Source organism: Loxodonta africana, chromosome 25 (genome assembly GCF_030014295.1).
Source record: "Loxodonta africana isolate mLoxAfr1 chromosome 25, mLoxAfr1.hap2, whole genome shotgun sequence".
NCBI classification, from domain to species: domain Eukaryota; kingdom Metazoa; phylum Chordata; class Mammalia; order Proboscidea; family Elephantidae; genus Loxodonta; species Loxodonta africana.
Genome location: NC_087366.1, coordinates 28212597 through 29366029, shown reverse-complemented (window position 1 = coordinate 29366029; position 1153433 = coordinate 28212597). Strand labels below are relative to the sequence as shown.

Below are 1153433 nucleotides of genomic sequence, written 5' to 3'. Positions count from 1 at the left end.
CTCCAGACCAGTTCTTTGCTGGACAGTTTCACCTGGTTGTCCTTCAGGTTCCTTACTGAAACATGGCCAAACTTGTAACTATCACTCATATGCCTGCTTTTTCTTCTGTGCCCTCCAACTCAGTAAATGGAATCCTCATTCTAGGAGTCACCCTGGATTCCTTCCTCATCCAGTCAGACCCCAGGTTAATTCTGTGACATTACTCTCTCCCCAGTTATTGCCACTGCCTTAGTTTGAGCCCTTATCATTTTTGTTTGTTGCCTGGCAATTATAACACCTTCCAGACTGATTTCTCTGCCTTCAGTCTTACCCCATTCCAATCCATTCTTCTTGCCATTGAGAGTGATCTATCTAAGAGGCAAGTCCAATCACATTACTCCTCTGCCTAAAGTTCTTCAATAGTCCCCCAGGGTCTACAAAATATAGCCCAAAGTTTTAGAATGACATACAAGACCCTTCACAACAGGTCCTCACTTTTCAACCTCAACTCCTTACATTCATCCTGCATTCTAGCCACAAAGATCTTGAAGTTCTCCTAATTGGATATTGCTTCTTACTTCCCTACCTTTGCACATGTGCCTCAGGCTGGAATACCCTCCTTCCACTAGTGTGTCTAATGAACTTGCCTTTTGCTCTTTAAGACTCAGTTATTACCTCCTCAGGAAGCCTTCCTAATCTGACCTCCCTAGACTTGTTCTGTATTTTGGTAGGGCAGCTACTACTTTGCAGTCATTGCTTAAAAGCCTGTCTTCCTTACTAGACCGGGCCCCAAGGAAGAGCAGTGTTATCTTTGGAGCCTTAGTGCCTCAGGGTACATCGCAGGTACTTAACAAATGCTTGTTGAATGACTGAATTAGGAAAAGCCCTGAGGTGGACAAATCCAGGTTGTATGTAAAACAGAGGGCAGACCAGGGTTCACGTTCTGAGGCTGAGTAGATGAGCCAAAAGAGATGAAATTTTAGAGTCAGAAAAAAGTAGTTCTGGTCCAACTCCCTCATTTTTGCAAGTGAGAAACTGGCTATTTAGGGGCCGAATCAGCTCTAAAACCCAGGTCTAGCAGAATTTCCACTTAACTACTCTGTCTTCAAAACTGGGGAGGTACACTGAAATTGGAGCCTAAGGGAAAGACCAAAGAGGTGCTGCTCTAGACACTTGATGACTTTGCCCCCCACCCTCTTGTCTCAGCTTACCCTACTTCCCAAACTCAACTTCACCCACATCAAACTTCCTTCCATTCCTCACTTCTGCCTGGCCAAACCCCACATCTTTGGACTGCCTTCCCCTGGCTCACACCTCTGCACCCTTCAGTTCTCAGATGGGTTAATTGAATAATGCATGAAGGAAATCCCACTACAGGACAGCATGAGAGGATCTGAGGAACAAGCATCTGCCTTCTTAGAGGGATGGAAGTTTTAAGGCCTCTATAAGTTTTTTTTTTTTTTTTAAGCAAAAAGGAAGATTTTATTCCAGGAGGCGAAAGCAGGAAACAGACAAGCATGCTGCCAGAGCCATGTCTGCCCAAGTCCAAGGAACATTACAGAGTAGGCAAAAGTGGGAAGCAGACAAGCATGCTGCCAGAGCTATGTCTGAGGAATGTTACAGAATTGTCAGTATCTATATATTAACATCACAAATGGGTAAAACCATTGAAAGCTTCACCTTTTCACAGATTGGCTAAAAGCTGCTAAATCGTGATTCTACATTTTGAATTGTCTTTCTTAGTAACCATCGGTACAAATTTCAGTAATAATAGTCTGGAGGGTCTTCATTGGTCCAAAAAATCTTACTATTTACTGAATGCTAATAGAAGAAGATAAGAATGAAAAACATATGAGTCTTTTGTGCTCTATATAAGATTAGTTTATTTGAACGTTTCCCTAAAAAATGTTTTCCAAGATTGTTCTAGCTATTGTGTGCCCTTTTGAGTCCAGCTCCAGCTGGGTCAAATTCTTTATACTCAAGGACAGGGAATAATGGCTCCAATTTTAACCCCTAAGTCACTCCCTCCTTTTGATTAGATATTGGAGGTAACACATGGATGATTAAAACCCAGACTTAGTCAGGCTCCTAGATGGCAGCCATGGTAGGCTCTTTAAACTGTCGGTGCTGCTTTTCCACTGGATACCATCTGGTTCTTCACCAGGATCTTAAGTAAGAGTGATCTTCTCATCAGCCATGTTGCAAAAATGAACAGAACTGATGTGCATCAACATTTTAGCCCGAGCCTTTCTTTTGTCTTTTAAGTGTGTAAGACAACAGAAGATAAGTTTTATTATGCCTAATACTATCAGGATACAGACTAAGATATTCCTATTCCCTGCAATAGTGACCTAGCCTATGTACTTATTCCTGATGGTAACCAAATAAATCTGGCATTTGTGGAGGTATTATAGTATGTAATCAAGTATTGATGCCAGTAAACTACTGAGGACCCAAGAAAATAAAAAAATATTATTTAAAACATGGTTCGTGAGCCTTTTAAAAAGAATATAATGATTAGGAGCCATCAGCATGGGTTCACTGAAGGTAAAACAAGCTAATCTCGTTTTTTTTTTTTTTTTTAATGAGATAACTAGATGGGCAAACTAGGAGAATTGGGACACTCAGTGAAGCAAACCAAGAAATAAAGGCTTTTGTGTTGTCTATGTAGATAAGACAGAGAAATGTGAGCTGGATGATAATACAATTAGGTAGATACATATCTCCCCAAGTATTAATTAACTTCAACTTGAGGGAAAGTCTCTAGTAATATGCCAGTGGGTTCTATTCTTGTCCTTGTCTGCATTATTATTTTTTTAAATCAACATTTTGGTTGAAAACATGGAAGGCATGCCTATCAAATCCTTAAGTGACACAAAGCTGGGAGGATGGGTTAATAAGGCTAATGACAATGCTGAAATTCAAAATAATTGCAGAATTCTGAAGAAGGAACTAAAAACCAATGTCCAAGACAAAAATGTAACAGAGATAAGTCGATCGTACTAGTAAACAGCAAGAGATATTTGGCTCAGTATGTGGAAAAGCACTTGGATCTATCACCAGTTCAATATGAAACAATGGTGTGTTGTGGTTTCTAGAAACACCAGAGAGATTCTACTTTTCCCTGAGAGGTGTTCAGTGTCCAGACCAAAAAGAGCAATTCTCTCACTGAACTCTGCTCAGGCCACACATATCTGGAGTATTGGGCCCAGGTCTAGACAATGAATTTTAGGAAGGGAAATGGCAATGTGGAACAGTTCTGAGCAGTCAGGAAACTCAGTGAGAAGGAAGAGGAGGTACCTTCTATGTTATGCAAGAGCAATGGTGCCAGTTGTAGAAAGGCAAACCCTAATTCAATATCTGGAAGACTTTTCTGGCAAGTATAAATAAGAGAAAATGAAATAGGCCTCTTATGAGGTAGTGAATCCCCTGTCCTGAAGTGCATTAGTAGAGACAGTCAAATACTCATTAGTGATGTTGTCAAGAGGTTTTCCTAAGCTGGGTGGGAATCAAACTCTAAGAATACAAAAAGCCCATTTTATGAACCTGCTCTAACTGCCATGTACAGGGAAGCAGGACAAGCAGGCAGGGCCCTGCCCAGTCCTGTCTCCAGAGGATACCACATCCAGCACCATTCAGCACCATCTGGGGCAAATGGCTTCACATCACGAAGGCACCCAGGGCCTCCAGGACTGGACTGAATTTGGGGTGGAGAAAGGGCTGCTGCAGTCTAGAAAGTTCCTGGAGCCCGAAAGCAGGCAAATCCTCTTAAATCTGACTGGGGTCATTCACAGAGCCAAGTTGGGAAACAAAGGGGTATTAGGAAATGGATTCAGCCTCAAGGTGTTCCTTTGTCTGTGGGAGTAGGCAAGGTTACATTACCTGGCTATGGGATAGCCAGGGAAGACTTCACAGAGCAGGGGAGACATAAGCCAAGCCTTGAAGGGTGGTGTCTTAGTTATCTAGTGCTGCTATAACAGAAATACCACAAGTGGATGGCTTTAACAAACAGAAATTTACTTTCTCAGAGTTGAGGAGGCTAGAAGTCAAAATTCAGGGCGCCAGCTCCAGGGGGAGGCTTTATCTCTCTGTTGGCTCTGGGGGAAGGACCTTGTTATCAATCTTCCCCTGGTTTAGGAGCTTCTCGGTGCAGGGACCCCAGGGTCTAACGGATGCACTCCACTCCTGGATCTTCTTTCTTGGTGGTATAAGGTCCCTCTCCTCTCTGTCAGAGTCTCTCTTTTATATCTCAAAAGAGACTGACTCAAGATACAACCTAATCCAGCAGATTGAGTCCCATCTTGTTAGCATAACTGCCTTTAATCCTGCTTCATTAACATCATAGAGATTAGGGTTTATAACACAGGATAATCACATCAGACCACAAAATGGTGGACAATTACACGATACTGGGAATCACGGCCTAGCCAAGTTGACACACATTTTTTGGGGACACAATTCAATCCATTACAGATCAATAGTAGTTCTTGAGGTAGGTTAATCAGAGAAAGAACGTTCCAAAAGAGGAACTGTGTGTTCAAAAGAACACAGAGCAATGTGCTATGGGATCATAGGTAAGACTGATCCACAGAGGGATAGATTGAGGCCTTGGTGAGTGGGAGGGATCTAAACCGTCTACCACAGTCAGGGCCTATCTGAACTGGGGTACACCAAGCCCTGGACCTAACCTTCCAAGCAGCTGGATTTTCCTGGACCGCATATCATTTGAGCCCTCAGCCATGGTGCAGGGTGAGCCAAGGGCTTTCTCTAGCTGGCTTGGGTCCCTGAGTCTAGAGTAAGAAGTCTGTACAGGTACTGAGTCTTCTCAGTCCTCCCCTGGCAGAAAGGGGAGGTTGCGAAAAGGGGAGGTTGTGCTGAGGTGGTCTGCTGGGCAGGCGTGGGGCTGGCTAGGAGCTGAAGGCACCCAAGGGGTATTTGTCCTCTTGCGTGGTCTGAGACCAACTCTGCAGCCTTTACAATAATAGATGGACAGAGTGAGAGAGAAGTGGAGGCACACGGGAAATATGTAAGGAAATATGAAGAAGCAGAGAGGAAGAATCCTATTATTTTGCTTATCTCTTGCCTGTCTTGCTTGCCTTATCTTTCCCATTTTGTTCCTCAGCCACATTTGGAAATAAAAGTTGTTATGGATTGAACTATGTCCCCAAAAAATATGCGTTGTAAATCCTAACCTCTATGCCTGTGGTTATAATCTTATTTGGGAATGGATTGTCTTTGTTATGTTAATGAGTCAGGATTAGTGTAGGGTGTATCTTGTGTAAATGTCTTTTGAGATACAAAAGAGATTAAAAGTAAGCTAGAAAGCAAAGATGAGGAAGAGACATACCAAGCCATATGAAGAGTGTCTGTGAGCAGAAGCTCAGAAGAGACAAGGACATGCCTCCAGAGCTGACAGAGACAGAAAGCCTTCCCCTAGAGCCTGCACCCTGAATTCAGACTTCTAGACTCTTAAACTGTGAGAAAATAAATTCATTTGTTAAAGCCACCCACTTGTGGTATTTCTGTTATAGCAACACTAGATAACTAAGGCACAAGCGAAGGCTGAGGGGGAATCTGGGAGCTATGCTAAGCACAAAGAAAACCCAAAATGGGCAAGCTACAGCCTCACTTCTAGCCTCCCATGACAACCCCTATCAAGGGGGGACTGCATGTGTTGTCGATGGGAGGAGGAGTCTCACGAGGAGGAGGAAGGGGAACAGGGCTGTGGCCTTTAGTCATGGGTCACTGAGATCTTGGAGGTGAAGGGTGAACAGAGTGGAAGACAGAGAAAAGAGGTTTTTAGGAGGTCCCTATAGATTAAATTTGCCCCCTTTTCAGATGTATGGCAGGCCCTGGGGAATTCTCTTTGGAGATTCCCCTGGACTGCTGTGAGTGCTGGCACTTGACACGGTATCTTTACACAAGGGAAGACATGTCCCACTGTTTCTTGGGCTAAGAACCTAAGGTGTGGCTTCAAAAGGGCCTTACCCCAAGAAGGGCATGAGAGGGAAAAAAAGAGGGAGCTTGAAATGACGTCTTCCAAATAGGTCTTTGTAACCACCACGGAGAGGGACTGGTCTTCTTGAAGGTGTCTGAGGTCATCCTCGTGAGTCCTTCAGGGTCAGAAAACCCAGTGAGGACATGCAAAGGGAAAGCTCACCCCTCTTACCTTTTTCCAGCAGCTACGGTTCCTGCCGCATTGGAAAACATGGTCACTAGTCTTCCACCGGGCTGGGCGAGTGGAGATAGTGTGGTCTGAAGCAATCTGTCTGAAACTGGTTCTTTCCTCCAAATCTGACTGAGGTTCTGGAGGCTGGGGTGGGGGAGGGAGCTGGTCAGGAGGGGAGGACTAAGGCCAAAGGCTGATGACCAGCTCCCAGGGTTAAGCAAAGTGTAGAGCCCAGTGTTTAAGTAGTAGAAAAGTTTTAAAGTCCAGTCAGGCCCAGGGAAAGTATGACCCACCCCTCTTGCCCACACTCTCCCACTCTCCTATTCTTCTTTATAGACGTGGAAAAGGAAACCATGTTCACAAATTCACACTTGGTCAGAAAATACCTGACTGAGGAGAACTTTGTGTGCAGGGTATTTATTTTCCCTGGGTGGGTTAGTTAACTAAACCAGGAAATAGAAAGTGGTGAATAAAATTGACCAAGTTTAATGTCCAGAAACTTCTAGCCCTCTATGTGCTGCTCATTACAATACCTTTTGTCTCACAGCTTTCTTTAGGGATAGGGAATCCATAATAATGTCTAATCAGAGGGATTAAAAAAAGATACTTTCTGAGAGAAGGTGTTGCTACTTTCAGGTTCCTGAGAGCTGAGGTGACTCTGATCCAGGCCAGGACATAAAATGGTTATAGCTATGGTCCACAGTCATAACCATTCCCTACTCAGCCCTGAAGTGATAGGTTGGGGGCACAAGAGCAGGGGCCTCAGGGTATATGCCATGGGTATTTCTAAGGGGAATGAACTGATTGGGAGATACTTAGCAAAATTCTATTGGGGATCAGGAGACAGAGGTGGTTGTTGTGTGCTGTCGAGTCGGTTCTGACTCATAGCCACCTTATATACAACAGAACGAAACACTGCCCAGTCCTGCACCATCTTCACAGTTGTTGCTATGTTTGAGCCCATTGTTGCAGCCACTGTGTCAGTCCATCTTGTTGAGGGTATTTCTCTTTTTCGCTGAACCTCTGCTTTACCAAGCATGATGTCCTGCTCCAGGGACTGGTCCCACCAGATAACGTGTCCAAAGTATGTGAGACAAAGTCTTGCCATCCTCACTTCTAAGGAGCATTCTGGTTGCCCTTCTTCCAAGATAGGGTGTAAGGTGGCTAAAACACACACAAGCAACTGCTGAAATACTTCTCAAAAAGCAAACAAACCAAATTATATTTCACCGTGAATATCATTACTTTTACTTGTTATCAAGGAGATTAAGTGAAGTAAAATGAATGGGGATAAAGGGCAGGTTTATTTATATTTCCCTTTTCCTAAAGAGTCAAGAACAGTATTACATGGATTGCTGCAGTAGTGTTCACAGGATAAGTATGCCACCATCTGTGGTCGAAGACATTTTGAAGATGTTGCTGTTGTTGGAATTTTAGAGAGTTCTTTATTCATTAGACAGGTAATCTCCATCTCGACTGAAGCTGTGTCGAGGTTGTTGGCTGATTCAGACTTGGGACACCCCAAGGCTTCCTGTATGCCGTGTGATGGTTGCAAGAAACTGTCTCGAAAGGTCCTCAGATGCTCAGAGACTTACTGTCACCCTAGATTAATTGAAAAGTCTTCTGTTCAACCACTTGTTCTCCACAAACACAAGAGCATCACCCTGTGCCAGCAGGCACTGTCCTAGGGGCTGGGGATTCTGGTTAGGGGAGATGTGCTGCAGTCATATAATGAAATTATATATAAAAAATATGTAACATGTCAGGCAGGTGTGAATAAGGGCTACAGGGAAAAATAAAGCAGGACAAGTGATGGGGCATGGGGAAGGGGCCATTTTTGAGACGGTGATATAAATCGACATTAAAAGAGACCAGAATGAAAGGAGGGAGGGAGCCACACAAGTATCTTTGAGAAGAGCTGTCCCTACAGAAGAAACAGGAAGTCCAAAGGTCCTGAGCAGGGAGTGTGCTGTTCAGACCTAATGTAGGAGTCATGAGGCTTGTGCCTTGCAAAGAAAGTTCTTGTAGGAGGGTAGGTGAGGGGGTGCTGCACAAGGGATGGAGGTGATCTGGTAAACACCTACAGGAAAAAAGATTAGGGTGAAGATACCGCCTGGCCAGGGAGTTGAGAACTATACATCAGGGATTAGATTTAATTTGTTCATTCATTCACTGAGCCATATGGTAATTTTATTAACAGACATCTAATAAATGCCTGTGTGTGCCAGGCATGATACTGGGCCTGGAAATATAAAGATGAATAAAGTATGCACTCTGCTCTCAAGGAGCTCTGTGCTTCATAGGAGAACCCAGACATGAAGTTAAACGTCCTAATCTTTGCCACTGGTCATGCGACTGAGGAGAAAAGGAAGGGCTTATAGAAAGTCTGGTCAAAGAGCTGGGGGGCACAAGGGAGTGAGGATGATCAGGAGGCGACAGTGTTGTAAGAACTTTGCAATGCAAAGATTTTTAAAAAGTTTTTATTTTGAAATAATGTCAGACTTAGAGAAAAGTTGCACAACTAGTAGGAAATATTCTGTTTTTTTACACCCTTTACCCAGGTTTCTCAAATGTTAACATTTTACCATTTGCTTTCCTCTCTCGCTCTTACTCTGTCCATCTACATATATATATGTATGTGCATATATAGTTATTATTCTTATTTCTACAATGTTTGAAAGTTAGTTATAGATATAATGCTCCTTTACCCCTAAATACGGTGAAGTTCCTAAAAACAAAGAGATTCCTTTATATGGCTACAGTACAGTGATCAAAACCAGAAAGTTAACATTGATATAGTACTATTGTCTCATCTATATACCTTATCTAATTTTGCCAGTTGTCCTACTGATGTTCTTTATAGCAGCAGTTCCCAAACTTTTTGGTCTCAGGACCTCTTTAGAGTCTTAAAAATTATTGATGAACCCAAAGAACTTTTATCTATCAATCTTTACTATATTAGAAATTGAATCTGAGAATTTTTTAAAAGAGGAGAATATACAAATATTCCACTAGCCGTGAGAATGACATCATCATATGTCTTGTAGCTTCTGGAAAGCTATTGTACACTTGTGAGAAAATGAGACTGTAAAGCCAAATAATGTCTAGATATTGTTACTAAAATAGTTTTGATTTCATGAGCCTGCTGAAAGGGTTTTTGTCACCACCCCCCACCCCCCGCCGCAACCCGCCCCGGCCTGGAACCACTGATTTATAACAACAACAAAACATTTTTTTTCTGGTACAGGATCTGATCCAGGATCACACTTTGTGTTTAGTTGTCATGCTTCTTTAGTTTCCTCCAGTTTGGAGCAGTTCATTTCTCTTGGTCTTTCATGACCTTGGCATTTTCAAAGAGTGGAAAAAAATTCAGGCCAGTTATTTTGAAGAATGTCTTTCATTTATCTAAAGTTTCCTCATAATTAGAGTCAAATTTTACATTTTTGGTAGGAATACTACAGAAGTAATATTGTGTCCTTCTCAGTGCTCATGATGTTGGTTTGTCCTATTACTGGTGATATTTTGATCACTTGGTTAAGGTGGTATCTGCCAAGTTTCTTCACAGTAAAATTATATTTTTTCCCTTTTTAATTAATAAGTGTTTCATGGGGAGATATTTTGAGAGCATGCGAATGTGCTGTTTCTCATCAAACTTTCACTTGCTAATTTTAGCATCTCTTGATGATTCTTTTGCAACACATTTTAAGTGTTGTAGCTTCCCTCTTATTTTCCATCTGTTTCTCTAAAAAGGATTATTACTAAAACCATTAAAATTAAAAGAGATTAAGTTAGACAACACATTCTTTGGTTTGGCTGTGAGAAAATAGGCTCTTTCATTGATTGCTGGTGGGAGTGCAAAATGCTATAATGCTTTGAAGGAGAATTTGGTGATGCTCGCCAAAGTTACAAATGCATTTACCTTTTGAGCCGACAATTCCACTTTGGGAAATTTATCCTACGGATATACCTAAATGGGTATAAATGAGGTTATCAGTTGCAACCTGATTTGTAATAGCAAAAGACTGGAAACAACTTCCATTTGTAGGGGACTAGTTTAAATAAACCAAGGCACATCCACATAATGGAAGACGATGGTGTTGTCAGGAAGAATGAGGACGGCCTCTATATGCTGATGGGGAAGGATCTCCAGGATAATAGTAAGTGAACAAAAGCAAGCTTTGAGCACAGTTTATAGTATGCTACCTTTTGTATGACAAAATGGGCACGGTAGGGGTGACAGGGGTAGGAGTAAGACTTCTCAATATGTACCTTCGTATTTAGTTTTTTTTTTTTTTTTTTGAATATGCCAATGTGTTACCTATTCAAAAAGGTCTTGACTTTGTGAGCAATAAGGATGTCAGTGCTGTATTCCACAGAGGCTCGGAGGGAGAAGAGCACCAGGGCGTGATGAAGGTGGTGACAGCTCCAAAGAGGAAATAGAAGCAGGCTAAGTCCCTGGCTGGTGACAAGGGGGAAAAGGAGAGTGGAAAGTCCCCACTTCAGGGTCTACCAGAAGAACAGATGTCTGCCTTGCCTAGCAAAATAATTTCAAATGGCTGCATAATATTCAGTGGTCTATAATTTAACCATTACTTTACTGTTAGATATTAGCTTAGGTCAAACTTTTTAAATATTTGAATGTGATAATAATAATAGCTGCCATGTTTAAACACTGTACACCAGAATTTATTCTAAGTGCTTTATAGTTATTAGCATATATATTTCTTTCATCAGTTCTACCAAATAGCTGTTATTATTCCCTGTTTACACATACGAAAACTGCTGTTCACAAAAGTTAAGTGCTTGCCCCCAAATTGTAAAGTTAGCAGAGCTGAGATTTGAACTCCTTTCTGCCTTTCTCCAAGGTCTTCTGCCCTTATATGATAATTGTGAAGAAAACGTTCATGTCTTCCCAGGTTAAGACTCACAATGTCCAACTGTTTTTTTTTGAGGCAGGTTTATGACTTGTCACCATCTGGTTCTTCTCCTCTGGATGGTCTTTATCAAGTTTGTCCATGATTCTCTCCAAATCCAGGACCCAGAAATGAACTCAAGGGCTGCCATCGTTTTCTTTGGTTATCCATATTTTATTAAAAGGCCTTTGTCTCTGATGAACATTACTGGTGAGCATAGCCACAGCATAGCCTGGGTATTCCAGAGTACTAAAAGCCAAACTAAGCCCATTGCCGTTGAACCGATTCCAACTCAGTGAAACTGTAGGTCAGAGTAGAGCTGCCCGATAGGGTTTCCAAGGCTGTAATCTTTACAGAAGCAGACTACCACATCTTTCTTCCGTGGAGTGGCTGGTGGATTTGAACAGCCCACCTTTCGGTTAGCAGCCAAGCACTTAACCACTGCACCACCAGGGCTCCTTTCCAGTGTACTAGCTCTTTCTATTTAGGTTGCTCGGTCTCCAAGCCATATGGTGAAAACTAACCTTGCCCTAAGAGCTGGAAGGTATCAGCCCAGGCATTCCCTGCCAGTCACTTCTTGGTCCCAGCATATCCGGGAAACTGATCCTATGTCCTGGAAAGAGAAAAAAGGCCCCAGCCATGTTTCCTGACCAAGGAGCAATGTGTCTGACTCTGTCCTATCCAGCATTGCTTTCAGTGGTTTGAAGTAAGAGATACTCAGGAAGTAGCCCAGGAGGAGTGGGAGCAGCTATCGCTGCTGTGTCTAACTGCATCACCACCAGGCTTCACGTCCATAACTACCCTGTTCCAGCAGGTCTTCTGAGATTTCCAACTGGTCTTCGGGAGTCTTTAACACCAGCCTAGCCTCTGGTACTGTACCACACATCTTCCCTTGGCTTTTCTCTGTCTAGGTTTAAACCAAAACCAAACCCAGCACCATCGAGTCGATTCTGACTCATAGCGACCCTATAGCACAGAGTAGAACTGCCCCATAGAGCTTCCAAGGAGCGCCTGGCAGATGTGAACTGCTGACTCTTTGGTTAGCAGCCGTAGCACTTAACTACTACGCCACCAGGGTTTCCTGTCCAGATTTAGATGGCCCCAAATCCCTTTCCTCTTGGTTCATCTTAGACTAGTTTGATGATGAAAGGGAAAAAGAGACTGTATGCCAGGCAAACTAACTTGTGGTTTTTTGGCTTTTTTTTTTTTTTTTTTTGGTCATTGGTGTTTAAGTATAATAAAAGAATGTATGTATGTTTAAGTATAATAGAATAATACTTAAAGTTCTTTATGGAAACTTCTCACCATTTCTGGAACTAGAGGCAGACTTCTTAACTTTTATCAGCTGTAAATTAGTTTTTTGAAGAGGATTCTCCACTTCTGTGTAGCACTATTTTTCTCTGTTCTTGCGGAAACTGTTGGAAGGAGCTTCCCTGTGCTTTGCTGCATTAGGGGTAGGTTCAAGGAACCATACAGAGGAAAGAATGTAGCATTCAGCCACCCTCTGTTTTTTAGTACTTCCTTCAAGATCAGTAGTAAAATTCCTCCTTCCCTGGCAATGACCCCTGGTTTCAGTGGGAACAACTTTGGGCAGGTCATTTGGCTGGCTCTTGCCCATCGCCTCCCATCCTGGGGTAGTCTGTTCTCTTCTTTGGACCCAAGATTCAGACCTTGGCAGAGAACAAACAGTAGGGCCAAGTTTCTGCTGTGGTTACTGAGTAACTCAAAGCTTAACTCTTCCCTAGAAACTTGGCAAAACACCCAGCACAAAAAAACAAACAGTGGTCTCCAACTCACCTCGGTTTCCAGATTTCTAGGTGGTCATGACATTTTAATTAAGGTGAAATAAAGTTTATCAAAATAAATCCTGCGTTATCCCTTGGCAGCTTTCAGCTGAGACTCTCAGATCATCTCACTAGAGTTTGTCAAAATCTTCACATCAGTGAAAGTTCAGTTTGGTTTCAGGGAAACCAAATCAAAACAGCAAATATTTATTGAACACATCAAGTGCACACAGCACTGGGCCTTGAATGTACCAGGCACTCAATAAATATTTGTGTTTGAAGAAACCCTGGTTCAGAGTAGTTTTGCTGACCTATTAACAGGAAAATACTTCAAATTCTTCACAAATGGAAAGTTAAGATTATCAACTAAGGTAAAATGCTTACTTAGCCAGAGAAATTGACACCTTCCTTGTATGAACAGAAACTCCAGCAAAGTATTCTTGGGAGGTTGAGAAACAGCTTGTTGCATGGTGCCAAAGTTCATTGCTTCTACATTAGTTCAGGAAGTTGTAGGTGATGAAAGAGATGGGGGTGGTGGTGGAGAGGCAGTGCATCAGAACTCAGAGATCTTGGGAGAAATTTCCCTGGAGAGATGGGGGATGGGCTGGACGGATTTAGAAGAGCAAGAAACTCATGGTAAAGCAAGGGCCAAAGGTGTGTGTTTTGACAAACACAGGTCAATCATGTGGTTGGTACCTTTTACCCACCTCTGCCAAGGGCTGCTCTGGCAGAACGTGACCAAGTGCATCTGAGGAGTGAACTGGAATTAGGGCCTAGGCATGAACGTAGCCTGGCTGTGTTTATTCCCATCAGGACTCGTGGTTGGTTTGAGGCCCTTCCAAAATGGGGCCTGTGGGCCCATGCTGAAAACCAACAGATGCTGCTTGGGCATAGGTTACTTCTAACTTTAAACAGGAACAAGCTTAAGGGTTCATATCTCAAAGTGGCTACCACAAGGGAGGCCAGTTCATCTAGCCAGGGAATGGTGCTTGAGGAAAACCCTCCAGCTGCTCCCAGTTAAGAGAGAGAAAGGGCTAGCCCACCTATGGAGGCAGTCTGAGTCATGCCCTAGGCCCTAGTTGTCAGGTTGCTAAGCTTGTTGTCAGGTTAACAAAAGGCCCAGGCAGCTAGGTGAGGACAAGGGCCAGCCTAGGGCCTTAGGAAATTTAGAGGGAAACTTTCAGATGCTAGGAGCACTGGGGGTGCAGTAGTTAAAGCAATCAACTGCTAACTGAAAGGCTGGTGGTTCAAAACCACCAGCAGCTCATGGGGAGAAGAGATGGCAGTCTGCTTCTGTAGGGATTTACAGTCTTGGAAACCCTACAGGGTTGCTATGAGGTGGAATTGACTTGACTACAGTGGGTTTTAGATGATAATAACCTGAAAATTTTTGGACTTGGGAGGATAATACTGCAATGATAACCTGAGATAACTGAAGATTTTTCTTGAAACTGAATATTTGCAAGGGCTTTGGGACTTCAAAGGTAAGTTTTCCCCCTTAACCTGGTGAACAGATTTAATGGTTTGTCTATGCAGCCATCTTTGGTGGCACCCATTGATTTTTTTAAAAATAATATTTTATTGTGTTTTTGGTGGAAATTTACACAGCAAATTAGGTTCCCATTTGACAATTTCTTTGACATTAGTTACATTTTTCACAATGTGTTAACGTTCTTTTTTAATTGCATTCTGGTTGTTCCATTTCCAGTGCTCTAGTTTCCCTGCCCCCTTGTCTTCTCATCTTTGGTTTAGAGTGATTGCTGACCTTTTGGTCTCATATACGTGGTTTTTAATGGATCAGCATACTCACAGGTAATATCCTTTATTTTGTGTGTCAGTCTGTTATTTTGCTAAAAGGTAACCTCAGGGGGGTGGCACCCATTTGAATGTGTACTAATGACAAGCATTCTTGTGCCATCTGTTCTCAAGTTGAAGGTTTGATAACCACTGTCTCAAAACTTCCTCCCCTCTTCTTCATTCCGCTTGTCCTGCTTCAGGCCCTCCTCCTTATTTCTTTTAAGTCTAGTGTTTGCAACAAAACCACAACGGGGCTCTCTGCCTCAGGCCCTAGTTCACTTACAACCAGAATAATCACAACACTCCCTTGCTTAAAGTATTTACTGGTTGTTAATTGCTAAAGGATAAAATCCAAACGTCCCAGCATGGTACACAAAGCCTTTCAAGACCTGGCTTCTGCTTAACTTTTCTAGCTCTGACTCCTTGAAGTTCTGTTAAAAGACTATGTTCTTTCATGATTGTACGTGTACCTCTCATGCTTGGGATCTGCACTCCCCACCCTGTTCATCACATAAACCCCTCCATATCCTTTCAGGCTCCATTCTTCAAATGTAAAAACTGCCTTGAATCATCTTGCTCCTACACCTTTTCCTGCAAGTACTCTGTATGTCGTTCTAAGGATGCCTTCATTTCATTAAAGTTTAAGTCCCTGACAGGCTAAAGAATCTTTAAGAACCTTACTAAAAATCCCTGGTAGTGCAGTGGTTAAGTGCTTGGCTGCTAACCAAAAGGTAGTAGTTTGAATCCACCCAGAGGCTATGTGGGAGAAAAGACCTAGCGATCCGTTCCCATAAAGATTAACCAAAAAAACCAAACCCGTTGCTGTTGAGTCAATTATGACTTATAGCGACCCTATAGGACAGAGTAGAACTACCCCATAGAGTTTCCAAGGAGAGCCTGGTGGATTCAAACTGCTGACCTTTTGGTTAGCTGCTCAGTTCTTAAGCATTGAGCCACCAGGTCTCCCTATAAAAATTACCGCCTAGGAAACACTATGGGGCAGTTCTACCCTGTTGCTATGAGTTGAAATTGACTCAACAACACTCAACAGCAAGGACTTTACTACTCAAAGTATAGTCTGTGGACAAACAGCGTCGGCATCACCTGAGAATCTCAGGCCCCACCCCAGACCTGCTGAAATAGAAACTGCACTTTAACAAGAGCCCCCCAGGTGAAATGTATACACATTAAAGTTTGAGCAGCACTTGCATATAAGGTGGGAAACCCTGGTGGTGTAGTTGTTAAGTGCTATGGCTGCTAACCAAAAGGTTGGCAGTTCGAATCCAACAGGCGCTCCTTGGAAACTCTATGGGGCAGTTCTACTCTGTCCTATAGGGTCGCTATGAGTTGGAATCAACTGATGGCAACGGGTTTGCTTTGGACATATAAGGTATCTTGTTGTTAGGTGCTGTCGAATGGATTCTGACTCATAGCAAACCTATGTAGTCTTTGGAGTCTTTTGTTCAGCTCTTTCTCCATCGTGTCCTTCCACAGATGCAGTTGATTTGATTCCTGTGTATTCCATCTGGCAAGGTCCACGTGTTATAGTTACCATTTATGCTGTTGAAAAAGGTACTTCCAATGAATATGTTGTTGGTCTTGTGAAATTCTGTCACGCGATATCACTGCATTGTTCCTATCACCAAGGCCATATTTTCAGACTACTGGTCCTTTTTCTTTGTTTCCAACTTTTTCATTCCAATCACCAATAATTATCAATGCATCTTGATTGGATGTTTGATCGAGTTCAGACTGTAGAAGTTGGTAAAAATCTTTTATTTCATCATCTTTGGCACTAGTGGTTGGTGCATCAATTTGAATAATATTCGTATTAACTGGTCTTCCTTGTAGGCATGTGGATATTATCCTATCACTGACAGCATTGTACTTCAGGATAGATCTTGAAATGTCCTTTTTGACAATGAATGCAACACTGTTCCTTTTTAATTTGCCATTCCTGGCATAGTAGACCATATGATTGTCCAATTCAAAATGGCCAATGCCAGTCCTTTTCAGCTCAATAATGCCAAGCATATCGATGTTTATGCGTTCCATTTCATTTTCAACAATTTCCAATTTTCCTAGATTTATACTTTGTACATTTCATGTTCCGATTATTAATATGTTTGCAGCTGTTTCTCACATTTTGAGTCATGCCACATCAGGAAATGAAGGTCCCAAAAGCTTTACTCCAACCACATCATGAAGGTTGACTCTGAAGAGGCACTTATTCCCATCATATTTCATGTTCCTTCCAACCTGAGGGACTCATCTTCTGGCACTATATCAGACAACGTTCTGCTGCTATTCATAATGTTTTGTTGGCCAATTTTTTTCAGAAGTAGATCGCCAGGTCCTTCATCCTAGTCTGTCTCAGTCTTGAAGCTCCACTGAAACTTGTCCACCATGATTTACCCTGTTGGTATTTGAAATACTGGTAGCATAACTTCCAGCATCACAGGAACACACAAGCCCTACAGTACAACAAACTGGCAGACAAATGGTGTATATAATAAATGTGAGTAAAGAGGTACAAATCTGATCTTCTCATTCCCTGGCTTAAAACTTTTCCTGGGATTCACTTTAGTTTCAGAATAAAACCCCAATACCTTACCATGGCCTACAGGCCTCTGTGATTTAAGTCTGCCACTGTCTCACTTCCTGTAACTCTTGCTGCGGTGGGCTTCTTCCAGTTTCCGTAACTCAGACTCTTTCTTCTGTTAGAGTTCACATATCCTATTTATTTGTGACTAGAAGTCTCTTGTCTCCAACATCTCCTTGTTCCCATCCCAACTCATCCTCCACCCATTCAAGTCCTACCTGGAACATGACTTCTTCAGGGAAGCCTTTGGCCATCAGACAGTTGAGGCTAGATCTTCCTTTATACAGTCTCCATCTTGCTCTTTTGAGGGCAATTGTGGTTGAAAAACTATTTTGGAGTTCTGTTTAATGGTTCTGTCACAGATTTTGATACTTTATTAGAGTAGGAGCTGTTTGTGTTTTCTCTGATATATCCCCAGTATCTAGTAATATGCCTGGCATATATATAGTAGGTATTCAGTACTCATGATTAAAGGGGATGTTATCTACCAATGTTCACTTGTGACAAAGTGCTTGGCAAACAAAAGTTCTAAATTATGTAAAGTCTACTGTTCCTAAAGTTGGTTTGGGTCTCCATTGAGCCTTCTACTCTCAAAGTCTGTGATTTATTCTTCCTTCATTTCTCATGTCCCACTATCCTTTTTTCTTTTTTTAACCAGATAGCTGTTGAAAACTTGCTCCTACTTCAAGGTCCAGCTCAAATCGTATGAACTTTTCTGGGATCCTCCCATCAAAACTAATTGCCCTCTTCAACCCTGAGAGGAGTTCCTGTGTAGCACAAACGGTTAAGCATTTGACTACTAGCCGAGAGGTTGGCAGTTTGGACCCACCCAGAGGCACCTCGGAAGACAGACCTGGCAATCTGCTTCAGAAAAGTCACAGCCCAGAAAACGCTATAGAGCAGTTCTACTCTGCACACATGGGGTTGCCGTGAGTTGTAATCCACTGAATGGCAACTAAGAATAATAAGCCCTTAGAGACCTTCAGGACCTTTGTAGGGAGGAGCTTTGTGGCTTTGTGGTTTGGCTGAAAAATAGCCAGTAACCAGTTTCCGTGGATCTTTTTTTTTTTTTTTTTATTGTGCTGTAGGTGAAAGTTTACGGAGCTAATTAGGTTCCCATTTGATAGTTTGTACATAAAATGTTCCATGACATTGGTTGCATTCCCCACGATGTGTCAGCACTCTCCCCATTTCTGCCCTGGGTTCCCCATTTCCTTTTGTTCAGTTTTTTACCCTGTCCTGCCTTACTAATCTTTGCTTTTGGACAAATGTTTTCCTCATATAATTAATTGTTCTAAGAAACAAGTTTCTCTCGGGTGTTATTATTTTGTGGGCCTATTGTTTGGTTGAAAGGTGCTCTCCAGGAATAGCTGTAGTTACGGGTCAGAAGGGTGTCTTAGGGCCATAGTCTTGGGGGTTTCTCCAGTCTCTCTCAGACCAGTAAGTCTTTTTTGTGAATTTGATTTTTTGTTCTACATTTTTCTCCTGCTCTGTGATCTCAGTCAGAGCGTTCAGTAGTGGTAGCCAGGCACCATCTAGTCTTTCTGGTCTCGGGGTTGTGTAGGCTATGATTCATGTGGTCCGTTAATCCTTTGGACTAACTGCTCCCTCAAATCTTTGGTTTTCTTCACTATCCTTTATTCCAGACAGGAAGAAACCAATAGCTGTATCTTAAACGGCCACTTTCAAGCTTTTAAGACCTAAGATGCTACTCACCAAAGATGCAGAACATTGTCATTATGAACTATGTTGTGCTAATTGATATAGCTGTCCCTTGAGTCTACGCCTTTGAGCCTAGGAACTCTGTCCCACCAGGTGTTTGGTTCTATCTAAGCAGTTTCTGTGAGTGCGTCCCATGTGTGCTCTACTGTCTGTATTAATATACATGCAGCACCTACAAATTCACGTATATAGAAATATCCACAACCAAACCTATACTGCAGATGGGTGCGCTCCCTTACGCTCTCCCACAGCTCTTTAGCATACCTATCTACCTATGTATCTACTCATAAATTATTGCTTGTTAATACTACTGTTGCAGGATTGTCTATGTTATAGGAATTACACTTGTTGCCCATTATATTCTTGTATTCCTCTCAGTGTCCCCCTTCGCCTTGGTCATGTTGTACTGACTTCCCCCCTTTTCCAGATTCTAAGCATCTGTTTTCCATCCCCATCAACTTCAGTCCTCCCGCCCACACTTCATCACAAAGTGTACACTCCTCCTTCCAGACAATGAATGCCTTCCTAAGCATGCCTATGCTAGCCTGCCCCATTTACATTTGGCTCTTATAATTTTGTACTGTTCTCTAATAATCATGGGTATGATTAGCAATAAAAAGAGAAACTGTGACTCCCCCTCCCCCACCGCCAAGTCTCTGGCCCACCCTCCCCTCTACCTCTATTTCCATATCTCATGTATTTAGGTTTCATCCTCACTACTCTTCAGATAATGATCTTATATCATTAATGGTCTTCTAAATGTCAAATATAAGACTCCCTGAAACAAAATCAGATAGGATGTAGTATAAAGTTACTGAGCCAGGTGCTCAGAGTAGGAGCTTTAGCGCATTGTAGGCCAGAATGGATTTTGAAATACTTTCTGATGGAGCAAAAGTCTACAGAGAAGTTGATTTGGCCTAGTCCTAGGCTTGTGGATTGAAGCCAAAAAGGGACTGCCACCAAAGATGAGTAAATTAGCTGTTTTTTCAGCTTCATACATATCAAGTTCCACAATTAGAATATAAGCTCCTTTAGGGTAGAGATAATACTTTATCTTCTGCAGTGTTGTGCCATATAAGGAATATGCAATAAATTAGTATTTAACAGTGTAGTGGGTGTTCAGTGAGTACTTGATGAGTTTATTTTTGATGCGCTAGGTTTTTAAAAAAAAAAAAAAAAGGTTTTTAGGTGTTCCAAAAAAAGGGTGGCAGCCAGTAATAAGCCATCAAATTGGAAAGCAGATGGATTTACTCATTTAAATGATCACTGCAGGTTAGCTGATTACTGGAACTGCAGCTCTAATACACGTGATAAACTTACATTAGTCTATGTTGGTTTCAGCCTAAGGGGTCAGAAAGTACTCTACTGCTTTTGAGCAGAGCAGTCCTAGATAAGTGGTAGAGATGGCAAGGTCTGTTTTTGGAATTCCCACTCTATTTTATATCATTCAGGGATGACTGCAGTAGCTGCTATTTTTCATACCCTCTGAATTTTCTTTACTCTGGTCCCTTCCCTTGAGGGTACTGTACCAATAGACACCCGATTGCTAAGTGTTGGCAGGAGTAAATAACCTTCACTAGTAATGTGTATTATTTTTATAATATTTAGTTGTTACTTTAAAGCAAATTCCAGCACTTTCAGTTACGTATCTTTAAATAACATGGACATTTTATTACATAACCATGTTGCCACTTATCACAGTGAACATAAATGTTATTCCTTGGTTTTAACTAACACTCAGTACTTAATCAATTTTCCCTCATCATATCAAAATGGTCTTCATACAGCTTGGTTTGCTGAAATCAGGATCTAAACAAAGTCTTTGTGTTGCATTTGATTTCTGTATCTTTTAAGTTTCTTTTAATCTAGAGTAGTCCCCTGCCCTTCCCTTTTCCTTCTTCACGCCATTGAGTTGTCAGGTGATGTGTATTTTAGCTGTACCTGTTGCCCTTGAGTTGATTCCGACTCATAGAGACCCTGTAGGAGAGAGTACAGCTGCCCCATAGGTTTCCAAGGCTGTTATCTTTATGGAAGCAGACTGCCACATCTTCCTCCTGTGCAGCGGCTGGTGGGTTCAAACCACTGATCTTCTGGTTGGCAGCCGACTGCTTTAACCACTGTACCATCAGAGCTCCTTTTGTGTATTTTACAGTGCTTCTAAAAGACAATCAGCACTGTGGATATTAATCTCGCTAAACACTGATCCTTAGTATCTCAGAACAGCTAGCTGCATCTCACTTCTAATGCATCATCAGTGTATAACAAATGAAGGAATCTGCACTGTAACATATTTAAAGTTGAACTTGTTCTTGTGATGCCTAAATGAAATTGGCTACCTTAAGTACGAGCTGGCTTGTGCACATTAGCTACTTCTGTTTTTCACCTAAATAAGAACGCCATCAAAAGCTGTAAGAAAACAATTCCAAGGTTAGAATAAGATGGCACAGGCTTTGTTTACAAAAAACGCTACACATTTTTCCTCATTAATTTATCATTTAATATAAATGCTGACAGAAAGCAGATAAACACCTTGTAGACACTTTCATATATTTACAACCCAAAAGGCGAATCACCTCCTTCTACTTGTTAAAATAAATCCTTTTATCTGCAACTCATAAGAGCCTTAAACACTAAGTAGGAGCAACATGAGGCTGAGTCAGTTTCCAAGATAATGAAGAAAGGAAATAGCATTTTAACAAAACATGGCATCTCTGATATAAACAACATGCACACTAACAATACAAAACAGAAAAAAATGGCCCTAATCCATTCAAAAATCTGCCACAAGTGGAACATGTCCTTTTTCAGACCCAGAGGTGCCGCTCTGACATCTTTCCACTACTATTTCTTTTGTTCTTCAACCTCGCTGGTTTTGAAGGCTGCTTAAAAACTGGAAATATGAACAGATTATAAAAGAGAGGAAAACGGTCCACTTCAAACACGGTTCTTTTTCCTATTCCAAACAAACTTTCAGGAGATAAAGTCTTCAAGTAAGATTTCACAGTTTGCCAGATGCTAAGGAATTATTCATAGATTGTGAAATTCCAACTCATTATCTAGTTGTCTTTGCTTTCTTTTTTTTAAGATGGAAACACTTGGAAAAGGTAAAATTTCACAAAATCCAGCAATTTAAAAATCAGCAATCACTTTAAGGCTCAATATTTTTAATTTCGGAACAAATGGGTGGAGGCAGGCAGGAAAGAAGAGGAAGCTGTGACAGGAAAATAAAAACAGGAATGCAAGAAAACTTTCAAAACTGGTATTTTGTCTGGCACTGATTTATAAGAACAGGAGATACAAATTCTCACTATCCAAAACTCTAAGTGATTTCATGAAGTCACTTACAACCTGACTCAAATCTCATGGGCTCCTTTATTAACCTAGATTATTTTTGTCTTGTTAAATATACCTCTGCAGGGCACAATCACATACAATCAATACGATTGGTAAATTACACAAGCTCTATCCCAAGCAAATATGCATCAATGTTAAAAAGTTATTTTTTAAAAACAAAACAAAACAAAATAAAATCCACCCAAAAAGGTGATAATGACTGCAGAATGTCTCGGGGAGACTGGTATGAGCCTAAAGACCAAATTGACCATAGTCAGGGAAAAGGGGAAGAAGGGCCGACAAGGGCTAGAGACCACACACACGAGAAGAGGAATCTCACAACTGGAAAATGTTTCAGTGGGCATTATCTTTTGTTCATTATCTTAATTCACTTTTCCATGGCTCTTGTTGCAAAAAGTCATAGATTCATTACAAAGTAAGATAATGAGGCCCATGGACCAATGAAAAAAATGGACCCCCCCCCCCAAGTTCCTTTCATTCCCAGAAGGTGGGAAGAGGAGGAAGGATGAAAGGGGAGTATGTGTGAAAATTTAGGCAAGAGAACACCTGGAAAGAGTAGCTTTCAAGACAATGTCTTAGTTGAACAGAAGACCTAAAAATGATAAGCAAAAGCTTAAAATGCCTTTCCAAGGAATATTTTATGGCATGGTTCAGGTATTGTGAGAATGGCAGCCAATCAATGGGGAGAGATTACACTAATAAATGGTGATTTAAAAAAAAATCAGGCAACCAATTATCCACCTAACAGTTTGTTTCCATACTTTCTTGACCCTTTCATACACTGGCTGGGGTGAGGTGAGGACACCTGACAGTTTCCAGTTATAAGATGACTCTGAGCGTACAACCTTTAATGGATGCCAAAGACTTGTGACCTCTGTCTATTTGTAGTTTAAAACAAAGAAACAAAAACCAGCCAGAAACAGCAAGGCCTCAATACAATAAAGTAAGTCACTTATCTAATATCTAATGTAAATTCCACAGGATTTTATTTTCCTAAATATGTATTTCTGGAGACAATTTTGTTTAGAGGTTTAAGTTCTCCCCTTTGGGTTATTATGCCTTATTTTCTGGTGAAAACAAAGGTTTTTACTCTAGGGATGTTTAGCCCAGGGATATGGTTTAGGAGAAATTCAGTGTTTAGCTGAAAATCCAGAGGCTCTGAAAACAAGGATTCCAGTGGTGAGGTAAGTCCCTTTATCACATCAGGATTTCAAAGGGTTCCTTACCCACTTTGTTCAGTGCAGTTCTGAAAACCCACATACTGGGAACACGTTTATTATTCCAAGTTATTACTCCTGGTTGTGGGAGTTTCCTAGGCTTAATTACCATTACAGCTAGTGTTATCAATCAGAACCTACTACGTATGAAAACATCTTTAGCAATCACAGAAATGAAATCTTAAAATTCAAATCTTAAGTTGTTTACTACAACTAGTAGTACCTTTTAGCAAAATGTACTTCTATTTCTTTTTCAAGTGGCTCAGAAAGGCTGAATTGAGAATTTTTTTTTAAGATTAACTACAAACCAACTTCAATTCCCAATAAGCCATTTCAGCAGGAAAATTTCATAAAGCTGAGCTGAAGCAACAAATAAATAGGATCTAAAAATATAGCTGTCCAAGGTAGAAAGGTATGAATGTGGACCAGCAAAATGGGCATTCAGATAAAATGATGTCAGTAGTAGAATGCTTGCTTATTTTAATCCCTAAGGCTGAAAGTAAAATTTGCTTTAGTTCAATAGTTCTGCCTGACTGTTATTTAAAAGGACAGGCAGATTTTTCAGAAGAGGTCACCTTGCAACACCCTAGGCATATATCATCAACTAAAACAAAAACACAATTGGACTTTTATAGGATACAGACCTAAGTAAACACTGGAGTTAATTGTCAGAAAGGTTATTAATTTATTTTAAAAAGTAATTGGCCATTGCTCTTAAGTGTACTTTTTAAGAAAAGATTTTATAATGAAACCTTTACTCAATTCTTCAAAACGAGCAAAAAGAAAGTAGAAAAGAGATGGTAAGACTTCCATCTATTACTGCTATATGTAAGTAATAGTAACTGAATACTCTTTAGTGAAAATAATTGACTTTTTGCTAAATCTGAACACATACTGACTATAGTTAATTATTTCTCACCAGTCACATGTTCAAAAATTCTTTTACTCAGTTTCATGACTTGACCATAGTGATACTAGATTGTCATTCCGGCACAAGTTAAAAAACATAAAACACAGAACATGCTACCATAACAAGATAATCTCAGAAAAGGGGGGGGGGAGGGGTTGCTTACATACAATACTGTAAAAGATGAGATTCACTGGTTTAGAGAAACTGATGAATTTTCATTACTTTTACACTTTGTAAGGCTAGCTAACTTTAACAGTTAACTTTAGATGACTATACTTGCAGAGCACAATCAACTCACAAATACTAAACAGGTTTCACAATCAACATGGCTACTACTTCCCCCAAAACAAAACAGAGTAAACACAAGTCTTTGGCTCTCCTTTAAAGAAAACAGCAGGTTACCATTCTTAACCAGACCTTTGTTTGCCTACCAGTAGGGCAAATACCACATTTGTGTATCACTGAGTAATAACACCATTAGAAAAGGCAACTTCACAGAAGTTATTGGCTAAGCGAATTCATTTGAATGCTCTGTTTTGAAGCAGCAAACTGTCACTGTTGCAGATTGGGGAGGGCAGTGGTAAGTTAAGAGGAATTGGCAGGACGGAAAGGGCCAGGGAGTGGGGGTGGGGAGAATACACAGTCATGGAAAAATTTAGGAGTTAAACTTTGAGCTTCAACCCTGAAGACCTATGGAAAGTCTGATGGAGTTACATATTCAAAGTAGCAAATGAGAATCATAGCAATTTTCTGTCTTTTAGGCAAAAGAATAAATAAACGGGAAAGAATAGGAAAAGGGAGGGAAATAAGATGGGAGAAGGGAATCACCCACATTAATTCTGTACCAAATAATTTTTATGCATTCTGAGTAGCTGAATATTTGTAGCTGGCATTAGGAATAGTGTCTTACCCATTTGAATAATATTACTAGAAAGCTATGCTATAACTAATTTTTTTTGTAATTAGAAAAATAACAAGGAAAAGATCTTTGGTCATTTTAGCCTCTGTAAATCACAAAGACAGGGCAGCGGTTGTACTATCTTGTGACAACATCTATAAATAAGGCAAAAGAGCTTCGTATAAAGCAGGAAGTTGAACCTAGATGTGTTGCTCTCAGTTCTTCTAGCCTTTTCCAGAGATCCTCTGAAAAAAAAAAAGTAAGTTGAAGTGCTTTTATATTCTGTGCTATAATAAAATCCTGATTTTTTTTTAAAGAGTGAACACAATGCTTTATTACTCCTACCTTAATCCTCTCAGAATTGTTCACGTTCATCTGAGATGAATAAAGTCATCTTCAGAAGAAATATTTTAAAAAGTAGAAGGCATAAAAACTGTATTTCCTATCTGATTATCTCTTAACTGTCTCGAAAGGAACAAATAAAAATAAGAATGCCAGGAAAAGCAATGCCTTTCACAGATTTTGACAAAAAAAGCAGTTATGCCCAAATTGGCCACTTACCCTTACAGGCTCATCATATCACAACGTGTATCACAGAGAAAAGGAAAAGAACAGAAAAATCCCATAAAATTTGGGGCTTTTATTGAATTCCTAAACCTGTTGGTGAGCACTAAGAAAGCTGTAAAAATTGCCATGAGGTAGGACAGAATGATCAATTTAAAATAAGTTACAGGCACAACAGAACAGTTTACCATTCTTCCACATGTTTACCCAACCAGATCGCCTCTGGAGTGTGGGGCCTGGGAGAGTACAGCTAGAATTCAGGCTACAATTTAAGAGATAACTTTTTTTCTCAAATGGAAATGCTTAAAAAGTGAAAGAGACTATTTTAAGTCTAAACAGTGGCCTTTCTGGATTTGTTTAAAAGAATACTGTATAAATTAATCCCTGTTCCTGCCTAGCTCATAAAATCAAAATGGTGAATGCAAAAAGAGTATATCTGAAGAGAATAAGAACAAGAATTAACAGAGGCTGAACTATTAGGGGTTTCAACAGATACTCAGAATAGAACTTTTACTCTGAACTTCAACAAAATCAATACCCACAGATTTCCTTCTAATACCAGAATATTTATGAGTTCCAAAGTGAACCAATTGCTTGTAAAATTTAGGCATTATCTGACAAGTCCAAAGGAGAAATAAGATCTGCCCAAACCTGCCTAGAGAAGGTTGGAGGCCAAGAATGTTACCTTTTATGGTTACGCAGAGAAATGAAGAATCTTGGGGCTCTGTCAGACACGCAAAAGTTTCTCTCCTCCCAATAAAAAATAAGCACTTAAAGAATAAATGTAAGAGGGTTTTGAGTAAAAGTAAAAAAGGAAGTTTAGAAAAAAAAAAGGAAAATGTGGATATCAACTGAAAAAAATGCCTCATCTTCATTCATTGTGTCTACCTCCCAATCAGACATTTTATCGCAACAGCTGCACTCATGCGAAAAAATCCTTAAAACATACCCAATATATATACAGATATAGCTATGTATATATGTATATATAATATATATATAAATTTTTATTTAAATAAAAAAGAAAGCTCGAATCCCAAGCCAATATGTGTATATCAAATCCTTGACCAGCCAGGTCTGTAGGGCATAATCAAATTCAATGTGAAATAGTATATAACACGGTGCCTTGACTGGGCAAATTAAATAATCGCTACTCAAAAGAGTGTTCTGTTTGGACTCTCCTACTGGTAGGCAATGGCAGGACTGTATTGCCCCCTTCCCCCATTTATTTCAGTTAACAATAGGATGGGCACAGAGCTTAGACTGAGGTTGTTATGACCTCAGCAGGAATTGAGGGTTAAGAAAAAAAGAAACAAGAAAAATATAAACTCTTGCTTTTACCCAACCAAAGCAATGCAGTAACTTATTACATAACCAGTGCTTTCTGATTTAGTAGTATAATCCAGAAGGGAAATAAAATCAGGCAAACCAAAGGATGGGGGAGGGTGACTATACCTTTTATAGGGCCTTAGTTCAGTATAGACACATGGCATCAGAATACAGGCAGCAGAACTAAATCATCAAAAATTTCTTCCTTGCTCTTTTCAATATTGTCACAAAGAAACCAAGTCTGTGAAAACTGACTGCTGGGTATATTACCTACACTTGTGCTAACGATTCTGCCCAGCAACAACTGATCAATCCATAAATTATCCTTAACACCCAGGCAGTTCATATTTGCCAAATCTCTTTGAAAGCCAAGGGTGCCGCTATAAAAGGATTTTATTTTATACTTCTGGGTTTTGAGGGTAAAACAAAAACATCTATTGGAATAATGTGGCCCTCTGTTCATTTTATGTTCAAATCAAGTGCTGCAGTTTTAAAACATGGTTCATGTTCTGGTTTTTTAACATTCTATGATTTCTGCAAAACGTCAATATGGAAAACACAGCTCCAAACTTCCAACCATGAGCTCAATACAGGCAATGAGCCAAATATGTATTTTCAGTGCTGATAAGTTAGTAATAGTTCATCCTTAAAGTAATCTCCATTTAAACCTAATCGAACAATCTCAATGTTGAATGTGACTTCTGATTACGTTAATAGAATGAAATGGCATCAGTGGTATGAAGAAGGGGCCTCGAAAATGAGCTGTCTGGTAATCATCTGTAAAAACAAGAAATAAAACCCTTATAAACAACAAAACAAAAAACCCCAAGTTTTAATGCCATAAGAAAAACACACCTATACATGAACCTACTGACCCAGAAAGGTAAAAAACAAAACAACAACAACAACAAAAAAAAAAATGTATAGTTTCCAAATAACAGCTCTGGGGAAAGTTCGTTTGCTGCGCATTTTCTAATATCAGTCTATGACTGACTCTGTTTCTCAAGCACCACAGAATTCTCAGAAAGGCCGATGCTTTTTGTCTGCTTTAGTTTATGGGGTGGTGACAGCTGGAAAGGTTTAGGGATAAGGAATTATACACTGGGTATGTAATAATACCAAAATACAAGAAAAACCTACTTCATTAAGATCATACAATTAATCAAACAGAGTGTATATATAATATCTTCTTTTTTTTTTTAAAGCCCTGGATCCAAGGCGTCCAAAGTTATTAAAATAAAGTTCATTCACAGAACAAAAACAAATTTAATCTGAACTGCTTGCAGATACTGCTAATTTTCTTTTTCTTAAATTAAAAAATGCATTAATGTGAACTATGTGCAGGGTTTGTTTTAGTAGTGGTGTTTATGCACATTGCCTCTGGTGCTTTTCCTGGATTTCTCTGACCACTCTTAGAGAAAAGGTTTAGAAGTTATCCATTCTCCTACCCCTAGGCTCCACAAATTGATTAGGAGCAGAAGATAAAAGTAGGACTCCTCATATTTTAGGGAGCAGAACTGGGTGTAACTCCCGATCTCTGGGAGTCATTGTTATCCCCTCCTCCCTCGGGGTCCTCTGATAGGTTCAGGGAACTGGTCTTGTTTGACAGGAGGCTGATATTCTCTTGTGTCAGGGCTGATCCATTCGGTACATCACTGTTAACACACATTAAAAGAAAAAAAAAATGTTGAAATTTTAAAGGAGAGAAAGAGAAAAATGATTACTTTGTAGAAAAAAGTCAATGAGGACTTCCTTTTAGTACTAATAAACAAATACGGATGGATTACAAACTTTAATTTATAACGCCATACCCATGCTATACCATAAAAAATAGGTGTTGGCAAACTATGGCTGGCTGGCTGCTTGCTTTTGTAAATAAAATTTATTGCAACACAGTCCACTACTAATGTCTATGGCTGCTTTAATGCTGTAACAGCAGAGTTGAGAATTATGATAAAGACTCTAAGGCCCAAAACTTAAAATATTTACTCTCTGGCCTTCAAGAAAAAGTTTGCTAATCCCTACTTTAGCAGGTTTACTAGTATTAACAACTTATTTTGAAACCAGGATAATACAAGCCTAAATGCAACACAAACCCAAGCCTGAAAGCAACAGGACCTTGGAAATTCTTGTATATTGTCAGGAGGGCAACTCAGAGGACTATACATCAAAAGCCTCAAAATATCCTAAGGAAATAGTTAAAGATGTATAAACAAAGTCAAAATTGTTTATTGCAGTATGGTTCATGATAGTTGATATGTATCCTTCCATTGTTGTAGAAGAATACTGGAAGCTATGGGATAAACCAAATCAAAAAAAATGGGGGTAGAAGTAGGGATGTATAAAATCAAGCAAGGGGCTAAATGCCTATATACTTAAACTGGAAAGATGACATCAAAATGTTAACATTAGTTATCTCTGGGTGTTGGAATTACAGGTGGTTTTTAAACTTTTTGATTTGTTGTTTTCTAAAGTTTTCCGTTTCCTATAATTTATTTTTTGTAATACATTTAAAATAAGGGAGAGGCTGTTATTTCCTTTTTTATTTCTCATTTTAATATTATTTGTTACTTTTTTTACATTGAGCATAGTTAGATAAAACAAGGAGAAGGAAATGGAACCAGAAAATTTCATTTGTTAGGTAGTAATCGGTGATTCAACCTTGCATCTGTTTTGAGTTTTTATAATCCTATATTTATGTAAAAATAGTCTTTTCTCAATGTATATAGAAAGACATTTTAAAAATCAAATCATATTTACAAAGGTACTTCTGATATAACTGGACAATATACTTATTTCTCTTTTATGTGTAGTACAGTAAGAAAATGTGCTTTTGTTTACCTGAATGTCAATGTAAGGTCCTCAGCTGGAACCTTGCTTTGTGGTTCTGGCTGTCCATTTTCTGCTTGTTTACTGGTATTTAATTTGCTTTTCACGTCCAGGGAACACTGGTTCTCCTTTGAAAGAGAAGGAAATAAATTCAGTTTTCTTCTATTTAATGGTACTAATGGAAGACTGAGCAAATACAGATAATACATGCAAATTGATGATCCAGAAATCATATTTAGTTTTGCAAAATGACTAAAGAAACAGGCAGACTAAAGGAGAGACATACACAAAAACATAATAGAGAACAACCCACCTGCTTACTACTCAAGCTGGACAACAAAAGCAAGAATGCCTCAAGCTAACAGGGAAAGTCTCACAGAAAAACTGTTAAACAAAACAGCAAACTAAATACTCAATTTATTAGCTTAGAAAGAGCATGAAAACTGCAACAAAAAAGTCAAAATACCATCGATCCGGGTATTTCAATCAAAATATACTAAAATGAAATGTTTATGCACTATGAAGCAAACCCTATGCACACCCATGGATACAATTCCACAGGAAATAATGTGCAGACTGCATCTCACTTTATATATATATATAAATAAAAAACAGGTCATCATTGGCTGAAGGGCAATGAAAATTAGAATGTTATTTGGTAATAAATCTTTATATAACATGAACTTAAAGCAAAATAGTTAAGTACTATCCTTTCTGCTTTGCATAATGATCAATCAGTATGTTTAACAGAAACTTCCAATTAACCACTTTCTGGCTAAAGCTTTTTTTCCTTTAAATTTTATTTACTTTGTTGTTGTTGAGAATATACACAGCAAAATACATACCAATTCAGCCGTTTCTGCATGTACCAGTTAGTGACACTGATTACATTCTTTGAGTTGTGCAACCATTCTCACCCTCCTTTTCTGAATGGTTTTTCCCTCATTAACATAAACTCACTGCCCCCTAAGGTTTCCATCCAATCCTTCCAGTTGCTGTTATCAATTAGATCCCATCTAGATAGTTCTTAAAGGAGCATAATGCTCAAGGCAGACCCTTTTTTTACTAGTTAAGCTAAACTACTGGTCAGTTTTAAGATGACTTCAGGGGATATTTTTGGTCCAAGGTTCAAAGATTATCTCAGGGCATAGTTTCAGCGGTTCATTCCCCCTCTGTGGCTCCAGGAAGTCTACAGTCCATGAGTATCTGAAATTCTGTTCTTCATTTTTACCCCTTTTGATCAGGATTCTTCTATGAAATCTTTGATGAAAATGTTAACAATGGCAGCCGGGCACCATCTAGTTCTTCTGGTCTCTTGGCAAAAGGAAACAGTTATTCAATTAGCCACACATTCCATATCCTCCTCCTATTCCTGACTTTCCTTCTTCCTCTTTTGTTTCAGGTGAGTGGAAACCAACTGTTGTGCCTTGGATGGCTGCTTGCAAGCTCCTAAAGCTTTTTTTTAATGCAGAATTCTAATACAAAGAACACACTCAAACTGGAGAGGAAATGACAAAATAGGGAGGCAGCCCATCTTCATGAGACTTATCCTAAGTATTAGTCACTTATCAGACTGCCTTGGAGTGATGATTCTAATGAAAGTGCCGTGAGTCACACAGAAGCTTTCATTTCATCTTCCCTCTCTTCTCCCACCATTAGCACTCACCATACTCAGCTCCCGGGTTCTCTTTCCAATTTCCCTTTCCACCTGGTGCAGTTCCAAGCTCAACTGTTCACTTGAGATCATTCCAGGCCATTTTGGAGGTGGTTGTGGAGGCTGTGGCTGGCCTGCCAGGGTGTTCGCCTCCCTCTGCAACACCAGCCTGTTACTAACAGCCTAAATGCATAAAGCCAAGCACATACACAACTCAACACACTTCACACCATGCACAGAATGGCCAGGCCCAATTCTAGACCATAGCCTTAAGTACCTTATCCCTCAGGTATTTCTAATAAAATTTTGCAGCTCTAGACACTGTCTTTCTTTGAGTACTATTTGAATTAAAAAAAAAGCGGGGCGGGGGGAGGGGAGGGATTTAAACAGTGAATAGTAATTTAATCTTAGGCATAAGTTGCTCTTTTTATTTTCTTATTTGAAAGAGAAATTAACCATAAATATGCATCTTTCCCTCTCTCTAAAAATTTTTCATCTAAAGTAAATTCTATAATTTATTTCAATACAACCTCAGAAACAGCAAGGACTTCTAAGCCTAGTGTTAAGTATGTGGCAAGCTTCCAAATGATACTGATAATTCTTTTGGGGTAGAAAATGGATCTAGAAACTTCAATTAAGGCAAAAAGCCATGAATTACAGGATAGGGAGTAATGCCTTATGGGGTTAGAAGTCTGACTGTTTAATAACTTAATAACCTAAAGATAGGCATAATTAAACATAGTATCTGTTTTTTTTTACAATAGGAATCAGCAAGAAGTTTCGGATCAATGTAAATAAAGCAGTGGCAAGAGTAGGTAAAATATGAATACTATGCAGATTTTGTATTTCTAAACCTTATTACTTATAAGAGCATAAGCCAGGCATATGTTCCATAAAACAATCTTCAGCTGGTCTTCCTAATATGAAAGTCTAAGCTAAGATTAATTATAAAATTCTCCCCAAAGAGACTGCCTATTTGTTATGAAAGATTTTGGTAGGAAGATAAAGACTAATGTTATAACAGTACCTTTTTCTTCCCTCCAGAGAGGAACAATGTATTTACCATTAAAACGTCTTTAGTCTTCCATATTCCAAGAACATGTTCCTGTGTAAAAGATGGTCTAAACAAAACCTAATCTTAGCGTGGTACTTAAGGGATCTTAAAAATTCCTTGTTTTCTGCTATTTTCTTTTCTTAAGTAAGAGCCATCTATAAAATGGGGACAATACCACCTGCCTCACCTACCTCTCAGGGACATTGTGAGGGTCAAATAAGATATGGGATAGTAATTTATAAACTCTAAAGGACTATGTAAATGAAAGGTGTTATTATTACTACAGAGGGACTATTTTTAAGTCAAAGTTCTAAGCTTCTACCTTTCAGATATATAAATGATAAGGAGTAAAGGAAGTAACAGAAATTAAAAACACAACAAACCATTCTGAAGCTAAAAGCATCCGTTGATAAAAACAATATATTTTATATTTAAATGTGCCATCAAGAATATAAGTCCTACTGTTTTCTATTCTCAGGTAACAGAGATTCTAAAGTTTCCTAATGTCCCTGAACTGACCTTAGTACTTGAATTCTTTGAAGAATGGACATCTATAACAATTCCTTCACTTTTAAAATTTTGTCTTCATACTGCCTTGAAGTTGCTTCTACAAAGTATCTTTCAGAACTATCTGTAGGTAGTACCTCTAGTCCACGTAGCTGGGTCTGTTGGTTAATCTGATGGTTCAATTGCTGTAATTCTAGTCGTAGCTGTTCCCTCTCAGCAGATGGAAGGGGTTTTCCATGACTGGTCACTTCTGATAGGGACATTCTTTCCCTTTGGTAAAAGAAAAAAAAAAAATTTTTTTTTTTTTTTTTGGTAGAGAGAGTAAATTTTAAAGTTTTATTTTATTAAAATATTATTAACCAGAAAAACAAAAAAATAAAGTTAAATAATTTTAAAGGTTTGTAAAAGAATGACTCATACCGCTCACTGAAGTGTCCCTGAGAAGGTATGTTCTGATGAGGTGAATATGGGGAACTTCCCCAGCCACCATGGGTGCCATATGGACTATAATCTGTAAGAGAATGGTATATTGGGGCATCATGGAATTCATAGATTTGAATCCTGTTTTAAGGTACTCAATCTAAAACCCACTGAAACTTCAGTCTTTTTCTTCTGTTTGATTTTTGTTTATAATGAGAATACATTTTTTAATAAAAAAAAAATGACACTATTAAAGACCCCCAAGAAATTTAGGCAATCTTCATAATATATATTCATTTAATTTTAGTTCATATCTTTAGAGTTCCCTGGGTGATAATTACTTCTCTTATAGAGAAAATTCCATGGAAAAGTTTGAGAGGTACTGCCTTAGAAAATTACTGAAAGCACATAGCAGGGCTGGTGCTGGGAATCATGAATATGAGCCCTCTAGATCAGCTTACATTTGAGATTCTCACCTGAAATGTTAATAGACTTTGTAGGAGCTCCCTGAGGTGCCATAGCCTGCATTGGGCCAGCACCCTGATATATTGTTTTCGAAGTTCGAGAGATGGCACCAAACCGAGATACTGTTGGTCGATCTCCAAATGGGATGAGATCATCATCACTGGTTTCTGCTGCTCTTCTCTGAAGATCCAATCGTTGGTCTCTCATTCCTTTACTGTCTACATTCTGATAAAAAAGTAAAACGAGAAATCCACCCTGTACTTAGCTCTCTAATATAATTTCCTCTAGTTCTGTAATGAAGTTATTAAGAGTATAATGCTCTTATTGCTAAGACTAAAATCCTTAGTGGCCTTTGGTTATCATATAAAACATTGTTTCTTAAACCTCTGGCCACTCCTCCACAGTCAGAAAATATATTTTATATCATGACCCAGAACATACATGCATACAAATATATATATGTGTGTGTATATATATTTTATGACATGATATTTACCCTTACTATATGCAATACAGAAACCCTGATGGCACAGTCGTTAAGTGCTATGGCTGCTAACCGAAAGGTCAACAACAATTCAAATCCACTAAGTGCTCCTTGGAAACTCTACGGGGCAGCTCTACTCCGTCCTATAGGGTCGCTATGAGTCAGAATCGACTTGACAGCAATGGGCTGGGTGTTTTTTTTTTTTTTTTTTTGGTTTTAGATGCAACGCACTCTTTTATTTCTATTGTTATTCTGATTGATTAAAAAAAAAGTTGACCATGACCTACTACATCAATTTTAAAACTTCACTAGTTTGAAAAGCATTGCTTAAAATTTAAGTGCTGGAAAAATTCAGGAATGGTTAATGGTGATGGTTGAACAACATGATGAACACAATGTCACTGAACTATATACACCTGAAGATTGCTGAAATGGCAAATGTTCTGTTACCTATACACCTACCATAATAAGGAAAAAAGTGCTAACAAAGGTTTTTCAAAGGGATTTCAGTCAGAAAGAGGTAAGTACCAAGAAAAATGGAAACGGAACTCTAACTATGTAGTTGCTAGAGCCTTGCTATTCAAAGTGCAGTCTGAGGGCTAACGACATCAGCACCATCTGGGAACGTATTAGAATTACAGGTTATCAAGTTCCATCTCAGTCTTGCTGAATTAGAATCTGCATTTTAATATAATCCTCAGGTAATTTGCATGCACATTAACATTTAAGAAACACTGGACTGGAACATATTTTTAAAATTTCTTTCACTCATTTGAGATATTTTAAATTACATCCAAGTTGGGTTGGCAAACTTTTATTTCTTACTGGTTTAAGGCAATGAGTTTTATTTTCTTTTCCTCTCTATATCCCTCTCTCTTCTTCTTGGCAGCATCCACTCATATTTATGTTATAGATATCACGTCACTCACTTAGAGCGGTATTAGCATCCAAGTCTTTCTTTTCTATTACCAAGAATTGGTCTTCTCGTAACCAACTACACGAGTATATATCTTTTGATGAAAACCTGTATTAATAACCTAGGGAACTGTTGTTAAAATTAATAACAGCAAGCAGTTTAAGAGTAATAGTCAAGGCATACCTTTCAACCCAGCAATACCACTTCTAAGCACAACTTTCATACATGTAAGACGTACACAAGAACGTTCACTGCAGTACTGTATATGATAGTGAAAACCAGGAAATAGCCTAACTATCCACAAACAACAGATAATTGTGGTATATTCATACAATGGAATCTGATAAAGCAGTTAATGAGCTCGGGCTATAGGTATGAATATGGATACATCTCAAAAACTCTGCTGAATGAAAATGCAAACTGAAGTACGTAATTTATATAAGGTCTATAAACATGTAAAACAACATTGTTTGTGAATAGTATAAAATTATCCATAGAAATGATAAGCACAAAATTCTCTAGGAAAGGAGGAAAGAAGAGAAATGAGATTAGGGAGGTGTTGGATATAGGGGATTTGATTATTTCTATAAAGTGTTATTTCCTTAAAAATTAACAAAGCAATTAGGATCAAATAGTGATATATTTAAAGTCTGGTTATCAAGTGCACTGGTATTACATCATTTTTTTTTAACACTTCATTAAAAAAAATAAGCCTAGGAATACTCAATTCATTCTACAAAGCAAACATAACCTTGATACCAAATGCAGAACAGAATTTTAAATTCTAATGGACTCCAGACTTCCTGGAGCCATGAAAGTTGGATGAACCCCTGAAACTACTGCCCTAAGATAATAACAGAAAATATCCCCTGAAGTCTTCTTAAAACCAAACAACACTTTAGCTTAATTAGTAAAAAATGTCTGTCTGCCTTGAGCTTTATACTTTTTTAAGAACTATCTGCATGGGATCAAATTGACAACAGCAACTCGAAAGATTAGACAGGAACCTTGGAAGGCAGTGAATTTATGTTAATGAGGAGGAACAGAGAAAAGGAGGGTGAAAATGATTGCACAACTCAAAGGACGTAATCAATGTCACTAATTGGTACATGCGGAAATGGTTGAATTGGTTTATGTTTTGCTGGGTAAATTCTCAAGAACAACTAAAATAAAATTAAAAAACAAAACAAAAATACCCAAAATAAGCTGAGTATAATAAATTCTAGATTCTCATAGCTCACTTGAGAGTACACAGTTACAATCCTGATTCAAATATTATTATTGTTCACTGATTCACTTTTATTGTTTCAACTTCAGAGTTGTAGAAGAGTTTTAACTTATTTGGATAAAGAAATCAAAGTCTTAATTAATTATGTAAAAATAATTTAACAATTTTTTCTGACCATTATATATCATGCAGCTGTAAACAATTGTGGGAAATTGTTGGCTGAACAGATATAACAAATGTTCTTCTTTTGCTAGATAAATGTGAAAAAGGTTTTTTATCTATACCTGAAACAAACAAACATACAAACAAAAAATAATAATGCTTAAATTGCAGGGTATAGAAAGTGGCTGGAAACTCTTAAGCAAAAGCTTAAGCAAAACTTTTAAGTAAAGCTCAATTGTGCTTAAACTATAATGAGTGACTGGTTTATCTTGATTTATATTACTTATGGCTTAGTTATTACACATACCATCATTTCTACACTCCCTGCTGCCACAACATCTTTGGGTTTTGCATCTTTGGTCCCAATGTAGGAGCCTATGGTGTCACACGACCAGGGAGAGTACTGGCTATAATCATTTCCTTTGTATTTCCCAGCTATCTTCAAGTCTTCATCCAAAAACTAAAGATTAAAAAAAAAAAAAAAAAAAAGATAAAAAAAGAAGAAACAAAATTGGAAATGAGTCTATTAGTAACAAGACAGAGAGAAAGCAGTAAATTGCTTGGGAAAATAATTTAAAACTTAATTTTAGAAACTCTATAGTTATTGATGCAATGACTCTTTAATGAAATCTTTAATAGCAATAATTCATATTTTGAATAAATCTTGGTCCTAGGTTAATTCAATGAACTAAAAAGGATAAGAAGCCTAATTTTCTTTTCTCAGAATGAGTTCTGCAATTATCTAACAATGGAATAGCTCTTCTAAAGGATCTCTGGTTGTGCAAGGGTTAAGCATTCAGCTGCTAACCACCCAGCAGCTCTGTGGGAGATAGACTTGGCCATCTGGTCCTGTAAAGATTCTTACAGCCTGGAAAACCCTATCAGGCAGTTCTAATCTGTCACATGGGGTCGCTATGAGTCAAAAGTTGACTTGATGGCACCAAACAACAACAACAGAGCTAATATATCTTTATTAAAATCATAACATTCGCATTTGCATGTTTTACAGTTTCCAAAGTGCTTTCATGTACTTTATTTCATATGTTCCTCAAGTCCATGATAGACAACACAGGTGATCTGACCACGGCTACACATGGAGTCTCCATGAGTTGGAACTGACTCAATGTCAACTACAAGAACTATAATCTTAAATGTTCCTTTCACTTTACCATGAGATGTAACTACTGACATACTGATACCCCTAGGGGCTGTTGGTTTACCTGATTGATCCATGCCTCTCCTATAGTAAAAAGATCTTCTCTTTTCTTACTATTATTTGGCTTTCCGTACCAACAGAATATCAATATACCAACAATATCACTTATTTTCAACCACAACTTCTGCTTTTATTGTTTATACCCTCTTTCCTTTTCTTTGTCCCATAACTATTAAAAACAATTTCATCTCCTTTTTTACTTATCCTCTTCTACTTACAAACTTCATGCAGAACTAGCCTTTTAAAGACATGACCCACTGACAACAGTGCTCCTTTTTTTGCTGGTAATAATGTGTTATGCAGCTGCTAAAAAAGAATGAGATAAATTTGCATATACTGACATAGAAAGACATCCAGGATAATTGGTTAAGTAAAACAAAAAACAAACGAAACCCCCTCAAGATGTATTATTAAATGATTCTATTAAAAATAAGTATATGTTAGTTCATGCGCAGAAAAAAAATTGAAAGAATAAAAATAAATTGACAGTGGCTGTAGGAATGGGATTTTGGAGCACTTTTTCTTTCTGTTATGTATTTCTATACATATGAATTTAGAACAATTATATTAGGTTGTTTATAATCAGAACCAAGGTTTAACATTATAGCTTTGTATGTCAGTAACTAAAATGATTCTAGATATAGCTCATAAATATCCAAGCGTTATTATCCTTGATTTTCAAGTGGAGAAACCTGAGCCTCAGGATTCAGGAAGACAAACTTATAAAAGGCCATATACTAAGTGACACAGCTGATTCTCAAAGTTAAGTTTGTTTGAATTCAAAGTCGGATCACTTTTTACAATGTGTATTGTTTTCCATATTTCTTATAAAACAATACGGCATAACAAGGTTTTAGAATATCTCTAATACGCAATTTTTGAAAAAATATCATGTAAGTTGTTTATAGGTTACAAGTACATTTACATTATTAGAAGATGTGATGACTTTACTATTTTGAGTGGTTATGGAAAATTCACCAAAGTGTTTAGGTGGGAAAGCTAGATACTGTGAATAAGTTCTATTTAGTAGATTTTGTTTACAGGCTTAACAGGCTACTGTTTACTATGTGTGATGCACTTCACTTTTCAATTTCTATTTGCCTCTTTTTAAAAATATACACACCCTATAAGCTAAAATGAGGTAGTATATACAATCAACAACAAAAATAAAACAAAATCAGGGCAAAAAGTTGCTATGTAAAAAAAACTTCTGATAAATCTCTAGCAAGACTGAACAAGAAAAAAATATCTAAATTACGAATAGCAGAAATGTAAAAAAGAACATCACTGTAGACTCTACAGACTTAAAAATGATAATACCCATTCATGGTAACTACTAAAACTGTAGAAATACAAAGATAAACCCAAAAATTATGGCTTACTGCCCTGGAGGACATTAACCAGTTTTTTTAAGCAACCTTATTTCATTATTCTTTTTTTTTTCCCCGCTTTTCACTAAATATATATGCCAGTGCCTTCTTTCTTCTTTGAACCAGTTTTATCATTCTGCCAATTCTCTCATTAATGAGTTAAATAAATCTTTGATATGTCTTACTTATAAAAATAAATTCTAAAACTATGAATACAGAAGAACGTCATTAATCTGATAAAAATTATCTATAAGAAGCCCTACAGCAAACATCACAATGGTGAATTAAAAGTTCCATCCATTCCAAGATTGAAAATGAGTCAAGAATACCTGCTATTACTACTTTTACTCAACATTATATTGGAGGATCTAGCTAGTGCAACAAGATAAAAAAAAAAAAAAAAAAAAAAAGACGTAAGGATTAAAAAGGAAAAAAATACTAGAATAAGGAAATTTGGCAAGATTTCTGAATAAAAGGGTCAATACACAAAAAACTACTGAATTTATATTAACAAGTAGAAAATGAAATTTCAAAGAAGATTCCATTTAAAATAGCTTTAAAAGCATCAGTTACCTAGGAGTAAGTTTAATGAAAGATGTGGAAGACACTGAAAACTATATAACATTACTGAAAGAAATTAAAGAAGATACAAATAAATGGAGAGGTATACCATGTTCATGGAGATTTGATAAAGAGGTCACTTCTCCTCAAACTGATCTAAATCAGCACTGATCAAGAGAAATATAATGTGAGCCATTTAATTAATTTTAAAATTTCTAGTAGTCACATTAAAAAGAAATCAGTGAAATTAATAATATATTTGACTTAACCCAATATATCTAAAATATTATTTTAACATGTAATTAATATAAAAATATTAATGAGATAGTTTACATTTTGTACTACGTCTTTGGATCCAGTGTATATTTACATTTACAGCACATCTCAATTTGCAATAGTCACATTAGACAGCACAAATCTAGAGTCAATGTAATCCTAATCTAAACTGCAGCAGGTATTTTTGTGGAAATCAACTTGCTGATTCTAATATCTTTGGAAATGGAAAGGGCTAAAAAGACCTGGAATTAGAAAACCAAAAAGGAAAAACACGCTTGGCAGAAAGAACTGAAGAAAAAATTCAAGCCTTGAATTGTAATACTGAAGGATTGTATGGCGAAAATACTAAACGATGCAGGACGGATCAAAAGAAGATGGAAGGAATACACAGAGTCACTGTACCAAAAAGAGCTGGTTGATATTCATCCATTTCAAAAGGCAGCATTTGTTCAAGAACCGATGGTACTGACAGAAGAGATCCAAGCGGCACTGAAAGCACTGGCAAAAAACAAGCTCCAGGAATTGATGGAATACTAATCGAGATGTTTCAACAAATGAATGCAGTGCTGGAAATACTCAATTGTCTATGGTATGCCAAGAAATTTGGAAGACAACTACCTGACAAACCAACTGGAAGAGATCCGTATTTGTGCCCATTCCAAAGAGAGGTGATCCAACAGAATGAGGAAATTACAGAACAGTACCAATATCACACACAAGTAAAATTTTGGTGGAAATCATTTAAAAATGGTTGCAGCAGCAAGGACATCGACATGGAACTGCCAGAAATGCAAGCTGGATTCAGAAGAGGGCACAGAACAAGGGACATCATTGCGGTTGTCAGATGGATCTTGGATGAAAGCAGAGAATACCAGAAAGATGTTTACCTGTGATTTATTGACTATTCAAAGGCATTCAACTGTGTGGATCCTAACAAATTACGGATAACATTGCAAAGAATGGAATTCCAGAACACTTAATTGTGCCCATAAGAAACCTGTACTTAGACCAAGAGGCAGTCCGTTCAAAAAGAATAAGGGGATACCGTGTGGTTTAAAGTCAAGAAAGATGTCCATTGGAGTTGTATCGTTTCATCATTCTTATTCAATCTGTATGCTAAGCAAACAATCCAAGAAGCTGGACTATATGAAGAAGAATGGGCCATCAGGATTGGAGGAAGACTCATTAACAAGCTGCAATATGCAGATGACACAAGTGAAGAGGACTTGAAGCACTTACTGACGAAGATCAAAGACCACAGGCTTCAGTATGAATTATAACTCAACACAAAGAAAACAAAAATCTTCACAGCTGGACCAATAAGCAACATTATGATAAACACAGAAAAGACTGAAGTTGTCAAAGAATTTTTTTTACTTGGATCCACCATGAACACCCATGGAATCAGCAGTCAAGAAATCAAAAGACACACTGCATTGGGCAAATCTGCTACAAAAGATCTCTTTAAAGTGTTAAAAAGCAAAAATGTCACTTTAAGGACTAAGGTGCACCTGACCAAAGCCATAGTGTTTTCAATCACCTTATATACATGTGAAAGCTGGACAATGAATAAGGAAGACTTACGAAGAATTGATGCCTTTGAATTATGGTGTTGGCGAAGAATACTGAATATACCATGGACTGCCAGAGGAACGAACAAATCTGCCTTGGAAGAAGTACAGCCAGAATGCTCCTTAGGAGCAAGGATGGCAAGACTTTATCTCACATACTTTGGACATTTAATCAGGAGGGACCAGCCCCTGGAGAAGGACATCATGCTTGGTAGAGTAGAGGGTTAGCGAAAAAGAGGATGATTGACACAGTGGCTGCAACAATGGACACAAGCTAACAACAATTTTAAGGATGGCACAAGGACCAGGCAGTGTTTTATTCTGTTGTACACAGGGTCACTGGAAACCCTGATGGCGTAGTGGTTAAGTGCTATGGCTGCTAACCAAAGGGTTGGCAGTTGGAGTCCACCAGGCGCTCCTTGGAAACTCTATGGGGCAGTTCTACTCTGTCCTATAGGGTCGCTATGAGTCAGAATTGACTTGATGGCACTTTTTTTTTTTTTTATATAGGGTCACTACGAGTCTAACCTGACTTGATGGCACCTAGTGACAACAAGAACGGCCAGGGAATTCTTGAAGTTCAAGAACAGAATTGGAAAACTTACACCACCAGTATCAAGACTTATTATGAAACTACATTAAAAGAATGTGGTATTTGTGCAAGCATAGACAAACAGATTAATGAAAAAAAAAAAAAAAAGTCCAGAAACATATGGTAACATGATTATGACAAAAGTGACTGCAAGGCACTGAGAAAAGGATGGCCTTTTCATTAAATTGTGCTGGATGAATGAAATATCCTTATGCGGGGGAGGGGAGAGGGGCAGGCAAGGATCTTGACTCCTAACTCCCAGTGTACAGGCAGTCCTCGACTTATGACATAATCAGGTTACAACGAACTGCATTTAACAGCTGTCTTTTTTGGGGGGGATACATCTTATCGTGGTATGTGCTACGTACATTATTATAAAGTACAGTTTGTTCATGTTATCATTTTCAGATGTTCACTCGCAGATGTTCTATTTTATGACTTACTGTCCAAAACACTGCAGTAGAGATTTAGTCTTCTAAACTAAATCGGGGGCTTCAGTTGCTTGAAAACATGGACCTAAACGCCAGTCACCTTGCTAAACTCCATAGGCAGATGTGGGAAACAGTGAGATGTTACCATGAAATACATGAGGATAAAAAGAAAAGGACCATACAGACAACTCTAATTTTCTGACTAGAAATGCCATCCCCATTCACAGGGATAATCCAGAACCTTCCACAAATGGACTTAATTACTGCGACTGACAAAATGCCACTATTGCCCAACTCTTCTTCATTGCTGGAGTAAATTTTTATGATTTGGGTATTTTTTGATAATATAAGTATGTATTAAAATACAGCTGCAAGTTTATATGTAATGTTTTCAACCTGCAAAGGCAAAAAGATCAGATTTATAAAGATACTGATAATAAAAGGTAGTGATACTAGGAAGAAAAGAGGTATTTGACTTAGGTTAGAAACAACTTACAACAGAGCTGTAAGGACAGAACCCTGTTGTAAGTCGGGGGGACTACCTGTATACAAAAATCGATTCTAGATGGATTATAGACCTAAATGTGAAATAACAAAATAAGCTTTTTGGAAGAAAACATAGTAAAACAGCTTCATAACCTTGGGAATAGGCAACTATACACACAGAAAAAAACGATAAACGAAATGGGACTAAAATAAGGTACTTACTTCCTCTTGATGGAAGGTAGGAGGCAATGTTGGTGAAGGTGCAAAAGGAGGTGGAGAGATGACCTTTCTTTCCTCCAGTTGGGCCATTATTTCCTTTCTTCTGCGATGTAGCTCATCTAAACTAGGATGGGGCTGGGGAGGAGGTGGAAGACGGCTATAAGGAGGCTCCTGAAAATGGAAGGATTAGTTAAAATTAAAAAATAGTTTCAGAACACATTAATTCATTTAGCACATATTTTCAATAAGCAGATTAACATATAGGGATACCAAGAGTTAACAGAACAAAACAAACATAAAACCCCAAAAAACTTCCAAAGCACTAAATTTAGGTTTTTCTTGGCCAGAGATCATACATTTTCAATAGATCTAGAAATGTTAATAAAACCAATCAAAGTAAGAAACTAAGAAAGGTTAGTAGGGGAGAAGGAAGGTTTTGTTCCTTTAATAGTATTTCAAAAAAGTATAACCTAGACAAATGAAAAGATGAAAAACTGGAAAGAAATGTTCTTATAAAAAGGAACTGCTCAGAGAGTTATTACAATGGCAAAAATAATAATAATGAATCACTGTAAAAGTTAATTAAGTCTATGTAATAAGAAAAATAAACACAGCATACTCTGAGGTATGAAGGTCTGATCTGAGATGGATGAGGAGCCACTGGATAGTAACTCTCAATCTGCTGGTATCTTTCTCTGGATTCTGGAACATAGGATGGTACTGCTGCAGGTGGAATCTCAATGGGTATAGGGCTTTCTCGAAATATCTCCTCTCTCGTATAAGACTGAGCTGGGTATACCCGACGGCCATCGTAGTGAGGTGGGTACATGGGTGGGTACTGCTGTGGCTGTGTGCCATACTGGGAATTTACTACACGATCTTGGAGGTAAGGTGGATAATGATCCAAGTATGGAGGGCCAGGTTCAGGAGCAGATGGTGGAGGCCGGACAAAGCGGGACACACACTGTGGTGGTGGAGTATAGTACATACCTGTACAACACAAGAGGAATCAAAGGTGACAATGAACCAATCTATTTTTCTATGTAATTTTTTTCTTTTTAAAATAAACACTGAAGAGTAATCTGCTCATTTCCTTAGATTTCTCCTTTGCTTATATAGTCACGTTAGCTTTATGAAAAACAACAAACCAAAATTACCCTTAAAAGTCATTAAAAAAAAAAATCTGTTTATAACCTACAATAGTAGATTGGCTCTCTCAGTTGTTCCAACCTCTTTCTTGTGTGTCTTAATGCAATGTACTCAATGGAAAGCTAAAAACTGTATTTTCCAAACTTCCTTGAAGCTGAGGTTCCACAAATCACTGACTTACATGAGTTTTATTAAATGTGAAACTGAGTTATATGGAATGAGATGTGACACACAAAATATCCAGCAGATGCTGGTACATATCTAGTAGCTACTACATAGCTCCATAGCCCTTGAGATTAACAGTTGGGGCAACAGCTTCCCAATTTCCAGGCTTTTGCCTCAGGTGATATGATCCTGGCACTAGCAGTTGGGACAAAATTTTCCTATTTCTGCTGCTTCTTTGTACCAGGTTCCTTTGACAGCCAGTTCTGCATTGTTGTTTGGGGACTTATTATTGGATGCCCAGCTTAAGCCTACTTCTCAAGTGTGTCCAATGATTTTGTAGGCACCTAACTCCCTGCAATTAAATTAAATCTCTTCTGCCTAACTAGAATGGATTCTGTTATTTGAAACTTAACCCTGACTAATACACAAGGTATTTAAGGTTACATATCGACTACCTCAACAAAAGTAGTTGGGTTTTTCCTGCCATGGATGGTCAAAAGGAAAATACAAATCAGCTTTAATCATATTTTTGCACGTAATGAGCAATATCGATTTAAAAGTATTCTTTTCAATGTAAAGAAAGAACATTTTTGATTTAAAATTGTAAGACAGCCTTGGGAAAAGAAAATGTAGAGCACCTCATCTATCTCAATTTAAAAAATATTAGCACTATTTATACTGCCCCTGACAGCGAGATCCAACACGTTAGTTTTAAAATCACTCCATGTTTATTCCACATATAAATTGGACAGGTGAAGCCTCAGTCATCTCCTTTCTCTCCTTCCCCATACCCAGTATTATCATTAAACCTGGTGTTATAGACTGAACTGTGTCCCCAGAAAATGTGTTGGAAATCCTAACCCCTATGCCTGTTGATGTAATCCCATGTGGGAACAGGGTTTTCTTCGTTATGCTAATGAGTCAATATGCATATATGGTAAGTTTTAAGCCAATCACTTTTGAGATATAAAAACGGCAAACTGGCAAAGCAGCAAGGAACTACAGTTGGGGAAGACAGATGCGTGCCACACAAAAATGGCCAAGGAACCAAGACACAGAAGCTGAAAAGAGACAAGGACCTCCCCTTAGAGCTGACAGAGATAAAAAGCCTTTTCCTAGAGCCAATGCCCTGAATTCAGACTTCTAGCCTCCTCAACTGTGAGAAAATAAGTATCTGTTTATTAAAGCTACCCACTTGTGGTATTTCTGTTACAGCAGCACTAAGAAACCAAGACACCTGGTTGATTTTTCAAATTTGTCTATTTATTAAATCACTTCTCGCTCCTACCACACCAATGCAGGCCTCAACACTCACTTAGGTTAAAAAAAACAAAACAAACAAACAAAAAAACTAACCCATTGCCATGCAGTTGAGGACAGAGTAGAACTACCCCACAGGGTTTCCAAGGCCGTAATCTTTATGGAAGCAGACCGCCACATCTTTCTCCTGAGGAGCAGGAGATGGGTTCAAACTGCCAACCTTTTGGTTAGCAGCCAAGTGCCACAAGGGCTTCTTCTTAGATAACAGCAGCCTCCTAACTTCTCCTTAACTACATACTCTCATCTTTCCAATCTATCCTTGTTGATTTAATTTTTCTATTTCTATGCCAAATACCTCTGTTTAGGACATTTCTTCCATTAAGTCTTTTTGATTCCTGAAGTTCTCAATGATTTCCCTTGAGTCTTTGAGGGCATTTCTACCACTACAACTTAACCACCACTTAACTTTTAACACATGTGCACGCTCTCTCTCTCTCTCACATACACACACGCAGTTTCCTTATCCTTTACAAATATTGATTCTACACTATGAACTCTCTAAAGGTATGTATGCTATTTTCATATACAAGGCCCAGGAGTGTTGAAGACAGAAAAATAATATTAAGTGATAACTAAAAGGAAGAAAAATGTACTGTATGTTTAATTTATACCATTTTTCTACAAGCATGAAAAAAATAACATTGTAATGTTATTTTTTTCATGCTTGTAGAAAAATTTGGTCAGGTGAACATATAGTTCCATACCGAGCAAATTTCCATTGTTTACTCTGGTGACTTGTTATTTCCAAAAGTGTATGACCACATTTAACATACAACTAAAGAACCCTGGTGGTGCAGTGGTTATTCGCTCAGCTGCTAACTACAAGGTTGGCGATTCAAACCCACAAGCTGCTCCACAGTAGAAAGATGTGGCAGTCTGCTTCTGTAAAGAATTCAGCCTAGAAAACCCTGTGGGCAGTTCTACCGCCTCCTATATGGTCTCTACAAGTTTGAATTGTATGTGTAACATACAACTGCTGTTAGTAGGTACCGCACTTTGCTTTTTATAGCTTTGCTACTTTATTTCCTGCTATTCAGATGATCATATCTCAGTTTTTCCAAATACATTTAAAAATATACCTACTCAAGGAGGCTACTGTGAGTATGAGCACTCTTACCTGGATAGTTCTCCTAAGCCCTAAGAACACTGAGCAACATAAATGGAAGATCATTACCCTGCTGATAAGGTGCTGGTTCAAATGGTGGAGCAGCTCCCCGAGGATCCTGATAATAAACATCTGCCTGTTGTGTTGGATATAACTGAGAACCTCGTGGTACCATCTGAAGTGGTTTGGTGACAGGCATGGGAGGCAGGTCTGTTGGCCCCCTTGGAGGTACAGGATGTGGATTCACAGGTAAGGCAGAAATATTCTTAGGGACAGATTCCAGTCTAAGGGAATAAGATTGTTAAAGTCAAGTTTAAGGTCCCCAAAATACTTCTAATGTACACAATTGTTAAATGTAAATAAAAAAAGAATCGACTCGACGGCGCTGGGTTTTTTAAAAATAAAAATTGCCACAATTTGGGAAACTGGTTTATTCCAATGGTTACTGTCTACAAAATTTGCAAACTTTGATCTTATTTCACCTATGCTAATTAATTCTTAAAAGTCACTAGCACAGAAAATGAAAGGAAAAAACAGAACAAAACGAAGCCAAAAAAAAATGAAGTTTTTTTTCCCCCTAAAAGACACTGATTATTCCTTCTTCCCTTTACTTTATGTTTATAAAGAAAAAACTTTAAATAAGATTTAGGAAAAACGTACAGGTCAGGAGGGGATCCAGGGGCACTACTGCTCAGATGATCTATCTTTCCTGGCTTCAGACTAGAATCGTAGCTGGGGTCTGTCCCTCGTGGAATTAGCTGTGTGACGGTGTTCCCTGCTGATACAATTCCATTTGGCAGAGCAGGGGGTTTTCTGCTAGGCAGATCCACTGCACCTTCATCTGGAAGGATAGCTGCTGAAGGCAGGCCAACCTCATTAAGATGACCCAAAGAGGCACTCAGGGGTCTTCTGGGAACTAAGCGTTTGTTCATTTTACGAAATCTATATAAAAAGCAAAGACAGAATACCAGAAACCAAAAATATAAAAACTAAACCAAGAACTAAAATGTATTTAAGAAACAGATGACAAAGGAAAAGAGTCTAAGAGCACATTATTTTCTAGAATTCTCTCTCGGAACACTGCTTCTAGCTATCAACTTAAGAACATGCCTGTGTGTGTATGTAATTTGTAAAATCTCATGTAGTAAGACACATCAATTAAGTACAAAAATTCCTCAAGATGAAATGTGTAATATTCATAACGAATTTTATTAATATTACGTATTTTTTTAAATTGAAATCTCCATCCCTAAAACTTATTGGAGAAGGTTGAAAAATTTTTAGAAGACTGTTTCTGAAATACTTTACTTTAGCTTTCCTTCAAATCTCTTGGAATACCAAAAAAAACAAAACAAAACAAAACAAAAAACTTGTTGCCATCGAGTATTCCGACTTACAGTGACCTTATACCACAGAATAGAACTGTCCCATAGGGTTTCCAAAGAGCGACTGGTAGATTTGAACTGCTGACCTTTTGGTTAGCTGCCAAGTTCTTAACCACTGTGCTACCAGGGCTCCTATATTAAAAATTAAGAATAAAACAAAAAACCCACAGTGTACATTGAGAAAAACTTACCATGTCATTAAAAAATTTAAACAAATAATTTTTATCAGAATTGATTCAGAGACGTTGATTCTATGGTGGCCTATACAAGATTAAAATTAGTTTAAAAGTAGCTTACTGTAAATAGTTTAGAATAATGGTCTAAATTTAAATAGAAGCTATAGTATAAAAGGCATGTAAATTCTAAATCTAACTACAGGAGAAAAATTAAGCCATCAGGCTCCAGCATCCTAATCCCTCAACAATGAAAGCAAGTCTATTTATACACGTTAGTGCTTTTTAAAAAGTTAATCTCAAAGATAAACTCCCATTAAGAGTAATGCTATTTTTTCCAAATGTTTCCCATATTTGACAAATTTTGGGGGAAGAAAAAAGAAAAACAACAACTACCCTTCAGAAGTAACCACTTGAAGAGTTTGGTACATAACCATAGATTTTTTCCTCTTTATAGAAAGAGTCATATATGGCTGCTTGATAATGTTTTTTTTTTTTTTTTCTCCACTAAATAATCTTGGCTATTTATTACCGATTGTTCCTAATTTCTTGCTACTAAAACAATGCTATAAGGAATAATCACGTACATGCACTTACAACCTTTCGTGAGTAACTAGAAGAACTGCTAAGTCAAAGGACATGCACATTAGAGGCTATATTCCCACTTATAATAAAGGAAAAAGTAATTTCCCCCAATTCTCCATCAAACACTAGGTAGTACTGGTCTTTATGATAGTTCAAAAATAATCAAGTCTAATTTTTAAGAAATCAAATTTATAACCATTTCCTTTATGGATGCTGGACTATCACTTTGAAATAATCCTTTCCTTTTTTACTGTGCAGTGCTTTTTAAAAAAAATCCCTTAGTATTCTTATAATTTTCTTCCTAAATATTTAAACCTCCGATACACCTGGAATTCATCGTGGTACACAACAACACAGTGAAGTCAGGGCTCAACTCTAACTATTCTGGTAATGGACAGCCAGTTGTTTTACACCATCTTTTGTGCCATTGATGTGAAATGCCATGTTTATCACAATATGCCAATTTCCTACATGTATCTGAAATTTTTTCTAAATACTCTATTGTATTTCACTTATCTATTTTTATGTGACACAGTCTTTATACTTACTTTAGCTCAAAATATAGGCCAATAGCTATTGGTCTAGTCCCTGGTGAAGACTTTTCCTCTTTCAGAATTTTCTTGGCTATTCTCACATATTTGTTCTTCCAAATGAATGATTTTGTTAGGTCCTAACAATCATTGTGTTGAGATTTTAATTAGGATTTCACCAAATATACTGTTTAATTTAGCAGACAATGAAACCTTTATAATACCAAGCCTTTTTATGCCAAGAACATAGTATGCTTCTTCATTTATTTAGGTCTTCTTTTATGTTCCTAAGATAGTTTAATAATTCAATCCATATAGGTCCCTGACAGTTCTTATAAGTTTATTATACTCTGAATGGGATCTTTAATTTCACATCATTTAACTGTTTTTTTCTCCCTTTTTTTTTATTTTGGCTATATGAGAGTAATTCATTTTTATAATTTTTTTATTTGCCACCTCATTAAATTCTTGGTTTCTCTTGTTTCTAGTACTTCTTTTGGGTTTTCCCACATAATAACTTTATGCTTATTTTATTTTCTTCTTTAAGTACATTAGCTGCTACTTCCAGAATGTTAAATAATAGTCTTACCAGTAGAAAATTTTGCCTTATTCTTGACTTAATAGGCTGAATCTAGTATTTTATTAAGCATCAGGCTGCCTTTTGATATGATACAAATTATTATGTTGTTGAGAAAGTACCTACGATATTTCTGTTATATAAATAGTTTTGATCTTAACTGGTTATTTGATTTTATTCAAATGCCTTTTGGCATCTTTGGATATGATCACATAGTATTTCTCCTATAGTAATTTTTTTGAACTACCTTTGTACTTAATATTAGTATGTGAGATAGATTTGCAGTTTTCCTTTATTTGCCCTGGCAAATTTGGTGTATTACACTGGCTTTATAAAAAAGGAGAATTAATAGATTTTCTTCTGTGTGCTTGAAAACGTAACATCATTGGAATTACCTGGTTCTTAATGTCTGAAAAAAATCTGTGAAATTGAGTCTGGCATTAAATTTCCTGAATAGAGCAAAGGGCAAATTTTTCCAGTGGAAATGCAATGAGCTATTAAAATCAGTCAGTTAAAATTGATGACTGCTCTTTGAATTTTATTATTTCTTGGAGCAAAAAAGATTAACTTTTAGACTTAGCTAACCATCAAATAAGGTGCCCTGGTCGCACAATGATTAAGTGCTCGAAAGGTTGGTGATTTTAACCCCCCAGCTGCTCCACGGGAAAAAGGCCTGGCGACCCGCTCCCAGAAAGATTACAGCCGAGGAAACCCTAACCGTATGGAGCAGTTCTACTCTGTCCTATAAGGTCACTATGAGTCGGAATTGACTCGATAGCACATAACGAAAACAACCATAAAATAGTTTCCTGTCTTTGGGCACGATGTAAAGAAAGCTGAAGAAACTACTTCGGTTTTCTTCTTTTTAAGTTACATACTACATTCTAAAAATTCCCTATTCATTGAAGAGAACACAACTACTCTTTCTGTATTTCTCACTGTCAGCAAATTAATCAACTTAATAATTCTATCCTATAACGAGTTACTGGAAGGCTGAAGCTAGTGACTTTCACAGACAGACACTTACTTTTCAAGTTCCTCCTGAGAGTGTGCAAATGTACAGCTGGCCCCGCGAGGGCATCCACCTCTCTGCTTCATATCTCGACACATGTATGTTTTATATTTGCTATGCTGTGGAGGCTAAGACCGATAGCAAAACATTAGACACTTAAAAAAAAAAGATCTAAATTTTGTGTTGCTGTTTAAGGATCTTGATAGTCTACATGAGTTATTCAGACTAATTCAGGTTTATCTAGACTACCCAGAGCAAAAGTGTTGGAAAGTCATTCTGTTTAAAGTCTCAGAGTCCAAAAAATGGTGGCCAACAATCATCTTTCTACGTTTTATAATGGATAAACCATTGGCATTTAAAACTTGAAAATGTTTAAAACTGTCATCTAATATTTGTTTTGTACAATGTTCAATACAGCTATATGTATAGTTACACATCTTTATAACAAAATCTAAAATAGGCCCTATAATTGCAGAATTTTCTATAACCAATTCTTCTTGACATGCAGAAGAATATACAAAGGACTTAAAATATCTCCAAAGGTACAAATGAAATGTATTATCTACATTTCAAGGAATTGGCAGGAGGAAGGATTTGGGAGTTAATGAGGCATCAAACACAACACTAGGCTAAAAAAAATTTCAGTGTATTTTATTATAGACTGCCAGATCTTAAAGGTGAGTCTTGTTATTTGTTACATTATTCAGATATCTAATGAAACAGGGAATGAAAAATACGGTTTTCCTTTCTTCCATTTCTTTCTTTTCTTTTTTTGATGGTATAAAAGTAAATTTATTAACATGGAAAGAAGCTCACACCATAAAGTTGAATTAAAAAAAAATCAGGTTACCGACCAACATGAGTGATATCGCTCATTTATATAAAACATATCTGGCATAGACAAAAACAGAGGTAACTTGCAAGAAGATGACCAACATGTTACCAGTGATTGTCTCCAGGTGGCAGAATTTGAAGTGACTCATGTTTTGCAGAATTGCTTGAATTTTTATGACATATCTTCAAGTAAAACAAAATTATTTTATTTTGAACTATTTCTCCCAACAATCCCTCTACCATTCTGCCATTCTCCATTCTTACTCTTTTCTTTCATCCACTCGGAAGAAGAGGATCCAAGTTTTTCCATTTACATCCCACTGGAGAATACAGAGACCTTTGGAGCCTCATACTTCTGGGGGAGTGGGGAAGAGGGGATGGTAACTTGATCTTCTCTGCCTCATAGGGGAACATGCTATGGCATTTTTTTTTTTTTTTAATTTTTAATTGTACTTTAAGTGAAAGTTTACAAATCAAGTCAGTCTCTCATACAAAACCTTACATACACCTTGCTATATACTCCTAGTTGCTCTCCCCCTAATAAGACAGCACACTCCTTCTCTCCACCCTGTGTTTCTATGTCCATTCAGCCAAGCCTCTGTCCCCCTTGGCCTTCACACTTCCCCTCCAGACAGGAGCTGCACACATAGTCTCATGTGTCTGCTTGATCTGAGAAGCCCACTCCTCACCAGTATCATTTACTGCTTATAGTCCAGTCCAATCCCTATCTGATCTTCTATTTCTTAATCATAAAAAAAAACAGTGACTTGTGTTTGAACGATTAGAAAAATGACGTCCAGATTATTCTAAAGAACTTTTTTTTTTTAAATATTTCTTGCTTCTCAAGGAAAAAATATTGAACAATCCATTGTTGTTAGTATTTACCTAAGTCAGGTAAATCAGTACCATAGTTTTAAGTTCAAAGCTTACTACTGTTAAAATAAGATAACTAATGAATCTAACATAAGCCCTGAGAGCAAAACAGAATTATTGGGGGAAAAAATTGAAAACTTCAGCCATAATGTAAGTTGTTATATTTTACTGCCATATATTTCATTTAAAAAACTGAGGAAAATTTGGCATCAACGGACTTTATTGGAGAGATACAGCATTAAATGTACTTAAAAGGTATCATCAAACTGAAATGTAATACTGAGAAAAACCTCATTTAAATGGAATAAACTGTTAGCACAGAATCTCTCTTTGCTTTATCGAATGCTGTTATATCCAACATGAAAGTGACCCCAGCACAACATTAGACTGACAAGGACTACTTAATTTCAATGTTGTCAGATAAAATCACCAGGCTAATCTAGTATACTGACTTCTAACCATACTAAACTAATTTAGCTTCTGTAAGTAGTCTTCATGTCATCTTTTTGGCTTCATTTCTATCTGTAGGTATTCCCACAGCGGCTTACCTCTGGTTTCAAACCTCTCTCTTACCTGCTGTTGATCGGCTCCCTTTTTGCTGTGGTTCTGGATATAATCCACCAGTCCATGTACCACCGTACGCACAGCAACCAGCCCATTTTCTAGCTGTTCCCAAGTAGGAGGAGGAGCATCTACATAGCGCATGAAAAATGAAATTGAAAAATTATTCTTATTCAAGGTTTTGCCCAATATTAAATTAATTAAGGAATACACAGGAGTTAATGTCAGCACTTCAGTGAAAATCAAGTTAAGATATATACGCATGGTTTTTCAAATAATAGCTTGTTCATCTGAACACCATTTTAAACAAATGGGTATATCCTTTTAAAGCTGGAATTCCAAAAAAAAAAAGTAAATATAGGGAAAGGGAGGGCAGCATAAGGAATTAAATAGGCCAACCAATTTATCATTAGACCCTTAGTGTTGAAGAGACAATAATGAGTGACAAGGACTAGACTGTCACACAGTAGTTTTGTGTTTAGTTTTGAGAAGCTGCCAAACCGTCTTCCAGAGCTGCTGCATCATTCTACGTTTCCACCAGCAGTGTAAGTGATCTAGTTTCGCCACAGCTTCGCAGTACTTGGTGTAGTCACTAACTTTTATTTTAGCCAGTCTGACAGGTATGTAGTGGTATATCTCTCATCTAAGGGCACAGTTACTACTCAGCTATAGCTGATTGTTGTTAGGTAAAGATGCAAAGCGAGCATGGCAGATACACCATTTTTTCCCTAGGGAAAGATTAAATTCAAGATTTTTATGTAAAATTTCCCAGTTTTTAAGTGCTGACACTAACAACTTTAGAACACTGTGTGACCCAAACTGTGACTGCCAATAGGCAATGTTTATTTTGAAGTTTTACATAAAGCAAATATTAGTAAACAGAATGTTCAAGAAGCATTAAAAAAAAAAACCCCAAACCCGTAGCCATCAAATTGACTCCGATTCATATCGACCCTATAGGACAGAAAAGAATTGTCCCATAGGTTTTCCAGGGAATGGCTCATGGATACGAACTGCTGACCTTTTGGTTAGCAACCAAATGCTTAAGCACTGTGCCACCAGGGCTATAAAATCACTGCTACACATCCTCTTCATCAGTATTTGCCCAGTGTCAGTACTGATGTTTTTTAAAGGAAAATTAATCAAATGCCTTAAAATAAAATGTTCTCAAAAAGAAATATAAAATGAAGTGACAACACAGAAAGAAAGATGACTTCCTTCTGGGAACACCCCAAAAGTTGAAGTGTAGACATCACTTACACACTTCTAGGTGATGGCATTTGACCTGAGCGTTTTAAGTATACATCGACTTTCAACAGGAAAAGAAGGTACAGATGGAGAGGTGAAGGGAACATTTATTCAAAAAGTAATCTCAGAAAATCTATTAAGTCCTAGGTATTTCTGTAGTTGCTAGGAAAGCAGAAGCAAACAAAACAAAAAAATCTGTTATATTCTAGGAAAGGGGCCGGACAATAAAGCAAAATAAATAATCTAAATATAGAATATTTAGATAATAATGAGTTGAAAAAGTAAGAGCAAGGAAAGGGAGTTGAATAGGTATATGTAAAATTTCAGACAGGTAGCCAGCGAAGGTCTCCTTGAAAAGGTTTTAATTAAAAACCTGAAGGAAGTGAAGGAATATGCCTTGTGGATAAACCGGGGGTAAACATTTTAGATAAACATTCTAGGTAGAGGGAAGAATAAATGCAAATGCCCTGATATAGGAGTGTGCCTGCCATGCTCCATGGAGGTAAAACTGCAGAGGAGAGAATTAGGTGGAAAAAAAAGAGTAGGAGATGAAATCAGAGAGGTAATGGAAAGACCAGATCATGAGAGACCTTGTACATCATGGAAAGGATTTTGGCTTTTACTGTGAGTGATAGAAAACAATCGGAGAATTTTTAAGCAGAGGGGTGACAGGATAAGTCTTGCGCTTATGCTAGAACCAGACATAGGAGGCTATACCATAACATGACGATGGCTTAGATGAGGATACTAGCAGTGCAGGTGGTAAGGAATAGACTGATTTTAGATGGATTTTAAAGGCAGGGCCAATAAAATTTTCTGATGGATCAGCTGTACATTATGTGAGAATGGGTTGACATCTCCAAGGTTTTTGTGCTGAGCAACTGGAAGGATGGTGTTGCCAGCAGCAGGACTGCAGGGACTGGAGCTCATTTGGGGGCAGGTTAAGTTTGAAATGTTTATTAAGTATTCAAGTAGAGCTACTGGATGCTGATAGGCAGTTATATACATAAATATTGAGGAACAAGCTCTGGGCTGAAGATACATTATGTTTCACAGACTGTAAAATGCCAACAATTGTAACACACATCATTATTTTATGTGCTATTTAAAGAGAAAGAAGACTGCTAATTAAATTATGACATATCATCAACTGTATAAATGCATACCAATTTCAGAAATGCTAAAATATGGGCCTTAGAACTAATGAAATATAGTAAATTTGTGAGTCATACAGGTGATATCTAAAGCCATGAAACCAGACGAGATTATCTTGGGACTAGGTATAAATAGGAAAGAGAAGTACAAGGACTAAACCCTGGTGTACTCCAAATGACAAAGCTTATGGAAATGAGAAGAAATCAGCAAAGGAGGCTGAGAATGAGGGTCCAATAAAGTAAAAAGAAAATTTGGACAGTGTGGTAGCCTGGAAGCTAAGGGAAAAACATGTTTCAAGATGAGAGTAAGTGACAACATTAAATGCTGCTGACAGGCCAAATACAACGAGAAGCAAGACCTGACCTCTGGCATTACGTGGAAATCACCTGTGACTGACAAACTCAGTTTTGGTACAGTGGTGGAGATAAATGCCTCACTGGAGTGACTCCAGGGTCAATAGAGTGCTATAAGAAGGAGAGAAATGGAGTAGTAGCTGGATAGGGAATGGAGTCGAAAGTGGGTTAAGATGAAATAAATAACATATACAGTGAAACCTGCGAAAGCCAGAACTCGACAGGACTGCCTTTTTCCCTGGGTCTGATAAGTTTTCTGCCTTTGACAGGGTACAGTCTTGCCACTTTTTTATCACTCACTTTAGTGGAAAATATTTGAGTTTTCCTTCCCTGACAAGTTTCCGCCTTACATAGGTTCCGGCTTTCAGAGGCTTTCCTGTATTTGTATCTTGATAGAAGTATTCTAGTAGAACAGGAAAGCTGATGATACAAGAGAGTATACTGAAGGGATATACTTCATGAAATGACATCTAGTGGATGAGGAGAGAGGTGGCCATAGCTAGGAGTACAGAACTGTTACAAGAGGAGAGCAGAGAATATTGGCACTGATGCAGGGAGATACATTGATGTGGTGTTAAGAGCTAGTGGAAGTTCTCTTTTGACTGCTCAGAATGATCAAAGCACAAAAAGGAAAAAAACAAAACAAATCCCTGTATGTTCTAGGAATAGATTTGATCTGGTTTGATTAAGCAATTTTGGGAGATAAATCTACAAAGGAAAAAAAACAAAGGTAGGTTGATAAAATTAGAGTGCTCTGACTGCCACAGTCAAGAGTTCTGGACCTTATTCTATAAGAAATGAAGTGTCACTGTAAGTTTATGAGTAGAGAAGTAAGATCAGAGGTGTGACTTATTTTGCAGCAATAAGTAGACTGGACTGGAAAAGAGTAGAGAAAGCTGAAAGACACGCAGTCACAAAGAAAAGGAATGAGGCCCTCACTAAAGCAGTGCCAGTAGGCATGGAATAGAGGGACACTGTGAAAGAAAAACAGACATATCCTGTTGTCTGAAATGGTATGTAGATTAAGTGAAGGGAAATGGTATGAGGCAAGATAAAAGACTCAGATTGAAGGCTTACACACCTCAGAGAATGAGGTCATTAACAGAGAGAGAACACACATATCAAGTAAAGACGAGTCCACTTTAAAACACACAGAGGAGATGATGAAGAATCTCAGTACACATTTGGCAAAGCAGGTCTGGAAAGATGAAGAGATAATACCTGATGCCAGGAATGAATGATCATCATCAACAGAGAATGCAGAGAAAACAAAGTTCCAGGAATATAACCTGCCTACTCCTGAGTGAGCAGGAGAAGAAAGAAGCCAAAATGAGACAGAAGCAACATTCGGAAAGGACAGAAGAGAACCAAGAGACCACAGACAAGGTGTCGGGAGAGTTTCTATATCAAGTAAGTGGTCAACAACATTATCAAATGCTGAAAACAATTCAAGTAAATTTAAGGACTTTGGAATTGGTAACTGGGAAATTACTAGTGAATGCTAAGAGTTTTAGTTGAGGAATAAAAGCAGGACAGTGATAGAAGCCAAAATATCTAAGGTGTATTAGGTGAAAAGTGAAGGTTGGGTGTAACTTCAGCTCAAGGGGAAGGAATAGGAAAGGGCTCATAAAGTAAAGATATGCAAGACAGGATATCTGGTGGAACAAGATACCTGGTGGAGGAGAGAAAAACAGGATCAAGAAACGCAATTAAGGACAAACGATGAAGAAAAATGAGAAAGAGCTTGGAGCTTCAGCAAAGAGGTGAGAATGGTAAAACATAGCCCAATTTTGTGATGGAGAAAGAGGAAACATAAAGGACCCAAGAAGAATCTATTTTCCTGGTGAAATGAGTAGCACAATAAGAATTAAGTATTAATATTAGTTGAAGTAAATTAACCTGTGATAAATAGGGACAAAGAGTAGGGCCAGAGACTTCAGTACTACAGAAAAGACCTGGACCAACTACACTGGGAAATTTTAGAGAAATGTAACAAAAGATAACTAAAAGAATCACTGACCAGCACTGAGGGCAGACACAGAACAGTCCATTAATTTCTCTTGAGTTTACCTGGACTAGGGTCAATGTTTGCTAACAGCTCCAAATGGGGTCTTAGTCGGTTTAAGTTCGCTGGGTCTCCAGTCCGCTGGAGAGCAATTGTTAGTTCCTGAACACTTTGTGCAAAAGATGCTGGGGTCTGCAACTTAAAAAAAGATAAATATTAACTTTCCTAAAGGCCAGGTAATCTTTTTGAAATAAAGATGACTTATAATACCACAATCATTTTTATAATTTATTAAATTTATATCATCCCATATACCTAAGCTTTGGCCAAACTGGATTACCTACTACTGAACAAACCTTGCACTTCTCATCCATGGCTTGGCATGCTGTACATTCTCTTCCCTCTGCTGCCCGCCCTTTCCATCACACAGAAGTTGAATGCCTAGTCAGTTCTCAAATGTCACATGGGATATTTTTCACAATTCCTTAATTTAGAAGTACTCTTTCTATCCTATACTTTTACAGCACTGTGTTAGTTTGCCTCATGAGGTCCTTGCAAATAATTTAAATTTGGGAATATGGAGATAATGTTATACAATAGCAAGAAAAATGAAACTGAAGTCAGTCCAAACGAGTCTGAGTTCAAGCTCTGTTACAGACCAAACATCATGATATTGGATACAATCCTAACAGGTTCAACAGAAAGTCCATCTGTTAAATGGACTCTAGCTCTAAAAAAATCTTATATTGGTTTGGGATTCTGAGAAGCTATCGGGTTATATAGTTTCCCAAGGCTTAATGACATTTGCTCTGGCATTAACTCCCCCTAAGCTAGCGATAAGTATGACCTTTCATAGGAAAAAAAAAAAAATTTTTTTTTGATTATGTGACAGTAACCAAAGGTTCCTACTTGGAAACGCTTAGCTCTGTATGCAGTTTATTAATATAGATGTGAATTTCTACCACTCAGAAAGGGCATTCTATAAAAGGTAATTAAATGTAAGTCACATACACTACAAAGTTGGTTTCAGCTTGTTGAACGAAGGTCTTCTGATGCTAAATTTAAGGCATTTGCTCATGATGTGTGAAAATTATTACAGGATATTATACCTAGTTGCATAGTCCAGTTCAGATAAGAAAGACAACCTGCTTGAACAATCTTTATAAAATAAGCCAAGTTTCTCTTCAGAGGAGGTAGAAAATTACTCCTTTATGAGATCATTACTAAGTGTCAATGAGTTATAATCAGTAAGTTACTTAAGTTTGGATACAAGCTCCTGTTCAAGCTAGGAGTTTCAGGTAAAGTTTGGTTAAAGGTATCCAGGGGAGACTTACAGGACAGACCAAACAACATATATTATACCGAAAACTGTGTGTCAGGCAGTTACAGAACGTATTTCCCAATTCTCTTTTGACACCAATCTGCTATTCTTTCAAAGAACATTATCTTTGGGGATAGCAAAAAAAGTGTCACAATAGCCTGGTAAGAGATTTACTGGTTAAGAACACGGATTCTAGAACCAAAGTACTCGAGTTCAAATCCAGACCCCATCATTTATTAGCTGTATGACCATGGAAAATATACTTGACTTCCCTGTGCCTCTGTATGAAAGGGTAATACAGGGTTGCTGAGAGGACTGCTGTTGTTAGCGACCACTGAGTTGGCTCCAACTCACTGAAAATTTATGTATAACAAAATAACGTTGCCTGATCCTGTGCCGTCTTCAGGATCACCGGTATGTTTTAGTATATTACTGTGGCTATTGTGTCAATCCATTTCAATGAAGGTTTCCTTCATTTTTGCTGACATTCTACTTTCCCAAGCATGATGTCCTTGTTTAGTGACTGGTTTTTGCTGATGAGTTGCCCAATGTAAACAAGCCAAAGTCTCACCATCGTTGCTTCTATTAAAACCACCTGGCATATAGCAAACTCTCCATAAGCATTATTATATTTAGGCTAATCTCTACATCTTGAGCCTACTTCCCTAAATGTAGGGTAGTCTCTAGAGGTGGTAATCATCTCTGTGATTCTAAGTATTTAAGATAAAATCGTAAAAATTAACTAATACTATTATTACCAAAAAAAAAAAAAAAAATTGCCGTCGAGTCAATTCTGACTCTCAGCAACCTTACAGGACAGAGTAGAATTGCCAACCTTTTGGTTAGTGTCTGAGTTCTTAACCACTGCGTCACCAGGGCTCCCTACTATTATAAAGCATACTATATATCACATTTCATAGAAATTTCATACATTTCATGTTGAATTACGGCAAACAGTTACAGCATTACTCCAGTTTCAGGAGAACTAAATATAGCTCTTGAAGTCACGTGTAAGTAACAGAACTTGACCTCAAATTCATGTCTACTCGAATAGACTTGTCATCATAACAGGCAACAGATAAAGTAGAAGCACACTGAAAATTTGATCAAATTTAGAATGGTAAGTTTTATTACTATGTGAAATTTACTCTGGCTGAGAATCATAAAAAACTTCAATGTATAGATCCTCTAGACCATTAAATGGCCACTACAGAGAGATATAAGAAGTCTGTTAGTTAACACAATGATTGTGTTAGTTAACGCAGTGACCAAAACTCAGAGAAAAATACAGGAAGGGAAAGAGGTAATAATAAAATAAGGAAACTCTCAAAGGAGTGTGGGAGGGCTTTGGATAAAATAATACGGCAATAATCAAATCTTTATATGAACAAACTGGTATTATGATGTGACCAGTGTTAACATGTCACTCGGCTACAGAAAATATAACTTACAAAAGCCTGATAAACAGTATTCACTTTAATACATATTTGTTAAATAAGTGAATTACCAAATTATCAATTATCGAAACTCCAGGATTAGTCCAAGGAGTAAAGAACAAAAAAGGCTCTACCTTGTCAATAATGGACTGCATATGGGATTTGTGCGACTGGTCTCCATAAAGCAAAGAGGACCACTGGTCTGGTGCAATTCGTAAACCTGCCTCCATAGCAATCTGCACTATCTGGGAGTCATGTTCTCGCCGCAGGGCCTCATAGGTTCTAAATTCTTCTTTCAGCTGCATTAAAGAAGAGTCTTCATCACGTTTGGTGACCTAATGAGATACAAATAACCACACAATGAGCCAGGTAAAAAAAATGAGTTTATACTTCATATAAGAACAGACGGAGATAACAGATTAATTTTTAATGTAACAAAAATTATTTTAACCATAACAAGATTAAAATGGAACCTAGTGTTTTGCCTGAAAAACATTTTGTTCTTTTTAGGTGTCCAAATCTTCTGAATATGATTTACAGAAAGAATGAATGAGTGAGAAGATGCTAAAATGAAACTCAAAGACTGAAAAGACCTTAAAAGAGCATGTGTACATATACTTGTATATACACACAAACATATACGCATTTAAAAGTATGTGTGTAAGGTCACTATGAATAAGAATTGACTTGACAGCAACAAGTTTGATTTTGGTATATAAACTTTTTAAAAGAAAACATGCAATTATTCTGGAAAGCAGTATATGTTTCTTCATGGTAACTGTGGATTATCCCTTTCTGGCTTGCTTGGCAATGAGCTAGCTGGTACTGATCACTGAAAGAGCTACAGATGCAAGTATGATTTCAGAGATAACTAATTTGTACTTGGCTTAATGCTCCACAGAGTTATGTGGTTAGGCCACCACCAGAAAGTGCGAAATCAGGAATTCTGGATTATAATAATAATAATGAAAAGTTGGAACTGACTTGATGGCAATGGTTTTTTTTTTTTTTAATGATAACAATAACATAATAACAAAAATAGCTAACACTTCTTGAGCACCTGGAGCCTTGGTGACGCAGTGGTTAAGAGCTCACGCTGCTAATCAAAAGGTCAGCAGTTCAAATACACCAGCTCTTCCTTGGAAGCCCTATGGTGCAGTTCTACTCTGTCTTATAGCATGGCTACGAGTTGGAATCAACTCAATGGCAACTGGTTTGGTTTTTATTGAGCACTTACCCACTCCACTGCTTTCGAGTCGATTCTGACTCATAGGACAGAGTAGAACTGTTCCATAGAGTTTCCAAGGAGCGCCTAGTGGATTCAAACTGCCGACTTCTTAGTTAGCAGCTGTAGCACTTAACCACCATGCCACCAGAGCACTCAGTATATACCAATCAGTGTGTTGTTACCTATATTAACTCATTTAATTCTCTCAAATTGTTGAGGCAGGCACTATTACTATCCCCATAATAATTCATATTTTGAGTCAAGCTGGATTTAGGCCACGGGTTTAACAAATCAAAGTAAAACTATCGATACTCCTAGTCTAGGGTCCCCTATACCTTAACATACTTTAGACCGTATCTTGCCTTGTTAATAACCTTTTATTCCTATAAGAACCCAAATTCCTCTAGTATAATACTCCTAGTTTTTTCTCCCACCAAAGAAACTAGACTATCGTAACCAAGACTTCGAAGTCACAATGACTTCAAATTTAAAAATGTATTATTCTTTCTTATTACAAGAACGTCTAACTTAAATTTTGTTATGTAGGTCTATAAAAAGAACAAATAGGTAACAATTAAGAACTACAGTCATATAAACTAAAAATATTTTGCCACTATTCAAAGGCAAGTGAGAAGACCAAGTGCTATGTATATGTTTGAAAACACCTCCTTGATACAGGCTAAACCTTATTAAAATGAAGAATATGCCTTCTTTACGATCTATCAGCTCCTTGGGCCTGGCTTTCAACATTCTCTTTAACTATTAACAATGAAGGATTTTCAAGACAGGCAATGTCCAAAGTCCTGGAAATTGTATTATACTAAAAAAGACCAGAATTATTCCGCAGCTTGAAAGGGCTTTTCAATGGAAATACAGAAGATGCTAAAAGGACATGGCCAGAACACATGGCCACATCTACCTGCAGGAAAGGATGGAAAATGCAGTCTGATCAAATGCCCAGGAGGAAAATGAAATGGGTTTTGGTGAGCACTTAGACTCTCCTATAGGAAGAAAGTTAATGGTATGGGACCTATTGCGATGAGAAAAGATCTTTTCCTGATTGAGAATGTAGTACAAACTACCACCACCGAAGAAAGTGAGTGGGCAACAAAATAAAGGAAAATAAACATAAAAGTCAAGAGAAAAAAGTGGGGCTTACACAAGAAATTAAGAAACATCATAACTTATGTGAAAGAAAACCCTGAATTAGATTTTTACAAACTTCACGTCTTTAGTACAGGCAGCCCCAGGGTTACAAATGAGATCCGTTCCTCAGTGCGGATTTAAGAATTTGTCGCTAAATTGCAACAGGTGCATATGGTTCTATTTAGCCTTACTTAAGTGCAAGAAGAGGGTTGCTACGAGTTGCGATGAGCCGGAATCAACTCGAGAGCAAGGAGTTTTTTTGGTCTAGTACAAGAGAAAGCTCAAAACCCTTTCAATGATTTAAAAGCTGCACATGCAGCAAGTGAAGGTGATTGTGATGAAGAATTCGTTCAACCGTTTCAAAGTGAAGGCAAATTTACACAACATTAAAGGGCAAGTATAGGTTGTCTGTAAACTGGTCATGTGGAACCCGTGGACTGCTTGTACTACTAATGCTTTTAACTAGGGCTGAAAGAGTTCACCTTTGGATATTCCGGGGTTTTTAAGCTTCTTATTAGCCTTCAGAGGAAGCTGAATTTTTTTTTTTTTTTTAAAGCTTCCTATATTGTATGTGTCTGGTACTGTTAATGGAACCCTGGATGCAGACATTCTGAAGTGTATTCCAGATCACACTGTACAACTGTGTCACTACAACCATTATAAAATGCGTAAATCATTCAGGGAAAATCTGGACCAGCTGCAGTAACTATGGCTAGAAGCCTGCAGACACAAGAGGGGTGACTCAACAGACCTAGAGTCCACATCCTATTCCCAGCATATAATCTAACTCTAGAAAGAAACAGAACAATGTCAGCATTTAGCTAGAGGTTTTTGTTTTAATTTTCAAAATTAAACCTCTATGCTCCTCTGTTGCTTTTGTGAATCATTTGATGACTAATAAGAGCTTTTGTAGCTTATGAATGTCAGATGAAATATGGTGACTCAGGAATGAATTTCCTTCCTTCCTTATAGCTAGCATAAATTAACAAAATTATAGAGATAGGCTTCCCTGTTCCATGAAGTACTGGTTATGGGCCATGTCAGAAGCAAGAAGCCTTGACTTTAAGAAGTCAAGAATACAGGCTAGATAATAAATGATAGATAGTGGACACCAATGTTTGAAATGGTACTAATTCAATTTGGGCTATAAAAGAAAATGTCTAGCATTACTATATAGGTTGCAAACTGAAATGGTAATTGGAGGTCCAGTATTATATATGGGGAATTACACTAGGAGTAAATAGCCAAATAAAACTTATTTGTACTTCAATGACTATCTCTTCAGATCAATTCTGCTTATAACCTTGCTGAGAAACTGAGGCAGCTTATTAGTCTCTTAAAATACAAAAATCTCTAAGCCATGGTTTGATCTATGTTATTCAATATCCAACATTCAAAATCTAATACAACAGAATTTAACTAGAAGAGAATACCATCTATGTCCTTTAAAAAAAAAAAAGAAAAGATAAGGCAACTATTAAACTCCCAAGTTTTACTATTTAAGTTTGGGGAAAAGACAATGTTTCCTTTCAAGCTGATATTTAATATACATTCATACCTTGAAGCAGGAGGCTCTATAAAGGAGCTGGACAACATGCCCAATGCTAGTTTTAGAGGCCTGAGGGAACCGTGGTTCCAATCTTTGCACCACAAAGAGAACCAAGACTTTTCTTGACAAAGCAGATCCATCTTCTAAGGCCAAAAGAACCAACTTTAGAGCTTCTTCCTGCATTGCTAGAAAAAGTTGGGTAAAGTAAAAATTTATCATGTGCAGAGAGCTATGATATGCCCTTTTATTAGAAAAGCAATATTCAATAATTTTTGCAGGTACTGCTTATTTAATGGGCAACACAATAACAGATAACCATGACAATTTTTAATCATTTTTTGATAATTTTGTATTATATTCAGTATATTTTGTGTAAGAATGTAGATACATGATTAACACATTTTTAGAAAAGCTTCCAACAAAATGAATAAACTTTTGGCATTAAAAGAAAAATTTTAAGTTTTCTGAAAAACTAATTTGCATGGAATTTCCCAAGCCATGATTGCCAAGTGGGATATTACTTGCTAAGAACAGAATAGTGCAAAGAACTAGTCCTTGTACATCACTTGTAGTCCTTATACCATACTTTCAGAATTACTAATGTCGTTAATATCAAACTTTAACAATAATATACCTGGTCCAAGGAACTGGCAGCCTCTAGCCCTGACTGCTGCCCAAAGATTGGAAGAAAGTTGCTGAGGATTCTGGTGCTGGAGGATAAGCTCTGTAACTGTTCGTTCACCTAATGATCGAGCTGCCCTCATGGCACGAATCCTGCCTTCTTCTTCCACTAGTTGGCAGTGAACCAGAGTCACCAGCTTCCTCTGCATTGGGCGGCTTAGAACACTCTGAGTAGTGCTATTCAGACCCACTCCTTTAAAAAAGAATAAAAAAAGTTAGGGTGTTATAGATTGAATTATATCCCCCCAAAATATGTGTTGTAAATCCTAACCTCTATGCCTGTAGTTACAATCCCATTTGGGAATGGGTTCTTTGTTTTGTTACCGGAGCAGGATTACTGTAAGGTGTATCTTGAGGCAATCTCTTTTGAGATATAAAAGAGAAAAAAATGCAAGCTAGCAAGAAAGTTGGGTGAATATCTATGCCAATCTACACGGAGATCTCCAAGGAACCAGGAAACAAGGTGAAAAGACAAAGCCTCCCCCTAGAGCCAGTTCCCTGAATTCGGATGTCTAGCCTCCTAAACTGTTAAGAAAATTAGTTTCTGTTTGTTAAAGCTACCCACTGTGGTATTTCTGTTATAGCAGCACAACATGTCTAAGATGCTAGGTTTACAATGCAATTTTAGAGTCCAGGAGCACTTCCTCTGATGGGATGATTGACTTGTGGGTATGTGAACAATTCTGGGTTCACTAGAACAGTTAAAGAACGAAGGGCAACTATGCTAGTGAAGCCTAGTTAGCATTTTTAAAAGTATACAAAGCCATTATCTCAAAAACTTACCATTCATTATAACATTAAATACACCATCATTCACTTTAATCAGGGAAAAATGAAGAAAAAAGCCCAAACAACATGATTAGTTAAAGATCTAAATCTTGAGGTCATAACAGTTCTTGCACATTATTGCATTATGGTTGGTCTTATCTTCCTAATGAAATAGCAAGCCCTTTTAGGGCAGTAATTGCAACCTCCACTTTTATTATATCCCCTATAAAACCCGTATAGCATGCCATATAAAACTGGATAGAAGGGAGACAATTTAGAGCTGTCAAATGATGAAGAATCCTTCTGAACCACTAGTGTATTTATATTAACTTCTGCAACTCATTCAAATAATGTTTCCAACATCACATAAAGTCTGAATTCACCACTTTATTTGATGTGCTTTCTAATGATATTATTAGCACACAGTGGGTTTGGTTCACAATAAATAAACTTCACTAACGTTGATTTATAGCCCACAGTTTTTGTGTTAATAGAAACATCTTTAACAGACATTTACCTACCATGGACAATTGTATTAGATTTACCTCTAGCACTGCTGAGTGGTTTCAGGTACAATGCTAATTCTTCTACACATTTCTTTGCTTCCTCATAATGCTTTGTATCTTCGACCCCACTACACAAAGTAATAGGCTGCTGCTCAGGAACCTGGAAGTCAAATGAAAAGGTCTTTGAGTATTCATGAATTAAACACTTATGTTATTGAGGACATTTTATGTACTGCTACTCTAACAACTAAATTTATTGAATTCTTTCAACAGACTTTTTCTATACATGCAAAAAAATACACTCCACTTTTTTTGTTTTGGTATCAATTGTTAAAAAATTTAAAGTGTAAAATTCCACAGTTGAACAACCATCACCACAATCAACTTCAGAATAGTCTCACTGGCCCAAAAGGAAATCCCATACCCCTTAACTGTCACCCCATTTTCTCCCCAATGCTGTCTCTATGGATTTGCCTATTCTGGACATTTCACATAAGTAGAACCGTATAACATGTGGTCTTTTCTGAGTTGATTCTTTCATTTAGCATTTTATCAAGAGTCATTCTTGTTGGAGCATTATCAGTACTTCATTTATTTTCATCCGAGTGTCATGGATTGCATTGTGTCCCCTCAAAATGTGGCAACTTGGCTAGGCCATGATTCCCAGTATTGTGTGATGATCCAACATTTTGTCATCTGATGTGATTTTCCTATGTGCTGTAGATCCTACCTGTATGATGTTAATGAGGCAGAATTAGAGGCTGTTATGTTTATGTAAATGAGGCGGGACTTAACCTACGATATTAGGTTGTGTCTTAAGTCAATCTCTTTTGAGATATAAAAGAGAGAATCGAGGAGAGAGACAGGGGGACCTCATACCACAAAGAAAGCAACACCGGGAGCAGAGCACATCCTTTGGACCCGAGATTCTTGTGCTGAGAAGCTCCTAGGACAGGGGAAGGCTGATGACAAGGACCTTCCCCGGGAATTGGCACCCTGAATTTGGACATCCAGCCTACTAGACCATGAGAGAATAAACTTCTGTTTGTTAAAGCCATCCACTGGTGGTATTTCTGTTGTTGCAGCACTAGTTAGTTAACACACTCAGTAACAATCCATTATAGGTCCCTGGGTAGTGCAAGTGGTTTATGTTCAACTACTAACCTAAAGCTTGCCAGTTTGAACCCACCCAGCAGTGCCACGGAACAAAGGCCTAGAGATCTGCTTCTATAAGATTATAGCCAAGAAAACTCTATGGAGCAGTTCTACTCTGTAAACCACGGGGTCACCATGAGTTGGAATCAACTTGACAGCAGCCAGTTTGGTTTGGTAAACAGATATATCACATTTTATTATCCATTTATCAGTTGATGGACACTTGGGTTGTTTCTATATTTTGACTGTTAATGCTGCTATGAAGATTCATGAACAAGTTTTTATGTGGACATAATGTTTTTGTTTCTCCTGAGCACATGCCTAGGAGCACATATGGTGACTCTATGTTTAACCTTTTGAAGAACTGCCAGGCTGTTTTCCAAAGTGCATGCACCATTTTACATACTCAACCAGTAGTGTACAAGGCTTCCAATTTCTCCACATCTTTACCGTTGTCTGTCTTTTTGATTATAACTATTCTAATGAGAACCCTGGCGGCACAGCGATTAAGTGTTTGGCTGCTAACCAAAACGTCGGTAGTTTGAGTCTACCAACTGCTCCCTGAAAATCCTATGGGGCAGTTCTTCTCTGTCCTATAGGGTCACTATGAGTCAGAATCTACTCGATGGCAATGGGTTTTTTTTTTTTTTCCTTTTAATGAGTGTAAAGTAGTATTTCCTTGTGGTTTTCATTTGTATTTCCCTGCTGACTAATGACGTTAAGTATCTTTTTGTATGTTTATTGGCTATTTATGTATCTTTTTTTGAGAACTGCATACTTACATCTTTTGCCTTTTTTTAAAATAAATTTTATTAGAACAGAAAATTAAGCAGATAATAAGAGTTCCTATTATTCTATTATTAACATCTTATGTTAGTATGGTATATTTGCTATAATTAATGAACCAATATTGACACATTATTATTAGTCTATACATAATTCAGATTTCCTTAGTTTGTGCCTAATACCCTCCTTCTGTTCCAGGATTCCATCCAGGGTACCACATTATGTCTCCTTAAGCTCCTATTGGCTATGACAGCTTCTCTGGCTTTCCTTGTTTTTTATGACCTTGACAGTTTTGAGGAGTACTGGTGAGGTATGCTGTAGACTGTCCCTCAACTGGAATTTGTCTGATGTTTTTCTAATGAATATAGTGGGGTTATGGGATTTGGGGAGGAAGACCACACAGGAAAGGTGCCAGTTTCTTCCTACCACATCAAGGACATATACTAACAACATGACTCATCACTGTTGATGTTGACCTTGATTAGCTGGCTTAGGTAGCGTTTGTCAGATTTCTCCACTGTGAAGTTGCCTTCCCTCTTCTATATTGTACTCTTTGGAATGAAGTTACTGTGTGCAACTCATACTTAGGGAGTGAGGACTTATGCTCCATCACCTTGAGGGTGGAGTATCTATATAAATTATTTAGAATTTTTTGGCATGGGAGAGTTGTCTCTTTCCTCCAATTATTTATCCAATCACTTGTTTTCATCAGTATAGAGCCATCGGTATTTTATACTTTTGGTTATAATCCAGTACTATTTTATTTACTTTGTTACTTAAATTGTTCCAGCTTTGGAGCTCCTTCAATTGGGTCCTGTGTCCCCCTACCCCTTTTAAAATATTTTATTGTGTTTTCAGTAAAAGTATACAAAGTAAATTAGGTTCTCATTTAACAATTACTACACACATTGTTTAGTGACACCGGCTACATTTTCCGCAATGTGTCAACATTCTCATTAATTCCATGCTGGATGTTTTGTTTCCCATAATCTGGCTTCCTTGTCCCCTTACCCTTTCATCTTTGCTCTAGAATAACTGTTTACCATTTGGTCTCATATAGATGATTTTTTAAGGGTGCACAGTACTCACTGGTAATATTCTTTATTTTATGAGCCAACCTGTTATTTAGCTAAAAGGTACCTTCAGGGGGTAGTTTCAGTTCAACGTTTATGGAGTATCCCAGGACTACAGTCTCACAGAACCCTCTAGTCTCAACCCGTCTAGTAACTCTGGACTTTCTAAGAATTTGAGTGCTGTTCCACATTCTTCTCCCCTTCTATGAGGATCCATTTATTGTGGCCCTGATCAGAATGGTCATTAGTGGTAGCCAGGCACCATCTAGTAGTTCTTCTGGTGTCAAGGTAGATGAGGCTGTCATTTCTGAAAGACTGTTAGTTCTGCAGACTAGTTTCTTCTATGAGTCTTTGGCTTCCTTTTTTTCTCAGAAAACATCCTTTTTTGAGCGCTATTTGGCAATAATGGAAACTCTGGTGGCATAGTAGTTATGACCTACGGCTGCTTACCAAAAAGGCTGGCAGTCTGAATCCACCAGGTGCTCCTTGGAAACTATACGGGGAAGTTTTACTCTGTCCTATAGGGTTGCTATGAGTCAGAATCGACTTGATGGCAATGGGTTTGGTTTTGGTTTGGCAGTAACTATTACAATTTAAAATATGCATACTCTCTGACCCAGATATTCTATATTCAACCTCTAGTTGATAGGTTGGTGGTTTAAACACAACCAAAGCACCTCGGAAACAGGCACAGTGATCTGCTCCGGAAAGGTCAAGCCCTGAAAACCCTATGAAGCAGTTCTACTTTGCACACACGGGGTGACCATAAGCCAGAAGGAGACTCGACCGCAACTAACAAAAACAAAAACTACAGTCTTAGAAAACTTTCTTAAGAATGCTCACTGAAATCTTCTCTGACCATAAGCCATGAAAGTAGAAATCAATAACAGAAAAAGCAGGAAAAAGAAATCAAACACTTGGAAACTGAACAAAACCTTGCTTAACAACTACCGGGTTACAAAAGAAATAAAACACAGAATAAAGAAAGTCATAGAATCTAATGAGAATGAAAACACTTCCTATCAGAATCTTTGGGACACAGCTAAAGTGGTGCTCAGAAGTCAATTTATAGCAATAAATGCATACATCCAGAAACCAAAACCAAAACCTAACCCAGTGCTGTTGGGTTGATTCCAACTCATAGCGACCCTACAGGACAGAGTAGAACTGCTCCGTAGTTTCCAAGGAGTGCCTGGTGGATTTGAACTGCCGACCGTTTGGTTAGCAGCCGTAGCACTTAACCGCTATGCCACCAGGGTTTCCAACATCCAGAAAGAAGGGCCCAAATCAATGAATTATCCCTACAACTTAAACAAACAGAAAGGGAGCAACAAAAGAAACCCACAAGCACCAGAAGAAAGCAAATAATAAAAATTAGAGCAGAATTAAATGAAATTGAGAACAGAAAACAACTGAAAGAGTTAATAAGACCAAGAGCTGGTTCTTTGAAAAAATTAACAAAATCGATAAATCACTGGCCAAAATGACAAAAGAAAAAACAGGAAAGGAAGCAAATAACCCAAATAAGAAATGAGATGGGCGATGTCACAACAGATCCAACTGAAATTAAAAGAATCATATCAGATTGCTATGCAACACTGTAACAAATCCAAAAACCTAGAAGAAATGGACAAATTTCTAGAAACACACTACCTACCTAAACTAACACAAACAGAGGTAGAACAATTTAATAAACCCATAACAAACGAAGAGATTAAAAAGGTAATTAAAAAACTCCCAACAAAAAAAAGCCCTGGCCCTGATGGCTTCACTGGAGAATTCCACCAAACTTTCAGAGAAGAGTTAACACCACTACTACTAAAGCTATTTCAGGGCATAGAAAAGGATGGAATACTTCCAAACTCATTCTATGAAGACAGCATATCCCTGATAGCAAAACGAGGTAAAGATACCACAAAAAAAAAATTACAGATCTATATCCCTCATGAACTTAGGTTTAAAATCAGGAAATGTGTGCCTCAGGGTTATATCCTTTCACCATACTTATTCAATCTGTATGCTGAGCAAATAATCCAAAAAGTTGGAGTATATCAAGAACACAGTATCACGATTGGAGGAAAATGCATTAACAACCTGTGATATACAGATGACACAATCTTGCTTACTGATATTGAAGAGGACTTAAAGCACTTACTATGAAGATCAAAGACCAAAGCCTTCAGTGTGGATTACACATCAACAGAAATCCTCATGACTGGACCAATAAGCAACATCATGATAAACAGAGAAAAGACTGGAATTGTCAAGGATTTCTTTTTACTTGAACCCACAATCAACACCCACGGAAGCGGCAGTCAAGAAATCAAAAGATGCATTGCATTGGGCAAATCTGCTGCAAAAGACCTCTCGAAAGTGCTAAAAATCAAAGATGTCACCTCAAGGATTAAGGTGCACCTGACCCAAGCCATGGTGTTTTCAATTGCCTTAAACGCATGTGAAAGCTGGACAATGAATAAGGAAGACCGAAGAAGAATTGACACCTTTGAATTATGGTGCTGGTGAGGAATAGTGAATATACCATGGGCTGCCAGAAGAATGAACAACTCTGTCTTGGAAGAAGTACAGCCAGAATGCTCCTTAGAAGCAAGGATGGCGAGACTCTGTCTCATATACTTTAGACATGTTATCAGGAGGAACCAGTCCCTTGAGAAGGACGTCATGCTAGGTAAAGCAGAGGGTCAGTGAAAAAGAGGAAGACCCTCAATGAGATGACACAGTGGCAGCAACAATGGGCTAGAGCATAACAACAATTATGAGGATGGCTCAGGATTGGGCAGTGTTTTGTTCTGTTGTACACAGGGTCACTATTTGTCAGAGATGACTCAATGGCACCGAACAACAACAACAACAACATGTACTATTTAGAAGATAACAAATATGATGTTTCATTCTTTCCCGACTAGTTCTAGAGAAAATGTTCCCTTCTGTTTCATACACTATTAGACATTTGGATAAAATCAGCTTAGTTAATTTGAATCAGGCACATTTGATTGAACTCATTCATACTCAGCTTCTACTATATTCCAAATCCTTTGTAAAGGTCTGGAAATTGAAAAAAAAGAAACTGAATCAGTTGCAGTCAAGATGACTCCGAGTCACGGCGATACCACGTGTGTCACAGTAGAACTGTGCTCTTTTGTCTGAGGCATTTCTGGGTGGATTTAATCAGTAACTTTCAGTTAGCAGCAGAGCACTTAACCGTCTGGGTACGGATGCACTAAGGATACTATCCTCCAATTGTATAAACATTAGTTGTTTCAGTTATGACATGAAAAAAATCACAAAACCCACTGCCATTGAGTCAATCCTGACTCACGGTGACCCTGTAAGACAGAACAGAACTTGCACCATAGGGTTTCCAAGGCTGCAATCTTCACAGAAGCAGAGCATCACGTATTTCTCCTGCAGAGCAGCTGGTGGGTTCAAACTGCTGACCTTTCACTTAGCAGTCGAGTGCTTAACCATTGTGCTACCAGGGCTCCTAGTTGATAAGACAAGGTCTTATTCGTTATAGAGAATAAGAATTAATTCAGCGCCAGTCAACTTTTTAAAGAAGCCTTGTTATTAAAATGTCATATATTTGAAATTATTAAGTATCATACTGGAATTCTGAAATAGAAAGAAAAAGTGATTGTGAAATAAAAAATTAAGTACAGAAAAAAAGACAAAGAATCAACTGTATTTTCCCTTTTGACAACTATTTTGTGGTGTTGCTAGTGACATTATCAAAATAGGGTTGTAAATAAACTAAGTGTTTCTCTCTGAATAAGCTATTCTACAACAGTGCTTCCTTCCTCCAAAATACATAATATCAACCTTCCCTGTTTTGCAGCTGACAGGAACATCAATCTAGAAAAGATTAGTGGTGCCAGATCTAAATTTCCAGGATATCTATTTGGAAAATGATTTATGATAAATACATGGGGCTTTAAACTCACACTACGCAAATACAGTAATGAGATAAATAAGAATTGTATCCAGCTCTCAAAAACCTGATCCCCTGGTTGGCTCCCTAGGCCTTGTGAACTCTTCTGAAGATACCGATCTCTAATTTGAGAATACTGACAGAAAGCTTTTCAAGTATTACCTTCAGAATTACCAGACTAACTTTCATATTTAGGTGTCTAGATTGAATCCGCCACGTGCTCCTTGGAAACTCTACGGGGCAGTTATACTCTGTCCTACAGGGTCGCAATGAGTTGGAATCGACTCGACGGCAGTGGGTTTTTTTTTTTTTTTTTAGAGATATTTGCTCCTACTCTAAATAAATGGTTCCCCAAATGTATGTTTTACAGTTTTGTTTTGTATTTTGATTTTATTTTGTTGTTTATGCTTTACACCCTCCTCATCTTTTATTTCCATTAGGGTCTACTAAGAAAATATGCCTGAAGCAGCTTCACCTCATCTATTGAATTAAAGTGCAATGATTTTATAAAGTGATATTTTCCTCAATGCAAAGAGGACCATATTATTTTAGATTCTCTCGTGATCTAAATAGGTAGGATTGTTAAAAAGCTGACTGCTAGATTAAATGAACTATGACTGAAAGACACTGGACTACAATAGTCTCCTAATATACTGAATTAAAGGATATGTGCAGTATCTAACAGAACTGTGGCTTCTTAAATAAATAGCAATGTTACCCAATTTTAATTCAACAAGTTTCTCTCAGGAGGAACACACACATTGAGAAATCAAAAAGTATTAAATCATTCATCTTACCTGAGCACCCACTAGCTGCAGCAACGCTGAGTTCACAGGGAGGAGCTCAATGTCTGTATTGATAGTGGTCTGGTCAAATGGGCAAGCCTTGCGGTGGAGTTTATTCAGGCACATCTTGCAGACAGTATGGCCACAGCCCAAACTGATGGGCTTTCGAATTGTTTCGTCGAAAGTCTGAGTGCAAATTGGGCAGGAGAGGAAATCCGTCCATTGTGGAGCTTGTACAGGCATTGCTTCTGGAGTTACAATTTACTAACACACACACACACACAAAATCTAAAGCAAAGATTCCACTGGAATCAAAATCTCTGAAAAAAGTTTTTTTTTTTTTTTAATATCTTCTGTAGATACAGTCAGCACATAGTGTGAAATATAACCTGGAAAATAAAGAAAGAGGAAAAAATTGAAAATGTTTGCCTTTTCAATTCAACTGTTAAAAAGGAACCTTGAGTCCAGCCTCATCCTACAGCCTTTTATACCACATTTAAATTGATAAAGTATCATCTATATGAAGCTTTCTATGAGATAAGCTTAATAGTTCATTTCAATGCCTATAAAGAATTTGACCCTACGCTAATCTTTGTAATGAAGTGGAGTTGATGGTTCTATAAGTATGGCCTTGTAGAGAGCTTAAAATTTGCTAATTAATTATAATGTAAAGATAAAACACAACGTTTTATTCTCTTAAGCACTAAGAGAATAATATACAACTATACAACAGAAACAAGTACAAAATACAAATATTTTATAGCACATCATTATAATTTTTTTACTATTTATAGAGCTATGCACCAAACACTGTGCTAAATGCCTTACACAGCAAACTTAGAAAACATAGCTAGTGTTACCCTAAGTGGCATAGTGGTTAAGAGCTACAGCTGCTAACCAAAAGGTTGGCAGTTCAAATCCACCAGGAGCTCCTTGGAAACCCTGTGAGGCAGTTCTACTCTCCTAGAGAGTCACTTCTCAGAATCAACTCCACAGCAAGGGTTTTTTTTTTAAATCCTAAAGGAGCCCTGTTTGGCACAATGTTTAACTGCTTGGCTGCTAACCTAAAGGTCAGTGGTTCAAACCCAGAGCTGCTGCATGACAGAAAAGACCTGGCAATCTGCTCCTGTAAAGATTTACAGTCTAGGAATCCCAATAGGGCAGTTCTACTCTATCCTATAGGGTTGTTATGATCTGAATTGACTCGACGGCGCACAACATTATTACCCTGGTCCCTGGGTGGTGTGAATAGTTAGATGCACAGATACTAACAAAAAGGACGGAGGTCTGAACCCACCCAAGAGATGCCTGGGAAGAAAGCCTGGAAATCTGCTTCCAAAAGATCACAGCCATGAAAACTCTACGGCGTGCAGTGCAGTCCTACTCTGCCATGAGTCAGAATTAACTTGATGGCAATTGGTTTGGTTTTGTGGTTACTGTTATCCCACTTTGGAAACCCTGGTTAAGTGCTCTGGCTGCTAACCAAAAGGTTGGCAGTTCGAATCTGCCAGGCGCTCCTTGGAAACTCTACGGGGCATTTCTACTCTGTCCTATAGGGTCACTATGAGTCAGAATCGACTCAACGGCAGTGGTTTTTTTTGGTTTTGGTTATCCCACCTTACAGAGAAGAGAAATGGAGGTTTAGAGAGACTGAGTAAACTAAAAAGAGAGAGTTATTAATTTGGATATTCTGGCTGAACAGCCCAAATGCTTAATCATATTACCACCCATAGATTACAGGTTAAATATAAAGAAGGGAAAACTGCTTGTAGTTTCATTCAAAAAGCATGGAAAGTACTGGAGTTGCTATAAACCAATGTCACAAAGTTGCACTCCCTGATAGCTACTGACTTCACAGCCATTTAGTACTTATGGCAAGCTTGTTATCAAATATAAAGGGAAGATCATTTCTAATCTTGTCTTCTTGGCAAGATATGGAACAGATGGCCACCTCCTTCTTTTTGAAAGTGTCAAGGAATCCTGTTCCCCTTATTCTTCCCACCTCACTGGCTATTCTGATCTCTGAATCTTTTAAATGCTGGAGTTGCCAGGGCTCTGTCTTGGGCCTCCTTTTCTCATCATTTTCCATCTTAAAACCCTGAAATGGCTTTCCATTATATTTCACATAATCCTGGACTTCTTACTCTGATTTATAAAGCCCTAAATGATACAATCTTTAACTACTTCCACAACTTTATCACTTGTCCTCATCATGCCGCAACCCTCTAACTACTCAGGTGAAGCTTATTCCCATATTAGTCTTAGCACAAGCTATTCTTACTATCTGATCCTTGAGGTGGAGGCTTCTCTTTATCACTTATATATATCACCAAAAATGTCAACTTCTCAGAACCTTCTCTGAGCATTTAAATTCTAAAATAACCTCCAAGTCTCTATTTTGTCACCTCAATTATCTGTAAAAGATTTCCATTACCTATAAATTGTATTTTTCTTGCTTATATTTGTTTACTCAACGTCTCTCTTCCTTCTCTTCCCCTATGAGAATATAAATTCTGTGATAACAGGGACCTAATTTGTCTTGTCCACTATGAAAACTATAAATTCTCATACCAATTCAGGTACACTAAAAATTTCACAAATAGGTTCTAAGAGTTTATAGACCTATGAGAATTTATTCACAAACTGTAGGGTATTTAAGAACTACAGATTAAGAAATTCTAACTTACATTTTTCTTTTATGAAACTTGAAGTTAAGCAAGTATTTCAATCTTTACTACATGTGCAACACGGTAGCAGCAGAAAATATGGCCAACATTAGTTGTACAGACATAAAATACCTCACTATTTTCTCATATGATTTCAGGTCATTGCTATCAAAACAAATTTTCCAAATATTTCTGCTGTAAAAAGAATTAAAAAAAAAATAAAATCATAAAATTTTATTGGTTTAAAAAAACCTTAGAGAACATCTAGTTCTAGTTTAGCTAATTTTTCTGAATGATAGCTAACTTTTATCATGTCCCTACAAGTAAAAAAATAGAGTTTTTTCAAACAACTCTTTTCATTTATCTTGAAAACCCAAAGAAGTTGGAATTATTTTACTTAATTATAAAGAGAAACAATATAAATAATACTCAGAGAACTTGTACAAGGTCACACAGGTAGTGAGTTGCAAAGACAAGACACAACAAACGCCAGGTCTACCTTATACCAAAGCCTATGTCCTTTCCACTATATCATTTTGCCTAACATGGAGGAGACCAAAGAGAAGAGAAGTAAAATAGTTTTGCTTGAAGTCATGCAGCTTGCTAATGGCAGAGTTTTGGTGCTTCCCCTCACCCCACACTGGATTACCTTGCATACAAACCCACCACTGGACCCCTAAAAGGTTTGGAAAATATCCTTGCCATATTAATACTAACAATATTTGGCCTAGATCAAAGCATCAGTAAATCTTGGAAATAATATGCAAAACTGCTTATTTATACAAGCTTATTCTTCTGGGGAGAAGATCCATGGCTTTTATGAGATTCTCAAAGGTGGGTTTTTTAAGGGCAGAAAATAAGAATCACTGACCCAGACATACTGAATTAAAATAACTGCTGAAAACAAAAGCACAGAAAAAGTAGAAACAAATTTATTTTAACATATACTTCTGTATTTATAATACAGTCTCCACAGATATTTTAAAATTATATAAAACAACTTTAAAGTAATATTCTTGTGGGTCAGAAAATTTTTAAATGATTACAGTGAAATATCTTCCTCCACCTTTATCTACCATGCTTTTAGTTCCCAACCCACCACTACAGGTAAACCATTGTTATCACTTCCCTTTTAGCTTCTTTATGCGTTAAAAAAAAATTTTTTTTTTTTTTTAACGCATAAAGACCAATATATACATATTTCTTAGTCTCTTAGTACCAGAAATACCTCCAGTGGGTGGCTTTAACAGACAGAGGTTTATTTTCTCAGGGTTTAGAAGGCTAGAAGCCTGAATTCAGGATACCAGCTCTAGGGGAAAGCTCTCTCTGTCCTCTCTGGAGTAAAATCCTCGTCTCAGCTACTCTAGTGTTCTCAGCATTCCTGGCGATCTCCACATGGCGATCTTCCCCTCCCCGATTTGTGCTTGCTTGCTTCATTGTCTAATTTGCTCCTTTTATATCTCAAAACTGATTGGCTTAGAACACACCCTACACCGAGAAACCCTATTATCAAAAATCCATAGGTATAAAAAAACAAAAACTCCGCTTTCAAGTCAATTCCTACTCATAGCCACCCTACAGACAGAGCAGAACTGCCCTACAGGGTTTCCAAGGAGCATCTGGTGGATTAAAACAGCCAACCTTTTGGTTAGCAGCCAACCGCTTAACCACTGTGCCACCAGGGCTCCATCCATAGGTATAAAATCAAACCAAACCCATTGCCATCGAGTCGATTCCAACTCACAGCGACCCTATAGGACAGAGTAGAACTGCCCCAGAGTTTCCAAGGAGCGTCTCGTGGATCTGAACTGCTGACCTTTTAGTTAGCAGCCATAGGTCTTAACCACTACAGCACCAGAGTTTCCTCCATAGGTATGGGGGCTAGGATTTATAACATATATTTTTTGGGAACACTATTTAATCCATAACAAAGTATAAATTCAATGCTGTTACTCACAATTCTTCTCTCCCCTCACTAAGCCAGTTTTTAGGAGAAATTAGAGCTAGAAATGGTTTTCAATTTCCAGTGAAAAAAATTAAAGATCAGTGATCTGACAAAAATGTTTTACTGATTTTACTATGTGCCAGGTCCAGTACCGGAAATAAAAAATGGTGGACAAAGGGTCATTCCATGTCTACATGGCGCTTACATTTTTTCCTTCACTAGATATAAATGGTGAGATTTCATTTCACATGCTTTGGACATGTTATCTGGTGGGACCCATCTCTGGAGAAGGATACCATGCTTAGTAAAATAGAGGGTCAGCAAAAAAGAAGGAGACCCTCAAAAAGAGGGACTGACACTTTGGCTGCAACAGTGGGCTCAAACATAGCAACGATTTTGAGGATGGCACAGGACCAAGCAGTGTTTCATTCTGTTGTACACAGGGCTGCTAGGAGTTGGAATTGACTTGATAGCACCTAACAACAACAGATATAAATCAATAATCATACACATAACTACATGATTGCAAATTATGCAATGGTGATATATGATAAGGAAAATACAGGGAGCAATGAGGACATATGAACAGAGGGAACTTATCCAAATTGGGAGAGGCTGTGTGGAGCATTATTTCCCTGTTGTTGTTGTTGTTAGGTACCATTGAGTTGGTTCCGACTCATAGCGACCCTATGTACAACAGAACGAAATACTACCCAGTCCTGTGCCATCCTCACAATCTTTGCAGCCACTGTGTTAATCCATTTCATTAAGAGTCTTCCTCTTTTTCACTAACCCTCTACTTTACCAAGCATGATGTCCGTCTCCAGGGTCTGGTCCCTCCTGATAACATGTCCAAAGTATGTGAAACAAAGTCTCACTACCCCTGCTTCTAATGAACATTCTGGTTGTACTTCTTCCAAGACAGATCTGTTCATTCTTCTGGCAGTCCATGGTATATTTATTATTCTTTGGCAACACCAGAATTCTTCTTTGGTCTTCCTTACTTGATGCCCAGCTTTCACATGCATACGAGGCGATGCAAAACACCATGGCTTGTGTCAGGTGGACCTTAGTCCTTAATGCGACATCTTTGCTTTTTAACACTTTAAAGAGATCTTTTGCAGGAGATTTGCCCAATGCAATGTGTCATTTGATTTCTTGACTGCTGCTGTCATGGGCGTTGATTGTGAATCCAAGTAAAATGAAATCCTTGACAACTTCAACCTTTTCTCCGTTTATCATGCTGTTGACTTTTGGTCCAGTTGTGAGGCTTTTTGTTTTCTTTATGTTGATGTGTAATACATATTGAAGGCTGTGGTCTTTGATGTTCATCAGTAAGTGCTTCAAGTTCTCTTCACTTTCAGCAAGCAAGGTTGTGTCATTTGCATATTGCAGGTTGTTACTGGGTCTTCCTCCAATCCTGGTGCCACGTTGTTCTTCATACGGTCTAGCTTCTCAGATTATTTGCTCAGCATACAGACTGAATAAATACGGTGAAAGGATACAACCCTGATCCACCCTTTCTTGACTTTAAACTACGCAGTATCCCCTTGTTCTGTTCAAACGACTGCCTCTTGATCTGTGTACAGGTTCTTCATGAGCACAATTAAGTGCTCTGAAATTCCCATTTTTCAAAATGTTATCCATAATTTGTTATGATCCACACAGACGAATGCCTTTGCATAGTCAGTAAAATACAGGTAAACATCTTTCTGGTATTATCTGCTTTCAGCCAGATGTAGGCTGAATAAAATTTCTTACAGAAAGAATAATGTATAATATGTGTGTGCAGAGTCTATGTAAAGGGGAAGCATAACCACAGACTTGGAGAGTAGATGGGATATAGTGTAATTGGCGAGCTAGAAGAAAAATAAAACAACTACAGAAAAAACAAAGCATTGAGCAAGCAAGAGAGAAAGGTATGAGATGAGCCTGAAGAATTAACAAGGACCAAATAACACAGAATCTTCTAACTCATTTTACAGGATTTGGTCATTGTATGAAGAATAATATAAAGCCACTGAAAGAGGTGACCCACTTCATCCTTTTGCTATTCCCTAATCAGCGATGTTAGTCTCACTCATCATAGTCCACACTGGGAGATCTCCTCCAGGCCCAAACAGGAAGTACAATCCAATAATAAAATGTGATTTCTTTTTTTCTGTCCTGGGCCCTGAAGAACCTATATGCTGTTATACCAGTAACATGCCTATTTTAAGAAAACATGACATGCAAAATTCCTAACAGAGAAGAGATAAATTATTGTGGTTGCTCCTATTACAGAAAGATAGTTTATTTTGCCAAAGAATTCATAATACGATTCTTTTAAAAGAAAGGCTAGAAATCTTTGTATTCAAAAAAAACCTGAAAACACTATGTGTCCAGCAGTAGGGGAACAGCTAGATAAACAGAGGTATACCCATACTGTGGAAAGGCAAGGTACAATTAAAGAGAGACAGCTTTATGCATATAGAAATGGAAAGAGATTGAAGATATATCGTTAAGCAAAAACAAAACTTGCAGACCAATTTATACAACATCATTTGTGTTTGGGGTGGGGAAAAAACCTTACATATTAATTAGTCTCTGTATTAATGCATGTAAGAAAAAGGAAAGATCCCTAACAAACTATTCACAGCAGTCACACACTTCGGCAACTTAAAAAAACGTATATAATCATGAATTACCTATATACCGTACTTTCACAAACAGCGCGCACCATCTGCATGTGTTTGCCAGCTGCATCCCCCTGTGCGAGGCACCCTCACAAGCGTTGCCATGCCAACCCTCTTCCACATATACACTTACGAAAACACCTTGTGGGAGCAGGGCAAGGCCAGCAAACAAATGCAGAAGGTGCACATTATTTGTGTAAAAATACAGTAAGTGCAAATAGATTTGAAAGAATGAAAAGAAAAAAAAGAGAGGAGCTAGAGTACATATAGAACACAACTTAGGATAATTTTTAAGTAAATTAAGACTATCCAAGACATTTTTCCTTATTAAGCTAAACTTTTATATATTTGGGCAGCCAAATCAGCAAAACTTACTAGCTTTTTTCAGAAATTATTAAAATTCTCCTTATAACTTGTCTGTAATTTATCTCTTTCAAAGAACTAGCATGGTTTTATTACTATCATATTTCACTTCCATCTCTAGTAACTTAGCAAAATGAGATATATAGTTGCTAAACTCTTAAATTTTTCTAATAAAATAGTTCTTAGAGCTTTACTTTATTTCCTGTACAAGTCTTAAAAAGTTGTATTCACAACTTCCTAATTTTTTTAAACAAGATTGCAATTTTTAAAGAAATTATGAAATTCTTTTTTACGGAGGACATTAAAATTGTTACACCACAACTTCCTGTGCAACATTCCAAATAAAAGTAAAGATAAAATCAACTTTTAATTATTTCTAAGCACAACAGACAATTGTAACAAACTTGATAGAATCTACAGCCAGTTTCTCACTAAAATGAAAAACAGTCTTTTGATCATAAAGACACATTCGAGAGACCAAAGAGAAAACAGTATTTAAAAAGTTTGACCATGCCTGCAAAATCTGATGATTAAGAACAGTAAATTGCTCTTAGATTATTTTATTTCAGGGATTACAGAATCAGAAAGCAAACATTTTTTTGAGACTTTTAGTGTTATTTAATTGTAGTTCCTAGATTTAAGAATTTAAACTTTCTCATTCTTTAAACATGCTTCTCCAAACTCACATTCTCCAAGCTTCTCAAAGGCAGTTGTTTACATCATCTTCAACCACAAAACTTATCTTAACCATACAAGGCACATGACTTAGTGTATACAGTAATCAAACATTCTTTCAATCAAGAACAAATATATGAAACAATTACTAAAAGACCAACATCCAGATTCTTTGAAATTCCTCAGAGAAAGGTTGTCAGTAAACTAAAAACAAATAAATAAATAATCACAAAACAAAAACAATCCAAAATAATTCCATTCATCAAGGGGCACATGTTAGGGCCTACAGACCAACCACCTGTGTGAGTTACTGGTCAGTCCAAATCTAGCTCATTAGGAAGATTTCTACTGAAACAGAAGATGAGTGATGAACACTATTTCTCAAAAATCCAAGAAGTATGTTTTCTGCTGCTCTCTGACAGAAGCAATGATTAACTTTCCCAAAGGTTTAAATAAGGTGTACTCTTCTACATAAACAGCAACATTTAATGATTTAATAGATATTACAATATACAAATATAATTAAATAGCAATCAGTCCAAGACACTGAAAAAACATCAAATTCAAAAATACCATCCAAAAAAAAATACCATCATAGCATATAATTTTCCCAATAATATATATTTTAACACCAGGAAGAATGCTCACAGAAAACGTTTTTAAAATTGCTTTATTTGGTTACATGTTGTCTTCATGTCGCTGATTGGAGCCACTGTACAGAATCTGACATTTGACATTTCACTATTTAATCTACCTGAAAGTTCTAAATTCTGCCCAAGAACCATCACTTTCTTAAACCTTTACACTTTTTTTTTTTATCATCATTTGACTTTTTTAGGACTTTTTTTTTTTACAAAGAAAAAATTGCTTATTAACATAAGAAAATTATTTCGGTGCACAGCAGACAACAAGATCACTGACTTGTTTCACCAGCTAAGCTCACTAGTATGTAGAAACCAAACTGCAAACCTTGTAGCTGTTCAATTTAAATTCATGCCTTTGAAAAATAACAAGTAAACTACACCCTGTGAGTCTTAAGATTTAATTGTGATTAAAGCAATTGCCAAAGGTCTACTACAGACAAAATTATGATGTCACGACGCACTTGGTTTTCTGATAATCATTCATGTGTCGGACATTGTGCTAGATGTTTTCCTATTCCTCTTATCTAAAATGTTCACCAGAAATCTAAACTACAGCACTATAATTTACATTAATAACTAACACTGTTACGCACTAACTAGGTGCCAGATGTTACCTTCAGTGCTCTATATACAGTGTCTAATTAAATCTTCACAGCAATTCAGTAATGTAGTTATTATTCCCATTTTAAAGATAAGGAAACCAAAATGCAATGCAGAGAAGTACCCAAAATTACAAAACTTGTACGTGACAGGACTATGATTCAAACTCAGGACAGCCTGACTCTCAAGCTGGTATCTGAAATCCTATAATTTCTGCTTTCTTACAGATGCCAGTTAATAGTTATTATGGAAAGGGAGCTTTCAGGGTGATGGAAATGTTCTAAAACTTGTTTGTGATGTTTTACAACACTGTAAACTTACTAAAAATCATTGAATTGTGCACTTAAAAGGAGTGAATTTTAACCCCCAAGACTATCGCCCTGAGATACCCTTTATACTTTGTACTGAAACCAACCCCGGAGGTCACCTTTCAGATAAACAACGGTTTGGTTCATAAAATAAACAATATCACCTGTGAGTATCCTGTTCCTTTAAAAAAACATCTACTTGAGACCAAACTGTCAACTTTTACCCTCAAGCAAAGATGAGAAGGGGGAGGAGGGGTATGGAAGTTAGATTAATGGAAATGGAATAACCAGAATGAAAATAATGAGAATGTTAACATATTGTGAAAAATGTAACTAATGTCAGTGAATGATGAGTATAGAAATTGTTAAATGGAAACCTAATTTGCTGTGTTAACTTTCACCAACAAAGACAATAAAATATTATAATAAAACATGGGTCAATTTTATGGTATGTAAATCATACTACACAATAAAGCTGTTAAAAACAGTCATTAAAAGTCTTTTATTAAAAAGTCTTAGTTTTAAGAATTTTAAATACAGTGATTTAAGAATATAAAGATACTTCTCAGATTTGTTTTATAAGCAAAGTAATATCCCTACTAAAAATTAAATTATACTGCTTTGGAGATTTCATTTAAAGATTGGTAAAAAATTATTACCATCTCTTCTACTTTTGTTTTCTAGTCGCCATCAAGTTGACTCTGGCTCACGGCAACCCCATGTGTGTCCAGGTAGAACTATGCTCCACAGGGTTCTCAATGGCTGGTTTTGCAGAGGCAGATCACCAGGCCTTCCATCTGCGGTGCCTCTGGGTAGTCTCCTACCTCCAACCTTCTGGTCAGTAGCCAAGTGCTTAGCCATTTGCACCACCCAGAGACTGCATCTTTGCTACCACAGTTGCAGATTTTATATGCTTCTCATTTAGAGGTCAAATAGAAACTGAAATATCAACAAGCATCCACTTTGAGCTAGCCACTCTTCTGAGGCATTATCACACCCGTTTTGTAATGACTCGAGGTTCAGCAGCATTAAGTAACTTGCCCAAAGCTAATAAACTGTTGAGCTAAGATTAAAACCCAAACCTTACGTGAATTTGAAGTGTAAGTTGCCCTGTGAAAGATGTATCAAAAAAGACCTTACTGTCTGTAAGAAAATCCTGGACCCCTCTCTCACCGTGAAGTGAGTTTTTGACTTATTATTCTTTACCTTAACCCGATTTTCCATTTCTGTGGAACAGTTCCATAGCAACCAACATGCATGGAAATATCAAAAAACATTTTTAACTATCTTTAAAAATGAAAGTAGAAACAGGAAAAACACAAAGAAGAAATATAAATGAAGGCTAATTAGAACACTATTCTTAGTGTTAATTCTCAGAAGGGCATCAACTAATTTATAGATGAAACAGCAGTCTGAAATTTGAGACTTGAGGTTTTCCCAGGAATAATACCCTGTGAAGAAAGACCCAATTTTGATTGCAAACATCTCTTCCCAAAATATCTGGATTGAATTGTAACCCTATGTTGTACATAACATCCTAGACATAAATAATGAATATGCTAATGCTGGCATGGACAAGTATTTCTGATTCGGTGAGGGCGGGGGACAACTTGAAACACAGAACTTGATAAAAGTTGAAGAAAACTGCAAAAGGTTAATTCACGTGGTTTACTTTCCCAATGTTCAGAGGGACAAAAATAAACATTTTATCACCAACACAATACCAAATTTACAAGGAGAAGTGCTAAGGAAGGATAAAACCATTTAAGGAGAAACTGCCTGACCCTGAGGTTGAAACAGAGTACTTGAGTACTGAAGGTGAATGACAGCCTCGAACTTAAACTATATACTGTACATAGTTTGAGCCTCCAGGTCCTCACACAACATAGCAAGTTATACATTGTGTGCAAATGTGCTACACTAAAGAGCACATTGGCAGTTACTGAATAAGTGGCAGAATGAAAAGGCCAAACTCAAAAGCATCATCTTTAAAGGAACTCTGAGACAGAAGCAAGGAAAACTTACCCATAAGAGCAAAGACAGATAATAGCTATTTTATTTTTTCAGTTTTAGCATTAACACTATACGCTGTTGAATACTGTATATACTATATTGTTAAGTAAATATGCCATCACCATTTAGTGGTAGTCCAAACACCAAGGATGTAATGAGAACTGATAACAAAAATCAGGAAAATTCTGGAATACCCTAGGCATTTCTGTTATCTCATTAACTGCTTTTAAGAGAAACACCTGGATTATCCTTCACAGCTTTTCAAACGCCTGGTTATTTTCAATAGCCATTCAGTACATCTCTAGGCAATTCCATACACAGAGGTATTAAGGTGTTATTGTTTTTCAACATAGTTTCAGTAATGACGATCAGAAGGAAAAACAGTAATAATAAAAAATAATCAAAAGCTGCAATCAATGGAATTGTTTGATGTCATGGTCTACAAAACTAGTGTCTGACAATGACAACGGAAACCTTAACTGTTCACTAATAATGAAATTAAATGCAAATTTCTAAAACTAGTTGTGTTCTTTGTAAAAGCTGATGTGTCCTTCATTGTGTCCTTCTTAGTTTAAGGCTCTTTTCTAAATCATAAAGGTATGTCAGTCCCAGTACAAAAGATTCATGAATAAATTCTGAAGAGTTGGCCAACTATTTTCACAAGACTTTAAATAGTTTTTTGACTCATATTTTGAAATCAGTCCTTCTGTTGCAATAATGGTTTATTTTTATGTTGGAAATTTGCTCCTCCTGTCCACAGAAACTATTTTAAGACACAATGACAAATCTGACGGCAAGTATCCAATAATTTTGAACGGAGGGGTAAATGTTCAGAAAGAAAATTTAACCTATACCATGATGGTTAAGGAAACCCTGGTGGCGTAGTGGTTAAGTGCTACAGCTGCTAACCAAAGGGCCAGCAGTTTGAATCCACCAGGCGCTCCTTGGAAACCCTATGCTATGGGGCAGTTCTACTCTGTCCTGTAGGGTTGCTATGAGTCGGCATCGACTCGATGGCACTAGGTTTGTTTTTTTTTTTTTTTTGGTTATGATGGTTAATGCTATGTATCAACTTGGCTTTGATTCTCAGTGGTGTGACAAACACTATGTAATCATCTTCCATTCTGTGATGTGATTGATGTGTGTAGCCAATCAGTTGAAAGGGGACTTTCCTTGCGGTGGGATCTGCCTCCAGTATATCAATGGCAAAGTATATTTCTGGTAAAGCTTGTTCTCTTCCCATCTTGCACTCTTCTCATCGCTTGACCTCTGGTTCTTGGGACAAGAGAAGCCTCCAACCTGCCACCTGACTTGCAGATTTTGGATTTGCCTGCCCCTGCAACCAAGTGAACCAGCAGAAGCCTTCAGCCTATAGCCTGACTCACGAACGCGAGACTTGCTAGCCCCTACAATTGCATGAGCCTTTTCCTCATAATTGTGTGACTTATTTCCTTGAAATAAATTTCTTCCTATATAGATCTATCTACACTTCACTGGTTTTGCTCCTCTAGAGAGCCCAGACTAAGAGATATACCTAATAAATTCATGTCTTCACTTTGTTAAATACTACCCTATAGAACCCTTGAAGAATCTGATGAAATTGAAACATTTTTAAAGGTGGCACTAATATTCCGTTTCTTAAATTCTCCATCTCTGACGGCTGGTCTCCAGCATGTATAGATCTTTGTTCGGGGGGGTGGGGGGCGGGGGCTAAAAGAAACATTTTTACCTCCAACCCATCTTAAAGGAGAAAAAAAAAAAAGTTTTCCAATCCTTGTCCCTCTATTCTCCTAGTCTCTACTTTCCTTAGCCCACCATTCAGTTTTCAAACTTGGCTCCTACTCCAACCAATATTTGAAAGGACTCTTAACACGCACACCAAAAAACTCTTTATAAAATTCTGTAGCCACATTTCATTTCTTACTTCTTTCTGTATAACATTTAATAATGTTCACCAGTTACTTCTACAACACTGCCATTTTTTAGCTTTTGCAACAGCATAAAAACCAATCGCGATTGAGTCTATTCTAATTCATGACAACCTCGTGCGAGTCAGGGTAGAAATGCGCTCCACAGGATTTTCAATGGCTGATTTTGCAGAAGTAGAATGCCAGGCTTTTCTTTGGAGGCACCTCTGAAGGGAATCAATTTCCAACCTTTCAGTTAGCAGCTGAGAGCATTAAGCATTTGCACCACCCAGGGACTCCTTATACATCATACTGTCCAGGCAGTCCATTAATTGGAAGGCCACTCCTTGCCTTTCTTTGTTGAAGGCTTCTCCGCCCACTTTTGAAATGGTGGTTTCTCAGGGTTCCTTCCCCAACTGTTTTCTCTACGTAGTTTCCCTGAGTGATTTACACTTTCAACTGCCAACTAGATCCTGCTGACTTCCAAATCTGTATCTCAAGTTCAGATCTCTCTTCTGAGTGCCACAGCCATATAACCGGCTGGCTATTATTCCTCTGTGTCCCAAATTCAACATGTTCAAAACTACCTCCTCTGCACCAAACCTTCTGTTTTCTATGTCAGTGATTTGAGTGCCACACCAGTTACCTGTGATGGAAACATGGAGAGTCATCCTTGACACCTCTCTTTTTCACAACGCTCCCCAGCTAATTAATCAGCATGTTCTATTTATCTTATTTTTTATTGCTTCTTGAAACATTCCCATCTGTTCTCAATACCTTAGTTTAGACCACCAACCCCTCTTACCTAGAGCCACACGACAACCTCTTAACTGGTATCTCTGTTAACTGCTATCCTCAATACAGCACAGTTAGGATGTGACTAGACTGTAAGTTCCTTAAAATCAGATAATATCTTAAGGTTTTTTTCTCTGTCTTTTCCCTACAGTGTTAAATACATAAGTAACCAGACAGTATACATTAACAGACGTTTCAAGCTAGAATATTCATGTTTTCTCCACTAGAAAGCCAACTGGGCTAATCGGAAGCTGTTAGAAAAGCAAGCTAGGGCCTTACCATCCAGAGTAGCATGCACAGGTCAACCATGATATAGAAGAGTTAAACAACACTATAAACCAAATAGACCTAACATTATCTATAGAACACTGTACCCAAAAAAAGGAATATAGTCTTCTCAGGTGCATGTGGAACATTTTCCAGGATAGACAATATGCTAACTCATAAAACAAACTTCACTATATTTAAAGCGTTAGTAAAATACAAAGCATATTCTCTGACCACAATGGGACAAAATTAGAAACCAAGAACAGAAAGAAATATGGGAAATTCCTAAGTATGTGAAAATTAAACAGCATACTCCTAAATAACCAGTGGGCCAAAGAATAAATAACCAGGGAAACTAGAAAATACTTTGGAATGAACAAAAACGATGAAACAACATAACAAAATTTATGGGATGCAGCTAAAGCAGTGCTTGCAGGGAAATTTATAGCTGTAAATGAGTATATTAAAAAAGGAGAAGGATAACAAGTCACAAACTTAACTTCCCACCTTAAGTCCCTGGAAAAAGAAAAGTATCCTAAAGCAAGCTGAAATAAAGAAAGGTTAGAGTAGAAATTAGCATAATAGAGAAAAATCAATGAAATCAAAAGCTAACTCTTTGAAAAGATTAACACAATTGACAAACTTTTAGAGCAAGAGAAAAATCAAATTACTAGAATCAGAAATGAAAGAGGGACATTATTACCAATGTTACAGAAATAAGGATTATAAAAGAATACTATGAAAAAACTGTATGCCAATAAATTATCTAATTTAGATGAAATGGGCAAATTTCTAGAAAGATAAAAAAGATACAGGAACTGACTTAAAAGGAAATAGACAATCAACTTAGTTATATAGAGACAGATTAGTAATCAAAAAACTTTCCACACAGAAAAGTCCAGGACCAGATGCCTTCACTGGTGAATTCTACTCAACATTTAAAGAAGAATTAATACCAATTCTTCAGAAACTCTTCCAAAATACAGAAGAGAGGGTACACTTCCCAATTCATTCTATGAGGTCAAACACATCACAAGGAAAAAATGAAACAAAACAAAACCCCAGATCATTATCTTTTATGAATACGGACTGAACAATAGTAACATAATGAAGCCAGGAACATATCTGAAAAGTATAACCTTTCTTCTTTGAAGTGATAAATGTTTCGTTATATGTATTTTACCACAACTAAAAAAAAAAACCATAGGACAGTACAACACAAAGAGTGAATCCCAATATAAACTACAGACTTTAGTTAATAATGTATCAATATTGGTTCATTAATTCTAACAAATATATCCAGAATACAAGATGTTAACAGAAGAAATGGTATGCAAGGAGGAAGGGATATATGGAAATTACTTTCTGTACAATTTGTCTGTAAACATAAAACTGCTCTAAAAAAAATCAAGCCTATTTAAAAAAAAAAGTATACAGCACGACCAAGAAGGTTGGTTCAACATCTGAAAATCAATTAATGTAATTCAGCATATCAACAGAATTAAAAAACAAAAAACACAGGATTATCCCAACAGATACAAAAAATGCACTTGACAAAATCCAGCACCTTTTCATGATAAAAACACTCAACAAATAGAAAAAAAAAACTTCCTATACGTGATAAAGGGCATTGACAAAAAACCTCACAGCTAACATCATACCTAATGGTGAAAGACTAAGTATTCTCCCCCAAGATCAGGAACAGGATAAGCTCATGCCACTTTTATTCAACATTGTGCCACTTCTATTTGACATCATACTGGAGAGTCTGGCCAAGGCAGTTAAGCAAGATTAAGTTAAGTAACCCAGACTGGAAAAAAAAGAAGTAAAGCCATTGCTATTTGCAGGTAACATGATCCTATATATACAAAATCCCAAGGAATCCAAGAAAAAACTATTAGAAATAATAAATGAATTTGGTAAAGTTGGAGGATAAAACATCAATACATAAAATTACTTGTAATTCTACATACTCTCAATTAACAATCTGAAAATGAAATTAAGAAAGCAATTCTACTTAATAGCATCAAAAAGAAAAAAAAATATTTAGGAATATATCTAACGAAAGTGCAAAACTTATACTCTGAATATAGAAAACATTTTTGAAAGAAGTTAAACATCTAAAATGAAAAAATCTCAGCTGGCTTCTTTGTAGAAATTTAATTTACAAACCGATCCTAAAATTCACAGGAAATTGCAAGGGACCCCAAATTGCCAAAAACTATCTTCAAAAAGAACAAAGTTGGAGGATTCACTTTTGAATCTTTTTTGAAATTTCCAATTTCAAAACTTACTAGAAAGTAACAGTGCAGTGTGATTAATTACTTGTGTATGTGGCCTTTCTAGCCACGGTCTTGTAACTCCCACCCAGGTACTGTGTGATAGGGTTACTGTGGCCTACCAAGGGGATCGATCAATTTTGCCTTAAAAGAGAGCCAATGCCAGTATACAGAGGAGGAGTCCACCACCAAGGAAGGACAGACTCAGCAGCAGAGACCTGGCAGCAGGAGACAGCGTGGTGGGCTTCCTGGCCCACAGGAAGAGAAAGGTAAGTGCCTTTGGACAGAGACTGAGGACCAGGGAGAGGCGTGTCTGCGAGCACAACTGGGAACAGGCTATCCTGACCATCCTGATGGAAGAACTGTATCCGAGTATTCCTGAGCCTGCATTGTAACTGCTACTTCCCTAATAAACCCCATAATCGTGAGCGTGGTCTGTGAGTTCTGTGTGGCCATTGCAATGAATTACTGACTCCAGCAGAGAGGTAGCAAGTGCTGTGGAAGGGACGGTTGGTGTCAGAATTGGTAAAGATGGCAGAGAAAGAAGGCACGTCTGACCTCCGCCTCATGAGAATCAACCTTGAGCTGTTGATCTTGATTCTTCTTCCCCCTTGTGGGGTTGGAGAGGGTCAGACACTGCCCCCATGCTGTTTGTATAAACAGTAATCAAGGCAGTGTGAGTGATGGCATAGGACAGACATACAGATCTATGGAATAGAACTGACAGTCCAAAAATAAACCCTCACATTTACATTCTCTTGATTTTTGACAAAGGTGCCAGGACAATTTAATGAGGAAAGAATAGTGATTTCAACAAATGATGCTGCGACAACTAGGTAACCACATGCAGAAGAATGATACTGACCTCTTATCTCCCACAATTATGTGCTCCACTACTAGCCAAAAGGTTGGCGAATCGAACATACCCAGGGGTGCCTCAGAAGACAGGCCTGGCGATCTGCTTTCAAAACATTAGCCTTGAAAACCCAATGGGACAGTTCTACTCTGCACACATGGGGTCGCCATGAGTCAGAATCGACTGATGGCAACTAAGACCATTAATACAGATATAAATAAATTACTGAGTAAATATGAGCAAAAAGAGACAAATCTCCCATACGGAAGAACGCCAAATAAATTATGTAGATACTCCACCCGAAGGAAGAGTAAGCATAACTTCACACTACTTAAGTGTGCACTGCACATATTGACTTCCCTCCAAAGAGTACAGTATGGAAAGGGGAAAAAAAGAGTAACTTTACAGTGGAAAAACCTGAGCAACACTACTTTAGCCAGGTGATCAAAGTCATAAATCATGTTAACAGTACGTACCATGATGTGGTGAAAGTGGCACTTTAATTTGAGATCTTCCTCACAAAAGCCCATAATCCCGGTCTAACCATGTGTGTGGGGGGCGGGGGGGGGGAACCCCGGCAAATTTCAATCGAGGGATGTCTTAGCTTCTGCCAGATACCAGCTTCCCCCACCCCCTATAATACCAAGTCATTCATCTTTCTCTCAGATACCAATTAGAAATAAAGGCACGAGATTACATTTTTTTCCCCTCAAGAAACACACATTATATACAGAGTTGTCTTATGGAGTCCAGAAGTCTGAAAACATTTTATAAATATTCCCTTTAAAATTAATAAAAATAAAAATTTAGGGGCCCACTCTGAAAACTGTTTTTTACTTACTACAGTAAGACATAGTCTATGCTCTCAAGAAGTTAACAAATGTGCCAAGGCATATGAATAATTACCTATAATATCAGCATGCTAAAGCACATCTTGCTATGATGCTGAACAGGTTTCAGCAGTGTCCGTATTAAGACAGTGTCTTAGGCTGGGTTCTCTAGGGTAGTAAAACCAGTAAAGCATATAAATATACAAATATAGAGAGAGTTATATCAAGGAAACGGCACACGCAGTTGTAGAGGTTGGAATGTCCCAAGTCCACTGGTCAGGACAGAGGCCCCTCCTGATTCACATAGCCACAGGGGCTGGCAAATCCAAGATCAGGTCAGACAGCAGGGCTCTTGCTCACAGGTTACAAAGATTGGCAAATCCTGAGATCGGCAGGTGAGACGGGAGGTAAGCTGCTAGCTCAAGCCCCAAGAGCTGGAGGTCAGATGAACAGGAGCCAGTTGCAGGATCCAGAGTGAGCAAAAGCCCTAGAGCCTTGCTGGAAAGTCGACTTATATTTGATCCAGGCCACACTCCCAAGGAAAACTCCCTTTAAACTGACTGGCTACTCACAGCAGATCCCATCATGGGAGTGATCATAGCATTATACAACTGCCAAACTACATCATAAATGCCAAACCTGAGAATCATGGCCCAGCCAAGTTGACACACAACCTTAATGATCACAAGGGACAGCCTACAATATACCTGACCAAACCAGTGTAGTTGAGTTGACTCCAACTCATGGCAACCCTATGTATTTCAGAGTAGAACTGTACTCCACAGGGTTTTCACGGTTGTGGTATTTTGGAAGTAGACTGCCAGGCCTTTCTTCCAAGGCACCTTTGAGTAGTTCAAGCTGCCAACCTTTCAGTTAGTAGTCTAAAGCTTAACCCATTTGCACCACCCAGGATTCCATACTTGACCAAAACCAAACCAAAACAAAACAAACCTGTTGCTGTCAAGTCAATTCTGACTCATAGGAATCCTACAGGACAGAGTAGAACTGCCCCACAGGGTTTCCAAGCATCGGCTGATAGATTCGAACTGCTGACCTTTTGGTTAGCAGCCAAGCTCTTAACCACTGTGCCACCAGGGCAGTACTCCTCAAAACTGTCAAGATCATCAAAAAGAGGAAAAGTCTGAGAAGCTGTCACAGCCAAGAAGAACCTAGAAAAACATGACAACTAAATGTAATGTATCCTGGGACAGAAAAAGGACATTAGATAAAACTTAAGAAAACCTAAATAAAGTATGGACTTTGGTTAACCATAACGTATCCCTACTGGCTCATTAATTTTAATATATGTACTAGAGCCCTGATGGCACCATACCTAAAAGTTTGAATCCACCAGCTACTTCTTGGAAACCCTATGGGGCAGTTCTACTCTGTCCTATAGGGCTATAGGGTTGCTATGAATCGGAATCGACTCAACGGCAACTGATTTTGAGGGTTTTTTTGGGTACCATATATTTTTTTTTATTAATGTTAAGATGTCAATAAGAGGGGAAGCTGTATAGGCAGGGATGGGGGTGCAAGGTATGGGAACTCTCTGTACTATCTGCTCTATTTTTCTGTAAATCTAAACCTGTTCTAAAATATAAAATGTAGATAGTTCCCAACTTAGGATATATTCAAGTTACCACAAACTGAGGGACAATTTTCTTTGTACTACATATACTGTTGCAGCATGTAATTTGCTAATGTTATTCTCAGATGTTTATTGGTATATGTTTTATGCAATGTTTCCAACCCCCAAAGACAAAGACTAGAGTTATAAAGACACTGATAATCAAAGACAATTAAAAAAAAAAAAAAAGGCTATTCAACTTATGTCAGAATCTACTTACAAAAGAGTTGCTGGAACAGAGCCCTGTCATAAATCAGGAACTACTTCTATATTAGTAACAGTAATAATAAAAGACATGAGAAAAAAAAAGTCAAGGAAACCATTTTTGTTGTTCCCCTAATTTGTGCCAACGTTACAAATTTCAGGAAAAGCAGGGAGATCAGCCATAGGTAAGCCATATCAAACACTATTCAACTAGACTCTAATCAATTATCATTTTCAGCACTTTCAAGTTTTCCCGAAACCTTCTTTTAATCCTAAACCTTTTAATTAAAGTTTAAATTAGAATCTAATTTATTTCTCTACTCCTTTCTTATTTTTTCTTTGACATATCCAAGCTATAAACCTGTACTATTTCCTTCGTCTAAAATGAACTCTTTTGATTGTCACTAATTATTTTTGGTCTTGTGCTATTACTTTACTATTTGCTAACTGGAAAGAAAAAAATTAACTACAACTCCTTTACTTTCATTATGCAAACACACTATTTCTTACAGTAATGATGGTACAATATTCTCTACAAAACGTCTTTGCCCCTTATCCTTTCATCTCAAGAGTTCTCAACAACATGATGACAAACTGTGGCCAAAATGTAAACTATGAATTCAACATCACTCATAAATTATACCAGTTTTAGATGATTTATCCCCTAAACATCACAAAACAGACACTTATAAACCAAAGACATAAGCTTAAAAATCTAAGTATTTATAGCCCAAACAGTTTAATATTAGAATCAATTTATGAGGTATGAGTATAATTAAAAAAAAAACTTGATGGTTCCTTTTTATAATAACCAAGTATTTGTTTTATAATGAGGAAACACAGACACAAACATTTACACTTTGGAAGGGTAGAGAGGCACCTTGAGGTTCATGTACCCAAATATAAAATCTAGGGTTTTGTTTGATTATTTTAAGCAGATAACTTCTATAGTATGAGCAAATGAGTCTTAATTTATTAAAGCTGGCAAATTTAAGAGAAAAAAAAAAAAAAAACCCTCAATTTTCTTTAACTACCTTTCAGAGGGCCTTTGAAATACTACTTATCAGCAAGCTATACTTGAATTCCTGTCTTTGAAGGAGACTATCATAAAACTAGCTAACAAGTGAACAATATAAGCAAACGGAGACTCAGGAATGACGAATACTAAAATAATAACAATAGAATTTACTATAGGTCAAAGTATTCTAAAAAGTTGAAGCACATTATCTCATTTACTTCTTATAACCCTACAGTATTGTTTTTGTTTTTGACTAAAGGTTTTTTTCCTTAGGTTTCTTAATCTTTTTTTGTGGTAAGCTCAAAGATGGCCACAATTCCTCCCATCCCCTTTGTAATTTGACTTTGCTGCTCTTTCCACTAAGAGATGATAGGTCTAGGCCCCTTGAATGTGGGTGGCCTTGTGACTTGCTTTTCACAGTCAAATGCAGCTGAAGTGATACTGTAAGAGTCCCAGAACTTAGGCCTCAATAAGCCTTGACACCTCCACTCACTCTTGGAAGGCGGTGCCACCCCATAATGAAGCTTGAGCTAGCCTGCCAGAGGATGAGACCATGTAGAACAGAGAAAAGTTGTCCCTGACCCCTGGAACAACCAGCTCCAAGTTTCCAAATAACTTAAGCCACATGAGTGACCTCAGGGGAGATCAGCAGAAGAACCATCTCAGCCAAGCCCAGCCCAAATTGTCAACTCATAGAATCTTAAGTTTATTTACAAATAAAATGGTATTGTTTTAAGCCAGTAAGTTTTGGGGTGCTCTGTTACTCAATACCAGTAAAACCGTTGCTGTCAAGTTCATTTCGACTTGTGATGACCCTATCATACCACAGTTTACACAATTAAGATCTAACGATTAACATTTATAAATTTCATAAAAGCCTTTTGAGAAAACAGTAATACTGAATATAATATTGATATTGGAATCTGAAGGTTTCTCAATTGAATTAGAAGCTTTTAACAGAGAGTGAATCGATACTCTTTTTAAGACCCTCAAAAATGCTAAGATATTGAAATACAATCTGCCTAAATTTAGCTCCTCAATCCTGCAGCATAAGTATCAGTAACTAAAAGGAAAAGCATTCAAGTATACCAAAACAGTACGTTTTCAAAGCACAGCATGAACAAACCCCTTTTGACTTAAAAATATGTACCACTTAAACGCAATATAAATCTACCTAGTAATTTTTTTTTAAATCTTCCAATTTAACACTTAAATTGTCCTACGTGCAAGAGTCCACTGATACGTCAGAGCAGCATTATTCTTCATATTGACGATGATCCATATTAGATGAATAAGATATTGTCAATCCTTACTGGTTACAATGTAAAGACTGAACTTTCCTCACCATCATCACTTCCTCATCCTCACTAAGTTATACTTGGTTTTTACCTATCTTTGTATACTCCCCAAATCTTTTCCCCCTCCATGTCAAAACTGAGGGAAGGACAGCAGGATCTGAATGTCAAGCACTTACATGTTATCTCATTTAATCATCCAACAGCCTTCTGAGATGAAAAAAAAAAAAATCTGAGATAGATATCATCATTTCCATTTTACTGATGAAGGAAGGAAAGAAAACTCAAACTCAGTTTAAACTCACATCTGTTCAACTCCAAAGCCTGTACTTTTTCCACTACACTACAATGCTTCCCAACTTTTAACACCTTTAATTTTTAAAAATTATATTTCTTTTTTTTATTAACTTTTATTGAGCTTCAAGTGAACGTTTACAAATCAAGTCAAACTGTCACCTATAAGTTTATATACACCTTACTGCGTACTCCCACTCGCTCTCCACCTAGTGAGTCAGTCCTTCCAGTCTCTCGTGACAATTTTGCCAGCTTCCAAGTCTCTCTATCCTCCCATCCCCCCTCCAGACAAGAGTTGCCAACACAGTCTCAAGTGTCCACCTGATACAAGTAGCTCACTCTTCATAAGCACCTCTCTCCTACCCACTGTCCAGTCCCTTCCATGTCCGATGAGTTGTCTTCGGGAATGGTTCCTGTCCTGGGCCAACAGAAGGTTTGGGGACCATGACCGCCGGGATTCCTCTAGTCTCAGTCAGACCATTAAGTCTGGTCTTTTTATGAGAATTTGGGGTCTGCATCCCACTGATCTCCTGCTCCCTCAGGCGTTCTCTGTTCTGTTCCCTGTCAGGGCAGTCATCGGTTGTGGCCGGGCACCATCTAGTTCTTCTGGTCTCAGGATGATGTAAGTCTCTGGTTCATGTGCCCCTTTCTATCTCTTGGGCTCATAGTTATCGTGTGACCTTGGTGTTCTTCATTCTCCAATTGATGCATCTTAGATGGCCGCTTGTTAGCATTTAAGACCCCAGACACCTCATTTCAAAGTGGGATGCAGAATGTTTTCATAATAGAATTATTTTGCCAATTGACTTAGAAGTCCCCTTAAGCCATAGTCCCCAAACCCCCGCCCTTGCTCCACCGACCTCTGAAGCATTCAATTTATCCCGGAAACCTCTTTGCTTTTGGTCCAGTCCAGTTGAGCTGACCTTCCGTGTACTGAGTATTGCCCTTCCCTTCACCTAAAGCAGTTCTTATCTACTAACTGATCAGTAAAAAACCCTCTCCCTCCCTCCCTCCCTCCCCTCCTCATAACTACAAAAGTACGTGTTCTTCTCAGTTTATACTATTTTTCAAGATCTTATAATAGTGGTCTCATACAAAATTTGTCCTTTTGCCTCTGACTAATTTCACTCAGTATGCCTTCCAGGTTCCTCCATGTTATGAAATGTTTCACAGATTTGTCACTGTTCTTTATCGATGCGTAGTATTCCATTGTGTGAATATACCACAATTTATTTAACCATTCATCCGTTGATGGACACCTTGGTTGCTTCCAGCTTTTTGCTATTGTAAACAGAGCTGCAATAAACATGGGTGTGCATATATCTGTTTGTGTGAAGGCTCTTGTTTCTCTAGGGTATATTCCGAGGAGTGGGATTTCTGGGTTGTATGGTAGTTCTATTTCTAACTGTTTAAGATAATGCCAGATAGATTTCCAAAGTGGTTGTACCGTTTTACATTCCCACCAGCAGTGTATAAGAGTTCCAATCTCTCCGCAGCCTCTCCAACATTTATTATTTTGTGTTTTTTGGATTAATGCCAGCCTTGTTGGAGTGAGATGGAATCTCATTGTAGTTTTAATTTGCATTTCTCTAATGACTAATGATCGGGAGCATTTTCTCATGTATCTGTTAGCGGCCTGAATATCTTCTTTAGTGAAGTGCGTGTTCATATTCTTTGCCCACTTCTTGATTGGGTTGTTTGTCTTTCTGTGGTTGAGTTTTGACAGAATCATATAGATTTTAGAGATCAGGCACTGGTCAGAGATGTCATAGCTGAAAATTCTTTCCCAGTCTGTAGGTGGTCTTTTTACTCTTTTGGTGAAGTCTTTAGAGGAGCATAGGTGTTTGATTTTTAGGAGCTCCCGGTTATCTGGTTTCTCTTCGTCATTTTTGGTAATGTTTTGTATTCTGTTTATGCCTTGTATTAGGGCTCCTAAGGTCCCTATTTTTTCTTCCATGATCTTTATTGTTTTAGTCTTTATGTTTAGGTCTTTGATCCACTTGGAGTTAGTTTTTGTGCTTGGTGTGAGGTATGGGTCCTGTTTCATTTTTTTGCAAATGGATATCCAGTTATGCCAGCACCATGTGTTAAAAAGACTATCTTTTCCCCAATTAACTGACACTGGGCCTTTGTCAAATATCAGCTGCTCGTATGTGGATGGATTTATATCTGGGTTCTCGATTCTGTTCCATTGGTCTATGTGTCTGTTGTTGTACCAGTACCAGGCTGTTTTGACTACTGTGGCTGTATAATAGCTTCTGAAATCAGGTAGAGTGAGGCCTCCCACTTTCTTCTTCTTTTTCAGTAATGCTTTACTTATCCGAGGCTTCTTTCCCTTCCATATGAAGCTGGTGATTTGTTTCTCCATCACATTAAAAAATGACATTGGAATTTGGATCGGAAGTGCATTGTATATATAGGTGGCTTTTTTTTTTTTTGGTAGAATAGACATTTTTACTATGTTAAGTCTTCCTATCCATGAGGAGGTATGTTTTTCCACTTAAGTATGTCCTTTTTAGTTTCTTGCAGTAGTACTTTGTAGTTTTCTTTGTATAGGTCTTTTCCATCTTTGGTAAGATTTATTCCTAAGTATTTTATCTTCTTGGGGGCTACTGTGAATGGTATTGATTTGGTTATTTCCTCTTCGATGTTCTTTTTGTTGATGTAGAGGAATCCAAGTGATTTTTTGTATGTTTATCTTATAACCTGAGACTCTGCCAAACTCTTCTATTTGTTTCAGTAGTTTTCTGGAGGATTCCTTAGGGTTTTCTGTGTATAAGATCATGTCATCTGCAAATAGAGATAATTTTACTTCCTCCTTGCCAATCCGGATGCCCTTTATTTCTTTGTCTAGCCTAATTGCTCTGGCTAGGACCTCTAGCACGATGTTGAATCAGAGCAGTGATAAAGGGCATCCTTGTCTGGTTCCCGTTCTCAAGGGAAATGCTTTCAGGCTCTCTCCATTTAGAGTGATGTTGGCTGTTGGCTTTGTATAGATGCCCTTTATTATGCTGAGGAATTTTCCTTCAGTTCCTATTTTGGTGAGAGTTTTTATCATAAATGGGTGTTAGATTTTGTCAAATGCCTTTTCTGCATCAATTGATAAGATCATGTGGTTTTTGTCTTTTGTTTTATTTATATGGTGGATTACATTAATGGTTTTTCTAATATTAAACCAGCCACCTGGTATAAATCCCACTTGGTCATGGTGGATTAATTTTTTGATATGTTGTTGAATTCTATTAGCTAGAATTTTGTTGAGGATTTTTGCATCTATGTTCATGAGGGATATAGGTCTGTAATTTTCTTTTTTTGTGATGTCTTTACCTGGTTTTGGTATCAGGGAGATGGTGGCTTCATAGAATGAGTTAGGTAGTATTCCGTCATTTTCTATGCTTTGAAATACCTTTAGTAGTAGTGGTGTTAACTCTTCTCTGAAAGTTTGGTAGAACTCTGCACTAAAGCCATCCGGGCCAGAGCTTTTTTTCTTTGGGAGTTTTTTGATTACCGTTTCAATCTCTTTTTTTGTTATGGGTCTATTTAGTTGTTCTACTTCTGAGTGTGTTAGTTTAGGTAGGTAGTGTTTTTCTAGGAATTCATCCATTTCTTCTAGGTTTGCAAATTTGTTAAAGTACAATTTTTCGTAATAATCTGATATGATTCTTTTAATTTCAGTTGGGTCTGTTGTGATGTGGCCCATCTCATTTCTTATTCGGGTTATTTGTTTCCTTTCCTGTATTTCTTTAGTCAGTCTGGCCAATGGTTTATCAATTTTGTTAATTTTTTCAAAGAACCAGCTTCTGGCTTTGTTAATTTTTTCAATTGTTTTTCTGTTCTCTAATTCATTTAGTTCAGCTCTAATTTTTAGTATTTGTTTTCTTCTGGTGCCTGATGGATTCTTTTGTTGCTCACTTTCTATTTGTTCAAGTTGTAAGGACAGTTCTCTGATTTTGGCTCTTTTTTCTTTGTGTACGTGTGCATTTATCAATATAGATTGGCCTCTGAGCACTGCTTTTGTTGTGTCCCAGAGGTTTTGATAGGAAGTATTTTCATTCTCGTTACATTCCTTGAATTTCTTTATTCCCTCCTTAATGTCTTCTATAACCCCGTCTTTTTTCAGCAGGGTATTGTTCAGTTTCCGAGTATTTGATTTCTTTTCCCTAGTTTTTCTGTTATTGATTTCTAGTTTTATTGCCTTGTGGTCTGAGAAGATGCTTTGTAATATTTCGATGTTTTGGATTCTGCAAAGGTTTGTTTTATGACCTAATATGTGGTCTGTTCTAGAGAATGTTCCATGTGCACTAGAAAAAAAAGTATGATTTGCAGCAGTTGGGTGGAGAGTTCTGTATAAGTAAATGAGCTCAAGTTGGTTTATTGTTGTAATTAGGTCTTCCGTGTCTCTACTGAGCTTCTTACTGGATGTCCTGTCCTTCTCCGAAAGTGGTGTGTTGAAGTCTCCTACTATAATTGTGGAGGTGTCTATCTCACTTTTCAGTTAAAATTTGATTTATGTATCTTGCAGCCCTGTCATTCGGTGCATAAGTATTTAATATGGTTATATCTTCCTGGTCAATTGTCCCTTTTATCATTATGTAGTGTCCTTCTTTATCCTTTGTGGTGGATTTAGCTTTAAAGTCTATTTTGTCAGAAATTAATATTGCTACTCCTGCTCTTTTTTGCTTATTGTTTGCTTGATATATTTTTTCCATCCTTTGAGTTTTAGTTTGTTTGTGTCTCTAAGCCTAAGGTGTGTCTCTTGCAGGCAGCATATAGACGGATCGTGTTTCTTTATCCAGTCTGAGACTCTCTGTCTCTTTATTGGTGCATTTAGTCCATTTACATTCAGCGTAATTATAGATAAGTATGTGTTTAGTGTTGTCATTTTGATGCCTTTTTATGTGTGTTGTTGACAATTTCATTTTTCCACTTACTTTTTTGTGCTGAGACGTTTTTCTTTGTAAATTGTGTGTTCCTCATTTTCATAGTATTTGACTTTATGTTTGCTGAGTCATTACGTTTTTCTTGGTTTTTATTTTGAGTTATGGAGTTGTTATAGCTCTTTGTGGTTACCTTAATATTTACCCCTAAAAAATTATATTTCTTAATAATTATTTTATTCGTCAGCTATAATTAAAGATCTAAATTAAATGATGCTTATTTTAGGTTTACTCTAAGCATGACTGTTTTTAAATTAAACAGATTTAGTACAGCAACACTGGAAATGTTTAAGCTTACTAGTTTATTTTTTTAAAAATCAGATTGTAGCAATTATTGTATTTCTTTTGGACAGAACCACAAAGAATAACTTTGTTTTGTTTAAAATATTTTAGCACATTTCACTAAGAAGCAGATGACTAAAACAAAATTAATCTTGATTATATATATTTTAAGATACTTGAAATGTATTGAAGTATAACATATCTACAGAAAACCGTACAGATCAAGAGCATTCAACTCAATGAATCACCACGAAATGAGTATACTTGTATACCCAAGATATATATTACCAGAGCTCCATATGGCCCTCCTCTAGAATGATGCCACCAAATCACTACTCCTTTACTCTAGTTCACTACTACCCTAACTCCTAACACTACAGATTAGTTTTGCCTGTTTTAAAATTCTATATAATGGAATCATCAGTATGCAGTCTTTGGTATCTGGCTTCTTTTACTCAACATTGTATTTCTTTTCTTTCTTTCTTTTTTTTTTTTTTGTACATTTTTAAATGTTACAAGGCACTCCAGTTACATTGATCAGTTAGGAATCTACCCTTAATGAACTCATTTTTTGACCAACGATAACGTGAATTTCGAATGAAGCTGATTTCTGCAAGGAACAAAAATGCATGCCAATAACAAAACTAGAGAACAAACAGTCCTCTACTACTCAAGAAAACAAAGCAATGTGTCACACCAACGGTCTGCACTTTTTCCTTTCACTACCTTTTATTTCTTTTTTCTACACAGCTTGTGTCTTAGACTTCCTTGTGGCATTTGGTGGCCACCATAGGGTTTTGATTATTCTAGAACTGGGCAACAAAGAGAAAACACGCAGATGTATTTGTAACAGGTAAGCTGCATATGGAACCTACTCCTTTTGCGTTGTTGGGCAATCATGAGTGTATACACTGACCTAGGGATTTTACAGCTTTAAAGATAAAAATATATTTAATAACAGAACACAATAATAATATTGGTATTATTAAAACATACTGGCCAGGGCTTAAGGCATTTCCATTACTTTCTATTTATCTGTATGCAGTTCTCAACAAAAAATGATCAGACTCAATGCAATTCTTTCACGTGGGCTTTAACTTTTCTCTATCATTTCTATGACCATTTAACACTAATAGGAATTCTTACTGAATAAGAGCTTTAAACAAGGTTGTGAAGAAAAAAAAAAATAGGAGAATAAGGAGATCTACATCCTAATCCCAACTCTACTCTGAGATTTATATACTTTTGATAAATATTCAAAAGTGTTGGGAAAAAAAAAGTATAGAGAAGAATAAGAAAAAAAAAATCACCCCAGATTTTAGGTACAAACGAGTGATCTAAAAGACGATATCCTCATGGGAAACCTAGGAAACCATACTCTAACCGGCAATATTCACAAAAGGCTGCTTCTTTAGAGGAGTAAAGGATTTTAAATTATGCACAGTTTAGGGTGCTGACGGCATAAGCAAAAAGAACACAATAAAGTATTGAAAATGTAGATTTGACATGTGTAATGTTTCTGTTCTACCTCCTACTTCACTGAGTAGTACCTTGGATTTAAAAGCTTGCACGTGGCCATTCAAGGTATAATCGATCTCTATTTGTCTGGTGCAAAAAGTGGAAGAAGAAATATCAGGAATAGAAGGAGGAAATGGAATGCGAGGTGACCGCCTTCATGAACAACTGATTCCTTTGCCATGAGACCAGAAGAACTAGATGGTGCCAGCTACCATTACTAAACATTTTGAGCAGAGATTCCACAAAAGAATCTTGGGGAGGGTGCAGGGAAAGTAAACAGAATTTTAATTCTTATGCAATCCAGACTTTCTTAAGTCACTGAGGCTCAACGAAGCCATGAAACTACTACCCTGAGAAAATCTTTAAACTTGAAATCTTAAACCAAAAATATCCCTGAGGACAGCAGCTGGCTGAGTGGACATGGGAAATAAAGGTGGAGGGGAGGAATGTGCTGTCTCATTAGGGGGAGAGCAGCTAGGAGTTCACAGCAAGGTGTGTATAACTTTTTGTATGAGAGACTGACTTGATTTGTAAACTTTCACTTAAAGTACAATTAAAAAACAAAAACAAAAAACCCTGAAGCCTTCTTTAAACCAAATAGCCCAGCTTAATTAGTAAAGGATACCTGCTGTGAGCATAGCGCTCTTTTAAAGAACTATCTATATGGGATCAAATTGATAATAGCAACTGGAAAGTTTAGACATGAAGCTTAGGGGATAGTGAGTGTGTATCAATAGGGGAGGAACAAACCAGAAAAAGAGAATGAGAATGGCTGCACAATTTGAAGAATGTAATCAATGTCACTGAATTGCGCATGCAGAAACTGTTGAATAGGCATATGTTTTACTGTGTATATATTCAAAAAATTAAAGAAAATGTAGATTTAAGGACAAACTGAGGCCATGTAAATAGATAAGTTATCTGTGAGAATGAATACAAATGGAGAACTGGACCGTGACATAAGTTTATATCAGGGCTCTCTGATAGAACTTTTAAGATAATGGAAATGTTCTCTGTTGTCCAATATTATGGCCGCTAGTCACACCTGACTACTGAGCCCTTGAAATGTGGCTAGAAACTAAAATTTAATTTTAATTAGTCACATGTGGCTAGAGGCTGGTACTGAACAGCAGAGGTCTACATTAATGACTAATATGGGAAGAAAATGAGAATGGTAATATTAACAATTACTTCATATCTGACCACCACCCCCAAAATACACATATAGTAAATCCTAACCCATCCAAAATTTTGTATGTATCTTGAATATTAACATTTTACAGAACATTTTAGATGTTCTAGATTGATATCTTCTCAAATAATTTTTTTTAAACAGAATTTAAGGAGGGAAATAACATTTTTTTTTTTTTTTTTAGGTACTAGGTATCAGGCACTATACTAAAGGTACATTATCTCATTAAAATTTCAAAGCAACCTTTAAAGAAATGTTATTACCATTTCTATTTTTAGAGATGAGGAACCATAAAGTTTAAATCATGAAAGATGAGAACCTTGCTATATCTGACTCAAAAATCTATATTCTAGCACACTCTGCCCATCTGTATATATTTTTAATTCCTAAAATCATAAACATAATGGAATTTTTCCACAATGTATTTATTAGCAGGAATGGATTATATAGCATAATACAATAATTAATAATACACTCAGAGTCTAACGAGGTATTATACAGCCAGCTCTAGCCCCTATACTAAATAGCACCAAGCTTTGTTTTTTTCCTGTAACCTCCCTTGCTGTCTACCCTACCTCTCTTGTATCTAATTTGCAGCTTTTAATCTACCATGGGATGAAAAACCAGGTAATCAAATTTCTTAGAATTATGTACAAAGTAAGAGAGTTTCTAAAAACAATGCCTTAGGGCAGATGATTTTGTTCATTAATTCCGTGACAACTAAAGGTATTTTTACCTGCTTCCTTATTCTAAACTGGGTCCTGGATAGATGAAATATTATATTCTATAATAAAGCTAAGAATCTAGTTATTCCTTTCATTCTCAAATCTTCCACTAAACCATATTTTCAAGCCTAGGTGTCTAAACATCACTTCATTTGAAGATACTATTTTTATGATTAGATTTATTAATTTAGTATTATAGTTTTTCAGTAAATGTTACTACCAGAAATTAAAACTTTTATGCATTAAAGGATTTTATCAAGAAAATGAAGAGATAACCTACAGAATGGTAGAAAAGTATTTGGTAGCCATATATCTGGTAATGGTTTAATATCCAGAATATATTAAGAACTCCTACAACTCAAAAACAAGACAAACAGCCTAATTAAAATATAAACAGAGGACTTAAAGAGGCATTTCTCCAAAGAACATCTACAAATGGCCAAAAACACATGAAAAGATGTTCAAAACCACAATAATACTACTTCACATCCACTAGGATGGCTATTATCAGGAGAAAGGAAAGTAAGTGTTGGCAAGGATGTGCAGAAATTGGAACACTCATCCACTGCTGATGGGAATGTAAAATGGTAAGCAGTTATGGGAAACAGCTTGGCCCTTTCTCAAAAATTTAAACATAGAATCACCTATGACCCAGCAATTTCACCCCTAGGTATATACCCCCAAAGGGATTCAAACAGATATTTGTACAACAATGTTTATTGCAGCATTACTTACAGTAGCCAAAAGGTAGAAACAACCCAAATGTCCATCAACAGATGAATGAATAAATAAAAAATGTGGTATATCCACACAAGGGAATATTATTCAGCCATAAATAGAAATGAAGTTCTGATATGTATTACAGCACAGATGAACCTTAAAAACGTTATGCTAAATAAAATGTCAGACACAAAAGACAATATTGTATGATGCATAGAGACAAAAGTTTATTAGTCATTACCAGGGGCAGCTGAGAGGTGGAATGGGGGAGTTATTCCTCAAGGGCTATAGCGTTTCTGTTTTGGGTGATGAAAAACTTTTGAAAATAGATGGTAACGATGACTGCGCAACATGGTCAATGTAAATGTCACTGAATTGTACACAAAAATAGTTAAAGTGGCAATTTTTCTGTCATATATATTTTACCAAAATAAAATTTAAAAAGGGGGGGGGGGAAGGGTGCCACCAGAACGGATAACTGCTCAACCCAATATAGGTCTTCAATCTTACAGCTTGTTCTACTAAAATTTTAGCAATATTGACATTTTTAAAGTTGGAAAAGGGGAGCTAAAACCGAAGTGTCAAAAAAAAAAGTTAAATCAGGCATATATAAAAATACAGAAATACAAATATTAACAAAGAGTTGATGTATTTCAATATTTTCCTTTAAATAGTCACTATTAAAGCAGAACTTGTACTGAATTGTAAATATTTTTGTATCTTCTGTCACTTTTCATTTTAATAAGTTGTTCTTTTTTTGTTTGTCAAATATTTTATTGTGTTTTACCTGAATTAAGTTATTCTTACAATTAAACTTATTAAATAAAATTTTCCATAAAAAAAAAAATTAGTATCAAATTTTAAATTCTTCTTCCCCATTTAGATATCCTGTACTGATTTTTAACCTGTTATGAATCTTTACTAATAGTATGAAATCTGCTTTTCACGTCTCACTGTAAATTGTAAGATTTCAATTGAATTAGGGGAGTATCATTTTGAATTTAAGATAATGATATAAGAATATTTCCAATGCCCAAATTAAAACTTCAAATTTAGCAGCAAATCTAAATGTATAAAAGTCCAAATTTTATGACTCTTCATTCCAGAAAGAAGAAAAGGACAATTTTTTCTCTTTCTATCAAGTAAAACGAACAAACAAAGCTACAAACCAATTGCCTTTGTTTTTGTATCCATGTTTTTGAAGGGGGTCAGGTACAGATAGAATCAAGAGCAAGGTTTCTGAGATTTATTCAACTAGAGGTCAGAAGCAGAGAGTATTAGGCAAATTATAACTCTAAATATGCCCAAACATTGGCTGAATAAAATAATCAGAAAGTCGGATTCATAAAAATCAAAGCGTTTCGATAAAATTCCTAACAAGCATTTTTTAATGCAACCTCAAATAAGGCTTTTAAGTCTGTTAATATTCCAATTTTCTTCTGTACATTAAGAAAAAACTAAAAGGCAAACAAGTTTTAGGCAAAAGACTAAGTATTGGTTGTTCACATTTGAATATAATATTAAAATTTAGTTTTCACAGCCCAATGAAGCAATACAAATAAGCTTCAGAGTTTGTGTTGAAGCAATACAAATAAGCCTCAGAGTTTGTGTAAAACTCCTTTGGAGTGATCTAAACTAAAACTGCTAACTGCTATGACTGTCAACTTTTCTTCCATAGAGTCATTGGCAGTGGGCCCTCTGTACTTAGAGAGGCATGCAAGGAATGAAATAGTTTTTGATTCCTAACAATCACATCCCAAAGTTTTTTCTGCAATTTCAATTAGTACATAGCACTCTTCCTCAATTACGGCTCAAAATAATTTCACGTTAAATCCAGATAGACAGAAAGCAGATTGGTGGCTGCTAGGGAATGGGGGAGGAGGCAGTAACCGCTTAATCCATACAGGGTTTCCTTTTGGGGTCGTGAAAATGTTTTGGTACTAGATAGAGGTGGTGGTTATACAACATGACAAATGTGCCAAATACACTAAATTGTTCACTTTAAAATAGTTAATTTTATGTTATGTCAATTACACCTCAATAAAAAATACATCTCACATTAACTGACCCCTTTAGAACTTCTCTTCAAAAACACTGCTCATGTTCAAATGCTATTTAGTTCCTGGAGATTTTTAAGATAAAATGCATTACAGGTTAAATCATTACTATATATGCACACTAATAATCATTGAGGGGTGTACTGATGTCAATTTAAAGCATTGCTAAAATGGTTGACAAACATGAAAAGAACACTGCTGACTTACATTTATAAAAAATCTCTAAGAAAAATATAAATGAGTCATTTATTCCTCTATGACAGAAAGTGATTCCAATCGGTCAGCTTAACTATAAATGAAAGTACACCCTATCTCTTGGCTTCTGTTATCATGAACTCAATTTTTTTTACTGTAATTCTTCTCCCAAACTTCAACCAACCAGGAAAACATTGTGAACTGATAAGAAATGTCTAACCTAATATTATATAAGAGGTAAACAAGATTATATAATAAGTAAACAAGTCTGAGCAATAATGGAGATAAATATACTAAAGTAAATTGCCTTGAAAATGTAAAGCAAGCAACATTACTTCAGATTAGTAAACTTTATATTTTAAAATGTACAGAATCTACCCTAAGAAACTCTGGAGTAAGAAAAATTCCTTTGTATAAATGCCTAACAAAATTAATTTTATACCACAGACTCCAAGGTAAGTCCGAAACCAGCCTAGGCTCCAGAATTAAACAAAAGAAGAGAGGATTCTATGGAACAGGCTGATTTTGAAATTTATTGTGACTGTTTTGATACAGGTCAGTCTGAGGATTTAAATCCGTCTGAGTCCAACTATGAAGAGTACCTGAACCCCTTAGCACGGACAGGGCCAAAGCTAAACCAGGTCAGAACACCATGTCAAGGAATATCCTGCTCTGAGGTGTCCACTGAACAGAGATCATTTATCAGTTTATGCTTCACTTTGTTGGATGTGAACCACTTTCAAGACATATGTAAGATTAGGCTGATAATACCCCATCAAACTGCATTTTAAGTCCTAAAAGCTGGAGAAGAAAAAGGCTACTAAATGATCTATGAGCCTTTTTTTTTTTATCTTAAAGAACAAATAATTTTAAATGTTAGCTGACCCAATTAACATCATTGAAATGTTACTAAAATTGTTATCAAATTTTCATAAAGTCTTTCAAAGGCACAGTTTAGTAACTGTTTATGTAACAAATTAAAGCCATGAAACAACTATAGCAATACTACAAATCCATCCTGTCCTACATATAGGGTATGAGTTTCTTTTTTATAGCATTCAGATACACTAATAGCAAAAATAAGTGTTTGTGATTCATATGAATAAGTACTTTCTCGAACTAATGAGTGAACATTTAAAATCCAACGCCATCAAGTAGATTCCGATTCACAGCAACCCTACAGCACACAGGAGAACTGCCACATAGGGTTTCCAAGGAGCAGCTGGTGGATTTAAATTGCTGACCTTTTGCTTAGCAGCCTAGCTCTTAACCACCGCGCCACCAGGGCGTCAAGTGAATATTAAAAAAAAAAAAAAATTTTTTTTTTTTTAGCAGGGTACAAACAATGATCATAGGATATTAGGACTAATAACAAATACAATTATTATAAAACATAGTTCAAGGTCAAAACAAGTAACCGGTCAACATAGTAGATGCCTCAAAGTTTAATGCTGAGACATACAGTGACAGCAGCAAAGCATCTAATTTGTGTCACAAGACAGGGTTTGAGTAAGCTCTTTTACCTATTAATTATGTGGCCTTCTGGCTAATTATTTAGCTTCTCCTAGCTTCAACTTCTTCATATGTAAGTGAGCACAATACTACAATGTTAGAGCATAACTAGGAGGACTAAATGAGATGCTGCCTTTATTCAACAAATAAGCTTTGAAAAACTGTAATTTTTATTATTATGTACAAAATCCCCCCTTCCAATCTCTTCAGATGAATCATACTTTAACTTTTAATACTACCAAAATGTAAATCTGGTTCTTAAGCTATGGTCCCAAAACTTCTTAGAAGCAATTTTGGAAATATTATTTGAGAAAATCTGAACTGAAGTAATCAAAATAAACACTGACACGCAAGATACGACTTTTCTTTGAGGGATCACATCTTAAAAATAATTTTGACACAAAATAATTAAAAACAATTCCCTAAGAGATTTTTCAATATTAAACAGAAACAGAGAAACTGAACGTCCAATTTCAGACATAAAATCTTAACATAAGAAATCTTTGTTTTCTGGAAAATGAGGTAAATTAGTCCTTGGTATAACATTATGCTTTTGCAAAACAAAGTACACTAATCACTTATAATTCACAAACTCCTAAATTACTGCAATTGTTCTAATTGGATTAAGGCCACAGACAAATTTAGTATCATCACAATGTAGACTTTACTTGTGCTCTGTGCTGACCTAAGAAAAATTCAGCATGAAAAAAATAAGTCACAGACTTGAACACTTGTTAAAAAAGTATTCTTTCTGAAACACTTCCCCGAATTTTATATTAGTGAGAACCATGTGAAAGTTGTTCTTTCCTCACCACTCAAAAAAAAAAAAAAAAAAAAATCAAAACACCCACAACATTATTTATGCTAGGCATAAAATGAAAGCCATTATTGAAATTCATCCCACTCTATGTGAAATCCTAAACAATAGTTCAGCCTCTAAGTTTATTAAGCCATCTATTTACTGCCAATTCTTATGGCAGGCATATTCCAGGAACTAAAATAGGGCTGCTGTTTATAAACTTCATATAAGCTGAAAATGCTTTTAGATATGACAGATACAAACCAAATTATAAATTTACCCTAAACACGGGTGAAAGATATTAATTGGCATCCTCTCTACACAGATCTTCCTTCGTGAACCAAAGCCCTCAAATGGACTGTGCAACTGAACGTTAACTAGCGGAAAGCAATCTTCTTTGATGCATCCAACCAATTTTAACGTAAATTTCTGCACACCCGGCTAGAAACTAAAATAGGAATAACCTTAATCTCTCCCCCCCCCACTTGGAAATGTGGTAGATGCCCTAAAAAATTAAGTTTAGGGGAAACAGCAGTTAACCGTTGACATTTCAGACATCACTATTGTATAAATAAGGCAATTACAATGAAGAGCTGTGGCCTGATAAGCCTAAATATTCGAGAGAACTTAGTTTCTAGTTTTTGAAAATTATAAGAAAGTTTTGAAATCTTACAAAATGCGCTTTTTAGAAGTCAAAATTTCAAACTTAGAGAAAAAGACTGATAGGACAAATCACTGAAGACAAAATTAAAGCATAAGGCAGAGCAATAGAAGCCCGGAGATGAAGCACTAGTCTCCTGAAGGAAAACTTCATTAGGTCCATTTTATGTTAATGTTTCCTATGCTGGACATTACTAATTCAAGACGGCTCATTTGAAAGGGGGGGGGGAAAAAAGTTCTATTCAAACACTACAATTTGTCTTTCCGTTGCCAGTAACTGGCTTTGTTTCCAGTTCCATGGACTATTCTGGGATGTCAACAGTTATATTACTACTCTCACCGGGGACGTGGGATTAAGGGATGTTTAGAGAGAACCGATGCTTAAGAGATGTTTTGAGAGGACCATCCCTCACCACGCCATCCCTTACCGATAATCACTGTTTACACTGTTTACCTTGTGTTTTTGTTGCTGTACTTAGATTTTTTAAAAAGACACCTGCACACACGATTTCCCCACCGCCACCAGAGAGGAAGAAGACCGTCAGTCTCGATCTCTAGGAGCTCCAGGGAAACAAACACCGCAAAACCCACTTGGCCAAGGAGGGGAGCGCTTAAGGGGTCGGGGAGGGAGCAGCCCTGAGATGGAGGGAGGCGGAGGCGGCGCCTGTTTACAGGCGCCTTGACTCCCCCCCACCCCCTCCAAGAAAAGGGGGCCCAAAAATCATTTCCTGTGCGCACTCCCTTCCCAGTCTGGGCCCTCGGAGTAACAGAAGAGTGGGGGAGCCTTTGAGCCCCCTTCCTCTCGCCAAAGCCTCTCTCGCCCTCCCCTCGGCCAGGGCGGCGCCCGCACCTCCCCACGGCCTACCCAGCGGGGCAGGCCCTCCGGGCGGCACGCGGAGGCCTGAGGCCTAAAGGACGCCGGCCACTGAGGAGACCCTCGGAGCTGGCGGAGCCCTGCGGGGCCCGGGGCCGGCCGAGCGGCCAGTGCCGCCGCCGAGCAGAGAGTGCGCGATGAGAGCCCCTTCCCCGCCGCGGCTGCCTATTGTTCCCGACCGAGGCCCGGGCTCCGGCCGCCCCGCTCCCTCCGTCGCCGCGGCCGCCCGCCCGCTTGCTCGCTCACCGCGCTGGTCCGAGCAGCAGCTCCTCTCAGCTCCGAGTCCCCGCGGCCGTCGCCACCGGCGCGGCAGCCGCAGCAGCTGCCGCTGCCACCGTCGACTCTGACTCTGCCCCAGGCCGCCGGGCCACGGCCGCCGCCGCCACCGCCAGCGTCGCCTCCGGCCCCCCACCTGCTGCTGCTGAGGCTGCTCCTGCAGCAGGGGCCATCTTGTTAGTCTGCCTCTTCTTCCTCCTCCTCCACCCCGTGGCTCGTTGTCCTCGTCCCCTTCCTCTTCCTCAGGCTCCCTCCCGCCCCGGAGACGGGCGGAGACCAGGGCGAGGCTCCTCCTCCGGGGGGCGGGGCAAGGGGCGGGGAGGGGCGGGGCGAGCACGGGGAGGAAACCTCTGAGTCACCCGCCACCAACGCTGGGAAGGGAGGCGGGCGACGCTCGCTGTCGCTAACCGCAGTGCACAAACGCCGAGAGTTGAAGAACTGGTCCAGCCGTCCGCCTTGCCCTCCCCTCCACGGGCACTTTTGGGCCTAGTGGGCAAGTGCCCAGACGGCAGGGGTGGAATTGGAAGATTTTTGACGTTTTTATCGAATCCTGCACAACCTCTACCCTTTTGACTTTCTCAGCTGTTGTCTCTACTTTTTTCTTTTTCACATCTTCCCCCCAATTTTTTTCTTCTTTTATTCTATCCGGGTTTTCCATCACACCAGCTTTGCCCGAGTCACCCCGCCCACAGTATTCAGTCCCCTAAAGGCGCTGAAACAGCCCAGAAGCCCAGACACTTCTCCAAAACGTCTCCTCAGGCCTCTGTGAACAGAAGGGGCTATCTGGGGAGAACAAAAAGATTTAGCACATAGAAGAGCTGTGCGATCTAAAGCTAGCCTTGTGACTATTGGAAGTTTCTTTTCAGATAAAAGATGTTATTTTAGCATCTCGATTTTTCAGGTCTTGGTCAAGAGAGCAGAGATTTTATTTTTCTGTCGTTTCCTCACTGTGTACATGGCCAAAAACAAGAAAAGTGCTATATTTAGCGAAGCTTCTGCCTTTAACCTGATAAATTCAGTCATATAACACAGATAGTGTTTTTTATATTATTTATAAAACGTGGATCACACACCTCCCTAAAACTCTTACTAGGGAAGAATTCTTTTTAGTTGTTGACACCCTCCTGCTACTCAGATTTCAGCTTCTTTTTAGAAAACCTATTGATGTCTTTCTTATTGATTGGAATTCACTCCCTTTGAAGTAGGCTAAATCTATCACCGCTTCAACCTATTAAATAGTAACCCCTGCCCTACAAACAGGCAAACTTCTAGCTACCACAGTGGAATTAGATTAGCACGTGTTTTCTTTTCTCTCTTGGTTAGCCTTTCCCTCCTCAAACAGCCAGGCCACTGCCCCCTGCTAGGAAAAACAGATTAATCTGTTTCTCCTGCTTTTTCTCCTCCTGCCTTCTTCTCACTCCTAGGGAACCTTCCACAACAGAAGGTTATAACGGCTGTTGCTAGGCAAACATGCCAACTTCCCTGTTCAGACAAGCAAGTAACCTAATTTCCATTATAAGCAACCCAGATAATGTAATTTCTTTGAACTATTAATAGTTGTACCACAGTTGGTAAGACCTCTTCAAAGTTCCCTTATAAAATATGATTTTAAGTTGAATTTATTATTTTTGGTTATTTCATCAATATTTCAATTAAAAAAATAAGTTAAAAATGGAGGGGGCTTCCCAAAGCTCATTTTCATGATATAATTCAACAAAAAGATTTGGAAGAAAAAGAAGAAATGCTGCTTTGAAGGAACTATTAAGTGTTTGCAATAAAAATTTATGAGAAGGCGTATGTTTTGAACTTCCCAGTTAGGCTAGAAGTATGAGACACATTAAAGAATAATTTGTTCCTTGAGTTTGAGTCTATTTAGAAAAATATAATGTGGTTAAATGGCAAGAAAAAAAAAGATTCTGGATTTTAACAAATTAACAGCTCAGCATAAAAATTTTGGCTAATGAATTAAGCTCTTCCTCCTCCCCCCATTTTGCTATTTACTTTTTTAAAAATTGTTATAGTAACATTTTGCAGGGAGTTGAGATTTGCTGAAAGTTAATATAAATAAAACTAACCCTGAAACCCGTTGCCATCAAGTTGATTCTGACTCATAGTGACTCTATTTTGGTTTTAAAACTAAATAAGACGTGTTGAAAATTCAAATAGGATTTGTATACTTAAGCTTCTAAACTCTCTCTCAAAATTGTATAATTTGTTTTAACCCAGTGAAATTCGTATTAATGTAGTGAAATGAATAGTACTTGAGGAGCACCTTAAGCTGAGATGACACATTAAGAATGAGTTACGAAAGACAAAGAGCTTAACTATGTTTTACAGTCATTTCTGCTTGGAAATCACTGTTTTGTAACTCACACAATTTGAACAGTTTAGTTTTATTTCACATTTTATTATCAATCCTGTTGTGCAATGACTAGAGATTTAGACTCTGCGTCAGCCTCCGCCACTGATGCACTATGAGTCATTTTCTATAAAGCACACAGTAAGTATTCAATAAATGTTTACTGAAAATTCATTTTAAGGATATGTCATTATAGTCTTTAGTTTCTTAATCAGTCAACTAAGGATGACAAGCCATCAAATATATTTTTGCTCTTCACATTAACCCTAAAAAAAGATGAATGCTATTTTTTAGATCACACATGAATTAGTTAAAATCATACCTGATGAATTTTTCAATATAGTTTGTGATATGCCTGTACTACACTGTCCCTTGAAAACCCTGGTTGCATAGCAGTTAAGTGCTACAGCTGCAAACCAAAAGGTCAGCAGTTTGAATCCACCAGGTGCTTCCTGGAAACTCCATGGGACAGTTCTACTCAGTCATGTAGGGTCATTATGAGTAAGAATCGACTCGAAGGCAATGGGTATATTGTCCCTCCTTTGATTTTTTTTTTTTTAGAATAACGTGATACCTTTTTAAGCTACTACATGATTTTCAGTTGTCTAGAATATGTAATTGTCAGCCAAAAGCACCATTTACTGAACTGTTGTTAGTTGCGGTTGAGCTGATTCCAACTCATGGCGACCCCATGCATGCAGAGTAGAACTGCTCCATAGGGTTTTCATGGCTGTGTTCTTTTGGAAGGAGATCGCCAGGCCTGTCTTCTGAGGCACCTCTGGGTGGGTTTGTACTGTCAACCTTTCGGCTAAGAGTTGAGCGCTTAAATGTTTGTGCCACCCACAGACCCCTATTTCTCATATTAACCACTAAAAAAATCCACTGCCGTGGAATTGATTCCGATTCATAGCGACCCTATAGATCAGAGTAGAACTGCCCCGTAGAGTTTCCAAGGAGCACCTGGCAGATTAGAACTGCCAACCTTTTGGCTAGCAGCCGTAGCACCTAACCACTACACCATCAGGGTTTCCACATCTCATATTAGGGCTAGAAAATACTTTAGATACCAACCCACTTATTTCAATAGATAAAACTGAGACTAAGAAAACTCATTGCCATCAAGTTAATTCCAACTCATAGTGGTCCTATGGGACAGAATAGAACTGCCCCATAGAGTTTCCAAAGAGCTGCTAGTGGATTTGAACTGCCAACCCTTCTGTTAGCAGCCAAGCTGTTAAACACAGCGCCACCAGGACGCTGAGACTAAGAAAAGTTAGATAAATAACATCTACCTATAGGGTGACTACGAGTCAGAATCGACTTGATGGCAGTGAGTTTTTTTCTTAACTCCTTGTTTATAGATAAGACCCTGTTACTGAGGAGGGATTTGAGGGGGTGGGGCAAAGTTGGAAGCAAGAAATACAAAGATGAATAAGGCATGTGTCCCTGCTTGAAACAAATTTAACAATCTATAGGAGAAATACGAGAAGAAATGCCTGTAAATTACTGGAGCATAAAGTAGCTTGATGCATAGAAAATACAAAGCTTTATGAGAGTTAAAAGGAAGAGATAGTGGGAATCTTCATTCTAATGTCACAGAACCTTCCTTTTGACAGGTGGAAATACTATGATGTTAGATGTGTACTCCAAAACCAAAACCAAACCTGTTGCCGCCGAGTTGATTCCAACTCATAGCGAACCTATAGTCAGAGGCATAGGAATGCAATCAGTTCTCAATTCAGGGCAGTTTTGGGGAGAAAATTACACCCTCAAACACACACATGTACAAAATAGGGAGTGCTGAAGCTAAGGCATTTGGATTTCCTGAACTACTTTAAATAAAGTAGAGGTGGAGGGGTCAGGAGGCCTTACTAGTTTAGTCCTCCCCATCCTCCTCAGCCTTTCCTCCTGCTACACGTAGATTCTCCTTGACCTTCTACTCCTTTCCCGAGTCCATACCATTACAACCCTTCTATTACCAGTGTTGATTAAAATAAAAAAGAAACAGAGAAACGTGTCCTAAGTACTTGCATTAAGAAAATTCAAGGGAACCAATAGTGTCTGGCCTGTCGTTGTTAGATGCCATTGAGTTAATTTTTGATTCATAGTGACCCCATGTGACAGAGTAGAACTGCCTCGTAGGGTTTTCTTGGCTGTAATCTTTAAAACTAAAACTAAAATCTTTATGGAAGCAGGTTGCCAGGTCTTTCTCCCCCTTCTCCCATGGATCAGCAAGTTCAAATCATCAACCTTGGGGTTAGCAGCCAAGTGCTTAACCACTTAACCCTTTGTACCACCAGGGATCCTTATTGTCTTACTCCTCACCCAATCCCAAACCAGGCCCAAGTCAGCATCCGCCAACTAAGTTTGCCTTAGATTCAAGGTAACAATCCAAAGTAATCATGGGAGATATAGCACAAATCAGTTTTGGGATTTCTGGAGTTAGATCCCTGTGGACTTTTTTCCAAAAGAGCTAAATAAAATATTTGAGTCCTACCCGAAATTGCTTCTAAAATGGCCTGCCTTTCAAAAAGGTCTCCCGCCCAACATTGAGCATGTCTGAACTTCAGCTCACCCCCTGAGACTTAGGCCTTCCCTTTAGGGAAGACATACTAGACAACTTTCAGTAAAGAGGCTCATTTTATGCACGGCTCTAACAGCATTTTAAAAATTTATCCAGTTAAACCCGAAGCTTCTCTTTTTCTAATTACTTTTTGCATTATCAACTATTAATACTTTATTGGATATAATTTACCAACAACAAATAAGATAATTGAATAACAATATTGATTACCAAATTATCTGAATAATACCACAATTAGTTATCAGAAAACAGATACTAGAACTTGAATAGATTTAAGACTGGTATGAAAGGATGAATCTCTGTTAAAGATTGAGGCTTCATTTGGAGCTCCATCTGTTGAAATATGCAATTTTAAATACATTGAGGTCAAATACATTTTGTAACCAAATGACATTCTCTAATACTGACGCATGGTGTATTTTTCTTGTGCAAATACTAGGCTAATCATTTTGTCATGAGTAGTCAGTTATGAAAAAGTTAAACATTTATGTGTAAATATTCAGGAGATAAGAATTTGGAAGATATGCTTTAAGCAAAATAGAGAGGAAACTTCCTTTTGCCCCATGCCTTACTTTCTTGGATCTGAACTTGGGTGAATCTTTAGGGTTCTTTAGGATGTATTGAAGAGGCCAGGGGTTAAAGATGATTTTTGCCACTTGGAAGCAGGTCACAAACCAGGTAGGAAGATATCCCCTATGGCAGATTTCTCATTGAAGATAATATTCACCGTCATGTTACTCCACGAGCTTATTTCTATTTTGTTATCCTTTAATTTAAATAAAATCTTATTTGAACATTCCAGCCTTTTCTCAGCTGGGTTACATTCTATTAATGGGAGAGTTTTGCAACCATGTTCGGGTCAGTCATTCTCAAGTAGATAATGGGAGATATCTAGAGCTTTTCAGGGAAAAAGGAAAACTAAGGAGCACGATTCAGAGCTCTTCTTCACCTAGTTATTTTTTCTTCTGTTGTCAGTCTTGGACAAACAGAAAGACAGTTCAAACTCTTGTTCCAGCACTTACGAGCTATGTGATCTTACACAAGTTAACCTTAGAAAGCTTCAATGTCCTTGACTATAAAAATAAAAGTAAACTATATCCAAGTTGGTTTTATGGAGATTAAAATGAGAAAATAGATGTAGAGTATCTAGTACAGTGCTTAACATCTACTAGGTACCCAATGAATGAGAGTTGTTAAAATTATGCTAGGTATTGTGTGTTATATTAGGCTAGTGGTTCTAATTTTTAGCTGTGAACTTTTAAAAACTGTGTATCTCCAGCTCTGACTCTAGAGATTCTGATTTGGGGTGTTGGTATGGGGTCAGTCATTATTCCTTTTTTTTTTTTTTTAATGGATGATTCCATCCTATCACCTGGGATAAGAACCACAGATGTAGATCAAGGGTCCACAAACTTTTTTGGTAAATGGGTAGATAATAAGTATGTAGGTCTGGCAGATCATACAGTCTCTGTCACAACTATTTAACTCAGTTATTGTGTGAAAGCATCTATAGGTAATATGTAAACATATGAGTGTGGCTGTGTGCCCATAACACTTTATTTACAAATATAGAAAAAAACAGGTGGTGGGCATGATTTGGCCCATGGTTGTTGTTTGCCAACCCTGTCTTATGTGAAGAAAAATATTACTTGCTACGGCCAAGGAAAGTATATTATTATTATGTTCAATAGCATCAGCATTAAAAGCCTTATATGTAATGACCAATGTTTGGTGCTATACAGAGTTAAATAAACAGATAGGGCTCCTGCCTTCTAAGGAATTAGTAATCTAAAGCAACAACAGTGCAGACATAGTATTTATAAGCAGCCCCTTATGAGTAATTATCACATAATCAGATGACTATACAAGACTAAACGTGAAACTAAGTTCAGGAGTGGATGGGTTTTCCTATTGCCGTTGATTTACAAATACCAGATGAAATAAAAGAAGCACAGGGGATCATTCCAGAACCATAGTAAAGAAGAGAACAATCGCCCAGGTAGCTTCCCTTTTTTAGCAAGAATCTATAAAGGAGCATCTTTTAAAAGTGGTCCTTCAATTAAGTCTCCGTGGCTTTCCACGTCACTGATTTGCCTTCTCTCAAGAGTAATTTCTTCATTAAAGTACATTATTAGCAGATTTATCCTCTGACTTTGTAGGCTATATTATAGTTGCAGTGAATGACACCAGAGACTACTTTCTTTAACCTGGAACAAAGAAGAATGTCTCTTTTTCTCAATAGGAATGATAAACTTAGAAAAAAAGCCAGTGGATCATTTTGTATGTCTGTGTGTACATGTATGCAGGGGTATATTTAAATCAAGTAATTGGTTGTTTTGTAACTTATGCCTACAATTGTAGAAATGATGCAATAGTAGCTTTTGGGGAGGGCAAGGTTGTCCTATATCTCTCATATCCCTGAAAGATGGGCAGGTGTAACGAACATTTATAAGTTTTTGGCTGCCCAGTATCTGACCCCTTCGTTCTTCACTGTTTGAGAAACTTCTCTTTGGGAATTTTTTTTTTTTTTATTAACTTTTGTTGAGCTTCAAGTGAACGTTTACAAATCAAGTCAGTCTGTCACATATAAGTTTATATACATCTTACTCCATACTCCCACTTGCTCTCCCCCTAATGAGTCAGCCCTTTCAGTTTCTCCTTTCGTGACAATTTTGCCAGCTTCCAACTATCTCTATCCTCCCATCCCCCCTCCAGACAGGAGATGCCAACACAGTCTCAAGTGTCCACCTGATATAATTAGCTCACTCTTCATCAGCATCTCTCTCCTACCCACTGTCCAGTCCCTTTCATGTCTGATGAGTTGTCTTCGGGGATGGTTCCCGTCCTGTGCCAACAGAAGGTTTGGGGACCATGACCGCCGGGATTCCTGTAGTCACAGTCAGACCATTAAGTCTGGTCTTTTTATGAGAATTTGGGGTCTGCATCCCACTGATCTCCTGCTCCCTCAGGGGTTCTCTGTTGTGCTCCCTGTCAGGGCAGTCATCGACTGTGGCCAGGCACCAACTAGTTCTTCTGGTTTCAGGATGATGTAGGTCTCCGGTTCATGTGGCCCTTTCTGTCTCTTGGGCTCTTAGTTGTCGTGTGACCTTGGTGTTCTTCATTCTCCTTTGCTCCAGGTGGGTTGAGACCAATTGATGCATCTTAGATGGCCGCTTGTTAGCATTTAAGACCCCAGACGCCACGTTTCAAAGTGAGATGCAGAATGTTTTCATAATAGAATTATTTTGCCAATTGACTTAGAAGTCCCCTTAAACCATGGTTCCCAAGCCCCCGCCCTTGCTCCGCTGACCTTTGAAGCATTCATTTTATCCCGGAAACTTCTTTGCTTTTGGTCCAGTCCAATTGAGCTGACCTTCCATGTATTGAGTGTTGTCTTTCCCTTCACCTAAAGCAGTTCTTATCTACTAATTAATCAGTAAAAAACCCTCTCCCTCCCTCCCTTCCCCCCTCGTAACCACAAAAGTATGTGTTCTTCTCAGTTTATACTATTTCTCAAGATCTTATAACAGTGGTCTTATACAATATCTGTCCTTTTGCCTCTGACTGATTTCGCTCAGCATAATGCCTTCCAGGTTCCTCCATGTTATGAAATGTTTGACAGATTCGTCACTGTTCTTTATCGATGCGTAGTATTCCATTGTGTGAATATACCACAATTTATTTAACCATTCATCCGTTGATGGACACCTTGGTTGCTTCCAGCTTTTTGCTATTGTAAACAGAGCTGCAATAAACATGGGTGTGCATATATCTGTTTGTGTGAAGGCTCTTGTTTCTCTAGGGTATATTCTGAGGAGTGGGATTTCTGGGTTGTATGGTAGTTCTATTTCTAACTGTTTAAGATAACGCCAGATGGATTTCCAAAGTGGTTGTACCATTTGACATTCCCACCAGCAGTGTATAAGAGTTCCAATCTCTCCGCAGCCTCTCCAACATTTATTATTTTGTGTTTTTTGGATTAATGCCAGCCTTGTTGGAGTGAGATGGAATCTCATTGTAGTTTTAATTTGCATTTCTCTAATGGCTGATGATCGAGAGCATTTTCTCATGTATCTGTTAGCTGCCTGAATATCTTCTTTAGTGAAGTGTGTGTTCATATCCTTTGCCCACTTCTTGATTGGGTTGTTTGTCTTTTTGTGGTTGAGTTTTGACAGAATCATGTAGATTTTAGAGATCAGGCGCCGGTCCGAGATGTCATAGCTGAAAATTCTTTCCCCGTCTGTAGATGGTCTTTTTACTCTTTTGGTGAAGTCTTTAGATGAGCATAGGTGTTTGATTTTTAGGAGCTCCCAGTTATCTGATTTCTCTTCGTCATTTTTGGTAATGTTTTGTATTCTGTTTATGCCTTGTGTTAGGGCTCCTAAGGTTGTCCCTATTTTTTCTTCCATGATCTTTATCGTTTTAGTCTTTATGTTTAGGTCTTTGATCCACTTGGAGTTAGTTTTTGTGCTTGGTGTGAGGTATGGGTCCTGTTTCATTTTTTTGCAAATGGATATCCAGTTGTGCCAGCACCATTTGTTAAAAAGACTATCTTTTCCCCAATTAACTGACACTGGGCCTTTGTCAAATATCAGCTGCTCATATGTGGATGGATTTATCTCTGGGTTCTCAACTCTGTTCCACTGGTCTACGTGTCTGTTGTTGTACCAATACCAGGCTGTTTTGACTACTGTGGCTGTATAATAGGTTCTAAAATCAGGTAGAGTGAGGCCTCCCACTTTCTTCTTCTTTTTCAGTAATGCTTTACTTATCCGAGGCTTCTTTCCCTTCCATATGAAGTTGGTGATTTGTTTCTCCATCACATTAAAAAATGTCATTGGAATTTGGATCGGAAGTGCATTGTATGTATAGATGGCTTTGGTAGAATAGACATTTTTACTATGTTAAGTCTTCCTATCCATGAGCAAGGTATGTGCTTCCACTTATGTAGGTCCCTTTTAGTTTCTCTGCAGAAATTTTTAACCTCATTTCTTCAACTTGTCATGGGGTCTCAGATTTCTCAAGTGACAATATAAAATCACAGAATAAAATTAATTTTGCATTTACTTTATCGCAAACAATCACAGCAAATATTTGATAATCTATAATGGGCCAGACACTGTACTATGGTGCTATAGCAGTCAACAAGATAGATAGTGTCTCTCTCTTCCTCAGGGGTTATAGTTTAGCATGGAAGATAGAATACTTATAAGTAATTAATCACAAGTTTGTTAAGTACCCTGAAGGCTAAAGTACGCGGCATATTTAACTATGGGAATTAATCAAGTCTGAGATGAACAGAGAAGGCTTCTACAAGAAAGCAACATTTAAGCTGCAAGCTAAAGGTTAAGTAGGAATTAGCTAGGCAAAGAAAAAAAAAAAAAAGAGAAGAGGCCAAATGTTTTAGGTAGAGAGAATCAAAAAAAAAAAAAAGAAAAACCAAACCAGTTAGTATACAGTTGGTTATGATTCATGGCATGACCTTTTAGAAGTGGATCGTTAGCCTTTTTTTCCAAAGCGTCTACCACCAATCTTGCAGTTAGTAGCTAAGTGCCTAACCATTTGAGCCACCCAGGGACTCCTGAAGAGAGAATAGCATGTGCAAAAGCTCTGAGGCAGGAAAAAGCATGGAACTGACAGAAATCTAGTTTGACTGAAGGAAATACAGAGCATCAGAGGGAGCCTCGCAAATATGCTGCAGAGGTAGGCAGGTAGGATAAACATTTTTCTACGAATCTTTGTGGACACATGTTTTCATTTCTCTTGAGTGAATATCTTGGAGTGAGGTCTGAAAAGCTGAGGAGTAACATGATAAGGCTTGCTTGTTAAAGAGACAATTCTCTCATTATACAATGTAAAATGTATTGGAAGCAGAGCAAAAGTACACAAGGAGGATCTTGATCAATCCTTCTTTCTTGAAACCTCTTCCTTTGAATTCTTGTGAAATCATACCTGGTTTTTCTTTCTTTCTGCCCACTACTTCTCAGTCTTTTTTTTTTTTTTTTTTTAATAGATCTACCTTCTCTATTAGGCATTTAAATGTTGATATTTTAATACTGACCACACACAGTTGGCAAGAATGTGGAACTCTAACTGTCTCATGCATTGTTAACGGAAGTGTAAAATAGTACAACTGCTTTGGAAAAAGGTCTGGCAGTTTCTTCTAAAAGCAAAATATCTACCTGCCCTATGACTTTATGATCAATTTCACTCTGGGATATTTACTCAAAAGAAATGAAAACATAGATTTGTACAAAAATGTTCACAGTAGGCTCCCAGCCAACATGGCACCATAGACAGAAGCACCATGCCTGCCCTCCACAGCAAAGACCCGAAAAACTAAGTAAAACAGAGACAAATGTCATTCCTGGAGCCTGAAGTGTCAAATGAAGAGAGAAAGAACTCAGTCAAGCACCAAATGGAAGAAGAAACTGACAGAGGACAGAGAGCGAGAAGAGGTATGTGCTGAGGGTCCCACCAGCTAATATAAAACGGATCCGTCATCTTGGACTCCTGTTGGGATTGGGAGACAGGGAGCACAGGAAAGCAGCTTCCGGAACTCCCAGCAGGAGACAGAGCACCTGGTTAGCAGCGATACACACTTTCCCATCCCCTCTTCTCTCCCCACTGCTCTACCTCTGAGCTTGCTGGCTGGCTGTGGTCGTTCAGCCGCGGGAAAGTGCAGCGCCCATGCCACTTGGATTCACCTCACCCACATTGGAGACCTGTGGACAGGGTGTATGGGAAAGCAGCTTCAGGAAGTTCCCAGCAGAAGACAGAGGACTCGGTAAGGAGCGAAATATGCTTTCCTGAACCCCCCTTCAGCCCCCGCCTTTGGACTCCTCTGCTTCTCATTAGCCTCAGTGTCTTGGCCTGGAGGCAACTGCTTTGCCCTCAGGCTGCTTGGATTCGCCCTGCCCACACTGGCTGGGCCTCTGAACTGGTACTGGTTCTTTCCGTCTCTTTTGGTTTCTTCCGCGCCTGCTACCACCTCCTCCTCCTTTCTCTGAAACACCTGGCTCCGTGTGCCATCTTTGCTTATTCTTGAAAGACTGTGAAGCCACGCTTAACTGGGGAATCCCTCCCCTGGCCAGCAACACCACACTGGTGGGATCCCTGGGGTTTTTTTCCCTTGTTTTTCTTTGTTCTGTTTTGTTTGTTTGTTTTCTTTTTCTTTTCGCAGCTTGGGAACCCCTTCTGGCCGGGCTGCACTGCATGGCTTAGGAGCCACTCCCCCGTCTGGCAGCTGTGTAGGTGGGATCCCTGGGGGCATTTCTTTCCTTTTTTGCCCCTCTTTCTTTCTTTTCTCTCTCTTTTTCCTTTTCTGTCTTTCTCCATTTCTCAGGTCTCCTCTCTCTACACTTATCTTCTTTTCCTGTCTCCTGAATACCTGGTGTTGTGCAACATCTATACCCGCTCTAGCCAGGCTACACAGTGCAGCCTGCGAGCCACTTCCCCAGTCTTAGAAGCCCTACTGGTGGGACTGTGGGACTCCTGGGGACTTTTCTTTTCCAAATTTTTATCTAGTTATTTTTTCTTTCTTTTTCTCTTTTTTCCATTTCTCAGTTTCTTATCTATCCACTGCAAAGGTAAGCTCCCTTAGCACTCTTTTTTTTTTCTTTATTTGTTTGCTTGTTTGTTTTTGGCTCCTGTTTTTCTTTCCTCACTCTCCTCTTTCCCATACCTCTATTAGGTCCACATATCACAACCACCCCCCTCTTTCCTGCCTACTTGCACCATGCACTGAGCATTACACCCCTGAGCAGCACAGGCACGGCCTACTGGAACCTGCCCAGCACTGATTCCTGGTCCGCCTTGTTGGCCCTAGTACGTGCCACAAACCATCCATCCCAGCCCTGCCCCTTCAGCTGGATCTTCCCTGACGCACCATAGCTGAATGACTGGCCCTGCCCATTGGACAAGGACATGAAAAGTACTGTGAATACAGATGAGCAAACAAAAGACAATGCACAGCGTGCCTGCTCAGACATAACCAAATAAAACAAACAAACAAACAAACAAAAAAGCAGGAGGAAATGAACAAATCTACAATCAAGAAATGAAGAAAATAACTACTGAATGCCCTGAAGACAGCAGACAATATCAAAACATATTAAAAAAAAAAAAGGACAGGATGGTTCCAGTAGGCCTCCAAAATAAAACACCAGATAACTTTCCAGTAGAAAAAAGGCACTAGAACTACTTGATAGGGAATTCAAATCTCTAATTTTCAGAGCAATCCAAGAGTTGAAGCAGACAAAAATGAGGAAAAATTAGACAAATTTATGGAAAACGCAGACAAATTCATGGGAAATACAGCCAAAAATATGGAACAATTCAGGAAAGTAATACAGGAACAAAATGCCAAAATAAATTCACAAATAGAAATCATTCAAAAACAATAATTAGAAATCAAAAAGATAAACAACAAGATTTCAGAAATGGACAGTGTCGTAGGAGGGCTAAGGAGCAGGTTTGAAATGATGGAAGACAGAATCAGCAAAATTGAAGACAAATTCTTGGATACAACTCTGTTTGAGGAAAAATCAGAAAAAAGAATGAAGAAAAATGAAGAAACCCTGAGAACTATGTGACATACAATCAAAAGCAAAAATTTGCAAGCAATCGGAGTTCCAGAACAGGGAGAGAAAATGGAAAACACAGAGAGGATCATTGTAGAATTGCTGACAGAAAACTTCCCTAATATCATGAATGATGAAAAGCTGACCATCCAAGAAGCTCAATGAACCCTATATAGGTTAGACCCCAAAAGAAAAACACCAAGGCATATCATAATCACACTTGCTAAAGCCAAAGAAAGAAAAAAAAATCCTGCGAGCAGCTCAAAAAAAAAAAAAAAGTCACATACAGAGGAGAAACAATAAGACTAAGCTCTGATTATTCAGCAGACACCATGCAGACAAGAAGGCAATGGGATGACATATTTAAAACCTTGAAGAAAAGAATTTCCAGCCAAGAATCACATATTCTGCAAAACTTTCATTCAAATATGGTGGTGAAATTAGAACATTTCCAGATAAACAGAAATTAAGGGAATATGTAAAAATCAAACCAAACTTACAAGAATTATTAAAGGGAGTCGTTTTGTCTGAGAACAAACAACATCAGACCACAGCCTGAATCTAAGACAGAAGATTGTACCAGCCAGATTCCAACCTAGGAAATGAACTCTCAAGGACTATCCAAAACCAAAACAATTGCAACAGAGAATCAGATAGGTTAATCTGTAAATGACAACAACGTCAGAACAATAAAAGAGGGACTAAATGGTATAGGTATAGAACTTTCTAACAGGGAGGAAGGCAAGGTGATACCAAGTAATAATAGAGTGGTTCAAACCTAGGAAGATAAGGGTAAATTTCAGGGTAACCACAAAGAAAGTTAACAAATTTACTCATCAAAATAAAGAAGAAAAACATAAAGTCTGAATAAAAATAGAATCTACAAAAACAAAAGGACAAATATTGTATGAGGTCGCTACTATAAAAACTCATGAAAAGGTTTACATATAAAAAGAAACAATATTTGATGGTTACGAGGTGGGGTGGGGTGGGGTGGAAAAACAATAGATAAGTGATAACTTTGATGAAGGGTAAGACAGTACACAATATTGGGGAAGCCAGCACTGTACAAGGCAAGGCCATGGTACCTCCATAGACACATCCAAACTCCCTGAGGGAATGAATTGCTGGGCTGAGGGCTGTGGGGACCATGGTCTCAGGCAACATCTGGCTCAATTGGCACAACACAGTTTATAAAGAATATATTCTACATTCTACTTTGGTGAATAGTGTCTGGGGTCTGAAAAGCCTGTGAGTGAGCATCCATCTAGGATACTCCATTGGTCTCACCCCGAGCAAGGAAGAATGAAGAAAACCAAAGACAAAAGGGAAGATTAGCCCAAAGGACTAATGGACCACATTTACCATGGCCTCTACCAGACTGAGTCTAGTACAACTAGATGGTGCCCAGCTACCACCACTGACTGCTCTGACAGGGATCACAATAGAGGGTCCCAGACAGAGAAGGAGAAAAATGTAGAGCAAAATTCTAACTTAAAAAGAAAGACCAGACTTACTGGCCTGATAGAGACTAGAGAAACCCTGAGAGTATGATGGCCCCTGGACACCCTGCCAGCTCAGTAATGAGGCCACTCCTGAGGTTCACCCTTCAGCCAAAGATTGAACAGTCCCATGGAACAAAACAAGACTAAAGGGGTGCACCAGCCCTGGGGCAAGGACTGGAAGATAGGAGAGAACAGAACAGCTGGTAATAGGGAACCCAGGGTTGAGAAGGGAGAGTGTTGACATGTCGCGGGGTTGTTAACCAATGTCATACAACAATGTGTGTACTATTTGATGAGGAACTATAGTTTGTTCTGTAAACCTTCATCTAAAGTTCAATAAAAAAAAGAAAAAAAATGTTCATAGTGGCTTCGTTCATGACTGCCCCCAAAATGGAAACAGGATAGGTGTACATAAATAAGAGAAAGTCTAGACAAACCATGGAATATCTAAGCAATAAAATTCTGCTCAACAACTAAAAGGAACAAACTAATGATCCAACAACATGGACACATCTCAAAAATTTCATGCTGTATGAAAGAAGGCTTAAACAACAACAACGAAAAAGTGTACATACTATATGATTCCATCTATATAAAGTTCTAGAACAGGTAAAACTAGTCTTTGGTGAAAAAATATCAGAGTTGTGAATGCCTCTGAAGGTAGATGTGGGACTGACTGGGAAGACACTTCAGGGAATTTTCTGGGGTGATGATAATGTCTATATATTGATAGGAGTTTGTGTTACACCAAAAAAAAAACCCACTGCTGTCGAGTCGATTCCAACTCATCCCAGTGCCATCGAGTTGATTCCGACTCAGAGCGATCCTATAGCAACCCTATAGGACAGAGTAGAACTGCCCCATAGAGTTTCCAAGGAGCGCCTGGCAGATTTGAACTGCTGACCCTCTGATTAGCAGCCGTAGCACTTAACCACTATGCCACCAGGGTTTCCTCCAACTCATAGTTGAACTCATACAGAACTCATAGCGACCCTGTAAGACAGAGTAGAACTGCCACATAGAGTTTCCAAGGAGCACCTGGTAGATTTGAACTGCCGACCTCTTGGTTAGCAGCCGTAGCACTTAACCACCACACCACCAGGGTCTCCTTGTGTTACACGGGTGTATGCATTTGTCAAAACTCACAGAATAGCACACTTAAGGTTGGTACATCTCACTAAGTCCTAGTTAGTGCTGCTATAACAGAAATAACACAAGTGGATGGCTTTAACAAACAGAAATTTATTTTCCCACAGTTTAGGAGGCTAGAAGTCTGAATTCAGAGTGTTGGCTCTAGTGGAAGACTTTCTCTTTCTGCCAGCTCTGGAAGAAGGTCCTTGCCTCTTCAGCTTTTACTTCCTGGTTTCTTGGAGATCTCTATGCATCTTGGCATCTATCTTACCCTATCTCTCCTCTGCTCGATTGTTTAATCTCTTTTATAACTAAAAAAAAAATTGACTTAAGATGCACAGTTCACTAACCCTGCCTCATTATCACAACGACAACCTATTCTCAAATGGGATTACAACCACAGGCATGTTGTTGCTGTTAGGTGCCATCAAGTTGGTTTTGACCCATAGTGACCGTATGGACAACAGAACGAAACACTGCCTGATCTTGCACCATCCTCATGATCACTGTTATGCTCGAGCCCATTGTTGCAGCCACCGTCAATCCATCTTGTTGAGGGTCTTCCTCTTTTTGGCTGACCCTCTACCAAGCATGACGTCCTTCTCCAGGGACTGCTCCCTCCTGATAGCACGTGCAAAGTACATGAGACGAAGTCTCATCATCCTTGCTTCTAAGGAGCATTCTGGCTGTACTTCTTCCAAGTCAGATTTGTTCATTCTTCTGGCAGTCCATGTTTTTTTGTTCAGTATGCTTCACCAACCCCATAATTCAAAGGCATCAATTCTTCTTCAGTCTTCCTTATTCATTGCCCAGCTTTCGCATGCATATGAGGCAATTTAAAAACACCATGGCTTTGGTCACACATCTTTGGTCTTGGCAGTAACATCTTTGCTTTTTAACACTTTAAAGAGGTCTCTTTTTTTGCAACAGACTTGCCCAATGCAATGCATCGTTTGATGTCTTGACTGCTGCTTCCATGGAGGAGGCCTGGTGGCACAGTGGTTAAGAGCTCGGCTGCTAACCAAAAAGCCAACAGTTTTAATCCACCAGTCGCTCCTTGGAAACCCTATGGAGCAGTTCTACTCTGTCCTATAGGGCCACTATGAGCCGGAATCGAATCCATGGCAACTGTTTTTTTGGTTTGCTTCCATGGGCATTGATTGCGGATCCAAGTAAAATGAAATCCTTGACAACTTCAGTATTTTCTGTTTATCGTGATGTTGTTTATTGGTCGGTTGTGGAGATTTTTGTTTTCTTTATGTTGAGGTGCAATCCACACTGAAGCTGCAATCTTTGATCTTCATCAATAAGTGCTTACAGATTGAATAAGTATGGTGGAAGTTTACAACCCTGACACATATCTTTCCTGATTTTAAACCACACAGAATTCCCTTACCATCCAGTATCTCCTTGTTCTGTTTGAACGACTGCTTCTTGGTCTATGTACAGGTTCCTCATGAACACAATTAAATATTCTGGAATTCCCATTCTTCACAATTTTATCCATAATTTGTTATGATCCACACAGTCAAACGCCTTTGCACAGCCAATAAAACACAGGTAAACATCTTTTTGGTATTCTCTGCTTTCAGCCAAGATTCATCTGACATCAGCAATGGTATCCCTCGTTCCACATCATCTTCTGAATCTGGCTTGAATTTCTGGCAATTCTCTGTCGATGTACTGCTGCAACTGCTTTTGAATGATCTTCAACAAAATTTTACTTGTGTGTGATAGAAATATTCAATAATTTTTGCATGCTGTTGGATCACCTTTCTTTGGATGGGCACAAATATAGATCTCTTCCAGTAGATTAGCCTGTGCATTTCAGCTTACTAATTCCTAGGATATCGATCTTTATGCGATTCATTTCATTTTTGACAACATCCAATTTTCCTAGATTCATACTTTGTACATTTCATGTTCTGATTATTAATGGGTATTTGAAGCTGTTTCTTCTCATTTTGAGTCGTGCCCCCTAGGCAAAGGAAGGTCCGAAAAGCTTGATTCCATCCATGTCATTAAGGTCCTCTCTACTTTGAGGAGGCACCGCTTCCCCAGTCATATTTTGAGCGCTTTTCAACGTGAGGGGCTTATTTTCTGGCACTATATCAGACAATGTTCTGTTGCTATTCAGAAGTAGACTGTCAGGTCCTTCTTCCTAGTCTGTCTTAGCTTGGAGGTTTTGTTGAATCTTGTCCACCATGGGTGACTCTGCTGGTATTTGCAGTACCGTTGATATAGCTTCCAGCATCACAGCATCATGTAAGCTACCACAGTATGACAAACTGACAGGTGAATTGTGAAACTACAGGCATGAAGATTAGAATTTACAATACATATTTTTTGGGAGACATAATTCAATCCATAACATACTGCAGGTAAATTTCACTTGAAAAAAGATCTATAGGGCCCCCAATTTTTCTGGTGAGTTCATCAAGAAATAAGTAATTCCAATCATGCAGAAAAAAAACTGCTCCAAATTTGAAAAAAAGGGAATATTTCCCAATTGTTTTATGGGGTAAGCATAACCTGAATACCAAAATCTGATGAAGGCTTCAGGTTTTGAGAAAGGAAAATTCTATGCCATTCTAACTCATGAATATAGCTTCAAAATTCAGTAATGTGTAAAAAAAGATAATATACTATGACTAAGTTGGGGCTGTTTTAGGAACATAAAGTTGGACTAATGTTAGAAAATCAATTAATGTAATTTACCACATTAAAATATTAGAGGAGAAATATCATGATCATTCCAATAAATGCACACATATGACTTCATAAAATTCAACATCTATTTTTGATTTTTACAAAAGCTGTTAGCAAATTAGAACTTTTATACCATTACCATCAACAACAAACATCTATAGGAGATATCATGCTTATTAGCAAATAATATTTCCTTTAGGGTTAGGGATAAGACAAGGGTGCTGCTATCATCACTTGTACTTGACACTGTACTAGAAAAGAAAAAAAAATTAAAATATAAGGATGAAGGAAGAAACAAAACTGTCATTGTTCACAAATAATATAGCTGTCTATGTAAAAAAAAAAAATCCAAAAGAAACTATTAGAATTTATTCAGAAGATAAGCTATTAGAATTAATAAGAGTTTAGCAAAACTCTGGATACAAAATCAATATATAAAAATAGAAAATGGTTTCCTTTACAGTAGCATCTAAAAGAAAGAAAGAAAAGAAAAAAAGATACCCAGGAGTAAAACTAAATGAAAGATGTGTTTTTAGAGCACTATTAAAGAGGATCCAAACCAATGAAGATACAGAGCATTTTTATGGATACGAAACTCCAATATCATAAAAATATCAGTTATCTACAGGATGGTCTACAAACTCAATGAAATCTTAAGTAATGTCCCAAATTTCTGTGGAACATTTCTTGACAAGGTGATTCTAAAATTTAGAATGTGGAAATACAAAAGTCTAAGAACAGACGTAATCAACAACATTTATATAAAGCAACTGCAACCATCAACATCATCCTAAATGGAGAGAGACTGAAAGCATTCCCCTTGAGAATGGGAACCAGATAAGGAAGCCCTTTAATACCATTCTTATTCAACATTGTGGTGGATGTCCAAGCCAAAGCAGTCAGGCAAGAAAAAGAAATAAAGGCATCAAAATTGGTAAGGAAGAAGAAAAAAAAGTAACCCTATTCACAGATGATGTAATGTTATACACAGAAAACCCCAAAGAATCCACAAGACAGCTACTGGAACTAAGAGAAGATTTCAGCAAAGTACCAGGATGTAAGACTAACCTACAAAAATTAGTAGGATTCCTCTATACCAACAAAGAGAACTTCAAAAGGAAATCACCAAATTAATACCATTTACAATAGCCCCCAAGAAGATAAACTATCTGGAATAAATCTAAGCAGGGACATAAAAGACCTATATAAAGAAAACTACAAAACGCTCCTGCAAGAAACCAAAAGAGACCTACATAAGTGGAAAAACACACCATGCTCATGGACAGGAAGACTCAACATTGTAAAAAACGTCAATTCTACCCAAAGCAATCTACACATATAATGCAATCCAGATCCAAATTCCAATGGCATTTTTTAACAAGGTGGAGAAACAAATCACCAACTTTATATGGAAAAGGAAGAGGCCCCAGATAAGTAATGCATTACTGAAGAAGATCAAAGTGGGAGGGCTCACACTACCTGATTTTAGAACCTATTATACCGCCATAGTAGTCAAAAGGGCCTGGCACTGGCACAGCAGACACATAGACCAAAGAAACAGAATCGAGAACCCAGGGGTAAATTCATCCACCTATGGGAAGCTAATATTTGACAACGGCCCCAAATCTGTTAAATGGGGAAAAGACAGTCTCTTTAACAAATGGTGCTGGCATAACTGGATATCCACCTGCAAAAAAAAAGAAACAGGACCCATACCTCACACCATACACAAAAACTAACTCAAAATGGGTCAAAGACCTAAATATAAAATATAAAATGATAAAGATCATGGAAGAAGAAAATAGGGACAATGCCTTGTGAAGGATGTCACCAATGTCACTGACAATTCCTGTGGAAATTGTTGAATGGGAGCCTAAACACCAAAAACACAATTAAATATTATTAAAAAAATAAAATATAACATAAGGAAAGTGAAAATATAAGCCATAAACTGAGAGAAGATACTCGTCACACATATACTAGACAAAAATTAGTATCTAGCATATATAAACTCCAAAACATAGAACTGAACTCATTGCCATTAAGTCGATTTCAACTCATAGTGACACACTGGACAGAGCAGAACTGCCCCATGGGGTTTCCAAGGCTGTGATCTTTATGGAAGATGACTGCCACATCTTTCTCCCATGGAACGACTGGTGGATTGGGATCACTGACATTTCAGTTAGCAGCTGAGTACTTTAGCCACTGTGCCAGCAGGCTCCTATCTAGAATATATAAAGAACTAAAAATTAATAAGAAAAATACAATCTGAAAATTGAAAAATCAGGAAAGAGGAATGAACAGAAATTTCACAGAAAAGGAAGCATAATGGCCCATAAATATATGGAAAGATGCTCAATCTAAGTAGTAATCAGGAAAACGAAAATTATGCCCCAAAGAGATACTATTTAGACCCACTTCATTGGCAAAAATATCAAATTGGCAAAGACATGGAGCATATATACCTTAGAGAAACTCTTACATCTATGCACTAGAAGACAGTGGAAACAACCTGAATATCCATTAAGAGTCAAACCAATAAATAAATTGTGAAATATTCATACAATGGAATTTGTAAAGCCATGAAAATGAATGAACTACAGCTATGCGCAAGAATATGAGTGAATTTCACAAACATAGTGTTGATCAAAAAGGCAAGTCATAGGCAAATATAATCACAATGATTCCACTTAAAGTTCAAAAACATTCCAAATTAAATAATACACAGTTAGGGGTATATGCCTAAGTGATCAAAAATATAAAGAAAAATGGGAATAATTAAGCCAAAATTCAGGAGAGTGTTCACTTTGTAGGTAACAAGGGATACGCAGGAGGATCCTGAGTGGAAATACTTTGTTTCGTGGCCTGAGTAGTGAGAATACACATGTTCTTCATTTAACTATTATTCTTTAAAGTGCTCATTATCTTTCACTCTTTTATACACAGCATGTATTGCATAATATTTCTTTTGTTTGATGGATTAAAATCTTTTTAAAGTCATAGCAACAACAAAAAGAGAGACAAAGACAACAACTCTTCTCCAACCAGGGAATTATAAAATACAAGGAGATTTAACTGAAAAAAAAAAAAAAGGAAAATATTTTAAATTCTGACATTCCAGATAATGGCAAAGAAGTTAATGTCAGTGTTTTCCCAAAATTTGGTTAAATCACCCTAACTCTTTTTATTAGACTATCTGCTAACTTCCCATCTGTTAAAATGGATGAATTCCTTGTTCAAAAACGTGGTTACATAAACCTTTGTTACAATCCCCCTAAGAATGTCTATTGGTCTACTCAAATATATTTGCAGTTTCAAAGGTACAGTCCCACTTAGCTACTTACCTTTTGTATTCTTCCTTAACTGTTCAATGTTGTGGTTATGACTGTTATTGTCTACACAGGCAAGAATTTTATACGTGCAACTGCACAGAACTCATTGCAGTCAAGTCGATTTCAACTCATGGCAACCCTAAAGGACAGAGTAGAACTGCTAACACAGGGTTTCCAAGGAACGCCTGGTGGATTCAAACTGCCGGCCTTTCAGTTAGCAACCATAGCACTTAACCACTATGCCGCCAGGGTTTCACTTCTTAACCTCAGACATCTTGATATAGATAAGGTTACTCAGAAGCCCAATAATGCCTGTATTTTGGATCAGCTTGGAAAAATCTGCTAAGACAAGCTGTTGAGGATGCAAAAAGGAAACACAGCTTGAGGACAACCACAATCACCACCACTGTTGCAGCCACCACCACCATCATCATCTTAACAATAATGCATTTTCCACGTCTACACATTATACTGAAAGCTTTATGTTCATTATACTGAATCTTTACATTCCTGGAAGACAGGCATCATTATAATTTTACAGAACAAGAAACTGAGGTTTGGAAGGGTTAAGTAATTCACCCCAAGTAAAACAGAGTAACAGATCTGAGACTCAAAGCCATTCCAAAGCTTATACTCAGTCTACTTTATCAGCAATGCTGACTTTCTTGGCCCTCCCTAAGTAAACTGAAGATTTGACTCAGTTAGTGACAAGATACAGAGCTGGTCTTGAGTCTGTTTGCCCTCAGATCCATTTCTTGCCCTTCCCTGATCTCCGTATCACAGGAAGGGTCAACTTTTCTATGTCAGCTGGCTTCCTGATGTATTTGGCTAATGGGAGGAGTTTGGAGGGCAAAAGGAAAAAGAAGCCAGGTTATTTCTTGTCATGGCCACCCCTCACTCTCTGCATACCCCACCCCTTCAGGTGGCATTTTGGGTATCACTTGTTTCCTTCAGGACTTCAGCTACTGCTGGCCAGGCTTCCACTGTGTAATCCTAGTCCCTGGGATCCTTTCACACTCCCTTCTCCGTTTGTTCCTGATTTAGCCTAGTGGTGGTAGTGGCATCCTATTGTGGCTAATCCCTAGACTCCTTCCAATTCCCGCATCAAGTTCTGTCTGTTTTAAATGAATGGTTTCTGTAAGCCTGATGAGACTCTACAGTATATAGACATTCTCTTGCTACAGCAGGATATTGCTAGTTTGGATTGAATGACCCCTCTTCCCAACTTGATGAACTCTCATCCTATTGGGGAGAGGCTAAACTGTCTAATTTTTTTTAGTTTAAAGCTTTGAATTCTGTTCCCAGTAATAATGCCATCTAAAATTTTTATATGTTTTAGATATAGTGAAGCAATAGTCTTGGGCACAGGAATAAGTGGGTGTGTTTGTACCTCATAACTCTATCATCATGGCCACTACTGACTGGAACAGGAAAGTGCCTCCTACCCAAGAACAACCAACTTTTGGCTGGCTGGCTTCTTATGAAGAAACCTGGAGCAAGAAATTTACCCATTCGGGTCAATAGCAACAATAGTTTGAACTATAGGTTTAGCAGGTCAGTTAGTTTGTAGTAAGAGCAAAAGCAGAAAGTCACCCTGAGAGAAACACAGACAGAGAGAAAAGATGAAGTGTTACTGGAAGCACTCAGAAAAGATTAACAACCTCTTGCTACAGATTTTGCAACTTCCTAGTTGTTAGGTTGGCTTGGACTTGTGGTTAAGATTTCTGCTTCCCTCCCCGCTGCCTTTTTTTTTTTTTTCCCCCTTGGCATCCTTTCAATAAACTGTCTACTACCCAACATAATCTGACTGTGTTTATGTTTCTTGCAACAAAAATAACAACCTATAACATGTTCTAAAGCATGTTTATACACCTTCCATCTCATCTACACAGCTACTCTATAAGGTAGGTAGGATGGAGGTTATTACTATCATTAAAAAAGACATTAAAGCTCTAGATTAGCTAAATAACTTGCCTAAGGTCACTGGGCTAAGTGAAAAAGCCAGGACTAGTATCCAGGTGTTTTGATTTTTGTGTCAGATATGCACTGGCCTACTCTACTTCAGTATAAACATACAAGCATATACACATCATCAGTGATTTATTTAGTAGGATATTAGATTCAGATATATTAGGTATCAGATATTCACCACTAGGTATCCAAGTGTCCTTTTAGTCACATGGGTAATTTATATCTCTGGACCCCTTTTATGACAATGTCTGTCCTATTTTACAGAGAAAACATCATTTTGAGTCATAATAGGCAGATACTCCACAACTGAAAACCAGACAAGCCTGTTCATTCATTCAGGAACATTTATTGGGAACCTACCCTGTGGTGGAAATTTACTAAGTGTTGAGGCTACAGAGATGAAAAAAAAACTTCATCCCTTACTGTCAAGGAATTTTCAGCCCAAAGCAGGAGAGTTATATGTAGCAGATAGATAACAATACAGCATAATAAGGACAACAGAAGGACAGGCAAAGCACAAATAGAGACGAGATGAAGGTTTGATGAACTCTGTGTAGGTGGAAGACAGGAAAATCTTTCTGAAAGAAATATTTGACCACAGTTTAGATAGTTGAATAGGAATATCAATGTTTAATGGTAAAAAGAGATAGGAGGCTGCAAGGAAATAAAAAGAATTGTTAGAAGAAGAGAATGAGGAAGAATGATGGCCCAAAACCCAGAGAAAGGGCTTTAATGTCAACAGGAGTATCTGTCAAATAACATATCTACTAAGAAGTTCTCAATGGGCCTGGCAAAGGAAGGTTTTTGGTAATTTTTTTCTAGGTCAGTTTCAGAAGGAGAAGGGGGTGATGATTAAGCCAGAATACAATGGGATCCAGATCAAAAGGGAGGTGAAGTGGAAGTGTCAAATGGGGGCTATGTTTCAAGAATCCCAGATAAAAATGAAAATTGTGCTAGACCTCTTTTCTAAAATTGGAAAAAAGCTTAGAGAACTTAGAATGGCCTGGGAAATGAATGGAAGTTGGGAGACGAATATCCAAGGAACTAATCTAAATTGGAGAATTTTTGTTCACTGCACTTTTCTGGTATGCTCTCTGTTTAGTTGCTATAAGAGTAAAATTGGCTTATTTATCCTTCTCTCTTCTCCATTCTCAAAATAGTTGTTGTTGTTATACGGACATGCGTTACATGGGCTACTTCCTGTTTCCTTCCTCATATGTACTATGAGGAGTATAATACCTACCAATATCTATAACTGGTGACCATTTCACAGATACTCTGGCACAGAAAACATTCAGACTCCTATTACTATCTTACTATCTATGTGGCCTTGGGCAAGTTGCTTCATCCCTTGCTGTCATTCTCCTCATCCTTAAAGCAAGGATAATGATAATACCTGCTTCATAGGGTAGTTAGGAGGTTTAACTAGTTAAAACAAACAAACAAAAAACAGCTGCCGTCTACTCCATTCTGACTTATGGCGACCCCACGTGTGTCAGAGTAGAACTGTACTCATAGAGTTTTCAATGGCTGACTTTTCGAAAGTGGATTACCAGGCCTTTCTTTCAGGAAGTCTCTTAGTGGACTTGTTAACTGCTAACCTTTTGGTTAGTAGCCAAGTACTTTTACCGTTTGTACCACCCAGGGACTCCTTAAATGAGTTACAGCATGTAAAATGCTTAAAACAGTGCCTGACAAATACTGTTGTCGGTAGATGCTGTTGAGTTGGCTCTGACTCATAGCAATCCTATGTATAACAGATTAAAATGCTGCCTGGTCCTGTGCCATCTTCATGATCATTGGTGTGCTTGAGTCCATTCTTATGGCTATTATGTCAATCCTTCTCATGGAGGGTTTCCCTCATTTCTGCTGACCTTCTACCAAACACAAAGTTCTTTTCTATCGAATGGCCATTCCTGAGAAGGAGGAAGCCTCACCATCCTCACTTTTAAGGAACATTCTGGTTGTATTTCTTCTAAGACTTATTTGTTCTTTTGAAAGTCCGTGGTATATTCAATATTCTTTCCCAACATCACCAGAGTGGTATATGTGGTAACTGATTATTATTAGCAGTATTACTCGTGGCAATAACAAAACATGATGTTTGAAATCAGAATTATGCTTGAAAATCCAGGACTTTTTTTGATAATGAGTGACAGAAGCCCAACTGAAACTAGTTTTTGGAAAAGAGTGAATATATTGGCTCATGTAACTAGGTTGGATTATTTAGGCACACTGAGAATTGTTCTATCGGCATCTTTTGAGACTATATGCCACTCTTTGTTGACATCATTCTTTTTTTTGCTGCAGGAAGAGGAGGAAGAATGTGGCTGGTAGCCCCAGGCTTACATTCTTATAGTTTGTAATTGCAAAAGCAAGAGAGCCTCTTCACTCTTACTTCCAGTCCGACAAGCAGGAAATTCTGGGAGAAGAAGGGATTATCTCAGCCAGTGTTATGTGCCCACCACTGAGGTTGGGGAAATGGGGCCCTTTACTAGTAACTCCAACAAGATCACATGGAACCAGAAGAAAGGGGCTAGGCAGACAAATCTATGCTTATTGTCATATGCTATAGTACTTTTTAAGAAGCACTGATGGCACAGTGGCTAAGTCCTCAACTTCTAACAGAAAAGACAATGGTTCAAACCCACCAGTTGCTCAGGGAGAAAGATGTGGCAGTTTGCTCCTGTAAAAATTTGCAGCCTTGGAAATCCTATGGAGCAGTTCTGCTCTGTCCTATTGAGTTGCAGTGAGTCAGAACTGACTTGATGGCAATGGATTTTTTTGTTTTTTTGATAGTACTTTTTTAAAAAGTCATATGCACACCTCAGTTTGTATTTCAGGTAAGCTGTATTAAAACTCATCTTTAGAGGAGCCAGGGCCAAGATGGCGGAATAGCCAGACACTTCTGGCAATCCCTTTTACAACAAAGGCCCAAAAAAACAAGTGAAACGATTATATTCACGACAACCTAGGAGCCCTGAACATCAAACACAAAGCTAGAAAATGAACTGAATGGCAGGGGGAAGGAGAGACAGTTCAGAAGTGGAGAGGAGTTCCAGACCTGAATTGCCAGGATCACTCAGACACCATTCCCGGAAGTGGCTGTGGTGGGCTGGTAGCAGTGTTCAGCTGCAGTTTCCTCAGGGAGAAGCAGCCAGCTGCACAGCCTACTCACACCTCCAGAACCAGAGAAGAACGGAGCTCTCAGCAAAAGCCAAATACTCGCATGTATTTTACCACAACCCCTACCCCCAATCCGGCTTCCGAGGCTGTTGATTTCCCTGGGACTGAGATAGGCCTTGTTGAGTGCCTGGAGCCATTCTCCCAGCCTTGGAAAAGGAATAAACTTGCAATTGAGGGAAAAGATAATTTGCCAGCTCCACTAACCTGGGAGCTCAGGACAGAAGTGGCTCCTGTCCAGGCATAAACGGTCTGTGGACCGCGAATACCTTTTCCCCTGCATGGACCTGTGTGGGCCTATTTCATGAGAATAGGCCCTTGTTGGCAGACTGCAACCATTTCAGCTGTGCAGCGGAGAGGTGAGTGTGTCATGATTGATGCCACTTTACCTATTAAACAGGGTCCTCACCTACCTACATCAGGGCTCTAAGGACTGGTGGCTCCATTCAGGTCACCCAGGTACCCACGACAGGGGTCCAAGGATAACTGGTACCTTCCAGTACCTAAAACTGAAAACTTTGGGTGCCCATGGTCCATCTGCAGAACACGCCCACCTGTACGCTCTAGGGAAGAGGGGCACACTTTCCTCAGAGACACTTGCAGGATGATTCTCAGCCCCCTGCCTTGTTCAGAGCATGACCCCCTGCTGCAACCAGACACTGGTACCTACACCAATCACCCCTGCCCCTCCAAGACTGTAGGACATAGCCTGTATCACACACTTGATGACCAGCTATCTGGACACCTGAGCTGAATCCATATAAGAAAAGTGAATGGACTCCTAGACTGATATACCTGATAACAGCTCTAACCATCTGGAAGTCAGACCTTCAAAGGTGAAAATAATCAAGCTAGCTCATTCAAGCAACCCATCTGGGCATATCAAAACAAAACAAAGCAAGAAGCTATGACACAGTAAGCAAACATAAAATAAATTAATACAATAACTTATAGATGGCTCGGAGACAACAGTCAATATCAAGTCACATAAAAAAACAGAGCATGATCACCTCAACAAGCTCTCAAAACAAAGAATCAACTTGAGACCAGAAGAACTGGATGGTGCCTGGCTACAACTGATGACTGCACTGACAGGGAACACAACACGGAATCCCTGAGGGAGCAAGGGAGCAGTGGGATGTAGACCTCAAATTCTTGTGAAAAGACCAGACTTAATGGTCTGACTGAGACTAGAAGGACCCTGGTGGTCATGGCCCCTAGACCTTCTGTTGGCCCAAGACAGGAACCATTCCCAAAGCCAACTCTTCAGATAGGGATTGGACTGGACAATGGGTTGGAAAGGAATGCTAGTGAGTAGTGAGCTTCTTGGATCAGGTGGACACTTGAGACTGTGTTGGCATTTCCTGCCTAGAGGGAGATGAGAGGGTAGAGGGGGTTAGGAGCTGGTGAAATGGACATAAAAAGAGAGACTAGAGGGAGGGAGTGGGCTGTCTCATTAGGGGGAGAGCAATTGGGAGTATGTAGCAAGGTGTATGTAAGTTTTTGTGTGAGAGATGGACTTGATTTGTAAACTTTCACTTAAAGCACAATAAAAATTAAAAAATAACAAAACAAAACAAAAACAAAGAATCAAGGGATTGTCTAGATGAAAGTGCATTCCTGTAATTACCAGAGGCAGAATACAAAAGATTAATATACAGGACCCTTCAAACATCAGGAAGGAGATAAGGCAATGCGCAGAACAAGCCAAGGAACACACAGATAAAACAGTTGAAGAAATTAAAAAGGTTACTCAAGGACATAATGAAAAATTTAATAAGCTGCAGGAATCCATAGAGAGACAGCAAACAGAAATTCAGAAGATTAACAATAAAATTACAGAATTAGACAACTCAATAGAAAGTCAGAGGAGTGGAATTGAGCAAATGGAAGGCAGAATTGGTGAGCTTGAAGATAAAGCACTTGCCACCAATATATTTGAAGAAAAATCAGATAAAAGAATTTTTAAAAAATGAAGAAATCTTAAGAATCATGTGGGACTCTATCAGGAGAAATAACCTACAAGTGATTGGAGTACCAGAACAGGGAGAAATAACAGAAAATACAGAGAGAATTGTTGAAGATTTCTTGGCAGAAACTTCCCAGATATCGTGAAAGATGAGAAGAAATCTATCGGAGGTGCTCATTGAACTCCACATGGGGTAGATTTTAAAATAAAGCCATCAAGACATAATCGAACTTGCGAAAACCAAAGATAAAGAGATAATTTTAAGAGCAGCTAGGGAGAAACAAAAAGTCACCTACAAAGGAGAGTCAATAAGAATAAGCTCGGACTACTCAACAGAAACCATGCAGGCAAGAAGGCAATGGGATGACTTATATAAAGCACTGAAGGAAAAAAATTGCCAGTCAAGAATCATATATCCAGCAAAAGTGTCTCTCAAATATGAAGGTGAAATTAGGACATTTCCAGACAAAAAAAGTTTAGGGAATTAGTAAAAACCAAATCAAAACTACAAGAAATACTAAAGGGAGTTCTTCAGTTAGAAAATCAATAATATTAGGTATCAACCCAAGACTAGAACACTGGACAGAGCAATCTGATGTCAACCCAGACAGGGAAATCACAAAAATAAATCAAGAAAAAAAACATTCAAAACGGGGAAACAGCAATGTTATTATGTAAAAGAAGACAACATTAAAACAATAAAGAGGGTCTGAGAAATGTATTCATAGATCTTTCAAATGGAGAGGAAGACAAGGCAATATAAAGAAATAAAAGTTAGGTTTAAACTTAGACAAATAGGGATAAATATCAAGGTACCCACAAAGGAGAGTAACTATCCTACTCATGAAAATAAAAGACAAGAAAAAAATAGAGACTCAGCAGAAACAAAACCAACAAAAAGAAATAAGAGGAAAAGGCAATATATAAAGATAAACTACTCAGCACAAAAAATTAAGTGGGAAAAAGAAACTGTCAACAACACACAAAAAAAGACATCAAAATGACAGCACTAAACTCATACCTATCCATAATTAACACTGAATGTAAATGGACTAAATGCACCAATAAAGAGACAGAGAGTGGCACAATGGATTAAAAAACATGATCTGTCTATATGCTGCCTACAAGAGACATACCTTAGACTTAGAGACACAAACTACAACTCAAAAGATGGAAAAAAATATATCAAGCAAACAACAATCAAAAAAGAGCAGGAGTGGCAATATTAATTTCTGACAAAATAAACTTTAAAGTTAAATCCAGCACAAAGGATAAGGAAGGAAACTATATAATGATTAAAGGGACAACATATCAGGAGGATATAACCATATTAAATATTTATGCACCCAATGACAGGGCTGCAAGATACATAAAACAAACTCTAACAGCATTGAAAAATGATATAGACAGCTCCACAATTATAGTAGGAGACTTCAACACACCACTTTTGGTGAAGGACAGGATAGGAGGACTTAACATTGTAAAAATGTCTATTCTACCAAAAGCCATCTATAGATACAATGCAATTCCGATCCACATTTTTTAATGAGATGGAGAAACAAATCACCAACGTTATACGGAAGGGAAAGAGGCCCCAGATAAGTAAAGCATTACTGAAAAAGAAGAACAAAGTGGGAGGCCTCACTCTACCTGATTTTAGAACCTAGCATACTGCCACAGTAGTCAAAACAGCCTGCTACTGGTACAACAACAGATACATAGATCAATGGAACAGAATTGAGAATCTAGACATAAATCCATCCACATATGAGCAGCTGATATTTGACAAAGGCCCAAAGTCAGTTAAATGGGGGAAAAGACAGTCTCTTTAACAAATGGTGCTGGCATAACTGATATCCATTTGCAAAAAAATCAAACAAGACCCATTCCTCGCACCATACACAAAAACTAACTCAAAATGGATCTAAGACCTAAATACAAAATCTAAAATGATAAAGATCATGGGAGAAAAACTAGGGACAATGGTAGGAGCACTAATACATGGCATAAACAGTATACAAAACATTACTAACAATAGAGAAGAGAAGCTAGATAACTGGGAGCTCCTAAAAATAAACACCTATGCTCCTCCAAACACTTCACCGAAAGAGTAAAAAGATTACCTACAGACTGGGAAAAAGTTTTTAGCTACATTTCCGATCAGCTCCTGATCTCTAAAATCTACATTATACTGAAAAAACTCAACTACAGAAAGACAAATAACCCAATTAAAAAATGGGCAAAGGATATGAAGAAGCACTTCACTAAAGAAAACATTCAGACAGCTAACAGATCCATGAGGACATGCTCATGATCATTAGCCATTAGATAAGAACTATTTTAGGTGAAGGGAAAGACAACACACAATACAGGAGAGGTCAGCATAACTGGACTAAACCAAAAGCAAAGACGTTTCCTGAATAAACTGATCGCTTCAAAGGCCAGCGTAGCAGGGGCGGGGGATTGGGGACCATGGTTTCAGGGGACATCTAAGTCAATTGGCATAATGAAATCTATTAAGAAAACATTCTGCATCCCACTTTGGAGAGTGGTGTCTGGGGTCTTAAATGCTAGCAATCGACCATCCTGTTTTGTTTAAGGTGACTGCCTCTGGTCTTATTCAAACAAATAGTTTTCATTTTTCGGCGGTATGCTTCACTGTAAGGAACCTTGATGGTGCAGTGGTTAAGCACTTGGCTGTTAACAAAAAGGCTGACAGTTTGAAATCACCAGCTTATCCCTGGGAGAAAAGACCTGGCAATCTGCTCTTGTAAAGATTCAAAAGAAAAACAAAAAAAAAACAAACCTGTTACTGTTGAGTTGATTCCAATTCATAGTGACCCTATAGGACAGAGTAGAACTGCCCCAAAGAATTTCCAAGGCTATAACCTTTACAGAGCTTGGCTGCTACCAAAACGTCGGTAGTTCAAATCTACCAACCACTCCTTAGAAACCCTATGGGGCAGCTCTATTCTGTCCTGTAGGGTCGCTATGAGTCTGAATCAACTCCACAGCAGTGGTTTTTTTTTTTTTTTTTTAAATCTTTACGGAAGCAGACTGCCACATCTTTCTCCAGCAGAGCGGCTGTTGGGTTTTAACTACAAATCTTTCAGTTAGTAGCCATACACTTTAACCACTGTGCCATTAGGGCTCCTTGCCATAAAGATTGCAGCCTAGTAAATCCTATGGGGCAGTTTTACTCTCATAATAGGGTTGCTATTTTTATGAGTCGGAATCTACTTCAACAGCATAGAACAACATCACGCTTCACTATTGTGCCTAAGTACTAAAAGTTAAGAGTAGTCATTTAAAGGAGTGGGTGGATGTTACAAAATAAGCATCTTAACCACATTCAGATAGTTCTGTAATTGACAGAGGTGGGATTTACATTCAGCTCTTACTCCAAAGTCAGTGCTCTTCGCAGGATCCCACCCTGCTGGCTTAAAAGGGAGACAACGGTAGATCACAAGATCACCCAATCAGGCAAACATTTATTGTGCTCTTTGCAAGTGCTTTGCTTTGTGAGATGCAAAATTTCTAAAACACAGCCCTTACCCTCATGGAGGTTACAGCCTTATTGAGTAGGTGAGAGTAACAAAAATGAAAATAATTGCTGAATAATATAAGTCCATGGAACAAACACTAAGTGCCCTGAGGCAAAATTAGTTAAAAAAAAAATTAATGAGGGATGGCATAGTTAGGGAAGGCTTTAAAACTGATCGGAAACTTTAAGAATGGGTTAGATTTAGATTGGTAGTGTTTAAGGATAGGACATCCCAGGAAGTATAAAGATTATGAAGGAGGGAATGATCAAGGAGAACGACACAACTGAGTGGAGTGTTACTGTAGGATAGGCAGAGTGTGGGCTGATCACCATTGCCTTCTTTGAACATTTCGGCATGTGCTTTTTTTTTTTTCTCTCCTCCTCCTTTCCCCCCTCCCCTCTACTCCCTTTCCCTTCCTCCTTCTCTCTCTTTCCTACTTTTTAACTAGGTATCCGAAAGCAATAAGCCTTCATTTAACAAAATGGTACACCCGTTGTGGAAAACAGTGCCGCAGTTCCTCAAAAAACTAAAAATAGAACTACCATATGACCTAGCAATTTCACTCCCAAGTATATACCCAAGGGACTTGAAAGCAGAGACTCAAGGAGACTTTGTACACCAATGTTCATTGCAGCACTATTCATAATAGCCAAAAGGTGGAAACAATCTAAATGTCTATCAACAGATGAATGGATAAACAGAAAGTGGTACATACATAAAATGGAGCACTACTCAGCCACTAGGAGAAATGAAGTCTTGATACATGCTACAGTATGGATGGGACTTGAAGATGTTATGTTGAGTGAAATAAGCCAATTGCAAAAGGACAAAAACTGTATGACCTCACTTATATAAAAAGACAAGAAAAGACAAATGTATAGAGAGCAAAGTTAATTAGTTGTTACCAGGGGTAAAAGCAGGGTTAATGAAAAAATCGCATTGCTTAAGGATAGGGTTGCACAGGCAATTATTGTAATTGTTGTCAATAAGGTGTACACCTGTAAAAAGTTGAACTGGCAAAAGTTGTGTGATAGGTATATTTACAACAATGACAAAAAAAAAAAAAAAAGCATAGCTGCTGAGGCTGCTTATGTACAATCAAACACCCCATGGGATTTGGTTTCTTGGGACATTCCAGTTAATTGGCCTAATAACATGTTCAATGCTTCTGTTCCATCTCCTAGTTCCTTGTGTAGTGCCTGGGGTATTAAAAACTTGCAAGTGGCCTTCCAAATTGTATCTATTGGTATCCATTCACCTGGAGCAACAGAGGAAGAAGGAGAGTCAGGAAGAGGAGAAGGATATGGAATGTGTGGTAATTGCCTCCATGAACGACTCTCTCCTTTGCCATGAGACCAGAAAAATTGGATGGTGTAGGGCTACCATTATTGAACATTTTCGTCAAAGATTTCATGGAAGAACCCTGATTTAAAGGGTGGAAAAATGAACAGAACTTCAAATTCTCACGGACTCTAGATTTCCTGGAGCCATGGAGGTTGGATGAACCCCTGAAACTATTGCCCTGATATAATCTTTAAACCTTAAACAAAAAATATCCCCTGAAGTTATCATAAAACCGAACAATAGTCTAACTGGTAAAAAAGGTCTGCCTTGAGCATTATGTACTGTTAAGAACTATCTGTATGGGATCAAATTGACAACAGTAACTTGAAAGGTTAGATAGGAACCTTAGGAAGCAGTGAGTTTATGTTAATGAGGGAGGAACAACTCAGAAAAGGAGTCCGAGAATGGTTGCACAACTGGAAGAATATAATCAGTGTCACTAAATTGTACACGTAGAAATTGCTGAATTGGTGTACGTTTTGCTGTGTGTGTTCTCAACAACAACAACAAAATAAGTAAAATTTAGGGGGGAAAGGGCTTAATTTCCCTCATCTATAACATAATTGGGGCCCTGGTGGCACAATGGTTAAGAGCTCAGCTGCTAACCAAAAGTTCAGCAGTTCAAATCTACTAGTTGCTCCTTGGAAACCCTATGGGGCAGTTCTACTCTGTCCTATAGGGTTGCTATGAGTCAGAATTGGCTCTGCGGCAACAGGTGTTTGGTTTTGGTATAACATAATTATTGACAACTACTTTATTTTTCAGTTATGTGTTCACATGAACATTTTTTGATTTTTATTATATTTCTCCAAATACTGTTTGATTCTTCTGCAAACACTAATAAAAATAACTTGAAGTTAATGATCCACCTTTCATTCAGAAAGATCTCAACATTCTTTACGATGTGTATTGCTGTTATTATTTTATGTAAACACACTGCATTTCTTTGGTGCCTATTTCCGAGGGTCATAAAGTGCACAGTAAACATTAATTAAGTTTGATACCATCCTTGCGAACTATAATTTTTATGTGTATATAGCAGATGAATCATCTGAAGGACCAGCAAAACACAGGCTGTGCGGTGAAGGGCGGGCTTGGTGTAACTTAATGGGTAAACAACCCAGTCAAATAGTTTAGGGCAAGAAAGGCCACATCACTTTTTATCTCACTAAAACCACCAATGGAGTTTCAGTAAGAGAATAAGTATTCAAATAGTGACTTCTCTAGGTTTCTGCAAGCAACACTTGGACTTTTGCAACAACCACCGCCAGAAAAAGAAGGGGGTGTTGGAGTCTATTAATAGTTACATACTCCATCTTATTATTGCTCACAAGACAAGTACTTTGCCAGCAAAGCTGCCCTAGTCATTAGCTGAAACTTCGATTTAGAGTCAATGCAGAGAGAGTGTGCCATGGGCTGACTCATCAAGACTTTGTTTCCTACCTCTATTTCCCTGGAGTGTTTCTCATTCAGGTGTGTAGCAGGCCAAGGTTTATTTGGCTGAAGAGCGATTACATCTTCATTATTGTTTTTCAGGCAACTCTTTTTCTTAAAAACCCAAACAAAAATAGAATTTACAAAGGAAAATATTTACAGGAAAATAGGCTCTTTCTTTTCTAAATTGATTCACTGAATAATCAAGGACATATACCAACATTTGCTTTGTCCAGGGAAACTAACATATTTTTCTTTTTCGGGAGCCCACCTTTATCCTAGCCTTTTACTAGAGAAATTTTCAAATATACAGAAAAGTAGACAAAATGATGTAATAAAAAACCACAAGTACCCAGCACTTTAACAATTATCAACACTGGCACCTCTTATTCAAACATTATTGCCAGGAAGTGAACACTTTATAGAAATTCCCAGTACCTTGGTTTGGCAACAGCACAGCTACCTGAAAGGGTATCATGGAATTCTTAAAGCCAAATTTAATTTGTTTTAACCAAGTTTATAAAATAAATAAACATATAGATGTCATAAAGTAAAATTATGGGAGGTGGAAACTATAAATTTCCATCAACAGATGAATAAACATAATCTTTTTCAGCAATGAAAAGGAATGAAGTTCTGATACTTGCTACAACATGGATGAATCTTGAAAACATTATGCTAAATGTAAGTCTGACACAAAAGGACAAATATTGTATGATCCCACTTATATGAAATATCTAGAATAGGTAAATGGATAGAGACAAAGGTTTACTAGTGGTTACCAGGGACTAGGGGAGTGGGACTTAATGGCTAATGGGTAGGAAATTTCTGTTTGGGATGACAAAAAATTTTAGAAACAAGTAGTAATGATGATTACATAACATTATGAATTAATGTCACTGAATTGTACACTTCAAAGCGGTTAATGGCAAATTTTGTTAATGTGTATATATATATTTTATAAAGTAAAATTACGGGAAGAAGAAAAAACTATGTCACAGAATCAAACAAGATAGCTAAAGCCTAAATAATATTAATCTGCCATTCATTAAGTCAAGTGCCTGAGATTTTACTAGGCATTTTCCCGCCCTCTTATTTAATTTTTTTCAGCAATACTGTATGGTAAGTATTATTATCCTTATTTAAAGGAGAGGAAACTGAGGCTTGGCGAAACTAAGTAACTGGTCCAAAGTCATAAAGCTAATAGGCAACAGGATTTGCAACTGAAATTACCGGATTCCAAAGTCCATGCTTTGTTTCATAAATTTCAGTCAAAGTATCCACTAGACCTCAATCCAAAAGATGTATGCAGCTAATGTCAGTAGGAGAAAGAAAGTGGTAAATACCAAGTCCTAGGAGAAAAAACAAACCCATAAGAATTGTTAAAGCTTAAGCATCAAACCTAAAGCAAAGAAATGAATCAAGTCTACCTTGCATTTGTTCCATTTAGAAGAACCCTAGATTTCTTACCACCACCAAACGAACAAGTATAGTTTTTACTTGGCAGTACAATAATTTGAATAGGTGTAATTGCATCATAAGGCATACCTTAACCTTGCCCACTTGTCATCATTCTAAGCCGAAAAAAAACTGTGCAAAATAAATCACTATTAATGCATTTCCTTATAATCAATTACGAGCTGATGCCACTCAAGTGTAATGCATTAAAACTTGAGTTTTATTGGCTCAGTCATCCTTGCCTTTTCTAACAAATTGATTGTCAAAGTGCCAAAGAAGCAAGCAAAATGCAAGTGGGATTTTGTTTGGCATATTTTTCTTATGATGGGCCTGCAATCATTTTATGCTCAGGTTCTATTGTTCTGAATTTTCTTTTAAAAAACATTTTATGAAAGAAATTTCTTTTATCTTTAACTTTCATCTATTTTACCTCACTCTTTAAATTTTAATCAAAATATTCTATACACATGATTAAAAAAAATTAAATAGTACAAAATAAGTTATGACAAATAGTATTTCCTTTCCACATTGCTTCAAACTACTTCCCAATGATTGCCTCGAAAAGATCTCTCTTTTTTTTTTTTTTTTACCATTTTAGTTGTTTCTCTGTGTATTTATGTCCATATTCCTAGATGATATGCTTATAAAGCTGCCTCTTGATTTATAATTTTTAGACATCATCTATTGACGGACATCCTGGTAGAATAGATGAGGATTTGTTTATCTAACAAATATTGGTAGAACACCTACTATATGCCAGACCCCACTCCACATGCTGGAGATGACAGAGGCAAAAAAAAACAGACAAATTCCTAACTTTGTGGAATTTACGATCAAAGGCATTAGGCTCTTTTACTGTTCTTCCACCCACTCCTCCATACTTCTGGTATAATTATGTAATAATTATTAGTTAAACTAATCACTAGTGTTAACTGTATGTCTCTGTAAGTGTTGATCACTGCAGTGTCCCAAACTGTACTATGATTATATTTCTTTCTTTTTCCAACTCCGTTTTTTTTTCTGTAACTAATAAATGCCTTATTTCACTTGAATAATTTTTTTAAAAAACCGATCCTTAAATTGTTGCAAATGGAGAACACCTGAGGGAGCGGGAGAGCAGTGGGATAAAGAACTCAAATTCTTATAAAAAGACCGGACTTAATGGTCTGACTGGGACTAGAAGGACTCCAGAACTCATGGTCCCCAGAACTTCTGTTGGCCGAAGACAGGAACCATTCCCAAAGCCAATTCTTCAGACAGGGATTGGACTAGGCTATGGGATAGAAAATGATACTAGTGAGGAGTGAGCTTCTTGGATCAAGTAGACACGTGAGACTATGTGGGCAGCACCTGTCTGGAGGACAGATGAGAGGGCAGAGGGAGTCAGAAGCTGGCCAAATGGACATGAAAATAGAGGGTGGAGAGAAGGAGTGTGCTGTCTTATTAGAGGGAGAGCAACTAGGAGTATATAGCAAAGTGTATATAAATTTTTGTGTGAGAGACTGACTTGATTAGTAAACTTTCTTAAAAAAAAAAAACGAAGAGCAATAAAAATTAAAAAAAAAATTGTCACAAATGCTGAGTTACAGTCAGGATCCATCTATCACTAGATTTTCCAAATGCTCACATACAACAGAAAAGCAATCAGTTTTCTTATTTTTCTAGAGACTCATATGTGGAAGCTCTGTCTTGTTTCAGTTTGTATTGATTGTTCTCTAGGCCTGTTTCTTTGTTGCTGAATTGCACTGTTTCTTGGATTCTACCTCCTTCTGATTTGGTCTACGTACCTTTGTTGTTGGCGTGCATCTTTAGCAATCTCCAGAGCAGGATGAATGGAAAATAAATTTTTTGTATACTTGAATGTATGAAAATGTCTTTATCTATCTTACAATTTGAAAGAAAAAGAGCCCTGGTAGTATAGTGGTTAAATGATCAGCTGCTAACCAAAAGATGAGCAGTTTGAAGCCATCAGCCATTCCGCAGAAGAAGGATGTGGCAGTCTGCTTCTGTAAGGATTTACAACCTTGGAAACCAAATCGAAGGCAATGAATTTTTTCTGTTTGTTGGAATGATATTTTTTCCTCAAAATTCTGAAAGCCTTACTTTATTATCTTCTAGCATCCAGTTTTTAGAACCTTCTGTTTATCTTTGGTATTTTTTTTTTTAAATAATTTCTATTGTGCTTTAAGCGGAAGTTTACAAATCAAGTCAGTCTCTCACACAAAAACCCATATGCACCTTGCTACACACTCCCAATTACTCTCTCCCTAATGAGACAGTCTGCTCTCTCCCTCCACTCTCTTTTTTGTGTCCTTTTGGTCAGCTTCTAACCCCCTCCACCCTCTCATCTCCCCTCCAGGCAGGAGGTGCCAACATAGTCTCAAGTGTCCACCTGATCCAAGAAGCTCACTCCTCACCAGCATCCCCCTCCAACCCATTGTCCAGTCCAATCCATGTCTGAAGAGTTGGCTTTGGGAATGGTTCCTGTCCTGGGCCAACAGAAGGTCTGGGGCCATGACCACAGGGGTCCTTCTAGTCTTAGTCAGACCATTAAGTCTGGTCTTATGAGAATTTGCGGTCTGCATCCCACTCCTCTCCTGCTCCATCAGGGGCTCTCTGTTGTGTTCCCTCTCAGGGCAGTCATCTGTTGTAGCCGGGCACCATCTAGTTCTTCTGGTCTCAGGATGATGTAGTCACTGGTTCATGTGGCCCTTTCTGTCTCTTGGGCTAGTAATCACCTTGTGTCCTTGGTGTTCTTCATTCTCCTTTGATCCAGGTGGGTTGAGACCAGTTGATGCATCTTAGATGGCTGCTTGCTAGCGTTTAAGACCCCAGATGCCACTCTTCAAAGTGGGATGCAGAATGTTTTCTTAATAGATTGTATTATGCCAATTGACTTAGATGTCCCCTGAAACCATGGTCCCCAGACCCCTGCCCCTGCTACGCTGGCCTTCGAAGCATTCAGTTTATCCAGGAAACTTCTTTGCTTTTGGTTGAGTCCAATTGTGCTGACCTCCCCTGTACTGTGTGCTGTCTTTCCCTTCACCTAAAAAGTAGTTCTTATCTACTATCTAATCAGTGAATACCCCTCTCCCACCCCCGCTGCCTCCCCCCTCTGGTAACCACAAAAGAATATTTTCTTCTCAGTTTAAACTATTTCTCAAGGTCTTATAATAGTGGTCTTATACAATATTTGTCCTTTTGCAACTGACTAATTTCACTCAGCACAATGCCTTCCAGGTTCCTCCATGTTATGAAATGTTTCACAGATTCCTCACTGTTCTTTATCGATGCGTAGTATTCCATGGTGTGAATATACCATAATTTATTTATCCATTCATCCGTTGATGGGCACCTTGGTTGCTTCCATGTTTTTGATATTGTAAACAGTGCTGCAAAAAACATGGGTGTGCATATATTTGTTCATGTAAAGGCTCTTATTTCTCTAGGATATATTCCAAGGAGTGGGATTGCTGGATCGTACGGTAGTTCTATTTCTAGCTTTTTAAGGAAGTGCCAAATCGATTTCGAAAGTGGTTGTACCATTTGACATTCACACCAGCAATGTAAAAGTGTAGAAGTGTTCAAATCTCTCCACAGCCTCTCCAACATTTATTATTTTGTGTTTTTTGGATTAATGCCAGCCTTGTTGGAGTGAGATGAAATCTCATTGTACTTTTGATCTGCATTTCTCTAATGGCTAATGATCGTGAACATTCCTCATATATCTGTTAGCTACCTGAATGTCTTCTTTAGTGAAGTGTCTATTCATACCTTTTGCCCATTTTTTAATTGGGTTATTTGTCTTTTTGCATTTGAGTTTTTGCAGTATTATGTAGATTTTAGAGATCAGGTGCTGATCAGAAATATCATAGCTAAAAACTTTTTCCTAGTCTGTAGGTAGTCTTTTTACTCTTTTGGTGAAGTCTTTGGATGACCATAAGTGTTTGATTTTTAGGAGCTCCCAGTTATCTAGTTTTTCTTCTACGTTCTTTATAATGTTTTCTATACTGTTTATGCCATGTATTAGGGCTCTTAACGTTGTCCCTATTTTTTCTTCCATGATCCTTATCATTTTAGATTTTATATTTAGGTCTTTGATCCATTTTGAGTTAGTTTTTGTGCATGGAGTGAGGTATGGGTCTTGTTTCATTTTTTTGCAGATGGATATCTAGTTATGCCAGCACCATTTGTTAAAAAGACTGTCTTTTCCCCATTTAACTGTTTTGGGGCCTTTGTCAAATATCAGCTGCTCATATGTGGATGGATTTATGTCTGGATTCTCAATTCTGTTCCATTGGTCCATGTATCTGTTGTTGTGCCAGTACCAGACTGTTTGGACTACTGTGGCGATATAATAGGTTCTAAAATCAGGTAAAGTAAGGCCTCGCACTTTGTTCTTCTTTTCCAATAATGCCTTATTTATCCCGGGTCTCTTTCCCTTCCACATGAAATTGGTGATTTGTTTCTCCATCTCATTAAAGAATGTCGTTGGGATTTGGATGGGAATTGCATTAAATGTATAGATCGCTTTTGGTAGAATAGACATTTTTATAATGTTAAGTCTTCCTATCCACAAGCAAGGTATGTTTTTCCACTTATGTAAGTCTCTCTTGGTTTCTTGCAGAAGTGTACTGTAGTTTTCTTCGTATAAGTCTTTTACATCTTGATTACGATTTATTCATAAGTATTTTATCTTCTTGGGGGCTACTGTAAATGGCATTTTTTTGGTGATTTCCTCTTCGATGTTCTTTTTATTGGTGTAGAGGAATCTATCTGACTTTTGTATGTTGATCTTGTATCCCGATACTCTGCTGAACTCATCTGTTAGTTTCAGTAGTTTTCTGGAGGATTCCTTAGGGTTTTCTGTGTATAAGATCACGTCATCTGCAAATAGAGATACTTTTACTTCTTCCTTGCTGATCTGGATGCCCTTTATTTCTTTATCTAGCCTAATTCCTCTGGCTAGGACTTCCAGCACAATGTTGAATAAGAGTGGTGATAAAGGGCATCCTTGTCTGCTTCCCAATCTCAGTGGGAATGTTTTCAGGCTCTCTCCATTTAGGGTGATGTTGGCTGTTGGCTTTGTATAAATGCCCTTTATTATGTTGAGAAATTTTCCTTCTATTCCTATTTTGCTGAGAGTTTTCATCAAGAATGGGTGTTGAACTTCGTCAAATGCCTTTTCTGCATCGATAAAATCATGTGATTCTTGTTTTTGTTTTCTTTATGTGGTAGATTACATTAATTGTTTTTCTAATGTTGAAGCATCCCTGCATACGTGGTATGAATCCCACTTGGTCATGGCAAATTATTTTTTTGATATGTTGTTGAATTCTATGGGCTAGAATTTTGTTGAGGATTTTTACATCTACATTCATGAGGGATATAGGTCTATAATTTTCTTTTCTTGTGGTGTCTTTACCTGGTTTTGGTATCAGGGATATGGTGGCTTCATAGAATGAGTTTGGTAGTATTTCATCCTTTTCTATGGTCTGAAATACCTTTAGTAGTAGTGATATTAACTCTTCTCTGAAAGTCTGGTAGAACTCTGCAGTGAAGCCGTCCAGACCAGGGCTTTTTTTTCTTGGGAGTTTTTTGATTACCTTTTCAATCTCTTCTTTTGTTATGGGTCTACTTAGTTGTACTACCTCTGTTTGTGTTAGTCTAGGTAGTGTGTTTCTGGAAATTCATCCATTTCTTCTAGGTTTTCAAATTTGTTTGAGTGTAGTTTTTCATAGTAATCTGATATGATTGTTTTAATTTCAGTTGCGTGTGTTGTAATATCACCCATCTCATTTCTTATTTGCTTCCTCTCCTGTTTTTCGTTTGTCAGTTTGGCCAATGGTTTATCAATTTTGTCGAGCTTTTCCAAAAACCAGCTTTTGGTCTTGTTAATTCTTTCAATTGTTTTTCTGTTTTCTATTTCATTTAGTTCAGCTCTAATTTTTATTATTTGTTTTCTTCTGGTGACTGTGGGTTTCTTTTGTTGCTCTCTTTCTATTTGTTCAAGTTGTAGGGATAGTTCTTTGATTTTGGCCCTTTCTTCTTTTTGGATGTGTGCATTTATTGATATAAATTGGTCTCTGAGCACTGCTTTTGCTGTATCCCAAAGGTTCTGATAGGAAGTGTTTTCATTCTCATTGGATTCTATGAATTTCTTTATTCCATCCTTAATGTCTTCTATAATCCTGTCTTTTTTGAGCAGGGTATTGTTCAGTTTCCAAGTGTTTGATTTCTTTTCCCTGCATTTCCTGTTATTGATTTCCACTTTTATGGCCTTATGGTCAGAGAAGATGCTTTGTAATATTTCAATGTTTTGGATTCTGCTAAGGCTTGCTTTATGACCTAATATGTGGTCTATTTCAGAGAATGTTCCATGTGCACTAGAAAAGAAAGTATACTTGGTTGCTGTTGGGTGGAGTGTTCTGTACATGTCTACGAGGTCAAGTTGGTTGATTGTGGCATTTAGATCTTCCGTGTCTTTATTGATCTTCTTTCTGGATGTCCTGTCCTTCACTGAAAGTGGTGTGTTGAAGTTTCCTACTATTATTGTGGAGCTGTCTATCTCACTTTTCAATGCTGAGTTTGTTTTATGTATCTTGCAGCCCTGTCATTGGGTGCATAAATATTTAATATGGCTATATCTTCTTGGTGTATTGTCCCTTTAATCATTATATAGAGTCCTTCCTTATCCTTTCTGATGGATTTAACTTTAAAGTCTATTATGTCAGAAATTAATATTGCCACTCTTGCTCTTTTTTGATTGTTGTTTGCTTGATATATTTTTTTCCATCCTTTGAGTTTTAGTTTGTTTCTGTCTCTAAGTCTAAGGTGTGTCTCTTGGAGGCAGCGTATAGATCGATCTTGTTTTTTAACCCATTCTGCCACTCTCTGTCTATTGGTGCATTTAGTCCATTTACATTCAGGGTAATTATGGATAGGTATGAATTTAGTGCTATCATTTCGATGTCTTCTTTTGCATGTTGACAGCTTCTTTTTCCCGCTTGATTTTATGTGCTGAGCAGATTTTCTGTATATATTGTCCTTTCCTCATATTTGTTGTTTTTGATTTTGTTTCTGCTGAGTCTGTGTTTTTCCCTTGTATTTTATTTTGATGAGTAGGACAGTTTGTCTCCTTTGTGGTTACCTTATTATTTACCCTTATTTTTCTAAATTTATAACTAACTTTTATTTCTTTGTATTGCCGTATCTTCTTCTCCATGTGGAAGGTGTATGATTACATTTCTTAGTCCTTCTTTATTATTTTAATGTTGTCTTCTTTTGTATAATAACATTGCCATTACCCTATGTTGGGCTTTTTTTTTTTTTGGATTTCCCTGTCTGGGTTGACTTCTGGTTGCTCCGCCCAGTGTTCTAGTCTTGGGTCGATACCTGATATTATTGATTTTCTAACCAAAGAACTCCCTTTAGTATTTCTTGTAGTTTTGGTTTGGTTTTTAAGAATTCCCTCAACTTGTGTTTATCTGGAAATGTCTTAATTTCAGTTTCATATTTAAGAGACAGTTTTGATGGATATATGATTCTTGGCAGGCAATTTTTTTCCTTCAATTTTTTAAATATATCATCCCATTGCCTTCTTGCTTGCATGGTGTCTGCCGAGTATTCGGAGCTTATTCTTATTGGATCTCCCTTGTAGGTGACTTTTCTTTTATCCCTGTCTGCTCTTATAATTGTCTCCTTATCTTTGGTTTTGGCAAGCTTGATTATAATGTCTTGACGACTTTCTTTTAAGATCTACCTATGTGGAGTTTAATGAGTATCTTGGATAGATATCTTCTCGTCTTTCACAATATCAGGGAAGTTTTCTGCCAACAATTTTCTCTGTATTTTCTGTTATTCCTCCCTGTTCTGGTACTCCAATCACTTGTAGGTTATTTCTCTTGATAGAGTCCCACATGATTCTTTGGGTTTCTTCATTTTTTTAAAATCTTTTATCTGATTTTTCTTCAAATATATTAGTGCCAAGTGATTTATCTTCTAGTTCAGAAATTCTAGCTTCTACTTGCTCAATTCTGCTCCTTTGACTTTCTATTGAGTTATCTACTTCTGTAATTTTTTTGTTAATCTTCTGAATTTCTAAGTGCTGTCTGTCTATGGATTTTTACAGCTTATTAAACTTTTCATTATGTTCCTGAATAATCTTTCTGAGTTCTTCAGTTGCTTTATCTGTGTGTTCCTTGGCTTCTTCTGCATATTGCATTTCCTTCCTGATGTCTTGAAGGATTCTGTATATTAAACTTTTGTATTCTGCATCTGGTAATTCCAGGAATGCACTTTCATCTAAAAGATCCCTGGATTTTTTGTTTTGAAAGCCTGTTGAGGTGATCGTGGCCCGTTTCTTTATGTGACTTGATATTGACTGTTTTCTCTGAGCCATCTATAAGTTATTGTATTAGTTTATGCTTACTTATTGTGTCGTAGCTGCTTGCTTTGTTTTGTTTTGGTATACCTCTGTGGGTTCCTTGAGTGAGCTAGCTTGATTATTTTCACCTTTGGAGCTCTGGTGTCCTGTGCCCAGCTGGCTAGAGCTGTTATCAGGTATATCAGTCTAGGAGTGCATTCAGTTTTCTTGTATGAATTCAGCTCAGGTTTCCAGGTAGCTGATATCAAGTGTGTGGTACAGGCTCTGTCCTACAGTCTTAGAGGGGCAGGGTTGATTGGTGTATATACCCGTATCTGATTGCAGCAGGGGGTCACACTCTGAACCAGGCAGGGGGCTGAGAACTGACCCCCAAGTGTCTCTGAGGAAAACACGTCTCTGCTCCCTAGAGCGTGCTGGTGGGTGGGCTCTGCAGAGGGACCCTGGGCACTCAAAGATTTTGTTGTAAGGACTGGGTGGTACCAGTTTTCCCTGGGCCCCTTTTGTGGGTGGCTGTGCAACCCAAGTGGAGCCACCAGTCCTTACTTAGGTCCCTGTTGTGGGTAGGTGAGGACCTTGTTTAATAGGCAAAGCAATGTCAAACGTCAAACACCCACCTCTCCACCACACCGCTGAAATGGTTGGAGTTTGCCACCAAGGGCCTATTCTCCCAAAATAGGCCCACACAGGTCCACGCAGAAGGGAAAGGTGCTCAAGGTCCACAGACGGTTTATGCCTGGACAGGAGCTGCTTCTGTCCTGAGCTCCCCCAGTTAACGGAGCTAGCAAATTATCTTTTCCCCCCAGTTGCAATTTTTTTTCTTCCCCAAGGCCAGGAGGATGGCTCCAGGTGCTCTCCAGTGTCTATCTCAGGCCCAGGGATGCAGCCGCTGAAGCTGGGTCGGGGGTGAGGGCAACGTGAGGTAAAATATAAGCAAGTACTTAGCTTTTGCCGAGAGTGCCCTTCTCCTCAGGTTCCAGAGGTGTGAATGGGCTGTGTGGCTGGCTGCTTCTCCCTGAGGAAACTCCGGCGGAACACTAGGACCAGCCCACAGCAGCCGCTCTAGGAATGGTGCCTGAGGGCTCCCCGCGATTCAGCTCCAGCAGCTCCTCTCCGCTTCTGAACGGTCTCTTCCTTCCCCTGCCCCACAGTTCGTTGTCTAAGTTTGCCGTTGATGCTCAGGGTTCCCAGCTTGTCACAATTATACTCGTTTCACTTGCTTTTTCGGGTCTTTGTTGTAAAGAGGGCTCTATTCTGCCATCTTGGCTCCGCCTCCTATCTTTGGTATTTTAAAATTTCTCAATGACAAGTCTTTGTGTAAATGTTTTTTCAGTCATTGATTGGGGAACCTGGACCCTTTCAATTTATAGATTCCTGTCATTTGGGTCTGGGAAATATTCTTGTATTATTTCTTTCATAGTTTAAACTCGTTGCCATCAAGTAAATTCTGAACCATAGCGACTATAGGCAGAGTAAAACTGCCCCGTGGGGTTTCCAAGGCTGTAAATATTTTTTCTTTCTTTCTTTCTTTTTTGATTGTGCTTTAGGTGAGAGTTTACAGAACAAATTCAATTCTCATTAAACAGTTAGTACAAAAATTGTTTTGTGACATTGGTTGCCAACCACTCCATGTGTTAACACTCTCCTGTTCTCCACCCCAGGTTTGCTGTTTCCATTTGTTCAGTTTTCCTGTCCCTTCCTGCCTTCTGGTCTTTGCTTTTGAGCTGGTGTGCCTGCTAGTTTTGTGTACATGATTGGACTACGAAGCACTTTCTTCACATGTGTTACTGTTGGCCCTACAGAACTGTCTAATCTTTGTCTAAAGGGTGAACCTGGGAGTGACTTCAGTACTGAGGTAAAAGAGTTTCTGTGAGCCATACTCTCAGGGTTTCTCCAGTCTCTGTCAGACCAGTAAGGCTGGTTTTTTGTTTGTTTGTTTGTTTCGTGAATTTGAATTTTGTTCTACATTTTTCTGCTGCTCTGTCCAGGAACCTGTATTGTGATCCCTGTCAGAGCAGTTGGTGGTGGTAACCCGGCACCATCTAGTTGTTCTGGACTCAGTCTGGTATTGGCCCTCTAGACTAATCTTTCCCTTGTGTCTTTGGTTTTCTTCTCTTCTCCTCCAGCCAGGATGGGGCCAGTAGATACATCTTAGATGGCTGTTTGAAAGCTTTTAAGACCCCAAACACTACTCACCACAGTGGGATGTAGAACATTTTCTTTATAAACTGTGTTATACCAATTGAGCTAGATATCCCCTGAGACTGCTGGAGTCATCTTGATCTGCGTCTTTTTGTGGTTTGATATTGGCTGTTGTCCCCGAGCCATCAATAAGTTATTATGTCTATTTATTGTATGTTTGCTTACTGTGTCCTAGCTTTTTGTTTTGCTTTGTATCCCCAGATAGGCTGGTCGTGTGAGCTACTTTGATTATTGATATCTTTGAAGCTCTCATGTCCTGCCACCAGGTGGTTAGAGCTGCTACTAGTTGTGTGAGTCCAGGAGTCTATTCACTTTTCTTGTGCAGATTCAACTCAGGTGTCCAGGTCGTTGGTCACTGAGTGTGTGGTGCAGACTCTCACCTACAGTCCTAGATGGACAAGGCTATCTAGGGGTGACTGGAGCTGGTGCAGGTATCTGACTGCAGTAGGGGGCTATGTGCTGAGCAAGGCTGAGAGCTGCCCCTGAGTGCCTGGGTGGAAGGCATGTCCCTGACCCCTAGAACACGTAGGTGCATGGGTTCTGCAGCCAGACTTTGGGTACCCAATGCTGTTGGCTGTAAGGAAGGACTGGGAGGCACCACTTATTCTTGGACCCCTCTCATAGATGGCTAGGTGGAATGGGTGAAACTGCCAGTCCTCAGGTCCCTGATGTGGGTGGGTGAGGACCTTGCTTAATGGGCAGGGCGGTGTCAAATGTTACGAATCTTCAATTTCCCCTTGGGTGCTGCAGCTGAAAATAGGCTTCAGGTATATACCGTGCTGTTCTACATTAATGAGGGCCTACACTATTGAATCAGCCCACACAGGCCTATGCACAGATGAAGAGTGTTCGAAGTCTGTGGATCCACTATATCAGTGCCTAGGCAGAGGGGTAGTGCCTGCCCTGAGTTCCCAGCTTTAAAAAAAAAAAGGCGTAAATTTTATAAAGCCATGAGACTGGTTTGGGCACAGATAGTCCTGAGTCCCTGGCTTAGGGGGCTTGACATTAATGAGGGCCTGCAATGTTGAATTGGCCCATACAGGTCCAGGCAGGGGTGAAGGGCGTTTCACGTCTGTGGACCCCATATGCCCGTACCTAGGCAAAAGGGCAGTGCCTGCCCCAAGTTCCCAGCTTAGGAGGCATGGCAATTTTTTTGAAGCCGTGAGACTGACTTCCTGAGTTCCTGCCTTACAGGACTTGGCAGGTTTTTTTTTCCAAAGTCAAGAGACTGGTTTGGGCTTGATAGACCTTAGTACTGCCTTAGTGGGCATGGCAACTGTTGGATACTGCTGGAGTGCCGTTGAAGTGGCGCGGGGAGGAGGGCAGGTTGGGGGGAAGTGGCCCTTCTCCACTGCAAATGTCCTGGAAGGGGGAGGGATTATTTTGATCCTGTTTTGGTAGGTTAGACGTTTGCACTTAACTTTCACAGATTCAGCATCACTTCTTCCCGGCTCTGGAGGCTTGTGCAGACTCTCCTCTGCCCGGTCTCTTCCAACATCAAGCACATCCCTAGCGCTACTGCTTGCCTCAGCCCACTTGCGCCAGCCAATCCAGCCCACAGGGTGCTGGCTACCTCAAGACTGGCACTTCTTCACAGCTTCTGAACTGTCTCTCCTTCCCCCTGTTGCTCAGTCCAACTTCTCAACTTTGTTTTTGATGATCAGGGCTCCTGGATTGTCATATATAATCAATTCACTTGTTTTTTCAGGTCTTTGTTGTAAGAGGGTCCACAGGAAGGGTCTGATTATTCTGCCTTCTTGGCTCCACCTCTATTGTTTGGTTTTAAGGAGACTTCAGAGGATATTTTTGGTTGAAGCTTTAAAGATTAGCTCAGGGCAATAGTTTCAGGGGCTCAATCAACCTTTAATGGCTCCAGAAGTCTGCAGTTTATGAGAATTTGATATTCTGTTCTGCATTTCCCCCCTTTTGATCAGGAGTCTTCTATGGAATCTTTGATCAAAATGTTCAGTAATAATAGCTGGGCACCAGCCAGTTTTTCTGGTCTCATGGCAAAGGAGGCAGTTGTTTATGGAGACAATTAGCCACACATTCCATATTCTCCTCCTATTCCTGACTCATCTTCTTCATCTGTTGTTCCAGGTGAATAGAGACCAATTTTGTGCCTCGGATGGCCACTTGCAATCTCTTAAGACTTCAGGCACTACACATTAAACATTAGTAGTCTCTACCCTACTTGCAACCTTCCATCTTTTTGTGCAGCTCCTCCCTCTATAATTTTAATTACATAAAGCTGTTGTCTCCAGGAATGTGTTGGTTCCCCACACCTCCTGCAATGCAGAAACCTAAACCTTTAATGTTTTTCTTCTTTTCTGGCTTTGATCATACTTCTGTGTTATCCTGAAAAGATCTTCTCTTGAACTTCCCATAGCCTCCTTACCCTAAGAGCTCCTTGTTTCATTTTTTTTAAGGGTGGACATCTAGTTTTGCCAACACCATTTGTTAAAAAGACTGTCTTTAAGGCTGTACCTCTTTACAGAAGCAGACTGCCAGATCCTTCTCCTGCTGAATGGCTGGTGGGTTTGAATCACTGACCTTCTGGTTAGCAGACAAGCGCTTAGCCACTTCCCCATTTAGTAGTTTACTCCTTCAATTTTGTCTCTTTAATTTTTTAGGAATTCTGCAATGTGGACACTGGCCTTCCTGGATTGACCCTCTTTCCTTTTATATTTTCTATCTTTCTTTGCTTTCTGGGTGATTTTATTAAGTTTTTTGTCTAAACTTTTTATCATCTGGCAATTTGGTAGTATCACATTTTTTAAATTTCCAAGACAATATCTTTCGTGTTATTTGCTTATATATGTATATGAAACCCTCGTGGCGAAGTGGTTAAGTGCTATGGCTGCTAACCAAAAGGCCAGCAGTTCAAATCCACAAGGTGCTCCTTGGAAACTCTATGGGGCAGTTCTACTCTGTCCTATAGGGTTGCTATGAGTCGGAATCGACTCAATGGCAATGGGTTTTTTTTTTTTCTTTAGGTTCATATATATAGATATATTCATATACACTTATATGGAAACCCTGGTGGCATAGTGGTTAAGTGCTACGGCTGCTAACCAAAAGGTCGGTAATTCAAATCCACCAGTTGTCCTTGGAAACTCTATGGGGCAGTTCTACTCTGTCCTATAGGGTCGCTATGAGTCAAAATCAACTCGACAGCGATGGGTTTATACACTTACATATAAGTGTTTACCTCTCTGAAAGTTTTAGAGTTTAAAAATTTTTTTTCTCTCTACTATCTCTGTCTTCTGAGTCCCCTTGTTCTGTTTAACTCTTTTAGTTTTTCTTTTCCATGTTTAAGACTTTCCTCAAATATTGGTGGTCATTTACTTTGTACATATATTTTTTATGTACCAAAGTGTTGGTTGGTGTGACATGGGCACAGCTTGTCAACCAGTGGGTTTAGTTTAGGGTGGTCAGGTGAGAGCCAGCCATTTCACTGGAGGGCCACTAAATGTCAATCTTTTTTCTTGGGCTGTTCAGTTTCTGATCTCCAGAATCAGTTACTACTTCATCTGATTTAGTTTTGGGACAATTTTGTTTGCAATTTCTAATCTGCTGTTTCTTCTTGGACTCACTTTTAATTTTACTGAGTCTTAGGCAGGGGAGGAGATAAGCTTATATGCTCAATCTGCCACCTTCAACCAGAATGTGTTAGAGAAATGTAAAAGCTCCCAAAAATACAATTTTTAAAATATTCTTAATCACTGCCATTAACAGTGATAGCAAGGGTTATAGAAATAGTCATTAAATCTGATTTTAAAATAAACTATCCATCTGAGCCCATTAGTTTAGTTGGGCAGAGCATGGCAGTAATAACGCCAAGGTCATAAGCTTGATCTTCATAGAGGTCAATTAGCCTTACTTGCTTTCGTGGACTTCACCTCCTCTAACTCAAAAAGAAGGTCAAGAATGTTATTTGGGTAGTTATTAAATAGGCAAGAAAAAATCTAGCTTTCATTTTACTACTGCTGTTAGGGCTCTGTGTCCTAGGGTAGTTCTGCAACCTGCTGCTATAGGAACTCAAAAGGAACAAAAAATACTGGTAAAATAAAGGAAAGAGGTGAGGAAAGAGTACAGACATAAAACTATCAATTAATTCATTTCTGCTAGGGGGACAAAGCAACCATATGTCTTAGGTTGTTTTCCCTGAAGCAAATTCTTAGATGGAGACCTGTCTGAAGAAGGTTTATTAGAGAGTGCTCTCAGAGACAACATCTGTAAGGGAGTAAGGGAGTAAGGACAGAGGAAGAAGCTGACGTGCAATGCAGTGTCAACAGAGGCCTCAACTAACCCCACGAAAAGCTCTGGAGTGGGGAGTCCTTTCAGAGTTGTCCCATTTTGAGGCAAGAGGCCAGATCTTTATACCTTCACATTGACCAGCTATTGGATGAAAACTGTTCCAGGGAAGGGGGCATGACCTTCTGGGGACATGACTTTGGTAGAACGGCTCTCTTCAGGTGAGGCTAATTTCTAGAAAGTTTTGCAGTTGTGAGCCAGCAGTCAATTCTTCTGGCAGCTGCGGAATAAGCACCTTGGTCCTGAAGGGAAGATCTGGAAGGCAGACCACAACATTCACTATACCATATAAAGTACTTGTCCACTTGAAAGTTCATGAACTGAAATATTGTTTTTTTTTTTTTTTCCTTTTATTTCTTCTAGATTCCTACGGGGAGAAGGAAAGAAACAATTTAATGATGAAAGTGTAACTCTATTTGGAGTGAGAAGGAACAAAAGACCTAGGTATTTAGTCCATAAACCAGATAATTAGCTTCAAGAGACTGATTAAATGGAATAAGCTCTCCAGTGATTTCAATTTTTTATTTCATGTTATTTTTACCTTTTGTGTGTGTGTGTGCATTTTGGATATATTTACTTTGGTTAACAATCAGTCAGATTTTAAACATGAAGCCAGAGATATTTTGTTTAAGTTTATGATATTAAATTTGGAAAAAGTTCAAAGACAATAATTCAGGAGAAAGAAAGCACAGAGAATTTATTCAGCTTCAGTTGACAGAGCAGGGAAAAGTAATAGCAAAAAGCCTTTTACTAGTTTTTTACTTTGTATTTAGGGAGGACAAAGAAAATAATGACTAAAGTATACTATAATAGGTAAGTCTTTAAACATATAAAGAAAAAACCTTTTTATTATTACATTATTTTAGTATTTATAGTAGTAATACAGGGTAATATCTATACTTTATCCTCTAAGATTATATTTTGTTGTTATCTATTATTTTGTTTTAAGAAAACAATTGTGGAAAATAGGATATCAGTAAAGTGTTCCCATCTTTGTCTCTCTCTCTTACTCTTGCTCTCCTCACCCTAAACTCAGGCTTATGTGTTACTTTATCTCTAATAATTACATTTCATTTCTTGGCAAAGCTAAAGAAACTTAGAAATATCTTTTGATGTATTTTATTGTTGCTAAGAAAGTGAGGAGTTCAATGCTTACTAAGCAGAACCAAAAAAACAAACAAACCAAAACCATTGCTGTCAAGTTGATTCCAACTCATAGCAACCCTATAGGACAGAGAACCACTGCCCCATAGGGTTTCTAAGGACCAGCTGGTGGATTCAAATTGCCAACCTTTTGGTTAGCAGCTTATCAGCTGAGCTCTTAACCACCACGCTACCAAGCCTCCACTTACTAAACAAAGGCACATCAAAATCGTTCATCAGGACAAATATCTGAGTGAAACAATAGTTTGGAACTTTAAATTTGTTCTCTCAAGTTTTGAATCTGTGGAAAGCAGAAGGTAAAGAAAGAGGGGGCCACGGACAGACCCACAAAATAAACAATAACACCCAAGAGGAACGTGCTCCTTAGAACAGTCAATTATATGAGATCAAAAGGGCAACATTTGCCCAAAAGCAAAGATAAGAAGACAGAAAAGCGTAGAAAATCAGGACAAAAGGAAATGGGGAACCTAGACGGAAATGGGGAGAATACTGACACGTTGGGGGGAATGAAACCAATGTCATGAAATGCTTTATGTACAAACTATTGAACGGGAAACTAATTTACACTGTAAACTTTCAACAATGTACAATAAAAAATTAAATAAAAAGAAAGAAAGAAAGAAGGGGTTTTCACTGTGTGCAAATCTATTTCTCATTGTGGGAAAACTGAAAAACATTAGCCAGCTAATCCAAAACTTTAAAAGAGGGAGGGAGCAAGTTTTTGTTAGGTGGTGAGTTTCATTGGGTTCAACATGACAAGTTGCATCTTGAAGACAAGCAGTTGCTGAGTTATGTGTTGGGAACAGGCAGTGAATTCTGCGTCATTAATTGAGAACAAGGGCAGTTGGTTTCTCTGTGTCACAATAAAGGCCGATGTTTCTCAAGCACCAGTTACCACCTGTCAGTGGAGGGTTGTGTGTTGCTGTGATGCTGAACAGGTTTCAGTGGAGCTTCCAGACTAAGGCAGACCAGGAAGAAAAGCCTAGTGGTTTACTTCTGAAAATCAGCCAGTGAAAACCCTGTGGATCATGACAGCCCAATCCCATTGTACACAAGGTCACCATGAGTTAGGGGCCAGTTCAATGGCAGCTAACAACAGCAACAACAACTACAATGTTGCCACTACTAAACACTGATGGTAGGAGTGATAATCCCTGTAGTGAATCAGAAAACAAGGAGAAAATCTAGCCTCTAGAAGTTGGTCCTTCCAAGATGTTTTCAAAAAGAGAAATGAAGATTAACATTCAGGGAATTTCATTTGTCATTTTTGCAAAATGAAATTGAGACCAAGATAACGAAGGTGACATGTCCATGAAAATCAGTGATGGAACTGGAAAGAGAAAAAGATTATCTTCTGATTCTCCAGCCACTTGTCTACATTGCTAATACTGAGGAACGGTTTTTTAGGATGAAAAAATGAATTTGCTTGAGAGTCTCTTTGTCAGAGAAAAGTATTAGGATGCACAGACTGAATTGCTTATGAACAAGGCCTTATAAATGCAGAATGAATAAGAGTAACTAGACATCTTCTCATATGCATTGTCAACCGTTCATGGAACAGCTAGAGTTAGTAGTGGTTTAAAATTACTTAAGAATTGATAGCACCTACCATCATGGAAATCTCTGACAAAAATCTGGCAGCAGTTCAGAAGAGGAAATGGAAAAAAATAGTTTTAATATCTATATATTTGGCACTCTTACTATTCTGTGTGGGAGTTGCTTGACACAAGAAGGTGGTGGGCTGTTATATTTCTCTTTCCCTGTCACATTTCCAGTCACATAATGCATTTTTCTGAAAGATGTCTCTAAAACCAAATGAATAAGTTCAAAAACATCTCTCCAGAAAGCCTGAAAGTAGAAGAGCCAGCAGAGACATATCTTGGAGAAAATTAATGTAATCTTTATAATCACTATCTGGTCTGACATTCACCCGGTTACATATTCAGATTTCCTACCTGGCTCCTGAAGATATTTCAATATGTTGCCCATGAATATTATAAAAATCTGTCCCTGGAGAAATTCTAGGACACAAACATGCTTAAAAAAAAAGTTTAGGATCATTTAAAAAAGAAGTCGTAATTGATCATTAAGAGCCAGCAGAGGCTTACTATAAACTCATAAGATTAACTTAATTTTTTAAAAGTAGTTACTGTCTCGATTTCAAGTGACAAGGGGGTGGTGGAAGCAGGAACAGGAAAGTGCAGATTTTAAAACCTACCATTAGTTTATCTTAGAGACAAATACACCAGAAACTGGAAACAGTGTTTGCTCCTGGGAACAGAAGTGGAAGGCTGGAGGACAGAGGAGGGAGAAAGACTTATTTTTCATTGTGTATCCTGATGTACCTTTTGAAGGCAGCCGTATGTAGCTCACTGTTGCTATCAATCGCTGCACCACCAGGGCTCCATATTGAGCTTTGCTAAGGCATATCAATCGTACAGTAACAGTAATGACACAGGGAGATTTAAGCCAAAAGGATATTTATATTCTCCATAGGAATATGTTTTTAAATTCCATATTTTAAAGATATGGAGATTTCTCACAGAGCTAAAGACCAAGAATGCAGTGAGAGACTCTGGAAGGGTCCAGTAGATTCTAGAACCAAGAAATAAGGATTTTCTCTTTATTCGCTCTACGAATCAGCTTTCCCCACTTCTTGGGCCATCTATGGCTCCTGATTTTACATGTTACAGTTCCAGCCATGCTTAGCAACTAGCGTAGCTATTCTGAATCCCAATTCAGAATTTTTGAGATAGAGAATTTGATTGACCTGGTTTGGTTTGGGTCAAGCATCCAGTGCAGTATAATTAATCTTGCCACAAGAGAAGAAATCATATAGCAAAATGTGGCTGCCAGGTGCCCATTTCTGTGGAGGGAGGGTGAGTTCTGAGAGAAAGGGAAGGCGTTGCTTTGAATAGAGCAGAAACTCCAAAAAGTATCTGCCATATGATCTCATCCAAATGCTTTCCCTTTCTGCATTTGTCAGTTTTCCTAGACCTTATCCATTCTTAAGGCCCAGGAAAAATCTCAAATTTCCAGAACGATAAAGATTCCTTGATCGTTCAAATTATTTTTTCAACACTATCCTTCCAGAGAACTTATTTTCTGCTCTGTAAAATTTAGTATTATATTAAATAATAGCTTACTTTCTAATAGTTTTTATGCAGGGAAATTTTGATTTCCAAATTGGTAAGGATTTTGAGGAAGAGGAACATCTCTCAAATTTCATTTCTACACACTTAGAAGGAGTTTAATCAACACCTGATGAATTTATTAAAGGGCTTGACAAGAGCTTTGAATTCTTTGAAAGAAAGCTAAAAGGACTCATCTTGTCAGGTAAAAAGATAATATCTTGAGTTTTCCCCCAATGTATATTACGCACTCTCATGGATTGAATTGTGTCCCTAAAAATTTCTGTCAACTTGGTTGGTCATGATTCCCAGTATTGCATGATTGTTTACCATTTTGTTATCTGATGTAATTCCCCTATGTGTTGTAAATCCTATCACTATGATGTAATGAGATGTGTTCATAGCAGTTATATTGATGAGATCTACAAGATTAGATGGAATCTTATGCCAATCTCTTTTGAGATATAAAAGAGAGAAGCAAACAGAGAGACATGGGGACCTCATACCATCGAGAAAGCAGCGCCGGGAGCAGAGCGCGTCCTTGGGACCTGAGGTTCCTGCGCTGAGATGCTTCTAGTCCAGGGGAAGATTGATGACCAGGACCTTCCTCCAGACCTGACAGTGAAAGCCGTCCCCTAGAGCTGATGCTCTGAATTTGGACTTCTAGACTGCTAGACTGTGAGAAAATAAACTTTTGTTTATTAGAGCCATCCACTTGTGGTATTTCTTTTATACCAGCACCAGATGAGCAAGACATGCACAGAAACGCTTTCCTAATAACCAGTAGAGCTATGAATATCTCTAAAATGCATCTCAAATTCATCAAAAACTTTTCATCTCCATTGTCACCTTTGTTGAGTTCATCGTCATCTATCTCAGGGACTACTGCATGAGACTCCTATTCCATCACTCTATTGCTACTATTGCTCTTTTTCAACCCATTCTTCTCACAGTAGCAAAATGAGCTGTCTTAAAATAGAATTCAAATCATATTTTTCATCTGATTAAAATCCTTCAATGGCTTCATTCTTTACTTTGAATCAAATCCAAAGTCTTACCATGGCCTACAAAGCCCAGTACAGTTTGGCCCCAGCTTATGTCTTCAACCTTATTTTTCAACTCATTCTCTCCCTTGTTTGCTATGCTCCAGCTACCCAATTTTCTTTCAGTTTCTCAGCACATCGAGGTCTTTCTCTCCTCAGAGTCTTTACACATTCTATTTGTTGCCTCTGTCAGGAGAGCTGCGATCAACACCACTCCTACAACATCACCTCTCCTCAGGTCTCATCTTGTATGTCACCATCTTTTCCTGACCATCCTCTCCAAGATCATTTTCCCCTGTTCTTTTCTATTTCAACCTCGTGTTTATTTCCTTCATAGAATGTTCACAACTTACAACTATTTTATTTTTCTCCTTACGTTTTTCTTTTTTTTTTGTCTCTCTCCACCCTAAGAATATAAGTTCCATGGGTGTGTAGAGATGGTGTTTCTTTCCCTTATTGCATCTCCAGCACTTCTCACAGGGTCTGGCATAAAGTAGCTGTACAAAATGTATTTGTTGATTTCATAAACAAATGAATAACAGGATAGATAGGCTAGAATTTAGGATGGTAATTTTTCAGTAAGGGGAGTTTGGTTTGACGATTATTAGAAAGCAAAACTCTGTATTTGTTATTACGTCATTTTAAGCAGATCATTTGATATTTCTGTTCTTTCTTTTTCCCACATGTAAAAAATATATATAATAATACCCTATAAATTTGTTTATGGAAGCATTACTTATCAAGGCAATTTGGAAGTGGTAGTGAGTGGCCATACTACTACTTAGCATGTGTGAATGTATGTATTTAAGTAAATGAAAATCCTAAACCAACTTATAGACTAAGTCCAGCTGTACACAATTTCTTCCCCCAAAGTGGGAAATTTCCCTGTGTAAACTAATGGGAGTTTGTCTGATGACAGTACATGTTTACATGATAAAAAAGACCTTTTAGCAAATCTTCATGAGTTATTTGTATTTCTTTGATATGAGGCAAGAAAAAGGAATTGCAAAATCTCAAGGAGGGACTGGAGAAAATATCTTGAAATTGTAGATACAGATTTCTGTTTTTTATCTCTATGTGGACTGGCAAAATGTATGATATCACGAGAAGATTGCAAAGCCAATCTCCTCTGACCTGGAATAAAAGGGTGTATACTTCACTTATACTTTAATAATACCTTACATATATGTGGAGCCCTGGTGGTGCAGTGGCTAAGGTCTCAGGCTGTAACCAAAAAGTCAACTGTTCGAATCCACCAGATGCTGCTTGGAAACCCTTGGGGCAGTTCTACTATGTTCTGTAGGGTTGCTGTGAGTCAGAATCGACTCAACAGCAACAGGTTTGGTTTTACGTATACATAACATTTTCACATTCATGAGCAGTGGAGAAATTATCACTATTTTAAAGGCGTAGAAACTGAGATTTGTAGAGATTAAGTAACTTCTCCCCAGGTCACACAAGGGAAGGAGAAGAAACGGAGAGGTAAGTGTTCTCAAGCTCCAGCATTTGGGCTCCTGGCCCAGAGCTTATTCCATTACTCTAAGCCATCTCTCTTCTAAGTGTTAGGTGCTGAACTGACATTTCCTGGTGATTCTAGCAGAGACTTGCAAATAAGTAATAAAAATTATTTTATAAACAGAATCACTCAAAAAGAATCTATAATTATGTAAGCATCTAGGGTATTGGCCTGGGTGATCTTGCCAGTATTCACAATATCTCAAACCTCTGTTCTCTGGTTTGTGGCTTATTCCAGTTTTGGGGCTTTTGATTTGCTTTTTTTTTTAAAAAAAATCATGACTACGTAGTTCAGAAAGATACTTCTTTTAATTATTTTGTCATTTGAAGTTCAGAATTATTTTGGTCCCTTGGTGCCCTCTGGTGAAACAGTCATAGTATAACAACAATTAATTTTCGCTAAGAAACTGATTATTGAATGTTTTCAGATAGCAAAGATCCTCTGGACTTGTAACAATTTTTCAACAAATTCTTCATTTCTAAATATATAAACTAAGAACTTGTATTACTAGTACTTAGCTCAGTGACTAAGGAGAGCTGGTGGAGCAATGGTTAAGCACTTGGCTGCTAACTGAAAGTTGGAGGTTTGAACCCACCAGCCACTCCACGGAAGAAAAGACCTAGTCTGCTCCTGTAAAAATTACAGCCTTGGAGAGAAACCCTATGGGGTAGTTCTATTCTGTCAAATAGGGTCGCTATGACTCAGAATTGACTCCATAGCACACAAAAACAACAGCTCAGCGACTAACTCAGAGGGCAGTCAATAAACTTTTGGTAAATTAATTTACATGTACTTTGGCCTATTCTAGTAGTGTTCACGTGACAATCTGCTGTAGCATTCTCTTACTAAGTAATCATTCTTTAGCTGTTTCAGTTGGCCCTCAGTGATTTTCTCCTGGTTCTCTGAGACTTGGCAGCCCTAGTGATTCCTAGTCTTTCACTATCCCTATCCCCCGGATTAGTTTTGCTTTTGCTCAAACTACACTGGAAATTCACAAGAGCTTGGGTTTTTTAATAAGACCAATCTGAGTTTAGAGCTAGGCTCTGGCACTTTCTTGAACAAGTTGCTCATCTTTTTAAAGATTTTTCCATCTGTAGAACAGGGAAATAGTTATACTGGACTTACAGGATTATGGTAAGTATTCAAATGATATATTGCAAATAAAGGGCTCAGCCCGATGCCTGTACTTAGCAGCTGCTCACTAATTGCTATCTTTTGTTATTATTTTAAAGTCCCTGGGTTGTACAAGGAGCTCTGGTGGTACAGTGGTTAAGCTCTTAGCTGTTAACCCAAACATTGGCAGTTCAAACCTACTGATTACTCCGCAGGATAAAGATGTGGCAGTCTGCTTCTGTAAAGATTACAGCCTTGGAAACCCTATGGGGCAATTCTGCTCTATCCTATACAGTCACTATGAGTCAGAATTGACTCAACGGCAATGGGTTTTTTGGGTGGAGCAGTAGTTAAGTGCTCAGCTGGTAACTGAAAGGTTGGCGGTTTGAACTCACCAGCTGCTCTGTGGGAGAAAGATGTGGCACCCTGCTTCCGTAAATGTTACAGTTTTGAAAACCCTGTGGGGCAATTCTAGTCTGTTTTATAGAGTCGCTATGAATTGGAACTAACTCAAGGGCAACGGGTTTGGGTGGCACAAATGGTTAAGTGCTGGGCTATTAGTCAAAAGTTTGGCCATTCGAACACACCCAGAGGCTACTAAGACAGGACTGGCCATCTGCTTCCAAAAGGTCACAGCCTTGAAAACTCTATTGGGCAATTCTATTCTGCACACGTGGGCTTGCCATAAACTGGAATCAACTCGATGACGAGGTGGTGCAGTTTGTGCTAGACTACTAACCTAAAGATTGGCAGTTTGAACCCACCCAGTGGCTCCAAGAAAGAAAGGCCTGGTGATTGGTTACCGTCAAGATTACAGCGATCTGCTTCTGTCAAGATTACAGCCAAGAAAACTGTATGGATTCTACTCTTTAACACATGAGATTACCCTTAGTCAGAAATGACTGGATGCCAACGGGTTTGGTGTTTTTTTTGTTATTATTTTATTATTGTTTTTGTTATATATTAGCTTAAGCAGATTTTGCCTTAAATATTGAATATACTCGCTGAGTGAATGCTTTGGAGGATAGCTCTGGTTGTTGCTACACTTGACATAATTTATGGAATGTATTTGTTTATTAAAAATTTACCCCTAGGAAGGAAATTTCTGAAGAAGATCCCCATATTCTATAATTCTTTTTAGTATTTCATGTTCTGACAATTTTTTGCAGCCACAGAGACTTGCCCTGGATTTGTATCCTTGCAGGCCTCTTTATACTTATCAATCATTTTTTATTATTCTTCCTCCTTCCCTGTGAGGTTGATAAAATAATCTTCCTCTAATAAAATATGAGGGAACTAGAGGACAGAGAAGAAGGGGCTTCGAAATCATGGAACTGGAACAAGATAGGAACAAAAATGTTTTATTGTTTATTTCACTATACTGTTATAAAGGAGTTGGCCATGTTTTAATGTAATTTTATTAAAAAAAAATCCAGTTTCTTGGTTTTTAAAATTTAATTGAAATTTTTATCACATTATTCATGTATACGCTTTGAAAAGCCAAATAGTATTACAAGGCTTATAATGAAAAAACCACTCCCTGGTTCCATTCCTTCCCCAGTGCTGCTCCCCACCCTTCCACTCCCCAGGAATCACTGCTTTCAGATTCCTCTCATATTTACACTCATATTTCTAAATAACAAGTTTATACTGCTATTTCTTAATATTTCTTCTTTAAATATTACCTATTTGTTACTATTTGCCACCCCCCACCCTCACAGGCACATATGTACTTATACTTTCCCTCTCTTCTCATCTAATCATATTGTTAAATGAATACAAGCAGTCCCCGGGTTATGAACTTCCAAGTTATGTACAGCTTGTAGTTGCGAACCAACCCCTTCCTCCCTCCCCACCCCTGTAAAGCCTATTATATTAAAAGTTTGGGGTACGTGCAATGCTTCATAATAACAAACGGGCTACTTTGCAACACGCATCAAAACATTATTTTTATTGTTACTGTATTATTATGTTAAAGATATTTTAGTGTATCTGGAAGTGTTTCTTTTTTGTGTGTGTGTGTGTGTGATTTAGGTGAAAGTTTACAGTGCAAATTAGTTTCTCAGTAAACAATTAATACACAAATTGTTTTGTGACATCGATTGCCAACCCAGCAGTGTGTCAACACTCTCCCTTCTCAAACCCAGCTTCCCATTTCCATTAGTCCAGTTTTCCTGTCCCCTCCTGCTTTCTTGTCTTTCCTTTTGGGCTGATGTGCTCATTTAGTCTCTTACACATAGTTGAACCATGTGCATTATTGTTTGTTTTATAAGACTGTCTAATCTTTGGCTGAAAGGTAAACTTCAGGAGTGACTTCAGTACTGACTTAAAAGGGTATCCGGGGTCCTTTAATGTTTTTTATGCATAGAAAGGTATACTATATACTAAGACAAATATTTGCCTAACTGACGTTAGATACAAACCATACCTAGCTTACATACAAACTGGACACGACAACAACTGTGCGAATTACCTCTCAGAGCAAGATTTTTTATTTTTGAAGCACCACATGGGCAGCTGTTCAGTCTGCAGTTCTGTAGGGACCCAAGCTCTCTGAGTCAGTGAACAGACAGCAGAGTAGGGATGCTAAGACTTTCTATGTTCTTTCAGATGGGTGGGTCTGCTCTGTATCATGCGGCAGAGTATAGATAGGCCACCAAGTGTTTTCCTGAATCCAGTTCCATCAGTCTTATAAATTGGGATAATTCTTCCTGGCAATGAGCAGTCTATCGTTCTTGATGCTCAGTGTTGGTATGAATTTTCTCATTTTTCATTGTTTTCTTATGTGTTTTAGGCAGAAGTTGGGAAAGGCTAACTTAGGGGCTGTTAGCCAAACACTACGTAAACTAAAAATGCCTAATTGGTTTTTATTGTGATTGCATCCTAACAGCAGGATTTCCCAGGGCCCAATCCTGGGCTGACTGCATGGTCTGCATCCTCATCCAGAGGACTCATCTACTCTTTTCACTTTACATCTGATACGTGATGACTCTTAAATTACTGTCTCTAGTCTTGTCTTCTCACCTAAGTTGTGATTCTTTCTTCCTGACTAAAAGACATTTTACTTGTCTATCCCACAAAATTCTTGTGTCTCTGGTGGATGTCTCCTACCTTAATTATTAAAACTGTTAAACTAGTAGAGCCCAGAGTTATAGTGACAGGAAATAACACTCTGTGCAAGGCCCATTAGGTAAAACTGTGGGAGGCGCCACCCCCATTTCCCTCCTTTGGTTCCAGGAGAGGAGAAAGTATGCCATATATCAATCAAAGGTTCATAGCATTTATCTCATCCTGTAGGACCACACCCCAAGTTCACACCCCAACACAACATGGTCCTCCAGTTTGAAATGCAACTGAGTTTTCAATAGCCATTCTTCTCTTCTATAAGATTAGCATGACTGTTTCTAGATGATGAAATGCATGGTTGAACCTGTAAATCCAATGGGTGTTAGTCTATTATCTCATGAAATTCTTTCATTTGAAGCAATGGTGTATGGAAAATTCATATAGTGTAGCATGTTTTCAATTTTAAGAAGCAGAATACCCAATGAGTTATAGTTCTTGAAGTTTGTCTCATTGGGAGGGTATCTCTTTCCCACTGTCTTTCAGGGTTTGCCTAAATGGGCTGAATGTCAAAGAAGCACATTTAGGGCAAGTGTTACCATTTTGTACAGCGCTTTCTACAGGCTGGTTGGATTGTTTTCCTTCTCAGGTAAGCGATCGAAAAGAAGTACCCGTGAGGCTGTAGGAGTGGGATGCTGCAGGTGTGGCAGTGAAATCAGAAAAGGCATGCTGGAAGTGTAAGCCATCTTTATACGAGACTTCCTTGTGACTTTGGGGTATGCTTGGGTCTAGTCCTGTTTACATCATTTCCACTTGATGATGGTGTGCTGGTGCTTGATTTTATGTCTAGTTAGATAATAATAAAAAAAAATTTTTTCTTTTTCTTTAGATAATATCAAGTTCATAATGGATACCAAGTATCTCAGGGGCATGCATTCAACATCCATCCACCATGGCTCAGTAGCAAGTCATAGGTGTTTAAAATTATATATATATATAATTTTTATAAGAGAGAATAGATTTGTTTTCTTCAAAGCTCTGCTGTGATTCTCCTAGCAGAACTTGGCATATTCTCAATATTACATTATAATCGACCACACCATGAGTTTAGAACAGCTTGCATTTCAACTTGGACAATTTGGGATATCATTTCTAAAATGAAGATCATGTTGCTCTTCTCCTTATCACTGAGAAACAGACACAATGCTTGGTAAGCTTCTTTGGATTTTGGAAGCAAAACACGCCATATCTGAGTATGCTCCATTTTCAGGTTAATGCAAAAGGTTGCCTGCTAGCTTTGAGAGTGCCCCAGAGCAAGAGAAGTTTGCTAATCAAAGCAGGTCAGGAAGCTGTATGGAGATGATGGCAAGTCCTAATAGGAACACCACAATTGAGGTGCCCTGTGCTTTGGGGAAAAACCTATGCCCTTTTTGGCAAGTGACTATTTTATATTTGATAAATAGCTTTTGTTTTGATATTGGACCCTGGTTTTTAGAGACTGAACACCTGACCGTAAGATACCAGGGGGTCATGCAATCTGAGATGTTATGTGATCTCCCTAGCCATAAAATCTGATATTTTATGTGAAAGTAGGGTATATAGGGCCACGTCCAAGCAAGTCCAAGTAAGTGGCACAGCCCACATTCATAGAATCTTTTCTGCTGCTTTTTCTTCAGCCCATACCTGGGGCTTCATGTGGAATTCTGTATGATCATTGATGGAGCAGAAAAAAAATCCCAGCCTGGTTTATAGATACTCATGTTTTATTGACACCAGTCAGAAGGCTTACAGTTCCATTCAGCCAGAACTAGAGAAAAAAGGCTTCATTGTATGCAAATTAAGTTTGACATATCTCTTATTCATCTAAGTGGAGATTCTTCAGTTGAATATATAAGTCTGGATTTCAGGGAAGAGGACCAGGCTTCAGCCCATTTAGATGTGACACTGAAGAACAGCAAAAAAGAGAAATCCCTACAGTCAGTGAAACTTTAAGGAGGACATCTCACTGTCCACTTTGCCTAAAATGAGAGATGGCATAAGATAAATACGTGCATTGATTCATGCGCAGTTACAGCTTTGTTGGATGGTCAGGGCTTTGGGAGTAAAGGACTGACTTGAAGAGCTACTGACAAGAGTTCTGGACAACTGCTGTGAGGATATTAGAATGTTAGAATATTTGTGTTCCATGAGAATGCTCACTAAAAGATGCCAACTCCAGAGGAAGATAACTATAATCAGGAGGACAAGATGATCCATTAAGGCTTTTTTCCCATCCACACAAACATTAGCTCAGTAAAAAAAAAAAAAAAGTAGCTCATAATAAATCAGCGGTGGTGGCAGGATGAAGTCCATGAAGAGTCAAGAACACAGACTTCTGTCTCACCAAGTCTCTGGCTACTTAGTGCTCAATTTTCTAGCAGCAGCAACAAACTTTGAGTCCCTGATATGATACTGCGCAGATCCAATCTCAGTTCACATCTTATTCAAACTATCAAGAGCATTTAGCACAGTTCATCTCTCCTTCCTCCTTGAAGCAAGCCCTGGTGGTGTAGTGGTTAAGTGCTATAGGGGCTAACCAAAGGGTCGGCAGTTCGAATCTGCCAGGTGCTCCTTGGAAACTCTATGGGGCAGTTGTACTCTGTCCTGTAGGGTCACTATGAGTCAGAATCAATTTGACGGCATTTGGTGTGGTTTGGTTTTTTGGTTCTCCTTGAAACACATTCTTCAGTGGCTTCTAGGGGACTCCTCTGTTTTTGGTTTTCCTCCTACTTCATTAGCTGCTGCTTCTCAGATTGTTTTGCTGGTTCCTTCTCATTTCCCCAACCCTTGACAGCAGTGGGATTTTTTTTTTTTCTTCTTAGTGTTGGAGTGCCCAGGGCCCAATTTTTGTATCTTTTTTCTACTCTATATATGTGCCCTTTCCAGATCATCCCATTAATAGTCTTATGGCTTTGAATATTATAAATCTCCTGAAAAGTCACAAATTTGAATCTTTAGCCTGGTTCTGAAATGAAGGCTCATTTATCCAACTGAATTCATCTCCACTTGGATGCATAATAGACATTTCACACTTAATTGGTTAAACACTGAGCCCAGGGTCTGTCTTACAAGTCTGTTCCTCCTGCAATCTTCACTTTCTGAGTTGACTGCAACTTCATCTTTTCAATTTGCTTAGATAAAAGATAAAAAAACCTTGGAGCCAGTGTTAACTTCCCCCTTCCTCTCATACCACACAACCAATCTATCAGCAAATTCTGTTGAAATTACCCTCAAACATAACCCCAAATTTGGTCATGTATCACCTCTACCACTATTACCCTGGATCAAAACACCATAATCTCTCCCGGATTATTGCTATAGCTTCTTAGCTGATCTCCCTGCTTCTGCTATTGTCTACCAACAGACGATTCTCTACACCGCATCCTAAGATGTCCTTTGAAGAATAAGTCAGGCCCCGTCACTCTTCTACTTAAAACCCTCCAATGGTTCTCATCTTACTCCAGGAAAAATGAAGATCTTCACTGTGTTCCAGCCCCACTATGAACTTTCCTTCATAAAACTGTTTCCAGTTCTATAAAGGACAGTGGCAGGGATTGAACAGATAACTTAGTGATATAAGTTTGGGAAGAAGTATGTTTTATTAAAAAAGATCAGACTTACTGGTCTGCCAGAGACTGGAGAAATCCCGAGAATATGGCCCCTGGACACCCTCATGGCGTAACAAAGTCACTTCTGAGGTTTACCTTTCAGCCAAAAATTAGACAGATCTGTAAAACAAAATGAGAATAAATGGGCACACCAGTCCAAAGGCAAGGATGGGAAGGCAGGAAAACTTGTAATGAGGAAATCAAGGTCAAGAAGGGGAGAGTGTTGACATGTTGTGGGGTTGGCAATCAATGTCACAAGACAATATGTATTAATTATTTAATGAGGAACTCATCCAAAGTGCAATAAAAAAAGGAAGAACAAGAAAAAAAAATTACCTATATGAGACCAAAGAAGTCAACAAAGATGAGAATGTAAGGGGGCAAAGAAACTAAATCAACGGAAATGGAACAACCAGAACAGAAATTATGCGAATGTTCATGCGTTGTGAAGAATGTTACCAATGACACCAAACGATTTGTATAGAAATTGTTGAATGGGTACCTAAACTGCTATGAAACCTTCACCAAAAACACAGTAAAATATTATTACAAAAAAAAAAAAGTATGTTTTATTCTACTGGGCAGTTACAAGAGTGGATTACAGTGACATTTGTCTGCTTTTTTTTTTTTTGGCCATCCAGTATTTGAAGCCCCTTTTGCATACATAAGAGACTCCTGTCTTCCGTTAGATAAGCTGCATTTACGGCCCCACTCAGAGGCACCTACCTGAGACTTACAGTAGGTGCTAGTGATGAGGGGACCAAGAGGAAGGCTCTCTGGAGGCATGAGAGATTACAGAAAGGTTTATTCTCTGGAGCAGAAGTGGTAGATGTGTCTGTGACAGCTGACACAGTGTTTCGTGTTAGTGGTGTTGATGGTGCAAGTTGTCGTTGATAGTGCTTTGCTTCACCAGGAGTGGTGCCCTGACTGTACCAGTTCTGAGATGTTATCATGAACATCATTTCAGGCTGTGTAGCCCAGATTCTGGTCCTCCAGTACTCCAGGCAATATCTTTCCAATTAATTCCTTTTCTGCTCGAATCAAACACAGTTGATTTCTATTACCTACAATTAAGAACTCAGATAAAAATATATTCTATTCTTTTTACATTTACCAGAAAATCCTGTGACATAGTCATGAAGCCATCTTTATAAATGAGCATCAGATACATTAAATAATTTTCCCATTGGTTTTTCATTTTGATTATATTTTTAGTTTCCGGAAGATCTAGTTGGTTCTTTTCCTAATCTGCCTTAAAAATAACATCTCAACAACAAACAGTGGTGAGGTTGTGGGGAGATTGGAACTCTTATACATTTTTGGTGGGAATATAAAATTGTACAACCACTATGGAAAATGGTATGGTGCTTTCTTAAAAAGCTAGAAATAGAAATACCACGTGATCCAGCAATCCCACTTCTAGTTATATATTGTAGAGAAATAAGAGCCTTGCCAAGAATAGACATGTGCATACCCATGTCCTTTGCAACATTGTTCACAATAGCAAATAAATGGAACAACCTAAGTGCCCACCAACAGATGATTGGATAAACACACCAGTACATACGCATAATGGAACACTGCACTACAATAGAAAATAATGATGAATCTATGAAACATCTCACAACATGAATGAATTTGGAGGTCATTATGATGAGTGAAATAAGTCAATCACAAAAGGACAAGTATTGTATGAGACCACTATTATAAATAGTCAAGAAAATGTTTACATACAGAAAGGAACATTTTTTGATGGTTACCAGGAATGGGAGGAGGAGGGAGGAAAAATTGCTAACTAGAGAGTAGACGAGTGTTCACTTTGATGAAGAGAATAGCAGCACACAATATGGGGGAGTCAGCACAACATAACCAAGGCTAGGGAATACACTGAGAAGTACCCAAGGATAAAAGATAACAAAAGTAAATACTCTAACATACACAATTCAGCAAAGACAGTAATAAGCAAGAATTTATGAGTGGATACATAGGTAGATATGTATGTTGAATAAGTGTGGGAGGGTATATGAAGCACATGCACGTGCATATATAGGTTTGGCTGTGGATATTTCTACATACATATTTGTATGTGCTGCATGTATATTTGTATATATAATAGAACACACAAGGCACACAGTCATGGAAACAACCTAGACATAACTGAACACCTTGTGGGACTGAGTTACTGGGCTTGAAGGCTGGGGAGTATAGTCTTGGGGGACATCAAGGTCAATTGCCATAAAATAGTTTGTACAGAAAATGCTCTACATCCTACTTTGGTGAGTAGTGCCTGGGTCTTCAAAGCTTGCAAGGGGCCATATAAGATAAAACTATTGGTCTCTTTCTGTCTGGAGCAAAGGAGAGTGAAGAAAACCAAAGACACAAGGAAAAAATTAGTTCAAAGGACTAATGGACCATAGGGACCACAGTCTCCACCAGCCTGAGACCAGAAGGACTAGATGGTGCCCAGATACTGCTACTGACCGCTCTGACCAGGATCACAATAGAAAGTCCTGGTTAGAGTGGGAAAAAAATGTAGAACAAAATTCAAATTCATAAAAAAGACCAGTCTTACTGGTCTGAGAGAGACTGGAGAAACCTCAGAGACTATGGCCCTGAGACATCCCTGTGACTTGGAACTGAAGCCATTCCTGGAGATTAACTTTCAGCCAAATAATAGGCCTATAAATGAACAAGAACATGTGCAAAGAAAGTATTCTTTAGAACAATCATCTACATGAGACCAAAAGGACAACATCTGCCCAAAAGCAAAGATGAGAAGGCAGGAAGGGGCAGGAAAATTGGATGAATGGAAATGGGGAACTCAGAACGGTAATGCGGAGAGTGCTGACACATTGCAGGGAGTGTAATCTATGTCATGGAACAATTTGTGTATAAACTATTGAACAGGGAACTAATTTGCTCTGTAAACCTTTAAAGCATACACACACACATAAAAGGAATAATATTAAAACAAAAAAATCTCATGCCCTTCTCCTGCTTTGATTCCTGCTCATATTTCTTTAAAGAAGACTGGGTTTATACCAACTAGAGTTTGTTTTGCCATTTCTTGATATAGTACAACACTATCTCCCATCACTACCTTTTTTCAGAATATCAACGTGACAGCTCCAATTTATCTTGAGAAGTGGTATTTTAATTTGAGTACTTCAAAGATATTCTCATTACACCACCCCAACACACACACACACAGGATCTATCCTCTTAACCAAATCTCTTCCAATACTTCCTCTAAAATTCAGCTCTTCTCTGCTTTTGCGTTTAATTTCTGAGCTGCATAAATTATCAGGTTATTTTATATATTATTTGACTACATCGCCAGCTTTCATACCCAAAGACAATACGCCCAAGGACCTACATAGAGGTTGCTCAAAACTTATTTCTTGATTGACTTTTTCTGGTATTGACTGGATAGTGTCTCTTACTGAGGACCTTATTTAATATTCAGGGTAGTTTAACAGGAAGGAAGGAGGCCCTGGATGGAAACAGTGCTGTGACCTAGATCCAAACATAAGCTGTTACGCAGATCATTTAAACATCTAAGTGCCCTCCTGTGGTCTGGAGCATATTATTGCTACGTTTGGCTCCTCACAGCATGAAAGTGTTCTTAAAGACCAGAGATGGACTTCTAAATACAGAGGGTCTTCTAGACAGGTTGAAAGAAATGTGAGATATTTTAGCTTAAAAGTGATATGATAGCTTAAAAGCCTCTGACAGCTATTTGAGCAACTATAGCTATATTATCTCTGATTCCAGGAAGCACCATTACATTAGTGCATGTGTGGATGCTTAACCAAGCTGTACGGTTTCTTCTTTCTTTCTTTTTAAATAATGGGGCATCTTGTAGTCTATAGCAGTGTCTTAGTTATCTAGTGCTGCTGTAACAGGAATACCACAAGAAGATGGCATTAACAAAGAGAAATTTATTCTCTCACAGTCTAGGAGGCTAGACGTCTGAATTCAGGGTGCCAGCTCCAGGTGAAGTCTTTCTCTGTTGGCTCTGCAGGAAGGTCCTTGTCATCAGTCTTCCCCTGCTGTAGGAGATTCTCATCACAGGAACCTCAGGTGGGAAGGATGCACTCTGACTTCTGGCCAACATGGCGCCATAGACAGAAGGACCACACCATCTCTCTATAGCAAAGACCCAAAAAACTAAGGAAAACAGAGACAAATGTCATTCCTGGAACCTGAAGTGTCAAATGAAGAGATAAAGAACTCAGCTAAGCAGCAAGTGGAATAAGAAAGTGACAGAGGAGAGAGCGAGGAGAGATACCTGCTGAAGGCCCCATCAGCTAACCAACATGGATCCACCATCTTGGAATCCTGTTGGGGATCAGCAGACAGGGAGCACAGGGAAGCAGCTTTGCAGAACTCCCAGCAGGAGACAGAGCACCCGCCAACCAGCGATACACGCTTTCCCACCCCACATTCTCTCCCCGTTGCTCTACCTCCGAGCTTGCTGGCCGGCTACGGTGGCTCAGCCAGCCAGGAAGTGCAGGTTCTGTGCTGCCTGGATTTGCCCCACCCATGTCAGGATCGGAGGACAGGGAGTATGGGAGAGCAGCTTCACGAATTTCCCAGCAGGAAACAGATCATCTGGTAAGGAGTAATATATATTTTCCTAACCGCCCCCTTCTTCCTCCCTGCTTCGGCCTCCTCTGATTCCTGCCAGCTGCAGTCTCTTGGCGGGGAGGCAACTGCTTTGGCCTCAAGCCCGTTGGATTCACCCTGCCCACACTGGCCGGGCTCCTGAGATGGTGTTGGTTCTTTCTGTCTCTTTTGGTTTCTTCTGTGTCTCCTACCACCTCCCCCTCCTTTCTCTGGAACACCTGGGTCCCTGTGCAATCTTTGCTTCTTGAAAGGCTGTGAAGCCATGCTCAACCGGGGAACCACTCCCCCGGTGCGCAACAATACTCTGGTGGGATCCCTGGGGTGCTTTTTTTCTCTTGTTTTGCTTCGTTCTGTTTGTTTGTTTTCTTTTTGCAGCTTGTGAGCCCCTTCTAGCTGGGCTGCACTGCATGGCTTAGGAGCCACTCCCCCAATCTGCTCAGCCATGTAGGTGGGATCTTTGGGGGCATTTTTTTTTTCTTTTCTCTCTCTTTTTCCATTTCTGTCTTTCTCCATTTCTCAGTTCTTGTCTCTCTACACTTACCTTTTTTTTCCTGTCTGCTAAGTACCTGGTGCTGTGTGACATCTATACCCCCCTAGCCAGGCTATACCGTATAGCCTGGAAGCCACTTCACCAGTCTTAGCAGCCCCACCAGTGGGACCCCAGGACTCCTGGGGGCTTTTATTTTCTTTTTCAAGTTTTTATTTAGTTTTTTTTCTTTCTTTTTCCTTTTTGTTTTTCTCTGTTTCTCGGTTTCTTTTCTCTCCACTCCAACAGCCAGCTCCCTTAGCACTCTTTTTTTTCCGTTCTTTCTTTTCTTGTTTTTAACTCCTGTTTCTCTCTCCTCTTTCCCATACCGCTGTTAGTTCCACACTTCACAACCTCCCCCCCACCCTTTCCTGCCTATCTGCACCGTACATTGAACATCACACTCCCAAGCAGCACAGACATGGCCTACTGGAACTTGCCGAGCACTGATTCCTGGTCTGCCCTGTCAGCCCTAGTATGTGCCACAAACACCCCATCCCAGTCCCTCCCCTTCAGCTGGACCTGCCCTGCTGCAGTATAGCTGATTGACTGGTCTTGCCCATTGGACAAGGAGGTGAAAAATATTGTGATTACGGATGAGTAAACAACAAGAATGTACAGCCTGCCTGCTCAGACATAACCAAATAAAACAAAGAAAGAGGATGAAACAAATAAGTCTACAATCAAGAAATGAAGAAAATAACTACTGAATGTCCTAAAGACAGCAGACAATATCGAAACATAAAAGAAAAAACAGGACAGGATGGTTACAGTAGGCATCCTAAATGAAACACCAGATGACTTTCCAGTAGATGAAAAGGCACTAGAAATACCTGGCAGGGAATTCAAATCTCTAAAATTCAGAGCAATCCAAGAGTTGAAGCAAAAAGCAGACAAAAATGAGGAAAAAATAGACAAATTTATGGAAAAGGCAGACAAATTCATGGAAAATACAGGCAAAAATATGGAACAATTCAGGAAAGTAATACAGGAACAAAATGCCAAAATAAACTCACAAACAGAAATCATACAAAAAGAACAATTAGAAAGCCAAAAGATAAACAACAAGATTTCAGAAATGGACAGTGTCACAGAAGGGCTAAGGAGCAGGTTTGAAGTGATGGAAGACAGAATCAGTAAAATTGAAGACAAACACTTGGATACAACTCTGTTTGAGGAAAAATCAGAAAAAAAGAATGAAGAAAAATGAAGAAACCCTGAGAACTATGTGACATACAATCAAAAGCAAAAATTTGCAAGTGATTGGAGTTCCAGAACAGGGAGAGAAAATGGAAAACACAGAGAGGATCATTGAAGAATTGCTGGCAGAAAACTTCCCTAATATTATGAATGATGATAAGCTGACCATCCAAGAAGCTTAGCGAACCTGATATGGGATAGAATGTGAAAGAAAAACACCAAGGCATATCATAATCACACTCGATAAAACCAAAGACAAAGAAAAAATCCTGTGAGCAGCTCAAGAAAAAGAAAAAGTCATGTACTAAGGAGAAACAATAAGACTAAGCTCTGATTATTCAGCAGAAACCATGCAGGCAAGAAGGTAATGGGATGACAAATATAAAACCTTGAAAGAAAAAAATTGCCAACCAAGAATCAAATATTCTGCAAAACTTTTGTTCAGATATGATGGTGAAATTAGGACATTTCCAGACAAACAGAAGTTAAGGGAATAAATATATAAAAACCAAACCAAATTTACAGGAATTATTAAAGGGAGTCCTTCGGTCTGAGAACAAACATCAGACCACAGCCTGAATCTAAGATGAAGGATTGTGCCAGCCAGATACCAGCCCAGGAAATGAACACTCAAGGACTATCTAAAACCAAAAGAATTGCAACAGGGAACCAGAGAGGTTAACCTGTAAATGACAACAAATTCAGAACAATAAAAAAGGGAATAAATGGTATAGGTATAGAACTTTCTAACAGAGAGGACGGCAATGCGATACCAAGTAATAATAGAATGGTTCAAACCTAGGAAGATAAGGGTAAATTTCAGGGTAACCACAAAGAAATTTAACAAACCTACTCATCAAAATAAAGATGAAAAACATAAAGTCTCAATAAAAACAAAATATACAAAAACATAAGAAATGAAAAGGAAATCCACAAACAAAAGGAACTCAGCCCAGGAAAGTAAGAGGAACAAAGAAAATGTTAGCATCACAAAAAAAAAGCACTACAAAATGACAGCAATAAACTCACACCTATCTTTTATCAATAATTACACTGAATGTAAATGGCCTAAATGTACCCATAAAGAAATACAGAGTGACAGAATGGGTAAAAAAAAAACAGGATCCATCAATATGGTGTCTACAAGGGACATACCTTAGAAACAAAGACGTAAGTTTATTAAAAATAAAAGGATGGAAAAAAAATATATCAAGCAAATAACTACCTAGAAATAGCAAGAGTGGCAATACTAATCTCAGATAAGATAGCCTTTAAAACAATCCACCATAAAAGTAAAGAAGGGCACTATATGATGATTAAAGGGACGATCCATAATGAAGACTTAACCATAATAAACATCTATGAACCCAATGACGAGGCTCCAAAATACATAAAGCAAAAACCAAAGGATGCACTCTGCTCCAGGAGTTAAAGCTTTCTTGGTGATATGAGGTGCCCCTGTCTCTGCTTGCTTCTCTGTTTTATATCTCAAAAGAGATGAATTTAAGGCACAACCTAATCTTGTAGATTGAGTCCTGCTTCATTACCATAACTGTTGCTAATCCTATCTCATCGACATTAGAGACAGGATTTACAACACACAAGAAAATAATATCAGGTGACAAAATGGTGGACAATTATACAATACTGGGAACCATGGCCTAGCCATATTGACACACATTTTGGGGGGACACAATTCAATTCCTGACAAGCAGTAAGTAAGGGGTTTTCTGCAATACTCCCTGAGCGTATAGAACCTTTCCTCAGTGTTCTCACTTTCCCTATGAGTGACCTTATAATTTATTTTTTAAACTGGGACACTTTTGATAATAAAAGGGGACACTATTAATAATTCCACTCCAACAACAGGCAAAAACTATCTCAGGCAAACTAATTTATATATGTAAACGATTAACATGCTTGGCTGCTAAATGAAATGTTGGAGGTTCGAGTCCACCCAAAGGCACCGTGGAAGAAAGCCCTGGCAATCTACTTAAAAAAAAATCAGCCATTGAAAACCCTGTGGAGCAGAGTTCTACCCTGACACGCATGGGGTTACCATGAGTTGGGGCTCAATGGCAACTGGGACCCTCCTGCCAGTTTCAAATTACTCTAAGGTATAGTCCATTCAATCGATGTTGCTTTTCTCTACTTGAGCCCACAGGAGATGAGATGGCATGAATTTTCCCCTACCCTGCCTTCTGACTCTTCAGCCTCTTCAAGATTATCACTGAGTTAACATAAAAAAAGTTTACATTAGACTGTGCTAATATAGACAAAATTTCTTGACTAATGGAATGCAGTTATTTTGGAATGAAAATAGCATAGGGAGGGAAAAGTTACAGTTCTTAAGCCTCGACTTGTCTCTTAATTCTCTTTCAAGTCTTTCTCAGTCCAAAACTCTGTCACCTGTCTGAAAAACCTCCTCCTAGCCCTTTTTTTTTTTTTTTAGCCCATAGAAAGAGATGTGATTCTTGATAAATTCTCTATGACCCCTCCCTTGGATACAATGCCCAAGTCTGAGCCATTCCTTTTAGAGTGGCATGTTGCTTGTTGGAAACCCTGGTGGCATACTGGTTAAGTGCTGCAGCTGCTAACCAAGAGGTCGGCTGTTCAAATCTGCCGGGCGCTCCTTGGAAACTCTATCGGACAGTTCTACTCTGTCCTAAAGGGTCGCTATGAGTTGAAATTGACTCAATGGCAGTGGGTTTGGTTTTTTTTGGTTGCTTTTTGCCACATAAATTGTGCTGGAAAGTGTGGGAATGGCAGCAGAGGGGAGTTCAGGAAGGAGAAGCTCCTGGTTCCAATCCACTGGTGAATGTGGAGGCTTCAGTTCAGGTTGCCTTTTTGATACTTCCATAGTCTGAGCTGTAGCATGCTAGTTCCTACAGAGTACAATCTAATTCATTACTGAGGGAAGAAGTATTAGATTGATTAGAAATATGCTTTACCCTACCCATTTTTGCATCGAGTAGCATGTGTTTTTTTTTTCCTGCTCTTCACAGGGGTCTGCTGGAATAAGAGGAGAGCTATGTTAGCCTTTTCTAGCTTCTTTCTGATGGCTCTGATTTTGATTAAATTACTTTGATTCACTAGTCTCCCAGTAACAAGATAAACTGGGGTTCCTAATAAGAAGGCTGAGTGAATACATGCATCTAATTTTGCTCCTTGAAATTCAATTAAGGTTTAGTAAAAAACGTTAAGAGCAGACAAAATCAACAACATTTAGGAAGCTACAAAACAGATAGACTGCTAGTTACTGATTTAATAGTCCAGAGAAAGCAGAATCCTAATCTAGCTGGGCAAAAGCACAGAAGTAACTCAATTTGCAGTGCAGAAATGCTTAAGAGACTCAGGAAGGGATTAGAGGAACTAGATACCTCTGAAAATTGAAGTAATGGTGAGGGAGTTGTTTAAAAAAGAGAATTGATTGAAAGCTAATTAATAAGGTAACTAGCTAAGACAAAAAACAAAAGCAAAATAGTTGCCATCGAGTTGATTCCCACTCATGGTGACACCATGTGTTTCAGAGTAGAACTGTGCATAAAGTTTTCAATGGCTGTGACCTTTTGAAAGTAGATGACCAGGCCTTTCTTCCAAGGAAATAGATAATAAAACCCTTTGCTGTCCAGTCAGTTTTGACTCATAGTGACCCAATAGTGATAGCTAAATCTTGGTTTAACTCTATGCTGCTGATTATCCCTTGCCCCTGCAGAAGACTGGAGACTTCTCCTTTGGTGAGAGTAAAACAGAGGGTCTTTGGGCTGAGGCTTATCAGTCACAGTTGAATATGGGAGTACTGTGCCAAACATAGGAAGAATGTGAGCATGTGCTGAATACTGAGGTCCCCTAAGTCCTCTTATCCCCTTTAGCTCTAAGACACTGGCAGCCAGGCCTACTCATTTTAGGCAGAAGATTGGAAGCTCCTTCTCTGGGTATCAGACCAGACCAAGAAGAAAGCTAAGGATAACAACTCAGGGATTCCCCAACAAACAACCTAGCCATATTACCTCACAACGAAGTTCAGAGCTAAGATATGCTCAGAGGTTTTAATCAGTTTGTAGGGGCCTACTCTTAAATATGAGCACACAGTCAATTGAGAACCAGAAATCTGAAGAAATTCTATAAAAGAAAGATAAACACTGAAGTGAGTAAACAGAAGAAAACATATTTGAGGGAATAGCAGCTACGTAAGGAGGAAAAAAAACACACACACAAGAGATGATACCTGTTTAATTATGTGTATGTGTTTAACTGCAGTGTGGAAAGGAAAGACAATTGTTAATGTCTAAAATTAAACATGAAGTAGCAATACAAGCATGTCATTTAGTGATATGGAGGTAGATATGAAGAGAATCATCTAGGGTTGACAGTAGTTGCTTTTGGAGTGAACAGATATGGCTGGAAAATTTGGGGTGGCTGGCCTAGTAGCAGGCCCCACTCCATTTTGTTACAAGCTCCAGCTTCTGCATTCCTGAGAATGTAACTTTGACTTCTTCCCAATCATAGGCATGTGGATGTGGGCCTCTGGATGTGTGGAACCAACAGACAACGTGTCTATGCCTAGGCAAGCCAGGACAAGCCAAGGAAAGCCCAGGCAAGTATGGGAAAGTCCAGGGAGTGTCAACCAATCAGGATCTTGCTAGGAGGTTCCTGATTCTGCCCTATAGCTAGGCTTGTGAAATAGCCACCTCTTGGATTCATTGGTTTTCACTCTGTGTGAGCTAATGCCTCCCCATTTCAATGTTTCTTATGCTTTCAACAAACCTTTTTGTTTTACTTTAGAAGAGTCTGAGAGTTTCACTCTACAAATTTTGGCATAGTTGGAAGGATTATGAAGGTATCTTAAAGTAAACCTTTAGATTGTTGAGAACTGAACATCTGATGCCAGCTTGAGCTCCTTGTGCTCAATCCATCTCCGCAAAACCTCGGGGTCACAAAGGTAAGCCCTCTTGAATATCAAGCCTCTGCTTTGTTGCATAGACAGCTCTTTGGGAGATTTATTGTGTTTTCTGCTTTTGCTTTTATTCTCCATTCACATTCTGAACATTTTGATGAATTCAATTGCCATCTAGTAGGAAGTCCTGGTAAGTCTTTAGAACTCAATATTTGTTTTCTCTAGGAGCACATAAGGCTTAAATGCACCTTTAAGGTTTTAATACCTGCAAGTTACTTAGTAAAATGGGGAATCCCAGCTCCAAAGATGGTCCCAGTTCTGTTTTGTATCTTGATCAATAACATACAATTACAAAAGGTGATTTAGAAAATCAATGGCTATTGTGGGGCTCATCTGACCTAGGTAAATTAACTTTTCTGCACAGTAAATTGGAACCTAAAAGCTTCTGCAAAAAACAGCCACAGTGGGAAGCCTATTTTAATTGAAAAAAACCAAACCAAACCCAGTGCCGTCGAGTTGATTCCGACTCATAGCGACCCTATAGGACAGAGTAGAACTGCCCCATAGTGCTTCCAAGGAGCGCCTGGTGGATTCGAACTGCTGACCTTTTGGTTAGGAGCTGTAGCACTTAACCACTATACCACCAGGGTTTCCCTAAAATTTTAATAGATATTTAAAATCCTCTAAAATGTATCAGGACACTTAATTATGCCCATGAGGAACCTGTATGTAGATCAAGAGGCAGTTTTTCGAACAGAGCAAGGGAATACTGCATGGCTTAGAGTCAGGAAAGGTGTGCATCAGGGTTGTTTCCTTTCACCTCTGTGCTGTATTCAATCTGTACGCTGAGCAAATAATCCCTGAAGCTAGACTATATGAAGAAGAATGTGGCATCAGGATTGGAGGAAGACTCCTTAAAAATCTGCATTATGCAGATGACACAACCTCACTTGCTGAAAGTGAAGAGGACTTGAAGCACTTAGTGATGAAGATCAAAGACCACAGCCTTCGGTATGGATTACACATCAACATAAAGAAAATAAAAATCCTTACAACTGGACCAATAAGCAACATCATGATAAAGAGAGAGGAGATTGAAGTTGTCAAGGATTTCATTTTACTGAATCCACAATCAATACCCATGGCAGCAGCAGTCAAGAAATCAAAAGATGCATTGCATTGGGCAAATCTGCTGCAAAAGTCCTCTTTAAAGTGTTGAAACGCAAAGATGTCACCTTGAAGACTAAGGTAAGCCTGACTCAAACCATGGTGTTTCAATCACCTCATATGCATGTGAAAGGTGGATGATGAATAAAGAAGATCAATAAGGAATTGACACCTTCGAATTGTGGTGTTGGCGAAGAATTTTGAATATACCATGGACTGCCAAAAGAATGAACAAACCTGTCTTGGAAGAAGTACAGCCAGAATGCTCCTTGGAAGCAAGAATGGCTAGACTATGTTTCATGTACTTTGGACATGTTATCAGAAGGCGCCAGTTCCTGGAGAAGGACATCATGCTTGGTGAAGTAGAGGGTCAGTGAAAAAGACGAAGACCCTCAACAAGATGGATTGAAACAGTGGCTGCAACAATGGGCTCAAGCATAACAACACTTATGAGGATGGTTCAGGACTGGGCAGTGTTTCATTCTCTTGTACGTAGGGTCACTGTCAGTTGGAACTGACTTGATGACACCTTACAACAACAACGAAAAGGAATCAGGACAGTAAATTTGTGTCCTTACAAGACACTGTTTCTAAAAAGTCCAAACAAATTAAGAATTGTGATGTCAGAGCTCTATAACTTCTTTGGCCCTTTCTTCCGCTCCTGCTTCTGACCTTGTCTCTGATCCCTCTCCTCCTTCTGCTTCTCCTATAATTACCCTCCTTTATCCACGCTTACTTTCTTACACTCCTGCTGAAATGCCTTTGATTCTTCCAAAATGAAACCAAACCCATTGCTATCGAGTCTCTTGAGACTCATAGTGACCCTATAGAACAGAGTAGAACTGCCCTATAGGGTTTCCAAAGAGTGGTTGGTGGATTTGAACTGCCAACCTTTTGGTTAGCAGCCGAGCTCTTAACAACTGTGCTACTAGGGCTCCTTTAGCTCTTCAAGGTTTTTTTTTTTTGTTGTTGTTATTTTTGTTCGCCCTGTATATTTAGTTTCTGTTTGTCTTTTCCAGTTGACGTGGATTTTGAAGCACAAATTGGCTTGATGAAGGTTGTTACAAAGGATCTCAGAGTCTTTTGAGCTGCTCCATTCTGTGGTGGTTCCTTACTAGGATTTTGTTTTGCCTCTGAGAAACTGAAAGTAATGCTTCACTTTCAAATTCTAAAATTTTGTAAGTACACATTTGGGTGGAATCACCAAATCTCACAAGAAAAAAAAAAAAATAGGTGATGTCAATTCACAGGGGAGGTGGCAGCTCCTGGTCTGTTTTATGACACAGTTTCTCAATAAAGAATCACAATTTTAAAGTTAAAATCTTCAGTAGCTACTTTAAAGTACTTTCCAGTTGGAGGAACTAGTATATTTAAAATCTAAAATAAGAGATTAGGTCTCTAGCCAGTAGAATGAATTAAGTTCAAAAAAAAGGAAACCAAAATATTCGACCTCAGAACTTGAGAGCTTTGATCAATGAGCTTGGTTTCCACCCTCCCCCTGACGAGGACACTGGTTTGCAATATATTTAAAAACAGTAGAAGCTGAATATATTAGAAGTATTTTGGAATTTCAGTGATTGCTTTGGTCATTTTGGGAAAATGAGTTCCCACCAGCTCTGTTTTTTTTTTTTTTTTCCTTCCACTTTAGGAAAATGAGCCCCCATTTGTGTTGTCTTTTCTTCCCTCTTTGGGGAACTTTTGTTTGGTGCTCAGGTTTGTCAGAGGGTCTGAGGGTCATCTATCTGAGGCTCTGGCAAATTAATGAGTTTTACCTAGAACCTGTTTTTTCCAATAGAATTGAGTTGATCTTACCAAAAATTGCTATATACACTTCAAGAAACTAGGCTCCCTATATCCTTGTTTTGTGTGATATTGTAAAAGTTTGTTGAGCTGTCAACCAGTAAGTACTGTCAATAGTTAGTCCAATATTCTAAAGGATATTTTCCACAGGTGAGAGAGGTCTTTGATAAATGGAAACTAGACTCTTTCTAGGCCTGTCTGATTTCATCCCAGAAGATTATACATATTGGAGGAGACATCAGTTAAAGCACATATTAGAACCCTGCTGGAATGGACTGAACCTCGCCTCATCACCAATCTGTACACAGCTGAACTGTGGAAGATGTTTGTTTGTTACAATTTAACACTTGTTTGGACTTGCCAGTCATCTGGAAACTTATAATTGAAACTGAATTGTCCTAGTGTGTAGAAACAGACAGCTGTGCCTAAAGTGGACAGCTTTCCCAGGTTGTGGAACAAGACCTCTCACCCATTCTGTAGAATGCAAGTCTCTGAGGTCATTAGGCTTCATTTAAATACTTACTGCTTTTGAGGTTGCTTTACATTGGCAACTTGGGTTTACTGACTGGCAAAGATTTTCCATATAGATGATCGATACATTTGGTATCTGTTTTCATATTCGTTGGTATCCTTATGGTGGCTATTGTGTTTTACACTGTTTTTATTCTTTCCTGTCCTCATACTATTCTTTTTCCATGCAAATAAGAGAAACACTTATTGTCAGTTTAGCCTTTAGCTGCTATTTTGCTACTCAATCTGTTATCTTACTAGAGTTTTTATTGGTCTATGTTACAAACATTTGTTGGTGCGCTAATCTTCATTTCTTTCTTTATTGCTGTTCTTTTGCTTCTCAGATTACTCGTAGTATCATTTTCTGCTTTATGGCTTTATGCAGGTATGCCAAAAGGCAACCTGGCTTCATTTACTCCCTATGTCTGATGCACCTTTCTCTGACATCTTTAGCTCATTCTAAAGATGCTGAATCATGGATTTGATCCATATTATTTACTGGTCTACAATCAAAAGTTGTTAGATTACTCAGAATGCCAATTTAATACCCATGAAGAGAGTTATGTACTCATATTTCAGATGAACTCAAGCTCATTCCTTAAACCAGCCCTTTAAAACCCAGGTTATTCCTTAATATGGCCCACTCTCTACGCCATTCCAAGGTTAACATTACAGAAACGGAGGCTCCAGCTATGGCATGGTGAAGATTTTAGATGGTTTCCAGCTATTTATAAATAGTTTCTGGGGTCCTAAAGGCTTTCTGTAGTAAGGAGCCGTGTATAAGAACCTCTGAAAGACAGCAATAAAATGTTCTCCTTCTTCAAACATATTCTAAAAATGCTGCCCTACTAGCAAAAAATCCAGGTCCATGCAGAAGAAAGCACTCTCCCAAGAATGGTGGTTGATAATGTGATCAAAGGGTTTCTCATAAATTCTTGATCAAAAGAAGGGAATGAATAAGAGCTTCAGAACATAGATGCCTGGCATATTTAAGGTGGCTGGCCTGAGGGCAGGCCCAGCTCCATTTTGTTACAAGCACCTGCTTCTGCATTCTTGAGAATATAACTTTGGCTTCATACCATTCACATGTAGATGGGCTTGGGCTTCTGGCTGGGTGGAACCAACAGACAATGTGGCTATGCCTAGGGAAGCCAGGGCAAGCCTGTGCAAGCCCAGGCAAGTCTGGTAAAGTCCAGGGAAGGTCAACCAATCAGAATCTTGCTAGGAGATTCTTGATTCTGCTCTATACCTATCCTTGTTAAATAGTCACCCCTTAGATTCTTTGATCCTTCACTCTGTGTGGGCTTACGTCTCCCCATTTGAATGCTTCTTATGCTTTCAATAAATCTCTTTGTTTTACATTAGCAGAGTCTGAGAATTTTACTGTACAATAGAAGACAGGAAAATGGTGAGTAGATTGATGAGGGCTGCTGTTTGTTTTAACATATCTTGCAAAACTTGATGACTTTTTAAAAGTGGAGATAAAAAGTTAATTGATCATCACAATATTTCAGAGGAATTATTTAGGACATTGCAATAGTTATTTTTACCATAGTAGTAACTACTCTCAATTGTTTTTAGAATTAAATCCTTATAACTGTGTTGGAAGTTGTTGTAGCAAGCCATTACCAGCCTGTAAAATCCTTGAGATCAGGAATTATTTTTATATATCTTTATAGTTTTTTCAGGGTACATTGTGGCATCATTTGCATTTTACTTGTATTAATGTGTATGATTTTTGCATGCCTAGAGGAAACTTCATTTTATTTTAAGTTAATGTACAAACAATCCCTAGTGGAATATTTTGCTTTACAAAAAAAAGATTTGTTCTTTTCAGTGCTTGAAACTAAGCCCTGCCTCTAGACCAAGAAATTTACCAACACATTTTCTTTCATTTTTTTTTTTTTTTCCGAATACTTACTAAGGGCAAGACATCACATAGTTCTTTATTAAATGTATTAAGTACTCTAGGAAAAGAATCTGAGAGATTGTCCAAGGTCACTCAGAGAATCAGGCAGCACCACCTCTTCTGATTCAGATAACTTGCCCTAAACTAAATTTTGTGATAAATACACTCAGAGTAGGTGTGAGGAAAGAGCCTGAAGTGTCCATCCCGTTTGAGATTAGCAGTCAATGTACTTTGTCCTCAACAGAAGTGTTGATGGATAAAAGAAAAAAACTGGTGTGTAAATTCAGCTTTCACTAAAAGGGCCCTTAAAATAGAAAGGAATTCTATTTAGGTTTAGACAGTGAAGGCTGAGAGATAGAAAGAACTCCTGTAAAGGAGTAAGTTTGAGATATTTTTTCCAACTGAAGAGCCCAAATTATGAAGCAGCAAGAATAAGCATCTTGCCTGCCTGCTTGTATTTCTGGTGTCTTTATTAATCACATGGCTGCCCTGTATCAGCAGCCTTTAATCTACAAATTCACAGCTCCGAAGAGTTATATGAGATTATCCAGACACTATTTAAAGGGCCTGAAATCAAGGAAACAAATGGGCCTTTTCACAAGGAGGTATCTGAGTACTTTTGTAGTCCTTAAAAAAAAAAAAAAAAAAGGTAATTTCACAAAGTAGATACAGTGTATTTGTCAAGCAAATCTCTTTCTCCATTTGTTCCTTCTCATTATAAATGAGTTTATATTCCATGCCTTCAATACCCACCCAAACCTACTGCTGTCGAGTCTATTCTGACTCTAAGTGACCGTATAGGACAGAGCAGAACTGCTCCGTAGGGTTTCCAAGGCTGTAAATCTTTATGGAAGCAGACTGCCACATCTTTCTCCTGAGATAACCTCCAATGAAAAAGGGGGCAATTATTTTGCATTGGGTCTGTTTGCTGCGTTAGTGATGGTTGTCTGCTCTATGGAATCTTATCTTTGACATCTTAGGCTTAAAAAAATCTCAGAGAGTATCCCCAGGACTTAAAGGACCATAAATATAATTTTCTAATGTATACTTTACTTCATTTTAACAATGAGAACATTAATAAACTTAGAATAGTTATATAGACCCTCAAATAGACCGTTTTATTTTGTAGAATACTGTAATCCATAAATACCACAAATATATGTTGAATAACAGCTAGCTGACTACACTTACATTTATTTAACACGCAAATAACTAATTTTTAAAAAAAGTTTTATTGTGCTTTAGATGAAAGATTACAAACCAAGTCAGTCTCTCATATAAAAACTTATATACACCTTGCTATATACTCTTTTTTTTATATATATATATATATACTCCTAGTTGCTCTCTCTCTCTAGTGAGACAGCACACTCCTTCCCTCCGCTCTTTATTTTCATGTCCATTTGGCCAGCTTCTGGCCCCCTCTGCCCTCTCATCTCTTCTCCAGACAGGAGCTGCCCACATAGTCTCATGCGTCTACTTGATCCAAAGAGCTCACTGTTCACCAGTATCATTTTCTATCCCATAGTCCAGTCCAATCCCTGTCTGAAGAGTTGGCTTTGGGAATGGTTTCTGTCTTGGGCTAACAGAAGGTCTAGGAACCATGACCTCTGGGGTCCTTCTAGTCTCAGCCAGACCATTAAGTCTGGTCTCTTTACAAGAATTTGGGGCCTGTACCTCACTGCTCTCCTGCTCCCTCAGGGGTTCTCTGTTGTGTTTCCTGTTAGGGCAGTCATTGGTTGTAGCCTGGCACCATCTAGTTCTTCTGCTCTCAGGCTGATGTAGTCTCTGGTTTATGTGGCCCTTTCTGTCTCTTGGGCTCATGATTACCTTGTGTCTTTGGTGTTTCATTTTCCTTTGCTCCAGGTGGGTTGAGACCAGTCAATGCATCTTAGATGGCCACTTGCTAGCATTTAAGACCCCAGGTGCCACTCTCCAAAGTGGGATGCAGAATGTTTTCTTAATAGATTTTGTTATGCCAATTGACTTAGATGTCCCCTGAAACCATGGTCCCCAAACCCCCGCCCCTGCTACCCTGGCCTTTGAAGTGTTCAGTTTATTTGGGAAACTTCTTCGCTTTTGCTTTAGTCCAGTTGTGCTGACCTCTCCTATATCGTGTTGTCTTTCCCTTCACCCAAAATAGTTCTTATCTACTATCTAATTAGTAAAAACCTCTCTCCCTTCCTCCCTTCTCTCTCTCGTAATCATCAAATAGTATTTTCTTTCCTCTTTATTTTTTTGAGTTCTTATAATAGCGGTCTTGTACAATATTTGTCCTTTTGCAACTGACTAATCTCACTCAGCATAAGGCCTTCCAGATTCCTTCATGTTATGTAATGTTTCACGGATTCATCATTGTTCTTTATCTATGGGTAGTATTCCATTGGGTGAATATACCATAATTAATTTATCCATTCATCCGTTGATGGGCACCTTGGTTGCTTCCATCTTTTTGCTATTGTAAACAATGCTGCAATGAGCGTGGGAGTGCATATATCTGTTCGTGTAAAGGCTCTTATTTCTCTAGGATATATTCCAAGGAGTGGGATTGCTGGATTGTATGGTAGTTCTACTTCTAGCTTTTTAAGGAAGCACCAAATCGATTTCCAAAGTGGTTGTACCATTTCACATTCCTACCAGCAGTGTATAAGTGTTCCAGTGTCTTCACAACCACTGCAACATTTATTAACAAATAACTAATTTTGATATAGTGTAAGAACCAGGTCACAGAAGATTTTTTTTAGCTTTCTTTTTATTGTACTTTAGATGAAGGTTTACAGAGCAAATTAGTTTCTCATTAAGCAATTAATACACATTGTTTTGTGACATTGGTTGCCAACCCCATGATGTGTCAATACTGTCCCCTTTTTGACCAGCTTTCCTGTCTCCTCCTGCATTCTCGTCCTTACCTCTGAGCTGGTATGCCCATTTAGTCTCATTTTATATTATGGGTCTCTCTAATCTTTGGCTTAAGGGAGAACCTCAGGAAGGACTTAATTACTGAGCTATAAGATTCCCTAGGCCCATACTCTCAGGGTCTCTTGAGTCACTGTCGGACCAGTAAGTCTGGTATTTTTTTTGTGGGTTAGAATCTTGCTCTACATTTTTCTCCAGCTCTGTCCGGGACCATCTATTGTGACCCCTGTCATTGCAGTCGGTGGGATAGCCTGGCACCATCTAGTTGTGCTGGACTTGGTTTGGTGGAGGCTGTGGTAGTTGTGGTCCATTAATCCTTTGGACTAATCTTTCCCTTGTGTCTTTGGTATTCTTCACTCTCCCTTGCTCCAGATGGAGTAGGACCAGTGGTGTATCTTAGATGGCCACTCAAAAGCTTTTAAGACCCCAGACGCTACTCACAATAGTAGGATAGAGAACATTTTCTTTATAAACTATTTCATGCCAATTGAGCTAGATATCCCCTGAGACCAAGGTCCCCAGCCCTCAGCCAAGTAATTCGGTTAAGGGATCATAAATATAATTTTTACAGCTTCTGAATGAAATGCAGTCCTCAAAACAATAAGTGCAAGGAAACTGCATTAATAATTACTATTTAAAAATCACCATAAAAAAGATAACCACAAATTTAAAAGGATGTATGTAACTATTAGCTTCTATAATTTTAAATTGCTTTTCAGAGACATATTTTTTAGATAAAACCAAAGAAAGCACTCTGTTTTCTTTGGAAGTCAGATGTAATTCAATACTAACACTTTGCATTTACAGTTCTATATTTTTTAAAAGGCTTTCATGTACATAATTTCTTTTGGTATTCACAGCCCTCTGAAATAGATAATGCATTTATTATCATTTATAGATGGAGGAAGCTGAGACATGAGAATTTAAGGCCAAGACCTCACGACCACATTGTGAATGAATGAGGCAGGACAAGAATTCTTGTTCGAGTGTTTTGTTCTTTACCATCTATCAGTAAAACTTGTATCTTTGATTAATTACAGACATTCTCATTTTATAGTTCAGTATGTAAAGGCAAGAAAAAATCTTAATGGGTTTGAGCAACATCACACTGTAAGAGAAACGAGTAGCTGAGAAAAATATACACAAATTCTGACTTGAAATCCTTTACTCAAATCACTTGACCGCAGTAAATGTAAGAGGGAAGACTGAAGAGTTGTGCAGAACATATTGTTCATTACTGTTTTTAAGGTTTGTCTTAGATAAAAGGCTTCCATTAAAATCATTTCTTCTTGGCAAACACTGTAGATTTTTTTTATCACTACTCTTCTCTTCTAGAAATATTAAAAACAAAAGAGATTTTTCTGCTTCAGGTTATAAATGGAAATGGAATAATTCCTTATGCTGAACAAAGGTCAGAAGGATTAAATTTTTTTAAACTTAAGTATAGGATCCTGCCATCGTATAGTTGCAAAGTATATAACAGGCCTAAGCTATTGTATGGCCAAATTTATACTGATATTACAGCAACCTTCTGTTCATCTGACTCTTAAAAATTAATTGATTTTAAATCAAAGAAACCAGATGACTGGTTGCCTCAGTGTTCTTAAATAAATATTAGAGAATTAAAAATAATCTGCATACTGGGCATTGGTCATTATTTGGGCCTTCTGAACTGCTTCCCTATGTTTAGAGAATTTCTCACCTTGTAAGTATTGGTAGCAAGCAAAGACTGCCTCCCATAACGGAAGTGGAAGATGTCAGATACTCCCTTTCTCAACTTTCCTTGAAGCCAGGGTATAGGTATGTGACCTGACTCTTCAGTCAGCCACCTATGCTGGAACTTTGACTCTGAGCTGATACAAGCAACGGTGTTCTCTCTTTCTCTCCATAGTGGCAGCAGAGGTTACTGTAAACTTGAGTTTTCAGTGTGTAAGTGGCCAAGGGCAAAGTGGTGTGGCTATAGGGAAATACCCTGGTCACAGTTTGCCCAGGACTTTCCTGGTTTTAGCATGGAAAGCCCCAAATCCCTGGAAACCCCTCAGTTGTAGGAAAACCAAGACTGTTGGTCACTCTAACCAGCTTCCCCGTCAGATTAATTCCCTGGGTAGTTTATCCTTGCTGCTTAACTTCAAGCCTGGTTTTTCAGCTCTCTCAGCAATTTTGTGAGCTACCCAATATTCCTTTTTTTTTTTTTTTTTAAGTTTTTATTGAATTATAGCTCAATATCCTTTTACTCAACTACCGTTCTGCTTAAATCAATGAGAGTTAACCTCTATTACTGCTACCAAGAACCTTGACTGAAAAAGACACCTTTGTGTGTAAGCAGTTTGGAAATCTGTGTTCTACAGTGTTGGCTTGATTCAGTTCATAAGGTTATTATGGAACAAATTTGATGTTAGTGAAACTCTTTAGCATTATTAAAAGGTGCTGCAGAAGCATTAATAATGATTTTTTTATTGTATTTTTGAAATCCTAAAATATTTCTGATGGTTGAGACTATTGTGAACCATCTTTCCCAGGTGATGGGGATAAATAAACATTGACAGATGCAAAGCCACTTAAAAGTAGAGTTTTTGACAGAAAAATTCTTTTATTTTCTCCACCTCATCCCATTCCGTATTTATGAATGCTTGTTTCAAGATGAAGAATTAAAAAAAAAATTTTTTTTTTTATTGTGCTTTCGGTGAGAGTTTACACAGCAGATTAGGTTCCCATTTAACAATTTCTACAGAATTTATTCAGTGACATTGGTTATATTTTTCACAATGTGTCAACATTCTCATTAATTCCATTCTGATAGCTCTGTTTCCAATAATCTAGTTTCCCTGCCCCTTTACCTTCTTATCTTTGCTTTAGGATAATTGTCGACCATTTGATCTCATATAGATAATTTTTTAAAGGAGCACAGTACTCACAGGTTATATTCTTTATTTGATGAGCCACTCTGTTATTTAGCTAAAAGGTACCCTCAGGGGCTAATTTCAGTTCAAGGTTTAAAGACAGCCTTAGGGAGTCTTCTAGTCTCAACTGGTCCAGTAAGTCTAGACTTTTTAAGAATTTGAGTTCTGTTCCATGTTTCTCTCCTGTTCTAACAGGATCCATCTATTGTGGCCCTGCCCAGAACAGTCTGTAGTGGTAGCCAGGTATCCTCTGGTTCTTCTGTTCTCAGGTTACATGACACCGTGTTTCATGTAGACAGTGCTGTAGTCTAGTTTCTTTTCTGAGTCTTTAGTTTTCTTCTTTCTCTTTTGCTCCGGATGAGTAGAGACCAATACTTGTATCTTACATGGCTGCTTTCAAGCTTTTAAGACCCCAGACACTACTCACCGAACAAGGATGCAGAACATAAATTTTATTATCTGTATTATGCCACTTGACCGAGTTTTCCCACGAGACTATGATCCTAAGCCTTCAAACCCAGAAAACCAAATTCATGAAGTGTTTGGTTATGTCTGAGAGGTATCCGTAACTGTGCGCCCTATGTGGTTTATTTATCATATGTATGAATATATATGCATATATTCACATATATAATAATGGTACTGAAGGAAGAGGTCCAAGGTGCACTGAAGGCATTGATGAAAAACAAGGCTCCAGGAATTGACAGAATACTAACTGAGATGTTTCAACAAATGGATGCAGTGCTGGAAGTGCTCACTCATCTATGCCAAGAAATTTGAAAGACAGCTACCTGGCCAGCTGACTGGAAGAGATCCATGTTTATGCCTATTCCCAAGAAAGGTGATCCCACTGAACACAGAAATTATCAAACAATATCATGAATATCACACGCAAGTGAAATTTTGCAAAGATCATTCAAAAGCAGTTACAACAGTATATCGACAGGGAGCTGAGAGAAATTCAAGCCAGATTCAGAAGAGGACTTAGAACCAGGAATATCATAACTGATTGCCAGTACAGATCCTGGCTGAAAGCAGAGAATACCAGAAAGATGTTTAGCTGTGTTTTATTGTCTATGCAAAGGCATTCAACTCTTTGGATCATAACAAATTATGGGTAACACTGGGAAGAATGAGAATTCCAGAGCTTTTAATTGTGCTCATGAGGAACCTGTACATACATCAAGAGTCAGTCGTTTGAATAGAACAAGGGGTTACTGTGTGGCTTAAAGTCAGGAAAGGTGAGGATTAGGGCTGTATCCTTTCACCATACCATTCAATCTGTATCCTGAGCAAATAATATGAGAAGCTGGACTATATGAAGAAGAATGGGGCATCAAGATTGGAAGAAGACTCATTAACAACCTGTATTATGCAGATGACACAACCTTGGTTGCTGAAAGTGAAGAGGACCTGAAGCACTTACTGATACATATCAAAGACAACAGCCTTCAGTATGGATTACATCTCAACATAGAGAAAACAAAAATTCTCACAACTGGACCAATAAGCAACATCATGATAAATGGAGAAAAGATTGAAGTTGTTAAGGATTTCGTTTTTCTTGGCTCCAAAATCAACAGCCATGGAAGCAGCAGACAAGAAATCAAAAGACACATTGCATTGGGAAAATTGGTTGCAAAAGACCTCTTTAATGTGTTGAAAAGCAAAGATATCACTTTGACAATTAAGTGTGCCTGACTCAAGCCATGGTGTTTTCAATCACCTCATGTGCATGCGAAAGCCAGATGATGAATAAGGAAGACCGATGAAGAATTGATGCCTTTGAACTGTGGTGTTGGCAAAGAATATTGAATATACCATGGACTGTCAAAAGAATGAACAAATCTGTCTTGGAAGAAGTACAACCAGAATGCTCCTTAGAAGCAAAGATGGCAAGACTATGTCTCAGATAGTTTGGACATGTTATCAGGAGGTGTCAGTCCCTGGAGAAGTACATGATGCTTGGTAAAGTAGAGGGTCAGCGAAAAAGAGGAAGACCCTCTACGAGATGGACTGACAACAGTGGCTGCAACAATGGGCTCAAACATAACGATTGTGAAGATGGAACAGGAATAGATGGTGTTTCATTCTGTTGTACACAGGGTTACTATGAGTAGGAACCCACTCAAGGGGACCTTACAATAACAGCATATGCATATATACACGTATACCTATATATACACATATATATACCTATATATACATATAGATATAGATTCAAGATGAAGAATCTTTAAAGTTCTAAAGTTAAAAAACAAAAGAAAGTGGCGACCTAAAAAATCCCAGTCAACTATTCATCTTTGGAGTATGGGTAAAAGTTCTTTGTTCTTTTTCCTGATAGAAACTAGATGACAGCTGGATGTGTTCAGGAGGGGTATCCCTCCTGAAAGCATCCACCTCTCATCCAGCTTCACTTTCATGACATGTTCATGTTACTGCACTCTGATTTTCCATCCTTCGGAGATATATATGTGGAGAAAACCTTCGACGAGGATATTCCTGTTCATAAAATTGTTATTAAAATATTATTACATAAACAATACATCCTTTTTAAAGAAAAACTAGAAAATACAAGTAGACAAATAGAAATAAACATCCATAATTCTGCTGCTGTTAATATTTTGGCATTCTTTTTTCTAAACATACATGTCTGTATTTATAAAAATTTTAAAAAATTTTGGGTCAAACTATTCATACTATTTCAGAACATGTTTTATTATTAGTATTACGAATAGCTTTCTATGTAGATTCACATACATAATTTTAAACGATTGTACATTTTTACAATGTATAGAGGTATTACAACTTATGTCATCAATGAGCTGTTGTTGGGCATTTTTAGCTTTTGTAAACAACACAGTTAAAAAATGTATATATTTCTTTGAACATTCTTCTGATTATTTCCCCCAAATAAATAATGAAACTGGAATTTTTGCATCAGAAAGTATGGTAATTTTGAGGCTTTTCTTATCTTTTGCCACACTGCCTCCCAGAAAAGTCATGGTATTTATGTTCCCACTAGTTACCTATAAGCTTGTCTACTTCCTCCCACCTTCAACACCACTGAGAATTATCATTCTTTTTAATCTTTATTGATTTGATAGGCAAAGAGATAGCTCATTATTTTATTGATTACTAGTGAATTTAACTGAACATTTTAGTATATATTTTGGCCTTGTATTTCTTCTTTTGTAAATTATCAAGAGCTCATTTTCTCCAGTGCAGATATATGATATTGATTGCTTAATTCTATCTTGAAATGCAGAGATGCAAACCCAAATTCTGAAAGTAATTAAAAGAACTGTCATCATTTGGGTTGTCATCATCACCAAGCCACTTGATTTTTGTAAATCATTTCCTTCTCGAAATAGGTTTCTAGCTGATTTTCACTGTTTTGCTCCCTTCTGCAAAGGTCCTTAGATTTTCAAAATTTATTTTCTTTTACCCCAAGAAATAGCATATTCACATTGTACTGCTTATTTTAAATATAGGTGCTTGAGAAGTTATATCTTGTATAAGAAGGAGTCAAGCAGATAGTAGCAAAATGCAATTAATCTAATCAGTTTTCTCTAGGTTAAAAATATTGTCTCCCCTTTAAAAAGAAAAAAGTGACATCTTTTTTTTTTCTTGTATCTAAGTACTATTAAATGGAATAGTTATGATGCTGGCATTTGTCACAAGGTGGGAGTTTAGAGGAAATGTAATGAGTACCACCTTGGCAGCAGAACTACCTGCTTATTTCCCAAATGCTTTTTTTGCTGACCTTCGTGTCTGCTATTACCTCAAAATCCATTATCACCCACTTTTAAAGCCTACCTGCTGGGTGTTGCCGGAGGCTGTTATTATCAGTCACACCAGAGAGAGGAGAGTGGGCGAGAAACTCTTCAGGGGATCTTGGTTGGCTTCTATATTTTAGCTCTATTTTTAACTCTGTACGATCAATGTTGATGACTGTAGGCATTGGGCTTAATCTGAGTGCACTCAGTCGCCTTTGGCTCATTCTTTTCACACCTCAGAACCTTTTCCCAAGCTACCTATGCTCAGAGTGACCATATGCTCTCTATTTTTCTGGAGAGTTCCAGTTTCAAATATGTTGCCCTGTTGCCAAATCAGATGTCGGACCATATGCTTCATATTTTCTTTAGGGGAAATATATTCACTTACCTATGTTTCAGCTCCCTAAACTCTGCTCATCAAGATTTCTATTGGTTCTGCTAGACAGTTTATGAAAATTTTTATGAATCTAAAATGCAACTCAGATGTCTTCTCTTCTGGGAAGCCTTCCTTCATCACCTTCCTCCCTTAGATGCTGCTTCTAAGTGCTCTCAGAGGTCTCTGTGCTTCTTTCTGGTAGAGCACAACCCAAGCGTCAGGATTTCCCTCAACCACCTGTTAGGATCACCTTCCTCTCTAAACTTGGGACAAGTGAAGGGTGAGAGGGGTTGTTCCATATCTGTTATGGATTCACCCACCTGCTCTCGGCTTTTCAGGAGAGCAGTCTCTGTTCAGTTAGATGACACCTTTCATTTTCCTGGTGTTAAGGTTTGAATCATAGTCCACATTCTCCTTCCCCCTCCTGGTAATCTGTGGATCTGAGTGTTCCCCAGCAGCACATTTCCCTACCTTGTGTATTTCAGTCTAGGATAATACCACAGGGAAGGGATGGGCGTTCCAGATGAGTTTTTTACTCTAAGTCCGGTTGCCTAGTCTAGTGTCTAGGGAGAGTTTTGGTATTCTAAGAATTTAGGAGACAGTTATTGGATCAGGCACATGTACACAAACATCAATTTTCCAAGCAGTGCCAATAAAGATGAAAAGAAACATTTTCCTGGTATTCTGTGTAACACAGCACTGGTACTCAATGAAGTACTTCTCATTAGAATGCAAAACAACATTAGTTCTCTTTCCCCTTCTCTCTTCTGCTTTTAAATAGAGAGCTCCAGGGCAACCAGAAATAAGAAAATGGACCAATTTCTGAATCTAATTACTTCCTAATGGATGAGAATATGATACAAGCTATGGCTCTTCTCTGCAGAAAAGAATGTACCTAGTCAATGCACAGAGAATTTTACAAATGGTTCCAGGGCATCTACAGACCTCTACATCTCAGAATAAGAATTTGTCATATTTATTCGTGCTAGGTACTAGGGGGCAGACATTAATCAAATAATCACAAAGACAAATGTAAAATTATCATTGCAATTTTTGGCATATAATAGGTTGAGTTGCCTTAGTCAGAGAGATCCTAGAAGTCTCCTCTGGTAAAGTGATGACTGAGGTAGAATCAACCAGGAGAGTATGGAGAGTCCAGATAGAGGAAACTGCATGTGCAAAATCCCTGTGGCTGGGAGGAGTAGTCATATTAAGTGAATAGAAAGGCCAGTGTGGCTTGAGGGCAGAGAATGAGGGAGAGATCTGGTGAAACTCTGAGACCGGAGAGAGAGGCAGGTGTAGGATGATGAAGGGCTTTGTAAACCCTATTAAGGAATTTGGTCTTTATTCTAGAAGCAGTGGGAGCTGTTGTTGCTAGAGGGTTGATATCTGGTTTTAGTTTTGAATAGGACACTCTGGTCATTTGTGGAGAATAGAGAGAAGTAAGAGTGAATGGGGAGAGACCATTTGGGACACTATGACTCTATTCCAGGTAAAACCCCACTACCATCAAGTCGATTCTGACTCATAGCAACCCTATAGAGGATGGTAACTTGAAGCAGAAGGGGCAATAGAGAAAAAGATAAGTGTCTGGATTCAAGGGATAGTCCATAAGTGAAATTGATAGAACTGAGAGATGAGTTGGAAAATGGGAAAACAGGTGAAAGAGAAGAAATGCCAAGTACAGTACCCAGCATTAATACAAAACCAACAGCCAACATCATTCTTAATGGAGAGAGGCTGAAAACATTCCCCCTGACAACAGGAACAAGACAAGGATGCCCTTTATCATCACTCCTATTTAACATCGTCCTGGAAGTCCTAGCTAGAGCAGTAAGGCAATGTCTTAGTTATCTAGTGCTGCTGTAATAGAAATACCACAAGTGGATGGCTTTAACAAACAGAAATTTATTCTCTCACAATCTAAGAGGCTACAAGTCCGAATTCAGGGTGACACCTCCAGGGGCAGTCTTTCTCTGTTGGCTCTGAGGGAAGTTCCTTGTCATCAATCTTCCATTCCTCTAGGGACGCTGGGTCCAAAGGATGTGCTCATTCCCAGCTCTTGTTTCTTGGTGGTATGAGGTCCCCTTGTCTGTCTGCTTGCTTCTCTCTTTTATATCTCAAAAGAGATTGATTTAAGACACAATCTTGTAAATTGAGTCTTGCCCATTAACATAACTGCCGCTAATTTCACCTCATTAACATCATAGAGTAGGATTTACAACACATAGGAAAATCACGTCAGATGACAAAATGATGGACAATCACACAATACTGGGAATCACAGCCTAGCCAAATTGACACATATTTTTGGGGGACACAATTTAATCCATAACAGGAAAGAAAAAGAAATAAAGGACATCCAAATTGGTAAGGAAGAAGTAAAACTGTCTCTATTTGGAGATGGTATGATACTATACATGGACAATACAAGAGACTCCACAAGAAAACTCCTGGAAGTAACAGAAAGATTTAGCAGGTTAGCAGGATACAAGATAAACATATAGAAATTGGTTGGATTCCTATACACCAATAAAGAGAATTATGCTCATAAAAAGACCAGACTTAATGGTCTGACTGAGACTAGAAGGACCCCGGAGGTCATGGTCCACAGACTTTCCGTTAGCCCAAGACAGGAACCATTCCCAAAGCCAACTCTTCAGACAGGGATTGGACTGGACTAAGGGATAGAAAAGGATACTGGTGAAGAGTGAACTTCTTGGATCGAGTAGACACATGAGACTATGTTGGCATCTCCTGTCTAAAGGTGAGATGAGAAGGTGGAGGGGGTCAGAGACTGGCCGAATGGACATGAAAGAGAGACTGGAGGGAAGGAGTGTGCTGTCTCATTAGGGGGAGAGCAACTAGGAGTGTATAGCAAGGTGTGTATAAATTTTTATATGAGAGACTGAGTTGATTTGTAAACTTTCACTTAAAGCACAATAAAAATTAAAAAAAGAATTATGAAAAGGAAATCAGGAAAGCAATACCATTTATAATAGCCCCTAAAAAAAATAAAATACTTTGGAATAAATCTAACCAGGAACCTGAAAGACCTATACAAAGAAAACTACGAAACATCACTGCAAGAAACCAAAAGAGACCTACATAAATGGAAAAACACATCATGCTCATGGAAGGGTAGACTCAACATAGTGAAAATGTCAATTCTACCCAAAGCAATCTACATGTACAACGCAATCCCGATCCAAATACCAACAGCATTCTTTAACGAGATGGAAAAACCAATCATTAACTTTATATGGAAAGGAAAGAGGCCCTGGTTAAGTAACGAACTATTGAAAAAGAAGAATGAAGTACGAGAACTTGCAATACCTTATCTCAGAAACTACTACCCAGCTATGGTAGTCAAAACAGGCTGGTACTGGTATAATGATAGACACGTTGACCAATGGAAGAGAATCGAGAACCCAGATATAAATCCATTCAACTGCTGTCACCTGATCTTCGACAAAGGCCCAAAGTCCATTAAACGGGGAAAAGACACTCTTTTTAACAAATGGTACTGGCAAAATCGATGTCCATCTGTAAAAAAATGAAACAGGACCCATACCTCCTCACACCATACACGAAAACTAATTCAAAATGGATTGAAGACCTAAATATAAAACCAAAAGCTATGGAGATCATAGAAGAAAAATAGGTCAACACTAGAGGCCCTAATACATGTCATAACTGGGATATCGTAAAAATTAAACACTCATTCTCATCAAAAGACTTCACCAGAAGAATAAAAAGAGACTCTACAGGCTGGGAAAAAATTTTTGGCTATGACAAATCTGACAAAGGTCTAATCTCTAAAATCTATAGGAAAATCCAAAACTTCAATAACAAAAAGACAAATAATCCAATTAAAAAAATGGGTAAAGGATATGAACAAACACTTCACCAATGAAGACATTCAGGTGGATAACCGACACATGAGGTAATGCTCATGACCACTAGCCATTAGAGAAATGCACACCAAAACTACAATGAACAAGAGTATGCCCCCTGCACACCTTTTTAATTCAGTACTGAAGTCACTCCTGAGGTTCACCCTTCTGCCAAAGATTAGACAGGCTCATAAAACAAAACAAGTCTAAATGGGCACACCAGCCCAGGGGCAAGGATGAGAAGGCAGGAAGGGACAGGAAAGGTGGTAATGGGGAGTCCCAGGCTGAGAAAGGGAGAGTGTTGGCATGTCATGGGGTTGTCAACTAATGTCACAAAATAATGTATATTAATTGTTTAACGGGGAACTAATTTGCTCATAAGCCTTCATCAAAAAAAAAAACTGCAATGGGATACCATCTCACCTTGACATTGAATCAGAAAACAACAAATATTGGAGACGCTGTGGGGAGGTTGGAACTCTTATGCACTGCTGGTGGGAATGCAAAATGATATAACCACTTCGGAAAATGATATGGTGCGTCCTTAAAAAAGCTAGAAACAGAAATACCATACGACCCAGCTCTTTCACTCTTAGGAATATATCCTAGAGAAATAAGAGCCATCACACAAATGGACATATGCACACCCATGTTTACTACAGCATTATTCACAATAGCAAAAAGATAGAAACAAACTAAGTGCCCACGACAGATGAATGGATAAACAAACGATGGTACATTCACACAATTGAATATTATGCAACAATAAAGAGCAATGATGAACCTGGAAACATCTCACAGCAGGGATGAATCTGGAGGGCATTATGCTGAGTGAAACAAGTCAATCAGAAAAGGACAAATACTGTATAAGACCGCCATTATAAAAACATATGAAAATGTTTCCACACAGAAAGAAACAATCTTTGATAGTTAGGAGGAAGGGGAGGGGTAGGGAGGAAAAAATTCTAACTCGACAATAGATAAGTGGTAACTTTGATGAATGGTAAGACAATACACAATACTGGGGAAATTGACACAGCTTGACCAAGGCAGGGTCATGGAAGCTTCATAGACACATCAGCCTCCCTGAGGGACTGAATTACTGGGCTGAGGGCTGGGGATCATGGTCTCAGAGGCACCTAGCTTAATGTTGTTGTGTGCTGTCAGTGGATTCCAACTCATAGTGACCCTATAGGACAGAGTAGAACCGCCCCAAAGGATTTCAAGGAGTGGCTGCTGGATTCAAACTGCTGACCTATTGGTCAGCAGCCTCAGCTCTTAACCACTTCACCACCAGGGCTCAGTTTATAAAGAAAATGTTCCACATTCTACTTTGGTAAGTAAAGTCTGAGGTCTTAAAAGCTTGTGATTGGCCATTTAAGATACTCCACTGATCCTACCCCATCTGAAGCATCGGAGAATGAAGGTACACTCATATTTGCTGATAGAATAAATCAATAACTTTTAACTAAAGTAAATTAAAACATTAAACTTCTATGCAATATATTGTGCTATCTTCAAAGTATAAATATGTGAAATACTGGTTTTCAGATTTATATTTTCCTAATTAAAGAGATGCATGAAAAACGGAATGAATTATTGATACAATATGTATAAATCTCAAAATAATTATTCTGAATGAAACAAACAAACAAAACCCCCCCCCAAAAAACACCCAAACCTGCTGCCGTCAAGTCAATTCTGACTCATAGCGACCCTAGAACAGAGTAGAACTGCCCCATAGTGTTTCCAAGTAGCGACTGGTGGATTTGAACTGCCGACTTTTTGATTAGTAGCCATCGATCTTAACCACTGTGCCACCAGGGCTCCAAAAAGAAAGTCCTGGCAATTTGCTTTTGTAAAGAAGCCAGTAAAACCCTATGGAGCTCAGTTCTACTCTGTAACACATGGGTCCACCATGAACCACAATAGATTCAATGACAATGGGTTTGGTGTTTTGGTTTTTAGCCTGCTACATACAGCATGAGACATATGTGGCTCAGTCAGTCGACCCCTTCCCTGCAGCTGTTAGCTAAACGAGATAATATTTATAAAATGGAGCCCTGATGGTGCAATGGTTAAGAGCTAGGCTGCTAACTGAAAGGTTGGCAGTTCGAATCCACCAGCCACTCCATGGGAGAAAGATGTGGCACTCTGCTTCCATAAAGATTACAACTTTGGAGGCCCTGTGGGGCAGTTCTACTCTGTCCTATAGGGTTGCTATGAGTTGTAATCTATTCAAGGGCAATGGGCTGATATTTATAAAGAGCCTAGCACGGTGTAGGGCACGTAGTAAGTATTCAGAATATGGTAGCAATTATTATTTTTAGGTCAGGGCCCATATCTTATGCATCTTTGCCTCCCTAGCACCTAGCACAGGGTCTTCTGCATAACAGAAACTCAGTAAATGTGGCTATTTTGGAAACTACGGTAATCTCAATGAATAGTCTAATGATAATCTTCTCCAAGACAGTACCATATATTTAAAACAGTAAGAAATCATGCGCCTCTAGAGTTGTGATTTAAAAAGCAAACAAACAAGAAAATTTTTGTTATCTTCACTTCCTTGAAATTCAGGACTGATATTGAAATTCTCTTTTCTTAACTTTGATCTTTGATCAGCAGCATTTGATACCAGCTGATCATTCCTTTCTCCTTGAAACACTTTCTTCATTTGGCTTCCCAGATACCATATTTTTCTGATTTCCCTTCTACCTCACCAGACACTCCTCATCAGTATCCTTTGAGGGATCACCCTCATCTCCTCTAAATGGTGAAGTGCTCTAGGGCTCAGTCCTTGGTCCTAGTCTCTTCTCCATTCCCTCCCTTGGTGATCTCATTTAAACCATGGCTTTAAATACCTACATTTTATCACTTTTCCTATCTTTTTTCCACCAAAAGAATTTTGAATGCAAGAAGCCCAATTCTCTTCCTAGGAGGATATTCCTGAATAAAGAGTAATCTCTTCCTTTTATTTATTTATTCAGTCTTGAAGGTTACCCAACAGAAGAGTGAATCTGCAAGGAATAAATCGGCACGGCTAACTTTGCATAAAGTTTCAAAATTATTCTCACATCCACTTTTCTAATTATATTACTATTCTAATGGTAATATTATTGTATCCTAATTCTATCACTACTCTTACTATTGTACTGTTACCACCACCCCCTTCTTATTCCTGCTGTAAAGTGGTACCAGATCCCCACAAAGTGACTAATGCTATAGCTTTCTAACAGATCTCCTTGACTCCATATTCTTTGTTCTAATCCATCACTGTAAAAAAACAAACAAACCTGATTTATAAAGTCTGGACTACTTGTTATTGCCTTAATTCTTTGATTTCAATAAATTTTACAATTTTCATATTTACAATTTTCAAGAAGTTTTCATATTTATTATGTTGCTTAATTCTTATAATAGCCCTGTAAAGTAGGTATTATTAACCCCATTTTACAGATGAGGGAACAACATACACAGAGACTAAGTATTACTTGAAAAAGTCACATAGGTAATACACCTACTCCTCTCTTATCAACCAGCTTTGTTATTTGACATTTCGCATTTATGATGATAGTGAAAATCTCCTATCTGACTGCTTCGTGCATTAAAGACATAGGTTTGGCAGTAACAGAAGCCGAGGTATGGGGCAAGAGTAATGCTGACTATGATGGTTAAGGTTATGTGTCAACTTGCCTGGGCCATGATTCTTAAAGTTTTGCAGTTATCTAATGATGTAATTTGGCAGTTATGTAATGATGTAATTTGGCAGTTATGTAACGATGTGTAGTCATCTTCAAAATGGAGGATGTGGTCATCCTCAATTTTCACATAATGCTGAGTTTTGAGTTTTGCATAACGACCTAGTCTTTGGAACCTAACCATGTCAATAAGTGAGGAATGAGTGTATATGTCAGATCTGAGGTTAAAATCCAGGTCTTCTTATTCCAATTCAAGTATTTTCTTTCTTCCTTCCTCCTCCTCTCCTCTCCCCTCCCTTCCTTCTTCCCTCCCTCTAGCCTTCCTTCCTTCCTTTTCTTAGAGATGTTCTTTTATACTTTCTGCTTACATCTCTCCTTCTGGAACTACAAATCATCTTCAGCTCTTGCTGCAGGATGGGGCTGGTTTCCATGTTAGTACCACATGACCTTATGCTCCCTAGCAATATCTGATTGGAACAAGGGTGAATATTTGACCCAAACTGGGTCAAATGCTCCCTCCCAGGAAATTGGAAATGGATCAGAGACTCTGATAAGTTGTTGGGAACTGATGTTAGCAGCTAAGAGTTTTGTTTTTTTTTTCCTTCTATGTACATGTCTATGTACATGTCAGTTTTTTGAGGGCCCAAACTGACACACCAGGTTTCAAAGAGAGAAAGAAACAGACAATGAAAATCAGAGACGAAAGATATGTCTCCAGAAAGAAGGAAAGATTAACCTGGCTAATTGACTTGGTTCTTGACTTTCCAGTTCCTGGTCCCATACCCTTGTGGGAACCAGATATACTTCCTGTTCATCACTGAAATTGTGAGAAATTATTATTATTATTTTTAAATAATAAATCCTATTTTATTTAAACTTTATTGAGTGGACTTTTGTTCTTGCAGTCAATTGATACCTAAAACACATTACTTTTCCCACTCTTTTTTCCTTTTTATTTCTGATGTCTTTGCTTATGCTCTTTCTTCTCCCTGGAATGTTTTCTTACTCTATTTTCTATCATTCAAAATTCTGCTGTGGTTTTAGTTCTAGTTTAAATATGATTTCTTCCATAATGCCTTCTTCGTTCATTCCATTTGCATTCAATTTGTATCAACCATATGATACTCATTACTTACTGCTTTATAGAATTATTTGTTTGCATGTCTCATCTGGCCTACTGGTGAGCAAAACTCTTGAGGGCAGAAAGCATAGCATGTTAATTATTATGTCCCCCCCCCGTCCCCGCCACTGAGCCAACACATGGCAGTTGTTCATTAAGTAATTGTGAGAGAATGAATGAATATATAAAGGCCTTGGCCCACCCAGCTCTGAAAGGGATTGAGGTCTAAGGCAAACCAGCACATCAAAAGCAGAGCCATCTGTGATATACATATAACCAATCTTCTGCTCATATAATCAGTACCTATGCATTTCCCTATAAGGTTAATTATACTGTCTTTGGAGTGAGATTAAAAAAAAAATTACTGAGCCAATACTCATGTAAGCTGTTGATTCCTCAGGACAAAACAGAGGTGAAACACTTAATATTTCTCATTTTAAAAAATTAAAAGAAACTCCCGATCTCACATCCTTTTTTAGTCATTTATTCCTCTTTACAGGAAAACTCAAAAGAATTATCTGTATTTGCTGTCCCCACATCATCTTTCATTCTTTCTTGGATCCACCTCAATCAAGATTTTGCCCTTACCATTCCACTGATAATACTCTCATCAAGGACACCATTGTTCTCCATATCATTAAACCCAATGCTCAATTCTTAGTCTTCTTCCTGCTTGACCTTTCAGCAATATATGACACAGTTGACCTTCTTGGAACATGTTTTTCATAGTCTTCCAAGAAATTATCTCTCTCTGGTTTTTCCCCTATCTTCTTCTTGGCTTCTCTTTGCAGTCTGTTTTTTTGGTTCTTCCTCATTTCTTTTACAACTAAATGTCAAAGTTGGAGTGTCCTAAGGCTTAGTTCTCCTCTTTTCCATTTACCCTCAATCCCTAGTTTCATCACTTTACAAACTCTATGTATGACTCTTCCTCCTTCCCTTCTCTTCGTTAATGACTTTTTCTAAAGCCTGAGGTGAAACAGGGCAAGATAGGCATCAGGGCCATGTTGGGGATAAACATAGAGGTTCAGAATGGGGTATTGGAATCCAACCTGGGAAAGGATGGTGCCTACATAAAAGGACTGCCTAGCATGGGTAGTCATAGCCTGAGTAGGATGACGAGGGTACTCATGCAGAGGGGCAGCCTGGAGTGGGATATTAGGTACCCACACTTAAAACTGGCCAGGTACTAAGAGTAAAAGCCTAAGCAGTATGAGGAAGGCACCCGCGTGGCAGACAGGTATCAGAGTCTGAGTGGGGTGAGAAAGGCATCTGTACAGGAAGGGAGTGGTGGTGACAACAGAAGACTTGTTACTTACAGGGGAGTTAAGACTTGGTACTTACAGGGGAGTTATCACATAAGTGAATACATTAGACAGCAGGAGTCAGGTTTCTCATGTCAGATGGAAAAGAAGAAAACTAGAATAAACCCTGTGGACTAGAGTGGAGGTATGTGTGTGAATTCATGGACCTCTCTATCTATCTCTGTATCTAAATACCATTCTTCACAAAAGTAGCCAGGAGTCTTGAAGAAATGGCTCATTCCAGGGCTGGGGCTGCAGAAGTACGAGATGAGCCTGGAATATTTTGTTGAGCCAGAAAGTAAAGTGATTCAACAATGATGAGGGCATGTCAAAAAGACACAGATGGCAGTTTGAAGGGGTTGCCACTGACCAAATCTGGGACAACTTGAGCACTGAAATAAATAATGATGGAAACAATTTATAACCCATTAAATAAAACAAGAAACCATGAGTCAATACTTATATAAATCCATAAATGAATGCATGGAAAGTTTAATGAATAGAATGTTTATGTAGTCTCAAAGTACATTTCCACAAAATACTTATTAATTGCAAAGGGGAAAAGAGTAACTTCAAAGTGGAAAAGCCTGAAAAAGAACACCTTATTCAAGTGATTCAAATGAGTATCATTAATAATGAGACAAATAGAAATTGTAAATTACCTAATAGGATGAAATTAGAATATAGGTCACTTTTGTGATATTTCTGACAAAGATCCATAACCCGAATCTAATTGTGAGGAGACATCAGAGACATCCAAATTGAGATATGTACAACAACATAACTGGCTTGTTATCTTCAAAAGTCACAAAGTCATGAAAATAAAGGATAGACCAAAGGAATATTCCAGAATGAAGGAGTTTCTTAAAGAGACATAACAGCTAAAGGCAACACATGATTCTGAACTGAATCCTTTTGATATACGTAGGTGTCATTGAGTTGGTTCCAAATCATAGTGACCCTAGGTACAATAGAACGAAACACTGACTGGTCCTGTGGCATCCTCACGATTGTCGTTATGCTTGAGCTCATTGTTGCAGCCACTATGACAATCCATCTCTTTGAGGGTCTTCTTCTTTTTCTATGACTGTCAGCTTTACCAAGCATAATGTCCTTCTGTCAGAACTGGTTCCTCCTGATAACATGTCCAAAATATATAAGACAAAGTCTCACCATCCTTGCTTCTAAGGAGCATTCTGGATGTACTTCTTCCAAGACAGATTTGTACATTCTTCTGGCAGTCAATGGTACATTCAATATTCTTTGCCAACAACATAATTCAAAGGCATTTCGGTCTTCCTTATTCATCATCCAGCTTTCGCATGCGTGTGAGGTGCCTGAAAATGCGATGGCTTGGGTCAGGGGCACCTTAGTCTTTAAAGTGACATCTTCGCTTTTTAAAACTTTAAGAAGGTCTTTTTCAGCAATATTTGAGTGATTTCTAAGGATTAGATAGTTGTAATACTGCAGTCTTAATTTCCATATTTTGAGAGTTTTATTGTGGTTATGTAGAAGAATGTCCTTATTTGCAGGAAAAACACACTAAGGTATTAAAAGGGTGATGGGGCCTTGGATCAGCATTCTCAATGGATCATTATTAGGTCAACATTGGGTTGTTATTCCCAAATGACTCAGGAGAAATGTTCTTTGTGCTCTACTTGCAAACTTTCCTTTAAGCTTGAGATTGTTTCTGGGAAAAAAAAAGAATGTAAAAGAAAATCACCTATATGCTGATGAGTGTCAATTTCCTCTCTCCAGCTTGGACCTGAATTTAAGATCATATGTTTAATTTTTTAGTCAAAATCTTCACTTGGAAGGATGACTAATGGTTGTCAAACTTGAACTATAAAACTGAACTTTAGATTACGCGTCTGCTTCTATCTCCCTAGCCCCGTTTGTACCTTCCCTAATCTTCTCAGTATTAACCTACTTGTTTAGGGCAAAACTCTTGAAATCATCTCTAAGTCGTCTTTAACTCTGAGATCATCAGCAAATTCTGTTGGCTCTACTTTCAAAAAACATCCAGAATCCAACTGCTTCTTTCTATTTCTCCTACTATCCCTCTGTTTCAAAGCTACCGTCATGTTGTTTTTTTTTTTTAATTAATTTTTATTAAGCTTCAAGTGAACATTTACCATTCCAATCAGTCTGTCACATGTAGGTTTACATACATCTTACTCCCTTCTCCCACTTGCTCTCCCCCTACCGTCATGTTTTATCTAGTCTTCTAAACTAGCTTTCTTACTGGTCTCCCTGATTCTACTCTTGCTTTCATACAGTGGCTTTACAACACTGGGGCCAGATTTACCTTTTAAAACATACCACTGATCCTGTCACTCTTCTACTGAAAACTCACCAATGGCTTTCCATCAACATACAATAAAAACTAAGTTCTTTCCATGGTCTATACAGTTCTCTATTATCTTGGCCACTAGCTACCTCCCCAACCTCATCTCCGACCACTCTTCCTTTAATCACATTGGCCTGTTCTTACAGCACACCAAACACTCTGCCATCTCAGGTCCTTTGCACTGACTGACCTTTAATTCATTAGGATCTCTTTTCAAACACATTTCCCTAGAAAGGCCTTCCCTGACCACCCTACGTAAAATATCCCACTTTCTATCCCTTTACACTGTATTATTTTTCTTCATTGTATTTATTACCACAAGGCATTATATTAGAGTATCTTTTTTTTTTTTTTTTTTTTATTGCTGGTGTATTCCACAAATACATAAGATACATAAGGGCCTAGACTTTTTCCGTCATGTTTATTGTTGTATCCCCCACATCTAGAATAGTGCCTTCTGCCTCGCAAGTATTCAATAAGTATTTGTTAAATGATTGAACGGATGAATGAAAATGATTACTATAAAAATGACAAAATAAACATTACATCGTAAGTTTTGAACAAGAGGGAGGGGGAGAACTTTGAGGTAATATCCCTCAAAAGACAGAGTTTTGGGGATAAGTAAAGGTTGTTATATCTTGTTCTCATTGAGAGAAAAAAGTAATAGAGGCACAATGACCCCAGAGACGTGGGTCTATTATATGCCTATGATTTTCCTTTTTTTTGCTTTCTGCTCGTCTACTTAGAAGGAGAAGAAAATCTCCGGAGAAGAGAAAGTTCAAATATGTAGGCATTTATTTCAGTAGCAAGTTGTGTAACACAGGCAGTCGTTGGAATTATTCCACAAACTGAAGCAGCTGTACATACATCTAGATGACCTTTTGATTTTTAAAGAGGGTTTTGATTTTAAATAGGGTGGCCAAATATATGCTCTGAATTTTTCTTTTTTTACTCTGAGATGATGAATTTAGGGCTCCTTAGAAGAAGATTTCTTAGGTCTGGAGGAATTCACAGTATGGTGAGGAAGATTATTATTATCAGTTTACATTTTTTTTATTCTAATATAGAGTTCCATTTTTAAAAGCTGCACGAATCTTCTCTTGGTTAAACGTATTTCTGACAAGCCTGGCTATTTGAGTCCTGAAGCTGTAACAAATGTAACAGGAGTTTGTATAGAAAATTCTGATAGAAGTGCTCCAATGCAGCAGGTGTGAAATTTCATAATGTAGTACCAGAACAACAAGAAGAAATTTCAAAACACATTTCCACTAGTTAGATGAATCTTAAAACCACAAGGGTCAGGCAATGGAAATTAAGACTGCATTTGTGAAAAGGTTTTCTTTAAGAAAGTCTTGCTGAGCATCCTATCCCTCTCTCACTAGGATGAAGGGGAGGGGAGGCACCTGTCCCCTTACCACAGGCCTAATGAATGGGACTTCTTACAGGATTATTCAGAGAACCATGGTGGAAAGGACGGGGCCTAAAGGTCTGATGTCTGACTCCAGGAAAATCTAGAGGGCCAGAAAGAGATAGGCTGGAAAGCTCTTCGTTATTCTCCAATAACAAAGGGAACACGCAGTTGCATCGGGACCAGCTAATTCACTTCAAGTTTGTCACGACAAGGAATACATAATGCTTCCCAAGAACCAGATGTGGGCCAAACTGGAGTAAAGAGCCAGTCTGAAGTTCTTTTGACTCCTGCTCAAGAAAATTGCCTGAGATGTTAATTGGGCTCTAACAAAAAGAACTATATGGTATAGATATCCAACAAACCTGATGAAGGTGAAAACAGGTTTCTTGAGGCCAGCATGGTTGCCCTCATGCTTTCTGTTAGTTCACTGCTGTTTTCCAAGCCTCTGTTCTGTGACCTGGCTGAGGCAGTTTTATGTAGCCCTTTTTTTTTTCTGGCATGGAGCCACCTTTGTCCTTGACCAATATAAAACCTCTGCCCCCCTGCTGCTGGGTGTGGAGAACTGCTTTGGTCTGTGGTTGCCCAGGACTACCTGCCTCAGTATATTAATCTCCCTAATAATAAATACTCCTTCCCTGCCACAATGGAGTTGCCTGCCTCTCTGTCTGTGGTCTCTTATCTTAGCACCCTCCAATTCTGGGGACAAATTTCAAATCATTGGTGCATGCCTGGACACATGAGGCTAAGGGAAGAGTGGCATCAAGAGGAGTAGAAATATATTACCTGTTGCAGGAGTTACAGCTTAAAGAGCCAAGCATGGGAGCCTCTGAGGAATTCACAAAAGTACTCACAAGAGATAGGTTTAAACATTTCACATTCACAGAGAATGCAAAGCCATCTCATTACAGTGTCAGTCATTAAGATCTTTCTGCTCCCTTTTCCTGTATTTACTCCAGGATAATAACAGCTATTGAGTAGGGGGAAAAGTGAGTAGGAAAGAAAGAAGATGACCACATTCCTTTTCACTAAAGCTTTCCTTTCTAAATATCAAATTGAGGCTGAGTTTTATGATTTAAAATGATTGTTAAGACTTTCTATTTTCTACAAGTGAGCAGAAAAGTAATGAGATTTGCTGGAATTTTCATCTAGTGGCAGTGGAAAAAACTCACCCCTCTGAATTAAAGAGAACAGTAGTTGTGTTTTGACTGTATCTCACAAGTCCTGCTAGTTCAAGGTACTGAACACAGAGATTTTCCACTGAACAGTTGGTGGAAACCTTTCAGAATTGCAAGTACAAGTCTTAGAGGAAATAAGCTTTGCAAGCCCAAATTTATAAAATAAAAAATTTTATAGTTACTGGCACTAGTTTTTTTTTTTTTTTGTATTAGCTTTATTCACTGAAGACTAAAAAACAAAAAACAAAAAACATTAGGATAGTGAAATAAATGAAATGCAGCATAATTAAACTTTGTGGAAAAAATAAACAATCTTAATGAAAAATTTTTTCATCCTTTCCATGGCAGGACAAAATGTAGGATACATTTAGTAAAAAGATTATCAAACCAAAATGGACTTAAAAAAAAAATTTAGCCATGGTTATTGGAGCCCTGCTCGCACAGTGGTTAAGCACTCAGCTGCTAACCAAAAGGTTGGTGGTTTGAACCCACCAGGTGCTCTGCAGGAGAAAGATGTGGCAGTCTGCTCCCGTAAAGATTTATAGTCTTAGAAACCCTATGGAGACAGTTCTACACTATCCTATAGGGTCACTATGAGTCAGAATTGACTAAACAGCAGTGGGTTTGGATTTTTTGGTTTAGCCATGGTTATTAAGATAAAATATTCACTGAAATTCTCATCCAAGCTTCATATATCAGCTATCCTTCTAGTTATACTTGTTTCAAGTAAAGATTTTTAATTTTAAAGGAACTACATTATTAGGAAACTATTTTAGCTTTCTATTCTAAAGTCGTATGAATCAATCAAGAAGGAATATGACTGTAAAATAAGGTTTAAGGGTAAGAGCAGTGGTTAGAATTACATTTTGTTGCAGCGATTTTGGAGCCCGGTGGTACAATGGTTAAGCACTCGGCTGCAAACTGAAAAGATTGAAGGTTTGAACCCGGCAGCCATTCCTCAGGAGAAAGATGTGGTAGTCTGCTTCTGTAAAGATTACAGCCTTGGGAACCCTATGGGGCAGTTGTACTCTGTCCTATAGGGTTGCTATGAGTTGGAATCTACTTAGCGGCAATGGGTTTGTTTGTTTGCAGTAATTAAAACCAAAAATAAATAATAATTGATTAAATACACAGGTTTTATAGTCTACAAAAGAAGTTTGGAAGTTGGCAGTTCAGGTAGGATGGAGGCTCCTTCCATTCATCACTCCACCATTCCTATGTCCTCTAGTTCAACATGTTGCTAGATTCAACCATCGCATCTATGTTCCAAGTAGTAGGAGTGAAGAAAGGGGGACCAGTTACCTCTCATTTGCCAGAATATGTGGATGCAAGAGAGGCCAGGAATTGTAGTTTTTTAACTATGCATACTTTAAACTGGAAAAAATTTTGGGTTCTGTAATTAAGGAGGAAGGAGAAAATTGATGTTGGAGGCAAGCAGTTAGGAGTCTGTGGCATACATAAAGGCTTAAAGATATTTCTTCTAATAAAATGGTTAGGTCGGACACTGATGGCTAATAAGTCAGAATTATTGATAAAGATCTTTACCTGTACTGTAGATTTGATTTTCTTTAAATGCTTGCTTTCTTTATATACAGAACATTTCTGTCACTTGCAAAAAAAGAAAGACTAATTCATGATGAACCAATTATGGGGAAATTCAGCAATTTGTTATATTATCTAACCATCATAGTAATTTCTAACAAGTAATTGTGAATGCACTCATTCATTCAGCCATCCATACTACAAATATTTACTGAATTCCTAGGTACCAGAAATTTTAAAAAGACATGCTTTTTGCCTTCAAATAACTAATACTTTAGTGGAAAAAAACAGTCATAAAAAAGTTTTAAATATAATAAAGTGGTTACTGTTAAGTCTGTTCTGACTCGTGGCAACCCCATGTGTATCAGAGGAGAACTGTGCTCCGTAGGGTTTTCAATGGCTAGCAATTCTACAAAAGAGATTGAAGGGTAGGTATCTGCAGTGGATTAATTACTTTTGTGGGTGGTCTTTCTAGCCATGATTTTGTAACTCTCACCCAGGTAATTGTGTGATAGGGTAATTGTGGCTGATCAAGGGGATTGGTCAGTTTTGCCTTAAAAGAGAACCAATTCCAGAACAGGAAGAGGAGCCCACCACCAAGGAAGGACAGACCAGCAGAAGGAGAAGGCGTGGTGGGTCTCCCGGCCCACAGAGAGAAAGCTGAGTGCCTTTGGGTGGAGACTGAGGGCTAGGGAGAGACGTGCCTGCCAGCACAGTTGGGGAGAGGCTATCCTGATGGAACAATTGTATCTTGAGTGTTCCTGAGCCCGAATTGTAACTGTTACTTCCCTAATAAACCCCATAATTGTGAGTGTGGTCTGTAAGTTTTGTGTGGCCATTGCAATGAATTATCGAACCCAGTAGAGAATGCTGTGGGAATGGAGAGTTGGTGTCAGAATTGGTAGCGATGGTGGAGAGAGGAGGCGTGTCTGACCTCCACTGCATAGAAATTTTGGTTCTCCTTCCCTCTTGTGGGGTTGGAGGAGGTCAGATACCACCCCCAACCCATTTTTACAGTACCCACAGTACAGCCCAAAACAATGAACATCTATTTACTCACTATTCATCTTATGAAATAAAATATTATCAATATAATTACAAGACACACTTTTGATTTAAAATAATCGTAAAACCTGGATTTTCGGTACGAGATTTGAAATTATTAGCAACGGTGTATGTAGGTATAAATGTCATAAGTAGATGACCTTCCATAAAAAGGTTGTTATTGTCATCAAATCAAAGAATTAAAGGGTAGTAAAGATGCTTCTTGAAACTGAGGGATTGTTAGAGAAAGTTCTAGAAATCTTTTAATATATTTTAAACCAACAGGTTTTGTCATTCAATAATTCTCAGTTACTTTTATATTAGGCAGACTCTCACAGGGACTTAGAAAAATCTTTTTTTTTTTTCTTAATTTGCCCCTTATTTTTTATGTGGCAAAGGCAGAAGGGACTAAAAAAATGTCTTGGTGGGTGGGAGGGTTGGGGAGGGCTTGGATTTCCCTTGACTCAGATGAGGAAAGTGGTAATTTTCCTCTTTTTACCATGAAAACATTTGTAATTTTTGAAGTTACTTTTCTGAAAAACTTGCATTTAAGAAATATTTCTAGTATGTTCAAAATCTGAAGTCTAGGCCTGTGAAAGACTAAAAAGGAATAGACTATTAACACACACACCAACATGGATAGATCTTGAAATAGTTATGCTGAGTGAAAGAAGCAACACAAAGAATACATACTGTATGATTCCTTTTACAGAGAACTCTAGAAAATGCAAACTAATTTAAAATGACATATGATTAGTGGTTGCCTGAGGATGGGGATACGAAGGGGAGCAGGACAAAGAGAATACAAAGGGGCACCAGAAAACTTTTTGGGGTGACAGATATGCTCAATATCTTGATGTTGGTGATGGTTTCATGAGTATACCCATAAGTCAAAATTTATCAAATTGTACACTATAAATACATGCAGTTTATTGTATGTCAATTATACCTTAATAAAGCTGCTAAAAACAAACAAAAATCAACATCCAAACAAGTTCAACACATGCTCCTTCCCATTTTTATTTATGCAATGTATTTGAAGAAACTGGGTCATCTGTTCTGTAGAGTCTTCTACATTCTGGATTTTGTTGATTGCAAAATACAATCTATACATGTAGAGTTATATAATAAAATATTTATGGGTAAAATGATATGACTTCTGTGGTATGATTAATTACTTCTGTGTGTGGCCTTTCTAGCCATGGTCTTGTAACTCCCACCCAAGTGATTGTGTGATAGGGTAATTGTGGTCTACTGAGGGAATTGGTCAGTTTTACATTAAAAGAGAGTCAATTCCAGAGGAGAGAGGAGGAGCCCCCCACCACCAAGGAAGGAGAGACCCAGCAGCAGAGACCTGGCAGGAGGAGACGGCACAGTGGGCTTCCTGGCCCACACAGAGAGAACGCTGAGTGCCTTTGGGCAGAGGCTGAGGGCCAAGGAGAGGTGTGCCTGCGAGCACAGCTAGGGAGAGGCTATCCTGACCAAAGAATTGTATCTTAAGTGTTCTTGAGACTGAATTGCAACTATTACTTCTCTAATAAACTCCATAATTATCAGTGTGGTCTGTGAGTTCTGTGTGGCCATTGCAATGAATTATTGAATCCAGCAGAGAAGTAGACAGTGCTGTGGGAGGGACAGTTGGTGTCAGAGTTGGTAAAGATGGCCAAGAGAGGAGGCATGTCTGACCTCCACCTCATAAGAATCAGCCTTGGGCTGTTGATCTTGGTTCTCCTTCCCCGTTGTGGGGTTGGAGGGGGTCAGACACTGCCTCCATACCATTTTTACAACTTCTGTGATTTACTTCAAAATAATCCATGGGAAGAGGTAGGCAGGGGAGATTGTCCATATGTTGATAACTGTTAAAGCAGGATGATTGAAGCGTGAGGACTCATTATGCTATTCTCTCTACTTTTCTGAGCTTAATTTTTATTTGTAACGAAAAGTTTAAAAAAGTCTTGGGCCCAAAGATTTTATCGGAAGAGTAAAAAGATAACCTATAGACTGGGAAAAAAATCTTTGGGAGTGACATATCCGTTAAAGGTCTAATTTTCAAACTGTACATAAAACTTCAACTCAAGATGACAAACAACCCAATTAAAAAATGAGCAAGGGCATTAACAGACACTTCACCGAACAGGACATTCAAGCAGCCAACAAATACCTGAAAAGTGGTGTCATTAGCCACTCCAAACCAAACCTGCTGCTATCGAGTTGATTCTGGCTCAAAGCGACCCTATAGGACAAGGTAGAATTGTCCATAGGATTCCCAAGGCTATAATCTTTATGGGAGCAGACTGCCACACCCTTCTCCCCCTCAGCAGCTGGTGGGTTTGAATGGCCAAGCTTTTGGTTAGCAGCTGAGTGCTTAACAACTGTGCCACCAGGGCTCCTTCATTAGCCATTAGAGACATGCGAATAAAAACTACAATGAGATACCATCTCACCCTTGTTAAACTGGCACTGATTTAAAAAACCAAACAACAGAACACAACAAATGTTGGTGAAGATGTGGAAGCTTGGAACCCTTATTCACTGCTGGTGGGAATGTAAAATGGTACAACTGCTGTGGAAAACATTATGGCGATTCCTCAAAAAATTAGAAATAGAAACACCTTATGATCCAGCAATTCCATTCCTTGATATATACCGTGGAAATCTGGTAGCAGAGACTCAAACAGACACATGCATACCTGTGTTCATTGCAGCACTATTCACAATATCCAAAAGATGGGAACAACCTAACTACCCATCAACAGGTGAATGGATAAGCAAATTGTGGTACATACAAACAGTGGACTACTACACAGCCATAAAGAAAGGCGACTTCCCAAAGTACCTTGGAACACGGATGAAACTAGAGGACATTACACTTATTGAAATAAGCCAATCACAAAAGGACAAATATTATATAATCTCCCTTTAAAAAATGACAAGAACAACTATATATACAGAGACCAACCTTCACCAATGGTTACTAAGGGTAGAGGGAGGGGGATTCATTCTTTAGACAGTAGTTACTTTTTACTTACAGTGATGTAAAAGGTACCACTGAATGTGGGAGAAGTGTGCACAGCTTAACCAAGATAACTGATGCCACTAGGTTATACACACACGTGCGTGCGCACACACACACATACAAAAAGATGTTTTGGTAAATGCTATGTTATATATAATTTTGCAACAACAACCAGTATACATCTGTGTGTACGTATGTACATAAATATACACATATATATATATACAAAATAAGTATATGTTGTTGTTGTTAGGTGCCATCAAGTCAGCTCCGATTCATAGTGACCCTATGTACAACAGAACCAAACACTGCCCAGTCCTGCGCCATCCTCACAATTGTTGCTATGCTTGAACCCATTGTTGCAGCCACTCTGTCAATCCATCTCGTTGAGGGTCTTCCTCTTTTTCGCTGATCCTCTACTTTACCAAGCATGATGTCCTTCCCCGGGAACTGATCCCTCCTGATAACATGTCCAAAGTATGTGAGACGTAGTCTTGCCATCCCTGCTTCTAAGGAGCATTCTGGTTGTACTTCTTCCAAGACAGATTTGTTCATTCTTTTGGCAGTCCATGGTATATTCAGTATTCTTCTCCAACACCACAATTCAAAGGCATCAATTCTTCTCCCGTCTTCCTTATCCATTGTCCAGCTTTCGCATGCATATGAGGTGATTGAAAACACCATGGCTTGAGTCAGACTCACCTTAGTCCTCAAGGTGACATCCTTGCTTTTCAACACTTTAAAGAGATCTTTTGCAGCCGATTTGCCCAATGCAATGTGTCTTTTGATTTCTTGACTGCTGCTTCCATGGGTGTTCACGTGGATCCAAGTAAAATGAAATCCTTGACAACTTCAATCTCCTCTCTCTTTATCATGATGTTGCTTATTGGTCCAGTTGTAAGGATTTTTATTTTCTTTATGTTGATGTGTAATCTATACCGAAGGCTGTGGTCTTTGATCTTCATCACTAAGTGCTTCAAGTCCTCTTCACTTTCAGCAAGTGAGGTTGTGTCATCTGCATAATGCAGATTGTTAAGGAGTCTTCCTCCAATCCTGATGCCCCATTGTTCTTCACATAGTCCATCTTCTTGGATTATTTGCTTAGCATACAGATTGAATAGATATGGTGAAAGGATACAACGCTGATGGACACCTTTCCTGACTTTAAACCATGCAGTATCCCCTTGTTTTGTTCAAATGACTGCCTTTTGATCCATGTACAGAATCCTTATAAGCACAATTAAGTGTTCTGGAATTCCCATTCTCTGCAACATTATCCATAATTTGGTATGATCCACACAGTAAAATGCCTTAGCATAGTCAATAAAACACAGGCAAACATCTTTCTGGCATTCTCTGCCGTCAGCCAGGATCCATCTGACAGCAATGATATCTCTGGTTCCACGTCCTCTTCTGAATCTGGCCAGAGTTCGTGGCAGTTCCCTGTTGATATACTGCTGCAGCCACTTTTGAATGATCTTCATCAAAATTTTACTTGCATGTGATATTAATGATATTTTTCAATAATTTCTGCATTTTGTTGGATCACCTTTTTTCAGAATAGGCATAAATATGAGTCTCTTCCAGTTGGTTGGCCAGGTAGCTGTCTTCCAGATTTCTTGGCATAGATGAGTGAGTGCTTCCAGCACTGTATCTGTTTGTTGAAACATCTCAATTGACATTTTGTCAATTTCTGGACCCTGTTTTTCCCCAATACCTTCAGTGCAGCTTGGACTTCTTTCTTCAGTACTATCAGTTCCTGATCATATGTTACCTCCTGAAGTGGTTGAAGGTCAACCAATTCTTTTTTGTATAATGACTCTGTATATTCCTTCCATCTTCCTTTGATGCTTCCTGCATCATTTATTATTTTCCCCATAGAATCCTTCAGTATTGCAACTCGAGGCTTGAATTTTTTCTTCAGTTCTTTCAGCTTAAGAAATGTTGGGTGTGTTCTTCCCCTTTGGTTTTCTGTCTCCAGGTCTCTGCACATGTCATCATAATACTTTGTCTTCTCAAGCCCTCCTTTGAAATCTTCTGTTCAGCTTTTTTCCTTCATCATTTTTTTGCTTTAGCTACTCGACATTCAAGAGCAGGTTTCAGAGTCTCTTATGACATCCATTTAGGTCTTTTGTTTCTCTCCGATATTTTCAGTGACCTCTTGCTTTCTTCCTGTATGATGTCCTTGACGTCATTCTACAACTCGTCTGGACTTCAGTCAGTAGTGTTCGATGCATCAAATCTATTCTTGAGATAGTTTCTAAATTCAGGTGGAATATACTCAAGGTCATACCTAGGCTCTTGTGGACCTGTTCTAATTTTCTTCAGTTTCAATTTGAACTTGCGTATGAGTAATTGATGGTCTGATCCGCAGTCTTCCCCTGGCCTTGTTCTGACTGAAGATATTGAGATTTTCCATCATCTCTTTCAACAGATATAGTCGATTTGATTCCTATGTATTCCTTCTCGCGAGCTCCATGTGTACGGTTGCTGTTAATGTTGGTAAAAAAAGTGTATTTGCAATAAAGAAGTCATTGGTCTTGCAAAATTCAATCATGCGATCTCCAGCATCATTTCTATCATCAAGACCATATGTGCAACTACTGATCCTTCTTCTTTGTTTCCAACTTTTGCATTCCAATCACCAGCAATTATCAGTGCATCCTGATTGCATGTTCCATCAATTTCAGACTGCCAAAGTTGGTAAATATCTTCAATTTCTTCATCTTTGGCATCTGTCAGTTCCCCCATGTGTCTGTCAGTTTGTTGTACTGTGGGGGCTTGTGTGTTCCCGTGATGCTGTGAGCTATGCCACCAGTATTCAAATACCAGTGGGGTCACCATGTTGCACAGGTTTCAGCTGAGCTTCCAGACTATGATGGACTAGGAAGAAGGGCCCAGCAGTCTACTTCTGAAAAGAATTAGCCAGTGAAAACCTTATGAATAGCAGCGGAACATTGTCTGAGATAGTGCTGGAACTTGAGCCCCTCATGTTGGAAGGCACTCAAAATATGACTGGGGAAGAGCTGTCTCCTCAAAGTAGAGTCGCCCTTAATGATGTGAATGGAGTCAAGCTTTCGGGACCTTCATTTGCTGATGTGGCATGACTCAAAATGAGAAGAAACAGTCGCAAATATCCATTAATAATTGGAACTTGGAATGTATGAAGTGTGAATCTAGGAAAATTAGAAATTGTCAAAAATGAAATGGAATGCATAAAGATCGATAGCCTAGGCATTACTGAGCTGAGATGGAGTGGTATTGGTCATTTTGAATTGGACAGTCATATGGTCTACTATGCCAGGAATGACAACTTGAAGAGGAATGGCATTGCATTCATCATCAAAAAGAACATTTCAAGATATATCCTGAACTACAATGCTGTCAGTGATAGGATAATATTCATACACCTATAAGGAAGACCAGTTAATATGACTATTATTCAAATTTACGTACCTGAATTTAGAGACCATCTGAAGAATAGATCTGATGCATTGACACTAGTGACCAAAGACCAGAGGAGTTGTGGAATGACATCAAGGACATCATACATGAAGAAAGCAAGACGTCACTGAAAAGACAGGAAAGAAAGAAAAGACTAACGTGAAAGTCAGAGGAGACTCTGAAACCTGCTTTCAAACGTCGAGCAGCTAAAGCAAAAGGAAGAATTGATGAAGCAAAAGAACTGAACAGAAGATTTCAAAGGCGGCTCAAGAAGACAAAGTATTATAATGACATGTACAAAGAGCTGGAGATGGAAAACCAAAAGGGAAGCACACCCTCGGTGTTTCTCAAGCTGAAAGAACTGAAGAAAAAATGCAAGCCTCGAGTTGCGATAGTGAAGTATTCTATGGGGAAAATATTAAACGAGGCAGGAAGCATCAAAAGAAGATGGAAGGAATACACAGAGTCACTATACCAAAAAGAATTAGCTTATGTTCAACCATTTCAAGAGGTGGCATATGATCAGGAACTGATGGTACTGGAGGAAGAAGTCCAAGCTTCCCTGAAGGTATTGGTGAAAAACAAGACTCCAGGAATTGATGGAATATCAATTGGGATGTTTCAACAAACAGATGCAGCGCTGGAGGTGCTCACTCGTCTATGCCAAGAAATATGGAAGACAGCTTCCTGGCCAACTGACTGGAAGAGATCCATATTTATGCCTATTCCCAAGAAAGGTGATCCAACCAAATGTGGAAATTATAGATCAATGTCATTAATATCATACTCAAGCAAAATTTTGCTGAAGATCATTCCAAAGGGCTGTAGTAGTATATCAGCAGGGAACTGCCAGAAATTCAGGCCAGTTTCAGAAGAGGACATGGAACCAGGGATATTATTGCTGACGTCTGATGGATCTTGGCTGAAAGCAGAGAATACCAGAAGGATGTTTACCTGTGTTTTATTGACTATGCAAAGGCATTCGACTGTGTGGATCATAACAAACTATGGATAACATTGCGAAGAATGGGAATTCCAGAACACTTAATTGTGCTCATGAGGAAACTTTACATAGATCAAGAGGTGGGTATTCAGACAGAACAAGGGGATACTGATTGGTTTAAGGTCAAGAGGGTTGTGTGTCAGGGTTGTATCCTTCCAGCATACCTATTCAATCTGTATCCTGAGCAAATAATCCAAGAAGCTGGACTATATGAAGAAGAATGGGGCATCAGGATTGGAGGAAAACTCATTAACAACCTGCGTTATGCAGATGACACAACCTTGCTTGCTGAAAGTGAAAAGGACTTGAAGCACTTACTAATGAAGATCAAAGACCACAACCTTCAGTATGGACTGCACCTCAACATAAAGAAAACAAATCCTCACAACTGGGTCAATGAGCAACATCATCATAAATGGAGAAAAGACTGAAGTTGTCAAGGATTTCATTTTACTTGGATCCATAATCAATAGCCATGGAAGCAGCAGTCAAATCAAAAGACACATCGCATTGGGTAAATCGGCTGCAAAGGACCTCTTCAACGTGTTGAAGAGCAAAGATGTCACCTTGAAGACTAAGGTGCATCTCACCCAAGCCATGGTGTTTTCAATTGCATCATATGCATGTGAAAGCTGGACAATGAATAAGGAAGACTGAAGAAGAATTGACGCCTTTGAATTGTCGTGTTGGCGAAGAATATTGAATATACCATGGACTGTCAAAAGAATGAACAAATCTGTCTTGGAAGAAGTACAACCAGAATGCTCCTTAGAAGCAAGGACGGCAGAACTGTGTCTTACATACTTTGGACATGTTGTCAGGATGGATCGGTCTCTGGAGAAGGATATCATGCCTGGCAAAGTACAGGGTCAGCGGAAAAGAGGAAGATCCTCAACGAGGTGGATTGACTCAGTGGCTGCAACAGTAAGCTCAAGCATAACAACAATTGTAAGGATGGTACAAGACCGGGCAGTGTTTCATTCTGTTGTGCACAGGGTCGCTACGAGTCGGAACTGACTTGACGGCACCTAACAACAACAACAACAACAGAGAACATATTACATCCAGAGGAAAGGGCAGGCTTCAAGTGGAGTTGGAGCTCTTCCATTCTCTATCAGTTTCATCCTCAGACTGGTTTCCCTTATGGTAACAAAGTGGCTGTAGTAGCTATATGACTCATATTCTCCCATTATATCAGCCAGTGTGAGAGAGAGCACTTCACCCAAACTTCAAACACAACACCTGAGCTTCCTTACGATTGTGTCAATTTAGACTTGGGCTACTGCCTATCCATGCACAATGACAGCGTCAAGTGAGGATGGGATTAGGCTGATCAGCATATTTCAATCAGAGCCCACATCTGGAGATGGAGATGGGTCTAATCCTACTCGAATTCTTGGCTGCCTCACCATTTGCGGAGGGTGGAAATGCATGCTGAGGAATCGACCAATAATGTTTATTATAAGAGCAACATAATACTCCACTCCATTAAATACCATAGTTTAAACTGTTCCCTTATTTTCAACATTTAACTTGTTTCCTGTGTTTTGATATTATGGTATTATAAACTGGGGGTTGCAGACCTAAAGGAGGGAAACAGCTCAGGATAAAGAACAATAGAGAATGTAGAGACTGGCAAAAGAGAGAATGCATGATCTCAACAAAAAGAGTGTAGCTGCTATCCAGTTGTAGCTGATGGTCAGAATGTGAGACTGAAAGCCCTTTGTCATCACATCTTCTACTTTTTAAAGTGAAGCCTGGAATGCATGTGATATCTTCTCGTTTTTCACTTTAGGTAACTTTTTTTTTTAACAACCATGCAGACCAAACAGAACATGTTTGTGATTTAGATCTGGATCTGGACCACCAGTTTCTGTCATGTTATGAATCATGCTATAACATTTTATGACATCTTCCACAAAAAGTATGAACTTCAGCCCTTTCATGGGCCAGGGCTGCTAATCCACACTTAATGCAAAGGAAGCCACAGCGAGAAAAGAAGTGCACATTATGTGAAGAATTCTTTGTCATAGATTCTGTGGCATGTTTTTCTGGTAGGGATAAGTTTACATCAAATCCCCTTCACTGTCTCTTATCTAGGTTCTCTTGTGACTTGTCTCTTATCTAGGTTCTCCCATGACATCTCTTATCTAGGTTCCCCTGTGAAGAACAGCTCAGCTTTTCAGGATGACCCCTGGTATTTAGAAGTGTGATATGTGGCTGTGGGACAAAGTTTTTCTTTTACTTGTAGCAACTGGCACAAGGATTGATCCTATGATTGTGACTTATATGTCATGTTCTACATTAATAGAATAATAAATAAAGAGTTAACTGACAACAACCAGTGATGGCCTCCTGATATTTTCAAAGGCACATGGAGCTGGATTTGAGGAATACTAAACTATAGCACTAAACAACATCATGATAAATGGTGAAGAAATTGAAGTTGTCAAGGATTTCATTCTACTTGGATCAACAATCAACACCCATGGAAGCAGCAGTCAAGAAACCAGGTGACATACTGCATTGGGCTAATCTGCAGCAACCAAAAAGAACAACAACAACAGCAACAATAATAAAAAAACCCGTTACCTTCGAGTTTATTCCAGTAATAGCCAACCTATAGGACAGAGTGGAACTGGCCCATGGAGTTTCCAAGGCTATAATCTTTACAGAAGCAGACTACCACATCTTTCTCCCATGGAACAGCTGGTTGGTTCCAACTGCTGACCTTTTGGTTAGCAGCCGATTGCTTAACCACTGTGACACAAGGGCTCTTCATCTGCCACAACTTATTTAAAGTTCTAAAAAGCAAAGATGTCACTCTGATGACTAACTTGTGTCTGACCCAACATGGTCTTTTCAATAGCCTTATAAGAGTGCAAAAGCATTACAACGTGAAAAAAGAAGACACAAGGAGAGTTGATGCCTTTGAACTGTGGTGCTGAAGAAGGATATTGTATATACTATGGACTGCCAGAATAATGAACAAATGAGTCTTAGAGGAAATACAACCAGAATGCTCCTCAGAAGTGAGGATGGTGGGACTTCATCTTGCTTACCTTGTACAAGTCATCAGGAAAGATCAATTGTTAGAAAAAGATGTCATGTTTGGTAAAGCAAAATGAGGGAAACCTTAATAAGATGGATTCACACAATAGCTGAAATACTGGGCTCGAACATATTAAAGATCATGGATATGGTGAAAGACCTGTTATACATAAGGTCGCCAGGAGTCAGGGTCAAGTTGATGGCAGCTAACAACAACAACAAACTAGTTTTGGACTCATCATTAAAATTTTTATTATTCTTTTTTTGGCTAAGGTCTTTTTGAGTGCAGATAATTACCAGAGTGTTGGCTTTCTTGTCAAAAAGCTTTTCTCCAGTCAGAAGATATCAGAGGAGAGAAACTACAGCTTTTTTATCTGTTGACTTTCTCATGGTGCCCAGTGTAACTTTACTAGTAGTGCCTTTAGCAGAGGTTCGATACCTACTTGTTGGCTTATTTATTAATAGGTACTGGGCTTCTCAGGTTACCTGAGCCCACCCTGAGGGGCCTCAGAAGAAAGGCCTGGTCTAGAGAGCTGCTTCTGAAAGATCATAGTCTTGAAAACCCTATGGATTGCAGTTCTACTCTAACATACATGGGGTGGCCATGAGTAGGAATCTACTCGATGGTAACTTTTTTTTTTTTTTTAAACTGTGCTTCTCAGGTGATCAACAGATGATTTGAGTTATTCTAACCCTAACTTTACTAAGTATTCATCAAAATTTCCAGTATTTATTGAGTCAGGCTCAGGGCTCTTGGGATACAGAACTTAATAAAGGACCTCCTGGGAAGAAGCCCAGCAGGTAGGAGAAACACATAAAATAGATAGTTGCAACACTCTTGATATATCCCTGCATCTATAGACACTTAAGTTGGGGAAAGGAGGGGAAAAAAAAAAAAAGAACTTGAGGGGGCCCTTTGGACAACCGATGTATCTCTCCCCATAGCTTTTGGATTTGGGCAGGGGAACTGAAATGGGACAGAAGGGAGAATTTTAAATTAGTCTTTCTAGAGTTCAAGTCACTGGACACACACTTAACTCTTGCTATTCTATATTCACTCTTTTTGCAATAACATTTTTGGAGAATTTTCTGTCAGTCACGTACTATGTTAAACACTGTGGGAAATATAAAAATGAAAGAACCAGATCATCAGGGATTCTTTAGGGGGATATAATATTGCACAAATTAACCTAGACAATGAGGTTGAATATATTAGGTGGCACAAACCTTTAGAAACAAAGTGCTAAGAAAATTCAGAAAATTTATAGGTCACTTATGGCTTTTTTTTTTTTTTTTAATGGCTGCAGGATCTAGGAAGGAAGATATCTCCAATTCAATAATCAGGCCAATATTTGTAGGGAAAAAGAGTTGGTCTGTTTGATTTCTAAGGAGCTGGAGTGGCACATTCGGATTGCAATCGGCAGCTAACCTAAACGCTGGCAGCCAAACCCACATAATGGTTCCTTGGAAGAAAGGCCTGGCGACCTCTGTACAGATTGCTGTCAGTTGCCAAGAAAGCGCTATGGAGCAGTTCTACTCTGTAAAGCATGGGGTCGCCATAACTCAGGGGCCAACTGGAGGGCAGCTAAAAACATTTTATCTCGACATTGTACCCTAAAAATCTATTACCCGAAACGGTAAAACAGTAAAAACAAGTGCACTTTTTCTTCATATAAATACATAATAATGTTGAGCTCTGTTCATTCCCCCGCAGGGTATTTCCCTCTTCCATCTCCCCTGAGTCCCTCGGAATGAATCAACAAGGGAGCGATTCATAAGCACATAGACGACACCTTGGAAGTGGCACAGAAAGAGTAATCGGCGAGAAAAGTTAATGCTCTTTGAGGTGACTTTCCTCCGCGCGTAACAGGGCATTAAAAGTGAAATTCCGTAAACCAGGTTTATGAGCAAGAAAAAAATCTCTCCAAACTCAGAATTATCTAAGAACTCAGTAACCGCTCTGTAAGACCCCAGCCCGCTTCGCCCGGGGTGCCGGGACACCCTTCAGCGAGCCGCGCGAGAGGGCTCACAGGCGCAATTACCTCTCGAGGAGGCTTTGAAGGGTCGCGAGAGCCTCTTGTCCCTTCCCTCGTGCCTCCTCTAACAACCCTGGTCTGTCAGGGAGAGCAGGCTAGCCAGGTAACATCCTCACACCTCCGCCCCCGGCCCAAGCGTGGCCAGAAGGAACGTATACGCGCGTGCGCGCCGCCGCTTAGGGGGGCGAGGAAGTTGCCGGCGCGCCCGGGAGCGCGCACGTCGCGCCGATGGGCCCGGACGGGCTCGCTCCCGACGCGCCTCCTCCTCTGCCCGCCCCCTCCCTCGCCTCTTCCTGCCGGGCCATCCCCCTCCACTCCCCTCTCAGCTCCCTCCGCCCTCTCGGGGCTCAGGCGGCGGCGGAGTGAACGGGACCCGCCCGGCCGCAGAGCGCGGGGCGGCGGATGGGACGCGGGTGCCTGGCGGAGTTGTTGTTCCGGCTTTGCTCGCGGAGACGTGAGGAGGTGAGGCGAGGGCGGCCTCCTCGGGACCCGAGGGCGGCTCGGCGGCCCAGAGCCGCGGCCGGGCCGGGGGTGTTGGCGGCGGGGCCGAGCCGTGGGAGAGTCGGGATGGGGGCCCGGCCCGGGACTGGGATGCGGGAGGACCGCGGGGAGGAGGGCACAGGGCGGCTTCAGGGCTGTCGGCCGCCTCCCGGACGCCGAGGTTCTCCCCCGCGGCAGCTCCTCGCGGCCCACGAGCGGAGCACCCTAGACGGCAGGCGGGCGGGAGGGGTCGGCGCCCCTCACCGAGGGCGGCGCGGTGGCTTCGGCGGCCCGCGCCTCCAGCTGTGCCCTCCTGACATTGCCGTCGCCTTGGCTGCTGCCTCCCGCTGCTGCGCTGTGGCTGCTGCCGGGTCCGCCGTCCCAGCAGCCCTGCGTCCGGGGGGCGTGTGGTTAGGGTATGTTTGTGCCCACCCGCGGTCTTCTGTTCGTGACCGTGTCTCGCCCTCGCGCTTCCCCTTCCCCCGCCGAGCACTTTGCTCCGCTTCTGCTGTTGATGCTTGTGGTTTTGCAGTCTGGGATGGGCTGCGTCCTGGGCAGATCTCTACCTGCAAAGAATGCCCCGCTTCAAAGTTGACGGCCTGGGCCATGACAAACACCCCCTTACCGCGCCCAGGTTGTGGGTGTTCGGTGTCCTGATAACTGAGTCAAAGTTTCTGAGACTGGGCTAGTACTTTGCACTGGTCGCCAGCGGTGCAGCGCCGGGCAGTGCGTCAGCATGTGGAAAGGGGCCACCGGCCAGCTGGAGATGGCCGGGTACACGGGGGCTGGACGGACAGGGCTCGTGTCTGCTCTTAGAGCACTTTGTCCAGGTGCCTGTGTGGACCTCTCAGATAGGGTTATCTTAGAAAATGTACCAAAATTAGGTGGTTAACTTGCAGAATTGAGGGTTTCATGCAAGTGAGGAGAAACGCCAACCTCATTACACTAATGGTAAGGAGAACTTTTGCTTGCCTGACAAATTTCAGTGCAGACTTTGGAAACGGATTTCAGGGCCTGTGTTTTTGGTACTGGAAAGTTTAGGGATTTTTAATACGTGTACATTTTCTCGCAGATGGCAGGGATAAGTTGTTGCTTGTTCCGTTTCTGAAAACAATTTTATGGAAACCTTGTGACCTTTCTTAAAATAGTGTTTATATTTGACTTCTGCTCCACTTCTGTAGCATATGCAGCAGTTATCAGAATATATGGACATGAAGTTTGCTTGTGGTCAAATTGGAAGTGAATTTTGCCCATGGAAAATGTGTTTCCACGAACCCTTCCCTCCTTCCCTCCTTCCCTCCTTCCTTCCTTCCCTCCCTCCCTCCCTCCCATCCACCCACCCCTCCATCCCTCCATCCATCCCATTGCCTCGAGTTGATTCCACCTCAGAAAACTGGCATGATTCATCATCTCAGGAGAGAGTTCCATGTGAAATTGACAGTGAGATTGCAAAGGAGAAAGACAGGATGAGTTTAATGTGTATGTTATCATTAATTTGTACTAAGTGCTCACCTACTTGGGGATTTGAGCTAAGACTGAGTTAGACTGGTGTCTACACTAAATTAGTTCAAGATGTGCTTTGATATTATGTATTAATAAGCCATCAGGGAGTAGCAGGTGTAGTAGGGCAGTGGTTATATGTGAGCATACTTACATAGCCTACATTGTACGCTAGAAAGCTGTTGGGACTATTGGGACATAAAACCAGCATGCCAATCAACATAAACAAAAGAGTGACTAGGGTCGCTATGAGTCAGAATCGACTTGACAGCAATGGGTTTGGGTTTTTTTTTTTTTTTTTTTGACCGAAGTTATTTGATAGGAATTCCCGTATATTAACAGTTGTGATGTCCTGAGAATCTTTGTTCCTTTGATAATTGTTTCATAATTTAGATCATTTTCACTGCAGTAGTTATGATTTTTTTTTTTACTTGCATGGTAGAATTTTCTTAGGCATGCAAACAGGAGTGTTCATGTTTATCACCTCACCGATTCTAAATTTGTGACTTCTAAAAACTTGTACGTAAAATTTTTTCTTTGCCTAAACCCAAATTTGAAATTAATTAAGGTATATTTATATAAACTCTGAGATAATATAGTCCTAAAGGTGAAAGTCCTTTTATCCAATCTCTTGGAGTAGTCAGAAGAAGGAACTCTGCTGTGCCATGTGTGGAAGATAGCCAGGCTTCTAGAGATTGACTTTGAAGAGAGTAGGCTCCAAGTAGTGAACATTTCTTGTGTTGAGTGTGCAGAACCGGGACTGCATTCCAGGCTACCATTGTCTTGTTGAAGGAATGTGGGGATGATTACGGCTGGATAGAGGGTATTTGGAGAATGAAGTAGATACGGTATCCTATAGGATTCCCAGGCACAGGGCTTGTTTGCTTATGTCACACAAGTTTGAATGAATTGCTGCATGTGAACAACTCTTGCCTTGTTATAAATGGGTCAGCTATGGGGTCTAAGGCTATTCCGCACAAGGCTGTTCCAGCTGCTGGTACTTCAAAGACAGCTCAGGGGGTTCTTCTGGAGATAGTCACATGAGCATTTAGCACCACAAACAATGGAGGCAGAGACAGTACAGTCTTGAGACTCAGTTCTAATGAAACATACTCAATTTTTAAGGAGAGTTTTTATGTGGAGAGTGTGGGAAAAGACATTGCTTGACTTGACTCTTCAGAGTTCTTCAGAGTGGGGAATAATTTTCACTTCATGGTGGTATTTGAAATTTAGTGTAAGTGTGTGAACAACCACCCATTGCTGTTAAGTCAGTTCTGACTCAAAGTGACCCTATAGAACAGAGTAGAACTTCCCCATAGGGTTTCCAGGGCTGTAATCTTTATGGAAGCAGACTGCCACATCTTTCTCCCATGGATTGCCACATCTTCCTCCTGCAGAGTGGCTGGTGGGTTTGAACTGCCGACCTTTCAGTTAGCAGATGAGTGCTTAACCGCTGTGCCTCTAGGGTTCCTCCGTGTAAGCAACAGTAGACCCTAATAAGGAAGAGTTAATGGAATTAAGCAGAACTTGTATCTCAACTCATTTACTTTCCATATTTCATTTCGTATTTCTATATTTCATTTATAATTGTTTGAGTATAGCAAGTTGTGCTCATGCTGACTCCTTTTTGTCATCTTTTGGTGTTTTCTGGTATAAATTTTGGGGATTTTCCTGGGAAACTCCTAGGCATACATTCAGTTGATTTGGAGTTAGAGATATTTGGGCTAGATTATTAGTGTATTTGAAATTCTGAATCTTCTTGTTTTCTAAATAGCCTTAAAAATAGAAAGCATAATTCTTTATAAACACACAGAAAAATCTGGTTACAGGCTGTGTTGTTGTGATAGACATAGTACAGCCAAAAATGTATTTAAAAAACTTATCCCCTGCTCACACAGTTTAGTAAGTTTAAATAAGAAGTAGGAAAATAAGTCTTTTTTCTCAGTAAAAGCCTGATTTTCCTAGAATATCAAGTCTAACAACTGTTTGCTATGCCATTTTTTCCCTGTCTGTTCTAAAGTCAATAAGTACTACATGTCTGTAGTCCATGGCAAAAGCTTAATTCTAGTTGGGAATTCTCAGTAATGGAGGCCTCATTGTGTGGACGTAAGTTTATGCTGGGGATTTTTGCCTGGAAAAATTAGGTATGGAAAATTCACTTTTTTATGGCCCTGGTTTTCTCTGTATCCCAGATTCTCAGTGGGGTGGAGGACATGGACACAAACAACTACTTGGATTTTTTTTTTTTCATACTATGCATTTCCTCCTATTTTACCCCAGTCCTTTGCTAGTGAGCCATTGCTACTAGTAGGAGTGTCTTTTGTGTCTCTCACGTGTGTGTGAGGCTGAACAAAGGCTGAGAACCTCCACTCCTTGTAATTTGCCTTCTGACAATATCAATGATCTCATTTTAGAGTCTGAAGAGAAATATGAATTGTGGTAGAGAAGAGACTACATATATACTCAAGAGTAAGATTTATTGAATTGCATAGTACATATGGGAGTGACTAGACCTGGGAGCTGTGGCTGCTAACTAAAAGGCTGGCAGTTCAAATCCCCCAGCTCTCCTTGGAAACCCTATGGGGCAGTTCTACTCTGTCCTGTAGGGTCGCTTGAGTAGGAATCGACTTGACGGCAGTGGGTTTGTTTTGTTTTTAGAACCTTGTTTAGCAGAGCATTTATCAAACTTTTTTGACTGTGACCCACAGTGAGAAATTTTACACCCTGACCTAGTATACACACGTATACACCCACTTGAAGTTGAAAGAAAAGTTTGACAAAACAATACGTCTCTTTTCAGTGCCGTGCTAGAGCTTGCTCATACTGGCTTGCAAGAGCAGTTGTGCACATCTTTCCACCCAGTTCCACATTCGGTGATATCAGATTGGTAGCTTCAGATTGGCTATAGTGGGAGTATTTACACGAGGGATATCTGTGTTTTTTTCCCCCCTGTCTGGATAGCCAGTTGATAACATTTACAGCACACCACTGGCTATAACACATTTTGGTATTTTATGTTCTGTTTCATTTCATTAAAAAGAATATTGCTGGATTTTGACCTCCAAACTGATTTTACAACCTGCTAAATGGATAATAATCTATAGTTTGAACAACTGATTTAGCCCAGCCCCATCACTTTGAAGGTGAACACACTAGAAGCCTCAAGTTCAAGGTTATCAGCAAAGCCAGGTCTGCAGACTCCTAATCTAGTGTTATTTCTGGTGGACTTCTTTCTTTTCCTAACCGAGGCCATTCATTTAGCTGAACGTGAGTGCTTAATATATATAAGACATTTTGTTAAGGAGTTTTAATAGAGATGAATAAGGCACGAACTTTGACCTGGAGGACTATGCCTATGTGAGGGATTTAATATGGAAACAAAGATAATGCAAGGCAGAAAGTAATGGGTGGTAAAGTGATAAAGATAGATGCTATGAGAGTTTAGAGAAGAGTGAGAGATTACTTTTGGTGTAAGGATAAGAAAATCTGACATTTGAATTATACTTTCAGGAATGGGTAATATTTGGATGTGTGGAAATAGGGTAAATAGAATGGAGAGAAAGGCCTTTCTAGGAGAGAGGCTGGGGTGGTGATCAAAGGTATAAAGTCATGGATAGGGAAAACTCAGTGAAAGAGCTAAGCAATAAAGGTCAATTAGCACCAGATGGTTAAGAGCCTTGAATGCCAGCTTTCCTTTCTGTTTCTCAGTTTATCTTTCATTTTTGTCTCTGGAATCATCTAGTACTTCTTAACATTAAATGAGCTTTATTTGCTGTGCTCCTGAGTAAAATATGATCCAGAGAGCACTTAAGTATCTTTAGAGTAAAAGTTGAAGGAGAAAATTATTAGTGTTGGGAAATAACCTTGAATTTACCAATCCTAAAACTTTTGAAAAGGGAAAATATTTTCTTCGTAAGGAGGTACCAGTGGTTTTTTTTTTTTTTTTTTTTTGCTTTGCTGAGTAGACAGCATCAAATTAGCTGTAGCAGAGCAGGAAGCAGTTTTGAAAGCCTTTTCAAAGGGCCTTCTAAAATGTGATTTCTAAATGACTGGATCTTAATTTTTCAGAGGCAGGTTTGGTTCAGGCAGAAAGGCAGTTTGTACAGATCCCCAGCTGAGGTAGCTGGCTTTGATAATTTAGGGCAGCAAGGCTGGTTATTTCATACCAAATTGAGGTGTGAGGGATTGATTTTTTTTTTATAATTTAAATTGTGCTTTAGGTGAAAGTTTACAGAGCAAAATTAGTTCCTCATTCAAAAATGTGTATGTAAATTGTTTGATGACATTCATTGCAATCCCCACATTGTGTCAGCATTCTGCCCCTTTCTACTCTGGGTTCTCTCTGTCCATTCGTCCAGTTTTCCTGTCCTTCCTGCCTTCTAGTCTTTGTTTTTGGGCAGGTGTTGCCCATTTGGTCTTGTATACTTGATTGATCTAAGAAGAATGTTCCTCACGTGTTATTGTTTGTTTTATATTTTCTTTTTTTTTTTAAGTTTTGGCTGAAAGGTGGACTTTAGGAGTGGCTTCAGTTCTGAGTTAGCAGGGTGTCTGGGGACCATAGACTTGGGGGTTCCTCTAGTCTCTGTCAGACCAGTAAGTCTGGTCTTTTTTGTGAATTTGATCTTTTGTTCTACATTTTTCTTTTGCCCTGTCCAGGACTCTCTGTTGTAATCCCAGTCAGAGCGGTCAGTAGTGGTAGTTGGGCACCACCTAGTTCTTCTGTTCCCAGGGTCATGTAGGCTGTGGTTCATGTAGTCCATTAGCCCTTTGGACCAATTGATCCCTTGAGCCTTTAGTTTTTTTCACTCTCCTTTGCTCTGGACTAGAAGAGACCAGTAGCTGTTTGATAGATTCTTTGCTCAAAGAACTTCCTTGAGTATCAGCATTTATGTGTTTGACAGCCTGTATCAGAATTGACTCAATGGCACCGGGTTTGGTTTTTTTAGTTTTATGACTGAGGATGTTTTCGAGTTCTGGATGGGGCATTGGGTGGCTAGAAATGAAGAAAGATGACAGTAGGTTGTGTCTGTTAATCATATCGAAGCACTAGTGGCAGTTACTCAAGGTTTTCTGTTTGCAGCTGATTTCACACTTACTGCTTCTAATTGAAATCATGCACAGTGAATTTGCAGAAGGTTTACTTCTCTTTGACCCACATGTTCTATAAAGGTAAAAGCCCTCTTAGTGTTGCCCCGGTAACAGTGCATACAAAGACTATTTAATAGCATGTCACTGAAGTGTGTGGAAAATTTTGGTAATCTTGGTAATGAAGTTGCTGTCATAAATAACTGCTTAGCTGGTAAAAAGCTGGGCTACTTCTGGATGATTGACAAAGATGGTTCCAAAATCAATAGGAAATGTGGCGTTGTCATACTGTTTACCCCAATTTATTTAAGCTCCTGATGTATAGACTGTGTTGTCCTGTCACTTTATAAAGTTTTAGCAGTTTCATATGGGCTGTTCTGTAAGATGGTTGTTTTTGTTATCTGTTGTTGAGTTGGCCCCTGACTCATGGTGACCCTGTGCATGGTGGCATCAGACCAGTTGTGATCTATAGGGTTTTTACTGGCTGATTTTTCAGAAGTAGATCACCAGGTTTTTTTTTCCTATTTTGTGTTAGTCTGGAAGCTCTGCTGAAACTTGTTTAACATCATAGCAACATACAAGCCTCCACTGACAGATGGGTGGTGGTTATGCTGAGGTGTATTGGCCGAGAATCAAACCCAGCTCTCCTTACAGAAGGTGAGAATTCTACCACTGAACCACCACTACCCCCAAACCAGTTGTGATTGAGTTGATTTTGACTCATGGCCACTCTGTGTGTGCTAGAGTAGAGCTGTACTCCATAAGATTTTCAATGGCTGATTTTTTTTTTCAGAACTAGATCACCAGGCCTTTCTTACAAGGCATCTGGATGGACTTGAATTGCCAACCTTTCAGTTAGCAGTTGTTGTTGTTAGGTGCTGTTGAGTCAATTCTGACTTACAGCGACCCTATTTTTTTTTTTTATGTACAATATAGTGAGTCACTGCCGGGTCCTGTGCCATCCTCACAATTTGTTGCTTTGTTTGAGCCTGTTGTTACAGCCACTGTGTCAATCCATTTCATTGAGGGTCTTCCTCTTTTGCTGACCCTCTATTTTGCAAAGCGTGACGTCCTTCTCCCGGGACTGGCCCCTACTGATTACATGTCCAAAGTATGTGGGATGAAGTCTTACCATCCTTCCTTCTAAGGAACATCCTGGCTGTACTTCTTCAAAGACAGATTTGTTCATTCTGGCAGTTCATGGTACATTCAGAATTCCTATCCAACACCATAATTCAAATACATCAATTCTTCTTTGGTGTTCCTTATTCATTGTCCAGCTTTCACATACATATGAGGCGATTGAAAATACCATAACTTGTGTCAGGCACACCTTAGTCCTTAAGGTGACATCTTTGCTTTTTAACACTTGAAAGAGGTCTTTTGCAGCATATTTGTCCAGTGCAATACATGGTTTGATTTCTTGACTGCTTCTTCCGTGGGTGTTGATTGTGGATCCAAGTGAAATGAAATTCTTGACAACTTAAGTATTTTTTCCATTTATCGTGATGTTGCTTATTGGTCCAGTTGTGAGAATTTTTGTTTTCTTTATGTTAAGGCATAATCCATACTGAAGGCTGTAGTCTTTGATCTTCATCAGTAAGGGCTTCACTTTCAGCAAGAAGGTTGCGTCGTCTGCATATCACTGGTTGTTAATGAGTCTTCCTCTAGTCCTGACGCCATGTTCTTCTTCATAGAGTGCAGCTTCTTGGATTATTTGCTCAGCATACAGGTTGAATAAGTATGATGAAAGGATACAACCCTAATGCACACCTTTCCTGATTTTAAACCAGAAGGGAAGAACACACTTAGCATTTCTCAAGCTGAAAGAACTGAAGAAAAAATTCATTTCTCAAGTTGCAATATTGGAGGATTCAATGGGTAAAATATTGGACGATGCAGGAAGCATCAAAAGAAGATGGAAGGAATACACAGAGTCACTGTACCAAAAAACTTGGTTGACATTCAGCCATTACAGGAGGTAGCATATGATTAAGAACCGATGGTGTTGAAGGAAAAAGCCCAAGCTGCAGTGAAGGCATTGGCATAAAACAAAGCTCTAGGAATTGACAGAACACCGATTGAGACATTTCAAGGAATGGATGCCAACTCTGAAAGCGCTCACATGTCTATGCCAAGAAATTTGGGAGATAGCTACCTGGCCAGCCGAGTGGGAGAGATCCATATTCATGCCCATTCCAAAGAGAGGTGATTCAACAGAAGGTGGAAATTACTTAACAATATCATTAATATTTCACGCGAGTAAAATTTTGCTGAAGATCATTCAAAAATGGTTGCAACAGTACCTCGACAGGGGACTGCCAGAAATTCAAGCTGGAATGAGAAGATGTAGAACGAGGGATGTCATTGCTGATGTCAGATCTTTACTGAAAGTGGAGAATACCAGGAAGACGTTTATGTGTGTTTTATTGACTATGCAAAGGCATTCGACTGTGTGGATAAAAACAAATTATGGATAACACTGCGAAGAATGGGAATTCCAGAGCGCTTAATTGTGCTCATGCGAAACCTGTACATAGACCAAGAGGCAGTTGTTCACACAGAACAAGGGAGCACTGCGTGGTTTAAAAACAATCAGTTAGCGGTAACATGCCCCAAAAAGCATGATAAGAATTCAGATGCAGCATGCTTCAGATGTCTCAGATCAGTTGGATGGAGTAGCTAATCATATCAGCACAGGTTTTGTGCCACTCCCTCTTCCCCTCTTTGCTTTTTTGGAACATGTCAAGTTTTACAAATTGAGGTTAATAGAACCGTTCCAAGTTTTCTACCACCTTTTTTTTTTTTTTTTTGTGGTACAGAGTGTGATGCTGGTGTCCTTAGATTAAACAATGCAAACATTTTTTAAAGATACATCTCCCCACCCAAATTCTCATAAGACCAGACTTAATGGTCTCACTGAGACTAGAAGGACCCCTGTGGTCATGGCCCCCAGACCTTCTGTTGGCCCAGGACAGGAACCATTCCCGAAGCCAACTCTTCAGACATGGATTGGACTGGTCCATGGGTTGGAGAGGGATGCTAGTGAGGAGTGAGGTTCTTGGATCAGATGGACACTTGAGACTGTGTTGGTATCTCCTGCCTGGAGGGGATATGAGAGGGTGGAGGGGGTTAGAAGCTGGTGAAATGGACACGAAAAGAGAGTGGAGGGAGAGAGCGGGCTGTCTCATTAGGCAGAGAGTAATTGGGAGTGTGTAGCAAGGTGTATATGGGTTTTTGTGAGAGAGACTGAGTTGATTTGTAAAGTTTCACTTAAAGCACAATAAAAATTATATATATATAAAAAAGATACATCTCCCCAAAAGACATTAGTTGTGGAACTTTGTAGTGAAAATACAGCCCACTAGGTAAATGACTTAAAACAAGACAGCCATGTGATTCTTTGAAGACTATCATTTGAAATATTCACAAATATGAAAGTAAGGCAAGCCCAAAGGGGCTTTTTATGTCAAATTTCCAGGAAAGGAGGACACTTTATTTATTTTTTACTGTGCTTTAGGTGAAAATTTACAGCCCAAGTTAGTTTCTCATACAAAAATTTATACACATATTGTTATGTGACCCTAGTTACTATCCCTATGGGACAGCATACTCCCTGAAAGGAATACACTTTAAAAGTCAAGTGAAGAATTAATTTATGCACCAATGAAGAATTTCTCTAACCTTCCCGGCACCTCCCACCCACACATACACCCATATTCTACTCTCATTATCAGCAGTAAGCAAAATTACAGGACTGTAAATAAGACTTCTACTACAGGGGATGCAAATTAATAGTATTTTTAGAAAAAATACAAAACTGTGGTTTTCAGTTTTAAAGGTTTAAGAGACATGTAACATTAGTTTCTGATAAACCATATAGAGTGTTTATTCTATACAGGAAGATGTTGAATTTGTCATTTTGAGGTCCTCTGCTAAGAGCATTATATAAATACAGGTGGTTATTACAGTGGTCATTAGGGATTTTCTTTGAATAGCTTATTTCTCCGCAGTTAATTTATCTTGGTATAACTGAGTAGACTATACTTCTGTGTTGTTTTCAAGTCGATTCTGACTCATGGTGACCCCATGTGTCCAAGTAGAACTGTACTCCATAGGGTTTTCCATGGCTAATTTTTCAAAAGTAGATTGCCAGGCCTAACCGCCAACGTTTTTGTTAGCAGCTGAGTGAATTAATGGCTGCACCACCCAGGGACTCCTTCAGTGAAAAGTCAGTTCTTGAAGGTTCTTCGGTCGTTTGAGAGTAAGTAATTTAGTTATTTTAGCAGCTATTTGCCACCAGACCCCTTTCATTTATTATTATATTTTACCAAAGTTCTTCTCTCATTGACTGTATTGTTTCACTTTAAATCTTTGTCTCATATTTGCTCTGCTGTCAAGGGACATATTTGTTCTGATATTTTGATTTGCCTTGTCTAAGACTGTCTGTGCAAAGCTGTATTACTGCCTATCAAGTTGTACTGGATGGTAATTCAGATGATATCTTCTTTCCTCCATCCTATTTGTTCTCAATATTCTAGAAACTAACAGTAGCCTAATCTTCCTTGTAGAGTTAATGGAAAATTTAAATGAAATATTGTAATTATTCAAATCCTAGGACCTCCTACTTACCAATATTAATGAACCAACAAATTTCTTCTGCTTAAGTTATACAGCTCGATTTTTCGCTAAGGAGATTAGGTATCTACTTTTTTTTTGGTATTCTGACATACATTTTATATTTCTTGTCAGCATTGTCGATAGTTTGAATAGTAAGATGAAACGGGTTTCACCTGTTGCAGTTGGTTGACAATAAAATAGCCAGCAGTACCGTTTGAAGATATCAGATAAAGTTTTTTAAAGATAATCATAGTAGGTCAGAGAAACCAGTTTAGCAGTTACTGTGATACTTTTCATTTGGAATATAAATTTCTTTTGTTAGTCTTCTAATCAGAAAAACCCACTGCCATCCAGGCGATTCCAGCTCATAGTGACTGTGTATGACAGAGTAGAACTGCCCCACAGAGTTTCCAAGGAGCACCTGGTGGATTCGAACTGCTGACCTTTTGTTTAGCAGCTGTAACACTTAACCACTGTGCCACCAGGATTTCCATGCTAATCAGAGTGGAATTTTATTACATTTCACTGAGAACATACTTTTCTAAAGAGTGGCTGTTAGTTACTTTTGTACTTTTTGAGAACTTCATTTGGAAGAGGGTGATAATAATAACTTTTAGGAGTTTTTGTTGGTTGAAGGAAAAAAAATAGTCATTAGGATGCAAATAACTAAAAGCATTTTTTTTGTTTGTTTCACAGAAGACAATGTAGGTAGAGCACAGGATCTAAATTCTTGATCCAGTGCTGTTATGCGATTCAGTGATTTGGCTACAGTTTTCTTTTTTGTGTAATAATGATGAGCTAACATTTATTGAGTGTTTACATGGGTCAGTTATAGCATAAGGTATTGTGCATGATCTAGTCAATCTTTGTACTAACCGTGTGAGGTAGGAACTACTGGAATATCATTCCCAGTTTGCAGATGAAGAAACAAGATTAGAGAGGTTCAGTAACTTGCTCAAGGTTACACAGCTCGTAAAGAGGCAGACCTGTCTTATTCCTAAATCTGCCCTGTTGGCGTCTCTTAACTACTAGTCTGTTTTTTAAATGGAGTTGATGTTTCTTGCCTTGATTATTTCATAGGGTTGGTAGGACAATCAAAAAAGGCAAAGTATGTAAAAGAACACCTGTGTCTTATAAATGTCGTTGGTATTTTTATTTTATTGGCTATTTTTCGAGAAACCAAAGAAATCTTTGAAATAGATAAGCACATACATTATTTCGCAAGCAGCAATGCCACAAGGTAAGTTGAACAAATGAATATTTGAAAGGCTGTTATCTGCAGGGAAACCCTGGTGGCATAGTAGTTAAGAGCTATAGCTGCTAACCAAGAGGTTGGCAGTTGGAATCCACCAGGTGCTCCTTGGAAACTTTGTGGGGCAGTTCTACGCTGTCCTATAGGGCCTCTATGAGTCGGGATCGACTGAATGACAACCGGTTTGGTTATCTGCAAAGTAAAAAAGATATTTTTTTGTGGTTCCAGAGGATCAGTGAGTAGAAGGCAAAGGCAGGCGGAAAGTAGGGGTATAGTGAATAAAAAGTGATCGGATGATCTCCAGTAGCCTGAATTCTGTCTGTAATAAGGAGCATACATAATTAACATCATGGGTGACATTTATTCTAGTATTTTCAAAATATCTATTACCATCCAGTTGATTCCAAGCCATAGTGACCCTATAGGACAGAGCTGAACTGTCCCGTAGAGTTTCCAAGGTGGTAAATCTTGACGGAAGCAGACTGCCACATCTTTCTCCTGAGGAGAGGCTGGCAAGTTCAAACCGCGGACCTTTGGCTTAGCAGCCGAATGCTTAACCACTTTGCCATCCGGGTTCCTATTCTTAAAATAGATACACCCAAATTTATTTTAGCTTAGACTATCAACGATCAACATTCTTTAAACGTCAAAATTTTGCACTTACATTGGACAAAAGTAAATAGTTGTCAGGGAAAGAAAATACAGTAAAGTGTTTTTGCTTTTTTTCCCCCAGCGTGAAAAGATTTTTTTGGAGGATGGGTGAATGAAAGAGATAAATAAAGTGTTGTCACATGCTTGTATTTAATATTTTTCTTATGACTTTCCCTTAAATTTAGATTTCCTGAGTGTATTTTCAGAAAAAAGTTAATATCTTCATGGGTATGAAAGTTATTTTTAACATACGGAGTGTTATAACGTTACGGCTCTTCATACAGTTGATTTCACTCCCTGACATTGTTTTATTCAGAAAGCATTTATAAGGTAGAATATAGGTTCTGTGCTAGAGAAGCAAAGAGACAGACTGTGTTGTTCAGGAGCTGACAGTTGTGTTGGGGAGACAGATAAATACAGTGGAGAATAGCAAGAATGCAATCAGCAGCAGAATGAGTCCTGTATTAAAGATTCAGAGGGGCATGTAACCTAGTCTGGGGATGTTGGGTAAGACTGCCTAGAATATTTGAGTTGAGTTTTAAAGATTGAGAAGCAGTTAGAAATGAAAAAATGTTACCCCCGGGGTAGCATTTTAGACAGAGGAACGAGAATTTGAAATAGTAACTTTTTACCCCTCTAGACCTAGTGGAAACTCCTCATCTCCCTGAAACATTGCAAAAGCCCTCCAATACATGTCATTTTCACAAGGAATTCCTTATAAATAAAGCTCTTTGGACTGTCACTGGTAGCTTATTTATTTTCATATTATGTAAGATGCTTGTGGTTTCTAAGGTTGTAGCAGATTAGAAAGAGGAATAATTTAGAAGCATATTAGCAATACAAAAATAGGAAAAACTACATATATATTTGGGTTTTTTTTTATATAGGAAACTCTGTATATAAAAAGATCTGTTGCCATCGAGTCGATTCCGACTCATAGTGACCCTATAGAACAGGGTAGAACCGCCCCATGGGGTTTCCAAGCAGTGACTGGTGGATTCAAACTGCCACCAGGGCTCCATATATCTGTGTATATATGTATATACATATATATATATAAACCATAATAGTATTAGCAGAACATCCTTGCACACCTTAATCAGTCTTAAGGGTATCAACTCTATTTGTAATATCACGGAATAATAATGAAAGTATTAATAATAATAATAATGCTGTCTTTTACCAAGATAAGGTTATATGTTCTGTGTAGTACATTTATAAACACAGAAAAATATTTATCTTAGAAAGATTTTTTATACGAAGAAGGGTGATAAACGTGGTAAACTTAGTTCAGTTATCAAATTGTTTATCCAGAATTATTCATTTCTGAAGGGTTTTGAGTAACTTCAGATTTATTTTTTCTTATTTGACATACAGATTTTATAGAATACTAGATATAATTTAGTACGGTATTTGGTATATAATGATTGTGAGAAGTCATTTGCTTATATAAGATACAGAGTTAGGGTTCTTGACCATTTTGTACCAAGCATTTTTGGAGAACATGAACCAGGTCATCTTTCTCTTCAGGGTGTCTTGTAGCACAGTGTCATCTCTTCGAAGTCTTCCCTGAGACAGTAGACTTTTAGAAGTCTCTCATAAGTGCTTTCAGAGCATCCTATTTCCCTCCTTGTTGTGACAGTAATCATGTTGTATTGAGATTTGTCTGTTCTGCATTAGGCTTTTTGAGAGCAAAAACTCTTTTGTTTAGATCTCTGAAGTTGATCTACCTGAATCTTGGCTCTAGATAGTCCTTGGCACGTCTTTGAACCTCTTACTACTTCCGTTTCCTTATCTGTAAAATAATACTTACTGCACATGTATCTTGAATAAGTTAGTGAATGTAGAGGAGGCTGGCATACAGTTCTCATAAATGTTCTTCCTCTCTTTCCTTTTCTTTTCCCTCCCTCCCTTCCTATGTTGCCTGGCACTTGGTAAGAGTTTCAGTAAACATTTAAGTGAGTACCCAATTTATGTTAGAAATGAATTGGATATGTATTTCATTAACCTTATTAAGTTGACATCTCTTAAAATGAATAACTAGTATATAATACAGTCTTTGGGCTAGATGGCAAATTTTTTCGTGTCCAAATTAGATGACCAACCTGGAAAGCTTTCTCCAGCCCTTGTCAATCTTGTAATTGTTACGATGGCAGTGGGTGTATCTTGAAGATAACATAAGTGAAATGAACTCAGCTGTATTGTTAGGAAGGGTTTAAAGTAGGTGGAAAAAAATTTAACGTTTCTCTTCCTGGACTTACTACTTTCTGACTTTGTTCACTTGTGTTGGTGGCTATGCCTCTTATTGCCATCATCATAACCTTTTTATGATGGGATGATTGAGGATTACATTTTGGGGGGAGGAAGGAACTTTCACTGTGATAACCTGTTGCCGTCAAGTTGATTCTGACTCATAGCGACCCTACAGGACAGAGTAGAATACGTCTTTCTCCTGTGGAATGGCTGGTGGGTTCAAATCGCTGACCTTTTGATTAATAGCCGAGTGGTTAACCACTGCACCACCAGGGCTCCTTTTGAATCTGACAGACCACTGTTTACCACTTAGTAGCTGTGTGACCTCAAGTGACTAACTTTTCTTTTGGGCTTATAGATCTGTAAAATGAAAGTAATAATATTTCCTGGTATCTTGGTCATCGAAGTGCTGCTATAACAGAAATACCACAAGTGGATGGCTTTAACAAAGAGTCCAGTAGGCTAGAAGTCTGAATTCAGGGCACCAGCTCCAGGGGAAGGCTTTCTCTCCCTGTTGGCTCTGGAGGAAGGTCCTTGTCATCATTCTTTCCTTGGTCTGGGAGCATGTCAGCACAGGAATCTCAGATATAAAGGATGCACTGTGCTCCTGTCACTGCTTCCTTGGTGGTATGAGGTCCCCATGTCTCTCTGCTTGATTCTCTCTTTTATATCTCAAAAGAAATTAGCTTAAGACACCGTCTAATCTTGTAGACCTCACCAATATAACTGCCATGAATCCTTCTCATTACATCATAGTGATAGGATTTACAACACATAAGGGAATCACATCAGAGGACAAAACGGTAGACAATCATATAGTACTGGGAATCATGACCTAGCCAAGTTGAGAGATATTTTGGGGGGACACAATTCAGTCCATGACATTCCACCCTTTGGCCTCCAAAAATTCATGTCCTTACCACATATTAAACATACTCACCCCATCATATCATAGCAAAAGTCTTAAATCAACTCCATGTCCAAAATCCAAAAATTCCTTTTCATCTGTAAAATCTAGAATACAATTTATCTGCTTCCAAAGTACAGCAGTGCAACAGCCACAAGGTAGGTATTTCCGTTACAAACGGGAGAAATTGGAGGGAAAAAAGGCATAACAGGCACCAAGCAAGTCAGCAGAACACATTACATTAGACCTCAAGGCTTTGAAAATAATTCTTTGTTCTCTGGGAGCACTTACACAGTGGAATCCTGACCTAGCCAAGTTGATAGATATTTTTTGGGGGACACAGTTCAACCCATGATACCTGGCTTTTCTGAAATTTTAGGGATAAAATAGAGTGCCTGATTTGTAGACGGTGCTCCAGACCTGGTAGCTATTCTCAACCCTACTACCAGACACATTGGTTTTGCCAAAATCCTCAGTATTCCATGTTTATTAGTAACTTTAACTGGCCTGACAGCAGCAAACCACGAATAGGATGGAGAATTGGATAACATGGGAAATGGAGGTAGCTAATTGGCACCAAGGCTACTGACCTCAAATGGGGACCAGAGATGGGGAGGGTCTGTGGCTCCATGTAAAGGCTTACAAGGTAGAACAGGACTGGACTAGACGTGGCACAGTATCTGTATTCTGACTTAGAACCTCGTAAACCAAATGGGTTGTACTTTTCTAAGTTATAAAATGCAAAGCTTACGATATTATACTACTTAGTTGATGAAGGACTTGATTGAGCCAAGTCCAGTTTATATAAGGCTTAGGGACTATTTTGAATTGTTCCTTTGTGACATTTATAGGTCTGAAGTATCTGCCTTTTTTTTTTTTTCTGTAAGGTCACGTTACTAAGGTCTGGATTGCAGCTACTGCTAGCTGGGTCTTCCATTTCATCTTATCCCTAATGTTTATAAGGCTGTGGAGGAATGTAAGGAAGTATAAGGTATAAACTATGTCTTTCAGGAACTTGAATATAGTGGGGAAGGTAATATATACATGTACTAAAAATAACTTATTTTTAAAAAGAGCAGAATTATTGAATGAAACATGTTCTCTGAGCCTAACATTCTAAGCATCATTTGTTTAGGATAAGAGTTTTGCTGGGAAGAAAAATCTTAGAATGTTGTATATGCCAGTGTCAAAATTAATTGAAAAGTTGGAAACTGAAGTTTCTGTTAATTTTTTCATGTTGTGTTGTTGTTAGGTGCTGTTGAGTTGATTCCTACTCATAGTGACCTTATGTACAACAGAATGAAACACTGCCCGGTCCTGTGCCATCCTCAAAGTCCTTGCTGTTTTTCAGCCCATTGTTGCAGCCACTGTGTCAGTCCATCTAGTTGAGGGTCTGCCTGTTTTTTGCTGATCCTCTACTTTATCAAGCATGATGTCCTTCTCCAGGGACTTGTCCTTCCTGATAACATGTCCAAAGTATGTGAGACAAAGTCTCACCATCCTCCCTTCTTTTTTTTTCCTTCTCCAACTTTTTTTTTTATTGTACTTTAGATGAAGGTTTACAGAACAAACTAGTTTCTCATTAAACCGGTTAGCACACATACTGTTTTATGACATTGGTTAACGACCCCCACGACACGTCAGTACTCTCCCTTCTTGACCTTGGGTTCCCTATTACTAGCTTTCCAGTCCCCTCCTGCGTGCTAGTCCTTGCCCCTGGGCTGGTGTGCCCCTTTAGTCTCGATTTGTTATATGGGCCTGGCTAATCTTTGGCTGAAGGGTGAACTTCGGGAGTGATTTCCTTACTGAGCTAAAAGGGTGGGGGGGCCATACTCTTGGGGTTTCTTCAGTCTCTGTCAGGCTAGTAAGTCTGGTCTTTTTTTGTGCATATGAATTTTGTTCAACATTTTTCTCTGGCTCTCTCTGGGACCCTCTATTGTTATCCTTGTCAGAGCAGTCAATGGTGGTAGCTGGGGACCACCTAGTTTTACTGAACTCAGTCTGATAGAGGCTGTGGTAGTTGTGGTCCATTAGTCCTTTGGACTAATCTTTCCCTTGTATCTTTAGTTTTCTTCATTCTCCCTTGTTCCCGAAGAGGTGAGACCGGTGGAATATCTTAGATGACTGCGCACAGGCTTTTAACACCCCAGGCACTACTCACCAAGGTAGACTGTAGAACATTTTCTTTATGAACTATGTTATGCCAGTTGAGCTAGATATTCCTTGAGACCGTGGTCCCCACAGCCCTCAGCCCAGGTCGGGGAGTTTGAATGTGTCTGTGGAGCTTCCATGACCTTGCCTTGTACAAGTTGTCCTGGCTTCCCCAGTATTGTGTACTGTCTTACCCTTCACCAAAGTTACCACTCATCTATTGTCCAGTTACTGTTTTTCCCTTCCTTCCTCTCCCCTCCCTAGTAACCATCAAAGATTGTTTTTTTTCTGTGTGTAAACCTTTTCATGAGTTTTTATAATAGTGGTCTCATACAGTGTCTGTTCTTTTGCTACTGACTTATTTCACTCAGCATGATGCCCTCCAGATTCATCCATGTTATGAGATGCTTCGCAGATTCACCATTGTTCTTTATTGTTGCATAATACTCCATTGTGTATATGTACCACAGCTTGTTTATCCATTCATCTGTTGATGGGCATCTAAGTTGTTTCTATCTTTTTGCTATTGTGAGCAATGCAGCAGTGAACATGGGTGTTTATATGTCTATTCGGGTGATGACTCTTGTTTTTCTAGGATATATTCCTAGGAGCGGGATTGCTGGATCATACGGTATTTCTGTTCCCAGCTTTCTAAGGAAGTGCCGTATCGTTTTCCAAAATGGTTGTATCATTTTGCATTCCCACCAGCAATGCAGAAGAGTTCCGGTGTCCCCACAGCCTCTCCAACATTTATTTCCTGTTTTTTTGATTAGTGCCAGTAATATTGGGGTGAGATGGTATCTCATTGTGGTTTTGATCTGCGTTTCTCTAACGGATAGTGATTGTGAGCATTTCCTCATGTGTCTGTTGGTTGCTTGAATGTTTTCTTTGGTGAAGTGTCTGTTCATTTCCTTTACCCATTTTTTAGATTGGATTGTCTTTCTGTTGTAGAAGTGCTAGATTTTCGAGATTAGACCTTTGTCTGATTTGTAATAGCCAAAATTTTCTTTCCCAGTCTGTAGGTTCTCTTTTTACTCTCTTGGTGAAGTCTTTTGATGAGTATTTAATTTTTAGAATATCCCAGTTATCCTGCTTATGGTTTGTAGCCTGTTAATGCTGTGTATTAGGGCCTCTAGCATTGATCCTATTTTTTCTTCTATGAACTTTATACTTTTTGGCTTTATATTTAGGTCTTTGATACATTTTGAATTAGTTTTTGTGTGTGGCGTGAGGTATGGGTCCTGTTTCATTTTTTTGCAGATGGACATCCAGTTTTGCCAGCACCATTTGTTAAAAAGACTGTCTTTTCCCCATTTGATGGACTTTGGGCCCTTGTTGAAGATCATAGGTGGATGGATTTAATCGTCTGAGTTCTCAGTTCTGTTCCATTGATCAGTGTATCTGTCGTTGTACCAGTACCAGGCTGTTTTGACTACTGTAGCTGTATAGTAGGTTCTGAGGTTAGGTGGGGTGAGTCCTTCTGTTTTCTTCTTCTTCAGTAGTGCTTTACTTATCCAGGGCTTCTTTCCTTTTCATATAAAGTTAATGATTAGTTTTTCCATCTCTTTAAAGAATGTTGTTGATATTTGGATGGCAATTGCATCGTATTTGTAAATTGCATTGGGCAGAACTGTCGTTTGCACAATGTTGAGTCTGCCTGTCCATGAGCATTCACCAACCTCTGTTCTAAGGAGCGTTCTGGCTGTACTTCTTCCAATACAGATTTGTTCGTTCTTTCAGCAGTCCATGGTATTTTCAGTATTCTTTGCTAACACTATAATTACAAATGTATCAACTCTTTGATCTTTTTTTATAGTATTTGAAAATTCTGATTAAGATTATCTTGCCCTGATTCCTTCACTAATATCTCCTAAGAGCTTTAAAATTATCTATAAATATTAAAGTGCATTTCCTCTATCACCTTTAAGTGTGATCATTGAAAAGATGGTTAATTATTCTTCGGTGTATCTTTCCAAAGTTATTGTTGTTAATTGCTGTCAAGTCGATTCCATCTCATGACTACCCCATGTGTACAGAGAGTAGAACTGCTCCATAGGATTTTCAAGTCTGTGACCTTTTGGAAGCAGATGACCAGGCCTGTCTTTCAAGGTACCTCTGAGTGAATTTGAACTGGGAACTCTTCGGCTAGTAAGTGGAGCACTTAACCATTTGTGTCCCCCAGGGACTCCCTTTCAGAGTAGATTAAGTTAAATTGTCAGGATTTAGATATCTTTTTTTTCTTTAACATTTTATTATAAAAACTTACGAACACATGAAAAGTACTCACTACCTAGATTCTACAGTAGGTAACGTATTGCTGTAATTGTTTTATCGTATCCGTCTTGTCAGTCATCAGTCTAGATGTTTCCTTATGGTGCTATTTTATCTTCATTTGTGTATCATTTGGGGGGAAAAACATCAGATTAGTGCCATATCAGAGTTTTGGTGGTGCCATTGTTAAAGTGCTCGGCTGCTAACTGAAAGGTGTGCAGTTCGAGCCCGCTAGCAGCTCCGCGGGAGAAAGGTATGTCAGCCTGCTTCCATAAAGATTTACAGTTTTGGTAACCCTGTGGGGCAGTTCTCCTCCATCCTATGGGGTTGTTATGAGTTGGAATAAAAAAAAAGTGCCATATTTATTATTGGATCTGTTTGTAGTATCTTTTATATAAATGGTACACAGTTTGGTCAAAAGAAGCATTGTTGCCCTCCCCCAACCCCCAGGTTGTCTGACTAGGTGATTAAGATAGAGACCCTGCCCTTGTAGAGTTTAAAATTTAACGGGGGTGTAGGTAATTACAGTGTTCTTAGATAAGGGCGCATGGACTTCAGTGGTAGCTCAGAGGTAGGAGCACCTCACCCAGAACAGAGGATGTGTTGTCTAAGCTGAGAAGGAGGAGTTAGTCTGGGAAATTGAAGGACAGGTGCTGGAGGGTTGAGAACAAGTAAGAAGGCCCAGAGGCAGGGAAGAATATAGCAAATTTGAAGAGTGGAACGAACTGCAGTTGTGTATGGGGTGGGCGGAGAAGAGCAAGTGGTACGAAAGGGGCTAGAAAGGTAAGCAGGGCTGATCGTGCTGAGTTTTATAGACCATGTATGAAAATTGAACTTTATCCTAAGAATAATGTGCATCAGATTTTTGCTCTAGAGAAATTATTTTGGCTTAGGTATGGAGAATGAATTTGGATCGAAGCAAGACTGGAATCAGGAAGCCAAGTTAGAACATTATTTCAGTGATCCAGGTGAGCGATGATAATGATTTGAATTAGGGTGGAGGAAGTGAAATTAGAGAGGAGTGGACAGATTTAAAAAGTTTTTAGGAGGTACAATCAGTGTGACTTTGTGATATATTTAGGGGTGAGGGAGGAGGAGTCACTGATTCTTAGGCAGCTTTACCAAAAGAGACAAAAGGAAGAACATATTTTTTGGGAAAGAAAATACAAGTTCAGGGTTTGATGCCCATGAGGCAAACATTATAGATGTCTGTGGGCAATTTGACATACGGTTGTAAAACTTGAGAGAGAGATCTGGGTTTGAAATGTACTAATTGAGACTAAGTGAGAAGAGAAGAAGTGACCTAGGCTAGCATCCTGAGCAACTCCTTTTTAGAGATGAAAGAGGAACTTATAAAAAGGTGAAGGACTATTTTTGTACAGACATACTTACGTTTTTTTCTTCTATTTCATTTGTTTATGTCTCTTTCCATAAGGGCAGACCATGTCTGTTTTGTTCATTTTAGTATGCACAGTGCTTGGCACATAGTATTCACTGAACAAATATTTATTGAATGAATAATTATGATTTTATTGTTATATTCCTTTTGGTTCCTTGTTTGAGTTCTTTTAGTTGAGGGCATTCATTTATGTAATCTCTGTTGTATTCATCAGTTTTTTTTCTTAATTGTTATCAAATAGGTACATTTTAACTTTTTATTATGGAAAATTTCAAACATATAGCAAAGAAGAGAAAATGATGTAATCCATATAAATATCTAAATTCAACAACTCTTAAGTTTAACATCTTTGCTTCATCTTTTTTTGGTGTAACATTGTAAATTTCAGAAATCGACTTACTGCACACTTATTTAAATGCATTTCTCAAAAATAAGAACCTTTCGTATATAACCATAATCCCATTGTCAGATTATCTCACCTAGCTAAATTAACAATTTCTTAATATCATAAAAAACCCAGTCCATATTCAAATTTCGGCACCTGAAGCCCAAAATGTTTTTTATTGTTCCTTTGTTCAAACCAAGATCTAATGATTGGAAACCCTGGTAGCATAGTGGTTAAGAGCCATGGCTGCTAACCAAAGGTCAGCGGTTCGAATCCACCAGGTGCTCCTTGGAAACCGTATGGGGCAGTTCTACTCTGTCCTATAGGGTCGCTATGAGTCAGAATCGACTCGACGGCAATGGGGTGGGTTTAATCAAGGATTATGCAGTTGCATTTAGATGTAATTTTTTGTTTTTGTTTTTTAAACCCACATGTTCTGTTTAGCTTTGTTAGACTTTAACGTAAGCCATGTTTCTTCTATATTTCTAAGCTAATAAACCATAGTTGATATAGTTGAAGCCTTTTGTATACACCTTGCCTTTCTTATACCTTTTCCTCGCTCACCAGACTTACTGATTATCCTGAACTTAGATAGTTTTATATGATGAGTAGGAGCTCAGGTGATGTAGTGGGTAAGTGCTTAGCTGCTAACCGAAAGGTTGGCGGTTGGAACCCACTAGCTGCTCTGTGGGAGAAAACTGTGGCAGTCTGCTTCCGTAAAGACTTACAGCCTTGGAAACCCTATGGGGCAGTTCTTCTCTGCCCTACAGTGTTGCTGTGAGTTGGAATTGACTTGATGGCAGTGGGTTGGTTTTGGCTTATATGATTACTAAATATATTAAATATATATATATGTATCCATAAATGATAAAAAGTATTGTTTTTCATGTTTCCAAGCTCTGTGTATCATACTTTATATATCATTTGCAACCTATTCTTTCCTCTCGTGATTGTTTTATTTTTAATTTATTTTAGTGTATACGTACAACAAAACATACAGCAATTCATCAATTTCTACATGTAAAATTCAGTGACATTAATTACATTCTTCACATTGTGCAACCATTCTTACTGTGTTTTTCCAAATTACCCTGCCACCGTTAACATACATTCAGTGCACTGCAAGCCAAAATTCCCTTTTTCCCCCTCCTCCCACCCCTGGTAACCACTAATTACTTTTGGTTTCTATATATTTCTTATAAGAGATATCATACAGTATTTATCCTTTTATATCTGACTTATTTTACTCAGCACAGTGCCGTCTTTGTTCATCTCTGTTGTGGCATGCATCAAGACTTAAGTCCTCTTTATGGCTGAATAATACTCCATTGTATGTATATACCACATCTTGTGTATCCTTTCATCAGTTGATGGACATTTTGGTTGTTTCCACCTTTTGGCTACTGTGAATAATGCTGCCAGGAACATCGATGTACGTATGTTTTCATGACTGTCCTGAGACCTAGCCAGTTGTCCTGTAAAATGTCTCACATTTTGAATTTGTCTGATTTATTCCCTGTTTTCTATTTCCTTTATTTCCCGAAAGTTGAAAGCTAAGATGTAAAGATTTGTTTAAATTAAAAAATTTTGGGCAAGAGTATTTCATAGTTGGTGCTGTATTTATCATAGTGCATCATATCTAGAGGCACATAGCTGATTGTCCTACTCTTAGTGATGCTGAGACTGAGGACTGGATAAAGTGGCGACAAAACCTGATTTTTCAATTATAAAGTTGTATTTTTCTCCTTGCAACCAACAAGTAATCTGTGGGGTAATATTTTGACTGTAAATACCATATGGTTTTTTTTTTTTGAAGTATTTTATTGTGTTTTAGGTGAAAGTTTACTTAGCAAATTAGATTCCCATTTAACAATTTTTATACAAATTGTTCCATGACATTGGTTGCATTTTTTTACAATGTGTCACCATTCTCATTACTTCCATTTTGTTCCGTTTCCATTAATCTAGCTTCCCCACCCCCCTTAGCTTTTCATCTTTGTTTTAGGGTAAATGTTGGGCATTTGGTCTCATATAGTTGTTTGTTTAAGAGAGCACAGTATTCACAGGCGATACTGTTTATTTTCCCTACAGGCAGTTCTACTTCATCCTTTAGGGTCTCTGTGAGTTGGAATTGACTTGACAGCAGTGGGCTTATTGTTTATTTTATAATCCAATCTATTATTTGGCTGAAAGGCGACCACCGGGAGTGGCCTCATTACCAAGTTCAAAGGGTATCCTAGGGCAATAGTCTCAAGGGTTCATCCAGTTTCTATCGGTCCAATAAGTCTGGCCTTTTTTAGGAATTTAAGTTTTGTTGTACATTTTTCTATTTATCTGAGACCTCCTATTGTGTCACTGGTCAGAACGGTCAGTAGTGGTAGCCGGACACCATCTAGTTCTTCTTGTCTCAGGCTAGATCAGGCCATGGTTCATGCGAGATACTAGTTCTGTGGATTAGCTTCTTCTTTGAGCCTTTGGTTTCCTTCATTCTGTTTTGTTCCAGAGGAGTAGAAAACAATAGTTTTATCTTAGATGGCTGCTCGCAAGCTTTGAAGTGCCATATAGTTTTGATAATTGTTATTTAGGATAATGTCTTTGCCTGAATGTCATCAGTAAGGGTTATTATGAGTAGTGAACTTTTGTCATTCTTTTTGGCTTCCCAGCATTCGGACTTCTTTACTGCTTTTTGGAAATTCCACCAATTTATGTGGTACAGCCTGCTTTTCCTTGGTGAAGCTGAAAATGGTGAATGCTTTTCATGTAGGGCATGTGTACTAATGTAGTCGGTTACACCTAGCTTTAATTTTAGACTGGAAGCTAGTAGAGGCACTTCCTGGGTTACTGACAAAATTCGTTCCTAGCTATGTCTTTACTTCTTTAAGTCGAATTTATACGTAAGTTGGAACAGGTGCATATGGTTCTTATTTAGCCTTACTTTAGTGCAAGAGGAAACCCTGGTGGCGTAGTGGTTAAATGCTGTGGCTGCTAACCAAAGGGTTGGCAGTTCGAATCCGCCAGGTGCTCCTTGGAAACTCAATGAGGCAGTTCTACTCTGTTCTATAGGATTGCTGTGAGTCGGAATCAACTTGAAGGCATTGGGTTTGATTTTTGGTTTTGTTAGTGCAAGAAAAGGCTCAAAGCCTTTTCAAATGATTTAAAAGCTGCACGTGCAGCAAGTGAAGGTGATTGTGATGAAGAATTTGTTGGGAGTAGGAGTTGGTTCAGTCATTGCAAAGTGAAGGCAAATTTACATAACGTTAAAGGGCAAGCTTAAGTTGGATGTTTGTAACCCAGAAACTGCCTGTAATGTAAAGAAGATGGGACTGCCCCAAATCCCTTCTGGTGATGGATGGTAGCAGTAGCTACAATCTCTTCTAGTTTCAAAAGCAATAGAGTCAGTGGTTCTACGTGTGGCATCCTGACAGTGTCTAGACTGTGGGTCGGTGTGGGCGGTGTAAGCTATGGCATCTGTGCCCAGCAGCAACAGTAGAACACGATGGTGTCATCACTGGACAGGTTGGGGCATGCTTTAGGGCATGTTCTTGGTTGTGTGGCCTTTATAAGTCCCATTCCTTGCTTTTCTGGAGATAGCTTCTTAATAAATTCAAAAGCCAAAAAAACCAAACCCATTGCCATTATGTTGATTCTGGCTCATAATTTGTTTTTTCTTAATAATAAGTGAGAACTCTGACTGAGAAACGCTTTGGGCGGGATAATTCAGATCAGAAGTTGAACCCTTTGCCTTTTAAGGTCCCCTTTAAATCAGTAGTTAAATTCGTCTATCCATGCATAGTTTGAAAAAGTCATTTTGTATTCTTGTTCTTAGAGATACAGTTAGCTATCGATTGGTCAGGTTTTATAGTCTTTCCGCAAATGTTCATTATGACCATTCTGTGCTGAGCTAGAGATTCAGTGATGAATAGTCTTTGTTTGAGGAAGATGCGAAGGGAGATAAATCATATAGAGATGTTCAGATAAAATACATTGTGAATTCAAGTAGGAGGAAATCATGTCCGGTGAGAGGGGTAGGAGGTGGTGAAAGAGGCCAACTGTTGAGCTGAGCTTTGGAGGATTGGTAGTATCTGGACTTGGTCATATGGGGGAGGAAGATAAAGGAAACTTTTAGGTAAAGGGAAGATCATGACCAACAGCAAGATGTTAGATGTGTATGTGGAAATATTTACCCTACTAGAAATCAAAACTGTTCATTTTAAACACTTATTTATTCATTTAAAATAATAATAAATCCATTTGTGTAAACATAAATAATATATTTTAAATGAAAAATTACTATTTTGCAAGACAGAAAAATAGTTGAGAAGCCAGCATTGTTTGACATTTTTGCAGATCTCTTTATGTTTGGCTTAGTAGGAGAAAGATGAATTCTTATATCTGCTACTATGTTCAACCTATTGTAATGTTGTTTGGGTAGAAGTACATGAAGAAAATTTGGTCTCAGATGTAGTTGGAAAAGAGAGGAGTATCTTAATAGGCTTTTCAGGTAATTTGTTGCAAAATTTCTTTGATATCACACCAAAATGCTTTGAGTAGTTTATTTATTAATAGTTGCTATGTGGAATCTGAAACCGTATCAGTGAGGTTTTTGTACTCTGCTGCATTTAAAATCCACTTGCACTTTGGATCTTTTATCCGTGCTTGATTTTGTAACATTGTGCATTGGTCATGTGGAAAACATTGGTTCACAGAGTTATACAGATTTTTCCAATATTAGCACAGATTTTAGTATATAATATAAAAAAGTCACATTTGTCAGTATCACCATTGACCTCATCAGAAAAGCTTTTAAATAGTAGGAAGCTGTGAGGCTACTTTTTGCTTGAAAGCTCTAATTTTATCATTGGCAACAAATATAGTCACTTGTTTTCCTTGAAGTGACAGTCTTTGTTTGCTGTTGAGAAAATGTCTTCTAAATACCTGAGTTCTTATAATCATACTTTGGCAGTATTCATTCAAGTAAAAATGGTATTCTATGAAGAAAGTGGTTAGTTTAGCTTGCAACTCAAATAATTGCACAAGTGTTTTTCCTTGAGAAAACTGTTGTACTTTGGTATGCTGCAGAGGTACTTTGTATATGTACTCCCTACTTTGTCACATAGAATATTATAAAGCTCTGTACTCAAGAGTTGAGATTTAATAAAATTAATAATTTCACTGTTTCGTCAAAGACCTTCTTACATAAAAATCTTTCTTTTTTAACTGAGTATGCATGGTAGTGAGTAATACAGTGACTACCAGTATAGTAGTTTGATGCCACTGCCTTCATTCATGTTAAGGTGCCAGGAATTTCACCAGTCATTGCTTTTGCACCATCGTATCAGCACAATGAAAAAGCAAATAATGTCTTAGTAAAGATTATAGTTCCACATACTTAGAACATGTTATCAGGAGGGATCTTTGGACATGTTATCGGGAGGGACCAGTCCCTGGAAAAGGACATCATGCTTGGTAGAGGGTCAGCAAAAAAGAGGAAGACTCTCAACAGGATGGATTGACACAGTGGCTACAACAACAGGCTCAAGCATAACAACAATTGTGAGGATGGTGCAAGACTGGGCAGTGTTTTGTTCTGTTGTGCATAAGGTCGCTATGAGTCAGAACCAACTTGATGGCACCTAACAACAACAACAAAAGATTATAGCCTAGGAAACCCTATGGGGCAGTTTTGCTCTGTCCTGTAGGGTTGCTCTGAGTCAGAATTCACAGCACAAAACAACAACAACAATTATTAGGAAAGTAGCTTTGACCTTGCAGACTCTGAAATGGTCTTGGGGATCCCCAGGAGTCCATGGGCCACACATTGAGAATAGCTGCTAAAGAGCAAGCTCAAGTATGAGCCCAGCGCTTGTTATTCAGTGTAGCTTTTTTCTCTTCCCATGTATGCATTTTATGGAGGGAGATTCATGTTAATGGTGTGGAAGAATTTAGATATCAAGCTCTCAGAATATATTCCTTTGGAATGTCAAGAGTGTGCTGGAACAAATAACTTTATTTTTGAATAATTTCTTTGAAACAAATTTTATAATGCATATTCTTAGAAATTTTTTTCCTGAAATAAATGAGGAGGAACTAATTTGAGATTTCCATAAAGGATGTGTTTGTATCAGTTGATAAATTCAAGGTACTGATCCTGTGTAAGACTAGCTTCCGCCTCAGATCTACATATGACAGAAGGATTCAGTGAACACACACATATGTGTGTGTGGGTGCGTGCAGTAGGCAATCAATAGTGGCTCCAGAGCCAGACAAATCTGGGTTCAGTCCCGACCGCAGTGATATAACCATGGGCAAGTTATGTAACAATGTTGTTATTTCTTAGTGCTCTTTGGTACCGTCTCACATGCTCTTGAGACCTTTCATTAGCAATAGGGTGACGGCATAGTGGTAGTGATGCCTATAATTATGCCAGTGGACAGCTTGCCATTTCTTAATTTAACTGAATTTTGAAAGTCTTAATTGATAATTTTCAGCAGAAGTTACACTTTTATTTCGTGAAAATAGTGCCTCTTGCCCCCTGAATAACATACATTTCTTCTTGTGTTTTTAAATTTGGCTTATTTGTCTTCGTGTGTTTGATTTCAATAATTTAAAAATAATAAGAGCACTTACAATATTCCTAATTCTTGTTACATGCTGTATTAGCTTTATATTATTTAAACTCAATCTTATGAAGTGGGTACTTTTCTTACCCTTATTTTACAGATGAGAAAACAGGGTACAAGAAGATCGAGTAACTTGTCCTTGTGACATGGCTTACAAGTGGCAGAACCGAGGTGTGAATCCTTATTTACCAAGTTCTTTTCTGCTGCAAGTTACACCAGAAAAGTAGCTTACCCAACAAAAAACAAAAGAAAAACAAAAACAATTGCTGTCTAGTTGATTCCAACTCATGATGACTCCAGATGTATCAGAGTAGAACTGTGCTCTATAGGATTTTCAGTGGCTGATTTTTTGGCAGTAGATTGCCAGGCCTTTCTCTGGCAGCACCTCTGGTGGGTAGACTTGAACTGTTAGTTTTGGGTAGCAGCTGAGTGGGTTAACTGTACGGACCCACCCAAGGACTCCGGATTTATCTGACATTAACAATAGGAGAGCAGTTTCAGGTTGGTTAATTCAGCTTCTCAGAAACATAATCAGGTTCTCAGGTGCTCTCCGTATTTGCATATTTGAGCTCTGTATCCTCAGCGTGTTGTTGTCTCCCCTCATTGTTTCTGGAAGGCTAGAGCAATTCTAGCATTATGTGTAGACACTGTGATGTCAGGCGGGGAAGAGGAACATAACCCTTCATGCATCTCTTTATTAAGTGAGGAAAGTCTTCCCTACAAGTCCCTCAGTGGGCTTCTCTTAGGTTCCATCGGCCTAAGTTGTCTATCTTAAACCCGTATTGGTTAAATATGACCAGCTGGGGCTGGGAAGAGAGTCTGTTTTGGCGAAGGGGGAGCTGATCATTCCTAATCACCTGGCAGTGAGGGTGATGACCTAAACAAACTTAGGGCCCTACCAGCAGAAAGAAGGAAGGTGAGTGGGAATGACTATAGGTAGGTCACTTTTGTATTATACTCCCTCCTTAATTTAAGGAAAAAAAAAATTTAAGAAGATATGTTTAAATAAAAAGATGAATGTAAATGAGAGAGAAATGTAAATGATAATACATTTCGGGACAGAACAAATACTACCTATAGAAATTTAAAAATGGCAACGATCAGGTAGGTATTAATATTCTAAAATCTGTTGAAGATGGATGAGAGAGTGTATATCAAGTATGCAAAAAAAGTAAATTTGAGATGAATTAAGGCTGGGATAAATTAATATGACTGTCTTCTGTGAACTGGTGAGTGATCCATATGCTTACTTAAACCTAATTTTCTAATTAGGTCCATATAAAAGAATTCAGTTTAGCTGGTTAGTTTCAGGGTTATGGGAAGAAACTGGAGAAGATTCAGAGATAAGAAAACAAAATATGCATTAAGATGGAGCATAGGCTTTATAAGTTAATCACCAGAATTGACTTTATTAATGGTAAAGAGAAAGTTAACAGGTGATCTTAATAGTAGTCTTCAAGTTTATAAAATACTATTAAGTACAAGTGGTTTCCCCCCACCCCATTCCCAGAAGAGGAAATTGACTTAAATTGCATTAAAAGACTTTGGTTAGAGATAAAGAAGAGCTTCCTGACTCTAAAGGTTATCAAACACTAGATCTCAGGAGAAGAGGGCCAACTGTAGTTTTTTAGTCAAAAGTTGAAGATATGGAAAGGTTAGACCCATAAATCCTAGATCACACTTTAAGCGGTAAGTAGTTTTTTTAAGCTTTTTTTTTTTGCGTAAACAACTTGCAGTGCAATAGGTTTTCTTTTATGTGGCCTTTCTGGCCCCGGGTTTGTAATTCTCCAAATGATTGGTTGGGCTGCAGTCTTGTAGGGAATCGGTAAGTTTACTAACTGCAGAAGCAGCCTGCAGAGATTGGTCAGTTTACTATATGCATAAGCAGCTTGCAAAGGATTGGTTGGTTTATGATCTGCCTAAGGGATTGGTCAGTTTATGAAAGCCACGTGCTGAAATTGACAAGGAGTGTTCCTAGATAAGCAGCCAATCTCACAGAGGTTTTTGGGGTTTCCTGGTCAATGAGAGCCAGAAGGGAAGCACATCCTTTGGACATGGGGGCCTGTGCTGAGAACCTCCTCGAAGACCTGTAATACAGGTCAAAGGCTGTATCACTGAGCCGGTCATACTCACTGAGCTGTTGACACTGAAGACCAAGAGAGATGGTGGCAAGTACAGCACAGCTGAGCAGCAGAGAAATGGCAGCAGCAGTACAAGCAGGAACCATGAGACAGGCAGACAGCAGCCGTGGGCAAAATTGGCTCATACAGAAGATGACAGTGGGTGAATCAGCCCCAGGAGCATAGCTGGGCATCTCCTGGAAGGAGGTTGCCAGTGGATCAGAGGCTTGGGCATACACTGTGCAGGGGTTGCTCATAAAAGCTTTGCCTGGAGAGCTGTTGTAATGCCAGCCTAACCCTGGTACTGGCATAGGGTTGTCCCAAAACTACTAGTTGATAACTGGACCAGCAAGCACAGGGTGCCAGACCTACCTACCCAAGAAAAGCTGCAGAGAGAGACAGAAAGAACACAGTCATGCTGCACCTGACCTGACTTGATACACCTGCTGCGGGAAAGTGAGAAACACCTGGGGGACCAGATCATGCCAAGAGAAGCTGTGGGGAGAGAGAGAGAGAGAACACAGCCACTTTGCACTCGACCTGACCTGACCACACACCTACTGAGAGGGACACACATACACACACCTCTTGACACCTGGTCCAAGATGTGCCTGCCCATTTAGACAGAAATGGACACAGGCGATTTGGAAAGGTGAGCGGGTTCACTTTTAGACATAAGTGGGTTCCTCTCCTGTGATGCCAAGTGGGGTACTAGGGGAGGTGAAGGGGACCGGTTCACCCTAAATCTGTTCCTGTTTATGGTTTGCTCTCTATAGGTAATCTGTTCTTATTTATTTATTGTTTCAATAATAACAGCTTTCAGTTGCCAGCACTGTGTCTTACGTGTACAATGCAATTGGATTGGATAGCCGAGTCCTTGTCTTAGCGGTCTTATCGCTGTTAGCAATTTTGAGGCAACTGATGTGTGTTTATGCACACAGTTCACAACCCCATAATATGTAGGATTTAAATAATGAGAACAACTAAACACATGCTTCCTATTTTTTTTCATGTTCCCTTTTTCAGTATGGCCACACAAAGTTTCTTAAAATTTTTTTTGTTCCCAGCAGCAGCTTTCTGTACTAGCAATAATTTATGTGAACATCTTAATGTATATTTTTCTACAGCCTTTTCTTTGTATGCATGTGTTTGAGTTGTGTGACTCTATATGTATTATAATACTCAGTTATAATTACCTCTTTCCCATTAGACTGTGAGCTCCTTGAAGGTGTATATAATTGTGTTCATCTTTACATTCCCTAAAAACTATGTATTTCACATAGTTTAATATATTTTGGGGTGAAATATATGATAATATATTTTGGGATGAAAGTTGTAGATGTTGTTGTTGTTTGGTGCCATCAAGTGGGTTCCAACTCATAGCAACCCTGTGTACCACAGAACGAAACACTGCCTGGTCCTGCGCCATACTCACAGTTGTTATGCTTGAGCCCATTGTTGCAGCCACTGTGTCATTCCATCTCATTGAGGATCTTCCTCTTTTCTGATGTCCCTGTACTTTACCAGGCATGATATCTTTCTCCGTCATGACAACATGTCCAAAGTGTGTAAGATGCAGTCTTGCCATGCTTGCTTCTGATTGTGGAAGTATTTGCCTTACTAGAAACTAATAATTTTTTTCTTTTTTTTTTTAATTGAACTTTAGATGGAGGTTTACAGAACAAACTAGTTTCTCATCAAACAGCACACACATTGTTGTATGACATTGGTTAACAACCCCATGACATGTTAACACCCTCCTTTCTCAACCCTGGGTCCCCTATTACCAGCTTTCCTGTTCCCTCCTGCCTTCCAGCCCCTGCCCCAGGGCTGGTGTGCCCTTTTAGTCTTGTTTAGGTCTATGGGACTGTTCAATCTTTGGCTGAAGGGTGAACCTCAGGAGTGGCCTCATTACTGAGCTGAAAGGGTGTCTGGGGGCCATACTCTCGGGGTTTCTCCGGTCTGTCAGGCCAACAAGTCTGGTTCATTCTTTTTGAGTTGGAATTTTGTTCTACATTTTTTTTCCAGCTCTGTTTGGGACCCTCTATTGTAATCCCTGTCAGAGCAGTTGATGGTGGTAGCCGAGCACCATCTAGTTGTACTGGACTCAGTCTGGTGGAGGTCTTGGTAGATATGGTCCATTAGTCCTTTGGACTAATGTTTCCCTTATGTCTTTGGTTTTCTTCATTCTTTCTTGATTCTGAAGGGGTGAGACCAGTGGAGTATCCTAGATGGCTGCTCACAGGCTTTTAAGACCCCAGACACTACTCACCAAAGTAGAACGTAGAACATATTCTTTATAAACTCTGTGTGCCAGTTAAGCTAGAGGTTTCCTGAGACCATGGTCCCCACAGCCCTCAGCCCAGCAATTTGGTCCCTCAGGTCCATGTGTCTATGGAGCTACCGTGGGCTTGCCTTGTACAGGTTGTCCTGGCTTCTGCAGTATTCTCTACCATCTTACCCTTCACCAAAGTTACCACCTACCTATTGTCCATTAAGTGTTTTTCCATCCCCACCCCTCCTCTCCCTTGTAAGCATCAAATATTGTTTCTTTTTGTATATAAACCTTTTCATGAGTTTTTACAGTAGTGGTCTCATACAATATTTGCCCTTTTGTGACTGACTTATTTCACTCAGCATAATGTCCTCCACATGCATCCATGTTATGAGATGCTTCATGGATTCATCGTTGTTCTTTAACGTTGCGTAACACTCCATTGTGTGTATGTACCACAGTTTGTTTATCCATTCGTCTGTTGATGGGCGTCTAGGTTGTTTCCATCTTTTTGCTATTGTGAACAGTGCTGCAGTGAACATGGGTGTACATATATCTGTTCGTGTGATGACTCTTACTTCTCTAGGATATATTCCTAGAAGTAGGATTGCTGGATCAAATGGTATTTCTGTTTCTAGCTTTCTAAGGAAGCACCATATTGTTTTGCAAAAAGGTTGTATCATTTTGCATTCCCACCAGCAGTGCATAAGAGTTCTGATCTCCCCGCATCCTCTCCAACATTTGTTATTTTCTGTTTTAATGATTCGTGCCAGTAGTGCTGGCGTGAGATGGTATCTCATTGTGGTTGAAACTGATAATTTAAACTGATATTTTAAAACTGGTAATTTTAAACACTTATTTATTCATTTAAAAATAACAATAGTAAATCCATTTATGTTATATCATTAGCATTTTCCATGTTGCTACATCATTTTTCTAATTTTATTTTTAGTGCCTGCATAGTATTCCACTGGAGCCCTGGCAGTACTGTGGTTAAGAGGTCGGCTGCAAACCAGAAGGTTGGCAGTTTGAATCCACCAACCGCTTCTTGAAAACTCTAAGGGGCAGTTTTACTCTGTCCAATAGGGTCTCTATGAGTTAGAATTGACTCGATGGCAATGGTTTTTTTTTTTTATTCCATTGAGTTTTATTGAGTTGAATAGTGTATCTGTTTTGTATAGCAGTAGTTTTATGAAATTTGGAAGAAAGTAGAATATCAAGATGATGATAAAAGGTGTTAGGCAAAATGTTTTCTACAGATGAAAAAGGAAAGATCCCCGAAAACTAGCACTTTCAAGTAACAGTGGCATCTGTGACCGTAATTCTTTTTATCTTACACGGAGAATTGGTTTTGTTAAAGGGTCACTTGCTCCCCTGGTTTCTTCCATTGCCAGGCTGGAAAGTTTTATGGAAGGAAACATCAATGGATAGTACAATTATGTCTTGCTTCATGTCTCTGCAAAGGGCCATTTTACCCTGACCTTAAACCATCCTCCTTTAGGGGGAAAAAAAAACCGAGAGTGTGAGTGTTTGAGAGTGCAATCCAAGCGTGCTGTTTAATAGGGACTTCGTTCGTGCTTACCCAAAAGTCGGCGGTTTGAACCCACACTGCAGGAGAAAAGGCCTGCTGATCTGCTTCCAAAAACCAGCCGTTGAAAACTCTGCGGAACGCAGTTCTCCGATACACGGGGGGTTGCCATGAGCAGGGCTTTAAACCTTTCTATATTTTATATACATAGACCTGCTGCTTTTTATTTACTTTTTGGATTTGTAGTAGTCAAAGATATTTAGCTTTTAATTTTGGTACTTATAAACCAGCAGTGTTCACCTCATTTAAGAAGATGGTCAACCTAAGTGATATGGAAAGTGATCCCACAGATAATTCCAAAGTTGGGGTGAAGTTTGTGGTAGCAACCCTTCCCTGCTGATATTGTCGTTTGTTCTGTGGGGCAATGTTTCTTGACCTCTTTGGCTTTATAATCTCCATCGAAATCTGGTTCTAGAGATGGGGGAGATGTGTCAGTGCTCTTTGCCATCCTCCTGTATATGGGAAGTGTGGGGGAGACCTGGGTGTGCCTCACAGTCTTTTAGATCTAACTTCAAAGACTACTGCTTAGGAGGACCATTCAATAAGTAAATATTGCAGTTGAGATGTAGAAAATTATATGCAACTTACTTTGAACATTGCAGAGCTAAAGTACTTTGAGGCAGTTCTAAGTTTTGTTTTAGAAGGTTTTATAATTAAAATGAATTTTTTTTTTTGTATTCAAAGAAATGTAGGATTATACATCCAAGTAATTATTTATTGAAATTTCTACCTTTATTTTAAAATCCTCGGTGGTATGTGATCATTGTAATGTACTTCAAAGAAATGTAAAGTAAAAAAGTGAGATTCTTCTTTTTCCCATGCGTTCTTTAATAAACATGTACATTGGGTTTTCACACATTGGTGAATATTTTCCGGGACACATTCTGGCACATGGGTCAGTGGATCATTGTGTACATTTACTTTAAAATTTAGTTTAAATTTTTCTTTTAACTCTAATAGACTTAAATATTGACTTCTAGCTCTTTTTGAACACTTAAATTCACTTTGGCAGAGATGGAAAAATATTTTATTGAACAGTGAAAGATGTTTGTGAACTAGAATATTGTAGGTAGTAACTCCCAAGGAAATTCTCTATATTGCTTGAGTTTCAGGTAGATAGTGAAGATACAAGGATAATTAATGTCACAAAGTAATTGCTAATATTCCCTTATTCATTTGATTAAAAATTAAATGGAAATAACTTCTGAAATATTTGTCAATGTACATTATTTTAAACTGCTTTCTAGTGAGAAATATAATAATTAAGGTCAGTGTTTTAGTTTTAAAAAGTAATAAATGCATATGGTTTTTATTTGACCATTTTAGTAAAAGGGAGAAGAGTATGATCATGTCAGGTAGATGATAGGTTAACTGAAAAGGTTGTTTAAAGTGGGGAATCATGAAAACATAACATATATATACACCTTAAACATTTTATTTTAACTTGAAATCTATATGTACTTTTATTTACCAAGCTTTTTGATGTAGGGCCAAGGCCTTCTGGTATTCTGTGTCTTTGTCTTTCTTGCATATCCCTTACCTATAAAGTTTCATTTTGGATTTCTTAGTGTACTTAGAATAAGACCGTAAATCCTTAGCATGTGGTATAAGGCTGTATATTATCTGGCCCCCTGCCAGTTTCTTCAAATCCACTCTCCCTCTGGTTTTCTGTGATCAAGCTACATGGGTTTTTCCATTTCTAAAACTTACTGTAGGGCCATGCCACATGCTGTTTCCATAACTTGGAGTTTTTTTTTTTTTTTCCTCCAACTCTTTGACTGGCCCAGGTCTTCTTCAGATCTCATTTCGTATGTCCTATTCTCAGAAAGACATCCTTAGTATTTCATTCTAAAGTAGGACAACCCCAGGCTCCCCTTCCCCCTTCTCGTTTAGTATCACCCTATTCTTTTCCTTCATTATACTTCATAAGTGTATATATATATATGTATACGTATAGGAAACCCTGGTAGTGTAGTGGTTAAGTGCTACAGCTGCTAACCAACAGGTCGGCAGTTCAAATCCACCAGGCTCTCCTTGGAAACTATGGGGCAGTTCTCCTCTGTCCTGTAGGGTCACTATGAGTTGGAATTGACTCCACAGCAGTGGGTTTGGTGTGGTTTGTTTTATGTATATGTATATATATTTGTGTTTTTATTTGTTGAATGTCTGCCTTTTTCAGTAGATTGAAGGCTTCATGAAGGCAGTGGCCATATCTGTTGGATTTATCATGGTAGATAGCTTGTGCTTAGAGCAGAAATCTAAAATATAAGAAACGTAAATATAGAATTAATTAATCAAATGTTTATTAATTGCATACAATGTGTCAGGCAATGTTGGGGACTTTAATTAATAAAATGCTACTTAGTCACCTTATTGGTAGCTGTGAGTTTCTGGGTGATGCAAACAGGTAAGCGCTCGACTACTTGCCAAAAGCTTGGCGCTTCGAACTCACTTAGACATGCCTTGGGTGACAGGTCTGGAGATCTACTTCTGAAAGGTCACAGCCTTGAAAACCCTGTGGAGCAGTTCTACTCTGCACACATGGGGTCGTGAGCTAAAATTGACGGCAGCTAACAACATAGTACATTTTCAAATGGAAATGTGTACATCAAAGTATGCGTTGTATTTAATAAAAATATGAGACATTTAAAAAGTTTTCAGATAATATTGGAGAGGACATAAAAATTTTATATTAAAATAAGTAGAGGCCTTCTTAAAACATGAGGGAAAATGTTGCTTATCCTTTAAAAATAGTCACTTGTCCATTTTTCTTTGATGCTACCTTGAGAACTCTGATCGTTTGTGGGAAGCATCGAGAAGCTAGGAATGTCATAGGCACTATTACTAGTAATTGTAGTTTTTTTTCCCCTAAAGTAATTAAGGTTTTCCTTGTGACTCTGCATAATGTAGTGATACTTGCCCTCTCGAGAACCAAATAGGTTTAAAGTATAGAACTAGATCTAGAGCATAGGTAATTAAAGCTAAACTAACACACTGCAAATCTGATTTGTTATGTCTTAAGATCTGTTGTCCTTAATCAGGTGTGCTGGGATGAACAGATGGCAGGCGTTGTCAGTAAAGACTTTCCCATTTAATCATGGCTTTTTTTTTTTTTTTTTGCATGACCAGAAATTCTCTGATTTGGCAGAGTAAAGAATGAACAAATCTGTCCTGAAAGAAATACAGGTAGAAGTACAAATCTGCTGCAAAAGACCTCTTTAAAGTGTTAAAAAGCCAGAATGTCACTTTCAGGATTAAAGTATGCCTGACACAAGCTGTGGTATTTTCAATTGCCTCATATGTGTGCAAAAGTCAGACAGTGACTAAGGAAGACCAAAGAAGAATTGATGCATTTGAATTATGGTGTAGGCAAAGAATATTGAATATACCATAGACTGGCAGAAGAACGAACAAATCTCTCTTGGAAGAAGTATAGTCAGAATGCTCCTTTGAAGCGAGGGTGGCGAGACTTCATCTCACTTACTTTGGACATCATTGTATAACTTTTTTTGAGAGGCATCAGCCCACGGTATAAACAGCAGGGATCTTTGGAGTCTGATTGACTTGGTTTGAGCCTTGCTTGGGCAAATTACTGTAGCCTGTAACCTTGGGCAAATTATTTAACAACCATTTTCTTCCTGTTTTCATATCTATAAAATGAGGAAAATAGTTACTTTGTAGAGTTTTTGGAAGTATTATAAATACATAGGCACTCAAGCCAAAAAAACCCGTTGCCATTGAGTCGATTCTGATTTGTAGAGACCCTGTAGGACAGAGTGGAATTGCCCTATAGGGTTTCTAGGGAGTGCCTGGTGCATTTGAACTGCTGACCTTTTGGTTAGCAGCTGTAGCTCTTAATCACTACGCCACCAGGGTTTCCACATAGGTACTCAGTAAGTATAATTATTGTAGACATGGCGCCTACAATTCAGGTCAGTAGGGTTTCGTGGGTTGGCGATGTAAGCCAGCTGACTAGACTTTTCCCTTTACTGATGGCAAGCCGAATTTGAGTACTTAGTGTATACTCGTCAATTATGCTTTTTCTGTAAAAGTAAACTATAATAACAGCTTAAATATGTACTCATTTATTCTATTTTCCTATCAGGTATAAATAATGTATATTAGAGTATACATTTTTTTGGTTTGTATTCTCTTATTTTTGTAGAACAAAAATAAAAGCAACATCAGTTTGGGCTTAGAATAGAGAGTTGTTATCGTGACCTCCCTTAGATGCCTTCTGCCCCACATATCCTGGAAAAGAGAAATCCTACTATATTGTAGGGTTGTCTCTGAGACTTAGAAACAGGGCTTGTAGAGAAGTGACAGTCACCTGCCTGTTTGAGGTAGATAACCTAGAACTTGTCTTGCCTAGGCAGCTCAGAACTCCTAATCAGAAGTGGCAGTTGACTCTTTTTTGTCTGTCTCCTGTGAACACAGCTGTCAGTGGGTCAGACAGGTTAGCTCCCAGCATAGATCTGCAAAGGCGTGGCTATCTCACTGGGCTCTCAGATGTAGAGAGTGTTTATAGAGAATGTTAGCAAGAGTTTGCATGACGGTTCAGATATTCAAATGCCCTGGCTTTCTAAGGAAGGGAAAATATGTACTTGTGGATCTCCTCCCCTATTGTTTTTTGAGAAAAGAAATATTAGAATATATAGACACTAAGGTTTAACAGTTTAACAGCATATGCTTGCTAAACACAAAATTTCTGGTGAGCAACAAGTCAATTTATGTGTTTTTCTTCTGCTTTGGGGAGGTTTTGCATACACGTTTCAGTTACATTAATTTTTTTTGAGATAAAATTCACATGCCATAAAATTCACTAACTTTAAAGTGTATAATTCAGTGGTTTTTAGTATGGTCATAGGCTGTATGCCACTGGCTAATTCCAGATAGAGTATACATTTTAAAGAAAGACGTATCTTGTATAATATTTGATTAACTTATCTCTGATTTTCTTTTCTACTTTGAGGAGAACCTGTCTTGTCTTTGGGCTTGCTCTCATCTCCTGGCAAGTCATTTGGAGTTCTGCTACAGTTTCATTTTAGTTGATCGATCATGTCATTTTCTTCACATTAGTCACTGATGCTCAGTAAATTCTAAGTAATTCTCAGTAATTCCTCTTGAGGAAAAATACCTTACTAATTCCAAAGAAGTCCCTAAACATCTATTCTGTATTAATTTTATTTTTATTCTACTTCACAATAAGAGAAGTTGGAAAACAGTACCATTTTGGATGACTTTGCCATAAGGCTGAATGTTGTTCTTTGACAGTAGAACATTTCTTTGATAACTTAATCATACACTCTTTCCTCTTGCATGACCAGTTAAGCTTTAATATAAAAATTATTTTTCGTAGGCCAGTTATAAGTGATCATTTTCCTTACTTGCAACACATAATACTATCATGCAAGTATTTTATAAACTGCTGTAGATCATCTAAATAATTATCTTTATTCCTAGAGAAGCTTTTCTTTCCATCTGAACAATTTCGGTAAGATTTGTTGGGCATTATAATTTCCAACATAAAAAAAAAAAATTCCCTAGCAATGAAAATATGTGTTTATATAACTTCGTGTATGCAAGTTGACAGAGGTAAACAATAGATACAGAATTTAGTTTAGTTCACTTTAGGATGGGATATTTGTCTAGCCTGTTAGACGTCTTGGAGTCGCTAGGTGGTACAAAATGGTTAACACACTTGACTGCTAACTGAAAGGTTGGAGGTTCTAGTCTACCCAAAGTTATCTTGGAAGAAAAGCCTGATGACCTACCTCTGAAAAACCAGCCATTGACAACTGTGTGGAGCGCAATTCTACCCTGACACACATGCGATTGTCTTGAATCAAAACCTAACTCTGCCATAACTGGTTACTGGTGTTATATGTCTTAGTAGCTGGTTCTCTGAAAAATAATTTATTTTCCAGTCTGTTGTTATTCTTGACCCAGACCAAACTGTAGTTGTATCATTAACAATGAAATATCTGTCTTCGGGTTCTTTAGCTTCTACTGAAGTAAAAGCCTTTTCTCTTTTTCAGACCTGTCTTTTACATTTTCCCTGACACCTAAGACCTCTTGTAAACACACACCATACTGTCCCAAGGGAGGACAGCTCTCTCCTCTGTAGTACATTCTCCAGTGGATTAATCTGATGAGACAGTTTAGTTCTTCATTCAGGTTAGTACTTATTCATTCCCAAACTATTGTCAGGGAAGTGCCACGTTAATGGTTTAAGACTTAGTAGTGCCCCTCTTTGAACAAAGTGTTAAGGTAAAAGAGATTATATAGTTGGTTGAGTTCAGTCAGGCCTCCCCCTTGGTGGGCGGGGCGGGGGGAGCGTTTGGGACTGCTACACAATTGAGGAAGGGGTAGAATGGATGCTGTTTTTGTTGTTGCGGGGGGGGCCTTCGAGTGGATTCCAACTCATAGCGACCCTATAGGATAGAGTAGAACTGTTCTTCAGGGCTTTCTCGGCTGTAATCTTTACAGAAGCAATTACCCACGTCTTTCTCCTGCTGAGTTGCTGGGTGGGTTCCAACTGCCAACCTATCAATTAGCAGCTGAATGAATAACTATTGCATTACCAGGGCTTGAATGGATGCTACCAAAACCATACAAACCCTTTGCTGTCTTGTTGATTCTGACTCATAACAACCCTATTGGACAGAGTAGAACTGCCCCTAGGGGTTCAGAGGAGCAGCTAGTGGATTGAAACAGCCAACTTTTTGGTTAGCAGGGGTATTTGTCTAGCCTATTATATGTCTTGGAGTCCCTGGGTGGTACAGATGGTTAACACACTTGACTGCTAACTGAAAGGTTGGAGGTTCTAGTCTACCCAAAGGCATCTTAGAAGAAAAGCCTGATGATCTGTGTGTGAAAAACCAGCCATTGAAAACTGTGTGGAGTGCAATTCAGCCAGTCCCATTAAACCAAAACTAAACCTGTTGCCATCGAGTTGATTCTGACTCATAGCAACCCTATAGAACAGAGTAGAACTGCCCCGTAGGGTTTCCAAGGAGCACCTGGTGGATTTGAACTGCTGACCTTTTGGTTAGCAGACATAGCTCTTAACCACCACGCCACCAGATTTTCTGAATGGGATACAGATGGTCTAACAGTGTATTTTATATCTGGCAGACTTGCTTAATAATCAAAATAATACCGATTATCTCATCTTCATAGAAAATGTATTTAAGAAAATGTTTAAAAATTACATGTCTCGTAGTAGGATGATTGAGGGGGAGGAGTATATTCTAAGGGAGTTCAAAAAGCGTGTAGTCTCTAGATAACCATCCAATATTACTTCCGGGTGAAGTAAACCTGTAACTGGTTGAGATTCTTTGCAGAGGCTCAGGGTCCCTGGGGAGGGAGAGCCAGTCATTTTCTTGCTGCCTTGTTGTCCAGGAAGTCTTTGGATGGGACCACACGCCTATCTTTGGTAGTGGCGAGGGTAGGCATTTTACTTAATGCTGCAGAGGAGACCTGGCCATTTTCCTCTGGGGGAGCAGTTATTTGGCAGATGATATCACCGTCGAAGAACAGGAGGTCATCTTTGCCATGTGGCTATAAATGATTGCACTTGGCCCAAGAAAGGCAGGTTAAGGGTATCAGTATATAAAGTATGAAGCTATGAAATGAATGAAAGGAGAGAATCATTTGCAATAATGATGACTAGTGCTGTTTTTTTCCTAAGCACTTAGTATGTTCTAAGAGCTCTTATTATTTTTAGATACCTATTTATCTAGTATTTATTATTCTTAGACAGCTCTTAGATAAATAGGTATGTAAGAGATTGTTTTCTGAAGTCTCTTGTTAGTTTTAATAGTTCTTCATTTTATTTCCAGTGGCAGTTTGCACAATAAAGTTACTGTGAAGCTACACTGGGTCAGAAACAGCAGTGCTTTGATACGTAGTATTCTCATTTTTACATTTTAAGCAGTCAGTGGTTGTCTTTGATATCTCTATTGCCCCACATTTTAGTGTTTTTTAATTTCATTCATCTAACACATATTTATTTAGTGTTTGTTATGAATCAGTTACTGTTTTAGGTGCTGAGGATAAAGCAGTACACAAAACAGATCTTATGTTCTAGATGTGGTTGGGGGATATTGAACGATAAACAAGCAATTGGGATCCCTTCTATTTGACATGGAAACCCTGTTGGCGTAGTTGTTAAGAGCTACAGTTGCTAACCAAAAGGTCAGCAGTTTGAATCCACCAGGTGCCCCTGGAAACCCAATGGGACAGTTCTACTCTGTCCTTTAGGGTCGCGCTGTGAGTCGGAATCGACTCAGTGTCAACAGGTGTTTAGTCTTGGCTGTTTGACATAAGCTGTAATTGATAGCAGTTTAATTGTATTTTGATCAGAATATATCCTAAACAATCTCTTGTCGAAAAATTGTTTAAGATTTTTTTGGTGTGGTCTAGGGTATGATCAGTTTAGAAAATGAGCCTTTATGTTTTGCTAAAATGGTAGTTTTATGTAGTGTTCTGTACTTACATATATACCTGTTAACTAGCCATAGAGATTAAACTCCATGTCCTACATCCTCATGTCTTATGCATTTGATATGTCAACTAAGTTGCCCTCTGCTTGTTATACAGCTGACAGGTTTTCATTGTATTTTCAGTAGTTTCTGCTTTATGTGTTTGATGTTATGCTGTTGGTATATAAAGGCTTTTGAGTAAGAGTGCGTCAGTGTGACTTGTACCATTTGCCAATATAAAAAAGACCTTGTTTGGCCTGAATCAGACTCTGATATTGAATTTGCTGATTTTGATATTAGTTTTGTTTTAATTTGCCTGCTGGTGATTTATGCTTATTTAAATTTTAATTTTGTGTGTATTTTTGTTTTAGGCGTGTGTTTTAGAAGTAGTGTATATTAGGTTGATCCACGTGAAATTGCCATTTCTGTAGGTAAAAAATGTCGTATTGCAATTTCATACGGTTCAACCTGTGGTTAGTTGTTATTTTTTGACGCCATATGAGAATCGTTTAATTGGTAGGCGTATAGCATACCAGCCACTACCTGTCTGTCAGTTTGTTGTATCTTGGTGGCTTATGTGTTGCTATGATGTTGGAAGTTATGCTGCTAGTATTTCAAATACCGGCAGGGTCACCTGTGGTAGACAGGTTTCAGCAGAGATTCTAGACTGACAGACTAGGAAGAAAAGCTTGGTGACCTACTTCTGAAAATTAGTGAGTGAAAACCCTATGGATCACAGAATATTGTCCAAGACTTTGACTTCCTTAGTTTGGATGCATCATGAGGAGGGACTGATTGCTGGAGAAGGACATCATGTTTGGTAAAGTGGAGGACCAGTGAAGGTGAGAATGGATTGACACAATGGCTGCAGTAATGGACTCAGACATACCAATGATCATGAAGATGGTACAGGACCAGGCATGTTTCACTCTTTTATAAGTGGGGTGGCCGTGAGTCAGAACTGACTGTGACAGCAATTAACAATGGTAACAATAGCATGCCAATAATACATAGCATTTTTTGAGATACTTATATGTAATGTTCTAAGCACATGATTTATGGTAACTCATTTTACCTTTACGACAATCCTGTGAGGTGAGTACAGTTATCTTCCCTATTTTATCCTTGAAATTTAAGGCACAGAGAGTTTAAGTAATTTGTCCAAGGCCATAAATCTGGCCACTGTTTAAAACCAGGCATTCTCAGTTCCTGGTCTAGAGCCAACACTAACCAGCTTGGCTTTTGCACCTATTTTAATTGCATTCTAAGTAAGTACTCAATCAATAGTAACCCTTCTCTTCTCCCTGGTGGTAATGGTAAAGAAATCTGTAGGGATAAGCTTCAGTTAATTCTAAAGTCTGGGCCTGTTAGTGGATTTATACATCTCAGGGACTAGTTCTAGGAAATTGACCATCTGTTCTCCCTGTAAAGTCCGCCAGAAAAGTGCTGAGATTGTTATCAGTTATTGACACCTGGTGGACAGGCAAGCACTAGCCATAGTCTCTTGAATAGTCAAGAATGCATAGGCAGTTATAAAAACAAAAAGCAATCTGAAGAGACATGAAGTGAATTAGTGGCTGCCAGGGACTAGGGGATGGGGGTAGGGGGTCAGGGAGGATCGGGAGTGACTGCCGATGGGTACGGGTTTCTTTATGGGATGATAAAAATGCTCTGGAAGTAAATAGTGGTGATAGTTCTATAACCTTGTGAATGTACTAAACCTACTGAATTGTTTTAAAAAAAGGAAAAAGCAAAGAATAACGTAAGATTTTTTTTAATAGACAGGGCACTTTAGGTGAGAACTGAAGGCCAGGGTGCTTACTCTTCTTGTGAGGAAGATGCAGCTGATGGCTTGGTTTTATTTTTGTGTTCTTTATTTGTAGTAAAGAGATTTGCATTTTCGCCTATGTCTGTTGCTGTCTTCTTTTCACATTAGTGCAGTGTAGAATCCTTTCATACTTATGTGCTGAGTTGTTTGGTTTTATTTTCCCCATCCATCTAGTTTTATGTTCTTGGAATTTTATGCTGTTGCTTTAGTTCTTTGTCTTCAATTATAAATTCTGATGGATTATAGTTCTTAATTCCCCATCCAAGTGATCAAGAAGATGGTTACATTTTCTTTTTGTTTTAGTACTGGTTACATGTATGTTCTTTATAAACATATTTGAAGCAAATGTTTAATTTTCTTTATGAAGATTCAATGTCTATTAATTGTGAAGGTGAATGGTTTAATGCATGTAAATGTGTATCTATTTTTCAAGGTCTTTGTTGGTATTCTATTATTTTGACCCAAGTCACTATTTTTGAGTTTCTAAAATCATGTTTTGGGAAGTTTTTACATTTGCTTTATATTTTATAATTATATAACAACAGATTAGGTAGACTTAGTACTGTATAATTAATTTTGTTGCTGATTCTTAGTTCTTTATAGGCTAACTTCTCTGTCCGTAAGATTTTTTTGTCTGTTTTTAAGTTTTGGTTCTTTTCTTGGTAACCTGGCATATGTATTTGGACATTTATTTTTAGGAAGAATACGTGCGTGTTCTATTTTCTGAGTTCTTGTGCAGTTGAGAAAGGTATGGGTTATAGGTATGGGGTTCTTGGGCTTTGATCTTTCCATTTCTCCCTCTGAAAGTTTAAGGAATGCTCTGTCGTAATTTAGCTTTTAGTGTTCCAGAGGAAGGGGTTAAGTCCAAGGTTAACCTGATTCCCCTGGCCTTCCCTACTGCTTTCTCCTATTTAATTTAATTTATTTAATTCTATTTAATTCCTTGTTTTTCTATACAAACCCTATATAAAAAATCCTATAGGATTTTTTTTTTAACTTGTGTTATCTATATGTTGGTCTCTTTTAATTAATTTTTCTTGGTGCAGGAACGGGCAGTGTTTCATTCTGTTGTACCTAGGGTCGCTATGAGTTGGAATCGACTCGATGGCACCTAACAATAACAACAGGGAGATTCTTTCACCAAAAGTGACTTAAACATATCTCTCACTAACCATTATGGGTGAGATAGGGCAGTATATCAGCTTGGGACTAAAACTACTTACAAGAGTTCAAGCCTTTTGGAATATTGATAAGGGGGCCATTATGGCCTAACCATTAAACCCTCAACTGCTAGAGTCAGACACACACATTTGACTTTAATCCTGTCTCCACCATTTAAAAGCTTTATGATCTTAGGCAAGTAAATCTCTTTAAACTTCAATTTTATCAATTTTAAAATAGGAGAAAAAAATACCTATCTTAGAGATGTTGGGAAAGATTAAATGGTATGAAGGATGTAAAGCACTTGGCACAGGGACTGGTCTCCTGATAAAACCCAAAAAACCAGACCCAGTGCCGTCGAGTCACTCCGACTCATAGCGACCCTATAGGACAGAGTAGAACTGCCCCATAGAGTTTCCAAGGAGCACCTGGCAGATTCGAACTGCCCACCCTTTGCATAGCAGCTGTAGCACTTAACCACTATGCCACCAGGGCTTCCCTTCAGATAACATGTCCAAAATAAGTGAGATGTAGTCTTGCCATACTTGCTTCTAAGGAGCGTTCTGGCTGTACTTCTTCCAAGACAGATTTGTTCATTCTTTTGGCAGTCCGTGGTATATTCGGTATTCTTTGCCAGCACCACAATTCCAAGGTGTCAGTTCTTCTTTGGTCTTCCTTATTCATTGTCTAGCTTTCACATGCATATGACGCGACTCAAAATACCATAGCTTGGGTCAGGCGCACCTTAGTCTTCAAGATGACATCTTTGCTTTTCAACACTTTAGAGAGGTCCTTTGCAGCAAATTTGCCCAATGCAATGTGTCTTTTGATTTCTTGACTGCTGCTTCCATGGGTGTTGATTGTAGATCCAAGTAAAATGAAATCGTCGATAACTTCAGTCTGTTCTCTGTTTATCATGATGTTGCTTATTGGTCCAGTTGTGAGGATTTTTGTTTTCTTTATGTTAAGGCGCAATCCATACTGAAGGCTGTGGTCTTTGATCTTCATTAGTAAGTGCTTCAAGTCCTCTTCACTTTCAGCAAGCAAGGCTGCATCATCTGCATAACGCAGGTTGTTAATGAGTCTTCCTCCAATCCTGACGCCCCATTCTTCTTCATATAGTCCAGCTTCTCGTATTATTTGCTCAGCATACAGATTGAATAGGTATGGTAAAGGGATACAACCCTGATGCACACCTTTCTTGACTTTAAACCAATCAGTATCCCCTTGTTCTTTTTGAACAACTGCCTCTTGATGTATGTACAGGTTCTTCATGAGCACAATTAAGTGTTCTGGAATTCCCCTTCTTCACAATGTTATCCATAATTTATTATGATCCACACAGTTGAATGCCTTTAGATAGTCAATACAACACAGGTAAACATCCTTCTGATATTTTCTGCTTTCAGCCAGTATCCATCTGACATCAGCAATGATATCCCTAGTTCCATGTCCTCTTCTGAATCCAGCCTGAATTTCCGGTACTTTCCTGTCGAAATACTGCTGCAACTGCTTTTGAATGATCTTCAGCAAAATTTTACTTGCGTGTGATGTTAATGATATTGTTCAATAATTTCCACGTTCGATTGGATCACCTTTTTTGGGAACAGGCATAAATGTGGATCTCTTCCAGTCAGTTGGCCAGGAAGGGTGAGCACTTCTAGTGCTGCATCTGTTTGTTGAAACATTTCACTTGATACTCCATCAATTCCTGGAGCCTTGTTTTTTGCCAGTGCCTTCAATGCAGCTTACACTTCTTCCTTCAGTTCCTGATCATATGCTAAGGAGTTTTCATAGCATAAGTCCTCCAAACCAAAACAACGGAAGCAGTTGCTGTCAAATGGACTTAGCCTCATGGCTACCGCATGTATGTCAGACGAGAACTGGGCTCCGTAGGGTTTTCTATGACTGATTTTTCAGAAGTAGATCACCAGGCTTTTCTCTTAAGGTGTATTCAGTGGACTCAACCCACCAATCTTTTATTTATTTATTTATTTATTTGAACTTTAGATGAAGGTTTATGGAACAAACTAGTTTCTCATCAGTTAGTACACACATTGTTGTATGACATTGGTTAACAGCCACACACATGTCAGCACTCTCCCTTCTCAACTCTGGGTTCCCTATTACCAGCTTTTCTGTTCCCTCCTGCTTTCCTGTCCCAGGGCTGGTACACCCCTTTAGTCTTGTTTTGTTCCATGGGCCTCTTCAATCTTTCACTGAAGGGTGAACTTCAGGAGTGGCCTCATTTTTGAGCGAAAGGGTGTCGGGGGTCTGTACTCTCAGGGTTTCTCCAGTCTCTGTCAGGCCAGCAAGTCTGGTCTTTCTTTTTGAGTTAGAATTTTGTTCTACATTTTTCTCCAGTTCTGTCCAGGACCCTCTATTATAATCCCTGTCAGAGCAGTCAGTGGTGGTAGCTGAGCACCATCTCGCTGTACTGGACTCAGTCTGGTGGAGGCCGTGGTAGATGTGGTCCATTAGTCCTTTGGACTCGACCCGCTAATCTTATGGTTAGTAGCCGAGCACTTAACCATTTATGCCACCCAGGGATGCCGTAAGTCCTCTGGGACGGGCGTATATAAAGTGGGTGTAGGTATCATAATTAGCAGGGAAACTTTTTTGATATTGAGACGCTTATGACTTGTCTTTTTCCCCTTCTCCCTATCTATAATGTTTGGTGTTCCTTCTCTTGAAACAAGTGTTCTAAAGTGTTCAGTGTATTTGGAGACTATGAAATGATTGAATAATTTTTGGTAGACAGTTGTTGCTTTTCTTGATTTTTAGATAGTTATGCTGAGATGATTAAAATGCCCAAATCCCTAGTGTATGTGGTTCAGAGCCTTTTACTAAATGCACAGAGACCTTATAAGTATTTCATGAGGTAATAAACATGTTATCTGCTAGGTCATTATATGATTAAATGCTATACTAAACCTGTATTAAAATAACTTTGGATATTGTGATATTGCTTTTGGCTTGTAGAGGAGAGAGACATAGAAAATAAATAATCCCTAGATCCAGGGAGTTAATTGAAGCAAAGTTAGAATCAGTGAATTTTTAACTCTTTGATCGTTTATAGTATTAAGTAGTTTAATAGTAGTTTGATTTATTAAAATGATTATTAAAGTTCCATGGAAATAAGTCTTTTCTAAATGAAAACATTTGTAGTGTCCAAAAAGAAAGTGGATTTTATGATCAGCCACAGGGTACATTGCACTGTACTGTAATGGCATAAAAGCAATTTTTTAAAATTTATATTACCAAAGAAAGGACAAATAATTTCTGTTGCCTTGAACATAAACACTTAAAATTGTGGTACATATCAGACCTGAATTTCAAGTTATTTTATCGTCTTGACCAGTTGCGTCTTGAGTAGTGTGTCTTTTTTTTTTTTAAATTGTGGTTTAGGTGAAAGTTTACAACTCAAGTTAATTTCTCATTCAAAAATTTATACACATACTATTTTGTGACATTGGTTGCAATCCCCATGATGTGGCAGCATGCTCCCCCTGTGCACTCCGAGTTCCCTGTGTCCATTCATTCAGTTCCTGTCTCCTCCTGCCTTCTCATCCTGCATTTGGACATGAGCTGCCTATTTGGTCTCATATATTTGATTGAACTGTAAAAAGCACGTTCCTCACGTGTATTATTTTTTGTTTTATAGGCCTGTCTAATCTTTGTCTGAAAAATGGGCTTTGGGAATGGTTTTGGCTCCGAGTTAACAGAGCACCCGGGGGCCGTAGTTTCAGGGGTTCCTCTGGTCTTTGTCAGACCATTAAGTCTGGTCTTTTTACCTGAATTTGAGTTTTGTTCTACATTTTCCTCCTGCTCTGTCTGGGACTCTCCGTAATGTTCTCTGTCAGGGTGGTCATTGGTGGTAGCTGGGCACCGTCTTGTTCTTCCGGTCTCAGGCTGGTGGAGTCTCTGGTTCATTTGGTCCTTTAGTCCTTTGTACTAGTATTTTCCTTGTGTCTTTGGTTTTCTTTGGAAACCCTGGTGGCATAGTGGTTAAGTACTACAGCTGCTAACCAAGAGGTTGGCAGTTTGAATCCGCCAGGCACTCCTTGGAAACTCTATGGGGGCAGTTCTACCTGTCTCATGGGTTACTATGAGTCAGAATCGACTCGACGACAGTGGGTTGAGTTGGTTTTCTTCATCCTCCTTTGCTCTGGGTGAGATAGAACCAATAAATTTAATTGTTTTATTGTGGTTAAAAAAATATATATATATAAATATACAAATATATACATACACACACACATACACATATAAAACCAAACAATTGCCAATTCAGGGTTTTTAACATGTATAATTCAATGACAGTGATCATCATGTGTATAACCGTCACCAGTGTCCTTTTCTAAGTTATTTCCCTACCATTAACAGAAACTCAGTGTTCCCTAAGCAAAAACACCTCCTTCCTTCCCACCCCTGGTAACAAAGAAGCTTTGGTCTCTATGTATTTGCCTTTTTCATATAAATAGGATTATATGGTACTTGACCTTTTGTGACTGACTTATTTTTATTGAATCACATATCTTTTTTTAAAAAATTTATTTTTTGTTGTTGAGAATATACACAGCAGAACATGCACCAATTCACCAGTTTCTATACGCACAATTCAGACGATACTTACATTTCGGAATTGTGCAGCCATTCTCATCCTCCTTTTCTGAGTTCTCCCCCATTAAGATGAACTCACTGCCTCCTAAGTTTCCTATCGAATCTTTTGAGTTGCTGTTGTCACATTCATTGTTTTAATGAAAAATCTGAGATTTTGCCATAAGAGGCAAGTGAAAATCAAATAAACTAAAATGGGTACTTAAGATGTCTTTATATAAGCTCTTATGTAGGTAGGCACTAACAATCTGGTATTCCTAGAATGTGAAACACATGTATTACATCTTTTCTGGAAAATTAGCAGAGTAAGCTGGTATAGCAGTCTCTGTTCCTGATAGGAAAATTTTTTATATGCTTTTTGTACTTAGTCCGTAGATTTTTATTTCCAGTCACCTGAATGTGAGTTAAAAGTTTTTTTTTTTTCTGTTCGTGAGCTAGATGAGTGGCTTTTAGTTTTTTTTTTTTAAACAGGACAGTATAATTTTACTAGAGTAGACTTAGTTGTGCCCTCAGAAGTGGGGGTACAATTTAGGTTTTGTAGGGTACAGATTTTCTTATAATAAGTTTATGGTACCTTAATACTTCCAAGATTTAAATTTTCTATGCCCTTTTTAATTTTTTGTTTACTTGATCTTTGTTTGAGATAGCGTTTGTTTCCTGCTATATTTGTTTTCTAGTCAAATTGATCCTTGACTAGAAATAATTATGCTGCAGTGTTATTTGGTACCTAACATTTCAGCCATGCCCTGTTGCCTCTGTTCATTATCTTTTACATTTATATAATAGGTCTTTACAGAATATAGTGCCTTTTACCTTGAAAGATCAAAGGTCTTTTCAGTGTGTCCTCCTGTCCTGTTTTAATAATTAACATTTATTGGTCATTAGCTTTTTTTATTGTGAAAATATATGTAACAAAGCATACACCATCTCAACAATTTCTGTATGTACAATTCAGTGACATTGATTACATTCTTCAAGTTGTGCAACCATTCTCGCTATTCTTTTCCAAGTCATTCCACCACCATTACCATAAATTGAGTGCTTCCTAAGCAAAAACTCATCCTTTCCTCCCTTTAATAATAATAAAGATTATTGTTAAAACCACCAAGAATCTTTAGTTTCTATATAGTTGCTTATTTCACTAAAGTGAGATCATAAAGTATTTATCCTTTTGTGACTGATTTGTTTGCTCAGCATGATGTTTTCAAGGTTCATCTGTGTTGTGGCATGCATCAGGACTTTATTTTCCTCATGGCTGAGTGGTATTCCATTGTGTGTGTGCGTGTATACACACACACACACACACACTGCATTTTGTTTATCCATTCATCTGTTGATGGACATTTTGGTGGTTTCTGCCTTTTGGCCACTGTGAAAAGTGCCGCAGGGAACATTGGTATATATGTCTAGGATTGGGATTGCTAGGTCATATGGTAGTTCTCTCTTCAGCTTTTTGAGGACCCACCAAACTGTTTTCCATGGTGGCTGTATATTTTACAGTTCCACCAAGCAGTGAATGAGGATTCCAGTTTCTCTACAACCTTGGTAACTCCTTTTGTTTTCCTTTTTTTTTAAAATATCACTGTCATTCTGATAGGGGTAAGGTGGTACCTCACTGTAGTTTTGATTGGGATCTCTCTAATGGCTAACGGGAAACCCTGGTGGTATAGTGGTTAAGAACAATGGCTGTTAACCGAAAGTTCAGCAGTTCAAATCCACCGGATGCTCCTTAGAAACTGTATGGGGCAATTCTACTTTGTCTATAGGGTTGTTATGAGTCGGAATTGACTTGATGGCAATGGGTTTGGTTTAATGACTAATGATGTTGAGCATCTTTTCATGTGCTTGTTGGCAATTTGAATATCCTCTTTGGTGAAATACCTTTTCAAGTTCTTTACCTATTCTTTGATTGGGTTGTCTTTTTGTTGTAGAAATTATATATACATACATATGTACACACATACATACACACACACACACATGCGTGTTTATTGGATATTAGACCCTTATGGTTCCCAAAAGTTTTCTTCCAATCTGTAGGTTTTGTTTTTGCTTTTTTTAATAAGCAAAGTCCTTTGATGAACGAAAGTATTGAATTTTTATGAGGTCTTGTTGATCTATTTTGTGTTTTGCTGCTTTATTTTTGTTGTCATATCTGATAGTCCATTGTTAAAAACTAGACCCTACAGCCATGCTCCTGTATTTTCTTCTAAGACTTTTATGGTTTTGGAGCCCTGGTGGTGTAGTGTTTAAGAGCTCAGCTGTGAACCAAAAAGGTCAGCAGTTCAAATCCACCAGCTGCTCCTTGGAAACCCTATGGGGCAGTTCTGCTCTGTCCTGTAGGGTAGCTATGAGTCAGAATTGACTCAGTGGTAATGGGTTTTTTATAATGATGTTATCACCTCTATGATGGGATTCAATATGGTGTGATCACCTCCATGATGGGATCTGCTGGGAGTAGCCAGTCATTTGAAAGAGAGTTTCCTTGGGGGTGTGGCCTACATCCAGTATAGGTGGACTCTCGTAAGACTCGTGGGCTTTTGCTCACACTGGACCCTGCAGCTGGCTTCTGTTCATCTGACCTCTGGTTCTTGGAACTTGAGCTAGCAGCTTACCTGCCGTCTTGCCCGGTGATATTGGGTTTGTGGGTCTTTGCAGCCTGTGAGCCAGATTCCTGCTGTCTGACTTGCCAGCCCCTGCAGCTCCGTGAATCAGGAGAAGGTGCCAGACTGACCCACGGACTGGGTTCTTTAGTTGTGACGTGTATGTTATTTTTTCATCAATTATTTACTTAGGTGACACATAATGTGCTAGATGCTGAAGATAATATACGCATGTACATTTTGTTTTTAATTAAATTATTTTCCATGCTAATATTACTTTAAAAAAATATTTTTCCTCTTTTTATCATGGCAAATTCCAAATACATACAGAACCAGGGAGAATGCTATAAATATCCCTATGACATTTTGCCAGCTTCAGCAATTATCAAATCGTGGCCAGTCTTGCTTTTTCTATGCCCTCACCCACCCTACCCCAGATAATTTGAAGCAAATTAAATCCCAGAGAGCATATCATTTAATCTGCAAATATTTCAGTATGTATTGCTAAAAGGCAAGGAGTCCCCCATACCACCATTCTCATACTCTCAAAAATAGCAACAGTAATTCTTTAACATCATCTGCTATCTAATTAGCGTTCTCATTTCCTTCACTTTTTTTTGTATAAAATGGGAAATTTGGAGAGGAGGTCTCAAACATGTTAACTAACTCTTTCTTCTCTTAAAAGTTATCTCATAATGTCTCATTACAGCACAGATAATCCAAGAATACGTAAGTGGGAATTCTAGGTTATTTGTTATTACTGTATAAACCTTTAGATGTTCTGTGTAATGTCAAGAATGTGTACTGGTTAGTTACCCAGTGAAAGAAGCCGTTAATGCCTTTATCATATACCTTAGAGGTATAGTCCTTATCAGATTGTGGGCTTCTGGATGGCTCCTGTATGAGGCCACTATTATAAACCCCCACCCCCAACAAAAAAAGGTTTCCACACAGGAAAAAAAAATTATTTCTAGCTTTTTAAGGCCCCCGTGTGTCAGTTTGTCGTACTGTGGGGGCTCGCATGTTGCTGTGATACTGGAAGCTATGCCACCAGTATTCAGTATTCGGATACCAGCAGGGTCACCCATGAGGGACAGGTTTCAGCTGAGCTTCCAGACTAAGACAGACTAGGAAGAAGGACCTGGCAGTCTACTTCTGAAAAGAATCAGCCAGTGAAAACCTTATGAATAGCAGTGAACATTATCTGATACAGTGCTGGAAGATGAGCCCCCCAGGTTGGAAGGTACTCAAAAGATGACTGGGGAAGAGCTGGCTCCTCAAAGTAGAGTCAACTTTAATGACGTGGGGAGTCAAGCTTTCAGGGCCTTCATTTGCTGATGTTGCATGACTCAAAACGAGAAGAAACAGCTGCAAACATCTATTAATAATCAGAACGTGGAATGTATGAAGTGTGAATCTAGGAAAATTGGAAATTGTCCGGAATGAAATGGAATGCATAAAGGTCGATATCTTAGGCATTAGTGAGCTGAAATGGACTGGTGTTGGCCAGTTCGAATCAGACTCATATGGTCTACTACGCTGGGAATGATAACTTGAAGAGGAATGCATTCATCATCAAAAAGAACATTTCAAGATCTTTCCTGAAGTACAACGCTATCAGTGATAGGATAATATCCATACGCCTACAAGGAAGAGCAGTTATTATGACTGTTATTCAAATTTACACACGAATCACTAAGGCCAAGATGAAGAAACTTAAAGATTTTTACCAACTTCTGTAGTCTGAAATTGATTGAACATGTAATCAGGGTGCATTGATAATTACTGGTGATTGGAATGCAAAAGTTGGAAATGAAGAAGGATCAGTAGTTGGAAAATATGGCCTTGGTGATAGAAACGATGCCAGAGATCAAATGATAGAATTTTGCAAGACCAATGACTTCTTCATTGCAGATACCTTTTTTTCACCAACATAAATGGCAACTATACACATGAACCTCACCTGATGGAATACACAGGAATCAAATCGACTGCATCTGTGGAAAGAGACAATGGAAAAGCTCAATATCATCAGTCAGAACAAGGCCAGGGGCCAACTGTGGAACAGACCATCAATTGCTCATGTGCAAGTTCAAGTTGAAACTGAAGAAAATTAAATCAAGTCCCCAAGAGCCAACGTGCGACCTTGAGTATATCCCACCTGAATTTAGAGACCATTTCAAGAATAGATTTGACATGTTGAACACTGATGACCAAAGACCGGATGAGTTGTGGAATGACATTAAGGACATCATACATGAAGAAAGCAAGAGTTCATTAAAAAGACAGGAAAGAAAGAAAAGACCAAAATGTATGTCAGAAGAGACTCTGAAAGTTGCTGTTGAACGTCAAGCAGCTAAAGCAAAAAGAATTGATGAAGTAAAAGAACTAACAGAAGATTTCAAAGGGCAGCTCGAGAAGACAAAGTAAAGTATTACAATGACATGTGCAAAGAGCTGGAGATAGACAACCAAAAGGGAAGAACATGCTTGGCATTTCTCAAGCTGAAAGAACTGAGGAAAAATTGAAGCCTTGAGTTGCAGTATTGAAGGATTCTATAGGGAAAACATTAAACGATGCAGGAAGCATCAAAAGAAGATGGAAGGAATACACAGAGTCATTATACCAAAAAGAATTAGTCGATGTTCAACCATTTCAAGAGGTGGCATATGATCAGGAACCGATGGTACTGAAGGAAGAAGTCCAACTTGCAATGAAGGCATTGGCGAAAAACAAGGCGCCAGGAATTAATGGAATATCAATTGAGATGTTTCAGCAAATGGATGCAATGCTGGAAGTGCTTGTCTGTGCCAAGAAATATGGAAGACAGCTTCCTGGCCAACCGACTGGAAGAGATCCATATTTATGCCTAGTCCCAAGAAAGGTGATCCAACCAAATGTGGAAATTGTTGAACAGTATCGTTAATATCACACGCAAGTAAAATTTTGCTGAAGATTATTCAAAAGCGGCTGCAGCAGTATATCGACTGAGAGCTGCCAGAAATTCAGGCCGGATTCAGTAGAGGATGTGGAACCAGGGATATCATTGCTGATGTCAGATGGATCTTGGCTGAAAGCAGAGAATACCAGAAAGATGTTTACCTGTGTTTCATTGACTATGCAGAGGCATTCGACTGTGTGGATCATAACAAATTATGAATGATAACTGTGAAGAATGAGAATTCCAGAACACTTAATTGTGCTTATGAGGAGCCTGTACATACATCAAGAGGCAGTTGTTTGGACAGAATAAGGGGACACTGAGTGGTTTAAAGTCAGGAAAGGTGTGCGTCAGGGTTGTATCCTTTCACCATACCTATTCAATCTGTATGCTGAGCAAATAGTTCAAGAAGCTGGACCACATGAAGAAGAAAGGGGCATCAGGATTGGAAGAAAACTCATTTACAACCCGCATTATGCAGATGACACAACCTTGCTTGTTGACAGTGAAGAGGACTTGAATCACTTACTGATGAAGATCAAAGACGACTACAGCTTTCAGTGTGGATTGTACCTTAACATAAAGAAAACAAAAATCCTCATAACTGGACCAATAAGCAACATCATGATAAACGGAGAAAAGATTGAAGTTGTCAAGGATTTCATTTTACTTGGATCCACAATCAACAGTCGTGGAAGCAGCAGTCAAGAAATCAAAAGACGCATTACATTGGGTAAATCTGCTGCAAAGGGGCCTCTTTAAAGTGTTGAAAAGCAAAGATGTCACCTTGAAGACTAAGGTGCACCTGACCCAAGCTATGGTATTTTCAGTCATATCATATGGATGTGAAAGCTGGACAATGAATAAGGAAGACCGAAGAAGAATTGAGGCCTTTGAATTGTGGTGTTGGAGAAGAATATTGAATATACTGTGGACTGTTAAGAGAACCAACAAATATGTCTTGGACGAAGTACAACCAGAATACTCCTTAGAAGCAAAGATGGCAAGACTACATCTTACATACTTTCCACATGTTGTCAGAAGGGATCGGTCCCTAGAGAAGGACATCATGCTTGATAAAGTACAGGGTAAATGAAAAAGAGGAAGGCCTTCAACGAGAATGGATTGATACAGTGGCTGAAGCAATGGGCTCAAGCATAACGATTGTGGGCATGGTGCAGGACCAGGCAGTGTTTCCTTCTGTTGTGCATAGGGTTCCTAATGAGTATGATATGACTTAAGGACACCTAGCAATAACAACATATTCATGAGAGATATTCGTCTGTAATTTTCTTTTTTTTTTTTTTGTGGTGCTTTTGCATGGCTTTGGTATCAGGGTTATGCTGGCTTCATAGAATGAATTCCTTCATTTTCTGTGCTCTGAAATAATTTGAGTAAGAACTCAAGAGTTTTCACTGTATTACATGATTTGTACAGCATGACACTACATGGTAATACTTCATGGTGCTACACTACCTTTTACAAGTATTAGATGGTGACTGAAAGATCATAAGACTTTGATTTTATTATACCAGTAGAGAAAGGAGAGGTACAGTTATGTAGGCTCTTTAGTATGTTGTTCATGTGATGAATATGTTTTTTCCCTTGGCCATGTGCCCATACCCACTGGCCACAGGGCTGATCTTTAGTTCTAAGCCAAGCTTATGGAACTCTGAATTGTATAGCTGGCAATCCTTGGTTTTCCATGCAACAAATGACTATATAATGTATTTAATTTTATCAACCTTGATTCTTGAATAGGTTGCATGTATTATATATATATTTTTTATTGTGCTTTAAGTGAAAGTTTACAAATCAAAATCAGTCTTTCATGCAAAAATTTATATACACCTTGCTGTGTGCTCCTGGTTGCTGTCCTCATAATGAGAGCACAGTCCTTCCTGTACTCCTCATGTCCATTCAGCCAGCTTCTGTCCCCTTTGCCTTCTCATCTCCCCTCCAGACAGGAGCTGCCCACATAGCCTCACATGTCTACTTGAGCCAAGAAATTCACTCCTCACCAGTATCGTCTTCTATCTTATAGTCCAGTCCAATCCCTATCTGGCTTTGGGAATGGTTCCATTCTTGAGCCAACAGAAGGTCTGGGTACCATGACCTCCCAGGTCCTTTAGTCTCAGTCAGACCATCAAGTCTGATCTTTTTACAAGAATTTCAGGTCTGCATCCCACTGCTCCATCAGGGATTCTCTGTTGTGTTCCCTGTCAGGGCAGTCATTGGTTGTAGCTGGGTATTGTCTAGTTCTTCTGGTCTCAGGCTGATGTAGTTTCTGATTTATGTGGCCCTATCTATCTCTTGGGCTCTTAATTACCTTGTGTCTTTGGTATTCTTCATTCTCCTTTGCTTCAGGTGGGTTGAGACCAGTTGATATATCTTTGATGGCTGCTTGCTAGTATTGAAGACCCCAGACACCACTCACCAAAGTTGGAAGGTTGTATGTATATTTATTGTAGGAAAACTAACAGAAATCTTGAGTCAAAGTCAATCATCATTAAAAATTTTGAGCATATTCATTTTTCAAATATTTTTTATTTCTATTATTGCCTAGGAGGTACTGCTTAGTAGGCGTCTCTAAACTGCAATATAATACATGGGAAAAGTTTTTCACAATGGAGTATACATATACCTGAAGTTGAACATTGGTATTAGAGTGTAGCCTGTTGAAGTGTGTTTTACTTAAGTGAAATATAAGTGACAATTTTAGGAATCACTGGGTTTTTTAGGTAATAGTTGGAGAACTGAATCAGTATCTCCTTGAGAGAATTGTAGTGTTAGCTTTTTTTTTTATTGTGCTTTAAGTGAAAGTTTACAAGTCAAGTCAGTCTCTCATACAAAAATTTATATACACCTTGCTATATACTCCTAGTTGCTCACCCCCTAAAGAGACAGCACACTGCTTCTCTCCACCCTGTATTCCCGTGTCCATTCAGCCAGCTTCTGTCCTCTGCCTTCCCATCTCCCCTCCAGATAGGAGCTGCCCACATAGTCTCATGTGTCTACTTGAGCCAAGAAGCTCAGTCCTCACTAGTATTATTTTCTATTTTATAGTCCTGTCCAATCCCTGTCTGGAGAGCTGGCTTTGGGAATGTTTCCAGTCTTGGGCTAACAGAAGGTCTGGGGACCATGACCTCCGGGGTTGTAGTGTTAGCTTTTTAAAGTTTTTTTTTTTTTTTTAATGTAAAGATAGTACAGTAATGGTGAAGAAATTAAAAAAACGTAGTTTTTTTTTTAGATGAGTGAATTAGCTATGACTATGATCATGCTATGTTGTTACATAGCACGTGCTGGTAAAAGGTTTGGTGGCTTACAATAACAAACATTTGTTTTTGTAACTCATGGTTCTGTGGTTCTGCTTCAGGCTGTGGATTGCATTCACGTGTTTTTCACATGTTGCATTTTGGGACCATTAACTACCATGCGCTTCTCGTAGTAGATAGCAGCAACTCAACAGACCAAGCCAAATCACTCAAGCACGTTTACAATCTTCTTTGCTCAAGTCTAGCTTGCTGAATGTTTCCTGTCTCCACCTTTGTAATGGGTCTTCTGTAGTCATGCTAATTCTCATGCCCAATAGTCCTCCCAGCCTATCCAAATTTTGACTCACACTCATATTTTTAGGATTCTATTTTAGTTCAAGAGCAACTTGAAAATGAATAGGTACAAACACATAATCTAAAAGCAAGAAAAAGGCTAACTGCGTTTGGCACAGAAGGAAATTGGACCGTGAGCGCTAAGATTTTATACTTTTGAATGTGTTCAGTTATTTTGGGAAGAAATTAGCTTCCAGTTAGACTTTGCTGAATGAATGTTGTTATACTGTTTCTAGTATATGTGAAAATTGTAGCATTAAGCATCCAATTGAAGTGTTAATTTAGACGTCATTGCTCATTTAACATAAATGATGTGTGTGAGATATAATCCACATACCATACACTTAAAGTATACAGTGAAATGTTTTTTTAGTATTTTACAGGGTTGTGCTACCATCACCACATTGTAATTTTAGAAGATTTTTGTCCTCCCTAAAAGAAATGCCATACCAATTAGCAGCCTGTCTCCATTCTCCTGCTAACTCTCTCCACCCTGCTTCCCCAGTCCTAAGCAACCACTAACCTACTTTCTAGTTTCTGTGAATTTGCCTATTTTTTATATTTTATATAAACAGAATCATACAATGTGTGGTCTTTTGCGACTGGCTTCATTTACTTAGTGTATTTTCCAGGTTCAACCATGTTGTAGCATGTATCAGTACTTTATTATTATTGCCGAAAAATACTCATTTGTATGGGTATACCATTTGTTTATTCACTCATCAGTTAATGGACGTTTGGATTGTTTCTACCTCCTGGCTATTATAAGAGTCCCTAAGTAGTACAAATGGTTAATGCACTTGGCTGCTGACAGGTTGGAGGGTTGAATCCGCCCAGAGTTCCTTAGTTTGAGTCCACAAGAACATGCCTTGGAAGAAAGGCCTGTTAATCTACTTGTGAAAATTTAGCCACCGAATACCCCACGGGGCACAGTTCTACTCATGCACAAACACACGAGGTTGCCATTGAGTGGGAATAAACTAGACATCAACTGGGTTTTTTGTTTTGTGTGCTATTTTTGAATAATGCTGTTATGAACATTTATGTACAAGTTTTTGTGTGGATGTATGTTTATTTCTCTTGTGTATATGACTAGGAGTGGAATTGTAGGTCAAATGGTAACTGTGTGTTTAACATTTTGAGGAAATGTCAGGTTGTTTTCCAAAGCAGCTGTGCCATTTTACCTTGCCACCAGTAATATTTGTGGACCCCAATTGTTGCACATTCTCTTCAACACTTGTTATTGTCTGTCGTTTTTATTGTAGCCATTTTAGTGGGTGTCTTAGTTATCTAGTGCTGCTGTAACCAAAATACTGTAAATGGATGGCTTTAACAAAGAGAAATTTATTCTGTCACAGTTTAGGAGGCTAGAAGTCCACATTCAGGGTGCCAGCTCCAGAGGAACGCTTTCTTTCGCTGTAGGCTCTGGGAGAAGGTCCTTGTTATCAATCTTTCCCTGGTCTAGGAACTTTTCAGTGCAGGGACCCTGGATCCAAAGGACACACGTTCCTGGCTCTTCTTGCTTGGTGGTATGAGGTCCCAGTGTCTCTCTACTTGATTCTCTTTTATATCTCAAAAGAGATAGTCTTAAGATACAACCTGATCTTGTAGATTGAGTCTTGCCTCATTAACATAACTGCCTCTAACCCAACTGCATTAACATATTAGAGGTAGGATCACATCAGGTGTCAGAATGGTGGGCAGTCATACAACAACACTGGGAATCATGGACTAGCCAAGTTGACCCACATTTTTGGTGGGGATATAATTCAGTGCATCCCAGGGGGTGTAAAGGATACCTCATTGTGATTTTGATGTGCATTTCCTTGATGACTAGCATTTTGAGCATCTATTCATGTGTTTGTTAGAGAAATACCTATTCAAGTCCTTTACCCACTTTTTGAGTTATTCATCTTCTTAAACACGTTAAAAATAAACTTTTAATTTTATAATGGATTTATATTTGCAGAAACGTTGTGAAGATAGGACAGAGAGTATACCTGACATTCAGTTCTCTTGTTATTAACTCTTAAAAATAGGGAAGCATATTTGTCATAATAAATCAATATTGATACACAATTATTAACTAAAGTCTGTACTTTATTCAGATTTCCTTAGTTATTACCTAATGTCCTTTTTCTGTTCCAGGATTCCAAATTATGTTTAGTTGTCATGTCTCCTTGGGCTCCTTTTAGTTTTGACAGTTTCTGTAGCTGTGACAGCTTCTTAAACTTTCCTTGCTTTTTGATGACCTTGACAGTTTGGAAGAGTACTGGTCAAGTATTTTGTAGCGTGTCCCTCAATTGGGATATGTCTGATGTTTTTCTCATAATTAAACTGGAGTTACGTGTTTTTGGGAGGAATACCACAGAGGCAAACTGCCATTCTCATCATATCAAGGTTATATATTATAAACATGAATTATCACCATTGATGTTAATCTTGATCACCTGGCTAACATAGCATTTGTCAATTTTCTCACTTGTAAAGCTGTCCCTTTTTTACCTCCTTTCCATACTGTACTCTTTGGAAAGGAGTCATTATGGGCAGGCCACACTTAAGGGATGGGAAATTTATTCTCCACCTCTTTGAGGACTGAATATCTACATAAATTATTTGGATTCTCCTGAGTGTGAGTCTTATCTCTTCTATTTATTTATGTCAGTATGAACTCATAGATATGTATTTTATACTTCGGGTTATAATCAAATGCTGATTTATTATTTTGTGGCTCAAATTAGTCTAGCTTTGGCCATTGTGAGTTCTTTAAATTGGCTCCTGTTTCCTTTTGATATACCCCCATCATTTTGAGTTTTGAGCAGTTCCTTATTTTTTTGACACTACAAGATACTCTAGGCTCATTTTTGTGTATTCTCTGCCCCAACCCTAGTATCTATCAGCCATTTCTCCAAGTAACCCTGGCTCCTGTATTTATGGCATTAGAAACCAAGAACTGGATGTTCGGCATAATCACACCTCTAGAGGTGCTGTTGTTCATAGGCCCTCAAAGATGACAGAGCAGGGAAATATGTGTGTATATACTAACTTGTGTATGTACACATATTTATAAACATTTCTGTATATCTGTTTGTATCAATACTAAGCTCAACATGAATTCATACTGATGTCTCCAGTTCTAATCCATTGCCAAGTGGATCATTCTGGCCTTCTACTCTTGCTTGTCTGTAACCTTCCACTCCAACATTGAGTCATCTTGTCACTTAATTCTGGTATACACATATAGTAGTTTCAGAATTGTTCACCTGTACTCTCATGGGAGACACTTTATCAACTAAAGTACACGCCTATGTGCATGCAAGTCTTTCGCCTTCAGCCTTAGACTCCATTTCCAGAGCTACTTTAGGTCAGCATCTTTTCCTCCACCCCTTCAGCAGGGTTACTTCATACATTTGTAATACAGTTAGACTCTTTGTCCCAGTCATTCCATCCTGACACCCTTGACCTCCTAAAAAAAATTTTTAAAAAATATTTGTATACGTTAAGGTTCGTTCTTTCTGATGTAAATTTCTTTTGGCTTTGACAAATGAATAAAGTCATATATCCACCATTACAATATCACACAGAATAGTTTCACTGCCCTAAAAAAATCCCCTGTTTTTCACCTGTTCAACCCTGGACCCCTCGAGCCCCTGGCAATTACTAATCTATTTACTGTCTCTGTAGTTTTGCTTTTCCTAGGTTGTCATATAAACGGGATAATATAGTATGTAGCCTTTTCGGGCTGGCTTCTTTCACTTAGCAATATGCATTTAAGATTTATCCATGTCTTTTCATGGCTCTATAGCTAATTCCTTTTTTATCACTGTATTATATGATAAGACTGTTTTTTAAGTCAGTTGAGTAAATACCTAGGAGCGTGACTGCTGTATTGTATGGTTAAGACTATGTTTCTAAGAAGCTGCCAAACTGTTTTCCAAAGTGGCTGTACCATTTTGCATTCCACTGACAGTGATTGGGAGTTTCTGTTGCTCCCGTGGGAGTTCCACATCCTTGTCAGCAATTGATATATATCGGGTTTTTTTTTTTTTTTTAAGCCATTCTAATAGGTGTATAGTGTTATCTCACTGTTGTTTTACTTTGTATTTCCCTAATGACAAATGAAGTTGAACATCTTTTAATATGCTTATTTATCATCAGTATATCTTCACTGTTGAGACCTCTGTTCAAATCTCTTACCTATTTTGTTATTGGGCTGTTTCCTTGTTTTTGAGTTCTTTATATATGTTGGATACAAATTCTTTATCAGACATATATCTTGCAAATATTTTCTCCCAGTCTGTGTCTTGTCTTTTTATTCTCTTAACATTGTCTTTCACAGAGCAGAAGTGTTTAAGTGTTTAATTTTAATAAAGTTCAGTTTATCATTTTTTTCTTTAATGGATTTTTGTGCTTTTGGTGTTGTGTCTGAAAACTTATCACCAAATCCAAGGTCATGTAGATTTTCTCTATGTTGTCTTCTATAAGTTTTATTGGATTGTATTTTACATTTAGGCCTATTTTGAGTTAATGTTTATATAAGATGTAAGGTCTGTATCTGGGTTCATTTTTTTCCATATGGATGTCCAGTTGTTCTAGCATATTTGTTGAAAAGACTATCCTTTCTCCATTGAATTGCCTTTGTGTCTTTGCAAAACATCAATTGACTGTCTTTGTGTGGGTTTATTTCTGGGCTCTCTGTTTTACTCCATTCATCTGTCTCTTAGTTGGGTTCTCTAGAGAAGCAAAACCAATGAGATATATACATAAATATAGATAGAGAGATTTACTTCAAGGAAATGGCTCATGCAACTGTGGGGATTTCAAGTTCCAAATCTGTAGGTCAGGCACCAGGCTGGAAACCTCTGTTGGCTCACAGGTTTGTGGGGGTTGGCAAATCCAAAATCTGCAGGTCAGGTGGCAGGCTGGAGACTTCTGCAGGCTTAAGTCCCAAGATCCAGAGGTCAGGTGGTGAGAAGAGTGTAAAATTGAGAGAGAGAGCCACCTCTGCCAGAATATCTATTTATATTCTAAAGGCAGACCACACCCCCAAGGAAACTCCCCTTTCAACTGATTGGTTGATCACATCAGATCACATCATGGAAGGTGATTATATTTGTATTACATTACATCGCATTACATTACATTATGGAACAGCAACCAGTCAGGTATCTGGCCAAACCACCGAGAATCATAGCCCAGCCAAGTTGGTACATAAAATTAACCATCACAGTCTATGTTTGTATTTTTTTTGCCAGTACCACACTGTCTTGATTAGTATAACTTAATTGTAAGTCCTTGAATTGGATAGTATGAGTCTATCAACTTTATTGTTCTTCAGCATTATGTTAGCTATTCTGGGGTCTTTTGCCTTTTCATATAAATTTTCACACCACTTTGTGAATGTCTATAAAATAGCTTGCTAAGATTTTGATTAGAGTTGCATTGAATCTGTAGATCAAATTCAGAAGAATTGACATCTTAACAATATTGAATCTTCCAATCCATGAACATTGAACATGTCTCCATTTATTTAGGTCTTCTTTATTTTCTTTCATCAGTGTTTTGTAGGTTTTCATATACAGATCCTATAGATATTTTGTTAGATTTAAACCTATTTAATTTTTTGGGTGCCATTGTAAATGATACTGTATTTTAAAATTTCAAATTCCAATTGTTTGTATATAGGAAAGCAGTTGACTTGTATATTGATCTTGTATCCTACAACCTTTTATGCTCACTATTAGTTCCAGGAGGTTTTATTATAGAATCTTTGGGATTTTCTACATAGAGAGCCTTGTAATCTGCAGACAAGGACAGTTTTATTTCTTCCTTTTCAATCAGTATACCTTTTTTTTTTTTTCCTTCTTGTCTTATTGCCCTAGCTAGGACTTCCATGGTATTGAATCAAGATGATTAGAAAGAGCGTCTTTGCCTTGATCTTGAGGGAAAAGTGTCTGGTCTCTCACCATTAAGTAGGTTTTAAGTTGAGGAAGTTCCCCTCTATTTCTAGTTTTCTGAGAGTTTTTATATGAATGGATGTTGGATTTTGCCAAATAATTTCTCTGCATCAGTTAACATATTCATGATTTTTCTTTAGCCTGTTGATATGGTTGATGATACTGATTAATTTTTGAATGTTGAGGGAGTCTTATATTCTTGGAATAAATTCTGTTTTGTTTTGTGATGTATACGCTTTTTATACATTGTTGGATTTGAATTTGTAATACTTTGTTGAGGATTTTCGAGTCTATGTTTATGAGAGATATTGGTCTCTAGATTTCTTATAATGTGTTTATCTGGTTTTGGTATTAGAGTAATGCTGGCCTCATAGAATGAGCTAGGAAGTGTTCCCTCTCTTCCTATTTTCTGGAAGAGATTGTGGAGAATTGGTATTATTTCTTCCATAAATTTTTGGTGGAATTCACCAGTGAAGCCATCTGGTCCTGGTGTTTTCTTTTTTGAAGATTATTATTATTTAAATTTCTTCAAAAGATACAAGGCTATTGAGATTATCTGTTTCTCCTGTTGTGAATTTTGGTAGTTTGTGTCTTTCAGAGAATTGGTTAATTTCATCTAAGTTATCAAGTTTGTGGGCATAGAGTTGAAATGTTGTGTTTTTAATTTCACTTAGCTCAAAGTATTTTTCAATTTCGTTGAGTTGTCTTCTTTGACTCATGGGTTACTTAGCAGTGTTATTTAATTTCCAAATATTTGGCAGTTTTCCAGTTATCTTTCTGTTACAGATTTCAAGTTAAATTTCATTGTGGTATGAGAACATATTTGTATGATTTCTATTGTTTTAAACTTTTTTAAAGTGTGTGTTTTACGCCCCAGAATGTGGTCTACCTTGGTGATTTGTCATGTGAGCTTGAAAAGAAGGTGCTGCTGTTAGATGGATTATTTTATAAATGACAATTAGATCAAGTTGATTGATAGTACTGTATCCTAATTGATTTTCTGCCTGCTTGTCAATCAGGCAGAGGGGTGTTATAATATTGGATGTGTCTTTTTCCCCTTTCAGTTCTGTCATGTATTTTGAGCTCTTTCATTAGCTGTGTATTTGTTAAGATTGTTTTTTTTTAGAGCTGTAAAGAGAAAGTGGCAGGGCCTAGGGTGTATTGAGCCTTGTAAGCCCTGGCAAGGAGTTTGGCTTTTATTTGAATTGTAGTGAAAAGTTTTCAGTCTAGAGTTTAATGTAATCCAGTTTTTTTCCCAAAAGATTTCTTTGTCATCTCTATGAAAAGAAGATTGGAGGTAGGTGAATTTTGAGGCTTGTTACTGGGGTGGTAGTAGCAGAGATGAAGAAAAATGGATAGATGTGGGGTTTGTTTTCGAGATGGGGCTGACATGACTTGCTAATGTGAGGAGTGAGGAAGTGATGATAAATCCAGGAGTATATCCAGGTTTCTTGTTTGAACAACTTGGTAGAAGGTGATGCTGTTTACTGAAATAGGCGACCTGAATGAAGAACAGATTTAGAGGAGACATTAGGAGTTCCTTTTTGGTCATGTTTTGTTTAAGATACTGCTAAGACTTTCAAGTAGAAATGTCAGATAGAGAGTTGGATTTTGAATCAAGAACTTAGAAGGCATTGGTTTTGGATAGAAATTTGGGAGAATGTCAGTATATAGGAGCCCTGGTGGTGCAGTGGTTGAAAGTGCTTGACTACTAACTGAAAGATCAGTGGTTAGAAGCCAACAGTGACTCCACAGGAGAAAGATGTGGCAGTCGACTTCTGTAAAGATTTACAACCTTGGAAACCCTATGGGGTCACTGTGAGTTGGAATCGACTCAGCGGCAGTGGATTTGGTCAGTATATACATAGTATTTAAATCCACGTCAATGACAGATATTACTTACAGAAAGAGTATGGAAAGGGATTAGAAAAGGGCTCAGGCATTTCCGGGGAATTTTCAGCATTTAAAAGTAAAGGAGTAGGAATCTGAGAAGGATTGGACATACAAAGAGCACCGGGAATATGTGGTGTCTTGACAATCAAAGATTCATGGTGCAGCCTGGAAGGCTGAAGATGTGGCTTCCAACAACTACTGCATCTTCAGAAACATACAATATGCAAAGTGAGAAGAACCTTTAGAGTTCAGATGAATATACTTGAAGGGCTTTAGGACTAAAGGACATTTTAACATGTCCAGTAGAAATAAATGGTGGCTAGCTAATTACTTCCCTTTTGGTTTTCCATTTCCAGCTCTTTGCACATGTTATTATAATATTTTACTTTGTCTTCTCGAGCCACCCTTTGAAATCTTCTGTTCAGTTCTTTTACTTCATCAGTTCTTCCTTTTGCTTTAGCTGTTCGACGTTGGAGAGGAAGTTTCAGAGTCTCCTCCGACATCCATCTTGGTCTTTTCTTTCTTTCCTGTCTTTTCAGTGACCTCTTGCTTTCTTCATGTATGAAGTCCAAAGAGTTGGAAATGGAAAACCAAAACGGAAAAACACGCTCGGTGTTTCTCAAGCTGAAAGAATTGAAGAAAAAATTCAAGCCTCGAGTTGCAATCGTGAAGGGTTCTATGGGGGAAATATTAAATGACGCAGGAAGCATCAAAAGAAGATAGAAGGGATACACAGAGTCATTATACGAAAAAGAATTAGTCGATGTTCAACCATTTCAAGAGGTGGCATATGATTAGAAACTGATGATACTGAAGGAAGAAGTCCAAGCAGCTCTGAAGGCATTGGTGAAAAGCAAGGCTCCAGGAATTGATGGAATATCAATTGAGATGTTTCAACAAACAGAGCAGCGCTGGAGGTGCACACTTGTCTATGCCAAGAAGTCTGGAAGACAGCTTCCTGGCCAACTGACTGGAAGAGATCCACATTTATGCCTATTCCCAAGAAAGGTGATGCAACTGAATGTGGAAATTAAAGAACAATATCATTAATATCACACGCAAGCAAAATTTTGCTGAAGATCTTTCAAAAATGGGTGCAGCAGTATATCGACAGGGAACTGCCAGAAATTCAGGCTGGTTTCAGAAGAGGACGTGGAACCAGGGATATCATTGCTGATGTCAGATGGATCCTGGCTGAAAGCAGAGAATACCAGAAGGATGTTTACTTGCGTTTTATTGACTATGCAAAGGCATTCAACTGTGTGGATCATAACAAATTATGGATAACATTGCGAAGAATGGAAGCTCCAGAACACTTAATTGTGCTAATGAGGAACCTTTACATAGATCAAGAGGCAGTTGTTCGGATAGAACAAGGAAATACTGTGATTGGTTTAAAGTCAGGAAAGGTGTGCGGCAGGGTTGTAGTCTTTCACTCTACCTACTGAATCTGTATGCTGAGCAAACAATATGAGAAGCTGGACTATATGAAGAAGAACGGGGCATCAGGATTGGAGGCAGACTCATTAACAACCTGCGTTATGCAGATGACACAACCTTGCTTGCTGAAAGTGAAGAGGACTTGAGCACTTACTAATGAAGATCAAAGACCACAGCCTTCAGTTTGGATTGCACCTCAACATAAAGAAAACAAAAATCCTCACAACTGGACCAATGAGCAACATCATGATAAATGGAGAAAAGATTGAAGTTATCGAGGATTTGATTTTACTTGGATCCACAATCAACAGCCATGGAAGCAGCAGTCAAGAAATCAAAAGATGCATTGCATTGGGTAAGTCTGCCGCAAAGGACCTCTTTAAAGTGTTGAAGAGCAAAGATGTCACCTTAAAGACTAAGGTGCGCCTGACCCAAGCCATGGTATTTTCAATCACATCATATGCATGTGAAAGCTGGACAATGAATAAGGAAGACCGAAGAAGAATTTATGCCTTTGAATTGTCGTGTTGGCAAAGAATATGGAATATACCATGGACCGCCAAAAGAACAAACAAATCTGTCTCGGAAGAAGTGCGGCCAAAATGCTCCTTAGAAGCAAGTTTGGTGAGACTGTGTCTTACATACTTTGGACGTGTTGTCAGGATGGATCAGTCTCTGGAGAAGGACATCATGCTTGGCAAAGTACAGGGTCAGCGGAAAAGAGGAAGACCCTCAACGAGGTGGACTGACGTAGTGGCTGCAACAATGGGCTCAAGCATAACAAGGATTGTGAGGGTGGTGCAGGACTGGGCAGTGTTTCGTTCTGTTGTGTTTAGGGTCGCTATGATTCGGAACCGACTTGACGGCACATAAGAATAACAGCTAATTACACTGGCTTAGGGGTATAATTTATTTTTTATTTTGCTATTCTTGAAATTTTGATTTTTAATCAGGTTGGAAAGTAATTTTTTTTTTTTTGAGTGTAACTTGATGTTGGAAGTAAATCATTTTTTGCCATGAGTATGTGATGTTAGTGTCACCTAGTGGCAAAATGTGATATTACAACCATGTTTGTATGAGGCAATGCAAAACAACAAAACCAAAACCAAAAACAGAGTAATTGGTAGAAGAAAAGGAGAACATTCTGCGGATATTTTAGGCATGGATCAGTAGACTTACCAAGGCCCTGTATTTTTTATCCATAGTAGGGTTGTCCTACCCCTTTGCTCCTGACCGGATTATTTAATATATGGCTGTCTTTCAGGTTTTAGCTCATGTATTTCCCTCTCGGAGTCTTTTGCTACCACTTTACATAAAGTTTTCCCTGTACTCCCCACAGCAACCCTTTATCACATTAACCTGTTTTATCTCCTTCATAGCATTTATAGCTATTTGAAGTTAGTTTATTTGCTCATCTGCTTGTTTCTTGACTAGAATGTAAGCTCAGGAAGAGCAGCTACTTGTCTACCTTAGCCACGCATGTAACCCTAGTGCTGAGTATGTGCCTGTTATATAATACGCTCAGTTAAGATTAGTTACATAAATATGTGAACTTCTGGAAATGATAGACAGTGTTGGTAAAAAGTAGAGGTCTCTCCACAAAACAGAATTGTACTTTATTTGATTACTGAAACTTTGCTACATGAATGCAATGTGAAAGTTTTTTTTTTTTTTTTTTGGTTCTGGAAAGTGGTAATGTATCTGGAAAAGACATACAACCTAGGGTGTTGGACTCGGTATCACTCAGTCAACTTCAGTAACCCAGGAAAAAATATTTTAAGGTATAACACTTGGCGTTGAGGAGATAAGCTTTTGAAAACATTTAGCTTTAATTAATAATTTCAACAAATGTATTTTTATATGTATGTGAATTTGCAGATATTTCTAACATCATGTTTAATTATTTCCTCTATCGAAAAGAACAAAAACTATTTCTAGGAGAAATATAGTCAAATAAACAGCAGTGAATCTGCTTTGTTGAGATGTGGGCAGGGTTTGAATTGTTTTCCAGGTAACAATGTGGTTCTTTTAGTTTGGAAACTCAGAGTGAAGAGAGTACATTTGCATTTTGTGACCCAGTCTAAGAGGTAGCCTTCCTAGTTTTGGGATAAGTATCTAGTTTGTAGGATTCTTTTTTACATGAAACATTTTTAAAAACTGGGGATTGATCAGGTACGTATTAGTTCATATTTTTAGTCATTAGTTTTTTTTTTTTTTTAATCTCTGCAGTTTTCACCAGGTGGATGTGGGAAGAGAAGTTTGCAGAACTGAAATGGAGGTCAGAGCTTCATCACAGAAGGTTAGTGGGTCATCTGATTCCGAGGCTACACTGAACAGAGAAGAATTTGTTTTGGTTCCTCAGCACGCAGATGATACATCTGCAAAAGATGACGGAAAACCTCAACTGAAGGTATTTTTTTCTTTTCCACAGATGGTACTATTTTTAATTACTGTTTTTTAACTAGTTGGACTTATCTCAAATGTGTAAAACCCAAAGATTTTTCTCTAACACTGGTCTGGAGAATAGAATGAGTGTGATTTGTCCAGAGGCTAGTTATTCGGTATGTCGGTTTTTAAAGTTTTTTGCTTTTGGTTATTTACCTTTTAATTTGGAATTTTAGAAAGAAGGAATAGAAAGGAAAGAAAAGAGAAAGGACAGTAGTTTGGCAAATTATATTTAATGATTAAATCTCATGTAAATTTATCTGGATTTTTTTGGGGGGGTCTCTCTTATGGCTGGATTTTAGAAGTTAAATATATAAATACTTGTGTTTTACTTTCATTTCAGATACTTTTTTTCTTCATGGTCTTTGTGTTTTAAATCAGCTAGTAACATTCTTGCCTGTGATTTTACAGTTGACTTGACCGAATATTTTTAAAGTATTTTAGCAGTTGAGTTTTTGTTTGGCTGTGCTGTCAAACTTTTTCTTTTTCGTTTTTATGTTGCCTTTCCTAAGTCAAAGAAAACCCGGGTATAAATGCATGAGAATTAAATAACCATTCTCTAAAAAAAAAAAAAAAAAAATTTTTTTTTTTAGAATAGGAATAGAAAAATTTGTCAAAAGTGCTTAGATGATTTATGACTTTTATTTAGTATCAACTATCAAATCAGAGGTATAGTAGTATATCAACCTAATAAAACATATTGTAAAATCAAGATCATTAAATACTCATTTTACATTATGTTGAAAATACATGATTTTGTAATTTTATTCAAATGATTGGTGGTTTTATTTTTAGATATTTGTATTTTAGTATCATTGTGTTTAATTTAAGACATTGTTTATTTACTTAGGCTTTATGTTCTACTTGCTTTTAAGAAAAAGATGAGTCAACTTGAATTTAAGGAAATTAGCATTACTCTTGGCAGCTAGTTTAAGTAATTTTGAAGAAATCTGAAATGTTTATGCTATTATAGCAAGAAAAATGACCTTTTAAATGATAATCAGCATAAACACTGTCTTTTTAAATATGTCCTTTTTCCTCAAAAATGCATTAATTTAAAGTAATCTGGTTTTTAGGATATGCTCCTAAAAGTTAAAAAGAAGAAAACAAAAGAAAAAATAATCTTTATAAAAAAGATCTTAGGTATAGTTGGAAACTATGAGTTTTGAAACTAAAAATCTCTAATTTAGTTGGTTTTCTAGTTCAGGATTTTAATGTATTATACCTATGTGAAATTAGTTATAACTGTGAAAATTTATGGTATTCAGTAACTGTGTGTAAGTTTAAATATTTAGATAGTTTTACATTCTTATAGAAATAAAATCTTTTCATAAAATGAAGCTCCAGAGCCATAGTAGGACTGAAACAGAATTGTCTTGCTTTGTCTATAGGTAGTTTCTAATGGTGATGAACAATTGGAGAAAGCCATGGAAGAGATTTTGAGAGATTCTGAAAAAGAGCAAAGTAGTCTTCTTGTTGGTTGTGAGGATTCCGGTGAGGTTTCAGAACACACATTTGGGGACTTCTCAGCCAGCCAAACAAATAAGCCGTCTCTTCAGTTAATTTTGGACCCATCTAATACAGGTACTGTGTTGAACTTTTAGAAACAACAATAAAAATGCGATAAAGTGATAATGAAAATTTTAAGATGAAAATTAGAAAATCCTATTAGCTTTGTTTTCTAAGATTGAGACCACTAGCCTTTCAGTTTTAGTTGAGAATTTCTGCTTTCTATCTTATATTTCTGCCTGTATATCTGCCTGCAAAATCAGTCTCAGTGTTCTTTGAGAACAGGAACTATATTGGGTCCTCATTTTACCCCTAGTACTTGGTACATAGTAGGCCCCCAGCAAATACTTACTGAACAAATTAATGAATTCTTGGATATCAGAGAATAGTGAAATGGACACAGTCTTCATACAATGTGTGTTTTTACTCAGTTTGATTACACTTATTTCAAATTATAATTGGTAAAAATTCTAAATGAAATAGCATACCAAGTCCATCAGTGTTTTAGTAATAAATAAATTCACAAGTGAGCCAGATTTGTACCAGGAATAAAAAAAACTCATTGCCATCGAGTCAATTCCAAATCATAGCAACCCTATACAACAGAGTAGAACTGCCTCATACAGTTTCCAAGGAGTGTCTGGTGGATTCAAACTGCCAGCTTTTTGGTTAGCAGCTGTAGCTCTTAACCACTGTGCCACCAGGGTTTCTGTACCAGGAATACCCGTTTATAAGTCAAGATACCTTTGGGTGCGAAAAAAAACAAATAAAACCAAGGCCAACTCCAACTACAGCTGGTTTAAACGTTAGAGGTGTGGTTTGATCTGGGCAGTTATTATATCTCTTTATAAACTACTCAACTCTGATATTTTCCATGTTGGCCTTATCGTCACCAGACTTCCTTCAGGGTTACAAGGTGGCTATCAGTAGGAAAAGGTAGATAAGGCGAAGTGATTTGTTTGTGCCTGGTGGCAGTGAGGGAGGCCCTATTTGCCTACTCCTTGAACTAAAGTTCTAAGTTTCACTCTGATTGTACCAACTGAATTATTTCTTGGCGATCTGAAAAATGACATGAACTGATAGGCCTGTGTCTGCGTCACATTCATACCTCTCAATAAGTCACAGTGACAAAGGCGATGGGCTTATCCCTATTAGATTAGGGTACTTAGGATCTGTTTTTGGAACTTGGCATAAGGTAAATATGGCTGAATTGTATGGTTGCTACACGGTGGGGCACTGGTGGAATATGTGTAGATAATGAAATCATGGTACTTACCACAGCAAGGATGATTCAGCGTGAGAAAAATCTATCAGCATGGTTTATCATAGGAAGAGGTGAAAAGAGAAAAATATATATCATATCAATAGATACAGAACAAGCATTAGATAAAAATCAACATTTACTTTATACTCTCACATATACACACACGAAGTTCTTGGAAAACTGAAAAAGGGAGAAAACTTACTTAACTAGTAGATAAATGGTATCTATCAAAATCCTATATTTTATCCTGAAATTTCAGATAAGTTGCCATTAAAATCAAGAAAAATTAGGATGTGATAATCATTATCACTGTTCCTGGAGAAACCAGCCAATGAAAAATGACAGGACAAAGAAATGAGGTGTGATAATTAGAAAAAGAAAAAAAAAATTGTCATAATTTACAAAATACTTTAGTAAATGGACAAGCTATTAAAGACTTTCAGCAAGGTTAGCAGCAATAGTAGGAAATATAGGTTCTATTTGCAGTACCAACAAAAACAATAGATATCAAAGAAGGAATAAAAATGTATGTAAAATGTGAATGAGAAAATTATGTTACTGAAGGAAATGAAAGAAGACCTGAATAAATGATGAGCGATACCGTATTGATTTATGGAGGTGATATTCAACCTTGAAAAGATTTATCTCCAACTTAATCTATAACTTGTGTGATAATTCTCATATTTTCAATTATTTTTGTAAACAAAGTCTAAAACATGGTTGGACAAGTAGAGGTACATGGATATCTAAGATAATTTTGAAAAAGAACGTCAGATATTGATATATTACAGAATTACTGTGATTAAGCCAGCGTGGTATTCACTGTAATAGATGTGGATCACTGGAACAGGATACCTCAAACAGACCCAAGTATATGTGGGAATTTGATATATGACAGAACTGGCTTCACAAATCACTGGAGAAATGACGGGTATTCAATAAATGATTTTCAGGCAATTGCTTCTTTGCATGGAATAAAGTAATTACACTTTATACAAAAATTATTCCTAGTAATCAGCTATTTAAATGTGAAAAATAAACCTATGAGAAGAAAAATTTGAGAATATTTTTGTGGTTGTCTGGGTTGGAAATGATTTTTAAACTAAGATACAGAAGCCAAATCATAAAGTAAAAGATAGTTACATTTTGATATATAAAAACTTAAATTTTCTGAATAAGAAAGATACCATAAATATAGTTAAATGATAAATGACAGCCTAGGAGGACAGCCTAGAAGAAGTAATTTGCAGTGCGTTCGGGGTTCCCAAGACCGCCCTCAGGTTTGATGGTTTGTCCCAGCATATAGTCATATTCGCAGATTTATGAAAACAAAAGAATATAAAGCAAAATCAGCAAAGGGAAAGGGCAGATGTGGCAAAGTCCAGAGGGAACCAGGCACAAATTTCCAAGAGTCTTCTCACTAAAGTTGGATAGGACATGCTTAATTTCTTCAGCAGTGTGTTGTAGAAATTTCTATCAAGTGTTGTGTGCCATGGAAGTTTGCTGAGTGCTGGAGTCCGGGGTTTTCATCAGGAGTTGCTCACGTACACACATATTACCTGTGTGACTGAGCACATTCACTACAATTCCAGATCCCAGAAGGAAAGCAAGTGTTCAGCACAAACTATACTGTTAGTACAAATAGTTTAGCACAGCAAGCCACTCTTATCTTTTAGTAAAAGTTTTATATCATCAAAGGAAACTTTTTTCCAGCCAAGTTCCCAGGCACCAGCCAAGGGCCAACCTTGCAATCTGGCCTATCTGGATAGGCAGTCTCAGGCCTGCTATCTTAAGTGTTTTCTGTATATTACAGGCTATAAGGAATTAGTAGTTAATGTACGTAAGACTGTTTATGTATCATTTATAGAGAGGCAAACTGTCCCGTGGAAAAATGGACAAAATACATGTAGAGGAACCTAATTCATGTAGTAGTAAGTACAAATGGCCAATATGGAAAATAATGGATTCTATAGTGATTCTTTTTTTTTTTCCTATAGTGATTCTGTGACATAGCAGTTAAAAGGATTTATGTACATAAACATGGATAGATTTCAGTAAATGCAGTGTAGAGTGAAGACAATAAGATGGAAAGAATATGTACCAAATAATATTTAAGAAAATTACAAATATAAGTAAAACACTATTTTCACAGATTAATATGTTTTTAAAAATAAAAAAATGGACTGGAATGATACATATCAAACTCATGAGAGTGGTTGCCTTGTTGGAGGCAGGAAGTAGAGGGATATATACTGGCAAGGGGATTTAAGTTCAAGGAGAGTTAATCTATGTATGTCTATATCTGTCTCTGTGTGTATTTGCATATGTATAATACATATGTAAAATATATAATATATCTTTATTTAGGAAACCCTGGTGGCACAGTAGTTAAGAGCTATAGCTGCTAACCAAAAGGTTGGCAGTTTGAATCTACCAGGTGCTCCTTGGAAACCCCATGGGGCAGTAGTACTGTCCTATCAGGTTGCTGTAAGTTGGAATCAACTCAATGGCAATGGGTTTTGGTTTATATTTGTTTAAAAATACAAGATTGGAAGCAAACACCCCAAAGTGTAAACTTCTTTAGTTGTTGATTAAGAGAACATGGGAGATTATATTATTCTTTGTGCTTTACTTTCTTTTGACTTATGTCCACCACTCCCCTAAAACAACCAAATCATACTGCTATCAACATTCATATAATTAAGTTAGTTTTTAGTAAATATATTACTTGCAAATGAAGAAGTACCTTTTATCTTCTAATGTAACTCTGGGGGTTAGAATAAATTGTCCTTCTCAATACCTTAATGTGATGCTTACTTCTGATAGTATTGGGCGGTAACCATGTATTATGTATCTTTTGCATTCTTGACACTCATCACACTAAATATGTTTTTAAGTGTTTATCTTTCACTGAAGATCTTGGTGGGTAAGAAGAATTTTCTTTGTTTTATATGCAAGTTTGTTTTTGTGTCAAAATATATACAACAAAACATACACCAATTCAACAGCTTCTACATGTATAATTCAGTAACACTGATTACATTTTGCAAGTTGTGGAACTATTTTTGCTGTCCTATACCAGATTCCCTATACCAAATGGGAAGAAGTGCAGCCAGAATGTGAAACTTCATCTCCCATATTTTGGACATGTTATCAGAAGGGCTTAGTTCTGGAGAAGGACATCATGCTTGGTAAAGTAGATGGTCAGCAAAAAGGGCAAGACCCTCAACGAGATAGATTGACACAGTGACTGCAGCAGTGGTCTAAAGCATAACAACGATTATGAGGATGGCACAGCACCAGACAGTGTTTTGTCTGTTTGAACACAGGGTCGCTCTGAGTCGCATAATGATTATGAGAATTGGTGCAGGACCAGGCAGTGTTTCTTTGTGTTGTACATAGGGTCACTACGAGTTGGAATTGACTCCACGGTACCTAACAACAACAACAATACCGAATTGTTCCACCACTATTAACATAAACTCAGTGCCCCCTAAGCAAAAACTCTCCTTTTTTCCCTCCATTCCACGCTTGGTAACCACTTATAATTTTTGGTGTTTATATATTTGCCGGAGTCCCCTGGTGACACAAGCGTGGTTAAATGTTCGATTAATAGCTGAAAGGTTGGTGGATTGAACCCACCCTGGTTAAATTTATTCTTAGGTACTTTATTCTTTTAGATGCTGTTGTAAATGCTATTGTAATGTTTTGATAAAGTCCTTTGATGAACAAACTACTGAATTTTTATGAGGTCTCAATTATGTGTTTTGTCTTTTGCTGCTTGTGCTTTTGTTGTCATATCCGATAGTCCTTTGTTAAAAACTAGGCCCTGCAGCCACACTCCTACATTTTCTTCTAAGACTTTTATAGTTTTTGTTTTCACATTTAGGTCCTTGATCCATTTTGAATTTGTTTTTGTGTGTGGTGTTTTGAAGCATGGATCCTGATTCATTCTTTGGTTTCCTAGGACCCTTTATTGTAGAGACCCTTCCTTCCCCATTGAATGGACGTAGCACCCTTGTGGAAAATCATTTGATCGTAGATGTATGGATTTATTTCTATACTCTTAATTCTGTTGGTCTATATGTCTGTTCTTACACCAGCACCAGGCTGTTGTAATTACTTTGGCTATAGAATGTTTTGAAATCAGGAAGTATGAGTCCTCTTTGGTGCTTCTTTCAGATTGCCTTAGAGATTCAGGTTCCCTTGTCCTTCCACATAAATTTGAGGATGAGCTTTTCCATTACTGTAGGGAAGACTGTTGGAGTTTTGATGGGGATTGCATTGAATTTACAGATTTCTTTGGGTGGTATTGACATCTTAACTATATTAAGCCGTGCAATCTACAAACATGAAATGTCCTTCCATTTGTTTAGATCTTCATTAATCTCTTTTAGTAATGTTTTACAGTTTTCAGTGTATAAGTCTTTCACATTCCTGGTTAAATTTATTCTTAGGTACTTTATTCTTTTAGATGCTATTGTAAATGCTGTTGTAATGTTTCCTTAATTTCCTTTTCTGCTTGCTCATTGCTGAGTTATACAAACCTGACTGATTTTTGTGTGTTGACTTTGTACCCTGTCACTTTACTGAATTCTTTTATTAGTTCTCATAGCTTTCTTGTAGATTCTTTGGGGTTTTCTATGTATAGAATCATGTCATCTGTGAGAAGGGATAGTTACACTTCTCCCTTCCTGATATGGATAGCTTTTATTATATTTTTATTCTGCCCTAATTGCTCTAGCTGTATAAGTTTTTAGTATTCATTTCTTGTTACATATTTCTAGTTTTTGTTTTCAATAAGACATTTTAGCTGCCTTTTCATAGTTGTAATCAACACAGTTTTTTACTAACAAAATTGTGGTTGGATTAAAATATCAGGTAAACTTTAGTGGCAAGGAACTGTCTGGACACTATCTAGATTAAAGTGATCCAAACTGAAAATAAAATATATGTTGTTTGCCGGTTATAAAACTAGATAGATGAGAACTTTTGCTTAAGCAGTATGATGACTTACTGGGTTTTTGTCATTTTGGTGATCTTATATCCTGGCTACTTGGATTCAATTGTACTTTTCATCTTTGTTGGTTGACTGCTATGTGCTAAGGTAATACCTGGATACAAAGATGACTTTTATCTCTCCTGTTCTTTGTTACTCTTTGCATCTTTCTGGAGAGAAAAGAGTGAGAGAATTTACAAGTGTGACTTTTAATAGGACTGAGTTTATATTTGTTTAGGTGGAATTGAATCTCTTATTTTGGTGTGTGATTTTACAAGATCTAAAATCTGGCTTTGCTAAAACATATTTTTGCTGTTTTTCTGCTTAACCCAGGGTTTCTACTGGTCATAATGAGAGAGTTCCAATGAGTTTTGTCTACAGTAAGGTTGTAGTTAACGATGCATTTAGTGGTGGTCAGGATGAAGAATGTTTGCCCTAATAGGTTGGGGAAAGGACCACTAGCCCTAAAAAAAAAAACTCATTTATTTAGTAATTAATTCATTTGATAGATGCTGAGTATCCACTCTTTTGTCATTGTTGTTGTTGTCGTGTGCCGTCGAGTCAGTTCTGACTCGTAGTGACTGTACGTGTCAGAGTAGACTTGCCCCACAGGGTTTTCTGGGCTGTAGTCTTTACAAGAGCAAACCACCAGGTCTTCTCCTGTGGAGCCGCAGAGTGGGTTCAAAACACCAACCTTTCGATTAGCAGCTGAGCACTTGATTGTTGTGTCACCAGTGCTAGACACTATAAGTGCTAGGAATAAAAAGAGGATAGAACAATGACTTCTTTGAAGAGCTGATACTCTATAAAAGCAGAGTAAAAACGACACTTGTCTAATTCATCCATTTTACACCTACCATAGAGATTAAGGCATGATACCTGGAATTTAGATATTGTGTGTGTTTGAACCCCCCTAGCTCTACTTCTCTGGCTATATGACCTTGGGCAAGTTACTTAACCTCTCTAAGGCTCAGTTTCCTCATCTGTAAAATAGAGATAAAAATAGAACCTACTTTAGGGTTATGGAGCGCTGGTGGTGCAGTGGTTAAGAGCTTGGCTGCTAACCAAAAAAAGGTCCGTAGTTTGAATCTACCAGCTGCTCCTTTGAAATCCCGCGGGGCAGTTCTACTCTATCCTATAGCGTCGTTATGAGTTGAATCGACTCAGTGGAAATGGGCCTTTTGGTTTTAGGGATATTGCAAGAATTAAATGACATAATCCCTGTAAAGTGTTTCGTAAAATGCCTGGCTCAGAGTAAGTGCCTAATAAAATGTTTATCACCATAATCACCAGTAGTAGTTTTAGAAACTTTGAACCACCCCCCACCCCCAAAATCACATAAAATTTTAGGTCCAGGCCTGACAATTACAACACATCTGTGGAAATGGACACGGAGCAGGGTGTAGGACGGTCAACTCCATTGAAGCTCCTTGGTGGCACCCCTTTCTGTTTCTGTGGAACGGTATCGTTCAAAACACATTTAGATCCTCTCTGCTACTACATTTTGTTTGAAAAAATTCATTTCTTTGGGGCAGAAACAAAAACAAAAAATCCAAATCCACTGCTATCAAGTCGATTCTGACTTATAACGACCCTATAGGACAGAGTAGAACTGCCCCATAGGGTTTCCAAGGCTGTAAATCTTTGTGGGAGCAGACTGCCACATCTTTTTCCCATGGACCTGCTGATGGATTTGAACTACCGACCTTTTGGTTTGCAGCTGAGAGCTTTAACCGCTGTGCCATCCGGGTACCTTTTTTGGGGGGAGCAGTAAGAAGTCATTGCACTGTGGAGTTTCACATTGACTTCTGAGGGATTTTTCGTTTTTTTCTTCTTCAGAAATTTCTACACCCAGACCATCTTCTCCAGTTGGACTAACCGAAGAAGATAGTGTTTTATTTAACAAACTGACCTACTTAGGCTGTATGAAGGTTTCTTCCCCACGTAATGAAGTGGAGGCCTTACGGGCAATGGCAACTATGAAATCATCCAGTCAATATCCCTTTCCTGTTACTTTGTATGTGCCAAATGTTCCAGAAGGTTCTGTGAGGTAAGCAGTAATTTTTTTTTCTTTAGACATGCATTAAGCTTTTTGGGTGATGCTGCGATGTTACATCATAAATGAGGTGTAGGACTTACTGTGAATTCAGTTATACACTGTAGATACGCAAGTAAATATTGTGCTTAGGCTTAGACTCTACTGCCTGTTTTGCAAGGGACATTTGCAAAATTAGGCTTAGAATATTATAATGGGATAAAATGGTAAAAATACTTGTAATTTGTTTATCTCTTTTTTGAAGGCAAATAGAAACCTGCTTTCAGCTTGTCATGTGACAGTGGTTCAGAAGATTACAGTGGGTGTTAGATTTTAAGCTAATTAGGTATATCAGACTCAAAAGAAGCAAAGTGACTTTTTGTCTTATGCTTAATTAGGAATAATATTTAATGTCATCTAAACCTTGAATTTCTTTTGTTTTTGTTATATATATATATATATATATTTATTGTGCTTTAAGTGAAAATTTACAAATAAGGTCAGTCTCACATAAAAACTTATGTATACCTTGCTATATACTCCTAGCTGCTCTCCCCCTAATGAGACAGCACACTTCTCCTCTCCACCCTGTATTCCCCGTGTCCATTCAACCAGCTCCTGTCCCCCTCTACCTTCTCATCTCACTTCCAGACAGGAGCTGCCCACATAGTCTCATATGTCTACTTGAGCCAAGAAGCTCGCTCCTCACCAGTATCATTTTCTGTCTTATAGTCCAATCCAATCCCCGTCTGAAGAGTTGGCTTCAGGAATGGTTCCAGTTTTGGGCTGACAGAGGGTCTGGGGACTATGACCTCCAGGGTCCCCCTAGTCTCAGTCAGACCATTAAGCTGGTCTTTTTACAAGAATTTGAGCTCTGCATCCCACTGGTCTCCTGCTCCATCAGGGAATCTCTGTTGTGTTCCGTCAGGGCAGTCATCGGTTGTAGCTGGGCACCATCTAGTTCTTCTGATCACAGGCTGATGGAGTCTCTGGTTTATGTGGCCCTTTCTGTCTCTTGGGCTCATCTTTACCTTATGTCTTTGATGTTCTTCATTGTCCTTTGCTCCAGGTGGGTTGAGACCAATTGATACATCTTCGATGGCTGCTTGCTAGTATTGAAGACCCCAAACGCCACTCACCAAAGTGGGATGCAGAATGTTTCCTTAATACATTTTGTTATGCCAGTTGGCCTAGATGTCCCCTGAAACCATTAAACCTTGAATTTCTTTAAATGTAAATCAGATAATGTTATTCCCCTGTGCTCAGCCTCTAATCACACTTGGCGATGTTAAAATCCTTACCATGGTTTATAAAATCCTACCAGATCTGGCCATTGTTGACCTACTGCCCTGATTTGATCTCCTATCCCTCTCCTTCTCCCCGTCCCCCCTCCCACCATGCTCTCTTTTTCTAGTAGAATATAAGCTCCATAGAAGAGGGTTCTTTGTGTTTTCACTTCTGTAGCACCAGTGGGTAGAGCAGTATGTGGCCCCTTGTAGAATTTCAGTAAATGATGAGCAAATAAATGGACCAGGTCTAGGAAATCAGATTGAATGTGTTCTAATCCTAGATTATTCCCTGAAAGTTGATTTAATTAAAAAAAAAAAACTTTCTGATTTTACCTCATTCTCTAAAGTTTAGAATGTGGGAAAATTCTAGAACTTTATTTTGGTATCAATTTATAAAATTTTGGTAAAAATTTTGTTTTTTCAGGAGAGAGTTTGGTAAATATATTGTTATTTGGTATCTCCTGAAAATGTAAAATGCCATTTAATGTTGTCTATTTATTTTTTTTATTTATTTGGTTTGAAAGTGCTGGCAACACTTAGACAAAGACTTAGTGTGTTTAGTTGCCTCTTTATTTCTGGTGGCTGAAACTTCTGCACCCAGACCCCCATTTCTCTGTCTACCTAGTTTCTCAGTTTTAAATCCTGAATGTGTCTTGAGTCTTTTAGGTCAATGTAGGGCTTAGGATTTGTGTACGAGAAATCAGAGAAGTATTCAGCCTCATATCTCACAAATTCCTTTCAGCTCCTAAATTCTGTTGATTCCATCTTTGGAACCACTCTGACCTTTTTTGGGGGGCAAAGAGGTCCCAGTTGAACAATGACTTGGAGAACTTGGATAAACTTATAGGTGCTGCTCTGAATAGAAATGGATTCTTCAGGGATGGTCTGTGCCCTCTAGTCTGCATTCCTTTTGTCATACCAGAACAACACTAGCCTTCAAGGATGGATGACGTAGATTTTAACAGGCAGTGTATACTTGGCTTTGAGAATAAGTGAGTTGGATTATAGGAAACTTGAAAATGAAGAAATTATCAAAGGAAGATGAAAAATGCTTGTGTGCATTTATTTATTTGCAAGAATATGAAGATAATTTGTTTTCCTGCATGTTTAGTACCGCTTTATTTTTGTGACTTGAAGATAGTTATGTTTACATGGCATATACTGGCATAGTAAAACTGTTTGCCTTTGTTCTTTGATGGCTAATGTTTTATCTCACTTTTCATCTCTGTTCTGTAGAATTATAGACCAGTCCAGCAATATGGAGATAGCATCTTTTCCAATCTATAAGGTGTTATTCTGTGCACGTGGACATGATGGGACAACAGAGAGTGATTGCTTTGCATTTACGGAGAGCTCCCATGGTTCAGAAGAATTTCAGATACATGTCTTCTCCTGTGAAATTAAAGAGGCAGTAAGTATAATATATTGTACTTAGAGTACATTGAGATGAGTTACGGTAATACTTTGGACCCTAGTCTCACTGTCTTATAAATTAGTATGTGTGACCATATGGCACATTGCCTACATTTGGAGTATATTTCGAAAGAGAAAGTTATTTGTAATGGCATAGAATGGAATATGGAAAACTGAGTCTAATATGTTTGAGCATTAAAGTGATATTATAGGTGGGGCACTCTCATATTTTAGCAGGTGTAATAGAAAGATACTACTTGATGTGCTGTCTTCCCATACCACCATGATAGTAACTGCTAAGGCTCAGAAAGGAAGAATTTTTTTGTACCTCTTTTATCATTTTGCCCAAGTAGATTGGTCCATGTGATTTAAAAAAGAGCCTATAACAGTACCTATTTCTCTGCTTGGCATGGTAGTTGCATATTGCCGTCACTAAAATTGTTTCACAGATCTCTGTGGTTTTAACCAGTGATTATTTATTTTATGTGCATTCATTCAGAGGCTAGCTTTCGCTTGGAGAATTGGCCTAATTAAAAACATAAGTATTGTATATAGCAGGAGTATCAGATGTAGTCTTTTGAAGAAACTAGCAAGTTCTTAGCAATTATTAACTGTTGGTTTATTTTTAGACTGGAGGGGTAGATCAGATTCAAATGGCTGTTAAACACGTGGGGGAATCACTTTTTTCCCCCTATTATCTATTGAATTCTCCCCAAATGGAAAGTAAGTTACACTACTGGAACTTTAGTGCTTGCACTCATTTCAAAGGGACTAATAACTGAGTTTGAATGGATAAGCTCTTAGGTGTGTTTGATTTTGGAAATATAGTCAGTAGAAAATGCTAGAAGCAGTAGCTATTCTGTTCTTTTACCATGACACATGAGTAAACCATTGTATTAACAGGAGTTCTGGGAGTTTATTTCTGGCCACAAAATTGAAAGTCATTGGATCGTAGATTTCAGTGTTTGATACTAAGTGTAAGGGGTACGTCAGTTCTTATGCCCTAGTAATCTGTTTGGTTTACACTAAAATTAATATGCACACACACAACATATTTTAGATTGTAACCATAGAAGTTCTTTGCCGAAACTCATGCTTAGTGTAAGAAGTTCAGGTTTGGTTTTTTGTTTGTTTAAACAGGTCTTAATCTGTTTCATCCTCACATTAAAAAATACATATGTTAACTGACTTCTTGATCAAAAAGTGTGATAGATAGAGCAAATGAGTACAAGTATGCTAGCATGCATGGCACATAGTAGACAGTGAATATAAATATGTTGAAAGAATGTGTGTATGTCTGTATGAATGAGGGGGAGCTATTTATGATCCTTACAAACTCCACTGCAGAGGTGGGGAAGCAGATGGTAGAGTCCTGGCATTTCATGTTGGCAGCCATCATTTAACACACCTGTGGTTTCTGGATCGCTGGAGCTCAACAGCAAGGAAATGACTTTGAAGAACTGGAGAACCTGCTGCTTGGAGAGGTAGAAAAACCGCTGCAGAAAGAAACTGAAAGGGACCTGGCTGCAAGCATTTTCCATAACTGATGGTATGAAACCTTCCCTTTTTGGGTTACAGCATTCACTTGTTTATGGGTAGGGTTAATGTTTGTCATTTTTTAGAGGTTTAACAGTGAGTAAGCAATGGGCAAGACTATGGGAAATTCTTGGTCTGACCATTTTGGATTTAGTATTAAACAGTATTAATTGCATTTCTGGAGAGCATATTTGGTACATTGCAGGTTGTGAGAAAGCAGTGTCCGTGTATTAATTTTTTTAGAGTGCATTTTTTGAACTGTTATATTGTGGGAAATTGGTGGTAAAATTTGTTGTTTAAAGAAGAAGTACATGACAGTTGGTCATTAAACATTATAATGAGTGATTGTTTCTAAACAAAGAATAACCAAAAAACCAAACCAAGCCAGTTGCCACTGAGGTGATTCTGACCCATGGCAACCCTATGTTGCAGAGTAGAACTGCACTGCATAGGGTTTTTAAGGTTGTGACCTTTTAGAAGCAGATTGCCAGGCTTTTCTGCCTCTTGGTGGGTTCAAACTGTCAACCTTTTGGTTAATAGACAAGTGCTTAAACGTTTGTGCCACCCAGGGAACCAAATGAAGGATTAAATTCATTGCTTTTGAGTCAATTTTGACTCATGACAACTGCATGTGTTACAGAGTAGAATTGCCCCATAAGGTTTTCTAGGTTGTAGTCTTTATGCAAGCAGATTACCAGGCCTTTTGTAGTGCCTCTGGATGAGTTTGAACTGCCAGCCTTTAGGTTAGTAGTTGAGTGCAAATTGTATCACCCAACAAACTAAACCCATTGCTGTCCAGTCAATGACAGGTGAGAGTAGAACCACCTCATAGGGTTTCCAAGTCTGTAATCTTTACTGAAGCAGGCTGCCACATCTTTCTCCCCCAGAGCAGCTGGTGGGTTTGAGTTGCTGACCTTTCAGTTGGCAGCTGAGCACTTAACCGCTGTGCCACCAGGGTTTCTTGAATTGCCCAAGGACTTCCTTAAATGAAGAATACCAAAAAAAAAAAAAACAAAAAACCATTGCCATTGAGTTGATTCTGACTTGCAGTGACCTTATAGGGCAGAGTAGAACTGCCCCATAGAGTTTCCAAAGAGTGCCTGGTGGATTCGAACTGCTGACCTTTTGGTCAGCAGCCGAGCTCTTAACCACTCTGCTCAGTGTAAACAGCTTATGACAGATACTGTGCTAAGCACCTACTGGGTGCTCATAGCATCTCCATGACATAGATAGTATTTATTTATACTAGTAACTTTACATTTCTATTTGTTTGGAGGAGGCTTAGTTTATGCCTGTAGTCCAGGCATGTTATTAATAGCACTCCCATTTAGTCTGGTAAGTGTTCTGGCTTGGATGGTAAACTGTATGGACACCTTTGTTTATCCTAAAGATAAGGGAATAGATGATAGAGCTGGGTTTCAAATTGAAGTGTTGGCCTCTGAAGACCCATGTAATTTTCAGTAACTACTTTTCTGTTGCTTAAATATGATAAAAATGAAATGTGAATTTTTATGTTTTGTTTTCAATTATGTTTTATAAAGGGGTTTGTCAGCTACATGTCTTGCATTCCAGCTGCCTTTTGTGTTTTACCCATGCTTTTTACAGAATCTGCCCAACATCTGTTTTCCTCTCTCTTCTCAAAAAATAATTGCCCTATAAGTGTTTTAGTTACATTTACTGGTCATATTGTTGTATGGTTCCTGGGCGTTTTCTGTTCTGTGGTCAGGGAACAACTTTCATCCTTAGTATTTGAGTCCTCCTTGATGGGTACCAGGAAACTGCACATATGGCCCAGGCACAGATGATAGACATTGTGGCTTAAGCATGACTGTGTATTTTGCCACTAATTTGTTTTCCATTTTTTGCAGAGTTCCTGGATGAAACCTGAAGAGATTTGGCAGTCAAAGGCAGAAGCTGTCTTCTCAAGAAAGGGCAGCAGCATGGCTATCACTTCCAGCTGCTGCGGCAATGCTCTTATTTCACCATAAACCCTACAAGCAGCAGGCGCAAACAGTCATAGAAGAGAAGCCCAACAAGGGTGATGGCTGTGTTGAACACATGTGAAACAAGCATTAGCTGTTCCCATGGAAGGGTTAGGACACATTTGACTTGTTACCCTGGACTTTATACGGGAGAATAAAGTCCCCAGAGGAGTTGGGAGAAACGAGCCAGCAGTGTCTTGATGCTAGTGATCTTCATACTGGAGAATGACGTGCTAGGCTTCCAATGAAGAATGTTTTACCAAAGCCAAATACCAGGAAGTATAGTGGAAATAGTCAAGGAGGCACCTGTTCTTTGTTGCATCTTTATGGATATATTATGCGGAACTGTTTTTAATGATATTTTAAAAGGCTTAGTTGAGTCTAAGATTTTTATTGTTTGAAATTTTTTTCTCTTTTAAGATTTTACTTCTACTAGCCATTTTCTTCAAAATAGATTTTAATGCTTGTTTTGATATACTTGTCATTATTATTAGCAAATTCTCAGTGTTATATTTTAGAAGCGTGGTTTTAATCATCTGGTAGAGGCGTTCAGAGGTATGTAATAAGTGATTATGAAGGGTATCATTGGGAAGATCCTTAGTTTTAGTGCACTGGTTTCCCTTTAGCTTGCTGATACGCCACTATATAAAAGAAAATCTTATTCCTTGCATTAAAAAAAAAAAAACTTAGGAAAATATTATTTCTCAACAGATATTTATTGAGATGATATTTTAGCAGGGTGCCTTATTTTAGAAGCCAATTCAGAAGTTATTTTGTTAGTGTTTCTCTTAAATAGATTTTTATAGTATAAAAAAAATCTTAGATAATGTACTTTTTATTTTACCTCCTTTCAAGGAGTAATATATTTGAGCAAGTTTTTTTTTTTTTTTTTAAATTTTTGCAAATATCTTTCAGGATGCCTTTCAGGAATGATTTTTCTACATATATTTCCTGGGTGAGTTTTTTTTCGACACACGATGTTTCTAAAAGGTTGGTTTCTCTTTCATCAGCATTAGTGAAAAGCTTTATATTTGAAAAACTAGCCATGAAATTTAATTTAATAAACACCTTTGTTATTTAATAACATTTTGGGACTGTTAACATGTAATGCATATTTGACAATTTGGAAAATACTGAAATAAAGAAGAAAATAAAAGTTACTGAAAATTCCACTAGAGTTAAGATTTTGGTGTCTCTCCTAGATATCTGCATGTGCCCTTTTCCTCACCTTTTTTAAAAAAACAAGAAGAAGAAAAAAGAAAGCAAAAACCAAACCAATTATGTTTAATCTAGTGCTTTCTGTGTCAGTACTGCTTTCTGGGGGAAAAATTGTACTGTATTATTTGTCAATAAACCCTTGCCTTCTACAAAGAAAGGCCCATTGTAGATTGTTTTGTTTTATTTTTAATAGTTTGACATGTATAAAAAGTTTGCCATGGTGTATGCTTTAATATTCTTTGCATAATGTAATTGGTTGCCTGATGTATTTCAAAAATTATAGATATTGATAAGCATTGTTTCTAAAGCAACTTATCTTAAAAATCCTTGGATCACCATTTTAGCTTATTCACAGACTCTAGAATTCACAAATGATTTTAAGCTTTTTGGTGGAAATAGCAGCTTGAAAGACATTGTCAGTGTTAAATGGGTTTGAGTGTTGCCTATGAAGTCAATGTACTGTTGCGTTTTTCCTTCAAAAAGAGGGAAAGATGGAGTCTGATTTTTTTTTCCCGTACTTCTACCACTTTGCCTCAGCTCCGTTTACTTAACGCTTTTCTTAAGAAATTGCGGAGCCTTTCCATCTACTGTAGAGTATGCCAAGTTCTTTGACTTTTTTGGTGTGGTCTTCTGATGTGGCAGGCTTGCTGATTAGTTCCAACACAAAGACACATGAAAATCAAAGAATTAGAAGGAGAAATGGGAAGGGGGAAAAAAGAATAAATGTGGTTGAGATTAACTCTAATAATGCATCAAAAGTTATGTACAGGCATTCCTTTATTTTCACACATATTGTATTGTTGAAAATATACTAATGCTGAATGTGCAAAAAGTAAACAGTAGACTTCATATTTAGGGGCAAGGAGTGGGAAATAACCCAAAGAACTAAAAGTAGTTTAAAGTTCCTGTGAACACTTTGCTTTGTAGACATAATCATCAATGGCATATTTCTAACATGTTCTTTGATTTTCTTTTCCTCCACACTTAAATTGCTGGGCTAGGTCTAATAACTATCCAGTTGAGGCAAAACATTTCTGCTTTTCATTTAGCTAATGATTCCCCGTCATCTACCTCAAGCACTTTCAACTTACATATACTAGAATACAAGCTCTGTGTTTACTGCTGTACCCCCAGCACCTAGAATAATACTTTATACACAGAAGGTGCTCAAAAATATTTGTTAAATGAATGAGTGAAATTGTCATTGTTTTAATTGTATAACATTTGAGGCCTACGGTTCTGGTTTATATCAACCCTTTGCTGTTTTAATTGTTTTCACTCGTCTGTATAAGGTAATATAATAATGCTGTAAAATATTTTTGACATTTTATGAACTTTGTGAAACAAATATGCTACTGCTGAAGTTTAACTTTAGGCTAACAGGCAGCATTCTTAGTTGTTAAAAATGTTAATCACTTAATTTAAGATACTATTAATTTGTGTAGGAAAGACAGTTTAGGACAGTCACTGATTAATGAATGTTAAGTGTGGCTATGAGAAGTTTGAAGACTACTTTTTTTCTAATGTATGTGTGTATACGGGATAAGTTTTATGGCAGAATATATGACTGTAACCCAGTTAAAACTAAAAAAAAAAAAAAAAAAATTTATAAGTTGCTTGGAACAAGAGCGTTCTCATCAACAGTAGAATCTGTTAAAGTGTGGGGTCTTTTTCTTTTTCCTATAGTCATATATGTATGATGATATATATATGATGATATGACTATAGGAAAAAGAAAAGAAAAAGACCCCATACTTTAACAGATTCTACTGTTGATGAGAGCGCTCTTGTTCAAGCAACTTATAAAATGTTATAGTCATACTAGTATAGTTCTATGAATAGGAGGTTTTCATTTATCAAAAGTGAAGATTTGTAAATATTCAGAACAATCTCCTTACTTGTGGAACTTAGAGTACTTCTCTAGGCAATGAGTATGAGCCATTTATATGTATTTTTAAAGTATTATCACCAGCGTGGCCTGTACTAATAGAGTAGATAAAACCATCCTAGCATTCATTCTGGAAATCCTGCAACATATGTGTACCACAGCAACACTGAGTAACAGCACTGCAAGCCCTTTAAATCATTTTACTGGGTTCACTTATTGCTAAAACCAGTATTTGATTTGTTCTATGACTTAGTATCTAGCCCTTTGAAGCTGCTGGAAGTTAAAAGAGAAATTGCAGACTTAAGCTAAAACTTGTTGGCATGTTTACTAGCATCATTTTGTTAATTATCTTAGGATTCATTCATTGCAGATATTCCATAGTATATTTTGAAGCCCAGAAACATCTATAAATGTTTATAGCTTTTTTTGGGACTGTAATTTAGTTCAGCATCTTCATTACTGTGCTTAAATGCTAGAGATGAAAGAAGCAAAAGGCAAGGATATTGAAAAGATGATTTTTTTTTTAAGTAAAAGAATTCTCAGTGAATATGAATACATTTGGGTATACTTACATAAACCAGTCAGGCATATACACATACATTTCATTGAGCTTGATTCTCTTTTATTTTTTACTACTCTGTAACAATAAATCATTGATAGTAGGAAACTAGTCAAAATGATGTTAGAAAGCAGTCTCCTGAAAAAGGCCTTAATTGAGAATTCTAGTCCTAGCCCGGTCACTTAGTTCCTGTGTGATGTTTGGAAAATTTTTGAGCCCCACTTTACCCATCCGTAAAGTATTGTAACTGCTTTAAAAGACTATTAGAAAATCAAATAAGATAATGTGTATAAGTGGAATTTGTAAACTAAAAAGCTATGTAGATGTAAAGAATCATTACTGAGTGATGACAGTAAATAACATCCAAGTTCTCTAAGAAGAGGATAACTCATGCTTTGTATCTGGCATAGAAGAGGCTCTCGCTCTCTGTGTTCAGTGGGAAATTACCATAACAACAAACATTTTGTTTTATCTATAGGATAAATTTTTCCTGACAAATTATGTACATGCTATCTGCGTTTTTTATACCTAAATAAGGAAACCCTGGTGGTATAGTGGTTAAGTGCTACGGCTGGTAACCAAAGAGTTGGCAGTTTGAATCTGCCAGGCGCTCCTTGGAAACTATGGGGGCAGTTCTACTCTGTCCTATAGGATCGCTATGAGTCAGAATCGACTCAACGGCACTGGGTTGGGTTTTATACCTAAATAAATCCAAGCATAACTAGGTAGAAAGGCAGTTTCTTTGAAAGGAATCCTGTTTTTTTTTTGTTAAATATCATCTGAGAAATGTTTTCAAAGAAAAATTTTGACAATAATGAAGTGAGCCCTTCTGATACTGGCAGTGTTCACTTCTGATCAGGTCTCTGGTGTGTTTTTGTAATGGGAGACATTCTGAATCACAGCTAGACATGCCAACTCACTGACTCATCTGGGTGGTTCTCATCTAACCCCCCTTCCTTTAGTGTGAGGATACGTAGATCCTCAGTCATGGCTCTTAAATCTTAGTTCTCTTCTGGTCAGTGGTATTTATATACATTATAGTATAGACTTGGTGGTGCTTACTGTTGGAATTTATCTGTTTAAGTTTGAAAACAGACTTCACATTTGAACTTCAAGTTTCTGTAAAATAGAGTGATGTCTTACTCTTAATTTCATAAAAAAATTGTGAAATCAATTTACCTTTTTGTTTTCCCTCTTGGGCTTCACACTGAGGATAGTTTTTAGGCTGAAATAATTTAGTTAGGATGATCTGTATTTATCATACACATATGCTTGTCCACCCATCTATAATGCATAAGTGATGAAAATGATGTCATGCAATAGCTAAGCAACTGATAGATGCTTAGACTATATCTGCTTTATCCGCTGAAGAAAATTACGGCCATGGAAAGCTGTGGATTCAAGAATTAGGAGGAAGAGGTATCAGAATGCAGCTAAAATCTTTACCTAATGGTGGTTCCATTTTTATTCTTTTAGGTAAGCAGAATTTTATATAGTTTCTGTACAGCCTTCAAACGTTCTTCCAGACAAGTGTCTGATGTTAAAGACTTGATTATTCCTACCCCCGACAGTGATGTGTTTACCTTCAGCGTCTCTTTGGAGGTAAAAGAAGATGACGGAAAAGGAAACTTTAGGTGAGGATCTTTTGGAATTAATAAAAATTTGACGTTATGCCTGAAATAATAATATTGCCTAATATAAAGGTTCTAGAACCTACATAATATTGGCATAAAGATTTAAATTGATAAATATTTGGTTGGTGAATGAATATGTTTCAGTCTTTCTCATGCCTTTCAGATATTTTAGTTAAATGGTTTTCTTAATGAGTATAAAAATACTGAAGTTTATTGTAGAAAATTTAGGAAAACAATAAAGTAAAATAAAAAGACAATCACTTTTAACATTTTGGTTTATTTTTTATTTCTAGGGACATTTTTGTACAATTGTATATATACAGTTTTTTTCCCTTAACATTATAAGAGTTTTTCCATTAAAATGTTTTTAATCAAAATCATTTTTAATGGTTGCTTTACCTTTACCCATTGCTGTCGAGTTGATTCTGACTCATAGCGACCCTATAGGACAGAATACAACCGCCTCATAGGGTATCTAAGGAGTGGCTGCGGATTTGAACTGCCAGTCATTTGGTAGCAGCCAAGCTCTTAACCACTGCATCCCCAGGGCTCCAGCAGTAGTATATTAGGCGTCTGGGTGGTACATATCGTTTGTGCTCAACTACTAACCTTAAGGGTTGACAACATGGATACACCTAGCGATGCCGCAGAGACAGGCTTGGAGATGTGCTTCTATAAAGTTTACCGCCTGTGGAGCTCAGTTCTACTCTGTAATACGTGGGGTCGCCATGAGTCAAAATCAACTTGACAGCAGTGGGTTTGGTGTTTTTTTTGGTAGTGTATCCTGTGGTTTTACCATAGTTTCATTCACCATTTCCTTGTTTTGTACTTTAGAATATTTTTCTCCAATTCAGAAAAAGGTAGTTAGCAGGAAATAGTAATACTATTTAATGACCTATGTGCCTGAACTGTGCCTTTAATTTTAACAGTAATTATTAGGTAGGTATTTTATCTGTATTTTACCGATGTAGAAATTGAGTCTCAGGTCAAATAACTTGGTCAATGTATTTTTCCTTTTCAGATAAGGCAACTCATATTTTAGACATTTATTGTTTGAATGAATTCATAATAATAGTCAGTCTGGCCTGTGCTAAAATTTTATTAGCTTGCCCCTGATCTGCCCATCTTTGTCCTTCTTCTATTTGTATTTACTTGGATATGCCATAGTCATCTCCAGTACTAGGTGTCTAAAAAGTAAGCTCTTCTTCTTCTTGCTTTTGCACAGGGTTTTACTGTGTAGAAGGCACTCATGGCCACTCAGCCAGCTGAGCCAGAAATGTGGCAGTCTTAAAAAAAAATTAATTAAATACACTGTATTCCCAAATTTCTTAAATTTTTTAAAAACTAAAATCTGAAATTATATCATGCTGTCATTTTTTAACGCCTGGTTTTAATCTTCGTTACAGATAAAATACAAGGTGCTTGAAAATCCAGTTTAAAAACTAACAGCAAATTCTGTTTTGCTGACTATAAAATTTATAGCTGGTTACTTTGTGGCAAGATAAGAGTTCAGTATATCTTAAGAATAAGGGCGTTGCTACTTAAATTGTTTGTTGTCTAGTTCTAACCTTGGAATAGGTTAACTTGAATGCTTTATTGTGTGAATTATTGGTAACTCCTGTTCTTTTTGCATATTTCAGTCCTGTGCCAAAGGATAGAGATAAATTTTATTTCAAATTAAAACAAGGAATAGAGAAGAAGGTTGTGATTACAGTGCAGCAACTTTCTAACAAAGAATTAGCTATTGAAAGGTAAGCAGCCTGCTCCTAGACGCTACCAAAAACTTGTGTTGGCATTGTGATTGTGTTTCAAGAAATATGTTATTGAATCTCAGCTGTATTACTCACCTTGAGTTTTCACCATACTTCAGTTTCTCCATTTAAAAACGAGAATGGTAATAATAATGCTTTCTCTACTTAAATAAGTTAGATGCAGCTAGTTCGTTGAGAATCTCAATTGGTGAGGGAAATAAACATGAAATGGCTTTCTTTTTTTTTGGTATTAACTACTTCAACCTTGTTGGATCACATTCCTTTTTCCTGCTGTTCCTTATTGACATATAGGGCAATACCTTAACTTCTTTTAATTATTAAAAAGCCCATCTAGTAACTGGAATCTCACAAGCATTAAAAGATATATATTTGACCATATAAAATAAAAAAACCTATTGTAGGACAAAAGATACTATTAATAAAGTCAATACAGATATTTGTAATATAGATAACAGATGAAAGGCTAATATCTACAATTTACGTAGAATTCTTAACAATTGACAGTAGAAAACAAAATACAAAAATGGGTAAGAGAATGAATAGGCAAATCAGAGGAAAGCTATTTAGATGGCTGAGAAACACATTTAAAGATGACCCAATCCATGAATAGATGAGGAAATGCAAATTAAGGTAACAATAAGATATCAGGTTGGCAAAAATAATGTATTGCTGGTGGGGATGTAAGAAAAGAGTATTATATTGCTTATGGAAATGTGAAAAGCAATTTTTGAAAAGCATTCGGGCAACATCTATAAAATAACTATAATTGGACACATCAGTCCCATTCTAAAGAATCTGTCCAATTGAAAATAAAAGTACCACTGTCTAAGAGTATTGATCACAGCATTGTTTTTAGTGGCAAAAAAACTGAAAATGAAATGATGCCTATCCGTAGGGAAGTGTTTAAATAGTTCATAGAATATAATACAGACATTAAAAATAATGTATTAGAAATCTACCAGATGAAGAGATTTCCATGAGTTATTGAGTGGAAAAAAATCAAGATATAGAAAAGTGTATATGATATGTTTCTGTGCCAAAGAGGTACATGAAAACAAAACAAAAAAACTGTGTGTGTACAGGATTATATAAGGACAGAGAAAATATGAATGATTACACTCTGAAGTTTTCACATGTATTATTACATGGCAGAGGAGAGGAGAGAACATGTATATGATGGCATTTATATACATAAAACTACATGTTTGTGTGGATATATTTTGAATATTTAATTTAAAAGATTAACAAAATATCTGCCAAGTTTAAATTCCAGTCTTATTTTCTTTCTCCCCACAACACCAGTAAAGCTTGGGCTCAAGGGACTTTGAGTGGGGTGTGGTATGGTCTGATCTTTCATTCCCCCTCCTACACCAACTTTGTGTAGAGTGTCCTCTGATATACCTTCTTACTCTTCACTCTTCAGGCTGGGAGGTGGAATAGAAAAGTTAGCTGGGGTGGTCTTACATAAATGGCTGCCTGTTGGTAGTCTCATTCTGGCTTGATCTGGTTTGGCCGGCTGCTCCTGGCTCCTCCTCTGACCTCAGTGTTCCTTTGTATATGCTTAGGTCCTCTTCTGTGCTTTCCAAGTGCTATGGGAATCTGTGGCTAGGGGGCACCTCCCCTGTTCTTCCCAGGCATGTTGCTTGCTCCTGCTTACCATTTCGGTATAGGTTGCTCCTGCAAGTCTCCAAAGTTCATGCGCTTACATGTTCACACATACCCCCAAACTCAAGGGGTCATGTTCCAGTTGTCTACCATGGCCATTTCCTTGAGGATAAACATCATACTAGGGAGTGAAAATGCTGGTCTCCCCTCTTTTTCAAGGACCCTGAATCCTTAGGTGTTACTGTCTCAGAGCCCTTTTTCACTTGACTTAGAAAACTGGGAGAAATTGGTGACGATCAAGAGAAAGAAAAGCCCCTTCACTAAGACTACTGTATGCTGTGACCACTCCCGCTATTTCTCTTCCTCATTCTCTAGACTGGGGTGAGGGTGGGTGACAGTTGAGGTGTTGGCTGATGGTACCTTGGCCACCTCTGCCCCTCTTACATCTGAGAGGAGATATCTGGCCCTCAGTTGTCTGCAGCTTTCTTCTTAATGTAGGGTATTTAAAAAATCCACTTTATTCGATCTCTGTATCCTGCTGCCAATATCCAGGTAACAGAAAAAGTCCTATTCAGCATCTTGTCAGAGTGATGCATGCATGTGTTCATAATTGTTTGTGAAGTTTGACCCTTATATGAAAACCATATTTTATCAATTTCAAATTGTGTGTTTTCGTGTTTAACATCCTTGTAATTGGAGTGCGTTTTATAATTTATGGCATCTTATAATTACAGTTGTCACCTTTTTTTCCTTCATTATATAAAATATAATGGTGAGTTTTAAAATTGATGGCTTTTTAGAGTTGATGAAAATAGCTGAAGATAAAAGATACTCTTGATGTTGAATATTTTAGTTCAAAAGAATAATGATTAGATTTTACATGCAGCAACCTTCTACATTTTGTAGCATTAGTTATAGCAATTTGTAAAACATTATTTGGAAATAATTTCAAACTTACAAAAGGCTACAAAAATAAAACTAGTACAGAGAATATCTGTATACTTTTCACTCAGACTCATCTATTGCTATTGCTTGGACTCATCTATTGCTAACATTTTATCCCGTTTGCTTTGCACCTACTTTCTCAGTCTCTCTCTATCTCTGTGTACACACACGTACAACTATTTTTCTGGACCATTTAAGAGTAGGTTACATACAGCATGGCCCTTTAGCCCTAAATACTTCAGTGAGTATTTCTTAGGAATAGGGATATTCCCTTAACCAAACTATAGTTACCAGCTTAAGCAGTATTAGGATTCATACAATACTTTTACTTAAAATACCATTTTGTCTTCCAGTTTTATTAGTTAACCCAATACTGTCATTTGCCTCTACAGTTCAGGATTCACTGTTGTTGTTGTTAGGTGCCATTGAGTTGGTTCTGATTCATAGCGACCTCATGTGTAACAGAATGAAATACTGCCCCGTCCTGTACCACCCTCACAGCATGTTGTTGCAGTCACTATGTCAGTCCATCTCATTGAGACTCTTCCCCTTTTTGGCTGATCCTGTAATTTACCATGCATGATGTCCTTCTTTCAGGGATTGGTCCTTCTTGATAACATGTCCAAAGTAAGTGAGATGAAATCTCACTACCCTTGTTTCTAAGGAGCATTCTGGCTGTACTTCTTCCAAGACAGATTTGTTCATTCTTCTGGCAGTCCATGGTATATTCAATCCTCTTTGCCAATTCAAAGGCATCAATTCTTCTTCGGTCTTCCTTATTCATTGTCCAGCTTTTTCATGCATATGAGGTCGTTGAAAATACCTTGGCTTGGGTCAGGTGCACCTTAGTCCTCAAAGTGAGATCTTTGCTTTTTAACACTTTAAAGAGATCTTTTGCAGCAGATTTGCCCAGTGCAATATGTCATCTGATTTCTTGAGTGCTGCTTCCATGGGCATTTATTGTGGATCCAAGTAACATGAAATCCTTGACAACTTCAGTCTTTTCTCTGTTTATCATGATGTTGCTCATTGATCCAGTTGGGGGTTTTTGTTTTCTTTATGTAAGGTGTAATCCATACTGAAGGCTGTAGTTTTTGATCTTCATCAGTAAGAGCTTCAAGTCCTCTTCACTTTCAGCAAGGAAGTTTGTGTCATCTGCATATTATAGGTTTGTTAATGAGTGTTCCTTTGGTCCTGATGCCATGTTCTTCATATAGTCTAGCTTCTTGGATTATTTGCTTGGCATATAGATGAAATAAGTATGATGAAAGGATGCAGTCCTGACACATACCTTTCCTGGTTTTTCAGAAAAATTTTATTGCATTTTAGATGAAAGTTCATAGCATAAATTAGTTCCTCATTCAGATATTTATACACAGATTGTCTTGTGATATTGGTTGCAATACCTGCAATGTGTCAAAACTCTCCTCCATTCCAAGCTGAGTTCTCCGTGTCCATTCATGCAGTTTTCCTGTCCCTTCCTGCCTTCTTATCTTTGCTTTTGGGCTGGTGTTGCCCATTTGATCTCCTATACTTGATTGAACTAAAGCACATTCTTCACGTGTGTCATTATTTGTTTTATAGGCCTGTCTAGTCCTTGGCTGAAAGGTGGACTTCAGGAGTGGCTTCAGTTCTGAGTTAGCGGGGTTTAAGGGGGCCATAGTCTTGGGCACCTTTCCTGATTTTAAACCATGCAGTATCCCCTTGTTCTGTTTGAATGACTGCCTCTTGGTTTATGTACAGATTTTGCATGGGTACAATTAAGGGTTCTGGAATTACCATTCTTTGCAATGTTATCTGCAATTTGTATGATTTCCACATTCGAATGCTTTCACTTAGTCAATAAAACACGGGTAAACATCTTTCTGATATTCTCTGCTTTCAGCCAAGATCTGTCGGATATCAGCAACGGTAGCCTTTGTTCCACATTCTCTTCTGAAGCTGGCTTGAATTTCTGGCAGGTCCCTGTTGATGTACTGCTGCAACTGTGTTTGAATTATCTTCAATATAATTTTACTTGCATGTGATACTAATGATATTGTTTGATAATTTCTACATCCGTTGGATCACCTTTCTTTGGAATGGGCATGAATATGGATCTCTTCTAGCTGGCTGGCCAGGTAGCTGTCTTCCAAATTTGTTGGCATAGACATGTGAGTGCTTCCAGCATTGCATCCATCTGTGTGAAACGTTTCAGTTGGTATTCTGTCAATTCCTGGAGCCTTGTTTTTCACCAGTGTCTTCAGTGTGGTTTGGACTTCTTTCTTCAGTACCATCGATTCTTGATCATATGCTACCTCCTGAAATGGTTGAATGTCAACCAGTTCTTTTTTGATACAGTGATTCTGTGTATCCCTTCCATTTTCGTTTGATGCTTCCTGTGTCATTCAGTTTTTTGCCCGTAGAATCCTTAAATATCGCAACTCGAGTCTTGAAGCTTTTCTTCTGTTCTTTCAGGTTGAGAAATGCTGAACGTGTTCTTTCCTTCTCGTTTTCTAACTCCAGGTCTTTGCATATTTCATTGTAATACTTTACCTTGTCTTCTTGAGTCACCCTTTTAAAATGTTCCGTTCAGCTCTTTTACTTCATCATTTCTTCTTTTCAGTTTAGCTATTCTGTGTTTAAGAGCAAGTTGCAGAGTGTCTTCTGACATCCATTTTGATCTTTTCTTTCTTTCCTGTCTTTTTATGACTTTTTGCTTTTTCATGTATGAAGTCCTTGATGTCATTCCACAACTTGTCTGGTCTTTGGTCATTAGTGTTCAGTGCATCAAATCTATTCTTGAGATAGTCTCTAAATTCAGGTGGAATATACTCAAGATTGTACCTTGGCTCTTGTGGACTTGTTTTAATTTTCTTTAGCTTCAACTTGAACTTGCATCCGAACAGTTGATGGTCTGTTTTGCAGTTGGCCTAGGGCCTTGTTCTGCTGAGGACACTGAGCTTCTGAAAAAAAGCTAAAATACTGCATTTACTTGTCATATGTCTTTAGCTTCCTTTAATCTGGAGCAATTCCACAACGATTTATGTCTCTTAGAACATGGGTGTTTTTGAAGAATACATTCCTTTTCCCCTTTTTAATATACATGGCTCATTTTGAGTTTGTCTGATACTTCCTCATGGTTAGATTCAGATCATATATTGGTGTATAGATGATGTTGTGTCTTTCAGAGGGTATCACATCAAGAGCCACTCAATATCCATTTGTCCCTTAATGGTGATGTTAATTTTGATTACCCAGTCAAGATGTCTGATTTCTTCACCATATAATTACTATTTTCTCCCCTTGCAACTAATAGTCTGTGGGGAGACACTTTAAGACCATGAAAATATTCTAGTCCTTATCAGAATTTCCTCTTCAATTTAATAGTTATTGATGATTCATTCCTGATCCAATCTTTCCTGTGATGATTGTGAAATGATAATTTTCTGACTTCTGTACTCCCTCTACATTTACTGGTCAACCCATGGCACTTTGCTGTAAGCAAGAGCTTTCCCTTCTCTTCCATTTACTTATCTCTTTATCATTGTTTTATACTGCTGAATATTTTTTCTCCCCGGAGGCTTATAATTCATATGGAGCCCTGGTGGCACAGTGGTTAAGAGCTTGGCTGCTAACCAAAAGGTCAGCAGTTTGAATCCACCAGCTGCTTCTTGGAAACCCTATGAGGCAATTCTACTCTGTGCTATCAGGTTGCCGTGAGTCAAAATTGACTCGATGGCAACAGGTTTTTGGCAGTACAGTTGTGAAGAGCTTAGCTGCTAACCGAAAGGTGGGGGGTTTGAACTCACCAACCATACTGCAGGAGAAAAATGTGTCAGTCTGCTTCTGTAAAGACTTACAGCCATGGGAACCCTATGGGGAAGTTCTTCCTGTCCTGTAGGGTCGCTATGAGTTGGAATCAACTCGATGACAATTGGATTTTAATTCATTGCTGCACTTAATTATTTTGGTGTTCAATTTGTCCCAGAATTGGCCAGTGGGATCCTTTTCAAGCCCCATGTCCTTATGACATGGCCTTTTTTTTTTTTTTTTTGAGCTCTTCTTTACTTTCTGGCATAAGAAAAAGCAGCTTTTAGTGAACAGGTCTGCATTTACACAGGCAAAGAAGCAGTAAGTAACTGTGTTGAGTAATTTAACTTTTAATAAATATTATTTTAAAATCTTAAGAGTTTTATGTTTAAATAGTATATTAATCCGATACTTTGCCTGAATATAAGGCAACCCATTCTTTGCCCACTGAGAAGCTCCAAATTCAATCAGCTTGAATGTAGAAACCTTGGCAGATACAGATGAAACTGTTGAATGCCTAATTATAATATTTTCTTTGTTAATTTGGTTAAACATTTACGTATTTGTTGAAAATATATTACACAGAATAATGACTTACAAATGATGCTTTTTGGCCACAAATACTCATAAAGCAATTTTACGTAGACTCTTCACAATCATTTTAATGTCAGTGTCTTCATCACCACTTGAGCTACTTTTTGAATAATCTTAAGGCATTTTTCCAGAGCATGTTATGTCAGTTTTTGCCTGAGTTGTATGAGATAAAGCACTTATGAATCAGTATATGTTGCTGTCATTAAAATTTTTACCTAAGTCACTAGTACTTATTTGTATAACTTTAGGGAAGTTGTTCCTTAAATTCCTTCAATATGTTTAAAAAAAAAAAAAACCCAAAACACACAAAAAAAACTTAGCCATTGCTTCTGACTCATAGAGATTCTATAGGATGGAGTAGAACTGCCCCATAGGGTTTCCAAGGCTATAAATCCTTACGGAAGCAGACTGCTACATCCTTGTCCCGTGGAATTGCTCATGGGTTTAAACGGCTAACTTGTAAGTTAGCAGAGGAGTGCTTAACCATTGTGCCAGCAGGGCTTAGTAATCACTTACTATATTGCTTTTACTTTAATATAACTAATCTTGTTCATAACAGTATCTTACACTTGCAACTGTGGGTTTGTATTCTAGCAATAATGACTAAATCCATGTTAAGTTTCTTTACTTCCTTTTGTTTTTATAATTTATTTTTGTTGTTGTTGAGAATATACACAGCAGAACATACACCAATTCAACAACTTCTACATGTACAATTCAGTGATATTGACTAAATTCTTCAAGTTGTGCAACCATTCTTACCCTCCTTTTCCGAGTTGTTCCTCCCCCAATAACATAACTTCACTGCCCCCTAAGGTTTCTGTCTAATCTTTTGAGTGACTGTTGTCAACTTGATCGCATATAGACTGGTCTTAAAAGAGCACAATGCTCAAGGCAGACATTCTTTACTAGTTAACTAAACTACTGTTTGGTTTTAAGAAGATTACTTCAAGGAACATTTTTTGATTTAAGGTTAAAAAAATTATCTCAGGATGATTGTTTCAGGAATTTATCTCACCTCTATGGCTCCAGAAAGTCTGGATTCTATGGGAATTTGAAATTCTGTTTTGCATTTTCCTTCTTTTGATCAGGATTATGCTATAGAATCTTTGATCAAAATGTTCAGTAATGGTAGCTGGGCACCATTTGGTTTTTCTGGTCTCGTGGCAGAGGAGGCAGTTGTTCATGGGGACTATTAGCCACACATTCCACTTCCTTCTATTCCTGACTCTCCTTCCTCTGATGCGCCAGGTGAATAGAGACTAATTGTTGTACTTTGAAATGCAGCTTGCAAGCTTTTAACACCCCAGGTACTAAGCAGTGAACTAGGAGGTAGAACAGAAGCACTAAACACGTTATTAGACGAATTAATGGGAATGTCTCATGAAGCCATGACTCTAAACCTTCAAACCAAGGAACCAAATCCCATAAGGTGTTGCTTGTACATAAGCAACCTCACCAGCTAGTCTTTTTTTTATTGTTGTTGTAGATATATTTATCACACAACTTTCTGCCAATTTGGCTTTTCACAGGTGTACTACTTATTGACAGCAACTGTGTTAATTGGCTGTGCAACTGTATCCTTAATGGAATTTTTTCATCACTGATAACTGAATCTTTGCTTCCTTTTTCACTCATTGTGTCTGTCAGGTGGTCTCTATAAACATCCAAACTAGAATTGACGGAGATTGCTTAGATCACTGGGTTTTTCCCAAACAATACTCTGTTCAAGATAACAGACTGAATTTTCTGCATTATGAAAGATTTTGTAAATATTCGGACTTACCTCTTTTGGAAAAAGAAACCCTTGCTTTTTTTTGGGTTATATGTGGTACTTAAAATGTTTAAATTACATAATGTAAAAGGCTGAATTTATGATAATCCAGTAGGTGGCAATCTTGTCAAGACAATTCTTTACACCTTTGAATCTGTGACATTGGTACATGTCTAGCAGAATTTGAAAGCGAGGACATAGATTTTTGGGCAACCAAGGGTTTGCTCAGAGATGTCAAATCTAGGGCAACATGCCCTGGAAGAAAAGCTGACTGATTTGTAGAAGAGAAACACAACAGTAACAATGAGGAGAGAAAGCACAATGATTCTAATCTGAAATGTGTGAAATGTGGGCGGTCTGAGCCTAATTGTTGAGCAGGTCCATCTGAAGCGTTAACGTGTGCAGTTCCAATCAGGTCGAGCTCTTTCGGTGCCCCTAAAGCAGAAATGGTGATCATCTTGGTCCCTGACCAGCGGAGATTCCTGTGAGTTTTGGTATCATTCCATCTAGAAATGTTATACAGCAGTTTCTTACAAACTACTAAATTGATAGGGATTTTTAAAGCTTTATTTTCTAGCTTTTAAAATTCACTATTACTAGCAGTATTGCATAGCATCCACACTGAGCAGCTGGATGCTTTGAATAGTTTGTGAGTTATGCTTGCTGCTCAGAAAGTGAGAAGGATGAGGGGAAACTTCAGGTTTTGCTGTATTAATTTCATGACTGGTTGATTTTACCAAGTGTTACCTCTCATTTTGTAATACAGTGATTCAGAACAAATAATTCCATATGCATTTACAATACTGTTTACAATTTCCTAACAAGAAAAGGTGTCTAATGATAGTAATCTCAGGCTTTGTGGCAGGTTAGTTGGGAAGAGATTTTTGTCTTAAAGGGTTTTACCATATATCTATCAAATTACTCTGTTCCCAAGAATCTGCCCTGATGCTTGCTCTTATAACCGGAATGAAGTATTGATACAGCAAGCAGAGTAAAATTATTAGATACAGCAAGGACACACTGTAGTTCGTACTGAGTAACATGGGCCAACACTGCTAGAAAGGAAGCCTTTCCATAAGTCATTCTAATCTGACCCTGATTTTGGGGAATGTGTCATCACATATACATTAGGAAAAAATATAACATCATTGCTAGCAGTGATTGAAACAGACCATATGGAGCAATAGATTTAAGACCTATGCAGTGTGATCATTTTCAGAGTGATTCAGAGATGTGTCTGTTTTAATAGTAAATTCTTAATTTGTGCTTGCTGGTTTATAGCAAAAACCATATAGTAAGGAACCGAAGTGATGAGTACCATACCTCATAGAATAAGTGTTTGAGAGGTATGTTTCTTTGTGTTACTTCCTTAAGGAAAAAGTATTATAGCAAAGGAATACTGAAAAAAAAAAAAACAAAACACAAATCTCTTGGGACTCTTTTCTCCTGGAGCAAACAGTTTTCTGGTGTGATTTGACATCACCAAAATAGATGAATGGTAGAACTTGGACTGTTTATCATGTTTGGATGGATCTAATTTGATGTTAGGACCATTCTGAGGGTCTTTTGCTGAATTTACTTAGGACTTATTTTTGCCTTTACTCTAGCCAGTTGTTACAGTTTTATATGGAAAGAAGCTCAAGTCGCTTACTTTAAGTTGGCTAGGTGTTAATTTGATTTTCATGTTTTATTCTCTTATACCAAATAGTACATCAGGAGTCGCAGATATTCTAGGAATATCTTTGGAAACCCTGGTGGCGTAGTGGTTAAGTGCTACGGCTGCTAACCAAGAGGTCAGCAGTTCGAATCTGCTAGGCGCTCCTTGGAAACTCCATGGGGCAGTTCTACTCTGTCCTGTAGAGTCGCTATGAGTCAGAATCAACTCGACAGCACTGGGTTTGGTTTGTTTTTGGTTAGGGATATCTTTTAAAGGACAAATTCCTCCCTTTCCTGAACATGAGAAAAAATTAGTGGGGTGACCCATATTCTGGATAATATTTTAAAAGTTGCTCCATGAGCTTATTCATTTGCTTTCTTGCGCTGTGTCTTCCTTCAAGGCTGTGGTAAGGTAACGCTCTTTTTTCTTAGGAAAAAGGTATTATTTATACAAAAATACTTTTGTTGTTCCCTGGTTATGATTTCAAGTGACAGTTGAAGAGAGCTATTTGCATTATCAGGTTTTTTGGTAAGTGGATAATTGGAAGTTTGAATAACTCTCTCAGCCATTGTACTGGAACTTTAATTAGGATAGAATTTTTAGCATCTTTTGTTGTTGGCTTCTGCTGACACCCAGTGGTGGGGAGAAAGCACTATATGTACCTGTTATTATATATTACATTTTCAGCTTTATGTTTTGAGACATGCTTTTTTATATGACCAATGAAAACATACATTGTTTACGGTAATATGTTTTTATAAGTTCCATTTTAGATGTCTTGGAGTTCATGTTTTAAAAAAGCATTTCATTTTGAAGTAATTATAAACTCACAGAAAGTTGCAGTAATAGTACAGAGAGGCCCACACTCTCCCCCCACCCCCCGTTCCCTCAGTGGTAACATCTTACATAACTATCATGCAGCATCAAAAGGAGGACATTGACGTTGTTACAATCTACAGACCTACTGTAGAGCTGTTTTTGCATCCTTCTGTAAGTCATAGTATGATTTCTTAATTTATTGGCTTAAGAAATTTGGATTCCTAACCTGGCCATTAAGTAATTAGAAGAAAATAGTATTTTAACTAGATCTTATGCCTGGTATCAGGAGCCCTGGCTGCTCAGTGGTTAAGCACTAGGCTGCTAACTGAAAGGTTGGCTGCTCTACAGGAGAAAGATGTGACAGTCTGCATCCATAAAGACTACAGCCTTGGAAACCCTATGGGACAAGCTCTACTCTGTATAGGGTCACTATAAGTCAGAATTGACTTGATGGCAATGAGTGTGGTTATGCCAGTTATCACCGTATTGCCTCTCAGCTCCAAATCTGCCCTCTTACGTGATTCATCAGCACTTATGGAGCTTTAAGCATTTCTTCTTTGTAACAGGCTCAATATTCAGTTCTGTCAGTAGAGGGTGCTGAAGGGGCACTGCAGGGAGAAGGGCCTTCTCTTCCTGACTCTGGTGTGCTGCAGTTGTATTTTTGCTCTTGCTGAAAGGTCTGTGGGCATCCAGTGGTGTTCTGCTCCAGCTGTGCCTGCTGTACACCAGTGTATGTAGTCCCTCTGCGAGCTCTTATCCCTGGACCTGGTTCAGTGAGGCCCTCCTACAGCCTCTGTGGATAGTGCGTACCCCAGGCATTGCCCCACCCTACCAGTGAGCCAGCTCTGGGGACCCTCATTTCCTCTGCCTACCTGCCTGCACCCTAAAGGATTGTTTTCTGCCCACCTGGCGATTGTGGGCCAGTTTACCTGGGAAATCCAGCAAACTTCTTTGCCATTGATCAGACCACATTCATACCTTCTCCAGTGAGACCTGAATGCCAGTCTTGGGGAGGGGACCCCCCTTCCAAATTGATCTTCCTTGGGTATACTCCTTCAGGCTTAGGCTGTTCTTTAGATTTCTCCTTTTAGCTTTATAGTTACTCTCTATAGTCGATACTTCTTTTATTATAAACTTGTTCAAATTATTGTGTATTTTTTCTCCTAATTAGACACTAACTCATAGTATCTAATGGAATTAGACAGTACTTAACGGAAACCCTGGTGGCTTAGTGGTTAAGAGCTACTGCTGCTAACCGAAAGTCAGCAGTTGAAATCCACCAGGCACTCCTTGGAAGCTCTATGGGGCAGTTCTGCTCTGCCTGTAGGGTTGCTATGAGTCGGAATTGACTTGACAGCAACAGGTTTAGTTGTTTTTTTTTTTTGAATTAAGTTAACCAGACCCACAGATAAAAGTTTCTAATACATATCTAGGAAAAAACAAAACAACAAAATTGATCAGTTTTATGATTTTTTGTAGCTATTTTGGGCTCCTTGTAATTCCATATGAATTTGAGGGTTGGCTTTTCCATATCCCCAAAGAAGGCTGTTGGCATTTTGATAGGGATCATTGAATCTGTAGATCACTTTTAGTAGTATTGACATCTTAATAATATTCAGTCTTCCAGTCCACGAACACAGAATGTCTTTTCATTTATTTAGGCCTTTAATTTCTTTCAACAATAAGAGTAAGAAACCTCAATAAAGAGAAGAGGGCGCTCAGAGCTCCACATTCCTGTGGTAATACTGCTCCTCCCCTGGCTTGTACACCCTAGTTGGCCTGAATAACGTGGTATGCTTCAGAGGTCTGCATTCTCCTGCCAAAACCCCCCTTCTTGCCCCCAACACCCACCCTCACTGAAATAACCTATTTCTATTTTGCCTGTTTCCCCCAGGTCTTGTAAGAAGTTTAGGACTCCTGGGCTATCCCTCAGTACTACTCAGATCCTCATCCTCACATGGTTGTGTGTATCCTCTCATCAGACCCCCATCTCCCACTCCTCCCCAACTTCCTAAAGCTTTTCATTTCATACTCTGGAACTCACAGCCCATCGTCAGCAAAATTCATTTCATTCGCAACTTCATTTTTGCGTGTTACCTTTACTTTCTAAAACCTGGCTTTCCCCTGAGTCTACTGCTTCCTCTACAACCCTTTCAGATGATGCCTGTTATCTTAGTTACCTAAGTGCTGTCATAACAAAAATACCACAAATGGGTGGCCTTAAAGAAAAGAAATTTATTGTCTCTTAGTTTTGAAGGCTAGAAGTTTAAATCATGGCATCAGCTCTAGGGGAGGGTCTCTCCTGGGCATTCCATGGCATTTTTGACTTGTAGACTGTTCTTCATATGGTGTCTTGCCCCATGTGTGTCTGTCTATTCTGCTTTTTTTATAAGACACAATTGAGAAGGGATTTGGCTTAGGACCTGCCATACTCTATGTGACCTCATTAACGTAAGAAAACCTCTATTTCCAAACAAGGTCATATTTACAGGTACGGGGTTAGGACTTCAGTATAACTTTTGGGGGGACGCAATTCAGTCCACAACAACTGTTTTCTCTAGCCCAGAGGTATGTAGATATCCATGTTTCTTTCAGACTGTTGTTCCTCTTTCTTCCTTAAAAATGCCGAGCTTTGAAGTTTATGCCATCAGGTTTTATCATCTGCAACCCTCACTTGTTGCAGTTATCTACAAATCCCTGGGATTTGCATCATTCCTTAAAGACTTTAGCTCCTGCCTCAGTGTCACTCTCTTTAGTATATGCTTATGTCAAATCTTGATGACTTTATTATCTGTGTAGGCATTTTTTCTGATAGTAAGACCTCTCAGTTTCCTGACCACTTGCTGTCCAAACATGTTGTCCTCCGTCTTAACTTAATCACCTACTTCCATGGTCATATTCTAGAACTTATCATTACCAATTACTGCACTCCCTTCATAATAGCAATTTCAAGTATCCCACTCTCTGACAACCACCTCTTATCTCTCTAATTCACTCCTGTTAACCTCAATCCCATTAATTATTTGACAACAATGAAACTATGGTCCTAAAATGTTTTTACTGTCCCTCACCCTGGGTGTTACAAACAGTTAATGTATTTGATTGCTAATGGAAAGGTTGGAGGTTTGAGTCCACCCAGAGGTGCCTTGGAAGGAAAGCCTGGTGATGTACTTCTGAAACCGGAAAAACCCAATGGAGCAGTTCTATTGTGGCACACATAAGGTTGCCAGTAGTTGGAATCGACTCGACAGTAACGCTTTTGTTTTTTTTATCCTTACCCACTCACCCACTTGCCTTCTTCCCAGCTTACATGCCATTATTTATCTTTATAAATTATTCCCTTATATTTTCCCAGAACTCCTTTGACCTGTCTTCCATCTTCTTACTCACCTGACATATTCCCAACTTTAGTTAACCCCAGCATTCTGCTCCTTCGCACCAGCAGCTGTGCAGCTGAATGCAGCAAGGGGAGATGTTTGTGACCGTGCTGATTGGATCCACTTCAGGTTCATGACTATAGCTTCAAGTGGACAGCAGTCCTATTTCATTTCTCTAGACAAGCTGCTCTACCTTCCCCTTAGAAAAGTGTTTCATACCTTCTCTGTAAACCTCCATCATGTCTTCTATCGTGTTTACTCTCATCTGATGATCTTTTCTTCTTATATAAAACAATTTAAAAAAAAGTGTAGAATTTGAGATATTTCCATCACCTCATCTACCATCTCTCTCATTTATATCCATATAGTCTACTTTCTCTCTTACTACTTTGGATAAGCCTTCCACACCCCTAAGGCCAGCTTCTACTTGTATATTAGATTTTATTCCATTTTGCTTTATCAAGGACATTATTCCAGCAGTCTTTACCACACTTATTCTCATTCGGCCTTATAACTTGAAATACATGGATACCTCCCAAATTTTTATTTCTGATCCAAGCTTTTCTTTGAACTCTAAACTGATGTATCCAACAATTCAGATCTCCATTTGGCATCTCAAAGTTATGTTAAAAAATAAAGCTCTTCTCCTTCCTGTTTCAAACCTCTTCCTCCCACAGTCTACCCCAGTCTCATTAAATTGTAACTTAGTCCTTCCAGGTACTAAGACTGAAAAACTTGTAGTCATCCTTGACTTCCTCCTCTCTCACTGTGTATATCCAACTCATGAGTAAATCATATCAGTTCTACTTTCCACTGTATCCAGAATCTGACCACTTATCCCTATCTCCTACCACTTTGACCCTGCTCCAAGCCATTGATACTTCTTTGTTGAATTACTGCAGTAGCGTTTTATGGGTGTCCCTGTTTCTTTCTGCCTTTGCCCCTTTTATTGCATTCTTAGTGCAGCAATTAGAGTGTTCCTTTTAAAATATTGGTCAGATTATGTTATTTTTCTGCTCAAAACCCTTTCATGGTATTCTGTTTCATTCAGAGAAAAGCCCCAGGCCATCTATGATCTGGTTCTTTGCTTTCTTTGTTCCTGTCCTACCACTTCATGTGCTCCAGTCAAGCTGACATGCTTGCAGCTTCTCTGATAGGCCAAGCATGCACCTTTCCACTTGCTGTTTCCTCTGTCTGCAGTGTTCTTCCCCTAGATGTTTGCTTTCTCACTTCTTTCTGTTCTCTCCTCAGATGCTACCCTCTATGTTAAGCTTTCCATGTCCATCATAGATAAAGCAATAGACCCGTTTCCACTTATTTTGTGTTTGTCAGTGCTCTGACCTTACTTTGTTTTTCTCCATTGCATATATCTTCAGATATTTGTTTATTTGTTGGCTGCCTCCCTCTAGTAGAGTATAATAAACTAGAATATAAAGCTCCAAGTCTATTTTGTTTATCGCAACATCCCCAGAGCTTGGAGTAGTGTCTGGCTTGTAGTAGGTGCTCAACAAATAATGAATGATTGAGTGAAATATTTTTTTCCTAGAGCAGTTTTATTCCTGGCATGCTAGTTAAATAATATGGCCTAATTAGAATATTTTTTCTTGGTAACCAGAACAAAGTGGTTGTAGTACTTTCTCCCTTGCTTTGTTCAAACAAAACACTCCTTAGCACTGTTGAAACTACTTGGTAAGTTTTTCAGAGAAATAAAACACTTTGTTTATGTTTCTAAGTGCTTTAAATTATAAAATACTAAGTAAATAAGAGTTTTACTATTTTTATTTTCATTTTAGTGTTTTCAGATATTAAAAACAGTAAGAGAGTTTTTATATTGACAAATTTTAAAGGGCATAGAACAGTCATAAAAAAAAAGTTGCCTTTGAGTCAATTCTGACTCATAGCAACCCTATAGGACAGGGTAGAACTGCCTCATAGAGTTTCCAAGGAGTGCCTGGTGGATTCGAACTGCCGACCTTTTGGTTAGCAGATGTAGCTCTTAACCACTACACCTCCAGCGTTTCCAAAGAATAATCATAATTATTCCCATTGATTATTAAGGCTACTTTTGCATGGTTTCACTTTATATGGTCACTTTTAAGGTTTCATCCTACCATGCATGGTAAAGACTGTCTATTATCTTTATTTACTTGATCCCTTTAGTAAGGGAAAAAATAGTACCAAAAACTCATATAGGAGGCTTTCCCAAACCGTTCATTTTAGTCTGTTTAGGATGAGACTGAGATTTCAATTTTTATTAAGTTATCTAGAATTTGTATTTTTGCATATTTTTCTGAAAGAAAATGAATGAATTATAGCTTTTTTTCTTTGTAGTTCTGTTTACCCTCTTCTGTCATGCTTTTTCAATTTTCAACTGTGGTATAATATGTATATGTTATATAACAAAGTATATATAACAAAACCTTTATATGTATAAAACATTTATATATAAAACATTATATATATATAAAACATTTATATCTATAAAAACATTTATATATATATAAATATATATATAACAAAACATTTGCCATTTCAGCCATTTTTATGTGTACAGTTTGGTGAACTTTTCATGTTTAAGAACAAAAATTGAATCTAGTAAGAAACAACTGATGATTGGTCGGATGTTTTTCTCCCTTTCCTCCTCCCTCTGCGCCTTCCTCCCTTCTTAGTTTTTATCCTTAGTCCTCATGGAAATCTATAGAATCCTAATAGTTTGATGGACTAAAGGAAAAAGTAAAAAAAAATTAAAGTTTCTTAATGCAGGATAGTAACATAACATCTCTGTTTTTCTCACTTCCGTTCTCCTTCGATTAAGAGAGTTTTTAGTGTTTGTTACGAATGTTGACGTCGTATTAAAAGCTGTTTAAAGCTCTGTTTTGAGTAAAAACTGAGTTAAGTATTATGGAAGGCAGAACTTTTTCTTCTTAGTGATAGTGTTGATTATAATAATGATTTATAATTGTCAACTCCTTTTTAGTTTATGGAGCCCTGGTGGCATAGTGGTTAAGAGCTAAGGCTGCTAACCAAAAAGGTCAGCAGTTCAAATCCACTGGCTGCTTCTTGGAAACCCTATGAGGCAGTTCTACTCTGCTCTATACGGTTGCTACGAGTCGGAATTGACTTGATGGCAGTAGGTTCTAGTTTACAATGCACTTTCACCGTGAGTGTTTTCATTTCAACTTTATTTTGATATAGAGAGCATGCAAGTAGATAATATTGTATTTCAGAAATGTGGAAAGCAAAACTGAAGTTTATAACTTGCCCAGGACCACACAGGGAATTTAAAGTCTCTTGTACTGGGCTTTCTTGCCTTCTGTATTGATAACCTAGAGAGGACACAGGGTATAATGGAAAGACCATGGTGTTTTGGACCCATAGACATGAGCTTGAATCCTGGTTCTATAACTTAATAACCATGTGGCTTTGGGCAAATCACATCAGCTTTCTAAAATCCAGTTTTATCTTCTGTTATATGGGGTTATTTTGAAATGTAAATGAAAGAACATGACTGGCTTAAGGTTAAAGCATTCAGTAAACAGTAGCACTATCATCATTACAAGTAATGATGTCATCTCATTCTCAGGAGATTTCAAATTTTGACTCAGGTCAGCTATTTACTATATTATAAATAACTTTGGGTGTGTCTCTGCTGTGCTTTGGTAATATTCTGTACTTACAGCTATCATAGAACTTAACGTATCAGATTGTAATTGCCAGTTTACTCATTTTCCTCCCTAGACTGTGAACTCCTTTTGAAAACAGGTGTAATAGCAGTTTGCCTTCTTCCTTATTTATAGAGTTAATAAGAGAAGGTTGAACACATTGAACTCCCCAATGAAACACTTAATATTTGTATTAGATGTTTGTAGTACTAATAATATCTGTCTAATTCCTGACACATTTTTCCTAATAGGTCTTGCTGGGCTCCATGGGAAGCCTAGTGTGCTTTAATGAAGTATAATTTCGAAAATGACTAATATAACTTGGTAGAAAAAAATTTTTGTAATTTTAGTGCTGGAAGAGCCCTTAGAGTTTATGTATTACACCTCTCCCCTTTTCTAAATAAGGAAAGCGGAGGCCCAAAGGGATTAGGTGCTTTCTGTAAGATCACAGTGCTGATTTGTGGCAGAATTTTTTATTTATAAGACAGAAGAAAAGCAACACATCAGAGATGATCAAAATATGTGTTGCCATTTAAGGAAAATGCAAAGCAGCCTTGGTGGCACAGTGGTTAAAGCAATCGACTGCTAGCTGAAAGGTCGGTGGTTTGAAGCCACCAGTGGCTCCCCAGGAGAAAGATGTGGCAGTCTGCTTCGGTAGAGATTTACAGCCTTGAAAACCCTGTGGGGTCTCTAGGAGTTGGAATCTACTTCCTGGCAGTGGGTTTGGGTTTTAAACTTCTTTTGCATATAGAAATTATTGTGCTAAGAAAATATAAAATTTTACTCATTTTACCATTTGCCTGGAGGTGCCTGACAAACAAAATAATATAACACTTTTACATTTGCGAAAAAAGCAAAGTAGGGAAAGTGAATACCAAACTGTTAGCACTGGTCTCGAAGGGAGCTGAGATTGAGGAGAGAAGGGAGTAATTATTATTTTTTTATATACCATGACATTCTCTGACTTATTACAATGAGTATATAATAGTTTTGTAGCAAAAACCCTATAGTATAGAAAATTCATTTAAAAAATCCATGAGTGATGCCAGCTGATAGAAAGTATATAGGGAAGGAAGTCTGAGAAGAGCCTTCTGTCCTTGCTGACCTAACTTCTTAGTTGAAGAGACCAAATTTTCTATCTGAAAAAGAATTAAATCTTTCATTCTTGCTTAGCGAGAATTTAAAGCAGTAGTTGTTGTTATTGTTGTTAAGTGCTGTGGAGTTGGTTCTGACTCATAGTGACCTTATGCACAGAAGAATGAAACACTGTCCTGTCCTGCGCCATCCTCACAATTGTTGCTGTTCTTGAACCCATTGTTGCAGCCACTGTGTCAGTACATCTCGCTGAGGGTCCTCCACTTTTTCCAAGTAGTAGAAGAAATAAATGCTACAGTGAACTGTATGATTAATTACCATTTAATTTGTACAGGCTGCTCGTGATATATATATATATATATATGTCTATTATGGGAACTCATAGGAGAGAGATCATAGCACTGTAAAGTAATCATAATAAAATTATGAATACTAGAGTGTAATTATTTCTGTTTTAGTAGATTATGTTTTGTTCAGTGGCCTAATAATATATTTGGAAAGCTATCCTAAGAGTTTATCAATTTAATGTTTGCTCTGTACTTGATCATTTTCGGGTACCAAAAGGGCCCTTGTGCAAAGCCTGCTCAAGCACTCATGGGAAGTATGTATGTGTTGCTTTACCACTCAGTAAGCATATTTTTGGATAGACTCAATCGCTTATCTTGTTCACGAAATAAAAAGCGTGCTACTGGAAAAGTAAACCATTGGAAAACAACAAAGATCAAGGAAGTACCAAGTGGTCGGTTGCCACTATTTTGAAGTTTAAAAAATTCTATCATGTTTAGTTACAGTCTTTACTCTTCTTACAAAAGACTCCATGGAATCTTCTTAAAATTTGAAAAGCTACATTAAAAGTATTCTAATAAGTGTGGGTGTGCGTTGTTGGCAGAAGGACACTCTGGAAATATCACATCGCCTTTCAAGTTACACGACCTTACACGACCTAATTAGTAACAGTATGAATTTGGGAAAGTTGTTTAACGTCTCTGGACTTAACTTTCTCACCTGTGAAGTGGAGTTAATGTACCCTAACATACATACTCTAACAAATACAAAAATATTACATTTAAGTGAATTTTAGGGATTGTGAAAAGCTTTTACAAATAAAGCAGTAGTGTTGATGGGATTCCTAAAGCTTCTCCAGCATCAGAAAGCACAGAGTAAATAGTATGTAGGATAACATCTTTACTAACATACATGTAGCAATTTAGTACCAAGGTTCATGTAACTTTTTTTTTTTTAACTGAGGATAGAACATTACACACTACTCAGTAACCACTGCTGTTGAGGGCCGGGGGTAATAGGTTGCTCTTTGTTAATCTGGCTTGATGCAAAGAGAGAACAGTGTCTTGTTTCTATTTTTAAAAACCTTCTTGATTTTACTAGGCTTGTTGATCTTGACCTGTATGTTTCTTTAAAGCAAATAAAATCTCATTTGTACCTAGAGATCAGCCTGTATTTCCCTACCATATTTTCTTTCAATCAAGAACTTGTGACCATTATCTATGATGGCAGTGGGTATCTATGTCAGTTTTGGATCCTTGGTAAACTTTTACGTGCAAAAAAGACCTGGAAATTTAGATAATTTATTTCTATGCGATTTTATTATGTATCTTAATGAATTCTTATTTGTGGTGTTTCTAGAAAAAACTGAAGCTATTTGTAAGTACAGAGCTTAGATTGTATAGTTATTATAATAAGGCCTTTTTGCTCGCTGGGCTTCTATATATTCTTGATACCTTATTTCTCCTTTCTGTTTTTTTCAATATTTTCAGATGTTTTGGAATGTTATTAAGCCCAGGTCGAAACGTGAAGAACAGTGACATGCATTTACTGGATATGGTAATGATAATTTTAAGCACCTTAACCGAGTATAGATGGTAGCTATTTTATATTTCTAAAAATATTTTTCTATTTTAAAATTTTGTCATATTGTCAAAATCATTTCTTACTCTGAGCTGTATGATAATAAAAATTAAATTTGGAAACTCAAATTTAAACTTAGTTGTGAGGGAAAGATTTAGGTAAATTTTCACCAAGAAATCATATGCAGGTTGAAAGCAAATAATAGGAGAGTGTTATGACAATGTCCCATCTATTCATCTGTTTGGCTTCTTAAGAGGATATCTTTTCTTTGAGCCAAAAATAGCAAGTACATTATTATAACAAACCTCTCCAGAGTAAAATATGGTGCCTTTCATTTATTTTAAATGCACTGTTATTAATTTCAGTGCTGTGATGAACGCTTTTGTTTTCTTTAAAACATTTCCCTTTCTGAATTTCTCCTTCTTGTTATCTGTCCTTAGCAAACAATATCTACTGTAAGAGTGGTATTTGTTTAAGGAATACCCTTAAAGGTTAAAATGTATTCAGGAGTTGGTATTTGATGTAAAAGTAGCAAGCCATCTTAACTTTTAAGAAGAAATACTTCTAATATTGCAGTTAATGAAATCATTTGCTTTGTGGTTTTGAAATGTTATAGGAAGTAGTCACCTTAGAGTAAGTATAAAGTTCCTTACTTAGGTAACTGAAATTTTATATTTAGTGATAGCAAGCACTCCATGTTTTCTTCCTTTCAGCTTTGCAAATGTCAGTTAAATGTCACACGGTATGTCAGAATTTTCCTTGAATTATTTAATGGTCACATCACACTGATTATCTTAACGGTACTGGAATGATTCCTTCAGCCTTTTGGGTACCTATTGTGTGCCAGTCATTGTGTGAGGTGCTGGGGTTACAGATAGGAGTAAAACAGAGCTCTTGCTATCTTCACTTCTAGTGATGGAAAACAGACCTTTAATTATGTAGCTGCAGCAATGGGTTAAGTGCTTTTATAGAGTTGGTACCATTATCCCTGGTAGGTCAGGTAAGGACAATCAGTTACACTGACTATGAAAACATAAAATAGCTATTGATCCATCTCTCTCTGCAACGGATCGGTAATGAATGTGGTTTTACCTCAGGCAAGCTGTAGCATTTCAGAGACCTGAAAATTCCATGAGGAGGTAGTTCAGGAGCATTGGGGCATTAAAATCTTTGACGTTTCTAGGTCCTAATTAATCATGGTCCTTCAGAGTTTAAAAGATTAAGTTGACTTACTGGCAGAGATTTTTTCTATAAAACATAAATTCAGATTATAGAATTACAGACCTGGTGTGAACTTCTGAGGCCCCTTAGTCTCATTTGTCTCACTTGTAGAGCAGTCCTTTACTTGTAAGAGTCCATAATGAAATCGAAGTGCTTGTTAGTGTCAATACTTGACACTTCTGAAAAGAGAACTGGGCTTACCTGCACAACTAATAGGCCAGCGGGATGATTTTTTCTTTTTTTACAATTATCAACACTAGTGATTTGTTATTATCCAGTGCTGTAAATCTTCATGGTATCTTAATGCCTGGTCATTGAGCCTCCACTAGTCTTATAAAAAGGAACTCACTACCTTTTAATGAAGCCTGTGGGACAGGGACAGGTCTGGCTATTACAGAGTTCTTTCTTTGTAATCACCTGAAATCATACTCCTTGTAACTTTGCCTAATTAGCCTTAGTTCTGTTCTCTTAAAAAAGGAAACAAAAACAAAAAACCAAAGTAAAAGTTTTCATGAAACAATTCTTTAATTAATGAATTAATTTTGTTGTGTTTTAGGTGAAAGTTTACACAGCAAATTAGTTTCCCACTCAGTAGTTTATACAAAAATTGTTCCATGACATTGGTTGCCATCCTCGTAGTGTGCCAGCACTCTTCCATTTACCATCCTGAGTTCCCCGTTTCCGTTCGTCCAGTTTTCCTGCCTTCTCATCTTTGCTTTTGGACGTATGTTGTCCTTTTGGTCTCATGTAGATGATTGTTCTAAGGGACACTTTCCTCACGTGTGTTATTTGTTTATTTATAGGCCTGTCAGTTGGCTGAAAGGTGATCTCTGGGAATGGCTTCAGTTCCAAGTTAGAAGGGTATCGAAGGGCGATAGTCTTGGCGGTTCCTCTGTTCTTAGATCAGTAAATATCTGATCTTTTTCATGAATTTGATTTTTTTCTTTCTATATATGTATGTACATGTATATATATACACATATACACACATATATACACATACGTGTACATATACATGCATATATATATATGTATATATTCTCACTCCCCTCCACTCTAACCAGGACCCTCTGTTGTGATCCCTGTCTATGTGGCTGATAGTGCTAGCCAGGTTACCATCTAGTTCTTTTGGTCTCAGGCTGGTGAAATCCTTTGGACTGCTTGTTTCCTTTGGACTGCTTGTTTCCTTTGGACTGCTTGTTTCCTTTCATCAAACAATTCTTAATCCTTACATGTGTGATGAACTCTGCTCTTTTCTATTCTGTTTGATTAAAAAAAAAAAAGAAAATTCTGGCCATAATCCACTAAATTAATTTTATGACCCACAAATGGTTCATAACTTGCTGCTTGAAAAACATTAGACTGTCAGCTCCATTAGGCCAGGATCATTTTGTTTTGTCTTTACCTCTGAGGGCTCACGGGCACAGAGCATGTGTCACAGAAGGCCTTTGATATTTGCTGTCCTCAAAAAATATTTGCTTAATGAACAAATAGATTAGCATGACCTTACATTTTTTTTTTTTTTCCTTTTTCTGTCAGCTTCTCTTTTTAGTACCACCTGGCTGTTTCACCTTCCACTTTGTGTAATTGACCTCATAGCTTCTGCTTTTTCATAGCTTGACAATAGTTCACTTTTCTGTGTCTCTCTAGTCTCTCTCTTAGGCCCTTTCAACCTATGTTCCCCTTGCAAACTGCCACATTTTGTCTTCCTTAGTTATTTTCCTAAGAAGAGGGCTTTGGTGGTTCCAGCTTGACCTGGTTTGGGCAGAGCTTCTATTGTCCAGATGTCCCTCAGCCTCTGTCCCTGATCCTGCCAGTCCTGCCTGGGGTTTGGTGGAGGCAGAGGAATCAGGAGAACTCTTCAGCAAACATTGTGTGCAGAAGCATCCTTAGCAGGGGCTGGGAGCATGCCAGGTCATGATGGAAGTCTCTATGTTCAATAGCAAAAATGCCAGACTTGAGGAGGAACATTTATTGAGGCCCCTCCCCTACAATTTTTTTCTTATTTTTATATTTATTTCATTAAAAACTGTTTCAAAAATATTGCCAAAATTTACAAAAGTTAAATGTTCTTCTAAAGTAAGATTTGCCTAACAACATTCAAATTCATTGTTTTGTGTTAGAAGAGTTTTATAGAATTGCTTAATGTTTTAAAACATTCAAGATTAATGTCAATTTATATGATGAACACCAGTAGGTAATAAAAATGGTCGTAATTGCTTGTCATATTTTTTACTGTTAACTTTATAGTTAGCTTGAGCTTCTGTTTCTGTTAATACTAACTCTGCAAAATAGCCTTTAAAAAAATTTTTTTATTGTGATAAATACATAGGTAACAAAACATTTGCCATTTTAGCAGTCTTCACGTGTAGTTCAATGACATAAATTGTGTTCATCATGGTGTTCAACTATCACTCTTAACCATTCTCTCCCAAATTTTCCTATCACCTTCACCAGAAGCTCAGTGTCTCCTAAGCTTTGTGTCATCCTTTTTCCCTTCCTTTCTGAAGGCTTTTGGTGTATAAGAACTATTATTTTTTAAAATAACTTATTTCATTTTTCTTGTTGTTGAGGATATGCACAGCAAAACATACGCCAATTCAACGGCTTCTACTTGGACAATTCAGTGATATTGATTGCATTCTTTGGGTTGTGCAACCATTTTCTAAGTTGTTCCTCCCACATTGACATAAACTCACTGCCCCCTAAGTTTTCTATCTAAACTTTCAAGTAGCTGTTATTGGTTTGATCCCATACAAGATAGATCTTAAAAGAGCATAATGCTCAAGGGAGATATTCTTTACTAGTTAAGTGAAACTATAGTTTTAGGAAGACTTCAGGGAATATTTTTGATTCATGGTTTAAAGATTACCTCAGAGCAGTAGTTTTGGGGGTTCATCCCGTCTCCATGACTCCAGAAAGCCTAGAGGCCATGAGAATTTGAAGTTCTGTTCTTCATTTTCCCCCTTTTCGTCAGGGTTCTTCTGTAGAATCTTTGATTAAAATGTTCAGTAATGGTAGCCAGACACCATCCAGTTCTGGTCTCCTGACAAAGGAGGTAGTGGTTCATGGAGGCAATTAGTCATACATCCATTTCCTTCTCCTGTTCCTGACTCTCCTTCTTCCTGTGTTGCTCCAATTGAATAGAGACCGATTGTTGGGCCTTGAATGGCCGCTTGCAAGCTTTTAAGACCTCAGGCACTATGCAATGAACTAGAAGGTAGAGTGGAAGCACTAAATATGTTATTAGACCAATTAATGGAGATGTCCTATGAAACTGTGACCCTAAACTTCCAAACCAAGGAACGAAATCCCATGAGGTATTTGGTTGAACATGAGCAACCTCAGCAGCTAGTCTTTTTTTTTTTTTTTTGTCGTTTTTGTATCTATCACAACTTTTGCCAATTCAACTTTTTATAGGTGTACTACTTATTGACAACAATTACATTAGTTGGTGGTGCAACCCTACTCTTAATGTGATTTTTCTATCACCATAAACTGAAACTCAGTAGTCCCTAAGTAGTAACCCCCAAGACACTATTATTTTTTTTCTTTTTTAAATTTTTATTATGCTTTAAGTGAAAGTTTACAAATCAAGTCAGTCTCTCATATAAAAATTTATATACACCCTGCTATAAACTCCTAGTTGCTCTCCCCCTAATGAGACAGAACACTCCTCTCCACACCGCATTTCCATGTCCATTCAGCCAACTTCTGTCCCCCTCTGCCTCCTCATCTCCCCTCCAGACAGGAGCTGCCCACATAGTCTCATGTGTTTCCTCATCCAGGAAGCTCACTCCTCACCAGTATCACTTTCTACATTATAGTCCATTCCAATCCCTGTCTGAAGACATGGCTTTGGGAATGTTTCCTATCTGGGACTAACAGAAGGTCTGGGGACCATGACCTCTGGGGTCCTTCGTCCTTCTAGTCTCAGTCAGACCATTAAGTCTGGTCTTTTTATGAGAATTTGAGGTCTGCATCCCACTGCTCTTCTGCTCCCTCAAGGGTTCTCTGGTGTGTCAGGGCAGTCAGTCGTAGGTTGTACCCGGGCACCATCTAGTTCTTCTGGTCTCGGGCTGACGTAGTCTCTGATTTATGTGGCCCTTTCTGTCTGTTGGGCTCATAATTACCTTCTGTCTTTGGTGTTCTTCATTCTCATTTGCTCCAGGTGGGTTGAGACCAATTGATGCATCTTAGATGGCCGCTTGCTAGCGTTTAAGACCCCAGACGCTGCTCTCCAAAGTGGGATGCAGAGTGTTTTCTTAATATATTTTATTATGCCAACTGACCTAGATGTCCCCTGAAACCATGGTCCCGAAACCCCCGTCCCTGCTACACTGGCCTTCGAAGTGTTCAGTTTATTCAGGAAACTTCTTTGCTTTTGGTTTAGTCCAGTTGTGCTGACCTGTGCTGTATTGTGCGTTGTCTTTCCCTTCACCTAAAATAGTTCTTGTCTACTATCTAATTAGTGAATACCCCCTTCCTCCCTCCTTCCCCACTCTCATAACCATCAAAGAATATTTTCTTCTGTTTAAATTATTTCTTGAGTTCTTATAATAGTGGTCTCATACAATATTTGTCCTTTTGCCACTGACTAATGTCACTCAGCATAATGCCTCCCAGATTCCTCCATGTTATGAAATGTTTCGCAGATTCATCATCGTTCTTTATCGATGCGTAGTATCCCATTGCCAAGACATTATTATTGAAGGCAGGTATCGTGAGAAATACAAAGAAATAAAACATGGCTTTAGTTTTTTGGTTACAAGTAATAAAGGTTCATCTAGAACACCTTAAAAAAAAGAAATGTATTGGTCTTCATAAACTGAACCTAAACTTGCCAAGTGGCCTTTGCAAACTGGTCTTGTTTGCTTCACCTCCCCCTGCCATGGGCTCACTCTTTATCTGAGCCTCTCGCTTGCTTAGGTTCTTCCTTACTTTCTCCACTATGCTGTCTCTCTGCCTCTGGCCCTCTGCTTCTCTTTCTCTGTCACTCTTCTCTCTTTCTGCAACCATCTCTGTACTCTCCTGCTGACTGCCTTTCCCTCTCCCCCCTTCCTGCCTTTCTCTTTCCCTCTACCTCTGTCTTCTTGCTTTCTCCCTCCCTGCCTTCTTTCTGCCTTCTCTCTCTCTCTCTCTCTCTCTCTACCTCCCATCTCCCTGTTTCTCCCTTCTTCCTTTCTTCCCTGTCTCCTAATCTCTGCTGGGTTTGTTTGGTTTTTTTCTGCATGGTTTATTGTTTTTAAGGATTTTTTTATGTTTGTCTTCCACATTTGTGTTTTAGCACTTGGCAGTTTCCTATTACATAGTTTTCTCTTCTCTGTAATTTCTTTTACTGTGTAACTTCTTTTTATATATGTGGCCTGTCATGCCCTGGCTTTTCATCAAAACCTTTCAACTTCAGCTTCCGCTTCTGTCAACTTTCCTTGGTATTTGTTAATTGAAAGAGAGGATTCCACTGGTATAGCTCACCTTTTTGGCTTCAAGCGCAACACAAGCTCTGGTCCAGGAATGGATTGGGTTCCCTTGGGTCAGATGCCCATTCCTGTTCTGAATGGGGGTCTAGCAGGGTGTAGGGATGTATGTGTGTGTATGAATGAGTGAGGGTGAGAGAGGGAGAAATAGAAATGAATATATGAATATTTTAGTGGGAGGAGTATTGAGTGGGTTTCTTTTACAAATGGCCTTGGGCACAGCAAGCAGTATACTTCATCTCTGGAATGCAGAATCCTTTTACTCAAGAAGATATCTGATGTATAGATAATAGAAAACTGTTAACTTTAAAGGTATTAACTGCTATAGTGTAAATTAGTATTTAAAGAATGTACTAAAAAATTGGAACATTACAAAAAAAAATTACTAACTTGCCAATTTCCCTGTGAGTAGCTATTAATTCAGTTTACTTGTCTTCAGTGAGATCCATTTTATGGTTTTAATAGAAACTAAGTATGTCCTCATATATGTAGGTATATGCAATTTTGACAACCAGCATAAGATCAAATTAAATATAATTACCTAGCAATATTATGGTTTTATGATTCAGCATTTATGGATATGCTTCATTTTATCCAAGAGATACATGTCGCTAAATAGAAACTGTATGTGAAGAAAATTGCCAGGGAATTTAATATTGGAAAAAGTGCTTTTCTGGGGTGAAAAAATTTATAAAAAAATAAATCTTTTCTTTGTAAATCCAAATTTTAATAAGTTGGATTGCTTACAGTAGGATATACCTATAATTTAAAACAGTGATTTTCTTGATATATATGTATATATACATATTCTAAGCAATTCCTGTTTGAACTTTTATAGGAATCCATGGGAAAGAGCTATGATGGGAGAGCTTATGTTATCACTGGCATGTGGAACCCAAATGCACCAATATTTCTGGCACTTAATGAAGAAACACCAAAAGGTGAATTTTCTTAAATGATTATAATTTGTTTTAAATTTTACTTTAGATTAATGTTGTTGTTTTGTCATATTTAAAAACCATCCTGATACCCATTTAAAATGGAGATATTCTTCTTATTTAGAATTCAAGTTGCCATTTCATACTTTATGCTTCTACAGGGGGAAAAAAGACGCTATGCAAAAGAACCCCTTCAATAGAAATATGAATTAAGTTTTATTAGATTACATAGGAAGCATTTGAACTTTGTGTTTCATATGTCACTCTAAAAAAAAAAAAAACCAAACCCAGTGCCGTCGAGTAGATTCCGACTCATAGAGACGCTATAGGACAGAGCAGAACTGCCCCATTGAGTTTCCAAGGAGCGCCTGGCGGATCCGAACTGCCAACCCTTTGGTTAGCAGCCATAGCACTTAAGCACTACACCATCAGGGTTTCCTATGTCACTCTAGAGTTGTCTTCTTTGGGGGCAGGGGTGGGGTGGTAGGTTATAGAGTTTCTGGGTGGTGCAAATAGTTAATACGCCCAGCTGCTAACCAAAAAGTTGGAAGTTTGAGTCCACCGAAAGACACCGCAGAAGAAAGACTGGTGATCCATTTGTGAAAAGCCCTCCATTGACAAGCCTAATGAAGCCCAGTTCTACTCTGACACACATGGGGTTGTCATGTGTAGGAATCAGCTTGAACAGCAACTGATGATGGTGATGGAATAGAAGGATATGAAAGACATTGATGAAAACAAACAAATTGTTAGAATTCTTCATGTCTTTTTTTTTTTTTAATTTACCTCTTATTTTAGATGCTCTGACTTTCATTTAGAGCTTAAGATTTAATTAATTAATTTTTTGATTGTGTATTAGGTGAAAGCTTACATAGCAAATTAGTTTCTGATTTGATAGTTTATATAAAAAAAAAAAAATTTTTTTTTTTTTATACAAAATGGTCCATGACCTTGGTTCCGTTCCCCACAATGTGCCTGCCCTCCCTCCATTTCCTTCCTAGGTTTCCTGTTTCCTTTCATCCTGAATTGGTATCTCTTCCTGTCTTCTCATCTTTGCTTTTGGGCAAATGTTGCCCTTTTGATCTCATATAATAGATTGTTATGATCCCAGTCAGAGCAGTTGATAGCGGGTAGCTGGGAACCATTTAGCTCTTCTGATCTTGGGGTCAGTAGTCCGTTAATGCTTTGTACTAATTTCATGCCTTTAACTTTTTTGTTACACCGTAGACTACTTTACTTATATTTTTTAATTTTTTAATTATAGGTTTAAAAATTAAAGTCTTGAGAAAGACTATTGTGGGTTTCCTCCTAGTGGTGGGCTTAGTATTTTGACCTTTGGGATGTTAGTAGCATTTTTTTTGTGAATTTGTTCATATTAAAGATTTTATTTGTGGTAAACATTTTTTTTCTAGTTATTTACTTTTTCCTTTTGTTTAATATGTGTAATGTTGGATAGGATTTATAAATGTTAGTCATATTTGTTATTTCCTCCATTTTTTTATTCCTACTTTATCCAAACATTAATAATTGTCTACATTTTTTTGCTCCTCTACCATCTACCTTTAACTAAAACATAAAGTTTTACCTGATGAGTTGTAGTCTCACCGTCAGTTCTTTACTGTCATTCAGCCAGTAATTCATATTGAGACAATAATGGAGCAGTTTGTTTTATCTTTAGTCTTATTTAGTTTATACTTACAGTTTTTTTTTACAGTAGACTTTTCTTGAAAGACAGGAAGCATTAGTGAACATTGATATGGACATATGTTAATGAAGAACATTAAAATGATAATTATCCTCAAATTTCCTTAAAGATAGTATTCACCAGTTCCAAAAATTGCATGCATTTGATCACACATCAAGGTGTCTATTTCAAAACAAGGGGTAAAAAAGGAAAAAAAAAAATAGTGATGATTATATAATATTTACCTTTTCAAATATTAGGAATGAATAATTTTACACCCACAGTTTGTTATTTCTGGAGACAGGCTTGCAAATACTAGATTGTAACCTTCTTTCTTATAAGCATTTAGAGAGAAGGCACCAAAAAAAAAAAAAAAATAGTAAGAAGAAAAATAACCCAGTTAATAATTTTGAAGAATAAAATATACAAATTTCAAACATAAGTTATAAAAGCAGTTTTTATTTGTTTTTAGTATAATATCCTTCAATTTTATTTTACATTTAATACACATTTGGTTTTCAAATAAAGATATGTTTTAAAATGTATTTGCTCTATTAAAGTAAACTTTATATGATATTATATTACAATAATGTAATGATCCAAATATTATGTATTTTAAATTAAAAATCATTTCATATGCACATCCACATGCCACATTCATAAAAATGTGGACCTGGTTTCTAAAATTCATAAGTGGTGTCCTTGAAATTATAAATTACTTGCAAGATTTACGAATCAAATAAAGTTTGATTTTTACAGAAGAACTTGAGGCCCTGAGAGGTGAAATGTCCTATATTTTTCCACTGCATCAAGCTTGTCTTACCCAGTTGTGCATTATATCCTATATGTTGTGTCATTTTTTCTTACCCCTCAACGTTACCCCCCTTAGAATTTAGGGTCCTCTAGGAAACCGTGGCTAGGTGGGAAACCGTCGTGGCATAGTGGTTAAGTACTACAGCTGCTGACCAAAAGGTTAGCAGTTCAGATCCACCAGGCGCTCCTTGGGAGCTCTATGGGGCAGCTCTACTCTGTCCTATGGGGTCACTATGAGTTGGAATCAACGCAATGAGTTTTTTTTTTGTTGTTGTTGTTTAGGTTAATTAAGTGTAAAGTGCAGAGAAGCTTCGTTCTTCTGGTCAGGTGTGATGCTTTGTAATTTAGTGAGAATGTAATAACATTTTTATTGTATTTAACAGTAGTAATAAAGTATAGTTGATCAGTATAGAGGGATGTTATATAAAGTTTTAAAAAAGGCTATTGAGGGTTTCCTGTGGTGGGCTTGGTTATTTGAACTTTGGGAACTAAAAATGGTGGACAAAATAAATAAATTTTAAAAGCAGTGAATAAATAATAAAATACAACAGGTTCAAAAATCCCAGTGAATCTCAAGCAAGGTAATAAAATAAAATTAAATGCATACTTTAACCCCTCATAATGAAGCTGAAGAAAACCAGTAGACGCTGGTCTGTTATTGTTAGCTGCCACCGAGTCGGCCCCTGGCTCATGGTGACCACAAGTGTTACAGAGTGGAGGTGTTCCACAGGGTTTCCTAGGCTGTAATCTTTATGGAAGCAGATTGCCAGGCATTTGCTTATATGGAGACACTGGGCAGATGCAAACGACAACCTTTGGCTAGTAGCTGATCGCAAACTGCTTGTGCCACCCTGGAACCTTGACACTGGCCTAGAAGATTCTAAATTCAAATTAAGGCTATGAACAAGTGAATATTTTAATTAATAACTATACTGTGCTCTAGGCATTGAGGGTACAATGATGAGGTTGAAATATGAGACGTTAGGGCTAGCATAGGGTAGCAGGACAGAGGAGAAGGGAGCATCGATGTAGATTAAGTAAAAAAAAAAAAAAAAACCATTGGCATTGCGTTGATTCCAACTCATGGCAACCCCATTTGTGTCAGAGTAGAGCTCATTTTCAGAAGTAGATTGCCAGGCCTTTTTTCTGAGGTGCCTCTGGGTGGACTTGTACTGCCAACCTTTCAGTTAAAGCATAAACCCTTTGCGCTACTTAGGGACCTCCTTTATGTAGATTAGGTAAGGTTTACAGGAAAAAATGATACATAATAGTGGGCCCCCGGTAAAGGGAGAAAGGGGAATGTACTTAGCAGTGGGAATGGTAACTGTGAAGTCTTAGAGACTAGAGGGAACAAGTACTTTGGATGAGCTGAAATAAAGTCTGTGGTGGATATAGAATGTGAGTGTCTAGAAATGAGACTGGCGAGATAATCAGAGGCTAAATCATGAAGGTCTTAAGGAGTTTGGAATTTAAAGCATGAGCAATGGATAGCCATTTAATAAACACCTATTTTATGTGTGTTTGTCATCTTCCTAGTGAGATTATAAAGTCTATGACAGTAGATAGTGTGATTTTTACATTTAAATATTTGCCTTATAGTTCCAAGTTTATGGGTTCATTCACTTATTCATCAAATATATATTAAAATAAAGGGATTGATGCAAAGATAATATGATATGGTTCTTAACCCTCAACAAAATATTTTGTTTCATAGTATCTAGAGGGCATTTTATACCCACTTGTTGAATATAATTGAGATAAATCTTTTTTTCTGACTTTAGTTTTTATCATATACCTTTGACTAGAAACTAAATGTGTATACTACAGCTGTTTATTCTTATGATCTGCAATTAAAATTTCTACTATAGATAAACGAGTGTACATGACTGTGGCAGTGGATATGGTAGTCACAGAGGTGGTAGAGCCTGTCCGTTTTCTCCTGGAGACAGTAGTTCGTGTGTACCCTGCAAATGAGCGATTTTGGTATTTCAGCAGAAAGACTTTCACAGAGACGTTCTTCATGAGGTTGAAACAGGTAGGATCTTTTTGTTCAATTCATGCAGTCATATATACTTTTCTTTCTACCTTTCTTTTTCAATGCTAAGATAATTCCTTAAATAAAAATGAATATCAATAAAATTCCTCAAGTAATCGACTGGTATTCAGACTCAACCAATAAAGTATTTAAAAAAGCTACATCTAAAAAAAAAATCTAAGCAGTATGTTAAAAACAAAGCAAATGTAATAACTATGTACTTTTCTTTCTAGAAACCTATAATGCATACCTATTAAATATGGACATAATACAAATATTGATTCTATATGTAAAAGGACTTTTCTGCCTTTTATATAAAATTACTCACAACGAAAAGACAGGGCACAGAAATAACGTATGCTAATAAGGTTATAATGAAAAAATTTCCCACCAGTACCTGACTAATTGCTGTAATTATTTTTACTTATAATATTAGGTAATCAACATTATATGAATATATTGTTTGCCATTATCTGTAAGGTTACACAGTTATTTTAGTATTAAATCAACAAAATTAGAGTTTCTATGACATCCTTGAATTAGTGTTACTCATAGACAGTGTTAGTAGATAAAATACGTAATTTTTGTTTTAGAGTAGAGGAAGAAGATTACAGTAAAAATTAATTTGAATTACAATAGAAAAAGCTAGTGTCAGTTTTGTGAAATCAGAGTAGAATATTCTACTGGAACAAATGGAAAACTTTTATATTCTATTTTTGTTAATACTTCCACTCTCCCAAGTTTAAAAATGGTTTTTGCTTCTTATACTGTAATACGTGAAATGTAACATGGTAAAAGCAATCATCAATACAGTGAACAAATAATAGAAGCCACTTACCTATTCTTGTATCAAAAACAAACAAAAAAACAAAATCTTGCCATGATTCAGTTAAGTTTCCTATACTAGATACTTTGAAATTATTGTGGTTTTCATCTTTCATAAAATTATTAGAGCTGTGGTTGGGCTCAGCTTTAATTACTGTGTAGACTGTTTTATTTTTGACAGCATTTTCTAATGAAAATTAGATGAGCAATATTCAAAACTTTAATCTCCTGAGTATCTTTTTATATTTTGCAATGAGATTTTCTTTCCATCTGTTTCTAGTAGCTTAGTTGTTGTGACCATCAAAGGTTCTATTTGTCACTTTATCCCAAAGGATTATTCAGATCTGTATTACGGTGAATAAAGGAGCTGTATAGAAAATGTCATTCTTCTAGTGATAATAAATTATTATGATGTCAATTCTACTTGCTGGAGACCTGAGAGAAAATTAGCTTTTCCCTAAATTCTAGTATTCGGTTTGTCTGGCTTCCTACTCCTATTACATAATGTCGGTTTTTTACCACTAAATGTTTTCATATTTAAAACTGCTATTGTTGAGTGACTGTGAGTAGTAAGTACCACTAGAGTATTCTTAGTAATTAAACATTAAAAATAATACACGAGACCGTTACATGTGAATTGAAAAGGTTAAATTAGATTTACTTGTAATATCAAGCTCTACTAAATGTGAGGCTGGTATAATTGGATCCAAAATATGAAGAAAATGGTTTTTAACTTCAGTGCTATAATCTATATTCAAGAAAAAGTATGGCTTGCAAGCAGCCATCCAAGGCACAGCAATTGGTTTCTGTTTACCTGGAGCAGCAGAGGAAGAAAGAGAGTCAGGAATAGGAGGAAGAAAGAGAGTCAGGAATAGAAGGAGGAGACGGAATGTGTGGCTAACTGCCGCCTTTACCATGAGACCAGAATTGGATGGTGCCCAGTGACCCTTACTGAACATTTTTATCAAATATTCTATAGAAGAATCCTAATCAAAAGCAGGTAAATGTAGAACAGAACCTCAAATTCTCATGGACTCCAGACTTTACGGAGTCATAGAGGCTGGATGAACCCCCAAAACTACAGCCCTGAGATAATCTTTAAACCTTAAACTGAAAATATCCCCTTAAGTCTTCTTAAAATGAAACAATAGTTTAGCTTAACTAGAAAAAATGTCCACCCTGAGCATTGTACTTTTTAAGACCTATCTATATGGGATCGAATTGACAACAGCAACTTGAAAGAGTAGACAGGAAGTTTAGGGGTTGTTGAGTTTATGTTAATGGGGGAGAAGCAACTCAGCAAAGGAGGATAAGAATGGTCGTACAACTCAAAGAATGTAATCAGTGTCACTGAATAGTGTATGTAGGAACTGTTGAATTAGTGTATGTTCTACTGTGTATATTCTCAGCAACAACAAATTATTTTAAAAAAATGTGGAAAGTTAGAGAAAACGGATTGCTGTCCAGTCCCCATATGAAGACGTACCTGTCCTGATCAGAAATTATAAAAATGAAAAAATCGAAACCTAGAGACATTAAATGAAATGTTAAAATTCGTATGGGTAATTATTGCAAGAGCTGAGACTATAGCTCCTTACTTAAACTAGACTATGCTGCTGTAAGGCCATATTAGTTCCTTCCCATAATTCTAGAGCTTGGGTTGGTTTGTGACTATTGATGGTAACTTGTGGATGTTAGTTTAGGCTGAACATTGACAGAGAGGAGAAGGGGTTAGTTTCAGGTTTGAGTGATTTGAATGTAGACACCTAGAATTATTTCTTTTATCCTGAGAGTGTTGAACTTCCTGAATTAGCCCAGAACTGATCCTATGCCCAGACAGGATTAGATTAGACTCTTTGAGGATAATGCCAAACTAGACGGGATTCTGTATCCTAGAGTTATATTTTCCTGACAGCATTCCTCCTCTCAAGTATAGCAAGACTATATGTGGAGTATTCAGATGGCTGAAAGTTGGCCTTATTCCTGTTTAGTGTCTACTCAGGGCCGAATGCCATTTTCATTTCATTCATTTTCCACTCAAAGGGAGCAAGGAGAGCATATAATAAGGGGACTGAACCTAGGGAGTCTGAAAAAATTTCCCAGAGAAAATCATTTGACCTGAGGTCTGACAGAGGAGTAGAAGTTAATGAGATGAAAGTAAGGAACAGCATGTGGAAGTAAGTGCCCAGAGAGCTAGAATGACTGGGGAACATAGAGAATGGGCAAACAGCTGGTGATGATAAGCTGAGAGGAAGCTAGATCCCTGATCAGGCAAGACTTTGTAGTGCATGTTAAAGATTTTTTTTTCTAAATTGACTTCATTGACATATAGTTTGTATACAATGAAATGCACCTGTTTTAACAGTACATTTTGATGAATTCTGACAAATTCATATACCTGAATAACCACCACCAAACTTAAGATAGAAAACATTTCCATCACTCTTAAAAATATGCCCATCTCAGCCAGTCTCTCCAGCCTTGATCTCAGGCAACCAGTGATCTACTTTCTGGCATTATAAGTTAGATTTATCTTTTCTAGAGTTTCAGGTACATGAAATTGTATACTATGTATTTTTTTGTGTAAGGCTTCTTTTGTGTAACATAATATTTTTTAGATTTATCTATTGTGGGTGTCAGTAGTTCACTCCTTTTTATTCCAATTGTATAGATATACCACAGTTCATTTTTTAGAAAAATTTTTATTGTGCTTTAAGTGAAAGTTTACAAATCAAGTCAGTCTCTCATATAAAAATTTATATACACCCTGCTATAAACTCCTAGTTGCTCTCCCCCTAATGAGACAGAACACTCCTCTCCACACCGCATTTCCATGTCCATTCAGCCAGCTTCTGTCCCCCTCTGCCTCCTCATCTCCCCTCCAGACAGGAGCTGCCCACATAGTCTCATGTGTTTCCTCATCCAGGAAGCTCACTCCTCACCAGTATCACTTTCTACATTATAGTCCATTCCAATCCCTGTCTGAAGACATGGCTTTGGGAATGTTTCCTGTCTGGGGCTAACAGAAGGTCTGGGGACCATGACCTCTGGGGTCCTTCGTCCTTCTAGTCTCAGTCAGACCATTAAGTCTGGTCTTTTTATGAGAATTTGAGGTCTGCATCCCACTGCTCTCCTGCTCCCTCAGGGGTTCTCTGTTGTGTTCCCTGTCGGGACAGTCATCGGTGGTAGCCGGGCACCATCTAGTTCTTCTGGTCTCAGGATGATGTAGGCTCTGGTTTTTGTGGGCCATTCTGTCTCTTGGGCTCATGATTACCTTGTGTCTTTGGTGTTCTTCATTCTCCTTTGTGCCAGGTGGGTTGAGACCAATTGATGCATCTTAGATGACCACTTGTTAGCGTTTAAGACCCCAGACACCACTCTCCAAAACAGAATGCAGAATGTTTTCTTAATAGATTTTATTATGCCAATTGACTTAGATGTCCCCTGAAACCATGGTCCCCAAACCTCTGCCCCTGCTACGCTGGCCTTTGAAGTGTTCAGTTTATTCAGGAATCTTCTTTGCTTTTGGTTTAGTCCAGTTGTGCTGACCTGTGCTGTATCGTGTGTTGTCTTTCCCTCCACCTAAAATAGTTCTAAACTACTGTCTAATTAGTGCATACCCCTCTCCCTCTGTCCCTCCCTCCATCCCTCCCTCCCTCTGCACTCTTGGAATCATCAAAGAATATTTTCTTCTCTGTTTAAACTATTTCTCAAGTTCTTATAATAGTGGTCTCATACAATATTTGTCCTTTTGCAGCTGACTCATTTCACTCAGCATAATGCCTTCCAGGTTCCTCCATGTTATGAAATGTTTCACAGATTCATCATTGTTCTTACCAATGCGTAGTATTCCGTCGTGTAAATACACCATAATTTATTTATCCATTCATCCATCGATAGGCACCTTGGTTGCTTCCATCTTTTTGCTATTGTAAACAGTGCTGCAGTGAACATGGGTGTGCATATATCTGTTGGTGTAAAGGCTGTTATTTCTCTAGGATATATTCCAGGGAGTGGGATTGCTGGATTGTGTGGTAGTTCTATTTCTAGTTTTTTAAGGAAGCACCAAATCGACTTCCAAAGTGCTTGTACTATTTCACAACCCTACCAGCAGTGTATAAGTGTTCCAGTCTCTCCACAGCCTCTCCAACATTTATTATCTTGTGTATTTTGGATTAATGCCAGCCTTGTTGGAGCGAAATGGAATCTGATTGTAGTTTTAATTTGCATTTCTCTAATGGCTAATGATCGTGAGCATTTCCATATGTACCTGTTAGCTACCTGAATGTCTTCTTTGCTGAAGTGCCTGTTCATGTCCTTTGCCCATTTTTTAATTGGGTTATTCGTCTTTTTGTTGTTGAATTTTTGCAGTATCATGTAGATTTTATAGATCAAGTGCTGATCAGAAATGTCATAGCTAAAAACTTTTTCCTAGTCTGTAGGTAAGCTTTTTACTCTTTTGGTGAAGTCTTTGGATGAGCATAGGTGCTTGATTTTTAGGAGCTCCCAGTTATCTAGTTTCTCTTCTACATTGTTAGTAAAGTTTTGTATACTGTTTATGCCATGTATTAGGGCTCCTAGCATTGTCCGAATTTTTTTCTTCCATGATCTTTATCGTTTTAGATTTTGTATTTAGGTCTTTGATCCATTTTGAGTTAGTTATTGGGAATGGTGTGAGGTATGGGTATTGTTTCATTTTTTTTGCAGATGGATATCCAGTTATGCCAGCACCATTTGTTAAACAAGACTGTCTTTTCCCCATTTAAGTGAATTTCGGCCTTTGTCAAATATCAACTGCTCATATGTGAATGGGTTTATGTCTGGATTCTCAATTCTATTACATTTGTCTATGTATCTGTTGTTGTACCAGTACCAGGCTGTTTTGACTACTGTGGCGGTATAATAGATTCTAAAATCAGGTAGAGTGTGGTGTCCCACTTTGTTCTTTTTCAGTAATGCCTCGTTTATCCGGGGCCTCTTTCTCTTCCGTATGAAGTTGGTGATTTGTTTCTCCATCTCATTAAAAAATGTCATTGGAATTTGGATCGGAATTGCATTGTATCTATAGATGGCTTTTGGTAGAATAGACATTTTTACTGTGTTAAGTCTTCCTATCCATGAGCAAGGTATGTTTTTTCACTTATGTAGATCTCTTTTGGTTTCTTGCAGTAGTATCTTGTAGTTTTCTTTGTATAAGTCTTTTACATCTCTGGTAAGATTTATTCCTAAGTATTTTATCTTCTTGGGGGCAGCTTTAAACGGTATTGATTTGGTGATTTCCTCTTCGATGTTCTTTTTGTTGGTGTAGAGGAAACCAACTGATTTTTGTATGTTTATCCTATATCCTGATACTCTGCTGAACTCTTCTATTAGTTTCAGTAGTTTTCTTGAGGATTCTTTAGGGTTTTTTTTTTGTGTATAAGATCATGTCATCTGCAAATAGAGATACTTTGACTTCTTCCTTACCAGTCTGGATGCCCTTTATTTCTTTATCTAGCCTAATTGCTCTGATTAGGACCTCCAGCACAATGTTAAATAAGAGTGGTGATAAAAGGCATCCTTGTCTGGTTCCCGATCTCAATGGGAATGCTTTTAGACTCTCTCTATTTAGGATGCTGTTGGCTTTGTATAAATGCCCTTTATTATGTTGAGAAATTTTCCTTCTGTTCCTATTTTGCTGAGAGTTTTTATCATGAATGGGTGTTGAACTTTGTCAAATGCTTTTTCTGCATCAATTGATAAGATCATGTTGTTCTTTTGATTCCATTAATTGTTTTTCTAATGTTAAACCATCCCTGCATACCTGGTATGAATCCCACTTGGTCATGGTGAATTATCTTTTTTGATATGTTGTTGAATTCTATTGGCTAGGATTTTGTTGAGGATTTGTGCATCTAAGTTCATGAGGGATATAGGTCTGTAATTTTCTTTTTTGTGGTATCTTTACCTGGTTTTGGTATCAGGAATATGCTGGTTTCATAGATTGAGTTTGGGAGTATTCCGTCCTCTTGTATGGTCTGAAATAGCTTTAGTAGTAGTGGTGTTAACTCTTCTCTGAAAGTTTGGTAGAACTTTGTAGTGAAGCTGTCCAGGCCAGGGCTTTTTTTTTCGTTGGGAGTTTTTTGATTAACTTTTCAATTTCTTCTTTTGTTTTGAGTTTATTTAGTTGCTCTACCTCTGTTTGTGTTAGTTTAGGTAGGTACTGTGTTTTTAGGAATTCATCCACTTCTAGGTTTTCAAATTTGTTAGAGTACAATTTTTCATAGTAATCTGATATGATAGTTTTAATATCAGTTGAGTCTGTTGTAATATCACCCATCTCATTTCTTATTTGGGTTATTTGCTTCATCTCCTGTTTTTCTTTTGTCAGTTTGGCCAATGGTTTATCAATTTTGTTAATTTTTTCAAAGAACCAGCTTTTGGTCTTGTTAACTCTTTCAATCGTTTTTCTGTTTTCTATTTCATTTAATTCTACTCTAATTTTTATTATTTGCTTTCTTCTGGTGCCTGAGGGTTTCTTTTGTTGCTGTCTTTCTATTTGTTCAAGTTGTAGGGATAATTCTTTGATTTTGTCCCTTTCTTCTTTTTGTATGTGTGCATTTATTGATATAAATTGACTTCTGAGCTGTGCTTTCCCTGCGTCCCAAAGGTTCTAATAGGAAGTATTTTCATTCTCATTGGTTTCTAGGAAACCAATTAATGTCTTCCATAACCTAGTCATTTGCACGGTATTGTTCAGTTTCCAAGTGTTTGATTTCTTTTCCCTGCTTTTTCTGTTATTGATTTCCACTTTTGTGGCCTTATGGTCAGAGAAGATGCTTTGTAATATTTCAGTGTTTTGGATTCTGCTAAGGTTTGCTTTATGACCTAATATGTGGTCTATTCTAGAGAATGTTCCATGTGTTTTGGAAAAGAAAGTATACTTGGTTGCTGTTGGTGGAGCGTTCTGTATATGTCTATGAGGTCAAGTTGGCTGATTGTGGCATTTAGATCTTCCGTGTCTTTATTGAGCTTCTTTCTGGATGTCCTGTCCTTCACCGAAAGTGGTGTGTTGAAGTCTCCTACTATAATTGTAGCGTTATCTCACTTTTCAATGCTGTTAGAGTTTATTTTGTGTATCTTGCAGCCCTGTCATTGGGTGCATAAATATTTAATATGGTTTTATCCTTCTGGTATCTTGTCCCTTTAATCATTATATAGTGTCCTTCCTTATCCTCTGTGGTGGATTTAACTTTAAAGTCTATTTTGTCAGAAATTAATATTGCCACTTCTGCTCTTTTTTGATTGTTTTTTGCTTGATATGTTTTTCCATCCTTTGAGTTTTAGTTTCACAATTCATTTCCGATGGGTTGATACCTAGGAGTGGCATTGTGCCATATGGTAAGTATATACTTTATAAGGGACTGTCCAACTCTGTACAGAGTGCTTGACCACTTAACATTTACTCCAGCGATGTGAGTTCCAGTTGCTCTGAATCCTTGCCAACACCTGGTTTCCATTTTTGTTTAAGTGTTTTCTAATTTCCTTTATGGTTTCTTATGGGTTGTTTAACAATATATTGTTTAATTTCCAAATATTTGTGGATTTTCCAGGTATCTTTCTGCTGTTGATTTCTGATTTTGTTTTGTTTTGGTCAGAGAAAATATTCTGTATGAATCCTTTTAAGTTGTTGAGATTTGTTTTATGACTAGGAGTCCTTGGGTACAAATGGTTAATGCGTTTGGCTGGTAACCAAATGGCTGGAGGTTCTAGTCCACCCAGGGGTGCCTCAGAAGAAAGGCCTGGTCACCTACTTCCAAAAAATCAGCCATTGAAAACCCTGTGGAGCACAGTTACACTGTGACACACATGGAATTCTCCCTGAGTTGGAATCAAGTTGTTTGCAACTGGGATTTTATGACTCAGCATGCAGTCTGTATTGGTGAATGTTCTAAGAGTATTTCTAAGGAATGTGTATTCTGCAGTTGTTGAGTGGAACATTGTATAAATGTCAATTATCTTAAGTTTTATGATACAATTTTTCTGTGATCTCTACTCACAGCTCCATATATTTAATGAGATTTCTCCATTCTTGTTAAGGGGAACAGCAACAACAACTTGTAACACTATTACTATAAGCAGTAATACTAACAGCAACTACTGTCATTTTTATGCACGTGACACATACTTTCTGTGTTTATTTGCCAGCTGTACCCTCCCTCCTTCAGGTATTTTCATAAGGGCACTATGCCATTTTTTTTTTTTTACTGCAGCATGTAGAAGAGGATTGCCATGGTGGTGCTTGTGAGGGTGCCTCACAGGAGAAGGGCATGACTGGCAAACATAGAAGGGACTTGTTATTTACATAAATGTATGGTATTTATTATATTACTATGCTAGAAGGAGTCCTGGTGGTGCAATGGTTAAGTGCTCTGTGGTTTAAACCCACCCAGTGGCTCCATGGGAGAAAGACCTGGCAATCTGCTCCCGGAAAGATTAACTCAACCTGTTGCCATTGAATCAATTGTGACTCATAGGGACCTCACAGGACAGAGTAGAACTGCCTCTTAGGGTTTCCAAGGGTATAAATCGTTATGGAAGCAGATTGCCACATCTTTCTCGCCAGGAGCAGCTGGTAGATTTGAATTGTCAGCCTTTCCATTAGCAGCCAAGCACTTAACCGCTGTACCGTCAGGGCTGTTCCATAAAGATTATAGCCTAGAAAACCCTATGGGCAGTTCTGCTCTGTCATATGGGCTTGCTGTGAGTAGAATCGGCACCTAACAACAACAACACTATGCAAGACACTGTTCTAAGAACTTTGTATAGATTAATATATTTAATACTTAATACAACTGCATCATAGTAGGTGCCATTATTATACCTGTAGGTAAGCAGATAGGTACAGAAAAGTTATTAGGTGGTGGATCAGGAATTGAACCTAAGTAGTTTGACCTCAAAGCTTTCCCTTGAGAAATGTTTATGGGACATGAAAAAGTAGTCTAACACTAAAATTGTTTTTTTTTCTGAAAAATTTTCTTTATCAGTGCTGGTCATTTCACTTCTGTTTTCCATTTCTTCTTGTACCATTTTTGACTGTTGATATCACTAGTTAAATTAGATGCACAATACGTGAACTGTTTATAAAGAAAATCTAAGGACTTGAAACACTGACAGTACACCTACTCTTACTCCTTGTGAGAAACAGGCTTTTAGCTGCTACAATTCAGTGATGTATGACACTGATCTGGGGGGACCACTCTACTTATATGAGGTTATTTGAAACCTGCTTGACAAAAACGTCTCTGCTGCAATAGCCTTTCTAATAATGAATGTTTGGCATTTTACCATTAGATGCTAATTCCATTGGCTTAAAAGTTTGATCTCTGTTAAATGCCAGTATCCCTAGCAAATAGACCTTGATAACTTTTACCAGTTATAGTGTCCTTATTTTTAATGAGTTTAATAAGATTCTTTCCTTAGGCTAGGTTTTATTAGGGGCTGAGATAAAGAAATCAGGAGGGCATTCATGCTTGAAGTAGGCATAGTGGAGTGCCACAAAATGGAGGAGGGAGGGCCAGAGGCCTGTATTACTTATTTTATAGTTTTGCTGAGGTATGACTTTATTTTAGAACTAATTTTCAGTGCTTCATTTAGTTTATTAAACATTTATTGAGTGCCTACAGTGTTTTTTTTTTTTTTATTACAGTGTGATAGGCGTTATGCTAGATGTTGGGATACATGAATAAATAATATATGCTTTCTGTTCTTAGAAAGTAAAGAGTGTAGTTGTAAAAAAAAAAATTACAGTACTGGACTATACATGCAACAATAGAAGTATATAAAAACTGCAGAAGTTGTACTTACTAATCACACCGCATTGGGTTGAAGTCAAGCTTCCTGTGTTTGTATCCCAGCTTATCATTTCCTAGCTATGTAACCTCAGGTAAGATAATATCTCTGTACCTCAATTTCCTCATCTCTGAAATGGGGATTATATTCATATTACTTCATGAGTTATGATGAATAAATGTTAATCCATGTAAGGCCTTTAGAATAGTGATTTTCTTTGTATTATATAATATTTATTGGGTTTTTCCTGGTAAATACCCAATAAATATTATTATAATATTTTATGTATTTCCTTGTAAATACCCAATTAATGTTATTTATGTGCCATTATTGTTGTTAATTGGCTATTTATGTTTGTCTTCTATGTAGTCTGTATTCTTTTTTGTACAGAGCCCTTTCTGTCTTCAGCTTTACATAAATGAATGAACAAATGAATGAATCTGGTAAGAGGGTCATGCTTTTGAAGTATGATATGTAGGGAAGGCCATTTCAGGTAGAGACTACAGTTGGGTAAATTCATAAAGCTCTGTTGCAACATGGTATGTTCAGGAGGTGTAGGAAATAAAATACTGCTAAAGCATCAGTGGAGATGGTGGGTAATTACTCTGAATAGGTAGGTCATTACCATGCTTCTGAATCTAGAAACTTTATCCTCAGGTGATGAAGAACCAAAAAAAGTTTTTAAGCTGTGAATGACACTAGATTTGTAGTTGAGGAAGGTCATTCTCATAGCAGTGGAAAGAATGTTGAGACTAGAGGCAGTAAACATGAAATAAGGCTATTGTGGTCAAGATAAGAAATAATGATGGCCTAAAGAAGGGCAGTGGCAGTGGGGATGGTGGAAAAGATGAATTTGAGAGTTGTTAAGGGAAGAGACAAGGTCCCTGGGTGGTATAAATGGTTTGTGCTCGGCTACTAACTGAAAGGTTGGCATTTTGAATCTACCCAGGGTGCTGTGGAAGAAGTCCTGGCAACCTACTTCAGTACCTCCGTATGATTATGGCCGTTAAAAGCCCTATAGAGTGCAGTTCTACTCTGACACACATGGGGAATTGACTCCCTGGCAACTGGTTTAGTGGGGACAGAATCCAGATTACAGTTGACTGGGGATTGAATGGTAGGCAAACGTGTTTATTTTGTTTTTGTTTGTTTTTTCCCTAGGGCAACTGAGGACAAAAGGGATGCTGGGTACAAACCCAAAGTATTAGGATGCATTTTACTTTATCTTATATTAGGTTTTTGAGAAGTTCTCTCTGTCTTTGTATTTCTTCTGGATTTGGGGACCTTTTGCCAGTGAAAACACTGCATCAGCACCGCATTAAAATATGGAGTCAAGTGTTGCAACTTTTTGGTGCCAACATTTATAGGAATGACATATCAGATATTTAAAACGTGAACTAATTTGTTTCTGCAGAAATGGTTTTGTTGAAATTATGCATCACTTGATATATATTTTTTTAATTTATTGAAAGACTTCTAAAACAGCTGAAAGAAAAATGAGAATTTTAGAAAGTTCTGTTGCTTCAAATTTTATGTGTTTATCATGTCAATTCAGAGTGACTTTTTAATGACAGTTTTGAAGTACCTAAGAATAGAATTCATATTGGGAATACTCATTACTTTAAACTTTAGTGGCACCAGATTTTGCAACTCTAGTAAATCGCCTAAGAATTCATTTGATAAAGTGTTATTTATTCCTTTTCCTATTACTGACAATAAACTCTTTGCATCCTGTCATCTGTAAGGGGGTCAGAATTCTTGAAGAGGGAACTGTTAGGAATATAAGTTTTTTACTTGTGTGTGTGTGTGTGTGTGTTTGGTAGTTTTTAAAATCATGGACTAATCCTTTATTTTGCTGGTGTCTGAAGAACTATAACACCTGGGGCAAATTTAGGTGCTGCCACTTGTTTTAAATTTGCTCTGTACTGTAGTAAAGTGTGTCTTATCATGAGGCCACACTGAAGGAAATACAACTGAATACAGTAGCATTTCTTTCTGGATACTGAAGTGAGAATAGGTAGTTTCTAATAGGCTTTCACTGAACACTTGGGTTGTTGATAAGTAAGTGAATAGGACTGAGTCCGAAAAATCAACATTTAAAAGTTTGAAATTGTAAACCAGAAAGGAGAGAATACTTATATTCTTTGCAATGCATTTAAAACGTAAAATGTCATCTTTCCTTAGATGGCAAGCACGGTGACTGGGGATCTTTTCAATAAACGTTAGCAACCTTCTCCCTTGTCTTTCTTTTGTGATATTTAAGAAAACTTACAAAGTGACCTGTGAGTGAGGAATGACCCTCTTATCTAAAGACTTTTACTTTATTAGTATGCTGAAAATTTAACAAATTAAAAACAATAGGCCTTGGTGTTGTACACTTGGCTGCCCGTTAGAACCACCTGAGGACCCTTTGAAATATACTGATGCCTGGGCCCCAATCCAGAACAACAAAATCAATCTCCGGGGACGGGACCTGCACACCAGTATGCTTTAGATACTCCCATAGGTGATTTGAATGTGCAGCCAGGTTTGAGCCACTAGACCATTCATACCCATCTATAGGACCTAGCTTAAGTTCCATTCTTCTAGGGAGTCTTCCTGGACTTTCCCTAGCACAGGTGATCCTTCTCCGAGTGCTTGTGGGCTATATGGTGATTACAGTTTTTTGACACTGATCACAGCCTGCCTTGTGTCAGATGATAGGAAGTTAGATTCAGACCTTGCCACTCGCTGGCTGGATATCCTTGGTTAAGTTACTGAATCTCTTTAAGACTCAGTTTCCTCAACTGCAAAATGGAATTAATAATAGTACCTACCATATGGTCTGATGTAAGGCACTTCCTTGGCATAGGGTTTTGTACATAGTAAGTGTCAATAAGTGTTAGTATTATTTCCAAATAAACAGTAGGGCTTCCTATACCTACTATAAGGAAGCACATCATATGTAAGAGTCAACTGAACGATTGACTGTAACTCACCCTCCCATGGCTCCTCTATTTCCAACACTGCAGGCTCCTTCAAGCCCAGCAAGCAAAGCACTCTCCTTCATCCTGTGTGCGGAGAGCAGCTCCTTGGCAAATCACATACATCCTCACACTTCCCTATAGGAAGACTTTTGGCCCCTCCAAGTCCGACACTGCAGGTGGCAATGAGAGGCAGTGAGGGGTGAAAAACCATGCTTCACTGCTTTCCTCCTCCCAGCCAGATGGGGAGGGCCTGCCATCGTTATGGACTGGCACTCTGAGTGTAACTAAACATTTATACGAGGCTTTTACTGTTTCGAAAGCATGTCTACAAGCTATAATAATTGATCCTTGAGAGACTATTCTCTTCATTTATCAGATGAAGAGCTCAGGCTCAGAGAAGTCAGATGGCTTTCCCAAGGTCACAGTTAGCACGTTCTAGGGCTAGAGTTTAGAGCTCAAGTGCCTTTATTCCACACCTTCTCCTACCCCCTGCCATGTTGTAGAAGGAGCAGTTAAAAGGAAGACAAAGTCTAATGAGGGGGATTGGGAAGGGCTGTAATCAGAAAAGTCACAGAATAATTTATGTAACCAAAGTTCCCCCATCTGATATTCAAAGAAATGCAAAAGAGAGACATGGTTATTATTCTGTCAGACTGGCAAATCTTTAAAAGAAATTATCATTGATCATGCTGGCCAGCATAAAGGAGTCTGATACTTGCATACCCTGCTGATGGAAGTGTCTGTTGGTATAATTTTTGTGAAATGCAATTTGGTAAGAGGTAGTTAAAATCTTTTAAAAAATCTTTGCCTTTTTACTCAATCATCCCACTTTTAGCAATCTGGTCTGGGGAAATAATCTAATAGGGGCTCCAAGGAGTATGTGTAGGATGTTCATCTCACATTATTATATCAAGAAATTGGGAACAGCATAAATGTCCAAAAATAGGCGAATGGTTAAATTTATTAGAGCACATCTATATTGTGTAATAGCATTCAGCTTTTAAAGTCATGTTTTCACATTATGCTAAATGAAAGAAGCCAGTTACGATGGACAACATATTATATGAAGTGTCCAGTATAGGCAAATCTATACAGACAGAGAGGAGATTAGTGATTGTCTAAGGCTTTTTTTAAGGCTGGGGGGAAAACTCTGGTGGCGTAGTTGTTAAGAGCTATGGCTGCTAACCAAAAGGTCGGCAGTTGGAATCCACCAGGTGCTCCTTGGAAACCATATGGGGCAGTTCTACTCTGTCTGTAGGGTTGCTATGAGTCAGAATCCATTTGACAGCAATGGGTTTGGTATAGGTTAAGGCTAGGGATGGTGATCGGGGAGACTGGGAGGTGACAACTAAGGGGTGCAGGGTTTCTTTTTGGAGTAATGAAAATGCTCTAAAGTTGTTGTGCTGATGGTTACATAACTCTGAGAATATACTGAGAGTCATTGAATTGTACAACTTATATGGGTAAATTGTATGGTATATGAATTGTATCTCAATAAAGCTGTTAAAAAATAGATTTATCACCACCTAAAGAGTGATGTTACAAAGAGCTTTTTGGGTATGATGGGGAAGGAGCCACATAATTGATATTCAGTGATAACATTATGCTTATTTCATAGGTGAATTTTCTTTAGGTCTAGAGAATACTCTTGTGTAAAATTGAAGTTTATGCAATTACTCTTAAAATATTTTATGTCCAACATTTTGAAATGAAATTTCCTATGAACAGAGTAACTGCCTTCTTTCACAGTAATGGTGTACTACGTTCTTATCCATGTCATTCTTCATAAAAATATTTTCTCCCTTGTGGTAGTGCCAAAATGTAGTAAAAATTGATGACAGCAAAATTATTTTAGTCTCATGAAAGAGTGGAAGCATATGGTGATAGGACCTTGGAAAATGCAAGAGTTAACTTCAGTGAACTCAGTGATCTTTTATTTCACAGCTAGGCTTCTAAGAAGATAGAAAAAGTCAGGAAAAATAGCAGATTTGGATAATTAGATGACGTTATGTAAAACAGAGCTCAATTCTTACGGGGCCGACTGAATCAGCAACAGTGAACATGTTAGGGGGTGATTCTTGAATTCTCATTTATTTTGGGGATGTGTGGTCAACTACAAAGAACAATTTGAAATAGAGGAAGAAAACAATGATATGAAGGAAAAAATGCTTATATAGTATTCATTTAAAAGATAATATTAAGCAATGTTATTTACATCAGATTAATTTTGAAAATCCAGAACGTTTTTGGGCCAGCCCAGCATATTTTCAATGCAGATTGACATTTCTTGAGATATAAAGCGTATGTTATAGAATCAGTAAGGCTAAAATAATTTAAATAATTTGTGTTAGCACATCTGATTATAATGATGAACAAATTTTCTGAAAAAAAATATTGCTTATTATAGAGTTTTTTCAATCTAATAAAAGGAAAAATTTGAGTAGTGTTTAATTATTGGAGCATCTGGCTTGAAAAGACATTGGATTTTGCATTTGATTAAAAAGGAATCATCTAGCCCCATTTATATGTGCAGTAAGTATCACATTTTGAATTTAGGACATGAAATAAGTGTTTTGAATTTGTATATGAAAGATGAGGCGGGTTCTCAATAGATCATTAAAAAAATAAGTCATAATAAGCCTTAGTTTTCTTATTATAAAATAAGAGTGTGGGTTAATATTATTACTGAATTTTTTCCATCTCTAGAGTTCCATGACATAGTAATACTTGAATTGGTGAGCTATATAAAAGATTTTTAGAAGAAACAATTCCATGACTGTATCAGTCCAGGTTTTTTAGAGAAACAGAGAGAGATCGAGACAGAGTCAGACAGAGAGACAGAGAGATTGCTTAATTGATTGATTTTAAGGGATTGGCTCAAGATTGTGGGAACTGGCAAGTCTGAAATTTGCAGGGCAGGCTGGAAACTCATGCAGGATTTCTCCGTTAAAAGTCTTGAGGTAGTATTTCTTTTCCTGGAAACCTCAGTTTTTCTCTTAAGGTTTTCACTGATTGCGTGAGCCTACCCACACATTATTGAGTGTTGTTAACGTGCCATCCAGTTGGTTCTGACTTATAGTGACCTATGTACAACAGAATGAAACACTGCCTGGTCCTGTACCATCCTCGCAATCATTGCTGTGTTTGAGCCCATTGTTGCAGCCACTGTGTCCGTCCGTCTCAGTAAGGGTCTTCCTTTTTTTCACTGACCCTTCACGGCATGATGTCCTTCTCCAGGGACTGGGCTCTCCTGGTAACATATCCGAAGTATGTGAGATCAAATCTCACCATCTGTGCTTCTAAGGAGCATTCTGGATGTACTTCTTCCAAGACAGATTTGTTCATTCTTCTGGAAGTCCATGGTTATCAAGAGTAATCTCCTTTAATTAAAGTCCACTGATGAATGTCAGAACATAGGTGGCGCAGTGATTAAGTGCTTCTAACCAAAAGATAGCAGTTTGAATCCACCAGCTGCTCCTTGGAAACCCTATGGGGCAGTTCTCATCTGTCCTATAGGGTTGCTATGAATTGGAATCGACTTGATGACAATGGGTTTGGTTTTTGATTATCATGATTTCTTAACATAGATATTTTTGTTATAAAGAAGAGTGTTTTTATAGGCAGTAGCTCTTAATTTTGTATCAGAATCACTCTCAGCCCTTAAAAAAAAATCCAGATTCTGTGCTCTACCCTAAAGATTCTGACCAGTAGTCATTAGTGTTTAAAATATAAAAAGTCCAATGGTTTCCTAATTTAGCCAGTGTTGAGAACCATGACTTCAGAGAGTTTATAGTTATCAGCATTTTGTACTTTGTATTTGATGACAAATACCATATTTAAGAAGCTTTCAGTTTACTTGCATATGTGTGATGAATATTTGTACTGTGATTTAGTTAACCTTTGACTACTGAACTTCTGCCATGTATTTACATGGTGCTAAGTGCTGTAATGAATTCTGATAGGAGCATAGCAAATAATTTACAAATACAGATTATTTTAGTTATCTAAAAATATGAATATTGGAAATAAGTATATTTTATAGCAGAATACTGGAATTGAAGCTCATTGCTAGGTACGATATTTAGGTCGTATATGAGATCAAAGAAGTGGAGAAAGTTGCGCTTTTATAGGAAATTGAGTGCAGAGGAAATATTTTACTACTGTTAGAACACTTTCACACTACAATAGCAGAGTCGAGTAGTTGTGACAGAGATTGCATGGCCCAAAAAGCCTAAAATGTTTGCTGTCTTTCCCTTTACAGAAAAAGTTTATCAGCTCTTGTGTAGATAATTGTAAATAATTACGGTTTTATGTCTTCTTTTCTGATCTGTGTGTCCATTCTTTTTGCTGCCCCATTGTACTGGCTAGGACTTCCAGAGGACAGTGGACATCCTTGCATGTTCCCTTGATCTCAGGAGGAAAACATTCAGTCTTTCGTCATTAGTATGATATTACAAAAAGAAACCAGTTGCCATCCTGTCAGTTCCGACTCATGGCGACCCCATGTGTTTCAGAATAGAACTGTGCTCCATAGGGTTTTCAATGGCTGTGATCTTTTGGAAGTAGATTGCCAGGCCTTTCTAATGAGGCACTCTCTCTGGTATATTCAAACCACCAACCTTTTGGGTAGTAGCCCAGTGCTTAATAGTTTGCACCACCCAGAGACTCCTAAGTATGATATTAGTTTTAGGTTTTCATAAATTTTCTTTAGCAGGTTGAGGAAGCTCTCTTGTGTTCCTAGTTTATTGAGAGTTTTTATTGTGAATAAATGCTGAATTTTGTCACTTTTTTCACATCAATTGATACGATCATGTGGTCTTTCTTCTTTAGTCCAGTAATATGGTAGGTTACATTGATTGATTTTTTTCCACACATACAGCTATTATTTTAAAACAAGAAGGCACTTATACTTTGAAAGAGTTAGATTTATAAAATCCTCAAATCTAGACTAATGTGAAGTCTTAAACGTCTGGGACCAAAACAAAGATACCACCAAATGATCTGTTTCAGAAGGCCGAATAGACAGTTGCTTACGCGACTGAAATCTAAATTGGGGTAATAATGCTAAGTTGTGCCCACTGCAAAGTTTTCTTGAAAATATTTTTTTTATATCTTGGGACTGGATGAAATTTGTGTGTGCAGGGGGACAAACAGAAGATTTAGACTTTACCAATATCATTTGAAAAGAGCTAATTTTATAAATATCACTGTAATTTTCCTCCATTTGGGAAAAAGTAGCTGGCTCTTAAACTACTTTGTAAAAGAATGTTTAGATCAGTTTTTAAATGAAATTATAAATGACATGCTTTATGCTTTCCTTTGGACAGTGTCTTAACTACTAACTTAAAGGTTGTTGGTCCAAACCCACTCAGAGGCACTGCAGAAGAAAAGTCTGGTGAATCTGCTTCCGTAAAGATGATAGCCAAGAAAATCTGATGAAGTAGTTCTACTCTGAAACACATGGGCTACCTACATTGCACACACAAGTGGCCTTTTTAAAAATTTTATTGTGCTTTAGGTGAAAGTTTACAGAGCAAATTAGTTTCACATTTGATAGTTTGTACATAAAGTATTCCATGACTTTGGTTGCATTCCCCACAATGTGTCAGCACTCTCCTCATTTCTACCCTGGGTTCCCATGTCCTTTCTTCCAGATTTTCTATCCCTGTGTGGCTTCTCCTCTTTGCTTTTGGGGAAATGTTATCCTTTTGATCTCATATAATTGATTGTTCTAAGGAACATATTCCTCTGGTTTTATTGTTTATTTTATGGGCCTGTCTGTTGTTTGGCTGAAATGTGGTCTCCAGAAATGGCTTTAGTTCCAGGGCCATCTTCTCGAGTGTTCCTCCATTCTGTGTCAGACCAGTAAGTCTGGTCTTTTTTGTGAATTTGTTTTTTTGTTCCACATTTTTCTCCCGCCTTGTGTGGGACACTCTGTTGTGATCCCAGTTAGTGCCCTCGGTAGTGGTAGCTGGGCACCATCTAGTTCTTCTGGTCTCGGGTTGTGTTGGCTGTGGTTCATGTGGTCCATTAGCCCTTTGGACTAATTGCTCCCTTGAATCTTTGGTCTCCTTCATTCTCTTTTGCTGTGGACAAGAAGAGACCAATAGTTGTATCTTAGACGGCCACTTGCAAACTTTTAAGATGCCAGATGCTACCCACCAAAGTAGGATGCATTGTCTTTATGAGCTATGTTATGCCAATTGATATTCATGTCCCCCGAGTCTATGGTTCTTTGCCTTCTAGCCTGGGAACTTCATCCCGTGAGAAGTTTCCATGACTTTGCCCCTTGTACGCTCTATTGTCTGTATTAATATATGTGCGGTACCTACACTTATGTATGTAAAAATATCCACAACGATTGCTGGTGAAGTGTGCTTTCTTAAACCCTCCCACACCTCTTAAGCATGCCTATCTACCTGTGTATTCATTCACGGATTATTGTTTGTTAATACTAGTGTTGCAGGATTATCTAATGCATAGTTACCCTTTATTCTTGTGTTCCTCTCAGTGTCTTTCTTTGCCTTGGTCATATTGTGCTGAGTTCCACCATATTATGTATTGCTTTTCCCCTCACCAGTATAAACATGTGTCTTCTGTCTAGTCAGTAAGTTTCCCTCCCTCCCCCTTCCATCCCTGGTAACCATTAAAGAATGTTTTCTTTCTCCGTGTGTAAACTTTTCCTTGTTTTTTTCAATTTTATTGTATTTTAGGTGAATGTTTACAGTGCAGATTAGCTTCTTATTAAAAAATTTGTATAAAAATCATTTTGTGACATTAGTGGCAATTCACGAAATGTGTCAACACTCTCCTTTCAGTCCCAGTTCCTCACATCCATTTGTCCAGTTTTCCTGTCTCTTCCTGCCATCCCATCTTTGCTTTTGGGCAGATGTTACCCATTTGGTCTCATTTACTTGATTGAACTAAGAAGCACTTTTCTCATGTGTGTTATTACTTGTTTTATAGACCTGTCTAATCTTTGGCTGAAAGGTGGACTTCAGGAGTGGCTTCAGTTAGCAGGGTGTTCTGGGGTAGTAGTCACAGGGGTTACTCTAATCTCTGTCAGTCCAATAAATCTGGTCTTGTTTTCTGAATTTTGTTCTACATTTTTTTCCTTTTTGCCTGGGAGCCTTTATTACCATCCCTATTAGAGCAGTCAGTGGTGGTAGTCAGGCACCATCTAATTCTTTTAGGCTCAGGCAGGTGGAGGCTGGGATTCGTGTGGTCCATTAGTCCTTTGGACTAGTATTTTCCTTGTGTCTTTGGTTTTCTTCATTCTCCTTCGCTGCCAACATGATGGGACCAGTAGATGTATTTTATGTGGCTGCTTGCAAGCTTTTAAGACCTCAGATGCTACTCACTAAAGCCGGGTGTAGAATTTTTAATTTTTATTGTGCTTTAATTTTTAAATTAAAGTTTACAAATCAAGTCAGTCTCTCATATAAAAATTTATACACACCCTGCTATATACTCCTAGTTGTTCTCCCCCTAATGAGACAGAACACTCCTCTCCACGTGGCATTTCCGTGTCCATTCAGCCAGCTTCTGTCCCCCTCTGCCTCCTCATCTCTCCTCCAGACAGGAGCTGCCCACATAGTCTCATGTGTCTCCTTGATCCAGGAAGCTCACTCCTCACCAGTATCATTTTCTACCTTATAGTCCATTCCAATCCTTGCCTGAAGACTTGGCTTTGGGAATGTTTCCTGTCTGGGGCTAACAGAAGGTCTGGGGACCATGACCTCTGGGGTCCTTCGTCCTTCTAGTCTCAGTCAGACCATTAAGTCTGGTCTTTTTATGAGAATTTGAGATCTGCATCCTACTATTCTCCTGCTTCTTCAGGGATTCTCTCTTGTGTTCCCTGTCAGGACAGTCAGCGGTTGTAGCTGGGCACCGTCCAGTTCTTCTGGTCTCAGGCTGATGTAGTCTCTGATTTATGTGGCCCCTTCTGTCTCTTGGGCTTATACTGACCTTGTGTCTTTGGTGTTCTTCATTCTCCTTTGCTCTGGGTGGGTTGAGACCCATTGATACATCTTAGATGGCCGCTTGCTAGTGTTTAAGACTCCAGACGCCACTTTCCAAAGTAGGATGCAGAATGTTTTCTTAATAGATTTTATTATGCCAATTGACCTAGATGTCCCCTGAAACCATGGTCCCCGAACCCCCTCCCCTGCTATGCTGGCCTTTGAAGCATTCAGTTTATTCAGGAAAAATCTTTGCTTTTGGTTTAGTCCAGTTGTGCAGACCTTTCCTGTATTTTGTGTTGTCTTTCTCTTCACCTAAAATAGTTTTTGTCTAGTATCTAATTAGTGAATACCCCTCTCCCAACCTCCCTTCCCACTCTTGTAACCATCAAAGAATATTTTTTTCTGTGTTTAAACTATTTCTTGAGTTCTTATAATAGTGATCTCATACAATATATGTCCTTTTGCAGCTGACTAATTTCACTCAGCATAGTGCCTTCCAGATTCCTCCATGTTATGAAATGTTTCATGGATTCTTCATTGTTCTTTATCAATGCGTAGTATTTCATTGTGTGAATATACCATAATTTATTTATCCATTCATTCACTGATGGGCACCTTGGTTGCTTTCATCTTTTTGCTATTGTAGACAGTGCTGCAGTGAACATGGGTGTGCATATATCTGTTCGTGTAAAGGCTCTTATATCTCTGGGATATAGTCCAATGAGTGTGATTGCTGGCTCTTGTGGTAGTTCTATTTCTAGCTTTTTAAGGAAGCTCCAAGTCAGTTTCCAAAGTGGTTGTACCATTTTACATTCCCACCAGCAGTGTATAAGTGTTCCAATCTCTTCACAACCTCTCTAGCATTTATTATTTTCTGTTTTTTGCATTAATGCCAGCCTTTTTGGGGTGAGATAGAATCTCATTGTAGTTTTGATTTGCGTTTCTCTAATGGCTAATGATCATGAACATTTCCTCCTGTATCTGTTAGCTACCCGAATGTCTTCTTTGCTGAAGTGCCTGTTCATATCCTTTGCCCATTTTTCAATTGGGTTATTTGTCCTTTTGTTGTTGAGTTTCTGCAGTATCATGTAGATTTTAGAGATCAGATGCTGATCGGAAATGACACAGATAAAAACTTTTTCCCAGTCTACAGGTAATCTTTTTACAGAATATTTTCATTATGAACTATGTTAAGCCAGTTGACCTAGATCCCCTGAGACCATGGTCCCCAGCCCTCAGCCCAAGTAACTCGGTTCCTCAAGATGTTTGGATATGTCTAGGAAGCTTCTGTGACACTGGTTTGGTCAAGTTGTGCTGCTTCCCCTTTATCGTATGTTGTCTTTTCCTTCACCAAAGTTAACTTGCCTAGCATCTAGTTAATAATTTCCCCATCCCACCCCTCCCCTCCCTCATAACCATCAAAGATTGTTTTTTTCTGTGTGTAAACCTTTTCTTGAGTTTTTGTAATAATGGTTTCATGTAATATTTGCCCTTTTGTGATTGACTTATTTCGCTTAGCATAATACTCCCCCCCCCCCCGGTTCATCCATGTTGTGAGATGTTTTGTGGATTCATTGTTATTCTTTTTTTTTTTTTTGCCCAACTTTTTTTTTTTTATTAACTTTTATTGAGCTTCAAGTGAACGTTTACAAATCAAGTCAGTCTGTCACATATAAGTTAATATACATCTTACTGCTTACTCCCACTTGCTCTCCCCCTAATGAGTCAGCCCTTCCAGTCTCTCCTTTCGTGAAAACTTTGGCAGCCTCCAACTCTCTCTATCTTCCCATCCCCCCTCCAGACAGGAGATGCCAACACAGTCTCAAGTGTCCACCTGATATAATTAGCTCACTCTTCATCAGCATCTCTCTCCCACCCACTGTCCAGTCCCTTTCATGTCTGATGAATTGTCTTTGGGGATGGTTCCCGTCCTGTGCCAACAGAAGGTTTGGGGACCATGACCGCCGGGATTCCTCTAGTCTCATCCAGACCATTAAGTCTGGTCTTTTTATGAGAATTTGGGGTCTGCATCCCACTGATCTCCTGCTCCCTCAGGGGTTCTCTATTGTGCTCCCTGTCAGGGCAGTCATCGATTGTGGCCGGGCACCAACTAGTTCTTCTGTTCTCAGGATAATGTAGGTCTCTGGTTCATGTGGCCCTCTCTGTCTCTTGGGCTCTTAGTTGTCATGTGACCTTGGTGTTCTTCATTCTCCTTTGCTCCAGGTAGGTTGAGACCAGTTGATGCATCTTAGATGGCCGTTTGTTAGCTTTTAAGACCCCAGACGCCACATTTCAAAGTAGGATGCAGGATGTTTTCATAATAGAATTATTTTGCCAATTGACTTAGAAGTCCCCTTAAACCATGGTTCCCAAACCCCCGCCCTTGCCCCGCTGACCTTTGAAGTATTCATTTTATCCCGGAAGCTTCTTTGCTTTTGGTCCAGTCCAGTCCAGTTGAGCTGACTTTCCATGTATTGAGATTTGTCCTTCCCTTCACCTAAAGCAGTTCTTATCTACTAATTAATCAGTAAAAAACCCTCTCCCTCCCTCCCTCCCTCCCTTCCCACCTCGTAACCACAAAAGTGTGTGTTCTTGTCAGTTTATACTATTTCTTAAGATCTTATAATAGTGGTCTTATACAATATTTGTCCTTTTGCCTCTGACTGATTTCGCTCAGCATAATGCCTTCCAGGTCCCTCCATGTTATGAAATGTTTCACAGATTCGTCACTGTTCTTTATCGATGCATAGTATTCCATTGTGTGAATATACCACAGTTTATTTACCCATTCATCCATAGATGGACACCTTGGTTGCTTCCAGCTTTTTGCTATTGTAAACAGAGCTGCAATAAACATGGGTGTGCATGTATCTGTTTGTGTGAAGGCTCTTGTTTCTCTAGGGTATATTCCGAGGAGTGGGATTTCTGGGTTGTATGGTAGTTCTATTTCTAACTGTTTAAGATAACGCCAGATAGATTTCCAAAGTGGTTGTACCATTTTACATTCCCACCAGCAGTGTATAAGAGTTCCAATCTCTCCGCAGCCTCTCCAACATTTATTATTTTGTGTTTTTTGGATTAATGCCAGCCTTGTTGGAATGAGATGGAATCTCATCGTAGTTTTAATTTGCATTTCTCTAATGGCTGATGATCGAGAGCATTTTCCATGTATGTGTTAGCTGTCTGAATATCTTCTTTAGTGAAGTGTGTGTTCATATCCTTTGCCCACTTCTTGATTGGGTTGTTTGTCTTTTTGTAGTTGAGTTTTGACAGAATCATACAGATTTTAGAGATCAGGTGCTGGTCGGAGATGTCATAGCTGAAAATTCTTTCCCAGTCTGTAGGTGGTCTTTTTACTCTTTTGGTGAAGTGTTTGCTTTTTAGGAGCTCCCAGTTATGTGGTTTCTCTTTGTCATTTTTGGTAATGTTTTGTATTCTGTTTATGCCTTGTATTAGGGCTCCTAGGGTTGTCCCTATTTTTTCTTCCATGATCTTTATCGTTTTAGTCTTTATGTTTAGGTCTTTGATCCACTTGGAGTTAGTTTTTGTGCATGGTGTGAGGTATGGGTCCTGTTTCATTTTTTTGCAAATGGATATCCAGTTATGCCAGCACCATTTGTTAAAAAGACTATCTTTTCCCCAATTAACTGACACTGGGCCTTTGTCAAATATCAGCTGCTCATACGTGGATGGATTTATATCTGGGTTCTCAATTCTGTTCCATTGGTCTATGTGCCTGTTGTTGTACCAGTACCAGGCTGTTTTGACTACTCTGGCTGTATAATAGGTTCTGAAATCAGGTAGAGTGAGGCCTCCCACTTTCTTCCTCTTTTTCAGTAATGCTTTTGCTTATCCGGGGGTTCTTTCCCTTCCATATGAAATTGGTGATTTGTTTCTCTATCACCTTAAAAAACGACATTGGAATTTAGATCGGAAGTGCATTGTATGTATAGATGGCTTTTGGTAGAATAGACATTTTTACTATGTTAAGTCTTCCTATCCATGAGCAAGGTATGTTTTTCCACTTAAGTAAGTCCTTTTGAATTTCTTGTAGTAGAGCTTTGTAGTTTTCTTTGTATAGGTTTTTTACATCCTTGGTAAGATTTATTTCTAAGTATTTTATCTTCTTGGGGGCTACTGTGAATGGTATTGATTTGGTTATTTCCTCTTTGATGTTCTTTTTGTTGATGTAGAGGAATCCAAGTGATTTTTGTATGTTTATTTTATAACCTGAGACTCTGCCAAACTCTTCTATTCGTTTCAGTAGTTTTCTGGAGGATTCCTTAGGGTTTTCTGTGTATAAGATCATGTCATCTGCAAATAGAGATAATTTTACTTCCTCCTTGCCAATCCGGATGCCTTTTATTTCTTTGTCTAGCCTAATTGCCCTGGCTAGGACTTCTAGCACAATGTTGAGTAAGAGCGGTGATAAAGGGCATCCTTGTCTGGTTCCTGTTCTCAGGGGAAATGCTTTCAGGTTCTCTCCATTTAGAATGATGTTGGCTGTTGGCTTTGCATAGATGCCCTTTATTATGTTGAGGAATTTTCCTTCAATTCCTATTTTGGTGAGAGTTTTTATCATAAATGGATGTTGGACTTTGTCAAATGCCTTTTCTGCATCAGTTGATAAGATGTGGTTTTTGTCTTTTGTTTTATTTATGTGGTGGATTACATTAATGGTTTTTCTAATATAAAACCAGCCTTGCATACCTGGTATAAATCCCACTTGATTGTGGTGAATTATTTTTTTGATATGTTGTTGAATTCTATTGGCTAGAATTTTGTTGAGGATTTTTGCATCTATGTTCATGAGGGATATAGGTCTGTAATTTTCTTTTTTTGTAATGTCTTTACCTGGTTTTGGTATCAGGGAGATGGTGGCTTCATAGAATGAGTTGGGTAGTATTCCGTCATTTTCTATGCTTTGAAATACCTTTAGTAGTAGTGGTGTTAACTCTTCTCTGAAAGTTTGGTAGAACTCTGCAGTGAAGCCATCCGGGCCAGGGCTTTTTTTTGTTGGGAGTTTTTTGATTACCTTTTCAATCTCTTTTTTTGTTATGGGTCTGTTTAGTTGTTCTACTTCTGAATGTGTTAGTTTAGGTAGGTAGTGTTTTTCCAGGAGTTCATCCATTTCTTCTAGGTTTGCAAATTTGTTAGAGTACAATTTTTCGTAATAATCTGATATGATTCTTTTAGTTTCAGTTGGGTCTGTTGTGATGTGGTCCTTCTCGTTTCTTATTCGGGTTATTTGTTTCCTTTCCTGTATTTCTTTAGTCAGTCTGGCCAATGGTTTATCAATTTTGTTAATTTTTTCAAAGAACCAGCTTTTGGCTTTGTTAATTCTTTCAATTGTTTTTCTGTTCTCTAATTCATTGAGTTCAGCTCTAATTTTTATTATTTGTTTTCTTCTGGTGCCTGATGGATTCTTTTGTTGCTCACTTTCTATTTGTTCAAGTTGTAGGGACAGTTCTCTGATTTTTGCTCTTTCTTCTTTTTGTATGTGTGCATTTATCGATATAAATTGGCCTCTGAGCACTGCTTTTGCTGTGTCCCAGAGGTTTTGATAGGAAGTATTTTCATTCTCGTTGCATTCTATGAATTTCCTTATTCCCTCCTTGATGTCTTCTATAACCCAGTCTTTTTTCAGGAGGATATTGTTCAGTTTCCAAGTATTTGATTTCTTTTCCCTAGTTTTTCTGTTATGGATTTCTAGTTTTATTGCCTTGTGGTCTGAGAAGATGCTTTGTAATATTTCGATGTTTTGGATTCTGCAACGGTTTGTTTTATGACCTAATATGTGGTCTATTCTAGAGAATGTTCTATGTGCGCTAGAAAAAAAAGTATACTTTGCAGCAGTTGGGTGGAGGGTTCTGTATAAGTCAATGAGGTCAAGTTGGTTGATTGTTGTAATTAGGTCTTCCGTGTCTCTATTGAGCTTCTTACAGGATGTCCTGTCCTTCTCCGAAAGTGGTGTGTTGAAGTCTCCTACTATAATTGTGGAGGTGTCTATCTCACTTTTCAGTTCTGTTAAAATTTGATTTATGTATCTTGCAGCCCTGTCATTGGGTGCATAAATATTTAATATGGTTATGTCTTCCTGATCAATTGTCTCTTTTATCATTATGTAGTGTCCTTCTTTATCCTTTGTGGTGGATTTAAGTCTGAAGTCTATTTTGTCAGAAATTAGTATTGCTACTCCTCTTCTTTTTTGCTTATTGTTTGCTTGATATATTTTTTTCCATCCTTTGAGTTTTAGTTTGTTTGTGTCTCTAAGTCTAAGGTGTGTCTCTTGTAGGCAGCATATAGACGGATCGTGTTTCTTTAGCCAGTCCGTGACTCTCTGTTTCTTTATTGGTGCATTTAGTCCATTTACATTCAGCATAATTATAGATAAATAAGTGTTTAGTGTTGTCATTTTGATGCCTTTTTATGTGTGTTGTTGACAATTTCATTTTTCCACATACTTTTTTGTGCTGAGACGTTTTTCTTAGTAAATTGTGAGATCCTCATTTTCGTAGTGTTTGACTTTATGTTTGTTGAGTTTTTCTTGGCTTTTATCTTGAGTTATGGAGTTGTTATACCTCTTTGTGGTTACCTTATTATTTACCCCTATTTTTCTAAGTAAAAAGCTAACTTGTATCGTTCTATGTTGCCTTGTATCATTCTCCATATGGCAGTTCTATGCCTCCTGTATTTAGTCCCTCTTTTTGATTATTGTGATCTTTTACATACTGACTTCAGTGATTCCCTGTTATGAGCATTTTTTTTAAATTAATCTTAATTTGTTTTTGTGATTTTCCTATTTGAGTTGATATCAGGATGTTCTGTTTTGTGACCTTGTGTTGTGCTGGTGTCTGATGTTATTGGTTTTCTGACCAAACAATATCCTTTAGTATTTCTTGTAGCTTTGGTTTGGTTTTTGCAAATTCTCTAAACTTGTGTTTATCTGTAAATATCTTAATTTTGCCTTCATATTTCAGAGAGAGTTTTGCTGGATATATGATCCTTGGCTGGCAGTTCTTCTCCTTCAGTGCTCTCTATATGTCGTCCCATTCCCTTCTTGCCTGCATGGTTTCTGCTGAGTAGTCTGAACTTATTCTTATTGATTCTCCCTTGAAGGAAACCTTTCTTTTCTCCCTGGCTGCTTTTAAAATTTTCTGTTTATCTTTGGTTTTGGCGAGTTTGATGATAATATATCTTGGTGTTTTTCTTTTTGGATCAATCTTAAATGGGGTTCGATGAGCATCTTGGATAGATATCCTTTTGTCTTTCATGATGTCAGGGAAGTTTTCTGTCAGGAGTTCTTCAACTCTTTTCTCTGTGTTTTCTGTCCTCCCTCCCTGTTCTGGGACTCCAATCACACGCAAGTTATCCTTCTTGATAGAGTCCCACATGATTCTTAGGGTTTCTTCATTTTTTTAAATTCTTTTATGTGATTTTTTTTCAGCTATGTTGGTGTTAATTCCCTGGTCCTCCAGATGTCCCAGTCTGCATTCTAATTGCTCAAGTCTGCTCCTCTGACTTCCTATTGCGTTGTCTAATTCTGTAATTTTATTGTTAATCTTTTGGATTTCTACATGCTGTCTCTCTATGGATTCTTGCAACTTATTAATTTTTCCACTATGTTCTTGAATAATCTTTTTGAGTTCTTCAACTGTTTTATCAGTGTGTTCCTTGGCTTTTTCTGCAGTTTGCCTTATTTCATTTGTGATGTCTTGAAGCGTTCTGTAAATTAGTTTTTTATATTCTGTATCTGATAATTCCAGAATTGTATCTTCATTTGGGAAAGATTTTGATTCTTTTGTTTGGGGGGTTGTAGAAGCTGTCATGGTCTGCTTCTTTATGTGGTTTGATATGGACTGCTGTCTCCGAGCCATCACTGGGAAACTAGTTTTTCCAGAATATCCGCTGACTGGGACGCTGGCTCCAGGCTCCGAAAGCAATCGCTGCTTCCCTGTATTTGTTCGTTTTCCATCTCTAAATCTGTGTTTGTTGTTCAGGGTTCGTAGATTGTTATGTATGTGATCGATTCACTTGTTTTTCTGAGTCTTTGTTGCAAGAGGGATCCGAGGTAGCGTCTACCTAGTCCGCCATCTTGGCCCCGCCCTCATTGTTATTCTTTATTGTTGCATAATATTTCATTGTGTGTGTACCATAATTTGTTTATCGACCTTTTGAATTATTTTAATTTTTTTAGTGTTTCATTTTTACTGTATCAGTTTATATGGCTCTTTTAGTGGTTGTTATAGTGATTGGGATCTTCATTTCTTGAATATAGTAGAAATACAGTAACTTTGGTTGGTTTAAACTTACCTTTCCATGGCTGTCTTCGTGTTTACTTTTTTCTATTTTGAATGCAGCAGACAATTTTAACTTTCTTATTTGGTAAATGATTTGAGGATGCATCTGAAATTTAGCTTATGATTCAAGATTAATTCTTAGAAATAGTGGATAGTTAAAATAGTTATATCTTTGTAATTTAAATGGATTATAGTACAGGTGGAGATTTGAGGTAATAATGTTGCAAGGTTCCTGTATTATCCTTGTTTTATGTCCTTTGGTACTGTCAACCCTGTAATAGGAATAAATTTGTTGTAGATACTGGTGAATGTTGAAAGTATTACTATATTTAATCTTCTTAATAATTTGGAGGTGATATTATTCCTATTTTATTGCTACAGATACAATGATTCAGCAAAGTAATTTGTCCAAGATCACATATCTTATTAGTAGTGAAATTTGAGTTCAAACCCAGATCCATTTGACTCCAAAGTCCATATGTTTTACTGTTCACCTAGTCATTCATTCAACAGATATTTATTCAGTACCTACTATGTGTCAGGTACTGTACTATTTGTGTTGAAATCAACATGGTCCTTGCCCTCATGATTCGTACTGTCTTGTTAGCAGGACAGCCGCTAAACAAATAACTCTAAAAACTAATGTGTAATTACAAATTGTGGAAAGTGCCATGAGGGAGAAGCACAGGGTATGATAAGAAACAAAATCATGGGGAACCTAGTTTAGAATAGGGGTCAGGAAGACCTCTTTGTGGAAGTGACATTTGAGGTGAGTCTCTGAGATGAACAGGAGTTAGCAAAGAGCCAAAGGGGGAAGCTGTAGTGTCAGAAAGCAAAGGATGTCCCAAGGCCTCGAGTTGGGAAAGAGTTTAAAGGATTCAAGGAGCTGAAAGAAGTGCCAGTATGGCTAGAATGGAGCAAGAAGCTTTGGGTGTGAGAAGAGGCTGGAGACAGAGGCAAGGATAAGTTTATCCAGCACTTCGTAGGCCATGCTACGGGTTTATGGTGGTTAATTGACAGTTGCCTTAATTATTCCTCATAAAAGAAAATGGCCATTTAGAGCATACACAATTTATAAGGTAAAAAGTATTGCATTCCATGACTTAGTTGGTGACCGTAGCTGATACCTCTTTACCTTAGTATGAGGTAGTCAGTTCTAAGAATCTAGCATTTCTTGCTTACCTGTCTGCCTGAGAACTTGTGGTGCCTCATGTTTTTCTGATAAAAAGAAATTTTCTCTCAAGATGGTCAGTAGGTTTTACTGTATTGGTTAAAATAATACTAGAGGAGCCATACATTTAGATTTAGAATATCATGTGAAGAACAATGTACTTTAAAAGTTAGTTTTTCAACTTCAGACATGCTAGTGATTAAATATGACATGCTGCTTGTCATTTAAGCTCCTTTCAATGAACCATTGAAATACTGTCTTTCAGTGTTTCTTCAAATTTCTAATATTGAAACACATTTTATATCTTTCTCAGTCTGAGGGAAAAGGCCATGCTAGTGCTGGAGATGCAATATATGAGGTGGTGAGTCTACAGCGAGAGTCTGAGAAGGAGGAACCAGTCACTCCTACTAGTGGAGGGGGTCCAATGTCACCTCAAGAAGATGAACCAGAAGAAGGTAAGAAATTGAACTTACTTAATCCTCACTCTTTATATAGCTGCTTTACTTATAATCCTCAAATGTGTATGTGTGTGTATGTGTAGCTTATGCAGGCATGGAGGGTGGCTATTCCTAGTTTATTCCACTCTTCAGCTAGATTTGGCTCTACAACACGCAGAAGAGAATTTGGTTAATTTGGTTCCTTGGTTACATGGCTCCCAGTGCCACTTATACATAGCTATTTAAATTTGACAAGATTCAAGGAGCTGAAAAAAGGCCAGTTTGGCTAGAATGTAGTAAGAAACTTTGCTGTTTTTGCTGCCTACTTTATTTCACTGAAGTACTTTTGAAGTGTTTAAAGAGAAATTTCAAGGTCCCTCAAGTGCTTTTAGAATTTCAGAGATATGTCCTACTTTCATTTGACGTTATAGTTCTGAGTTGTCTTTTTGTTCTTTCTGTATCACTTGCCGCTATTTTTTGAAAGTAATGTGACATTTGCTTTGTTCACTATATGAATACCCTTAAGAGGTGTTAACCAACCTTACAAGAATTTGTCTATGTGCTCAATACTCTTTTTGAAGAAGCTAGAGCTAAATGGAAGATCTTTAAGCCCTTATAGTAAATGCTTGGAATCCCTGGGTGGTTCAGATGGTTAATGTGCTCAGCTGCTGACCAAAAGGTTGGAAATTCAAGTCCCCTGAGATGTGTCTCAGGAAAAAGTCCTGGCGGTCTACTTCTGAAAAATCAGCCATCGAAAATTTTATGGACGGGTAGGTACAGATGCGTAGACAGGTGAGAACAGATAGAAGTATCTATAAAAAAAAAAAAAAAAATTTTTTTTTTAGGTATGTCTAAATACAAATATGTGGGTGTAGGCACAAATACGGATACTCCCCAGACATAACCAGATACCTTCCAACATTGGTTTTCTGGGTTTGAAGGCTTAGGACCACAGTCTTATGGGACAACTCAGTCAACCGGCATAACATAGTTCACAAAAACCATGATCTGCAGCCTAGTGAAGTGAGTAGCGTCTGGGGTCTTAAAAATTTGGGAGCAGCCGTCTAAGACACAGCTACGGGTCTTGACTTGCCAGGAGCAAAACAGTAAGAAGGTAACCAAAAGTGCAGAGAAGAAACAAGTATACAAGAACCACAAACCCATCTACCCTGAGACCAGAACTTGATGGTACTCGGCTACCACCACTGATCATTTTGACCGGGATCACAATAGTTGGTCCTGGACAGAATGGGAGAAAAATATGAAGCAGAACTCAAATTCTTATTGAAAAAAAAAAGTCAGACTATCTGGAACAGTAGAGAACAGAAGACCCCCTGAGACTATCACCCTGAGACGCTTCTTAAAACGTAGAACCAAGCCTATCTTCTGAGGCCACCTTTTAGTGCAATAGCAGAGTGACACACAAAATGAAGGATGTTACATGCATAAGATCGATTCCCTATTTAAAAACCATCAGTATGAGACCAAAAGGTCAGCAATTTCTCAAAAAGCAAAGATGAGAAGATTGGGGGCAGGGAAACTAGAGTACTGGAAAGGAAACAAACAGTACACAATTGAAGAGAATGTTGACACATTGTGATAAATGTAACTAATGTCACTGTACAATTTTATGGAAATTGTCAAATGAACACCTAACTTGCTATGTAAACATTCACCAAAAACTCAATAAAATATGCTTTAAAGAAAAAAAAGAACCCTGTGGTACAATGGTTAAATGTTTGGCCGCTAATCAAAAGATCAGTGGTTCAAACCTACCCAGCAGGTCCACTGGAGAAAGACCTGGCCAAAAAAAAAAAAAAAAGGAAAATTCTGTGGATCACAGTTCTGCTTTGACACAAAGTCAAAGTTGACTTGATGGCAACTTTTTTTTTTTCCCACTCCATTATCTGCCTATAGTCTAAACCAAACCCAATGCTGTCGAGTTGATTCCGACTCATAGCGACCCTATGGGACAGAGCAGAACTGCCCCATAGAGTTTCCAAGGAGTGCCTGGCGGATTTGAACTGCCGACCCTTCGGTTAGCAGCCGTAGCACTTAACCACTATGCTACCAGGGTTTCCGCCTGTAGTCTACGGTTTATTAAAAGTAAATTTCTGAATTTATATCATTTTTGAAAAAAAATCTTAGAATTCTCAGTCTTTATATGAAACCATTTCTGTTTTGATTGTGATAAAAATAACAGTAGCTAGTATTTCTTGGGAATCCCTGCGCAGTACAAATGGTTAAGGCTGCTAACTGAAAGGTTGAAAGTTAAGGTCCACCCAGAGGAGCCGCAGAAGAAAGACCTGGCAGTTTGCTTTTGAAAAATCAGCCACTGAAAACCCTATGGAGCACAGTTCTACTCTGGCACACATGGGTCTCCATGAGTCAGAATCAACTTGATGGCAGTTCTTTTCTTTTTTAATGTTTATCGAGGGCTTACTATATGCTAGTCATCATTCTAAGTGTTTCCAATGTGTTGACTCACTTAATGCTTGCAATCTTATGAGTACTCTTTTCAATTTGGTATTATGAATAAGGAACAAAAAGGAATAGAGAGGATAAATGACTTGCTTAAAGTCATTTAGCTGGAAGTAACAAATCTGAGACTGCACTCTGGCTGCCCCACTCTCAAGCCTGCAGTTGTAAATATTACCACACTATCCTGCCAAGTTAGCCAAATGACTAAAACATCTAAACAACTCATTTTTTTAAAAAAAGAGGTAGAACTCACCTATCATAACAGTCGACCATTTTAAAGTGTACAATCCCAAGGCATTTAGTACATTCCCAATGTTGTGCAGCCATCACCTCCACCTAGTTCCAAAACATTTTCTTCACCCCAAGAGAAAACTGTATATGCACTAAGCTGTCACCCTTCATTCTCTCTGTCCCTCTGCAGCCCCTGGCAGTCACTAATCTGCTTTCTGTCTCTCTGGATTTATTTATTCTGGATATTTCATATAAATGGAATCATACAAAATGTGACCCTTTGTGTATGGCTTATTTTGCTTACCATAACTTAAGCATAATTAGCTAATCACTTAGTATAGTTTTTGAGGCTCATCCATGTTGTAGCATGTTATCAGCATTTAATTCCTTTTTATGGCTGAATAATATTCTCTTGTATGAATATACCACATTTCGTGTATCCACTCATCACTCGGTGGACATTTGGGTTGGTCTCACCTTTTGGCTGTTGTGATTAGGGATGATATGAACATTCATGTACAAGTAGTTCTTTGAATACCTGTTTTCAGTTCTTTCAGGTATACACCTAGGATTGGTATTGCTGGGTCATATGTTTCACTTTTAACTTTTTGAGGAACCAGTGTAAAATAGTGGTTGTACCATTTTACATTCCCACTAGCATCTCTACGTCCTTGCTAACACTTGTTATTTTGTTTAATTTTTTTTTCATGGCCATTCTAGTGGGTGTGAAGCGGTATCTTGTTGTGGTTTTGATTTGCATTTCCCTAGTGATTACTAATACTGAGGGTCTTTCTATGTAGTTATTGGCTGTTCGTATATCTTCTTTGGAGATACGTTTATTCAGTTCCTTTGCTCATTTTCAAATTGGGTTGTTCGTCTTTTTGTCATTGAGTTGTAGGAGTTCTTTATATATTCTGAATATTAAGACCTGTATGATTTGCAGGTAATTCTTCCTGTCCTGTAGGTTGTCTTTTTACTTTCTTGATAGTCTCTCTTTTTTTTTTTTTTAGGTATTATATGTGTTTAATTTTTGAACTTTTTATTAAATTATAATTTACAGACATAAAAATACACAAATCAACTTGTGAAAACTCATCACTTGTATACCTAGTACCCTGAGTCAGAAACAGATCATTACCATTTCCACGAACGTGTCCTTTGTGCTCACTTCCAGTCAGTGTCCCCACCTCCCAAGGGTAACCGCTATCCTGACTTACAACACATTAGCTTAGTTTTGCCTCTTTTTGAACTTTTGATAATGTCTTTAAAATTTTATAATTATTTTGTTGTTATTAAGAATATTCACAGCAGAACATACACCAGTTCAACAATTTCTACATGTACAATTCAGTGACATTGATTACACTCTTCAGGTTGTGCAACCATTCTCACTCTCCTTTTCCGAATTATTCTTCCCTATCACTGCCCCCTAAGTTTTCCTATGTAATCTTTCAAGTTGCTGTTGTCAGTTCGATCCCACATAGACAGTTCTTAAAAAAGCACAATTCTCAAGGCAGACATTCTTTACTAGTTAAGCTAAACTATTATTTGGTTTTAAGAAGACTTCAGGGGATATTTTTGGTTTAAGGTTTAAAGATAATCCTCAGGGCAACACCCAAAGTGATCTATAGATTCAGCTCAATCCTAATCAAAATTCCAACAGCCTTCTTCAGAAATGGAAAAATCAATCCTTAACTTTATATAGAATGGTAAGAGGCTCTGAATAGCTAAAGTAACATTGAAGAACAAAGTAGGAGGACCCACACTTTCTGATTTTCAAACATATTATACAGCTATAGTAATCAAAATAACCCAGTTTGATAGTGTCTTTTGAAGCACGAAAAACCAAAACCAAACCTATTGCTATCGAGTCCATTCTGACTTATAGGGACCCTATAGGATGGAATAGAACTGCCTCAAGGGTTTCCAAGGAGCAGCTGGTGGATATGAACTGCTGACCTTTTGGATAGCAGCCAGTCTCTTAACCACTGCACCGCCAGGGCTTCAAAAGTTTTTAACTTTGATAAAGTCCAATTTATCTATTTTTTTCTTCTCTTCTTTGTGCTTTTGGTACCATATCTAAGAATCCATTGCCAAATGAGTCATGAATACTTACTCCTTTGTTTTCTTCTAAGAGTTTAAAGTTTTAACTTTTACATTTAGATCTTTCATTCATTTTGAATTACTTTTATATATGACTTGATTCAGGAGTCCGCCATACTTTTACATGTAGCTATCCAGTTGTCCCAGCACCATTTGTTGATGTGTGAATCCTCCAACTTAGTTTTCTTCTTCCAAATTGGTTTGGCTGTTCAGCGTGCCTTGTAATTCATGTGAATCTTAGGATCAGAAGTGGAAAACATTTCTTCAAAAAACATTGCTGGGATTTTAATAGGAATTGTGTTGAAATTGTAGATCGCTTTGTGAAGTATTGACATCTTAATAATTTTATTATTAAGTCTTCCAGTCTGTGAACACTGGATGTCTTTCCATTTATTTAGGCCTTTAATTTATTTCAGCAGTGTTTTTAGCAATTCACTTTTTTTTTTTTTTTTTTCAGTTATCAAAAATACTTTAGCTTTTCTTGCAAAACAGAAATGAAATAATTTATACTGGACACATACATTTTTTTTTACCTATGGCTTTAGCCTACCCCTACTCCACCAGAAGCAATCAACCCAAAAAAAAAAAAAAAAAAAAGAAACAGCTGTGCAATAACAAAACAACTGTACCTGACCCCCACATTTACAATGACACCAGGTTATGCTGCAAAACAGAAGGGGGTGTCATCTGCCTTGTGCCCAAAGGTTTCTTCTTCATTTCTTATACTAGGTAACCATCACTGAGCATGCTGTGTGCCAAGACAAAAACATCAGTTCAACATATGTCAGATCTCACTAGAGATGGTGAATGTAGTAGAAGTTGGAAATTTTCTAGCAGTATTTTCTTCAAGTAAGCATTGTCAAAGCAGCAACTCTTTTTTTTTTTTTTTTAATTTTAAGGTCATTTCTTTACAACTTATTCAGTCATTGTTTTATTTGGGCTGTGCTCTTTAAATCAGTTGATTAGTTTTCCCTTCAACAAAATGTTTGTGAATTACTTGTCTTCCCCACAAAAATTAAAAGAAAGAAATGCAATTAAACTGAAAGATAGCTTGCGCTTTACATTAAAAGAACATTCTAAAGAAAATTCCCTTAGCCTCAAACTTACCTGAATGCTGAGATTTCATAAAAAGGCATTTTTCTTAGGCTTTTATAAGGAAGAGGAGCCCTGGTGGTGCAGTGTTAAAGTGCTCGAATGTAACAAAAAGGTCAGCGGTTCAAACCCCCCATCCTATCCGCAGAAGGAAGGTATGGCAGTCTGCTTCTGTAAAGATTTACTGCCTTGGAAATCTTATGGAACAGTTCTGCTGTGTACTGTAGATCCCTATGAGTTGGAATCCACTTGACAGCAGTGGGTTTTTTGGTTTTCTGTAAGGAAGCCTTTATGATGAATAAGCCGAACCTATTGCCGTCAAGTCGATTTTGACTCATAGCAACCCTGTAGAACAGAGTAGAACCGCCCTGTAGGGTTTCCAAGGAGCAGCTGGTAGATTCGAACTGCTGACCTTTTGGTTAACAGCCTAAGTTCTTAACCACTGAGCCACCAGGGCTCCTTATAATGAATAAAAAACCAAATAACACCCTAAAAAAAAAAAGAGCATAGTCAAAATGGTATCTATGACGCATAAACTATGAGAGAAACTATTAGAGGACACAAAAATCAAAGATGTGGCCAATGCAACAGTATAATATATAAATCTAGGTAACTTTTGTGCATTATTCCAAATTTATTTTAAATAAACCTCAATTTATAGATGTAACATTTTCTAATTTTTAACAAATCCTATCATGTAGTAAAATCTAAATTCATTTACCTTTGAAATAAAACTGCTCTTCTCCACTTCATTTTATCCAAGAAGAACATTGCCCAAGGTAAAGAAGGATTTAGAATTTTTCCTAGAAATGAATCAGACCTAAGTAAAAAAAAAAAAGGGGGGGGCTCTACTCAAAACATTTGTAGCATGAACAGCTAAATAGTTTGACAGAATTTCAGTTTGTTCGCTTTCTTAAAAAACAGATTTCTTAAACATCGTAAGACAGACAAATTTTCTTCATAATACGGTTAATTTAAGAAGTCCTACTTAAAACTACACGTAGCTAATTTTCATGATCAGAAATAGTATTGTATCAACACAAAGGTTGAGCTAGACTCATCACCTTTTCAGTAGGGGAAATAGCACTGACATCCGAAGGCAGCACTGGGTCTCTTGAACAAATTAATGGCTACTTTCCCACAAAAAATTAACACAGTCTTAATGGACTGACTAAATAACCACTTCCTTTCATTATGCCCAGTGAGGTTAATATTATTTTCTTGCCAAAGATCATTTTGTATGAATCAGTTGCATGAATATTTGTTCTAAAACTATCAGGTTCTTTAAGAACTAAGGATATATAGTTGTAGGGTTACACCTCCATTATCTATAAACTATTTCCATGACATGAACAAGGCTTCCAAGGTCATTGATGGGGTCATCTCCATCCTAGCCAGAACGAAGAAGAAAAGAGCAGAGATCACATGCAGATTTTTGGGCTAGACCTAGAAGCTATATATACATTTTTTCATGCAAAACAAGAACCACAGGGGGCAGTTAGAAGATGTCACTGAGCTATGTATTCAGGAAGAAGAATAAACAGGTATGGCAAGCATGTACCAGCCTCTGTAAAATTACCAAAAGTCATTTGAATGCACATTTCAGGTGATGTCATACAAAAATGCCATTCCATTTAGAAATCAAAAAGATACGGAACTCGAATAAGGCGAGAACAAAAATAATAGAATGACAGGCGCTACTTAATAAGAGCACATTATACAATTTGGTATTACATAATTCTGAGTTTTACTCTAATTTAGTAAAAAAAAAAAAAAACTCTTCACTTCTCTCCCACTAACTAAAGAAAAGGATAACTAACTGACATGGATTAAGTATCTGCTTTGTGAAATATGATGTATTAGATATTTTAACAAACCTAGTTTCATATTTTACTCAAATTAGCCCTGAGAAATAACTATTATGACCCTTATATTACATATGAGGGAATGGACTCAAAAATTTTAAGTAAATCATCTGAGGCCATAGACCTAAAAAGTATATACAGAATTCAAACCTATGTTAATCTCACCCTAAAGCCCATGAACTTTCATGGCACACAAAACAAATGTATTCTTTTAACCACTGAATTGATATAACTTCACTTTTACTTACTTAAAAGTTAAGTTTTTTAGTAATCTCTTTACAAAGCAGTACTTATATAGTCTAGTTCTGTCTAAAATTAGTGGATTTTGGATAAACCAAACCAAACCCATTGCTGTCTAGTCGATTCCAACTTGTAGCGACCCTATGGGGCAGAGTAGACCTGCCCTATAGGGTTTCCAAGGAGCACCTGGTGGATTCAAACTGCTGACCTTTTGGTTAGCAGCTGTAGCTCTTAACCACTATGCCATCAGGTTTTTCAGATTTTGAATAGAAGAACATAAATGCAATATCATGTGAAAATATGGAACAGCATTGTGTTAGTGGGCTTTTGTTATATTTGGAAAGTATTTTTTTTTTACATGCAGTGTTATTTTTTTATTGTACTTTAGATGATTTACAGAACAAACTAGCTTCTTATTAAACAGCCATTTACTAATGAAAAGCAGGATTACTAGACAAGTGATACATTCAGAAACAAATGGCAAACCAAATGATCCAGAGGTTTGGCTGTTTCTTAATCAACAGCATGTATCCAGACACATCTACTGTCCAGATCTGAAGATAGTGTAGGTGGCATTGGAAAAGTCCATCTTTTTTTTTTTTTTTTTTTTTAGCAGAGAGCTAAATAGAGCTTAAGATTCATTTTTTTTTAAAGATAGTGGTGACAATTTGTCTAGTTGCTTAACCATCCACCTTTTTTTTTAATTTTAATTTTTTTATTATTGCACTTTAGATGCAGGTTTATAGAACAAACTGGCTTCCCATTAAACAGTTAGTACACATATTGTTTTGTGACATTGGTTAATTTTCATTTTTGACATAGCTATTTTGATAGTTGTTTTGACACAGTTGTGTCAAAATGGCTACCTTAGAATGTAAAGAAGGAGGGGCAGAAGAGATAGAGTTGAGAATATTCTGGAGGTAAAATCAATGAGGCTTATCAATTAGTTGGATGTGTTGGACAGCAGGAGAGAAGGGAGAAGGAAGAATCAAAAGTTATATCCAGGTTTCTCACTTGGATGATTGGATGATCTTGGTTCTAACCAGTGAGAAGGGAACACAGGAGGAGGAACAGATTGAGGTGTGGGTGTAAGATTCATTCACTTTTAGACAATGTTGAGTTTGAGCTCACTGTGAAAATTAAAATGGAATTTTTCAGTTACTAGAAGTAGTTTCAAATAGAATTTTTATAAGTGGGGATAAAAATTTGAGAGTTATCATCACGAAGCTGTGTAAGTGGTTTGGAAATTATTTCTGGGGAAATGTAGGAGAGGTGGGTTAAAAATGAAGTAGTACAGATCACTAAAAGATCACCAATGATTAAGGAGTAGGTACAGAAAAGAAAACACAGCTAAAGGAGAGGAGAGGCAAAAAAAAAAAAAAAAAAAAAAAAATCAGAGCAAAATGAAGAGGACCAAGACAGCAAAGTAGTGGAGTGGAGTGGAGATTCTCAAGGAGGGAGTCATCTACAGTGTTGTCAAATGGAACAGGGAGATTCAACAAGATAAGGACCAAAACTGTTCGGTGGATTTGGTATTTTTGGGAAGTCACTAAACCTATATGAGGATGATTTTAATAAATTTAGGAAAGAAGCCTCATTGTTATGGATTGAGTTGATTAAAGGTGAGGAAGGGGAGGCCAAGAATGTAACTATTCTTTGAAGAAATTTGATGAGAAGAAGAGGAGAGATGTTGGACTGAAAATATTGGGTTTGTCTAGCCAAGAAAGGGCATTTTTAGGGTATAGGAGATTTGAGCTTGTTTGTAGGCAGAGAGAGAGAACTAAAGATAGAGAGAAGTTTACCCATCCAATACTTAACCATACAGTTCCCTGACGTGCCTCTGTATCTTTGCAAATGCTATTTCCTCTACTTTGATGATTTTTTTCCACTTAAGTCTGTTTGAGTAAGCTCATCAACAAAGGCATGTTAACAGTCAAAAGAGAATAGTAATTTTAGCTTTGTGGCAGCTTCTATACTTAGAAATGTTTCAAAATACTTTCTATGACATTTTTAAGTAGGTTACTCAGGCAAATTACCTTTAAAATGCGTTTAACACAGTAGCCGAGTGAGGAGCTTGGCAAATCTACTTCTCAAAATTGTCAAAAACAACCATTTTAGGACTCTGGAAAGCAACCAAAATCCTTCAATAAATTGAGAAGCATTTATTCAAGAAAATTGACTGAACCTTGGGTGAAAACAGTGGAAGTCTGTGATGTTCTAGGTTCCGAGGCTGCTCCCATTCTGCTCCCCGTTCCTACTGGCTTATTGCCATAGAAGTTCTACTGGGGTGGGGTAAGCTGTGAAAACTAGCAGCGTTGCTCCTTTCAAAGGGATAAGACAGTACACAATACTGGGGAAGTCAGTGTAACTTGACTGAGGCAAAGTCATAGAAGCTTCACAGACACATCCATACTCGATGAGGGACTGAGTTACTGGCCTGAGGGCTTGGGACCATGGTCTTGGGGGACATCTAACTCAATTGGCCGAACATAGTTTATGAAGAAAATGTTCTACATTAGACTGGTGAGTGGCCTCTGGGGTCTTAAAAGCCTGCTAGTGGCTGTCTGAGATACATCTACTGGCCCCATTCTGGCTGGAGCAAAGGAGAATAAAGAAAACCAAAGACACAAGGGAAATACTAGTCCAAAGGACTAATGGACTGCAACTACCACAACCTCCACCAATCTGAGCTCAGAACAACGAGACGGTGCCTGGCTACCACCACCAACTGCTCCACAGGGATCACAATAGAGGATCCTGAACAGAGCGGTAGAAAAATGTAGAATAAAATTCAAATTCACACACACACACACAGACCAAACTTGCTGGTCTGACACAGACTGGAGAAACCTTGAGAGTATGGCCCTTGGACACCCTTTTAGCTCAGTACTGAAGTCACTCCTGAGGTTCACCCTTAAGCCAAAGATAAGACATGTCTAAGGAAGGGACAGGAAAACTGAACGAATGGAAACGGGGAACCTGGGATGGAGAAGAGGAAAGTGTTGACACATCAAGGAGTTGGCAGCCAATGTCACAAAACAATTTGTGTGTTAACTGTTTAATGAGAAACGAATTTGCTCTGTAAACTTTCATCTAAAGCACGATGAAAAAAAAAAATTACCTTTCAGAAATCAGAGTGAAATAAAGACATTCCAAGATAACAAAACCTGAGAGAATCTATAGTTAGCAGAGTTCCCTTACAAGAAATACTAAAGGAAGTCCTTCAGGCTGAAAGGAAAATAATTTTACTAATAATCATTGAATTGTACACCTAAAATGGGTAGATTTTATGGTATCAAAGTTTACCTCAGTAAAGCTGATTAAAAAAATACATTTGCCCTCTAATTATTCAAGATCTGGTTATTCAGTTTACATTTACTCAGTTGTTATTATTTTTTTTAAATCTCACCCTTTCTTTTGCTTCCTACTGGTAATGTTATTAGTAGCTCTTCTGAAGATTACTTATCAAGTAAGTGACAGAATTAGATATGAATGCAGATATGTTTGACTTCAACATTAGTCCAATTTCAATAGAAATGCCTAAGGACATAAAATTATAATTTTCCAGTGTTTAATTCATAATGCTGACATAACCTGCTTATAGAAAAACAAGCAGTTTCTTTCTTTATTTGAATGAATGTTTCCTCTCCTTCCTTTAGTATTCAAAGTAGTAGAATAGACTTAAGTTAAATGTGATTTACAGCAATTGATTGGAGCAAATTTTGTCTTTGAGGCTATCACTTACTATTTCTCAAGATCTTCTGCAATTTGCAAATTTTATTTCATTCTGTGTTTGTAACACTCACCAGGATTATAGAGGCAGAGTCAGCATGGTATAGTGGTTAAGAATGTGGACTCTGGAATCAGACCATGTGACTTCATCTATCTCTTTAATACTTCCTGGTAGTATATCTTTGAGCACATAACTTCTCAGAGTTACTTTCCTTGTCTGTAAAATGGTACCTACCTTGTGTTTTTGTGAGAATTAAATGAATTAACCTTTTTATAAATCATCTAGCACATGGTGAGCACTCAATAGTAGCAGTTGCTGCTCTTTTCTAAATCTCAAACTCATTGAAATTATAAATTTCCCTATATGCTTCTAATTCTGAGAGTTTCAAAAATTTATAGTTGACTTGAATCTTAATACTGTATGTCATATAAATGAAGCAATTTCTAAATAATCCACAATTTTTATCATTGGGAACCATCTTTAACAAACCCATCTTTCTCTTCTTAGAGAAGCGAGAAAACCAACTTCTTGATATTATCGTCCTGCAACCTCATTGCCAAAAACCAAAAAAAAAAAAAAAAAAAACCAAACCCACTGCCGTCGAGTCGATTCTGACTCATTGCCAGGAAAATGAAAATATAACATGCAATTGGTGTTAATGTGTATATTAGTCCAGAAATATGGACCATAAACCAGGACTGAAACGACAATTCCATGTATGAGGCTTTTAATGTTTCGTTGTTGTAAGCTTAAGAAGGCAGGGATCACGTCTGTATATTGTTCACTGTATCTCTGCACATACTCAATGAAGAGTTGTTGAAGAAATGAACTGCAGGAGATTTGGCAAGTACTGGAAACTCTATGAGAAGAAATTCAGCCATCAATACCTTACCTACAGGGAACCACTGTTAACCTTTTGTTATATTTTTCCAACAATTTGCATTTATCTATCCATATTTAAATACCATTAATATAGTATTGTAATACAGTTTCATGACTTTTGTCCAAGTAATATTTTAACATTTTTTTCTCATAATTATTAGTGAATGTAGAATTACCTACATTTTCAGATGAACTCAGTATGCTTATTGTACCAAGATGAATGGCAAAAGGATATTTGATAGCAGGCCATGGAGATATTTTAGTTTTGTCAAATACGTGATAAAATCCTTTTGCTTTAGTAATAATCGATTACTATTTAAGGGTATTTTGTATCCATTTCTCAAAGATCATCCAATATAGGGAGAGAATGCCTTTTTTTTTTTTTTAAAGCTCTGCTTGTCTTGCTCTTTGGCATTAGCATTCTAAGAAATAGATTTGAAAATAAAGGTGGATAGAATAGTATTTAAAGTAAAGATGTTTCAGACATATGTTAAATGATTTAAACTTGGTCACTAAAGAAGTAGTAAAACATTAGGTTTATAGCATAGATTCCATTGTGTTTCTAGCATTTTTGTTCTGTCTCCTAAACTGTTTTTCCCTCTTTCTTTTCTATTGTATGGAGATAATCTGGGTTCCAGGTTGAAGCCTCATTCTCCCACAACCAAATCTTCAGTCTTCCCCTGTCAGCAAGGGGCGGCTCCATTTTTCTTCTTGCTTTGGTTCCAAATCTAGGAATCCAGCATGATATGTGATAGATGTAAGATCACGTCACTGCTCTTCTTAAACTTTTCTTGTGGCTTTCATTTCACTTAGCTAAAGTTCTTGTATCATGGTTTGCAAGGCTGCATATGATATTGCTTTCCTATTTTTATCTTTCTGAGCTTGTTTCCTACCACTCCCTGCCTAACAGGTTCCACACTTGTCCTTTGGCTAATCTTCCAACACAATAGGCACACTCCTGCCTCAGGGCCATTGTACTCACTTTCCTCTGCCTGAAATGCTTTTCTCCCAGGTAGCCACAAGGTTTTTTCCCTTGCCTCCTTCTAATCTTTCCTCAAATGCCACATTCTCAACGAGGGCTTGCCTGCTCATGAAATAGGTACTGAATGAATGAATGGATATTTTTCTTTTTATAGTATTTCAAAATAATTTGATACTAGACTAGGAAAACAAAAGCAACATCTCTGGGATTGCATCTTAAAATAGAAAAATACATAAAATTTGCCATTTCTCATTCTTATATACAGTCAGAAGAAGAACAAGTCATCAGGTTTCTATATTTCTCTAATTTATTTTACTTCTGAACATTTTCTCACTACTTAATGTCACCTTGTCTTTTGAATGTCTACTAGCCATCACCTGTATTAAAACTACCAAAATCACAGAGTAGGAAGTAATAGTTTCTTTTCTTTTATAGATCAAGCATCTCATACATTTTCAATACATTTTATTATTAGTTCTGTAATTGACATTTCTGCCAACGCAAACATCAAAAGTTAGAGCTGGAGGTGGCATAGAAATGTTTTCCTGCGGGGGGGAATTTGAGTATTCTTTTATTTAATTATTTTCAACAATTTACCTGTCAAAGCAAAAGTGGAAGTTCAAGTCACTCTAAATTGTCTTGCCTTAGCCTATAATTTAACTAAAAAGGGATACATATTTAAAATGACTAAAATTGCTCTTAATTTTCTGGGGAAGATCTAAAGTAAAATGAATTAAAGTATCTGTACATATTTTTCAAATGCTGTTCAAAAAATGAAGTGTGTTAAAGAGTATTAATTTGAATGCAAGGAATCTTAACAGGAAGTTAAGTACATCAGTCACCTTATAGAGCTCCACGTGCCCTGAATTGTTCTGCTGTTGAAACTTGAGGTGAGCTTGGTATTGCTTTATGTAAAATTTAAACTGGCTTTCTGTCCGATGACCTCATACTTGCATTTAGTTACTTGTAACATGGGCAGTAAGCTACAAGTAGAAGCTATTTGTAGGCAACAGATGGCAAATAGAGTGTGCTGTCCGTTAAGACACATGCTCAAGTAATTGTAGAATTCCAGATTTGATTCACAGTACCATTAAGTAAGTTTAACTCTTGATTGTATTTTTTTTATGTTTAATAAGTATTTTTTTAATTGGCTAAGATGCCGTCTTAGAAAAATTTTCCCCTAATCTAAGTGACTGTTTGCTGTTTACTACTACTTCAAACTAATTGTGCTAACAAAATGTTCTCAAACTCAATTATAGTTTATCTCTGTTTAATTTTTTAATTTGTAGTCAGATTGGAGAAAAAACAACCAACTTTTACTATAGAAACAAGTTTGCAAGTGGAAATTCTTTGTACTCAAATGAAAAAAAGGTAGAGGATATAGAAAATATATTAGCTTTTTTAGAAAATATGATAATAATCATATAGCTCTCAGGTGTAGCAGGTACTGGTTAAAGAAGTGCTTCTCAGACTTTAACAGCACACATGGGGATCTTGTTAAAATGGAGATACTCATAGGTAGTCCCTGACTAACGGTGGGGTTCTGTTCCAATGACTGTTGTAAGTCGGTTCTGAAGTGAGTTGAATACCTCTTTTTTTTTTTGTTTTCATTATTATTGCCTTTTATTATCAGTATCTTTATAAATTCAATCTTTATTTGTTTTTTGGGGGTTGGAAACGTTACATATAAACTTACAGATATATTTTCATACATATATAAAAAAAATACACAAATCCTAACAGCTCTCCGATGATGAAGAAATGTTGGACGACGTTGGTGTTTTGTCAGGTGCGATAATAATTCCACTTGAGATCCTGGGTCATTCTGGATTATCCCTGGGAATGGGAATGGCGTTTCTAGTCAGAAAATTAGTGAGAGTTGTCTGTATGGTCCTTTTCTTCTTTTCTTCATGTATTTCATGGTAACATCTCACTGCTTCCTAAATCTGCCTAGTGGCTTTAGCAAAGTGATCAGCATTTGTGTCCGTGTTTTCAAGCAACTGAAGCCCTTGGCTTAGTTTATAAAAAACTTCAGCTAATCCTTTCACTGTAAAATTTTTTTGACAACTTCTTCCTCTTCTTCATTAGATTGTAATCTACCTTTGAATAACTAACGTCAAACTGATTAGGAACCAAAATCTGAAAAATTCCTTCACTTTTGCCATGTTATGTAACCTAATCACAAGGGTGACATCTATGATATTCATAAATTCCAACTTACACAGGGTATGTTCACCTGGGGACAGGAATCTTGGGGGCCATCTTAGAATTCTGCCTTCACAGAGTTATGTACCAAAAATGAAAGAAGCTGTAATTTTCCAAGTATTTGTTATATAACAGGTACTTCTGCATATCTGTTACCTCATTTAATTATTGCCGTAACTCTGCAAGATAGGTACTGTTAGACACCCCTTACTTTATAAGTTTGTATCTTACTTCTCCTATTATGCTAGGTTCTATCAAGGATATAACTATACACAATATTAGGTAAAATTAGCTAAAAAATCATTTAAATAAGTCTTCAAAATAGTGTATGATGAATTGTCAAATGAATTTTAGGAACATTGATTCCTATAGGTTTCCAGTGCCTTTTCTCAGGATATTTCCAATTTTGTGGAAGCCCTCATCACCTCTGCCTGCCGAAATCCTACCCAGGGTTCAACTTTCAGTTTAAATGATATTTTCCTCATGAAACCTGTGCTCTTCCTCAGTCAAAAGTGATTTCTTTCTCCCTGAATTCCAATATAATTTTGCTTGTACATCTTTGATGATGCTTATGATATTCGATGTTAAATTATATGTATCTTTTGTTCCCTGCTTGACTGTAAATTAATTCTGAGAAAGCTTAAGTTCTTACTCATCTCTGTATCTATCCCTGCTAGGTGTATCTGAGTTTAACACATAGTGGGTATACCGTAAATACTAGTTTAATGCATTTTCAAGTGACCAAGTCAGGAAAAGTTTTAAAGTATTTGTGGGAGTTGGAAAAGTGGAAAATAGGAAGCACAGCATTTTGACATTTGTGAAAACAAGAAGTATAGATGTGAACAGAAGTTGAACTATGGCTATGAGACAGTGAGTATGAGGCTGGAGAGGCAGGATGAGAGCAGGCCACGGAGAACCTCAACAGAAATGTTGTGCAGGGTGGCCTTTAATTGTGTAAAGCTGTGGAGAATCGGAGGGGTTTTGAGCTAGAGCATGGCATAGGCGAAGGTTCACTTTAGGAAGATTAATCTGATAGTAAGCTATGTAAAATGCAGTTAAGAGCTGCTAAGAAGGTATAATACATAAATCTAATTTGAGGAGATAACAGTCTGACTAGGGTGTTGACCCTAGAAATAGAAAACGACCAATTTCAGGGAAATAATTGACAGGAAAAGGTGACTGAATCATACCTGCTTTAGTTGCCATATTCAATGGCTCAGTGCTGGGTTAAGTTGCCCTGGAAGAGGAAATACTTATATATTAATTTCATTCATTCATTTAACAAATGTGTGCATGTACTATATTTTTAGCTCCGTGCTAGGCCCTGAGAGATGCCAAAAAGTTCCTTTACGGTTATTTACATTTTAGGTAGGAGTCAAGTTTTAAACCATTGCAGGAGTTAAATAACACTATGAAATATCACAGTACATATTGCACATAACCCACATATAATCCAGTGCCAAATGTGTGGCTTAAATCCCGAATACTGTCAGATTAATTAAGGTGTCATTTGGGCTCTTGATCTTTTCCTCTTCAGATAACCAATGATGTTTCAAAAAAAAAAACACCTGAGGTTCAAACATTGGACGCTTGACTACGATTTGGTCCCAAATCAACTAAATGCAGGCATTTAATATTAATTTCTTCCCCTGTGATTTGTATTGTATTAAAAAAATCTTTCACCATACCTACTCAATCTGTATGCTGAGCAAATAATCTGAGAAGCTGGACTATATGAAGAAGAATGGGGCATCAGGATTGGAGGAAGACTCATTAACCACCTGCGTTATGCAGATGACACAACCTTGCTTGCTGAAAGTGAAGAGGACTTGAAGCACTTATTAATGAAAATCAAAGACCACAGCCTTCAAGATGGATTGCACCTCAACATACAGAAAACAAAAATCTTCACAACTGGACCAATGAGCAACATCGTGATAAATGGAGAAAAGATTGAGGTTGTCAAGGATTTCATTTTACTTGGATCCACAATCAACACCCATGGAAACAGAGTCAAGAAATCAAATGATTCGTTGCATTAGGCAAATTTGCTGCAAAAGACCTCTTTAAAGTGTTGAAAAGCAAAGATGTCACCTTGAGGACTAAGGTGCGCCTGACCCAAGCCATGGTGTTTTCATTTGCCTCGTATGCATGCAAAAGCTGGACGATGAATAAGGAAGAGTGAAAAAGAATTGATGCCTTTGAATTATGGTGTTGTAAAGAATATTGAATATACTATGGAAACCCTGGTGGTGTAGTGGTTAAGCACTACGGCTGCTAAGCAAAGGATCGGCAGTTTGAATCCGCTAGGTGCTTTTTGGAAACTCTATGGGGCATTTCTACTCTGTCCTGTAGGGTCACTATGAGTCGGAATTGACTCGACGGCACTGGGTTTGGTTTAGTTTTTTGGTATGGACTGCCAAAAGAATGAACAAATCTGCCTTGGAAGAAGTGTAACCAGAATGCTCCTTAGAAACGAGGATGGTGAGACTATGTCTTACATACTTTGAACATGTTATCAGGAGCGATCAGTCCCTGGAGAAGGACATCATGCTTGGTAAAGTAGAGGGTCAGTGAAAAAGAGGAAGACCCTCAACGAGATGGATTGGCACAGTGGCAACAGTAGGCTCAAGCATAGGAGCAATTGTGAGGATGGCGCAGGACCAGGCAGTGTTTTGTTCTGTCGTGCATACGTTAGCTGTGAGTTGGAACCAACTTGAAGGTACCTTAACAACGACAACATTAATATCACACACAAGTAAAATTTTGCTGAAGATAATTAAAAAATGATTGCAGCAGTACGTTGACAGGGAACTGCCAGAAATTCAGCCAGATTCAGAAGAGAATGTGGAATGAGGGAAATTATTGATATCGGACGGAGCTTGGCTGAAAGTAGAGAATACCAGAAAACGTTTACCTCTGTTTTACTGACTATGCAAAAGCACTCGACTCTGTGGATCATAACAAATTATGGTTAACATTGCAAAGAATGGGAATTCCAAAACATTTAATTGTGCTCATGAGGAACCTGTACATAGACCTAGAGGCAGTCATTCAAACAGAATAAGTGAATACTGTGTAGTTTAAAATCAGGAAAGGTGTCTGTCAGGGTTGTTTTCTTTCACCATACTTACTCAATTTGTATGCTGAGCAAATAATCTGAGAAGCTGGCTTTGGGAAGAAGAATGTGGCATCATAAAGAAAACAGAAATCCTCACAACGGGACCAATAAGCAATATCATGATAAATGGAGAAAAGATTGACGTTGTCAAGGATTTCATTTTTCTTGGATCCACAATCAATGTCCATGGAAGCAACAGTCAAGAAATCAAACGACATATTGCATTGGGCAAATTTGCTGCCAAAAACTTCTTTAAAGTGTTAAAAAGCAAAGATGTTACTTTGAGGACTAAGGCACGCCTGACCATGAAAACACGAAGCCATGGCATTTTCAGTTGCCTTATACGCATGCAACAGCTCGACATGAATAAGGAAGCCCGGAGAAGAATTGACACCTTTGAATTATGTTTTGGCAAAAAATATTGAATATACATACCATGAACTGCCAGAAGAACGAACAAGTTGTCTTGGAAGAAGTACAGTCAGAGTGTTCCTTGGAAGCAAAGATGGTGAGACTTTGTCTCATGTACTTTGGACATGTTATCAGAAGGAACAAGCCCCTGGAGAATGACGTTATGCTTGGTAAGGTAGAGAGGGTCAGTGAAAAAGGGTCGATGAGATGGATTAACACAGTGGCTGCAACAATGAGCTCAAACATAGCAACAATTGTGAGGATGGCGCATGACCAGGCAGTGTTTCCTACTGTTCTACATAGGGTCCCTATGGATCGGAACCAACTCAATGACACATAACAACAACAACAAAAAAAGTTAGTTTTTGTTGTTGTTTGTTTATTTTGCATTTTGAAATAACCTCAATAATTTCAAAGTGAAAATTTGAAATAACCCCAAATTTCATGAATTGACAATAGAAAATGTGTTTGACAGGAAATACGACGAATAGCAAGGGAAAAAGAACAGCATGGCAGTTACTTTTTCACCATGATAGTGGAATGGCAAGCACCTATTTTTCTCATTTGGATATTTAAGTGAGCCTAAGCAATTTGTCAATGTTTAGAACTAAAAATTTACTGTTGGCTGTTTTGACAAGCCCCAAATGTGTGTTTAGTTCAGACTATTATAAATGGATAAACTAATAGAAAAAGTACATCTTCAGATCCTAAGAATATTTGGTAGAGAAAATCAGTTTTAAAGATAATTGTATCAGCAATTTTAAAAATATGAATATATTTCATAGAGTTCGAGTTTCAACTTTTAAGGATGAAATTACAGCATAGTGTAGTAAAGTGAATTTTTGCAATGTATGCTTTTAGAAAAGGGTTAATTAAACATGTATTTATTTTGAATTACTTCTATTTGAACAATTACTAAACTTCTGTAGGTTTGATTTTTCTTGTACCTTTTTTTCTTTTTTGGTGTTTTGATTTTCACGCTGTTGTCAAATTTAGTTAATTTAGTGCTTTGTTGAGATACTATTTATATTATGTAAAACATTGTTACTATAAAGAGACACTGTCAAGACTTAAGTAAACATGTTTTCTGTATTTGTTTCTAATTTTTTTAAAACATTCATTCCAGAAGTTAGAAAATTAGTTTTGAATTAACCAGTCTCCCATAGAAAGTTGTACCAGGTTCTTTCTTAATTAGCATTATATTCATTTCATTCCAGTATGCATGCAGTTAACCTCCATTCTTTTTCCTCACTTCATTTTGATAAATGCCTCTCCTTTGCTAACATCCCCTCCCCCAGTTCTCCTGGATGCCCTCTACTTTGATGCTTCTTTGGCTTGCTTCATGTCTCAAACAGTTTGTTAAAAGATGGAAAAAAAATTAACTTACCATTTATCTTTGTGACATTGTCACAATCCTGTGTGATTTCCCTATCAACACTTTCTGTAAATGTCATAGAACATGATGGAGGTTGGATAGAAGACAATCTTAGGAGATGGGAGGGAGGTTGAACGTTATAAAATTTGGTTATGCAAATCATTGGATGTAACATCAAGGCTGGTGCTTCATCAAGCTTGGAATAGAACTTGAGCAGTTACTCATTTTTCTTACTGATATTATTCAGGGTCCACATAAAGAACAAATATATTTTTATTTGAAACTCCTGAGGTTTGAATTGAAATGGGATTTTCCCACTCTTCATTAGGACCCCTCCCCCCTACTTGATAGACTTCGTAGAATATTTGGGAATCGGGGGCACATTTTAATTGATTTCTAAAGTTTTAGGTTAATACAAAATATCATTCTTGATTATCATTTCTTTTTCAAGGAAAGTAATTCATTATCTCAGGGCCTGAGGAATTTTGTTTTTTTTTAAGTAAAATGTTTCACATGGACAGAAATCTCTCCTACCTATATCCAAAACAATCATATTCTAAATAAAGTTATACAGTAGTACCTATTTGAGGATTAGAAAGCTTAAGCTAACCCTGTAAGTGTCTTTGTTGGTAGTAACAGTGATCTTTCAGTGATGGATAACTGAACTTTGTACTTGAGGAGAGTCTGTGCAACTGGCTGAATGCCACACAATTTTTATAGAAATTTGACTAGATTTCTTAAAAAAAATCTTTCTTTTAACAGTTGTCTCTATAATTGTATTTTCATAAGTAGCACAGCAAAGTATTTGTTTGAGAAGGCTGTCTAGATCAAGCATGCTAAGAGAGGGAGATAAGAATATTTATTCACAGTGGCTGCAGTTTAGTATCTTATCAATAATATTTTAAATGGTGGCCTAATAAAGAAAGGGGATTGATCAGAAGCAGGCCAGAGTGCTTAAACTCAGTATTATTGTTGACAAATGATGAACTAATGTAGTAGACAAAACCCCAAGTGAGTTTTTTTCTGCAATCAACTTGTAATAGCATGTTCTGTTTCCCTTGGCAAATGTTGTTGATGTTTGTCATTTCAATTTTTTCAAGTACATAAATCAACTAAAATAGTTCTCTGAACTAGTCTCAGGTTTTGACTGAGAAAATCATGTAGTTAATCAAATCTTTAAGACATTTAAATAAATTAACAGAACTAAAAAAAAATCAGGAAAAAAATTTTTTTTTCTGAGTTTTTTAGTATAAAAGTTGCCTTTGTAAAGCTAGTTACTGATTTGTGATTGTGAAGGTAAGCAGCTCTGTGTTACTGTCCAGCATCAAAGAAAAGTATCAAGTTTTCTTTCTCTTTGTTGTTAACAATTTTAGGTAACAAAACAAAAAAAGTAAAACGTCTTCCCACTGCCTGCCAATTCTAATTCTCAGGAGAAATTGCTTTCAACAGTTTTGGTATCCTTTTCCTAAAGGACTATTGTATATATTCTGTTTGGCAACTTGCTTTTCTCATTCAACTATTTCTTTCTTTTTAATTGCATGGTATTCTATTATAATAATATAATTTATTTCTTCGTTTCTCTTTTGAAGGTTCTATAGGTTTTTTTTTTGCTATCAAAAATATTATTGTAAAGAATATCCTCCTTGTATGTATACTCTCAGGCATGAAGATTAATTGCTGGTGTGTTATATACAATCTGGTTTTTGACTGATACTATCAAATTGCTCTCCAGAAAGACTGTAGATTTACACCCCTTCCAATACTTTGTCAGAGCCCCTGTCCCCCATTCCCTCACCAACACTAAAGATTATGTCTTTTAAATTTTTATTGCTCTAGTGAGAAATAAATTTTAATTTATACTTCTCTGAGGTTGAAAATTTTTATATGTTGAATGGGCTAATAAATTTTAATTTTCTAGGTGCCTATATGACTCTTAAACCTTATGACAGTTTCTCTTTTTGTCAGAGATTTATTAGTTGATAATACCTATATTCAGACTGATTTGGTTTATAAGTCTGCCTGCTTAGTAGTCTAAAGTGAAGTGGGGGAAGGAAGGTGTGCATTATTTTTTGTAGTAGTATAGGGGAAGAGTCATGAAAAACCATCCCTTCTCCCCCGTCACAGCCACTCCTTTTGGGTTTTTATCTGTTAAGAGGTCTATGTGTTTGGGGAATCCTGGTGTACCATCAGGATACTATCAACAATAGGAGTTAACTTCTATTGAGCATTTATACATTCTTGGGACTACTATCAGCATTTTATAACTGTTCTCGCAATTGTGAAGTGAGTCCTTCTGGCCTCTGGATTCTTCCCCATTTTTAGTAGTGGAAGGTCTGCAGCTCTGCGAAGCACACCTCAGCAGAGACTGTGTCTAGGAGTGCCTAGGTGGCTGTTTCACCTTCTATTGCTCCCAGCTTAGTGATTAGGATTTAGAGTAAAAATTGTAGTGACCATTTTAGTGTAATCGTTTGCACACCATGGTGATACACAACTGCACATTTTCAATTAATCTTTGCGTTAGAAGAGATCTTAGATACATCTGTTGCATGCCCTCTACTGAAGTGTTATTGTTAGCTCCCGTTAGGTTGGCCCACTTCTCTTGGTGACCCCATGCACAACGCAGTGAAACACAGCGTGTTCCTGCACCATCCCCATGATTGGTTGTGGATCAGACTGTTGTGATCCATAGGGTTTTCACTGGGTGATTTTCAGAAGTAGATTGCTAGGCCTTTCTTCCTAGTCTGTCTTAGTCTGGAAGCTCCGCTGAAACCTGTTCAGCATCGTAGCAACACACAAGCCTCCGCTGACAGGTCATGGCTGTACATGATGCAGATTCTCTGAGAATCGAACCCAGATCTCCTGCATGGAAGGTGAGGATTCTAACACTGAACCACCAATGCCTCATTCTTCTGAAGTCGTTGTTAGTTCCTGTCGAGCAGCTCTGACTCATAGGGACCTTATGTATAACAGAACGAAACATTTACCTGGTCCTGTGCTGTCTTCATGATCATTGCTATATTTGAGCCCATTGTTTTGGCCACCATGTCAATCCATCCCACCCAGGGTCTCCCTCACCTTCACTGACCCTCCATTTTACCAAACATGATGTCCTTTACTAGTGATTGGTCTTTCCTGATGACATGTCCAGAGTAAAGGAGCTGAAGTCTCACCATTCTCGTTTCTAAAGAGCGTTCTGGTTGTATTTCCTCTAAGTGTGATTTGTTCATTCTTCTGGCACTCCACAGTATATTAGATAGTCTTTGCCAACACCATAATTCAAATGCATCAGTTCTGTTTTCCTCTTTCACTGTCCAGCTTTTACATGCATATGAAGCAACTGAAAAGACCATGGTTTGGGTCAGGCGCACCTTAGTCATCAAAGTGACATCTTTGTTTTTTAAAACTTTAAAGAGATCTTTCGCAGCATATTTTCCTGTTGCAGTATATCGTTTGATTTTTGGACTTCTGCTTCTGTAGGCGTTAAATGAATACCAAGTAGAATGGAATAATTGACAACTTCAGTTTCTTCTTCATTTCCTATGATGTTGTTTATTGGTCCAGTTGTGAGGATTTTCATTTTCTTCACGTTCAGGTGTAATCCACATTGAAGGCTTTAGTCTTTGACCTTTATCAGTAAGTATTTCAAGTTGTCTTCATTTTCAGCAAGTAAGTTTGTGTCATCTGAAGTTGAATCCCCTAAATACTTGGGAGGTAGACTGGCCTCTGTGTAAACAAATTGAGTGACTGCCTCACAAGACCATTAATTCTGTTTATAGTTATTAGTAATAATGGAAAAAAGTATGAAACACTTACCGTGTAAATTTTTTAATTCTCATACCTGCCCCCAAAGTGGTACTATTTCATTCATATTTTAGAGAACAGGAAATTGAAGCTTAAAGAGGTTAAGCAGCTTGCCCCAGGTCACACAGTTTGTGAATGTTTCTCTTGCTAAAACTTTACCTGTATTTTCCAGACTGAGACCTTGCTGGAATCTGCCCTTTCTTCCCCAGGCACCGCCTCTGTTTCAGACTCCTATTGTTTATCCTGTTGTTATTGTTTATTGGTTGGAGTCAGCAATCCTTGATGCCCTCAGTGACTCCCAAGTGCATATCTATGGGCAGGGCTTGAGGAGGTAGGTGTCCGAGGAAAAGTGCTGAGGAGCAGGGTGCTAGATGTCTGGGTTCTCTTTACACAGCTTATTATAATCAGGAAAAATTGAATAACCTCAAATCTTAAAAAAATATTTGAATTTTGGAGCCTGAAGGCACCTTAGGAATTATCTGTCTGCACATAACCAAAAAACCAAACACACTGCCATCGAATCAATTCTGACTCCTAGCAACCCTATAGGACAGTGTAGTGCTGCCCAATAGGGTTTCCAAGGCTGAAATCTTTACAGAAACAGACTGCCACATCTTTCTCCCATGGAGCAGCTGGTGGTTTCAAACCGCCAACCTTTTAGTTAGCAGCCGAGTGCTGTAGCCACTGTGCCACCAGCGCTCCCTATTTGCACATAGAATGTATTTAGTAAACATTGGCTGCATTTAATTGCACTGAACCATCTCCTTCATAGGTCTGGAAACTGAGACCCTGAGATTAAATGACAGTGTTAGACCAGGGTCCAGGCCCCTGATAATTTTATAACTACATTCTCTAAACAATTAACTACTTTAGCTGGGAGAAGACTGAGAGTTTGTTAACCATTTGCGGGAAGATTATGGAGGTAATACAGAAGCCATTCTTGTTAGCAGCGGTTAATATCTAGAAGGAAGGAGGTTAATTTTCCAGTTGGAGAAGTTATACCTTTTGTCACACTGGGGGGATATGGTGTTCTAATGGCATTGGGAGTTGAGTGACTCAGATCTTTTATAACTGCAGAAAGAAGGCTGAGCTCTGTGAAAACTCAGAGCTAAAAATATCATTGGCTTTAATATTGGGGACGGAGTAAATATTTGTAATTGTGTATGTCAGCAGAAGGGCCTCACAATAGAGCACTGTTCATGTTTTCATTTTATTGTAAATAGAGACAGGCAAAGTATTCAATAAAAATTCTAAGTGGTACCCATTTGAGTATATTAAAATTTTCAAGTGGTTTTTAAGAATAAAACCAAAGTTCGACTCTAGAATAGTAGAGGTTTAATTTGCCCTTCCTCTCTTGTACAAAAGCCACAAACAATTTTTACATAAGAGAGAAAAGGATATTCGATTTTTTCATGTCTCTTCAGAATTGCCCAACCATAACCTGCTTAATAGCCTTTGTAATCACTCTCTCTGCATAACCTTTATGGCTTTCCAGTGTTAGCTCCCTCTTATTTGCTTCCACCATTCCCAAACTTTGGTCTGCCCTACTTACTTTTCCTGGCCAGACAACATTCTTCCATCCTGCCCACATTCAGTGAGATTTAGTGCTTATTATGTGCAAGCCAAGGAGTCCTGGGGGCACAGTGTTTAAGTGTTTGGCCAACTGAAAGGTCTGCAGTTCGAAGCCACCAGCTGCTTGTGGGAGAAAGATGTGACAGTCTGCTTCTGTAAAGATTATACCTTGGACACTCCACAGGGCAGTTCTACTCTGTCTTGTAGGGTTGTTATGAGTCAGAAGCAAAGGCAGCAGATTTTTATACTCAAGCTACTTGTATTAAGTGCTGAAGATACAGTTCCTACTTTAAAGGAGTTTGCAGTCTAGAGATGGAAAGAGACGTGCATAACTTCAACGCGAGATATTAGAGGTACAAATATCCAAAGACTGATGAGTTGAATTCCAGGGGTAAGAATTTGTATATCTCTTGAAGGCTATGCATCCATGATCAGGCCAAGATTTCTGTTGAATGTGTATAATGGCCATGTTACTCAGTAAAGGAAATAAAACTCTCAAATTTAAGAAATCTTGAGTTCCATTCTCATGAAAAGAAGATGTTATTTTGTATAAGAGTATAAACCTTAATCATAGAATTACACAGCTGATTCTCATTCCTTTCCCTATGACTAGCAGCCATCTTTTAGAACAAAGGAGAAGTATGGATTTTGGTTTGAATTTAATGGAATATCTGGCTTTCACATGAGTCACATTTTGTATTCTGGCCTTTATAACATGTTTTTATTTTAATAAAAGAAAATGAATTATAAGTTACAAATACACTGATAAAAAGATTAATATATCAGAGCTGTCTTAGGCTGGATTCTCTAAAAAAAACCCAGTGCTGTGGAGTCGATTCTGACTCATAGCGACCCTATAGGACAGAGTAAAACTCCCCCATAGAGCTTCCAAGGAGCTCCTGGTGGATTCGAACTGCCGACCCTTTGGTTAGGAGCTGTAGCACTTAGTCACTAAGCCACTAGGGTTTCCCTGGGTTCCCTAGAGAAGCAAAACCAGTAAAACATATAAATACATATAAAGAGAGATTTGTATCGAAGAAACGGCTCACCTGATTGTAGAGCCTGGAACGTCCCAAGCCTGTGGATTAGGATGAAGGTTTTTCCTTATTCACGTAGCCACAGGGGCTCTGGCGAACCCAAGATCGGCAGGTTGGAAAGTAGGGCTCTTGCTCACAGGCTGTGAATATCAACGAATCCCAAGACTGGCAGTGGCAGGCAAGACCGCAAGTCCTCTCCTGATTCATGTAGCTACAGGGGCTGGCGAGCTCAGGATCGCCAGGTAAGCTGATAGCTCAAGTCCCAAGAACTGGAGGTCAGATGAACAGGAGGCAGCTGCAGGATCCAGAGCTAGCAAAAGGCCAGAATATCTGCTTATGTTTGGATGCAGGCCATACCTCCAAGGAAACTCTCTTTAAACTGATTTGCTACTCATAGTAGATTCCACCATGTGAGTGATCACATACAAACACTGAGAATCATGGCTCAGCCAAGTTGACACACACTCTTAACCATCACAAGATCCTATGTTATCTTTTCCAATTGAAATAGTATACGTTATCCTCGTTATTTGAAGATTGCGTATTTTCAAATTTACCTGTTTGCTACAATTTATAACCCCCAAATCAATACTTGTGGTGCTTTCACGATTGTTCTTGGACATGTGAAGAGTGATGAAAATTTTTACTTAAAGTTAATGATATGGAGGTAGAAAAAGCTGAGAAAAATTGATTATAGAAGATCACCTGTGTTGAGGTTCAGTGGCCTGCAGTCCAAGTGTGAATACATAAAATGCTCTTTATTCTGCCATGAAATTTTATTTTTGCCACACACGCACCTAATGAGTGTCCGGTGCAAACGTATCCTCTGTTATTAAAGTGTACAGTAGGTATATTTCAGCACTTGTTAATGATCTCGATTTTGAAAACTGCACTCTAGACCCTGTGAAAAATGTAGACAATTGATATTCAGGAGGGCACCTCTGCGGAAAACATTAAAGATTTATTCTTCTGTATTTTTTCAGGTGGGATTGTTGCAGCAGTTCAGATCATTGGAAAGCCATCTGTAACTCAAGTTTGTTATTCACTAGGTTTTATCAACCTTGTGAAAGTTGAACAAACTTTTAATGGGCGCCCACTACTCTGCCAAGTACTGAGGACACAAAGATAAATAAGGCACTGCTCTTATCCTTGAGGAGCTTATAGTCTAGTTGAAGAAACAAATCATAAAATAGATAATTTTAATAAAATGTACTAAGTACAGTAGTGAAGTGTGAGCAGGGTACCATGTAAGCTGACTAAAAAGAACTTAGCCCAGCCTAGAAATTCAGGGAAGGTTTCTTGGAAGTTAGCTTTCTGAGCTAAATCTTGATTGATGAACATGATTTTTCCTGAAATATATGCATATCATGCTAAGGGAGGCCTTTAGGCAGAGGGAAACTTTGGGTGATGGGAAATAGCGTTGTGTGTGCAATGAAATACAAATGGATCAGTTGAAATTATGGTTTAGCCTTTTATCTGTGAGTTGTGCATGTAATCCTTCATTTTTGTTTCCTTCTTTGTTTTGTTGTTGAAGAAAGTTAAAGCTTAGTTTGTCATTTATCCATTGCATGTTGCATTAGCTTAGAAGTGTTCTGGTCTAAGTCATCTTTTCACTCTCACCCCAATTATTGATTTTTTGGTTCCTACTTCTAGTATAGCGTGTATTCTGCTCTGATGTCATATATCTGTATCTTTTTCCTTTTTTCCATCACAATATAAGATCCTCAAAGGCAAGCAGTATGTCTGTCTCCCCTTTTAAAGCTTGGCCATGTAGTGAGTGCTTAGTAAAGATTTGAATGAATGAATAATTAATTTTTGGCTTAATTTTCCTTGTACCTGTTTTTAACTTCTGCCTGAAATCTTTTTTGTAAAAATGGATAGGGTACATATGAATAAATAAGACATAACTGTACTAGTTGTATCCAAAAAAACCCAAACCCAGTGCCACTGAGTCATTCTAACTCATGACAACCCCACGTGTTGCAGAGTAGAATTGTACTCCATAGAGTTTTCAAGGCTATGACCTTTCAGAAGGAGATTGGCAGCCTTGTCTTTCTAGGCCCTATTCTATTAGAAATTGAACACTTAATCGTTTGTGCCACCGGGGACTAGTGGTATGTGGCTTCATATATCTAATCAGTTTCTAAATACATAAAAGGGATATGATATTACAATAATATCTGTTGCTGTCAAGTCGATTCTATAGGACAGAGTAGAACTGCCCCATGGGGTTTCCAAGGAGTGAATGGTGGATTTGAACTGCCCACCTTTTGATTAGCAGCCAAATGCTTAAACCACTGTGCCACCAGGGCTCCATTATAGTAATAGCTGCCAGTTATTGAGTGCCTACTGTATGCTTGGTACTTTAGCCATCCCTCAAATGGACCATTTTCAGCACCATTATTGCATGTACTGTTCCTTGCATGGAAGGTACTTCCATCAGAACTTCTGCCAACTGCCTTTCTTCATCATTTAGGTCTCAGCTCAATGCTCAAGTGGTAACCTCTTCAGAAAGTCTTTCTTGACCATTTCTAGCTAAAGTAGGCCCTTCCTTCTCTTTATTTTTGTTAAGTCTTCCCTTACACACGCAGGCAGTGTTAGTCTTTTCGCCATCTTGCTCTAATAGTACGTTGAACACCTCTATAGTAACACTCTTAAAATACTATATTATAGGTATGTTATTTGTTTATTCATCTTTCTTGCCTTCTTGAGTTTGTATTCCTAAGGGGTACAGATGGGATTTTATTTTTTTTTGAGTTCTCATTTTTTAGTATGTAGTTGGTGTTGAATAAATGTTTGTTTAATGAATGAAATCTCTTTGAAATATTAGATTAAGAACATCATACTTGTTTTTAAAATTTATTAATGGAAGTTAGAATAGGTAATACAAAGGTGAATAAGTCTGCAGAAAAGAGTTAACACAACAGGCCTGAGACTGCAAACCTTAGAAAGTCCTGCTTGCAGTGTTGGCCCTTGGTGGCATCTGGAAAGTTGAATTTTGGAAGGATTCCCACCATTCCTAGAACTGGTTAGAGTGGCCCACTGTGCCTGAACCGTTTGTGTGAACCCTGTGGTTTATGCTGTACACCAGCTTTCCTACTCAGAGTCTGGATTTTTGGTATGTGCTCGGCAGAAGGTGTCTACCCAACCAAACCAAAAACCCATTGCCGTCGAGTTGATTCCGACTTATAGCGACCCTATAGAACAGAGTAGAACTGCTCCATAGAGTTTCCAGGGAGCACCTGGCGGGTTTAAACTGTTAACCTTTTGATTAGCAGCCTTAGCTCTTAACCACTACGCCACCAGGGTTTCCCCTACCTAACTGGCCCCCAGTAAAAACCTCAGGCACTGGGTGTCTAATGAACTTCCTTAGTAAAACATTTCACACATATTGTCATAATTCAGTGCTGGAGAAATTAAGCGTATCCTATGTGACTCCACTGGGAAAAGACTATTAGAAATGTGGACCTGATTTCCTCTGGACTTCACCCCATGCACCTTTCCCTTTGTTGATTTTGCCTTGTATCCTTTTGCTGTAATAAATCTTAGCTGTGAGTATGACTATATGCTGAGTACTCTTAGTCCCCTAGCAAATTATTGAACCTGGGGTCATTGAACCTAGACACCCTTGGCAGAGTTAAGATCGGTCAATTCTCTCTGCTTCTAGTTGGGAGAGAAACGACAGATAATACATAAACAAGAAAAATATGAATAAATAGTAATGACATTCAGATAATTAAAATTGGTTGATTGGTTAGAGTATTTGGGTAGCTACTTCAGATTAGGTGTTTAGCAAAATATTTCTCTGAGGAGGTAGCATTTAAGCTAAGATCTCAGTGACAAAGAGCCAGGCATTAGAACATGGGAAAGAGTATTTCAGGAGAGAAACAGTTTAGTGCAGAGGCTCAAAGGTGAACCTGTGCTTCATGTATTTGAAGAAGAGAAAGATGGACAGATGGCTGGAGGGTGGAGTCAAGCAACAAGACAGGTATGGCTAGATAACCAGGGGGCAATCTTATAAACTCCTGTAAGCCACAGTGATGAGTTTGTATTTCTTTTTGAAGGCCCGTTGAAGCCCTTGAAGGGTTTTAAGCTAGAAAAGGGACAAAGGTTTGATTCATGGCTTCAAAATAACCCTCCAGCTATACACTTGGGGAATAGATTTCGGTGGCGTAAGGGAGGAAGGATGGAGACCATTTGGGATGCTCTTCCAGTAGTCTTTGCCAGAGATGTTGGAGGTCTGGACTAGGGTAGAAGTTTGGGGAGAGGAAGAAGAGTGGATAGATTCGAGATATATTTGGAAGTGCAGTCAACAGGGCTTGGTAACTAAATGTAGGCAGTGAGGGTAAAAAAGTTTTAAGGAATAATTCACAAATTTTTGGCTTGAGTCACAATCGACTCCATGGCAATGGATTTGTTTGTTTTGTTTTAACTGGATAGATAATGGTGTCATTTATGAAAATGGGGAAAAGTGAGGCAAATAAAGGCTTGGGAAGGAAATAGTTTTCTTTTGAGGTCTTATTAGATAGCCAAATGGAAATGTCAACTAGACAGATGATATAGACTCTTGGATTTTGAAAGTGATGAGTTTTTTCTTTTATTCGTCAAACATTTTTGAATGCTTGCAAATTGCCAAGTGTTTTGATAAGGTGAGGAATACTATGATGTCTAAAACACAGTCTCTTGAGAAAGTAACTTAGTCTTGAAAGTGTTCTAGGGTAAAATCACCACAAATTATTGTAAAGCAAAAAGAAAGGTTTTATTCAGCATGTGTTCCAAGAGGTAAAAGCGGCAAACAGACAAGCATGATGCCAGAGCCATATCTGCCACCCCGCCCCCAAGTCTGAGTCTGAGGAACTGTTAAAGATTCATCAGTATATAGGAACATTACAAAATGGGTAAAATCATTGAAAGCTTAGTAATTACTGGTACAGGTTTTTTTTTTTTAATAATTTTTATTGTGCTTTAAGTGAAAGTTTACAAATCAAGTCAGTCTCTCACACAAAAACCCATATACACCTTGCTTACACAACTCTCCCCCAATGAGTCAGCCTGCTCACTCCCTCCGCTTTCTCTTTTTGTGTCCATTTCGCCAGCTTCTAACCCCCTCCATCCTCTCATCTCCCCTCCAGGCAGGAGATGCCAACATAGTCTCAAATGTCCACCCGATTCAAGAAGCTCACCCCTCACCAGCATCCCCCTCCAACCCATTGTCCTGTCCAATCCATGTCTGAAGAGTAGGCTTCAGGAATGGTTCCTGTCCTGGGCTAACAGAAGGTCTGGGGGCCATGACCACAGAGGTCCTTCTAGTCTCAGTCAGACCATTAAGTCTGGTCTTATGAGAATTTGGGGACCGCATCCCACTGCTCTCCTGCTCCCTCAGGGGTTCTCTGTTGTGTTCCCTGTCAGGGCAGTCATCGGTTGTAGCCAGGCACCATCTAGTTCTTCTGGTCTCAGGATGATGTAGTTGCTGGTACATGTGGCCCTTTCTGTCTCTTGGGCTCATAATCACCTTGTGTCCTTGGTGTTCTTCCTTCTCCTTTGCTCCAGGTGTCTTGAGACCGATTGATGCATGTTAGATGGCTGCTTGCTAGCGTTTAAGACCCCAGACGCCACTCTTCAAAGTGGGATGCAGAATGTTTTGTTAATAGATTTTATTATGCCAACTGACTTAGATGTCCCTGAAACCATGGTCCCCAGACCCCTGCCCCCGCTACACTGGCCTTTGAAGCATTCAGTTTATTCAGGAAACTTCTTTGCTTTTGGTTTAGTCCAATTGTGCTGACCTCCCCTGTATTGTGTGCTGTCTTTCCCTTCACCTAAAGTAGTTCTTACCTACTATCTAATTAGTGAATACCCCTCTCCCACCTTTCCTCCCTCCCTCCTCTCGTAACCACAAAAGAATGTTTTCTTCTCAGTTTAAACTATTTCTCAAGTTCTTATGATAGTGGTCTTATACAATATTTGTCCTTTTGCAACTAATTTCACTCAGCATAATGCCTTCCAGGTTCCTCCATGTTATGAAATGTTTCACAGATTCCTCACTGTTCTTTATCGATGCGTAGCATTCCATTGTGTGAATATGCCATAATTTATTTATCCATTCATTTGTTGATGGGCACCTTGGTTGTTTCCATCTTTTTGCTATTGTAAACAGTGCTGCAATAAACATGGGTGTGCATATATCTGTTCATGTAAAGGCTCTTATTTCTCTAGGATATATTCCAAGGAGTGGGATTGCTGGATCGTATGATAGTTCTATTTCCAACTTTTTAAGGAAGTGCCAAATTGATTTCCAAAGTGGCTGTACCATTTGACATTCCCACCAGCAGTGTAGAAGTGTTCCAATCTCTCCATAGCCTCTCCAACATTTATTATTTTGTGTTTTTTGGATTAATGCCAGCCTTGTTGGAGTGAGATGAAATCTCATTGTACTTTTGATCTGCATTTCTCTAATGGCTAATGATCGTGAACATTTCCTCATATGTCTGTTGGCTACCTGAATGTGTTCTTTAGTGAAGTGTCTATTCATATCTTTTACCCATTTTTTAATTGGGTTATTTGTCTTCTTGCAGTTGAGTTTTCGCAGTATTATGTAGATTTTAGAGATCAGGCGCTGATCAGAAATGGCATAGCTAAAAACTTTTTCCCAGTCTGTAGGTAGTCTTTTTACTCTTTTGGTGAAGTCTTTGGATGACCATAAGTGTTTGATTTTTAGGAGCTCCCAGTTATCTAGTTTTTCTTCCACATTGTTTATAATGTTTTCTATACTGTTTATGCCATGTATTAGGGCTCCTAACGTTGTCCCTATTTTTTCTTCCATGATCTTTATCGTTTTAGATTTTATATCTAGGTCTTTGATCCATTTTGAGTTAGCTTTTGTACATGGAGTGAGGTATGGGTCTTGTTTCATTTTTTTGCAGATGGATATCCAGTTATGCCAGCACCGTTTGTTAAACAAGACTGTCTTTTCCTCATTTAACTGTTTTGGGCCTTTGTCAAATATCAACTGCTCATATGTGAATGGATTTATGTCTGGATTCTCAATTCTGTTCCATTGGTCCACGTATCTGTTGTTGTACCAGTACCAGGCTGTTTTGACTACTGTGGCGGTATAATGGGTTCTAAAATCAGGTAAAGTAAGGCCTCCCACTTTGTTCTTCTTTTCCAGTAATGCCTTATTTATCCGGGGCCTCTTTCTCTTCCATATGAAATTGGTGATTTGTTTCTCCATCTCATTAAAGAATGTCATTGGGATTTGGATCGGAATTGCATTAAATGTATAGATGGCTTTTGGTAGAATAGAAATTTTTATAATGTTAAGTCTTCCTATCCAAGAGCAAGATATGTTTTTCCACTTATGTAAGTCTCTTTTAGTTTTTTGTAGAAGTGTGCTGAGGTTTTCTTTGCATAAGTCTTTTACATCTCTGGTAAGATTTATTCCTAAGTATGTTATCTTCTTGGGGGCTACTGTAAATGGCATTGATTTGGTGATTTCCTCTTCAATGTTCTTTTTGTTGGTGTAGAGGAATCCAACTGATTTTTGTATGTTGATCTTGTATCCCGATACTCTGCTGAACTCTTCTATTAGTTTCAGTAGTTTTCTGGAGGATTCCTTAGGGTTTTCTGTGTATAAGATCATATCATCTGCAAATAGAGATACTTTGACTTCTTCCTTGCCAATCTGGATGTCCTTTATTTCTTTATCTAGCCTAATTCCTCTGGTTAGGACTTCCAGCACAACGTTGAATAAGAGTGGTGATAAAGGGCATCCATGTCTGGTTCCCGATCTCAGTGGGAATGTTTTCAGGCTCTCTCCATTTAGGGTGATGTTGGCTGTTGGCTTTGTATAAATGCCCTTTATTATGTTGAGAAATTTTCCTTCTATTCCTATTTTGCTGAGAGTTTGTATCATGAATGAATGCTGAAGTTTGTCAAATGCCTTTTCTGCATCAATTGATAAAATCATGTGATTCTTATCTTTTGTTTTATTTATTTCTAATGTTGAACCATCCCTGCATACCTGATACGAATCCCACTTGGTCATGGCGAATTATTTTTTTGATATGTTGTTGAATTCTATTGGCTAGGATTTTGTTGAGGATTTTTGCATCCACATTCATGAGGGATATAGGTCTATAATTTTCTTGTGGTGTCTTTACCTGGTTTTGGTATCAGGGATATGGTGGCTTCATAGAATGAGTTTGGTAGTATTCCATCCTTTTCTATGCTCTGAAATACCTTTAGTAGTAGTGGTGTTAACTCTTCTCTGAAAGTTTGGTAGAACTCTGCAGTGAAGCCGTCTGGACCAGGGCTTTTTTTTTTGTTGGGAGTTTTTTGATTACCTTTTCAATCCCTTCTTTTGTTATTGGTCTATTTAGTTGTTCTACCTCTGTTTGTGTTAGTCTAGGTAGGTAGTGTGTTCCTAGGAATTCATCCATTTCTTCTAGGTTTTCAAATTTGTTTGAGTATAGTTTTTCATAGTAATCTGATGTGATTCTTTTAATTTCAGTTGGGTCTGTTGTAATATCACCCATCTCATTTCTTATTCAGGTTATTTGCTTCCTCTCCTGTTTTGTCAGTTTGGCCAGTGGTTTATCAATTTTGTTGAGTTTTTCGAAAAACCAGCTTTTGGTCTTGTTAATTCTTTCAATTATTTTTCTGTTTTCTATTTCATTTAGTTCAGCTCTAATTGTTATTTGTTTTCTTCTGGTGCCTGTGGGTTTCTTTTGTTGCTCTCTTTCTATTTGTTCAAGTTGTAGGGATAGTTCATTGATTTTGGCCCTTTCTTCTTCTTGGATGTGTGCATTTATTGATATAAATTGGCGTCTGAGCACCGCTTTTACTGTGTCCCAAAGGTTCTGATAGGAATTGTTTCCATTCTCATTGGATTCTATGAATTTCTTTATTCCATTCTTAATGTCTTCTATAATCCAGTCTTTTTGGAGCAGGGTATTGTTCAGTTTCCAAGGGTTTGATTTCTTTTCCCGTTATTGATTTCCACTTTTATGGCCTTATGGTCAGAGAAGATGCTTTGTAATATTTCGTTGTTTTGGATTCTGCCAAGACTTGCTTTATGACGTCATATGTGGTCTATTCTAGAGAATGTTCCATGTACACTAGAAAAGAAAAGTATAGTTGGTTGCTGTTGGGTGGATTGTTCTGTATATATCTACGAGGTCAAGTTGGTTGATTGTGGCATTTAGATCTTCCGTGTCTTTATTGAGCTTCTTTCTGGATGTCCTGTCCTTCACCGAAAGTGGTGTGTTGAAGTCTCCTACTAGTATTGTGGAGCTGTCTATCTCACTTTTCAATGCTGATAGAGTTTGTTTTATGTATCTTGCAGCCCTGTCATTGGGTGCATAAGTATTGAATTTGGTTATATCTTCTTGGTGTATTATCTCTTTAATCATGATATAGTGTCCTTCCATATCCTTTCTGATGGATTTAACTTTAAAGTCTATTTTGTCAGAAATTAATATTGCCACTCCTGCTCTTTTTTGATGGTTGTTTGCTTGATATATTTTTTTCCATCTTTTGAGTTTTAGTTTGTGTCTCTTAGTCTAAGGTGTATCTCTTGTAGGCAGCATATAGACGGATCTTGTTTTTTAATCCATTCTGCCACTCTCTGTCTCTTTATTGGTGCATTTAGTCCATTTACATTCAGGGTAATTATGGATAGGTATGAATTTAGTGCTATCATTTTGATGTCTTTTTTTTGTGTGTTGACAGCTTCTTTTTCTCACTTGACTTTATGTGCTGAGCAGATTTTCTTTATATATTGTCCTTTCCCCATATTTGTTGTTTTTGATTTTGTTTCTGCTGAGTCTGTATTTTTCCCATGTATTTTATTTTGATGGGTAGGATAGTTTGTCTCCTTTGTGGTTACCTTATTATTTACCCCTATTTTTCTAAATTTATAACTATCTTTTATTTCTTTGTATTGCTGTGTCTTCGTCTCCATGTAGAAGGTGTATAATTACATGTCTCGCTCCCTCTTTATTATTTTAATGTTGTCTTCTTTTATATAATAACATTGTCGTTACCATGTGTTGGACTTTTTTTTTTTAAATCTTGCTTTTTTTTTTTTTTTTTTTTGTATTTCCCTGTCTGGGTTGACTTCTGGTTGCTCTGCCCAGTATTCTAGCCTTGGGTCGATACCTGATATTATTGATTTTCTAACCAAAGAACTCCCTTTAGTATTTCTTGTAGTTTTGGTTTGGTTTTTATGAATTCCCTCAACTTGTGTTTATTTGGAAATATCTTAATTTCACCTTAATATTTAAGAGACAATTTTGATGGATATATGATTCTTGGCAGGCAATTTTTTTCCTTCAGTTTTTTAAATATGTCAGCCCATTGCCTTCTTGCTTGCATGGTTTCTGCTGAGTATTCGGAGCTTATTCTTATTGGCTCTCCCTTGTAGGTGACTTTTCTTTTATCCCTTGCTGCTCTTATAATTGTCTCTTTATCTTTGGTTTTGGCAAGCTTGATTATAATATGTCTTGGTGACTTTTAAGATGTACCTTATGTGGAGTTCGATGAGCATCTTGGATAGATATCTTCTCATCTTTCACAATATCAGGGAAGTTTTCTGCCAACAAATCCTCAACAATTTTGTCTGTATTTTCTGTTATCCTTCCCTGTTGTGGTACTCCAATCACTCATAGGTTATTTCTCTTGATAGAGTCCCACATGATTCTTAAGATTTCTTCATTTTTTAAATTTTATCTGATTTTTCTTCAAATGTATTAGTGCCAAGTGATTTATCTTCGAGTTCAGAAATTCTAGCTTCTGCTTGCTCAATTCTGGTCCTCTGACTTTCTATTGAGTTGTCTAATTCTGTAATTTTATTGTTAATCTTCTGAATTTCTGATTGCTGTCTGTCTATGGATTTTTCCAGCTTATTAAACTTTTCATTATGTCCCTGAATAATTATGTCCCTGAATAATCTTTCTGAGTTCTTCAGTTGCTTTATCTGTGTGTTTCTTGGCTTGTTCTGCGTATTGCCTCATTTCCTTCCTGATGTCTTGAAGGGTTCTGTATATTAAACTTTTGTATTCTGCATCTGGTAATGCACTATCATCTAAAAGATCTCTGGATTCTTTGTTTTGAGAGCCTGTTGAGGTGATCATGGCCTGTTTCTTTATGTGACTTGATATTGACTGTTGTCTCCCAGCCATCTATAAGTTATTGTATTAGTTTATGCTTGCTTATTTTTTTTTACTATGCCATAGCTGTTTGCTTTGTTTTGTTTTGGTGTATCCCTGTGGGTTGCTTGAGTGAGCTAGCTTGATTATTTTCACCTTTGGAGCTCTGGTGTCCTGTCCCCAGCTAGCTAGAGCTGTTATCAGGTATATCAATCTAGGAGTCCATTCAGTTTTCTTGTGTGAATTCAGCTCAGGTTTCCAGGTAGCTGATCATCAATTGTGTGGTACAGGCTCTGTCCTACAGTCTTAGAGGGGCTGGGGTGATTGACATATATACCCGTATCTGGTTTCAGCAGGGGGTCACGCTCTGAACAAGGCAAGGGGCTGAGAACCGACCCCCAAGTGTCTCTGTTCCCTAGAGCGTGCTGGTGGGTGGGCTCTGCAGAGGGACCATGGGCACCCAAAGTTTTTGTTTTAAGGACTGGGAGATACCAGTTATCCCTGGACCCCTGTCGTGGGTGGCTGGGCAACCCAAGTGGAGCCACCAGTCCTTAGGTCCCTATTGTGGGTAGGTGAGGACCTTGTTTAATAGGCAAAGCAATGTCAAATGTCAAACACCCACCTCTGCACCGCACAGTTGCAAATTTTTTCCTTCCCCAAGGCCGGGAGGACGGCTCCAGGTGCTCACCAGTGTCTATCTCAGGCCTAGGGATTCAGCCGCTGAAGCTGGCTTGGGGATTCGGGGGGCACGGTAAAATATACACAAGTACTTAGCTTTTGCTGAGAGCGCCCTTCTCCTCAGGTTCCGGAGGTGTGAGTGGGCTGTGTGGCTGGCTGCTTCTCCCTGAGGAAACTGCGGCCAAATGCTAGTACCAGCCCGCTGCCGCCTCTCCGGGAATGGTGCCTTAGGGCTCCCTGCGATTCAGGTCCAGTAACTCCTCTCCGCTCCTGCACGGTCTTTTCCTTCCCCTGCCCCTCAATTCGTTGTCTAAGCTTGCCTTTGATGCTCAGGGCTCCCAGCTTGTCAAAAAGATACTCGTTTCACTTGTTTTTTCGGGTCTTTGTTGTAAAGAGGCTCGACGGAAGCATTTGTGTATTCCGCCATCTTGGCCCCACCCATCTGGTACAGGTTTTAGTAAGGACAGTCAAGAGGGTCTTCACTGGTCCAAGAAACCTTACTATTCACTAAATGCTAAAAGAAAAAGATAAGGAGGGAAAGTATGTGAGCCTTTTGTGCTGCGTTTGATTAGTTTATGAAAAAGCTTCCCTAGAAGATGTTTTCCAAGATTGTCCTAGCTTAGTGTCTTCATACCTCAGGGCCCAGTTGATATGTCCTTGTGATCCAGTTCCAGGTGGGTGACAGTCTTTATACTCAAGGACAAGGAATAATGGCTCCAGTATTATCTCGTTAATTAAAAGGCAGGCAGGCAAGGATTCAGGCCATTACAGATAGGCAAGTGTTATCATAGGACTATGTGCAGGGCACTTAGCAGGCCCATCAAAATGACACCTTTGCTCCTAAATCTTAATTTTTACTCCAAATTCCATTATTCTCTGTTGCTTTCATAATTCTACTGTGACACACTTTTAATTTTGGTTTTAGTTAATGTATAATACTAATAATGTATAATAGCTGCCTTATACTTTCTCTTCTAGCAGCATCTAAAGCAGTGAATTTACTCTTGAAATTAGCCTTATTGAATTTTAAAGTCCTTATGTGTAAGAGCCAAAAAAAAAAAAAGAAGAAACTTTTAATTTTGGTTTTAGTTAATGTATAATACTAATAATGCATAATAGCTGCCTTATACTTTCTCTTCTAGCAGCATCTAAAGCAGTGAATTTACTCTTGAAATTAGCCTTATTGAATTTTAAAGTCCTTATGTGTAAGAGCCAGTCTATATTAAAGTCCAAGCTAAGTCTGTTTTTGTCAGTTTCTGCTTTTTCCCCATTGTGTTTTATACTTGTCAGTCTCTTCATTGGTTAATATGCTTTCCCTTAAGTAGAATCCGTTTCCTCCAGATTTGATGACCCTCTCTCCCCCTTCATAGCCTTTCTTCCCTCATGTATCTTTTAAGTAACAGTCATTTCTTTTGAAAACATTTGTCTATCTTTCCCTTCTTCTCTCCCTCACTTTTTATTCCTCTCCCCTTCTCCATATACATTCACACATACATATATACACATGCAGATACTCATATATATACATACGCATGTGTATGCATACATACATAAATGCATGCATATACACACATACACATACATTCATGCAGTTAGATGGATAGTTACTCTATCTTTACCATGCCTAGTTATCTAATTTGCTCTGTAACCCAATTTAGTTCATATTCAGAAGTATAGACTCTTGGGAAGGGAATATACAAAAATCTGAATGCAGATATGAACCCGATCACTGATACTTCGTTGACCGCCTGATTTCATGTTGTTGCTTTGGCTAGTTTTGTGGGTTTTCCCCTTCCTCTTTTATTGCTTTGTGAATATTTTTCCTTTCATAGTTACATACTTGATTTGAAGTAGGTGACCAGTTAGAGGAGGACTCTTGAGTATCACTGCACCACATGGTAGATATTAGTAAACTTCTTTTCCATCCACGTTAAATTGGAAGTATCCTGATGGGTCCTTTTTCTCTTACACCTCTTTGCTTCTAATTGCCTCAAGCTCTTGCTGAATTTTTTCTTCTAATTGGTTAGCTGCCTTTAAAAAGTCCATTCCTTAAATGATAGTTTTAAAAATAACCCTTTAGTGTTTGTTATAATCTGCTTAGGTACTCCTTTCTTTTTTCCTCACCCCTTATTATTTTGAAAAAAGAGTCGTAGATGATAAAGTAAAATAGATGGTTTCTCTGGTTGTTTTTTTTTTTCCTTTTGTGAGAAAATGCACTATCTACTTGCTTAAGAAAGAAGTTTACTTAATGTTGTTAATTGTCCTTCAGGTAAGATGTGTTGGCTGCCAGTTCCCTTGAGTATGGCTGTCAGGTTTCAGCAATTAATGATACATTTTTATTAATCACTTATGCTTAGCAACTACAGGGATTATTAATTACAAACCCGTGATTAGATTCATCATGACAATGATGATGATTTCGTTGGGAAAGATATCATGCAAGTTGTAGCATAGGTCTGCCTCAGACTTGAATTTTTTCTCTGCAGTAAATTACCTCTCATTTGACAGTGGGAAATGTTACAACAATTTAGAAATTGAAGGTGATCTGTTGTTTTAACTTTAATGATTTACATTTGTGTATCAGCTTCCATATAGAAAAGTATATTCTGACCCTGTCATCTGAGAAATGAAAGATTATATTCAAGGTCAAAAGTATATGGTTATAGTTTTTAGCCGCCTAAAATGATATTATTTACCAGTAATCAAACATCTTACCTTTGTAATGATTGATGGAATCATAATGACCTTTGCAGACCTGTTGACCTACTAGTTTACGTTAGTTTGTGTGATTAGTGCATCCCGCCTTCCAGGGTCTTTGAAGGAGAGATTATAGCAACTTGTAGTTGCCTGTATTATTTTCCACAAACATTTATTATTTATTTGAAAAGAATAAAATTAAGGGAAAAATTCATGAAAATGCACAGTAGTCACATTTTGTCCGTATTTACTTTTCAGTTTATTTTATGAGTAATTCTTCAATAAAAAATTGATTTTGTGTTCAGACATACCTGATTTTGTAATGTATTTCTAACTTTATTTGAAAAAAAGCATTATATTTCTCTTCTTTTTATAATGTCATTAGATACTCGTTCTGAAATTTTTCTTTTATGGTTAGGACAAAAGCACTGCTAGTAGAAACACTTCTTTTTTTTTTTTTTTTTCAAAAGCCAAGAGTGACCAAAGTTAGAGAGAGCCCTTATATTATTTTGATTGAAGTTTCATACATATTTATTTTGTTTGATCTAAAATTTTGCGTCTATTGTACTTGCTTTTGGTGTTGCAGAATTAGCTTTTCTTGCTTTCTGCATGTTAGAAATCGGTGGATAATAAGAGAAAAAACAAACCAAGAATGCTTTTCCAGTTGCTTTGAAGTTCAGGGCAGGAAACTGAGGACTTAATAACGACAGCAACAATAATAAAAATGATACCTAAAGCTTGACTGCCACTGTGTGCCAGGCACTGTGTTTAGTACTTCTTAGGCATTTTCGTTTAATTTTTACAGCACTATGTGGCTGATATCATTATTCTCATTTCATAGATGTTTAAATCAAAGACAATAGTGTTCCCAGTGCATGGGTTCAATGATGTATGGAGTACTGTGTATTGTCCTGCTTTCTGAAGGAGACCAGTACACTGCAGGGCAACTGAAAAGGATGAGGAAAATGTTCATGAAAAGGAATGGAAGTTAGGTGTGTTGGAGGAGTCTCTGCCAGATCCTACCCGCTATGTTAAACAGGGTCTCTCAAGGGTCCCTTAAGTTAAACTTCATGAAGAAAGTTAAGAGTATTCACTACAAATTACCTCAACTCCTCCAAATTTGTTCAGGCTTTTCCAAAGCCACACATCCAGTCAGAAGATGGAATGTCCTTTTGATCAGTCACTCCCCCCAGACATTCTAAAAATACAGCAACAATAAAGGAATGCTTCTGTTTATTCCATATTTGAGTGTTCAGTATGTGCTAAAGGCTATAGTATAAAAAAAAAAAAAAATTTTTTTTTTTTTTTCTAAAGACAAATAAAACATAGTCACAGCCTTCAAATAGCTTAGAGTCCAGAAGAGGGGGAAAACATGCAAAATATAAATGTTGTAGATATTAAATACATTAATAAATAATGGAAACAGGCATATAGGTATTATGATTTGTTGCTGTTGTTGTGTGCCATCAAGTCGATTACGACTCATAATGACCCTGTAGGACAGAGTAGAACTGTCCCATAGGGTTTTCTAGGCTATAATCTTTACAGGAGAAGATCACCAGGTTTTTTTCCCCCACAGAGCTGCTGGGTGGGTTTGAACCACTGACCTTTTGGTTAGCAGCTAGGTACTTAACCATTGCACCACTGAGGCTCCATAGATCTTATGATAGAAGTCTATATAGGAATAATAAAGGAAAGACTGACCAATTTTGGGGGAATGAGGATTGACAAAGAAAGTGTAATGCTTAAATTGACCCTGCAGTCCCCTTGAGCTATATCACCCTCTTAACTCCCCACATTTCATGAGTTTGGGTAAAGAAAAATGTGTTTACTGTCTCCACTTCACTCTCTTTTATTCCTCAAACCCTGAACTCCAGCTTCCACCCCCAAGTACTCTACATTGCAGAAACTCATATTTGTTCTATGATTAGAATGAAAATGGCTTATAATAGCCACTAACATTCTATAGCTATTGCTTTTTGCCAGGCATAGTAATATGTGTTTTATACGTAGTAACTTGCTTAGTCCTTAGACCCATTCTATGCCATAAAAAAAATAGCTACTATTATTGTTCCTGTTTTAGAGATGAGGCAGTTGAAATGCATAAAGGTTAAGTAACTTGACCAGAATCACACAGGTGGTTAAGTGGTGAAACTGGGCTTCAAATACAGGCAGTTTTCCGCCATGATCTATGCGTTATGCTGAATGGCCTAGTTTCCTTTTACCCGTGTCTGCACACAGATACCTATATTCTGTTGTTATTGTTATTAGTTGCCATCGAGTCGTCTCTGACCCATGGAAAACTCACGTATGGACACAGTAGAACTGCTCCATAGAGTTTTCAAGGCTGTGACCTTTCGGAAGTAGACAACCAGGCCTATCTTCCAAGGTGCCCCTGGGTGTGTTTGAACTGCCAGCCTTCCAGATAATAGTCTAGTTCTTAACCGTTTGTGCCACCCAGGGACCATACTGATATACTCTCGTTGTTAGGTTCTGTTGAGTCGATTTCGACTCGTAGCGACCCCATGTGACAGAGTAGAACTACCCCATAGAGTTTTCTAGGCTGTAATCTTTATGGGAATGGATTGCCACGTCTTTCTCCCACAGAACTGCTGGGTGGGTTTGAACTGCCAGCCTTTCGTTTAATCGTTGCACTACAAGGGCTCCTTACCTATATACTAAAGGTGACTAATTTCCAATGCATACATTTTTTTCTAGTTGCAATGGATTTTCTTTCCTTCTTTCTATCTTCCCTCTCTCCGTTCCTTCCTCCTACCCTCCCTTTCTTTCCCTTTCATCCTTTCTTTCTCTTCCCTTCCCTACCTCTCTCCCTTCCCTTCCCTTCCCTTCCCTTCAGTTTACTCATTTAGGAGACTTGTAACACTTTTGTGGGCATGTACTAATCTAGGCACTGGGCATACAGAAGTAAAAGATAGTTAGGCCCCACTGCCAAGAACCTCACTGCATGATGGGGGAAGATACAGAGGGAAGTAGTTGTAATACAGTGCAATAAATGCTAGGATGGAATATGCCTAGAGGGGAAGCATTTACCGCAGCCAGAAGAGGGTAATCCCTAACCTGGATTTGATGGAAAAATAGGATTTAGCCAAGGAGGATAGAAATCCCAGGCTTCTATCAGTTGTCTTCGTTTTTTTCTATGTAGAAGCATTTTCAAAACCTTCAGTTTATGTTTTAACATATGTGCATTGTTTCATTGTTTCTTCTGCTTTTTTCTGTTACGTTCTACTTGCCAGTCTCTTCACTGTTTTTCACTGCAGAGTCATTATTTTCTTTATTTCCTTCTTAGTTTATTTCTTTCATCCTGTATAGGAACTCTGTTTTATCTAATACAGTACAAATTTTATTATACTTTCTTTTAGCCCTTTTTCTCCTTCTCTAGCAGGGTGGCCGATATGTATTTTAAGTACTCAAGGTCAATGGTTTCTGCAGCAAGGAAGATAGATCCGGCTCACACTCTTGAGGTCATTGGGATATTAATTTCATTTTTATTCTTCCTGGGTGTTAAGTGGAATTACATTCCTAAAACCTCTCCATTAAATCTGTTTGCCCCAATGGAGTGTTTATTGGGCATGTTGACTTAACATGGCTAGCTTTTTCATCCTCCCTTGCAACCAGCATCTGCTAGATGTTGATATATGGCACAGATAGGTACCTGCTCAGTGCCAAATACATTTTTACACATGGTAGGAAATACCGTAAAGGAGAGGCAGTATCTGACTCTGGATTCACATGGGCTGAATCCTAACTCTCTGCCACTTATTAGCTGAGTAACCCTGGGCAAGTTACTTAATCTCTCTGTGCCTCAGTTTCCACCATTAAAGTGGATAAACTAGTAGTGTCTACCTCTTCAAGTTGTTCAGAGGATTAAGTGAACTAGCACCTGTAAAACTTAGAACAGTACCTGGCTTAGAGATAAAAAGGAAGAGATTCAATAAAAGACTGGGATTCCCATCCTCCTTGACTAATTCCTGTTTTTTTTTTCATCTAAATATTTTGCTCCTGACTTGCTGTCTCCTCTGCCTTAAATGTTCATCAGGGGTCTGATTTTACTTTAAAGCGTGCTCACATACCTCTCTTTTCCTGTGGTTCTTATCTGTTAATCTAGCTATTCACAGTTGTTCTTCCTTTTTTGTGGTGGAAAATAACTGGGGAGATTGCCAGGAAGACAATACGTTGTTGTCATTAGTGATGATTTTATGGTTCATTAGTAGGAGTTAATCATAATAAAATAGGTATTTGTTTCATATGGCATTAGGGATTATTTAAAAGATAATAATTCTTTTTTCCATAGTTATTATAGTCATGCATATTTATTGTAAATGATTAGAATATTACAGAAATACAAACTTAGCGAAAAATGTGTTTGCTAAGTATTTATTGAGAGCCTACTATGGGATAAGACACGGTCAGATGCTAAAACATAGTTGTCAATAATAGTTTGGTTATATTCTTACAGCTTTTCAGAAAGATCTGTAATCATATAAGTAATGTTATTTACTAAAATAAAATCATACTTAAAAATAACTGTTCTGTTTCTTGCTTTTCATAACAAAGTAATATATTTTGGATGGTTTCCATTTTAGCATATATGGATTTACTCCATCCATTAAAACTACTCGTTAGCATTTTCTTGAATGCATACATTATTATCCATAATAATGTGAATATAATTTAGTTAATTAAACTTCCAGTTATGGATTCCTGATAGTTTTCAGTTTATGTTATTACAAGGAGTGGTGCGTGATGCAATGAACATGCCTTTACGTATCTATCTCTGCCATATGCATTTCTGGAGGATAAATCTCTAGAATAGGAGTTGTTGGATTAAATGGTATATTCATTTAGAATCTTAATAAAGAAGATTGTGCTTATTTAAACGCCAGTTTTGCCTATTTCCCCATACCATTAACAATACTGGATGCGATCAGCCTTTATACTCTCTGCTAATCTAATAGATGAATATTTTTCATTGTTTTAGTACACATTTTACAAAAAATTGTTGGTGATGCTGAATGTTCTCTGCTATGTTTATTGGGTGCTTGTATTTTATATATTGTGACCTGTACTATGTGCATGTCCTTGACCCAATTTTATATTGGGTTGATCTTTATCTTATTGATTTCTAAGATCTTGCTATATTGCAGAAAATAGCTGTCATATGTTGGAAATATGTTTTTCTAGTGTGTGTTTTGTATACCACATGCCTTACTTCACAGAAGTTTTTAATTTGTAGATAGCCAAATTTCTTAATCTTTCTTATGGCATCTTGGTTTTGTTTCGTGCTTAAGGATTCATTTTTTAGTAAAGAATAGTTTTAGAAGATTTTCTCCATCAGTCGATCCTTCTGATTTTTATTATAATCAAGATTATGATGTCCATGGATGTTTGTTCCCTTTTCTCTTTTGGTTAGCAGCCGTAACTCTTAACCACTCATAACTCTTAACCATTGTGTTAAGAATTAACACTGAATTAACTCATAACTCATAACTTAACCACTGTGCTGCCAGGACTCCTAGAGCATTATGTAGGAATTTCTAATTGTGTTAGCATTAACTTTTAAACTGTATTCTGTGTGGATAATGCTGTTTATTCCTAAGGAGCCCTGGCAGTGCAATTGTTAAGTACTTGGCTGCTAGCCAAAAGAACAGTGGTTCAAACTCATGGGAGAAAAGACCTGGAGATTTGCTGCTGTAAAGATTAGAGCCTAGAAAACCCTATGGGGCAGTCCTAATCTGTCCTGTAGGGTTGCTATGAGTCAGAATTGACTTGATGGCACCCAACAAACAACATTTATTTCTAGGTATTTTCAGTTTCATACTGTGGAAACTGTGGGTGTTTATACCTTGAGAATATTTACCTAGGCACTAAAGATAAATTACACTAATAAGGTTTTTACTGTTATTTTTGCTGTAAATGTAATATAAGTAGCAGGATTGCTTGATTGTTTCATCAGACACATAGTCATATTTCTTGTTTTATAAATCTGTACATGTTTATTGTCTTTTTTGTGTGTGTGTTTTTTCTGCAGAGAGTGATAATGAACTCTCAAGTGGAACAGGTGATGTGTCTAAGGATTGTCCTGAGAAGATCCTATATTCTTGGGGAGAATTGCTAGGAAGATGGTAAAGATTTATTTTTCTTATTGAAAATTTTATATTTACATAGTTGATGTTAATTTGTTGTATTAATTGAAATCTATGCGGGTGTTTGAGAAAGAGGATTGCTTTAGTCAGAGTCCAGGCTGGAAAGCAAAAACCGAGTTAGATTTTTTGAGCAGAGAGGCTTTAATGCAGGTTATTGGCTTACAGTGTATTAGAAAGCTGAAAAAGCAAAAAGGTGACTCAGAGGTAACCCAGGTAGTAGGAAGCAGCCATGAGCTGTAGGGCTGGAGAAATAAAATTGGAAAAAGTGTTGATACCAGAATCTAGAAACTTAGATCAGAGGTGTCTGAGGGACTGGTACAGGGGCATCTCAGGTGGTTCCTTAGACTTCTAAGGAGGGCTCAGAATAGGGGCTTAGAAAGAACTCTCAGAGAGAAGAACATTTTGTTGCTCCTCAGCCTCGGAAGAGATACTCAGATCTCTGAGGTAGTGAGGGAACACTACATGATTGGTGCTAATACTAGTATTTCTCAGGGGTTGTGGTGTTTCTGGTGCTGGGAATGCAGCCCCCTTCTTCCTTTCTCCTACCTTCCATTCTCACACCGTGTCATCCATTGGCCCTGCTGATGTGAAGCGAGTCTGGGATATTTAGTTTGCAGATTCTGAGTCCTCACATCATTGAACAGAATACAAAAGAACAAATTAAACGAAAGCAAGCAGAAGCAAGGAAATAATAAAGATGAGAACAGAAATGAATGAAATTGAGAACAGAGAAACAATAGAGAAAAACAAACCAAAGCTGATCTTTATAAAGGTCAATAAAACTGGTAAGCTTTTAACTAGATTGATCAAGGGGAAAGATAAAAAAGAGAGAAAACATAAATTATAGGAATCAAAGAGGGCAAATAATTGTAAATCTCTATAGATGAGAGTATTACAAATAACTCACCACCTATAAATTCAGAAACTTAGGTGAATTGGTCAAATTCCTTGAAAGACACAAACTGTTAAAGCTCACTTAAGAACATATAAATAAACGCAATAGTTCTTTATTTACTAATGAAATTGAATTCATAGTTAAATCTTTTCAAAAAAGAAAATTTGTTGTCCCATATGGCTTCATTGGCAAACTTTACCAAACATTTAAAAAAGAAATAATATAAATTTTGTAGAAATTATTCCAGAATATGAGAGGAGATTCTCAATTCATTTTATGACACTAGCATATCGTAATACCCAAATCAAATAACATTACAAGAAAAACAGTACAGGCCAATGTACCTCATAAATATAGATTCAAAAATTTTTAATAAAATACTAGCACATCAAATCCAGCAACATATACAAAAGATAACATAGCATGATTACAGGAGATTTTTTTCTGGGAGTATAAGGCTGATTAACTATTTGAAAATCAGTCAGTGTAATTTACCATATCAACAGATTGAAGAAGAAAAACCACACGCAAAAGAGGCAGAAAAAGCATTTGACAAAATTCAGCATTCATTTATGATAAAAACTCTCAGTAACTGGGTGTGTAGGGTAGTTTCCTTAACCTGATATAGGACATCTATGAAAAATGTACAGCTAACATCTAACTTAAACTGTTAAGTGAAAGACTGAGTACTTTCTACTGAAGATTGGGAACAAGGCAGGAATTTCCATTCTTACCACTCTTACTCAATGTCCTAGCCAGTGCAATAAGGGAAGAAAAGGTTAATAGAAGGCATATAAGACTGGAAAGGAACATATAAAACTGTCTGTATTTGCACATGTTGTGATTGTCTTGTAGAAAATGGCAAGAAGTCCACAAAACAAAACAAAAAGATGGCAACAGCAACAAAGAAACTGAAAACCTCTTAAAACTAGTAAGTTTTGCAAGATTTTAGAATACAAGATCAATATATAAAAAGTAATCTAACTTCTATATACTTAAAAAAGAGAAAAAAAAACCCCACCAAACCCATTGCCATTGAGTTGATTCTGACTCATAGCAATCCTATAGGACAGAGTAGAACTGCCCCATAGGGTTTCCAAGGAGCAGCTGGTAGATTCAAACTGCAGACATTTTGGTTAGCAACCAAGGTCTTAACCACCACACCACCAGGGCTACTTCTGTATATTAGCAATGAACAATTGGAAATAGGAAATTTAAAACATCTAAAAGCATCAAAAAGAAAAAAAAAATACATACTCAGGTTGAAATCTAACAAAATATCTGGCAGATTTGTGTGTCAAAAACTAGAACACAGTAGTGAAAGAAATCAACAAAGACCTAAATATTTGGAGAGATATACCATGTCCATGGAACGAAAGACTTAATGTTGTTAACATGTTAATTCTCCCCAAAGTAATCTACAGAGTCAATGCAATTTCAATCAAAATCACAGCAGAATTTCTTTTACAGACACTGACAAGCTGATTCTAAAATTTAAATAGAAAAGCAAAAGATCCAGATTAGCCAATATAATTTTGAAAAAGAAGAACAGAGTTGGTGGTTCACATTACCTGATTCCAGGGCTTATTATAAAGCTATAGTAATCAGGGCAGTATTGGTGAAAGGACAGGTATAGAGATGAATGGCATGGAATAGAGAGTTCAGAAATAGACCCATACTATCTGGATAGACATTTTTCCAAAGAAGTTGTATGAAAAGATGCTCAGAATCTTTAACAACCAGGGAAATGCAAATCGAAACTACAGTGAATTATCAGTTCATACCTACTAGGATGGCAATAATAAAAAAAGAAAAGAAAAAAAAATAATCACAAGTGTTGGAGAGGATGTGGATTGGAACTCAGGTCCACTGCTGATGGGAATGTAAAATGATGCAGCAGATTTGGAAAACAGTGTAGCAATTTCTAAAAGGTTAAACATAGAGTTACCATGAAAAAAAAAATATATATATATGACCTATAAATTCCACTTCTCCTCATGTTCCAAGAGAAATGAAAAACATACGTCCACAGAAGAACTTTTTCATAGCAGGATTATTCATAATACCCTAAAAGTGGAAACAATGTAAATGCCTGTCAACTGGTAGATGGATAAATAAGAAATGGTATGTCCGTACAATAGAATATTATTCAACAATAAAAATAAATGAAGTATGAGATATGCTACAGTATGGATGACCCTTGAAAACATTATGATAAATGAAGCAAGTGAAAAAACATACCATATATTGTATGATTTCATTTATGTGAAATGTGCAGAGTAGGCAAATCTGTATAGACAGAAAGTAGGTTCTTGGTTGTCTAGGGCTAGGGTGGGGTTGGTGAGGAAATAGTGCTAAGGGGTATAGGGTTTCTTTCTGGGGGTGATGAAAATATTCTAATTGATTGTGGTGATGGTTGCACAACCCTGTGAATATACTGAAAAACTATTGAACATTTTAAATGGGTGACTTGTATGTGAGTTATGTCTGAAAGAAGTTATTATTAAAAAAAAAAAAAGTAAACCCACACATATGTGGTCTGTGGATTTTAGACAAAGGCTCAGTTACAATTCAGTGGAGAAAGGTATCTTTTCAGCAAATGGTGCTTAACAGTTGATAGCCACATGCAAAGAAAAGGAACCTTGACCCATACCTTGCATCGTTTTCAAAATTAAGTCTAAATGAATTGTGGACCTAAATGTAATAGCTAAAATTATAAAAGTTAGAAAATATAGGAGGAAATCTTTGTGACCTTTGGTTACGCAAAGGCATCTGAGGTTTACACAAAAGCATGATCCATAAATGAAAAAATTGGTAAATTTGACTTTATCAAAATTAAGAACTTTTGTTCTTTGAAAGACACTGCTAAAATAATAAAAAGACAAGCCACAAGGAAGAAATATTTGCAAAACACATGTCTGGTGAAGGACTTGTATCCACAATGTATAAAGAATTCTCGAAACTCAATAATGAGAAAACAGATAACCCAATTTAAAAAATGAGCAACAGATGTGAACAGATATTTCACCAAAGAGGATATGTGGATGGCAATTAATCATATGAAAATATGCTCCATAACATTATTCTTTAAAGAAATACAAATTAAAACTACAATTAGAATGGCTGAAGTGAAAAAACAAAAGCAAAACTAACGGAAAAAACAAACCTGACCATATCAAGGCCTGGGGAGAAGGCATAGCAACTGCAACTCGCATATATTGCTGGTGAGAATGCAGGATGATGTAGCCATTTCTGAAATTAGTTAGACATTTTCTTATAACGTGAAACACACGTTTCCCATACCACTCAGCAGTCTCACTCCTAGGTATTTACCCAAGTGAAATGAAGATCTGTACGTGACTATGGCAGTTTTGTTTATAACTGCCGCGTACTAGGAACCACACAAATGCCCTTCAGTAGGTAAATGGATAAACCAACTGTGGTACATTCATTTAATGGAATACTAGTCAATGATGTAAAAAATGAGCTACTGACATGTACAACGTGGATGCATCTCCAATTATGTTTTATGCTTAGTGAAATTTACCAGATTCAAATGGCTTAATATTGTATGATTCCATTTATATGAAATTCTAGAAAGCCAAAACTATTGTGGTAGAAAACATGTCAGTGGTTGCCAAGGACTTCGCGGGGACAGGGAGAGTGCTGACTGTAAAGAGATGTGGGGACTGGCCTGACAGAAGAAGAGGGCACACATCAAGTAGCTATTCTGTGCATAAGCATGAAGCTTCTTCTTTTTCCCCCCTCCCCTTTGTCTTTTTGATGTAATGGTAACATTCTGTGCTCCAGAAACTACAATGACTAGGTTTAAGAGCCTGGGCTTCTTTTTTTTTTTTGATCATTTATTTAAGGTACAATTTATGCAGAGTAAAATTCACCCTAAATACATTCTTGAGTTTTGACAGATGCTTGTAATCATGTGGCCACCACCACGATCAAGATACATGCATTGAAAAACAAAACAAAAGAAAAAAACAGGAAGAAACTTCATGCTTATACATAAAATAGCTACTCAAAGTGTGTCCTTTTCTTCTTTAAGGCCAGTCCCTTCGTTATCTCTTCAGTACTCCTTCCTGTCTGTTTATTTTTATTTGTAGCATTTGTTGCAGAAAACGCTGTCTTAACTAAATTTTCTTTTTTAATCTTTCCAAAGTTTAGTCAAATACACATGAACTTCAAGTTGCTGTTGTTTTACTGGTACCTTTATCACAGTGCCTAGAATATAGTAGGTGCTCAATAAATATTTACTGAGTGTATTATGAATAAAATATTCTTGACTACGACAGACGTTTGTCCCTTTTATTCTGTGGATTTTTTATATATCTGCATTTTGGTACTTGATTATTTTTGTCTTATAATTTTATGTAATTGTTTAATAAATGCAAGTTGTAGATTGTAAGTAGATTCTTTTATTTATCAATCTCTGTGTTGAACCTTGAACGAGGTAGTTGGCCTTTTGGTGTCTTGATCATGTCGTGATGAGGGGTTTTTAAATAAACATTTTAAAAGCATCATTATGGCTGCTAAGTGAAAAGTAGATTATAAGGGAGCAAAGATGGAAGCAGGCAGAACAGCTAGTAGGTATTGCAAGTAATACAGGGTAGAGATGATGGTGTCTTACAGGCTGGTAGCAGAAGGTATGTGATCAGATTCTGGGTATGTTTTGAGGAGAGAGCCGACAGAATTTGCTGATGCATCCTCCTTAGGCCAAGGGGAGAAAAAAATAACCAAGCAGTGTTTGTCAGTGCTTTGGGCTTGAACAACTAGAAGACTTGCCGTTTACTCAAATTTTGAAGGATAAAGGGAGGAAGAGCAGGTTTGGAGGATAAAATCAAGATTTTGAAGATACTGAAATGCCTTTAGACATCCAAGTAAACATGCCCATTAGTTACACATGAAATTGAGTTCTGAGGGAGAGGTCAGGGTGGAAATGAAAGTTTGGGAGCCCTCAGTATATAGTTTCTAAAGCCATTAGATGGTAAAATTTCTTAGGGAGTAAGTACAGATGGAGAAGTCATCTAGGAATTGAGCCCGCGACCGCTGTAATGTTTGGATGTTGGAAGGATGAGGAGGATCCAACAAAGGAGTCCAAGAAAGCACAACCAGTGAGGTAGGAGGGGAGCCAGGTAGAAATCAAGTGAACCAAGTCTGTCAAGAAGGAGGGAGTGATCAAATGTTGTATCAAATACTGCTGATTGTTCAAGTCAGATACAAGTCAGATGAAGCCTGATAATTAACCATTGGATTTATCAATTTGGATGTCAGTGATGACCTTGACAAGAGCAATTTCAGTAGAGAGATAGGAAACAAAGTCTGCTTAGACTGGGTGTGAGAGGAAGGGGAATCAGCAGGGACAAAGTAGTTTTGCTGTATTGAGAAATAGGAGCGTATTAGGAGATGGTTGTAGATTAAGAGCTTTTTTTTTTTTTTAAATTGGGCAATATAGCATGTTCATATGTTATTGGAAATGTTCCAGTAGAGAGAGAAAAATTGATAATGCCAGAGAAAAAAGGTACAGTTGTAAGAGAAGTCCATGAATAGGCAAGAAGAGTTAGATTTGTTGACTAGTAGAGGGGTTGTACATAGGAGCACAGACAATTCATTGTAACAGGAGGCAAGATGGGGCATGGCTGCAAAAATAATAGCTGACATTTCAGTATACTTACTATGTGCCAAGAACCCTGGTGGTGCAGTGGTTAAGCGTTTGGCAAAAGGTCTACAGTTCAAATCCCACCAGCCACTCCTTGGAAACCCTATGGGGCAGTTCTACTCTGTCCTATAGGATTGCTATGAGTTGGAATCGACCTGACAGCATGGGGGTTTGGTCTGGCTCCAGAGCCTGTATTTTTAACCATGTGGACAAGCTGTCTTTTCTATAGATATAGGTAATTACTGGATTAGTCTTTATGGGAGTATGTCTGAGTTCTAGTGAGAGAGTGAATAGACTAGGGAAATTGATACAGTTGCCAAACAATACTTTAGGCTTCTAGTCATAAGTTTAAAGAGAGGTCATGGGAATGGTAGTATCATGGATAGAAAAACAAAATACTTTGATGACTAAAATAAACGGCCAAAGAGACCTTTACCCTATTAAATGCAAGATTTATAATTTATAACATGGGTTTATGGAGCCTTCTGTTAGGCTCTAGGAGACACACAGATGAAGAAGACAGTGTTTGTCTTTGAGGTTCATAATCAAGAGGAGAGGGGACTCAGACTCCTAACAGAGCAAGTGAATAAAATAACTGAAACACTGACATAGTTTCAAATTTCTAGATGATTTTTTAGAATTTTTTTCCTCTGGAAAATGATAAATCACTTGATTCATTCATCCAACTGTTTTGTTTTCAACCATTTATTGCCTGTTAGGACTATAGTAGGAACTACTGATTCATAGATGAGTAAGAGATAATTCCTATCTTCAAGGAGTTCACTGTCTTATAGAGATACAGGTATTTAAACGGATAGTTGTGATCTCATGGATGAATGCTCCTGAAAGCATTCTAGATACGAGAGAAATTTTCAAATGTATAGAAAAATAATAGAATAAAACCTCATGTGCCCACCACCCAGCTTTAATAGTTATCCACATAAGAACAAATCCAACAATTAGTTTTAAGCTGAGATTGCTATTGATGCTTTTTATTTTTCAGGAAGGTAACTCTGGAGTAGGAAGAGACCGATAAACTAGAGAGGGAGGTAATTGGATGGGTTGATGAGGCCTAAACCAAACTCACTGGCCCTAGGTATGGAGAGGAGGCTCCATATGGAGAAAGACTCCTGGGGTAGAATTGACAAGGTTTCTCAGCTATAGTTCAGTATACATTGTTTGACAAATAAAATGTAATCTTTCTTGTTTACAATGTTGTTAGTAATAGACTTCAAGAACTTCATTAAAAGAACCTGAGAGAACTATTTTAAAAAACCTAAACTTGTTGATTTTTAGATTTTCACAAAACTTGCTAGATCTTTTAGAATCTAAGTGTTTTTATCTTATACAGCTCATTATTACAATTGTGTCATGACAATTCATATGAAAAGGGTAAAATTTGCCTAATTTGGAGAAGTTTGTATCTATTATGCAAGGACTGGCAAAGTTTTTTAGTTACTCTCTTGGAATTTCTTTTTAAAACATTAGTCTTGTTTAGAAATAGAAACTTCCCGTGAGTCTTAGGAATAATAGCTAGGTACTTACGGGAAGATATATTGTGATTTATTTAAGTAAAGCATATGTCATGTACAAGTCCTACATTATGTGCCTTGGGCAAATTTTTGTGAGGAGACAGTCTGTGTTCTCAATGAACTTTTTAATAAAATTTAGTTGAAAGTATTTAGAGCTTATTATAAAATAGCTCACTTTACTAAAATAAAGTAAAACCTTTTGTGGAATTCAGACAAATTTAGGTAATTAAATATACCATAAAAAATCTAAAGGAAAATATTTAGTACTGATTTGAAATTATCAGAAAAAATAAGGATAATGTGGGAAAGAAAACTAAAATCAGACTGTGTCAAAAAAAAATCCAGTAATGGAGGTCTTTAGAAAAAATTGATGTTAAGGCCTATTGAAGAAATAACTATATGAAAAGAGAGAGAGACAGAGAGGTGGGAAACATTAGCGATGGGAGGACTTGGAAAAGCCGAAATGAAAGTGGTACCAAGATTTCTTTTATGTGTTGCATGTATTCAGAATGGTAGTGCTGATGAACTGCATGTTATTTAAGAAATTGGGCAGAATAATTTCTGGATAACTCCCTCTGGTTTTCAGAATACATGGAAAAAACTGTTGAGATTTTTAAAGACTGGTGAAAGATAGGGCTGACTCTGAACACTTAGGCTTAAAAAATCAACTTTGTTAGCAGAAAGATTTTCTAACAAAAAAAAACCTAAATGAACATCTAGGGAAAAAAATTGGAGATTGGTTTGTTGTAATAAGTATAATCATCTTCAAACAAATCCATTTTTAAAATAGAATATCAGAATTGGTATGTCCGTAACAGGAATTTTGATTGTATTTTGCATGGCTATACTTATCATCAGAGTGGGAAAAAGTATTCTCAGTCCTAGAGGTCTCAACCTAGCTGAGCAACAACAAATTGTCAGGAAAACAAAATCTAAACTCAGAGAAAATCTAAAAGATTAGAATCTCATTGTCATCTCTGTACTTCATTTTTACAACTGGGGGAAAAAACCAACAAAAACATAAAACTCTTGATCTTCCTAATAGCGTTCACTTTAACCTAGTCCCTGTCTTTAAACTTGTCTTAACGTGGCCTTTTTAACTTCTACATGTCTATTGTTGTTAGTTGTTGTCTAGTTGGCTCTGACTGATGACAACTTCTACATATCTAGATCTTCTCTTTGGGCAGAGGAAAAATCTCCAACCTCAAATGAAGATGCTTCATCTTTTAGTTACAGTTCTAACTCTTCCTTTTTGTGAGAGAACTTTTCACGTAAGTCGAGCTACTGCCATCATAGCCTCGTATCATTTAGCTACCTACTTTATACCTCGCCTCTGTCAAAATTGCCCGAATTCCTTTGGTGACCTCTCAGTGTGATATTCAGTGACTTCCCTTCTTATCTCTTGATTTCTCTGCTGTTTGTGTTAGAAGTGGTATTTTACATTTGAAATTCTCTCCTCTAGTGTACATAGAGGTCACTATGAGTTGGACTTGACTCGACAGCAACAGCATACATAGAAAAAGTTCTTATATATGTTCTTATATATGTAGATAGTTTCAAGAAAATCCTCTTTGAAGGCAAAAGAAATCAGCTAGATGAGCCCATGAGAGCTTTAAATCCTGTTAAAATCAATGAGAATGTTTGCTTTTAAAAAGCCATTCCTTTTTGTTCGTCCTTAGTAGTTGACTGTTATAATTTCACTTCATAAATATATTAATTTTGTCATAAAAAATTGTATTGAATGAGAGATAGCCCAAGATGGCAGCTTAGTCACACACACACACACACACAGACGCCATGCTGTCCCCCTACAGCAAAGAACTGAGGATCCAAGTAGAACAGATATAGATGACAATCTGGGAACCCAGAATAGCAAATGGAAGGATGAAGAATTAGATTGAACACTGAAGGGAAGGAGAAGCTGAATGAAAGCAGTGAACAAGGAAACTTATGGACTATAGGCACCCTGCCAGTCAGCCCAGCACAGCAGGGACATCTTGAGACAAAGTGGCCAGCATTCCCAGGCGAGGAGCACAGGAAGACAACTTCACTGACTCTCCAATAGAAGACAGTGATGCTGTGTAGACAAACTCGGAGTGAAGCAAGGTGAGCAGAAGATGAACTATATATAAGCAGGGAAAGTACAGGAAGGAAGGTGAGACGCTGGTATCCAGGCAACCACAGAGTAGGGAGGGAACCAGAAGATAGGGATAGAACTACTCACCAGCAGCAGTCCCTGATCACTTGGGTGGGTGGTGCTGGCAGAATGGAGGATCCTTGGAGTGGCAGCTAAAGAGCCTCTACCTGACTAGACTCTGAACAGCCTCCTCTCCTCACATTTGGTTGGGACTGGGTCCTGATTGCTGACTGTACTCTGCTGGGAGTGCCCTGGTGCCCACTAAGGAAACTGGGAAAACATGCTCCCTCCTTCTAACGCCCCGCCCTCCCAGTGACCAGCAGTGTGTCCCCTTCCCCTTGCCTGGCATTCCGTAGTGCGTGTCCTCACACTGTTGGACCTGTGACCAGAGGCTTGCACCTATCTTGCCCATCCCTGCACCACCCTGCCTGCTTGGAGATCCGCAGTGTGCACCATGCTGTTGAACCTTCAACCAGCGGCTCATGCCCACTCTACCCACCTGTGTGACACCCCAGCTGCCTGGTGACTGGTGGTGCAAGTTCCTGTGCTACCCAATTGGTGACTGGTGACCTGTGCACCCTTGCCCTGATCACCTGGCAACTGGCGGTGCTCACACACAGCACCCACCCCAGTGACTGGCGAGAACATTCCCTGCACCCACATCCTCGTAACCAGCTGGACAGATACATCACCTCATTGGCAATGCCGGTTACATCTTGACAGGTGCCAAGTGCACCTCTGCCAATCCTCATCCAGCGCCTGCCTGGCTACAATATTAACACGTCGCACATCCAAACAGCTCCTGCAGGCCATCTGCACGTTTACTGAAACATCTGGATACCCCACCACCTACTGAGATACCAATTCATGCATGCACAGCAGGCCTAGCCCGTCCATTTGTGTAGCACTCCCTCACAGCGGATACCGAGATGTCCTGCGCTGACGTCCAGAGAACGCACTACTGCTAACACCAACCTGGGAGGACTATTCCCATAAGGGCTGTGGAGGGACCCTGACCACTCAACGCTTGTCACCCAGTGTCAGGGAAATTACCTGCTGTCCCACCTCCACTCAGTCTGATAAGGGAAGACATATGAGCCTGACCACAGAAGACTTGCAAATGGGTGAAACCTACTACACCCACTAGTGAGAGGAAATCACTCCCAGCCAACAGACACCATCAGAGTCACACATAGACCAGAAATACAAAACAACAACAATTAAAGGAAGAAAGACATTCTAAAGAGAAAGAGAAGAAACAAAGCTCCTGATATGTCAAAATAAAACAAAAATCACAAAATAAATGTACATACACTCAATAAAGAAATACATAAATACACACCTTAATGCCTTGGAGACAGCAGACAATAAAAAATCATATGAAGAAACAGGATAAGATGGCTCAAACAAGTGTGCAAAATAAAGGGGCAGAAAACCTTCCTCAAGAAGAAATGGTGATAGAACTACCTGATAAAGAATTCAAAAGACTTATACAGGCAGTCCCCGGATTACAAATGAGTTCCGTTCCTAAGCCAGTCTTGAAGTTGAATTTGTATGTAAGTCAGAACAGGTAGGTACAGTTTGTATCTAATGTCAATCAAGTGTTTGTCTTAGTATATAGTGTATAGCATACATTTTAGGCATAAAAATATTAAATACTTCCAGATACACTAAAACATCTTTAACATATAATACAGTAATAGTAACAGTTGTGTTTTGATGTGCATTGCAAAGTAGCACCTGTTTGTTATTATCAGCCATTGTATGTACCCCGAAATTTTAATATAATAGGCTTTACAGGGGCTGGTTTGTAACTATGGGTTGCATATAAGTGCAACATTCGTAACCTGGGGACCTCCTGTACATATGTAGGAGCCTCAAAGAGACCAAGGAAAACACAGACAAAACTCTAGAAGAATTTAGGAAAACAATATAGGAACAAAATGACAAAATAAATAAACAATTAGAAACCATATAAAAGCAACAAATGGAAATCCAGAAGATTAACAATAACATATCAGAAATAGGTAACTCAATGGAAGATATGCCAGAGATATTGTGGGTTCGGTTCCAGACCACCGCAGGAAACTGAATGTCACGATGAAATCAGTTAGGAATTTTTTGGTTTCCTAGGTGCATATAAAAGTTATGTTTACACTATGTCATTATTATCATTATGTGCTGTTGAGTTGTTTCTAACTCACAGTGACTCCATGTACAAAAGAATGAAACACTGCCCGGTCCTGTGACATCCTCACAACTGTTTTGATGCTTGAGTCTATTGTTGCAGCCACTGTGCCAATCCATCTCGTTGGAGGGTCTTCACCTTTTTCACTGACCGTCTACTTTACCAAGCATGATGTCCTTATCCAGGGACCAGTCCCTCCTGATAACATGTCTAAAGTGTGTGAGATGAAGTCTCGCCATCCTCGCTTCTGAGGAAAGTTCTGGCTGTCCTTTCTCCAAGGCAGATTTGTTTGTTCTTCGGGCAGTCCATGGTGCATTCAGTATTCTTTGCCAACACCATAACTCAGAGGCATCAGTTCTTCAGTCTTCCTTATTCACTGTCCAGCTTTCCCATGCATGAGATGTGATTGAGTAGCTAAAGCAATGTTGGAGAGGAAGAACAAAGTAGAAGGCCTCACGCTTTGTGATCTCAAAACTTACTACACAGCCGTGGTAGTCAGAACAGCCTGGTACTGGTCCACTCTGCACACATGGGGTTGCCATGAATTAGAATTGATTCAACAACTTTACAACATCAATATGTAACATGTAGTATATATTTAGTTTCTTTGAATTTCTCTTATACATTCATAAAGAAATAATTTTTTTTTTTTTTTTGTTCTGAACATTTTACATTTAATTTCAGAGGAAACCAGTTTAGCACTTTGGATTGTTATTTTTAGTTAACTCAGTTTTCTGCACTAAGAGTACAGAAACTCAACTACCCTCTAACCATTTATGTTTTTCCTATTCAAAAGTAAAATAAGAGGCAAACATTAAATTTTGAAAAAGATCTTTTCTTGATTGATCCTGGTTCTCTTGTGGCACAATATTCTTTCGCTAGCCTCAAACTCAATTGGGTAATGAAGAGGCAGCTAGAGGAAGTTCCAGGTGTAAGTCTTCTCAAGAATAATTAGTACTCTTCCTTTACTTGACATATTTTGTGGAGTATATTTATCTATGGTGTTCTTCCAAATTAATGAAAATTATATTTTAATTTATATCCATTAGAGAAATATTAAGAATTGAAACAACCTCAGAGAGGGGGGTATAGTCAAGGTGTGATAGGCCTATGATCCATTTTCAGTGTCCTCCCTACCCCCCATCCACCCCACACACACCATTAGCTAATTGCTCTAAATTTATCTCAGGGGATTTAGATGGTTCCTTTGATGCCTCAAAATGCTGCCTAGAAATATATAATTAACACATTCATTGTTATGAATAAGTCCCTAGGATGATTAAGGAAAGTAAATGAGAGGAAGAAAAAACTTTCCATGAAGGTGGAATAATATGGCTCACTGATATAGAAAAAGAATAAAGAAAAAAAGTCAGACATATTGATCTTAAGCACTACTATTATTATTTTTATGCCCCCCACCATGTTTCTCTTGACCCAGGCTTACAGTATTGTATAAACTCATAAATATACTTTCCATAGCAACAGAAGTTCAGGAGTGGTGAATGGTTTATTTTCTTGCTTTCTCAGGCACAATAACCTTGCTGCACGGCCAAAAGGGCTGTCCACGTTGGTGAAAAGTGGCGTCCCTGAAGCATTGAGGGCAGAGGTATGGCAGTTGTTAGCAGGCTGCCATGACAACCAGGCGATGCTGGACAGATACCGAATTCTTATCACAAAGGTAGGAATCTCTTTTCATATTGTTTACATGGGACAACATATTAAATAAATATTGTTTCTATAGTTCACATATGTCATAAATGCTGTGAATTTCTTTTAAGAAAGTTGGTACTGGGCAGTGAATAGTTCTGTCTTGTTCTGAGCACTTGTTGGTTAGCGGTAAACAATGCACTGCGTCACCTCTGAGCCCTTTCTGCCTTGGCTTTCGCTTTTCCATTCCAGTGACTTTGTAGTAACTATTTACCAAAGTGGAAGATATTTCTCTTTCAAGTGCTTTCTTATTCTTTAATTAACCTTTTTAATTTTATGAGATGTATATACAAATATACTTGTACACGGTTATTCTAGTACAATTTAAAAATAAAATTAAAAGGCCATCTGTGCTTATATAACCTTACATTTAAATGATGTGGATAGTTGCCCAGACCCCTAATCTGTCCGAAGCCCCTAGTTCCAATGTAAATTCCCTCGCTTATGTCCTCAGAGCTGGTTTTACAGCATAGGTAAAGGTGAGTCTTGGCCTAGACTCTGGAGTTTCCGTTTAAGGCTCTTGCCTCCTAATTTCTTAATTTACTCTAAATCATAGAATTTTAAATAATTCTAGAATTTTGTTTTTTAAAATCTCTTATAAGTGACATTTTTATTTAAAAAAAAAAAAAAAGTACTCGCCATTGAGCTGATTCTGATTCATGGTACTTTCAGTGTGGTGACCCTGTATGTAACAGAACACAGCTGTGTTCCGTAGGGTTTTCAGTGGCTGTGATCTTTTGGAAGTAGATTGCCAGACCTTTCTTCCAAAGTGCCTCCAACCTTTCAGTTAGTAGCCCAGTACTTAACCGTTTGCACCACCCAGGTCCTCCTGAGATTTTTTTATAACCAAGGCTTTATTCTTCAGGAAATCCCAACTTTTAAAATTCTTTGGCCCCTTTAATTCCTGCTTCCTTTCTTTCCCTCCTTGCCCCACTCTCTTCCATGGATATTTCTCAAGTGTCCAATATATTCAGTTACTGCTAAATTTGAGTTTAAATAAAAAAAAAACAAACAACTTTACCTTTTTTTTTTTTTTAAATTAGTGGTCTCCACCACATCCAATACATAAGATGATTCAGTGATATGTAGGGAAAAAAATGTCTAAAGTACTATTTGTATTGTTTCATTTTTTATAAAAGGATATTAAGCTATGCAGATAGTCCCCAACTTATGATGTATTTTAGTTACAACCAACTGCACTTATGATCATTTTTTAAATATATATACATCTTGTTGTTACTAACATGTACTACGTACAGTGTTGCAGCTCCTCACCTGCTGATGTCATCATACCTTTAAGTTTATGTGTAATGTTTCCAATCCACAAAGACAAAGATCAGACGCTGATAATAAAAGGCAATAATAATGAAAACTAAAAAAAAAAAAAAATGAGATCTACAACTTACGCCAGAACTGTCTTACTGTGGAGCCGTCGGAATGGAAACACGCTGTAGATTGGGGATTATTTGTACAAATTTTTGCTGTGCCAATGGTACTGAGACCTCACTGCGTCCTTGGGTCTGACGGTCATTTTCCCATGTGTTTCGGGAGTAGCCTGAAGGGAGAATAGGAATTGTGCACCTGGGAAGCAATAACAGTGGTGTTTACACTCATATATTCACTTTTAGAATATTGCAGTTTTCTTTTAGTTTGTGTGTGTGTATCCGTGCACACATACACAAAAAACCTTCTATTTGCTTCTCCCCACCTCCAGTCTGTGTTTGTTAATAAAGAAGAAAGGGAGAATGGATATTGGGTAGACAACTACCTTTCTTCGTCACAGCTACGTTTCTCTTAATGTTTGCAGTAGTTGAGATCTGTTGTCGAATGACTTATCCTAAAAAATCTGTAAGCCTAGAAGTTTGTTTATTTTAGAATGGCAAATGCTTACTAATTGCTGCTTTAGAATGGCTAACAATGTATAGTTTAAAATATTATAATCAGTATTTCCAGTTTATGAACCAGTGACACATAAAAATTTAAATTTTATTTGTATTGTTAACAGTACAATTTATCAAAAACAACATTTTCATAGAAACAATATAGAAATGTGTTACTCTGATCATGTGCTTTTTATTCAAGCTTTCAAGTCATAACATTCCTGTGAGAGGAAGTGTAGAACTGCTGCATAGGGTTTCCAAGGAGCAGCTAGTGGATTCAAGCTGCTGACCTTTTAGTTAGCAGCTGAGCTCTTAACCACTGCGCCACCAGAGCTCGTTTCTGTGGGAGGAGGTACAATAGCCTGTTTAATTTCATTTTCTTCCTTGTTTCATAGCCAAAGATAATAATAAGATGAATGATGTCATCAATTAAAAAAGTAGTTTTATGTTTTCTCTGTGCTTAGGGGTAGAAATGAGACAGCAGGTACTCGTAGCCAAGAGTGTATGTATGTCTGTACTTTGGTGGTGAATATAGCTGAGCTTACCAGACACTCAGTGGAAAGAACATGAACACCCAGAAGATTTTCAGTAAGAAGTATCTGCTTATTTGGCACTTGTTGGTTATGGTTCAGCAGCTGTTAGTCTCTGCTTTTGATTTGGTTAATATTTCCTGTCTTATTAAGGGCAATGGCAGGATTTCAAGGTCAGTTAATGAATTGATTCTTTTGAACAAACAGTTGCTTTATAAAAACCCTGCCAGCATCTTCAAATTACACAGGGGAGGACGAATACAAAGTTATTTACGGAAAATTTACTTAAGATTTGGCCTCTATGAAAAAGTAGTCAGTTTCTCATTTAATTCTGTACTGCTGGTGTGCTAGGTTAGAATTTGAAGCAACAGCTCACATTCAGGGGCGGCGTACTTGCAATCAGCAGGCGGGGTCCAGCCTGCAGGTATGCTCTGTGTGACCAGTAGTGCGGTAAAGAAATGCGTACACCTCTGATTCAAGCTTGTGCTTTCTCTTTTTCCAGAGACTCACTACTCTTTATCACTTACCCTTTGTCCTTTATAAGTTTTGATACCTGTCTGGCCCTCAAATTTATTCGGTTTTGTGACTCCATTATACCACTATTTCAGTCATTACTCTTGAGGAAGGAGCTGTCACAGTGTACTTTTAATTGGTTAATGTCTACTTCCCTGCCAGACTCTAAACTTCAGGGAAGGAAGGACCACGACTATTTTGTTCTTCATGGGTCTGGCATATACTTGGTGATTAATAAATATTTTTTTCCTTCCCAAGAGGGACCCGATATCATTTTTTGACTTATTCATATGCTTATTTATTTATTTATTTTTTCTTTCTATAAAGTGTGACCCTTATACTGTGTTATGTCCTGGGTAAAGCTGGTAAAGCATGAAGCGTGCCTTTTCCCCAGGAAACTTATCATCTAGTTGGAAGGAGCTATAAGCAACAGGTTAATTTGAGCAGTAGTTCCTGGTATATTAGCTTCTGTGGATTTTGTCAGGCAGTAGGTAAGAGACACTAAGAATTACTGGCCTGGCGAGTTTTGCAGTGGTCAGTGAGGCATGTAGATTGAGTCCCCCACAATAAGTGTAGGTCAAAGCTACATAGTAATTGTGAACAGAGAAGGGACTGGGATGCGGAACAGTCACACCCTGGCATTGTTGTTTTTGTAATCTAATTTACAGAAAATGAAGCTCTATAGATCTTTTTTACTGGTAAGAAACAAGTATAACTACCAAAGGTTTTACAAGGATGAAAGACTAAATTCAAGTAGAGATGAGCCAGGTCAGGGGCTACGGGCCAATTGAAAACCTAAATATGGAGCCAGGGACCAAGCAGGACCAGTCATGAGGGCTGGTATGTTTAAATCTCTGCAAAATTATGTTGACTTCACTGCCAAAATCAAAAGGAGGTTTTAAGCACAACTGGCCGTGGCTTAAAGCAGTAGTTAGATTTTGGAGGCAATGCTGGTACTCACTATGGAGGGAGACCCTGGCTTCAAATCTTAAGCTCACTACTTACTAGCTGTAACCTTGGACAGGTTCCTTAACTATCCTGAGTCTCAATTCCATCATTTGTAAAATGGACAAAATCATACTTATCTTACAGGATTGTTGTGAGGATTCAATGAGATAATTCATATACAGCACTTAAGAAAAAAAAATGCATTGCCGTCAGTCAATTTCGACTCATAGTGACCATATAGGACAGTGTAGAACTGCCCCCACAGGATTTCCAAGGGGAATGTGGTGAATTTGAACTGCCATCCTTTTGGTTAGCAGCTATAGTTCGTAACCACTACGCCACCTGGGTTTCTGTACAGCACTTAGTGCAGGCCTAATGCATGTAAACATTGACTAGTAATAGGGGATGAGGAAAATTATAAAAAACAGTGTATGTTTAAATGTTAAACAGACCGCATGGAAAAGTACTGTAGGAAATATGGAGATTACTATGGACTCCTGAGAACTGCGCAAGTTTCAGGACATCCTTTTTGAGATAGAAGTGGGGAGAAAGAAGAAAAACAAGATTTGCATAACACCCTGTTATCTACTTGTGCAGAATTTCATTCTTTATTATCCAAAAGTAAGTATCTCTCTTTGTGTCAGACACTGTGTTAAGCACTAGAAAAATAAAAATAACATATATACATGACCCTTGAGGAAGTTACAGCCCAGTGGAGCAGACAGTCAATAGAGAAATTATGACAACAGGGACTGGAGCAGCCAACTCCACCTGATGTGAGCAGAGGATAGCTTCACAGATTGGAGTTTGCCAGGTTACAAACGGCAGGATGCGTTTTGGCTGAGGCAGTGATGTGTGTAAAGACACAGACTTGTGAAAGGTCCTTCTGTGGTCAAGGACACTCTAGACTATGAGCTCCAGGAGAGCAAGGATTGTGTCTGGGTTTTGCTCACTGCTGTAACCTTAACGCTCAACATTGGGGATCCCCTCTAGCAGGTGCTAGGTAATTCCTGAAGGAATGAATAGGTGTATGGCAGGTATTATACCTGCACTCTTAATATGCACTTTGAGGTAAGATTCACAGCTTTGGTGATATGAGTCCATTTTTAACATCAAGAAAACCAGAGGTACAGAGAGATTAAGAGACACACAGTTACTAAATAGCAGACCCAGTGTTTGAACCAATGAAGCAGGAAACTCTAAAATTGAAATGAAAGGGGTAAGGCATTCCTCATTTTTGTCTTTTAATGATCATCTGGAAGGAAAGGCTCTCTCTGTATTTTTCCAGTTATTTCAACATAATCATTAAGAGTAACAAAAGATTAGAGAAATAAAAAGCAATGTTATCCCTTGTTTCTACCTTATACTAGTCATAGCATGGAAATGAAATTTATAGTTTAAGAAATATTGTTTATATCAGTAAACATGTATAAACCTTTGTAACAGAAAAATTCTAGGCCACATAACTTTAGACTTTCCCTTTAAAGGTGGGTCTTTACATTGTCCATCTGAAACGGACCATTGTCAGCTGTTGTTGATCTCTACCATTGAGGCCGAGGGTACTACCACTGTTGATGAATTGATGGCATACTTTCACCAAACATTTCTGAAATCTTAAGTTCTTTATTGCTTATCTTTAAGGTGTCTTGTTATTCCTGTTAGATTAGCATCCTTCATAATTTTGGGGGCCATCTGAGAGGAGCATGGAAGGATTGTGACCCTCCTGCCCTCATAGAAACAGGCAAACAGAATTCAGAGCTTCTGAATTGAGGACTAAATCTTAATTGCTGGCTTGAGGAGCCACTGAGTAAAGATCATATTTTCACATATCCTGAGCCCCTTTGCATGGGGAGCTGTGTGTGTTTTAGGGTAGCTTGATTTTTACAGTGTAACAGAGCTATATACAGGTAGACTCCGACTTTCAACATATTCAAGTTATGACAAACCACACTTACGACTGTCTATTTTTTCTACGTTGTACTACATACAATGTACTACGTATGTACTGTATACAATGTACAATGTATGTGCTACGTACAATGTTGCAGCACTTAATTTGCTGATGTTATCATTCTCAGATATTTGTAGATGTTACAAATGTTTTGATTTATAAAGATACTGACAATAAAAGGCAATAATAATGAAACATTTTTAAAAAATGAGGTATTCAACTTGCGTCAGAGCCAACTTACCATGTAGTCATTGGAATGGAACCCTGTTGTAATTTGGGGACTGCCTGTATGCAATTTCAGTAATTACGTGGGACGTGTGTTATAGCTTATCCATCAAGTCTGCCGATTACTACCTTTATAACATAATATTAGAGTTTTGTACTCTTTTTTGGAAGTGATCTAATTTATAACATTAACACTTTATAGTTATTAAATCAAAACAAGTTTAAACCAAACCAAACCCATTGCCATTGAGTCAATTCTGACTCATAGCGACCCTACTGGACAGAGTAGAACTGCCCCATAGAGTTCCCAAGGAGCATCTAGTGGATTCAAACTGCCAGCCTTTTGGTTAGCAGCTGTAACACTTAACCACAACCCCACCAGGGTGTCCTTTAATTGGTAAGCTTTCAGAAATATCTTCAAGAGCCATTTCCCCCCCTACTTAAATTCTTTTTTTTTTTTTTTTTTAAATGAATTTTCTCTTCTGGAAGGGTGTGTGTGTGTGTGTGTGTCAATGTTTATATATATGTAGAATATGTATAAGGATATATGTACTTATTTTTAAAGGATTTAAGTTTAGTGTCACATAGACCTGGGCTTGAGTTTTACCTCTTGTACTTACTAATTTGTGATTGTGGATAAGTTATCACAACTTTCTTTCTTTTTAATAATATTGTGTTTTTGGTGAAAGTTTACAGAGCAGATGAGTTCTCATTTAACAATTACTTTACACAGATTGTTCAGAGACATTGGTTGCATTTTTCACAATGTGTTCACACTCTTGTTAATTCCCTTCTGGATATTTCACTTCAAGTAACCTGGCTTTCCTTACCCTTCATCTTTGCTTTAGAGTAATCATTGACCATTTAGTCTCAAGGTAGATGATTTTTCAAAGATTCACAAGTTATCACAACTTTCTGAGCTTCAGTTTCATTGTCTGTAAAGCAAGGTAACAGTAGTGCCTACTGGCATTGTTGTATGAGTTAGATGAAGTGCTTGGCACATAGTAAGTACTCAATGGTTAGTTTCTACTATCAGTATGATATTACATCATGAACATAATAGTAATAATGGACATTGGTGTCAATGTGTATTTCCAGTTTAATATGTATATGTTAGGATGACTTTTGCTATAGAGTCTTTATAAGAGCACATGATGTGAATAACACCCAGAGGAATTGAGAATGAATCTTTTTAGAAGTATAAAATGTCAGATTTTTTTCTTTTCTTTTCCTTTACTTGCTTCCTTTTCCCTTCCCTTTGCTTCTTTCTTTTTTTTGATTATGAATATCATGGAGTATTTGCATCCTAAAAATTGACTTTTTAGTGATTATATGAATTATTGCTTTAATTATTATGCAAATTCAAAATATGAATAAGTATACTTGTATAAGTCCAATGATATTATCTAAAAAACCGCTCCCAAAGACTGCCTGACATAATCAAGACTGCAAAGCAGGTATTAATCTCATTCACTTATTAATTTAATCATTCATTCCGTAACTCTATTGGGTATCTTTTATGGGCAAGCCTCTGTGTGGTTTCTAGGGCTATGTTAGATGAAAAGGGCTTACACCCTCAGGGAGTGCAGCCTACAAAGACTTCACAAAGGAGATGATGTTTGACTTGGAACTTGAGGAATGTCTGAATAAGACGGGGGAGGAGGTGCAGCATAAGGATTGCTTATGTAATTATTCAAGTTCCATTTAGTGATTTAGCTTGGATTATCCAGAGAGCCTTAGAAAGTGAAATAAGTGTGCTCCTTCCTTCCCCTGCTCTCATTGGAATTGGCCAACTATACCCACTATTCATGGATCATGCTTGTCCGTTGTTAAATGGCAAGTATTAATATATAAGTTTATTTCTGTCGGGACAAATGTATATAATGAAAAACCTTAGCTAATGTACAACATATAAAAATAATATCGAAGGAGAACTTTGAGTCGGTCACCAAGGGTTTTTTTTTTTTCCATATTACATTGTCTATTCAATAAATGGTTGAACAGTTATTGTGTGCCAGACACTGTGCTAGGATGGTGATACATATTAAATTTTTAAATCAGTTAAACTGAAAAAATACCAAACAGACTTGCAAGGAAGGAGCCCGGTTTTTTAAGTTATAGAGATCATGTGCTCCAACCTATATTAGAGAGCAAAAAGGGAAATAGTTGCAAATATTACTTTGATAGTTGCTGCCAAAAATCCTTTTTGGAATAAATAAATATAAAACAACCCATGGAAAGTTCCCTGTTTTAAGAGTCAGCAAATTCTCTGCTTTCTTGAGCATTGTATGGACAGAAAAAGCTTCACCGTGCTTATTCTTGTCATGTTGTTGGTACTGCTCGGAATAAAGCCTGTCTTCTCTTTGCTCCCCAGTGTATTATTGCAGTAGGTGGCTTTTAATAAAGCATCTGGCTAAAGAAAGTTTTTTACTCTAGTTTAGCAGAATGTACTATAGTTATAACACTGGACATTCTCAAGAGGAAATACAGTGGTATTTTTCTTATAATTGAATAACATTTAGTAAATATTTAATTGAAAAGTCAAATTATGGTATTAGTTGTATTTTTTTTTTATTTTATAAGTTTTCACAACTAAATTAAAACTCCATATATTATTTAACCAGGTAGCAGTTTGCTTCTTCTTTATATAGTTTACTTTTTAAAAATTCGTTGCAGTATGTTAGTCAAATAACATTCAACAGTAGATTTCATTGAGAGACAGGGCGTTGTTTAATTACACGGCTGCTCTGTTCTCTGTCATCACCTTCTCTAGATGTAGGAAATGAGCGTTTTGATAGAATGGGGTTATTCCACCTGAATCTGTAGTGTTGGTATTTATAAAAGCCACAAGCTCTTGTGCTAGTACATTACAAGCATAGCCATAAAATTTACGGAATTTTCTTCAGAAAATTTATAGTTCTTAAGAATTTACTTAAAAAAAAATTCATGTAGTGAGCAAGGAGAATGAAAAATACTAATTGTGTTGTAATGTAAAATGTCTTGAATAGATAAATAATGAAGATCTTTATTTAAAGGAAACTAGGAATTATTGAAAGAGATTCTTTTAAAAAAAGGTACCTTGCATTTTTCCTTTTTTGCATAAGGGTGGTGGTTTCTTACTATGTAATTTTAAGTTTACTTATTAAGATTTTTTTCACAGCATGATTTCTATCAAAATTTCTTGGTCCTCATTGCCTTAGGGCTTTCATTTTTCTATCATATTTATACTGATATCTACATGTGGAAAAACTATAATTCTGTGTGCATCTGAGAATTAACAATTTGTTTCTCAGTCCCTCAGCACTAACATATTTCTGTAAAAATGGAAACCAGTATTCTTAATTTTTTCATGTACTTGAGCAATATATTCTTTTACTAGTATCAAATATAGTTTTGTTACTCTTTTAAAAATTCTTAGTTTTTAGGTACATTAAAGAAAAGTTGATTTTCTAATGGTTATCTTCATTTTCTCTTTATGGAATTAGAGAGGGAGTATACTGTTTTTAGTGAAGACTTTTGAGGTTATTTTTGGGCATAGGTCATTCTATGCATAACAAAATCTGTAATATTTTATAGATATAGCTGTATTCATAGTTGTAGAAATAAGGACAGAGGAAGAGGGTGGCATTTTTCTTAAATCTAAAAAACTTTTTAGAGTCTGGGATTACAGTGTAACTCCTGGGCTCCAATTTGATAGTAACTTTACTTACTGACCTTAATCAGCACATATATGGGAGCATTTTTATAGTTTACTGTATAAGATGATGTTATAAGTTTTTCCCAGGGCTTTTGCTTTGGTTTATTTCTTTGTTCACATTTATGTTTAGATATGGTTGCCATTAATTAGTGTCAAGGTAAATTAAAAAAGGGAACGGATACCTGCGAGGCAGCTACCAAGCAGTTACTCCCCCCTGCAACATATACACACATTTTTAACTTACGGTTTGGTAACAGTTCTGTTTTGTATTTTTCAGCTTTTTTCTTGATTACTCTATGAATCTGTTTCTCGGTATTTTCTTCTGTTTTCCTTTTGGTGTCTACCTTTACAGCTTATTTGTCTCTGCATCTCATCTCCCATTCTCTTTATCACTTTCTTCTCATAACCGGCCACAATGTAGCTCTGAAAAGTGATGTTTGTATTTGCTATTTTCTGGGTTTCATGTTCCCTATGAATTTCTCAAATTAGGCCCCTCTTTAATTGCATGGATTTTAGTTGATTTTTAAACTGACTAGATAGTAGGTGCTGTCACCATGGAGAAACCATGTCATTTTGTTGTACTTTGCATCCCCAGAGCCTGGCACTACCCTGTGATAAGTATTTGTTGAGTGAATAAATGAATTAAATCCTGTGAATAAATAAATTAAATCCTGTACGTTAGTGCTCCATGTTTAAAAAAAGGTGTGGGGGAGTGTAGTAATTGACCATGACCTCATAATTGAAGAATTGGATTAGAATTTATGAATTCTGGGCTATTTTATAGAATACTTTCAGTCATAGAACAGACAGGTTAATTGGAGTCTCACTTTTTTCATCACATTTAGTGAGTAACACAAGACTAGTAATTGAAAACATATCCTCTTATTTATTTAGTGTTTTTACTATAAGATAAATAATTACTTCTTTTGAACCTATCGAATAGATTTGTAATTGTTTATATGCACACTCAAACACATACCCCAAAATATTAACTGGAGTTCATGAACTATTGCAAGTTCATTTCCTTGTTCCTTCTGCCTTTTCCATCAAGTAGGGAAAAAAGAAAAAGAAGAAAGAAAAGGCCACTGAGTACATTCACATTTAAAGTTATTGTAGGCCTTGGGAAAATTCAGTTCCTCTGTGAAATTCTTTGAGTTTCTTGAGAAAGATATTATGTAAGTACCGGGTTGGGCCTATTATTGATGCTGCAGGGTTTTTTTTCTTTTTCAGACCTTAAAGCTTTATTCCACAAACTGGCTTTTGATTTAATTAATATATTGTTCGTTTAGCTTATTTCATAGTTTGTTTCAAACTAAGCAGTGTAATCAGGTTAATATGTTGGCAGTTTTAAAAGAATAATTGTACAATAACAATTTATTAGAATTCTCTAGTTCTTTTTTCTCTATATTAAAGTCTTTAAAGATTCAGAATTTATCGGTAACGCTTCCATTAAGCACACAATAGGCTTTAATTTTTTTTACATACAAACATTTTTATCCCTAATAAGCAATGAATAGACTAGGTAAAAGTTGCTTGGAAGTTTTTTATTCCTGGACTGGAATAATTTGAGTTTGTATACTTTCTTCATAAGAAAGAGTTTTACTTGTTAGTAATGTCAAGTCAGAATCTACTTAACAGCAATGGGTTTGGTTTTTTTTTTTTTTTGGTGAATGTCAGAATTATTCAATCACATCTCTCTTTAAGAAGCTGATCTCTGACATGTTATGAAAACTGCTTAATCTTTTAATAGATGACTAATTTTTTTAAGACAGCCATGAAGTTTTTACTTTGATGTCTGCAAAAGTGATGTGAAAATGAGCAATTTTCATTTGAATCTTTAAATCTTCAATTCTTGTATAAAAAAGTAGAATGTCAGTTTTGGATTGAAAGTTTGTCTTAATTTTGCTACCCATCAGTCTAGTTGATATTTAGGTACTCTGAGTAAGGTTCCATTGCTTCATAAAAACCAAGAAAAAGTCACCTGTTGCCGTCAAGTTGATTTTGACTCATAGTGACCCTAAGAGGACAGAGTAGAACTGCACCCTAGAGTTTCCAAGGCTGTAATCTTTACGAGAGCAAACTGCCACATCTTTCTCATACGGAGTGGCTGGTAGGTTCAAACCACTGATCTTTGGGTTAGCAGCCACGCACTTTAACCACCACGCCACCAGGGCTCCTTCCATCTCTTCATCCAGTTACCCATTGCTGTTGAGTCGATTCCAACACATAACAACCCTATAGGACAGAGTAAAACTGCCCCATAGGGTTTCCAGGGAGTGGCTGGTGGATTCAAACTGCCGACCTTTTGGTTAGCAGCCCAGCTCTGAACCACTGTGCCACGAGGGCCCTCATCTCTTCATTTAAAAAAAAAAAAAACCTGTTGCTGTCGAGTCGATTCTGACTCATAGTGACCCTATACATCTCTTCATAGACATCCTTTAATGGGAGGCTCTTCCTTATTTTGAAGGGTTTCAGAGTTTAAGTATGTGCAGGAATGATTTGGCTATCCTTACACAATTTCTGTCTCATTCAGTCCCCTAGAGCTGATCTTACAGACAGAAGAGAAATTGATCTTTGTTACTTAGTATTTAAAATCAAGATTTTGTAAGTAAATAAGCTATGTTGCTGTTAGCTGCCTTTGAGTTTGGACCTCGACTCATGTACAACCTTAAATTAATGATGGAAGGAATTCCTCTAGGTAACTTACATCTTCTGTTTTTCTCTTGGGGCTGATGATAGTATCACTAGACATTGAACTGTGATTTTTTGGATACTGGACTGTAGTTTTTCCAACTCCCTTCTGCTGTGAAAAGATCTTTCCCATTTGAACAGAAAGTAGATCAAGCTTGAATCTAGGGAAAAGATGATGCTTAGCTAGTATCATGAGGAGAATCATCGTTCGTCCCAGTGGCACAGTGTAGTCTTGCATTAAGTGTTCTGGGACTAATTAATCAGGAAACAACTCTAATTAAAAAGGAAACTGCTCATCAGCTGCCCGAGCAGGTGGTTTCACAGAATCTGTAGACTACCTATACTCCCGCTTCTAGCAGCGTTCTGTACTCCCGCTTCTAGCAGCGTTCTGTACTCCTGCTTCTAGCAGCGTTCTGTACTCCCGCTTCTAGCAGCGTTCTGTACTCCCGCTTCTAGCAGCGTTCTGTACTCCTGCTTCTAGCAGCATTCTTTAACTGCTTATTTCTCAATTCAAAGGGGTAGTTTAAAGATTTCTAGCACCTTATTTTGTAGTGATAAACTTTGATATTGAATGTACTTTTTGCTTGTAAATTTATATAAAAACAATAATTTTGAAGTTATAATATTTTGATTGGTCTGCAAGGCTTTTTAACTTCTGGTCTTATGTTTTTTTTTTTTAAATCTTGGAACAAACCATGCTACTTAGAAATAATCCTAGTAGACAGAGTTTGCGTATGTATGTGAATTGTGTATAAATATAAGCAAACATATCTAAATATCTCTACCCACTCATACAGACATAGCATGCAAGATCAAAGTAAACATAAATCTCTAACAACTACCTAACAACTATTAGTGAATTCATTTATTTAAATCATACTGACACATTGTGTTCAAGCTGGTCTGCTTACGTGATAATTCTTATATTCAGCGTGCCAGGTCTCTCTTAATTTACCAAATGATAATTGATTAGAACTACAAATGGGAACTTTATAATTGTTCTTCATGTTTCTTTTCTTAATTTCTATCTGATTATTTTAGTCCTAATACATATAAAAGGTTCATTGGTTTCTAAAATGATCAAGTAGTTATCCAAATTAAGAAGGTGAGAACTAGGAAGCTGTCCTCAGTGAGGGTCAGAATCGTAACTTACTTTTCCTTGTATGCTCCCCACACCTCCGCCACCCCCACCCTCACCCTGCACCCCTGCACATAGTAGACGTTGAGTCCATTTTTAGGAAGCTGATTTGAATTGTGGCCCTTTGGGGATCAATTTATTCTGTGCCATTCTTTCGAATCAGTGATTGTTCAAGACGGTAAAGGACAAGTGATGGCTGCTTCCACACATTCAGTATTCACAAACCTTCTGGGATGCTTAACCAGGGCAAGCATAGTCTGATGCATGATGGGGTAATTGCTTGTTAATAGATAGATACATTTCTATTACGCTTGTAGCTTGTTGAACCAAAGGAGGAAGAAGTTATTAACCTGAAAATGCTACTAACCTATTTTGTGTATGATGCATCTGATGGGAACAAGACAATATCTTGAATAAGAGCAATATAAAACCCAGGAACTCTCACTTTTATTTAACATTTTTATGTCTGGGCTTATTTAAGATTTCTTTTGAACTTTGGGTATGTGGATTTGTGTTGATTTGCATAACACTATTTCTTAACTGTTCACCTTATCTAACACAGTTTTAAGAATCAATTCAGAAACATTTATCTTTGGGACTTATCTATGGGTTAGACTGATTTCAAATGATACTATCACAGTTAACACTGAAGTCTAAAAGTTTAAGTAACCAGCCAAGGTCAAATAGATGAAAGATATGTGACAAAACTGGAAATAAAAACTGGATAATTTATCTGTGATTCTTAACTCTTTTTAGTGTTTTCCATTGAGGATTGCTTAGAGCCTGAAGCCATAGAGAATATTTCTTCTTTATGTTGTGATAAAACTGCAGGCTTATCAAAGCTCCTGTCAATAAACAGTAACCTCCCGAGACTAAACACTAAGAGGCAACTTGCTGACTTTCCAGAAGTGACCTTTGAATTGCTGAGGCCTGGCAGCATGTGTACAAAACTTCTTTTGTTTGTTGGCTTGGTTGCTCACCAGTGTTACCACATACCCTCCATGGTGTACATGTGACAATGAATGAATGCTGTCCATCAGTCTTAAATGATGCGGAACTGATCCAAATTACTTCTTTTTCTTAGGTGACAAATCATATTCAGATTCAGCAAGGTAGTAGATATTTCCACCAATATTGTTTCGGGTACACTAGTTCTACATAGAGTGACTCTATTACCATATAAGAGGAAAGATTCCCTTGGTGCTAAATTCCTTCCAGTTTGGACAGGCTCAATGGTGTCTTAAGTCAGTGGGCAGTTCTTGAGTATATGGGCCCTCTGTTGGCACATTAATACGTGGTGAGAATGGTTACAGTTAAGTCATGACTATGTCCTTTTATTCTGGAGATTGAGAATGCCTGCAGCAGTGAAGCATCATTGAAAAATGAGAGAAACCCGTGGCCTACCTTGGTGGTGTTAAGAGTTCTCTAAGGATTCTGTGACGCTTCAGGGTCACTCTAAAAAGTCTTTAAGAAGACTCTTGTCCCATAAAAATAGGACAGTAAAACTGTGTGCCGGCTTGATGTCATTTTAGTCTGCAGTGATTAAGAGCTCAGCTGCTTAACCAAAGGCTAGCAGTTCAAATGCACCAGCCACTCCTTGGAAACTTTATGGAACAGTTCTACTGTATCCTATTAGGTCACTGTGAGTCAGAACCGAGTCAGCCGGAACCTAACAGCAGCAACAACTGCAAGCCTTGATTTAATCATTGGAGCATGTAGTCAGTTCTCGAAAATCTGTTCCTAGATTGTTTACATTCAGTTTTGTATGTGTGGTGTTTTCCATTCAGTTTTAATTTTACTATTCCCTTCTTTTTGTGAGAAACATATCTAGGACAGGCCTTCTCAAAAATTAAGGTGCATTTAAAATACCTGTGGATTTTTTTAAGCTGCAGATTCTAATTGAATAGATCTGGGGTTGTACTGAGTTGGTTTCAGCTTATAGTGACCCTAAAAGACAGATGTCCTCTTTATGGAGGTAGATCGCTAGGTCTTTTCCCCTGTGGAGCTGCTGGTGGGTTTGAACCACAGACCTTTCAGTTAGCAGCTGAGCACTTAACCATTGTGCCACCAGAGCTCCTTAGATCTGGGGTAGGACTTGAGATTCTCATTTCCAACAAGCTACCAGGTACTGCCAGGGTTATTAGTCCAGGAACCACACTTTGAGTAGAAGGGGTTTAGGTCCTAGACCTTAAACTCAAATGTTTCTGAAATATTTTTTGAATGATTATTAGCTTAGTGAATGCATATGTTTATTTCTGGCTTATTTTAGTTAAGAAAGATAAATATTCTACAAAGATATTATTTTACTATTTACTAGGAAATTAAAAAATATAATGATTGTTTGCCTTCATTGTAAGAGTTCATAGCATAACTTGTTATTATTAAAAGATGGATAGGTAAAACAAGTTTAAAAACTAGTTATAGTTCCTTATCAAAAGGATATTATGCAAACAAAAAATAAGCATGAAAATGGAATAAAGATAGCTGCTTTATAAGGTTTAAGCTATTTTTTTCTTAATTTATGCCTTATATAACATTTAAATCATCTGATAACTTGACTTTCACTTGTTGGAAAAATAGAAAGGAAAGCCAGAGAATCAAAGTAGAAGACGATTATTCTGAATGACTTTTCTCTCCTGGGTTTTGGCTGTCCAGTCTCATTTTCGATTCAGGCTTCTTCTTTAACTCTCAATGTATGGAGCCTTTTAACTTTTCCATTTGAGCCCAAAATACAAGAATTAAATTTCGCTTCCATTAATCTTCTTTCCTGTACTACTCGGCCCATCACATTTAAAACCATAATACTTTTTACTTCCCAGGAAGTTCTGTTTCCCATTCGTTCTGTCAGGTTACATGAGAGAATAGTCCTTTAGTCAATCACATTAATTTAAAATGTTCTGTCGTGGAGATAGTAGCTTAACACAGAGTTTAAGGTTATTGAAAGACCTGTATTTATTTTTATTTTTTTCTTTTTGAAAATAGGAAATGCAGGCAGAAAGATATTGTGACAAACAGTCCTCTAGGAAAAAGTGACAGTGCCTTTACTTGGAAATGAAGTGACGACATACTAAATGCTTTAACCAAAATACCTTCTATATTTATAATATCTTTTAGAAAACACCTCCAGGAAGAAAATGAATTTATACGTTGTTCATGACATACTTGGTGGTTAAGTGTCGGCCGCTAACCAAAAGTTTGACAGTTCAAATCTCCCAGCTGCTCCTCGGAAACCCTGTGGGGCAGTTCTCTGCCCTATAGGAGTCGCTATGAGTTGGAATTAACTTGATGGCAGTGGGTTTTTTTGTTTGTTTGTTTTGATTATAGAAATAATTAAGGAGCCCTGGTTGCATAGTGGTTAAGCGCTCAGCTACTCACCGAAAGTTTGGTGGTTCAAGCCCACCAGCCACTCTGCGAAAGACGTGGCAGACTGCTTTAGTGAAGATTTACAGGCTAGGAAACCATATGGGGCAGGTCTGCTTTGTCCTATAGGGTTGCTATTAGTCGGAATCGACTCAACAGCAATGTGTTTGGTTTTTGGCTATAGAAATAATTATATGAATCTGGGATATGCTACATATATTGATCTGAATTGTTGATTTGGAGATTAGGTTGAATGCTGCTAATTTAATTTGTGGGAGTGCTTTTCAAATGACATTCATTCAAGACAGGTCTACTATTATTCTAAATTCTCAAGAGAATATATAAACTAATATTTATTTTTCATTCCTAATATGCATTTCATCCTTTTTATGCCACTTAGTTTTGTCTAAGTATCTATCCAATGTGGATTCAAGTTTTGTGGGGCCTGAAGCATACTGGTGGCATAGTGGTTAAGAGCTATGGCTGCTAACCAAAATGTTGACAGTTCGAATCCACCAGATGCCCCTCAGAACTCTACAGGCAGTTCTACTCTGTCCTGTAAGGTCGCTGTGAGTCAGAATTGATTCTATGGCAATGGGTTTTTTTGGTTTATTTAAGGAAAGGAGCCCTGGTAGCTAGTGGTTAAGAGCTCATCTGTTAACCAAAAGGTCAGCAGTTCGAATCCATTAGCCACTCCTTGGAAACACTAGGGGGCAGCTCTGCTCTGTCCTATTTGGTTGCTAAGAGCCGGAGTTGACAGCAACAGGTTTGGGTATTTAAGGAAAAAGGATCCCTGGTGGCAAAGTGGTTAAAGCCGTCAGCTGCTAACCAAAAGGTCAGTGGTTTGAACCCACCGCTGTTCCACAGGAGAAAGATGTGGTAGTCCGTTTCCATAAAGATTTACAACCTTGGAAACCCTATAGGGTTGCTATGAGTCAGGATTGGCCAGACGGCAGTGGGTTTAGTTATTTAAGGAAAAAAGCCATTTTTTTTATTGTTGCAAAAAATTTTTTTTTACAAAAGCATATAATGATATGGACATATTTCTAGGGACCCTGCCAGGACTGAATGATGCTTAAACTGAGCTTCATCTTCTGCTAGTATCACAAACTCAGAAAACTCTTTGTATTTTTACCTTGGTGTTGCAGTGCATAGGTGGAAAGAGCATAGGTTTTATGTTACAACTGGGATTCAAACATGGGCTTTCTCCTTCTTTGCTACTGTAGAGTCCTAGATGCATTTTTTTTCCCCCTGGGAAACAACAGTAGGTTTCTAAAATGGTCCTCCCACTTCTGTCTTTTCACATGTAAACCTTTCCTACAGCCCACTAAAAAAAAAATTTTTTTTTTTTACTCACATTATATCCAGAGAACTCTTTATTCATTCAGCGAAGTATTTAGCACAAAGAACAAAATCCAGGTATTTACTGTTTTCAGTCTTTTTCATTCATTCCTTAGGATTCAGGTTTCTTGCTGCTGTTATTTTCCTTCAGCCTGAACTAATTCTTTTAGCATTATGACGGTATGTTTGCGACATCTCTCTTAGTTTTCCTTTATCTGAAAATGTCTATATTTTGCTTTTATTCTTGAAAGATATTTTTTCTGAATATAGACTACTGGGTTGATAGTTGTTCTTTCAGCATTTTGCAGATGTTGCTTCTCTGCCCCCTGGCCTCCGTAACTCCTGATGAAAGTGCGTCTGTCATCATTCCGAGGTTGGTTTCATAGGCGTGCAACCTCCACAGCTGCACAGGTCTCACACTAAGAGCCCCATCTTTGGTTTAATGCTCTTTTGTTGTCAATGTTCTTAATAGATTTTGAACAAAAGTCTCTGTATTTTTATTTTGCTCTAGGCCCCACAAATAATATTGCTGGTCCTACCTCATTTGAACCATTGTTTCCCAGTATATAATACACTGTTTTTCTCTTGACTGCTTTCAAGATTTCCCTTTTATTTTGGTTTTCAACAATTTGCCTACAGCGTGCCCAGGCATGGTTTTCTATGTATTAATCCTGTTTGGGGTTCACTGATCTTAAATGTGTAGATTTTGGCCATTATTTCTTTAAAAATCTCTTCCCTCCCCATTCTCTCTCTCCTTTCCTTCTGCAACTCCCAACTCTTAATATTGTGCTTCAGATCCCTGGGAATTTGCTCTTTTTTGGGGGTGGGGCAATTTTTGTGTGTGTGTGTATGTGTTCTTCTTCTTCAGATAGGATTATTTCCGTGGATCTATTTTCAAGTTCACTTACTTTTTCTTCTTTCATCTCCCTTGTGTTGTGAGATTATCCAGTGAATTTTTATATTTAGAAATTTCTTTTTGGATCTTTTTTATATTTCCAGTTTCTGCCTTGAAAATTTATTTCCTTTCATTCATTGTAAGTATAATTTCCTTTACCTCACTAAGCATAGTTGTAACAGCTGCTTAAAAGTCATTGCCTGATAATTTCAGTATCTGTATCATTTTACAAGGTTGGCCTCTGGTGATTATCTTTTTCTTTGCAAATGGGTCACAATTTCCTGGTTTTTGTTTATCAAGTAATTTTTAGGATTCTCTCCTGGAAATTGTGAATGTTATGAGAGTATTGATTCTTTTGTTTTAACAAGCATTTCACTTAATTTGACTTGTAGTACAAATTCTGTCTCGCAAGCGTTTCACATAATTTGACTTGTAGTACAAATTCTGTCTTGCTTATTATGGGCAGCAGCCCAAGTCTCAGTGTAGTCCTTTCATCTTGAGTTGGCCAGCTTTGTAGTCTGTCACGTGCATGCTCAGTTTGGGGTTATTCTGGAGACTTGGACAGATTTTATACATGTAATTTAGGGTTCTCATTTTCTGGCTCTTTGCGTATTTCCCTCCTTATTCTGTGGCAGCTGTGATTACGCGGGGCTTTGTCCTTCCTTCCTCAGGTGAGAACGGCTTTCTACTGGGGCTTCAGCCACTCTGCATTGCACCAAGACTGTGGCCTGCTCTCAGGTCAAAGCTGCAAAAAATGCAAACTCATCTGAGCTAGTCCCTTTCTCCAAGTTTGGACCACCCCTCCAAACTATACCTGCTCTTTTTCTCTCTCCAGAGCCCTCAATGAGTTGTTTTTTGTGTTTAGCCTAGAGCTTATAGTTGGTCTGTTAGGGGTTACTCCATCATACCAGAAGCAGAACTCCCTAGATATATCAAGCTTTAGTACTTTGAAGGTAAAGAAGAGTGATTTTCTGAGGCTTATTAGCTTACTGTTCTGAGAAAGTAGAAAGCTTATAATGGCTTTAATGATACGTAATAATAAAAATAGCTAACATATTTGAGTGCTTATTACTGAATGTATTAACTCATCTAATTTTCACCACAGTCTCTGAGGTTGCTCCTGAAGAGCAAAGACTTCATGTAACTTGCCCAAAGTCATTGTACACAGTAGAACTATCTGGTTTCAGAGCATATGCTTTGCATCACTTTTCATAGGAAAAAAAAAAATGCTCTCTCTGTTTTCTTCCAGTTTAAAGACTTGCGTATTGTAAATGTAACTAACCTCTCAGGTGAGGATTGTGTCCAGCCTGCCTGTGCCAAATTAGTGGGGATCATCAAGATTTAAGTAAATTTTGTTTCAACATTTGAAAAACTTCCCCAAAAGTTTTAATAATAGGAAATAAAATACATAATAATAAAAATAATCATTTATATTTATAGCCTTTCATAGTTTACAAAGTTATTTCTATACATTCTAATTTTATTCTTATGAAAGCCCTGTGAATTAGGCCAGAAATAATTCTTCCTTCTTTATTAGTGTGAAAATAGAGACCTAAGGGAAGTTACATGTAAATCTACTTTTTAAATCTACTTTAAGATCTTTTTACTTACGTACTATGGAATCTGAAGGTATCACCTAGACCTCTAATATTATGTTCTGTGTCCATTCCTCTGTACTGCACTATCTTCTTCTGTTTATAGGTAAATGTGACAATGTACTGCAATAAACGCTATGACAGTATACAACAATAAATGTTATTTCATGAGCAGTTTTCCATAATATCTTTAAACTACATATGTACTCATCACTTTATTGAATTGACAAATAATGGATGTAAATAAAATTTTTAGCAGTATTTCCTTATGTCCTTTATACTTTTTTCCCCTTCTTTATTCTTTTGCAAAATGCACTATGAGTAAAATTGTTTTATCTCAATCTCAGAATGAACTGCATAATATTTCCAAAGTTCCACATCCCTGTACTTTGAATTATGAATCAACTAATAAAAAAACTTAAGACTTTTGGGCCAAGGGGCTATTTAAATGCAAAGTAGTATGCTTTGGGGTAAAAATGTATTATAAATATTTATATTTGATGATTTTTCTATATAACCTTCTTACAGAGCTTTTGAAGGTTTCTTTCTTTGCTTGCTTCTCCTTCCTTCCTTTTTGTCTTTCCCACTTCTCCTTTTCCCTCTTTAATTCCTCCCCCCGCCCCCTTTCTTCTTAGTATAGTGCTATTCTTCTGTGAAGGCCATGTTCTCTATTCTGCCAAGTCCTCAGATCTAATTTTGGAACAACTTCTGTAGGTAATTTAAGTACAGAAGGTAGACTGAGTGTTCATTTTACTTTTGATTTATATATGACATCTCTTCAAAACCAAACTTTCTCTTTTCAGACACAGGAAATAAATTATATTGGAATATTTAAGTGAAAGGCAAATAACCTGAGAAGTAAGCTCACTTATTTCTAAAGGAAAAGTCACTACAGTTTGTAAGACAAGAGTGTATTTGACCAAAGAATTTAAAAAAGAAAATATACCGTATAGTATAGAAGAGTTTATTGAATGACGAATGAAGACAGTGTGTCTGTTATTGCCTACCTAGAATATATTTTCTTTTTTCTGCTCCACTACCAAATAAAACCCAAAACTCATTGCCATCAAGCTCATTGCAACTCATAGCGACCCTGTAGGACAGAGTAGAATTGCCCCATAGGGTTTCCAAGGAGCAGCTGGTAGATTTGAACTGCCCCCTTTTTGGTTCACAGCTGTAGCTCTTAACCACTGTGCCACTAGGGCTCCATTACCAAATAAGAGACTGTAAAATAAGAAAAAAAAAAAAAATTTTTTTTTTTTTTTTTATAAGAGGCTGTAAAATTGCTGTCCTCGGTAGAGGGTAAGACTTAGGGTGAGAGAGAGCTAACCTTTATGTGCTTTACTCTCAGACTTTGTGCCTTTAGGGTAAATAGAGACACTGACTCATAGCTTTACATTCTGGTACTTTTCCATTTCAACCTGGCATTTAAAATCAGTGAAATGCAGATTTAACCTTCATTTCTTCCCTCGAGCCTAAGTCGTTTGTGTATTTCTTTAGTTATTAAACACATTTTTGATAATATAAAAATACACATTGCATTGACTTTTAGGAACATTTACATTACATACTTTTCAGACTTTACTGTAGGTTCTTTTGGGCATGTGTACTCTTCAACAATAATCATATTTGAAATCAAACTTGGGCAACAGTTGGCTTTTTGTTTCCTTCGTAGGAAAGGGGAAGAAAAGCTGCTGAGTAATTTCAACCACATGCCATGCAGTAATCTCCTTGAAATCACACTCTTTCTGCAGTGCCTTATTGCTACTATGAAATAAGAGCAAGAATTAATTGCAGCCTTTAACACATTTTTATTGACCTGTTTTATAGCATCGTTCACAGCTGACCTTTGTGTTCCATTTGGGCCCACTATTAACACCTTTTTGGCATTATTATTATATAAAATTATAGTATACAGTCGGAATCCACGTCTTTGAGGAATTAAAATAAACCTATTATAAGATTATTAACATTTTGAACAGAATGATTAAATCATCACTGTGGTCAGAGCAAGCAAATAATAGAGGCCTTTTTATATTTCCTGGTACTGTTGATGTTGGTAGGGAGCACTGCTATAAACTGAGTATTAGTTGAGGTGTGTGTAGGTCATCAGCCTAAGCATTGGGAGTCTCTTTTGTCAGATTCAGTTTTCCATTGGAATTTGTTATGGCATTTGCTGTAACTGGGATTTGACCTGTATAACCAACAGATACTGTAGTATGTTATTCTTTATTAGTAGTTTTCTGTCACTATTTTGTCTCTAGTTCTGTGTCCCAACCCACATTTATAATGTTCACACCTCTTAATAGACATCCTTATCACTTAAAAAAATGTCAGAGCCGTCAGAACATCTAGTTCTGCTATCACGTGCTTTAAATGGTAAACATCTCATTTTATAAAGGAGATAGATTAGGCATTTGGGGCTGGGGGGGGAAGTCAAGTGATTTCTTCTTGTCATCCAGTGCATAACTGGGCTAGAACTTTCTCTCACGTCCAGTAGCATTTGGCTGAAACATGAAGACTATGTGCAACAAATGTATTCAGAATTTTCCATAAACTCAGGATTTTCGTGAAAATCCTCCAAAATATAAGGAACAAATTAGACATAATCTAGTATTTTTATTCTAATACCCACTGCCGTCGAGTAGATTCCGACTCATAGCGACCCTATATGACAGAGTAGAACTGTCTCATAGAGTTTCCAAGGTTGTTTAAAACCTGAGCAAGAAAAACAGCGCAAAGCAAAAACAAATAGTTCAGCCCAGTTGTCCTGTCTGCTTTTAACAACTTTAGAGTCTAGAGCAGTATTCTCCACAGTACATGTTCATGCTACTAATAATGACATTTTTCTTTTGACACTGTTGGTTAAACCCATTTTATGCAAGGTTAAAATGTACAAATAAAAAGACGTTTTAGGGATGTTGGATAAATGGTTTCTCTGAACTTTTCTAAAATTTGCCTGACACACTTTTTGTGCACAAAAAAATCTTAATTGTCATACTGCCATCCATCTAGTTCATTAGGGAGCTCTGAGGATTAGCATTATATTTATAGTTAACTTAGAGGGAAGGAACTTTATTGGATGAATCACATTTATTATTATAATTGTTACTGCTTGAGTAGCATAATTTTACTGCATGTTACAATCAATTAGCCATCATCATTCTCATGAAGTTCTGTAGGAAATACTGTGTATTTAATACCTTTGGTCTTGAACACTACCAGTAATTTCATTTCCCTTCAGGGCATACAGCTGTTTTCAGCCTACTCAGTGCCATGTCAGGGCATGAAATCATCTTGACAGAAAACTCTAAATTATAAATAGTCCCGTAATGACTTTCAGCTTGGGCGGTACATTTATAACAGAGTTATTAAGGAAAATGTCATTCCAACCCATTACTACAAGTAGAATCTCTCCCATTTCTGCAGCCATCTTTCGGTACTCAGATAATATTTGCATTTGTAAGCATTTAAACAATTAGGACTATGAGATTCACAAGTTCAGAGACATACTAGGGCTATTGGATAAGTGGTTTTCCTAAAAATTTCTGAAACTTTCCATTACCAATGTATCTTAATGCATGCCTTTGCCCTACAAAGACTGCTAAAAGACTAGAAAGTAAAGACATCAAAGTTTTGATAGTATCCAAAAAGCATAGCACCGGAAGTACTTAATATACAATAGAAGAAATGAACCAGAAATTGATTTATCTTATTGTTATAAGCAATTTCAGAATATTGGGTATTGAATAAAATTCTACGAGCACTGTTTCCCTAGTGTAAGTGTTAATCATGAGTTACTTGGTGTTAACGTTCTGGTTTTTAAATACCCAATTAGTTCCAGCATTTTACTAGGATATTTAAATACTATGAGAATCTACTCTTAACCCAAGGTGTATTTTTCTTTGAACAAAATTAAGTATTTTCAAAAAAGCTTTGATTTTTAAATGACCTTTCTCTTGTATGCTGTGAGTTGTGTACCTGGGAATTTAAATACCTGAAAGAAGGGATAGGTTAAAGAGAAGGTAAACGGGAAGAGCAGAGGATCTTAACATTTCGTAACATAAGACCATGTTGCAGAGCCACTCTTATCGAGCTTTAGTCTGTGTTATGGTCGTTACTGAAAAAATCTAGAGCCAGATTGAAGCTGACATCGTGGAGATGTTAGTGTTAGATTAACAGGAACGCTTCACTTCTGTGAATATGTGTGCATGTGTTTACTCCTGTGTGAAAATTCATTTTTTTGAATAGTCCTGTCTCCTAATCCAGGAGCGTGTAACATTGTTTTTGCATCGTGCTGCTTCTAAAATCCGGTTGTCTTCGAGTCGATTCCAACTCATAGTGACCCTGTAAGACTGAGTAGATCTGCCCCATAGGCTTTCCAAGGCTGTAAATGTTTATGGAAGCAGACTGCTACATCTTTCTCCTGCAAAGCAGCTGGTGAGTTTAAACTGCCGACCTTTAGGTTAGCAGCCGAGCACTTAACCACAGCACCGCCAGGGCTCCTAGAAATTATTCAAGATGGTTGCTGATCCTTAGTTCAATCGTTTAATTCAGTTTTTAATCACGTTTTCTTCTTTAATCCCAAATCCTTCTCAATAGGCATATTTTCTTACCAAGCTTCTCTCAGTTTAGCAACATTCATCCCTCTTTTAGGCATGTCTTGAAAACAGCTTAATATGTTTATCCGTTCTTTTCTCAATTCCTGTCTCTTAAAAGTGATTTCTGTCAAGGGTTCAGTGTTTTGAGTTGTTCCCTATGCTACCTAATCACTTTTACCACTTAGCTTTGAAACTGCCTGGTGAAAAATAAAGTTGTACTGGCAGATGTAGGTCGATTCGTTTGATTTCTCATTTTCTTCATTCTCCCATAACATGACCCGAGGAAAATGAGAAAGTATAATATTTTTAGCTCTTTTAAAAAGCTTTATATTCTAGATAAGCCTACCCTAATTTCTGATATTTTGAGATATCCTGCTGTTTGTTCTAGATTAGGCTCCAGCTTTATAAAATAATTTTGTGCTTTGATATTTAGCAGGAGAAGAACAAATATCAGTCAACCTGATTTATTTAGCAAATATTATTACCTTTTATTATGTGCCAGGCACTGTGCTTGCCACTGAGGATAACAGTAATGGAAGATATTTCTCAGAAGAGCTCATAGCCTACTGAAGAAGATGGTCAGATGTACTCATACTCTTGTTGGTTGGTGAGTTAAATGGCTGAGTAGATTATTTTAGGGCCCTGCAATAGGCTGTTAATGATCTTTTGCTTAATATATCCCTGGTCTGAAGGTTAAAAGGTCTTCATTTCATTTCTTGCTGTTCACATTCCTATTTCATCGTATTTTTTATGTGATCTTGAATAATCCATAAAGCATATTTATCTTCATAACAATATATAAATCCAATAGTGTCTGTTTATAAAGCATTATGAGGCCTTTGGAGGGAAAGTACTGGGTCAAGAGAAACATTGTCCTTTCAACAAGCGTGTGTTGTGTATCTCTGATGTGAAGCACTGTATGCTAATCCTCATGAGTGGTACAAAGATAAACCAGACAATTGTCTAGATTGAGGGACTGACTATTCAGGGTATGAGGAGGAATTCAGGATATGGGGAGAGTTTGTGGAGGAGGGGTAACAATCAAGACATTTCATTAGTGCTTTTACTTTAAGAACAAATCTGTGTTTAAATGAGCATCTTAGATAATTAACTGTTTTTTCTCTCCTATAACTCTTTTTCCATCTGTTCATATGATTTGTAATTGGATATTATCCATAAGCTTAATGGGTACTGTAGACTCAAAAATTAAGTTAGCTTCTTATCAACCTAGTTAGTCTTCCTTAGCTTTGCCTTTTCCTTGGCTTGTAATTGCCAGAGTACTTAATCATCGTTATCGAAAGACATCTTTTATATATCAACTATATGTGTTGGGGATTTCAACTTTGAATAATATGCCAGACATTTCATTGAAGGAAAAAAAGTTCTCTAAGATCCCCCTTCCACCAGTGTTGACTTTACAGATTATTATTATTTTTTTAATCTAAGACTTTTTTTTTTTTTAATTGTGCTCTAGGTGAAAGTTTACAGAGAAAATTAGTTTCTCATTAAACAATTAATACATAAATTGTTTTGTGACATTGACCGCCAACCGCACAATGTGTGAAGACTCTCCCCTTCTCTACCCTAGGTTCCCCGTTTCCTTTTGTCCAGCTTTCCTGTCCTTTCCTGCCTTCTCCTCTCTGCTTTTGGGCTGGTTTACAGATTATTTTAATGTTATCTAAGTATGTAGAGCTGTAAAATGAAATATTAACCTTTTATGCTTTTAGTTCTCATGACCATAGTAAATTTAATAGACACAAACTATAAAAGGAAAAAAATGTATATTTACCGTGTTAATCTGATGTTATTGGATGAAGTTGTTTTTCTAAAACTAAATTACTGCACGCAGTGTGAATGTGGTCCTGACAGCTACAATACAGATTTTTTTGAGTTTGGGATGCTTATGAGGCCATATGCCCTTAGATGACTCAGTTTTCCCAACACACTTTTCGAACCCACTGGAAAAACTTGTTTGTACAATGTGGTGTTAGGTCATATCACTTCGTGCATCATTTGCGTATTAAATCTCCTTATGTTCTATTTTCTTAGCCTGCAACAAATTAAGAACTACTTAGATCCAACATGATGGTAATACTTCAACATGTGTTGGCACTGACATCACATAACAATACTTTATTATGAGATAGCAGCCTGATTCTTCAGAATAAATTTTTATTAAGGCATTCAGATTGCTTGTAGAAATAAAAACTGAAAATTTAAAAAAACTGTAGGGTATTTATGGACCACTAAGGATATACCCTCAAAGATTCCTTAGACTCCAGTTTGAGAAATATTATAAAGTATATACATGTGCATAGGTGTTGTATGGCATAAATGAGGAGAAATAAGCACTGTTACAAAATTAATCATATATACTACATAAATATAAATTACCATATTGTTAAATATATTGATCAAATTAAATATCAAATAATTCACTTTTGTTTTGGAGACACAGTATAAGCACTCAATACAGCTATATAAAATTAAATTAGGATCTTTTTTCTGGTGTTTTTGAGCGCTTGTATTCTTTTTGTAAAATTTAAGAAAAACGATCTTTTTTGGATGATACTAACAAGGGTGGATTCAGAATAAAGCGAGGTATTACAAATCACTCATGTAAAGGACAACAATAACTATTCATTTTAACAAAAGGCAATAGAATTTTATTTGGCTCAGGATCAAAATCGTAACGATCAACACCAGTCATCTTCTCTTCTAGATAAGATAGGGAAGAGTAAGGGAGTTTGTATTTATGAAGGCACTCTCTTTCTACAGAGTTATCAGACTCTGTAGTATGTATAAGGAGCCCAGGAGGTGCAATGGTGAAGTGCTCTGCTGCTAACCAAAAGGTTGGTGGTTCAAACCCACCAGTGGCTCCAAGGGAGAAGAGACCTGGTGGTTTGCTCTTATAAAGATTTACAGCCTAAGAAATCCTACGGGGCAGTTCTGCTCTGTTTTATAGGTTCACTATGAGTCAGAATTGCCTTGACGGCACGGAACAGCGACAACAATAGCATAGAATATGTAACAGGAGGCTGCAGCTAACCAACAGGTGCTGCAACTCTCCCTTTCTTGATCTAAGGGAAATCATGGCCCCCGTTCACATGGAGCCCGGTTTGAACTTATCCAGTCGTCTTAAATAGCCCACAAGAAGCAAGTTAAAAGACAAAAAAAATCCACATTTTGCTCAAACTCTGAATAGTGGAGTTCAATTCTACATGCATTTATGAAGTGATCGAAATTTCCCACTATTCATGAAGTATAGTAACATGTAGGGTTGTCAGAGCCACATTGTTGAATATATATAGAATGATAAGGGTCATAAGGGATATGTATATAAGAAAAAACAAAATACTTGGACTCTTAAATGCTGAAGTAATTTTTTTCTTTTTTTTTAATTTGGACTCTAGAGATAACATAAAGACAGGAGCATGAGTATTTCAAATTTTCTTTTGAAAACTGAGTCATAGATGTTACATTTCAAGCCAAGTAGAGGTTTGATTATTCTACACTTCATGGCTTTTTAAAATTCCAGTTGCTATAACAACTTTGATATTTCTTTATTATTTTTAGCACTTCAGTTGCCATAACAATAAGATATCTTAAAAAAAAAATAGCAATTTTCTTTTTAAAGGAAAATTCCTTTCAATTAAAAATGAATTTAAATCAACATTTTTTCTTATAATGTGAACCCATTATTTAAAATATAGTTGTGCTATTCAGTTTTCATACCATTTTCATACCATTTCATACATCTTTTGCAAGAGATGTTTGAAGGTTCAGTTTCTCCTCTGTGCTGTTACTGTACAAAAGTTGAAGACAGGTAGTTGTTTTGAACCCTTTCTGTGAGATAATACTAATTTTTTCATGGCTTTAATGGATATAATGATGCTATTAAACACTTTAATTTTCAGATTTTTTATTCTATAAGAGAACATTATCGATGGGTAGATGTTAGTCATGAAAGATGTAAGAAAACTCAGAAATTCCTTTTCTCTGTGTCATTTTTAAGTGCATTTTTTATTATATCAGTTGTCATATTGAAACGGTTACTACCTCACTTACTTAGAAATAACTGACAGCGCAAGCCTGAGCTGTGGCCGTTTACTCATAGAGCAGCCCGTTTGCTTCCTCTTTGAGATAAAATTCTTAAAGCTTAGATTCTGATATTTAAGCCTCTAGCAACTTAAGAATAGCAAATTGGAAGAGGAAAGGAGTAGTATTTCTGTGTGTCCTAGGCAAATAGAGTCAGAGAAAATATAGGGAGCGCTATATGCTTTTTTCCCTGGCTTGTGCATCAGTTTACACATGACTGCTAACCTGAAGGTTGGTGGTTTGAACCCATCTCATGGCACCACATGAGAAAAGCCTGGTGATCTGCTTTTGTAAAGATTATAGCCAAGAAAATCCTATGTTTTATCCTGAAACACATGAGATCTCCATGAGTCAGAATTGACTTAATGGTAAGGGGTTTGGTTTGGTTTTTTTGTTTTTTGCTTTTGAAAATGTAATTTTTAATATCTGTGATACTCAGGAGTCCTTTGGCACAGTGGTTAAGAGCTTGGCTGCTAACCAAAAGATCGGCAGTTCAAATCCACCAGCTGCTCCTTGGAAACCCTATGAGGGCAGTTCTACTCTGTCGTATAGCATCGCTGTGAGTCAGAATCAACTCAATGGCAACCGGTTTGGTTTTGGTTTAATGATACTCAACTACATTAACATAGTAATATTCCCCCCTCTTTTATCCAGTAGGATTGGGGAGAGTGTTTCTTGTTAACATCTGCTTGGATTTTTTATTTTGAGTTTTTTTTTTTTAAATATTTTACTGTGTTCTAGATGAAAGTTTATATAGCAAATTAGGTTTCCATTTAACAATTTTTATACAACTTGTTCTATGATGTTGGTTACATTTTCCACGCTGTGTCAACATTCTCATTATTTCTATTCTTTTATATCTGTTTCCATTAATCTACCTTCCCTGCCCCTCCTTAACTTCTCATCTTTGCTTTAGGGTAAGCATTGATGGTTTGGTCTCATTGGATGATTAATTTAAGGGAGCATAGTATTCATAGGTGATATTGTTAATTTTATAAACCAATCTATTACTTTGATGAAAGATGGCCACAGGGAGTGGCGTCAGTTCCAAGTACAAAGGGTATTGTAGGGTGATAGTCTTGGGGGTTCCTCTAGTCTGTATTGGTCCAGTAGGCCTGGCCTTTTTTTTTTTAGGAATATGAGTTTTGTTCTACGCTTTTCTTCCATTCTAACCAGGACCTTCTGTTGTGTCTTTTGTCAGAATAGTCAGTAGTCGTAGCTGGGTACCATCTAGTTCTTCTGGTCTTAGGCTAGAAGAGGCTGCAGTTCTCATAGACCATTAGTCCTGTAGACTAATTTCTTCCATGGGTCTTTGGTTTCCTTCATTCTGCTTTGCTCCTGTCAGGAAGAGACCCATAGTTGTATCTTAGATGGCAGCTTGCAGGCTTTCAAAACCCCAGATGCTACTCACCAATCTAGGATGTATGCTATTACAATTGACCTAGATGTGCCCCTGAGTCTATGGTCCTTAGCCTTCAAGCCCAATTACTCAATCCCTCAAGATAATTAGATATGTCTAGGAATGTTACCTTAACTGTGCCCTCTATGTGCTTTATTATATATGTGAACATATATGCAGCACATATATTGGTTTGGTTTTCATATGCTTTTCTAGGTGCCTGGTTACTTATGGAAATTAAGCAAGTCTCTATTTATGTCTGTACATATGCGTATATTGAATCCAGCAGCTACTGAAGGTTTGAGTGTATCAGAAGGCCGTTCTAATTGGTGTTAACTGCGATGACCCTAGCCTACCAAGCAAATATTAAATTATGTTCAGAATTCTTGGTTTAAGACAGCAGAGGGTTGAATAATACATTTTATGAATATTTAGATGGAAAACTTGAGTCCAATTTAAAAAAGTTAGAAAAACAATTTTTTTTTTTTAAGTTAAAAAAAATTTAAATGTTAGAAAAAGAAACCCTCACCTGGAAAGTGTAGGATCCATGTAAGTAAGATTTTCATGTAAATATGGTTTGGTAATTTTTATTTTATGGTGTTGATAATCACAGTATTTTCATAAGATACATTGTCAAGTTTAGACAAGATATTTCTTTTAAGAATGTACTTTTTAAAAAGGAATTTTTGAGGAAGGTGACAGCTCAATAGAAAATGAAAGTAATGTCATTTATTTCCTAATACCAGCAATGTACTTGTTGGTATAGTTTCTTAAGGAGAAATGGTTAAACAAAAAGCTTACAGATAGTAAGGTAATTTACTGTCAGTGAGCTTTGAATAACAGCTGCTATGTGCTTTGCATACTTTATTTCCATTTTTTTTTAAACCAAATTTAAAAGGTAGGTATTACTATCTTTACCTACAGATGGAAGCCGAGACACATGGAGAGAATGACATGCCCAAGGCCTCATAGTTAATAAGTGCTGCAGCCAGCATACCAACCCAAATATGTCTGATTCTAAAGACTATGTTCTCTTCTCTAAGTCATAGACTCTTGTAGTTTGCAAACTAGAAGAAAATAATGTAAAGAAATATCGTACTGTGGATGGTTTTATTTCGTTTCTCCACATACAATTTTTGACCAATTAGTTTTATTTTAATTTTGAGGGTTTCCCCACTAAGAAAGGATTAAGCATACATGTAAATTATTTTCTGTCTCCGTTTTCCTTTGTGATTGACCAAAGATAATAGAATCTCTTAAAGGCTTTGCTTACTTGGCCAGTTATCTTACATCCCAGCTAGCTAGGGCAGCCTCAGAGTGTTATATAACTGGCATTTAATAAGGCGTCTTTTCTCACTCAGCGTCTCACTTGCATCTGGGCTGTTGTGTCTGTGAGTACAAACACTGAGCCATGAGTCAGGTATACTGATTGAGAGAGTGTGAAAGTAAGCACAGGCTGGATGTACCATTTCTGTCCACCAGTATCTGTCCTTTTAGAAATTTCAATAGCTCTCATTATTTAGGGAACATTGCTTCAGAGAGTTGTGATATTTCCCTGTTAAACATCAGTGTAAATAATTCCCTGGCAATTTCTTGAAATTGACCCAAGTAATTTAGGGCTCTCATTTGGAGGTCATACATACAAATGGAGCACTTGATACATGCAGATGTAATCACGGCTTTATCATTCTCTTCAGCTGTGATTTACATAAAGACAAAGTGCACATGTCTTAAATGCAACATTTTAATGAGTTTTGACATGTAGACATGTGTGCAAACATGTAACCCATATCTGTCAAGGTACAGAACAATTCCATCATCTCAGAAAGTTGCCAGTGTCTCTTGCCGGTCAGTTGCTGAGTGTGTGCACAGTGCATGTGTACACACATACAGCGCCTGAGGCAATTAATGTTCTGATTTCTTTCAGCAAAGATTAGTTTTACATATTCGAGAACTTCGTGTAAATGAAACCACACAGTGTGTACTCTTTCTTTAATGTGTGGCTTCTTTCCCTAAACAGTATTTTTTAGATTCATCCATATTTTGTATAGCATTGGTTTTGTTCCTTTTTATTTCTGAGTAGAATTCCAGGGTATGGATATACCACAGTTTGTTTACCCATTGCATTGGCTGAGACCTTCAGAACAATGTGCACAGAAGTGGTGAGAACAGACATCTTTTTCTTGTTTCCAGTCTTAGGGGAAAAACATTTAGACTTTTATCATTAAATATTATTGTATCTGTAGGTTTTCACAAAATTCATTAGGCTGAAGTTTTCTCCTCTAGCGTCACTAACTTAACATTTGTTAGACATTTTTAATTGCTAATAATTTGTCTCATAGTGAAATGACATTGATATAAGTTTGTTTTCTGTCCTTAAGAGGTCACTAAATCAGTAGATTGTAACATGTGTCACTTCAGAAGGTTTGTTTGTTCATTAGCATTTAGGCCAAGTTGCTTTGATGCTACATTGGCATTTTTCAGCATTTGGCATTCTTAAAATGATAAGGAATTAAATAATCATCGTCTCTGGCTATATTTGATTTCTCAAAGTACTAGACAAATATTCATATTGACATGTGTTTAGGTAGAGGTATAAATGATTAAAACTGCTACTAATTTGAATAAATTAGGAGGTTTAAACATTCTTGCCTCTGCAGTTTGGTCATATATATTCTAGCTTTTTCTTGTGAGGTTTCTGTGTCATAAAAGGGATCGCAGGTAACTTTGTGCAACCAAAGCTTCACAAAAACTGGCTATTAGAATTTTCCAGTCCTCTCATAGGCTACATTTATATGCTTTATATAAAAACTGTATGAAACATTTTTCTGTTGGGCTCCCGTTCTGTGCCCAGCTCTGTAATGTAGCCATTCGAGATATAATGGGGAAGAAAACAGATGTTGCGGTCCTCATGGGACTTGCAACCTAGTCAAAAAGACAAAATTAATGGAATAAATAATTATAAACTGTGATAAGTGAGGAGTCTGATACAATATAGGAACTCAGGGAAGGCTTCCCTGAGAAAGTCATATTTGAACTGAAACCTGAAGATTGTATATGAATTAACTAAAAAGGTTATGATGGTATAGTGAGCAGCAGGTCCACATACTCTGAGGCAGTAGTGAACAAAGCAAGTATATGTGGCACTGGGGTAGGGAAGGGGAGCCAGTTTAGCTAAATCCTAAACAACATAGAAGAGAAATGCAATTTTGGGAGACCAAATTTATAGGACCTTTTAGAAGTTTTTCTTACAGGCAATGTGAAAACAGTGAAGTATTTTAAATAGGGGAGTCACATGATCTGGTTTGCATTTTTGAAAGAACATTTTGTCTGCTGTGTGGATAATGGATTGAAGAGAGGTCACAGAAGACCAAGGAAAATAAGTTTCAAAGCCACTGTTGTGGTTCACGCACAAGACAATGTTAGCTTGCCTAGGGTAGTGACATTGGAGATGGGGAAAAGTAGTTGAAAAAATAGATAAATTTTGAATGCATACACCTTCTATTGCCTATTTTAATGTATTGGAAAAAAAAAACTTTCACTTTAACCTGTCTTTGTTATGATACTGTATTGCTTATGTAGTTCTCCTTGATAGTCAGTACCTACTGTTGTTGTGTGCCATCGAGTCCGACTCATAGCGACTCTATAGGACACAGCAGAGCTGCCCCATAGGGTTTCCAAGGCTGTAATGTTTACGGAAGCAGACTGCCACATTCTTCTCCCGTGGAGCAGCTGGTGGGTTCAAACCGCCAACCTTTCCATTAGCAGCTGAGTGCTTACCATGGTGCCACCAGGGCTCCTTTTCATTACCTGTTATTTATCCTGTTTACCCTCCATGACCAGTGTCACTCTCCTGCTTTGCTGTCTAAGTCCTATGGTAGTTGTATGAATTGACTGGGTGTTAAATAATGAAATATTGATACACATAAAGGAATATATAAAACATACCTAAGGTATAAATAAAAAATCAAATGCCTGTGATGCATGTGTATGATCTCATAAAGTTATAGTTTTAGTTGTTAGAAGGAATTCTGAAGGAATTCCAAATAATGATTCCTCTTATTTTGTGACTAGCATTTATCAGTTGAATGAAGAAGGAAGTGGCTGATAATGATAGTAATAAGAATGGCAAGAATAAAATACCTAATGGGCCCCTAACGTGAGTTGAGAATTATGCCCAATATAAAAATAAGGAATGCTTTATATAATGAGTTATAGAAATATATGGTATTAATGTTCTTTTTTATTATTAGGTTTTGCACTATAAATTAATTCTGATTTTATACAGATCAGGAAAAAAGGTTGGAAAAGAAGAAAAGTGAGGGGCTAATAGAAAGAGTAGTCATTAAAAAGAATAAAATTACTTTGTTAAAACTATTGGAGCTTTTTTTTTTTTTAATTGGTGGAATTAAAGGAAGCTTACTGGATCAAAGGCACTGCTTCTTAAATCCTCAATCTCATATTATTCATATACCTTTGGAATCATATACAATTATGGATTATTTACAGTATTTTTAGACTCAAATCCCTTTTATTCATTTTTTTTTTTTAATAAAAGTATCAAACTAAAGCAATCTAGTATTTGAATTTCTCTAAATGAGATTTTTGGGGGCCATATTTCTGATTTTAGAAATATGTAATTCAAAACTTTTTAAATTATGTGAAGTCTGTTTTTTCTGGGTTAAGTTAATACAGCTTACTGTTTACCTTATTTTTGTATGAAATGTGGGACCTGTCTCGTCACTAACATTTATCAAATGTAAATTTATTTTGAATATTCATTATCATTGTACAAGAGAATTTTAGATCAGACTTTGTTTGATTTTTAATACTTTTATGTACCCCTAAAGGTCAAAATGCTCCCCTGTAAAAAAGGACTTTCTAGCCTTTGTGCCTTAAATTTAAATATTTACTTTCAAACCTATACATAGTACTCATTCTAAGATTGTTATTTTAACTTGTCTTATAACTATTTCTGATGATGCTTGGTATACACACACACACATATAATATATAGAGTGAAAATATTTTGAAGAAATGCAGTCACCATTCTATATTTCACCTAATCCCCCAAAGATCTTAGCAATAACATAGTTTTCCTGCAAGGCAGTTCAACATAAAGAAAGGAATAGGGCTTTCTATTACTTAAGAAATAATTTTTATGAAGTCCAGAATAACTCTTCCTAGACATTTCCTGCCTGGCAGCCAACAGTGGACGGAAAGAGAGGCACACATCTATGTGGTATTAAGAACAACAGTTGTGACCTGTTTGAACCCTAGTTTCACAACTCTGTAATTGTAGGCAAGTTGAAATTACCTTCTGTAGTACTCACTTTCTTCATCTGAAAGGTAATAACGATGGTACTTACTTCATAGAGATTTAAAGTTTTATAGGGAAAAAAAATACGTAAAGCACATAGCACAATGCTGGGGACATAGAATGTGCACAATGTTAGTTACCTTCAATTTTCACCTTAATTGTCCTGATTTACTTTAATTCTGAGCTAATTTGTAAATTAGTTCTAAGTCACTTTTAAGCAAAGTGCTGACCCCGTAACAGCTATGTTTAAAACAGTGAATGTTGGTCTGTAGTAAGTAAAAATAAATGGGAATGTTTATAACTTCCGTCAAATATTTGAGGATTATTTGCTTTTTTCTGACTTGTGTAGCGCAAGCATTGTCTGACAGTTTGTTGACCCTTTGACCCTTTTTTATATTAGGATAAAAAGTGGGTTTAACATTCTGTCTGTTTCTAATGCCTATACTCTTCTGAAATCATATTTGACCTTAAATATTTCCCCAAATAGCTTTTAGAATAGTAGTGTCAGTTCCAGTGCTTTGTACAGTTAAATACATCAAACTCAGAAATTTTGTATGGGTGTGGCAGGGATTGGAGAGATTAATAAATGACTTTTAACTTCTGTTAATCAAAATATAACTGTATATTAAAGAGAAAAATGGCATATCACTTGAGTTTATGAAGAGTTGAATGATTTTTAATTATTAATAAGTTTTTTCTGCCAATAAGTATTAGATTACTGCTGACTTTTTAGTATCACAGTACCTTGTAGTAGTTCTTCTACAGGGTTTAAAGGTGTATGCCCAGTTTTTCTTTTTTTTTTTCCTGTCCTGTCCAGAGGATATAATCTTTGCAAATGCTATGAGGAGACTTCCTCAAGAAGTTAATATATGCCATTAATATATTATAAGGATCGGTCAGTTCCATTGTCTTCTTTTGTCAATCTTGATCGGGGCTTGCAGAGTAAGTCTATAAGCCTGCATGTGCCTGGCAACTGTTACCTAGTGACAGTTTCAGCTGCAGTAGCCATTGGCTGTGCTGTCGATTGGGGCAGGAGGACCGAGTCACCTTTCTGATGGTGAGTTCTTCTGCATCAGCTCAGGATGAGAAGGAGGAGGAGGAGCGGAGCTTGGGCTCAGGTGGAGGCAGTGATACTGAGAGATTGTGGAGAATATACCGATGGCATCCTCGTAACTGCATCACAGTAAATCGGACTTCTGAATCAAGCAGCTCAGCCTAGCAGCTGATAAGAGTAAATGTAGGTGAGAAGCATTACCTTATTCTTGTAACAAGAGAACTATTTTGCGATAAGTGAAACTGGAATGTGCAAGGAAGAATATCATGTGGATTTTATAAAAGAAGAAAGACTTCCCTGAATGACTTTGTGCTGCACGAGAAAATAACTTTCAGAAGAATGCTTTCTGTTAAGCTACTGCATTGTTCCTGAAGAAAATGCTTTTATTTCTAGTGCATGTTATTTCTTCAAAAGGTATAACAGCGGAGACTGACAAGGGGCTTCTCTGAAATGCCTGTACTTAAAAAAAAGACTTTTGGCAAATGCTAACCTGCTGTCAAAATGACCTTGGAAGCCTTTTGGATGGATTGCTTCATTCTATCCTGCTAGCTTTTCAGTATTTCAAACTCTAGGATTTAAACTCATCTTGATGCTTTAGAGAGATTTTAAAACAAGACCATCTCATAACCTACCTAATGGCCCCTGTATTAATTGAGCACTTGCTCAAAATAGAATACAGAAATAGAAGAGGCATTTTCTTAACATATGGCTGCTACTTAACTGCAAATGTAACAAACAAGGTAATTTTCCACTTTCAGAAGATTCAGTTGAAGTAATGATTTACTGTGTTAATCATCTAATGGTAGTAGAAAAGGTATAATAAGAGTGTAAAGCCTACTGGAAGTACATAAGTGATAAATAATGGGAGAATTTCAAGTCAAATAAGCTCAGAGTTTATAGGAAACTTTCTATTGTTGTCTAAATTTCATGTAAACTTACATATGTATGATATAGGTGTGGTTGCAAAGGGGAGAAATAACTTTGAGCTATATATTTTATCATGCTTCATTATAAGGAAGGTAGTATATGAGATAAAGTTTTTTTTCTAGTTATTGATGCTGAAATTAATAACAAAAAAGACTTCTTTTCTTTTTGAAAAGGAAGAGGCATAAATTACATTTCTGCTAATAGCACCAGTAACTGTAACAGGCTAGAACTGTTTTAATCTGAATGCTTAGAAAAAATATGTATCCAGGCTTAACACTTCAGAAGTTCATCTTATTTTGAGGGATGTTAACCATTGTATGTTACTTCCCTACCTGAAATATACCTTTTTTCTCATGAGAGTTACAGGACAATCTGGGTGTGTTTGTTAACCCTGTTCTGCTCCTTTGTGCCCCAGTAGAGAAGAGTCTCTTGAAATTAACCTCGATAGGGATGTTTTACTTAGCTCTTAAAAAAAATGAGAGAGAAATAGATCATAAAGATGACCTACCAGCAGCAGACGCTAAACCAAGCCAAAAGATACTGTTTGCCACAATGAACTTTTTCTCAGGTTTCCAACCAAATCTGAGTTCTTAATTATTTAAATTCTAAAATAGGAATTCGCTTCTCGTCATTGATAACATAGGAAACCCAAGACACTTTGAGACTTTACTTTTTCTCATTCTTTCTAGTTGATCCCTAAGAAACTAGCTTTCTCAGGAGAACAAACAGGCCACAGAAGCTTTTCTTCCCTTGTTGACAGATATTTTTTTTCCACTTTACAGATTTAATTTTTTGTAGTGCCAAGATAATAAGAAATCCATTTTCTCTAGAAGTGCCTTGTATCTGCAAAAAGTAGTTTGAGAGCACCGGAGAAAGCTAATCAGTGACCTTTTTTCACCTCCTTTCTAGCTTATCCCCCTCCTTACCCCCACAAAGCTGAGGTGTGTCACTGCTGCACTGAGGCTGATGAAGAGACGCAAGAGCAGCTCTCTGGGACGCTCAGCTGTGACAGGAACACTGACACTGTCTACCGAGGCAGATTCTGAGACACTCGTGTGCAGAGTTTAACAGATGCCGGGCCAGGCACCTGCTTGCTATAGCCAAGGCTGCAGGTTTCCTTAATCCCAAGCCATGAATGAATCGAGGTGGACTGAACGGAGGATTCTGAACATGAGCAGTGGCATCGTGAATGTATCTGAACATCATTCCTGCCCACTTGGATTTGGCCAATACAGTGTGGTGGATGTCTGCATCTTTGAGACAATTGTTATTGTTCTACTAACTTTTCTGATCATTGCTGGGAATTTAACGGTCATCTTTGTCTTTCATTGCGCTCCACTCTTACACCATTATACTACCAGCTACTTCATTCAGACAATGGCATATGCAGATCTTTTTGTTGGAGTTAGCTGCTTGGTTCCTACTCTCTCACTTCTCCACTACTCCACAGGTGTCCACGAGTCATTGACTTGCCAGGTTTTTGGATATATCATCTCAGTTCTAAAAAGTGTTTCTATGGCATGTCTTGCTTGTATCAGTGTGGATCGCTACCTTGCGATAACCAAGCCTCTTTCCTACAATCAACTGGTCACCCCTTGGCGCCTGAGAATTTGCATTATTTTGATCTGGATCTACTCCTGCCTCATTTTCTTGCCTTCCTTTTTTGGCTGGGGGAAACCTGGTTACCACGGTGACATTTTTGAATGGTGTGCCACCTCTTGGCTCACCAGTGCCTATTTTACTGGCTTTATTGTTTGTTTACTTTATGCTCCTGCTGCCTTTGTTGTCTGCTTCACTTACTTCCACATTTTCAAAATCTGCCGGCAGCACACCAAAGAGATCAATGATCGAAGGGCCCGATTCCCAAGCCATGAGGTGGATGCCTCTGGAGACACCGGACACAGCCCTGACCGCCGCTATGCCATGGTTTTGTTTCGGATAACCAGTGTATTTTACATGCTGTGGCTCCCCTATATCATTTACTTTCTCTTAGAAAGCTCCCGGGTCTTGGACAACCCGACACTATCCTTCCTTACAACCTGGCTTGCTATAAGTAATAGTTTCTGTAACTGTGTAATATACAGCCTTTCCAACAGTGTTTTCCGGCTAGGCCTCCGAAGGCTGTCCGAGACGATGTGCACATCTTGCATGTGTGTGAAGGATCAGGAAGCACGAGACCCCAAACCTAGGAAACGGGCTAATTCCTGCTCCATTTGAAGAGAACTACACAGTAAAGCAAATGTAATCCAACAGTGGTTTTGGATCGTGTTCTTGATTTCATCTGGAATTTTGCCAACAGAGAAATATTTACTTGAATAATTGACTATGAAATGATGAGGCAAAAGGTTTCATCTCCCCCTCCCCCAGCCACACACACTTTTTCATGGAAAACACAACGAAAGGAAAGGATGTATAGAGGTTAATCTCATGAGGTAATTATGTAGCATGTGAGTATAGATGTGCAATAAGACGAAAAATTAAGCACTGAGGATGAAAAAAGTATCTCACATCTTCCACAGGACATGAAGCAACTGGCGCATCAGAGCAAGCCTCTGCCTCCCTCTGTGTCTGACTGAACTTTCTTTGCCTCTGTCTTTGACTCTCTGTCTGTCTGTCTTTGTCACTCTCACTCTCTTTGTGTTTGTGGAAGTTATTACTTACATATATTGTAATGCCATATATTATATATGTGGCAAAGTACAACCTTTTGCATCAAAATGTACTTTTAAACACACTAGTCTGCTATTTATAGATGGTCTCTCTCTCCATGGAGGGCACATAGTAAGTGTATTTTATTTCTTGCTACACAGCCCCTTTGCTTGTGTTTTTACAGAGTTCTCTGCAGCACAAATTTTCTGCTAGAAACAAAAAGAAACAGTATTATTCTTTCTTCTGGATTAAATGACATATGCTCTTTTCCCCTCTTCCTAAAAGCCTGCTATTTTTTTCTGTCCATTTTTCTTGTCTTGCGTCCTTTGGTACCTTAATCCTGAAATGTCTTAGCTAATGAAGGAATCTGCTGTATAAAGCAATCGTAATGTTAAATAATTTATTCCTTCCAACAAAGCAATCTAGTAGCCTGTTTGGGAGATTGTGTTAAACATTTCAGTGGCTTTTGGAAACGTTTTCATCTGGTTCTTTTAAAATTAGCTCATGTGCCTAAAGTGGTGTCTTTTTGCTATAGTAAAGCTTTTGTTTGTTTCCTTAAGAAAACCCACAAATAATTCTAAATTAAGTGCAGGGTGCTTACCCAGCAGTGAAATCATCTTGATGCTGCTTGAAATGTCTTTTTTTTTTTTTTTTTAATAAAATATTAACCATTTGGTGTTAGGTCTACAATAGCTTACTACTGTGTGCACCAATCATTTGTGAGATTATGTATTTGCACATACTATATTTTTTACAACAAAGAAAATGTAAATTATATTATGTGGTTTGTGCCTAATGTTTTCTTAGCACAATGAATAGATCAATGTTGTTTAAGCTGTCAGATTTGAAACGATATATACAGAAATTCATTTAAGAGAACAATACTTTGTGTAGTTATGTAGATATTCATATTAGACCAAGTGGCATTCTGAGTGCTGCTGAGAATACAATATACTTAATTATCAAATACAGGTAAGAGCAGTCAGTATTTTCTTTTGTAATGATCTGTTTTCAGATTCAGAGATTAAATTAACTTATTTTTTAGTGTGCTACACGGGATCGTGCAGTAAATTGTCAGGGGTTTAGATGCAGCAAAGTGGGCATTTGGGAAATTGGTAGTACGGCGGCTGTGAGCAGTAAAAGATTTAAGTTTTACTTTTTTACCCTAAGTTTCCTGACTGAAAGATATTTTAAAATTTATATCAAACTACTGAGTATTTTTCTTCTCAGCATTTTTGATTTCTTTGTTTTATGAAATGCATTTAATGAAATGTGCCTATGACTCTTCACATTGGAAGCCAACCATGTTTGTGTTCTGGTGGTTTGACTTCAGAGAATCTTCAGTAGAAATGTTATTGTTTTATTGAGGTTGTTCTGAACCCCTGTGTATTTTTAAACATGTAAGAAAGGTTTAAAATAAAAAATAAAATAGTATTCTATATATCAAAATCAGACTTTGCTTTGGTTTAATAAAAGGCTTACTTAGAACAAGAGTTTAATCATTTGGGAATCAAAACTTAATTGTTTTCCACTTCTGTGGTTTGGGTTGTTTATATTCTTGTCCCATTTGCCACCGGCATCTCGGATAAGTGGAAATGCTTCTTTGAAGCTCATACCAGTTCAATGGATAATAGTAATGCTAACTTTCCAGTCGTCATCAATAGAACCTTCCACATTATCCCTATCATTAGGGCATCAGCTTTTAGTTCCTTTAGTTTGGAATGTAAATATAATTAGAAATGACTGAGTAGATCCTCTGTGGAAAACCTGAGACCACACCTATTGCATTTTCCTCTTCTAGCTTTTCCCCATAATAATCAATAACAACTATGTGCCGGGCACTGTGTTAAGTTTTATATATATCATCACACTTAATCCTCATTACAACACTTTCAGGTGGGTACTCCTATTGTTGCCACTCTAGAGATGGGGAAACGAAAAAAAAAAAAAAAAGTGATTTATCTAAGGTCACTCAACTAGTAAATAGCAGAGCTTCATCTACCCTGTCTGCCTGGAGCCAGCACCTATATGCTTCACCACTATGCTATACTGGCTTTCTTTGCAAAAGCCTTCCAACCTTTGTGCCTCTTTCTGTATCTTTTCTCTACAGGATTTCTCTGAGTGTTATTTCTTTTCTTCCACACCCTACATTTTTTGATTCCTCACATCCCTTATCTTTTGATATCTTTTTCTTGATCTTGCAAGTCTCTTTTATTAAAACAGCAATTTCAGAAGCCCAAACTTGTCAGTTTAGCCTACAGTCATACTAAAACCTGGGGAATGACTTTTGTTCATTTTTGTTAAATTTCCCTTGAATAGCTTTTTCCAATCTCTATAAATTACTTATTGAAAAAATTTTTCTAAGAGGAAGAGTGGAGAAAAAAGACTTTATGATAGGCTAAGAGAGGACCCTCTGTGAGGCAAGTTCTAGGTTTAGGTTCTTCATTTATTATAATGTTTCATGTGCAACCCTAGGGCAAGTCACTTAACTTCTTTTTGACATATTTAAATATGTTTATATAATAGGATAATAGTTATTTTGAAACTACTCTTTTTTAGGTTAATGTGTTTTAAAGAATAGAAAGCACAACCACCATTCCCATCATTGTATTGTATTCTGTGGGAATTATCCAATTTAGATACAAATGATGCCCAAAGAATAATGCTGTGTTCTATTACCTAAGAGTTCTATTATCTGTGGAGTTGTCTGCAAAGCAATACAGTGTTGGAAGGCTTTATAGCTTGCTACAGTGTGGAACGTAGCCTGAAATCATGGCCCTCATAAGCTGTTTGGCCTTAGATAAGATACTGATGTTCCAAAACCTCAGTTTCCTCATTGATAAAACCCAGAGTTTAGTATCTCCATGTTAGGCTGGTTTCGAGGATTAAGTGAAATAACGTAGTTGATGTGCTTAGCACAACTCCCAGCACACAGAAGGTGTTCAGAATGTGTTACCTGCTGTTTTCTTATCTTTGTAGCTGACATACTCATTAGCATCAAAACTTAAAGATCATTAATTGCAATTTAATAATAAAATGGATTTTTTAAAACAGAATTAGTCCATCAAATATTAGGGTTTTCTAAGATTTTTTTTTTCTTCAAATCTGTTTATACAGATTTCAGCTTAAGTTCAGATGTTTTTAATATGGAAGAGCTCCATAATTTCTGAAAGCTGGTCTCCCAAGAATAATTATTTATGAAGACATCATTTGAAATTAAAGATATCCAGAAAACAGATGTTGGCATGAGACAGTCAGGGATGATTCTGAGATTAACCTGTCTCCTTACTTTTTTGTATTATATATGCTTAAAACATTTCTCTCTCATCAGAGTGGCAATAGTAGGAAAGGATTGGTCAGCAGTGCCTTGCTGTATTGGTTTTCATTTTTGTCTTTGCATTTTAATTTTCCGAATTAATGAAATGGACGAAACAAAGATCAATAAGGAGATTTGCTCTACAAATACCAGAATTATATGAGTTTAGAAATAAATGAAGTCGCTGCCTTAAAAAACTTTTTTTTTATCCCTCCCCACCCTGGAAGCTAATCATTAGGTATAAAAAAGATACAACTGTGTGATAAACAGATAAGAAAGATTAAGATATGGGGCACCTGTAGTATAACATGCAGAGCACAGCATCACCTACCTTCAAGTGGGGCTGTCGCAATGCACAGTAGCATATGTTAGTGGGTCGATGCTATATTCTGATGTGCAGGTCCCAACCGTTGCTCATTTTCTGAAACAAAGCTTAACTTTATTTTAAGATTAAGGATGTGTAAAAAGTGGCATATTCTATGACCGGATGTATAGATGACAAGGGAAACAAAGTGGCTAGAAAAGAAAAAAATAGATTCCTTTTTCAGTATTTCTCATATATGGAAGTTTTATCCAGTGCTAGTTTTGTCCTATAATTTAAAATAGCGATGACTTTTTTTTTTTAATGGTAAAAGTGGTTGTCTTTTAAAATATTAAAAGTGACATGATTAGGATTGTGTTTTTCTTCTCTATTCTTATTTTTTTTTTCTTTTACAATGAGCATGTGTTTCATAATCAGGAACAGAAAAATTTTTTTTAAAGAATGCTGACTATTAAAGAATATTGTAACAGCTCACAAAACAGCTTTTCCTGACATACAGATAATGCTATCCAGCAATATCTCAATACATTCTTCTTATGTAGATGGTTAATATAGTTTTCCAACTTCTGTAATATTGTTATTTCAGGTAGATATTCCAGAGAAACTTGATGACCTTACACTTGAAATATCAGGTGTTCTTGATTTATATTTGCTTCAGTATAAACAGTTTGAAATGTTGTTTGCTGAATCTGAAATGGATCTCGATCACTGTATGATATTTTAATATACTATTGATGGCATTTTCCAGCATTTTTCACATCTTTAAATAACAGAAGGGGGATCTTGCATAGAGAAATCGGTCCAGCTGGTGTGTTAACTGCATTTCATAGCTAAGCAGGATTTTACTCTCAGTTCCCCATCTCTGAAGACCATATCCATAACTTTTTAGTGGCAGCTTTTATTCCATTCTTATATGTGATTTCCAGTGAAGGTGAAGAAAATCACAATAATAAATTTACCATGATTCTGTTACGTCCAATAGGTATTTAGCATGAAAGGCTAAATTTGTAATATTAATACTTTCACTCCGAAACTAGTCTTTGAAATTTTTAGGTGATAACATAGAGCATAACAGTAGAGTTTATCAAAGGATAAAATTTGCTAAAATTCTAAAAAGTCCCCAAATGATGCGTGATGCAAGAGAAATCATATTTATCTTTGACTTTAAAATTTTGACCCAGTGTTCTACCTAAGCAAGTATAAATAAGGTTGATGTCAGCTGAAAGTACCCAAATATACTTTATAAGTTTGAGGTCGTAACATTATGTGTCGTGAGGCACAAGCACACACATATACAAAAATACAAAGTTGCATAGCTTGTTCTTTCAAATTCACAATGTGTCTCTGGATGAAATACAGACTGAAGCAAATAGAGATGGCTAGTTCATTTGTCTTAGATCATATACACTCCATGTGAAATGCGATTCAAAAACATTTATGTTCCTCATAGAGTTTGAAGTTAAAAATGGGTATTACTAGATCACACATTTTATACTGATAGCCTGTTCACAGTTATTCCGTTTACTCTTTCGGGAATTGTATCATTGAAAATGCTAAATTGGTAAGGTTGGTGTTATAAATGATGAATTTGGAGAAGGTTAAAACATAATTTGGGAAACAAGTAAAAAAAAAAAAAAAACTATCCCAAAAGCCCTGTCTAGTATTCTAACCAACTAAATTACATTTGGATTTTTCTTATGTTTATTACTTTGGCAAAGAAAAGATTATTCTGTTTTTAGAATCGCCTGGTATTATCAACTTCGAAAGAGCATACCCATTGCCGTTGGGTCGATTCCGACTCATAGCGACCCTAGAGGACAGAGTAGAACTGCCCCATAGGGTTTCCAAGGAGTGCCTGGTGGATTTGAACTGCTGACCTGTTGGTTGGCAGCCGGAGCACTTAATCACTACACTACCAGGGTTTCCATCAAAAGAGCATAGTTTCTTATATATAAGAACAAAACTTGTATGTAATACATATCTTGTTTTTTGTGAAATGTTTCTGTTAACAAAGGTCAAGTTTTAAAATATAATTTATGTTGAAGTTAAAAGATACAAATAAAAATACATTCTTGTTTTTTTCTTTCTTAAAATAGATTTTGAGGGAAAACTTGATATGCCAAGAATTCATTTTCTCTCACCCGCTCGTCCCATTGCACTAAAGGAACCTTTTAAAAAACTTAAGACATCCCCAAGATCTTAAAATTTTCTGGATTTTAGGCTATTTGGAAATGAACCTGGAAACATGCATTTTGGAAGTTCAGTTATAGAATGTAATGCTACTAAATGGGTCTTATGATGACTTCTGTTATTTCTACCACCAACTTTATGTATCAGCCCTACTTTCTTTGTTTCTAAACATAGTTTAACACTTTGAACAAACGATTAAAATTTATTAGAGGACTTTATACTGTTTCACTTTTATAGAGTTTAGAGCCCAGCACATCCAATGGTTGTTGTTAGCGGCTATGGCGAGCCAGTGTACAACAGAACGAAATGTTACCACTGTAATCTTTAGGGGTTTTGTTGACTCATTTTTGGAAGGAGATAGCCAGGCCTTTCTTCCTAGTTTTCTTAGTCTACAAGCTCTGCTGAAACCTGTTTTGTTTAGCATCATAGCAGCACACAAACCCAGTGGTAGCAGGGGCAAATAAAGGTGTTTGTTTTTTTTAATGCTTTGAATTCTACCCAAGTTGCCAACTTTGGGGAAAAAAATGCTCGTATTCTCAATTTGCAGGCATTGTATGGGTTTAATTAATTTTTCTGTTGTTAAAGGTACACATTTTGAAAGAAAAATAGCATTCTTGGGTGGGATCACTCATGATGTCCCAGCTTTGGAATATTAACATGGGTTATACTCAAGTGATTCAGTGTCCCATGAGGAAAATGGAAACAGGTTCCTGCCCCTCTTATCAAGTATGAGGGATAAGAAATTATTGGAAACTGCAAATTAAGATTTAAAATGCTTTTAAATATCTATAATGCCCTTGAATTTAAGAATTTGGTGTATTCTAAAAGCTTTTGTGAGTAAGCACTATCTCATTTCACTATGATATCTGAGGTAAGATTTTCAAAGTGGCCCTAACAAGATCATATAGCTAGATAGAGATGCTACTTCTTATGTAGTAATAGTAGTGCCAGTGATAAGGTTCTTGAGTAATTTATTTATGGATGGTGGTAGAGTGACCTGACCCTTCTTTCTTGAGTAGAAAAATTAAGGCTTAGTTGGTATAGGAAAAAGCCATGTGAGATTTAATTTTTAATTTATGAAGTAGAAAGGTTATTTTAAAATTAATTGTATGTTGAAGGCAAGATTTCGAGATCCTGGAAAATTTTAGTGAGATGTATTATCAGCTCTGCTCAGTGTTTTGATATTTTTTAAAACAATTTCTTGCCTGTAGAGAGTAGTAGAACATTTTGCAACATTACCTTTCCTCTTAAAAACATGACAGTCATCTGCTGGGTGTATTCAGAGACTTGTAGACTGAATCAAACAGCATTTGCTATATATTTAAAAAACAGTAACATTAATGATGGAGAGGTGTCAAAATCAAACACATTCATGTAACTGCTTTTGAAAAGTAATCATGTCATATCCATGTACTTTATGTTCTTAGGTTTTTTTTTTTAATTTCCAATGTTCAAATCATCATACGATGGATTTTTCTCAAGCATTATGATGGAAAGGCTTTGAAGTTTCTGATGACAGTGATTTATATATGCTTGCAGATAGTCTATAAAATATTACTTAAGGAGTCAGAGAGGTCAGGCTGAATTAGTGATGTTTTAAATGAAATCTTTTTTATAAATAATTCACCTTTATTTCAATAAAATAATATAGTTACAGAAAAATTAAAGGACTTAACTAGGCTTATAAAAAAAAAAAAATAAACCAAAAAAAACCAAAACCAACCCAAACCTGTTGCTGTCAAGTCAATTTCAACTCATAGCGACCCTATAGGACAGAATAGAACTGCCTCATAGGGTTTTCAGGGAGCAGCTGGTGGGTTCAAACTGCCGACCTTCTGGTTAGCAGCTGGACTCTTAACCACTGTGCCGCCAGGGATTTGTATATAATCCTGTGTAAGCCACCAGGGTTTGTATACGCTTGCCTTATAAATGTCCTTAGAGGAAGCCTTTCTTTAAATAGTTTCTTGTAAGTGCATCAGTTGAATATAAGTGAATTCTAGGCCCTGTCCAAGGACAGGTAGGATGAGAAGGCAGGAAGGAACAGGAACTGGTTGAATGGACACAGGGAACCTGGGGGAGAAAGGGGGAGTGTGCTGTCGCATTGTGGGGATCACAACTAATGTCACAAAACAATATGTATATAAATGTTTGTATGAGAAATTAATTTGAGCTGTAAACTTTCACCTAAAGCACAATTTAAAAAAAAAAAAGGGAAAAAATGAATTCTACTGAATGTGAAAAGTTTATTCTCTTAAATATAGATAATTTCCCTGACAGTTTTGTTTACAACTATTTAATTTATGCTACTCATTCAAAGGGTTTACAAAACTAATCATTGCAAAATCCAAATTATTCAGATCTGAATTAATCAGATTTTTTTTTCTTTTTTTTGCATTTCAAAGCAACAAATTACGACAGTAAGTATTTATTGATGGTATTTTATGTTCAGGGAATGAATTGCAGTTCTGTAGGTACTTCTAGTTCTTTTTTCAGTTGTGGGAAGCAACAACTAATTTCCAGATCTTGAGGGAGCGGTTACAGAAAAGTCTTAGAAACAGTGCAATAGATTGAAGAGTTAGAGGGATTGATGTACAAAAAACAAATTGACCTAAATATTTAGCTCTGTGTTTGAATGGAAACCCTGGTGGCGTAGTGGCTAAGTGCTATGGCTGCTGACAAGAGGTTGGCAGTTAGAATCCACCAGACGCTCCTTGGAAACTCTATGGGGCAGTTCTACTCTGTCCTATAGGGAATGGACTCGATGGCGGTGGTTTTGGTTTGGTGTTTGAATACTCTAACCCTATGGGGCAGTTCTACTCTGTCTTATAGGGTCACTATGAGTCAGAATCGACTCGACAACAATCATTTTTTGTTGTTATTTGTTTTTTGGCTACTCCAGTGTGAGAGTATACCTTGGGATGTTTGAGAAGTTATTAAAATGAAAGGAAAAGAAATTTTCAGTGTTCAACATTGTACAAAAGTGTTGTGGGGAGAAATATACAATAACTCTGGGGTGCAGTAAGTGGAAAAGAAAGTATTCTTTAACATGGATTAAATGTGCTTAAAGTAAAATCATTACCTCAGGTGTAAATTACAAGCTTTTGGAGTAGGATAAGAGTATTAACATATGTGGAAGCAGCTTGAGGGACTGGGCACTGGACACATCCTACTAACTCAGGCATCATACTGGACCACTTTCTATTTAAAGTTGTTTTCCCTAATATTTACCACCTGGTTATAGGTGAGTCTCACTATATGAAGGCTGTTTTTATGACAGGCAGGTTTTAACTTGTCTGCCTGTCAGCGTAAAGCTAAGCTTGTGATATGAATCCAATCTATATATGTTTTAGGGGCAATGAGGGAGGGAGAGATGTAGTATTTATTTAGCACCTAATACACAGATTGGCTATGTCAGTTACTTTGTTGTTGTTGTTGTCATTGTAAAAATATATATAACACATTTGCCAATTTAACATTTTTCATGTGTACAATTTAGTGACATCAATTAATCATGTTGTGCAACCATCACCAATATCCATTGCTAAATTTTCCATCACCATAAGCAGAAACTCAGTACTTCCTGAACAATGACCCTCCCTTCCCCCCTCCCTCCTACCCCTGGTGTTTATATATTTGGCTATTCTAGATATTCCATATGAGTGATATCCTATTTGTCCTTTTGTGATTGACTTACTACTTCACTCTAATATTTTCAGGGTTCATCCATATTGTAGCATGTATCAGAATTTCGTTTATCTTATGGCAGAGTGGTATTCCGTTATATGTATATAGCACGTTTTGTTTATCCATTTTTCTGTCTGTTGAGGAACATTTTGCACCCGGGATTTTCTGATTAATAGAATCATTTGTTTGTTCATTCTTTAAGTATTTATTTAGCAGGTTGTTACTTTGTGCCAGAGACTATGCTAATTCTTTGCAAGACAATGAGATTTATAAGTGAAACAGTTTCTCAGTTTTCTAAGAACATGCAGACTACTAGGGGATATATTAGCTGTATACAGGGCTGACAGATTACAACCCATAGGCGAAATCCAACCAATGGCCTATTACTGGAAATAAAGTTTTATTGGAACATAGCACACCATTTATTTATGTATCATTATGGCCTAGTGGTGCAGTGGTTAAGAGCTTGGCTGCTAACCAAGAGGTCCACAGTTCGAATCCACCAGCTGCTACTTAGAAACCCTGTAGAGCAGTTCTACCCTGTGCTTTAGGGTTGCTATGAGTCAAAATCAACTCAACAGCAATGTTTTTTTTTTTTTTATTATGGCTCCTTTTATGCTATAATGGCAGAGTTGAATAGTTACGACAGATATTTTATGACCTGCAGAGACTGAAGTATTTACTATCTAGCCCTTTTCAGAAAAAGTTTGCTGACCCCTGGTATAAGACATTATAAATGCCCGTTATATGACTCTCACAGTAAAAGACTCTTTGCCTTTATAAGTGCTATAGGATCTCATAAGAAGGAGTGATCGCTAACCTATGTATACCATCTCAGCCTAATTCAGCCAAGCATCAGGAGTGCCTTTATTACCTTGGAGAAGTCATACCTGGTGTGGATGTCTAAGGAGCAGGGATGCTTATAGATCTGCACCTTCTCTCTTCACTACATCTTTTTTTGAAATTTTTATTGTGCTTTAAGTGAAAGTTTACCAATCAAGTCAGTCTTTCACACAAAAACTTATATATACCTTGCTATATCCTCCCAATTGGTCTCCCCCAATGAGACAGCCCGCTCCTTCCCTCCACTTTCTCTCTTCATGTCTATTTCGCCAGCTTCTAACACCCTCTACCCTCTCATCTCCCCTCCAGGCAGGAGATGCCAACATAGTCTCAAGTGTCCACCTGATCCAAGAAGCTCACTCCTCACTAGCATCCCTCTCCAACCCATTGTCCAGTCCAATCCTTGTCTGAAGAGTTGGCTTTGGGAATGGCTTCTGTCCTGGGCCAACAGAAGGTCTGGGGGCCATGACCACAGGGGTCCTTCTAGTCTCAGTCAGACCATTAAGTCTGGTCTTATGAGAATTTGCGGTCTGCATCCCACTCCTCTCCTGCTCCCTCACGGGTTCTCTGTTGTGTTCCCTGTCAGGGTAGTCATGGGTTGTAGCCAGGCACCATCTAGTTCTTCTGGTCTCAGGCTGATGTAGTCTCTGGTTTATGTGGCTCTTTCTGTCTCTTGGGCTTGTAATTACATTGTGTCCTTGGTGTTCTTCATTCTCCTTTGATCCAGGTGAGTTGAGACCAATTGATGCATCCTAGATGGCTGCTTATTACAGTTTAAGACCCCAGACGCCACCCTCCAAAGTAGGATGCAGAATGTTTTCTTAATAGATTTTATTATGCCAATTGACTTAGATGTCCCCTGAAACCATGGTCCCCAAACCCCTGCCCCTGCTATGCTGGCCTTCGAAGCATTCAGCTTATTCAGGAAACTGCTTTTGGTTTAGTCCAGTTGTGCTGGCTTCACTACATCTTTTACATCTCTCTATTCCTTAGAGCACTTTGGGTATAGTGGCTGCTTAATTATTTGTCAAGTTGAGTGCAAAGTACTCTCAATGTAGTAAGTCATTTATTTGTTGAGCTGAACTGAATTTATTAAGATTAGCAGTATTTCTTTGGTCTCTCCCCAGTGGCCCCTTTTCCCCAAATCATCTGAAGGTGAGGTTAAACTGAAGATCACTCCAAGATCCTTTTCCCCTCTACCTTTCTGATATAGATAAATGGGTATGCTATGGAAAAGAGTATTTTGGGAGAATTGAAAGATTATTTAATATAGCTATTATTGAACATAACTATCTATTGTAATTGAGTTCTTTCCAACACGCATACTCACTGGACGTATAGGCTGTTCTTTTTGTAAAAAATAATATTGTATTTTCAGTAGAAATGAACACAGCAAAACGGGTTTCCATTCAACAGTTTCTATACATATTGTCCAGTGACATTGGTTACATTCTTCACATTTTATCAGCATCCTTGTTATTTTTGTTCCAGTTTTTCTGTTCCCATTAACCTAGTCTCACAGCCCCCCAGCCTTCTCATCTATGCTTTATAGTATTTGTTGACCTTTTGGTCTCATATAGATGGTTGTAGGCTATACTTAAATATGTAACTTAAAGGATGGTGAATACATTTTGAGGTAGCTCTCACTTTTAGATAATTTATATTTACAGTCAGCTGAAATGAATGTCTGTTTGACCTCTTCCCATTGTCATGATATAGAAAACATTGTTTCTGTCTCAAGTCTCTTAGTCTTGAACCATTCCTTGAATAATATGGTCTTGAAGCACACTGATTTTTTTCCATCACTGTGCTCTAGTATATTGTTCTTTAAGTGGTGCTCAGAGCTGAATACAATGTTTTAAGTATGATATGACTAGTAACAGAGGAAAATGGGGCCATCATTTCCCCTCGGTTTATATACTTGGTTTCTATACTGCACTGCTATTTATTCAGCCTAGGACTAAATTAGTTATCTTTGATAGTTTTATGATATTCTGTCATTTAAAGTATTGAGTTTATTTTCTCTAAAATTCCCAACTCTTCTTCACACCTGGTTAATTTTATGTTCATTCTCTCTACATGTCCAATGGTTTGTTTTTCCTAATCCAATTTTATTTATTTGAGCCCTCAAAGTGGGTACTAGTATACCACCTGCAAGGAGTATTCAAAATAGCACATTGGTTTTGTTGGTAGTGGGTGCCATCAAGTTGATTTCAACTCATACTGATCCTATGTGACAGAGTAGAACTGTCCCATAGGGCTTTCTTGGCTATAATCTTTACAGAAGTTGATTACCAGGTCTTCCTTTCACTTAGCAGCTGAGCACTTAACTATCTGTACAACCAGGAAACATTGGTTTCCTATCCTGATTTTAGACATTAACTTTATCTCCCTTAAAACTCATCTTGTTAGAGTAGGCTCAGTTGTTTCAGTCTTGCTGAAACTTGGTTTTATCTCCTAATATATTCATTAAAATGTTTCCATCTGTAAATGTGATAAATATATCTTTAATGTATTAATCCAATAATTGATTTTAAAAAATTGTATAATCTCAAGCCCTGTTTGTGTCAGAGGACCCCAAGACCACCCCCCAGGTTTGCTGATTTATTAGAAGGACTCATAAGATTTAGCATATAGTCATACACACGGCTAAGATTTATTACAGCAAAAGGATATAGTGCAAAATTAGAAAAGGGAGCCAGGTGCAAGCTTTTAAAAGTCCTCTCCCAGTGGAATTACATAAAAATTACATAGGACATGCCTAATTCCTCCAGCAACAAGTTGTGACAACATGTGTGAAGTATTGTCTACCAGGGAGGCTCATTAGAGACTCAGTGCCCAAGGTTTTTATTAGAGGATAGTTATGTAGTCACCTTCAGCCTGGCACCTACCAAAATTCCAGACTCCCATAGGGAAAACAGGTGTTAGCCGTAAACTGTATTGTTTGCATAGTCTAGGTGCAGTGAGCCACCCTTATCTAGGAAAAGTTTTATATCACTGTAGGGAACTAATCATCCAAGTTCCCAGAGGCCAGCCAAGGGCCAGCCTTGTAAGTAGGCCTTTCTAAGGACAGGCAGTCCCAGGCCTGCTGTGTTAACTTTTTGCACATTATGGTATGTTGACATATGTATAGTGTGTATGTATACACTGTACACATCAATTACAGTAATGTATAGGTATGAAGGAGCCCTGGTGGCACAGTGGTTAAAGTGGTCAGCTGCTAACTGAAAGGTTGGTGGTTCAAAACCGCCAGCGGCTCTGTGGGAGAAAGATGTGGCAGCCTGCTTCTGTAGAGATTTACAGTCTTGGAAACCTTATGGGGTTGCTATGAGTCGGAATTGACTTGACGGCAGTAAGTGTTTTAGATTTATTGGTGGGATACAGTTTTCTATTTTATACTCGAAAGAAGTCATTCAGTTCTCTGTCTTTATGCCTTTATAGAAATAACTTTGAATGAGGGCCTTTTTGATGAGATTAGTCATTTTTACAGTTGTGGACCTTTCATTTGTAAGGTCTTACAACTTGTGTTGATGTCTTCTAAACAATAGGTTTAGTTATATAATTTTGGTAGGAATATAACATTTGCCTCTACTGCTTTGTCTTGGTCACTAATTGCAAAATGTTTACTAATTTTCTAGGTTCCAGATCCCCAAATGTCTACATTACAAAGAAATGCTATGCAATTTTTAGAATGTAGTTTTCCTCTAATTTTTATTTCTATTTTAACCTTGTTTATGATTGTGTAGGATCGTTTAGGGTTGAGGGGAGAATTAACAAAAAGAAATTACAGTTTGAAAAAAATAACTTTATAACTTAAATAGAATGTGTTGTATGTCTTTTTTAAGTTGTTGTGGGAAGCTTCCAAAACCCCAAAACCAAACCCATTGCTGTTGAATCAATTCCGACTCATAGCAACCCTACAGGACAGAGTAGGACTTCCCTGTAGAGTTTCCAAGGAGCACCTGGTAGACACCACCAGGAAATTTATGGAAATGCAGAAAAATTTTTTTCACCATTTGAGTTTAACTCTATATAATACAAGTAGATGTTTTGAACTTGTCAGAAGAGAGTACGTTATTTTTTAGCTTATATAAATTTTAAATGTATAAATTTTTTAAAAACCAAGAGGCAAATGTTTATATCCTTTTGCTTGTTCATTTAGCACATCAAAGTATAATTAACATGTGATTATTTGCTAGCATTTCCTATAAGAAATGTTATCATTTGTATTTCATAACATTTAAAATATAGACCTCCTTAGCATGTGGAACATGTTGTGCAGGAAGATCTTTAAGAAGGCCTTTTAGTAGAGATTTTTAAGACGATGAAAGATAACGACCTTTGGTGTTTGTATTTAAGTGAAGTTCTGCCCAAGGACAAATGAATGATTGGATGAGTTTTAAAAATTATCCTTACAGAGCTATAATTTTGTGATGCTCTTTCCATCTCTAATTCATTGTTCTTGTTGAATATTTCCACAGAGAGCCCATCCACTCTCAGGGATTAAACTACCGTTCCTTTTGCCAAGTACTCCAAAATGGAGCTCTCCAAATCTGTTCCTGTATCTTTGCTCTAGTCACATGCACCCAGCTATCTTCAGCATTTTTAGCCTGGATTTCTCATAATAATTGAAATCCAAACAATTATGAAGGAAGGTCGTTATTACCAATTCTTATTCCTTAAACTGCCCATCTTTTTTTGTTTTCTTATTAATGCCGTTGGTAGCAGTATCCTCCTAGCTTTCCAGCTTACAGCCCTGTATATTTAATAAATGCTCATTGAATGAAGATGATCACCAGGCCTTTGTCTTCTCCCTCAAGCCCTGTTTCCTTCAGAATCCAAATTGTACTGATTCTTTCTTTACTCTCTTTTAAGACACTTCAAGTAACCACTTAGATCACTTTCTTTTCTTCCGGAGAAAGATAACGCGTTTCTTTCAGTCTTTATATGTAGTTTTTGTTATATCTTTGTAGGTACTTTGAGTCGTAGGAGCTGTAGTTTAAGTGATGTAACTTAAGCATCCAGCCTCCCACCCAGTCTAAGAATCCTTTCATAACTAGTAAAGTAGCCTCGTAGTTAGACAGCTCTATTACTTAGAAAGTGCTTTCTAATTCTAAGTCAGAATCTCCGTCCTTGAAATGCTCACTATTTGATCCTATGTCAACTCTCTGTCTTCTCCCCCTTTGATGTAGCTCTTCTGATATATGAAAACTACTGTTATATCTTCCTTCTCTTCCCAGATTAAGCATCTTTATCTATTAAATACTTAACTTTCTTATTCATTCAGCAAATATTTATTGAGCATCTCTGAGATGTAAGTCACTGTTTGGGGCACTTGGACTATGATAGTGAACAAGAATGATAAGCTCTCTTTTCTCACAGGACTTACATCCAAATAGAAGCAAACAAAAAGTACTCCAAATTAAGATATAAGCAAGAAAAAAGTAAGAAAATTTCAGACTATGATAAATGTCATGAACAATATAAAATAGGGTAATAGGATAGGATAGAGAGGGCATAGAGATGAGAGACTAGTTCTCCCTGCGTTTTAATTTCTAAAACTCTCACCATTTTTGTTGTCTTCCACTACCGCAACATGCAGGGCACCTTTAAAATCCCTATGAAGATGGACTTTTGACTTGTTCACGTCCTCTGTGTACATTGAAAGGTAGAACTACTTCGTTATATATGAGATGATGTTAATTCTACTACTGTGCTGGTAGGGCCGGTATTAAAGAGGAAGACACAAAAATATAGACCTTTACAGTTATTGTTGGACTCAGACACGGTATTCTTTGGCCCAGTGCACTCTTACAGAGTACAGTGGGACTAGTAGTTGCCATATCTAGACAGCGTGTCTCCATTAGCACCAGATGAACATAGCTATTTTCAGTAACAGGGTCACCTTAGCTCCGTAGTGAACTTTTTCAGGTCTGTCATAGATGTCCTGTTCCTCAGCCAGCTGGTTCTTATCATGTACTTGGGGAATCAATGTATTGAAACTAGTTGCAGGGCTTTACAGTTATCCCTGCAAAACTTAGTCTCACTTCACTTGGGCCTCCTTCTAGTCTTACGTGATCTTTTTGGATCTTGTTATGATTTGAAAAGCTTACCTTTTAGTTGTCTTTCAAGTCAGCAATGATGATTTAGAACAGAAGAGCATCAAGAACCTAACTTAGCAAAAAGCCATTAACGCATTTTGAATGTGGTCGTACACCTAACTCCCTCTAAATGTGTTAATATCGAGTTCCCTTTTTTCCATTTTATTTTCAATTGTTTCTTGAGATGATTGTCAAAGAAAGTGAAATCTAGTAGTTAAGCCTGCACTCCAGAATCAGACTGATTAGGGTTTTAATTTTGATTCTGCCTCTTGTTACCTGTGTAATACCAGGTTGTTACTGAACCTTTGTGACGTGGTTTCCTCAGGTTAACAATTGTACCTGCTTCATGAGAGTACATGAGATAATGAATATAAATCCCCTGTCATAGTACCTGGCGTGTGGAAGTCTTAATAAATGTTAGCAACAGCAGCTGTAGTCATTGTTGTTGTTGGCCCTGCAGGCATTATGTATACTCTGTCTCTGGCTTTCCTGATCTGAAACCCATTTAAATGTATGTGCACCCATGCAAATACACGCACCGCTACTTTTTTTGCAATTTATTCTTAGGGATGGACACAGTGAAAAGAACTGCATTTTTTAAATCTTGTAAGCCATCTGTCTAGAATTTTAATAGAGTGTCAAAATTACCATCTCTGAAATCCATATTTTCTTACTGAAAGCTTAAGCTTTGTCTTCTCTCTAGTCATTTTTTCATCTTTCATTGGTCCAGAGTTTCTCAAAGATTAATAATAATGCCAGTTCTTTCTGTAGCTACCTTGGCTTTGTTTGAACCTGGTTAAAAATGAGGCATGGGGATGGGGAGCTGAAAGTAAAACTGGGAATTGCCTGGATATTTCACTTAGCTGTGCACTGATACAGACCATGATTCTCAGGGCTCTATTAGCACAGATGATAGAATTGCCTGTAGCAGGGAAGAGAAGTAACACGGCACAGCTACTATATGGCAAGCTTATTTGTACATGTTATTTTACCTAGCCCTTTAAATGACTCATTTCGCAGGCAAGGAAATTGAGCATCAGAATTTAAATAACCTTGATCATCAGTTAGCTACTAAGTGGTGGAATCTATAATTTCTGAACCTGGTTTTATCTGACACCAAAACGATGTCCTTTCCATTCCAGTGTATGTTGCCTCCTCTTCCCCATGCTATGTGGTAATGAACATACATTCTGACATATGTATTAAGATGAAACCACTATTCTTTCAGTAAATATCTCTCCCTGGGAAACTAATAAAGGCTTGGTGTAGAAGAGATTTTCCAAAGTGAGAGAATTAACGAGGATTATGACTAAAGTTGACAGTTTTCCCTAGATAGGAAAACCTTCGTATTTTAGAAATATTATAAATCATAGAATCTTAGGGTTCAGAGAGACCTTCATGGTCATGAGTTTTGTTTTCTGGTTGTGTAACAGTCATATATTTGAGATTATAAGGAGGCCATTTTAGTATTTCTATATCTGAGATATTTTGCTTGAGATTTAAGACTTTTTTTTTAATCGTACTTTAGATGAAGGTTTACAGAACAAACTGAGCTTCACATTAAACAGTTAGTACACGTATTGTTTTATGACCTTGGTTAACAACCCCACAGCATGTCAACACTCTCCCTTCTCAACCCTGGGTTCCCTATTACAAGCTTCTCTGTCCACTCCTGCCTTCTAGTCCTTGCCCCTGGACTGGTGTGTCCCTTTAGTCTCATTTTGTTTTACGAGCCTGTCTAATCTTTGGCTAAAGGGTAAACCTCAGGAGTGACTTCATTACTGAGCTAAGGGGTATCTGGGGGCCATACTCTCAGGGTTTCTCCAGTCTCTGTCAGGCCAGTAACTCTGGTCTTTTTTTGTGAGTTAGAATTTTGTTCTGTATTTTTCTCCAGCTCTGTTTGGGACCCTCTATTGTGATCCCTGTCAGAGCAGTCAGTGGTGGTAGCTGGGAACCATCTAGTTGTACTGGACTCAGTCTGGTGGAGGCCATGGTAGTTGTGGCCCATTAGTCCTTTGGACTAATCTTTCCATTGTGTCTTTAGTTTTCCTCGTCCCTTGCTCCTGAAGGGGTAAGACTACTGGAATATCTTAGATGGCTGCTCACAGGCTTTTAAGACCCCAGACACTACTCACCAAAGTAGAATATAAGACATTTTCTTTATAAATGATGTTATGCCAATTGAGCTAAACGTTCCCCAAGACCATGGTCCCCACAGCGCTCAGCCCAGCATTTCGGTCTCTCAGGGTGTTTGAATGTGTCTGTGGAGCTTCCATGACCTTGTCTTGTACAAGTTGTACTGGCTTCCCCAGTATTGTATACTGTTAAGACTAACTCTTGCCTTTATAATACTCTGTACAACACATTGTATTTTAAAAGTTTCTTTTGTATTTCTGTCATTTAATTAATATGAACACATAAATCCAGCTTAAACCAAATATATGTAAATTAGTATAAATGAACAGAAATTTTAGGATTCTTTGTACATATGTGAGACATGCAGTGGTGCTCTAGTTCATCACAGAGGAATCCTAATACTAATCCTAAAAGACTGGAAGAGAATTTTTAACGCAAAAAATAAGTACAGAGAGGCTGGTTTTGTATTAAATAAATCTGCTTTATACTTTTTATATTACTCCATCATGATCACTGTTCAATGACAGATACATATTCTGTATTGGTTTCGTAACCTTGCTGTGTGTTATAGCATCAAACATAGTTACTATCTAATCCAAGTTTAACCAGAGAAGAAAAACTCAACTCTGAGATATGTATGTAAAATCATCCCAATTCTCCCCTGTTAAAGTATAAGTCCCATGGGGTAAGGACTTTGTCACACTCGCCACCACCTTCCTAGGAGTAACAGAGGAGCACCCACAGATGATATGGATTCAGTGAGTATTTGTAGACAACCTATGTGTTTTATACTAAAAATGAGGCAAGTATTTTTACCTCTCAGTAGACTACAATGGTAATTATTTTGGGTTTTTGCTTGAATATTTTTAGGAGTTTGAAATTTTTTTAAAAAAACTTTGTAGATCCTACTAGGAAAGTGTTTTATATAAAAGCTAAAAACAGGAAGTGTTTATTTGTAATTACTATACCAGACACATGCTTGTGTGTGTTTATGCTCATATCTTTTTATCTAGTATGGGAGAAATACAACTATGACTATATAACATCCTCTCATAAACTGCTAAATGTGGGGTAAGTGCTGCTTTGATTTATTGTCGTAGATTAAAAGACTCAAGTCTATGTATTGTGTGTGTGTGTATAATTGTATGTGAATATACTGGCTGAGAAGGGAAATTATTTTGGGTACCAAACATCAGAATGATTCATGTTGTTGCCTGTATATTTTTAGCAACAAAGTTATTACTTTATAGTAAAGCAGGTTTTTTTTGTGATGTGAATTAATTCTTCCAAGCCACTAATCCAGCATTTCTCAGATGTGTGAGCTGTGGACAACTGACATGAGATTCGCTGGTTGTGCATTTTAGAATTGTACATTCCCCAAAACTACCTCAGACACATTCAATCAGAATATCTGGGATGCCGAGTCTCTGGAATCGGAAGTTTTGACAGGCTGTGCAGGTGATTTCTCTGTACTCTGAAGCTTAAGAATCACTGTATTAAACTTTGCCGGAAGTATCTTTGTCCTGGGAAGGAGCTGGAACCTTGAGGGTCTGCAAAAGGAACCACTCACCATAAGCTGTCTGCCCCACCTCAGTCCCAAACTATCAGTCTTCAAATACTCTATAAATTTGAGTTAAAACCGAATATACACTGTTTTCTAAAGCTATTTGTTGTTGTTGTTTTTAGGTAACATTGAGTCAGTTCCTATTCATAGCAACCCTATGTACAACAAAATGAAACACTGGCCAGTCATGCGCCATTCTCACAATCATTGCTATATTTGAGCCCATTGTTACGGCCACTGTGTCAGTCCCTCTCATTGAGGGTCTTCCTCTTTTTCACTGACCTTCTACTTTACCAAGCATGATGTCCTCCTCCAGGAACTGGTCCCTCCTGATAACATGGCCTAAGTACATGAGACAAAGTCTCGCCATTCTTGCTTCTAAGGAGCATTCTGGCTGTACTGTGTTCTTCTGGCAGTCCATGGTATATTCGGTATTTTTCACCAACACCATAATTCAAAGGCTTCAGTTCTTCTTCTATCTTCCTTATTCATTGTCACTTTCATATAAGGTGAGTGAAAATACCATGGCTTGGGTCAGGTGTACCTTAGTCCTTCAGGTGGCACCTTTGCTTTTTAACACTTGAAAGAGGTCCTTTGCAGCAGATTGGCCCAGTGTAATACATTGTTTGATTTCTTCACTGCTGCTTCCATGGGTGTTGATGTGGATCCAAGTAAAATAAAAGCCTTGTCAACTTCAGTTTTTTCGGTGTTTATCATGATGTTGCTTATTGGTCCAGTTGTGAGAATTTTTGTTTTCTTTATGTTGAGGTATAATCCACACTGAAGGCTCTTGTCTTTGATCTTCTTCAGTAAGTGCTTCAAGTCGTCTTCGATTTCAGCAAGCAAGGTTGTGTCGTCTGCATATTGCAGGTTGTTAATAAGTCTTCCTCCAACCCTGATATCACATTCTTATTCATATAATCTAGCTTCTCTGATTGCATATGTTCAGCATACAGATTAAATAAGTATGGTGAAAAGATACGACGATGCACACCTTTTCGGATTTTAAACTACTCAGTATCCCATCATTCTATTCAAACAGCTGCCTCTTGGTCTATGTACAGGTTCCTTACGAGCAAAGTTAAGTGTTACAGAATTCCCATTCTTCGAAATGTTACCCATAATTTGTTACGATCCACACAGTTGAATGCCTTCGTGTAGTCAGTAAAACAGTTAAACATCTTTCTAGTATTCTTTGCTTTCAGCTAAGGTTCATCTGACATCAGCAGTAATATCCCTTGTTCCACATCCTCTTCTGAATCTGACTTGAATTTCTGGCAGTTCTCTGTCAATGTACTGCTGCAACCATTTTTGAATGATCTTCAGCAGAATTTTACTTGTGTGTGGTATTAACGATATTGTTTGATAATTTCCACATTTTGTCGGATCACCTTTCTTTGGAACGGGCACAAAGATGGATCTCTCCTGGTCGCTTGGCCAGGTAGCTGTCTTCCAAATTTCTTGGCATAGATGGGTCCGTGCTTCCCGTGTTGGCATCCGTTTGTTGAAACATCTGAACGGTATTCTGTCAGTTCCTGGAGCCTTGTTCTCCATCAACACTTTCAGTGCTGCTTGCACTTCGTCCTTCAGTACCATTGATTCTTACCGTATGCTAGCTCCTGAAAAGGCTGGACATCGACCACTTCTTTTTGGTACAGCGACTGTGTAGTTGTCCTCCCATCTTCTTCAGATGCTTCCTGTGTCATTCAATATTTTGCCCATAGAATCCTTCAATTTTACATCTCGAAGCTTGAATTTTTCTTCAGTTCTTGCAGCTTGAGAAATGCTGAGTGTGTTCTTCCCTTTTGGTTTTCTAAAGCCATTAGACTGGAACAAAAGATAACATCAGAATTGCTTACTAGACCGATACTGAAAGGAAACCAAATTTCACACTCCCAGTTCCTGACAACATCGTAGAAAATGTCTCAACTGCCTTCATTGGGGATTGTGATATCTAAATAGGCCTTACCTCGTTAAAGCCAAGGGGAGCCACTTACCTAAGAGCTGAGCTGACTAAAAAAAAAAAAAAAAATTTTTTTTTTTTTTTTTTACTAGAGGGGGAACAAAAGAGCACTTTTTCTAGGTCATCAACAGCACGGCTTTCTCTGGTACTGTGAGGACTTCAGCCCAAACATACCTAGTGTGTTTCATCATTTCCTGTCTCTAGCTGTATGGGCAAGTCCTCTCTACAGTCATGGTCCATCTTGATTCTTTTACTATTTGCAGAGGGCCCCCAGTGCATTGAGTAGGTATCTGCCTAAATTCTGTGGCTCGGCATCATCTCATCTTTCAGAGGAGATACTTTAAAAGTTCTAGGAAGAGAAAGCAACTCCGAATACGATGAAATGTTGCCATACCCTTTGAGGTCAAACGATGGAACATTATTTTAGGTTACATACTCTTATGCAGTAAGTAGTAATCTATACGATACCTTTAGTAATAAATAACTAGACAGGTCAAGAAGTATGGCCAACTGTATAATAAATTTTGAGTAAAAGAACTCCATATTATAGTACTAAATGTCCATGCCCTTTATCTAATTTTCTATTAGGTTGTTTCATTTTTATTGATTTGCAGGAGAGTTCCTTATATAGTAGGAATATGACCCATTTTTCATATATGGTGTGTTGTTACCTTCTCCTCTCCCCCGCCAGATTATTATTACAATATAAGATTTTCAATTTTTATTTAGAAGGATTTTATGACTTACCATGAGATTGAGTTTCTGCTTGGTTGAAAAAAATAGTTATGAATAAAATGCGAGTGTGTTGAAAAACAAATGGGCTGTGTTAATTTAATTTCCAGGAGAGGCATTTGAGCAATTCAGTGTTTGTGAAAAACCTACACCCTGTTTAAATGGATTTTTACCTTTTTCCATATGAAACGAGCCATGAGCTAGCCCATTAGATGGTTTTGAACAACGTAGCATTGAGACCAGAATAATATTTCGTTGCAACTTGAAAATGGAGATTAACTAATTTCTTGATTCTGTGCAGGGCTTTGAACCAGCTGATTCTGGTTGGAGCCCCTGCTGATAATTTGCATTTCTGCTCCAGGTATACAGAATCAGAATCTACAGTTTAACATGATTCCCAGGTGATTCTTATGTATAATAATTTTGAGACCCGCCGCTGAGTGGTTCTCAGAATTGGTCCCTAACTAGCTTCACCTGGGAACTTGTTAGAAATGCACATTCTCAGTCAGGGTTCAAAGCCATGATTCTATGACATGAATTTATACAGGGTCTTGCTGTTTAGTTATTGATGTTAAACCAGATAGACACACCCACAAAAAAGATCCATTTGTGGTGAGTGATGCAATTTCAAAACTCTAAGGATTATGATAGGGAAAGAGAAAATGTAATCACATTAAAGAGGATTGGACTTGGTTTCTGATATATGTCACAAAGTCAGGAGAGTGTGGCCATATTTTTTGTTTTACTTAATGGAATCTTTTCAAATAATTGGAAACAGGTAATTTTTCATCATCTCCAAATTAATGCTAAAAACTGAACTCCCTCCAGTAGACATAATAATACTAGTAAATTTACTCCCTGCACCCTACTCCCACCAGAAAATCAAGTACAATAGACAACCTTTTGGCCAGTCATGCTGCTTTTTTGGTGTATTTTCTAAGAAATGATGTTCCCTCTGTTACCTGCCAGTCCCAAAATTGGGCTTTCTAGGTATAACAGGTCAAAACTATGGTCTAGGTACTTGATAATTTTCTGATTCTGCACATATGAGAGTTCTCCCCCCTCTCGTATGCTCAAGGACCCTGTATACCTTTCTTTTTCTCTTGCTCTGCCTCTCATGTTTTTGCAGCCACAGCAGTTTGGTGATGTACACCTCTGCCTTCTGGGAGGCCACTGCTGTTCGGTGTCTGTGCTGAGAGTGTGAACTGTGTTGGTCTGCAGATTTCCTTATATGCCAGGGTGCATTGCTTTCTCTGGAGCTCTGCAGAAGCCACGCTGGATTCTGTGTCACCTTAGTAGAAATGCAGCTCATCTCATGCCTACCTCCATTTTTATAATCTGCTAAACGGATCCCAGGAGCCCTGGTGGCGCAGTGGTTAAGTACTTGGCTGCTAACTGAAAGGTCAGCAGTTTGAACCCACCAGCTGTTCCATGGGAGAAAGATGTGGCAGTCTGCTTCCATAAAGATTTACAGCCATTTAAACCCTGTGGGGCAGTTCTGCTCTGTCCTATAGGGTTGCTGTAAGTCAAAATCGATTGACAGCAATGGGGCATGAGTCTCAAACCTTTCCTGCCTTGTACTCCAAGTATCTCAGAGGCTTTTAGAGCAATATCTTATCTTATTCTTTTTGGTATAGCATCTACTGTCCAGAGCTCTGGGACAAGTCCAAGTCAGAACTGGGAAGGAGGGAGGTAGAAACAGCATAGGCTCAAGGGCGTCCAGAGGACAGAACAAATATCACACCTAAAGATGTTTTCCCCTCCTATGCCGCTTTTCTTTCTTTACAATGATTTCTTACCCCAGAGACTCCTTGCCAGTTAATTAATAGCATCTCCTGGCAGCTCAGGCATTCCTAGACGTGCTTTAGAGTAAGCATAATTAGGCACATATTGTTACATAATGCTAGAATGGAAGCAGTTTTCAGATTTTCTTTTAACACCAACAAAATCTACTTTAGGACCCACATATGTAAAACATTTAATGGCTGAGCTTCTCTGATTGAAGCAGCGTGAGGCTCCTGCAGAAAATGCGACAGTTATTGGAGATTGCTGAGCTGGTCTTACTCTCTTGCTATGTGGGTGGGAAGATGAATGCCAAAGGAATTAATCCCTACCCATCAGTTCCAAACCAACCAAAACCACTGCCATCCGGTCAATTCTGACTCATAGCAACCCTATAAGATGAAGTAGAACTGCCCCATAGGGTTTCCAAGGAGTGGCATTGATTCGAACTGCTGACGTTTTGGTTAGCGGCCAAGCTGTTAACCACTGTGCCACCAGGGCTCCACTTAAATGATAACCACTTTCCAAAAAACCTACTGCTGTCAAGTCAGTTCCAACTCATAGCTACCCCATAGGGTTTCCAAGGCTGTAAATCTCTACGGAAGCAGACTGCCACATATTTCTCCTGTGGAGCTTCTGGCAGTTTCAAACCTCCAACCTTTCAGTTAGCAGTTGACCGCTTTAACTACTGCACCAACAAGTCTCCTTACTTAAATGGTGGTTGTTACCATATACAAGCAGGTGTGATGAACCTGCTAAACCAGAGGTGGTTCAACTTTAATGTGGGTAACAATCATCTGGGGATTTTGTTAAATTGCAGATTGAGATTTCGTACCTAGGTCCGAGGTGGGACCTGACATTCTTCATTTCTGGAAAGCAGCTAGGCGATGCTGCTGCTGCTGATCACAGCTACAAGGGACCACACTTGGAATAGCAAACTGCTAGGTTGTTCAAGATTCTCATGTATGTGTGTGTGTGTATATATATATATATAAACATATATTGACTTATTGATTATATTGTGTTTGGCAATAATAGCATGTCTTTTCAAACATTGTGACTCTGTTTTAAGGTGTTTAATAATGTTTTGGAGTCTTACATTGCTTTTTGGGAAAACCTCTTTTTGGTTAAAATGCCAAGGGCACAGTATATTCTTTTAAAAGCTTGCAGTGCTGGGTATCAAACAATTCAGGGCAAACATTTAAGATAAACATGATGATCCTGTCTATATTTGGAGGTTTGATGGATTTGTTGAATTTGAAGGATGTTGAGCAAGGGTTTATGACACTTTAAGGCAGATCAAGTCTTTAGCCCTTTCAGTCCTGCTACATGAATTACCTACAGGCCAAGAAATTAAAAGTCTGAACCTAAATACCCTGCATAAGATGAACTTTATAAATCTCCCTACATTGAAATTCAAAGAGCGCTAGACTGGGAATTGGGAAATGAGAATTCTGGTTTGGGCTCAATAAAGGTTAGCAGGATGACCTTGCAAAGGTGAGAGTTACCATGTTTTTATGCAAATAACGTGTGTACCTTCTGTGTTTGTTTGCCAGCTGCACTTCCCTCCTGAGGTATATCGGTAAGCACGTGAAGCTAGATTTTTTTTTTTTTTTACAGCAGCATGTGGAGGAGGATTGGCATAGTGGCACTTGTGAGGGTGCCTCATGGGGAGAGGGTGCAGCCAACAAACAAACACAGAGGGCCTGCATTATTTACATAAAAATATGGTAATTCTAACTTTTTCATGCATTCATGATAGTTTATAAAGAAAAATTTTCAACAAAGCTCTCAGTCTTTTTGTAATAAAAGATCTCACCTATATCAGTTTTCTGATCTTTTATATTATGAGTTTAAATTTAAAACTACACCTACTCCTCACTTATTGACTGTCTCATTAGCTGACATTTTGCATTTACGACAACAGTAAAAAATCTACTGTCTGACTATTTTGTGTATTAATAACATACATCTGGCAGTAACAAATACTGAATTGTGTGGTGAGAGTGATACTGGGTGTGATGGTTAAGGTTATGTGTCAACTTGACTGGCCCATGGTCCTCATTGGTTTGGCAGTTATGTAGTGATGTAGTCATCTTCCATTTTATGATCTGATGTGGTCATCCTTCATTTCTGCATAATGCCAATTTTCACATAACGACCTGGTATTTAGGGTCTAATCATGTCCATAAGTGAGGAGTGGGTATATTAGTCTAAAAAAAAAGTCAGTGAATTAATTATGCATATATTACTTTATTTCAATTGAACTTTTTGTTAAAATGACTGTAGTTATAAATTTTGGAGCTGTTTACTCAGTGATTAAGTATCTCAAATATTTCATCAAAACTTGAATAGATTTTTATAAAAACATAAAAGTAAATGTAAAAAATGTTTAAAACTGTAATTATCTTTAGGTTATTTTTTTCTAGTATATGCAAAATTATCTGTTCAAGTAAAAGACAAAATACAAAAGATTTATTAATTCCTTCATATTGTAAAATACTCTTTGGTCACTATGTAGAACTGTTGCAAATACTGTGCTAATTTATGAGTATCTCCAGAACCAAGCTGCTCTGAAGGCAGTGGTGAAAAACAGGGCTCCAGGAATTGACGGAATATCAATTGAGATGTTTGAACAAACAGTTGCAGCGCTGGAGGTGCACACTTGTCTATGCCAAGAAATTTGGAAGACAGCTTCCTGGCAAACTGACTGGAAGAGATCCATATTTATGCCTATTCCCAAGAAAGGTGATCCACCTGAATGTGGAAATTATGGAACAATATCATTAATATCACGTGCAAGCAAAATTTTGCTGAAAGATCATTCAGAAATGGCTGCAGCAGTTATGTCGACAGGGAACTGCCAGAAATTCAGGCTGGTTTGGGAAGAAGACATAGAACCAGGGATATCATTGCTGATGTCAGATGGATCCTGGCCGAAAGCAGAGAATACCAGAAAGATGTTTACCTGTGTTTCATTGACTATGCAAAGGCATTCGACTGTGTGGATCATAACAAATTGTGGACAACATTGCGAAGAATGGGAATTCCAGAACAATTAATTGTGCTCACGAGGAACCTTTACATAGACCAAGAGGCAGTTGTTCGGACAGAACAAGGGGATACTGAATAGTTTAAAGTCAGGAAAGGTGTGTGTCCGGGCTATACCCTTTTACCATACTTGTTCAGTCTGTATGCTGAGCAAATAATCCGAGAAGCTGGACTATGTGAAGAAGAACGGGGCATCAGGATTGGAGGAAGACTAACAACCTGCGTTATGTAGATGACACAACCTTGCTTGCTGAAGGTGAAAAGGACTTGAAGCATTTATTGATGAAGCTCAAAGAACACAGCCTTCGGTATGGATTGCACCTCAACATAAAGAAGACAAAAATCCTCACAACTGGACCAATGAGCAACATCATGATAAATGGAGAAAAGATTGAAGTTGTCAAGGATTTCATTTTACTTGGATTCACAATCAACAGCCATGGAAGCAGCAGTCAAGAAAGGAAAAGACACATTGCATTGGGTAAATCTGCTGCAAAGGACCTCTTCAAAGTGTTGAAAAGCAAAGATGTCACCTTGAAGACTAAAGTGCACTTGACTCAAGCCGTGGTATTTTCAGTCATATCATATGCATGTGAAAGCTGGACAATGAATAAGGAAGACCAAAGAAGAATTGATGCCTTTGAATTGTATGTGTTGGGGAAGAATATTGAATATACCATGGACTGGCAAAAGAATGAACAAATCTGTCTTGGAAGAAGTACAGCCAGAATGTTCCTTGGAAGCAAGAATGGTGAGACTGAGTCTTACGTACTTTGGAGATGTTGTCAGGAGGGATCAGTCCCTGGAGAAGGACATCATACTTGACAAAGTACAGGGCCAGTAAAAAAGAGGAAGACCCTCAACGAGGTGGATTGACACAGTGGCTGCAACAATGAGCTCAAGCATAACAACAATTATAAGGATGGTGTAAGACCAGGCAGTGTTTTGTTCTGTTGTGCGTAGGGTTGTTATGAGTCGGAACCAACTCGACGGCACCTAACAACAACAACGACCAGAACCACAGATTAAAAGATGAAGCAAGAAAATGGATACTTGGCACTTTTGGGAAAAGATACTTGGTTAAACAGGGATTTATTGCATTCATGATATCTTGGAGGAAGGATTTGACACATTAATTAACTTTTCTCTTACCTACGTGCTTTCATTGGCTCAAATCCTCCCAGAGCTCCAAAGCAGTATTTATCTCTCTCTTCAGCTGTAGTGCTGCCCACAAACCTCCAGGGCATTGTGAATAGGGCTTCAGACTGGTTTGTTCTGGTTAGAACTGCTGCTGGAATTTGAATTTCCACCCCAGATATACTGAATCAGAATCTATATTTAAACAAGATACCCAGATGATTATTATGTATAATAAATTTTGAGAACCACAGCTCCACTAGTCCCCACATATCTGTCAATTTGTCTTACTAGGGTGGCTTGCGTGTTGATGTGATGCTGAAAGCTATGCCACTGGTATTTCAAATACCAGCAGGTCACCCGTGGTGGAAAAGTTTCAGCTGAGCTTCCAGACTAAGGTAGACGAGGAAGAAGCACCTGGTAGTTTACCTCTGAAAAAAACTAGCCAGTGAAAACCTTATGAATAGCAGCGGAACACTGATATAGTGCTGAAATATGAACCCTTCTGGTTGGAAGGCACTCAAAATACAACTAAGGAAGAGCTGCCTCCTCTAAGAAGAGCTGACCTTAATGACGTGGATGGAGTTAAGCTTTGGAGAGCTTCATTAGCTGATGTGGCACTACTCAAAATGAGAAGAAATAGCTGCAAACATTCATTAATAATAGGAACATGGAGTATATAAAGTGTGAATCTAGGAAAATTGGAAGTTGCCAAAAATGGAATGGAATACATAAAGACTGATATCCTTGACATTACTGAGCTGAAATGGACTGGTATTGGCCATTTTGAATCAGACAATCATATGCTATACTATGCCAGGAATGACAAAATGAAGAGGAATGGCATTGCATTCATTGTCAAAAAGAACTTTTCAAGATTTATCCTGAAGTACAATGTTGTCAGTGATAGGATAGTATCCATAAGCCTACAAGGAAGACCAGTTGCTACAACTGCTATTTAAATTTATACACCAATCACTAATGCCAAAAATGAAAAAATTGCAGATTTTTATCAACTTCTGCAGTCTGAAATTGATCAAACATGCAATCATGAGGCATTGATAATTACCAGTGATTGGAATGCAAATGTTGGAAACAAAGAAGGAACAGTAATTGGAAAATAATGGCCCTGGTGATAGAAATGATGCCAGAGATTGCATGGTAGAATTTTGCAAGACCAATGACTTATTCATTGCAAATACCATTTTTCGTCAACATAAACGGAAACTATGCACGTGATCCTCGCCAGATGGAATACACAGGAATCAAATTGGCTACATCTGTGGAGAGGATGGAAAAGCTCAATATCATCAGTCAGAACAAGGCCAGGAGCCAACTGTGGAACAGACCATCAGTTGCTCATATGCAAGTTCAAGTTCAAGCCAATATATGACCTTGAATGTATCTCACCTGAATTTGGAGACCATCTCAAGAATAGATGTGATGCATTGAAGAGTAATGACCAAAGACCAGACAAGTTGTGGGATAGCATCAAGAACATCATACCTGAGGAAAGCAAAAGGTCACGAAAAAGATGAGAAAGAAAGAAGAGACTAAAATGAATGTCAGAAGAGACTCTTAAACTTGCTCTTAAACATAGAGTAGCTAAAGCCAAAGAAAGAAATGGTGAAGTAAAAGAGCTGAACACAATATTTCAAAAGGTGGCTTGAGAAGACAAAGCCAAGTATTATAATGAAATGTGCAAAGACCTAGGGTTAGAAGGCCAAAAGGGAAAAACACACTCTGCATTTCTCAAGCTGAAAGAACTGAAGAGAAAATCGGAACCTCCAATTTTGATATTGAGGGATTTTAGAAAGAAAATATTATCGCAGGAAGCATCAAAAGAAGACGGAAGGAATACAAAGAGTCACTGTACCAAAAAGAAATGGTTGAGGTTCAGCTATTTCAGGCGGTAACATATGATCCAGAGCCAGCGGTACTGAAGAAAGAAATCCAAGCTGCACTGCAGGAATTGGTGAAAAACAAGGCTCCAGGAATTGACAGAATACCAACTGAGGTGTTTCAACAAATGGATGTAGTGCTAGAAGTGGTCATTCATCCATGCCAAGAAATTTGGATGACAGCTACCTGGCACACCAGCTGGAAGAGATCCATGTTCATGCCTGTTCCAAAGAATAGTGATCCAACAGAATGTGGAAATTATCTAACAATATCATTAATATCACACGTAAGTAAAATTTTGCTGAAGATCATTCAAAAGCAGTTGCAGCAGTAAGTTACATTGACAGAAACTGCCAGAAATTCAAGCCAGACTCAGGATGTGGAATGAGGGACATCCTTGCTGATGTCAGATGGATCTTGGCTGAAAGCAGAGAATACCAGAAAAATATTAACTTGTGTTTTATTGACTATGCAAAGGCATTCGACTATGAATCATAACAAATTATGAATAACATTGCAAAGAATGGGAATTCCAGAACACTTAATTGTGCTCATGCGAACCTGTACATAGACCAAGAGGCAGCTGTTTGAACAGAACAAGGGGTTACTGCATAGTTTAAAATCAGGAAAGGTGTGTGTATCAGGGTTGTATCCTTTCACCATACTTATGCAGTCTGTATGCTGAGCAAATAATCTAAGAAGCTGGACTATATGAAGAACAATGCGACATCAGGATTTTATGAAGATGGATTAACAACCTTGCTTCCTGGAAGCGAAGAGATCTTGAAGCACTGACTGATGAAGATCAAACTACAACCTTCAGTATGGATTACACATCAACATAAAATAAAAATCCTCACAACTGGACCAATAAGCAACGTCATGATAAAAAGAAGAAAAAATTGAAATTGAAAAGGATTTCATTTTAGTTGGATCCACAATCAACACCTATGGAAGCAGCAGTCAAGAAATCAAAGCATGCGTTGTGTTGGGCAAATCTGCTTGCAAAAGACCTCTTTAAAGTGTCAAAAAGCGAAGATGTCACTTTAAGGACTAAGGTGCACCTTAACGCTAGCCATGGTGTTTTCCATCACTTTATATACATGCGAAAGCTGGACGATGAATAAAATAGATTTGACATCTCTTGAATTATGGTTTTGGCAAACAGTATTGGATATACCATGGATTGCCAGAAGAACAAACAAATCTGTCTTGGAAGAAGTACAGCCAGAATGCTTCTTAGAAGCAAGGATGGCAAGACCTGTCTCACATACTTTGGGCATGTTATCAGGAGGGACCAATCCCTGGAGAAGGACGTTATGCTTGGTAAGTTAGAGGGTTAGCAAAAAAGAGGAAGACCCCAAGGAGATGTATTGACACAGTGGCTACAACAGTGGGCTCAAGCGTAGCAACAATTGTGAGGATAGTGCAGGACCGGGCAGTGTTTAGTTCTGTTGTACATAGTGTCACTATGAGTTGGAACCAACTCGATGGCACCTGATTAGAACAGTAGTTTTATTAGTGGTCCTCAGAAATGGTCCCTAACCAGCAAGTTAGCATCGCCTGGGAACTTGTTAGAAATGCAGATTCTTGGAACAGGTTCAAAGCCCTGACTCCTGTAGAGTCTCTTTTATTTTGTGGAACAAGTGCAAGAGATGTAAGGAAACATTTCCCTGGGGCCTGAAGAGTGTTACTCATGAGACTGAATGTTAGGGCACAGGTTACACTGTGTCAGTCTGAGCACCAGAATACCAAATGACAGAACGGACACATTTGTTCTTTAATAAATTTAATTCGGGATAGTCCTGATACCTAAAAGAATGATACCTAGGGCCCTGTAAAACCCAGGGTCCACCAGGGCCCTCTCTTGCCTGGGATGTAGCGGTGATGCTACTTGAGTACCAAAGTTGCAGGAGCAGAACTGAGTTTGCTAAGATATTGAAGCTGCACGTATGACCTTGGCCTGATTATTATAACTGAAGTATTATTTTGAGTATTGAATAAAATGGCAAAAGTCATTACTGAGTAGGCTCCTCCCACAAATCTCTGCAGCTAATCGATATGTTTGAATGGCAGCCAAAACCAAAAAAACAAACCTGTTGCTGTCGAAAGCCAGACTGTTAAAATATATGAACAAACATCATTACAAGCTAAAATTATGCTGTTCATAAGCAAGTAACCACTGTGTATCTAAGCAAAAGGAGCCCTGTGGCGCAGTGGTTAAGTGCTTGGCTGCTAATGGAAAGATGGGTGATTTGAACCCACCAGCCTCTCCGTAGGGGAAAGACGTAGCAGTCTGCTTCATAAAGGTTACAGCTTTGGAAGCCCTGTGGGGCAGTACTATTCTGTCCTGTAGGGTCACTGTGAGTCAGAATTGACTCGACAGCAGTTTTGTTTCTTGGTGCTTCTGAGCATCTTGGAGTTATTAAAGGAATAACCCTAAGAGTTTTAGCCGTTGGTTATAGCTGTTGTCATGTTTACATATAGTAATCACCACTGTTTAACATTCAGGATTTCTGAACAATGAACTAAGCATTGTATTTTATCTCTCTCTTTTTTTTTTTTTTTAAGTATGGAAATAGAAAAGAAACCTTTTAGAATAAGTTTTGAATTTAGTGTTTGTTCAGAGTCAGAAAACTGGTGATAGCCACTTAAACTGACTTTCTGGTATTTGCTTCCTGAGGTGTTGTTTTCAAACTCAGTTCTCAAGGTGCTACGATAGGGGTAGACATAGTGGACATCTGGATAGTTTTTTTCTCTGCCAATATTGTCGTAAGCTGTGATGTATGTTTCATGTTTAAAGCTGATGTAATGACCAGGTAGTATTGTAGTATATAGCAGGGACCCTTACATAATGTGTGGTAATAGAAAAATTGTATTTATTTAAGAGGATATTGATACTTATTTTTTATCTGACTCTATATAAACCAGCTCTTATTGTGTCCATATTAATAAGATTTCCAGAAAGTGCTTGGAGATTGGTTAGTATGTAAAGGAGTGCCTAGAGACCAATCCTCAAAGAGATTTTTAAAAAGTGTTTATGTAAAAGCCGCGTAGTGTATCTTATAAACAGGCTGCATATGTTGATAATATTCCCATAACTGAATGATAATAGTGTCATTGACTAGTAGTACATTTTATAACTAATGTAATATGCTTCAGTGATTTAGAAAGTGAGTTGTCATTATTTCTATGTAACGTGTCATTTGTAAAGCAGCATATTTTGTCAAGAAGTGTAATATTTACTAGGATATGCATATTACTGCTTCTTTTGCCTGTCTGGTTTTCAAGTGTATCTTTTTGCACTTTAGTCGTCTTTGAGCTTTACCTCTCCCTGATTGATTTGTGCCCCACATTGTTTTAAAAAATTCCAGGGAAACTGTCTTATAACAGTCTCTTCTGGATTTTGCTTTCTGATTCTTTTCAGCACGTCTTTTTATTAAGTAAGAAGCTGTATGCCAACCTCAAGTGCGTTAGCAAATGAGAAAACTTTTAAAATGTGCTGAATTAAATGAATAAGGTCCTGGTTATTGTTTCTCCCTTAAGTGGGTCTTAAATTGAAGAACTAAAGCGACTCACAAACCATTGTTGCTTATGAAACCTCTCTTTTTCAGCTTTTGTCTGTTTTCAGCTGTATTTTGAAGGACTTCCCTCTGCCATCATTAATACAATGCTTGGTAGAGTGGAATGGAAATATTACCATGAACGGTTTTAAGTTTACGCGAAGAGTTTCAGAATCTGCATTTCAACAAGCCTTTGATTTTGATTGCCTATTTTACTATAGGAAACCCTGGTGGCATGGTAGTTAAGTGCTATGGCTGCTAACCAAGAGGTTGGCAGTTTGAATCCACCAGGAAACTGTGTCACACACCAGCCTACTGTGTCCTGTAGGGTCGCTATAAATCAGAATTGACTCCAGGGCAGCGGGTTTTTTACTATAATGTGTATTTCAGGTGTTTGCCATAATATCCCTAAAACACTTTGCTGTTTGACTTACACGTAAGGTCATGCCCAAGGAACACCTGCATCCAGGAATAACTGCTCTAGGCCAGTGATTCTCAGGCTTTAATGTAAATTACAAACCACCTGGGGATGTGCAAGTTCTGATCCTGCAGAGCTGGGATGGTATCTGAGATCCTGCATTTCTAACAAACTCCCAGATACTATCAGTGATCCTAGTCTAAGGACCACATCTTGAGTAGAAAGTATGGGTGACATCTGCATGACTTAATGTGTTTACCAAGTGTCAGAAGACTAACTTGTTTTTAGACAACAGCTCTCAAATTTAGGCATGCACCAAAATCACGTGAGAGAATGTTTGCTAAAAATATATATGTCTAGGTTCTACTCCCCAGAGTTTGTTTTGGTAGGGATTTGGAGCCCAGGAATCTGCATTTTTCAAAATTCCTCAGAACATTTTGACTCAGGTGACCTGCAGACCACACTTTGAGCAATAGTACTTTAAAATTTTGGAGTTGGAATATGTAGTCCTTTCTGGGATGACAGCTTTTAAAGCCAAGGATACAGTAAAAGGCCCACCTGATTGCCAATGTAGTATTTGGTTAATGGTGAAAGAGTGGTAATTTTTGAGTGTTTTTCTGTTCTATTCCATTGCCTTAGGCAGAGGATGCATGATTTATTGAAATATATCAATGATGAGGCCTATAGTTTCATTCACTCCCTAATTAACCCTCAAGGGGTCTTAACTGGGTAATTGCTTGGAAGTAATAGGTAAGTAGGTACATTAAATGTTGTTGAGTAATCAGCATTGATTTTTCTGTTGGATAATCTGGCCTGTTATTTACTCTCTGGAAAACATCTACGTCTCTAATATTTATTTTTATGTTTACCAAGTGTCACAGACTAGCCTGTTCCAGATATAAAATACAGACTCGTTAGGTGCCATTGAGTTGGTTCTGACGCACCTGTATACAACAGAATGAAACACTGCCTGGTCCTGCGCCATCCTTATGATCTTTGCTGTGTTTGAGCTCATTGTTGCAGCCACTGTGTGAACCCATCTTCTTGAGGATCTTCTTCTTTTTCACTGACCCTCTACTTTAACAAGGATGGTGTCCTTCTCCAGGGACTGATCTCTCCTGATAACATGTCCAAAGTATGTGGGATATAGTCTCTCCATCCTTGCTTCTAAGGAGCATTCTGGCTGTACTTCTTTGAAGACAGATTTGCTTGTTCTTCTGGCAGTCCGTGGTATGTTCAGTGTTCTTGGCCAACACCATAATTTTCAAGGCATCAATTCTTCGGTCTTCCTTATTCATCATCCAAGTTTCACATGCATATGAAGCGATTGAAAACACCATGGCTTAGGTAAGGTGCACATTAGTCTTCATGGTGACATCTTTTCTTTTTAACACTTTAAAGAGGTCTTTTGCAACAGATTTGCCCGATGCAATGTGTCTTTTGATTTCCTGACTGCTGCTTCCATGGGTGTTGATTGTGAATCCAAGTAAAATGAAGTCCTTGCCAACTTCAGTCTTTTCTCTGTTTATCATGATATTGCTTATTGGTCCCAATTGTGAGGTTTTTGTTTTCTTTATGTTGAGGTGTAACTCATACTGAAGGCTGTACTCTTTGATATTCATCAGTAAGTGCGTCAAGTTCTCTTCACTTTCAGCAAGCAAGGTTGTATCATCTGCATAATGTGGGTTGTTACTGAGTCTTCCTCCAATCCTGATACCCTGTTCTTCTACATATAGTCCAACATACAGATTGAATAATTACGGTGAAAAAATACAACCCTAACACACACCTTTCCTGACTTTAAACCACCACTCAGTATCTCCTTGTTCTGTTCAAACAACTGCCTCTTGGTCTATGTACAGGTTCCTCATGAGCACAATTAAGTGCTCTGGAATTCTCATTCTTCTGAATGTTATCCATAATTTGTTACGATACACACAGTTGAATGCCTTTGCATAGTCAATAAAACACAGGTGAACATCTTTCTGGTATTCTTTGCTTTCAGCCAGGATCCATCTGACATCAGCAATGATATCCCTTCTTCCACATCCTCTTCTGAATCTGGCTTGAATTTCTGGCAGTTCCTTGTTAATGTACTGCTGCAGCCAGTTTTGAATGATCTTCAGCAAAATTTTGTTTGCGTGTGATATTAATGATATCGTTTGATAATTTCTGCATTCATTTGGATCAACTTTCTTTGGAATAGGCATGAATATGGATCTCTTTCAGTCGATTTGCCAGGTAGCAGTCTTCCAGATTTCTTGGTGTAGGCAAACGAACACTTCCAACGCCACATCTATTTGTTGAAACGTCTCAGTTGGTAGTCTGTCAGTTCCTGGAGCCTTGTTTTTCACGAATTCCTTCAGTGCGGCTAGGACTTCTTTCTTCAGTACCATTGGCTCCTGATCATATGCTATCTCCTGAAATGATTGAATGTCGACCAATTTTTGTTGGTATAGTGACTCTGCGTGTATATTCTTTCCATCTTCTTTTGGTGCTTCCTGCGTTGTTTGATATTTTCCTTGTAGAGTCCTTCAATATTGCAACTCGATTCTTGAATTTTTTCTTCAGACTTAATTCTCAAGTTAAAAAAAAATTATGAATTCAGATAACTAATGAGTTTTTTTTTGTCATTTTACTTCAAGACAGCAGTTAGGGTCTAAAAGTATATTCAGTTTTTTAAAAAATTTATTCATCTGCTCATTCTCTGTTTTAAGGATGCAAATCATCGTTATATAATACCTAGTTGATTTTATACAAATTATTTAAAACAAAAGGATTGTACAGAGGTTGCAGTTATTAGAAAATCTTACCAGAAACAGCAAGTGCCATCTAGAATACTCTGTTCAGCAAACTGTCTAGTGTCAACCAAAGTGATTTAAAAGCTGTATTTAGTATTAATCTGTCATCTGCTTAAATTTGTTATCTCATTTATTCACTAATTTGCATAAGATTTTACAATTCAGAAATTTTAAGCAAACAGAATTGTACCCCAAAATGGATTACAGGATGAATTGAATTAAAGCAGATTCTAACCAAGGCCAGCCCTGGACAGAAATGTGGGATTAGTGAGCTCTGATTGCCCCTCACTGCTTTTCCACTTCTCTGCCCTCAAGAGCAAGTTCCTTTGTGCTACCTCTGGGTGGTTTTGCTTTACCGTCATAATTCCCCTCTGAATTCTCCTCTGCCCTTGAGGATTTTAAGGTCTAGAGCAGAGACAGTTTTTTTTTAATAATTTTTATTGTGCTTTAAGTGAAAGTTTACAAATCAAGTCAGTCTCTCACACAAAAACCCATATACACCTTGCTACACACTCCCAATTCCTCTCTCCCTAATGAGACAGTCCGCTCTCTCCCTCCACTGTCTCTTTTTGTGTCCATTTCGCCAGCAGCAGAGAGAGTTTTGAAAATCATCATGACCCATCATGACCTAGTGTAGTAAGTGCAGTGTGAGAAGGATATCTATCACACAAAATGTTTTATAATCACAGAGAGATTAGTTCTGCTTGAAGAGAAAAGGGAGAAGATAGACAAACATGTCATGGGGCAATTAACATAGAACATAATCGTCTCTCGGGTGTGAATGCTAGACCAAGTGACCTTTTTGAGGTGCCTTTCTGCTGATAATTTTCTAGTTTATTAATAACCTAAGAACTGTGCTTTCCAATCCATAATACTCATACCTCTTAACAGAAACATGGTTAGGATTGAGGAAGAAAAGAATATTAATTTTTACAATATTACCAAAATAATTCATCTTGTATGCTAGGAAGTAGTTTCATTAATATTTGAGAAATAATATTGCTTTGATACTCATCAGCATAATATTAGATCAGTTGTTACTTAATCGAAAAGGCATTAAAATTTCTGAATACTCCTTTAGATATTCCAGCTACTTCGAATTAAGAACATATGAATGGAAAAGAAATAGAAAGAATATTTGAATCCTGTCATGTTTTTAATAGTAGTAGATTTCAAATTAAGAAAATCAGGACAGCTCTTGGTACTAAAGTAGAAAGACTATATTATAGACCCACCATCAAGTAGTCTTCGTCTTCACAACTAACAGCTTACTTTTTCTGAGTTTCTGCAAGACACAGTCTGAGGTAGATTTTCTGTCTCTCTCTCTCTCTCTATGACTGAACATTTACCATTTTTACTTTTTTTTGCATGTATAACTCAGTGATATTAGTTACATTCACCAAGTTGTGCAGCCACCACCACTTTACGTTTCCAATTTTTTTTTAATCACTCTTAACAGTTATGCCAGGAGTACAATTCTTCTGTATATCTCTGAATCCTAGGAGAGCAGTAGGAAGCAAACAGCATCACCATTTGATTGAGGCAGACAGATAATTCAGAAATCATAAATTCAGTTGGATAATCTCTATTGTGTCCACTCTTTCCATATTGTGGCAGCTCAATGTAGAGCTCTTTATTTTTTAAAGTAATGAACCCATTGCTGTTGAGTTGATTTCGGCTCATAGTAGCCCTGTATGACAGAGGCTCATAGTAGCCCTGTATGACAGAGGCTCATAGTAGCCCTGTATGACAGAGGCTTATAGTAGCCCTGTATGACAGAGTAGAACTGCTCCACAGAGTTTCCAGGGAGCGGCGGGTGGGTTCGAACTGCCAGCCTTTTGGTTCAGCAGCCATAGCTTTTAACCACTGCACCACCTGGGCTCCTTTAAAGTAATAGTTTGTTATATTATCCATGAAATATTAGTGTTGGAATTGAGATTTCAGTTATGTGGTATTCTGCTCAGATATACCAAAGTTAGCTTACAACTGGAATCTTCCAAATTAAGTTTCCAAAAGTACTATTTTTAATACTTTGAGATTACTTAATGGACAAATTAATCACAGAACTGACACTGTTCAGAAGAGTAGTGTTCTTCATCTTGTAAGTGTTCTAGGACTGGTAGTATTTTTACCATCCTGCATGTGTTTGTTGATACACAATACAGTATAATTTATAGTTGGTTTCACTGAGTGAAATCATCAGAAAATGAAAAATTACAATTAAGCCTGTCATTTAAAAAATTATTTTTATTCTATGTATGTTTGATTTTGTATTAGAATAAAATATTTGTTTTCCATTTCCTTTATGTTCATTAGTTTTCCAAATTTGTTTTTTTAGTATTACTAGTCATTTTTATAATTTATTTTTTAAATGTCTATCTGCATCTTCCGAAGCCCTGGTGGCATAGTGGTTAAGTACTGTGGCTGCTAACCAAAAGGTCAGCAGTTCGAATCCACAAGGTGCTCCTTGGAAACTCTGTGGGGCAGTCTACTCTGTCCTATAGGGTTGCTACAAGTCGGAATCGACTCGACGGCAACGGGTTTTATCTGCATCTTCACAAAATTTGGAAATGGGTGTGAGAAAATATCATAGTGAAGATGGCACATTCAACAGCCATGCTGCTTTTTGGTCAGCTGGCTTTGCGTGGCAGATCTTTGCCACCATTGTTCTTGTAATGTCTTTGTTGCCAGTGTTGTTTTATATCTCCTGGGAGATGTAGCAACAGATAATGGTGGTCTTGGAACATGTAATAGACCTGTGATCAAGTTAAATGTAGTTCCTCAGTGCTACATAGTTACATATTTAATTAGATTCTTAGTGGTTATTTAAATAGAGGCATCAATAAGAGTACATTATCAGGAAGAAGAAAACAGATAGACATAGACTACTTATTATATTTAAAAACAACACTTCAAGGTATCTTATTTCAGCCTATGTTCAAAAAGAGACAGTTATACCGAAGTAAGCTTCCAGGGCCTGTGATTCTTATTTAATAACTTACAACTTTAAACCTAATCTCGAGACATGTTTCTTGTCCTAAATTTGGGGAAGATTTCAAAACAAAAAAAAAAAGAAACCAAACCGAGTGCTGTAAGGTAAGTTCCAACTCATAGCAACCCCATGAGTCAGAAGGAATTCTGGAAGTCCATACTTTAAGAATCTAAGAAGTTAATACGTTTTTCTTCTGCTATAGGGAATCATCAATAAAACTTTAAGAAAAAATTGAGCTTATCTTCTCTTACATGCTGGGTGGTGGTCATTAACTGATAGAAGCTTTCTTTGGATTTCCTGTTTTGCTGTGGAATTTCCAAGGAAATCTCATATCTGCATCTGCTAAGAATGAAGGCAAACAATTTTTAATGGACATAGTCTGGTAGCCCATTTGTAAAATAAGGTTAGTGGATGGACTTTGCTTTACCATTTGCCTCCAAAGTTAAAATTTTAGAAAATAGATTCTTAATTGATATTGTCGGCAACTTTTTAAAAAAATGTCTTTTATCATTAGGTATTGACTTGAGGGTTACAACGTGTGTCTTTCACTGAATTTTTTACTCTTATATTTCTTCATTTGCCCGGCGTCATTAACTTCTTCTCTGTGGCACACTGTGTATCATTACTGAAACGGCCTTTTATCTTACTGTCCTTTCAAACTTATTTTATTAAAAAGAGTTGTTTACACTAGTTGCCAACCCACTCTGTAAAAGCTGCCATCTGGCCCCTATGACCAGCTCTTGACTAATAACCCATTGCCTTGGAGTTGATTCTGACTCATAGTGACCCTATAGGACAGAGTAGAACTACCCCATAGGGTTTCCAAGGAGCGGTGGTGAGTTTGAACTGCCTACCTCTTGGTTAGCATCTGTAGCTCTTAGTGACTGTACCACAATGATCCTTAAAAGTAGAAGAAGGAGCAGAAGAAAGAGTCAGAGTAATGCAGTGTGAGGACTCCATCAGCCTTTGCTGGTATTGGAAATGAAGGAAGGGGAGCACAAGCTAAGGAATGCAGGTGGCCCCTAGTAACTTGAAGAGGCAATATAGTGAATTTTCTTAGGGCTGCCAGAAGGAATGTAGCCCTGCTGGCATTTTGATTGTAGCTCAATGAGATTGTATCTGACCTGCTGAACTTTAAAATATCCATATCCTCAAAATTCAGAAACAAGAGGATGAGAAAAACAAAGAAATTACTTCAAGACTTAAAATTTTCTCCATAGGGAATTTATTCGATTTTACAGTAGAAAACATTTTTCTGGTTGTTTTACAAAGGAACTCTGTGTGCTGAAGCCATCCCAGTGAGGAGGGAGCCTTGGTAGGCTGTATTGATTTCCTTTTATTTGGGCTTCATGATTTGAAAAAGATAAAGATGCCTCCAGCACCTCAATAAACATTAATTGAATGAATGAACATAGAATTGATGAATGAAATGAAATGCAGTTATTCATTTTCTTGAGAAATGAACTGCTTTTAGTTCAAATGGCAACCCTGGTGGCGTAGTGGTTAAGTGCTACAGCTGCTAACCAAGAGGTCAGCACTTTGAATCCACCAGGTGCTCCTTGGAAACTCTATGGGGCAGTTCTACTCTGTCCTGCAGGGTAGCTATGAGTCGGAATCAACTCAACGGCAGTGGGTTTGGTTTTGGTTAGTTCAAATGGGCTGTATTCTGCTCACTACCCCATCCTACCCTGTACTTCCTCTCTTCACTTCTTTTTCCTTTTCCAAGTAACTCTTCCTTTACTTGAAGACTTCTTTCCTCTTTCCCTTTTACTAACTTCTACTGATCTTTAATGTCTCAGCTTAAATGTTAAACCTTTTGGGAAAAGATCTGCATTCCTTTACCACTCCTTCCAGACTTGCCAGGTGCCCCTGCTTTGTGGTCCCATAGTACCTACAGGTTAACCTTACAGGTCAGTATATTGCTCATTTAATTGTCTTTTACCCTAAACTGTAAGCTCCCTGAGGTCAGGAACTGTATCTTTTTTTGCACAGTATTACCTTCCCAGTGCCTGGTATAATGTGTGCTTAATAAATATTTATCGAATGACATTCATGAAATATAGCAGCAATCTGAAAAGTCACAAAAATAATACATTTAGTCAAAGTAGAGATAATGTATTGTTTTCAGTTTGCTTATCTGTTGAAGTTTGTGTTTTTACCCTTTAGGGCAGTTTTAAACTCAGTAATAGTTTTATTAACCTCTAATAGCAAAATCTACTATTATTTATTTATTTTTATTTGGGGACCTTGATCATTTTTTAATATACTGCTAAATATTTTTATTCTTTCTTTTTCACTGTGCATTAGGTGAAAGTTTGAAGAACAAATTAGATTTCCATTAAGAGTTTATACATAAAGTGTTTCATGGCCTTGGTTTCATTCCTCACAATGTGTCAGTACTCTCCCCATTTCCACCCTAGGTTCCTCATTGTCTTTCATCCTGACTTGCTATCCCTACTTGCCCTCTCATCTTTGCTTTTCGGCAAATATTGCCCTTTTGATCTCATTTAATTGATTATTCTAAGGTGCACATTCCTCTTGGGTGTTACTGTTTATTTTATGGGCTTGTCTGTTATTTGGCTGGACATGATCTCCAAGAATGGCTTCAATTCCGGTCAGAAGGATGTCTTACAGCCATAGTCTTAGGGGTTTCTCCAGTCTCTGTCAGATCAGTTAAGTCTGGTTTTTTTGTGTGAATTTAATTTTCTGCTCTACATTTTTCTCCCACTCTGTCCAGGACCCTCTGTTGTGATCCTAGTCAGAGCTGTTGGTAGTGGTAGCAGGGCACTACCTAATTCTTCTGGTCTCAAGATCATGTAGGCGGTGGTGCATGTTCTACCTTTTTTTTTTTTTTTAAAATAAACTATTTGAAGTTTATCTAAATTTAAAACCTCACATTTAATCCCAACGCTTAATCTGCTTCACCTTTACATTTGAGTTTAAGTACATCTTGGCAATTGCTATTTTACAGTTAGATGTCATTTTTCAAGAAAATAATTTTATTTTTCTGTGACTTCTCTTCACTGAAGTGTAGTATTTTTGAGAACGTATATTTAGAACATTGTGTATAATTTTTTTTTAGAGAGAAAATGGCATTGATCTGTTTCTTGCCTTTTGAAAATAATACTCTGTTGGTGGCTTGGAAAGGCTTATATAGAATTAAGTGTGCTTAAGTCTTTTGATGGACTCCTGCAGATAAAGCCAGAGCCACTTTCCTCTAGGCTGCATTTGTGTTGATGTACTGTTTTCCCCTTGGGCCAACAGATGCTGTTTCTTGTAATATAAGAACATGGTAGAGAAGGAAATGTGTACTTTTTTTTTTTTTTCTATTTAAGCATTGTGGAACTAACTGGTTGATAGATCTTGACACTCTGTTCTTCTCATTTTCAGGTGAATTATTGTTGTTATTGTCTTATTAGGAAAAAAAAAAGTTGCTCTGAGATGATTTCCTTCAGAGTAATAATTTACAAGGGGTTTCATAGTTTTCCACGTGAAATGAAATGGTTCTCTGGAGATTTGGGTCTGTTTATATCTGATTCCAGAATCTCTCTTCTTAACCACTAGATTGTTCTGCATCCCATTTGGATGATTAAAGCTAATAAAACTAATTTATTTCCCCCGTTTTCATGTTAATGTGAAATTTTAAGTTGGCCAGTAGAAAGATTTTGTAGCAGTCCAAACCTTTGGTGTTTCAGAATGTCATTTTTAACTACTTCTCCCCTCCCCATTCTTCTTTATACATGCTTGCTCTCACTCTGTTTCTCATCATGGGTTTCGTTTATCCTGGGACACTAGGGACAGTGAGAGACACCTGGTGCCCTCATCCATTTCTCCATCCCTCCATAACTCCCTATACCCCCCCGACCCTGGCCAAAAAAAAAAGGGTGGGAGAGAGGTTTTGGTGTGTACACAAACAAGTCAAGGTGGGAAAGACTTGGTTGAGTCATACGTAATACTTCTTTGAGGAGCCCTGCCCTCTGAGGGATGCTGAATTTCTATAGGGCAAACACCTTTGGTAAGGAAATAGCTTAGCTTTTAGCATTTGTCACCGCACTGTACCCCCATCCTCCTGTTGGAAGAGTTAAATTGCCCCAGGAAGCTCCTAACTCCCTGGAAGTGTATGGTACTTTCCAGCCTGGGTTGTAAGTCATTTGCTGAGTGTTTGCCCTAGTCCTTAGACTCAACCCTGTTTTTGATGGAATCTGGTCTCCCTCCAAGGTGTGAAATCGAATTGTTTCAATTCACATTTTAGTCTCACAGATTCATGGAATGTAAGTATGTCAGAGAGTGAAACTTAGTTTCTAAGGTGATATGAGTAATCTTTTGGGGATATCAAAGTAGTATATTTTTATTCCGAGTATTCTCTTATTCAGCAACCCTGGTGGTGCAGTGGCTAGAGTACTAGGCTGCTAATCAAAAGGTCAGCAGTTCAAACCCACCAGCTGCGCTAGGGGAGAAAGATGTGGCAGTCTGCTTCCATAAAGATTTATAGCCTTAGAAACCCTGTGGGGTCGCTATGAGTTGGAATCAAGTCAATGGCAGTGGGTTTGGTTTTGGTTTGGATTCCCTTATTCGTATTGTTCTAGAGCTTCCCGTCTACGCTTCTGTTGGATCATTGGCATTCATTATTTTAGGATAAGGGTAGATACAGCTTTAAATAAAGGAGTCATTCCTTAGCTCTGAATTTTTATTTTTCTTATATAAATTATTTTATTAATGTGAAATCCATGTACAGGAACAAAATTCAAAAGGTACGAAAAGATGTAAGGAAATCTCCTTCCAATCTTTCCCCCCCTTTCTCCTCCTCTACTGTTTTCTCCCTGTCATTCCAGTTTGGTATATACAAAAGATTCATACTTGACACTATTCTACCACCTTGCTTTGTTAACATACTATCTTTGCTGGAGTTCATCTCATTACATACAGAACTGTCTCATTCCTTTGGTCCACCACAGTAACCATTTTCAGTTCCCAGTCTTAATGCTTTAACAAATAATGGTACGTGCAGTGAATAACTTTAGCCACTCAACATTTTGCACATATGTGAATTGATATGACTCTGTGTGCTAAATTCGATATTTTGGGGGGAGAGGTCTAACAAAATAGTAGTGTTGAAAGTCTGAATATAGCACGAGAAACAAGAATTTTCTAAATTGTAGAAACTTCTATACATATCATCCTATTACCTTCAGTTGATAAGTGTGTTCCAACCCCCAGCCCTACCCATAATCATCACCATTAAAGTAAATGGATGCTTAATAGCAAAACAACCTAAGTTGTAGAAAAGAAAGAAATGTATGTTTTCTTTGTATACCTGAGTCATAGTATATAAATTTTATCACCTCTTTCCAACACATACACTCACACACACACTGCAGAAGTTCTCTGGTTACTTCTATCATATATAAGGCATACCAGAGGGTGAACCATAGATTGCAACATAAACAAGTTTCTGTGGTACTTCTATTAGCTTTAAAAAACCACTGCCGTCGAGTCAATTTCGACTCATAGTGACCCTATAGGACAGAGTAGAACTGCCCCATACAGTTTCCAAAGAGCGCCTGGCGGATTTGAACTGCTGACCTCTTGGTTAGCAGCTGTAGCACTTAACCACTACGCCACCAGAAGAATTCTATCTGAGTACAAATATAGCAGCTTCTGATTGCCTGCAAGTATCTTCGGTAAAATAGTGTATCATAAATTCACCATTTTACCTACACATGGCCTTCTTTTATCAGGTATAATAATAAAATAAAATTAAAAAATTTTTAACTGGCACAAGGAAGTTAGGGAACTTCCATGTGGAATTTGAAGTTAGAGTTCATGCAGGGAAGCTACACTGAGCCCCACTGTCTTGCGTTTTTGCCTTCAGCCCTTCCTTCATAACACCACTGTTGTGTGTAAATTCTTTGTCTTCCATTAGTCCCTCTTCTCCGCTCCCTTGTCCCACTTGGACTGGCCTTTCCATGTTGTGTGAGTTCTGTTTCCCTCCCTTTTGTCATCTGAGGTCTGCCTGGTACACTGCTTCTCTGAGCTCCTTCCTCATGCTTTTCTCCTATCCCACTCATTGCCCTTTTGTCATTGGCAGCTCCTTGCAGATTACCTTGCCTTTTTTTCTCTTCCTTGCTGTCCAGCAAAGACTGCTTAGAAAGAGAGTAACCACCTCCACATTTGAACAAAAGATTCCGAGAACCCTCCGTAGGTTGGTTATTGATTTGCTTAACCGGAAAAAACTGATTAGAAAACAAAATACCGTTACGTCTTAGCCACTTCATCTGTGGTTGAGAATTTCTTCTAATGTCGGGGAGACTTTATACATTAATGTTGCAGGATTAGTAGCTGTGATGGTGACTGCCTTCAAGTTAATTTTATTTACTGATTTCTATATCCGAGGTCCTAACTATTACTGCAGTGTTTACCATAGAGGAAGATAAAACCCCTGAAAGCTCATTATGTTACAGGCTTGATTTATTTCAAGATCCTGTTAGTTTCATCACATTTAAAACCCAATTTTATATATTTTATTTTATACTTTTAAAGTTCTAAGTTGTGCCTGAAAAAGATATTATGGTTTAGCCCTTTCATTTTTTTTTTTTAAGCTTAGAACTAACTGATTTGTATTTTTTGTTTAGTATTTAAATATGGTAATTGAGCAAGTAAGAATATAATCATTCAGTTAAGGAAGGGTGGGGTTATCTATGAAGATTATAAACCTAACTGCATACATTTATAAAATGTGTGTATTTTCCATGTTGTTGTTCATTGCCATCGATTTGGCTTTGACTCATGGCAAACTTACATATATTAGAATGAAATGTTGCCCTGCCATTTAGTGCTCACCATAACCCTTGGATATAGATATAACTATAGTTTCTTGACAAATCTCAGCCCCTGATTGGGAGGAGAAGAGGCACAATGGCGCTGAGTTTTAGCAAAGAAATCAGTGGTTATCAGGACTTTGGGCTTCTACAAAAGATTTGGTAGATACGGGTTGATAGTTAAGTGGAAATGATGAGTCATTGAGCCTCTACATTTTTTTCCTGTGGCTGAAATTAAAAACTAGATTGCTTTTTTGTAATTTTCTTTCTGCAAATCCATTGCCTTAATTGAACGAAAGACACTGAAAATTGTCTGATTTCTTAGGAGAGCAACCTTAGTGGTGTAAACAGAAGACTAAACATATTCTACTGCAAATATGTTTCTCTTGGCTGTCTCAGTGTTTTCTGAGTCAAAATCTAGGACAGGGACAAAAGCTTCCATGTCCTACATTTTCAAAAATTTCTGTGTTTCTAAATTTGACTTGATGTTCCCACCTCATTTACTTTTATCACTTGGGTTTTCCCACCATGCCCTCATAGATCTTGTTAGTTACTTCTCTAGTAGGTACGTAAAGCACTCTGGTAAGGTTTACTTCTGCAGAAGTATGTCAGCAGCAACTTGTCATTTGCTGTTGTTGGTTATTGAAAAAAAAAAGCACATTTTGGATGAGCAGCTATGTGTTAACAATCAGGATACTTTCTTAAAAATGTTTCTGTTGCCTAATAATTTCTTATTGTGTTTCTAAAACACTTGGATGCTCTGACCCCCAAAAAGGTTTCCAATGGGGAAAATTATGCCCATTTAGAAAATACTTACTATACTATGTATGGCTTCTTTTTGAGGGAAACTACCATACTGGGATTCTTAGGATAGCTGTGAATCCTTTTGGAAACTTTTTCTTTCAGTTTTGTTTAATGACAAAGTTCATCTAGAGGATACTAAAGGTTTCTTTCATATCTAACATTCTGCTGTTTTTCTAGAACTACTGATAATCTTTGAAAAGCTATAAATTGAAATAAAGGTGTATAAAAATACTGCACAGAAACCACAGAAGTTATAAAAAGAAAATTGTTGATTAAACTATGCATCATAGCTTACTGCTCTTCATAATTATTTAAATGTATATAAAATTGCATTTCCTGACATAATGTGCTTTCAGTAAGCAACAGGTACCCCAAAAAGTTCGTGTAATCAGGATAAGCAGGTAGAACACCAGAAAGAATATTAGCAACCAAGCTTCTCCTGTATAGTCAAGAAATCGGAGGATTCTTCTCTGGTGAGACTGACCTTCCGAAAGAAAAAATCCCCTCTGAGCTGGCCAGGTCACTGCCCCATGACCATGCAGCAAGGCATACCATTTGGCAAACCCCGTTCAAGCCCACGGAGCTTCCAGTCACTTTTTAGTTCTTTACTGTTAAATAGGAGTAAACAACCGAAAATCACCGCATGTTCAGGAAACACTTTATTGTGAATGAAAAAGACCAGAAGAGACAAACAGAAAACAAGAACTCAGGGGAAACAGACATAATGCATAAGAAAATATTTAAAAACACACATAGTTAATACATTGCATCCTTAAAAACAGGATTTTTTTTTTTTTTTTTTACAAAGAGTAACAAACACTCTTGGGATATAAAGATGTAATGGCAGAAATAAAAAAAAAATTATTAGAAGAGTTGGAACGTATAGTGAGGAATCCCTAGAGTAGTATAAAATGACAATGAAAGAAAAAATAGAATTAGAGGATCAGTCTAGACAGTAGGAGTTCCAAAGAGGATAGAGAAGACGAGGAAGAAATTTTACAGGAATCAACCAAACAAAATTTTCTAGAAACAAAAGATAATTTCACATTGAAAGATCTCACCAAGTACCCAACAAAATGAATGAAAGGTAGCCTGTTATCAAGATACTTTATCATGAAATTTCAGCATAACAAGAATTAAGAGAACATCCTAGAAGCTTAGAGAGGAAAAAGAAACAGATTGAATATGGAGGTTCAGGAGTTAGAATGGTATCAGACTTCTCAGCAACAACTTTGAACAGATGAAAATGGAGCATCAACTTTACAGTTGTGAGGGAAAGTGATTTCTAATTCAGAATTCTGTATTCAAATAAATAATTACGAGGATAAAAAACAATTATGTTTTCAAATGTGCAGGGTCTCAGAACATTTTGCTTTTCAGCATCCTTTCTTAGGAAGCTACTGAAGCATGTTCTCTGCAAGATTTTAGGAAATGAGGGGTTTAGCACAGAATATTGGTAAAGAGACATCCCAGGATAACAGTTGTGCACCAGATCCAGAAATTACCACTCCATATTGGGATTAGGAGAACAGAAGGCTCCAGGACACACATCTCCAAGAAGAAAACAAAGCTAATATATAAAGTATCATGTATTCAGAGGAGGTTTTTTAGTTCTTTCAGACAGTTTGGAGATGAATGAGTAAAAATATTCAAGCAAAAATGACATAGTTGTTAACTCTAGCAATAACAAAGCTGAACAAGGAAGATATAGAACACTACATGGCTTAGCTGTAAAATATATTTAGTCTTAATAATGAAAACAGTAAATATTGATTAACCTAAATTAGCGATATATGATCCTGGGAGGATAGGAATAGCAAAAGTGTGTGTGTGCTCATGTGCACATATGTGTACACATATGAGCATGTGCGTGCATTTGGGGTGGGGTGAGAGCTATACCCTAATCTTCCATATTAGGAAGTTAATAGAGCAGGGGTTGGCAAACTGTGACCTGGGGCCCAAATCCATCCACCACCTCTTTTTATAAATAATGTTTTAATGGAACACAACCACCTCCATTTGTTTATGTATTGTCTATGGCTGCTTTGGTGGTACAGTGGTAGGGTTGAATAGTTGTGACAGAGACCATGTGGCCCACAAAGCCTAAAATATTTACTCTCTGACCCTTTGTTTATGAACCTCTGCTGGGAACAATGATTAAAACTCAAATTAAAAAAAAATCAAGAAATAGTAGCATACATGTGTTATTTAGAAATATGTTTGTAAATACAAGAAGAAATAGCTAAAAGAGTTGAAAATAGTTACCCCAGGAACAGGAATCAGAGGTGGGGAGGGATGGGTCAAGATACTGCTGCTTTTCACTTTAACCCAATAATACTATTTTAAAACCATGTACATGTATTGCTTTGATAAAAAAAATTTTTAGTGAAATTTTAAAAATGTAAAAGTAGCTGTCAGAATTATGTTTGTTGATGAAGTGTTGCCATGTTATACTGGGGCTTCCATTGTATCATTGAAGATATGCAGATTTTAGCAAATATTTAAACCAAAGGCGTCAGAAATGGCATAGAAAATACATAGGTGTTAAAAAGCACCAATACTTTCTAACACCTTAGTCCCTACTCTATGTTTTTATTATCTGCTTTTAGGGGACAGCTATAGTAGGTGACTGATATTCACAGATATCCTTTTTAGTATTAGCAGTGGTTTCAAAACTTTGAAGCAGGGACTTCTTTTTACCACAGCTGTTAACAGGGAAAACAAACAACTGATTTGCCGTTGTGGCTCACTCTTGTGAAGGTAATAATAGTAAAAAGACCAGAAAGCAGGCCAACAGAGGGGAAAACATAAATGAGAGATGCAGTGGTTCAGAGTGATTCAGATGGTTGTCCTGAGAATCGATAAACCCTATAACCTGATGGTAGACAATGAAAAATACTGGATTTTTATTTAATATTAACTAAAAAAAAAATTTTTTTTACCTTTAATGTACTGTATTTTGTATTCATCAGATAGAGTCATCTCTGGCACATAATTTTAAGACTTTTTTTAAAAACAGAAACCATAGTTTATTCAGCTTTGTATCCCCAACAGCTTGGTAGATATCCAGTAAAGACATAGTTTGCCGTGAATGGATTTTTCACTGTCTATAATTTTTTTTTATAAAGTGGTGTGTCATAGCTGCAGTTCAAAAGACTCTGAAATTTGTAAGTGAATAAACAAGCAATTGAATAAATAGAAGCATTTCTCTCTCCTGATCTCACATACGTGTTTTGTGCTATTGCTAACAAAGACCCGGTTATTCATCACTGTTGGAGGGAGAACCCATATCTTCCCCACCCAATTCCGGCAGGACAGTGATGTTAAACCAAGGCTGGAGACCCGTTTTTTTTCTTTATTATTGTTTTTTCTAAATTGCAGCGACCTGACATGGAATATGATTTTTTTTCCACAGTGGACTTTCAATATGTCTTCGATATGTGCTCACTAAATCTGGTGTGTCCTCTCGTTTCAGAGTCTTTTGCATTTTTCTGAACCAACGCAATTACGTAATTTACTTTGCTGTTGAAGCTCAGGGGTTATTGTCTTACTTATTAATATAGTTTTTCATCATTCCTGCCATGTTCTCTTTGGAAAAGTCTTGATTGCTTCTTTAGCTAAATGAAACCATAGCCAGAGAAAAAGTGGTTGAGACATGTGATGAACTGGTAGGTCATGTGCAATTGTGTGTTCTACCCAGTAACGAGTTCTCAGTTTGAAGGAGATGCTTTCTCCCGGGAGGGCTGGAGGAACTGTTACAGCAGCATCGCTCAGAAAAGTGATTCCTAGTAATGTATCTGGGAGACACATCTGGACTGAGGATATCTCATGCAAATCATTGTTCGTTCTGAACAAATACCACATATTTTTACTTGAAAACTTATCTTCTTATTCTGAAAATGATAATATTAAACACATGACATGACTTTAAAAAACTGTGGCCCTGATACACAAATAAAGCCTGTTTTATTATTTCTAAATACCACGCAAGTCCTGTTTACTTGTCTTTGTTTTACTAGGAATGAAAAAAACACATTTGCATTTTGTGCTTAATTAAATTGGAGTGATATAGTATTATATCATCTTTTAAAAACTACTGGCAAATTTTAAATGTTCAGAGGGCTATATAAACAGGGATGAGCAGTCTATTCAAGGCAAGGTAATTAGAGCATCTTTGGCTAGAATATCTCTGGGTAAAAATAGCTAGTCTCAGATAGTGTTGGAGAAAGGTAATTAAGGCCTGAAGAATAATCATGAATACTTTTGCTCAGGTATCCTTTCTTTATTTTAGGTTTAATGCCTTACACTCAGAATTGTGCACCCTAACTAGAAATCTCCATGTAATCAAAACTAGCCCGGGGGTACTACTGAGTAAGATAAATCATAATACCCTGTTCTTTATGCCTGCTGAGGAAAAGAAATGCACATGGTCCAGTAACGTACAGGTTATAAAGTAAAAACATTTGTCTTGCCTTTCTTTTGTCATATTTCAACTTTATGTATGTCTATACACACAATTCTCTAACCCCTGCCACCACCTCCTCCTCCTTCTGTCTTCTTTAGGTAATATATAAGAATGCATTATGTTAACCTAAATTAAGATTGCTGGATTTTGTATGCTATTCTTACCTCTCTGACAAACCTTTTAGTTCCTGTTTTTTTTCCAAACTTTAAATTCAGGCATCCTCTAATGAGCTATTGTCAGCCCTTTTCTCCTTTTTTTCCTCTAATCCATCCCTTGGAAACCTTTTATTTCTACCATAATACTCTGTGAAATGATTCCCGTGTATTTCTGGTGTTCAAGTCTCCCGAACTTTGAAACCCCATTTCCAGCTGTTGGCTGGCTATCTATACTTGAAGTGTAATGGTATCTCACAGTGAATGTCTTCAAAGTTGAGTCATTCTCTACTGTCTCTAACCTTCCAGCCTCTACTGCATATGAACACATTCCTCTCTATTTCAGTTCATGGCACCCTCAGTCACTTTTGACAGTTTTTCTTATTTTATTCATCCAATCAAAGGCAGGTGCGTTCTTTTCAGGTAGCTGCCATTGCACTGATCCCTTCCATTTCTTTCTCACTGCCCATCGCTGAAGTTAAGACTCACAGTTTCTCTCACCAGGAGTATAGCCATTGTGGCCATTGATCTCATGTCTTGCTACTCCCAGTCCATTCCACACACTGTTCATAGAGTCCACTTCCTTAAGCGATGGTCTGATGATGTCATTACTCTATGTAAAAACTTCCACTGGGCCTACACTACCTCTTAACCTGTGATGACAATTATCAACCTTATTTGCTGGGCCTATCCTAAACTTTTTATCCTAAACTTAGCACTTTAACCTCTGTTACATATGTGCTGTACTGTAGACAAATGGAATGGATTTCTTTTTTCTTCAAATATGTTACATTCCTTTCCATTTATATGTTTTTACATAGTAATATGCAAGCTTTGTGAAGACAGTGATTTTTTTTTTTATCTGTTTTATTCACTGTCCTGCCCCTGTCTCCTAAAACAATGCTTGGCATGTGGTAAGCAGCCAAATAGTTACTGAATGAATGGATAAATAAATGAGTAAAAGAAGAAATTGGCAGGTATCTCTCACAGGACTCAGGTTTTGGGTTCTGAGTAAATGTCTTGTATCCTTTCAGTACATTCCCCTTTTGTGTACTCTTACTTAAGGGGATTATATCCTTTCTAATCAAATTATCAACAGCCCAGAAAAGTTGAGATGGCACCATTTAAGAATTTGAATAAAGGAGCTTTATTTGGGCAAGGCTCCTTGTGGATCCTCTCAGCCTTGCCTTGTCATTCACAGAGTATAAACAAATAAAAAATCCACCTCTGAAGTCAGGTGTCCCACACTCCAAATATGTGAGCCACCCTGTGAATGAGGATGCATCCCGATTTCAATGGAACTACTTATTAAAAGGATGCAGGCTGTATTCATGAGTCTACGATACCATGGTTTTGGTTGCATGTGAACAAAGAAATTTATTAAAAGAACTTTGTGTTAATTAGCAAAGCTTTTTATAGATAAAAAGCTTATTGTAGGTTCGCTGTGCGTCGGAATCAATGCGACAGCGGTGGATTTAGTTTCTGTTTTTTTTTTTTTTTTTAAATGATAGACGAACTGGCCATTTTTCCTGTTGAAATAATTCAGGACACTAATTAGTTGGTTTTCAAGGTACGCTAATTCGGTTCATTGCCAAGCCACAATAAAAATATCCTCCCATGTTATGTATCAATATCCACATTCATTTTCTGACTTAGCAAATGATCAAAACTTTAGGTAGGAGGAGAAGCAGAATCATGATGAAAATGTGGTGCCAAAATAATAGAAATGTTTTTCATGGATATTACATGGGACTGAAGATTCCTAACCTGACAAAACAATTCTTGTTTAAACAGATGTGTAGAACACCACACTAAAAGGCAACCACATGGTTTAAGTTATATGGATGAATGTGATAGACAAAGGATAGCTTAGATTTGAAGCATGAAGTCAAGAAATAAATGTATTTATGTGGTACAGAAACTACAGATTAAGGAGGATGAGATCTCTTCTTTTCTCATCAAAGTAGCCAGAAGGATGAGTGCTGACAAGCTTGTAATTTTCTTTGGTTATAAAATAATATAAAAGATGCATATGTGATGCTAAATGTTTACAATTAAGTAAGCCTGCTCTAAACAGCACAAATTTAGAACATTGGAACTAAAATGAATTAAGCCATATTTCCACCTAAGAGAAATTAAAATTGCATGTTTTTTTTCATGCCTACTGGAGTGTTGTGGGTATTCTGAGCATGCTTTTTCAATTTGATTAAATTTTCTGACTCTCCATCAAGTGCTCCAGTTAATTTCTCTCCTGGTGGGCTTTGCAGTAGCATGTGACTTTTTTACACAAATAATCATGTTGCAAAGTGTTTTAGATGATTTTTAATGAACAACAAACCAATCTTAATTCTAATTAGTTAGGAAAAACAAAGAATTTCTTCATTTATGGACAGTACAAGTACACTCATGAGGAGACAATACTTACCATTTGGGACACAACATTTCTGGCCTTGTATTCTGCTCATGACAATAGCTAATAGCTGGCATTATTCTTAGGGACAGTGATAGTATTACCACTTTTACTGCAGTCACTGGCTTCTGGCAAGCTTGTTTCTTGTTGTTTTCCAACTAACACTTCAAAATAATTTCTCCAATGTATAGTAGCAGGTGTTTTAGCCCATTTTACTAAAAATAGGGATATAAAGAGAATAAATGTGCACATGAAAAGTCAGTGCTTGAGATCATAGTAGAATTTATATCTTATGCTCTAGCATTATCACCTTCTTGGAAGTTCAGGGAAAAGTGAAATTCATTATCTTGCCATGTATAAAAAGCGTATGTTTTCCAATCATAATGGCCATACTTTAAGCCTCCAGTATTTTTCTAATACTCTTTAACTTTTCACCTGGGTAGCAGACCAAGAATTCAGAATAGGGTAACCACGTAAATCAGAATGTTAGTTACCTGGATCTATACAGCTCACCTGGTAACTTGGGGGGACTTTTGTGACAGTGGGGCATAATGGTTAAGGGGTATGGCTGTTAACCAAAAGGTCAGCAGTTCGAACCCACCAGCCACTTCTTGGTTTTTTTCTAGTTTGTGACAATGTACTCTTTTCTGGAGCCCAAAATGCTAAAGACATTACTTTTGGCTCGAGTACACTGCTCAGAGAAGCGTGATTATTTAAACATGCACATATATAAAATATATGTTATTCAAGATACTTATAATTTAAATACATAGATGTGTACATTAGTAGATAGAAGAGAGCAATTTGCTATAAGTTATAACTAGTATGGTTTTATCACAGTAAGCATGCTCACTTGTTCAAACATTGCATTTCCAGTTACCATTTATTGTATACATACATAAGTGGTCAAATCCTGTGTATAAGAAGATGAAGGCAGAACCTGCAATCCCCCAAAAAACCAAAACCCACTGCCACTGAGTCAGTTCCAAGTCATAGCAACCTATAGGACAGAGTAGAATGGCCTCGAAGGGTTTCCAAAACAGTAATCTTTATGGACTGCCACATATTTCCCCCATGGAGCAGCTAGTGGTTTTGAACTGCTGACCCTTCAGTTAGTAGCTGAGTGCTTTAACCACTGTGCCACCAAGACTCCTTATAGTCCCAGTAGCCTCAAAGTTTAACTGTGGAGTTACCCCCTCCTCCCCCCTCCCCCGGAGAACTTTTGCTTTTCCTGGTCGTTTTATATTAGCTAACTTCAGTTTCTTGATCAAGGTGATGATTTTTCTTCTTTGTCTTCACAAGGCATTTCCAGTTTCACCACTCTCTTTTTAAATCACGATCCTTTCTGACAGATTTTTGATTGTATCCAAAGTTACAGCCTGGGCCCTGGACATCTAATTTATGCGTCTGTAGCAGCAGTTCTCAAACATTTTGGTCTCAGGGCTGCTTTACACTCTTAAAAATTATTGAGGACCCCAAAGAGGTTTTTTTTTTTTTTTTTTTTTTTACAAAACTGAGAAAAGAATTTTAATGTTTTTGTTAATTATTTTGGTATGGGTAAATATAGTTTTTTTAATTAAAATGTTATTTATGTTAACAAAAAGTAATATTTTAATAAAAAGAGATATTTTCCCATACCAAAATAATCTAATGATAACAGTGGCATTGTTTTACATTTCTTCAAATCTTTTTAATGCCTGGCTTAATGTAAGACAGAATCTCAAATCTGCTTCTGTATTTGCTCTATTGAATATTACATGTCTTGTAGTCTCTGGAAAACTCCACTGTACACTCATGAGAAAATGAGAGTGAAAAAGGCAAATCATGATGCCTTAATATTAGCCAGACAATAGTTTTGACCTTGAGGACCATCTGGAAGGATTTTGAGGACTTCAGATTGTTTCGAAGATACTTGCTTGTTGCAGTCTTCAGATACCATCTAGTGAGCACCATACACATGCACCAGTCTACTGTGTGCCAGTGTTAGGGAGCTCTGATTAGTATGCTCTGTTTTTTTACAGTTATCTACACCAGTGGGCGTCTCTCTCTCTTTTTAATCTTGTTTTCTTTCCTTCTTTGTCTTTGCAGAGGGTGGTTCGAATTCAGCAACATTCCCTCCCTGCTCTTAAATCCACACCCAGATGAGAAACTGCAGGCATTAAATACTGGGCTGACAATACACTCCTCAGACATTCCCTTCCAGATCTGAGCTGCAGTTGGCTGTTTTCCAAACTATTTTGAATGCATATTCTATCAGTAAAATATATTTGAGCAACATCCCCACTTTAAAAAATTTATTTATACATTATATACATATAAAACCCTCTGCTGTCGAGTTGATTCCAACTCATAGCAACCCTATAGGACAGAGTAGAGCTGCCCCATAGGGTTTCCAGAAAGCAGCTGGTGACCTTTTGGTTAGCGGCTGAGCTCTTATCCATTATGCCAACAGGGCTGCTATATACATATACTTGGCTGCTAGCTGAAAGGTCAGTGGTTCTAGTCCACCAACTGCTCCACTAGAGAAAGATGTGGCGGTGTGCTGCTGTAGAGATTACAGCCTTGGAAAACCCAATTGGGAAGTTCTACTCTGTCCTGTAGGGTCACTATGAGTCGGAATTGACTCAATGGCAGTGGGTATACATATACTATTGCACTCATATATATATGTTTATGAGTTACATATGCTACTCCACTCATAGGTTTGTATGAGTCATAATATGCTATTGCACTCATAGTCCTAAAATGCAAAAAATGTAAATAAAAAATAGATGAAATTAAAACAAATATAAAAAGTTTTTTTTTTTTTTTTTCTGCATTGAAGTGAATTATGGCACATACCACATGATTGTCTTTACCTCACTTTGGAGGCTCAGTCAGTTGTGGCTTAACCACAAAATAAAGGAGTGAGGAGATGGTATCTTGACAGAGACCCTTAAAGTTAAAGGGGGTTATTTTGTTTGTTTGCTGGCTTGCTTGCTTGCTAGTATAAAGAACCTATGCAGAGAGTAGATGGTAGAAAGGGATGAATGAAGAGGCATAGACCCAGGGGGTTAACATGCAAAAGCAGTTGGGACAATTTCTAAATAGCCAGTAAATAAGTGATAGTATACGAGGATGTATGGAGCCGTGGTGGTGCAGTAGTAGATGCTTGGCTGCTAACCGAAAGGATGGTGATTTGAACCTACTAGCTACTGCACAGGGGAAAGATATGCCAGTTTGTTTCCATAAAGATTTACAGCCTAGTGTCACATAACAATTTGTGTCTAAGTTTTTGTACGAGAAACTGACTTGAATTGTAAACTTTCACTTAAAGCACAATAAAAAAAGAAAAAGATTTACAGCCTTGGAAAACCCTATGGGACAGTTCTACTCTCTTAATGTGGAATTGCTATGAGTTGGAATTAACTCAATGGCAATGTGTTTGGATCCATATAGAACATTTAATACGTCCCGACTGACACGTACTCAGGTAAACTTTGCTGCAGATAAACCAAAGCCAAACCCGATGCCGTTGAGTCGATTCCGACTCGTGACGACCCTGTAGGACAGAGTAGAGCTGTCCCATAGAGTTTCCAAGGAGCAGCTGGTGGATTCAAACTGTCAACCTTTTGGTTACCAAGTGCTTAACCACTGTGCCACCACTCATAATGTTAAAGGCATAACTCTGAAAAACTTTTTTTTTTTTAAGTAATACAGCAGATTCTTGGTCTTCAGTTTAGGTTCTGATCTGATTTTTCCATTTAGATTAATTGGAGACGTTTCTTGGGCATCTGCTAAATCTTTGTTGATCAGATAGGAATAGTAGTTCTTGGTAAATTAATTCTAAATGTTCAAGTGCAAGAAAAAAATTAATAATTCTTCTTAACAGTATAAAAGTCAAGAGACTAAGCCTGAAGCATTATATTTTTCCATGTTAATATGGAGAACACCCTTAAAATCATGGCTACTATTCTAATGTAAAGGCCAAATTTAGACCAGTTTATCATAATTAAATTATAATAGATAATCATAATGGCTAATATTTATTGAGTGTACACCCTGTGCCAGGGACTGTGTTACATGCTCTATGCGTTATATCATTTAATCCTCAAAACAATCTTGTGAAGTAGGTGTTATACTTATCCTTGGTTTATGGATAAGTGAACTGAGGCCTGCCTAGGCAAGTGACAGAGCTGAGACATGAACTCAGGGATTTGAACAGTGATTTATTATAGTTGCTATCAAAAAATATATTAATAAGTATAATTCTGTGGTCAAGAGTTAGCTCACAGTTTTTTGTTTGTTTTTAAATGGGGAACTAATGAATTATTCTAAACAGAATCCTGTTGGAAGGCCTCTGCAGTTTTACTGTTGTTGTTAGGTGCTGTTGAGTCAATTTCAACTCACAGCAATCCCATGTAACAGAGTAGAACAGACCTATAGGGTTGGCTTGGCTGTAATCTTTGCAGGAACAGATCCCCAGGTCTTTCTCCTGCAGAGCCTCTGTGTAGGTAGGTTTGAACCCCCAACCTTTTAGTCGGCAGCTGAGTGCTTAACTGATGCATCACCAGGGCTCTTTAAAGTCATAGAAGTAATTACCAAAATTAACCAGGCACAACACCGCTAGGTACTGTTAGAAGTTTACCCTGTGTGAGGGTGGGTGCTTATAGTAACACAGTAAGTCAAACTGTTCCTTCAGGAGCTTAGCTCTGGTTAGCCCTCTTTGGTTAACGTGAATATCAACTGGAATTTTTATTATGGTTCACACTAGTGCAATAAACTTCGAATACCCCAGTGACCCAAAGGAATCAATATAATGTTCCTAGTGTCTTTCTCTACTTAGCCAAGGCATAGCAAGGCAGACTTGGTGGCACAGTGGTTAAGAGCTTGGCTGCTCACCGAAAGATTGACAATTCAAACTCACTGCCTACTTTGTAGGAGAAAGATGTTGGCAGTCTGCTTCCATAAAGATTACAGCCTTGGAAACCTATGGGGCAGTTCTACTCTGTCCTATAGGGTTGCTATGAGTTGGAATTGACTCAACGGCAGTGGGTTTGGTTTTTTTTGGTTTTAATGCTTTCTGTTTGATGCTTTTGAGCATTCATTTATAAGTTAAGAATATTATTGATTTTTTTTAATGTTAATGCAAAGTAAAAGTTCCAGGTAAAAATTTTTAGTGTGTCAGTGGTTATTGTTGTTAGGTGCCATCAAGTAGGTTCTGACTCATAGCAACTGTTCGTGCAACAGAACGAAACACTGCCTGGTCCTGGATCATCCTCACAACCATTGTCATGCTTGAGCCCATCGTTGCAGCCACCGTGTCAATGCATCTCCTTGAGAGTCTTTCTCTTTTTTGCTGATGCTCTAATTTATCAAGCATGATGTCCTTCTCCAGGGACTAGTCTCTCCTGACAATATGTCCAAAGTGTCAGACGTAGCCTTGCCATCCTTGCTTCCAAGGAGCATTCAGGTTGTACTTCTTCCAAGACAAATTTGTTCATTCTTTTGGCAGTCCACGGTATAGTCAACATTCTTTGCCAACGCCACAATTCAAAGGCGTCAATTCTTCGGTCTTCCTTGGTCATTGTCCAGCTCTTGCATGCATACAATGCAACTGAAAACACCATGGCTTCGGTCAGGTGCACCTCAGTCTTCAGGGTGACATCTTTCTTTTCAACACTTTAAAGAGGTCTTTTGCAGCTGATTTGCCCAATGCAATGCGTCTTGATTTCTTGACTGCTGCTTCCATGGATGTTGATTGTGGATCCAGGGAAAATGAAATCTTTGATAACTTTAATCTTTTCTCCATTTATCCTGATGTTGCTCATTGGTCCAGTTGTAAGGGTTTTTGTTTTCTTTTTGTTGAGGTGTAATCCATACTGAAGGCTGTGGTCTTTGGTCTTCATCAGTACGTGTTCCAAGTCCTCTTCACTTTCAGCGAGTGAGGTTGTTTCATCTATATCACACAGGTTGTTAATGAGCCTTTTCCCAATCCTGATGCCATGTTGTTCTTCATATAGTCCAGCTTCCCGGATTATTTGCTCAGCGTAGAGACCGAATATGTATGGTGAAAGAATACAACCCTGACGCACACCTTTCCTGATTTTAAACCACACAACAGTATCTCCTTGTTCTGTTCGAATGAGTGACTCTTGATCTATGTACAGGTTCCTCATGAACACAATTAAGTGTTCTGGAATTCTCATTCTCTGCAATATTATCCATAATTTGTTATGTTTGAATACCTTTGCATTGTCAGTAAAACACGGGTAAACATCTTTCTGGTATTCTCTGTTTTTAGCCTGATCCATCTGACATCAACAGTGATATTCCTCATTCCACATCCTCTTCTGAGTCTGGCCTGAATTTCTGGTAATTCCCTGTTGATGTACTGCTGCAACAGCTTTTGAATGATTTTCAACATAATTTTACTTGTGTGTGATATTAATGATATTTGATAATTTCCGCATTCTGTTCGATCTCCTTTCTTTAGAATGGGCACAAATACGGATCTCTTCTAGTTGGTTGACCAGGCAGCTGTCCTCCTAATTTCTTGGCATAGACAAGCGAGCACCTCCAGCACTGCATCTGTTGAAACACCTCAATTGGTATTCCATCAATTTGTGGAGCCTTGTTTTTAGCCAATGCCTTAAAAAAAAATTTTTTTTTTATTAGTTCAGTGTAACTTGGACTTCTTCCTTCAGCACCATTGGTTCTTGATCATATGCTACCTCCTGAAATGGTTGAACATCAACAAATTCTTTTTGGTACAGTGACTCTGTGTATTCCTTCTATCTTCTTTTGTTGCTTCCTGAGTCAGTCAGTATTTTCCCCGTAGATTCCTTCAGTATTGCAGTCCTTCAGTTATTTCAGCTTGAGAAATGCCGAGGATGTTCTTCTCTTTTGGTTTTCTAACTCCAGGTCTTTGCACATTTCACTGTAATACTTTACTTTGTCTTCTCGAGCCACCCTTTGAAATCTTCTGTTCAGCTCTTTCACTTTGGCTACTCTGCGTTCAAGAGCAAGTTTCAGAGTCTCTTCTGACATCCATTTTTTTCTTTTCTGTCTTTTTAATGACCTCTTGCTTTCTTTATGTATGATATCCTTGATGTTATCCTACAACTTGTCTTCAGTCTTTAGTGTTCAATGCATCTAATCTATTTCTGACATGACCTCTAAATCCAGGTGGGATATACTCAAGGTCGTATTTTGGCTCTTGTGAACTTGCTCTAATTTTCTTCAGTTTTGGCTTGAATTTACATATGAGCAGTTGATGGGTCTGTTCTGCAATCGGCCCCTGGCCTTGTTCTGAGTAATGATATTGAGCTTCTCCATCATCTCTTTCCATAGATGTAGTCAGTTTGATTTCGGTATATTCTATCTGGTGAAGTCCAAGTATATAGGCACATTTATGTTGTTGAAAAAAGGTATTTGTAATGAATAAGTCATTGGTCATGCAAAATTCTATCATATGATCTCCGTTGTCTTCTCTATCAGCAAGGCTGTATTTTCCAACTACTGATCCTTCTTGTTTATTTCCAACTTTCACATTCCAGTCACCAAACCTGTTGCTGTCAAGTCCATTCCAACTCATAGCGACTGTACAGGACAGAGTAAAACTGCCTCATAGGGTTTTGAAGGAGCGCCTGGTGGATTTGAACTGCCAGCCTTCTGGTCAGCAGCCAAACTCTTAACCACTACACTACCAGCGTTTCCTTCCAATCACCAGTAAGTATCTTGATTGCATGTTTGATCAATTTCGGATTGCAGAAGTTGGTAAAAACCTTCAGTTTCTTCATCTTTGCCCTCAGTGGTTGGTATATAATTTTTATTAATATTCATATTAACTGGTCTTCCTTGTAGGCGTATGGATATTATTCTGTCACTGACAGCGTTGTACTTCAGGATAGATCTTGAAGTGTTCTCTTTGACAGTGGATACCACACCATTCCTCATCAGTTTGTCATTCCTAGCATAGTATAACGTATGATTGTCTGATTCAAAATGTCCGATACCAGTCGATTTCAGCTCACTAATGCCTAGGATATCGATGTCTATGTGGTCAATTTCATTTTTGATGACTTCGAATTTTCCTAGATTCATACTCTGTACCTTCTATGTTCCAACTGTAAATAGATACTTGCAGTTGTTTTTTCTCATTTTGAGTTGTGCCACATCAGTGGATGAAGGTCTGGAAAGCTTGACTCCATCTGCATCGTTAAGGTCAACTCTACTTTGAGGAGGCAGCTCTTCCCCAGTCATATGTTGAGTGCCTTCCAACCTGAAGGGCTTATTTTCCGGCATTATAGCAGACAATGTTTTGCTGCTATTCATACAGTTTTCACTGGCCAATTTTTCAGAAGTAGACTGCCAGATCTGTCTTAGTCTGGAAGCTTCGCTGAAACCTGTCCACCAAGGGCGACCCTGCTGATATTTGAACTACTGGTGGCAAAGCTCTGGAAGTGACACGCAAGCCACCACAGTACGACAAACTGCCAGACGCTTGGTGGATGTCAGTGGAACAGAAGGTTAAATCATTCATTTTTATCTTGAACGACTTTGAAGCAGATATTGATCTTCATTAGACCAATTGGTTATCAACCCTGGTTGTACATTAAAATCATCTGGGGAAATTAAAAGCAAATATGAATACACACATATTCATATACTTGCACAGACACATCCATACCCACCCACACACACACACACATACACTGCCAGGACTCCATCCCCTGAGATTCCAATTTAACTGGTCTGGGATGAGGCCTAGATAAGAGTATTTTAAAATACCTTTCCAGGTATTTCTGATGTGTAACCAGTGGAGAGAGCTATAGTACTGGACTATCTATATACTTTGTATTCATCTCATTTTAGGTATTTAATATTTATATTTACAGTAGTACTGCCGCATAACAAAACTCGAGGGAGAACAATTCGCCTTGTGTTCTAAATGAATGGCACTTCGTCCAGAGGTGGATGATGCCTCCTGGAGTTGACTGTTGGTTGTGTAAATAAGCTAATGGTTTTAGTAATTACTGACATAGGTATAAGATTACTAATACAGGAATATACGATATGACATTTACTGGTATACGTTTCTCTTCAGTTGCAACCTACAAATGACTGCCCTGACAGTCACTCTCTATTTAAAATGGTTCACATGTACATAATGGCAAGACTGGAAAAAAATCTCTATCCTACAGTAGCAGAAGACTCAAAAAGTCCAAGAGAAATAACGGAAGCTGTGTATGAATGGAAAAGTTGTATAGGGTTTCAGAACTGATTGGGGTATGGTCAGATACAGGAAAAGGGCTTTTTCATTATTGCTGATTATGGAAGTGTTACAGCAAGCTTATCTCTTTAAAACAGAGCAGGAAAAGACCCATGATTATAGAAAGAAATACCTCACTAAGTACCACTAAAATAAAGAATATATGCTGCATCATGGTGTCTCTGGCTGACATGAATAACAGATTGCTAACTGTGCTTAGGTTCTTTACGTTTTAATTAACCTTCAGGGATGTAAAGTCACTGGACTCACAACAGTTTGATTTCAAACCCATTTATGGAGCTAAGACGAAATGTGGCTTTAGGCTCTCTCAATACCATTGTGTATGCTTTATTGTGGTGCATATCAAAACAGCAGTTAATTATAGTAGTACCATTTCTGTTCTTCACCTCATTATCTCTGTCTTGCACTATTATTTTCTGTTGCTACTGGCTATACAGCATCAGGCCTGGCACCAGTGAAGTGTGAACACAATGCCAGTACTGCATTCAGCACGAGAATAGAAAGGCAGATGGCAGATTTTACTATTTATAGTTGGAGCCTGTCTTCCTGAGGTGAGCCTTGCTGAAATGGTTCTTACCAAGAATGTTTTCATTTATTAAAGGATAAGGAAATCAAAGCCAAATAAAAAGCCTTGGTCTTTAGAAGTCTGAGAGCAAAACTCTTGCTATACATTGCAGAGCAATTCCAAGTGTTGATTAGACATTTATGAACTTGAAAATTATATATTTTCTCCCTATCCTTAAAATAAAGACTTTAGATAGGCACCATTTTTCATAGCAGAACTTGAGGAATTTATTGTTTGGTGTAGTTGTGCTGCCATAGCAACTGATGCAGAGTGAATTTTAATTATTAGGAACAAAATAGGTTTATGATAAGAAATAATTATTTAACAGGCTCAAATATATTATTTAAACTATAAATAGTTTTTACTTTCTCACTGATCATTTTTGACTGCAATAGGAAGAACACAAAATAACTCTGCTTCACATTTGACTCTTTATTATTGTTTTTTAAAGATATTCAGTGTTCAAAACTCCAATAAATATTTTATATTATTAATTAGCATGTTGATATATTCTTTGTATTCAAAATTAAAATGGCATGTGAACTATCAAGTCTTTCTTATTCTTTAGGGATCTGATTTCACAAATGTTTTATTCTCAAGAACATAATGAGTTGATAACTAAAGAATTTGGGCGGTCCAGATAATCTGGAATATAGTGGTAAGTTAATGAATAATTGTGGCTGATAAAATTCATAGTCCACAGAAAATAAAGAACTTTATGTTGTAGGCTGAAGAAGTCATTTGATCCAACCATGGTTGTAAAAGAAAAATGTTTTGATTGGATGTTGTCTTAGGCTGGGTTCTCTAGAGAAGCAAAACTAATAAAGTGTATAAATATACATAGATAGAGATTTATATCAACGAAAAGGCTCATGTGGTTGTAGAGGCTAGAACATCCCAAGTTCGTGGGTCAGGATAGAGGGTTCTCCTGATTCATGTAGCCTCAGGGGCTGGCGATCCCAAGGTCAGCAGGTCAGACAGCAGGGTTCTTGCTCATGGGCTACAAAGATTGACAAATCCCAAGATCGGCAGGTAAGCTGCTAACTCAAGCCCCAAGAACCAGAGATCAGACAAGTAGGAACCTTCCGTAGGATCCAGAGCAAGCAAAAGCTTGTGAGCCTTGCCAGAAAGTCCACTTATATTTGATGCAGGCTGCACCCCTGAGGAAAATCCCTTTCAACTGATTGGCTACTCACAGATTTGGGGATGTAATCTGATCTAACGTAGTTGCCTTCCATAATGCAATCTAATGTAATGTAATCAATCAGTTGAGATGATATCAGTGTAGGGTGGGCCCTAAACCTAATCACTTATGAGTTATATAAAGAGCAGCATACCAGATATACAAGCACATACTGGAGAAGACAGATGCCATATGAGGATCATCGACAGGCCAAAGAAGCAGGGAACAGCCAGGGCTACCAACAAGGAAGGAATCTACACAGCCAAGACCCTGATTTGGACTTTTAGCCCCCAGAACTGTGAGAAAATAAATTTCAGTTCTTTAAAGCCACCCACTTGTGGTATTTCTGTTATAGCAGCACTAGGAAGCTAAGACAGTAATTGTGGTGCTCTAGAAACAAACAAAAGATTCTCTAAGCTTCCAGAGAGAAAAAATAGGTTTTATTTTTCTCAAAAATGGAAGCGAGAAAACAATGGGTCAGAACTTTCAAAAATCTGAAAGAAAAATATTTCCAAGCTAGAGTTTCGTGTCCAGAAAAATTACCAAATATGAGGGCAGACTAAAAACATACTATAGCTCCATTTACCCTTCCTTAAGAAGCTATTCTAGGATGTGCACCACCAAAATGAGAGAAAAAGAAAAAGATATAAGATACAGGAAATAGAAAATGTACCATGAGAGAATGGTGACAGGAACCCTCAGAATGAAGAAAAGAAAAATCCTAACCTGACAGCTGAATAAGGAATCGATTGAGCAACCAGTTCAGATCAGAGGTCAGAAGGATCTGTGAACATTTTTTCAAGAAAATGAAATTGGTAGAATATTGAGAGTATTCAAGTCTTTTGAGATGATACTTATAAAACTAGGGGAGAGTTTAGGGTACAGAGAATACCAAACAAACAAGAAAATTATGGACGTTGAGATTGAGGGAAGCTGTAGGGGAAAGGAAAAAGAAAAATAATAATTGTGTATCACAAGGCTTAGCTATGAATAGCTTATATATCTATAATAATAGAAATGTCCCATCCAGATAATAAAAGACCATTTGACCATTGAGTCAGTTCTGAGTCATAGCGACCCCATGTAACAAAGTAGAATTGCCCCATAATGTTTTCCAAGGCTGTGAATCTTTACAGATCTTTCTCACACAAAGTGGCAGGTGAGTTCAAACTACTGACGTTTCAGTTAGCAGCCAGCTGCTTAACCATTACACCATCAGCACTCCTATCCAGGGAGTATATTGCATATGATGGAATACTGCAAAGCAGTGAAAAGGAGCGAGTCATAATTATCTATACCCCTTAATGTAAATATCACAAACATAATATAGAGTGGGAAAAGAAAGTTGATGAATACATGTCACTTGATACCATTTATAAAAAGTCCAGAAATATACAAAACATAGTTTTTTTTAATATTGATACCAAAAAGAAAAAAAAAAAAAAGCCCAAACTCATTGCCATTAAGTCAAATTCTGACTCACAGCACAGAGTAGAACTGCCCCGTAGGGTTTCCAAGGCTATAATCCTTACAGAAGCAGACTGCTATGTCTTTCTCCTGTGGAGCAGCTAATGGGCTTGAACCGTTGACCTTTTGGTTAACAGCCAAGTGCTTAACCATTGTGCCACCAGAGCTCCATTAAACAGTCATAGGATGCAGTAAAACACATGTCTTAGGTTGGTCTCTCTAGGGAAGCAAAACCAGCAAAGCATATATATATATATATATACCAAACCTATTGCCATCAAGTTGATAGAGATTTGTCTCAAGGAAATGGCTCATGTGGTTGTAGATCTTGGCAAGTCCCAAATCCATGGGTTACTGTCAGGCTGGAGGCTTCTCATGACTCAGGTAGCTGCAGGGGCTTACAAACCCCAAGATCAGCAGGTCAGAGGGCAGGCTGCTGGCTCACAGGCTGCAGAGGCTGACAAATCCCAAGGCAGCTGGCCCAAGTCCCTAAACCAGAGGTCAGATGATGATGAGCTGGGTGCAGGATCCAGAGCAAGCAAGTGAACTTTGTCAGAATGTCCATATGTATATTGGATGCATGGCACACCCCTGAGGAGCCCTGGTGGTGCAGTAGTTAAAGCACTCAGCTGCTAATCAAAAGGTTGACAGTTTGAACCCACCAGCTACTTTGTAGGAGAAAGATGTAGCAGTCTGCTTCCACAGACTTACAGTCTTGGAAGCCCTTTGGGGCAGGTCTTTTCTGTCCTAAAGGATCACTATGAGTAGGAATCAACTCAACGGAAGTGGGTTTGGTGTTGGTTTAATAAAACTAAAATAAGCAAAGAGATGAAAACCATAAAATTTAAAATAGTGACTAATTACTTTGGCTGGGAGGGTAATAATTTTTGGCTTCTGTAGTAATATAACTGTGGTAATATACTGTATTTATTCTTTTGCAGTTTGTTTTTTTAGCTGAACATTAATAAACTTGTATATTCATATAATGGCTACAGCAGTTAAACAAGAGCTATTCACTTAGACAAATCTCAAAAATAATATGAGGAGCCTTCCTTTTTTATGAGAATTCTTCAGTGATCTAACTTGTTGCATTTCATCTCATAGAAATGTTCCATTTCTAAAAGTTTATTTTTGATACTGAGTTTTAAACACAACTGCACTAATTCCTTGCTGCGTTAGTTCATTGGTGCCCTGATAATTTTCAGAGATGCCATGTTTTCTGCCTAGTGACTTATTTCCAGGGGAGTTTCTAACTAGTATAAATTGGTTTGTTGAGGTCAAGCTCACACCATGGTAGAAAGCTGACAAAGGGCATAGTTTATATCCCTTTGTTTTCAGAAAAAAACAGTTTTTGAATGACACTGTTAAATTTGATGCCATATGGTTGAATATTGTTTAATTTTCCTGATCTGTTGAGTTTAAAACAACTTGCACCCATCTTTTAGGTATAGCTTTGAACAGTTTTCTCCTTTGAAATTTTATTAGTCAAAATATAACTATGTAAACTAAAAAATAAGGACTTTTTCTTATATCCTAAAAGGAATTAAAATAAAGATTAAAGCGAACTTTGGGGGTGAATGATAAATAAAGGGAGCAGAAATAAACCTTAGATTATTTCTTTCAGAATTTTCTGGGCAGTCAATGTCATCGTACATTCCTCACCTAAGTACTCCTGGGAAATTGCCCAAGATGAGAGAGAGGAGAGGGTTCCTGTAGAGCAGTGGTTTTGAGACTTGAGCGTTGATCAGAATCACCTGTAGGGCTTGTTAAAATGAAGATTGCTAGGTCCCACCCCCAGAGTTCAGAGATGATGTAGTTGGAGATTTTGCATTTTCACTAGCTTCCGGGTGCTGCTGACCAGGGAACCACTTTGAGAACCACTGACGTAAATTCATCTGTCACTCGCCAGCTTGTGCTTATTTAGGATATTCATAACATTGAATTGTCACATTTTCAAAATATTATTCATGCTTCATTCTAAGACAGCTTTCAACCATCTGTTGACTAGTAAATATTAACCTTGTCACTGAGTAATAATATAAAATGTTTATAATATGATTAGATGTTAAACCTTGCTATACTTGATATTATATGTAAACTCTCACAGTTAAAACTGAAGTGATTTGGATCCTAATTTGTAAAGCCATAGTCCTCTGCCTTAATGGTAGCTTTTTCTATTGTAACAAATAGACTAGTGTTTAGGAGCTGAAGCCAGACTTCTGGGTTTCTGGCATGGCTTTGCCTCTGTCTAGCTTTGTGAACACAGATAAGTTACTTAACCTTACTGCGTCTCAGTTTCTTCATCTATAAAGTGGAATAATAATAGCATCTACCTGTTAGGGTTGTGGAGCCCTGGCGGCACAGTGGTTAAAGCATTGGACTGCTAACTGCACGGTCCACAGTTGGAATCCATAAGCCACTCCTTGGAAACCCTATGGGGGAGCAGTTCTCCTCTGTCCTATAGGGCCGATGTGAGTCGGAATTGACTCGAGAGCAGTGGGTTTGGTTTGGTTTTTTATGAGGCTTATTGTGAATATTAAAATATTGTAAGATTTGTTACATGTAAAGTACAAAGAACAATGTCTGGCTTATGGTAAACACACAGTCCACACTACCAGCTGTTATTTAGATTAACAGCACCATCACCATGAACATCTTTTTCTCTAGGAGGACTTTTTAACGTTACATAAATATTTTATTTCCTAAAAAGGAATCAGTTTCTATAAACAGGTAGTTCCTTACTTCCTTGGTATTTTTTTCAAACAGCTCAATTGTATGTAGGTGGATTGTGAATAATTTTTAGACTTTTCTAGTTCTGTTAATTACTGGGACCCAAAATTAGATTCTGTGATGACAAGATAAAGAATGAAATAGAAAATCAAAGTACGTTAGCTTTTTAGATTTGAAGGTGAGTGGTGATTTTTAAATTACCATTTGGTTCAAGGTATGGATTCCATAGTATATCTTTTATTCTCTTTTCTCTTAGTTTACTATGACAAAATGATTTTTGAAAGTAAAAAGTTTTCTTCTATTTTGGGTGTGTTGCATGGTAACACACATATTTAAAGGATTTGTGTTCTAAGCAACTTAAAAAAATCAATGGAAATATGATTACCCTTGATTATTACAAAAAGAGTTTGTATTTTTGTTGTTGCATTTACCTAAGTAACTTTTGTATATTCTTTTTTTTTAATAATTTTTATTGTGCTTTAAGTGAAAGTTTACAAATCAAGTCAGTCTGTCACATATAAGCTTATATACACCTTACTCCATACTCCTAGTTACTCTCCCCCTAATGAGTCAGCCCACTCCCTCCTTCCAGTCTCTCCTTTTGTGACTGTTTTGCCAGTTTCTAACCCTCTCTACCCTCCTATCTCCCCTCCAGGCAGGAGATGCCAACACAGTCTCAGGTGTCCACCTGATACAAGTAGCTCACTCTTCGTCAGTATCTCTCTCCAACCCATTGTCCAGTCCCTTCCATGTCTGATGAGTTGTCTTCTGGAATGGTTCTTGTCCTGGGCCAACAGAGGGTTTGGGGACCATGACCACCGAGATTCCTCTAGTCTCAGTCAGACCATTAAGTCTGGTCTTCTTATGAGAATTTGGGGTCTGCATCCCACTGACCTCCTGCTCCCTCAGGGGTTCTCTGTTGTGCTCCCTGTCAGGGCAGTCATCGGTTGTGACCGGGCACCATCTAGTTCTTCTGGTCTCAGGATGATGTAAGTCTCTGGTTCATGTGGCCCTTTCTATCTCTTGGGCTCATAGTTATCGTGTGACCTTGGTGTTCTTCGTTGTCCTTTGATCCAGGTGGGTTGAGACCAATTGATGCATCTTAGATGGCCGCTTGTTAGCATTTAAGACCCCAGACGCCACACTTCAAAGTGGGATGCAGAATGTTTTCATAATAGAATTATTTTGCCAATTGACTTAGAAGTCCCCTTAAGCCATAGTCCCCAAACCCCTACCCTTGCTCCGCTGACCTTTGAAGCATTCAGTTTATCCCGGAAACTTGTTTGCTTTTGGTCCAGTCCAGTTGAGCTGACCTTCTGTGTATTGAGTATTGTCCTTCCCTTCACCTAAAGTAGTTCTTATCTACTAACTGATCAGTAAATAACCCTTTTCCACCCTCCCTCCCTCCCCGCCTCGTAACCACAAAAGTATGTGTTCTTCTCAGTTTATACTATTTCTCATAGTGGTGTTATACAATATTTGTCCTTTTGCCTCTGACTGATTTCACTCAGCATAATGCCTTCCAGGTTCCTCCATGTTATGAATGTTTCACAGATTCCTCAATGTTCTTTATCGATGCGTAGTATTCCATTGTGTGAATATACCACAATTTATTTAACCATTCATCTGTTGATGGACACCTTGGTTGCCTCCAGCTTTTTGCTATTGTAAACAGAGCTGCAATAAACATGGGTGTGCATATATCTGTTCGTGTAAAGGCTCTTATTTCTCTAGGGTATATTCTGTATATTCTTTTTAAATGTGACAAGTTTTATGCTTGATCGTTATGGGGCTCATGTGGATGAACCTCCTACCATGGCCATAGATGTTAGTGTTTCTGGGAGATGGAAATGGATTAATACAGGTTAAGAGTGTTCCTGTTTCAGTAGATAAAGTTTTGGGACTCTTACTCAGGCTCCGTACACACTCAGAAAGTGGGTGCAAAGTCTGGAGTGTCTTCAAGTCAGAAGTACAGCAAAATGGAATCCACTTAATTGTTCAGAAAATTGCAAGAGACAGAAAAAAGATATAGACATGTATCAAGGGAAAAACTAAATAATGATAACCAGAATTAGTTATGCAAGGAAAAGCAAGAAGAAGCCGTAAAACACTTACTGAGACCTAGCAGAGGAATTTTTTTTTTTTACTTTTGTTGTGCTTTAAGTGAAAGCTTACAGTTCAAGTTAATTTCTCATTAAAAAATTTATACACATATTGTTTTGTGACATTGGTTGTAGTCCCCACAATGTGACAGCATGCCCCTCCTTTCCACCCCAGGTTCCCTGTGTCCATTCGTCTAGTTCCTGTCCCTTCTTGCCTTCTCATCTTGCTTTTGGGCAGGAGTTGCCCATTTGATCTTGTATATTTGATTGAACTAAGAAGCACGTTCCTCCTGTGTTATTTTCTGTTTTATTGGCCTATTTAATCTTTGTCTGAAAAGTGGGCTTCAGGACTGGTTTCAGTTCTGTATTAGCAGAGTGTCTGGGGGCCATAGTCTCAGGGGTTTCTCAAGTCTCTGTCAGACCAGTAAGTCTGGTCTTTTTCCATGAATTTGAATTCTGTTCTACACTTTTCTCCCATTCTGCTCAGGACTATGTTGTGATCCCTGTCAGAGTGGTAGTTGGTGGTAGCCTGGGACCATCTTGTTCTTCTGGTCTCAGGCTGGTGGAGTCTCTGGTTCATGTGGTCCTTTAGTCTTTTGGGCTAATATTTTCCTTGTGTCTTTGGTTTTTTTTCTTTCTGCTTTGCTCCAGATGGGAGAGGACCAATAGATATATCTTAGATGGCCACTCGCAAGCTTTTAAGACCCCAGATGCTACTCATCAAAGTGGGATGTAGGACATTTTCTTCATGAACTGTTATGCTAGTTGACCTCGGTGTCCCCCAGGATTATGGTCTCCAGCTTCCAGTCTCAGCTACTCAATCCCTCAAAGTGTTTGGATGTGTCTAGGAAACTTCTATGCGTTTTCTTTGGTCCAGTTGTGGCAGAGGGATTTTAAAAAGCAATTTAATGCATAGGCATTGAGGAAAATTAATATGAAGGAAAGGTAGAGCTATTGATATATAAAAAGCAAGATTAAATTAAGGATGCTTAAAAAATTATCGAAGTCATGAGGTGTACCATTTTCTAACCTGATATTTTCTGAATAAACTGAGCTGTAAAGAGGAGGAGCCCTGGTGGCACAGTGGTTAAGTGCTTAACTGCTAACCGAAAGGTCAGCGGTTCGAACCCCCCAGCTGCTCGATGGAAGAAAGATGTGGCACTTTGCTCCTGTAAAGATTTACAGCGTTGGAAACTCTATGGGACAGTTTTACTCTGTCTTATAGGGTCACTGTGGGTTGGAATCGACTTGATGGCAGAGGGTTTTTTGAGGTACAAGTAAGATAAAGTAATGGAAACTTTGCATATTGACAGAAGAGATTAAAAAATTGAAAAATCTTAAACTTTTACTAATAAGTACAAATTACTGGGAATCTCAGTCAGGGGTCGACACACTATGATCTCAGGGCCAAATGTAGCCCACTTCCTGTTCTCGTATGGCCTGAGAGCTAAGAATGGTTTTCTACATTTTTAAATGACTGGAAAAAATCAAAAGACTATATTATGATGTGAGAATATTATATAACATGTAAATTTAGTGTCCATAAATAAAGTTTTAATGTAACAGAGCCATACTCATCTGTTTACTGTTGTTTAAGGTTACTTTTGGGTTACAAGGACAGTTTAGTGGTTGCAGGAGAGATCATATGGCCCACAAAGACTAAAATATTTACTATTTGGCCTGTTACAGAAACGCTCATCCTACCCCTGCTCTGGCCCATCTGAACTGTGAAAGCTCCCTCTGTGTCCCCTGTTTCTGCGTCCTTACTCGTGCCACTGTCTTTATTGTTGAAGCTCACTTCCCTATCTCCATCTGTCAAAATACTACCTATATTTTAAGACCCGCTTTTTTTTTTTCAGAAGCCTCTTCCTTGTGAAGGATTCTTTGATCACACTGTTCCTTTAAATGAATCTAATTTGCCCCACCTCTCCAGTGCCATAGAACTTGGTTTGTAGTTTTTGTTGAATACTTTTATATTCAATTCTGTATTATGGATATTTGTGAGCCTATATTATATTCGGAAACCCTGATGGTGGTTAAGTGCTACAGCTGCTAACCAAAAAGGTCAGCAGTTCGAATCCACCAGGCATTTCTTGGGAACTCTATGGGGCAGTTTTACTCTGTCCTGTAAAAGAAAAAATAAATTTGTTTTTTTTTTTTTTTCGTTGCTGTAAGTTGGAATGGACTCAACTGCAATGGGTTTTATAATATATTCACATTTGAATTCCTCATGCGAGTGGAGTTGAGGGAGAGGTGGGTAATAGAACTAACATGCACTATCAGGCATTACATGTGCCTTTTTTTTTTTTGTCTTATTGTACGTCATAGGCCCTTAAACATCTTTTAACAAGTGAATTAATAAAATGTACCTGATTTAGCCTGTCAGTCATTAACATCATCTTTTAAAAATCTAGTCAGTGGGGAAAAATCCACATTAATTTATTATTCAATCAAGGTATATAAAAAAGAAAACAGATATAATTTATTTTTGGCTCTGGAATTTATTTTTAGTGTTTCCTTGTCAATATAACTTCTTTTACTTTAGGAATTTACTTTCAACGAATGGAACCATCCAATTTTCTGTTCTTACCCTACTTTTTCCTGCAACTTTTTTTCCCCCCAAAAGAAAGAGCTTTTTGCTACTTTTAGACAATCACAAAGCCGTAAGTTAGGCAGACTTGTTTTCATTTAAATTGTTACCTAGAGCAAATCTGACACTAAAGTATTTGTACTCAGGTGGATTTCAGGCTTTGTGCAGTGTTTCAGTGGGGGGTTGAATGAACTGTAAGGAGGGGGAGTCTCATCAACTAAAAAAGTGATTCTAATGATTTGGAATTTGTCAACCAAGTACTTAAACACAGTGCCATAAGTATAATCTGCTTGAAAACAGTGTTTGCTTGACCTATTTATAATTGTTTTAGTAGATTGTTATAATAAACAAATTAGGAAATTTTGGCTAAAGTGATAGTTGAAAACAAAGAAAACTAGGAATATGTCCCACTGCAGTAATTACAATGCTAATGCTTTGGTAATTTATAAAGATGAAGACAATCTAAATTTACTTTTAGAAAATGGAATTATTAAATTAGCAAGCTAAAAGAAATACTGGGCTTAGACAGAAGTTAAGTGACTTTCCCAGAGTCACACAGTTGGTAAAGCTAGGATTTACCCTGAAGTCTCTGTTATTCTTACTGTGTGATTTCTGCTTTTAATCTTGCTGTCATGTGCTCAACAGGGACTAGATTCAATAAGTGGCAAATACTAAGCATTCAAAATAGAGTCACTGGTTAAGTTTAGGCCTCCCAGTTAAATCTGAGTTTCAAATAAACAACGAATAATTTTTTTGGTCCAAGTATGTGTCAGGCAATACTTGGGGCATACTTAGGCTAAAAATTATTTGTTTATTTGAAATTAAATATAACTGGGTGTCCTGTATTTTGATTGCTATTATCTGCCAACCCCACTTAAAAAGTGGCCTAGGTGACCTTTGGGAAAGTTTTTAAGTGGCCCTTCATCATCAAAAGGCGTCGTTATCACTTGGAAATTGAACAAATATGCCCCCTGGCTGCCTTTTTTATGCCATACTATAAATAGTACAATCTTTTCCTCTCTTTCTTCTGTACTAGCTAGAATTAAACACACACCCACCACGGAAGGAGAGCTTTTTGATCTATAATTAAGTTTAGAAGGTATGCAAACTGGTTTTTTCTCTGTGGAGCTTTTATTTTCCCTTTCACTTGGATCGAAATGTTGCGTAATTATGGTCCCGGAATTAGATTTCATTAAAGATTAAATTATTTACAAGTTAAAATGAAATGGACATACACGCAAAGAAATGGGTATTCATTCTGCCTATAGAATTCAACTGTATTCAGTTTTTTTCAGTCTCCTGTGTGTGTGTGCGTGTATAAGAAAATAAGATTTGAAGGTTTTTAAATATCCTAATGATTTACTATGTTTTTAGGATATTATAATATTCACGTATTCCAGTAGATGAGTTTTTGTGTTAAAATGGGGTCATGATTCATGGTGTTGAAGTTTATATGGTTGTGACATATGCTGGTGTTTTTCGATGTCCTTTCTTTGGGGTGTTAAAGTATTGCTTCCCTGATGAAAATGCATGTATTCACTCTGAAAGACCCCTACAGTTGTAGTTAGTGTTGTTCTAGTTTATTAGGCCTTGAATTTTGTAAATTAATATTTTTGTTTCTTCTCATCGGATGTGATATCCACCACCTCTCTCCTCCATTGCGCATATGTCAAAATTAAAATAAACAAACTTAAGCAAAACTTCTGTGACAGCCCCATTCTGTACAACTTGCTAGGTTTCTCAGAACCTTGCCCAGTCATTTTTTAAGAAAGTCTCCTGTTCATATTTTAGGATTTCGGGATGGCGCTGAGAGGTTCAGAACTCTGCAGGTCTAGCCTGTTAGGGTCTCTGAGAACTGCATGCTCTGCACCTTATAGGTACCCAGTCAGCAGCGATTGCATGCGGTAAACTGCAGGACCTACATCGTAGTCAGCATGCAAAGATGCTCAGTTGGATGGTGATTCCTTTGTCAAAGGATGTTTGCTTTCAGCCTGTGTAGTTACTATTACGAGAGGACCCTAGAAGATGCGGTTGGTGCCTATTAGGTGTTCAGAATCCTTTTGGAAGAACTGAGGGATTCAGTTCAGTGGGAACATCTTGGAGCTTCAATATTGACAGATTTACTGCCCTCCGTTTCCTAATTTCTTCAGTCTTTCTCCTTCTTGAATGTCATTTCACATAGTTGAGGAGAAGTAATTAGCTTTATCCTATGGAGCACAGCTCTACTCTGACATACATGGGGTAGCCACGAGTCGGAATTGACTTGACAATAACTGGTTAATTAGTTTTATAGAACATGTAATTCCTAAAGGATTAATTCCAAAGAAAGAATACCCATTGAGATTATGAAAAACTATGGCAAAGGCTTTCATTTTTCAGAACTGCTTGTCAGTTTGTTATTGAAATGGAAAATTTCAGTCTTTCCATGAGTTTTATAGAAATTTGAGCATATTTAAAATTAAGTTGAATAAGCATAATTTTATAAGGACCAAAAAGGCTTTGCCCTTGAAAATGCACATTTTATTCAGCTTTATTGTGTTATAGAAGGGTGCCTACACATAATAGGCACTTGATGAATATTTGTTAAATGAATGTGATAGCGTCCTGTTAATAGAATCCACAAACGCTAAAATAATGTAAATGTGTGGCTTCTTTAGGAAAGTTTGTCCTTATTTCACCTCAGGTTTTCTACCATAACAATTTTTCTCTTTGCAAATATCCTTTCATCAGTATTTTAGTTATTGATGAGGCCTATACTTGAAGAATTTTTTCAAAATGAATAATTTCAGTGTCGGGGTAAAAAGACACCCTGGAAATTTTATATATGGCCCTTTCTCATTTTTATATCACTTTCTTTAGAGAGACAGTTGGAGCTTGAAAAACTCTGAAGCAAAAGTTATTTTAACTTTCTGCAACGGCATAAGCATGTATTTTGTTGAAAAGGAGATTGAAAGATGGAGGGAAAGAGCAAGGTAGGAGAGAGTGAATGAGTGAGGGAGTGAGAGAGAAAGAAAACACATGCCCTCTATGAAATTGTGGCACATTTCTGGGATGACAGAATGATAAATTAAGAAAAATAAGTATTTTTGTTTTACTTGAGAAAATTGTACTTTTTTCTTTTAAAAAGTTGATTTTGCTCAAAACAAGCAATAGTAGGATAACAAATGTTAACTTTTAGATCAAACTCATGGCTGATTTTAGGTAATAGCTTAAATCATTGACCGGGGGTGGGGGATCTTTTGGAAAAGGGTATGTATCAACTAAAAATATTTAATACTCACTTTAAAGAAGTTTTATAACATTTAGTGAGAAATAATGTTTCTTTTGTGCAGAAAGTAGAATATCTGAAGTATTGCATAATGTTTTCACCCTAGACCTTTTAAATAATTCTTTTTTTTTTCTTTCAATAGGGAAAAGGTCAGGTTTAGATATTATATGCACATCTTACATTTTAAAAGCAATTTCCTTTGGTAATTCTGGGGTAAAAATAAGTATAAAACCAAGAAGATTTTTAAGTTAGAGAATATAAGTGGATATTGAAAATGTATCTTGCTACTTCTGAAGTTGGTCTTTTGACTTAAAAGACCAGCACTCTCATTTAGTGGTTTCTTTGAAGTAGTAAGCTGCCTTTCCTCCTTCCCTCACCAAACCATAATTTCAGAAATGTCTTTCCAGCTGAGTTTTTATATTTTGCCAGTTTTTCTATGACTTAGATGAAGCTTCAATTAAAAATAGACTATAAACTTATATGTAGGAGGCAATTGAATGAGTTGCTATGACAGTTCATATTATGAGGTTGAACCAAGTGCAAAGTAGCTTAATAAGATTTGAGAAACAGAGAGAGAGCTATATCAGTACTGATCCCCTCCTTTACCCTGGGGTGGAGGGGAGGTGGGTATAAAGAAACATGTCTTCTTCTCAGAAAACAAAAGGCTACCTGGGGGAATTGGTTAAGCCTGTAGCCTTGAACTCACTGCTACTAAGAACCCATCTTCCCAAGGAACATTCCTCTTCCCCATTTGTGGTTATGGGCAAAAGATCTTGGAGAAACTGAGTCATGTCTGTCTGGCTGTCTCCCTGGTCCCCTAAAGCCAGTCCCCTGAAGAGATCGTTAATGGATGCTGCATACATACCAGCGTCCAGTTCTTCCGGTTTCTGTTTCTGAGAAGAAATTTAGAATTTTCACTCCTTAATTGTGTTTTCTAAATCTCATCCTGCCATTTTCTACACTTTGAATTTCTGATAGAATTTTGGAGTATTACAAATTGTAACTGTATGTAGACTAAGCAGTTTCAGTATTCCATTATTAATTTGCCATTGGATATTAGCTTAGATATTGGGCAGGAAAACAAACAGCATTTAACTGGCCTCTATTTTAAGAAAAGGTTTCCATTTACAGAACACTGGCAACTAAAATTGGGAAGAATAAAAAAGAGGAATGTTGGCAGCTCTGTTTTTATAAAAAAAAAAAAATTTTTTTTTTTTATATAAGAAAGCATATATGTAATGAGTTTGTTTTCATATTTCTAAGAGGCTTTTGGGGATGGGGGAGGGGAAGGATGAAATGGAAAGGTTTCACCCTCCTGCTGATGCAGTGTTGGTTGTTTAGTGTGAAAATATGCAGAACCAAAGTTGTTTTGTGAATCCCAGAAAGGACTCATGGAAAATTAGTGACATCATTGTCTTATTAGTCTTGTGCATCTTGTATATACTGTGCTCTGTTTGTAACCCCGTCTTGTTTTTACTTAAATCATTGTGAACATTTTCCCTTGCCATTAAGTATTTTTCAATAACATAGTGAGTGTTTAATGAGCACATAGTATTTTATTCTAAGGCGCTTACGTTATGTATTTAACCATTTCTCTGTTGTTGAATATTTCTTGACACTAAAGAGACCCAGTGCCATCGAGTTGATTCCAACTTGTAGCAACCCTATAGGACAGAGAAGAACTGCCCTATAGAGTTTCCAAGGAGCGCCTGGTGGATTTGAACTGCCAACCTTTTGGTTAGCAGCTGTAGCACTTAACCACTACGCCACTAGGGTTTTAATATTCTACCATGAAGTGTGAAAAAAATTTTTTTTCATTTAAATACTATATGCTGAGTTTTTTAAGTACTGTATGTTCAGCTTTTACAGTGAAATATAAAGGAAATATTTTTGTTTTTCCCTAATTTTAAATACTATACACTTGCAAAGAAGTAGTTCTAATAGCCCACACTAAGTAGCCCAGTTAGTAAACTTCTAAAAACAGCTTTGTTGATAAGGCTAATAGGACTGAACAGAACAGTCATACTTAGTCTTTAATTTCTTTTACTTGTAACATTGGTTATCTGCTCTACCATTAGAGGAGTTCTCTTTCTTTGCTTCCTCCCTTTTTCTGTTCTGTGAGCTCCATCAGGATAAGGTCTGGGCTCTTTTCCATGCTGCCCATGCACTAGATGCTTGTAAGTACCCTATAATATTTTTTAATGATCAAAGTAGGGGACGGAGGGAGGAAGGATGATTATTTCTTACAGTCTTCTTATTCTCAAAATCTATGATGATTTCACTCGAAAATCCACATTTTCCTCAAACTTTATAATTTTAATTAAAGCTCATGAAAAAAAAAAGTCTATGTTTTAAATATTTATAGCCCTTATTGTGGAGACATATTTTTGAAGTGTATATTTTTATATGTTAAAGATTTTATTAAAAATATAACTACTGTGACCCTAGGAAGAAAATTTGAGTTTGAATATTATACTCTTATCTGGAGATGCTGATAAGATTATATTGCTTAGGTGTGTAAGTGATATACCATTACTCCATTAAAAAATGTTGCTTTAATCCCACTTTGGTGAGTGGCTTCTGGGGTCTTCAGCACTAGCAAGCAGCCACCTAAGATGCATCAGTTGGTCTCAACTCACCTGGAGCAAAGGAAAATGGAGAACACAAAGACATAAGGTAAAGATGACCCCAAGAGACAGAAAGGTCCACATAAGCCAGAGACTACATTAGACTGAGATCAGAGGAACTAGATGGTGTCCAGCTACCACCGATGACTGCCCTAAAAGGGAACACAACAGTGAACCCCTGATGAAGCAGGAGAACAGTGAGATGCAGATCTCAAATTCTTATAAAAAGGCCAGACTTAACGGTCTAAATGAGTCTAGAGGGACCCCAGAGGTCATGGTCCCCAGGTCCTCTCTTAGCCCAAGACTAGAACCATTCCCAAAGCCAACTCTTCAGACAGTGATTGGATTGGACTATAAGACAGAAAATGATACTGGTAAGGAGTGAGCTTCTGCTCAAATAGACACATGAGACTATGTGGGCAGCTCCTGTCTGGAAGCGAGATGAGAAGGCAGACGGGGACAGGAGCTGGTTGAATGGACACGGGGAATACAGAGTGGAGAGGAGTGTGCTGTCTTATTAGGGGGAGAGCAGGTAGGAGAACATAGCAAGGTGTGTATAAGCTTTTGTATGAGAGACTAACTTGATTTGTAAACTTTCACTTCTAGCACAACTAAAAAAATGCTTTAAAAAAATGTTACTTTGGAAACTAATACCTCTAGACTAAATACCATTTTTTCCAATTTGTTTTTTTGTTGTTGAGAATATACACAGCAGAACATATTCCATTCAGCAATTTCTACACGTACAATTCAGAGACATCGATAACACTCTTCAAGTTATGCAGCCATTCACACCGTCCTTTTCTGAATGCCCCCCTCCATTCCCCTCCCCCCAAGTTAACATAAATTCACTGCTCCCTAAGTTTCCTATCTAATCTTTCGGGTTTCAGTTGTTAATTTGATCCCACATAGTTTTTAAAAGCACGGTGCTCAAGGCAGACATTCTTTACTAATTAAACTAAATTATAATTTGTAGAAGACTCCAGGGGATATTTTTAGTTTAAGGTTTAAAGATTATCTCAGGGCAGTAGTTTCAGGGGTTCATCCAGCCTCCATGGCTCCAGAAAAGACTGTATTACATGAGGATTTGAATTCTGTTCTGCATTTTCCCTCATTTTATCAGCATTCTTACATAGAATCTTTGACTTGAACGTTCAGTAATGGTAGCCAGGCACCATCCAGTTCTGACTGCATGGCAAAGAAGGCGGGTGACCATGGAAGCAATGAGCCACACATTCTGTTTCCTCCTCCTATTACTGCCTCTCCTTCCTCTGTTTCTCTAGGTGAATAGAGACCAATTGTTGTGACTTGGATGAGAGCCTGCAAATTTTTAAGACTCCAGGAACTATGCAGCTGACTAGGAGGTAGAACTGAAGCACAAAGTGTGATCCATAAACCCATTCCCATAAATTCAATTTCCACTCATAGTGACACTATAGGACAGAGTAGTGCTGACCCATAGGGTTTCCGTAAGCAGCTCAGCACCTGCCCTTTTTCTGATGTTGCTGTAAATATATCATACAACATATTCCAATTCAACTTTTTACAGGTGTACAACTTATTAACATCAATTACATTAATCAGCTGTGCAGCCCTTACCTCTAATCAGTGTGATTTTATTCATCACTATTAACTGAAACTCAATGTTTCATAAGCAAAAAACGCCCTTTTCCCCCTCCCTCCCGCTCTTGGTAACCACTAATAAACATTGATCTCTCTATATTTGTTTGTTCTTGTCATTTTATATTAGTGAGGTCATACAATATTTGTCCTTATGGTTGACTTATTTCACTTAGCATAAGGTCTTCAAGCTCCATCCATGTTGTAGCATGTGTTAAGACTTTATTTCTCTTACTGGCTGAGTAGTATTCCACCTTATGTACGTACCACAGTTTGTGTATCCATTTATCCACTGATGGACAATTAGGTTGTTTCCTCTTTTGGCTATTGTGAATAGTGCTGCAGTGAACATTGGTGTACATATGCCTGTTCAAGTCACCGCTTTCAAGTTCCTTGGGCATATTCCTAGTAGTGAAATTGCTGGGTCATGTGGTAGTTTTGTTTTTAGTTTTTTGAAGAACCGCCACACTGTTTTTCACAATGGCTGTACCACTTTACATTTCCACCAGCAATGTATAAGAGTTCCAGTTTTCCCACATCCTTGCCAACATTTGTTATTATTATTGTTATTATTTTTTTTTATCTTAGCCATCTAGTGCGAGAGAAATGGTTATCTCATTGTGGTTTTGATTTGCATCTCTCTGATGCCTAATGACGTTGAACACCTTTTCATGTGTTTGGGGGCCATTTGAATATCTTCTTTGGTGAAATGTCTATTCAAGTCTTTTGCCCATTTTTTAATTGGGTTCTTTGTCTTTTTATTATTAAGTTGTTGAAGTTTTATATTTATTTTGGTTATTACATTCTTATCAAATACATGGTTTCTGAAGATATCCTCCTAGTCGGTAGCTTGTCTTTTCAGTTTTTTGGAAAAGTCTGTTGATGAACAAAAGTTTTTAATATTTATGAGGTCCCATTTATCTGTTTTGTCTTTTGCCATTTGTGCTTTTGTGGTAGTATTAGATAATTCATTGTTAAAAGCTAGGTCAGACAGCCTTGCCCCTGAATTTTCTTCTAAGGGTTTTATGGTTTTAGTTTTCACATTTAGGTCCTTAATCCATTTTGAATTTGTTTTTGTGTGTGGTGTGAAGCATGGATCCTGTTTCATTTTTCTGCATGTGGAAATCCAATTTTCCCAGCACAATTTATTGAAGAGACTCTTCTTTCACCATTGAATGGATTTAGCACCCTTGTTAAAAATCAGTTGATCATAATGTGTATGTTTATTTCTAGACTCTTAATTCTATTCCATTTTACATTAAATATCTTAAACATAAGCATATAAATGTGAAAAGTTGCATTTTTTTACCTCTACAAATCTTCTAGTAATTGACTTTCAAAAAAGATCATCCACGTGTATCCATTGGTTTCATGTACCCCAAGCACACTATCATGTATGTTGTTAAATAACCCTGTACCAATTAGTTTCCCTCTCCCTAATCAGTCTTCTTGACACATTGCCAGAGCCTTGAAGCTCACATCCTGTGATGTGATTCCCTTAGTTTAGAAGGAAACTCCAAACTGCTTAACCTGCCTGAAAGTGCCCTCTACAATCTGCCACGAGCCTGCTTTCCAATCTTAGCACCCACCGTCTTTCTTATGCATGCTGAGATGCATCAGTTTCTGAACTATACTTTGGGGAACTGTTTCTTTGCTTATGATGGCACTTCCATCTGGAATGCACATTTTTCTAACTTTGCTTGTTGTGATGGTTAAATTTATGCATCAACTTGGGAGAATTCAAACTGAGACACTTGTGAACACTGTAACTGTCCCTGAGGCCCGGTTAAAATGCCACATGTCTTTGAAACTTTCCCATTTCTTAACTTGAGAGTCAATTAAGTGTCGACCTAGAAATACAGGGCCCAAAATCCCATATATGTGTGCATATGTACATGTCTATAATCTTTCATTTTTATACCCTTATTTTATAATGTGATATTTGGCCATGGTAAGTTTGTCTGCTAAGTTTTTAGGAGGCCAAATTCATTACAGAAAAAACAAATTACTTCAGTGTAGTGGTTGAGAGTCTAGACTAGTTTTTGGAGACAGAATGTCGAGGTTCAAAACCCTTTTAGTCTTGTGTGGCCTTAGGCAAATTGTTTAACCTTTTTATGCTTTGACTTACTCTTTTATAAATCAGGATAATAATAGCTCCTATTTAGAGTATTCTTGTCAAGAGTAAATAAGTTAATGCTAAAATACCAAACCCACTGCCATCAAGTTGATTCTGACTCATGGTGACCTCATGAGTATTACAGAGTAGAACTGGTCCATAGGGTTTTCTTGGCTGTAATCTTTACAGAAGCAGATCACCAGGCCTTTTTTCTGCATTCTGCTAGATGGGTTCAAACTGCGAACTTTCTGGTTTGTAGTTAGTTTGTGCCACTCAATGACCTTAAGTTAATACTAGCATGTAGTAAATACTCAATAAATGTTAGCTATTATTATTACTATAACCTTTTCATGGAAAGATCATACATACTTGGGCTTGGTTGGAGGCTAAACTTAGTGGTTAAGAGCTTAGCATCAGATAAACCTGAGTTTTAATTCTCACTCTTTTTTGTAACTACATATATAATTTTGTGAGAGTTACCTAATAGTTTCCATGCCACAGTTGGGTTACTTGAGATTTGAATGGCATAATACATGTTGGTTGATGTATGGTAATAATTGCATAAATATTAGTGATTATCTATACTTATAGAGCCCTGGTGGCACAGTGGTTAAGAGCTCAGCTGCAAAAAGATCATGAAAAGGTCAGCAGTTTGAATCCACCAGCCGCTTCTTGGAAACCCTATGGGGCAATTCTACGCTGTCCTATAAGGTCACTATGAGTTGGAATCAACTCAGTGGCAGTGGGTTTGGTTTTTTTTTTTTTTTTTCCTTTGTCCTCTTCACACAGGACAATTCTATGTGGCATTTATTTGAGCATTGACATAAAAAGTTTTAAGTAGAAAGGAATTCTCTCATAAAGACCAAAAAATCATAAAAGGTAAAATAGATCTGAGTATAAACTGAAAGAAAATCGGCTTTTCTAGACCTCTCTTGAAAGCTCTTGAAGATTATCAGATTGGTTACTCCTCTGGCCTTTCCTAAGTGTTAGGAAAAACACTTATGTCTGCTCTGCAGTTAGGTCTAGAGACAATCCTGCATAAAGGAGAGACTGAAAAAATTCTGTATCTCTAAATCAGCAGTCCCCAAAGTGAAGAATATACTATAATCCAGTAAGTGAGGGAAGACAGTAGGACATATATTTACATTTATTTTATCTAAAAATATTTAATAGATAGATTGACAGTAATACATATAGCTAGCCTACTAGGTATGAATATAGTAAGACAGAAACTCAGATTATTATTATTTTTTAATACTATAGACCACTGCTCTGGAAAATGACTATAAAAAAAAATAGGAAGCAGAAATTCTAGTATAAAAACAGTGTAGGTATTTACTGGCAATTTAATCTCCATATTACTCAGTTCTCTGAATTCACCAGACCTTTGCTTTCCTGTAATGTGCCATATATGATGGGAGGATAGGAGCTTTGTTCTGCGTCCTTTTCCTTTGTAGGTTCTTTTGAAGACACCTCTTTTGGTCATAGTGAGGTGGGGAAATTAGAACCATTAGAACTGCTTTATGGAAGCTGAAGAAAGGGATTTTAAGCTGATTTATTTGTTGGCTATTTTTTAAAATTACATCCTTTGAGTTAAGATAAAGCAGTTAAATTAAGATAAAGCCAGTAGGGATTTCATTAAGTTCATTTTTTAAAAGTGAGCTTTAACGTGGTGATTTAAAATTAGACTGACTTAGATTCAAATGCTCATTCTAGATCTTCTTTAGCAGTGATATTTCTTTGCGGGTAAAAAGTGAGGATAATAACAGTAGTCTCATATATTTACTGCAGTAAGTCCCTGCACAGTGCCTGGCATACAGGATACAATCTCGCAGTGAATGTTGGCAGGTATTATTGTTATGGTGTTAAAGAAATATTATGGTGATAGAGGTAATGAAAACAGCAAGTATTTCTTATACTGGAGAGCTTGGCCTGCTTTAAAAGAATGTAAATTGCGAGTAACCCTCAGCCCTTTTAGAGATGGGGAATTTCTCTTTAAAGTTGAGATAGGCAGTCATAAATATTATGTATTTATTAAGCTGACTCCACGTGCTTCAGTTTATGACCTACTATATTTTATTTGAAAAGGATCGTATTTATCTTGTCTTTTTAGCAAGATTAGATTTAGTCTCATATTGAAACTATTTACTTAGTCAAAGGTCATCTTAAAATGCAGTTTAGGTTCTTTGAAGGTTTTTATGGCACCCTGTCACCAGCTGTAATTTGACATTAGACTAAGTGTTCTAGTTTCTCACACTTTTTGTTCTAGTTGCTTTCATGAATCTTAATTGTACAAGTGTGTCCTAAAACATCATCTCGTTAGGAGGCTTAATGCCTGTTAAGTTTATTAGTGCTTTTTGGTAACTGGCATGAATGCTGCTCTCTGTGTGTGGGAGGTTAGAGTTTGGAAGCAACTTAATGGATCACTTCCCAGGTTGATGTCACACATGCTCACTTTAAACCCTCTGTGAATAATCTCTCAGGGTGAAAGTAATTAAGAGAAAGCATGATCTACAGAATGAAGCCAGATAATCTAAGATTCCATTTCCAAACTCCTTTCTGTGTAACTTTAATTAAATTTTTACCTTCCTAATTCATTCACTTGTAAAATGATAATTTCTGTTGTTAAAGTACTCTATAGTCCTTATGTATAAGTCCTGTCTCCCAGGATTTTTAAGATTATGAATAGAAGTGATGAAAATGCTCTGAACCCAGATACACGTATCTGGGTATGTCATATTATATGCTTAAAACCCATTGCCGTTGAGTCAATTTTGACTCATAGCTACCCTATAGGACAAAGTAGAACTGCCCCATAGGGTTTCCAAAGAGAAGTTGGTGGATTTGAACTGCGAACCTTTTGATTAGCAGCCAAATGCTTAACCACTGTACCACCCGGGCCCCATTATATGCTTAGCATTAGAGACAACAACCTGATTTTCTTATGATATTTTACAAAATGAAACTGTATTCTCTAAGTTGTTCAGAAGAGTAAAACCTCTACTTTTCACTTGTTCCTGAGATTGTTCTGTATTCATCCCCACATAATTTACAGAGGGCTTCTGTATACCACCTGTCTTCCAGTATTCCACTGCTTGACTAGGTTCCCTTCATTCTGCGTAACTAATCCTTATTGCCCAGAAAGCTTAACTACTGTTGAAGCTTCAGATTCTCTCTCCTTATCACTTATTTCTAACCTTTTAAATTTGATATTCGGTAACTACTTTGCTTTTATTTTAATTACTTATGTTTAAATAACACTAGAAGTATACTTGAATCTCCAGTTAGGATTTTACAAGTTTAGTTAGAAGTGCCAAAAAAGGCTTAAAATACAACATCGATCTAGAGTTGAAAAAGGAAATCTTGAAACTGTCAAATTTCATATTAATGTGCTTATCCTATGGAAATTTACAAATTCGATGACTGATGCCTGAGGTAGTAGAGGCAGATGTTGTACAGCATATGGTCAAGTCATTTCATTAATATACCTGACTCTCTGTCCTTGAAGTCCCTGTGAACAGCTAAGTGGAGCACTGAACACTAGATAATCGCCGTCATCCATCTGTTAGATTATGTCCAAGTCTAGAAGGGTGATAAAGTGAAAGACTACTCTGTTGACAATTTCTGCTAACGTCCCTTGTTATCCTGCACCTCACTCTTTATAAATGTTGTTGTTGTTGTTAGGTGCCGTCGAGTCGGTTCCGACTCATAGTGACCCTATGCACAAGAGAACGAAACACTGCCCGGCCCTGCGCCATCCTTACAATCGTTGTTATGCTTGAGCTCACTGTTGCAGCCACTGTGTCAATCCACCTCATTGAGGGTCTTCCTCTTTTCCGCTGACCCTGTACTCTGCCAAGCATGATGTCCTTTGCCAGGGACTCAGCCCTCCTGACAACATGTCCAAAGTATATAAGACGCAGTCTCGCCAGCTTTACCTCTAAGGAGCATTCTTGCTGCACTTCTTCCAAGACAGATTTGTTCGTTCTTTTGGCAGTCCAAGGTATATTCAGTATTCTTCACCAACACCACAATTCAAAGGCGTCAACTCCTCTTAGGTCTTCGTTATTCATTGTCCAGCTTTCAGATGCATATGATGCGATCGAAAATACCATGGCTTGGGTCAGGCGCACCTTAGTCTTCAGGGTGACATCTTTGCTCTTCAACACTTTGAAGAGGTCCTTTGCAGCAGATTTGCCCAGTGCAATGCATCTTTGGATTTCTTGACTGCTGCTTCCATGGCTATTGATTGTGGATCCAAGTAAAATGAAATCCTTGACAACTTCAATCTTTTCTCCATTTATCATGATGTTGCTCATTGGTCCAGTTGTGAGGATTTTTGTTTTCTTTATGTTGAGGTGTAATCCATACTGAAGGCTGTGGTCTTTGATCTTCATTAGTAAGTGCTTCAAGTCCTCTTCACTTTCAGCAAGCAAGGTTGTGTCATCTGCATAACGCAGGTTGTTAATGAGTCTTCCTCCAATCCTGATGCACCGTTCTTCTTCATATAGTCCAGCTTCTCGTATTATTTGTTCAGCATACAGATTAAATAGGTATGGTGAAAGAATACAACCCTGACGCACACCTTTCCTGACTTCAAACCAATCAATATCCCCTTGTTCTGTCCAAACAACTGCCTCTTGATCCATGTAAAAGTTCCTCATGAGTACAATTAAGTGTTCTGGAATTCCCATTCTTTGCAGTGTTATCCATACTTTGTTATGATCCACACAGTCGAATGCCTTTGCATAGTCAATAAAACACAGGAAAACATCCTTCTGTTATTCTCTGCTTTCAGCCAGGATCCATCTGACATCAGCAATGATATCCCTGGTCCCACGTCCTCTTCTGAAACCAGCCTGAATTTCTGACAGTTCCCTGTCAATATACTGCTGCAGCCGTTTTTGAATGATCTTCAGCAGAATTTTGCTTGCCTGTGATATTAATGATATTGTTCTATAATTTCCACATTCGGTTGGATCACCTTTCTTGGGAATAGGCATAAATATGTATCTCTTCCAGTCAGTTGGCCAGGAAGCTGTCTTCCATATTTCTTGGCATAGACGAGTTAGCACCTCCAGCACTGCATCTGTTTGTTGAAACATCTCAATTGATATTCCATCAATTCCTGGAGCCTTGTTTTTCACCAGTGCCTTCAGAGTAGCTTGGATTTCTTCCTTCAGTACCATCGGTTCTTGATCATATGCCACCTCCTGAAATGGTTGAATATCAACTAATTCTTTTTGGTATAATGACTCTGTGTATTCCTTCCATCTTCTTTTGATGCTTCCTGCATCATTTAATATTTTCCCCATGGAATCCTTCACTATTGCAACTCGAGGCTTGAATTTTTTCTTCAGTTCTTTCAGCTTGAGAAACACCAAGCGTGTTCTTCCCTTTTGGTTTTCCATCTCCAGCTCTTTGCACATGTCATTATAATACTTTACTTTGTCTTCTCGAGAGGCCCTTTGAAATCTTCCGTTTGGTTCTTTTACTTCATCAATTCTTCCTTTTGCTTTAGCTGCTCGACACTCAAGAGCAAGTTTCAGAGTCTCCTCTGACATCCATCTTGGTCTTTTCTGTCTTTTCAGTGAGCTCTTGCTTTCTTCATGTATGACGTCCTTGATGTCATTCCACAACTCGACTGGTCTTCGGTCACTAGTGTTCAATGTGTCAAATCTATTCTTGAGATGGTCTCTAAATTCAGGCGGGATATAACTCAAGGTCATAATTTGGCTCTCGTGGACTTGCTCTGATTTTCTTCAGTTTCGGCTTGAACTTGCATATGAGCAATTGATGGTCCATTCCACAGTCGGCCCCTGGCCTTGTTCTGACTGATGATATTGAGCTTTTCCATCGTCTCTTTCCACAGATGTAGTCAATATGATTTCTGTGTGTTCCATCTGGCAAGGTCCATGTATACAGTCGCTGTTTATATTGGTGAAAGAAGGTATTTGCAATGAAGAAGTCGTTGGTCTTGCAAAATTCTATCATTTGACCTCCAGCATTGTTTCTGTCCCCAAGGCCATATTGTCGAACTACTGATCCTTCTTCTTTGTTTCCAACTTTTGCATTCCAATCGCCAGTAATTATCAATGCATCTTGATTGCTTGTTTGATGAATTTCAGACTGTAGCAGCTGATAAAAATCTTCTATTTCTTCATCTTTGGCCCTAGTGGTTGGTGCGTAAATTTGAATAATAGTCGTATTAACTGGTCTTCCTTGTAGGCGTATGGATATTATCCTATCACTGACAGTGTTGTACTTCAGGATAGATTTTGAAATGTTGTTTTTGATGATAAATGCGATACCATTCCTCTTCAAGTTGTCATTCCCAGCATAGTAGACTATATTATTGTCCAATTCAAAATGGCCAATACCAGTCCCTTTCAGCTCACTAATGCCTAGGATATTGATGTTTATGTGTTCCATTTAATTTTTGATGATTTCCAATTTTCCTAGATTCATACTTTGTACATTCCAGGTTCCGATTATTAATGGATGTTTGCAGCTGTTTCTTCTCATTTTGAGTCATGCCACATCAGCAAATGGAGGTCCCGGAAGTTTTGCTCCATCCATGTCATTAAGGTCGACTCTACTTTGAGGAGGCAGCTCTTCCCCAGTCATCTTTTGAGTGTCTTCCAACCTGGGGACTCATCTTCCAGCACTATATCAGGCAGTGTTCCGCTGCTATTCATAAGGTTTTCACTGGCTAATGCTGTTCTGAAGTAGACTGCCAGGTCCTTCTTCCTAGTGTGTCTTAGTCTGGAAGCTCAGCTGAAACCTGTCCTTCATGGGTGACCCTGCTGGTATCTGAATACTGGTGGCATAGCTTCCAGCATCACAGCAACACACAAGCCCCCACAGTACGACAAACTGACGGACACGTGGGGGGTCTTTATAAGTAGACACCATATTTTCAGCATACTAGTAGTTCACAAGAGAAGACAAAAGAGAAGGGCTTATTTCCCCAGTAGAGTATCTGTGATTTTTAATACAGGTAGTCCCCGACTTACGACGTATTCAAGTTACAATGAACCACGCTTATGACAGTCTGGTTTGGTTTGGTTTTGTACATCTTATTGATGGTAATATGTACTTCATACAATATTGCAGCATGTAATTTGCTGATGTCATCATACCTGTAAGTTTATATGTAGTTTTTCTAACGCCCAAAAACAAGTGAAGATCAGATTTATAAAAATGCTGATAATAAAAGGCAATAATAATGAAAACTGAAAAAAAAAAAAAAAAGGTATTTGACACCCCCACCTCACAACAACTGATATGGAAGCATTAGACAGAAAATCACCAAGGATATAAAAGATCTGAACGACACAGTTAACCAGCAGCATATATAGAACACTCTATCCAACAATAACAGAATGTGCTTTTTTTATCAAGTGTTCATGGAACATTCACCAAGATAGACCACATTCTGGGTCATAAAACAAACCTCAAAAAATTTGAAAGAATTGAAATCATAAAGTGTGTTTTCCGACCACAGTTGATTCAGAGTAGAAATGAGAAACAGAAAGACAACGGGAAAAAATGATCCGTGGGTCAAGAAGAGGTGTCAAAGAAAATAAAAATTAAAAAAAACAAAAACATAGAACTGAATAAAAATGAAAACATATCAAATATGTAGGGGGCAGCTAAAGCAGTGGTGACTAAGAAATGTATACCACTAAATGCTTACTTTAGAAATAAGCAGTGGTCTCAAATCAGTCACCTATGCTCCTACCTCAAGAAACTAGAAAAAGAAAAGCAAAATCCAAAGGAAATGACAAATACAAGAACAAAATTCAGTGAATTTCAAAATAGGAAAACAGTAGGGAATATCAATGAAATGAAAAGCTGATTTTCCGAGGGAAAAAAATCAGTAAAATTGGTAATCCTCTGGCAAGACTGAAAAAAAATAGAAGACAAATCATTAATATCAGACGAGAAATAGGGAATATCACTACAGTCCTGCAACCATTAAAAAGATAGTAAGGGAATACTGTGAACAACTTTATGCTTATAAATTTTATATCTCAGAAGAAATGAACCAATACTTGAAAACCCTCAACTACCAAAACTCAACTAAGATGAAATAGACAACCTGAATATCCTTTATCCATTAAAAAATTGAGCTAGTAATTTAAATCTTCCGAATAAGAAACCTCCAGGCCTAGTTGTTTCACTGGAGAATTCTTCAAAACATTTAAAGAAGAACTAACACCAGATTTACAAAATATCTTCCATGGAAGAGAAAAGGAAACATTTCCGGACTAATTTTATGAAACTACTATTACCCTGATAGCAAAAGCAAAGATGGTACAGGGGAAAAAATTTTTTTTCAGACCAGTAATTCCCAAGAACTTGGGTGCAGAAGTCCTCAACAAGAATCATAGAACCAGAACGAATTGCAATCAATACTCCTCATCTTCCCAGAAAAACCCAAACCCATTGCTGCTGAGTCGATGCCAACCCTACAGGACAGAATAGAACTGCTCCATAGGATTTCCAGGGAGTGGCTGGTGGATTCCAGCTGCCAACTGTTTGGTTAGCAGCCAATTTCATAACCACTGCACCACCAGGGCTCCCATTCTTCAACTTAGAGATTAATAATTAAAGACTGCCAACTTAATGGCAGCCTGAATTTAAAATGCTCTTTTAGTTATTCCTTATACTATAGCCTCCAAAACAAATTGATTTATAGTCAAATTCATCAGGTTTTTGTAGTTTCATTTTGGTCTCTTCGTTTGTATCAAGGATGTTTTTCAAATATAAGAGAATTACTTTTGCAAACTGGGCCAAATCCTTGATACAGTTTTTAAAAATTGGACCTACTCTCATTTTTCTTTTTTGACAAGGGATATGCACCTTTTTTTTTAAGTTTTCTATTTTAGAGTGTTGAATCTGTTTAATCTTGTAGTTTGCTTCCCTTATAAAGAGGTATCTAAAAATATTCTTGCAGTGTGTTCATGATTAGGTTAAGTATTCATCTTTGTGATCTGTTGGCTGTAAAACTGAAATCAATTTGAGTTAAAGTAACCTACGATGCCCCCTTGGCATTTATAAGTGTGCTTCTTGAAATTTTGTGATGGTAGATTTTCAAAACGCAGTACTTTAACTTTTAAGTAAAATCTGGCATAATAGGCATCAGAGGATGAAGTGTCTGTTTGGATTTAGATGCTTTACTCCATGTCATGTTCTCTTCTTTAAAATTTAATTTAAAATAATTTCTCTTAGTATCAGGCAAAGTAAATTAACACATTTCTTCTAAATTAAGGAGATGATCCTCTGTAAAAACAAAGTGTTTACCAGTCCAAGGGAATCACATATCTTACCACAGATCATGTCAGTCTTAAAGGAATAAAGATGTTCTTTAAGTTTAGTTGGTGACAGAAGTTGTGGTTGTGTTTTTGGTCCTTAATAACTCTTGTAATAACAAATGGGGATAGTTGCATAACCTTTTTTTTTTTTTCGTTGTTGTACTTTTGCTGACACTTGTAGTTTCCAAGACCGGCATGCAGGGAATTGTTTATATCTCCTTAATTAGGTTTCCAACAGTTAAAATAAGCAAGAGGGTGCCTGGCTTATGGCATTGCAGTATGTCCTTATAGGCTTCTCATGGTCATGGTTAAAGTAAATAAAGAAAATAACAAGCATTCCTTCACAATTATACATTCTCTATAATTAAGAACTCTGTTTAGAGTTAAGCATTGGAAAGTAGTAACGTACTTATTAAATAAGTAGAATATATGTTTGTTTTTGTTAAGTGCCATCAAGTTGGTTCCAACTCATAGTGACCAGATTACAAGTACTCCAAGGTACAAATTATATTTCATGCTCAGTTCCAATTTCATCATTGCGTAACCCACCCTGGAGTAATAATAACATTTTTAAGCTCTAAAACATTCCCTAATGTGTTTACAGTGTAGATAGGGTACCCTTCAATAGCTTTATAGCATAAGCCCTTGTAGTCATTTCCCTTAATTACATAAACACCAAATATTTACTGAACACTTGGTTTAATTATGTGTAGAACACTGTGTCAGGTATTTTAGGGATTTATTCAACAGTTGTTTCTTGAGCATCTATCATGTGCCGAGAAGAAAAACATGTCTTCCTTTTCTTTAATGTTTAATATTATTAGGGAAGATATATGTATACACAGGGAAACAACTAATAATCCATGATAGTGAATTATCAGTATTGACTCTGAATTTGTAGGGGGTGGGGATTTTAAGAAGGGAGTCTTTTGATCAGCATAGATATAAACAGCCTCAAAGGTGATGGGATTTTTAGTGAGTGAAGATGATTTTGATAAGGGAAGGACTTAGGGACTGCATGGTGGTAGGAGAGCAAAAGCAAAATTACAGGAATGGGGAAGAAGGCAATAGGAATTCAGCAAATGTCAATAAATCAGCCTGTTTGGAGTGCAAAGTTCATTGTGAAAGACTAATGAAAGGTCAGAATAGAAAGGCACTGGGGGCTGGATGGTGAAGGGCTGTGTATTTGGAGCATATTGTAGGAGTGAAATAATGAACACAAAGTTTTTCTTTTGACTTTTAAAAATAATTTCCATACACACACACACACACACATATACACATCCATTTTAGAAAGATCAGAATATACAAAGATGTAAAACAAAGAAAATAAAAACATGACATGGAGGTTTTTAGAAATACTAACCTGGACACAGGGTGAATAAAGAAAGGAAATGAGTGGTTGAAGGCAGAGGTCCAGTCAGAACAATCAGTTGTGGTTTTTCTCTTTCTTTCTCCCCTCACCCCTTCCCTTCTTGTCAGCTGACCATAGTGGTGGCAGAAGCTTCAAATTTAAGGAGTTAGAACCAGGATAAGGATGGTATCTGAACAATAACTCTGAGACCAGAGTGAACATTACACATTACTTTTCTTTGCTGGGTCCTGAGGAAGTTCTTTACTGATGGTTCAATTAATTTGGAAGTATTTGGAGATGAATAAAGTAAGCTCAGTTTTGAAAGCACCTTTCTGCTAGTTGATGACTTTACATTTAGTTCAGTACAAACCTATAGGAGCATATTGATGGTGTGAAGGAGGAAACTGGAGGTTTGTACTAATGAGTTAATGGCATTTTTATAGAGGTAACTTCACATCTCTGAATTCTTCAACCACCCCAGAATTGAGCCTGGCAAGGACTCTTTAAGGCTGACAGTAAGCTGTATGTTGTGACGTCTCTTGATGCCATATGTGTGCAAAGGATCTCATCTCATCTGTGTACACTTCTGAATGACATGAATGAATTGGCAGCTATATGACTGGTTCAAAGGGACTAAAATGCATCCACATGCTAGTCTTATGGCTGGAAAGGTCATCCTGACTGGCTTGTGCAGTAATCTTTGCCATTGTCAGTGGCTGATTATGCTATGAATTGGCTGTGATTTCCCTAAGTATTTTATAGTATGGAGGTTCTGCCCTGGCTCAAGCTTGGGACTCTCCAGTGAACTCTTTAGGGTTATGAGAGGCGTAATATCTTCAGTCTGGAAATCACTGACTGCCTTGCAGGTGTGTTTGCTGAGGCTGAGTGGAACAGTATCCATCTCCTGTCAATTTGATGGCCATATGTATCTCCTGCTCGGGTGCCTGTTCAGTCCTGAGCTGATAATATGCTATATACCACAAGACCATGCTCTGAAGGCTCTTCTTCTCACTTGTGTAACTGCTCCCCACCTTCATTCCACTTGCGCCACTTCGGAGAACTGCACCTTCATCATAGCCTTGATGTGAGACCAGGTACTAGCACCCTACTGAACAGTTCCTACCTAAATCAGATCAGAGGCTGTACCTGAATTACATCATCCTTATTGCCCTCACGGAAGAAAGTCCTGACAATCTACTTTTGAAAAAATCAGCCACTGAAAACTCTGTGGAGTACATTTCTACTCTGACACATATGAGGTCACCATGAGTTGGATTCAACTCAACAGCAACTGGCTATTGCCCTCATGGCCAGCCCAAGCTAGGATCCCAGGGGCTCCTTTAGCTTTGTATCAAGCTCAGATGAACTGGAGATATTACCTGAGAGTTCTAAGCTGACTCATAGATCCCTATAATGGGTGGAGCTATTCTTAAGGGGTAGGGTTTCACATCTTTCAGGATACATTTTGGAAAAGGCGGATTTTTTTTTTAGCCAGGAGGGTAGCTTCCTTTCTGATTGAGGAAGATGGAAAAGCCATTGATAACAATGGCCACAACAACTTGGGGCCAGAGGGATCAGAGAGCAGGCAGTAACAGTGCTACCAACTCAGCTTTCAGAAAAAAATGAAAGTCTCCAGTTTAATCCTTGCATTTGAACTGTTCCTAGCTCAAAGTTACATTGCTGCCTTTTGCCAGCTACTTCCTCATCATCGCCTAAAGGGGAAAGGGAATAGGGAAAACATTTTCTTCTCTTCCCACAGTTTTCCCAACAATTGAAGGGGAAATTTTTTTAACACATCAGATAAAGGCAAGGGCAGTTCATCCCTACTACTCTTTGAGGCCACGATACGTCTGAAGATCTGTGTTAATCTTCCCACAGTTCAGTTGTACTGACCTCCTTTTTCATCTAAAGGTCCAGCCTGGAGCTGCATGCCAGCCACCTTGGTGCTTTCTTGTAAATGCCATGATGTTTTGTCTAAGCCTAAGGGAACTCCTTATGCTGTTTTATAGTTTTACTGCCTAAGTTAAATTTCCATTGAATCAAATATATATAGCTTTATTAGTTTGCTACTTTACCCAATTTAACCTTGCCACACTTTCAAGGTTTGCTGAGAGTTATCGTAGAGATATGGAGATTCTGACTGTGATATTTGTCATTCTGTTGATCTCCACAGTTGATTTGGCTTATCTTTCTTTTTTTTTTTTTTTAGTAATTTTTATTGTGCTTTAAGTGAAAGTTCACAAATCATGTCAGTCTGTCACATATAAGCTTATATACACCTTACTCCATACTCTCACTTACTTTCCCTCTAAGGAATCAGCCCGCTGCCTCCTTCCAGTCTCTCCTTTCGTGACCGTTTTGCCAGTTTCTAACCCTCTCTACCCTCCCATTTCCCCTCCAGACAGGAGATGCCAACACAGTCTCAAGTGTCCACCTGATACAAGTAGCTCACTCTTCATCAGCATCTCTCTCCAACCCATTGTCCAGTCCAATCCATGTCTGATGAGTTGTCTTTGGGAATGGTTCCTGTCCTGGGCCAACAGAAGGTTTGGGGACCATGACCACTGGGATTCTCCTGGTCTCAGTCAGACCATTAAGTCTGGTCTTTTTATGAGAATTTGGGGTCTGCATCCCACTGTGCTCCTGTTCCCTCAGGGGTTCTCTGTTGTGTTCCCTGTCAGGGCAGTCATCAGTTGTGGCCGGGCACCATCTAGTTCTTCTGGTCTCAGGATGATGTAAGTCTCTGGTTCATGTGGCCCTTTCTGTCTCTTGGGCTCATAGTTATCGTGTGACCTTGGTGTTCTTCGTTGTCCTTTGATCCAGGTGGGTTGAGACCAATTGATGCATCTTAGATGGCTGCTTGTTAGCATTTAAGACCCCAGACGCCACATTTCAAAGTGGGATGCAGAATGTTTTCATAATAGAATTATTTTGCCAATTGACTTAGAAGTCCCCTTAACTGGCTTATCTTTCTAAACAAAGGAAGACCAATTATCAGGTAAAGGTAGATGTAGCTGGACTCCACTCCAAATAAGCTCTCAAGTTACATTGAGTATTTTTTTTAACCATACCATGGCTCTGCTGTTACACCAGCCTAAATTCCTGTCACATACTAGTTTAGAATTGGGAAAAAGCTACAGTGTGGAGTGAGTTAATACTATATTTTTGTTCTGTTAATTAATCAGGATGCTGTTCCTTACCCATAATGTGCTAAGCTGAACCCTGGTGGTGTAGTGCTTAAGAGCTATGCTGCTGACCAGAAAAGGTCAGCAGTTGGAATCCACCAGGTGCTCCTTGGAAACTCTGTGGGCCAGTTCCACTCTGTCCCATAGGGTCGCTATGAGTCAGAATCAACTTGACGGCAGTGGGTTTTTCTTTCGGAAGAGAAAAGTTACTGGCACCATGGTGTTGGGAGATGAATTCCTGTGGGTATTGTATTAGGCTGTGATGAGAAAACAAAATTAGAGAAGGGAAATCTATGGATTTGTGACTTAGGTGACTATTTTCTTTCAGTTTTTCAGTAATTTCTTATGAGTCTCAAGTTCCAGACGAATGTAGATGCGTTTCTCTCAGAGAAAATGATGGAGAGAGTCTGAAAGCAGCAACCTAGTTCTGTTGACAGAGAAAGAAGGAATAAATCATCCAGAAATGGTTCACCAAGTCATTCTTTTCAAACTACCCTTTTGTTAATTATTCACTGAAATTTTAAAACCAAATGTTTGAACATGTTTTATGCTCTGAAAGTAGTAGTATTAAATGTGTTCTTGAAAGAGGCACTATATTTTCTATTGCTCATTATTATCATGAACATAAGTCTTAGAACATTAAACTATATATTTCAAGGTTATAAAAATTTCAACTTCAGTGTGTCTCAACCAGAACTTAGAAAACCAGATACTGTTGTGTGTGTGTGTGTGTGTATATATATATATATATGTGGTGAATATACCAGTGGAAACCCTGATGGTTAGTGGTTAAGAGCTATGGCTGCTAACCAAAACATTGACAGTTCAAGTCTACCAGGCGCTCCTAGGAAACCCTGTGGGGCAGTTTTACTCTGCCCTATAGGTTTCCATGAGTTGTTATCGACTTGATGGCAGTGGGTTTTCTTTTTTCTTTTGTTATATATACCTGTACATATAATATGTGTGTTGTTGTTGATACAGATACAGGTAGTCCCCAACTTACAACATACTCAAGTTACCACAAACTGCACTTACGACTGTCCATTTTTTTTTATACATCTTATCGTTAGTAATATGTACTACATACAGTGTTGCAGCCTGTAAATTGCTGATATTATCATTCTCGGATGTTCTCTCACAGATGTGCAATTTTTTGATTTACTGTTCAAACACTGCTGTATAGGTTTAGTTTTCTAAACTAAATTAAGGGCTTCAGTTGCTTGAAAACATGGACTGAAATGCTGATCGCTTTGCTTAAGTTGGTAGGTTTGGGAAACAGTGAGATGTCACCATGAAATTTACGAAGAAAGAAAGGAAAGGACCCTACAGACAACTGTCACTAATTTTCTGACTAGAAATGCCATCCTTGTTCCCAGGGATAATGCAGATGATCCAGAACCTTCCACAAGTAGAGTTACCACAGCTGACAAAACGCCAACCTCCAAGTCTTAATCGTTGGAGTAAATTTTTATGATTTGTGTGTTTTTTTTAATGTATGTTTTAAAATACAGTCATGTGCCACATAATGTCTGTTTGGGCAATGTCCAGGCATATACAGCCGTCGTCCCATATGGTTATAATAGAGTTCAGAAATCCTGATTGGAGAACCAAGCCAAGCCAAGCCTATTGCCCTTGAGTGGATTCCGACTCATAGTGACCCTATAGGACGGGGTAGAACTGCCCCATAGAGTTTCCAAGGAGCACCTGTTTGATTTGAATTGGTGACCTTCTGGTTAGCAGCCTAGCACTTAACCACTAGGCCACGAGGATTTCTGATTGGAGAGCAGGATGTAGCAAATGTACTTTGCTAAGTATGGAGATCCAGTCTGTCTCTCACTAGCTCTATTGTCCACCACCACCCTGGGGCGGCACTGAGAGGGCTGTCCCGGCATCCATCCAAGGCTACCAGTCCACCCCGCTTGCCTCAGGCAGGGACCACGCAGATGCCACTGGAGCCGCTGAGGGGGATGCCCTGCCGAGGTCGCTGTCCCAGAAGGCCTGGGCGCCCTGCGCACGAAGGCTGGATAAGGCTGAGGCTCCTCCTGTGGTTGCAGCTGTCCAACAGTCAGGTCCAGGCTGTGGTGATAGAAGGAGAAGCAAGAAAGACAGAGGAGGTGGGGGTGGATGAGGAAGCAGAGGAGGGGCGACTGGGGCTGGGAGAGTTTAAAGCTTATTAGGGGGTCCAGGAAGACTGGGAGGAAGGAAGGGATGGGAGCTAGTGGCGCTGGCTGACCCATGAGTGCCTACCACAGTGGGATGGAGGCTGAGCGAGGCTCTGAAAGACAGGGCAGTGACCATGCAGGACCAGCAGCAGATCTAAAGTTCCTTGGCACCACAGTGGCGGCTTGAGTCCCATGCTCACCTGGTGACCACCCTGCATGTCTTTCTCCTGTATCTGATGTGGTGTTCACACAACGTCCAAACCACATAACATCCTATTTCACAGAATTTACGGTGGACATTAAGTGATGCATACCTGTATTTCTAAAAGTTTATATGTGATGTTTCCAACCCCAAAGACATTTAAGTTAGGATTTATAAAGATGCTAACAATGAAATGCAGTGATAATGAAAACTAAAAAAAAATTAAAAAAGAGGCATTTGACTTAAGTCAGATTTGACTGAGGACAGAGTCGTGGGAACAGAACCCACATTATAAGTTAGAGACTACCTGTATAAATTGTTAGGTGCTGCTTCACAGCGACCCTGTCCTGTACCATCCTCATAATCATTATATTTGAGCCCATTGTTGCAGCCACTGTGTCAGTCCATCTCACCGAGGGTCCTCTTTTTTGCTGACCCTCTACCAAGCATGATGTCCTTCTCCAGGGACTGGTCCCTCCTGATAACATGTCAAAGGTAAGCGAGACAATGTCTCGTCATCCTCGCTTCTAAGGAGCATTCTGGCTGTACTTCTCCCAAGACAAATTTATTTGTTCTTTAGGCAGTTCGTGGTATATTCAGTATTCTTCACCGACGCCAAATTCAAATGCATCAATTTTTCTTCAGCCTGCCTTATTCATTGTCCAGCTTTCACATGGATATGTGGTGATTGAAAATGCCATGGCTTGTGTCAGGCATACCGTAGTCCTTAAAGTGACACCTTTGCTTTTTAAAACTTTAGAGATCTTTTGGGGCAGATTTGCCCAGTGCAATGCATTGTTTGATTTCTTGACTGCTGCTTCCATGGGCATTGATTGTGGATCCAAGTAAAATGAAATCCTTTACAACTTCAGTCTTTTCTCTGTTTATCATGATGTTGCTTATTGGTCCAGTTGTGAAGATTTTTGTTTTATGTTGAGGTGTAATCCGTATTGAAGACTGTGGTCTTTGATCTTCATCAGTAAGTGCTTCAAGTCCTCTTCACTTCAGCAAGTAAGGTTGTATAGATATTATATAAATATAATAGATAAATATATAGGTATTATAAGAACATTTCATCTAAAAAAGCGATTGCTAGAAATTGCAAATTCAGATTATTTAATACTGGTTATAAGAGATAGGAACTGGAAACCATTGCATTGTGGAGGAAATCATCCACATATTTGATGATTCAGGATAGAGTATCACCAAGTAAATAAAACTTCCTCTTTGCTGGAGACCAAACTCTCCTGGACTGATAACTCATTAAGAATACACTTAAAGCATTCTCTGAATCAAAATTCTGCTTTTTAGTTTAGATATCTCTAATTATAAGATGATAGAAGTCAGTTTACTTTTATTGTTGAGTAAGATTGAAGGTAAGACTAGAGATCTAAATGGAAGAAATAATTCCATTTGAGCTAGTCCATTTATATCTTTCCTAAATGGTCAGTCTTTCTGATTCTGGTTCTAATGAAGTCATCTTGATGAGAATTAGATTTGATGGAGGCTAAATCATGACCCGGGAACTCTTAGGGGTTCTTGATTTTGCCAAAAGTCTGCATATACCAGAGGGCCCTGGCACTGTGCGAGTGTAGCTGGTGTGTGTATCCAAAAAGATTTCCTTTTATGGGAGCTATTATTTCAGGATTGGCAGTTGTAGCGTTCATTTGGGTTTCAGTGGAAAGAGTACTGTAGGCTTTTGGAGGACTTTTTTCTTTCACGTTCCTTATTCTTCGAGACTGAATTTAAAGTATTTCTCTACCTTCGCTCATACACACACACAAATGAACCTGAGTATAGTTATTCACTCAGCTTCATTTTCGGTCATATCAAAGTTATACAATTGATGAGTGTCCCATCCTATAAGCTTAGAAAAGAATTTAAGAACTGTGAGTAGAGAAAGAATATTGGAACTAATAGGTGACTTTCTAAGTGAGTAAGCAGCGAATAGTATGGTAAACGGGAAAAAATCTACTAAGTTATGTATTAATTGTGGTGATTCTCTTTCCAGACATTTTTTGAACAATCTCCTTTCTGCCTCCTAGGATTAAATCTAGATTTATATAGCCTCCTTTCTGCCTCTTAAGATTTGATCTTAAGGCAACTCAACAAAGCCAAAAATATGGCATTCAATGTTTTTAGCTTTATATTTAGAAAATCTAATTTTAAAATCACTGTTTCAAGTCTAGCTATTATAAACATGTTTTAAAATCCTGTGAGATGTGGGAAGATGAATGTGAGTTTTCAAACGTTAAGACCTAGATTTGAGTTTCAGCTCTGATACTTAATAGGCTGTCTAAACCTGTGTGCACCATTTAACTTTTCTGAAATTTAGTTTTCTTCTTTAGAAAACAAGATAAACATACCCGCTTTCTGTTCCCTGTAGGGTTATTTCAGTATCAAATGGGAAAGTTCTTTTAGAAGGGATAGGTAGAAAAGACCCTCTAAATAAAGTTGTTGTTTGTTAAACCAAGGTTTTTAGCCTTGGGACGACTGGCATTTTGGGCCAGATGATTCTTTCTTATGAGGGCTGTCCTGTACATTGTAGGATGTTTAGCAGCATCCCTACCCTCTACCCAGTAAATGTCAGTAACACTTCCCCAGTTGTGAAAACCAAAAATGTGTCCAGACATTGCCCTGTGTGGGCAAGACTGTCACTGGTTGAGAACCACTGCGTTAAATCAGTCATTTAAAGCAGTGGGCCTCTCGGCTTTCACCACAGTAGAGCTCTGTTTATTTATACACTATTTTTATCTAAAGCAGGGGTCAGCAAACTCTGGCCCCTGGACCAAATTTGGCTTGCCACTTGTTTTGTAATAAAGTTTAACGTTTATGATTTTTGTATTGTCTATGGCTGTATTTTTGCTGCAAATGCAGAGATGAGTAGTTGCAGCAGAGACTGTATGGTCCACAAGTTAGAAATCCTTCTGGCTCTTCACAGAAGAAGTTTGTTGACCTCTGTTTTAGAGTATTTTGACAGACTGTCCTTTGCTGTGTGCTGAGTCATGAACTATAATGAGTGCTAAAACTTTAATGTTTGGTTATGTATGATGGTTTTGGTAAAACAGTATTTCAGTTTTCACAGATTTATCATTTTATTAATGTAAATTAGGTAAAAAATTAAATTTAACAAACAGCAATGGCATGTATCTGCGCCGCCTTGTATAGGACACACAGTATATAGCACATTAATTTAAGACCATAAACTTCGGAGCCAGGCTGCGTTGGTTCAGTTCCTGGCTCTACTGTGACCTTGGGCAAGTCACTTAACCTCATCTGTAAAATGAGGGTAATACTAAAACCTGTGAGAATTAAATAAATATATGCAAAGCATGTAGAACAGTGTTTTGGCGTGTAATAAGCACTACAGTTTATTACTATTATAGCCAAAGGGTTTCAGAAATTTTTTAAGCACTACAGTTTATTACTATTATAGCCAAAGGGTTTCAGAAATCAACTAAATTGATAGTTGGCCTCTGCAGTTCATTCCATAGCAGTGCAGTGCAAAGGGGTGAATGTGTGGTATTGTTTTCACAGTCAAATGTGGGTAAATAATTAATTTTTTCTTCTAATGACACCAACCTCAGTGCCACGGAATGTACCTGTTCTGTTCTGCTAAATTCCACAAAAATTGTTGAATGAATAGGGGAAAAATCGTTGAATTGGCTTCTGTCCAGGTGCTCATTAATTCCAGCCAGAGATTAGTTTTAAGGTACAAAAAAAGTCACCCCAAGTCTTACCACCAGTAGAAAACAAATCACCTCTAATAAAACATTATGGCTTTTAAAAAATATTTATTACTTTCCTTTCCCTCCCTGGGCTGGTTACTGCAGCTCATGTAAAGTTTTCCCTTTTAATAATAAGCAGTATCCATCAGCTTTTAGGAACCCCAGGCACAAGCCTCCCCTGGTATCTTAGTCATCTAGTGCTGCCATAACAGAAATACCACAAGTGGAAGGCTTTAACCAAGAGAAATTTATTTTCTCATAGTTAAGTAGGCTAGAAGTCCAAATTCAGGGCTTCATCTCCAGGGGAAGGCTTTTTGTCTCTGTCAGCCTTCTCATCAGTCTTCCCCTGGACTAGGAACTTCTCGGAGCAGGGACCCCGGGCCCAAAGGACCCACTCTGCTCCTGGCACTGCTTTCTTGGTGGTATGACATTCCTCGTCTCTCTGCTCGCTTCTGTCTTCTCAGGAGATTGCCTCAAGACACAATCTAATCTCATAGATTGAGTCCTACCTCACTAACACAACTGCTGCCCATCCTCCGTCATGAACATCACAGAGGCAGGATTTACAACATATGGGAAGATCACACAATATCGGGAATCATGGCGCAGCCAAATTGATACATACGTTTTGGGGGGGACATAATTCAATCCATGACACCTGGCTTCCTAGAAATGCATATTTTAATAGAGTTTTCTATTTATGGAGTATAGTTTTGCCCTGAAATATAAAGATGATTACAGGTTATTTTATTAATTTCTTGTGTAATATTTATTAGTGGTTTCTTTATTTTTTAGTTAGAAAACTAAAAACAGAAAGTCAGTAAGTACCCAGATGAAATTCTTATTCCTACTTTTTTTTCCTGGGACGTACTGGCCATGTTAGGGTTGCCACATATATTCTGATAGAACCTAGCAACTAGTTATTGAACTCCTCTGTATGTGAGACATGATATTAAGCAATATAGAATTTGAAAGGAAGTACAAGAAATGGATCTTGCCCTCAAGGGGTTACATGACTACATAGGAAGCCCATCATTTATAGCAATGTAAAAATCCCACAATATTCTGAAGGTATTACAAGAGATGCCAGAGATTAGTTTTAAGTTTACAAAAACATGTAGTCACCCCAGGTCTTATTACCAGAAGAAAACAAATTACCTCTAATAAAATACTATGGCTTTTAAAAAATGTTTATCACTTCTCATGATAGTTACCAAGTGAGTTGTGTAGACAATGAGTATTTTATGTTCAGAGAAGAGATTGTTCATAATTGACTGCCATGTATTTGTCCTGAATTCCACAAGCATTTAGGGAAACCCTGGTGGTGTAGTGGTTAAGTGCTACGGCTGCTAGCCAAAAGGTTGGCAGTTCGAATCCATCAGCTGCTCCTTGGATACCTTAAAGGACAGTTCTCCTCTGTCCTATAGGGTAGCTATGAGTCAGAATTGACTTGAGAGCAATGGGTTTGGTTTGGTTTTGGTTAAGTGTCTAGCAGGAGCCCTGGTGGTGCAGTGGTTAAGTGCTCAGCTGCTAACCAAAAGGTTGGCAGTTCAAATCCATCAGCTGCTCCTTGGAAACCTTAAAGGACGGTTCTACTCTGTCCTATGCGGTCACTATAAGTCGGAATTGAAACCTCAGTGGCAGCAGGTTTGGTTTTTTGTCCTGGTGGCACCTTAGCCATGGTCACTCAGAGCGTGCTAATAATTGGTTACCTCATCTGAGTTAGATTCTTGAAATACTCTTTTTTTTTTTTTTTACCATTAAAATGACATTGACTTTATTTCATGATTATATTTCTTTTTTTTTAAATAATTTTTATTCTGCTTTAAGTGAAAGTTTACAAATCAAGTCAGTCTCTCACATATAAACTTATATACACCTTACTACATACTCCCGCTTACTCCCCCCTAATTAGTCAGCCCGCTCCCTCCTTCCAGTCTTTCCTTTCTTGACCATTTTGTCAGTTTCTAACCCTCTCTACCCTCCCATCTCCCGTCTAGACAGGAGTTGCCAACATAGTCCCAAGTATCCACCTGGTACAAGTAGCTCACCCCTCATCAGCATCTCTCTCCAACCCATTGTCCAGTCCAATCCATGGCTGATTAGTAGTCTTTGGGAATGATTCCTGTCCTGGGCCAAGAGAAGGTTTGGAGACCATGACCACTGAGATTCTTCTAGTCTTAGACCATAAGTCTGGTCTTTTTATGAAAATTTGGGGTCTGTATCCCACTGTTCTCCTGCTCCCTCAGGGGTTCTCTGTCGTGCTCCCTGTCAGGGCAGACATCAGTTGTGGCCGGGCACCATCTAGTTCTTCTGGTCTCAGGATGATGTAAGTCTCTAGTTCATGTGGCCCTTTTGTTACCGCAAATTGCGGGTTCGAGCTCCCTGCCACAAAGCCAATACTGAGACAGGAGGAGGTAAGCAGTAAGAAGGCTTTATTGAATACCGGTATTCAAGAGACAGAGGGGGTTAAATTTCTCCCAAATTCTGTCTGCCCTCAAGGGTTGATGGGAGGGTATTATATGGAAAAGATTACCTAAGGGTTTGAGCACGTAGTTCACAGATGGTCTTATACATCACAGAACAACTACAAAAACTCTTTATTAAACTAAAGATAAACATGTCAGGCACCTGGACTCTAATCAGTATATTTATGACAGGCTGAAAAACTCTCATAAGAATCTCTCAGCTAGTGGGGCTGTTTTGCCAAGTCCACTGTGGCTGAGATAGGGAGCAAGAAAGCAAACCTTTTTGTCGGTTTGCAGGCTGAAAGCCGTTTCTCAAGACAACAAAGAAAGGAGACATCAAAGCCATAGGAGCTGAGATAGCTCCGCACCCCTTCAGAGGAGACCGGTGCAGCTGGTGCAATTAAAAAATGTTTAGAGATTACTTAAAGCATCATTATGGTGTTAGCCATGTCAAGCTCTCAATCGCCTGTTTTGAATAAGGGAAAATATGTTGTAAGGTATTAGGGTGTTTGTTATGTTTAAGAGGGGAACAGGCTGCTCAGCTATATTTTGAACAGAGCCTGCACCATTTTCCAAGGACTAGAGATTAATCACAGCTTATACAGCTATATTTTTTTATACAGCTATATTAAAACAAATGAGAAAATATATTTTCCCTAATATTAAAGCACTAAAGAAAAAAACATTTTCACTACTTCACTTTCTGTCTCTTGGGCTCATAATTACCTTGTGACCTTGGTGTTCTTCATTCTCCTTTGATCCAGGTGGGTTGAGACCAATTGATGCATCTTAGATGGCCACTTGTTAGCATTTAAGACCCCAGATGCCACACTTGAAAGTGGGATGCAGAATGTTTTCTTAGTAGAATTTATTTTGCCAATTGACTTAGATGCCCCCTGAAGCCATAGTCCGCCAAACCCCCACCCTTGCTCTGCTGACCTTCGAAGCATTCAGTTTATTCAGGAAACTTCTTTGCTTTTGGTCCAGTCCAGTTAAGCTGAGCTTCCCTGTATTGAGTGTTGTCCTTCCCTTCACCTAAAGTAGTTATCTATTACCTAATCAGTAAATAGCCCTCTCCCACCCTCCCTCCCTGCCCCTTCTCATAACCACAAAAGAATGTTTTCTTCCCAGTTTACACTGTTTCTCAAGATCTTATAAAAGTGGTCTTATACAATATTTGTCCTTTTGTATCTGACTAATTTCACTCAGCATAATGCCTTCCAGTTTCCTCCATGTTATGAAATGTTTCACAGATTCATCATTGTTCTTTTTTGATGTGTAGTTTTCCATTTGGAAAGAGACGATGGAAAAGCTCAATATCATCAGTCAGAACAAGGCCAGGGGCCAACTGTGGAACAGACCATTAATTGCTCATATGCAAGTACAAGCTGAAACTAAAGAAAATCGGAGCAAGTCCACGAGAGCCAAATTATGACCTTGAGTTATATCCCACCTGAATTTAGAGACCATCTCAAGAATAGATTTAATGCATTGAACACTAGTGACCGAAGACCAGACGAGTTGTGGAATGACATCATGGGCATCATACATGAAGAAAGCAAGAGGTCACTGAAAAGCCAGGAAAGAAAGAAAAGACCAAGATGGATGTCAGAGGAGACTCTGAAACTTGCTCTTGAGCATCGAGCAGCTAAAGCAAAAGGAAGAATTGATGAAGTAAAAGAACTGGACAGAAGATTTCAAAGGTCCTCTCGAGAAGACAAAGTAAAGTATTATAATGACATGTGCAAAGAGCTGGAGATGGAAAACCAAAAGGGAAGAACATGTTTGGCATTTCTCAAGCTGAAAGAACTGAAGAAAAAATTCAAGCCTCGAGCTGCAATAGTGGATTCCATGGGGAAAATATTAAATGATGCAGGAAACATCAAAAGAAGATGGAAGAAATACACAGAGTCATTATACGAAAAAGAATTAGCCGATATTCAGCCATTTCAGGAGGTGGAATATGATCAGGAACAGATGGCACTGAAGGAAGAAGTCCAAGCTGCTCTGAAGGCATTGGCGAAAAACAAGGCTCCAGGATTTGATGGAATATCAATTGAGATGTTTCAGCAAACAGATGCAGTGCTGGAGGTGCTCACTTGTCTATACCAAGAAATACGGAAGACAGCTTCCTGGCCAACTGACTGGAAAAGATCCATATTTATGCCTATTCCCAAGAAAGGTGATCCAACCGAATGTGGAAATTATAGAACAATATCATTAATATCACATGCAAGCAAAATTCTGCTGAAGATCATTCAAAAACGGCTACAGAAGTATCGACAGGGAAGTGCCAGAAATTCAGGCCGGTTTCAGAAGAGGACGTGGAACCAGGGATATCATTGCTGATGTCAGATGGATCCTGGCTGAAAGCAGAGAATACCAGAAGGATGTTTTCCTGTGTTTTATTGACTATGCAAGGGCATTCGACTGTGTGGATCAGAAGAAACTATGGATAACACTGCGAAGAATGGGAATTCCAGATCACTTAACTGTGCTCATGAGGAACCTTTACATAGATCAAGAGGCAGTTGTTCAGACAGAACAAGGGGATACTGATTGGTTTGAAGTCAGGAAAGGTGTGCGTCAGGGTTGTATTCTTTCACCATACCTATTTAATCTGTATGCTGAACAGATGATCCGAGAAGCTGGACTATATGAAGAAGAATGGGGCATCAGGATTGGAGGAAGACTCATTAACAACCTGCATTATGCAGATGACACAACCTTGCTTGCTGAAAGTGAAGAGGACTTGAAGCACTTACTAATGAAGATCAAAGACCATAGCCTTCGGAGTGGATTACACCTCAACATAAAGAAAACAAAAATCCTCACAACTGGACCAGTGTGCAACATCGTGATAAATGGAGAAAAGATTGAAGTTGTCAAGGATTTCATTTTACTTGGATCCACAATCAATAGCCACGGAAGCAGCAGTCAAGAAATCCAAAGACGCATTGCATTGGGTAAATCTGCTGCAAAGGATCTCTTCAAAGTGTTGAAGAGCAATGATGTCACCCTAAAGACTAAGGTGTGCCTGACCCAAGCCATGGTATTTTCAATCGCATCATATGCATGTGAAAGCTGGACAATGAATAAGGAAGACCGAAGAAGAGTTGACGCCTTTGAATTGTGGTGTTGGTGAAAAATATTGAATATACCATGGACTGCCAAAAGAACGAACAAATCTGTCTTAGAAGAAGTACAACCAGAATGCTCCTTAGAAGCAAGGATGGCGAGACTGCATCTTACATACTTAGGACGTGTTGTTAGGAGGGATCAGTCCCTGGAGAAGGACGTTACACTTGGCAGAGTACAGGGTCAGTGGAAAAGAGGAAGACCCTCAACGAGGTGGATTGACACTGTGGCTGCAACAGTGAGCTCAAGCATAACAATTGTAAGGATGGCACAGGACCGGGCAGTGTTTCGTTCTGTTGTGCGTAAGATTGCTATGAGTCGGAACCCACTCGACGGCACCTAGGAACAAGAACAGCAGTATTCCATTATGTGAATATACCATAATTTATTTATCCATTCATCCGTTGATGGACACCTTGGTTGCTTCCAGCTTTTTGCTGTTGTTAACAGTGCTGCAATAAACATGGGTGTGCATATATCTGTTCGTGTTAAGGCTCTTATTTCTCTAGGGTATATTCCGAGGAGTGGGATTTCTGGGTTGTATGATAGTTCTATTTCTAACTTTTTAAGGAAACACCAGATCGATTTCCAAAGTGGTTATACCATTTTACATTCCCACCAGCAGTGTATAAGAGTTCCAATCTCTCCACAGCCTCTCCAACATTTATTATTTTGTGTTTTTTGGATTAATGCCAGCCTTGTTGGAGTGAGATGGAATCTCATCGTAGTTTTAATTTGCATTTCTCTAATGGCAAATGATCAAGAGCATTTTCTCATGTATCTGTTAGCCGCCTGAATATCTTCTTTAGTGAAGTGTGTGTTCATATCCTTTGCCCAGTTTTTAATTGGGTTGTTTGTCTTTTTGTGGTTGAATGCTCTCCTTTTAATTTGTAGGAGATATTGAGTACTGTGTGGAGAAGGAGGGCCGCAGGTGGTCATCAGGATTCACCTTCTCTGCTTTCGTCTCTTGTAGCACATGTATCATGGCTGATGTTTTGTGACATTTTTCAAGAGTGCATGATTCAGCAGTTTACAAAATTCTAGGCAGAGGAACCAAAGCTTTCAGTGTCAGATTTACAGAGTGATTCAAACAATATCACTTCTTCTCTTTGTGTTTTATATTCTCCACTTACAAAATGGAGATTATAGAATTGTCCTTGAATATCTGTTAAAAGCATTGCAAAGATTTGTGCATATGTATCATTGGGAGTTTAAAATTATTCAGTTTAATTAAAAATAAGACTTTATTGAGCATCTTTTTTTGTGTGTACAAGACTTTTTTTTTTCACAAGGTGTTATTGATCATGTTAGGAAGACAAGACGTGGTAATGGATTAGATGTTTTGTAGAAAGAGTAGTTTTCATTTGCTGTCTGCCACAGGTTTTAAAGGAGTATAAACCACCCATGTAGAAAATTTCCTAGCATCTTCTGCTCTCAGAAGGGTGTATTCAGCTTTCAATAGAGTTCACGAAATGCCACTATAATACATTGTGCCTGATATTTTAATATATAAAATGGTTATATAATAAAAGGCTATATGTGATTTAATGTCAAAATAAGGAATACAGAAAGAATGTATTTTGTTCTGAGATAAATTATGGCAGATAAGTGAGTGGTAATTTTGGAAGATAAATGAATGGCAATATGGCTTAGTCCTGGCTTCAACCTTACTAGCTGTGTGAGCTTGGGCAATTTACTTAACCCCTCTGGGCATCAGTTTCCTTATTATAAAATGGGGATAATTATGGTCTAACTCACAGAGTTGTTATGAGGATTAAATGACTTAGGATATATACAGTGCTTGAAACAGTACCTGATTTATGTAATGTAATCTAAGTGCTGTTTTGCTGTTTGCTATCATTATTATTGCTATTAATTGATGGCGGCCCTCTAGAAGAGAGCAGAAATGAGCTAGACCTGAATGAAACTCTGCAGGACAAAAGAAATACCCAAGAAATGTAAGAAGTTATTTTTCTTCAGATATTCTTTCTAAGGTGGCTCAGGTAAATGTGGAGAGAATGCAGATGGCATGTTTGTACAGGAAGACAGGTGTCACACGGTAGTTAAACACGCAGATCGTTTGGACTTCCCCAGAGTTCTGCCCAAATCACAGCCTTGCCATAGAATCACTGTATGACTTTGCGTATAATCTTTCTAAGCTTTAGTTGTAATCTGTAGTACGGGGATAATAATGACGACACCTTATAGGATTATTTTGAGAATTAAAAGAGAGGATTTATGTAAAACATTAAGCACATTACCTGGCAAAGAAAAAAACTTTCAGTAAGTGACAGGAAAAAAAAAAAAATCTGTCGCTGTGGAGTTGATTCCGATTTATGGTGAATCATGTGTTACAGAGTAGAACTTGCTCCATAGGCTTTTCATGGCTATAACCTTCATGGAAAGATCCCTGGGTGGTGCAAAGGGTTAAGCACTAGACCACTATCCATAAAGTTGCTGGCTGAAGCCCACCCAGAGGTACCTTAGAAAACAGTTCTGGCAATCTATTTCCAAAAGGTCATAGCCTTGAAAATCCTGTGGAACAGTTTTACTCTGCACACATTGAGTCATCATGAGTCAGAATTGACTTGACGGCAACTACAACAACAATAACAACAAACTTTAAGGAAGCATACTGCCGGGCATTTCTTTCATGATACTGCTGGGTAGGTTCGAACTGCAAACCTTTAGGTTAGCAGTTGAGCACAAAGTGTTTGCACCACCCGGGGACCCTCAATAATTGATAACAAAAAAATCCAAACCCGTTGCAGTCAAGTCAATTCTGACTCATAGCCCCTAGTAATTTAGTACTTTTTAAAAGTAATTTTAATGTCATTGTTATCATTAGTATTATTCACATTGGATCATTGTGGGAAATAGCCCTAAAGGTACTGGGGAGAAAAAGAAAGGGGGAGTTGTACAAATTATGGCATACCTTTAAAAAGAATTTGGACTTGAATTTTATGGAGTGGGATGCCACTAAAGTCTTTTTGAGAGGAAGTGTGTGTGTGCGCGCACGTGTGTGTGCATGTGCCTGTGTGGGGGTGGGGGGGGAGGTTTTGACAATGACATGAGAGGGGCCTTGCAGAAAGCAGTGATTTGATTTCAAATTGATCTGTTTACACTGTGCAGATAATTTGGGGGTTGGGAAAGCATAGATGGGCATAAGGGAACAAAACAGTTTATACAGTTTTCAGCAATTAGAAGGAAATGAGTAAGAGAAAGAATATCTCAAAAAAAAAATTTCTTACATTTCTTGGGTAAATCGTATGTGCCAGGCACTGTGCTAAACCGTTTATATCGGTTATTATCAGTTTATGTTAACAGCAACCTTAAGATGGGCAATCCTGTTATTGTCTCCATTTTATACATGGGCAATCAGTGTCATAAAGTCATTACTGTAAATAAGTTGCCCAAGGTGACACAGATAGTGCAGTGGAGTCAGCTTGTCCCCCAATATCTGTTCTCACCTTTTTGCCATAATAATAAAAAGTTTCAGCTGGACGTGTGGCCACTCAGAGTAAATACCACATTTCCAAACCTCCCTTGCAGCTTTGTGTTGCTAAGTTATGGCCAAAAAAAAAAAAATGTATTGAGGGTAACTTTTGGGAACTTTCTTCAGAGAAAGTTGGCTTGTACCCTTTGCCCCTTCTTCCTCCTTTTTCTATTCTTCCCCTTTTTTTTTGTCACAGGCATGTGACAATTGAAGCTTGTCTTAGATCGTGAAGATGAGTACTGCACCCTAGGGATAGTAGAGCAGGAGGCTGGAAGGAGCTGAATCCCTGTGGGTTTAGGAGAGCAGAGCCTCCAGACCAGCCTTGGATTGCCAGCTTCAGACATTCACATAAGGGAGAATAATGAGTTTCTGTCTGGGATTTCCTGTTGTTTTCAGAAATTCTAATTCTCATTAACACAGATAACTAAAGGAAGAACTCATGCTTGGACCTGGGCCCTCTGACCCTGTGCCTATTGTAACCACTATGTGTACTGTCTCATTGAACTCTTGATCTTGGCAGTCCTCACATGCCCACCATTTTTTATAAAAAAAAAAAAAAAACAACTAGGGATTACTAAAAACTAACTGTGGCATTGCGGCTCAGAAAGCCAAATGCAGTGAGGTTAGGCACATGTCCAGAAATTATTCAGGAATTTAGTGGTGTATTCTCTCTACTTTCTTGAGTAAAAATCAAAAAAGAGAGAGGCTCGAAAGCCCTGCTACCTCCTGCTAGATGAGTTTTTTTGCGTTTCTTTTATCTTTGCAAAAATGTTCCTGATTCTGAGAAGGTCACTCTGGCACATAAATAAAGAAGTTGAAGTGTAGTTTTGTGAGTTGTGTGTTTGTTTTGTTTTTTAATTATCCAGAGCTGTAATTTATAAATGACTTTTGGAAAAATGAGGCTTGTCTTTAAATAAACTAAGGACCTGTGCAGTCAGTAAATTCTGGAAAACTTGATAGAAGATAAATGTGCTTTTAGAGGCTGCAGAACTACTACTCTATGATTCATATTTTGAGCAATAACTAAAAGATTTTTTAATGATATCAGTTGATCAGTTGCTGATGGGCAATCCTGGTGTTTGGCCAGAGCTGTTAGGACATGAACAGTGTTATATGTTTGAAGAAATCCTCCGCCTGAAATACTTTCTAAAGCAAACAGTTTAATCATCATCATTATTTAACCGTGATGGAGGGTGAGTAGTTTGGAGTGGGTTTTCAGATAAACTGGGATTTATTTTGCCTCTACATTGGACGGGTTGAATGATCACAGAGCTTTGTATCTCAGTGACCAGTGGATAGAGGAGTTCTGTTTCATAATCAGTGGCATGTGCATGTGATAAAAGGCTTGCTCCTGGAGTGTCTCAAGATTCTACGGTCTTTCTAAGTCATGTTCATTACCAGAGCTCTTCAGACAAGGCACCCATACAGTACAAAGGTGAATTATGTAGAACCTCAAATGGACAATACAATTTTGAAGTAATATGAATGCCTCGCAATTCATTAAGAATCATGTTATTTCAATTCTGGGAGCCACGTGAATTATAAACTGTATTTGCACTGCTTCAACATAGTGGTTTTATTTTAGGCGCAAACAGAAATACTTGCCCCCCCCCCCCCCACCAGGGATTAGTCTCAATTATTTACTTTGTTGAGATATTCTGAATCTTTCTTTAGGAACAGCTTGCAAATTAAAAAAACTGAACTCACGGTGTAAGAAATTTTAATGGTTATACTTTAAGCAAGGCTTTTTCTCTGCATTCTCAATCTGATGGGACTATGACAGCTTACAATGAAATATTTTCAGAAACATAGCCTGCTAAAGCAAACTGGGATCTAGGGGATTCATATATACATTGAAGTCTTGTGGTTAACGGACAGAGCATGGACTATGGGGTAAGAAGCCTCCCAGTCCTAGTTCTGTCTTGGAACTTGACTTTGTAAAATAGGAAATAAAACAGTGTTCCCTCTTGTTGAGAAGATTAAATGTGATGACATGCACAAGGTTCTTATAAACCTCAAAGAATGATACAAATGTTAGATGTTATTACACTTAGCCTGTTTTTATATAATATCTGAAAATTTTCTTTAAAGCCTCTAAACATTATGTTTTTAAGTACTTGAAATCAAAATATATAGTTCTTTTTAATAATTTATTTTGTTTTTATTGCTGTTGAGAATATACACGGCAGAACGTGCACCAATTCAACAATTTCTATTGATACAGTTCAGTGACATTGATTACATCCTTTGAGTTGTGCAACCACTCTCACCCTCATGTTTTTCAGGTTGTTCCTCCCCATTGACATAAACTCACTGCTCCCTAAATTTCCAATCCGATCTTTCGAGTTGCTGTTGTCAGTTTGACCCCATATAAATAGTTCTTTAAAGGAGACATGCTCAAAACAGACATTCTTTACTACTTAAGCCAAACTATTGTTAAGTTTTATGAAGACTTCAGGGGATATTTTTGGTTTGAAGATTACCTCAGGGCAATAGTTTTAGGGGTTTATCCAGCCTCCATGGGTCCAGAAAATCTGGATTCCATGAGAATTTGAAATTCTATTCTGGATTTCTCCCTTTTTGATCAGGATTCTCCTATAGAATCATTGATCAACATGCCCAGTAATGCTAGCTGGACACCAGTACATATAGTTTTAAAAGGATTTATTTCTCAAGTCATGTCTACTCAAGGAGAATGGATGCACTTGGTTGATACTGGCTGTACTACTTTTGCAGTGAAGCTTAAGGCAGAAAATTAAGATGAAAGTCTCATAGCTTTCAGTTGAACACACAGAGCCATTTTCCTCTTTCAGTAGTCCTTATATAGAATCATAGCAGCTTGGAGCCGGAAGAGAATTTGGTGATTAGTTAAGCCAATTCCTTCATTTTATAGTTAAGTAAACTGAGTTCCAGAGATGAAGCACTTTTCCTAAGGACATGTGCTAGTAAACTGCAGAAAAGGCAGTTAAAGAACTTCCTGCATCCCAAGTCAGTGCTTATTTCACTTTGCCATTATTTTTTAAATCATTGATTTTAATATATTTAAAAATTTTAAGGTCATTTTCCACTGTCAAGGGACCATTTGAAATTAAATCCGACTTCAAAAAATGTTACCATTAAAGGTACCTGGGAGTCATAAGTGCTTAAGAGAAAAAAGTTTAGAAGAAAGTAAAAACCAAGCCCAGTAAAAGCCTCATTAATCTAAACTCTATTAAGCAAGGATTGTGAATAGTGCCTGAACTAAAATTTGCTTTTGCTTCCAGAATTCTTTCTTCATTGCCTATGCAAACTAATAACCTGAGCAAGATTAGAAAGGAATGTTTTAAATGGTTAAAAGAATAATTCTGAGCAGCCTTCAGTAGGAGGGAATATACTGATTAACATGAGAGACATACTAATTACAGGCAGCCTTATCTGGTCATTACAGCAGGTCCCCTACCCAAACCCAGTGCCCTCAAAGGGCCTTTCTTTTTAGGGGGGAACCTGAAAGTAACACATTTGCTTTTCTTTACAGTTATTCAGTAATTAAGAATTCCACAAATTTAAGTCATTTTCTAATGGCACTGCCCTTGTTAAACAATTGGCTTGAAATCAAATAACTGTAGATTTCCTGATATATAGTACATAGTAGATGCTAATGTATGAAAAAGAAAGATGGTGGCTAAGTTTGTTAGAAAGCGTTATCCTTTCTAGTGTTTCCACAGTATAGTTTTGTTGAGAAAATAACAAATGTATAATCTTTTACCTTTATTCTTATTTATTGATTCAGGCCTGAGGCTCATATTGATCTCTGTTCCTAAGTTAATGGAAGTAACAACCTTCTTAGATCTCAAGACTGTTCTTTTTTTTTCTTTGATGGAGCAAGGGATAAGAAAATTTGTCTCTTCTATTGATGTGAAGATTATAGCCTTACACAGAAAGGAGATATCAGCAGTTCCATTTTTCAGAGACTATAGCCCATATTTAAATTGCATCAGTTTTGTTTTGCCCCAAGTAGGACAATCAGATATTCAAATGATATGTTATTCTTGTTACTTAGAAAAAGACTAATTATGTAGGCATCGTTATATAGGTATTGATGTAGCGTCTTTTGTTCCCTGTTGAAATAGTCTGCTTAGGTATCATCAGTACCAAACAACTGGTTAGTGGTTGTGCCATTTAATTTTTATCATGTTTTATTTTTCCTGATCTGTAAATAACATTAAGCAAAGATGAAAACAGTCTGTGGTTCAGACTTCATCATTTGGACCTAAGAAACCAGTCAACCTTTTTTCATTAGGTAGAAGGAAACCCATTGCCATCGAGTCGATTCCGACTCACAGCGTCTCTGTGAAACAGAGAACTGCCCCATAGGGTTTCCAAGGAGCGGCTGGTGGATTTGAACTGCCAGCATTTTGGTTAGCAGCCAAATGCTTAACTACTATGCCACCAGAGCCGCAGATGGAAGGAAGGGTGAACTGTATTCGCTCTTGTGTCTTTCTGCCTCTTTCTTTTTAAAGTTTTTATCTGAATGGAATAACTCCTTGCCTCGGTAATATATTTGGTCCTTGGCTTGTTTTTTCCTTTCTACCTTTTTCTAGACCCCAAAGGAATGTTGTTTTGATATATGTTATGCCCAGGAAATAATTTCCAACTCTTAGGTCCTTCTCGTTAACACAACCAGGTAAGAAGTAGTACGAGATTTAAGTTGCAGAACATTGTCTGCATCTGCTTCTTCCTGCCATCACTCTGTTGGACACTACTGCCCAGAAAGTCAGCATCAGTCTCCTTGTTGCCATAGCCAGGGGAGGTATTTTAGTTTTTAATTAGATGTATCTGTGATATTTGATGCTGTTAAGCACTGTTCTTGACACTTCCTCCTCCTTTGATGCCCTTATCATTATTCTTTCCTAGTTTCTGTTTTCTTTCTCTCAGACATTTGTGCAACAAATATTTATGGAGCTACTTGCTAGGTCCTGTGGATTTAAGTGGTGAACAAAGGCACATTCCCTACCCTCGAAGAGATTACTATTAAGGAAGGAGAGAGGCAAGTAAGGTGTAAACAACTTTAAGCTTTCATCCCTGCTAGTCTGTGTGCCTGGGGTTATCTTCTCTCATTCTCTATCTCTCTCTGTCTCTGTCTCTCTCTCTCACACATACACACACACCTGACTCAAAGTATTATATTTGAGGATTGAAAAACATAGCTCAGATATTTAAGGAGTAAATGCATAAACGTTTTCTTTTATTGCAAGGCCTGGGTTCTAATCTTGCTCTGCCATTTTTCCAGCCATGTGAATGAGTTATAATTGAACATCTCTAGAGCTCTTTTTTCCTCATTTTTAATAATCTGTGTACTTTATCTCATTGCTGTGAGCATTATATGATTTAGTAATATTATAACAAGATAAAGTAGTTTTACTTCCTTCAGCTCTTTCTCCTTGGTCCCTTCCTGGCTCTTCTTCCTTGTCTCTCTCCTTTTCTTTATTTCTTTCCTTTTCTTTCTACTTCTATTTCATTCCTTTCCACCAAGGGTGGAAGTATATTTTAATATTGTACGTAGACAATGCAGTTTTACATTCACAGTTCTTAACTTGTGAAATGAGTTTTGTTTTTTATTTCATTGCAGGGGGGAAGAATATACAATATTTACGCATAGTGGTTTGGGGGGGTTGTTTGTTTTATTTTTGTTTTTTGGTATGGTCCATAGTAGGAAGGGAAGAGGCATATTGATCTTCAAAGGAAAATGCTGTGTTTATCTGCAGTTTTAAAGCCCATATATCCACCATCTAGATTCTTCTGTAAATATTTCATTATACTTCCTTTATCATGTATACATCTATCTACTGATACCTGTATTCCTCCATCAACCTATCCTATATTTTGATGCATTTCAAATTACGTTACAGACATGAGTACAGTTGTTTAACTTTTTAAAAAAGTGCCAGTTTTCCAAAGTGGTTATACTATTTTAGCCTTTGTTTCTGACCCTTCTAATTATTTGCCAACTCTATCCATAGGGAATACTATGGGTAGAGTCTCAAGTTTTACCTTATCACAGAGTGCAGGAAGTAAGACAAGTAAACTGGAAAGAAACTTCATTCTACTAAAAAAACTATCTGAAAGAGCTGAAGACAGTTAGGAAATGGAGAAATTTTAAGCAAAGTCTTATATATAAAATTTATATATGGGAAAGCTTTGTTAATAAAAAGAAAAAGCAGCAGATATATGACTGGTAAATCTGTTGTTAGCAAACCACAGATAACATCTTAAGAATCCTATGCTTAAAAGATGCTTGATTTGATAATTAAGATACTTATAAATGGAAGTTTGTTATATTTATAGCTTTCTTTATTGTTTATATTTAAGTATGGTTCTCAGAGAGCTTGCTTGGTAGATTACTCTGTGTTGGGATTGAACTAGATGATCTCTAAAGCCTTCTCCGGATCTAACACCCTATGATTCATTGATTATGTGAATTAATTCTAATTATTGAGGTTGAATTCAAATTTACGCACCAACCACTAGGGCCAAAGATGAAGAAATAGAAGATTTTTTCAGCTGCTACAGTCTGAAATTGATTGAACAAGCAGTCAAGATGCATTGATAATTACTGGCGGTTGGAATGCAGAAGTCAGAAACAAAGAAGAAGGCTCAGTAGTTGGAAAATATGGCCTTGGGGATAGAAACAGTGCCGGAGATTGAATGGTAGAATTTTGCAAGATCGACAACTTCTTCATTGCAAATACCTTCTTTCACCAACATAAACGGCAACTATACACATGGACCTCCCCAGATGGAACACACAGAAATGAAATCAACTACATCTGTGGAAAGAGATGATGAAAAAGTTCAATATCATCAGTCAGAACAAGGCCAGGGGCCAAATGTGGAATGGACCATCAATTGTTCATATGCAAATTCAAGCCGAAACTGAAGAAAATCAGAGCAAGCCCACGAGAGCCAAAATATGACCTTGAGTGTATCCCACCTGAATTTAGAGACCATCTCAAGAATAGATTTGACGCACTGAACGCTAGTGACTGAAGACCAGACGAGTTGCAGAATGACATCAAGGACATCTTACGTGAAGAAAGCCAGAGGTCACTGAAAAGACAGGAAAGAAAGAAAAGACCAAGATGGATGTCAGAGGAGACTCTGAAACTTGCTCTTGAAAGTCGAGCAGCTAAAGCAAAAGGAAGAATTGATGAAGTAAAAGAACTGAACAGATGATTTCAAAGGGCCTCTCGAGAAGACAAAGTAAAGTATTATAATGACATGTGCAAAGAGCTGGAGATGGAAAACCAAAAGGGAAGAACGCGCTTGGCGTTTCTCAAGCTGAAAAAACTGAAGAAAAAATTCAAGCCTCGAGTTGCAATAGTGAAGGATTCCATGGGGAAAATATTAAACGATGCAGGAAGCATCAAAAGAAGATGGAAGGAATACACAGAGTCATTATATCAAAAAGAATTAGTTGATATTCAACCATTTCAAGAGGTGGCATATGATCAGGAACCGATGGTACTGAAGGAAGAAGTTCAAGCTGCTCTGAAGGCACTGCGAAAAACAAGGCTCCAGGAATTGATGGAATATCAATTGAAATGTTTCAACAAACAGATGCAGTGCTGGAGGTGCTCACTTGTCTATACCAAGAAATATGGAGGACAGCTTCCTGGCCAACTGACTGGAAGAGATCCATATTCATGCCTATTCCCAAGAAAGCTGATCCAACCGAATGTGGAAATTATAGAACAATATCATTAATATCACACCCATGCAAAATTCTGCTGATGATCATTCAAAAATGGCTACAGCAGTATATCCACAGGGAAATGCCATAAATTCAGGCTGGTTTCAGAAGAGGACGTGGAACCAGGGGTATCATTGCTGATGTCAGATGGATCCTGGCTGAAAGCAGAGAATACCAGAAGGATGTTTACCTGTGTTTTATTGACTATACAAAGGCATTCGACTGTGTGTATCATAACAAACTATGGACAACACTGCAAAGAATGGGAATTCCAGAACACTTAATTGTACTCATGAGGAACCTTTACTTGGATCAAGAGGCAGTTGTTTGGACAGAATAGGGGATACTGATTGGTTTGAAGTCAGGAAAGGTGTGCGTCAGGGTTGTATTCTTTCACCATACCTATTTAATCTGTATGCTGAACAAATAATACGAGAAGCTGGACTATATGAAGAAGAATGGAGCATCAGGATTGGAGGAAGACTCATTAACAACCTGCGTTATGCAGATGACACAACCTTGCTTGCTGAAAGTGAAGAGGACTTGAAGCACTCACTAATGAAGATCAAAGACCACAGCCTTCAGTATGGATTACACCTCAACATAAAGAAAACAAAAATCCTCACAACTGGACCAATGAGCAACATCGTGATAAATGGAGAAAAGGTTGAAGTTGTCAAGGATTTCATCTTACTTGGATCCACAATTAACAGCCATGGAAGCAGCAGTCAAGAAATCCAAGTACGCATTGCATTGGGCAAATCTGCTGCAAAGGACCTCTTCAAAGTGTTGAAGGTCAAAGATGTCACCCTGAAGACTAAGGTGTGCCTGACGCAAGCCATGGTATTTTTAATCACATCATACGCATGTGAAAGCTGGACAATGAATAAGGAAGACCGAAGAAGAGTTGACGCCTTTGAATTGTGGTGTTGGTGAAGAATATTGAATATACCATGGACTGCCAAAAGAACGAACAAACCCGTCTTAGAAGAAGTGCGGCCAGAATGCTTCTTAGAGCATGGTGAGACCGCATCTTACATATTTTGGACATATTGTCAGGAGGGCTCAGTCTCTGAAGAAGGATATCATGCTTGGCAGAGTACAGGGTCAGCGGAAAAGAGGAAAACACTCAACGAGGTGGGTTGACACAGTGGCTGCAACAATGAGCTCAAGCATAACGATTGTAAGGATGGAGCAGGACCGGGCAGTGTTTTGTTCTGTTGTGCATAGGGTCACTATGAGTCGGAACCGTCTCGACGGCAGCTAACAACAACAACAACAACAGCATTGAGGTTGAAGATAATGTCTCATCTTGGATCTATAAAGGTTATATAGAGTTGTCAAATAGCAGTGTGACCTCCAGGAATGAAATCTGGTGAAGAATATTGTCAATACAAGGACTGATACACATTTGTCATCACACATATACAATGTCATAGCATTATTGAAAGTATTACAAGAGATAAGGTACATAAAGTGCTTAGTATAGTACCTGGCAACACTAAGTAGTATGTTAAGTATTTGCTGTCACCACCACTGCCATCTCTGTGGATTCAGCAGAGGAGACCCTACAATAGGTCATCTTTGTCTTCCAAATAAAAAAAAAAAAAATAGTATACAGTTAATGTGTTGCTATTAAGTGATAAGTTTTGTGAAATAGGACGTTATTTGCTTTGGATGTTGTGTGAACACCATATTGTATACTGTGTAGAGTTCACCTCTAGGCATAGCTGGTGGAAGCAATCTTTGGTCTGGATAGAGAGCACATCCTGCACGTTGAGTGTGTATCACCGACCATTCTCCACATAAGTCAGTTGGACCCCAAAGGCGAGGCTGAGATCTTGATATTTGGATGGCCTTGTTAACAGAAGGGCAGAGCCATGATGATCATGAACTTGGCAGACTGTCACTGCCAGTGCTGGGTGCAAAGTTGCGAGTAGGGCCCTGCCCTGGAGGCCTACACCCGGCAGGCTCCAGAGACAGCCCAGGAGGCTGGCACTCAGCAGGCTCTGAATGCTGCACAGGTCTGGGTTACCAAGCTTTGAACGTAGTTCTTGCCCTGGGGTGGGAGCCATGCAGAGGTTAAAGTGGAAGCCCTGTTCTTATACCCCCTGGGTTAAGAATGACGGGGTAGAGTTCATTCTTTCCCTGTGGTAAATGTTTGCAAACATGAATTTAAAGAGTTCTAATAAGGAGTTGACTTTCAAAAAATAAATAAATAAAATAACCACGGACGTGTATGCGGTCAAATGTTGCCTGAACGGACGTTATGCGGTGCATGACTGTGTGCTTCTTAAGTTACTAGAGAGAATGTAACCAATTATCTAATCAGAAAATGTGTGGTTTCATCCTACTTTGGTTAGTAGTATCTTGGATCTTAAAAGCTTATGAGCAGCCATCTAAGATATATCTATTGGTTTCATCCCGTCCAGAGCAAAGGAGAATGAAGAAAACCCTAGACATAAGGAAAATAGTAGTCCAAAGTACTAATGGACCACATGAACCACAGCTTCCATTAGCCTGAGCCCAGAAGAACTAGATGGTGCTTCGCTACCACCACTGAGGGCTCTGACAAGGATCACAATAGAGGGTCATGAACAGTGGGAGGAAAAATGTAGAACAAAATTCAGATTCACAAAAAAAGACCAGATTTACTGATCTGACAGAGACTAGAGGAACCCCTGAGACTGGAGCCCCTGGACACCCTGCTAACTCAGAACTGAAGCCACTCCCAAAGTCACCTTTCCAAAGATTAGACAGGCCTATAAAACAAACAACAACACATGTGAGCAATTTGCTTCTTAGTTCAATCAAGTATATGAGACCAAGTGATCAACACCTGCCCAAAAGCAAAGACGAGAAGGCAGGAAAGGACAGGAAAACTGGATGAACAGACATGGAGAACCTGGGTGTAAAGGGAAAGGGGGACAGTGCTGACACTTTGTGGGGATTGCAACCAATGTCACAAAACAATTTGTGTAAATTTTTGAACGGGAAACTAATTTGTCCTGCTCTAAACTTTCACCTAAAGCGCAATAAAATTAAAAACAGAAAATGTGTATGTTCCTGGTGGGTATAAACTCAAGTATTTAGAATCATTCTAAAGCCAACCATTACAACCTGAGTTTAATCTGTTTAACACAAAAAGAAAGCTGTTTCATAAGACCCTAAAACAGATAAATGCTAAACAGTCTTATAAAATGAAAATGCTGTAGCATCAAATATTAATATTTTGCTAGCAGCAGGCAGCCCAAATGTTAATGGCTGCTATGTATTTGAAGGCCTACTCAACTGCGAATTTTATTAGGACCATTTCTCAGGGCTGGAGTTATAAATGGGCTTATAAATGAGAAATTAGCCACGTCTCTAGGGATCAGCAGGTTCTTTGAAATCTTAATTAACCAATCACACTGATCGTCTCCTCTTTAAATTGCCTACACTTGGTTAAATGCTGAAGAAAACATTGTCCAACGGGAAACAGCTTAAATAATGGGAACACTATACTTTTATGTTGAAATAAATATAATCATAAAATGAAAAATAAAAGAAATCATGGTTCATATTTGACTGTTTGAATGTTTTCTTTTGTCCATTGCACTTTAAAAAAAATTTTCACTGCTAAACTAGGAAAATGTTTTAAAAATCAGAAATAAATATAAGAAACATAGGATGTTTTGTATCTTACTGATCATTACTAACAGTATGGCTTTTGAACTACCACCTTATTTTCTCCTACATAGAAAATCACAGATTGACACAATAAGAAATAAGAAAATTAACTTGTAACAAAATATAAGTAAATTGATGCATTGTAAAGTGATATGTAGAAAAGATAATTGATGGGGTAGAATGAAAATATACAGGTGAAAATTTAGTAATTCTTTTAATTGCATATCTTTTTCCAGTGATACCAAATTATATTTTCCAGGAATTGTCTTACTCTTTAGTGTATAATTTTCAGTACTTTATACATATTAGGTTTTCCAGTATTAACTATTAAATGAAAAACAGAAAGATATAACAGTCATTTAAATCAGACAAGTTTCTAGAAATAACATATGAAGACCAAATTTAACAAACATCTTGCCTTCTATATTCCAGGCATATTTGCATAATTTTCATGTTTAATCTTTAAGACAATATAGTAAAATAGAAGGAGAGTCAGGAATAGGAGGAGAAAATGGATTGTGTGGCTGATCGCCCCCATGAACAACTGCCTCCTTGGCCATAAGACCAGACCCGAATGGATGCTTGGCTACTATTACTGGATGTTTTGATTAGATTCTATAGAAGAATCCTGATCAAAAGGGGAAAAATACAGAATAGAATTTCAGATTCTTATGGAAGCCAGACTTTCTGGAGCCACTGAAGTTGGATGAAGTCCTAAAACTACTGCCCTGAGATAATCTTTAAACCAAAATATTCCCTGAAGTCTCCTCAAAATCAAATAATAGTCTAGCTTAATCGCTAAAGAATGTCTGCCTTAAGCATTATACTCTTTTAAGAACTATCTATATGGGATCAAATTGACTACAGCAACTTGAAAAATTAGATAGGAAACTTAGGGGGCAGCAGGTCTATGCTAATGGGGGAGGAACAATTCTGAAAAGGAGGATGAGAATGGTTGCCCAAATTGAAGAATGTAATCAATGTCCCTGGATTGTTTGTGTAGAAATTGTTGAATTAGTGTATGTTTTGCTGTGTATATTCTCAACACAACAACAGTAACAAAATAAATCATTATAAAAGACAATATAATATAGCAAGCTAGAAGAATGTATTTCAGGCTGGAGGAATAACATGTATATAAAGACTTGGTTATAATGTAGCATGGCATATTGAATAAGATCAAGGAAGACTTTTTAAATTAATTTTTATTGTTCTTTAAGTGAGAGTTTACAAATCAGGTCAGTCTCTCATATAAAAATTTACATACACTTTGCTATACACTCCTAATTGCTCTCCCTTTAATGAGATAGCACAGTTCTTCTGTCCACTCTCTCTCCTCATGTCCATTTGGGTAGCTTCTGACCTCCTCTGCCCTCTCATCTCCCCTCCAGACGGGAGATGTCAACATAGTCTCATCCAAGAAGTTCATTCTTCACCAATATCATTTTCCATCCCATATTCCTGTCTCATCTCTGTCTGAAGAGTTGGCTTTGGGAATGGTTCTCAAGGAAGTCTTAATGCTAAACTGTGGTAAGCTAATTTGGAGAAAGGAAGATGAGGAGGCTAGAATGATGGATCAGGGTATGATATGTGTGTGTAGGGGTGGAGGGGATTCAATGGCAAAGGAGCCCGAAGGAGTTTGGACATTATTCATTAGGTCAGGGGTTCTTGGATGGGCTTTAGGGCATTTGTGAACCTCTTGAAATTACATGCCAAAAAAAAAAAAAAAAAGTATATGCACGCACATTTCCTAGGGAAAGGGTCCATAGTTTCCATGAGATTCTTTAATCCCACAAACGTTAAGAATTACTAGCAGTACACACAAAAAAGCCATTTATAGATTTTAATTAGATAATGCTGGGATCTGAATTGTTTAGTTTGTTTGCTTTTTAAGAAAGATAATTTTGGCAGCAAGATTGGAGATCAGTGTTGTTTTTAGGTGCTACTGAGTCGGTTTCGACCCATGGCGACCCTGTATACAACTGAACGAAACACTGCCAGGTCCTGCACCATCCTCACAATTGTTGCTATGTTTGAGCCTATTGTTGCAGCTACTGTGCCAATCCATCTTGTGGAGGGTCTTTAAATGGATGTATTTTTGGGTACGCAAATTATATATCAATAATATGTTAAAAAAAGGGGGAGGGTTATAATAATCTAGGCAGAGGAAGTTCCTGAAATAATGTAGTGGCAATGGGAATGGAGAAATGATGATGGATTTTTGAAGAGGAGAAAAAGGAGCCCTGGTGGCATAGTGGTTAAGGGCTCGGCTGCTAACCCAAAGGTCAGCAGTTCGAATCTACCAGTCGCTACTTGGAAACCCTATGGGGCAGTTCTCCTGTATCTTGTAGGGTCCCTGTGAGTTGGAATCAACTTGACGGTAATGGGTTTGTGTTTTGTTTTTTTTAATGAGAAAGAACAAATAGGATTTCGTAAACTGATTTGATACTAATGGTCAGGGAGGAAGATGCATATATGGGGGCTCCCAGGCTTCTGGCTTGGGGAACTTATTGGAGAGTAGCGCCATTCACCACAACGGGGCAGGAATATGGGGAGGAAATACTGCTTTGAGAGAAAGATAATGAGTTTTTTATTTTGTTTTGGCAAACTGAGTTTGAGGTGCCTGTGGGGCAACCAGGTAGAGATTCTCAGTAGGCAATTTGAAATGTGGGTTTGAAGCCTGGAGTCATTAAGTTGGGAACTGATAGTGAATGGCTTAAAGTAGAGGCCTTGGGCATGTACAAAAATAGGCAAAGAGTGTGTTGGTTAGGAAGAAAAAAGGGCCAAAGACATGTAAGAATTTTGTAAGATATTTGATGACAGAGGAGACTGAGAAGAAGCTGCAAAGAGGTGAGCAGACAATCAAACAACGTGTTTTGTGAGCCCAAGAGAAAAAGGTTCAGGGAGGGAATGACTGGCTTTGTCAAACTCTGACTACTTCACAGAAGGTGAGCGCTGAAAAGTATCCTTTGTGTTGATAATTTTGAGGTCATGGTAATCTTAATAAGCAATTCAGTGGTGCCTCGAGGGTAGAAACCATAAGAGCTTCAAAGGAGAGTTTCTTTAAAGATAGAGTTAACTTTATAACAGGCAAACTTGTTTTCCCTATTTCTTTTATGCCTTAATGCTTTTTTCTTTAATTCATGCATTTCCAATCCATGGTGCTTCGTCTTCTTTTTATATCACATGTGCTTTAATCCAGGTTGATTTTTCCTTTTCATAACTAAAAATAGCATTGCAAACTATAGCATCTGTGTTATACACATTAGCATTCTCAAATGATGTAAATCTCTAACTCCACACACAAAAAAGGATCTATATCAGATTCTGTTTATAAAGTCAGGAAAATTCCTTTCATCAGACTAAACTCTTATATTTCCGAAGTACTTTCAGAAAGAAAATAGTAATTAAGGAAAAAAGACTGTTTCGTACTCAGCAAAGATTTCATACTTCGTCCTATCATCATTTGGGGGTAGTTGGCCATAACACAGCCATATGACCAAAGTTAGGATCATGGCATCATTGTCTTACATCCATATTTTAGAGCCCATCTTTGACGATTCTGTGTCACGTTTGTCCAAAAATTCTTTCCCAAGGGAGTTAGGTATTCTCTTCTTTCCTGTCTATCTACATTCCCTCGAATAGGAAGTTTCAGGGCTCCTTGACCATTACTCACACATACATCTATGTTTGCCTGTCATGAGCAAAAGTTTAGGAAATGATTCTATGATATTCACTATTTTTTTTTTTTTAATTCTGATTGTGATCCACTGTGTTGAGTAGTAAGTGACAATCATGACTCAGTAATGGAAGTTCTTAAAAGCACGTGAAAGAGCTCTAAGGATGATCATGTATTTTCTAACACCAATCTATTCACCATGAACCAGGCTTAGAAGCTTTTGACTGTGATCGGAAAGCTTCAAGGGTTGCCCGACTTTCAGGTGCTAGAATTATTGCCCTCATGGTATAGAGAGCAAAAGAATTCCAAAAAATTAAAAAAAAAAAAAAACCCATTGCTGTCACATGGATTTTAACTCATAGTGACCCTGTAGGACAGAGTGGAACTGCCCCATAATTTCAGGCAGTAATAATATCCACTGTGAGTTAAATATTTACTATGTGTCAGACTCTATGATACATAATATTTAATCTTAGGACGATTTGAAAATTAAAATTAGCATCACCATATTGGTGGGGGAGTGGCGTAGATAATGAAGAAAATGAAGCTTAGGGACATTAAGTAACTCGTTCAGGAGTACATAGTTTTTAAGTGGGAATTCTGGCTTTGAATCCGGATCTACTCCTGTAAAGATTACAGCCTGGGAAACCCTATGGGGCAGTTCTAATCTGTCGTATAAGGTTGATACGAATCAAAATCCACTCAAACAGCACAGACCACCCCACAAGAAACTTTAAATTATGTATGTGGTTTTCATGTATTTCCATGGATCAGTATTTAGTCTAGATCAATAACACAGCCACCCCACTCAGTCTAGCTTTTAAATATGTTCTCTTATCTAAGTTCAGCACTCCTACCCTCTGAGAGGGCCAAATTTTGCTCAGTCTTTTCTTTTGAGCCCTGTCATCCCTGCAACCCAGCTTGAAGGAGAATTTAATGTTTTACTGGACAGATAGGGCACATTAAAGAAAATCAGTCAGGTTTGTTCCAATTGAAGGTGAGGACAGAATGTCTTTTTGGTGAGGTGGGGAGACCAGGCTGGTGGGGCCCAGAGGCAATGGATTTTCTGAGGCAATGAATTTTTCTGTGAAGGAAGATTAAGAAAGTTTAGCAAAGTTCAGATTTTTCCCATAATAACTACTTCAGTGGTTTTGGTTCTCTTTGAAATATCAAATTCTTCCAAGATACTTTTGCTCATTATTTTTCAGTGCCCCTGTTTTGTTGGTGCACTAAGCACATGTTTAGTCACAGTGTATGGTTTACCTCCAAAGACTCCCAGACTCCTTGGTGAGTCCAATCCTGAGGGGCGGGACGGCAGACTCTCAGTCCCTGAGCCGCAGGGCTAAGCTTCTGTGGTTGGTTGGTCGCAGGCAACAAGATAAAAGTTACTGGTGAAAATTGTTTCAAAGAAAGTGGACTGAGTATCATTTTGTGTGTCTGTGTATTAAAGAAATTGCTGTTAAATTGTTTTCAATGGAAAATTCTCTATTTTAAGGAATACAATATGGAAAAGAAGAAAAATAAAAATTTCCAATTAGTTTACAATAAATAAAGACTTGACTAACAGTTTGTTCAAAGGTGCACCTTATAATCAAATACTATAGTGTCTGCTAGTTACTTAAAAAAAAAAAAAAACTCCTCGTCAAGTTGATTCCGACTGAAAGCAATCCTATGGGACAGAGTGGAGCTGCTCCACAGGGCTTCCAAGGAGTGGCTGGTGGATTCGAACTGCCAACCTTTTGGTTAGCAGCCAAGCCCTTAACCACTGCACCACTAGTTACTTAGTTTATGAAATTTCAACAAAAAACTTTAAACCCTTCAGTGATCGAAAAATAAGTGCTTAAGTGCAAGTGCTAACATTTATTTCCTGATTAATAAAATTAATTTGTTAAAAATGCGTAACCCATAATTTTTTGTTTTTCCTGAATTGGCAGTTGTATATAAAGGGTAGGAAACCCTGGTCACGTAGTGGTTAAGTGCTACGGATGCTAACAGAAGGGTCAGCAGTTCGAATCCGCCAGGTGCTTCTTGGAAACTCTGGGGGGCAGTTCTACTCTGTCCTGTAGGGTTGCTATAGGGTTGCTATGACTTGGAGTCGACTCAACAGCACTGGGTTTTGGGGTTTTCATATAAAGGGTGCTTGTCCCCAGTCCACCACACTCACTCCACCTTTCCAAATGTGCCCTGAGGCAGCCGCCCCACTCATACACCTCCACACAAACATTTGCAGTATAAATGCCAGAGAAATCAACCTTCTGATAAGGCACAGCACAGTACAAAAGTCTCAGGTGTAAGTTTAGGTCATTATGCTAATTTTGAAGCCCCTTTGTCCTGTGACCAGGAATGTTTTTCAAGATGTTGATTGATTCATGGTCTATAGTATTTCATCAGCAGGGAAACAATGTTGATTAAGTAAACATTCTCAGCATCTTTGTCATTTATTCACAGAAAAGAATCTTTATCTGTTCTCTGCCTTCATGTCTTTGGGGACCTCAGACTAGTCGGCTATATCTTAATTTGATCTTATTTTCCAGGACATCAATTCAGTTTTTCTGTGCCTCACAGACTTGGTATTCTCATTAATGATAGTGTCTGTCCACTGTTATCTAGATGTCCTCGTTTTTCCTCTGTATTTTATAGTTTAGACTAGATCTTTCTGATTCTATTCATAGCCGTGTCCGTAGCTCTTAACCAACATTTTCTCATTCTTATTGAGTAAATTTAACACAGCTTGCTTGAGAAGTCAAATTTGACTAGTTCGTATTAAATGTGGTACCTTTCCTACCAAAGTATTTAAAAGCACTTTAAACAAGAACAAAATGATGTGTGAAGAGTATTCAGGGATTGCTTCTCCCATTACTGTGATATTAGCAATCTGTGTAGGGTTGCCAGATTTAGCAAAAAAAAAAAAAAAATTACAGAATGTGAAGTTAAATTTGAATTTAAGATAAAGAATGAATAATTTAATATAAATATGTCCTATGTAATATTAAATCCCATGCAATTTAACTTCATGAAGCATTTTAGCACATGTTGGATTGTAGGTGGATGTAAGCAATTCCCATTGTCTGTTTATCATGTTAACAGTGTAAAGGCTTTTGTGATTCTTCTTTCCTACACATCAGAAAGTTATCGTTAGAACAGAGCTGTGATGACTTGTTCCAAAGCTACCTCCAAGTCCCTAGCAAAACAAGATTTTGAACAATGAGACCATCTGTTTCTTGTGGGTGAAAATGTTGTGAGTCATGGCATTGGCTGTGGCAGTAGTCCTGTCAGATAACGTTCTGCCTTATGATGGCTTTTGTAACCCATTTCCCCGTGGTGCCAGCTCACAGCATTTTACAGGGCAGATGTGAATGCCCAAGATAGGGAAATTTGCCCCAATATAGCTTTCATTTGTAGTTCAATGTAGGGCATGACCCTCCCTTCACTTAAGGAGCAAGACAAACCCTTTTTCTTTATTCTCTTGCCATCCTGATTTGCTTCACCTTTTCTCCTTTCACAGAATCATTTATTCAACAAATATTTGTTCAGTCCTTACTATGTATAGACTACTAGATATGTTACTATGAGACTCCATCTCTAGTGGCCAAGAGCTTATCTTTCAGTTAATGAAGCTGAATTACATTTTAGCCAAAGTCACTATGTATTAAATTTTTGATAAGTTTATACACCTTGGTGTTATATGAGCATAAAGGAAGATTTTATTTTCACTTGGGATCATAGGAAAGCATCATATAAGAAGTATGATGTGGGCCTTGATAAATGGACAGAATTTCAATAGGTGAAAATGTGGGAAGTTGAACGGTCCAGGCAGAAGAAACTGCATAAAGACATTGGAGTTTCAAAGACTACCACAACTTTGTAGGATGGGGTGCAATCCAGATGGAATGGATTAAGGGTTTTTTTTTTCCCCCCATTTGAGGGTAATGGGTAGGACTGTATTGCAGATGAATTTGAATGCTATAGGGAAGTAACACAATGCTTGAGGTAGATTAACCTAAAAGTACCGTGCAGGATGATTGAAAGAGAAAATCAAAGGGTATGATGATATGGAGGTCTTTCCAGGCATGAAGTGATAACATCCTGAACTATGGTGGTGGTTCCAGAAAGGGCACATGTCTTAACTGGGCCAAATAATTCTTGGTTTGTCTAAAGAATAACATTAGTTATTTCCATTTTGTGTACTACTCCCCACTTCTACCTACTAAACATGCAACATCAGGAACAGTTATGTGTGAGTGACTTGGTGTCAACCATTTACAGTGCTGAAAAAAATGAGAGAGAATTTATTTGTAGAACTAGGGCCTAAATAAAAAAGCAAGTCCAGACAAATACCTAGAAACTTCCTCACAGCCCCCATAGCCACTGAATCACGTCAAGTACCCTTCACAAATGACAACTTAACAAATGAGAAATGAGTTTTAATTTTACAGTTTCTTAATTTGTAAGAATTACAGTAGTTTCGTTTTCTTTCCCTTCACTAAAATCCAGACTTTAAATAGCCTCTGTAAGCCCCTTAAGTCTATTAGGAAAAAAAAATAGATAAAAATCTGTGGCCCACGTAGCACTTGAATCAGTAGCAAATACGTATGTTGATTATGGGGGTGTTTCAAAAGTGAGAAACTGTTTCTATCCCTGTACTTTTCTCATGCCAGTAGAATAGAACCTAAATAACTAGTGGTTGAAGAGCTAGAAAAAATCTTCTTTACGTGACTATCTTATAATCTTATCAAGTAGAATAGAAGATGTTACAATAGTTAAATCTCCTATTTCTTAATTTATAACTTCTAGAGGATCATATATGAAAAATGGGGGATCTGTACCGTACACTGATTTAGTATGGTATAAAGAACAACAAAGAACCTAAGCCTGTTAAGTACCATAATCAGAGGTATGTTGAATAAGAAAGACTTTCTTGATTCTTGCATAACCTTGAGATCAACGAACTACCCACCACCACCCACCAGTTGCCCTCAAGTCGATTCTGACTCATGGAGACCTCATGTGTGCAGTGGCATCATTAGGGTTGGTGTCACCCAGTGCAGTAACTCATGATGTCACTCCCTCATGCTAATCACCACAATATTGTAGCTAAAACACCAAAAAATTTGACAAAATCAGCAACTATAAAAATATTAGTAGCAACAAAAACAACAGCACATGCTTTGTAGCAAGTACAGATAAAACTATGTGATTCGAAGCGTCACTGTAACTGGGTAATAATGACAGCTCTGTCCAGAGTGCATTAGAAGGTTCAAAAAGTAAGTTAGCATAGAGTTTTGGCCTTGTAGGTATAGATTGATACTTGTAAGCTAAGCTTACAAAAATTTTTTGTTGTTGTTGTAACTAACTACAGGAATATTTTTATAAAAAAAAATATGCTGAACACTACTGGAACACTCCACAGAAATTTTGTAGACAGGCATTTTGGTGTCACCCACTCTGACAGTGTCACCTGGTACTGTCCACACCCCTCTTTTGATGCCACTGTGTGTGTGTTAGAGTACAACTCTGCTCCATACGGTTTTCAAGGGCTGATTTTTTGGAAGCAGATTTGCAGGCCTCTGCGTAGACTGAAAAGTCCAACGTTTTGATTAGCAGCCAAGCACATTAACAATTTGTATCAGCCAGTGACTAAACATGTAAACTATGTGAAAGATATCTAGAACATCATATTTCATGTAATTTGCTTCTAGGAGGGTTTCGAACACATTAATTATATGATTCATCCTCTGTCATTTTTAAAGTAAAAAGACTGATTTTAAAATAATGTGCATTTGAATGTATCTTTATTTTTTTTATATTAAATGAGGTAAAACTCAGAAAACCCCAAGCACCCTTATTTTCTATATTAAGATGGTGATTCATTTTTTCCTGTAGTTTATTTAATATCTGTAATTATTTTCATATGTCATCTTTGGTATTAGAAATAAGGACATTTTGTTATGCATTTTGCTGTAGAATCTTGGTTTGGAAGTCTATGACTCCTTGTCATCATCTTTGATTTTGGTGCAAATTATTTCTTTTTGATACTGCCCTTGCCAAATGAGGTTGGAAAATGATTTAAAACTCAAAAAATATAAAACTTGAGTCTCTTCATTATGGGGAATAAGTGCTTTCCAGGCCTGTTTCCTTTAATCTGATTTATTCAGCACACACTTACTAAGCACCAACTAAAGTCTCTGGCACCAGGGAAGCAAAGATAAATAAGGCTTAATCCTGTTCCACCTGGAGGTGGCATGGCTGAGTGGAAGCCCAGGGCATCAATAATGAAGGAAGGAAAAGAAGACATCCGGAATAACTGTATGCCAGCTCGGAGATGGGAGTAGAAGTTGACTCCATTGAGATAGAGTATAGAAGAACAACTAATTAGAAGGGAAATTTTGACTTGAGTTTTAGACTTGTTAAGTTTTAAATGTGAAATGATAACAGCTGGAGACTTTTGGTACTGGCTGCATAGAAACTTGTTAAAAATACAGATATCCTTGAAGCATTATAGAAATTTTGGTAGATTAAATCTAGATGGAGTCTGGGCATGTATATTCTAAAATAGCTTCTCAAGTGATTCTGATAGTCAGATTTGGCATCTGCTTGGAAACCCTGGTGGCATAGTGGTTAAGAGCTATAGCTGCTAACCAAAAGGTTGGCAGTTCAAATCAACAAGGCTCTCTGTGGAAACTCAATGGGGCACTTCTACTCTGTCCTATAGGGTTGCTATGAGTCGGAATCAACTCGATGGCAACAGGTTTTTTTTTTTTTTCCATAAACAAGAGAGATGTGGAGAGAGAGAACATAGGTGATAGTTGAAGTCGTAGGAGTGAATGTGATTTCCTAGGGAGAACATAGTAAGCAAAGAGCAAGGCTATGAATGGAACAACTCTATCATGTAAGGAGTAAGTAGGCAGAGGAGAAGCCAGCAAAGAAACTAAAGAGGAATATATCGTGTTCAGGAACTGGAATCTATATTTACCTAAATCTCCTTAAGTCTTAGAATGGAATTCTCATTTCTGAATCCATAGAGAGAAAAAGCGTGTAGAATAAAATTCTTTAGACGCCTACTCGTAATTTGACCTTTTCTCTGACTTATTTCCAAGAAGGATCAATCAAGTTTTAAATGTGTCCTATTTCAAAAAGATTACACTTCACAGAATCTCTTGGAGAAACAAATTGACCCTCTTGAACAGAGAAAAATGAACATTGTGCAGTATCAGAAAGTTGTCATATTAACCAGCATTTTCTTTTAAACCCACTGTATTCTTACTAGGGCAGTCCCTGGGAGGTGTAAGCAGTCAGTGTGCTGAGCTGCTAACCAAAAAGTTGGAGGTTTGAATCCATCCAAAGGTGCCTGAGAAGAAAGGCCTCACAATCTACTTCTGAAAAAATCAGCTGTTGAAAACCCTATGGAGCACAGTTCTACTCTAACATACATGAGGTCGCCATCGGTTGGAATTGATTCAAGGGCAACTGGTTATACTTACTAGATGGAATTAAGAGTATCAAGATGACCTTTACAATTGAGAACTAAAACTGTTACAGTCTCTCAGGAACAAATCTTTCTGTTCTTAGCCATTTCTATTTCATCGTTTTTAGTGTTTTTGTGATCAGTGCATCTTCTGCTTCTTTAACCAAAACCAAACTCATTGCCATCAAGTTGATTCCTACTCATAGCAACCCTATAGGACAGAGTGTAACTGTCCCATAAGGTTGCCAAGGAGTGGCTGGTGGATTCGAACTGTCAACAGAAGTTTTGCCATTCCACCCCCACCCCAGGACCTTTGCACATGTTTTCCCCTCTCCCCATAATGCTCTTTTTAAAATATTTGTAGCCTTACTCAATAGGCTAAACCACACTACCTAAAATATCAGCCCTCTCCTCACTATCTCTTTATTTTGTTTTATTTTTCTTCGCAGTACTTTTCGCTAACCAAAATTATATACTTACTTGTTTAATATATTCCCCTCTTACTGGTAGAATGTAAGATCCATGCGGTCAGGGGTTTGTCTTACTAATGATGATATCTTCTACACCTAGAACAGCACCTGACTCCCAGTAGGTACTCTGAAAGTATTTGTTAAATAATTGAATGAGTTTATACAGTATAGCAAATAGAAAGCTTATTTCATATATTCATTTTTGGTCATTCAGTTCAAGAAGATGTGATTGAGCTTAAAGAGTTTCAAAGAAAAGCAACTAAAGTGGTTGAAGGAATGGTAGAAAGTTTCTAAATATATTAAAAATTATTCAGCCTGTAAAAAAAAAAAATCCTGGGTATGTAATAATCAAAGTTAATGGAATTAGAAAATGTGATGATTAGATGAAAATGAGTGTTTACCAAATCCTGGTCTTATCAGAGAATTCCTTAATTCCTTCAAGTTTTTTGGGGAAAAGTAAAAAAAAAAAAAAAAAAAAATTTTACAGAAAGTTTAGTAAGTATAGAGCTCTTTCTCCAAGTGTTTATCTAAAAAGAATTTAAAGGATGGTTTTGATAAAATCATAATTAATAAATTGAAAATAACCTAACTTTGAAAAACAACAGCATGGAGTTCAGCTATTGCGCTTCATCCTCAGAGCTGCTGCAGGGTTTCTCATCCCCAACTGACATGAGTTCCAACTGTCAGGTGTCCAGTTGAACCCTTGTTTTTGAACAATGAGTGGCCAGCAACCCTAAGAATCAGGGTGGGTCCAAATATGACCAGAGGTGCATTTCGTAGGTATATTTAGCAGTAGCCTCAGATAGTTTTCAGATATTTGTCACAAAGTTTCTCTAACTCTGACATAGCTCATAGGATCTCTGGAAAATCCAGGCTATGCCCAAAGATTGCAGTGCCTCCTAGGCTTTTATACCCAAAGAAATGCTTTATTCTATTCAAATATTTCCCATTCCCATCCCTGGTACTTTTTTTCAAGAGCAAGATTCTACCATGAATATTGATGGGTTTATAAATGTACTTGCTCTTCCCTCCTCTCTTCAGCTCTCGTCGTTGTCACTCTCCCTGAAAAGATTTTTTTCTGGTTGAAGCTAGACTATGGCTTATATATTTGACCTTTGTGTGAGACTTTGATTCTTAGGCATTTGACAGCATGGGTGCCCAGTAAGCAGTTTGCTCACAGTATTGTTAGGTTGAGGATTATTTCTTCCATATTACCCCACTTATGTTAAGACTTTCCCTTGTATTCAAAGCATGAAGACTGGCAGTGATTCACCCTTTTTGTGTTACTGTTCCCAGCTCATAATTTTAGCAGCTTGGTTGAAACTAGAATGCACTCTTACATTTTCTCCTTTCATCTCTGCCTCTTTGGATTTTTGGCAAACATCAAGGTGAGCAAATCAGACCCACCACTGCAAACCCATCTGCTTTCAGGGAAATGTAAGCAGACCAGTTTGTGATGTTTTACCGTAGATTGAGCTCCAGCATGGAACTGAAGGAGGATCCCTGTAGAGCAAGAATAGAAGACGTGTTCTAGGGTCAATTTTTTTCAAAGCTCTGAATCTTTTATCTGCTGACTGATTGTGGCTAGTGATGGTCTGCCTTGGTATTTTTAAGGCAGTAACAAATTGGCATGGCACTTATAAAGTTGAAAAATCACGTGGTAGGTGTAAAGTGAAAATGTACCTTATACTTTGAATTTGACAATGGGATTAATAAGAAAAGATGTCATGGTTTTAAAAATGTGGCAGATCAAGGTACAGACAAGGTGATCATTTGTCAGGATACTGCTTTTATACTTCATCTGCTGCTGAGGTCACATGTGAAAACAATCATCCTCACTAAAATGCCTTTCCAGTGTTGACAGCAGAGAAATTGTTTCATAAAAAATAATAGGCTATGGCCATCTAAACCTGTCTACCTAATACTTGTTGACACTTGAATGCTATATTCATTTCTTCCTCACAACAAACAAGGAAGTGATGATTCTCTTGGAATCAGAATTAAGAGGATTACAAACAAGGCAGGATTGGAAGAAAAGTTCCTGTGATACTCTTGAGAATAGGTTGTAAATTGAACTCATTTTAAAATGATCAAAAATTAATCCAGCTGCTTACTGTACCTCTTAGATTTAGTTTTAAACTAATCTTTAACAAGCTGAACTTTATCTTCTGTTGGACCATGGATTTAATCACACTATAGATCGATCTTTTTTTTTTTTTTTTTTTCAGGATAAATTTAATCTTATGACTTAAGGTTTAGAAATTAAAGAGCATCTTTAAAATTTAGATTTTTTTTCTATATGGTGGTGTTGGGGGAGAGTGGTATAGAATTCAACTTTGAAATCTTTCTTCCAAACCTCTCATCACTACTCCCTGTTCTGGTCTGAGTCAACTTTTGTCTGTGGCCTAACCTGACCCTCCCTCAGGCAGGAGAGGTGATGACCTCAAGGACCTTGCCTTCAGTTACAGTCTTGGTGGTGGGGGCCCAGAAGGGAGGCATGCAGTTGTGACAGTGGCATTTGTCCTCTCTGTAACCTGACTTTGAACCTCTCTCTCTGATCCTCAGAAGCTAAAATTCTAAAGTAGTGATGGAACTTGTGGCTGCTGTGCCAAATTTAACCCCTCTTGTCAAATCCATAGTATTTGGCAGTTCTACCTGATCCTTCCTGTTTTCCCTGTAGGTAGATCTGTGTACGTCACTATTCCATGGGCTGTATGCAGTGCTGGGGCCAGAGTGTGTATTAGTTGACTAAAACCAACGCTACCAACACCTTGATTTTGGTATTCTAGCCTCCAGAACTGTTAGAATAAATTTCTGATGCTTTAAACCACTCAGTTTATGGTAATTTGTTATGGCAGACCTAGAAAAACCATATTGATTTTACATACATACCCTGTTCTGAATTTCCTAGCATGTATCTTATGTGTCCTAAATGTCTTTGTTTTTATTAGTCCAGTAGTGAAAGCAAAAGTTAGCAACTGTTTGGGTAAAGTGATATTTTAATCAATTATTTCTGTAGTCAAAAGAGAGCCTTTCTATTGGAGAAAACCTGGGCAGTGAAAACTTCCATCTTCCCAAGTCCCACACTTGGACTCTGTACCAGACGAGATAAACAAACATTTCATAATGTTATCTCTTTATACATTACCTTTATACTTACCCTGCTCTATACCCTCACCCTACCCCAAAATTTGCTTTATCACTAGAACTTGTGTTACTTGCCAATTATAAGCTTTGTGTATTCTTTTTACTTAAGTTGTGGTGGTTTTTTTAAAGTTCTATTTTTATTCAGCTTCAGCATTCCATTCCTTTCCAAAACCAAACCCAAGGCCGTCAAGTTGATTCCAACTCATAGCGACCCTATAAAACAAAGTAGAACTGCCTCCATATGGTTTCCAAGGCTGTAAATCTTTATGAAAGCAGTCCGTAATGCCACAGCTTTCTCTTGCAGAGCAGCTGGTGGGCTCGAACTGCTGACCTTTTGGTTAGCAGCTGAGCGCTTAACCAGTGCCACCGGAGCTCCTTTCCATTCCTTTAAGCCAGCAGAATTTCCTCTTGACTGATTTGCAATATGTTCCATGTTTGCTAGCAAATTTGTAACTTTTCAGTTTGCTTCCTTTCCTTCTCTACACTTTATAAGGTCTAATTACCACCCAGCATGAAATAGCCGCTGAAATGAAAAAGGCAGCAGGAAAAGGCCCTGGCTTAGTTTAGAGATGATCAGCTACCCCCTTCTTCTTGTGTATTTCTCAGCTAGAAAGAGAATGGGAAATAGCATTCGTTAAAGTAACTCATATATTAAATTTTTTTTTCTTTCTTGATTTAAGACTGAAAGAAGGAATTTGTTTAAGTCTTTATGGAAGGAAGACATGAAACAATGTTTTTAATTTGCGATTAGTAGTCTTTGATGCTTCTTTGAATTGTACAAAATATTTTCATCATCAGGGTTGCTAGTTGTAGTCCCATCCTGTTTTCTTGACATTTGAACAGATACAGTGTTTCCAGGAACCAAATCAAATCAAATGACTGATTAATTGTTTCTTATATGGCTTAGAATTTTACTCAGTTTTAAGCTTTTAGATGCTGAATCTGTCTGAAAAAATAGATCTCGAGGTTTATCTTTAATCACATGTAATCTTAATATAGTAGCTCGCAGGCCTCTTGTTTTGTGGAGTAAATGAATTGGATAATTAGTCTACCAGAGGGAAAAGTTTGATAATGTTTTTACTTTTTTAATTAGTATGGCCTCCGTTTTCACTTTTCAGGTTGTCAAAGATTAAAAAGCTAGATAATACATGATATTGGGAGGGTGTAGAGAAACGCAGACTCTACCATTGTTGGCAGTATGTATAGATACAGCAGCTCTGGGGGGAAAATACCTTTATCCAAAATGAAAACGTATATACCCTTTGCCCTAGCAATTCTACCCCTAGGAATCTGTTCTCGAAGATATACAAGATACATATTTAAGAGTGTTCCTTGTGGAACTGTTTGTAATATAAATAGAAAAAAATCACAAAAATATATGATCACTAATAAGACAATGTTTAATAAATTAGGATATGTCCATAGCCAGGTATATACCTCATTCTTTTTAATAGCTGCTATTAAAAAGAATAAACACATTGCCGTTGGGTTGATTCCGACTCATAACAACTTTGTTGAAGAGAGTAGAGCTGCCGCGTAGGGTTTCCGAGGAGTGGCTGGTGGATTCGAACCGCCAGCCTTTTGGCGAACAACCGAGCTCTTAACTGCTAATTCAGCTGCTAACCAAAAGGTTGTTCAGCAGGGCCCCTATTAGTTGGAATCAACTCGACAGCAATGGTTTTGGTTTATTAAAAAGAATGAAATACATTTACATGTGTTGGTAAAGAACATTCTATAAGTTATTTTACTAAGTGAAGGAGCAGATACAGTTTGCTTCTATTTGTGTTTCAAAAGGCAGAGAATAGGAACGTGTATATACAACTTCACTTCCTCCCTCTGTTGTTCTCTTTTCTGCCGCTCCTTCCCCTCACCCACAAAAAAAACAGACATATAAATACGCACACATAAACCAAAACCAAACCCAGTGCCATCAAGTCGATTCCGACTCATAGCGACCCTATAAACCTAAAGGTAAATGGATGAAAGGATACAAAAGAAAGTATTGAAAACACTCATCCTGGGAGAATAGAACTATCGGTCTGGGATGGAGTGGGGATTTTTGAGGGAAGGGTATTCTGTGTTACTTGAATTTTTTTTTTTTTACCATGTATATATGTTATTTTTCATAATTAAAAATAAATGTGAAATTGGTGACCATCCTTTTATTTCCTTTGTAGGACTCAGCCCAGGAGAGTGTTATTACTCGAGATATTCATCGTACATTTCCTGCACACGATTACTTTAAAGATACTGGAGGAGATGGTCAGGAATCTCTCTACAAGATTTGCAAGGTAGGGCCGTCCGCCTCACTTTTTCAAACTTGGCAGATTCAGGACCCCATTTTAAAGATTTTTTAGATTTGTTCCTTCACCATTTTCTATTTGTACTGTCCCATGTTCTCTGCCTTACACTTGCATTACCAGATCCTGAAGGGTGATTCCTGAAGGTGATCTTTTGGCAGCGTGCCCCATGCTTCCTCATGAGGGAGCAAGCACAGTGTGGCCTCAGTTTGGCTTTGCTGCAAACAGGAAAGGAACAGAAGGTGCTCTCAGGGTACTGCAGTAAAGGCTTAGGGGAGCCCCAGATGACTCTGCCCTTCTGAAAAAATAGCGTAGCATTTGTCTTTCACCTTTGTTATTTTTAACAATAAGTGAGAGAGAGAGAGCAAGAAATCAGTGTGCTGCCTGTTCTTGAATACTAGCAAGTTCTCTGATATTGTTGGTTTATTCTTAAGTTATGTCATATCATATATCTTTGTGCAGTTTTATGTCCCATTTTGAAATTTTCCTTCTCCCTCATTATTAGTTGACGTGGAAGAAAGCTGATTTCCCGTGCTCTACTTGGAAACGAAAGATTCTTTGTCAATGAAGGATAGCCATCAAGTTATTAATTTCTCAAGGTTATATAGGAAATAATTTTTTTTAAATCCTGTGTACAGTCAACTCATATTGTCAATGCTAATTGAGGCCAAAGTCTCAAAGTTACAAAGTTCATTAGACAAAGTTTTACCCTGTCTTAGTTATCTAGTGTTGGTATAACTGAAATACCACAAGTGGATGGCTTTAACAAAGAGAAATTTATTCTCTCACAGTTTAGGAGGCCAGAAGTCTGAATTCACGGCGCCAGCTCTAGGGGAAGGCTTTCTCTCTCTGTCAGCTCTGGGGGAAGGTCCTTGTCTCCTTTCAACATCTGTGGGCCCAATGTTGCTCAAAATCTCCATATATATTGACATCAGTCTTCTCCTGGGTCTAGGAGGCTCTCAGCACAGGAACCTCAGGTCCAAAGGACATGCTCCACTCCAAGCACTTCTTTCCTGATGGCAATGAGGTCCCTCCCTCTCTGGTCACTTCTCTCTCCTTTTACCTCCTGTAAGATAAAAGGTGATGCAGGCCACGCCCCAGGGAAACTCCCCTTACATTGGATCAGGGCTGTGACCTGAGTAAGGGTGTTGGATCCTACCCTAATCCTGCCTCATTAACATAACAAACATAACCTAATACTCATTAATATAATCTAATCCTGCCTCATTAACACATAGAGGTGAGGATTTACAACACATTACAAAATGGAAGATAATTACATCAGATCACAAAAATGGAGGATAAGCACACAACACTGGGAATCATGGCTCATCCAAGTTGACACATATTTTTGGGGGACACAGTCCAAGCCATGACACCCTTGAACTTCAGATTCCTTATGAAACGTGGGTATACTCACTTTGTCCTTATCTGCCATTCTAGTAGATATTGTTAACAAATAGTAAACTACACAAAAACCTGGTAGTAATATGAAGAAAAGGCCAACCCCATGGCTAATCTGCAAGTTAGGTAATCAATTTTAGAATAATCAAACTTAGCCTTTTTAGTGAATAGCAGAGATTAGCTAATAGGCAGGCAGAAGCATACCTACATATCCATTTCCTTTTATATTTGCTCGTTTTTTTTTTTTTTTAAAGGCACTTATAAAAGCACTCACCCACATATGTTAACCAAGTAGGGTTGATGTTTAATTCTACAAATGGCACAGCTTTCATTAAAGTCCTTCTGCATATTGGTGGTTTTGCCCTCTGCCCACTCTTGTCTTTTTTTTTTCATCTAGTCATTTTGGAAGATTATAAATGTACACTGATAAGAAATATAATTTTATGTGAATGTATCATTCAGAGCTAGATATACATAAGTGGCTTAATATTTGAGAGCATACTGACTCTGGGAAGTGATACATCATCTAGTTTGAAAAATACCAAAACCATTAGACAACATACTAAAAATATATATATTCATTATATGCTTATAAAAGGCTAAATGATTATTGTACAGAGTTTTCTACCAGTTTTGAAATTCTACAAGCTAATTTGTGTCTGGTTTATATAAGGAAGATATCAAAATTTATATAGTTTCTAAGTTTTATTTAGAAGGGTCTGGCTGATGGCGTATGGAACAGTGTTTTACCCCCAGCATTTAATATAATTTCAGTCAATCAGTGACTTCTTCGTCCATTTTTCTCTAATTGATGCTATGTATTTTGTTCATACAACTAAAATAGATGGTTTTGTGTGCCTGTAGCTTTTACTCACAATTTTGTCCCATTGTCATAAAAATGGTACTTGCCTCATTATATAATACTTAGAAGGGAAATATTTGAAGCATTACTAAAGACAGATAAAAGTTATATAGTTTGCACATTTAAGTAATTTGTATTCCTTGCCTTGGAAACTTTGATGCCATTCACGTAGCCATGTTATCACTATACATTTTGCAACGTACCTAGGCAGTTATAAAGCTCTTTCTGAGCTGAGAATACAAAAATGTAGATCTAAGAAACTTATTTTTTAAGAGGTTAAATTACACTAAATTTTGTGAAAATGTTGAAAACAAAGGAAAATCATAAGAATATAAAAGATTTCAAAATTCAAGATAGTAAATAAAAGTAAAGTCTGTAATATTATAATAAAATATATAAATATTTTTTGGAATATAAATTTACGAAAAAATGAATAAAACATAAAATGTATTACCTAGAAATAATTTCACAACCGAAAAATCTAAACCCATTACCATCAAGTCAATTCCGACTCACAGTGACCTTACAGGACACAGTAGAGCTGCCCCGTAGGGTTTCCAAGGAGCAGCTGGTGAATTTGCACTGCTGACCTTTTGGTTAGCAGCCAAGCTCTTAACCACTGTGCCACCAGGGCTGCACTTACACAGTAATCTTTGATAAGGGTGGTAAGCAGAGATATGCATACCAGAAAATGTTGGACAATCCAAAATTTGCTGGGGTGCTACCATGTGGTCCACTTAGTTTGTAATTGACCCAATTCCTTACCCTCTTGATCTACTGTTTTTTTGTAGTCCAGTGCTCATGCAAGGAAACCTCAGGTGGTTGTAATAACTTACAAATAAGATAGCATACTCATGAGTAATTTAGAATTTAATATTATCCTCACACCTCTTTATTCACTTTCCTTTGCTTTTTGTATTGAATTTGAGCCATAGTCTTTCATTTTATGAACTACCCCACAGCCATTGCACATCCCTCAAAGCTATTTATATGTGACTTTTAAGACCAGTTTGCGTGATCTGGTGGCGTAGTGGTTAACCGTACAGCTGCTAACCAAAAGGTCAACAGTTTGAATCCACCAGACACTCCTTGAAAACCCTATGAGGCAATTCTCCTCTGTCCTATAGGCTGCTATGAATCAGAACTGACTCAATGGCAACAGGTTTGGTTTCTTTTTTTGAGTGTGGTCTACCTATTCTGTCATTTTTATCTCTAGAATAATTTCCAGCATGGTACCTCACACGCTCAGCTAGATGCCTTTGAGTTTCCATTCTGGATCCTCTGCACAGAACTGAATAAACATTAATAATGCCTTGATCTTACATCCAGCTACTTTGTTTTATAACCTCTAAATAAGGACTGTTTTGTTTTTTACTTTACCAAATTTTATTCCTCTTCTTTTTCTTATCTTATTGCACTGGCCAGAATCTCCAATACAATGTTAATTTGAAGCAATGGTGGTAGACGTCCTTGTCTTGCTTCTGATTTTGAAGGAAGTGCATCTAATGATTTTACCATTTAGAATGATGCATCTTATTCACATCAGGAACATACTTAGAGAACTTTTTTTTAATATAAATACCTTCCATTTGTTACAATGATTTCAAATTTTCATAGTACTTTCACAAATATTACCTTATTTATTTCTGTCAACTCCTCCTCAGGGGAAGCTTATACTAGAAATAGAATGTGCTATGCTCTTATATTTAAACAAATTATTAGGAGAATTTCAATTACAATAAATCTAGGAATGATCTCTGGTTTCAAGGATAGAAAAGTCTGACTTTGTAGTTGAAAAGTTTTCCGTTGCTCTGGTGAAATGGAAAATGATGTGAACTCAGATTAGAGGGAAGATTGTTAAAAACTTGCTGTCATGTTTTAATAGCCCTGTCAATTCTAGTTTCACCTCTTAATATCTTCTTCAGAATAGGAGGAAATTGAAATAGTTCAAAGCTTTTTCTGTTGTCATAAATTCATGTGGGGAAGTTGAACTAAAAGTATAATAGATATACAGGATTCTGCAAATGAAAAGATGGGAACCAACCTTCCTTCTTCCCTTCCTAGCTTCCTCCCTTCCTCCCTGTCACCCTCCCTCTTTCCTTTTCTGTTAGTTAAGTCAGTGACACATTTTTAAAAGGTGTCCTTGAGAAAGGGAAGAATGTACCACCACCCAAATTTCTTTAGAACTGTTCTAATTTACACATGATGTAAAATCTGTTTTAAATTGGGAGACAGATTGACACAGTTTAAAGGATTGGACATCAGGAGATCTGGTTCTGATCTTGACTCCTCCACTAGCCAGGGCCAATTTTGGGAAAATCACTTTCTGAATTTTCTCCTTAGTATGGATGTTTTTTTTTAATTTTTTTTTTTTTTTTTAAGGTCTGATAAGGTTGTTCCAGTTCAAACTTGCTATGACTCTATAATTTTTTTTTTAATCCCTAAAATATAACTTTTACGTACACAATTTAACAGTTAATTCCTAAGTTGGGTATTAGCTCTGTCTCTCAATACCAGAGCTATAAAGGCGTTTATTTCAATTTTAAAGACTTTGCTGGCTTCCTGTTGTTGTGTTTGGGTCTGCTTCATTAAATGGAGTGCAGTTAGTGATTCAGTTGCCTACTTGTAGGTGTATACATCTCTTTATAAAACCTAGAACCAGTCAGTCATAGTAATCAGCTGAAATATTGTTCACAACAGTATAGATTGAAGTGACCCTTGGTGTGCAATTTAATTTGGAGCATATTGCTTTTTCTAATTTTATGATTAGAGCAACCGCTTTCTGAAAGAGGGGCTACTGCTGTGAATTTAATGGGAGGGATTGAATATATTACAGAGCGATCAATACCTTTGTTGGTCTGGGTTAATAATTTGATAGTATAATGGTTTGTGGGAGGACAAAAATACACTTAACCTCTGTTTTATCAAATACTTTTTGTCAAAAGAAGACTGAATTTATCATTAAAACTGAAGCATTTCAAACACCCAAAATAAGTAAATCCAGAGAGATGGGAAGCAAACCAGCAGTTGCTGGGGACTTGGGGCAGGGAGGATGGGGCAAGGTGGATAATAGGGAGTAGCTGCTCAGTGTATATGGGGCTTCTTTTGGGAGTGATGACAATATTTTGTAACTAGATAGAGATGATGGTTGCACAACATAGTGAGTGTACTAAATGCCACTGAATTGTACACTTAAAAGGGTTGTTGATTAATTTTATGTTATGTGAATTTTACCTCCATTAAAAAAAAAAAAAACTGAAGCATTTCAGGTATTTTTGATACTAATAATAAATTATCTGCTGCATATTTTGAAGAATACAACTGACACTGACTCTTTTTAAAATTAGATATAATCATACATTATTTGTATTATTTTCTAGATTTACAGAGTATTTGTGATTATAGAGATGAGTTGTTTTTCACTAAGTTGATATTATTTTCAATACAATTTTCTAGCTGTTTGACTACATTAATGCAACTCTTCCTAGAGGCGCCTGAATGAGCCCTGGTTTGAATGGCAGCATTTATTGGAACAGTGTATTTCTTTATTCTTTGTTCCACATAACCCGATTTGTCTAACAGTATACACAATCTATGGGACTCCTCCTGCTTACATTCTTGGAAGCTGATTGGCCCCAGAATGAAGGCCCTTTGGGGTGAAATGACAGGTGTTCCTGGATCAAAATAGACCCGAAAAGATTTAGTCTGGAGCAGTACCTTGAGGGATCAGGCAACCTTTGGAGAATAAAGAAGGTCTATTTTCTTTGTGCCTCGTTTCTCTCCCCTAAGTTTCTGGCATGCTTCTTTGAATTATATTAGCCCTCTAGGGTGGATCCAGACAGTGGACTGTGGAGGAATCCTCAAACCCCTGGGGCCAACCTGCTTTGCCAGCACATCCTAATGAGCGCTGAATTAAGTGGTTTCTGCAGTCCTTGAGGGGCAGCAGAATATTCTCAAGGCAAATGAATTTCCTTAAGGAATAATGAATTATTTCAGGTCACACAAATGGCTCGGAGAACTTTCCTAACATTCAGATGATGATTGATATCATCATGACAGTAAAAGTAACCAGCTGTTCAGGTAGTTCTGAAACTGATGAAGCCCTGTGCCTCTTGTTATTTAATCCCCATAGGAATCCTACGGGGCGGATAGAATTTCCCACATTTTAGAGAGGAAACCCAGAGAAATTAAATTAAATTATTGGCCTAAAATTATGTAACCACTAAATTGCAGGGACTGACTTGAACCCAGATCTTTTAGGTTAAAATTCTGTAGTATTTCTATAATAATAGGCAAATATATATGTTTAAGGAAGAAGAAAAACAACAATTTATTAAATATCTCCTGTGTACCAGAACCTGCGCTAGGAACTTTTACATACATCGTGTTATGTAGTCTTGGTAATTGTTCTAGAAAGAGAAACCATATCTCTGTTCTTAAGCTAGCAAACCCTACAGAAGGTTAGCATTACCCGTATCACACAGATAAGAAATTATGGAATTGGTACTCCGATCTAGGCCTGTCTGACTCCAGAGTCCATGTTCTTTACACGACCGTGGCTTTCCTCAGTGGTGGTGTTGTTCGGTGCCATTGAGTCAGTTCCAACTCATAGTGACTCTGTGTACAACAGAATGAATGAGACACTGCCTAGTCTTGCACCATCCTCACAATCGTTGCTATGTTTGAGCCCCTTGTTGCAGCCGCTATGTCGATCCATCTCATGTGTTACCCAGAAACCCGGTGCCGTCGAGTCGATTAGAGGGACAGTATTTAAGTAGTAAATGAAATCCAGGGGGGGTAGAAAATTTTTTCCTGTAAGGCTGAAAATTAAAATGTGAAGTAGAAAATGATCTCATATGCCCTATATGTGTTATTGTTTTATTAAAAGTAATAACAGTAAAGAGAAGGTCATGTGTTCCACTGGGCTCTTTAGCAGTGTACTTGGTGTTACTCAGACTCCTAGGCAAGAGGAATGTTCTAATTATTTTTTTCTGGGACAGCCAGTGCAAGTTGACTCGGAAGATTGACCAAGGACATAGGGACATCACAAAAGAAAAACGAGTCCTTGATAATTTCAAACAGAATTTTACACTCTAAACTTCAAGGTGAAATCATCAAGAATGAGTTTTATAACCTAAAATTCTAGAAAGAAGTTATTTTAATTTCAGCATGCTTGTAAGTTTTTACACCTTTTGTGAAAAGTATTTTGAATTACTTATAGGAGATCAGTCAAGATCACTTAAGTATTTAGGGCCTTTAAAGGTTTTAAGCCCTAGGGGCTTCTAAAACTAATAGAAATTAGATATCATACTTTTCAAAATATGACTTTCTCTTGTGGCAATTTTAAGAAAGCATATTTGTTTTTGAAGTAAGGCCTTCATCTTTACAAAGAATAATTTCCTTAAAATCATCTCAGACTGCCATTTTAAAAAAAAAGAAAACTTTGTATTAAAGTGTAGCATGTAAAGTGCCTAACTGTTAAGGGCACAGCTCTGATAATTTTTATTAAGTGAACACTTCTGTGTAAAAATGATGGATAAAGGTATAAAATTTTATTAGCATCCCAGAAGCCCCCCTTTTTTCCCCTACTAGTCATTTCCTCCCCAGAAGTAACCACCATTATAACATCTATTACCATAGATTACTTTTGCCTCTTTTTGAGCTTTAAAAAATGGAAACATACAGTGTGAATTCTGTTGTGTCTGGTTTCTTTTTTTCCCATCTATGTAATTCATCCATGTTATTGCATGTAGCTTATTATTTTTCATTGCTGCATAATATTCCACTGTATGGATATATCACAAATGAATAATTCTGCTATACATACTCATATTAAGTAATTTTCGTTGTATTTAATGTATGTGTTTCTGTTAGGTATAGTACTAGTGGTGGAATTTCTAGGTCAAAAGGTATGAGCATGTTAAGCTTTAGTAGATTTTTCCAAACAGGTTTTCAGTGTTGTTTTGCCAGTTTACATTTGAACCAACAGTGTGTGAGAGTTCCAATTGCTTTATATTCCTACCAGCAATTGGTAAACTTCTCAACTTTAACCATTTTGGTGGATGTGTATGGTATCTCATTGTGGTTTTCATATGATTTCAAGATAAATCTGTTGGTCTTTTGCTCATCTTTAAAGTTGGTTTTTCTCTTATTATTTTGTTTTAGCGCCTTGCCCCCATATCCTAGGTGTGTTCATATTTAGATGCAGTTATTACAAATATCTTCTCTCTGACTTGCTTTTTTACTCTTTCAATGGTATCTTTTGATGAACAGATGCTTTTAATTTTAAGGGGGTTAAATTTTTGTGTTTTTATGGCTAGTAGTTTTTGCATTCTGTTTAAGAAATCTTTGCCTCACTGTAAGTCATAAAAATATTCTCTGATATAGTCACCTAGCAAGTGAATTGCTTTTCTTTTTACATTTAGGACTACAACCCATTTACAACTGATTTTTGCATGAGGTCAAAATCAAGGTTCATCTTTTTCTTGTACAGATCTCCAATTGATCCAGCATTACTTGTAAAAGACCGCATTTTCCCCCATTTATTTGCTGCAGCACCTTTGGCATAAATCAGGTTCACATATGTGAGGGTCTGTTTCTGGACCATTATTCTATTCCATTGATCTACTTATCAATCTTTGTATCAGTACCACAGTGTTATAATTACAGTAGCTCTATAATAAATCTTACTGTCTGGTAATGTTAGACCTCCATCTTTGTCCTGCTTCAAGATCATTTTTCCTATCATGGCCTTTTTTATTTTCATACTTTAAAATCAGCTTATCAATTTTTAGGAAAAAGAAAACACCTTTCAAGATTTTGATTCGGATTGCATTAAATTTATATTTTATCAATTTTATTAGTTTTTCAAGGGAACAACTGTTGGCTTTGTTGATTTTATCTATTATATGTTTGCTTTCTATTTTATTGATTTCTCCTCTTTATCATTACATTTTTTCCGTCTTTCTTTAAGTTTAATTTGCTGTTCCTTTTTTTTTTTTTTTTCTTTTTAAGATAGACATTTAAATCATTGATTTTTGAGCATTTTTCCTGTTATAAAACATGCATCAAAGGGTATAATTAGCTCTAAAGTACTGCTTTGGATGTATTTCTTGATGTTTGTTTTTCTGAATTAAGGCTCTAATTTTTAAAATCAAAAGTATTAAGGTGTAATTTATATACAACAAACTGTACCATTTTAAGCATGTAGTTTGATGAGTTTTGACAAATGTATACATCTGTGTAACCACAATCAAGATATACAACAATCAAGATTCCAAACATTTCTGTCACCCCCAAGAACTTCACAGTCAATACCCTTCACAGTCAATACCTCCTTCCATGTCTGGTCCCAGGCAACCCCTTTCTGTCACTATCGTTTTCATTTTCTAGAACTTACAATAAATGGCTCATACAGTATGTAATTTCTTGTGTCTGGGTTCTTTCATGTAGCATAAGAATTTTGAGATTTATCTGTGTAGTTAAATGTTTCAGTACATTCCTTTTTCATTGCTGAGTGGCATTCCATTGCAGTCCTGCCAGTTTTGATATGTCATATTTCATTACTACTTAGTTTAAAATATTTTCTAATTTCCACTGTGATTTCTTCGGTGTTTATTTCTAACTTGATTTCACTATGGTCAGAGAACATGTCCTATATGATTTCAAAACTTCGACATTTGTTGAGACTTACTTTATGTCTCACATATGTCCTATTTTGGTGTTCATTAGATGAGTGTTATAATCATGCTTTTCTAATCTTCTCTATATTTACTAAATGTTTTCCTTTGATCCATTTTTTCTATCGGTTACTGGTGACATTGTGCTAAAATTTCCAACATGGTTGTGGACTTCTGTTTTTTTGTTTTTGTTTTGTTTTGTATTTAGTTCTCTCAGGTTTTCTTTTGCTTTATGTATTTTAAGGCTATGTTATTAAGTACATACAAACTTACTGTTCTTTCTATTGAACTTTCTGTTGAATTAAGCTTTTTATCATTATAAAACATGTTTCTTCATCACAAGCATATCCTTTGATATCAGTCACAGTAGCTTCATTTTACATTATCTGTCTTTTTGTATCCTTTCACTTTCAATTTTTTAAGCCTTCATGTTAAAAGTCTGTCTTCCATAAACATCTTACAGTTAATTGGGTTTTGTTATTTTAAAGATCCCTACAGTCTTATATTTCTGTTGGAGTATTGAGTATATTAATGATTTATGAATTTGCTGACATATCAATTTACACTTAATATATTACTATTTGTCTCACCTATATATCCCATCTGTTGTTTGTTTTTTCTTCTTTTTATACTTTTAGTGGTTAACCTAGAAAGTACAGCATGTGTTTTGTTTGTCTTCTAATTCAGGTAAAATTTATGTAACAAAATCAACCATTTCAAAGTATACAATTCAGTGGTATCCAGTACATTCACAGTGTTGTGCACTCTCCATCCAAATCAAGTTTGAAAACATTTTCATCCCCCACAAAAGAAAGCCCCTCACACATTAAATGTCATTTCCCATTCGCCTTTCCCTCTAGCCCCCAGCAGCCACCAGTCTATTTTCTGTCAGGATGAATTTACCAATTCTGGACATTGCATAGAAATAGAATTATATGTAACCTATAAATACAGTACCTAACCTTTTGTGTCTGGCTTTACAACATGCATTCATGAATTATTAGAATCCACTGTACATTAGTACTTTGATCACTTCCTGGACAAGGCAGGAATAGCTCTTTAACTCTATTTGTCACCTTCTTCTCTGTTATCCAATTATAGTCATGTATTTAATTCTGTATATGTATTAACCTCTCTCTCTCCTCTGCCCCCAAGATTTGGGCCATTATTTTTTTGCATTTTAAACAGTTGGTGTTCATTTAGATTTACCCACGTATTTTTTCCTGCATTGCCTGCTTCCCCTGTAGGATTATTTTCCTTCTGCCTGAAGAACTATCTTTAATATTTCTGCTGGTGAAAATTCTTTCAATTTTTGTTTGTCTGAAAACATTATCATTTTGTTTTTATTTTGGAAAGATATTTTTGCTTGGTATAAAATTCTAAGTTGGCAGGTCTATTTCCCTTGCATTTTAAAGATGTCATCCCATTGTCTTCTTGCTTCTGTCATTTCTGTTGAAAGATGGCTGTCAATCTTATAATGGTTTCTTTGAAGAATGGTGTCTTTTTTTCTCCTTAAAAATTTTTTTTTTTTTATCTTTGGTTTTTAACAATTTTTCTGTGATGTGACTATGTATGGCTTTCTTTATACTTATGCTGTTTCAGGCTTGTTATTGAATCTGTGGCTTGACATAGTTTGTCATTTTTAGAAAATGCTCAGCCAAATATTATTTCTCTCTCTCTTCTCAATCTCCAATTACACGTATTTTACACATTCCTTATGCCCCGTACCCTATTTTCTATTTTTGTTCTTTTAAATCATTTTTGCTTTCATCTGGATATTTACTAATCCTCTCTTCAACTAAGAGTCTTAGTGGCACAGTGGTTAAGAGCTCAGCTGCTAACCAAAGGGTCAGCAGTTCAGATCTACAAGCCACTTCTTGAGAACCCAATGGGGCAGTTCTACTCTGCTGTGTAGGGTTGCTATGTGTTGGAATATATGCAACAGCAATGGATTTTTTTTTTTTCTTCAACTATGAAACTATTGAATTCTTAACTTTGTTTTATTTTTTAGTTCCGGAATTTCCATTTGATTCTTTAAAAAAAAAAAAAAAGATTTAATTATCTTTATGAAATTCTCTTTTCCTCTATTTTCATGAATAGATAACTTATAGTTATTTTAAGGCCCGTGTTAGATAAAGTCCAATATCTGATAACCTCTAGATCTATTTCTGTTGTCACCTGTTGATTTTTAATTATTTGTTGTTTCCTTTCATACTTAGTCTTTTTTTTTTTTTAAGTGCTGGATCTTCTGTATGAGACTTGTTAAAGACTCTTGATGTTATTTTCTCCAGAGACGATTCACTGTTCTGCTGGTAGGAAAATAGACTATGACAGATCATTTTGACCCAATTTTGACTGGTTTCCTTCTTGCTTAGAGGGTGAGGCCCTTTCAGGATCTCACCTAAAAGCCTGAGGTATTTATTAGACAAACACACAGATTATGGTGCCCCCTACATGTTAATTTTGTGTCCCTGGTTCTATGCAGCTACTAAGTCTCTGCTTAATTATTCTTAGCATGCTTGCAGTACCCTTTTTTTTTCCCCCCAAAAATTTTCCTATCTACAAGTTATTATTCAGCTATAGTGAGGAACTATTAAAGTTCACATTTTTTACAGTGTTTTTGAACTTTCCAGTAGAAAAGTTTATGCTTAATAGTCTCAGATATTCTGGAGGGGAGGGAGAATTTTCACTGGTCCTCTTGTTTACACTGGGACAGAGGGTACCAGTTTAGCATACTGATAAATCTTAAGCTCTCAGACTAAGAATTTTGTTTAGTTATTTTTTACCCCTCTTAATCACTCATTTCACATGATCCATTTTGGAAGAATTGTCCAAATCTTTTTCATTGCTAAGGATAATTATGTTTATCATTATCCAGAACAGTAAGTGTATGCACACACGTATAGACACACATATATAAAGAAACCTTAGCCACCCAAAGTCGAAATCTTTTACTGTGTGCATGTGTGTATTTCGGGGGGTTAACTTAATGAGGGATTTTTTTTTTCTCTTTAATATACATACTAATAGGATAGACTTTCTATGATTCAGAGCTCAACTAAGAAGATAAAATGTGATTTTCAAATATGGATTTTTCTTCTGAGACTGTAACAATGAAAAGGTCAAGCTTGTGAAGCTAGAGTCCTGGAAAGAGAATACGTGATTTGTAATGCCCTCAAGAGCGCTTGAAGAGATTTAAAAAATTCTTCATGTGCTTGTTCCTGTAAGAGCATTTCTTGAAGTAGCTTTGTAGTTCTGTGGAGCCTCTAGTCTTTTAACTGAAAGGCTAATTGAAGCCATCACATCATTACTAGGATAAAGAAGAGAAGAAGGTAGGATTATGAGGATGATAAAAATGGATACAATCAGAATAAAGGGATTCAGGTGAATCCTAAGTTTTGATTGTAGCTACTCTTTTTAGAAAGCTGCATTCCTCTTTGAGGAAGAGAATAAAAGTAAGCTTACTTTTCTAGCATAGAAAGGAAAGGGGAAGAAAATTAACCTGCAAGGACAAAACGTAAGGAAACTTCAAATAAAATGATACTCATGGTGCCTCCTGAATTTATACTTTTTCCCAAAATTGAGATCTGTTCCTATATAAGATTCAAATACCTTAAATGCCATATACAGTCAATTCTCAGTTATTCTTAAGTGAGTTATTTATGTTACAGAACTATGAGAACTTATTTTCTGCTTTGCTAATTATTATGCAATTGAAAATACTTTTATAACTTTGAAGTCTTCTTCTTAACTAGACCCCTGCATGTATCTTTTAAAGATGCATTCTCCCCTAGGGAGGAAATGAATCTGAATTGCTCTTCCCCTCCTTCCCATCTGTCCAAATTTTAGTTGCCCGCTTCTCTTGTGAAGCTTGTCCTACCCAGTTCTGCCCACAGTGATTTACAGATAAAATTTAGATTATTATTATGGATCATATTTTGAACATTATCTGATTCATTTTACCTAAGTCATGTTTGCAGTACATTCAGTCTTTGAGAGAAGAGGCTATGTCTGACATTTTTCTTTTTCCTTGTCTCAGAGACCTGATTTCAGTACTATCACACTAAACCAGTATAAGCTTTATTGACTTGACTTGATGAAACTGTGTTAGCCAGGTCCTTCAGAAGCAATCACCAAGAAAGGATTAAATATGCAAGAAATGTATTGGGAAAATCCTTATAAGAGAAAATGGGAAGGGAAGTAGGAGAGAGGCTGGGAGGGCTATCAGACCATAATGCAAATATGACCCCCAAGTGAAAAAGAAAGGAGGAAAAGTTGGCTGGAAGTGTCTTAGACTGTGACTCAGTTCTAAGGAAGGTTTGGTAAGACAATCAGAGAGTCTTCAAGCCAGAATTGCTGTTGAGGTCCTACTTCTCCCAGAAGCTGGCCTGTCTTAGTGTTCCTGCTGTGCTCCATCATTGGCTGGGTGCAGCCTGTGGGAAGCATGGCCTTGGTGCTAAAGCAGTGGTGGATTTCAGAGAACAACAGCTGGGGGCCCACAGTCAGTTATACTCCCTGCTGTTGAATATCTGAGAGGCACATTCTTATGATTGCCACACTGGTATTTTAGATGAAAAATTAATGTGTATAAACTCTAAAAGAGCTTTCTCTTTCTATTGTTTCCCTCCTTCTGCGAAGTATTTTTGTTTGTAAAAACTTTTCAGGTTAAGCTTCTTAGGGGCAGAGCTATTGCTTTTATTTATTTTGTTGAGTTCCTTGGTGGTGTTGACCTCTATATATATACATACATATATGTATCTATAATTTTTAGTATGTATTTTTTTATATATATATATAATTTTTAATGTAAATTCCAAGAATGTAAACTAAACACTCTGTTTACCATAAACATCCAGTAGCTTACTTGCTATGGGAACATTTAAATTTTTTTTTTTTGTAGGATATGACAGTCCAGTTGTTTTACATTTCCTTCTTTTTACAAGAGTGTGTCAGTTTACTTTTCAATTGTCGCCAAGGGCCTTTTTTTTTAACTGTTATATAAAAGGAAACTTACAGCTAGGAATTTTGCCAACTATGTTAGATAAGAAAATTGCTTGATGAGTGAATATTTCTGAGTACATCTAGACTTCTGCATTTATCGTTTCCAGTGTTTAGATTATTTATATCAGTGAATCTATTTTTAGAGCTTATGTTGATACTCCCATTTTTACCACCAGATAGGTCAAACTTAATAATCCTTTGTAAACCCAAATTTTTTATTAGATTTAATAGACAAATGATTCATTCAGATTTTCATAGCAGATACACACACACATTTTTAAACAATCTCAAACTTACAAGAAAGTTGTAAATTTTGTTTTCCTAAACTATTTGAGACTAAGTGTAACACGGTACCCCATCATCCCCAAATACTTACGGATGTTTTTCATATAAGCAAGTATATTCTCCTACATAATCATGATACCCAGTGTACAACTCTCCAAATAAGAAAGTTAACACTGATATATTGCTACCAGCTAAGCCTCAGACTTCATTCATTTTCACTAACTTTCCGTAGAATGTTCTTTATGGTAAGGAACCAGTTCAGAATCATGTGCCATTTAGTTGTCGTGTCTCTTTGGTTTCCTTCAATCTGGAACAGTTCTTCATTCTTTCCTTGACTTTCTTGACCTTAAGACTTTTAAAGATTACAGGCCATTCATTTTTTAGAATATCCTTCAGTTTGGGCTTGTCTGATGTTTCTTCATGATTCAATTCAGGTTATACATCTTTTGCATAAATAGCACTAAAGGAATGACCTGTTCTTGTTTCATCCTTTCAAGTAATGCACAGTTTTGATTCTTCTCATTATTGGTGATGATCACTTTGACCATATAAATGTGGTGGTGTCTACCAGACTTGTCCACTCTGAAGTTACTCTTTTTTCCCTTTGTGTTGAGATACTTTGTAACTATATAAATGCTCCATTCATCAGACTAACAATATATTCATTTACTAATATATTCATTTATTTACTTACTACCATATCCATATGGAATCATGGGTTATATTCTTTTACCATCATTATTTGTTTTGATTCTCAAAGTGTCCCCAATTTAGCCAGTGGGGAACCTTCGATCTGGCTTCTGTGTCCTTTTGACATGTCTCCTTCATTCTTTGAGCCCTACTTTCTTTCTGGCTTAACAAGCTGTCCCAGACTGATTTTGTACTTCTTTCTGGCCTAGCTCTAGAATTAGCCATTTCTCCAAGGCGCCTTGGTTCCTTTCAGTCAAAAATGGTAAGAAATCAAGATCTAGGTGCTTGGTATACTCATTGCTGTTGGGCTGTCACTGCTCGCAAGTTCTCTCGATGGACAGAGCTAAGGAATACATGTGCGTATGAATATATGCACATATATACATATGTACACACACACACACATACATATATTTGCATCTGTTTTCTTTTCATATTGAAATGTTATTCACATACCATAAATTTCACTCCTTTAAAGTGTACAATTCAGTGTTTTTTTTTAGTATATTCACAGGGTTGTGCAACCATCACCACAATCTAGTTCCAGAACTTTTCCATTATCACAAAAAGAAGATCATTCCCATTAGAAGCTATTACCACCACCACCACCACCACCACCCCCACCACCCCCATCCCCCCCATCCCCACCCCAGCCTCTGGCAATAATCTACTTTCTGTCTCTATGTATTCGCCTACTCTGAACATTTCATATAAAGAAGTCATATAATTTGTGGTCTTTTGTGACTGGCTTCTTTTAGTTAGCGTAATGTTTTCAGGAGTCATTCACATTGTAGCATGTATTAGTACTTCATCCCTTTTTATGACTGAATAATGTTTCATCGTATGGAAACAGCACATTTTATGCATTCAGCAGTTGATGGACATTTTTGTTGTTTCCATTTTTGGCTATTATGAATAATGCTGCTATAAAGAAAATATTTGCAAATCACATCTCTAATAAAGGTCTGGTATCCAGAATATATAAAGAACTCTTATAATTCAACAGTAAAAAGACATATAACCCAATTAAAATATGGGTAAAGAATTTGAGTAGACATTTCACCAAGGAAGGTACACAAATGGCCAGTATACACATGAAGAGATGCTGAACATCATTAATCATTACTGTTGTGTGCCATTAGTCTATTTTGACTCATAGCAACCCTATATGACAGAGTAGAACTGCCCCACAGCATTTCCTAAGCTGTAATCTTTATGGTAGTTGATCACTACGCCGTTGTGCATGGGTTTGCTACGGGTCAGAATCTACTCTGTGGCACCTAATAACAATAATAACTTTTGTTGTTTCTCTTTATTTCTTCATGAGGATTCGAGTGTCGTTTCATGTAAGTCTGAAGGACTCCCTTTAGTATTTCTTGTATGGCAGATGTGCTAGGAGCGTGTTCTCTCAGCTTTTGTTTATCTGGGATCAGATATTTGTCAAAGTGACGTCAGGGTTGTTGAGGATTTGAGTAACACTCAGTCTAGGCATTTTTCATGGGGAATGGGGAACCTTGAGAATATATTTACGGACTTGTGGTTTTAAAGTCACTCAGAAGCATAACAAGAACAAGGAGGTTATCGTGATATTCTATGCATCTGATACGTGTATTTTGAAAATGAAACTGAGGGTAAAAATTTTATATCATTCATGCAGCATGCTCTTTCATGTACAAATCCCAGAGGTTTTTGGGTTTTTTTTGTTTGTTTGTTTTCAAAAATGGAAAAGGAAGTGACAAATAGGGATAGGATTAGAACATTTTCCTTTTTCCTTCCCTTTTTATGCTTTCTCTATATAATCCTTCTTCCAACCTCCAACACATACACACACTATATCCATGACCTCTAGTTCAAAATACAAATAAAACAATCAGAAACTATGTAAATCGAAGAAAATTAAATAAGTAAAAGGAAGCCAATTGATCTTTCAATTTTTAAAATTAGGCAGAGCTCTAGAAACTGGTGATAATGAAGAAAGCTGCTTTCAGATTCATTAGGTAATGATTCCGGTGATCTAATTTTTCTGATTAGAACAGAGTGTGCTAATATCATCATTAGCAAAAGAAGGTTGAAAAGAATACTCCCATAATAGGATTGATTTCTTGATTGAATGATTGCCCTTCTACTTACTGAAAAGTCTGAGTTTACAAAATTAAAACTTACATAAAATAGATAAGGAATAGTACAGTGACCAAGAGGAGTAGATGTTATCAGGTATCAGAGATAAGTTATTTTCTAGATTAGAGCAATTTGTTTGGTTATTAATTCATGACAGTTAAGGCAACTATAAAATGCTGAATCGTGTAATTTTCATTATCTTATTAGCACATTTTTTTTTTTTTTGACAAGGGCACAAACTTTTCAGGCATGAAGTTTAATGAATTTATTGCATGGATCCTAGTATGGATCAGATGACTCTGTTATTTATCATTGTAATTGGGAAACTTTTGAAGGGGAAGAGGGTACTCTTAATACTTATGCTGGGACATAAGGAATATATGGTCATCCTAGATAGGGGGGCCTTTGAGTAATATCGTTGACCGTGACTTTAATGTGCCTATACAAAAGATGCATAAATGCTGTGTAAGTGGATAATTCTTATATATACCTAGGTTTTAGAGCTGAAGGTGTGACGTCTAAAATATTGAGTATGTGAAGTCAAATATTAACACAGTAAAGATGTTCTGTGGAACAAGGTACTTTGCTTCCTAATTATCCAGCTCATACAGGGATAAAATTTAAAGACTGGAAATATTTGTAATCAACATATCCAGTAGCATGTTTATCTCAAAAAAAAAAAGCAAAGGGTGAATTTTATAGTCTGTAAATTATAACTTAGTAACATAATTTTTAAAAAAGAACTACATCAAAAGAAATTTTTTTTAATGAGCAGACTTTTTACAGCTAAAAGGGAACTTAGCTATCACCTAGTTCTCGGATGTCAGCTGTCCTAGCTGAGCCTGAATATTCACTGAAATACAACCAAAACATAGTGGTATGAACAAGCCCCTGTGGCACTCATTGGAGCCCTGCTGGTGCAGTGGTTAAGAGGTCGGCTGCTAACCAAAAAATCTGCAATTCAGATCCACCAGCTGCTCCTTGGAGGCTCTATGGGGCAGTTCTACTCTGCCTTATAGGGTCGCTGTGAGTTGGAATCGACTCGATGACAGCGGGTTTGGTTTGGTTTGGTTTGGTAGCACTCATCATGGGAGAAGGATGTAGCAGTCTGCTTCCATAAAGATTTACAGCCTTGGAAATCATATGGGTCAGTTCTGCTCTGTCCTGTAGGGTCTTATGTGTCAGAAATGACAACAATGGGTTTGGGTTTTGGGTAGGATTCATAGTGTTCCTAGTGTATGCTTTTGGTAAAATTAGATAAATTTTGAAGGAAGCATACAGTCATTACCCTCTTGTGGAAATTTAAGAGCCAAATCTGCATCCTCTTCCATATGGAAGGCCAACCCTCTTCAGCACAATCACGAGTAAAGGTGGTATCTGCAAGTAAAGCCAAGTTTTTTCTGTAAAAAATAAGAAGAAGCTTTGAGCTATTCCAAACACTTATAAAAAATTCTATATTAAGTGTCTTAGTTATCTAGTGCTGCGGTAATAGAAATACCACAAGTGAGTGGCTTTAACAAACAGAAATTTATTTTCTAACAGTTAGGAAACTAGAAGTCTGAATTTATGGTACCAGCTCTAGGGGCAGGCTTTGTGGGCTTTGGAAGAAGGTGCTTGTCTCTTCTGAGCTTCTTCTTCTGGGCATTCTTCATGTGGCTTGATATCTCTCTTCCCCCATCTCAGCTTCTCACTTGCTTGTTTAATCTTTTATATCTCAAGAGAGATTAACTCAAAACATACCCCACACTAATCCTGTTTCAGTAACATAACAAAGACACACTAATCCTGTTTCATTAACATAACAAGGAACATCCCATTCCCAAATGGTATAAACACAGGCATAGAGGTTAGGATTTACAAAACATATTTTGGGGCAAAACAATTCAACCCATAACATTGAGATACCAAATTTTGATATTGTATGTCCTGGAAGAAGTGAATACTATCTGGAAAAAAAATGTGGTATGGGGTACTAACTGATGACCGTGTTCATAAAATAGCTTTCGTTACCCTAGGGAAACTCTGATTTCAGTTGGCACCACAGAATGTCTGATTTTACAGAGCTGCATCCTGTTGAGATTACAGAATGTTCCCCTGAGGAAGCTTTTCAATAGTTTTGTTAAGTGGTGTTGATGACAAAGATGGCCCTTTTAAATATGTCTATTCTAGATCATGTAAGTACGATCATAAGATATTTATCCTTTTTTGACTGACTTATTTTACTCAGCGTAATGTTCTCAAGGTTCATCCATGTTGTAGAATGTATCCAGACTTTATTTCTCTTTTTGGCAGAATGGTATTGCCTAATGGCACAGTGTTTGCTAAGTGCTCCGCTGGCAGTTTGAACTCACCAGTGGCTCCACAGGAGAAAAGACCTGGCAAATTTATTACCTGTTTCCACATTTGCCCCACTCATGTCATGGGAATCAGAGAAGATATATATTCATTTACTTTTAGAAGTTAAATATTTATTAATACCTTAAGGGTTCATTGGGCCTAATGTATTTGAGCAAAAATACAGCGTAACACTTCTGTTAGGAGTCACTGGAGTAATTTATGAATTACCTTGTCCATTTCACCTGAGGAAAAAGACTTGAAAACAGAGCTAGGGTAGTCCTACTTTACCTTACCCCACTTCGTCCCTTAATGCAAAGGTTGCCTTCAAACCAGGTGCCATTGTGTCAATTTTGACTCATGGCTGAAGGGGAGTGAGCGCTGTGCCACCCCACAAACCTGGCCACATTTAGAAATGATGACAGTTTCCAAGCTTTGGTACCACAATCTGCAGTGTTTTTGAAAGGTTTCAAGACAGTACAAGTACAAGGAAATGTATAGCTTTGAATACTACATTGGAAAAGAAGGAAAATCTAAGTTCCTATCTTAAAAGCTAGAAAATGAAGAACAAATAATAAAGATAACAGAAACCAATGAAATAAAAAACATTTAAAAATTAATAAAGCCAAAAACTAGTTTTTTGAAAAGATTAATAGAATTAATAAATCCTAAGCAAGAAATTTTTTTTTTAAGCAAGACTTTTTTTTTTTTTTTAAGCAAGACTAATGAGGGAAAAAAGAGAATATATTATAAATGAAAGAGGGTAAATCACATACCGACGTTAAAAAGATAATAAGGGAGTATTATGAACAACTTTAGGAGTCCCTGGGTAGCACAAATGGTTAACCACTCAGCTGCTAACCAAAAGATCGTTGGTTCGAATCCACCTGAGGTACCTTGGAAGAAAGGCCTAGTGATCTACTTCTGAAAGATCACAGCCGTTGAAAACCTTATGGAACACAGTTCTACTCTGAAACACATGGGGTTGCCATGAGTCAGAATTGATTCGATCCTTTACATGTACTTGCTGCAAATATATCCATGTATGCAGTAGTGCGCACAGGGAACACAGTCATGAAAACTTCTTAGCCATAACTGTACACCTCCTGGGACTGAGATACTGAGCTCAAGGGCTAGGGCCATAGTCTCCAGGGATGTCTAGATAAATTGGCATACCATAATCCATACAGACAATGTTCCACATCCTACCTTGGTGCGTATCGACTAGGGTCTTAAAAGCTTGCGAGCAGCCATCTAAGTTACAGCAATTGATTTCTTCCCGTCTGGAGCAAAGAATGGACCACATAAACCACGGCCTCCGCTAGCTTGAGACCAGATGCACTAGATGGTGTCCAGCTACCACTGCTGACCACTCTGACCAGGACCAAAAGAGTAGATCATGGACTGAGTAGAAAGGAAATGTAGAACAAAATTCAAGCTCATAAATAAGACCAGACTTATTGATCTGATAGAGACTGATGGAACCCCCGAGGCTATGGCCCTTAGGCATCCTTCAAACCTGGAACTGAAATCACTCCCAGAGATCACATTATAGCCATACAATAGACAGGCCTATAAAATGAACAGTAACACCAGTGAGGAATGTACTCCTCAGAACAGGCAACTATTAGTGACCTAAAGGGGAGCATTTGCCCAAAAGCAAAGTTTAAAAGGAAGGTAGGGGCAGGAAAGCTGAGCAAATGGACCAAGGGAACCCAGGAGAAAAGGCGAAGAGTGCTGACACATTCAGGGATTTGCAACTAATGTCACGAAACAAGCTGTGTATAAATGGTTGATTGGGAAACTAATTTGCTCTGTAAACTTTCACCTAAATCACAATTACATGAAAAAAAAAAAAAAAAACTTGATTGAACAACTTTATGTAAATAAATACAATAACTTAGGTAAAATGGCCACATTACTTGAAAACACAAATTACTTAAACTGATTCAATAAAAAAAACTTTTTTTTCAATAAGAACAAGAAAATATGATTAGCATATCTCCATTCAATAAATTTAATTTATAATGAAAACTTTTCTGCAGAGAATACTCTAGGTTCAGATGACTTCACTTATAAGTCTTTTCGAATATTTAAGAAAGAATTAATACCAATACCAAGAATTTACTTACCAAATGAATTCTTTCAGAAAAAGAGTAGGAGAGTACACTTCCAAACTTGTTTTAAAAGGACAGCATAACAGCCGATTATTGTAATTGCTGTCAGTAAATTGTGCACCTGTTAAAAGCTGAGCAAATTTTTTTTAAAAGAATGAGAAGTTAAAGTAATTAAAAAAAAAAAAAAAAAGGCTAGCATAATCCTATACCAAAATGTGGCAAAGACAATTCAAAAAAAAAGAAGGAAAAGAAAAGAAACTACACATCAACGTAGTTGGTTGTTATTGGGTGCAGTTGAGTTGATTCCGGCTTACAGAGACACCCTGTGTACAGCAGAAATAAACACTGCCCGGTCCTGCACCGTCTTCACAATTGTTGCTACGTTTGGCCCTATTGTTGGAGCCACTGTATCAATCCATCTCACTGAGGGCCTTCCTTTTTTTCTTTGACCCTCTACCTTATCAAGCGTGGTGTCCTTCTCCAGGGACTGGTCCCTCCTGATAATATGCCTAAAGTATGTAAGACAAAGTTTCTCCATCCTTGCTTCTAAGAAGCGTTCTGGCTGTACTTTGTTCTTCTGGCACTTCATGGTATTTTCAGTATTTTTCATCAACACTGTGATTCAGAGGCATCAATTCTTCTTCGTTCTTGCTTATTCATTGCCCAGCTTTCACATTGTGAATGAGGTGATTAAAAATACCATGACTTGGGTCAGGCACACCTTAGTCCTCAAGGTGACACCTTTGCTTTTTTTTTTTTTTATTAACTTTTATTGAGCTTCAAGTGAACGTTTACAAATCAAGTCAGACTGTCACATATAAGTTTATATACACCTTACTCCGTTCTCCCACTTGCTCTCCCCCTAATGAGTCAGCCTTTCCAGTCTCTCCTTTTGTGACAATTTTGCCAGCTTCAAACTCTCTCTATCCTCCCATCCCCCCTCCAGACAGGAGATGCCAACACAGTCTCAAGTGTCCACCTGATATTGTTAGCTCACTCTTCATCAGCATCTCTCTCCTACCCACTGTCCAGTCCCTTTCATGTCTGCTGAGTTGTCTTCGGGAATGGTTCCTGTCCTGGGCCAAGAGAAGGTTTGGGGACCATGGCCGCCGGGATTCCTCTAGTCTCAGTCAGACCATTAAGTATGGTCTTTTTGTGAGAATTTGGGGTCTGCATCCCACTGATCTGCTCCCTCAGGGGTTCTCTGTTGTGCTCCCTGTCAGGGCAGTCATCGATTGTGGCCGGGCACCAACTAGTTCTTCTGGTCTCAGGATGATGTAGGTCTCTGGTTCATGTGGCCCTTTCTGTCTCTTGGGCTCTTAGTTATCGTGTAACCTTGGTATTCTTCATTCTCCTTTGCTCCAGGTGGGTTGAGACCAATAGATGCATCTTAGGTGGCCGTTTGTTAACATTTAAGACCCCAGACGCCACATTTCACAGTGGGATGCAGAATGTTTTCATAATAGAATTATTTTGCCAATTGACTTAGAAGTCCCCTTAAACCATGGTCCCCAAACCCCCGCCCTTGCTCCGCTGACCTTTGAAGGATTCAGTTTATCCCAGAAACTTCTTTGCTTTTGGTCCAGTCCAGTTGAGCTGACCTTCCATGTATTGAGTATTGTCCATCCCTTCACCTAAAGCAGTTCTTATCTACTAATTAATCAGTAAAAAACCCTCTCCTACCCTCCCTCTCTCCCCGCCTCATAACCACAAAAGTATGTGTTCTTCTCAGTTTATACTATTTCTCAAGATCTTATAATAGTGGTCTTATACAATATTTGTCCTTTTGCCTCTAATTTCGCTCAGTATAATGCCTTCCAGGTTCCTCCATGTTATGAAATGTTTCACAGATTCGTCACTCTTCTTTATCGATGCGTAGTATTCCATTGTGTGAGTATACCACAATTTATTTATCCATTCATCCGTCATGGACACCTTGGTTGCTTCCAGCTTTTTGCTATTGTAAACAGAGCTGCAATAAACATGGGTGTGCATATATCTGTTTGTGTGAAGGCTCTTATTTCTCTAGGGTATATTCCGAGGAGTGGGATTTCTGGGTTGTATGGTAGTTCTATTTCTAATTGTTTAAGATAGCGCCAGATAGATTTCCAAAGTGGTTGTACCATTTTACATTCCCACCAGCAGTGCATAAGAGTTCCAGTCTCTCCACAGCCTCTCCAACATTTATTATTTTGTGTTTTTTGGATTAATGCCAGCCTTGTTGGAGTGAGATGGAATCTCATCGTAGTTTTAATTTGCATTTCTCTAATGTCTAATGATCGAAAGCATTTTCTTATGTATCTGTTAGCTGCCTGAATATCTTCTTCAGTGAAGTGTGTGTTCATATCCTTTGCCCACTTCTTGATTGGGTTGCTTGTCTTTTTGTGGTTGAGTTTTGACAGAATCATATAGATTTTAGAGATCAGGTGCTGGTCGGAGATGTCATAGCTAAAAATTCTTTCCCAGTCTGTAGGTGGTCTTTTTACTCTTTTGGCGAAGTCTTTAGATGAGCATAGGTGTTTGATATTTAGGAGCTCCCAGTTATCTGGTTTCTCTTTGTCATTTTTGGTAATGTTTTGTATTCTGTTTATGCCTTATATTAGGGCTCCTAATGTTGTCCCTATTTTTCCTTCCATGATCTTTATCGTTTTAGTCTTTATGTTTAGGTCTTTGATCCACTTGAAGTTAGTTTTTGTGCATGGTGTGAGGTATGGGTCCTGTTTCATTTTTTTGCAAATGGATATCCAGTTATGCCAGCACCATTTGTTAAAAAGACTATCTTTTCCCCAATTAACTGACACTGGGCCTTTGTCAAATATCAGCTGCTCATATGTGGATGGATTTATCTCTGGGTTCTGGATTCTATTCCATCGGTCTATGTGTCTGTTGTTGTACCAATACCAGGCTGTTTTGACTACTGTGGCTGTATAATAGGTTCTGAAATCAGGTAGAGTGAGGCCTCCCACTTTCTTCTTCTTTTTCAGTAATGCTTTGCTTATCCGAGTCTTCTTTCCCTTCCATATGGAGTTGGTGATTTGTTTCTCTATCACCTTGAAAAATGACACTGGAATTTGGATCGGAAGTGCATTGTATGTATAGATGGCTTTTGGTAGAATAGACATTTTTACTATGTTAAGTCTTCCTATCCGTGAGCAAGGTATGTTTTTCCACTTAAGTATGTCCTTTTTAATTTCTTGTAGTAGAGTTTTGTAGTTTTCTTTGTATAGGTCTTCTTTGCAGCAGATTTGCCCAATGCAATAACGTCCTTTGATTTCTTGACTGTTGCTTCCATGGGCATTGATAGTGGATCCAAGTAAAATGAAATCCTTGACAACTTCAGTATTTTCTCTGTTTATCATGATATTGCTTATTGGTTGAGTTATGAGGATTTTTGTTTTCTTTATGTTAAGGTGTAATCCATACTGAAGGCTCTAATCTCTGATTTTCATTAGTAAGTGCTCCAAGTTCTCTTCACTTTCAGCAGGCAAGGTTGTGTCATCTGTATATTGCAGGTTGTTAATGAACCTTCCTGCAAAGACCTGGAGTTTGGAAACCAAAAGGGAAGGACATTTTCGGCATATCTCAAGCTGATATAACTGAAGAAAAAAATTCAGGCCTTGAGTTACAATATCGAAGGATTCTATGGGCAAAAAATTGAATGACAGAGGAAGCATGAAAAGAAAATAGAGGGGATACAAAGAGTCACTCGGCCAGGGAGAGTTGGTTAACGTTCAGCCATTTCAGGTGGTAGCATATGATCAAGATCCAGTGGTGCTAAGGGAGGAAGTTCAAGGTGCACTAAGGGCATTAGCAAAAGACATGGCTTCAGGAGTTGATGGAATACCAATTGATACGTTTCAACAGGCGTTTGCAAGACTGAAAGCACCCACTTGTCTATACTGGGAAGTTTGGAGGACAGCTTCCTGGCCAGCCTGCTGGAGGATATATATGTTGTGCCCATTCCAAAGAAAGGTGGTCTACTGGAATGAGGAAATTATCAAACAGTATCACTAATATCACATGCAGGTAAAATTGTGCTGGGAATGGTTCAAGGACAGTTGCAGCAGTACATCACCAGGGAACTGCCAGAAGTTCAGGCCAGATTTAGAGGAGGAGGTGGAATGAGGGGTGTCATTGCTGATGTCAGATGAATCTTGGCTGAAAGCAGAGAATACCAGAAAGATGTTTACATGTGTTTTATTGACTATGTAAAGGCATTTGACTATGTGGATCATAAAAAATTATGGATAACATTGCAAAGAATGGGAATTCCAGAACACTTAATTGTGCTCATGAGGAACCTGTACATAGACGAAAAGGCAGTCCCTCAAACAGAACAAGAGGACACTGAGTGGTTTAAGATCAGGAAATGTGTGCATCAGCATTGTATCTTTTCACAATACTTATTCAATCTGTATGCTGAGCAAATAATCTGAGAAGCTGGACTATATGAAGAAGCACGTGGTATCAGGATGGGAGGAAGACTCATTAACAACCTGCAGTATGTACATGGTACAACCTTGACACAGACCAATAGCCCTCATAAAAATCCTCAAAAGAATAATAGCAAACTGAATTCAGCAGTATAGTGAAAGGATGATATATTCAGCAAGTGGGGTTTATCCAGGTATGCAAGGTTGGTACAGCACTTGAAAAATCAGTGTTATTTACCACATTAATAAAGAAGAAAAACATGATATGATCATTACAATAGATTCATCAAAGACATTTTACAAAATTCAATGTCCATACAAGATAAAAATACTCGGCAAATTAAGAGTAGAGGGAAACATCTTCAACCTGATGAAGGGCATCTACAAAACCATACAGCTAACATTATAGTGGAACATTATACTTAATGGTGAAAGACTGAATGTTTTTCCCCTAAGGTGAGGAAGATCACAATGTTTGCAACCAATATCAATCCATGATATTTTCAATTGCCTTATGTGTATGTGAAAACTGGACAGTGAATAAGAAAGACCAAGGAAGAATTGATGCCTTTGAATTTGTTGGCAGAGAATATTCAATATACCATGGACTGCCAGAAGAACAAACAAGCCTGTCTTGGAAGAAGTACAGACAGAGTGCTCCTTGGAAGCAAGGATGGCAAGATTTCGTCTCACACGCTTTGGATATGTTATCAGTAGGGACCAGTCCCTGGGGAAGGACATCATGCTTAGTATGGTAGAGGGTCAGTGAAAAAGGGAAGACCCTCAAGGAGATCCATGTCAAGGATTTAAATAGCACAATTGGGATGTTTGCTTTTTAAAAACAAGTATGGGAACACCTGAGCGATTTCTTATTCTAAAAAAGGGGTTAACAAACTATATGGCCTGTTTTGTATTGCTTGTGAGCTAAGAATGGTTTTTACGTTTTTAAGGTGTTGTTGGAAGACAACAGCAATAAACATATGCAACAGGTACCAAATATGTCTTGCAGAACCTCAAATATTTACTTTCTGGCCCTTTACAGAAAAAGCTTGCCGATCCCTGTTCTTTGCTCTTTGATTGGTACATTAGGCCTACTATAAGTGATTGAAGCTCCAAACATCTAGTACAGGGTGTCTTTAAAAAATATGTATGTAATCCCAGCAGTTTGAAGTACTAGTTGGTGCATGTCAAACCAAACAAAAAAACCAAACCCAGTGCTGTCAAGTTGGTTTCGACTCATAGCAACCTTATAGGACAGAGTAGAACTGCCCCATAGAGTTTCCAAGGAGCGCTTGGCGGATTCGAACTACTGACCCTTTGGTGAGCAGCCGTAGCACTTAACCACGATGCCACCAGGGTTTCCCATATCAAACATACAAACTTATTTCCTTTCCTCTGAAGACAAAGAAGTGAATGTTAAGTTTAATGGCAGGGAGTACTGAATTTGCAACGAATGAGCATCTTTGACTATATACCAGCTGTCCTGGTTAGAACGATGTTAAAGACATTGAATAGCCAGAGTACCTGTGATGGAGAGTGTATACACAGGATCAGGCTCTCTGAGCCACCCTGTAGAAAGTCCAGGGCAGTACATGTCTCTGATTTGCCCTAATGATACAAATGGGAGGAGCCATTTCTACCTTACGGCCTTCAGTCTGGAAGGGATTTGAGAACTTCTAGAGTTCTCTGTAGAGGATGATTTTTTTGTAGGTCAGATTAGGGAACCTGCACTACACTCTCAGTAGCTTCTGGATTTCCTCCTTGTGCCTCAGAAGTCCCACATCAACCCTCGGACCTTCCTGTCTTCCCACACCACTTCCCATGGCCTCATGCACCTGACCTCAAACCATCATGGGTCTTTTAAAACTACTCTGAGCCTCTCTTAGTTCCAAGTTGTGAAAGGGCATCAAGAACCGATTTCGGGAACATGCAGCCTCTTTGTGGGGACCACACTGTGCTAATGACACACGTACTGAAGTTGAGAATTGGTGAAACTGTAGGCAGGAATAAGTAGCACCTGCTGTGAGCTAACATTATGTAAAAATCTGTGAATGTTTACAGTGTTTATTTCTCTCTGCCTTCTCTCTAGGCTTACTCTGTGTACGATGAAGACATTGGCTACTGTCAAGGACAGTCTTTTCTTGCTGCTGTATTGCTGCTGCATGTAAGTAATTTTCCATGTAACAAATGGCACAGTGCTGCCAAGTTTATTTAATTTGCTACTTGGTTTTGTTCTTCTTATTTTGCATTTACCTGATACAGATTATATATGGCATATCTTTTTAAAAATGTACCTCGTGTGCTGAAGTAAGAGATCTGATGTCAAAATGGGACAGTTTCTCAACAGAATTAATTTTTCTGGGAGGGAATACATTGCTTCTTTGGAGTTATTTTTAACTAGAACCCTTTAGAATCAAAGCAGTCAGTGTAACTGTGGAAATATCAGCAGTATCAGGGCCATTGTGATCCACTGTACTGTGGCAGGGAAGTCTTTACTGTGACTTATTTTTGTATTCTCTTTCTTATCAGTCACCTTATTTAACCAAACATTTATTGAGCATCAATTGCTAGGCACTAGGCTACACTGTGGAATTATGAAGATGAATAATTTTTTACTGTGGATGCTCTCAAAGACCTCAAAGTCCAGGATGGGCACAAAAATGTCAGCACATATTTATCTGTGTTCTTTTTTATGAGTCTTTATGGATTTTTCTGATGACAAAACCATACATGCTCACTAAAGAAGAACTTATAATGTGCTAAGAGAAAGAGATACAGAGGGTAAGACAATAGGGAGAATTACCTAACCCAGGTCTGTCAGAGCTTTTAGGAAGGACTTCATGGAGGAGGTGGCAGCTTTGCCAAGACATAAATAATTGAGGTTGGGGAGTCAGGAGAGGGAGAGGAAGAGAGTAGAGAATTCTAGACAAAAGGGACAACATGAGAAAATATAGGGAAACATGAAAGGTCACAGCATAGAAAGAGAATAATAGGAAATGACATGTTACTATAGGAATTGTAGGCAGGGAGTGAAATGAGTTAACACTGGTAATGCGAAGAGGGACCAAATTATGAAGACTTTGTAATCATGTTTAGAAATGTGGGCTTTATTCTAAAGCTAATGAGGAACCAGCCATTGAGGGGAATGACATAGTCATGTGTGCATTTCAAATTTACTGTTGTACCTGTGCAGAGAGTGATATTGAGGGGAACAAGACTAACAGCAGAGAGATCAGTTAGGAAATACAAATCTAAATGAGGGATAATGAGAGATGTTGAGGCATGGAGGAGGGAAAAACAGAATTAAGAAACACTTAGGAAGAAAGTTTGGTAGGTTTTGTTGATGGATTGGTGAAAAAAAGTTCCAAGGTGATATGTCTAGTTTTCTAGCTTAAGTGATTGGATGGATTGTGGGTCTTTTAAGCTGAGATAGAAAATAACCTTCTTTGAGACTGAACGGAAGAAAAGTTCATGAATTAGTGATGCCTTCTGTTTTGAATTCACTGAGTTTGGGATATTTCTGGAACATCTGAGTGGAGCTGTCCAGCAACCAGTTGGATACTGGAGACTGATACTGAGGGAGAAATCAAAGCTGAAATCACAAGAGTGGATCAGGTCACCTAGGAAGAATGAACAGAGCAGGAAGACCAGGATAGAGCATAGGAACACCAAGCAATTAAAAGACGAATGAGAAAGTGGAACCCTAGGAGAGGTTCAGACTTTGAACAGAAAGGAAGCAATGGATAATGTCAGCTGCAGCAGAAAGACCTAGCAAGTTTAAAACTAAAATAGTTACTCTGGGTTTGCCATTCTGAAAATGAAGAGCAATCATAGCAGATTGATGGTGCTAAGTCTAATAACCTGATTCTAATGACGGTAATGATACACAGTGGTTCTAATATGATTCATCACTTTAGCTCACTTTGAGGTTAATTTCTTCCTCTGTTGCACTATCATCTATTTATGATCTTCATCCTCTTCCTGTTATCCTTCTTTCTTTGATATATATACCCATCCCATCTTCTTGGGACCCCTTGTGGTGATCTAGCACTTTGTGGCCATAGATTCTCAGGGTCTCTTGTTTCCACTACTAAGCCCACCTACTATCTAGAATAAAGAGATCCCTTCTGCAAGGGGTCGGAGACTGTCAGCAGGGATGTGGGTTTGTTCATCAAGGTTCAGAGCCAGCTTTCATCTAAAGGGAGTCTTTATACTTACTAGGATGAGAAGCTAATGTTCAAACCATGGGCGATAAAGCTTTGTTTTCAAAAAGGAACCTTTGAGTATACTACAGTTCAGCATTTTTGACCTGTAGCTCTGTTTACACTATGTCTTTATAGAAAGTAGAGGGGCCTTAACCTAAAGGAGCCTTCAAAAGTGGAGAAATAACTGCAGGATACATAGAAAACCATTGTCCTTCATGTTTTCAGCACATTAGGCCTCATCACACTTCAAGTTTAAAGTGTTATATTAACTAAAGTTCAGTGAGAAGAATACCTCTCTGAGAAATCTATTTTAGATTTTATAGAGGTTTAGATTAATTGTAAGGTCATATTTATTTGAAATACCATCTCCCCGCCCCGCCCCCCAAAAAGAGAGAATGATCCAAGTAACTAAAAAGCTCAAATACCCAGAATTTTTTTCCCACATTAGCTACTCTGCTATTATTATGGCCACAGGGCAAGTCAGCCTTTGTGAACTTATTCAACAATATAGCTTCTAAAGTATTCCACAAGATAGAAATTCAGAAGAGTCGCTCACACGCTCTGTGTTAATAGAATTGTGCAGTTGCTGCCATCGTTTATAAAAATAACTTGAAATATAGATGTATCTTCAGAATCTTTAAGGAAAGGTTAAATGATAATTCACGTACTTTTAACGAAAAACATATTCTAATTTTTAATTGCAGTATATGTGGTAATTCTCAGTTAATCAGCATATTCCATTTAACTGGCCGACCCATCCCTCAACCAGTTTGAATAACAGGCAGCTGTAGATTTTTTTTCTTTTTCATATTTTTGCCTCCAAGGTTTAAACAGGTAGAAAAACACAGTCTAGCTTAAACAATTCATCAAATACACTATCTCTGGTTCCAGGGAGATACTTTATTAGGGTGTTACTGACTAATTTTTTATCAGTTACATAAGCTATTGCTTCTTTTTGCTGCCAGACATCCTTTGGCAGCTCGGTATTAATCATTGTCAGAGCCTGCTTCTTTTTGGGATCTGTCCTTTCCTCAACTCACGGTCATTTATATTTCACATTCACTGCCTGAGAGGAAAAAAGACCAAAGATGAAAGTGTGTTTAAAAACAAAGTTTTAAATTTTTAAGTTTTTCCATGTCTAAATAATTTTAAGAAATAAATAGGCCCACCCGGTGCTTGGAAATTTTCAGAGGCTTTGATAACAACTTTTTAGCATGGAGTAGTGTAAGTAATGGAATAATAGTTACAGTAAACGAAAAACAAACCCATTGTCTTCGAGTCAGTTCCAACTCATGATGACCCCATGTGTTTCAGAGTAGAACTGCTCTCCATAGAGTTTTCAATGGCTGTTATCTTGCAGAAGTAGGTCTCCAGGCCTTTCTTCCATGGTGCTGTTGGATGGATTCAAACAGCCACTGAGAGCAGACCATTTATGCCACACGCTGTTACATCCATTGATGAAATTAAGAGAAACTTACCGTTTATAGTTGGAGCAGAATGTTACAGCCCAGACCGCTTGCAACCATTATAGTATTCAGCTGCCTTTGAAGTTATGCGATAATAGAATAATTATCAGTAATACCGTCATGATAGTGTTAGCCTTTGATTGACTGTAGGTATAATAAATAGTGCCTTATTTCATTTGGAAACCCTGGTGGCGTAGTGGTTAAGTGCTATGGCTGCTAACCAAAGGGTCGGCAGTTCGAATCCACCAGGCGCTCCTTGGAAACTCTATGGGGCAGTTCTACTCTGTCCTATAGGGTCGCTATGAGTCGGAATCGACTCGACAGCACTGGGTTTGGTTTTTTTTTGGTTTATATATTTCATTTAATCTAAAAATTATATAAAATATTTTAGATAATTTTAGCACAATATATCTTAACATATGGGGATCTTTAGGGATATTGACAGTATTCTATTTCTTTACCTGAGTGGTGTTTACGTGAGCACTTTATAATTTTAATTTGTTTTTACTTTCTAACCAGTTTTTCATAGGAGTGTACATTGAACTTTCATGCATTTTTTCTGTGTGTTATATTTCAAAATAAAGTAAGATTTAAAATTTATGAATTCTTGAATAGACCCCCGAGATGATAAGTTTAGGATGGGATTTAACCAATGAACTCAGAAATGAGAAACAGACTGCTTGTTAGTTTTCCTGAAAATGAAGATTTTACAGAGGCCAAGATGATAAGATAGGGGCTTCCAAGTAGCTTACCTAGCTAGCTAGCTGTGTAAAAATATCTGTGGCATCGTAGCGTCCAGAACTCTTTCTGTTGCGTGTGACAGAACCCTAACTCAGAGTAAAGAAAAAAAAAAATAGAGTAGCTTAAGTTAAAAAAGGAAATTCGTTGGCTCACTTGGATGTGGGCCAGGGCAAAGACGGTTTTTGACGTGGTTAGACTCTGAAGTTCATATTTTGTCATCAGGAATCTCTGTCTTTGTATCTCTATTCTGCTTGAATTTTCTTGCCTTATTTATATGATGAGCAGGCTCTCCCCACATAGTGGGCAACATGGCTGCTGACTGGCCCAGTTTCATATCTTTCCAGTTTTACAAGTTCATTTAAAAGAGACCATTTTTTGCTATAGCTCCTGTATTAAAAAATTCTGGAGGGCTCTAATTGACCTACCTTGTGTCACCTACCATTCCTGAATCAATTCCTGAGTCCAGAAGGGTAGGGCATGGTGACTGGTGGGGCCCAGGTCTTGAGTCCATCCCAGTGATGATGGCGAATGCAGATTCCTCCTGAACAATGCGGTGGTTTTCCTACAGGAAAAAGGATACCAGAAGGTAGGGGAAAGGGTGTTAGAAAGATACATCAATCACATAGTCTTACACTGATGTCGTTACTACCTGAGTTTTAGTGTATTTTTTAATAAATCCTTCTGTACTTCCAAATCGCTTTTTCCCTTATAATCCAAGAGAAAGTAACATTCATTTTCCTGCTCTGAGTTAATTCTTACCTGAGTGCTTTTGAGCCATTTCTGAATATCTTCTTTCTGTGTCCTGTACATATATTCAAGAGATTTTACTTAAAAAAAAAAACCCTCTCGATCCCCTCTTTCCCTCCCCAGTTCAGTTATTATCTTAGCTTTCTCTGACTTTTCAAAGCTGAACTCCTTCAGAGGAAAGTAAAAATCACAATTATGAATTTCAATTGTGGTTTAAGTATCTTTCAAGTTATATGACCTTGGGCAAGTTGCCTAACCTCTCTGAGCTTCAGTTTCTTAATTTACAAAATAGAAATAATATTTTTATCATTATGGGGTTTTTTGTTGTTGATCTTTAGATGAAGGTTTACAGAACAAACAAGCTTCTGATTAAATAGTTAATACACATATTGTTTTATGACATTTGTGAACAACCCCACTACATGTCAACACTTCCTTCTCGACCTTGGGTTCCCTATTAACAGCTTCCCTGTCTCCTACTGCCTTTTAGTCCTTGTCCCTGGGCTGGTGTGCCTCTTTAGTCTCATTTTGTTTTCTGGGCCTGTCTAATCTTTGTATGGAAACCCTAGTGGCATAGTGGTTAAGTGCTACGGCTGCTAACCAAAAGGTTGGCAGTTCAGATCCGCCAGGCGCTCCTTGGAAACTCTATGGGGCAGTTCTACTCTGTCCTATAGGGTTGCTATGAGTTGGAATCGAGTCGATGGCACTGCGTTTGGTTTTTAATCTTTGTATTAGTCATGTAGTGCTGCTATAACAAATACCACTGGTGGATGGCTTTAACAAAGAGAAATTTATTTCTTCCCAGTAAAGTAGGCTAAAAGTCAATTCAGGGCATCAGCTCCAGAGGAAGGCTTTCTCTCTCTGTCAGCCTTCTCACCAGTCTTCCCCCAGAATAGGAGCTTCTCCACTCAGGGATACTGGGTCCAAATGACATGCTTTGCTCCTGGCACTGCTTTCTTGTTGGTATTAGGTTCCCCTGTCTCTCTGCTCACCTCTCTCTTTTATATCTCAAGAGATTGCCTCAAGATACAATCCAGTGTTGTAGATTGAGTCCTGCCTCACTAACAACTGTCAGCCATCCTCCCTCATTAACATTATAGAGACAGGATTTACAACATAAAGGAAAATCACATAATACCAAAAATCATGGCCCAGCCAAATTGATACATACAATTTTGGGGGGATATAATTCAATCCATGACAGTGAACCTCAGGACTGACTTCATTACTGAGCTAAAAGAGTGTCTGGGAGCCATACTCTTGGGGTTTCTCCAGTCTCTGTCAGGCCAATAAGTCTGGTCTTCTTTTGTGAGTTAGAATTTTGTTCTACATTTTTCTCCAGCTTTGTCTGGGACCCTCTATTGTGATCCCTGTCAGAGCAGTCAGTGGTGGTAGCTGGGCACCATCTAGCTGTACTGGACTTAGTCTGGTGGAGGCCATGGTAGTTGTGGTTTATTAGTCCTTTGGACTAATCTTTCCCTTGTGTCTAGTTTTCTTCGTTCTCCCTTGCTCCCGAAAGGGTGAGACCAGTGGAGTGTCTTAGATGGCTGCTCACAGGCTTTAAGACCCCAGACGCTACTCACCAAAGTAGAGTGTAGAACATTTTCTTTGTAAACTATGTTATGTCAGTTGAGCTGGATGTTCCCTGAGACCATGGTCCCCACAGCCCTCAGCCCAGGAATTTGGTCCCTCAGGAAGTTTGGATGTGTTTATGGAACTTCCATGACCTTACCTTGTACAAGTTGTGCTGGCTTCCCTGATATTGTGTACTGTCTTACCCTTCACCATACCACTTATCTATTGTCTACTTAGTGTTTTTCCATCCTTACCTCTCCCCTCCCTCGTAACCATCAAAGATTGTTTCTTTTCATGTGTAAACCTTTTCATTAGTTTTTACTGTAGTGGTCTCATACAATATTTGTCCTTTCCTGATTGACTTATTTCACTCAGCATAAGGCCCTCCAGACTCATCCATGTTGTGAGATGCTTTGCAGGTTCATAATTGTTCTTTATCGTTGCGTAGTACTCCATCGTGTGTATGTACCATAGTTTGTTTATCCATTCATCTGTTGGTGGGCATCTAGGTTGTTTCCATCTTTTTACTACTGTAAACAGTGCTGCAATGAACATGGGTGTACCTATGTCTGTGTGACGGCTGTTATTTTTCTAAGGAGTGGGATTGCTGGATCATGAGATATTTCTATTTCTCGCCTTCTAAGGAAGTGGCACTAGAAAAAAAAAAAAAAAAAGGAAGTGGCACATCATTTTCCAAAATGGTTATATCATTTTGCATTCCCACCAGCAGTGCATAAGAGTTCCAGTCACCCCGAAGCCTCTCAAGCATTTGTTATTTTCTGTTTTTTTTTGATTCGTGCTAGTAATATTGGGCTGAGATGGTATCTCATTGTGGTTTTGATCTGCATTTCTCTAATGGCTAGTGATCACAAGTATTTGCTCATGTGTCTGTTAGCTGCTTGAATATCTTCTTTGGTGAAGTGTCTGTTCATGTCCTTTGCCCATTTAATTGGATTATTTGTCTTTTTGTTGTAGAAGTATTGGATTTTCCTGTAGATTTTAGAGATTAGACCTTTGTCAGATTTGTAATAGCCAAAACCTTTTTCTCAGTCTGTAGGTTCTCTTTTTACTCTTTTGGTGGAGTTTTTTGATGAGCATGAGTGTTGAATTTTTAGAAGATACCAATTTTCTAGCTTATCTTCTGGAGTCTGTGTGTTGTTAGTTATGGTTTGTGTCCTGTTAATGCCGTGTATTAGGACCTCTGGTGTTGATCCTATTTTTCTTCTATGATCTTTATAATTTTTGGCTTTATATTTAGGTCTTTGATCCATTTTGAATTAGTTTTTGTGTATGGAGTGAGGTATGGGCCCTGTTTCATTTTTTTGCAGGTGAACATCCAGTTTTGCCAGCGTCGTTTGTTAAAAAGACTGTCTCTTCCTCATATGATGGACTTTGGGCCCTCATCGAAGATCAGGTGACTGTAGGTGGATGGATTTACATCTGGATTCTCAGTTGTGTTCCATTGGCCCATGAGCTGTCACTGTACCAGTACCAGGCTGTTTTGACTACCATAGCTGTATAGTAGGTTTTGAGGTCAGGTAGTGCTAGTCACCCTACTTTATTTTTCTTCTTCAGTAGTGCTATACTTATCTAGATCTTCTTCCCTTTCAATATAAAGTTAATGATAAGTTTTTCTATCTCTTTAAAGAAAGTTGTTGGTATTTGGATCAGGATTGCATTGTATTAGTAAATTGCTTTGGGTAGAATTGTCATTTTCACAATGTTGAGTCTACCTATGGATAAGCATGGTATGTTTTCCCATTTATGTAGGTCTGTTTTGGTGTCTTGCAGTATTGTTTTATAGTTTTCTTTGTATTGGTCTTTAACATCCCTGGTTAGATTTATTCCTAAATATTTTCTTATTTTAGGGGCTATAGTAAATGGTGTTGTTTTCACGATTTCCTTTTCATCATCTTCTTTATCGATGCATAGGAATCCAACTGATTTTTCTGTGTTTATCTTGTATCGTGCTACTCTGTCTTGTATCCTGCTACTTTGCTGAATCTTTCTCTTAGCTCCAGTAGTTTTCTCATGGAGTCTTTTGGGTTTTCTATGTATAGCATCATATCATCCACAAATAGGGACAGTTTTACACCTTCATTACCAATTTGGATGCCTTTTATTTCTTTTTCTTGCCTTATTGCTCTAGCTAGGACTTCCAGCACAATGTTAAATAGGAGTGGTGATAAAGGGTGTCATTGTCTTGTTCCTGTTCTCAAGGAGAATGTCTTCAACCTCTCTCCATTAAGAATGATGTTGGCTGTTGGTTTTGTATAAAAAGAAACAAACCAAACCCATTGCCATCGAGTTGATTCCAACTCATAGCAACCCTATAAGACAGAGTAGAACTGTCCCATAGAGTTTCCAAGGAGTGCCTGGTAGATTCGAACTGCCGACCTTTGGTTAGCAGCCATAGCCCTTAACCACTGTGCCTTCAGGGTTTCCACAGGTGCCCTTTATTATGTTGAGAAATTTCCCTTTTTTACCTCTTTTATTGAGAGTTTTTATCACGAATGGGTGTTGGACTTTGTTGAATGCCTTTTCTGTGTTGATTAAGATGATCATATGATTCTTTTATTTACGTGGTGGATTACGTTGATTGATTTTCTGAGACTGAACCATCCTTGCGTACCTGGTATGAATCCTACTTGGTCGTAGTGTATATTTTTTTTGATATGATGCTGAATTCTATTGGCTAGAATTTTTTTTGAGAATTTTTGCATCTATATTCATGAGAGAGACTGGTCTGTAATATTCTTTTTTTGTGTGGTGTCTTTGCCTGGTTTTGGTATCAGAGTTATGCTGGCTTCATAGAATGAATTTGGAAGTGTCATTTTGTCTTCTATGTTCTGAAATAGTTTGAGTAGTACTGGTGCAAGCTGTTCTCTGAAGGTTTGGTAGAATTCTGCAGTGAAGCCATCTGGGCCAGAGCTTCTTCCTTATAGGATTTTCATGAGTACTAAATATCTTAGGCTTTGAGAGTTAAGAGCTTTACATATTTTGTACCTGGCACAAAAAAAAAAAGTGCATCCCTGAAACTAAATCCAAGCTTTACTTAATAGATCTGTAGTTATTAGCAACTCATTAATTTCTCTGAATCTCAGTAGTTTCACATTTAAAATCTAAAAGTAATACCTACCTTGTAGAGTTTTATGAGGATCAAATGGGGGATAATAAGTTAATGAGTGTGTGAATGCATGAATGGCTCAAATAGTGGTAGCTGCAGCTATTATTTCTAAAACTCATAATTATTATAGTTGTTTACTTTGCGGGGGGGACTCTGGCCCCACTTGTTTCATTGATTACACATAGGAAACCTATATATTGACAATGGCAGTATTTTATGGCTTATGAATAGATACTCAATTTAAATGTATTTTAGCATGTATTTTATTTAAAGAGAAAACGATCAGCTAGAAGTTTTCATTCTGTTAACTTTACAATGTATAAATAGAAAACAAAGACTCATGAGCTTATGATTTTCAAAATAGTCACTAGCATCCATCTTTGTTGAAGAAAATTCAGAAAATCAGTGGAGTGTTCATTGCATTCTTGAAAACAGATGGATCATTCCAAAAATATGTGAGACACAGCCGTGCAGCATAGGAAATTTTGTTTTAAATATGGGGATTATTTTTAATTATCAACAAATAATTTTACTTAAAAAATATCTTGATGTGTGTTACGTCAGGTGAGTCTTAAAGACTTTCGAGGTCCTTAAAGCTGCTTTGTTTTATGGTTCGTTATGAAAAGAGGCAGTGATCCATTCAGTCATCATCTCCATTAGTGCAGATGGCAGATCATTATCAACATTTGTTACCAAACACTGATTGCGTCATTCTCGATTCTTAAATTAAGCATTTGACGTGGGTATTTACTTTTGTATCTCATAGAGGTATAGACACTATTTTGATGTCTTAAATTACAGAATTTTAATGTTTATCTCTTTCTGCAATAAAGCAGCACTGATTTCATGATGAATTTCCTATACATGGCAAAAGTGGATATTCAGTATTAGAGACCCACCATGCTTCAACATCTTTCTATTTTATTTTAAAATACATTGTTCAATTATTTGTTTTTATTATATTTTTAACCAACTCCATATCGATGATAAATTGCTTGTCCAGTTCAATGAGATATTGATCGTTGTAATAGGTTAAATAGAAATAATCATTTCATTTTTTTAAGTAGGCAGATGCCACAGTACTACCTGGGGGCGGGTACCACATGTAATAAGTTGGGGAACCACATATAGTTAGGTAACCAAAACCAAACTAAACCCAGTGCCTTCAAGTCGATTCCGACTCATAGCAACCCTATAGGACAGAGTAAAACTGCCCCATAGAGTTTCCAAGGAGCGCCTGGTGGATCGAACTGCCAACCCTTTGGTTAGTAGCCGTAGCACTTAACCACTACAACACCAGGGTTTCCAAATAGGTAAAGCTTAACAATTCAGCCAGACATTTATTCTCAGGTCTTGGCTGATTTTCTTTATGCTAATTGAGGAGACAAGCTTAACAGCTAATACAAAGTATAATTATTACAAAAGTTTCTTGTATTTAGTAGTTTTTTTTACAGATTCAAAGTTAAAACAGTATCTACAGCTTAGTTATTGTTGATTGCTATTGAGTGGGCTATGACTCGTGGAGACCTTTTGTATGACAGAATGAAAAGTGGCCTTATCCCAAGCCATCTGCATGAGCGTAGATATGTTTGAGCCCATTGTTGGGGCTGTGGTGTTAGTCCATCTCACTGAGGGTGTAGGGGCTCACAGATAACTATAATATGTGTCACAGAGAGATTTGGGATTCAGAGAAAGCAAACATCTCATCAGGTGAAGGGAATAACAAAGACTTCATGATTTAAGTGTTATTCATAATAAACCTTAATAGATTTGTAAGATTTCAGAGGCTGAGTAATGGCTACATAAGTATACCCAAAACCGGCCATCCACCTTGAGCTTGTGTGCCTTAATTACAAGGAGAGCCTGGAGTGCAGCCTCACGACTGAAGTTTCAGAAGGAGCTCTTTCCAGTGACACACACAAAGTGTTGTCATTTACGTTGTGAAAAGTAGCAAATTTTGCTACTTCCTTTTAAAAACTTGTTGTTGTTAGGTGCCAGTGGGTCAGTTCTGTCTCATAAGCAACCCTATGTACCACAGAACAAAACACTGCCTGGTCCTGTGCCATGCTCACAATCATTGTTACGCTTGAGCCCGTTGTTGCAGCCACTGTGTCAGTCGATCTTGTAGGGTCTTCCTCTTTTCCACTGACCCTGTACTTTACCAAGCCTTAAAAAATAAAGATTATATCCCTATAATTTTACTGTTAGAAAGGCCCTATAGTAGAAATTTACTTTTGTAATTTTTTGATTATTCTTCTAAGTGCCTGTGTACAAAGCACTATGGTAGTTGTTGACATGTAAGACATAGTCTCCGCCTTCAAGGAGGGAAAGAGAAGGAAAATTTACATTTGTTGATCACCTACAATGTATATGTGTTGTCTTTCACATTCATCATCTCATTTAATCCATACAACATCCCGACGACATAAACCAAAACAACCAAACCCCTTGCTGTCACTTTGATTCCAACTCATAGCGACCGTATAGGACAGAGTAGAACTGCCCCATAGAATTTCCAAGGCTGTAATCTTTATGGAAGCAGACTGCCACATCTTTCTCCCACGATGCAGCTGGTGAGTTGGAACCACTGACCTTTCAGTTAGCAGTTGAGTGCTTTAACCACTGCACCACCAGGGCTCCTTCCCTATAATATAGGTATTACTTCTGATTTTTTTTTTACAACTAAAATAAACTCAGGCTCTGAGAGGTTACCTGTTCAAGGTCACTCAGCTATTAACTAAAAGCTTGTCTGGGAATTCACATCTATCGATATAATTCCAAATACGTGTTCTTTCCACTACATCACCTTTTCTATATTCACCATCTTTTTCTAGATAGCTTTTTGAGAAGAATGGTTGAATATAGATTATTGTAGATTACCCTTTCATACAAATGAAAAGTGGCAGATTGTTATTAAACCACCATATTTATAATCCACCCTTCTCTGTAATTCATTCTCCATAAAGTAGCTAATATAGTGCACTTTCTTCCTGAATTTTATTTTGTTGTTGTTGAGAATATACATTGATTACATTCTTCAAGTTGTGCAACCATTCTTACCCTCCTGAGTTGTTCCTCCCTCCTTGTAGTGATCTTAATAAAATAAAATCAGATCATATCACTCTCCTGTTTAAAACTCTCCAGTGGTTTCCCATTACACTTAGAATACAGTCCTAATATATATCAGTGCTGTGCTGGAACTAGTTTATAACAGTTCATAAGAGCCAGTTGTTAAAATTTTCAGGAATTTTATGAGCCATTTGTTAAACAACAACAAAAAAAACCATTACCATCAAGTCAATTCCTACTCATGGCAACCGTTACGGATTGAATTGTCCCCCCAAAATATGTGTTGTAATTCTTAAATTCTATGCCTGTTATTATAATCCCATTTGGGAATGGATTGTTTTGTTATGTTAATGTGGCAGGATTAGTGTAGGGTATGTCTTGATTCAGTCTCTTTTGAGATATAAAACAGATTAAACAAGCAAATGAGCCAGCAGAGATGGGGGGAGAGAGATGCCAAGCCACCTGAAGATTGCCCATGAGCAGAAGCTCAAAGAAATAAGGACCATCCTCCAGAGCCAAGAGGAAGCCTTTTCTTAGAGCCAGCACCCTGATTTCAGACTTCTAGCCTCCTGAGCTGTGGAGAAAATAAATTTCTGTTTGGTTAAAGCCACCAGTTTGTGGTATTCTGTTACAGCTGTACTAGATAACTAAGACAGCAACCCCAGAGTTACAGAGTAGAACTGCTGCATAGGATTTTCTTGACTGTAGTCTTTATGTGTTTTTTTTTTTTTTTTTTTAATCTTTATGGAAGCAGATCACCAGGTCTTTTTTCCATGGTGCCGGTGGGTGGGTTCAAACTACCAACCTTTATGTTAGTAGTTGAGCATAAACCATTTGCATTGCTCCCATTATTAAGAATTAAATTATATACACTTACAATTAAATAACATATTAAAAACAAAAAGTAATACTCAAGACTCATCACTTCCTAACTATTTCACTACATTTTACTGTTCTTTACATCTGTTTTATCTCTATGATGGAAATGCTGTATAATAGTATGTATCACTTCCCAACTCCAGTCCGTTTTATTTTCTAGTATTCTGTGAGTTACGGATAGTGGCCAAACACAGCCGATGCTACAGCAGGGCCCCTATTAACCAACTTGTTTTGAATTTATTAGCATCCTATTTATATTTTCATTGACAGAGCTAATAATTTATTATTATATTATATGAGATATATAATAACTAATAATATTATATATAATATATATTAGTTTTTCTGCCATCACTGATGTCACTAGTAAAACAAAATAAGAAAGAAAGCTGGTTGTCGTTGAGTTGACACTGAGTCACGGTGACCCCACGTGTGTCAGAGTAGCATTGTGTTCCATAGGGACTTCGGTAGCTGAGGTTTTGGAAGGGGTCGCTAGGTGTTTCTTCTGAGGCACCTCTGGGTGGACTCAAACCTCCAAGCTTTTGATTAGCAGCTTAACCTTTTGAACCATCTAGGGACGCTGAAGTCACTAGTAGTCATCAAAAAATGAAAATTGTTTAGAATTTGTGAAATATGTTTTGATATCATACTTCTTATGTTTCAAAATATCACTCATCTAGGCTCAGCCTTCACTGCCTGGTATGGACACTAAAAACAAAACCTGTTGCCATCAAGTTGATTCTAACTCATAGCGACCCTATAGGACAGGGTAGAATTGCCCCATAGAGTTTCGAAGGAGCGCCTAATGGATTCGAACTGCCAACCCTTGGGTTAGCACCTTTAGCACTTAATCACTATGTCACCAGGGTTTCTGGTATGGACACTAGACTGAGGTATAATGTCTTCCTTAAACTTCCATTGTCTTATCCTTCAAAAGCAAAATATTATTACAACTCAATTTATTAATTTCCTTTTTTTGGCAGGGGAAGTTTAAATGTCAATCAGTACTTGTTGTTTACGTTTTATATATTTTTACAGGCTTGTTTTTAGTTTTAAAACTTTTAACATTTTTGCCAGTTTTTGTGTGCTTACCCTGGTTGCTGCCAGTGATAAAAAAAAAAAATACATTATTTGAAGAAAGAGAAACTTAACTAAACATGCCGATTAGATCCCGTTTAGTCTTTGAAATAGAAAAAGAAGGTTGACTTTCCATTTTCCAAAGGGTTATACATATTTGCCATTACTTTTTCACTTATTTTGTTGGCAACTTTTTCTGTCTTCACAGCAGTTCATTTTAGTCAGTTTTATGATGAGATAATATCTGAGATCTCATAAGAGCTTATTATATCTGACCTTAATCTTTGCAGACAATCAGTATTGATTTCTACCCCACCAGCTGGACTGGTATTTTGTAGGTTTAGCCTACTATTTTCATGTGAAGTTAACTAAAATTTCAAAATTTATCTATATTGCTAGACATAAAAAATACTAAATCTAAGACTGCTACCTCCAATATAGCTATATTTTTAAAAGGTAGAAGTTATGAGCCAGGATTGTCAGCTATATTCAAAAGTTTTATTTTTTAGGAGTCAAGTTTAGGCTTTCAAATAGTTTTGTTTCTGAAGAGAATTTACTAAATACATTGGGGTGGGTGTGTGTGTATGAGAGTGAGAGAGAGAGAGAGTGATATTTAAGCTTCATACCCCAAAACAAAGCGGAAGTTTGTGCCCATTTGTCATTATCCTTGGTAATTTATCTTGACCTGGCTTGCACCCATCTCTTTAGCCTTATCTCTGGCCATTCCTCTACTTGCACCCTAACTGTAGTTATGTATGCCTCCTCACATCCAACTCCTCTATCTCAGGACTTCTCAGTCCTCATCAAGCTGAAGTAGAGATGCCCATTTACTAGTCTCTTCTTCTAGCAGATAGGGAACTCCTTTGGATAGACCCCACTCCGTTGCCTCAGGGTCTAGCACAATGCCCGTAGTGCATCTCATTTGCTTAGTGACTGGATGTAATTACACCTTGAAAGATTTTACCACACTCAGGGAAATAAAGCTTGATCCCCTTCATAAAATACCCCAACCCAACCAGATGATAAAATATTCAGCTACTCACCATCCACTCAGAAAGAGAGAAGCTCTAAGCGACTGAGTTTCTCTAAGGCTGATTACAGTTATCCCACAAGCAGCTCTTTCATGCATCATTTGAGTAGAGATCTGTGGGTGTGGGGCTGGGGGCATGAAGATGGCTAGAGTTTGGTGGTAAGAGAAGTACTGTAAACCATGTGCAAATAAGTGTCACCTGACCCTGGTGGTGTAGTGGTTAAGCGCTACCAATGCTAACCAAGAGGTCAGCGGTTCAAACCCGCCAGACGCTCCTTGGAAACTCTATGGGGCAGTTCTACTCTGTCCTATAGGGTCGCTATGGGTCGGAATTGACTCGATGGCAGTGGGTTTGGTTTTGGTTTTTTGGAGGCTTCAATAATATAGTTGCTAAAGGAGTAATGAATACAGTATATTTATAGTCTAAATAACTGAACAGAAGCTGGAAAATGTTTGCTGGCTTGAACAGCTGGGGTTAAAGACCAAAGAGTTTGAAAAAGCTCATAGATTGAAAAAAACAATTCCTTGATTAAAAAAAAGAAATAAGCAAATATTTAGAGAATCAAAATGATAACAGTTAAGTGTACTTATTTAGCTTTAGAAGAGTTTATTTAACTAATGTAGGTATTTCATGGCTTGTAAGTAAAAAAATAGAAGTGGCCAGTTTACATAGGAACTTAAACAATTGTATTTCCTATTTGATTCAATTATTCAGGCATGAAGTTAGTCTAACAAAGGCATCAAATACTAAAATCAACCAAGTTCAGACTTTCAGAGAAGTGACATTTAAAGTAGATTTTTACTTAATAGGTACATCCCCAGACACTGAGTAAGGGCAATAGCTTTCTAGGTCTGCTTGGTGTGATATCTACGGTATTGGTTATGTTCTTCTCTTCAAATTCTTTTGACTTATCAATACCGCAGTTTAGAGATTTGTTCCTTTGACTTCAGGCTTCATAAAAGCGCCTCTAAGGGGGCTGATACATTAGATTTTACTGGTCACTTAAATCTTAATGATAGTAGCTCATGAGACTTTGTCCTGAAAACTTTTTTTTTTTTTAAATAGAAAAGTAACAATAGCAAGAAGATTCTAGGAGGACAGTAGGACACTATCAAAATTAAAAACACATTTATCCTTTAACCCAGCAGTCCCTCTTTTGGGTACTTGTCCTACCTCTACCCCTGCATAGCTACAAAATGACACATATACAAGATTGTTTATTGCAGCTATTGGTGATCGCTTAGGAACAACCCAAGTATCCATTAATAGGAAACTGCTTAAATAAGCTATGGTATGTCCACATAATAGAATACTGTTTAGCTGTTTAAAAAAATAACAATAATAGAGGCAACTGTGTACTGAGATGAAAATATTTCCAAATTATATTGTTAAGAAAGAAAAAAAACAAGATGTATAACAATGTATATGGGATACTATCTTTTATGTAGGAGAGGGGAAAAATAAAATAATAAATGTAGTTTCATTTATTTGCATAAGAAACACTGGCAAGATACATGACAAATCATTAGGACTTTGAAGTAGTTCATTCTGGTTTGAACCCCTGCTAAGAATTTGCATTTCCACCCCCAGATATACTGAATCAGAATCTACATTTTAACAAGATTCCCAGACAATTCTTAGGTAGGACTTCCTGGAAACTTGTTAGAAATGCAGATTCTCAGCAGGGGTTCAAACTGGAATGAAGCAACTCCAAGCTGAAAATTATTAAGAATAGTTACGAGGCTATGCAAAGCAGTGGGGGCAGGCACAGGGCTAGTGTACATAGGGATGAGTAGGAATGAGACTTTTACCTTTGTATCCTGTTACACTATTTTGATTTTTGACCCATGTATCTGAATTACCTATTGTTTAAGACAACCTAATGAATGAATGACAGGATGATTACAATTAGCAAAAGAGGGAGGGAGATTCACTCCAAGTGAGGAGACTGGAAGCTTTGAGCACAAATTTTACTTACATCCTCTGCAAAGGGATGGTTTCATTCATTAGAGGGCTTCACCTATTAATTCTGAGGACTGATAACATGAAGGACTTTTTCTGACATTCTGGTCAAATACCACAAAATCATGTTCTATATATGTGTTTCCCTATAGATGCCAGAGGAACAAGCATTCTGTGTTTTGGTGAAAATCATGTATGACTATGGTTTGCGAGACCTCTACAAAAATAACTTTGAAGATCTTCATTGCAAATTCTATCAGTTGGAGAGACTAATGCAGGTAAATAATAATTAGGAACTTTAATCACTCAGGGATCTGATGAGTTGTATAAAAAGCCTGCTAGAGTTGATAAGCAATAATACATTCATGAAGTTTAGTGGAATACCACAGAAAATGTAAATAGATGTGATTCCTGACCGGTAGTTACATTGGTCTTAATATCATAATATATTTATTTAGCAATTTGACTATTTTGTTAAATAATCTCACAATTTGAATATTCAATTTTAATACACTTTGAAGTGAGGGTGTAGTGTGTTATGTCAGTGAAGACATTGCTGTGTCCTATTTGTAGAGGAATGATGATATTTACAGAAACTGAATAAAATTGAATAAAAATTGAAAATACCTCACTTGTACTTTGAGTGCCTTCCAACCTGAGGGGCTCATCTTCCAGTACTATATTCCACTTCTGTCCATAAGATTTTCTCTGACCAGTGTTTTTCAGAAGTAGACTACCAGGTCTTTCTCCCTAGTCTGTTTTAGTCTGGAAGTTCTGCTGAAACCTGTCCACCACGGGTGACCCTGGTGGTATTTGAAATACTGGTGGCATAGCTTCCAGCATCACAGCAACATACAAGCCACCACAGCAGGACAAACTGACAGCTGTGTGGTGGCCTAACAAAGAGCTTTCTCCATATTAGTTAGCACCACTACCATATTTCAGTTCACATGTAGAGAACACATGGAAAAAACAGAAAAATGTCAATAAGAGTTAAAAATACCTAAAACACCACCAATATAGGTACATATTTTAAAGTTTTCTCCATATAATTTCCTAACCTCAAACAATGTTTTTGTGTTTATAACCTCTACGTGTATATGTATGTGTAAATGTATAAGTACGAGAAATATTCTTTTATATGCATCAAATATTACATAATAAAAAAATTGAAAACAGAGGCAAAGTTATTGACTAGGGCTGACAAAAGTGTTTGTTGAGTGGTTTTGAAGTTCTAACTCAGGTTGGTAATCTTAAATTTACAGTGGATCTATTCAACTAATATGACATTATCTGCAAGGGTGTTAGAAACCGAGAGAAATGGGAAGGCAATGTATGTATTCATTGATTCCATGCCAGGGAAAGGTAGAATAGTTAGGGAAGAAAGTGGGATGAGGGAGTAGAAGATGCTGGTGAGAGCTCGTTGACATGGCCCGTCAGCAAGTTCATAGGTATCAAAAGAGGAACGTGAAGCCAGTAGGAGACTAATAGACCAGAAGAACAGCAGTTTAAGGACTGAGAGTTTACAGTAAGGTCAAGAAGCAGCTTTATCGGGAGAAGGAAATGTATGATAGTAAAAAAAAAAAAAAAAATGACCTTAAAAGGAAAGTATAAATAGAGAGAAGGAAATGGCAAATAAGCTGTAAGGACAATGACAGAGGGGCATTGAGGGGGAAAAACTGTATAGAAGAATCTGGTGACTATGGACTTTAAAAGGAATAGGCTATTTTTAAAAGATTTAATTCTATCAAATAAGTATTTGGGGTCTTTCACTCCTACATAAAAGTTCATATTTCTTCAAAGGTCTGTATTCCTAAGGACTTTAAAAGTCAAATAAATGTACTTGAATAATGAAGAGCAAGTGTTTGGTACTTTGAAGAAACCCAGCCGTATTTTTGTCTGTTAACCGGACAACCATTTTAGACATCAAAAAAAAAAAAAATTTTTTTTTTTTTTTATTATGTAAAGTACCGGGTGGACATCTTTCAAAGGGAGCACCTTGTGCAAGAAATAGTTTTTTTGTTTTGTTTTGTTTTTGTGGTCTGCTTATGAAAACAAAACTGGATTGGGCTTTTACATACCTTTGCCTTTGTTTTTCAGTTATGGAAATAGGGATGCTAATACTTTGTTCTTGGCCGTTCATGCTTTTGAAATATCATTTGCTTTTAGCTTTGGGGAAAAATAAAGCTAGCATAAAGGCATTAAGGAGACATCCAATTTCACACATTATACACTTGCACAATTTCTGTGCTTTGCCACTGTTAGTATGCCAGAGATACGTTTTTAAAAGTTTGGTTATGTTTTGAGGTTTTTTCCAAGTGCCCCCAAAATATACTGAGATGATATCATAGAACCCCAAATGTTATTGACATCAGATGGTCTCCAAAGAGAAGATACATTTCTTTCCTAACTAGTTAGGAGTTGAACCCTGAAAGGGCTGGCTTCTCCCTGGCGTCATGGAAGTCTAATATTAGACTGCAGGCGTTCTGTCAGAGGGAGCATTTCCTGAGAAACAAGAACAGTCAAGTGAGCAAGGGGTGATCTTTGTTATTTGTTCATAACGAGTCTGTCTTTATTTTCTCCAGTTATCTGTCATATCCCCAGTCCCCATTTCCTGTCGTCACACTTTGGTATACTTACATAAAATGCAACTAATGCTGGACTGAATCGAAAGAGTGATCATAGAAAGCTTGGCATAAATTACAGTTGCGGCAAAAAATAAAGCTTTAGCGTTCGTTCTCTTAATTTCTCCACTCTGACTTTTAGGAGCAGTTACCAGACCTGCACAGCCATTTTTGTGATCTGAACCTGGAAGCTCATATGTATGCATCCCAGTGGTTTCTCACTCTTTTCACTGCCAAGTTTCCTCTCTGCATGGTCTTCCACATCATTGACTTGCTGCTTTGTGAGGTAGTGTGACTCTAATCTTTCATACCTAAACCAAAATAGAACACAGTTTCTACTTAAAGTGATTACCGTTTTCCTTGTTCCTGTGACTTTATAAGTACTCACTGACCAAAAAATTCTGTTTGAATGTTTAGTAAGGACTATGTTAATTGTTGGGTTTATGTTAATTGTAATTTTATTATTTGTGAGGAATTAAGGCATACATAATTCCTAGAAAGTAAAATGAGGTGGTTAAACTTAAATAATAAATTCATAATAAGCCTGTAACTATGTAATAATGTATTACCAGGACAGGGAGTCCCGACTTACGATGGGGTTCCGTTCCAACAATTCTGTTGTGAGTCGGTTCTGATATAAGTTTAATATTTTTTTTTTTTTAATTTTCGTTATTATTGCCTTTTATTATCAGTATCTTTATAAATCTGATCTTTATTTTTCTTTGGGGGTTGAAAACATTACATATGAACTTACGGATCTATTTTAATATAGTCATACATAAGAAAACACACAAGTCGTTGTAGACCAGGCCATAGCCTGCTGTACGGCAGTGTTTTGAAGAGTAAATCATAACAATTGAACATCTGCAAGTGAACATCTGAGAATGATACCATCAGCAAATCCAGCGTTAGTGATATATAGTACGGGGGGCCCCAGTGGCGCAGTGGTTAAGAGCTCAACTGCTAACCAAAAGGTCGACAGTTCAATCAACCAGTCACTCCTTAGAAATCCTATGGGGCAGTTCTGTGCTGTCCTTTAGGGTTGCTCTGAGTCAGAATCAACTCTATGGCAAAGGGTTTGGCTTTAGAATATGTAGTGTATATTACTAATGATAAGATACACACAAAAAAAAAAAACAGACGGTCCTAAGTGCAGTTTGTTGTAACTCAAATATGTCGTAAGTCAGGGGCCTACCTGTATATAGGACTTTTAAAGTTAAATAAATGAGTTTGGAATCATGTTTTTTTAATATTAATGCATTATACTACAAAAGTAAAGAAATAAGATTTTTATAGTAATTTTATCTTCAGTTCATAAAATACCTGTCTGTATATGATGTTCGAGGTTCTTGCCAGATGATAAAAGAAGTGATAAGCTAAAGCTTTTATGTCATATATTTTTAGACAGTAGACTTTTTCAAGGAGCCCTGGTGGCACAGTGGTTAATGCATTTGGCTGCTACCCAAAAGGTTGGCAGTTAGAACCCACCAGCCACTCTGAGGGAGAAAGATGTGGCTGCTGCTTCCGTAAAGATTTACAGCCTTGGAAACCCTGTGGAGCAGTTCAGCCCTGTCCTTTAGGGTCACTATGAGTTGGAATTGACTGACAGCAATGGGTAGAGTTTTACAAAAATTGTTTGCAAATTTCCGTAGATACCTATATTTGTTTATTTTATCCTTTTTAGTTTCTTAGTTAGCTCATTTATTTATTTTGCTCTTTTAAACAAATGCATAATATTGCACATTAATACATTTTATCTTGCCCATCAAAATGATTGACACTCTTAGAAGTGATAGGTTGCTGGATGAGAGGTATATTTTTCTTAAAGGGAGTATAAATTTACGTAAAAATAATATTGTTGATGTTTGCCATTGAGTCGCATTTTAAATCATAGCGACCCCATGTTACAGAGTAGAGCTGCCCTATAGAGTTTTCTAGCTTGTAACCTATGGGGGTGGATTGCCAGGCCTTTCTCCTGTGGAGCTCCTGGGTGGGTTCAAACCACCAACCTTTGTTTAGCAGCCAAGCACTTAACTGTTGCATCACCAGGGCTCCTTCATAAAAATACAGCTGTCTTAAAATGAAACCTGGAGTAATCAAAAGTATAAGCTTATGTACATGATTATAAACCTAATACAATCTTAGTCGTTTTGTGTAACTATACTTTTTTTCCGTAAAGATTTCTATTTCTAAAAAGAAAAGTCTAACCATTTTAGTCTCCCTAAGAATTGGAAGTTTAAGTATAAAAATAACTCTAAGAACAAAAAAAAATGTTTAAGCTGTATAAAGCATAACAGTGTGATTTTCAACTTACTATAACAACCGTTTTATATGCAAGCATAGCTGGATTTTTGCTCTTCAAAGGCTCTAGGTGGCAATACTTGAAGGCCACAGAGCATTTCATAAGTGTGTAAGATTTTTAAACGTTTGTAAGCATACTTTGACAAAGAAGAGTTGGCTGACTTGCAGAGGGATACAGAATAGGCTCACAAATCCTGAATGTATAAGTGCTATAGAATCTGATTCGTAGAATATTAATTCTATTTGTTTTACTTAGAAATTAATTTCTAAAATACCTTTCTAAATTTAACAAAGGAAGAATGCAGAATTAGGAACTAAAACCTTATTCACCGTCAAAATGGTGTGATCACGGTATACAAATTTTACTGAAAACTCCACTTTGGCTGATTATTCAAATCAGCATGGGAAACAGTTCTGACTCCCCTGTTTTAGTGCAATACCAATGTAAAAACCACCTCTTTTAATTCTGTAATCTTCAAACAAGCGAATACTAAGTTAAAAAAAAAAAAAAAAGAGTTAGCTTTGGTAAATATTCATAACCAGTTTAAAAAATCAGTTGCCATCAAGTTGGTTCCAACTCATGGAGGCCCCATATGTGTCCGAGTAGTACTGTCCTCCATAAGGTTTTTATGGCTGTGACCTTTCAGAAGCAAATTGCCAGTCCTTTCTTCTGAGGCTCTTTTGGGTGGGTTTAGATGCAGGCCTTTTGGTTAGTTCCTGAGCTTAATTGAGCACTTAACCATTTGTGCCACCCAGAGACTCTTAAATATTCAAAAGTCTTATTCATTGCATACTTACCTGACTTTAGTGTTTCATTAAAAATAGAGTAGGGCTATAACATTTTAGGAGTTTTTGCTTTAGATAGATAGGTAGATAGAAAGATAGATAGTAAAAAAAATGCTTGCAAATATTTGTTATCATTGCTTTACATTTTTTATTGAGCTTAGCTAATTTCATCCCATATTGGTTCTGTAGTGTTCATTATAGAAAAGGAAATGAAATTAATATGTGTAATCATCCTAGTTAAATGGGATTTCTCACCACTTCTGGTAGAGTGTAGCCTCCTCCTTTAGTTCACTGGAGTGGTAACTTTCTAAAGTTGTCTCTGCCTACATGGTATCACACCTGGCATCAGAGCCTTGTCCATGGGTCTTCTGAAATCTGCACTCACAATTTCACAGGAAATTTCATCTTAAAGATACTTGAATTTCTAATGGCAATTTAGGAAGATTAGCAATATTTATGACAGGGATACGAAAGTTAAACTTATAAGCCTTCTCATGACTTGTCAACTGTGATTCATAGCATTTGAAAGATCATAATGTTCATTAAAATTAGTAAGAGCATCACAGATGTTACTTTCCCTTCTGTTTTAGTCACCTAGTGCTGCTATAACAGAAATGCCATGAGTGGATAGCTTTAACAAACAAATTTATTCTGTCACAGTTTAGGAGGTTAGAAGTACTAATTCGGGGTGCCAGCTGCAGGGGAAGGCTTTCTTTCTCTGTTGGCTGTGGGAGGAAGTCCTTGTCATCAACCCTCACCTGATCTATGAGCTTCTCAGCACAGGGATCCTGAGTCTAAAGAATGTGCTCCCTTCCTGGCTCTTCTTGCTTGGTGGTTATGAGGTTTCTCTCCTCTCTGCTTGATTCTCTCTTTTATATCACAGAAGAAATTGACTGAAGATATAACCTAATCCTGTAGATTGTGTCCTGCCTCATTAACATACCTGCCTCTAATCCTACCTCATTAACATCATAGAGGTTAGGATTTACAACTCATAGGATAATTATGTCAGACCACAAAATGGAGAACCACCACACAATACTGGGAATCATGGCCTAGCCAAGCTGACACATTTTGGGGGAACACAATTCAATCCATAACACCTACTGTGAAATCTATACTCTGTAGCCGTTTAAGGAAGTCACACAGCTTTCTAAAATAGGGAGTAGGTTGTAATCACAGCATCATGTTATCCAAGGAAATAAATGATGACATCCCTTGACAAAGTACAGTAGCTTTTCAAAATAAACTTTATTGGAAACAATACTGTAGTGTGCTTCAGGATATTCATTTTTTCCACTAACTCATCTTTGTCAGAGGATTATTTTGTACAGGAAATTTTGAATAAACTTTTACTTCCTGCATGTCTGTGTTTTCTCTTTGCCCCTTTCCTTCTTGTAGTTAATTAAATATTTATACCAAAAGCTATTCTTTCATATGTGATAAAATATTCTAAGAGTAGAAGACGATAACATAGGCTTGAATAGATCATCCATAGTTATTTGTTTTTGCCATATTCTTTCTTTTTAAGAAAACAATTCAGATCTTGATGATTATTAATTAATGTTTAGTTCCAATGGAAGGTTAAGAACTTCTCAGATGGAAAATTGTTGACTTTTTGAAGTTCACCATTCTGACCAAAAAAAAAAAAGAAAAGGTATAAACGTATCAGTCTGCAAAGTAATTTGCTCAAAGTTCCTATGGCAAAGTGACAAAGAAAGGCACTGAGTTTGAGACCTTACTCTTAGAAAGCATATCATCATGTCATGTTTTCCTAAGCTGTATGCGTTTAAGGATTTCTTCATTCATCCTGAGGCTAAGAATAGGAAGACCACTTAGCAGCAGAAAGGGGAAGAATTTTAATAGACTTGCCAAGTTTGTTTGTTTGTTTAATTTTATTGTGGTTTAGGTGAAAATTTGCAGTGCAAATGAGTTTCTCGTTCAAAAATTTATACACATCAAATTGTTTTGTGACATTGGCTGCAATCCTTACAATGTGTCAGCACTCTCCGTATTTCCACCATGGGTTCTCCATTTCCATTCATCCAGTTTTCCTGTCCTTTCCTGCCATCTCATCTTTGCTTTTGAGCAAGTATTGCCCAGTTGGTCTCATACACTTAATTGAACTGAGAAATATGTTCCTCCTGTGTGTTACTGTTTGTTTTATAGGCCTGTCTAATCTTTTCCTGAAAGGTGGACTTCGAGAGTAGCTTCAGTTCTGAGTTAACAGGGTGTCCAGGGGCCACAGTCTTGGGAGTTCCTCCAGTCTCTGTCAGGCCAGTAAGTCTGGTCTTCTTTTGTGAATTTGAATTTTATTCTACATTTTTCTCCCACCCTATCCAGGAGCCTCTAGTGTGATCCCTGTCAGAGTGGTTGGTGGTGGCATGTAGTTCTTCTGGTCTCAGGCTGGTGGAGGTCGTAGTTCATGTGATTCATTAATCCTTTGAACTAATATTTTCCTTGTGTCATTGTTTTTTTCATTCTTCTTTGCTGCCAGTGGGATGGGACCAACAGATGTATCTTAGACGGCCACTTGTAAGCTTTTAAGACCCTAGAAGCTACTCACCAAAGTAGGATGTAGAACATTTTCTTTATGAACTATGTTATGCCAGTTGACCCAGATATCCCCCGAGACCATGGTCTCCAGCCCTGAGCCCCAGTAACTTGATCCCTCAAAGTGTTTAGATACATCTAAGAAGCGTCTATGACTTCGCCTTTGCCAAGTTGTTCTGGTTTCCCCTGTATTGTGTATTGTCTTTCACGTTACCAAAGTTAATGTGAGTCTACTATCTAGTTAGTGATTTCCCTTCCCTGGCCCTCCCCTCCCTCATAACTATCATAAATTTTTTTTTTCTGTGTATAAATCATTTCTTGAGAAAACCTCTAAGTTTTTAATAGTTTTATTTAAGATATTTACTTAAAGATGAGTTTATGATGACTTGGGTTAACACCATTCTTTAGTTGAAGGTGGATGGCAACAGGATTTGAAACTAGAATTTAAAAATACATTGTATTATATTGAGATAAATGAAACTCATTGTAGATTGTCATTTAGCCAGTAATTTAAATGCAAATCAGTTTTTTAAGAAGAACAAAGTCTTCTGTGTTTCATATCTGCCTATATCTGTGTGAAGAGATTAAGAAAAAAGCTAAGAAAAAGTATTAACAAGTACAGTGTAAATATTGTGCTATTCACCTACCAAGAATAGAACACTGCTTTCTAAAGAATTTTTTATTGAAGTATAATAGAATAAAGGAAAATGTGCACTGATTAGTGTACAACTTGATATTTCACAAAGCGAATGTACTAATGTAACCAGCACCCAGATTAAAAAAAAAAAGCAGAATATTATCTGTATTCCAGAAGACCTCCCCCCCTGCCCTTTTTCAGTCATTACCCACCCCAGGATGATCACTATACTAACTTAAATAGATATAAACATAGATTAGTTTTACACGTCTTCAAACTTTGTGTAGATGAACTCATACCTCTTTTGTATTTAGCTTTTTTCATTTCGCATCATGTTTGGGAGGTTCATCCATATCATTGCATCTGTTGTTGTCGTTGTTGTTAGTTGCTCTTGAGTAACTTCTAACTTAGGGTGACCCATGTCTGTAGAGTAGAGCACCGCATATTGTTTTCAAGGCCGTGACCTTTCAGAAGCAGATCGCCAGGCCTATCTTCTGAGGCTTCTGGGTGGGTTTGAACCACCAACCTTTCAGCTAGTAGACTAGTGCTTAACTGTTTCCACCACCCAAGGACTCCTCATTGCATCTAGGTAAAGTTTATTTGTTCCACTGTGTGCATACACTACAATTTATCCATTGTTCCATTCTATTTTTAATGGGCATTTGGATGGTTACCAGCATGGTGCTATTATGAATAGTGTTGCTGTGAACATTCTTGAAGTTGTGTTTTGGGAAACATATGTATGCGCTTCTATGGGCATACCCCTAGGAGTGGAATTGCTGAGTTTGGATGTGCATATACTCAGCCTTAGCATACAGTTTTCCAAAGTACATATGACCATTACCTTTGAGTTGTTTTTACTGAGTAATGGTTTTTCTTGTGATCAAGGCCAGTTTTTTTTTTTTTTTTTAAAGATGGCATGTCTTGGATCAGATTAGTGCTTGTGAATATGGAACAAAATTAAACATTTGGGGATTAAAGTCATTTACTTCATCTATGTAATTGCATACTGATGAGCAGACTAGGCATAAGAGCTGAATCACTTTTGTGCTTATATGAGAGAAGTTTCCCTGATGGGGAAAATCCAACAAAGTGTTCAATTTGAGAAGAAGCAACAGAGAGACAGTATAACATCATAGTAAAGATACTGGGCTTTTTAATCAACCCATCCTGGATCACCTTGTTCGAGTGACCTGATTTATCTAAGTCTTAGGTATTGTTAGCCTCATTTTACTGATGAACTATCTCCTAGGTTTATTGTAAGGATTAAGTGAGATTATGGATATAAAGTGCTTAGCACTGTTCTGTTGTTGTTGTTAGCTGCTGTCCAGTCAGTTCTGACTCATAGTGACCCTATGTACCACAGAACAAAACACTGCCCAGTCCTGTGGCATGCTCACACACAATTGCCGTTATGCTTGAGCCCATTGTTGCAGCCACTGTGTCAATCCATCTCGTTGAAGGTCTTCTCTTTTCTGCCAACCCTGTACTTTACCAGGCATGACTTCCTTCTCCAGGGACTGATCCCACCTGACAAATGTCCAAAGTATATAAGATACAGTCTCGCCATCCTCGTTTCTAAGGAGCATTCTGGTTATACTTCTTCCAAAACAGATTTGTTTGTTCTTCTGGCAGTCCATGGTATATTCAGTATTCTTTGCCAACACCGCAATTCAAAGGCCTCAATTCTTCGGTCTTCCTTATTCATTGTCCTGCTTTCACATACATATGATGCAACTGAAAATACAGTGGCTTGGGTCAGGCTCACCTTAGTCCTTAAAGTGACATCTTTGCTTTTCAACACTTTAAAGAGGTCCTTTGCAGCAGATTTGCCCAGTGCAATGTGTCTTTTGATTTCCTGACTGTTCTTGCTGCATAGTAAATATTCAATTTAATAATAGCATTACTCTCCATTTGCTCTATCTACCTTTACAGCCCTTTTATTGCTTCTAAAGTTCTTCAGTTAACCAGCTGACCTCAGAGATAGAGGGTTGGTTAGCTAGCTGTTGGTTCTTTATTAGCTTTCTAACTACTTTCTTGTTGTTGCTCCTAGTTGAGATGCTTTTTTGCTAAAAACAGATTTTTTTTTTTAGCTATTGGCCTTAATGGGACTTAATTGTATTTCCTTTTCCAGTGATTCAAGTAGTTCTCTAAAAGTGATTTTTTTTCTTCCCCTCTACCTTCTGTCAAAAGACACAAGGAAAGCTCCAGTATTTCTTTTAGCCTTGACAGGGTAACTGACAGCTAGTGTTTGAAGTTGACTCTTGCCAGATAGTTCAATTTTAGAGTATCAAATATATTCAGCTTTATATAGTAACTTGGTATTTCATGAAATTTAAGGAAATCATTGACCCTTCAAATTAGGGTGTATTTCCTACTTCTTTCTTAGGATGGTGAAATAAAAATGACAGTTACCTGATTAAATACCATCAAGTATAATTCCCTTTCAAGGCAGTTTTCTGAAGCTGTTCTCTGAAGAGTGGAGTCATTGTGTAACACTCTCCATCTTTGCCTTCTCTCTTCCCACAAACAATAATACAGGTTTCCACTGCTATCTGAAAGTAGAGCATTCCTATGAAACCTTTCATACACCGAAATGGTGTAAAGCAAAGAAGCAATTACCAATGATTTTATATGGGAAAGAATTTTTGAGTGTTCCCAGACACAAAAAATAACCTACCGAATCATACCAAATAACACATACAACCCTGAGGAGCTCTCTTAGGCTTTTCGATACCTTCTGATACTGATACCTTTTCTGATACAATCAAGATGTTGGAACACTTCTTACTAACAGATGCCCAAAATAAATCGAGATACAGCACAGATGCTAACAGACACAGTTCAAAGCTATGGCAGCTTGATGCTGAGATGCTGAGTGTAGTTCCCAGGGAAGGAGCTTGGCAACACTGCTCTCACTGCTCGAGGTGCATGCTGCCTCTTTAAGGGCTCTCTGCAAAACAAACGCTGAGCACTATATTCACTTAACGCCTTTTCTTCATAAAAGCAAAAATCCTCTTTGTATTTCAGTTAGGGAAAACAGGTACTTATGTAGGTCTTTCGTAAAAGCGAAGTGACGTAAAATGAACTTTTGAAAATCAGGCTGCTAACCAAAAGGTTGGTGATTTGAACCCATCAGCTGCACTGCAAGAGAAAGATGTGGCAATATCCTGCCATAGAGATTTCAGCCTTGGAAACCCTATGGGGCAGTTCTACCCCTTCTTCTAGGGTCACTATGAATCAGAATTGCCTGGATGGCAATGGGTTTGTTTGTTTGTTTGTTTGTTTTTTGATCTTCATGGGAACATGTCTCCAGGTCTTTTCTCCCAAGGAGCAATTGGTGGGTTCAAATCACTGACCTTTTGGTTAGCAGCCAAGCGCTTAACCATTGTGCGACCAGGGCTCCTTTTATAAACAAGATTAAGACCTCTAAACAAATAAATGTTTCTGAAAACTTTAGCTTGGTAATTGGCCGCAAGAGTAGAGAAAGTGCTTTGACTAGCCAGAAGAAAAAATTTGTAGGCTACTTTAAAGTTTTGCTTTCAACAGAAATGATCAGAAGCAGAAAAAAGTCTCTCTCCAGAAGCCCATTTTTGGCCCCAGCTTCTTTCCCACTTTATGTTATTTTTAAGTGCTTTCCAGTCAATTTCAACTCATAGTGACCCCATGTGACAGAGTAGAACTGCCCCATAGGGTTTTCTTGGCTGTAATCTTTACGGGAGTAGACCACCAGGACAAGGGTCTTCATGGTTCTTGTATCAGCTGTCTTAGAGCCCTTTGTTGTGTTTTTATTACTTTTAAAATTATGGAGGGAGACAGAAATCTCAAGAAATTATTTGTTAAAATGGCAGAACCATTGTCTGTGCTTCCCGTGACTTTCAGGGGAATATTCATTCATTCATTTATTTATTTAACAAACATTTACTGAACTCCTAGTAAATGCTTGGCAGTATTTCAGTTTGGGGATACAACAGTAAAGAAAAAGCAGATAAAAACTCTTGCCATCATAAAGCTTTTATTCTTGTAGAAAAAACAAACAAATGACTATATAAGTAAATTGTATAGTATATAAGAAGGTGACAAGTGCTATGTAAAAAAAGGACCTTTGATTATTATCGGTTTACTGGGCTGAGATGGGAAACCACGGGAGGGTTTTGAGTAAAGGAGTGACATGATCTGATACGTATATTTTATACAGATTACATACTGAGGTTGCACTTTCGAGAAAAGACTGTTGGGGAGCTAATATAGGAGACCGGTTAGGAGGCAGTTGCAACAATCTGGGTGGGAGATGATGGCTGCTTGGACCAAGATAGTGGTATTGGGGAGATAATTGAATTCTGGATACAGCTCAGATGTAGAGGCAACAGACTATGCTGATGAATCAGCTGGAGGTAAGTTTTATTGATTACATGTTCTCGTTTAATGTAGTGGTGAGAGTGAAGGATGGCTGGTTTTACAGCTTCTGTTTCGGGGGCACCTTGGAAGCAGATGATATTGTTATGGAGTGCCTCGGGAAGGTTATTGCTACATGCTTTATTCTGGCGATGCTAGGATTGTAATTTCTTGACAAAGTTTGTTCTAGAAACAGTCTTTGATACTCTTGGGAACATTTAAGGTCAATATTGGTAACTTTAAATAAGAAACTCGGAGGGTGGAATAATTATGAGAGACGAACAATGGGGGTATGAGCATGTCAAACCTAGTTCTTTAAAATATAGGCTTTTTTTTTTTTTTTTTTGCTTAAAATAGAAATGGTATTTTGTTTCAATCAAATGGGACCCAGTTACTTTGAAGACTTTCAAAGACTTCATGTACCTTGGACCTGTTCAGTAATTCACTATATTGAATTGTTATGTGTATTAGTTCCAGCATCATCTCCTATTCAGCCTCCCAACTGGTCTTCTCAGTTGTCCTTCTATCCCTTCTATTCTATTATTTTCCACAGTATCCACAGAGGTTTTTAATAAACACGTATCAGATCATGTCAATCTCCTGCTGAAAATCCTTCAGTGGTCTCCCGTTGAATAAAACTCACACTGTTTCACTTGACCTGTATCTAGCCCTTGCTTCTTTGCCAGGCCTCCCTTTTCTTACTTCAACACTTGCCTTCTTTTAGTTTCTGGAACAGTAGATTTTTTCAGTTTGAGAACTTTTGTGTATTCTTTCTCTTCCGTTTAGAATGTATTCTTTATTCAGGTCTAAGGTTAAATGTTCCTTTCTCTAAGAAGCTTGCCGTGAACACCCATTGTTAAGTATGTCCCTCTTTTAACCCCCTTTGATAGCACCAGGTGGTTGGTGGTTATTTATTGATTTACTTTGTATTACTTTTTAAATGCCTTTTTCCCTTACTGGATTATAAATTTCTAAAAGGAAGAAATGTCTCTTTCGATAGACTATCATATACCTAGCATCTAATGTGACACATGATAAGCACACAAGAAATACTTGTTGAAGGAAAATAAGAATGAAGAATTAATGAACAAAATGACTTTTATTGTCTTTATTTAAAAGCTTTTTATGAAGTCCTAGTCATGGGCTGAAAATAACTTTGTTCTTGAATTTTAAAAGAAAATATAAATATCTTTAGAAATTCCTTGTTTTAGTTAGGATGTTTTAAGAAACAAATGCAGTCATAGCGGCTCAAGTACAGTAGCAGTTTATTATAAATATAGAGGGAATCCAGGAAAAGGCAAGCTAGTCGGCTTCAGGAAGAGCAGGTGCCAAAGTAAGTCCAAGGTACTGGCTGCTCTTTCATCTTACTGCTTTTCATCACTCTCTATGAATCAGATGTTCTCCCTTCTCTTCTGACCTACTTCTTTGTAGCTTTGTTTTGCACAGGGCCTAAAATATCTCAGTTCCAAGTCTGTGTAACCTTTCAACTCTAGTACTGACAGCTCTTGACAATATCTCTATGTGTCTTTTAGGTAAAATTCCTGAGAACCTGGTTGATGGTGTTCACATTTTAAAACAAGTTCACACAGTCATAGGTCACAGGCTGACCTAGGGATGGAGCACGTTAAGCCAGTTTTCCAGCTCTCATATACGGTGGTAATGGGTAGAATTGGGGGTGGAGTCACATGACCAACAGTCCATTCAACAGGGACTGTAGATAGAGGCAAATTTTCTAAAAAGGGTCATTGGTGGTTTTGACACAAGAAAACATTTCTAGTGTGCGTATAGCTCATAGACTAAAATTCTTAGCACTGACTACATTGTAAGTAAGCATTTGATAAATATAATATTTGTATAGCTCTAATGCATCTCAGAAACAAGCTATTCAGCCATGGCTGTTTATTTAATTAGAATAAGGAGGAGCTTAAAAATAACATATGGCAGAATATTAAAAATTATGGTCTGCAGGATTGAAGTCTAGCGGTTTTCCAAATCCTTTTCACGGTACACTCTTTGCACATAGGGTTTTGAGTAAAGGCATCATGCCACTTGGACCTATGTAAGTTATTTTAATGATTATCTGCAAGCTATGTAAAATATTTGAATGCTTCCTATTCTCTGGGAATTAGATTATGAAAGCGTCTTCTAAACAATTATTTATTTAAAGAGCGCCATTGCAATTGTTAGTAATAATATTTCCCCAGCTTCTAATTTATTTAGATTGTACAATAGAATGGGATGCTGTCATATAATATCAGTGAAAGGAGACTGAAAATGAGACCTTGTACTGGGGAGCAGTTAATTGCCTTTGCCACCCTGGTTTAATACATCCCCAAATTAAGCTGATAAACTTTCTGGGTCCCCTTTTGAAGTCTCAGAGATTTGAGAACATAATATTGGTTAGCTTCTCTGTGCCACAGCCTGTACTAAAAAATTTATATGCATTATCCTACTTGTTCTTACCTTCTCCAAAGAGATTGCTGCCCTTCCCTTCCCTCCTGTCTGTTGGCCAGTTCAGAAATAGTTGTTTTTATTAATTCACATGACAGGCAGTTTGCTTATCCTTGTTCATCTCCACTGTAAATAGACAGATGGTCTTTGTTCTTTAAAGAAGTCTCCATTATTTATTTTCATTTTAAGGTTGAAGTCACATCAATTTCCTACATCAATTTGGCTGTCTCAGCCCATGATGTCACAGGTGTTCCTTCTGTTTGGTCCAGCAGGGTTTCTTCATGTTGGATTACCTCTCCTGATGCTCCTTCTCCAGATGCCCTTTTTAGGTACTTTACCATCAGCATCCATTGTTTGGCATTTTTAACCAAATAATGGCTTGGCTTTTCTTCTATTATCCAAGGCCTCTTACTTAGATCTCGACACATAGTATCCATCGACCAGAACTAGAATTGCTGATTGCAGTGGTTACAAAGGAGACGTAATAGGACCTTCTGGTCTCCTGCTTTTCAGATTGTCTCACGAGAACTTTCAGAAGCTCTAAATGTTTTAAAAGTCCACTTGACATTTTGCTTGTTGTCCATGTCCTAGTTTGTTCATGTCCTAGAAGTATAATCCATTTTGCTCTTCTTTGCTGAGGAATAATGCCAGGAAAAGTGCCATAATTGAATAGAACCATTTCCTGCATGGTACAATGAATTCTTGACCTATTGAGTTGTAGTTTGGGCCACTTCACAGCCTGGTACTTATTTCTTACTTAAGGCATTTAGTGGTCATGTTATAGTTCTCCTAACATTCCAATGAAGTAGGTACACACTACTTCTGACCAGTTGTCTCGGTTATGCTAATCGCCAGGTAGGCAAGAGTTCATTTTATCCATAAAAATCTTTAATACAGAGAAAATTAGTATATTCTTAGGGTTCAGAATCTCTGTTACTCTGTAAATCTCTTTAAAAGATTATTTATCAATATTTGACTCTTTGTAACAGATGAAATATAGATATCCAGGATACTGGTAAGACTTCTAGTTTAAGGACCCTCTTTTTTTCTATTAAATAGATCAAAGCATGTTTTAGCTAATAATAAGCTTTCAACTTAAAAAACAAACAGATTAAAATAAGTGACTATGGGTTAGAACTAATAATGCTGAACGTATTCAGATACCATGAGTAAACCTTGCAACACACTAGATATTCAGGCCTGTAGAAGCCAGATGTCATCCTGGCTATTCACCTATCTAGAATTGTGAATCTAGTTCTTATATATATTTTTAAAAATCACTGCATTTGCTTTCAGTTTATGTCTGGTAGTGTACCACACTGAAGTCTTCCAAATCCATCATCTTCTCTGAGAATCATCTTTTTGATTTCAGAAGGGCCTGAAAAAACAAGAAGACCCACCATTAGCTGATTAGTTACACTAGTGAATCTTGAAGGATGTATAGAGTAGTTCTTTTCTCCAAGTCAAGTCACCGGTTGTATTCTGCACAGAATTCATCTTGGGTGGGAAAATGAGTAGGGTGGGTGGGGTTCCTCTACACTCTTCTACCTATCCCACCTACTCCTCAAGAGGCACTTCTAGGCTTTCAGCCACCCCTCTCCTGTTACCTCAGGGAATCTCTCTCTCTGAAGCATCCTTTCTTTTTATTTATCTCCCCAGACTCTCCTTTTACCATCTACTTTCACTCCTTTGCCCTGGAATCTACCCTTTTCTTCTTTGACTTGGGTTTTGGTTATTTGGTTTCACGTAGGTTTAGCCTGGAGAAGTTTCAGATCCAGCCACGTTAGAAAACGAAGTGAGAGAAAACAGCTCATGGGATTTATTATCTACGAGATAATCAGACACTTTCCTCAGCCAAGATGACTTCCTCTTGGTGTAACTTTGTTCCTAAGAATCTCTACCTTATTTCCCTGCTTAGAATTGTGTTACAGAAGACCCTCTTCTGTTACCCTAGCTGAGTATGTGCCCAGTCCCAAAATGAAAACGGGGTATGTGTCATATCCCAGGAAAGAGATGAGAGAGGAGGAAAAATTCTGTCTTATCTCATCTGATGGCTGAATTAAATTTTACCCAGCTCCTAAAATTTAATAGTCGTATTCAGTTTTGAGACCCTTGGTATCATTTGTCATTATATGCAGGAAGTTCCCAACTTACAGTGTACTCGCGTTAGAACAAACCACACTTAACGCCCATCTTTTTTTTTTGTACATATTATTAGTAGGAAACCCTGGTGGTGTAGTGGTTGAGTGCTATGGCTACTAACCAAAAGGTCCGCAGTTCAAATCCACCAGGAACTCCTTGGAAACTCTATGGGGCTGTTCTACTCTGTTTGTACGGTTGCTATGAGTTGGAATGGACTTGACAGCAACGGGTTTGGTTTGGTTGTTTTTTTTTTGTCAGTAATGTGTACTACATACAGTGTTGCAGCACATCATTTGCTGATGGCGTCATTCTCAGATGTTCACTCGCAGATGTTCAATGTTATGATTTACTTTTCAAAACTCTGCCATACAGCAGGTTATGGCCTAGTCTACAATGAAGTCAGTGTCAGCATTGGGAGTTGTAATGAATAGAAAGTTGCATAATGTTCAACTCTAATGACATATGACGGTTGAACTGCTCACCTATCTGAAAGCCATTACAACTCTGACTTCACTGTTATGATACTGACGCTGACTTCACTGTAGACCAGGCCTATATAGCATGATCTTATTCCGCGTTTTATGCCATCAGAAGCATCACTTGTTAATTTGAAGCCAAGTTGCTCAAGTTTCTCACACCGTAACACCTGCACGCCTTGTTGTTGTTAGGGTCTGTCACCTGCACTGCTTATTGTTGTTGTTAGGGTCTCTTACCTGCACTGCTTATTGTTGTGGAGTCCATTTCAACTCATAGCAACCCTGTGTACAACAGAACGGAACACTGCCCAGTCCTGCGCCATCCTCACAATCATTGTCATGCTTGACCCCATTGTTGCAGCCACTGTGTCAGTCCATCTCATTGAGGGTCTTCCTTTTTTTTTGCTGACCCTCTACTTTACCAGGTATGATGTCCTTCTCCAGAAACTGATCCCTCCTGATAACATGTCCAAAGTACATGAGATGAAGTCTCACCATCTTGCTTCTGAGGAGCATTTTGGCTGTACTTCTTCCAAGACAAATATGTTTGGTCAACTGACAGTCCATGGTATGTTCAAGATTCTTCACCAACACCTTAATTCAAAGACATCAATTCTTCTTTGGTCTTCTTTATTCATTGTCCTGGTTTTGTATGCATATGAAGCAATTGAAAATACCACAGCTTGGGTGAGGCACATGTTAGTCCTCAAGGTGACACCTTTGCTTTTTAACACTTTAAAGAGGTCTTTTGCAGCAGATTTTCCCAGTGCAATACTTCCTTTGATTTTTTGACTGTTGTTTCCATGGACGTTGATTGTGGGTCCAACTAAAACGAAACCTTTGACAACTTCAGTCTTTTTTCTGTTTATCATGATGTTGCTTATTGGTCCAGCTGTGAGGATTTGTGTTTTCTTTAGGTTGAGATGTAATTAATACTGAAGGCTGTAGTCTTTGATCTTTGTGAGCAAGTGCTTTAAGTCCTCTTTGCTTTCAGCAAGTAAGATTGTGCCATCTGCATATCACAGTTTGTTAATGAGCCTTCCTCCAATCCTGATGCTGCATTCTTCTTCATATAGTCCAGCTTCTCAGATTTTTTGCTCAGCATACAAATTGAATAAGTATGATGAAAGGATACAACCCTGACGCCCACCTTACTTCTGGTTTTTGATCATTAGTATTCAGTGTGTCAAATCTGCTCTTAAGATGGTCTCTTAATTCAGGTGGAGTATACTTAGTTTTTTTTTTTTTTTTTTCACTTAAGGTTGTATTTTTGGCTCTCGTGGATTTGCTCTAATTTTCTTCAACTTAACTTAAATTTTCATATGAGCAATGGATGGTCTGTTCCGCAGTTGACCCCGCCCTTGTTCTGTCTGATGATATTGGGCTTCTCCATTGTCTCTTTCCACAGATGTAGTCAATTTGATTCTTGTGTATTCCATCTGGCAAGGTCCACGTGTATAGTCACTGTTTATTTTGTTGAAAAAAGATATTTGGAATGAAGAATCATTGGTCTTGCAAAATTCTATCGTGCGATCTTCAGCATCGTTTCCATCACCAAGGCCATATTTTCCAACTACTGATCCTTCTTCTCTGTTTCCAGCTTTCGTGTTCTAATCACTAGTAGTCATCAATGCATTTTGATTGCATGCTTGATCAATTTCAGACTGCAGAAGTTGGTAAAAATCTTTCATTTCTTCATCTTTGGCCTTCGTCTTTGGTTGGTGTGTAAATTTGAATAGTAGCCATATTAACTGATCTTTCTTGTATATATGGATATTAACCTGTCACTGACAGCATTGTACTTCAGGATAGATCTTGAAATGTTCTTTTTTGACGATGAATGCAACGCTATTCCTCTTCAAGTTGTCATCCTGGCATAGTAGACCACATGATTGATTCAAAATGGCCAGTACCAGTGCATTTTAGCTCACTAATGCCATAGTAAGACGAAATGTTATTCTTTTGGGGTGGGAAAGTTTGGAGGTAATATGAATGATTCTAAATCATGGTTAATAAATGAATGTATTTTTATTTTAGAAGCTCATGTCACAGAAGTATTTATATTGGTTATAAAAATAAAATATATTGATAAAAGAAATTTAGTTTTGCTTGAAGGTATAAGCCAGTATTCTTCAAAGCGTGGTTTACAGACACCTTTCGTCAGAATGACTTCTGGGGTGACTTCAAAACTTACACAAAGCTATAGTTATCAAGACTGTGTGGTACTGGCATGAGATTATATCTGTAGATCAATGAAAGCGTTGGAACAACTAGATATCTGCATAAAAAAAGAATGAAGTTGTACCTCTACCTCATACCATATACAAAAATTAACAACTCAAAATGAATCAAAGACCTTAAAGTAAGAATCAAAAATATGTAACTCTCAGGAAAAAAGAAAACAAAGTATAGATTTCTGTATCATTGGACTAGACAGTGGTTTCTTAGATATGTCACCTAAAGTATAAACAATGAAAGAAAAAATGGATACATTGGATTTCATCAGATTTAAAAGTTTTCGTGTTTAAAAGATCTATCAAGAAAGTAAAAAGATACCCACAGAATGGGAGAAAATATTTCTGATAAGGGACTAGTATCAAGAATGTAGAAAACAAAAAAAGATAAAAAGACAAATAACATAATTAAAAAATGGACAAAAGATCTGAATGGACAGTCCTCTAAAGAAGATATACAAATGGCCAATAAGCACATGAGATGTTCAACATCATTAATCATCCAAAAGCAAACCAAACCAAACCAGTTGATGTCCAGTCAATTCTGACTCATGGTAACTGCAGTGGTTAAGGTTGTGTGTCAGCCTGGCTGGGCTGTGTTTCTTAGTGGTTTGGCAGTTATGGAATGATGTATTTTGACAGTTACGTGATGATGTAGTCATCCTCCGTGATGTGATCTGATGTGATCAGCCAATCAATTGTAAGGGACGTTTCCTTGGGGATGTGGTCTGCATCCAGTATATATATACACGGATGTTCTGGCTAAGCTTGCTTGCTCTGAATCCTGCACCTGGCTTGTCATTATCTGACTTCTGGTTCTTGGGACTTGAGCCAGCTTTCCGCTGTACTGCCTGTCAATCTTGGGATTCATCAGCCTCCATACCCTGTGAGCCAGCAGCCTACCATCTAACATGCTGATGTTGGGTTCATCAGCATCTGCAGCCTGTGAGCCAGCAGCCCCTGCAGGTACCTGAGTCAGCAGAAGCCTCCGGCCTAATGCCTACCCCATGAACTTGAGACTTGCCAGCCTCTACAACTGTGTAAGCCATTTCCTTGAGATAAATCTCTCTATATATACACGCTTCACTGGTTTTGCTTCTCTAGAGAACCCAGCCTAAGAGAGTGACCCTGTGTGTTTCATAGTAGAACTGCCCTCCACAGGATTTTTTATGGTCTTTGGAAGCAGAGTGCTAGGCTTTTCTTCTGAGGTACCTCTTGGTGGGTTCAAACCTCCAACCTTTGATTTGGTAGCCAAGAGCTTAACCTTTTGTGCCACACAGGGATTCCTGAACTGTGGCTTTGCACTCACTAAAAAACTGGTTGTCATTGTGTCAGTTCTGCCTCATGGTGACCCCATGTGTGCCAGAGTAGAACTGTGCTCATAGGATTTTCAGTGGCTGAATTTTTGGAAGTAGATTGCCAGGCTTTTCTTCTGAGGCACATCTGGGTGGACTCAGGCCTCCAATCTTTCAATTAGCAGCCAAGCACAATAACCATTTGCATCACCCAGGGACTTCCCATACCCACTAAAAAAACAAAAAATCCATTGCTGTTAAGTTGATTCTGACTCACAGTGACCCTGTAGGACAGCGTAGAGCTCCCCCGTAGGGTTTCCAGGGAGCAGCTGGTGGATTCAAACTGATGACCTTTTGGTTAGGAGCCCTAGCTCTTAACTGCTGCCCACCAGGGACCCCTCATACCCGCTAGGGTGGCTATACCCCAAAAGTGGGCAGTAACAAGCGTTGGCAAGGATGTAGAGAAATTGAAACCCTACCCTTTGCTGGTGAGGATATAAAATGGTGCAGTCACTTTGAAAAACAGTTTGGCAGTTTCTCAAAAACGCAGACATAGAGCTACCTACCTTGTGACTCAGCATTTCCACCCTTGGATATATACCCAAGAGAAATGAAAAATATATGCTTACAAAAAACCTTTTACATGAGTATTTATAGCAGCATTATTCATAATAGCTACAAATTGGAAATAACCTAAATGTCCATCAGCTGGTGAATGGATAAACAAAATGTAGCATAAACATAGAGCTAGCTACCATATGACTCAGCAGTTACACTCTTAGGTATATACCCAAGAGAACTGAAAATATGTTTACCAAAAAACCTTTTACACGAATGTTTATAGCAGCATTCTTCATAATAGCTAAAAACTGGAAATCAAAATGTCCATCATTTGGTGAATAGATAAACAAATATAGCATATCTATAAATGAAATATTAGTCATAAAAAAGGAATGAAGTACTGATACATGCTACAGAATGGATAAACCTTGAAAATATTGTGCTATGTGAAAGAAGCCAGACGCAAAGACCGTATAGTGTGATTTCATTTATATGAAGTTCCAGAATAGGCAAATCTATAGAGACAGAAAGCAGATTAGTGGTTGCAGAGCCTGGGGAAAGGAGAGATTGAGGAGTGACTTCTAATGAGTATGAGGTTTCTTTTTGGGATGATGAGATCTTCTGGAATTAGTGGTGATAGTTGCCCAACCTTATGAATATACTAAAAACCACTGAAGTGTATACTTTGAAAGGCTGAATTTTATGATATGTGAATTATATCTCAGTTAAAAAAATAATAACTTAGAAGGGATGCTTATTAAATGCATAAATTCCAAAGACCCATCTAAGACTCAAGATTCAGTGAGGGTGTGGCCCAGAAATCTGCATGTTTAACAAAAGCACCAGGTTTTAAAAATTCATAGTTTAAGGAATGCTGATTTAACAGTTACATGTACTTACGCTTTGAAATACGTTTGTGCTGAGGGATATGTGCGTTTTGATCGTTTTTAATAATCAACAGCCACAGTAGCAGAGTTACTGGGGAACTGCTTTCTGTCCCATGCCATTGAGCTCTATAGGCATGGTCTTTTCTCTGCAGGAATGATAAAAATGAGATGAACAGGCAGGAGATAGTGCACTTTTTTCATTTCTTTAAATTCATTACTTTGTTTAAGTCTAGGAAGTGAAATAATAGTTCAAGATAATGAATTCAGAGATGCACAAAACTTAAGGGAAATATCCAGCAGTGTTTCCAAGGTTGATGTGTTCTTAATGTTGATTCTGGTGGTGAAAACATTGGTTTGTTTCCCAGACTATTTTGATCAGATGTTACGGTGAGCTTATCAACAAAGCCAAGTTGACAGAGTACAGATGAATGTTTTACCAGCTAAGCTTCCTCAGGAATAGCATCTGGATCAGGTTTACCTCACAGCAATGCTGCCACAGGACAAGTAAATTATTATTAAATATGAGCAGATATTATTTTATGTTATGAAAATATAAGAGAAGAACAAGAGGGGAGCAGCCAAGATGGCAGATTAGTCAGCCACACCATACCATCCCTCTACAGCAAAGACCTGAAAAACCAAGTAAACAGATGGACGTAACAATCTTGGAACTCTGAACATCAAAAAGGAAGGAAAAAGAATTGAATCAAATACCAACTGGAAGAAAAAATTGAATGAAAGCAGCAAAAGAGGAGTGAAACAGAGCAGTGGGGCTCTGCCACCGGTCCTGGCTCAACATGGCCATATTGAGGCAAAGCCAGCAGGGACCCTGGGTGAGGAGCACAGGAAGGCAAATTCAAGGCATGCCCATAAGAGAGATAATCTATATAAACACACCCAGAGTGAAGCAAGCTGAGTGAATCATGATCGAAATCTAAGGAAGAAAAACACAGAAAGAAGGGGAAGAATTCCAGGGATCCTGTCAACAACAGCACGGAGGGTTCCAAGATCCAGAGTCAGGTATACTCACGATTAGCTGTCCCTTACCTCTGAGGTGGGTGGCATGCACAAGGTGGTGGAACAGTGGGGTATCAGCAGGAAGTCCCCAACCTGAGTGGACTCCAGGCAGCCTCTTGCTTCCCTTGCACTTGGTCAGGGGCAGATCCCAACTGTTGGCTGCAGCTGACGGGAAGTGCCCAAGTACCCATGTCTGCTAGCCAAAGGGTTGCAATCCCCCTCCTGCTCAGCTTCTGATTAGAAGCCACAGAGGGTCCCATACCCCAGCCACCCTGCCCAACCAGAGACCATAATGTGAGCCCCTCCAACCCAGCCCCATCTGCCACCAACCCCTACCCACCGGGAGCAGTAGTAAGCATGCTCTCATCCACTCACCCGCCTGGCTCCCACACTCCCCCTCTGACTTGGCCAGCAGCAGCGACTGCACAACTATGCATGCACCTGCCCGCCACTCACTCCCTCCTCCCCAAACCAGCAAGAAGCATTTATTTTGCAACCATGTGCGCACCCACTTGTCACCCACTCCCTCCTCCAACTGGCTAGTGAGTGACAACTCCCCACCTCCCTGAGCTGGTGAGCAGCAGTGACTCTGGGACCACATGTATGCACACCTGCTGCCCACTTCCTCCCCAAACTAGCCAGTCACCTGTGCCATCCACTCCCTCCCCCTATAAGTGGCAAGCAGCAGCAGCAGCAAAAATATAGATGCAAAGTATAGACACAAAAAGTTCTCAACAAAATTCTAGCCAATAGAATACAACAGCATATCAGAAAAATAATATATCATAACCAAGTGCATACCAGCTATGCAAGGATAGTTCAACATTAGAAAATCATTCAGTATAATCTACCACATAAATAAAACAAAGAACAAGAATCACATGATCATCTCAATTGATGCACTTGATAAAGACCAACACCCGTTTTTTATAAAAATGCTCAGCAAAATAGGAAAAGAAGGGGAATTCCTCAACATATATACAAAACCAACAGCCAACATTACTCTCAATGGAGAAGGACAGAAAGCATTCCCCTTTAGAATGGGAACCAGACAAGAGTGCCCCTTTATCACCACTCTTATTATTGTACTGGAAGTCCAAGCTAGAGCAATATGGCAAGAAAGGGAAATAAAGGGCATACAAATTGGTAAGGAAGAAGTAAAACTATTTGTATTCTTAGGTGATAAGATCATATACATAGAAAATCCCAGAGTCTCCACAACAAAACTACTGAAACTAATAGAAGAATTCAGCAAGCTGGAAGGGTACAAAATGAACATACAAAAATCAGTTAGATTCTTCTGTACCTACAAAGAGAACTCTGAAAGGAAGTCAGGAAAACAATACCATTTACAATAGCCCCCCAAAAGATAAAATACTCAGGGATAAATAGAGCTAGAAATGTAAAAGCCTTATGCAAAGAAAACTATAAAACACCACTGCAAGAAACCAAAAGAGACCTACATAAATGGAAAAGCATAACATGCTCTGGATAGGAAGACTTAACATTGTGAAAATGTTCATACCACCCAAAGTGATCTACAAATATAATGCAATCCTAATCCAAATTCCAACATCATTCTTTAATTGAGATGGCAAAACTAATCACCAACTTTATATGGAAAGGAAAGAAGCCCCAGATAAGCAAAGCATCATTGAAAAAGAAGAGCAAAGTAAGAGGCTTCACAATCCCCAATCTGATAACCTACTATACAGCCGTGGTAGTCAAAACAGTCTTGTACTGGTACAATGACAGACACATTGACCAATGGAACAGAATTGAAAACCCAGAAGTAAATCCATCCACCTGTGGATAGCTGATCTTTGATAAAGGGTCAAAGTACATTAAATAGGGAAGAGATAGTCTCTTTAACAAATGGCACTGGCAAAACTCGATATCCATTTGCAGAAAAATGAAACAAGATCCATACCTCATACTATACACAAAAACTAACCCAAACTGGATCAAATACTTAAATGTAAAACCTAAAACTATAAAGGCCATGGAAGAAAAAAATAGGAACACTAGAGGCCCTAATATATAACATAAATATTATACCAGACATAACTAGAAATGCACAAACAGCAAAAATAAATTAGATAACTGGGATCTCCTAAAAATTAAATACTTACGCTTACCAAAAGAGTTCACCAAAAGAGTAAAAAGAGAACCTACAAACTGGAAAAACTTTTTAGCTACGACATATGCTACAAGGGGCTAATCTGTAGAATTATAGAAATTTATAGAAAACTTCAAACACATCAACAACAAAAAGACAACCCAATTAAAAAATGGGCAAAGGACATGAACAGACACTTCACCAAAGAAGGCATTCAGGTGACTAACAAACAGATGAAGAGATGCGATCATTAGCCATTAGAGAAATGCAAGTCAAAACTACAATAAGATACTGTCTCACCCCAGCAATAATGACACTAATGAAAAAACAAAAAACAGAAATAAATGCTGGTGCAGTTGTGGGATGATTGGAACGCTTATATGCTGCTGGTGGGAATGTAAAATGGTACAACCACCATGAAAAATGGTATGAAGCTTTCTTTAAAAAAACTAGAAATAGAAATACCACATGACCCAGCAATCCCAGTCCTAGGTATCTATCCGAGAGAAATAAGAACAGTGACAAGAATAGACATATGCATAGTCCATGTTCATTGCAGCATTATTTACTTATTTATTATTATTTGCATAATAGCAAAAATATGGAAACAACCTAAGTGCCCATCAACGGATGAACAGATAAACAAAATGTGGTACATACACACAATGGAATATAATAATATGTGATGATAAAGAGTAACGAAGAAGCTGCAAAACACCTTACAACAGGGATGATTTGGAGGACGTTATGCTTAGTGGAGTAAGTCAATCACAAAAGGACAAATATTGTATGAGACCACTATTATAAATAGTCAAGAAAGGGTTTACACATAGAAAGAAACATTTTTTGATGGTTACCAGGGATGGGAGGAGGAGGAAGATAAAACCACTAACTAGAGAGTAGACACATGTTAACTTTGATTAAGGGTACACAATATGGGGAACTCAGTACAGCATAACCAAGGCAAGTGGAGACACTGAAAGGTACACAAGAATAAAAGGCAATAAAGGTAAATACTATAGCATATACAATCCTGCAACAACGGTAATAACAAACAATAATTTATGAGTTGCTACATAGGTAGATACGGATGCTTGAATAGGTGTGGGAGGGTGTATGGAAGTACACCTACGTGCTTATATAGGTTTGGCTGTGGCTATTTCTACGTACATATTTGTGTGTGCTCCTTGTATATTCATATATATATAATAGAGAACACAGGGGGCACAGTCATGGAAACAACCTAAACATAACCAAACACCTCTTGGGACTAAGGTACTAGGCTTGAAGGCTGAGGACCACAGTCCTGGGGGACATCTAGGTCAATTGGCATAACTTAGTTCATAAAGAAAATGTTCTACATCCTACTTTGGGTGTAGCATCTAGGGTCTTAAAAGCTTGTGAGCGGCCATCTAAGATACAACTATTGACCTCTTTCCGTCTGGAGCAAAGGAGAGTGAAGAAGACCAGACTCGAGGAAACAATTAGTCCAAAGAAACTAATGGACCGTAAAAACCACAGCCCCCACCAAAAGAACTAGACCAAAAGAACTAGATGGTACCTGGCTATCACTACCAATCGCTCTGACCAGAATCACAGTAGAAGATTGGGAAAAATATAGAACAAAATTCAAATTAATTTTTTAAAAAAGACCAGCCTGGAAGACCCCCCGAGACTGTGGCCCTAAGACACCCTTCAAACTTAGAACTGAAACCATTTCCAGAGATCACCTTTCAGCCAATTAATAGACAGGCCTATAAATAAACAATAACAGACATGAGCAAACAATAACAGACATGAGGAAAGTGCTACTTTGAACAATCATCTACATGAGACCAAAATGACAACATAAGCCCAAAAGCAAAGATGAGAAGGCAGGAAGGGGCAGGAGAACTGCAAGAGTGGTAATGGGGAGAGTGCTGACACATTGTGGGAAGTGCAGCCTATGCCATGCAACAATTTGTGCATAAACTACTGAATGGGAAACTAATTTGCTCTGTAAACCTTTACCTAAAGCAAAATGAAAAAAAAAAAAAAGACAACTGGATGGTGCCCAGCTACCGCCATTGACCCTTTCTGACTGGGGTCACAATAGATGGTCCTGGATAGAGTGGGAGAACAATGTGAAGCAGAACTCAAATTCAGGGGTTGGGGGGAGGGGAAGCCAGACAAACCAAAACACTAAAGAACAGAGAACTTTCTGTGTCTATCATCCTGAGACAGTCTTTAAACTTATAACTGAGCCTATTCCCTGAGATTGCCTTTTAGCAAAATAGCAGAATGGCACATAAAATAAGGGATATTACCCATAAGATCAGTACTCTATTTAAAAACCATTAGTATAAGACCAAAGGAGCCCTGGTGGCAAAGTGGTTAAGAACTCAGGCTACAAACCAGAAGGTCAGCAGTTTGAATCCACCAGTTGCTCCTTGGAAACCCTGTGGGGCAGTTCTGCTCTGTCCTGTAGAGTTGCTGTGAGTTGGAATTGACTTGATGGCACACAACAACAACAACATGATGAGACCAAAACATCAACAGTTACTCAAAAGCAAAGATGAGAAGATAAAGGGGCAGGGAAACTAGAGTACTAGAAAGGGAACAAACAGAACACAGTTAAAGAGAATGCTGACTCATTGTGATAAATGTAACTAATGTCACTGAACAATTTGGAAATTGTCAAATGGGAACCTCACTTGCTGTGTAAACTTTCACTAAAAACTCAATAAAATATCATTTTAAAAAAGAAAACATTTTGAGCAGTTGTCAAATTGGGGAATGAAGGTGCGTCTGCATTTTCCCAGTATGGACTACTTGGGGGCTTATTCTGGTATTTACTTTCACTAAGTCAACACCCAAACCTTTGAATTATGGTGTTGGCGAAGAATATTGAATATGCATACCATGGGCTGCCAGAAGAACGAACAAATTTGCCTTGAAAGAAATATAGCCAGAATGCTCCTTAGAAGCAAGGATGGCAAGACTTTGTCTCACATACTTTGGACATATTACCAGCAGGGGCCACTCCCTGGAGAAGGACATCATGCTTGGTAAAGTAGAGGGTCAGTGAAAAAGAGGAAGACCCTCAATGCGATGGACTGACACAGTGGCCGCAACAATGGGTTCAAGTGTAACAATAATTGTGAGGATGGCATAGGACCAGACAGTTCTGTTCTATTGTACATAGTGTCGCTATGAGTCAGAACCAACTTGATGACACCTAACAACAACAAAGAAAATGAGGTATGATCATTAATAGTACAGTACAAGTAAAACTAAAAAAAAAAAGAAAAAAAACTTTTTAAAAATTTGAAACTTCTCCTTTTCTCAAAATATCAAATTTTTAGAAAATCAGATTCATGAATACCTTACTTTTAAAAGTGTGGCATGAAACTTTAGAATTCTTTATGGTTGATTTTAGTCACTCTTACTATGACTAAGCCTCCCCCCTCCCCTTGACAACAAAAATAGCTTATCAAGCTTAAAAGATTCTACGCTTATTTGACTGGCTTATTATAGTGGGTTTTTTGCATATAAGCCTAACAGTATGACTATAAGAACATCAGTGTTACTAGATTTCCCGACTTCCCCTTTTTATCTTGAGCTTCTGCCACTATTATTAAATGGTTAACAGGAGTCTTCTGTGCCTCAACACAGGGCAGAGTTCTTTTGCCTGACTTTCTTCCAAAATGTGAAGCTTCAGATGCTTGCTTGTACTCACTGTGTACAACTTGACCCTGGCTGGGTCCTCAGCCAGCATTCATTGCGATGTAAGCCAGTCACAGTACTTGATGGTGGAGACACAGAACTAACAGAAATTTTCAGGAGCCAAGTGGGATTGATCAGATACAAATAAGACTCTTGTATTAGGTTTAATCATAGGAATTTGCCATTTTCGAAAGTCAAAAATTATTGAATATTGGCAATTTACTTTGGTTCAACCTAATACTATACTGAGAAGAGTGATAAATGTTGGAGATAAGTTCACAAGAAAAGGAATACCCAATCCAAACTGGGGGGAGGAGTTAGGAAAGGTTTCCCAGAGGAGCTGAATTTCTCATTAGGATTTATATTTAAGCAAAGAAGAGGTGAAGTAGTAACAGCAGTTGGAATAACATGTCAAAAGCTATGTAGTCGTGATAAACTGTGATGTATTCAAAAACCAAAAACCCAGTGCCGTCGAGTCGATTCCGACCCATAGTGACCCTATAGGACAGAGCAGAACCACCCCATAGAGTTTCGAAGGAGCGCCTGGCGGATTCGAACTGCCTACCCTTTGGTTCACAGCCATAGCACTTAACCACTACGCCACCAGGGTTTCCTTAAAAAACCAAACTTGCTGCCATCAGGTTGATTCCAACTCATAGCGACCCTATAGGACAGAGTAGAACTGCTGTATAGAATTTCCAGGAGCACCATGTGGATTCGAAATGCCAGCCTTTTAGTTAGCAACTGTAGCACTTAACCACTACGCCATCAGGCAACTATAATATACCTGGCAGGTAGGATAGGAGGTAGAGAGTGATGAGATATATAACTGGATAAACCTTGTTTGGGGCTCAGCTTTTATGCTTAAGGTAGTGAGAAACCCAGTAAAGGATTTTAAGCTGGGCAGAGATCTGTTTCTAAAACATAAGCAAAGCTCTACGGTGCTTCACACTGTGAATACAGAGTGCAGGGGTTGTGCTATACCTAAAGGCCACCATGGAGAAGTCACTCCATGTAAGTTCCATTTGAATTTATTCCTTCCTTTTACCTTCTTTTTCTTCCTTTCTGCTGCCTACCTGCCTACTTGCCTGTCTCTTCTTTCCTTAATACAGTGATTCAACTATTTGCCTCAAGATCTGTCATCCAGATATTTGGTTTACATACTCACCTTCAGCACTCCAGTAACCTGAAGACAGCTTACTCTGGTGCCTATTTTCCCATCTATAAAATGTGAAAATAATAGCATTATAATTACTGCCAATGCATTGGACGTTAATATTTTTTAAATATTTTATCTGACTTTCAGCCAGATAAACACTTAGCTACTGCCAAGTAAACCCCAGCACCAAACCCCTTACCCTCAAGTCGATTCTGGCTCATAGCAACCCTATAGGACAGAGTAGAACTCCCCTATATGGTTTCCAAGAAGCAGCTGGTGGATTCGAACTGCCGACCTTTTGGTTAGCAGCCTAGCTCTTACCCACAGTCAAATAAGGTCATTAAAAATATGAATAAAGCATTTCTGATATCACGTGAATGCAAAGAAAGTATGGTTTGCTTTTCAGAAGCATTTTTCTTACATAAAGCAAACTACAACTGTATGTAAAATAATTTTAGTACTAATTTTTAAAAATTGTTTATAAGTTGAATTCTTGACCTGTTTCAGTTAATGGTTTGAAGCTTGAAGATCATTTAGTGGATTTAGAGAGACTGTGTTGCCATGAGTTGGAATTGACTCAATGGCAACTGGTTTGGTTTTGGGTGTTTAACCTCTCACCAGAAAAATAATTTCCTGAGGGTAGACATTGTTTTTTGGCTCTCTTCCTAAATGTTGGCAGAGTAAACTTTCAGTATACATTCACTGAGCCAATGAATAAATGAATGCTTGAAAAAAAAGAACGAGAATGCAAAGCTTTTCACTTTCTCTGTTCTAGCAGTTACACAGAACATATTTCTTTAGGGCCTCGTACTCTCCACTGTTTTACCGTTTACTTTTAGATGTAGATCTTCATTTGTAAAACTGTACAGTTTGGGATCCATGCTGTTCTAGTCTTTGGGTTAACATTTCTAGAGATTTCAAAAGTTACCATAACTAGCGATTTACTGTATCCTAAAACATTCTTCCCTCACCAGGCTTCTTACTATTCCCTCCCCTGCCCACACTCATATATATCCCATTAACCCTCCTTCTACCATCTGTCTGTCAGTTTGTCATACTGTGGTGGCTTGTATGTTGCTATGATATTGGAAGCTTTGCCATAGGTTTTTTAAATACAACAGCAGCCCATGGTAGACAAGTTTTGGTGCAGCTTCAAGACTAAGACTGACTAGGAAGAAAGGCCTGGGAATCTACTTCTGAGAATTAGCTACTGAAAACCTTATGGATCACAGTACAATATTGTCTGATATAGTGCTGGAAGATGAGCCTCCTAGGTTGGAAGGCACCACGTAATAGTCACAGCAATGGGCTTAAACATACCAGTGATCATGAAGATGGTGCAGGACTGGGCATCGTTTCATTCCATTATATAGAAGATCATCATGAGTTGGAGCACACTTAAAGGCAACTAACAACAACCCTCCTTATCCTTCAGGGTTCAGCTGAGACATTACTTCCTTTGTGAAGTCTTCCCACATTTCTCCCAAGACTGAATTAATGGCTTTTCTTTATCTTCCCACTTAAGTCTGTATTACACTTATCTTAGCACACAGTCCACTATATGTCATTGCCTCTTTGAATCTTCCACCCCTGTAACTCTGCAAGGGGAAGGTACTGTGTCCAAGTTCACTAATCAATCCCACCATTGCTGGGCCATTATAGTCACTATGTATTTAACAAATGAATGAATGCCCTCTGTGATATCTTGTTGACACATTTATTGAGTATATATTATGTGCCTGGCAGTGTCCCAAACTCAAAGTGTCTTTAAAATTGCATATCTGATATTAAAAATTCATGTAAATTTTACATTTTGCTCTACAGTAGAACCATAGTTGTCTTAGAATAAACATTCTTTAAATAGTCAAGTAAAAATTGTCAAAGGAGATGTTGAATTGTAACATATTTGCTTGTCTTTTCTTCCCATCACACACAGCTCTCTGTACCTCTGGAGCTTGGCATATCCCAATTTTGGAAGCACAGTTATATAAATGGGAAGCCACTAAAAGTTTAAACGTGGATAGTGAAATTGATGTTTTAGAAGGATAATCCTGGGAGAGCCAAGATAGTTGTGTTGTGTTTTAATGTCAATTGGCATATATCCATTGAGAATCAAGCATTAAGAATGAGTGCTGACATTGTGAATTGTTCATGGCTTTTACAAGTCTACCCTTGTGCCTTTTATCTTTTACAGTATGTATACATTTAAAAGTCTGTGGTATAATGCCAAATTGTTCTAACAGTACTACATTTTGTGGAATTATGGGAGAGGGAGCACACTATGCATACAAAAAATTTAATTGGATTCGATTCCTTCTATAGCGTTTTCTCTGGTGTGCTTCTTGTATTTGGGGGAAAAAAGCATTCATAGAATACATTATATATTACTTTATGTTAGCAGGATGGCTGGATTTTTTAAATATTTGAAGTAATTTATTAATATGCTAAATGTTTAAGCTATTATCCAACCTATTTCTCTCATATTCTGAGTCATACTTTTTTTCTTTTTATTGTATTTTAAATGAAGGTTTACAGAATAGACTAGCTTCTTATTAAACAATTAGTACACATACTATTTTGTGACATTGGTTACCAGCCCCACAACATGTCAATATTCTCCTCTTCTCAACCTTGGGTTCCCTATTACCAGCTTTCCTGCCTCCTCCTGCCTTCTAGTCCTTGTTCCTGGGCTGGTGTGCCCCTTAAGTCTTGTTTTGTATAATAGGCCTGTTTAATCTTTGGCTGAAGGGGGAACCTCAGGAGTGACTTCATTACTGAGCTAAAAGAGCGTCCAGGGGCCATACTCTCAGGGTTTCTCCAGAGAGTGAGTAGATTTTTAAAGGTTGAGTTATTGAAGGTTTATATGGGAATCTAAAATGACTTACAAGTAATTTACTTTCAAAGGCATTGACAAGGAGTGAAAAAGCGGATGACTATCTAATTCTAGCCATGAACATGAGACAGAATAGTGCTTACGGCAGTTAGGAGGATGCCAGGGAAGACCAAAAAAGAACAGCATATGGTTCAAATTGTTTTGAAGTGAGACTTTGTCTTTTGTCTCTAAAAAAGTAATAGCTAATAGCTTATTAATTCAGTATCTAGGGGACCAAATATACACATACTGATGGAAATGTATTTTTATTCTTTTGTTCAATCATTCATTTGTTTAATAAATTGTGAATACCTAATATGTGCTGACATTGAGCTATATCTAACAGATACCATGGTTAACAGAACAGATACTGTCTTTGTATCCATATAGCCAATAGGGTAATAGGAAGATAAATAAATACACAGAAAATAATATCATTATGAATTCTAACAAGTGCTATGAAGGGAATATACAAGCTACTTAAAGTTTGTGTAACAGGAATACCTATCTTAGGTTAGAGTTTCAAGAATGGTCTCTCTGAGTTAGTGACATTTAAAACAGAGATCTAAGAGATGTGTAGAAGAAATCTCAGTGATGGGTGGGGGAGTAGTAAGTGTGAGTCTCTCAGGTAAGAGGAGCTAAAAGAAAGCGAGAATTTCTACAACCCAGAGGACAGTTTGTCAGAGAAGTGTATAGAAGCCAAATTATTTAGGAGCTTCATAGCCATGTTGTGGACATGGGATTTTATCCCAAGTACAGCAAAAAACCATTGAAAGTTTTTAAGCATGGAATTGCATAGTCTGATTTAAGTTTTTCAAAGATAAATTTAAGTTTTTCAATAGCTATTATGAACAGATTGGAGGGGTATAAGGAGACCAGGGAGACGAATGAGGGACTACTCCCTACATGAGAATTGATGGTGGTTGGTTGAAAGTGTCAGCAGAGAAGACCAATGGTGGTTGATGAATTCATATTTTGAAAATAGAGGCCAAGCTTGTTCTTGAGGGAGTGGTTATGGGTTGGGGGTCTCTTTGATGGATTCTGACAGCTCATTGGGAGTGGATGAGGTGTGGGATAGGATAGGGCTGAATTGAATTGGAAAATAGCACCCACCTAGAGCCAAGAGCATTTTGCTAAATGGATTTCCATTTAAATTTATGTAATTGAAGTTCAAAGCTAACTTTAAGTTAAACTCTGAAGAAGTATTATTGTTGTATTTCACCCAGAAAAAATACCTCTCTGGCACAGTGGAACATTACTTTTTTTCCAGTGTACTACATAGATTGAGAAAGAGGAATATATTGCAGGGAAAGTTTGATGAGGTTTGTGTTTTTTGTTGTTGTTGTTGTTTTTACTTCTGAAGACATGATTTCCTGTTTTCTCCGTGTCTTAGGCTGAGTTCTCTAGAGAAGCAAAACAAGTAAAGCATGTATATAAACTCAGAGAAAGAGATTTAGTTCAAGGAAATGGCTAATGAAATTGTAGAGACTGGCATTGAATTGTGCCCCCCAAAAAGAAGTGTTGTAAATCCTAAACTTTATGACTGTGGTTATAATTCCATATGGGAATAAGTTGTCTTCGTTATGTCAATAAGGCAAGATTAGTGTGGGGCATGTCTGAGTCAACCTTTTTTTAGGTATAAAAGAGATTAAACAAGCAAACAGATGGAGGAAGGTAGATGCCAAGCCACATGGAGATCTCCAAGGGATCAGGAAACAGAAGCCAAAGAGACAAGGACCTTCCTCCAGAGCTGACAGAAGAAACCTTCCCCTAGAGCCAACATCCACATCCTGAATTCGGACTTCTAGCCTCCTAAACTATGAGAAAATAAATTTTTTGTTAAAGCCATCCACTTGTGGTACTTCTGTTATAGCAGCACTAGATACTTAAGACAGAATTTTGTACCAAGAAGTAGGAGTGCTGCTCTAACAGATACCTAAAATGTGGAAGTGGTTTAGGAACTGAGTAATGAGTAGAGACTGGAAGAGTTTTAAGGTACCTGATAGTAAAAGCCTAGATTGCCTTGAAGAGACTGTTGATAGAATTATGAATGTCAAAGGCCATGCTGGTTAGGGCCCAGGAGGAATGGAGGAGAGCTATAGAGAAAGTCTCTATTAGAGAATACATTCTTAGAGAAAATATTCTGTTGCTAGAAATGTGGACATTGAATGCTTCTGGTTAGACTTTAGAAGAAAATGATGAACGTGTGATTGGACAATGGAAGAAGGGTGATGCTTTTTCTGCAGTCGCAATGAATTTGTCTGAATTATGTTCCAGTGTTTGGTGGAAGGTGGAACTTGTAAGTGATGAATTTGGATATTTGGCTGAGGGGAATTGTAAGCAAGATCTTAGGGGCCACTTATAGTAAAATGCAAAAGAAAACAGATGAGCTTAAAAACAAACTGTGCAAAATGAAAACAAAACTTAAATATTTGGACATGTGTCCTAGAATTTTCACCAAGGATATGGCTACAAAATCTTTCATTAAAGAGATTAAGCCTGTGACTGATGGATCTAACCAGCTATCACAGCAGAAAACCCATCAGTTTAGACTGAAGGGAACAGACAAAGAACAAAAAGAAAGAATGCTATCTCCCTCTTGGAATTCTACAGGCAGGAAACAAGCCAAGGGAGCTGCATCTGTTGTCCTCCAGGAAAAGAAAAGGACCATCCTTGGAACAGCTCAGAGATAAGCAGAACTTCCAACAGGAAGAAGCCCAGGAAGTAGGGCTGCATCAGCTTCAAAGGGTGGAGTCACAGCCTCTTCTTAGGTTTAAGAGTCAGATCTTCACCAACTTGGTTCTAGAGTGTGGGGCTGCCATTCATGAATGCCAGGGGGATGGGGCTGCTACATAAAGATGAGGGGGCATGGCTGCCATGCCCAATGGACAGAAGAATCGGGCCTACCAGGGCCAAGAGGGTGGGGTCACCAGTCAGATGGACTAGGAGACTGGGACTGCCGAAAGCCAAGGGAGCAGAGTTGCTGTCCCAGTGGATCTGAAAGGCAGAGCTGAAGCCCAAGACCTAGGAGTCTCCACCTAGAATCCAGAGGGCTTGGCTAACACTCAGAGTCTGGAGGGCAGGCCCGTTGCCCACATGGTCCCAAAGAACAGAGGAGATTCAGTTGCATTCCCTGAAAATATGTGTTGTAAATCCTAACCTCTTTGCCTGTAGTTATTATCCCATTTGGGAATGGTGTGTCTTTGTTATGTTAATGAGGCAGGATTAGTATAGGGTATATTTTGAGTCAATCTCTCTTTTTTAGATATAAACAAAAAACAACCAAACCCAGTGCTGTCGAGTCAATTCCAACTCATAGCGACCCTATAGGACAGAGTAGAACTGCCCCATAGAGTTTCCAAGGAGCGCCTGGTGGATTTGAACTGCTGACCCTTTGGTTAGCAGCTGTAGCACTTAACCACTACGCCACCAGGGTTTCCCTTTTTAGATATAAAAGAGATTAAACAAGCAAACAGAGATGGGGAAAGATAGATGACAAGCCATTTGGAAATCTATTAGGAACTAGGATTCAGAACCTGAAGAGACAAGCACCTTCTTCCAGAGCCAGTAGATAAGAGAAAGCCTTCCCCTAGAGCCGGCACCCTGAATTCTGACTTCTAGCCTCCTAAACTAAGAAAGTAATTTTCTGTTTGTTAAAGCTACCCACTTGTGGTATTTCTGTTATACCACTGGATAACTAAGACACTCCCCAACAAGTTTTCTTTTTAGGAAAATAAATTTAGTGGAATTTAGATCTAGAAATTTGAAGCATCAATAATTTATAATCTGCCTCACTTTACTGATTTTTGTTTTTTAACCTTTTAATTTTTCTTTTATAATTTTTGTAGAAATTATGTCTGTAGAATCTCTTTTCTATCTTTGAAAAAAGATGGTACAGAAGCTGTGTGTTTCCAAGAATGAGATAGCCCCTGAAGTAATGTCTGTTTGCTTGTTGGCTTTCTAGGTCTGAGAAGACAGAGGCTCACTTACACTTTAAAAGTGACAGTAGTTTTGATTTAGCATGCCTCATAGATTTTTGTATTTTCTGGGACAGTGCTTGGGAATGTTTGGAGTCAAGGAATTGGGATGTGGTTGGATGGCAAAAAAATATTATTCCCCATCACCGTAGTCTACAATTCCATGAATTATCTTTACTAATTAAAATCAGTCGTAAGGGTATAATAATTATTTAATGGTCCTTAACTTATGTATTAGGCTCGTTTGTTTAATAATTTGGCACTTTGAATTTTTATTCTTCCAGAAATCTTTGCTGGGTTTGAGTTTTCATGTTAGGACTTTTGAGCTAATACCTTTGTTAATAAGCTTTACTTATAAATGGATTGTCAGCGGACTTTTTACTAATTAGAATGCCTCTTTCCTCTTTTATTTCCTTACAGAATTTTTGATCAGCAAGGCCAAATCAAAAGTAACTCTTTTTCATCTTTAGTGAATTACCAAATGAGGTCTTATAAATTATCTGTCACTATTATAAAACTAATATGAATAAATTTGAGTAATTTTCTAAAAGATAACAATTTTGACAGCTTGATTTTTATGACTTTTTGTCATTCCTTTGCTGATGCATGGTGCCATCTGCTGTTTGTAGGAAGTAGATTATATTTTGAACCATTATACAGAATAAAAAAAAATTTTTTTTTTTTTTTTTTTAATAGCCAGGAGAAAAATGCAAAAATCAAAGAAATGGAAAAAAAGCAGAAGTGTGGCCTGTTTGAAACTTTATGGTCTTTGGTTTATTTGCTTATTTTTTAAGTAAAATAATTTCTTAAATCTGATTATTTATAGCACTTACATGAATCACAAGATTTTTGTACTCATTGTATTCTGTCTCAATTTTGTTCTCTTGTACATCTTACCTTTGGTCTCAAAGTAGCGCAGCCTGAGGCCCACGGTAGCTTAATCAGTAAACATTTGCTTGTTGGTGGATTGACTTAAGTCTCACATGGTTTTATTTTGTTTCTTTTTTACCACACCGGGCAACATTTCTGAAGCCTTTCTCCTGGTCAGTGATGTGAAGTACTATAGGATTTGGAGTGAGAAAGACTGGGTTTCCAGCCAGGTGCTGCTGCTTGCAGGCTGTGCAGGCTCAGACAAATCATTTTACTTTTTAGCACCTCTGCTTCCTCTTCTGTAAAAAGAAGATCTTCTGTTAAGGGTGATAAAAAAAAAAAATTTGGAAAGGGATAGTGGTGGTTGCATAACATGGCGAATGTAATTACTGTCACTGAATTGTACACACAAAAAAAGGCTGCAGCGGCCAATGTTTTGTTGTATATATTTCATCACAATAAAAATTCTTTAAAAGAAAAAAGAAGATAGTATCCATCTCTTAGAGTTATTATGAGGATTAAATGAAATAATATTTACCATATGCCTAGCATAGTCCTTTCCTTTAACTAAATTATTATTTTCAAAGACACCTTTGTCAAGAGTCAGATTTCGACATTATAGACTCTTAGAGCCAGAAGCAATCTTAGCAAGTGCTTCTCAAATCTTAATATGTGTTTATATCACCTGTAGATCCTATTTAAATGCCAATTGAGATAGGTTGGTGGCTCTGACAATCTGCAGATCTAATTCCCAGGTGATGCCATTGACATCTCCTGCTGTCTCTGCAGACCACACTTACAGTAGCAAGGCTTTAGCGAACAACAAAAACAACAACAAACAAAAGTCAGCTAGTAAAAGATCGTGGTTTTCTTTTTTGAACAGTTACTTTCTTGTAATGATCATCAGCACTGTATTCCTTTGTAGAGGAAGGAGAAAAGGAATCCAGAGTTTCTCTCCAAAAGATATTCCAGACTAATTTCTCATCCTTTACTCTCAGCAGTAACCTTAAGAGAAATTGCTTAGAGAGTTAGATTCTTTAAGATCCAACCATTTATTGCTCAAGCATAGTTACTTCTAAATACTTAATGGAAACCAATTCAAAATTCAACTACAGCTTTTATTTCTCTTTGTAATTTGTTACCCAGTTCTTTACTTTTATATTGTCTTTAAATATTTGCAGTGTTCAAAAATAAAGCTGGGATTTTGGGAGGCGGGGCCAAGATGGCTGACTAGGTAGACGCTACGTCGAATCCCTCTTGCAACAAAGACTCGGAAAAACAAGTAAATCGATCACATGCATGACAGTCTATGAGCCCTGACCATCAAACACAGATCTAAAGAGTTGACCTGAGTGACAGGTGAGTGAAAAGCTGCGCCCTGAACCAGCAACCGCTTCTGGAACCCGCGACCCACTCCACAGCCTTGAGCCCTTGCGGTTCCCTGGTGCCGAGTGGCAGGGCTGATAGCGGCTTGCTGAGGTGGGGCAGGCACGGGACACAGCCCTAACCCCCAGCCCCCTGCAGTAACCTCTGTAGAGACTCGGCCAGCGCAAGCAGGTTGCACACTGACACGGCTAAGGAGAGAATGAATGAGCAACCACGGGGAAGCAATGACTGTTTTTGGAGGCTGGAGCCAGCGTCCCAGTCAGAAAACCTTGGCGCCAGGCTTTGGACTGGGCACAGGGGAGCTGAGCACAGCATCCTGAGACAGCGCAAACAGGGGACGCAGCCGTAGCCCCCAGAAGTGACCTCGGGGGAAGCCCAGCCAGAGCACGCAGGCAGCGCAGCAACGCTGCGTGCAGGAGGAGAAGTCACCAGGAGGTAGCCACTGGTTTTGGAGCCTGGAGTGCGGCATCCCAGCCGGAGAACTTTGGCGCTGGGCTTTGGACTGGGAGTGGAGGAACTGACCACGGCTTCTGAGACAGCACATGCACAGGACCTGGGCCTTACCCTCGGGGGCAATCTCGACCCAGCCAACACAGGCTCCACGCCCCTTGGGAATCTCAGATAAAACAGTCCTCACCAAGCAACATAAGTAACGTTGTCTATATTTCTGGGTGCTACTCTCTCCTATCTATCTGATCCCTCCCTCCCCCTCCCAGGCGGCTTCATTAACATTGGAATTTTCTGGGCCAGGGAGTGAAGTGCTCTGCTGTTTTTTGTTTGTTTGTTTTGTCGTTTCCTAACCCATTCTCCTGGCCTGAGAAAAGCAGCTACAAAAAACCCAGGGACCAAAAATCCTTCCCTGACTTCCCGAAATTGGACTAAAAATACAGAACCAGCTCCAGCCAAGCATATGAGATCCACAGTCTTGGGCTTTCATCCCTACGGGCAACAAGGTGGCTATTATAATGCAGTGGCAATTCTGATAGTGATCTGACTGTAATTGTTTTACCAGATTACTGGAAAGACAAGTTTCCCAGGTCTGATATCTCTACCTATTAAACAGAGCCCTCACTGACCCACAACGGGGAACTGAGGGCTGAAGCTCCACCCAAACCACCTAACCTCCTGCCATAGGGGTCTGAGTATAGTGACATCTACCAATCTGTAGAAGTACATGCATTGGGTGCCTAAGGTAGAGCTGCAGAGCCCACCCACCAGAGTGCTTTAGGAATAGAGACACACCTACCTCACTGGCACTTGGGGGAAGCCTGTCAGCATCCTGCCCCCGCTGGAGTGTGACCCCCTGCTGCTACTAGAATCTGGTGCACACAACTATCACCACTACTCCTCTAAGTGAATAGGTGACAGTCTACCCCACACACTTGGTGACCCAAAATCAGATTCTACTCAGGAATAGTGAATGGACTCTTAGGCTTGTATTTCTGGTAACGGCCCAAACCAGCTGGTAAGAGGACATAAGTGATTCAAAGGCTACAACAATCAAGACAGCGCAATCTAGTAGCCCATCTACGTATATTGAAAGAAAACAAAACAAGATAAGACTCAGTGAGCAAATATAAAATAAACCATTACAATATCTTATAGATGACTCAGAGACAGCAGTTGATATCAAACCACATAAAGAAGCAGACCATGAATGCTTCTACAACTCCCCAAATTAAAGAATCAAAATCTTTCCCAAATGAAGATACAATCCTGGAATTGCCAGATGCAGAATATAAAAAATTAATTTACAAAATGCTTCAAGACATCAGGGATGACCTCAAAAATGAAATAAGGCAATCTACAGAAAAAGCCAAGGAACACACTGATAAAGCAGTTGAAGAAATCAAAAAAATAATTCAAGAACATAGTGGAAAAATTAATAAGCTGCAAGAATTTATAGAGAGACAGCATTCAGAAATCCAAAAGATTAACAGTAAAATTACAGAATTAGACAACTCAACAGGAAGTCAGAGGAGCAGAATCAAGCAATTGGAATGCAGAGTGGGGGAGTGGGAGGATAAGGCAATTGACACCAATATAGTTGAAGAAAAATCAGATAAAAGAATTAAAAAAAATGAAGAAACCCTAAGAATCATGTGGGACTCTATCAAGAAGAATAACTTGCGTGTGGTTGGAGTTCCAGAACAAGGAGGGATAACAGAAAATACAGAGAGAATAGTTGAAGATCTGTTGGCTGAAAACTTCCCTGACATCAAGTGAAAGACGAAAGGATACCCATCCAAGATGCTCATCGAACCCCATATAAGATTGATCCAAAAAGAAAATCACCAAGACATATTATCATCAAACTTGCCAAAACCAAAGATAAAATTTTAAAAGCAGCCAGGGATAAAAGAAAGGTCTCCTACAAAGGAGAATCAATAAGAATAAGTTCAGAATACTCAGCAGAAACCATGCAGGCAAGAAGGCAATGGGATGACATATATAGAGCACTGAAGGAGAAAAACTGCCAGCCAAGGATCATTTATCCAGCAAAACTCTCTCTCAAATATGAAGGTGAAATTAAAACATTTACAGATAAACACAAGCTTAGAGAATTTGCAAAAACCAAACCAAAGCTACAAGAAATACTAAAGGAAATTGTTTGGTCAGAAAATCAATAACATCAGATAACAACACAACCCAAGGTCACAGAACAGAACATCCTGATATCAACTCAAATAAGGAAATCACAAAAACAAATTAAGATTAATTTTAAAAAGAAAAAAATGCTCAAAACAGGGAATCATTGAAGTCATTATGTAAAAGATCACAATAATCAAAAAGAGGGACTAAACACAGGAGGTATAGAACTGCCATGTGGAGAGGAAAACAAGGCGATATAGGACGATACAAGTTAGGTTTTTACTTAGAAAAATAGGGGTAAATATTAAGGTAACCACAAAGAGATCTAACAATTCCATAACTCAAAATAAAAACCAACAAAAATATAATGACTCAGCAAACATAAATTCGACTATTATGAAAATGAGGAACACACAATTTACAAAGAAAAACGTCTCAGCACAAAAAAGTGGAAAAATGAAATTGTCAACAACACACACAAAAAGGCATCGAAATGACAGCACTAAACACGTACTCATCTATGATTACGCTGAATGTAAATGGACGAAATGCACCAATAAAGAGACAGAGAGTCTCAGAGTGGATAAAGAAACACGATCCGTCTATATGCTGCCTACAAGAGACACACCTTAGACTTAGAGACACAAACAAACTAAAACTCAAAGGATGGAAAAAAATATATCAAGCAAACAATAAGCAAATAAGAGCAAGAGTAGCAATATTAATTTCTGACAAAATAGACTTTAAAGTTAAATCCACCACAAAGGATAAAGATGGACACTACATAATGATAAAAGGGACAATTGACGAGGAAGATATAACCATATTAAATATTTATGCACCCAATGACAGGGCTGCAAGATACATAAAACAAACTTAACAGAACTGAAAAGTGAGATAGACACCTCCACAATTATAGTAGGAGACTTCAACACACCACTTTTGGAGAAGGATAGGAATTCCAGTAAGAAGCTCAATAGAGACACAGAAGACCTAATTACTACAGTCAACCAACTTGACCTCATAGACCTATACAGAACAGTCCACCCAACAGCTGCAAAGTATACTCTTTTTTCTAGTGCACATGGAACATTCTCTAGAATAGATCACATATTAGGTCATAAAACAAACCTTTGCAGAATCCAAAACATTGAAATATTACAAAGCATCTTCTCAGACCACAAGGCCATAAAAGTAGAAATCAATAAGAGAAAAATCAGGGAAAAGAAATCAAATACTTGGAAACTGAACAATACCCTGCTGAAAAAAGACTGGGTTATAGAAGACATTAAGGAGGGAATAAAGAAATTCATAGAATGCAACGGGAATGAAAACACTTCCTATCAAAACCTCTGGGACACAGCAAAAGCAGTGCTCAGAGGTCAATTTATATCGATAAATGCACACATACATGAAGACGAGCCAAAATCAGAGAACTGTCCCTACAACTTGAACAAATAGAAAGCGAGCAACAAAAGAATCCATCAGGCACCAGAAGAAAACAAATAATAAAAATTAGAGCTGAACTAAATGAAATAGAGAACAGAAAAACAATTAAAAGAATTCACAAAGCCAAAAGCTGGTTCTTTGAAAAAATTAACAAAATTGATAAACCATTGGCCAGACTGACTAAAGAAATACAGGAAAGCAAACAAATAACCCGAATAAGAAACGAGATGCGCCATATCACAACACGCCCAACTGAAATTAAAAGAATCATATCAGATTATTACAAAAAATTATACTCTAACAAATTTGCAAACCTAGAAGATGGATGAATTCCTAAAAAAAAAAACACTACCTACCTAAACTAACACAATCAGAAGTAGAACAACTAAATAGACCCATAACAAAAAAAGAGATTGAAAAGGTAATCAAACATTCCCAACAAAAAAAAGCCCTGGCCCAGACGGCTTCACTGCAGAGTTCTACCGAACTTTCAGAGAAGAGTTAACACCACTACTACTAAAGGTATTTCAAAGCATAGGAAATGATGGAATACTACCTAACTCATTCTATGAAGTCACCATATTCCTGATACCAAAACCAGGTAAAGACACCACAAAAAAAGAAAATTACAGACCTATATCCCTCATGAACATAGATGCAAAAATCCTCAACAAAATTCTAGGCAATAGAATTCAACAACATATCAAAAAAATAATCCACCATGACCAAGTGGGATTTATACCAGGTATGCAAGGTTGGTTTAATATTAGAAAAACCATTACTGTAATCCACCATATAAATAAAAGACAAAACCACATGATCTTATCAATTGATGCAGAAAAGGCATTTGACAAAGTCCAACATCCATTCATGATAAAAACTCTCAGCAAAATAGGAATTGAAGGAAAATTCCTCAGCATAATAAAAGGCATCTATACAGAGCCAACAGCCTACATCATTCTAAATGGAGAGAGCCTGAAAGCATTTCCCTTGAGAACGGGAACCAGACAAGGATGCCCTTTATCACCGCTCTTATTCAACATTGTGCTAGAGGTCCTAGCCAGAGCAATTAGGCTAGACAAAGAAATAAAGGGCATCTGGATTGGCAAGGAAGAAGTAAAATTATCTCTGTTTGCAGATGACATGATCTTATACACAGAAAACCCTAAGGAATCCTCCAGAGAACTACTGAAACTAATAGAAGAGTTTGGCAGAGTCTCAGGTTACAAGATAAACATACAAAAATCACTTGGATTCCTCTACATTAACAAAAAGAACACCAAAGAGGAAATCACCAAATCAATACCATTCACAGTAGCCCCCAAGAAGATAAAATACTTGGGAATAAATCTTACCAAAGATATAAAAGACCTATACAAAGAAAACTACAAAGTACTAGTGCAAGAAACTAAAAGGGACCTACATAAGCAAAGAAACATACCTTGCTCATGGATAGGAAGACTTAACATAGTAAAAATGTCTGTTCTACCAAAAGCCATCTATACATACAGTGCACTTCCGATCCAAATTCCAATGACATTTTTTAAAGTGATGGAGAAACAAATCACCAACTTCATATGGAAGGGAAAGAAGCCCCGGATAAGTAAAGCATTACTGAAAAAGAAGAAAGTGGGAGGCCTCACTCTACCTGATTTTAGAACCTATTATACAGCCACAGTAGTCAAAACAGCCTGGTATTGGTACAACAACAGGCACATAGACCAATGGAACAGAATCGAGAACCCAGATATAAATCCATCCACATATGAGCAGCTGATATTTGACAAAGGCCCAGTGTCAGTTAATTGGGGAAAAGACAGTCTTTTTAACAAATGGTGCTGGCATAACTGGATATCCATTTGCAAAAAAATGAAACAGGACCCATACCTCACACCATGCACAAAAACTAACTCCAAGTGGATCAAAGACCTAAACATAAAGACTAAAACGATAAAGATCATGGAAGAAAAAATAGGGACAACGTTAGGAGCCCTAATACAAGGCATAAACAGAATACAAAACATTGCCAAAAATGACAAGGAGAAACCAGATAACTGGGAGTTCCTAAAAATCAAACACATATGCTCATGTAAAGACTTCACCAAAAGAGTAAAAAAAACACCTACAGACTGGGAAAAAATTTTCAGCTATGACATCTCTGACCAGCGCCTGATCTCTAAAATCTATATGATTCTGTCAAAACTCAACCAGAAAAAGACAAACAACCCAATCAAGAAGTGGGCAAAGGATATGAACACGCACTTCACTAAAGAAGATATTCAGCCAGCTAACAGACACATGAGAAAATGCTCTCGATCATTAGCCATTAGATAAATGGAAATGAAAACTAAGATGAGATTCCATCTCACTCCAACAAGGCTGACATTAATCCAAAAAACACAAACTAATAAATGTTGAAGGGGCTGTGGAGAGACTGGAACTCTTATACACTGCTGGTGGGAATGTAAAATGGTACAACCACTTTGGAAATCTATCTGGCATTTTCTTAAAAAGTTAGAAATAGAACTACCATACAACCCAGAAATCCCACTCCTCGGAATATACCCTAGAGAAATAAGGGCCTTTATACGAACAGATATATGCACACCCATGTTTATTGCAGCACTGTTTACAATAGCAAAAAGCGGGAAGCAACCAAGGTGCCCATCAATGGATGAATGTTTAAATAAATTGTGGTATATTTACACAGTGGAATACTACACATCGATAAAGAACAGTGTAGAATCTGTGAAACATTTCATAACATGGAGGAACCTGGAAGGCATTATGCTGAGTGAAATTAGTCAGGCGCGAAAGGGCAAATACTATATAAGACCACTATTATAAGATCTTGAGAAATAGTATAAACTGAGAAGAACACATTCTTTTGTGGTTACGAGAAGGGGGAGGGAGGGTAGGAGAGGGTTATTTACTGATTAGTTAGTAGATAAGAACTACTTTAGGTGAAGGGAAGGACAACACTCAATACAGGGAAGGTCAGCTCAGCTGGACTGGACCAAAAGCAAAGAAGTTTCTGGGATAAACTGAATGCTTCAAAGGTCAGCGGAGCAAGGGCGGGGATTTGGAGACTATGGCTTAAAAGGACTTCTAAGTCAATTAGCATAATAAATTCTATTATGAAAACATTCTGCATCCTACTTTGAAGTGTGGCGTCTGGGGTCTTAAATGCTAACAGGCAGCCACCTAAGATGCATCAATTGGTCTCAACCCACCTGGATCAAAGGACAATGAAGAACACCAATGTCACAGGATAACTATGAGCCCGAGGCAGAAAGGGCCACATGAGCTAGAGACTTAAATCATCCTGAGACCAGAAGAACTAGGTGGTGCCCAGCCACAACCGATGACTGCCCTGACAGGGAACACAACAGAGAACCCCTGAGGGGGCAGAAGAACAGTGGGATGCATACCCCAAATTCTCATAAAAAGAACAGACTTAATGGTCTGACTGAGACTAGAAGAATTCCGGCGGTCATGGTCCCCAAACCTTCTGTTGGCCCAGGACAGGAACCATTCCCGAAGACATGGAAGACATGGAAGGGTCTGAACAATGGGCTGGAGAGAGATGCTGATGAAGAGTGAGCTACTTGTATCAGGTGGACACTGGAGACTGTATGGGCATCTCCTATCTGGAGGGGAGGTGGAAGGGTAGAGAGGGTTAGAAACTGGCAAAATGGTCACGAAAGGAGAGACTGGAAGGAGGGAGCGGGCTGACTCATTAGGGGGAGAGTAAATGGGAGTATGTAGTAAGGTGTATATAAGCTTATATGTGAGAGACTGACTTGATTTGTAAACTTTCAGTTAAAGCACAATAAAAATTGTAAAATAAAATAAAGCTGGACAAATTAGCTCCAATAACTCAATATAAATTCTAGCCCAATTGCTTGACTCAAAGAGTAAGAAACTTTTTTGGAGAGATGAATATACAGTGGTCCTCTCATGATGTTTGGATTCCCCCCCTGCTGTCAAACAATTCTCGACTGATTGTATTTAAATTTAAATACTCATATTTCTAGTGTACCATTGTGGGTTCCACAGGATGTAATGTGTGTCCATGGTATTCTCTGAGAAGGAATGCCTTAGTTTTAACCAGTTGGAGCTCTATGAATTAGAGTGGTAGCAGCTGAGGGGTTATTCAGCCCAGTCATACAGGATCCTAAAGGAAATTAAAACAGACATAAAGTAAATTCAGCTTGGAAAACATGTTGTTGGTAGTTGCTGCTGAGTCATGGTGACCCCATGTGTGCAGAGTAGAACTGCTCTGTAGGGTTTTCAAGGCTGTGACCTTTCAGAAACAGATGTCCAGGCCTGTCTTCCTGAGGAGCTGCGGAGTGAGTTCATATCACAACCTTTGGGCTAGTACTGTATTTTTATGCAAATAACGCACATCTTGTACATTTGTTTGCCAACCATGCCCCACCCCTCGTGAGGTGTTTTCATAAGCACTGCTATGCTAATTTTTTTTTTTTTAGGTGAAAATGGTATTTTATTTTCATTTCTGTTTGGTTTTATTATAGTGAGTGTTGCCGTATATGTTCTGTGAATTTCTATTCCTGTCATTTATGCATTTTTTAAAATTTTATTGCGCTTTAGATGAAAGTTTACAGCACAAAGTAGTGCCTTTTTTTTTTTTTTTTTTAACTTGTTGCTGTTAAAAAAAAATAGTGTAGCATGCTTACAAAAATACCTCAAGAGGGTAGGGCACAGTAAACGTACAAACATAGAAAGCACGTGTTATTTGTGTAAAGTACAGTAGCCCAACTCTTAACCGTTTGTGCCACCCAGGAACTCCCTGCAGTGAAATGTACGGAGTTGATTAAAAAGTAAGAATTATGGCCTAGACAAAAATGGGATGGGCAGAACCCTCTTTCAAAATTTAATCTTATGTGGAAGGACAGTATTGCCCTTCCTTCCAACTTCCCCTGGGTGGCTCTAAGGAACATCTAGCTTTTATCTTATGCTGTACACTAATGCACTTAGAATCATTTTGATGATACTACTAAAAGATTACGAGGGCAACTGGGCATTTTATAGACAGGTTTTCCTGTCATCCTATTGGAAGATACTTAAATATTCCTCTAAAATGAGTGTCCATCCCATTGTTTAGGATGTCTTATTGTTGTTGTTAGGTGCTGTCGAGTCGGTTCCGACTCATAGTGACCCTGTGCACAACAGAACCAAACGCTGCCCGGTCCTGTGCCATCCTCAAAATCATTGCTATGCTTGAGCTCATTGTTGCAGCCACTATGTCAATCCACCTCGTTGAGGGTCTTCCTCTTTTTCCTTGACTCTGTACTCTGCCAAGCATGATGTCCTTCTCCAGGGATTGATCCCTCCTGATGACATGTCCAAAATATGGAAGATGCAGTCTCGCCATCCTTGCCTGTAAGGAGCATTCTGGTTGTACTTCTTCCAGGACAGATTTGTTCGTTCTTTTGGCAGTCCATGGTATATTGAATATTCTTCGCCAACACCACAGTTCAAAGGTATCAGTTCTTCTTCGGTCTTCGTTATTCATTGTCCAGCTTTCAGATGCATATGATGGGATTGAAAATACCATGGTTTGGGTCAGGCGCACCTTAGTCTTCAGGGTGACATCATTGCTCTTCAACACTTTGAAGAGGTCCTTTGCAGCAGATTTACCCAATGCAGTGCGTCTTTTGATTTCTTGACTGCTGCTTCCATAGCTGTTGATTGTGGATTCAGGTAAAATGAAATCCTTGACAACCTCAATCTTTTCTCCATTTATCATGATATTGCTCATTGGTCCAGTTGTGAGGATTTTTGTTTTCTTTATGTTGAGGTGTAATCCATACTGAAGGCTGTGGTCTTTGATCTTCATTAGTAAGTGCTTCAAGTCCTCTTCACTTTCAGCAAGCAAGGTTGTGTCATCTGCATAACGCAGGTTGTTAACGAGTCTTCCTCCAATCCTGATGCGCCATTCTTCTTCATATAGTCCAGCTTCTCGTATTATTTGTTCAGCATACAGATTGAATAAAAAAAAAAATAGGTATGTTGAAAGAATACAACCATGATGCACCTTTCCTGACTTTAAACCAATCAGTATCCCCTTGTTCTGTCTGAACAACTGCCCCTTGATCTATGTACAGGTTCCGCATGAGCACAATTAAGTGTTCTGGAATTCCCATTCTTCACAGTGTTATCCATAGTTTGTTATGATCCACACAGTCAAATGCCTTTGCGTAGTCAATAAAACACAGGTAAACATCCTTCTGGTATTCTCTGCTTTCAGCCAGGATCCATCTGACATCAGCAATAATAGCCCTGGTTCCACATCCTCTTCTGAAACTGGCCTGAATTTCTGGCAGTTCCCTGTCGATATACTGTTGCAGCCATTTTTGAATGATCTTCAGCAAAATTTTGCTTGCGTGTGATATTAATGATGTTGTTGTATAATTTCCGCATTCGGTTGGATCACCTTTCTTGGGAATAGGCATAAATGTGGATCTCTTCCAGTCAGTTGGCCAGGAAGCTGTCTTCCATATTTCTTGGCATAGAAGAGTGAGCACCTCCAGTGCTGCATCTGTTTGTTGAAACATCTCAATTGATATTCCATCAGTTCTTGGAGCCTTGTTTTTCGCCAGTGCCTTCAGAGCAGTTTGGACTTCTTCCTTCAGTACCATCGGTTCCTGATGATATGCCAACTCTTGAAATGGTTGAACAGTGACAAATTCTTTTTGGTATAATGGCTCTGTGTATTCCTTCCATCTTCTTTTGATGCTTCCTGCATCGTTTAATATTTTTCCCATGGAATCCTTCACTATTGTAACTCGAGGCTTGAATTTTTTCTTCAGTTCTTTCAGCTTGAGAAATGCCAAGTGTGTTCTTCCCTTTTGGTTTTCCATCTCCAGCTCTTTGCACATGTCATTATAATACTTTACTTTGTCTTCTCAAGCCACCCTTTGAAATCTTCAGTTCTTTTACTTCATCAATTAGGATGTCTCCAACCTATTCAGAATTTTTCATTCTCTTGATGTTTTTCAACATCTGTGAAAAAACGAGATTGTTTTTAGGTGCCGTCGAGTTGGTTCCAACCCATAGTGACCCTACATACAACAGAATGAAACACTTCCCGATCCTGCGCCATCCTCATAGTCGTTGTTATCCTTGAGCCCATTGTTGCAGCCACTGTATCAATCTATCTCATTGAAGGTCTTGCTCTTTTTTGCTGACCTTCTACTTTACTGGAAACCCTGGTGGCGTAGTGGTTAAAAGCTACGGCTGCTAACCAAAAGGTTGGCAGTTTGACTCACCAGGCACTCCTTGGAAACCATATGGGGCAGTTCTACTCTGTCCTATAGGGTTGCTATGAGTCAGAATCAACTGGACAGCAGTGGGTTTGGTTTGTTTGTTTTTTTCTACTTTACCAAGCATGATGTCCTTCTCCAGGAATCGATCCCTCCTGATAACATTTCCAAAGTATGTGAGACGAAGTCTTACCATCCTTGCTTCTAAGGCATATTCTGGCATTATTTCTTTCAAGACAGATTTGTTCATTCTTCTGGCAGTCCATGGTGTATTAAATATTGTTCACTAACACCACAATTCAAAAGCATCAGTTCTTCGGTCTTCCTTATTCATAATCTAGCTTTCCCATGCTGTCATGGATTGAATTATGTCCCCCCAAAAATGTGTGTATCAACTTGGTTAGGCCATGCTTCCCAGCCTTGAGTGGTTTTCCTCCATTTTGTGATTGTAATTTTATGTTAAAAGGATTAGGGTGGGATTGTAACACCACCCTTACTCAGGGCACCTCACTGATCCAATGTAAGGAGAGCTTTTCCATCACCTCTTTCCACAGACGTAGTCAGTTTGATTCCTGTGTATTCCATCTGGCAAGGTTCACATGTATGTTGGTGAAAAAAGGTATTTGCGATGAAGAAGTTATTGGTCTTGCAAAATTCTGTCGTGCAATTTCCGGGATTGTTTCTATCACCAAGGCCATATTTTTCAACTACCAGTCCTTCTTCTTTGTCTCCAACTTTCTCATTCCAATCACCAGTGATTATCAATGCATCCTGATTGTATGTTTGATCACTTTCAGACTGCAAAAGGGCAGGAAGGGAGATTCTTACGGCTGATCTCAAGCTCAAAGCAGAAGGAACGAAAAAAAAAAAGAAGTAGGCACTTTAATATTGGAACTTAAATTTAATACTCTGAGTGATAGTAGGTAATTTTTCAATAGCAGTATGCACTATTTGGACATATGCTATGGGCAGTATACCAACCAGTTTAATTTCGATGAGGAGATTTATGAGGATCTTGGAGAGAGTTCATAAATGAACAAAAGAATTTAAAATTGGTACCTATGAGGACAGATCAAAGGAATTAAGAATATTTAACTTTGAAAAGGGTACCTTCAAAAGCATTTTCAATGACATGAAAAATTGCTACCAGGTGTTCTCTGTTTCCTTTGAGGACTGAACAAATGGAAGTAAATTTACACGCTAGCAAAAGGAACAGCAGTTAGATGTGAGGCAGTTCCACACAATGTAGCTGGTAAACACTGCAACAGGAGGGATATTTAGCTTCCTGGTTTTTTTCCTCAAAATCTCTGGTTATTATCAGTATCTATTTCCCATGGTTGGGATTTGACATCTCAAGGCCTGAGTGGAAGCAGCTCCAGAGGTCCTGCCCAGTTCAGTGATCCTGCACGGGCTGTGTTTTACTGATTGTTAGAGGCAAGATCACAGCCTGTCCATGGCAACCTTTTGCCATCATCATTGCCACTAAGCTCTGTTTTATTGAGATAATTTTTTTAAAACCCCCAACTAGCAATTAAGGAATAAATGCAAAGACTAGTCAGCTTCTATCATTTTCTAGAAGCAAAAATTATAAGTAACTCTCCTCTCTATTTGTTTTTAAAGTTTATTAATCCTTTCATCTGTTTCTCTTAAAGTTGCTTCTGTTTCCTAGCAAACTAAGCTTTCTCTTTTAAGACTGAGCTGTTGCACTGGTATGATCAAATTGATTGGGAAAGAGAACAGAAATTTGTTTTTCAAGAAGTTAGCAAACAATGTTGAGGTCAACCTTTATCAAAGTACTTAGCAAATTCCTTGGGACCTTGAGTATTTGAAATTTCTAATAAAAATTCTGAGAAGTTCAGTTTTAGGTCTTAACATAATAATCTGTTAGCACATTTAGTGCCCAGTTGTATGTCAGGGACTGTTCTAAGTACTCTGCACATGTTGTTGTTGTTAGTTGCCTTCAAGTCAATTCCGACTCACGGCGACCACATGTGTGCAGAGTAAAACTGTTCCATAGGGTGTTCAAAGCTGTGATCTTTTGGAAGCAGATTGCCGGGTCAGCCTCCTGAGGCACCTGTATGTAGGTTTGAACCCCAGCCTTTCAGCTAGTAGTTGAGCGCTTTACCATTTGTGCCACCCAGGGACTCCTGTTACATACATTAGCTCATTTGATCCTCTCAGCAACCCTGTGATGTAAGTGCTGTTTATGAGGAAACATGAGGAAACTGAGTAAAAGAATTTAAATAACTCGTCCTAAACCATGCAGTTAGGAAGAAGTGAATGGTTGATTTAAAGCTAGGAAGTCTGGCTCCAGAGTTCATCTTATAACTACCACACTCTACTGCATCTCCAAAAATGGGGTTATGATTTGAAGGGGAAGAATGAGGTTATAATTTTAAAGGAAATAAAACATATTTTATGTTGCCCAAGTATCTCTAGAACTAATAACACCTGGGACCAAGATCTGGGCAGTTCCAGGGGGTCAACGAGGGCCAGAAACAGTGGGACACCTGCCTTCCTCTCCGACTTCAGTCCTCCTTTGCTCACATATATTCTGTATCTCAGCCCTACCAGATCACCTGCAGTTCCTGAGTACACCATGCTGTTCATTCCTCTCTAACTTTACAGAGTCTATGCTGTTGGTTCTTATTGCTTTCCTCCCATCACTTTAGCCTGACCAATCTGTGTTCATTCTTCAAGACCTTTTTTGAACATCCACTGCTTTGTGAGACCTTTGACAAGCTACTCAAGAAGGACTGATCTTTTCGCCTTTGGGCTACCACTGTACCACGTACATACCTCTTTTGTTGTACTTTTATTCACTTGTTGAACAAAGTCAGCACTACTATGTACCAGGCAAAAGGAACCCTGGTAGTACAGTGGTTAAGCCCTCAGCAGCTAACCAGAGGGTCAGCGGTGTGAATGCACCAACTGTTCCATGGGAGGAAGACCTGGTGATCTGCTTCTGTAAAGATTTACAGCTTTGGAAACCCAATGGAGCAGTTCTACTTGTCCTATAGGTTCACTATTAGTCCTAATTGACTCAACAGCAGCAGGTTTGATTTTGATTACGTACCAGGCACTGTTCCAGGCCCTGAGGAAATTAGTCAGATCAAGTTCCTGACTTCGTGAAGCTTATAATAGTTAATTTTTTTTTAAGCAGGATTTTGAGCAGAGAAATTATATAATTTGACATCTGCTTTAAAGGGATCACCCTGGCTTGCTTTCTGTATGGAGAATAGACTGTTGGGGGCATGTGTAGAAGTTGAGCAGCCAGGAGGCTATTGTAGTAATCTGGGTCAAGAGATGATGGTAGCTTGGGCTAGGGTAAAAGCAGTGTGGGTGGTAACAAATAAATTGGGCATATATTTCCTAAGTGGAGCCTATAATATTAGCCAATGAATTGATTGTGGGTTGTGAGAGAAAGAGGGTGACTCCAGGGTTTTTTGTCTGACCAACTAGAAGAATGAAGTTGCCATTAGTTGAGGAGACAAAGACTGGAGAAAGAGCAAGTTTGTGGGGAAAAATAAAGAGTTCAGATTTAGTCACTTCTGATATTCCTATTAGAACATCCAAATAGAGATATTGAAGTAGTTGAGTTCAGAGGAGATATTGAGGCTAAAGATAATAATTTGGGAGTCATCAGAATATAGTACACGTTTAAAGCCCATAGGACTTACTGGAATCACCTAGGAAATGAGCGCAATAGAAAGGAAAGGGGGTTCAAAGACTCAACATTTAAACAAGAAGATGGGGAGAATCCTACAAAGGAGGCTTTGAAGTAGTAGCCAGCAAGATAGAAGAATCTTTTCATGCCTTATAGTGTGTGTGATGTTCAAGGGCAGGACTGTGGCTTATTTATCTTTATATCTCCTAGCATAGGCCTTGGCCTTTAGTAGTAAATGTTAGTAAATTGAAAGAAAGAATCGCTCTTCACTGAAAGACCAGTTGTTATCATAGGGATCTTGAGAGATGTCAGCATTCAGAAAGGAAGAGAGGTCTAGTAAAGCTTTCAGAACCCCCGCTGCGGAGATAGAATTTGGAGGCAGGACCTCATATATAAGGAGGGAGACTGGCAAGAGTGAGGTGAGGTCCCCATTTTAAACAGGCCTGGAGAATCAAGCAGGTTCTCAAAACAATACCTTAGACAAAGAGAAGAATCCAGAACCAGGACTCAATTAGGCGATAGGAACTTGGTTTCAGGAGAAAGGCTGTTTATTAGAACTGAGACACAAGATCAGAGATGAGCTAAAATGAAAGCTGTCTTGATAGTGAGCTTCCTGAGTATTGGATTGTAGAATTCCTTACTTTCCTCTGACTGAGGACATGTACCAAAACCTCTAATACCATAGATCAGCCGGAGATAGAGGCAGATCATAGGTTGACATCTGTCCATGCCGTTCAACAAGATAGAATTATTTGCATTAAAAACCACCTTTACTTATTTTATATGCTTAAAATTTTGTTCATTTCCTAATTCTTCAGATTGCGTTGGATCATGTATATGTCTGTTTAGTCTTTATTTTTAAAAACTTGGAAAGAAAGCTTATTTAATTTGGGAAAACAGAGCATCTTGTTCTTTGACAACATTTCTTGTTTCACCCAGAAACCTAAAGTATGGGTTGTCCTCCCTTGGATAGAAAGCTTCCCAGTTTCCAATTAGCAGGCAGAGTGGCGACTGTGAAATAAAGAAATGGCATTCAAATTTACTTACTTGTATAAGACACTCCTGAGTTTGACCTATACCAATATTCCTAACTTTTTCTTCTATGACATCTTAGTTTCCTAGGATTACCATAACAAAATATCATAAAGTAGGTGGCTTTGAAAAACAGAAAAATATTTGCTCATGGTTCTGGAGACTAAAAGTCCAAATCAGAATCCTGGCCATGTCAGTTCCTTCTTTGGGCTTTTCTCCTAGTTCCTGGTGACTATTGGCAGTCTCTGATGTTTCTTTGCTCTTACAGATGCATCTGCCTCTGTCTTCACATAGCATCCCACCCTTGGTGTCTGTCCCTTGTCTATACTACCCTTTATAAGACACCACGCAGAAGGGATTAGGTTTAGGACTCACCTGACTCTGGTCTGGCCTCACCAACACAGCAAAAGAAAAACCCTATTTCCGAACAGGATCACATTCACAAATATAGGGATTAGGATTTAAGCATATATTTTTGAGGGACACAATTCAATTTATAAGCCCCCTCCCTGCCTCCATCAAATTCATGTCCTTCTCACATGCAAAATCTATTTGCCTCATCCCAGCATCACTCTTAGGACTAAAATCTCATCTTCTGACTCACTAAATCGAGTATAGGTAAGATTCTGGATGTTTTCCAGCCTCCAGCAAAAATTCTTCTCCATCTGTGGGTGTGAGGCACTTTTGAATAGATGTTCCTACCCTCCCCGGACTTGCTGAATTAAAATCTCTCAAGATGAGATCCAGGAATCTGAATTTTTACAAACTTCCCTTGTTTTTCTTCACTGATGCCACTCATTTTATCGTTTAGGAATCTGGCTCACTTACCTAAGCCAGCTGGTGACAGAAATGGAACTGTGATCCACGTCTTCTAACTCCTGCCCTAAAAGCTTATGGTTTGAAACCTAGCGTTAACGAATTCCTTTCTACAGTGCATTTCCAGACTGTTTAATATTAGGCTTAATTTATTATGTTTAAATGGCATGAATTTTACAAGGGCCTCCAGAGTCTTTTCCTATAATTACAAGAGTTTCTGTAGCAACCACTATATTTCTCTTGCCACAGTGTCCTTTGCTAATTAGGTCTCTTTGTTTTGTTATAGCTCTCACTTTTAACTTGTTTTTTGTCATTTAGTAGATCCCAGAACCAATGAACTAAACTAACTCTTCCTTCTTTCTTAAGTGGGGACATCTCCTCCTTACTGGGGTAGGCAGATCTGTGATTTTCACTATAATTTCTTGATGTGAGGCCAGGGTTTCCTGGAAAAGAACTTTCAGTATGACCGATTTAATTATCTGCCTTTTTTAAAGGTAGAACACCTTTCTCTTGGTCAGCGCCTCATAAAGGAACAAACTCTCTTACAGATTAACAAAATTGCTAATGAGTTGAATTATATCCTGAAGCAATCAAATGACTAAATATACTTCGTGGACCTGAAATCAGGGGCATTTTGTTCCATGATAGCTAATTACTAACAGAAAATGTTTGCTACATAAATCATAGTGCTTAATTGAAAATCTACTAGAAGCTCCTTTACTTTTCACTTTCTAAAAAAAGTGGATAATTATTATGGCTCATTGGTCAGAGGCTGTAGATTGTACACAACCCTGATACATGAATAGATAATTAGAAGAAGGAAAAGTATACTGTGAATTATTATGGTCACTGTGCTTTCTGCCTGAGTAGAAACATCGTAAAGCTATAGGAATAGGACCTTTGCCACTTGTAGTTTGTCATTAGTGTTCAAGCAAGATCAATTGCCTATCAGAGTATTTCATTACATTTAAGCATCTGTCTCATTTCAGGTGTATTTTATAAATGTTTTTAGTTTAAGGATTAAATTTTCAGATTGCACTAAAGAATAACTACTAATTTCCAAAGCATGTATATTATCGGCTCTTCTAGCAAGGAATGTGGTTTCTGATGAACCAAATAATATATATTTATGTCAGAAATTGGAGACTCATTTGTAATTGGTGAGCAAATATTGCTTTTCAATAGAATTTTTTAAAGAAATAATATTGACAGCTTGTTTTCTCTGAAATCTCTTCTATTGCCAATTTGATCAAATTAATCTGATGGCTTGAAATTTTGTTATCTTTCATCATATGCTATTCTTTTTCCTCACCATTAATTTGTCAAAGTTTTTTCATCTTGCCATTTGAATTTTCATTAAGCTTAACTCATTATAAAAAAACAAACCAAACCCGTTGTCCTTGAGTCGATTCCAACTCATAGCTAGCCTGTAGGACACAGTAGAACTGCCAAGGAGTCAAACTGCAGCCTTTTAGTTAGAAGCTGAGCTCTTAACCATTGCACCACCAGGGCTCCTAACTCATTATATTTCCTGTAGAGTTTTAGATAGCTAATTGTATAGCGGAAACCCTGGTGGCGTAGTAGGTAAGTGCTACGGCTGCTAACCAAGAGGCTGGCAGTTCAAATCCACCAGGCGCTCCTTGGAAACTCTATGGGGCAGTTCTACTCTGTCCTATAAGGTCGCTATGATTCGGAATCGACTCGACGGCAATGGGTTTGGTTTTTTTGTTTAATGGTATAGCTTCTTATTAAAATAGAATACCACCTGTATACAAATATGTACACATAGACACACAGATATAAATCACTGAAGACAGTTGTAAAATTTGATACAAATGACCTATTTTGAACAACTTTCAAAGTGACCACTCAAATTTTTTTTCTTCTGGCGAGTGATCTGATGGTGTATGTAAAAATTAGCCTGCAGTGACTCCTTTTTTTATATTTTTACTAATCATTTTATCTGATATGTATGGTATGTATTCATTTTTAAATGCATAAAATATAATATTGTCTTGATATTATAAGTGCATTATCAGAATTTTTGAATATTTAAATAAAATCTGATATATTGTCATACTGTGGAAAACATCAGCTATCTCGTCTTAGTGGATTATCGTCTACCTGAATATACTGAAAGGAAAATTCATCAGGGAACTGAGTATGTTCTGTTTTGATAATGTTGCATGATCGGCATTAATGGGTTCCAGAGGGAGTACTTAACATCTTCATTTGTTTTATCTCAATTTCTAATAAACTGTATAACCCTCTGATCACAGGTGAATATCAATCTTATTTTTAAAAATAAAACTAGTGGTTAAAATGATCAACTGCTAACCGAAAGGTTGGCAGTTCGAAACCACCAGTGACTCTGTGGGAGAAAGATGTGGCAGTCCTCTTCCTTAGAGATTTACACCCTTGGAAACCCTCTGGGGCCGCTATGAGTTGGAATTGACTTGATGGGAGTGGGTTATTGTTTGTTTGTTGTTGCTTCCGCTATTACCATCATCGTTATTTTCAGTGAGATTTCATACCACTTAATACTGTAATTAATGCTACAATTTACATTATTTTTAGTGACATTTAATTTTGATGTTTGACCTTAAGAATTTTGCACAAGTGACCTTTGGAAACATTTTAAATGTTAAGAAATAATTATAAGTTAAGGAATTTTAAGATGTGCTCGTTAGAGGCTTGGTGCAGGGATTCTCACACCTGGCTGCAGACTGTAATCGCATGGAGAGCCTGGGCCCCACCCAGACCAATGAAATTAGACTTTGGAATGTTACTAAAGCTTCCTGGGTGATTCTAACGTGCATTTGGGCCAGTTCTCACCCTGGATTCATGTTAGAGTCTCCTGGGAAGTTCTTAATACAAGTGACCAGGCCCCATCCCCAAAAATATTTTATTTATTTGGCCTGAGGTTGGGCCCCTGCATTAATGTGTTATAAAAGCTCCCCCAGGTGATAGCAACTAGGGTCACATAACAATGTGTATATAAATTTTGGTCTGAGAAATGAGCTTGAGCTACAAACTTCCACCTAAAGCACAATAATAAATAAATAAATAAATGAAAAACCCAAACCAAACCAAACCCAGTGCTGTAGAGTTGATTCCAACTCAGAGCGACCCTAAAGGACAGAGTAGAACTGCCCTATAGAGTTTCCAAGGAGCGCCTGGTGGATTCAAATAAATGGAAACAAAAAGGCTTCCCCAAGTGATTCTAGTAAGTAGCCAGGGTTGAGCACCAATGGTCTAATTGAAAGAGAACTAAATAAGAATCAGGAAACTTGGGGTTCTGGTCCTAATTACCAAGCATATTTGAACTTCCCTTATAAAATGGGGAGCCCTGGTGGCACAATGATTAAGAGCTCAGCCGCTAACCAAAAGGTTGGCAGTTCAAATCCATCAGCTGCTCCTTAGAAATCCTGAGGGGCAGTTGTACTCTGTCCTACAGGGTCAGAATGAGTTGGAATCGACTCAATGGCAACAGTTTTGAGGTTTTTTTGGTTATAAAATGGAAGTATTAATAATGACTTACTCAACAGATACTTTTATAGTCAGACGAAACGCTTAACCAGAAGTTCTTTGCAGTAAAGTGCTATAGAGATGGTAGAAATTAAGGTTTACCATGTTAACATCTGCTTTAAAGTGGTGTTTTTAGTTTGGCAGTAAATCTTATGTAGCTCTTGGCAGATATATGCTGGATCTCTGAGTCAGAAAGAAGCTTAGGCCCTTGGCTATCTCCAGAGTATGTCATCCTGATGATTAAAGTTTATACTGGCCTTACTATGGTGACCAGGCTGCTAGTGGTTCTAGGTGGCAAGGGATGGGGAGATGGAGAAAAAGGTGGAGCTGCTCCAGCTGGCCATTTGAAAAAAAAAAAAAAAGTGAGTCTACATAATTAGTACCATCCTTCTCATACCTTCAAGGAGACATGGTGCGTAAACAGTGGGGCTCTTTACCTAGTTTGACTTTGCCAAACCCTCTCCACATACTCTTCATTCTGCCCCTGCTGTCTGTAGTGTTTAAACTTCACTAACATTTACCCATATACTGGGTGAGGTCGGAAGACAGAAAGGAACCCAAAGATGAGTACATTCATTACCGGTTTCCCAGCATCACACAAACTGCAGGACTTTACCCTTAGAGGGATAAGAATTTACTCTCCAGCGCATTCTCTGATGTGTTGGTCTAGGTACAACCTCTTGCTGGATTCATCTCTTTCCAGATAAAATTACGTACCATCTCTTGAGGGCTTCAAACCCTCCCGATTGGATATTTGACTGTAAGTTATTGAGCATTTTTAAATTTTTACATGATTCTGCTTTGTGCGCTCTTAGAAGATGGGTTCGTGCTTCTCTCTGAAGCTTGTGATCAATGTGTAGCTGGTTTTGTGTTCCTGGGCAGATCAGCTTGGTGCAGTATACCCTAGTTTGGAGATTTGGAAATGAGAAGTGAAACTTCCCCTCTAGGTCAGAGAAATATGAAAGATAATATGTCTGAAATTCAGCGCTACTGTACTGGAGCTCACTTTTCATATTTAAAAGGGAATTAAGGATAACATGTTTATATTTCCAAATAACCTGGAAAGGAGGCTCAACCATAGCAACCAAAACAGTATGCAGCTAACATCAAGAAATTATAGGGAGAAATTAGTTTGAAGAGCATTTCACGACTATTAATTCATATTAAAGGTCTATTTCACAGTCTCACAACCCTATTCATTTCACCCATTCATTCAGCTAGTATTGAGCACTTACCCTGTCCCAGGCAGTATTCTCAGTGATAGGAATATGCCTGTAAAGCAACAGGCAGAGTTCTGTCCTCGTGCAGCTTATAGGGAAATAGAGGCAGATAAATGAGCAGTTACACGGCAGTAAGATGAGTGCTATGGTATGAGAGCTAGGGGTGCTTTTAATTAAAGAGCCCAGCTCGACTGCTATCCAAAAGGTCAGCAGTTGGAATCCACCAGCCACTCCTTGGAAACCATATGGGGCAGTTCTGCTCTGTCCTGTTGGGTCACTAGCAGTAGGAATTGACTTGATGGCAAAGGGTCTGTTTTTTTTTTTAGTAGGGGGCACCTAAACTAGCCATGTAAGTCAGAAAAATGTCCCTGGAGGAATTAGCATCTAAGCTTAGGCCTAGAGAAAGAGGAGGAAGGTAGCCAAGTGAAGAGGGCAGAATGTTCCAAATAGAGGAACATAGTGTAATGTGGGGAATTCCCTGAGAAGAGCATCTATATAGGGACTATAAAGTGCTTTCTAGAAGCTTTATAGCACTAACTCAGTTAGTGCTCTAGTGTCCAGGTCATACTTCTCTTTCACTACCCAAGTGTGATATGTTATGTGTTTATGTTTTTACCTCCTGCTGAAGACTTGGAGTTCCATGAGTGTGGGGCCGACTTAACTTATCCTTGTAAATATACAAATACTTGTGTACACTAAGCAGTCCTCAAAATGTCTAGCACAGAGATTTGATGAATATATGTCAAAAACTCAAATTTGATTATTTCCTCAATTTACCAGCCTTGTTTCTGAAACTCCCCCCCCCCCCCCCAAAAAACTCAAACTCCTTGCCCTCAATTCCAACTCATAGCAACCCTCTAGGACAGAGTAGAACTGCCCCATAGAGTTTCCCAGGAGCACCTGGTGAATTTGAACTGCTGACCTTTTGGTAAGCAGCTGTAGCAGTTACCACTATACCACCAGGGTGTCCTTGTTTCTGAAAGGTGCATGTAATTCAGATGTCATTAACCTCTAAGAACTCCAAACTTTGTAGATACGCTCCATCCAGTACTTCGTTTGTAAAAACAATGCAAAGATTTAAAAAAAAAAAAAAGCTAGAAGATCACAACTAGACAGAGGGATTCCATCCTTTAACTCCCTCTTTTTCACAATTCTATTTAATGGAAAAAAAAAGTTTAAGAAAACAATTGATAATAAAAATGAGGAATATATAATAAAACTGGGAAAAGGGAAGGGTGGAAATCATTTACTCTTTTGTGTACTTTATATTATTATTAGTGAATTAGTAATGGAGATAGGGAGGACTTACTTAGCCCTTAGGGTTTTTAAAACAGCACGACTTAAATGAATTTATGTAGATGCCTGCTGTGAAGTTCCATGTAAATTTTTTTTTTTAAAGCTGCACTTGGTTTTCAGTGCTGCAATCCTGACCTCTAGTGGGCATCCAAAAACAGAACCTGAATACCAAAACTTCACATCATTTTACTGCTTACTGTATCAAACTCCGCTATTTTAGCCATTTTAAGAAATCGAACTTTTCGAGAGTTTACAATATTTGAAGCAGAATAAATTAAAAGATTTTTTGGTTGCTGCATCAGAATATTCTCGCTATGGAACCTATGTTTAAGAACAGTCAGTGTTTGCTTCTTTATATGTGCATGGTAATTATGTGTTATTTTTACCTTCTTTTTATGGAAAAATGCGTTACTTTACAGACCATAGAAGTAAAGAATTTATCAAAGAGTAGCCAAAGGAATACTGCTGTGGTTACGTGTTATACATAACAAGCTATACCAAAACTGAGTGTCTTTTAAACAATGATTTTATAATTAGACATATTGATGTTATACAGCCTCCTGATACGATACACTGAGAAGGGCACAACATCACTTCTGTGGTATCTGTGCTCAAAATATAGAATCTGAATTTAATCATGAGGAAATATCAGACTAACACCAATTGAGAGGGACTCTATAAAATAATTGGCCATTACTCTTCAAGAAAAGTGTCAAGGTCATGAAAGAGAGAGACTGAAAACTGTCCCGGATTAATAGAGACCAAGTAGACATGACAGATAAATTCAGTGTGAGATCCAGGATTGGCTCCTGGACAGAAAAAGGACATTAGTAGGACATTTAACAAAATTTGAATACTAATTTCTCCATTTTGATAATTACATTGTGGTTATGTAAGATGTTAACATTTGGTGAAGCTGTGTCAAGGGTATACAGGAATTCTTTGTACTATTTTTGCAGTGTTTTCTAAGTCTGAAATTATATAAAAGTAAAAAGTTGTTTTAAATTTTTAGAATAGCCATTTATTTTGTTCCCAAGTGCATGGGTCAGGAGTTTGGGAAGGGCTCAGCTGATTGGTTCGTCTCTGATCCACATGGCACCAGTTGGGGCAGCAAGAGCTAGAGAGTCCATTTCTAAGATGAATCTTTCACCCACATGTCTAGCACCTTGATGCTCCTTGGCCTCTCTTTCTTTTCATATAACATCTCATCCCCCCAGGACCTCTTCATGTTATTTGGCTTCTTAGAGCATGGGGGTCTAAGTGTAATTCACTTCTTACCTGGTGGCTGTCTTCCAAGATTGAGTTCTCCAAGACGCGGGACTTGGAAGTTGCCAGTCTCTTAAGGCTTGGGCATCACTTCCACCATGTTCTGCTGGTCAAAGAAGTAGCAGAACCCCCACCTCTCAGTAGGAGAAGTACCGAAGAATTGTGACTGTCTTTAATTCATCACAAATATCTAACCAAAGTCTCACTGAATTAGCAGTAGAGCTGGAATTAGAGGAAAAAAAACATGGATTTTATCTTTGTCTGACAGAGCTAAATCCAGTCCAGCTTTACTATTTATTAATAGTGTTATGCACCTGAGCCTCAGTTTCCACATCTTTAAAATAGTGGCAATACAACTTGTGTAATTTAATTGTTGAGGCAATTAAGTGAAAAAAAATATGTAAAATACCAATTACCTTCTGAGATATGGTGGGTAATAAATATATGAACCTAGTAGTAATTGCTACAATTTGTTAACTACTTACCAAGTGCTCAGTTCATTTTATATTATTTTGATATGCTATTTCACTTCCTGAGGTAGTATGTCCCATTTTAGATGGGTCAGAAAAGGCAGCAGTCCGTTTCCTCTGGCTTTAACTGTGTTTGTCTGTGGGCCTGCTCCATTTACCTTGAGCACTCTTGGTTTGATAATTTCTCACTGTCTTGTTAGGATTTCCATTTCCACATACTATTTATTTCCTTTTATTTTGATCTCTAAGGACCCAGGTGCTGATGCACATTTGGCACTTTTTGACACTACCTTTTCAGCATTTGTTCTCAGTGCTGTCAGCATAGTTCTTGACAGCTTTTCACACAATCTGTCAGCTCCCTCTGAGTTCAGGATTGCCTGCTCATCAGAGCCAAAATGTTCAGAGTCTTTGTTTCCGTGAGCGCTCTGCCGTCAGCCTTTCTTTATGCAGGGATGTGGGTGCTCAATTGTTGGCCTACCCAAGAACACTGTGATCTGCACTTTGGAGCAATTATTTAATTTGGGGCAATTACTCGTAGGTGTTGTTTAAGGCGAAGACTTTGCCAGGCTGTGACTGAATCTTGAAACAGCAGCATCCCAATCAGTTAAGGAACTGCTTCTTCACGCACACAAGGCTGACCTCAATCTCTTGTCTCTGGAGGAGGGTCATGACCCTTTCCACAGCAAGCTGAGTTTTCATTGCCTCACATCCTGTAAGCCTTCAGCCATTTTTTGTGAGTGTTTTCAGTATAGAGACAAATAATAGAATTTGGTTTTGGTAGAAGTCACCTCTTTGTTACCTTTCTACTACTCTCTGCTCTCAAAATTTACTTGCCTAGAAATGGAAGGAGTCACTTCAGTCCCTTAGAAGTTAGATGCCACGTAGAATAATAAACAAATAAGGGATTTATTCGTTCATTCACTTATTCGTCAAGCCATCTTCTCTAACTTAGTGGTTAAGAGTATAACTTCTAGAATTAGGCCACTTATGTTAAAATTCTGGATCTACCACTTACTGGCTGTGTGATCTTGGGAAATTTACTTTGACGTCTCCAAGTTTTAATTTCCTTGTCTGTAAAATGGAACTTAAAAGTTGTGAGAATTGATAGGCACATACTTTTAACATAATTCAGATCTTCGCACATAGAAAGTACTCAGTGCATGTTGGCTCTTATTTATCACTTTGCACTTAGAGTTAACCTTTGTACTATAGATAATACAATAAATAAAGAGTAAAAAGCTGTAATAGATAAATAATAAGTAGCTGTAACAACATATTTACCTGTTATTCTTAATAATTCCCTGGACTTTTTAACACTTTGAGTACACTAGGAACATTTGTTTACCTCTCAATAACAAATGAAATGTTAGAAATTACATATTCCTAAAAATAGGAGGCATCTTTTCCTTTTAAAAGTGTATTTCAAAAATATATATTACAGTTCAGCAAAGCAGAGGTTGAATTATGGAAGAGTAGGTGAAAAATAAAGTATCAGTGGGGAATTAATTAATGTTGGCTTGGAAGCGTGAAGGGTGGTTCTCTGTTGTTGGCTAGGAGACTGTGATGAAGACCAGTGCTTACACTGACACCATCGTCTTAAAACCAGCCTATTTCTAGTACACTTCTTTTAAACTGACCAAAGACTGGCCTGTGGAAGGCTTCCATAACTTAATCACACCTCTAATTATATTTCTAAATGAGAACAACTCTTATTTAAAAGAAAAAATAGATATTTAAAAATATCCAACTGAGGTTGCCTCTTTTCCTCTCAGGAAATTAAGATACATTTTGTACTGAAATAAGGAACTTGGTAGAATAGCAAGTTTTTCTTGATTTCCAACGACTCAGAGATCTGAAAGCATCTTATTTGTTGGCATAGTCTGGCCACTCTGTCCTGCTTTAGCTTAAGGCTTATGAAGTTTTTGTTTTTCTTGATTTTTAAGGATAATGTCTAGACCTTTTTATAAGCAGGTACAGTGATACCTTAATATTCTGAACTTATTTGAAGAGTTCATATGTATAAATTTTTCTAGTAATGGAAAGTTACCTCTTGTCCATCCAAGCTTTAAAAAGTTTTTTTTTTTTTTTAATTGAATCCACACACTATACTCCCTTATTAAGTACAGTACTTTGAACATAACGTAAACGTTCATTAATGCTGCCGGGTTGCCATTATGAAGGTTAACTATTGAGGGGTCATTGACTCCTTCACTAAATGGGACCAGATAGCTGTGCATTTTATTGTTGTTGTTGTCAGGTGCCGTCAAGTCATAATGACTGTGTGTACAACAGAATGAAACACTGCCTGATCCTGCGCCATCCTCACAATCGTTATTATGCTTGAGCCCATTATTGTAGCCACTGTGTCAGTCCATCTTGTTGAGGGTCTTCCTGTGTTTTGATAACCCTCTACTTTACCAAGCATGATGTTCTTCTCCAGGGACTGATCTTCCTGACAACATGTCCAAAGCATTTGAGACAAAGTCTCTCCATCCTGGCTTCTAAGGTGCATTCTGGCTGTACTTCTTCCAAGACAGATTTGTTTGTTCTTTTGGCAGTCCATAGTATAATGTATTTTATAGTTTTTTTTTTTTTTAAATACAGTGAAACCTGTGAGAGCCAAAACTCGACGAGACTACCTTGTTTTTCTGCATCTTGCAAGTTTTCCATGTTTGATAGGGTATAGTCTTAGCACTTTTCTGTCACTCTACATTAGTTGAAAATATTTGAGTATTTCTTCTCTGACAGGTTGCTGCCTTACATGGGTCCCAGCTTTCACAGGTTTTTCTGTGTGTCTTCTATTTCTGTCAAATCTAATATTTTAATTCTGACAACTGTCTATACAGGTCATCTGTACCTAACCACACCTAAAGTATACTTTGTCTTGTAGTTTGCTATTTCTAGTATCTATAAACTATAAAATCATATCACAAAACTAATTAGAAGTATATATAAGGTAAAAATTTGAATAAATGTTTCTCATGGTGTTTTTTTTTTTTTTTTTTTTTCCCATGGTATTTATGAGAGCTATTTTTGGCTATTCGGAGAACTTAAAATTTTTTTTAATTTCTTAGTCCTTGTTTGTGTTTTTATGGCTCACTTGTCCAATAGTTTGCAATAATTGAAGCAAAGAGGTTCTTCCTGTAATTTGATAAGGATTCTGTAGATTGATCTAATTGGCCTTCTGGCTCATAAGAAAAAAGAATCAATCCCAGAAAATTTAGGGTAGCTAGTATAAGAGAGTGCTTCAAGTCCTCTTCACTTTCAGCAAGCAGTGAAGAGGACTTGAAGCGCTTACTAATGAAGATCAAAGACCACAACCTTCAGTATGGATTACACCTCAACATAAAGAAAACAAAAATCCTCCCAACTGGACCAATGAGCAACATCATGATAAACGGAGAAAAGATTGAAGTTGTCAAGGATTTCATTTTACTTGGATCCATAAACAACACCCATGGAAGCAGCAGTGAATAAATCAAAAGACGCGTTGCATTGGATAAATCTGCTGCAAAGGACCTCTTCAAAGTGTTGAAGAGCAAAGATGTCACCCTGAAGACTAAGGTGCGCCTGACCCAAGCCATGGTATTTTCAATAGCATCATATGCATGTGAAAGCTGGACAATGAATAAGGAAGACGGAAGAAGAGTTCACGCCTTTTAATTGTGGTGTTGGCGAAGAATATTTAATATACTATGGACTGCCAAAACAACGAACAAATCTGTCTTGGAAGAAGTGCGGCCAGAATGCTCCTTAGAGGCAAGGATGGCGAGACTGCGCCTTACATACTTTGGACATGTTGTCAGGAGGGATGAGTCCCTGGAGAAGGACATCATGCTTGGCAGAGTACAGGGTCAGCGGAAAAGAGGAAGACCCTCAACAAGGTGGATTGACACAGTGGCTGCAACAATGGGCTCAAGCATAACAACGATTGTAAGGATGGCACAGGACTGGGCAGTGTTTCGTTCTGTTGCACGTAGGGCCACTATGAGTCAGAACTGACTCAATGGCACCTAACAACAACAGCAACAGTATAACGGAATCATCTGGTCATCAAATAAGCACTTAACTACTTAACTGTATAAGAAGTACAACGGTTAAGCACTTGGCTGCTAACTGAAAAACTGGAAGTTGAACACATCTAACGGCTCTGCAGTGGAAAGACCTGGTGATCTGCTTCCCATAAAGATTATAGCCAAGAAAACCCTATGAGGCAGTTTTTCTCTATCTCTTGGGGTCACCAGTAGTCAGAATTGACTCGATGTCACCTAACAACAACAACACTGAACTCTGTATGTTACCCCAGCACTGTATAGTGAAAATCTCATTAGACTAGACGGCATGAAGCTTGGAGCGGGGGAAAGAAGGGGGGTTGTTTCTAGCCTGCTACAAATTACATACCATATATAACCTTGGACTGGTCATTTTCACATTCTGGAAATTGGGGATCATAGTACACGTTGTTATGAGAATCAGTGAGATTTCACTATTCCTGTGAAAGCAAGGAAGTAGGGGGGATATTTGGCAGAGAGGTTTAGAATATAGCATAGCTGGTTGAACATGAAGTAGACATTCCAAAGAGTACAGTGAAAGGATTTGGGAAGGGGAGGAGGAGAGAAAAACCGGGTTAGGAGAAAAGACCCAGAGCATTATGAGGATTAGAGAACAAGAGGGAAGAGGGGCTTACATTTTGAGCAGTGACTGGGAAAAACAAGAACTGGAGACATGGTGGATTTAGTCCCAATGGCAGGTTGATAGGCACTAAGGTTGTGAGAATTCACTACTGCCTGAAAGTGAAGCCTAGTAGGTGGAGTAGGGATGGAGGGAGTGGGGGACAGGGCAGCTGATCTTTTTTCTCTTGGCCTGCAGGTTTTATCAGCAGTGGGCAGCAGCTAGTGGGTAAGGACCCAGATTTGGATTTTACTAATTTTGCCTAATTATAATCCAAGTTTTTTGGTCTACATAGTCTTCTTTCTGTTTTCCTACTTGATAAATTGTGATCAGAACTATTCTAGGATCAATGTTGAATTGACAAATGTTGTGTTGTATATTTTCTTGCAATAGTTAAAAAAAAAACTAGGATCATTGCTTGGTGTAGTGATGAATTGGATCAATCTGTTTTTTGCTTTGCTGGTCTGACTGTAGTTATTTCCTACAGCTTTTGGATTCTTAAAGAATCAATTGAATAAAACCAAAACCTCTAACCAAATATTTTTTGCTTATGATTTACCCTTCCATCATTATGTCATATTTTTGGTAGCTGAATATGAAAAGTTACATTAGCAAATTATAACAGGAAAGTACCCTGAGTTATCTAGTCTTAATCATCACTTCCGATTTTGGACACAGAAGAAGCATGCTTTATTAAAAGTTTTTTACATAGTACATTTGGTCCATAAAGCAGATAGATTATATTTGTGGCCAGGGTGAAAGAAGGCACATCGACTTTGGACGTAGGGAGATGTCAACTCATACTTGAAAGATCTTTCTCCTCTTTTATGATGACTCGGAGGACAAGGAAACAGCACATTCTATAGCAACGCTGTTTCTGATGCTGTAAACTTGAGCATTCCCCATCTCTTCGAATTTAATACCTCAACATCTCTTAGGAGTCATTGAGCTGAACCCAACATTCAAAATTCACCTCCAATATGGTTTCTCAAGAAGCAGTTTCTTTCTAAAGAAATATTGCTCTGGTTTTCAATAGAAATTTTGTATTAGGATCTGACAGTCTTTTTTTCCTATAGGACAGAGTAGAACTGCCCGCATATGGTTTCTAAGGAGCACCCAGTGGATTTGAACTGCTGACCTCTTGGCTAGCAGTGGAATTCTTAACCACAGCACAACCAAGGTTTCCAAGAAAGAGGGAGGCGGGAGGGAAAGAAAGAAAAGGAAAAGAAAGACTGGCATACAGGCCCTCCCTAATTACCATCTCTAGTTGTGCAAATACTACTCGAAAGCAAGCACTTAAAGAAACAAGTAAGAAACAATAACAACATTGGTGAGAATCCATTGTGCTGCTTACAGCTTCCCTTATACAATCTGTCCCATTTATCAGCAGCACTGTTTTTTGTTTGTTTTGTTTAGTTTTGTCTGCTCTGGCGATTTAACCTCATCACCTGGATGTTGGACTAGGATTTAGGAATTTTTTTTATTCATAGTTTTATATTTCTACCTCACGCTGCCCTCTTAAGCAAGAATCTTAAATTTCTCAAGCCTTTTTTGTTGTTGTTGTTAGGTGCTGTGCAGTTGGTTCCAACTCATAGCAACCCTGTGTACAACAGAATGAAACACTGCCTAGTCCTGTGCCATCCTCATGATCCTTGTTATGCTTGAGCCCATTGTTGCAGCCGCTGTGTCAATCCATCTCATTGAGGGTCTTCCTCTTTTTCACTAACCTTCTGCTTTACCAAGCATGATGTCCTTCTCCAGAGACTCATCCCTCCTGACAACATGTCTTAGACCCATGGAAATAATCCAGAAGTGTATTCAAAGAAAACAATTTATTGTGAAAATAGTAAAAATTATGTGAATGTTAATTAAATATTACTGGACATTTGAAATAAATCTCACAGGAGAAAAATACCTCTTTTTTTTTTAAAGTTCGTGATTTAACTATTGTATATGAAAATGAAAGCAATTAGGGATTTTGTTAAAAATGTGTGGAAGTCTTGGGAAAGTACTTAATAAAACAGTGATAGATGTAGCAGTATTGATTTTTGCTTTCTTTTTCTATTTCAGGGTTTGAACATAATCTTTCATGTAGCCTTGGCTCTCCTAAAGGTAAGTCTGTCTTTATCTTTAAGCTACCAAACCACCTTACCTCTCTTATGTTGGGACTGAAAAAATTCAATATATATCCTTTGACCCATTTGGCCTCCAGATTCCTGAACAAAAAAAAAGACTTCTCTGAGAAACTTCTAATTCTTTTCTCCCCACTCCACCCCATATTATGTTGTTTATTTGGGATTTGTTTTTCTTACAATTCATTTACTTTCGCTCTTCAGCACCCCTTCCAGTAACATTTAAGGATGCTTTCATTTATATGGGCTCAATTTTGTAACAGAAAAGGTTAAAGCCTATTTTCTGTCTAAATGATGCCAGCTTGTTTCTTAAAATATTTCTTACCATAATAACATCCCTGGAGAGACCTAAACATATAATTGAATTATTAAAAAGCTTCTCTAATATACTGACTAAAAAAGAAAGTGCTACATTTCAATTTGCAGTTCTTTCCCTGATAGCTGAAAATTTATAAGACACTTTAGAACTCAATTATAATTACCTTGTTGGATTTTATATCAGCATATCAATGCAGCTTTAACAACACTGTGATATTTTGCTGCAGAGTTAGTGAAAATAACTCAGCCAGTTTTTGCCCTTCAGTCAAAGATGACATTGTGTTATTGAAGGCGATAATTGCTTTGTTTATAAAAAGATGCAGGCTCGCCATTTTTTCAGTACAACATGGTGGTTAAAATCGCAGGCGCTGGACTCAGTTTTGGTTCTAATTTCAGCCGTAGTATATGACCTTGGGCAAGTTACTCCAAGTACACACAGCCTGAGTTTTGAGATAATAATAGAAATGAATTTATGGAATTGTAAGAATTAAATAAGATGCTACATGAAAGTCCTTAAGTAGCATCTAGAAAATTTGATTACCCAATGAATGTTAGCTCTCATTGTTAGGATTATTATTGTTATTTCCAAGGTAACTGAGAATGTGTTTCTCAATTCCCCCATCATTCTTCCTTATCCCTCAAAAGATAATGACTTGTTATCTCAGGAAGGCCTTGACACTTAACCATTAACATGTCTTGATTCAAAACCAAGGCATGAAAAAGTACAGACTCCATGCAACTCAAGAAGTGGGTTACTGCTCCTCACCTCTTGTTCTGCTGAACATTTGCTTCCTGTGAAGTTTATAAAAATGGACTTTACATTGTTGATTAATTTTTGTATGTTTACGAATGAACAATTCTTATGTCAGAGTTATTCTAGAAGTTAGAAAAATATTTAAAATACTGAATTTTTATACGAATAACGCACACCTTCTACATTTGTCAGCTGCGTCCTTCCCCCCACCCCCCCCCCGCAAGGTTTTTTTGTAAGCACACTGTGTTAATTTTTTTTAACCAGTAAACCCATTGCCGTAAAATTGATTCTGACTTATTGGCACCTATATTTTTTTTTATAGCACAGAGTAGACCTGCCCCACAGGGTTTCCAAGGAGCACTTGGTGGATTCGAACTGCCAGCATTTTCGTTAGCAGCTGTAACTCTTAACCACTACACCACCAGGGCTTCCAGTAACATGTAAAAAAATTCCCATAGTGGCACTTATGAAAATACCTCACGGGGGAGGTTGCAGTTGGCAAACAAAAGGAGAAGGTGCACATTATTTACATAAAAATGCAGTAGTTTTAGTATAATAACGTAAACGTATTTACTTGTATCTTTCAACGAAGTCATGGAAGTCTACTTCTATTTTTTTTTTTTCTTGTCATAAGGCAAATCAAAACCAAAATCTTTCTAAATTGGCTTCTGAGCAGGGCTAGAATAAGATATTTAGAATGCCTAAGCAGTTTTTAAGCAGTGCAAGTATTATGTAAATCAGACTAAAAATAATACTAAACCATAAAGTATAAGGAAGTCCAACGAAGTTCTGGTTTTCCTCTCATATGTAAAGTTTTTTTTATTTTTTTGTCAGATATTACATCTTTCCCAAAATATCTTTCTCATTGTTTACTGCTGCCCTGGCACATGCTTTGCTTAGTCTGCCTTTTGAGTAATCCAGACAGACTCTCTGGTTATATCAGACCTATACTGTAGAATGTGTCAGCTTAATACTCTCCAAACCAATAAAAATATTTGCTGTCAAGTTGATTCCAACTCATGGCGACCTCACGTGTCAGAGTAGAGCTGAGCTCCATAGGGTTTCCAGAAGAGAACACCCGGTCTTTCTTCCTAATACTTTATACTTCTGGCTAATTAACTTTCTGATTGACATATTGGCATGTTTGTATTATTTACATTTATTTTTGGCCATGTTAACCCCAGACCAGGCCTGTGTGGAGGACATTCTATGGCCATTGGACAGAAAGGCTTTTTGTACCTTTTCTAGCAACACATGGGCATCTAAACATCATCCTGGAGCATTTGACAAGTTAAAACAAAAACAGACTCACCACCATCAAGTCAATTCTGACTCAGAGTAACCCTATAGGACAGAGGGAGAACTGCCCCACAGAGTTTCCAAGGCTGTAAATCTTTACGAAAGCAGACTGCCACATCTTTCTCCGGTGTAGTGGCTGGTGGGTTCGAACTGCCGGCCTTTCGGTTTGCAGCCGAGCACTTAACCATCGTGCCACGAGGGTTCCTTTTTTCTCATCACTAGGGGCCTATATCTATATCCCTTCCTAGTGTGAATCACGGACCTGGTCCCATGTAAACAGAATATATAGGGCTGAATTGAAGTATACCTTTATTGATCTGGTTAGCCCCACCTGAAAAAAGGATACCCCAAACGCGTATGACAGTGACTAACTTTTAACTTCTAATCTAGTGTGCCAGATATAAGGATGTGTACACATGGGGTCGCCATGAGTCAGAATCAACTCGACAACAATGAGTATGGGATTTTTTTCCATAAAATAATAAATTTAAGAATAGTTCAAATTCCTTATGAACTCAGCCTAGCTAATTTTGAATAGAGCAGCAGCAGGACTTTAGATATACCTGTTTTAAAAGCATGTCCTTTAGGGTTACAATGAGTTGGAATTGACTTGTTGACAATGGGCTTTGGGTTTTGGTCTCGTAATGAGGGGAACTGGAAAGGAACTAACATTTCTTGGATGCTTACTCTGTGCTGAGTGCTAGTGTGATCTATCTCATTACCACACATTAAGTGTCCAGGTATTATATGTTGGAGCATCTTAATTGTGTTAGCCGAAGCATGCCATCTAATTCTTTCTCCCAGTTGGAAATTGAGGGAACCAGGACCCAAGAGGTCATATGATTACCTAAAGTCTTTTTGCTCATTAATGACTATCTTGGTTACCTAGTGCTGCCATAACAGAAATACCACAAGTGGATGGCTTTAACAAAGAGAAATTTATTTTCTCTCAGTCTAGTAAGTTACAAGTCCAAATTCAGGACATTGGCTCCAGGTGAAGGCTTTCTGTCTCTGTCCGCTCTGGAGGAAGGTCCTTGTCCTCAATCTTCCCCTGGTTGAGGGTCTTCTCAGGCGCAGGGACCCTGTGTCCAAAGGATGCACTCTGCTCTTGGAGCTTCTTTCTTGGTGGTATGAGGCCCCCCTGTCTCTCTGCTTGCTTCTATCTTCTATATCTCAAGAGAGTGCCTCAAGACACAATCCAATGTCGTAGGCTGAGTCCTGCCTCACTAGTACAACTGCCGCCCATCCTCCCTAATGAACATCGTGGAGGCAGGTTTTACAACATACAGGAAAATCACACAATAGTGGGAATCATGGCCCAGCCCAACTGGTACACACATTTTTCAGGGGACATAATTCAATCCATGACAGTGATAAAGCTGGATTTATAGTTATTTTAAAACAGCATAGATGTGGGATGTACATCTCTGTTACTTGGTATAGTTTAAAGATACTTTCTGAATGGGACCTGCTCTCTTTTGGGTTAGAAAAAGTCTACCAGATAGCTAGAAAGTTATTGAGATTAAAGAATGATTCCCTGTAATAGGGAGCATAATCAATCATCATCAAATCATTTAGGATGTTTGTAATGTCCAATAGGTAAGTTAGATATGTTTCTAAAAATCTAATTCATAAAGGCTACCAGAAAGCTAGAAAGCCATTGAGATTAAAGAATGATTCATTGTATAGGTGGCATAATCAACCATAATCAAGTCATTTAGGATGTTTGCAATGTCCGTAGGTAAGTTAAATATGTTTCTAAAAATCTAATTGACTTATTGTATAAAACATTCAGTAGTCATAGCTCACTACATTATAGTAGATTAGAGATGATCTGTCAGAATTGTTTTTACCACTTACTGTCGGACAGAGATTTTTCAATCAGAGTAGGTTATTTGCTCTTTGACTGTGGAAAAAAGCAAATGACGGAATATTTTTCTCTCCTTCCCCCTCCAAAAATTATATGCATGTGTGTGTGTGCGTGTATAAATATTACAGCCATAAAGAAAGTCCCCCTATAATCTCATCTACAGAGATAACATCAGAGTGAAAAATTTGGTATTAAATCTCCCTCTCATTTTTTAGTCTATTAATATGTAAGCATGCATTGCGTACACATATACATATATATGTACATACACGTGTATACATATGTACGTACTATGTTTACTTTTTAATATGGCCTTGAGGATGACAGATAAGGAGATGAGATAGGAGAGAAATACAGAAGAATGGTATAAAAGGATGAATATATATTTTCTTTCAAAAAATGCTGTTGAACAGTGCTCTTTTTCTTTAATAATATATGATGAATGTTTTTCCATGTCACTATATACATATAGTGGCTAAAAGCAAGACTCTAGAGTCAGACTGCTTGAGTTCAAATCCCATCTCCAGCAATTTATCCAGTTATCTTGAGTAAATTAGTTTCCTCACCTTTAAATCAGGGATGTTAATAATACCTATCTCATAGTATTTTTTCTGGGTTTAATGAGTTCATATATGATTGGTGCCTTGCATGCAATAAACAATACAGTGAACTCAGATGCTACTATTAAACACAGATCTTCCTTAGTCTTTTTAACGGCTGTTTAGTATTCCACTGTATGTACCATAGTTTATTTAACCAATTTCATATCCAAATTTCATGAACATTTAAATTGTTTCAGACTTCCCTGGTAAACAAAACCATAAAAAACATCTTTAAACTTACATCTTTGCCTCTTGTTGTTGCTGTTCAGCGCCATCGAGTCAGTTCTGACTCATAGCTGCCCTATGTAAAACAGAACGAAACACTGCCTGGGCCTGCGCCATCTTTCCTACTTATTCAATTATACCTCTTGGATAAATTTCTAGAAATAGAATTGCTAGGTCAAACTGTAATCACATTTTAAATTTTGATACATATTGCAAAATTGCTCTCTATCAGCAATATGAGAATGCATTTTCCCCACTACCTTGAAAAAGCAGAATTTCTAAACTATAAACATTTGTGGACGTTATAAAACAAAGCAGCCTAAAAAGTAATTATTATAATAATTTGTTTAATTGTAAAGAAACAAAACTCTAAACCGTTTTGAAGAGTCAAATGTTACTTTTTTTTGTTTGGGAACATCTAGGTGTTTTTAGGGAAGTGAAAATTTAGTCAGGATCACCTGGCTAAATTTAGGAAAAAATAGACCTTCTCTTAGCTTGGGAGGAGCTTTCTATATTATATAAAAATTCTGAAGTATATCTTTGATATTTTTGGCTTTTTAACCTTCTCCACCACAGATTTTTTCCTCACTGCTGCATTTAAACATTTTTGCTGAAGTCACTAACAGCTCCTTAAATCTAGTGGACGTTTTGATTTTTATCTTGCTTGATCCCTCAATAATTGTCGAAACACGTTCTTTTTTTTTTTTTTGAAACACCTTCCCTTGGCTTCTGTCTTATCTTTTCCTCTTTCCTTCTTCCCATTACCCTTTGTTCACTCTTCCCGCCCCCCCCCCGTCCCAGCTATTAATCTTTTTAGCTATTAATCTGGAGTTCCACAGAGCTCCAGCCTCTAGGAACTCCCTTGATGCTTTCTCCCTTGGCATCCTGTTTCATTCCTCTATCTCCATCTGTAAATGTTCACTCTCATCTTTATACTTAGTCCAGGCCCAGTATTTGGCTATGTGCTTAACATGTCTGCTTGAATATTTCACAGACATATCAAATCCAAAAGTCAAAACTGAATTGATATGCTCTGCTAAACCTGTTCCTCCTCCAGTCACCTCCATCTCATTAAGGGCACTACCATGTCTCCAACTGCTCAAACCAGAAACCCCAAAGTTATCTCTGACTCTCTTATATTCTTAATCCCCTATGTCTAATCAATCACCAAGTCCTGTGAATTCTACTTCTTGAAATTTTTTAGAACCTTCTCACTTTCTCTTACCCTCCTTTTGATAGTCTAGGCTACCCAACTCTCTAACCCAGACAGACTACTGCGGTACTTTCTTCAGTAACAAATAATGAACACTTACCAAGTGCCAGGCACTGTTTTAAGCATTAGTGATAAGGCAGTGATCAGCAAAGACCCTGCTTTCATGGAGCTTGCGTTCTAATGAAGAGAAGATGGTAAGTAAACAAATAAATGAATGTGATTATTGTAGAACATGCTGAGGTTTAGTGACTGAGAGTGATGCTGATGCAGTGTGGAGAAGGGAGCTCCCTTCTTTGGACTGGACGGTCAGTGAAAGAGCCCTGAGGGTGATGTGTGACCTAAAAATTGAATGAAGAAAAATAGTCCTCTGTGTCCAAATCTGGGGACTAAACCTTCTATGCAAAGGAGACAAGTGTAAAGGCCTTCAAGAGGGTTTTTATGTGCTTAAAAGAAGTTCTGTGCACATCTGGATTTATGTAACCTATTTGCTTAATTTTGAAATATTTCTGTCGGCAATTATTGATCTGCCTCTGCCTACTCCATTTACTTTAATGTTCAGTTTTTAAAAGAAAAGGCCTCACACTACATGAGAAATAGGAAATATATTTGTATTATGTTACTTATTTTTTTATTTTCCTGTTCAGCTTGTGTGATTCTGATTTGTATTTCAGGTAGAATCTAAATGGTTAATGTACCACCTCTTTCCTCCATCAAACGTTCCCCGTACCGCTAGCCGCTACTGCAGGCCTGGCTTCTGTGTATCTTCCTTCTAGGAATCTGTCCAGAATTCCACAGGAGAAACAGACTTTCGTATTTATCATTTTCCAAAACGCAAACCAAACCCATTGCCATCAAGTCGATTACATCTCATAGAGACCCTATAGGACAGAGGAGAAGGGTGAGAACGGTTGCACAATTGGAAGAATGTAATCAATGTCACTAAATGGTACATGTAGAAACTGCTGAATTAGCATATGTTCTGCTGTGAATATTCTCAACAACAATATAAAACTGCCACCACTCCTTGTTAAGTCTTCCTTCCTTCTTGACCTTTAATAACCTTATCATTTTCTAATATTCCAGTTCTTATCCGGAGTCTTCTACCATTTCCTACTCAGAACTTTCCCTCCAACTCATAGTGACCCTACAGGACAGAGTAGAACTGCCCCATAGGGTTTCCAAGGAGTTACTGGTGGATTTGCACTGCCAAACTTTTGGTTAATAGCTGAGCTCAAGAATGCAGGAAGGGACAGGAACTGGACACAGGGACCCTGGGGTGGAAAGGGAGAACGTGCTGGCACACAGTGGGGATTGCAACCAGTGTCACAAAACAATACATATATAACTTTTTAAACGAGAAATTAACTTGAGTTGTAAACTTTCACCTAAAGCACAATAAAATTAAAAACAAAACAACTATATGGGACCAAAGTGACAACAGAAACTTGAAAGGTTAGATAGGAACCTTAGGGGACAATGAGTTTATGTTAATAGGGGAGGAACAACACTCATGTATTGCTTAAAACAGGGATTCTTGACCTTGACTGTTTATTAGAATCTCTTGGGGAGCTTTGTAAAATTTTCATTTTCCCAAGTTGTACTCCAGACCAATTTCATCTGAATATCAACCAGTGTCATTAGTTTTTTTAAAACTTCCCCAAGTGATCCCAGTGTGCAACTAGGCATCTAGTAAATTGTGTTTTTAGCAATAAAAATTAAATTTTACAATAATGTAAGGGAAAGAAGAGAAAACATCTACAATTAGAGCAAGTATTCACAGTTACACTTAGAAAATGGGTACTCTTTATTTTTGTTGTTAACCAAAACCGGTTGCCATGGAGTCAGTTCCGACTCATTTTTGTGTTGATGATTACCAATTTGTCTGTTTTTGTCTTAGTACTCCTCTGTATCTATGCCTTTTTTTTTTTTTTTTTTAGAATGGGAGCAGCTGCTGAATGAGGCCCATGAGAATTATTGTTAGGTTCCTGAGGAGCATGGGGGAGGCTCCTTGAAAAGGGAGATAAAAGAGGCACCCTGCATTGGGATATGGTCTATAAGTTTGGCTAATCCATTTTACCGTAAATCATAAAACTTAACTTATAAGACATAAATCACCCACTGTTGTTAGGTGCTATTGAGTCAATTTTTGGCTCATAGCAACCCCATGTGACAGAGTAGAACTGCCCCACAGGGTTTTCTAGGCTGTAACCTTAATGGGAGCAGATTGTCCAGTCTGTTCTCCCATGGAGCCGCTGGGTGAGTTTGAACTGCCAACCTTTCGGTTAGCAGCCAAGCACTTAGATGTTGTGCCACCAGCATTCCTGTTCGTACCTCTTGAAACGGGCAGAAGAGGAATAGAGAAAAAACGTTTAACAGAGAACCAAAAAAGAAATCCATTAAAAAAAAAAAAACCCGCTACCGTCGAGTCGATTAGAGTTTCCAAGGCTAGTGGTACACTGGTTAAGAGCTCAGCTGCTAACCAAAAGGTTGGCAGTTCGAATCCAACCAGCCACTCCTTGGAAACCTTATGGGGCAGTTCTTCTCTGTCCTGTAAGGTTGCTATGAGTTGGAATCAACAGCAATGAGTTTGATAATCTTTATGCAAGCAGACTGCCACATCTTTATCCTGCAGAGCGGCTGGTGGGTTCAAACCGCTGGCCTTTAGTTTAGCAGCCAAGCACTTAACCACTGCACCACCAGGGCTCCTAAATCCGTAATAAAAACAAACACAAAAAAACTTTTTGCCCTCGAGTCGATTCCAACTCGTAGCAACCCTATAGGACAGTAGAACTGCCCCATAGGGTTTTCAAGGAGCAGCTGGCAGATTCGAACTGCTGACCATTTGGTTAGCAGCCAAGCTCTTAACTACTGTGCCACCAGGGCTCCAAATCCATAATAAAACCAAACCAAACCTATTGCATTGATTCTGACTTATAGCTACCATATAGGCCAGAGCAGAACTGCCCGATAGGGTTCCAAGGAGCACCTGGTGGATTTGAAGTGCCAACCTTTTGGTTAGCAACCGTAGCTCCTAACCACTACACCACCCGGATTCCCAAATCCATAGGTCCTGTTTATTTAAGTGAGAGAACCAAAAACCAGTTATTATATATGCTAGTTAGGTAAGTGTTTCTTTCACCTTTTAAAGTGTAATTTCTCCTTTCCCTTTCTATCAGCCATAGAAAGGGTCAATTCATGTGCCACTCTCCCAGCAAGGCCATATTTGAATACCATCCAGGCTTAAAGGACGAGTAAAGAGCAGAGCGCCTTGAAATTGGAAACTGGATTTCAGTTCTGTCCAGTCTTTAACTCACTAATTTAGATTAATAAGTCCTGGTTTTGCAAGATAGTGACAGGAGGAAGGACTGCAATTAGGACTGTGGTTTCTACAGTTACCATCCATTCAGGTTACTAAATTAGAAGTCTAAAGACATTAAAAAAAAAAAAAAAAGAAAGAAAGAAACAACCCATAAACATTCTTTTGGGTTTGCAGTGATTTTTGAGTTGGTTTTTAACTTCCATGAAGGAATTCCTATTGCCCTGTAGGTGGCAGTAAAATACTACTCCTTGGTATGGGGGAAAAAAACCTGCTGCTATTTTTTTTATCCACAGTGGTTAAGTGTTTGGCTACAAACCAAAAGGTTGGCGGTTCGAATCTACCAGCTGCTCCTTGGAAACCCTATGGGGCAGTTCTGTTCTAAAGGGTCACTATGAGTCAGAATTGACTCAACGGCAGCAGTTGTTTTTGTTTTTGTTTTTTTACTGCCATCGAGTTTCCAAGGCTGTGAATCTGTGTGGAAGCAGACTGCCACATCTTTCTCCCACGGAGGAGCTGGTGGTTTTGAACTGCCAATCTTTTGGTTAGCAGTCAAGCACTTTAACCACTTTAAGCAATAAATCGTTGGGCACTTTGAATTCTGTGATTTGGGTATTACTCTATGTTGGTTTCCCCTTCAAACATCACTTGTTGTTTGAATGTTTAGTTTGTTTTTAACTTTTCTCTAGTGTATCTTCAGTTTTGATGATAGGTTAGTGTTATGGATTAAATCGTGTCCCCCAGAATATGTGTTATAAATCCTGACCTCTATGTCTGTGGTTCCTTCAGTTTGAGAAATGCCAGACGTGTTGTTCCATTTTGGTTTTCTAAGTCCAGGTCTTTGCGCGTTTCATTATAAGCCTTCACTTGGTCTTTTCCAGACACTCTGTGAATATTTCTATTCAGCTTTTTTATGTCATCATTTCTTCCTCTCACTTTAGCTACTCTACTTCAAGAGCAAGTTTTGGAGCCTCTTCTGACATACATTTTGGTCTTTTTTTTTTCTGCCTTTTTAATAACTGTTTGGTTTCTTCATGAATGATGTCTTTGATATCATCCCACAATTCGTCTGGTCTCCAGTCATTAGTGTTCAATGCCTCTAATCTATTTTTGAGATGGTCTCTAAATTCACGTAGAATATACTTAAGGTCCTACTTGGCTCTCACAGACTTGTTTTAATTTTATTCAGCTTCAACTTGAGCTTGCGTATGAGCAATTGATGGTTTGTTCCACGGTTGATCCCTGGCCTTGTTCTGGCTGATGATATTGAGCTCTTCCATCGTCTTTTTCCACAGATGTAGTCAATTCGATTCCTTTGTATTCCATCCAGCGAAGTTCAGGTATATAGCCGCCATTTATGTTGCTAAAAAAAGGTATTTTCAGTGAATTGGTCTTGCAGAATTCTATCATGTGCTCTCCTGCATCGTTAATGACCTGTGTTATGCAGATGACACCACCTTGCTTGCTGAAAGTGAAGAGGATTTGCAGCACTTACTGATGAGGATCAAAGACTACAGCTTTCAGTGTGTATTACCCCTCAATAGAAAGAAAACAAAAATCCTCACAGCTGGAACAATGAGCAGCATCCTGATAAGCAGTGAAAAGACTGAATTTGTCAAGGATTTCATTTTACTTGGATCCACAGCACCCATGGAAGCAACAGTCAAGAAATCAAACAATATATTGCTTTGGGCAAATCTACTGCAAAAAGACCTCTTTACGGTGTTAAAAAGCAAAGATTTCATCGTGAGAACTAAGGTGTACCTGACTTAAGCCATGGTATTTTCAGTAGCCTTATATGTGGGGGTCCTGGTGGCACGGTGGTTAAGAGCTTGGCTACTAGCCAAACGGTCAGCAGTTTGAATCCACCATTTGCTCCTTGGGAACCCTATGAGGCAGTTCTACTCTGTCCTGTAGGGTCTCTGTGAGTCAGAATTATCTCAAGTGCAGCAGGTTTGGTCTGGGAATAGCAAAAGCCTAGATTGCCTTGAAGAGACTGTTGGTAGAATTATAGTTCTCAAAGGCAATTCTGGTGAGGGATCAGAAGAAACTGAGGAGAGGTATAGAGAAAGGCTCTGTCGTCTTAAAAAATACATATGGCAGCAGCTACAAAATGTTGCTAGAAAAGTGTATGTTAAATATGCTTCTGGTGAGTCTTTAAAAGAAAATGATGTACGTGTGATTGGACAATAGAGGAAGGGGGTTGCTTTTTGCGCGGTAGCAAAGAACTTGTCTGAATTTTGTTCAAATATTTGGCGAGAGGTAGAGCTTGTAAGTAATGAACTGGGATATCTGGCTGAGGAGATTTCTAAGCAAGAGCCAAGGGGTCTCCACCCAGCATCCAGAGAGCATGGCCAACACCGAGTAGGGTTGGCAGGACCATTGCCTAGATGGTCCCAGAGAAGAGAGGATTATTTTCAAGTCTTAAGAGTTAATGTAAATTGTCCCACTGGGTTTTGAACTTGCTTGGTGCCCATTATCCCTTCTTTCCCTCCAGTTTCTTTAATTTGTCATGGAAATGTCTTCCTTGTACCTGTTCCACCATTGTACTTGGAAGCAGATAACTTGTAGTCTAGATTTCACAGATTCACAGAGAAGAGGAATTTGGCCCCAGAATGGAATACACCTAAAGTCTCACCCATATTTGATTTAGATGATTCAGACTAGGAGATTTTGGACTTGGAGTTGATTTAAAACTTTGGGATAATGTGATGGGGTGAATGTGTTTTGCATGTGTCAAGAACATGAATCCTAAACTCTATTCCTGTGGTTATAAACCCATTTTGGAATGGGTTGTCTTTGTTATGTTAATGAGACAGGATTAGCTTAGGGTGTGTCTTAAATCAGTCTCTTTCAAGACATACAAGAGACAACAAGGGGAAAAAGCAGAGATGAAAGAAGATAGATGCCAAGATACATGAAGATTGCAAGGAGCAGAAGCTCAAAAAGACACAAGGACCTTCTTCCAGAGAACAGAGAGAGAGAAAGACTTCTCCAGAGCTGGCACCCTGACTTCAGACTTCTAGCCTCCTAAACTGTGAGAAAATAAACTTCTGTTTGTTAAAGCCACCCGCTTGTGGTATTTCTGTTATAGCAGCACTAGATAACTAAGACAGTTTTTAAATGCTACTTCCGTACCTATTGCTGTTGAGTTGATTTTAATTCATAGCAATGCTGTAAAACAGAGTAGAACTGCCACATAGGGTTTCCAAGGCTGTAAATCTTTACAGTAGCAGACTGCCATATCTTTCTCCTGTGGAGTGACTTGTGGATTCAAACTGCTACCTTTTCAGTTAGCCAAGAACTTAACTACTGAGCTACCAGGGATGCTGGCCAGTGAGTGCCAAAACAAGCTAACAAAAACAAATACTAAACTAGTGTAAGATACTCAACAAATTTTAAAGTTTAAGAAATAATGCATTTTATTAATTAGGTCTCTATACCAGAAAAAAATAATACTATCATAATATCATGCATGTATTCAGTGACACCTTAAATTGAACTAAGTTCTCATGAGACAATCCAGAATGCCAGGGAGGGAGGATAGCTAAATAAGCATGTCATATTCCAAGTAATCAGTAATTAATTTGACCTTAATGTACCCTAAGAAAAATACGTACTCAAATCAATATCCTCTTTGATTTTTTTATTGTTATGAATATATATATATAACACATTTGCCAATTCAGTATTTTTCAGGTGTACAACTTAGTGATACCAATTACATTAATCATGTTGTACTACCATTGCCCTTCCAAACCAAAACCAAACCCATTGCTGTCTAGTTGATTCTGACTCATAGCGACTCTACCGGACAGAGTAGAACTGCCCCATAGAGTTTCCAAGGAGCGCCTTGTGAATTCGAACTGCTGACCCTTTGGTTAGCAGCTGTAGCACTTAACCACTACTCCACCAGGGTTTCCCCATTGCCCTTAATGGATGTCAAATTTCCTATCACCTTAAACAGAGTTTTATACATAATGACTCCTCTTCTCTCCCCTGCTCTGCTCAGGTAACCACTAATAAATTTTGGTCTCTATGTATTTGCCTATTCTTATAATTTCATATTGTTGTTGTTAGTTCCCGTTAAGTGGATTCTGACCGTGTGCAGAGTAGAGCTGCTCCACAGGGTTTTCAGGACTGTGACCTTTCGGAAGCAGACCACCAGGCCTACCTGCTGAGGGACCTCTGGATGGGCTCTGACTGCCAGCCTTTCAGTTAGTCGTCCAGCACTTAGCCATTTGTGCCACCCTTGGACTCCTTCATTTCACGGAAGTGAGATCTTACAGTATTTGCCCTTTAATGACTGACTGACTTCACTCAGCGTAATGTTCTCAAGGCTCATCCCTGCTGTGGCTTGTATCAGGCTTTCACTTCTCTTTTTGGCTGAGTAGTATTCAGTTGTATGTATGTACCATATTTCCTTTACCCATTCACCACCTGTCGATGGACATTTACCATATTTTTACACAGATAATAGCACCTTCTAGTTTGTTTGCTATTCACACCCTCCGACCCCAAGGTAGTTTTGTAAGCACACTCTGCTAATTTTTTTTTTTTTTTCACAGCAACATAGCAGCACTTAGGAAAAAAATACCTCGCTGGGGGGTTGGGGGACATGTTTGGGAAACAAACACAGAAAGTGTGCATTATTTGCTTAAAAACATAGGCTGTTTCTACCTCTTGACTATTGTGACTAGAGCTACAATGAGCATTGGTATTCATTGTCCTATTTTTGTGAGAAAACAACGTACTTTTAGCATAAATTCATTCAAGCTTTTCTCCTTTTTATTTAAAAATCTTTCTCCATCTTCACTCTCTTCTGCTTTGTTCCTGTCTTTGATGAAGACATGTTCTTCCTTTGTTCTAAAGCTAGCTTTCCACCTGTGTCCTTGATCCTGCCCATCCTGCCTTCTGCAAAAGCCTGTGACGGTTGATTAGTTTACTTATTCAGCAGACACTTAGTGAGAGAGCCTGTTATTTACAGATCTTGGTTTAGGTGTGGGGATAGAAAGGTGATGGCAGTCTATGTCCTCACGTTGTCCTGAGTCTAAATGGAGGAGACAGTTAAAATACAATGTGATTGGCCCTGATTTTTAAAGGGAGCTTTGGGAGCCCAGAGACAGGAAGCCAAACTCATTCTGTGAGATCAGGAAAACATTTCCAAAGGTGGCAACTCAGCTGAGTCTTAAAGTAGTAAGAGGCATTTTTAGGCAAAGGGAACAGTACGCACAGAGAGGCACGAGGAAGCCAAGAGGAAGGGCCAAAGCAAGTCCTTTGCTGTGGAGCATGGGAGGGTGGCGCATGAGATGAGTTTCTGAACGGTTTTAATTACATTTCTGCCACCAGTTTACTGTGGGATTTTAATTAGATCATCTAAACTTTCTAAGCCTTAATTTCCTCATTTATAAAATAAGGCTACAGGGAAGTACACTAAGTCTCTAAATCTCTGCCCTGCGGACTGAGTCAGTCTGTGCTCTACTGTGTTATACAGCCTTTAATGAATAGATAAGAATCATCTTATAGCTAGCACATTCATTGTTTAAATGCTAGGCAGAAGCTGATGTTTATCTCTCTTATAAAAAAGAGTTTGCAGAGAAGTAAAATTGGAACAAGAGAATATTCAGTTTATTTTACTTAAATATGAATGTCCAGCAAATTGTTTTCAACCTTACTTAAAAACCCTTTTAGCACCATTATTGAAATGTTACAGTGTGTGTGGCTGTGTATGAATAAACACATACACTCACCCACCTCTAGTTCAGTCATTCTTATCAAGTGTTCCCAGATACCCAAGTAATACCTTGGATTTATATTAAAAACCTAACAACTGTCATAAATAATTATGCAATTGTATAGCATTTATAGTTTATGGTGAGCTCTCAAGTGTATTTTAAAAATAACTAATTAATAGTCACACACCTATCATTTGCTTAGTGCATAAAACGTGCTTGGTGTTATGCTAAACACTTTGAAACTGATCTTCATGACCCTTAATTTTAACACTAATCTTATAAAGGTTAGAGCTAGTCAGAATCCTTATATTACAAATAAGGAAACTAAGCCTTGGAGAAGTTTAATAATTTGACTACTAAAGTCATTCAGTTAGTTGGATGACGCAGCAGCATCAGAACCTAAGCATGTCTTACTACAGAAATGATGTTCTCAATCTCGAAACTATGACGTTTGTGTTTTAAACTTTACAATTACCCTGTGAAGAAGAGATTATTATTTCCATTTGATACTCAAACCGAATAGCTCTCGTTCAGTAGCCCAGGCTTTTTCACTTTGTACAGAAGCAGACCCTTACGTTGTAGTGAAATCAGCCTCTGCTTATGAATCCATGCTGATATTCTGCTCTGAATGAACTGAAAGTTTTTTTTATCCAAGTCAGTTGAAGATTGCTTACTCAAAAATAGCCATCCCAATTAAAAATGTCACTGTTAGAATAGGACAGGAACAGAGCCAAAACAACTAGGAGCCATGGTTGTGTCAACAAATAATCAAAGTTAGATGAATGAAGACAAACTCAATGTCAAGAATGATCATGAAATTAAAATATTCTCTGCTTTTGGCAAGCTAGAATGATACTTGATTGCTGAATTCTGCCTACTTCTTTCATAGCCTTTACGGTTTTCATAGCCTTTATGATGTAGACGTCCCTCAATCCTGTTTAATGCCCTAGTCAAACTCTCACTCTTACCAACCACTGTGTGTGAGTTGAACATAGGGAGATAATATCAGGAGACTTTGTCAGAGGATGTCACTGCCCAATAAGTTTTTATGACCCTTTTTTATGTGTAAGAGTTGCTTGTATTGCTTTTTGGCATGAAATAGACTAATTTTGTTCATTAAAATGCTGACAGGGTTGATGACTCACTGTAGGGAGTGATTGATATTATCGGAATAGTATAACAAGCCAGAGGAAATTAAACTGAAAAAAACTGAAGCATAGAAAAAATGATTTGATATCTGAATTTATGCAGGTTGAGAAGGGGCTGAAATGTTTTGTTTTTTTTTTTAACCTGAAATACAATAACCAAAAACTCCATAGGCTTGCTGTTTTTTCTCCTTTGTTGTTTTTCTTTGACTAAGGGAATTCAGTTTTGGCAAAGCTAAACAAATTTAGAACAGAATCATTTATGTGTGGCTTATGTTAATTAGGATACAGGCTAAGTTGCTATTTAAAAACAGAAAGAATGCATGGAGGAGAAACCATAAAAAAATACATTGGTTTAAATTAAAAAAAAATGTTTTTTTTCTCACGTACATACCTGTCCAGAGAGAAGTGGGCTGGCCAAAGAAAGGTAGGACAGCTCAGCTCTATGAGATAGTCCAGGGTCTCAGGTTCTATGTGTTTTTGCTTCACCATCTCCTAGGATATTGGCTTCACCTAGGATATTGTCTTCATGGTTAAAGCTAGGCCACTGACACACCCACATCACAATATAGAAGAAGTGTGTTTTTGTTACCTAATGCTACTATAACAGAAATACCACAAGTGAGTGACTTTAACAAACAGAAATTTATTTTCTCAGAGTTTAGGGGACTAAAAGTTCAAATTCAGGCTCTAAGGAAGGATTCTCTCCCTGTAGGCTCTGGGAGAAGGGCCTTGTCTCTTTCAGCTTCTATTCCTTGGCAATCATGGTGATCTTCACGTGGCATGGCATCTGTCTTCCCTGATCTCTTCTTGCTTAATCTGTTCATTTTTTTACCTCAAAAGAGATAGACTCAAGACACACTCTACACTAACTAATACTGCCTCATTAACATAGTAAAGAAAATCCATTCCCAAATGGGATTATAACCACAGGAATAGGGGTTAGGATTTATAACACATATTTTGGGGAGACACAATTCAATCCATAACAGAGGGGGAAATTTCAAGCAAAAGTTTAGGGCAAAAGAATGTTTGCCTTGAACATCATGCTTTTTTGAAGAACTATCAGTATGGGATCAAACTGACAGCAGCAACTGGAAAGGTCAGATAGGAAGCTTAGGGGGCAATGAGTTCATTGTAACGGGAGAAGAACAATTCAGAAAAGGAAGGTAAGAATGGTTATACAACTTCAAGAATGTTATCAGTGTCACTAAACTGTACATGTAGCTATAACCTAATCCATTTTCCTCCATGGCTGCATCAGAAATTGGTGTTGGATAGTACCCCTTCCATGGGAACTGCATGGTTTTCAAAACCTGCTTCCTACTTGTGGAGGTTTGGAAGCCTGAGAGTTGTTTAGTGATCAAATTAACCTAGGCATTTTTTTTTCTTCTTCTTCTTAGACCAAGCTTAATGATTTGTTTTGCAAAATAATTCTCTCAAACCTTGTGTAGGCTTTTGGTTTTTGCTTCCAGTCAGTTCCATTTGAGTACAAGAGCCATAGATCTCTTCTAAAGGTAGTTTGTGTTTAGTGGCCTATCCTCCTTTTTCCCCATTTTCATGGTGGTTGCCTTCAGGCCATCGAAAACCACAAGCTTGGGTGGGAAGGCAACATCCTTAATTTGATCTTTGCTTCCTGGCTGGCTCTATTTTCTGGCTGAGAAGCCTTAATGAGAAATACTTGTAAAAAAAATTCATGGAGTCTTTTTAACCCTTGTTTTTGGGGCATAAGAAGTTGGATTTCCCAACTCTGAGGTCCCCAATTGCTGTACTTGATCAGCTTAGATTGTAGACTACAGGCAGATTAATATTCTCTTAGAAGAGCTGTATCCCCTTGGTCTCTGCTTGCATATTGGCCAAATTTTGCCAGAGCTCATCTCTTCCTTCTAATATGTGAATAAAGTAGCAGAGAACACCTAGCTTACTAATATTCTGGCACTGTCCAACCATTTTTCTAAGTTTCAGTGTCACAGGCATGTGGTCTACCTTTCAAGTTACTAAAGGCAACAATTTTCACCAATTACTGTGACATGATCTAAAAAGAACAAAAACACCAGTTTTCCAGCCTGCAATATTTGTTTTCTCACCTTGTCTTTCACTCAACCACTAACCCAAGAACTATATTTTAAGTTTTTATTTTGGCAGCACCTCACTTCTGGGTACAAAGTTTCATATTAGAATACAGACTAAACTGCCCTAACAAATAGATCCCAAAATATAGTGGCTTGAATAAGAAAGAAACTTTTTTTCTTTTTCATGAAACAGTGTATACAGGTAGGCATGTTGTCCAGACCTATATGCAGCTGAGCTGCATGAGATTATTCAGGGACCCAAACTCCTTTCATTGTATTGTACTACAGCAGGGTTTCTCAGCCTTGCTAGATAAGTCTTTGTTGTGGGGGTCTGTCCTGTGCATTATAGGATATTTAGCAGTATTCCTGACCTCTCCCCACTGGATACAAGTAGCAACTCCTCAGCTATGACAACCAAAACCATCTCTAGACATTGCCACATGTCCCCTGGGAAGGAAAATCACCCCTGATTTAGAGCCATTACTCTGTAGTGTCTTAGAATCTTACCTCTATCTTCATCGTCAAAGCTAGGTCACCACCACATCCACATTCTAACTCACTGGAAAAAGAAAGAGCAGAAAAGGAAGACAAGCTAGTTCCTTTTAACAAAATCATGAGAAGATTTATTCATCACTTAATGGTGTAAACTTTGTCACATGGTTACACCTCCCTGCAAGGGGAGCTGGAATATGTGGTCCCTAGCTGAGGAACCAAGTGCCCTGCTGAAACACTATTACATGAAGGAAAGGGAAAGTACATTTAGGAGTCACCTATCAGTCTGCTACAAATCCCATTGACTGAAAGAATTAGAATCAGACTTTAATATAGGTATTAAAATTAATCTAGGGGTAGTGGTTTAATGGGAAGGATTTAAACACCTTCACAAATAAGAATTGAATAGAATTTTTAAGTATTGCATTATGAATTAAAAAAATTTTTTTTTATTATGAATACAGACTTCCATTTTGCTGTGTACTTTTCTTTGTGGTTTTATCTAAGAAAGTAAAATGTGGTAAATTCACAAGTCTTGCTGATAGAAATGATGAAATTTTAACTATAAAATTTGGTTTTGAAATAGCAGTATGGTCTACCACCTTAGAAATTTATATTTTTCTCTGTTTAAAACTAAACATTTTTATTTAAATAATATCCATTAGAAGAAAACAAGATTCTCAATACAGGTATTGACTCTTGATTTTGTGAAGAGAATGTTCTGAAAGTTTCAGTACTTTGAAGATCATGGATGTTTGGAAAGTGACTTTTTCTAGGTTTATAGAATCTAGGGCTTAATCTAGAAATTTAAAAATTTAGTATTAGAATTTTAGAAAGAAATGCTGGAAGTTAATCAAATTACCTAGAGATAAAATTTATAGTTTTTCTTCGTTTCCACTGAAAAGCACATATATGTAGCCACTTGTGCGCCCAGCTAAGATGGAGTAACAGGGACTGGATTTACCCTCTTGTCTGAAACAACAGCAATAAAAGCAGACAGAATATATGAAACAATGGTTTCAAAACATTGGACATTGAACAATAAAAGACGGTGATTTCTCGAACAGATATATGCACACCCATGTTTATTGCAGCACTGTTTACAATAGCAAAAAGCTGGAAGCAACCAAGGTGCCCATCAACGGATGAATGGATAAATAAATTATGGTATATTCACACAATGGAATACTACGCATCGATAAAGAACAGTGATGAATCTGTGAAACATTTCATAACATGGAGGAACTTGGAAGGCATTATGCTGAGTGAAATTAGAGGCAAAAGGACAAATATTGTATAAGACCACTATTATAAGATCTTGAGAAATAGTTTAAACTGAGAGGAACACATTCTTTTATGGTTATGAGACGGGGGAGGGGGAGGGAGGGTGACAAAACCCAGTGCTGTCAAGTCGATTCCAACTCATAGCGACCCTATAGGACAGAGTAGAACTGCCCCATAGAGTTTCCAAGGAGCGCCTGGCGGATTTGAACTGCCAGCCTCTTGGTTAGCAGCCGTAGCACTTAACCACTACACCACCAGGGTTTCCGGAGGGAGGGTGGGAGAGGGTTATTTACTGATTAGATAGTAGATAAGAACTACTTTAGGTGAAGGAAAGGACAACACTCAATACAGGGAAGGTCAGCTCAACTGGACTGGACCAAAAGCAAGTAAGTTTCCTGAATAAACTGAATGTTTTGAAGGTCAGCGGAGCAAGGGTGGGGGTTTGGGGACTATGGCTTCAGGGGACATCTAAGTCAATTGGCAAAATAAATTCTATTAAGAAAACATTCTGCATCCCACTTTGAAGTGTGGCGTCTGGGGTCTTAAATGCTAACAAGCGACCATCTAAGATGCATCAATTGGTCTCAACTCACCTGGATCAAAGGAGAATGAAGGACACCAAGGTCACAAGATAATTATGAGCCCAAGAAACAGAAAGGGCCACATGAATTAGAAACTTACATCATCCTGAGACCAGAAGAACTAGATGGTGCGCGGCCACAACCGATGACTGCCCTGACAGGGAACACAATGGAGAACCCCTGAGGGAGCAGGAGAACAGTGGGATGCAGACCCCAAATTCTCATAAAAAAACCAGACTTAATGGTCTGACTGAGACTAGAAGAATCCCGGTGGTCATAGTCCCCACACCTTCTGTTGGCCCAGGACAAGAACCATTCCAGAAGACAACTCATCAGACATGGATTGGACTAAACAATGGGTTGGAGAGAGATGTTGATGAGGAGTGAGCTACTTGCATCAGGTGGACACTTGAGACTGTGTTGGCATCTCCTGTCTGGAGGGGAGATGGGAGGGTACAGGGGTTTAGAAACTGGCAAAATGGTCACGAAAGGAGAGACTGGAAGGAGGGAGCGGGCTGACTTAATTAGGGGGAGAGTAAATGGGAGTATGTAGTAAGGTGTATATAAGTTTATATGTGAGAGACTGACTTGATTTGTAAACTTAAAGCACAATAAAAATTATTTAAAAAAAAAAGACAGTGATTCCTGAAAGAAGGGAACCAAATTAGATGAACCCTGTGATTGCCCCAACTTACTGTTTGAGACAGTTTCTAGTCTACACTGCAAGGAGGATGTCTTAGGTTGGGTTCTCTAGAGAAGCAAAATCAGCAAAATGTATCACAGAAGGGAAACCAGATGAAGCCCAGTGGTTTTCCTGAGTTGAGGAGATAGAGCTAAGACTTCAGGGAGACCAGGACAGCTAGAGTTCTCGGGACAGGGTACCAGAGAGAGGAGAGCTGCACAGAGAGATAATTCCAGAGTTCAGTTGTGAAGGGCCTCTCTTGAGTGTCAAGGAGAGTACTGATCCAGGTACGTATGTCAGGAGACTACCGAGAGATGGGGAGAAAACCATCTAAGAAGATGAGAGGAAATAGTGTTCGGTGTTTGCTTCCACTAGCCAGATTGGAAAACATAATTCATAGGATACTTGGTAGAATATTCAGAAGGGTCTTGCTCAGTAATAGGAAGTAATTAGGCATAGACTAAAACATTGTTCTGATCCTGCCTAATAAATCTTAAAAATAAAAACAAGACCCAAAAGGATGAAACTATTTCTGAGTAATGTAATTGCACCCCAGAGCAAAGCCTAAGAAGAATATTTATGGGTATATAAAAATATCCAGCACCCAACAGGGTAAAATATAGATGTCTTTGATCTAACCAAATATTACCAGGTATGCAATGAGCAGGAAAACATGAACTACAATGAACAGAAAAATCAGCCAATCTAAATTGACCCAGATGTTAGAACTAGCAGACAAGAACATTTATTCCATATGTTCAAAACATTAAGCAGAAAAACAAAAAATATAAGAAAGACCAAATTAATTTCCAGAGATGAAAACTAGAGTCTAATAGAATTTAAAAATACATTAAATGGAGTTAACAGCAGATTAGACATTGCAGAAGATCAGTGAACTTAAAGACATAACAATTGAAACTATTAAAAATGAGATACAAAGGGAAGAAAAGAATTAAAAAAAAAAAAAGAAAAAACATCAGTGAGCTGTGAGACACTTCAAAAGGCTAATATACTCCAGAGTTCTTGAAGCAGAGCCACAGGGAAACCAAAAACAGAACCAGTTACCATTGAGTTGATTCCAACTCATGGTAACTCCAACATTTGAAGAAATTATGGCTGAATATTTTCCAAATTTGGTGAAAACCGTAGATTTAAGAAGCTCAGTGAGTTACAAGCAAAAGAATTATGAACAAAACTACCCTAAGACATCCCATACTGAAATTGTTCGAAACCGGTGATAAAGAGAAAATCTTAAAAGCCACCAGAAAAAAAAGATAAGGAATAAAGGTAAGTATGACAGCAGATTTTTCCTTAGAAACATGAATACAAAAGTCCATTATTTCCTAAACTTAAAAAGATTTTATTTAAATAATCATGCACTAATTAAATTTTCCCTCAATTGAAATTATCAATGTTAAATATGGCCTTCAACACTATTTCCAGAACATTTAGAAAAATTTATTCAATAAATTTTCACCAACTCCTAAAGATTGAAGATTGAGCTCAGCTGCCTCATTCTATGCCTCAAAACCCTTCACATCTGGCTCAAACAGGCCTTTCCTCAAATAGACCTGAAAGTAGACTCAGATCAGCCAGGCATGCCTTGGACTTGCCGGCTTTCTGCCCTGGAATAGCCTTTCTAAATCTACGTATTTTTCAATTCCAGTTCACATCTAACCTCTGATCAACTATTCCCCTCCTGTGTTTTTACATTATTATCCTAAATACAGATCACTCTCAAGACATACTGTTTTATTCTAGGTGACTTACTAAAGTAAGTGCTTTCAAATCCTTGCTTTACTTTATTTGAGCTCTGATTAGCTTTTTTTTTTTTTTTTTTTAGCATAGTGCTAGCTATTAACCAAAAGGCTAGCAATTCAAATCCACCAAGAGCTTGTTGGAAATCCTATAGGGCAGTTCTACTATGTCCTACAGAGTCACTATGAGTTGGAATTTAGTAGGAATTTACAAGGACGTTGTTTTTTTTTTTTTTTTTACTTTATTTAAATGCCTTTTAAAGAATTCGAGGGAAGGTCTTTTTGTTCATTTGTTACTTTCCTCTGAGGAAGTTCTGCATCTCTTCCTGGGGATGCACTTTGCATCATGAGAGAGATTAGGCTTTTTGTCTGTTTTGTATTTTGGAGTGGGAATGTGAGGGTGTACCTGATTAAGAATCCAAATACTTTCCTGGTTCCTGAGTCAGTTCTTCCACAGAATGACTTCATTATGTAAATTCATTCTTAGTGTAGAAGGGATACTCAAATAGAATTATACTAACAGATTCAAATAGGTATTATTCCTCAATTTGAAATTAGTGCCTACTGTGTTGATAATTGAGGTGACCGAATAGCTTTGCCTCTTTGGTATTTTTACTCTTTTGTTTGATTTGATTCCTTTCACTCTATTCTCCCTTTATTTTAACCTCTTTATTTACTTGTCAATTTATTATATTTACCTTACGGGGGCGGGGGGACAGATTATCCAATAGGCAAGGTAAGCACGGATCAATATTTCCAGGTCACCTGTAGTGAACAATTTCACATTTTTTTCACCACATCGCAGATGCTGCTTCTAGGTATGGGTGTCACCTGCATCTCTCCCAACCCCATAGCAACTTTCTACAGAATTAAAGCCTCTTTTCAAATTTACAGTACCTGACAGGGGCAGATGACAAAGTAAGCAAGGCAAGCACAGGCTTACTTTGTACTTACTTACTAATCTGTAGTGAACAATTTTACATGGGTTCACCACAAGGTGGTGTGAAGCCCGTATGAAATCGTTTACTGCAGACGATCTGGTAAACATGGCAAGCACTGTGTTTACCTTGCCTATTGGATAATCTGCCCCTGACCTTACCTCAGATTTCTTTTCTTTCTTTTCCATCAACAGTTTGAGCTCACTCCTCTAGTAGGAAGTGAGAGAGTCTGACCCCAGCAGGTATGGGATTGGTAATTGGGAAGATTTTCTACCCAGAGGTGTTAATGTATTATAAAAGGTGAAAGTTGGACAGATGAACTAAAGGAGGTAACTGAGACAAGCATGAGGTGTCAAATTGACAGGCCTGAGGTGAATATCAGGAATCTGAGTACAAAGCCAAGAATAGATGGAATTGCCAGGAAAGCAAATCAAAATGAGTATAAAGGAGGGCCGCCTGAAGATGAGGGGTGTGTGGGGCGAGCTTCTCTGCTCTTGGGCTAGCCCTTCCATGGTTGAGCCAGCTCCAGCTCAAAGGGTTAGCATTGGAAAGGAAGCCATCAAACAGTTTCTTCCTAATTGTTAAATTATATCTCTCTCCCTCCTTTTAATTACATTTTGTTCTTGGTGATGTTTAAATTGACTCTTCTTGGAAAGTTCTTTTTCTTCGTATGTGTTTTTTTGATGATGATATACTTCAGCGTTTCAAAATACAGCATTTCCAGACAATTGACTTTAAAATAAGGAATTAAGTCTTGCTTTCTTAGGCTATGGTTATTTTACCATTCAGCTACCACTTTAATAAAATAAACCGTTTCAGTAAAGGGATTGTAAATATAATCGTAGCTCTCTTGACTCGGTACATGATGCTATGTTTAGGCAGTCTTAGAATAAAGAGAGAAAATCAAAGAAGTTCTTGCTGAGCACACTTGCCATTGAGGCATTCTTTCTGAAAATAATAAGGTGTTCTCATGTCAGGGCAAAGACAGCAAAGCTGACAGTATTTGGAAAGCCGAAGGAGTGATGCCTCTTTTTAAGAATAGGACTGTTTTGGCCCTGCGGGAGCTTTTGAGTATGCGTGTTCAAGTGTTCACACACTTACAACCTGCACTGCTTCTCCACGCTATGTACAGACCATAGCCTTACAGTGCTGACAGCAGACAGCTGCTTTGCCTTACATACAGCGGAATGCTTATGTGTTAGACTCTCAGTTTTTGAGCGCTGATTAGTTACTTCAACTTTCATTTAAATGTCTTAGTGTCCCCTGATTAGAACATTATAACCTGGGGTGCTGGCTAACAGGAAAGCAAGAAATAAGAACTACGTGTAAATGTAAAATAAATAGGAATTCAGACTTCATTCTTTGGTTAATTTGTTTATCTAGCCTGGCCGATTCCATCTTACTGGCAGTCTCTGTCTTCTCTAAATGGAATAGCTTGTAGAGGGAGACATATGGAACAGTCTTCCTCTCACCACGGTGATTTCCGTGTCATTTTCTTGAGTTCGATTTCAATCTTGTTATCAGGAAATTCTCAACATCTACCCTCTTGGGCAAATAAACTTTTAAGTCAGATGTTTTCTTAGAAGCATACTTTATGTTAATATTAGTTTGGGTACATGTTGGCGTTGTTTAGAAACCTTTGTTGAATCCTTTAATGATTTGGTTTTGCAATACTTATTACATACAGCCAAGCAAGTTACCATTTTCATCAGCACCTATACTACGTATCTATGTGAAATGGAAAATATTGTTTCATTTGAGACTCCCCTCAGTATATTTTATGCAAAATCCAAACTCAAATGATAACTTCTGGGTTCTCATCTCTGTCCATCCTACCAAGTATGTAGATCTGTTTATTGATCCACTTTCAGGGAAGTAACCTGTGTGGAATCTCTATATTCCCCCAAACAAATTTCCAGATTTCTGAAGGAACATCAACTGGCAGTAAGCGTATTGTTAACTAACATTGAGTTTTATTTATTTTCTTATGGCCTTTTACACTGTTTTACTATGTGTCAGTATTTTCCTTCATTTTAGAAATCTGTAAACATTGTACTTGCTTTCATTTTGACCTTTCTTCTTATAGATTTTGACATTAAGTAAAAAAGATACGTACTTACCATTACCTACTTTAATACATGTATTTTTTTAAACTAAGCTCATATTTTAATTCTGTGTATGACTCACTTCTTCATTTGAACATCATTTATTCATTTACTCAATATTTATTTAAACGAACTTTGAGCACAGTGAATAGACGCTTTTGGGAGCTGAATGAGTAAGTGATGGTGAATCTCAAGGGCTTCACAGAGAAATAGGGGAGACAGACAGGTATATCAATAATTACCACAGAAGAATTTTTATTGAAGACTCATCATAAACAAGCAGGACAGGATACAGGGGCTCAGGAGAGAGATAATAACTTTGGGCATGAAGAGTCAAGGTGATGAGATGTAATTGGAAAGGTAGGATAGAGCCAAATTGTCTGAAGGGTATTTTGTAGTTAGGGTTGCATGCTAACCTTTGAACCTATGGTTCAGAGGGTACCTTCAAGCAAAGATGTTACATGATCAAAGTATTGTGTTTAGGAAGAGACAGGGAGAAATACAGACTGAAATGTGAAGAGACTGGTATAAATGGGGAGAACACTCAGGAGATTGTTTGAATAGTCCAAGAGAGAAATGATGAAGGATCCTTTAACCAAGACTGTGGTAATGGAGTTGGAAAGCTCAGCAGTATTTCTCAGGTACAGTCTGGGAGATTTAGGAACAATTGGATGTGCTGGATAATGGATACTAAGAGTTATTACTGTTCTCCACTCTCTCTTTCTCTTACTCTTAAAAACTTCCTTGTCATATTCTCTCTTCAGCTTTAAGGAGCTGCATGTAGAGAGTTGTTTGAGGAGAAGACAGCTTACTAAACCTTACTGAGTCTCACTTATTTAGAGAGAAGTAGGGCATCCCTGGACTATTGAATAGTGCTACCAGATCAGCTTCTGTTTGGTTCAGCTTAGTGTATTATGGTTTGAACTCCATTATTAATTAGACTTTCAGGGAAAGCGATCAAGCAATTGATCTTCTCACCAAACTTTGCCCCAAAGTTAGGAACTTCTAGAGAATCTCTGTGTTCATAAATCAGGGATCATTCCATTTCCTCCATGGTGTACCCTTCCCTATTTGGAAAAAAATATTATCTCTTTGTCAGTTTTGGATCAATGTTTTATACAGAAAACCAAACCACACCCATTGCCATTGAGTCAGTTCCGACTCATGGCGACCTCATGTGTTACTGAGTAGAACTGTTCCATAGGGTTTTCTTGGCTGTAATTGTTACAGAAGCAGATCTCCAGGCCTTTCTTTCGCAGCACCACTAGGTGGGTTCGAACTATCAACCTTTAGGTTAGTAAAGTGCAAACCATTTGCACCAAAGGAGGTCATAAGAAGTCACACATAGTTTGGGAAATTATACAGAAGCACTAAAGAATTTTTTTTGCCTTTGAAGTGTTGCTTAGATTGAATCAAGGCTCTCTGTTTCCATGGGAACCACCCCAGCCTAGGCTCTTATTTTCTCACATTTTGTTTACTGCAAAAGCTTCTGACTTGTCTGTCTACCTTCAGTCTCTTAAGCTTTCTGCTTAATCTTTCTAAAATATTGTCTTCATCATATTACCCACTGCCTGTTATCCAGCCTAAGATCTTCCTTCTAGCATTCCATTTTAATAATAACCTGGCTACGCCTTACTATCTAATGTAGTCTCAAATGGATACATTATTACCCCCAGCCATGTGAGCTCCACATGGACGTAATTGTCCCGATCTGTGTGTCTTGTCTCTGCTGTGGAATCTATAATGCTGTTGAGAGTAGGGACCACATTATATGTATTCCATTTAGCTTGAAGCACAGCTCTGGGCAAATCTTATATACACAGAGAATTGAATGTTTCCTCTTTCCCTTTGTACACTCTGTCCTGGGTTCATTTATTCCTCCTGTCCCTGCTTGGTCTAAGAGCTGTTTCTGGTTGTTTTATGTTGTTAATTTCCTTGTCTGTCCTAAAGTAGTTGACAGTTTTGTAGCATGTGTTATCTAAAACTCACAGAACATTTTAAACACCAATATTATGATGTCTTTATTTTTAAATATAGAATCCTCTCTCTTCTTTGGCAGAGACCACAGTGACTCAGCTGCTTGCATGTCTAAAATGGTCTCTGCATTTTGATGTGGCTGGTCTTTATGATAGTTATAGCTCAATAATAGCCTTTTTTGGAAGCATAACATTTGGGATTAATCATAGCATTTTTAAGGACTCACCACAGTTAACCAGATAGAACAATTTAGTTGGAGTATTCTCTGTTTCTTTACTGTGTGTAGCTTGCGTTCAGGAGGGAATAATCAACTTGACATTCATGAGGGTATAGCCTAAGATACTCTTAAATTTTCTAATTCTTTAATTTAACCACTATGATGTTTTTTGCTTAGATTTCTTATTTACAAAAGTGAGATAAAATAACTGCCTCGTCATATAAACTTGCAAGAGCTGAGAAGAACAAGGCCTTGTGTACCGGACTTACTATTTACTATGTGGGAGTAACTTAATATATTCCTCAGCAGACCTGCAAATGACTGTGTTGCAGCCCTGTGGGGCCTCTCAGAGAGACCAAAAAAGAATAAATACTAAATCTACAAATGCTAAAGGGTCACTTTAGTTGACTCTTGATTGCTAAAGAAAAGTTGGGTTCAAAAAACCATATAAAATTAAATCTTCTAAAGTCTGAATGAATGAATGGAAGAGGTTGAGACAAGAATATTATTTTGTGTTTATGTTTCTCTCTAATATCCTTGTGAATAAAGGTTTTTTGTTTTTTTTCCCCCTCAAAGCTTTTTCTCCTAAGAGGCCCTTGTTACTCTCAACTGGCCCAGGTCACTCTCTGTATTACAAAACCAAAACCAAACCCAGTGCCGTCGAGTCGATTCTGACTCATAGCGACCCTATAGGACAGAGTAGAACTGCCCCATAGAGTTTCCAAGGAGCCCCTGGCGGATTAAATGCCTCCCCTCACAGATTTGCCTTTCTTTGTGTGTGTTTTTTCCATTTTCTTTATCTCATATTTTAAAGATCTATTAAAAATTGGAGAAAATAAGTGTGGGTGTGATTTCTCTCTCCTAATTTTTTTTTTTATGAGGAGCACTGGTGGCACAGTAGTTAAGTGCTCGACTGCAAACTGAAATGACAGTAGCTTGCACCAAAGTAGTTGTCTTAGTTATCTAGTGCTGTTGTAACGGAACTACCGCAAGTGGGTGGCTTTAACAAAGAAAAATGTATTTTCTCACAATCTGGTAGGCTAGAAGTTCAAATTTAGGGCATCAGCTCCAGGGGAGGGCTTTCTCTCTGTTGGCTCTGGAGGAAGGTCCTTCTCATCAGTCTTCTCTTGGTCTGGGCGCTTTTGCGTGCAGGAACCCTGGGTCCAAAGGACGTGCTCTGCTCCCAGGCCTGCTTTCTTGGTGATATGAGGTCCTGGTCTCTTTGCTCACTTCTGTCTTTTATATCTCAAAAGAGATTGTCTCAAGACATAATCCAATCTTGTAGATTGAGTCCTGCCTTGCTAACACAACTGCCTTCTATCCCACTTCATTTGCATCATAGAGGTAGGATTTATAACACATTGGAAAATCACATCAGATGACAAAATGTTGGACAACCACACAATACTGGGAATCATGGCCTAGGCAAACTGATACAAATATTTTGGAGGGACACAATTCAATCCATGACAGTAGTGGCAGTAGAGGTAGAAAAAAAGGGTAGATTTAAGATACATTTTGGAGATAGGACTGACATGACTTGTAGTTGTATTTGGACGCTAAGGAAAAGTGAGAAATCAAAGATTTGTAAAGATGGGTCAAACTAATTTTGCAAAACACACATAAATCATTTATTTAAGCCATGGTTTTTTTAAGCAGTGATTTTTAATACAGCATATTACAGGGATGCAATGAGATAGTGCATGCAAGTGGGTACCACAATGTCTAGTGCACAACAGGCACTTGTTAAATTTTTCTTCTTGCCCCATCTCAACACCCTTCAGTTAGAAATTTATATTCTCACTTTATTATTTATTTTGTGTCACCAAATTTCAAGCAAATGATTAGAAAGCCTGTCAGTGAGTATTATATGAGGTCAGTCATTTATCATATTTTAGAAACTATTTTCTGAGCTCCTTCTATATGTAGTCACTGTGATGGATGCTGGGAACATACTGGTGAGTGAACTGTATTCAATGCATACCCTCAAGTAGTTTACTGTGATAAGACATATCATTTCACTCACAATATGAGTATGCAAACAATCATAAATTACACCTGGGATTGTTAAGAAGACCAAGAAATACTATAAGAATATCTATTCTTGACTTTCATATTTTCCCTAGATGACCTTATTCATTCTCGTATTTCATCTTGCATTTGCACAACAATGATGTCTAAACCCATTCCTGGGTCCAGATTTATACTTCACATGACCTATGGAACATCTTCAACAGATTGCTAACAGCGTTTATATTTCATCTTTTCCTGACCCCAAGGTTTTCCTTTATTACCACCTTTCAGTTTATATCTTTACTATTGACCCAGTTTATACAGCTAGAAATGTCACAGATGTAACAGTAGCAGTTTCATGAGATGTCTGTTATTAATCTCATTTTCCCCATGAGAACTGAGGCTCAGAGAGGTTAACTTTCCTGAAGTCACACAGCTACTGGATATCAGATCTTAGATTTAAGCCCAGGGTCTCTCTGACATCTCAGCTTGTGTTATTTCCATGACAACATTTTGAAGGACTGTTAACATTTTAAAACAAAAAATAATCAAGAAGAACTCTTCAGAAAGAGTGAAGAGTATTTTAAAAGGCTCAGAAATATTAAAGCACCGATATCTCTAATCAGAGAAATGTTAATCTATCCCTCTGGTGTTCTCTGGTGGAGAACAAGCATATTTTATCCATGTTGATTGCTGAACCATTTCAGGAAACATTTATGAGGTAGCTACTGTGTGTCAAGTAACTGCCTCTGCTAGGCTTTTAGGACAGAAAGAAGGATAATACATGGTGGGTCTCTCTGATGGCCGTGGCAAGAGAAAGAGACCTAAGTTGATTTCAGTATTGATCATGTAAGTACAAGGCTGCAAGTGCTTTGAGAGAGAGAGTGCCAGGTGGGAAGGGCAAACAGCAGGGCCACATACCCCAATCCTAGGAATTGAGGAGTAGTTCCTGCAGAAGGTAGTATCTGAGAGTTGAGTATTAATAGGTAGGTGAATTAGAGGGGAAGCATAATTCAAGAAAAGGGGAATGCATGAACAAAGACTTGGAGGCATGAAATTGTCTAGTTCAGGTAACTTCAAGTACTTGTGTATTACATGCTATAAAGCATAAGGGTACACATACCCAGCAATGAGGTTGAAAAGGAAGAAATGTTGGAGATCCTGGTGTGTCGTACTAAGGAGCTTGATTTATATCTTTGAGAGGCTGGGCAAAATGCAACATCATCACTGAGAGATTGGGCTCTGGGCCAGATTATAGGGGTCCCAAGCAGCTCTACTGCTTAGTAGCTGAGTGACCTTTAGGAAGTTATTTCAACTTCTGTGTACCTCCATTTCTTTCCTCATCTGTAAAATGGGTATTATAATAATAAAGTACTTACTTCATAAGGTTGTTTCAAGGATTAAATGCATTAATAAAACTCTTATAACAGATCTGACACATCCTAAATACTCATTGAATGAATGCTGGCTGTCATGACTACGAAGCGCTCTTGATGAGTTTTAAGCAAGTGAAATACAAAATCACATTTATATTTTATATATAGCCTTCATTTGACAGTGTGGATAATGGATTTGAAGGAAGCAGGACAGAGGCAAGTCCATTTCCTAACTGGTTGTAATAATCTAGGCAAGACATAATGAGGTCCTTAACCAAGACAGTAGATATGGAAAGAAGGGGAAAAATTCAAGGGATTCTGTCATAGAATTTATAACCCATCATGCATCCATCCATCCACCCATCCAGTGCTTCCTGTGTGCCAGGCCCCTTTGTCAGACATGGGGAACACAGTGATAAGTGATAGCCAATTCTTTCCCTTAGCAGGGAAAAGAAAAGTTATTAGTGTTTTTAATGTAATGCTAGAATAGATTATTGGTCTAAGAAGCCCAGGCTAGCTATTAATCAATAGGGAAATTGGCATGCATTTTAGAAGAGATGACTATTAAGCTAATAAAATATAGGTCTATATTTTATTTTTATATGTGTGTGAAAATTTAGTCAAACACACATCCATTCAACAATTTCTACATGTACAATTCATTGACATTGGTTACATTCTTCTCATTGTGTCATTATTCTTGCTGTCTTTCCAAATTATTTCACCACCATTGATTTATACTCACTGCCCTGTAAACTTCTCATCTTTGCTTTAGAGTTACTGTTTTCAATTTGATCTCATATATATAATTTTTTTAAAGAGCGCAGTGCTGAAGGCAAACATTGAGCTAAGCTTTTTGGTTTAAAGATAACTTCAGGGGATAGTTTCAGTTCAAGGTTTAAAGATTATCTTAGTGCAACAGATTCAGGAGTTCTTCTAGTCTCAGTGGGTCCAGGAAATCTGTGTTCCGTAAGAATTTGGGATTTTGTTCCACATTTCCCCCCTTTTGATCAGGGTCCAGCTATTGAATCCTTGCTAAAATTGTTCAGTAATGGTAGCTGTGGGCACCATGCAATTCTTCTGATCTCCTGGCAAAGGAAGCAGTAGTTCATGGAGGTAATTAGATCTATTGTCCAGTTCCTCCTCTGATTCCTAGATCGCCTTCTTCATCTTTTGCTCCAGGTGAATAGAGACCAATTAATTGTTGTATCTTAAATGGCCTCTTGCAAGCTTTCAAGACCGTAGGCACTACTCAGTGAACTAGGAGGTAGAACAGAGACTCTAAAGACAGTATTAGGCCAACTGACTGGATAGACCCACAAAAGCATGACCCTAAGCCTTCAAACCAAGTACGCTAATTCTAAGAGGTGTTTGGTTGAACCTAAGAAGTGTCACCACGAAACCTGGTGGCATAGTGTTTAAGGGCTATGGCTGCTACCCAAAAGCTCGGCAGTTTAAATCCACCAGGCGCTCCTTGGAAACCCTATGGGGCAGTTCTACCCTGTCCTATATAAAAAGTCCTATATAGTCGCCGTGAATCAGAATTGATAATAGCGGGTTTGATTTTTTTGGTTTAAGTAGTATCAGCAGCTCCTAAGTAGTATCAGCAGCTGCTCCTTTGCTGTACAATTTTATATAACACAACATTGACCTTTTTCTGGTGTACAGCTTAGTAATATCAGTTACATTAGTCAAGTTGTAAAAACATTACCCTTAATTAATGACAATTTTCCCAGTACCACAGACAAAAACTCATTACTTCCCAAAGAATGGTTCTCCCCCACCCACCCCACTTATAACCATTGATCTCTGTGCTTTTACCTATTCTTACCATTTCATATAAGTGAGATCATACAGTTTCTGTCCTTTTGTGATTAGCTAGTTTCACTCAGCATAGTGTCTTCGAGGTTTATCTGTGTTTCAACATGGCCAGTTGACTGAATAGACCCACTAAACCTTCAAACCAAGGAAACTAATCCCAAGAGGTGTAGTATCAGCAGCTGCCCCTTTTTTTATTGTTGTTGTATAGTTATATACAACATACATTAGGACTTCATTTTTCTTTATGGCTGAGTAGTATTCCATTTTGTATATGTACCACATTTTGTTTACCCATTCATCTGTTGATAGACGCTTTGGTTGTTTCCACATTTTTTGATGTTATCATTGCCATTCTGATAGGAGTAGGTGATATCTCATAGTGGTTTTGATTTGCATATCTCTAATGGCTAATGGGAAACCCTGGTGACATAGTGGTTAAGTGCTATGGCTGCTAACCAAAGGGTTGGCAGTTCGAATCCACCAGATGCTCCTTGGAAACTCTATGGGGACGTTCTACTCTGTCCTATAGGGTCTCTATGAGTTGGAATTGACTCAACGGCACTGGGTTTGGGTTTGGTTAATGGCTGATGACACTGAACATCTTTATATAGTATTTTTAAAGAGACAAATTAAACATGCAGCCGGTTGGGACCAACCCCTTAAAGGAATAGACAAAGGAGTCCCTAAAAGAATAAGGGGAGTTTACCCGGCAGATAAGTATGAGGGGATTTCTAGGCATGAGAACCAGCATATGAAAAGGCACAGCAGGGGAAGTAGGTTGATGCGTTCGGGAAATTGTACATGATCACATGATCATCTCTATGGCTTCAGAAAAATCATTTGATAAAATCCAACACCCTTTCTTGATGAATACCTAAAGAAGATTGGAATAGAAAGGAAATTCCTCAGTATGAGTCGGGGCATATATGAAAAGCCGACAGCCAACAGTATGCTTAATAGAGAAAGACTGAGAGCTTTCCCCTTGAAATTCAGAATGAGACAAGGGTGCCTGCTCTCACCACTTCTATTCAATATTGTGTTAGAAGTCCTAACTAGAACAATAAGACAAGAAAAAGAAAATGTATCCAGATTGGAAAAGAAGAAGTAAAATTATCTCCATTCACAGATGATATGATCCCATATATAGAAATCCCAAAAGGTCCACAAGAAAATGTCTAGGGCTAATAGAGGAATTTAGCAAAGTTGCAGGATATAAGGTCAACCAACAAAAATTAGTTGGGTTTCTATATACCAGCAATGAGAAATCTGAAAGGGAAATTAGGGAAACAATTCCATTTACAATAGCATCAAAGAGAATAAAATATCTAGGAATAAATCTAACCAGGGACGTGAGGGACTTATACAATAAAAACTATAAAACAGTGCTGAAAGAGATTAAAGAAGACTTAAATAAATGGAAAAATGTTCCATGTTCATGGATTGGAAAACTTAATATTGTTTAAGACGTCAATACTACTGAAAACAATGTATAGATTCAACACAATCCTTATCAAAATTCCAACAGCCTTCATTATAAAAAAAAATAGAAAAATCAATCCTCAACTTTATATGGAATGGCAAGAAGCCCCAAATAGCTAAAGAAATGTTGAAAGAGAAGAACAAGTAGGAGAACTCACATTTCTTGATTTTAAAACATACTAGGTAGCCACAGTAATCAAAACACCCTGGTACTGGTATAACAGTAGACACGTAGACCAGTGGAATAGAATTGAGAGCCCAGAAATAAACACACACATCTGTGGTCAACTGATTTTTGACAAGGGTGCTAAGTCCATTCAATGGGAAAAGAAGAGTATGTTCAATAAATAGTGCTGGAAAAACTGGATTTCCACATGTAGAAAAATCAAACAAGATCCATGCCTCACACCACATACAAAAACAAATTCAAAATAGATTAAGGACCTAAACATGCAAATTAAAACCATAAAATTCTTAGAAGAAAAAGCGGGGGCAACATTGTCTGGCCTTGCTTTTAATACTGGATTGTCTAATATAATTGTAAAAGCACAAGCAGCAAAAGACTAAATAAATGGGATCTCATAAAACCTAAAAACTTTTTGTTCATTAAACGACTTTACCAAAAAAGTGAAAAGACAAGCTACTGACTAGGAAAATATCTTTGGAAACCATATATCTCACAAGATTCTAATACCAAAATATATATAAAACTTCAACAACAACAGAAAGACAAATAGCTCAGTCATAAAATGGGCAGAGGACTTGAATAGACATTTCATTAAAGAGGACATTCAAATCACCACCAAACACATGAAAAGATGCTCAGCCTCATTAGCCATCAGAGAGGTGCAAATCAAAACCACAATTCCACTCCCACTAGGATGGCTAAGATAAATAAATAACTAAATAAATAAATAAATGTTGGTGAGGATGTGGGGAAATTGAAACCCTTATCCATTGCTGGTGGGAATGCAAAATTGTATAGCCATTTTGGAAAACAGTGTGGCAAAAAACTAAAAATAGAACTACCACATGAGTCAACAATTTCACTCCTAGGTGTGGGAATGGAAAAGACTTGAAAGCAGAGACTCAAAAAGAGACTTGTACACCAGAGTTCATTGCAGCACCCTTCACAATAACCAAAAGGTGGAAACAACCTAAATGCCCATCAATAGATGAATGGATAAACAAAATGTGGTACACACATATAATAGAATATTACTCAACCAGCAGAAGAAATGAAGTCCTAATATGTTCTGCAATGTGGATGAAGCTGAAAGAAATTATGCTGATGGAAATAAGTCAATCACAAAAGGGCAAATATTGTATGACCTCACTTATTGTCATGGATTGAATTGTGTCCCCTCAAAAGATCTTTCAACTTGGCTAGGTCATGATTCCCAGTATTGTATGATTGTCCACCATTTGTCATCTGATGTGATTTTCTGCGATTTTCCTATGTGTTTTATATCCTATCAATGTGATGTTAATGAGATGGGCTAGCAGCAGTTATGTTGATGAGATCTACATGATTAGACAGTGCCTCAAGCGAATCTCTTTTGAGATATAAAAGAGAAGCATCAAGGCAAGGTCATGGAAGCTCCATAGACACATCCAAACTCCATGAGGGACAAAATTGCTGGGCTGACGCTGTGGGGACTGTGATCTCGGGAAACATCTAGCTCAATTGGCATAACGTAGTTTACAAAGAAAATGTTCTACATTCCACTTTGGTGAGTAGCATCTGGGGCCTCAAAAGCCTGTGATCGGCCACCTAAGATACTGCACTGGTCTCAGCCCTTCGGGAGCAGGGAAGAATGAAGAAAACTAAACATATAAGGAAAAAATTAGTCCAGTGGACTAATGGACCACATCTACCACAGCCTCCACCAGACTGATCCCAGTACAGCTAGATGGTGCCTGGCTTCCACTATCGACCTCTCTGACAGAGTTCACAATAGAGGGTCCTGGACAGAGCTGGAGAAAAATATAGGACAAAATTCTAACTCACAAAAGAAGACCAGACTTACTGGCCTGACAAAGGCTAGAGAAGCCCTGAGAGTATGGCCCCTGGACACCCTTTCAGCTCAGTAATGAAGTCAGTCCCAAGGTTCACTCTTAAGCTGAAGATTAGACAGGCTCATAAAACGAGACTAAAGGGAACAACAGCCCAAGGGCAAGGACTAGAAGGCAGGAGGGGAGAGGAAAGCTGGTAATGGGGAACCCAAGGTGGAGAAGGGAGAGTGTTGGCATGTCCTGGGGTTGTTAACCAATGTCATAAAACGATATCTGTACTGTTTAATAAGAAACTAGTTCTGTAAACCTTTATCTAAAGTACAAAAAAAAAGAATATCGCTAGTTCAGCTAAATGCTCACACGAACTACAATGTAATAGTCTTTAAAAAAAAAAAAAAAGGAGAGAGGGAGAGAAGCCAGCAGAGAGACATGGGAGCCTCATATCACCAAGAAAGAAACTCAGGAGTGTGAGTCCTTTGGACCCAGGGTCCCTGCACTGAGAAGCTCCTAGTCCAGGGGAAGATTGATGACAAGGACCTTTCATCCAGAGCTGACAGCCTTCCCCTGGAGCTGATGCCCTGAATTTGGACTTCTAGCCTACTAGACTGCAAGAGAATAAACTTCTGTTTGTTGAAGCCATTCACTTGTGGTGTTTGTTATAGCAGCACGAGATGACCAAGACAGTCTTTGCTATGAGACTAGAAGAACTAGACAATGCTTAGCTACTAAGCATTTTGATCAAGGATTCTATAGCAGAATTCTGATCAAAAGGGGGAAAATATAGAACAGAATTTCAGATTCTCATGGGCTCCAGACATCCTGGATCCATGAAAGTTAGATGAACCCCTGAAACTATTGCCCTGAGATAATTTTTTTTTTTTTAACTGTGCAATAAGAGAAAGTTTTCAGAGCAAGTGAGCTTCTCATTTGATGGTTTATATATAAAGTATTGCGTAACATTTGTACCATTCCCTGCATAGTGTCTGCCATTGCCCCATTTCTGTCCTGGGTTCCCAGTTTCCTTTCATCCTGATTGCTACCCCTTCCTGGCTTCTCATCTTTGATTTTGGGCAAATACTGCCCTTTCAATCTCATACAAGAGATTGTTCTAAGAAACACGTTCCTCTGGGGTGGCATTTACTTTATGGGACTGTATTTGGGGTGACTGAATAGTAGCCTCCAATAATGGCTTCTGTTCCAGTTCAAAAGGGTGTTTTAGGGCCATAGTCCTGCCAGTTCCTCCAGTCTATATCAGACCAGTAAGTCTGATCTTTTTTGTGAATTTGAATTTTTATTCTGCAGCTTTCATCCTTCTTTGTCTGGGACCACCTTGAGATAACCTTTAAACCTTAAACCAAAAATAACCTCTGAAATCTTCTTAAAACCAAGTAATAATTGAGCTTAACTAGTATAAAAAATTGTCTTCCTTGAGCATTATGCTCTTTTAAGAACTATCTACATGGGATCTAAGTGACAGCAGCAACTCAGAAGATTAGATAGGACCCTTAGGGGGAAGTGAATTTATGTTAATGAGAGGAACAACTCAGAAAAGGAGGGTGAGAATGGTTTACACAAATCAAAGAATGTAATCAGTGTCACTGAATTGTACATGCAGAAACTATCGAATTGGTGTATGTTTTCTGTGTATAGTCTCGGCAACAACAAAATAAAATTGAAAAAAGTACATGATTTGCTAAGAGTGGAGCTCAGGGACATGTTAGTTTTAAAGATGTCAGAAGAGAATATATAAAAGGCATGCAAGGCTGTATCATGGAAGAACTTGCCTGTGCTTCCAAGGAGTTTGAACTTTATAGGGACTAGGAAGCCACTGAAGAATTTTAAGCAACGGCATAATATGATCAGATTTGTATTTTAGAAAACTCTCTCTGGGAGCCATGAGGAAAATAAACTGGAAGGGAGGAAAACAGGAGAATATAGTAGTGGTCCAGATAAAAGATGAGATCGGGGCTTAGCTGAAAGGATGGGAGTAAAGAAGAGGGGACAATTTTGAGAGATGGTGAGGGAGTTGAATCGAAGTAGTCCTGATTGATGGATTGAATGTGGAGGGAGGTAAAAAGCAAATTCCAGGATGATTCCCAGGTGGTGGTTGGGGTAATTGGGTAGATGAGGGCACCTTAGACAGGATAGGAAATGCAAGAGGAACAGCTGTATTAGGGAAGATATGGTGACATTGAACATGTTGAGATTAAGTTACATGAGAGCCTGTGTATATCCAGTAAGCCAGTGGATATTTGGGTTGGGAGTCCTGGAGAGATGGCCGAGCTCATGATGGGCTATTTGATAGTAATAAAAAAAAAAGAAGGGTGTGGATAAGATCACCCAGAGTGCAGATGCTGCTCCTTGAGCATAAATTTTTGTTTTGTTTTTGTTGTTTTTTTCAGAACCCAAGACACATTAGTCTCTTATTATATTCATAATGATGTGTCTATGTAAACCCTGTTATTTCCACTGGACTAACTTAATTACCCTCTAGAATCTAGCCTGTTTAATTCTACTTCCTTCATTATTTTAAATAACTCGAATTAGATTTAAAACACTTACATACCAGATGTGTGGTTGTCCAAAAAGTATAGTTGCAGTATGAGAAATTTCCTGCCTGCTCTTCCTGCGAGTTAGTGTTTACTAGCTACATGACTTTGAGCAAGTCACTTAACTTTCCTAAGCCTCTGAGGCCTCCTGTATGAAATGAATAATGGCACTAAAGACTTCGCATTGTTCTTGACCCTGATAAACAGTAAATAAATGGTAATTGTTTTTATGCATAGAATCCCTGGGTGGTACAAATGGTTATTAGTGCATTTGGCTGCTAACCGAAAGGTTGGCAGTTCGAGTCTGTCCAGAGGTGCACTGAAAGAAAAGTCTGGCGATCTACTTCTGAAAAATCAGCCATTGAAAACCCGATGGAGTACTGTTCTACTCTGACCACACATGGGGTCGCTATGAGTTGGAATAAACTCCACAGCAACTGGTTTTATTGTTATGCATAATTTAAATCACTTCAATGTTTATCAAGAGTCTGTGATGTCCAAGTTGTTCTGTTAATCCCTGTTTGGGACAGATGTATGAGTTATGTAAAGGGGCACAACAAGCATGAAAGACCATTATATGCTTGTTACTGCCATCATGCAAGACAGGCTGTGGCAGTACTGAGTGTGGACTCTTATGAGGTCACAGGGGGCAGATCACCTCCAGCAGAAATAGGGGAAAATCATTGCTGCTCTCACCATTGTGCCACCACTGAAGGTCTACTGAATCCATTTAAAGTTGTGAGCGAGTGAGAGAAAGAGACTATGTGCATGCATGTGTGTGTGCATGTGTGTGATGTTACGGCTGTATAGCCTGTTACTGTCTTTATTTCAGAACTTGGACTTGGCCATTCAAAAAAATGAATGTTCCTATCCTGACATACTCATTTTGTGGAAGAAACTTCACTTGCTAATACATGGGCTGACCCATATAACTCCTGCACTGAAAGTATTATTTTTCACAATGACAGCTGTTAAACTACACCTAGCATTCTATGAAACATGAAGATGCCAGAGATTGCAAATTTAATAGAGAATGGGAGATGGGACATAGGAAAAAGGTAGAAGCAAGTTACATCTTATCAAGATGAGTACCCATTAAGGCGTTGCTGTCGAGTCAATTCCAACTCATAACGACTCTATAGGAGAGAGTAGAACTGCCCCATAAGGTTTCCAAGGAGAGGCTGATGGATTCAAACTGCCGACCTTTTGGTTAGCAGCCATAGCTCTTAACCACTATGCCACCAGGGCTCCAAGATAAGTACAGCATCTCATTATTTTTAGCAAACACACACACATACACATAAAAATAAAAATTAAAAAATGCTGATTTAGCTTGAGAGGATCAGGGAATAGTCTAGATTTTATATGCCATAATTTTAATCTGATCAATTAAAAAAAAACTGGCCTTTGATAACATATGCTTATGCCTTCTGCTTAAGCCTGAAAATAAATATTAGCTATATATACACTGCCTAGGGAAGGGGATAAATAGCTTAGATAGCATTCCATTTTCAAGCCTGAGTCACTAACATGGCTTCAAGAAAGCTGCTTTTATGTAGACATTGTGACTGAGCTGCCAAGGATGTAGCTCCTCAAACTGATGGAAGAAGAGAGTGCTTATCAGTTAAAAACTGAGAAGACAGGTGTGCTTTATTGTCATAAGTATATATTTAGAAGTGAATGTTCTCAAGGCAGGCTTTGAGTGCCCCTTCTCAGCTTAGATTCAACTTAGAATCTTACATACCAGATGGCAGGCACAGGCTTCAGACCAATTCCGTAGGGGATAAAATGAAGTATGGTCTTCCTAATAAGATAGTTTTTGTTTGTTTAAATGAGCTTGCATTAATTGACAGATAGAAAGCTACAGTGCAGGAAATGCCAGGTTCTCTGCTGTGCAGCCTGGCTTCCTGACTTTGACTTGGACAAATTTTATGATGGTGAGCAAGTCACTTATCTGCTGCCTCAGTCTTTCCATCAATAGGATGAACGTGTCAGACTTCAATATTTCCTAGGGCCTAATAACATCTCATTATTTTATTATTCTGCTATCGTATCTAGAGAATCCTTTTCAGACTGTGTAACACTTTACTGAAGGGCATTGTCCAAACAAGTGTGTCTGTGGGACAGCAGGCAGGATTGTGAATAGTCTAGAATGGCCCAGAAACTAACTCATGGGAGGTCCACTTAGCAGCAGGGTTAGTAAGCTTGGACAAAAAAGGAAATTAAGGCAGTCTTTATATTTAATTGATATCATGTGGTTATCCAAAAAGTATAGTTGCAGCAGGAACACGTGGCGTTGTGTTGGGCTGAATCAAGACTTGAATGGCAGAGAGAACAGGAGTTGTACAGCTGGTTACGGTGTCAAGATACTGGTACTACTCACAATGTTATTTGTATTTCACCTGTTTGTTGAATATTAGAAGCTTGCCAAATTATTGAGGGCTCATCTTTAAAAAGTAAAGACTACCAGACCAAAAACAGATACCTACAGAAGTAAGTGTTTTGCTATCTTACCTCTCCTAGTTAAGAGCATGTGTGGGTCCTTGAATACTCACTATTAATGTGTCTGAGTCTTAAGAATGAACCATAGAAGAGTTAGGTCTCACAGGAAAGTCTTTTATCAGTGTTTGGCTAACTCTCTTTCTAATATTAATATATTCACAGTCCTTTCTGTCTTTCCAAGCCCTAAACCATATTAGCACAATGCATTTTACACATGCTGTCCTTTCCTACATGACTTCATAAAAAGAATGAAGGACACAACTTGTTATTAAGCATCCACCATGTGCTAGGCTCTTTGAGAGACTCCTTTATATGCATTAATTTACAGTATTATATTTTCAGAGCAACTTGGCTTAAGTAACTTACCCTGTCATACAGCCAGGAAGTGTGGCTAAAAGGTGATGTAATATGTAATGCCCTGTTTTTGATATTAGAGATATATTGAATTCTCATTATTCTTTGGGTCCAGGTCAGTCCTACTAAAATAAATGTACTTGTATGGAGATCCACTGTGGACAGCAAAGACACAGGGCGTGTTGCTCCTTTTTTAGTGTTCATTACATTCTGCTTTATGTTTGTGTTTGGATACCTCACTGATTATAAGCTCCTGCAGGGTGGAAAATGTCACCTTTTTTTTACCTTTGTAAACCCTGAAGTAAGTACCGGGCATGTTTCTTTGCACTCAGTGTTCTTAATTACAGTTCCATGAATTAAATCAAATATGCTTTTCATTTTACAATGGAAATCTATTTATGTTCTGAACATGTCATTCCTGCTGTGACACAGTAGGGTGGTTCAGGATGAGGACCCTCAAGTGGGAGCTATGTGTGTACCACTGTCCACCTGCTTCCAGTGCTTGGCTTTTGGACCATTGTGTAGCCCCTTTTTCTTCTCCCTCACTCTTCCCCATTTGGTGATTGGTTCATATTTCCCATACTATCTTCAACTTGCTCTTGAACTTACCTTTCAGAATAATAATAATTTTTTAAAAATCTCTTTTATGGTAATATAACGAATTTGAGAAACCATGTATTACAAATTCATAAAAGCCTCTTTTCTATTAGTTTCATTTTTTATATTACTCTATAATTCAGTTTTTTCTCAAAACTGTGCTTTGATTTATTGCTGAGTGTGATCAGCAATAAATAAATGATTTGGGGACCAGGGAGGGAGAGAGGGAAATGCTGTCACGGAGATGAGTGACTATTCTTGAACTTCAGAAATCCCTAGAATCCACACTTCCATTTCACCCAGTGATGTTCTAGAAGAATTGTTTTACCTGTTATTGGATCAACAGCCTGTTCTCAAGAGACAGTCTGAAGTCAGGACCAGGGTTGAAAATTATGGAAATTTTGAAAGCAGGAACAACACATTTTTGAGGGGAAGTGTGATGGAGAGATTGGGAAAACCAAAAGACATGACTGCTTGTTTTTAGTGCCTTTTACACAGGATTTTGTTAAAGGTGTTTAAATATTAGAAATGTAACCTTGGTTTACTTATTAAAATGTCATTTTAATTATTATATTGAATGTATATAGTACATAGATTTTTAACTTTTTTTGTGGGCATCAGAGCCAAACAGTACAGATCCAGAATCTTTTGATTAACTTTTATTCCCTTGCACCGGAGTCACTCAGGGCAAGAAGGTCTTTGTTTCCATTTTGTATAAGAAATAACAAATGCTTCTGCTAGTGTTCTTTGAGGCCGAGTCAGTTGTATGGAAACATCTCTCCAATCCTTTAAAAAAGATGTATTTTAAAAAATCCTATAAGTAGTCAATGCCACAAAGGCACCTTATCTTTACGTGGCAGTGTTTTTCACACTTAGACAGCAGTAGCACACTCTTTTCAAATAAAATCTAATGCAGAGCTCCCTGTATAAGCAAGATAAAAAATGGAACTGTTGCTCGTGCGTGTTTGTGTATGTATGCTGCCCATACGCATGCACAGACACAGGGATTGGGTACAAAAGGCCCCAGATCTCTTCCTTACAAGTCTGCACCCCTTCCAGCCCAACCAACCCCCACCTTTTAACCAGATACCATTGAGTTGACTCTGACTGATGACGAACCCATGTGTGACATGGCTGAACCGTGCTCCATGGGGTTTTCAGTGGCTGAGTTTTTGGAAGTAGATAGCCAGATCTTTCTTCTGAGGTGCATCTGGGAGGACTTGAACTTCCAGCCTTTCAGTTAACAGCCAAATGCGTTAATGTTAACCATTTGCACTGCCCAAGGACTCAACCCCTACCCTAGGTGACCCATAATACATTTCCTCCAACATTCTAAGGATGAACCCTAGGATCACTTTACATTAAAGTCCTTTGTATAATTTTTAAAAATCATTTTTAGAAGAAATGAAAGACTTGGCAGCAATCTATAAAAATCTCATTTAAAATATTTTGCTAAAGAACACTTTAAAAATTTAAAAACAACAATTATTTTCCTGAGAGTTTAGAAAAAGAAGCCAAGCAATATTTTGTTATAGGCAGTATTATCTCCCTTTCTATTTATTTCCTTTTCTCCCCAATTCCGTAATTAATCAATTTTTTAATCAGGATCACAGAAATATGCCAATAAATGTGTTTATTATTTTGTAACTTGCATAGATTCGTAACTCTTATTTGTCAGATTAGGAAACCAACACTGAGAAGGAACTTGTTCTGGCCGTTTTAGCCCTGTTACTCTCTGTACAATGCTGCAACTTGCATGGGAAAACTGGTCTGGTATTTATGAGACCAACTGCAGAGCTGCAGAACCAAGATGCTGAATGTTGTTGTTAGGTGCCGTTGAGTTGGTTTGGACTCAGAGCAACCCTGTGTACAACAGAATGAAACCCTGCCTGGCCTGGTGCTATCCTCATGATCTTTGTTATGCTTGATCCCACTGTCGCAGGCGCCATGTCAGTCTGTCTCATTGATGGTCTTCCTCTTTTTCGCTAACCCTCTGTTTTACCAACCATGATATCCTTCTCCAGGGACTGGTCCCTCCTGATAACATATCCAAAGTATATGAGATGAAGTGTTGCCATTCTGGCTCTACTTATTCCGAGACAGATTTGTTCATTCTTTTGGCAGTGCGTGGTATATTCAGCATTCTTCGCCAACACCATAACTCAAAGGCATCAATTCTTCTGTCTTCCTTATTCATTGCCCAGCTTTCGCATGCATATGAGGCGATTGAAAGTACCATGGCTGTGTCAGGCGCACCAGGCGCACCTTAGTCCTTAAGGTAACATCTTTGCTTTTTAGCACTTTAAAGAGGTTTTTTGCAGCATATTTGCCCAATGCAATGCCTGGTTCAATTTCTTGACTGCTGACTATATATTAGTTAATTGTTAGGGTAAAGTTAAGAAACTGTTCTTAAAGGTGCTCTTGTCTTTCTGCCCTCATTTGGCTGTAGCAGATTATTCATATCAAAAATTAAAATAATACTTTTACACTAAGATTGCAAAATTTTAAAGTATGGGTAATTGTCAGTTATACTATGACTAGAAAAGGATTTAATTTGACCAAAGATTATCAGAACAATGTTTCGAACTATTAACTGAGTATTTATCAAGGTTTAAGGTGGCGCAGTGATTAAGAGCTCAGCTGCTAACCAAACAGTTGGCAGACTATGAGTCAGAGCCTACTCGACTGCAACAGGTTTGGTTTTGGTTTTTTTTTTTTTTTTTAATGGCATAATAGGAGCCCTGATGACACAGCAGTTAAAAGCTATGGCTGCTAACCAAAAGGTTGGCAGTTTGAATCCACCAGCTGCTCCTTGGAAACCCTATGAGACAGTTCTGCTCTGTCCTATAGGGTTGCTATGAGTCCAAATTGACTCATCAGCAAGGCTTTATGGTATAATAAAGGAGCCCTGGTGGTACAGTGGTTAAGCACTCAGCTGCTAACCAAAAGGTCAACAATTCGCACTCACCAACCGCTTTTTTGGAGAAAGATATGTCAGTCTGCTTCCATAAGGATTTACAGCCTTGGGAACCCTATGGGGCAGATCTACTCTGTCCTATAGGGTCCCTATGAATAGGAATCGACTCCACAGCAATGGGTTTGGTCTTTTTAATTTTATGGTATAATAAAAAGGTCCCTGGGTGGTACAAATGGTTTACATTGGGTGCCAACCAAAAGGTTCCTGGGTGGCTCAAGTGATTTGTGCTGAGCTATTAACCAAAAGGTTGAAAGTTTGAACCCACTCAGTAGCGCTATGGAAGAAAGGCCTGGCAACCTGCTTCTGTAAAGATTACAACCAAGAAAACCCTATGGAGCTTAGTTCTGCTCTGTAACACACAGGGTCGCCATGAGTTGGAATCAACTCGATGGCAACACTTTTTTTCTCTTATGGTATAAGAAAGTTATTAATTTATTACTATTTTTTTTAGAGTCTCAACTTTAGTAGTTCCTTAACTGTATACCCTTAATGTTATATTGTATGTTTTTATGTTTTATCAAACTGTATGACAACGTTCTTTTTATTTGTGGCCAGCCTTCACAACACATACTGGCATTGCAAAATGTCATTATTATTGCACAAATATTTCAACTTGAGGGTGTGTCATTTCTTGCATGCTCGGTCCTTGCTCTTCTGTCTACACTCCATCATTTTGCCCTAACACCTCTCCTCTGTGATTTCAGTAATCCGAAAAGGACTGGAGCACCCCGCTTTAAATTTACAGTATAAGATCAGACTTACCTGTTCTTTTATTAGAAAGCAGAATGAATAAAGGTCAGCCTTTTAGCTGGGAGGCTGTCTGATTTTTCTGTGAGCATCACATGTTAGGAGAAGCTAGTTCATCTGTCTGTGGGTTTAGGGTTCAACAGCATAAGCTGTCAGACTAACACTGATTGAAGGTGGACTGGGAGGGGGAAGCGCATCTGTCCAATGGCCCGCCATTGGCTTCTTATTACAGCATTCTCCCCCGAGACACACTCTGCATGCTCGTTCACCTACCTCCTCCTCCTCTTCCCTCCTCTTCCTTCCCTACCCCTTCATTACGGATTCACTGCGAGAGGCAGCAGCAGCAGTAGCAGCAGCAGCACTGCTTGTCACGAATCAAGGATTGCAATGAGCTCATCCTTTTCTCCTTGCAGCTTCACAACTGCCCCGGCTTCCTGGCTACAGCTACTGCTGTCGGCTCACGCTCACGCAGCACACACACACACAGGCACCCTCTCTCTCACACACACGCACAGCCCACTCTCACATGCTGTACCCTTTTAGACAGCTAGTCCGTTTTTACACATGTATCTGAACTCCTCTGCATCGCTCTTGGCCATTTTCTTGCATTTGATTGCTTTCACCGTTTTTTATTTAGATCAGCATTTGATTTCATTTTCATTTTTCCAGTCTACTTTGGGGCTCTTGCACAGTGGATGATTTAGCCAAAATGCTTTTCTCGGGGAGACATTAGCTGACAATTCCCACCACAGACCGGCTTGTGCGTCCTCCTGGGGAGACCTAAGCCTGGCTCCCCTCCCACCGCAGTTCCTAAAATTGTGGATAAGAGATCCAGCTTTCTCATTCTGGATACCTACTTACTGCTCATGGAAGAAGGGGTGCCCTGCCCAGCCCCAGCTGCTAAGCTCACACCTCCTGTCAAAAAGTCCCAGGACATGCACGACGAGAGGAGCAAGCTGGTGAATGAGTATGCGTGTCGAGTGTTGGAACTTCTGGGGATGGGGCATCGTCTGTTTGTGCCTCGGCTTCTGGCGGTGAGATTGTTTTTCATTGAACTTCATTTGTAGGCAATCTTCCACCCTGTTAGAATCCCTTGTATCCCTGGAAGAGGCTGGCAATCTCCTGTTTTCCTCTCCTTATCCCCACTCCACCGAGAAGGAAGTGTTGAGTGGCCACTGCTGTGGGGCTCTTTCCGAGCCTGGTCCACGCCACTCCTTAATTGGCTAGAGATCATGGCTCTTTTCTCAGAGCCTGGGTCACGTTAGTGGCATTATGTCTGTGGCAGCAGAAAAAATGGTTTTCTGGCTGGCTAGGCTCAGCGAAAAAGCTAAACGCCAAGTGCTTGATGTAAGCATTCTGTTAATTATGTCTCCAAAGGGTTAAATTTTACAATAGACATTATTGCCAGTTATCTGAACTACTTGTGGTTTGCTTTCTAACCCCTCCATTTGATTGCCAGTTTGATTGTTTTTTGGCAGGGAATTTTTCCCCCTGAAGATGGGGTTGAAAATTGTAGATTTCTCTCCTGGAATGATCCAACTGTGTATCATTGTAAAGCTCTTGGGTCTGTACTAGGAACCTGGGAGGTCTGGCTTGCTTGTTATTTGATTTCAGACTAAGAGAACAATCAGCCTTCCTTCTCCTACCAAGGGTTAAAATTAAGCACCCACAATCACTGGTGCAAGGTTTCCCGTTACTGATTTGAGAACTGTACCCAGCAACTGTTCCATAATATAATTAATTGGTCTGCAGTTCTTCTATACCATTATTTGATAATCGAACAAGAATAATTTAACTTTGTCTATTTTATACAATGGAGTTTCATACCATTCCAGACTGTTCTCTCATTATCCTCCTCTCACATTCTAGTCTTTTCAGTATAGTTTTTACTTGACTGGATTTAACTCTTTTTTCCCACGTATCCCCCTCCAGTACAGGTCATCTCTGTTTATGCTTGTCTCTACAATTACTAATTCAGTCTTCACTTAATTATTTGCATGCAAAAAAAAAATATATATATAGCTGCCTCTTTATAATAACAGATGTGTCAGGTAGCCACATATGTAACGGATTTCTCACCCTGAAGAAAGTCTGTTTATCACTGCAAGGTGAAGTTAGATGTACTAACCAGCATGCAGTTACTGGGGGTTATTTTCAAGAAATATTTTCCTTTGTCATTTATGGAGGAGATAGAAAGTGCCTAATACATATGTTTTAATGCCCACGTGAGGCCGTCAGTGCTCACCTTTATTTTTCTTTCCCTGAATCCCAATTTTTTTTTTTTTTCTAATAAAGGAGAAAACTGAAGACCCATGATTCTGTTAGAAAGGAGATCTTTCTCTAAAAAAAAAAAGGTAGAAAACAAGTATTTTATTTCAGGAGCTTTTTTGACACTAAGATGTGCGAAAACACAACATTTCAACAAATTCTCTGCACCTCTTTTAGGAAGAGGTTTGGCTTAATGTATTTCTGTATTCTTAAAGGCTACCCAACTTTGCGAATCAAGGGCTTCCACCAGTAACTTTACAGTAATCCGGTGGTGCTTCTCTTTGGCATTTATATTTTCAGTGTTTTAAAGAAAAATATGAATTGATAACTAAAAGTATCTCTTATGCTCAAATCCGCCTTAGGGATGAATTTAAACTGTCTCTAGTTTAAAAAAATGTCAGCAGTAAAATCCACAGGGGGTTGGATTCATAAGATCCAGGTCTTCAGGAGGTCATATATATCTGTACGTTGCAACTATGCGAAGTCTGTTTAGTTGCCAGATTATATATCACTCGAGATTTTTGGGGGACGTAACATTCAGAGCCTAGGTATTAGTGCCACTTGCATTACATGTGAAAAACATATGCTGGATTTTCTATGGGGCCATTTGGAGATCTCTAACTTTGTTATGTACAGTTGTGCTTGAAAGATTTTTGGTAGAACCAGTGAGCTCCATGTTTTGGGAAATCACATGCCCTTTAATTAGCAGTATGGCTGTGGATTGGGATCTGCTATCCAGTAAGTTACTGCTCAAAGTTTAACATCTGTATTGAGGGAAGTGCAGTTGTTCAGCCTTGTGTTCTTGGAGAGGCTAATGATGCGGGCTGGATGGCTGATCCGCACAGGGGGGTCCTAACAGGGCTCCTGCCACATGCAGTATTGCGGTCTTTCCTTTACCAGTCAAGAGGACAGTCACTGAAGCTTGAGATACTACTGTGTCTTGGTACCTTTTCAGTCACATTTTAAACATGAATGAGTGTGGTCCTGAACACATACAAATAACTTATTTCACTGCAAAAATCCCAGCAATGTTTTTTTGGTCACATAAGACAAGTTAAATTTTTTATATAATCTAATTAAATAAATGAAAATTTACCAAGACAGTGTTTCAGGAATCTGAGCCTTATTTATCGTTCACTGAAGTGGGACCATCAAACTACTAGAATGCTAACTGCTATAACTCTTGGTTGGAAGGAGGCCGCTGATTGAATATAGGATGTGGATTTGGAATTTTTGCTTATTGTACTTCAAAAGTATACCAAAGAAAGAACAATATCTCTTTGATAAATTATATAGTTCATTTAAGATATTACCACCAGGCATAAATTCTATGCGCAGAATCACCAAAACCCAGGTTTCTTTGGTGAAATCAAAATACCAAAGCAACAGACACCAACATCCTAGATACCAGCTAAGTAATGTTTCCTTCCTTTAAAGCCTGTGCTACCAGATGATTCCCAGAGCTTCAAAAATAGTTCTCAATTGCATAGAAATCCTGTTAGACACTGTAACCAAAGGAAGAAAAAGCCATTTAGGATGAAAATAGTGAGGGTGAAAAAGAGAACCATGCCTAGATATTTTCCCCCTGAATAATCTAAAAAGAATCAAACCTAGAATTTGCTGCTTATCGGAGGGTTTTAAAGAAAGACTTATTACCTAAGAATAATGAGTGATTTGGAGTAGAAGCATCTGGAGCTAAGAGTCAAATGTCAGAACTATTTCCACCTACCCTGCCCCCTTAAAAAAAAAAAAAAAAAAAACGCCTTAAAATGTGATACTCTTGCGCTGAATTTTTCAGTGGGAAGAACATTCAAAATGGTGTCAGCAGTGGTACATGGCTACAGTCCATACTCTGTAAGTGTTTGAAATTTGGAGGAGGGAAAACTTACTCTGGGTATGCTCAAAATCTTCCCACACTCCTGTAGATATTGGGGGTTTTGTTTGTTTTTTGATTCTTGGTATAACACAGGGAGTTATTATCAGATAATAATGAATTTCAGTGGTGGCTATGTTTCAGTATGGAGGCTCTGGGTACTTTCCACAGCAAATCCAAAGGACTCTTAGGCCAAGGAGGATATAAATACATATATATATACACATATATTTATATGTATATATATTCCCCTCCCCCTAGTTGTTCCCTTCAGTAGCCTTTTTTTTTTTTTTACTGTGGTAAAAGTATAACAGAATATTTGTCAGTTCAGCAATTTTTACATGTATAATTCAGTGGCATGGATTACATGCATCGTTTTGTACAAACTTTTCCAAATTGCCCCACCACCATTAACAGAAGCTCAGTGCCCCCTAAGCAGAGACTCCCCTTTCCCTTTCCCTTTCCCACCCCTGCTAGCCACTAATAAGCTTTGGTCTCTGTACATTTGCCTATTTCATGTAAGTGGGATCATACAACGTTTGTCCTTTTGTCCCTGTCTTATTTCAGTGGTCATGATGTTTTCAAGGTTCATCCATGTCGTGTGCATTGAGACTTTATTTCTCTTTATCGTAAGGTTTCGTTTTGATCAAATTTCTTACACTATCAAATTGCATTCTAGGCTTGTGTTGCTTTTTCTGTCCATTTGTGAACTGTCTTACAATATTAATTTTAATCAGGGATGAAAGAGCAGAAGAGAGAGTATATCTTCCATTTTTACCTCTGTTGCAAACAGACATAAGTATTGTTCACTGAAAAGAGATTAAAGACCCCAAATGCAAAAGATGCCCAGTATATTTCTGATGCAGCCAAAATCTATGTCAATTTTTATATCAAGATAAGTCAGATGTCTACTTCCTAATTTTTATTTTATAAATTTCGACTTTGTAATGCTTGATATGCTTCACATGGAGTCTTAATGAATTCATGGAACAAATTGATGTTAGTGTTTTGTTATGTACCAGACAATTTCTTAATTCATTTTACTGGGGCTCTGAGCATGAGTTGAAATCGACTGGACAGCGATGAGTTTTTTTTTTTTCCCCCTGAGTGCAAAGGATACTTACACTGACATCCTACTTATCTTTTCCCTCTGAATATTCCTTCCTACCTACTTGAAAGGAAGTAGAAATAGGACCTGTTCGAATGTCTTTAACTGTGTGGGTAATCCTTGTATGTAATTTCTATTCAAATGAAGGAAGAAGTAGTGTTACATTTGAAGATGTAGTTGACAAACATGTTTCATATCATCATCAAAACTTTCACAGAAAGTTCAGGGAGTAAAGGATGGATGTTAGTAGAACTGCTGATTTTCAAAGTTAATTTTTTATTATTCTTATAAGATGGTAGAGTTTTTTTTTTTTTTCTTTATTTTACAAGGGATGAAAACATGTCTTTGCTTATTCAAATTTCCATAATTCTGATCTATATTAAATTCTGGCTAATATTACTCAACAAAAAAGGTTGGAAAAGCAGTTGCTTTCCTTTTATTTTGCTATTCCCTCACCATTGTTCTGAGGGCAATGTAGAAAAAAATAGAAAAAAAGAATTTCTCAGGTGAAGAACAGCCTTTCCAGTAGTCATTCCTTCTAGCACAGAAGAATAACAGTAATCCAGAAGCCAGCACGACCTCTTTTCAGTACTTGGTTCGGGTCTTGAAATGCTAGCCTGCCTTTTAGGGGTACATTTTTAAACCGTGGATCTTATCATCACAAGATCATGTATTAAGCCTCTTTTCATTGTCAGGGTAGAGGTTTAGTATTCATACGACTGTAAACTTAATTATAATCATTAATTAAATTATCATCTCTGCAGCCTACTCATTAATAACTAGTGTGTGTGAGAACTGATCCGATAGCTATGGTTGAAGCCATGTTTCTGTTTCTTAGGAAGCACCACTACTTCATATGGCTAACGTTATATTTCTAATGTTATATTAATACTGGACATTTTTGAACCATATGTATTTAACATGTATGTACAGGATGATTCAAATTTTGTTAAATATATGTGAAATGTGTGTGTATAAAAAAAACCAAACCCTGTTGCCATGGAGTCGATTCCGACTCATAGCGACCCTATAGGACAGAGTAGAACTGCCCCATAGGGTTTCCAAGGAACAGCTGGTGGATTCAAACTGCTGACCTTTTGGTTAGTAGCTGAGCTCTTAACCCCTGCACCTCCAGGGCTCCGTGTATGTGTAGGGATAGGGAAAAAAGGACTATAAATAATGTAACAGAGTATAAATTGTGTTTTCTCTGGGCGGTGAGACCATATGTTAAAGCTTGTTAAAAAATGCTTTCCTCTTTGGGGGCAGTAAATATTTGTTACTTTCATGATAAAAAAATATGATGCCACATATGTATACAAATTATGATAAAAAAGTATTCTTTTAAAAAAAAGTTCGATTAGCTCTTAAGACAGAAGTCTTTGCAGAGCAAAAACTGTCTATCTGTTGATTATAGAGAGAAAAATCTCTCAGATACTGTTGTCAGGAAATGGAGAGTTAGCCCTATAAACCTATCATCTGCTTATGGCATTACAAAGGGATTGGATGTGATGCTTAATGATTATGGAAGTTTAAAGATTAAAGGTAGAAAATTGGGGGAAAGCACCCATCAGAAACAAAGTAGGATTATAGGTTGTCTTCTCCTAGAACACTGGTAAGTAAGGTTTTTGTTTATGTGTCTTTTAATTATTGGCATTTTTTTTTTTAACTCACAATGAAATTTATTATAGTCTCTAAGAAGAAAAGTTCTTACAATTTAGACTGCCTGCTTTATGGAATAAAAAATGTCGTTGAGACAAGAGTACTGTCTTTAGTCACTAAAATGTCAGTATCTAAGCATATGTGAGCAACACAGAGACAACTTTGCAAATATCATCCTTTATACTGGTTTTGGAGTTCACAAAGTACACTATATGCCTTAACTTCATTTCATTTTTAAATACTTACTTCCATTTTAAAGATGGGAAAACTGTGGAGACTTAAGCAGCACCATGAGTTAGCCAGAGCTGGAATTAGAATGAGTTTATTCCATTCTTTGCAACCTTGTTTGAGCACCTTTTCTATGCCAAGTACTTTCCAAAGACTGAGGCTAGAGAATTGAATAAGATGCAGCTCCCCCATGTTGCCTACAGGGCCTCCCTGGGTCTTCATGGTTGTCAGAGCTTCTCTTGGCCTAAACAGAGTTGGGAAAGCCACACTACCTGGATCAGTATCAACGTCAGTGGTGTCTTGGAAAGGACAGCCACAGAGTGCTCTGGCTTCTGGGTCCAAAGAACTCCATATGGGGTGAGCTTCAGCCTCTGACAGGGGGAGGGCTCTTTGTTGCACCTCCCCCTGAGACTATTAAAAAACAAAATAAAACAACAACAACAAAAAAAGACAGTTGCCACTGAGTCATTTCCTACTCGCAGTGACCCCATATGTTGCAGAATAGAACTGTGCCCCATGGAGTTTTCAAGACTGTGACCTTTTGGAAGCAGGTTGCCAGGCCTTTCTTCCAAGATGCCTCTGGGTGGGTTTGAGCCACCAACCTGTCGGTTAGTAGCCAAATGCAAACCGCACCACTCTGAAACGATAACTTCCTCCAAACCACATCTCTGCCTACATGGCCATTACTTTCTCGCTGGACATTGAATATGAGAGAGTGTGATTCTCCATTCTGGATCCTAATCCTTCTGCTTTGTCTGAAGTCAGAGGCTGGGCTTGAAACTAGGGCTTGGGCAGCATTAGAAAACTGGGCAACCATGCTGCTGCCTGCAGGCAAGAGGTTGCTTCTCACCAATTTTGGGTATCTGTTCCCAGGTAACTAGAGGTTAGTCACACTGAAAATAGAAGAGGGGCCCTCAGAGGCTTTTGAGTAGTGAGGGAAGGATTAGTTCTGCTTCTCTACAAACTCTGTAAGCAGCTTGTCTTGAATTTTTACAGTGACTACCAGAAAGCTAATCATCAAAACTGGTATTACAGGTAAAAAAGAAAGACGAGGGATGTAGTATGTCTGGTATAACTGGTAGCTAGATGCTTTCCCAATAATTCAGCATTGGTATTTTAGTTGGAGAGGCCCTCCTTAGGGTGAAGTTGTTTCCAGTAACTGCCTTTTCTAATGAAGCTGAGGTGAGTTGATAGAATTCTGTCATGCTAAACATTCTGTCCACCACTTAAAGCCACCTGTCTAAGTGTTTTGAGAGAGGGGAGATGTAAATCTGAAATGTCCTGAAGCTTTTTTTTTTTTCCACTGCTACTTCTTTTACTGTTAGCCTCGCTCTGTTTTCTAAATACTAGTTTGTAGACCTAAAGCTGGGCTGACCTAGACCCTTGTGAAACTGTCTAGTGTGTGAATTAATACACTCTTTTATTCATTTCTTTTTAAAGGAGAGGGGAAAATACATGTGTTTGTGTGTATCAACAGGCATATGAAAGTAGATTTCATGTATTCATTTAGTAACATTTTTATTGAGTGCTTCTTATATGGGAGGCATTGTTCTTGTCACTGTGGTCATAGAAGCAAACAAGACAGACAATGAGCCCTCTTCCCTTATGAGGGAAAGGAGGGGAACAAACTGAAAAGTGACTGTGTGAGGAATGGGGTGAGAAGACGACTTCGTTAGGTGTTCAGAAAAAGCCTCACTCAGATCTTACATTTGAGCTAAAATTTACATCACAAAACACATTCTATCCTTATGAAGATCTGAGAAAATATTCCAGGCAGAGAAAACAGTAGTAAGTACAGTAGCCCTCAGATAAGAATGAACTTGGTTTGTTAAAAAAAACAGAAGGCCGGTGTGCCTGGAGCCTGAAAACAAAGACGGAGAAGTAGGTCAAGATGAAGTTGGGGAGAAAAAAGAAAAGGTGAAGTTGGAGAGGAAGACCGGTCTCCCAGATCATGGTGGGCCTTATAGGCAATGGCAAGGATTTTGGATTTTATTTTGAGTACAGTAGAACAAAGGAGTCCTGGTGGTACAGTAGTTAAACACTTGGCTGCTAACTGAAAGGTCAGCGGATCGAAGTCACCAGCCACTCTTCAGGAGACAGATGTGGTGGTCCGCTTCTGTGAAGATTACACAGTCAGAAACTATCTGAGGCAATTCCGCTTTGTCCTATAGGGTTGCAGCGAATCAGAATCGACTGAATGGCAGTGGGTGACGGGTACAGTGGAACAGCAGTGTGAACTGAATCATGGTTTAAAGAGTATCATCTGGAGAGTGGATTGTAGGATGCAAGAGCAAAAACAGGGAGACCACTTAGGGGGTACTGCAGCGGCCCAGTTGAGAGATGATGGTGGCTTGGACCAGGGGAGTGATGACAGTAACTCTGGCCCTGTTGTGACGAGGAATTTCCCAGACTTCGTTATACTCTTTCAAATGCAGTTTTTAAGGTTAATCAGTTTTTAAGGTTAACTTTAAATAACATTTAAAAAAACAATTTTATTGTGGTGAAATGCATACAACAAAAAATTTGCCATTTTAACCATTTTTTAAGCGTACAATTCAGTGACTTTATAAAATAACATTTTCAATTACTGTGTGGTTCTATGATGTCTAGGCACCATGGTTTTTTGTTTGTCTTTTGGCTGAAACTTTTGACAATTAAGTACTCACTGTCTAAACATTAGTTTCTTTTTGGCATACTTCTGCGTACCCACTCTGCCTGAATCTATAGTATGCATCACAGCCTTTACCAAAGATTGTTTTTAGCTGTTTATTGTCTTTCAGACTACAAAAACTTTACTGCAGAAAATATAGTAAAATATAGGAGGAAAACAATAACTGATGATCCCACTAACCAGAGAAACATTGTGTTACTTCCTTTCAGTCTTTTTTCTGTGCATGGATGTATTTATTTCCAAATGGTTGCTATTTTTTAAGGTAGTAAATTTTGCAAACACTAGTTTATATCACCTGCTCAGTAGTTAAATGGCTTACTTCATTGACTTTTTCAAAGCATTCATTAAGGGGTGGAAACACTGGTGGTTAAGTGCTACGGCTGCTAACCGAAGGGCTGGCAGTTCAAATCTGCCAGGCGCCCTTTGGAAACTGTGGAGCAGTTCTACCCTGTCCTATAGGGTCGCTATGAGTCGGAATTGACTCGACGGCACTGGGTTTGGTTTTGGTTTTTGGTTCATTAAGGGGTGGTGTAGATTCCTTATTATCCTCACCTGAGTTGCTGCTGTTGGTTGACTAGCCATCCTACTATTAGCTGTTTATTATGTAACTCTGGTGTGCTTTGATTGCATTGTTTATATCTTCAGCCAGCTTTGTAATAATGCCTATAAAATAAATACGCATTAAGCTAAAGTCACAGATTAGTCTCAGAGTTGAAAATTTCCCTTTTTAACCCTTTTTATTTTCTCAGCTACAACTTGGTAAGCTTTGGCAGGATCCACCATTCTAATCTTCAGCTTACCAAAGGGGGGAAAAAAAGGAAACCCATTGCCATCAAGTTAGTTCCGACTCCTAGTGACCCTCTAGGACAGAGTAGAATTGCCCCATAGGGCTCCTCATAGGCAATCGCCAGATTGCCTGATGGATGCAATCTGTCAGCCCTTTGGTTAGTAGCCGTAGCTCTTAACCAGTACACCACCGGGGCTCTAATCTTCATTTTACACAAATTAAATTTGTTAGCTTGTTAACGCATTCTTATATCACTGCTTTAACTAGGACTTAAGGTGACTTATTTCAGCTTATAGCAAAGAGGTTAGAGGAGCCCTGGTGGTGCAGTGGTTAAGAGTTCAGCTGGTAACCAAAAGGTCGCAGTTTGAATCTACCAGCCGCTCCTTGGAAACCCTATAGGGGAGTTCTACTCTCTCCTATAGGGTGACTATGAGATTAGAAATCTCTTCCTAAAAAATTTTGGAGCCAATCTAAATCTTACTATAAAAATACATTTGGGAAAATAGAAATTCTTACTGCAGTGTATTTGTCCTGAGTGCAGACTAAAATGTAATAATTCTTGGTGATTGTTTTGCAGACATCAAAGGAAGACCTTCTGCAAGCTGATTTTGAAGGTGCTTTAAAGTTCTTCAGAGTTCAGCTTCCTAAGAGATACAGAGCAGAAGAAAATGCAAGAAGATTGATGGAGCAGGCATGCAATATTAAGGTAAGATACATGAATTTATATATAATAAAGGTGAAACTTGAATGCAGAAGAACATGGCAAATGATGTAAAAGCCTTCCTCTGTATGTTGCTGGGTTTTGACTGTGTTTAAGTGATACCGTGTACCAACCATGTTCTGCCAGATTGTTCTAGCAGGCTGGTATGTATATAGTATTTATACCTTCTAGTAGAACTTAGAGTTAAAATTGACAGGTTCAGATTGAAATAATAGAAAGACAAACATTTATCTTATAGGTGGGCCTCTAGAATGGGCTACTGTGATAGTGGTTTCCATAGCAGCAGACTTAGTGTTTAGCTTTTGCCATCTGCTTTAAGATTATTTAGGACAAAGCAAGACAAGTCTGCTTGGGCACTGATTTCCTTTCTCTAAAGGACTTGGAGTCTTGATTCGCACATTCTCATCCCACACCTGCCAAATGTCTATCGATACGTTGGTCCTTGTCTTGTGTCTGATAAGACTAAACACATGTTACAAGCTAATTTGATAATTGAGATCTATATGCAAAAAGTTGTGCTAGTAAGGTGAAAAATCACAGTTTTTAAAAAAATTGGAACTGCTTTACTGATGTTAATTCTTGTACCTCTGGAATATACTAGGTGACCTTCTTACTTAATTGTGACTTAAACATAAATTTGTGTTTTGAATGAAACAAAGATCTCAGCTCTTATGGGCCTTACATTCTTGCAGAAGGAAACAGACAATAAGCAGTAAACATAATAAAGAATATGCTTAGTTAAAGGTGATAAGTAGCTATGAAAAGAGTAAAAACAGGGCAAGATAAGGGAGATTGGATTGGTGGAGGGAGGGAAGGTTGCAGTTGTTATTAAACAGTCAGAGTAGACCTAACCAAAAAGGTAAAAGAACTGGGGGTGTCTGGGTTAGTCTTGGAGATGTCTGTATTCCAGGCAGAGGCAACAGCCAATTCCAATGCCCTGAAGCTGGCTCCTGTCTGAAGGGTTTGAAGAACAGTAAGAAGGCCAAAGTAGCCTGAAGTGAACGAAAAGGAGAGTGGTAGGAGAAGGTTAGCCATTTCATAAGGAGCCAGAAAATGTAGGCCATTGTGAGGATTTAGGCTTTTCTTCCAGATATGGGTAGCCATTGCAAGGTTTAGTGGAGGAGTGATATTATCTGTCTGAGGCTTTTGGAGAATCAGGAAGGCCATTGTGTTGAGAGCAAACCATAGGAAGACAAGAGTAGACCAAGGGAGACCAGATAGACTTACAGTAATCCTGTTGAGAGATGATGATAGATTGAACCATGGTGATAGCAGAGGAGATGATGGGAACTGTTTGGAACCTGAATATATTTTGAAATATTTTCATGATTTATTAGATGTGGGTGTGAGAGGAAAAAAGAAGTCAAGATGATGTACTAGGTTTTTGGACTGAGCAATTAGATGATAGAGTTGCCATCAACTTATTAAGCTCATTACTTAAAATGTACTTTGATACACATTTTATTTAGGCACCACACCCACTGTAATACTTTTTTTGTGGTATAACACTTTGTTTTCAATATAACCTATTTTAAAAATAAGTTATAAATGTTAAAAAGTACAATTCAATGCTGAAAGTATACCTGAGAAGAAATAATATCTTTTGAATGAACTATATCTTCAAAGATATATTTTCTAAAGATATTAAGAAAGATGGGCCTGTAAAGTCTTCATCCTGAAATGCAAATTCTTTAAAACCTGCAGGAGTGATTATTTTCTTTAGCTGGGTCATATGACTAAGCCTAAGCCACATTTGTCTGCAGACTTTGAAAATATGTACAGTGGGCATGGTGTCTTTGACTGAATCTTGTGGGTGATGAGTTTGAAATAATCTTCAGCCAGCTGATTTTTTCAGAGCTGCCATGGGAGTACTGTGAACTGGGGCAATGCTGTAGGAATCCATTAAAATTAAACACTTAATTTTAAAAATAAAAATTAGAGAATTAAGAGGTACAGGTAAGGTGAAAAATGTTTTCCTAGGAAATTTAATAGCACTGGCAAGTGTTGAGGATGAAAAACCCAAAGGTGAATCATTTACAGGTGAAAACTTACAGAGGAAGAATTTTTCCCAGTAGAATTTATGAAGTTCCTTGGAGGATGGAGGTAGCTAATAATTGCCAAGTCAGAAACATGAAATCTGAAAGATGCAGAAATATCAAATGTTAGAAAACAAGTTCAAAGGATGATGTGAATGGGCTGTTCCTGGGATGGGAGTGCTGTGTGCAACCAGAGTGATTTATTTGGACATGAAAAGTAGAAATGAATATTCAGAAAAGAATAAGTAATGATAGGGCATTGGGTCCCCCCCCGCCCCCCGCCCAGTGTCTAAGGACAGTAACTTTTTCTTGGATATTTAAAACAGTACCTACAAGACACCGTTTTGATTTATAACATCAGATTTTGGAGCGGGTTATTGTGAGATGGATATAGTTGAAATTGAGAGAAGGAAGATATAAGTTGTACAGTACTCAGGGATTGTACTGGGATTAGAATGCCAGTCAAGTCTCTGGCCCAAAAGTTTAAAAAAAATTTTAAGCTGAGACCTACATTTTAAAATAACTTTTATATCAAGACCTTGACTATACATGTATACATGTAGACATGTATCTAAAGAAGTGATTGACGTACTCTGATGTTTTCTAGTCTATGTTCTTACATTCTGTTTCATTTTAAACTTCTTCATCCACCCCCCAAAAATTCCTGAAATCAAAAAGCTGGTCATAACACACTAAATAAGTTTTATTAATGACTTGCGGTTTTGAAAAAAGTGTAGGGCCTACTTCACTGTTTCTACCATCTCTCCCTTCCCTGTTTTGATATACTGCAAGAATAAGAGTCTCCAGAGGATGAGGTGTTAGAATGAATAATGGCAGCAGGAATGTAGGTAAAAATGTGAGTCACGATACCATCATTACCGTAGCATATTCCCCACCTGGCAACATTAGGAGATGATGGACTTAAACTGAGGCTGTGTGGTAAACGAAGTGTTCATGGGGCAGAGGTGACTGCAGGCATTGGGATAGATACAAAAGCTGAACTCACAATTTCTTATCCACAGCCTGTTTAAGATTAAGTGCAGAATTCTTGTCAAAATAATTAAAATTTTTTTTATTTTAATTATTTTCAAAGTAGGTATCTTTGTGTATAGTTTTATCTTCCCTGAATGGGCATGTTCTCATCTAATTACCCCAAAAAATGAATCACCTTCTTCTAACTTGAAGGAACTCAAGTAAGCAGTGATTGCAGTGAAATGACTGGTTTTAAAATAGAGGCAGCAGTTGTAGGTACAAAATAATTTGTTTGAGCTATTTGGTATCCTCTGTATTGTTACGAATCAGAATCTACTCCATGGCGACAGGTTTGGTTTGTTTTTTTGTTTTTTTTCTTTGGTAATGTGGTTTATTTCTATGAGTATCAATGGTTTGTGTTAATAAAGCAAATTGGATTCAATAAATAACTCTTTTCTTCCAAAACCTGTGTGACATTAAACATCAGTACCAGTTTGTAGTAGTTCCTAAACTACTAATTAACAAACATGATTTTAAATTATTCTGATATTCCCCTGCCACCATGGTTCTGACCAAGCTAAAATCAAGAACTGCATTGACTCATCAAAGTTAATTTTGAATAGTCACTTGGTTGCTTAACATTGAGATCAAGACTTAAATGAAAGATGATTAAAGAAAAATACGTAATATAAATATCGTGGACTTTCCCAGGGAATCAGCTTTTATTGGATACCATTGTTAGATTGTTATCTTATACTTAAAAATCCTGCTATTGCAGAGCTTCTTAAATTCAGATTTTGGCTTCAAGAACTCTATGAATCATCAGATTATTTGGGTTTCTTTATGTGAGCATATAAGCATTTTGTTTTTCCTGGTGAGAAAATATATAGCTATCACTGGATCTTAAAGTTCAGTCCCTGTACTGATGGGACAACTCCAAACTTGTTAAGCAAATTGATATTTCTATTAGAGCATGAGAATTTGTGAATGGGATACCTGTATGTATTTAAGTTCAAATACACGTAACCTCTATAATTATTCTTGATCTAATTGCCTGGCCTTTCTCTGTCTTTTTTGGTGTTTTTTTTTTTTTTTTACATATTTTCCATGCCATTTATGTAATATTAGGTTGAATTAATAAAATTACCCTTTTTGTGGTTAAAAACTATCAGGTATTAGAAGTTTTATATGATTTAATTCAATATTTTACGGAAACCCTGGTGGCGTAGTGGTTAAGAGCTACATCTGCTAACCAAAAGGTCAGCAGTTCGAATCCACCAGGCATTCCTTGGAAACTCTACGGGGCAGTTCTACTCTGCCCTGTAGGGTCGCTATGAGTCTGAATTGACTCAACGGTAGCAGGTTTGGTTTTTTTCCTGTGGTTCAAATAGGTGCTGTGTCTGTGAATGATGAAATATTAAAAATTTGAGTCATTCAAATACAATGGAATTCACTTAGCTGACATTGCTGTGGTAGAATTAAGAGTACAAGGTCTGTACCGTGAGAGTGTTATATGCGCCTTAGGTCTACGGCCATGTCAACCTTTCTTGAGAATTACCTTCAAAAGCTAGGAAGCAAGTAGTTTGCTTTTTTGTTTTTGAAGTTGGTTTTTATTTTGAACAACGTTGTAAGTGCCACATTTATGATGGACAACGTTAATAGCAAAGTTCATAAGAACATTGCCCAAAGTATTCTGTTGGTAGATCTTCATAATAGAATGTTTAAAAATGTAAATTAGCCTATTTTGTTTTTATTAGTAAATAATTAGAGCAAAATTAAAATGGCAAACTATGACAAAACATAAAAGGAAGGAATTTGGAAAGAAGGGTTCATTTACTGAGTGCCTGTTGTGTGCCTGGAGTACCTGAGTGGCGCAAATGGTTAAGCACTAGACTACTAACCAAAAGGTTAGCAGTTCAAACCCACCCAGAGGCATCTCTGAAGACAGGCCTGGTGATCTGCTTCCACAGAGGTCACAGCCTTGAAAACCCCATGGAGCACAGTTCTACTCTGCACAGATGAGATTGCTATGAGTCGGCATCGACTCAACAGCAACTAACACCAACAACAGTTGTGTGCCAGGAACTTTGCAAGAGAACTTAGCAAGGTCTGTATAAGGGCAGGAGGAGCATGTTCCATGCTGAGAATATGCAGAGGCCCAGAGGTAGAAAAGCATGGAGTTGTCACGTCCTAAATGTAGTTCATGACTAGATGGTAGGGTGCAAGGACAGAGAGGGAATGAGGAAAGTGGATAAGAGAGGAGACTGAAGAGATACGCAGGAGTCAGATAGCTTGTGCTGAGTCAGTGTAAGGCATAGTAAGCAATTCTGATTTTATCCTGAGGGCAGGGGGAAGCATAGAGGAGTTTTAAATAGGAGACAGACATGGCGTGATCAGATTTGTGTTTTAGGAAAGTCATTCTGGCTGCTGTGTGGAGAATGCATAGAAAGGGGTAAGATTAGATATTGATGACAGACCATTTCAAGGGCTGTAGCAATAATCCTGGTGAGAAATGACTAGAGTATTTGTTATGGGATAGAGAGATGTGGACAGGTTCCAGAGATATTCAGAAGATAGAATTAACAGGTCTGGTGATTAAATGTGAATGCTAGGGCAGGGGAGGGGAGCTAGTAAAGACACTCAGAATTCTACTTGGCAACTTGGTGGTAACCATAGTGAGATAAACCCGTTGCCATGGAGTCGATTCCAACTCATAGCGACCCTATAGTGAGATAGGGAACAAAAAAAGAACAAAGTAGAGGGATGGAAGATAATGAGTTAAGTTTTGGACATGTTAAGTTTGTGGTGCATATTCACAAACTTATATCCAAGTAGATATATACAATAGATAGATAGATATGTCAGTGAGATCTGGGCTAAAGGTAAACATTTGAAGCCATCAGCAATTGATAATATTACGAAGAATGGGAATTCCAGAACATTTAATTGTGCTCATGCAGAACCCGTGTATATAAACCAAGATGCAATCGTTCAAACAGAATAAGGAAATACTCGGAATCAACTTGACGGCACTGGGTTTCTGGGTTGGGTGTGGTTTAAAATCAGGAACGGTGTGCATCAGAGTTGTATGCTTTCACCATACTTGTTCAATCTGTATGCTGAGCAAATAATCCAAGAAGCTGGACTATGTGAAGAAGAATGCAGCATCAGGATTGGAGGAAGACTCATTAACAACTTGCGATATGCAGATGACACAACTTTGCTTGCTGAAAGCAAAGCAGACTTTAAGTACTTACTGGTGGAAGATCAAAGACTATAGCCTTCAATATGGATTATACCCCAACATAAAGAAAATAAAAATCCTCATAACTGGACCAATAAGCAACATCATGATAAATGAAGAAAAGATTGAAGTTGTCAAGGATTTCATTTTACTTGGATCCACTATCGATTCCCATGGAAGCTACAGTCAAGAAATCAAAAGATGTATTGCATTGGGCAAATCTGCAAAAGATGTCTTTAAAGTGTTGAAAAGCAAAGATATCACTTTGAAGACTAAGGTGCGTCCGACCCAAGCCATAGTATTTTCAGTCACCTCATATGCATACAAAGCCTGCATAATGAATAAGGAAGACCGAAGAAAAATTGGTGGCTTTGAATTATGGTGTTGGCGAAGAATATCGAATATACCGTGGACTGCCAGAAGAACAAACCAATCTGTCCTGGAAGAAGTACAACCAGAATGCCCCTTAGAAGTGAGGATGGCAAGACTTTGTCTTACTTACTTTGGACATGTTATCAGGAGAGACCAGTTTCTGGAGAAGGACATCATGCTTGGTAAATTAGAGGGTCAGCAAAAAAGAGGAAAACTCTCAATGAGGTGGATTGACACAGTGGCTGCAACAATGGGCTCAAACATAGCAACGGTTATGAGGGTGGTGCAGGACTGGGCAGTGTTTCATTCTGTTGTACACAGAGTCGCTATGAGTCAGAGCCAACTCCAGGGCACCCAACAACAACACCAACAGCATTGAAACCATGGAGGTGGGTGATTTCACCTAGAGGAGTATGTAAAAGGAGCAGAGAGGGTTGAGAATAGATGCATTAACAGGTAAAAGATGGGCTGAAGAATAGAACCTTGTGAGAATTAGAAGGCAGGCGGAAACCCAGGAGAATGTGAAATGAGAATGCTAAGGGAAAAGGTTGTTTGTTTTCCAGGGGAAGGAGTGAACAAGTATCAGTAATGCTTAGAGGTCATGTAAGGTACTGAGGAATGGAAAATGGCCATTGTACAGTAGTTAGCAAGAGGTACTTGATGGCCTTAATGAGAGCAGTTTCAGTGAAATGATGAGTTATAAAAGTCAGTGATTCAAGTAATAAATTGGAGATGAGGAAATGGAGAAAGGAAGATGGCACAATTCTTTTAAGACAGCATGGGAGGTGGGGATGTAGAATAGGGGGTGGAGGAGTCAGCCAGCAACAAGCCATAGTAAGTGCAAGAGAGATATAACAGGACATGAAGTTGAGATAGATTTTTGGTGGACAGGAGAAATTGGAGTCTGTTTTAGTCATCTAGTGCTGCTTTAACAGAAATACCACAAGTGGATGGCTTTAACAAAGATAAATTTATTTTCTCACAGTCTAGTAGGTTACAAGTCCAAATTCAGGGTGTCAGCTCCTGGGGAAGGTGTTGTCTGTCAGCTCTGGAAGAAGGTCCTTGTCCTTAATCTTCCCCTGGTCAAGGAGCTTCTCAGGCACAGGGACCCCGTGTCCAAAGGACACGCTCTGCTCCTGGTGCTGCTTTCTTGGTGGTATGAACACCAGAGGCCATGGCACCACCCTTTGAAATCCCTGAGGTCATGGCCATACCTTTTGAGACTGAGGCAGGTCGGCTTCTTGTATTGTCTCTTGAGTTTATGCTTCCTGGTTTCTCGGCCTCTCAGCTCCTCAGGCCTCGTGTCCGCATCTACCCTGTTGGGGCAAGTGTCCCAAAGCCCTGTAGCTCTACCGATAAGTGCCCAGAGGCACCCCACTCTGCCAGAAAGCCTCCTGCACACAGGCACTCAGCTCTCTCGCTCCGTGGGCCGGCTCCAGCGCTGTCTCACGCTGATCTCCTGGTTCTGCTGCTGCTGGTTCTCTGCTGTTGCCACTTCTTTGCTGCTGTAGGTTCTCTGCTGCGCTAGTCCTCTGCCACTGTTGCGACTCTATCCATTCACAGTTTCAAAACTGCTTCCACGTTTTAGGTGTCTGTCAGTGCAGCACCCTACTCTATTGGTACCAAATTCTTAGTCATCTAGTGCTGCTTTAACAGAAATACCACAAGTGGATGGCTTTAACAAAGATAAATTTATTTTCTCACAGTCACAGGTTGCAAGTCCAAATTCAGGGCATCAGCTCCAGGGGAAGGCTTTCTCTGTCAGCTCTGGAAGAAGGTCTTTGTCTTCAATCTTCACCTGGTCAAGGAGCTTCTCAGGCACAGGGACCCCGTGTCCAAAGGACACGCTCTGCTCCTGGTGCTGCTTTCTTGGTGGTATGAAGTCCCCAACTCTCTGCTTGCTTCCATTTCCTTTTATCTCTTAAGAGATAAAAGATGTGCAGGCCACACCCCAGGGAAACTCCCTTTACACTGGATCTGAATAAGGGTGGTGGTACAATCCTACCCTAATCCTCTCAACATAAACTTACAACCACAAAATGGAGGACAACCACAGAATACTGGGAATCATGGCCTAACCAAGTTGATACACACATTTTGGGGGGGTACATAATTCAATCCATGACAGAGTCTTCAATGATGAAAAACTCAATAGATCTTAATGTATGTGTTGAGCATTTACTATACACCAAGCACTGAGCTTGACCCAGGTGATACAAGGTTGAGCAAAAACAGATATGCTTCCTGAACTCATGTAATTTATACTGTTGTGAGAAGACATGGGATAATCACCTTAATAAACGTATAAATACAACATGAGGTAAGTGCTCAGAAGGGACGTAATAAGGATATACAAGAACAAATAGCTAAGGAACCTGATTTTGACTCAGTGGCATAGGAAAGCTTTTTTTGAGCTGAGATTATAAGGCATTCCAAAATGAAGGAACAACATTGCAAAGGCTGTGAGGTGAAAGGGGGTATAGTATGTTTAAAGAACTAGAGAGCGGCCAGTGTGGCTATAGCTCAGAGAGTGCTAAGGGTTAATATCCAGGGGCTAGTCTTCCATTATAAAAGCAAAATGAGCAAAAGAATGTGCAGTTTGATGAGGAGGAAATCGAAGATATTCCATTTGAAGGTTTCCATTATTTCTGTTAAACAGGATTTAGAATGAAGGAGATATAGTGGAGAGAGAGCTTTAAAGAACACAGAAAAGGTTTTAAAAAGACATTACAGAGAACAGAAGAACTGACTGGAAAAATACAGAAGAATTGCTATGCTATATTATCAGAGATCATAAATTCATAGTGGCAGAAATCTGAAATGTCTGGTGTGTTTCTTTAGAAGTCCTCAGCAGCCCAAAGGTAAACATGAAGAAAGCAGATAGTAGTTATTTTGTTGAGATTTGTCAGCATGAGGCAAAGTGAAAGCAGTGGGGCCAGGGCAATGGTGTGCTGGTAAAGTGTTTATTGGGGAAAGAGGAGATGAAGGGGAAGCCATAATTTGTAACTTTTGCCAGTTTCCGTGGTTCTTCTGCCACCATGGCTAGTTTCAAGATACCAATGGGTTAACAACCAGTTCACAAAATTTTTGAATAGGTAATAGTCACTTCTCCTGAGTTGGTAGTTACTGACTTCATCATACAACAGGGCCAGGGAGTTGAGGTTGGTAAACAGGAGAGTGGCTGTCATGGTGGATTGTGGAGTCTAACTAGTGGAGAATAAAAATTAACAAAATAAAAATAGAGGGCTTACAGACTTCAAGAAAAGGAGATGGGAAAGGGGAACAAAGAATTGTTGAACTCCATGAACAAGAAGAATGGTAGAGGAAGAGAATAGATAGTTGGTTGTTACTTGTAAAATAGCAGTGGTAGTAGTGTCAGACCTCCTCTAACTTCAGGGGGGATAATGAGAATCACCATCAGCCCAAGGCTGATTCCTATGAGGTGAAAGTCACACACACACACTTCCATTTTTCAAGGTTTAACAGTTCTGACACCAGCCATCCCTCCCGCGGCACTTTCCGCTTCTCTCCTAAGTTCGATAACTCATCACAATGGCCACACAGAACTCACAGGCCATACTCAATTAGCGAAGTAACAGGTTACGGTTCAATTTGGAAGTAACAGGAACAACTCAGGAGACAGGATACAGTTTGTCCATCAGGACAGCCTCCAACTAAGAGCTCTCAGCCTCTGCCGCTGGCCTCTACGCTGCTCAAGCAGGTGTTATAGCTCATTAGCTCTGCAGATGTGCCCAGAGCCACCCCACTCTGCCAGCAAACCTGCTGCCTGAAGGTACTCAGCTCTCTTGCTTCACGGTCAGTGAGCCCACTGCAGCCACCTCATTCTGTGGTCTGGAAAGCTCACCACAGCCATCTCACACCAGTCTCCTGGTTCTTGTTGCTCATACTGTCTTGTGCCATCTCATGCCATCTCTAGCATTAACAGCCCTGTCTCCTGGGTCTAGGAGGCTCTCAGCGCAGGGAATCCCTACTCTTCTTCTTGACAGTAGTGAGGTTCCCTTAATCTCTTTGAGATTTACTCTTTTAAGCCTAGCAGGATGGCAAAACTGACCAATCCCCTTGGTAGACCACAGGCACCTTATTTGCATAGCCATGGTCCAATTCCTGCAGGAGTTTTGTTGTAACAAAGTGTGGTAATTTCTATTTAGAATTTGCCTCTTTTTTTTCTTTTGAAGCTTCTATTAACACTTATAGTCCTCAGTGTACATCATATTTGGGGCATTGTTTTGCTTTTCTTTTTTCCTCCAATGAGCAGGGGACAAGATGTTGGACATGTCCTGAAACAGTTGATAGCAGGTGGACAAAACAGATCAGACATCAGGTATTGTCCACGTAGTCTGGGTGCCAAGGAGTGAGGTGCCCTCCACATTACGAAAGCTAAGCTTTTAAGACTGTTCCTGATCAGCTAAAATGCATTTGTCTCCATCTGCTTCTGCCATTTTAGTCTACCATTATACCTTCTTCTGCTACTCATTTTCTGTCTACTTATGAAGGAGTAAGCCATATAAACATTTTAAAATTTATCTGATGGATAAGCTGAGTATTATATCATGACCTACCCTATATACGGGATTTTTACTCAAATAATACGCATCTTCTACCACACCCTCCCCTCCAAGGTATCTTCCTAAGCGCGCTATGTTAATTTTTTTACGGCAACTTGTAAAAAAAAAATTGGAATAGTGGCCAGTATGAAAATACCTCACAGGGGGAGTGTGTGGTTGGCAAACAAATGTATAAGGTGTGTGTTATTTGCATTAAAAATATAGCAAGCCATTAAATTCTTCTACCCCCCCAAAAAGGTAAATGGATATGAAAATTGATTTGTCTATTGATATCTTTCTTCTTAAGAAATATAAAAGCTATTGGAATAAAGTGTTGTGCCCTCCTATAGATTCCAAAATTAGTACCATTTGGTCAGAGTATCTACAAATAATTAGCAACAAAAAAGAACACTTCGAAATTGCTATCTCAACTGGTAGTTTCTCTCCTTTCCCACTTTTTAAGTATTCTTCTTTTCTCTTGTGCTTAATTTACTCCCAGCAGTTTTCTAAAGACTTAGTAAGATGAATGGCTGTGCTCTTAAATGGGAATCATATTTCATATACCTTTCTGCAGTGTTTTGCCAATTACCTTATATCTAGTTGTTATGATTTATGTTTATGTGTGTTGGAGAATAAAGTTAGAACTCATCTTCACCATTTGGGAACTGTGGTAGTAAGTAATGTTCCCACAACTATTTATAATGAGATCCACATTTCTTTGAGTTTTTTTGACTATTTGAATTTATATTAGGATTATATTTAAAAATGTGCTCCATGGTTTGTGTTTAGGGATCTGATTTAGACAAGAAGATAGATATGGTGTTTCTCTGTGCCCTTGGTGCTACTCACTGGAAATAATTTTGCTCTTTTAGGTAGCAATTAAAGGAGCCCAGGTGGAACAGTGGTTAAGTGCTTCACTGTTAACCAAAAGGTTGGCAGTTCAAACACACGAGCTGCTCCACAGGAGAAAGATGTTAACAGTCTGCTTCTGTAAAGATTACAGCCTAGAAAACCCAATGGGGCAGTTCTACTCTGTCCTATAGGATCAGTATGAGTCGGAATCGACTTGACAGCAATGGGTTTTTTTTTGGAGGTGTTTAGAAAAAGATAGGTTAGGCAGGCTGGGCTGTTGGATCCTAGGGTTTAATAGTACAGACACCTCAACCACACCTGTTTCAGATGCTATCTACTCTGGGGAGTATAAAATAGAATTTTACTGTATTTACTTAGTTATTCATATTCTGATATCTCCAACTATTGAGTTTATTTAGCATTTAGCTGATAAATAACTGTGTCTAATTAATACTCATTTTTATAGTCTAATTAAACTGGAGTCTCATTAGTATTGAAGTTGTCAAGCATTTCGTTTTACTTGGATCCACAATCAACACCCATGGGAGCAACAGTCAAGAAGTCAAGCCACATATTGCATTGGCAAATCTGCTGCAAAAGACCTCCTTCAAGTGTTGAAAAGCAGAGATGTTACTTTGGGGACTAATGTACACCTGACCCAAGCCATGATATTTTCAGTTGCCTCATTTGCATGCAAAAGGTAGACAATGAGTAAGGAAGACTGAAGAAGAATCGGTGCCCTTGAATTGCGATGCTGGCGAAGAACATTGAACATACCGTGGGCTGCCAGAAGAATGAACAAATCTGTCTTGGTACAGCCAGGATGCTCCTTAGAAGTGAGGATGGCGAGACTTCATCTAACGTACCTTTGGACATGTTGTCAGGAGAGATCAGTCCCTGGTAAAGTAGAAGGTCAGTGAAAAAGAGGAAGACCTTCAATGAGGTGGATTGACACAGTGGCTGCAACAACGGGCTCAAACATAGCAACGATTGTGGGGATCATGCAGGACTGGGCACTGTTTCCTGCTGTTGTACATAGGGTAGCTATGAGTTGGAACTGACTTGACAGCACCTAACAACAAAAAATTAGTACTCTGGAGAATTTATTTTACTATCATGACTTATCCTTCCTTCCTCCTTCCCCACCCCCACAAAGAATTATCTTCTTTTGAAATGGTGGAAAAAGCATGTAAATGAAAATTTTTTTTTTAAAGTGAAAATTTTTAAGTGTTATTTGCATGTCTCCAACTGTTATTTGTGAAGCTTTCTGATGCTCCACTTAAAGGGAAATGATGAATAGGCAAACAAACTATTGAGGAGAAAACTATATTCCTTGCTATGGTTGGTAAAAATTTTTTTTTTTTTTTGTGTTTAAATGGGCTGTCCTTTCTCATTGCCGATTCTATTTGGCTTGGGAGCTTTCTGTTGCTGCCACCTGTTGGAAGAGGCACTGTTTCTTTCATCTAATATGTCTAGGCTTTTCCCAATCCCTGACTGTACCACTTCCATGATGACATAGGTTAACCAGATACCCTTTCTTATCTCTAGCTATTATATTTTTTTATTATTCTTTAATGACTTTAGAATATTGAAATTAATATTAAACACTAAAATGAATACTAAAATAAGACTAAAATCTCATTTGCACAAACATCTCACTTGCTTTGGTAAAATTACCTGTGTTGAAAGAATTGAAGCTAAGATATGTATGTCATAGCCTTTTACATTTTTATTTATTTTTTAATAATATTTTACTGTGTTTTTGGTGAAAGTTTACACAGCAAATTAGGTTCTCATTTGACAAATTCTATACAGACTGTTCAGTGATACTACTTACATTTTTCACAATGTGTCAACATTCTCATTGAATGTATTCTGGTAGTTTCATTTCCAGTACTATAGTTTCCCTGCCCCCCTTGTCTTCTCATCTTTGCTTTAGAGTGATAGTTGACCTTTTGGTCTCATGTAGATGGTTTTTTTTATTGAAACACCATACTCACAGATAATATCCTTCATTTTGTATGTTATTTCACTAAAAGTTGACGTTGGGATAGTTTCATTTCAAGGTTTAAAGAGTATCTCAGGGCAATAGTCTCCAGGAGTCCTCCAGTTTCACCTGGTCCAGTAAGTCTGAACTTTTTAAGAATTTGAGTTCTGTCTGTGTTTTTCACCTATTCTGTGAGGGTCCATCTGTTGTGGCCCTGATCAGAACAGTCAGTAGTGGTAGCCAGGTATCACCTAATTCTTCTGGTCTTAGGATAGATGAGGCCATGGCTTGTGTAGCCTGTTCGTCCTGTAGACTAGCTTCTTCTCTGAGACTTCGGCTTCCTTCTTTCTCTTTTGTTTTCTAATGAGTACAGACCAATAGTTGTATCTTAGATAGCTGTGTCACAGCCTTTTTCCAAAGAGTAGAGTGTCAGATTAATAGAGTTCATGATCAAAAGACTGCTAATACAGATCCCAAATGACAGACTTATCTGATCTTTCTATTGTATGCAGCCCACTTTATACTTTGTTATGGATTTCATAATTATCAATTATAGTTTATTCTTCATAAATTAAATTCAAGAAATGTTAATAGTATGTCTGCATATTTATGCTTGCCTACTGTGTCAGTTTTCTATTGCAGCGTAACTCACCACTCCCCAAAACTTACTGGTTTGAAACAACAATTCGTATTTCTCACAATCCTATGAGTTGGCTGTGTAGTTCTTCTACTAGTCTCTTCTGGATTCACTCACAGAGCCTCATTCAGCTAGAGGAATGGCCAGGCCAGAGCCTTTTTTTTCCCACATACATTTTTATCCTGGGTCTTTTCATAGCATGGTGGTCTCAAGTACCCAAGGGGGCAAGACTCAACCCGTAAGCACTTTTCAAACCTCTGTTGTGCCACCTTTGTCAGTGTTCCATTGACCAAAGCAAATCACATGGCTAAGAAGAGTCAGTGTAAGAGGCGACTATTCAGGGAAATGGATAATGGGAGGCGTGATTGATTAGACCATTCCTGTAACAACCTTCCACACACATGCGTGGCAAATTTATGTTTCAGTACGTAAGAAACCATTCACATAGTTTCTGAGGAGAGGGTTGAGAATCTGGTATGAAAGGGAGACTTCCTTGTCATTTAATAATATTTAGCAGTATGCTTCCAGAAAGATTATAGCCTTGGAAACCCTATGGGGCTAACCTGCTGATAAATCTAGTGGGGGTTTGAGAGAGTAAGATATAAAGGGTTATTCCCAAGCATCTGGGTCTTTTTCTGAGATGAGAAAGTCAGGAGGAGTTATGAAGAAGAAGATTAAGAATTCAGGCTGAAGAATGTTGATTTTTAGAAATAGTGAGTTTGACAAGTGAAAAATTAAAGTGGAAGCAGTTCTACTATTTGAGCTAAAGAGTTTTTAAAATGTTTTTATGTGGTCGAACTCATAATCAAGTATGCCAGTATATGACAATAAAAATTTACCTTTTCAGACAATTTGTTTTATAGTCAATTTTACTGGGAGGTAAATTTGTCAAGTAACAGAATTTCTTTGTAATAAATACACTGTTAACTTTCTAAAGATACAAGAGCTGACAAAGGTACAGATAAAGTATAATATTCTGGGAAAGACATTGTGACGGATACTGGCTAGTTCACCAAGCCTGGTTTCCTTCCTGGTGACACAGCTGGACTGCATGTCCCAGCTTCCCCTGCAGTTAGGGGTGTCATGTGACTGAGTCTGGGCAAAGGATGAGAGTAAAACTAATGCACATTTCTTCCTTTGATCAGACCTACTTAAGAAAATATTTCCTGTGTAGCCTTCCGTGTTCTCTCTCTACCTCTTGTGCCAGGTGGATAGTGAACTTGGAAGTCACATGTTGAAGATTACAGAACTGCTATCCGTTGGGGTCCTTAAATGACTATTTAGGTCAGAATCCCCCAAATCCACCCACCTGCCAACTGAACTTTGCACGAGCAAGAAATAAACTTCTATTATTTTAAATCAAGATTCTGTAATTTAACTCTTTCACCATCTAGCATCACATTAAAAGAAGGTAATTTTCTTTCAAGGTGATATCAAGCATCCATTCATTTCTTTGTTTTGTCTGTGTTTTTTCTGTCATATCTGACCAGGGCAATTTAAATGAGTAGATTAGGATATTAGGTTTTTACAAGGAGTGCAAGGGATTTGAGATGCTTGAGGTATGAGGAGTTGAAGGATATAATACCTTCTTATTCTCTAAGATAAACCTCAATCCCCCTCTGTCTGGCCCAGCACCTCATTTCAAGCTTTAAACTCCCTCAGTCACTTCTTCCCACTTGCCAATAGCACCCTCACTGCAAAACTGAGAGTTGACAAAGACCTTGATCATGTCTCCCGTCCTTGCCTAGTTTAACATTTGTGTATGATCAAGTTCACACATGGGGATACAAATAACTCTACAATCAAAGTTGAGAAATATCGTCTGTTCCTTATACATCTGACGATTGATGTCAGAGAGATTCTTGTGGTAAACACTTTTGGAAGAGATGCAGAACGGTACTAGAGATGTGCATGTCTCTGGAGAGGCCTGTGTAACATAGGACAGCTCTTCTCAGTCTTTGGCCAGTGGATTAGCCAGTTAGACATACTTTTCCATTGTTTTCTTATTGTGTGTCAGTCAGTTTGTCTTGCTGGACCTTCATGGATTCTTGAAGGAAGGTATGAAATAGACTTCATTTTGTATTGCGAACATTAAGCATGATTCTTGGTGTATTAGTGTACGTGCTCTGTAACCCCTTGATTGTAAGCTGAATGCTGAAAGTTGTAGGGCAAATGTCTGATAAGAGTGTTTCTTTTAGAGTACATTTTCTGGATTGTTCACTAAAGAGAATTTCATTTTAACCACGTTTATAATGTGACTAAGACGTGGTCATTATCTGGCAATTGAAAGCATTTTTGTTATGAAAAAGTTCTCATTCTGATAAAGTTTGTTGTATAAAGACTTTACCTAAATTTATATCCTCTTTGCTTGATGAAAGGAGCCGTGGTGGCACAGTGGCTAAGTGTTCGGCTTCTAACCAAATGATCAGCGGTTCGAACCCTCCAACTGCTGTGCAAGAGAAAGGTGCGATAGCCTGCTTCTGTAAAGATCACAGCCTTGGAAATTCTATGGGGCAGTTCTACTCTGTCCTGTAGGGTTGCTATGAGTTGGGATTGACTGGACGGCAATATGTTTGGCTTTGGTTTTTAGGCTTCCTCCCCTACAGTGCTGTATTGAAAAATTGTTTCCTTTCCTGGGCGCCTACCCCCATCCCCCAGCTTTACATTCGAATCCTGCTTTTGCTTGCAGGTTATATGTAAACCCCACTATGCCTTTATTTTATGATTAAGGACGTTGCTGACGTAAATTGTATGAACTCCCTGCTTGTAAACCCCTTTAAAAGTAAGTTGCTTGCCCAACCTTGGCAAGCAGCCTTGGCAGCAGCAGCTCCAACTGACTCCATTTCCTTGTGCAACGAAATAAAGGTGCTTTCCAGTTCTCCCACCTCAGTCTTTTGTTTACTGGCCAATACAAGTCATGCCAAGTAAGAACCTAGGGTTTCCACCAGGTAACAGTCTTAGAGAAATACAGTTGTAAATAAGCCCCAGTTTCTTCTAAGCAGACTATTTGACACTAGTGAACGAGTGGCCCTTTTATAGAAGTAGGTGTATTAATCACCTGAGCCCTTGGGGAACTAGCAGTAGGTGCTCTTTGAGATAACTCTTTTAAGGAATATCCAGCTGGCTAAACTCTCATGCCTCTGGTGTTGTATCATATGGATTTTTATATTAGCAGTAGTTACATTTAAGAAGTATAAAAGAACCTTGAAATGTAATAAAATGAGCAAGTCTACTTTACATGACTAATGTTTCTTGGTATTCATAGAGAACCTGGGTAAAATGCACGATGTTGGCCATTAGAACTGAGGAAACCTTAATCATTGTACTAGGTAGGCCAAACTTGGGAGTGTCTGTATACCCATAATCCCTTTCTAAAGGATCCTACAGCCCCTTGATGAAAAATCAAATCTAGGTAGATAAATATAGATTATCATGTTCTGTGTTGCTTGACTTCACAATCTCGACCATACCTCAGGAGAATATTTGATCTAAAGCAGTCAGCCGCCTATATGGCAAGGCTGACCTACTAGATAACCTGGCATGAGTGCTTTCTCTGATGATGGTCATAGAGTGGACTAATCAGATCTTGTCTTAGGAAATTTTGAATTTGAGGAAGAATTATTTGATAGGAACAAAAGTCAAATGCTTAACCAGAGAATATGCAGACCAAGATGACATGAGGGAGTAGAAGCCATGAATAATTAAGAGCCATAAGTAAATAGAAGGTAAGTTATGAAATTTTTTATGAGAGGGGATACAGTGATGTTAGTTAATATCACACATCATTGGTTCTAAGGGGAAGAGGAACTAACCAAGTCATTACATATCCATTACATCCTGCACAACTTGAGAGTGCAACTTGAAATTCTCAGTGAATGTTTCTTTGCTTCCCATGAGGCCTGGTTAAGCAGCTGTCCATGAATTCCCATGAAGCCTATCTATATGGCTTCCCTTTGTTCCTTATTTTCATGTGAAACCTTACAGTAACACCCCCACTGTTATCCCTCTCACGCACACAATCATACACAGTTACTTGAGATAACTTGAGTGAGTGTCTGCTCTTCAAAGCCAAAAGATCCTAATTTACACAACTACTCTTGGAGTTACTATTCTTGCTCTGCAACCAAGGCAAAGAGTGATGAACAATAGAGTTTTATGCCCACCCAAGAGGGTGCAAGATTTGAACAAGAAAAGGCAGTTTAGTCACCTCATTTCAGGAAAGTCATGTGACACGGAGAGAGTCCAGAGAAAGATGGGTACTGCTAATGACCACATGCATTTGGGGACATACATGGAAATGTCCATTTGGCAAAAAAGCTTGAAACAGTATTTCTTCTTTCTCTCTTACTAGGTTTTGAGTTACCTGAAGCTTTCCTCTTGGTATGCTCCACTAATGCCCAGGAGAGGGTTTTGCACACAGTAGGTAAAATACTAATAACTGAGCATATAATGTAGCCCAGGTATTAGCTTGTCTTAAGATTTAGCATCGGCTTGAATTGGTTGATAAACATAAACTTTTAGACAGACTAAATTGAACTAAAGAGAGAGGCTTGAGTCAGACAAGAGTAGAATTTCTAGAAGGTTCTGGGAGAGGTAGATACAGACAATATACAACGGCCTAAAAACCACAGGAAGAATTTCAAAGAGCCAGATAAGAAACTGCCTTTCTCGTTCAGGGAACTAAGAAAAAGAACAGTGTTAATCAGGATATCTACAAAGTACAGCATAGTCTTTGGCCAGAGAGCAGAGCATGACCTAGGGCATGGGATAGTGGAGGAGATTTGGCAAAAAAACCAATTCCAGATTTCTGGTTTTATAATGGCGAGTAAAGATCATGGCATTTTCTCCCTTCTTCTCTTATATATCATCTAACTGCAGTAGGAAAACAAAAACAAGAAACATGAACTCCATCTTCAAAGAAACTAGGAGACATATATAACCCCAAACTACAGTATGTAATGAACAGACAAACACAGTTGAAGAGAAAATGCTTACAGCTGCAGATCTCAGACAAAGCTGGCAGAACTCTCTTGGGGTAAAACCAGTTTAGAACTACAGGATGGTATGTAGGGGCTGGCAGCAGGAGCTTCCTTGGACCCAAACGGGCCTAAAGAAGAAGCAGAGCAATGGGCTCAATGAAGAATCACACAGACAAGATTGAAGGAAGTTGGCAGAAAGTGGGTATAAAATACATTTGTGATTACTTGTAGATGCTGTCTGAAAGAATAGGGGATCAAGTAGTTAAATAAAAAGTTGTTATTGTGAAAGTCAGCACTAAAACAAAACTACGAGCCTTCAGAATTATCAGAACATGTATGCATACATTCACACATACAAAAGCACAAACATATAAAGCAAGGCGAAACAAGCCACGCGGTAAAAGATTAAGAAGCAATAAAAATAGAAAGTATAACATAAAATGACAAAACTAAGGTGAATGCAATGTCATGTCAATAAATGTAGAGGAACTAAACTCACCTATAAAGACACAAACACTCTTAGATTGAGTTAATAAGCAAACCTTGCCTATATGATGTATTAAGAGACATGCCTAAAAGACAATAAATGAGAAAAGTTGAAATTTGAAAACATGGGCAAAGCTAACTGGGGAAACACAAATAAAAAATTAGAAATTGCATCTTTAATATCACACAACATTGCATTTAGAGGAAAAAGCTTTACGTAAGGCAAAGAAGAATGACTCATAAAGGTATTCTAGCACTGTCATCCCTAAAGCAAAACTGCAGAAAATATGAAGAGAAATGGTTTTATAAGGGTGGCAAGAAATGTTAGTTCACTTCTCTTAATTTATGAGATCAAGTGGAAAAAAAATAATAAGAAACTCAAATAAAAACAATGAGCAAGGTAATTATTTGACACAAGCTAAACTTTTTATCCTGAAAACTAAGAGCAGACCTTTGTAAGTGCCCAATAAAACATTTACAAAAATAGGCCACAAAGAAAACTTCAATTAATTAAAGGCAAAATGAGCACACAGAACATTCCATGATCTCATTGCAATAAACTAGATATTATGAAAAAAAAATTGTATCACTTGGCAGTTTTTAAATTCTCACTTAAACAACTCTTGATCACAGATGGAACCAAAAAAGTTTTAGAAAATCTAGGGAAGAAGCACAATGAAAGCACTATAGGTCAGAATCTGTGAGACCAAGCTAAAGTAGGTTCACAAGCTGCTGTATTTAGGAAGAGAAAATAATAATAATAACTGAATTAAGTATCTAACTTAAAAAATTAAAAAATATAATAAATGAAATAAGGCTTAGAAGGCAGAAGGAAGGAATAAAGATAAAAAGAAAATATAATAAATTAGAAGAAGGAAATTGATCAGACTAATAAATAGAAGAACCGGCTCTTTTTAAAAAAGCAAATTAAATAGATAAATCTGTAGCTAACCTAATAAAATTATAAGAGGTGGTAGGGAAGAGAGCATAGAATGAGAAATGATAATGGAGAAATAATAATAGAAACAAAAAGTAAAATATTTTGCTCAATCCTATGCAAATTAGTTTGAGAACCTGGAAGAAATGGGTGAGTTTCCAGAAAGACAGAAGTGATCAATACTAACTTCAGAATTATTAGCAAATCTAACCGTACAATTCGTCACAGACTAATTGTCACTTGAAAAAGCTTGAGGCCTGCATGATTTAACAGGGGAATTCTCCCAAACCTTTCAGGAATAAATAGCTCTAGTTTTCCCGAATACATATGCTGGAATAAATTTGCATACCAAAACCAAAAACCCATTGCCATCAAGTCATTTCCGGCTCATAATGACCCCATAGGTGAGAGTCGAACTGCCTCATACGGTTTCCTAGACTGTAATCTTTATGGAAGCGGATGGCCAGGTCTTTTCTCCTGCAGAGCAGGAACCTCCAACTTTTCAGTTAGCAGCCAAGCTCTTAACCACTGTGCTACCAGGGCTCCTTAAATTTGCAGAGGAAACTAGTTAATAGCTGTTATTCCTGGGGAGGGGAATTGAGGGCTGAGGAGCAGTGGTAGAAGGAAGTCTTAACTTTTTACTAAATATTGTTTGTACATTTTACATTTTACACTGTTTGTTATGTTACCTATCCACATTTGGAAAAATTCACAATCCCATTTGGCTTTTGTTATTTTGTTTACCTTAATTTTGTAATAAATGAGGTAGGCAGAATTTCTTAAATGCCCCCCTCCAAAGGTGTTCCACCGTAATCCCCAGAATCTGTGAATATGATGAGATAGCAGTTCTGTGACTATGCTGGGTTGGTTATATGGCACAGCTGACCTTAAAATAGGGGGATTGTTTTGAATTATCTGGGTAGACCTGATCTAATTACACAAGCCTTAAAACAGAGAGCTTTCTTCAATTGACGGCAGAAGGGGAAATCAGAAAGATTGGAAGTATGAGATGGACTCCATGTGCCATTGCTGCTTTGAAGATGGAGGGGAGCACGTGAGAAGGAATGCAGGCAGTCTTGAGCTGAGGGCAGCCCCAGCTGGCAGCTGGCGAGGAAACAGGACCTGAATGAGCTTGGATGCAAATTTTTCTCTAGAGCCTCCAGATAAGAGTCCAGTCCAACAGGCATTTTGATTTCGGCTTTCTGATATCCTGAGCAGAGCCTAGCGGAGCCCACCTGGGCCCTTGATGTACAGAGTTGTGAGATAATAAATGAGTGTTCTTTTAAGCCACTAAGTTTGTGATGGTGGTGTAGTGGTTAAGTGCTACAGCTGCTAACCAAAGGGTCGGCAGTTCGAATCCACCAGGTGTTCCTTGGAAACTCTATGGGGCAGTTCTACTCTGTCCTATAGGGTCTCTATGAGTCAGAATTGACTCGACGGCACTGGGTTGGGTTTAGTTTGTGATATTTGTTATGCAGCAATGGAAAACTATAGAGTAGAATTACATTTTAAAATCTCCTCACGTTGGGCTTTGTGAGGACCTAGAGATAGGGAGCCATGTTCCCTTGTGTCTGGGTGTGAAGGGGCAGTGGCTGAAGCAGCCTCGGATTCAATGGAACATTGAATTAGAGTTTGCATAGTTCCCATTATTGCCATAAGTAATACACACTCTGCTGTATTTTCATTATTTTCTTCAATTGTGTAGAAGTCCAACTTTATTATCTTAATGAAGAGAGTAAATTTTTTATACCTGTCTTGTTTTGTTCAGACTGTATGCTGTAATCTTTACATAGCCTGGGAAAGATAGCTTGCCTTTTAAGTTGCTAGGTACTAGAACTTACCTTTCGATTACTTAAGTGTTTTAGTTTCATAGTGTGGGAAGCCGTTATTTAATTTTTTGTTTAAATGATCATACTCTCGGAAACTTCTGGCCCGAAATGTTAACTCTGAGACCCACAGAGGCAGACATGTCTGTTCAGGTCTCTGAATGGTGTGGCGATTCAAGAGTGTGAGCAATTGGCTTCTGTGGTTTCCATCACTTCAAATTCTGACTGGAAAAGCACACAACAGAAAAGCTGCAAGTCAATGTCAGGAGCCCCGCTTCAAAGCATCAACATCAGGTGGAGTAATACTTAGAAACCTTTGAAATTGAGTTTGGAAAGTCCTGATGCCTTTCCTTTTTGCTAGTAAGTTACGTGGTCCAGCTTTCCTTTCCTGGATGACTCCAAAGGCTAGATGTAAGCCTGCTAAGGTCAGAGAATACTTCTGCCTCATGTACAGTACCGTTGTGCAGTGTGTTATAGAGGGATTTATCTCTGAAAAATGTGAAACCCGTGAAGGAAAAATTAGTTTTATTCAACAGCTGATTTTAATGACTAGCAGACAAAGAGTTCCTATTTTGCTTGATAATCACGTTTTTTAAAGACAGTAGTGGTCATTTTTAACAGAAAATTGTATTTTTCTTTGGGAAATAAAATATTGTTCTTTTGTTTTCTTTTTTAAGGATACATTTCTAAAAGGAATGGAACTGTATTATTGCTAATTCTGTTGTGGACTGAGGCATTTAGAGCAGCAAAAATTATATTAGCGCTCTGTGCCAAAACATATAAAATGGATTTATCACTGATTGGTGTCTGAATTAAGAAGTGGTAGGAACTTGAATAGTAAGAATGCTATTTGAAAGAAAGCAGGCTGTTTTTCTTGAAGTCCAGTGATCTTTTGTTTAGCCAGCCATACCTTGTTGTTGTTAATTGCCATCTAGTTGATTTAGACTCATGGTAAGCCCATGTGTGCACAGTAGAACTGCTCCATAGGGTTTTCAAGGCTGTGATCTTTCAGAAGTGGATCACCAGGCCTATTTCCTGAGGTGCCTCTGGGTGGGTTTGAATCACTAATCCTTCGGCTAGTACTTGAGCGCTTAACTGTTTGTACCACCCAAGGACTTTACTGTCAGCTTATCTTCTGTATGAACCATACATATTTAAAAGAAATATCTCCTGGTAGGTTCAGATTTCAGAATTGTGAATAACTGATGAGTGAGCTGTGTGAGGTGAGCTTCTTGAGAGTGACACTCCCAGGTCTCAACTCAAAGGTTAGCTTTGCTCCAAAGCCCAAACCTGGCTGTGGTAGACCGTTTTCAAAGAACACTTTATAGCTTTGCTATAAAGGAGCCGGAAAAGTAGTACAGACCACCCTAAAATCATGTTTGGCTCCCTTGTGCATTTGGAGTTTTCCCCTGGCAGGTTTGTCATCTGAATTATGCTACTCCTCAGTTAAAATGAAAGTTAGTTTGCTGTTTGGACCCTCATCTTAGGCCAGATGTGTCAGGGGTATGACAGTCAACAACGGTGTGCTGGCCACAAGAAAACAAAGAAATGTGTGGGAATGAGACTTTGATAAGTATTGTGAATGTCACATTGTGGCTACACATGGTAAACCCCATATCAGCACATTGTAGTTCACTTTCAGGAATCTGGACCTCTGCATCTTTGGGGCAGTTTTGTAAATAAGTGGTATAATAAGCTCATTTAACAGATTCCATTATGTAAATATAAAAATCTCAATTTTGTCACAGTAATAGCGTTGATTTTTTTTTTTTTTTTTTTGGTATGTGTGTTGTATGTGTGTGCAGTGATTTCATAAATGAATTGCTTAGCATGAGAGTAAGTAATACACTTCCAGACCTCATATTACAGATATACTGAGGCTAAAGAACGTCAAAGAGGGACGCCCTTATTCATAAGAGGCGTGGGGGAATCTTAAAAATGTTTTAATAGCAAAGGTCTTTCATTGTAAAAAGTAGGACTGTTCCTTTAGAAATCATATAAATTACTGAAGGGAATTATGATCAAGAATGTTTTGGGTGAATAGATGCCAAATGCCTATCTCACTGGATGATTACTATTCTAAATATTTTTCCATTAGCTAGTTTCAGCTCAGGAAATAGATTAGACCCTTAATGGCCTAAGCAACCAGGAAATGAGTGATATATTTATAGATTCCACCAGTGAATTTGAAGTAAAACTTCTTGCCTATTAAAAATTCTGACTGAATACCAAAAACAAAACAAAAAAAACTAGACCCATTGCCATCGAGTCGATTCTGACTCATAGGATCTTCTCTATAGGACAGAGTAGAGCTGCGCCATAGGGTTTCCAAGGCTTTAAATCTTTACAAAAGCAGACTGTCACATCTTTCTCCCATGGATCGGCTGGTGGGTTTGAACTGCTGACTTTTCAGTCAGCAGCCAAGTGCTTAATCGCTGCTCCAACCAGGGCTCTTTTCTGGCTGCAATAAACTCAAAATAAATGCTTTTTTTTTTTTAATGCTTTTTCCATGCAGCCTCTTCCTCTATTTCAACCCTTTCTCAGGTCTGTTTTCTCTATAATATTCTCAATGAAGAGAGCAAATTACAAAATTATGTTTTGATGGGATGCCTGGTTTTAAATTCAGTATTGTTTTTGTTAGTTGTTGTCAAGTTGATTCCAACTCATGGTTGACCCCGTGTGTGTCAGAGTAGAAGTGTTCCATAGGAATTTCAGTCTATTCCTGGCCTTGTTGTAGGGATCTGTAGTGAGTCTGAAGAAGCCCCGCTGGTGTAGTGGTTAAGTGCTTGGCTGCTAACGTAAAGGTCGGCAGTTTGAACCCACCAGCCACTCTGCAGGTGAAAGATATGGCAGCCTGCTTCTGTAAAGATTTACAGCCTTGGAAACCCTATGGGGCAGTTCTACTCTGTCCTGTACAGATGCTATGAGTCGGAATCAACTCGATGGCAAAGGGTTGTAGCAAGTCTGAAACAGGGTGACCACCATGGACCATTCTGATGGTCCCATTCAGTCTAGAGCTTCTCCAGTCTAAAGGAAGCTTATTTCTACCTTACTTATCTTCTAGGTTTTAGCTGTGGAAGACCTTTAATGATTGTATCCTATGCATAGGCCTAAGGCGAGACAGCCTTTTGGCTTCACTAGGGCTCTTGCTTAAGGGTCAAGAGGAGAGCTGGCTCCAATCTTCATTTTGACACTGGAGCAGCCCTGTAACTGGGGCCTTTGACTTAAGCAGTTGAGTCAGAGGGCCCCAGAGGGCCCCCTACATCATATGGGTCTAAATTCCACCTGTGATTTCATGGAGTCGTAAAGTAGCATTCCACTTCTGTGGGCCTTGTTTTCTGTACTTGTTAAAGATGCTGACAGGTTCTTGAGAAAGAGAGATTGTTAAAAGCAGTGAGATTTATTGTTTTTTTTTAATAAAAGAAAGGCTCAAATCAAAGATCTTTATTTTAAAATTTTAGAACTGGGATAAAAAGCTATTTGTGGGGAATGTGGGCCTAATATATATATTTTCATTATGTAGAGAAATTTCTTTCATTTTCTTCCAATAGCCTATTGATAAACATTTGAGTTTCTTTGGTTTTTCATTCTGGTACCCCAGATGTTTAGCACTGTGCTCTGTACATAGGAAACACTCAACAAGTTTGTTTTCTCTTGAATTTCACTGAATACTTGAAAAACTAAAGTTGTATCAACTTCGTTTTAGTATTTGAATTGTCTTTAAGCCTGTTTTTAATGATGAATTGATGTTCATGCAATGACCCATTTTTATTTGTGTGTGCTAACAGCATAACTTTCAGTAAGTGGCCAATTAAATGGGCAGAAAATTTGTGCTCTTAAATTTTAAAATATTGTGTGGTCCTATTTCCATCCAAACGCTCTCAAATCAAACCACCAATTACAAATTGGAAACCCTGCACACTTTAAAATACAGTTTAAAACGTTTATATTGTTGTTCATTGCCATTGGGTCAGCTCTGACACATGTCAACCCCATGTACAACATAATGAAACATTGCCTGGTTCTGCACCATTTTCATGATCATTGGCATGTTTGAGTTCATTGTTGCGGTCATCGTTTAATGCCTTCCAACCTACGGGGCTTATCTTCCAACACTGTACTGGACAGTAGTCTGTTGTGATACATAGAGTTTTCGTTGGTTGATTTTTAGAAGTAGATCACCAGGCCTTTCCTCCTAGTTTGGCTTAGTCTGAAAGCTCTGCTGAAACCTGTCCACCATGGGTGACCTGCTAGTATTTGAAATACGAGTGGTGGCATAGCTTCCAGCAACTTAACAGCACACAAGCCACCACAGTACAACAAACTGACAGACGATGGAAAACTCATAGAAGCAGCCAGAGGTCAGCCACTATGTTTTACCGGATCTATCCTTTATTTCTGTCTTATTTTATTTTTAACATTATACCCTTAGACTAAAAAGCCCCAGAATCAATACCTAAGAAAACACTTTCAGAATGTAAAAGCTTAAAATGTACTAAACAGCCCCTTCTCACCTACCTCCTCCCCACCTCTCAAGTTAATCAGTTGGCTTATACATCAGCCTAGAATCGGGGTGGTTGTGTGATAGAGGCTTCCTCTTTCCCATTGTGGCCTGCTTTTATGGATTTCCATCAGCAACAATTTCTCCTTGATAGGAAGCATCGACTTTGTTCAAATCTGTAAAACTATGCCATACCTTCCCTAGTTTTTGTTCTATATAGATCTGCTGTTTACAGTTTGTGAGATGTTGGTTTGTCACACCCCACCACACTCCATTAAAGGAATTGCATTTCTACCTTTCCTTTGTTTCTTCTTCCTTATTTTGTTTTCTCCGTATCCTCTCCTCCTATCCACCTTGTTTGTTTCCCCAGTGGTAAATCAGGAACTAACTGATAATCTCTAAGGCCAATTCCAACACTCTATGAATTTCTAGTATTACATATTTAGGAATAGATATAATTTGTCAACTTTTGGATGATAAACTCATCAACAAATTATGGGCTGGAAATATAAGCAACATAAATTCAGAATCTGAAAATATACCACCCTTCAGAACTCTCCCATTTCTAAAATTCATCAATGCTACTTCATTGAACTGATTGATGAAGTTGAATAATGCATATTTCTATATATATGTATATAAAACTAATACTGACATATATAAACAGTACCTATAACAATGTGACACCCACAGATGATTGTCAGTGACTGATTTGTGATTTCCCAGTTTTAAGAATGTTTAAGTGTTCTGGTTATCATCTATGAGGACAAGAACCTTGTCAAAGTAAAAGAAGGTTCTTCACAGATATTAGTTCAATAACTCATTTATCACTCATTTTCGGTAGGGTCTGAGATAACATCAAATGCTGAAATTAGAAAAGTTATTTTAAAGAGCCTAATGCTTAGAGGTCAATTTAGGATGAAAAATAACCTCTTTCTGTAATTTTAATATACGGTATGTTCTATATGGTTCTCAACTGAGGTTAGTTTTGTCCCCCTAGGGTATATTTGGCAATGTCTGGAGACATTTATGGTTGTCACACCCTGATGGGGAGCGGAATACGACTGGTATCTAGTGCATAGAGGCCAGAGACGCTGTAAAACATTGTGCAATGCACAGAGCAGCTTGCCACAACAAAGAAGTATCTGGCCCCAAATGTTAACACGTACTGAAGTGGAAAAACTCTCCTATGTGTGACTCTGACTCAATGTAAGAATTCTACAATTTGGAGCATTTGCTCTCATATTTAGCTCTGGTAGGTCATGAAAAGGAAATAAAAGTCATTAAAATCTCATAGCTCAGTCATGCATATTATTACAAGCTGTGTGTTGACTCTTGTTCTTTTGCTCTTACCTGGACAGTTAGATCTTTGCGTGGATTATAGAGTTTGTTCTGAGCCAATGTTATTATGGAAAAACAGAGAGAAAGCACCCAAAAGATCCTATTAACTGATGATAGTATTCTACCTGAGCAGGTTTAAAGATTGAGTAATTCTTTCATAGATAACAATTTCTATATAACAGTCATGGATTGTTAAACTAAAGTAGCCTGGGCTAATCATTTAGTCCAACGCTGTCATTTTAAAATAAAGAGGGAGACCTGAAGGAAGAAGCTGCCTACCTAAGCTCACATTGTGAGGTTCTTTTTCTTGGCCCTCACTAACCAGCATCTGCTTCAAGGTTTGCTCAATGTGGACTTTAAGAAAACTCTGGGAGGAATTGATTTTGTGAGTGAGCGGATTGGCAGTTGCAACCCCCCACCATTTACACAACTTTCAATATAATATTAAAAACAAGGAAGAGGGAGAAGTGAAGTGGTGGGGTAGGGAATTTTCCCTGAAATTCTCAAAACGATGCACTGTATATTCTACTTCCTCTCTACTCTCCCCTATAACAGGTGGAATTCTACAGTGGTTTTCCCTTCAGTTGTTTGCCTATTCCTTTTTTAAAAGTTTCCATTATTATACCTGCTGGATAAGCAACATTCCTCTTTACTTACTGAGTTGTCATTCCAAATAAATAGTTGTCATTCCAAAATGTTGACATTAAAGAAGACATTTTTCAGGAATCTGGTAATTTCTAAGCAGCATCATGAAGCTGTCCTTTACTAATTTCATGTTACAACAAGATAGTTTTGTTTTTTTTTAAGTATAAGCCAGGGTGGTGACATACCTTGACATACCTTGAAACTGAGAATTTGAGGTTCAGACCTACCCAACAGCTCCACAGGAGAAGGACCTGCCAATATGGTCCCAAAAAGATTGTTGTTATTTGTTAAGGTGCTGTTGAGTCAGTTCCAACTCATAGCAGCCGTGTGTACAACAAAAAGAAGCACTGCCTGGTCCTGTGCCATCATCCTCAAATTGATGCTATGTTTGAGCCCATTGTTGCAGCCACTGTGTCAATCTGTCTCAATGCAAGTTTTCCTCTTTTTCGCTGACTGCCTACTTTACCAAGCATGATGTCCTTCTCCAGGGACTGGTCCCTCCTGATAACATGTCCAAAGTACGTGAGATGAAGTTTCACCATCCTTGCTTCTAAGGAGCTGTACTTCTTCCAAGACAGATTTGTTCATTCTTCTGACAGTCCATGGTATATTCAGTATTCTTCACCAACACCATAATTCAAATGCGTCGATTCTTCTTCAGTCTTTCTTATTCATTGTCTAGCTTTCACATGCATATGAGGCGATTGAAATTACCATGGCTTGAATCAGGTGTACCTCAGGCCTCAAAGTAGCATCTTTTCTTTTTAACACCTCAAAGAGGTCTTTTGCAACAGATTTGCCCAATGCAATAACATCCTTTGATTTCTTGACTGTTGATTCCATGGGTGTTCACTGTGGATCCAAGTAAAATGAAATCCTTGACAACTTCAGTCTTTTCTCTGTTTATCATAATGTTGCTTATTGTTCCAGTCTTGAGGATTTTTGTCTCATCTGTCAGTATGTTCTACTGTGTAGCTTGCGTGTTGCTGTGATGCTGGAAGCTATGCCACCAGTATTTCAAATACCAGCAGGGTCACCCATGGTGGACAGGTTTCAGTGGAGCTTCCAGACTAAGACAGACTAGGAAGAAAGACCTGGTGATCTGCTTCTAAAACAAAAATTGGCCAGTGAAAATCTTATGAATAGCAGAAAACATTGTCCATACAGATTACAGCCAAGAAAACCCAATGGGTCACTTCTGCTCTGTCACATAAGGTCGCTGTGAGTCGGAAATCATCTCAATGGCACCCACCAACAACACCTATTACAGAAAGGGGGTCAGTAGAGCTCACCCTTACTGGTACTAATCGGAGTATCCTGATCTGATTTTATCTGAGATTTTTATTCAAAATAATTAGGCTGCTGAGTGTAGAAGTGAGTATAATGATAATAAGTAAAGTTAACCATATTAATGGGTTAAAATACCTCACATTTGGTGCTAGTGGAAAACAAAATGCTTCACCCCTATTGCAAAAGTCACTAAACCTCTCTGAGAGCTTGATTAACAAGCTAATGGTTTTTTCCTTTTTACTTTTCAAATGCTATTCCCTAATTTTGCGTTTGATTTATCCTTTGGTGGGTAGGGCGGACCTGCTAATTTCATGCGCTTTAGCTCTTTTTTTTTAGCTCTACAGAAGAGGATGTTGCTTAGCAACTGCCAAAATAACTAATAGGCCTATATCTAGTAAAGGCTTGAAGGATTTATTTATTTTAAATTTCTGTGTTTGTTTATTGGCCGTCAAAACCAAGAGGAAGTTGCTTCACCTTCAGTTTATTCTGATTTCAGCCTTCTTGTAACTAATTTTTATGTGGGTTGTTTTTAGCAAAAAACAAATAAAAAAACACCGTATATTTAAATTGAATGTCTCCTTTCCCCTTTCATCTTCTTAGTAGCATTGTTCTCTGTTCATCATTTGCTTTAGTTCACCTTGTCCAACAAAATACCCTACTAAAGATATATGCTGAGTAAAGAAGTACTTTCTAATTCATTGGATACAAAATTCTACAGTATTGCCCTTTGTTGCTAAGAAGCTAATTGCTTTTAGAGGAAATATATTAAAGTTTTAGGAGAGGGAATTGCTTGAAGATTAAATTGAAGTATTTGATGTTACTTATAATGATTTTATTTTTAGTTATTTGAGATGATCTCAGAAGAGTCACTCTAAGTTAGGGTGGGGGGTGGTGGTATCACATTACAATGTCCTGTCAGATTCCTAACTGTCACTCAGTCTTGGCCTGTACATTGACAGAGGTTTAAGTCTTCCCACTATGACACACACACACACACACACACACACACACACACACAAAAGCTTTATTATTATACAAATCTCAGACCTGTTTTCTACTCTGCTTCTGTTTAACTGCCCAGGGATAAAGACAAAGTACCAGTAGATTTGTTTACTACTCCCTTTGTGTTGTGTGGCCTTGTAACATCAAAGACCACTTGCAGAAAAATACTAGCAATAAAAAGAGCACAGCCAACTTATGTTAATAGTGCATGTGTGCTTTTAAAGAGAACTTTCATCTTAGAATGAAGCTGCTTTACAAAATGGCTGCCTTTGAACTCTGTCTTGTAGAGAGGCTTCAGGCAAATTCATAGCTTATTTTCTTTCACAAGAAAGAACTCCTGGGATATCTTGCATAACAGTTAATTACCCTCTATACATACCAGAGGTTTTTTTTTTTTTTTAATGGGATGTCTTCAGTAAGGCATTACCCTAACATAAAATAGAGTAGGTTTTTTTTTTTTTTAGCTATATTGAATTACTGGTAGCTGCAGTAACTATAAATAATAGAATGGTTCATCTACAGTTGACTAATATAGAACTCATTTATAAACTATGCTTTGTTAGACCATATACACTGTGTTTACATCTCATTTATATTGTCAACCCTTGTCTAAAGAGAACAGTGTAGAATAACTGGAGTTAGTTTAAAGATGAATAATAAACATCAGCTATTTAGTAAGTAACCTGATATAAATACAGTATATGTCAGATAGTTTAAAAAAGAATTTTATAAGAACATACACAAATATGTATATGAGAGAGAGATAGGGGAGGGAAGGAAAAGAAAGAATGTTCTGGGTAAAGTTTAGCCTCCTTGAACATTAACATGATAGCATCAAGACTCGTTTACTGTTCAGTTTCACCAGAACAAAAAGAAATCCATAAGATCGTTAATAGTGAAAAAATTGTTAATAAAAGCAGCCAGTTATTAATGCTTCAGTTGTGTATTTCCAGGCCTAGCTAACTGGCACATTCATTTAATAAAGTTCAATAACAAACTTTTGCTTAACATTAAGTTTATTTGACCGACCTTATGAGCCAGCTTGTCCGTAACATTCAATGAAACAGCTCTCTGGTTTATACGTGGGAACAGAAAGTCGAAAGTATATGTGAAATATTTGATAGCTGAAAATCTCAAATACTAAACTTTGCATTTATTTTAACTTATTCCTGTTGCATAGTCATTTGACAGGAGTAAGGTCTACCAATTAGAATCACTGATCAGAATTTTCCCTTATGTCCTAATTTTTCTACTGTTCAGCGTAGAGATACCAGTAAGTGGTGAAGTGCCAGAGTCCCTGGTAGTGCAAACGTTCGTTTACACACTTGACTGCTAACCAAAAGGTTGGAGGTTTGACTCCACCCAGAGGCACCTCAGAAGAAAGGCTTAGAGTTTGACGTCCAAAAATCAGCCACTGAAAACCCTGTGTAGCACAGTTCTACCCTGACACACACGGGGTTGCCATGAGTCAGAGTTGATTCAAAGGCAACCGGTGGTGGAGATGGTAATGAAGCGTCAAAGAACTCACTGGCCATCAAGAGAAGCAAAAGGTTTTATTATTTACATGAGTTTTATGGTCTCCACAAATCATTAAGATTTAATACGTATTCATTTTACAATTTAGTTATTTATGCAGATTTGTTAATATATAAACATCCCCCTAGTCTTGGCTAGTTAAAGTAACTTTGTTTCACTATCGTTTCAATAATAGATGTTGGTCGTTTGAAGCCCTGGTGGTACAGTGGTTAAGAGCTTGGCTGCTGTCTAGTCACCTAGCGCTGCTGTAACAGAAGTACCACAGGTGGATGGCTTCAACAAAGAGAAGTTTATTCTCTCACAGTCCAGTAGATTAGAAGACTGAATTCGGGGCACCGGCTCCAGGGGAAGGCTTTCTCTCTCTGTCGGCTCTGGAGGAAGGTCTTTGTCATCAGTCTTTCCTTAGTCTGGGAGCATTTCTGCATAGGAAGGTCCAAAGGACGCGCTGTGCTCCCTGCGCTGCTTTCTTGGTGGTATGAGGCCCCCCTCTATCTCTGCTTGCTTCTCTCTTTTATATCTCAGAGAGATTGGCTTAAGACACTATCTTATCTCGTACATCTCATCGATATAACTGCTACTAATCCAGCTCATTACATCATAGTGATAGGATTTACAACAAGTAGGGAAATCACATAAAATGCTGGGCAGTCGTACAATACTGGGACTCATGGCCCAACTAAGTCGGCAGATTTTTGAGGGGGCACAGTTCAGTCCAAGACAAGTGCTAACCAAAAAGTCAGCAGTTTGAATCCACCAGCTACTCCTTGGAAACAATATGGGGCCGTTCTGTTTTGTCCTATAGGGTCTCTATGAGTTGGAGTTGACTCAGTAGCAGTGGGTTTAGTTGGTTGTTTTAATACTATAAATCAGAATCTCATATTACATAGCATAATTAAGTCTCTAGAAATGTATGGTAAATGAATATGAACAATAGTTTTATAACAGTTTTGAACATTTAAAAAATTGTACTGAAGAGTTATATTGAGATTTTAATACAGGATAACAAGGATAACATAATAAGAAATGAGTATCTAGCAGTTTTAGAAATTGCCAGAGAGCTGTTTGTTTTGCCTCTAATTCTTTGTAAGCCTTCTTTCTCAAAACTTTTGAAGATTTTCTTAGATGCCTAGTGGACATTTTAAATAGAAAAGGTTTATCACAGAGCATGTATGTTTTCATGCCTAAAGATGGCATCATATTACAATTTGTGACTGAAAGTAGAGCTCCCACATACCCTTGGACAACCATGTAGGCACTAGTGTAATCTCTTAGCTTCTGCCTTAATTTGAAGAGTAATTATAGGATAAGGATTTCAGCTATCTAAAATCCATGGGTGGTGCAGACAGTGAAGCACTAGACTACTAGCTAAAAGGTTGATGATTCGAACTTATCCCCAGAGGTGCCTCAGAAGACAGGCATGGCACTCAGCTTCCAAAGACCTTGAAAACCTTATGAGGCAGTTCTACTCCACACATTGGGGGTTGCCATGAGCTGGAATTGACCCGACAGCAACTAATAACAACAATTTTATGACTTTCATGATAATTGTAATTTTTTTTAAATAGCAAGCTGACTAAAGAAATATTCGTCTTTGATGATACTTTATGAAATTTTTAAAATCGGAGATGATCACTTTTATTTTTAGCGTGAAAAATAAACCCTCATTCAAATGAGTGAAACTAGAATGCTCTGGGCATTGCTACTGCTGTTACTACGACCGCTATTAGAAAATTATTAAGCTCTACACTAATGCCTAGACCAGGCACTTTACGTGTGTTATCTCATTGAATCCTTGCAATACCTCAGTGAGATCTGTTCTGTCATTTACCCCATTTTTCAGATGAAGAACCTGAGACCTGGAGAAAGGTTGTTTGTCTGCCAGCAGGAAATGACAGGGTAGAGATTCAAGCTTAAGGCTCTGATTCTAGAGCCCAGGCTGTTATACTTTGTGATCTGCTGCCTTACTAAGTGGAAAAACTTGAAATGAGTATGTGTTTGAGAATATCTTCAGGGGGATGGTGTCTACCAATCTATTATAAAGAGTGCCCTCTTAAAGGATGCAGAAAGCGATTTAAATAAAGTTGTTGATCTGGAAAGAGTTTTCATATAAAGATCTTCTACATTGGGTCTGCTATATATTTTTTGTTAATATTATTTTACTATTAATCATTTAAGCAATTTACATTTATTCTTAAAGCAAATACAAAACCACTGGCACAGTGGTTGAATGCTTGGCTGTTAACCGAAAGGTTAGCGATTCAAACCCCTCCGCTGCTCCTCAGGAGAAAGATGTGCCAACCTGCTTCTGTAAAGATTACAGTCTCAGAAACTCTAAGGGGCAGTTCTACCCTGTCCTTTAGGGTCACTAGGGGTTAGAACCGACTTGACAGCAATGGATTTGGTTTTTGGATTTTGGAGTATCATGGAAGCTGCCACTGACAGGTTATTCGAGTAATGTTGACTCAGTCGATGTTGCATTTTTTATTGCAGCAGTTCTTTTGTGAGTTGTACTTGTCAGTGACTTGAAAAGAAATAGAGTTTACTTTCAGTCTTATGTTTTTCTTTATATTTGCAAATGCCTTATAAATAATGCTTTTAGATCCAATATGAGTTCATAGTTCATATTTTCAATATACAATGAAATAATATTAAGAGAGAAATACTAAGAGACATATAGAGTCCACTTTGGGAAATTTAAAAGCTTTTATTGCCTGGAGTCAACCATTCAACTATTCAAGTACGGTGAATTGAATCTACTTTCTTCTCTCCTGCATTCATCTTATATTCAACCTAGCATAGGTGAGAAAAGCAAAACTGAGTCTTTGTAATCACACCTATTTCTGGCTCTGATTTACTAACAGTGTGACTTTAAGTAAATTACTTAAAAAGTCAGGGCAGTTGTTTCCTCTTCTATAAAATGGGAATCATAAAACCAGATTCACAGAATTGTTGTAAGGACTAAAAAGATCCGAAACCAATAAGATAATGTAGTTAAAAGCCCTGCCCCAGCACTTTTGTTATTGTTCTGTTAGTTGCCATGAAGTGGGCTCCCATTCATGGCAACCCCATGTATAAAAAAACAGAATGTCACTTGGTCCCTTGCCGTGTTCATGATCACTGGTATGTTTGAGTCCATTGTTGCAGCATTGGGTCAGTCCATCTCCTTGAGGATTTCCCTGATGTTTACTGGTCCTCCATTTTACCAAACGTGACGTCTTTCTCCAGTGAGCGATACCTCCTAAAGACACGTACAAAGTAAGCAAGTTAAAGTTATTCTGTGACAATATTCTGTGATCCAAAGGGTTTTCACTGGCTAACTTTTGGAAGTAGAGCGCCAGCCCTCTCTGTCCTAGTCTGGAAGTTCCACTGAAATCTGTCTATCATGGATGACCCTACCGGTATTTGAAATACTGGTGGCATTGCTTCCAGCATCATAGCAACACTCAGGCCACCACAGTAAGACAAACTGACAGATGGTGGTGGCTGCCCCAGCACAGTAGGAGTTAAATCTTTCTTCTTCTCTCCTCCTTCCCCGTTCATCCCTATTTTAAACTCAGTTGGTATCTGATTGAATTGCAGGTTTATTGGTCAAGTCTAAGCTTCAGGATAAGCTGCAGCTCTAAACCATTGCATAGGATATTTTTTTGACTCTAAGATAGAAATGAACAGTACAAAATCTTATTATAATACAATTATAAAGAAGGATTATATATTTCCACATAATAGCCCATAGTCACAATGTTTCATTGATCAGGTTATAACAGATGAATATCATTATGCAACAAATGCTCTCTTTGTTCCTTATTTGCTCATCACAATTGCTCAGTTTAACAGGTAATTGATTAGACTCTCTTTGCATTGCAGTCAAGAAACTGGAGAACAGCTAAACTATGTTGTTATTAAGGGGTGCTATCGAGAGGATTCTAACTCATAGCAACCCCATGTGACAGAGTATACTGCCACATAGAGTTTTCTTGGTTGTGATCTTTATGGGATCACATCAAAAGGTCTTTCTCCCACATAGCCGCTGGGTGGGTTCAAACAGCCAGCCTTTCCTTTAGCAACCAAGTGCTTAACCATTGCACTACCAGGGCTCCATTTAGCTAACTTAGAGGCAGTTCCCTGCTTTCCCCACATTATCAAGCTTTTCACCAACTAAGAGCTAGGCTGCTAACCAAAAGATTGGCAGTTTAAATCCACTAGCTACTCCTTGGAAACCCTGTTGGGCACTTCTACTCTGTCCTATAGGGTTGCTGTGAGTCAGAATCAACTCAAGGGCAACGAGTTTAGGGTTGGTTTGGTTAACCTCTCTCAGTCATTTCTAACAGAAGAACTTGTGTTAATTTCCAAGTTACCCCCAAAAAAGCAACTCCTAGAAAAATTAGGTATTGAGGGAAAACTGGTAGAGTATTAGAGTTTATTTATCCCTCTTGGATTTTTATTAATTGGATAAGGAAATAGAAAGAAAATTGAGGCATTGTGTTCTAGTATGCTGAGAAACCCTCCTCCCCATTTTTAAAGGTTGCAGCTCCATCTCCTGATTTTGGCAGATAGATGACCTTGTCCCTTCAGATGTCATTTATATTAATATTGATAATAACAGTACCTAACATTAATCAAATGCTTTTCAGAGCCAGGCTTCTTGCTAAAGACAAAAAAAAAAAAAACTAATCCATTGCCATCGAGTCGATTCTGACTCATAGAGACCCAGAGTAGAGTTGCCCCATAGGGTTTCCAAGGAGCAGCTGGTGGATTCTAACTGCCAACCTTTTGGTTAGCAGCCGTAGCTCTTAACCACTGTGCCACTGGCCTTTTATTCTTCATCGTAGCGAAACTGTTGTTATTTTCTCATTTTTGATGAGAAAACCAAGGTTGAGGGAGCTTATATAATTTGTTCATTGTCACACAGCGAGTGAGTGACAGAGCAAAGTATCAGACCAGGCTCTTCTGACCCTGGAGCCCAGGTATTAACAAAAATCAGGCTACAAAGGCAAAAACTTTGCAGTCTTCAACGATGGCCCTAGACCTACACATCGTATGTTCCAAATTTGTTGACCTGATATTTAAAACCTACCACAGGCAAACTCCAATCTGCCTTTGAAACCTTACCTCCTCCTGTGCCCATCATCAAGTCCCCATTCTGGCCAGGCTAATTTCATTTTCCATGTAAAAGAAAGTATTTCACTCTGTCTTCCAAATCCCATTTTTCTCTTCTATAAAGCCTTCCCTGCCTGCAGAAGGGCTTCATTCTGTTACAACCCCAATCTCTTGTTATTCCATTGTTTATTTTTCAGACATAGTCTCTATCATATTCTGTAACCTAACAATGTGTAACCGAAAAGTAGGTGCAGGAGATGGGAGATATCAGTGCTTGAGAAAGAGTAGTGTCTGACACGTGGCCCATTCTCGGTGTAGGTTTACTTACTTCCCTTATCATCTTTTAATGATGACTGGTTTTGGTGTGTACTTTGATGCCAGGCACACCTGGATTTGAATCCTGTCAGGCTCATTTCTAACTGTGAGAATTGAGTCAAATTGCTAAACTTCTCCACTTCAGTTACTTCATCTACAAAATGGGTAATTATAGCACCAGTGCTTTGACTTATTGTGAAGATTAGATGAAATTATCTAGGACATAGTGAGCACTTAATAAATATTAGCTGTCCTTATCATCATTACAAATTGTTTAGTAAGTGTTAGTTATGATAATTATCATAACTAAATTGAATGAATTACTATTTTACAAATTCTGCAAGCCTCCCTCCTACTCATTATCAAAAATGCCATCAAGTCAATTCAGACTCATAACTACCCTATAGGACAGAGTAGAACGGCCCCATGGGGTTTCCAAAACTGTAGGAGTGAGAATCAACTGGACAGCAACCGGTAATCTTTACACAAGCAGACTGCCACATCTTTCTCCTCAGAGCAGCTGGTGGGTTCTAACTACTGACCTTTCGGTTAGCAGCTGAGCACTTACCCACTGCACCACCAGGGCTCATATACATTATTAAAAAAACAGGCATTAGTAAATGCTGTTTTTTTTTTAAATGAGATATAATTTACATATCATAAAATTCATCAAGTAAATTCTGTTTTCACTGCATGACTTCAGCCAAGCCCACTGTTGTAAGCTGCCCACGTATAACTTGCTTCAGAGGCCAGAGGGCCCATTGGAAAGGGAGTTTTCTCTTACTACGGGTAGGGGTCTGGGGCAGCAAGTGTTATGGACTTGCAGAAAGAACTTGTGACAAATAAGCACTTGAACGAAAACTACCACACACCCCATTCCTGTTCCCTAAAGGTGAGTCTAAAAAGAAGAGTTCTCTTATCCTTGGAAAAAGGTCTAAGACTTTCAGTCCTGTTATTATTATTTTTTTATTGTGGTAAAAATATATATAACAGAACATTTGCCATTTCAACATTTTTTTACATGTTCAATTTAGTGACGTTAATTACTTTCATCACATTGGGCAACCATCACCCTGTTATTTTTTTAGAACTGGGCCAAATTAAGAATTGTCACAATCTTATAAGCTCATGTCTTAATATTTTTATTATTCTCTCTCTACCGAAAATCAGAAGGAAAAGTCCTCTTGGTTTTCACTATAGGTGGTAGTGATTTGGGGGTGACATATAACAGGTTCCACAGCCTGACTTATGGGGAGGGGACCCCGACATTACTGAGGTCAATGGCAGCTTTAAAATGGAAGTAAGACCAGCAAAGGCCAGGCCAGGCCAGGCCAGGAAGTCACACCTGTGGTTTAGTAGCCTTAGAGGAAAGACTTCAGTAGGGAAGTTGTTTACATTTTAACAATTTTTAAAATTGCTTTTTTTGCAACAAAGTGTTTTTTATTCCCTTTCACAGCAATCATATACCACAATGATCCAGATGAATAAAAGGTTGGAGACCAATGCTAGTCTTTTTCTTGTAATGCAGTATGGCTGCCCAACGTGGTACCGCTGTGTGGAACAATTGAAATACAGTTTTTATTAGTAGAAGTGTGTGGTTTCATGACGGCATCCAGTTGTGGAAAATGAATGTAGACTATCAACCATGTGGAATGGTTTGATTTGGTTGTTAGTAAAACTTTTTTAAAAATTATTTGAATGCTTTAGAAATTAAGGTAAAGTTATTTATAATTGGAATTCAGTTGTGTCCTCTGCTCAAAATGAGACAAGGTGAAGTTTAAGATAACATTTTCAGATGCGACTAAAACCATCTACATCTATGGGGGATAGCAAAAATCACTGGATACTTAGGAGCACTTGAAACACGTATTTTTGGTTAAAAAGCTAAACCAAACCCGTTGCCATCAAGTGAATTCCTACTAAAAGCAACCCTATAGGACGGAGTAGAACTGCCCCATAGGGTTTCCAAGGATTCAAACTGTGGACATTTTTGTTAGCAGCCATAGCTCTTAATCACTGCACCACCAGGGCTCCTATTTTTGGTTGGGTAAAGTTTAATGTCAGGAGCCGTGGTGCTGCAGTGGTTAAGCGCTTGACTGTTAACCGAAACATCAGCGTTTCAAATCCACCAGGCACTCCTCAAAAGACGTGGCAGTCTGTTTCCCTAAAGATTTATGGCTTTGGAAACCCTATGGGGCAGTTTTGTCCAGTCCTATAGGGTCGCTTTGAGTCAGAATCTACTTGATGGCAATGTTTTTTTTTTGTTTGTTTAAAGTTTAATCTGAAAGTGTTGGCTGCGGATTTTAGAGTTAACCAGTGAGATGTAAAAATCTGAATTGTTAGAGTTGCAGCTATTCTTTGATAACCTGGAGTCTCCCTCACTTCACCCTCATTCTTTGTAGTGAGATGCAAATGAGGAAGCTAGATACCCAGTATACGTGTTAAGCAAGCATTTATGTCCCACTGGTTTTTCTTTTCTTAGTTTAACTCTGGGGCATTTTTTTTTTTTTTTTTTTAAGAACCTGTGTTTTCTGAGGTTTTGAATTTGCCTAGCTTTTGCTAGAAAAGATAGGAAAGATAATGGGCTGAATGTTTGGAATTTGACAGGAGAGTAATGGTATTATTTGTTTTTGCATGATTTTAACTGCAAGAGAGCTAAGGTTTTGCTTGTTTATCTCTTTTACTTTGTGTTGTTTCCCCTCTGTAAAAACTCAGTAGGCATTACTGAGTTATCCTGAAATCCAAAATATTCTAAAAAGCTTATTTCTATTGATACTGCTATGTTTTCTCATGTGCATATTATTTTATCTTTTGTTCCTCACTTTGAGAACTTGGAGTCTGTAAAGTGCACACCTAAGTGCAAATAGAAACCTGCTTGGAATATAGGTGTTCTGTGATTAAGAAAGTGGCCGTAGGAGTTTTTTTCTTCCTTTTAGGTAATTCTTTATCCCTGTGTCAACACTGTGACTATTTCGTGATTTTGGAGATCCCTTCAAATTGAATCCTGTGTGTTTCATGGATGTTCATGTTGAATTATTCAGGATGGCTTCTGGATCGTATCCTTGTTTTAACATGAGGAGGGCAGCTTTGAACTAAGATGTACCTGTAAGGCTGTTCATGCCCAATTAAGCGAAGGACCCTTGGTCCGGAGCTGGAGGCTCTGCAGGGCTCCGACTACATGTGGGGGAGGCAGGAGACCTTTCTGCCCTGTACACCATATTTCTGTTGCCGTTGTTTTGTCTTCCTTTCCATCTGATCCGGATTTTAATGGCTGTTGTGATAAGAATCTTCACCAAGTAGAACCTGAGACACGGGAACAGCCACGAGAGCATGAGATGGGATCATTTTTTAACGTACATTACCTGACTGGTAAAAAAAGACTGGTAGGTAACAGAATTCTACTCCCATAATGAAACTACTTTGCTTTGCCGCATTTGTCGAGAATGCAGTAATAATGTCCACATCTTATCCATGCCTTTCTTGATTTTTGTTTTGGCCGTTTCTGAACTTGAGAATAAATGTTTTTGAAAGGCCAGGACGTGGGTTTATTTGACTCTTACTTAATAAGTATGATCCAGATAAGTTTTGGTTAAAAAGTTCGAGTCCCTAACAGTGGTTTAACTTACTAGTAAAAAACGTCTGCCTAGAGCATTGTGCACTTTCTATATGGGATCAAATTATTAACCGCAACTCAATAGATTATATAGGAGATTTAGGGGCCAGTGAGCTTGCGTTAATGGGGAAGGAACAATTTGGAACAGGAGAGTGAGAATGGTTATGCAACTCGAAAAATGTAATCAATGTCACTGAATTATACATGTAGAAACTGTGAATTGGTGTATGTTCTGCTATGTGTATTCTCAACATCAAGAAAAATGAAATACATGGAAAAAAAACTACAATCCTGGAAGAATTACTATTTGGATAAGATCAGTCACTTGAACGGGATATTCTCTGTAAATTCTTAAAGCCGCATTTAAAAATCATTGGAGATACCTTATTCATTAAAATTCTCTTGTCTTAATCAGATCTGGAGAAGCTTTTGCAAATTTGTAGCCAGTTTGGCCTCTGAATACAAAGACTATGAAGAGTAACGTACCTAATAAAAAGTAGAGCAACTATCACTGAATCCTCTTATACAGGCAAAAGAGCTGACATAAGTAAATCCAAACTGGGGTGCAAAGTAGACTAGATTTGTTGGGACATGTTTAGCAATCCTGAGGAACTTTCTAAGAAAGTTCTGGGATTAGCGTTACCTTTTGTTTCTTATTCTAATAAAGTCTCAAAAGGTAGTCCCACCTCCACTCCCCGCCTATTTAAAAACATAGTGGAGGGAAAGAGGACACATTGCTTTTGACTCTTTCTCAGCATACTTGGAAAACCTATGCTGTATTCCATCTGTCCCAATTTACATGACCATGAGGAAATTGAAACCTACAGAGGGTAAATGACTTGCCCTGAGACAGCCCACTGGTAGTTCCTGCTTGAACTGGGGACCACCTTTTTGCTTATAAGAAATGTCTCCTTTCCCACCACCCGTTTGATACACAATCCTCTTCTGATAAATTCTAGCAGCAAATAGTGGTGTCTGCACTACATCCTGTGATCTTAGGTAATTCTCCACCCCCATACCTCTTCTTCCCCCCACCCCCAACCCATGGAGTTGCAAGGTGTGAAGTAGATAGCTGCAGAAACCCAGGTGAAAGCAAGCTTGGGAGATACGTGGGTCTTCATCCACCAGGGAAAAGGAAAAAGAGTAACAAGATGTCTTGCAAGGAAGTAAAGGACTGTATGTAAACAGCTGCATACAATAGTTTCTGAAGTTTGGGAGGGTATTGGCTTGGCTGTTTTTTCTGAGACCAGAGAAAATAGCTTAGGAAAAGAGAAAAAGCCAGTTCAGCGAAATTTTTTCTAATAGATAATCAGTTTTCAAAGAGCACTTACCAAAAGGATGTTTTTCTTTGTAACTACAACTATACATTTAATTTTATAAGAAGAGAAACACTTGAATTCTTTTTCCCCCAACTCTGACAGTGAAGTATGGAGGAGCATTTTATGGGTGACAGAAAATGGAGGGTGCAAATCAAATTTCGGGGGCCCTTGCTCTAAAAAATGTACGTGCTGGTGGCTACACTAGAGGACCTCTTAGATTTAGCAATGAGATGTTAGTAATTCTAGTCACTGTGGCTAATTAGAACAGCCTTTTGAAGGCAATAAATTAGAAGCTGTGAAAATATTTATCTAAGAACCTGTATAGAATTCTTAAAGGATTGTATTTGAAGTTGCTAGCTTTTGTTTGTTTATGTAAAATTAAAACTATCTTTACAGCTTTTGATTATATTTCTAAAAACGTTTTGCACGTTTAAGGCCCTGAAGCCTTAAATGTTTTATGAGTTTAATACACATAAGCTAGACTATATTTGATATTGTTTTCCCAAGCTCCTTTTTTCTTGAGTTATCAGTGTTCTTCTTAACCAAGAAGATTACCTATTGTTACACTGAATGTGCTCTCCCAGGGTGCATAGGGGACTGCTCAAACGCGGTTGTAATTCTTGCTTGCCCCTGGGCGGTTGCCAGCAGGGAGTAAGGCATTATGGGAAGTAGTTTCTTTACCTTCCGCAACAGGTGTCTTTGTCAGTACACCTTAGTCAGATATCAGTGTGCGGAAGCACTGAGTCACTGTAGCAAAGAAAAATATGAAAGCAAGAAGAATTGCTTTCACATCCAGAAAATGGTGCTGCAAGATAAGTCTGAGATCTTCTGGTGCTAGTGAATGTGTGGAAGAGGATCACAGTATCTTTTAAAGTGCTTCTGAAAAGATAAAAAGGAATCTAAAGGTATGAACTGCCTGGACGCCTTGTAATGCCTTATCACCTGGTCATCATTTATTTTTTACCAGGTTAGTCAGCGTTAAGAAAATTGTGCTGGAAAAAAAAATTTTTTTAACAGAAAGAAGACAAAGCTGCATTGTAGGAAAAAAATGAAGTAAAAATGCTTTATTAGCTCTAACAAGGGTCAAACACAGTTTGAAGCTGTTTTAATTTTGAGGATTTATTTAAAGCATTGCATTTTTTGTTCAAATAAGCCTATTAGACTTGCTTCTGTTTCCTAGCAATAGGGTGTTTTTTTTCCTCGTGTGCGTGTGTGTGTGTGTGTGTGTGTGTAATCTAGAATGCTATGACACTTGGAAAATTCCTATTCACGTTTAAATGGAACATGGTACTACTATTTAACTAATAATCAATATAAATGAAGTTCCTTTACGAAAACATGGAAAAAGTAGATACTGTAGATCTCATTCTCCGTTTTGTTTGTTTCTGAAAAGCAAACAAACCCAAGACAACATACTGTTGGTAGTTAGGACTAAAAATTCCAATCAGTAGCCATATCTCTCTTGATTTTATACAAACATTGCCAAATTGATTTCTGGTTCTAAAAAATAATGTTTTGCATAGTACTACAGTGTCATAATATTATTTAAAAAGCAAAGAAAATATTGGCTTAATTAGGAATTTTAGAAAAACAACTTTAGGAGGAGCTTTCTCTGCCCTCCCCCCCCCCTTTTATTTGCTTAGTACTTTTTCCATGGGATTAAAAAATTTGCATACATTATATTTTCTGTCCGATAATTTAGGCAACTTTATAATAATAATTGTAGGCAGCTTTCAAACTTTTCATCTGGGAACATGGTGGCTCATTTACAGTCTCCAGCTGTACTTTTATAAAACACTCTTCTGGTGGCTAAGGCACCAATAGTTAGGGCTATTTGCTGATCGGGGAAATTAAAAGAAATCTCCGACCTTAAAAATAAAAGATGAAGAAAACTTTATCTGTGGGAGAAAAATGATCAGTTTATAAATGAGGCTCTTGTATTACTTTCTGAATAACAACAGAAAACTTAAGTTCTCAAAATTAAGAATACTGGATATTTTTGTTTTTGTTTTTTAGTAAGAGAAAGGGGGAGGGTTATTAATTGATATTGCTGTCTGTGCTTCATTTTTATATCTTGATAATTCTTTTTTTAACAGAATTAACTCAGAGAGGGAAAAGAATCGTTTTTTCATACTTTAGGAGATAATTTTTAACTGCACCAAGAATTCTATAAATTCTAAAAAATTAAAGGTGGTCATGTATTCATTTTCTTTGTGACAAAATAAGCAGTAAGAACTTTAAGAAAACCCACCTTCTCCATGGAGAATCTTCATAGAAATACTGAAATAAGAAGATGAACTATTATAAAAATCTTTAATTACCAAGAACATAAATTTAAACAGTTCTGTTTGTTTTTGTTTTTTGCTATAGGATACTTCTAGTCAGGCAACTTTATTTCCTTTTTCGAAGTGTGAAGAAGGTTTTCAGAAACCGAGTTTTCCAGCTGCTGTGTGAAGAATGCAGGTGTTTAGAGTATACGCTTCTGCGTAGATAAGAGACCTTCCTTAGTTTTCTGCTGGGGGTGAGCTGCTAGACAAGTCTGTGGTAGCACCTACTTTTATTTTCCTTCTGGATATTTGATACTCCACCCCCTCTAACTCAGGTGGGTGTGTACCTTGGCGTTGAGCTGCATTAGGATTTTTCCTTGGATAGTCTGGTTGGGAGCTGGGGCAGCAGCTTCTACCGAGGAAAAGCCAGCTGACAAGATGATGGAAGAAGTCTCCATTATGGTGGCCTATGACGCCCATGTTTTCAACCAGCTGCACGATGAAGACTTCCTCACAAGTCTGGTGGCCATCAGCAAACCCAGGGCTATGGTAGGTGGTGCCTTACACACTACTCTGGAGCTGTTTTTTCTTTCTTTCTTTCTTTCTTTCTTTTCTATTAATAATACTCCTGTAGCAATTGAGGTGTAGCTTCCTGGGAGTTAAAGGAGAAGTATTGCTGTTGGCTTTGTGTTATTCAGGCTGCAACGAGCTCTACAGGTTTTCAGTGATTTATGTATATTAACACTTAAAAGGCAGTAGTGCATTTAAGGGTAACGGATAGTGCATTTAAGGCATTTTAGAAGTAAAGCTTATGTTAATGCTTGCATATGTCCTGGGGTTGAGAAGACTGTTACAATGTCAAGCATCAGTTTGTCCCAAGTGTTTGCCTTGTATGTATGTATATGGTTAGTAGGTGAGGGCTACCTACATTTACACACATAATTCAGCCTGTTTGAAGTAGAGCATTTCAACCATTGGGCCTGAACACACATTGAGAATTCAGCTATCAAAAAACAAAATAATTTTAAGGATCTTTAAATTCCCAGTAAGAGGAACTCTTATGAAAATAAAATCTTGTACAATTTTATTTTGGATTTAATGTTTGGAAAAAAAAATTTTTTTTAACCGTTCTCTGAAGGTCTTAGTGTGCATGTCCTGGCATAATTGTTTTCATGTAGAAAATGAAGTTCTTGCAAGTGTTTGTTTGTCGTCGTTGTTTTTCTTCTATATAGATGTCATCCTTACAATGGGTAATGAATTATTTAAGATATCCATAATCCATGCTTTTTAAACAGACTTTTCTAACTATTGTACAAACTCTTATCCATCATACTTAATAGTAATCATAAGCAGCAGAATAAAAGAGTATGTCGTAATAGAGGCGCCTTGGTGGTAGAGTGGTTAAGTACTTGGCTGGTAACCTAAAGGTGGCGGATCTAACGCACCAGCTGCAGGAGAAAGATGTGGTAGTCTGCTTCCATAAAGATTATATCCTTGGAAACCCTATGGAGCAGTTCTGCTCTGTCCTGTAAGGTTGCCATGAGTCGGAATCGACTCGATGGCAACAGGTTTAGTATAAAATCCTACTTCCCTATTTTAAGGCATAAGAACCTTAAAAACATAATACAAAAATTCCTTCAATGAATAAATTCAGTGAAAAAAGCGAAGAGGAAATCCATGGCCTAAAGAGATATAAGGATCATATCAACCAAGTACAATGTATGGACCTTGTTAGGATGCTGATTTGAACAAACTAAAAAACATAAGGCAATCATAGAAATTTAACCACTGATTTAGACATTTAATGCTATTTTAAATTAAGTTTTAGGTGCAATAATGTTATGATTATGTTTTAAAATAGTGATTTAAAGACAAATATTGAGGTAGCTATGGATGAGATTTTTATGGATGAGATATCTGCAAAGATAAATAGTGATGTAGTAGAGGGGTTGGTGGTGTGAGTGAAACTAGATGACTGTGTGCTAGTAATTGTTGAAACTGAGTGATGGCTACAAAGGGATTCATTGTACTCTCTCCACTTTTGAAGATGTTTTATAGATGCAGTTTAAAAGAATCAGTTGGACAAAGAAAGCAAATACAGAGCCATTATATGCTTCTGGATGCATGCTTTTCCAGTTAACATACATAATTGTTGTTTTTTTGTAATGATGTACACTATGTGGAGATTATAGCTCACCCTCAGTTACCCACAAGATAGACAGAATCAGGACAGGATAGTCCATGGTTTTGAATAATCTTCCCAACAGCTGCACCATGGGAGAAAGATGTAGCAATCTGCTTCTGTAAAGATTACAGCCTTGAAAACCCCACGGTGCACTTCTACTTTGTCCTATAGGGCCACTATGAGTCAGAATCGACTCGACAGCAATGGAGCAATGGGTTGGGTTTTTTTTTGTTGTTGTTGGATAATCTTTAAGCTTCACTTTAGCTATTAATTTCATAATATTCTACCATGGAAACTTATCCAGAAATTTAGAATTTTGGTTCTTTTCGTACTGTGGTCTTGTCAAGATCCTCTTAAGGGATCTGAGCTGAGCCTTCAAAAACCTGGGGGAGTTTTCTAAGCCAGAGGGGAAAAGAAATGAAAATGGAGAGATGTGAAGCGACACAAGGTAGAGGGCAGAGGAAGCTGTAGGCAGTGGCCTTGTCATAGGGAACATCCTGCTATCAGTGTGTGTGTGTGTGTGTGTGTGTAAGAGAGACAGATGGGAAAAGATCTCACACATACTATGAGTTCCAAAGGAGGCTTTGAATATGTATTTAAATACAAACTCCACGATCTAATACCGAAAATAGTGAACGAGCCTAATAATCATGTGTCTTAGTTATCTATTGCTGCCATAACAAAAATACCACAAATAGACGGCTTTAAGAAACTGAAATTTATTTTCTCACAGTTTGAGAGGTTAGAAGTCCCAATTAAGAGCACTAGCTCTAGGGGAAGTCTTTCTCTCTCTGTCAGTTCTGGGGGAAGGTCCTTTTCTATTCAGCTTCTGCTTCCTGATTACTTCGAGATCTTCATGTGTCTTGGCATCTATCTTTCGCCATCCCTGCTTGCTCATTTAATCTCTTTTATATCTCAAAATACACTGTACACTAATCCTGTCTCATTAAATAACAGAGACGATCCATTTCCAAATAGGATTATAACCATAAGGCATAGAGGTTAGGATTTACAACATACTTTAGGGAGGCACAATTCAATCCCTAACACTATGCATACTCTGGCAAACTTGAATGGTTCAGGTTAGATGTTCACTTATTTCCTGCTGAAATTATGTAAACTTTTTAGTCTATAAAGTGGCTATGAGGGGAACATTGCCTTCAGATGTATGTTAGTTGAGGCCAGTGTATAACACTGTAAACATTTTTGGGTTAGGGTCGCATGAGTTGTAAACATTTTTGGGTTAGGGTCTCTATGAGTTGGAATCGACTCAATGGCACTGGGTTTTATAGTGTGCTAGGCATAAATAGAATGTCCTTTCCTTCAAAGACTTCACAGTCCAGTTAGAGAGACAAAAGAAATAAATATTTACGAGGGTAGTATTTGCTATCATAGGGTAGAGCAAAGTAGAGAATAATAACCACTAATTGGTAAGCAGAGTATGGAAAAGCCTTCAACAGGGTGTAGGAGAACTTGAGTTAGGCTTTGATGGCTGAGAGTTGCTTGACAGCCAAAAGAAGTGGGTAGGACCTTTCTGAGCAGTGGGAGCAGCTTGCACAAAGGCTGAGAGGTTAAATAACTATTTGGGGGGCTTTAAAATTACACAGTTCTTAGTTCAAGTTTTAGATCTGCTACTTACTAGTAAATTATTTAACTTCTCTAAGCCTTGGTTTGAAAAAAAAAAACCATTGCTGTTGAGTCGATTCCAACTTATAGCCACCTATAGGACAGAGCAGAGCTGTCCCATAAGGTTTCCAAGGCTGGTGGGTTCAAACTGCTGACTTTTTGTTTAGCAGCTGAGCTCTTAACCACTGCGCCACCAGGGCTCTGAAAAATGAGGGAAATAATAGTACTATGTCATTTGGATTACTGTGAGGACTAAATGGGAGGGCACTTGTAAAGTGTTTAGCACAGCGAAAGTGCTTACTAATTGTCTCCCTTCCCATTAAGGGAACGGCTATTCATACTGGAGAAGACCTCAAGCAGAGAGTGGAATGAATAGATAAGACACCATGGGGATGTGGAAGAAGGACAGGGGAAGACAAAAATGAGAAAATGGACTAATTGGGGCACCCTGGCAAATTATTTTAACTGTTTTGAGCTTAGTTTGACTAGGGAACTGCTGTTAGAATATTGGTCTTGCAGGGAACTGAAGCCTTCTGCCCTGAAGATGGTGCAGAGGATTGTAGATTTGAGCCTCAGGATAGTGAAAAGCAATGCAGAACCTAAAGGAGGGAGTTTATATGGGGCAATCCCACTGCTCAGTAGATGCTATCAATTATTACAGCAATAAGAATGGACTGGCAGAGGCCATATTATCCATGGAAAAAATTTAAAGGCCATTACGGTAATGCAGATGAGAAGAGTTGGTTAGTTCTTGCAATGGAATGAGTACCAGTTGCTGTCAAGTCGATTCCAACTCATGTCAGCCCCATGCGTGTCAGAGTAGAACTAAGCTTCATAGTATTTTCGTGGATGATTTTTTGGAAGTAGATCACCAGGCCTTTCTTCCAAGGCATGTCTCAGCGGACTCGAACCTCCAACCGTTCGGTTAGCAGCCGAGCACATTAACCATTTGTATTACCCACAGACTCCTTGCGATGGGTAGACACAGTAACATTATGTAGGAAGAAGTAGCCACTGATCTATATGTGAAGAGTAAATGATAGAGATAATTTGAAAATTACTGTAAGCTTCCTACCTTATAACATGAGAAAGGTTGTTGCAGTGCCAGCTTGGATGGGGAAGTTGGAGTTCTAGAATGTCATGGAGGAAAGATGACCCACTCTGGCTTTACCATGTTCCCATGTAGAAATCCAGGTCTAGATATCTCTGCAAGAGACTTGATTATTCTATGGTTAGAACACTGTGTGTTAATAAAAGCCTTTTAGCCAGACTAACACATGTCTATACTGTATGGGCATTGGATAAATGTTCTTAAATGACAAATACCAAAATAGCAGCACTGTGCCAGCAAAAGAGGGGAGCTCTTTCTGGGAGCTACAGTCTCTCTCTTCTGTAAATGAGAGATGAGGATGAACAGTCTGTAATTACTTCCTCCTTATTGGGTTGGCACATAGATTTCGTCAAGCATGCCAAATTAAAAAAAAAAAAAAAATTCAGAGCAATTCCATGTACCAGAGATTGGGAAAAATAATAATAAAATCAATACATTTATTTCTAAATCTTCACTGGATATACATTTTCATTATTGATAAGAATAAAACATTAAGTCAATTTAGATGCATCCATTTATTTAAAAATATATCTATATATATGAACTTTTGAAATTCTCATTGTTAATTAACATGTGCATGTTTTGGCAACATTTCATTATTTTCTGTTTAGTACAAGGAGCCAAATCTTCCCTCATTTCATTTCTCACTTCTGATACGAGGTAAGATTGTTATTGCTACGAGTAATAAAATCCTGAGCTATCGTAAACAAGAAAGGGAATTTATCTTAAGGACACCAGGGTGTGTCCCTTTAAATGTTAAGGGCAGGAGTTTTCCAGGCGTAGAGCTGGTACTAGACTGATGCTGGCAGGCACTCTCCCTGTCTCTTGCCATCTAATTAACTTCTCTTTTTAGGCCTACTTTATTTATCTGCTTATTCCCAAGTTCTCTGCTTCTTCATTCCCATGGCAGAATATGGCTGCCATACAGCATGTAGATTTACAGTTCTGCCGTATGCAGAGAGTTTAAATTGCCACCCCTCAATCTCAACTCCAGATTCCGTGGAGAGAATTAATTGAGTACTGTTAGGTCAGGTGCCCATCACTGGTCTAATCAACCATTTGGGGAGGAAAGTGATGTCACGATACAAATACGGCACTGGAAGTTCACCTATGTGGAGGAAAAAGGCGGCAACTCTGAGATTCCTGGGTAGTGTTACGTATCAGACAAATACCTCCAAAGAGTCTACTAATGATGGAATAAAAGTATTAACAGGGAGAAGTCTGGCATAATAATAGGTTTGTGGGGGAAAAGTTTAAAAAGTAATGGCACATTTTAAAACTATGACCATAACAGGTTTAATTGCTATAAATGTATAGACGCCTCATTAACAAAATGTTGAAATTTAGAAAAGAAATCATATTCTGATATCCATTCAAAGGTATTTGCAAAATCTTGGGTCATCATCAAACTTGTATTTTCATTTCTACAGCTGAAATATGTGTGTGTTACAGAGAGTATAGATTAGAGCCTTTGAGCATAGATTCTGGAGCCAAACTACTTTGGTTCTAATTCTACTCTGCCCCCAACTAGCTCTGTGACTTTGGGCAGGTTACTTAACCCCTCTGAGCACAGATCTTCTCATGGGTAAAATTAGAATCACATTAGTAGGACCTTAAAGGTCCCTGGGTTGCACAGTTTATGAGGGTCAGTGTGTTTGGAGGGCTGTGAAAGAAAGAAATGAGGTTGGGGAGGAAGTTAGTGGGCAGGTGATGATATAGGGCTTTGTAAGTCAAAAGAATTCAGGTTTTATTCCTCGTACGATGTCCTTATATTTTAAAAATCTGATGAACTAGATTTTAGGCTTGGTTAACAGAAATATAAAATGATGCTTAAATTATTAGAGAAACCAGTATTACATCAAAAACTCAGCACAGTAGTGAAGTTCAATGTGAAACCAAATTGCAGCATTCAAACTGGTTGCAAGGACTTCCAGCTGGTTTATAAATAGGATCTGTAAAAAATGCCAAAATAATGCTGTAGCACTTATGACCGTAATGCCCATAATGGAATTTCTAGCAGGCTGAAATCTTGTAGAAGCCCTCTTATCTGACATGGTTGGCTGGTTAACAGAAAAAGTTGGTTCAGGAGGAAAATCACAAAAATGGTACCTACTAACTTAAACATTTCCACTTAAAACACAAATATATACTCATTATCAATTTTGTTATAGGATTAGGACCTACTATTATAGGCGCTTTCCTTGAATAGGAATGCTGGAATCCATACTGCCTTTCCACTTTAAGCTTCCTTAAAGAAGAGCTGTAAATTAATAAACTTGTGAAGGAATCTAATGGTAAAATCTACAGAGATTTTTATAACTTTCTTCCATCTGTGACAGAGGCATTCCTGCCATTTAATGTGATAGTGACTTGTGTATTTAACCACTCATATTTGTCAAGTCTTTCCAATTAATTAAACTTAGCTTTTATAGAGACAGCAATTTAGTTTCTCTTCACACTGATTTCATTATGAACAGAAACAGGTTTGGGAACAAATGCAAGGAAATAAACTCATTTTTTACCATAAACTCAACTGTGGGAACAGCCTAGTAGCCACAAGAGTTCAGCATGCCCCAGTTATCAATTTGCATTACAGAGGGAATGGAGAGCATTAATTAATCAGGTGAGGTTTTTAAAGACTACTTCTATTGTACTTTCTTAAATATTGCTGAACAATGAACAACCTTAAATCTCAGTGGCACACAACAATGAGCATTTATCTTTCCCTCATGAGTCTGTTTATGGCTAGGATTTGATTGATCTTGGCTGGGTATAGTGGGCCATAGATAGGCATAGCTGAACTTAACTCCAGGCCACAGGTTTGGTTAGATCTACTTCACATCTCTCATTCTTCTGTGATCAGCAGGCTACCTGCAACCTGTTCTTCTCATGGGAGAGTTTGGAAGTTCCCAGAGGCATCAGTGGAAACATTTGACTCCTCTTAAAGGCCTAGGCTTGGAGTTAGCACCGTTTGATTTCTATCCATGTGCTATTGGCCAAAGCCAATCACAAGGCCAATTCCAACATCAGTAGGGTAGGAAAGTATACTGCACCGTAGAGGTTGGGGGAGGAGGGAGTGAATATATACTGAACAATAATCTACCACACGTGTAATAATTTACCCTTTGTGTGATCATCATGGTTAGGTTAGCTGTATAAAATATATAAGCACTGTGTTTCTCAACAACATACATAGTGTTTATATTCCTAAAAACTATATATCCATAGATTTGTCTTCAGAAGAATTTTTCCATTTTCTGCTCATTGGATATATAATAAAACCTGATTGAAAATTCAAACTTCCAAAAAACACTATTCATTCTCCATTACTCTTTTTCAAAATACTTGGAACTTTGAAGTAGCACTCTTCTCTCCTTCCCTCTGAGAGGTAATTAAAAACAGAAATCTCTTGCCAGTGAAATTGTATGGTATGCCAACAGTGTTATCCCAGCCTGATCCATCTTTATAGCCCAGGGGTTCTCAATATTTTAGGGGCCATAGAACCCCCATGGGAAACCCTGGTGATGTTGTGCTTAAGAGCTATGGCAGCTAACCAAAGTGTCAGCAGTCGAATCCACCAGGTGCTCCTTGGAAACTCTATGGGACAATTCTACTCTGTCCTATAGGGTCACTATGGCTTGGAATGAACTCGGCAGCAATGGGTAGACCCCCCCCCCCCGTTGGCAGCCTGGTTATGTCCATGGACCCCTCCTCAGAAAAAGTGTTTTAAGTGCATAAAATAAAATAAATAAGATTACAAAGAAAACCAGTTATATATTGAAATACAGTTATCAAAATTTATAAAAAGTTTTGTGATATATTAACATGTACTTCTTTATAAACACAGTAAATGATAAGCAGGCCTAATAAAAATTGCTATTCCAAAGTAGTGAAAATTATAAATGATATTTTGAGATATGTAATAACTATAATGTGATATGAAAATATCTATTTCCTATTGATGACAACATCACAAGTACTACAAGTGGATTTTTGCCTATATTCATAATTGAAGGATCTGCTAGATTTCAGTTAGAGGAAAATAAAGATGTATCTTTTCCATCTACGCTCATGGAAAAAATGAGTTCTCTCCATAACCCCCGACCTAACCTTTGACTTGTATTACCTAGGTACCTTTCCTTTCCTGTGGCTAGCTAGGAGAAGTATTGATCATGCCTTCCGGTTTCTCTTCTCCTTGAACATATAGAAAAATACTGTGACATTTGTGTGATTATTTGATGACTCTCTGTCACTAAACTGTAACCTCCATAAGAACTTGAGTCTGTTTTTCTCACCATTATACCTCCAGCCTACTATGGTGCCTGGTGCATTGTACACACTCTGTACCTATTTAAAGAATAGTGTTGGGGGAAAATGAAGCACTGCGTAGAATCAATCACTGGTCCACAGTGGATGATATTTTTGTGACAGTTGAATATATTCATAAATATTTGTACACATAAGATATAGAAAGTTATTTTTAAATCTTTTTATCCTAAGACCTGTATACTAAATTCTTATAAAATTGTGGAATCAGGTTAGAGTCTGGCTGAATACTTGAGTATTAGCTCTTAACTGTTAAAAAATAACACAGGGGTTAATCCTGCTGTTGTGGTAGTGGTTGTTAGTTGCCATCGCGTTGACTCCAACTCATAGTGACTTTATACATAACAGAACAAAACATTGCCTGGTCCTGTGCCGTCCTCATAATCATTACTATGTCTGAACCCACTGTTGCAGCCGCTGTGTCATTCCATCTCATTGAAGGCCTTGCTCTTTTTTGCTAACCCTCCACTTTACCAAGCATGATGTCCTCTCCAGTGGTTGGGCCCTCCTGATGATATGTCCCAAGTAAGTGAGATGAAGTCTTGCCATTCTCGCTTCTAAGGAGCATCTAGGCTGTACTTCCTCCAAGACTGATTTTTTCATTCTTCTGGCAGTCTGTGGTGTAGCCAGTATTATTCACCAATACCCCAGTTCAAATATGTCAATTATCCTTTGATCTTCCTTTTTTCATTGTTGTGCTTTCACATGCATGTGAGGGGATTGAAAAGACCATTTCCTGGGCAAAGAGCACCTTAGTCATCAAAGTAACATCTTTGCTGTTTAAGATTTTAAAAAGGTCTTTTTGCATCAGATTTGCCAAATACAGTTGTCATTTGATTTCTTGATTTCTGCTTCCATGGGTGTTGATTGTTGATCCAAGTGAAATGAAATCTTTGACAACTTCAGTTTCTTCACCATTTATCATGATGTTGTTTTTTGGCACAATTGTGAGGATTTTGGCTTTCTTTACATCCAAGTATAACCCATACTGGAGCCTGTAGCCTTTGACTTTCATTAGCAAGAGCTTCAAGTCATCTTCATTTTGCGCAAGCAAGACAGTATCATCTGCATATCGCAGGTTGTTTAATGAGTCTTGCTCCAACTCTGGTGCTGTTCTTCTGCACATAGTCCAGCTTCTCAGATTATTTGCTCGGCATGTAGTTTGAATAAGTAAAGTGAAAGAATAACCCGGCCACACACCTTTTCCAATTTCAAACCATGCAGTAGCCCCACGTTCTGTTCAAATGACTGCTTCTTGATCTATGTATAGGTTCCACATGATGCCTTAATTTATTCAGTGGTTTATTTAACATGTCTACCTCATATGTGCATAGCACTGTACTAGGCTTTGAGATATCTTTAAAGAGATCACAATCTACATTGAGAGACAGCCAGTAAACAATAATTATGGATCAGCCATGTGATCACTCTTAGAAATGTATAAGGTCTTGTCCCTCCTATGTGCACCCTGTGCATTGAAGTTCAATTTCCTTGCAGATTGTTTTTATTTCCCCTCTGTACCTACCACAGCACGTGGCACATGATGGAGAAGCATGGAGGGATTAGTCAAGAGATATTTTTGTAAAGATGTTGACACTTTTTTTAAATGTATTTTTTTAAATTTTATTTTACTTTTTGAATAAGTAATACATTCAAATGAAATTTCAAAATTTCAACAAATATAAAATTATATCCATTGAAAATTTCTCACTCATTCCTGTGTCGCAGTGATGTTACCAGGTTTTAGAGGTATCCTTCCTGAGATATTTTATGCAAATATAAGCAAATTTGTATTTATTCTTCCTCTTTCTTCTTTACAAAATCTTTGGTGTGCTATTCCTGTTCGATACTTTTCTTTCTTATTGATATGTGTTGGAAATTTTTCTGTCACTTGTGCTAAGTAAGGGACAAATCTCACCTTTGTTGACAACTGTGTAGTAAGGATTATCATGAATCTAGTCCTCAAAATGTGGAGATTGATCCAGCCCTCACCTTCTCACATCTCCATTCTCATTGCCAGCTGCCCAAGCAGCACTCTCTCTCTGCCCCTAGACACTCAGAGCTGGGTCAGAACTCACACATTAGACACACACAGTCCTTCGAAACAGCTGCCCATACAGCCCTTCTCTGACCCTAGCCACCTGCAGCTAGGTCAGAGCTCATAAGTTAAAAGAACTTAGTCCTTTAGACTGCCAAATAGACAGATAGCAGTCCCTGCCGGCTTTCCCTATCCCTTTGGTTTTGATAATTCACTGGAATGATTCACAGAATCTCTCAGAGAATATACCATACTTATGACTACAGGTTTATTACAACCAAAAAGGATAAAAAGAGACACATAGGTGAGGTCTGGAAGGAGTCTTAGCATGAAGCTTCTATGTACTCAGGGAATGCTACCTACCTGAGAGCAGATGTTCTTGCCACCCAGTAAGCTCATCTTAGTCTTAGGGTTCAGGGCTCTTACCAGCCTTTTCACATGGCCATAATAGATTATGTCATACCTCCTGAGGCTTAGTCAACATTGGGCCCCCAGGTAGTCCCTCTTGGTCTGGTCAGTCTCCACTCATTAGCCTCAGGTATAGTCTGGCTCTCAGAAACCAAGACCAGAGGCCAAGTTGCTTATTGCCAGGTGAGTCATCACCTCACATCAGTAAGTAAAGGTTGTACTTGTTCATTAGATAGCCACATAGTATTTCACTGTATGGATTTCTGTGTGCTTAGCCAGCTCCCAATATATGGGCATATAGGTTGTTTACAATATTTTGCTGCTACAAACAATGCTGCAGTGAATAATCTCGGGTATCATTTCGCAAGTGTGTGAGTGCATCTGTAGATTAAATTCCTAGGAGTGGAATTTCTGGGTTGCAAGGTATGTACATTTGTGGTTTTGCTAGATAAGGCTAAATTGCTCTTCTAAAAAAAAAAAAAAGGTAATATCAATTAATATTCCCACCAGCAATATGTATTTGTGCCTGTTTAAAGATGGAAACTTAAAATATATATATATATATATTAATTTTTTAGGTGGTCAGATGGAGGGGAAAGATATTCCAGGAAGGGGGGACTAGCACATTCAGAAGCACACAGGAGTGAGAGAGAGGTAGCCAGTCTAGAAATTTCAGCTTGTTCCGTCTGGCTAGAATGTGGGAGGACGACTGAGAAGTGGTGAGAGATGAGGCTGAGAATAGGGAGTAGGAGTAGGAGTCGGTCATGAAAGATTTCATGTGTAATGCTAAGTAACTGATATTTTTAATTGTATAGATTAAAGTTTTGAGTAGGGAAATGATGTGATATGGCTGATTAATGCATATTATAAAACGAGTAGCTGTTTGTATCTGTTTAAAGTAGGCTTGCCAAATAAGTTTATTCTCTAAAGATTCTTCTTGCAATTTCAAGGGTTTTCACCCTCATGAATGACTAAAATCATATTTTGATTGTAGAAAATTTGTGATATACGTGTTAACAAAAACTAAAATGTGGAAATTACTCGTAATTTTACCACTCAGAGCTAATCTCCTTATCCAAACAACTCCTGTATTAGGTTTAAGAATATAAAGAAAGTAGTTTGCAAAAACAACCACTGTTGGGAGTTTCTTTTGATTCCTTCGAGAAAGAAAGAAAAGAAAAACTGATTCATATAGCCACAGAAATCACAGCCTGATTGTAATGGCAACATTGTATTACACTATTGAGCTGTACCACAAAGGCCTTCTCTTAAATATATAGGTATTTTGGAAACATAATCACTTTATTTTTATTTTCTTGAAGGGCCTTACTAAAAACTTTGTAGCTAGATCTTGATTACATGTGCTGCTTTTCCCCTTTGTGACATTGCGTGAGGTAGTACTTCCCTAATCAGGATCTCAACATAACTGTTACCAGTCATACAGAATGCTTGTGAGGATGGTATGTTTCAGAAAGCTGGACTCCAATGTTCATTTTTAAAAGTCCCCTTGTAGAATAATCCTAATATTATAATAGCCAAGTCTTCTACCTGTAGGACCTATTGTAACAGTTTGTGGCAGTTCCTTCTCAGGCTGCTCTTTTTTGGGTGTGCGAGTTGAAAAATATCATCTCCGAGTCACGTATCTGAATCACATATCTTTCCATGTACCCATCTCGGTATTCACTCATTGATTCATCTTATTTTTTTGATGTATTACAGACACCAGTATACTTCAGTATGTGTATCGTTAGCGTTGCATATTTGTTTCTAGCTCTTTTTTTTTTCAAGTAAAATTTACATACAATGCAATACACAAATCTTTAAGTGACTTTAAACACATGTCCTACTGCTTCAGAAGTACATTAATGTACCTTTAAAACATTTTCCCTCCATAATTGCATCTTAAGAATTATAACTGGGGAATTGGGTGGTCCCAGGTATATTTACTGAGCTGTCTGTGAAAGTACTTCAAGCTGATGGACAATGACAATAGTTTTGATGATTTGGGATTTAGTATCTTCAAGGCATTGTTAAAACCATGCAATATGTGATAAATGCTGGAACCAGGATAATCTCTCTAAATGGTTAAAAAAAATTTTCTTACATTTTTTATTGTACTTTAGATGAAGGTTTACAGAACAAACTAGTTTCTTATTAAATAGTTAAAATTGGACCTTTGTTTAGAAACCCAAAAGCTGTGTGGTACTCTCCAACCTAACAGTCACACTTATGTTAATATGACTCCCTTATATAAAATGATCATTTTTATTGGTAGTGCTTGAAAGGTGAAAATTGCTTTCTCTTTTAGGTGTAGGCTGCTCCACTTCCTTCTTATTGAAAAGATAGGAAATATATCTTCCATTTAAATACATACTTGAATTTGTCATTGACTTGAAGTCTTCAAAAGAATATTTGAAAAACAAGGTGCCACTTAGGGCTCAAGATTGTTATACAAGAATTAAATGTTTTCAATGACCCAGTCTTCCCAGTGATGGGAAAGGTACAGAGAGGAAGACGGGAAAGAAGGCTGGAACTGATCTGAAAATGCTTTATTTAACTAAGAGGGGGTGACCCATCATGAAGTTGACTGGACTCCCAAGGAAGGACTTTTCCATATTACTTACTCCAGGAAATAAGCACATTTTTTATAATGGGTGGAAGTGGGGCTCGAAGCACTGCATTTGAGGCAAGGGAGGGTTGTTGAGACTAGACCCAAGGAAGATGCAAAGGGGCCTATATTCAAAATTATCTTTGCATAGTTTCTTAAGGAAAGACATTTATAAAAAGCCAATGTATTGTTTATGGCATGTTTGTCAAATTTACAGGTAGTTAATATGTTGGTTCACAAAATCGAAATCCAGAAATACCTGGCTGGAACAGTGTGTTGATTAAATATAATAGGGTTAGGGTTTGGGTTACACAGGTATATGAATTTATTTAAAGTCATTGAAGGAGTCCTTGGGGGGCTGAAAGTTTGGCAGTTTGAACCCACCTAGAGGCATCTTGGAAGACAGGCCTGGAGATCTGCTTCCAAAAAGTCACAGCCTTGAAAACCATATGGAGCAAAGTTCTACTCTTCACATATGGATAAGGTGGCCATGATTCGGATTCCAATTGAGGACAACTAACAACAAAGTCTCCTAAGATTTGTGCGTTTCATTGTTTGTATGTAAATTTTACCTTAAAAAAAACTAGAAACAAATATGTAACTTATATTTACTTTGAAATGCATCAAAAAAATAAGATGAATTAATGGACATATAGGGAGATTGGTACATGGATAGGTAGAATGTAGGTGGTGAATACATGAGTGTTCCCTGTAAAATTCTTTAACTTTTTCTTTATGCTTGAAATTTTTCATAGTAAAATGTTAGGAAAAAGGGAGGATAGGAGTGCTTATAAGAAGGGAAGAAGATGGATTCTGTATATCAGAAGCTCACTGCAAATACCTGCTTCTTCAAGGTTGTAGTGATTCTTAACCAGTATATAATTTAAATAAAATAGATAATTGGGTTAGAAAACCCATTTATACTTGATCATTTTGATTTCTTAACCAAAAGAAGTACATTGACAAAACTACTGTATTTTAAGTAGAGCTGGACAGAAAGAGCTGGGCAAAATCAAATGGCTCTAGGATATGAATGCATAGAAGGAAAGAGTAGTTGGAACTTTTAAATGCATTAATCTGCTCCTACCAAGAAAATTAATTATCATATATTAATGTTACTATTAAAATACTTAAGATGGACAAACTATATACAATGTAGATCCTTCTAGTCCCAGTCCTACCATTAAGTGTGGTCTTTTTACGAGAATTTGGGGTCTGCATCCCACTGCTCTCCGCTCCCTCAGAGGTTCTCTGTTGTATTCCCTGTCAGGGCAGTCATCGGTTGTGGCTGGGCACCCTCTAGTTCTTCTGGTCTCAGGCTGATATAGTCTCTAGTTAAACCTATTCTTGACTTTTTATTTGAGTGGCATCATAGAACACTTGCCCTTTTATAATTGACCTATTTCACGCAACATAATCTTGCACTAACATTTATTTAATTAGTGCCTACTTTGTTCCAAAGTACTGTCTCATTTAATTCTCACCACTCCTGAGGTGAGAGGTACATACCTATCCAACTAATGAGGAAACTGAGGGTCAGAGAAATTAAGGAAGCTGCCCAAAGCTTTAAAGCTAAATGGCAAAGCTGGAACTTAAATTTCAAACCTGGCTTCTGACTCGAATGGCTGTTTTTTGTTTTGTTTTTGCCATTACATTTATCTTCTAAAATAAATTCTCTATTGTTAGAGGTACAGAAACAACACAGCAATTCTTTCTTCCTGGAGAGTTTGAGAAACTTCCCAGCATTCCCAGAGATACATGTACAATAAACCAAAACCAAACCCAGTGTCGTTGAGTCAATTCCGACTCATAGCGACCCTAAACAATAGGTGTTAGTATTCCTCAGAAAGTATTTGCCTTTATCTGGAGCTTCAGTACCCAGATATGCAGTAGAATTCCATATGTTCCTTAGTTGGGGTTGTCCCATTAAAACATTTATGAAATGTGCATCTAGTAAAAGGAAGGAGTTTTTACACTAAGATCGTGGATAGAGTGTGTATCTGAGTATATACGGAGAAACTCATTTAAAAATCAGATATGAATTTTTCTGTGACAAAGTCTCCACAAATTCTGCTATTCTATGTGAGCGTTCAGCGACAGACTTTGAGATGTATGACAGTGCAACTGGGAGATGAAGACGTTCATGTAGGGAATGGGGAAGAGAATTCTGAGCAAATGAATTAGTACTATTACCATATAAAGCCATGTAGTCTGGTGTAGGTGGGTAAGAAATGGCTATTTGCCACAATTTGAGACCTTTGGGCTATTACGATTTCTACAGTATATACTCAGTACAGTGTATCTACTGTATTGGGGGGAGTGTATGCAGTCTTGCAGATGATGGCATCTGCATATAGACTGTCATTGCTGATATAGACTGTCACTGCTGAGCGAATAGACTGTCGTTGCTGAGCGAATGATCATGGAGTTAGCTTGGAAGGCAACTATTAAAATAGTATTCCGTATGTTGTTAGCTACAGCTTTCAGGGAGTAATTTAAAGTTTGTACTTATAAAAGATTTGAGATACCAAAAATTATTCAGGTTGCATCAATAATAAACCAAATCAAACCTGTTGCTATGGAGTTGATTCCGAGTCATGGTGACCCTATAGGTAGAACTGCCCTGTAGGGTTTCCAAGACTGTAAATCTTTTTTTTTTTTTTTCCTGCAAAAAAAAAAAAGATACTGAATGCTTCTCAAATTTGCATGTCATCCTTGCACAGGGGCCATGCTAATCTTCTCTGTATCGTTCCAATTTTAGAATCCGTGCTGCCAAAGCAACCACATAAGGCTGTGAATCTTTGTGGAAGCGACTGCCACATCTTTCTCCCACAGATTGATCTGGGTTCAAATTGCTGACCTTTCAGTTAGCGGCTGAGCGCTTAACCACTGCACCACCAAGGCTCCTTGGATCAAGTATATGGTCTACTTATTAGAAAGCTCTGTGATATGAGGTGGCAGGAAGCAAAGCGTCTGATGGCTGCACTCAGTTACAGTATGGATGGGTGGTAAAGGTCAAGCCATTTGACTGGCTGGATATTTATTTGCTTTGGGGAAAAATTGGGGTTGAAAATGCCATATCAAGTTGAGAGACATTAATGTGCATTTCGCCACATTGTTGAAGGATACTGCTGTTTGGTAGGATAGTTCAAAGAGTCTGGATTTTAATTTTTCTGTGAGAGATGTCTTAGGATAGAAAACCAAAGCCATTGTTTTTCTTTAGTCCAGAACTCAACTTGACTAGGATTTTGACCCTCAAAACACTGGATTATAATTACTAGTCGGCTTTTCACAGCCCCTTTATGGTCTGCAGTCTCTTCATTTATTAGATCCTCTCAAAGATATTTTTACTTGACAAAAGCACTATGAAAGCCATAAAACATCTACTTAAGAAAGCAAATCTCACAAACTGTTCAGTTGAATATCTACAGAAATAAAATAATAGCTACATTGAATGCAAATTTGAGTGAGTTCTGGTGATTTTGTTAGCTTCCCTGAGCCTTATCTTTTGTGAAACAGGGTCTTATTCACCTACAAAGGATTTTTTGGAAGTTTTCAGTAATGCTTTAAAACCTGAGAATGTGCTTAAAAAAAGATTGGTGATAAATTTTCTGAGCATATTATCCACTTAATAATGACATCATCTGTCTTATTAGATTTCAAGATGTTGAAAATAGCCCATTCAGATACTCCTGTTATGTAATTGAATCATCACTTAGGTTATAAAATCAAAGCTCCCCTGCTGCTCCTATGGTTCTTCTAAGCTGGTGAATATAGAAACACATGACTGAGCAGTAAGAAACGTTTACCGCTCCAAATGTAGGCTGTTCTTGCCTTAATGGGGTGGAATGGAGATAAAGATGCCTGTGGAAACAGTGATTTGTAAACTACTTCCAGAAAAAGGATACCCCAGCTTCCCCCCGGAAGAGTAGTACAAAAAGCCCAGCTCATTTTGGAAGCAGCCTCTTATTATGTGTTTCTAGCACAGCTATTCATAGTAGCTCCGATCCTTGGCAGCCCTGTTTTGTTTTGTATGTTAAGTGAAGGAGTAGGTAAACGGTTGGATGTTTATATTTTAAAATTCAAAGTATAAATTGAGCTAAGTAAGCATTTATGCTTTTATGAGCTCGTTTTTAGATAAAATCAAAAACATAAAAGATTGGTCAATGGCATTGTCCATGGCTGGCAGGTGTTCACGAGACACAAGCCATATGCTCCGTACCCAAATGAGGCAGATGATTGTTTTCTGTTCTGTTTGTACTTCTTTTTCCTGCCAGTAGTCTCTCAAATTTATCTCACAAAAGGGACTAGGCAAGAGAATATGGGTAGATCAGCTCACAGCCATTGTCCTGGAAAAATAATTCAAAGCTGTGCACAGAGAATTGGCACCTGTTTCATCCTTGCATAAGCTGAAACCGTGCATTTATGTGGCCATGGTGTACCAAGCCTTATTACAGAGGATATCATAAAAAGCCAAAAACATGGTCTTTGACCCCAAGAAATTTCAGTATTCTCAGAAAAGAACACACCCACATCTAGAAATGTCTTAGGACTTAGACGCCAGGTATGAACAAGTGTAAATGAATAGAGTACCAATTGAATCTGTTTGAGACAGTGCCAAGACAGTGCCAACTGAGTCTAATCAGATATGTTTATTTCATATGGAAAATGCCTTTAATTAATATAGGAGATAAGTGGCATGCTAATTATTTGAAATTAACTGTAAATTCTAGTCTCTTCTGAATTGTTAGAAAAAGATTCATTTAACAGTAAAATTTCTTTCAGATGTATATAGTCTGCATATTTTCAGATACATATAGTCTTTTTTAACCTCGGAACTATTGCAAATCATTGAAATATGTGCCATTTTAATGGCATCAGCTTTTTGCTTTCACTCCCATCGTCGTCTGGGATATCCCTCATTAAGCAGCACGACTGTTCAAAGTTTATTTCTTGCCTAGTGCTGTGTGAAAGCTTATGCCTCTTTATTAGATATTATACAGACTATATCCTTGGCCCTCTAGTAGTGGTGTTCATTCATAATCCACTCTCTGTGTATTTATTTATGAGTCATGTGATAAAACCATATGGCTGTAAGGATTTTGATTGTTTTCAGCAGGGGTTTAGACCTGCGTATCATATCTGCCTGGGGAGGTAGAAGACTAAACCTTGTACTTCCAGAAATAGAAGGTTTATCCCTTTGGACTGTCAGTTACAACCCTTTCTCTCCTCTTGCCTGAAGAACCACATAGCTATTTTTGAGATAAAATCTTCCTGATAAGATAAATATGTTTACCAAACTCCTGCCTTGTGGAAATTATACAAAGCTAACTCTGTGACTTCTGCAGTAGAGGAAAGGGCACTACCTTCTGACTTTCAGCTCTTCTGGTTGGTGGTGTTGTGTGCCATCCATTGCTGTTGTGCGCCATCAAGTCAATTCTGACAAATAGTGACACTGTATGACAGAGTAGAACTGCCCCACAGGGCTCCCTAGGCTGTAATCTTTACGGAAGCAGGTTGCCAGGTCTTTTCTTTCACAGAACTGCTGGTGGGCTAGAACCACCAACTTTTCAATTAGTTAGCAGCCACACACTTAACCGTTGTTCCACCAGGGCTCCTACCTGGCTGGTTACCTGCCACGATTCTATTTTAAATCAGGTAGCAGGTAAGCTTCTTTCTATAAATGAGCTGTCTGCAAAAGGGTTTCTTTAATACCACTTAAGTATCTTAAACTGGTTGGTTTCACTCCAGTAACTACAGGAAAATGAAAAACAAAGGACAGATTTTTACTTAGTGCTATTTTAATGCCAGTGGTTATATGAAATGAAAATGACTAAAAATTCATTAGCTTGGAAAATAGGCCTTGATACCCAAAAGGTAGAGGAAACTTACAAAACTTCAATAACTTTCTGGAACATTCTTTAAATACATGCACTTCAGATCATACTAGTGTCCTGGATAGGTTTCCCAGCATATTTATCTACCATAAAAAAAAAAAAAAAAAAAAAAATACTGAAAACTAATAGAAGTTGTTACATAAATTTTTCTATAATTAGATAAGAACGTTCTTATTGCTGGCCTGCAAACAGTTCATAAAGACAGCAGCTGCCTAAAGATACTTTGCAGTTGACAAGTGTTGAAGAGTGAACCCATTCTTTTTCTATGCTGTAATTATCCTAAAATCCAGTAGTTTTCTCACATACAGTCCAGGTTTGAGAGGTCCAAGCCTAAGAGGGCAACTCTGCCATCACCATACACTGTTTCCATCTATGGGTCCAAGGAGCTATCAGAGCTCTTACTGTTTCCCTGTCGATAGAGAAAAGGATCTAGTGCCCACAAGCAGGAAATAGCAAACATCACATTTGCTTACATCACGTTATGATACAGGACCATTTGCCAGAACTTATTCATATGGCGAAACCAAGCTAGAGGGGAGTCTGGGAAAGAAAATCTTTAGGTGGACAACCATAAACTCAGTTGAGACTCAGAGAAGATTATTAAGGGAAGAAACAGTGGATTTGGGGGAACAACTTCAGTAGTCCCTGCTACAGTAATACCTCTAAATGCATACATGAGTCCGCGGGCACAGATCTTTATGAGTCTGGAAAGGACTGGTGACACTTTAATAATATGGTGGACTTCTTTCCCTCTTCACCTTCTGCAGAAAGACTGGCTAGATTTTTTTTTTTTTTTTAAACATCTGTATTGAAGTATGATTTGCTTACCGTAAAATTCACCTGGTTTAAGTATACTAAACTAAACCTGTTGCTGTCAAGTCAGTTTTGACTCATGGCGACCCCCATGTTTCAGGTTATAACTGCTCCATAGGGTTTGCAATGACTGATATTATGGAAGTAGATCACCCGGCCTTTCTTCATGGCATTGCTGGGTGGATTCAAACGGCCAATCTTTGGGTTGGTACCTGAGCACAAGCCATTTACACCACCCGGGAGCCTTTTTAAGCATACTATTCAGTGCTATTTAGTGAATTTATAGAGTTAGGCATTCATCATCATAATCCAGTTTTAGAACATTTTTATTACCCTCGAAAATTCCTTCATGCTTGTTTGCAGTCAGTCTGCATCCTACCCCCAGTCTCAGTCAACCAGTAATCTACTTCTTCTGGAATTTCATATGGCTGGAGTCTTAAAATATGTGTCTTTCATGTCTGACTTCTTTCACTTAGCATGATGTTCTTGAAGTGTATCTGTGCCATAGTGTAAATCAATAGCTTGTCCCTTTTTATTGCAGATACTTATTCCACTGTATGGCTCTCGTACGTTTTGTTTATCCATTCACTAGTTGATAGACTTCTGACTTATATCCAGTTTGAGGTTACTATGAATAATGCTGCTGTGAACATTCCCATGCAAGTTTTTATGTGAATGTATGTTTTCTTTTGGGTAGATGCCTAGGAGTAGGATTGCTGAGTCATAGTCATATAGTAAGTTAATGTTTAACTTTTTAGGGAGCTATCAAACTATTTTCAAAAGTGGCTATAACATTGTACGTTCCCAACAACAGTGTAGGAGGCTTCCAGTTTCTCCATTATCTCGCTTCTCCGTAGCCACTTGATGTTGTCAGTCTTTTTTTTTTATTGTACTTTAGATGAAGGTTTATAGAGCAAATTAGTTTCTCAGTAAACAATTAATACACATAATATTTTGTGACATTGGTTGCCAACCCCACGACATATCGACACTCTCACCTTCTCGACCTTGGGTTCCCCATTACCACCTTTCCTGTCCCCTCCTGCCTTCTTGTCTTTGCCCCTGGGCTGGTGTGCCCATTTTGTCTCATTTTGTTTTATGGGCCTGTCTGATCTTTGGGCTGAAGGGTGAACCTTAGGAGTGACTTCAGTACTGAGTTAAAAGGGTGTCTGGGGACCATACTCTTGGGGTTTCTCCAGTCTCTGTCAGACCAGTAAGTCTGATCATTTTTTGTGAGTTAGAATTTTGCTCCACGTTTTTCTCCAGCTCTGCCCGGGACGCTCTATTGTGATCCCTGTCAGAGCAGTCAGTGGTGGTAGCTGGGTACCATCGAGTTGTGCTGAACTCAGTCAGGTGGAGGCTGTGGTACTTGTGGTCCATTAGTCCTTTGGACTATGCTTCCCTTGTATCTTTGGTTTTCTTCATTCTCCCTTGCTCCAGATGGGGTGGGACAAGTAGAGAATCTTAGATAGCCACTCATAAGCTTTTAAGACCCCAGACGCTACTCACCAAATAGGATGTAGAACATTTTCTTTATGAACTATGTTATGCCAATTGAGCTAGATGTCACCTGAAACCACGGTCCCCAGCCCTTAGCCCAGTAATTTGATCCCACGGGGAGTCTGAATGTGTCTATGGAGCTTCCATGACCTTGCCTTGGACAAGTTGTGCCGCTTCCCCAGTATTCTGTACTGTCTTACCCTTCACCAAAGTTACCACTTATCTGTTATCTATTTAGTGTTTTTTCCTGCCAACCACTTCCCTCCCTCATAACCATCGAACATTGTTTCTTGACTCCATCAGCCTGAGACCAGAACTAGATGGTGCCTGGCTATCACCTGTGACCGCCCTGACAGAGAGCACAACAGAGAGTCCCTGATGGAGCAGGAGAAAAGTGTCATGCAGAGCTCAAATTCTAGTAAAAACACCAGATTTCATGGTCTGAGACTGGAGGGACCCCAGAAGACATGGCCCTGGACTCTCTGTTAGCCCAGAATGGAAACCATGCCTGAAGCCAAGTCTTCAGACAAAGATTAGACTGGACTATAAGACATGGAATGATACTTGTGAAGACAGTGCTCCTTAGCTCAGGTAGATAGAAAAAAAAAACAAAAACATGAGACTAAATGGGCAGCTCTTGTCCAGAGGCAAGATGAGAAGACAAAAAGGGACAGGAGCTGGTTGAATGCTCACAGGAAGTCCAGAGTAGAAAGGAGGAGTGTGTGCTGTCACATTATAGGGAGAGCAGGTAGGGTCATATAACAATGTGTCTGTGGGTTTTTGTATGAGAAACTGACTTGAACTGTAAACTTCGACTTAAAGCACAATAAAAAAAAAAAGTTATTTTCTGTGTGTAAACCTTTTCTTGAATTTTTGTATTAGTGGTCTTATACAATATTCGTCCTTTTGTGACTGATCTATTTCACTCAGCATAATGCCCTCCAGATTCATCCACGTTGTGAGATGTTTCGCAGAGCCATCATTGTTCTTTATTGTTGCATAGTATTCCATTGCGTGTATGTACCGTAGTTTGTTTATCCATTCATCTGTTCATGGGCACTTAGATCTTTTCCATCTTTTTGCTGTTGTGAATAATGCTGCAGTGAACATGGGTGTGCATATGCCTATTTGTATGATAGCTCTTGTTTCTCTCAGATATATTCCTAGGAGTGGAATTGCTGGATCATATGGTATTTCTATTTCTAGCTTTTTTAAGGACACACCATATCATTTTCCAAATGGTTGTACCATTTTGCATTCCCACCAGCAATGCATAAGAATTCCAATCTATGCTTAGCCTCTCCAACATTTGTTATTTTCTGTTTTTTTAATTTGTGCCACTAATGTCGGAATGAGATGGTATCTCATTGTAGCTTTGATTTGCATTTCTCTAATGGCTCGTGATTATGAGCATTTCCTCCTGTACCTGTTAGCCACCTGAATGTCTTCTTTGGTGAAGTGTCTATTCATATCCTTTGCCCATTTTTTAATTGAATTATTTGTCTTTTTGTTGTAGAGGTATTGAATTTTCCTGTAGATTTTAAAGATTAGATCTTTGTCAGACTTGTCATACCAAATTTTTTTTTCCCAGTCTGTAGGTTCTCTTTTTACTCTTCAGGTGTGTAGTCTTTTGATGAGCATAAGTGTTTAATTTTTAGAAGATCCCAGTTATCTAGTTTATCTTCCGGTATTTGTATATTGTTAGTAATGATTTGTATCCTGTTTATGCCGTGTATTAGGGCCTCTGGTGATGACTCTATTTTTTATTTTATGATATTTATAATTTTTGGTTTCATATTTAGGTCTTTGATCCATGTCAGTCTTTTTTTCTTTTTTAATTTTTATTGTGCTTTAAGTGAAAGTTTACAAATCAGGTCAGTCTCTCATACAAAAAACCAAACCCACTGCCATCGAGTCAATTCCAACTCATAGCGACCCTATAGGGCAGAGTAGAACTGCCCCGTAGAGTTTCCAAGGAGCACCTGGCACAGTTGAACTGCTGACCTTTTGGCTAGCAGCTGTAGTACTTAACCACTGCACCACCAGGGTTTCCTACACCTTGCCATACACTCCTAATTGCCCTCCCTCCAATGAGAGCACAGTTCTTCCCTCCACTCTCTCTACTCATGTCCACTCGGGTAGCTTCTGGCCCCCTCTGCCCTCTGATCCCCCCTTCAGACAGGAGATGCCAACATAGTCTCATGTGTCCACTTGATCCAAGAAGCTTGTTCTTCACCACTATTATTTTCCATCCCCTATTCCAGTCCAATCCCTGTCTGAAGAGTTGGCTTTGGGAATGGTTCCTGTCCTGGGCTAACAGAAGTTCTGGGGACCATGGCCTCTGGGGTCCTTCTGGTCTCAGTCTTACCATTAAGTCTGGTCTTTTTGCGAGTATTTGGGGTCTGCATCCCACTGCTCTCCTGCTCCCTCAGGATTTCTCTGTTGAGTTCCTTGTCAGGGCAGTCACTGGTTGTGGCCGAGGACCATCTAGTTCTTCTGGTCTCAGGCAGATGTAGTCTCTGGTTTATGTGGTCCTTTCTGTCTCTTAGGCTCATAAGTATCTTGTGTCTTTGGTGTTCTTCATTCTTCCTCACACCAGGTGGGTTGAGACCAATTGATGCATCTTAGATGGCCGCTTGCTAGCGTTTAACACCCCAGATGCCATTCTCCAAAGTGGGATACAGAATGTTTTAATAGATTTTATTATACCAGTTGACTTAGATGTCCCCTGAAACCATGGTCCTCAAACCCCCACCCCTGCCACACTAGCCTTTCAAGTATTCAGTTTATTCAGAAAACCTCTTTACTTTTGGTTTAGTCCAGTTGTGTTGACCTCTCCTGTATTTCGTATTGTCTTTCCCTTCACCTAAAATGAAACTTATCTGCAATCTAATGAGTGAATACCCCTCTCATGTCAGTCTTTTTAATTTTAGCCATTCTAGTGGGTGTATAGTAATATCTCATTTGATGTTTTAATTTACATTTTCTTAATGGTGTTGAACATCTTTTCATGAACTTATTAGCCATTTGTGTATCATCTTTGGTAAAATGTCTTTCAAATATTTTGCCCATTTTTAAGTTGGATTGTCTTATTATCGAGTCACGAGAGTTCTTTATATATTCTGAATACAAGTCCTTTGTCAAATATGTGATTTGTAAATATTTTCTCCCAATCTGTGGCTTGTTTTTTTTTTTTTTAATCTTCTTACAACGGTGTCTTTTGAAGAACAAAAGTTTTAAATTTTTGTAAAGTCCTATTTATCAATTTTCTTTTATGAATTGTCCTTTTGATACCATGTCTAAGGTCCAAAGTTTTTTTTTTCCTATGTTTTCTTCTAGAGGTTTTAGAGTTTTAGCTCTTACATTTAGGTCTATAATCCATTTTTCTTTAATTTTTTTGCATGTGATGTGAGGTAAAGATCTCACTACTTTTTTTTTTTTTTTGCATAGGGGTATCCAATTGTCCCAGCACCATTTGTTGAAAAGACTGTTCTTCTCCCCATTGAATTTCTTTGTCATTTCTGTTAAAAATAATTGACCATAAATGTAAGGGTTTATTTCTGACCCTCAGATTTTGTTCATTGATCTATATGTCTGTGTTCAACCTGGCTAGATTTTTAAGACTTCTGCAGTAATATCTCTGAATTTACCTATCTTGCTTTGTTACCCAATCCAGTAAATGATGGAACCTGAAATGACATCATAACACTTGAACATCACTAAAGAGTGTAATGTAGGACTTGAACAAAGTTTTATATTCACAGGCCGTTAAAATAGTAGAGGTACAAAACATGTCAGTCCATAGGGCAAAAGGGACAAAAATGAAAAAAAAAAAGTTATAGTCACAAATGTGAAATATTTGTTGTATTAAAATACAGGTTAACAAAGAAACCTAAAAGGACAGTGGCTTAAAAAAGGAAGATACTCATTTTTCTCTTTCAGTATCAGTCTGAGTATATGCAGTCCACACTTGATTTGGTGACTCCATTGAGTCAGGAATCCAGCATCCTCCATTCTTGTTACTCTACCATTTTCAGGGATGTTGCCTCCATCTTCATGGTCAGATATGCTCACCACCACATTTTCTAGGCATACATTCAAGCTTGAGGGAAGGGGAGAAGGGGGAAAGGAGGGCATGCCTCTTGTATTTATAAATATGTAGTTATATAGTTGTATTCATCAAAAAATGAATGTCGAGCACTTATATTTGAGGCATTGTTGTGGGGACTACAAAGATTGACCTCACTGAGATTTTCAGAATTTAATAATTGGTGGGGCAGGGGGGTGGTGGTAAGGAGGAACCAATCATAGTTTTAAGATTTATAGATTTTATTTCAAAACTGAAAATGATGTTTGTATTTTTCAAGCACAAGCACTGCAGATTCAAGTGGCACCATTTAATTTAGTAATACTTCACTTTAAAAAAACATTTATTGAGTGCCTGTTATGTGCCAGAGATACTAGTATAAGTTGTCTGCATCCAGAAATATAATTATGCTTTGGCCTTGAACGACAGCCTCTACAGTCTTTTCATCCTGAAATATTGCTGTTTGAATAATAAATAGTAAAAGATGGTAAGACATTTTATAATATAAAGCTATATTATGAAGTAATTGTGTTTCGGAAAAAGCCCAGGACTGGAAGCCAAGAGACTTATGTGATTGTCCTGGATCTGTCACTCATCAGGCAACTGTGGACTGGCCTCAGTTTCCTCATCTTTAAAATGAGGGGGTTGACTATATATTTTCTAGGGTCCCCTTTGTTTCAATGATTCTATAGCATCACTTATCTATAATCTACATATTATATATGTTATATATTATGTGACATCTATTATCTGTACATTTCTATGATTCCGTAGCTCCAGTTTCTATATTCTGTAGTTCGGATGTATCTGTTGCAAACTACCCCAAAACTTAGTATCTTAAAACAACAACCATTATGCTCTCAGATTCTATGGGTTAAGAATTCAGGTAGAGTATAGTGGGCATAACTTATCTCTGCTCTGTAATATCTAGGGCCTCATCTGGGAAAGACTCAGATCACTGAATATGACTTGAATGATGAGGAACCAGAATCATTTGAAGGTCTTCACTCTTCAGTGTTAGGTGCCTGGACTGAGATGACTCAAAGGTTGGGCTCCTATGACTTGCAGCTTCGTCACAGCATGGTGGCCTGAAGGTCTTATATGGCAGCTCAGGGCTCCAGGAGCTATTGTACTCCAGGAGCAAGTACTTATGAGATGATTTAAAAAATTTAGTGGAATTAAAAATATAAGAATTGTTTTTAAAACCAAATCCACAAAATTATTAAATTCGTAGAGTTACAAAAGTATGTTTGAGGCTACTGAGACACTAGAACTGGCATTTATTGAGTGCATACTATATGCTAGGCACTGTACTGTATATACTTTCATGGATTATCTCGTTTATTCTTCATGATAACCTTATGCAGAAATGAAGTCTTACGGAGGTTATGCAACTTTCCCAGAGTCATAATGCTTTTAAGTGGTAGAGCTGTGACTTGAAAACACGTCTAACTCCAAAGTTTAAGGCTTAAACATTAATAACATTATACTAAAGTATGAATGTGTTTTAATCAGCCTACTGTAGTTTTGTCCTCCAGATAGTCCTCTCTGTTACAAAGATATTGTCAACAGAATCCATAATAACTGATATCTTCTAGCTATGTTAGTTTCATTTGTTTTTTATGGACCTATAAATTTAACTGTTATGCCTTGCTGAGGCATGTAATAAAGGTGTATAATCCTCTAAGGTAAAAATAACTTCTCTTAGGCATATTCTTTCCTGTAGGATAAAATTAGCATTTTCCCTCATTTGAGATGTAAGCATAATAGTCCTTAAAGACATTATGTTCTCTAGCAGTCAAGGTTTAATTAAAAGTGTTTCAAAGCAATCTAGAAATCAACATGAAAATCTCTGGTCTTCTATAGCTAGTTACCTACTGCTAAGAACTATTTAAGTATGCTAGAAATTAGACTTCATCAAAAGATAGAGTATTTACTCCCTGAACCAAAAAACAAACAAACCTGTTACTGCCAAGTCAGTTGCAACTTGTTGCAGCCCCATGTGTTTCAGAGTAGAACTGTGCTTCATAGGGTTTTCAGTGCCTGGTTTTTTAGACACAGATTGCCAGGCCTTTCTTCTGAAGCATATCTGAACCTCCAACCTTTCAGTTAGCAATGAAGCTAACCATTTGCACTACCTAGGGCCTCCCTTACTCCCTAAACCATATATTTGTTACGTTAGTATATCATGTGTAAAATTGTTTTGTCTTCTCTTATGTGTACAAATCTCCCCACTGAGATTCCGTCCTTTTGAGTCCTTTCTGGTTAGCTAGTGTGATGCATGTTGCAGGTGGGCACTAAATGCAGAAGAAACTGAATTGTGACTTTAAGATCATGAGATTGTGCGTATGTTTTCACTCAAAGCCTCGCTATTAAAACATGTAGGAAAGGACATTTATTTTCAATGCCTGAATGCTGCTTTGGTACATTCACTCTGCCCTTCAATTTTTTAAAACTATTTCTTTTCCTGACGTGTTCTTCAAACAATGGCTCTCTCTCACAGCACGGCCTTCTCACCAAGACTTTAAGGACATGACCTACTCAGGTATCAGAAGAGAAGTATTTCTGAATAAGGAACAGGTGTTAGATCATTTTGTAAGATATTCTTGGTCACTTCCAGGTGGAAGGGCAAGTGACTTAACCTTATTCCTAAAACTGGAACTCACACATATTATTCATATCTCACATATACTAAAACTTTTCATTTTCTGGCAAGGAAATTTAATATCAAGTGTGGCCTCTGTCTGCATTCAAATCCCTTCTGTACCACTTACCAGCTGTATGACTTTAGGCAAATCAGCTTAACCTTGTTGTACTTCGGTCTCCTGTTCTGTAAAACATGGACAGTAATAATATATATCTATAGAGTTGTGAGAATTAAATAGGGTCAGACTTGTTATATGCTTAGAATAGCACAGGGCCCATAAGAAAGACTCAGAAAACACATGAGGCATTGTTATCATTACTGTTACCTATTGAGTATCTAGATGTTGGAAACAACTGAAACCAGCCTTAATGCCAATGATCTGTGTAAAGCACAGTAGGTATTCAGTGAATGTTTTTTGGATAATTGTTGAAGATACATGAAGTAGATTTATTTATTGAGTAGCTGACCCTTTTTCCAAAGACTATGACAAGTTTTAAAGAGTTGATTTATTTTAAGTATATAGTTCCTCTTCACTGTTTTCACAGCACTGAACTCTGCTTGATTCAAACTCCAGAACCCTCTCAATGAACAGGTGCTTGAAGCCTTGCACTTCGTGCTGTGGCTGAATAAATGATCTATAGTCAAATTATATAATAAAGTTAATGAGTGCATTCTACACAAAGATTTAGAAATCAGCTGCTTAATTGTAGCCTTTGTTACCTCTAAGGCTTAATCAAAAAAGTATTTAGTCAGAACTTACATTGCTTAACAAAAGCACAAACAGCACAAGACAAAATAAATAAAAGGGACCTCATAAAAAATTAACAACTTTTGTGCATCAAAAGACTTTACGAAAAAAATTGAAAAACAAGCTACCAACTGGGAGAATATCTTCCAAAACCATATATTCGACAATCTAATAACTGAAATGTTTATAAAACTTCAACTTAACAAAAAGGCAAATAAACCAATCATAAAATGGGCAAAGGACTTGAATAAACATTTATAAAAGAGGACATTCAAATGGCCAGTCCAACACATGAAAAGATGCTCAGTGTCATTAGCCACCTCATAAAACCAAAAAACCCATCTCGGTCGAGTTGATTTCTGCCCAACTCATAGTGACCCTATAGGACAGAGTAGAACTACCCCATAGAGTTTCCAAGGAGCAATGGGTGGATTTGAACTGCTGACCCTTTGGTTAGCAGCCGAGCTCTTAACCACTGTGCCACCAGTGCTCCCATTTAGCCATCAGAGAGATACAAGTCAAAACCACAATGAAATACCATTTCATTCCCACTAGGATGGACTTGGGTTAGGATGGCTAAGATTAAAAGAAAGAAAATAACAAATGTTGATGAGGATGAGGGGAAATTGGAACCCTTACCCATTGCTGATGGAAATACAAAATGGTACAGCTGTTGTGGAGAACAGTGTAAGGTTCCTTAAAAAAAAAAAAACTAACTAAAAATAGAACTACCATATGACCCAGCAATCCCACTCCTTGGTATATACCCCAAAGACAAACAACTTGAAAGCAGAGACTCAAAAAGAGACTTGGATTCCAGTGTTCATTGCAGCACTAATCCTTGGTATATACCCAAAAGACAAAAGATTTGAAAGCAGAGACTCAAAAAGAGACTTGGACACCAGTGTTCATTGCAGAACTATTCACAGTAGCCAAAACGTATAAACAACCTAAATGCCCATCAACAGATGAATGGATAAACAAAAATGTGGTACATGCATACAATGGAATACTACTCAGCCAGTAGGAGAATTGAAGTCTTGATGGTATGAATGGAGCTTGAAGACATACTGAGCAAATAAGCCAATCACAAAAGGACAAATACCATATGACCTCATTTATGTAAAAAGACAAGAAAAGGCAAATATATAGAAAACAAAGTTTATTAGTGGTTACCAGGGGTAGGAGGGAGGGGAAAAAAGGCAGGCAAAGGCGATGGAAAAAATTGTACTGTTTAAGGGTAGGGTTGCACAGCCCATTATTTTACTTGCTGTCAAGAAGTTGTACACCTACATGTAAAAAGCTGAATTGGCAAAAGTTGTTTGATAAGTAGATTTACAACAATGACAAAAAAAAAAAAAGTAGCTGCTGAGGCTGCTTATATACAACCAAATATCTCATGGGATTTGGGTCCATGGTTTGGAGATTTAAGGTCATGGTTTATGGTTTCCTGGGACATTCCAGTTAATTGGCCTAATAATATGCTTAGTGCTCCTGTTCTGCCTGCTAGTTCATCTCGTAGTGGCTAGGACCTTAAAAGCTTTCAAGCGGTCATCCAAGGCACAACAATTGGTCTCTCTGCACCTGGAGCAACAGAGGAAGAAGGAGAGTCAGGAATAGGAGGAGGATATGGAATGTATGGCTCACTGCCTCCGTGAACAACTGCCTCCTTTGCCATGTGATCAGAAGAACTGGATGGTGTCCAGCTACCATTACTGAACATTTTGATCAAACATTCCATAGAAGAATCCTGATCAAAAGGGGGAAAATGGAGAACAGAATTTTAACTCAATAGCACCAAAGAACAACCACATTTTTATTTACATTTTAGTTGATTGTTGCTAGTGTATAGAAATAATATTGATTTTGTAAATAGATCTTGTATCTAACAAGATACAATTTATTATTAGTTTTATTCATTCTTATCTGTACATTAGATTTTTCTGATTAAATGACCGTGACCATCTGTAAATAATGACAGATGTTTGTCTTCCTTTTCAATTTCTAAACCTTTTATTTATTACTTTCTCCTATTGCGGCAACAAGGACTTCCAGTATACCACTGAAAGGACTGTGTAAACAAGCATTCTTATTCTTGGTTTAAAGAGAATGTTCTAAGGTTTCACCATTAAACATTACGTTTGCTCTAGGTTTTAGGTCGATAGCCTTTATTGGGTTAAGGATCATCTTTTCTATTACTTATTTGTTTTTTTTTTTAATTATTAATGGATATTAAATTTTATCAATTATTTTGTGCATCTGTTGAAATGATTTTTATTATTTTTTCCTTTAATTTATGTGAATTATAGTAATATGGCTTTGTTTAATAATAATTTTAATAAATTAGTAAAATGACATGGTTCAAAATCCAAGATATAAATGTGAACTTGTTCTCTGTATTCATGTCCGGGGGCCACTGTTACAAAATGCCACAGAGTAGGTGGCATTAAAGCACAGAAATGTTTTGTCTCATAGTTCTGGAGGACAGTAGTCCTAATTCAGTGTGGTGGCAGGGCCATGTTCTGTCCTAAGGCTTTAAGGGAATATCCTTTCTTGTCTGTTTCTTGGAGTTTAGCTGCATCCTCATTCCAAAGACAGGTGGCTGTCTTTCCTCTATCTCTGTGTCTCATCTCTTTTGTAGGATACCACTCAGATGGCATTAGGACCCACCATACTCTAGTATGACCTCATATTAACTGATAAATCAAGATCTATTTGTAACCAAGGTTACATTCACAGGTACTGAGAGTTAGGACTTCAACATGAAGTTTTGAGGGACACAATTTAATCCATAACATCCTCCAAAGCTACTCTTCCTCCACACTTCTCTGTTCCAAAGAAAGGTGCCTCAGTAAAGACGTTTAGGAGCTTGTTTCAGCATCACCCTTTGTCATTGCCCACATCTGCACAGTGACCAAGCCCTGTCCATTTTTTGCTTCTTACATGTGTCCTTCCTTCTCTATCCTTTCCTTAGTTTGAATGCAAAACCTCTGACCTTGACTATTGTGTTAATAATCTTCTGTCTGGGTAGCTTGCTTCTCATCTCTTGGAACTCTTCACCACCCCAGGTTGCCTCATTCTCTGTATTCCTGCCACAGCGTGAAATTCCTTTTCTTAAAATCCTCAACAGCTGCCTATTCATTGCATCCAGAAGTTTGAACTGCTTCATATGTTTTGTAAGGCCCTCCAAATCTGACCCTTCTCCAGCCTTGTGGCCCCCTGCTCCTCTCATTGCACTCCACTTCTCAATGATTTGGAACTGTTTATAGTTCCTGGAAACTGATCATTCCTTGGGGCCTTTCTCAGTGTGTCTCCCTTTGTCCAGCTGTCCAGCACTTATCATTTCAGGCCCAAGCCTCTCCTGCTTCTATGACACATGTCCTGACTCCCAGATGAGTAGACCATTTAATCCTTGATACCTCCTACCCCATTCAGTTTTTAGTCAAATCTTTTGGCAATTTATGGTCTTTATTACTTTATGTAAGGAGCCCTGGTGGTGCAACGGTTAAAGCGCTCGGCTGCTAACCAGGAGGTCAGCAATTTGAACTCACCAGCTGCTCCACAGGAGAAAAGGCCTGGTGATCTGCTTCTGTAAAGACTACAGCCTTGGAAACCCTGTGGGAAAGTTCTGCTCTGTCCTATAAGGCCACTATAAGTCGGAATCGACTCGAGGGCACACGACAACAACATTCATTCATGTAAGGAGCCCTGGTGTCACAATAGTTAAGTGCTCGGCTGCTAGCTGAAAGGTTGGTGGTTTGAACCTATCCAGCAGCTCCTGGGGAGAAAGACCAGGCAATCTGTTTCCATAATGATTACAGCCAAGAAAACCCTATGGGGCAGTTCTACTCTGTAACAGGGGATCACTGTGAGTCAGAATCGACTTGAGGGCACTGAACAACAATTCATTATGTACTCATCTCTCCTACTAGGCTAAGTGTCTTGGAGGTAGTTGTAACTCGTTATCTTATTCATCATTGTACCCCCGGCACAGAGGCAGCATTCTTCATTGTATGGCCTAGCACAGAGAAGGTATTCAACAGAGAAGATAGTCAACACACAAATATGGGATGGATGGATGAACTAAGGAACAAGCAGGGAGAATGACTGAGATAAAGTAGACAGGGATTATCCCAGAAGGAAAATAATATAAGCAAAAAGCCTGTAAAGACTTAACCGTGACTGTTAATCTCATTATTTACGTTGAGCCCTGGGCAAAGCCTGGGGAGCTCCAGAAATGTTTCTAATGATTGTCTCATGACTGACTGATTGAAATAGATTATTTTTACCAATAAGGCTTTGCAACTTTGTTGCCTTTTTTTTTTTTCTATACAGAAGCTTCTATCTTCTCTCCTTAGAGACTGTATTTTCTTTTAAATTTATTCACCCAGTTCAGTCTATAAATATTTATTGAGTACCTGCTGTGTACCAGGCCCCACGCTAGTGCTGGCATCTAGTTAAAGCCAGTCCCGGCCCTGGAGGATCTCTTCAGTTGGTGGGGATGCAAATTTGTAGATAAATGAATGTAGCGGTGTTTCTTTATACTGTTTCTCTTGTCATTTTTTTCACTGTGGTCCCCACCTTGTAAAGGAAGTCTGCTGCTTGCTGGGGTTTTAACAGTTGGATATGGTTAATAAGAGAGTAACTGGAAGTGACTGAGGTTGGAATTCTGGAAAGAAATCATCTGAGAGAGCACTCCTGTTTTACTTATTACCCTTTCTTCCTCATTCCCGATTGTCAGTATTAAAGGCGGCCACTCTTCCTCAGACTGGAAAAAAATACGGCTGGGTTTTTTATTTTGGTTAGATTAGAAATTAAGTAAATGGCTGGGTTTTTTATTTTGGTTAGATTAGAAATTAAGTAAATGTGTTAATTCCTATTGATTTTAAAGCAAAATGCAATGAGATTAGTTTTGTCATTGTTGAGCAATATTTACTTCATACTTGTTTTCTTCATTTTCTGTGTTGAGAAAGAAGGGATAAGAAAAAATATGTCTCAAAGACCTGTGATCCAGAAATTGAAATATAACAGAACCCATTTATGATGGAATTGCTTATAACACGGGCATTAGGTGCTAACTTACTACATAAGCCTTTATGTCTAAATTTTACCACATGTGATTGGCCCGCGGTATATCTGAATGTGGATGAGAATTGGTTATGTTACATTTGGAGTTTGGCTGTAGCTAAGTATCTCTGATTACAGCATTAGGTGGTTGAGTGTATCAAGGTTAGAGGTAGATTGCTAAACTATTTTAAATTTAAAAGACTTACATCCAGACCAATATTTATTGTGTCATGGCCATAATTGTATCAAAAGACTTTAATAACGGGTGTATTTAAATGCTATTTTTAATAATGTAAATTGTCAAACCCACAAAAGTGGAGAAAGCGCCGTGAACATCTATGAACCCATCACCTGGCTTTAATAACCATCAGCCTTAGTTATTCCAAGGAACCCTGGTGGCACAGTGGTTAAAGTGATGAACTGCTAACTGAAATGTTCACGGTTTGAAACCACCAGAAGTTCTGCCATGGACAAAGCCTCCATAGAGATCTACTGCCCTGGAAACTCTCTGGGGTCGCTGTGTGTCGGAATTGACTCGACGGCAGTGGGTTTGGTTTGGTTTGTTATTTCACCTCTCCTCCAACTTTTTTGCCAGAGTATTAAATAAAATCTCAGACATGTCGTTTTACTCATAGGTATATATCTTAACCAAAAAAACCAAACCCTCTGCCATCAAGTCGATTCCAACTGATAGCAACCCCATAGGCTTTCCAAGGCTCTTAATCTCAACAGAGGCAGACTGCCCATCTTTCTTCCTTAGAGCTGCTGTTGGTTTCCAACCTTGGACCTTTCGATTGCCGTCGAGTGTCTTAACCACTGTGCCACGAGGACTCCTTATATATCTTAACAGATAACTTTAAAATTATAACCATAATGTCATTATCCAATAAAATTAATAAAAATCTAATAGTACATTTTTGAAACTCAAATGAATAATATATAAAACAACCCCAAAACAAGTAAAGGGATATATCAGGTTCCAACTTAATCAAGTGGGGAATAGTTTGTTTTTTACCCCGAAGTTAGTTTTGTTTTGTTTTGTCACCAGAAACATTAAAAATCATCCCATCCTTGTCCCACCCCTAAAACAGAGTGACAAAGTAAGTCATGTAGATGCTCTTACAGCATTATTTTGTTAATTCTCAGGGTACTTCACAATATGTCTGTACCTCTTTTTTTTCCTCCATGCAGCGCTCCAGGTGGTAGGAGTGAACACATGTCTCCAATAAAACTCAGTATGTTTTTTATTTGATGAGCATTTCCCATTTCTTTTTAGAGGGAAAGCTGTTGGAATGTCTTTTACATTATATCTTAAGAATGAAATTCAGAATTCCTGGTGCTAATGGTGAGATTGATATTCTAATACTCTAGTTCTAAGCCTACCTTTGAATTCTTTGAATAAGGGAAGTCGTTTCTTAAGGCTTCTAACAGATAATGCTTTTTTCACTGATCTTCTTTCAGGGATTTTCCTTGTGTGGCTTTTCAAGCTTAATACAAGCCAGTGCTGTTGAGCCAAATTAAAGCTTGCTTCTGCCCCGGCAAGCCTTACATGTTTTTTTAAAAAAGAGACGCAGGAAGGGACAGCTATATCATGTGTTTTACTAGGCTATACTGAACGAGAATTAGTTGTCTTGGCCAATTAGAATTTTTTTGAGGGGAGGAGGAAGGGCAGGAAGTTTTTGTATTTATGTAACATATATAACTATTATTAAAAGTTAAATTTTCTCAACAGTAAATTTGTATAATGAACTCATTAGCTTTATTTTTCAATTCCTGAACTGGGGAAGGTCTGGTTTGGAAGTCAGACGACAGCTCCTAAATGCAGACAGTTGGAAAGGCTTTTGTAAAGGCAAGTAAATAGGGAACAAAGATGACATTCTGGGCCATTTTTGGATTGGCTGGTGGGCATTTTCTCTCCTTATTTGGGGACCAAGGAGGAAATTTGAACCATTTTAAATTGATCAGTCAGGTCCAGATTGGCTAGCTTAGGTTCTGTTTCAGGGAGAGTCAATTGATTGACATGGATTTTGGCTTCTGGGAAAGTCAGGTATTTACATGAGACAGAAATTTAGGCATCAGTTTGCTAACATGGGGATTAGCACCAGTGACTCCATTTTGGGCCTACTATTTTTTTTATAGTCAGGCTGGATACCCTGGTGGCAAAGTAGTTAAGAGCTGTGGCTGCTAACCAAAAGGTTGGCAGTTCAAATCCACCAGGCACCCCTTGGAAACCCTATGAGGCAGTTCTACTCCGTCCTATAGAATCGCTATGATCGACGGCAGTGGGCTGAGTTGGTTCATTAGAGTCAGGCTGGAGCCCTGGTTGTGCAGTGGTTAAGCGTTTGGCTGCTAACTAAAAGGTCAGCAGTTCAAATCCACCAGCTGCTCCTTGGAAACCCAGTGGGGCAGTTCTGCTCTGTCCTATAGGATCACTATGAGTTGGAATCTACGCAAAGGCAAAGGTAAGGCTGCTAATCAAAAGATCAGCAGTTCGAACCCACCAGCCGCTCCACAGGAGAAAGATGTGGCAGTCTGCTTCCATAAAGATGACAGCCTTGGAAACCTTCTGGGGTAGATCTGCTCTGTCCCGTAGGGTTACTATGAGTCAGAATCGACTAAATCAAAATGGGTTTGGTTTTTTTTTTTTTAATAGTCAAGTTATCACTACATTTTGCTCTTTGCTGAAAGGTGTTAAAGATTGATTAATTGGTAAACTGTAGCCATCTCGAGTTCAGTTATAAAATAAACTGATGGTACTTAGATGTGTACTTACTACATGCCATCAGCCTCCTAGGCACTGTATGACACAAAAAGATAAATCCTATTTTATACCGGAAGCGTTCATTAATATTTAACTTAAAAAAAAAATTAAATGTACTACTTCTCATTACTTCCTGGTTGAGCCTACACTACAAACAAGTGGCAGAAATCCCATATGAAAGACTGTTTGCACTTTCTGGCATCTCTTGTTGTAAACATTGTTTACCTCCATTTTTGTGTCTAAGTGTAGATTTTACAATTTGCTGTCTGACCATTTAAATGAGATTTAAGTTAGACAGATTAGGTTTTCTGGTTATTTTTCTTTCCAGTGAATTTCTGAGTTCCACATGTGCACAACTCTGCTACTTGGTCAGCTTTGATAATGGAGAACCAGGTGGAAAGTAAACAGGGTACAGTTGGTAAACTAGGAAACCAAAAAAAAAAAAAACCCATTGCCGTCAAGTCTATTTGGACTCATAGTGCCCCTAGAGGACAGAGTAGAACTGCCTCATACAGTTTAAAGGACCCAGAGAAATTATCTGATCTTCTCCTTTCTCCATGTAGGATCAGATCAAAACCACTCCAGAAAGTCAACCCTTTTCTTTAAAGATTTCAAAGAAGGATACTTATTCGTTTATTTACAAGATGTTTTTGAATGTCAGCTCTGAGCCAGGTGCTGTGTTCATCTTTCTCTTCAGTCACTTTCAGTCTAGAACAGTCTCTCAGTTTTTGACTTTCATAGCATTGATACTTTCAAAGATTACAAGCCTGTTCGTTTGTGGAATGTCTCTTAATTTGAGTTTGATGGTTCCTTAGGATTAGGTTTACGGTTTGCATCCTTGGCAGGAATCTCATAGACGGAGGTGATGTTATGTACTTATTGTTGCATCCATCTTGTCAGATTAGAGCATGATCTTGATTTGCCCCATATTGGTGGTGTTCACTTTGGTCATTTGACTAAGGTGGTTCCTGTCAGGTTCTTCCCTGTAAAGTTACTCTATTTCCTTTCAGAATTAATAAGAATCTTGTGGAGGGGTACTTTGAAAGTATGTAAATATCCCATTCTTAAATCAAACTTTCCTGATTTTCTGTTTTATTCAATAAGTTGTATTCTGTTGCTGTCATTTTAATGCTCAAGTTGTCCCTGATTTGACCAGTGGGAACCCCTTCAATATGGCTTCTGTGTCCTTTTGACATGTTCCCATTATTCTTTGATCATAACTTGCTTCCTGAAACAGCAAAATATTCCAGGTTCTTTGTTTACTCTCTTGGCCCTAGCCCTGGAATCAAGCATTTCTCCAAAGGGCCCTGGTTCATTTTAGTAGAGAAACCAAGATCTGTACAGTAGATATGCTCATTGCTCCTGGAGTATCATTGCTTCTAGGCCCTCAGCAGACAGAGCTCGGGAACACACACATACACATTTACATCTATATTTTCTTTCTAACTATGTACGTGAAAGCTCTGACTTCACACTGTTACCTCTACTCCCAATCCAGCACTACAGGGCACATTCTAGTTTTCCCTCTTTCCGTGTTTACGACACCCTTCTCCAACAATGAGATATCTGGTTCTTTAATACTTTGTATGATCAGTCCCCCTGTATGCCAAATCTGTCATCTCTGCTGCTACTCGCTGCCTTCTCATGCTTTAATTCCCCATACCGATTACCTTCTCCCCCATGGATGCCTTTCCTCATTCTGTCTGAGCTCTAACATACCTGTGCTAGGGTGCCTTTCTATATGAACACCCTCTTCACCTTTCTTGAGCTCTGATACCCTATACAGGGCCATCTGCTTGCGTGGTCACTGCCTCAACTTGCTTGGGCCCAGCCTTCCCACACTAGGCCAGTGTGTACACTGTTTTCATGGGCTTGAATGCAAAAAAAAAAATTGGACGACTCAAAAATACTCAAGAATTTGCTCTAAAGGGAGGATACTAGAGCAGCAGTTCTCCAAGTGTGGTTCCCTAAACCAGAGGCATCAACATTACCTGGGAAATTGTTAGAAAAGCAAATTTTCAGGCCCCACCTCAGACCTGCTGACTCAGAAACTCTGGGCATGGGGCCCAGCAATTTGCGCTTTCATAAGCCCACCAGGAGATTCTGCTGCAAGCCTAAGTTTGAGACCCACTGTCCTAGGAAGGGAAACGCTGGTGGCATAGTGGTTAAGAGCTACGGCTGCTAACAAAAAGGCCAGCAGTTTGAATCCACCAGGTGCTCCTTGGAAACCCTATGGGGCAGTTCTACTCTGTCCTGTAGGGTCGCTATGAGTCGGAATTGACTTGATGGCAATCAGTTTGATTTTTTTTGGTCCTAGGAAGGAATAGAGCCTCTACTTAGTATTCCACTCTGCACCCAGCTTATCTCTGGCGTAATGAAGATACACTGATTGTCAAGTGTGCCTTGCAACCTTTTCTTAGGGCTTTAGAGTCATCCCAGAAATTCAGGCCATTCATCTAGGTCATATCTGGAGTATCTACCCAGTTCAGCCCACCTTCCATAGAAAGCCCAATCCTCTAGAAAAATTAAACTTTGCTTTGTCTTTTTGGTTTAGCAACCTTTTTTTTTTTTAAAGTAATTTTCATTGTGCTTTAAGTAAAAGTTTACTAATCAACTCAGTGTCTCACATATAAACTTACATACACCTTACTACATACTCCCGTTTACTCTCCCCCTATGGTTTAGCAACCTTTTTATTTAAGCTTAAGAGTTGTTAGAAACAAAGCAGAGAGGAGAAATGGTAATAGCAATATCAAAACATCAGAAATTGTACAGAGCTTTTATTTATTTTAAGCTCACTTACAGTTAATGGACTGTACTCTTCTACACCAGCTATGTTTTCTGCCGTCATCAAAGAGATGCTTCACAAACTGACTTCTATACAGAGTTGGAGGCTTACATTTAAGGGGCATAAGACAGGCTCTGTAGTAAAACAATTTGACAAGAAGAAAAGTGTATCTCTTTTTCTTGAATGGCGTGAAAACATAAGAGGAAAAGCTTTACTCATAATAGAGAACAGAGCATAGTCAAATTCAATATTGAGACCTTCACCTCAACTGAATCAACTAACCTAGTGAATTAGGGAATAAATAGGCTCTTTGTTTAGATTCCAGGGCCAGATATATTCTGTATCTTTTAGGTTTCCTGTCAGCAAAAGGGATAATTTACTACGTAACACCTGAATAAGGTAATACTTTCAATTCCAATTAAAAGTTCCTTTGAATTAAGAGGAAATTTATATATCTGATTTTTCCTTTTTTTTTTTTTTGGCTCTTAAAGAAGGCCTATTATTATTTTTTCCTCACGAGATTTTTATAGCTGTTTTTGAGTTCATGTGATTAATAATTTTGAGAATATGCAGGTACAATACCTTTGACAATTTTCAGACTAGAAACTGTAGATGCATAAACACACACCCACTTACATTTACAAAGGCCAGGAGATGGAGTCAATCACTTAATGTGGACTTTGGCTTAATTTTGTCTGGTCTCTGTGTATTTGCATTTATAAATAATCCCTTGAAAATGTGTCACAGGAAATGTCTAGCATTGAAAAAGATATGAAAAATATAGAATTCTGAAATTTGTTATATAGTAGATGTTAAAATCTGTGGATTTATCATTTATGATTTTAGAACTTCAGTGAAATTTCCTTAAGAAAAAGGGGGAAAAAGCCCAATTGTCAAAATATGCATGTAAAGCTAGGAAAGAGAGCACATCTTGATGAACCCAATTGTCTTTTCAGCATCTTCATTTTAACTTAACATTGTTTCTGGGTGGAAAATGTCTCCTAAAAGGAAGCCAACCCCCAGTGCTGATGGCAGAATTGATGAGAACATGAAGTCTAAGGGAATGATGGTTTTAAGTAAGACCACAACAGCTTAGATTAAATTAAAGCATGCTTTAACTTGTCAAATTTCACAGTAGTCTCCATCTGTGTTATGAACCTAAATCACCATATAGCCTAACAAAAAAAGTACTTCATAAAACTAACCTACTTATTACGTTAGCCAGTAAAAATTTGCTTGTCAAAAGAAAAAAAAGTTTATTGAAAATTCTGAAGTGCCAGAATTGATCAGTTACTTTAGTCTTGTATTTATTAAATCACTCAGGATCCAAAGAAGTCTCTGTCATTTTTTCAGTTATTAGTCTGCATTTCATAGCTTAAATTAAATTATGGAGACGTTTGCAAAGTCCCAGGGCAACCGTCATGTATATCAAGGTCTGTAGTAGTGAGGGATGAGGAAGATAAATTACTGACTTCTATAAGACTAATAAAAAATCGCAATCCTTATTTAAGTAATAGATATCTGGTATTTAGAAAATCTGCCTTATTCAGAAATCACATTACGAGTTCCTGGGGCCAGGCAACTTGGGGGTCCTCAATCCATGTTTCTGAAGTAAGCAGACTTAGACTTTATCTGAATCAAAAGTGAGAACTGGATATCCTAACATGGATCTCTTACATAGTTTTTTTGCTATATTCTTGGAAATCATCTTGAAGTTTGTGGTAAGAATAAGAAGCCCATTTAGGCCCCAAAGATGTATCAGAATACTTCCTCCTTACCTTGTTGGCTGATGCTCTTGACACCATTCTGTTGAGGTGTATTAGATCACAGTCGGGTTTTGTATTTGCCTGAGGCATGTGTGAGTAGCAGCCAAGTTATAGTGAACAATTTGGAATAACAACCTTTCTAAAAAGTGTGAAAAAGCACCACAGATGCTTTTGAACTATCGACATGTAAAACGAAAAGAAACTTTTTTTTTTTTTCCCCCAACTTTCACCTATGTTTTAAATGATGGCATTCATTTCGGGTTATTGATGAGGATATTTTCCCTCGAGCTAAAAGGCTACAACACAGATTTCCATCTATAAATCATTTTACATGTGTCATCTAAAGCCTTTGGACATAAAGGAGAAAATGGGGAAGGACCCCTGGTGCACAATGGTTAAGCACTAGACTGCTAACCCAAAGGTGGGAGGTTCCAACCCTCCAGCCGTGGAGAGGGAGAAATGACCTGGTGATCTGCTCCTGTAGTGATTACAGCCTAGGAACACTATAGGGCAGTTCTTCTCTATCATACAGGGTTACTATGAGTGGGAATCGACTCGATGGCACACAATAACAAGAATCTAAAGCCTTTGGATGTAAAGGGGAAAATGAGTAGTCTTTAGCAAGTTCTGGCCTGTCTTTTCCAATTACAGTAGCTAAAGAAATATAGGGATACCTCACTATGAGAACTCGGGAACCAAGGAGATTTGGATAGCAATACCACATGTTTATAGAATTCTCTCCAAGTGCCCAGGTATAGATCTCTTCCCAAGTTCAGGAGGCTCAGTGGTCCAACTCTTTGGGTGTAACCAACAATCTTCACATAGTTTCTTTAATAAAATTTAATTAGCGTTTAAATGTAATTTAAGCTCTCCTGCTCCCTCCTCCTCCCTCCTGCTCCTTCTTCTCTCAGTTGAATTGGTTCTTCCGTACCTTTTCCATGTCTTGCATTTGGAGAAAGTTTGTAACATCCGGGTGACTTGATCAGCATGCTCTTCATTTCACTGCTTTTCCTATCATAGTCATTCTTTTTGAAACAATGTATGATATTGGAGTTATGAAAGACAGCAACAGATGAAGCCTCAAAAGATCCCTTTGCGTATTCTTCCTCACGCTAGTTATGTAGTCAGTTTCCCAGTTGTAAATTATTACAGGAGGGGATTTATTAGGGAAAACATCATTTAAAAATTTTAACAGCTGCGATACACTGTCATTTGCAGCTCTCAGCTGACATTTGAACAGCTGCAATCTATGAGCGAGCTTTCACTTTCAGCTGCTGGAGGTCTTTCAACTCCTGTTCCCATGGCAATGAGGAGGCCAGGAAGGGTGGAAGGGAGGTGAAGGTTGAAATACACGTTTCCGCATACCTTATTTTTCTTGCTTCCCAACAGTTTCCATGGAAATGAGAACATAAAAGCTGCCCCACCCCAAGCCCTGGAAAGCAAGCATTCATGTTTAAACTATAATATAAAAACCAGAAAACCCACTGCAATCAAGTCAATTCCAACTCATACCCACCCTATAGGTATAAGGTATATGTACCTTAAACAGGAACTCAAGCTAATTTTCTCCAGCCGTTCCTTTACCTGTGTGTGGCCAAGCCTAATTTCAAATATATTCTCATTTGATCTTCTCTGCACATAATACTGTGCAATCAGTTTTTCAAAGTCGGCTTGATATTCCCTTTTTCAAAAATGAGAATTCTCTTAAACATACTCTTCTTGATTTCTAAACATATATTTATTTTTCACCTGTTGAACATTTAGCGTGCATAGTGTTTTTACTTTCTTCCTATGTTTTTTTCCCTCCAAGACCGAAGAAATGAATTTAGATTTAGGGAACATAATCCCATTGTATACCGTAAAAAATTTCAAATAGTCTCATTATTACTCACCGTTTTAGAAATTGCCCCATAGAGCAGAGGTAGTCATTGGTTCTGTCAAACATATCAAGGAAAACTGCTGTTTTTAATTGGTTAACAGTCTTCTCATTTACGTAACAAAAATATCATATGTTAAGTGGGTTTCTATGTCTTTCCACTTACCAGCTCCGTGTCATCACTTATCTCGTGTAATACCCACCCTCAAGGAAAATATATGGGCATAGTCTTCATCTGTCTTTTTTATTCCAATATTCTGACTAATTATCAAATTCCATTTGAACCATGAAACATTAAGGGCATATGTAACTGAATAAATCTGCTTAAGGCATCTGCTAATATTTGGCTTTGTGTTAGGTTGAAGTAGGAGATACAAAGTTTAAGGCAGGCAGGATTTTTTACCTTAAGACCTCCCAATTAGGTTAGGAAAAGTCATACTCCAGGAAAAGGTAAATATTAATACACAGCCTCATGTGATTATTAAACGGATGGTATATGGAGACTAATTCTAAAGAGACTGATTTAAATGACCAGGAAAGACTTGCTTTAAAGACCTTTTATTGGTTCCTTCCTATTTCTACTATCACCTTCCTGACAAAGCCTTTTCTCCTGATCTATTTTCATAGCCACCTAAATGTTCTTATAACTGCTGCCTCATTCCTCTCCTCTTCTTTATCCTTCCTTCTAGCTTAGCATCTACACTATTTCCAGACTAACATTTTGTGTGTGTGTGCTTTAAGTGACAGCTTATAAATGAAGTCAGTCACACAAATATTTATATACACCTTGCTGTGTACTCCTGGTTGCTTTCCTCTAATGAGACAGCACACTCCTTCCCTCCACTCTGTATTTTCATGCCCATTTGGCCAGTGTCTGCCCCCTCTGCCCTCTCATCTCCTCTGCAGACAGGACATGCCAACATAGTCTCATGTATCTACTTGATCCAAGAAGCTCGCTCCTCACCAGTATCATTTTCTGTCTTATAATCTAGTCCAATTGCTGTCTGAAGAGTTGGCTTTGGGAATGGTTCCTGTCTTGGGCTAACAGAAGGTCTGGGGACCATGACCTCCAAGGTCCTTCTAGTCTTAGTCAGATCAATAACTCCAGTCTTATTATGAGAATTTGATGTCTGCATCCTACTGCTCTCCTGCTCCATCAGGGGTTCTATGTTGTGTTCCCTGTCAGGGCAGTCATTTGTTGTACCCAGGCACCATTTAGATCTTCTGGTCTCAGGCTGATGTAGTCTCTGATTTATGTGGCCCTTTCTGTCTCTTGGGCTCATAATTACCTTGTGTCTTTGGTGTTCTTCATTCTCCTTTACTCCAGGTGGGTTGAGACCAATTGATGCATCTTAGATGGCCACTTGCTAGCGCAGACTAACATTCTTAAAAGCATAGTTTTGGTCCTTTTACTGCCCTATCTTAAAATCTCAGTGACTTTTTTCAAAAAGAGTTTTAATGTCAAATGGAAACCCTGGTGGTATAGTGGTTAAGTGCTACAGCTGCTAACCAAAAGGTCGGCAGTTCAAATCCAGCAGGCACTCCTTGGAAACTCTATGGGGCAGTTCTACTCTGTCCTATAGGGTTGCTATGAGTTGGAATCCACTCAGCGGTAATGGGTTTTTGGGTTAATGTCAAATAGTTTGCTCCTCAGCCTTGTAGCTATCAAAGCAGTCCAAAAATTTTTAGTACTTTTTACTCTTCCATATTCCAAATTGCTTCTCATATCCAGAATGGATCCCAACACGTTATAACCATTTGCCCGATTTTAATTTCGGAGAATATGGTCACTGAGCTGTTGTTGTTAGTTGCTGTCAAGTAGGTTCCAGCTTATAGCACCCTTACATATAACAGAATGAAACGTTGCCTGGTCCTGGGCCATTTCATAATTGTTGATATTTTGAACCCATGTTGTGACTATTGTATCACTCCATCTCATTGAAAATTTCCCTGTTTTTGCCAATGTCCTTTTCTAGTGATTAATCTTTCCTCCTGATGTGTTGTTCAAAGTAAGCACGCCAAAGTCACTGAACTAGCCACTACCAAATATGTCTACTCTTGCGTCAATTGATGGTGACCTACATGTGATTCCAGTGTGTTCTTTTCAGTCTTCTGTGCAGGTGGCTCACCCCAGGGTGTCTACCTCCTCACCCAGACAAACATATCTTCTTCACGCAGTTAGTGGGCCCACATTTTTTTTTAGCTCCATGTCTTTGCTTACAGCAATTTTCTCTAGACTATAATAGAATGAGGCTTATATTTCTATTTTGGCATTAATCAAATTTTAAAGTTTATTATGTTTCTTTTATTATGGTACTTTATATGAGGTTTACAGAACAAATTAGTTTCCCGTTAAACAATTAATATACATGTTGTTTTGTGACACTGGTTGCCAACCCTACCACATGTCAACACTCTCCCCTTCTCAATCTGGGTTCCCTGTCACCAACTTTCCTGTCCCCTCCTGCCTTCTAGTCCTTGCCACTGGGTTGGTGTGCCCATTCAGTCTTGTCTTGTTTTATGGGCTTGTCTAATCTTTGTCTGAAGGGTGAACCTCAGGAGTGACTTCAGTAGTGAGTTAAAAGAGCATCCAGGGACCATACTCTCGGGGTTTCTCTAGTCTTTCTCAGGCCAGTAAGTCTGGTCTTTTTTTGGGAGTTAGAATTTTATTCTACATTTTTCTCCAGCTCTGTCCAGGACCCTCTATTGTGATCCCTGTCAGAGCAGTCGGTGGCAGTAGCTGGGCACCATCTAGTTGTGCTGGACTCAAGTCTGGTAGAGGCTGTGGTGGTTATGGTCCATTAGTCCTTTGGACTAATCTTTCCCTTGTGTCTTTGGTGTTCTTCATTCTCCCTTGCTCCAGGTGGGGTGGGACCAGTGGAGTATCTTAGATGGCCACTGCACTTAGAGCCCAGATGCTATTCACCAAAGTAGGCTGTAGAATATTTTATTTATAAACTGTATTATGCCAGTTGAGCTAGATGTTCCCCCGAGACCATGGTCTCTAGTCCTCAGCCCAGTAATTCAGTCCCTCTGGGAGTTTGGATGTGTCTGTCAGGCTTCCATGACCTTGCCTTGGTCAAGTTGTGCTGACTTCCCTGCTGTTGTATACTGGCTTACCCTTCACCAAAGTTACCACTTATCTATTGTCTAGTTAGTGTTTTTCCCTCCCCTCCCTAGTAACCATCAAATATTGTTTCTTTCTGTATGTTAAAGTTTATTATGTTTCTTGATGAAGTACTTAGGTTGTAGCTGTCTTTGTATCCTACACAGTACTTGGCACAGTGCCTTCATACAGTAAATATTTGTTGAATTAATGAGCACACACTTGCACTTTCCAACTCTGTAAGGAACACATCTAGCATTAGGTCATGGGGACACTGGGGAGCCAATGTGTGGTTTCCTGGAGTTCCATTAACTTGGTGGCCCCAGTTCTCAGGAGCCAGCAGGGATTGTCCGTAATTACTTGAGCTCTTGTTGGCCATCAATACAAAGGCACGTTAGAGGACTGCTACCAGTAGCAGAGGAAAGTAGTGTTTTTTCTGCTGTCTTCTTTCAGAAATTCACACCTAAATGTATCTCACATTGTTGTTCCTGCTGACTCTGGTTCTAGATGATACAAATAGAAAAATCTTGAGGAAAACTATTTTTACTGTTGTATATCTCCTGGAGTCCCTGGGTGTCATGACGGTTAAGTATTTGACTAATAACTGATAGGTTGGCGGCTTGGAAAAAGGACTGGTGACCTGTTTCCAGATGGTCACAGCCTTGAAAACCCTGTGGAGCACTGTTTACTCTGCAACACATAGGGTCGCCATGAGTAGGAATCAACTCCACAGTGAGTGGTTTGGTTTTGTTTGTGTATCTCCTAGCCATCGTGAGCCAGGATATATAGCTAACCTTTTTACAAGATAAAAAGTTTAAAGTGACAACAGAAGGCCAGGGAGAAAAAAGCAAAAGAGGGACAAGTGTAGCAGATTTAAAAAAGAAAGCAAAATAAAACAGCTAATGTGAGTAAAATGGCAGGCTAGCACAGTAGTTTAAAGTAAGGATGTAGGACTCAGACTGCCTGAGTTGCAATGAATCCTCCTACTTACTAGCTGTGTAATCTTGGGCAAAGGAGCCTTGGGGGCACAGTAGTTAACTGCTTGGCTGCTAACCGAAAGGTTTGTGTTTGGAACCCACCAGCTGCTTTGTGGGAGAAAGATGTAGCAGTCTGTTTCTGTAAAGATTAAACCCCCCCAAAAAACCTTGAAAACCTTATGGGACAGTACTACTTTGTCCTATAGGGTCACTATGAGTTGGAATCGGCACATGGGAAGTACTAGGTGAGTTTGCTTTTCCTACAGTGGTATGTTCAAATCATTGCCCTCATGTGTATATGGGAATCAACTGGGGATCTTGTTAAAATGTAGATTCTGATTCAGTATATCTGGGGCCAAAAGACCTGTTGGAAGCCCTGCTATAAAGGCAGCAGAGTGCTAATTTCAATTTCACTCAGTCCGTCTCACTGTGAGTTTGCAGTTCCTACTCCAAGTGAGTGATCTTTATACCTTGAATCCTTCACAAAGTGGTGCTTATGCTCTCATGGAATTTAGCACTTTCCGCCTCAAATTATGGAATTATTTGTAAGCCCCTTAAAAGCAGAAACTCTTTTCCTCTCAGCTCCCAACAGAATGCCTTGCTTACATGATGTTGCTTCCGTGACTATTTGGAGAACAGTGAAGGAGACAGTAGTAGACCCTCTGTGAAGTTGGCTCCTAGAGGCCCTGTGTAGCTCTCTTACCTCTTCCACCTCAGCTCCAGCCATTCCTACCTGCTCTATGCTCGAGCAACTGGCCTTCAACCCCTCATACATGCCCAGGGCTGGCTTCGTGGGCATGTAATCTACACAGTTTAGGAGGGCCCCACACTTGGCTTAATGTTCAGCTGTCACTTCTTGAAATCCTTAATAGTTTTTTAACAAGGGGATTTGTTTTTCATTAAAAACCAAAACAGAACCAAATCCATTGCCATCAAGTTGATTCTGACTCATAGCAACCCTATAGGACAGAATAGAACTGCCCCATAGGGTTTACAGGGAGTGCCTGGTGGATTCAAACTGCCGACCTTTCAGTTAGCAGTTGAGCTCTTGACCTGTAAATTATATAACCAACCTTGCTCTTTCCCATCCCAGGCCCACTTGCTCCCTCTACCTGGAATGCTCGGCCCACTCTTAACTGGCTAACTTATTCTTCCGGTCTTAGCTTCAGTGTTATTTCTCCTGGGAGCAATCAAAATTAGAACCTTAGGTTGTTATCCCTCCACCTTTACTTCTCCCTCATAGTGGTCATCTTGCTTTGTAATTACAGCATTTATTTAAATTGTGTTTTTTTTTAAGAAATAAGCATTTTTTAATTGTAAAAAATATATAATAATATTTGCCAATTCAACATTTCATGGGTACAATTCAGTGACACTAATTGCATCACTTGTGCGATTATTTCTTTCAAGCCTTTTTCCGCCACTAGAGTGTAAGCTGCGTGAGGGACAGAGTGTGCATTTCTTTCTGGATGGCTGTGCCTGCTTCATAGTAGATAGTCTATAAATATTTGTTGAATGGGTGAGTCAGTGGATCATTTTTAAAAATGCAGAGTTGTTGGAATACATCTTGCTTCCCATGTTATGAAGTCCGTGTGTAAGAACGTCAATGCGATCATCACGCAGTTAGCACCGCTCCCGACAATTGTGCTCACTGCCCATAGAGGGAGGGTATGCGTACAGTAAAGGATTCTCCATTTCTCTTTCTTTCCCACTTTTTATCCTTTTCAGAAAGTCTGGTATAGTAAAGTTGAATCTCTTAAAACAGAATTACTCAGATTGTTCTATACAGCTACCTGTTAGCATATTAGTCTCTTGAATTAAATTTCTTATAGCATAAATGTCTATAGCCTTCTGCCTACTGAGTATTTTTAGCAAGAGATTTATGTTTACTTTAGGTCGATTTGCCAATGACAACTGATATAAAAGTACTGCGTCAGGTTTCTTAGCATTCTCTGGTGGAAAAGCCAGCACTGTTATAATGAACACAGCATTTGATGACAGGCTAAAACCGTGTCCTACTTGGCTTCTCTATCATTCTTTCTCTTCTGTCTCATTGTCTAGTTTTAAATAAGCTTAATTGGTTCACTCTGAATGCCCAGCTGTCTCAGCTTTCTGTGGCCCAATTTTGGGACTACATCTGGTAAATGGACTCCCTGGAAATCAGAACAGAAGCATTCAGAATGTAACCTGATTCAATGTATTATATACCATCTTATAATCTTAATTTTTAGCAGTTGGTAGTCATTCTACTGTTCTCCAAACAGTATACTAAAAATTCGAAGGGATAAATTTCCAACCGAAAGCTCACTTAGAATTGAATTTACTTGAGACATTAGAGTGGATTTTAGTACTCGCCCCCAAAACAAGAGACGATGAAAGCATCAATGTGATATACTCATTTAAGATATTGTTTCTTAATTTTTACAAAGAGAAAAGTAATCAGTGTCCGTAATTGAGTGGAAATTTGAGGATAACAAATACAGTGAGATAAGAATTTATACTGCTTAAAAGAAACTGAACCAAAACCAAACTCATTGCCATCAAGTCGGTTCTGACTCATAGCGACCCTATAGGACAGAGTAGAACTGCCCCATAGGGTTTCCGAGGAGCTGCTGGTGGATTCAAATGGATGATCTCTTGGTTAGCAGCTGTAGCCTTTAACCACTTAGCCACCAGAGCTCTGCTTAAGAAAAGCAGGTGAAATATTTTTCTATCCTGCAAGTGTAAAGAATGAGAGAAAAAACAGATTTACAAACCGATGAAAGGAGTGGTTGTGACCCAGCTGCAACTGTTACATGGGGTGAAGCAAGGAATCCATCATTATTTGTACAAACCAGTATATGAAGCAGTAGGAATAGAAAGAAAGAAATGTATAAAATAATTCCCAGGAAGGAAGGGCATTCCCAATGAACATAATGCATGCTGTTGAGTTGATCCTGACTCACAGTGACCCTATAGGACAGACTAGAACTGCCCCCATAGGGTTTCCAAGGCTGTAATCTTTACAGGAGCAGATCACCAGGTCTTTTCACTCATGGAGACACTGGTGAGTTCCAACTGCAGACCTTTCAATTAGCCAAGCACTTACCCATTGCACCACCAGGACAAATGTCCTTTCTAAGCGCTGGCTAACTCCAATACCTTAAGGTGATTTGCTTTAAGCTGTAAATCTCTTGGGTGGTTTATGCCCTCAATGCTTTTTTTCAGAAGGCTGTGAGAGGAGGAAAATACATCGTTGCAGTCTGCCTCCTCTCAAGACTCCATAGAATTTTAAGCAGGCGTCTTCCAGAGTTAAATTCCTGGTTTAACCACTTGAAGGTCTTTTTGACCTTCTCTTTTTTTCTAGCTTGCCTGGGAAGATCAGAATGAAGGTGTTCATATTTTTTTGATCTCCTACTTACACCAGCTAATAAAGCATGTATCTCAGGTTCATTATCTCCTGGTCAGGTATAGGTATTAAAATAACAAACCTCTACCAGCCCTGAGTTGATGAGATCACTTAGTTGGAGCAGGTTACTGATGAGGGCCTGTGAGAGCTACATGTGCTGCTAGATGACAGTGTAACGTATTGCAATTAGCTTTGGTGTCAAAAAGGCCTGTTGAGTCTGTCATTATTGTGGTCCCTGTGCAATTTGCTTAATCTGTCTCAGTTTCCTCAATTTATAAGATGAGTGTAGTAAAACTTACCTCCTGTTTGTGAGGCTTACCCATTGCCATCGAGTTGATTACCACTCATAGCAACCCTATAGGGTAGAGTAGATCTGTCCCATAAGGTTTCCAAGGCTGTAATCCTTACGGAATCAGATTGCCACATATTTCTTTCTTGGAGCCACTGGTAGTATTGAACCACTTACCTTTAGGTTAGCAAGCAGTCAAGTGCTGTAACCACTGTACTACCAGAGCTCCTTTTGTGAGGCTTAAGAAATATAATGTATGTTAAGTGTTTAACCCAGAGCTATGGCATGCATTTTGAGCTCAGTAAAAAAAAGTAGTACTACTAGTTGTTGTTTGTATTAGCCCATTTTTAAAAAATTAAAATTGAAGCTCTAAGAGATTTAAATGACTTACTTATACAAGTAGATATAGCTAGTATGTCAGAACAAAGCTTCAAGTGCAAGCCTGTTAACTCCTAAACCACGTTTCGTCTGCATTCAGTAATGAAGAGAAGCTGTGCTGCTCAAGTAATTGTTCTTGAAGCATATGATTTTCCCTTCTTTAAAGCTTGATTTTGTCCTTATGCCCAATCTCCTTATATAATAGATTCTTGAAATGTTTTACAGCATTAAAAGCAGGCAGTCCTGACCGTATAAATTTATTCTGCTGAATTTTTTATTTACTTAGAGATTTAATTAATAATTTTTGCTTCTTCATCAAGGACATTAAAACTGGCCTTTTGTTTACTTTTTTGAGTGTGTGGCAGTTACGGATACGACTGTTAATCCCATGGTGTCACTGCCTTGATCCATATAGGGCAGCAGTAGTTTTACCCACTATGGTTTTTGTACCATCATGTTTACTTTTTTTTTGTCCCAGGTTTTGTGTGTGTGTGTGTGTGTTAGGTGAAAGTTTACAGCACAAATTAGCTTCCCATTCAAAAATGTATACACATTTTGTTTTGTGACATTGGTTGCAGTCCCCACAATATGTCAGGACTCTCCCCCTTTCCCTTTACACCCTGGGTTCCCTGTGTTCGTTCATCCAGGTTTCCTGTCCCTTGTTGCCTTCTTGTTTGCTTTTGGGCAGGTGTTGCCCATTAGGTTTCCTAGACTTGATGGAACTACGAAGCACGTTCCTCAGTGTGTATTGTTTGTTTTATAGGCCTGTCTAATCTTTGGCTAAAAGGTAGACTTCGTGAGTGGCTTCAGTTCTAAGTTAGCAGGGTGTTCAGGGGCCACAGTTTTGGGGTTCCTCGATTTTCTGTCAAACCAGTAAGTCTGGTCTTTTTTTATGAATTTGAATTTTATTCTACATTTTTTCTCCCACCAGGTCAGGAACCCTCTTATTGTGATCCCTGTCAGAGCTGTTGGTGGTGTTAACCAGGCACCATCTATTTCTTCTGGGGCTCAGGCTGGTGGAGGCTGTGGTTCATGTGGCCCATTAGTCCTTTGGACTGATATTTTCTTGGTCTTTGGTTTTCTTCATTCTCCTTTGCTCTGAACGTGATGGGACCAATAGATGTATTTTAGATGGCTGCTCCCAAGCTTTTAAGACCCCAGGTGCTACTACCAAAGTAGGATGAAGAACATTTTCTTTATGAACTATGTTCTGCCAATAGATCTAGACGTCTGCCAAGACTGTGGTCCTCAGCCCCAGCAACTCAGTCCCTCAAGGTGTTTGGATGTGTCCAGAAAGCTTGTATGGCTTTGCCTTGGTCAAGTTGTGCTGACATTACCTATATTGGGTGTTGTCTTTCCTTTCACCAAAGTTAACATGAGTCTACTATCTAGTGATTTCCTTTCCCCACCCCTCCCCTCCCTTGTAATCATCAGAGATTGCTTTTTTCTGTGTGTAAACCTTTTCTTGAGCTTTTACAATAGTGATCTCATACAATATTTGACCTTTTGAGATTGACTTATTTCACTCAATATAATGCCATCCAGGCTTATCTATGTTATGAAATGTTTTGTGGATTCATCAATGTTCTTTATCATTGTGTAGTATTCCATTGTATGTACGTGCCATAATTTGTTTATCCATTCACCTGTTGGTGGGCATTTAGGTTGTTTCCATCTTTTTGCTTTTGTGAGTAATGCTGCAGTGAACATGGGTGTGCGTATGCGTGTGACGGCTTATTTCTCTATGGTATATCCTTAGGAGTGGAATTGCTGGATCATATGGTGTTTCTATTTTTTTAGCTTTTTAAGGAGGCACCATATTGTTTTCCATAGTGGTTGTACCATTTTACATTCCCACCAGGAAGGCATAAGAGTTTCAACCTCCCCTCAGCCTCTCCAACATTTGTTGTTTTCTGGTGTTTTTGTTTTTTTTTTTTAATTTATGCTAGTAATGTTGGTGTGGGATGGTATCTCATTGTAGTTTTGATTTGCATTCCTCTAAAGGCTAATGAGTTTTTTTTTTTTTTTCTTTTTTCTTTAAAGGCTAATGGGAGCCCTCATGGCTCAGTGGTTAAGAGCTTGGCTGCTAACCAAAAGGTCAGCAGCGTGAATCCACCAGGCACTCCTTGGAAACTATAGAGCTGCTGTGAGTCAGGATTGACTTGACGGCAGTAGGTTTGGTTTTTTTGTTTTGTTTTTTAATGGCTTATGATCTCTAGTATTTTCTCATGTGTCTGTTAGCTGCCTGAATGTCTTCTTTGGTGAAGTGTCTGTTCATACCCTTTGCCCTTTTTTTAATTGAATTTTTTGTCTTTTTGTTATTGAGGTGTTGAAGTATTCTATAAATTTTAGAGATTAGACCCTTGTCAGATATGTCGTGGCCAAAAATTTTTTCTCAGTCTGTAGGTTCTGTTTTTACTTGTTTGGCGAAGTCTTTTGATGAGCATAAGTGTTTAATTTTCAGGAGCTCCCAGTTATCTGGTTTTTCTCCTGGTGTTTGTGCGTTGTTAGTTATGGTTTGTATTTGAATTTATGCCATATATTGCCCCTAATTTTTCTTCCATGATCTTTATTGTTTTAGATTTTATATTTAGGTCTTTGATTCATTATGAGTTAGTTTTTGTGTATAGTGTGAGGTATGGGTCCTGTTTCATTTTTTTACAGATGGATATCCAGTTTTGTCAGCATCATTTGTTAAAGAGACCGTCTTTTCCCCATTTAGTGGACTTTGGTCCTTTGTTAAAGATCACCTGACCATAGATGGATGGATTTACATCTGGGTTCTCTATTCTGTACCATTGGTCTGTGTGCCTGACATTGTACCAGTACCAGGCTGTTTTGACTACTGTGGCTATATAGTAGGTTCTGAGATCAGATAGTATGAGGCCTCCTACTTTTTTTTTCTTCAGTAATCCTTTGCTTATCTGGGTCCTAAAGTTTCTTTTATAAATTGGTTATTTGAAACTCAGAATGAATAGTTTCTTAGAAACTGGTGGTTGTATTCTCAGGCCAGTTCATAAAAGGCTTTCTAGTTTGTCACTTACTCCTCCCTTTCTAGCATGTGATGCTTTAATGCAGTGGTTTTCAGATGGCCAACATCTCAGAATTGCCTCAGGAGCTTTGTATATTCACTTACTGTTTAATAAATTAGGTATATGCTCTATAAAAGACATGAATATAGACATTTTAAAAATATGAGGTAAAAAGATAAATAGCACTTTAAGTCTAACAATTACCTTTTGCTTTTTACACCTGATCTGGATTGTCTTATGCACCCCTTGGGGTGTGTGAACCCTATTTTTTTTTCCCAAAATACCAGCATAGCAAGTGAAGAGAAGAAGATAGAAATGAGATCCCATAAGATCAGCAGAGGCATGCCAAATATTTTCATCTCTATCCTCAGAGCAGTAGGAACCAATTGACAAATTTGGAAGGGGAAGGACATCAGATTTGTATCCTGAAAAAATTACTTTGGGTGACTTATGGAGAAAAGATTTGGAGTGGAGCAAGCATGGACTCAGGAAGACCAGTTTGGAGGTTACCCCAGTATGTAGTCTCAATGATTATGGCTTGAACTAGGGCAGTACCAATGGCGTTCAAAAGAAAAAGATCAACTAGAAAGATATTTTGAAGGCATGCTCTATAGCATCTAGTGATGGGCTTGATGAGCACTGTTTGGAGTTGGTCAGTAGTGACTTTTGGGTTTCTGGATGGAAGGTGAAAGATTAACAATGGAAGAACATGTTTGTGGTAGGGAGCACAGTTTAAAATGTCTCAAATGTGAAACTTAAAAATGATGATATGAATTTAGCGATTGACTATGTAAGTTAACCCTAGTAGAAGTCTTAGACTGGAAGCTATAAATTTGAGAGTCGTCAGCATGTATATAGTACACAAATTTCTCTATCTGCAGGTAATATTTATTGTTAAGAAAGCTTGAGAGCCAAGTGCCAAGGAGTTCCATAAAAATAGAATACAAGATTAGATTTATAGGACTTGATGAGAAATTAGAAATGAACAGTTAAGCACTTTCTATAAAATACAAGAGGCTCCTAAAGTTGCTACAGCATTGGGACCAGACATCTTATATTAGACTGTGCTAAAGAAAGTAGAAATCAATATTTCAGAAGCTTTCATAGACACTTTGATGAGCACACTACATTCTGGAGTGAGCTATGAAGGTTGGAAAGTGGCTCACATCATACCATTATTCACGAATGTGCCCTGGAACTTGTCGCAGGTGTGCAGCACCATTAGATCTGAGAAATTGGAAAAGCTGAACATACCAGATGAGATGAGGCAAGTGTAGCATTATAGATTGTAATGTTAGTATGAACTTAAGAAAAGAATACCCAGTAATTTGATGTCTCTTAGTCTTGGGAGTTTTGTTAGATTGCAACAAGAGATAAGCACTTTGTTTTTCCCTCCCTCTTTTTAAACCATTATGTACCTTAATTATTACATACAGCTAATATCATTTAAAGGTTCTTAAATGTTCTCTGATGAAAGCAGAGAATACTGGAAAGATGTTTACCTGTGTTTTATTGACTATGAAAGGCATTCAACTGTATGGATCATAACAAATCATAGATAACATTGCGAAGAATGAGAATTCCAGAACACTTAACTGTGCTCATGAAGAACCTGTACATAGATCAAGAGGCAGCTGTTTGAATGGAACAAGGGGATACTGCATGGTTTAAAATCAGAAAAGGTGTACATCAGGGTTGTATCCTTTCACCATACCTATTCAATCTGTATGCTGAGCAGATAATCTGAGAAGCTGGACTATATGAAGAAGAAAGGGGCATCAGGATTGGAGGAAGACTCATTAACAACCTGTGTTTTATGCAGATGATACAACCTTGCTTGCTGAAAGTGATGAGAACTTGAAGCACTTCCTGATAAAGATCGAAGACCACAGCCTTCAGTATGGATTACACCTCAACATAAAACAAAAATCCTCACAACTGGATCAATAAGCAACATCATGTTAAATGGAGAAAAGATTGAAGTTTTCAAGAATTTCATTTTACTTGGATCCATAGTCAACACCCATGGAAGCAGCAGTCAGGAAATCAAAAGATGCATTGCATTGGGCAAGTCTGCTGCAAAAGACCTCTTTAAAGTGTTGAAAAGCAAAGATGTCACCTTGAAGATGACGGTGCGCCTGATCCAAGCCTTGGTGTTTTCAGTTGCATCATGTGTATGTGACAGCTGGACAATGAATAAGGGGAGACCAAAGAAGAACTGACGCCTTTTGAATTGTGGTGTTGATGAAGAATATTGAATATACCCTGGACTGCTAAAAAAAAAAAGAACAAATCTGTCTTGGAAGAAGTAAAACCAGAATGCCCCTTAGAAGCAAGATGGCAAGACCACATCTCACATACTTTGGACATGTTATTAGGAGGGATCAGTCCCTGGAGAAGGACATCATGCTTGGTAGAGGGTCAGTGAGAAAGAGGAACACCCTTGATGAGATGGATTGACACAGTGGTTGCAATAATAGGCTCAAGCATAACAAGGATTGTGAGGAGGGTGCAGGACCAGGCAGTGTTTTATTCTGTTGTACATAGGGTCACTATGAGTTGGAACCAACACAATGGCACCTAACAACAACAACAACGTGTTCTCTGAAGGGTTTTTTTTCTTCCCCCCTTGTCCCATGGGTGAAATATCATTGACCCAGTATATTCCCCTCCTTTCCAGTGCTAGAAGCTCAGAGTCAATCAAAGAAGCTTCTTTTGCTGAACACTAAGAAGATTAAGCAAAGGGCACAGTGGTTAAACACTTGACCACTAACCAAAAGGCTGGAGGTTCATACCCACCAGCTGCTCTGTGAGAGAAAGATGTAGCAGTCTGCTTCTGTAAAGATTTACAGCCTTGGAGACCCTACGGGGGCAGTTCTGCTCTGTTCTCTTTGGTCCTATGAGTCCAAACTGACAGTATGGCAATGAATTTGGTTTGAGATGGGACATGGTCCCTGTTTTTAAGGGCCTTTTCCTCTTGATTCCTTCCCATCTATTTTTCCCCAATTCTTTATGCTACTGCAAACTGACTTTTAGAATTGCTGTTGCCATCGATCCACTTCATGTCCAGATGTTGACAAGTCCTTGTAGAAGTGACCGGGACTCAGATTATAAACTCCCATGCTTCCCTAAATCACTAAGCAACTTGGTACTTTACTTCGTATCTGTTTTTTCTCTGCCTACTGATTAATATATTAAATGGGATAACTTATATTCATCTAAGAAATGAGCCCAAGTGACAGGAAGTATGCACAATGGCTCGTATTTTTGGCTTATTATATTAACTTTTTAGATACTTGTATTTCTGACCACCAGGAACCTTCACTTCAGAGAATATTATTCTGAATATTACTTGCTTTTTTATTAACAGTGATTTACTTGGCAGATATTTGCATTTATCAATGAATACTTTTGTTCCTTTTATTTCCAAAATAGACAATTAGATCCGTTAAGCCCTGAGTAATAGATTTTACAGGTGATTGGTCCAGCGTTAAAATTTAGCACAAGAGAAATGCTATATTTTTTAATCGGGCAAGGAAGCTTGCATAAACTTTAGTCAGAGTGAAAATCCCCCTCACTGAGGTGTTCCCTCCATCCTGCAGATTTCTCCTTGATGCATCCTTGTACCGTTTGTGAACATCTGTTAATACACTTATTAAACTTACGAAAATGACTAGAGGGCACTACGACATTTAATAGATGAAACGATAAACGGGGCCAGGTATGCTGGGGGCCTAGAAATGGGAAGTAGAGTCTACACAACCAAAAATCACCCCACCCAAAATCCAATAGTATTCCTACCTTAAGAAACACCGGTAGCTCCTAGGTTCTTTTCTCTACTTAAATTCATTAAGTGGCCAAGATCAGTATATGCCAAAGAGATGCCATATATGTTGCAGGGTGTAAATTAGGTGGAAAATTCTTTGCATGTGAGTTTACTGTGTTGGGTCATTTCTTTCTTTTCCTTTCTATAAGCTTTCCTTAAATTATATATTAGGTGTGTGCTCCAGGTTTGTCACTGAAGAGTTCTGTTATCCCATTAACTAGTTTCCAGACTTGAAGATCTGTGCTGTTGAAAAGTACTTGAGTTCCTAAATATACAAAGATCACAGTCTGACAACTAGGAAACGTAACCAAATTATCCTAATTATTAGAAATAATGAATGTATGGAGAATTCAAAATATTAATATGGAGTTTTCAAAATAAGACAATGAAGGTAAAAATATAAAATAGGGCCAGAGCCCTGGTAACCCAACCCGATATAAAGAATGTATGGAGAATTCAAAATATTAATATGGAGTTTTCAAAATAAGACAATGAAAGTAAAAATACAAAATAGGGCCAGAGCCCTGGTAAACCGGAAAAAAAAAAAAAAAAAACCCATTGCCATGGAGTTGATTCCAACTCATAGTGATCCTATAGTATAATTAATGTGATAAAGGTTAGCAAGGCAAGTTCATCTAAAATTGATATACAATAAAAATTAATTGATATTCACTCTATTAGAGTCATATAAAAAAGTAAGAAATCCACACTTTAAAAGATAGAGAGCGTGGGGAATGAACATTTGCAGCGTTCTTCCCCCCTTTCTCCAGCTGAGGCCACATGATTAACAATTAAATACGGCAAATGAGTAATCCCTGTGCTTTCTCTTCCCCAGTTATTGAAAAAAAAAAAAAAAGGCCACTGTTTAATACTCCCTACATCACTCCCCTTTCCCTTATGTTTACTAGGCTTTTTTCTAGGTTATTTCCTGCTAACAGCTGACGAGGACCCACTCCATCAGTAAATGGCAGGTAAGGGCATTGGAGAGCAGGAGAGGAATTGATAAAGCCTCTCCAGTGATTGAGAATCTCTCCCCACTGAGTGTCATCGGGGGAGTGGATGAGAAAGCCCATTTGATTTAGTGCAGTATCCTTCAAACTGATGGTCATAAAACCATGTTAGAGGATTTCAACAGGCATTTAAAAAATGGAATACAATAAGACATAATAGAAAATATCGGAGGATATTCCAGAGATCCTCAGCAAGAGCTGGCTACAACTTAACAAATACTGCAACTGGTTGCCGTTAGTGATGTGAGAGAGAAGGCAGAAAGGAGTGAAGCTACACACTGGCTGGGGTAGAGTTGCTTTTATTCTTTGGTTACTTCTGTCTAGTTTAGTATTCTAGTGTTTGCAACAAGTAGTGAAATGAAGGCAGAGGAATTTTATCTTCCTCTCAGCAACTCTTCAGACTTCCAAACTAAGTTTTGTTTACAAACATTTAGTAGCTAAATTAATAGTAGTTATTGGGTGGCACAAATAGTTTGCCCTCAACTGCTAATCTAAAAGTTGGAGGTTTGAATCCACTCAGTGGCACCACAGAAAAAAGGCCTGGCAATGTGCTTCCATAAAGATCACAGACAAGAAAACTCTATGCAGCAGTTCTCCTCTGTAACATAGGAGGTTGCCATGAGTCAGAAGCAACTCGATGGCAATGAGTTTTTTTTTTTAATTATTATTTATAATACATTTGTGTATTAGTTTCCTATCGTTACTATAGCAAATTACCATAACTTAGTGGTTTAAGACAGCATAAATGTATTATCTTCCATTTCCTGTGTATAGTACATTCTTACATTAACGTCTATAAATTAAAAGTCCAATGTGGTCTCACTGGGCTAAAATCGAGATGTCGAAAGTGCTGCATTCCTTTCTGGAGGCTCTAAAGGAGAATTCATTTCCTTATTTTTTCCCACTTTTTGGTTCATGGCCCTCTTTCCTCATCTTTAAAGCCAGCTTTGAAATTTCTCTGACCTTTCCTCTATAACCACAAACCCCTCTGACCGAGGTCAGGAAAGGTTCACCTCTTTTAATGACTTGTATGATTACATTGCACCCACCCAGATAATCCAGGATCATGATGCTTCCTCCCAACCAGATTGTTTTCTTTAAAATAAATTTGTTTAAAAAATATTGGCTTAAATAGGAAATAGTAAATAAAATGTGTGTGGATATGACAAAAAATAATGGAAGTGGTATTCAAATAACTCAAGTTTGAGGAACACTTCACCTGAGAGACAGCCCAACACCAGAAAGTAGCACAGGCTGGAGAGACAGACCAGCCACGTTCAGGTTGCTCTGCCAGCAACCAGCTGGCGTCCTCCCAATCTAGCACTCTAGCCACATGCACTCAGTTTCCTCACATATCAAGAAAGGGATTGCACCAGTCTCCAAGGGCCTCTTCAGCTCCACCTTAATAATTCTGTGTAAATGAGTATTTGTGTTATGAGTTTAAATGTCCCAGTGCCAAGCATTTTATGAAATGTTTCTAAATAACATGAACTACTCAAAAGGTGAAAACACTGGTTCTAGCTTAAATGCTGCCTTCCCTAAATGCATTTGTTAAGTTCAGAATGTCAAGCCCTGGTAGCTTATTTAAATGATTACTATTATGATCTTTAGGAGTTTTCTTGCCAAGGTTCTGTATCCTTTTTTCTTCTCTGTTCATTCGATTGTTTATTTTTAATAAATGCCATTTTGAAATGGTGAGTGCGTATCATCTATGGATGCAGTTTTTTTTTTTTTAACATTCTATGGATTTAGGCTTTAAGTGAAAGTTTACACAGCAAGTTAGTTTCCCTTTCAACAATTCATACACAAATTGTTCTGTGACATTTGTTGCTATCCCCGCGCCCACCCCGCAATGTGTCAGCATCGTCCCCATTTCTACTCTGCCTTCCCCATTTCCATCCCTCCAATTTCCCTGCCCCTCCTTGCCTTCTTACCTTTGGGCAAATGTTGCCCGTTTGGTCTTGTTTAGTTGATTTGTTCTAAGGAGCACATTCCTCATTCCCCACGGTGTTATTTTTTATTTTATAGACCAAGCTCTTATTTAGCTGAAAAGTGACCTCTAGGAGTGGCTTCAGTTCCAGGTTAAAATGGTGTCTTAGGGTGGTAGTCTTGGAGGTTCTTCCAATCTCTATCAGGCCAGTAAGTCTGAACTTTTTAATGAATTTGAGTTTTGTTCTACATTTTTCATCCATTCTAACCAGGACCTTCTTCTTCTTTTTTTTTTTAATTGTGCTTTAAGTGAGAGTTTACAGCTCAAGTTGGTTTCTTATAAAAAAAAAATTATATGCACATAGTTATGTGACCCTAGTTGCTCTCTCTATAATGTGATAGCACACTCCTCCTTTCCACTCTGTGTTTCCCGTGTCCATTCAGCCAGCTCTGGTCCCTTTCTGTCTTCTCATCTAGCCTCTGGACAGAAGCTGCCCATTTAGTCTCATGTATCTTCTTGAGCTAAGAAGCACACTCTTCACAAGTATCGTTTTATGCCTTATAGTCCAGTCTAATCTTTGAAGAGTTGGCTTTGGGAATGGTTTTACTTTTTGGCTAACAGAGAGTCCGGGGGCCATGTCTTCCAGTGTCCCTCCAGTCTCAGTCAGACTATTAAGTTTGGTCTTTTTACTAGAATTTGAGTTCTGCACCCCACTTTTCTCCTGCTTGGTCAGGGACTCTCTGGTGTGTTCCCAGTCAGGGTGGCAGGACCATCAATTGTGTCCCTGATCAGAGCAGTCAGTAGTGGTAGCCCAGCACCATCTAGTTCTTCTGGTCCTTGTCTAGAGGAGGCTGTGGTTCACGTGCGCCATTAGTCCTGCAGACTAATTGCTTCCTTTAGTCTTTGGTTTCCTTCACGCTCCTTTGCTCTAGGCAGAAAGAGACCAATAGCTGTATTTTCGGTGGCTGCTTGCAAGCTCTTAAGACCCCAGACACTGCTCACCAACTGGGCCAGATTAAGGCATTAAGATTAAGTGAGGACCCTGAACACTGATTATCTGTGGTGCCCCTCCTCTGCTTAGCCATGCATTCGAATGGGATATGTGAGTTACGTGTATGCACGTGTGTGTATGTGTGTATGTGGTGTCTTAGCTATCCGTGGGATATGTGAGTTACGTGTATGCACGTGTGTGTGTATGTGTATGTGGTGTCTTAGCTATCCGTGGGATGTGAGTTACGTGTATGCACGTGTGTGTGTGTGTATGTGGTGTCTTAGCTATCCGTGGGATATGTGAGTTACGTGTATGCACGTGTGTGTACGTGTGTATGTGGTGTCTTAGCTATCCGTGGGATATGTGAGTTACGTGTATGCACGTGTGTGTGTATGTGTATGTGGTGTCTTAGCTATCCGTGGGATGTGAGTTACGTGTATGCACGTGTGTGTGTGTGTATGTGGTGTCTTAGCTATCCGTGGGATATGTGAGTTACGTGTATGCACGTGTGTGTACGTGTGTATGTGGTGTCTTAGCTATCCGTGGGATATGTGAGTTACGTGTATGCACGTGTGTGTGTGTGTGTATGTGGTGTCTTAGCTATCCGTGGGATATGTGAGTTACGTGTATGCACGTGTGCGTGTGTGTGTATGTGGTGTCTTAGCTATCCGTGGGATATGTGAGTTACGTGTATGCACGTGTGTGTGTGTGTGTATGTGGTGTCTTAGCTATCCGTGGGATATGTGAGTTACGTGTATGCACGTGTGTGTACGTGTGTATGTGGTGTCTTAGCTATCCGTGGGATATGTGAGTTACGTGTATGCACGTGTGTGTGTGTGTATGTGGTGTCTTAGCTATCTGTGGGATATGTGAGTTACGTGTATGCACGTGTGTGTGTGTGTGTGTATGTGGTGTCTTAGCTATCCGTGGGATATGTGAGTTACGTGTATGCACGTGTGTGTACGTGTGTATGTGGTGTCTTAGCTATCCGTGGGATATGTGAGTTACGTGTATGCACGTGTGTGTGTGTGTATGTGGTGTCTTAGCTATCCGTGGGATATGTGAGTTACGTGTATGCACGTGTGTGTGTGTGTGTATGTGGTGTCTTAGCTATCCGTGGGATATGTGAGTTACGTGTATGCACGTGTGTGTGTGTGTGTGTATGTGGTGTCTTAGCTATCCATGGGATATGTGAGTTACGTGTATGCACGTGTGTGTGTGTGTGTATGTGGTGTCTTAGCTATCCGTGGGATATGTGAGTTACGTGTATGCACGTGTGTGTGTGTGTATGTGGTGTCTTAGCTATCCGTGGGATATGTGAGTTACGTGTATGCACGTGTGTGTGTGTGTGTGTATGTGGTGTCTTAGCTATCCGTGGGATATGTGAGTTACGTGTATGCACGTGTGTGTGTGTGTGTGTGGTGTCTTAGCTATCCGTGGGATATGTGAGTTACGTGTATGCACGTGTGTGTGTGTGTGTGTGGTGTCTTAGCTATCCGTGGGATATGTGAGTTACGTGTATGCACGTGTGTGTGTGTGTGTGTATGTGGTGTCTTAGCTATCCGTGGGATATGTGAGTTACGTGTATGCACGTGTGTGTGTATGTGTATGTGGTGTCTTAGCTATCCGTGGGATGTGAGTTACGTGTATGCACGTGTGTGTGTGTGTGTGTGGTGTCTTAGCTATCCGTGGGATATGTGAGTTACGTGTATGCACGTGTGTGTGTGTGTGTGTGGTGTCTTAGCTATCCGTGGGATATGTGAGTTACGTGTATGCACGTGTGTGTGTGTGTGTGTGTGTGGTGTCTTAGCTATCCGTGGGATATGTGAGTTACGTGTATGCACGTGTGTGTGTGTGTGTATGTGGTGTCTTAGCTATCCGTGGGATATGTGAGTTACGTGTATGCACGTGTGTGTGTATGTGTATGTGGTGTCTTAGCTATCCGTGGGATGTGAGTTACGTGTATGCACGTGTGTGTGTGTGTGTGTGGTGTCTTAGCTATCCGTGGGATATGTGAGTTACGTGTATGCACGTGTGTGTGTGTGTGTGTGGTGTCTTAGCTATCCGTGGGATATGTGAGTTACGTGTATGCACGTGTGTGTGTGTGTGTGTGTGTGGTGTCTTAGCTATCCGTGGGATATGTGAGTTACGTGTATGCACGTGTGTGTGTGTGTGTGTGTGTGTGGTGTCTTAGCTATCCGTGATGCAGCTCCTTTTTAAGTGCAACTGTAATATCCGCAGTTGAATGCAGAAGTGGCATATGCCATTTTAGTGGAATGAGATGAACTGGGTTATGAAATTTTTAGTAGATGTGGGGTGCTGAGATCTTTACTACATACCACATTTTCTACAAAAAGAACATTCCACATATTCTACAACGAGGAAAATGAGTCAGTGAACTCAGTTGTTTTAGCAGCCAATGTAAAATTCTGTTGGTCTCCCACAAGGAAAAAACTGACTTTCCCCAACTCTGCTTTAAACAGCTCATACTTCAGTTTTGACACTTGTCTTGTAAATGTTCTGATAAAATATAAATGTAATGTTTTGATAAATGTGCTTTCTGGGAAGACGAATTCAGAAACTTACTCGTTGCAAAGCAGAAGCATATTTTGCACAATAAATAAATACTGACTTTAGCGTCCTCTCAATGTGCCTAGTACCTCGCTTTTTAGCATATATACAGTAATAGCGACCCTGTGTCCCACAACCAATAAAAGAACTAATTTGATAAATAAATGAAAACTTTTTTTGTTAGATAAATACTAATATTTCCAGTATTGTTTGGATGTTTGCTATGTTAGTAGTATATTAAATTATTACTCATGTTAGTATTTTATTAAATGTATGCTAGATTGCGTCCATGTGTATGCCAAACATATTTTAAAGTTATAGTTATAAATATTATTTACAAAACTTAGGACATAATTCTGTATAGAAATGCTATACAGTTAAAAAAGTAACTTGATTTAGTTCATTGCAGTGGTTGACTTATTCAAGTTCCCATTGATTTTTTACCAGAATGTGCTCAAGAGCATATACTCTTGTCCTTGTATCATGGCAAAGAGTGTTGCTGGCTCTCCTGGCTGTGGTTGCTGAATCAGCAGACGTGGATGTACAAGATGGTTCTCTCAAAGAGGATCAAGACCTGCTATCTGTTAACATAATCTGTCCTTGCCCAGTAACCGTGCATGTGGAATCCAGTTGCGTATTGGGTGGATGTAGCAGGAGTTAGACTCAACAGCCCATCCCCACATCTTGTTTATCAGAAAGAGTATACTCGCAAGAGACCTGCTGTGATAGGGAGTTTTGATTACACAGCAAGGGACTATAGGAGACAGATGTCAACAAAGATACTGAAGTGATAGGGGCCTCATGGCTTAAACAACCTTGCATGTGGGTGCCCCCATGACCCTCCATGAACTTTATTTCTGGTCAGCACATTCTCACGCACTGGAGCTGGTAGTAATTTCATTTAGTGCCCCGCCAGTTCCCTTCCCCCATGACGCTCGCTTTTCCATGTGTTCTGTCTGCTTGGCATCTATGGGTCTTTGCTTTAGACAACTGGTGCCCCTTGTTTTGTTGATGCCCTAAGCATGTGCTTATCTTGCTTTTTGGGTAATTAGTCCCTGTTCACCAAACTAGGATGTAGAACACTATCTTTATGAATTGTCATGCCAGTTGACCTAGATTCCCCCCCAGTGAATGAGGAATTTTTCAGGGCATTTCCTGAGCTTAGCCAAATAGAAAGTGCCAGACAGGTAGAAGGATCAAGGCCAACCAAGTCTTTGGTCAGTAGAGAAGGACCCCACTATTAGGCAGACATTTAAAATAATCGGTGATTCTTAACATGTTCTTCAAGTGTACATTTACGTTAAATTGACTTAATTAAGGGGAGAGATACCTATATTGCTCCTGAAATAGTAGATTGCATCAATTCTAATACTTCTTGGTGATTTTCTGTTCTTTTAATTAAAACAACGTACTAAAGAGTTTCTTTGCCTAGTCTTCATAGTCTGACATTATTATTCTTCCCCCACCCTCACCCTTAACCTAATTCCTTTGTTTGATAAGAAAAATTTCAAACTTCAGTATATTCCATTCCCTAAAATAAAACCAATTTTGTCCTGAAATATAGTTTTTAAAACTACAAGAGTCCATTTTGTTTGATGACCTCATAAATAATAGGAGTTTCATACCAGCTCTCCTGTCTCTTCCTCCACCACCCTTTTCCCCCCTTCACTTTGTGCCATTCACAGGTGGATGCTCAATATCGCCCCACAGCACAAGGTAAATAAGCTTGGAAGGTTTCCTAGCAACATATTGTTCTGGGAACCTGCCCTGTTTCCCTGAGCAAAATGAAGGCAAACATCCTCGAGTCTCAGCCAGATGGGAAAGGATTAGTTTATTGAGGTGTTCAGTGCATTTCTTGAAAATTTCACTTTGAAATGAACCTTTTAGCATGAGTAGCAAGACTGACTTTTAAGAGGACACTCTTTCACATGTAAAAAAAAAAAAATCTGTAATAGTTTGGATATAAAAAAATGATTTTAGCAGAATTCTCTAGGAGCAAGCTTGCAATATGTAACTCAGTCATTGGTGAAAGGATCCATTTTAGAACCATGTATAAAATGCTTCTCCACAGGACTGATGTTCAGCCGAGTAGGCACTGGTATGGGTATCCAGATGTAAAAAATAGTGAAATACTTCCCACCTGGTGGGCAAATGGCTAGTGGACAGACCCCTTCCTCATGATGCCTATTACCTCTCTGGCCGTGCCGCTTGACCCATGCTCCTAGGGATACGTTCTAAATGCCATGTCACTGCTTAGAACTCTGAGGCCACTGCCCTTTTTTGTCTGGAGCCTACTTTTGGCTTTCTCGGTATATGTTTACTACATGCAGAGAAAGAAAACTAGAGGAAATTGAAGTCGCCATCAAGTCGCAATTCAAATTGAAGTCACAGTCAAGAAAAATAATGTTTTGGTTATTGTTTTGTTAGCATATGAGGATGCATATTTTCTTGTTCTTCAGATGATATGTGAGGCTAACACCGCTGGCAGGTCGCACTTTCCTTTCGATTGGATTTTAGTTGGACACGGTATACTGTTGAAGCCTTTAGAGAGGGAGTAATAAAGGATTAGTGTTTCTCCTGACAGTATTCAACAATGATTTTGCAATTCAGCTACACCTTGGAAAATGTCTTTATTTGTTTGACTGGGGAGATATTCCCCCATCAGCCAGATGAATATTTTCACAAATGTGGTTGCTTAATGGTTTGCACTGCCTATCAGACTTGGTCTGAGTTTGTGAAATGTCCCAATTGTGGTCAGAAACAGATAATTCCAGTACTTTATAGTGTTCCTGGATGGGAAGAGTGAAACTTACAGAATAAGATGGGGAATGACACATGCCATCTTTACTTTTTCTTGAAAAAAATTCTCTGGCCAGATTCCAGAGAATTGAAACTGTCCTTATCCCAGAAAGCTGTAAGATAATTTTATATTCATTCTGGGTGCTTTTCTCTTTTGCTCTCTCTGTCACACACACATATACAGGCAGTCCCTGGGTTACAAATGAGATCCATGCCCAAGTATGCCTTTAAGTCGAATTTGTAGATAAGTTGCAACAGGTACATACATGTTCCTATTTAGTGTCAGTCAAATGCTTGTCTTAGTATATGGTATATATTTTACCTTTCTATGCACATAAAACAAACACTCCCCAACTGCACAATGTTTTCACAAGTGTCACTAAGTAGTGTGCGCGTTCGTTATTATGAACCATTGTGGTTAACTCAGATTTTTAATATAATAGGCTTTATGGAAGTCTGTTCTTAAATCCATAAATTGAACGTTCTTAACCTAGGGATTTACTGTGGACCTGAAGGTTAAGGAAAGACGTTGATAGCTGCAGGAATTACATGATTTAGATTATCCAAGGAAAGGCTAAAAGTAGATTTAATCTGTCATATGGAGCAGAATAGGTTATAATAGATTGATTCTGATGGAATGCTTTTTTAAAAACAATTTTTAAATTCCATGAGTCAGGCATTGTTTCAAGTACTTTAAAAAAAACCAGCTGCTTTTGAGTCGGCTCTCATGGCTACCCCTAGTGTGTCAGAGTAGAACTGTGCTCCATAGGATTTTCAATGGCTGATTTTTCAGTAGATTGTCAGGCTTTTCTTTCGAGGCTCTTCTGGGTGGACTTGAACCTCCAACCTTTCAGTTAGTAGCCAAGCATGTTAATCGTTTACACCACTAGGGAGTGACTCCTCAGGTACTTTACCTAATTGTATCACTTAATTCTCCTGACAACCTCCACGAAGTAGGTATTTTTTTACCTATCATTTTACAGATGAAGAAACTGCAGCTGTGAGAGGTTAAGTAACAGTTTGCCAAGGGGTTACATAGCTAATACTGTATTTTTATGAAAATAACACATGCATTCTTTTTTTTTTTTTTTTTTTTTTGCTTACCTGCCTATACCCTTGAGGTATTTTTGTAAGCACACACGCCTGCAAAAATACCTCTGAAGGGAGGGCGAGGTTGGCAAAAAAAAAAAAAAAATGTAGAACATGCATGTTATTTGCATAAAAATTCAGTAAATACCTAGTAGGCCTTCAGACCCTGGTCTGTCTGTCTGGTGTTAAATTCTAGGACCTTTGCACTCTGCTGTGCTTATTTGTTTATGTTTAGAATTCTAAGATTCTATCATCTTTTTTGCTGTGTAGATTTTCAGTAAGCAGCAGACTACTGTCTTTTTGAGGATGATATAATTTTAGCAAGAAATAAATGGCTAGTTTAGATGGTTTTTTCATGATCTCATACAGCACAATGATTCTACATTTCTGAGTTTTCAGTGTCAAGCCTTAGAATCTAATTTCTGTCAGGTATATTAACCTCATTTTTGTTGCTCAATTTTTTCTTTTATAAAATTATTTTTACTTTATAAAATTATTTTTATTTTCAACAAAGTAGAGTGAATTATACTTAAAGAAAGGTAGTTAACAGAATTCATAGCACTATTAAATGCATTAACAAGAAATAGTTATGACATATCAGCAGCACTCTAGAACAGAGGTGGAGAAACTATGGCCTGTTTTTGTCAATAAAGTTTTATTGGAACATAGCCACATTCATTTGCTTGTTTCATCCATGGTTACTTTCATGCAGCAATGACAGAGTAGTTGTGACAGATACTGTGTGGCCCACAAAGACTAAAATATTTACTATCTGAAGCTTTACAGAGAAACTTTTCTCTCCCAAGCTCTAGAATTTAGATCCTTCCTCTAACTTTGAGTTGGGTATGCTCCCAGAGAATACCAGAGATATAATTGGGAAACACTCAGAAAAGTTTTTCCTAAATGGAGTCCTTCTCTAACATGTTTTTCCTCTAATCCTGATAGGTACCAACCAAGAAGCTGAAGAAATATGAGAAAGAATACCAGACAATGCGAGAGAGTCAGCTGCAGCAGGAAGACCCCATGGATAGATACAAGGTATGGGAGACACAGGTCACCAGTCAGAGCAAAGTGGTTTCTTTACCCTAAAGCTGTAGTTGTGGCAAGTTCAGTTCCCTCTGTTCTTTGTTGTTGCTCTAATGATCCTAAATGTCCCGGGTATGTTTTCCTTTCAGGAGACCCCTGAGTAGCCAACCATAATATTTCTTGTCTTTCAGTTTGTATATTTATAGGTAACTCCAGCTGTTGCATTTATACTGGGAATCTTCCTAAGAAGCTGAGAGAAAAGAGGGGGAAAGAGAAAGAGAGAAAGTGGCTTTCGACTGCTTTCAAAAATGAGAAAAGAGGAAAATGACAAAATACTGTTTTAGCTGAGCACGGTCACATCCACAAAGACTTTTAGAAGGTGAACTGTTGCAAGACGGGCACAAGGATGTTTTATACTTACCTTTGTCTGTAGGAAATGTTAAAAAATACAAACTTTCTTGGAAGGAAAAATAAAAACCACAAAGATACGTTGAGCTCAGTAATGGTGTTTGTCGCAATATTTATTTCCTCAAACAGATGTATGACTAACAGTGACATTTGACTATAGTATACAATTTCAGAACAAGAATGGTTTTGGTTTAATATCTCATTAATTGTGGAATTTTAAAAATTGGGCCATTCACAAAGATGTTGGGGAATGCTAATTGCCAACTTATTTTTTTTCCAAGTGAAATACCATTAGCGCTCTTAAACGTGTTTTAGTTCTTCAGACACCTGTAGATGCATAATGGTTCCCTCCCTCTCCGTGTCAGTACACTAGGATAAGACAGTATTGTATTTTCCCACTGAACACCCATGCCAGAACATCCTGCCAAGAAAAGTGTGTGGTGGCATTGTTAATGTTTCCCCCACATTGGGGTGACTTCTACTTTTGTAACTGAAGTTGCCTTTATGTGGTCAGAGAGCTGGACGTTGGCAGCTACAGGACAGTCACACAATACATCTTGTCTCGTTTGCTAAATTGAATAATACATGAGGTTTAGCAGAGGAGGATGGTGGGAAGATTATGTAGTAGATTTTATAGTCAGACAGATCTGAGTTCAAATCTTGGCTCTCTGAAAAAAAGAACTCAGGATTTGAAATTCAGACTCAGAACAGTTGTTGAATTCCTTCCTCACTTGTAAAATGTGTAGTGTAATCCTTACCTTGCAGAATTGTTGTGAGGATGAGGGATGTTGTATGTTAAGTAGCCAGCACATAGCTGATGTTCATTGTCGTTGTTGTTAGGTGCCATCATGTCGGTTCCGACTCGACTCACAGCGACCCTATATACAACAGAACGGAAACACTGCCCATTCCTGCACCATCCTCACAACTGTTACTATATTTGAGCCCATTGTTGCAGCCACTATGTTAGTCCATCTCCTTGAGGGTCTTCCTCTTTTTCACTGACCCTTTACTTTACCAAGCATGATGTCCTTCTCCAGGAACTGGCCCCTCTGGATAACATGCCCAAAGTATGTGAGACATAGTCTCGCCACCCTCACTTCTGGAGCATTCTGGCTATACTTCTCTCAAGACAGATTTGTTTGTTCTTCTGGCAGTCCATGGTGTATTCAATGTTCTTCACCGACACCATAACTAAAAGGCGTCAGTTTTTCTTTGGTCTTACTTCTTCATTGTCCAGCTTTCACATGTATATGAGTTGATTGAAAATACCAGGACTTGGGTGAGACACACTTTAATCCTCAATTGACAACATCTTTGCTCTTTAACACATGAAAGTGGTCTTTTGCAGCACATTCGTCCAATGCAATACGTCATTTGATTTCTTGACTGTTGCTTCCATGGGCTTCCATGGGCGTTGATAGTGGATCCAAGTAAAATACAATCCTTGACAACTCCTAATATTTTCTCCATTTATCATAATGTTGTTTATTGGTCCAGTTGTGAGGATTTTTGTTTTCTCTATGTTGAGGCACAATCCCTACTGAAGGCTGTAGTCTTTGGTCTTCATCAGAGGTGCTTCAAGTCCTCTTCGCTTTCAGGAAGCAAGGTAGTATCATTTGCATATCACAGGTTGTTAATTAGTCTTCTTCCAATCCTGATGCTGCCTCTTCTTCATATAGTCCAGCTTCTCTGATCATTTGCTCAGCATACAGATTGAATAAGTATGGTGAGAGGATACAACCCTGACACACACCTTTCCTGATTTTAAACCACACAATATCCTCTTGTTCTGTTTGAACAACTGCCTTTTTGTTGGTCTATGTACAGGTTCCACATGAGCATAATTAAGTGTTCTGGAATCCTAATCTTCGCAATGTTATCCATAATTTGTTATGATCTGCATGGTTGAATGCCTTTGCATAGTCAATAAAACACAGGTAATCATCTTCCTGGTGTTCTCTGGTGTTCAATAAATGGACGTTACTAGTCTCATCAGGCCTACTGGTACTAATTTTCCACACATTACTAGATTATTATCACCTTATATGGGTCTGCCCCTCCAGTCTGTCTTTGATCTTCCTCATATTTCTCCCAACTATTGCTGCCTAATATCTCACATCAGTATGTTTCTCTGCTTGCATACAGAGCGGAGTCAAGAACTGATAATGAAATCCCATATACTGCCGTGGTGAAGTTAGTGCTGTAGAGTTGATTCTAATTCATAATGACCCTACAGGACAGAGTAGACCTGCCCCATAGGGTTTCTGAGACGGTAATCTTTACAGAAGCTGACTCTCACATCTTTCTTCCTTGGAGTGGCTGGTGGGTTTGAACTGCCCACCATTTTTTTAGCAGCCAGGCACTTAACCACTGTGGCACCAGGGCTCCTTTACTGCCATGGTAGGTAACTATTGATAGATAAGATACTCCTAGGTAAGGTTTGAAGCAAATTTCCAGCTCCTCCCTCTCCAATAAAACCAATTCTAACACAGCTCATATAGCATGCTGCTTTAGAAAGACTCGAAGGCAGTAATTATAAAATATTCTTAAGGCTCCAAAATGAAGTTTTCCTACTGCTCGTATCATTCTAATTTTATTGCTACCATCGTTATGAATAAAGTCTGGGAAGAATGCATTAAAATAAAGGAGAAGGAAATGAAAGACCAAAAATGGACATTTAAATCAGTGTGGGCCTGTACATGTTATTGTTTTGTTTCAAAGCAGATATGTATAAATAAATAGTAAGATGCATACTATTTTTCAAAAAACACTTATGCATAAGATTATCAACCTGTAGATTTTCTATTGAAGGTTCAAAGTAGAATTGAACTTTGTTTTGTTTTAAAAGTAGATGTTTTGAGTGTTGTAGCCTTTTGTATTTGTGCATATCAGATGCCCACTATAGTTGTTACTTTTGGATTGTTGTAATATCATGTCAGTGTATCATCTAACATCTCTATGTCCTTTTAATAATGTCTAAGCATTTGTACTGGTGATACAGTTGGTGAAGTGGTTTTGTATCCTCACATTGTAATTACATTTTTAGGGTGGCAGTTGACATTGTAGTCTCCACCTACCAACAGCTTTACTCTTTCAGATAATCACCATGTAGTTTAAGAAGCTAATTGTTATTATTTGTAATTAACATAGGAAAGTTTCTTAGAGAATACCTCTTAGCGTCTTGTAAATTTAAAATCTGTCCAAGAATATGATCTCTGTCCTAGAAGTGAGCACTTCATAGTTCTTAGATTTGGGGCTGGGAACCTAGTTTCTAAACTCTAAAAAATAAGTGGAGATGGGCGATCTTTTAGATCACAGAGGCAGAGCTTGTACTAGGTCAGTAATAACACCTCCCAACCGTTAAGATCCATACTACTCAAAATGCCATGTCTACACCCTAGCTCGCCACGTGGCAAGAAAGTTAGAAAGGTGTGGCAATGAAAAATAAAAAGAGACTCAGAAATTTTATTCAGTAAGATTATTTTAAGAGATATTTAAGTTTGATGCTGTTTCTCTTAGACGTGATGGGACAAATAAAAGAGCTATTGCCAGAGAAGTCAGAGGTGGATTAAAGAATTAATGCGTAGACTTGAATTCTTGCTGTGTCTATGTAACCATGTGTTTTGTATCCGTATTTATGACATCTGCAAAGATCTACATTCTCAGGTTACATTGCTGTACTCACCTGCATCCAACATTTAAATCTTAACCACAAAGACACTAAATTGTGTTGCTATGAATTTAATTTAAATTTTAAAACCCGAAGTATGAGGAAAATGTTCTAGAATTAGGTAGTGGTGTGGTGATAGTTGCACAACTTCGAAAATATACTAAAAACCACTGAATTGTATAATTTAAAAAGAAGAATTTTATGATATGTGAATTATTTCTCAATTAAAAAAAAAAAAGGCAGATATTCCAAGAGGACGGCCATCTAGCCTACCATCTTCCTTTCATGAGCCCCACGTCACACTGGAGATACCTATGCCAAAGCCATACCTGTGGGAGGAGAACTTCCTGTCAGAACTGGAGCTTTAATGACTACAGATCCTGTGTGTACCCATACTTCTAGGGAAAGGCCAACATAGGTGTGTTGTACACTGATTTTCAGTGACAATTATTAAGAATATATATATCGTACATTGTTGTTGTTGTTTGCTATTGAGTCGATTCCAACTCACAGAGACCCTATAGGACAGAGTAGAACTGCTGCATTGGGTTTCCAAGGCTGTAAACATAAGGGAGCAGATCACCAGGTCTTTTCTAGCACAGAGCAGGTGCTGAGTTCTAACAACCAACCTTTCAGTTAGCAGCCAGGTGCTTTACCCATTACACCACCAGGGCTCCTCATACACACATACACGTACGCAGACCTAAATAGGTAATACGCACATATACACACTGCCTGTGCTACCTGGGCTTGGCATCAGTCTGTATTTGACACTCAGTGAGCTTCATAATGACTATCTGCAGCCTTTGATGTACTCCTTCAGTTTATCTTCATGACTACATTTCAAGAGACAAGAAAGGAAGGCTTTATTGGAGGAAGAATATAGAATATTTGTTCTAAACCTCTTATCATCCTTAATTTGGATCTGGTCAAATTCGTGTAGTATTTTTAACCTAATCTAATATTTTAGTTCTTAAAGCCATTTCTTGATTTCCAATGAAGGAAAATGCAGGATAAAGATTAGTCTGTAGACGTACATTGTGTGCGTTCTTATTTTGGTGCATGTCCTCAGAAAATACACATTCGTGGATGTGTGTAGCTGTTCTAGTACATTTTTAAAATTAGTAACCAGCCCTCTAATAAGCAGTTACCAATTCAAAAATTAAAATTTTATTTCCTATTTTAAGAAGATGAATTGTTTTGGGGGGGGAATGAGTTTTTGAGTGATATAAATCTATTGATGGTTTTTTTTAAAGAACTGCAGCCTTCACCTGACTCTGGAAGATGATATGCTTTTCTTCCTTTAATTAAAGAACTACTTGCACAAATGTAGTTGAGCCCTGAAAAGCACAGCTAATTAATTAAATTCTATTAATCTCCCAAAGCATAATAAAGGCTATGCGATTACCTGTTCTAGATGGGGAAATCCTAGAAAGTATCTGAAATACTTAACTCTCTTGGGTTTGGGGACACAGATCATATTATAAATACATAATTTCTAATTAAAGTATTTTATCCATGTTTGGTATAATTAAATTTAGAATGTTTTAACTTCCTTCTTGAGGTTAGACATAGTAATTTTTTAGATCAAATATAATTCAAACAAAAAGAAAATATTCCCTCAGTCAAGTTTACTCAAAGTTCTTGCACATTCTAATTCTTACAGAGCAATTATCCCTACATGTAATTTAAAATTAAACTATTATGCATGGAAAAAATAATGCAAACAAAATATTTGAAGTAAAGCTTAATTGTATTTGTATTATTTGCCAACCATACATATCTAGTGAAATATTTTTGAGCAATTATCACCTTTTTTATTTTTTTTAATCTTGACAAGTGAAGAAGTTTAAATTCTGCTAAATTTCTTACCTGGGAAGGGGGAGATTAAGAGTTCTTAATGGATTGGCCCCTTTCTCACTCGGGGAAGTCAAGATAAGTGAATCTATCTTTAAAAAATGTTTTTCTATAAGCAAAACAAGCTTATATTTTATTATTTTTCCACATCACAGAGACTCTTGTTGGCTTTTGTAAATATATATGTTGTGAATAATATGCTGCTAATGAATACTAATAGACAATGGTTTTGATTCTGCCTGTGATAACCTGATGATAAACTTCAGAAGGCCGCCACTCTTTCTCTTTGAGCTTGGATAACCTGATGAAGTCAATGTTGTAGCACGGTGATGCAAACCTAAGCCCTCTTGAGGCTTCTCGAACTTAGCTAAGGAGCAGGTGGTTTCTGGCCATACCTCTCCACTGACTTAGTTATACTTAACATGTGGAGGAGATATAAGTGTTAATTAAGTACATGAAAATTTTCTATGTTTATTGATGTTCAGAATTAATTCTCCAAAAATTGTCTTCAATTTTAAGTAATTTTATTTCCCATTAAAGTAGTGTTACTGAGAAAATTATGTTACACTAATATGTTTTTACATCATCTGTTATCCATTTGCTTTTTTAAAAGTTTGATTTGTATGCTAGAGTAGAGCGGGAATCTGCAAACTATGGTCTGTGGGCCAGATGTAGCTCACTGCCTGTTTTTGAAAGAAAAGTTTTATGGGAACACAGCTACACCCCATTGTTTTCTTATTGTCTATGGCTGCTTTTGCACTATGAGTTGAGTACTTTCAGTATAGACCTTATGGCCTGCAAAGCCTAAAATATTGACTATCTGGCCCTTTACAGAAAAAGTTTGCCAACCCCTGTTCTAGAGTTTAATCTAAGATTGTTTTTAAAATGCTGAAAGAAACGCAGTGGGGCTTGCCAACAGTTATTACTGACAAGATTTTGTTTTTAGTTTGACATTTAAAATTTTTTAAAAAATTCACCAGAAAGATAAAATTGGATATGATGGCATAGGGAAGGAAGCACAAAACAGGGCTTCAAATATTCAGGTTTTTTTTCTGGAATCTTCATTTACAGACAGTGCGGACATTTAAACATTTCATCTGTAGGCATTTGTCTTTGTGTGTCAACTAATTGTCAGCTTAAAATGTGAATATGATGATTATCAACTCGTTTTTGAAGGAGGTATCCAGAAAGAGTATGTGAGAGCTAGTGTGTTGTTAATAAAATTGCACTGAGTCTTTTAGGAAAACATTTTCTCCTGACCCTTCCATGTCTTTAAAAACATGTGCCAAGAATTCAACATAGCAACAGACGACACACCCAAAATACTGAGCTAGGGTTTATAGAGCTGCCTCATTCCCCGTCATTTTTTCCTGTAAAACTCAGTTTAGTTTCTTTTGATGGCAAGTTCACATTTCTCAGGTTTCTCGTCTTGGAATAAATGACATTCACCATTCCTTATGACTGCTTCATCCAAACTCCAGAGAGACACAAATGAGACCTGGGATCCGTTTTTCTTTTGCATTTCTCAACCCAGCAGTCTCATTCTGTGCCTAAAGTTGAACTATTTTGCCAAGTTTCTGACCTTGTCATCTACAAAATTTCCTTCCTCCCAGCTTTAATAACACAGTATAAACAACTCACACCGTAGTTGCTAATAGTTCCACTTTTTCATCGGTCATGCAAACTGCAAATAGCAGTGTGGAGAGGGTGGAGTCTTAAGAGTATCAGTCTTCCTGAGTCGAGACTTGCCCACTGGTTGCCTTAAGTATACTTTCTTCTATCAAGTGTTTGCAGGCATAGAGAGAACTTGGAGTATATGACTAAGGAAAAACAAAATAGCATTAACAAGTGTCTGTTTTTGTTCTTGCCATATCCTAACTGTATTAGTAGGTGTACAATTTCATTGGATATTCTTTTTTTTTTTTTTTCAATTGTCTTTGTACCTATGATTGAAAACAGTAGTTGGTCTATGACTTTTGAGGAGGTAAGTTTTTATCTATGTATGTCTGTAACATCAGTGTCTGTCTCTTTGGAAAAATGCAGTATCCTCCTCCCAAAAGTTACTAACCCAACCTTCCCAGCCATGCATCTCCAATGCAAGAGGGGAGGGAACTAATGGGCAAAGTTGTTGTCTGCTTTTCAGTCACACGTTCTCAGTAGCGTGAGATGGAGAATGTTTCCAACAGTGCAGCTCTAGTTGGAAGGGTTATATAAGCAGTGCCTCCTGTAGTCTTTTCAGAGAGACAAAGGAAACGATCTTTGTTTTGTTGACAGGCTCTGAGCAAGCTTACAGCATGTAAATGTCTCAGGGCTGACTGAAGTGAAAGGGGCTAACTTTAAATTAAACCTCTCTCAGGTGGGCAGCCCTTCCAGCATTTCAAAATGAGCCTAGCAAGGTTACCGTCTTTGCTCTAATCTAAGTACAAAGTTTTTCTTGAATCTGTTCGTTCTGAAATCAATTATGGCTCCTGAGGAAGGGCTGGAAACGACAGCCAAGTAGTGCAATTGCTCCTTCACCCTCAGTGGGTGTGGGCAGGTTCTTCTTAGAAAATGTCCATCTCAGTTGCACTGTCTCTCAGTAGCACACGTAACACTTGGTAGCACTGGAGGACTCAAGAAGATACCTCACCGCCCAGGTTCATACTTTGGAGGACGATACTGCATTTTTGGCCCTGTAGCTTGCTTTCCCACTTGTCTGTGAGTGCAGAGCAGGAGTCTGACACCTCCCACTGTGCTGCTTGCTTTGCAGACACTGAACTGAAGCTTCTTGCTAAAGCAAAAGCCAATAGGTGTGTCTCCTCAGCTATTTCGTGTCTTAGGGACCCTCAGACAAGCATAGTAATTTCTCCCAGGTCTTTACCCACCCTCCCTTATCCCCTTAGCTGTGTATCTATAAGGAAGGTTCGAGTTGCAGCTATCATCCTAATGGGAAGTTGCTAGTTAGGTTTACAGCTGAGCTCACATCTCTTTCCTATATAATATCATCGATCAGACATTTATCTCTAATCAATAGCGAAGTACTTACCTGGGTACATTTTTTTAATACTTAGAACAAAGTACTTTTCCACAAACATCAGATGACTTTACTTGGAGGTTATTTTAACTCAGCTTCAGGCATCCGTCCTTGTAACCTGAAAAACTGGTAGCAGCAACATTTTCTGTTGTGCCACGTTAACGTGATGTTAACAACAGCAGAGTTTTTTGTGCCTTGGAGTTCTGCAAATACAATTTCAGTAAAAACAGGACACTTAACTTAGAAACAGGTATTGGGGTAGCCTTATCTTGTTCTCTTTTGAAGGTATTTATCAAGAACTGAGAAAAATCTCTTCCCTGCATAAGCGGTCTGCATTGCAAAATATGTTGTGTTGAAAGTGTGCTGGGTATTGGGTATATGTTCTCCTTCCTGGCAATGATGAAATTTGTTGAAAAAGTTTCTGAAACAATTTCTTTTAAATTTAAGTTTTCAACAAGTATGTAAGTTGTTCCCACAAAAAGGGGTAATACTTAGATATATGTATATATAAATTATATCTTATAATCTTATTATCATATATAGATAATACTTATATGTGTGTGTGTGTGTGTGTGTGTGTGTATTTAGAATGAAAGGCTTACTCTTCAGTCCCTGCCAGAATTTGGATTACTTCAGCAAGCGCTGAAAGATTTTAATTGTATAAACCTGGCTTTTTTTATATTTCAGTCTTTACTTTCATCTTGCTTCTGTGGGAACGTAAGAGAACAAACAATTTGATGAGTACAGTTTGTTCCTACAGATACGTATACTGTCTTTTCAGGAACATCTTGGGACAGGTTTACTTGGCAAGGCAGTGCTTTTGAGGGGTTACACTGTATATTGGCCACAAAAGAAGATGGGGTATGGTTTCATGTACAATATGAATTTCTAACAGCAGGGGACTTACAAATAGTTCTCATTTTGGCATTTTATCCCTTTAGTAGAATCAAGATTCTGAATTGCTTTTCATTTTTTCTAACAACAACAAAAAAGTTTTTTTAATCTAATTACAAATGTATTATGTATTCACTGTAGAAAACTTGGAAACATTTTAAAAGCACTACCCACAGTTAATGTCTGTTGTTCATGTTGTTATAGAAATGGAATTATCCAGTTATATATATTTTTTCTATAAAGTAGCATAAGCATTTCCTCTGTCATTAGATATTTCTTCTAATATTTTAACACTGCATGCAATTCTATCATGGATTTATTTTGAAGTATATAAGTGATTTGGGATTGTTTTTAAATTATCTCTTTCAAGATGTTTGGCATTTCCCAATTAGCCAGCCTGCTTTTCCCAAAAGGAAAGACAAGAATGGACCCCATAGGCCAGTTACCGTCAAAGTGCAGGGTCTTCCTTTAGCTTCTCTGGCTAGCCTTCCCTATTTTGGGATTCTCAGCCTTCATGAGAGTCTTTACTGCCCTTCTTTTAAGAAAAAAGGAAGTAGTTAGATTTTATTCTTTGAATATAACCAACACCAGGTTGTTCTATAGAAAATAAAACTAACCTCACTGCACTCCGTATGCTGTGATGCAGTATCTTCCGAGGCGTAGATTTGTCTTCTGGTTTTGCATCACTGCTTTATCTGAATTTTTGCCACCCTTGGCAGAAAACACTGTTAGGAGTATAAATCTGAAAAACAGGAAGGTCTCATCACATTGAAGCCTTTCCTGTCAGCTCCCTTTTCAATCTCCTGCAACCGCTACCAGTAGCAAAGAAAGCACTTTTGATACTTTGGAATGGAAAACACTAAAGTGCTGTTCTGAAAATAGATATAGAGTGCACAGTCCGTAATGGTTAGTCAGAAGAGACCCTGCTTCGTCGGGATTAATGACTAGATTGCTCTCACCATATACATTTGTTTCAGATTTTTCCTGGGAATCCAAGGGGAAAAAAATCAGCTCCGTAATTTATCTTACCCAGAATCCTTTACTCTGAGATTTAAAAAACCAAAACAAACATTTAAGAGACAGTATAAGGACTACTGCATTCACAAACAAAAATTGGGGTTCAGGAAAGTAAACATATTCTGATACAAAGAAGGAAAATATATGTTGGTAGCAAAGCCATGAGTGTAAGTATCTCGATTCTTGATTTAGTGCTCTTAAATATACTCAGTTTGAAACCTGATCTTGGAAGAACAATTTGAAGAAATGTCTGGAGGTTTCCCTCCCATTTCACCCCTACCAGTGTCCTACAATTTCCCTTGAGGGCCTATTTGCATGTTACAAAGAATCGCCTGTGTCTGTGCTAGGTCTATATGTAAACCTCACAGGATGGGAGTGTCTTTGGAAATTTTGCTCTTTTTGGCACATTTTCTATAATGAAATGATGTCTGGAGGGTTTAAGGAGCACTTGTAAGGTTGACTGGGTTGAGTTCTGCATCGCACCGCTAGCTTACCTCACTGTTGTTTCCCAGACAGCAATCCTGCCTTCCTGTGCCACTTCTGCCTTCTCCTTTTACACCTCTAAAAGTTCACTTTGTTGTTGTTGCCTGTTCCCCCCCACCAGTTCCATTTGTTTCTGCTAGTATGGCCAGGCACTAATGCCCACCTCTGGCTGTTGCTTTTTTCCTGCAGAGGGAGAACCGGAGGTTACAGGAGGCCAGCATGAGGCTGGAGCAAGAAAATGATGACCTCGCCCACGAACTAGTAACCAGCAAAATCGCTCTGCGGAATGACTTGGACCAGGTAAGCTTGTCATTCACTGGGTAGAAATAAGACTATGGTGACCTCCTCAAGGGCAAGAACCAAGTTGCACTCATTGCTGTCCCACCAGGGCTCGCTCTGTACATAACACCGAGTGAGCCACTTAATTGATGAATGAGTAGGTGGCAGGTAGGCCGGAGACTGACTGTGTGTGCTAATCAGAGAGGGTGAAAAACCCAAGCCTTTGAGAAAACTTTGGGTCATTTCCAAGTAGCATGTGTGACATACTTTTTTTTATCCCTCCAAACTTCTCTGGTGTCTCTTCATCTGTATTTTTCCTAAACCAATGGCCGCCAGCATCCTTACCCAGGAATATCAGTAATCAAAAGTACACTAATGCCAGTCTGATACCAGTAGACACCTTACTTTTTGTTTCAATAAGAAGTCTTATCTACAATAAATGTGAAGATTTTATATTCAGATTTTTGTATTGTTGGATCAACAGGTAACTTAGTGGCTAAGAGCCAGGCTGCCTGGGTGTGATTCCTAGTGCCACCACTTACTAACTTGTGACCCTGGGCGGTTCTTAACCTATCAGTAGGTATAAAAATAGTGATGGTGTGAGAACAAAATAAGGTAAAGCATTCCAGTAAGTATTCAGTAAATGTTACCTCTTGCTACGAAGACCTTAAATTAGCTTCTCTTGCTCTTTCCCACTGTGATGACAATCTTAGAACTTCCTGTTTTCCATTGCTAGCATTTTCAGAGATAATTGGCAATATGGAAGGACTCTTGTGCAGATTTAAAATCATCCTTCTATTTCCTGTTTTTTGATAAGTTAGTATTTCCAGCAGAGGTGGTTCAGGGTTAGAACTATTGTGATCCAGACCATTGAGTCTATAAAAAAGAGTGATTAACTATATTCTAACTATGCATGGACAATACAAATTCATTATTAGTATGAATTTGCTTGAACACTTAAAATAGAAGGATGGCTTAAGATGGTTCCTACCACAATTTCCTCTCTATATATACAGCTAATTTTGCATCTTAAAAGCTTCAACAGCAGTAAGGTGGGAGATAAGTGTACTGCTGACAGGAAAGAGGGGAAAGCTGGAGGAGTCAGCACTAAGTGGAATTCAAAACAAACAAATGGAAAAAACAAACAACTGTGCTCCTTGGGACAGAGATGTAGAAGGTAGAAAAAGCAGCCCAGAAAAGGATTTTTTAGTCTGGCCCTTTTTACCTCAAATCCCATTCATCTGTCTCACTTGGAAGTTGTTAGAAGTGGTAGAAGAAACATACGACTGAGAGAGTCAGAACAAAGACAGTTAAGGGGTCCCCATTTGATCAAGGCCAAGCCTAGCCTGTCCTCAGCGGTTATATTTTTGTATTAATGACACTATAGTGGTCAGAAGTTCTGTAATAAAGTCTTGGGTTCCAAATTACCTATTGCAGCCGAGTTAAGTCTGATTCATAGTGACCCTGTGAGCTTTCCCAATTGCCTTGACTCACATTTAATTCTGCCATTTTGAATCTTTTATTCATTATTAATTTTCTTAAGATGACTTGCTAAATGAAAAAAAAAAAAAATTAAACAGATTCAGTGAGGACGCAGTGAAATAAGCTAGGGAGAGGTGTAACTTGATCCACAGTTGTTTGTGGTAGCTATCAAGCCTTTAAAAGGTTTAAAATAATAACAATAAAAGTAAATATTTACTGAGCACTTAATATGTGCCAAACACTATATTTAGCAATTTATAAGCATTATCTAATTTAATATTCCTAACAATTCCATGGAGCAGGTTTAACTTCAATCCTCAATTTTATAAATGTGAGGAAGCTGGCACATATATACTCTGATTTCAAATGCTTTCCTAGGAAAAGTCAGAGATGTGGTCAAAAACATATGCAAGGATCCTTATTGCAGCAAGCTAAAAACCAAATCTGTTGCTGTCGAGTTGATTCCAGCTGATAGCAATCCTATAGGACAGAGTAGGACTGCTCCATAGGGTTTCCAGGGAGCAGCTGGTAGATTTGAACTGCCAACCTTTCGGTTAGCAGCCAAGCTCTTAAAAGCAAAAAAAAAAAAAAAATAGAAATAACGTATATGTCCAATAGTAGGGGAGTAGTTCAATGATCATACTTCTGTAAAATGTCTTTTTGGAATAATCTTTAAACAATAGGAAGAAAATGACATAACAGTATTTTAAAAACCCTGGTTGCATAGTGGTTAAGTGCTACAGTTGTTAACCAAAGGGTCAGCAGTTCAAGCCCGCCAGGTGCTCCTTGGAAACACTATGGGGCAGTTCTGCTCTATCCTATAGGGTCACTATGAGTCAGAATCGACTGGATGGCAGTTGGTTTGGTTTTGGTTTTGGTTTTGGAACTGCATCTAAATTGCAGAGGCTATTAGATGGAATGGGGCTATCCTATTGGGAATGGGCTGAAAAATACCTACACAGAAGACAAACCTATAAGGAAATACATCACAATGTTACTAGCAGGTATCTTTTTGGGTGATAAATCTAATTTTTATATCATCTTTATACTTTTTTTTCTATTATTTATAATTTATAGGGAGACCTTAAATTACTTAACCACCCTTAGTTAAGTAATAAGACACATTATAACTTTTTTCCCTGGGTGACCCAAGCAGTTAAACACTAGACTACTAACCAAAAAGGCTGGCCATTCAAACCCACCTAGAGGTGCCTCAGAAGATAGGCCTGGCGATCTGTTTCCGAAAGGTTACAGCTTTGAAACCCTATGGAGCAGTTTTGAGCCCTAGGGGCATAGTGGTTAAGAGCTCCTTGGAAACCTTATGGGTCACTTCTACTCTGTCCTATAAGGTCACTATGAGGCGGAACCAACTCTACAGCACCTAATGACAATGTGGAGCAGTTCTACTCTGCACACACGGGGTGGCTATGAGTCAGAATTAACTCGATGGCAACTCAAAGCAACATATAACTTTATAATAATCAGAAAAAAATGTGATTTTAAAAATGGTTTCACCACCAAGGGAACCCTTTTTCTGGCTCAGCCTAGAATGACTGTCATTATGGGTACTCTTGAAATCATTCATCATTGAGTAACTGGGTACCTCAGGTGGGTACTGGGTCAGTTCTTAAAAGATACCTTCATTCTTCCTTCCCTCCTCCCTTCTTTCCTCCCACTTTCATACTTCCCTTTCTTTCTCTCTTTAAAAAGTGAGTAAGATCTGGCCCCTACCTTTTGAAGCTAAATCTAGATGAAAAGGGGAAAAAAAAAAACACACAAGAACTGCTACTGCATGCATGTCTCCTCCTAACTTCTGATTTTGCAGTTTCTGCCTCAGCCGGGCTTCTTTGCCTCTCAAAAAGCTGTGCCTGCAGTTTAGGTGTCCTGCCCTTCCAGTCCTCAGAGACAGGTGTAACTGGGGAGTCAAAATACCAGCTTTGCCTGCCTTCACCCAGTTTGCCCAGTACTTTCACTTTCCTAGTTTGTCAAAATCACATGTCTTAATTGAAACAGCAAAACTTTGGCAAACATTATAATCAACCATGAAAGCAGATTGTATTTAAGACAATATGTAAAGCATACAAATACTAATTAGGTAATTAGGTATTTTTAAAAATAAGTCATTCCCTACCCTTGTCATTTTAGCACTGGCTTCCAGCTTCCTGGGCACCAAAAGCTCTTCAGTTTTCTCTGCGCCAGAAGCCTTCTCTTTTAACAACTCACTCTCTCTTAGACTCCTTAAATAGGACTTCTCAGGGATTCAAAATGAAAAAAGATACAGCATCACCATTTCATTCTGTCTTGCTACCTGCCTTCAGCTCCCTTCCTGTCTTTGCCTGTTCCCAAGGAGGAAAAGACAAGAGGTACAGATAGTACTTTCCCACTGAAGGCTGTGTCTAGGTTCCCTCTAACCATAGCAAGTTCTGTACTGGACCAGAAATTACATGTAATAGATGGCAAATTATTTTGTTTTAAATTGAACGATTGGCTTGGCCAGCTCTTTCAGAAATGATTTCTGAAAGGCTTTGACCCATAACATAAGAGATGAGCCTTTCAATCAAGTTGTTGGTTCTCTCATGATTCCAAACCGCCTACTGCAGTGTGTGTTTCTCTCAGAATCGCACTCTGGAGCCTTAGATGGCAATTAGAAGTTTCATTATCAGTCAGACATTTTAAGATGTCCGTAAGTGATTAGGAGATGTAATAATGACAATGTTCAACTCCGTCTTATTATCAAAATGCAGTGAAGGTTTTACAATTTGGGTTCATAGATAGAATTTGAGTATCTATCTGTTCAGTGTTGTATTCCTAGACCTTCATTGAGCGTTAATGATGATTTCTACTTCCAAAAAAACCCCACAAAAACCCACTTGCTGTCAAGTTGCTTCCAACTCCTAGGGACCCTATAGGACAGAGTAGAACCGCCCTTAGGGTTTCCAGGGCTATACTTTTTACGGACACAGACTGCCACATCTTCTGCCCTCGGAGGGCTGGTGGGTTCGAACCACTGACCTTTCAGTTGGCAACCAAGTGCTTTAACCACTGCACTACCAGGGCTCCTGATTTCTACTTCAGTGAAGCATAAATGTTGACTGCACAAAGATCCAGAAGACCATTTTTTATGAGAGAACTAAGTTATTTCAGATCTAGTCCTATTTTGATGAGCAGAAGATTGGTCCTACTTTACTGTTTAGCAGAGAGGGAGACTTTGGATGAAGCTTCCTGGGAAACTGGGCCTGCTCTCATATGGCACCCACAGTGATTGCTGCAGATGTCAGATCTGATAACAACAGAAATAGAGTGATATTGCTTTATTTGACCTAGTGAAGACTGTTCAGCAGAAATGTGTAAATGGAAATAATAAGTCATCTCAGAATAAATATTTAGATGTTTATAAAAATTTCACTGACTATTCAAACGTTTACAAAAAACTAAAACTTTTGGTGAATTTCTCTGTAAGAAACTGAACTTACAAAACGGATTTATTTCATAGTATCATGATAAAAACCCGTTGCTGTCGAGTCAATGCCGACTCATAGCAACCCTAGAGGACAGAGTAGAACTGCCACATAGGATTTCCAAGCAGTGCCTGGTGAATTCGAACTGCCGACCTTTTGAGTAGCCATAGCGTTTAAGCACTGCGCCACCAGGGTTTCCAAGTACATACTTTTAAAGGACTCTTTTCACAAAATAGAAATTGCTGGGAGTGCCATAAGAGGAGGGTTCATTGCATTCTTATTTAGTCATGGGGCTCAGATGAAAGAACATTCTGGGGTAGGACTTTAACTACAGTTCCAGTCGATAGGCAGCTCTAAGGCCTTCTAGGATCACTGGTGGTACAGTGGTTAAACGCTTGGCTGCTAACCGAAAGCTTGGTTGTTCAAATCTACCAGCTGCTCTGCAGGAGAAAAACGTGGCAGCCTACTCCCATAAAGACTACAACCTTGGAAACCCTATGGGGGCGGTTCTACTCTGTCTTATAGGGTCGCTGTGAGTTGGAATCGACTCAACAGCAACGAGTTTGGTTTTTTTTTTTTTTGGTAAGATCATCCAGCAGAGACTTGGGAGGTACTCCTACTTTGTAGGGTACTTCAGTTGTCTGGCTTGCAGCTCTAGGATTCTCAGTTTTGAGCTCCCATAATCTACATCAAGTATCTTAAAACTTATGAAAACTTACTTGCAACATAAATGTTATACTTTTTTAGATCAACCTCTAATTTTAGTATGTTCTTTTGCTGCACAGGTCCCCCTACCCTAAAATCTAATACATCACAATAAATTTCAGGGTCTTTAAAAGAATCTTTTTCATCTTAACTCTCCCAACAGTTCCAAAATGTCTGATAGCAGAGCTATAACCATTGGGGTATAAGACATCAGGAGCTCTGAGACAGTGAAAACAGAAAAGCTGGAGCGCAGGTCCTCTGCCAGTACCCAGCATACTGCTGGCCAGGCCATCTGGACATGTGGGGGATATGGCGAAACACAGACAGAAGGCAACCTGGCCGGTTTTCACGATTACTTGGATAACGTTGTGCTGCTGTCAGCCAGGGGTAGCTTCTTCAGATGGCTGCCCCTCTTCCGCATCTGTGGATTTCTCTGCTGAACTGATCCTGCAGCCCTGTGCTGTCTCCACGTTTACTCCACACAGTCTGCTCCTACAGTGACTTCAGAGAACCTCATTCATTCACTCCCCAGGAGTGCCTACTCTGTGCCAGGCACTGTGCTTGGTGCTGGGGATATAGTGATGAGCAAAAGAGCCTTGGTCCTTGCCTCCTGGAGCTTACAGTCTAGTGGGCAAGACAAATCAATTACGCATGTTATTTGTCATTACAGATTGTGCTAAGTGCTATCAAGGAAAATACAATTTAAACAGGGGAACTAATTTAGATGAGGATGATGGGGCTTGGGGAATGTTGCTGTGAGGAAGTGAACTTGAAGCTGAGATCTAAAGGATGAAGCGAGAGGCCTAAACTGTAAAATATACACGTGTCGTCATTTGTTGCCGTCAAGTTGGTTGTGACTCATAGCGACCCTGTGTACGACAGAATGAAGTGCTGCCCGGTCCTGCACCATCCTCACAATTATTGCTATCTTTGAGCCCATTATTGCAGCCACTGTGTCAATCCATCTCGTTGAGGGTCTTCCTCTTTTTCACTGATCCTCCTCTTTATCAAGCATGGTATCTTTCTCCAGGGAGTGGTCCGTCCTGATAACATGTCCAAAGTACATGAGACATAGTTAAGTTAAATATACAGACAGTGCTTTCATCATTAATTTTGCCTCTGCATTCAAGTTAAAACCAGAATACACTCTGGCCATTTTAGAAATATGGTCTTTTCTGTCTGAATTCCTCATCTGTACTTCAGGTTTCCCCCTGGCCCCCTGTGCTGCTGGTTTCTGTGCTTAATTTCTCCTCACTGTACTTGCTGTCCTGTGTGAGTGGCTTGTGGGTCAGTTTTCCTCAGCTAGCCTATGAATTTTCTCACCTAACTGTTGTCCATGAATCAGCCTGTCTGCTCATCCTCTCTGAACCCACCCCCATGCACCACCAGCCAGAAGCTTCCATAGGAGGCTCTACCTCTTCATCAAGATCCATCTATACAGTCGCAGAGTGAGTGCTCTTGTGACATCTGAGGAAAATGTATAAGAGGCATTTAGAAAGAGCAGAAAGAGCGGGGGTTTTGATGTCATTCAAATCTGAATTCAGATCACGGCTCTGATATTAGATGTGTGACCCCAGGCACGTTATTTAGTCTCTCCAACCTCCACTTTTGTTATCTGTAAAATAATTATTGTTGTGAGGATTAGAGATAATGTATGCAAAGCACCCGGTATAGTTGGCATTCAATAAAAGCAGTCACCCCTTGGGTGAGCTAGGAGGGAAAAGAATGGCTTACAGTAATATTGGAACAATAACTGAAGACTGGAGATGGTTTGGAGAAAGTATACACATACTTTCTTCACCCTCTTTATGACTGTGTGGTGCCCTCTTTTACAGGCAGAAGACAAGGCAGATGTATTGAATAAGGAACTCCTCCTGACCAAACAGAGGCTGGTGGAGACTGAGGAAGAAAAGAGGAAGCAGGAGGAAGAAACTGCCCAGGTAAAAGGCATATATGTGGGCTTTTCTCTACATGGATATATTAATAGGGAGAGGATTAATACCATAAAATAAATAAGAAGTAAAACAGAATTTATTCTAAACCAAGGGTAAAGTGGAAGCAGTAAATGTTAGTAGCACTGAGACTCGACAACGTCTTCTAAAGGGTGTTAGAAGAGAAGGCAGCCTTTCTACCCTTGAACAGCTCTTAGGAGTTTGCCTTAGCTGAGATGTCTAGCAAGAGTGTTGAGTTTTCTCTAAGTTTAGTAACTTAGAATTATGATCCAAGAGCCTTGACAAGTCTGCGAATTTCATGTTGTATCTCCAAGATAACTGACTTCTCTGAAGTAGTTTATGACGACTGCTAAATTGAAAGCCCATGGAGATCTCTGCTGGAAGTTACCACACAGCCTCTGCCTCAATCAGTCACGCTTAATTTTCCTGACTTGTGCCTGGGAAGAAGCGCCAATGTTCCTGGCAGAGCACTCAAACCTTATATTCCCTGGGGGTATAAAAAGAAATCCTTTGGGAACCAGCCTTGAAGTTAGCACCCTACAGTCTACATATGAATTTTGAGGCTAATCAGCTGGAAGATAGCACACCATTACAAAGGAGTACAGAATAGTGATAGGAGGGGCCTCTCGGCCCAAGGGGTTGGAACTTGCCATTTCTCTAAGAAGAGGTAGCCTTACCAATGTTCTCCATCCCTGTCAGCACCAGCCAGGGGGCTGACACAGATTAGATTTTCTTCAAAACTGAGTGAAGTCCACTGCGAAGAGCTTATTTGAATTTCACTAATGTAACTAACTTATAAAGTGAAGAACCTTCTTAAATCACGATTATTAACGCATTTATTTTAATGAGTTTTATGCTGAGACGTCAGTAATACTAAATATATGACAGAGCACAAAGCATTTCAGAGGCCCCTATCCAAGAAGCCAGAAGATGTTCCAATGAAGTTACATGTGAAGGAGGGAGGTGTTGATTCAGCACCTTTCTAGGGTTTATACAAAGTATTTAGTATTTAGTGATGTTTTTCTCTCATTAGGAAATGACAAACTGCTGGATCATTGGCATTTACTATATGGCCCAATATTTTTTTTTTTTACCAACTCAGAATTTTTCAGGGGATGACTATCTAGTTTTTGGATTATTTAGGCCTCCTGATGGTTTTTGTTTTGTTTTTCTTTACCACTTCTTTGGGCCACTTCAGTACTTTAGATGAAGATTAAAGCTGTTGTCAAATGAATGTTAGTTACCCATGCCCTACCTGCTCCCCGGTTCCACAGACATGTAGTGGCCTTTGATATTGATAGCTAAAACGGGAAGGGATGTGACACTTGCTGAACACTTACCCGGTACATGGAAAACCCGATACAAAAAGCTTTGCATCCTCTGTATACATATATCCTCCCTTATGGTGCCCTTGTGAGGTCGGAATTATTCTCGTTTGTCAGATGAGGAAGCTATGGCCTACATAAATTCAACGAGACCTGCTCAGAGTCTCTCAGCTAGCTAAGCAGTCCTGAAGTCGATAGGGCATTATTACAGGGGGGTTATTGTTCATGTCAAATTATGTAAGCCAGAGAACAGAGACTAATATAAGCAACTAAGTCTGAATAAGTATAACCTACAAACTGCTTTTAGAGTATAGCAGATATAAAGATATTTTAGAAATCTTCTAATGATAAAGAACCCAATTATAAATCATAATAACTGATGAAATAGCAAGTAGAGAATGCACCCTGTTAATAATTTGGGACGCTGAGATAGAGAATTCATCTATTTATTCTGATTATGTACTTAAAGGTTAAGCAGAGTTAGTTTTTTTTGTTTGGTTATTTGTTCAAACATTTGGCAGAATTGAATTATTTCCTTTTTATCTGCTAACACCTGAGCTTTTTCATCACTGGAACCTTCCCCCATACCTAAAATTCTACAGGTGCCAGGCCACAAAAACAACTGTGGTTCTAAATGTGCACTTAGAATTTCACGTTTAGTGACCATAATTAAGTACCTGCATTATGTGTGAACTTTGCTTCTTCTAAAGTCACTTCTGTTGGTCCCTGAGTCTCCTGTCCTTACCAAGAGCTCTTATCTTCACCTTCTTCTGCCTCCAGTCCCCAAACCCTCTTTTTCTTACCTTAAGAGTAACAAATTTAGCATGCAATGTTGCCTTGATGTTTTTAGATTCCTATATTCAATGAATACTTAATTAGTGATACGTTACTAAGATAACCAACCAAAAATCCAAAGCCGTTGCCTTTGAGTTGATTCCAGTTCTAGCAAGCCTATAGGACGGAATAAACTGCCCCATAGGGTTCCCAAGGAGTGCCTGGTGTATTCGAACTGCTGACCTTCTGGTTAACAGCTGTAGGTCCTAACCACTATGCTACCAGGGTTTCCATTAATAAGTACTTAGCATAAGCGGTTTTATAATAAGATTGCTCATATGTCTTGACAGGGAAAAAAGAGTAAGATTTCTGCATCTTTGGAAATGATTAGGCTTTTCAAATTCTCAGGATGCAACTTCAGTGGGAAAATTCTATACAATTATGAAAAGAAAAGAAAAAAAAAAACCAAATCCATTGCCATTGAGTCAATTCTGACTCACAGTAACCCGACAAGACAGACTAGAGCTGCCTCACAGGATTTCCTCGGCTGTAATTCTGTACGGGAGCAGACTGCCACATCCTTCTCCCTTGGAGCAGCTGGTGAGTTCAAACACTGACCTTTTGGTTAGCAGCCGAACGCTTTAACCGCTGTGCCACCAGGGCCCCTCATAGACAGTTATAGTTGTTAACACCATCACTAACTGCGAATCAGGGAGACTTGAATATATGTTTGTCAAAATTTATTAAGATTTTGGCTGAGTCCTGATGCACCTCATTCTTACTCTAGCTAAAAGAAGTCTTCAGGAAACAACTGGAGAAGGCAGAATATGAAATAAAGAAAACTACAGCTATCATTGCTGAGTACAAACAGGTAAGGTGCCCCTGTGGGTTTTGTTGCTATAGAAATTTTTGTTGTTGTTGTTTTTATTTGGGGAAGAGACAGTTTTGTGATTAGAATTTCCAGAACAATGAGATAGATTTGTTAAATTTGGTGGCTTACTCCCTCCTCTGAGATGGACAGTGATTGGACATCCTTGCTTTTAATTGGGAGGTCTAATTGATCAAAACAATTGTTGGTTGTTTGCAATGTTTGGTAGATTTGAAGGGACTGGAAACCTTATTGTTGCCATTGAGATCCTGTCTCTGTCCTGATCAGAAGCTAATTTCCAGTAGATCACAATAGTACCATCTGTCTTTTTGCCAAGGAGTAAAGTTTAGTGACTACATTAAATAGCTAAGGGATCAGTTTCTCCTTGGTGGTCTCAGTACAGAACGTAGAGCCCTTTTTCCCACATGGCTGTGTCGTGCTACCCACTGCTGATGCCACTCGCAGGAATATACACTAGAAGATGCCCTTTCAAAGGAGGGCTCTGTGTCCTGCAGGATGTTTGTTTTTTCCCCAAATGCATGTTTTTTTTTCTTGTTTTATTATACTTTAGGTGAAAGTTTACAGTATAAATTAGTTTCTCATTAAAAAATGTATACGCAGATTGTTTTCTGAGGACGTTTCTCACCCTGTCTCCAGTGCGGTCACAGAAAGCTCTCATTCCAGCTCCAGTGGTGTCTTCCTGTCCCTCCTGGTCATGCTGGGACATAGTAAGGAATCCTGCCATCCCTGAGACACCCTTGAGTGATCGATCAAGTTCCAGGTTTCTAGAGTTAAAGGAACCCTACACCATCTTCTGATCCAAGGATTTCCCTTGGGTCTCCTGCCTCACGTAGGAGTTGAAAGTCTGATGCTCACTGTTTTTTTTTCTTGCTGCTGTTTGAAATTTTTTCTTGTGTAATTAAATTTATGTACTTTGTAGAAAAATTACGTGTTACCCATTGCTGTGGAGTTGATTCTGACTCAAAGTGACCCCACAGACAGAGTAGAACTGCTCCAGAGGGTTTCTAAAGCTGTAATCTGTATGGAAGCAGATTACCACGTCTTTCTCCCTCAGAGCGGCTGGTCGGTTCAAACTGCTGACCTTTCGATTAGTAGCTGAACACTTAACCACTGCACCATCAGGGCCCCTTGGAGAAAATTGGAGAAGTGTAAAAAAACACAAAGAAAACAAGCCTCCCTTAATCTTGCCAACTAGAGGTAATATATTGAGTATACATTGTTGCTATATACTGTATTTTTACACAAATAATGTGTGCCTTCTATGTTTGTTTGCCAACTGTGCTTTCACCCTACAAGGTATTTTCATAAGCATGTGATGCTAATTATTTTTGCAGCAACATGTAAAAAAATTGGCATAGCAGCGCTTATGAAAATATCTCACAGGGGGAGGGCACGTGGCAAACAAATACAGAAAGGTGCATGTTATTTGTGTAAAATTATGGTAAATAAAAATGTCAATTATTGTTCATGCTATTTTTTGGAACTAGCTTTAGTTCACTCCATATATTGTCAGCATTTTTTCATAAGGATTCCTCACCTTCATGAAAGATTGCTTAGAAATAAGGCTTCAGAGCTATCCCACTCTTTTATGATAATTAACCAATGTTTATGTAATGCCTACTACGTGCAAGGCTCGATATTTGCGCAACAAAAAGATGAATTAGCTTGACTCAGTTTCTCTCCTCTAGAAGCTGATGTTGTCATGGCCAGATAACACCTGTGCATAATAAGAGGAAAGGGACCTTAGTTGATGTGGGAAATGAGAAGACCTGGAGAAGGGACGACTTGAGCTGTGATCAAGGCTAGATGAGATTTGGATATATGGAGATGGAGGAGAGGATAGAGAGGAGAAGGAGATGAGATGATAGAAGAAGGGCAACACCAAGTGCAAAAAGTGTGAAAAGCAAGGAGATAGGTTAGAAAAGAGTTTGGTTTGGCAGGAGTTTTGAGTACAGAAGAGACGAAAAGGTGGGTCAGGGCCCAGATCGAGAAGGGTCTTCAGGGCTAGGCTGAGGAGTTTGGATTTTATTCTGTAAGGCAGTAGGAATTGCTCAGCAGGAGAGTGGCATGGTCAGAGGCATAGTATTGGCACTAATTTGTCCCTGTGAGGATTGTGGAACCAAGTGGAGAGATCCACAGGCAAGGACATGGATCAGACCAGTAAAACACCAGCATCCAGGTGAGAAGAAATAAGTCCCTGAACTAAAATAAGTAGTAGAGAATATGGAGAAGAGGGAGAAGGAGAAGGTAGTCATTTCCTGCTAGACAAAGAAATCATTGAAAGTGACCTTGAGGTTTTTAATTTGGGAAGTAGGAGGAGGAATGGTTAGATATTAACCAATACAAGGAACATGACAGACGTGTGCTGTGTGCAAATACATTTTTTTTCATTGTCACGTTATGCCATGGGTGCCGGCCATATGTGGCACTCTTCAAATAGTAATCCTTGGGACTGTTCTGGAATATTACCTGGCAAACACTTCAAGTAATGTAAAAGGCAACAGACCCATCTGTTAGACGATAATTAGAATTTAAAATATAATCTAAATGCATTCTGCAGTTGGAGTTGGCTATTATTGGCTGTATTTCAAAGTGGTTTGGTTTATTTTGAAAGGGTATATTGTTCGCAAAAGTTAGTAGAGAGATTGCTGCTTTTTACAGTTCTCTTAAATTAATAAATTGATTAGTAAACAATTTATAGTCCTATTAATTGTTCCCCAGATGTGAATCTGGAGAAAATGGTGACTGAACTCAACAAATGGGCCCTGGTCTTTAGAGCTATTTTTGAGTATACTGGTTTTTTTTTTTTTTTAAGTCTGTTTTGATAATAGAAGCAGACTGTATATGATTTTAGCACAAATTGCCCTTTTAAGATTTGCCATTCCCTAACCATTGTTTCTTTAGTTTTTTCTAAAATAAAAGATTCCTATTTTAGTCAGTGGATTTGAACGTTCAATATTTTTTAAACGGAAATTTGTTTTTCTGCTTTGAAATGAATTATTTTTTACCTGTGCCTAGTACTTGTTAGCACCTTTTTTCAGAACCAATAATAATAATAAATTTTTTTTTAATAATAATAGACCTTATTTATTGAGCACCTACTATGGACCAGGCACAATACTTAATACCTTTTACATAGCATTTTTCACTTGGCTGTCATAGCACAACACTTTTCACACATGAGGAAACTGAGGCTTAGAAAAATTAATGAATTTGCCCAAGGTCACACAGCTAGAAAATAGTAGAGCTGGACCAGTCCTAAACTCCAACACCTAAGCTTTGAATTTATATGCTATGTTGCCAAACCACTTGATAATAGTTTCAGTCTGTGTTATTTTTTAACTGTTTTAACTTCATTTTATTCACTCTACCACTTCCCACTTTTTTAGGAAACTTCTATGACTGTAGCCAAGAAACGTATCTCATTCAGAATTCTTTTCATTAGATTCCCAGTATAGTACCTCGCACAGCGTAGATATTCAGCAAAGATTCTATAGCTTGATTCCAAGGTGAGACCAGGAATTCACTGGAGCTGGTCATGGAAGACCAATGACAGAAAGAAACCAAATCTATGCTGTATCTCTTTCTGCCAATTAAGATAGAGATATGCTTTACCATGGAACCCTCTGGGCATTCTTTCTGCTGCTCGTGGCAGAAGTGACTGGCCTTTGCACTGCCACTCATCTGCAGAATTTGTTCAAGGATCGGAGATGCTAGACTAACATATATGAGTTGATAAACAGTTACGAGCACATGCTGCAAGAGTCGTTCTATTTTCTAATAATGAAACTCTCTTTCTTTCCCTTAGATCTGTTCCCAGTTAAGTACTAGGCTGGAGAAACAGCAGGCAGCCAGCAAGGAGGAGCTGGAAGTGGTAAAGGTAAGGAGGAGTGAGACAGCTCGGTGATACAGTATCTTCCAAATTCACACAGACTTAGTGAGCACCTCATTGGAAGATCCTATCACATGCTGCTTCCACGTTAGTGGTATAGTTTGTAGACATCATGCTCTCCATCTGCCTGTTTTTAAAGAATTTTTATGGGAAATAGTGTACCTCTGTTCTAACCTGAGTGTGGCCCTCGTCCCTGCCAGCGGAAAGGCTATGCTCTCATAAAATGGGATGGGCTATCAGAGGCAGGTAGCAGGAAAGTGTGTAGGAATCAGCCATGGTCATAAGAGGCCTTGGAGTCATGTAGCTTTGTTCCTATTCTTGGGTGTGGAAACCTGGGAGCCCTCAGCATCCTACATCTAGCTGTCCCTGAATTGATGTGGTTTCAATTTAGGATTCGGTAGAGTCATCCCATCACTCACTTGAACAGTAAGCACCACAGGGAACATAGAACTTGGCTGAGAAACATGAATTTAGTAACCAACTGATTTCTTCTGCCAAATGAAGAGGTTTGTTTTGAAAGAAAACCTGTAGCATTTATTTATATGCTGCCCCCTGGTGGTAAATCTTCTGTTGAGGCTTTATTTGAAAGGATTGCTTATCTGTAGAATCCACAGTAAACCAAATGGATTGGTATTATTCTTAGGAGGCAATGTGGGTGCAGTCGATTCTTGGGACAGTATTACAGAAGCCTGACGTTCTGTCTGAGGATATTTTGTTTTCGTACTAATAAATAAATGTGTTCCAGGCAATTTAGCATGTTATTAAAAAACTTGGACAATTTATTTAACCTCTCTAAACTTAATTTTCCCCCCTGTAAAATAGAGATATTGCCTGCCTCATAAGATCGTTTTGAAGATTAAATGATATAAGGTATATGGGTAGTCCCCAACTTATGACAGGGTTCTGTTCCAACGACTGTTGTGTGTGGGTTCTGATGTAAGTTGAATACCTCTTTTTTTTGAAGTTATTATTGCCTTTTATTATCCGCATTTTTATATATCTGATTTTTGTCTTTGAGGGTTGGCGTGAGAATGACAACCAGCAAATTTCGTATTACAACACTGCATGTAGTACATACTACAAGATGTACCAAAAAAAAAAAGATAGTCTTAAGTGCAGTTTGCGGTAACTCGAATATGTTGTATAACATGGGGTCTCTGTGAGTCAGAATTAACTTGATGGCAACTGCTTAAATTAGCACATAATAAACGCTTAATAAATATTATCCATTTTAATAAGTTATAATCTGAAACCTGAGGTGTAGGAACTGAAAAGGTGAGCCTTGTTCTGATGTTATATCCCCAAAACGGATCTTTTTTCTTATGTTTTAAAGCCTGAGATTATCAGTGAGTATGGGAATGGTGGGCTCCTTTCCCAAACCTGCTAAAATTTTTCTTCATGCTTTCCCGTTCTGGTCTACTTTGCCCCTCTTTCTACTCATCACTTATCGTTCTTTATGCATTGTGGACACACAGAGACCAAGACTCAGTTGATAGTGTTTTGGTATAAAGGTGTTAGTTATCCTCAACTAAAATGTTCATGGAAATAAAAATGAAACAAGGATTGATATCGATCACTAAAAAGGTTTTATTGAGCATCTATTGTTTACACAGCTATTAGACTCCCCCCCCCCCCCGCCTTTTTTTTTTTTTTAAATAGAAATTACGTGGGACAAGGAGCTTAGAATTTTCCTACAGGAACAGGTTCTACATCATGTGCACCTGAAACATTTAGAAAACAGCTCAAGAGCATGTAAGTGAGTGCAGGGTTGGATGACACTGACAGAGTTGTAGAGAAAGCAAACTCAGCGACAGGTCAAAGAAAGGTTTATGGAGGAGGTGGGACTACAGCTGCTTCTTGAAGTATGGGTAGAATTTGTTTGGAGAGAAAGAACATTCTGGAAGAAACAACTTGAATAAAGACCCAGAAATAGGAATGAGCATTTCAGTGTCTCATTACGGAGACTGATGTGATTAGAGTGTGTGTTAAGGAAAAGAGGAAAACACTGGATAAGTAAGTGGGACCCCTAATGAAAAGCCATGACATTGAGGAAGAAGAATTTGAACTAATGTTCTAGCTGGAATAAAGAATGGCAAAAACAACTAACATTTATCAAGCACATATTATGTGCTAGGCACTGTTCTAAGTCTTTACAAATATTATCCCATTTAACCCTCACAACTGTCCTAGAAAATTGCTGTTGTTCTTGTTAGTAGCTGTGGAGTCGATTCTGACTCCTGGCAACTCCGTGTGTACAGAGTAGGACTGACTACTCCTTAGGGTTTTCAAGGCTGTGACTTTTTGGAAGCAGATCACCAGACCTTTCTTCTAAGGCATCTCTGGGTGGATTTGAACTGCCAACCTTTTGATTAGTAGTCCAGCGCTTAACCATTTGCACCACACAGGGATTCCACCCTAGAAAATAGACAGTATTGTATTTTCTTTTTATTGAAGATAACCCCAAAACAGAAAATTAATTTGCTCAAGGTTACATAGCTTCTTAGCAGTGGAGTCAGGATTGAACCCAGAGAGTCACACTCTAAAGTCTGTGCTGTTTATATCTTTATATCTGTCTATCTATCTACCTACCTATCTACCTGCCTACCTGTCTATCATTCAGATTTGTATTGTGTTTTTCATGAAAGTTTACACAGCAAATTAGGTTCCCATTTAACAATTTCTGCGGTTTCTTCAGTGACATTGGTTACATTTTTCACAGCATGTCAACCTTTTTGTTATTTCTGTTCTGGTTGTTCCATTTCTAGCAATCTAGTTTTCCTGCCGCCTTGCCTTCTCATCTGCTTTTGAGTAAATGTTGACCATTTGGTCTCATACAGATGATTTTTTAAAGGAGCACAGTACTCATGGATGATAGCATTTATTTTTTGAGCCAATCTGTTATTTAGCTAAATAATGACCTCATGGAATAGTTTTGGTTCAGGGTTTAACCCTTTTGTGCCCAGCAGTACATATAACAACCATGAACTTTTTCATCCTCTGGGGTTTATTGGGAAGTTGCCGAACCACTGACAGTGCTTGTTGCCACAAGGCAGGGCCCTTAATGACTGTTTGAAATTGAAGAAATGGGCATGTGCCACAAATTACTGTTTTTACTGGGTACTGTATGAGGTATCTGAATAGAAATTTTGAAAATTTTTATTTGTTACACATACGTACCAGTAGACCCCGGTGGGGACTCTGGGGTATAATTAGTTGTACTGAAATATACTACTAAACACTTAGGACAGGCTTGTGGGAGAGGCAAGAAAAAAAAATCCATACTACCCACTAAAAATTCAGACATACTCAATGATTCAGCCTCTTTCCATTAATGAAAACACATGATATCAACAAAAAATTCAAAGCAGAAAACAATTGGGCCACCAAAAGGCTAAAGAGTGTCTCAGGACAGTAGTCTCAGGGAGTCCTCCAGTCTCAACCAGTCTGTATCAATCCAGTAAGTTCTGGACTTTTTAAGAATTTTAGTTCTGTTCCACATTTGGCTCCCATTTTATCAGGATCCATTAAAAAAAAAAAAATTTTTTTTTTTTTTTAATCAGAATGGACAGTAGTGGTAGCCAGTCACCGTCTAGTTCTTCTGGTCTCAGGGTAAATGAGGGTGTTGTTCATGTAGACTATTAGTCCTATGGACTAGTTTCTTCTCTGAGTCTTTGGTTTCTTTCTCTTTTACTCTGGATGCGTAGAGACCAATAGTTTTATCAAGTTTTTAAGACCCCAGACACTGCTCACCAAGTTAGGATGTAGAACATAAACTTTATGTACTATATTATGCCAGCTGACTGAGTTCTCTCACAAGACTATGGTCCTAAGCCTTCAGATTCCATAAACCAATCCTGGTGGCACAGCTATGGCTACCAACCAAAAGGTCGGCAGTTCCAATCCACCAAGCGCTCCTTGGCAACCCTATGGGGGCAGTTCTACTCTGTCCTACAGGGTCGCTATGCGTTGGAATCAACTCGAAGGCAACGGGTTTGGGGTTTTTTGTTTTTTTTTTATAATCAGGATTCAGTAGTGTGGTATTTAAGGACCTTTACAACCTCATCTCACCTCTTACCGTCTCTCTGTTGCATCACTTACCCTCTGCCTGAGCCATTCCAAACTCCTTGCAGTTCTGAAAGCTTCATGGTTTTGCACACAGTGCCTCTGCTGAAATGTTCTCCTGCATCTTGTGAGATCAGTCTATTACTTCATATGCTTCAACCTAATAAAACTTTTTACTCAGCTTGGTAAACTTTTGGAAACCCTGGTGGCATAGTGGCTAAGTGCTACGGCTGCTAACTGAAGGGTCAGCACTTCGAATCTGCCGGGCGCTTCTTGGAAACTCTATGGGGCAGTTCTACTCTGTTCTATAGGGTTGCTATGAGTCAGAATTGACTCAACGGCAATGGGTTTTGGTAAACTTTTAATCATTCAAGACCCAGATCAAAAGACTTCTGGAGCTGTGGAGGCTAGGTGAACCCCTGAAACTATTGCCCTGAGATAATCTTTAAACTGTAAACCAAAATTATCCCCAGAAGTCTTCTTAAGACCAAACAATAGTTTAGCTTAACTAGTAAATAATGCCTGCCTTGGGCATTATGCTCTTTTAAGATATATCTATATGAAATCAAATTGACAACAGCAACTGGAAAGATTAGATAGGAAACTTAGAGGACAGTGAGTTTATGGTAATGGGGGAGGAACAGCTAAAAAGGAGGGTGAGAATGGTTGCACAACTCAAAGGATATAATCAGTGTCACTGAATTGTACATGTAGAAATTGTCGAATTGCTTGCTGTATGTTCTGTTGTACATATTCTCAACAACAAAGATAACATATATATATATTTAAGAGCCATTTCTTTAACGTTTTATCCAGTCATTCCTTCAACAGGTATTTACTGTGTGCCTATTTTGTGCCAGTACTAGGCTAATTATTCTCATAGATTCTTAAGTAATAGAATAACAACACTTTAACTGGAGTATGGATGGGATAAGAAAGAGGCTGGTGGGAGTAGAGCTGAGATGACTGTTAGGGACTCTGGCTTGGGGTGGGCAGAGCTTGGAAATGTCAGAGGAAGAACTGAGGTTGGCTGGAGCTGAAGACCAGCTGGACATGGCATAAAGGAGACACTAATAAAAAGATGACATTAAAATCTTTAGGCCTAAATGGTGGAGACCTGAACAGTGACACAGAAGTGTGGTAGAGAGATGTTTTGAGAAAAGAGAGGCGTATACTTACAGTAATGGATGCAGTAGAATGTTAAAGTAGAAATACTGTGTCACTAAACTCTTTTTGGAGTTTCAAGAAAACAACAGCATCTTTGCCTTGGAAAGAGTTACTACTTTTCAGCCCCCAAGAAGATAAAATACTTAGGAATAAATCTTACCGGAGACGTAAAAGACCTATACAAACAAAACTATAAGACACTACTGCAAGAAACCAAAAGAGACCTACATAAGTGGAAAAATATGCCTTGCTCATGGATAGGAAGACTTAACATTGTAAAAATGTCTGTGCTACCAAAAGCAATCTATAGATACAATGCAATTCCAATCCAAATTCCAGCAACATTTTTAATGAGATGGAGAAACAAATCACCAACTTCATATGGAAGGGAAAGAGGCCCCGGATAGTAAAGCATTACTGAAAAATAAGAAGAAAGTGGGAGGCCTCACTCTACCTGATTTTAGAACCTATCATACTAACTATTACAGTAGTTAAAACAGCCTGGTACTGATACAATAACATATACATAGACCAATGGAACAGAATTGAGAATCCAGACATAAATCCATCCACATATGAGCAGCTGATATTTGACAAAGGCCCAAAGTCAGTTAATTAGGGGGAAAGACAGTCTTGTTAACAGATGGTGCTGGCATAACTGGATAGCCATCTGCAAAAAAATGAAACAAGACCCATACCTCACACCATGCACAAAAACTAACTCAAAATGGATCAAAGACCTAAATATAAAGTCTAAAACGATAATGATCATGGAAGAAAAAATAGGGACAACGTTAGGAGCCCTAATACACGGCATAAATAGTATACAGAACATTACTAACAATGCAGAAGGGAAACTAGATAACTGAGCTCCAAAAAATCAAACACCTATGCTCATCCAAAGACTTCACCAAAAGAGTAAAAACATTACCTACAGACTGGGAAAAAGTTTGACATTTCTGGTCAGCATCTGATCTCTAAAATCTACATGATACTGCAAAAACTCAACAACAAAAAGACAAATAACCCAGTTAAAAAAACAGGCAAAGGATATGAACAGGCACTTCACTGAAGAAGACATTCAGGTAGCTAACAGATACATGAGGAAATGCTCAGGATGATTAGCCATTAGAGAAATGCAAATCAAAACTACAATGAGATTCCATCTCACTCCAACAAGGCTAGCATTAGTTCAAAAAACACAAAATAATAAATGCTGGAGAGGTTGTGGAGAGACTGGAACATTTATACACTGCTAGTGGGAATGTAAAATGGTACAAGCACTTTGGAAATCGATTTGGCACTTCCTTAAAAAACTAGAAAAAGAACTACCATACAATCCAGCAATCCCACTCCTCGGAATATACCCTAGAGAAATAAGAGCCTTTACACAAACAGATATATGCACACCCAGTTTATTGCAGCACTGTTTACAACAGCAAAAAGATAGAAGCAACCAAGGTGTCCATCAATGGATGAATGGGTAAATAAATTATGGTATATTCACACAATGGAATACTATGCACCGATAAAGAACAATGATGAATCCATGAAACATTTCATAACCATGGAGGAATCTGGAAGGCACTATGCTGAGTGAAATTAGTCAGTTGCAAAAGGACAAATATTGTATGAGACCACTATTACAAGAACTCAAAAAATAGTTTAAACAGAGAAGAAAATATTCTTTGATGGTTATGAGAGTGAGGAGGGAGGGAGGGAGAGGGGTTTTCACTAATTAGGTAGTAGATCAGAACTATTGGAGGTGAAGGGAAAGACAACACACAATATAGCAGAGGTCAGCACAACTGGACTAAACCAAAAGCAGTTCCCTGAATAAACTGGATGCTTTGTAGGCCAGCATAGCAGAGGCGGAGGTTTGCACACCATGGTTTCAGGGGACATCTAAGTCAGTTGGCATAATAAAATCTATTAAGAAAACATTCTGCATCCCACTTTGGAGAGTGGTGTCTGGGATCTTAAATGCTAACAAGCGGCCATCTAAGATGCATCAATTGGTCTCAACCCACCTGGAGCAAAGGAGAATGAAGAACACCAAAGACACAAGGTAATTATGAGCCCAAGAGACAGAAAGGGCCATATAAACCAGAGACTGCATCAGCCTGAGACCAGAAGAACTAGATGGTGCCCGGCTACAATCGATGACTGCCCTGACAGGGAACACAACAGAGAACCTGTGAGGGAGCAGGAGAGCAGTGGGATGCAGACCCCAAATTCTATAAAAGGACCAGACTTAATGGTCTGACTGAGACTAGGCTGACCCCAGAAGTCATGGTCCCCAGACCTTCTGTTAGCCCAAGACAGGAACCATTCCCAAAGCCAACGCTTCAGACAGAGATTGGATTGGACTATGGGATAGACAATGATACTGGTGAAAAGTGAGCATCTTGGATCAAGTAGACACATGAGACTATGTGGGCAGCTCCTGCCTGGAGGGGAGATGAGAGGGCAGAGGGGGTCAGAAGCTGGCCGAATGGACACGAAGACAGAGAGTGGAGGGAAGGAGTGTGCTGTCTCATTAGGGGGAGAGCAACTAGGAGTATATAAAGCAAGGTATATATAAGCTTTTGTATGAGAGACTCACTTGGTTTCACTTAAAGCACAATTAAAAAAAAAAAGTATTAAACTGTGACTGTGGATACTAAAAAAGAAAAAAGTTGCTACTGTTCAGTGCTGTGTGCTTGATTGGCAAGCCACGCATGCGGTAGAGTTATTTGTATTACCTTGAACAATGATGATCATTTTTCTCTAAAATCTGACCCAAAAAACATGCACTTTGTTTATTTTATTTATAGATCAAGATTAGTCATAATGCCCTTCCTCAGTCTACTATATATAGCCAAGTTACTTACTAAACTCTGAGTGTTTTCATTTACAAACAGGCGGCAATAGTACCTACTCAATACAGTTGCTCGAGGATTGACTGAGATACTGCATGTGCAGCAGATGGCACGGGGCTTGACATCGAGAAAAAGGGCCCCTTAAATGGTAAAGCAAAATTTCTAGGACAGATTTCAGAGAGATGCTATAATACCTTCTTTTTAGCGATACTTGAAGAAAAAGGAGCACCAATCTTGGATAGTTGGATTTGTGCTAACGGTTTTGGATATAGCACAAAAGAAATAATTACCTTCAGAATTGGGTCCTGCATTTGATGACAATAAGCAACATCTGAGTAAAAATCCGATCATATTGTTTCTGGAAGTGATTTTTCCTTTGAAATGCAGTTTGATGTTGGTTCTCTCTTTTGGATATTTCAGGGTAAAGTGATGGCATGCAAACACTGCAGTGACCTTTTCAGCAAGGAGGGCGCTCTGAAACTAGCAGCCATAAGCAGAGAGAACCAGGGAATTGAAATGGATGATGAGAAGGACTTGCTTAAGAAGCAGCTGAGAGAGATGGAGCTGGAATTGGCACAAACCAAACTGCAGTTGGTGGAGGCCAAGTGTAAAATCCAGGTTGGTGACTTGGTGAAAGGGCAACAAGAAAAAACAGTTAGTGGTCCAGGGTATTCCAGTACTTTAGAATATGCCTGTGTAGCTCGGAGTCATAAGATGTGACAATGTGTGACTAATACCTTTTCTATCCACAAATATGTCTTGCATAATCACATTTTACATCCTGTATTTTTAAGCACTGATACAAAAAAAACCCCTAATTTTAAATTAATTAAATTATAAAAATTAAAATTATATTTTGCAAAACTTGCTTTTTTAGTTAACCCTGGGACTTTTTTTGCTAAAGACCCTTATCATAGAACTTGGTCACTATGTAGCTGATCCAGACAATGAAACGCCCTTTCCTCTCCTCTCCTCTGCTCTCTGTAGTCAGATCCCCTCCGCTGCCCTTACCCCTGACAGTTGAACATTAACTGACACCCATTTTTCTCTTGGGAGCTTCTTTCCATCTTTAGTTGATTTTGCCAGATCCCTTTCCCAGAATTTCCTTTCTACGTTGGAGGATAACATAATTAGAAAAACAGTCCTGGCTTCTCACGGCCGTTCTTTGTTTCCTTTTTACCAGGGACCCTTATGCATTGCCAACACCCTGCGATGGCACCAACCCGCACCACACTGTCCTTAACCACATTCTGCTCTGGACCTTATAAGTTCTCAAGGGTGAAGGACATGTCTTTGGAACTCATTTGTGCTTACAGTATCAGCAAAAATTAAATCTGTCCATAGGTTTATGTTTATTTGTGGCTTTAAACACTAAGTCATCCTGTTATCTCAGATTACAACCTTAATCTAAATTTAAACCTAAATTATGCGGTGGAGGGCGAGGGGGGAGAATAAAATGTTTCATTTCACTGTTCAAAGAAAGCATAGATTCTGGGTTTTAGTGGTAACTCCTTTAGTTCTAAATTTTTTTTTAGAAAGAAGCCAATTAAGTCTCTCCTGGGTCTTCTGGGAGGAAAACTATGGCTGCATAGACCTGGGGATTCCAAAAAGCTGGACTCTTAATGTTTATCAGCAGACAGAAAGCAAACCTTTACATAGCTCACGTGGTTTTCTTTCCCTAACTAGGAACTTGAACATCAGAGAGGAGCCCTTATGAATGAAATCCAAGCTGCAAAAAACTCTTGGTTTAGCAAAACCCTGAACTCTATCAAAACGGCCACAGGCACCCAGCCACTGCAGCTGCCACAGGCCACCCAGCCGCCGAAGGAGAGCACATAGTTCCAGCCTCAGCCAAGCACAAGAGCACAATGATCAAAGCAGCAGAAACCCGGGAGGATTCTTCTCGGTGTCCCTTTGAAAGAAAGTAAAGGAGGCCAGAAAGCAAGCCAGAAATCTTTCAGTAGCTCTCACTCTTCTTGTACGACACTTTTCAAAGGGATGTTATTTAAACTCACCTGATTTATGTTGAATATCTATTTTCCATTTTCTTCATGGAAAGCCATGTTCAGATACTTCATAGTATTATACATTATTTTACATGCCTGGATGTTTAGTTGAAAATAAGTAATTCAGAACTAGATGCTTTTTATTTAGAACTAATTATTTGTAATTATGTTTATCTTGCATAAAAATAGAGACATCTGTTCAAGGTTGAAGTGATAGGAAGATCTTTGTCACGGCCAAAAAAAAATAGAACAAAAATGATTGAAGCCTAAGCCTCTTAACTTTTCAGGATTTATTCAGATAAAGCACACTTTGGAGCTGCTCATGACCGCTGTCAGGTTTCCACCTGAAAGTGATTCCCAGGCTAGGAATTTTCCTGTCGGATTGAACAGACCTCAAAGAGAATTGGTTGTTTTCATTTTCTGGAAATGAAGTGCCAAGGGCCTTGGAATAGGTGGGCTACACACTAGGTAAAAGGAACTGAGATCTTTATAAACACAGGATAAAATTTATCATTTTGGCCCTGGTATCCTAACAGGTCCTTTGAAGAACTCCACCTGGGAATTGCCTGTTCCTCCGTATGCCTAAGTGTGCACACAGTTCACACTGACTGGCAAACATAAAATCAGAGGTGGGTGTTGTGAGTTGCAGACTTAGGGAACCTTTTCCAAAGAAGCCTAGAAAGGCCAGGTTCAGCCGTTGTGCTTAGAATGGATAAATAGTTCCAAATGAATCTGTGGGAATATAGAACCAGGGACAGGGTAGTATTCCATTTAATGTGGACATATACTTGCTAAGAAAACACTAACGTGCTGTAACTTTGTTAAAAGGCATAATATTGAAATGGGAAATAGAGGTCAGCTTTACTTCATCTTAGTTTAATGTTAGGCAGCTTTTCCTGATTCCTGTGGAGCTCCCTAAAAATGTGCCCTTCTTACTCTTTGATGAAGAGATACAAATGCATTTGTAACATTTTTGATTGAATATAAAATCTTTATAGAAATACTCATCTCATGGAAAGGTAAAGCTATTATTTAAGAATTGATGGAAATATTTTTAATTATATTTAACATGTCTATAAAAATGTCCTTGCAGGAAATCTTTTGGTAAGGGCAAACTAATTTTCCCATTTTCTAAGCTATTTTTGAGGCCTCTGGTCCTTTTACATCAACAAAACTACTGTTAGCTCTGTACAGTAACATTTATTGACACTCATCCTTGGTTTCATCATTGAATATATTGTTTGCAAAGGATCTTAAAACCCTGCTGTGCCAGAGTGATTCTCATCTGTGCCATATGTTGCATATTAAAATAAAAGTAACACACTCTTCGAAGTCAAAATGAAAGAAGAGCCATCTTAAGTCTAGGAGCTTGTACTACAAATTGGTCATGGGGGATCCTTTCCTCTAAAATGATTATTGAGTTCTAACACAAATTCCCTTCATCTGTACGTGTTGATACCATTATGGCCCATAAAACTGATGGGGTTGTTACTCTTTGTAACACTCATCAAATAATATTTTCTTACAGAAATCTTTTTGTCCTGACATCTTTCATTATAATATTCATTTCTTTTTACCAAGAAAAGTAACCCAACATTCCAAAATTTTAGAAAACAGAAAATTATAGAAATGATTCAGTTACTGCTAACTCACCTTTCATTGTCATTTTATTTTTCAGAAAGGAAAACAAGGCAACTGAATATACCTTGAAGCCTAGTTGAATAGTGGTGATATTATTATCAGAGTGTCTATTTTGACTTTAATATTACCTACATGACAGCTTAGGAAAGCAAAATTTTTAAGAAAAATATAATGGCTAGAAAATTACATCTTGGCACTTGTTTCTATAAATTGTTTAGTATAATCTGTCAACTTTACTGTTACTTTATGTTTTGGTTCCAAGAAGCCCTGTACAAGTTGGCTTCTCAAATGGCCTGCTAAATTAAAGATGCCCTTTTGTGGTGTGAATCTCATAGTTATATTGTTAATTTTTAACTTGTAAAAATTAATACATTCCATAGAATACCTCAATTGCTTAATTTTCCTCTAGTGGTAGGTGAGGGGCAAATAAAATCGTTCTAGATTTCTTTAAACAAAATCACCAGGTACATACATTCCAAGTTTGATAAATCTGTCTTTTGAGTTTTCCTTTAACTCTTTCAAAAGATTATGAGAGCAATCTGTTTTTCTTCTCCAGCCCCACATCAAACTTGTGTATGTCTTGGTACCATAAGTCTAAATTGTCCCTCATGGCAATGACTTTGGGTCAGTAGCAATAGTAAAGGTTGGAAAGAAAATTCAAAATTTTGTACATTTTTTTCATAAATGTTATAATAGCACTCTCCCAAACCACGTCCATACTGTGTATTGTTTGAAGACCCATGCATCCCAGTATTAACTACTAGTTTTAATCTGACTTATTTGTAGATATATTTTGAGAATTGCTACTCCTATCTTGAATTCCTTTTAGTGAGAGATCAACCGGCCAAATTCCAGGACATCTGTTAACATCCTAGAGTGTTGTCATCTTTTCCTAGAATACACTGTACAAAAATTCCTCCAGAAATCCAACATTTGCAGCATTCTGAAATATGATTTTTCTTCTCATTAAATTCTGTAGAATAAGTTAAGGAAATGAAATTCAACTTGATTAATTCAGTTCAAAAGTTTTTATATCTTGAGAATCATTTCTTAGCACATTCTTTAAAACTGAAGGAAGCCAAGCAGAATTTTGCAGTGCATATGTCTGATAGCTTCCCACATCCTGAGCCATGTCACAGTTGTTATATTTAGTTACATATAATTTAATTCAGAGAAATTCCCAGTTGCCTCATGTTCCGTATATCAATGTGTATCGGAGACACTAATAGGAATGCCTTATACGCCTATGGCCTACCTTTCTGTACAACCAATGTCTCTCTTGCCCTCTCACAAATATTAATTAGTAATTTCTTCTCCATTGGCTTTCTTAAATTTCCCTAGTAAACTAAAAAAGCAATCTTTGTGTTGATGTTGAGATATTGAACACCATCTATCTTGTTTCATTTTTTTTCAGAATTTTTATTCTTTCTTACTATGTACAACTTACCCTTAAAAAAACAAAACTCATAAATTGCTCTGATTTTCTTGCTTCGATTACAGATAAATGAGAAAATGGACAAACAGTTGTATAATTTGAACACTTACTGGATTTTTTTTTTCTGTGATTGGTAGAATTTTAGTATCCCTGCCTATTTTGTATATCCAGGTACCATGCAACCAAGCACACACTGAGATTTCAAGACATGGGAATCACAGCCAAAGGCCAAACAACAGCTCTGTGGCCTACGTTTCTTTTTTACCAAATGTAAAATGCTCTCGCTCCTTTAGTTGTCATTCTGATGGTCACACTGAGCTAGAAGTGCCCCAACACATTCTTCTCTCACAGTGGCTTCCATATAATACAGGCAAGGCCTTTACCTTATGAACTTCCTTATCTTTCAAAAGCTACCAAATGAGTACTTCAGTATGGGCTGCACCTCCATTTCCATCTAAAGAGTACATATCAGGCTTATCTCCCAATGAACCTGCAGTGAAAACATCATCATCAACATGTCCCATCCTTTCCACCCCCATGCCTGGTTTATCATTAGTGGTATTCTGAAGAGTTTAATAAAAAGAATCATTGAGTAGAAAATAAAATTTTTAAGTTATGTTCCTTTTTCATTGGCCATTATTTAACATGTAAAATATTTTCCATTAATATGTAACTTTTAATAACTATATACTATATACAGAATAAAATATAGGAAACTGGATCGTAAGGATATAATGCATCAAAAGACTCTGGTGTCATGAAAGCAGAAGAAAGCTGGAGATGGTCCCAGAATCGAAGATGTCCCAATAGCCTTTTGCATCAGTTTCTCTATTTTTGGTATTTTGCATAATGCATGGATCCTTAATTCAAATGAGGAAACGAGTTTATCAGTCAGCCCCACTTCCTCTCTTTCCAACTCCTACCTTTCCGTTGTCGAGGAGGTAGTAGAAAATCTGTACTATCTACTTTTATGAATTATTTTATTCCTATGATTTTGCCTGCGGCTTCTCTAATGAAAACAGGTTCTGGAATAATGAGTTGATTAGCCCAAACAGTGCTAGTTGACTACAAAAGAAACCTTTGTGATCAGCCTTTCCCTCTCTAAGCACTGACCAATAACATGTTTCCTTAATTCCATGTATTATGTACAGTACACGTATAAATGTAAATGTAATGCTTGTTAAGAAAAGTGCTATTGTACATTGTCCCAACAAATGTTTACTTTTATAATCGTTATGAACTTGAATTGGATTAGTATCTTGTTTTCATGTGTGAATAAAGCCTTGTGAAATAAACAAATGCAACCAAGAAGGTAACAAGGTGCCTGTTTTTGTGAGCCAGTAGTGATGTTTTCAATGCTTTGTGTTGCCCTTTGGCCCCATTCAGCAGTAATAAACATTTGTTCTGAAGCCCATATGTGTCTTTCCATTTCTTCTAATTGACTTTATTCTAAATCATTTGGGCCCACTATTATTGAACCCATTAGCCTAGACTCCAGTTAGCTTAGAAAGGAAAACATACATAGAAGTTTGCTCCAGGCTACACCCTGCAAAATGATACCCTGTACAGCCACACTGCCAAGTGCCCTATTTTCCTCTTTATCAGATTCCTTGGTTGCAAGTAATAGAAACCCTCTCAAGCTAGCTTAATTTAAAAATTTTTTTAAAGGGACAAAGAAAAAAAGAAAGGCAATGAATTAAAAGGAAACAGGGGTATCTATCTCATGGATCCCGGAGACCAGAGTTGGATATGAAGAGGTACTGGGACAAGGGCCTGGAATGCCACCAGGAACCCAGGCAACTATTCTCATAATCGCTCTTCTGCTTGTCTTGTAAAATGATGCTTATCTGCGTCATTCTCTGTAAGTCGCAACTACCAAGTTTACATACGCTCTCTTCAAGTAACTAACAGAGATGGGCTATTGTCTCAGTTTCTCAATTCTTGCAAAAATCTGATTGGCTAATGCTGGGTCAGGTGGTTGCTGCTAGTCCTTCAAGGTACAGCAATGTAGGTGATATATGATTCCAACAGAACTCCGGAAGCTCTCCTGGAAGTGGAGGCAGTGTGCAGAGAATCCCAAAAGTGTCTTATTTGCATTATGTTCTGGGAGTCTAGAAGCTAAGGTAAAGAAAAGAGGTAAGTCAGCCTGTTCCAGAATTCAGAGTTTGTAAAGTTAAAATTTGTGACCCAAACCCAGACCGTAGGCATCTTCTGTTATATCCAGGTGGTATTTTAAACACCGAGAAATTTTACATAAAATGTAAAAGTCAAAATTCTTCAGAAGTAGTCACTGAATTTGGTGGTTAGAAAGGTCATGAGTGGTCTTGACATGAACAGTGAGTGGGGGAGGCAGAAACGCTGACTGCAGTGGGGCTCCACCAGAGAAAAGATCTGGCAATCTGCTCCTGTGAAGACTACAGCTTAGGAAATCCTATGGGGCAGTTCTGCTCTGTCACATGGGGTTGCTATTAGTCAGAAATCGACTCCAGGGCACGCAGCGACATTCTGGTTAAACCCTGACTGATAAGTTGAGAAAATCCTCCCTTGTTACACTGGAGAGACCTGAATAAAGTGAAGAAACGGTCCATGTGAGGATGTGGAGGCGGGGCATTCCAGGCAGCACACACCTGAACCCAAAACCTGAAAGTGAGAGCAAACTCAGCAGGCTGAAGGAATGACAAAAATGCCAGACTGGATAACCCAGAGAAAAGTTCTGTGAGATAAACCAAGAGACTCACAGAAGGATGATAAGATCTTGTGGAACTTCATAGGACATGGGAAGGAATTTGGACTTGAAGTCTAATAAGAAGCTGTTGAGGCTTTTAAGCCAAGGGATCTGATTATTTGTAAAGTTTAGCTGCTCTGTAGAAAACTAATTGTGAAGGCACAAGTTGCGAGCAGAGAAACTAGTTAGGAGGCTAAAAGTCCAGGCAAAGTAATGACGGCTTGGACTTGGTTAGTAGCTGTGGAGGTGGTGAGGAGTTTAATTCTTGACATTTTTGAAGACAGAACCAGCAAGACTTGTTATAGATAGGATGTAGGACTTGAGATTGGCCCGAGCAATTAAGAGAATGAGGTGACCAATCACTGAGCTGGAGGACACAGGTAGTCCTCGATTTACGACGATGCATAGCACTTAAGACCATCTTTTTTTTTTTTTGTCTACATCTTATCCCTAGTGATATATACTATATATGTTAAAATATACCTGTAAGTTTATATGTAATGTTTCCAACCCCCAAAGAAAAATAAACATCAGATTTATAAAGATACTGATAACAAAAGGCAATAATAATGAAAACTAAAAAAAAAAAATGAGGTATTTGACTTACATCAGAACCAACTTACAACGGACTCTCAGAATGGAACCCCGTGGTAAGGGGACTACCTGTACTTGGTGGAGCTGGTTTGGGGTGTGAAGAGGAGAAATTCGGAGATTTTTTAGACAATCTTAAGTTGATACGGGTGGCACAGTGGTTAAGTGATATAGCTGCTAATCAAATGGCTGGCAGTTCAAATCCACCAGCTGTTCCTTGGAAAACCTATGGGACAGCTCTACTCTGTCCTCTAGGGTCATTATGGGTCAGAATAGACTTGATGGTAACGGGTTAATTAGACATTGTTGTAGAGAAAAACTTGAATGCTGTTTCAAGTTAAAACAAAGGTTTACTAAGGATTTCAAACAATTGCAATTGGGGAACTAAATAGCCCACTGAAAAGAGAATCCGGTAGTCCTGGGGCAGTTTCGTTACACAAGTATTCTTATAGGGTAAAAAGAGGAGCAAAACTGTAAGGACAGCAATTATAGGAAAATCAGTGAACACGGGAGTAATCACATTCTGACTGGCTACTGATTATGAGTACAGTCAGTGGTGACGGTTTCACGGGATGCTCACATCATGGTCACAAGACGCTTACCCGTATCTTGTCTATCTTTCAAAACCATCTTGTTGGCAACAGCACCCAACGGCACTCTTCGTGAGAACTTGTATTCTGAGGAGCAGATGGTCACTTGGTTAAGACCCTTCGGGACATATGGTTTCACACCCTGGTTTTGAACACGGAGGAAAACCTTCTTTTTTTTTTTTTTTTTAATAAAAACAGCTGTTAGTTTAGAATCCAGACTACAAGTAGATAGCATGGTCAGCGTATTAGGCCTCTGTCTCACTGACTGCGCTGAAAGTTATCTTTTCCCGAGACAACATCCAGGTACAGTCTGGAGCACAGGGGAGAGAGAGAGCAGAAGATAAAGGTTTGGGAGTCACTGGATAATAGATATTTAAAACCATGTGAATGGCTTTAAAATATCTGGAGGAGGAGTTGCCCCGGATACATAATCAAGCAAACTTGAAAAATCACTGCATTAGGTCAGGCTTTCACCCAATCCCATGGAATATTTGTTCCTATTTAATTAAGTACTAATTCCAGACTATTGGTTAGACATTTTTAAAATATTGAGATACAATAAATTGCACAGAATTATTGGATTACATGGTTTTTGACAAAATATCAGTGTAATATTTTCACCACCTCAGAAAATTCCTCGCCCCGGGGCCTTCTTAAATTTTAAATACAACATACAAAATGAGCTACACAAATACAAGTTTATAGATCAATAAATTTCCAGAGTGAACACACCATCCAAATCAACACACATTACCTGACCGCAAAAGCCCCCTAGTGGCTTCTTTTTGTCATTGTCCTCCCCATCCTAGGAAAGGTGCACTTTTAACTATAGCGAATAACACCATGGGTTAGTTTCGCTGTTTTTAGACTTCATTTAAAAGCAGCCACACAATATGAATTCTTCTTTCCCTTAACATCATGTTTGTGAAATTCGCAAGTGTTGTGAGCAGCTGTAATTTGTTAACTTTTGTACTGTATTACTTTACTGCCATAAGGAGCCCTGGTGGTGCAGTGGTTAAAGCGCTTGGCTGTTGGAACCCTAGAGGAGAAAGAGATGTGGCTGGCTGCTTCGTGAAGATTTACACCCTTAGAAACCCTACGGGGTAGTTCTAATCTGTCCTATAGGATCGCTATAAACTGGAATCTACCTGAGGGCAACGAGTTTGGTTTTCTTTACTGCCACAATGGTAAGCCTTTATTTTTCTAGTAGCTTTTTTCCTTCTGACTTGCTATCTTGGACGATGAATAAAGTTGGCTACTTCTTAGGGGTTAGCGTTTATGTTCTTAACTGTGTTGTAGACAACTCGGGTTTCCAGAAGCTGAAATAATCTAAAAAGTGTGCTTCGCGGGGCCTTCAGTGAGCAAGTGCTGCTTGTGACAAAGAGCAGCATAAAGGAGACCCAGAAAAATTCAGCCACCTCATTTCCTTCTGATGGTCAATAGGCTCTAAGTAAATCGAATTCTAACTTGCGTGAGAACTAGGGACTCGCAGCATGCAAGGTGAAAAGGGTAAAAGTGCCAGGGAACTGGGCTTCGAGAACCCGCGAGAGACCGGCAGGTCCGCACTGTGGCCACAAACTGAGAAACACTAAAACCAAACCAAACCCGTCGCCTAGAGCGGATTCCGACTCATGGTGACCGTACAAGACAGAGCAGAAAGAACTACCCCATACGTTTTTCAAGGAGTGTCTGGTGGATTGGAACTGCCGACCTTTTGGTTGGCGGCCATAGCTCTTAACCACTACGCCACAGATCGAGAAGAACCTTTAATTACCAGTTTTCACTCCCATTCGGCGTACAGCCTTCTACCAGGAGGCCAAACGGAGCCCCACCGGCTAACTAACGCGAGAACACCACCACTTAGGTGCCAAGTCGCGGTGACGTCTTTACTGCGCCAGAATCCAAGACTTGCTGACTTCGCCAGCGCGCCAGAACGCACCAAAAATCACTGTTGCTTCCAAAAATTCTCCACACTTACAACGTGTTCGTTCTCTTCCGTTATAACATAAACAGGCTACCCCACCGCCCTATTTTCTCCTTTTCTCGCGGCAGCACACAGCCTAGATGTAGGAAAGATGACCACCTAGTCAGCCCAGTCTCCTAGAGAGGACCGAGGCACCCGACTCTCTAGCGAACTTCCGATTTGAACCCCGAAGATCGGTACATTATTTCCGGGGCCGGGTTAAAGTACGTGAAGGCAGCGGTGCGAGATGCGACTGCGCAGCCGGGGCAAATGACGTCAAAACGTACTAGTGCACACAGTTTCCCGGGCGGAGAGGAAGAGGCGTTACTCTTTTCGAACTGCCGGTTAGCTCGCGAGAGTTGAGCGTTGCTAAGAGACGAGGCTGGCGGGGCGGGGCGAGGCGGGCGAGGCGGGCGGGGCGGGCGGGGCGGGCGGGGCGGGCGGGGCGGGCGGGGCGGGGCGGGGTTGAGCGAGGCGGGCGGTGCTCTGGGTGGGCGGTGGCGGCGGCAGACTCGCGAAGGTTCTAGAGGGGCCGCGTGCAGGAGGGAGACTGTGAGCGCACGCAGGGGCGGGTGTGCGTACGCGCTGCGGGCTCTGCGACTGGAGCCGGGTCTGTCTGCGCTCTGGGGAGCGCGCTCGGGGCGGCGTTTACTGTTTCTGCCCTGCGCGGCTGCAGCTCCAGCCTTCGGTTTGAGCCAGCCCCACCATGGCTTCTGCTTTGGAAGAGGTAAGGGGTCCGCCTCATCTTCCCCGCTCGTCCGTGCGGGGCAGGAGAGCTCCGTCGTTGGTTTCTCAAGCCCCACTTCCCGTTTCTCCGTGCGCCGCGCCTCCGCTCGAGCCCCCTTCCCAACCTCTTCCTGGGTCTTCAGGTCCCCGCGCTTCCCCTCGGCCTCCCATCGCGCCACCTGCGGCGGCGCCGAGTGCTGCCCGGCCACCGCGGGCCTCCGGGGTCGCCTACGCAGGGAAGGTTACCGATGGGTGGCCGCCGCAGAGCCTGGGCCTGTGGGCAGTGTCCTTCCTGCAGCGCGCTGACCCGCCGGGCTGTCGTGATTCTCCACTGCAGGAGTGCCGACGGTGGATTTGTGAGAGCCTGTCTCCCTCACGGCTCCTTAGGCCCCTTCCGCTCCGCTCTACCGGTTGCAGGGCATGAAACTTTTTTAAACCTAATTGCAAAAATTGAGTGTCGTTCAATAGTAGAGGGCAGTTGAAAGGTGAAAAGTCCTTGGTCCCAGCACTTTAATTGTCTTAGTCATATTTTTCCTACAGTATGAGTAGCTGTGTTACTTTGGGCAAGTTATTTTGGAAACCCTGGTCGCGTGGTGGTTAAGTGCTACGGTTGCTAACCAAGAGGTCAGCAGTTCGAATCTGCCAGGCGCTCCTTGGAAACTCTGTCGGGCAGTTCTACTCTGTCCTACAGGGTCGCTGTGAGTCGGAATCGACTCGATGGCACTGGGTTTGGTTTGGGTATGAAGAACAAGTACTGGGAAATCGTAAATTAGTCTTTGTAAGTCTAAGAATCTGCTTTAAATGAAGAAAAATTGTGCGCGTGTTTAAGTATTGATCTAGCTAACTTGCCACAAATTTAAAGATGGGCCTTGGGGGTACATTTGCCCTTAGGAGAGAATCTCGGAGTTGACTTCACAGTCATACAGGGATAGCTTAGTGTAAATGAGACTTTCTCAGTTTAGGTACTTTTAAATTTGCATTTAGGAGGCAGCTTTTTGCTTTTAAACTCACTTTAAAGTGTACAATTCAGTGATTTTTAATATATTCACATTGTTATGCAACCATCACCATTATCTAATTCCAGAATATTTTCATCACCCCAAAAAGAAATCCAGGTGTTTTATGTGTGGGAATGAAAGTGTTGTCCCAAAGAGAATTGGCATATAAGTTCAAAAGGAAGACGTGGGCAAGATAATTTTTGCGGAAGGAAAAGCGGTGCATGCCTAGAAGGTACTCGATACAAGATGTACTAGATACTAGATAGAGCAGTTTCTTTACTCTTCAGTGTGTGTGGGGGACAGACACCAAAGAGATCACCTTTATTGGTTTAAGGTGTACAAATAACAGGGACTAATGAAGGCACCACCTAAAATAGGCCTGCTATTAAGTTGCTTCAGTGGATACCTTACAAACAGTACCTAAGAACCAAAACTATAAAGAGGACCTGGAAATTCAGCCATTTTGGGGAAGTCCCTTGCTTAATACTAAATTTTGAGTTGGCTAGAAAAAAAATTCCTATTCCATTGAAAAAGCCAAAAGTCTTGTTTAGACTTCATTTCTTTTGTTTTTGTTGATTAATAAATCTTTACTCTGGGAACTTTATACTCATTTTACATTTGGGTATTATCATGTTAATATTAAAATCAGTGTATATTTTGAAACCGTTATAGTAAGATTACTTTGAACTAAAACATTTTCTGTGCTCAAAAGATCACTTTGCAGTTTTTTGTCCTTAGTAATATAAACTGGTTTTCTGATTGTATGTGGGCAGCGTGGACAAGAGAGGGCACAATTTGACTTTTATGCCTGTTTTTATGCCATGTTATCAGTTACAGGTAGGTGAAACAAGGGCATCTGAGTTAAATGAGATAATAGCAGAAGATTTGGGGTAAAAAGAAAGCATAATTTTTTCCGTTAACTGTGTTTTATTAAACTTAATAAAAATAAACTCTCTCAAACTGTAGTACTTCTGATTTTAAGCTGAATTACCAAGGGTTTAAAGATTTTTATGTTAAACCTTTTATATGATCTCAATGTATAATGTAAGATTCATCCTGTTAAGTAACTAGTGTTTGAGGCAGAATATAAAGTCATTTTAAGAAAAGCGAATCTGGTTTGTAAAGATCTGGAAAATTTTTGAGCCCATTAATTTTCTGATAGTATCTTTAGCTCTTGAGTTTCATAAAATGTTGACTCTGTCTCTAGAAAATAGAAATATAATACGGACTTTTGGTAGTGTGTTGACATGAACAGAGAACGAGAACAGAGTGGCTTTTTGAAAAGAATAGTTGGCAGTGTTGAAGAGTGTGTTGCATTTTGAATTGTTTGCCAGTATTTCTCTATTGTGCAACTAATCCCAGATTTCGGATCGTGAGGTTGACTCTGAGCTTCAGAGTAAGACTTTTTTTAAAACAGAAATATGCTTTTTGTTTTAAAAATTGACACTTTTGTACATGTAGTATTTGGGTATTTGGGGTAGGAAGATTAGTGACTAGCAATCACTGAGAAATGTGTAGGATTACTTCAGATGAATTGCTGAGCATTTCACCACAGTTACCATGTGCTCTCTCACCATTTTTATTTTAATTAAAAAAAAAAAAAAAGCCTGACGTTTTAATGATACTAGGACTAGATGTATGTATAAAGAAATCTATGAACTTCTTAATTTTTTTCTGAAAGATTTCTACCTCTTGAGTTTATAAATCACAGAAGTATCTTGTAAATATAATGTTCTAAAAGATAGGTAACAATCTACCAAACTGGGAAATTAGGCTTGATGCCTATTGTTAGTTCAAGATTGTGAAATTTTCCTTAAAAAAAAAAAGCAGCAAAAGGAAGCTTGAGTTATAACTCAGCAGGCTGCAGGAAAGAATCCAAGTTGCAGCCCAATCCTAGGAAATGTAAATGATTCTCTTCATTCTTAGCTCTTATTTCTGTAAGTTGAAATGAGTGATAGACAAAATAACAAGTTATTTTATTTATCACATCTAACTTATGCTTTATTTTAACACAGCTACAGAAAGATCTGGAAGAGGTAAAGGTGTTGTTGGAAAAAGCTACTAGAAAAAGAGTACGTGATGCCCTTACTGCTGAAAAATCCAAGATTGAGACAGAAATCAAGAACAAGATGCAGCAGAAATCACAGGGGAAAGCAGACCCTCTTGACAATGAAAAGCCAGCGGCTGTCGTTGCTCCCATTTCAGTGGGATATACAGTGAAAATCAGTAATTACGGTAGGATTTTCTCTCTTAGATCCGGCTTTCTGCCCCTGAGGAACTTATTCCTTAGTAGTGGCCCACTAACAAGCTAATTTGTAAAATAGTTTTTAGTGGCTTAAAAGAGGGCCCATCAGTTCACTTTTTTTTTTTTTAAATATAATTTATTTTTTGTTGTGGTTGAGGATATAGACAGCAAAACATATAGCAGTTCAACAATTTCTACATGTACGCTTACTGACATTGAGTATATTCTTTAAGTTGTGCAGCCATTCTCACCCATTTTGGAGTTGTTCCTCCTCTGTGACCGTAAACTCACTGCCCCCTAAGTTTCCTACCTAATCTTTTGAGTTCCTCTTGTCAATTTGATCCCATATACAGGCAGTCTCGGACTTAGGATGGGGTTCCATTCTGACGATTCCGTATTAACCTGGTTCTGATGTAGGTCGAATACCTCATTTTTAGTTTTTATCATTATCTTTATAAATCAGATTTTTGTTTGTCTTTTGGGGTTAGCGTGAGAATGATAACATCAGCAAATTACACACTGCAACATTGTAGTACATATTACTCATGGTAAGATTAAAAAAAAAATGGTAAGTACGGTTTGTTGTAACTCAGATAAGTCGTAAGTTGGGACTACCTGTAGATAGCTTTTTAAAAGAGCGTGGTGCTCAAGGCAGTCATTCTTTACTAGTTAAGCTAACCTATTTGGTTTTAAGACTTCAGGGGATTTGATTTAAGGTTTAAAGATTATCTCAGCAATAGATTAGGGGGGTTATCCAGCCTGCACCATCAGTTCTTGTTTAATAAGATGCTTTACTTTCTAGAAGGAGCCCTGGTGGCACAGTGGTTAAAGTGATCAACTGCTAGCCTAAAGATTGGTGATACAAAACCACCAGTGGTTCCGGGGAGAAAGATGTGGCAGTCTGCTTCTGCAGGGATTTATAGCCTCAGAAAATCCTGTGGGGTCACTTTGAGTAGGTTTGGTTTTGGTTTTACTTTCTAGAGGTAAAAAAGGAAAGGATACGTTCTGGAAGCTATCAACAAGAGAGCAAGATGATTTAATTGCACAGAGGATGGGTGATAACAAGGAAGAAACATTCTGAAATAAACTCAGTATATATGGAACACTTTTTTTTTTTTTTTTGCATTCTGTTTTGTGTTTCACTTTGTCAAATAATCACCAAAACTAACTGATGGAAAGGATGAGTAAGAAATGTTTTTGAGCTTCTAATAATACGTCACGATTGTGCTTTGACTTGTAGATATAAAAGACAGCTAAGATCCAGTTCTTGCTCCTGATGTGGCTGGGGCACAGCCATACAACTACGGCCACATACAGTGTAATAATACCATATTCCCCTCAGTAGACTGAACTGTTTTGGTTTGGAAGCACTGAGCTTGAATCTGAGTGATGAGCTCTCATGAGGATAGGGACAGTCTTATTTTTCTTCATGTTCGTATTATCTGGCACATACAAAAAAACAAACCAAACCCACTGCCATCAAGTCGATTCCAACTTATAGCGACCCTATAGGACAGACTAGAACTGCCCCATGGAATTTCCAGAGGGCACCTGGCGGATACCAGGTACCAACCTCTTGGTTCGCAGCTATAGCACTTAACCACTACGCCATCAGGGTTTCCATCTGGCACATAGCAGGAGTTTAATAAATATTTACTTAACTAAATTGAATAGAGATTTTTTAAGTGTTATAGGAATACAGCTGAAGAGTTAATTCTGCTGGAGTGAGAATTAGAGACGTTTGAAAGGTGAATAGTATGTTCAGCAAGAGGAAAAGGAAGGGAATGACAGGAGCAGAGGACACAGACATGAAAGGCATATAATGTATTTTTGAGTGTTGTCCATTTGCAGTGGCCAAAAACAAAGTGTTAGGATACAGGCCAGATAGCAAAGAGGGATGAGTGCTTTAAGAGATACATTGTGTACCTGGATGACTGTAGGAATCTACTCTGAAGGAATTAGGATGAGGGGAAGGGTGGGGAAGGCATTTTAACCAGGAACCCAGATTTGTGTTGGTAACTCTCTTACCAGTGTGGAAGATGGATTGAATTGAAAGGGAAGATGCTAGATGAAGTTCTACAAAACCCTTTAGGAGGATTGATAGCTTTAACACTAATTTTCTATTCTGTAGGATTAGCGAGAAACAGTCAAGGATGAATACACGTATATACACATGCACGTATCTTCTTGATGTAGATAATCTTATTATGGTAGAGATACATGTAACAAAATATTTCCCATTTTTTACATGTATAATTTAGTGACATGTTCATCATGGTCAGCCATCACCATATCAACTTCCAGATTTTCCCGTCACCCTTAACAGAAGATTGGTGTCCTCTAAACAATGTATGTTTTCTGTGTGAAGTTTTGTGTTCTTTTGAGTTGGCAGAATTCGTTTGCGTTAGAGACTGTCGTAAATAGTTTGATAATATGTACCAGAATGCTGTTCCGTACAGATGTCGGTAGGTAATAGTTCAGGTTAGCGAATCTGGATGAAGAACCGGACCCTTTATATTCTGCCTTGGCCCAGAAAGGAATTGAGGAAACTAGAATTGCATTTGTTGGATTGCTTGAAGAAGTAGAAATTATTATGAAATTTACAATACTGATATTTTAGCCATTGATCTTAGGAATTACCAATATTTTGGTATGGGAAAAAAATTATTTCTATATATAAAGGAGAAAAAGAGCTACTCATAAATAATGTAATTGTCCTATTCTTTATTCTAAGAAATAAAGGGAGCATGGGCTTCATGTTCAGTAGATGCAGATTTGAATCCAGGTTCTGCCACTTGCTTGATGCCTAATTTTAGATCAATTACTTAACTGCTTTGAGTCTCAGTTTCTCCATCTAGAAATTTTTTTGTTTCTATTACTGAATTTTCATGTTTATTATGACCCACATGTACTTGCTAGTCTAGAGATAATTTCAGAGACTTACTTGTGTTCTATCTTTTGTTGTTGCTAGGATGGGATCAGTCAGATAAGTTTGTGAAAATCTACATTACCTTAGCTGGAGTTCATCAAGTCCCCACTGAGAATGTACAGGTGCATTTCACAGAGAGGTGAGTCCCATTATAATGGGGAAGACAGTAATCATATTGATCACTAAGAACCAGGGATTGCCTTATCGTAGAGCTCTTTGCGTTCTCTAAAATTCTGCTTAAGTTTAGAATTATCCTTTGTACCTACTCTGAAGGGGTGGGTCTTAAAGTCATTTGGGCTGGCCAGATACAAATAAAATGATGGAATAAAAAATGGTTGTTTCTTTTCGGAAGAACTATGGAGCACCTTTCATAGAACCAGAAACATAATGTATTCATTATTGTGTTGTAGGTCATTTGATCTTTTGGTAAAGAATCTAAATGGAAAGAGTTACTCTATGGTTGTGAACAACCTCTTGAAACCCATCTCGGTGGAAGGCAGTTCAAAAAAAGTGAGTTTGCTTTCTTTTTTTTAACACAATATTGTGAAATATCATTACATTGACCTGGCTTATTTGGAGTTGTGATGAACTTACCCTGTAGAACAGGGATCACCGAACTGTAGTACACTGCCTGTTTTTACAAATACTGTGAAGTTTTATTGGGACGTTTAAAAAAAAACAAACCTGTTGCCATCCAGTTGACTTCGACTCATAGCAACCCTGTAGGACTGAGTAGAACTGCCCCGTGAGGTTTCCAAGGAGCAGTGGTGGATTGGAGCTGCCGACCTTTTGGTTAGCAGCTGAATGCTTAATCACTAAGCCACCAGGGCTCCTTACTGGGACATAGTCATGGTCATTTGTTTATAGGTTGTCTGTGGCTGATTTTGTGCTATTGTGGCAGAGTTGAGTAGTTGCCACAGAGACCATGTGGCACACAACCTAAAACTATCTGGCCCTTTACAGAAAAAACTTACCAAGAATAATGTGGTAAAATCAGGAGGGGAATAAACCTTTAAAATGATTAAGAGTGAGACTTGAGGGTTTTTTTCTTTTTTTTTTTTTTAATTGTAGTTTAGATGAGGTTTACAGAGCAAACTAGTTTCTCATTAAACAATACATACTGTTTTGTGACATCGGTTGCCATCCCCATGATATGTCAGCGCTGTCGCCTTTTCCACCTTGGGTTCCCCATTGCCGGCTTTCCTGTCCCCTCCTGCCTTCTCATCCTTGCCCCTGGGCAGGTGTGCCCATTTACTCTCGTTTTATTTTATGGGCCTGTCTAATCTTTGGCTGAAGGGTGAACCTCAGGGTGACTTCATTACTGAGCTATAAGGGTGTCCAGGGGCCGTACTCTTGGGGTTTCTCCAGTCTCTGTCAGACCACCAAGTCTGGTCTTCTTGTGTGTGTGTGTGTGTAAAAGTCAGAATTTTGTTCTACATTTTTCTTCAGCTCTGTCTAGGACCCTCTATTATGATCCCTTTCAGAGCAGTCAGTGGTGGTAGCTGGGCACAAACTAGTTGTGCTGGACTTAGTCTGGTGGAGGCTGTGGTAGTTGTGGCCTCTGTGAGTCAGAATCAACTCGACAGCAACGAGTTTGGTTCGGGTTTTGTTTTTAGTCCTTTGGACTAATCTTTCCCTTGTGTCTTTGGTTTTCTTCATTCTCGCTCCACATGGGGTGAGACCAGTGGAGTATCTTAGATGGCCACTCACAACTTTTTTTAATGCCAGGTCTACCACTTAAGAGTTATGTGACATTTGGCAGCTTGCTTAATCACTCTGCCTAAGTTCCCTCATTTTACAATAGGAATAATAATTTATTTCACAAAGTTGAAATGATAAGCAAGAGCCATAGTGGTGCAGTGGTTAAAGCAGTCGGCTGCTAACTGAACGACTGGTGGTTCAAACCTACCCGCTGCTCCACAGGAGAAGGATGTGGCAGTCTGCTTCCATAAAGACTACAGCCTTGGAAACCCTATGGCGGGGGGGGGGGCGGTTCTGCTCTGTCCTCTAGGGTCGCTATGAGTTGGAATCAACTCGACAGCAGTGGGTTTGATTGTAATATTGTTAGAAGCACTGTTCGTAAGGTTTTTTTCCCCTAAATTGTATTTATTTTGTTGTCAAGAATATATACAGCAAAACATGATATCAATTTAATAGTTTCTACGCTTTTTTTGTGTGTACAATTCAGTGACATTGATTACATTCTTGGAGTTCTGCAGCCATTCTCTTTTTCTGAGTTGTTCCTCCGCCATTAACATAAACTCAATGCCCTCTAAGATTCTTGTCTAATCTTTCCAGTTGTTGTTGTTAATTTAATCCCATATAGGTAGTTCTTACAAGAGCATAATGCTTAAGGCAGACCTTTTTTACTATTTTAAGCTAAACTGTTGTTTGGTTTTAAGAAGACGTCAGGGGATATTTTTGGTATAAGTTTCAAAGATTATCTGAGGACAGTAGTCTCAGGGGTTGTGTGTAAGTTTTTAATACATATAAGAAATTTAAACATTAGTGGGGTTTAGTAGAAGCCATAAAAATAATGTCACGATCTTTTAAAAAGTTATTACTTAGGCTTTTCATTAATTCAGGCAATCCCTGTTTTATTACCATTGGGTTAATGGTATACCAGTTAGTTTTTATGCTTTCGAACCTCAAAGGTAAGACATTATTCTGGTTCTAATGCAGTTAGAGTCAAGGTAGGTCCCTTTTGAAATCGTGAAGCTCCGCAGTTTGGAGCCTCATTGTTGTGTAGGTTGAACACTTTATTAGGCGATGCTTCCTGGATGTGTTTTGTAAATTTTTTCCCTTATCTCTGTGAGTTAAGGCTTGTAAGCATAATTACTGCCTTCCTGTGTGATAGTTAGAGAGCCTCGATGGGTTCGTTTTGTTTTTTTCTGTGTCATATTTGGAAAACCAGAGGTTCCCCATGTAACCTCAGGGAAAGGCGCCCACGATAAGTTATTTGTATAGCTGTCATTGATATATTGTCATACCACAAATTGGTGATGCCACAGTGCCACTCACCTCATTGGTGGCTTATATTACCAGATCATATTTCTCAAAATCCATATTACCAACCAAAAACTTAAACACCCTCAATTAGCAAGCATGTGTTCCAATACTGAAAACACATACCCCCTACCCCCCCCAAAAAAAGGAGAAAAAATGTAAAAAGAAAATTAATGCATTGGGTATACAGTCATGGCATTTTGCCATCTATGTTTACATATAGTTATGTAGTAGCTTTAGGGTAATACTGGAATATAGCTTATTAGTAAGCTATGTCTCACTGTCCTTTTCATCCCACAAGTGAAGGAATACTCAAAAGATTCGTAGGAGTTATATGGATCATTATGGAGTTGTACTTTTACTTTTTCCACTTTTTCACCTCCCATACTCCTTGCCTTGTCCCATACTGCCTGATATCTGGTTTCCTGCATATCTCTGACTTCTCATGCTATATTATTCTCTCTTTCCATCACTGAAATCCAGCTGATTCTTTGTATTTCATAAACATACCAAGATCATCCTACCTTGAGGCCTTTTGTACTTACTGCTTCATCTGCCTAGAATGTCCTTCCCCCACATTTTAGGTCTCAGCTCAGATTTTACCTTAGGTCCTCCTGATGAAGTTCCTGCCCCCACCCCACAACACCCAGTTGTTATTCAAAGCACTTTTTAGTATTTGAAAGTATCCCAAGTTTTTATTTCTTTATGGTCTTTCTCCTCCATGAGTATTGATACTCTGTCTCACTCACCAGCGTATTCCTAGACCTAAAACAGGCTCTACACTTAATAGACAACAAAGCTATTTGAATAAATACAGTGAAACCTGAGAAAGCCGGAACCTTTGTAAGGCAGAAACCTGTTACAGAAGGAAAATGCAAATGTTTTCTACTAAAATGAGAGACAAGTGGTAAGACTGCACCCTGTCAAAGGCAGAAAACTTGCGAGACCCTGGAAATACAAGGCAGTCCCATAGGGTTCCAGCTGTCACAGGTTTCACTATAAATTGTTTTCTAAGCATTTATTCTTATGTCAATGTGTTCTAAGTTGTACCCACTTTTTTTCCAGGTCAAGACTGATACAGTTCTTATCTTGTGTAGAAAGAAAGCTGAAAACATACGGTGGGACTATCTGACTCAGGTTGAAAAAGAATGCAAAGAGAAAGAGTGAGTCTCCTTTCATTTTTTACAGATTTTAATGTATTCTTTGCTGGGGTCATAGCCATTTTTGAACAGTTCGTCTTTGTAGATCAGAGAGCTGCATAGTCTGACCATTTACCTCTTGATGCCTGCTGAGTAAACCTGCTTTCACCCATGAGACCCTGCCTCAATAGAACATGTTTGCAAGTTGCTTTTTAAGGGGGTCCTTGTAGTTTTGTTGTTTTAGTGCTGGTTTTACCTTGGGCACAGCCAGCCAGTGGTGCTTCTATGTGAATACTATACCCATTCCCAGAGATTATTTTTCAGTAGTTTGACAGAGACCCAGATTCCCAGATGTATTTTTTTTAATTCCACAGTAGTATCTAATAGATAGTTTGAATATCACTGGAATAGAGCAAAAAAAATAGAGTATTTATTCTTCTGTTTAGTAATGACTTTTCTAAAAAATACTTATCTAAATATACTTCCATTCTAGGTCAAATATTCTATGCTGTAATCTTTTTCCTGCAGTGGTAATGTACTGCATTGAGTCAGTTAGCCATCCACATTTCTCTCACTCATCCCCTCTGATGGCAGCATGCATTTGGGATGAGCTTGGCTAGAGTTAGGCATATAGGATTGTCAGTGGAATTGATTTTAAATCTAAGCCACATTATTTCAGTGCAGGATCCTTATTCACACTGTGTACCCAGTGTACAGTGCAGAATTTGGCACTTTAATAAATGAGGTGAGTAAATGAATACATGGTGAATGAATAATTAAATATAAAGTTAATTGGCCCAGCTTGAACTTTCAGTGAACTGGAGGTACTGACCGCCTTAAGGATTATGTTCTCACCACCAGGCCTGATTCATGTATTTTAGGCTTAAGACCAAAAAAAAAAAAAAAACAAACTGCCCCATAGGGTTTCCAAGGAGCACCTGGTGGATTTGAACTGCAGACCTTTTGGTTAGCAGCTGACTTTTAACCATTGTGTCAGCAAGGCACCAGGGCTTGGGAGGAGGGTTTCTAATTAAAAATCTTTGAGCTTCAATATGTGTCCATGTGTAATGTTATCTTTGTGCTTTTCCCTCAGTAAAAGTATATTTTTTCCCAAACTTGCGTATACTGAGAGAGAGTGACTGGTGTGTGTGTGTTATGTGGATTTTATTAAGAGGATTTTGTGTGTGTGCTTTTTAATTATGAGCATCTTTGGATACTGTGTCTTGTCTTTGTCCCTCTACTCCCTGCCAGTGTTAATTTGAGTCATATCTCTCTGTACTTCGCTCTGTGCTTATGTAAGTACATGGTAAAGTGTTCTGTCATTACATTATTGTGTTTTCTTTTCAACAGAAAGCCTTCCTATGACACTGAAACAGATCCTAGTGAGGGACTGATGAATGTTCTAAAGAAAATTTATGAAGATGGAGATGATGATATGAAGCGAACGATTAATAAAGCCTGGGTAGAATCAAGAGAGAAGCAAGCCAAAGGAGATACAGAATTTTGAGACTTTTTAAGGCCCTTTTGGGAACTGATGTGGAAGTACTGAGGTTTTCAATAAGGGGAATGTTGGTGAGCTGCACAGATAAAATTTGACATATCTTTTTTTTTTTTTTTTACAAAGCCTTCTTCCAAGTAAAGGCAGTGAATTCTCCGTTTCCTACTGGAGGATTTATTTAAATAAAATATGTTTATTAAACACTTCCTCCAAAGATGATTAACGTTAGTACCCTGGTCATTTTGTTCAAGAATGGGTTATATAGCATTTTTGCTTGAAATTTTTTTTAAAAAGCCTTGCCTGCTAAAAATGTGCCACATTGTGTGTTTTTCTTCAGCTAAGAAGTAGAAACAAAGGTATTTAATTGCCTTTAAGTTACTGACATCAGCTCCCACCAGTGTAAGAATAAGAGTTGTTGTGTATAGTCAAGTCAATTCCAATTCATAGCAACCATTGATGACAGAGTAGAGCTGTTCCATAGGGTTTCCTAGGCTGTAATGTTTATGGGACCAGATGGTCCAGTCTTTTCTCCCACGGAGTGGCTGGTGGGTTTGAACTGCCAGTCTTTCAGTTAGCAGCCAAACACTTAACCATTGTACCACCAGGGCTCCTTGCATAAAAAGCACATTTTCACCTGTGCTTTAAAGGTTGCAGTAGAAAGGTTAACCCTTTTCTATTAGCAACTTAAGTAATGCTTTAAAAAAGAAAAATTGCTATTGTTTCTGACTCATGGTGATCCCATGTGTTGCAGAGTACATCTGTGCCCCCATAAAGTTTTCAAGGCTTGACCTTTTGGAAGCAGGTCTTCAGGTCTTTCTTCCAAGGTGCGTCTGGGTATGTTCAAACTGCTAAGTTTTTTGGTTAGTCGTCGAGCACTTAATATATCATGCACTAATAATGCAACCACAAGTGTTTCTCTACATTGAAACATATTTCACAGATACAGACTTGAAACTAAGTCTTGACAAGAATATACAAGCATGTTTGTATAATACCAGTCACCTCTACTTCTCACCAACACGGTTAGGTTCCAGAGGCCAGGTCATTATATGAAAGTCATCATTATGTAAAAATGGAGGATGACCACATCAGAGGACAAAATGGAGGATGACTGTCATTACATAACTACAAAATTACATAATTATAAAAACAGCCCATTGCGTGCAGTCAATTCAGACTTAGTGACCCTATAGGACAGAGTAGAACTGCCCCTATAGGGTTTTCAAGGAGTGACTGGTAGCTTCAAACTGCTGACCTTTTGGTTAGCAGCCAAGTTCTTAACTAACCACTGCACCATGAGGGCTCCTATGTCATTATATAACTGCCAGATTACATCATAACTGCCAAACCACTAAGAATCATGGCCCAGCCAAGTTGACATATAACCTTAAACATCATAGCCAATATTACTCTCGTCTCACACCTTGGTGTTCATAACTACCAGATGTACGTTATTAATGTGCAAAGTAGTTGGATAGTAGATTTTTTAACTATTGTTGTAAACGCAAAACATCAGACAATGAGATAGTCAATAAGTGAGGAATAAGTGTAGTAAGTTTTCCCATGGATTGAAAGGCTTACAAAAGCAATGACCATAAAGCAAAAACAATTTGAAAAATCCATCTATTCCTGTGTTCAATAAAGTTAGATTTTTATGCAGTGGAATAGTTTTACTGTTTGTCCAAGAGTGTGTCAAAAAAGTCAGGCTAAGAATAAACAGTTGTCATTAAGATCAGGAGCAAGGGCAAGATGCATACAGTTTTTATTACTACATTGTAGTGGAGGTATTAGCCAATGCAGTTAGATGAGAAAGCAATTAGAAGCTATAAAGGAAAAATCCAAGACGACCAGCCAAAACTACTACAAAAAGTAGTAGAATTTGGTGAAAGCAATGAGGTTTAATATACAGAAAGCCTTATATATAGGATAGCTGTTAAGAGATACTGAAACACATTATAAAATCTTTAATTAAACCTGTGGTGTTGAATAAACAGTGGAACAGAATAGAAAAAGCCCAAGTGCACGTGGAAGTTTTAGAATACAGTAAAGGGGTCATCTTAAAACAGTGGCTGGAAATGGGTCTTTAATGATACTGGAGAAACTAAAAAATAGCCACATGAATTGAAATTAAAAATGAAACCATACAAGTATTAGAAGACATGAATGGAAGTCCATTATAACCTATAAGTGGAAGAAAACTATACTGTGGGACTTAAAATCTAGAAAGAATAAAACTAAGAATTGATCATTTTAACTACATTAAAAAAAAATGTTTAACATGGAAGAAAAAAAAAATGTAACCAAAGATTGAGCAGATTCCAACAATCTGATAGAAAAATCATCACAAACTATGAACAAAGTTTATAGAGGAAAAAAATGTAAATGGCCTTTAACACATGAAAAGATGCTCATCTTGGTCATAGAGAAATAGTAAAACTATGCTGTTTCTCAACTTTCATTGGGAAAAAAGACTAGAAGTTTAGCATACTGTGTTGTCTATAGGGAAATAGGCACACCTGTACACAGGAATGTAATGAAAAGTTGAAACTGCTTCCGGAGAGTATTTGGAGATATCTAGCAGAACTACATATGCATTTATCCTCTGATTCATAATTCTAGTACTCATTCCCAAAGGTACACTGGTAAAAAATTTGTAATGATATATGCAAAGATTGGAACACTTAATGTTATTAATGGCTGAATGACCTGATAACCCCGCACATGGGTGTACTTAGAGCCACAAAAAGAAGGTGATCTCTGTATACTGATAAGGAATGATCAGGATACAGTAAGCAAAAACACAAAGTGTAGAATATTGTTTATGGCATACTTACTACTATTTGTGGAAGACAAGGTGAGAAATGTGAATGTACATGTATTTGCTTGTATTTCAAAAAGAAACAACCCAAAACTCATAAAAATGGTTACCAATAGGGGAAAGGAGACTTCTGTGAATGTACCGTTTTCTATACTTTTTCTATAGTCTTGACTTTAGAACCATGTAAAATTTTACGTAAATAAAAAGTAACCCTAAAATTGTAAAAATAAACTGAAACAATTGCCTGTCAGGCTGGTGCCATTATGTTACTTCAGGTGATTTTAGAACACATTGTTTTGCCTGTCCATAGCTGGATACTAAAGATTAAAAAAAAAACAAATTTTAGACAGCAATCAGTGGTCTTATTAGTTATATTGGTATTGTTTTTTATATATATACAAACCATTTTTATACATGATAAAGGTAATCAGTTGATATTACTGGGAGCTAAGATTTTCATGTAAAAGAAAAGGGATACCAGTATAAAAATCGAAGAAGTCAAAACTCTTTAGTTAGAGTTGGAAATAACAATATAGACTCACCATTATCTTAAAAAGTACACATTTTCTTGGAGGGCCCACCAGAAGTGCCTGAAAATGACAACTCAGTTACAATGAGCGCCACCAGCGCTTAGATGTCATCTCTAAACATTATTTTCTACTCAAAGGACCAGGGACCCTTGAAAAAAATAGGAAATGTACATGGCGAGCCTGGATCATCTTATGGCAAAAAGCAAGGAAATAATCAAATATATATGAAGTCGACCATACAGGAGCCACTTAAGGGGCTTTCCTTGTAACAGGACAATGAGTATCAAAAACCCGCTAGAGTGGATTCAGACACTAAATGTATAAAGATCTACAAGTTCATGATAATAATTATTTGCTGCCATTGGAACTTACTAGAGGACCAACTCATTTACTCCAATAATTGATGAAGAAAATCAAACTTATCTTGCCTTATGAGAAATGTATTTCAGGGAATGAATTGTTGATAACAAAGTTCATCACAGAAAAATTCCAGCTGATGCAGAAAAAGTGGAATTAGAAAATCACCATTTCAACCCCTAACAAAATAATATACCAGGGAACAATCACCAAAGATAAAACATTTGATTAAAACCATTAGGTGACAGGTTAATTAATGGAGAACTTGAATATAGCCTGACCTCACCTGAACCCACTGATCAATCTCAGCATCACTAAAAGCTGGACAACCAGACATGTGTCTCCTGATGTGATGTGACAGAGCACACAGCACCACCTGTGAGGATCCCTACCCCCTAAAAAACCTGCATTTAGTCAGGCCTTTGGATGTAACTGCCAGTTAGTTTACAGAAAATTGACCTCATTCCTCCAACAAATGCATGGCATTAAAGAAAAAAGGAGTAGGATGAGAGGTTCGTGAGCCGAAAGTGATTTAAGAAAGCAACCTGGAGACAGGAGCAAGATGACGGGGTAGTCAGACACTTCTTGTGATCCCTCTTACAACAGAGACCTGAAAAGGCATGTGAAACGATTATGACAAGTTAGGAGCCCTGAACATCAAAGCCAAGGTTAGAAAACAGACTGAGCGGCAGGGGGCGGGAGAGACGGTTCAGAAGCAGAGAGGAGTTGCTGGACCTGAATTGCCAGGAACCCTCAGACACCATTCTCGGGAGCGACTGCAGCAGGGCTCCAGCCGCAGTTTCCTCAGGGAGAGAGCCATACAACCTGCTCTCACCTCCAGAACCAGAGAGTAACGGTTCTCTTGGCAAAAGCTAAGTTCTTGCATATATTTTACTGCACCCCCAGCCCCCAAGCCAGCTTCAGTGGCTATTTCCCTAGGCCTGAGATAGGTCCTGCTGAGTGTTCCAAGCCATTCACCTGGCCTTGGAGAAGGAATAAATTCACAATTGGGGGAAACGATAATCTGCCAGCTCCACTAAGCTGGGGAGCTCAGGACAGAAGTGGCTCCTGTCCAGGCATAAATGGTCTGAGGACTTGAATACCTTTCCCCCCTGCGTGTACCTATGTGAGCCTATTTCAGGAGAATAGGCCCTTATTGGCAGACCACAACTGTTATCAGCTGTGCGGTGCAGAAGTGGGTGTTTCACGTTTGACACTGCTTTGCCTAATAAACAGGGTCCTCACCTACCCACATCAGGGGTCTAAGGACTGGTGGTTTCACCCACATCATCTAGCCACCTGCGACAGGGGTCCAAGAATAACTAGTACCTCCCAGTCATTAAAACCAAAAGCATTGGGTTCCCATGGTCCGTCTGCAAAGCCCACCCACTGGGCACTCTAGGCAACAGGGACACGCTTCCTCACAGACACTCGGGGGATGGTTGTCAGCCCCGGATGGTTGTCAGCCCCGTCTTCTTCAGAGCGTGACCCCCCTGCTGCAACCAGATACCTGTACCTACACCAATCACCCCTGCCTCTCTGTAGGACAAAGCCTGTGCCACACACCTGATGACCACCTACCTAAACATGTGAGCTGAATCCATACAAGAAAAGTGAATAAAGTCCTAGGCTCATATACGTGATAACAGCTCTAGCCATCTGGTGACAAGACGTTAGACCTTCAAAGGCGAAAATAAGCTAGCTCACTCAAGCAGCCTATTTGGGCATATCAAAACAAAACAAAAAGCTAGGATACAGTAAGCAAACATAAACCAATACAATAACTTATAGATGACTCAGAGACAACAGTCAATATCAAATCACATAAAGAAGCAGATCATGATCACTTCAACAAGCTCTCAAAACAAAGAAGGGATCTTCTGGATGAAGGTGCCTTCCCGGAATTATCAGATGCAGAATACAAAAGGTTAATATACAGAAGTCTTCAGGAGATCAGGGAAATCACAGAACAAGCCAAGGAACATACAGATAAAACAAATGAAAAAATTTAAAAGGTTATTCAAGAATATAATGAAAAATTTAATAAGCTCCAAGAATCCATAGAGAGACAGCAATCAGAAATTGGGAAGATTAACAATAAAATTACAGAATTACACAACTCAATAGAAAATCAGAGGAGCAGAATTGAGGAAGTGGAAGGCAGAATTAGTGAGACTGTAGTATATTCGAAGCCAAATCAGATAAAAGAATTTACTAAAATGAAGAAACCATACGAATCGTGGGACTCTATCAAGAGAAATAACCTATGAGTGATTGGAGTACCAGACCAGGGAGGCATAACAGAAAATACAGAGAGAATGGTTGAAGATTTGTTGGCAGAAAACTTCCCTGATATCATGAAAGATGGGAAGATACCTATCCAAGATGCTCATCAAACTCCACATAAGGTAGATCTCAAAAGAAGTCACCAAGACATGTTATAATCAAACTTGCTAAAAACAAAGATAAAGAATTTTAAGAGCAGCTAGGAATAAATGAAAACCCACCTACAAAGGAGAGTCAATAAGAATAAGCTTGGACTACTTAGCAGAAAATATGCAGGCAAGAAGGCAATGGGATGACATATCAAGCATTGAAGGAAAAAAATTGCCAGGCAAGAATCATATATCCAGCAAAACTGTCTCTCAAATATGAAGGTGAAATTAGAACATTTCCAGATAAATGGCAGTTTAGGGAATTCGTAAAAACCAAACCAAAACTATAAGAAATACTAAAGGGAGTTCTCTGGTTACAAAATCAATAATATCAGATATCAACCCAAGACTAGAACACAGGACAGAGCAACCAGATGTCAACCCAGATAGAGAAGTCACTAAAATCAAGATTAAAAAAAAGCTCACAACAGAGAAGCAGTGATGTCATTATGTAAAAGAAGACAACATTAAAACACTAAAGAGGGACTAAGAAATGTAGTCATAGATCTTTCATATGGAGAGGAAGTCAAGGCAATATAAGGAAATAAAAGTTAGGCTTAAACTTAGAAAAATAGGGGTAAATATTAAGACAACCACAAAGGAGACTAACAATCCTATTAAAATAAAATGCACGTGAAAAAAAAAAAAGACTCAGAGAAACAAAATCAACATGAATAAGAGGAAAAGACAATAAGTAAACTACTCAGCACAAAAAATTAAGTGGGAAAAAGAAACTGTCAACACACGAAAAAGGACATCAGAATGACAGCACTAAACTTAAACCTATTCATAATTATGCTAAATGTAAAAGGACTAAATGCACCAATAAAGAGACAGAGAGTGGCAGAATGGATTAAAAAACACAATCCGTCTATATGCTGCCTACAAGGGGCACACCTTAGACTTAGAGACACAAACTAAAACTCAAAGGATAGAAAAAAACATCAAGTAAACAAGAAAGAGCAGGAGTGGCAATATTAATTTCTGACAAAATAGACTTTAAAGTTAAACCCACCACAAAGGATAAGGAAGGACACTATATAATGATTAAAGGGACAATATACCAGGAAGATATAACCATATTAAATATTTATGCACCCAATGACAGGGCTGCAAGATACATAAACTAACAGCACTGAAAAGTGAAATAGCTCCACAATTATAGTAGGGGACTTCAACACACCACTTTTGGTGAAGGACAGGACATCCAGAAAGAAGCTCAATAAAGACACAGAAGATCTAAATGCCACAATCAACCAACTTGACCTCATAGGCATATACAGAACACAACCCAACAGCACCCAAGTATACTTTCTTTTCTACTGCAAATGGGAACAGTCTCTAGAATAGACCACATGTTAGGTCATAAAGCAAGCCTTAGCAGAATCCAAAGCATCAAAATATTACAAAGCATCTTCTCTGACCATAAGGCCATAAAAGTAGAAATCAATAACAGAAAAAAAGCAGGGAAAAGAAATCAAACACTTGGAAACTGAACAATACCCTGCTCAAAAACAACTGGGTTATAGAAGACATTAAGGATGGAATAAAGAAATTCATAGAATCCAGTGAGAATGAAAACACTTCCTATCAGAACCTTTGGGACACAGTGAAAGCAGTGCCCAGAGGCCAATTTATATCAATAAATGCACACATACAAAAAGAAGAAAGGGACAAAATCAAAGAATTATCCCTACAACTTTAACAAATAGAAAGAGAGCAACAAAAGAAACCCTCAGACACCAGAAGAAAGCAAATAATAAAAATTAGAGCAGAATTAAATGAAATAGAGAACAGAAAAACAATTGAAAGAGTTAACAAGACCAAGAGCTGGTTCTTTGAAAAAATCAACAAAATTGATTTTTTAAACCATGGGCCAAACCGACGAAAACAGGAGAGGAAGCAAACAACCCAAATAAGAAATGATATGGGTGATATTACAACAGACCCAACTGATATTAAAAGAATCATATCACATTACTATGAAAAACTGTACTCTAACAAATTTGAAAACCTAGAAGAAACAGATGAATTTCTAGAAATACACAACCTACCGAAACTAACACAGAGGTAGAACAACTAAATAAACCCATAACAAAAGAAGAGATTGAAAAGGTAATTTAAAAAACTCCCAACAAAAAAACGCCCTGGCCTGGATGACTTCACTGGAGAGTTCTACCAAACTTTCAGAGAGGAGTTAACACCACTACTACTAAAGGTATTTCAGAGCATAGAAAAGGCTGGAATAATCCTAAACTCGTTCTATAAAGCCAGCATATCCGTGATACCAAAACCAGGTAAAGACTCCACAAAAAAAGAAAATTACAGACCTATATCCCTCATGAACTTAGATGTAAAAATCCTCAACAAAATTTTAGCCAATAAAATTCAACAACATATCAAAAAAAATAATTTGCCGTGGCTGAGTGCGATTCATACCAGGTATGCAGGGATGGTTCAACATTAGAAAAATAATTAATGTAATCCATCATATAAATAAAACAAAAGACAAGAACCACATGATCTTATCAATTGATGCAGAAAAGGCATTTGACAAAGTTCAACACTCATTCATGATAAAAACTCTCAGCAAAACAGGAATAGAAGGAAAATTCCTCAACATAATAAAGGGCATTTATACAAAGCCAACAGCCAACATCACCCTAAATGGAGAGAGCCTGAAAACATTCCCACTGAGATCGGAAACCAGACAAGGATGCCCTTTATCACCACTTTTATTCAACATTGTGCTGGAGGTCCTAGCCAGAGCAATTGGGCTAGATAAAGAAATAAAGGGCATCCAGATTGGTGAGGAAGAAGTAAAAGTATCTCTATTTGCAGATGACATGATCTTATACACAGAAAACCCTAAAGAATCCTCAAGAAAACTACTGAAACTAATAGAAGAGTTCAGCAGAGTATCAGGATACAAGATAAACACACAAAAATCAGTTGGATTCCTCTACACCAACAAAAAGAACATTGAGGAGGAAATCACCAAATCAATACCATTTGCAGTAACCCCCAAGAACATAAAATAACTAGGAATAAATCTCACCAGAGACGTGAAAGACCCATACAAAGAAAACTAGAAGACATTACTGTAAGAGACCTATATAAGTGGAAAAACATACCTAACTCATGGATAGGAAGATTTAACATTGTAAAAATGCCTATTCTACCAAAAGCAATCTATAGATACAATGCAATTCCAATCCAAATTCCAGTGACATTTTTTTAATGAAATGGAGAAACAAATCACCAACTTCATATGGAAGGGAAAGAGGCCCCGGATAAGTAAAGCTTTCTTGAAAAAGAACAAGGTGGGAGGTCTCACACTACCTGATTTTAGAACCTATTATATAGTCACAGTAGTCAAAACAGCCTGGTACTGGTACAACAACAGACACTTAGACCAATGGAACAGAATTGAGAATCCAGACATAAATCCATCCACATATGAGCAGCTGATATTTGAAAAGGGCCCCAAAACAGTTAAATGGGGAATAGACAGCCACTTTAACAAATGGTGCTGGCATAACTGGATATCCATCTGCAAAAAAATCAAACTAGACCCATACCTCACACCATGCACAATAACTCAAAATGGATCAAAGACATAAACACAAAATCTAAGACGATAAAGATCATGGGAGAAGAAATAGGGACAATGCTAGGAGCTCTAATACATGGCCTAAACAGTATACAAAACATTACTAACAGTGCACAAACACCAGAAGAGAAACTAAATAACAGGGAATTCCAAAAAATCAAACACCTATGCTCACCCACAGACTTCAACAAAAGAATAAAAAGATTACCTACAGACTGGGAAAAAGTTTTTAGCTATGACATTTCCAATCAGCGTCTGATCTCTAAAATCTACATGATACTGCAAAAACTCAACTACAAAAAGACAAATAACCCAATTAAAAAATGAGCAAAGGATATGAACAGACACTTCACTAAAGAAGACATTCAGGTAGCTAACAGATACACAAGGAAACACAATCATTAGCCATTAGACAAATGCAAATCAAAACTATAATGAGATTCCATCTCACACCAACAAGGCTGGCATTAATCCAAAAAACACAAAATAATAAATGCTGGAGAGGTTGCGGAGAGACTGGAACACTTATACACTGCTGGTGGGAATGTAAAATGATACAACCACTTTGGAAATCAATTTGGTGCTTCCTTCAAAAGCTAGAAATAGAACTACCATATGATCCAGCAATCCCACTCCTTGGAATATATCCTAGAGAGATAAGAGCCTTTACACGAACAGATATATGCATACCCATGTTCACTGCAGCATTGTTTACGATAGCAAAAACATGGAAGCAGCCAAGGTGCCCATCAATGGATGAATGGATAAATTATGGTATATTCACACAATTACACATCAATAAAGCACAATGATGAATCCTTGAGACATTCCATAACACGGAGGAATCTGGAAGGCCTTATGCTGAGTGAAATTATTCAGTTGCAAAAGGACAAATATTGTATGAGAACACTATTATAAGAACTGGAGAAATAGTTTACACAGAGAAGAAAATATTCTTTGATGGTTAAGAGAGTGGGGAGGGAGGGAGGGAGATGGGTATTTATTAATTAGATAGTAGACAAGAACTGTTTTAGGTGAAGGAAAAGACAACACACAATACAGGGGAGGTCAGCATAACTGGACTAAACCAAAAGCAAAGCAGTTTCCTGAATAAACTGAACACTTTGAAGGCCAGCGTAGCAGGGGCGGGGATTTGGGGACCATGGTTTCAAGGGATATCTAGGTCAACTGGCATAATAAAATCTAGTAAGAAATCATTCTGCATCTCACTTTGGAGAGTGGTGTCTGGGGTCTTAAACCTAGCAAGCGGCCATCTGTTAGGCTGTTGTTAGGTGCCACCAAGTTGGTTCCAACTCATAGTCACCCTATGCAAAACAGAACGAAACACTCCCGGGTCCTGAGCCATCCCTACGATCCTATGCTTGAGCTCATTGTCGCAGCCACTGTGTCAATCCACCTCGTCGAGGGTCTTCCTCTTTTCCGCTGACCCTGTACTCTGCTAAGCATGATGTCCTTCTCCGGGGACTGATCCCTCCTGACAACATGTCCAAAGTATGTGAGACGCAGTCTCGACATCCTTGCCTCTAAGGAGCATTCTGGTTGTGCTTCTTCTAAGACAGATTTGTTTGTTCTTTTGGCAGTCCATGGTCTATTCAATATTCTTCGCCAGCACCACAATTAAAAGGCGTCAATTCTTCTTTGATCTTCCTTATTCATTCTCCAGCTTTCACATGCATATAATGCGATCGAGAAAATACCATGGCTTGGGTCAGGTGCACCTTAGTCTTCAAGGTGATATCTTTGCTTTTCGACACTTTAAAGAGGTCCTTTGCAGCAGATTTACCCAATGCATATTTGATTTCTTGACTGCTGCTTCCATGGCTGTTGATTATGGATCCAAGTAAAATGAAATCCTTGACAACTTCAATCTTTTCTCCGTTTATCATGATGTTGCTCATTGGTCCAGTTGTGAGGATTTTTGTTTTATGTTGAGGTGTAATCCATACTGAAGGCTGTGGTCTTTGATCTTCATTAGTAAGTGCTTCAAGTCCTCTTCACTTTCAGCAAGCAAGGTTGTGTCATCTGCATAACGCAGATTGTTAATGAGTCTTCCTCCAAACCTGATGCCCCGCTCTTCTTCATATAGTCCAGCTTCTCGTATTATTTGCTCAGCATACACATTGAAGAGGTATGGTGAAAGAACACAACCCTGACACACACCTTTCCTGACTTTAAACCAATCAGTATCCCCTTGTTCTGTCTGAACAACTGCCTCTGGATCTATGTAAAAAGGTTCCTCATGAGCACAATTAAGTGTTCTGGAATTCCCATTCTTCACAATGTTATAATTTGTTATGATCCACACAGTCGAATGCCTTTGCATAGTCAATAAAACACAGGTAAACATCCTTCTGGTATTCTCTGCTTTCAGCCAGGATCCATCTGACATCAGCAATGATATCCCTGGTTCCACGTCCTCTTCTGAAACCAGCCTGAATTTATGGCAGTTCCCTGTCGATATACTGCTGCAGCCGTTTTTGAATGATCTTCAGCAAAATTTTGCTTGCGTGTGATATTAATGATATTGTTCTATAATTTCCACATTCAGTTGGATCACCTTTCTTGGGAATAGGCATAAATACGGATCTCTTCCAGTCAGTTGGCCAAGGAGCTGTCTTCCAGATTTCTTGGCATAGTTGAGTGACCACCTCCAGCGCTGCATCTGTTTGTTGAAACGTTTCAGTTGATATTCCATCAATCCCTGGAGCCTTGTTTTTCACCAATGACTTCAGAGCAGCTTGGACTTCTTCCTTCAGTACCATCGGTTCCTGATCATATGCCACCTCTTGAAATGGTTGAACATCAACTAATTCTTTTTGGTATACTGACTCTGTGTATTCCTTCCAACTTCTTTTGATGCTTCCTGCGTCCTTTAATATTTTCCCCATGGAATCCTTCACTATTGCAACTCGAGGCTTGAATTTTTTCTTTAGTTCTTTCAGTTTGAGAAACGCCAAGCATGTTTCTTCCCTTTTGGTTTTCCATTTCCAGCTTTTTGCACATGTCATTATAATACTTAACTTTGTCTTCTCAAGATGTACTTTGAAATCTTCTGTTCAGTTCTTTTACAGCATCAATTCTTCCTTTTGCTTTAGCTGCTCAACATTCGAAAGCAAGTTTCAGAATCTCCTCTGACATCCGTCTTGGTCTTTTCTTTCTTTCCTGTCTTTTCAGTGACCTCTTGCTTTCTTCATGTATGATGTCTTTGATGTCATTCCACAACTCGTCTGGTCTTCAGTCACTAGTGTTCAATGTGCCAGATCTATTCTTCAGATGGTCTCTAAATTCAGGTGGGATGTACTCAAGGTCATATTTTGCTCTGATTTTCTTCAGTTTCAGCTTGAACTTGCATATGAGCAATTGATGGTCTGTTCCACAGTTGGCCCCTGGCCTTGTTCTTACTGATGATATTGAGCTTTTCCATCGTCTCTTTCCACAGATGTAGTCAATTTTATTTCTGTGTGTTCCATCAGGCAAGGTCCATGTGTATAGTCACTGTTTATGTTGGTGAAAGAACATATTTGCAATGAAGAAGTCATCGTTCTTGCAAAATTCTATTATTCGATCTCCAGCATTGTTTCTATCACCAAGGCCATATTTTCCAACTACTGATCCTTCTTCTTTGTTTCCGACTTTCACATTCCAATCGCCAGTAATTATCAATGCATCTTGATTGCATGCTCAATCAATTTCAGACTGCAGTAGCTGATAAAAATCTTCTATTTCTTCATCTTTGGCTCTAGTGGTTGATGTGTAAATTTGGATAATAGTCGTATTAACTGGTCTTCCTTGTAAAAAAAAAAAAAGTCTTCCTTGTAGGCGTATGGATATTATCCTATCACTGTCAGCGTTGTACTTCAGAGCTTGAAGTGTTCTTTTTGTCATTCCCCGTATAGTAGACTATATGATTGTCCAATTCAAAACGGCCAATAGCAGTCCCTTTCAGCTCACTAATGCCTAGGATATCAATGTTTATGCATTCCATTTCATTTTTGATGATTTCCAATTTTCCTAGATTCATACTTTGTACATTCCAGGTCCTGATTATTAATGGATGTTTGCAGCTATTTCTTCTCATTTTGAGTTGTGCCACATCAGCGTCAGGTCCCAAAAGCTTTACTCCATCCATGTCATTAAGGTCGGCTCCACTTTGAGGAGGCAGCTCTTCCCCAGTCATCTTTCGAGTGCCTTCCAACCTGGGGGGCCTCATCTTCCAGCACTATATCAGACAATGTTCTGCTGCTGTTCATAAGGTTTTCACTGGCTAATGCTTTTCAGAAGTAGACTGATGGGTCCTTCTTCCTAGTCTGTCTTAGTCTGGAAGCTCAGCTGAAACCTTTTGTCCATGGATGACCCTGCTGGTATCTGAATACCGCTGGAATAGCTTCCAGCATCACAGCAACATGCAAGCCCCCACAGTACGACAAAGTGACAGACCCATGGGGGAGGAGCCATCTAAGATGCATCAATTGGTCTCAACTCACCTGGAGCAACGGAGAATAAAGAACACCAAAGACACAAGGTAATTATGAGCCCAAGAGACAGAAAGGGCCACATAAACCAGAGACTACATCAGCCTGAGGCCAGAACTAGATAGTGCCCAGCTATAACCGATGACTGCTCTGACAAGGAACAGAGAACCCCTGAGAGAACAGGAGAGCAGTGGGATGCAGACCTCAAATTCTCTTAAAAAGAACAGACTTAATGGTCTGAGACTAGAAGAACCCCGGAGGTCATGGTCCCCAGACCTTCTGTTAGCCCAAGACAGGAACCATTCCCAAAGCCAATTCTTCAGACAGGGATTGGACTGGACTATAGGATAGAAAATGATACTGGTGAGGATTGAGCTTCTTGGATCACGTAGACACATGAGACTATGTGGGCAGCTCCTGTCTGGATGGGAGATGAGAAGGCAGAAAGGGTTAGAAGCTGGCTGAATGGACAAGAAAATAGAGGGCGGAGAGAAGGAGTCTGCTGTCTCGTTAGGGGGAGAGCAACTAGGAGTATATAGCAAGGTGTATATAAATCTTCGTATGAGAGACTGACTTGATTTGTAAACTTTTACTTAAACGTACAAAAAAAATTAAAAAAAAAAAAAAACATCCAAATGAAATATATGGATCACGCTTAGACCCTGATTCAAACCAAAAGATGGGGTTCAGGGGGTGGGGGTGGAGTTTCCTATGAATGATATGCCAAACATCAGCAAAGTTATGGTTCTCATTCCCAACAGTTAAGTGCTCACCTGCTAACTGAAAGGTTGGCAGTTCAAACCCACCCAGTGGATCTGCAGGAGACAGACCTGAAAATTTGTTCCTGTGAAACAACAGCCTAGGAAACCCTATGGGGCAGTTCTACTCTGTCATGTGGGTCAATATGAGTCAAAAATCGGCACCTAAAAAGAAGTTACTAGCTGAGATATTAACTAGAACATTCCAGTTGGTAAGCTGTTATATAACTTTATGAATCCAAGGTATATCACTGTAATTACCTTGTATGATTTCACCTCCCACTTGAGTTTCTGACTCTGCTATCCAGGTGAATACTAGACTTCTTCATCAGGATGACTTAGGCATCTCAAACATTGCATTACTGAAACTTGAACTCATCTTTCTACTGTTACCCCTAAACCCATTCTCCCCCCTCCCCCATGTTTTCCATCTTGGAGCCTTTATCTAGTCACCCTTATCAGAAACTCAGAGAGCCATCTTTACCTCTCAGATATAACCAGTCACTAAATCTTCCCCAATTTTCTCTCCTAAATATACTTTTTAAATGTGTCCTCTCTTCTTTGCTAACACCATGACTTTAGTTCAGGCCCTCCTCTTTCTGAACAATGAAGACATCCTCTCAGTGTTTTGCCTGTAGTCTTTTCCTCTCATAGTCATTTACTACACAGCTGCCAGTTATCTGTAGAGGAAACTGCTGATGTCATTCCTCTGCTTAAAACTCTCTGATAGGTGGTTTTTAAATCAAGTCTTAATTCCTTCACACGGTGAGATCATCCAAGATATGGCCCTTCTTGCCTTGTACTTCAGGTTTCTGACCATAGTTTCACTGCTTATACACTGTTTGATGTCTTTGTCTTTGCTTCTATTGTTTTCTCTTGCTAAGAATCTCCTCATCCTTTGCTTCCTAAGTTCAGGTTCATTTCCAAGGATCCTTTCCCAATGCTGTTAGATGCTTCCATTCTCCTCCATGTATACTTTCATCACTGGGCTGACAATCCTGTCCCTCTGAACTTGTAGCTATTCGTTGGTAGGAACAGAGTGGGCAGTCAGTCTGTCAGTCAATGTTGAGCTAGTGCATGAGACAACCTTTTGCTGCTACTCTTACTCATTTCTGTTATGGATTAAATAAAACATGAATACCGGGAATATATACTATCAAAACCTTGTCTCTTCAGATAGGTTTTTCAGGAACTTATACAACACATTTTGTTCTAAGGATCCTTGAAGATGGAACAAGAAAACACTCAGGGGTTCTGCCTTTTGTCAGCCATTATACAGAGCAGATGACCATTAGTTACGTGATGCAAGACATCAGCTTTACCTTCCAATCTACAGTTTCTCTACCAAAAAAAACCCTCATAGTAAGGTGAGCTCAGCAGGTCGGGGAGACAGACTAGGATTGAAAATCACTATAAATGACCATATACATGTCAGTTAGTTGAATTAACTATAAACTGTTTGTGAAACTCTGCCCTTAAAAAAATAAGGGCTGAAAGAGTAAACTGGAAGGAAAAGGAAAGCATACACAGCATATTTTCACAGAAAATATTTTTTATTATGCTACTCTTTGCATTGGGCAAATCTGCTGCAAAACACCTCTTTGAAGTGTTAACAAAGCAAAGATGTTACTTTGAGGACCAAGGTGCGCCTGACCCAAGCCATGTTGTTTTCATTTGCCTCACATACATGAGAACACTGGACAATGAAAAAGGAAGACCGAAGACGAACTGATGCCTTTGAGTTGTAGCGCTGGCAAAGAATGCTGAACATACATACCACAGACTGCCAAAAGAACAAACAAATCTGTCTTGGAAGAAGTACAGCCAGAATGCTTCCTAGAAGTGAGGGCAGCAAGACTTTGTCTCACATACTTCGGACATGTTATCAGGAGGGACCAGTCCCTGGAGAAGGACATCAAGCTTGGTAAAGGGTCAGCAAAAGAGAGGAAGACTCTCAACAAGATGGACTGACACAGTGGCTGCAACAATGGGCTCAAGCATAGCAACGATCATGGAGATGGCGCAGGACCAGCCAGTGTCTCGTTCTGTCGTAAATAGGGTCGCTACGAGTTGGAATCGACTCAACAGCACCTAACAACAACTCTTTGCACCGTGTATTGCAACATTATTTTTAATCTATTAAGTCCAAGAGAAAAAGTAATTCACTGACAGCCACATTTCACTGACAGAATGGAACATCCAAATTTCTTCATTTAAATTTTCTAAGTAATTATTACAGACAGCATCAGGACTCCTACACTGGACCCCTAAAAAAACTAGGTTTTTGCCTATCAGAAGAGTCTCTTCTTGATAGAAACAGCTTCCCTGCAAACTCAGTAGATTCTGGAGCTGATTCACCACGTTGCTCGCTGGACTCCAGAAACTTGCCCATGGTCAGCTAAGTGGCGGAAGACGATACGACTAAGCCTCCAGCGCCGCTTTACACCACGTGGACGGGATGTTATAACACAGCGATTTCTGATCCTAACAGGACAGCTATCCCGAGGCAGGGCAGCAATTTCTTCATCAGCCACTTCCTAAGGAAATCACAACACTGTTACACAGATCACATGCATTTATTTATTCCAGATGCTTAGTTAAATGCTCAGATGAAGAAGAGGAAGACAGCTAGATTCACTAATGTGGCCAGGGTTTGGCCCGAGGACCCTGGACACAGTAGTGAACTTAAGCCTCTGAGTGGAAACAAACAGATCCAAAAGCTGCCAGACGTGTACCACGCTCTCAATACAACTTTTTACAAATTTAATTGAAATTTAGGATAGATACATGGTAATCCACAAATCAAAAGTGTAATAAGTTTTCACAACAGAATACACCTATGTAGCCTGCACCAGGTTAAGAAACGACATTATCAGCACCCTAGGCCCTCTCTGTGCCCCTTTCAGTTACTAACCCCTGAGTACCAGCTAACCTGACTGCTAGCTAATACCACAGATGAGTTTTTTCTGTTTCGAATTTTATATAAATCTAACCACACAGTATGTATTCTTTTTATTCATTTCTGCTTGGCTTCTTTCATTCAACAATATGCTTGGGAGATTCAGCTATATTGTCACATGTGGTATAATTTGTTCATTCTCATTGGTGGTAATTTTATTTGTGTGAATGTACCATAATTCACTTACCCATTCTACGGCTAAGGGACATATGGGTAGCTTCTAGTTTTGAGCTATTATAATGTTGCTACATACATTCTTGTTTAAGTCATTGTTATGGATTGAATTGTGTCCCCAAAACAGGTATGTTGAAGTCCTAACCCCTGGAACTTATGGACATGATCGTGTTTGGAAAGAGGGCATTTGAAAATGTTATCAGTGAAGTTAATGTGAGGTCATACCAGAGCAGGGTGGGTTCTAGTTCATTCATGGGAGCGTGCTTGTAAGAGAGGAGCAGAAACAGAGAAAGAGACAGATGAAGAATGCCATGTGACTACACAGCTGCATCCCAAAGAATGGCCAGAGCTGTGAGAAGTTGGGAGAGAGGCATGGAAGTGATTCTCACACAAAGCCACAGAAGGAAACAATACAGCCAACACTCCAATCTTAGACTCCCAGCCTCCAGAACTGTGGGACAATACATTTCTGTTCTTATAAGTCACCCGGTTTGTGGTATTTTGTTACAGCAGCCCTAAGAGACTGGTATAGTCATTTAGAAAACATAAAAATGCATTTCTCTTGTGGTCCAATATGATTTCTGAATCATGAAAGTTTGAAACCACTAGGCTGAAAATCGAGACGGAGAGAAGGCAGTTTGAGGGGAGGCCAGAAAGGGAGGCAAGGGCAGTTGTCATAGAGCTTTGAAACCCGTGTTACTGAATGCTGAAATAGAGAGCAGTGACCAGATGAGATTTACATTTTTAAAAGATCATCTGCAACACAGCGAATGAATGGGGGGTGGGTGGCAAAAGTGGCTGAGGGGAGAATAGTGGGGATTACTATAGCAGCCTGGGCAAGAAATGCCAGTGGCTTGGGTTAGCATTTTGTCAGCAGAGATTTATTCTTATGAATGTGCTTTTAAGTATGTTTGTGTGTGTTATATGCACATTAATCTGACAAGTGTTCTTACAAGTATGATTGCCACGGTGCTAGACTGTGGGAGAAGCAAAATAACTACACATAAATAGTATACAAATTAAATGCGATAATGCATACGAAAGCCACTAAATGAATGTAAAAAGTTAAGGATTAAGAATAGTTTCTGATCTCCAAGAGCTTATGTATGTATGTGTTGTTGTTATGAAATACTTACAGAATTACATAAAATGGTATCCTTAAGTTCATGAGTGGTAGATAGTAAGTGCTTTAGAAGGAAATGGAGAGATGAGTAGGCTGGAAGACTAAAGTTTCATGGATATAGGCCTTGAAAGATGGCTCTCTGTCTCGCAATCCTACTCCTTGTTCCCAAAAAGATCTATCTGTGCTCCTCGTTCCCAAAAAAGATTTAAGACAGTTTACAAAACGAGAAAATTGAGACAAAGGGAAAACCAGAGTGGAAAAGGCAAAAGCCCGAGGCAAAAGCCCAGGATACAAAAGTGCATGCTGTGAAAGCTTGTAGGTTTGTTGGAACTGGGGCCTAAATTTGGCTTGTAAGTTATTTGGCAGGCAACATTCACAGAGTCTCTGCACAGCTACTGCTAGGGATCTAGGGATCTTCATAAATAATGTCCTCAGCAACACCTTTAGCTGAATTTCTCAGGGTCCACTTCTCATGACTCCCTAAATGCAGACAGGTAGTTTAATGCCATTAGAGTAAAAGCCCTAACAGAGTGGTTCAGGGCACTCGGTCTTCTGCTTGTCTGGCTTAACCCAGACAAGACTGTCAACAGTCAGGTGCAGGACCTTACGCTCAGGAAGCCAAGTGGGAGCAGGGTTGGCATCCTCTCATTTGAGTGTGACAAGAAAGTAAGCCTAAATAGAAGGCCACCTTGGCACACAGAGGTGGGCAACGGAGTTCAGAAAACAGGACTGGAATGATCACAGGTGAGGAACAGTTTAGGCCACATGCTAGGCACACAGTCCTAGGTATCAGCAAAGTCTGCCATCCCAAAAGTTGGGATGAAGTTGGGGAGAGACCTTAGGTCAAAATAATTACCCAATTTCTTCATGGTCACTGTGCACAAGTACTAAGGATCACCTAATAAAATAGTTGAAAGGCTAATTAGTATAAATAGCTCTCTTTAATCTGAGCCTCACCAAAATCAGTTTCAAGGGATTGGTTTGTGTTGACTTGTAGTATTTGCTCTCATTCCCTAAAAAGTATAGTGATAACTAAGTCAAAACAAACAGTATTTAAAGTGTCCTGACTTGAGTTATTGGCTTTGTGGTAGTCAGGGGCACAATTAACCAACCTGAAGGTGTTTTGGCAAAATGGTATTCTTCCTGAGTGAATTGATCCGTAGCCTTTCATCTGCATATTCATAGGCCATTTTTCGTCTCTTCAAATCACGCAACATTTTCCAGTCTACGTAGTAACCTCGAGCTTGACCTGAAGTTGATGAAGGAACCATCTAAAGGACAGAGACAACAAACAAGTGAGGGCTAGTCAGACCCAGGCTCTGCCAGTGTCTCTCAATCCTGTAATCCTCTTTCAGTCATTATGACCTAGTATTTTTAATGTTGTTTTGGATCACTTTAATAATAATTTAAAATAATAGACTTCTTAATTCAGAACAAGTAACTGTAATGGATGTACATTAAGCCAAAATGGTAATAATTAATACAGTGCCAATACAGTAGGTATTAGAAGGTAAAAAAATTTTCATAAATTTTAAAAATATCATTATCTGACTTAGGTTAATAGTCACATGACTCAAAATAAATAAGTATAAAAAGACATACAGTAAAAAGTCTCCTTCCCATCTCATCCTTCACCTGCCCAGTGACTGCCACCTATCCCCAAAGGTAACCACTGTTATTCATTTCTTGTGTATCCTTCCTGAGATTTTTGTCTATACAAATACATGTATATACTTCTCCTGTGTTTTTTACTTTCAATTAACAATACATCTCAGAAATCTTCCCATATATATATGTAAAAAGCTTACTCACTTTTTAAGGCTGCATAGTTTTCCACTGTGTGGATGCATCTTAGGTCATTTGACCTGAGACTTATTGGTGGACAGCTGGGCCCTATCTCACAGTTTATCATTACAAACAAGGCTGCAATGAATAACCTTGTATATAAAAAAAACTAAATATACATCACTTCATATGTGTTCCTATATATCTGCAGGATGAATTATTGGAAGCTGAATTGCTGGGTCAAAGGGTCCTTTGAAATTATCACTGACCTAGTATTTCTTAGCACTAGTAGGTCCTTTGGTATAACACATTTTATCTACATGATGATAGTTTACAGTTCTGACACTTCAGGCATAGGGAGTATAGACACTAGAAACTTAGTTCACTCTCAAACCAGAGTAAACATTACATGTTAATTAAATTGCAATGGCACAAAATAATGGTAGCTTCCTATAACAGCTGTTTATAGAATATATGTACAGCAGAAAATAAAACCGAAAATGAGAATACTATACTGAAAAGCCAACATTTTTAAATCTATTAAGAAAAGATTTACTGAGTGCCTTCTGCGTTCATATTACTAAGCAAAAGTCCCATGGGGAACTAGAATGATTTAATAATCATCTTTTGGAAATAAGGTATGGAAGAATTTAAACACAGATTTGGCACATCACTGAGTTGAATTAATACAAAGCACAAGTCGAGGGGAGTGGTCACTGTAGGAAAAGCCCCATATGGCTAGAAATAGGTGCCATAAAAAGGAGGGCTTAAAGGAGGCTTTGAAGGATTGCTAGAATTTGATACAGTTGGGGAGTAGAGCAGGTGAAAGAAGGTGAAGTTTGTTCAAAACAAATATGGAAATGAGCAAGATATATTCATAAGACCGTGAGAAAATCATTCCGGCTAAAAGAAACAATTCACGTTGAGGGGCAATGCAAGGTTTACTTTTGCCTACAAAATTGAAAGTTAAGGAAACTTAGAAAACAAAATCAAACATTTTTTCCTCGAATTATTTTTTCACACTGCTCCTAATCAACTTCCTCTCTACTGCCTCCTAAAAGGATTCTGTTTTTTTTTAAATATAATCTTTCATCCTTTTTTGCATAACTTTTTTCTGACTATGAAAATAATACACATTTAAAATAAAACACTAGTTTATTATATCTTCTGTAAATGTTTTACGTCCTTTGCCTATTTCTCTATTGTAGTGTCAGTGTTTTCTTATCCGTTTGTAGCAGTGCTTTAGATGTTAATATTGTATTCTGTTCTGCTTTGCACACATCCTATCTTGCCCCCATCTCCCATGCCTCATCATCTCCTAAAATTCTTTTGCTGGGCCCTCATGGTCTACCATCATCAAAATCTCCTATGTCCTCAACTTCCATTAATATCTCCTTAACCTTTTTGCTCTAGCTGAATCTTGAATTCCTCCCCAACCCCCATAGCTTCTTCTGTAGTTCTTTTTCCTTCCGTCACTGGGCCTGGAGGTGGGGTAGGTGTCTTCCTTGCTCTTCATTGAAGCTTCCAGACCATTCTCCTTCCTACTTTCTGAAAGCCCCAGCTTTGTCTCTCACACCCTTGGGCTCTACCTCCCATTCCCCCTCACTGTTGCAGTCTACTAACACACCCCCCACCACTCCACTTAATTTCTCAAGGATTTCAGATCCTAGCTCATGCCCTCCAATATTCTTCCTGTCTTAATTCTTGATGATTTCACTATACACAAAATTATACCTTGATCTCTCTATTCCTTGATGTCCTCTCCAAAGATTTCTGTTCTCTACTCTTCTTCAGCTATTCAGTTCCAGGTCTTTCATTACCAGTAACTCCTCTATTATCTTAGTTTTGTGTATCTCATTCTCTATCACTTCTTACCTTTCTAGGTACTAGGTTCCTTCTAAAATCCCAGTAACAGTACCTTGACCTCTCTGGGGCTTTCAGTCCATTGATCCTACCATCTTTCCACTGTCTCTCACCTTCTGATCTCCCATCTCCCTCTCTGACCCAGCCTGAATTCCGTGGTTCATCAGTACAAACTTCTTGTGCACACCCCCATCTCCTTGGTCCTTGTCTCACTTTACTATACTTGCTCCCATTCTCTGAACTATTTTCACCATCTCTGCTTTCCTGAAGCCCCTAACACTGGTTTCCACATCCCTGCACTCAGCTGATGACCTTACTTCCTCTTTAATTCTGAAATTAGAAGTAGTCAGAAGAGAGCTTCCACAAACTCTCACTACCACATTTACCCACTTACGCGGATCTGTAGCCACAGGCTCTACATTCATTCCTCCTGTTACTACAGATCTGCTCTGCCCAATACAGTAAATAGTCTCTGACCACAAGTGCGCACTTGAAATGTAACTAGTGCAACTGAGAAACGGAATTTTAAATTTTATTTAAATTTAAAAACAGAAGCAGTGTACAATATTTTTCTGTTAAGTATAACTTTATTGTTTTGGTAGGATTACAGCTTCCATTTTAACAGTGGAAAATTTAGGATCCAAATAGATGTGCTGTGGGTGTAAAAATATAAACTGGATGGAAAATATCTTATTGATCATTTGATACTGGTTACATGTTGAAATAATATTTTGAATATACTGGGTTAAACAAATTATTCATCTGTTTCTTTTCACTTTGTAATGCAATTACTAGAAAATTTCAAATTACAAATGTGGCTCGCATTGTATTTCTATTGGCGTTGCTATTGATGCTAAAGTAATGCTACAATCCATGCCCCCAATACTCAGCTTCACGCACAAGACCTGAGCACCTCTTGCCTCCACAGGGTACAGCTCCAACAGTTCTTCCCTTTCCCGCAACATCAATGCTTCCCATTCTAGGATCATACTCTCTAATATACAAAAATGCTGTTACTTCTGCCATACTTAAAAACAAACAAAAAAAAAACACTTCTTAGCCCACTTCCCCGTCCAGCTACCGACCTATTTTTCTGCTCTCTTAGCAAAACTCCTTCAAAGAATTATCCATACACGCAGTCTCCAATTTCACTCCCCTTCTGTCTTGAACCTATTCTAAAAATGTTTTTGCCCCCGTCACACCACCGAAAATGCTATGGTCCAGGTCCCCAACAGCCTCCATACTGTTAAACCCCCAAAAAGCCAATTCTCAGCCCTCCTTTTAGACCTGTCAGATTTGAGCAGTGAGTTGATCTCTCCTTGCTCCTTGAAATTCTGTCTTCACTTCCTTCCAGGGCACCACACTCTCATCGGTTTTCCTCCTCCCTCGCTGACAGCTCCTTTTCAGTCTCCTTTGCTCGGTCTCATCTCCCCGACCTCTTAATGTTGGAGTTCCTCAGGCCTCCGTCTTTGGACCCCTTTTTTCTCTACCTACACTCATCCCTTTGTAAATGGGGGCCAATCCTGCAGCTTTCAATGCCAGTCAGTGATAGGCTTACGAATACCAAATTTGTATGCGCCAACACACACCTCCCCAGAACCAACCCAGAGGGGGGAAAGTGGGCGGTGAGAGGACCCCTAGGACGGGGCGACATGGAACCAATGGAAACAACGCCGTGGGAAATCTGCGAGTCTGGAAATTCAGGGGCGGGAGGTAGGGGTTGGGATAAAGGTGCGGGCCTGACCTGCCGGACGGTGCGTAGCAGCGAACCCAGCATGGAAGCCGCCATTTTGTCCGCCGTAAACGTCAAATCGCTGCAACTTTATTGACAAGGCCGAAAACAGACGGACGTGAGAGACAGGGCCTGGGCTTCAGTGGGGCGGGACGGGGCGGTGCAATGGGTGTTTTTTAAGAGCTTCCGGCTCGACGTTCCGACTTTCGGCTACCGGAAGGAGGGGTTAGTTGTGGGATTTGAGCTATCGCGATGTTTAACGGAACTTGGACAAGTTAAAAATTTGTGAGGCCAGTTTTGATAATAAGGGACAATCTGACGCTCCGCCTTGTCCTTTTTCTCACGTCTGTATCAGACACCGTCTTAAACAACCTACGTCCCTACCCGTCTCCCTCCCTTCTGCATGTACCAGTTCATCATCACCAACTTCTCTTCCCCTGCGTTCGTCTCGGTCCCTCTCAACCTGCTCCTCCTGCTGTATCTATATCCTCCACTCAGTTTAAAGCACAGCTTGCCAGAAACCGAGGAATTATTACCAACTCTTTTTCTGTCATGTCTCCTAAAGATCTTGCAAATCTCTCCCTGCAAGCTCCTTAGAATTATCTCCATTTTATAAATAAGGAAATTTAGGCTCACAGAGGTTCAGCAGCAATATCATACAGGTAATAAATAGGCTAAATTGGGTTTTGAATCCAGGTCCCGCTGATTGAAAAGTGGGCCATTTACCTTCAGACTCGCATCATTTTTCCCTCGGTTGCCACATTAGTCTCCTAAATGTCTAACTACGGTTTTGCTTTCCTCCAACATCTTGTTCTACTCAGCTGCCGAAGGTCTTTTTAAAATCTAGCCACTTCATCCTTTCCCTGCTTAAAATCCTACAATGACCCTCTGCTACCAACTGGAGGAAAAAACATCACATTCGATATCTGACAGGGTCTCTCATGGCCCGCACTGAGCTGAACTTTCTAGTTTTATCCCTGCTTACCTGTCCCTTAAGTTTTTGTCATTTGGAATTGCGTGTTGCCTCAACTTTCTATGCTATTTCTCGCTTACATACCTCTGCACGTACTACTTCCTCTCCCAGGTTTCCTTCCTTCCACGTAAGGAACTCAAGGCCCCGTTCAGTCTTCAGGTGAGTTACTCTTTTCTTTTCTGTACTCTCATAGCCCCTGCACTTATGTTACCTGGTGGAAACCCCAGGTTCTTACTCGGCATGACTCGAATTGGCCAATAAAGGAGACACTGAGGTGGGACAACAAAATGGCACCTTTATTTCATTGTACAAGGAAATGGACCAGTCCGTGGTTACTGCTGCCAAGACTGCTCGCTAAGGGTAGGCAGGAAGGTTACTTTTAAAGGGGTTGACAAGTAGAGAGTTCATACATGTTACGTCAGCAACATTACTAATCATACTAAAAAAACAAACAAAAAAAAGTGCAATGGGGTTTACGTATAACCTCCAAGTAAAAGCAGTATTCAAATACAAAGCTGGGGGTGGGGGGAGGGGTGGGTGGTGGCGAGGAGCCCAGCAAGGAAATGATTTTGCAGTACAGCACGGTAGGGGAGGAAGCCAGGTAAAGAATACAGCACTGTGGGGTTCTGTCTCACTTATCTCACTCTCGACTATGAGTGCTTTGTGAGACTCATTAACCTTTGTGCCTCCAGCACCTCATATAGCACACAGCACGTTTCAGGGATTCGTTGAGATGTTTGTGGAATGCATTAATGAATGAATGCATTAAATGAAGTTAAATGAGGAAGGAGATGATTGATGGCAGTGCCATGATCCTAGATTGTAATTATAAAATATGTCAACTCTTCCTAAGTTAATGTATAGATTTTGTGCAATTTCAGTTAATACCCCCAGTGAGAGCTTTCTTAACAAAACAAATCTAAAGTATAAAAGAGACAATAAGTGGGATGGAACATGGTAAAAAGCTATGAAGTTTTTGAGAGGAAAAATGAGTGGAGCTGTTACCGGAATAAAGTCCTTGCGTCTCACTGGTCAAGAATGAACAGGTAAGGCATGCAGTTTTCCACATGAGCAAAGCTTTATTGAAGAGGCTAGCAAGCAGAGAGGAGGAGGGCCTAGAGCAACAATTACCCTCATCTCACAGAACAAAAGACCCCCAAAAAAAAAAAAAAAACCAGTGCCATCAAGTCGATTCTGACTCATATCAGTTCTTGGGCAGGACAAAGATTCATGTTTATTCATAGACACAGACGGGGATATGTTAACTAAGGTCTGCACGCAGCAGCTTTCCAAGATGGCTCCTGTCCTAGAGGCCTCTGGCATTCATAGCGGGACTTACTATGAGGTATCGCACCTGCGCAGTCTCCCAGCTCCCCAGGTTCGATTCCCCAGCTGGGGCTGTAGCCCTTCACTGCCCCTCGTGGAAGATGACACAGCAGTCAGGGCTGGATGTTCTGTGCATGTCCCTGGGCCTGGTCTTCTCCAACTGCTTCTGAAAGGCAACTTTAAAGAAGTTTGCAGGCTATTTTTAGATACCCTGCCCCACTGTTATGGGGAATGGCTTTGTTTCTGCACCCTGGCCCATTTCTTGTTATTTTGTTTGCAGATTTGGGGGCCCCTCTGTTCCTTGTCTTACTAAGTCTCTAGGTTCCACACTCAACCCCCTATTACCTCCCTGATAGTATGGTCTGTTTCTCTTTTACTTGCTTCTGTAACTTCAGCAGTCTATTTGCTATTTCTCAAACAGGCACCCTCTGATCTCAGGGCGGTGGCTCCCTGTCTTAGAGTCATGCTCTACCAGCTGTTACAATACCATATATTGTAAAGCCATAATGACTCAACTAGTGTGGTACTGGTACCAAAATCAACAGACAGATAAATGAACTAGAGTAGATAGGCCAGAAAAAAACTCCAGTATAATTAGAATTCACTTATATTTTAATAAAAGTATAAAAATCATTGGACAAGTGGTACTAAAGATTTGGGAAAAAAAAATTTTTTTAATTATATCTTTACCTCTTAACCATATATCAAGATAAATTTTAGATACATTAAAGAGTTAAATGCTAAAAAAGATTTAAAAAAAAAAACAAGAAAATGTAGATGAGTACTTTTTAAAAAAACACTTAAATCTCAGTAGACAATCCTCAGAATGTCTAATAGCATGACATGTATTCAGCCCCACTAGTTTTTCAAGAGAATGCAAATGACAATGATGAGATGAATTTAAACTAGCAAATTAGCAAAGGTTCAGAAACATTCAGTGTTGCCAGAGGGGTGTGGAAATGGGTAATTTTATATCCTCCTGGTAGAAATGGAAACCCTGGTGGCATAGTGGTTAAGAGCTATGGCTCTATGGGGCAGTTCTACTCTGTCCTATAGGGTCGCTATGAGTCGGAATTGACTCCATGGCAGTGGTTTGGGTGGACTGGTAGAAATATAAATTGGTATAACTTGTCTGCAAAGGAATTTGGCAAGATTCGTTTCAAGTTTATACCTGTTGACACAGTTATGCCACTTTTAGGAGTCTATTCCAAGGAAATACTGAAAAACTCTAAAATTTGTATAAAAGGATGCTTACCATAGGATTCTTTATAACAAGAAAAAATAAGAAATATTTTATAAGCCCAACAGTAGGAGGAGAGTTAAATGAATTAAGAAATAACATGTTATAATTCTAAGTTTTTTAAAAAACTAATGATTTTCAAATTTAAATACATATATACAGTTATAGATAGATGATTGATTGATAGAAAAAAGATTAGAAGGAAATACACCCAAATGCTAAGAGTGGTAGGTGAGTGACCAGATTACCAGTTATTTTTATGTTCTTTTTTTTTTTTTTAGATTTTTCCAATTTCCCGGTAGTTGGCACATATTACTTTTAGAGTCACAAAAATGTTGAAGTTGATTTAAAAAGATAAACCTGTCTTTGTATTTCTTATGCTTATATTGTTCTACCCAAAATACTGGGAAAAGGTGTTTTTCAAGGAGTATGAAGGAAGGTATGATGGCCTGGTGCCCATTAATATCCTCTTCTTGTCCTTGGGGATGGCACGATCACAACCTCAGCCAAAGCAGCAAGAAATGAAGAGTTTAGGGATGCTTGCCTCATTCATATTTGGTACCAAGTCATTTGCTCTCCCTTTTGTCTTTATTTCTCTGGCTCTTCTGTGTCTACCATCAAATAAATTTTTGTCTCTTTGGTGTCTAATCTATACCTAATAAGAATTGATCATTTCCTTCACCTCTTTCTTTTTAGGAGGATTCATTGTTTTTCTTTGTTATTATTTCATAAATGGTAAGTAACAGGGCTAACTTGGCTGCAGGCACAGGAGTCACACAGAAAGAATATTCAGTTGTCCCAAGAGGCTTTGTCTGGGCCTTAATGACTCACCAACAGTCTTGGACTTGAAATGACTTTGTTCTCCCAGAGGAGCCATGATGCTCAAAAGAACCAGACATCTTGAGCTTTGGGTTGTCCTGGTATGGGACAGCTACAAGAGGAAACTATAGAAAGGTAGAAGGTGAGAGTGAAGGAAAAGAATACCTAGGGGAAAGAGACAGGCACAGGGACCCACACACACACACAGACACACAGATACACACACACAGACACAGATACACACACAGACACGCAGACACACACACACACAGACACACACCCACACAGCCCTTTTCACCCCTGGCTCTGAAATGGTGTGTATGGATAATGGGTGAAACCTCTGTTCTTCTTACACATCTGCCTTTGTTAAACACCAGCAGCTTAATAGTAATCCTATTGGTTTACCACTTTGGCCATGGAGTGTGAGTGGTTTCAGCACTTCTGGAAGCAGCTGCCTGATTCTCCTTCCTGGAGCTATGTGCTGTGCATTGTATTGAACACAAGGTGGCAGTAGTATCACATCTGAACCCCAATGCCCAGCCATCCCGTCCCCAGGCCCACATACAGGGACCAATGCATATACACACACGCATGTGGAAAACATATATACACACACACAGAGCCATTTGCCAATTAAAATGATGGTACTTTGCCTATCAGGTGGGACCTGTGTTTGAGTTTGAGTTTGCCTCCTTTGTAGCAGTCATAGGCAGGACATGATTTACAGGGCCCAGTGCGGTATAAAAATGTAGAGCCCCTTGATCAAAAAGCCAGAAAAAGTGCCACTAAAGGTATTAAAATATAAAGCTTCTTCATTTCTTCCCTGGCCTCTCAACTTGTCATGGTATTTTAATTTGGTATCGTTCTAAGTTAAAAGACCAAAAGGTCGGCAGTTCGAATCCGCCAGGCGCTCCTTGGAAACTCTACGGGGCAGTTCTACCCTGTTCTATAGGGTCGCTATAAGTCTGAATCGACTCAACGGCAGTAGGTTTAGGTTTTTTATCCTTCTAAGTAAAGAAAAATTTAAAATCATTAGCATGAATTTCACTGTTCTTCTTTATCTTGAGTAATGCCAGTTCTAAATGCAAATATAAGAACATTTAATTTATATGTGAAATTACGTAAATTACAAATTTGTATTCCATAGCGCCTACATGCATATGCATTTAGTTCTTACTAGAACAGGGGAAATGCTGCCTGAAACTAAATGGTTTTATTTCACTTCTTGAGGTGTGGATATTCTACCAACACCTCTAATTTGGCTTACTGACGGGGAAGGAAGGGTTGAAAGGGAAAGGAGCTGTTTTTCCCTTAGAATGACATTTCCTTCTTCCTGTGTTAGATGCAAGTTGTGGTGGCCTCTCAAAGCTGTTAGTGCCCCAGCTTACTGACATAGACATAACGTGCCTACCTTGCACTCATTTTGAGTCTTGCTGAACCCCCACACATCATGGGCCCACCAGAATTCTGTGCTCATGGGCATAACGAATGCTTCATATGAAGGGAGCAGCAAGACATGTCAGACACACATTGCACTTATCTCTTACATGCATGTTCCGTTGTCCAGTCCGACTTCACTTAACAAAACACAGGCTTAAACATACAACTATTAAGAAGTTCAAAATCAGCATTAAACCAATTATAAGGCTCTTCTGAGCAGAAAAAAAAATATATATATATATTTATTTATTTCTGAGCAGAGGGTCTTGTGTGACTTCACACACACGTGAAGCTGGCCCCAGTCACAGACACTCAGATGGTCTCAGCCACCTGCACACCCATTTTCCCACCACACTTGGATCTCTAATAGACCTTTTCATCCAGGGGCTGGAAGCACCTCAAACTCCACATGTTCAAATCTGAACCCGTGGACATTTGTTCATTCAACATTTATTGACAGTTCCTACTATGTACCAGGCACTGTGCTAGGAGCTGGGGTTACATCAGCTTACCAAACAAAGTCCCTGCCCTCATGGAGCTTACCTTCTGGTGGGAGGTGGGGAAAGCCAATGAACAAATCACCAGTAAGTCTATAATATGTCAAGTAGATACATGCTATGAAGAGTGAGTGTCTGTCAGTTTGTTGTACTGTGATGGCTTTCATGTTGCTGTGATACTGGAAGCTTTGCCACCGGTATTTCAGATACCAACAGGGTCAACCATGGTGGACAGGTTTCAGTGGAGCTTCCAGACTAAGACAGGCTAGGAGGAAGGACCTCACAGTCTACTTCTGAAAATATTGGCCAGTGAAAACCTTATGAATAGCAGGGGAACATTGTCTGATATATTGGTGGAAAATGAGCCCCTCAGGTTGGAAGGCCCTCAAGATACGACTGGAGAAGAGCTGCCTCCTCGATGTAGAGTCAACTTTAATGACATGGATGGAGTCAAGCTTTCAGGACCTTCATTTGCTGATGTGGCATGACTTAAAATGAGAAGAAACACCTGCAAACATCCATTAGTGATAGGAATGTGGGATGTATGAAGTATGAATCTAGGAAAGTTGGAAGTCATCAAAAATGAAATAGAACGCATTTCAACGGGTGGCTCCAGAAGACAAAGTAAAATAGTATAACAAAATGTGCAAAGACCTGGAAATAGAATACCAAAGGGGAAGAACACGCTTGGCATTTCTCAAGCTGAAAGAACTGAAGAAAAAATTCAAGGCTGGAGTTGCAATATTGAAGGATTCTATGGAGAAAATATTGCTGAAGATTATTCAAAAACAGTTGCAGTAGTACATCAACAGGGAACTGCCAGAAATTCAAGCCAGATTCAGGAGAGGACACGGAATGAGGGATATTATTGCTGATGTCAGATGGATCATGGCTGAAAGCAGAGAATGCCAGAAAGATGTTTTACCTGTGTTTTGTTAACTATGCAAAGGCATTTGACTGTGTGGATCATAACAAATATGGATAACATTTCAAAGAATGGGAATTCCAGGGCACTTAATTGTGCTCCTGAGGAACCTGTACATCGACCAAGGGGCAGTCCTTCGAATAGAACAAGGGGATACCGCATGGTTTAAAGTCAAGGAGGGTGCGTGTCAGAGTTATAGCCTTTCATCATACTTATTCATTCTGTATGCTGAGCAAATAATCTGAGAAGCTCGACTGTATGAAGAAAAACGGGGCAATATGCGGATGACAAAACCTTACTTACTCAAAGTGAAGAGGACTTGAAGCACTTACTGATAAATATCAAAGACCACAGCCTTCAGAATAAATTACACCTCAACATAAAACAAAAATCCTCACAATTGGACCAATAAGCAACATCATGATAAACAGAGGAAAGACTGAAGTTGTCAAGGATTTCATTTTACTTGGATCCACATTCAACGCCCATGGAAACAGCAGTCAGGAAATCAAATGACATTGCATTGGGCAAATGTGCTTCAAAAGACCTCTTTTAAGTGTTAAAAACAAAGATGTTATTTTAAGGACTAAGGTGAGCCTGACCCAGTTCATGGTGTTTTCAATCACCTCATATGCACGCGAAAGCTGGACAATGAATAAGGAAGACCGAAGAATTGATGCCTTTGAATTATGGTGTTGACAAAGAGTATTGAATATACTATGGATTGCCAGAAGAATGAGTAAATCTGTCTTGGAAGAAGTACAGCCAGAATGCTCCTTATAAGCAAGGATGGTGAGACTTCATCTCACATACTTAGGACGTATTATCAGGAGGGAGCAGTCCCTGGAGAAAGACATCATGCTTGGTAAAGTAGAAGGTCAGTGAAAAAGAGGAAGACCCTCAGTGAGATGGACTGACACAGTGGCTGTAAAAATGGGCTCAAACGTAGCAACAATTGTGAGGATGGTGCAGGACTGGACAGGGTTTCATTCTGTTGTACATAAGGTCGCTATGAATTGGAACCAACTCGACAGCACCTACAACAATAACATGAAGAGTTAAGCAGATTAAAAGGATAAAGAGTTATGGTGGGAGGTGCTGTTATATAAAGGTGGCCAGAGAAAGGCTTTCTGATGCAATGGCATTTGAACAGAAACCCAAATGATGTGAAAGAGTGAGCTAGGTGGTATTTGGGGGAAGAACGTTCCGGCCAGAAAGAACAGCAAGTGTAAAGGCCGTGAGGTAGGAGTGGGCCTGATGTGTTTGAGGAAGAGCAAGGAGGCATAATGGTTGGAGCCAAGTGAGCAAGAGGGAAGAGAGAAGTTAACCACTGCTGCAGGTGACTGGTAGGGTAGAAGAGGGACAGGTAGATGAAGTTAGAGCAAATGAGAGTTTAGGGGTAGACCATATAGCCCTTGCAATCATGGTATGAACTTCCTCCTCCCTTCTAAATTCTTTATATCTTGATTAATGGGATCACCATCCACCCAGCTGCCCCAGCTGGGAATCTCAGTCACCTTTGACTCCTTTTCTTTCATACTGTGCTGGACTCTGGTGCAGATCCTTGCAGCCCCACCCCTTGCTCCAGTCTGCTTGACTGATGAGTTCCAAGCAGGCTTCTGCCAGCTGAGTTCAGAGGCAATGAGACAGCACCTTGGGCTTACATCAGGCCACTCTTACTTCTTGTCCTCTGACATTGACACCTCTGAGGACATCTGAGGAACCAGGAGCCTGCTTGACCCATATGCACAGCACCAAGTGCAGGGGAGTTGACACCATGGAAACACCCTGAACCAATGGGGGGATGAAAGCCTATGGATAATACATTTTATATGACCCCTCAGAAGGTCTCAGCGAGGTGTAGAGCACCAGTGATCTGAGCAGTGGCTAACTTGGTAATGCATCCTAGTATTTCTTTTTCCTCCTTTTTTATTCCTCTTCCCCAATCCCTCACTCCTGCTTCTTGGGATCACTTCCCAAGGAAACTACATTCCCACAGTCCTCAGTCTTGGGTTTTGCTTTTGTGGGCAAGGGGATAGTGGGGAAGACTTAAATAAAAAAAAATCAAACCTGTTGCTGTGGAGTCGATTCCAACTCTTAATGACCCTATGGGGAAGACTTAAGCTAAGAAACAATACCCCATCCAACAGTTCATCCAAATCTTGCTGATTCTACTTCTAATTGTCTCTTTAAGTTTCTCCATTCCTACTCTGCTCTCCTAGTTAAGGTTCTCTTCATCCCTTGCCTGTACTAGTGGTTGTGTTGTTAGCTGCCATCGAGTTGACCTCAACTCATGGTGACACCATACACAATGGAACAACGGAACGAAGTACTGCCTGGTCCTGTGCCATCCCCATGACCAGTTGCGGATTGGACTATCCTATAATAGTACCTACCTGGATCTGAAACTGCCTCTTTCTGTCTCCCATTTCTTTACTTAACCCATTACCTCTACCTTTTCTGCTGCCAGAGTGAACTTTGTAAAGCACGACAACGGCTCACTCCTGGTAGCACCTACTAAATACAGTCCAAACTCCTCCACACAATATTCAATAGGCCTCTTCAGCACTATTTTCCATAACCCCCTAAACACCTCTGGCCACACTGGATTATTCATCCTTCGAGGGTCCCCTTGGGTGGTTCTTCCTCTCAAAGACTTTCCTTTCTGTTCGGTTTAGTTCATCAAATGTTTAATTGAACACCAGGCACAGAGTATTTCTGCACATGCAAGGAGTGAAGAGCAGGCAACAAACTGACGAATCAGGGGAGATGCTGCAAGTTACAGGGTACAGAATATGTCACATATCAGCACAATCCTATTTAAGTGTGTTCAGCTAGTCTGATCGCGTTGGGGAGTCTGAAAATACTTTTTCACCAGGCCGGACCTGCCTGAGGCTTTGGTAAGGAGGTAAGGAAATTTACATTTGCAGAAGGCAAGATCTTGTGGAAAACTAGGGTTCTGAGTGGGGGTAAATTTATGAAAAGGTTTTTTATCTTTACATTAATGGTAAAGACTGATTCTAAATAAAGGAAATGCGATTGACAATTTGCACATTTTAAATTAGTAGTCCTGGATATGGGACTCAATTTCCACTTAACATCCCTGACTCACACACAAAAAAGTTAAATTTTCTTCCCTGAAGTTTCAAGGAGATGTTTGAATATACATATATATACATTTTATTTGTTATAGATCATATGCCTACACAGAGGTTTTTCTTTTCTGAGTTCCATTTTCCATCCACATATTCAGTGTCATCCTGACATGAGGACTTGGAATCGTCGATTTCCCCCCTCTCCAGTGCTGCCCAGGCCCAGTTATGCAGGTTGGTCTGGCCAAGAGGCCTGTGGGCCTGACATCCAGCTCATGGCATTTGCCAGGCCAGGCACCCTGGCTCAGAGATGCAGTACGTTTTTATAATTCTGCCATGGTTTAGAGATGTTGGGTAAATTGGTGCTTGAAATAGGAATGGTTTAGGGTAATCTTATTTAGCCAACAGGGCACAGCTCAGTAGGATTTATAATCTCAGTCGTTGCCTTGGTATCTGCTTGAAGCATGTGCTATCAACCCCTCCTTTAAATCTTAGCAGCCTCCTTCTTTCAGACAATTCCCAGTTCTAAGGACCTCATGGCTGCCAGGGCCTTAGGGCTGCCACGACAAATTACCACAAACAGGGTGAGTGAAAAAAACAGAAATTTATTCTCTTAAAGCTCTGGAGGCCAGAAGTAGGAAACCAAGGTTTCAGCAGGGCCAAGCTCCCTCTACACGCCCTAGGGGAGCATCTTTCATTGTGTCTTCCAGCATCTGGTGTCTCCTGCCTAGTATTCCTTGGTTTGTGACAACATAATTCTAATCTCTGTCCCTGTCTTCACATGGCCTTCTTCCCTGTGTGTGTCTATGTGTTCCTGTTTGTCTCTTACAAGGACACTCATTGGATTTAGGGGCCACCCTAATCCAGTATGATCTCATCTCTATCCTTCGTTACATCTACAAAGACCCTTTTTCCAAATAAGATCACATTCTGAGATTCTGGATAGACCTGAATGTTGGGGAAACACTATTCAACCCAGTACACTCATTTGCATTACCGTTATTAAGACTTCAATGCAAGCAACTCTACTTTTTATGCCATCTGCTTTATCACCGCTTTCTGATCTCAACTCCCAATTCCTCTTTTCCTAATTATCCTTATAGAAGTGACTCCATAATTTGTATGCACAAGACTTGGACCTTCCTAACTTCTAAAGAGATATCAGAAGTGAACACATATCTAGTAGAATTTTTCCTAGGGGGAATTCAAGGCCAGGGAAGAAGGGAGTGATATATTCACATACACCTTTTTTTTTTTTTTTAATACTGTATTATATATTAGTTTCCCCAACTTATTTGAAAGTACCTTCTTAAAGAAAAAAAAAAAAATTTTTTTTTCTTTCAGAAAAATTGTTTTCAACTTAAAATCCAAGTTCCTAGCAGATTGTCGAACATATAGTTGTTTGTTATTGTTAGCTGACATCAAATTGGCGTCCTTTTGTACAACAAAATGAAATATTGCCTGGTCCTGTGCCATCTTCATTATCTCTGGTATGTATGAGTTCATTGTAGCTATTGCGTCAGTCCAGCTCATTGAGGGTTTCCCTCGTTTTCACTGACCCTCTATTAAACATGGTGTTCTTTTTTTAGCTATTGGTCTTCCCTGATGGCATGTCCAAAGTAAGCAAGGTGAAGCCTTGCCATCCAAGCCTCTAAGGAGCAGTCTGGTTATATTTCTTTTAAGACTGATTTGTTTGTTCTGGCAGTCCATGATATATTTTCCAGCACCACAGTTTGAATCTATCATTCTTCTTCTGCCTTTCTTTTTCATTGTTTAGCTTTCACATGCATATTAAAATCCAACCAAACCAAATTCATTGCCTTCAAGTTGATTCCGACTCATAGCAACCCTATAGGACAGAGTAGAACTGCCTCATAGGGTTTCCAAGGAACCAGATTGCCACATCTTTCTCTCACGGAGCAGCTGGTGGGTTTGAAGCTCCGATCTTTAGATTAGCAGTTGAGCACTTAACCATTGCACTACCAGGACTCCTACATGCAGTTGAAAAGACCATGGCTATATATACCAGTTGGCTTGAAATGAGTCAGTTTCTTACCTTTGACCATGACCTAGCCTTTCAGGTATTGCCTACCTGAAAATGGGACAGGACTAAACTGGCACAAAATTCTCCATTATTCATAGAACTTTCTCTCATGTTCAGCCTCTGTGGATACAGTCTGCTGGACTAGTTAGTATTTTATTTATTTAAATTTTTATGTGCTTTAAGTGAAAGTTTACAAATCAAGTCAGTCTCTCATACAAAAACTTATACACACCTTGCTATATACTCCTAATTGTTGTCCCCCTAACGAGACAGCACACTCCTTCCCCTCAACTCTCTCTTTTTGTGTCCATTCAGCCATCTTCTGACCCCCTCTGCCCTCCCATCGCCCCTCCAGACAGGAGATGCCAACATAGTCTCATGTGTCTACTTGATCCAAGAAGCTCACTCTTCACCAGTGACATTTTCTATCCCATTGTCCAGTCCAGTCCCTGTCTGAAGAGTTAGCTTTGGGAATGGTTCCTTGTCTTGGGCTAACAGAAGGTCTTCGGACCATGACCTCCAGGGTCCCTCTAGCCTCAGTCAGACCATTAAGACTGCTCTTTTTACGAGAAGTTGGGGTCTGCATCCCACTGCTCTCCTGCTCCCTCAGGGGTTCTGTATTGTCAGAGCAGTCATCAGTTATAGCTGGGCACCGTCTAGTTCTTCTGGTCTCGGGCTGATGTAGTCCCTGGTTTATGTGGCCCTTTCTGTCTCTTGGGCTCATAATTACCTTGTGTCTTTGGTGTTCTTCATTATTCTTTGTTCCAGGTGGGTTGAGACCAATTGATGCATCTTAGATGGCCCCTTGCTAGCATTTAATACCCCAGACGCCACCCTCCAAAGTGGGATGCAGAATGTTATCTTAATAGATTTTCTTATGCCAATTGACTTAGATGTCCCCTGAAACCATGGCCCCAAAACCCCTGCCCCTGCATGCTGGCCTTCGAAGCATTCAGTTTATTCAGGAGACTTCTTTGCTTTTGGTTTAGTCCAGTTGTGCTGACCTCTCTTGTATTATGTGTTATCTTTCCCTTCACCTCAAATAGTTCTGTTCTACTATCTAATTAGTGAAAGCCCCTCTCCCTCCCTCCCTCCCTCCCCGCTCTCATAACCATCAAAGAGTATTTTCTTCTCTGTTTAAACTATTTCTCAAGTTCTTATAATAGTGGTCTTACGGACTAGTTAGGATTTTAAATGTAAGTGCCCTCCGTTTCTCCCTTCCCAGACATGGCAAAGACCACACTCACAATGACAATGAGGGTAACCTAGACTTTTTATCTCTTCTACAGAAGGAGAGAAATAAGGTTGGAGGACAATAGGGGAGAGCAAAGGTCTCTCATGAAACTTTTCTAAAACACAGCCACAAAGCATATGTCCTGTCCATTTGGTACGAAAAGTTAAACTCCACGATGATAGAGATGAAGCTCGGCTTCTTTGTATTCCTTGGGTCAATCAAGCACAGTGCCCTGCACAGAGCCAGCACCCAACAAACCTTGGAAGAAATGGTAATAGTGATGTTCACAGTGCTTATTCATCAGCTGGCTGAAACCCAAGCAGATGTGGTCACTTTGCTATTCTCTGGATGGATAAAGAGAGCCTTTGCCTGCTATCTGGAGAGACAAGAGCCCCTGGGGCTACCTGGCCATGGTGAGTTCCAGACCTCTTGCTTGAGCTGAGTGCTAGGAGAGCCACGGCTCACTCCTTCCCTGCTGTTCAGTACCTAAGGCCTCAGTCCTCCTGAATGTCCAGCTGATCCTGTTCTCCTGCCTCTTCAAATGTGTGGCGCCTTCCTTTCTCTCACCAGAGGGAAGTCTACACTTACTATGAGGATTTGGATCCACCTCGGTGCCTTTCAAGACGCTGTCCTCCAGTTGCTTGTGGTCCAGGCTGAAACAAAATGTTTCGTGTGGTTTCTGGGTTGAGGTCACACCCGTTTGCTTTTGCAATATCCTTAACAGATTTTCATCTAGGGGAATAAACAGTTGCTAGGAAAGCAGCTTTTTCTTTCTTCAAAATCATTTCTCCTTTTTCTCTCTACTCAACCTGGTGTTTCTAAATTCCAAACCCACCTGATGAAAAGGCAAAATACTGACAATTTAGCTTGGATGCGTTGCTTTGGGTAACCTGGGGACAAAAATATCGAAAAGCCATAAATCAATGGGATTCACAGGTAGACGACCTCTGCAAAGCGGCAGGGCAAGTCCCGATGCTGCCAGCACACAATAGAGGTCTCCTTCTCTGGGGAAGACACATGGTCCAGGTGGTCCCGGAAGCCACCCACCCAGGAGCACTTGGAGCAGAAGTGTGTAACCTGTCATGATGACTGCAGTCCATGCTGGGGCCTAGGAATGAGTAAGGGGAGAGCACTCTCCCATTCCATTCCTTGCTAATCAGAGACGGTCTCCATGGCTTTCTCCCACCCCCACCCCTCCAGGCTAATTGATGTTAGGGTAAGAAAGATATTCCTGGATACACCTGTCTCCTGCTGAGTTTATCAGTTGCCAATCAAACCCTGTGAATTTGAATTTTGTCCTGATTTATTTTAGAAGAGGAAATTAAAATTGTATTTTTCGTCCTCTGCTTTGTGTTGTGATAAACAGCCAAATAATCTCCTTGTGTTATTTGCTAGTTGTTTCATGTTTTATGTCTCTGAGGATGGGATTCATGTTGTAATACTTTCTTGGGTTTCTCATGGTGCACAGCACAGGCCCGGTGCACCGAACACACTCAGTATTCAGTAAATCCTCTTTTTCACCAATTAATTAGGTTACAGGATTGATCTCTTCTTGTTGGACACCTGCTTTTGGATTCCACTTGGGGTTTTGCTTTCTCCTCCTTGCATGTAATTCATAGTGAACTAACACCCTAGGCTTCTCTGATCTATCCAAGGAAGAAAGGAGAGAGAAGGAAAAAGTAAAATGGTAGCTACCTAAATTGATCTATTGTCATAGGAAGAGAGAACATGTCTTCTCAATGTTACTAGTATCTTGTACAGCACTAAGAAATCTAGTGTGTATGCCCTAAAAGATCTATGAAAAACGTAAACTGTCAATAATTCATTTGCATCCATTATGGAACCACAGGGCAATACTTCATTAATATTTGCTCCCTTCTACTACAGGGCAAGTCCCTGGATGGTGCAAACAGTTAATGTACTTGGCTGTTAATCCTCTGAGTCCACTCAGAGACACCTTGGAGAGAAGGCCTGGTGATCTACTTCTGAAAAATCAGCATTGAAAACCCTGTGGAGTAGAGTTCTACTGTGACACACACGGGGTTGTATGAGTCAGAGTTAACTTGATGACAACAGTTTTTTGGTTTTCTGCTACAGGGAATGCTAGTCTGTCTTTCCATCTAGAGATGTAAGTTCCATGAGGGAAAGGATGGTAATGATAGGATGAGGATTGATGATGATGACAATTAGTGTATTTTATTCAATTCTATATCCCCAGTTCCTGGTACAGTGCCTGGTGTGTAGTACATACTCAAAAAATGTATGTGCAATGAATGAATAAATTAGAGTGCAGGTTATAGTCAGTATAATCTGACAGATTCTATTATGGAATCAGCAAAGTAGAGATTAGACTCATGTCTCATACTTCTGAACTCTGTCCTTAGGGTTTGACGTTAGGCTGAGCGTCTCCCACTCTGGTTTGATCTGGGTTCCTGTACAAACCTCAGCCTCATGCTTTAGGTAACCTCAGTGGTCTGCTTCTGGAAGAGGAGAGCATTTGCAGTAATGAGGAGAGAATCGCGACCTAGTAGGAAAAGCTGACGCAATGAAGACAAGAGAACAGGCCCACACATGTGGATCCTTCACTGTTGAACACATCTGTGTGGGGGGGATGTCTATAGTTACCACAGACACCTTTTATGGGATTCTCTTTCTCCATTTTGCTTCATTTGGCTATCCTTTACCCTTCTACAATAATAGATTGTGTTCTGATTAACGTTGATTAAAATACTGAGAAAGAATCAAAGAGGATTGGCACTAACTAATCATTGTTAATGATATTATTTGGATTAGTAGGTCTTGGTATTAATCATTTCCTCAGCAAAGATCCGGACTTCTCTGGTAGACACATGGGTTTGTTAACCTTGCAATGCTCTAACGAGGCTGAAGAATCATTACGTCCACTTTTCAGATGGTGAGACCAAAGCATGGATATTTACCTGAGGCTGAGAAAGCTGGTTCTGCCATTATGGTCTTTGATTCTAGTCCCTATGGCCTCCTATGGCCATACTGCAGTAGGACCTTGACTTGCTCTTACTATCTGATGGAGAAAATAATGTGTTCCACGATTATAACACTGTCTGGTTTTTTTATGGCTAATGTTTGTTACCTCTGGAATAAAAGTCAAGGCAAAAGTGATCATCTATAAAGCTCTTTGAATTTAGATAGATAGAAAGATAGCTGCCATCCAGTTGACTCTGACTCATGGTCACCCCATATATAACAGAACGAAATGTTCCCCAATCATCCTCAATATCACTGGCATGTTTGAGTTGCAGCTATTGTGCCAATCACTCTCAGTGAGGGTCTCCCTCGCTCTTGCTGGCACCCTCTACTTCACCAAATATGATGTCCTCCTCCAGCGATTGATCCCTCCTAATGATGTGTCTAAAGCAAGTGAGTCTGAAAATGTTCTGTTGTGACCCATAAGGTTTCATTGGCTAATTTTTGGAAGTACATCGCTAGATATTTCTTCTTAGTGTGCCTTAGTCTGGAAGCTCCACGGAAATCTGTCCACCATGGGTTACTCTGCTGGTATTTGAAATACTGGTGGCATAGCTTCCAGCATCATAGCAACACACAAGCCACCACAGTATGACAAACTGGCAGATGGTTGGTGGTCTTTGAATTTAGGGCCTGCCAATCCCTTCAGGGAAACAGAGGGGGTGAGGGAAAAATGACCTGGTGGAGATCATGAAACTTAAAAATTGTTTTTTTAATAGTTAGTGGTCCCTGGCCTATACACTAGAATGTAAGGTCCAGATGCTTTTGCCCTTAATTTTCAGTCCTGAGGGTGAGGCACAGCTTGAGTTGTAGATAAGAAGGCAGACTCTGTGGCCAGGCTGCCCTGGCTCCGCCCTTTACTTGCTCTGGGATCCAGAGCGAGTTCCATGACCCCTGTGTGCATCAGAGCCCTCATCACTCATATACCCACCTTACTGGGTTATTGTGATGATGAAATGATTTAGCACTTTAATACCTGAATCACTTAAAACAGTCCCTGGTACGTATCAAATACTCAATAAATGCTCTATAATGATGATGATGATGATGATGGTTTCCCCTTCTGACTCTTATGGACCACAAGTATCCTTTCCTCCAATAGTGCCCTATGTCATTAAACTGGCAATTTCTGTATCTGAGTGACGTACAGTTCACTGGACCTTACCCCAAAACGAAATGCTCTAGGCATTTCCAGCAAAGGAAAAGAAGTGAAATAAGATCTAAGAGGGAAGCAGAGGAATGGTCAGAAAGATAAAAGTAGAAAAATAAATTCATATAACCATTCAACAAACCTTCATTACATATTTAAAAAAAACAACCCAAAACCAAACCCATTGCCATCAAGTTGATTCTGATTGATAGCAACCCTATAGGACAGAGTGGGACTGCCCCCTTAGGGTTTCCAAGGAACAGCTGGTGGATTTGAACTGCTGACCTTTTAATTAGCAGCTGAGCTCTTAACCACTGCACCACCAGGGCTCTATTATGTATATGCTCTATGCAAGATGCTGTGCAGGGACTGTGGGGATGTATGTTATACATATGTGCATGCACACATACACACAGAAACACACATATTACATAATGTCTCTGCTTTCAAAGCACCTGTACCCATCTTTTCCAGGAGGCATTCCTTGAGCACGCTCTGTGGGGTTGGGGCTGCTAACTGCTGGCTGCTGCATCCTGGGGGATGTGATGTTCTCTGTTCTATCCTAGGACCATGTGCTCACCTCCAGCCCTTGTCATATTAGCAGACTCTCATGACCTGCTTATCTACAACATCATGAGCTCCATGTGCTCAGGAGCCATCTCTTTTTACCTTTTGTAGCATCGAGAAGGGTGCCTGGTGCTCAGTATGTTTGTTGGTTGGGACAGGAATAGACAGAACTAACAGAGGTTGTCTCTTTGGTTCTATCTTCTCTTCTTCCCCAGGCTTTGATGTCACGCCCTTAGCCTTAGGCCTCATTTTTAGGTCTAATTGTTATCCTTAACCCCATTTTGTGTTCTTCTTCACCTATGCTCTTCCCTCTTTGTTTCCACTGGACACATTGGGCCTTAACATTGAACCAAGAGAAAGAGAGGCCTATCTTCTCCAACAAGTTACATTCTGGGGAAGCTTGGAGGGATCAACCTTCTCAGCCTTATGCACCAGGACATCAGCTACTCAGGCCCTGGCTTCTGCATCCCCCAGAGGAGGCTTCTCTCTTCAGAAGACTTCTCTGCCTTGTTCATGCACTTTCCACTGAGAAGAGGAGCCAGCATGGAGTGAAACTGGGGGCAGGAGGGGAGGTGGCCAAAGCTTTGATCAAGCAACCCCACATTCATCTGTGTTTACCTTGCTCTTTCTTTCCTCCTCTCTCTCCTCTGACCAGGCTCCTGAGCACAGAGTTCTCAGGGCTAGCCGCTTCCCCAGAGGGTGGCAGGCCTGTCCAGCTCATCCCCTAGTTGAGTCTCTGCAGCTTCTGGCTTCAGTCAGTGACTGGGACCTTAGGATTTTCTTAAAGCAACCACACAATGTGTGTCTGCAAAGTGTTTATGTCAAGTGAGTCTCATGCAGACTTTCATAAACATACTACCAGTCACCAGCCATCTTTGTTACACTTTCAGTCTGAATTGCTGGTTATCTTTTGTCACATCTTTTGTGTGTGTCACAGGAGGATGCGCCTCTCTAATGCATATGGAAAGGCATGTCCTTCTGTGACACACACACTCTCTAGTACACACTACCAATCCATACATCTGCTTCGGTACCTTCCTCCAAATTCAAGTTCACATTTTCACCATGTACCCCAATGCCTTCCGCCAACATGCAACTCATTTCCCTCTATGGTTATGTTTTGCCAGATCCTACATTTGTAATTGCTTTTGAGGCTTTGCTTTAAACCTCTCCCCAAACCACAGTGGTATGGTAGAAGGCATGGCTGCCAAGATTTAAAAGAGTCATGATGCTGGTCTTCCTCTTGCCTCAAGCTGTTTTTGTCTTCTGGTGGAACATTGGAATGGAAAGGTGGACTGGCACTTTGTCTGCACTTGTCTTTTGGATCCTTCTGGAACATAAACTAAAAGCCCCATGGTTCATGTGGCGCCGAAGCTCTGTGACAGAGGCTCATCATAGATGCTACTAGATGAGCTGCGGTTGACTTTGGAGTTGTCTAGACTGACAGGATTCCTGGGGAATGTTCTCTGTTCTTTGTCATTGCTGAGGGCCTGGCTGTAAGAACCAAGCAAAAACAATGACAGCCTTTGAAATTCTAAGTTTTACTCACCAGCTTACTCAAGTTAGTAGTGATTTGGTTTAGGTGAAATATTTTTGAAGAGATATATATTCTTAACAGGACTCTCTCTACTCCCTGTCTCCAAATCTTGACCATATGGATCAAGATTCTGGATCTTTGACCTATAGTGTTTCTCAGTCCCCCCACAGGACCACAGCACCAAAGGCCCAGGCTGGAAGAAATAGCATGTCTATATTTATCATTACCACTAATCATGAAGGTTCTGGATAAAGACCTCCAAAATCTGGCCTCTGTTTACCATTCTGAGATTCCGCTTTCGCTTCTTTAAACTCTCTTTTTGACCGAAATGTTGCGCTTTGTTTCATGGAATCTCCTGGTATTCTTACCCCTCTAACAAGTTGCTGTTGAGGTGATTGTGTGTCAGAGTAGAACTGTGCTCCTTATGGTTTTCAATGGCTGATTTTTCAAAAGTAGATTGTCAGCCCTTTCTTCTGAGGAGCCTCTGGGTGGACTTGAACTGTCAACCTTTAGGTTAGCTGCTGAGCATGTTAACCATTCGCACGACCCAGGAATTCCTACTGCTTTGACTGTCCTTCTCAATTGGCTTCAAATATATCACTATGTCTACATCTCTATCTCCATCCAGAAGTTTCTCTTGGATTCTAGACCTGTGTAATCTCAATGGATATCTTGGATGTCTTAGTGAACACCTCAAGCTCAACAAGTCCAAAAAATAATTCTTATTTCTCCTCAAGCCTAGCTTTGTATTTTTCACCTAAGAGAATGACCCTAAGTCCAAATCTGGGACTCATCCTGCCTTCATCCTTACTCTTCATCCAAAATTGGAACTCTTTATCCCCCCATGTATACTTACCTTGTTCATCATGGGAAATTATATGTCCAGCTGCCCAAGACAAAGCTCTTGAGACTTTCTTTTTTTTTTTCCTTTTATTTATTTTTTTAGTTGTACTTTAGATGAAGGTTTACAAAACAAACTAGCTTCTCATTAAACAGTTAGTACACATATTGTTTTATGACATTGGTTAACAACCCCATGACATGTCAACGCTCTCACTTCTCCATCTTTTGGGGTTTCTCCAGTCTCTGTCAGGCCAGTAAGTCTGGCCTTTTGTGTGTGTGTGAGTTAATCTTGAGACTTTCTTGATTTCTCCCTTTCTTTCCTTTCCACATCTAATCCAACAGCAAGTCCTATCAGTTCTACCTCCAATATATTACTCAAACCTCTGCTTCTTGTTGAATGAGTTTGAGTAGTCACAAGGTTCTACAGATGCTATTCCTGTAATATCTCCACAGGCTGTTTTCTCCTCTCCATCATTTTGTCCCTTCTTTAGTTTAGGCACTCACACTTCCTTGTCCAGACTATCAAAACTGCCTCCTTACTGGTCTATCTGTCTCCAGTATTGCATCCTTTAAAGCTATTACTGATTAATTCCAACAGTATTTATGGAGTGACCACTGTGCTTGAGAAAAACAGCTGTGGGCAAGGCAGATGGAAAGACTGCCCTCATGGGGCTTGCAATCTGGTGGGAAAGACAGACATCAAATCCATACCTATAAGTGGGACAAGCTGTGGAAGAACTCCAGGGACAGAGAGTGTAAAATATGGAGATTGAGGAGCCCTGGTAGCACAACAATGAAGCACTCAGCTGCTAACTGAAAGGTTGGCAGTTTGAACCTGTCTAGAAGCTCTAAAGGAGAAAGACCTGGTTATCTGCTCCAGTAAAAATTTCAGATTAGAAAGCTCTGTGGGGCAGTTCTACTGTGTCACATGGGGTCACTACAAGTTGAAATCGTTCCTATGGCGCCTAACAACAACCTAGCCCTGGGGTCGGGCAAGGGTTTTCAGATGGAGTGTTTCAATAGAAAACTAAAGAATGAGCTAGAGGTAATCAGGTGAAAGGGAGAAAGGTGAGGGGAAGGGAAGAATATTCTAGTGAGAAGAAACATCCAATAACAAAAAAGTACCGAGCACACGATGAACTTCCTCCACACTGTTGTCAGTTTCATCTTCTTATCTTGTTTTTTAAACATCATACTATTTCCTTTTTTAAAAACCCTGACTGGCCCACCACTGCCTAGGAGTCCAAATGTCTAGTCCAATGCTTAGCAATAAATGTTTGCTGAAAGGATTCCTAAATGCATGAGTGAGAGAGTAAATAGAAGTATGAGTACTCACCTGCCCTTCCTCTTTTTCATTACCTATTTGACTGTATCTTATCTTAGGTTCTGACTCCATCTCAACATCTCCAACTCTCATGATGACTCCTTCCTATAAGCACTGATTGTACTGCTCTTCAGGTTCTTAACCAACGTTAGCTGCCTTGGAATGTTGTTTTTCTGTACTTACACTTAGAAGTCTTTTGAACTGAATTGTCCATTGACAAGTCCACATCATTTCACCCCTTCTACACTCCACCCTTATCTAAGGGGTTGAAAGTCTGAGAACCACATTTCCCAGGATCCTTTGCTGGTAGTGCTTCTAGTTAGATTCCACCAGTGAGAGGCATTTACCTGAGATGTGGAATGAGAAAGAAAGACAGAAGCATTTTATTGCTCTTCTGGCTGTAGAGGTGCATGCAAGGCAGGGTGCTTCCCTGAAAATCACCTTTTGCTGTAGGCAGCTGGGATCATCGATGGTGGCTTCCTGCAGTTCCTGCAGCTCCTGGTGTTCTAAAAACTGTGAGCTGAGAACTGACCTTTCCTCCTCTGTCCCTTACATGCTTGAAATATCTAGTGCTTCTGTTTTTCTGACTAAAGCCTCACCGAACTTTTCATCAGCAAGGGCTGTGTCCTGGACCTCTTTGCATCCTTCTTATCTAATACAGTGCCTTGCCTGGCTTAGTTCCTCAATACATATTTGCTGCTGCTGATAATGACGATAACATCCAATCCTTAATTACTGTAGGCAAAGCATCTTACTTAGTGGATGGAGCTGTATTATTTTTAGTGATTTAACGTTCTCCTCAATGGTTTATTGAGGGTGTGTGTACTTACACAAAAGTAACACAAGACAGGTGAATACCTCTCAATGATTCAGATCACTGTGGCTGTTATCACCAATTTTGCAGCAGAAGCGCCACTTTAGTCACTGACCAGTATTTATTAACAATTTATTGCATGTCCAGAGCCACATTGGACAAATCTGCTGCAAAAGACCTCTTTAAAGTGTTGAAAAGCAAAGATATCACCTTGAAGATGAAGGTGTGCCTGACCCAAGCCATGGTGTTTTCAATTGCCTCCTTTGTATGCAAAAGCTAGACAATGAATAAGGAAGAACGAAAAAGAATTGATGCCTTTGAGTTGTGGTATTGGTGAAGAATATTGAATATACCATGGGCTGTCAAAAGAATGAACAAATCTGTCTTGGACGAAGTACAACCAGAATGCTCCTGAGAAGCAAGGATGGCAAGACTACGTCTCACATACTTTGGACATGTTATCAGGAGGGATCAGTCCCTGGAGAAGGACATCATGCTTGGTTAAGTAGAGGGTCAGTAAAAAAGAGGAAAATCCTCAACAAGATGGATTGACACAGTGGCTGCAACAATGGGCTCAAGCATAACAAGGATTGTGAGGATGGTGCAGGACAAGGCAGTGTTTCATTCTGTTGTATGTAGGGCCGCAATGAGTTGGAACAGACTATAGGGCTCCTAACAACAACAGAGCCACATTAGGCCTTCCTGGGTTTGGATACAGGAGGAAATTATGACAAGCTCCTATTTGCTAAGTGCCTACTATGTACAAGGCAAGGTGCTAGGTGTTGGGATAACAAGGTGTGGCAGCTCTCTCCCCTTGTAGAGATTAAAAACCAGTTGCTGCAGAGTTGACTTTGACTTGTGGTGACACAAAGAACTGTACTTTGTAGAGTTTCCAATGGCTGATTTTTCAGAAGTAGAAAACCAGGCCTCTGAGTGGATTCGAACCTCCAATGTTTTGGTTAGCAGGTGAGCACATTAACTGTTTGCACGACCTATGAGCAATCTCGATGGGTCTTATTGAGAAGAAGTGAGGCTGGTCATTCCCTATTCCTATTTTCATTCCCTATGACCCTGACACAAATGATATAAGAATCAGCAGACCTTTTGTAGGCCCCTCCTACTGAGCCCCCAGTGTAACACTGGAGTTTCCAGATGATGCGGCTGTGAACCAGGCCCTGCCAAGGGTCCCCCCAGTACGCCAGCATCTCTAGTCTAATCAGTTCAGCCTGATCCTTTCAGGATTGCTTGCTTCTTGCCCAGCATTTCATTCATTGTGGGAAGCTGGCCGGGAATTCAGTGGCATCCAACCCTAAATACTAGAAAAAGAAAAGAAGAATAGTAACGTGATTGTTGAAAGGCAGGGTTGGATGAACTTTACAAATGGACTAGAGTGGTGCTTTGTGCCAGGCCGCAGGGTGGAATATACAGGCGATAGAGTGACATTTAAATACTGTATTTGGGATTTAAGGAAGAAAGAAAAGAAATTTTAAAACCACTAAGTAGCTCAAGGGAAGTGCAAAGGTGGCCACCCTTGGGGTTTAGCTAGCATTTATTGAGTGCTTCTCACATACCAGGCACTGTTCCAAGTGAGTTACCTTAAGGATTCATTTAATCCTCACAACCACCATGAGTAGATGGTATTATAATCCCAGTTTGACAGGCGAGGCTCCTAAGGTGAGACCCAAGAAGCACGTTGCCCAAGGCCCTATAATGGTGGAATGTGTTGTGAAACTTGGTAGTGTGATCTGAATAGGGGAAGATGTCAAGTCCCCATTTAGTATGATCTGAATAGGGAAAGATATCAAGTCCCCATCCTCTGGAATTTTTTGTTTCCATCTGAGATAGTCTAATCTGGATACCCAGATAGCAAGCATCAAAGAAGTGGTATAGAAAGGGGTGAAACGCACATAACAAATTCAACCATTTTAAGGTGTACAATTCAGTGACATTTAGTACATTCGCAGTGTTGTGACTCATAGCAACCCTATATGACAGAGTACAACTGCCCCACAGGGTTTTCAAGGAGTGCCTGGCTGCTGGCCTTTTGGTTAGCAGCAGAACTCTTAATCACTGAGCCACAAGGGTTTCCTCTATCAAGTTCCAAAACATTTTCATCACCCCAAAAGGAAACCCCATAGCCATTAAGCAGTCACTCCCCACTTCCCCTGCCCTTCAGCCCCTGACAACCACTAATCTACTTTCTGTATGGATTTGCCTATTCTGGATATTTCATATGAATGAAGTCATACCATATGTGACCTTTTCTGTCTGGCTTTGTTCACTGAGCATAATGTTTTCTAGATCCATCCATGTGTCAGTATGTACTTCATTCCTTTTTATTGCTGAATAGTATTCCACTGTATGAATATACTGCCTTTTGCTTACACATTCATCCACTGATGGACACTTGGGTTGTTTCTACTTTTTGGCTATTGTGAATAGTGCTGCAGACATGGTATTTTTAAGACAGCATTGTAAAGGGGGCCTGTGGGTGTCTTCTGTCACTGCTGTGATCTGAGGAGTAGTTGTACTCAGGCCCCAGCAGCCATAGCCACTCTTTGTGCTTGAACTCTTTCCCCAAAATGTGATTGTGCCATCTGATTGATGATCATCCCTCAGCATCTTAGTGTAAATTGCTGTATTAATTCACTTAATTTTCAGGATTTGAGCTCAGAACAGGTTGATTGTAATGGAGAGAAGAGGGAAGAGACCAGAAAAAGGGTGTGGTTCGGCTGCAGGTTGGTTTCCACATTAAGAGACCACCTACATTTACTGAGCATCTGTTGCAGTATTCTAGGGGGAAAAAGCCCTTTTGGAAAAAACATATAACCTTGAAATTTTAGAAACAGCCTTAGTTACCTAGTGTTGCCATAACACATACCCCAAGGGGTGGCTTTAAAGAACAGAAATTTATTTTCTTGTACTTCAGGTGGCTAAAAGTCCAAATCAGTGTCCCAACCATGTCAATTCCTTCCTTGCTGGTAGCCCTGGGTGTTCCTTAGTTCCTGGGCTTGTAGATAGGTCCTTACATGGTGTCTGTCTTCCCTGTGTGTCTCTGTGTATTCTGGTCTTTTTATAACACCGTGATTAGGTTTAGGATCTACCTTACAATGGTATGACCTCATTAACCTATTTCCAAACACAATCACATCCATAGACATAAGGGCCAGGAATTCAACACATATTTTGAGGGGACACATTTCAGCCCATAACCCAGTCCCTTGATGATCAAGATCAAAGCAAGGATACTAGCTTTCGGTGCTTCCGTTCAATTCTGTCACAAAACGTAAGGATAGAAAAGAAAATCAAACTGTCATTATTCACAGATGATTTAATTTTTATGTAACCAAAAACCCGTTGCCATCGAGTCAGTTCCAACTCAAAGCAACTCTACAGGACAAAGTAGAACTGCCCCACAGGGTTTTCAAGGAGTGCCTGGTGGATTCAAACTGCAGACCTTTTGGTTAGCAGCTGTAGCACTTAACCACTACGCCACCAGGGTTTCCTAATTTTTATATAGAAACTTGTAAAAATCTACAGAAAAAATTATTAAAATTAATAAGAGAATAGAAACAAAAATAGAAGTTACCTTAGAGTAAATCTAACAAAAGATTTATAAGATCCCTTTAGAGGAAATTATAAAACTTTGTTGATAAAAGATATACATAAATTTGTGGTTAGGAAAACTCAGTTTTGTGGCTATATCAATGTTCCCTAAATTAATATCACAAATTCCAGCAAGGTTTTTCATGGAACTTGACAATCTAAATCTAAGTTTATATGAAAGAACAGTGAGTCAAGAAAAGATTTTAAAAAAGCTGAAGAAAAGAATGAACTGGTGGGACATATCCTATTGGATATCATGACAATATAAAGCTGTAATAATTAAGGCAGAGTATACGGATACAGGCAAAGGAAAACAGATCAATGGAACAGGATAGAGAATCAAGAAGCAAACCCACACATGTATGGACATTTGAGAGACATGACATGTCAAATTAGTGAGAGAAACATGGTCTAGTTAATAAACTGTGCTAAAATAACTAGATATCCACACAGAAAAAAAAAAAAAAATCAAATGCCTTCTTTACACCCTACACACAACTAAATTCCAGGTGTGTTAAGAACCTGTGTTAAACTTTAAAACCTTCATAGAAAAATGTAGGTAACTATCGTCATGACCTCAGGATAGGGACATATTTCTTAAACAAGACACTAAAAGAACAAGTCATAAAGAGAAAGACTGGTAAATGTGACCACATTAAAATGAAGAACTTCCACATGTCAGAATACCAGGAGAGCGTGAATAGAGATGCACACAGAACGAGAAGATCTTAGTAAAGCATGTAGAAGACAAAGGAACCAGAATACATAAAGAACTATAAATCAATAAAAATGCAAAGAACCCACGACAGTTCCCAAAAACAGAAAATCAAAATAACATATGAAAAGATATTTAATTGCATTAGTAATTAGGGAAACAAACATAAGAACAGAGAGCTACACCTTCACACCCATCAGATTGGCAAAAATATAAAAATGATGCTGTCAATTTTGAGAGTGGGAGAGGATATGGAACAAAGGGGAACAGTCACACACTGCTGAGGAGGCCATAAATAGGTATAACTACTCTGGAGACTAGGCATGCTTTTAAACTAGTAAAGTTGAAGATATGTATACTTTAAACACCAATATCTGTTGCCGTTGAGTTGATTCGGACTCATAGCAACCCTATAGGACAGAGTAGAACTGCCCCATAGGGTTCCCAAGGCTGTATATAATCTTTATGGAAGCAGGCTGCCACATCTTTCTGCTGCGGAGTGGCTGGTGAGCTTGAACTGCTGACCTTTTGGTTAGCAGCCAAACACTTAACTACTGCGCAACCAAGGCTCCACATGTATACTTTAGGGCCTAGATATTATTTCCCATATACAGAAGATACCTGTAAAAGTTATTGAGTATGTCACTGTTTCTAATAGCAAGTAATTGGAAGAACCCAAACAGATACTCTACAGCAAAACAGATGAATTTTTGTGGTATATGCATACAATGCAACACTACATAGCAACAGAAATAAATGAACAAAAATTACACGTATCAACATTGTAGCAGACAGACCCAAGGTGACCACAAAAATTTCCACCTTCTGGTGTCCATACTTTTGTGTAATCTCCTCCCCGAAAGGGCAGGCAGAACCTGGCTTGATTCTAATCAATTGAATACGGCAAAAGTGATGGGATGTCACACATGTTACAATATATAAGACTTTATCTTAGCAGACTGGAGTGAGACTCTCCTGTTGCTTTGAAGAAACAAGCTGCTATTACGTGAACTGACCAGGGAAAGGGCCATGTGGCGGAGAACTGCAGGTGGCCTCTAGGAGCTGAGGCCCTCAGCCGTACAGCCTCAAGAAAATGAGTAGTGCCAACAACTCCAATGAGCTTGGAAGTAGATGCTTCCTCAGTCTGGCTTCCAGATGAGAGTGCAGTAGGGCCAACATCTTGATTGTAGCCCTGTGAGACCCTGAGGAGAGGGCTCAGCAAAGCTGTGCCTGGACTTCTGCCTGACCTGGAAAAATCATGGGATAATAAATGGGTGTCGTTTTAAGCCAGTGAGTCTGTGAGAGTCCGTTATGCAGCAATAGAAAACGAATATAAACCTGAATAAAAACATAATACTGATAGAAATAAAATTGCAGGAAAATAGATACAACACGATACCATTCCTATAAAGCTTAAAAGCATGCAAACCAGTTCTATATACAGTTCAAGCATACATATAGATGTACAGAGGAAAAATATAAAGACATGTGCTGGAACGGATAATCCCAGTTTCAGGAAAGCATTTCTTTGCGGGGTAGGGGGATATGATCAGAAAGGGATACATAGGAATGTTAACAGTGTTCATAATGTTTTATTTCTTAGGCTGGATGGGGATACAAGGGTATTTTAATATTCTCTAAATCTATTTCTGAAATATTCCATAATTTAGAAAAAAGTTCATGTATTACAAGCTTTAGGTTTCAGTGGGGATAACATTGTGTTGGCAATGAATTTTGCTCAGTTGACATTTCCCAAAGCCAGACTTGGCAAGAGAAGGAAGAGCCTGTGGGACCAGGCTGGGTATGGATGTGGGATAATGGAGATGGAAGGAGGTGGAAGGAGAGAGGACCAGTCTGTAGAGGAGCCCTATGGGATCCCTGTCCCTCTGTCACTCAGGGAACCACCCACAGACTTATCCTCCAGAGACCACAGTTGGCCTCAAAGGGACGACCTCAGCAATTCCACAATCAGACCTTGTCATTACCCGTGGCTTTGCCCTTGCATGGAATGGAATGGTTGCCACACACCAGCCTTGCTGTAATCCTACACTTCTGAGAAAACAACAATTAGAAAAATGTTGGTAGTTAGGCTACTAGGAGGAATAAAATTTTGTTTAAAGGAAAAAAAAAAAAAAAGCCTAAAGCATAGCCTTTGGAGGAAAATTTGAAACAGGAGGTCATGACTCAGTGGGTGAGGAAAATGATTGGATTTTCCTGTCTTTTTTTTTTTTCAGACAGCTAGTGATCTTCAGCCAGGGCCAGTGGGATCTTTCTGCCCTTTGATTTACAGTTACGCAGTTTGGGAGATATTATGATACCTTGGTTATGTGAAGAAACCTCTGGTCCCCAGGACAGACCAAGAGGGGAATTTCCAGTGCTGTGCTGGTAAAGCTTAGCAATGGGTTCTTTGGGATGAGAAGGAAGTGAAGCCCTTCACTGATTTCTGTGGTTTAAACACTCCCCCGGTGGCTAATTTTAAGGCACCCGTATGCTGTCACTGAACGTGGAGTTGAGAAGAAATGTGCACAATTGACCATCACAAGCCCATACAAGCTAGCTTCAATAAATCACTAAAACATCCTTCCTATTGGGGTAGTGAGGATGCCTGGCTGGATGTCTCAGCCACAGGGAAGATGGCCACTGTCAGGGAAGAAGTTCCCGTCTGGGTGTCTGCTCCCAGCTCCATTTCAATTCAAAGATGTTGAGATTTTATCATTCCATTTAGAATGTAAAAACACTTTCTTCTCAGCCAACATTTTTAGAGAATAAGAATATATTAAACACATTAACACCAAAACTTAGTTTCCTTTTTAGAATAGCAGTAGAGATGAGATGTTGTCTCTGAAGAAGCAAGGAGATGGGGTTCAGCTTACGCACAATCTCTTTCCCATCGCCATCAGCCTAGAGGGAGTCTTTATTGAGGACTAAGTTAAGAAACTCTTCCCTTGGAGAGTTTCAGATCCTGGGGTCACAGTGCTCAGTTTTGCAGCTCTTTTGAAATGTCCACGAGAGATGACTGGATAAACAAAATGTGGTACATACACACAGTGGAATACTAACAGTGCTTGCAGGGGTGTGCCATCTTTGACTTTAGCCATAAAGAGAAATGAAGTCCTTATGCATGCCTGTACATGGATAAACCTTGAAAACATCATGCTGAGGGAAATAGTTGTAAAAGGACAAATGCTATACAATCTCACTTAATTGAAATAAGCCAATGTCTAGAAACCAAAGATTTTTAGTGGTTACCAGGGGTGAGAGGGAAGGTGAAAGGGGGAGTTTTTGTATTGAGTTTATGTTAATGGCGGTGGAATGATTTAGAAAAGGCTAGTAAGAATGGTTGTACAACTTGAAGAATGTCATCAACGTCATAGAATTGTACATGTAAGAACTGTTGAGATGGTGTATATTTTGTTATGTATATTTTCACCACAATAAAAAAGACATAGAATGTTTCCATTATTCCCCCAAATTCCTGTCTCCTTGCAGTCTCTTCCTCCATGCATTAGATGTACATGCTGAAATACTATGCAACATTCAAAAGCATGACCTTGAAAAAAATAGAAGAAAGTGGAGAAAAAAAAATCACTGTGTAAAGTTAAGAGCAAAAAGCTTCAAATTCTTCATATAATATAATCTTAATTGTTTAATCTCTTTTTATATATGTTCATAGATATATTAGTCTCTCAATATACGTGAAGTCGATTCCAACTCATTGCCACCCTATAGAACAGAGTAGAACTGCCCCATAGGGTCTCCAAGGTTGTAATCTTTATGGAAGCAGACTGCCACATTTTTCTCTCAAAGAGCAGCTGATGGATTTGAACAGTCGACCATTCTTTTGGTTAGCAGCCAAACACTTAACCACTGTGCCACCAGGCTCCTTCCATATATGTATGCATGTGTAGAAAAAAATCAGTGATTATCTCTGGTTGTGGGAATTACAGAAGATGCTAATTTTCTTCCTTATATTTTTCTGCATTTTCCCATTGGTCTATAATACATTACTTTTATAATGAAAACAATGATATTTACAAAATAGCTATCTATGGGGCAAGTGATATATGAAGAGCCTCCTAAGACCCAAACTCCCATCTCCTACAAGGTTCCAGGCCTCTAGCTGTAAATCCAGCCTTCTGACCCCACATTCTTCAGGTCTTTCGCTCATAACAACTGTTATTGCTTAAGGAGATCAATAAGAAGATATTGACTTCTTACTGAGAAGGATATCAAATAATATTGACCCAAGAGTGGAAAATATTGATGGCAGTGGAATCAAGGCCTTTTATTGCCTTGAAGGGAGTAATAAACCTTCCTCTTTGTCAAATTCCATATTCTGTTATCTATTATTGCTGCTTTTGTACACCTAAAGTCAAATGGCACACCCCTGCAAGCACTATTAGAAGGTCGGATTCATAATCATAATAGAGGAAAGATGAGCCTATGGGTACAGAATAAATATAATTAATAACCCAGAGAAAGAGATAGGAACAGATATATATGGAGAGAAATACAGAAAGAGCTGAGACAGCATCTTGACAGTGGAGTTCTATTCAGATTTGATTTCAATTCCTTTAGATTCAGCAGAATCCTAATTAGTGATGCTAAGACATATCTTCCAACCAGCTCAAACAGAGCAAAAGCAGCTGAGACCAGCTGCGTGTCCCCAGACTATAGGCAATGGGTTCAGGCTCCCTTAGAGCCAGCACATTGGTCTATTGAGTTTTTGATGATGTCTTAGGACAAACAAAATTGGAGAGGACTGCAGATGACAGTAGTTGGAATGCCTTTTCCTGCATTTTTTTCTCAAATAGAAAAAGATGGTATAACATGTTGGTTGAACCTTCATTAGAACCAACTTTTTTTTTCCTCCAGGTTTTCTGCAATGGTTTATACTATTTTGGATGAAACAACGGGTTGAAATTAGTTTCAAGTTAAATGGTTCCCCTAGGGCAGGTAAAGGATAGACTCTGTATCATTTTTCCATTGTTGCGTAGCAAACCTCTCCAAAACATAGTGGCTGCAACAATCATTTATTTGGTCATGGTTCTGTGGGTTTGCAGGTTGGCCTAGGTTCAGCTGGGGTAGCATATATCGTATTGGCTGGGCTCAGTTGTTTGTCTGGGGCCTCAGTTGGAGTGGTTGGGCCTCTTTCTCCACGTTTCTTTCCTTCTCCAGAAGGTACTGTGTTCCAGAGGAGTTAAGAGTAGAAGCTGAAAGGCCACTTGAGGCCAAGGCTCAGAATGCATACAATGTCACATAGCCGTATTGTATTGGGCAAAGCAAATCACAAACCTAGGCCAGATTCAAATACTGGGAACATAGGTTCAACCTTTTGAGGGAAGAAGCTACAAAGGATCTGTGGCCATTAAAAAAATATATTGTGGTAGGATATATATAACATAAAAGTTGCCATTTTAACCAATTTTAGGCATACGATTGAGTGACATTAATTACATTCACCGTGCTACACAACCATCACCACTAACTTCAAAATTTTTCATCACCCCAAAAGGAATCTCAGTACTCATTAAGCAGTAATTCCATTCTCGCCTCCTCGCAACCCGTGGTAACCATTAATAAACTTTTGCCTCTGTGTGTTTGCCTATTCTAGATCTTTAATAAGTGGGACCATACAGTATTTATTTATTTTTTTGTGTGGCTGACTTAATTCATCTAGCACAGTGTTTTCATGTTTCATCCATGTCATAGCATGTTTCAGAATTTCATTCCTCTTTATGGCTGAGTAATGTTCCATTGTATGTATAGAGCACGTTTTGTTTACCATTCATCTGTTTGAGGACGCTTGTTTGTTTCCACCTTTTGGCTACTAACTGACCTAGGTGTCCTCTGAGACCGTGGCCCACAGCCCTCAGCCCCAGTAACTCAGTCCCTCAAGGTGTTTGGATGCTTCTATGACTTTGCCTTGGTCAAGTTGTGCTGACTTTCCCTATATTGTGTGTTGTCTTTCCTTTGACCAAGTTAACGTGTGTCTCCTATCTAGTTAGTGATTTCCCCTCCCCACCCCTCTCCTCCACTGTAACCATCAAAGATTGTTTTTTTTTTTCTGTGTGTAAACTTTTTCTTGAGTTTTTATGATAGCAGTCTCATACAATATTTGTCCTTTTGTGATTGACTTATTTCACTCCGCATAATGCCCTCCAGATTCATCTGTGTTATGAGATGCTTTTCAGATCCGTCATTGCTCTTTATCATTGCGTAGCATTCCATTGTGTGTATGTACCATAATTTGCTTATCCATTCATCTGTTAATGGGCCCCTTAGGTTCTTTCCATCTTTTTGCTGTTGTGAACAATGTTGAGATGAACATGGGTGTGCCTGTGGCTGTTTTTAATCTATTGCAGACTCTGGATTTCAAGACAATGTGGTGGAGCTAAAAGCACAGAAAGCTTTCAAATCTGACTTCCCTGTCTCCCAGCCACGGCCTGTGACTGGTGGTGATTCCCATGTCCTCCTGGGGTTCCCTACATCTCTCTCTCTATGTTCTCAGCAGGATAGCAATACGTTGCTTCACTAATAAGATGTTAGCCGATCAATGTTGAATCCCTTAGAATGCTTTCAGCTCTGAGAAACCAAATTCTGACTCAAGAGAGTTCTGAAGTAGGAAAACTGCAGGGGTAGTTAATTCAGCAGTTTAGCCAAGAACCCAGATTCCTTCCATCTTTCTGCTCCACCAACCTGGATGTGTCTTCTTTGTTGTTGGATAGCACCCCTTGTGGTTGGTTGCCAGGTACATGCCACATCCACATTCCCAGGCATCATGTGCAGATGTGGCAATGTTCATCTCTTGGTTTTTTTTCTTTTTTCCGAGTGAAGAAATCTTTCCTTGAAGCCCTGCTGGCAGCCTCTCCCTTACATCTCATTGGTCTCAAATGCATTGTGTGCCCTTGCTTAAACCAGTCACTGGTAAGGGCCATAGGATTACCCTGTGGCTTGGATCAATCAGGACTCACCTCCGGAAGCCTGAGAGCAGGAGGAGGTGCGTAGATATCTAAATAAAACTGAGGTTCTCTGAAGAAAAAGGAAGGGGCAAGGCTGCTGGGGAGGTAGACCAAACAGCATCTGCCACCATGGTTTAGGCCCGGTATGTTTGGGAATTTACTTTTTCCTTTGGCAACTTGAGGAATAAATCTGTTGTGATGATGGAATTTCAGGTAACTTAAATTCTTTGCAATACCTTAGGCAATGAAGGCAATGGAAAAAAGCAGTCCTCACTCTCTAGGAGCTCAAGTTAAGCAACCTCTGCTTCGACATGTGTGACAGCCTGGTAGGACTGCAGATCTCTAACTGAAGGGTTATCGTTGTTGTTAGCTGCCCTTGAGTTGGCCCTGACTCATGGCAACCCCACGCACAGCAGAACAAAACGCTGCCCAGTCCCAGGCCGTCCCCATGATCAGTTGGGGATCAGATCATTTTGATCCATAGAATTTTCGGCAGCAGATCAGTAGACCTTTCTGCCTAGTCTCTATTAGTCTGGGAGCTCTGCTGGAACCTGTTCAGTGTCACAGCAACACGTAAGCCTCCAATGACAAACGGATGGTGGCTGCACATGAGGTGCACTGGCTGGGATTCGAACTTGGGTCTTCTGCATGAAAGGTGAGAATTCTACCACTTAACAATCACTGCCCCCTCAAGATAAAAAAAATAGGTAAGCGAAAAAAAAACCAAACTCGTTGCCGTCAAATTGATTCTGACTCATAGAGTCCCTACAGGACAGAGTAGAACTGCCCCTAAGATTTCCAAGGAGCGGCTGGTGGTTACGACATTTTGGTTAGCAGCGGAGCTCTTAACAACTGCACACCAGGGCTTCAAATGATGGGTACCGAGGATAAATCCTATAACTGAGGTGCCAGTTAGGGTCACCCTTCTTAGAGTTAAGTAACATTGGCTCTAACTCCCATCCTATAACCTGTAGGAAATCTAAAGCAACCGTGCACCCCAGATTTCAGTGAAATCTGGGATTGGTATGGTGAAGGGGCTTATGTCCAGGTGGTCACCTCTGGCTCAGAACTCTTGCTTCCTCTGAATGTTGTTGCCTCTGATGGCCGTCTCCTGCTCTTTGTGCAATGCCGATCTAGATGTGTGACCTGGCTCTTTTCCTTTGATTTTTTTCCCTCAAACCAGTCAAAAAGCATTTGTGTAGTAGAAGACATAATTTAAGACTTGGAGCCATGAAGGAGGATTTGTATGAAGCAAAGAAATAATTTAATATTGAATAGACATTCTTGTTCTTAAAAGTAATTTAACTTCTAAGGAATATCTCACTGGCCCCCTCCTCCCCAGGCCCTAGCCTCTGCCCTGATGCCTCACTACCTTCTCCTCCACACACAGTCTTTTCTGTTTTCCCACTGACAATTCCTATTCATTTATTATGAAGTTTATTTATTTATTTTTTAATTTGTTTCCTTGCAAACCTATCCTTAGGATCTAACTTTTCCGGTCAAAAGTATTTTCCTAAACAAAGAGAGTTACCTACCTCCTGTCTTAGGCTGGATTTCTAGAGAAGCAAAATCAGTGAAACATATATACATATGTATCCAAAATTATATATATATATATATATATATATATATATACACATATATACACACACACACATATATATACACATATACATATATATACACATACATACATATACATATATATAGAGAGATTTATCTCAAGGAAATGGCTCATGTGGTTGCAGAGGCTGGCAAGTCTCAAGTCCGTGGATCAGGCACAGGCTGCACTGGTGGGTCTCTTTGTTATAGCTGCATGTCCTGCACCTAACTAATACAGACTGGAAGAAGGAGAGGCTGGAGGAAGGTGGCCTGTTATGAGTCTGTTGCATTGGCCTAGTTATAAGTATCGAGGGTTGGAAGATGGAATAATGGACATAGTTGGTGAAGACCGCTCATTTTGGGAAGAATTAGTGAAAGAACAACTTGAGGGGGAAACAGGATGCTAGGAGCAGGGGAAACTTGCCAATTGAAGAAGCAGAGGAAAAAGTCCAAGGGAGGGGAGAGATATTTGGGAGACTTTATGGTAAACCCAAATACACACCATACTGGTCATCTCTGCATTTGGCTGGCCCTGATTTCAAGGAAAGAGAGCAGGACTATAGCGGTTGTAAGCGAAGAAGGGTGGAGAACTTGGAACCCCTTTTGGATTGAGGTGGAAATTATCAAGCACTACTTACTGGTTGCCATTGAGTCAATTCTGACTCACGGCCACCCCATATGTGTCAGTATGGAAGTGTATTCCTTAGGCCTGATTTTTGGGAAGTATATCACCAGGCCTTCCTTCCAAGGTACCTGCGGGTGAACTCAAACCTCCAGCCTTTCAGTTAGCAGCCAAGTTTGTACCACCCAAGGACTCCAAATGTTGCCTTGTGGGGTGTATAAGAATAATCAAAGGATGGTAATAACCATAATCACAACAATAATAGCAGCTAAAATGTATTGAGTTCTCATTGTGTCCCTGGGACCTGTCTAAGCCCTTTACATTTATCAACTCATTTAACCCTCACAACAACCATACTGTTCCTCTTTTAAAGATGAATATGCTGAGGGCCAAAGAGGCTAAGTGTCTCATCAAAGGTCATTTGAAATAGCACACACAGACTTCAGCTACAAGCAGTCTGGCTCTGGGCCACTCTCCAACTTCTGGGAGCAACACTTGGATCCTCCTCCGTCCTGTCCTTGTCCTTCTCCATCTTTCCCTCCTATAACACTTGATGCCTACCTAGGTGAACTGGTAATGTAAGGGTCCCTTCCACATGCTGTTGATCTGCACTCCAGCATCTGTCTACCCCAGGCAGGGCAGGAGGGATGGAGAGCAGAGGAGAGCAGCAGGTGTTGGCCTGTGAGCTGTTGGAATAGCTCTGGTTCATAGATAGGGTAAAGTCCTGTTCATTTGATGGCAAAAGGGGAAGGGCAGCCAGCAAGGGGCACCATCATGCTTCCGTTGTGCTGCTACTGGTGTGCAGGAGACATCTGAGCAGGGGTTAGTGTGGGCTGTGGGACTGAATGCCCACCTCACAGGCCCTGCCACTCACAGCTGTGAGGTGAGGGCCGGAGGAGGGGGGCGGGGGTGCAGAAGGTTCTGTCTCTGAGGGTCTCTACTTATTTCTTTCTGTGCTAAAGGTCTGTTCATGTTTTAAAACTGGTAGGCAATAAGTCCCAGAAATGCCTGAAGTAGGAAAAAAGGAAAAGAGACTTTATAAACATACTTTCAAACCCTGAGGCCCAGCTCCCAGCCAGGAAACACGCAAACCCTTTAATATCCTAATTCTGGATCCACTTAAATGGAAACAGCCTCCAGTATTTTTAGCTGCTGTACAATTGAAATTAAAAAAAGAAGGGAAAAATGTGTATTTTTTTTCCTTTCCTAGTTAGAATAAGAGAATGAGAGGGGAATTTCTCATTATCTCTTAGCTGAGACCCTGCCAGGAAGAGGGGGAACACCCAAGAGTCCCCACTGGCTCCTCCTCTGGCCCAGGCAGGATTTAAACCCAGGGAGGGAAGCAGAGGAGAGGAGAGAAGGAGGGACAGACGGCAGCACCAGGGGGCCCATCTCACAGGTGGTGGAAGTGTTGGACGTGGTGCCCAGCAGCCCCTGAGGTAAGAGAGGCGCTCGCCAGAAGGCTTTACCTGTGAGAGGGGAAGAAGGTGGCCAGGTGGGGATGAGCTCAAGACTGAGGAACATGGCTCATGTCTGAATATCCAGGCAGCGTGACTAGTCTCTTATCACCTTATGAGAAACTAAAAGCAAATTAGCAAATATTTCTCAGGATCTAAGCACTGCATTCTTCATATCATCCTCTGTTCACTGTCAGGACTAAGTACAGTTGCCTTCTTACCAGGCCAAATGCAGTCTCTGTTATATGGAATTTTCTACCTAGGTTATATTTTTATATAAAATGTTTCCTTGAAGTCTTGCATGTCCTTCTCGTCTTTATTTGGTTGGTTTCTTCACAATGTCAAAGGCCTTTTTTTTTTTTTTGTAATTTATCTGTTATAGCTCACTTTTTTTTTCTTTCTTTTAATCCTAAAACAGAACTTTATTTCAGTTGTGATCAGGAACTATTAATAACTTGCCCCTTCTCTGGATTTTTTGCATATCAATTAAGTTAATGTTTGCAAAAGCACTTGAAGAGCTTGATGCTTATTCAAATATTTTATTTTTACACATTTTAATTCTTATTGGTAAGAGGGCACCTTCTTTTTCCTAGATTTCTATGCTATTACCCTCACAATGCCTCAAAGAAAACATTTAGAAACATTGCAAGACAGGATGTAGTGGACTAGTTCTGGGAGGCTATCTTTTTTTTTTGGGGGGGGGGAGCAGAGGGGGCAGGAGAGAGAAAGAATGAATGAAAAGGTAGGGTTTCACTTAAAAGCATGAAACTTGAGTTGATTATATAACCATTAAAAAAAGAACAAGTCCCAACATAAAAATAACACACCACCCACATCTGGACATGAGTTAGCCAAGGTGCCTAAAGTCCACTGGGTTCTGGGAGAAGCCAAGGTGTCACCAAGGCATCAGGTGACACCTGCTCAGTCAGAACTAGAGATAAGTGATCGGCAGAGCACAGGATCCTCACGGAAAGAATCAGTGCCTTTTGGCATTTGGGTGTTTGTTGGCTGTGTTATCCAGACCAATGTTGGCAGAAGGAACTCAGGAAGAAATAGAGAGTATCAGCATTGGTATCATTTTTCCTAGAGATGAGGAAAAAGCCCTTAGCATTCTTTCACACAGCTTCTATTGTCTGAAGGAATGCTATGCTGACTCTTGAGAAGGAAAAATTCGACAGGATGACTTCAAATTGTCATGTGGCTTCTGGTTTCTGTTCCAGCCCCGCTCTGTGGTTTGAAATGTAGGGTAGACTAAGGTCTGTTCCTGAGAAGATGCTAGAGGAAATCATGCTCAGGCCCAGTGGAAACTCTTGTCCATCCTTCGCTCATTCCAGACCCTTGGCTCTTATAGTGTCTGGATACAGACATGAGATCATGATTTAGGTTCTGTGGTAGCACTTGGATCCACTTGTCTGCATTACTCATGCTAAGACCTTGGACCTGATCCATGGATGGGCAGGGGACTCTGCCTGGTCCCTCCACAGCACACTCACTGTTAATACCATCAGCCACTTTTGTAACATGTGCCATTATTCTCAAAGAGAGACCCACTGTGGGGGAGAGGGGACAGTGCAAATCCTTGGCGATTATCAAAGCCTTCCACACTTGATAGAAGGCTGGAGCTTTAAAGTTATTTCAATATGTGGAAAATCACATATCAAACTAAAGAAGGGAATCACAACTTTCATTATGTACTTTATTATCATTCAGCTGAAGCAGTTTGTCATCAGATGCTTCTCACACCCATGGGAAAGAGGGCTCTAAGTGTATAAAGTAATACTTCATCATTCTGGAGACTGGGTGTTTAATCGAATTTGGGGAAGAAAAGGCCCTGAAGTTAGGCCCTTGTGTCTATTTGTGCCCCATGGAAGCTAAGTGATGGTCTTTCTCTGAGAAAGTGGTTAATTTCTGTGGGGTAAATTGATGTCTTTTTCTGATGTTCAGGAAAAGCTTATGAAGCACTTAGCACAGGGCCTGGCACACAATACAAACAAACAAACCAGTTGACGTTGAGTTGATTCTGACTCAGTTCAGAGTAGAACTGTGCTCCATAGGGTTTTCAATGGTGGATTTTTCGAATTAGGTCACTAAGGCCTTTCTTCAGAGGTGCCTCTGGATAGATTTGAACCTCCAACCTTTCAGTTAGCAGCCAAATGAGTTAATTGTACCACCCAGGGACTCCTGGCATGTAACCGTTGTAGTTGCGTTGTGTTGTCAACTTGATTCCAACTCATGGTGACCCCATGTGTGTTACGGAGTAGAACTGCTCCATTTTCTTGGCTGTAATCTTTACAGAAGCAGGCCGCCAGGACTTTTCCTCCACGGTGCCATTGAGTGGGTTGGAACTACCAACCTTTCAGTTACCAGCTGAGTGCAAACTGTTTGCACTATGCACGTAATTAGTGTATAGAAAATGGCAGTTAACATTATCACCATCGATTTGAGCTTTTGCAAGTAGATTCAGATTTCAGGTGGTAAATCAAAACAAGAAATGAAGCCTGTAGCCACCCATGAGAAGGTGATTAAGTGCTGAGACTAGGTCAGGGACACTATCCTTTATCTTCTCCAGCTTAAGATACACGGGCACAGCTCTTCAGGAGACAGGTCATTGCATGGTGGTATGAGAGTCATCAACAAGAAACTGCTCACTTGTACATCACAGTGAACTAGGACAGTGGGGTGCGGAGTGTTGCCTAGAATATGACCATATTGACTTTTATCACATAAAACCAATTTTTCATTCTTGCCCACACCTGGCTGCCTTGTATCCTCTATGGAATGCCTGTGCAGAGAGTTCAACACCGCAGAATAGAAATAAAATGTTGCTATTACTTGGTTCATCTGGGGTTTGGCCTGGGAGAAACAGCAGTGCTTTGTAGAGCATATGCTCCTACATACTGAAGGAGAAAAAGACAGAGAGGTGAAATCAGTTGCCTAAGGTCTCTCTCTAGTTATGGATAAGCTGAGCCAGGGTAGATTCCTCAACCACCAGAAAACTTGCTCTCCTGGACTGAGGACATGGGTCAGAAGGCCCCAGAGTCACCCAGGTTGGAGACCACTGGCTAAAGGTGCCCTGAGAGAGTTTGGGGAAGGAGTGGTGAGTGTGTGACGTCTGTGATATCAGTCTCAACCCTAGTCACTGGCCTCCCTCACTTTCCTTCACAGTTCAGTGATGTCCGCCCTGTCATTTGAGGACAGGATACCTTAAGTGACTCCACTGGAAATCCATGATAATACAGTTTTTCTAAAACCTAAAGCAGTGCTCTCATTTGCTTGTGGTTAACTGCAAAAGCAGGATGAGGTAATGTGGGAACCAGAGAAAACCCTGAATTTAAGTATAAAGATCTATAACAGTGGCCGGAAATTGGCTACCACTCTCTTTGTGTAAGTAGTATTTTTTATGCCTGACCCAGCATGTGTATCCTTCTTTGGAGAAAATGAAGTGAAATAGAGACCTCCCGGAATTCAGAGGTCCATCCATCTCCCCTGGCCAGGGCTTGATTGACATCTACCGCTGCAGACAGAAGTCTTTGTCTGCTTGTGTATTTCCTAGGAAGGAAATTCTTCAGCCTCTCTTGAGAAGGTGCCCAGGACTTAACCTCCCTATCGGGGAAACACTAATTTATCCTTCTAAGGTATTAGACCTGGCACAGCTCAGAGGAAGCGCAGGCACAGGATTTAGTTATTGATCTATTAATGATTAACTGAGCACCCCCGTGTGCTTTGGGTTTCCTTTATTTTCAGAAGAATCCCTCTCTTACAAGAAATATGGCAGCAAAGAGAACCTTTGGTCTTTTCTTCACATGTAGTAATCTTCTCATTTTCTTTCATATAGCAGGAAGATGAGGAACACAGAGGCAGGGAGCAGACCAGCCAGGTGTCTGATCCCAGCTGTGCCACTTAACTAGCTGTGTGTCCTTGGTCAAGTCACTTAACATCTCTAACTGAACTGACCCAAACCCAATGAATTGCTGTTGAGTCAATTCTGACTCATAGCAACCCTATGGGACAGAGTAGAACTGCCCCATACGGTTTTCTAGGAGCGCCTGGTAAATTTGAACTGCCGACCTTTTGGTTAGCAGCTATAGCTGTTAAGGGTTTCTAAGCACCCTTAAAAAAGAATGATACTGACTCCCAGGATTTTGAGAATTAAACACAAATCTTATTTATAAAGTGTTTAGCAGAGTACTCAACAGTTAATAAACACACACACAAAGAAAGCTGACAGCTAATATTATTTAATTCACAAAATAATGCTTTGGCCAGGGCTATGTTGTAAGGCTGGGGATACAGAGGGGATCAAGATAATCCTAGCCACTGCCATCCCTGAGCTTATACGGTTGTCTGGGCCAGTAACATAGATCTAGATTTGCGAGTTCTCACTATTTGACTAGGAATTAAAGACACAGGGTTGGATGTGGTTACTAAGAGAGAATGCAGAGGGCAGAAATGCGAGGCCCTAGATATCTGTGTCTCTCTGAGGACAGAACCAGGGGACCATTCTTCCAGCTCATAGTCAACAGCACATACCCGAAAGAGTCTTTCTCAAAAAGCAAAATGAGGCAGCATTTGCCCTGAGTTTTAATGGGGCTCACCTCCCACTTTCCACACCATTCAGCCCTCCTCCCCCAGTTAGAACTAAAGACACCATCAGCGTCAATGAGACACAGGTACTTGGGGACACCTAGTTTCCTTCTGGGTATCAGGCATGCGTATTCCATGAGTGTATACCCCCATTGCCCTACACATTCCTGCAGCATTTTCCCCACTTTCCATGGGAAACTATTTCTCAATACGGTAATCATTACCATTTGGAAACTCATTATCCTGCAGTTTTCTTGGTGAAGTTTGGTGCCCAGCTTCCTATTCCCCACCTCTTCTTCTTTGTGGAGCTGTCTGTGGTCTGCTGCTCCCACTAAAAGAGTTGGTGAAGTCATCCCTTCCAGAGGCTCTTAAGCAGGGAAGAGGGTTTCTCCTGCCACGTGGTGGAGAGAGAGCCAGAAGGCTTCTCTTCTTGCTCATTACACTTGACAGAAGGGCTAGGTGGAGGATCTCCCCCCGCCCATCTTCTTTCTAGCAATCACTCTGCCCAGGAAAATCTGACATCAACGTGTGGAATTGAAGAAGCTGTAATTAGCAAGAACATCTTGTTACAACTCAGAAGGATGTCCTTGCTAATACAAGGGCTTCTGGGGTTTTTCATTTCCAGGCTTCAAAAACAAACAGGGTGAGACTGGACTTCGGGCAGCCTTGCTGTGGTTTATGGCAAGAGTCCGTGGCTTTTGTGCACAAATTCAGAACTTCTCCAGAAAACCATCTGCACTCCATTTATGTCTCAGAGAATAGTGAGCCTGGGGTGGGAGCTGGGGCTGGATGGCAGGGAGTGGGTAGAGAAGTCTGCTTTTTAGCTCTGTTGTTGCCCAGAATGGGGATTTTGGACTGTGGGACCTGGTGTGCTGCCATGTATGTAGTGGGCTCTTTTGAAATCAGTATGTGTTACTGTTGTGGAAGGCAGAAGAGCATGGGGTTAATAATGGCTTAGGTTTTGGAGACTCTGCACCTCGGTTTGAATCTGTGGCCTTACATTCATTAGTTGCATAATCTGGGGCAAATTGCTTGATGCCTCTAAACCACAGATCCCATCTTGGGCATTAAATGGAGAATATGTGCAGGATTGTTTTATGATTGGCCTGAACTTTAAGACAGCAATCAGGAAATACCATTATTTTTATCTTATACCTGCCTTCCAACTCACAATTCCTACCTCACCCCCATTCCCCAGACAAAGTCTCAAGCAATCTCTAGTTAACAGTATCTCTCTGAATTCCTCCAGACCAGAGGCAGGCACTGGTATCATTGCCGCCTCCTCCCACTCCCAACAAACAAACAAACAAACAAAATCTCTAGGTAACAGTATCTCTCTTTCAAATGTGTGGGCACCTATTACCCACTGTCCAAATCCTAAGACAACAAGAAAATGTCCCACTGACCATTCCACGCCACCTGCAAAATGTTGAGTCTAGTGCCTGGAATGTAGTTAGTGCTCAGAAAAGTTGAGCTGCTGTTATTCTTTTTCTTCTTCTTACCAGTAAAACATGTTTTGGATAGCAGGAAGAGCCAAGAGGGAATGAGCGGGGCAAAGGAGAACATAAAGCAGAACTCTCCCTTGGTGCTGCTCTGATTAATTCACAGGGGTGGCAAATCCCTTGGGTACAACCTACAGGCCACCTGTCCAAACGAGGGAATGGCGGAGGGACAGGTATTTACCAGACTAGCCTATTATATTGTATCAGGTTCTCATATCGCTGTAGAGCAACACAGGCTTGCAATAAGACAACCTGAGCTCTGATCCTGGCTCTGCCACTTACTAGCTGGGTAGCCTGTAAGTGACTTTTCCTCTCAGGTCTGGTTTCCTCACCTATTGAATGAGGTAGCACTGACTTTACATAGCAACAATGAGGATTGATCCTGAGGATTGATGCGTGTGGCAATGCCTGGCACGTAGCAACAACTCAACAAATTAACAAGCAATGCTGTTGTTAGTGGCCTTAGAGTCGGCCTCGACTCATAGTGACCTTCTATGTAATAGAACAGAATGAAACGCTGCCTGGTCCTGTGCCATCTCCATGACTCTTGCTATGTTTACGTCCATTGTTTCAGCCACTGTGTCATTCCATCTCACTGAGGTCCTCTCTCACCATTGCCGACCCTCCACTTTACCAGCCAAACCCTTTTCTAGCAATTGGTCTTTCCTGATGACATGTCCCAAATAAATGCGTGGAAGTTTCACCATCCTCGCTTCTAAGGAAAATTCTCGTTGTATTTCTTCTTAAGACTGATTTGTTCATTCTTCTGGAAGTTCACAGTATATTCAATAGTCTTCAACAACACCACAATTCAAGTGCATGATTTCATATTGTTATTTTTAATAATAATTTTGCTAGGGAGCTTCGTCCTCCATTTCCTCTACTTCCTGGTACTAAAAGAATGTCTGTTAAAAGTTAAACCATTTACCCAGTATTAGAACTTGGCTGAAAGGTTGTGAAGTTTAATTCCCTTTTGACCAATGTAGTTGTTTGTCTAGGCCAGCTCTTTTGGTTGTGATCTGGCTGATTCCAGCCACTGAGCTGGAAAAGAGACAGCATCAGAGGCAGGCATGTGGGGCGATTCTAGGATGCCAGTATATGTTCTGCCTCTTAACTTGGGTGGCGGCTACATGGCAGTTGCCTTTACAAGAATTCATCAAGCTGTTACAACGTATGTTGTATGCTCTTTCCAATATAGGCATCATCCTTAGCAATAAAAGAGTAGAAAGAAAAGGAAGTCACACTCTGTAGTTGATTAAAAGCCAAACAAACCTTAAAACATTGACTGAGGAGGCGGAGCCAAGATGGCGGACTAGGCAGACGTTACCTCGGATCCCTCTTACAACAAAGACACGGAAAAACAAGTGAATCGATCACATACATAAAAATCTACGAACCCTGAACAACAAACACGGATTTAGAGACGGAGAACGAACTAATACGGGGAAGCAGCGAAAGTTTCCAGAGCCTGGAGCCAGCGTACCAGTCAGGTACGGCACAAGCGCAGAGACCTGCTCCACCCCCCTGAACTAACCCCGGGAGGGGGACCAGCCGGTTCCACGAGCAGCGTGGGACGCAGCCGGTAGGAGAAGTCCCCGGGAGGCAGTGACTGATCTTGGAGCAGAAAGAGCAGCATCCGAGCCGGGGAACCGTCCCGCAGGGATTTGGACTGCTCGCAGGTACGCCATAAACACAGAGAGTTGCTCCACCCCCTGAACTAACCCCGGGAAGGGAACCAGCCGGGTCGCGCGGGCGGCGTGGGACGCAGCCGGTAGGAGAAGTCCCCGGGAGGCAGCGACTGGTATTGGAGTGGGGAGAACAGCGTTCCAGCCGGGACACTTGGTCGCGTCACAAGCACGGGGAGCTACTCCACCCATCTGAACTAATCCCGGGAGGGGGCCCACCTGGTTCACGGGGGCGGCACGGCCACGCGGCTGGAGGGACGAGAAGTCCCCGGGAGGCAGCGACTGATTTTGGAGTTGAGAGTGCACCGTCCCAGTAGGGGAGCCTTGACGCTGGGCGTGGGGCTGGAAGCGGAGGATCTGACCGTGACTCCAGCGGGCCAGACCCCCTGGGGGCAATCTCCACACAGCCAGCACACATAGGCGACGCGCCCGCGGGAATCTCAGATATAACAGTCATTCCAAGTAAGACAAGCAACTCTGGCTATATTCTGAGGTGCTACTCTCCTATCTCTCTGTTCCCTCCCCCACCCTCCCCAGGCGGCTTCATTAACATCTGAATAGCCTGAGCCAGAGGGAGAACTCTGATAGGGATCTGACTGCAGTTTTTTTTTAGCGGATTTTCTGGAAAAACTAGTTTACCAGTGATGGCTCGGAGACAACAATCCATATCAAACCACTTAAAGAAGCAGACCATGACAGCTTCTCCAACCCCCCAAACAAAAGAATCAAAATCTTTCCCAAATGAAGATACAATTTTGGAATTATCAGATACAGAATATAAAAAACTAATTTACAGAATGCTTAATGATATCACAAATGAAATTAGGATATCTGCAGAAAAAGCCAAGGAACACACTGATAAAACTGTTGAAGAACTCAAAAAGATTATTCAAGAACATACTGGAAAAATTAATAAGTTGCAAGAATCCATAGAGAGACAACATGTAGAAATCCAAAAGATTAACAATAAAATAACAGAATTAGACAACACACTAGGAAGTCAGAGGAGCAGACTCGAGCAATTAGAATGCAGACTGGGACATCTGGAGGACCAGGGAATCAACACCAACATAGCTGAAAAAAAATCAGATAAAAGAATTAAAAAAAAATGAAGAAACCCTAAGAATTATGTGGGACTCTATCAAGAAGGATAACCTGCGGGTGATTGGAGTCCCAGAACAGGGAGGGGGGACAGAAAACACAGAGAAAATAGTTGAAGAACTTCTGACAGAAAACTTCCCTGACATCATGAAAGACGAAAGGATATCTATCCAAGATGCTCATCGAACCCCATTTAAGATTGATACAAAAAGAAAAACACCAAGACATATTATCATCAAACTCACCAAAACCAAAGATAAACAGAAAATTTTAAAAGCAGCCAGGGAGAAAAGAAAGGTTTCCTTCAAGGGAGAATCAATAAGAATATGTTCTGACTACTCAGCAGAAACCAGGCAGGCAAGAAGGGAATGGGACGACATATACAGAACACTGAAGGAGAAAAACTGCCAACCAAGGATCATATATCCAGCAAAACTCTCTCTGAAATATGAAGGCGAAATTAAGATATTTACAGACAAACACAAGTTTAGAGAATTTGCAAAAACCAAACCAAAGCTACAAGAAATACTAAAGGATATTGTTTGGTCACAGAACCAATAATATCAGATATCAGCACAACACAAGGTCACAAAACAGAACGTCCTGATATCAACTCAAATAGGGAAATCACAAAAACAAACAAATTAAGTTTAATTAAAAAAAAAAATACACATAACAGGGAATTATGGAAGTCAATAGGTAAAAGATCACAATAATCAAAAAGAGGGACTAAATACAGGAGGCATTGAACTGCCATATGGAGAGTGATACAAGGCGATATAGAACAATACAAGTTAGGTTTTTACTTAGAAAAATAGGGGTATATAATGAGGTAACCACAAAAAGGCATAACAACTCTATAACTCAAGACAAAAACCAAGAAAAACGTAACGACTCAACTAACATAAAGTCAAACACTATGAAAATGAGGATCTCACAATTTACTAAGAAAAACGCCTCAGCACAAAAAAGTGTGTGGAAAAATGAAATTGTCAACAACACACATAAAAAGGCATCAAAATGACAGCACTAAAAACTTATTTATCTATAATTACCCTGAATGTAAATGGACTAAATGCACCAATAAAGAGACAGAGAGTCACAGACTGGATAAAGAAACACGATCCATCTATATGCTGCCTACAAGAGACACACCTTAGACTTAGAGACACAAACAAACTAAAACTCAAAGGATGGAAAAAAGTATATCAAGCAAACAATAAGCAAAAAAGAAGAGGAGTAGCAATATTAATTTCTGACAAAATAGACTTTAGACTTAAATCCACCACAAAGGATAAAGAAGGACACTATATAATGATAAAAGGGACAATTGATCAGGAAGACATAACCATATTAAATATTTACGCACCCAATGACAGGGCTGCAAGATACATAAATCAAATTTTAACAGAACTGAAAAGCGAGATAGATACCTCCACAATTATAGTAGGAGACTTCAACACACCACTTTCAGAGAAGGACAGGACATCCAGTAAAAAGCTAAACAGAGACACGGAAGATCTAATTACAACAATCAACCAACTTGACCTCATTGACTTATACAGAACTCTCCACCCAACTGCTGCAAAGTATACTTTTTTTTCTAGTGCACATGGAACATTCTCTAGAATAGACCACATATTAGGTCATAAAACAAACCTTTGCAGAGTCCAAAACATCGAAATATTACAAAGCATCTTCTCAGACCACAAGGCAATAAAACTAGAGATCAATAACAGAAAAACGAGGGAAAAGAAATCAAATACTTGGAAAATGAACAATACCCTCCTGAAAAAAGACTGGGTTATAGAAGACATCAAGGAGGGAATAAGGAAATTCATAGAAAGCAACGAGAATGAAAATACTTCCTATCAAAACCTCTGGGACACAGCAAAAGCAGTGCTCAGAGGCCAATTTATATCAATAAATGCACACATACAAAAAGAAGAAAGAGCCAAAATCAGAGAACTGTCCCTACAACTTGAACAAATAGAAAGTGAGCAACAAAAGAATCCATCAGGCTCCAGAAGAAAACAAATAATAAAAATTAGAGCTGAACTAAATGAATTAGAGAACAGAAAAACAATCGAAAGAATTAACAAAGCCAAAAGCTGGTTCTTTGAAAAAATTAACAAAATTGATAAACCATTGGCTAGACTGACTAAAGAAAAACAGGAAAGGAAACAAATAACCCGAATAAGAAATGAGAAGGACCACATCACAACAGAACCAAATGAAATTAAAAGAATCATTTCAGATTATTATGAAAAATTGTACTCTAACAAATTTGAAAACCTAGAAGAAATGGATGAATTCCTGGAAAAACACTACCTACCTAAACTAACACATTCAGAAGTAGAACAACTAAATAGACCCATAACAAAAAAAGAGATTGAAACGGTAATCAAAAAACTCCCAACAAAAAAAAGTCCTGGCCCGGACGGCTTCACTGCAGAGTTCTACCAAATTTTCAGAGAAGAGTTAACACCACTACTACTAAAGGTATTCCAAAGCATAGAAAATGACGGAATACTACCCAACTCATTCTATGAAGCCACCATCTCCCTGATACCAAAACCAGGTAAAGACATTACAAAAAAAGAAAATTATAGACCTATATCCCTCATGAACATTGATGCAAAAATCCTCAACAAAATTCTAGCCAATAGAATCCAACGACACATCAAAAAAATAATTCACCCTGATCAAGTGGGATTTATACCAGGTATGCAAGGCTGGTTTAATATCAGAAAAACCATTAATGTAATCCATCACATAAATAAAACAAAAGACAAAAACCACATGATCTTATCAATTGATGCAGAAAAGGCATTTGACAAAGTCCAACACCCATTCATGATAAAAACTCTTACCAAAATAGGAATTGAAGGAAAATTCCTCAACATAATAAAGGGCATCTATGCAAAGCCAACAGCCAATATCACTCTAAATGGAGAGAACCTGAAAGCATTTCCCTTGAGAACGGGAACCAGACAAGGATGCCCTTTATCACCACTCTTATTCAACATCGTGTTGGAAGTCTTAGCCAGGGCAATCAGGCTAGACAAAGAAATAAAAGGTATCCGGATTGGCAAGGAAGAAGTAAAGTTATCACTATTTGCAGATGACATGATTATATACACAGAAAACCCTAAGGAATCCTCCAGAAAACTACTGAAACTAATAGAAGAGTTTGGCAGAGTCTCAGGTTATAAAATAAACATACAAAAATCACTTGGATTCCTCTACATCAACAAAAAGAACACCGAAGAGGAAATAACCAAATCAATACCATTCACAGTAGCCCCCAAGAAGATAAGATACTTAGGAATAAATCTTACCAAGGATGTAAAAGACCTATACAAAGAAAACTACAAAGCTCTACTACAAGAAATTCAAAAGGACATACTTAAGTGGAAAAACATACCTTGCTCATGGATAGGAAGACTTAACATAGTAAAAATGTCTATTCTACCAAAAGCCATCTATACATTTAACGCACTTCCGATCCAAATTCCAATGTCATATTTTAAGGGGATAGAGAAACAAATCACCAATTTCATATGGAAGGGAAAGAAGCCCCGGATAAGCAAAGCACTACTGAAAAAGAAGAAGAAAGTGGGAGGCCTCACCTTACCTGACTTCAGAACCTATTATACAGCCACAGTAGTCAAAACAGCCTGGTATTGGTACAACAACAGACACATAGACCAATGGAACAGAATTGAGAACCCAGACATAGATCCATCCACGTATGAGCAGCTGATATTTGACAAAGGACCTGTGTCAATTAACTGGGGAAAAGACAGCCTTTTTAACAAATGGTGCTGGCATAACTGGATATCCATTTGCAAAAAAATGAAACAGGACCCATACCTCACACCATGCACAAAAACTAACTCCAAGTGGATCAAAGACCTAAACATAAAGACTAAAACGATAAAGATCATGGAAGAAAAAATTGGGACAACCCTAGGAGCCCTAATACAAGGTATAAACAGAATACAAAACATTACCAAAAATGATGAAGAGAAACCAGATAACTGGGAGCTCCTAAAAATCAAACACCTATGCTCATCTAAAGACTTCACCAAAAGAGTAAAAAGACCACCTACAGATTGGGAAAGAATTTTCAGCTATGACATCTCCGACCAGCGCCTGATCTCTAAAATCTACATGATTCTGTCAAAACTCAACCACAAAAAGACAAACAACCCAATCAAAAAGTGGGCAAAGGATATGAACACACATTTCTCTAAAGAAGATATTCAGGCAGCCAACAGATACATGAGAAAATGCTCTCGATCATTAGCCATTAGAGAAATGCAAATTAAAACTATGATGAGATTCCATCTCACACCAGCAAGGCTGGCATTAATCCAAAAAACACAAAATAATAAATGTTGGAGAGGCTGCGGAGAGATTGGAACTCTCATACACTGCTGGTGGGAATGTAAAATGGTCCAACCACTTTGGAAATCTATCTGGCGTTATCTTAAACAGTTAGAAATAGAACTACCATACAACCCAGAAATCCCGCTCCTAGGAATATACCCTAGAGATACAAGAGCCTTCATACAAACAGATATATGCACACCCATGTTTATTGCAGCTCTGTTTACAATAGCAAAAAGTTGGAAGCAACCAAGGTGTCCATCAATGGATGAATGGTTAAATAAATTGTGGTATATTCACACAATGGAATACTACGCATCGATAAAGAACAGTGACGAGTCTCTGAAACATTTCATAACATGGAGGAACCTGGAAGACATTATGCTGAGCGAAATTAGTCAGAGGCAAAAGGACAAATATTGTATAAGACCACTATTATAAGATCTTGAGAAACAGTAAACCTGAGAAGAACACATACTTTTGTGGTTACGAGGGGGGGAGGGAGGGAGGGTGGGAGAGGGTTTTTTTTTATTGATTAATCAGTAGATAAGAACTGCTTTAGGTGAAGGGAAAGACAACACTCAATACATGGAAGGTCAGCTCAATTGGACTGGACCAAAAGCAAAGAAGTTTCCGGGATAAAATGAATGCTTCAAAGGTCAGCGGAGCAAGCGCGGGGGTCTGGGGAGCATGGTTTGTGGGGACTTCTAAGTCAATTGGCAAAATAATTCTATTATGAAATCATTCTGCATCCCACTTTGAAATGTGGCGTCTGGGGTCTTAAATGCTAACAAGCAGCCATCTAAGATGCAGCAATTGGTCTCAACCCACCTGGAGCAAAGAAAAATGAAGAACACCAAGCCCACATGACAACTAAGAGCCCAAGAGACAGAAAGGGCCGCATGATCCAGAGACCTACATCATCCTGAGACCAGAAGAACTAGTTGGTGCCCGGCCACAATTGATGACTGCCCTGACAGGGAGCTCAGCAGAGGACCCCTGAGGGAGCAGGAGATCAGTGGGATGCAGACCCCAAATTCTCATAAGAAGACCAAACTTAATGGTCTGACTGAGACTGGAGGAATCCCGGCGGCCATGCTCCCCAGACCTTCAGTTGACACAGGACAGGAACCATCCCCGAAGACAACTCATCAGAAATGAAAGGGACTGGTCAGCGGGTGGGAGAGAGATGCTGATGAAGAGTGAGCTAATTATATCAGGTGGACACTTGAGATTGTGTTGGCAACTCTTGTCTGGAGGGGGGATGGGAGGATAGAGAGAGAGGGAAGCCGGCAAAATTGTCAAGAAAGGAGAGACTGAAAGGGCTGACTCAAGACGGGGAGAGTAAGTGGGAGTAGGGAGTGAGATGTATGTAAACTTATATGTGACAGACTGATTGGATTTGTAAACGTTCACTTGAAGCTTAATAAAAGTTATTATAAAAAAAAAAAAAAACATTGACTGAACACTGTTTATGTGCTGAAGTCTCTGGGTGGTGAAAATGGTTAGCACCCTAGGCTGCTGACTGAAAGGTTGGGGGTTTGAGTCCATCCAGAGGTGGCTCGAAAGAAAGGCCTGGCAGTCTAGTTGCCATAAATCAGCCATTGAAAACCCTATGGAGCGTAGTTGTACTCTGCCACGCATGTGTTCTCCATGAGTTGGAGTCACCCTGACGGCAACTGGTATTATGTGCCAGGCAGAGCGTTGAGTGCTTTCCACATATGATGCCGTGAAGCAGGCGCTATCACTCCCCTTTTCAGATGAGGAAACTGAAGCTCAGAGTAAACAGCTGTTGGAGGGTTAGATGTCTAGGATCTGTCTAATTTGTCTCTCCACCACAGCTGCTTCTCACCACAGGGTTGAGCAGCTTGGGAGGGCGAACCTGGGTGTGACTGGGGCATAGTTATGAGGAAAGGAATAGGCTTATTGACGTCTTCCGACTCCCTGGTACAAATGCTTATGAGTCTGGAGTTGGGTATGAGGCACCTCTGCAGACCTGTTTCTAGATGACTGCTGCTCTGAAGGTTCAAATGAGAAGTGCCCTCATGGCTAAGGTGCCTGTGAGTGAATGTGAGTAGCGAACTAAGTCGCTCGTGGTCCGCTCTGCCTTCACAAAGAATGAGCCATCCCAGATGGGGGTTGGGGACATTAGGGAAATGGGCTGGGGAGAGGGGTCGTTCTGCCCACTGTAGTGGGGAAGGAGGTAAAATCTAATGGGCTGCCCCGGGCTCGGTTGCCTGCGTGTCTGACACACCAGGCCACTCATGCACTGATTTGATTTCGGAATCAGTGGCTGAACCCCTCGGTGGGTGGGTGTGACTTTGTGCCCCAGTCTTGGGAGGGCGCTAAGATGAACTAACCTTGGGTCCTGTCCTCAAAACACTTACAGCCTAGAGGGGACAAGATGCATGCAAAGTAACATGTAACACAACTAAGCCATCAAGAAACCACCAGAGAGGGACCAATACATTTCTCTGAATGCTTAGCAGAGGAGATCTTGTTTCCAGGGCTTGAGAGGGCATGAAAGAAGACTTTGGGGAGAAGGATTTTTATTAGAAATCCTCATCTGTGTGAAGCACCATGGCATGGTGGTGATGAGTGTGGACTCTGAAGTCAGATTGCCTGGGTTCAAATTCTGTCACTCTTTGTCATGTGCCTGTAGGCAAGTCATTTAAGGTAGCTGTGCCTCAACTTTCCTGTCTGTAAAATGGGGGTAATCACAATCTTGAGGATTGAGTGACTTAATCTATGTAAAACATTTAGAATAATGCCTGACACACAGCAAGTGCTCTATGTACAGTTATTATTGTTATTATTAATAGGAAGGATGATATTAGGGTTGTTGTAAAGACTAGGGATTAGTGGGATCAAAGCCTGGCACACAGTAGGCCACTAAATACAAGGCAGTGGCTCTCCTTGTTATTATTGAAGTGTAGATGAGTACAGAACTAGAAGTGAAGCAAAGGGCATCCCAGGTAGTGTGAATGGCGTCAGCAAAGATAGGAGGCAGGAATGTGCAATGTGTGAGTAAAAAAAACAAAAACAAACCAAGCCCAGTGCCCTCGATTCGATTCTGACTCATAGTGACCCTGTAGTGAGTAAGGAACAGAAAATAATTTGGTTCAGATCCTCAGGAGACAGAGGATGAACTCTTTCTGCTGATTTCTCAGCTTTCTGTGGACTCTTAGAGTCCATTACAAAGGCCAATTTCCCTCAACAAACCTCCGTGGCCTGCTTTTGCATTTTCTCTGAACACAGGCCTCCTGGAGAGTCTGCTCCCCTTCTCTCCAAGGATGAGTCTCCAGGGTATGATCTGCTTTCCCCTGGGGCTCCTGCTTGGCTCCATGCTCCTGGCAGCCTCAGCTCCAGCCACTTCTGAGTCCCAGGGCTGCAGCAACAAGGAGCAACAGGTCACCGTCAGCCACACCTACAAGATTGATGTGCCCAAGTCTGCACTGGTCCAAGTAGAGGCTGACCCTCAGCCCCTCGGTGATGATGGGGCCTCGCTCCTGGCTCCAGAGGAGGCTGAGGAGGAACAAAACATCGTCTTCAGGCACAACATCCGCCTTCAGACACCACAGAAGGACTGTGAGCTGGCAAGCAGGGTCCAGGACCTACTGGCCCGAGTGAAGAAGCTAGAGGAAGAGATGGTGGAGATGAAGGAGCAGTGTAGCATCCAGCGCTGCTGCCAAGGTGAGCTTGCCACCTAGTATTCATTCAACAAACATTTCATGAGCACCAGGTGTTCCACTTGTTGCTGGGTGAAAACCCCAGGTTTTGCTTGGCATGGCTTGTTACAGCCAAAAACAAGAGGCCGAGGTGGGAGATCAGAAAAAAAAAAAAAAAAAAAAAAAACCAGTGCAGGACGCCTTTATTTTGTTGTACAAGGAAAGGCGCAATCGGGGCCCCTGCCTCCAAGACTGCTCACAGGCAGCTTGGGGAGGTGGGCTTTTACAGAGAGTAGACAAGGAAATGTAAATTCATCACGAATATTCAGGATTGAGCTTCATGCAGGCGCTCAGAGCTTGGGGATGACTATGCATTTTCTTTGGACAGGATTCCACCCTGATAAAAAAGCTACAATTTGCTGAATATCTACTACGGGCCAGGAGTCTTATGTACCTCATCTCTAGCTCTCAGAACTATACTGAAGAGTTTAGGAAACTTAAAGGAATTGATTTTCTTTCATTGGGACGTTAAGTCTCCAAGCAGAGGCGGGTTCATGCCATCTATGGCCCGTTCTTTGGTTATCTTGTCAAGGACAATTCTAGATGAATGCAGGTTTTCTGCTTGGTGTAGGAGGATTAGCCAAAGCAGGTCTCTCAGAAGGGTTGGGCTCTGAGGCTGCCTGCCTCACGCCGGCTGCATGAGCCCTCTGAGAGTTCCCACCTCTCACTCTGGGTTTTCTCGGATCGGGGGAGGAGGGCTATGTCCTTGCTATTTGTTCATTTATTCACTGGCATTATTTCCAGGAGGCATCTGGGAGCCTGAGCAGGGAGAGACCAGCAGCTCGTGAAGTGAGTTTAGACTCCTGAGTTAAAGCTCCCAGATGAGAAAGCCCGTAGGGGCCATTTTATCTGTGGATCCAATCTCTACTCAAAGGGGCAGCAATGGGATGGAGAGGAAAGATCAAGGGCTTTGGAGCTAGACAGGACTGGGTACAAATCCCAGTTATACCACTATGTGACTTTGGGCAAATTCCTTTAAGTTTCTTAAACTCTTCAGTATAGTTCTGAGAACCAGAGATGAGGTACATATAAGATTCCTGGTCCATAGTAGATATTCAGCAAATTGTACCTATTTCATCAGCAATAAAGCACTACAATTTGATTTTACAAATAGTGAGTGTCCTCCCCCTACTCCTTTATAAAAAACAAAACAAAACACAAACTGTCCAGGCTGATGCAGATGATAATGGATGGTCCTTTGGCATAGATTTTTATGCCTGTAGGGATTGCTATCAATAGGACAAACCCGAAAACCCGTTGTCATGGAGTCGATTCTGACTCACAGCAGTCCTGTAGATGGAGTAGAACTGTCCCATAGGGTTTTCAAGAAGCAGCTGGTGGATTCGAACTGCCCAGTCTTTTGGTTAGTTAGCAGCTGAGCTCTTAACTACTGCGCCACCAGGGCTCTATCAGTAGGAGCACCTACTATACGTCAGGCCCAGAGCTAAGCACTGGGGACACTACCACAAATACAACGGTGTGGGCATCTCCCTGGAGGAGCTTTGGAAGTGTTTTTAGGAAGGAAAGAGTGTTCTGAGAAGCAGGAACTGGGACTAAAAAGAGGGCTGACTGGCTCCAATTGCCTCTGGCTGCATAGGGTCAGTGAGGGGGAGCTAGGTTATTCCGCTTCCCACCATCCCTTAATTGAGATTGGGCTAGGCTATTTTGCAGCTTCTACCGTTCCTCTGAAACCACCTTCCCGGGCTTCAATTTGGGCTCATTTCACAGCATTCAGCCTTGCTTGGTCCAGCTCCATCCAGCCAGGATAAGCACCAACTCCAGCCTTTTTTTTTTTTTTTTTTTCCAGCCTAGCCCTGATCCCACCTGCCTCCCCAAGGGATAAGAACCCTTTCCTTAGTGTAAGCTGACAAGCTGACATCCAGGCTCTGGCATTTAAGGCCCCTTCATAGAAGGGGAAACCCTCGCGGTGTAGTGGTTAAGTGCTTCGCCTGCTAACCAAGAGGTCAGCAGTTCAAATCTGCCAGGCGCTCCTTGGAAACTCTATGGGGCAGTTTTACTCTGTCCTATAGGGTCGCTATGAGTCAGAATCAACTCGATGGCAGCGGGTTTGGTTTTTGGGTTTTTTCATAGAAAGGTACTGAAGAAATACCACCACTCCTAGGGGGAAGGAACCAGAATTCCGTAAGCTCCTGGGATGAGAAGGGAAAGGGAAGACAGTTGGTTCGGTAGCTTATCAAGCAGAGACAGGAGAAAAAGTTTGTAAATATCACAGATCACAGAATCTGACCCGGGTTGGAAAGCGCGGACCCCCAGCTCCCTTCCAGAGCCTCCCTCTGCCCCAAAGAAAGAACAGTGCAGCGCCCTAAAAATCACCAGCCTGTTCTTAAGGTCTCCAGGGAACGAACGAGGTCCCCGCCCACGACACCTCAATCCTCAGTCTACTGTCTTTCCTTCCCCTCCCCAGATCTGAGCCGCCACTGCAGCGGCCACGGGACCTTCTCCCCGGTGACCTGCAGCTGCCGCTGCGAGCAAGGCTGGGAGGGCGCCGAGTGCGAGCGGCCCTCCTGCCCCGGGGCCTGCAGCGGCCACGGGCGCTGCGTGGACGGGCGCTGCCTCTGCGATGAGCCCTACGTTGGGGCCGACTGCGCCTACCCCGCCTGCCCCGAGAACTGCAGCGGGCACGGCGTCTGCGTGCGCGGCGTCTGCCAGTGCCACGAGGACTACATGTCGGAGGACTGCAGCGAGCGGCGGTGTCCCGGCGACTGCAGCGGGCACGGCTTCTGCGACGCCGGGGAGTGTTACTGCGAGGAGGGCTTCACGGGCCTCGACTGCGCCCAGGGTGAGAGCGGAGGCACGCTGTGGCCCACCTGACTGTCTTCTCTCCCTGCACCCCTGGGCTCTACCGAACCCTTTAACCATGAATTATACGCCGTCTTAGGCAGGATGGCAACCTGTAGCCTACCTCAGAATCCCCTGGAGGGCTTGTGAAAACACAGATTGCTGGATCCCATCCCAGGGTTTCTGATTCAGCATATCTGGGGTGGAGCCTGAGAATTTCCATTTCCAACAAGTTTCCAAGTGATGCTTTTCTGGGGCCAGAACTTTGAGAACATTGGTCTTATGTGATCTAATGACTGTGTGTGGATAGGTCAGTATTGCCTCCCAATCAGATAACTAATAACTTCTGGCGGGGGTGGGGGGTGGAGGGGAGGTCATCAGAAATGGGCCTCGTACAGGCTCTGTCTGCATTCTCCACAGCCACCACCTTAGTGTTGCATATATAGTAAACCAGTCGCCGGAGAGCGGATTCTAACCCATGGTGACCTCATGTGTATCAGAGTAGAGGTGTGCTCCATAGGATTTTCAATGGCTGATTTTTTGGAAGTAGATCACCAAGTCTTTCTTCTGAGGCACCCCGGGGTGGACTCTAACTGCCAACCTTTTAGTTAGCAGCCTAACCATTTGCACCACCCTGAGACTAGTAGGTGTTCAATATGTACTCATTGGCTATGAATTCCATCCCCTCTTCCCCCATCTTCTCCATCTCCCACCCTCCACCCCCCTTTTTCCTTCAGTGGTCTCCCCCCAGGGCCTGCAGCTGCTCAGGAGCACCGAGGATTCCCTGCTAGTGAGCTGGGAGCCCCCTGGGGATGTGGACCACTACCTCCTCAGCTACTACCCCATGGGGAAGGAACTTTCTGTGAAGCAGATCCAAGTGCCCAAGGAGCAGAACAGCTATGAGATCCATGGTTTGATGCCTGGAACCAAGTACCTAGTCAGCCTGCGCAACGTGAAGAAAGAGGTTTCCAGCAGCCCACAGCATCTACTCGCCAGTACAGGTGAGGACGCAGCCAGTTGCCCACGTTTCCCTGGATTGGCCCCATTTTAAACATTTTCTTCCATTGTGCCTGCAGATATACTTGTACTAGTCAGGCCATTGACCTGATGTAGGGTTTGAAAAACACAGCTGCTACAATCCTAGTTCCAGAGAAGGGTCCCAGTCCTCTGTCCCCTCTAGGTCATTGGGTCCTTCCAGTTAATGATGGCAGCCTGCTGGATTGGGACTCAAAGGGTCCTCTCTGTTCCTGAAATTAGTAAGGTCTGATTGCCCTGTACCCAAGACAAGCAGTCAACGGGTACGCTTGTGTTTCCAGACCCTCACTGAGCCTCTGACACCATTCAGCAGGTTGGGATTATAGGGAGTCGGGGTTGGAACGGGGTATGCTGAAACCACTTGTGTCAATCAGATTCATCCCAGCAGGAAACAGCACAAATCAGGTAATGAAGATAATTTAATTAAAAGGTGATTTATAAAGGTGTGTGTAGGGATTGGCCTTGCCACCCCACCCCGAGGGGGCAAGGACTGGTACCCAGGGATAGCTATAGGAGAGAGCTGCCTGATGGGGTGCTTTTGGTAGAGGGCTGCAGAAGTCCACCTGGTCCCGACAGGGAGGGAGTGAGGGGATCAGTTGTCCAGTTGCTGTCTCCTCCTGTCCTCTCATGTGCTGGTGACTCCCACTGGCTGAACCCATTCAGAAGCCAGAGGGAAAGGGAACCAGGCTGATGTAGTTCCTGGAGGTCATCACCTAGGATACAGACCAAGATGGAAAATGACAGAGACTGGATCTGGAAGGGCAAGCGGAGTATCCAGTGTGGCACCAGTATATTTAGAAGGATAAGCATCACTGCTTACTCTTTAGAAATCCTTGTTTCCTCATGAAAGTTCTTAAAGCAATTTAGATTTTCAAGGGTTTGGAGAAACTTGGTTGTTTTTGTGAATCTAATTCATTCTCTCACTCAACACATCTTTACTGAGCACCTACTACATGCCAGGTACTGTTCTAGGTCCTGGTAGAGATGAGCTGCCTCCATTCTTAATGAATCGTGCCTAGAAAGAGGGAAGACTACAGCAAGTCTAAAGCTATAATCAGAAAGAAGTAGCAGCCACTCATATTAGTCAGGATGGGGATGGCTAGTCATTTTTTTGGTTTGGACAGTGTTCATGTTTTTTTTTCTGTGTTCACACATGATTACAGCGTGGTCTTGTTTTTGCTTTGCTCCCTCATGGCCACAGAGTAGCCTTGGCTGATGTTGATGTTCTGTGAAATTGTTTATATTCAACAGGAAAGCACCAAGGCCTAGCTGTAAGCACCAGGCCAGCTCCCAGATTCCAGGAGCTGCTTTTCTCTTTTTCACCTTTTTATCTGGTGCTGCAGACAGAACGGTGCCCAATGCACCCCAAGAAATGATGGCATGTGTTCTGAAACTCTCAGCAACCCCTCTTGGTTTCTTGCTCCAGGGATTTGTAAATTCCTATAGCCGTGAGGATTGCCTTTCTGTCTAATCTGATTCAGGTTAAACCCACTCTATTTGCTCTTCAGGGGACCTTCAGACTGAGAGACACTTATCTCCATAAAAATCTTGAATGTTTTCAGTAACTCCCTGCTTTTCCTTTTAGGGAATCTCTCCCAATTCTCTTACTAAGCCATGTAGGACCCCTTCTACAATCTTTGAGTCTCTTTCATCACTCACTTCTTGACCTGTTTTGAGTCCCTCATGGAATTCCCATCTTTGCAAGAAGTCTAAAAGCAGGACCTAAGGCTGGCAGGTGGAAGCCAACAGGTGGGAGGAAATGCTTCAGAGAGAAGGCCCCATGAGGTTCCTTATCCACACAGAGTGAATCAGAGGCTCTGGAAACTGGATGGACCTTGAGATCCCTGAGTTCACCCCCTGCCTGATGCACAAATTCTGTGAGCCACATCCTTGACAAGTGGTCAGTCAGCCTGGGTAGGAACACCTCCATGGAGGGGAAAGTGGGGCTGTGACCCAGAAAGGGAGGAAGAGCTGGGAATCTGGGGGACTTGTCTTCTCTGTTCCAAACTTCAAGGACCTGGGCATGGCCATTGGAATTCAAAGAGCTCCAGAAAGGACCTAGTCCTCCCTCTCCCTGGCAAAACTTCTTGCCTCAATACAGAGTCCATTACTTTATATTAGTCATTATAATTTGGGGAGTTTTTTTGGAGTGGAAAACTCTAGAGAGGAGCAAAACATTTCTTCATTAATACTTTACTATGAATAAACATCTCCAATAATTCTCCTCCCTCACAGGAAGGATAAGTTGGACAGTGTGAGAACACCAGGTACCTGGGGGAGGTGCTAACATTTGGTAGAAGGTACAGGAAGGATGCCCAGAAGGACCAAGTTAAAATTCAACTACTTTCTAGCTTTGCCGAAGGTTAATCCTCACAGGAAAATTTGAGAGGCAAAGGCTTCCTTTTGGGAGACTGAGGAAGGAGCTGGCTTGCATAATCAAGTTATGCTCTAGAAAATGTGAAATGCGGCACCCAAACTTCACGTGGTAGGAACTGAGCTTCTCATCCTGGAGCTGTGCCTGTGAGAGCAGGACTCTGTTGTGAAAGGGTGAATGTTCAGCTTGGTGCAGCCTGGGCTAAGTGGCTTGAATGGCTGTACTGAGAGGGGTAGTTCAGTGCTTGGCCCACGCTACCGTGACGGGGGTGCACATGGCATCTGATGCGGGAGTGGAAGGTTTCCTGGAAGGGAGCTTGTCCTCAAGGGACGATCTGAAAAACAGCAGGTTATTTGTACTTTGGTAGCTGTAACACACATGTTGAGGACTATGGCTTGAGGCTGAAGCCAGTTTTCAAGTGTGTCAAGAAGCGGTGCTGACGTGGTAGCCAACTGTCCACCAGAACCTTTGTTCTTACTCCTTTCTCTTGTCTCCCTAACCCTTGCCCTAGACCTTGCCGTGGTTGGCACTGCTTGGGTGACAGACGAGACAGAGAACTCCCTGGATGTGGAGTGGGAGAACCCCCCGACTGAGGTGGATTACTACAAACTGCGGTACGGCCCCCTGACAGGGCAGGAGGTGGCTGAGGTCACCGTGCCCAAGAGCAGTGACCCCAAGAGCCGATATGACATCACTGGTAAGAAGCCAATGCTGGGGATATGAGGTGTCACTGTAGGTGCTGAGGCAGAGACTGTGTGTGTAGAGTGGACAGGTGTCCCCACTGCTCAAGTGTGTCACAGAAGGTCCTGGGTCCCTAGGAATCCACCTGAACCCTCACCCCTGAGACTCCCAGACACGAACCTACTCTGGAGGCACAGACCCTGCTCCAGCATCCCAGAGCTGACCCCAGAATCTCAGATCATCCTTGTTAAAAGATTACACGTATCTGACATGTTCTTCAGGTCAGCTAACCCTTTTAAGCGTGTCTCAGGTTGAATTTGATGGCATATAGAAATTCCTTTTGGAAGAAGTTGTGTGTGTGTGTGTGTGTGTGTGTGTGAGAGAGAGAGAGAGAGAGGAGGGAGAGAGGAAGAGCGAAGAAGGGAGATTGGTTTGTTCAGCATCATCTCCTGCAATGAGTTCTTTTAGGAAGCTTGGGGTAGGGACAGTCCCTGTCCCAGATGCCTGGGCTAATGCTGTGGAGAGCTGGAAATTAGGTGGCTGCTAAGGAAATGGGGCTGTGTCAGGGTGGTTCAAGTTTTGTGACTTCTGAAGCTTATACAATTTTCATGGCTTTCTTTGAGAAAAGTAATACACAGTTATGAATAACCAAATTAGGTGTAGGCCCTTTGAAGGAGCCTGGGCAAGTGAGGAGCCCTGAGGCTTGTCAGCTTCGTGGAAAATCACCCTCGGGGCTTTGTCTTTCTGGATTCAGTTTTGAGAGGACTCCTTGGGGCTCCCTATGTTTGTGGGGCGGGGGTGATGATAAAGGGCGAGTATGTGCTGCATATACGCAGCACTTTGTCTGCATTTAGCTACTGCAGCCTGAATGTGTGTGTCATGAGGCACAACCATTCAAGTTCCTTCTACAGGGAAATAGCTAAAGAAAAGAAAAATCTAGGCTAGTTATTACAGTAAGGAGGGAAGAAACTTTCGAGGGAAAAGGATTTCTGGGAGCAGAAAAACATCTGGGGCTGTGAGTAAAATTGGAAAATAAGTGCTAGGTGCCCCAACAAAGCGATGGAAACTCCATCAACTTCATCTCATCAGCTTGACCCTCTGCCCCTGGCCCATAGGCCCCCTCGATGATGCCTCCTATTCCACTGGTGCTGGGGCTCTTTGTCTGCTTTGAGGTGGAGGGTAGTCTCTGGGTGAGAACTCTAGGCCCTTCTCTTCCCATCACAAGAGAAACCATGGGGGAGAGACGTGCTGGTGTGCGAGTCTGGAACCTGCACTCACATTCTGCTCTGGCTGCATGTTTTCAGGTCTGCATCCTGGGACTGAGTATAAGATCACCGTTGTCCCCATGAAAGGAGAACTGGAGGGCAAACCGATTCTCCTGAATGGCAGGACAGGTAAGTGCTGCGTGGAAGCACTATGAACGTTTAAGCATGGTCACATTCTGATATTTTTCTTGAGTGCTTCTTCTCTGGATAAAAATTCTGAGCATTGAGAAATTCTATCCCTTTCTGTACCAACACCTGTTTTGGGGGGCAAGGGAGGGAGAGCTAACTTCTGTTTCTTGCCATTGAAAATTTCTTCCAGAGTCATGGATTCAAGGGAAAAAACCATTTCTGGCACCCTTCTGCTTATTTTGAGGATCTCTCTTGGCATAGTGGTTAAGCACTTGGCTGCTAACTACAAGGTTGGTGGTTCAAACCCACCAGCTACTCCATGGGAGAAAGATGTGGCAGTCTGCTTCTTTAAAGATTTACAGTCTGGGAAACCATATGGGACAGCTCTACTCTGTACCACAGGGTGACTCTGAGTCAGGATTGACTCGATGGCAGTGGGTTCTGCTTATTTTAATAGCTTTGATCACTGGAATATTTCTAAGGCATTTTATTATCTTGAACCCAGGCACACAGCTCCATATCACCTAAAGACAGGCGGTCTGTAATTTTTTTCTTGTTACTCCTGTGTTTTTTTCCCAATGACTAACTCAGGTAGTTAGCTTCCTAATGTCAGAAGATATTAAAAATCCTCACATGGTAGTAGTAGTATATTTAGCTTCTGTGGACTGGGAAATATATAGTGACTAAATGTTATAAATCAGCAACATTTGACAGTAAATTTGTAATTTATTAATCACAACAGAATTTGAAAAAAAATTGAGCATATATACAAGACATACTGTGTAATTTTTCACTATGGACAATATTGAACTGTAGGCCTCCTGCAATAACTAGGAGCCCTGGTGGTACAGTGGTTAAGAGCTCAGCTGCTAACCAAAAGGTCAGCAGTTCAAATCCACCAGCCACTCCCTGGAAACTCTATGGCACAGTTCTACTCTGTCCTGTAGGGTCGCTATGAGTCCCAATCAACTCAATGGCAATGAGTTTTTTTTTTTTTTTTCCATAATAACTGTGTGCTCCTGCGTTTCCCAATTTGGGAATTGATGATCTAGAACATAATGTCAGAAACCAGCAAAGAAGGTTTTTTAGAAAAACTTTTTAGGAAGTTTTTAGTTCTTTTCAGTTCAGTTCTGGTTGGGGTGGTGAGGATAGGGCAAGATGGCGCTAGAATTGAATGTACCATTTCAGCTGCCTAACACATTGCATATCTTAAGTATGAAAGAAATAATAGTTGGCCAATTGTAAAGAATACGAATATAATTTAATTTAAGAACTCTACACTATTGACTATGTAGCCTGCCTCAAAAGTGAACTAGTGAAACATTCCAGTGAGTTGGAAGATAGTAAATACTTCCTTGCTTTTGGTGCCTTTTTCTTTAGCTGTGACTTAATTGAGAACTGACTACATGGCAGTCATTATACTATGTGCCTTTCATGAATTATCTCATTTAATCCTTACAACAGTCCTATGAAGTAGGTACTCTTATTATTTCTATTTCATATATAAGAAAACTGAGGCCTAGAGAAGTGAAGCTGAGGATCAAGCCAGGAAAATGGCAGAGCTGGGATTTGAACCCAATATGCCTCCTACTTGCACCATCTGATCCTTCCTGTCCATTATTCCTTTCCTTTTTTTTAGATTTTTAAAAAATATACTGTTTGCTCCCTAACTAAAAAATTTTCTGTGACTCCTCCTTGCCATAGGGTAATATGTAACCCTTTTACCTTGGCCTCAGTGGGTCTGTCCAGCCTGGGCCATTGTTATTCTCACTACTTAACAGAAAGTCTTCCTGCAGTCTGACTGCTCTTGGGGTTTCTAACAGAGAAGGCTTATCTCTCTCTACACAGTGGGTTCGTTCATGTTGTTACCCCAGACTAGAAAGCCCTTCACTGTTATCTTTGCTGCTGTTAATTGCTGTCAGTTGGCTCCAAGTCATTGCGATCTTTTTTTTTTTTATATAGTGTTTTTGGTGACGGTTTACACAGCAATTTAGGTTCCCATTCAACAATTTCTACACAAATCGTTCAGTGACATTGGTTACATTGTTCACAATGCATGAACATTCTCATTATTTCTCTTCTGGTTGTCCCATTTTCATTAATCTAGTTTCCCTGCCCCGTTACAGCCTCATCTATGTTTTAAACTCATTGTTAATCATTTGGTCTTATATAGGTGATTTCTTAAAGGAGCACAATACTTACATTATTTTTGGAGCTAATTTGTTATTTAGCTGCAAGGTGACGATAGGGGTTAGTTTTGGTTCAAGGTTTGAAGGGTACCTCAGGTCAGTAGTCTCAGGGAATTCTCCAGTCTCAAGCAGTCTAGTAAGTCTTTTTTTTTTTTTTTTTTAAGGAATTTGAGTTCTGTTCAACATTTTCTCTCATTCTATCAGGGCCCATCTCTTGTGGCCCTGATTAGAACCACTGGAGATGGTAGACAAGCACCACCTAGTTCTAGTCCGAGGGTAGAGGAGGCCATGGTTCGTGTAGACTATTCGTCCTGTAGACTAGTTTCTTCTTTTTTTATCTTTTTTTTTTTAAATTGTACTTTAGATGAAGGTTTACACAACAAACCAGCTTCTCATTAAACAGTTAGTATACATGTTATTTTATGACATTGGTTAACAACCCCACAACATGTCAACATTCTCCCCTTCTCAACTTTAGGTTCCCTTCCAGTCCTTGACTCTGGCTGGTGTGCCTCTTTAGTCTCGTTTTGTTTTATGGGCCTGTCTAATCTTTGGCTAAAGGGTGAACCTCAGGAGTGACTTTATTAATGAGCTAAAAGGGTGTCCGGGGGCCATACTCTCGGAGTTTCTTCAGTCTTTCTCAGGCCAGTAAGTCTGGTCTTTTTTTGTGAGTTAGAATTTTGTTCAAATTTTTCTCCAGCTCTGTCTGGGACCCTCTATTGTGATCCGTGTCAGAGCAGTCAGTGGTGGTAGCTGGGTACCATCTAGTTGTATTGAACTCAGTCTGATGGAGGCCGCAGTACTTATGGTCCATTAGTCCCTTGGACTAATCTTTCCCTTGTGTCTTTAGTTTTCTTCATTCTCCCTTGCTCCTGAAGGGTGAGACCAATGAAGTACCAAGCCATCGTGATCTTATGTATAGCAGAAAGATTCATTGCGCAGTCCTGCAGCATCTTCGGAATCGTTGCTATGTTTGAACCTATTGTTGTGGCTGTTGTTTCAATCCATCTCATTGAAGGTTTCCCTCATTTTTGTGGATCCTCCACTTTACACAGCATGATGCCATTTTCTAGTGATTGGTCTTCCCTGATGACATATCCAAAGTAATCAAGACAAAGCCTTGCCATCCTTGCTTCTATTATCATCTCTAGCTGTCAATAAATTCAATTCAGCACACATTTATTGGGGAGTACTGGGTTAGACACTAGAAATATGGTCTCTTTAGAAACTTTTGAATATAATAAGTCGTGGTTCCTGCCCTTCAGAGTCTCACAGTAATAATATCACTCATCCTTCCAGTCTTGGCTCAAATCTTAGCTTCTCCACTGAAGCCTTCTATGATCACATTAATATCACCCATCTTTGCCTCTGAGTTGCTAGAGCATTTAATCACATATGGCCTTGATTTGCTAGTTAACCTTTCAAGTGTATTATCCTAACTAGAATACGAGCACTCAAGAAGTGTTTTTATTGTCAATTATATCATAAAAGCAGGATGGGATATTTTATTGGATTACAGATAAATTACTGTAATGTGTCTTACCAACATAAAAAAAAAGAGAGAGACAACATTATTTCTAAGGTTAGGAAACTCAAACATGGCTAGGCTGGTAATTAATTTATGGGAAAAAAAGAATCTCTGTTTTCTGCAAATATCTTGCATCCCATGAGATGAAAAAGGTGCTGGAGTTCAAGAACAGGATAAGCCTGTGTAGGGAGGAAATGACACAGTCCAGGCATTTTCCATTTGACAAGTCAACCAGTGGAAACAAAGGGAAGGGGTCGATTGAAAATCCTCACCCTGTTAACACACTTAAAGTGCATTGAAGCACCTTCCAGAAATGCAAGGCTTCAGAAGCCTTAGGCTTCTCTATCAGACCTTCAGGGCCACACATGAGACAAGAGAGGCAGGTCACCAGTGAAGGGGTAATGGCATTCTTTTCCCTCAGTTTCTCCATCAAAATGAAAGGTTGAACTAAACGATTTAAAAGTTCCTTTTCTTGCCTTTTTAATGATGATGGTTTTTCTCTTAATAATTGCTATGATTCACGCCTTTCCATTGTGAGTATAAAACAAAAGACTGCTTACTTTGTTACAATTTCACAGGGTTTCATGTACAATAGATTACAACAGGCTAATATATCTACTTGTCAATAATTTTCTCAGAACATTCCCCCTTAGACTATGGTAGGAAATAGAAGTTTTGCTTCTCTTATAATCTTTCTCACTTTTTACTATTGTTCAAACACAGTGCTCCATTTGGAATGCCCTGGCCCCTAAAACTTTCCTTCCCAAACTCCTTCCCGTTCCAAGATGAATTCCTGCTGCATCCAGGGGTCCTGTTGTACACAGCAGGACTTCATAAACATTATCTCTGATCCTTAAAATAGCATTGCAAGCATTATTATCTGCATTTTACAGTTGAGAAAACAGAAGCCTACAGAGTTTAGGAGACTCAGGGTGAACCAGTTAATCAGTAGCCGAGCTGACATTTGAACTCAGGCTTGCTTGAGACCAAAGCCAATAACTTTCCAGAAGCAAAGCTAGAGGACCCCAGGAAGAGGGGTTGATCTCTCTGAGCACATTCTCTACCAGCAGTGCCTTTTGACCAATTTTATTGCCACATTGAGAAGACAATAGAGGAAACCTGTGAAAGCAAGACAGTGAACTGTACAGATGCTGTAGCCTGAAGGCACCCCTTTTCCATGAACTCACCTTCAAACCAGTGGCAGGGGTCCTGTCCCTCATATCTGTCCCCCAGCTCACATCTCTATAGATTTTAGACCCTGACTGTGCCATTTTCCACTGTGCGAGCTGGGTGACTCACAGTGAACATCGTGAACAGAGATACCTGTGGACATGTGCTCTGTGTGTTTCAGTGCAGACCGCAGACAGCCACTCCCTGCCCAGCCCTGTGGTCAATCTTGTTACAAAGTGGAATAGACTCTTCTAATGTGAATAGAGCTCCTAAGTAACCTGCCCCATATATCCAGATTTTTAAAATTAAATCTCTTTGAAATGGGGCTCACTTTTTTTCTGATTAACCATTCAAGCAAAGATGAGGCTCAACTACCAACCTTTACAAAAAAAACTTTACAAGCTTTGTCTTAAATCTCTTTACCTTCAGTGGCCCCAAGAAAGGTCCACCAGGGGCACTAGTGTCCAGCAGTAGGGAAGTTGCAACTGGAGGCGGAGGAAGTTGGGGCCAGTGGGGAGAGCGTGCTTTGTAGCCGAGGCTACAGCTGTAGCGTCTCTATGATTTGGCCAGCTACAGCAGCTACTGAAAGGCTTTGTTGCATGGAAAAACTGTTGAATGATCCCCACATTCCTTCTTGGCAGTGAGAGAGGCTTTGGCCATGCTGAGCTAGACTCGTGCTGAGCTAGACTCTTCAGGCCATGTGGCCTATCATGGGGGTCCTGTCTCTGAGGCCTTCCTCCCACTTTTGTGTCTCACATCTGATTCTCATCCTGAGAATTGTCAAGAGGAAGATGAAGTCTGTGAAGAGGCTCCTTCCAGCTTAAGTTGTTGTAGGGAATTGAGAGGACCAGGACTGGGGGATGAATGGGGTGGGGGGGAGTAGGGATGAGGATTGGGTTGGGAGGTTGGGGGGGTATTGAGAGGGAAGGAGCAGACAGTCTTGAGTTCTAGGCTGACCCTGCTTCTAACTGGCTCTGTGAGCTTGGAAAAGTCACATCTCTCTGGGCTTGAACTCTTAGGCTTCTTGTATCCCTGGCATGATATGGTTCTACTTTTCCTCTCTGTTCTTCATAGCCAAGATGCCTTTTCCTGGTTCTTCTCCATCCCTTCAGTGCTCTGGGACTGTCTGGGGGAGAAGAAGCTTCAGGGTTGGTTACTGCTTCATCCATCCACCAGTGTGGTTGTGGTGGATCTGTCAGCACATATAGGTAAGAGGCTTTGCCCAGTGCTGACCCTACAAAGCCATGGGCCATGTTGTGGGTCCTGGCACCTCCTACATGGGCATGCATTCATCTGGGCCAAGGAGAGGGGTGGGAGGTGCTGCTGGGACCCCTGCTTGTGGAAGTGTGGCTTGCTTTGGAGAGGATGAAAAGAAGCTTCAAGAGACAGACTGTTGGGGTGTTCTTGCCCTCTTCTTCTTCTGTCTTTACATTTCCATTTCCAGTGTCTTTATTCCCAATTCATTGCTAATATCCCCAGATTAAGATATTGCCTTTGGAGGGTGTTCTTTATTCCCTTTCTAACATGTGCAGCCATGGTGTTGCTCTTAATTATTACTGGCTTTGCATCAAAAAGGGTAACAGGGTGGGGAGGGAGTCCTCTCTATTGTGTGTGCTTTCACCTGAACGTCTTAGAGCCTGCTGAAGTTTCCAGTGGCCCTGAATATGGCCCTGTTGGTGTCCTGTTTGCACTGCCCTCTCATTCCATGGGGCCCACTCTGCCAGTGAGGAACATCTGGCCCTTGTCTCCCAGAGGTCTACAACCCAACACCATTTTCTCTCTCTAGTTGTCTCTCCAAGTTCTACTGCTGTTCCTGGGTTTCAGATTGCACTTACCTTTCACATCACACTTTATTTACAATTTTTTTGGTTGTTGCTCCATAAAAAAACAGCGAATGATACTGCTGCTTTAGGATATAGTTGTATAAAGCGAAAATGTACAGTCTTTGACAGATAGGAATGGGTTCAAATCTTGGCTCTACACTTAATATGTCCCAGACCAAACTTGTGGAACCACTTCTCTCCTCACCTCCTACTGCAAGCCTTCTGTTCCCTCAGACCTCCACGTCTCTGTAAATAGTCATTCCATTCTTCAGATTGCTTGGGCCTCAAACCAAGAAGTCCTTGTATCTCACATTGAATCCATCAGCACTTTTTGACAACTTTACCTTTGAAATCTCCAAAATCCAACCTTTCTCAGGACCTTCATCACTGCTACAATTGTCCCTCACCCCAGTCATCTCTCACATAAACTGTTGTGGCAGCCTCCTAGATGACCTCCACACTTGACCTGCTACAGCCTGCTCTCTCCCCAGCAGCCTGAGTGATTCTTTTAAAACAATGTCAGATCATGTCATTTTTCTGTGCAAAACCCCCAGAGGCTTCTCATCTCATTCAGTTTAAAAGCCAAAGTCGATACAATGGTCTTCAAGCCCTTTCATAATCCACTTGCCCCTTACCTCACTGGCCTTACTTCCAGCCACTTGACTCCTTCGCTTATTCTGTCCAGGTACACTGGCCTCCTTACTGTTCCCTGAGTACCTGAAGCAGGGCCTTTGAACTTGCTGCTCCTTCTGCCTGCGCAGAAGAATGAGTTTTCCTTAGATTGCACATGACTCACTGTCTCATTTCATGAGGTCTTATTTCAAATGTTACCTTCTCAGTGAGACACGCCTTTCTTGACCTCTTGGTCTAAAATTGCAAATATGATTTGTTCATCCGCCTCTAATCCTTTACCTTGCCTTATATAATCATCACCAAATGTATTACATGTTTGTTTACTTGTTTACTGTCTGTCTCCTCCCAGGAGAATGTAAGCTCAATAGGAGAGGGGCATTGTTTTGTTCACTGCTGAATCTCAGCAACAACCGTACTTTCATGCAGATAATACATGTGTTCTATGTTTTTTTTTTTTTTTTGCCAACTGTGCCCTCCCTTCCCAGGTATTTTTGTATGCATGCAATGCTAATTTAATTTACATGTTGCTGTAGTGTTTGTGCTCAGTGTTTGTGGATTGAATCAGTGGCCACTCCATTTACTGAGACCGTAGATGAATTATCTATCCTTTCTGAGCCTGGAATAGAGCTACTGCTCTGAAAATTGTGGCCATTATTAATGTTCCCAACTAGTACATGGGGATGCCTGTGGAAGCAGTACTCAAGAAATTAAGTGAGGTATTTCTTTGGGCAAATCTGCTGCAAAAGACCTCTTTAAAGTTTTAAAAAACAAAGATGTCACTTTGAGGACTGAGGTGTGCCTGACCCAAGCCATGGTATTTTCGGTCACCTCATATACATGTAATAGCTAGACAACAAATAAGTAAGACCGAAGAAGAAATGATGTCTTTGAATTGTGGTGTTGGTAAAGAATATTTGACTACCATGGACTGCCAGAAGAATGAACAAACCTGTCTTGGAATAAGTACAGCCAGAGTGACCCTTAGAAGTGAGGCTGGCGAGACTTCGTCTTAGGTACTTTGAACATGTTATCAGGAGGGACCAGTCCCTGGAGAAGGACATCATGCTTAGTAAAGTAGAGAGAGGGTCAGCAAAAAAGAGGAAGACCCTCAATGAGATGGGGCTCAAACATAGTAACGGTTGTGGGGACAGTGCAGGCCTAGGTGGTGTTTTGTTCTGTTGTACTAGGGTTGCTATGAGTTGGAACCAACTCCACAGTGACTAACAACAGTACATGGGATGTGAGGTTAGTAGTGGTTTGGTGGTAGAATTCTCACCATTCAGGCAGGAGACCTGGGTTCAGTTCCTGGCCAATGCATCCCACTGCGGCTACCACCCATCTGTCAGTGTGCTGCTATGATGCTGAACAGGTTTCATCTGAGCTTCCAGACTTAGACAGACTAGAAAGTAAGGCCTGGTGATCTACTTCTGAAAATCTGATGAGAACACTATGGATCACAATGGTTCAGTCTTTACCCGATCACGGGGATGGTGCAGGACCAGGCAGCATTTCATTCAATTGTGCATGGGGTCACCATGAGTTGGGGGTGACTTGACGGCAGCTAACAGCAACAGTACATGGAGGATCTGATAAAAGTCTTTCATGGTTACTATGAGGTTGGATAAAGTAATTTATGAAAAGCACCTGGCACTTAGAAGATGCTCAGTAAATGAAAGTGAATTTATTAAATAAAATATGTATTGCTTCTGATGATGAAATGTATGTAATTTCTTTGCACACAAATAAAACACTGCCACTATACTCAAGAAAGTACATTGTCTAATGCAAAAACAAATGCAGCTCTGTTAAGAAGAAACTTCTCTGTTGGAGAACCCATGACAAAGAAGGCAAGATCATCCTTGGAAGGAAGGAAAATTCTTTGGTTTCTGAGAGTAAAAAACTTTTGTGTGTGACTTTATACCAAATGATACAGATCTATATGTGGAGAGGGCACTTGTGGCATGCCTCACTTGTGCTCTGTGCAACACCTTTATCAATGTCCTTGGTGGATGTCCTTAGGTGGCTTATTAAGTTCATAAGTGATAAGAAGCTGGAAATAAAGTTGGTATATTGAATGAAAGACTAAATTACAAATAGAGTTCATGAGAAAAAATATAACAAGGATGAATATTGGGTCCAGGAAATGCATTATACATATACAAAATATATATATATATATATTTTGCAAAAAAATGGGGAAGATTTGGCCAGAGATGGAGGTTTTCAGCCTTTGGTGTGTACTAGAATCATCCGTGGAACTTAGTTTATTTGTTTTTGAAATAGGATGCCAGGACTGATCTGAGACCTTCTAAATTAGAATCCCTGCTGGTGGCACTTAGTAGATGCCAGATATTGACAAAGGTTGAGAACGTCTGGTTTAGCAGGGACACATGTGACAACAATTTAGGGATTTTTCCTTGGCCGTGGGCTCAGGATATGTTACCAGGAAGCAGAGAGTCTAGGACATGGCCAGCATATTACCCTGGGTTGTCCTTTTTAGATTATAAATGCCACATGGGCAGAGATTTTTGACTGTTATGTTCATTGATGACTTCCAAGTGTCATTATGTCTCTTGGCATGTAATGGACGCTCAGTGAATGGTTGTTGAATGAATGAACTGAGTTTTGGAGATTTTTATTTGAAACAAGAAAGACAGGAGCTTATATAGATGTGAGGGTTGGGTCTAGAAACTGTAATTAGAAAGAAATGAATGGGAGAGAAGAACCTGTTTTTATTAGAGGAGAATTAAGAAGGGGAATAATAATTTTTCTTGTGTACTTGCTGGATGGTCTCCTGGAAAAGGAATTAGATTTATTCTGTATGTCTGCCCAGAGTAGACGTATTTGAAAGCGTTTTCACTAATGGGCTCAGTGGTCTGATGATGAAAGCCCTTTCTCAGTTCAAGCAGAGGCCAGTTTCCCACCTGTCATGAATGACAGAAAGGCCCGCTTTTGTTATGTAGACTGTTGAACTAGGTTACCCAGATGAAGTAGATGTTTAAGCATCTCTGATCTCTTGACCAGGCAAATGATTTCACTATTAAAAAAACCTTTTTTTAATACACTTAATTTTTTAAGGGAAGTTTTAAATTTACAGAAAAATCCAACAGAAAGTACAGAGTTCCCGTATATCTCCCTCCCCCTGTGCACTGTTTCTCCTATTATAAACATCTCTCGTTTGTGTGGTTCATTTCTTACAATTGATGAGCCTATATTGATACATTGTTATTGTTGTTAGGTGCCATTGAGTAGGTTCCAAATCATAGCAAACCAACATACATTTTCACAATCCTGTGCCATCTTCACAATCATTGCTGTATTTGAGCCCATTGCTGCAGCCACTGTGTCAATCCATATCATTAAGGGTCTTCCTCTTTTTATTGACCCTCTACTTTACCAAGCATGATGTCCTTCTCCAGGGACTGGTCCCTCCTGATAACATGTCCAAAGTGTATGAGACAAAGTCTCGCCATCATTGCTTCTGTGGAACATTCTGGCTGTACTTCTTCCAAGACAGATTTGTTTGTTCTTCTGGCAGTCCATGGTATAGTCAATATTCTTCGCCAACACCACAATTCAGAGGCATCAATTTTTCTTTGGACTTCCTTATTCATTGTCCGGCTTTGACATGCATATGAGGTGACTGAAAATACCATAGCTTGAGTCAGGCCTGCCTTAGTCCTCAGAGTGACATCTTTGCTTGTTAACACTTTAAAGAGATCTTTTGCCACAGACTTGCCCAGTGCAATACTTCGTTTGATTCCCTGATTTCTGCTTCCCTGGGCATTGACCGTGGGTCCAAGTAAAATGAAATCCTTGACAACTTCAGTAGTTTCTCCGTATATCATGATGCTGCTTATTGGTCTAGTTGTGAGAATTTTGGTTTCTTTATATTCAGTTTCTTCCATACTGAAGGCTGTAGTATTTGATCTTCATCAGTAAGTGCTTCAAGTCCTCTGCACTTTCAGCAAGCAAAGTTGTGTCATCTGCACGTCACAGGTTGTTAATGAGTCTTCCTCCAATTCTGATGCTGCATTCTTCTTCATATAGTCCAGCTTCTTAAATTATGTGCTCAGCATACAGATTGAATAAATATGGTGAAAAGATACAACCCCTACTCCCACCTTTCCTGATTTTAAACCATGCAGCATCCCATTGCTGTTTGAATGAGTCCCTGTTGGTCTATGAACAGGTCCTGTATAAATACAATTAAGTCTTCTGGAATTGCTGTTCTTTGCAAAGTTATCCATAATTTGTTAGGATCCACACAGTTGAATGCCTTTGCATAGTCAATAAAACCCAGATAAACATCTTTCTGGTATTCTCTGCTTTCAGCCAGGATCCATCTGATGTCAGCAACGATATCCCTCATTCCATGTCCTTTTCTGAATCTGGCTTGAATTTTTGGCAGTTACCTATTGGTGTACTGCTGCAACCGTTTTTGAATTATCTGCAGCAGAATTTTACTTGCATGTGTTATTAATGATATTGTTCGATAATTTCTACAGTCTGTTGTATCACCTTTCTTTGGAATGGGCACAAATATGGATCTCTTCCAGTCAGTTGGCCAGGCAGCTGTCTTCCAAATTTCTTGGCATAGATGAGTGAGCACCTCCAGCATTGCATCTGTTTGTTGAAATGTCTCAATTGGTATTCCGTGAATTCCTGGAGTCTTATTTTTTCACCAGTGCCTTCAGTGGAGCTAGAAATTCTTCCTTCAGTACCCTCTGTTCTTGATCATATGCTACCTCCTGAAATAGTTGAACACTGACCAATTCTTTTTGGTACAATGACTGTGCATTCCTTCCATCTTCCTTTGATGCCTCCCATATCATTCAGTATTTTGTCCATAGAATTCTTCAGTATTGCAACTCGAGGTTTGAATTTTTTCTGCAATTCCTTCAGCCTGAGAAATGCTGAGCACGTTCTTCCCTTTTGGTTTTCTAACTCCAGGTCTTTACATATTTCATTATAATACTTTACTTTGTCTTCTCCAGCCACCCTTTGAAATCTTGTTCAGCTCTTTTACTTCTTCGTTTCTTCCTTTCGCTTTAGCTACTTTATGTTCAAGAGTAATTTTCAGAGTCTTTTGACACCCATTTTGATCTTTTCTTTCTTTCTTGTCTTTTTAATGATCTTTTGCTTTCTTTATGTGTGATGTCATTGATGCCATTCTGCATCTTGCATGGTTTTTGGTCATTACTATTCAATGTGTCAAATCTGTTTTTGAGATGGTTTCTAAATTCAGGTAGGCTATACTCAAGATCATACTTTGGTTCTCATGTATTTATTTTAATTTTCTTTGGCATCAACTTGAACTTGCATATAAGCAATTGATGGTTTGCTCTGCAGTCGGCCCCTGGCCTTGTTCTGACTGATGATATTGAGCTTCTCCATCAACTCTTTCCAGATATAGTCGATTTGATTCCTGTGTAATCCATCTGGGGAGATCCACCTGTATAGTCACCATTTATGTTTTTGAAAAAAGGTATTTGCAATGAAAAAGTCATTCGTCTTGCAAAATTCTATCATGTGATCTCCAGTATCGTTTTTATCACCAAGGCCATATTTTCCAGCTACAGATGCTTCTTCTTGTTTCCAACTTTTGCATTCCAATCACCTGTAATTATCAATGCATCCTGATTGCATGTTTGATGCATTTCAGACTGCAGAAGTTGGTAAAAATCTTCAATTTTTCATATTTGGCATTAGTGGTTGGTGCGTAAATTTGAATAATAATCGTATTAACTGGTCTTCCTTGTCGGCATATAGATGTTATCTGATCACTGACAGCACTGAACTTCAGGATAGAGCTTGAAATGTTCTTTGTGACAATGAATGTGATGCCATTCTTCTTCAATTTGTCATTCTTGACATAGTAGACCATATGATTGCTCTATTTAAAATGGCCAATACCAGCCCATTTCAGCTCACTAATGCCTAGGGTATCGATGTTTATGTGTTCCATTTAATTTTTGACGACTTCCGATTTTCCTAGATTCATACTTCATACATTCCATGTTCTGATAATTAGTGGATGTTTGCAGCTGTTTCTTCTTATCTTGAGTCATGCCACATCAGCAAATGAAGGTTCTGAAAGCTTAACTCCATCCATGTCATTAAGGTCAACTCTGCTCTGAGGAGGCAGCACTTTCCCAATCATATTTTGAGTGCCTTCCACCAGAGAGGCTGATCTTCCAGCACCATATCAGACAATGTTCTGCTGGTATTCATAAGGTTTTCAGTGTCTAATTTTTTCAGAAGTAGACTGCCAGGTCCTTCTTCCTAGTCTATCTTAGTCTGGTAGCTCCGCTGAAACCTGTCCTCCATCGATGATCCTGCTGATATTTGAAATACCAGTGGCAATGCTTCCAGCATCACAGCAAGGCACCACTGTTTGACAAACTGACAGACGAGTGGTAGATATTGATACATGATTATTAACTAAAGCCCTTGGTTCACATTAGGTTTTACTCATTGTGTTGTACAGTTCTGTTGGTTTTGACAAATGTATAATGCCATGTATCTACTATTACAGTGTCATACAGGGTAGTTTCACTGCCCTTAAAATGCCTTGTGTTCCACCTACTCACTCCTTCTCCACTTCCCTAGAATCCCTGGCAACCGCTGTTCTCTTTAGAGTCTCTGAAGTTTTGCTTTTCCAGAATAGCATACACTTGGAACCATATAGTATGTAGCTTTTTCAGACTGGCTTCTTTGACTTAGCAGTATACATTTAAGTTTCCTCCATGCCTTTTTGTAGCTTGAGAGCTCATTTCTTTCCATTGCTGAATAATAGTCCATTGTATTGAGGTGCCACAGTTTGTTTATCCATTCACCTATTGAAGAGCATCTTGGTTGCTTCCAATCTGGGGGCAGTTAGGAACAAAGCTGCTATAAACATTCATGTGTCGTCTAATTTTTCTTTCTCATGTATTTTTATGAAGAAATTGATGGTCCAACCAATGTGGTCACAAATCGAGTGACAGAAGACACAGCGGCAGTCTCCTGGGACCCCGTGCAGGCCGTCATAGACAAGTACGTGGTGCGCTACACCTCTCCTGATGGGGAGGCCAAGGAGATGGTGGTGCACAAGGACCAGAGCAGCACCATGCTGACAGGACTGAAGCCAGGAGAGGCGTATGAAGTTCATGTTTGGGCTGAGAGGGGCAACCAGGAGAGCAAGAAAGGCAACACCAAGGCGCTCACAGGTAATGGAAGAACCAGAGCAAAATCTGGTTTCCTCATGGCTGGGAGAAGGTTGATTTTGAATCAGGAGATATCAGCTCTTTGTTTCCTTGTAGGGGGTAGGAGAGAGGGTTGCAAAAGCAATTTTTAATTTCATAATTTTGAATTTTCTTTTTTGATCTCAAACCAAAGAGACGAGCCTTTTTATTCATTAAGGATGGTCATTCTTATTTGGGTTTGAATTCCATATGCAACCCCCTCAGAGTAGAGTACTACTTTCCAATTTTAATTTTTGGACATGAAAACTCGAAACTTTTGGCTGACAGTGAATTTGAATGCTTATCTCAGTTTGCAGTGGCTGTACTGGCACTTAGCATATTGCCTGGAGCTCTTTCAAATGGTGGAAATGGCCTGCATCCTGAGTCAACATTAACCAAATGTACCGAGTCCGCCTTTAAGGTTTCAGTAACTGTAAGGGTCCCCATGCTTCACCCCATTGCTCCACTCAGCTTGGGCTTGTGGGAGTCCTGAGGCTGCGCTGAGGGATAGCTTGGTCATTCTTTCTGCTTAAACCTTCCTCTGCCTTTGGCACTGTCCCTTAAATCAGAGCAGCTTGATTCTGGAGCCCTCTTGAGGTTCTAAACATTTGACAGGAAATTGTAGGGAAAGAATTCCCTTACTGTTTGGGCCTATGTTCTGGACAGTCACGGAGAATAGATACTCTTAGAGAAGCAGTTGGATAAGTTGTTAGGAGTATGGTTTAATTCCACATCTACCATTGACTAGCTGAGTGGCTTTGGGCAAGTCACTTCACCTCTGTTCCTCAATTTCTTATCTGTAAAATGGAACATCTAAGAATGTCTATTCATGGGGTTATTGTGAGGATTACATGAGTTAATTCATGTAAAGTGCCCAATGAACAGTGAGTGGTACAGAAGTGATTTAAAAAAAAAAAAAAAAAAAACTGCCGTTGAGTTGATTCAGACTCATAGCGACCCTGTAGGACAGAGTAGAACTGCCCCATAGGGTTTTCAAGGCTGTAAGTTTTACAGGCACGGACTGCCACATCTTTCTCCCACAGAGTGGCTGGTGGGTTTGAGCCACCGACTTATCAGTTAGCTGCTGAGCACTTAACCACTGAACCAATAGCAATGATTGTTTATGAGAATATTAATCAACATTTGGCTCTTGAAATATTTTATGGTACACAGTCTCCTAGATGTACGTGGGCCTTAGAGCTGACCTATCCTCCAGGAGAAGGGAGAAGAAGGAGACAGTAAGGATGATGAGGCCTAGATATGTTCTAAATTAACAAAACAAAACAAAACCCGTTGCCGTCCAGTCAATTCCAACTCATAGAAACCCTATAGGACAGAGTAGAACTGCCCCATATAGGATTGCCAAGGAGAGTCTGGTGGATTTGAACTGCCGGCCTTTTGGTTAGCAGTCATAGCTCTTAACCACTACACCACCAGGGTTTCCATGTTCAAAATTAGGGTCAATAAATTTTCTGTAAAGTGTCAGATAGCAAATATTTTTGTCTTTGTAGGCTGTAAGTTCTGTTGCAGCTACTCAACTCCGAGATTCAGAACCAAAAACCACTCATTGCCATAGAGTCGACTTTGACTCATAGCAATATGTAAATTCACAGGTTGTGACTGTGTTCCAATAAAACTTTATTTACAAAAGCAGGTAGTGACAGGCTGGGAGGCCAGGGCTGTGGTCTCGCAGCTCTGTGGGAGACATGTGCCTGGAGACTTGGCTGGAGCCCAGGCAACCGGGGCACTGTCCCAGGGCAGGGCTGCCCATCCCTGGCCCTGGGCCGCCCAGACTTCCCATGAAAAAGCAGCTTCAGGGCCCCCCAGTGCAGGCACACATGTTAGCCTGGGGAAGGGATGTGGCAGCGGTAGGGTGGGAGCTACTGGGGTGGGGTCCGAGCCCAGTGCAGGTCTGGGTCAGGCACAGGCACCAGGGGAGACACTGGCACCAGGGGAGGTGTGGTGATGGGAGCGGGAGCCATGCCTTGTAAGAGCATGGAGTGGCTGCAGGGGGAGCTGGAGGCGTGCGGTGGTGCGTTGCTGCTGCTTGACTGCCGGTTGCATGAGCTCTTTGAGTACTCGCAGATCGAGAGGGCCATCCTCCTGGCCATCCCCGGCCTTATGCTGCACCACCTGCCCAGGGGCAATCTGCCCATCCTCTCCACCATCCAGAAGCGTGCTGACAAGGAGCGCTTTATTACATGCTGCAAGGCAGCCGCAGCGCTGCTCTACCAACAGACCACTGCCGAGTGGCAGCCCGAGCCCAGTGCTCCCACCTCTGTGCCCAGCCTACTCCTGCAGAAGCTTAGTGACCATGACTGCCAAGACTACTACCTCCAAGGTGGTTCAGCAAGTTCCAGACACAGTACTCCAAGCACTTGGAGACCAATGTGGACAGCTTGTGGACAGCTCTTCCTTACCCAGTGGTTCGCCACCCACCTCAGTGCTAGACCTAGGGGGTCTGCACATCAGCTCTGACTGCTCAGATGGCATGTGAGACCAAGAGCTGCCCAGCAGGGCCACCAAGTCAGAAGGCAGCCCTGTGCCATTCAGCCAACTGGCCTTCCCCATCCAGATTCTGCCCTACCTCTACCTTGGCTGAGCAAAGGACTCCACCAACCAGGACATGCTTGACAAGTACTGCGTCAAGTACATCCTCAACATCAGGCCCAACCTGCCCAATGTCTCTAAGCACAGTGGTGACTTTACCTACAAGCAGATCCCATTTCTGACCACTGGAGCCAGGAACTCTCCCAGTTCTTCCCCAAGGCCATCAGCTTCATTGACAGGGCCCCTCCAAGAAGCTTGGCGTTCTGGTGCACTGCGTGGGAGACATGAGCTGCTGCGTGATGTTCTTCGTGGCCTCCCTGATGCAGAAGATGAACCTGTCACTCAGCAATGCCTATGACTTCATCAAAAGGAAAAAGTCCTCCATTTTGCCCAGCGTCAACTTCATGATGCAGCTGCAGAACTTTGAGAACACCCTGAGGCTAAGCAACCCATGTGACAATCACACACCTGGTGAGACGCTCCACTTCTCCACGCCTACCAACCACAACCTGTTCCCATTCAACATGCTCCACGTGAGACCAGATGCAGAGGTCGCTGGGCCACAGGGCACCTCCCCAGCCCTCCACAGGGCCAGCTGGGAGGGCCCAAGCCTCCTGACTCTGGCCTGAGGAACCCACAGATGTCACTTGTGCCCAGAAGCCCAGGCTGATAAGTGACTGAGCTTCACTCACCATCCTGTGGGGGGCAGAGCACACAGGTAAGGCCTTCCTCCACAGGACTTTCTGGAGAGGCCCTCAACTTCCAGGCACATGGCTTTGGGGGCTCAGCAGGGTGTCATCCTTCCCTAGGACACTCCTTTCTGCTGATGGCCAACTTGGTGATTTTTTAAAGTCATATCCGTGGACCTGAGTTTCCTTTTTACTTTTGGCAGGTAAATTCAAGCTCCCTGGAGTGCAGAGAGTGTTCAAACTCTTCTGATTTTTCTTTTTTTTTAGCAAAAAGTGTTATTTCTAGGGTCCCTAGAACAGGTAGCAACAGTAGATTGTATAAACCAGTATTTTATCTCTTGATCCTGCGAGAAAGAGAAACGTTCTCAGTTTTGTTTTTCTGTTTCAAAAAGTAACGATTGATGTATATATTTTTTCATAATGGGCAAGACAAAACCCGTGCTGATCTTGACCAGATGAATTTTGCGCATGTGTGAAGTCTTCATTTCCATGGCGGGCCCTTCTGGAAGGGGTGGGGTGGCTCACTGCTCTCCAGGCGTTGGACACCAGTCGTGCCCACATCTCTCAGCCTCGGTGCACCCCACTTGGCACTGGATTTGCCTGCGACGAGGGCTGCAGTTGATTGGTGGGCTGCGTGGGTTGTGTAGGTTTCGCATTCTGTGCTCTCCCTACTGCCCTTCCACTCCCCAGGTGGAAGGTGGGGCCCTGCCCTGGTGGGAGTAGGGCCGGGGGGACTGCCAAGTAGTAGCATTAGTTCTTGGGCTCAGCTTCTAGGGGGACCTGGGCCCTTTTATATACTCCACCCACTGCTTGTGTCTCTTTTTCTTTCCATCTGTTTGCAACTTGAAGTGGAGGCCTGGTGGCCAGGGAAAGCTTAGGTAGGTGGGGGCTCAGCCTTGTCTCCCAAGTTCCGTCCCCTTCCCCTGGCCATTGCTTTGATCCTGCTGCCACTCTCAGCCCCTTGTTCCCGTGGACGCCTACACTGCTCTCATCTTGCCCCTGCCTTCTACTACCAGGAAACTGGCACCCATTTCCATCTCTGGGCACGGGCAGATAGAGTGAGGATGCAGGGAGGCCCCTTAGGACAAGTGGAAGGGCTGTGAGGCTCTGTCCACCCAACCCCACCCTGAGTATCCACAGAACAAAGCCACAGATTCCCTTATCCTCCTCCACTTTCTTCCTTCTCCAACCTCGGCTCTAGCAGGTGTTAGGACTGCCTCTGGGCCTGGGTGGGTGTCCCTGAGGGAGCCAGGACTCAGCGTGTGAGTGAGGGCACGGAAACTACCCCCACCGCATCTTCCCTCACAGGAGCTGTTTTCAGGGATTCTCTACGGCAGCGGAGTAAATTGTTGCCACAGCTGAGAAAGTAGACAACAAGCTCCCATGCTCTACATGGCTCTTTCTCTTTTTTATTTTTAAATAAAAACCCAGAAAGACACATCAATTTGTGTAAGTGAGGATATGCCTAGAGGGTGGCTTTATGATCTTACGAAAGAAAATTTGTGACTCTATACATGCGCGCGTGCGCGCACACACACACACACACACCTGTCCCGAACCAGCAATGAGACTTTGTTTACATTGCAAATACGTATTATTTTTTCTTTTAAAAAAAAAGGCAGGCAGTGGGTGAGATTTGTTCCATTGGCCATAGATTGCCAACTCTAGTTTAAATTACACACAGCTTTCTGTTTAATATGATTAAAAAAAAAATTTTTTTTTTCTGTTTAATATGATAGTAAGTGTTGCAAAGAGAAAGGGCCTGTGGGTCCATCTCTTTAAGACAGAGGAAGTTGGAACGGAGAGGAACATTCTATTCTTAGGTGGGGGTGGTGTAAGCCCCCCAGCATATGGGGAGCACCTGGGTGGTGATATTGCTGGGGGTGTCAGGCACTGAGCTGGGCTCTGGGAGGATAAAAATGAAGGACATAGTACTTGCCCATGTGAAGTTCACCACCCTCTGGGTAGAGAAGACAAGTAAAAAGATAACGTACAGTAAGTTATGTCCTAAGTGGAAAATATCCCTGGTGCCATGGGAACCTGCAAAGCGTACCTACTTTAGACTGGGATTGGGAGAGGAGTTGTAGCGGGACATCCAGAGGGGTGACATCTGAACAGAGCCTTGGAGGGTAGGTGGGAGTCAGCATGGGGAGCAGCATACGCATATGCTGAGGTGTGACAATGTGACAGGTTGGGGAATGTTCAGTGGTCTTTATGGTGGATGGGTGGTGACGAGGTGCAGTAGTGAAAAATGGGGCTGGGGTGTTAAAGGCAGCTGTCTTAATTACCTAGTGCTTCCGTAACAGAAATACCACAAATAGGTCCCTTTAAAGAACAGAAATTTATTTTCTCACAGTTCTGGAAGCTAAAAGTCCAAAACAAGGTCTCGGCCATGTCAATTCCTTCTGTTTCCTAGTTTCTGGTGTCTGCCAGCCAACCTTGGTGTTCCTTTTCTTGTAGACATGTCCTCACGTGACATTTGTATTCCCCCCGTGTGTCTCTGTGTCAGTCCTGCTATTTCATAACTCCAAAGTCATTAGGTTTAGGACCCACCCTACTCCGGTATGACCTTATGAAATATCGTATTTTTACACAAATAACGTACCTTCTGTGTTTGTTTGCTGGCTGCACCCTCCTCCTGTGAGGTATTTTCGTAAGCGCCCTATACTATTCTCTTTTTTTTTTAACAGCAACATTTGGAAGAGGATTGGCATGGTGGCACTTGTGAGGGTGCCTGATGGGGGTGGGGGAGGGGGAGGGTGCGTCCAGCAGACAAATGCAGAAGTCACGTGTTTTTTGCATAAAAATATGGTAACTAAAGAAAAACCCAAACAGGATCACACCCCCAGGCTTAGGAACCAAAACTTTAATACATATTTTAGGGGACAAAATCTAATCCGTAACACCAGCAGAGTCCCAGGAGCTGAATTGTTTTGTCCTGGTATGTCAGATGTCTGTCGTGCATTCTGAATAGCTGTGCCCCTTAAGGCGAGTTACCAAACCTGGCTGTGCATTCCACTAAGCTGGGGCAGCCACGCGGCCATGCTTGGCAAGCGACAGTGGGTAGGTTTGAAATGCAATTGCTATAGCAGAAGGCTCAGCCTTTTGTGGAGGAGGTTTTTGAAACAGAACAATAAAACATACTAATCACAATAGCAACAGTAATCACACGCCCAAACGCTTGAATTTCTGACTCTCTATGGGTTTACGGAATTGGCACTGGGTTTATGGGTTTACATTTCAAGGAGAAAATGGTATTTCCTGCCTGAAATGACATTAATCATTACAAATAGCTCATATTTAAGCATCTACTATGTAATTTCTCATTTACTATTCACCATAACCTAGGAGGCAGATACTGATATTTTCCTTTTTGTAGAGCCAAGACTTAAATTATATCGCTTATCTAAAGTCACCAACCAGGAAGTGATGAAGCCCAGGTCTAACCCAGTATAATCACATAGAAAGCCAGACAGGTTCTATTCGTATGATTATTTTGATCAGCCCAGACCTCAAATACCATCAATTGAACAGCTTCTTGGTTTCCTGGCCACAGACGTAATGTTTTATATGGAGAGAACTGACAGCTTCTACTCCCAGGATATTTTTCTTCCCAAAGAACACATTACAGCAGATGCAGAAATTTATTAAAATATAATTGCTTTGGGGGCAAGGAGTCAGGAGCTGAAAGATTGTATTATATAAACCCAGGGAAAAGGAGAAATTTGTATATGAAGACCAAATCCTGTTATCCAAAGGCAACTGGTGGGAAAAGTTTATAGAGATGAGGCTAAACGTTGGCTTTGTCTGAAAATCTTATTTCTCATTAAATGCTATTAGCTCATTTATGGAATTTTAGACCACTTGCTTAATTAAATTCTTAAGTTATTCCAATCGTTGGCACCTAGCAGACTCTGAGATTTGTTGAAGTCATCGCTTGGGCTGTGTATATACTGTCCTTTTAGAATTCTACCATACAAGCTGCCATGAGTTGGTTGAGACTCACAGTGACCCCATGTGTGTCAAAATAGAACTGCTTCATAGGGTTTTTCAATAGCTGATTTTTCAGAAGTAGATTGCCAGACCTTTCTTCCAAGATGCCTCTGGGTGGATTCAAATCTCCAACATTTTGTTTAGTAGTTGAGCTTGTAAACCCTTTATACCACCCAGGGACTCCTTTCAGGAACTAGGCATTGGTAATGCTCCACTCTTCTTTTATCTCTCTCTTAAAGAAATTGACAGCCCTAAAAATCTGGTGATGGACCAGGTGACAGAGAACACGGTCACCATCTCCTGGGACCCAGTGCAGGCTGCCATTGACAAGTACGTAGTGCGCTACATCTCTGAAGACGGAGAGACTAAGGAGGTTCCTGTGGGGAAGGATCAGAGCAGCACGGAGCTGACGAGCCTGAGGCCAGGCATAGAGTACAAGGTGTATGTGTGGGCCCAGAAGGGGAGCCAGGAGAGCAAAAAAGCCGACACCAAGGCCCCAACAGGTAACAAGAGAGGAATGGGTAACTGTCTTAGTTACTAAGGGAGGGTAAATTGGAATTGAATTTTGAGCCTGTGGGTTTGGGTATGCATAGTATCACAGGATGTGGTCTGAGCCGAGAAACTTTATAAAGACCAAAGAAAGTGAGCTATAGTGGGGATTACAGGGGGTTGCTCCTCCCTGACAGCAAGGAGCTGTTCGTCAAGCAACCCAGCCCACCAGAAGGGAGAAGTAACGTTGTGTGGTAGCCATATTCTTATTAGACTCAGCAAAGACTTTTAAAGGATCTGGTTATTCCACTGCTTGTGATAGTATTTTTTAATATTTTATTTTTAGAGGAGTTTTAGGTTTACCGAAAATTTGTGCAGACAGCACAAAGAGTACCCATAACCCACCCCATCCCCTCTGCACATCTTTTCTTGTATTATTAACATCTTACATTGGTGTGGTACATTTGTTACAATTGATGAGCCCATACTGATATGTTATTTTTAACCTAAGTTCATAGTTTACATTAGGACTTACTCTTTGTGTTTTACAGTTTGGGGTTTGACAAATGCTTAATGTCATGCACCTACCATTACAGTATCATGCAGAATAGTTTCACTGCCCTTAAAATGGCCTGTGCTTTACCTTTTCACCCCTCTTTCACTCTCCCTGAGCCCCTGGCAACCACTGACTTTCTACTGTCTCCATAGTTTTACCTTTTCCCGAATGTTGTATAGTTGGAATCATACAGTATGTAACTCTTTCAGAGTGACTTCTTTCACATCCATAAACCCATTGCTGCTGAGTCGATTCTGACTCATAGCGACCCTATAGGACAGAGTAGAACTGCCCCATAGGGTTTCCAAGGAGTGGCTGGTGGATTGAACTGCCTACCTTTTGGTGAGCAGCCAAATGCTTAACCACTGTGGTATGCATTTAAGGCTTCTCCATATCTTTTTGTGGCTTGATAACTCATTTCATTTTATTGCTGAATAATACTCCATTGTATGGACATACCACAGTTTGTTAATCCACTCATCTATTGAAGAACATCTTAGTAGCTTCCAATTTTTGCCAATTATGATTAAAGCTGCTATATATATCTGTGTGCAGGTTTGAGAATATTTTTAAAATGCTCATCAGTGAAGTAGCCCTTGATAAAATGATAAATAAATTAGGTACTGAGCATTATGCCAGATGTTAAGTGGTGGTTTTGATGTGTATAATGCAGCTCAGGAGACGCTATTCTTCCAAGACTTTAGGGAGCTAGAAACCAAGAAGTTATCTCAAGTTTATAACTATTAGGCTTTTGAAACTGAGAACCAGGGGCTACTTGTTCCCTCAACTCCTGTTGGAGACCCAGAGTGGGAGCATCATTGCCTTGTGCTAAGAAAGCTCTGGAACGTGAAGGTCATGATCATGGGGTGTGGGTGTATTTTCCACACCTTTAAAACTTAGGCATTTCCAAACATTTTCTTAAAGAAATCGACAGCCCCCAAAATCTGGTGATGGACCAGGTGACAGAGAACACGGCCACCGTCTCCTGGGACCCAGTGCAGGCTGCCATTGACAAGTACTTAGTGCGCTACATCTCTGCTGATGGAGAGACCAAAGAAGTTCCCGTGGGGAAGGATCAGAGCAGCAAGGAGCTGATAGGCCTGAGGCCAGGCATGGAGTACCAGGTGTACGTGTGGGCCCAGAAGGGGAGCCAGGAGAGCAAGAAAGCAGACACCAAGGCCCCAACAGGTACTGGAGCACACATTATCATATGTCATTGCTAGGCTTGTGGTTTGTCTATATTGGTGTTCCTTCTCTGACCTTGGGAGAAAGGGAGATTTTATGGAAGAGCAGGTTGGCGTCCCTCCATAAATTGTACACCCCTCACTTACTGTTAATGGCTTCTCTTAAAATGAGTACCTCATATTGTGGTCTCCAAGCTTTGGTCTTTAAAGATCGATGATTATTGCTTGTAGTCCCCCGCTTTTCTCTGCCTGCACCTTCTTTGTTATTAACACACGAAATGGTTCACCTTGATAAGGGGTGCATGTGAGTAGAGTACTAGTAACCATATGCCGAAGGAGGCAGGCTGGTGAGTTGAGATTCCAAAACTTCCATATTTTTTCTACTTGTCTGTTTAAATCCGCCCCCCCCACCGCATTTTTTAATGTTGCTTTTCATTCATCTCTCTATATGTATTTTTTTAAATGGTATTTTAGATGAGGGTTTACAGAGCAAGTTAGTTTCTCATTAAACAATTAATACACATATTATTTTGTGACATTGGTTGCCACTCCCATGACATGTCAATGCTCTCGCGTTCTTGATCTTGGGCTCCCCATTACCAGCTTTCCTGTTTCCTCTGCCTCCTAGTCCTTGCCCTTGGGCTGGTGTGCCCATTTAGTCTCGTTTTGTTTTATGGGCCTGTCCAAATTTTGACTGAACAGTGAACCTCAGGAGTGACTTCAGTACTGAGTTAAAAAGGAGTCTGGGGACCATACTCTTAGGATTTCTCCAGTCTCTGTCAGACCAGTAAGTCTGGTCTTTTTTTTTGTGTGTGTGTGTGAGTTAAAATTTTGTTCTGTATTTTTCTGTAGCTCTGTCTGGGACCCTCTATTGTGATCCCTGTCAGGGCAGTCAGTGGTGGTAGCCAGGCACCATCTGGTTGTGCTGAACTCAGTCTGGTGGAAGCTGTGGTAGTTGTGGTCCATTAGTCCTTTGGACTAATCTTTTCCTTGTATCTTTGGTTTGCTTCATTCACTTTTGCTCCACATGGGGTGAGACCAGTGAAGTGTCTTAGAGGGCTGCTTGCAAGCTTTTAAAACCCCAGACACTACTCACCAAAGTAGGATGTAGAACATTTTCTTTATAAACTACATTATGCCAGTTGAGCTAGATGTTCCCTGAGACCATGGTCCCCAGCCCTCAGCCCAGTAATTCAGTTCCTCAGGGAGTTTGGATGTATCTGTGGAAATTTAAACCCTTTCTATGGAGCTAGTTTTGATGTCTGCCCTTTGGATGAACATTTTAGGCAGAAATCATAACATTTTAATAATTAAAAATAAGCAAATATCCAGTCACTTTTATTTACAAAAATGTGTCATTTTAGTAATTAAAATGTCCTTTTCCGTGTAGTAGTACCTATTTCATTTAAAGTGAAAACTTCTCCTCTTCATCAGCTTGGGTGACTTGAGGGTGAACTGCCTGCAGTGGGAAGGGGGATGTGGTTGATTTTTCTTGTATTTCCATTCTTGTACTTCAAACCCTGTTCTCCCCACTTGGTAACTGCAGGTTCTGACCCATTTATGTTTGATGAAGCTGGGAGTGAGGAGAGGAAGCGGTCAGGAGTGAGGAGAGGAAGGGGTCAGGAATGGAGAGAGGAAGGGGTCAGGAAGGAGGAGAGGAAGGGGTCAGGGGGGAGGAGAAGAAGGGGTCAGGAGGGAGGAGAGGAAGGGGTCAGGAGGGAGGAGAGGTAGGGGTCAGGAGGGCGGAGAGGAAGGGGTCAGGAGGGAGGAGAGGTAAGGGGTCATGGAAAGTTTTACTTGACTGTGATAGTCATGACTGGCTTGGATCTCTGATGAGACCTGGTAATAGAGCATTTCTGTGGGTTTTTTGAGATACCTCTCTTGGGATCTCATTGTAGTGATTCTGTGGGCAAATGCATATTTTCTCCTAGTCTCTTGCTCCCCAGCATTTTTCTGGTGGGGTCACCTTACCCCTGCAGGTAATCCTCTTGGGCAGCTTCTAACACAACCCCAGGTCACTCTTCTTTGCTTGGCCCATATCTGGTCCATGGGAAAGCTCATGCATCCTTTGCTCACTCAACTAGATTGTGCAGGTCTTTTGCAATGCTGTAGCCTCCCTTTGCTTTTTATCAGAACAATCAGCTATATTCTTACCTCTTAGGATCTTCGGCTGTCAGATACCTGCTCACTATGTTCCTCAAGCTCTAGGGTAGGGTTTCTCAACCTCAGTACTACTGACATTTTGGGTCAGATAGTTCTTTGTTGGGGGGGATATCCTGAGCATTACAGGATGCTTAGCAGCATCCCGAGCCTTTACCTACTAGGTGCCAGTAGCATCCCCCCAGTTGTGGCAACGAAAAGTCTCCAGACATTGCCAATTACTCCAGTTGAGACTCATGGCTGCAGGGTATATATAAAAAGTTCTGTAAGTGATCCCATTGAAACTACTTATTTGAGGCTTGGGTTCCACCGGTGCATAACTAGCTCTTTAAGTCCCACCTCTTTGGCCTCTCCAACCTCTATTATAAGCCAGAGGCCATTGGTCAGCCAAGGGTCACAGAGCTGTTGGTCCTATCTTGGTTGTGGGCCCTCATGTTGTAATGCAGTCGACCAATTCTTGTGGCATCACATCCTAAACCAAGACAAGAATAGTCCCACTGTAACATACCATCTAACGTATTTGATAGAATCTATGAACAAATTACTTCAGGGAAATGGCTTTTACGTGAACTATGTGGAACAAAGAAGTGTTATTTTCTTTGTGAATACGTTTTGAGTACCTTCTATGTGCATGGTGTGGAGGAGCAAAATCTCTTGCATTTATATAAAAACCACAAAAATGATATAATTAATAATATGGGCTATGGTCATTGAGCATCTATTCCGTGCCTGAAACTGTCTGTTCTAAGGAGTTTTCGTGTTATTAACTCGTGTAATACAAGTCTACAGGATATGACACGTACTATTATCTCACTCCCCCTCTTTTTTTTTTCCTGGCTGTGGAGGAAATTGAGGCAGAGAGGCTAATTTGCACTTGATAATACCTTGAATTGTGAATTGAATATTCAAACCCACATGTGGATTCAGCTCTGTAAACAGTATAATACTTTAAGATTATCAAAGCACCTTTTCATGTGACATTTTTGTCTTGGTTTTCAGAGCAAGCCAGGGAGATATATACAGTAACTATTAACAACTCCATTTTACAGATAAGAAACTCAGCTGAGTTATCCGGGGTCACAGCTGGCTGACAGCAGAGCTGGGAGTAGATCCCTGGCCCCCTGGGCCCAGCCCAGGGCTCTTCCTGCCCCTCTGCTCAACCTCTCTGGGCTGGAACTAGAATTAGCTCTTCTGACTCTGGATCTAGTCCTCATTCTTCTCTCCTGTGTTGCCTCCTTGAGGATCCAAGAGCCTAGCAGTGGAGACAAGGTCACTGTCCATGAAACAACTGACAGCCAACAACAGCATATGAGATGTGAAAACCACAAGAACAAGAAATGCTCTCACTCCCAGTGAAGTGGACACAAGATCTATCTCTTTGATGTCTATTGACAGTGTTAATTGATCAGCAATTTCTTTTCAGACATTGACAGCCCCAAAAACCTGGTGACTGACCAAGTGACAGAGAACACGGCCACTGTCTCCTGGGACCCAGTGCAGGCCGTCATTGACAGGTACATGGTGCGCTACACCTCTGCTGACGGAGAGACCAAGGAGGTTCCAGTGGGGAAGGATCAGAGCAGCACGGTGCTGACGGACCTGAGGCCAGGTGTAGAGTACATGGTTAACGTGTGGGCCCAGAAGGGGAGCCAGGAGAGCAAGAAAGTCAACACCAAGGCCCCAACAGGTAATGGAGCACCTTTCATTGGTGATACAACACCTGTCTTGCTAAGCCTATGGTTGGTCGAGTTTTTGTTTTCCTTCTCTGACATTGGCAGCGTTGATGATTTATGGAGGAGCAGGATGGTGGACCTCTGAAGAACTGCACACACCACCTCTCTCTTCCCTTCAATACAGTCTCTCAAAATAAGGGCCTCATATTGGGCTTCATACTTGGTTTTGTAAAGATGAATGGTGATTGATCACATCTACCCACTCTGCTGCAATTGTGTATTTTCTTTGTCATCAGTCACTAAATGGTTCTGCTGTGAAGGGAGAAAATATATGGAAACCATGTATGTTAGATTCGGTGAGCTAAATAGAGAAATGCCTTTTGCTGTGAACTCTTTAGAACAAATAAAGGTTGTCTTCTCAGTGAGTAAATCCTCTCTTGGATACCTTCTCTGTGGCGAGTATTGAGGATTCTAACTTTGTACTTAATTACTTAATTATGTACTTAATATACATAATTTTTAAAGCTCTTTCATATCTGTTTCCTCATTTTTAATAAGTTTTATTGAGATATAATTTACATACAAAAATGTGCAATTCAGTGGTTTTAGCATATTGACAGAGTTGTGTAACCATCACCACTAATTTTACAACATTTTCTTCACCCTAAAAAGAAATCTAATACCCATTAGTGGCCATTCCCCCAGCCCCTGGACACCCACTGCTTTCTGACTCCATAGATTTGCCAATTCTGCACATTTCATAAAAAATGGAATCATAGAGCATGTGGCCCTTTTTGCTTGGCTTCTTTCCTTTAGCATACTATTTTCAAGGTTCAGTACTTTCTTCCTTTTTATCGCCAAATGATATTTTATTGTATGGATATACCACATTTTATTTATTCATTCATAAGTTGACAGACTTTTGTATTGTTTCCACTTTTTAGCTGTCATGAATAAAGCTACTATGAATATTTGTGTGCAAATTCTTATGTGGACATGTTTTCATTTCTCTTGAGTATCCACCTAAGGAGTGGACTTGCAGGGTTTTATTGTAACTCCGTGCTTAATGTTTTGAGGAACTACAAAACTGTTTTCTAAAATAGCTGTACCATCTTACATTCCATCAGCAATCAATGCAGGCTTTTTCCTCATTTACTTGGTCCTCAGAGGAATTTGTCTTGAGATGGGTAGAACAGGAATCGATATCCCATTTTTTAAATGAGAAATCTCAAAAGCAGAGAAGTGATTTCTATTGAGGTCACAAAGTTAGCTAATATTTTATAGCATTAGATTGATGGAATATTCATGGAATATTATGGCATCAAAACCTAAGCTGCACATTTTACAGATGAGGAAACTGAGGCCCAGCTAGAAGTAGCTGAGTTGTCCAAGGCCACAATTGACTGACAGCAGAGCTGAGACTAGATCCTGGTCCCCTACTCCAGCCAAGGGCTCCTGTGCTCTGCTTGTCTGGGATGGGTCTAGAACTAGTTCTTCTGAATCTGAATCAAGTGCTCATTCACCTTGCCTGTGGTGCCTCCTTGAGGATTCAGGAGCCCAGCTGTGGAGACAAGGTCTCTGTCCATGAAGTAACTGAATGCCAACAGTATATGGGATGAGGAAAACCACAGGAACAGGAAATGTCTCACCCCCAGTGAAACGAACAAAAGATCTGACTCTTTGGTGCCTTTTGACAGTGTTATTGATCAACATTTTCCTTTCAGACATTGACAGCCCTAAAAACCTAGTGATGGACCAGGTGACAGAGAACACGGCCACCATCTCCTGGGACCCAGTGCAGGCCGTCATTGACAGCTACATAGTGCGCTACACCTCTGCTGACGGAGAGACCAAGGAGGTTCCAGTGGGGAAGGATCAGAGCAGCAAGGTGCTGACGGGCCTGAGGCCAGGTGTGGAGTACACGGTTAAGGTGTGGGCCCAGAAGGGAAGCCAGGAGAGCAAGAAAGCCAACACCGAAGCCCCAACAGGTAATGAAGCACCTTTCATTGGTGATATAACACCTGTCTCTCACGCTTAGCCTACGGTTGGTCAGGTTTTTGTTTTTGTTCACTGACATTGGCAGCTTTGATGATTTATGGAGGAGCCAGATGGTGGACCTCTGAAGAACTGCACACACCATGTCTCTCTTCCTTTCAATACAGCCTCTCAAAATAAGGACCTCATATTAGGCCTCATACTTGGTCTTGTAAAGATGAATGGTGACTGATCACATCTACCTACTCTGCTGCAGTTGTGTATTTTCTTTGTCATCAGTCACTAAAACGTTCTTCTTTAAAGGGAGGAAATATATGGAAACCATGTATGTTAGGATCTGTGAGCTAAGTAGTTAGAGAAATGCCTTTTGCTGTGAACTCTTTAGAACAAATAAAGGTTATTGTCTTCGTAGTGAGTAAATCCTCTCTTGGATACCATCTGTGTGCCCAGTACTGAGGATTCTAACTTTGTACTTATATATAAAAACAGTTAATGATTTTTAAAGCTTTGTCTTAGTTATCTAGTGCTGCTGTAACAGAAATACCACAGGTGGGTGGCTTTAACGAAGAGTTTATCTTCTCACAGTAAAGTGGGCTAAAAGTCCAAATTCAGGGTGTCAGCTCCAAGGAAAGGCTTTTTCTCTCTGTTGCCTTCTCATCAATCTTCCCCCAGACTAGGAGCTTCTCTGTGCAGGGACCTCAGGTCCAAAGGACGCGCTCTGCTCCCGGCAGTGCTTTCTTGGTGATACGAGGTCCCTCTATCTCTCTGTTTGAGTTTTTCTTTTATGTCTCAAGAGATTGCCTGAAGACACAATTCAATTTTGTGGACTGAGTCCTGCCTCACAAACACAAGTGTGGCCCATCCTCCCTCATTAACATCAAACAGGCAGGATTTAAAACATATAGGAAGATCTCACAGTACTGGGAATCATGGCCCAGCCAAATTTGGGAGACATAATTCAGTCCATGACAAGCTCTTTAATATCTGTTTCCTCATTTTTTATAGCAGTTTTATTATGATATAATTTACCTACTTAAAAATGTACAATTCAGTCGTTTTAGCATATTGACAGTTGTATAACCATCACCACTAATTTTAGAATGTTTTCATCACCCCAGAAAGAAATCTCATGCCCATTAGTGTCCATTGCCTCAGCCCCTGGGAACCCACTACTTTCTGTCTCTATAGATTTGCCAATTCTGCACATTTCATAAAAAATGGATTCATAGAGCATGTGGCCTTTTGTGATGGGCTTCTTTCCCCCAGCATTCTATCTTCAGGGTTCACCCATGTTGTAGTGTGTATCAGTACTTTCTTCCTTTTTATTGCCCAATAATATTTTATTGTATGGATATACCACATTTTATTTATTCATTCATAAGTTGACAGACTTTTGTATTGTTTCCACTTTTTAGCTGTCATGAATAAAGCTACTATGAATATTTGTGTGCAAATTCTTATGTGGACATGTTTTCATTTCTCTTGAGTATCCACCTAAGGAGTGGACTTGCAGGGTTTTATTGTAACTCCGTGCTTAATGTTTTGAGGAACTACAAAACTGTTTTCTAAAATAGCTGTACCATCTTACATTCCATCAGCAATCAATGCAGGCTTTTTCCTCATTTACTTGGTCCTCAGAGGAATTTGTCTTGAGATGGGTAGAACAGGAATCGATATCCCATTTTTTAAATGAGAAATCTCAAAAGCAGAGAAGTGATTTCTATTGAGGTCACAAAGTTAGCTAATATTTTATAGCATTAGATTGATGGAATATTCATGGAATATTATGGCATCAAAACCTAAGCTGCACATTTTACAGATGAGGAAACTGAGGCCCAGCTAGAAGTAGCTGAGTTGTCCAAGGCCACAATTGACTGACAGCAGAGCTGAGACTAGATCCTGGTCCCCTACTCCAGCCAAGGGCTCCTGTGCTCTGCTTGTCTGGGATGGGTCTAGAACTAGTTCTTCTGAATCTGAATCAAGTGCTCATTCACCTTGCCTGTGGTGCCTCCTTGAGGATTCAGGAGCCCAGCTGTGGAGACAAGGTCTCTGTCCATGAAGCAACTGAATACCAACAACAACATATGAGATGGGGAAAACCACAGAAACAGGAAATGGTCTCATCCCCAGTGAAATGACAAAAGATCTGACTCTTTGATGCCTATTGATAGTGTTTGTTGATCAAAATTTTTCTTTCAGACATTGACAGCCCCAAAAACCTAGTGATGGACCAGGTGACGGAAAACACGGCCACCATCTCCTGGGACCCAGTGCAGGCTGTCATTGACAGCTACATGGTGCGCTACACCTCTGCTGACGGAGAGACCAAGGAGGTTCCAGTGGGGAAGGATCAGAGCAGCACGGTGCTGACGGACCTGAGGCCAGGTGTAGAGTACATGGTTAACGTGTGGGCCCAGAAGGGGAGCCAGGAGAGCAAGAAAGTCAACACCAAGGCCCCAACAGGTAATGGAGCACCTTTCATTGGTGATATAACACCTGTCTTGCTAAGCCTATAGTTGGTCAGGTTTTTGTTTTCCTTCTCTGACATTGGCAGCATTGATGATTTATGGAGGAGCAGGATGGTGGACCTCTGAAGAACTGCACGGACCATATCTCTCTTCCTTTCAATACAGCCTCTCAAAATAAGGGCCTCATATTTAGTTTCATACTTGATCTTGTACAGATGAGTGGTGATTGATCACATCTACCCACTCTGCTGCAATTGTGTTTTTTCTTTGTCATCAGTCACTAAATAGTTCTTCCTTAAAGGGAGGAAACATATAGAAACCACGTATGTTAGGAGCTGTGAGTTAAGTACTTTAGAGAAATGCCTTTTGCTGTGAACTCTTTAGAACAAATAAAGGTTATTGTCCTAGTGACCAAATACCCTCTTGGATTCCTACTGTGTGTCAGTATTGAGGATTATAAGTTTGTACTTATATAAAATTATAGTTAATAATTTTTAAAGCTGTTTCATATCTATTGCCTCATTTTTAATCACAGCTGTATTGAGATATAATTTACCTACTAGAAAATGTTCAATTCAGTGGTTTTAGCATATTGACAGTTATGTAACCATCACCACTAATTTTAGAAAATTTTTATCACCCTAAAAAGAAATCTCATACCCATTAGTGGTCACTCCGATTACTCCCCAACCCCCATCCCCCGGGCTCTGGGCACCCACTACTTTCTGTCTCTATAGATTTGCCAATTCTGGACATTTCATAAAAATGGAATCATACAACCTATGGCCTTTTGTGATTGGCTTCTTTCATTTATCATACTATTTTCAAGGTTCACGTATGTTGTGTTGTTGTTTTTAGGTGCTGTTGAGCTGGTTCCGACTCATAGTGACCCTGTGTACAACAGAACAAAACATGGCATGGTCCTGCACCGTTCTCACAATTGTTGTTATGCTTGAGCCCATCGTTGCAGCCACTGTGTCAGTCTGTTTCGTTGAAGCTCTTCCTCTTTTTGGCTGACCCTCTGCTTTACCAAGTGTGATGTCCTTCTCCAGGGACTGGTCCCTCCTGATAACATGCCCAAGTATGTGAAATGAAGTCTTGCCATCCTTGCTTCTAAGGAGCATTCTGCCGTACTTCTTCCAAGGCAGATTTGTTTGTTCTTCTGGCAGTCTGTGATATAGTCAGTGTTCTTTGCCAACACCATAATTCAAAGACATCAGTTCTTCTTCAGTCTTCCTTATTCATTGTCTAACTTTGGCATGCATATGAGGCAATTGAAAACACCATGGCTTGGGCCAGGCCTACCTCAGTCCTTAAAGTGATATCTTTGCTTTTTAACACATCAAGGAGGTCTTTTGCCCCAGATTTGCCCAGTGCAATGTGTCTTTTGGTTTTTTTGGCTGCTGCTTCCATGGGGATTGATTGTGGATCCAAGTAAAATGAAATCCTTGACAGATTCAGTCTTTTCTCTGTTTATCATGATGTTGCTTATTGATCTATTTGTGAGGATTTTGGTTTCTTTATGTTCAGGTGTAATACATACTGAAGGCTGTGGTCATCGATCTTCACCAATAAGTGCTTCAAGTCCTCTTTGCTTTCAGCAAGCAAGGTTGTGTCATCTGCATAGGTCAGGTTGTTAATGAGTCTACTTCCAATTCTGATGCCTTGTTCTTCATATAGTCCAGCTTCTCGGATTGTTTGCTAAGCATACAGATTGAATAAGTATGGCGAAAGGCTATAACCCTGATGCACACCTTTCTTGACTTTAAACCACACAGTATCTCCTTGTTTTGTTTGAATGATTGCCTCTTCCTTGGTTGATGTAAAATTTCCTCATGACCACAATTAAGTGTTCTGGAATTCCCATACTTTGCAATGTTATCCATATTTGTTATGATCCACACAGTCAAATGCCTTTGCATAGTCAATAAAACACAGGTAAACATCTTTCTGGTGTTCTCTGCTTTCAGCCAAGATCCATCTGTCATCATCAATGATATCCCTTGTTCCACATTCCCTTCTGAATCTGGCACTTCCCTGTCTATGTACTGCTGCAATTGCTTTTGAATGATCTTCAGCAAAATTTTACTTGCATGTGATATTAATGGTATTGTTCAATAATTTCCACATTCTGTTGGATCACCTTTCTTTGTAATGGATACAAGTATAAATCTCTTCCAGTTGGTTGGCCAGGTAGCTGTCTTCCAAATTTCTTGGCATAGTTGAGTGAGCACCTCTAGCACCATATCAGTTTGTTGAAACATCTCAAATGGTATTACATCAGTTACTGGAACCTTGTTTTTCACCAATGCCTCCAGTGCAGCTTGGACATCTTTCTTCAATACCGTTGGTTCTTGATTATATGCTACCTCCCGAAATGGTTGAACGTCAACTAATTCTTTTTGGCATAGTGACTCTGTGTATTCCTTCTATCTTCTTTTGATGCTTCCTGTGTTGTTTACTATTTTCCCATAGGATTCTTCAGTATTGCAACTCGAGGCTTGTATTTTTTCTTCAGTTCTCTCAGCTTGAGAAATGCTGAGTGAGTTCTTCACTTATGGTTTTCTATCTCCAGGTCTTTGCACATTTCATTATAGTACTTTACTTTGTCTTCTGGAGCTGCCTTTTGAAATCCTCTGTTCAGCACTTTTACTTCATCATTTCTTACTTTGCTTTAGGCACTCTATGTTTAAGAGCAAGTTTCAGAGTCTCTTCTGACATCCATTTTGGTCTTTTCTTTCTTTCCTGTCTTTTTAATAACTTCTTGCTTTCCTCATGTATGATGTCCTTGATGTCATTTCACAGCTCATCTGGTCTTTGGTCATTAGTATTCAATGCATCAAATCTGTTCTTAAGATGGTCTCTAAATTTAGGTGGGTTATACTCAAGGTCATACTTTGGCTCTCATGGACTTGTTCTAATTTTCTTCAACTTCATCTTGAACTGGCATATGAACAATTGATCTATTCTACAGTTGGCCCCTGGCCTTTTTCTGACAGGTGATATTGTGCTTTTCCATCATTTCTTTCCACAGATTTAGTCGATTTGATCCCTATGTATTCTATCTGGCAAGGTCCAGGTGTATAAAAAAAAAAAAAAATTTTTTTTTTTTTTAGGTGTATAGTCACCATTTATGTTGTTGAAAAAAGGTATTTGCAATGAAGAAGTCATTTGTCTTGCAGAATTCTATCGTGTGATCTCTGGTATCTTTTCTATCACCAAGACCGTATTTTCCAACTACCAATCCTTCTTTTTTGTTTCAAACTTTTGCATTCCAATTGCCAGTAACCGTCAATGCATCTTGATTGCACGTTTGATCAATTTCAGGCTGCAGAAGTTGGTAAAAATCTTCAATTTCTTCATTTTTGGCCTTAGTGGTTGGTGCATAAATTTGAATAATACTCATATTAACTGGTCTTCCTTGTAGTATGTGGATATTATCCTATCACTGACAATGTTGCACTTCAGGATAGATCTTGAAATGTTCTTTTTTGATGATGAATGCAGTGCCGTTCCTCTTTAATTTGTCATTCCTGTCAAAGTAGCCCCTGTGATTGTCTGATTCAGAATGGCCAGTACGAGGCCATTTCAGCTCACTAATGTCTAGGATATTGATGTTTATGCATTCCATCTCATTTTTGATGACTTCCTATTTTCCTAGATTCATACATTCCACATTCCGATTATTAATACATGTTTGCAGCTGTTTCTTCTCATTTTGAGTTGTGCCACATCAGCAAATGAAGGTCCCAAAAGCTTGACTCCATCCATGTCATTTTTCAGGTTGACTCTACTCTGAGGAGGCAGCTCTTTCTCCAGTCTTATTTTGAGTGCTTTCCAACCTGAGGGTCTCATCTTCTGGCACTATATGGGACAATGTTCTGCTGCTATTCATAAGGTTTTCCCTGGCCAACATTTTCAGAAGTAGATTACCAGGTCCTTCTTCCTAGTCTGTCTTAGTCTGGAAGCTCTGCTGAAACCTGTCCACCAAGGATGACGCTGCTGGTATTTGAAATACCAGTAGCAAAGCTTCCAGCATCACTGCAACATGTAAGCTACCACAGTACAACAAACTGGCAAGACACGTGATGGGTTATAGTATGTATCAGTACTTTATTCCTTTTTATTGCCATGTAATTTTTTATTGTATGGATATACCACATTTTATTTATCCATTCATCAGATGATGGACATTTGGATTGTTTCCACTTTTTAGCTATCGTGAATAGTGCTATGAATATTTGTGTACAAGTTATTATCTGGACATATGTTTTCATTTCTCTCTTTTTTTATTGTACTTTAGATGAAGGTTTACAGAACAAACTGGCCTCTCATTAAACAGTTAGTATATATATTATTTTATGACATTGTTAACAACCCTACGACATGTCAACATTCTCCCCTTCTTGACCTTGAGTTCTCTATTATCAGCTTTTCTGTCCCCTCCTGCCTTCTAGTCCTTGCCCTGGGCTGGTGTGCCCCTTTAGTCTTATTTTGTTTTATGGGCTTGTTTGATCTTTGGCTAAAGGGTAAACCTCAGGAGTGACTTCATTACTGAGTTAAAAGGATGTCTGGGGGCCATACTCTCGGGGTTTCTTCAGCCTCTATCAGGCCAGTAAGTCTGGTCTTTTATTGTGAGTTAGAATTTTGTTATACATTTTTCTCCAGCTCTGTCTGGGACCCTCTATTGTGATCCCTGTCAAAGCAGTTAGTGGTGGTAGCTGGGCACCATCTAGTGTACTGGACTCAGTCTTGTGGAGGCCATGGTAGTTGTGGTCCATTAATCCTTTGGAGTAATCTTTTCCTTGTGTCTTTATTTTTCTTTATTCTCCCTTGCTCCCAAAGGGGTGAGGCCAGTGAAGTATCTTAGATGGCCGCCCATAGGCTTTTAAGACCCCAGGTACTATTCACTAGAGTAGAATATAGAACATTTTCTTTATAAGCTCTGTTATGCTAATTGAGCTAGATGTTCCCCAAGACTATGGTCCCCATAGCCCTCAGCTTAGTAATTCGGTCCCTCAAGGAGTTTGGATGTGTCTATGAAGCTTCCATGACCTTGCCTTGTAAAAGTTGTGCTGGCTTCCCCAGTATTGTGTACTGTCTTACCCTTCACTGAAGTTACCACTTATCTACTGTCTATTTAGTGGTTTTCCATCCCCTCCCTTGTAATCATCGAAGATTGTTTCTTTTTGTGTGTAAACCTTTTCATGAGTTTTTATAGTAGTGGTCTCATACAATATATGTCCTCTTGTGATTGACTTGTTTCACTCAGCATAATACCCTTCAGATTCATCTACGTTGTGAGATGCTTCACAGATTCGTTATTGTTCTTTATTGTTGCACAGTACTGCATTGTGTGTATGTACCATAGCTTATCCATTCATCTGTTGATGGGCATCTAGATTGTTTCTATCTTTTTGCTATTGTGAACAACACTGCAGTGAACATGGGTGTGCATATATCTATTTGTGTGACAGTGCTTATCTCTCTAGGATATATTACTAGGAGGGGTTTGCTGGGTCATATGGTATTTCTATTTCCAGCTTTCTAGGGAAGCACCATATTGTTTTCCAAAATATTTGAATCATTTTGCATTCCCACCAGCAGTGCATAAGAGTTCCAGTCTCCCTTCAGCGTCTCCATTTGTTATTTCTGTTTTTATTATTCATACCAGTAATGCTGGGGTGAGATGGTATCTCACTGTGCTTTTGATTTCCATTTCTCTAATGGCTAGCGATCACGAGCATTTTCTCATGTGTCTGTTAGCCTCTTCATTTTCTTTGCCCACTTTTTAACTGGATTATTTGTCTTTTTGTTGTAGAGGCGTTGGATTTTTCTGTAGAATTTTAGAGATCAGACATTTGTCAGATTTGTCATAGCCAAAATTTTTTCCCAGTTTTTAGGGTCTCTTTTTACTCTTTTGGTAAAATCTTTTGAGGAGCAAAAGTGTTTAATTTTTAGAAGATCCCAGTTATCTATCTTATCTTCTGGAGTTTGTATATTGTTAGTTATGGTTCATATGCTGTTAATGCCATGTATCAGGGCCTCTGGTTTTTTCTTGCATGATCTTTATAGTTTCTTTGATCCATTTCAAATTAGTTTTTATGTAAGGTGTGAGTTATTGATCCTGTTTCATTTTTTTTCCAGATGGTGTTTTAATTTCTCTTGAGTATCCACCCAAGAGTGGAGTTGTAGGGTTTTATTGTAACTCTATGTTTAACTTTTCAGGAACTGCCAAACTGTTTTCTAAAATAGTTGCACCACTTTACATTCCATCAGCAGTGGATGAGGGCTTTTTCTTCATTTACTTGGTCCTCAGAGGAATTTGTCTTGAGATGGGTAGAACAGGAATCGATACCTCATTTTTCAGATGAGAAATCTCAAATACAGAGAACTGAGTAATTTCTGTAATGTCACAAAGTTAGCTAATATATTATAGCATTACTTTCATGAAATATTCATGGACTATTATGGCATCATCAAAATCTATTTAAGCTCCACATTTTATAGTTGATGAAACCGAGGCCCAGTCAGAGGCAGCTGAGTTTTCCAGGGCCACAGCTGGCTGACAGCAGAGCTGGGAGTAGATCCCTGGCCTCTGGCTCCAGCCCAGGGCTCTTCTTACCCCTCTGCTCTGACTCTCTGGGCTGGGACTAGAACTAGCTCTTCTGAATCTGAATCAAGTGCTCATTCACCTCGCCTGTGCTGCCTCCTTGAGAATCAGGAGTCCAGCTGTGGAGACGAGGTCTCTGTCCATGAAACAACTGAATGCCAACAACAGCATATGAGATGGGGAAAACCACAGGAACAGGAAATGGTCTCATTCTGAGTGAAATGGACACAAGGTCTGACTCTGTGGTGTCTATATTGATATGATAGTGTTTATTTATCAACATTTTCCTTTCAGACATTGACAGCCCCAAAAACCTGGTGATGGACCGGGTGACAGAGAACACAGCCACGGTCTCCTGGAACCCAGTGCAGGCTGTTATTGACAGGTACATTGTACAATACACCTCTGCTGACGGAGAGACCAAGGAGGTTCCCGTGGGGAAGGATCAGAGCAGCATGGTGCTGACGGGTCTGAGGCCAGGTGTGGAATACAATGTGTACGTGTGGGCCCAGAAGGGGAGCCGAGAAAGCAAGAAAGCTGACACTAAGGCCCCAACAGGTAATGGAAGCATCTTTCTTTGGTGATATAACACCTGTCATGATAAGTATATGTCAAGTTTGGTTTTTCTTCTCTGACATTGGCAGAATTGATGATTTATGGAAGAGCAAGATCGTGACCTTTCATAAATGACTGCATATGCCAGCCCTTATGTCCCTTCAACTAGCTTTCTTACGGGCCAGGTCTATGTGTCAGTCTTTAAGCTGTGATTTTGCTGTGATTGGGTGGCTATGTCCATCCACTCCTCCTCTGATTGCATGAATTCTTTGCTGTAGACAGTATTGAGGGCCTTCACTGAGTTTGTGAATGGGAACAGAAAATGAAAATTGAACATTGCTAATATTAAGAATAGCATACTGAAAATCCAACCTTAAGAAAGTAGACTTTATATCTACCATACCAAATAGATGTGTGTGACCTGTTTTAGTATAAAGGAGTCATATTATAATTCTGCTTTTCAGGATAAAGGTAACTCCAGTGTTACAATCTTATCTTATTGTTGTGAGAGAGAGATATAGTATGGCCACATTTAGTATAGTGAATTGGTTAGCATTACAAGTGAATCTCTGATAGGTTTATGAATGTTAAAATCAAATTTTATTTTTTGCTGATTCAGTTAACCAATATTTACTGAGTTATTTCCATGTGTATACTATGCTAGGCACTGGGGACACAAAGAGGACAGGATACAGCCCTACTTCTCTAGGTCCTTATGTTTGGATCTGACTTTTAGAATCTTCTTGTATGAAGTGGTAGGCCTTCATTGACATGATGCTAGATGCAAAATTATTAGATCCTTGTGAGCAGAGACCATATCTTCTTCAACACTGTGCCTTGCATACTACCTAGCACCATGTGTGTTTTACATATATGGCAGTTGCCATTGAGTTAGTTCTGATTCATGGTGACCCCAGGTGCATTAGAGAAGAACTAATCTCCATAGGGTTTTCAGTGGCTGAAATTTTGGAAGTAGATTGCCAGGCATTTCTTTTGAGGTGTCCCTGGGTGGACTTGAACCACCAACCTTTTGATTAGCAGCTGAACATGTTAATCATTTGTACCACCCAAGGACTTCTACATAGTAGGGGCTCAGTATGCCCCTACTAAATGAATAAAGAGATTTATTTTGCTGAATTCTTTGTAGAAGTAATAACCCTGAATTTCAGATTCTGTCCTACTCTGCCATCTCCTTGAGGAGCCAGTGTCTATCTGGGAAACAAGACATTTGTCCATGAGACAGTTCAAAAACAAAACAAGACCATGTGAGATGGAAAACCACAAAACACGAAAGGGTCTCAGTACAAGCAGATGGCTATCAGTTTCCACACTCTGGGGCCTGTTAATAGTGTTTATTGATTAGCACTTTTCCTTTCAGACATTGATAGCCCCAAAAACCTGGTGACAGACCGGGTGACGGAGAACACAGCCACCGTTTCCTGGGATCCGGTGCAGGCTGTCATTGACAAGTACATGGTGCGCTACACCTCTGCTGACGGAGAGACCGAGGAGGTTCCAGTGGGGAAGGATCAGAGCAGCACGGAGCTGACTGGCCTGAGGCCAGGTGTGGAGTACACGGTATATGTGTGGGCCCAAAAGGGGAGCCAAGAGAGCAAGAAAGCAGACACCAAGGCCCCAACAGGTAACAGGGGGGAGGAGAGAATTAACTGGGGTAATCAATGCAGATTGTGTGTAGCTGCTGAATTATGACGCTGCTGCTTTTGGGTTCTGTGACCTGGGTGCTGTGGTCTATTTTGGGACAGTTTGTTGTGAATAACTTTATTCACGTAAGGAGAGAACAAAGCATAAGTCCCATAAATGTCTTAAAAAACTTTCCCCAAAGCCTTTGCTTTTAACCACTGTGCCTCTCAGTTATAGAACATTATAGGCAATAAGGCAAAACCAATGTAAGAATTCTTAAAAAATGTCAGATTAAGGAGCTGTGTAGTGGTAAGCTATTTGATTAAGTAGGTGCTGTGTAGCCCTATGTTCTTTTCAATATGCAACTAATTTTTAATGAGTATCTTCTAAGTATAAGGCATGGAAATACTGTGGTGAACAAAACAAATATGGTTCCCACTCTCTTGAAGTTCGTTGGGAAAGACAGAGAATAACAAGCAAATAAAGAAACTTATAGCCATAAGTTATGATGTGTTCCATGAGGGAGATGAACATGGTGTAGGTACAGAGAATAATGGGGTTGAGGTACTTAGATGGGACGTGGTGAGTAACAGGGTACAGATTCATAAGATACACGAAATAACAGTTGCTTAAACAAGAGAGAAACTTATTCCTCTCTTGTGGAATGGTCAGAATATAAACAGGCCAAGGCTGATATGGTAGCTTCATGGTTTGGGAGACCTAGGCTCCTTCTGTATTCTTGCTCAGCTATCCCTAGGGAGTTTCCCTCATCCCCATGGTCACCACTGTATCCAAATTCAAGCCAGTGGAAAGGAACATGGGAAAGGGGAGGGTATTACTGGAACACATCAGTTCTTCTTTGGCCTGATCCAAGACACAATGCCAGCCCTCACTACAAGGTAGGCTGGGAAATGAGGTCTTTAGTTAGGTGGCCATGTGCCCAGCTTAAATTTCTATTACACTGTGCTGTCCAGTGTTGTAGCCACTAGCTACCTGTGGCTATTTAAATTTTAATTAATTAAAAATAATTGAAATAAAAAATTTATCTCCTTAGTTGCACTAGCCACATTTCAAATTGGACAGTGCACCTTGTAGGGCATTTCCATCATTGCAGAAAGATCTACTGGACAATGTGCTTATAGAAGAAGGGGAGAATGTCTTTTGGGGGAAACTAGCCATTTGTGCCATTTCTGAGAGAAGGAAAACTATGGGTGTATCCCTAAGCTGGAATAGCACATGAGATAGCTGAAGAACTAAAAGGAGGCCTCTGTTGCTGGATCATAAAAGGTGAGAGAGAAAGGAGGTAGGGCCAGATCCTACAGCATCACGTGATATCTAAAAAAGGAAGGGAGTTGTTAACCAGTGTCATAGAACAATGTGTGTACTAACTGTTTGATGAGAAACTAATTTGTTCTGTAAGCCTTCATCTAAAGTACAATCTAAAAAAAAAATCCACAATGCAATACCACCAGAATGACTAAAGAAAAAAGATAGAAATGGCCACGTTTGGTGATGTTATGTAGCCAATAAAATTTTCCTACATTACTGTGGGTGAATAAATTATTATAACTATTTGGGAAAAAAAAAAATAAAAAAGAAAGGGAGTTGTATTTAATAGAAGAAGAGTGACATGATCCAATATTCATTTAAAAAGATTACTCGGGTTACAGTGAGGCGAATAAAGAGATGACAAAGGTAGAAGTGGGAAGACTGGTGAAGAAGCTATTGTAGAAGTCTGGATGAGAGATGATGATGATGTGGACAAATGTGATGGCAGCAGCGCTAGAGAAGAGGGGGTGTCTGGGAACCTATTTTGGAGGTCGAATTGACAGTAATTGTTGGTGAGTTAGATATAGGGTATCTAATTCCTGTGCTTGGTTGACATGGAGATGGTGGCACCATTTTCTGAGTGGGAAGACTAAGAGATAAATAGGCTTGGGGAGTAAGGTCAAGACTTTTAGATGCTTAAGCTTGGTATATATGTGAGATTCATTGGTTAATTGAGTAGCTTACTTATTGATTCCACAAATATTTATTGAATGTCTAATATGTGCTGCCAGGCACTGTGGTAGATATGTAGATACCCATCCGGGGCTCGGAATTGATACAAATTTGGGAGCAATGAATGAACAGTTGGTAATTAAAGTCATGGAAATGGGTGAAATCACCTAAGGAGAACTGGAGGGAGAGAGAGAGAAAGAGGGAGTCTTGGACATTGCAACATTTACAGGTTGCCCACAAAGGACACTGAGGAGAAGGAGCCAGTGAGTTAGGAGAGCACATAGTCATGAAAGCCAAGTGCAGAGAGTGTTCAAGACGCTGGGAGTGGATCAACTCTGGCAAATGCTACTAAAAATTTGAGTAAGGTGAGGATGACAAGTGCCCATTGGCTTTGGCAACATGGAAGTTGTTGATGGCCTAAACTAGCAGTTTTAATCGTGTGGTGTAGAAAGAAACCAACTTTGACTGATTTGAGTAGTGAATGGGAGGTGAGGAAGTGAACTTAAGGTTTGCAGACAATTCTGTTAAGAAGTCTGTTAGGTAATTGGGTGGGGAGGGAGAAATAAATCTGGGGAATGATGGAGACCCTAGAGCTTGTTGGTTTGGGATGGGCGACGGAGAAGGAGAGACTGACGATGCTGTAAAGAGGGTAAATGAAAAGGAGCAAAGTCCTTGAAAAGGTGGGAAGATTCAGAATTCAGAGCACAGAGGGTCTCATCTTGGTTTGAACACAAGAGAACAGTGGGACCTTGGATAAGTGTCTTCATTTCTCTGGTCCTCGATTTTCCTTTCCTTTTATAAAACAACAAGGTTAGAAGATATGGCTTCTCAGCCTTTAAATTCTGTGAAATAAAATAATTAGATACCATGGACACCATAGAGGACATTGTATCAGGAAAAAATTTGGTGGCTTATTGCTGAGGAGATTTTTACTGTTATTCATGGGGGAACCACAAAGAAAATTTCCATCTTGAAGAAGGTCTGATTCCTTCCAGTTTTAATATCCAGTGGGTTGTTTCCCTGAAAAGTGGGACCAAAGATCTTTTACTCTGTTTTCAGTAGAATTGTATTGTTATTAAAGATTACCTGAGCAGAGAGCCCCTGGTGATGGGGTGGTGGGGTGTTCTCCCTTGGTTCTAAAGTTTAGCATTTTTTTTAACCTTTTGAAAAAGATATTGACAGCCCCCAAAACCTGGTGACAGACCAGGTGACAGAGAACACGGCTACCATCTCCTGGGTCCCGGTGCAGGCTGCCATTGACAAGTACGTGGTTCGCTATACCTCTGCCGATGGAGAGACCAAGGAGGTTGCAGTGGGGAAGGATCAGAGCAGCACAGTGCTGACAGGCCTGAGGCCAGGCATGGACTACACGGTGAACGTGTGGGCCCAGAAGGGGAGGCGTGAGAGCAAGAAAGCTGACACCAAGGCCCTAACAGGTACTGTGAGGGAAAACGACAGAGAAACCTTCATACATATATCAGGAGGGAAGGGTGGGAGGGTAACAGGGGAAGTCAGTTGTTTCACCTCAGATCATTCTTCAAGGTGGTCCCTTTTTACTTTTTGAGGTAATATGTTGACATAACAGTTGTTCAGACTAAGATGAAAAGAGTGTAGATGAAGCAATGTGAAAGTGAGACTACGAGACTCTTCAAGATGGTTGTGCAAGGGTGCATTCCTTACTAGCCGCTCTACCCAGCCCAGCTCCCAGGCTCTCCACCTTGGTGTTGGAACCTGGTTGGCCTCAGCTCCAGTTCGGAGGAGAGAAACGAAAGCAGTCTCTCTGTTTCCATCCTCCACAATGGGGGCGGTGGTAGAACGTCGTCTTCTACTCACTATCCATCTCTAGTTGATGATTAAAGATGCCTGGACTTCCTGTGTGTGATGGGACCTCCTGTATTGGCCAAGCATCATGGAGCTCAGGCCTCAGAGGGACCTGGAGGAGAGCATCTGCCCACCCCGGGGTCTGTGGGCCTCTTCAGGCTGTCTGGGCAAGGTCTATCCGCTCCTCTGTGGCTGAGTATACCATATGTGGTCGCTGAAGTTACAGGTGCCTTGAATTTTTAAAATTATTTTTATTAGTTGTAATTAGCAAGAATTTTCAATTAAGAAAGTAATACGCACTTATAGTAAAAAAATTTCAAACTAAGCAAAGTGGTGTAAGAAGAAAAGAAACTGTCCCATTCCAGCATCCCTAGTCCCCAGTGCTTCTCTCCAGAGGCAACCGGTAACCAGTTTCCTCCCCCTTCCCTTCCGCTTCCCTCTTTTCCTCTCTCCCTTGTTCTTTTCTTCCTTCCTTCCTCCCTTCGTATCTTCTCTTTGTTTCATTTTCTCCATTTTTAATGACAAGAATAATAGGATTATCATCTTTTTACTTCATAGATACGTGAGAGTTACTAATAGGTGGACATCTCAAGTCCATAACCAGGGAATGGGTGGGCAAAGAGATGGCAGAAACTAGTTAAAATAGTTATGGTTTTGTTGATTTTCTAAAGCAGGAAAATCAGTTTTTCCATGCGATGGATGGAATAAAATCCAATGCAGATGTTGCACTTTAAAAAGTCAAACCAAGATGATGTTATAGAAACTGAAAATTTGTCAAAACATCCTAATTCAAAACAAAAGCTGTCTGATTTCTATTAAAATACTGCAATTCAGTTCCCCACTGAAATGCTACTGGGTAGAAAATAGCTTGGAGACGTTGTTTTTGGAAACTTCTAAATTAAAATCACCTTCTATAATGATGTTTTTTCAACGTGGAAATTTCCATTCATATCTTATTTGGTTATTTAAAAAAAAAAAAAAAAAGCCGGCCGACCGAAGTACTATTTTGTTAACTAATACTTTGCTGAACTTTTGTTTTCCTCTATAGGGGACGCACATGTGCCCGTGCATGCCCTCTGGTGTCTGGGTGGGGAAGTGCAACAGAAATCTGAAGAGAAGCTCTCCAATATCCATCCATCTCTTCTTCTCTTTCCCTTTTTCTCCCATTTTTTACATGTCTCCTTTCCCTCCCCCCAGATGCTTTATATAGAGGTATACATATAAGGCCACACATTTAAATTTGTAAAAAATAGAACCTTGTATTTCATACTTACGTATTTCATACATAAGACCCAACTCTGCTTGTGGGGCAGAAATATCAGTAGATTTAGTGTTGCACTCCTTCCCTGGGGCTGTGTGTAAAGTCTTGGGGCATTTCCCGATGCCAGACATTGGGGTCCCCATTTGGCACTGAGGTCATTTTTCCAGGCAGATGTTTGCTGAGATGCCTTGGTCTCTGTGTGCAGGGCCCTTTCAGATCTGTGGCTCTCATCCTTCCTCACCACTTGGGGAAACCTGCCATCTCTGAGAGTCGGCTGCCCATACCCAGCGCTCTCTGGGGATCTTCTGGGGGATTCCTTCCCTCCGGGACCCCCTAGCCCCCTATTCCTTCACCCTGTTGTCCTCAGTGGGTCTCCACTTTTGGAAAAAAACGGTCGAGAAGTTCCTTTGGCAAGGAAGAACAGAGCCTGCTACCTGTTTGAAGGAAGAAAGAGAAAGGAGAGAAAATGTAGGAAGAAAATATAAATTAACGTCTCAGGAACGATTTGTCTCTGTTGCGTCTTAGTAATAATAATCACCTGACTTTTAATATACAGAAATCGACCCTCCCAAAAACTTCCGTCCATCCAATGTAACACAGTCTAGTGGGATATTGACCTGGACACCCCCTTCTGCTCAGATTGATGGCTACGTTCTGACCTACCATTTCCCAGACGGAACTGTTAAGGTACTGGATACTCCTTGTCTTATCTCTTGGTGCTCATACTCAGCTTCTGTGTGAAGCAACTGACTTAGGCTAATCAAGTCATCGTCTAATAATGTAATGATATCTAATAGTGCCTGTCTCACGGCAGCCTACCGATCAATCACTTGATCCTTATTGATCATCTGCTCTGTGCAAGGGAAAGTGCTGAACACAGTCTTTGTGAACATTGCAGTTTCATTTTCTAGGTCTAACTGTTGTGGCTGCCCCTAGTTGACTGTTGCTGACTTGCTAGTGTATGTCTGCTGTATATTATTCTGTTTATGGTGGTCTTCAATACAGTGTAAGCTCCATGAGGGCAGAGAATTTCTGTCTGTTTTGTTTCTTGCTGTATTTAAAGTGCTTAGAAAAGTGCCTGGCATGTGGTTGTTGTTGTTAGGTGCCGTCGAGTTGGTTCCGACTCATAGCAACCCAATAGGACAGAGTAGAGCTGCCCCAAAGGGTTTCCAAGGAGTGGCTTGGATTTGAACTGCCAAACATTTGGTTAGATGAGCTCTTAACCACTATGTCACCAGGGCTCCTGGCACATGGTAGGTGCTCATTAAATATTTATTGAATGAATCCATTAACCTTTATTTCAAAGGTTTTACCTGGAATCTGAAGGTCTGCAAATTTTCCAAACATGTCCTAATAGAAAATGATCATTCTTTTTCCTTGGCAAAACAGAAAGAAGGGAGGAAGGAAAACAGGAATGGCACTTTAATGTTTTCAGTGTTTCAATTCATCTTTACATAGCCTCGCTAGGAAAGTTGTTGGCTGCCTTTGAGTCGTCCCCTGACTCATGGCGACCACATGCACAATGGGATAGGACCGTTGTGATCCGTAGGGTTTTCATTGGCTGATTTTTCAGAAGTAGATCTCCAGACTTTGCTTCCTAGTGTGTCTTAGTCTGGAAGGTCTGCTGAAACTGGTTCATTGTCATAGCAACAAGCGAGCCTCCACTGACAGACAAGTGGTAGCCGCACTTGAGGTGCATTGGCCTGAAACTGAACCCGGCAGTGCACCTCAAGCCTGGAAAATTATTCCCCCCCTTTTTTTTTTAATTTTATTTGTTTTGTTGTTGCTGAGAATATACACAGTAGAACATGCACCAATTCAACAGTTCCTACATGTACGATTCAGTGACACTGATTACATTCTTCAAGCTGCACAGCCATTCTCACCCTCCTTTTCTGGGTTTTCCCCCCGCATTAACATAAGCTCACTGCTCCCTAAGGTTTCTATCTAACCTTTCGAATTGCTGTTGTCAGTTTGATCCCATATACGTAGTTCTTAAAAGAGCATAATGCTCAAGGGAAACTTTTTTTTTTTACTAGTTAAGCTAAACTATTGTTTGGTTTTAAGAAGACTTCAGGGAATATTTTTGGTTTAAAGTTTAAAGATTATCTCAGGGGAATAGTTTCAGAGGTTCATCCAGGCTTCATGGCTCCAGAAAGTCTGGAGTCCGTGAGAATTTGAAATTCTGCTCTACATTATCCCTCTTTTGATCAGAATTCCTCTATAGAATCCTTGATCAAAATGTTCAGTAGTGGTAGCCCGGCACCATCCAGTTCTGGTCTCATGGCAAAGGTGGCATTTGTTCATGGAGGCAATTAGCCACACATTCCATACCCTCCTTTTGATTAGGAGGTAGAACAGAAGCACTAAACACGGTATTAGGCCAGTTAACTGGTATGTTCCATGAAACCATGACCCTAAACCTACAAACCAAGGAACCAAATCCCATGAGGTGTTTGTTTGCACACAGGCAGCCTCAGCAGCTACTTTCTCTCTCTTTTTTTTTTTTGTCATTGTTGTTAATGTATCTATCACACAACTTTTGCCAGTTCAACTTTTTACATGTGTACAACTTCTTGACAGAAATTATAATAATAGGCTGTGCAACACTACCTGGAATCAATGCTATTTTTCTATCACCGTTAACCCCTTCTCCCCCTCATTCCTGCCCCTGATAACCACTAATAAACTTTGTTCTCATACCTTTGCCTTTTCTTGTCTTTTTGTATAAGTGAGGCTGTACAATGTTTGTCCTTTTCTGATTGACCTCTTTCACTCAGCATCCATCCTTACCATCCATATCATAGCAGGTATCAAGACTTCATTTCTTCTCCTGACTTAGTACTTCATTATTCAATATGACAATTCATGATTACATAGTTTGGCTAGGACCAACCTAAATGCTTATCAACAAATGAATGGATAAACAAAATTAGGCACATAATACAATGGAACACTACTCAGTCCTTTATTTATAGAGGAAATAACAGAGCCTCAGAGGGAAGTTTATTGAAAAATCAACTGTCTGCCTCACGGATATCAATGGCCAGTTTCATCTCCCCCTGTTAACTCTTCCTCAGTCTGGCATTTTCTTTGGTGCTGCCAGTGGTGGCCGGAGTCAGTGCCCCAGAGTGTACCTGGATGGTGGAGGTCCCCAGGAGACCCCCCACAGGGGCAATACCTGCTGCTGGCTCCCAGCTAGTACTTCCGTCAGTGCTGAATCTCCTTGGGCTGGCCCTGCAGAGAAGGGGCCAGGACCCACTGGGATTCTAGGCTGCCATGGAGCCCTCAAAGAAACACATCACTGCTCCTTCAGAGAGCTCTGCCGTTAGCACACAGGGAATGCTATTGACACTGAGGGTGATAAGGGAGTGAGAAGCTGAATGACCGACTGTTTGCCATGTCCTTTGTTTGGTAGGGGGCACAGCTTGGACGATGGGACCAGAGATTTGAGTCACAAGGCCTTCAGCAAGGTGTCACCTACCCCGTTTCCTTGGTTGCCTTTAAGGGTGATCGCCAGAGCAGGAGTGTATCAACCACCCTGTCCACAGGTAATGTGGAACCCTGTTCTCTGAACAAGAATGCAGTAGGGGGTGAGTATTGGAGAGGCTAGAGAAAGCATCCAAGGAGGAGAGAGTGGATACAGAGTTGTGGGTTCCTCTAGGCACGGGGAAGTGGAAATTGGGTCATGGGTTCAAAAGAAATATAAAGAAGGGAGCAAAATGGAGTGTAATTTTGGGGACAGGTTGGGCCAACGGAGGAAGTGATATGAACTTGACCTTAGTTCTGGTACATTTGGAGGGATTGTCAAGAGCATAGTGAGTGACAAAAAATACGATACGCATCAAGAGTTGGAAGAAGCAAAGTAGTAGGAGGTTATAAAATACTTTGTAAACAAAATACACTGTCTTAAAAGAAGGGAAGAAGCCTCACTCCCCTTCTTCCTTGCTTTTTCCCTAATGACACTGTCTTTCTACTTGGCTCCCAGTTAGTGCCCGTTTTCCACACCCTTTGGACTGCAGTCAAGTTCAGCAGAACAGCAACGCTGCCAGTGGCCTGTACACCATCTACCTGCATGGCGATGCCAGCCGGCCCCTGCAGGTGTACTGCGATATGGAAACTGATGGAGGTGGCTGGACTGTGAGTCAAGCTGAGCCCCGGGGGGCTCCGTGCAGGGTCTTGTTTCTCCGGTCATAGCCTCCCTGTAGAACCCCTGGCAACTCCACTCCTTTATCCAGGAAGAGGGGAACTTTTGTGGCTTGTGTTGTTTTTAGAGAGATCCTAACCCACTATAGGAAAAGAGCCTAGTCCGTTACACCTGGAATTGAGCAGGCTTGGTCAAATGAACGTTGATGACTATGAAGGCTCCTGGATTTATCATGATCTAATAATGTCCTATATATAGGTAGCATTTTCACCTGCTTTAGAGTAAGTGAGAGAGGTTTATTTTTCCTATTTCAGAGATAGGGAAAGCGAGGCCTATAGAGCAAAGTGCCTTGGCTAGGTCACACCACAAGTTAATGACAAAGCTGGATCTTAGCCTTCTAGTTCAGTGGTCTTCCCAATGGGCCATCTCACATTTCCCTGGGAGCACGTAATCTCTTTAAAGGCTCAGTCCTCTGAATTTGGGCCCTTTGTCGGATTCTGTGTCCTGACTCCGCAATACAGAAACAAGGCCTTTGGGACTTTGATTTTAAAGACTAAAGCCTAAAAGAGGGAAATTTGGACAGTGTTCTGATCTTCTGTCTTCTTTGTGGAGGTTTTATTCTCTTGGACCATTGTCTGCTTAAACCACATGGCATCTTCTTTGATTGCATCAGTCTGATCCAATTATGGGATGAGCTGCCTTTGAGGATTGCAATCTGATTCTTCCACTCTCCTCCCCTCCCTCCTCCCTTTTTCCCTGTGCCTGAACTGATGGAGGCTCTCACTGCCCCAGACCAGCGTGCAGCCTTATCCACTGTGTATCCACAACTCATTTGGGAAGGAGAAAGCATGACCTTATAGTGTTCAAACTATATTCATTTACACGTTTGCTCAAGGGCCTGGGAAACCAAAGACACTTGAGCAGCCATGGATAAAATGATACCATCTGATGAGCAGCAGTGAAAAAACTTATTATCTGCACAGCTGCATCTGACGCCTCAAAGGCAGTAATTGGATTGGATTGGGGTAATTCCCGGTTGATTTGTGCAAATAAGAGGACAGAATGTAACATGGGGAGTGTCCACCTGACCAGACCCATAGGGCTGTACCTGCTGCTTCTCATCAGCATCGTTGTAACTCCAAGCATTCAGTCCCTTCCGGCTTGAAGCCCAGTTCTCTGCCTTTGTGCCCATAATTGACAACTGAAGTGTGTACTGTCTTGCCTGGCCTTATTGAAAGCCAAGCTTGCACAGGGAAGGAGACATTTACATAGGGCAACTTTTAGGAAAAGACCTGATTGTCTGCAGTCAAGTTCAACAGAACAGCAACATTGCCAGTGGCCTGTACACCATCTACCTGCATGGTGACGCCAGCTGGCCCCCCGCAGGTGTACTGCAATATGGAAACTGATGGAGGTGGCTGGATTGTGAGTCAAGCTGAGCCCCAGGGGGCTCCGTGCAGGGCCTTGTTTCTCAGGTCATGGCCACCTCATATAACCCCTGACAGCTGTACTTCTTTATCCAGGAAGAGAGGAACTTTTGTGGCTTGTGCTGTTTTTAGAGAGATCCTAACCTGCCTGGGAGTACCCATGATTTTGTCCACAAATATTTATTGAGTGCCTACTCTGCATCAGGCCCTGTTGTATGTACTAGAGACCCAGCAGTAAACCAAACAGACCAAAATCCCTGCCCTCAAGGAGCTCGCCTTGTATCTCCCACCCAGACAAATGATCCTTACTGGAACACAGAGGCCAATTCCAGAAATAATAAAATCATTCTGCGTTCTAACCAACACAGGCTCCCCACCACACCCCGAGTCTTGTTTTCTGACTCAGACTTCTGGAGGTAATGCATGTACTGAGATCCTGTAGGGTTCTCCTTAAAGACAACACACTCCAGAAAACGTATGGAGTCCTGAAAACTTCTTCACAAAATAATGACAGTTTCCATGTTTTTTGGGTTGACGAGAGTCTTGTCACTTAAGGATAATCTATAGAACATTGCTTCTTTTTATTGAGCTTTTAGAGTCATTTGGAGGAAATCTCCATCCCAGGCAGCAGGAACCCTATTTGATTTGTAGGCCAGAAGAGCCCTACCCTGTGGTGACAGAGGCTGCTGGTGGGAGGCTGGAACGAAGACCATCAGGGAACACTTAAAAGTCTTGAATATTTCCTTTTTTGTTTTCCATCTTTCAAGTCTTAAGGACTATATTAGAGGCCCTGTCCAGAGACAATTAAATGGAATTTGGATTTTTTCCTCTTCCTGATTTAGACATTCAGGATCTTGAGAAAGTTCTAGAGTCCAATGACAACTCTGTAGTGTAGAGCCAGACATAAAAAGATTTTTTTCCACCTTGAGACTTATTTTGTTACCTCAAATAGTTCATTATAAGGTGTTTTCACCTCATCTCATGGGACGGAAATCAACTAGATTGTGAATCAGTCAATTAAAGCTGCCTGATCAAGACGTAGAAATGATCCCTGTGGGTGGGTTCATTTGGGATCTGATATAATAAAATGAAAACTAACGTTTATTGTGTTTACTATGTCTGTATGTGCCAGACTCTGGCTTAGGTATGTTATGATTTATTATGATTAATGACCTTGCAAAAGCCTCAGTGTAAGCCCATGGTAAGGGGACTATTTACATCTTGATCTGACACTTGGGAAAAGCGTGTCTAGATTAACTTGCCCACAGTCACAGCTAGTAAGTGGTAGAGTAGGGTCTAAATGTTGATCCAAAGAGCACTAGCACCACTGTTTGTGGAGCTTACATGTACAGGTAGAAGCATTATTAAAAAAATAACAATCAGCACGACCACTCCTATCATGTTTAGCTCTCAAGGTCAAGCAGATTATATACGAAGAGGCAGCAGTGACCAAAACTCAAGCAACCAATTGACAGATCTCAAGGTCAGTCCTCACAGTGTCAACCCAAAGTTTCAAAGGGGTCAACTGCCATCCCTTCTGGAGCTAATGAAAAAAGGCAGATCCCTCTTTCCTTGCAGAGGTATTACATCTGTGTTATTCTTAGAGGGAATATTTTCAGGCCAGGGTCTTGTTGAAATGTCAGGGGTCCCCTCTGGTTGTCAGAATTGCTTATATTCTTGTGGGCGCTATGGTCACTGATTGGAAATAGAGGCAAAATGCCTTTGTAATGTATCTGTCCTGGAGCCCTGGTGGCACAATGGTTAAGAGCTTGGCTGTTAACCAAAAGGTCGGCAATTCAAATCCACCAGCCGCTTCTCGGAAACCCTGTGGGGCAGTTCTACTCTGTCCTAAAGAGTTGCTATGAGTTGGAATCGACTCCTAAGCAACTAGTTTGGTCTTTTTTTTGGTAATGTGTCTGTCCTAGGAGGGCAGGATTGGATCTGAGCCCAGCCTCATTCTGGGAACTCGGTTTGATGTGATGTATGGAACCAAGCATTTGCGCCACATCTGTCTTGGGATTCCACAATCCACAATAAGTGAAGAGCCTCAGGGAAGTGGTTGGAACAGGCACCGTGCTATGAAGTTAACAAGCAAAGTTATTGGAAATAGGCTTAGTAGAGAGCTGGTATTTTTAAGCTTTCTGACTAAAGGAGGAGGAGGTTTGTGTTTTATCTTTGCATCGACTATTAAATAATTAGCTATATGACTCTTGACTTTTATGTATGTAAATGGCATGATGTATACTTGTCCCTGAGCCAGCACTTAGGTGCCCAATAAACGATTGCCGTTGTTAGCTGCCGTAGGGTCAGCCCCTGATTCATGGTGACTCCAAGTCTAACAGAACATACGGTTTTCATTGGATGATTTTCAGAAGCAGATTGCCAGGCCTTTCTTCCTAGTCCATCTTAGTTGAGAAGCTCTGTCGAAACCTGTTGTTGAAACCTGTTCAGTATTATAGCAACTTGCACACCTTTACTGACAGGCAGGTGGTGGGTGTGCATGAGGTACAGGTGCACTGGCCTGGAACCCAACCTGGATCTCTCATGTGGAAGGCAAGAATTCGACTATGGAACCACCGCTACCCTCTCAGCTGAGTCTGCTCTGACTCATGGCGACCTCATGTGTGTCAGAGTGGAACTGTACTCCGTAGAGTTTTCAACGGCTGACTTTTTGGAAGTAGATCACCAGGCCTTTCTTCCAAGACACCTCATTTAGCAGCTAAGCACATTTAACTGTACTACCCAGGGACTCCAAAAATGAGTGAAGAAAAAGTGAAGGGAGCCAAGAAAGGAATGAGACATTGTTAGAAGATGAACTGTTGTGAAACGAGAACAACAATGTTAGTGCAGTGTGTTATGTTTGCCACAGTAATTACTGAATTCTGCTTGGCTTCTTACCATTTATGGAATGTTTTTATGTGCACCTTCTCATTTGGTCCTCCCAGCCCCTCTGTGAGGCAGTCACCTCTTTCCTGTTTCCATCCCTGTTTTACTACGATCTGACTGAGGCTCAGGGACAGAAATGACTGACTCACCATCACCTACCCGCCAGTGGCTGTGGTCTGACTCCAGGCCGGGGCTTTCCCCTGCCTGCTGATGCCTTTGTTCAGTATCTCCTGGGCCAGCAAACATGGATGGTGCTTCAGAAAGCGTTGGCCAATGTGATCTTCCCACATGGAGCTTTAGCATTGTTCCAGGAACCCACTCTTCTCCTCCCTCCCTGTCACTTCCCAGAGAAAAATGTAAAGAATGCACAAATATTTGGAAGTCCCCAAATTCAAGATAATGTATTTTACCTCAAGGCACATGCTGTGAAGGCTGGTGGAGGGAGGGAGACTGGATTTTGCGCTGGGGCTTCTGCATTTGAATGAATTCAAAGGAAAATAGGCCGAGAGAAAGATGAGTGAGAGCAGGTTACCTGAGATAGTGTTTTGCTTGGCTGTCAAGGTCAGGCAGAATTGTATGTATTATCAATTCCAATAGTACATATAGAGGTACTTTTCAAGTTTACGTCATAGGAAGGAATCCAATTTACTTGGACTGGAACTGCCTTCCCTCACAAAATAGAGGAATTTTGCAAATAAAGCAGCCCGTTCTTTCAAGAAATGATATCCAACTCTGTCTCCATTTTCTCACTTACTCCTTAACCCACTCCAGCCTGGCTTCTGCGTTCATCTCTCGGTAACAGGGCACTTGATAAAGTCACCAGGGATTTCTGTGTTGCTAAATTCTCTGGGCAGTTTTAGTCTCCTGTTCCTTGACCTCTCCTCAGCATTTGACACTGCTGACCATGTCTTTCCTTTTGAAATATATTCTCTTTGTGGCATTTTTGATTCCACATTTTTCCTGTGTTTCTTCCACATCTCTAATTGCTCCTTCTCTGTCTCCTTAATCAACTCATCCTCGTTGATGTGGCCATTAAATACTGAAGTTCCTCGAAGCTTGATTCTAGGCCATTTTCTCTTTTCAGTTCCTTTTTTTCTCCCTAGGTGGTCTAATTCTTTCCCATGGCTTCATTTACCCTCTATGTCCCAATGGCTGTCTGTATTAGTTAGGATAGAATGGGATAATGTTGCTATAACAAACCTGCCCCATATTCCAATGATCTGACACATAAAGGGAGGCCCTGTGGCACGGTGATTAAGACCTACGACTGGAAACCCTATGGGGAAGTTCTCTGTCCTATGGGGTTGCTATGAGTCGGAATCACCATGATGGCAGTGGTTTTGGTTTAACACATAAAGCTTTTTTTTTTTTCCTCACTTTGCATAAACTCTTCTTTGGGTTTGGCAGCCACTTCTAAGTGGTGACCCAGGGAGTCAGGCAGTTTTCATCTTGGGCTCTGCCCTTTTAACATGTGACCTTCACCATGGCACAGTGGCACCATAGCAATGGAAGGGAGAGCATGGAGAACCCCACTCATTCTTCTGTGATTCTACTTATAGCCCTTTATTTAGAACTAGTCACATGGCTCCAACTTAACTTCAAAAGAGGCTGAAAAAGACAAGGTCTTCCTGTGTTTCTGGGAACAGGAAAATGAATTAGAACTTGGGGACACGTAGCGTTGTCTCAGACATGCTCCCACATTTATCGATCTAGCCAGGCCTTGCTTTAGAACTCTATCTCCTACATTCAACTGACTAGGTGGCATCCTTACCAGGATGAGCAAGAGTACCTCACACTCTACATGTTCCAAAAATGACCTCATGACTTGCACACACAAGACCTGCCCTCTTTCAGAATCCCCCATCTCAGGGAATAGCTGAGTGCATAGCCATCCAGTTCTCCAAGCCAAAACACAAGAATCATTCTTGATTTCTTTATCTCTTCCAGCTCATGATCATCAAAAGTTTGGTCAATTTAACCTTCCATCCACTTCTGTTTATCCCCAGAGCAGCCCCCTAGTCCAAGCTCCCATCCTCTCTTACCTGTACTATACAGTGGTCTCTTATCTGGTCTTCTTGAAGCCACTCTTGCCCCTGGCCAGTCCATTCTCTATACTTGCAGCTGGAGGGATCTTATCAAGATATAAATAAAAGCATGCCATTTCCAGCTTTAACCCCCCTTGATAACTTCCAACACTCTTATAATAAGCCAACATCTTCAACACACCTATTAAAGTCCCACCAGTTCTGAACACTGCCCATCTCTCCAGCCTCCCTCCTCTTTCCTTCCTAATCGGTCCCCATAGTCTGAACATCCTTGCCTGCAGTCCTTTGCCTGACTGCTCTTACCTGTCCTGCAGCTCTCAGCCGCTTCCTGAGGGGAGCTTTCCTATTCCCTGGTCAGGTCCTCCTAGTGCATGCTCACACGATACTATCATGCCTTTCCCTCATAGCCCTTGTCACAATTTTAGTTGTAAACTTATTTGTTTCATTGTTTGATGATTTTACTGGACTATTAGCTCCATGAGGGCAGAAAATATTTGTTTTATTCATTTTGCACCTCATCTTGCACAGTGCCTAGTACATAGGAGATGCTCAATATATATTTGTTGGGTAAATGAAATTTCTTCTCCATAAGAAGGTTCCTATGTCAAGAGTCAAATGAATTAAGGAAGAATTCCTACTTTCAAATGAGTTAAGGGGACAAAAGACAGCATATAAACATAAAGTGTCCAACTGAGTTGAATAGATGGTAAAGGTGACAGGTGAGAGTAGGCAGAGGTCTGGAATGTCCTTCCCTACCCAACCCACCACTAACAACCATATCACCAGCTCCTCAAATTTTCCCCTGCCCTGGAATGCAAATTTCTTTCAGGCAAGAACCTTCTCTGCTTTTATTATATACATTTCAGTATTCAATATACTGTTGTATACATAAAAAACACATAGAGAATGCTTATTAATATAGTGGAACCCATGAATCTACCAATATATAAGGAGTCCCTGGGTGGAGCAAATGATTAAGTGCTTGGCTACTAACCAAAAAGTTGGAGGCTTGAGTCCATGCTGAGGCATCTGGGAAGAAAGGCCTGGCAGTCTGCTGCCAAGAGATCACAGGCATTCAAAACGGTACGGAGCACAGTTCTGCTCTGACAACCATGGTGTCACTATGAGTCAAATCTACTTGACAGCAGCTGGTTTTTGTTTTGTTTTTAATCCAATATATAAATAAAAAAAAAATTTTTTTTTAAAAAGAAAGATACGCTAGCCAGAGGAAGTCAGTGTATGAGTCAAGTCTTATCTCTTAGCACTACCCTGAGTAATTCAAATACCGCTCCCCTACCACTCAGCTATTTCTGTGCAAGTTTGTCAGAGTGAGTTGTTCATCTCCTTTCTCAGGTCTTCCAGAGGCGGAACAGTGGGCAGCTGGATTTCTTCAAGCGTTGGCGGACCTACGTGGAAGGCTTTGGGGACCCCATGAGGGAGTTCTGGCTTGGTATGATCTCTGGTAATCCAGGAGGGCTGGGTTTAGAGAGGTAACTTCTCCCTTGAAAAGCTGGCCAGGCAGCTTATGGAAGTTTACAGCATTCAGGGAGAGATGCAGGTGACGTGGACCCTCTGAGGAACTTGCAGACCAGGGTGTTGGTGGGACCACATTGCTGGGAAAGTTCTCACGAGCTCTGGTCCTGTGAAAGGGTGGGACTGTTACAAGGTGATTTTTACATTTTATCTACGCCCTACAGGATCTTCCTGAAGCCTGAATTTACAAACCACAGTAGTAGAATAGTTGATTGATTGGGATTCTGGATGTTATCAAGGGGTAATTCCAGTAGTGTCTGAAGTTTTGCTAGTATTGCCAGTCATTATGGGCATTGTTTTTTCCCTTTTCCCTGTGCCTTGCTCTGGAACAGATGTTTAGAGAGAATGAAATGGCCAAAACACCAACTGGGAAATGAGGAATTAAAAAGTCATAATCAGGATACTTGGTTTCTGAGTTGATGATGTTTGTGATTTGCTTGGTACAAGACCCCCTTCAGAGATCTTAGAATGAGTAGTTAGTATACTCTTCTACTTGTCTGGTGAGATAAGTGGATGATACATACAACTGCTTCTGCTAGAAAGAGGGAGTCAATGGAGGCAAGCTCATCCCATGAGTACCCTCCCCTACTCACTTCCACGGGATATGGTTCTTGTTCTTGTTGGCATGACTGTGCCAAAGAAACAATAGGATAAGAAAATGAGCCCCCCAAAGAGAAAGTACTGGGAAGGCCCCTCATTAGTAGAGGCAGATAAAGGCTAAGCTGACTTTTGGTCCTGAAAGTATCAGATGCAAATGGTGAGTGCTCACACACATGGGTTGATCGGCTATTGGAATTTTATTCTGTATTTTTAGGCCTTGACAAGCTACACAATCTCACTGCTGGCTCTTCTCCCCGGTATGAGGTGAGAGTGGATTTACAGACCGCCAACGATTCTGCCTATGCTGTATACGATTTCTTCCAAGTGGCCTCCAGCAAGGAGCGGTATAAGTTAACTGTTGGGAAATACCGAGGCACAGCAGGTAAGAAAAAATGTTTTCTTGTTGCTTCTTCTTTTTGTTGCTAGGGCCTCTTGCTGTCTGTGCGTCTGAGGATTGGTTTGCCACATGCCATGGATCTGGGGTTGGAATATTGTTCTGCAGAGGCGAATCATCCACATTGCCAGTTGAAGGGCTACTCCCTGTAGGGGCTGGGGGTGAACAAAGTGGGTAAGACAATCCATGACCATCATATAGCTGTAACTTTTGTACACTATACATTGACATCCCCCTCAAAAAAAAGATTCAGGCTGTTTTATGCTAGCAGATGAGCCCACTTTATGGGCTATTTGCCTGGTACCTGCCAATCTTTCAGCTTCAACAGTGTGACTGCCATCTTTGCACAGCAGTGTATGTTATTATTTAAATATTTTATGGCTTTTTGCCATAAGCGAAGACAGAAAAATGAAAGTGCTGATTCAAATTATAAGAAGTATAGGCCTCATTAACTTATTACAACTGTGACAACACAGAAATTAGCAGTTAAGCTGGAAGCAGGGAGTCTTTAGCCTCAATTAGCTGTTCATTGGATTTAAGCCGGTTGATGGTGTGTTCAGTTGTGAAGGAAAAGAACAAAATTAAGCAACGTGACTGAAACACTGGCATTATATCATTGACTACTTTATCTAAGAGGGAAGGTGTGGTTACTGTTTTAATACTATATTTTAAACCTGTATTTATAGTTTTAAAGCCCTGACAAGTAAGTCTGTTGTTTGACTTTTACATGTTTTTGATAGACCTTCATGTAGCTGTAGGAATGTGCTGTGAGCAGAAGCTGACTGACTCTATCAGACACAGTCTCTCCCTTTAGACTCATGTGTAAATAGGTGAATAATAACGTAACTTTTAAAAAGAGCCAAATAGGTGGTAAGGAAAACAGAGCTGTAGGGATGTGGAATAGATGGGTACATTAAGGACTGTGGCAATGGAAGGAAGCTTCTTGAAGGTTGTGGGCGAGACTCGTGCCTGAAGGAAGGGTAGAACTTAGATGGGAAAGGAATGGGCATTCCAGCCTGGGAAGGCCTAGCAGTGAGCACGGACTGAGCAGAGCAAGGAGATCAGGGTGCACTCTTCTCTTTATTGTGGTAAAATATGCACAGCATGTAGTTTGCCATTTTAGCCATTTTCCAGTGTACAATCCAGTGGCGTTAACCACATTCACAGTGTTGGGCAGCCATCACCACCATTTGTTTTAAATTTTTTTTATTACTCCAAGTAAAAACTCTGTACCCATTAAGCAATGTCTCCCTATTCCCTCCTAACCACCCCCAGCTCATGGTGACCACTCATCTACTTTCTATCTCTATGCATTTGTTTATTCTAGGTATTTCCTATTAATGGGATTGTTGAACATTGTCCTCTTCTGTCCGGTTTATTTCCTTCAGTACAATGCTTTCAAGGCTCATCCATGTTGTAGCATGTGTTAGAACTTCATTCCTTTTTATGACAGAATAATAGATTACATTTTCTTTGTCCATTCATCTGTTGACGGAGACTTGGGTTGTTTTCCCTTTTTGGCTTCTGCAAAGAATGCTGCAGTGAACACTGGTGAACAAATATCTGTTTATGTACCTGCTTTCGATTCTTTTGGGTATATTCCTAGGAGTGGAATTGCTGGGTCCTGTTTGGGGTATATTCTTGAAGCCTTGCAGGTCTTCTCAAAATTATCCACTCAAGTACCCCTAATGGCAGAGTACTATACATAAATACCTTTGAATCTCTGGGACCGTGATCTAAAGTGGTCAACTGCTAATGGAAAATTTCTTTGAGATCTTATAATTTAATTTTAAAGATGTATGAATTTTATATTTGCTCTTGTTTCCCAGAACCTAGCATAAAGTCTGGTACAGAGCAGGTGGGTTAAAAAAAAAAAAAATCAGACCAGAGATGCAAGGGAAAGATTAGTCCAAAGGACTAATGGACCACAACTACCACAACTCCCACCAGAATGAGCCCAGAACAACTAGATGGTTCCAGGTTACCACCACTGACTGCACTGGCAGGGACCACAATAGACAGACCTGGATAGAGCGGGAGAAAAATGTAGAATAAAATTGAAATTCACACACACATACAAAAGACCAGGCTTACTGGTCTGATGGAGACTGGAGAAACCCTAAGAGTATGGCCCCCAGACACCCTTTTAACTCAATACTGAAGTCACTCCTGAGGTTCACTCTTCAGACATAGACTAGACATTTTAGGGCCAACAATAACACACATGAGGGACAGGGTTCATATATCAGTCATGTGTACGAGAAGACTAATGGGCACACCAGCCCAAAAGCAAAGATGAAAAGGCAGGGAGGGATAGGAAAACTGTGCAACGAATGGAAACAGGGAACCTGGGGTGGAGAAGGGGAGAGTGTTGACGAATCACAAGGTTGGCAACCAATGTCACAGAACAATTTGTCTATTAACCATTTAATGAGAAACTAATTCATGTAAACTTTCACCTAAATCACAATAAAAAAATGAAATTTCTAATATGACTTTTTAATATAATCTTACGGTTGCTCTATATCTTAAAGGATAGTCTCTGAGACTCCAAGAGATCCTATAGGGGTTAGTGAAGAGAGAAGCTTGGTGACTTGGTGACATGGATGAGTTTGGTGACATGGTAGGAAACAAAGTGGGAGAGGTTTGGGCTGCAGACACAGGAGAGCTGGTCAAGGATTCTAAGTAGACGCTGTGTAGGGAAAAATATGCAAAGAATTATTTTAAGGAAAAAAACAAACAAAAAACAATCCTTGGAACAAAAGGTGCTGCAGCTAGAGAAGCCAGCACTCCTTTAGATATTGTTGCTTCTCTTTTCAGTGGTCCTGGGTCTCCACAGGTTGGAAACGGGCTGGGTAACCTTTTATATTGTACTACATCCACTCAAAAGGAGCCCTGATGGCAGCGGTTAAGCGCTTGGCTGCTAACCAAAAGACTGGTGGTTTGAACCCACCAGCTGCCCTGAGGGAGAAAGATGTGGCAGTCTGCTTCCGTAAAAATGTACAGCCTTGGAAACCCTATGGAGCAGTTCTCCTCTGGCCTACAGGGTTGCTATGAGTTGGAATTGACTCGACGGCAATGGGTAATGAGTATTTCCACTCAAAGTAGAATAAAAAACAGTTGGCGTTGAGTCAACTCCGACTCAAGGAGACGCTACGCATGTCAGAATGGAACTGTGCTCCATATGGTTTTCAATGGCTACTTTTTCAGAAGTAAATTGCCAGAACTTTCTTCCTAGGTGTCTGGGTGGACTTGAGCCCCTAGCCTTTCGGTTAGTAGCTAACGGTGTTCGCCTTTTGCATCACCCAGGGACTTCCAATGTAGAATACAAAACACAAAAATTCAGACATTGAAGAGACACATTTAAAATGCCATTGGGAAACAGAGATGGCTATTCATATGATTAAAAGGATCTTAACTGAAGGAGGAGGGATTTAAAACATCATTTTGTAGGACAAAGCACTCTGCCTACCTTGTTTCTACCTATCTCTAAATACATTCGGACTACCTTCTCAACAGCTTATTCCAGGATCTCCCAGCTCTTTGGTGTAATGGGGTGTGCATACTTCAGTCTTCCTTAGACCTCTTGGTCATGCTCTTGGTCACACAGAGCACGCCTGGTCACCTATTTTGTTTCGAATACCCCATTCACTGTTCTTGACCAGCATGATCAGCTAGCTCTCAGCCTTTCGTCCTCAGCTAAAGAGTCCCAGTCTTCAGAGGTTCCATTGATGGAATCTTCCCCAGAATGAAGTTGGGATGTTTCCCCTCGGCAGCTGAGCCCTACCTCTGTCCCTGATACCCGGTGGCCTCACTGGCCTCCTAGCTGGTACCTCCCTCAGACCTGCCCTCCCAGGTGGTGTCGCCAAGGCTCCCCATTCCCGTTTCCTCCACCAGTAAATTTTACCATTTCTGAGGCCTGTCTTAAGATAATCCAGTAAATGAACTGACGCTCATGTGGAAGTGGGTAGAAGGGAGTCAACATTTTCATGAATTAATGTGATTCTCCCCCCAAGGACTGTATTTGCATTTTAACTGTGATCAGGAGATAATTCCTGCTCTAAGGTTGTCCAGGCCCACAGTGCAGGTCAGTGGAGACTGTATTTTTTAATCGGAAGCCTGGGAAGACTCTCAAATACACAGCATTTAGGTAGCAATCTGGTCTTCCCACGTGTGCTGGCTGTCATTCTGACTTTTAAATTCTGCACTACAATGGCAAAAGCGGGGCTGTTGGAGGTTCCTCTTTCCTTCTATATGCTGATTGGCCCGTGAGGAGAGTTTGGAATTTTGGAAGCTCTTGGCTACTCATGTCCTACTTGATGAGACAATGTTCAGAGGACATGGTGTCCAAGTGAAGCTGGGCATTTGGATATCTCCGCACATATGCCAGCTCTCTCCAGCTTTTCATTTCAACATTTCAAATTTATTTTTTATTGTGGTAAAAATATGTATATAACAAAACATTTGCCATTTTTTCCCTGTACAATTTGTTGTTGTTAGGTGAGAGTTAATGAGACTCATAGCGACCCTCTGCATAACTGAACGAAACACTGCCCAGTCCTGTGCCAGCCTCACAATTGTTATGCTTGAGCCCATTATTGCAGCCACTATGTAAAAAAAAAAAAAAAAAAAAAAAATTTTTTTTTTTTTTTATGTCAGTCCATCTCATTGAGGGTCTTCCTCTTTTTCGCTGACCCTCTACTTTACCAAGCATGATGTCCTTCTCCAGGAACTGATCCCTCCTGCTAACATGTCCAAAGCATGTGAGATGCAGTCTCGCCATCTTTGCTTCTAAGGAGCATTCTGATTGTACTTCTTCCGAGACAGATTTGTTCATTCTTTTGGCAATCCATGGTATATTCAGTATTCTTCTCTAAAAGCACAATTCGAAGACATCAATTCTTCAGTCTTCCTTATTTGTTGTCCAGCTTTCGCATGCATATGAGGCTATTGAAAACACCATGGCTTGGGTCTGGAGCACCTTAGTCCTCAAGGTGACATGCTTGGTTTTCAACACTTTGAAGAGGTCTTTTGCAGCCGATTTGCCCAATGCAATGTGTCTTTTGATTTCTTGACAATTTACTGATGTTAATTATGCTCATTATGTTGTGTGCGCATTACCATTATTCATTTCCAGATTTTTCTGTCACCCTTAACAGAAGCTCAGTGCCCCCTGAGCAATGACTTCCCCTTTCCTCCTCCATCCCCCCTCTGATAGCCATTAATAAACTTTGGTTTGTATACATTTGCCAAGTTCTAGATATTTCATATAAATTGTATCATATAATATCTGCCCTTCTGTGACTGACTTATTTCACTCAGCATGTTTTCAAGATTCATCCATGTTGCAGCATTTATCAGGACTTCATTTCTCTTTGCGTCTGAGTAATATTGCTTTGTATGGATATACCACATCTTGTTTATCTGTGGACAGACGGTTGCTGTCTAAATGGACATCGGGTTTTTTCTACCTCTCCTCAGTTTCTGACTCGTTACAGCTCTGATTAGCACTGAGAGAGGAGTAGGTCTGGGGAAAATGTGTGGTTTAAGACTTGTCCGTACTCAGATCATCCAGGTGGGCCCTCCACTGTAACTTCCTCTGAAGCCATATCCGAAAGCCCATTATGCCTCCGTGAAGGAAACCCCAACAAGGTAATGGCGTGTAAGTTTAGTTTTTGATTCTGAGTACTAGAATTGGGGTGAAGTGGGAAGAGGGGGGCATCTTAGGAGCTTTACCTTCAAGACGATATTCATCCTTTTAGAGATTATCATGAAAATGGATATTGGTGCAGAATGACTTATGTGGGTTAATCAGTCACTTACAGCTGATTTCAGGTCCTACCTGTGTGGGACTCAGTGAACATTTGGAAACGAGACTGGGGAACACTACCCGTATTTAGTGGACAGGAGCCAGGAATGCCAGATATCCACAGTGAAGGCTTTTCTACCACAAATGCCAGTGCCTTCTTTATTTTGAAGTGGGTTTTTATAAAGCCTGGCACTTAAAAAAGAGAGAGAATAAAAATTATTGGGTGCGTGGATAAAAGAGAAAGCTAGAAATGGCACAAATCACTCAACCCTTTTATTCAACCCCTCCTGACCCCAGGGTAGAAGACATTCAGGGCCCAGGCACATGGTCCTGGGCCTATGTGTGACCTACAGGGGGAATGGTGTTAACGGCTGTTCCTGGTTTATGATGCTCAGCTGCCTGGGTCCTCATCTTTCCTGCCCCGGGGAGTGCTGGGAGAGGAGAGTGAGTCTTAGAGTGACATTTCGATGAGATGGGTGATAACCAGCTCAGTAGCCCCACATGGACTCAGGTTTAGATCTTTCATGGGCCTGCCACCAACACCCACATCCTGCATGTGAGAAGAACTGACTTTTCACCCAAAGCCATTATATTAGAAGTGAGATGCTTGTTTCTCATAGAGTTTTCTCTGAAAACTCAGAAGAGAGGAAGTGTAACAAGCATCAGCTCAACTTTATCTTGCTTAAGGAGATAAGCTTAATACATAAGAATACTCGAGGCTGGGCCTCATGACCAGAGCAAAGTTAGTCTCTGATTTATGAGTACATTCACTATCTACATTCTGAGTATTAGTATGGCTTTAGTTTCTAAAAATTAGTTTCTAGGAGGTAGAAAATCTATCTGCAGGAAAAAAAACTCATGCTCAGGCTGGAACTTGCTTCCCCTTTCTTTCTCCCAGTGCCCAAGGTTAGAGAACCACAAGCAGACCTTTAAGAACTAGCCTCTGCACACGCTCTTAGAAAACAGCTCTGAGAACTTTATAAGCAAGTTAGGTGAGCTGTGCTCATTGCTAGGGTTACTAAGGGAGCCACTGAGTGTTACTTCCAGCTGTAGTTAACTTTTCAGCAAGAAACCTGAAGGGAGGAGGAAATGCATACGGATAAAGGGAGAATTTATCTTTCTTTGACTGGAGAAAATGGAGTGGTGTTCTGTGTCTGAGTGGGAGTGGCCTATATCACCCTGTTCTGGCTCTGCCTGCTTTTGCTGGGTAAGGATAAAGGAGTAGCTGTTGGAAACCCTGGTGGTGTAGTGGTTAAATGCTACAGCTGCTAACCAAAAGATCGGCAGTTTGAATCTACCAGGTGCTCCTTGGAAACTATGGGGCAGTTCTACTCTGTCCTGTAGGGTCACTATGTGTCGGAATTGACTCAACGGCAATGGGTTTGGGTTTTTTTGCCCTGAGGGAATCAGGACCTTCCCTTTACACAAGGTGTCATCAGCTCTTCATGTATCTGCCCCCACCCACCCCAGCTAAGTTCTTGAAAACAAGGATCTTCTCATTTTGTATCCCCAGAGCCAACCATAGTACTGGTCTATAGTGGGTGTACAGTGGATGTTTCCTGAATAAATAAATAAATGAAGTTGAGGCCAGAGGCTCTCAAACTTTAACTTGCATCGGGATCATCTGTGAGAATCGTGGGACCTTTGGCAGAGATGGGGAAAACGGGAGAGTGGTTAGTTTGTTTGAGGAGTGATCAGGTCGTATGGGAAGAGTTCATGAGTTTGGTTTTGAATAATTTGACATGACTGTGAGGTTTCCAAAGAGTCCTAGTGATGCAGTGGTTAAAGCATTTGGCTACTAACTGAAAAGTCGGCAGTTTGAACCCACCAGCTGTTCCATGGGAGAAAGTCGTGGCAGTCTGCTTTTGTAAAGATTTACAGCCTTGGAAACCCTATAGGGCAGTTCTGCTCTGTCCCTTAGGGTTGCTATGAGTTGCAGTTGACTTGACAGCAATGGGTTTTTGGTTTGGTGACCTTTCCAAGAAAAACACTATTAAGCAGTTGAAGAAACAGGCCTGAAGTTTGGGCCACAGTCCAGGAAAGAGAAGCTGTTCATCTGTATCCTGTTCTCATCGTGGCCATTTTGAGCAGAGAGGTGACTACCTGTGATGTAACTGATTGGGTTCTTGGCATTTTCATGACTAGAGATCTTCCTGTCAGGTCCTCTTTTGGGCCAGGTATGCCTAACCCCCTCAATGGCTAAACCTAAGTTCTCAGCTCCCATTTTTCTCTCCTGCAGGGGATGCTCTTAGTTACCACAATGGGTGGAAGTTTACAACTTTTGACAGAGACAACGATATTGCTCTCAGCAACTGTGCCCTGACACATCATGGTGGCTGGTGGTACAAGAACTGCCACTTGGCCAACCCTAATGGCAGATATGGGGAGACCAAACACAGTGAGGTAGGTGGCATGTGAACATCTCTTTTGTCTCAGATTCTGCACACATCCAGCCCCCAGAGAGACACCCTCCAGGTTGTCTCCTCCTTCTCCTCTCCTCCTAGCACGTCCAATCAGGGCAGGAGAGCTTCTTCTTCAGGATCCACGGCCTTGAGGTCATGGCCCTCCCTGTGCATCTTCTGTGGCCTTTCTGCATCCCCACCATTGCTCCACATTTGCTTAGTGGCAGAGCTCTGGCTGCTCGCTGCTGTACAAAGACAGAGATGGCATGGTCACACATCATCCCACTTGTTCACACACGGCTACTTTATAATCCTTTCTAGTTGTTGCCCTGGTTACACCAGAGCTATTTTTCTCAAGTTCTTTGATTACATGTGTAACAAAATTCCTTTCTGCCTTAGGTCAGACCCACCCTTGGATCCAGTTCACCCAAAGCTACCCACAGTCTACCCAGAAAAAAAACAAAAACCCCAAAACCAAACCAGTTGCCGTACAGTCAGTCCTGACTCATGGTGACCCCATGTGTGTCAGAGAAGAACTGTGTTCCACAGAGTTTTCGATGGCTGATTTTTAGAAGTAAATGGCCAGGCCTTTCTTCTGAGGCATCTCTAGCTAGATTCCAACCTCCAACCTTTAGGTTAGCAGCCAAGTGTGTTAACTGCTTGCGCCACCCAGGGACATCAGTCTGCTCAGGGCATTGTGCTAAACCAGTCTCTCCATTTCAGGAGTGTGCACACCAGAGCTAAGAGTCCACAAGGGCTCCTCTCCCCTCCTTTGTTCTAAAACTTTCCTACCAGCAATTTCTCCAATCTCCATGACCTGTGTACCTCTTCTGGATTCCTCGCCAGCTACTGAGCATCTCCTGTCTGCTTCCTTGCAGCTTCTCGAAAATTGGATCTTTGTTTCTACTCATTATTAATCTGCCCTTCTCCATGAACCCTCAGAGCCCCCATCCTGAGTTTCTAATTTCCCATTCTAGGTCATGATCCTAGCCCCCAGGAAGCCACCTCTCCCCAGGACTCACCCCATACTGATATTACTGTAAATATTAGCACATCTAAAGTACAGGTCCATTTTGATTACTTTGGCCCTGGCCAGGCTGCGAGAACTCCCAATCCTTGTGTGATTTTCAAAGGGAAGAAGAAATTTGCCCCCAGGGAGGCCGAGGAGGTTAGGCCCATGAATCACGGTGGCGGCGTGTGGGCCAGCGCAGGGAAGCCTGTGATCAGAGATCAAATATTTGAAATGAGCAGCCAGCATGCCCCAAACCATTCCCATATTTGCTAATAAAAGACATTTGTCTGGTTAATGTGCTCTCCACAGTCTGCAAGGCATTTAGCTTCTTGTTTATTATTTACCTCTCAAATTAAAATACATAAAATCGGTCACTTGGGCTCTTTATTGGCCAGGTTGCAGGGTTATTAAGTGAATTAAGTATTATTGTGCTCACCAGTCAAAAGACATAAAATGAAATTTAGTTTTCAGCAGGCTATTTGTTACCCCAGAGCTAATATCTAAGTAGTTTAAATTGAAAATGATGTTACACAATTGGCCAATTAATGTTTATTTTTGCCTTTTATTTATTTATTTATTTATTGAAAGGAAGAGGGAAGCAAAGATAATTTGATCATTGCTGGCCAGGTTGACCAGGGCTATCTTTGCCTCCTCTTTGGCCTCACCACTTCCTGGGCTCACACCCTCATCCTCCTGTGGAGGCATGGCGGCCAATCAGCTTCCAAGTCATCAGTCTGTCTAACCCCAGCTGCCCAGCAGAGGGCGTATTTTTTGAGATTGGCCCTCATTTCCTTATCAGACACTCCCCTCCCCCTTTCACCACTTGTCTTTTTCTCTCCCCTAGGTGTGGTGGGAAAACCCTGGTGGTGTAGTGGTTAAATGCTATAGCTGCTAACCAAAAGGTTGGCAGTTAGAATCTGCCAGGTACTCCTTGGAAACTCTATGGGACAGTTCTACTCTGTCCTATAGGGTCACTATGAGTCGGAATCAATTCAGTGGCAATGGCAATGGGTTTTAAGCAGAGAGAGGGAGTTCCTGGGTGACACAAACAGTTAACAGAAAGATTGGCAGTTTGAATCCACCCAGAGGCACCTCAGAAGTGAGGCCTGGTGATTTACTTCTGAAAAAGAAAACCAGCTATTGAAAACTCCCTGGAGCCTAGTTCTACCGTGACACACATGGAGACACCAGGAGATGATCTTTTTAAGCAGAGAGGGAGGGGTTTCACTGGCAAAGGAACGTTTCCTGGTAGCAAGACCCACCCACCACCTCTCAATTTCCTCTTCCTGATGTTGGCTTTTTATGCAGGGTATAAACTGGGAGCCATGGAAAGGACATGAATTCTCCATTCCTTACGTGGAGTTGAAAATCCGCCCCCATGGCTACATCAGGGAGCCTGTCTTGGGCAGAAAGAAGCGGACGCTAGGAGGAAAGACAAGAACACTCTGATAACCCATTTGAGCAATTGCTGCATGAGACAAGACCAGCTCAGGTTGGGGCTGTGCAAGCCTGGGCTGGGGCAGACAGTGGCGACTGGCCAATGACAGTTTGAGGGATGTTCATAGCCTCTAGTTTCTGAGATTGATGGATAACCTATGTGGCCTGTGTGATTCAAAGCATGTCACCAAAATTGAAGGCACAGAGGTCCCTTCCCTGCCACCTGTTTTATTGCCCATGTGATATTATCTGCATTGGAGGTCCTGAACATCAACAAAACAGTCTTTGCACAGTGTGCATGGATAGGGCAGTACTGGAACTGCATGGTTCCTCAGGCTGTCTCCAGTAAAAAATACACTTGATTAGGGCAAAAAGGGGATCATCCAGGACTTCACCAATTAGAAAGTTCTAGAAAAAAATTTTTTTTTAAAAAGCTCTGCAAATACTAATCTTCTCTCTGGAAAGAAGCACCAAAGAGAGGCTCTAGTTACCAAGGGGTCAGGGCTGAGGTAGTCTGATGCTTGTTATCTCCTGTTCCCACTGAGTTTTGAGGAAAACAGTGTAAATCTCCCCCTTCCCTTCAATTGCCAGTCCTTTGAGGAAGAGTAAAGGGAACAAAAAGAGGCCCAGATGGATTCACATTTAGCTAGACTAGTATTCAGCAGCTGGAAACCACAGCTTTCACTTTACTGCTATGTTTATGTGCCCCCTGTCCAGGGATTTGCATAATCACTTTCATAGATCTGCATATGTTGTCAATAAATTCTCACTCATTTCAACTTTAAATAATTTGACTCTCTTGATAATTGGTACCTCCCAGAGACTCTTCTACGACTCGCCTTGCTGCCCATCAGGTCCTCAGCCTCCTTCCATCCGGGGCCTCCCACACTGTTGACCCTTGGGTTTGCTGGAGTTGCTTGGCCTTGGGGCTTACTATTTGAATGGAGACTTGGCATGGTCAGATCCTTTTTGCTTATTTTCCTATCATTTTGGAAGAATTTCTGTAGCGAATTCAGTGACCAGTGAAGCAACTTAAATTACTATCCAAGAAAAAATAAAAAAATAAATAAAACCACTTGATTTAAAAAAAGAAATTTGCCTTGTGGTATTTTCTCCACTTAAGTGCACTTAAATTCTAAGTTTAACCCGAAGTGCAAGTGAAGGTACAATTTTTGTGTTATAATGGAATTTGGTTGGCTGTGCTCTCTTTCTTGTGTGATGGCAAATCACTGGCATTTGGAATACTGGACGAGGGAGTGAGTGGGAAGGAGAACAAGTGCCCTAGAAACTACAGCCTACCTCCAGGACTGCGGTGGAGTTTATTGCCTTGATTTCTCCAGGTTTTACCTTCTGGGCGAGGGCCAAGCCATACCCCCGAAACTTTTCTTTTTTGTCAAACTTTAATGTTTTCAGCAAGGTGCAGTGGTGGTTCTGTGGTTGGATTCTTGCCGTCTATCCTGGATACCTGGGTTCGATTCCCAGCCAGTGCTCCTCATGTGCAGCCACCACTGTCCATCAGTGGAGGCTTGTGTGTTGCTGAATAGGTTTCAGCAGTGCTTCCAGACCAAGACAGACTAGGAAGAAAGGCCTGGTGATCTAGTTCTGAAAATCAGCCAGCGAAGAGCCTATGGATCACAACGATTTGATCCGCAACCCATGATGGGGATGGTACAGGACTGAGCACTGTTTCATTCTGTTGTGCGTGGGGATG

At 38.8% G+C, this 1153433-nt stretch overlaps 7 protein-coding genes, 1 non-coding gene and 1 pseudogene across 35 annotated transcripts in view; 5 read left to right on the top strand and 4 right to left on the bottom strand.

Annotated features, from left to right (window-relative positions):
• Positions 1–7619, bottom strand: part of SERPINC1 (serpin family C member 1) — an 18708-nt gene extending 11089 nt beyond the window's left edge. Inside the window, exons 1-4 of the mRNA XM_023549142.2 lie at positions 7496–7619; positions 6149–6341; positions 5968–6092; positions 4921–5039 (exon numbers count right to left, since the gene is read on the bottom strand). Coding sequence (XP_023404910.2) covers positions 4921–5039; positions 5968–6092; positions 6149–6341; positions 7496–7619 — 561 coding nt within the window. The remainder of the gene's footprint in view (positions 1–4920; positions 5040–5967; positions 6093–6148; positions 6342–7495) is intronic.
• A 14107-nt stretch (positions 7620–21726) lies between these two features.
• RC3H1 (ring finger and CCCH-type domains 1) lies at positions 21727–114210 on the bottom strand. 8 transcript variants are annotated; one of them, XR_010319396.1, is made up of 21 exons: positions 114071–114204; positions 75102–75478; positions 67384–67504; positions 66024–66263; positions 65399–65574; positions 61601–61801; positions 58775–58907; positions 53961–54079; positions 51696–51808; positions 48079–48360; positions 47488–47702; positions 44299–44669; positions 43683–43850; positions 37265–37417; positions 34179–34392; positions 33703–33793; positions 33420–33552; positions 31734–31904; positions 30080–30195; positions 26595–28893; positions 21727–25590 (listed from the first exon to the last, which is right to left on the bottom strand). XR_010319396.1 is itself a non-coding variant. In XM_010591110.3 (20 exons), exons 2-20 carry the CDS (start codon positions 75330–75332, stop codon positions 28743–28745), a joined length of 3393 nt encoding a protein of 1130 aa, XP_010589412.2. In that variant the 5' UTR covers positions 75333–75478; positions 114071–114210; the 3' UTR covers positions 21727–28742. The 8 variants fall into 8 exon arrangements, 5 of the variants coding, with proteins under 5 accessions (XP_010589412.2, XP_064132694.1, XP_064132695.1 ...); XR_010319397.1 differs by having other exon boundaries at positions 28687–28893; XR_010319395.1 differs by having other exon boundaries at positions 21727–28015; positions 28687–28893; positions 114071–114203.
• Positions 114211–191841: 77631 nt separating this feature from the next.
• RABGAP1L (RAB GTPase activating protein 1 like) lies at positions 191842–977106 on the top strand. Of its 21 annotated transcripts, none has more exons than XM_023549260.2 (28): positions 191842–192085; positions 196883–196925; positions 237163–237294; positions 309808–309877; positions 311415–311607; positions 319635–319845; positions 322356–322530; positions 331192–331349; positions 332990–333100; positions 354217–354283; positions 361844–361946; positions 366309–366475; positions 397846–397987; positions 445675–445768; positions 459740–459890; positions 642809–642922; positions 671944–672018; positions 689886–690011; positions 692500–692643; positions 761547–761588; positions 819793–819921; positions 936339–936431; positions 947954–948064; positions 955524–955628; positions 958527–958610; positions 962437–962508; positions 971031–971228; positions 972297–977106. In XM_023549260.2, the coding sequence occupies exons 4-28, from the start codon at positions 309851–309853 to the stop codon at positions 972447–972449; spliced, it is 3045 nt and encodes a 1014-aa protein (XP_023405028.1). In that variant the 5' UTR covers positions 191842–192085; positions 196883–196925; positions 237163–237294; positions 309808–309850; the 3' UTR covers positions 972450–977106. The 21 variants fall into 21 exon arrangements, with proteins under 21 accessions (XP_023405028.1, XP_003411031.1, XP_023405023.1 ...); XM_003410983.4 differs by having other exon boundaries at positions 309808–309988; XM_023549255.2 differs by lacking the exon at positions 196883–196925 and having other exon boundaries at positions 309808–309988.
• On the top strand, positions 499214–508291 carry GPR52 (G protein-coupled receptor 52). Its single transcript, XM_023549266.2, has one exon. The coding sequence runs from the start codon at positions 499214–499216 to the stop codon at positions 500297–500299; it is 1086 nt and encodes a 361-aa protein (XP_023405034.1). The 3' UTR covers positions 500300–508291.
• LOC111750970 (U6 spliceosomal RNA) lies at positions 882736–882838 on the bottom strand. Its single transcript, XR_002786041.1, has one exon. It is a non-coding gene; the product is annotated as a U6 spliceosomal RNA (small nuclear RNA).
• A 5041-nt stretch (positions 977107–982147) lies between the features above and the next one.
• CACYBP (calcyclin binding protein) lies at positions 982148–997273 on the top strand. Its single transcript, XM_064276611.1, has 6 exons — positions 982148–982288; positions 985301–985520; positions 988502–988598; positions 988870–988969; positions 992531–992628; positions 993955–997273. Exons 1-6 carry the CDS (start codon positions 982268–982270, stop codon positions 994109–994111), a joined length of 693 nt encoding a protein of 230 aa, XP_064132681.1. The 5' UTR covers positions 982148–982267; the 3' UTR covers positions 994112–997273.
• A 13497-nt stretch (positions 997274–1010770) lies between these two features.
• On the bottom strand, positions 1010771–1018888 carry MRPS14 (mitochondrial ribosomal protein S14). The gene is made up of 3 exons (XM_003410883.4): positions 1018755–1018888; positions 1014475–1014633; positions 1010771–1011643 (listed from the first exon to the last, which is right to left on the bottom strand). Exons 1-3 carry the CDS (start codon positions 1018797–1018799, stop codon positions 1011461–1011463), a joined length of 387 nt encoding a protein of 128 aa, XP_003410931.1. The 5' UTR covers positions 1018800–1018888; the 3' UTR covers positions 1010771–1011460.
• A 51427-nt stretch (positions 1018889–1070315) lies between these two features.
• TNN (tenascin N) lies at positions 1070316–1152789 on the top strand. The gene is made up of 22 exons (XM_064276610.1): positions 1070316–1073494; positions 1074858–1074866; positions 1075955–1076329; positions 1077066–1077329; positions 1080249–1080434; positions 1081723–1081812; positions 1096103–1096366; positions 1103853–1104116; positions 1105583–1105846; positions 1109426–1109689; positions 1111400–1111663; positions 1113870–1114133; positions 1121046–1121309; positions 1122685–1122948; positions 1126121–1126384; positions 1128587–1128717; positions 1131449–1131581; positions 1132019–1132170; positions 1139889–1139985; positions 1140883–1141050; positions 1149111–1149274; positions 1151594–1152789. The coding sequence occupies exons 1-22, from the start codon at positions 1073095–1073097 to the stop codon at positions 1151732–1151734; spliced, it is 4686 nt and encodes a 1561-aa protein (XP_064132680.1). The 5' UTR covers positions 1070316–1073094; the 3' UTR covers positions 1151735–1152789.
• On the top strand, positions 1098181–1099560 carry LOC104845992 (dual specificity protein phosphatase 7-like; annotated as a pseudogene).
• Positions 1152790–1153433: the final 644 nt, after the last annotated feature.

Excerpts from the sequence above, each read along its gene's own strand:
- RC3H1 (XM_064276624.1), bottom strand. The coding sequence starts at position 75,332 with ATGCCTGTACAAGCTCCACAATGGACGGATTTCCTCTCCTGCCCAATT. Across the intron at positions 61,802-65,398 it reads ATAGAGCCTCCTGCTTCAAG|GTCACCAAACGTGATGAAGA; the intron begins GTATGAATGTAT and ends GTATCTCATTAG. Across the intron at positions 48,361-51,695 it reads TCTCAGGAGGAACTTGAAAA|ATTTCGTAAAATGAACAAAC; the intron begins GTAAGTGTCTGT and ends CTTTTTATATAG.
- RABGAP1L (XM_023549257.2), top strand. The coding sequence starts at position 309,851 with ATGGAGGTCAGAGCTTCATCACAGAAGGTTAGTGGGTCATCTGATTCC. Across the intron at positions 361,947-366,308 it reads TAATGAAGAAACACCAAAAG|ATAAACGAGTGTACATGACT; the intron begins GTGAATTTTCTT and ends TTTCTACTATAG. Across the intron at positions 971,229-972,296 it reads AGGCCAAGTGTAAAATCCAG|GAACTTGAACATCAGAGAGG; the intron begins GTTGGTGACTTG and ends TTCCCTAACTAG.
- GPR52 (XM_023549266.2), top strand. The coding sequence starts at position 499,214 with ATGAATGAATCGAGGTGGACTGAACGGAGGATTCTGAACATGAGCAGT.
- CACYBP (XM_064276611.1), top strand. The coding sequence starts at position 982,268 with ATGGCTTCTGCTTTGGAAGAG. Across the intron at positions 988,599-988,869 it reads CAGGTGCATTTCACAGAGAG|GTCATTTGATCTTTTGGTAA; the intron begins GTGAGTCCCATT and ends ATTGTGTTGTAG. Across the intron at positions 992,629-993,954 it reads AAAGAATGCAAAGAGAAAGA|AAAGCCTTCCTATGACACTG; the intron begins GTGAGTCTCCTT and ends TCTTTTCAACAG.
- MRPS14 (XM_003410883.4), bottom strand. The coding sequence starts at position 1,018,799 with ATGGCGGCTTCCATGCTGGGTTCGCTGCTACGCACCGTCCGGCAG. Across the intron at positions 1,014,634-1,018,754 it reads TGCTACGCACCGTCCGGCAG|ATGGTTCCTTCATCAACTTC; the intron begins GTCAGGCCCGCA and ends TCTGTCCTTTAG. Across the intron at positions 1,011,644-1,014,474 it reads TTTTGCCAAAACACCTTCAG|GAAGTGGCTGATGAAGAAAT; the intron begins GTTGGTTAATTG and ends TGATTTCCTTAG.
- TNN (XM_064276610.1), top strand. The coding sequence starts at position 1,073,095 with ATGAGTCTCCAGGGTATGATCTGCTTTCCCCTGGGGCTCCTGCTTGGC. Across the intron at positions 1,080,435-1,081,722 it reads GAGCCGATATGACATCACTG|GTCTGCATCCTGGGACTGAG; the intron begins GTAAGAAGCCAA and ends GCATGTTTTCAG. Across the intron at positions 1,122,949-1,126,120 it reads AGACACCAAGGCCCCAACAG|ATATTGACAGCCCCCAAAAC; the intron begins GTAACAGGGGGG and ends CTTTTGAAAAAG.